This window comes from Lissotriton helveticus, chromosome 2_1 (assembly GCF_964261635.1).
Source record: "Lissotriton helveticus chromosome 2_1, aLisHel1.1, whole genome shotgun sequence".
NCBI lineage: Eukaryota > Metazoa > Chordata > Amphibia > Caudata > Salamandridae > Lissotriton > Lissotriton helveticus.
This window is the reverse complement of record NC_136059.1, coordinates 1,974,501,778-1,975,655,210: the sequence shown is the minus strand read 5'-3', so window position 1 is coordinate 1,975,655,210 and position 1,153,433 is coordinate 1,974,501,778. Positions and strand designations below refer to the sequence as shown.

General features: G+C 45.5%; 2 protein-coding genes across 5 annotated transcripts in view; one reads left to right on the top strand and one right to left on the bottom strand.

Moving 5' to 3' along the window:
* Positions 1-202,833: 202,833 nt before the first annotated feature.
* Positions 202,834-715,605, bottom strand: FHIP1A (FHF complex subunit HOOK interacting protein 1A). 3 transcript variants are annotated; one of them, XM_078676920.1, is made up of 14 exons: positions 715,210-715,546; positions 549,364-549,408; positions 461,654-461,889; positions 434,399-435,025; positions 384,835-384,993; positions 375,684-375,770; positions 330,818-330,985; positions 328,057-328,136; positions 326,768-326,949; positions 281,123-282,190; positions 253,901-254,079; positions 251,710-251,848; positions 226,741-226,758; positions 203,751-204,141 (listed from the first exon to the last, which is right to left on the bottom strand). In XM_078676920.1, exons 3-14 carry the CDS (start codon positions 461,756-461,758, stop codon positions 203,891-203,893), a joined length of 3,063 nt encoding a protein of 1,020 aa, XP_078533046.1. In that variant the 5' UTR covers positions 461,759-461,889; positions 549,364-549,408; positions 715,210-715,546; the 3' UTR covers positions 203,751-203,890. The 3 variants fall into 3 exon arrangements, with proteins under 3 accessions (XP_078533047.1, XP_078533048.1, XP_078533046.1); XM_078676921.1 differs by lacking the exon at positions 226,741-226,758 and having other exon boundaries at positions 202,834-204,141; positions 715,210-715,598; XM_078676922.1 differs by lacking the exons at positions 226,741-226,758; positions 549,364-549,408 and having other exon boundaries at positions 202,834-204,141; positions 715,210-715,605.
* Positions 715,606-1,114,499: 398,894 nt separating this feature from the next.
* The window catches only part of SH3D19 (SH3 domain containing 19), a 656,725-nt gene continuing 617,791 nt past the window's right edge, over positions 1,114,500-1,153,433 (top strand). For both annotated transcript variants that reach the window (XM_078676919.1, XM_078676918.1), the window contains exon 1: positions 1,114,500-1,115,223. In XM_078676919.1, the coding sequence (XP_078533045.1) occupies positions 1,115,121-1,115,223 (103 nt within the window). In that variant the 5' untranslated portion in view covers positions 1,114,500-1,115,120. The remainder of the gene's footprint in view (positions 1,115,224-1,153,433) is intronic.

The window sequence follows — 1,153,433 nt, the reverse complement described above, 5'->3', positions numbered from 1 at the left end:
CACCCCATAATCTATATTCCTGCAAAATTTTGTATGAATCCATTCAGCCATTTTGTCGCTACGTCTGAGTCTATGGAAAATGCACTAGTGGAATTCTTTACTGCAACATATATGAATTTGCAGCTTAGTAATGTTTTAAAAACACATTAAGTGTGTGGTGAAAGATGTGTCACGCTACGAATCAAGATCAACTTTACCATTTCAGCAAAAAATGTATTGTTTATGGCGGTGGTCGTGGATTCATTCATACTATGTACTGCAGCATGGGAATAATGGAGGGGGAAAAAGTCCTTCTAACAAAAAATCACATTGAACATTCTGGTGTCCTTAGGGGACCAACAGTCTGACTTCTATATAAACAAGTGTTTGCAGCGAGTACTTCAATTCATGTTCTTTCCTTCTTTCCTTTGATCATCCAGCTGTTTTTGCTGAAGGCCAGGCCCAGGAGTCCCTGTGGGAGATAAACGTATGGCTACACTAGAAGATGGCATCAATAGATCTCGCTATTCCACGACCTCTCCTTCAAAACCCAAGCCAGGAAGACGGTCGCCTCTTGCTATGGTCTGCTTAAAATGATTCGTAAAATTCTCCCCCTACTTCCTTTCCCAGCAAAAACATCTGATACAGGTCCTGATCCTATCCAGGATTGATTTTGGCAATGCCCTATATTAAGGGCCCCCAAAGCAATAGTCACAAGACTTCAGACTGTTCAGAACTCGGCGGCAAGACTGCTCACCGGTACCAGCTACCGCTGTTCAGCAAAGCCCACACTGCGCTCCCTGCACTGGCTTCCGGTGCCAGAGAGAATCAATTTCAAAGCCCTCTGCGTGGCCCACAAGTCTCTGGAAGGGAACGGACCATCCATCATCAAAGCTTTGATCCGTCCGTATAAAGCCCCCAGAAACCTTCGATCCGACACCCTTCATCTTGCAGAAGTGCCCAGAATCAGGACAGCCAAAAGTGGGGGCAGGCTTTTTTCATACAACACCGCCAAACTATGGAACACTCTCCCACTCCATCTCCGTAGGGAACCGAATCACCTCATTTTCCGAAAGCATCTCAAAACCTGGCTATTCCCATAAAATCTGGTCGCTCACTCTGGTTCCGCTTAGCGCTGGCATGCCCCCAGGTAGCCATGCGCTTTACAAGACCTCATTTCATTTAATTTCATTTAATTTCATTTCATAGCAGTGGAGTATTGCCATCTGGTGATCCTCAAGGAGGAAGCCACTGCCATGTACTCTTATTCAGGTTGCCAGCCAGTAGCACCTTCACAACATAATTGCCGTCGCAAGCAGTCATGGTCCCACCCACACCACTCCCCTCCCAACCAAAGTGGCCCTTTTGCAGTCAATCATGTAAGGCCAGAACAAGCTTTAGAAGAACCAGTGGAACTTTTGTAGGAGACTTAACACTCTTGATGGATGTTTTTCTTAGTGAGAGGGGTAGGCCTGTTGCAGAAGGTGAAGGTTAAAAGAACTGTTGCGCTTGGGATAGGTAGATACAAAATAAAATAGGTTAGTTTAGTGGGCTACCTTTTGAGGGTTGGGCGTGTTGCATGAGGTGAAGGTGGAAAAAACAGTTGGAGAAATGAGGAGACGGTCCTATGAACTATATAGAATAGGTACGTTTAGTGGATTTAACTTTTGGAGGATTTAGGGAGATGGGGTGCTGCTGTTTCGGGAAGTGAGGATGGGAGGTTCAATGTTTTCGTGCATAAATGGATTTCTTTTTTGTGTCTTTTTATTTGTTTCTTCATTTATTATTAGGCAGCACTGGTTAGTGTAGTCCCATCAATTAAACAAGAACAGTAACAACAAGTCTAAACCCTGCACCTTGCCAATTACAAATAAATTGTCTAACATTGTCCTTCCTGTTGTCCTCTGTTTAGACTCTCTTTACTTGAACTCCCTTGCAAAGTTAAGTAGATCACCTAATCTTACCTTCTCTAGTCCACACGCATGCAATCAATATTAAATAACTGACCATGATTATTCCCAAAACCTCTGCCCCATTTCATGGATCGATCTGTTTTTTCCCTGAGCAGCACCGACCCTCCCATCAGTAATATTTGTACATTACCCTTGACCTTCGCTCTGTAAATCATGAACCTCTAATAGTCCGTGCAAACCCAGAGCCAAAACAATTCCTCCTTCCTGTCGGTAGAACAGCACAACAGATCTCACAACTTGGGGCCAGTGGGTTGGGAATTTCATCAGTGGATGGGCAGGGGATAAGATGGGCTAGGGGAGTAATAGACAAATACCACATTCACAAAGCCCATCACATTTGTTGTGAAACGTAGATGACAGTCATGTTTTAAATTCAAACAGTCTTTCTCTTTATTAGTTCACAGACTCCCCATGTTAGTTAATAGGTGCTAGGCTGGAAAAATGCAAAACAGGAAGGTCTTGCATAGGTAAAAATGTTATAATAGAATAACAATTTTACAATATTCAAATGGACTGTGCAACTGCATTCTTGTACAATTGCCTATTTTGAGTGCAAGGCTGACTGCAGAGCTTTGCTTTGGCAGTTGTGCCCCCTCTACTTTGTAGTGTGTAATTATTACCAGGCCTGTACTACTCAGGAAGGCATTGCAGCATGAAGTAGTTGGATTTCCAACTTGTTGGCACCTCACGCATGAGGGCTTTTACACTGACTCTATTAGCACGCTGAATGATCCCCATTTGCTTCAGGCTTTGAGCAAATGACTGAAATGAGTCTAAATTCTGCAACAGGTAACCTGTATATTGTTGAATACATTTTCTTTTTTAAGGAAGTCCTACACAATTAGGTTGAGGCAGTGCACTTATACACAGGACTCTATGGTATCCTCTACCAGCCATGACTTTGACATTATTATTGACCATATTATTGTTAATTGAACAAATCTAATACTAAAACATCTGTTTTGAAGCCCTTTGTAGATTAAATTCTTCCAAGATGTTGGCAGCTGTATTCAATTTCTTAGTGGTGAACATTGTAACTCCCAGATGGCTCAAAAAAGATCATCAGCAGTGAGAGTAGCAGATAGCCTTTGCTTCACTCCCTTGATGGATATCGAGTGAGCAGCGATGCACATGTAACCGGTCCATATATCTGTAATGAGGTGGATGAACTGAGCATTGCTTTCCTCAAACGGTGTGCCACCCACTTGCAGCACTTGATGCTGGAGCACTGGCACTGCAACAGTGGAACAATGGGTCTAGCTTGGAACCATCTTCTTTGGATAGATGGTCTCCAAACGTTCCTGTAACCCCCCCCCTCCCCTCCTTTCATGAAAGAAAAATGGAGGAGGTTAAGCTCTACCTTCCTATTGTATTAATGTACATTCTCACAGGTTTAGTGGTGCTGCGACTCCTTGCTGAACATAGATAGCCTTGATACCTTCACTAGTGACCTATGGGGAGCAGGTAGGTTCCTCACCAACACCTCCTCCTATCAGTTCAATGTCTTCTTTCATACCAGCAGCTATCTTTTTGAATGATTTATTAACTGGTTAATAAGTTATGCCATACCGTCTAAATACATGCATTGGTGCTCTTGCAAAGCACATCCTGAAATCTCCAGAATCATCCAGTAACTTCCAGACAGAAAAGTCTAGCAAAGACTTGAAAGAACAACATGAATCTCCAGAATCATCCAGAAATCTCGAGAAACTTTGAGCAAAGTCGCTCTTTGCTCCTAATGCAGTCTACATAAAGCACACCCAATCAGCCTCTCCCTCATCATTCTTGAGGAAGAAGCAAGCCGTTGCTGTTCCGTGATGCATACGTGAAAGTTTTACGTCTTTCCTCGGTAATCCCCGTGACCTCCTGGCTGTCTTTAAGGTAAGGATATTCACATCAGTTTTCACCACAGTATCCTGGGAGGCAAAAGAAGAAGAGGCAAGTAATTATTTCCAACAAACCTGTGAACGTAAGACTTTTGTGGAGTGTTGTTCAGATTTTGATTCCAGAATTGATTTGCTTGACCCCAAACTTAGTAGTCGCTTATTTTTATATCAGTCACCAAGTTGAAGACCAGGCACTTGGACAACCATGAAACTTGTTTTAACTGCTTTGACAAGAAATGAAATGAGATGGAGTATATGTATGAGTTAGTCAAAAGCTAATTGTGTATAACTATTTTATGGAATCCGTGAGTAAAACGAGATGAGAGAATTCAAAAGAACTGGAAGAGGTGTGACTGAACTTTCCAAAGAGACAGTGTGCAGGAACACTGTGGTAGAAAGAGGACCTCTCTACCTTTCTTGCTCATTCCATTTCTCCCTTCTGCTCTATGTCATCTTGGAGGTATAGCAACATGCATCCCTCCCACTGGGCCAATGATTGACAGGTAAGTAAGTCAGTATGAGTACCTGTTTTCTAATCTGTGCCTGACAGTAAATTGTATTTCCTCTTTGAACTGTACTTCCTCTGTGCCACTCTCCACACTAACAATCACTGGTTTATCCTCACCATCCTCACTTCGAAGGATTTCGAGAACCTTCCTTTTCCCTTGTCTCTCATTGAAAAAAAATTGCATTAAGTTTTTTTTTATACGTTATCATTTACAACCATTTGTTAGGCCTTCAGACACCATGATATATGCCGATAGGTTGTATAGAGTGGTGATTATCATTGTGGAATGTTGCAACAGGGTTCATAAATGCTCTCCTCAGTGTGAAAGTCATATACAGTACAGTAGCCATATTATAACGTTAAAGGCACAGCTGATGATGATGTAATAAAACAATGTGAAACATGGGGGAATGGGAGAGTGATGTTCGACAGAAAGCCAGCTTATATTAGGCATGTGGGTGTTAAAGATATCTGATGAACATTAGAGTTAACCTTGTTGCACTGCAATAGTGTGTATTAGTGACTCAGCATTGTTATTGATCGTCTGTGTGCAGGGGATGGTACAGATGGAGGGCCTGTGTCATTAGGCAGCCAGTAATGAAGAACCGGGTCTTATTCAGAACCAGCGGTGCCAGGGACACACCTGATGTCTTCGGATTCACCTGTCTTGGCAAACAGAGACACGGAATACTTCTAGGTGGCGTCAGAGATCAAATTTATTAGCTGCAGCTAGTAACAGTGAACCAAGCAATACAACACGGTGTATAACTCAGGAACCTGCTCAATCTTCATAGAGCAAGACATCTTCTTTTATGCACAGTTTCAACCCATTACAAATGCACACCTATTGCGGCAAATTCTGACCAATAGAAACACATTTCTATACATTATCTCATTCCAAAAAGCTCACTTTACATTGTACCCACCCACAAGTTAATTATTAGGACTGTCCCAAATTCGATTACCAAAAGCCGGACAAACCCATAATTGAAAGCACTGCCCATGTAATGAAAAGACATAAAGAAAAGAGCAATTCAGATATAGAGTAGGATAAGATATGTGCAAGAAACTAAAGGCTAACGATATCCTGAACAATGATTGGATTTCCAGATTACTATCAGCTAACGAAACTAGCTTTGCGGAAGGGTCAGTTTCAGGTGAAGGGGTCAGCATCTTGCAGTTCACTCGCAAGTCGAAAAGGACCACGTTAGTATGTACATGAACAACAAGGCCCATGCAACTTCGTTCGCTCGTTTACTTCCACGGCCTACGTGAGGGCAACATAAAATGGTGTCTCGAACAACGCAAAACAAAATGGAGTCCAGTCCCGAAAACCACGGAACCTCAGTCCCTCCTTTTGCCATTACGTAGGCAATGACCCAAACCCATGTCAATCTGAATCCAGGTCTATATCTATTCTCATCAGATCATCAAGGTGTTGCTGCAACATCATCTTATTCTCTCTCACTTCTCTCGAGACAGGTCTTCTCACACAGATCGTAGCACAAAGGCCACAAATGGCGGGACCACACTGGATGCATAAGCAACACGAGAAAAGGATCGCTAAAACCATACCAAAAAACATCAGAATCTTCCATCCCCATTTGGACAGCAGTTTCCAAAACCATCCTATCAACGACCAGTTACCATCGTCCACATGTATAGACTCAGCAGACTTATGCAACTTCTGGATAGCCTGGTACACCGTCGGGGCATTATCTGGTATGAAAACGCAGCAACTAGATCCGATCAATTTGCATACTCCACCTCTATCTGCCAGTATAATATCTAGAACGAAGCGGTTCTGTAATGTCATAAGGCGATCCGCTTGAAGCTCAGCAGTAATATTACTAAGGGCACCTGCTGTCTCATTTATAGTGGCCTCAACCACTCTCCTAAGCTGACGAATATTCCTACTATTAGCCATAGGACCCCAAAAGGGCAGGAAACCCTTAAAGAAGTCTCCAACTTCTTGTGCGACAGTATCTTTGGCATCGATACTACCTCTACCAAATCTTGTCTTATGGTAGTCAAAAACAGCTGTGTATGTAGGGGGAAGCAAAAACGCTACATAACATGTGCCCGAAAAATCAGACGGCAACCATGTATACGCTCTGTCATAACAAACAAAATACGTGCCTTTGGCTGGCACGAACGGAGGACATTTCTGGGACGTATAAACGTATGTGTGAACACACACACTTTTACCAAGCTGAGCTCTCGGATTCTGACCATTACCTTGTAAGCAAAGATAACCACGGTGGGGTACAATCCAAATCGGAGGAGACCTTTTCTGTCTCTGTCAAACTAACACTATATGTCGTCTTATTCCAACCGTCATATGCTTGTACCTCATCTTTGGGAATAGCATTATACGCATCGATATCTCTAATCATATCGACTATTCCCCATATCAAAGCATTATAACTCACATTATCCTTAACAGAACGCACTGGAGAGGCTTCATTCGCATAAATAAACATTGATTGGAGTGCCCAAACTGACCCATTAGGTGAAAAAGGCAAAACCAAATATGGCATTCCCTTATCTGTCGTATGTGGCATAAGACCACACACCCAACAATTCGTAGTATTTATGACTAGCTGATGCTGATGCAACATCTGTATAAACGAATTGTTCACAAATTCTGATCTTCGTGTCTGTTCATGTTCAGGCAACGTATGAAACTCATGTGGAGAAACAGTAGGAAAAGAAAGAGTAGGTTGGGAGGTAGATGTAAGCGGCTGTTGTGTGGTATAGAAAATCAAACCCACACAAGCTAACATAACATTCAAAAACATTAGAAAACACATTATTAAAAAACATTTGCTACGAACCAATATACATATTCGGACTTTAGAATCCACTTTCCTAACACTCTGGTCAGACAAAAAACTCCATCCTCTAACGTGCTGCTCACGGTCGTTACCTTCTTCACTTAAGTGTGCGCCAAGATCGTACTAACAACCCTGGACCACAGACGTTGTGTCACTACGCGGTTCACCCCTTAAGAACTTCCTACCGTGACCCTACAGCGGAGTCCGGATGGTGACTCGAAAAAGGAAAAAGCAAAAAAATTTCTTGATCTGACAAGGTGTAAATTCACTATCTAAAAATAAATTTCAGCTTCACGTTTATTTGTCCATATGTACACGCTTTCTTGGTCTGAAATCGTAGCGTTCTTTATCAGGCACAGTCTGGTCTTGAAACAAAAGTTCTGGATTTGTGGTGTCAATCTTCAGATCAGGAGGCACAGCAGCTTGCAGAACATCATCATCCTCGCGTTCTGACCGAGTCCATGTCAAATGAGCATCACTAAAAGGCACGAATCTAGGAACTCGCTCACATTCGGAATCCGCTATACCATCCCTCACCCACTGATCATACGGTAAAGGCAAAGGAACTTTTTTACAGTGGGTGGCATGCACCCAGTTCTTTTTGCCTGCTACTCTAACAGCGGTTCTAGTAACCAACAACACCAAATAAGGACCAATCCATCTAGGTTCCAAATTCTTGGTGCGCTGAAAATTCTTGACCAAAATATAGTGACCAGGTTTGATGGAGTGTCCGGGATCGGTAGGAGCTGTCGGCAAACTGACATAGACCTGTTGGGGGAGAACACGTAATTTGGCAGTCAAGTCATGTAAGTAATCCACCAACATAGGGTACTCAATACTGCTGTATTCTTTCGGACGAGGCACACCTCAAACATTCGCTGGACGACCAAAAACTATTTCATACGGACTAAGTCCCACTCGAGAATGCACAGTCGTCCTTGTTGACAAAAGAGCCAACAGCAAGGCATCCGGCCATGTAAGACCAGTGCTCGCTTGTAACTTAGCTAATTTCAGCTTCAAGGTACCATTGTAGCATTCAACAAATCCAGCAGACTGGGGGTGATTCGCTGCATGGAACTTCTGATTTATGCCCAATCCAGAACACACTTTCTTCATGATTTGACCCACAAATTCACTCCCATTGTCCGACCATACAATTCTCAGCAATCCATACCTAGGGAAATACTCTCTCAGCAAAACCTTGGCTGTAGACAAGGCAGTATTATCCTTTAGGGGGTAAGCCTCTATCCATCTAGAAAAGGCACAAACAACCACAAGAACGTATTTCAGATTGTTGCATCTCTCCATGTGAATATAATCTAGCTGTATCACCTCAAACGGATACGTCGGAGGAGCAAAATGACCAGCTGGAGTTGGAGTTCCCTTACCAGGATTATACTTCAGACAAATCATACAATGCTTCACCACATTCTTTGCACATTTCGGAATTCCAGCATTCTGCCAAACTGGAGCCAACAACTTACATATTCCCTTCGAACTGATATGAGCCATTCCATGAGCCATCGTAACCACTGGAAGCACATACGCATCTGGCAACAACCATCGCTGGTGCTCCGACAACTCAATCCAACAACCTGTAGGATCCAACATACCCGTAGTCTCTCTCCAAACACTCACTTCTTTCTCTGTAGCTTCAGCCGGAATCATCTTCACACTTTCTACTGTGTCTTCACACATTCCACCAGCCATAACCCAATTAGCAGGGCCTGCAACATACATACGGCTCATCATATCTTTCGCCGTTTCCTTCGCAACTTCATCCACAAACGCATTCCCTCGACCAACATCGTCCACAACTTTCTTATGCGCACTACACTTCACAATTGCAATCTGCTTTGGGAGAGTGAGAGATTCCAAAAGTTAATTCTGTGGTATGCGTGCTGTCTCAACAACTGTATGTAAAGTTGTGATAGCATACGCTGCAGTCGTTTCACCATTCAGAAGCTTAAAACACGAACCATCAACCCACAGCGTACCATCAACATCCGTAAGGGGAGTATCTTTCAGGTTAACTCTAGCTTTCGTTTCTTCTTCTGTACGAAGAAAACAGTCATGCTGTTCTTGAGCATCCGTCTCTGTAGAGATCGGCAACAACGTAGCTGGATTCAACACATTACATCTTTTGATATGAACATGGCTAGCCAACAATGTTATCTTATTTATTTCTTTTTTTTTTTTCCCAACAAGTGTCACCCGACCCCCCGGCATCTCTTGGAATGGGCAGCAAGAAATCACAAACACAGGTGAGCATTAATAAGAAAAGGCAGTGAACAGTACAGGCAGTCGTACCCTTGTGTACTGCCCGGAGCGCCGGCCTGAGCGAGCCAATGTCGGGGGCGAGTCCAAACTGCATAGGAAACGCGTGAGCAATGAATGGTTGTCGGGACGCTACAATCGTTGTAATGGACATAGTACCACCAGACGACACACACTCAGCCGTTTGGAGCATGGGGCAAGCGCAAGTAGCCCTCACAGCAAGGTGTTGTCGAGTGCGGCCACTAAGCAGCTCTTGTTCTAGCCCACCTCTGTTGGTGTGACAGGATGAAGCGACTGGGAAAGCGTGTCCTGTGTGAGTTTCGCAATGTACTGTTGGTATGGACCCCAAATGTCAGTTGGGCGGGAAGAAGTAGGAAGTTGTTCCGAATATTCAACACTATTCACGTTGCTGTAGGCCACACTCCTGAGCCATGAAGCGAGCGTCGGAACGCGTTGCGCGCACCAGAGCAGTGCCACCTCCCTTTTGGCCAAGAAGAAGCAAATGGACGCCAATCTGCGAAGATGGCGGGGGAAATTTGTAACGTAGCCCAGCAACGCAATTTCAGGAGTAGCAATCAACGTCAGTCCCAACATGTCGCCCAACACCCGGTGTACCTCTTGCCAGTAAGTGTGTAACCTAGGGCAGGTCCAGGACAGGTGCGCGAAGTCCGCCTGCGGGGCGTCGCATTTGGGGCAGCAGTGGGGCCTACTGGTGTCAATTCTGTGAGCAAGCGCCGGGGTGTGATACATCCTTTGCAAGAATTTAAAGTGTATGAGCTTGTGTCTACTATTCATGGATACATCTCGGGTCACAGTACAACATGCCTCCCATTGGTCGTCCGAAATCTGCGTGCCCAGATCTCGCTCCCATGCAGCGCGCACCACCCCGTCTGAAGCTGGAAGAGAGGCCAAGCACAGTTTGTAGAGCTTGGACACCACATGCGCCCCTGACGTGTTTTGTATTATAAATGTAAGGGCAGGTTGTCTTCAGGGGGAAGGGGGAATGTGGGAAATTCAGCTCGTAACATCGAGCGGAGTCTCATTAAAGTGAAGGCATCCATGAATGTTCGGTCGGTGAAGCGGGAGTCCTCTGTCAGAGAGAAAGCATGACCATCAGGGAACAGGTCGCCGATCGTGAGTATTTGGAATTTGGACAGCGTACGACGAATCACCGACTCGCCGGTAATGGGGAGCCAGTGAGGGTTGGGTAAAGGAAGAGCAGAGGAATACAATTTGTCTATGTGTAGTAAGCGCCTCATCTTGTCCCAGGCAGTGGTGGACAGCGGGTGTATGTCATGTGGGTCACGAGAGAGGCCCTTGGGGAGGATTGCGTGAAGTCACACTGGGAGCGCCGCATCAGCCTCCGGTCTCAGATGAGGGATTCTAGCATACGGGTGAAACCAAGGGTGTGCATACGAACATTGCTCGACCAAGTAATAAAGATAAAAATCTGGTACCCCAAATCCTCCTCTCTCATAGGGAAGAGTTAATGTGCGCCAAGCCACACGGGGGTTTTTACCGCCCCATACTAACCGTAACAGGGCAGTGCGAAGTTGGGTGAAAAAAATCTTGGAGAGAGGGATCGGGATGTTATTGAAAAGGTACAAAAAACGGGGGAGGACTACCATCTTTACGATAGCAATCCGGCCAGCCATAGACAGAGGAAGACGGAGCCACCGGTCCGTATTATCTTCCAAAAAATCTAGGGCTTGTCCGTAGTTCAGACGAATAATGGACACTGTATCAAGGTGCACGTGGATGCCCAGGTATTTAACAGAGTCCTCGCACCATTCCAGTGGGAAGGAGCAAGGCCACCGTGTGGTGGCGTGGGTGAGCGGAAACAGCTGCGATTTGTGCCAGTTGACTCTGAGGCCGGAGTATTCGCCAAAGCGAGCGATCTCTGACAGCAAGGATTGCAGGTTGACCTCTGGGGTACGGACATACAGGACCATGTCGTCTGCATATAGCGAGACTAGGAGTGGGCCGGTGCGGAATTGGAGCCCCCTGTGGAGATGTCTCTCCTGAAAGTGTCGCACAAGGGGGTCCATAGCAAGGATGAAGAGGAGTGGGGATAAGGGGCATCCCTGCCGGGTGCCTCTAGAGACGTTAAACCTTTCAGTGATGGTGCCATTCAAGCGAATGCGAGCCGTGGGGGCAGTATACAGCAGCTCAACTGTGGCAACAAACATCGCGGGCATGCCCATCCGCCGAATCACCGACAGGAACAAAGGCCATTCCAGAGTGTCGAATGCCTTTTCGGCGTCTAGAAATACAGCCGCCGCCGGAGTGGAGGGGTCGATCTATGTAAGACGGAGAAAAGCGTACGGAGATTCAGGGAGGTAGACCTATGGGGGACACTGGGCCGGTGAGACAATAGTATCCACCAGCAGCGCCAGTCTTATCGCCAGCACTTTGGCCAAAATTTGATAGTTGAGGAGCGAAAGCGGTCGATAGGAGCTACAGACCGTGGGATCGCGTCCCGGTTTGGGCAGCAAAACAATGACTGCCTCACGGAGCGTTGGAGGGAGAACGCCGGTCTCCAAAGCCTCTGCATAAACTTCGACAAGTCTTGGTACCAGTTCTTCCTTATATTCTTTGTAAAAGTCGGCCGTGAAGCCATCAAGACCAGGCGCCGAAGAACCCCTCAGGGAGTCAATGGCTTCAATTATAGAGTTTGGTGTGATGGGATCGGCCAGGAAGTCTTGCATGTACTTCTCTAAGTACACCATGGCAATTTCATTAATATACGACCCTGGGTCTCGGCAGTCCCCAGGTAGGGCGGAAGTGTAAAGGCGGCGGTAGTAAGCCAGAAAGGTATCGGATATATCGGGGGTGGAAAAAAGGTGTGTTCCCTGTGAGCCAATTATGTCCGTGATGTATGCAGCTTGTCGTGGTGGGCGGAGCAGCTGAGCCAGTAATCTGCCCGGCCTATCCCCTTCACCATATTGGCGTGCTGTGTGGTACTTGCCCAGAAACCGCAGCTCCCTGTCCGCGGTTTCCCTGAACTCAAGGAGCAGCTCAAGTCGCTTAGCTTCGCGGGTCGGCGAGGGGTCAGCGAGAATCTCGCCCTCCACCACCAGTAGCTCGGCCTCCACTCGGTCCAGAGTAGCACGGACCTCACGCAGAGCCCGAACATGCTTGGTGATACCGACTCCCCTAATGGTGGCCTAACCCCTCCCATAACGTGGCCCAAGTGGCCACAGAGCCAGTATTGATGTCGAAATTGTCCCCAATGGCAGTACGGATCTCCTCAGTAAAGACCGGGTCCGCAAGGGCTCTTCCCGGGAAACGCCAGTGTCGTTCGTACCCACCCATCCTCGGTACCGCCAGGGTCAACATCACAGGTGAGTGGTCAGAAAGGGTGCGCGGAAGCGTGCTGAGATCAACCACCCATCCCGCCAGACCCGGAGAAAGTAGCCAATAGTCAAGTCTTGTGCTGGTATTATGGAAGCTGGAGTGGTGAGTAAAAGCGGGGGCATGAGCACGCAGTCTGGCCTCCACATCTAGCAGGGAGAAGTGTGAGCAAATAGCAGCTACCGCAGCGCGAGCAAGTGGCTTGCGATCTGGGGAGGACGACGTGCTATCCCTGCCAGGGTCCATCAATAGGTTGAAATCGCCTCCCAACACCAGCAGCTTTATGTCCGAGTGGAGTAGGGTTAGATGCAGGTCATGGAAACAGGCCGGGGAGTCAGTATTAGGGCCATAGACCCCAACCAAAGTAACTTTGTGTCCATACAACACACCAGAAAGTAGCGCATATCTGCCTTCTCTATCCACCTTACTGTCTGTAACTACAAAGGGTATTCGTTTGTGGACAAGGATCGCAACCCCCCATGCATACCTACTGTAAGTGGAAAACACTATGAGTCCCCCAACCCCTGGCCAGTGAGACAGTATCTGCCTACACCAAGTGGGTTTCTTGTAGGAAGAGGATGTCCACCCCATGACGGTCAGCATATTGCAGAACCTGTTTGCGCTTTCGAGTGGTGTTCAGGCCACGAACATTCCAGGACATCAGCTTAAGCCTGGAGGGACCAGACTGCAGACCTAACCTGGCCATAGCGCTAAACCAAGGACTGTAAATGCTGGGCATGCAGCTAACATGCCTATACCATGAATCTCGCAATCAAACACAAATATAAAATTCCTCAAAGAAAACATACACCCCATCCCCCACCCACCACCCAGCCTCCCAACACCCCAGGAGAGGCAGAACCCAAACAAGCTCTGAACAGCTGTGCAGAACACAAATAGCAAGATGTACATTGTAATAGAACATATCTGCCAACTAAAAGATAATAAACCCCAATAGAATCTGAACAAACAGGCATTCGCCATAGGGGGAAGCAACGCTACCCCATGCGGGCAGCCCAGCAGAGCGTCCAACGAGGTATTAACACGTAATTGAACCCGCCAGAGCGGAACTCTCAACTACCAAACAGAAGGAACCTAGAATAGAGAGCAATTGGGTGATCAGCCTAGGCCAGTTTCAGCGAACAAGTCAGCACTGGCCTGCGTGTCAGACTGAGGCGGAGAATGAGGCCTTGATCCGGGAGCTGAGCCCGGTTGTTTCTTGTAGCCATGGCAGAAATCTTGGGCCTCCGCCGGAGATTCGAAGATGCAAAATCGGCCGTTCACTTCCACTTTCAGACGTGCCGGATAGAGCATGCCGTATTTCAAGCCGAGATTGCGGAGGGCGGCCTTGACACTAGTGTACTTCCTGCGTGCCTCCTGCACCATGAGTGTGTAGTCCGGAAAGAAGGACAACTTGCTTCCCTGCCACTGCACCTCTCCCATCTCGCGTGCGGCGCGGAGTGCAGCGTCACGGTCCAGAAAGTTCATAATCCTGGCAATGATGGGACGAGGTGCTTGCCCCGTGTGCGGCCTGGGTCCTAAAGACCTATGTGCCCGTTCGACGACAAAGCCAGCCGTGAAGGTGTCCTTTCCGAACAGTTCGATGAGGAGGTGTTCCACAAAGGTATCAAACCGGCCCGTGGCAGTTGTCTCCGCCACTCCAATGATTCGAATATTGTTCCATCGGCTACGCGCTTCCAAGTCCTCATTCTTAATGGCTACATCCTGTTATGTTATGTTATGTTATGTTAATATATATTTGTTAAGCGCTCTTACGCCCGGGGGCTTCATGGCGCTATAGGAAGGGAACACAACACAACAATTAAAAGTGAAATACAACTCAGCAATAGGCCTGCATGAACAGCCAGGTTTTAAGAGAATGTCTGAAGCTAAGAAGGTCTCCACTCAATTTCAGTTGTAAGGGAAGCGAATTCCAGAAGGTGGCTGCAAGATGGTCAAAGCAGCTGCCACCAAGACGCTTCCTTTTGAAAGATGGAACGACCAATAAAGATTTTTGAGCAGAGCGAAGATTTAAAGATGGATTGTATCTAGAGACCAAATCTTTTATAAACTTCGGGGCGGAGTTTTGTAAGGTTTTAAAAATAATACACCCGGTTTTAAATGCAATTCGCTGCGCAACAGGTAACCAGTGTAGTTGTTTCAAACCAGGTCTAATAGATTGCCACTTTGTAAGTCCAAGAATAAGCCTAGCAGCCTGATTCTGGGCCAACTGAAGTCGTTTTAACTCTCCCGCTGGGAGCCCCAAGTAGAGACTGTTAGAAAAATCCAGTCGGGATAGGACAAGGGCAATTATGACCTGGGTGAGAGCGGCCTGCGTAAGAAAGTGAGCTATTTTCCTTATTTTTTTGAGTTGAAAGAAACTGGACGACACTACAGTACCCACTTGTCTCTTCAAAGAAAGGTCCTCACTAATTGTTACTCCCAAGCTTTTGACTGAGGACGATGTCGTAGGTGGAGCCCCCATGCTAGAAGGCCAAAAGCATGGGTTCCAACTTAGTTCGCTTTGCCCAGGCAAGACCAATTCAGTCTTGCCTGGGTTAAGTTTCAGATGATTAAGACTCATCCATCCCTGAATGTGTGTCATGGTGTTATAAAATTCTGCCACAGAGTCCTTGGTGTTCAAAGGGAAGATGAGTTGTAGATCGTCGGCGTAGTTGTAGATGGTAACTTTAGCATTTCTTAGGGAGTACAGTAGTGGGCGCAGGTACAAATTAAAAAGCAGAGGTGACAAAGATGAGCCCTGGGGTACTCCACATGTGGTGGAAATAGTGGGAGCTGTAAAAGGGCCCAATCTTACTGATTGAGTGCGGCCTGTGATAAAGGAACGAATCCAACTCAAAGCGGGCCCCCTGAGGCCAGCTTGTTCGATACGGTTGACCAGAATGGAATAGTCAACCGTGTCGAATGCTGCCGAAAGATCGAGTAGTACCAGGGCCTGGTGGATTCCTTTATCCGCATTCCGCCTCAAGGCGTTTTGTACCACCAATATTACAGCTTCCGTTGAGTGACACGAACGGAAGCCTGCCTGATTGGGTTCAAGATATTCCGTTTGTTCTATGAAATTAGACACGTTTGCACAGACGTGGGCTTCCAGTAATTTAGAAGTATAAGGCAGCAGTGATATAGGCCTATAGTTTAACGGATCAAGTGGATCTGCTCCAACTTTCTTGATCAGAGGGATAAGCGAGGCCTTCTTAAGGCTATTGGGAACTTTGCCCTGTAGAAGTGATCCATTTAGCAAAGGAAGCACGCCCTCAGGAATGGCTGTCCCCACCTCTCTCAGGATGTACGGAGGGCAGGTATCATCAGGTGAGCCAGATTTAACCCTTGCAAAAAGGTTGGACAAAGTCTTACCATCAATAGGGGGAAAGGTTTCTAAAGTGTGAGGATTATAGTAAGCGTCATGCATAGGAGGGGGGGGCAAGGTATTTAAAATATTCTGTTTTATGGTGCAAATTTTGTTAAGGAAAAAAGAATTCAATGAGTTGCAAAGATCCTGGGTAGGGGTAACCGATGGAGTGGTTCTGTCACTACTGCTAAGATTATTCACAATATTGAACAGGTCTTTTGTCTTATTACGAGAGTTCAATATTTTTTCGGAGAAGTAATCAGTTTTTTGTTTAAGGACAAGTTTTTGATAGTCTTTACGGGCCTTGCAATAATTGGCTTTATCTTGTGTCGAATAGCCGATTCTCCACTTTCTCTCTTTTTGGCGCACTTCCAGTTTTAAAGACTTCAGATGTGGAGTAAACCACTTATGTGCGTCATTAGGACGGGAGCGGGGGATGTTTATACAAGGAGCATGGGCGTCAGCTGCCTGACGTAACCAGTTAGAATAGGCTTCTTCAATGGCATCAATGTCCTTGGCCATGGGAGGAATGGACAGAGCCAAGGTGTCCATTTTCTAATTTTCCCGCCTGTTTGGAAAAGCTGCTTTTTGCCCTTCTCAATGGTAAGTGTAAAGTGTATGAGAAAATGGTCCGACCAGATACAAGGAGTTATAGAAGAAATGGAGAGGGGGATATTCTGGGACCAAATTTGATCAAGGCTGTGCCCTTTTTCATGGGTTGGCAGATAGATCTGTTGTATTAGGTTCAGATCTAAAAGTAAATCCTTAAGTTCTGCTGCCTGAGCATCCAAGTCAGTAGCATCAAACCAGAGGTTCAGATGACCCAACAGAACAATTTTAGTATGATTAATTACAAGAGAGGCTAGTTGTTCTGCCAATGCTTAAGAATTTTTTCGACACGTTCCAGCCGTTTCAGTGCTTTGGCGGCCCCGTCCTCAACATCGGAGACTCTGGACTCCGCTAAGTCGAGGCGGCGGTCATGAGCTTGCACCGTGGTGCCAATGTCTGACAGTTTTTTCTCTAGGCTGTTGAAGCGAGTGTCCAGAGCCTTGAAGCCAGCGCGCATTTCTCCCATCATGGCGGCTACCATGGACGCTGCGTCGTCACCGTCCGTTGAGCCGACAGCACCAGAGGCCGCGCCAGGCAGGGGGTCCGTGGTAAGGAGGGAAGTCTTATCGAAGCTGAGCTTCCTCTGGTTAGGATCTCTTTTCCCCATCTCCAAGGCCGCGTGGAAAAACGCTGCAGCCGCAAATATGGCGAAGGTGGCGGGCAGCCAGTCAGAAAGCAGGGTCCGATGAACAACTCGGCGGCCCTACCACGGTGCCACCAGAGTGTGGGCAGGCCAGGCTGTGGAAAAGTAAATTTTGCCATGTTGTATGTGCCTACGTGTTCCCCATCTTATGTTATATGTGCATGATCGATATGCATGTATTCCCCTCTGATCGATTAAAGACGCAATTACAGTTGTGTCCATCTCTAGTATGCCAGTTTCCAGTCATCGTGAAAGCAACGAATATTAGGCCTATGTAAACCTACGTTGCCACATTTCACAGTGTGCACGTTAATTCATTGAATTGTCCCCGTTTCTAGGCCTCAAAAGGGCCCGGACTCAGATTCAGCTCCTGTCTCCTGAACCCTCTCCGAGGAGCGATACAGCCCCCACCTGCATCCCTGACCCCTAGCTTACTTTCATGCCTCGCAGTGCCCGGCCCGGCCTGGCTCTGCCTCCCAGTCTGCCAAGAGTATGTTATGTTTCTAGTTATCAGTCCAGTCCTCCTTTTCTGCATTCCTAAGCTACTGAATCGCATCAATAGTTTCCGTCATGGTCTAGCCTTTATGTCTCCATGTAAGAGAAATACTGTATTAATATTCATAGAATATTCCTTGCACACGCAATACATATAGAATTATGTATGCACCAGTCTTAGTGTTTGTTAGCCTTTGCCCTGATAACTTTTGGATTCTATCAACATGTACTCTAAACACCAGATACCAGATATGCCTTGGGTACATGTCGCTCTGACACTCCAGACTTTAGTCTCCTCTTCTTGCGCAGAAGTCATAGCCCCCAGTTCTCCCTGGTAACACGTCATTGCCCGTTTGCGCGCACCACTAGGTTAGAGGTCCCAGCTGCTCAGGTAGCCCCCTCCATGTTTCCGCCCCTTTTATGACATATTCCGTTACGTTTACATCACATGTCTATGTATACGCCCTGTACACGCCTTCTTGTTACATCATTTTGCCCTTATCTTTCGCGACTGCTACGAGTCACGCCTACTGCTACGCCTACTGTATTGAATGTAATGTATTTGTTTAAGTATATATACTGTACACCCATATTAAAAGTTGCTAGCCAATTCCCAGATCCTGCCCCCGGCAGCTGCCTTCATTCCCTTCCCGTACAGGCTGTCCTGTTCCTGTCCTTTATGTCTGATTAAAGCCTGACGACTCAAGATACCTCGAATCCTGACTCTTATTTATTGAGCTACCTGTTTTATTGATTATATGAAAAATAGTACCGGTAATTAATTATTTATTTACCACATAATGGCGCCCGAATAGGGACTTGCCCTTTCCCCACGCGCCGGAGAAGCCACGCAGGCCCCCTGATCCTCTGCAGCCGTGACGGAACCATACCGTGCACGTGCAGATATTTCTGCTTCAAGTATCCCTCAGGCCCACGGAGGAGACGGAGGTTGCGGTCCAGCATCCAGACGAGGCGGTGAGGAATGCGGCGAGTCCCGACCAGAGCCCAAGCCGAGAGTCCAAGGTCCGAGGTATCCGGAGGCCCACCTGTAACTGAAGTCCGAAGTTCGTAGTCCGTCGTCGTAGCAGTCCAGTCCAGTCCGAGGCCTTCCGTTCTTGCTGCCCGGTGAGTACCGTTGCTGGGGTAGTATCTAGACAGGGTCAATTCATTTGTCTCTGGTCCGTGGGTTTGGGTACGCAGATCCAACACGAAGTGTTCACCTAGGTGGACGCGGGTCCTGACGTGTCTCTTTATGGGACCGGTAAGTTTCGTGCTGTTTTAGCAGTGCATCTAGTCATTCCAGTAAGTTCTGTTCTCAAGAAATTTATGTGTTCTGTCCGAACTGTTATTCTAAATGTTATTTTCATGTGTTTTCAATGTCGTGGTATGAGTGATTTGTTTTTCAGTTATTATTGTGTTTATCGCGTATGGTATTGTGTCCAGACTCCAGCCTAAACTATGCCTCTATTCTCGAGGTTACGTCAGTTAAAAACCAGAAAAGGTCTGCTCGAGGAAGCAGTTCCTGTCCCGCCTAGGGACAGTCCAGGTCATTTTATGTATCATAAGCATGCTGGCTTAAGCGCCATATTATATCTAGACTTATGGGTGGAGTACACCAAGGAATTAGAGGAGAAATATAGATGGCCCGTATCAGGTACATGGGATGCCGAGTGCATCATGCGAGTAGAAGAAGCATTATGGAAAAAGAAATCCAGACAGTCCCAGAAAGATGCCATCGAGTTATGGCGCAAAGAATCTCATAGAAGAACCGAAAAAGAAATCAGAAAAACAGAATTAAGTAGGGAATCCTCAGAAAGAGCCCAAGAAAGGGAATTAATCGAAGTAGGTGAACGAGTTAAAGCCGAACAGTCAGACAGACAGAGAAATGCCCTTACTAAGGGTATGTATCCTCTTCTTGCCGAGGGCTTGCCGAAAGCAACCCCGGAAGCACCATGTAATTTTCCGCCGCCATTAGTTCCGATTAAGTTACGTCACAAACCAACCGCAGCTGATATTTTTCTCTCGTCCTATTTGGACGACACAGTCCCAGAATATGCAAATCCTGTTCCGCCAGCTCCCGTAAATAATGTAATTCCTGTTCCTCCAGCCACCGGGGCACCGGTTACAGCACCTGTTACGGTACCCCCGGTCCAGCCTACAGTACATGTACCCGCTACATCAGTCACTCTCCCAGCACGTACAGTACCCGTCAACGCTTCTAGTCTAGGGGCCACGGGGGGAAGTCCTCCTGGAACCCCGCCGCAACACAAACGTCTGACACTTCTCGAGCTACGAGCGTTACAGCGTTCGCCCAAACATCAGTCAGTTGCCGATATCAAGCGAGCCCTTACCGAATGCCGTTATGATCCAGTCCCAGGCGATGATGATATGGTCCTGTATTCATTGCGTGTAAGACGGGTGACCGAATATTTGGACACCCTACCGAATATGAAAGGATATCTAGACAGAATATATCGTTTCATCCGTACAGGAGCAGATCCAGGAAGTATTGGCGAGGCCATGGCTCAAAGAAAAGTCGAGATTCAGCTCATGCTTTTAAAATTTCTAATTAATTGTTTAATAAGAGAACAAGATTATCCGGATAAAGATCCGGAAGAAATGAAAGTCCTGACCCGGTGGAGTGACCATATAGCCGAGGGAAGACACAAGACACAGAACTGTATAGACAGTATGTACAAGAAAATCCGTAGGGAAATAATAAAGTTACACGAGAAACGAGAAGCAGCACAAGTAAACGAGAAAGAAGACAACTCTTCTACTGAAGAGGTAGACGACGAGAATCCCTCCAGAATAGCGTATGTAGGTAGAACTAGACTTCCCGACCGACATTCACGCCTAGATCACAAGAAAGTTTTCCCTCCTCCAGCACCAGAACAAGGTTCTCTTGAGCAAGTATTTCAAGCTACCGATCACATTCTGAAATCACGAATCGGTTATAGTGAACTTAGTACCATGTATGAACAAGAACTAGTCCGATCAGCGGTCCGATGGACTACTGATTCTACCACTTTTCCAGACGAAATAGTGGCACAAATGTTTCTGAAACTGCCCCCAGCCGAGCAGCGACTGGTGGGTATGTATATGATCCAGCACCTCATTACACTGTATGAGGGACAACATTCTGATCCAGGTACGTTACATGATGTTCTGAACGAGTTACTCCAGTATAGATGGAGAGGTCTAGGTACTGATTTAATTAGTATCATTCTAGAACAGCGCTACAAATATCGAACGTTTCTGAATCCGCATTTTGTTCATGTCTCACCTCCAGAAAATAAATCATTTTACATAGATAGACAACATCCGTTACGAGAAGTACACCCAGTTAGGACAACGGGTGGTGATCTAGAACGAGTATTTGTTTACACCCCTATCACAAAGATGGAACTCTTAGAGATGAAAAAGTTAATTCCCTGTCACGACAAAGATCCAGCAGGGTTCCACCGAGAATTAAAAGACATGCTCCGTATGGGAGAATACACGTATCCTGATATCATTAAAATGTTAAAGGTCCTGTTGCCCGCAGGGGTATATGAAAAACTCAAGGAAAAAGAATGGGAGGTGGGAGAGAAAAAGATAGATTGGACAGCTCTAGAAGCTGAAGATACTTCACGAGTACCAGGTACCGGTCTAGGGGGTAAAGTTAAAGAATTGCCCGAGTTATTGATCCAGGTTTTGCCAAGGTTACTAGCCACGAAAAAGGAAGATTGGGATGCAATCTCAGCATGTAAACAGAAACAGGAGGAAGACACTAGTGATTTTTATTCTAGATTTGAAAAATGTTTTATAATTAACAGTGGTCTGAAAACGAGTAGTGAATCGTACCCTCATCTTTTTGTTACCAAACTAGTCGAGAATTCAAGTCCACAAGTTAAAAATCGAGTTTTGAAAGTCGAAAGTAGTTGGCAAGCTAATACTCCATCACAAATGCTACAAATGCTCCAGTATCACCAGAATAGAATCAGGGAAGAGCAAGAACACGAAAGGAGACGTATGAAAGACACGAAAATGAAAGTATTAGTTGCACAATCTGTTCCACAAGACAGTCAGAAGAGGGGTCCGAATCCAGCCAGTCATCCTGCAGCTCCCGTTAAAGGGACTTGCAATTATTGTAAACAGCCAGGTCATTTTATAAACGAGTGTGCAGTTCTGAAACACAACATAGCTACTGTTAAACTAAAGAAAGACCACGTCCGCCTAGACAAGAACAAGTTTCACAGACTTCTCAGTCACCACAGAATGCACAACAGACAGTTCCAGTACTGCAGCCTATCGCTGCAACACAGCATGTTACACAGCAGATGTACCAGTATGCACAGACAGAATATCCAGATTATCAGCCATATTCATGAAACAGCCTAGAGAGGGAGGTAGGCTTGCCTCTCATCGAGATACCTGTAGATCAAGAGGGTCCCTATGTACACAGTCAAGTATTAGGGAAAGACAGAAAGTTTCTGATTGATACAGGGGCAAGTAGGACTACTATCAGTCATGACGAGGTTCCAGGGGCTCCGCTCTCAGGCTCTAAAAATGTTTCCCTTGGATTTTCAGGAAAGCCGATTGTTAATGAAATTTCGAAACCAGTTTCTCTAGAAGTTGGTCCATTGTCCCGAACTACTGATTTGTTACTTACAAAGTCATGTCCAGAAAATTTGTTAGGCATTAAAACATTAAAAGAATTAGGTGCAGTAATTTGTTGCTCCCCAGAAGGAGTCCGATTGTTTTTACGCGACTTTAAAGGTCACTATGTATTACGTGATTTTGATCCAAGATTACTGAATGTTCCACAGCATTTATGGGCGCAAGGTCCAACTGATGTAGGATGTATGCACATCACACCCCATCGTGTGACTCTCAAGCAAGGTATAGTTTTGCCACGAATCAGACAGTACAGATTGCCACCTGAGGCTGTAGTAGCCTTATCCAAAATTATTGACGAGCTCATTGCTCAAGGAGTGGTTGTAGAAACTGACTCCAATGTATGTAATTCTCCTATCATTCCGGTCTTGAAACGTACTGATCCAAATGCACCTCCAGTATATCGATTAGTGATTGACCTTCGAGAGCTTAATAAATGTATCATACCTCAGTATCCAGTAGTCCCAGATATTTCTTCCCTATTGACAGCCATTGATTCCGAAGCTACATTTTTCACAGTTATCGATCTCAAGAACGCATTTTTCAGTGTCCCCATTCATCCAGACAGCCAGTACCTTTTTGGTTTTTGTTTAAATGGAAGGAGCTATAAATTCACACGAGCTCCTCAAGGTTTCACAGAAAGTCCCAGTATTTACAGTCAAGCACTTAAGAGACAACTAGACAATATTCACATGCCATCTGACACTGCCCTGCTCCAGTATGTCGATGATCTACTGATCACAGCCCGTTCTGAACGTGACTGCGAGCGAGCGTCACTTACAGTTCTGTATTTTCCGGCCGAGCAGGGGCACAAGGTGTCCCTTTCCAAATTACAATTCTGTGTCCAGCAAGTGGTATACTTAGGACACTTACTGTCCAAGTGGGGTAGGCAGTTGACACCAGACCGTATCCAGTTAATAGCGAGTCTTCCACAGCCCAAGACACAGAAGGAGGTACGAGCTTTTATTGGCCTCACTTCTTATTGCAGACAATGGATTCCTCAGTATGCATTTCTAGCCAAGCCACTGATACAGTTAACGACACAGGAGGCAGCCGTATCGACTGTCCTCCCTTGGACCCAGGAACATACACTTGTTTTCAATGAATTAAAGAAAGCCTTATGTCAAACACCTGTTCTAGCAACACCCAACTACAGTAAGCCTTTTACACTTTTTGTCACAGAACGTGATGGTACTGCATTATCTGTTCTCACACAAGATCAAGCAGGACAGTACAAGCCCTGTGCTTATTTCTCGAGCACATTAGATCCAGTAGCCCAGGCTCTGCCTGCGTGCCTCAAGTCAGTTGCAGCCACAGCTCTAGCTATCAGACAAAGTGATTCCATAGTGTTAGGACACTCCCTGACAGTACAAGTTCCACACTCCGTGGAAGTTCTTTTAAACCGAACCCAGACTCAACACTTGACCATTGCACGTTTAACAGGTTATGAACTGACACTGTTCCAGCCACACATAGAAATCAGACTCTGCAACATTCTAAATCCTGCTACACTGTTACCGTCAGTTACTCCAAATCCTGCCACACATGACTGTGTGGAAGTGGTTAACACTATGACAAAGCCAAGACAAGACCTGACAGACATTGCATTACCTGATCCCGACCTGACACTCTATGTGGATGGTTCATGTACATGTATGAGAACAAGTACAGGAGAACTAGTAGCCGCGTATGCAGTGACTACTGAAACTGAAGTTATAGAAACACATCGTATTGACACCCTGTCTGCTCAAGCAGCAGAGCTAGTCGCTCTGACCCAAGCCTGCATACGTGCCAAGGACCTGAAAGTAAACATATATACAGATTCACGTTACGCATTCGGAGTCGTACACGACTTTGGAATGCTCTGGCAGGAGAGAGGTTTCATGACTTCTCATGGAACCAAGATTCAGCATGGTCTCCTCATTCAAGCTCTGTTAGATGCAATACATTTACCGACAGCTATCGCTATCATGAAGTGCAAGGCACATACGAAAGTTACTGACATCATTTCCCAAGGTAACGATCTAGCAGATCGAACAGCCAAGCTTACAGCTCAGACCCCAGACATTCCAGTTAACACGACACAGACACTCATTCCAGATCCGACTACTTGTATGACAGTCAAGGACCCTACACAAGATGTCATAGACATACAGTTACATGCTACTCCCGAAGAAATCAAGAAATGGTCCGAACAAGGAGGGGTCCAGACAGATCAAGGATGGTTGACGAAGGGAAAAGCCACATGGTTTCTCCCCGACTCTATGGTTCAAGTCATTATTAATACCGCACACAGTCCAGCACATCTAGGAGAAAAAGCTATGTTAGACAGTATTCAGAACCTTTGGTTCAACAAGCACTTACGAGCTGCAGCCAAGCAGAAAGTCCGTACCTGTATGATATGTTGTCAGTTCAATCCAGGTAAAAGTGTCCCGGTGGAACAAGGTGGATTCCAACCTCCTGACCACCCTTTTGAAGTCCTCCAGATGGATTATATTCAGATGGAGCGATGTCGAGGTTTCAAGTATGTCCTCGTAGTTGTATGCGCTTTGTCCAGGTGGACAGAAGCATATCCAGTTCCAGATTACACAGCCGCGACCACTGCCAGGCAGTTGGTTCGTGAATTCTTTCCCCGCTATGGACTCCCTAGGGTCGTGTATTCAGATAACGGCCAGCCATTCTCATCTGAGCTCATGAAACATGTTTCCCTTCTGTTAGGGTACCAGTGGAAGTTCCATTGTGTGCGCCATCCTGAAGCAGCCGGTCTCGTAGAGAGACATAATCAGACTCTGAAAATCCGCATTGCTAAAATTTGTAGAGAAAAAGGTGTAGACTGGCTAGTTGCCCTGCCAGTTGCTTTATTTTTTATGAGGATGGTTGCACATTCCAGATCAGGTCTGTCCCCATATGAGGTCGTATTCGGCCGCCCCCCAAACATGTGGGGTACACCTAGACCCCGCAGTATTACCGATGTTTCCAGTAATATGCTGACAGATTACCTAGCTTCCTTGATGTCTGCCCTACACTCTTGTCGTTCACAGGTTGCCGCCGCATTTCCAGACAACACCGAGGTGAAACCGCATGAAGTCATTCCAGGCGACCTGGTGTTGGTGCGGAATTTTGATCGTTCAAGTCCGTTGGAGCCCCGCTGGAAGGAGCCCCGCCTCGTCTTACTAACAACAAGGACCGCCGTGAAACTCGAGGGGAGAAAAGGATGGGTCCACCTGACCCACGTAAAGAAATTCCATGGAGTACCAGAAAAGACTTTTGCTAAGGACTACCGCATTCCTAAAGACTGCCTAAAAACAGACTCTGAACTCAAAGTTCCCTTGTTAGAGAAAACTCCGCAACAGGAGTATAAACAGAAGCTCCGGTCTAGTAAAATAAGTCAGCCAGTTTAATTGTCTAAGTCCCTCTCGGGTGAAACGGTTAGACAGGTTTCTGACATGTATGAGATAGACCCCCATAGTGAGAGAGTTAGTCAAAACTCTAAACGATGTATCATTGTTCTAAGTTTTTTGCTATTTTTGAGTCTAATGGTTACCTGCACAAGTTATGCTTTATATTTATGTTTTCCAGTTTCACATGTACATATGTTTTCTAACACTACAGTAGAGCACACATTTAGTGATCTGCCTCCTCACGAGCTATCCTATCGTCTTGCTATGCGAAATAATACATTCATTAGGATGTTACACTATTCACACCAGACCAGCAATGCCACTAATTGTTGGGCGTGTGGTCGACTCCCCCCTTTCCAGACTCCGAAGGGAGTTCTGCCACTCTTTCCTTATCCGTTTTCACATAATGGTTCGTGTGGAGCATGGTCCACGTTAACATCATCCTCAAATGATATGTCCCTTCTGAATAGAACATGTTTTCCAGACAAGCAAGGTCTTTCCCATAGAACAGGGTTAGATCTAGAAAATGAAGTATATGATTTAGGTAATTATTCTTCGAATTTCATGGTCCTGAATGTTCAGTCTGATACTACTCCAGATTTGCCTGCTATTTCAGTACTACCAGTCAAAGGCGAATTATGTGTCAGAAAGAATGGTTCCGCACATGTGGGACATAGTGATTGTACTACTACTATCGAGTATAGTGACAGTGGGAAATCTATTTTCAAAGCCTCACGTCATTCTTATTTTGTTTGTGGTCAGACCGCATATGTTCGTCTGCCCCTCGATTGGGATGGAACATGTTATATTGCCTTCCTACTGCCACCAGTTTTTCTAGCCCCATCTGATTATCACAGAAACACACATCTAGTACACGTCAGACCTAGAAGGGAGATCGAGTCCCCAATTGTCGATCAAACTGAAACTACTCTAGAACAGTATCAAGACTTTAATAAAGGTTTCTTCTTCTTTATAGGACCTATCCAGAATAGTAAGCTAATACGTAGGTTAACCAGAACCCTTGAAGCAGTAGTGAATGAGACTACTTCCGCTCTAGGTAACTTAACCGAAGAGCAATCTGCTATGAGATTTGTCGTGCTCCAAAATCGTCTCGTTCTTGACGTCATACTGGCCGATAGAGGAGGAGCATGTAGAGTCATCGGATCTAGTTGCTGCATTTTCATTCCTAATAACGCGCCGTCTGTTTATTCAGCTATAACCAGACTTCATAAAATTGCCCATCAGTTACACCAGAATCCAGGCACCTGGACATGGTCCGGTTGGCTCTGGAGTATTATATCTGCCTGGGGATGGAAAGTATTGTCATTCCTAGGTGTAGCAGTAATGATCATATTCAGTTGCTGCCTCTGTATACAATGTGGCCCTGCGATTTGCGGCATGTGTGCTACCTCTTGTATTCCTAGTCCTAAATCCCGTTCCAAGACAATTCGAGACGAGCAAATGATGTTATATGAAATGATAGATGGTATCATGAATATAGATGTTTCCTGATGGAAACGTAGGGCACAAGGAGGGAATGTGGAAAAGTAAATTTTGCCATGTTGTATGTGCCTACGTGTTCCCCATCTTATGTTATATGTGCATGATCGATATGCATGTATTCCCCTTTGATCGATTAAAGACGCAATTACAGTTGTGTCCATCTCTAGTATGCCAGTTTCCAGTCATCGTGAAAGCAACGAATATTAGGCCTATGTAAACCTACGTTGCCACATTTCACAGTGTGCACGTTAATTCATTGAATTGTCCCCGTTTCTAGGCCTCAAAAGGGCCCGGACTCCGATTCAGCTCCTGTCTCCTGAACCCTCTCCGAGGAGCGATACAGCCCCCACCTGCATCCCTGACCCCTAGCTTACTTTCATGCCTCGCAGTGCCCGGCCCGGCCTGGCTCTGCCTCCCAGTCTGCCAAGAGTATGTTATGTTTCTAGTTATCAGTCCAGTCCTCCTTCTCTGCATTCCTAAGCTACTGAATCGCATCAATAGTTTCCGTCATGGTCTAGCCTTTATGTCTCCATGTAAGAGAAATACTGTATTAATATTCATAGAATATTCCTTGCACACGCAATACATATAGAATTATGTATGCACCAGTCTTAGTGTCTGTTAGCCTTTGCCCTGATAACTTTTGGATTCTATCAACATGTACTCTAAACACCAGATACCAGATATGCCTTGGGTACATGTCGCTCTGACACTCCAGACTTTAGTCTCCTCTTCTAGCGCAGAAGTCATAGCCCCCAGTTCTCCCTGGTAACACGTCATTGCCCGTTTGCGCGCACCACTAGGTTAGAGGTCCCAGCTGCTCAGGTAGCCCCCTCCATGTTTCCGCCCCTTTTATGACATATTCCGTTACGTTTACATCACATGTCTATGTATACGCCCTGTACACGCCTTCTTGTTACATCATTTTGCCCTTATCTTTCGCGACTGCTACGAGTCACGCCTACTGCTACGCCTACTGTATTGAATGTAATGTATTTGTTTAAGTATATATACTGTACACCCATATTAAAAGTTGCTAGCCAATTCCCAGATCCTGCCCCCGGCAGCTGCCTTCATTCCCTTCCCGTACAGGCTGTCCTGTTCCTGTCCTTTATGTCTGATTAAAGCCTGACGACTCAAGATACCTCGAATCCTGACTCTTATTTATTGAGCTACCTGTTTTATTGATTATATGAAAAATAGTACCGGTAATTAATTATTTATTTACCACAAGGCGATGGTATAGGAAAGAAGGCAGGACCCAGTCCCGTGGCGTGTGGTTCCAGAAACCAGCGGTCGGGAGTAGCCAACACCGCAATCTCAAAGCGGGACCCTCTCCTGAATGGACGCGTCGCCACACTACGCGCAGCGAGGCAGGGAGCAACCCTCTCTCGGTGACCCCCACCGGAGGAAAGGGGAGATACACGGTCTCCCAGCCGGCATGCGAAAGGAGGGGATGCCGTGTGCCGCCGGAGAGCGCCGCCAGTTACCACAGCCGCCCCGCTCCCAGCCCCTACCGTCACCGGCCAAGCCCCACAGCCACCGCCCGAACACCAGCGCGGGCCCAAAATCGAGGCCCCGGCTCTGGCGCTGCCCTAGGCCGTGGGCCGCAGCTACGCACCGGGAGCCAGGCGCCCCAAAAACGGGAGCCGTGGAGGAAGGGAGATGCATGCGTGAGCCCAGCGGGGGGAAGAGCGGGGGAAGGAAGCACAGCGGCCAGGGGCCGCGCCGCACTTACCCGGCGCACCAGCGCAGTAGGGAAGATGGCGCTGAGGTCCGGAGGCCTCGATTCCCCTCCGCTGTATACGCAGCCTTAGGTTGCTCCCGTGGCGTGGAAACTTCGCTCAGCTGCCCAGGGTGTCATCAGCAGTCGGTTCCGTGCATCTGGGGGAGGCAGGAGTAGCGGATCACATCCCGCTCGCTGCCGCTGGGTGCCCGCATGGAGGAACTTCACGGCAGAGTGGCCATTAAGTTCGCCGCCGTGGCCACGCCCCCCGGCTAGCCAACAATGTCAGCTCATAACCTCAAAGACGTGCACTAGTAAGGTGCTGTGTCTTAGTCCTGTTTAATAGGGTATCCACTGCATGTGGGACCATCACAATCAACGTATTATCCAATACCAAACCAGCAGACTGTCGGATAGAAACCGCAGCTGCCGCTGTAGCTCTCAGGCAACTCGGCAACGCTTTAGCAACTCGATCTAACGTAGCTGAAAAATACGCACATGGATGCTGCTTGTCTCCAAAACACTGTGTCAACACTGACAACGCACAACCTTCTCTCTCATGCACGTACAACGTGAAAGGTTTACTGAAGTCAGGAGTACCCAATACCGGAGCCAAACACAATGCATCGCGCAATTCAGAAAAACTCTTCTGACATTCATCAGACCAAGGAAGAGGATACGGAGTATCTTTAAGAGTCAATGCCAAAAGAGGTTTCGCCAACAATGAAAAATTCGGGATCCACTGTCTACAATACGACGTAATACCCAAAAAAGCACGAACTTCTCTCTGTGTGGATGGCACACTCATTTGCGCAATCGCTTGAATTCTTTATGGGGTCAATCGCCTTCCCTCCTTCGACAAGAGATGACCTAAGTAGGTTACTTCTTGGCGGCAATATTGCAACTTCGAAGGTGACACTTTATGATGAAGGTCAGACAAGTACCGCAACAACGAAAGAGTAGCCTCTTTACAAATCTTTTCGTCATCAGCAGTAACCAACAAATCATCGACGTACTGAATAAGAGTCTCACCAACAGGCAACACAAAACCATCAAGCTGAGTTTTCAACGCCTGACTATAGATGGAGGGACTTTCACCATAACCTTGGGGAGCTCTCTTAAACCGGAAGATTCGTCCTCCTAAAGAGAATCCAAAAATATCTCTACTCTCCTCAGCAATCGGAATACTGAAGAAAGCATTCTTCAGGTCAATGACAGAAAACCAGGCTGCCGAAGCAGGAATCAACGTCAACAAAGCAGTGATATCAGGGACCACAGGAAACTGTGGCACAACAATCTTGTTGACCTCTCGAAGGTCGATCACAAACCTGTACACAGGTGGCTGGGAAGCATCAGTACGTTTAAGGACAGGCAAAACCGGCCTGTTACACACATTTCCTCTCGTTTCCTCAACCACACCCTTCTCAACCAGATCGTAAACAATCGCTAAAAGAGCTCTCTCACCATCGCTCGATATCTTATATTGTGGAATACGAGGCAATCTAGCATTTGATTTGAGCGTAACAACATATGGTGGAATCTGCAAAAGGCCAACATCATTTGGACCCGTAGCCCAAAGCGTATCAGGAAGTGAACGTAATTCCAGTGGCAAAGAATCCTTAGACAAATACATTGGAGAAATCACTTTTTTACCAAGAGTAAGCTGTACTACCGAAGGAGAACAATGCAATGTTGCATACAATCTTTTCAGCAAGTCCAAACCCAACAGATTCTCACCACAACCAGTCGTTAGAATAAGTGGAGCTTCCAATTCACAAGGGCCAATAGAAAGGGACAAAGGACCAGAAACCGGATTATGAACTGGGGCGCCTGAAAATCCTACTGAAACATTGGTCAAGCCAGACAAAGGTCCGCCAGGGAGTTTAGAATGCATAATAGAACTCTTTGTCGCACTAGTATCCAAAAGAAAAGGTTCTACCACACCTGATGTAATCACTTCAACATACGGTCCACTCTGATCTACTGGAACTGACACTACTCCCTTACTTTGTCCTTGGCTGTCCTAGTTATCATTATAACCAACACACTCACCTTCAACACCGTAATCCTCAACATAATACTGAGCAGACTGACCACTCGGAACATTCTGTCTGTCAAAATAATTCGCAGAATTCTGTAGGGAAGGAGAACGCTCATTCTGGGGAATCACACCACGTCCTCTACCTCTAGGAGCTTGCTGAAAACCACCACGACCTCTCTGACCAGACACACCATTCACACGCTGTAAAAAAGTCGGGCAACTATTCTTAAAATGACCTTCCTCTCTACAATAAGCACACTGATTAGGGCCAGGAAAGAATCGCTGAACATAAGGCTCAGGTTTCTGTAGCAATCTCTGAAACTGTGAAGGTTGCTGAAACTGAGGCTGATTCTGACGAGGCGGATAAGCTTGCTGCAAAAGAACTTTCGTCTTTAAATCTTTCGTTTTCTTCTCTGCTTTATCCTTCTCATCTTTATCCCTGTTCTCATAATATTGCGCAGTAGCCAATATCTGGGCAGACGGAGAAACAGCCCATGAACTCTCAGAGTCCTTCAACTTATTCGATAGTTCGGGAAGCAAATTAAAGACAAGTTTGTCCACAAATAATCTTTGCCCACCTTCCGTACTCATATCCTGACCACTATGATCGATAAACGTCTCTTCAAACCTAGTGAAGAAATCAGACACGCTCTCACCTTTCTTCTGCTTACATGCTGCTAACTTATCCCAATTCACTCGTAACGCAGGCATCATCGTCTTCATTAAATTAATAATTCTACCTGGCAAGTCCGCAACTAAAGGATCAGGTTTAGCACCTCCCTCTTGTCTTTCATCTGCAGCAATAATATTCGCCCAAGTATCTCCTAACTCTTGCGCATGATTCTCATGACGAATCTTTGCCCACAAAGGTTGCGGAACTACATTACCCATCAACATGTCAATGTCAGCTAAATTCATAATACACGCATCTACTGTCTGGGACAACTCCTTATAGTAACCAGCAGGATTCTTACGGGGGTCAGGCAAGGTCTGCTTAAGAGGCACGACCTCTGCTCTCTTCCAAGGGACATGTACCCATACTCGCTGAAAATGGGCCGGAGCGGCAACAATATTAAGACCGGCATCAGCCTGAACTGCTTCCTTCCACACAGGAGGAACTTCTCTCATAGGATACTGTCTCGCTTTTCTTCTAACAGAGGAATCAGGTTCATACAATGTCCAAGGCAGAAGTCTAGATCTAAAAGCAAGTATCGTCTCTACGGCATCTGTAACATCAGATTCCACTATCATCCCTTTAGCAAAATCTGACTGAACTTCGAGCACATCCTGGGGAATCGGACCCAACTCATTATCTTCCCATTCCTGACGCAGAAAAGTACACATCACATCAAAAACATACCTTTGCTTAGGCGGTTCCCACTGAAAGAAAACATCCATAACCGCTGGCAAATTATACCTTGAGGCATTTATAATCCATTTACGAGCCAATAAATCCAACACAGCCTGTTCCTCGGAACTAGGAAGCTGACTAAGACTCTGCTTACGTTCCAAAACAGGGGTCATATTCAGTGACCCAAACAATGGAGACAACAAATTAGAAATAGTTTCTGTCATTCGTTTTCGAACAGAAGGAGAAGAAGCAGACATAAGAACAGGAGAATAAGTATTTTGAGGCAAAGAAGGTGTAGGAATAAGAACAGTAGGAGTCTCAGATGCAGAAGTAGAAGGCAAAGGAGTCTGAGGCAAAACTGGTAGCAAAGCTGGCGACCCTAGAGCGGGTTGCACAGGAGGAGGTAAAACCATCTGTAGAGTACCGGGTGGCTGAACAACAGCAGGAGGTTGAACAACAAAGGGTGGAACAACCGGGGGTAATAGAGGCGCAGTAGCACCCTGCACATAAGGAGGTGGTAATCTCAAAAAATGAGAGATCAAAGGATCTTTTTTAAGATCTTCAATTGCTTTCGGAGGAGGAGACGGCAAGGCCGGATAACATTCATCTATGGCCATACAACGCTGCCTATCTAAAACTTCACTCGCTCGCTCCTCTCCATCATCCCTATACTGCCTAGCAGCTTGTAGTACTGACATATTCTTATCTTTCCTATCTCTTTTAGCTTATTTAATTTCTCTCTGTTTGGCTTCCTTTCGCCAAAGGCGGAAGAGTCAAACTTTGCCGGCCGGGCTTTCTTCTTGAATAACGCAACTTCCAGATTATATAAAATATTTGATTCGAAACTACCATGTTGGGGCCATCGTAAGACACCATCCTTCCTAGTATAGTGGACTCACACTTCATTATAAGTAATAGGACCCCCTCCGTGTTTTGAATAGAGCTCATAAGTCGGAGTTCCAACCGGAGATATCGGACACGAGTCCTCTAGTCGGGAATCCTTGTTGCAACCACAACTAAACCATTTTCTAAGTTTGCTAAGACCAGGCATCTTATAGCTTACTAATCTAGCTTCCAACTTCAAGGGGTTATCAACTATCGATACTCTCGCAAATATACGAGCCCCTCGGCTTCGATTACTGCAGTGACCGAATCAAACCAATACCAAGAACCAAAAATCAAACAAAGTCGTGGGAGCGACCCACTTATACTTAACCAAGGTATCTGTCACGCCACCAGAAGACCGTCTATCGTCTCGCTCTACAAAGGATCTACCAAGGGTCCAAGACAGGGCGACAGTCAGGGCAGCAGTCCTTCGTAGCCGTCGGAAAGCGGGAAGCCTCGCAGAAAACACCTTCGGTCCACGTCGACATGCAGGGGTCGATGAAGTGGCAGCCTTCCTCCAGAATTTCCTCACGTGGCTCCTCACGAACCTCGGTCTTGGACCGGTACTGCTTGATGTCCCCCCACGTTGGGCGCCAACTGAAGAACCGGGTCCTATTCAGAACCGGCGGTGCCAGGGACACACCCGATGTCTTCGGATTCACCTGTCTTGGCAAACAGAGACACGGAATACTTCTAGGTGGCGTCAGAGATCAAATTTGTTAGCTGCAGCTAGTAACAGTGAACCAAGCAATACAACACGGTGTATAACTCAGGAACCTGCTCAATCTTCATAGAGCAAGACATCTTCTTTTATGCACAGTTTGACCTCATTACAAATGCACACCTATTGCGGCAAATTCTGACCAATAGAAACACATTTCTATACATTATCACATTCCAAAAAGCTCACTTTACATTGTACCAACCCACAAGTTAATTATTAGGACTGTCCCAAATTCGATTACCAAAAGCCAGACAAACCAATAATTGAAAGCACTACCCATGTAATGAAAAGACATAAAGAAAAGAGCAATTCAGATATAGAGTAGGATAAGATATGTGCAAGAAACTAAAGGCTAACGATATCCTGAACAATGATTGGATTTCCAGATTACTATCAGCTAACAAAACTAGCTTTGTGGAAAGGTCAGTTTCAGGTGAAGGGGTCAGCATCTTCCAGTTCACTCGCAAGTCGAAAAGGCCCACGTTAATATGTACATGAACAACGAGGCCCATGCAACTTCGTTCGCTCGTTTACTTCCACGGCCTACGTGAGGGCAACATAAAATGGCGTCTCGAACAAAGCAAAACAAAATGGAGTCCAGTCCCGAAAACCACGGAACCTCAGTAAGCTGTTCAAGGATCCCGATGAGGGAATGGGTAGGAGCATAGCAGAGCCAGTGTACAGGTATGCAGTCTAAGGAGTCTCAACTACCGTTAACCGCTTCAGCGCGGCGCAGATTCCTGCGCTGTGCTGAACGTTCCATTGAGCCAATGGAACGATGATGGAACGGTTCTGTCATGAGCACAGCTCAACCGTCGCTCATGACGGAACCGTTCTGTCATAAGCATGGAAGGGGTTAAGGTCTATGAATGGGTCCTATGGGGGTAAGGTGTCGTCCTTGGAGAGGGCCTCTAATTTGTCCGGCAATAGCAGCCCCCTTTGGAGTCTTCTAGCTTCCTAAAGTCCAAGGGCTGTATTTCCGGAATCATCCATCATGCAATCGTGGTGAGCCTTCCGACTACAAGAAAGGCAGGTGCTGGCTTTCCAGCAGTGGGTAATGCAATATGGCTAGCAGCAGGGCTAGGTCCAGGAAGCGAGTCAGGCCTTGCATCATTTAGGGCGTTTGAATAACCGTACTGCGCACACCTCCCAGCTGTGCTGTTTGTGGAGGTCAGACAGTTTTGTCAGTTGCGTCAGTATAGCTGCCCAGAAATGAGTCAGTGCCGCGCATTCCCAGTGTATATGTCTGTGGTTTCACTTCTACACCTTGAGCAGGAGCGATTTGTCCCGCGGAAGGATTCACTGTTCCTTGCTGGGTTGAATATGCTCTCTGGAAAAAAATAGGACCTGAAGAATTTAAGTCTGGCATTTCTGGATACAGTGACAGGGAGGACTAGTGAGTGGTACCATCCAATGTCACTCTTTACCTAATTCCATTTCCCATTTATCTCACAGGGCCTCCATGGGGAACAAGGTAAGTCCTTTAATTAGCCCCTTGATCAAGTGACGTCTGGTGCCCATGGAATATTTCGATTGTAGGACCTGGTGTGATGGAGGCTCATCCTAATTCCTGGGCTGGAACCGATGACGGAAGGTCGTTCGGTTCCAGTTCCAGAACGATGCCATCGTAATCGGCCACTTAGCAGAGAGGTCTCAATGGACTTCGGTATCAGCTAAGTAGCGTCATCTTAAGGATTTTGGGGGCCCAGGGCAAAACATATTTGGGGGCCCTTGTATGAAACAAATAAACTGATTAGCAGATTTTAAAATTTATTTTACTAACAAAATAAAGTGAAAGTTGTAATTTTGTTTTTAATGGGAAGGTTAGACCTTTTCGAAATGTAGTTTAATTTCTAAAAGACAAAGCACTATCCTAGACTCAATCTTATCACTCCATTTTGTTTGCGTTGCTCGAGACGCCATTTTATGTTGCCCTCACGTAGGCCTAGGTAGTAAACGAACAAACGAAGTTGCATGGGCCTCGTTGTCCATGTACATATTAACAGGCCCCTTTTCGATTTGCGAGTGAGCTGCGAAGATGCTGACCCCGTCACCTGAAACTGACCGTTTACGAAGCCAGTTTTCTCTAGCTTATCGTTGTCTGAATTCCCAATCAATGTTCAGGATATCGTTCGTTTTTAGTGTTCTTGCACATATCTTATCCTACTCAACATCTGAATTGTTTCTTTCCTTTACGACTTTTCATTACATGGGTAGTGCTTTCAATTATGGGTTTGTCCGGCTTGTGGTAATCGAATTTGGGACAGTCCTAATAATTAACTTGTGGGTTGGTACGATGTAAAGTGAGCTTTTTGTACTGTAACAATGTACGTGAAATGTATTCTATTGGTCAGAATTTGCCGCAGTGGGTGTGCATTCGCAATTAATCGAAAACACCATAAAAAGTGATGTCTTGCTCTATGAAAATTGAGCAGTTTCCTGAGTCGTGCACCGTGTTGTATTGCTTGGTTCACTGTTACTAGCTGAAGCTAATAAATTGATCTCTGACGCCAACCAGATGTATTCCGTGTCTCTGTAGTCTAAGACAGGAGGAACTCGAAGACTTCGGGTGTGTCCCTGGCACCGCTGGGTTCTAAGAAAACCCGGTTCTTCAGTTGGCGCCAAACGTGGGGTGACTTCAGCGGTACCGATCCAAGCCTGAGGATCGTGAGGAGCCACGTGAGGAAGGCCGCCACTTCATCGACCCCTATATGTCGACGTGGACCGAAAGTCTTTGCTGCGAGGCCTCCTGCACGTAGATGGATTTTGAATGCTCCCAGGTATAATTTGCCATCAGTTATGGATGTTTTCTTTCAGTGGGAGCCGCCTAAGCGGAGGTATGTTTTTAATGTAATGTGTGCCTTTTTGAGGCAGGAATGGGAAGATAATGAGTTGGGTCCGATTCCGCAGGAAGTGCTCGATGTCCAGTCAGAATTTGCTAAAGGGACGATAGTGGAATCTGATGTTACAGATGCTGTAGAGACGATACTTGCCTTCAGGTCTAGGTTACCGCTTCAGCCATTGTATGAACCTGATCCTTCTGTTAGGAGATAAGTGAAGCAGTATCCTATGAGAGAGGTTCCTCCTGTATGGAGAGACGCAGTTCAGGCTGATGTCGCTAATAACATTGATGCCGTACCGGCACATTTTCAACGAGTATGGGTACATGTTCCTTGGAAGCGAGCAGAGGTCTTAGCTCTTAAGCAGACCTTACCTGATCCTCGTAAGAATCCTGCTGGTTATTACAAGGAGTTCTCAGACAGTTGAAGCATGTATTATGAATTTAGCTGACATAGATATGGTGATGGGTAATGTAGTTCCTCAACCTTTGTGGGCCAAGATTCGTCATGAGAATCATGCGGCAGAATTAGGTGATATATGGGCTAATATTGTTGCCGCAGATGGTAGACAGGTTGGAGGTGCCAAACCTGAGCCTTTAGTTTCAGAATGACCTGTTAAAATTATTAATCTAATGAAAACTATGATGCCTGCTTTGCGAGTGAATTGGGATAAGTTAGCAGCGTGCAAGCAAAAGAAAGATGAGAGCGTGTCCGATTTCTTCACAAGGTTTGAAGAGACGTTTGTTGATCATAGTGGTCAGGACATGAGTACGGAAGGTGGGCAAAGATTGTTCGTGGACACATTTGTCTTTAATTTGCTTCCCGAGCTTTCTAATAAGTTAAAAGACTCTGAGCGTTCATTGGCGGTTTCTTTGTCGGCCCAGATATTGTCTACTGCCCAATATTATGAGAATAGGGATAAAGATGAGAAGGATAAGGTAGAGAAGAAGACTAAAGAATTAAAAACGAAAGTTCTTTTGCAGCAAGCTTATCCGCCTCGTCAGAATCAGCCTCAGTTCCAGCAACCTCCACAGTTTCAGAGGTTGCTACAGAAGCCTGAGCCTTATGCTCAGCGATTCTTTCCTGGACCTAATCAGTGTGCTTATTGCAGAGAGGAAGGTAATTTCAAGAATAATTGCCCAGCTTTGTTACAGCGTGCGAATGGTGTATCTGGTCAGAGAGGTCGTGGTAGTTTCCAGCAAGCTCCTAGAGGTAGGGGACGTGGTGTGTTACCTCAAAATGAGCGTTCCTCTTCCCTTCAGAATTCTGCGAATTACTTTGACAGACAGAACGTTCCAACTGGTCAGTCTGCACAGTACTATGTTGACGATTATTATGTTGAGAGTGAGAGTGCTAGTTATAATGATAGCTAGGACAGCCATGGGCAAAGAGAGGGAGTAGTGTCAGTTCCAGTAGATCAGAGTGGACCATATGTTGAAGTGACTACATCAGGTGTGGTACAACCTTTTCTTTTGGATACTGGTGCGACGAAGAGTTCTATCATGCACTCTAAACTTCCTGGCGCACCTTTGTCTGGCTTGACCAATGTTTCTGTAGGATTTTCAGGCGCCCCAGTTTGTAACCCGATTTCTAATCCTTTGCCTCTTTCTATTGGCCCTTGTAAGTTGGAAACTCCTCTTATTTTTATGACTGGTTGTAATGAGAATGTGTTGGGATTGGACTTGCTGAAAAGATTGTATGCGACATTATATTGTTCTCCTTCAGGAGTACACCTTACCTTAGGCAAGAGAGTGATTTCTCCGATGTATTTGTCTAAAGATTGTCTTCCACTGGAATTGCGTTCTCTTCCTGATACACTTTGGGCTACAGGTCCAAATGATTTTGGTCTTTTGCAGACTCCGCCCTATTTTGTCACTCTCAAATCGAATGCTAGCCTACCTCGTATCCCACAGTATAAAATATCTAGTGATGGCGAGAGAGCTCTTTTAGCGATTATCTATGATTTGGTTGAGAAGGGTGTAGTTGAAGAAACGAGAGGTAATGTGTGCAACAGTCCTGTTTTGCCTGTCCTTAAGCGTACTGATGCTTCTAAGCCACCTGTGTATCGGTTTGTGATCGATCTCCAGGCGGTAAACAAGATTGTGGTGCCACAGTTTCCTGTTGTCCCGGATATCACTGCTTTGTTGACTCTGATTCCTGCTTCGGCAGCTTGGTTTTCTGTGATTGACCTAAAGAATGCTTTCTTTAGTATTCCGATTGCTGAAGATAGTAGAGATATTTTTGGCTTCTATTTAGGAGGACGAAGCTACCGGTTTAAGAGAGCTCCCCAAGGTTATTGTGAAAGTCCCTCCATCTATACTCAGGCGTTGAAAACTCAGCTTGATAGTTTTGTGTTGCCTACTGGTGCTACTCTTATTCAGTACGTTGATGATTTGTTGGTTGCTGCTGATGTCGAAGAGATTTGTAAAAGGCTACTCTTTCTTTGTTACGACATTTGTCTGACCTTCACCATAAAGTGTCACCTTCGAAGTTGCAGTATTGCCGACAAGAAGTAACCTACTTAGGTCATCTCTTGTCGAAGGAGGGAAGAAGGTTGACCCCAGAACGAATTCAAGCGATTGCGCAAATGACTGTACCATCCACACAGAGAGTAGTGCGTGCTTTCCTAGGTATCACCTCGTATTGTAGACAATGGATCCCTAATTTCTCCCTGCTAGCGAAACCTCTGTTGGCGCTGACTCTTGAAGATACTCCGTATCCTCTTCCTTGGGCTGATGAGTGTCAGAAAAGTTTTTCTGAATTATGCAATGCATTTTGTTCGGCTCCGGTGTTGGGTACTCAGGACTACAGTAAGCCTTTTACGTTGTATGTGCACGAGAAAGAAGGTTGTGCATTGTCAGTTTTTTGACACAGAGATTTGGAGACAAGCAACGTCCATGTGCGTATTTTTCAGCGACGTTAGATCCAGTAGCTAAAGCGTTGCCGAGTTGTTTGAGAGCTACAGCGGCAGCGGCTGTTTCTATCCGACAGTCTGCTGGTTTGGTATTGGATAATACGTTGATTGTGATGGTCCCACATGCAGTGGATACCTTATTGAACAGAACTAAGACACAGCACCTTACTAGTGCACGTCTGTCAGGGTACAAGTTGACACTTTTAGCTAGTCATGCTCACATCAAAAGATGTAATGTGTTGAATCCAGCTACATTGTTGCCGATCTCTACAGAGTCGGATGCTCAAGAACAGCATGATTGCTTCCTTCGGACAGAGGAAGAAACGAAGGCTAGGATCGATCTTAAAGATACTCCTCTTGAGAATGTAGATGGTGCTTTATGGGTAGATGGTTCGTGTTTCAAGCTTCCGAATGGTGAGACGACTGCGGCATATGCTGTCACAACTTTACATACAGTTGTTGAAACAGTGCGCATTGCACAGAATTCAGCTCAAGCAGCAGAGCTAATTGCATTGACACGAGCGTGTGTGTTGTCAGAAGGAAAGCGAGTGAATGTTTACACTGATAGCCAGTATGCATTTGGTGTTGCCCATAGTTTTGGACGTTTGTGGAGAGAGAGAGGATTCCTGACTTCCCATGGCACAAAGATTCAGCATGGGCAGTTAGTGAATGAACTTTTGGAATCTCTTACTCTCCCAAAGCAGATTGCAATTGTGAAGTGTAGTGCGCATAAGAAAGTTGTGGACGATGTAGGTCGAGGGAATGCGTTTGCGGATGAAGTTGCGAAGGAAACGGCGAGAGACATGATGAGCCGAATGTATGTGGCAGGTCCTGCAAGATGGGTTGTGGAAAGAGGAATGTGTGAAGACACAATAGAGAGTGTGAAGTTGATTCAGACTGAAGCTACGGAAAAAGAAGTGAGTACGTGGAGAGAAACTACGGGTATGTTGGATCCGACAGGTTGTTGGGTTGAGTTGTCAGAACACCAGCGATGGTTGTTGCCTGATGCGTATGTGCTCCCAGTGGTTACTATGGCTCATGGAATGGCTCATATCAGTGCAAAAGGGATATGTAAGTTGTTGGCTCCAGTATGGCAGAATGCTGGAATTCCGAAATGTGCTGAGAACGTGGTGAAGCATTGCATGATTTGTTTGAAGTATAATCCTGGCAAGGGAACTCCAACTCCAGCTGGTCATTTTGCTCCTCCGACGTATCCGTTTGAAGTGATACAGTTAGATTACATACACATGGAGAGATGCAACAATCTGAAGTATGTCCTGGTGGTTGTTTGCGCCTTTTCCAGATGGATAGAGGCCTACCCCCTAAAGGATAATACTGCCTTGTCTACAGCCAAGGTTTTGCTCAAAGAGTATTTTTCTAGGTATGGTTTGCCGAGAATTGTATGGTCGGACAATGGGAGTGAATTTGTGGGTCAAGTCATGAAGAAAGTGTGTGCTGGAATAGGGATAAGTCAAAAGTTCCATGCTGCGAATCACCCCCAGTCAGCTGGACTTGTTGAATGTTATAACGGCACGTTAAAGCTGAAATTAGCTAAGATTCAAGCGAGCACTGGTCTTACATGGCCAGATGCCTTGCCGTTGGCTCTTTTGTCAACAAGGACGACTGTGCATTCTCGTGTGGGACTTAGCCCATACGAAATAGTGTTTGGTTGTGCAGCGAATGTTTGGAGTGTGCCTCGCCCCAAGAAATATAGTGACCTTGAGTACCCTATGTTGGTGGATTACTTACATGACCTGACTGCTAAATTACGTGTTCTCCACCAACAGGTCTATGACAGTTTGCCGACAGCTACTACAGATCCGGGGCACATTATCCAACCTGGTGATTCAGTACTCATCAAAAACTTTCAGCGATCCAAGAACTTGGAACCGAAATGGACTGGACCTTTTCTGGTGTTGTAGGTCACTAGGACTGCTGTTAGAGTAGCTGGTAAAAAGAATTGGGTGCATGCCATCCATACTAATAAAGTTCCTTTGCCCTTACCGTATGACAAGTGGGTGAGGGATGGAATAGCTGACTCGGAATGCGAAAGGGTTCCCAGATTCGTGCCTTTTAGTGGTGCACATTTGACATGGACTCAGTCAGAACGCGAGGATGATGATGTTCTGCAAGCTGCTGTGCCTCCGTCCTTGAGAATAGACACGACGAATCCGGAACTCCTCTTTAAGGATCAGACTGTGCCTAGCAAAGAACGCTACAATTTGAGATCGAAAAAGGCTCTTGAAACGGACTAATAAAGTTGAATTTTTTTATGTAGTGAAATACACCTTGTCAGATCACGAGACTTTTTTCCTTTTTTTCCTTTTTCGAGTCACCATCTGGACTCAGCTGCAGGGCCGCGGTACAGCCTTAAGGGGTGAGCCGCGTATTGACACAAGGTCTGCGGTTCAGGGTCGTTAGTGCGATCTTGGCGCACACTTAAGGGAAAAAGGTAACAGCCGTGAGCAGCACGTTAGAGGATGGAGTCTTTTGAGTCCGACAAGGGTGTTAAAAGAGTTAATTTTAGAGCAAAAATGTGTACATTGATCTGTAAAAAATGTTTTTTGATAATGTGTTTTCTAATGCTTCTGAATATTACGATAGCTTGTGTAGGTTGGGTTTTCTATGTCACACAACAGACGCTTGCATCTACCTCCCAACCTACTCTTTCTTTTCCTACTGTTTCCCCACATGAGTTTCATACGTTGCCTGAACATGAACAGACAGGAAGATCAGAATTTGTGAACAATTCGTTTATACAGATGTTACATCAGCATCAGCTAGTTGTGAATACCACGAATTGTCGGGTGTGTGGCCTTATGCCGCATACGACTGAAAAGGGAATGCCATATTTGGTTTTGCCTTTTTCGCCTAATGGGTCAGTATGGGCACTCCAGTCAATGTTTATCTATGCGAATGAAGCATCTCCTGTACGTTCCGTCAAAGATAATGCGAATAATAATGCTTTGATACGGGGAATAGTAGATATGGTCAGAGATATTGATGCATATAATGCTATCCTTAAAGAGGAAGTACGAGCATATGTTGGTTGGAACAAGACGAGATATAGCATTAGTTTGACAGAGAAAGAGAGACAGAAAAGGTCTCCTCCTATTTGGATCGTACCCCACTGAGGTCATCTTTGTCTGCAAGGCAATGGTCAGAATCCGAGAGCTCAGTTTGGTAAGAGTGTGTGCGTTCACACCTATGTCTATACGTCCCAGAAATCTCCACCGTTCGTGCCAGCCAAAGGCACATATTTTGTTTGTTATGATAGAGCATATACATGGTTGCCTTCTGATTTTTCAGGCACATGTTATGTGGCGTTTTTGCCTCCCCCTACATATACAGCTACTTTCAACTACCATAAGACAAGATATGGTAGAGGTGTAATCGATGTGAAAGACACTGCTGCACAAGAAGTTGGAGACTTCTTTAAGGGTTTCCTGCCCTTTTGGGGTCCTATGGCCAATAGTAGGACTATTCGTCAGCTTACTAGAGTGGTCGAGGACACTATCAATGAGACTGCAGGTGCTCTTAGCAATATTACAGCTGAGCTTCAAGCGGATCGCCTTATGACATTACAGAACCGCTTTGCTTTAGATATTATACTCGCAGATAGAGATGGAGTATGTAAATTGATCGGGTCTAGTTGCTGCATTTTCATACCAGATAATGCCCCGACAGTGTACCAAGCCATCTTGAGGTAACATAAGTCTGCTGAGTCTATACATGTAGACGAAGGGAACTGGTCATTGATAGGATGGTTTTGGGAACTGCTGTCCAAATGGGGATGGAAGATTCTAACATTCCTTGGTATGGCTTTAGCGATCCTTTTCTCGTGTTGCTTATGCATCCAGTGTGGTCCCGCCATTTGTGGCCTTTGTGCTACTATCTGTGTGAGAAGACCTGTCCCGAGAGAAGTGAAGGATAATAAGATGATGTTACAGCAACACCTTGATGACCTGATGAGAATAGATATAGACCTGGATTCAGATTGACATGGGTTTAGGTCATTGCCACGTAATGGCAAAAGGAGGGACTGAGGTTCCGTGGTTTTCGGGACCGGACTCCATTTTGTTTGCGTTGCTCGAGACGCCATTTTATGTTGCCCTCACGTAGGCCTAGGTAGTAAACGAACGAACGAAGTTGCATGGGCCTCGTTGTCAATGTACATATTAACAGACCCCTTTTCGATTTGCGAGTGAGCTGCGAAGATGCTGACCCCGTCACCTGAAACTGACCCTTTACGAAGCCAGTTTTCTCTAGCTTATCGTTGTCTGAATTCCCAATCAATGTTCAGGATATCGTTAGTTTTTAGTGTTCTTGCACATATCTTATCCTACTCAACATCTGAATTATTTCTTTCCTTTACGACTTTTCATTACATGGGTAGTGCTTTCAATTATGGGTTTGTCCGGCTTGTGGTAATCGAATTTGGGACAGTCCTAATAATTAACTTGTGAGTTGGTGCGATGTAAAGTGAGCTTTTTGTACTGTAACAATGTACGTGAAATGTATTGTATTGGTTAGAATTTGCCGCAGTGGGTGTGCATTCGTAATTAATCGAAAACAGCATAAAAAGTGATGTCTTGCTCTATGAAAATTGAGCAGTTTCCTGAGTCGTACACCGTGTTGTATTGCTTGGTTCACTGTTACTAGCTGCAGCTAATAAATTGATCTCTGACGCCAACCAGAAGTATTCCGTGTCTCTGTAGTCTAAGACAGGAGGAACTCGAAGACTTCGGGTGTGTCCCTGGCACCGCTGGGTTCTAAAAAAAACCCGGTTCTTCAACTTTGTGTTTTTAAGCTCCTAATGTATGCTCTCTTGTTTCTCAGCACATACCAGTGCAGCTTCAGTTGAGGCCACCAATCAAACATTCTGCACTCCTTTTGCTATGATTGTGCCGCTCCCATTATCAAGATGGGGATACCAACGTATTATTTTGCTCCCAATTTCAAATTCCTTCATATTTACAGAGCGTTTTAAAAAACATTCTAATATGCTTTCCAAGGTGTTTTATGATTCCGCTAATATATCATTTCTAAACAGTCACGGAGTGCCCGAGTAGACATCGTGGACTACAGGTTAAGAACCACTGCACTAAGGGAATTACTTTAGACAGAAATATGAGGTAAATCATAGGCCCACGTAGTGCTTTTTATGAGCGGAAGGAATCCACCAGCACTAATTTTTTAGGGGCTATCACTTATTTTTCCTCATCAGACAATTATGGAGAGGAAGAAAGTGAAAACAGACTGCAGGGAAAGAAGGCAGAAGAGAAAGACAGAAAAACCATAATAAAGGGAGGAAGCAGGAACCTGCAAATGTGAGATAAAAACGGCATGGAGGTTCAAGTGGTGGATTAAAGAGACACAGAATACGCAACCTTCGTATTTAGTGAGCGGGCATTCAATAGTACTGCTGTGGGCTTCTGAGTAGAGCTTTGGGCACCTGCACTTATTCTTTTACAAATGATGCAGTGGGCACACATAGGGAAACCTTGTAATATTCAATGCGTTGATAAACATAAGTGATGTATGTACAAGGTGTGCAGGGAACTTTCCACAAAATGCTGATGTTGTAAAGTGAAGCTAGGTGAACTCTGTATATGACACAGAGCAGTGAACAAACCAGAACATAATCTGATGAGCCCTCAATTAGTTAATCAGACATTCAGTCTTGTTGGGTAAAGTACAACATTTTGAGTATGTTCGAAAGGTGTGTGAGTCTCATCAGGACAGGCTATCAACTTCAGACAGGTAACTTCTAACCAACATGTGACTTGAGCAATAATTTCCCATTTGAAACAAGCACTGGCACAGCCAATAGACCGGGCCTTAGCAAGTTTACAGTAGACATTAAAAGTGATAAAGTAATAAACAAAAAATACAAATGCTGCTGTCTACAGTTGGTGGTCATATTTCTAAAAAAGAAAAAGAAAAAAAGGAACTGTTGTAAAAATATATAAAAGAAACATGAAATAAAAGCAGATATTGACTTGCCCTTTGGACGTCATCTAGGTCTCGCCAGATGTTTCTGGTCATGACCCTGGGCTCTCCCTTGTGGACCCCTGGCCTTTTTTGGTAATCAAGCAGCACCAGGGAAAAAAAAACTCTGGGGCATATTACCAAGGGGGTTTATCTCCGCTTTTTTGGCTTTAAAAGCCAAGAAAGCGGAGATAGAATGATCTCCCTATTACCTAGCTGTCGCTAACACCAGTTAGCGACAGCTAGTAGGAGATAGCGACCATCTTGGGCCCCGCTTTGCATGTCAGTGAAATTTATCACTAATGACATGCAAAGTGGGCGTGCCAAGATGTTAGCGACTGGAAACAGTCTCTAACATCGCTATCTCCTATTACCAACTTTTGGAGATATTCGCGCTAAGCGCAAATATCTCCAAAAGCTAACACCTGCCCCTGAGCAGTTCTTAGCCATGTTATCCAATGGTAGGTGGATAACATGGCTAAGAGCATTAGCTCCGTAATGCATGAATATCGCTGACTTTTCAGCGATATTCATGCATTTCGGCCGATTTTTATCGCTTAGGAGATAAACCTTGATAATAGCAAGGTTCCTAAGCGATGAAAATCGCCGCAGCACGGCGATAAAAGTATTGCCGCTAAGCCAACATAGCGATAATTATCGCTAGTTGTTGGTAATATGCCCCTCTATTCCCAGAGTGCACCTCATCTTTTCAAACAATAGCAGACCGTGGATTGGATCACTTGGATTATAAACAGTGTCACAGAAACTGTTACAATATGCCTGGTTACAGAGCCCAGGTCCTAAAACGTCTCCGCAGTGTAGCTATTTGGTACAACACTGTACACATTGTGTCAACCTCATTGAAATTAACCAGGATCCAAACCGCGTCATAGAACTAGCGACAGTGAAAAATGGAGTCTCAGTGCAGAACCTTTTTCGGAAAATACTGTTTTAGTATTTGTTGGCCTGTACTTTTATGTAACAGCTAAATGTATTAATCCTAATAACGAGTTGCAGGCATTCATGTTTACAATTCTGTCCTGTGAACTGACACCAATTTCTGGCCCACTTACGTTTCACTTCATAAACTGGAGCTATGAAAGAGAACAATGCCTACTGGTGCAGGGCACCTGTGGACACAGAAAACATACAATGGAGAGGTCTGCCATAAACACAGCAGTGGCAGCTAGGATTTATGGGCATCCAGGCTCAGAGTTCCTTGATTTATGACCCTTTTTTTTAACACCAAGAATGAATATTAGCCTATCTATTATTCAATATAAGTATAATTTTTTTTGTTTTAAAACCTACTCTTGCTGCAAGGTTCAAGCATCATTGTCATTCGGTGAGTGAATTTGTCTGATGGTAGCTCAGACACATAGGGTGCTTTCACCAGCCATCAAAGAGATTGTACAGAACCATCACAGTCCTAGTCTAGACCTGGCCACAGAGCCTGAGACGGGAATAACTGTACCTGCCTGAGGGCCCATGCACCAGCATCTGAGGAGCTAAAGTCAATCAGTGCAGGACAAAGCAGGTAAGTGGGCAAAACTATAAAAATGTTTTGTCCATGCCAGTGAGAGTGTGTGTGAGAAAGACAAAACGTGTGTATGTGTGACCATATATGTGAGTGAAAATGACACAATTCTGGCACTGGCCATCTGTTAGTAATTTCATATTGGATGTTCCCATTGACATACACGGGGTATCCAATGCGCTTTTTGAGGAAAAAAAATGGGGTCAGGTCCTGGGGAACATCAGGCTGCATTGGCTTGGCACACCGATGGCATTTGTGCGTAAATTGACCAAAATATTTCTCGGTGGAGAGTCCCCCAAAACCCTCCTAGCAGAAGTCGGAGTATGAATGAAGTCTGAAATGTTGCAGCTGATGCTATTCCAGATCTCTGTGCCTTTCAGTCACAGTTATGCCTTTTCATGTGGCAGTGTGTCTGGCATTGGGGGCAGTAATTGTGCTTTGTGGGCTGTAATCATGCAACATACAATGGTCATCTGCCAAATGGTAGCTGCCGCTGGGTATGTGATGGTTGCATCCCTGATATGAGTGCAGCCCTGTTGAAATGTGTTTAATAACTAAAATAGACGTATACCTCCTCTACATTTTTATGTTATTTTGCTAACCCAGGTTTACCTTTGTTCTTTTTGTACTTTTTTATTTAAACTGCGGTGATGTTACTACCTATAATATCATCAAGCTCATGTGGCACAGTTGCTTTAATGCTGCCAGGGGTGTTCTTGTGTGATGTCACTTTCTATGATGTCCCAACAGGTCAAAGGGCATGCAATGTCACTCCCACTACCCCAGGCATTTTGGGGAATCGGCATCCATGATGTGCACATGTGCAAAAGCAAAATACGGTCACTTAGAGTTAAGAGAGCTGATGGCGAAAATGGATTGACACATTGCCGCAAAATGTAAAGGGCCCTTGGACTGATCAGTGGATGAAGAGGACCGATCAACAGCATCTATGTGCATATACCAATGTATGTATTGTTGTTTGGAAATATTTGGGAAACTATGAGGTTGGAGATAAAGCTAAAGCTGTCTATAAGCCTGGTCTAAAAATCAGTCATTAGCAGTAGTCAGGGGCCCTATCAATAACTGATAGAGAATAACTGTGCTATCATCAACGCTAATAGTGGGAAGCTCCTTACCCGTCCACATCGCCTACTTTAATGCATAGATTCTGCACGTGGGTTTAATGGAATTGGGCCCTCCTTACAGGCCGGGGCATCCATTCCAACTCCTGTGCAAACTGGAGTGTAAACACCGATTTTTATTCTGAGCTTTATGATAATTATCACGCCCCACTGTTTTCTCCTAACCAATTTTGACAGGTCAAAGCTGCCGAAATGATTCGGGAAAAGGCCCAGAACAGAGACAAAACATGCAGAATTTAAAGATTTAAATATTGATTTTGTAAGTTATGACTTCAAGTTAATAGACTGAAATACGAGGTATTTTCTTCACTCAATAAATAGCTTACCCTCGTGTAAAGGGATTTGCCGGCTTTAGTAAATCCCTCACTACATTCCTACCCGCTACCTATAATATCATCAAGCTCATGTGGCACAGTTGCTTTAATGCTGCCAGGGGTGTTCTTGTGTGATGTCACTTTCTATGATGTCCCAACAGGTCAAAGGGCATGCAATGTCACTCCCACTACCCCAGGCATTTTGGGGAATCGGCATCCATGATGTGCACATGTGCAAAAGCAAAATGAATCCAATGCGCTTTTTGAGAAAAAAAAATGGGGTCAGGTCCTGGGGAACATCAGGCTGCTTGAATCACTGTTGCCAACAGTATAACATTGAGAACATTACTATCAATAATATAATAGTGAGAGTAATTATTCTTACTTCTAGCTTTTCTCAAATGTGATAATTTTTCTTATGCCTTGCTTATGGTCTTATCCCATTTAAATTTGTGTTTAATTCTTTAGTGTCTTCTCTTAAATTTTGCATTTTCCGCAATCAACTCACACCATTTGAGGTCTTTTTGCTGGTTACTTTATCATTTTGGTCTCTGTTACTGGTTTCTTTTTCAGGTATTCAAGTATGTCCGTGGCTTGTTTCCTATTTTTCATCCTTTACCCAGTTGTACACCCCAAACTGCCCTCTTTATCTGAATCGCAAATTCTTGTTCAGCCTTTTCGTCTTGTCCTCTGTCCAGCTTAAACTTTTTTCATTTGTATTAGAATCAACTTTCTTAGGCTGGTCATGTGACTCTCTCACTTCCAGGGGGAGATTAACGAAGTTTTGATGCAGCGTTTGAGCCACAAAAGTGATGCAAATTGGCGGATTTTCTTTTTTTCAGATTTATTTACCATCGCTAAAATAGTTTTTTGCTGGAAATAACATGAAAGTAACGCAAAGCAGTGCATAGCGCTGCTTTGCATTACTTGGTTTAAAAAAGTTGTATCATGAGTAGAGCATGGGTGTTCCCATGCAACCACCCAAGGTTTCTGACGCTAAACCCTATTTACTAGGCGCAACAAAAGAGAAATACTTTCATTTCTCCTTTCTTTTCCGACTTTGTATGTGTGCTGCACTATACAGCACAAATACTAAGAAGGGTAAGGGTTAAAGTCAAGTAATAGTTATAAGGGTTATTGTCAATGGTATCCTTCCTTTTTAAAACCTATGCTAGACTCACGGAGACCCTCTTGCGTTGTGGCGCAAAAGTGTCTTCGTGGTGCAAGGCAGCTGATTTCAGCTCCGGCGCTAGAAAAAGGGGAGGAGAGTGCCATATTCCTGTAAATATGGCTCTCTCCACGCCTGTCTTTTTCACGCAGCACTGCATTCACGGCTGCTGCACTGGGTGCAGAGCAGGAATATCGTCAGGGAATATCGTCTGACATAAATATCCCCGCAGAAATATTGAATTGAAGAAATATCGATAACAAAAATATAGTTTGACCAGAATATCGACAGACAGGTAAGTAATATCGATAACATTAATATAGTTTACAAAAATATCGTTTACAAAAATATAGTTTACAAAAATATATATTTTTTAATAATGTCATGTATTTTAGTGTTTTTAATGAGTATTGTTTGTCATTTTAATATATGTTGTTGAATTTTAATAGTTATTAATGTATATTATGTTGAATTTTGTGTTATTAGTTCCGTAGCGGGTTGTGGGTTTATAGGGGAATGGGGTGGGAAGTAATTTAAATATATAAAATTAATTGATTAATTAATGTGTTAATTTAATAATTATTTGTTAATTAATTTCAATTAGTCAATTATTAATTAATTATGTTAATGAATTAATTATGGTAATTAATTATGTTAATTGTTTAATTAATTTTAAGTATGTGTAGTGGAGTTTATATGTGTAAATGGTGTGAAGTAATTAAATTGTTAGTGATTGATTATTAAATACTTTATAAATTAATTACCATTAATTAGTAATTAGTAATTGTAAATGTGTAATTAAATTTAGGTTTGTGTTGTGGTATTTATAAGTGTATATGGTGTGAAATCTGTCAATTAAATAATTAATTAATTACAATTTTTTTTAATTATTGTTAATTAATTAGTAAATATTAAATGTAATTGTGTAATTATTTTTAGGTGTGTGGTGGATATTATAGTGTTAAATAATGTGTAAATATATATTTTTTTATTATCTTTGTTAATAATAAAATATTTAAATGTATATGTTAATTATGTTTATATTGGAAATTAAATGTAATAAAAAATTTGATAGTTTTTTTTTTTATTGTTTTGGGTTCCAGCGCTTTCCCTACTGTTGTACCCTGTGGAGTGGGAATAGTAATTTTCACCCCTTTGCTATCCAACGCTTTCCCTACTGTTGCACTCTCTGGAGTGGGAATAGTAATTTTTACCCCTACGCTGTCCAACGCTTTCCCTACTGTTGCACTCACTGGAGTGGGAATAGTAATTTTTACCCCTACGCTGTCCAACGCTTTCCCTACTGTTGCACTCACTGGAGTGGGAATAGTAATTTTTACCCCTACGCTATCCAATGCTTTCCCTACTGTTGCACCCTTTGGAGTGGGAATAGTAATTTTTACCCCTACGCTATCCAATGCTTTCTCTACTGTTGCACCCTCTGGAGTGGGAATAGTAATGTTTACTCCTACGCTATCCAACGCTTTCCCTACTGTTGCATCCTCTGGAGTGGGAATAGTAATTTTTACCCCTACGCTATCCAGCGCTTTCCCTACTGTTGCACCCTTTGGAGTGGGAATATTAATTTTTACCTCTACGCTATCCAGCGCTTTCCCTACTGTTGTACTCACTGGAGTTGGAATAGTAATTTTTACCCCTACGCTATCCAACGCTTTCCCTACTGTTGCACCCTCTGGAGTGGGAATAGTAATTTTTACCCCTACGCTATCCAACGCTTTCCCTACTGTTGCACCCTTTGGAGTGGAAATAGTAATTTTTACACCTGCGCTATCCAATGCTTTCCCTACTGTTGCACCCTCTGGAGTGGGAATAGTAATTTTTACTCCTATGCTATCCAACGCTTTCCCTACTGTTGCACCCTCTGGAGTGGGAATAGTAATTTTTACCCCTACGTTATCCAGCCCTTTCCCTACTGTTGCACCCTTTGGAGTGGGAATAGTAATTTTTACCTCTACGCTATCCAGCGCTTTCCCTACTGTTGCACTCACTGGAGTTGGAATAGTAATTTTTACCCCTACGCTATTCAATGCTTTCCCTACTGTTGCACCCTCTGGAGTGGGAATAGTAATTTTTACCCCTACGCTATCCAGCGCTTTCCCTACTGTTGCACCCTCTGGTGTGGGAATAGTCATTTTTACCCCTACGCTATCCAACGCTTTCCCTACTGTTGCACCCTTTGGAGTGGGAATAGTAATTCTTACCCCTTCGCTATCAAATGTTTTAACTACTAATGATTTCATTTTGTTATTAAATGTATGTATTATTATTTTTAAATACTTTTATGTGTTAATTAAATATAGAAAATGTTATTTTATTCAAAATGTTTTATATATGTTTTTATTTTATTTTTATATAATTATTAAAGTTTATTAATTAAATAAAGATAATAAAATGTATTTAAGAAAATATATGTATATGTACACATTTATTAAGTTTATAATGATTAAATTAAGTTTATTTGTTATAAATAGTTAAAATATAAATGTAATGTAATTTATTTTGTTAATAATATTAATAATATTTAATTATTTAATTTGTTATAATATATTTTAAAGTCGATATTTTTTACATCTATATTTTTTACATCTATATTTGTGAGTCGATATTATTGTACTTACCTGTTTAAGTATAGGGAGTTGATATTTTTGTAATCGATATTTTTACAACTATATTTTTGTAAACTATATTTTTGTAATCGATATTTTAACATAGAACCGCTGCACTGTGCTGGGTGAGTAAGTGGTAAATCTGACCCACAGTCTTTTATATCTCATTGAAAAACTGCCTCCTGACGGAAGCTTTTTGTTAGTTTTCGAGCTACCTAATATGAAGTTTCACATTGCTGCCTCTTCCATTATATTTAAATATTTTTGCACTGGAATATGATTTTTCTGTATGTCTCTTAAGCATAAGCTCCCTCCAATTTAAATAAACATGTCAAAAAAAGTTGCACATCTTAGACAATTGTTACTACCTTTGAGGCAATTAAGAGTTGATCCAGGACGTATGTGTATTACCTGGTCTCAAATTCCGTGGAGTAATAGGAGCTAATTTAATGCGTTCATGTTACAAAGCTCATACAGTTGGGTTGGAGTCAGAAAATAAGGAACCTTAGCAATTTCAAGTGCTATAAATGTTATTTGTTTTAGAGAAAAATCTTACAAGTGAAGGAATATATTTCCCTCTCATTGCATTTCCATCTTCTCGTCATCGTCCCGGGTAGCATTTGTTTTGACCAGAGTTGATGGAATGCCCTATGCGCCATAGGCATACACAGATGTCTGCCTTCCCCAGTTGTATAACTTCTACTAATTGAGGGGGGGCGTGGCTATGGCGCAACGCGGAATGGCTGCCTCGTAAGGGAGCTACGCGCGCCGGAACACTACAACAGACGAATACCATCCTTTTAGCCCCTTTCCGCGCCGCGGAATCACCCCTGTGGGACCGGGGAGAGTCTTGTTACCGGTTGTGGAGCAGTGGGGGAGTTGGGCGCCGCGCTCTCGCCCTGAAATCCTAAAGGGTGCTCGCCGAGTACAGCGGGACAAGATGGCGGCCTCGCGTCTGAGGCAGTGAAGGACGTCGGAGACTTTGGCGAACTTGCCTTGGTGGAAGGCGGCATCAAGGTGCGGAGGCGGAGAAACAAGACTGCCCTGCGTCAACTGCGAGCCCCTCGCTGCGGAGAGACGGCTTCCGGAGGACTGACCCGGCTGCGGGGGGCTCTCCGACGGTCTCTGCCCTCCTGAGCCGGCAAGGACGGTGGTGAACTGCCGACGAAGAAGACGATCGGGGCCCTTTGGCTGGGTCGGCACTGGTGTGGAACAGCACCGCGCGGTGATTGCTGGTGAGTGGTGGCGCTGTGCGGGGCTGGGCTCGCTGGGGCTGGCTGTACGGGTCTAGCGGGGCGCACGGTGTAACGACTGCGCTCTGTGGGGCCTGTGTGGCGTGTCCTGGGGGGCTGAGCAGGAGCAGTGCCACTCACAGTGCCTTCCTGGTGTCCGCGCTGTCTGGGGCTACTGGGGAGTGCTGCCAGCTGGCTGTCACGTGGTGCCTCCTGCGGCCACGATTGCCCGGGGGCGAGCGAGTGACTGGGGTGAGTTCTCTGTAGGGCCTCGGGTGGCGGGGTTTTCTGGGGGAGGTGCGGCGTACGCCACGAGGTGGAGTGCCCGGAGAAGGCCACACAGTACTTCGAGGCCTGCAGATTCAGGAGCCGAGACCTCGTTGGGCGCAGAGCGGGGCAGAGAAAGCTTGGGTTGCCCCGCGGCCATGACGCTGGTGACGGCGACGCCCCGGACCACGTGGCGGCTGTAGAAGGCCCACTGCAATACTACTTGGGACGCTGTGCTGCTCGGGACCCCTGGGAGGTGGACACTCCTGACCTTGATTGGCTCACGCTGACCGGGATATGGGTAAGACAATAATGTGCGCATTCTTGGCCTTTCGGAGACCACACCGATCTCTAAGATGGAGACTTTTATTGATGGCATGCTACGTGAGCTGTTTGGGTCAGTGTTACTAGACGCTGCCAAAGCATTTGACTCTGTGGAGTGGCGATACATGCACTATGTTCTTAATTGGATGGGATTCCCCCCTCTATTCCTTCAATGGATAACTGTGCTGTACACGGCGCCATCGGCTAGAGTGAGTGTTGGCGGCTTGACGTCTGAACCATTGTGTATAAGGCGGGGCACTCGGCAGGGTTGCCCGCTCTCGCCCATGCTCTTCGCGATAGTTCTGGAACCGCTTGTGTGTGCGATTCGACAGCGTCACAGAGAGACGGCGCTGAATTTTAATCATCGTCCGGTCTCAATCTCCCTATATGCAGACGATATGGTGCTGTTTGTGTGGGAGCCGTCTCGACTACTGACGCAGCTTCTGCGGGAGTTGGTGCAATTTGGACGTCTCTCAGGACTCCAGATCAATTGGGATAAGTCGCTCATGATCCCGCTCATGGCAGGGACCAGATGCCCTGATCTGGAGTACCCACTGGTGTTGTCGGAGGAACCTGTCAAGTATCTCGAGGTGTGGGTACACCGTGATTCGGCAGTTGTTGTCCGGGAGAATTGTGGCAGGGCCTGCGCGACCCTGGAGCGTATGATTGAGCGTTGGCTGTTGTTGCCGCTATCGTTAGCGGATCGCATAGCCCTCATTAAAATGGTGGTACTGCCCCGATTTTTGTATTTATTTGTAAACGTGCCTATAGTGTTAAATCTGTCCTTCTTCCAGACTCTCCGGGGACACTTGCTCCGACTGGTGTGGGGAGGCAAAAATGTGAGAGTCCAGTGGTCCACACTCACCAGGGGGTATGAGGGCGGGGGTTTTGCGGCCCCAGATTTTTACGTATATTATCTGAGCGCACAGGCCCAGTACCTGTACTACTGGTATAGGCCGCATGCTTTTACGCCCCATGTTGCGGTGGAGGAGGGTGATGCAGCCCCGGTTCCGTTGCACAGCATTGTCACACATATTTCGCGAGGTACCCCTAAATCTGAGATTAATTCAATCGATGCCACGATATCGGCATGGCAGCGCATAGGGCGGTGGGTGCTGAAGTTGCCACTGTATGTGACGGACCTGCGATCGGAATGGCATGGGCGGCTGTCGGTCACTGGCGAGGGCCCATCTATGAGGGTGCTCAAAGAGGCAGGAATCACTCACCTTAAAGACGTATACCCGGGTGGCGTCTTCCTGGATCAGGGGGACCTTGGCCACGTGACGAATCAATCACTCTTGTTTCGCTTTGCGATCCATCGGCTGAGAGGCACGGCTCAGGAGCACTATGTCACCTTCCAGGAGGAACCTCCGGTTCTGAAGTTGTTGCAGGCTGTTCTCACAACGCCTAATAATAAACGACTATTATCAAAATTGTATAAGCTAATTAAAGATGAATCAGTGGTGGGAGATGATAAAAGTTGGGCTAGGTGGAATGCGTGTTTGGACACTGATGTCTCGGAGGACAATTGGCTTACCGGGTCGTTGAGCATGAATGGTAACCTCAGAATAATCCATTTTAAGTATTTACATCAAGTGTATCATACACCGGCACGCCTGTATAAATATGGCCTGCGAGACTCGGCGAGATGTGATAGATGTGGTCAGGATGATGCAGATTTTTTGCACCTGGCGTGGCACTGCCGACCGGTGGCTGATTTTTGGAAGGCAGTAGTGAGTAGCCTGTGCGAAATGGTTGCTGTGGATATCCCCTGTACGCCACTGGTATGCCTGCTCTGTTGTGTCCCACACATCAAGGGTGTGAACGGCAGGCTGGTACGTTTAGCGCTGCTTATGGCTGCAAGGAGGGTGGCGATGGCATGGGGGAGGGGTAGGCGCCCGGGTTTGAAAGACTGGCTGGCTGACTTAGTGTACTGCAGAGACAGCCTGACTGTGTATGTAGAGGGACTGCCCCTTCGGTCCAGACCGAGAGACATTTGGGAGCCATTACGCCTATATCTGTTTGCACACTCTGAGGGGAGCGCAGATTGAGATATTGGAGGTGGGACCCTTTCAGTGACACTGGAGCAATTTCAGATTTGGATTCAGACACTTGGATAGTACTGGGATTGAACTGTCTACCGTTATTAGGCTGGGATTGAAGTTGGGGTTGCTTTCTGTTCTTCTCTTTTCTTTTCTATGTTAAATGGGGGGCTTGCTTTTTTGATTGCCTCAGGTATGGGTCCACATCTGCAATGTTCATTATGATAGTAGTGATATACCTTGTTTACGTGGTCCAGCCTTGGATCATATTTTGGTTAGACGGATTGCAATTAGGTGTCTTAACGTGCGACTTGCAACCTGTTTTATAATATGCTGCAAATGTGGATGTATAACGTCTTTGCTTCTATGTATGGCGATTTATACTGAAAACTTAATAAAAAAATAAAAAAAACTTCTACTAATTGAGACCGTAATCTTTTGGCCAGCTTCTGCCCAGTAAGCCTCTGGTGATGTCTCTTTAGTTAATATGTTTTATATCACTGGCGAATCCCTATTTCATATATCTCAATCTTGCTGTTGGGTCCCCTGATCCACACAAACATATAGGATACCTTTATAATAGGACTCCCACCTCCATCTCCGTCAGTCGAATAAGTAACTATCTAAGCATCTTTGAGAGATGTTAACTGTAACCAAAATTCACAGCAAATGTCCTTGAGTGTGAGCAGTTGCAGAACAGGGTTTCTGTAGTCCTTTTGATCACTGTCCATTGCCATCCACACAAACCGCTGCTGACATTTCAGGATACCAGACAGCAGTCTAGCGAGACACGCAGTCATTAAGAGTACCCAACACATCGCAGATTTCCCCCTTTACCTTTGTTCAGAAGTCCTGCAAGATGGGCTCCCTAGTGCCAACACAGGCACCCTTGCATCATAGTGCACCAAGGGTGCCTGCATTACAGAAAGGATTGTTTTTGTGCGGAAAGAGATAAAGGCATTTTCCTATTTCTATGTGTGCTGGAAAATGCCTTACTGGGTAAGGTAAACCATTTTGACACATTCCCAGGTTTACTAGATTTAGTAGATCTGGGACTGCTCCAAAATCCATAGGTGGATGCTTGGGAATGCCTATACGCCATCAATGAAAATCCTTCCAAGTTGAAATGTCACGTAACGCAATGCAGGCAGCTGCATTGCACTACATATCTCTACAAAGCCATGCAATGTGGCGCAAATCACACCTTGCGTGGCTTTGCAAATATTACTAAAACCTTTGCGTTGCGCGACATAAGGGCTATTCAAAGGCTTGATAAATCGGGGCCTATGTATATAAATTCCACATCACTTCCTGAACATCTGGGATACTTATTACCTTTATAAAGATCTATTCAGGAGAGTGTCTGACAGGCAAAATGCATATTTATGTCTATTAAATGTATAAAGCTAAGTCTATAATTGATTGATTTCTGTCGAAGCACAGATGCCTTTCCATTCATCCTGTGTAATCATAAACATCAAACATCACTCTGCTATTTGTATTTATTTATTTATTTATTTATTTATTTATTTAATACATTTTTATAAATCGCGGACTTTACCCGGAGGTGTCAGAGCACTGTACAATAGAACCAGTTACGTTACGAGAGAACTGTTGCACGAATAAAACAAACAAAAATAGCTGGCCATAGAATCGGAGCGACGCAGGCAAATGGCACATAATCTCAAGCACAGCATGAACAGACTGTACAAGCAAAAATAAGAATAAATATGACAAATTATACAATGACTAAAGAACTTCCTGGCGAACAATAGCAGGCCATAGAATCAAAACAACGCAGACAAAAGGAATACAATATCAAACGCAGCAAGCACAGGATGTAAAAATAAAAATATTTGTGACAAATTTACAATAACTAAAGAACTTCCTGGTGGGGTCTGAGAAGGAGGGAATTAGTTCTGAAAGTGTCTTTGGAATAATAGAGATTTGAGGTCCGCTTTGAAGATCTGGATGGAGGTGATGGCACAGAGCGAAGGAGGAAGCGAGTTCCAGATTCTCACCACATTACCTGAGAACGATTGTGCCAACAATTTTTCTCTTTTGAAGGAGGGGGGTTCAAGAAGGAACCTTTCCGCATTCCGAGAAGGTCTTGAGCCTCCAGACAGTTTGAGTTTATTCGCCAGATAGCGAGGGGAGGAAGAGTGCAAAGCTTTGTGGGGGATGCATGCTGTTTTGAAGATAGCTCTAGCCTAGATGGGAAGCCATCGGAGAGAAGACAGGATAGGAGTGATGTGGTCACTACGTTTGGACCCTGTAATGAAGCGAGCTGCTGAATGGAGGACGGATTTGAGGGGGGAGAGGTGAGATTTGGGGAGGCCAGTCAGAAGAGAATTACAATAATCCAGTCTAGAGAGAACTAGCGATTGGACCAATGTTTTTAGGTCATTCTCCGGGAAGGACCGACGAATCCCCCATAAAAGGCGCAGTTGATAACGTGCGCTCTTGGCCATGGAGTTGATGTGTGAGATTAGGTTGAGTCTTTTGTCAAGTATGACACCTAAGGATTTAGCGCAGTCCACAATGATGGGTTTACTGTTGAGTAGATTCGATTGATCCATCCAGGATTGAACAGGCGGAGGCACATAAGAGGTCTAACATACTCCACATTCCTCTAGTTTTGAATTGAGCTACTGTCCTGAAAATTTTACCTGCACAAAACACCCCTCCCCCCAGCAAAAAGTATGGGACAGACTCTGTCTCCCCCCTAATCGGTTTTCTAAGTGCAAACATTTTGTTACTAACTATATTTCATTTGGGAATCTCAATACCGAATGCACTCAGGACAATAAATGAGAAAAGGTTGTTGACCTCTCAAGGGCCAGATGGGGTAGGGCGTCATTGTGATGGAAGCTGTACCTGGCTTTTTGTGTATGGGTTACTCAGTAATACACATTTAGGATTGGAAACTGGAAGAACGCTGTTAGAACTGGCTATTTCTGGTAGGCTAGGGCTGACGCCAAATCCAGGCAGAAACCACCATTCTAGTCAGGGCAAGGGAGTCACACGCCAAGATAACCCCTGCTCACCCAATTGGTAGCTTGGCACGAGCAGTAAGGCTAAACTCGGAGGCAATGTGTAAAGCATTTGCGCCAGCACACAACAGCAACAACATCCTAGGCACACCACAAAAGGAACTCCACACAAGGTTATATGAAAATAACTTCTGTATTGTCAAAACACATCAGATAAAAATCATACATGTACATTGTGCCAACTGGCACGGGCAATATTCACAAGGGATTATGTACAAGACAGGGCCACATGGGCCACTGTCAGAATCAGCACTTAGTAGAAATAGCACTTCTGGAACTTAGAATAAGTATAGCACAAAATAACAGTTATAAATCACAACCAGTAACTACTGGTAACAGGTAAGTACCACCTACGCAACCCTAACCACCTTAGGAGAATGTCACGCAGGGGACCAGGACCTTCCTAGGACCACCTGTACTAGAAAGAGCAACCACCTAAGAATAAAATACACTTCGGGGCATCAGCAAGAACACATTACACATGATGCATCAAAACACATTCAGAGGTGTAGGGAAGGAAAAACACATGATGCCTAAAAACACATTCAGAGGTGTAAGAAAAGAAAGCACATGATGCCTAAAAACATTCAGAGGTGTAAAATCAAGGAAGACACATGATGCATAAAAACATTCAGAGGTGCCAGACCATAACTCAATAGCGCAAAAACACATGATGCATAAAAACATTCAGAGGTGTAAGATCAAGGTGCGTAATCATATTAAATGCATTACATTTCCTAGCACCATATCACAATGCGCCAAACTCACATTAGGCAATTACCATCACATAGATAATCACATTGTGCCTAAATAAAATCACATACCAGCCCCCATCTAATAAAGGGACTAAAGGGTCCTGTGTCCAGAATGTCAGGGCGCGCTGCCAATGCAGCACCAGTCAGGGGTGCGCCCCTGGCGCAAAACTTAAACGTAGCAGGTGCCCACTACTTGCTGGGCACCTGGGAACAATCACAAGACCTAAACGGTGCAGCTGCCCACTAATTGCTAGGCAGCTGTGAAGCAGAACTGTGGCAGGGCTCTCACTAGCCCTCAGGGACCCAAAACTGCACCAACTGGGAGCCTTCTAGGCTCTGAACTGCGCACGTTGGAGCCACACAGGCTCTGGACATCACACATGTCCCAAATGTTGGAGCCACACAGGCTCTTAAACAATTATGGCCCATAGAGCCCAGGAGGCTCTGAACAAATACCTTGCAGGCAGGAGGGGGCGGGCACCGGCAATGTGCCCCGACGCCCCCTCTAATTAACATGGCCCCCAGAGCCTTCTAGGGGCTCTAGACAAACATGGTCCCCAAGCCCCTCACAGGGACTTTTAAACAAATATGGGCCTGGGTTGGAGCACTCGGGCTCTGTCGGAACATTGGGGTGGCCCACTGTCATCTGGGGCCGCCCTACTTCCACCCTCGTCATTGTGCCATCTCATGGCACCAACAGCAGCCCCCACGGAGCCCCCCAGCCCTTTGTACTCACCGGGCTGCTCTCTCTGGGGACTCCGCTTCTCTGCTTCCCTTCCCGGGCGGCCGGTGGGGCTCTCTATCTCCGGGGCTCCCTCCTCTACATGGGAGCCCCCGCAACACACTGGTGCTGGTTTGCTGGCGGCCCCGGGGCTCTCCTTCACTCCTGGGAGCCCCAGGCCACAGGCATTCGCCGGCTTTTCCTCCTCGTTCCCGGTGGCAGCGGGCAGCCAATCGGGGTGCGGCACTGTAGTGCCTGGCTTCCTGTTTTTGCGGCGGTGAGAACTCGGAGCACAAATGAGGGGTGGGCACCCTCGAGGTCCAAAATAAACATAGAAGCGAGGTGGGCACTTGCTAAGACACCCATAAACGGGGTGGGCACCCGTATATAAAAATATAGCGATATCGGGCATAAAGCAGGGTGGCACCTGCAATTCCTCACGCAAAATGCGGGGCGGAGAAACGCTCCCATAAAGCAAAAAGCGCTCCCAAGCGCTAAGAAAGACAAATCAAGCGCTCCCAAGCTCTATAGCAAAGAAAAAGCATTTCCAGGTGCTTAGGGGAGCAGAAAGTCCAGCAACAAAGTCCTTTCAGGGGTCCAGGGGCTGGGCAGGGCAAAGCAAAGTCCCCCTATCAGCCCAGGCAAGGCAGAGGGGTCCCCCAGAAGTCCTCCAGGCATCCAGGGGCTGGGCAGGGCCCAGGGATTCCCCTGGGCCCAAGCAGCAGCACGCCCCTGGCAGATTCAAGTAGGAAACAAGAACATTTTGGAAGGGGACACAGACCCTTTTTATACAAAATCCTTTGTCTAAAGGGTGCAGGCAGTGTGAGAACCAGCTAGAACTGGTTATAGGGAACTCCTTTCAGTGTGAGGAGCAGAGGCGACAGCCGCCCAGCGGGAGGTGGAGCCAGCATTGTGGCAGGCAGGCACAGCCTTATTCACTCCCAGGTGCTATCTCCTCCCACTTCCCTAGTTGCAGATGCAGTCATTCAACCAAGGGCTGACTCAGACAACCTCCTGGGGGCTTCCCAGCCCCTGTCACCCTCAAACCAGACAGTCAATCCACAAGCAGGCCCAGGCACTCCTGGAGCCAGGCGCCAGCCAATCACGTGCCAGCAGACTCACTACACATGCACACACATGTCTAGAAGTGGCACTTCCGCCCTAGACACATTCATGCCGCATACATCATTACGCAGCATTCAATCTCACGAGTTCGTACATACCAAACTCGACCCTGCACTCCCCACACATCAGGAACTACCCTGGTCACACATATTCCCCATGCATTCCTATGTGAGGGCAGGTCACTCACCACACATACACAGAGAGCTCACGCACTTTACACTGTACCACAGTGAAAAAGTGCGCAGAGGCCTAAAATCACTACCACTAGGTCACAGAAACAGGCTAGGCAAAAGCGAAACGTTTCGGGGTGAACCTGCCAAAAAGGGCCAGGTCCAACAAATGCCCAAGTCACAGACAGATGTGAACATGTTCCTTTGAATTCTGACTCAAGTAGGCTCCGCAGAGGCACTTTAAACAAGATTTGATGACAACTCTGTTTATTAACAGTACCCTAGCCATTTTAGAAATGGGTAGCCTCAACTAGTTCTTAATCCTAAACTCCAGAGTACACGTATATTTTCTCTGGTACAGTTTAGAGCTACCAGTAATAATGTTGATGCCCATATACTTAGCTGGTTATGCATTTGTGCTGCAGCACAAAGAGGGGATAGTTCTGACATGTCTATTTTTAGGTTGAGCATTCGAGACCTCTTGTATATACTTTAGTATATACTTTTTTTTTATTATACACTTATATGTGTATGTTCATTGTGGGCTCTGGAGATCAGCCCTAGGACTTGTCAACTTCCGCTTATGGCCTTTTTTTTGTTTAACTGCCTCTGTTTAACTGTTTTGATAGAAAACGACCAGCAGAGGTCAGTAAAATACCAGAATCACTTTAGCATTCTCTAGATTCCAGTCCATGGACATTGTCTTCCACGAGCACCTATAGACAATATCTTTTTCAAATCTTGTATTTTCAGTGATATGACCACCGAAGGCCCTGATTTTATATTAAAAACAGAGCTTTGGACTATACCATTTACTGCTGAAAGGCAATATTTCTCTCCATGTGTTCCCATACCTGGCCTGTCACACAGTTTGTTGCTTACTTTCCCTCCATGTTAAAGAACAGTAGATGTTTCAGCACCCAGGCTAATGTGCTGCATAGCTAAATTCATATAAGGTCCCAAAGCCAAGACCGATTGCATTGCAAATGCTTGTTATTGCCAGGTTGGACTACTCCCAAAATTTGTAATGCCCACCACAGTAGATTTTCACCGTCTGAGGAGTTTTGATATAAAGTCAAATATAATCAGCATATAAAAAGATAACATAACATAAATTTGTAAAGCGCACATTTACCCGTAGGTATCTTGGCGCTGAATAACAGATGTTTATTGTTACCCAACTCAATTGCACTCATTTTATCGACCTCAGGTGGATAAAAAGGCTGGATGGACCCGCCAGGATTTGAACCTGTGACCATGAGGTCGATCACAGGCCCCTACAGTGGACGCATTTTTCCACTGAGCCACCAGACCTGGCTGGGTTTGGAGGCTCAGCTGATAATCGTATTTCTGTAACATTGACAGTGCATCAAAGAGGTGAGTGGTTCATTTGGCAACGCAACGGGATGGGTTCTGCTCTGCCTAGTCCCTCGAGATATGGATAGAGAAGTTAGAGATTGCCACCTATCTACATCGGATTTGTATTGTACCTTCAACAACTACAAGAAATAGTATTACCCCTTTCTCCTAATTCCAAGGCTGAGAACAGAAACAGCTGGTTGAATGAATTCAGTACCTCTTGGTTATCCATATTTACAGAGATATGGCATATTCCTTCCCTCTCCCTAGCGCCTGCACAGAAATGTGCTGCCGTGCCCCATGCAAACACCTTTGGACCTTAGTGCAAGGGTGTTTGAATGAGTCTAGCATTGGTTTTTCACTACTATACTTAGACTAACTTTAGATCTATTACCCCATTGTATGTATGCTCTACAGTGCAGCCCACATGCAAAGATGGAAAAGAAAGGAGAAATAATATATGAAATCGGCGCTATTTTATTGTGCACAACCATGTCTACTTTTATTTAGTAAATAGGGTTTTGTGTAAAAACCCTTGGGTGGTTGCATCAGAACGACCATGAACCACCCATGTAGCGCCCCCTTGGCACCAAGTAATACAAAGCAGCGCTTCCCTCTGCTTTGCTTTACTTTCAAGTGATTTTTCAGCTCAAAACAAGTTTTGCGCTGGAAAGTAAATTGGTAAAAAAAGATTTTGCAGCAACATGCAACACTTTTGTGATGCAAACATGGCGCAAACTCTTAGTAAATATACCACTAAGTTTTATGTTATCAATAGTCCAGAAGAGAAGCCACAGTGGCGGCCGGAGACTGGCTAGGAATCCACCAGCGGCTGTGCGTGGCTGCGGCCCGGGTTCCAGACTCGCTCCCTTCCATATACCCTGTGCATGTCACTATACGCAGGTGATCGGGCACTGCCCAAGAGGACTATGAGGACTATTATTTACACAGATAAAAGATGGAGCTGTTGGAAGACAGTGGGTATCGTGTATCTGGTCTAGCAATACTCAATACAAAGTTAAGCTATGAAAGCCTTGATTTGTGTTATCTCTGTTGATGGAGTCGGTCTTGGAAGGAGAACAGGGAGGGCCCGTGATCACATGTAATGATAAAGTAATGATGATAGAAAAAAGAATCATCAACGGGACAGCCAGATAACTTTCATGCAGCTGGTCCACTGGCCATTCGCCTGATGTGTTTACTGGGCAGCCCGCCAAGCTAGGGCATTCTTTGTCTGGTCAGCAGAAGTGCATTATCTACAAATAGAAAAACAACACAAGTAGGGCCAGCCTGTCCTTCCATGTCGCGTCTAGGGCATGCAGACATATGCTAAATTATATTATCTTGTTTTGGTCTCCTAATGTTTGCTTGTTTGTATGTATGAGCCGATGGTTTCCTAAGTAATAGTCCTATTAATAGCCGGGACGAGTTGGCATCTCCTACAAAACGCATTGTTGGCCAGGGCCCATGGAAAAGTCCGCTTATGTTTACTGTGTATCAGTTTCCTTATGAAACATAACAAATGTAAAGAGAACACATATTTTTGCAACATGTGGTAGTCTGTTGCGCATGTGTTTTTGTGTGTTAAATAGAGTTCCTCAGGTGTTTATTACCATTGTTGAGTTTGTGGTGGGGCCATAATTCAGGAGCTATCTCTCATATAGGTTTTTGAACTATGATTACAAGGATGTAGGGTAAAGCTGGAGACAGAGTACAAATTGAAGCAAAAGGGTCGATGTTATTCAGTCTGTACAATGTTATACTGGCCAGAGTGTGGTATGCCATGCCTCTGCTGGACAGACATATTAGAGTGGCCATAGCTATGGCTCAATCACACTTTCCAATTAAAAAGCATTGTTAGATTTGCCTATAACTTTGCTCCACATGGACGGATCTTTACACACTCACTTATCATAAGTAGCTAAGTTCGGTTATACCAATTTTTATTCAGTCCAAAGCAAGAACAACGTTAAGGTGAAGGAGGGTTGTTCAAAAAAGAAGGTGATTTCCCATTTTAGCTCCCAAGGGAAATTTTGCTCACTGCTACAGCAACAGGCGCTGAAAGTATGTACACCAAACTTGGAATGAATGTAGCACTTTACTCAGAAGGTGTCCTTTTTGGGCTTTAATGTAAATCTGCTCGGTATTTTTTGATATGCTATCATTTGAAAACGTTTCCGGATGGGCTTGAAAGGGTTAACACTTTTGTATATCATGACAGATGAAAAAGCAATTTGATAATTTTCCCTTTAACACCATTTCACCATCATGAGTCAAATTTGGCAGATTCTTAGCATGTTGAGCTTACTGCTGGTATTTTCGAAATGATGCTAATTCATTTAGGGGGGCCAGTTCAAAAGAGAAGGAGGCACAAAGTGTTTATTTGCTGATAACCTTGACACTATCTAATGAATCTGCACACAATTTGACAGACATCTAGAAGATTTGCTTTGCTATTCTTATGTCAGGTGTTGTGCCAACCTGCCCCTGCGGACGGTCCCTCCACCTTGGGGGTGGCGGACGCACCGTCCGCCATCATAATCGACCCCTTGGTTTGTGCATGGAAAGTTCGGGTGATCTGTCAAGTGGGGGTCAGGGAAAAAGTGGGGTCGCAAAGCATGCATTTCCATAGTCTTGTTTTTGAACAGCATTATTTAAAAAACTATTGAACAGAATTATACCAAATTTGGCAGGAAGCTAGATCTTGGTCTAGAAAGCGTGCTTTTTCGGTTTCATCTGAAATCTCTTGTATTTAATATATCTTAAAAGGGGGCTCTTATCAGTTCCCAGCTCTGGATTACTGTGTTCATTCACGTTTGTGTGGCACTTTTTTGTTTAACTTCCCCTGGCTGTATTTTAGATACTTCTACTAAAGTTGTTTACACTGTTTAAGCCCCGAGATAAGATCTCTTCGCACAGAGGCAGACAGCTTCTAACATATGCTGGGATGTGTGCTTTTTATTACCTAGTTGCAAAAAGCAGATGCTTTAGACTTAGAACATTTGTTGCATTTCCTATTCATGCCTCAGTACCTTTCATTGCACTTTGTAGGCAATATAGGGCTGATAATGTTTCAATTTTATCTATTTGGTCATTATTATCAAATTCCAAATGGTGTAATAAACCTTGCATGTTAGAAATAAAGTTAACATACAAGAGCTATGCTATATTTTACTACTAAACAGGCAGCCACAAGTGCAGTTACCTTGCAGACAACAGTGTCATGATTGTAATTGTGTAGCAGGTGCAATAGCACCGGGCACAAAAGTTGTCAGAACTCCACTAAACACATAATATTGCTATATTTGACTACTAAACAGGCATTCACAGTTATCTTGTAATTAAACTCCACTAAACGCAGAATATTACCAAATTTTACAACTAAACAGGCAGTCGCAACTGCAGTTACTTTGCTGTTAAAAGGGACTTGATTTGAATGGTGCAGCAGGTGCAGTGGCACCGGGCCAAAAACTCTGGACACCCAATAAACACAGATTATTACTTAGTTTTACTACTAACCAAGACAGTCACAGGTGATGTTGCCTTGTAGACAACTGGGGAATGATTTGAATGGTGCAGCAAGTACAGTGGCACCGGGCCCAAAAGTGGTCAGAACTCCTCCAAACACCTATTATTGCTACTTTTTACTACTATACAGGCAGACACAATTGCAGTTATCTTGTAATTAAAAGGGGCTTTATTTGAATGGTGCCACAGGTGCAGTGGCACTGGGGCCAAAAGCTCTAGGGACCCCACTAAACGCAGAATGTTACCACATTTTACTACTAAACAGGCAGTCAGAAGTGCAGTCATCTAGCAGGCACCTGGGCCATGATTTCAATGGTGCTGCAGGTGCAGTGGCACCAGGCGCAAAGTTGTCAGAACTCCTCTAAACACCAAATATTGCTATTAACTACTAAATAAGAAGTTACAAGTGCAGTTCCCATACAGGCACTAGGGTAACAATTTCAATGGTGCAGCAGGGCCAAGGCTCTAAGAACCCCTCTAAACACCAAATATTGCAATATTTTGCTACTCAACAGGCAGTCACAAGTGTAGTTACCTTACAGCCAATAGGGTCATGATTCGAATGGTGCAGCATGTGCAGTGGAACTGGGGCCAAAAGTTGTCATAACTTCTCTAAACACCAAATATTGCTATATTTTATAATATTGCTATTACATCAATATATTCTATTATTTCCCTCTTTCATTTCATTTTTCAAATAGTGCTATTACTTTCCGCACTAAACCACTTGTTACAGCACAATATATTGCATTTTTGTACATTAAGAAGTCATAACACTTTAACAGACTATCTGTATCATACTGTACAACTACTCAGCAAGCTACAACTTACCACAAAAAACAGCTTATTATTAATCACATAGGTGAAACCTAATGCATTTACCAATGCTTTTAGTAATTTGGTGTAAATCTAAAATTAAGGATCAAAAATATCCCCAGAACCCAATTTAAAAAATATAGAGAGTTCTGATTGGCCTCGGGGGGGCTTTTTTTTCCCTTGGGTCAACTCAGCAAGCGCTCTGATTGGCTGCCTGCAACATGAGGAAAAATGTTGTAGACAGCTATTACAGGATTCAGGACTTAGTCACCTGTCCTGAGTGTGTTAAAGAAAAAAGTATATAAGGGGAAAGGGTAGGGATGCTCTGCCTCCTAGCCTCTGTCGGGGGGTGGGGGGGTGGGGGGGGGGGAGTCCTAGAGAGTGCCCCAGGACAAAATAACCCTAGGACAAAATAATTAAAGTCACAATCCCATGGGACATCAGCATGATCACAACATATATTTTTTGTTTAAATATGCCCACTGGTGTTTTTAATTTAACAAATTTGTCTCTCAGCGTGGGCCAGAGCCCTGTTTTTTTTATCATAATGTATAAAGGGAGGGTGGCAGGAGGACGATGCGACTGGGGGCACCCCATCCGAGCCACCTCGGGGCCATATGCATTGTGAAGGGGAGAGGCATGCGCTCCCCCGCCCCCTCCCTAAGCCTCTATAGGACACCGGGGAACCACATTCCCCGGGGTCGAATTTTCATTGTAAGGGTGGGAGGCATGTGGTCTATTGGGCAACGGGGACCCTATCCCCAGGGCCAAATATGTATAAAAAGGGGAAGGCACGCCTCCCTGCCCTTGCTGGTATCCACCCTGGGGACTCTAACCTCCGGGTGTGATGCTACACAGTGACCCAGAGAGCCCTCTCCCAGGACACTGTGGTGTGGCCCGGAAGAGTTCTGTCTTGTTATAACCTGAGAGTATGGGCATACTTGTAGATATGTTGGTTTTATTCAGCAAAAAAAGTCTCTGAATCGTTCTTTAAACATTTTTCAGTCCACAAAAGTGATGTCATAAGCAGTGTATAGCGGGGGTGCAAGTTATAGTTAGCTCTGCTAACTAAAACTGGTGAATGTCTGTGTTTTTTTAGTTGAAACGTTAATGTTGTTACTGACCTATTCACCTAATTATAGTGTAATTTTTATCTTTATTTTTTCCAGTGAATATGAATATATATATTTGAGAGAGGCCCCGCCCACTGGGGGGAAGGTCCGTTTTTGATTTAAATAGTGCGCAGATCGCCGAGGTGCTAGCTGAACTATTGCCATTGATAAAGGGAAGCAAAGAACCTGAAACGCGTCTGGCATGCAATCACTGATGCAGCTTACCTGTTTCCTGAGCTGTAGCTGACTTCGAAATAAAACCGGACATTTAAAACGACCTGTGGGCTCTTTCATTGGGGCTAACTCTTTGGTGTAATGTTTAGCTGCTGAGCCCAGCCGCGGAGGAGCCCCACTGCTTGCGGGCCCCAGGTGGGGAGACAGTTTTCGGCGAAGTCAGCATGAGGAATACAACTCTGCTTAACAGAAAAGGTGCAGTAACCCACTGGGGTGTTTATTTGTGAACATTGCAGCATGCATGAAAGGCGAATTTACTGGAGGTAATATCAGTGCACTACATGGACCAGAAGGCTTTGAGAGAGGCCCCGCCCACTGGGGGGAAGGTCCGTTTTTGATTTAAATAGTGCGCAGATCGCCGAGGTGCAAGCGGAACTATTGCCATTGATAAAGGGAAGCAAAGAACCCGAAACGCGTCTGGCATGCAATCACTGATGCAGCTTACCTGTTTCCTGAGCTGTAGCTGACTTCGAAATAAAACCGGACATTTAAAATGACCTGTGGGGGGGGGGGGGGGAGCTTCGCGGGCATCCAAGATGGTCGCGATAGTGAGGAGCTCCCGAGACCCGCGCCTCCCTTCGCATCTATCCTCACTAAATCCTGACTTTATCGATGGGCTTTTGAAGGCGGACTCTGGCTGCTTTCAACATTCTTTGAAAAATCGAAATCGGACGCTCTGGCCCATTTTTACATTGTCTGGACCTTCCTTGGCCCGCCCCGAGGCGACACCGAAGGCTCAGTTACTTTGCTGGCCGGGGAGTAGTTGAACAACATCGGCCGGAGGGGTTTCTCCCCCGGACGGCCTCTGTCTAACTTTCGGTTTCGTTTTCTACTCCCGGAGCGGATTGACTGGACTACGGCCCAAATTGACTCCTGCTCCAGCCCGGTCTTGCTGTACTGTTTCCAGCTACTCCATTTGTCCACCGTGTCCCCCACATTGTCGACATTTGCACCCATTTGGTCCAGTTTCGTGGCTTTTGGCCTCATCGCATTCGGCCATTTTCACCAGGTCGCGTGGGCCCCCTCGGGGTCCCTATTCCAGTATGGCCGCTAGACAAGAGCCGGAGAAACGTAAGACCAAGGCACCGCCTCGTGGGGGTCCATCCCAGACGAACATTATGGACCATTATTCTCAACTAAAGGGATCCCCCGGCAGTGCTGGCCGTTCGCCTGGTGATCCTAAGGCTGTACCGGACCTGTCGTTGCATGATGTCATGGGCGCCATCACTGGCCTTCAGACCTCCATGGGTCAGCAATATGAGGCACTTGCCTCCAAGATAGACACGGTGGCTGTGGATGTTACGCTAATCAGAGCGGACTTGGCGAAGACCAATGAGAGGGTTAAGGAGCTAAACTTGAAGACCTCCAGCCTTACTTCTGATGTTACGGAGATCCAAACGGAGATCGGTAACCTGCGTTCCTCTCGTGATGCGATGGCACGTCGTCTGGAGGTTTATGAAAATAGGTCCCGTCGCAATAACGTGTGCATTATTGGTGTTCCAGAGACTCCCGAGCCCTATGCTACTGGTTTCCTGGTGGAAGATCTGGTCTCGAATTATCTAGCTCCCCCCGGGCTTACCAAATTCTTTGCGGTTGAACGAGCCCACAGAGTTCCGGGAGGGAAGGCACAGCCCGGGGCTCCCCCGAGACCCATTGTCGCCAGATTGTTCCATTTCAGGGACAGGGACGCTATCCTGCAAGCCTCTCGGGACAAAGGCCCGGTGAAGTTCGAGAATGCTACTGTGAACTTCTATCCCGACTTTACTCCATTCGTGCAGCGGCAGAGGATGGGGTTTCAGGGAGTCAAGAGACGGTTGCGGGACCTGGGACTCAAATATGCCATGCTGTTTCCGGCCAGACTTCGTGTGGAACGTGGCGAACAAACGTTTTTCTTTGATCGCCCGGACATGGTCAGTGACTGGCTTGACTCTTTGCCCAAAAGCGATGATCGAACTGAGCACCCTGGTGGCGCTGAAGGTGGCTTTTCGGAGCAGGAATGATGCCTTGGGCCCTGGCGTCTGATCTTATCTACTTTTTCGGCTGAGTCTGGACTTTGGTTCTTTGTTTTTACTTCATTGCTTTGGCCTGAGGGTGGCGGGGGTTACTAGGGACTCTTTCTCCTCCTGGGTTCTTTGTGTAGAGTAGTTTTACTATGGGGCGACAGGCACACTGCAAGTTGGGGTGGCTTTCGAGTCGTACGCAGGGGTGCAGGGTGGGGGGTGTTGTAATGGGTTTCAGTTGGGGGGTGGTGGGGGGGACTGTGTGTGATTCCTTTTTGTCACAAGGCTTCGTATTGATTTTTCTCTTCGCTCGTGTCATTTGGGTTCGTGTGTGGGGTGCCCTGCCTTGTTCTCGGGGATGGGATGTGGTGAGTTGAAACTGTTGTCCTGGAATGTTAATGGGTTGGGAGACTGACTGAAACGGGAGGTGGTCTTGCAATTCCTCAGACGCCACTCTCCCGATGTTGTTCTCCTACAGGAGACACATCTGATTGGTAACGCCTGTCAGGCCTTGAATAGGCGTGGTTATCGCTTGGTCGCTCACTCAGGTTTCACTTCTGGCTCCCGGGGGGTGGGCATTCTCATCCGGTCATCTCTCCCTTTCAAGATCGATGAGGTGATAGTAGGGGGCGCTATGCTGCACTCACAGGTAGATTGGAGGGGAAGACTCTCTCCATTCTCTCGATCTATGTCCCTCCGGGCCTACAGGCCCCCACCTATGCTGACGTGGGTAAGGTTTTGCTAGGGTTGCCCGAGGGTTTTCTTATCCTTGGTGAGGACTTTAACTCCGTTGCCTCTGGCATTGCTGACCGTTTTTCGCCCCGGGAGTTGGTCAGATCTCAGATGTGGCTCAGTGATCTGCTGGAAACTTTTGGGTTTATTGATAGCTGGAGACTGGTGCATCCCACACAGCTTCAGTACACCTTCCACTCTGGGGCACATGGTAGTCTCTCTAGGCTTGATTATTTTCTGATGCCCTCGGCTCAATCTTCACTCATTGCTGAGGTTCGTCATCTCCCCAGGGGCATATCGGACCATTCTCCTTTGTGGCTTCGATTTCGGGTTGGAGTTGGTAATGCGGGTAGGATTGCCCCCATCAACCCTTGGTATTTCCGTAATCCTAAGACCCGTTCTGAAATTGTTAAAGCTATTGACCACTATTTCGATGACAATGTGGGTTCTGTTTCTTCTTCTGTTTCGCTGTGGGAGGCTTTCAAGACTGTTATCCGGGGACATTCACTGTCTCTAATTGCTGCTGCAAAGAAGGCTCAGAATGAGGAAATTGTGCGGGTTGAAACTGATATCACTACACTTGAGAATGAACTCGGTTCTGGGGGGTCACGTTTGGCACTGCATTCCCTCAGGTTGAAACAGGCTGATTACAAGGCCCTCGTTACTGATGCGGCTAAGGTGATGTTCAGTGAACAGCGGGGCCGGCTGTATGACGTGGGGGACAAAGCTGGTAAATTGATTGCGTGGCTGGATAAGAAAGAGAGAGAGAATCGTGTTGTCCCTGTGATTGAGAGGTTGGATGGTGAGCGTGTTACGGAGACAGTGGGGATCGTTGATTGCTTTGTGGACCACTTTCAGACTGTGTATGCCTCGGTCTCTGTTAGGGACGAGGATGACTCCCGGTTCCTTCTTCGGGACATTGCGTTGCCCTGTCTTTCAGAGGACGACAGAGACCTCATGGACGCGCCCATCACGGTAGACGAGATCGCGGGCGCTATCCGTTCCCTCCGCTCTGGTAAAGCAATGGGCCCCAATGGTTTACCCATAGAATTGTATAAGTTGCGACCCGACACCTTGGCACCCTATCTAAAGGGGATGTTCCTGGAGGCTTTGGACTCTGGTTCTCTGCCCGCGGATCAGCGGCTCGCTACCATTGTGGTTCTCCACAAGGAGGGTAAGCCTCGTGACCGCTGTGCCTCGTATAGACCCATTTCATTGCTCAACACTGAGCCCAAAATTCTGGCGAAACTGTTGGCTAATCGCTTGATTACGGTGATCGGGGACTTGGTCCATCCGGATCAGTCCGGTTTTATTCCTCGTCGTAACACCGCCCTTAATCTGCGGAGACTCCATGGAGTTCTCGCGAGGGCTGCGACTCTCACTGAGTCGGCCATTTTGGTTTCCCTTGATGCTACGATGGCTTTCGATACCATTGAGTGGCCCTACCTTTGGGCGGCCCTCTCGAAGTTTGGGTTCGGCCCGGGGTTCATCGCCTTGGTCAAACTTCTTTATGAGCAGCCCCTGGCCCAGGTGGTGGTTAATGGTAAGGTATCCGGGGCCTTTGCGCTCGGGCGGGGTACCCGGCAGGGCTGCCCGCTGTCTCCGTTGCTTTTTGCCCTCGCTTTGGAGCCGCTGGCTGAGTGGCTCCGTTGGGAACCTTCCATGAAGGGCATCCGGTGGACTCCCGATTTTGAGGATCGTATCTCGCTCTACGCAGATGACATCCTTCTGTACCTTACTTCCCCTCGGAAATCACTTAATGTACTTTTCGATGTCCTGACCACCTTCGGAAAGAACTCGGGCCTCGTTATTAATTGGACTAAATCCTGTATCTACGTTTTGGCTGGAGGACTTCCCCCACTGCCTCGTAGATTTCCGATTCAAGTGACTGAGACTGGTTTTAAATACTTGGGTATCTACGTCTCCTTGGATGCCACCGTGCTTTATGAACGTAATTTACTACCTCCACTTCAAAGGCTGAAGTTGGATGTCGCTCGCTGGCGTCAGTTGCCGTTGTCGCCACTGGGTCGCGCGGCTCTTTTCAAAATGATGTCGCTGCCCAGATTCCTGTATGCTCTCCAGAACTTGTTTGACTCTGTTCCCTCTCGATACTTTCGTGAGGTGGAGGGTCTACAAAGGCGACTGATCTGGGATGGGCGAGTGCGCATTGCCCTGTCTAAACTCACATTGCCGTGGTACGACGGAGGTATCGCCCTCCCTGATATTAGGCGCTACTATTGGGCTTCCCAGCTGAGTGTGGTTAACCACGCAACGTACGCCCCTGGTCCAGCCCCGGCCTTTGCGATGGATAAACATCTGCTGCCGGGGGGGTAATTTCAACAGGGTGCTTTATTCCCGGAGGCTCTGTAGGTCGCTGACGGGACCCACTGGGATAGCGGTACGAGTGTAGCGTGATGCGAATGCGGCTCTTGGATGGAATGACAGACTCTCCCGTGCGACCCCCCTGTATGATTCTGAATGTTTGGGTAATCTATGGCGTACAAAAGGATTTGATAAATGGGACATGATTGGTATCAGCAAGGTGGGGGATCTCTGGTCCAAGGGAAATGTTAAGTCTTTTGCGGTGCTACAGGCTGAGTACGAACTCGGGGACAGAGAATATTTCCGATATGCCCAGGTCCGACATGCCCTGTTATCGGTTTTCGCCGCGGGTACCGAAATTCCTGAATCCTCTCCCCTGGAGGATCGTATCCTTGACGGATATGTACACGATAGCACAATTTCTTTGCTCTATAGGAAGCTCATAAACAACAGAGCTGACCTGCTTGTGCGCCTCAGGGCTTTGTGGACCGCTGATGGTCTAGAATTGGACGATGAGGACTGGCAGTCCGCCTTGTCCTCGCCTAAGGAGGTTGCCATACCAGCTCGCCTTCGATTCGTTCAACTTAAGATCCTCCATCGTGTGTACGTCACTGGTCCGAGTCTGGTTCGCATGGGCTATTCTATTGATGGTCAGTGTAAGCGTGGATGTGGTATGACTGGCACCTTCCTCCATATTCTTTGGGAATGCCCGGCGGTGTGTGAATTTTGGTCTCGTGTACATGCTGTAATGGAAAGGGTGACTGGTGTTGCATTATCCCCCGAGGCCAGGCATTGTCTCCTTAACGTCTGGGAACCTAATGACTACAACACGGGTCAGATCACCTGGGCGACCCTGGGCAACATGATTGCAAAAAGGGACATCGCACAGCTGTGGGGTTCCGATAGGCCGCCAACTGTATCGTCCTGGAAAGAAAACATGGACTGGTGCATGTTTAGGGAGAAAACGGTTTATCTGTCACGGGGTCGACCCAAGAAATGGAGTAGAATTTGGTCGCAGTGGAACACCTATCGTGGAAATGTTTGCACCCCCCGCATGCTTCGCTTCCCGATGTCACTTTGTCCCCATGATTGACATTCCACTTATCGACATTTCATGTATTAATGCTCGTTTCCTCGCTGCCCCCCCCTTACTATGGATGCTAACTGTCTGATACATGCAATCATGCTGGTGTGCCTTCTGCGCGGACCCATGACTAACTGCTCCATTGTCATCTTGCCTTGTGTTGTTTGGTGTGTTTTTGTTAATTTTCAATAAAAAAAATTATTTAAAAAAAAATAAATTAAAAAAAAATAAATGACCTGTGGGCTCTTCCATTGGGGCTAACTCTTTGGTGTGAGATATATATATATATATGTATATGCCTCACAAAATGCCCCATGCATTTAGAGAAGCACACACGATGTCCTGCCCTCCAGCCTATTCAATGCAGCCAGTTTTTCAAGTGCGCGTTGATTCACAACTTGCCTACGCGTTTCAGGGCCAGAGCCCCTTCTTCCTGGGCGGTAAGTTACCACACCTGAGACCTGCACATGGTTGTTTCGATCTTTATTAAACATGCATTCACTTCCTGGGTGTGTCAATTTGGCACCCATGGCATTATGGGGCATGCAGTTCTATGTGCAGGTAGTTTATCTTCATTTGAGAAAGTTCAAGTGTGTACTTGCGATTAAAGTCCATTTAAAAGCTCTGAGTGAGCTACGTACTTGAAGCGCCAGCGCACATGCATATTGGAACATCGTGCCGATTCCAGTTCTGAAGGTCCAGTCCTTGCGGCTTCATACAGCTGAGGTGACGTTCAGTCTCAGCTGGTGATGGTGCCTTCTCCCACGGCCGGGCCGCCGCGCAGCATTTTCCTCACAAAATGCCCCATGCATTTAGAGAAGCACACACGATGTCCTGCCGCCCAGCCTATTCAATGCAGCCAGTTTTTCAAGTGCGCGTTGATTCACAACTTGCCTACGCGTTTCAGGGCCAGAGCCCCTTCTTCCTGGGCGGTAAGTTACCACACCTGAGACCTGCACATGGTTGTTTCGATCTTTATTAAACATGCATTCACTTCCTGGGTGTGTCAATTTGGCACCCATGGCATTATGGGGCATGCAGTTCTATGTGCAGGTAGTTTATCTTCATTTGAGAAAGTTCAAGTGTGTACTTGCGATTAAAGTCCATTTAAAAGCTCTGAGTGAGCTACGTACTTGAAGCGCCAGCTCACATGCATATTGGAACATCGTGCCGATTCCAGTTCTGAAGGTCCAGTCCTTGCGGCTTCATACAGCTGAGGTGACGTTCAGTCTCAGCTGGTGACGGTGCCTTCTCCCACGGCCGGGCCGCCGCGCAGCATTTTCCTCACAAAATGCCCCATGCATTTAGAGAAGCACACACGATGTCCTGCCCTCCAGCCTATTCAATGCAGCCAGTTTTTCAAGTGCGCGTTGATTCACAACTTGCCTACGCGTTTCAGGGCCAGAGCCCCTTCTTCCTGGGCGGTAAGTTACCACTCCTGAGACCTGCACATGGTTGTTTCGATCTTTATTAAACATGCATTAACTTCCTGGGTGTGTCAATTTGGCACCCATGGCATTATGGGGCATGCAGTTCTATGTGCAGGTAAGTTTATCTTCATTTGAGAAAGTTCAAGTGTGTACTTGCGATTAAAGTCCATTTAAAAGCTCTGAGTGAGCTACGTACTTGAAGCGCCAGCTCACGTGCATATTGGAACATTGTGCCGATTCCAGTTCTGAAGGTTCAGTCCTTGCGGCTTCATACAGCTGAGGTGACGTTCAGTCTCAGCTGGTGACGGTGCCTTCTCCCACGGCCGGGCCGCCGCGCAGTATTTTCCTCACAAAATGCCCCATGCATTTAGAGAAGCACACACGATGTCCTGCCCTCCAGCCTATTCAATGCAGCCAGTTTTTCAAGTGCGCGTTGATTCACAACTTGCCTACGCGTTTCAGGGCCAGAGCCCCTTCTTCCTGGGCGGTAAGTTACCAAACCTGAGCCCTGCACATGGTTGTTTCGATCTTTATTAAACATGCATTCACTTCCTGGGTGTGTCAATTTGGCACCCATGGCATTATGGGGCATGCAGTTCTATGTGCAGGTAGTTTATCTTCATTTGAGAAAGTTCAAGTGTGTACTTGCGATTAAAGTCCATTTAAAAGCTCTGAGTGAGCTACGTACTTGAAGCGCCAGCTCACGTGCATATTCGAACATCGTGCCGATTCCAGTTCTGAAGGTTCAGTCCTTGCGGCTTCATACAGCTGAGGTGACGTTCAGTCTCAGCTGGTGACGGTGCCTTCTCCCACGGCCGGGCCGCCGCGCAGTATTTTCCTCACAAAATGCCCCATGCATTAAACGCGTAGGCAAGTTGTGAATCAACGCGCACTTGAAAAACTGGCTGCATTGAATAGGCTGGAGGGCAGGACATCGTGTGTGCTTCTCTAAATGCATGGGGCATTTTGTGAGGAAAATACTGCGCGGCGGCCCGGCCGTGGGAGAAGGCACCGTCACCAGCTGAGACTGAACGTCACCTCAGCTGTATGAAGCCGCAAGGACTGAACCTTCAGAACTGGAATCGGCACAATGTTCCAATATGCACGTGAGCTGGCGCTTCAAGTACGTAGCTCACTCAGAGCTTTTAAATGGACTTTAATCGCAAGTACACACTTGAACTTTCTCAAATGAAGATAAACTACCTGCACATAGAACTTCATGCCCCATAATGCCATGGGTGCCAAATTGACACACCCAGGAAGTGAATGCATGTTTAATAAAGATCGAAACAACCATGTGCAGGTCTCAGGTGTGGTAACTTACCGCCCAGGAAGAATGGGCTCTGGCCCTGAAACGCGTAGGCAAGTTGTGAATCAACGCGCACTTGAAAAACTGGCTGCATTGAATAGGCTGGAGGGCAGGACATCGTGTGTGCTTCTCTAAATGCATGGGGCATTTTGTGAGGAAAATACTGCGCGGCGGCCCGGCCGTGGGAGAAGGCACCGTCACCAGCTGAGACTGAACGTCACCTCAGCTGTATGAAGCCGCAAGGACTGAACCTTCAGAACTGGAATCGGCACGATGTTCCAATATGCACGTGAGCTGGCGCTTCAAGTACGTAGCTCACTCAGAGCTTTTAAATGGACTTTAATAGCAAGTACACACTTGAACTTTCTCAAATGAAGATAAACTACCTGCACATAGAACTGCATGCCCCGTGATGCCATGGGTGCCAAATTGACACACCCAGGAAGTGAATGCATGTTTAATAAAGATCGAAACAACCATGTGCAGGTCTCAGGTGTGGTAACTTACCGCCCAGGAAGAAGGGGCTCTGGCCCTGAAACGAGTAGGCAAGTTGTGAATCAACGCGCACTTGAAAAACTGGCTGCATTGAATAGGCTGGAGGGCAGGACATCGTGTGTGCTTATCTAAATGCATGGGGCATTTTATGAGGAAAATACTGCGCGGCGGCCCGGCCGTGGGAGAAGGCACCGTCACCAGCTGAGACTGAACGTCACCTCAGCTGTATGAAGCCGCAAGGACTGAACCTTCATAACTGGAATCGGCACGATGTTCCAATATGCACGTGAGCTGGCGCTTCAAGTACGTAGCTCACTCAGAGCTTTTAAATGGACTTTAATCGCAAGTACACACTTGAACTTTCTCAAATGAAGATAAACTACCTGCCCATAGAACTGCATGCCCCATAATGCCATGGGTGCCAAATTGACACACCCAGGAAGTGAATGCATGTTTAATAAAGATCGAAACAACCATGTGCAGGTCTCAGGTGTGGTAACTTACCGCCCAGGAAGAAGGTGCTCTGGCCCTGAAATGCGTAGGAAAGTTGTGAATCAACGCGCACTTGAAAAACTGGCTGCATTGAATAGGCTGGAGGGCAGGACATCGTGTGTGCTTCTCTAAATGCATGGGGCATTTTGTGAGGAAAATACTGCGCGGCGGCCCGGCCGTGGGAGAAGGCACCGTCACCAGCTGAGACTGAACGTCACCTCAGCTGTATGAAGCTGCAAGGACTGAACCTTCAGAACTGGAATCGGCACGATGTTCGAAAATGCACGTGAGCTGGCGCTTCAAGTACGTAGCTCACTCAGAGCTTTTAAATGGACTTTAATCGCAAGTACACACTTGAACTTTCTCAAATGAAGATAAACTACCTGCACATAGAACTGCATGCCCCATAATGCCATGGGTGCCAAATTGACACACCCAGGAAGTGAATGCATGTTTAATAAAGATCGAAACAACCATGTGCAGGTCTCAGGTGTGGTAACTTTCAGCCCAGGAAGAAGGTGCTCTGGCCCTTAAACGCGTAGGCAAGTTGTGAATCAACGCGCACTTGAAAAACTGGCTGCATTGAATAGGCTGGAGGGCAGGACATCGTATGTGCTTCTCTAAATGCATGGGGCATTTTGTGAGGAATATATATGTATATATATACATCAGAAATTATATAAATCAGAAACTCAGATAAAGGAGGCAACCTAGTCCTATGGGCCAAAAAGGATTATATCCTAGAAGCCATGTCACAACTGAACGATCGAGCATGCTATAGAATCAGCAATGTACTGGCATTACAAACTGTTTATAAAGAGTTCTATAGCAAACTAGTGCCATGGAAATGCGCAGGACTTATAACCATGGATGAATATAAATACATTAAAAAGGAATATCCAACAGTCCCATACATATACTTTATACCAAAGATTCATAAGAATGCCCAACATCCACCAGGGAGGCCCATAATATCGTCCCAAAATAGTCTTTTTGAACATACTTCACAGTACATTGACTATTTTTTACAGGACCACGTAAGGAGTTTGTCAACTTACTTAAAAGACACCAGGGATTTCATCTCCAAGATCAAAGATTTTGTGTGGAAAAATGGTCTTCTACTTATGACACTTGATGTGGTGTCAATATACACCAGCATTAACCACAAAGAGGGAATAAGAGCCTTGGAACACTATTTGTGGAAAGATGGGATGACTCTAATCCCTCAAACCACTATGTTGGTGAACAAGGTCAACTCCTGCCTTAATAACAACATTTTCCTCTTTGACGAGACATACTATCAGGAAATGCGTGGTGTTGCTATGGGGTCAGCTGCTCCCCCAGCTAAACGTGTTTACACATGGGTTGGTGGGAGGAGCTGGTCCTAAGCAGCACACACAAAAGCTATATGGAAAAGAAGGTGAAATTGTTTGTCCGTTTTATAGATGACTTGTTTATGATATGGGATGGAACAATTGATGAAGCCAATTAATTTGTTACTGTGATCAACAACAATAACATAAATTTAAACTTCACATCTATCATAAGACAGCAAAATACATTTCCTTGATGTAGAAGTATATATAGAGAACAACATACTACAAACTAAGATTTATCGAAAGAAGACAGCAGGAAACTCTGTACTTCACTCGTCAAGTTTCCACACTAGACACCTAATTGAAAGCATCCCCTACGGAGAGATACTAAGATTAAAAAGAGTGTGTAGTAACCCTAGTGATCCACAAGAAGCCACGCTAGCAAGTAAAAGGAGATTTCTAGCTCGAGGATACACGAAAAGAACAATAGACACTTCTATACAAAAAACTAAGGACCTCAATAGATCTAATCTCTTGATATTTAAAGGCAAAAACAGTCATGAAAAAGATGATCCTGTAAAATTAAGACTAATCTTAGCATATAATAAACAAGACAAAACTATTAGGAACACCATTAAACACAATTGACCGGTGGTATGGAGTGATCCAGTTAGAGGTCAAGCAGTACCACACAACTTGGGGATTACCTATAGACGTGCAACCTCGATGAATTCAATGCTGGTCAAGAGTAGCCCAGAAACAACAGATCAACACACTTGGCTAGCACAGTGTAATGGATTCACCAGGTGTAAGAACTACAAAGCATGTCATAATGGGGTAAATAAAACAATATACAAAACCCCATTCAGTGACAGGAAACACAAAATCACTAAACTTCTAAACTGTAAAACGGACCATGCAATATACGTTTTAGAATGCTCCTGCAGTCTTAAATACATAGGAAGTACCAAATTGCCAGCCAATACGAGAATTTTGCAACACATAAGGGCCATAACTAATCAGGATCCAACTTATCCAGTAGCACATCATTTCAAAGAAAAACACAAAAACAATTTGGAGGATTTAAAGTATTACTTTAGCTATAGAAGAAAATAAATAACATAACATAACTTGATTGATGCAGTACTAAGTAATCGACGATGGGGAGACAGAGAGGGAGCTCTTAGAAAGCTGGGGACCAGATACATATTACATTTTGATTGTAAGGCTCGAGGGTGTCTGACCACAATGGAAGACTTATACACTTGTCTTTAATGATTAGGACGTCCTCTGCAATACCCCCGATATATACCTCAGATACCTCTTTCACTCAATTTTTGAAAACTATGCAATATAACTGCTACTCAACCACTGTACTCACTTATGCCCACATGCATCGAGGGTTTTTGCATTCGCAAACGGTGCGAATCTCAAAAATCGGCCGTTTGCGAATGCAAATCCTTTTTTAGGATGCATTAACCTTTTTGCTTTTTTCGCAATTTAAGAAATCGCAATTTATTTGCGATTTCTTAAATTGCGATTGCATTTAAGAAATCGCAATTTTGCCATTTCTTAAATGCAATGCATGATTTTTTTTAAATTGCGAAATCGCAAATTGGAAGTGGTAAATTACCATGAAGTTAACCTTCATGGTAATTTTTTAAAACTTTCAAAAATGCACAAAAGTGCATTTTTGAAAGTTTTATTTTAAACACACACATGCCCTTTGGGCATGTGTGTGTGAAAAAAGCACTTTAAGGTACATTTCAGGGGTGCAGGGGGGCTCCTTTGGACCCCCCCCATCACCCTTGAAATTGCATTCTCATTTTGCAATTCCTTAATTGCGAATCGCAAAATGAGAATGCCTTCACATTCGTTCCTATGGGCCTCTAGGCCCATAGGAATCAATAAAAAGGGATTCCTTAATTGCGATTCGCAAATTGTGAATCGCAATTAAGGAAAAATAAGGAATCGCAAAAAAATTGTGATTTTTAATGCATAGCCGTTTGCGAATTCTTAATTGCGATTCCTTAATTTTCGCAATTAAGAATTCGCAAACGGGAATATTGATGCATGTGGCCGTTAGAGTAGAATTATAAACGTCCCCGATTTCTCTACAACTAGGAGGGAAACTAGCTACAGTTTTACGATTAGAGAAGGAAGCTGCCATTGCGACACAAACCTTGAAGATGGAGGTTTTTAACACATTTTTAGCACATTTGCACTTTACCATAAACGGGGATATGATAACCCAAGAGTGAAGTTGCACTGATGATTAAATTGCATTCTCATTTTGCAATTCCTTAATTGCGAATCGCAAAATGAGAATGCCTTCACATTCGTTCCTATGGGCCTCTAGGCCCATAGGAATCAATAAAAAGGGATTCCTTAATTGCGATTCGCAAATTGTGAATCGCAATTAAGGAAAAATAAGGAATCGCAAAAAAATTGTGATTTTTAATGCATAGCCGTTTGCGAATTCTTAATTGCGATTCCTTAATTTTCGCAATTAAGAATTTGCAAACGGGAATATTGATGCATGTGGCCGTTAGAGTAGAATTATAAACGTCCCCGATTTCTCTACAACTAGGAGGGAAACTAGCTACAGTTTTACGATTAGAGAAGGAAGCTGCCATTGCGACACAAACCTTGAAGATGGAGGTTTTTAACACATTTTTAGCACATTTGCACTTTACCATAAACGGGGATATGATAACCCAAGAGTGAAGTTGCACTGATGATTAAAGCACTTGCACTTTTTTCGGACCACTGGCGCAGGCAGGAGGAAGTTGACCTTCAACCCATTAAGGAAATACAAAAATACAATAGAGGATGAATAATATGTATTAAGCATGACATTTTTGAAGAAAGCAAACATTGGCAATAACTAACAGGAGCCCCCTAATAAGAAAGTGTGAATAACCACATATAAATTCCAAGTAAACACATATACACCAAAAAAGTAGTCACATAATTTTTACCATTTGTAGAATATTTATTATTTTATAGTATTTATTCACAGCAGGAATGCTTATTTATCATCTGATTGTTAATTGAAGTTTTAAGCTATATTTATATATTCATATATTTATTATTGATGTACTGACATGTGTATGGATTTAGTGGACCGAAAATCAAGGGACAGTAATTTAATGCTTATTGAATGCCGATCATGATTGAGAATACTCTTCAATGGCAAGCAACACCTCTATTGTATGGCTTAGTTTGTCTTCTATGCCTATGCTCAATTGCGAAACACCTCATGCACACGTCACTTTAAAAGGGGATGTAACTGTAAAGAAAGAAACCTTGCACCAACCTTGGGCCCACGTCTGCTTTTAGCCAGAACAAAGTGCGAAAAACAAGCGGAAATCGTATATATATATATATATATATATATATATATATATATATATATATATATATATATATATCCAACAATGTTCCTGTTTCGCCAATGCTCGGCAAAAAGAGACCAGGTGTAGACCTCTCAATCACCTCCGTTCTTGCAGCAAACAAATAAAGGAGTACGAATCCTCAAATGGGTAGCAGAGTAGTAAATTTATTTTACAAATAAATCAAAGGACAAATGTCCATCCAAGACGCGTTTCGCTCCACTGGGGAGCTTGGTCAAGCGCCCGGAATGAATTTGCAGTTTTTATAATAGACATAAACGTGGGACAAACCAGTGTGATACACGCTGATGACGTGAAAACAATAAAAATAAATAACAGACTTTACACAGACACTTGTTAATTAATAACAAAAACAGACTATGTCTATACCGTGAAAAACAACACAATATCATGTATGCGTGTTTGTAAAATACAAAAAAACTCTAATAATTTTAACACAACAGATGGTTCAGACTAGTGTCAGAAATTAAACAAAATCGGCAGAGTGCTCCAAGTACACGGCAATTACTGTTTGCAGTGTTACCAAAGAATCAGCACATCATAGCGTGTCAAGATACTAACATAAATATGTAGATCTCTCACATCAACGCACGTTGAAAAAAATCATAGACAAGTGTCATATGTCATAGACCTTTCTGCCAGATAATTTTATGACCAATTTCTGTTGTTAAAAAAGCGAGATTATTCAAAAGGACTCCACCTCCACAAAGCTGAAAATTTTAAGATATTGCGCATAAAGTTTTTTAAAAGTACAAAAAAAGTGCAGTGAAAATTAATTAAGAAAAGAAAGTTTTGTTTACATGATTCAACACATAATACGAAGATAAAAAGATTTTTTCATGCACATAATTACAGCAGATTAAGACTATTTGAAACCAACTTGATTTTGCTTCAATTCATTTGACACCCATATATTTTTATCCAAAATGATTAGACAAAAAGGAAAAACCAATTTCATCCCATTCAATACATAGTGAATGTATTTGTGAATATAGCAGTGTGTCAATGCTCATGAGAGTGTAAGAATATGAAAAAATGAGTGCGACCTGAAAGAAACTGTATTGCTCATAGGCCCAGCCAGTGATCGTTGGAACCATGGTTTCTCAAATGAAGACAGATAAGGTTCCCTAATTGATGGTCAAAGGAAGTTGTGTAAATCTTCTGTTAAATTAAGTCCATTTGGGGCCCTGGTATCTAAGGATAAGATAAAATGTGATTCTTTCTGACGAAGTAATTTCTCGCGATCCCCACCCCGTCCGGGCTGGGGAACTGAGCACAGGACAGTGTATTCCAGGTCTTTAAGTTGTTTATTGTGAACAGACCTGAAATGTCTCGCCACTGGATAGTTGTTATCACAGTTAACAATGGCTCTTATGTGCTGAAGGATGCGCTTATGCACTGGGAGTTTAGTGCTCCCTATATACTCTAAATTGCAAGTACATTTAAGTTTGTAGATCACAAATTCGGACCTGCAAGTTAAATATTCTTGGATGGGAATTGGGACCTCACTAAAAGCTGTTACATAGTGGGTACCATTCTTTGCAAAAGTGCAAGCGCGGCAAGAGATGCATTTGAAGAATCTCATTTTGCTAAGCCAGGACTTTTTGAGAGGAACCTCAGGCATGGGTCTATCCAAAGCATCACGCATAGACGGTGCCCGTCTAAAGGTTATGGCTGGTGCGCTAGGCATGATAGAATCCAGGACAACGTCAGTCAGTATGATTGGCCACTCTGTGCAGATGATACGGCGGAGTTTCCTTTCTTGGGCACAGAAAGTGGTAATCAGTCTGACTGAACACTCTGTGATATTACTAGTAGTGCTTTTAGGCGCAAGGAGAGATGCCCGGTAAAAAGACCTAGCCTTAGTTAGGGCCTTATCCAGGGTCTTCCTAGAATATCCTCTATCGAGGAAACGTTGTACTGATTCTGCCAGGCAGTTGTCCAATGAGGCCTTATCACTACAAATCCGACAAATTCGGATAAACTCCCCGTAGGGGATGCTATTAATTGTGTGAGTATGATGGGCACTCCGGGCATGTAGAATTGAATTGCCCGCTCTGGACTTACGGTGTAACCTAGTCTCAAGCTTTTCATTATCAATGAATACCTGCACATCTAAGAATTCAGCCATTTCAGAAGTTATATTGGCAGTGAATTTCAGATTAAGTGTATTGGTATTGATGTCAGTTACAAAAGTTGATGCATCTTCTGCAGACTCTCTCCAAATTATACAGACATCGTCTATATACCGCCAGTAGTGAACGATGTTATGTGCCCCGTGTTGGTGTGCAGAGACGAGCACGTGCTCCTCCCACCAGCCAACATGCAAGCATGAATAACTGGGGGAGAAGCACGAACCCATCGCCACCCCACGCAACTGCTGGTAGATGTTACCCTGAAACTTGAAAAAATTCGAAGTGAGACAAATTCTAATCATCTCGATTAACATCTCATTATGGCCTCGAAAGCATGCATCACGTTTACTTAAATAATACTCAATAGCACTTGATGGTTGATGGAAGTATAGAGTGATTCAATGTCCATAACTATAAACAAATAGTTAGCACACCACTTAACATTCATGATCTTAGTTAGAAAATCAGTAGTGTCTTTCAGGTAAGATGTTAAATTACTCATATGCGATTGGAGAAAAAAGTCTACATATTTAGAAATGTTCTCATTCATACTACCAATTGCGGAGAAGATTGGGCGTCCGGGAACAGGTGTAGTTTGTTTGTGGACTTTAGGGAGGAAGTACAGAATTGGCGTAATAGGATGTTCGACATTCAGGAATTTTGACTCATCTTTGGAAATTAGCCCCATCCTTTTCCAATTAGCAATCTTTTTATGTGTGGATTCATTACTTTGATGCATTGTAAATTGCGTTGATAGGGCATAGCAAGAAGAGTCAGACAGGTGTCTTTCCGCCTCAGCTGTATAGTCCTTCAGTGGCCACAATACCGTATTGCCTCCCTATTCAGAGTTTTTTATTATCACATTGTGGTTGCTCTGTAATTTTTTCACCAACAGATGGTATTGGCTATTATTGTAATTTACTTGTTTGTTCTGATTCATAACTTTTCTGTTCAAAGCTTTCAGTTCTATAATCACCCTGTCGCTGAATACATCCACAGCATCTCTTGGCATTAGCGAGAGAAAAGTAGATTTAGGACGAAATGGACTAGTTGCTGGTTTGTTCACATTAATGACCTGACTAACAGTTGGAGTTGTTTGTGAGTCATTATCATATCCAAATCGTATAGATTTTGTAAACCGGTGATATATATATCCAACAAAAGGTTTGCCCCAAATGAGGATGTCCGCTACAACATCGCCTCCCAAGTGAAGACTTGCAACTGCTAATCGTTCCGCTAAAACATATTGACTCTACGCGTTTCAGAAAGCATCCTTGTTCACGAGCCCTTTCATTAAAAACATAAAGCAACTGAAGTGTGGGTCACATGTTCTTTTATTAACAGTCCTGTCCCAGTGGGCGTGTCTCTCGCCTAGTAGGCGTGCGCCTCACGGCATTCTGGTATTTGAAGTATCCACACCCTTTACTTGTTTCAATCCCAGGGATGTGTTGTTTTATGTCCCAATATTTCAGCATTTATCCACAGTGGGCAAGCAGAAAAACAAAGCGCTGCATTTCATAGTCACTCACTTTGTGCATACTTGTCCTGACATCACATTTCCCCTTTTACCTCTACCCACCTATTAACCCCAAGATCACTCTTTCCTCCATTTTCCTCCATTTACCTCTTCCCAACCCTTAACCCTCAAATCACCTCTACCTCATTACCTTTGTCCACCCTATAACCGAAAAATCACCCCTATTTCCCCTTTACCTCTAGCCACACCTTTACCCTTTTTTCTTTAATTTTTTTTTTAAATATCATTTGAAAAATATACTTACCTGCAGAGTAAAATATTGCATGGTTAAGGATGCAAGGTAAAGGTAAAAAATGGTTTGTGGTACTTACCTGTGTGATAAGGACTACGGGATAGATGTCATGCGGGGTAACAATCGCGAGGTAAAAATGAAATGCACCCGGTAACAAGCCCAAGCACTGTCAAATGGCACAATTGTGTGTATGTGGGAGTGGTCTTTATTTAATTCTACAACTGGCCAGCAAAGCAATTACTTGGCCCAGCAGGAATAGCAAAGCATGGACTCTAATTTGAAGCCAATTCATTGAAAAATGAATTCTGGATCATGAGTTACCATAATACTGGTCTGCCAACTTTCTATAGTTTCTAGGCCTTGCTATGGGGAAGGTGTAATTTAGTGTAGATTTCACCCAAAGTGTATAAATACAGTGACGCACACAGACTTTTCAGTAATTGCTACAGATATACATTAATGCCCACTTGTATATGAAGCCTGCCCAGATTAGCACAAATCCCTTCTACGATAAGGTAACTATGTGCAGATACCGGGGCTGAGTTAGACAGTAGTGTCACACACTCAGCCAGAACACATGTGCACAGCGTGGGCATACTTGCTCACATTCAAACAGCCCAGAGCCCCTTACCCTCGCTGCACAGAAGCAGACCTTATTTTAAAAAGCTGAAATTGTCGGTTAGCAGTCCTAATCCATTATTATAAGAGGACTTATAGGGAATGATGTAATGAGACTCACTCATGGCAGAAATCCATAAACCAAGTAGAACAAAAATCCAACTGGATTAAATGAGCAGAACCCATTTCTCATACTACCTGTCCAACTCATGCTCGCAGCCATTTTGGAAAGCTCATAAATATTGCTGTTTCCTGGCTTTCTACCATGTGAATGTGCCTCATATCCTAATAACTCCACACATTTAGACATATTCATTTATGGAATGAGGCCCAAGTGTTTATTTCATTTAGAAAAATTCCCGATGGAACTACTGTATCAATGCGTGACTTCAGTTCTGCATCTCAGCTCTGCTCTACATTGCATTGCTCGACGCTAATAAAAGAAACGATTTCATCCTCACTAATCTTGTTCAAGGCATATATCACAATCTGTATGCATTGCGCCCTATGTATCCCATGTTAGAGTGTGCAGTGGTTTCGTTGTTGCTGACATCAGCTACGTTGTGTTCGTGATTTATCACCTTAAGTGCATTTTCTGAATGCAAGCCATGTCCCTCTGCACGGATAGGGCAGCCAAGCATTAAGGGCAGTAAATGCCTTTATTAATTCCATCCACTGTACAGTCTTTCTTCCAAGCAATGTCCTGAGGGACTGGTCCCCCTGTTTTCTGAATGTGTGTTTCATACAATTTTTTTCTACCACTATGTTCAAGGGAGGAAGGTTAAAGGTCCTCTCACAGCAGTATTGTATGTGCATTTTTTTTGTCAGAACAAAGAATCACAACATAAGGACTTACTCCATCAATCCTATTTTCGCTAACTCCATGTGTTTTTAAGAGATTTGTGACGTTCGTTATTTTTAGATTCAATGTAATAATAATAATAATACTGTCCTCCAGCGCCATCACCTCAAGCTTCTGCACAAGTAGTGACAGAGCATCGGCTGTTATCCGAAGGGTTTGGTCTTCGTGATGTAATCTACTTCAGAAGAATGAAAGGATGAGTTGTTCCTACTGGGATTTGAAACACAACGCCACCCAGCATATCTTTTTAGGGCTGGTTCATTAGACACTCCCACTTAGAAAATGATTACACTGGTATAAGCAGCACACAGTAAGAAAACATTTTGGTTTACAGTTGAAGTTTCAGCAGCAAGTGTGAATAGTTTAATGAATCACCAACTGCATAAGCACTAAGGGCCTCATTTATGTAAAGTCTTGCAGCGTTGCGTAAAAGCAGTGATGCAACACTTTTCACTGCGCCCTCCTTGTGACACCCATGGATGTGCTGTATTTCCGATACAGGGCTTAACGTCCCAAGGAATGACAAATACGTCAGGAATCCTGACGCATCTGATGGCACAAAACTCACGCATTGCTGGAGTTGTGTCATAAGCATGACTCAACTCCATCAATGTAAGGGGTAGGCCTTTTCACTTTACACTGCGTCACGTGGCAGGCGTAAGATTTTGATGCAGTGGGATCCTAAAAGTGGCACAGTGAAATCTATCAGATTGATACAAGGCTTTCTTGTGGGGCAACGCCCACCCTGCATACATTACACCTGACGCAGGTATAATGTAGCGCAGGGCTTTACATAGTGACGCATCTGCTTAGATGCATCACTTTGTAAGTGGCGTATTTCTTAGGCCACCGATGAGTGACAAAAAGTGATGCAACATCGGCAGGGCAGGACTGGTAACCGAAACCGGCCTGGAAAACTGATTGGCCTGCCCCCCTGGGGGAGGCTAAAAGGGTGCCTCTGAGCTGTTTTCAAGGGCTGGTTTCGGACGATTTTGTTACCGGACCGATATTGCAGGCACCCAGTAACAAAAACGGCCCCCAAGGGTCCCAAAACCGACCCCCAACCTGGTGGCCCATTGGGGAAACCCCTGGTGCCTGCTACGGCCAGTCCGGGCCTGAACAGCGGCGTAAAAGTGTTGCAAGGCTTCATAAATAAGGCCCTAAGAGCTTAGTTCAAATGCAGGGGCAGCTCCTCCACTATGGCAGAGGAGCATCGCCCCACTGCTCTGTGAGCCGGTAAGAAAATAAAAATAAAATGATAACGCCTTGTTATTATCATATTATTTTTCCTTTTCTGCTTAGCTGGTTAGGGGCGGCGGGGCTTGGCTATGTCAGAGGAGCAGAGGAAGGAGTGGTGGCATAATGTAAGTGCGCATAACGGTTGGCCAGCCGCATTGGGTCAGCCAAATAGTCATGCGCACTTAGCTTGTTCCCCACCAGGCTGATATGCACAGCCCGGTGAAGAACATGCCCAGGCCCCCAGTCTCTCTCTGAGCACCGATCCACAGCGCTCCGACCAATCACAAAGCTGCTATCAGCAGAGTTGTGATTGACTAGGGAAGTCTGGAAGCCTGGATGCTTCTGTTACTGCTTCCTGCCCCTGGAGTCCTGGAAGTGGGCAAAGTGGAATGACAGGCAGGTAAGTGATTTTTTTTCTTCATATCCACCCATGACCTGCCCCCCCACTGGCGCTAATTAGAAGCCACCACTGTTCCAATTTTTTCCCCAATCTGTGCTGCAACTGTTCAAACTGCTCTGCAGACACACAGCTACCACCTTCCCAAAATTGGCAGCTGGGGCTTTGGGGATGTTTGAGACACAGGGCCCGATTTATGGTTTGGCAGACAGGGTGCTCCATCCCAAACTTTCTCTGTCTGCCCATCCTATTTAGAGTCGGGCAGATCTTCAGCTTTGTGTCGGTCCAGCTCCTGTTGGCTCCTGTTTGCTCTATCGGCTCACTCCAACAGCTTGATAGAGTGCTTGCCTTGAAGTAGGGACCAAAACACAGCTTGCCCTATGTAGGGCTGATGATCTCCTGTCTTTTCGGTCTGTCAAACCTGGCATTGATGAACACAAACATACAACAAATATTGGCACTCTTGATTTGGGGGGCCATTAGTTATTTATTTTTCCAAATTAATCTCTTGTTTTCAGAGTTTATTTTTGAGAAACAAAACAACTACAGCCATCCACCAACAGTTTATACCCTCAGGCGAACTGCTGTGATGGAGGTTCGTCTGAAGGTAAAACAGATCACCACTGGGCCGATAGTAATCACTCTATGTGGCAGGCATAAGTCCACAAGGGTGGCAGTCATAATGTCCTCTGCCACTCTGACTGAAGGACTACCTTCCACCACAGGCCCAGTTCTAGGGTTTGTGGGGCCCGGGCAGAACATAAACATGCACATGTGTGGCCCCTCTAAAATGTGCTATCATAGGAAGTGGCATCACAGGAGGGACATCAATTGAAAATTATTGTTCTGGTATTGTTGAGGCAACTTTGCAAGAAACTACTTACTTAGTGTAGATACCACTAAAATGAGTAAACATATAAATAATAATCTTATAAAATAAGTACTGAATTTTAAAGCTCTAGTACGTGGAAATACATTATACTAATCAAACTGGCTGAAAAAGCTAGGCCCAAGTCTCTCCAAAACTGATATGATTACAAGAAAGTTTACTAATTGTTTCCAGATTAGGGTATGATTAACATTCCAAGTCAGATTGTCCAAGAACTATAAATCGGACTTCTGATAATTCCCCATCCCTCCTTTTACGCTAGTAAAAGTTCAGGATAAGGCATTTGGTTTTCAGCAGGCATGGAGAATCATCACAAGCAAATTAAGGTCTAGATACGGTGAGTGACCTGCAAGAGCTGCAGCAAATAACAAAAGGCACAGATTCCAAAGATAATAAGAGGAGTGTAAGATTCATCTTTCACCCCCAAATGATGCAAGGAGTCAGGTCTTGTTTCTTAAGTATTTATTCCCCTGGAGCGCCGGGGCTTGCGTGCACTCTCTGAGCCGGCGAGCGCCACACAAGATGGCCGCCTTCCGGTTCCGGTAGTGGACTTCCGGATCCGGCGCTCACGAACAACAACTAGAGCGTCGCCACATATCTCCCCCTTTTATGCAATTGACAAAATGAATCAGAAATAAACAATCTTACTTAATGTCCATATCAAAGTCCTCGAACCTCTTGGGAGTTCTCACGATTCTTCCTGCTCTCGTTCTCACCACTCCCTCCACTTTCTCGCCTCCTTGCGTGTCTGGCATGGCGGACATTCCTCGTGCTTCTGTTCCTTCACCATCTCCATAGTCCCTCTCTTCATCGTTTCCTTTCCAGTTCGTACTGCCACCTCTTTCTCTCTCTCTGTTGCTCCCGCCATACGTGTTCTCTCTCTCCTCCACGTGCTGTGCCCCTCCTTCTACCTGCTCTTTTCTCCTTCCTCTACATTCCTCGATCTCCATCTCTGCATCTCCTTCTAGACTTTCCTCCGCTCCTGTTGTCCACTTCAGGATTTTGCTGCATTTAGCCATTCTGTCCTGCGACCATACCTTGCCGTCACTGAGTAATGCTGATCGGTCATATGGTTCCACAACCTGCAGGGGTGGCGTGAACTTACTCTCTCCTTTCCTCCTCATGGTCGCTACCTTCATTCTCACCCAGTCGCCTTTCTCTAGTGACACTCCTTGCACATTTCGTCTCTTGTTGAACTGTTCTGTGTAGGTCTCTTGTGCTTTCTCTAGATTCCTCCTTACTATTGCCGGTGACCATTTGCTCTGCACCACCATTTGCCTCCATGCGATGTTGTCCTTGGTGAACGGCTCTCTACCCCTTAACACCTTAAAGGGGCTGTAGCCTGTGCTGCCTGGCGTGATGCGGTATGCCCATAGCATCTTGGGTAATTCCTTCTCCCAATCTTGTCCATTGTTTATGGCTGCTTGGATTGTCCCCATTATTACTCGATTGAAACGTTCCACGAGCCCGTTTCCAGCTGGGTGGTATATGGGAGTGTGCTTGACCTCTATCCCATTCCTGGACATGAAGGCCTCCCATTTGGCTGAGACGAACTGTGGCCCATTGTCGCACGTTATCACTTTAGGGATGCCTTCCTTTATGAATACAGCGTTCAAGAATGTTATCACCGCCTCGGAGTCCACTGTGTCCTTCACTTCTACCTCCGGCCACTTGGAGTACCTGTCCATTAATACTATAGCATACTTCTGTATTCCTTCAATGTTCAGGATCGGTCCAATGATGTCGATGGACACCATTTCCCATGGTCCTCCCGGCATGGGGAACTTTCCTAACTGTGGCCTCAGCATGACCTGGGATTTGTCCGCCTTGGAGCATGAGTCACATTGTCTCATGTACCTTTCCACCTGAGCGTCAATTGCTGGCCACCAGTATGCCTGTCTAGCTAGGACTTTAGTCTTCGTGATCCCTTGGTGTCCCTCATGCAACAACGCCATCAAGTGTTCAATGAGACCCCGGGGGGGGATGACTTTGTCTCCCCTGAGCAGAAACCGGGGGTCCTCCCCAAGTGACAGCTCATCTCTCACCTCCCAGTATCTCCTCGAGTCCTCTTTTAAGTGCCTCTTCTCCGGCCACCCAAACCTTTGATCGCCTCCAAATCCTCGTCCAGTCTGTAGGCCTCTGCCCACTCCTGCGCACTGATCACTTGCTCCATGTCCTGTACGGTCGCCACCATGTAGCCTTCCCATCCCGGCGTCTTCTGTTCATCCGCTCCTTCCTTGGCTGCCGCCCTACTCAAGAAGTCTGCTACTTTGTTCTGAGGCCCCGGTATGTACTCCACCTCGTACACGAAGTCTAATAGCCTTAGTGTCAACTTTGCTATTCTCGGGGTGGCGTGCGCATGTCCACTAGACGTCAGGACCTTAATCAGGGGTTTATGGTCCGTGCGGACCAAGAACTTGGCTCCCCACAGGTATTGACGGAAGCGTTCCATCGCCCACACCACGGCTAGCATCTCCTTTTCGATGACACTGAACTTCTCTTCGTTTGGTGCCAGGGATCTGGATGCGAAGCTGACTGTTGATAGTACTCCCTTGTCAGATCTTTGCATTAACACTGCCCCCAGGCCCCGGTCACTGGCATCAGTGGTAAGTATGGATTCTGCAGCCGGGTCAAATCCTTCAAGTGGTATGGCTTCGCCCATTTCCCGCTTTAAGGTCTCAAATTCCTCCTGCTCTTCTTTGGTCCACTTGAACCTGTTTCTCTCCTTCAGCAATTGGCGTAGGCAGTGCGTCTTGGTGGCAAAGTTGGGGATGAATTTACTATAGAACTCGACCATGCCCAGGAATGACCTGACATCTTCTTCTTTTTCTGGGGCCGGTGCGTTCTGTATCGCCTCCATGTTGGCTCTCTTTGGCTTAATCCCCTTCTCGCTAACTTCGTGACCCAGGTAGGTAACGGAGGGGACCCCAAATTTGCACTTTGTCCATTCCCCGGTGAGTCCGTTTTCTTGTAATGTGCGTAGCACAGTGTGTAGTTTCTCATTGTGCTCCTGCTTGGATTTTCCCATTACGAGGATATCATCTTGGAAAAATTGAACTCCTTCCACCTTTTGAAAGAGTCTGTGCATCAGTTTCTGAAACACCGCGGCAGCAGATGCCAGTCCAAACGGCATTCTCACAAATTTGTAACACCTAAAAGGTGTTATGAAGGATGTAAGATGGTTGCTGGATGGATGGAGTTTCACCAGGTGGTAGGCCGATGACAGGTCCACTGTCGAGAACCACTTAACTCCTCTTGTCATGGCCAGCATCTCATTTATGCGTGGGAGTGGAAATTTGTCTATTAAAATGTTTTTGTTGAGCTCCCTGAGGTCTACACATAGCTCAGAAGCCCAATGGGAAAGTGAGGCTACCACTAAAGGCGATAACCATTCCGCACTCTCTATGGCTTGTATCACCCCGCTTTTCTCCAATCTATCAAGTTCTTCTTGCACTGCCTCCCTGCAGCGGAACGGTATGTTTCGGACCTTGTGGATGACAGGTTTCGCTCCTTCTTTTAACCTTATCATGTGCTTAAACTTGGCCAGTTCTTCTATCTGTCCACTGAACACCTTTGGTTATTCTCTGTGCCACGCCTCATCTTCCTGTCCTCTTTCCATGTTCATCAGCAGCACTTTTTCTATGCCTCCTGGATTCAACTGGATTCCCAGGGCGCCTTGATCCTGCCAGCTGAGTACCGATGGTCCTTTTTCCGCTACGTACAGTTTGCAGTTGGCTTGTCTTCCCTTGAATTCGAACAGCAATGGGCAATAACCTAGCATGGGTATTCTCTGTCCAGTGTAAGTGACTGGTCTCACGTCCATGGGGCATAGTTCGTCCTTTACTTTAGTCATGAACTTCTCTTCCCACACCTGTCTTTGAAATAATAGCAGATTCAGGAGCTCCCATCACGATTGTTCAATCGGTACTCCTCCCATGTGCATGTTGAGTCTTGGTTTGTCCGTCTCTTTGCATCCCACATCCAGGACTTGAACATCGATGTAGAGTTCCTCAAGGTCTTCTTCCTCCTCTTGCGTTTCTTCTTCTTCCAGGCCTCCTTGGTCTATGTATTTGACTGTGGCTCCCTTGGATTTCCTACGACACACTTTCTCACGAATACGCCGCAGAACACACACTTCGCCCTGAACGCTGGGCATACCTTGTCGTTGCCCAGGTGCGATGCGCTTCCACATCTGTAGCAGCTTGGTCTTTCTCCTCTACCTGTCTTCGGGTTTGCTCCCCCAGTTTGTTGGCTTCTCCTGGAGTCTGGGCCCCTAGGTGGTTCTCATTGCCGGGATTTGTCCCCTTTGTAGTGCATCAGGACCCTGCAGACTGTTTGCGTGCTTCCACTGTCCTTCCTGGCTGCCTGTGCACATCGTTTGGACATCTCTGGCTTCTTCACCAAGGCCCATACCTCCTTCAGGGGAGCGTCCCCGTTTACCCACAGTTTTTCCTGAACGTGTGTGGTCGTCGTGTGCATTATGATTTGATCCCTTACCAACTCGTCGTGGAGGGTCCCAAATTTACATGTGAGTGCTAATTTCTGCAGCGCCGCCACGTATTCATCCACTGTCTCTCCATTTCCTTGTTTTCTCTGGAAGAAGTTGTGTCTGTCGATAGCCACGCAAACCACTGGTCTGTAGTGCGCGTCCAGGTCTTCTATGGCATGTATGAATACGTCCGTATCAGTCGTGTCCCTTGGACTTTTGACTATGGTGTCAAATACTCTCAGTCCCTCCGGGCCCAGATTGTGTAATAGTATCTTTCTTCTCCTCGGGCTCGTGTACGCGACCTCACTTTCGTCTTCTAAGGCCTCCAAATAATTAAGGAAGTATCGCTTCCAATCTTCCCAAGGCATCGTGGGTTCTCCCCTTTTTGGAAGGAAAGGCACGATGTGGGTTAGGGAAGTGGATGGTGTCGCCATCCTGCCGTTGCCCCTCGGGACTGCCTGGGTGGGAACAGCGTGGTTGGGCGGGCTGCCTGGTGCTTGTCTGGTGTCTCTGTTGCCTTCGTCATTCTCCCTGCTGCCTGCGCCACCTGCAGCTCCCTCTGATGCTGAGTTCTCTCGTGGCCTACCTCTGTCTGCTATGCTTGGCCCCGCACCTCGCTCCCGCTGATCCGCCAGCTTGCCGTGGCCGTGGGGTAGTTATGCTCTGGGTCGTGCTTTCCTTCCCTGGCTGCGTCTGGTGATGGACTTGCCGTGTCGTCCCTGTTCTGCGCATTGTGGACCCTCTGCACCTGGGCGGGCAGTGTCCTCGTTCTCGTCGACGTTTTGGGGAATATATCTCCTGAGTATAGGAGCGCCGCGGGTACTGACTTTGTGTTGGGCCGACGCGCCGTCACTCGCCCTCTGCCGCGCTCCGGGGATGGCGCCTGATGCTCTGTGCTGGGGTGGTCCGATGGGTTGGGTTTTTTTTTTCGATGTTGGACCAATATTTTTAATACTGGCTCTGGTCCCGCCTCGTCGCCATTGTAAGATTCATATTTCACCCCCAAATGATGCAAGGAGTCAGGTCTTGTTTCTTAAGTATTTATTCCCCTGGAGCGCCGGGGCTTGCGTGCACTCTCTGAGCCGGCGAGTGCCACACAAGATGGCCGCCTTCCGGTTCCGGTAGTGGACTTCCGGATCCGGCGCTCACAAACAACAACTAGAGCGTCGCCACAAGGAGCCAGCACAAATTTCATACATAGGTGGGGATGACTAATATTTTGGTATGCAGAAGCACTAAAGGCATGACAACACCTGCACACCGACGGCATAAACTGAGCAATTACTCTCAAACTCCATTTTTAAGAGACTCACAGAATTGAACTAACTTAAACATATACAGAACAGATGGCTAAAAGGGAAAACAGTTTGTGGCCAGGAAAAAAAGGACTGCAAAAGCTATACTGGGAGCGGGTCACTAAATAGATACATTAGAGCAACAAAACAAAAAGGGCTTACTATAGTAGAGTCTTTGCAATTTACCGTCATATGGAAGGGAAATGTAGCAAGTGGAAGAGGTAAGGTGGGGAGGTGTTGCTTGACTTGCATAAACGCTAAAGTAATACCAAAAACGTAGTTAAAAAAAATGAAGTCACATGTTTTCAATATCTGAGACGACTCTAAATTGTAGAGGGACCAGAATCATGCCGATCAACTCATATTTAACTTAAGAAGTAAAAACCAAGTTGCGCATGCCCACAGGAAAATTCTTTGAATATTGGTTGAATAGATAATTGAGTGCAAGTACATTTTCTTCATCCACAAGTCACTTCAGTCCCTCCCCAACCTTCAATTCAAGATCTGCTTCCCTAAACCTACTCGCTACCTACTTGCATTGGCTCAATGATTGGCAGTCCACTCCATGTGCATTGATGTACTTAACGAAATGGCCCCTCACTTCAAAGTGCCTTCCTCCTCACAGTTCCCATTTTTTGTAAACTCCACCTTTCTTCTCCTTCCCAGAGAAGGCAAATTTTAACTATGCTCCTTCTGCACATACAAATGAGCCAGCTGGTTTTGTGAGCACAGTCAGACTGACTCTATGCACACCAAACTTAAGGCTGCAGCAGCCTTTACGGTTGTGCACCATGCCAAGCCAGCCCAAGCAAGGAGCCCAGTTTATACACATTAAGAAAAGAATCATCTCACCAAGTGACCTGACCATAGACCTATCAGTTAACTGTGGATTCTCCACTTTTGCTACCTGAATTTAGCCTCTTCCTTGGGCCTCACAGCACTTAAGATTTGCAGGATGGACTACTGTCCATTATCACTTTACAGGACTGATTTTACACACAGAGATATCTTTGTTGAGTATTGTCACAGAACACATTTTTGGTTTTCCTTTCCATAATCACCTGCTCTAAATCCGTGCTTTTAAAAAGATATAGCTAGGCTGGCTAGATAAGGCGCTAATTGGTTATGATTAATAGGACATAGTATGTTTGAGTTCCAATACTTCTATCACCTCCTGGAGTAAGCTTTGACTGCTCACTATAGCCACCTTTTGAGAGACAAGTTTCTTAAAGGAATCACTCTTATCCAAATTAAATGAAACAATCAGTTCTGAAAGAGTAATCGTTAACAACAGTATCCTCCACTGTTGCTGACAATTAATCACCTGCTGCCCTGATCCAAAGAAATGGTGTCACAATATACTTCTACGTTTTTCGTTTTACAGAAGAATATTGTGGGACATTTGAGAAAAAAGGTAGCAACGAGATGTCAGATGTAGAGAAATTGAAGGTTTTTTGAGCAGAGAAACAACCACACCTTTTTTTAGTTTTTACCTTGATAGAACTTATGACGAGGCAAGCAAGATACTGCAAAAGCAGTTCAGCATGGAGCTATGATCTCTAAATATCCAGTCAGGACATGTGAAAGAAAGGGTTCCACTCGGAGTGAGATTTAACAGCATGGTCAAGAGGAGTAATAGAGTAGAAAGCAGACGCAGCGAGGTGGTTCAAGATCATAATCCTTTGTGTAGAATGACACATGCATCTCAAAACTAAGACAATTTCTTTTTACAATTTTTACATGGAAATTAAGAGAAAAATTTAAAACTTCAGAAGGCTCAAATGACCTAGCAGAACACACCTTCAACAACATTTTTACCTCTCCAGCTTTTTATGTTTTTTGCTGATTCTGCCCACGTACAACATCAACCTCTCCCTTCCATACTCTAGATTGCATGTAATCTCTTGCCAAACCTACGCTTGCTGGTTCAGCCACTTGTTATATTCACCCCTGCATTATCTCTTCACCTCTCATCTCTCCCCAAGCATTTTACCTTCTCTTTCTGATTCTTCCACTCTTACATCCATGTTGTTATGTTATATGTATTTGTAAACCGCACTGTCACTCACATGGGCGTCCTGGAACTGAGAAAGTGTGTGTGGCTAGCCATGCTAATGGAAGGTTGGTTAATTGAAAAGCTAGGTCCTCATCTTCTTGTAGAATTCGAGGTGAGAGGAGGAGGCTCTGGTGTGGAGTGGGAGGCCTCTCCATGCTTTAGGAGCAATGTAAGTGAACAACCGTCCTCCTGATCTTTTCTGTGTGTATGTGTGGGATGTATTAAAATAGGAGTCATGCAGAGGGGGTGTCTGGGTTGTTGTTGAAAGGAGATGCGACTGTTCAGGTAGGTGGGCCCTCAGCTGTGTAGTGCCTTGATTGTATGTGTGAGGAATTTGAATTGAATGCATTTGTGTGTCGTGAGTCAGTGGAGTTCCTTGAGGTGTGGTGTGAGGTGAGTTCTATTTGAAAGGTTGCCGATGAGTCTGGCTGCTGAGTTCTGGATGGTTTGTAGTCTTCAAGTAAGTTGCTTGGTGATTCCAATCATAGACTGGTTCCCATAGACCAACTTGTTGGTGGTTGGAGCGTGAGTGACAGTTTTTCTCATGTTACTTGTGAGCCATGTGAGAAGATCGTCCTCAGCATCTTCTATGTGAGGAGGCAGGATGCAGTGACGGTGTCAACTTCTGAAGTTATGTCTAGTTTGCTGTCAATTATTCTGAGGTTCCAGGCATGGGTTCTGGGTATGGGTCAGAGTTTGGCTGGCCACCAGTTGGGATCCCATTGTGAGGTGCTCTTGTAATATTTCCCCTCAATGCTCAACTCCTTATCTCTCATTTTCTGACCCAGCCTTTCACCTTCTCTTGCCTCAACTTTTTTTGCTTGTTCTGCCCCCTTTACATCAACTTCTCCCCTTTACCTCTCTGCTCTCAGGTCAGGTCAAGGTCCTCTTGGAGCCTCAAGACCAAAATGAGCCAAGCTTTTACAGGAGGCGTTATGGGCTAGTGGTTACAGCCACCCACCATGCATCATGGGGAACCAGGCTTGAATCCCAGCCACGGATCAGCACCCCGTGAATCCAGGCAAATCTCTATGCTGGAAAACAAGTTAGGTAGTCTGTGTCTGTTTTGAAGTTCTCTTATGTACATGGCCAAGGTTTGTGGGATGTAAAACTGTTAAGTAAGCAATGTGGGCAGTTCCCGTCACCCTGTCTTTAGTCCCATCCTCCAACAATTAAAGATGAATCATTAAGCTTTAAAGTCATAAAAAGATACCCATGTAGTGGCTGCCTGCACAGTGCAAAACTGGGATCAATCCTGGCTCCCCTGCTTGACCAAATTTTGTGATCCTAGGCAAAGGTTTTATTTCACTAACAAATATTTTACTTATTATCACACATCAGAGCACTTTCAAATACTTGCATTCAGGGTGTGCACTGTACAGACACCTCTTGTGTTCGATGTAATAGACTAAATTTAGCTCCATGTTGATGAAGAATCTAGCCCACATATTGGGTACACATGAACCCTGACATGTCTCTTAGTCAGGGCCAATGGAATTATGCATTTTTGTTTTCACTTCGTTTTTCCCATAATTATGGATTTGCTGCACTTGCCACATAAGCCATCTTCCTCTTAATTTTCAGCTTTGAATTTAAAAACATGTTTCTAAATCAAATGTGACTAACAACGCAGCAACACTTGTTGCTGAACAGTGGAAAGACCTTCGCAAAGGTTGACTGTTCTTCTTTCTGTTGCTTGCTGCTGTATCTGTGTGTCAGTCTGGTACCTATGAGATGAAACCTTTGCCCAGATAGTGATAGCATGTAAAAATGACTAACTAATGAGGTGATATTATCACAAAATATGCTGCATTAGGACACATAATTTGCCTTACCTTGCTGCATAAGTAAGTATGCCCTGTTGCCTGATTTGGTCCTTTCCGACCACATAATTCCAGTGGCCCTACACTTTACACTTAGGGGCAGATTTATGTCGGACTTGCGCCACGTTTACGCCACCGTTGCGTCACGCAACGGCGCGGAAATGTGGCGCATCCCTGCGACCTATTTACAACGTGACGCATCTGCGTCACATTGTAAAGCCCTGCGCCACATGAAACCTGCGTCAGGTTTCATGTGGGCGTTCTGTCACAGGGTGGGCCTCCCCTCGTAGGAAAGCCCCGTAAAACTGACGCAGTGAAATCTACAAGATTTCACTGAGTCAGTTTTACGACGCTGCTGCGTCATATCCTTAGGCCTGCTTGAAGCAGGCATAAGGAGTGACGCACCACGTTATGTATGGATGGCCTCTGTACATTGCAGGAGTTGCGTCGCACTTGCGACGCTAGTCCAGCAATGCGCCGCCCGTACACCACAAGATGCGTCACGCATCTGCCCTTCCTTGCACCATGGTGCGCCGCATTGTAAATGCAGCGCATCTGTGGTGCCGCAAGGAGGGAATTGCGTGACGCATCAGTTCTGGCGCATCCCTGCTGATTTGCAGAGATGCGCCAGAACTCATAAATATGCCCCATAGTTCTCTAATACCATTACCATGAGGGCGGGGCAGGGACGTTTCTCAGTTCATGTTTAGAAACTCTCACTTTTAATAAATACATTTCAATCGAATAATATAATCCAATGTACTAAGGTTAAACACTTCTGTGTGTTAAAGAAGTATGCTTTTTTATATATATTGTGATGACACGTCTCCCTTTGCTCCATCCTAAGTGTTTCTTCCTTTTATTATTAGCCCTCAAGGACACCCTGTTTTGCTTTTATGCTGAAGGGGATGGGTTCACTGCACACCTAAGGGCACTTCCAGCACCCATCTAATCACTGTTATCATGCTGATGCTGCGATTAGATTTCTGAAGCCCGTTCAGCCTATGGATGCAATGCCCAGGGGAGGAGGCCCCCTTCATTCCCCCCTCCTCCCATGGCCTGCATCTCTGCTGCTCCCTTTATTTATTTATTTATGCATTTTTATATAGCGCGGACTTTACCCGAAGGCGTCAGAGCGCTTCACAATAGGAACAGAAATGAAACATAATGAGAAACATTACACATTAACAGATTACAAAAGCATACGTTACGTTACATAAGATAATAGTGACAATTGTGAGCAAACAAAATACATGAGGTAGTAAAAATTGTGAGCAACCAAAAATACATGAGGTAGTAAAAAGTGCACAAGAGGAAAAAGTGACAAGTGTGCGGTTACAAGAGAAAACAAAGTATCATTTGAGGTATAATACTGCAAAAGGTGCTAGACACTCATGCACAAAAAGTGTTACGTAGGCAAAGGTGGCACTTGTGCAGGTAACAAAGGTAGAACATGTGAGAGGTAGCAAACCGTGTGTTACCAGGGCAAAGTGGTGTGTGCATGTTACAAAAGGGCACCAAACACAAGTACATGGAGAACACTACAAACAGGCAGACACACCAACCACAAGAATACACTGGGAAGGCACTTCCATGGTCATGTGAGGTAGAAATTTTCAGTAGTGGGAAGTTTTCCTCCAAATAACATGAGGACGTGAATTACTTTTGGAGGTGTCTCTGGAGGAGGAGAACTTTGAGGTCCCTTTTGAAGGCCTGGGAGGAGGCGGTGGTCCGGAGCTGAGGCGGAAAAGAGTTCCAGATTCTCACTGCGTTGCCTGAAAAGGATTGGGCCATTGTTCTCTCCTTCTTGAAAGTGGGAGGTTCAAGCAGTTGATTTTCCGCATTGCGTGAGGGTCTAGAGCCTCCAGAGAGTTTCAGTTTATTCGCCAGGTAGCGAGGAGAGGAGGAGTGCAAGGCTTTGTGGGTGATACAAGCGGTCTTGTAGATAGCTCTAGCCTCGAAGGGAAGCCAGCGGAGGGTAGATAACAACGGTGTGATGTGATCACTTCTTTTGGGCCCATAAATGAAACGAGCTGCTGAATGGAAAACAGACTTAAGTGGGGACAGGTGAGAATTGGGGAGGCCAGTAAGAAGAGAATTGCAGTAGTCTAGTCTAGAGAGGACCAGTGATTGCACCAGGGTTATAAGGTCCTGCTCCGGGAAGAAGCGTCGTATTCCCCAAAGAAGGCGCAGTTGGTAACGCGCAGATTTTGCAGTAGAATTGATGTGGGGAGTTAGAATGAGTTTTTTGTCAAGAATGACACCAAGGGATTTTGCGCTGTCGACAATGATGGGTTTATTGTTTAGTAGATTCATCTCATCCATCCATGATTGAACCGGGGGAGGAGAGAGTGAGGAGGAGAAGAGGAGGAATTCAGTTTTGGAGGGATTCAGAATCAATTGATGAGTTGACATCCAGTTTTGGATGGAGTCGAGAGTGGAGCTTAGGATGGAGAGATCATGAGTGGAGGTAACCTTGAGGTAGAGTTGGGTGTCGTCTGCATAGAGATGATAGTGAATCCCGGATTTGCTTAGGAGGTTTCCCAGTGGTTCTAAGTAGAGATTGAACAATGTGGGTGCAAGTATAGAGCCTTGGGGAACACCTTGACCCACCCCCACAGGAGAAGAGAGACTATTCGCTATTTTGATCATTTGAGATCTGTCAGAGAGGAAGGATGCAAACCATTCAAGCACAGTGCCCTCCATGCCCATTCTCTGTTGAAGGATATTGAGGAGGGCGTTGTGATTGACAGTGTCAAAGGCTGCAGAAAGGTCAAGGAGAATTAGCAGACAGGACCCCCCTGAGTCGAGTATCCTCAGCGCATCATCAACCACTTGCAGTAGGGCTGTTTCAGTGCTGCAGTTTTGGATGAAGCCGGACTGACAATTGTCAAGAAGATCATTGTCCTTGATATGACGAGAGAGTTGTTTTGCTACACATCTTTCTGTGATCTTCGCAAGAAAGGGAAGGTTAGTGATGGGGCGGAAGTTGTTGAGGTCCTTCGCATCAGCAGTGGGCTTTTTAAGTAGAGGGGTGACCTGCCCAGTTTTGAAGGCGACAGGAAGGGAGCCTTGCCATAGGGAGAGGTTGATCAGAGTGGTCCAATAGGAAAGGGAATGGGTATAGAAGTCAACGGCAATGGCACTGGGGATAGGGTCAAGAGAATGGTTGGAGGGCTTAGTTTGGTGGTTGGTGGAGTAGTGTGGCTCACTGGTTAGAGGCAGCAGGCCTGAGAGCAGAAGTCAGCCCGGGACCAGGGTTCAATTCCCGACGCGGCAGGGTCGTGGACCTTGGTTAGCGGACTTGATAATTCTCGCTTCGGTGCTTACTCTAATCAGGGGTTCCACTCGGCAACTCTGGGCATTAGCTTGCCTAATCTCCACAACGGCCCCACCAATTCCGGGGAGGCCTGGCTCCATCTTGGGGACTCCCAGCAAGGGACCATCCCACAGGGAAAGCCAGGACGGGTTCCCCAGAGTTATACAGCGCCGGGACGCCCCGTTGCTGGGGCAGCTGTGCGCTTTACAAGTATACTACATTTACATTTACATTTACTTGAGAAGGGCATCTTCAGATATGGGGTCAAAGCTCTGCCAAATGGCTAAGGATTTGCGCTCCTCTGGAGGTGTAGGATGAGCGACCTGATCCACAAGTGATTTCACTTTTTCATCGAAGAAAGTAGCGAAATCCGCTGCTCTCTTAGTAGAATCCTCCACCCCGGAGGATGTGGGAGAGCAGCTCGGAATCTTGATGAGATCGAATAGTTTTTTGGGTCTATTTTTGGCGGAGTCAAGGAGGGCTTTGAAATGCGCCGCTTTCTCAAGGAAGATATGCTTGTGGTACTTTGATCTTGCTGTGCGAAGCATGGCTAAATTGTCTGTGGAGGGCACTTGCCTCCATTGTTTCTCCAGGAATCTTAGCTGCTTCCTTTCCTCATAAAGGGATTTGTTGAACCAAGGTGCTGAGGGAGTGGGCCTGATCCTTTTGCTTTTGAGTGGAGCGACGTTATTGATTTCAGCTGCAAGAACTGTGAGGCATTGGGAGGTGAGATCGTCAACAGCTATGTTCGGGTCTAGTTTTGGGAGTGATAGCAAAGCTGATTCACAGAGGGGACCGACATCAATATTTTTGGCATCACGGAACCAGGAGATGGCCTTCTTGGGTTGGCCAAGAGTTATAGAGTGTGAAAGTTGGAGAGAGAATGGGATGAGGTGGTGGTCAGACCAATCTACATGAATTGGGGTAGTGGTAGACAGTATGCCTGCTTTAGAAATAACAAGGTCCAGGATTGAGCCCTTAGAGTGGGTTGGTTCAATGCAGTGTTGGATAAGATCGTTTGTGGAGAGGAAGGTGGCCAGAGAGCTCGCAGAGGAGTCTTGCTGTACGCCCCAGTGGAGATTGAAGTCACCCACGAAGGTCTGATTGTCACTTTGTGTGTATTGGTCGCTGATGAAGTCAGTGAGATCTTCTATGAACGAAGGGCCACTACGAGGCGGGTGGTAGATGATATGGAATCTGAGCGGTGAACGGTGTTTCAATTGAAGCTCCAGAGAAAGGCATTCAAAGGTGAGGGAGGAACTGCTTGGAGAAGCCTTAAGTTGGAGGGCGTTTCTAAAGATGACTGCAATACCTCCCCCCGTGTTTTCAGTTCTGTCATTCCTAAATATGGAATAACCTGTGGGTAATAGGAGATCAAACATAGAGTGAGAGGTATCTTTGAGCCAGGTCTCTGTGAGGAAGAGCATGTCAAGTTTGTGAAGGGTGGTGGTATCGGAGATTTCAAGTTTATGTTTTACTGCAGATCTGCAGTTGTGAAGCATACAGCGCAGCTCTGTCAAGACTGTTTTGGTGACGGGGGCACTTGGGCTCTGAAGGGGGATCGGGATGTTGTACTTATGTGGGGGTGCTCGGGAAGGTTTAGTTGGGTGCTTTGTTCTGACAGAGGTGATGATCGGAATAGTGTAGATAGGGGGGTTGCTAGGGTATGTCTGTTGAAGAAGGGTGGCGTTCAAGGGCTTGTGTGAGTTAACGACGTTTATAGACGATAGGTTGAGCTTGGCTGTAATGGAGTGAGGGGGCGAGGAGCATCTCATTGGAAGTTGGGAGGGAGTAAAGGTGCAATGGGGGTGGAGACCTGTGCTTCTCGAGAGTGCAGCCAATTGGAGTGGGGAGGGGTCGGCGGGGGAGAAAGGGAGTACTGGGTGGAGCTGGAAGGAGAGTGCAGCCAATTGGAGTGGGGAGGGGTCGGCGGGGGAGAAAGGGAGTACTGGGTGGAGCTGGAAGGAGAGACAGGGGGAAGCCCGGTTGCAGATGAGGGGAGTAAGGAGGGGAAGAGGTGGTCAAAGAGCGAGGGGCATGTGTCTTTGCCTTGGATCATGACAGTACCGTTGTTATAGAGTGAGATAGTGAGGTAGCCATTGAAGCACTCAGAGGGGGACATTTTTAGTTGTTTCCCATAAGGGATGGAGGAGGAGGAGGTGACGTTAAGGGAATTGTAAAAACTGTTGGACCAAGAGGGGGTGTCGCGAGTGAAGAAAATGAAATCGTTTTTGAGCCTCCCAAGACAACCAATGTAAAATTGATCAACAAAAAGGCAGTCCGGGAAAAGTTCAATAGTGTTATGCTTCAGTCGTTTTATTGTAGCTTTAGTCTGGTCGGGAGGATAAATGATTTTGTAGCTATTGGCTCCAGACTTAACTCGAGAGGTGGCCATGTTGAGAAGATGAGGCGAAGAAGGGTGGGGGAGGGAGGAGAGGGGTGTTATTGGGAAGGCAGTGGTGAGGAGAAATAAAAGGGCAAAAAGGGGGCGCATAATCCAAACGTTTATGGTGAGATAACCGAGTTAATGTGCCGTCAGGGAAGTGAGGTGGGAATTTGTTAGGCCCTTCATCTAGGGGTATGAGGTGCCACCTAGCACTAGGAAAAAGTTACAAGGGAAGTATTTGTAAATAGTAGGGACCCAACCCAAAGCAAGTAAAGACAAAGTAGAACAGAATAAGAATGACCATCCAGTGTCCATAGGAACACTGAACTTAGCCCCAGCCTGCTGATAGAACCATATTCGGTACCAACCGCCATGTATGCCCAAGTTCTCAACAGACTACCATATGACCTTAATCTCCTATGAGACACTAACGTTAGGGCAAAAAGCATACGGTGGATCACAAATTGAATTAGCAATGGCTAGAAAATGCACAGCAGCCTCGTCATATTCAGGCCACCTCTGATGCAGCAGGAGTCACGACTTAATTAGAACTGTCCCCACGGCGAAAGTTGCTCAATAGGTGCAGCAGGCACTACTAGATGTGCACCTGTGAGAAGGTCTAGACAATGCAGCTGGCTGTAAATCTGATTGATTGATGGCCTAAACGATGCAGCTGGCACTACTTGCTGCGCAGCTGTAAAATGCCTAAACGGTGCAGCTGGCACTACTTGCTGCGCAGCTGTAAGAAAGGCCTAAACGATGCAGCTGGCACTACTTGCTGCGCAGCTGTAGGAGGCCTAAACCAGGCCTGGACTGGCCGTTGCGGGCACCGGGCAATCCCCCGGTCGGCCGCATGGGTGGGGGCCGATTTTGTTACAGGGCCGTTTTTTGCAGCATAGCTGCAAAAACGGCCCTGTAACAAAATCGGCCGAAAACCGGCCCTCGCAAAGAGTGCGGTCGCACCCCCAGGGGAGAGGGGGGGCCGGCTGAGCACTTTGCCAGGGCCGATTTCGGTCTCCAGTCCGGCCCTGGCCTAAACGGTGCAGCTGGCACTACTTGCTGCGCAGCTGTAAGAACGGCCTAAACGATGCAGCTGGCACTACTTGCTGCGCAGCTGTAGGAGGCCTAAACGGTGCAGCTGGCACTACTTGCTGCGCAGCTGTAGAAGGCCTAAACGGAGGAATGTATTTCTCGCAGATGCCCGCAGGGCTGTCCGGTTGCTGCAGGAAGCACTGGCCGTGAGGATGACACATCTGGAAGACAGTCTGTGAGCTCACTTGATGTAGCTCAGTAATTAGGCGTGCAGGTGCGCGCAGTGCGAGGCTCTCACCTGCTCTCGGGTCTGCTCCCAGCTCTCCACCGTGTTGAAGGGTACGCTCGTTTCCATCAAAGATCAGACAGAGACAGTGATTATAATGTGCCAGGGGCCCCTGCAAATAGCAATGGGGGTGCAATTAGCTGCTCCAAAGGCACAAGCTCGGGCGAGGAGCACTGATAATGGCAATGTAGAGAGCAGTCTCTAATTCCGCCATCTTAAGGTCAGGCATTCATGAATGGACATGGGCTTCTTTCAGGCAATAGGAATCAACGAGTGGCCAGCGTAACAACTAGGGCTGAGTTTTATCCCCACTAGTAGTAGACTCGTTGCGCTGGACATTGGTATGAGAGTCACAGGCTGGGGAACAGGTTAAGAGGCATCCTGCACTGAACGCTGCACCAATTTGAAGTCAGGCCTCTCCCGAGCGGGGTACCCACCTTATCCCTAGTGAAGCAAGATCTTCCATAGAAACCCGGGTAGAGGTGGAGGGTCCCTATGCAGTCATGCGCTTACCTCAGATGGCAGATAACTCGACCCCAAGCAGCATTCAGCTTGTTGTGGTTTCTAAACATCGTCAGCGTGAGGAACAAAATCACAGTCCAGGTAGCGCGGTATAAGTACATTTCACTTGCTCCGTGTACCGGAGGTGCGCCCCCCTCTCTTGTAGCACTCCCGGTCATAAGTACTTACAGCGCATCGCAAATAGCAGTTACAGCCGTCTCCTGTACATGCGGTTTACCCTCCTTGCACTCTCCAGCGTTATAAATACCACCACTGCCTCATTCTCGCCCGGCACACTTTCACTATAGTCCTACCAGCATTGCGAAAGCTCCGTGCTCCCCGTTGCTCACCGCCGCCGTCTCCGTGAGCTTTTTGCTCTGGTGGGGCCACAGGGTTATAAACAAGAGCGGGCCCTGGGCAGCTGCCCATGCCTGGCACCAGCCCTTGTCCGCCAAACTATAAATCGCGGACCACCGTTTGAATCCCTCCTTCACAGAGGAAGAGGAGTTCTAGCCAGAGCTGTCGACCATGGAATATGGGGGCCAGGCTTTAATCCTGGCCTCGGATCACCATTGTGTGATTCTGGGCAATCATTTAATCTTTCAGTGACTAAACATGATAAACAAATGTGTAACATAGTCTGGGGGGACTTGTTCCCATAAGGAGACGGGTAAGCACTGATTTACATAAGGCGGTCCTCTGCCTATAGAGGGAGAGTGGTTTAAAAACAATTGGGTTGGAAGGCTACTCAGAGTAATTGCCTGTGGGTTGGACCATTTGCAAGCACTTCTCTCAAATCCATGCCTTTAGACAGTTTATAAGCCACTCACTTTCTTTGGCTGTCTGCTGCTTCTGGATCATCGCTGTTTGCGAGAGGACGGATCAACTCTCTTTGTGTGTTCTCAGGTGCTGCCTCCCCGAGGACTCGCTGGTGTGAGCGAGAGCTGCAGTCGGCACGCTCTGTCCAGCGCTCCCAGCTGGAGTCCACAGGGTTAGAGGCCAGGGAAAAACTACCCGCGTAACCTGGGGGACTGCGAGGACCAGCAATCCCTGCACTGACCAGCTGGTTCCTCTTCCCCCAGGCGCCACGCCCACGGACACACCCACCGGCGATTTGGACACTTAATTCGTGACACCCGCTTCGCGGGCGCCACTCACTTTCTTTGGCTGTTTGCTGCTGCTGGATCATCGCTGTTTGCGAGAGGACGGATCAACTCTCTTTGTGTGTTCTCAGGTGCTGCCTCCCCGAGGACTCGCTGGTGTGAGCGAGAGCTGCAGTCGGCACGCTCTGTCCAGCGCTCCCAGCTGGAGTCCACAGGGTTAGAGGCCAGGGAAAAACTACCCGCGTAACCTGGGGGACTGCGAGGACCAGCAATCCCTGCACTGACCAGCTGGTTCCTCTTCCCCCAGGCGCCACGCCCACGGACACACCCACCGGCGAAACGTATATCAACACCATCAACCCCACCGCGACGCGGGACGCGCGCGGGTCGGCGCACGGAGCGAAGCCCGGGCAAAGGGCGGGCCGTCTGTGGCCGTCCGGGGACGTACGAGGACGGGACGGGCCCCCCCTCTTTCAACTTGCTCAACTCTACAGAAAAAAGTTCTTCTCCCGTAAGAGATTTGGGGTAAGCCAATAAACCACAAACAATAGTAGAATATCCATCAAATTATTGGTGAATTGAGCGATACATAAAATAAATTAATAAACGCTTATTAGTTAATAAATGGGTTTCAAAAAACTGCGATCCCGCACTATATTTATGAAAAGGATGGGGACGGAGAATGCGATACGGAAATCCTCAAATAAAGCCATAAAACCTGGTCGTATAACTCAAACGTCGGCAATTAGTACATACTTCACCACGCTTGCTGCTAAAGATACCCAAGAATCTCATACATTAGGCAAAGAAATATCTCTCAACACTTCAGCAATTATTAGGGAAACCGAAAGCGCTTCAATTATACCTAACTCACAATCTAAATTGGGTCACCTGGAGCCGGAGTCAAGCAATAAATCATTTTGTACCCCAAAAGATCTACAAAACCTTGACCAGGAAACGTCTACCCTAAAAACCTCAACACCGATAAAAAATAGAGGGAGCTCAATGTTATTTGAAGATTCAAATATTAACAAATCAAACTCAGGGTCACAAAAGTTGGAACCTGGGACAAGCAATAATATTCAGGAAAAAACATCTCTTCCAATCACCTCATTTGACCTTTCGCTGGACCCCTTCAATCTTAAAATAAATAATAATATCATTAACACAACTTTACCTATATCTAAAGCCTTGTTCTCATTACAAGAGATTTTGGAATCAGTTCTTTCTTTTCTGGGAAACATTTTAGAAAATTCCGACCACACTTTGGACGTTCAAATAGGGATATTAAAACATCTAGTTGAAGAAAAAAAGAAAAAAGACTTCTTCACAGTAGAGAAAAATAATACACCAACGAAAACCAAACTTGAGCGAAATGACATACCAAAAGAATATAATAAAGATCAGAAGAAAAGAATACGCGACTTCGGCACTCAAACATCAAATACCCAAATACAACAAAATCAGAAGACGGATAATCTAAACGATTCAACAATATATTCCCTAAAAAAACTTAAGAAAAACATCAACAAAAAATCAAACACTTCCCAATATTTACAAAAACAAACGAAACAAATAATCTCGCAAATGATTCTGTACTAGATATTCAGGAAATACATGCTATTAATATATCAAATCAAGGAAATGGAGAACCGATAGCTAAAAAGAAACAGGAAAATAACATAGAAGGAAGGAAAAGAAGGAGGAAAAAACCAGTAAGAAGGATTCAAAAAAAGAAAACTCGCAAACTAAAATTTCGAAAAACAGTTATAATACATAACTTGGAAGAGGATCATGGTGACAACATAATAACATCTCAAAGCACTGAAAAGTCAGCAAACAGTAAAAACCTTGAAGAAAAGATGCCACAATTAGATCCTAGAGTTAAAGAATATGTTCCACTTAGACTTTCAGAGGAACTAGACCAAAGCAACAACAAAAATACTAGGGAAGTCATAAACAGGTACAATCAAAGGGAGAAAGAGTCTTCCTCCAAAATTCTGCAATTTGAGAAACTTTTTCCCACTGATTCAGCTCCTCTTAATAGAGGAAGGATAATACATCTATTACGTCATATAAGGTCTTTACAATCAATGACCAGTAACGATCTTGATTTAGTAATCTTTCCTAATAAAGACAATATTAAACTAGTAAGGGTAACATTCTGGTCGTCTGTTCTCCCAGGGATCATACTTAATGAAAAGGAGACACTGCATAAATACGGATATGATGTAGTTGAAAAATTGGAACTAACGGTCAGTAAAACTCCAATTTGGTATAACGCTCAAATACGTGCACTCTCTAATTCACATGTGAAAGAATATCAGAGAAATTACACGTGATAGAAGATCAAGAAAACACGGACTTTGATACACACTCTGTAGGGCAAGAAAAATTAAAAATTTTGGTGGACAAAGGACAAAGGGCAGTTTGGTACCATGCTCCTAAAAAACCCGACAATAGCAACAGCATAAAGTCCTGGGCTTGGGTCTCTGAGACTCTGAATAGAAATAAAATCATGAGCATTCAACAACAATCTGTTTAGCACAGGCTTAAAAATTACATCTTGGAATATCGCAGGTAGAATTAAGAACAAACTGCCTACGGCCTTGAGGAATCTGCCAGATATTCTGATCCTACAAGAAACGTGGGCAACTGAACCTATTACTCTCAAAAACTATTACGTATACGAAATCCCAGCAACACCTACTAAACGAGGTCACGCTAAAGGTGGTTTGGCCATTTTACTGAGTGAAGAATATCAGTGGGCGCAGGAAATAGTAGATACTAATCTAGAAAACTTACAGTGTATTAAAATCTTCGCAAAACACATAACACGGCCCCCCCAAAGGCAATTCTCCTCTTTAACGTATATGCCCCCCCAGGTAAAAAGCACGATACAGTATTCTTAGAAATCATGGAAAAGATCGTGAATACAACAGAAAACCATCTTTATTCATCCTTCTTAATTGCTGGTGATTTCAATAGTAAAATCTCCAACTCAGAAATCAATAAGTGGGCAAAATTATACTTAGAAGAAGGTATGGAAACTATAATCCCGCAATTTCCTGAGGGCATATTAATCGATAAAAGAGGTAAATTGCTATTATCAACACTGACTAATATGAATGGAGTAGTAGTGAATGGTAACATGGAAGGGGACATTCCAGCAAATTACACCAGGCGGGGTAACGGGACTTTATCCATTATAGACTACATCATCAGCAGTATGGATCTGCTAGAAACAGTCACGTATCTGCATAACCAGTTTTGCCAAGAAAGTGATCACGCACTAATGAATTTAACTACAGATTGGATACCTAAATCTTCTCCAGCCTGTCATATCATCTACTATAAAAGTAATATAGTGATAAACAGCGAACAGAGACGCATCTTCTGGAATTCTTCGACTCTCGATAAAATTACTTCACTGATTGATCACTCTCAATTTCTAACAAAAATATTTTCTGAAAATCCTATTGAAAACTTTGAATTTATTATAAAGGATTTCAAAAACGTAATCCTAAATATGACAACAAAGGACGCAGTAGGTAACAATAAGAAGAAAGACAAAAATATGCGTACCACTAAGAACTCTGAAGTAAAGAAAAAGTTAAACAAATGCATACGCTCCCAATATATGAACTCTACACCATATGTGAAGAAGGAAATAAATAAATTGAAAAATCAATTGAGACGTGAGAATCAAAGAAATAAAAAAGCCTTACAAGACCGTAATTGGGTCGACATCCAGATAGCAGCGAATAAGTACAATCAGAGCAAATATTGGTATCTAATTGCAAAACTAACTGGATCAAAAAAGAAATTACAAACAATACCGGTCCCTCCGAACGACTGGGAAACTTTTCTGACAGATCTTTACAAAGCAAACTTAATAATACCATCTGAAAGTAGTGAGGTTAACACCAAAGGAAAAGATAAATGTCCAATAAATAAAACTACAGCTATATCGGTTGAACTGAATATACGTAATGCAAGAACAACTGGTGCTTCTGGCCCGGATCAAATTCCGATCAAAGCATTACAAGTCGCCCCGAAGGAATGGAGTCAGTTGCTATGTCCCCTTTTCAATTATATTTTTGATACTGGCCAAGTACCAAAATCATGGCAGGGAAGCATTATCATCCCCATTCACAAAAAGGGAAGCAAAACCCAAGCTAGCAATTACCGCCAAATAGCACTCATGGACGCTGTGGGAAAAGTATTTGCAGCAGAAATATTACATCGTTTGAAAGAATGGGCTTTTATGACAGGCCTGATACCCATGTTTCAAGTAGGTTTCAGACCTAAACATTCGGTAACAGATAATATTGCAGTTATCCAGGTCATTCTTGACAAATATGTAACCCGAAAAACCCAGGTCGTTTACGCAGCATTTATAGATTACTCTACGGCATTTGATCGGGTAGACCGACCAACACTATGGAGAAAATTGAGGAGGCTTGGAATACACGAACAACTGCTACAATCTATAGTAAGTTTACATACCAATACCTGGTGTCAAGTTCAAATGGGGGGAGAAAAAGGTCATACGAAAAGAATTAAAACCGAAAATGGATTAAAACAAGGGTGCCTTCTAGCCCCGATCCTATTCTCCCTCTACTTAAGTGACTTGTGTTACCATCTGCAATTAGGCTCCAGCCTACCTCCTAAAATTGCCAATCAAAGCATACACGCACTACTCTATGCGGACGACATAGTGTTATTGGACCTCACTCCTTTCGGATTACAAATATCATTGGATATTCTGCACAACTACTCCAAAGAAAACTACTTAGTTCCAAACATCAAGAAAACAAAAGTGATAGCCTTCTCGGGGAGGAAACAAAGCGCCAAATATACTTGGAGGATAGGAGGAGAAAAGATAGAAGAAGTCAATGATTATCCCTACCTCGGCAGGATCCTTTCCAAAAATTTAACAAATACAACACAGTTGAAAAATTTACAAAGGAAATCTGATATACATGCCGCGGCCCTCCAGAGACTCTATAGCGCAACAGGGAACAGACATTTTTCCTCACTGATAAACATCTACAGAGTAAAAATACCACCTGTATTATCCTATGCGACGGAGTACATCCCCATAAAACAATGGGCCTTTATGGATCGCAAAGAGGGAAAAATTTTAAGAAAAATCATGAAAGTGTCAGATGCTGTACCTGTTCAAGCACTGAGATTGGAACTATCAGTCACAAGCTCCTACGCTGTAGCAATTGCAAATGTAATTAGGTGGGCCTACAACTTATTACACGCAAAAGAGAACACTTTAAGGTCATTGCTGAAAAAAGAGACTTTTGGGTCTGATGCTAAAAAGCAAATTTTGCTAGAGAACATGATTGAAGCATTTCGTATAGCAAATATCAGCACTAAATTGCTGCTTACTTGGTCACCAGCTCAAGTAAAACTGTTCCTAAAATGCTTCACCCCAAAATTGAGCTATGAAGTGGACTCTCGACATTGTAACAAACTAGCTACTTATAAACCCTTTGCCGACTCAATAGAATACAAACAAAACCGGTCCTACATTGGGTTTACTTTGACACATGGCGCAAGGAGGGCAATCGCTATGCTTCGATTAGGCATTCTCCCCGTTCTATCATATACTTCAAGATGGCTCCCGGGAGGATCTCCTTTATGTACATTGTGTGCAGGGGGCGATCAGACTTTGGAGCATGCTTTATTTGTATGTCCGAATCAGAAAGTAATCTTAGCCCGTACTAGATTCCTAGAACCTATCTATCGCTCCTGTAGAATCACAACGGTGAGAGAACTTATATCTTTGTGCAAACAACCTCCGAATGAATTTGTTTGTTATAATCTGTACAAATTTTTAAAATCCTTTTTACCTTTGTATTGATAAAATTGAATCTTTTTAAATATGTAAAATGTAAAAAAATCTTTTGTGGTCCTCTGTCGAGTACCAATACAAATAAAACTTTTGACTTTGACTTTGAAGCACTCTCCTGCCCTTAGGCCAAGTGTGGGCTTTGACAAACAGTAACAAGCATTTACAATGCAATGGTCTCGGCATTATTAAAGGTAGAGCTATTGGCATTGCTCATGACATTTTTTTTCTTTTTTTTAAAAAAACATAAATAAATGGTATTGTCATTTACAATGGCAGTAGGTGAGCATTAGAGAGTAGTAGAGAGGACACATTCATGTTGTTAGGCACGGGGAGATGAAGTGATCTGTCCAGAATCCCAGGATGTTGAGTACCCCTGCCGAGACTCAAACATGTTACTCCAGCTTCGAGGTCGACCCTCTAGCCTTTAGCACATTCATTGAAATATTTGTATCTTTTGCTTATAACACTTCAAGGGATTTCTTACTCTTTCCTTCGTGTGCTGCAGCCCTCTCAAACCACCCATAGTCATTCTCCATGTTACTTATCCCTGCCGTTGTTAGTGGTTTCCCTCAGCTCCCCCAGTCTTGCTTTTTTATTATGATATTTCAACGCCCAGCCCTACTGCAAAGCTCTCTTTGCTCCTTCAACCCTGCAGGCTCCTACTGTCTGCCAACCGACTCCCCCCCAAAACTGACTCCTCCATTGCTGGGTCCAGCAGATGCAATTTGCAGCAAGGCTGCTAGTTTCCTAAAAAAAGGCTTTTCACACACATTTTATTTCTTTTTTTTATTTACCACTCCAAGAAGGGGTCCTCCATCTTGGAATTGTAAATAAAAAAATGCACTCACATTATGCCTTCTGTATGCACTTTAGTGGTGATACATGTGCACACATATGCCATTACTCTTGGCCACGGTAGCGTCATGAATCATAGACACACATTCTGATGACACATGCATGCAAGCACATCATCAAACTTTTTTATTAAATTTTTTGCCAAACCTTTCAGTATCACCAAACAAATATTTTATTTTTTGCTGATGTCAAACTGCATGGGCAAAAAGACTTGGCAAATCCAAGAGGTCTGCAGTGGCAAATCCAAAAGGGAAGACTTATTGGCTTTGCCAATGTTTCGTCTTCCATTGCTCTGACCCACGTGTTAGTCTGTTAAACAGCGCTCACGCATGACCTTGGTGCTCTCTGCTGTTCTAGTGCTTGTACTGCTCCGTTGGAAGGGCCTGTGTTATTTCCCCCTGGGCACTGATTGTGTCACAGTGACGTCACGTGTGTGACGCAGGTGGATTGCTGCTGGTGAGAGAGCCACCTGAGCCAGGTAGGAAAGCTCATCCAATCAGGGCTGGAGCTCCTGCCCACATCATGCCCTGGGGGGGTTTCTCTGGGGTCTGACCCCTACGTCGTACTGTGTCTCAGTGACCCTACGTGTTTAACTTTCGAACGCGTCATTTTCCGACATGCACTTACTGCCCGAGCCAGCTGCTAGCACGATCACGACAAAAAACACTCCGTACAATCACTCTGAGGGATGTAGTGTAGCCCAGACCTCTTCTAGGCGCTATGGAGATGTCACCGGAGAGGGTGACACCAACCTGGCACAATCACTGATGTTCAGGGGGCCCGGGTCCGTCTCCAGCTTCCTGGAATATTATCCTATAAGAGAAGAGAGGCGGTAAACTTCGTTAACACTTACCTGGGGTTGTCGGTGGGTGCCTGAGGCCAAGGTCTGGCAGATAAGATCAGGAGCAGTGCCTCCGCACAAGACCTGTGCCCGAGGTCCAGGCGCTGCAGGTAAGGTTAAGAGGCGGAGTTGTGCCCGAGGTCCAGGCGCTGCAGGTAAGGTTAAGAGGCGGAGCTGATCTGTCCAGGTGATGTCAGCTGCTATGTCCGAGGTCAGGCTTTGGAAGAGTTGAGATGAGGTCAAGCTTCAAGGGACGAGGAGCATAAATAGACGTGTGGGGGCCACCCCTCCCTTGCACACACGCCTCTTGTGACATGTCACTAGTAATAACATGAAAGTGACTCTGAGGCAGGAGGAGTGGGGAACCCCGCATGAGTCACCGTGTGTCACACGGAGGAGACCCTGTCGCGCTGTGCCATATTTTTGAATGTATCCTAAATAATGCTTTTACCTTTCTGCCATGTTGCTATCACTTTGTTGAGTTCTAAAGCCTGAGTGGCAATTTCTGAGGCGCGTGGCGTCTTCAGCACTCGCTGCACTCCCTCGTCTCGTTCGTATTTCTTGGATAAACGCACAGATAATCCTTTAATTGTTGGAATTAAATATTGCCTACAACATCCACTGCTTTGCATTCACAAACAAGGCGAAGGAACCTTTCTGCAGTCTTGTGTCTCCATTGGCGCACGCACCGGAAGTCAGGCAATGTCGCCTGTGACGGGGGCGGGGCCGCGTCCGGACCGGAAAAGGAGGCAGGCGGAGTAAATGCGTATCGCGGCCCGGGGCTCCTGGGAGCGCTGGAGAGCCCCGGGGCTGCCAGCAGGAGGTTACGCAAGTGTTGCGGGGCTCCCTTGACCAAGAGGGAGCCCCGGGAACGGAGCTGGCAAGAGTCACAGCGGCGGAGTCCCCCGATATTGGCCCGGTAAGTTAAAAAGGGCTGGGGGGGTCTTGGTGAACTTGTGTGTGTGTCTGTGTGCGACAGGGAGGGGGAACACTCGTGTGTGTGTGTGTGTGCGCGCACGTGTGTATGTGTGGGGGGGTGTCTGTATGTGCGTGCGTGCATGGGCACTCGTGTGTCTGTGTGTCTGTGTGAATGCGCGACAGCAGCTGGCCACAACGAGCGCGTTCGCGTGCGCGTGCCAGTTTCAAATCGCCTCCAAGGAGATGCGCGCGGCCAGGATTGTCTCCTGGAAAGCAGACACGCCGACAAAAGGTCTTCGGCAAGAACGCACTTCCGCGCGCTTAGCCGAGACCTAAAAAGGGAAAAGGGATAGGTGTTTGCTCTCCCTCTCCATTGGAAGGCTCTATCTGGTGTAGGGTTCCTGCAAGTGAAGCCACAATATATTCCAGGAACAAATATTGGTCTAATCTATATTGCATGCCCCCATACACAAACATGAATGATAGCAAAGAGTGCTGGCATGATAGGACTACATTTACATTCCGAAAGTATGGGTATGAATGCAACCCTTTGCATTTCTCTGCTCTGGAGTTTTAGGAACCACATAGGAAAATAGGCTTTATGAGCCACGTGGTTAACATCAGCAGATCCCTGTTAATCAATAGTTAAACGCTCCCAAAACTAGTAAGATTCAAATTCGGGCTATTAATTTAGATTCACAAATCTCTACTTTACTGAAGACTAGCTTCATATACTCTGGGCCCAAGAGTTCTGCACATCACGTTGAACTCCAACAGCTCTCCAAACGTTCCATATTTTGAAAGAAATCTCTCACTATCCCAGAATAAACCTAGGTAAAACCATCACCTTCTATGGAAAAAAAATGTTCAGAGCATTGATGGTCTTCAGGACTTGTTTTTGCTACATTTGCAGGCAAAACATTGACAAGCTTCCAAACGTCTCATTCCCACATTGCACCTAAGCAGCAGGGCTCTTTATCATTGTTGAGTACAAATGGGTAAGAGACTCCCAATGCTGTTGGACATTAGGTCCAAAAATGATATTTTATTGAATGTTTGGTGTTAGGCGATAAGGCACAATTCTTACTGAAACCCCAGCCTAAGACCTTCTTTAAGAATGTTGATAGGACTCAGTGCTAGCGTATAAGAAGAACATCTCTGAAGCGTATGTTGTAAGTTTACAGGATACACTGCTCTCTGGCTCAGTTCTTCTTCCCCACAGTATTTCAGGGTATATTATTGATGGAAATGCGGTTCATGTATAGATGACATTAAAACACTGTTTCTAGTCCCACTTTTTCTGAATTACAGTACACATACGGTCTTTCCCAGTGGCGGCTCCTCCACAATGGCAGAGGAGCAGCGCCCCACTACCTGGCTCAGAACCAGCAAACGAAAAATAAAACGATGCATTAGCATAGTTTTATTTTTCGTTTGCCGGCTCTGAGCCAGCTTGTGCAGAGAGGGGCAGGGCATGGGAGGGAGGGTGGAGGAGGAGTGCTTGTGCACTCCCTAAGTGCTCATGTGTGTTTGGCCGGCCGTCTCGCCCAACCAAAACACACATGCGCACTAGGGTTTCTCCATCCAGCAGCAGGGCTGGAGAAACCCCACAGACTCCATGACCTGAGTAGGGTGTCTTTCCTGCCCACTCGCGCCAATCCCCCCCCACGTTCATCCACGCTGCCCACCAAACTTTGTTAATGGCAGCCGCCACTACACCACTGGATTCAAGCTAGCCTGGCTGATGGAGGGTGATGCCCTGAATCCGGTCCCAGGATGCTTGTTTCCTGTCCAGGGAGGACCTGGCTTGGCAGTTCGGGCTGGACTGTTCCCATAAGGAACAGGGTCAAGACTGATTTGCATACGGCTGGGTCCAAACTGGGGTGGGGTGGGGTGGTGAGCGAAAGAATGATGGATTAAGCCCAGATCCTTGTGGCTGGGGGTGAATGTTTGCATTGTCAATCAATCAATCAATCATGCAATTTGTATAGCGCACTACTCACCCGGGAGGGTCTCAAGGCGCTTGGGGGGAGGGGTATGCTACTGCTCGAACAGCCAGGTCTTGAGTTGTTTCCTGAAGGTGAGATGGTCCTGGGTCAGCCGAAGGTGGATGGGGAGGGAGTTCCAAGTCTTGGCAGCCAGGTAAGAGAAGGATCTTCCTCCGGCGGTGGCTCTTCGGATGCGTGGTACGGCTGCGAGGGCGAGGCTGGTGGACCGTAGCTGGCGGGTGGGCGTGTAGAAGGTCAGGCGGTCGTTGAGGTACTTGGGGCCCAGGTCGTGGAGAGACTTGTGTGCGTGGGTGAGGAGCCGGAACGTGATCCTCTTGTCGACGGGGAGCCAGTGCAGGTTCCTCAGGTGGCTGGAGATGTGGCTGCGTCGGGGGACATCCAGGATGAGTCGGGCGGAGGCGTTCTGGATGCTCTGGAGTCTTTTCTGTAGCTTGGCTGTGGTTCCGGCATAGAGGGCGTTTCCGTAGTCCAGTCGGCTGGTGACGAGTGCCTGGGTGACAGTCTTCCTGGTCTCGGTCGGGATCCAGCGGAAGATCTTGCGACGCATACGCAGGGTGTTGAAGCACGATGAGGAGACGGCGTTGACTTGTCTGGTCATCGAGAGGGAGGGGTCCAGGATGAAGCCCAGGTTGCGTGCGTGGTCGGTTGGCTTGGGTGCGGTGCCCAGGGCTGGGGGCCACCAGGAGTCGTCCCAGGCGGAGGGCGAAGATCCCAGGATGAGGACTTCCGTCTTGTCCGAGTTCAGTTTCAGGCGGCTGTCCTTCATCCAATCGGCGACGTCATTCATCCCTTCGTGTAGGCAGGTTCTGGTGGTGTCGGGGTCTCTGGTGAGGGAGAGGATCAGCTGGGTGTCGTCGGCGTAAGAGATGATGTTAAGGTTGTGCTGGCGTGCGATGGCTGCGAGAGGTTTCATGTAGATGTTGAAGAGGGTGGGGCTGAGTGAAGATCCTTGCGGGACGCTGCAGATGACTTCGGTGGCCTCGGAGCGAAACGGGGGGAGGCGGACTCTTTGTGTTCTTCCGGCGAGGAACGAGATGATCCACTCCAGTGCCTTCTCTTGGATACCGATGTTGCTGAGGCGCTGGACTAGAGTGCGGTGGCAGACCGTGTCGAACGCAGCGGAGAGGTCCAGGAGGATGAGGGCCACTGTTTCCCCCTTGTCGAGCAGGGTCCGGATGTCGTCGGTGGCTGCGATGAGGGCGGTCTCGATGCTGTGGTTGGCTCTGAAGCCGGACTGCGAGGGGTCGAGGGATCCGTTCGTCTCGAGGAAGGCGGTCAGCTGTCTGTTGACGATCTTCTCGATGACTTTAGCAGGAAAAGGGAGGAGCGAGATGGGGCAGAAGTTTTTGAGATCGGTGGGGTCCGCTGTAGGTTTCTTCAGGAGGGCGCTGATCTCTGCGTGCTTCCAGCTCTCCGGGAAGGTGGCGGTGTTGAAGGAGGCGTTGATGATGTTCCGGAGTTGGGGTGCGATGGTGGAGTCGGCCTTGTTGAAGACGTGGTGTGGGCAGGGGTCGGTCGGTGATCCGGAGTGGATGGTGTTCATTGTGCGGGCTGTGTCTTCGGTGGTCACCGTGGTCCAGGTGCGAAGGGTGGCGGTGGGGGGCGTTGGTTCGACGGTTGGGTGCGTGGGTGGGGCGCCGAAGCTGTTGTGGATGTCGGCGATCTTGCGGTGGAAGAACGAGGCAAGGGAGTCGCAAAGGTCTTGTGACGGAGTGATGTCGTTGGTGCCGGTGCTGGGGTTGGAGAACTCCTTGACGATAGTGAAGAGCTCTTTGCTGTCGTGGGCGTTGTTGTCCAGTCGTTCCTTCAGGGATTTCTTCTTGGTGGTGCGGATGAGCTGGTGGTGCTTGCGGGTAGCGTGTTTGAGGGCGGTCATGTTGTTGGTGGTCCGGTCGAGGAGCCAGGCTTTCTCGAGGGTGCGGCAGGTCTTCTTGGAGTCCTTGAGGTCGTCGGTGAACCAGGATGCCTTCTTGCTTCTGGGTCTGCTGGGAGGGTTCTTTAGTGGCGCGAGGTCGTCGGCGCAGGCGGTCAGCCACTGTGTGAAGTTGCGGGCTGCTTCGTTGGGGTCCGTTGTGTTGGCGGGTGGGCTCTGGCTGAGGGAGGTGGTGAGCTGGTCTGCGGTGATCTTGCTCCAATTCCTGTGAGGTACCTGTTGCGGGTGGTGGTGAGTCGTGGATTTTTTGAAGCTGAAGTGGACGCAGCTGTGGTCGGTCCAGTGGAGTCCGGTGGCGTGGCTGAAGGTGATGTACTTGCTGGAAGAGAAGACGGGATCAAGCGTGTGGCCGGCGTAGTGGGTGGGGGTGTTGACCAGTTGCTTGAGTCCGAGGTTGGCGAGGTTTTCCAGCAGGGCGGTGGTGTTGCGGTCCTTGTTGTTCTCCAGGTGGAAGTTGAGGTCCCCGAGGAGGATGTAGTCAGTGGAGGGGAGGGCGTGCGGGCTGATGAAGTCTGTGATGTCTTCGCTGAATTGTGTACGTGGTCCCGGGGGTCTGTAGACGAGGGTGCCTCTGAGGGTCGTCTTAGGGTCGGTGTGAATCTGGAAGTGGAGATGTTCGGCTGCGGCGAAGGAGTCGTTGGCGTCGGTCGTGATGCGGATGGTGTTCCTGTGGACGATGGCGATGCCACCTCCGGTCTGGTTGATGCGGTCCCTCCTGATGATCTTGTACCCCTCCGGGATGGCGATGGCGATGTCGGGTGCAGAGGAGGCGTTCATCCAGGTTTCCGTGAGGAAGGCGACGTCCGGTGATGTAGCGTCGAGGAGGTTCCAGAGTTCCACGGCGTGTCTGTGGACGGAGCGGGTGTTGATCAGGATGCACTTGAGGTGGTTGCAGCTGGTGTTTGTCTTGGCAGGTGCGGGGCAGGTTCGGAGGCAGGTGAACTTGCAGGTGCAGCAGGTGAAGGGTCCGTGGGTGCGTCTCGGGGTGGCTCAGCAGCAGGCGTGGGTCTGGCCGGCATTGAGTGCGTTGAGAGTGGCGGCGTCGTAGGTCAGTCGGGTCGTCTTGCCTCGGCGGAGAGGGCCAGGGGTCCTGGCGCTGGGCGCGGGCCAGGCGCGGACGGGCGCAGACGGGCTTACCTTTGGTGCACCTTCGGCGCTCAATCGGCGCTCCCGCTGCGCGCGTCCGCTGCGTCGTCGCTCTGGGGGCCTCATAAGTAAGGAGCCGGGAGGGAGGAGCAGCTGGGTGGCGGGAGCGGGGCGGCGAATGGAATCACAGGGGGGCGGGGCCGCAGGGAGGCAGCGGCGGGAAATTCCAAGAAGCAGCGGGCAGCGGGAAATTCCCAGGAGCAGCGGGAAATTCCCAGGAGCAGCGGGAAATTCCCAGGAGCAGCGGGTAGCGAGCGAAGGAATCTGCAGGCAGGAGGCGGCAAAGGCAGGCAGGAGCGGCAGCAGAGAGTGGGGCGACCAAGCCCTGTGTCCAGCATTCCGTCCATCTATTGTTTCTTTTGCAGAGGCCGCCGCTTGTCTTTCCACTTATTCAGGCATTTAAATTAGCCAGTTACACATGCAAAAAATTATATTCTGGGTCTTTTTCTTAGCAGCACTCAGTTACAACTTTCCATATTCTAATAATGTGGATATTTTATAATTTTAGGAACAAATTTATTAAGGGATTGTTTTGTCTTTGCATCACAGATGGTGTCGTAAGGGTAATACAATGCCTTAGTCAGATTTACAAAGCAACTCAAGGCCACCTTGTGGGGCCCTGCATTGCTTGGTAAATCTTGAGTAACGCAGGCAGCGCAAGTCACCTCCTTCTGTTACTCTGCGCTAGAATGGCATTCCATGGATGGAGTGTCTGTGTTCCTACGCATCTCTCTATGGATTTTTGTTCATTTCCAGATTTCCCAACACTGCTAAACAAGCGAATGTGTCAAAATCCTCCCCCTTTCCTGGCTTTTCCCTCTTTCTACCTGTGATGCACTCCAGAAAACTTAGAAAGAGGAACAAGCCTCAAGCAGGGCCGTAGAGGGCACCAGGCGTTTCCCCGGTGGGCTGCCCGAGTAGGGGCTGGTTTTAGACCCCTGGGGGGGCCAGTTTTAGACCCTTGGGGGGGGCGTTTTTGTTACCTTAGCTGCAATATCGGCCCCCAGCAACAAAAACGGCACCAAGCTTTCCGCAAGCACTCTCGGTACCTCCTAAACCCCCACCCCCCCATCCACCCCGGGGCCGGTCGATCTCTTTGCCGGGGCCAGTCCGGCACTGGCCTCAAGGGAATGTTTTTGTGCTGGAAGGAAACCCTTCCTGCACAAAAACAATGCTGCCTGTAACACAGGCACCATTGCACCATGGCGCAAGGGTGCCTGTGTTGGCACTAGGCAGCAGATTGTGTGCGAGCAGAGAGAAGGAATGCACCATAAATTGGTAAATATGCCATATTCCTGCCATCTCCTTTTCAGGTAGCGCAGCAAGAGGTTGTGCTGCTTTAAATGAAACATTAATAAATCTGGCCCTTAGTATCTAACAAGCAAGGGAGAGAAAGGAGAGGTATGAATCCATCTAATCTAAACTGAGAAAAATCCTAATTTTAAAACTTTCGGTATTCACAGAAGGCATTTAGGAGTCCTAAAGTTAGGAGTCCTAACTTTACTACTACTAAATTGAGAAAAATCCTAATTTTAAGACTTTTGGTATTCATAGAAGGCATTTAGGAGTGCTAAAGTTAGGAGGAGTGCTAAAGTTAGGAGTCCTAACTTTACTACTCCGAAACTGAGAAAAATCCTAATTTAAAGACTTTCGGTATTCACAGAAGGCATTTAGGAGTCCTAAAGTTAGGAGTCCAAACTTTACTACTCCTAAACTGAGAAAAATCCTAACTTTAGGATTTTCGGTATTCACAGAAGGCATTTAGGAGTCCTAAAGTTAGGACTCCTAACTTCTGTGAATACCAAAATGAGTAAGTGCCTTCTGTGAATACGAAAATGGTAGTAAGTTTAGGATTTTGTCTTAAGTTAGTTCTGTGAATCGGGCCCAATATCTTTATCAGCATCTTAACTCAGTCTTGCTATGCATCCCTGCTTATTGTGCTATTGCTGTTATTAGGGGTTAGGTAGGCTAGTCATTGTTATGGATGTGAGACAAAGCTCTTAGGATCTCAGCCCTGCCGTTAGTGATAGGAATCTTGCGAAGACCTAGTGTGTCTTCCCTATAAAGTGCTACACTTTCTGCTTTTGCCCAAGTGAGCATTGAGCGTCTCCACATTGTTATGTGTGGGGGATGTGGGGGATGTGGGGCTTTCCACTTTTTTGGTGATCAGTCTCTTTGCTACCACAATTCCTAGATCTAGAAATCGGGAGGTAACTTTGTTGTTACGATTTCTGTGGTATAGATGTAGTATATATGTGGACCATTCTGGGAAGAGGTCTCTACCCGTGCATTTCACCAGGTCCTCTGCTACTGCTCTCCAATATTTGGTCAGTGTGGGGCACTCCCAAAGCATGTGTAGTAGGTCCGCATCCGTGAATGAACATCTGGGACATTTTGCATCTTGGCAGCTGAAATATTGGTTAATCTTTGCAGGCGTGAGGTATGGTCTCTGTATGATGAAGAATTGAATCTGGCATAAGCGTGTGGTTCTAGGGATATTTGTGGTGCTCTGTAAAACCAGGGTCCATTCTGTATTTGAAAGCTGACAGCCTATCTCTGTCTCCCAGTTTTGCCTAAGTTGTATCAGGTCAGTGGCTGTATGTTATCGTAACAAGGCTGCGAACCATTTGGTTAAGTGCCCTCCTTGGCCCATGACGTGTACATGTTGCACTGTGAGGTGCATGGCTGGTTCTGTGGTCAAACTGCCCCATTTGGTAGTTAGTGCTGCCATGAGAGAACGGTGTAATAGGAATTGTCCAGTGGGCAATTCCTCTTCTTCCACGAGTGCAGTATAGGGCTGTAACACCACGTCACAGTATATGTCTCCTATGTCTAGGATTCCTGCATCTTGCCATTGCTGTAATTCTGCTGCAGAGGTGACTATGGTGCCGCTAGGAGTACCCTCCAATGGGAGGGTGGGGGCATATGGAGTGGATGTACGAGTTATGTATAGCGCTCTGTGTAAGCATTTGTGCTCCACACACAGCATTAATGAGTCTGGGGGTTTAGCTTTGGCGCAGGGATGAAAGATATTCCGCTGATCTGGGAGCCGCACGGGCAGGAGTGTGGTCACTGTATCCTCTCTATGTCTGTCCGCTAACCACCTGTCTATCAACTGCAGTTGGGCAGCCAGGTAATACTATTCCAGATTTACTGGTAAATACAGCTTTCTAATTGCTACTCGATGTCTTGAGTTTCCCCATATAAAGTATTTGATCAGGCTCTCTAATGGGTCGGAAGTAGGATGGGGGGGGACGTATAGTGGGAGGTTCGTAAAGTAGTATAAAAGCCAGGGGAGGATTACCATCTTTGTCAGTGCCACCCTTTCCGTTATTGATAGTGGCAGGGTTTTCCCAGAAGGCCGTTTGGGACCTAACTGTGGCTTTGCCTAGGTTTCCATCTAGCAGATCTGGTGGACTAAGGTTAATGCGTATTCTGAGATAGCAGAATAGGATTGTGCACCATTTAACTTGTTCTACATTTAGCATGTAATTCGGGTCTGCATTGCTTTCGCTAAAGGAATACAGGCTGGATTTGGAGACATTTACCTTAAGTCCTGATATATTATAGAATCTGACCAGTGTGTGTCACAGGTATTCGGCGGATGTTTCTTATGTACAGAAACAGATCACCTGCGTACAGTGATATAACGTGTGCCATCCCGAAGGTGATGCCTTCTCTTATTTCCGATCTGAGGATTTCTGCGAGTGGCTCAATTGCTATGCAAAGAGCAGTGGGGAGAGGGGGAATCCATGTCTGGTCCCTCTGCATATCTTTACCGGTTCCGACACATACAAACCTATTTTCACCCTTACCGTTGGCACATCATATAGCAGTCGAACCATGTTAAGGAAATAATCCCCTAGTTTTTATTTTTCTAATACCGCGAAGAGAAACCCACATTCTAATGAATCGAAAGCCTTCTCCAGGTCTAAGATCAGGTATCCTGAATGTGGTCAGTGACTTTGTGAGTAATTAGCTAGTTGGAAGAAGCGTCTCAAGTTTAATAAGGTGATCCTGGGGGGTACGAATCCATCTGATCTGCGTGCACTGATAAGGGTACTTTGTCTGGCTTGGGTAGGGATACCAATCTCGCTTCCCGCATGGATGGGGAGCCTCTGTGCATAAATTGCTTCTTTGTATAATAATGCGTGTAGGTGAGGAAGTAGTGTTGTGGCATAAGCTTTATAGAATTCTGTTGGGGACCATCAGACCAACAAATCTAAATGCTCGGTTCTTAATGTGTCTAGCTTTCTTGTATTTGGGTTGCTCGTTGACTGTTTGGTTTCTTACTCCAGTAGCCGTCGTTCTATTCGGCTGAGTCTGTCATTTAGTTGTTACCGAATACTCCAGGTGGCTTCTAAGCAGTGGCCTCTCAGGGTCATCTTGAAGGCGTCCCACTCTATGAGGGGTCTTCTGCTGTATGCTCATTTATCTAAAAAATTATCTAATATGGATGTCTCTAGAGATACGCAGAGATGTTTGGCCTTCTAATGCTACAGGTTGTAAGGGCCATGTAGGAATGAGGGGAGGGCCAGCTTCACGCCTGAGTTGCTGAAGCTTTGGATTGTGGTCTAAATGCGTGCATCCTAGGTATTCAGTGTGCTTAATAAATGGGAGACGAGGGAATGATACTACTATTCGATCAAGCAGGACGTGCAGGTCATGCATTGGGGAGTAGAAGTGAATACAATAGGAACAACCTCTTATCTGGCCTATCTAGTTTCATTTATGGTAATTACTCAAATTAGATATTTCCCCAAGAAACAAAGTCTCAGCACAGAAGCTACTTTCTTTCTAGTTTTTTTTATTTATTAAAAACATTTATATTTCTATATTTTTATGTACTTTTTAAAAATATATTAAACTCATATGCTCATAAAAACATTTATACATAAAGACAAATTCATATCAGCATTTCAATTGAAAGAAAAAACAAAATTAGGTTCTCTCAGTTTTGATACAGGTTTTAGTGACCCCCAAATGACACCATCATCCTTCCATTCTCACATTTCATTCTCACCACACATACCATCAATCATACCACACAAAATGACAATAAAAACACATCTGTGATGGGGTCCTGCTCACTGTTCCTATCCGTCACAGTTATCAAAATCAGGATTAGGCATTCATAAGTCCATTAAACTTATTTCTGGTTGATTCTTCTTTAGTTTGGTTCATGGGTAGGACTCCCAGATGTGTGATCACTGGTTCACGCACGTTTCGGTGAAAACAACAATTTTATATGACCTTCTTCAGGACCAAGAGAAAAATACTTTGCATCTGTATAGTGGTCTGTTATTTTTTATGCATCTTAGGAAATGGAAATGTCTCTGATTCAAAGCGGTACTATATAGTCCAGATCGCTGTCTTCAATCGAATATTCTGTCAGGGAGTAGTTCCGTAATTAGTATATTCTTGTATGTGAAGGAAATTATTTGATTTAATTGGAGTCCGGTCTGATGGTATATTACGGTTGTTATATGTCTTCCATATCTTTGAGGATGTTATGGTTCCATCTATTTGTTAGAGAGACTAGTAGTTTCCCAACACGCTTTGGCCCTTTATCTTGTGTTTAATAAGGTTATATTTACTTGAGAGGTCATTCACAGGAATTCAGTCCGTCTTTCATCACTTATACTGCTGCCTCCGTGAATTCAAATCTATTACAGTTTATGGTGGTCTGCTCTGAGCAAGGTGAATTCTGATGCAACTTTGTCTATTTTTGCTTCCAGCATTGTGTGAGTTTGGTCTAGGGTGGCACCTATTTTTCTAACTACTGCCAAAACGGAGTCGAGTTTGGATGATAGTGTTAAGTTTGGGGCTTCACCTGCTGCTTGCTCTCTCATGGACTGTCCTCCATGTGCTTCTGGTTGCACAGCAGTTGCTGTGCATTGTTTCTTAGGCATCCCATGGCTAGCTTCTGTTTTGTGGGCATGTGAGCTTTACCAGGAGGTCTCTTTTCACTACATATAGTTTGTGTAGAGCTGAACGATGGCTTTGTTCTTCCTCCCTCTGTGCCTTTCCAGCCGGGTGTCTGCGATGTGCCACTCTGTGATGCTGTGTTTTAGATTTCTGACGTCTGGTCAGGCTGCTTTTGGGCGCCTCTATTTGTCTCTGCGTGCAAGAGAGATTCTGTCCGCTGGTACTTAGTAGTTGCTGTGAGGCCGGGCCCACGGAGAGTCCAGTGCTAGTCCACAATCCAATGTCTTCAGTTTGGGCACTAATGCCTCTTGAGTTTGGGCTCTGGTACTGTGTTGGCATTCCCTGTTGTGAGCTTGGGGGCTAGCCAGTCAACTGTTGCAGCTCAGGGGCCTCTATGGGGAAGTTCCCTGTCGTGCCGAGTCCCAGTCAGCAACGTGTCTTCTAGAGAGTGCGTGCCAAGCCATGGGCATGAGTCTTCCCTTTCTTAACAATCTGCACATTATTTTGGTATTTGGCCTGCCCGATGAGGTCCTGGCTTTATTTGGCTCCGACCTATGGCACAGTTTTACGGCGACAGCTGGCCCCTGGTATCTGGCTCGTCTCCGGTAGGTGGATCTGGACTGTTGCAGCCACTGTAAAAGTTGTTGTTTGGGGACCAGCATGTCTCCAATTCTCCGGCGTGGTCGCAGCGTGTTCCACCTCTGAGGCAGCCCACCTCAAGCTCTCTCGCTGTTAACACTGTGCTCTGTGCCACCTTGGTTTCCCTGGCCTGCTCTGTCGCTCTGGGTACATTCTAATCTATGTTTGTGGCCTTCCACTGGGTACTGTCCAGAGCGCTGGGTGAATGTGATTGGAGGAGGGGCGCTGAGGATGTTCTTGACTTTGTATTCTCTGCCCCAAGATCTGGCTTGGTGAGTCCTGTCCCTCCCGTGTGTTTCTTAGTGCTCGCGCTCTGCCACTTGGGGCACGGGGGGCTCCCCTTCCTGTTAGATGGGCGCTGACTATCTGTGCTAGCAAAGTCTCCCTGCAGCTAGCTCGGTCGCAGCTCTTGTCACCGCTGTGATTACAGTGATGGTGGGGCCCAGCCGGTCTCTCTTTTCTCTTTGTCCATGCCGGTCGACGGGGGTTCCACTCTCACCCTCGCAGGCGAGTCCTCCCGAGAGTATTCTGGCCTCAGTATTCCCTGACCCCGGTCTGGCTCGTGAGTACTGCCTGTCCCGCGTGCTGTTTAGGGCTTGCGCCTTACCACTGGGTGCATGCAGTCCTGCCAAGCGTCACGCAACAGGTGTGACGCTCACGCATTTCAGTGCGGTGATCCGCATCACCGCACTGAAATGCATTGTCACGCATAATTGCCACCTGCTGCCAGGCGCGCCACCAGCGGCGCCAGGCTGTGCCCGGGCTCTCTCTGCTGCTCCAAGAGAGGTGCGCCTGCTTCGAGTTCTTAAACAGTTAAGTTCCAGACTGCTCTCAGCTCTGTGGCTGAGAGCGCTACAATGTATTTGTCCTGCACTCTGCCAGGAGTGTTGCCCTGGAAACAAGAATGCGGCAAATGGTGCCGGGCGCCAGCGCGGCGCATGGTTCTGGACTCAGCATCACTGCCCTCGATAACTGCAGCTCAGAGCTGTCAATCACCGACCAGGCACCAGGTGGCCGAGATTAAATCCGGAGGTGCGGCGGTAGAGTGCCGTCACGTCCGGAGGAACAGGAAGTAAGCAGAAGCGGGAGAATCTGAGAGAGTGCAGGCTGCTCATAGTCTCTCTCATGCCGCCCACCGCGGCCCGCATGAATCAATTGCGGCGGGCCGCGGCCTCCTGCGCCCCGCTAAACACTAAACACTGAAGGCTGCAGCACCTTGACCTCCTGGAGCCAGCTGAGCCAGCGAAAGTCCACTCTGGCCAGCCGCCACCACCAGGAGGACTGCGGCCGCGGGGGGATTCACTCAGAACACCCAGACTGACTGTGGGTGCCGGAGTGGTTCGTTTGCAGGTCGGAGCACAGGGACAGGCCTGACTGTGAATTTGCGTTGGCCAGGACCAAGCCAGGTTGATGCGGTCCGTCGGCCCGGGCTGGTCAACACAGAGAGAGGGGAGCAGGCAGCTGACGTCACCTGAACTCACTAAATGCAGCTGCTCTCGAGCTGTCTGAAGCTAAATTCATTTCAAGTAAGCGTGTGCCTAGCTCTGGAGTTAGTGAGGGGCACTGAATAAGAAGTTATTGGTAATAAAGTTGCAAATCTGTGCTCAACATGCCTTCCAGCATTCTACAAAGTTCCACGCACACAGGAGTCACATCTATACTTGCAGGCACATACAGACTTGCACATAGCACGGCCAGTCAGTGAAACGCACACACAACATTCACGCACAACACTTTTCTCAGGCCGACAGACTGATGTAACATAATTTCGCTATGCTGGCCTAAACGTTCATTTTACACTGTTCTACTAATACCACTACAAATGCTCTATCATTGACCTTAAGCACCGCGCCACCGTTGGATAGTTTTCTCTTGAATTTGGCGAATGCACGTATTCTTAAAGGAAACTCTCAAATTTCGTTTTCCATTTTAAAATACTTAACATGGTTCAGTTTAGCAGTGGGGATGGATCAGATGTTGCTTTCATGACAGTGGCACTGGGATTCAAGTTATTTTTGGTGGTGACTCTGAGATTACCATGCATTGTCATTGATTAACTGTTTCGGCTTAACAAACCATTTGTTTTAACTATAATGTGTACTAGACATAACATTCAACTTTATTAAACTATAGTCATGGTCACAAAACATATATTTTATTGGTTATTACTATTCCAAATATACCTGCCCGGTGACCCTCTTAGCAAAAAGTAGGTCAGTGATCTTGTGTAGGCACTTTAGAAGCATTGGGCGCTTTTGAGGCAGTTTTCGTACCACAACATGGGCTAATGTGTGAAAACTATCTTACTACATGGGCATAACTGTTGATTTCTATTCAGTTCTTTGTTCTCTAACATGCATCACTACGGTGGCGTAGCTAGGGGGGGCCGTCTGCCCCAGGTAGCACAATTTTGAGGGCGGCCGCACAGCACTGGTGGCCCGTTGCGGCCGCGGCGGCCCTTATTATTTATTTGGGGACACAGTGTCCCCAAATAAATTATAAGGGCCACCGAGGCCGCAACGGGCCACACCACCAATCCCGCACGCGCTGCCCTGGCAGTTTGAAAGTGCGTGCTGCGCGCTGCACGCACATGACCTGCTTTTGCTCCTTCGTCCACGGTCCCAGCCTTCAGGGCCGTCAATCAATCTTGTAGCGCATGAGCGCTACCAATGACGGCCCTGCTGGGCGACATTAAATGCTTTATTTTGGCCGGGCCAATTAAATGCTGCCAGTGGGTTTCCACTGAAACTTTGGAGTGTGTTGTTACATTCAGTTTAAGTCTTTTGTCTCCTTTCTTTCTTTTCTTTTTCACCTATTAAACTAAGACTGACTGTCGCTCTATCGAGTACAACAGACTAAGATACCTTTGCATATTTTGAGCGAGGACCACATCCAAAAGCTATTGAACACTCCATCTTTGTTTTCCTCAGTTTCCCTAAACTCAACAGCTAATTAACAGCCCTGCCCCTACGATGAGAATGACGTAGCAGTGACACGTCACGCGCTTCACCGCTACGCTCTCTCGGGCTCATTCTGGCCTGTTGCTGTTGGGGCAGTCAGTTGCAGTGCTGCTCTCTGGGGATTGGTCTGGCTGCTGAAACAACCACCCATACCTGCCACAGAGACCCTGGAGCGAGTCACGACGAGTGAGGTAAGACTATCACTGGAGAGTTTTCAGAGGGGATATTTAGAGAGTGACAGCATAACTGTCAACAGGGCTTTAAGTGGGATGAAAAAACTGTGGGGGTCTCTCAAAGGGGGTGGCCGATTTAATTAAGGGCGTGGCTTTAAAACACTTATGCTAAAAATCTGTGTTTAGCATAGTGTGCCGCCTGACTTGTATTTTGCTGTTTCTGTCATTGCATCCAGAAATGTGATACAACAGGCCCGGTTCTACCACATCTACATTTTAAAGTTCTGAGTGGGGACATGTGGGTGGGAGAGCAAAGGAGAGAGAGAGCAAGAGAGAGAGCGAGAGGAGAGAGAAAGAGAGGGAGAGAGAGAGAGAGTAAGAGAGAGAGAGCAAAAGAGATGGAGAGAGAGAGAAAGGGAGAGGGAGAAAAAAGAGAGAGAGGGGGCAAGAAAGGGAGAGGGAGTGAGAGAAAGAGAGAGCGAGAGAGAGAAAGAGGGGGAGAGAGAGAGCGAGAGAGAGATAGAGAAAGAGAGAGTGAAAGAGAGAGCAACAGAGAGAGTGAATGTGGTACTGCAAGGCTGAGAGTAAGTTTAATAATGACTGGACATTAAAAGATGAAGTGAGTGGGGAAAGAGAGAGTGTCAAACAAGGATTTAAGTGGGTCGAGTCTTAGCACCGGCCGAATTTAGAAAGAGCAACTGGAACAGGTTCTTTTTCAGGTTCTATATGCAGTGGCCTTGCTACGGGGGTCGGCACTATTTTGCGGGCCGTGGCCGCGCAGCACTGGTGGCCTGTTGCAGCGGCCTTTATAAGTTATTTGGGGACACTCACTGTCTGACACTTTACAGTAGTGTCAGTCAGTGTCCCCAGTCCCCAAATAAATTATAAAGGCCGCCGCAATGGCCCACCAGTCAATCAGAGTACAGCCCAGGCCTGACGTCACCAGATCGAGACATGAGTGACACCTGCTGGGCAGTGCCTGCCCTCAGTGGGCCTGCCACCCCACCCACTCCCCATTATGCCACTGACAAACTGGATTTGCATAGCGCTACTTATCACCTGTGAGGGTATCTAGGCGCTGGGGGGTGGGGCGGTGCTGCTGATGAGGGACGTTAATCGAATAACCATGTTTTTAGGCCCTTCCTGAGATCCTGCAGGGTGGCAGCCTGTGTGTTCTCCTTTGTACTGCTGGTCACCGGTGTATTCACAACTGTGTAGCCGTGGACTGTGTCATGTATGTGTGCATGTATGTGTGCATGTAACTTAAATGATCGAAGTAACTATTAGCGGCGGTACTACCACCCCCCTCACCCCCACAGGGGCGGCACTCTGAGGGATAGCCCCGGGCGCCACAAGCTCTAGCTACGCCCCTGCATCACTAAAAGTGCCACACATAAGACATTTATATGTCACATGTAATAAGACTGAATATATGGCTATGACACACATAAGCAGTCTCAAACTGTGACAGCTATGTATTAGGTCACTGCACTTCAGTTTACTCAAGAGGCATTTTATTCTTCCAAAATGCCAGGGATAAACTTGTTTCACAGTACAAGTTGACTCAGTGGTGAACAGTGGCTTTGGAGAAGTTTTAAGGTCTTCTTAGAGTTTCTCATTGCTCAAATGGCTGTCATTACTGATGTTTATTTGTTTCCCTAGTCTTCATTGCTTGATTTTGCTCGCAAGAAAGTGTCACTCATAGTCATTGAAATGTCACTCATAATTACTCTGAAATTATGAAAATGTCACACATAGCAATCTGAAACCTTGGCAGCTACGTGCCTGGTGGGCTCCTTTTCCCATTAGTTTGTTGCTAACTGTCTGCTCCGGAAGTGTCCCTCTGCAGCCAATACCGTCGCAGCTCCTGTCACCTCTGCAGTTACGATGGTGGTGGGGCCCAGCCGGTCCCCCTGTCTCGCAGCCCGCGTCAGTCAAGGGAGACCTCACCTGCACCCTTGCAGGTGCGTCCTCGATGCTATACGGGCCGAACGGCCTTCTCACCCGTGCTGTGTACAGTAGGCTGGGGTCAGCGATGTGGCAAGTAGCTTATTTGCTCCGGCGGGTTCAGGAGTCGTGGCGCTGCTGCTCCGATGTCGCTTCTCCTTACTGGCTCCCGGTGCGGTCTGGTGGGAGCCGGGGTTTTCTGGGCGTTTCCTCTCTGGAGGGCAGATTTGTCTCGCAGCTGTATATAGTAGGCCTAGACTTGTAAATAAGGCATTGCCCTGTGTGTGTTTATAAGTTATGTTTTAACTTACTATTTTGTCGATTCTATGTTATTCCTATAGCATGGGCTGGTTTCTCGTGATCTGATCTATTCTTTGGAGTTATTTGTGTCAACATGCTACCTTTGAGCTGAAACTTAACGACTTCAGGAGTTTGTGTGTTGAATGTCTGAAAAACAAATTTTGAATGGGCATTCATGAAGTTATTCTGAATGTCTACTATGGTAGTTTGAATGTTACGTTGTGTCCTCATAGTCCTTCTTAAGCGATTGCTCTGTCACCTTATTCCTGATGGGATCTTTTGTATGTGGATGTATGTGTTGATTTTTTGACTTGCTGCTTCATGATAAATGTATGTATTAAGTGCAGCATTCACCATTTGGATGACCTCTTGCTGCTTTTACCTGAGTTGAGCAATAGTGTTCAAGTGAACAAAACAGTGTATGGAATGAAATTCAGATATAATGTAGACAAATGATATCCCTAAAATGGCTGCCTGCATGAGGCAGAAAAATGGTTGCCTGCATGAGGCAGTACATTGATCAATGTAGCTTGTCCACGAAGCCTCATTATGATCTTGGTGTTGGGTAGCTAGATGAGTGTAAACAGTGCTTTAAATGGGCCGGTACTCACCGGTACTGAGTACCCGCACTTCCAAATTTTCTAGCCGTCATTACCGGCACTTTCTTGAGTTAGGGAGCGTACCGGTACCCTGATTGATGGCACGGCAGGCTCGGGTTCGGTATCTCGTCCAACGCAGGACAGATGCCGCTCGACTTCCGGATCTCGCAATCGCACTGAGCCCGTAGCAGACTTTTGCAGGGACGCTGCTGAAGCCCAGAGGCGCCCCTGTACGTTTGTTGCAGTTCATCAAGATAAATGATGCAGAGTGCATAAGTTTGACAAAAAAGTTTTGATTTAAGGAATATACTGTGGCTCATTGAGCAAAATACATGTATAAACAGTCTGCCCACTTGAGGGCGTCATTCAGTTGAAATTTGGAACTATTCCAAAAATGTCCCAAACTGGAAGTATTGTGGTAGGGAACTATTCAAACAAGGATACTGAGCGTAAAACGTTTGTTTACAGATATAGTGAAAAACTGGCCAACGTTTTACCATTAGAAACAATGCGATATGCACAGGTATTCAATTTATATGTTGAATGAGATCACTAAAACAAGCAATGTCACTTGTGTAACACATAATTGTTTTAAATGCACTAAATTATACACAAAAGGTGGTGGAAGTTTGGTGAAGTTTTCCACATTTCACACTACATCACCCACAATGCAAAACGTGTAACCAAAAGGAAGTGATGTCATCATGTTGAAATTGTATTTTTTCAATGCTTGAAGGCAGCGCTTTGTGTACCCGTGAGCAAGGTCTTTGTAAGACTGAAACGCGTTGGGCTGTGCTGTGTTGCCCCAGCTATGTTTTCCCAGGACAGTTAACAGAATTGGACACTGTTTATATCCGTGAGTGCTTTTGGAACTTCTCCTGTTGGGGAGAATTGTGTATTTACAAACTGCTTGGCTCTGCCGTATCCAAAACCGCACCGCCACAGAGCGCCAATTTCCAGAAAAGCGAGCCAACTTGAGGTGCATATATATATATATAGGCTTTGAACGTCCATAACAGTGATGATTGTGATTTGATTTTAAAACGACGATAAATGTTATTATAAGGTTCTGTTATCTATTGTATTGTCATAATTGTTTTGTACATAGTATGATTTGTTTGCACACATCAGCGAAATGTACATATATGAAATTTTCGGATTGTTTTTTGGTTTTTAACTAAAATGTACATATATGAAATTTTTCATAGATATTATAAATGTAATTAGGATCAACTTACAAATTCATTATTGACTGTTTATTAGTTGAACCTTATGGGCACTATGCCCTTTATTGTCGTTTTTAAACACTAAGTATTTTTTCACTGTTTATGCTTTGAAACTACTTCAGCTGAACCTATTTGGATGTTTCCCCTATAAATGCCTTTGTCTGTGTCTATGACACGTCATGTGATCAAGCCTCGTTGGTGGAGGCTAAACGCGTCATGGTGGATTGCAGGCTGGCAAATTGGCACAAATAAATCACTGAAACTGGCACTTACTTGGTGGTTCTGCTCTTTCGTTATTCGGCGTGAAGCGGTTGTGAATGGCGATCTTCTGAAGCGAATAGTATCTGGGAGCTTCCTGGGTGCGAGCGGAACCCCTCTCCGACATTTGGGCAACAACACGGCAGGAAGCTGTGACTCCGTGACTCCGTGAACCGGAACCGGAACCGGAATCGAAACCTGACTCCGGTAGGAGGAAGCCGTGGATGCCCCTGCGAGTGAGCACACGTCTGTCCGGAACTGAAGGAGCCCATATCACCGAAGAAGGATTAAGGTGTGCGGCAGCCCTATCCGGGTAAGACAGCTAACGCATAGCGCAGTGGAGAGTGTGCCTGGTGGGAACGCGGGAAGCTTCAAACACGCAGCCCGCCGGTGTTTTCAGTGAGCCATATTCAAACAAGCCATAACTAGCAATGTCCGCCGCCGTGTTAAGACACAGGGAGCAGGCTGCCGAATCGGTCTTCGAAACCCCGGCTGGGGGAGACTCTGCTTCTGTCACCCAACAACCCGACAAGGGAAACACAAACCCGACAATTAGGGATTTGTTTTGTAAATTAGAAAAACTCACCAAGAAAGAACAGGCAAAGTGGTGGGAGAACAAATCCCTCTCACGGTATCTTGAAGTGGGACGGGTCCCGAGGGGTCTCCGCAGTACGTTGGCACCAAGTTATGACAGTCCGGACCCACTAATGCTGGAAGAGTGGGCTGCGGCAAATTTGGAGTCTTCGGCAAAACTATTCAGAATTTTAGTTAAATATGCGGAAAGTGACAGAATAAAATTGCAAACTAAAATTGAGGCATTGGAAGTGGAGCTGGCAAAAGTCGATATTGATGACAATATTAAGAAAATTAGGGAGGACATGCAAATCCGACTGGCTAAGGAGGAAGATATTATTAAAACGTGAAAAGCCTTTAAATGAGAGAGATAGACTGGACTATTTGAATGGGCATATTTTCACTTTCGCACGCAGATATGATGGAATTAAGGCACGAATTGGTAAAATGGGGCAAAAGCCAAGAGAAGTGGTGTCGATATCTGCCTCCTCCACTGATCTGAGCTCAGCGGCAGAAAGTGAAACGGAGGGAGGTCCCTCAAGAGGTCAAGGATTGGGGTTTACAAAACTTACCCCCGCACAGGAGGTGAGCTGTCTGTGCGAAAACCGAAGGGACACTTTGAGATCGAGCTCGCACCCAAAAACCTCTCAAGGAAACAAAGGGCAAATCGCAAACGGCTCGAACGCCGGAAATGCCACAGGAGCAGGTGGGGAGAGAAAAAGCAATCGGGGCAAGTGGAACAAAAAGCGGGGACAGACGCAAGTGCCCCTTCAATAATTAACCTGACAGATACTTTGTTAACATCAAAGGAGATTGCCATCCTATCCCTGGGACTTTTATACTGTCCACCTAGGGACTTTAACTACGCAAATACGCGGATGGATGCCTTTAGGTATATCAGGAAACTTAAACTCAGCAAATTCCACCGTCAACAACCTTACAAAAAGCCCAAAGAGACAAAGGTACAAAGCCCCTCCTTACTAACTGCGGGGGAAGGACCTGCATTTCAGGAAATTTGGGGGCTACAATGTGAGAGTCTTGATACGAATTTGGGTGTTGACAGCAATATAACGTGTGGTGCTGGGATCAGCACTACACCTTTCATACCCAAATCTACCTTCTTGCCGGTATCAATTCATGACAACATAGATATTTATCATGAACTTATCATAGAGGATTTGAAAAAATTATACACTGCTTCCAACAAAAAGAACTTGGCCATCAACAGGCAAAATCAGAGCTATAATAACTTGGTCAGAAAACTTAAAGCTGATAACAAAATAATAGTGAAACCAGCTGACAAAGGGGGGAATATCGTCCTTTGGAAACGGGAAGAATATATTAAAGAGGCTGAGCGACAACTTGGAGACACTGAATGCTACAGAAAGAGCAATTTGTCCATAATTAAGTCAACATGGAATGACCAAAATTTAAAGTTGATGGGAAGGCGGAGCAGTGGCTTGATTTCCTTTGATGAGTTCAAATATCTGAAAAAAGATCACCCGGTCATCCCCACCTTTTACCTTCTGCCGAAGGTGCATAAGGATGCCTCGATGCCACCAGGGAGGCCAATCATTTCGGCTATAGACAGTTCCACTGAAAATATCTCTCGCTACATTGACTATTTCTTACAGGAGTGGGTGAAGGGACTGGATTCCTATGTGAAGGACACTACTGACTTTATTTGTAAATTGGCCTTAGTAGACTGGAATGATGAATTTCTCCTAATGACTTTAGATGTAACCTCGCTTTACACGTTGATTAAACACTGTGATGGTGTTAAGGCAGTGGAGCATTACCTTGATAAACGCCCCATAGAATGTGTACAACATAACAAAATGATTGTTGGTATGTTAAGGCTATGCCTGGAACAGAATTTTTTTACATTCAATAATCAAATATATCAGCAAATGAGAGGGGTAGCTATGGGGGCCTGCTTCTCCCCCAGCTTCGCATGTTTGCACATGGGGCTGTGGGAGGAGCAGGTCCTTATGGGCCAATATAGAGATATCATGACTAACAAGGTGATGTTATACCTTAGATATATAGATGATTTATTTATGATTTGGAATGATTCATCTGATGAAGCCACTGATTTTGTGAGGGAACTAAATGTCAACAATTTGAACTTACAATTCACCTCACAGATTCACAAAGAAACTGTAAATGTTTTGTACGTAGAGGTCTACATCAAAGATAACACACTACAAACAAAACTACACATAAAATCTACCGCAGGGAATACGTTGCTACATGCAACAAGCTAGTACCCACAACATCGCATCCGTAGTATCCCCTACGGGGAGATGCTTAGGCTGCGGAGAATATGTAGTTCGGACACTGAATGTGATTTAGCTCAACAAGCAAGCAAAAGCAGGTTCCTCAACAGGGGGTACAGTAATGAAATATTAGATGCGGCTATCAAACGAACCAGGGGTATTTCAAGAGAACAAGCCCTAGTACCCAGAAAAAGACCTGATGTAGCGAGGAGCAACAATGAGCAAATACAGGCAAGAGCCATTGTTACCTATAGCAATCAACATTCAGCAATTAGGAGAATATTCAATAAAAACTGGAATCTGGTCAAGGTGAATCCAATCATAGGGGTCTGGTTTCTAACAAACCGAACCTTACGTTTCGGAGATCCCCCACCATGGCCAATGCTTTGGTAAGCAGTAGTCTGGATACCTCCAAATCTTGGATGGATCACATTACAGGGTTCAAGAAGTGCCAAACCTGTAAGGCCTGTCGCCATGGGATAAATAAGACACACATTTCTAGTCCTTTCCTGGATAAACCAATTGCCATTAACAAGAGACTCGCATGCAAGACCGAATATGTGGTCTACGTGTTGCAGTGTCCCTGTGGGCTCCAATATGTGGGCAGTACACGTCTGCCCGCCCACAAGCGTATTCTGCAACACCTCAGGGCAATATCAGGAAGGGATCAGACTTACCCGGTGGCTAGGCACTTCGAATCTGTACACAATAGTGACCCCAATATGCTTCAATATTTTCTCGTCGACTCCATTCTACCCCTTAAGAGAGGTGGTAACAGGGATGCTAAGTTGCGCCTGTTAGAGACGAGATATATTTTAGAACTTAACAGTAAAAATCCTGGAGGTTTAAACGCCAGTGAGGATATGTACACCTGCCTTTAATTCTTTTCAGCTCACTCTTGTGGGATATATAGCCATATAATGTACTTGAAAATTATGAGTACCTCCAAAGGGATTTTTTCGTGATCAGATTCGGTAACCTGCTAATATTCTGTAGAATGATTTTTATGTTGCACTTGCACTTTCACTAAATACTTTTTTAAATATCTGCAGTACCCCTAGGAGGGCATTATAGTGGGAATTAAGGAAATGGGTTTTCAGTTGGTATGAGTTTTTCTTCAGCCATTAGGCTTGAACGTCAATAACAGTGATGATTGTGATTTGATTTTAAAACGACGATAAATGTTATTATAAGGTTCTGTTATCTATTGTATTGTCATAATTGTTTTGTACATAGTATGATTTGTTTGCACACATCAACGAAATGTACATATATGAAATTTTCGGATTGTTTTTTGGTTTTTAACTAAAATGTACATATATGAAATTTTTCATAGATATTATAAATGTAATTAGGATCAACTTACAAATTCATTATTGACTGTTTATTAGTTGAACCTTATGGGCACTATGCCCTTTATTGTCGTTTTTAAACACTAAGTATTTTTTCACTGTTTATGCTTTGAAACTACTTCAGCTGAACCCATTTGGATGTTTCCCCTATAAATGCCTTTGTCTGTGTCTATGACACGTCATGTGATCAAGCCTCGTTGGTGGAGGCGAAACGCGTCATGGTGGATTGCAGGCTGGCAAATTGGCACAAATAAATCACTGAAACTGGCACTTACTTGGTGGTTCTGCTCTTTCGTTATTCGGCGTGAAGCGGCTGTGAATGGCGATCTTCTGAAAAAAAAAATATATATATATATCATGAAGCACCACGCAAGAAGCGCCACGCAAGAGGCCCATTTCAATGAACGGAGAGCATTTATTCAAGCTTCGTGCACAGCAATCCTGATATCCCAACTAGTTTCGGCACATCGAGCCTTGGTCACGGGCAGGAAGTAAAAGTCATAGTGTCTGTGCCTACGATTATATAACGTTTGTGGTCACCTGACTGTTCATGGCATACAGCTCCCAGAATGCACCATGTCATGCGGGTAAGTACTGGAAAAATTCGGCATGTCAGCAGTTAGCAAAATACACTGTTCTGCGCCCTGGTACATACTGTGTGATGAGTAAATCAAGTCCAAGTGGTGAACAGGCAGGGTTCCTCTAACAAGCATAATGCTACATGTCAAACTGCTTGTTTTCGATGTCTCTGTCATATGAACGATTGGAAAGGGAAGTCACCCCCATCCAAATCCCTTCCAGCGCTGCCGTTCGTATTACACAGTGGTATTTCCTGTAGTAGGTCTGGCGGCAGCGTGTGGGTCATGCTCCCTCATTAAACATCACCAAAGAACACCTCCGACAGGGGAGCCCCCGACCCTTCAGGGCGGCCTCTTCAACCGGGCACGGAGATTCCCGGTAATTTCCAAAACCATGAAGCACCACGCAAGAAGTGCCACGCAAGAGGCCCATTTCAATGAACGGAGAGAATTTATTCAAGCTTCGTGCACAGCAATCCTGATATCCCAACTAGTTTCGGCACATCGAGCCTTGGTCACGGGCAGGAAGTAAAAGTCATAGTGTCTGTGCCTACGATTATATAACGTTTGTGGTCACCTGACTGTTCAGTGTATTTTGCTAACTGCTGACATGCCGAATTTTTCCACTACTTACCCGCATGACATGGTGTATTCTGGGAGCTGTATGCCATGAACAGTCAGGTGACCACAAACGTTATATAATCGTAGGCACAGACACTATGACTTTTACTTCCTGCCCGTGACCAAGGCTCGATGTGCCGAAACTAGTTGGGATATCAGGATTGCTGTGCACGAAGCTTGAATAAATGCTCTCCGTTCATTGAAATGGGCCTCTTGCGTGGCGCTTCTTGCGTGGTGCTTCATGGTTTTGGAAATTACCGGGAATCTCCGTGCCCGGTTGAAGAGGCCGCCCTGAAGGGTCGGGGGCTCCCCTGTCGGAGGTGTTCTTTGGTGATATATATATATATATATATATATATATATAAAACACACTCGTCTCCAAGCAGCTAGTGCACCCGTAATCCTCAGGCGTCGACAGCTGAAAAAACGAAAGTTGACCCAGGCTAGGGTGAAAGGATATTTTTATTATATTTTTGGAATCGCCACCAGCATAACGTTTCGGCCTTCTCAGAGGCCTTGATCACATGACGTTAGGGGAGGGACACAGGTTTTTTAAAGTGCAAGTGCTGAAAATACGTAAGCATGATTGGAAGGTTAAAAAATGCAGGGTGATAGACATAGTAAACAGCCTTAACATGGATTACACGATCTTATATAATTGTATATGCACGACAAGTCATTATCCAAGGGGGAACATAGATTTCATAGTATTTCATAAAACCCAGTTTTCCACATCCTGAACAAAATGTGTTTAAAATGTATGGGAAACGTACTGGAAGAATCACACATTATTGTTTCACTTACAAAATTTATGATAATTCCCCGTAACGTTCCTACCAACGTTACCAACACCGATGTCCATATACTGCTTACTTAGTCAGACCCAAGTGGGTTATGCATAATGACCGTGTGACTGTAAGTCCTACACCATATGTTTCATGATTATTACAACTCTATGTACAATGGGGTAAAAGAATCCCCCAAACAATGAACCACCAATTTAAATGCTATACAGTTTAACGAAATATGTGAAAAGCAAAAAGTATACATGTGAAAATCTGTGATATTTAAAAACCCCTTTATGTTGCAAATTGATTTAGGGTATGATGTCATACTTTCATAACTTCTGACCACCGTAGAGTAACCGTCACAATGAGCAAGTGTGGAATTTACAGTTTTGAAGCTCTCAAATATTGTGACCAGTGTCCTAGCCTTAAGCAATGGAGTTCTTTAGAATTATGGGACAAATCAACTGTCAGGGTACAGTTTTAAATTTAGTATACTGTTAGTGGGCAAAGTGTCACTTATAGAAGCATGTGCCAAGGTATACCAGAGATATTATAGGTGTGTGTAAAAGTCAACACTTGAATTCAGACCCATAGGGGCCCTGGTGTCTAGATCTAGAATACATCTCGTCTCAAGGGCTCGTAACTTTGCTTCCCTATTACCACCTCTGCGTAAGGGTGGGATTGCATCAATGGCAAAATACTTTAAAAGATGACTCTGTTTGCCGTGAGCCTCTTTGAAGTGGCGTGCCACCGGATAGGAGGCATCCTCAGTATTTATTGCCCTTATGTGCTGGAGAATCCTTTTGTGCACCTGCAACTTGGAACTACCCACATATCGCAGGGCACAAGGACACTCCAGCACATAAACGGTGTACTCTGACTTGCAAGTGAGTTGTTTGGTGATTAGCCGAGGAATTTCAGAAAAAGGAGTCAGATATTGCGTTTTGCTGACACCATGTTGGCAGGCTTTGCAGGATGCACACTTCTTAAAACCCTTAATAGCTTTGAACCATGGTGTTACAGTGGTTACTTCAGGGCTCGATTTAACCAATGATTCTCTCAGTGAGAACGCCCTTTTGCATGAAAAGCTGGGTTTTGAGGGCATCAAATGACCAATAGTGAGGTCATTGTTGACCAAATTCCAGTTTTTCGAAACAATTTTTCGTATGGCCTGGAATTGCTGATTGTAGGTCAACACCAATCTAATTGGTTGTTTTGTGCTCTCAGTTTCCTGTTTTTTGCTCTGCCGGGTTTCTAAGGCATTTTCTCTAGTCATGGTATTAGTTTTTCTGATGGCAGATTCAACAATCTTCAAAGAATAACCTCGTGCTAGAAAACGCTCCTTGCTGTCCCTCTGTGCTTGTCTACACTGCTCCTCTGTGCTGCAAATACGTCTGATTCGCAGCATCTCTCCATATGGGATGCTGCGAATCAGATGCGCAGGATGATGACTCTTAGCGTGGAGAATGGTATTTCCAGCAGTTGATTTACGAAACAGGGTAGTTTGGATTCTATCATTTTCAATCAAAATTTGAACATCCAAAAAACAAACACTTTTCTGGCTCATATGGTGAGTGAATTCCAAATTGAAAGTGTTCATGTTGAGTAGCCTAATAAAATCTACAGCCTCTGTCTCGGTACCGCGCCAAATCAGAAAAATATCATCAATGTATTGGTACCATTGAACAATCTGTTCCTCCATGATCAGGTGGTGCGTGCCCATGAGGACCTGTCTCTCCCAGAAGCCCATGTGCAGACAGGCATAACTAGGAGAGAAACAGGCCCCCATCGCCACCCCCTGATCTGTTGGAAAAGTTGGTTGTTAAACTGAAAATAGTTATTGTTCAGACAGAAAGAGGTCATTGACATTAGCATCCTGTTATGTTCCGCATATTGGACAGATCTGTTATCTAAATAAAATTGCATGGCCCTCAAACCATCACAGTGTCTGATACTAGTATATAGTGTTGAAACATCAAGTGTTATTAACCAGTACCCAGATTGCCATTGCACAGAATTTAATTGTCTTAAAAAAATCACTGGAATCTTGCACATATGATGGGAGAGCAGTAACAAAATCTTGGAGAAAAAAATCAATGTATTTCGTGACATTTTCCAATAATCCATTAATGGCAGAAATGATCGGTCTGCCGGGAGGTTTGTGAGGATCCTTGTTAATTTTAGGGATTAAATAAAATACAGGCATAACTGGAAAGTCTTGTTTCAAAAATTTAAATTCATCAAGACTCAAGAGGCCCATACTCTTCCAGCTCAATAAAAGGCCCCCCAATTCATTTTGTGCCTTTCTTAAGTCAGTGATATCACAGCGTTTGTAACAAGAAGCATCCGATAGTTGGGAATAGGCCTCTTCCATGTAAAGATCTCGCGGCCAAAGCACGACATTCCCTCCCTTGTCGGCTTGGCGAACAATGATTGAATTATCGGCCTGTATCTTCCTCACCAGGTTGTTATAATTGTTGTTGTGGATGCTGTATTTACGTGTCTCCTTCAAAGTTGACATATGTAATTTTTTAATCCCTGCAATGGTAAGATCGTGGAAAATGTCAAGATTGTCATGGACAGATATTGGTGTGAACGTTGATCTTGGTTTGAATTTAGTCAGTCCAGGTGCGCTAGTAATCACAGGTTCATCTTGTGACGCTGCCGATGCCCCTTCATTCCTCAAAGCAACAAGATTTTGGAGTAGGCTAGCATCCCCGGCTACAGCTCCCTGCGTTGTTGTGCCATGTGAAATTGAACGTGGCTTCTGCAAAGGACGACTGTTTAGGAAATGTTTTTTTAGTTTGAGTTTTCGAATGAATTTAAACAACTCAATCCTTGTCTGCGCATAATTGAAATTGTTGGCTGGACAGTAGGAGAGACCTAGAGATAGAATATCGATATCAGACTTAAGTATCACCGGTGTGAGATTTATCACTGCTGGACCGCCTGATTGATGTACTTGTATTGTGTCTGTATCAATTAACTTCATTTGTTCCATCTCTTTTTGTTTTTTGCTACAAGTTTCTTTTTCATTGTTGGTTGTCCGCCTTCGGGCTGCTTTGCGCCGCTGGTATCGTTTGCGGTTCCGTTCTTGCTTGCTTGTTGTCGTGGAATCCTGGGGCGCAATGTGTCTCAACGGTCTTGCCGGAGACAATTTACCTCTTGCCCCAGTGAGAATTTGGTAAACCCCAACTTCGGGTTTGTTCCACCACTGTCTGTTTCTGAACCGCTTTCCGGAGCAGAGCTATACTCCGAGGCTGAGGAAGGCGGGTTAGGGGCCGATGTTCCTGCTGCCCCTGCTGCTGCCATACCCGCCTCTGCATTGCAGTTAGCCGCTTTAATAGCATCGTATTTTTTAGCAAATGTAAATACGCGCCCGTTTTGATAATCGGCTTTGTCCCTTTGAAATTTGAATGTTTTTCGTTTTTTTATTATGTCTTCCTCCTTGAGAAGCCTGGCTGTCATCTCTTCTCTTAGTTTCTTAGACTCCTCCTCAGAACCTTTTTCCAGCTCAATTATTTCACTTTCAAGGGCATCAATTTGCTGTAACAAGAGTATGCGATCACTTTCGGCATACCTCACTAAGATTATCACCAGTCTACGTGATGAATCCAGATTACATTGTGCCCATTCGTCGAGCATCTTTGGATCGGGTTGTTCAAATGATGGTGCCAGCATAACGCGCAAACCGCCGGGGAATGCGCCCCACCTCCAGATATCTACTCAGGGAGCAATGCTCCCACCACTTAGATTGCTCTCTCCTCATGATTTTTTCCAGTTTTTTTATACATGTCTTTAAGGCTGTTGTTGATTAGTTGTTCCGGGACGGTTTGACTCACGGTGGTCTGCTCCCCAGCCGGGGAGTCGTTAAACATGTCAAGAGCTGCCTCTGCTCTACCTTTTTCTCTGCCCCTTAACGTGCTGGCTGACATGGCGATTGAATAAAATGCAACAAGTGCTCGCTCACCCGTGTTTGACGAACGTGAAGCCCAGTGGCGTCGCTCGTCTACAAAGCACTACTCCTTCTCCGGACTCTCCACGTATTATCCTGCATGTACCATGCAGCGAGCAACGGACCAGCAGTCAGGACGTCCGTCACTCGGCGCTCGTTTTCGGCTCAGCAGGTTTGAATCACGCGGTCCGGGGGCTGGCGCTGCTACTCCTCACCGGAGTTTCTTTTGCTTCCGGGAACCGAAAGAAGCAGCTTCCTGCAGAGTCGCCCACATGGAAGGAGGGGTCAAACTGAAGACCGTAGAAGCCAGGAACAGTCAGTAGGTACAAAACACACTCGTCTCCAAGCAGCTAGTGCACCCGTAATCCTCAGGCGTCGACAGCTGAAAAAACGAAAGTTGACCCAGGCTAGGGTGAAAGGATATTTTTATTATATTTTTGGAATCGCCACCAGCATAACGTTTCGGCCTTCTCAGAGGCCTTGATCACATGACGTTAGGGGAGGGACACAGGTTTTTTAAAGTGCAAGTGCTGAAAATACGTAAGCATGATTGGAAGGTTCAAAAATGCAGGGTGATAGACATAGTAAACAGCCTTAACATGGATTACACGATCTTATATAATTGTATATGCACGACAAGGCATTATCCAAGGGGGAACATAGATTTCATAGCATTTCATAAAACCCAGTTTTCCACATCCTGAACAAAATGTGTTTAAAATGTATGGGAAACGTACTGGAAGAATCACACATTGTTTCACTTACAAAATTTATGATAATTCCCCGTAACGTTCCTACCAACGTTACCAACACCGATGTCCATATACTGCTTACTTAGTCAGACCCAAGTGGGTTATGCATAATGACCGTGTGACTGTAAGTCCTACACCATATGTTTCATGATTATTACAACTCTGTGTACAATGGGGTAAAAGAATTCCCCAAACAATGAACCACCAATTTAAATGCTATACAGTTTAACGAAATATGTGAAAAGCAAAAAGTGTACATGTGAAAATCTGTGATATTTAAAAACCCCTTTATGTTGCAAATTGATTTAGGGTATGATGTCATACTTTCATAACTTCTGACCACCGTAGAGTAACCGTCACAATGAGCAAGTGTGGAATTTACAGTTTTGAAGCTCTCAAATATTGTGACCAGTGTCCTAGCCTTAAGCAATGGAGTTCTTTAGAATTATGGGACAAATCAACTGTATATATATATATATATATAGCCCTGCCCACTTGCCACGCCTCTAGCTCATGTTAATGAGTACCTGCACTTATTTTTTCCCATTTAAAGCACTGAGTGTAAAAGTTTAACCAATGGCTGGACATAGAAGTTACACAACACGTATGAGCCAAACTCTGAGGGTCATCGTAGTGCAGATGCGAAGATGAACAAGATGTATGGGCATGGTTTGAGTTATGTTAGTCAGAAATGAATGACATTGGCAGGAGGTATTCCAAGTGTTTTTTAATTTGTCCTCATGTATTCCCCTCAGCTCATTTTGGAAGATCAATTGCATTGTTTCTGTTCACTAGCATCTTAACCCGTTGAGTGCTTGTGATGAGCTCAGCTCGTCATGAGGCACGGTTGAGCTGCACTCATGATGAGCTGAGCTCGTCACGGCCGTTGGAACTTTCGCAGCGGGGATAATTTCCCCACTGTGCTGAACGTTCAAAAACGGGTGTGGCTGTGACGAGCTCAGCTCGTCATGAGTGCAGCTCCACTGTGCCTCATGACGAGCTGAGCTTTTCACAAGGAAAGCGGCGCCGCGCGCGGCCCCCCTCCACCCGCACAGCGGGGGGAAAACACCCCGCAGTGAAGGGTTTAATTGATCCTTCCTGGGGACATGATTAATCAGTTTATGTTTGAGACTACACACTTCCCATGTAACTGGCCACACCGAATATTGTTTAAAAAAACTTAGTGAGACAATGTTTGATTCAACAACAAGTTAAGCAACTGGAGGCTCATATATTTTTTCTTTTTTGAAAATGTTTTTTTTTGATAATCCATGAGTACACAGAAAGGCACATATATTACAGGAAAAGAAGAAAAAACAAAACAAAGCATCATAACAGGCAATATCCTAGTAATACATCAGACCATAATATCGACAAAGTTATAACATTGGGCTAATGAATATATACAGAGGGAAAACAAGCTTTGGAAGGAGCTATTCTAAAAAGGAAACGTAGCATAACATAAACTGCAAATTTATGCATCCATATAGGCCACAGCTGAACCCCAGATCTGACGATCTAGTTTCATTTTCCGTCTGCCTTTCAGAGCATACAGACTATATTCCATATTGAACATTGACAAATATCTAGGTCTCCATGCCTCGAAGGAAGGAGCATCCTTTTGCAACCACATTGAGGCAATACATAACCTAGCCACAGCTGTAGCAAGAAAGATCAGATATCGAAATTTACAGGGTAATTGATCCGCTGCCGCTCCCACCTCAACCCCCACAAATACCTGAGCGGCAGACAGTCGTACAGTCCCACCCAAAATCTCTGCTAGAAATTTCTCCATATGTCCAAACAGAGTGCTTAAGTGCCCACACATGTAGAAGACATGCACTACGTCAGCCCCACAGCGAAAGCACTATCCCTCACTGACTCCCCCCCACTTAAATATTTTAGCCGGGGTATAATATAGATTGAAAACAGTCTTATAATGCTGGGCATAAAGATTTGCTGGCATAAACAATCTCTCCGCCAGGTCGATAGAAGTTTCCACACGTTTACCCAGACACCCCAGTCGATTATCCCATTAGTGGTTTTGGACCTCGAGATCATTATCGAAAGTACCCAGCAGTAAAGTATAAAGTTTGCCAATCCGTGCACCTTTCCTCACCGCCTCAATAAGGGGATTAGCTTGAATTTTCCATTGAGCTTTCATCACATAGTTACAAATTTGCAAGTATTTGAAGAAATCGGCCTGGGACAGATGGAACTGATCTCTTAACTGATCAAAGGACATCAGTCCCTCATCAGCAAATAGATCTCCAACAAAGCACACCCCTTTAGCACGGCAATTGTCCACCACACGGTCCCAGAATACCAATGCGAGAAGGGTGGTTGCAGTTAGCGGAGTATACCAAGATACCCTTTCCACCTTATACATCTTTTTAACAGCTATCCACACTATATAGGCTGCAATAAGAACTTTATACCTAGTTCGCTTATAGTAGCTCCAGTCCACGTTAATAAACAGTCAATTTTTGGCATCGCTGCCCAGCAACATTTGATAAATAGAGGGAGATTCAGCCATACCGGTTGGTGCTGCCCCAGTTAACAATATATTCATATGATGCAGCATACAAACGTAATATAGCGTAAAATCTGGGACAGCCGAGCCCCCTTGCCGCCGCGGCAAAATCATGTACCGCATAGCTCTACGTGTTCATATATATATTTTTTTTTCTTGTGAAAATCCAAAAAGAACAGGCCCAATTCTCAAAGAAAAATCTACAATTATGGATGGATATTTAGATCTCCATCTGAACATACGTTTACGTTTGGGATTCAGAAACATTCCCAAATGTGCACCTGGAAAGATGTGCCAGGTATAGACTACCAGGCATACATTTGGGAATTATTGTATCACATAAGGGGAGAAATACAGGGCATAAGTTGGTTCATGCCAGCCCTTAGGAACTGATCAGATCAAAAAATTGACATGACACCCCAGTGTTTAACTCAGCTTGCTATTTAGCGAAACATGAGAAAGAGATGTATTAATCTCCCAGCTATTGCTACCTACTTTACTCCCAGTTTTTTAGCAATGCCAAGAACGGGGCAAGGATGGCTCACTCATGTAATGTTCCCTAGTTGGGTGACGTCCCCTAGTCACAGCATAATCCCTTAGTCGGGTTGTTAATTTTCAACAAACAATTTCCAAAGACAAAACGATATATTTTCTGTACTTTCTGTACATTTCGTGATTACACAAATTGATGAGCAGAGCGCGGTGAAATCCGTTTGACATTCGATGCGGGCACATTGAAGCTTCTTTCTTAATGTAAGTAAAGATAATTTTTGAATCATGTAAGCGTTTGGCGTACGCTCACTGGCATGTCACATTTGGGAGGCTAGGAGCACACTTGATTGTTTTGGAAAAGCGCATAGCCTGCCTTTCACAGATTTTGTTCTTTAAACGCGCACAGCCTGTCGGCGTGCATTCGTTTTTTCGCTTCACCCGATATGTTATTATTAGTACGTCACTATGAGTCACAGTTAAGTTCACAGTGAATAAGATCACTTTTCACATTACTAGTCGGATACTCAGCTGATCGTAGAGCTATTATAATACCTTAATACTGTTATATATAGTTCACCATGAGATGCACACTAACGTCAAGGATATGCACAATCCCATAGGACCACACCCCATTTATTTTCGTTCATTTTTCAAGCGGAGCTCATGCTACACTCTTTTAGGGAGGTTGCATGGTATATACACTGATATTACGGACATTGATAGAATGACAGACACCAATTGGTTAGTATGTTAATTGCCAATTCTGAAATATTTTCCACGTATCCTAATGTAAGATACACCTGTTTGATTTGCAGAACCCAGTCCCAGATGAAGGCTGTTCGGTAGCCGAAATGCATTGGATAATGCTCTGGGGATAAGAATGGATGTATTACTTTCTTTTGAAGAATTATGAACCATGAATACAGGTTTATACCTAATGGAATGAAGAATTAAAGATATCTGGAGTACAGAAAAGACATTGTTTTGTCTTTGTAAATTGTTTGTTGAAAATTAACAACCCGACTAAGGGATTATGCTGTGACTAGGGGACGTCACACAACTAGGGGGCACGCTATTTGGTCTATATATTTCTGCACTTGACAACGGAGAGTGCACCCTAGAGCACGCAACAGTTGATGATATCGAATGAACACTGAGTGCAAGTGTGATAACTAAAGTGTCTCTCCCGTAATGTGACATGCTTCATCATTTGCCACCTCGTCCTACCCTGGTAAGGTAGTACTACCAGGGCAGACTCGACCTCAGGCTAGGGCATACCCGAGGGATTTCTTAGATATTTCTTAACTTATCTGGATGATACTATGATCCAGCTGACTGGTTAAAACACCTTAGGAAAGACCACAAAAGTGTCCTTTTATTCAGGTGGTATCATAAATATATTAAAAAGTTACTAAAGGAGTAACTACAGGAGGCATATATGGGTGTAATAAACAATATGCTTCTCTGTATATGAGTAAATATTTATGCCTAAATTCACAAGCGTAGGGATGCAAACCTTTTTTTTGGGTCATTTTCACAATTTGTCAATTTTTACTACTGAATGCGTGCTATTTGGTGTGGTGCCATGCCCAAACAGCACAGACTGAATATCATTGTTCAAATTGGGGCAGAACTCTACCCCATCCAAATGCACAGCTGAAATCGCCAATAGGCAGTCATCTCATTCAAATACATTTCTCCATGTATTCCAAATGTATCCATGTTTTCGACACTGTAGCTCAACTTATTTTCAGCATTGTTTCTCTAGCCACACGCGGAGTGGTGCTTGCCAATTTTAATAATTTCTAGTGATTATGCAGGGCCATCCGAACCTCTAGCAGAAACCACGAATTATGCAAATTCGTCTGAGGCAGTGTTATTTATTTAAAAAACCCAATGCATTTCGGGCAACTGGGTGCCCTTCGTCAGGGGTCAATACAATGACAAATAAAAAAAACAATATTACCATATTGCACCTCTTATTGCATCAATATTCATACATTGATATACAGTTCAATTTAAATGCTCAGCGTAATTTAAACTGCTTGATACAAATTGATTGCAACAACAGACTATATCCGAAAACTAAAAGCTGGCGGGATTCTAGACCTTTTCTCCTGTAATACTGTTTCTCTCAACCACACGACTCCTAAACCGAACCATCTGCTCTCTTGTGTTAACGTGTCACCGTTCGACTTAGCATAGTACACTAAGTATTAATTCATTCTGCTTTACCCACCTATCCCACTGGACTGTAACTTACATTCCCCTTTATCGTCAAACTATCCCATTCACCCCCACCCAATTTATAATCACCAACTTCATACGCTCCCTCCTAAATATCCTTTCATCCACCCACTTTCAGCCACCTATCCACCCACACTTGCAATTTAACACACACAGTGTTAAAGTATACTCACTTTTCGCATCTTTCAAACCCCTTTCACACATCGTCAACGAACCCATAACTTTCTAACATCTATTGTAACTCATGCCATCTTACGCACCCGACTGTGATTTACCATTACTTTAATCTTGACTCTGCTAGCACAATGTTCCTTACCTGCCTAAACCGTTCCCACACAGGCATCCTCAGTTCTCCTTCCCCATCTGGTATTACCCTCCCTTCTTCCCACCCCTCATTTAAACACGTGCAATTCTCCTTATTGGTCAGCTATTTATTCTTTTCCTGCCAGTAAAATGACATCAAAGTGATGTAAATCAATTCTCGGAACTCCATTTCCCATAATCCATTGCTATTGTGGGAACCTCAAACTGCACATGGTAAGTACATAAATCAAAAGTGTCATTTATTAAAACAGAACTATGGGACATATTATCAAGGGGTTTATCTCCGCTTTTTTGGCTTTAAAAGCCAAGAGAGCGGAGATAAAATGATCTCCCTATTACCTAGCTGTCGCTAACACCAGTTAGCGACAGCTAGTAGGAGATAGCGACCATCTTGGGCCCCGCTTTGCATGTCAGAGAAATGCATCACAAATGACATGCAAAGTGGCCGTGCCAAGATGTTAGCGACTGGAAACAGTCGCTAACATCGCTATCTCCTATTACCAAATTTTGGAGATATTCGTGCTAAGCGCGAATATCTCCAAAAGCTAACACTTGCCCTGAGCAGTTCTTAGCCATGTTATCCAATGGGAGGTGGATAACATGGCTAAGAGCATTCGCTCGGTAATGCATGAATATCGCTGACTTTACAGCGATATTCATGCATTTCGGGCCAATTTTTATTGTTTCAGAGATAAACCTTGCTAATAGCAAGGTTTATCTGCGATAAAAATCGTCGCAGCTCGGCGATACATTTTTATCGCTAACCAAGCAATAGCGATAATTATCGCTATTGCTTGGTAATATGCCCCCATGTTTGTTGTCATCGAGTCTGCGTGAAGGTTTCACTAGTTCATATACTTTGCTGCACTGTCTTTTTTTTTTTTTTTTTTTTTTTTTTATTCCGTAATTTTTTATTGAAAATAAAGAGCATATTTACATGGTACTGGGTGAAGAACACATGGGGAAAGAGAAAGGAGAAAGAGCGCCGGGGGGGGGGGTTGTCGTCAAGCATTGTATACATTGGCTTTAATTAGTTTGGCTCTTGACAGTCCATTCTGCAATTTGTTACATCTTCTTCTCTCCTTCTTGCACATTCCAGTTTCCCCCATGTCCCTTTGCCACCGGTATGGTTATTTTTCCGCCCCCCTGGTGATGTGAGGAGATAGAAGATCCAAGAAAAGAAAAAAGAGAGACGTAGGCATATTATGTTGTTGAGTAGGGTGCATTTGTGCGTTCGGTAGTATTGTCTGGTCTGAGTGTTTAGGGTGGCTTGTGAGAGGACAAGTAGTTGTCTAGTGACAGCCATAACTCGCTCTTTTTCCCTGAGTCCCTTTGGCTGTTGGACGTTATGGTGTCGGCTCCCCTTAGGAAAATGACCCAGTTGAACCAGGCATTAAAGGTGGCCTTTGCTGTGTCCTTCCAGTTATTCAACACCGTCTTGACCGCTGCTGTAAGCAGGAGGTCAATCAGGTCTCTGTCATTTTCGGATGTTATGGAAGGGTCAGTGTACCCCAGTATTAGGTGGTGGAAGTCCATTGATAGTGTGGCTCCTGTCATGTCATTGATTAGAGCGATTATGGAGTGCCAGAACTTCTTTGTTTTGGCGCAGTGGAATAGGAGGTGTGCTAGGTCCCCTTTCTGCCTGTTGCAGTTCCAGCAGGAGTCAGTCTCTCTGATGCCTATGTTGGCAAGACGAGCTGGGGTCCAGTAGGCCCTGTGTACTAGCCAGAATTTTGTCTGATCCAGGGTCGTTGTCACTTTCCTCCTTGATGTGGAGGACCATAAATCTGCCCTTTCCTTCTCGCTTAGCTCTCTCCCTGCTGCTTCTTCCCATTGGCTTACAGTTCTGTTGTTCAATTTGGACGTTTTGGGGGTCATGGCTCTGTATATGTGTGCTACCTGGTGTCCCGTGATGCTCAGGCTGTTGGCGTATTGTGTTATTGATGGGGCGAGCGTGTTTATGTTGGCTTTGGCTATTGCTACTCTTATTTTAAGGAAGTTATAGAGCTCTATGTTGTCGAAGTTGTATTGTTGTCTGAGCTCGTAAAATGATGTCTGATTCCCTGTCTCCTGTAGCTGGCTCACCGTTGTTATGCCCTGCCTGTACCAGGTGTGCATATCCAGTGTTTTATTCCTGTACTTAATTCTGGGGTTGTGCCATAGCGACTCTAGCTGAGTTTGTCTGACGCTGATGTCTAGCAGTTTGTCTAATTTTAGTAGGGCCAGTCGTGTGTTCCTGAGTATTGCGTTCTGTTTAATTGCGGGGTGTTTTGTCGCTGTGAGTAGTGCCACGGGTTCCATTCCTCCTAGAAGTCTCCGCTCTAGGGAGAGCCAAGCCGGGGTGTAATCTACCTTTGGCGATATCCAGTGTAGGCCCTGTGCTGCCAAGCAGGCTGTTTGGAAGGTTCTGAAGTTCGTTATGTTCAGACCTCCTAGGACCTTGGGAAGTCTGAGTTTCTGAAGGCTGATTCTAGGCTTCTTCCCTCTCCATAGAAATGTGTTTAGTAGTTTGTCCAGTTTCTTGTGGAAGTCAGGTGTGCTAGTTAGTGGAAGCATGTTGAGCATGTAGTTGACCATAGGGGTGACCATCATTTTGATGGTCTCCACCCTTCCCCACCATGTGGTAAATCTTGGTGACCATCCCTCTAGCTTCTCTTTTATTTTGTGTAAGATTGCTTGTTCGTTCTGGTCTACTGTGGTCCGCAAGTCTCTCTCGAACAGGAGGCCCGGGTACTTGATGGCTTTCTTCTGCCATGCTAGACCCGAGGTCCCCAGTACCGTCTTGTTGGTGTGTACATTCAGTGGTTTGCATTCAGATTTCTCTCTGTTGAGTTTGTATCCTGACACTTGCGCAAACTGATCTATGGTTTTCATTAGTGCTTTAATGGAATTTTCAGGGTCTTCTGTTACTATGAGGACGTCGTCCGCATACGCTGCCAATTTGAAGGCTTCACCCTCTATAGGTATGCCTCTAATGTCAGGGTTTGAGCGGATCATGCACAGTAGGGGTTCAATCGCTAGTAGGAAGAGGCCTGGGGATAAAGGGCATCCCTGCCTCGTCCCTCGCTTGAGATCTAGTAACTCCGATGTGCCTCCATTCACAACCACACGGGCTTTGGGTTCATTGTACAGTGCCATTACCATCTTCCTATACTGTTGGCCCAGTCCGAATTTTTGCATACATAGCTCTAAGTAGGGCCATGACACTCTGTCGAAGGCTTTTTCCGCATCGAGGGCGATCATGACCGCCGCGTTGTTGCTTTTGGCCGCGTGGTTGATTACGTGGCACAGCAGTCTTGTATTATCTTGGGACATCCTATTCTTCAGGTATCCCACTTGTGCGCAGTGTATGAGGGATGGAAGGTAAGTGTTGAGCCTGGTGGCTAGGATCTTGGCATATATTTTGCAGTCAACATTGATAAGTGATATTGGTCTGTAGTTCCCCGGGTGTTGTGCGTCTTTGCCTTCTTTGGGGATCACTATAATGTTTGCTTCCGCCATTGACGGCGTCATGCGGCCTTTGTGTATGCAGTTCGCAAAGACTGATGTCATTGTTGGCCTTAGAGCTTTGATGTAGTGTTTGTAGAACTTGGCTGTGAATCCGTCCGGCCCCGGGGCTTTTTTATCTTTCAGGCTATTGACTGCTCTCTCTATCTCATCTCCAGTTATTTCTGAGTCTAGTCTGTCCTTCTGTGTTTCCGTCAGGGTTGGAGTTGTGATGCTCCCTAGTAGTTCCTCTCCTCCATCTGCCCTTAGCGTTCCGTCTTTTTTGTATAGCTGTGCATAGAAGTCTCTGAAAGTGTCCAGTATTCCTTTGTTCGATGTGTGTGATTTGTTCGTGCCGTCTCTGACTGCTGCTATTGTGTGCTGTCTCTGCTTGCCCTTGAGGTATGCCGCAAGTGCTCTCCCTGCCCTGTTGGCCGAGCATAGATTTATTGCTCTATACTTGTTAATCCAGGTGCCTGCTCTTTCACTAAGGATCCTGTTTAATTCGTACTTTTTCTTTGTTAGCGTTGTGAGGGTGTTCCTGTCCTCTAGATTGATTATGTGACCTGCCTCTAATCTTTTTATTTCGCTTTCTAAGTCTGTTATTTTTTTGTTTCTTTCTCTGTTCTGTCTTCCTTTGATGTTCATTATTGTCACACAACATGAACCATAATCTCGAAGCGGACATAAGAGTAGTATCAATGAATGTGAAGGGCCTCAACCACCCTGTCAAGAGAAGGAAAGTCCTAGATCACCTATTCAAACTAAAAAGTGACATCTATGTGCTGCAGGAGACCAGGCTAGCCGAAGAAGACATAGACCGCCTAAAAGCAGGATGGATAGGTCACGTAATAGGGACACCTGCTAAGAACAAAAAAAACAGAGTCATCACTATACTAAGCAAAAAGTCAAAACTATCACCGGTCAAAACCACGAGAGACGAGGAGGGGAGATTATTAATCACTAGCGTGCTCAGGGGTGAGGAGCGTATACATGTGGTAAACATATACGGACCCAATACAGAGGATAAGGCATTCTGGGAACAGACAGGCAAGGAACTAGAAACGATACCTTTGGGAGAACTGCTAATAGTAGCGGGCGACATGAACCAAGTACTGGATCCTGCCATAGACAGACACCCACAAAGACAGAGCCTAAATACACAGAGAGGCAACCCACTACAAGACCTCTGCGCAAGACTCAGGCTAGCAGACCCGTGGAGACTACAAAACCCAGACGAGAGGGAATACACCTTCTACTCTAATCCACACAACTCATACAGTAGGATCGACTATATATTGATATCAGACACTCACACACACCTGATAGAACACACAGAGATAGGCCCAAGAGCGATCTCAGACCACTCCCACATCTGCCTAACTCTAACGGGCAGACACAACGAGCACCCCACACGAAGATGGAGGTTTGACGATGATCTCCTCAAAAACAACAGCAACAGTACTGAAATAGAAGTTGCACTCAAGGAATACCTAGCTAACAATGACACAGCAGACATAGGAAGAGAGACACTTTGCTGCACTGTCTTTAATGATGACCCACGATGTCTCGCCTGCTGTGTGGAGTAGAGCGATGTCCATTATTTGTCTTCTTTTGTCCTTTACTTCTTTGGTGTGTGCTATCCCGATGTAGGGCATACGTTTAGACATAAATTCACAAGCGTAGGGATGCACACCTTTTTTAGGGTCATTTTCACAATTTGTCAATTTTTACTACTGAATGAGTCCTATTTGGTGTGGTGCTGTGCCCAAACGGCACCGAATGAATAACATAGTTCAAAATGCAAAGCTGAAATCACCAATAGGCAGTCATCTCATTCAAATACATTTCTCCATGTATTCCAACTTTATCCATGCTTTCGACACTGTAGCTCAACTTATTTTCAGCATTGGTTCTCTAGCCCAACGCGGAGTGGTGCTTGCCAATTTTTATAATTTCTAGTGATTATGCAGGGCCATCCAAACCTCTAGCAGAAACCAAGAATGATGCAAATTCGTCTGAGGCAGTGTTATTTATTTAAAAAACCCAATGTATTTCGGGCAATTGGGTGCCCTCCGTCAGGGGTCACTACAATAACAAATAAAAAATAAAATATTACCATATTGCACCTCTTATTGCACTAATATTCATACATTGATATACAGTTAAATTTAAATGCTCAGCGTAATTTATCCTGCTTGATACAAATTGATTGCAACAACAGAATATATCGAAAAACTAAAAGCTGGCGGAATTCTTACCCTTTCTCCTGTGATATTGTTTCTCTCAACCACACGACTCCTAGACCCAACCATCTGCTCTCTTGTGTTAACGTTTCACCGTTCGACTCAGCATAAGTACACTAAGTATTAATTCAATCTGCTTTACCCACCTATCCCACAGGACTGTCTATGCCTGTGGTTGTTACAGTTAAAAATGTTAGATTAAGCCTTCCTTGTAATTTCATATGTTATCACCTGTATTGTGTTTTAAACTTATGGTTTTCCCTGCCCATGATAGCCTCCATTTAGCGTATTGAATTGTGGGATTTGCAGTCCAACCTCTGTCATTTGTCCCACTCATTCCTTGGTGACAATTCTGTTTTCCCTCCAAATGTCTCCTTTCCTCTGTGCTAAGACCTGTATGTTAAAACAGTGCACCCCCAGCCATCATTTTGTGTTCACAAGCCAGTGAAACCAGCCCCCCTGCCTCCCCCTCCCCCCCAAGCAACAGGGATTTTCTACATCAGAGGGTGCTTCTGTGAGCTGTTTAACTGTGTTTTACTAGGGCCTGTTCACTTCGTTTTTTGGCCAGCAGGGGGAGTAAAGTTTTATTCAAACAGTATTGTTAGATTTTCAAGTTAGTGAGGTCCTTACCTGCTGAAGTCCAAAGTGTGGATTGAGCCTGTCTGTCTCCTAGGAGATTCTGAACAGGAGAAGCAGTTGCCCAGCCCCCACCCCCAGGCCAGCAGACCATTGGCTATTCAGCTACCAGGCACGTCTGAGCCTTCCTCTCACACCTGCCCAGACCCCTTAAGGCCTTGCTGGGTGCACCCCAAATCATTCTCCTCCATCTTGTGAGTTGCAGCCTACCTGTGCCCCAGATTGCAGTGAGCAGAGTCCAGGAAGTGGTAAGGAGACAGACTAGTGCTGTCTCTTCCCAAGACAAAAAGTTGTTTAAAAAACGATTTTCACTTTCTGTGTTTACTGTCTATGCCTGTGGTTGTCACATTTAAAAATTGTAGTTTTAGCCTGCCTGTAATTGCATATCTTATCACCTGTGTTGTGTTTTAAACGTGTGGTTTTCCCTGCCCATGATAGCCTCCATTTAGCGTATTGAATTGTGGGATTTGCAGTCCAACCTCTGTAGTTTGTCCCTCTCATTCCTTGGTGACAATTCTGTTTTCCTTCTAAATTTCTCTGTGCTCTGTGACGTTTCTTTAGCGGCCTCAGGTATAGCATTAGTGAAAGAGGAGTGATGTGGAACTGTGCCTAGGACCCTTCACACCAACTACCATAAATGCTCTTTCTCGTTGTTGCTGTGGAGACAGACTGGATAGTATGGTGGCTTGCAAACACGCCAGTTTGTCTCCCTCTGCCCCCAGCCACACTGAGGATGGGGTTCGAACTGACTTTAAAACTAGGAGCTTTTAATCTTTTTTCTGTTAATCACTACATCTAAAACTAGGAAAACAGAGAGAAGGAAAGGTGGACACAGGCGAGCAGCACACTTAAGATTTTTACGATTGGTAGATATCAGGGCAGTAGAGACTGGCACCTCTTACAGACATGACATGGAGCTCTGGCTGACGATAAAGTTCTGCTCAGGGTGTACAGGTATACACCCATCCTCACCAATGAGATCATCAAGGAAATGTCTTCTGTGCAGTACACATCAATGCAGGGGTCAAGTCATACTGGACAACCCTACATGTTATGTTCGGGGCAGCAGGTAACAGACAGCTTGAGACACGTGTCAAAAGTGCATAAGCATACAGCGTGCATGAGTTTGTAGCTTCTGGTGCCCACCAGTGAACCGGTCGCAACTTTATTTCTCTTGTTTTGTGCATAAGCGGCTGATCAGTGTTCCTAGGTTATGCCATACAAACACAAGGAAACCTGAGGCAATTTGTAGAGAACCAACAAAGTACTGAGTGCGAAGCATGGCTAGACCGGGAAGGCTTTTCTGATTAGGGCATATGTTATTTTATGAGAAATGTTATGTTACCACAGACTTATATGCAACTCTCTATACACTCAAAGAAGCTTCAGAGAAAGTCACTACCCTTGGAAGCCTTTCCAGCCCCAGAAAGAAGTCCAATGTCCTGAAGTAAAATCATAGAACATTCCAGAAAAAACATATCTTTAAAAGCCAGGGATACTCTGCCAGAGAGTGCTTTTTCAAAATCATGGTGAGATGAACCTAACAGGATTCAAAGCTAGCAAATGTCTCCTAAAATGGAATCTTCTTAAGATCTGTCTGGGACAGTAAGACCCTCTGTCCCAGACTGCCCTAGGAGGTAAGCAGAAAACCTTCAACTCAATATGATATCTCACAGGAAGCCTGTGCAGAAGTTTGCAAATAGAGGTAACATGGGTGCCTTTCTTTAGCTTGAATACAGCCATATTTTGTATTTTTGAAGCCTGCAGATATATATAGGGTGTTTGCAAATTCCAACCAGGACAAACCAGCTCAAATGAGAAAAGCTCTGGTAGGCAGGTCTATGAAAGGTGAGATAATGTTTTGCTAGTTTGCTAACTTGAGGTGGAAATTACAGTTTTTCACAACTCAGGCGATTATGACAGCTTGGTAGAATTTGATTGAAGAGGATGACCCCGTTCTTAACCTGAGGACTGATCAACAAAGTGGCCCAAGAAAGTCAGGCAAGGCATTAGGAAAGCGATGGGAAACAAGAGGCCTCCTCTTGGTGCAATATCTTCATTTTGCTGCCAGAGAGCACATCAGATCATTTTGCCTGTGTCAAATATCCGCTGAAAAGGCTTTGGGGGCTAGGGTAGCAGTGGTGTGATATTATCCCAATTTCACAGAAGATTGTTGGTAGCAGAACTACATTCATAGGGTGGAGAAAGTGAGTTTGTGTTTAATAGATTTTCTGTAAAAGGAGTAATGTTTTCAATATGCTGTTGAGTATGAAGTTGAAAGCTTTGAAGGCCATGCTTTTTCTGTCAGGCCTGTCCTGGAATAGATTTCTTTGGAACTTATATCTGAAAGAAACACGTTAGTTATAGATTCCTTACCTTAGAATTACCCCCAAGCATCAGACTGGATCCGTAAAGTTTTTTTCGTCAGCAGTACCTCTGCGAGTCGGAAGGTGGCGTCGGTCGGCTCCGCGTCCGTCATCGGCGTCGTGGTCACTGGGATGACGTCGCGGCAGCTTTGACGCCGCCCTTGCGCGCTGATGTCAGTTCTTTCTTTTTCAGCGCAAGCCAGCGCAGATCCGGGAAGAGCGGTACTTCAGTCATTTTTTTACTATCTTTTTCTCGACTTTTGTTGACTTCTTGTTTCGAGTCTCCGACTCCGAAAAGGTGCACGAGGGATGCCCGGCTTCAAGGCCTGCGGTTCCTGTACCCGGCTGATGTCAGTGACGGATCCGCACCGCATGTGCCTCTTTTGCCTGGAGTGCGACCATGACCCCAAGTCATGCTCCGACTGTCGGTTGATGGCGCCGAAGGCTTTGCGGGAGCGGTCCAGAAAGCTGCTTGAACGCCGACAGTCGGCTCCGTGCTGTTCAAGGTCCCGGTCGAGAGGGAGGTCGAGGGACCGGTCATGGAGCCAACACCATTCCGGTTCGAAATCATCGAAGTCTTCACACTCGGGGTTGGGTAAGTCAAAGCATAAGAAGAAGTCGAAGAAGCATCGTTGCTCTTTGACTTCGCCTTGCCGGTCGGCCAATTCGACGTGGCACGCAAGTAGTGTCACTCCCACGGCTCCACGCACGGAGACGTGTCGACTCCGAGATTCCCGTACTTTCCGGGACCCGGAGTGACCCCGCCCTGCTTTGTATATTCTACGAGGCGATGCATTCCATCTTTGGGCGTACCGACCCTGACGGCGTGCCTTTGGGCCCCGTGGACTTGGTTGGGGGGCCTAGGTCTCTTCTCTGCCGGCAGCTCCGCCCCCAGCGCCACAGGCCCCCCCCTTGGACACAGGCCTGGATTGGTGCCAGTTGACCTCATTATACCTCCACTGGCGCCGACCCTTACAGCACCATTACCGCATTCGGTGCCTGTCGGCTCCCCGGCCGGCGTCTACCCCAGCCTCCTTCCCGACGTGGACACGGAGCCAGACCAGCATCATCCGATGCCGGATCCGGCACCAAGAGGGATTTTTGTGCCCCTGTTCACTCCGGAGGACCCTTTTCAACAGCAGGGGCACCCAGAGGATCATGAGGAGGACTGGAAGGGGTCAGGTGACCATTTGACTGACCAATTAGATACTGAGCAAGACTGGAGAGAAGAACTGGGGAATGCCAGTGGTCTTGACACCTTTCCAGACCTTGGCATGTTGTCTCATCCTACCGTGACTACAAAGGAGGGAGCGGCGTAAGCAGTGGTGTTGCATAGGGTGGATGTGGCTCTCAACTTCGAGCTTCCTATGGTGGCGGTCTGGACTAACGTCCTGACAGAGGTGCTTCAACCGGCTGCAAGCTCTTCGGAGACCCTGCTGCCGTTTAATGAGGCCCTTACAGACGTCCTTTTGGGCACGTGGTCCAGGCCCAACATGGGGGCTCCCGTGGACAGGATGATTGCCCGATGCCACCGCCCGGCTCCGGGTGACCCCACTTTTCTCTCCCAACACCCAACCCAGAGGGCTTCGTTGTTCAAGGTTCCACCTCCAAAAGAGCCTTCCCTACTGCTCCACTGGAAAGGGCATCCAAGAAGCTGGACCACCTTGGCAAGAACATTTCTCTTCTGCCAGCTAAGGACTGCGGTCTGTAAACACTGCATGTCTCTTGGGCCATTATTTGCACTCAATGTGGGATACGGTGGCGCAATTGCTGCCTCATTGTCCGAAGGAGGCCCGCACACTACTCTCTCAGGCTGTCGCCGCAGCGAGAGATGCAGCAAAGTTTACGATCCGTTGTGGGCTGGAAACCACCAACTCTCTGGGCAGGACCATTTCAACGTCGGTAGCACTTCGTCGCTACGCCTGGATGAGGTCCACTGGCTTCTCCGGGGATGTCCAAAACACCTTGATGGACATGCCCTTTGATGGCCGTCGCCTTTTTGGCGACAAAGCAGACAACGCTCTAGAGCGCTTCAAGGACTCACGGACTACAGCCAAGTCCTTGGGCCTCCCCACCCTTCCAGAGGAGTCTACTTTTAACCCCTTACGTGGCTACGTAAGGGGTACCCCGCTACGTCCGACCCAGGGCCACAGGCCGCAGCAAGTTACCCAACATTTGCGCGGCCAGGGACGTGGAAACAACCACTGTGGATCCGGGGCCAGTGAGGGGGATAGTGCACCATCCCCCCCCCCTCCGTAGCAGCCTCCAAACCCTCCTAGTCTCATCAAACGCCAGTGGGTGGCAGGATTCGCCATCACCTCCCTCACTGGTGCACCATCACGTCAGACAGGTGGGTTTTTCAAATAGTCCGACGGGGCTACTCCCTCCCCTTAGGGGCTACTCCCTCCCCTTTGAGACTACCCCTCCAGCCATGCCACCGAGATACCACCGCATGTCGGAGGATCATCTGGCCCTTCTCCAGCAGGAAGTTACGGCCAAGGGAGCCTTTGAGCTCGTTCCTGTCCTAGAAGTAGGTCGTGGTTGTTACTCCCACTACTTTCTGGTCCTCAAGAAGGACAAGGGCATGCGTCCTATCTTGGATCTCAGGGATGTCAATTGCTTCCTACGAAGGAGAAGTTCAGGATGTTGACACTTGCTCAGGTCTTGTCTGCCCTCGACCCACAAGACTGGATGGTGGCGTTGGACTTGCAGGACGCCTATTTCACATTCCCGTCCTGCCGGCCCACCGGCGTTACCTACTGTTCACGGTAGGCCACGAGCACTTTCAGTTTACCCTGCTCCCCTTTGGCCTTACCAGTGCCCCTCGGGTGTTCACGGAAGTGATGGCGATGGTCGCAGCTCATCTGCGCAGATCAGGGGTTTCAGTCTTCCCCTATCTCGATGGCTGTTGAAGGCGGGCTCACCCCAGCCAGTCATTTCCAACCTACTGCATTTGCTGGGGTTCTCCATCAATGTGCCAAAGTCGCACCTGATTCCCTGTAGGAGAGTAGGATCTGCTTCTTATAGTTACCCCCACTTTTTGCTGATGTTTCACTGTTTTTCGACTTTAGTCTGGCTGGGACCCTGCTATCCAGGGCCCCAGCCTAGCTGCTTCCTCTGAAAATGATTGCATGTACTTTAAGTACACCACAGATTGAATTCTGGGGTATCCTTATAAGTCCCTAGTATATGGAATCCTATATACCCAGGGCATAGGTACCCCAGAGGCTTCTCAGGGGCTGCAGCATGTATTATCCACCCCTGAGATATCATTCAAAACACACAACAGGTCTGCTACAGCAGCCTGTGTATGGTGGTGTATGCTTTGATGTCTGCACTGGGGGCACATTTGGTGTTCCTGTGCATAGTCCAGCTCAAACCGGTTGCAGGGGCACTCAGCCCCTGTTCTGGTGCGAAACTGGACAAAGGACATGGGTGTAGCCACCCCTCTGTCCTGACCCTCCCATAGGTGGGTCCCCACAGTTTGTCCCACCCCTTCCTTGGGTATAAAGTAGGAACCCCTGACTACAGGACTTTAGATTTACCTGGACAAAACTCTGCTACAGAATCTCAGAACTTCAACGATCTACACTTCGTTGGATGACCGAAGAATCTCCCTTGGAGTAAAGGAGTTACGCCCCTGAAAGGCAGGCACCAAAGACGTATTTGTCCAGTTTGCAACAACGCAGCTCCTGAAGGACTCCGAAGACTTTGCAACACAGGAGGTGGGTTTTCAAGCTTCCCGAGGCCGATCCGTGCTCTCAGCAAACCTGAGATCCAAAGCCCTCGTGGGGACCGTGCAACCCGAACCCCTGGACACCTTGACCATTTGCAGCAGCATATGCTTTTTGGCGATCCCTAAGGCTGTGCTTTGGGCTATTTGTAGTTCAGACCCCGAGCAGTGATTCCACTGAAGATTACTGGCCTACACTCCATGAGTTTTATGTAGCGATTCCTCTCGCGGTCCCTTTGTGATCCCTTGTCAGTCAATTTATGGGTCCCTGAGAAGGGTGCTGTAACATTGAACAGGTTTACCTGGTTGCTCCAGATGTGCCCTGACTCTCCATCACTTGGGGAGTCACCAGGACCTTGCTGGTCCACACCGAAGCCTTTTTACTCTCACCTCATGGGTTGCTGTTGCCAAGGCTTGTTGTTCTCCGATCTAGACCCCTACCCCCCAGCACTCGACATCCTTCGTGGAACAGCTTGTCTGCAGACTCTGGTTGTCGTTGACATCTCCAGGTCCCCCTGGCAGCGGAGTCAAGCTTCACCTCATCGCACCTGAAACAACCGACATTGGTGGGCATTGGTCTACCGTGCCCCTGGTCACCCTGAAGTGACCCAGACTCTGTCCTCTCTGCTTTGAGGTTCTTCACAGCTCCGATCCAGGCTTGGATCACACCGTACACTTTTCCTTACAACGGCAGCGGCACTTTGCAGCAACTCGCCGTTGAAAACAGTGACGATTCCCAACACCATTTGACACCTATACACCTGGCTTCCCTGGGTGAGGTAACACAAGTACTCTGGTGCTCACATGGGTGCTGGCCTTAGAACCTTCTAAGTTTAAAAGGGTTTGCTCCAAGTCTTCTCCGAAGTGTCCCTAATCGTTAAAATACTAACCGTGACTTTCCTGTAGGATTGTACAAGGCTAGCGGTTGTGTTCTCCCACTGCACGCGTCCCCCGTGGGTCCCCTGTGTCACTACCTTGGGTAGTTCCTTGGGGTCCTAGCGATTCTACGTGTTCTAGGCACTGTGTCTAGTCAAGTTGTGGTTCTTATACCACTTTCTTAATATATGGTTTGGTCTCCCCCTGGAGCCCATTGTATATTGTGCTATTTGCTTACGTTCGATATTGTGTATCTTCCTCTCTAATCACATAAAGAGGTTATTAGAGGGTGTTTAGTAATAAATACATATATTTTATAAATACCTTGTGTGGTTCTCCTTTCATTTGGTAATTCAAGAGGTTATAATCTGGTAAACCAAGCTGCTTTACAGTCCTTCAAGACTTAGCCTGAAAGCTGCTCTCCATAGCTACCACTAGGATAGCTTTCAATAAAGGTGGTGCAAGGTGCCCACTATAACTAGTGGACAACATATGCTAGGCCAACTTCTCACACCCTCTCAGAAGCTCCTCTTCATCGGAGCAGTTCTGGACACGATGCGGTTTCAGGTCTATCCTCCCGAACATCATGTCTGGGATATTTGGGCTATGATTCTGATCTTTCAGGCGCTATCCCAGGTTTTGGTCAGAATGACCCTGAGACTGCTGGGCCTTATGGCCTCCTGCTGGTCGATCATGCCAGGTGGCATATGCGGGCTCTGCAGTGGGAACTGAAGTTCCAGTGGGCACAGCATCAGGGGAATCTGTCAGATCACATCCAGATCTCGGAGGGCACTGCTTAACAACTGCAGTGGTGGCTTACGAACCAGGATTGGGTCAGTGACAAATCCCTCTCCCTTCCCCAACCAGACCACACTGTGGTGAGGATGCATCCCTTCTGGGATGGGGCGGCCACATGGGAGAGGCAGAGATCAGAGGCCTCTGGTCTCCGGCGGAGTACGGGCTTCACTTCAACCTTTTGGAGCTCTGGGCGATTCGTCTTGCACTGAAGGCATTCCTTCCCTCTGTCCGGGGAAGAGTAGTGCAAGTGTTCACGGACAACACCATCGCCATGTGGTGTTGCAACAAACAGGGCGGGGTGGGGTCGTGGCACTTACGTCAGGAAGCCCTCCGCCTCTGGACATGGCTGGAACATCAGGGCATTTCCTTGGGGGTTCAACATCTGGCCGGTTCTCTGAACACCAGGGCCGATGAACTCAGCCGCAGGTGCATGATGGATCATGAATGGCGTCTGCCCTCGGAGGTGGTGCAAGGTCTCTTTCAGCAGTGGGGAGAGCCTTGGTTAGATCTATTCGCCACCGAAGAGAACGCAAAATGTCAGCAATTCTGTGCATTGGAATTTCCAAGGAGGTACTCGCTCTGTGACGCTTTTCATCGCGAGTGGAGTTGCGGTCTATTGTATCCCTTTCCACCTATACCACTTCAGCTCAGAGTGCTGAAGAAGATCAGGCGCGACCGGGCCTAAGCCATTCCTGTGGCTCCGGATCGAGCACGAAGAGTCTGTTATCCCGAGCTGCTCACCATGGCCATTGATCCCCCTATCAGACTGCCTCTTCGGGAGGATCTTGTATCGCAGCCGCAGGGGTCGGTTCTCCACCCGAACCTGTCCAGTCTTCGCCTCCTTGCATGGAGATTGAGCGGCGGCAGCAGCTGACGTCTTTCGACCTGCCTCCTGAAGTCTGTGATGTAATCTTGGTAGTCAGGTGTCCCTCCACCAAGACGGTATACGCCTGTAGGTGGAACAGATCTGTGGCATGGTGCACAGCAAAGGCTGTGGATCCCCTTTCTGCCCCTCTTTCTGAAGTACTCTTGTTTCTTCTCTCTTTAGCCCAGCAGGGCTCTGCTCTGGGCACTATCAAGGGCTACCTTTCAGCCATCCCTGCCTTCCTTTGCTTGCCAGATCAGCCTTCTCTTTTCAAGTCCCCGGTAGTTAACCGTTTCCTAAAAGGCTTAACACATCTTTTTCCTCTAATCCCCTTCGTTATGCCGCAGTAGGACTTGAACCTTGTACTAACCTATCTCATGTGTGCTCCTTTTGAGCCACTGCATAAATGTCCTTTACGTCTTCTGACTCTTACAACTGCTTTCCTGGTAGCCATCACCTCTGCCAGAAAAGTGAGTGAGCTCCAGGCTCTTTCTTCAAAACCTCCTTTCCTATCTGTTCATCCGGACAAGGTGGTTCTCCGGATCCGTCCATCCTTCCTTCCTAGGGTGGTAACTGCCTTCCACATCGGGCAGACCATTACTTTGCCCATCTTGTTTTTGCCTCTGCATCCTTCAAAAGACGAGGAGAGGCTCCACTGTCTGGACCCAAAACGTGTGCTCTCCTTCTATCTGGATCGCACAAGACAGTTCCGGGTGGATGATCAACTTTTTGTTGGGTACGGGGCTGCAAAGAAGGGTCGAGCCGTGCACAAACACACCATTTCTTGATGGGTCGCGTTGTGTATTAAGGTTTGTTACTCTCTGGCTAAAAAGGAGCCTCCAGTCGGGCTACACACTCACTCCACCAGGGCGACTGAGGAACCGGGATCAATTTCTCAAATACGTAATACTAATAATCGATATGTTGTGATTAGCATGGTGTCACTAAACACTTTTAGATGATGCGCACACTCATTAACATTGCAATATTTCCTTTAGTTAACCACACATCACGTTGCGCTATTAACACGCCATATAATGGCCTTGCTGGAAGTCTCGCATTTACAGGCCCGTTTATTCCCTGCACCCAAAATCTTCCCCCTGAGAAACGAACCAACTATTGCTAATTCTGCTGTTTCAGCTCGTTAGAGCCGCCAAGGTCGTAGGTAGCAGAAGAGGGGCCGATAAGCACATTCCGGGAGGGGTGCGGGGTGGACTGTCTCTGAGACGGCAGAAGGGAGTCACCCGTTCGACCTTGCTAAATCTAGGATGAGCGAAACCAGAAGCCCATTGTGTGCCATATATGGGCTTTCCCTTTTGACTGTGCCAGTCTGTACCAATTTGTACTTTTCCATGTTGGGTTATGCTGATGCCAATGTAACGGTATATATGTGATGTACTGACAGGGTGCCAGCAGTCTTTCTGGCAGACCTCATTGGGTGAGGCTGCGGGAAGCTCCTCTGGCAGAGTTTGTTTGTCATAATAAATGCTTGGACCTTCTACACTGCCAACCGTCTGATTATTGGTAATGGGAATGGGATTGTGTATTACTGTAACTGTAATTGGGAGGTGGTAGAATAATTTTTCGGTACTTCAGTTGGCGACTCCGCCGGGACTCCGCGTTGGGGCCGTCCCTGTGTAATCACAGACGACGTTGAAAAGGGGGTGCTTTCGATCGGGGGAGGTTGCAGACTAGACCAGCGAGAATTCGGGGTTTGCTCCGCCCTCCCGATCCAGAGGACCTCAGCTGCTAGTAGCCCCACGCCGGAGTCCTTCGTGTGTGACCCGAGAACCAGCAACGTTGATTCTATCGAGAGTTGGCAGTGGAGAACGTTCCAGCAGACCTGTGTGCACCAGGTGAGTGTTGTGTCTCGTTGTATGTTGGACTACGTATACAGATCTGGATATTGGTACTTAGCATTTGGTGGCCTGTGGTCACGGAGAAACTCTGAATTGACAGGTGGTGACTTGTGGTCACATAGAGACTCTGGATAGGGGGTCCGACGGGGGCGGTATTGAGACTGCACGTGTGGACGCTCCTGGTGTCTTTTGTGTAAGAAATACTGGAGATAAGGATTGCACGCCTCAGGGGAACTGCGGTTCTCGCTCGGCCTGACTGTTCTCGGGAAAGCCGATGGTTGAGATTGGGTAGAACCCAGACAAATCTGGAGCGGCGCTTGAAAGCGGGCTCAGCCAGAATAGTTCGGGAGGTGAACCATGAATACTGTCGGATGGCCTGTAGGCCGGTCTGTGGTTTAAAACCTGTGTGACTATCTCCAGGCAGTCTGAGGACGAGACTGTTGTTGGAAATGTTCTTTGCAGCTTTTGAATAGTAGCAGAAGAGTTCTCCATAGGTGGGAGTCGACGGGCTCCACCTTTTGATTGCATTTATTTGTGTTTCTGTTGGTACATTTTATGTTCTCATGTTTTGCCATTTTAACACAGCGCAATGCAGGACGAATGGGTTTTTGAATGAAAACATGGCCATGAGAATGAGAGCACTGTGATTGATTGCCATTTGGTTCTGTCAATTTTTTGTACTAAAAATTAATTCCTTTACAGCTGAAATAAGACGAAGGGAAGTGCCATGCCATGTCTTAGCAAGTTGTGTTTTGGTTGTGTCCGCAGCGATGATGTAAGGCTAGACGAGAGTCAGCCAGCCCCCCTAGAAGGGACACCCAGCCACGATATGTATTTCAAGCATGGTATTGGCCCCTTAATTTTTAATTCCTTATGGAACAAATACACTAAGGATAACGTAGAATTGCAGTGGCCGAAAACTGGGTCTTTTGATGAAAAGAAGCTTCAGTATTTACAGGAGCGCCTCTTTGTTAAGCGTAGTCGGCAGTCTATGTTCGACACTCTTAACAAATGGCAGAAAGAGGCAAAGAGAAGGCGCATTCAATCAGAAAAACTCCTCAAGATCGAGCAAGGACAGACTATAACTCAGAAAGCTATCGCGCATGATAAAAATAAAATAGAAAAGAATATTGAAATTGCAGATAGACAATTTAGGCTACAGGTGGACCAGTGTTATGTAACTCGAGGGGGAACGGAAGATGAGATAGAAGAGCTGCTGGATGTGAGACCTCCCCCGCCATATGCCCAACAGCGCGTATATCCTGCGATACCTGTCCAGCCGAGCCTAGGTCACGGGCATCCGCTCCAGAGGAGCAGGGCTCTGCTACCTCCGGGCGAAACGCCAGTGCTCCTTCTCCTCATGGAGGGGACCTGGCCACGCTTATCCCCGATTCTGCGCAGGCACCAGCACCCCCTCGTATACAATTAAGTTCCCCAACTCCTGAGAGAGTTTCTTCCCCAGTCTGTGCCGCACCCGACGGGTCGGAACAGACTCCGAGGGGGGCCGTTGGGGGAATGGACGGCAAGCGACTTTTCACTAGATCCTCTGTGGGATATGGTGAGAAAGAAGTGCTAGAAGATCAAGCTGTTAGATGGATAAGGAGTGATGCGTACACTGTGACTGACATATGGAGTACGGTCAAAGATTTAGAACCGGTCATGCAGCAACACGTGATATTCCAGATGTCCAATTCACTCATTTGGTCTTGGGAAGTCAGCTTCAGGGACGGGACTGCCCCTCAGATATTGTATAATATCCGAGACTGGTCCCATAAATTTAGTCTAACACCGAATGAGGTATTCAAGAATATAGATACCCTGGTTCAATACCGAATGAGATTGTTCTTGAAGAGTCCACAGTGGACCACGCAGCACCCCATGCGAGAGGTCCATCCCATTTATCATCCAGAAGTCCCTGAACAGCGAGATGGTAACCAGGCAATCGTACGGGCAGGGATAGCGGCTAGGTTCCAGAAACAATGGGTTTACACTCCATGGAAGAGAAGTGAAGTCCTAGCGCTAAAATCCCAGCTACCCGACCCCCGAAAGAATCCTACCGCCTACTACAAAGAATTGACTGAAGCAGCTGCCTCAGCCGTAATGACCTTAGCAGATGTCGAGTTGTTCTTTGGGTTACTAGTACCTGTCGACATATGGCGACAGGTGCATGACTCTAATCATGCTGAGCTGGGGGGGACATGGGAGGAGCTGAGGGGCTGGGACCAAGATCGCAAACCAGGGGACAAACCAAGGGCTGAAATAACGTCTCTTCCGGCAAAGATAATAGCTTTCATGCACACTCTGATTCCGCCCAGAAAGGTCGACTGGGATAAATTGTCCGCTTGTAGGCAGAAGAAGGATGAAAGTGTGTCCGACTTTTTCACAAGGTTCGAGGAAGTTTTTATTGATTTTAGTGGGCAAGATTTGGCAACCGAAGGTGGAACGAGGTTGTTTGTTAACAGGTTCGTTACGAACTTGGCCCCAGAGATTTCTGCGCGATTAGAGGCAGCGGAAAGTACATGGACTACCTCTTCCCCGTCTGTAATCTTAAGTATGGCCCAGTACTATGAACATAGAGAGAACGAAAATAAGGAAAAGGTGGACAAGAAAACGAAAGATCTTAAGACTCGAGTATTGTTGCAGCAAGTGGTCCGGGGACAAGGAGGGGGGAGAGGAGGAAGGGGGACCATGACACGGGGGGCGGGAACAGGCAGGGGTGCGGGAGGAGCCCCGCAAATAGGTCCGAACGTGTGTTCTTATTGTAGGGAGGAGGGACACTGAAAAGCACAGAGTCTGTTTTTGCTTGCCCAGAACGGAGCGGTCCGAGGGCAAGGGCGAGGACGAGGCGGCCCGACCGAAGTGATATGCACAGAGACGAACAAACAGGCAAGTCGGAGAAAAATCATTTTGATGGTCCCCAGAGCAGGCAGTACTATCACGAAGATTATGAGTACGAGGATCGCGATGCGTACACCACAGCATAGGACAGCCAAGGACAGAGTAGGGGCCAAGTGTCGATTCTGGTCAATCAAAGGGGACCTTATGTAAAAGGGGAAGTGTTGGGGACCTCTGAGAATTTCCTAATGAACAGTTCCGTTGCTCGATCATTGGTTCCAGGGGCGGCTCTGTCCGGGAAAAATAATGTTTCAGTGGGATTTTCGGGAGTCCCAGTTGTCAGTCCCATCTCCAAACCTCTCCCTTTCACAATCGGTCCTGCCACCATGGACACTCCTCTACTACTGACTTCGCATTGTGGGGAAAATTTGTTGGGGTTGGATATGCTGAAGAAATTGAATGCGACAATACATTGTTCTGCGGATGGGGTCTATTTAACAATCAGACCCTCTATTGATCCCGTAAAACAATGCTTCACTAAAGGTGAACGCCTTCCGCCTGAATTTGATGGCATACCCGCTTCACTTTGGGCAACAGGGGATGCGGATAAACTGGATATTCCTCCAGTTCACATTACATTAAAGCAAGGCGCAAAGCTGCCGCGCCTCCCGCAGTACAAGATAGCGCCGGCGGGAGAGCAGGCTTTGTTACGCATTATTCAGGACCTGGTTGATACAGGAGTAGTGGAGGAGACAAATGCTAATATTTGCAATAGCCCGATTCTCCTGATTTTGAAAAGAAATTCTGACGGGGGTGAGCAGGGTGCTGCTTACTGTTTTGTGATTGATTTGCGAGCTGTTAACAAGATAGTGGTGCCACAATACCCTGTGGTGATTGACATCACCACTATCCTCACCATGATCCCGCCGACTGCCAAGTACTTTTCGGTCATTGACCTGAAAAATGCTTTCTTCAGCATTCCCATCCATCCTGATAGCAGGCAGATTTTCGGATTCTCGTTATCTGGACGAAGCTTCCGCTTCTGTCGCGCACCTCAAGGCTATACTGAGAGCCCGAGCATATATAGCCAAGCCCTTAAAGCTTTGCTGGATTATCTGGAACTACCGAGTGGCAATGTACTGTTGCAATATGTGGATGATTTGCTCATTGCCTCTGACACGGAAGAAGGCTGTAAGGAGGCCACGGTTAAATTATTGCATCACTTGGCCGCTAAAGGAAACAAGGTCTCCCTATCCAAATTCCAATACTGTCGACAGGAGGTGACCTACCTCGGTCATCTACTATCGAAGGAGGGTAGACGACTGACACCTGAACGCATTACTACCATGTCTGGCATGTCTGTTTCTTGCACGCAGCGTGAAGTTCGCGCTTTTCTTGGCATCACCTCTTACTGTCGCCAATGGATACCTAATTTTTCCCTTCTTGCTAAACCTTTGTTGCACTTGACTACGAAAGATGTGCATGAACCCCTACCCTGGACGGATGAATGTCAGCATTCCTTTGACTCTCTAAAAACAGCTTTGTGTTCTGCTCCTGTCTCGGGCACTCCTGACTATCGTAAACCTTTTGTACTATATGTACACGAGGTCGACGGTTGTTCATTGTCAGTGTTAACGCAGGACTTTGGTGGTAAGCAAAGACCGTGCGCTTATTTGTCAGCCACATTGGATAATGTTGCAAGAGCACTTCCTAGCTGTCTGAGGGCCACAGCGGCTGTTGCGGTGGCAATCCGGCAGTCGGAAGGACTCGTTTTGAATTCTAATTTGACCGTGATGGTACCGCATGCTGTGGACACACTGCTAACAAAACCAAAACGCAACACCTTACAAGTGCACGTCTCACTGGATATGAATTGACATTGTTTGCACCACATATTACGATTACTCGATGTGCAACATTGAACCCTGCCACGTTGCTACCACTACCTACGAGTGAGCATAATACGGACCCCCATGATTGCATTTATCGTACCGAAGAAGAAACTAAAGGCAGAGTTGACCTTACTGACACCCCTCTAGATGACCCTCCAGGGGAGTTATTTGTGGATGGGTCTTGTTTTAAACTAGCAGATGGCACCACAACAGCTGCATATGCAATCACCACTTTGAAAACAATCGTTGAAACGTTGCGAGTACCTCACCGGTCAGCTCAGGCTGCTGAACTAATGGCCTTGTTGCGAGCCTGTGAGTTGAGTGAGGGACTCAAAGTCAACATTTACACGGACAGCCAATACGCTTTTGGCGTGGCCCATAGCTTTGGGCGGCTGTGGAGGGAGCGGGGTTTCCTTACTTCCCATGGCCAGAAAATTCAGAATGGTCCCTTGGTAGTGCGACTGTTACATGCCCTCACCTTGCCAAAAAGGGTAGCCATCATTAAGTGCAGTGCACACAAAGCAATAGTGGATGAAGTGGGGGAGGGTAATGCTTTCGCAGACCAAGTGGCCAAACAGACAGCACAAACCCCGATGTCAGCCATGTTCGTAAATACCTCTGCAAGATGTGTGGAGGACTCTGGACTGTTTGATAATACTATGGAAAGTGTGAGAGTGTTGCAGAAGGAAGCTACTCCCGCAGAATTAGAAAGGTGGGAAAAGGAGGTAGGAAGGTTGGATGAAAACAATTGCTGGACCGATTTGACAGAGAAACACCGATGGCTATTGCCTAATGCACTAGTACAGGCCGTGGTGACCATGGCCCACGGGCCGGCACATACAGGAGCGAAAGGTATCTGTGGGCTCTTGGATCCAGTTTGGAACAACCCTAATATTCAAAGGACGGCTGTCCGGTTGGTCCAATACTGTATGGTCTGTTTGAAACATAATCCTAGAAAGGGGAAAGTGTCTTGAGCGGGAATTTTGCACCTCCCACATTGCCTTTTGAAGTGCTCCAAATGGATTACATCCATATGGAGCGCGTCAACAATTTGAAATACGATCTGGTGGTGGTGTGTGCTTTTAGCAAATGGGTTGAAGCCTACCCCACCAAGGAAAATACCGCAATGGCCACAGCTAAAGCCCTCTTGAAAGAGTATTTGCCCCGCTTCGGATTGCCCCGTTTGATCTGGTCGGACAACGGGGGGCCTTTTCATGGGGCCCTTGTCAAGCATATTTGCGAGGGTCTACACATTAAGCAGAAGTTCCACGCTGCCCGACATCCGCAATCAGCAGGGCTGGTGGAAAAGTATAATGGCATCCTTAAGCTAAAGATGGCCAAAATACAGGAAAGTACTGGGTTAAAATGGCCTGACACCCTACCGTTAGCTCTTATGTCACTACGTGTTACCCCACATTCTCGCTCTGGCCTCTCCCCGTATGAGATAATATTTGGTAGGCCTGCTAATGTATGGGGGGTGCCCAGACCACGTTCCTTTGCGGATATTGAATACCCTATGTTGATTGACTACCTTTATGCTCTAACTAAAGATCTTCGTTCTGTTCATCAGCAGGTAACTTCTGTACTGCAGCCGCTGCCAGAGGGCCCCGGTCATCGACTGCAACCCGGCCAATGGGTATTGGTGAAGAAATTTGAACGCGATACCAGTCTGGCTCGAAGGTGGTCCGAGCCACGACAAATACTCTTGGCCACCAGGACGGCGGTTAAAATAGATGGGAGGAAGCATTGGATACATGTCTCCCATCTAAAGAAGCTGCCTCTTCCGCTTCCTTTTGACCAGCAACGCACAGGGGGAATTCTGACGCAGGAAACAGAGAGAGCTGCTGCACTTGGACCCTTTTCGGACGCCTGCGAGATTGAACCGAGGCTAGAGGAGGAAAAGGCGAGACCAGATGACTTGGTCCCTACTAAATTTGCAAAAGCTTTGAATCCTGCTATCAGTACCCCAGCAAGTGAAAGTTCTCATGTGCATAGAGTACCTGGCATCCTTTTTCCGGATCAGGAAGTGCCGGGTAATGTGCGATACAACCTACGGCCAAGGAAGCCAAAATACGGCACCTCAGACCCCATCTTCAGGAGATAGGGAAAGACTTAAATGCATAAGACAGGGCTTGCAAGGTTTTTTTTTTGGTCTGAGGGGCTGAGCAAGACACTGGACTGAACTCGTCGAGAGCTGGAACTTTGACCTTTGTGCTCTGTTCAGAAAGAAGATTCGAATGTGCATAAAAGGCCTAGGTTGCGCAACGGAGGTGGACTGGAGCACTACTGGTTGATTTTATTTGGGATAGGAGTCTGCCTGTGAGACTCTGACGGACGCAGGGAGAAGAACCCTCTGGCAGGACGGACTGCTAGGCCTACTTTGGACTTTTAGCTAGGAATGTACCCTTTTGGTCGTATTGTTTTGGAAGAGGAATTCCCATTGCCCCACGATACATACCCTTTTATGAGCCAATGTTTTCCACCTGGACCACGAAGGTCAAGGTAGCATTTGTAGTGGTTATAGCCGTTATTGTAGCAGCGTTTATGGGTTTGTTTGTATATTTAGAACATGTCTATCCGTTACAGAAGTTTTTGCCATCCACTGCTGCGCCCTCTGAGCATTTTCTGTTTACGTTGCTACCCCACAAAGAAAGACATCGCCAAAAATATGCTAAAAATGTATTTGTTGAAATGCTTCATCAAACACATAGTGTCACCAACACTACTGATTGCTGGGTTTGTGGGCTCCTACCATCTGTGGTGCAAAACCATGATCTGTTCCTTTCACGTCCTTTATCCTACTTGGGTAGCTGTGAGGCTTGGTACAAATTGTTTTTAGCAATATACCACACTGGGGCGAACAACGCAGGGATTTCGATGTTAATGAGCATAATATCATTCTAGACTATGTTTGTGTGCACTATGGTTTCAACAAGACTGGGAACGGGGGACGGGGAGCAATAGACCCACAAGCATGTATACAACTGTACTTGGTAGCAATGAATAAGACATGGTTGCAGGATGAACTTTCTGATTTTAGAGATTTTAATGCTTCACAATACCTTCAGCTGTTTCTTGAGCGTAATGTTACTCGAGATCGTACTGTACCCATTCCTATTTTAAATGTATCGGCTGCATTCTGTGTGCAAGGGGTGGGTCGGATACAGATGGGAGATAGTATCTGCAATTATACCTTTCGTCTGAAGAAGCGCATTAGCCCTCCCTTGATAACGCCACCAAATGTGTACTTTGTTTGTGGGGAACATGCATACACCTGGTTGCCACGCAATTGGGCAGGACGTTGTTACTTATCTTTCCTTTTCCCGCCGGTATACATAGCACCATCTGATTATCATAAGACGCATCAGCTACATCCAGCACGATCACTCCCTGTAGGCACCACCCCAACTGTATTCCTCGACAAACAGCGCAGGCAACTCGATATGACTGAAGTTGATCAAACGGACACTTCTTTGCAGCAATTCACGGATTTCAGTAAGGGTTTAACACCCTTTTGGGGTCCCATATTCAATAGCAGGGAAATTAGGAGATTGTCCAGGATAGTGGAAAATGTAATTAACATAACAACTGACATCCTCACGAACCTCACTGTGGAGCTTCAGGCGACGAGACTCGTTGCGCTCCAGAACCGAATGGTTCTAGACGTTATCTTAGCTGATCGAGGCAGAGCATGCCGTGTGATTGGCAGCTCTTGTTGTGTTTATATTCCTGACTCCGCCCCCTCAGTCCATTTGGCCATCCAAAAATTGCACCGCATTGCCTCAGAAATGGACACTGAAAATGGGTCCTGGTCACTGTCGGGTTGGTTTTGGGGACTCTTGTCGACCTGGGGATGGAATCTGATGTTGATCCTGGGCGGGGCTGCTGGCATCATATTTACCTGCTGTGTCTTGATACAGTGTGGTCCAGCTTGCTGCTCTTACTGTGCTTCCGGTATCACTGCGTTGTGTGTACCCAATCCTGTCCCTACTAAACACCAAATGTTGCAGAAAGAGATACATGAAATGATGGCCATAGATGAAGAAGTATTCGAAGACTAAATGCTTGTATTTTTATTTAGCTCCACCACGCTAAAAGGAGGGTTTGAGGAACTGGGATCGATTTCTCAAATACGTAATACTAATAATCAATATGTTGTGATTAGCATGGTGTCACTAAACACTTTTAGATGATGCGCACACACATTAACATTGCAATATTTCCTTTAGTTAACCACACATCACGTTGCGCTATTAACACGCCATATAATGGCCTTGCTGGAAGTCTCGCATTTACAGGCCCGTTTATTCCCTGCACCCAAAATCTTCCCCCTGAGAAACGAACCAACTATTGCTAATTCTGCTGTTTCAGCTCGTTAGAGCCGCCAAGGTCGTAGGTAGCAGAAGAGGGGCCGATAAGCACATTCCGGGAGGGGTGCGGGGTGGACTGTCTCTGAGACGGCAGAAGGGAGTCACCCGTTCGACCTTGCTAAATCTAGGATGAGCGAAACCAGAAGCCCATTGTGTGCCATATATGGGCTTTCCCTTTTGACTGTGCCAGTCTGTACCAATTTGTACTTTTCCATGTTGGGTTATGCAGATGCCAATGTAACGGTATATATGTGATGTACTGACAGGGTGCCAGCAGTCTTTCTGGCAGACCTCATTGGGTGAGGCTGCGGTAAGCTCCTCTGGCAGAGTTTGTTTGTCATAATAAATGCTTGGACCTTCTACACTGCCAACCGTCTGATTATTGGTAATGGGAATGGGATTGTGTATTACTGTAACTGTAATTGGGAGGTGGTAGAATAATTTTTCGGTACTTCACGACGGCAGCCACTACTGCCTTGGGAAGGGGAGTGCTTATCCACTTTGGTATCGCTCTGAATGACATCTGTCAGGCAGCCATGTGGGCATTGCTGCACGCGTTCACCAAACACTACTGCCTGGACAGCCAAGTCCAGAGAGACTGCTTCTTTGGCCGTTCTGTTCTCCAAGACTTTCTGGTGTGAGATTGGTTCGCAGACCCACCACCGGGGTTGGTATTGATGGGGTGTCTATTCTAAGGTAAGGAATCTATAACTAATGTTTTTCTTTCAGATGCACAAGTTATTTACCTTCAGTAACGATATATCTGTAAGAAACATTAGTTAGTTATAGATTCCAAACCACCCCACCCAATTTTCCCGCTCTGCGAACTGATTTCTAGGGTTAAGGACATCCTTTCAGGGCCCTAGTTTTGTGCACCAATGGTCAGTGTCTTGCATGGCTCTGCGTTTCTGGTGCAGAAAGTCGTGTACATAACTGATGACAGCGCGTAAGGGCGGCATCTATGTAGCTGCCGTGACATCATCCCGGTGACCACGACGCCGACAACGGACGTGGAGCTGACCACGCCATCTTCCGACGTGCAGAGGTACTGCTGACAAAAAAAACTTTCAGGATCCAGTCTGGCGCCTGGGGGTAATTCTAAGTAAGTAATATATAACTAACTAATGTTTCTTCCAGAGATATCATTACCGAAGGTAAGTAACTTGTGTGTTAGCTTGGCTGCTTAGTTTCTGGAGATGTCTACGTTTTCAGATCTTTCTTTGTTGTGCCAGTGAAAGACATGAAGTAGTTTATGTTAGATTGTATAGTCCCTACATTTAGATACATTTTTTGTTAGTGGTTGAAAAGGGAAGGTTACCAATACGGCATGGTTGGTGGTGTGTTGCTCTATTCACTTTGTTGACTTGTGGTGAACGGATGACAGCATGACTTCAAGGAGCACCAACATGTTTCGGCAGCCTTCAGGTGGACATGTGCAGAGCCTAGTGTACATAACAAGATTAAATGGGGCACAGTATTGTATTGTAATTGCATTTATATAGCGCTTTCTTCGCCTGACGAGGCGTCGAAGCGCTTTTTCTGCGAGTAGCACGCTACTCCGGGTTAATCAGTTATTTGCATTTGGAATGATAGCAGAAGGATAGAGGAGGACAAAGGTTTGTATTTATATAGCGCGTGTTGACACACGCTATTTAGGAAGCCTACAAAGGATTAGTGTTGAATTAATATGGTGAAATATGAAGTAATTTCAGTGGTGGATATTAGCCAGTTACTTGGAGTGAGAAGGATAGTGGAGGGATAAAAGGGGAAGAAAGATTTGCATTCATACAGCACTTGTTACCCCTGATGGGTGTTAAATCGCTTTTCTGGAGAGTAGCACACCACTCCGGAACCCATAAAGAATAACTGTTGAAAAAATATGAAGTAATTTGAGTAGTGGATATATTATTCAGTTATTTGGGTAGTATATTAGTATAGTTTAATATGGAATTTGAGAAGTGAACATGTTAGTCTGTTAATTTCAATTGGAAAGGATAGTTGAGGGATAAAAGAGTGAAAGATTTCTTTTTAGGTCTTAGCAACAGGAGGAGGCTTTTGGATGAGTTAAATGGAGTTTTGGAGGGGAGGACTCAGAGGAAAGACTTTAGAAAGGTCTGTTTTAGGGGATCAGTATAGTAAAAGAGGTGTCAGATGATGCAGGAGATAAAAGGTGGTCTGTTAGGTGTAATTACAGCAGGGGGAGTGTGTCTGAATGGGATGTAGTTATGTATGGTGTTGATTGGCGTTGTGTAAGTGATGAGTGTATTGGTTAGTGGTATAGGATAGAGTTGTGTACTGTTAGCGTATTGAATTGTGGGATTTGCAGTCCAACCTCTGTAGTTTGTCCCTCTCATACCTTGGTGACAATTCTGTTTTCCCTCCAAATTTCTTATTTGCTCTGTGCTAAGACCTGTATGTTGAAACTGTGCACCCCCAGCCACCTTTTTGTGTTCACAAGCCAATGACACTAGCCCCCCTGCCTCTCCCCCCAGCAACAGGGATTTTCTACATTAGAGGGTGCTTCTGTTGTGATGTATTTACTATGGGTACTGTATCGATCCCCCTATTTCTGACCCTTGTCTGGTTAATAATTAACTAGCAGCCATTCAACTGCACAGAAACACGTTATCTGATTAGCCATACAACGGCACAGAAGCCCGTTATCTGATTAGGTCATAGCGCATGCCATCTCATTAGGCAAGCACTATTTCTCCAGCCCCCTAATAGGCATACGGTGTTCTCAAAACAAATCAAACCTACCACGACCTGGGAAATCCCCACAGCCATTGTTTTGATTTAGCCGAGAACTTCAGTAAAGAATGTGCGAACGACCAGTTCGTATGACATCCTTATTGACGTATTTATGTCCATCCTTACGTCAATCTCGGCACCTTTCAGGTATAAATAAACCGACATTGCCTTAAGCAAACACACGAGGTGGTGACAAGATTGGAGCAGCGAGACTTGCCGAGGAGCCCAGCTGACCGCGAAGCCCACAGACGCTGCCCCTCCTTTCTGACGCGCTGAGAGAGAGACGCTGCCTTTTCTCCTGCCGAGAAATCCAGCTCCGGCGCTTCCAAGCCGCCCACGCAGGCAGCTGGAATATCAAGACCTGAGATAGAGATACCAACCCTCCAGCCTTCTAAATCCCAGGTACTGAACTGAATAACCCTTTGTAGAGAATTCTTGAAGCAGACTCTTGGCAAAACAAACTTAACTTAAACTGCAACTTATCTACTCCCGCCCACGTATTAGGCTTAGGTCAGGTACATTGGGGTAGGCGTAGTTAGAAGCACCAGTTGAGTACGATTAGTCAATGTATATATGTATGTATCTATTTTATCCATTTTAAGTATCATATGGCTAAGAAACCATATCAATGCTTTTACAGTATTATTTTATAATTCTGTTATTACTGTATGCACTTTACTTAACTATAAGTATTGCAATAATAGCGATTCATTTCTCTTGTATGAGAAAAGAGACTGATCAATAAATAACATCTTTTTATTGAACACGCCCGTCTCTTCCTTTTCTCTACAATCTGGTGAAACTAAGAATGCACTGAACTGACTGAGTAAAATAAGTTGTCTTTTGTTTTCACACGACTCTAGAGATACACTCTTGATTAGGGGAGAGCAAAGTTGTCATGTTCTATGGTTGTCAGAAACTAAATCCCTTCTTGTCTATCCAGGGAGGTTAAACTCCTCCTTGTCTATTCGAGAAAGTTTCTAGTGAACTCTGAGCTAGCTGGCAAACATTAAACTTTAAGTCTAATATCGACAATAGAAGACCTAGTTAACCTCTGTCCTACGTCTATACTATTGAAGATATTATTCCAATGCGCAGAGCCTATTGGGATAATAGGAACTACACTACATGGCGCCCAACGGTTTGGATAGGCGATAAATCTAACGTAAGACATTAGAGTAACTCAGTCGTGCTTTTTCACACAGACCCCTTTTTCCCCATAATACTCCAAAGACGTCTGGAGTGGGTGAAAGGTTATATCCGCCAAACTTAGTAGGAGGAGACTCCTATGTATGGTTCTTGGTTTATTCAACGTTGAAGGATACACTGTTCCAAAATATTGTGCATCTAATCTTTGTTTCCATAGAAACCTGATCTGCAAATAAACAAAATAACCTTCTTGACAGTAGAATGTCAGAAACTGAAGAAGAAAGGGAGACAGCTAGAATAGCAGCTCAACTGCTAGCGGCTGACAATAGTCTCCTACAGCAAGACCCGGATGCAATACTCATCCCGGTCAACATAAGGAAATCTATAACTTTAAAACTTATAGAAAATGGGCTGACACCGAGAGGTGGTACAGTCATATTCGTAATTGAGGCACACGAATATCGGCAGACAGAGGTATTCTATTCATGGATAAACTTTCCAGCAGCAAACGCTGTAACAAAGGACTTCCACTATTACAAAATCGAGGAACCTCCTAATGAGTACACTCCTTTCGAGGAGGTGGAAATACCACTCAAATACCAAGAGCACCTGCTCTGGTTTAATGGCGCCCTAAAACATAATAATCACATCACCAGGCTCGGTCCACTAGGTAGACCAGGAGCAACGTGGCCGGTCCTATCCGGATACACACCACATCCAGACATTGAAGAAATGTCTGCACCAGAACTTTTAGCACAGCTAAAACAATTAATTAAAATACTTCAACAGTCCAACCAGCTATTAAAATTCCACAGCTGATCCCTCACCAGGGGAACACAAATACAATTACACCACAGAACATACAGTCCTGTCTAGGTAAAGTACCCGCAAAACGGGAACAAATTCCATTCTGGCTAGCACAAAAAATCACTCAAATAGAGGCGGTATTTCCAGATACCACCCCGGTTGAGAAACACAGAATTCTGACTATCTGTCTTCCAATGGGAATCGCACCACATGTGGAGGACTGTGACACTTGGGGTACAGTCTTTGCTTCCATTTAAACAAAAACACATGGTGTTCCATCCATGTCAGTAATACCAGATGTGCTAAAACAAATTCAAGATGAATACGGTCCAGAACCTGCTTTAACTCTTGGTATGAAATTACTAAAAGACTTCAAGCAGGTCTCGGCAATATTATTAGCCAATATAAAGGGAGAAGCAGCAAATTTGGCGATCCGCCAGAGGTTAAAAGAGACAGATATAGCAGACCAACCATTTGAAATTGCCAGAATCATAGAAAAATCCTATGAAGAACTAGGAAGAGGTAGTTTGGGTGGAAAACCGGTGAAACCCCAACTTATTGAAAAACCTGAAAAAGTATTTATTAAAAATAATCTAAACACTCAAAAAAAGAGCTGGGATGGAAATAAACAATCCACTCCTAAAGAAAAAAGATTCCAGTCCAGAGGAAGGTCTCCTCGGCGGAGAGAAAGATCTCCGGACCAAGGACACAAGTCTCCCCAGAGGGAGCCCTCTGAGAAAAAATACAACCTTAGAAATAGGGATAATCTGAAGAAACCTGATAGATATCAAGATATTGATACACGTCCCTCTCAATCTTTTCAGACTTCCTTGCAGAAATCGGAAAGAAGAGGACGATCAGAACACAGGGAAGAGCACGTCAAGTCCAAAGACAAGGAACCTGCTCATCAAAATAAAAAATTACAGTTTCCAAAAAAGAAGGTAGCCAGTATTAAAGTAATCAACCATGCCGAGAATACTGAGGACACAGCTGAAAAACGGAGAATGGGCTCAGACAATGCTAGACAGCGCAGCAGAAGTGAGCATAGCTTGCAGGATCCTTATGAATCATCTGGAGACAGTGGACACGAATGAATACATTCAGGTGGAAACTGCAGATACCAGGGTTAGCAAACCTCATAAAATATATGAAATAACATTGCGTATAGAGGGGGATAAGACTAGGAAAATAAGGGGTCTCTTTTGGGATAATCTCTCCAAGGGCTATGACATCCTTCTAGCTGAAAGAGACTGGCCACCAGAGTTTGTCAGGGAGTGCCCTCATGGCGAAGAAATAATTATGCCTGCCTTCTCAAATCATATTCCAATTCATAAAAAATATACACTTGCAAGAAAGTGGGCAGTAGCCCAAGCTCCTGCATTATATAAAAACCATGTGGGATGGGATGAGGACTCTCATCCTCACAAAATCCAGTTAAAATCACAACCTACTGCACAGAGGCAGTACCCAATTAAGCAAGAAGCTAGGAAACGGGTAAAAGAGATCCTAGATCAACTTGAATACCAGGGGGTGATTGAAACTTGCACCTCACAAATGAATAATCCTTTGTTTCCTGTCTCCAAACCAGACAATTCATATTGTCTTGTTTTGGACTACAGACACCTTAACTCATGTTGCAAAACCTTTGCAGTACAAAACTCGCATAGTGCTGCACTAATGAATAACATAGTGCGCAAAAAATACAAAACAACATTAGACATCTCTAATGGATTCTTCTGTCAAAATATAGCACCAGAGAGCAGATATTTGACTGCGTTCTCAATAAATGGCGCGCAAAAAAAATTCTGTCGTTTGCCCCAGGGGTTCAAGAACAGCCCAGGATTATTCTCAGCAAGAGTAACAGAGTTACTACAAATATATGATGATGAGGCATTATCTTATGTCGATGACATCTATCTAACAGATGATGACTTGGATACTCACTTGAAGAGAGTGAACACCATAATACTTGGGTTCGCAGCAGAGGGTTACAAATTCAACTTTAAAAAGTCAAGAATTGCCCATCTAACTGTCCTGTTTTTAGGATATGAACTATCAAGTGAAGGCAAAAGCCTGGCTGACAATTTCCTAGAGAAATGTGCTGTAATCCAAGCACCTAGAACACTAAAAAACTTACAATCAATTCTAGGTTTCCTGAATTTCGGAAGAACTTACATTATAAATTATGCAGAGAGAGTTAAACCTCTCTACGATCTTATAAAACCAGATTTTAAAAGAATCAATTGGACTCAAAAACACACAGAAATTTTGAGATCTTTACAAACAGATATGTTAGTTAAAACAAAATTACAAACACGTGACAACACACGCAACCTTGTGATTCGAGTCATCCCAGGAAGATGCGGATTCACATACCTGACCTCTAATGAGGGAGAGAAGGTACCAATTGCATACAAATCACATTTGTACACAGAAGCTGAAAAAAGGTTCAGCCTTAAGGAAAACATTGTTCATGCGGTTCAAACAGCCGTAGCAAAAGAAAAATACCAAGCCGACGGTAGACAGGTTACAGTCAGAACAGCAGAATCAGCTTTTGAGGCATTAACAACACCATGTAATTTACCGACAACGGCACTGAATCCAGAATGGATACAATGGGTAAATTCTGTTGCTACAGACAAAGTAAAATACTATTTTGACCCGGAAATGAAAGAATTAAAATATCTAGAATATGAGAGAGAATACCCTCTGCCAATCGACATTCTGCCTTTACGACAGTACGCCTGTGTAATATATACAGACGGTCATGCTCAACCCTCAGTTTGGGGAGAGCTGGCTTACAACGCCACATCCGAAATTGTAAAAGAAGTGTGGCGCGGAGGTAAATTAAGACCTCTACTTACAAAAACACACTCAGTAGAAAATAATTCAGAACAACAAACTGAAATAATAGCGTTAAAAATGGCGCTAGATAATGCCGATCGCGAATTCCCGACACTTATAGTGTGCGATTCGTATTACTGCGTCAAATCATACAATAACGATTTACAGAAATGGATTCAAAACGGTTACAAAGATGACACAGGTGCAACAATAAAGCAAAAAGTGCTTTGGGAACAAGTAGTTCTTTTACAGAAAGAACTACCAAAAACTCACGTGATACATACACTGAGTCATCAGCGTGATGGCGTTCACGTTGCAGGGAATTCATTGGCTGAGACAGCCACAGCGGTAGCAACTAAATCGGCTTCCGTAGCTACAAAAAAGCGTACAGTAAAATACATTGACGGAGAAACTGTGCTGGCAGTGAAAACGTCATCAAAAGGCGACTGCTCAGCGCTACCGATCAATTACCCACTCAATTATACATACATAATCGATGCAAACTCAGTCCCTTTTGCTCGAATCCCTGGAGTGGGGGATAGAGTAATTCCAAACACGGACAGGAGAGGCTTGTTAATAGGAGACGCACATATGGGTGAGGGTCTCAGACACCTTAAGCTAAAAGATTCTCTGGAAGAATTACAATCAGTGTACTGGTGGCCAGGCATGAGCCTGCATCATCACATTTTTGTAAAAAACTGCCCAGACTGCAACAGAGATCGCAGTGGCGAGAGAAACGGTTTACTACCATGGCGTTTCACTCCAGAATGTATCAAATCAACAAAAAAATAATAAAAACAAAGTATGAATAATGCGTCGTATTAACATGTAGAGACTATCTTCACTTATAATGTAGACCCCAACTTTCGGCTGACGTCGGAACTGTTATACAAAGATTTGCGAGTCTAGAATGGCATATACGCTAGAAGCATGTTACGTTCTGACCAAAATCTTTCCTTTAGCTCTAAAAACAGCTTATGGGGGGTGACTGGCCAGAATGAACATTGCATTGCGGGACTCTTCTCACTTCCTTCCTGAGGGAAACGGGATGGTGTAAAGAAAAAACCAAGGCATAAAGCAATCTATAACAGCAAAGATATTAGGTTCAGGAGTTGGGTGGGTCAAACATTTAATAAGTGTCCAACGAAGTCTAAATAACCTGCCAAGAAATTCTCTGAAAGGACTCAGTCCGTACGAACTATTGTTTGGGACTAGAATGTTAATCCAGGACTTAGATAGTCAGACTTCAGTGGTTAAAGAAAAATGCTTTGATATCAAAGATCGCTTGGCTATTTTACAGGACTTAAATGAAACAAGAAAAGACCTGAGCAACATAAAGTTGAAACAGCAGCCAGCAACCACTGAAGAAAAACCACCTGTCCCAGCAAGGCCTGTCTGGATTCCAAAAGTCGGGGATCTGGTCAGAGAGAAGATCACGGTAAAGAAGGAATTTGGGCCTGTGATCTCGGGACCCGAGATCCCCATAACCGAGACTATCTAGCTCCCCTATTACCGCCTCACACCATAGCCCGTTCAGGTAGACGCGTAGAGCCCCCAACAACAGCGTCCCTGACGACAGGCATCCCGCCCCTCTCTCCTGTACAGGAACCAATCAGAGACGTCGAAGGACCGGAAGGGATACACCGTGACCCCGGAAGGCCCGCCTCTCCACCGACTGTCGGATACAGAAAAGCCGGAAGAGAAGACACGAGCGTTGTCGAAGGATTGTGGCAGGAGAATTCGGCTGGACCGGTGACGGACGGAGAAGACGGGAACGGAGAACGCGAGGAGTGGTCCGAAGAGTGGTGGAGTCCCACGGAGGAGGCTGGAGAGCGGCCGTAACTCGGAGGAGAGTTACGGCGGAGCGCGTGAGTACCAGTTACTCCCTTGAGCACGCTAGGTGCCCGTGTATATAGTTGTAAAGCCCTCCCAGTGTAAATTGTTCCCGCTATCCTAGGCACGTCACAAGTAAGCACTACCCAGGTTGTAAATAAGCACTTCACACTGTACAAAGAGCACCCCTCTCCCCACATCCCTGTGCACTTCTATTTCTTTCCTTTCCCTGATCCATACCCGTACCGCCCTCACTTCCCCTTCGTGTCCTCACACTCCCGGGTTAACGGTGAAGGTACAGGATCTCGAATCCAAGCACAGCTAACGGCTCCCTCTTGTCTCTTGTTTGTCCTCCGAGGTGTTCTCCGACCCCAACGAGGCAGCTACACCAAAGACCCAACCTTTCCTTGGACCCTCATCCCGCCAGACAAGAAAGAAGAAGACGGACACCTCTTCCCGTGATTTGGACCGGACTCTCCTACTGTCTCCGTATAAACCTTGTATAAACAAACCCTAATAAATCGCTATCGCCCACTATATCCGGCCTCCTCGCCTGCTTTACCAGTCCGCTGACCGCCCACGATCACAGGGCCTTCTTACAGAAAAGCAGTTCCTGTCTTGTCTGTCAACGGGACAAGATCAGTAGTACTACCGCCCCTTGCTGGTAAAAAGGAGAACCGAGTCATATCCATCGACCTGGTTAAACCACAATCATGTGGCCGATAACAAATAGTAGGCCAAGTGGACTCCCAAGAAGTAGCAGAACACCAAAGTTTGCTACATCCACAGAGGTTCAAACTGAAAGACTGATCACATTTGGAAAATCTACAGTGAAACAACAAGGACTATGCAACACAGCAATGGAACTTGAACCTCTTAAAACCCAAATAAAAACTTTTCATCAAGGAACAACAACCTACGATGATGTAACTACAGACTTTGCTAATGAAATAAAGCAAAATCCAAAAACAAAAAGTAATCCAGAAGCAATTGGAACAATTGACAGAACGGCATCCGGCTACTTCATCAACTTCGATGAGGTTTCAGAAGATCCAAGTGAACCAGAAGTACAGACATCAACTAAAACCTTTAAAGAAAAAGCAAAGGAACTTTTTCATCAACTAAAGGGAACCTATCTGACTTCTCCGTGGATTGAAATTTGGGTGACATTAGGTGCATTTATCCTCATACTTTGGCTCATCATGGTACTATGCTTGGGACATTTCATTGAGGGAAAATATGCTAAAATGGACACAGCAAGCCAGAAAATCAACTTGGTCCTTAAACCACACACATCTTCACACGTCAAGAAAAGAGAACTTTCTTCAGTGAACTTCACAGCCAATCCTATACCAGGGGGTGTAGCATGGGACAATACTGATTATGAAATCTATGGCCCGGTTGAAATCCTGAAGTATCCACATCAATTTAAGATCTCGTTAAGCGACTTTGTAAAACCAAGCACATTTGCTGATGATTGGGACTTTGAAAGTATAAATGATATGATGTCTGACCTAGTAATGTCTGCTAAATTTACAGAACACGATTATTTGCAGGGTTCGTCTAATTATGATCAAATGTTCTGCTACAACCACTATGGTAACCATTTTCTACATAAATCTGCACAACCTAGAAATGTTTTTAATTATAACCAATGGGAACATTGTGCTACTCCTCCAAAGGGTAGTTCTAAAACATTTTATGATAAATATGCATATTTTTCAGGGTTCAACACAAGTAATACAGAAACATTTTATTTCAAATTGTCGAATAAGACCGGTACGAAGACCATGCTTACGAACACGAAATTGATATATTCAGATTCATTTTTTGAGCAAATGAATACAGTTGGTTTTGATTTCTGGAACAATAACATTGAAACAAAAACTGTTTGGGGTACAAAAGATTGGCAAGTACAAGGTATAGAATCATTATTCAGAGCCTGCATGATCCCAGAACAAATTATATTTTTGAATGACACTATTCAACAAACTACCTGTCTTGGCTTAGCCAAAATCAAAGACTTAAACAAACCGTCTATTCCAAAGCCAACAACGAACAGTAATAGATCTATAGATGTTGAGATAGACGTGAACCATATTTTAAACCAAAACAGAACACATCCTGATTGGAAACAATGGTTGATCTGGCCCACAGACACACATAACTGTCAAGACAGATTCCTGAACAAAATACAGGGGTTCAAATTGACCAGGCCAGACCCTAGATATTCCCAAAGACAACATCCAGGGATAGTAACTACTTACAGTGTGGGCAAGCTCTGCCTTCAATGGCTACAAACATCCACACTGGCAGAAATTAAGCAACACCTAACTTTACTTCAAGAGGGTGCTGACTTGCGTGATTTCATTATGGGACCACGCAAACAGCGTCAAAAACGTTTCATAGCGGCCTCTATATATGCAGCTTACAATGAAGCCTGGAAAGTAACTCAAATTGAGACAGCAGAAAAAATACGGGAAATTGACCGTATTAATTTGGAAAAATCACTTTCTGTTGTGGACAATGGGTTAATGACTCTGTCCTCCAGAATATATTCACTGGACAGTATTGTGTCTTCAGCAATCGATATAATATCGCAAGACTTACTGATGTTACAACACGGTCAGTCCCAATTGCGTTCTATTGTACAACTTGGCTGGACGTTACAAAATCTGCGTTCAGGCTATGTGCCTTGGCGTTTAATCAACACAACGTCACTATTTAATATCTTTAACCTTACTGATAAACAAATCAGTTTGGCACAGAAGGGTGCTGACTATACAATTCTGAGCATTGAAAAACTTGAGAGATTACCATTGACAATGTCAGAACGACCTGTCATTGAATGGATAATACATGGGATAATAAATATTCCGATAACAACTTTCCAGTTTCAATACTGCCAAAAATATATACAGGCAGGCCAGTATGAAAGGTTGGGTAAAGGATACATTAAGTCAACATGGAACTTGCCCTATACACACGCATGTGTTAGTAATAAAGGACAAAGTGTGTTCCTTAGTGGCAATAATTGTGAAAGGTCACTAGGCGGTACACTTCTGTGTCAGGGTATTAGTTTGCATGGAGCATGTGAAGGGACTTCAAATAACCTTTCATGTCACCAGCTAGGCACACCTGCAACAGAAATAGAACCATTCTTTAGGAGACTCTCGAACGGGAGTTACATTCTAATTGTAGATCGCAGATGTTGCCGTCTGCTGCCCGGAAAACCTTATCTCATAACCGTGGCTACGAAGGTCATGTGCTGTGAACGAGTATTGTTCCCAAACGATGCCCGAGACAGGGAGGCAAGGTTATGGCCCAGTTTGAAAATTTCTTCTATTCGAATTGATACTTTAAGCAGAATGAAGACAGTGCTCCTACAGACGCCAACCATGTTAACGTCATCAAAAGAAACGTATGATCTCCAAGTTGCAAGGACAACTGCTGAGATTCATTCACTGTTATCAACCAATTCCCCCATACATTTCGCAGAAATACTGAGCGAAATCTTAAATATTTCTGATACAAGTGGAATCGCGAGTGTATTTAAGACAGTGTTTTCGGGAGCTTTAACCCCATTCAAAGCCATCCTTGGTATTTTTCCTGATTTTGTCCATTCCATCTTTGGCGGACTTCCTCTCCTTTTGGGACTAGTGGCAGGCATCCTATTTTTGATCCTGTTACTTCGCTATGGCAAACCACGTCACAGACAAGACACCAGCGATAATGGAAGAAACAATCCGAGCTATTGGCTACCGGGACCGCATAACTAAAGTCCTTGGACTAGCACGGCTACGAGATTTAAACATGACTTGGTTTCTTTCATTTAGACCGATGTGGCAAAGTTGTGTTATGCCTGTATTAAGGTGCTTGCTATGCGGCGAAGAATGCGTGTTGGACACCTGTCTGACACTACAATCGGATGTGCCAATGGACGCAGAGACTTTGTTGGGTCCGGTAACGGCTCATGCATTGTGCTGTCCCCAGCGGCTACCAATCCTGATGACGGCATTCGTGGAGACTTCACCACTACGATTGAAGAGTTGTGAAGTACAAGATGAAAGCAGCATCGATCAGGTACGACCTTCTGTCAGCTATGCTGATCGAAACATCAATGAAGGCAATCATGCTCATGAATGCATGTTACAAAATTTTTCCGAGTTAGTGGAACTTTCGCAAGAAGCAGTTGACAGTTTTTTTGAAAGTCTCAACAATATGATGTTTTCACCAGAGCAGAAAGAATGACTTTGAACAAACTAGCACATGACGTTCCATACACCCTGTATTTGGCCTTCAACTTTGAAAATAAAGCAATAAGAAATTTTCTCACCAGTTTTTACGGAGAGCGAGACATTTTTTCCCCCTTCCATTTCCAAAAATATTTACGATTTTTTGGGACACTTATCTTCCGCTTAAAGTAAAACTATTCCTAGAGAACGAAATTTCTATTTTTAGCTACTCTAGAGACATTAGCTACCCTCTAGCATGTTCGCAAGTATTATGATTTTTGTGATGAGATGGTCTCGACCTTTTCTTCTGTATTAAGAGCCATTTCATGTGTAATTTCCGCATTTCGTTCATGCTGATTTCAAAATATGCGTATTACATTTAGCATTATTATACTGCTTGAAGTGCATATAATAACTATACTCATCTTTTCGTGTATTTCGCATTTCCAATTTTCAGAATGCATTTGATTGTATTTTGGGGTGGTTCGGTATACACATGCACTACTAGTTTTGTTTACTATGCCTAGATTTGTAAATATGGACATAGATTACGTGGAGTGGGTGTGATGTATTTACTATGGGTACTGTATCGATCCCCCCATTTCTGACCCTTGTCTGGTTAATAATTAACTAGCAGCCATTCTACTGCACAGAAACCCGTTATCTGATTAGCCATACAACGGCACAGAAGCCCGTTATCGGATTAGGTCATAGCGCATGCCATCTCATTAGGCAAGCACTATTTCTCCAGCCCCCTAATAGGCATACGGTGTTCTCAAAACAAATCAAACCTACCACGACCTGGGAAATCCCCACAGCCATTGTTTTGATTTAGCCGAGAACTTCAGTAAAGAATGTGCAAACGACCAGTTCGTATGACATCCTTATTGACGTATTTATGTCCATCCTTACGTCAATCTCGGCACCTTTCAGGTATAAATAATACCGACATTGCCTTAAGCAAACACACGAGGTGGTGACAAGATTGGAGCAGCGAGACTTGCCGAGGAGCCCAGCTGACCGCGAAGCCCACAGACGCTGCCCCTCCTTTCTGACGCGCTCAGAGAGAGACGCTGCCTTTTCTCCTGCCGAGAAATCCAGCTCCGGCGCTTCCAAGCCGCCCTCGCAGGCAGCTGGAATATCAAGACCTGAGATAGAGATACCAACCCTTCAGCCTTCTAAATCCCAGGTACTGAACTGAATAACCCTTTGTAGAGAATTCTTGAAGCAGACTCTTGGCAAAACAAACTTAACTTAAACTGCAACTTATCTACTCCCGCCCACGTATTAGGCTTAGGTCAGGTACATTGGGGTAGGCGTAGTTAGAAGCACCAGTTGAGTACGATTAGTCAATGTATATATGTATGTATCTATTTTATCCATTTTAAGGTTCATATGGCTAAGAAACCATATCAATGCTTTTACAGTATTATTTTATAATTCTGTTATTACTGTATGCACTTTACTTAACTATAAGTATTGCAATAATAGCGATTCATTTCTCTTGTATGAGAAAAGAGACTGATCAATAAATAACATCTTTTTATTGAACACGCCCGTCTCTTCCTTTTCTCTACAATCTGGTGAAACTAAGAATGCACTGAACTGACTGAGTAAAATAAGTTGTCTTTTGTTTTCACACGACTCTAGAGATACACTCTTGATTAGGGGAGAGCAAAGTTGTCATGTTCTATGGTTGTCAGAAACTAAATCCCTTCTTGTCTATCCAGGGAGGTTAAACTCCTCCTTGTCTATTCGAGAAAGTTTCTAGTGAACTCTGAGCTAGCTGGCAAACATTAAACTTTAAGTCTAATATCGACAATAGAAGACCTAGTTAACCTCTGTCCTACGTCTATACTATTGAAGATATTATTCCAATGCGCAGAGCCTATTGGGATAATAGGAACTACACTACACTGTGAGCTGTTTAAACTGTGTTTTACTAGGGCCTGTGCACTTCGTTTTTTGGCCAGCAGGGGGAGTAAAGTTTTATTCAAACAGTATTGTTAGATTTTCAAATCAGTGAGGCCCTTACCTGCTGAAGTCCAAAGTTTGGATTGAGCCTGTCTGTCTCCTAAGAGATTCTGAACAGGAGAAGCAGCTGCCCAGCCCCCACACCCAGGCGAGCAGACCATTGGCTATTCAGCTACCAGGCTAGTCTGAGCCCTCCTCTCACACCTGCCCAGGCCCCTTAAGGCCTTGCTGGGTGCACCCCAAATCATTCTCCTCCATCTTGTGAGTTGCAGCCTACCTGTGCCCCAGATTGCAGTGAGAAGAGTCCAGGAAGTGGTAAGGAGACAGACTAGTGCTGTCTCTTCCCAAGACAAAAAGTTGTTTAAAAAACGATTTTCACTTTCTGTGTTTACTGTCTATGCCTGTGGTTGTTGCAGTTAAAAAATTGTAGTTTTAACCTGCCTGTAATTGCATATTTTAACACCTGTGTTGTGTTTTAAACTTGTGGTTTTCCCTGCCCATGATAGTCTCCATTTAGCGTATTGAATTGTGCGATTTGCAGTCCAACCTCTGTAGTTTGTCCCTCTCATTCCTTGGTGACAATTCTGTTTTCCCTCCAAATTTCTCCTTTGCTCTGTGCTAAGACCTGTATGTTAAAACAGTGCACCCCCAGCCACCATTTTGTGTTCACAAGCCAGTGAAACCACCCCCCCTGCCTCCCCCTAGCAACAGGGATTTTCTACATCAGAGGGTGCTTCTGTGAGCTGTTTAAACTGTTTTTACTAGGGCCTGTGCACTTCGTCTTTTGGCCAGCAGGGGGAGTAAAGTTTTATTCAGACAGTATTGTTAGATGTTCAAGTTAGTGAGGCCCTTACCTGCTGAAGTCCAAAGTGTGGATTGAGCCTGTCTGTCTCCTAGGAGATTCTGAACAGGAGAAGCAGCTGCCCAGCCCCCACCCCCAGGCCAGCAGACCATTGGCTATTCAGCTACCAGGCAAGTCTGAGCCTTCCTCTCACACCTGCCCAGGCCCCTTAAGGCCTTGCTGGATGCACCCCAAATAATTCTCCTCCATCTTGTCAGTTGCAGCCTACCTGTGCCCCAGATTGCAGTGAGCAGAGTCCAGGAAGTGGTAAGGAGACAGACTAGTGCTGTCTCATCCCAAGACAAAAAGTTGTTTAAAAAACGATTTTCACTTTCTGTGTTTACTGTCTATGCCTGTGGTTGTTACAGTTAAAAATTGTAGTTTTAGCCTGCCTGTAATTGCATATTTTATCACCTGTGTTGTGTTTTAAACGTGTGGTTTTCCCTGCCCATGATAGCCTCCATTTAGCGTATTGAATTGTGGGATTTGCAGTCCAACCTCAGTAGTTTGTCCCTCTCATTCCTTGGTGACAATTCTGTTTTCCCTCCAAATTTCTCCTTTGCTCTGTGCTAAGACCTGTATGTTAAAAACAGTGCACCCCAGCCACCTTTTTATGTTCACAAGAGGTGTTAGCTTGAACTTGATTTGTTCTGTTAGTGTGGAAGGACTGTATATGTGAGATTCTATTCTGGCATGGTCATCTGGGGATTCAGAAGAGTTTAACACTTGTCATAGGCCGTGCACGTTTTCCAAAATATTTGGAATGACCATGGTCTTTTGCGGTTATTAAAGGGTACTTAAAAATAGTGTTTCTATTAATAAATATACTTTACATTGCAGTAGGGTTCATAAGAACATTTCAGCTTGGGTGAATTACCTTTTTTAGGGGTTGTAGGTAGTTGATGACTAGCAAAAAAAGAATAGACCTACATATTAAACACACTAACTAAACACTGTTTGCATATTTACATTACTCATTTTCGAGGCACAAATGGGAATGGAGGAGTAATTCTGAGGCATTGATTTTCATGTGAGATGTTGAGTAAGACAGGCGGGCATTGAGAACAGTTTTAGATTCTGGGAATTATTACGTGGTTCACAGCACTGGGGACAGTATTCCAGTGCACAGTGCCAGCAAATGAAAAACTAGGAATGAGGATGGAGTACAAGATCGCTTCAGAACCATTACCAGGTGGTTTGTTGCAGAGCAGAATGTCATACTAGGGGTGTATATGGTGAGCGTTAGACCTGGCACCTCACAATGTGCTAGACTTCGTTTATGCTGGTTTTAGAACTTTGTGCACGTTTTCACTGCTGATCAGTGTCAACTTGCATGTGCTCTGTGTCTAAAATGTGATGGCATTTGGGTTCTCCATGATTGGCCTACTTGATTTACTAATAAGTCCATAGTACAGTGCACTATATGTGCCCAGGGGCAGTAAATCAAATGCTACTAGTGGGCCTGCAGCACTGATTGTGCCGCCCACAAGAGTGGTCCTTCTAACATGTCTCAGGCCTGTGCCTGCAGAGCCTGGGTGTGCAGTTTTAAACTGCCATGTCGCCTGGCAAGTTGACCTACTTGCCAGGCACAAATCGGCCTATTTATTAAATGTGGGTCACCCCTAACGTAGGCCCTATGTAGCCCCATGGGCAGGGTGCAGTGTATTTAAAAGGTAGGACATTTGCTTTTAAGTTTAACATGTCCTGGTAGGGAAAAACTGCTACAATTGTTTTTTCACTACAGCAAGACCTATCTCTCCCATAGGTTAGTATTGGAATTGCCTTGTAACACTTTACAAGTGTAGCTTCTAATTGGGAAAAGATAGAAAGAGTACATTTGGTGTCTCAGGACTCAAAATGTAAAAACACACCTTTTAGTGAATTTAGTTTTTAGATTGCAGGTCTGAAAATGCCACTTTTAGAAAGTTGGCATTTTCTTACTTTGACCATTCTGTGCCTCTGCCTGTCCCTAGAATACATGTCTGAGTTGGATGACAGCTGTGCTATGTACATTCCCTCTAGGCAGTCACACACAAAAGGAGCAGAGGTGTGCCCTGCATATCCTGATGGCCCATCACCAAGCTGATGGGTCTTCCTGAGCTAGAGTGAGAGGGAAGAGCTGACACTTGCACCTGAATAGGGCTGTATCTGTCCCCATACAACGAGATGCATACTCCCCTGTAGTGTGTCTGGTGCCAGGGCCAGGAAGGGCAGTGTATTGTGCACTATAAGGACCTTTCTTTGAAGTTTACCTACTTCAAAGGCAAAAATGGGTATAAGCACTAGACCTCTGACATCATATACGCAGAATACTTCTGGACTGAGATCATTCTGCCAGGAAGAAGAGCTGTTGTGATGCCAGGAGGGAGTGCCACTTTGTTGCTTTGATTGCTGTGTTGGCCTGCTGCCTGCTATTTCCTGCCTGGGAGTGAGAGAATTGGTTTTACTTTCTACATTCTGCATCTCTAAAGGTTCTTCAAGGGCTTGTTTGGGCTTTCTTCCTGTTCCTGAAGTTTCAGGGATATCAAATACTTCATCTGCATCTTGCTATCAGCACCTGGGCTCCTCTACTGTGAGTCCTGCCCTGCCAAGTGGTGCCAAACACAGTCCTGGGCTCTTGGAAGTGAGTGTTTGGTGCTGCAACCCAAGAAACCAATGCATCAACACCGAAGCATCATTCAGAACTGGTGCATTACCTGCAAAATCGGCACTGCCGCTGCCTGCACCGAAAACGTGGACACCGCTCGCCAAGTGCACGACTCAACAACCTCGACTTACAATGCAGCCCCAAATTTGCTGATGCAGCACCTCCAAATCACTGCTGCTGCGTGAGTCTCAGAGAACGTATTTCTGATGTCTGTGACGCCCTGTCCTCAACGCCGATGCATTCCCGGTCAGGCATGGCTTATAACCGATGCATCTCTTTCAGCCCAGTGATTCAACATTGACACCTTAGAACCAACGCACAGCACTCTTGACATCGATGCACCAACGACTTTGCTAGACTTCATGAACCGACGCATCGCCGGCAAGGGCGACGCATCACCTCGGTAATTCAACACATCATACCCAAGCTTTAACGCATCCAAGGTATTGTCAGCGGGTCTGCGTGACTCCTGTATCCAACCTGTGCTCCATTGTGGTCGGACTGAATGTTTGGATTTACACCAGTCAAGCTCAACCAGATAGCCCCAGTTGGAGGTATTGACTTCTCAGCACTGCATTTTGATTTAATCTTGCTAAATTCATATCTTGACTTGAGTTTGTTGGATTTTTTGACGTTTTGGTCTTGTTTTACTCAGAAAAATATTAGCTATTTCTTTAAACTAGTGTGAAATACTTTTGAGGTGTTTTCACTGTGTTGCTGTGTGTGTGTGCACAAATATTTTACACATTGCCTCTTTAGTTTAGCCTGACTGCTCTGTGCCAAGCTACCAGAGGGTGAGCACAAGTAAACCTTTAGTGTATACTATACTTACCCTGACTAGGATTGTGGCTCCTGCTTGGATAGGGTGCATACTACTGCCAACTAAAAACTCAGGGGCATATTATCAAGGACCGGTGTTAAAATTATCGCCGTTTTACCGGCAGGAAATTGCCGATAAAACGGCGATAATGGGCTTGATAATACGCCCTTGTTAATTCCCATAGAAGCCCATGTTAACATAAAACATGGGCTTCTATGGGAATTAACAAGGGCGTATTATCAAGCCCATTATCGCCGCTTTATCGGCAATTTCCTGCCGATAAAACGGCGATTATTTTAACACCGGTCCTTGATAATATGCCCCTCAGTTTCTAACAGTGAGCATCCAAGTGAGATGAGCATTTATTCCATATCGTGCTTTTAAAGTTTGGACCACAAGCTTATGGAGAGCTTGCTAGTGAATCAATAGAGACTGACGAGGGACCAGATGTAAAGTTTATGATCCTATCATGGGATGTGGGTGCACAAGTGTTGTGGGAGGACATACAAACGTGTCTCCCTGCCCCCATGACAAGGTGTTAATGAGTGATTGGCAGTGTGAAAGAGGAGGTGGCAGTGCTTTTTTTAACCTGCTGTTTTAGCAATACTGATTGGCTGCCCCCAACAGATCAGAAGAGGTCTCTGTGGTTATATCCTTTTGTTTGGTTTTTGGCAACCCATTCAAACTAACAATGGGCAGCACTCATCTCTTTGAACTGTTTTGTCTTCAGAGGTGAAGGTGGGCCGATCATGAGGGTTTTTTCTATATTCTTGCAAGACTATCTCCCCTTTTTTGGTCTCACCTATGAGACAGCACATGCGCGGTCTGTTGCAACATATACTGTGTGCTTACCAAGAACATAGAGAGGATTGGGGCTCTTCCTCTGCTTACCATTTTTGGGATTTCCAGTCACTCTTATTTGCCTGCTTACCATTTTGTCAATCTTGTGCTTGTCCCTCCCATGAAGCATAGCCTCTTTATAATCTTTTTTGAATGACTTGTCTTCTATGCTTCCACTGCTCACTTTTCAGGCACTACTTGTTTCCTGTTAGGTTAAGCACTTCATGGAAGTGCATGTGTCTTCCAGTTATCTCCCTTATGTACTTATCTCCCCTGCACTCTCTGTGCCTCTCTGTCATCTGTGTGCTTCTCCCTGCCCCCTCCAGGTTGCGATCGCCCTCGTGCACGTCCCGCAATTGCTTTCTCGCCTGTGTGGTTCTCCCTCTCCTGCTTCCACATTGTCTGTTTCACCCATTTGCTCCACAATTGTTACAATTTGCTCTCTCTCTCTCTATCATTTGCATCCCTCACCTGTGCCCTGTGTTGCTTCACCCACACTCCTGCATTTCTTCTGCCCCGCCACCTGTGCCTTTAAGTTCCTTCTGCCCCGTTTTGCTTCTTCATCCTGCCACCTAGTTACTTTTGCCCCTGTTGGTTTGGCCATTTTGTTTCTTCTCCCGCCCTTTTTAACTATAAAAAAGTGCTTTCACACTTTTTTTATTATTAGTTACTGATCGAACTTAAATTGGAAACTACAAAGAAAAATAAAGCAGCCTCTTTTTCTAAGCTTGAACATTCGTGGTGCGCGTGCCTACAAAATGATGCAGCATCAAAGACTTTTAAAAAAAAAATATTTAGCCATGCTGCACAGCATCAGAATTTCTGTGCAGTATGGCTAAAATGCATTGGCAAAGCCAATATGTCTCAAAGTTAAAACCTTTTTTCTCATTTTCGACCTTTTTTTGAATCACCTGGCACATTTTTCTATCCGGCAACTTCAATTGGGATACTTCCTTTTTGATCTACGCTTGGAAATCTTTTACTCATTTTTTAATTTACTGCTTCAAGATTGAGGAACAGCATCTAGGAATGGTAAATTAAAAAATGTAACAAATGACTGTGTAATGTGTTCGTACATACGTTAGCATGCTTTCAAAATACTGGGACCAGTCATACAATAAAAAAGAAAGTGTGCTGCATGTCAAGACACCTACGGACACATGTGTATGCGTGATCATGCCGAGGACGGCCATTTTTGTGGGCGGGGTGTTTTTTTGCAGAAGGTGTTCGGCACATGCAACAACTTTTTGTTTTTTTGCTAATTCAGAACTGCATTTGCAGTAAGCACTGGCAAAGCCAAAAATGTGGCTAATGCCTTCCAAAGGCGAGGCATATTAGCTTTGCAAATGCTTGTCCGATACTGTATGTGAAGCACATTGTGGTGTTTATTTTAGCAATGACACGTCCTGAAAGCTGAAAAATGTGGTTTTCACCATTTTTGTACTCTGTCAAAAATAGTCACCCATCACTAGTACTAAAGGACTTAATAGTCTTTACGGTACATATGAGACCATGTCAGGAATCTGTTTTATGTAAATCATGTACTCCGAAGTCCTTATGTAATATAACTGATCCTTTTGTAAAGCGCTCTGACACCTTCGGGTAAAGTTTGTGCTATATAAACTTGCATTAAATAAATAAATAAAAATAAATAAAATTCCATATCACAATTATAAACACGTCTCTCGTGTAACCCCGATTGACCCAAAAACAGAATATACCCAAAAACAAAGTCACCAGTCGCCAAAGCAGTTTTCAGTTTTTAATCATCCCTGCTCACCTGTTCCACTGCAAATAATTTAACTCCAGAACGTTTTCTCACAAAGGTGCAAAAATTCAGACAAAATACTTGTCCTAATTATAAATAACCAGTGTTTTCAACATTTAATTCGATTGATCCACCACCAATATGCCATTAAAACAGTATAGGAAGGCTGGTACCCCCTTTCAGAAACATCACTGCGAATAAAAATGCTATGCACCCTTTAAAAACCACTGAAAATAAAAAGTTGTTTATAGATTGGCTAGTAACAAATATACACACTAAATCCAGTTTTTTTCAAATATGTTACACCGTGAAAGTCTACCTAGTAAGGCTTGATTCTGTGATTAGGTAGTTATGCACATTGAAAGACCTGCAAAGGGCAGTGTCATGCATCCTGCATTTTTGGCCCACTTCCGGGTGTGATTTGATGCCATTGACAGCTGGTACCTGTTCTGTAAGGCAATAAATAAGGGTTTGGTGCACCGGTTGCAGAACGCACCTGTTCCCTCAGTGTGGAAGGAAGTAAGAGGCCAGGTGTCCCTCCTTGTCCCAAAAAACAGAAGGCAATATGAGGGTTGTAAATGTTCTAGAAGAGTGAACTTCATGTATTTATCATTTGTGTGCAAATGGCAATTGTGAAAACGTTGTGCATGTTTCACACTCATTCCACATTTGCCTGCGCTTTAAAACTTGTAAAAGGTACACTATCTCAGAGCAAACTGCAGAACTTTTTTTTTTTTAAACAAAGAATAATAATAGTGCCTGTCAATATTTACAACCCCAAAGTAAAATGTGTCATTGTGCTTTAAATGCAACAGTTAAAAAAGAAATAAAATCAAATGTCTGTAAGAACATTTTGTAAAAATAAACCAACTTTGCATAGCTGATAAATAGGACACCTAATAAACTGTACTATACCTAAATATATTTCTTTGTCAAGTATTACAGGACGTAACGTATGAAACTATAGCTTCCATATATAAAAGCAGCTTTGTTTAAAAAAAATCTATTTTTGTTTTTTTAATCTATAAAAAGATCTGTTAACAAGTTGTATCTTCAACGTTGCTCCACAGTTTGCAACATAAAATGGAATGTTCCTGGGCAAGAGCTGCGAGTTCTTTTAAGAATTCTGGGAAAAGTACAGCCCCGAGAATTGCAGTCCTCACATGAGATGGTACGCTGGGCAGAGGGATGGCTTTTTTTGCTCTGCTGCTCAACTGAGGCTGAAGTGCATTTTGGGGGGGTTCTTGAACATTCTGTCCACCTGCTTCACCTCTGACGTTTATTTTATCTGAAAAATAAAAGCAAAAAAGTAGATTACTTAGAGGTGAAAATCTGTTTTGCTTCCGACCATGGTGGATTTCTTCTGTAGGGGTTTTGCGCCACAGGCGATAGACACACTTGATATTTAAAAAAAAGAACTGTGTTGCAAGCCAATTTGATAAAACATTCTGCAAAAAACAGCACACTGCATCTACGCCCTTGAACACCCATATCCTTTCAATCAAAATTTGAGAAGCAAAGTCCCTACCCCCGCACCTCTCCCATAATGTAGAGTCATTGTTACTAAGCATAATAGTTCTCATTTTCTTGATTTGAGAAAAGATGCCATTTTGGAATCTACAACAATGGCTAGCCTGCTCCACAAAGATCTCTGCAGTGAGTCCTCACTTGACTGAGCAATTTTACCAGGAGTTTGAATTAGAGAGACATATGGAGAGGAGGCTTACTTACCCATACAAGAAAAGAGACTCTGGTCTTCAAGGCAACTAGCTAAGAATGTTGGATGCCCTGGCTAACAGATAGGCATGAACTGCTTTTCAAAATGTGGACTGGAGGACAGCAATGCCAACTTCCCAAAATGTGTTGCCATAAAATGGGCATCACCTCTCTACATTTTAAACCAGAGTCGAGTTTACTTTTTATTAAGCAGTTCTTTAAAGAGCTTGGTGAGTCTTAAGCTCTGTCCCTGAATTTGACTCTTATTTCAGAACAAGCTTTCCAGTGAAGTCAGAGTGAACGTATTATGATCGATATTCCTCAGATCATGGTTAAGTCAGACACATGGTTTCCTGACCATTATAAGACAAAATTCAGCTTTACACTAAGGCCAGCATTGCTACAGTCAAGCTGTACCATAACCAGAGAAAGCTAGGAAAAGTTAATAGCATCATCTATAGACTGATCAGGTACGGTTCCTCCACTAAGGCCGAACAGCGTCACCCCACTGCTCTCAGAGCAGTGGAAAAAGGAAAAATAAAATGAGGGTTATCATCATTTATCTTTCGTAGCTACAGGGCTAAGTTTGAGCGGGTGGGGATGGTGCCAAAGGGAGGAGGAGTGATTTGTGCACAGTAAGTGCGCATGACTCTTGGGCCGGCCAAACAGTCATGCACACTTAGAATGTTCTCCAGTGGGCTGTAATGCACAGCCTTTGGTGGAGAACATGCACAGGCTGCCAGTCCCTGTCTGAGTGCCGAACCACCGCGCTCAGACCAATCACAATGCTGCTGTCATGCTGGTGACAGCAGCGTCAGGAAAGTTTAGGGGAGCCTATATGCTTCATGCTTCCGGGACTCTGAGTCAGGAAGAGAAGCGGAGTAAAGACAACGAAGGAGAAATGGCATCCGTGAAGAGGTAAGTGTTTTATGTATTTTTAAACCCCCTGCCAATCCCGTTTCATACAAGCCGCCACTGAGACTGATATATATTTACGTTTGTAGCCCGATACTACATTTATCCCGTTTACAGTTTTACTAACATGCAGACTGCACCTGGTAATGAACCATTCTCATCTGCTTGCTTTACTGGCCAACCCTTAGAGGCAATGTTCATCTGCTCACATTTCGCTTCTACTTCCCTTCAAACATCACAGAACAGTTATGTAGAAGAATAGCATTAGGCACTGAGAGCCTTCCATCTCCCACAGGCTCTTTAGGTTCTTAACCCTAGCCCATTTAAACATCTATCTACAAAATACACTGTTTACTCAACCGTTTTACTCATTTCTTTGAAAAAATGTAGTTTGGGGCATGTCTTTGCACTACTCTCGCTGAAACCAAAAACTTAAACACCTTCTTATACAGCCAAAATATCAGGCTCACTTCCTCAAACTTCCCATGGCGGAACACAACCATAGCTCCTAGCGGTACAGTCATCAGCATTACCCACTGTCTCTCAGACACCCATGCTGTGCAATCAACTTATTTATTTCAGCTTCACATACACATACCCTTCAAGACTGAGGAGGACACAAAGTACAGAGCCTCCTTTCTAATTTTTCATTTCTGTTGGGCTCCTGTCTTCGCACCAACAATAAATTATTTTTCTAATCCATACAATTTCAGATTGTGTTAATTTTTGTTCCCCTTATCTTCACTTTTAATACGATCATATATGTAGCACGATATAAACGGAATCGCTCCCTGTTGTGGCGCATGGTTGTCCAAATTGGGACCTGTGCCCCGAAAAGAACAGAATCTGAGTTGCAACGGGGGTGGCACCTGTTGTCAGGGCCATGTGTTAGGTCAATATACTTTTTCCCAAACCCATCTACTACTGAATTGGGTGCTATTACTACACATTCTGTAACAAAAGTGGAACGGCTCATAGTTTAACCGTATCTGAGACTTGTGATTGGTAAGCTGTGATGGAAACATTACATTGCATTGCGTTTGAGCGCAGCCAGCCTTATTGTGTTGCAAGAGAAAACCCTGGTAGAATCCTTTCATGCAATGGGCCCTTGGTTTTCTATGTACACCTACCAACATTGTCGTGCGGATATGTTACATTTCTTTTATAGGCATTATTTTCTTAATACATCTTTTCTCCATCCGTTATTGTTAGAAATTGGGTTGTTGGTTGACTGGGGTGTGAGCCCAGGTCGAGCAACAGCCACAATTCCTTGCAGGGTGAACCATAGAAAGTCACAAAATTAACCTGTGCCTTACCCTGGGTAGTTTAGCAGAAAAAGCAGTCGGGCTTAAATTAGAGGCAATGTGTAAAGTATTTATGCAGGACACAAACAGTAATAAGGTAAAGACACAAACAGTAATAAAATAAAAACACAACACAAGTAAAATTCCACACCAATTTAGAAAATTAAATGAAATTGTATAAATTATTTGACACCAAAATAACAAAAATCCAATCAGTAGAAGCAGAGTTATGATTTTGTAAAGTTTTTAGTAAAAACTAGCACCTAAAGGATCAACGCACCAACAGATGACCTCTAGTTGCGTAAGACTTGGTCAAAGTCCAAAAATATGTCCGACCGTGATGGAACACGGTTCAGATACAAGAAGTGGATTGGGCCCGGTCAGAGCCTACGTCTGGACTTAGAAACATTTCTGAGAAAATGTTCTGAAAAGGTAACAATCAGTGAGTCCAGGCTGCAGGTGGTGTCCAAAGATGGAAAGTCGTTGTTGGAAAGCCTTGGCTGGAAGCCATGGTGAAGATTTCTATGTTCAGACTTAGTCTTCAAATGGAAGTCGAAAATCTCCAGCAGTACGAGGCAGAAGGCTGTCGCCGAAGACAGCCCCCTTTGGAGCAGGACAACTGAAAATAATTTGCTGCTGTGGAGTTAAGCGTAGCAGGAGAAGCTGCAAAGTCAATCTGCCCGGCGATGCACCGTGGGCTCATAGGAAGCAGGATGTTCCCGGTCTCCTCCTGGTTCTCAGAGTAGTTTTTAACCAAAACATGTTTAAGTCCCCACTTTTGGATTTTGGCTATCTTGAGCTCCTTTACAGTGGCGTCACTAGGGGGGTGCGGGGAGGTGCGGCCCGCACCGGGTGACACCAACCAGTGGGGTGACACGAATCTGCACTGCAGCCTCGCCTCTGCTCTCACCTTTACTGTCGCTCCCTGTGCAAGCCTGTTCCTCATGCTGTTCACACTCGCCAGCGTCTCGCTGCAATTTTCTTTGCTCACAAGGCAACTCTATAGCAGCCTAGCTCATCTGAGGGTGCATGGTTTCCTATTTTCCGTACCTTGCACAGTCTTCAGTTTTCCAGTGAACCAGTTCCAAATGTCAGCTTGCTCTTCACTACAGTGCCACCTGTTGCTCCAACTCTTGTTTATACAAATCCAGGGAAGACAGATGGAGTAAGAGAGAGAGGGAGACAGAGGCAGCTAGAGGGAGTAATACAGAGAGAGAGGGAGACAGAGGGAGTAAGACAGCGAGAGAGGGAGACAGAGGGAGCTAGAGGGAGTAATACAGAGAGAGAGGGAGACAGATGGAGTAAGACAGAGAGAGAGGGAGACAGAGGGAGTTAGAGGGAGCAAGAGAGAGGGAGCTAGAGGGAGCTAGACAGAGAGAGAGGGGGCTAGAGTGAGAAAGACAGAGAGAGAGGGAGCTAGAGGGAGTAAGACAGCGAGAGGGAGACCGAGGTAGCTAGAGGAAGTAAGACAGAGAGAGAGGGAGCTAGAGGGAGTAAGACAGAGAGAGAGAGAGCTAGAGGGAGTAAGACAGAGAGAGAGGGAGACAGAGGGAGCTAGAGGGAGTAAGACAGAGAGAGAGAGAGCTAGAGGGAGTAAGACAAAGAGAGAGGGAGCTAGAGGGAGCTAGAGGGAGCTAGACATAGAGGGAGCTAGAGGGAGTAAGACAGAGAGAGAGGGGGCTAGAGAGAGTAAGACAGAGAGAGAGGGAGACAGAGGGAGCTAGAGGGAGTAAGACAGCGAGAGCGGGAGCTAGAGGGAGTAAAATAGAGAGAGAGGGAGCTAGAGGGAGTAAGACAGAGAGAGAGGGAGCTAGAGGGAGTAAGAGAGAGAGAGAGGGAGCTAGAGGGAGCAAGACAGAGAGAGGGAGCTAGAGGGACTAAGACGGAGAGAGAGGGAGCCAGAGGGAGTAAGGCAGAGAGAGAGGGAGCTAGACGGAGCAAGACAGAGAGAGAGGGAGCTAGAGGGAGCAAGACAGAGAGGGAGCTAGAGGGAGTAAGAGAGAGGGAGCTAGAGGGAGTAAGACAGAGAGAGAGGGGGCTAGAGGGAGTAAGACAGAGAGAGAGGGAGCTAGAGTGAGAAAGACAGGGAGAGAGGGAGCTAGACACAGAGGGGAGCTAGAGGGATTAAGATAGAGAGAGAGGGAGCTAGAGAGAGCAAGACAAAAGGAGAGGGAGCTGGAGGGAGTAAGAGAGAGAGAGAGGGAGCCAGAGGGAGCTAGACAGAGAGAGGGAGCTAGAGGGAGTAAGACAGAGAGAGGGAGCTAGAGGGAGTAAGACAGAGGGAGAGGGAGCTAGAGGGAGTAAGAGAGAGAGAGGGAGCTAGAGGGAGTAAGACACAGAGAGAGAGAGCTAGAGGGAGTAAGACAGAGGGAGAGGGAGCTAGAGGGAGTAAGACAGAGAGAGGGAGCTAGAGGGAGTAAGACAGAGAGAGGGAGACAGAGGGGGCCAGAGGGAGCAAGACAGAGGGAGAGGGAGCTAGACAGAGAGAGGGAGCTAGAGGGAGTAAGAGAGAGAGAGAAAGAGAGAGGGAGCTAGACAGAGAGAGGGAGCTAGAGGGAGTAAGACAGAGAGAGAGGGAGCTAGAGGGAGTAAGACAGAGCGAGGGAGCTAGAGGGAGTAAGACAGAGAGAGGGAGACAGAGGGGGCCAGAGGGAGAAAGACAGAGGGAGACGGAGCTAGACAGAGAGAGGGAGCTAGAGGGAGTAAGAGAGAGAGAGGGAGCTAGAGGGAGCAAGACAGAGTGAGAGGGAGCCAGAGGGAGTAAGACACAGAGAGAGAGAGCTAGAGGGAGTAAGACAGAGAGAGAGGGGGCTAGAGGGAGTAAGAGAGAGAGGGGGAGCTAGAGGGAGTAAGACAGAGGGAGAGGGAGCTAGAGGGAGTAAGAGAGAGAGAGGGAGCTAGAGGGAGTAAGACACAGAGAGAGAGAGCTAGAGGGAGTAAGACAGAGGGAGAGGGAGCTAGAGGGAGTAAGACAGAGAGAGGGAGCTAGAGGGAGTAAGACAGAGAGAGGGAGACAGAGGGGGCCAGAGGAAGCAAGACAGAGGGAGAGGGAGCTAGACAGAGAGAGGGAGCTAGAGGGAGTAAGAGAGAGAGAGAAAGAGAGAGGGAGCTAGAGGGAGCTAGACAGAGAGAGGGAGCTAGAGGGAGTAAGACAGAGAGAGAGGGAGCTAGAGGGAGTAAGACAGAGAGAGGGAGCTAGAGGGAGTAAGACAGAGAGAGGGAGGCAGAGGGGGCCAGAGGGAGCAAGGCAGAGGGAGAGGGAGCTAGACAGAGAGAGGGAGCTAGAGGGAGTAAGAGAGAGAGAGGGAGCTAGAGGGAGCAAGACAGAGTGAGAGGGAGCTAGAGGGAGTAAGACACAGAGAGAGAGAGCTAGAGGGAGTAAGACAGAGAGAGAGGGGGCTAGAGGGAGTAAGAGAGAGAGAGGGAGCTAGAGGGAGTAAGAGAGAGGGGGCTAGAGGGAGTAAGACAGAGAGAGAGGAAGCTAGAGGGAGAGGGAGCTAGAGGGAGCAAGACAGAGAGAGAGAGGGAGCTAGAGGGAGTAAGACAGAGGGAGAGGGGGCTAGAGGGAGTAAGACAGAGAGAGGGAGCTAGAGGGAGTAAGACAGAGAGAGGGAGACAGAGGGGGCCAGAGGGAGAGGGAGCTAGACAGAGAGAGGGAGCTAGAGGGAGTAAGAGAGAGAGAGAAAGAGAGAGGGAGCTAGAGGGAGCTAGACAGAGAGAGGGAGCTAGAGGGAGTAAGACAGAGAGAGAGGAAGCTAGAGGGAGTAAGACAGAGAGAGGGAGCTAGAGGGAGTAAGACAGAGAGAGGGAGACAGAGGGGGCCAGAGGGAGAAAGACAGAGGGAGAGGGAGCTAGACAGAGAGAGGGAGCTAGAGGGAGTAAGAGAGAGAGAGGGAGCTAGAGGGAGTAAGAGAGAGGGGGCTAGAGGGAGTAAGACAGAGAGAGAGGAAGCTAGAGGGAGAGGGAGCTAGAGGGAGCACGACAGAGAGAGAGAGGGAGCTAGATGGAGTAAAACAGAGAGAGGGAGCTAGAGGGAGCTAGACATAGAGAGAGGGAGCTAGAGGGAGCTAGACAGAGAGAGGGAGCTAGAGGGAGTAAGACAGAGAGAGGGAGCTAGAGGGAGTAAGAGAGAGAGTGGGAGCTAGAGGGAGTAAGAGAGAGAGAGCAGGAGCTAGAGGGAGTAAGGCAGAGAGAGGGAGCTAGAGGGAGTAAGACAGAGAGAGAGGGAGCTAGAAGGAGTAAGAGAGGGAGCTAGAGGGAGCAAGACAAAGAGAGGGAGCTAGAGGAAGTAAGACAGAGGGAGAGGGAGCTAGAGGGAGTAAGACAGAGAGAGAGGGAGCTAGAGGGAGTAAGACAGAGAGAGAGGGAACCAGAGGGAGCTAGAGGGAGTAAAACAGAGAGAGGGAGCTAGAGGGAGCAAGACAGAGAGAGAGGGAGCTAGAGGGAGCTAGACAGAGAGAGGGAGCTAGAGGGAGTAAGAGTAAAACAGAGAGAGGGAGCTAGAGGGAGCAAGACAGAGAGAGAGGGAGCTAGAGGGAGCTAGACAGAGAGAGGGAGCTAGAGGGAGTAAGACAGTACCTAGCGCCGTACATTTCCGACAGAGGTGGTCCATGCGGTAAGTCGTGAGGGGGTGACACCATGAGTTACCTGCACCGGGTGACACCAACCCTAGTGACGCTACAGCTCCTTTACCACCACTTCCAAGGGTCCAGGACTGGAGGGGCACCACTTAGAGTGACAGGAGTCATTCAGGCTGGTTTCAGGTGTAGATTAAAGATGGACAAAGTCTTTTGTGTCCCTGTGGCGCTCAACAAGAGGCCAGCAAACTAGTCCTTCTGAGTCACTCTGGAGGTCCTGGGACAGATGAAGATCCAGTCTTTGTACCCATGCAGAAAGCAGCTGAGCAGCAGGACAATGTGTCAGCAATCCAGCAAGGCAGCAGTCCTTCAGAACAGCAGTCCAGCAGAGGTAATCCTTCCAGCAGCACAGCAGTCCTTCTTCCTAGCAGAGTATCCACAAGTCCAGAAGTGCACTAAAGAGTTAGTGTCTGAGGTCCCCTTTTTATACCCTAGTGCCCTACTTCTGGAAGGTGGGCAACTTCTAGACATTGGCTTTAAAGTGCATGGAATTTCCTGTCTCCCCTGCCCTCAAACCAAGCTGGCTGAGGTCACAATGGGGGGTCGATAGACCCTTTGTGTGAAGGCAGAGCACAGGCTATTCCAAGTGGGGCTGTGCTCAGCTCCGCCCCCTCCACCCACAACATTACCAGCAGATAGACCACTAAGGCACATCTAATGCCTTTATTGTGTGAGTGTCTGGGAGGAATTCAAAACGTCTGTCAGTTACACCCAGTCATGAGACCCAAGACAGGCTACAGGCACAAAAGGGATAAGGAGAGTAAAGTGGCAACTTTCTAAAAATGAAAAATGTAAAATTATGATCAAAAACCTGACTTTACCATTAATTAGGGTTTTTCACCACAATTCCAAAGACACCAAACACGATGTACCTACCTGCTCCCAATTGGAAATTACATCTTATTAAAAGTAATAAGCAATCTCCAATGTTTTCCTATGGGAGGGGTAGGCCTTACAGAAGTTAAAAAAGTATTTAGGAGTTTTTCACTACCAGGAAATGTAAAATTTAAAAGTACATGTCCAACTTTTTAATTACATGGCACCCTGCACTGTGGGCTACCTAGGGCCTACATGAGGGTTGGCTTACATGTAGTAAAAGGGCAGTTTAATGATTGGCAAGGTGATTTTAATCCCAAGTCAACATGGCAGTTTATAAATGCATTCAGGCTGCAGTGACAGACCTGGGACATGTTTGAAGGTGCTTCTTAATTGGGTGGCACAATAAGTGCTGCAGGCCTAATTCTAGCATTTAATTTACAGGCCCTGGGTATACAGTATACCCTTCCACAACGGACTGAAAAGTAAATTAAATATGCCAATAGGGTATAAGCCAATTTGACCATGTTTGGAGGAGCTAGGCCAAGCACTTTAACACTGGTTTGCAGTTGTAAAGTGCACAGACTCCTATCCCCAACAAAAGCGAATTCATCAAAAAGTGATGGGTAAAAAGGCAAAATGTTCGGAGATGACCCTGCAGGGAGGGCCAGGTCCAACAATTGTTATTTATTCAACTCTCTGCTCTGCTGTATATGGAGGTGCCGGCAAAGGCCTATAGTAAAAATGTAACAAGGAGTTGTGGAGTTAGTCCAAAGACTGAAGTCCCTTAGTGCAACTATTTTTATGACGTGGTTGTCTCATTTGTATTTATTTAATTAATAAGGTGACTAAGAATATATGGAGACTGTGAAAAATAAATTTGGGGAACTGTTGAAGGAGTCCCAGGGCAAAGAGGAGTTACTGGTCTCAAACTGTAACAATTACAGCATTTTAACACTGGAGTCCTAGGGCTTTACTTTACTACCAAGTCCAAAACTGAGCACCAAGCACAACCCTTCAGCCCCCTACTCAGGCAGGTAGTGTGAAGATGAAGTTCAGAATTCAGTGAAACATATCAAAATGGCCAGCCATTCATTGCGTAGACAGTGCTTTAACATACAATAAAAGTAATTACTTTTATCAAACAAAGCAATACTGTTATAAAGCTTACAGGGCTTCAGTATGGGATGCACTGGTAACGATCCTATTACTTATAATAAGTGTGAAATAGTTAATACCAGTTCCAGTCTGATCCTCTGGACAAGTTAAAGATTTTCTTAGAGCAAGTAGAGACACATTTCCCCTGCAGGCTGAAAAAAGGTTGATATTATTCTGGCTACCCCCTTTTCATTTCCTACCTGATACCTTGCTTGTTTATGTGGTTTGCTAGAGTGTGCAACAGTACCTAATTTGTGCTGGTGTTCGGCACTGACATTTATTTCTATACATTATTTATAATAGTCTACCAAATGGTGGCATTATCTGCCTTTTTCTTTAAAGATCAGTACAGTGTTTACAGTTCCATGTACTTTGGAAAAAATATATGAAACTAACATGTCTAGGCCATGCTTAAAATGTGTGATGGCCTTAAATAGTCCAGACTGGTCACGCATGTATGTGTGATGGTTAATAGGTAGTGCTAGAACTAGCATTTGGCAGAGCTGGCAGGATGTGGATTGGGTGAGCTGTGATGGCCTTCTGAGAAATATCTTTCACCCTGCACATACAGTTTTACAAATGAAGCACTAGCATGTTATTTCCAAAGGTTCCCTCTGCAATGTCTTTTTCCCTCACGTTGTACTTTTCTTCAGTTCAGCCTCTCCAAATCCTGCAGGCTGGGGATCTTGCTGCTGCCTCTAGAGTTGGGGGCGTGGAGGGTCATTGCTTATGCTCTGGCTCATAACCCTGTGTTATCTCCACTGTTCACGTCTTTGTTTGCAAGTAAGTGGGCAGTGGGAACACCTACAGAAGAAGGGGACAGTCGTTTGTTTGGTCTTGTCGTGATCAGGCAAATCCTCATCGGGCTCTAAGACAAATCTGCCGCCCATACAAGCGAAAAGCCCACCTCCGGTCACAGTTTTAAGCCCAACAAAAGACTGCAGTCCCTGCCAACTATGGTGGGTAATCTTAGGGCCAGATGACCAACATGATTTTGCATGGGCAAACGGGTTCGTGAACCCGTTTGCGCATGCAAAATCACTGTTGGCCATGTACAATTCCTAAATAGCGAGTCGCAATTCATTTGCAACTAACTATTTAGGAATTGTAAATCGCAATTAGGAAGGGGTGTTCCTTTCCTATTTGCGTCCGCAATGCTATGGTGAATGTTTTGTGACCGCAATTACGGTCGCAAAACACTTGCAAATTACCACCCTTTTCAAGAGGGTGGTAATGAAGTTGCAATTTGGAAGGACTACCCACGGGACCCCTTCCACTTTGTGACTGTTTCTAAAATGTATTTTTTAGGGGCAGGCAGTGATCCCAGGAACCACTGCCTGTCCTTAAAAAATCAAATAAAACGTTTCATTTTTTTTTCTAAAATGCATCCCGTTTTCCTTTACAGGCAGCATTTTTATAAAAAAGCTGCTTTATTAGAAAGCAGTCCCAGACATGGTGGTCTGCTGAGTGCGGCCGGCCCCCATCCCTGGAAGGGCTGGCATTCCAAATGGGCTCGCATATTGCGAGAGGCTCATTATTATTAATGAGCCCCGCAATTTGCGACCCCATTGGGAATCGCAAAACAGTGTAATAACACTGTTACACATTTCATTTGCCGCCTTGCAATTTGCGACTCGCACTGAGTCGCAAATTGCGAGACACTAAATGAAATGGTCGTACATCTGGCCCTCAGTTCTTAAGTGGCTCTCTGACGCGCTGTTGCCCCATCTAGAACAGCTTTTTCGAAACCGGAACGCAGGCTGATCACCTGAAGCCTTGAATTCGCCTATCTCCGACCTTGCATCAAGGAGATCTGAGCCCCGACGTCCCGGCCAGTCACCTAGCCATGTTGGCGCCTGGAGAGCTGCGAGACTCAGACTGCACCTTCAGCCTGTGGACGCTGGCCTCCGCTAGACGGGAAGGGCACCAGTAACACCAGAGCGTTGATTCCGGTATAACAGAAGGCCTTCGTAGAGACGAGCTCAGCCATTACTTGCGGGGGTCCGGGCAACCATCGACGGGCCCACGACGCTTGGCTCGGCCGCATCGGAGCTCATCAGCCAACCTGCAAGAGCGAGCCGTGCAGGAGTTGCGTCGACATGGCCTCTCCACATCCTTGCTACGGATGCCTATAAGTTCAACATTAAAATCCCCCTCGCTATGTCCGGATCACTCAATCGTAAAGCCCGTGGATAGAGGGACATATAAACTGGGAAAAAGCTACTACCTGACATTTGATGATGAGAGGACCTCCGCTCTTGTTGCGGTTCAGAGAGGCGTAACGGAGCTCAGCGAGGCCAGAGCACAACTGACGGTGAGATCTGGGGCTGGCATGGCTCTTTGGTGACTGCTTCGAGAGGACTTTGCTGACTGCCATCTTGAGACGGGGTCTCTCTCCACTTCAGTCCCACGGCGCGTACGGCAGTGCTCAAGAGACCCAGAGCGCCAGCACGGAGTAACCGCCAACACCCACTGCAAAGGAAAGCAAATGGAATCCAGCGGACACCACGCCGGCAACAGGAGAGGCGGTGAGTGCGGGGCGGGAGTGTCGAGAGGGGAAACCCGGCCGGCCAGTTCGAAATCAAACCCCCGGCGGGAGCCTGAAGATATGCCTCATCGAGGAGTTGGTGCCCCTCCCCCCCGTCCTCTCTACGTGCCCTCGACGAAAACAACAGGGCACAAATCATGTATAAATAAGGCAGTGTGGTCATAATAATAAGGGCACAATAACACAGACACAGGAGGTCCAAAGACCGTTAGAGCGGGAGATTTACACCGGGTGACTCTGTGCAGGAATGTGCCTGACCCCAAGATGGCGGCCCTTGTAATTAAAATCGAAAGCTCTTCGCACATAGAGTGGGGCCCATGTACAATCCATAATTATCCTCCTTGCCTAATCCTATCAAGCCCTTTCACCTCTCCAACCTCAGTCCTGCCTTCAGATGCCGGTCCTTAACCGCATGCGCGCTAAGCGTTTTCCCGCTGTGCGCTGCGTTTTTCTAAAAGCCGCGTTACATGACGAGCTCAGCTCGTCATCAGCGTATGAGCGCCGTAACTCATGACGAGCTGAGCTCGTCATGAGTGTTGAAGGGGTTTATATGGCGGACCAACCTGCAATTGACCACTACCAAATTGGCCTCCACCTACCCCTTACTCTCTCCACAGGACTGCATCAAAGAGAGAAGCCCCTCCAACCCACCCCCTTCTCCCTCCACAGGATTGCAGCAAAGAGAGAAGCCCTTCAACCACACCAGACTACATGGACCGGCTCTGCGAGCTTCAGACCAGCGAGGCTAGGGTTGCTCTCCCACCATCCCCCCCACTCGGATCTCCCATTATGACAATGATTTTGCGATTCATCTATTCTCTCTAAATGTTTTATTAGTAACTGATGTAATTTTTTAATTGATGCCAATTTTGTAATGTTTTTGGAACATCATGTACAGCGCTCTGATACCTTCGGGTCAAGCCGGCGCTACATAAATCTCATAACCCGTTTACACCCACCTACCTTTCAACCAACTGCCCCTCAAGACCTGTCATCATTTTTGTCGTGGCTAATTTGTCATTATTGAAAAGTAAGAGGGATATACTTTGGACTGATTTTTCCCTTCGTCTTTCTCTCGTATCTCCCTCTACCCTGTTACCCCACCCCTTACCCCTCTACATTTCCTCTGACCTCGTCCTCAAAGATCTCTATATGCCCTCCCTGCAACCGTTGTAACCTATAACTGATGTAATCTTGGAACAATAAGGATATCATGTCAAAAGCTTTGATACCTTCGGGTCTAAGCTATTTTAATCCTGAATGCTGAGGCCTGAGCAACATGTCTGATGCCCGGTGGAGCTGCTAGACAGCTAATGAGGAGATTGGCCCTGGTTTCCCCCTCGACCGTCACCTACCCAGGCGGACATTGGGCACAGTTCTTCCTCGTCTCCCTGCTATGGTCCCCTCCTCTCCTACGAATCCCCTCAACCTCGTTGTTTGTTTATTGTACCTTACTACGTTACGTTAACTGATAATACCTCCGGGTCTAGCCAGCGCTATATAAACTTATCAAATCAACTAAACTCAAAACTGGTTCCCCTGATCGCTGAGACCTGAGTAACATGCCTGATGTCCGATGGAGTTGCCAGACAGCTATTGAGTAGATGGGCCCTGGTTTCCCCCTGACCGTCACCTACCCAGACATTGGGCACAGTTCTTCCTCTTCTGCCCGCTAATGACTCCTTCCTTCCCTTCCTCCTTCGAATTCTTGCAACATTATTTTTGTGTACTATACCTTTATATGCTCTTGTAACTGATGTAACTTTTATTGTAACAATCCTAAATGTAAAACGCTCTGACACCCTCTTGGGTCAAGTTCGCGCTATATAAAACTTTATAAATAAATAAAATAAATAACTTCTGTGACCGCCACCTGTGAACACTAATTTCTAACACCAAGATGTCACAGGGCACTACATGTTTTACAGAGAAGACTGAAGATGCCATTGCAGCTTTTTTTGAGTGTCTGCCATCACAGCACTCTGGATTCTAAATATACCCAAGATGCACCAGGATCGGACTTGGCCTTGACCACACTTCTGGTAGTGCAGATCCTTCCCTGGGCTGCAGAGGGCCGATTCAGTTTTTCTGCCTCATCTCCCCACAGTTTTCCATTTCTAGGTAGCATTTTCCTCATGCCAGAGTACTTCCTGCATCTCTCCTCGGCTACTTGCCACCACGTCAGTTCTTGTCCTGGTATTTATAGAATTATTTCCAGGTTAACAAATCCAATCCTGGCACACAGAAGAGTTTCTTAGTATCCACTTCTGTGAGACCCAATAGTTTTGGTAGAGAAATCTTTGCAACCTGGTTGACCTTTTATCCCGCTATACTTCTACCACGATTGCAGGCAAAGCTTGTGTATTCCAGAGGTTCAGCTCAGGGACAGGTTTCAAGCAATTTCTGCCTTTTGCATATTTATCCCATGCTGTTACATCCATGATCTTTTTCTTGTAATATCAACAGGAAGATGGGGTAGAATTGTAGTCTTCTGGTAGGGGAGAACCAAATCAAAGGCACAAAAGAGGGAGTGTTCCTTAGTTAACTATCACTTCACACATTGGGGTAACACTTCAAGGGAGCAATGAGGCAAGGGATTTTACTACACCTCAAAAGAATAGAATGCTCTATCTCTCATCTGTCATATCCTAAAGTCTGGTCCAGTACACAGGACCTCATTGCTGGGAAAAAACACTGCAATGCACATTGACATCTGAGTTTCTCTCTAACCTCCATCTGAAGTACCACTCTGACTCAGGAAATCAAAATGGATTCCTAGGTTTCCCAATCTGATGAATGGTGATGGATTAAACCTAGATCAGTTGACTGGGGGTGAGTGTTTGATTTGCTCAAACGCTCCATCCATCATCCCCTTTTGTATCGCTTTGTTCGCCCTATGTGTGGCAGGGTATGCTCAGACGTGAGTCCCTTGCTTACTTGGCCACTGGATTCAAGATAGCCTGGCTGATGAGGATTATGAATCCGAAACCGGTCCCAGGATGCTTGTTTCCGGTCCGTGGAAGACATGGCTTGGCAGTTCGGGCTGGACTGTTCCCATGAGGCACAGGGTCAGACTGATTTGCATATGGCCATGTCTGAAATGGGGTGGCTGAGTGGGCTAAAGAATGGTGATGGATTAAACCCAGATCAGTTGACTGGGGGTGAGTGTTTGATTTGCTCAAACGCTCCATCCATCATCCCCTTTTGTATCGCTTTGTTCGCCCTAAGTGTGGCAGGGTATGCTCAGACGTGAGTCCCTTGCTCACTTGGCCACTGTATTCAAGATAGCCTGGCTGATGAGGATTATGAATCCGAAACCGGTCCCAGGATGCTTGTTTCCGGTCCATGGAAGACATGGCTTGGCAGTTCGGGCTGGACTGTTCCCATGAGGCACAGGGTCAGTCTGATTTGCATATGGCCATGTCTGAAATGGGGTGGCTGAGTGGGCTAAAGAATGGTGATGGATTAAACCCAGATCAGTTGACTGGGGGTGAGTGTTTGATTTGCTCAAACGCTCCATCCATCATCCCCTTTTGTATCGCTGCGTCCCAATCTGATGCAGCACACCCGCTCTTCACACATCTTATTGGACTTGTATAAACTGCACACATATCTGCCACCCATGTCCCACATGGATGAAGTCAATGATGGGGCTGTAAGGGAATGAGAGACCAATTAAAATACGGGAGAGTCAAATGGGCGATTCTCTTGAACAGGTAAACAGGTCTGTACGGCCACTAGAAGCTGTTGCTGTTACCACTTTCAGTCTTCTACAGTCCAGTGAGCTGACAGTAGTCATAGACGTGGTATGCCCTTCAAGACGAGAGAGTCCATGTCATAGGATGCATTCAACATTCACGCTTAATTGTCACGCGTGCCGAGGCAAAAATCAAAAACCCAGAAAAATGTACTCAGGGGAACTTGAAGGAGGAGGAGAAGCTCTCAAGCGCCACTGCTTAGGACTTGTTATATCCCCAGATTTTGAACAATTTTATGGGTGTTTCAATGAAAATGAATATTACAGAGTTCCCAAGTTCTTTGTAAGTTTTAGGTGAAAACTAAAGATGACTGCTATATATCCTACAATTTAGTGTAGTTTTACCTATTCTCTAACTGTTAATTATTTATAGGGTCCCCATGCGATAATGCATTCAGTGTCTGGTGACTGCCATTCTTCTATGGGAATGAGGTAGTTAAGGTTCTTGCTTTGGATGAGGTTGTGGTTATAATAGCATTGTTTGCATGGAGATTGTGGCACTGAGAAGGGCGCAGGGTATTTGGTTAAATTGTGAATTCAATATTTTTGTCAGGGTCAATGATTTCTGAATTTTAACTTGTCATAGTTGAGGAGCAAGTTCTTTCTAGTTTGCAAGAATCTGTGGGATAGGGTTAGGAATGAGAGGTCGGAGTTCAAGAACTGGTAACGTGTCGCTATTGCGCAAGTCAACATGATTGCTGTGGATGGTGGATTGAACATGCATACAAGACACAGCCGCCCATGAAGGTTTACAAAGTGTGTGGTTTTCTGCTTCCTTTAGTTTTAAGTTTAATGTTTGGAATCTTAATTCTTACAATCTCCCCTTATTTAGTTCAATCACATGACAATTCTTGCTTTCAGCATGAACAGCTGAGTTAAGAACAAAAAAGACAGCACTGAGGTGGTGCTGATAGCAAGTGACCTGTGCTAAATAGTCACTGTCTGTGTGTTCCCTTGAGAAGCAGACATCATTAATTATTTGCTTCAGTAGATACGCTCCCTTGTAGTTATTTCCCAATGCTCACAGTGAGATGTGTTCAGATGTTTAACTGTCAGTGGTACTGATAACTATACAGTAACTTGACATTGCAGCAAGAGTGCTTATGTGAGAGCAGTGAGGCAGCTAACAGTTGCTACCAACAGATCTACTGTTGGTAGCACGCTTCTATTAGAGATATGCACTTTTATCTTTTACAGTGTTTATTATTTCTAAACTGTTATCATTCTATATATATTTACAAGCACTTCTGTACCTATCCCTCTTTTTTTCTATCCGGATAACCTCTCATCAGTCCAGGGTTAGACACAGAAAACAGGTGGGGTATCTAGCCCATTAACAACACAAGCATTATCTCTGATAGGCGATGGCTATTCGGTGACTTGGCTACCAATAACAAAAAATAGAAGGTTTAGTGGCTCAAATATTTACTACTCAAGGGGTGTGAGCAGAGAATACAGGTGTCAGTCTTTTGGGACAAACTTGCTTTTCACCCACTCAACTTTGACCGCCCAACAAGTATTTTAACGCGGGCAAGATCTCACAGCCTGGGGAGTGAGCAGCTGTAACCTTGCCACACAACATCTGCATTGACTCTATCTCCAGCACCACAACTGCTTCTATTATGAGCCATACTATGAAACTATAGTAATTGATCATCAAAGGAACTCCGTGCCTCCATCTTACCACTGCATAATGCTGACATTTATGATATTTTTAGAAAAGAAAATCTGAATAAAATGGTTATTGCCAATTAGGCATTAACTTATGAAGAAGCATTAACTATTTCAGATTTGACACCAAAAAACTAGACAAGAGGTTTTCAAGCGAAGTTATTTCTCTTGTACACAAATAGCTCAAATTGCTATCTGTGTCATCCAGTGAAGCCTCTTGCTTTTGTTGCAGCTCCATCCACCAGGCACCCTACATCTTGCCAATCATTGCTGGATGGGGATTCCTGGGTTGACCATATAACACCACAATTTTTGGACATTTAAATAGCAACATAAAATCTTATCTCAAAAATGGAAGTTATCAGTTTTAGTTGATGGAGGATGTATTTTTTTTATCTCTGAAACTGTTAGTGTGGCATGCACAGGCCTCCATGCTATCGATGTATGTCAATATCTCAGTTCAGATGTTCCAAATAATCAATGAGATAGTAACACCTTTGTCTCTTTCTGGTTTAGACCAAGAACGCATATGCTAAAGCTGGCTTGAGGAGCCGAGCTTCTGGATTTTATAGTAGAAGAGCTGTATTTAGTTTGCATTTAAATACATGCACCGTCTTTCGATTTTATATTTTTAGCACTGGTGCTGGTGGAGGTGATGCCGTCTATGTTGCACCACTGAAGTCATAGGGACTGTGAAACATCCAAGAGTTTCACAAAGAACAAGTGCAGCAAATGAGGTACACTCATTCAGCAGGAAAGTGGTAAATGTGTGGTTTGTAGCCAGTGGTGCATTTTGGAGAACACTTTTGCAAATATATTACAAAAATATAGTGTGGTTCGCATTGAAATGGTCGCAAACTCCGCAATAACATGCAGTTTTACTGATTAAAAACCATATAATGCACAAACCATAATGTGCAGAACTAAGGTATCATAAAATATTTACCATTTGCATATCACCAAGTGAAGCGTCCACATTTGTTTTGATGCTATTAAAAGCTTTGTTTCTTTCAGAATTACAGAAAAATGCTTCCTATGTGCTTTCTTACAGCTGATATATTTTTTAATATTTGTAGAGTTCATTTAAAGATATTTTCGTTTGCTATATTAAAAAAAGAGACATTTTACAGCCTTTCCTTTCACACTCCCTGTATCCCAGCAAGATTGTCAGATAGTTTACTTTAAAAATATCCTCTAACTTGCAGTCAGAGAGAGAAAAGTAAACACCAATCTCTGTGTTAAAAGAATAGGCAGCAATTTGTTAGAAGGTATAGCCTGACAATTGACCTCCGCCATTAAACGTACAGAAAAGGTGATAAAAACGAAATGTGATGGCATCTTTATTGGCATATTTACCTTCTGAGCTCCAGCATATTTATTTTGGGGGTGCTGCAGAAACCCTGCACCCATACTTCTACTACCTCAAACCGTATGTCAAAGTGTCCAAAAACTGCCACTGAAAGTAGGTGGTGCTGTTTAAACACCTAAAATACAATCAAACAAAGCAATTCAGTTCAGTTCAGTTCAGTACTTCCTGCTTTTATGGCTATATTAGCCGAAATAAAGTTGAACTGAACTGAACAAAGCAATTCATTAGGCTCTATCAAAGGCAGCAAGACAATCACCAACGCTTGAATGTGGGGTTCACAGAGTCAATGAAGCATCTGAGTAAAGTACCAAGCATCACAAAAAAGCATGATGTGCATATTGGGTAGGCCTCAAGGTATTTAAAGGTTGGCAAGGAAACTGCTGTCAAATTAGATCATGGAACGATTGTTCATAGATTTTTGATCTCACCTACATTGCCAAAAAGTGAATATCCAACTTGAACCAACTGCTCACTGGTGCCGCGGAAATTAATTTAATGGTTTTGAGCAAGGGCGGCTGCGGAAGAGCGTTGCCCCACTGCCTTTGAGCACTGCAAAACAGGAAAAATAAAATGATAACGCAATGTTATTATCATTTTCTTTTTCCGCGCTGAGGCAGTTTTATGGGGCGGGCTAAGCAGAGCAGAGGGGAGTAGTGGTGGCACTCTCTAAGTGCGCATGACTGTTTTTCTGGCTGTCGTTGGCAGGCCAAACAGTCAGCACACTTTGCATTTTCTCCACCGGCTGTATTGTACTGGGTGGAAAACATGCCCAGGCTCCCAGTCCCTGTCTGAGCACCTAACCACAGCGCTCAGTCCAATCACAACGCTGCAATGCAGCGTTGTGTTTGGCTTAGGGGGAGCCTGGGTGCTTCCTGCTTCCACAGAAGGAAGAGGACGGAGGAGAGGCGGCGGCCAGCCAACCAACCAGCTGGCAGGTAAGTGATCTTTTTTTATTTTCTTTTAATCCTCTCTCCTCCTCCCTACCCCACTACTGCTTCCCAGGAGCAGCCGCCACTGGTTTTGAGTGAAGTAAATATATGACACTGAGCATGTGGCTAAATCACCGAAGCATTATGTGCCATATGTGACTTTGACCCTGCCCCTTTACCCTATCTGACATTTATTTTCCTGCAATTACTTCTTTACATATATTTACTCAGTTACACAAACACTTCACTAAAAGCAATTAGAGTAAGAGTAATGGCATTCATTATTATCATTATATTTAATTTATTTTAATTTAAAATAAATCAATAACAAGTGTATCGTTAGGCGTAGCATTAAGATAACTGAATCCGAATAAGATAACGTATTTCATACAACAAAATGCTTAAGACGAAGATGTAGAACAATTTATTGTAATCTACGTAAAATTATAATTAGAGTGAGCACTAATGCAATACTATAAAAGTTATTTTTAAATTATTTGAATTAAAGTAACATTATGGTTAGTATTAGAATTACAATCTGGAAGTTACAGTTTTAATTGAATGACAATGATTAATAGAGTATGTTTAGAGTTATTACTTTACTATATTAAAAATAATTTAACTCGGATTGGGTTAGTATTAATGGCATGCAACAAATTAAAAATAAGATTAAGGAAACTGTTTAGGCTTAAGTGTAGAGAAAAAAGTGAAAGTAGGACAGCCAAATCGAACAACATCATGGTCAGTTTAATGTTACAGATACCTGAATGAGGCAAAGGTAGGACGAAGTAAACTTCGGGAAGCAAATGTACAAAGAAGCAGGGCCGGCTTTAGCATTGATGGCGCCTCGTGTGACAATGTTTGTCGGCGCCCCCTCATGACCACCTTCTCCACGGATTCCCTCACTACCACCATTCAACAGAGCCCTTAAGTCTCCATAACCACTCTTTCTCACATGCATCTCATTTGTTTTATAGTGCTACTCTTACCAGTGTAGTGTCAGAGGACTTTACGTTACACACATTACACAGAGGCAAGGAATCATACATGTGTAAATCAGTGCATGAAAGTTGAAAGGATTTGTAAAGCGCTCTGTTACCAAGCAGTTTCCTGGCGCATAGGAAATGTTAGATAAGGCAGAAGACTACAATGTGTAGGATCCACAGGGCAGCCATACTGGTGGACAATATAGTTTAATAGTGCTTGGTCTGTATAAGCACAAACTCTGAATTTAAAACATAACACCGTAGTTGGGGGTTGTCTTTACTAATATTAATTGATTTCTACTCAGATAAACCCTTTTTACAATATTCAGATAGAGAAAGACTGGGGGAAAAAATCATAACTCTCTAATCTATACCTTGCAGTTTGCATGCCGCTCTTGATTAAAGTTAATAGGTTACTGTTCTATATTAGGATTTTAACCTATAAACTGCAAGTAACAAAAGGATGTATCTGACAAAAGCAGTAACCCACTGAACTAGCTACATTTTTGGCACTTTGCGATCTGCATGATACAGGTGCTTTGCAGCAGGCATATTAACCATCTGCGCTACTTTAGACGAGTCATAACTGCCACTAGACAAAACTCTGATCTCTCTCCAACTGGTCCTTTAATCACTAGACTTATCTTGGCATTGTTATTGATTGCTGAAAATTGACGGAGACCAGGAAAGCAGGAGCTTTTAAAATCATAATATACATGAAAACACGGCGCCTTCTGAAGTCACCGCCCTTTGCGGTGGCCCTAGTCGCACCATCCTAGAGCCGGGCATGTGAAGAAGTCATTGAAGTAGAAGTAAAGATCTAAAACCATATTTGGCTGACACGTGCATTGGGTCACCCTTCATACAGCTAACAGCAGTACACAATTAGGCAAGGGTAACACTTCGCCAGTTTTATGTATGCACTTCAAGGATGGAACTCTAGTTCCTGAGTAAATGTGAGCCTCTAATAATATGCTTAATATACCTATAAACTCTCACCTACATAGTCAGGAAAAATGTAAATTTAAAGCAAGTATAGAAAGAGGTAATAAAACAGTTAAGAAAACACTTAGGCCTATTATGAGTTTGGCAGTGAGGGAGCAGGACCGCCCCACTGCCACAATGCCAAACCCATTTTTGAACCACCAGCTAGATTCGTTTTCTCCTGTCTGGCGGACAGTTCTTTGGTGTTCTCACAGCTGTGCCTATGAAATAGCCACCAGTACCTGCATGGCATGGACTGTTGCAGAATACACACGAGGGCTGTAGGAACACCACAGCCTAGATAGAGCACAGCTTTTGGACAATCAATGTCTTATTTAATTTCCCATGATGAGTGCCATAATTGATAAACAAAAATGTATCACAAATTGTACCTGTGCATATTGTTTTTATATTTCAAAACAATTTCATCAACATATCGATATCTATAACAATGAAATCTACTCTGATTTCAAATTTTGCTTTCAACATCAAAATTATACATATGATAAAGTTCTATACCAATCTAAATACATGCATATAATTTTACAAACAGTAACAATCCCAATGCATTTCGGGTTCTTGGCTGAACCCTTCGTCAGGGGATAAATATAGAGTCCTTGCGATAAGGATTAGAACAGTATTGCACTCCTCCACAGCGATCTACAACACAATTATGTTTTGGTTACATATTGATGCAACTGGAATTCGCACTCTTAAATAACGAAATAGAAAAATAGAAAAATGGAGCTTAAGAAATGTGCTGCTATTTAAAAAAAGACATGTGATCCTGAAGAGGAAAAAAGGTGAACCCAACCTGCTGTGTTGAAGTACGAAAGTGAAAGATTTGACTTAAGAAAAATGCGCTGCTATTGAAACAGGCATAAGATCCCGAAGAGGAGAAAAGATCACACCCAACGTAACAGTGAACAAAACAGAAGTGCTGCATGAAACGATATGTGAATAAACCGTGTAGGCCTTAGTGTAACCTGCCAAGTAATCACCAGAGGTCCATCAATGATAAGGTGCCTTAATGGAGTCCTTATGGCCCAATAATTGTGATAAAAAATGTATTAGCCATTGTTGGAAAAAATGCTTACCCAAGCGCGATATCATTTCTGTAAATGAAAAAGTGTCTGTCAATAAACCTCATTATCATTGTAGTGACATTTATTTATTTTATTTATTTATTCAAAGTTTTATATAGCGCGAACAAGATCCTTACAGATATCAGAGCGCTTCACAAAGACAGGGTAGGGGCAGTAGGAATGAACAGAGATAATGGAAGCAATATAATAGTCACTGACATGGTAGGATAATAATAACATCCATAAAACATATCAATATACAAACAGGTAAACAAGTTATATAAGACGGCACCAGTCATTGATCCCACTACAGAGGTGTTCAGGTACACCTTGGGTGTGTGGATGGCTTATACCAATGTCTTAGTGTATAGAGAACACTGAGTGGGGGCATCGGGAGAGTGAATCAGTAAACCAAAGTGTAACATATATTGGTCGGTATTAAGAGAGTAGCGTAAGAGTGTCCCCCATCAAGTAGAAGTATAGTGCCAAAGGACAAGGTGAACAGTGATACAGAGCAATGCAGAGTCTCTGATCCAGCACCTATAAGGATCAGGAGATCTTGGCCAGAAGGATGGTTTTCACCTCTTTCTTGAAGAGTGCGGTGGAGGAGATAAGCCTGGTTTCAGGAGGGAGCGCATTCCAGATCCTGGGTGCCATTCCTGAGAAGGAGCGCTTATATGTATTCTCTTTCCGGAATCTACGAGGTTTCAGGAGTAGATTTTTTGTACTTCTATTGGATCTCGAACCTCCTGATATAGACAACTTTTGAGCGAGGTAGTTGGGTGCCTTGTGGTGCAAGGCTGCGTGTGTCATAACAGCAATTTTTAGCTGTATTCTGGCTTCAAAAGGCAGCCATTTTAGAGACTTTAAATCTGGGGATATATGCAAGTGTTTTCTTGAGCCAGTAATGAGTCTCGCGGCAGCGTTCAGTGAGGCTCTTAAGGGTGCTGTTGTGGATAGTGGGAGTCCGCTGAGGGCCACAATTCCGTAGTCTATTCGAGGGATGACTAAAGCTTGTACAGCAGTTTGGAAGTCTTCGGCAGGGAGGAAAGGTTTAATTTTCCTCAGTGTGTTGATTTGGAAATTAGCTCCTTTTGTGGCTTTGCGAACGTGCTGCTGCATGTTGAGCTTGGCGTCGAGTGTGATGCCTAGGGATTTTGCCGAATCCACGATGGTAGGTTGGACATTGAGTGCTGTTAGGTTATTGAGCCAGGTTTGGGTGGTGGGAATTTTCGCCGGGGGTGAGATGAGTAGGAACTCAGTTTTCAGCGCATTTAGTTTGAGGTGATTATCGGCCAGCCATGATTGAGTTTTAATAAGTGTGGAGTTCAGATGTTTGATATCTTCCGGGGATTGTAGCTTTAGGTAAAGTTGTGTGTCGTCGGCGTACATATGGAATTGGACATTGGAAGCTTGGAGCAAGGTGGCGAGCGGTTCCATGACGAGGTTGAACAGTGTGGGGGAGAGGGAGGATCCTTGTGGGACACCTAGATCTGCAGGCACAGGTGTAGATAGCACATTGTCAATCTTGAACTTCTGAGACTGGTTGTGAAGGAAGGACGAAAACCATTTGAGAACAGTTCCCGATAGACCCATTCTAGTGCTTAGCAGCTCCAGCAAGTTCTCATGTTTGACCGTGTCAAATGCTGAAGAGAGGTCAAGAAGGATGAGGAGGCAGGACTCATTGCGATCAAGAATTTGGAGGGCGTCATCAATTATGTGTGTCATAGCTGTTTCCGTGCTATGTTTCGCTCGGAAGCCTGATTGATGAGGGTTGAGGAGGTCAAATTGATCAATGTGTTTTGTTAGTTGGAGTTGGACACATTTCTCCAGCAGTTTGGCCAGGGTGGGGATATTGGTGATGGGTCGGTAATTATTTAGGTCAGACGGATCAGCTGTAGGTTTCTTGAGTATAGGCGTGACTTGCCCCACCTTGAGGGAGTCTGGAATGAGGCCTTGTTGTAGGGAGCTGTTGATTATTTTGGTCCAGAGAGGGAGGAGCAAGGGGATGAAGTATTTTACAGCATTAGCCGGTAGAGGGTCTGTGAGGTGATTAGAGGGCTTCACGGTGCAGAGCAGTTTGTGTATTGCTTCTTCCGAGTAGGTATCGAAGTACAGCCAGGATGCCTTGTTTTTAGGTTGATTGTTAGATATTCTGGTGTGGTTGGGGAATCGACTTACATCCATGATGAGGTCATTTCTTATGTTGTCAGACTTTAGCTTAAAGAAAGCAGAGAAGGCTTCACAGTGTGGGGTGTCGCTTGTTGTGCTGTTTGATTGTAAGGGTTGTGTCTTTGTTTGGGTCTTGATTAGTTCGAACAGTTTTCTTGGCCTGTTTTTTGCTTGGTCCAACTGGCGGCTAAAGAAGTCCGACTTTGTGCGCTTTATTTTCCTGAAGTAGGCATTTCTCTTGTTCTTAAGCCTTTTGAGGTGCAGTGCTGAAGGGTCTGATCTCCAGGTGCGCTCTGCCATTCGCATAGTACGCCTGTCGTCATTGAGTCTATCGTCATACCAGGGGTTAGAAATTTTGGTGGAGACTCTCTTCAGTTGCAGTGGGGCGACTTCATTGACTATTGTATTCATAGAGTCAAGGTAGTGGTCGGTCAGTGATTGAACATCCGAGGCACCTGAAGGTGGAAGGAGGAGATTGCCGATGTGGGGAGGCAGGGTAGAGGGGTTAAGATTCTTCATGTCCCTTTTCCATGTTTTGGATTTGATTGGTTGAGCCGGATTAGGTTTAACTTTTTCATTGATAAAGAAGGTGATAATGTGGTGATCTGACCAGTAGCAGGGTTGGATCGCCTCCAGTTGTGTAGAGTTCTCTTTGGCAATGATGAGATCGAGTATCGAGCCTTTGTCGTGTGTTGGTCTATCGCATATTTGGGTGAGGTCAAGCGCATTAAGGAAAGTTTTGAGACTATTCACCACTGTGTGTTTCTGATCGTTCCAGTGGAGATTGAAGTCACCCAGGTAGACTTGGGTGGTCTGCCGACCGGCATTGGAAGTTATCATGTCCATGAGTTGTTGGGTGAATATGAGATTGTCACCAGGCGGGTGATAGATGAGATGTAAAGCACACACTTGTTTGCCCTCGCTGGTGATATCGAGGCAGAGGAGTTCACAGGAGGAAAGGGAGGGGGAGTTGACTTTAGTAACGGAGAGGTTGCTCCTAAAAATGCATGCAATTCCCCCGCCCGTCTTGCCAGGGGACCTGTCCAGCCTAATGATGTGATAATTGGGGGGGACTAGTATGTCCATAATCGGGGTAGAGGCTTCAGTAAGCCACGTTTCCGTTAGAATGGCTAGGTCCAGATCCATAGCTGAGACGAGATCAGCGATGTCGGAGGAGTGTCTCTGGGCCGATCTGCAATTGAGTAGGATGCATTTGAGTTTGGGAGAGAGAAGGGTGGTCGAGCTTTCTAGAGTGAGTGGAACTTTTCTGAGGTTGTTAGGGACGGAACCTCTGCTGTTGAGTGTTGGGAGCCTCAGAGGGTTTGTAAGAATTGTGGGTATGGGGATGTGTGTGTTGGGTATGTGTTTTACCGGACCTGGGCCATAAGAGCGTAGGAGAGAGCATAGGTCGCGGTCCGACAGTGGGTTGGGGACGCGAAGGGGCGGTGGGAGTTATTGCGAACGGGGATAGTCGGCCAGCGCGGGTGTCGTTGGAGGCGAGGGTATGTAGGGAGGGTGCGTCGTTTGTATGGTAGAGGGATGGTGGGAGGTAGACTGGGCTGTGAGGAGAGAAGGTCTTTGATTGCGTGTACATCTTTTTTGATTTGTAGAATATCCTCTTTGACTTGTTGGAGGGTGGATAAAGTCAGGTCAGGAGGTGTATTGGGGATGGGTTGGTGGTGAGAGCGATTGGTGACTGGTTGAGTAGTGAGCTGGAGGCGGGCAGGGTATCGAGGGGGGGATATACTAGCGTTGTCGGAACATTCTGCGGTGCTAATGAGTGGGATGGCATTCAAAGAGTGGGCGTGTTTGTGGGCGGGGGGTGTGGGTGAAGTAGGCGGTGAAGGCGGTGGGTGGGAGGCATAAGTAATGCTGTCAGTGGGAGGCGGTGCTGGTGAGTAGAAGAGTGAGTGAAGGCTGAAGACAGTGGGGGAGACAGGAGGGTAGTGAGGGCTGAGAATAGGAGGTGGGAGAGAGGGGGATCCTAAGGTAGGGGAGGCGGTATGTTCTGTATGTTTTGTTGGGAGGGTGAGAGTGTCGTGGGTGGGAGTGGGGAGGGAGCTGGGGAGGGAGAGGTGTCTGCCGTGGGGGGGATGGGAGTGGGGGGTGGATAAACTCCGAATGGTGGTGTGATCAGATGGTGGCGTGTTGTGGGTGAGAGTTGTTGTGTCAGGTGGGAGAGTGTCGTGGGTGAGAGTGGGGAGGGAGCTGGGGAGGGAGAGGGGTCTGCCGTGGGGGGAATGGGAGGGGGGTGGATAAACTCCGAGCGGTGGTGTGTTCAGATGGTGGCGTATTGTGGGTGGGGGTTGTTATGTCAGGGGGGAGAGGGATGGGGGTATGAGTGGGGGTAAAAGGGGTCATGTTAGAGGGGCGGCTAGTATAAGAGGTGGCGACATTTGTGACAGTCCTTGGGGAGTGTGGGGCGTTAACAGCAGGTGGGCCATTTACTGGGGTGCTGGGGGTAGAGGTGTTGTAGGTGGGGGCTGCGACGTCAGGGGTGATAGTGCTGGAGGAGTTCTTGGTGGGGGCCCGCAGCTTGGAGAGGTGCTCTTTGAACTTGGGGAACAGGTTGTCTAGTAGTTCCAGGTTCTTGTCCGTGGATTGAATTAGGACAATCCCGTTATTGTAGATAGTAATGGTAGTCCTGCCAGGGAAGAGGTGGGAAGGTGTGATAGAGAGAGTTAGGCCATGAGTTGTTTTCCTGGTGGTGGAGACAGTGAGTAGGGTTAGGAACGCTTTTCTCCATTGGGCTCTGCGTGAGGTGTGGAAGATGATATCAGTATTCAGGGCTCCATTGCCCGGTGAGAAGTAGGTGTCGGCAAAGGGTGTTTCAGGGTGCGACCTCAAGAAGTTATGTTTAAAACGTTTAGTGGCTTTTTTGGTGAGGGTGGAAGCGTAGTTAATTCTAAAAGAGTGCTTGCCGTTGAGCTCCATTTTAGAGAGGCTGTGATGTTGGGTGTAGGAGATAGGACGACAGTAAAAACTGTCAGCCGTTGGTTACAGGGCAAAGGAGTGACACTAATGAGTGACCAAAAGTATAAGAGGTAGAAGTCAGTGCAACCAGGAACAAACAGTGCGAAGGTGCAGCTTACATAATGTATCCTATATGCGAGGTAGCAGTCAGCTTACACCATGTACAAAATATGAGAGGTAGAACAGGTTAGGTGGAATCCAATTTACACATCAGAATGTAAGAGGTAGCAGCGGTGTAGTATAGGTGTAGAAAGTGGCTGGGTGCAGCTTACATGACTAAACGAAGTGAATGAGGTAGAAATAATCAGTGCAACATCGTGAAGTAGCTGACATCGAAGAACCAAATAAATGAGGTAGCGAACAGTGAATGATAGGGAAAAAGGTGAGATAGGTGCAGGTGCAGCATGAGGTAGCGATTGGTGCAGAACCGGTGAGGGAAAAGTGAAATGGGTGCAGTTTACGCAGAGTGTATAGAATACTAGTAGAGGTATAAAACTGCAATATAGGGCGGTCACTTAATCACACGACGATACATATACAATATAAATACAAATACTAGTATAATACTAACAGAGTATAGGTGCAGACAGAGGCTGTTTGGGTCATAAGTGACACTAGTGAGCATCAAAAAGAAATATGAGGGAACGATCGGTGCATTACCTGTGGAGAAAAAGTGACATAGGTGCAGGGTACAAAAATTCTACAAAGTACAGGTAGGAGTATAATACTGCGATAAGAGGCAGATACTTAATCACACATATGTGAGGTAATAATCGATGAATTACAGGTGAAGATAAAGTGACATGGGTCCAGGGTACAAAAATTCTACAAAGTACAGGTAGGAGTGCAGTACTGCGATAAGAGGCAGATACTTAATCACACATCTATGAGGTAGTAATCGGTAAATTACAGGTGAAGATAAAGTGACGTGAATATAGGGCACAGCAGTGCACAGAATACAAATAGAAGTACAACAAATGTGTATAATAAAATAGAAATACAAAAATAGAAAAATAAAAATAAAAATACAGTACTGCAACAAAAGGCGGATACTTAATTACAGTGTTTAGATACAGAGCTATGTAGGTGTGCGGTAGTTGATAAGAAGAAAAGTCAGTGCTTAGGGTCTGGGCAAGAAGTGAGTGACTAGTCCATGATCGCCGCCGAAGAAAGAAAAATATCAGTCTAAAATGGCCGCCAAATAGGGGAGATGCAACCGATAGTCCTCTGTCAATTGTTGTTGCTTTAAGACCAAGGGAGGGCTATTTCAGTTTCTATTTGAGCAAGCCCAGCTCTGGCTTGCTGGGAGGGAGTCTTATCTCTATTTTGGTGGACTTGTGTGGGGGAGTTAAACTGAGGAGCCTCGTGAGTAACGGCGGTACAGGCGGTACAGGTTGGGGGAATTTATTGCTACAGTTTTATGGCCCCCGCCATTTTGTACAAAGGAGGCTTTTTCTAGAAAGTGTGAATAGTCGATTGGGGTAGATAAATACCTTTTTGTAGATTTTGTTGAGCAAACACGAGGATGTTGTCAGCAAAGTGAAGAATATATCAAGGTCTAGCCAAAAGGGTACAGCTGCAGTGTTTAAAGACTGCTGGTCCTTTGATGTGCGTGCGAGGCTACGTTTAAGTACTGCTGTAGAGTCTTTGTGCCTGTATGTGATTACTGTTCAGTAGTTGTGCTGATGTTAGCAGTAACGATTTGCAGGCTTCTAGAGGTCTAGCCAGAGTGATCAAAGTGCGATTTCTATTCATTTCTTGCCAGTGAAGCATCCACCTTTGCACGACTGCTCCCAGGGTATCAGTGGCAGCAGGGGGTCCGCAGTATCGCGCCGTCGGGGTCGGAGGCTTCTCTCGGCAGCAGGCAGCAGCTCCGAGTGATTTGTCAGGGGCTGCGACTTCTGATATTTCTCGCGGCAGCAGGCAGCAGAGGGCTCCTCTTCAGTGTAGCAATGCCGACATGACATGTGCTCGAAGGCAGGCTGTCTTACCCGTACTTGAGACGAAAAGCGGAAAGAATAAATCAACACACGTCGAGTCAGGAAACTCCTATGGGTAAACAATGTATTAACTGACATTATAAATAATTGCGGTGTATAAAAGGATACTGTAACTTAGACACAACACAACCGACTTACAAAGAAAGGATGTTGCCACTTCACCAGATATTATGACTGAAGCCGTAGCCGAACACTTCCATGCGACTGAATGATATAAAAACATCAAAAGAGATGCTGTTTTAATTTACCTTCCTACTACATGTATATGCATACACGCAAGTTTGAATAAAATCGTGACCGAGTTCTCACCTTAATAAACAAACCGCCACCGCCAACCTCGGTCGCCCAACTGCAGTGGTAATACGCATGTGCCAAAGTTTCCGGGTCCATTTAAAGAGACCGTTTTGTTTTTAACGCGTGTTACGTGATAACACGACGGCGAACATGGAAAAAGAAACTTCAATAAAACTTTATAGACATAACATTGTTGCCCTGTCGATTAAACAAAGGTTCCTGATAGTGTCAAAAATGTATCACCTGACAACCAATGGATCAAAAATGACGCCCTTGTGATTATCTGGTTAAAATGTGGTGATGATAACCAGGGATATAACCAGGAGTATCCAATGTACATGCTATTTGTGAGATCTGTCCTTTGTGTAGGGGTTTAGAGTTACAAAATGTAATATCCATAGCAAAATAACACGGTTTTAAGAAGAAAACGACAGATGAGAAGAGTTTTGAAGAAGAGTGCAAATTCCTTACAATAGATAAAGAACAAATGCAGAAGTGTAGTTATACAATCGATATGTATTACAAAAATATGTATTACAAAAAACACGCCATTTCATAATGGTCACTAAGCCCCCCTGGAATGACTGTTCCTAGTTTTTTAATCCAATATGTTTCTCTTCTGGATAAAGATATATTCATGTCTGTCCCTGAACCTGTTCTGATTTGTTCTAGAACAGTGAAGCGTAACTGGGGTATTATATGGTGAGTCTGTTCCCAATGTACAGCTAGTGATGAAGTGGTGCTGTGGTTACGAATCCTACTCTTGTGCTCAATTATCCTTGTTTTTATTTTTCTGCTAGTTCTCCCTTTATACACTAACCCACAGGGACATTTTACTGCCTATATATCTCCTTCAGAGTTACAATTGAATGTGTGTTGCAATTTTATCGGTTTCCCTGTGTGAGGATGCATGAATGGATCTCCCACCATAACATTACTGCATTGACCACAATTGTAACACTTGCCCCTACCTTTATAAGCTTTTGTAGTTTCTGCAAATTTAGGTTTAAGTAGTTCACGTAAATTTCTAGGTCGATTATGAGCGAATAAGGGTTGATCCCTGAAGATGTTAGTAAAATCTGGTTCCTGATCAATGATCTCCCAGTGTTTCCTTATGATTCTCTTTATTTGCGAGGCTTGAGTGGAGTATTTCAATACAAATACTTCTCTTTTTTGTTTTTTTTTAACCACTGGGTTTCAGTAACTGACCCCTGTTTTTCACAGCAATGATCTCCTCGGCTTTACGAGTTTGTAAGGGATAACGTCTGTCCTTAAACTGCATCAGCTGTGTATCAATTTCTTGGGCACAAGTATATTCGTCGGAAGTTATTCTTTTAATCTGCATTAGTTGTGAGACTGGTAAATGTTGTTTCAAGGAATTGGGGTGAGCACTAGAAAAGTGCAAAACATTGTTCACTTCTGTTGGTTTTCGATACACTGAGGTCTCAATACCTCGTGTTGTTTTCATGATCTTTATATCCAGAAAATGTATGCTTTCATTGCTGATGTCATATGTAAAATGTATTCTGGGATTGTGCTGGTTCAGTTCTAGTATGGATTCTCCCAACAACATTTTTGAGCCTTTCCAGATCACCAGTATGTCGTCTATGTAACAAAAAAATGCCACCGTGTTAGCTTGCCATACTGGATTTTTCAGAATATGGACCTGTTCAAAATGGGCCATAAAGGTATTTGCATAGGAGGGGGCTCCAGGAAACCCCATGGACGTTCCAGTTTTCTGTAGATAATATTTGTTCTGCCAGATGAAATAGCTGTGGTAAAGCGAGAAATGAAGTAATTCAAGAAGAAATACAGATTTTTCTTTAGGCAAGGATGATGCCAGCAACCTCCATTCTACGGCTTCCAACCATTCGTTGTGCACTATCGATGTATACAAAGCTGTTACATCTATGGTACATAACCATATGTCATTTTTGAATACCTCACGAATGTTCTCCAGTTTTAGCAGACAGTCTGTAGTATCTTTTATGTAGGTTTCCCAACTTTGAACCAGGGGTTGCAGATGAAAGTCCATTTAGTGTCCTATAGCCTCATGAATGGAATTGCAACCAGCTACTATTGGTCTGAATGGTGGTACTTGAGCATTCTTATGCATTTTAGGGAGCATATAAATAGGCGGTATTTTAGGATTTTCATTGATAAGAAATTTCCCTGTTGATGCATCAATAATACCATCTTCCATGGCTTTGCTCACAATTTGTCTCAGTCAGCTTAGTAGTTCGTTGGTGGGATCCTGTTCCAGAGGGATGTAAGTCTCCTGATCGGATACATGTGTGTCCACACTTAGGTTGTAAAATTCTGTGATGAGAACGACAAGAGCACCCCCCTTGTCTGCAGGCTGCAAACGTTATTGATTTGTCTTGCCGTAATGAATTTAGAATCTGTTGTTCTCTAGTTGTCATATTCGTGCGTCTTGGTTTGTTGTATTTAATTTCTTTCAGATCCTTCTTTACTAGGTGCTCAAAAGTATGCAACGATTTGTGTGTAATAAGCGACATGAATTTGCTTTGAGGTTTGAATTTTTGCGCTGCTGAATTGGGATTTTCAGTGTCAGTAATTGTTGAAAAGAACCACCGTAGGCGTAATTTGCGCATAAACTTGAATAGCGAAACCTCTGTTTCCAGTGTATTAGAAGAATATGTGGGTACGAAGGATATACCTTTGTTAAGTACTCGGAGTTAATCTTTGGTTAAAAATCTGTTAGAGATGTTCATCACTAAGGAATCTGTTTTTTCACATTCCGTAATGTTCTTCCCGTTTCTGGCGCTTTTTTTGCCTTGTCCCCTTCTTGTGCGTTTTCTTGGGCAGACAATGGTTTGTCTGGTGGTGTCTTGGTGGTCTGGCCTTCCACTAAAAAAGACTGTTGAGTTGTGGAAATAACATTTGTTACCTGTGAAGTTCCACTAGTGGATGGTTGTGTGGATGCGGGTTTTGGACGTTGCATGGTAAAATCCTGATCTGGTACCAGGCTCTCCTCAAATGAGTTAGCATTTGTTTTTTTTAAAATCGTTTCTGCGCGTACTTCTCTGCCCATTAATACACCTCGTCAAGTTTATAATCGATGGTGTCTCAGCCCGAACTGCCAAGCCATGTCTTCCCTGGACCGGAATAAAGCTTCCCAGGACCGGTTTCTGGCATTACAGCCTTCTTCAGCCGGGCTTGCTTGACTCCAGTGGCAAAGTGAGCAAGGGACTCACGTCTGAGAATACCCTGCCAACTTAGGGCGAACAAAGAAAAACCAAAGGTGGTGATGGACGGAGCGTTGACAATACAAACAGTTCGGGCTGGACTGTTCCCATGAGGCACAGGGTCAGACTGATTTCCATATGGCCATGTCTGAACTGGGGTGGCAGAGTGGGCTAAAGAACGGTGATGGATTAAATCCAGATCAGTTGACTGGGGGTGAGTGTTTGTATTGTCAACGCTCCGTCCATCATTACCTTTGGTTTTTCTTTGTTCGCCATAAGTTGGCAGGGTATGCTCAGACGTGAGTCCCTTGCTCACTTTGCCGCTGGATTCAAGCAAGCCGGGCTGAAGAAGGCTGAAATGCCAGAAACCGGTCCTCGGTAGCCTGTTTCCGGTCCAGAGAAGGCATGGCTTGGCAGTTCGGGCTGGACTGTTCCCATGAGGCACAGGGTCAGACTGATTTGCATATGGCCATGTCTGAACTGGGGTGGCAGAGTGGGCTAAAGAACGGTGATGGATTAAATCCAGATCAGTTGACTGGGGGTGAGTGTTTGTATTGTCAACGCTCCGTCCATCATTACCTTTGGTTTTTCTTTGTTCGTCATAAGTTGGCAGGGTATGCTCAGACGTGAGTCCCTTGCTCACTTTGCCACTGGATTCAAGCAAGCTGGGCTGAAGAAGGCTGAAATGCCAGAAACCGGTCCTCGGTAGCTTATTTCCGGTCCAGAGAAGGCATGGCTTGGCAGTTCGGGCTGGACTGTTCCCATGAGGCACAGGGTCAGACTGATTTGCATATGGCCATGTCTGAACTGGGGTGGCAGAGTGGGCTAAAGAACGGTGATGGATTAAATCCAGATCAGTTGACTGGGGGTGAGTGTTTGTATTGTCAACGCTCCTTCCATCATTACCTTTGGTTTTTCTTTGTTTGCCATAAGTTGGCAGGGTATGCTCAGACGTGAGTCCCTTGCTCACTTTGCCACTGGATTCAAGCAAGCCGAGCTGAAGAAGGCTGAAATGGCAGAAACCGGTCCTCGGTAGCTTGTTTCCGGTCCAGAGAAGGCATGGCTTGGCAGTTCGGGCTGGACTGTTCCCATGAGGCACAGGGTCAGACTGATTTGCTTATGGCCATGTCTGAACTGGGGTGGCAGAGTGGGCTAAAGAACGGTGATGGATTAAATCCAGATCAGTTGACTGGGGGTGAGTGTTTGTATTGTCAACGCTCCGTCCATCATTACCTTTGGTTTTTCTACATTTTACATATGACATCAGCAATGAAAGCATACATTTTCTGGATATAAAGATCATGAAAACAACACGAGGTCTTAAGACCTCAGTGTATCGAAAACCGACAGAAGTGAACAATGTTTTGCACTTTTCTAGTGCTCACCCCAATTCCTTGAAACAACATTTACCAGTCTCACAACTAATGCAGATTAAAAGAATAACTTCCAACGAATATACTTTTGCCCAAGAAATTGATACACAGCTGATGCAGTTTAAGGACAAAGGTTATCCCTTACAAACTCGTAAAAAAGCTGAGGAGATCATTGCTGTGAAAAACAGGGGTCAGTTACTGAAACTCAGTGGTAAAAAAAACAAAAAAGAGAAGTATTTGTATTGAAATACTCCACTCAAGCCTCGCAAATAAAGAGAATCATAAGGAAATGCTTAAAGATCATTGATCAAAAACCAGATTTTACTAACATCTTCAGGGATCAACCCCTATTCGCTCATAATCAACCTAGGAATTTACGTGAACTACTTAAACCTAAATTTGCAGAAACTACAAAAGCTTATAAAGGTATGGGCAAGTGTTACAATTGTGGTCAATGCAGTAATGTTATGGTGGGAGATACATTCATGCATCCACATCCAATTGTAACTCTGAATGAGTTTTATAAGCAGTAAAATGTCCCTGCGGGTTAGTGTATGTAGGGAGAACTAGCAGAAAAATAAAAACAAGGATAATTGAGCACAAGAGTAGGATTCGTAACCACAGCACCACTTCATCACTAGCTGTACATTGGGAACAGACTCACCATACAATACCCCAGTTACGCTTAACTGTTCTAGAACAAATCAGAACAGGTTCAGGGACAGACATGAATATATCTTTATCCAGAAGAGAAACATATTGGATTAAAAAACTAGGAACAGTCATTCCAGGGGGGCTTAATGACCATTATGAAATGGCGTATTTTTTGTAATACATATTTTTGTAATACATATCGATTGTATAACTACACTTCTGCATTTGTTCTTTATCTATTGTAAGGAATTTGCACTCTTCTTCAAATCTTTTCTCATCTGTCTCTTTCATCTGTCGTTTTCTTCTTAAAACCGTGTTATTTTGCTCTGGATATTACATTTTGTAACTCTAAACCCCTACACAAAGGACAGATCTCACAAATAGCATGTGCATTGGATACTCCTGGTTATATCCCTGGTTATCATCAGCACATTTTAACCAGATAATCACAAGGGCGTCATTTTTGTTCCATTGGTTGTCAAGTGATACCTTTTTGACACTATCAGGAACCTTTGTTTAATCGAGAGGGCAACAATGCTATGTCTATAAAGTTTTATTGAAGTTTCTTTTTCCGTGTTTGCCGTCGTGTTATCACGTGTTACAAGAAACACTGGTCCCAAATTTCAACATAGATAGCCAAGCAATGAATATAGACCAAAATTGGAAACTATATTGAATGTCCAGCCGGACATATTAAATAATTTATTATATTCAAAATGAAAAAGAGGTTACTAGACAATTTCCAAGTGAGACACAACCTGTGTCCGACTACCACATGAGTACAAACAAGGAAACAGTTAGATGCAAGGCAAAAGAAAAAAGGTCTGGGCAATATTCACAATTAAAACAGACAGTTAAATACACTTTGTGTGATTTCATCAAATGAAAAATGCAAATCATCAAGTGTAAATTGTCGACAACGTTTCGATCCCCTAAGAGTGTGGGATCATCATCAGGACATATACATTAATGCCTTAACTCAGCGTGACGCGGCTGCATCTCTTGAATTCCTGGCTTAAGGTATCAGAATATAATCGGTACTATACTCTCCCCCGGATAATGATTGAAAGAGTGGGGTTAGAGATGGTCGAATTCCACCAGCCACGATGTTAAATAATAATTACATCGAGTCCGTCAACACTGCTGCGCAGCTCCAAAAATCGGGAGTCTGGCGTGCTGCGAGCAATTGCTCAACAGATAACGCGGGCCTTTGAAGAATAAGATGCACGTGTTAAAAACAAAACGGCCTCTTTAAACGGACCCGGGAACTTTGGCACATGCGTATTACCACTGCAGTTGGGCGTCCGGGGTTGGCGGTGGCGGTTTGTTTATTAAGGTGCGGACTCGGTCTCGATTTTATTCAAACTTGCGTGTATGCATATACATGTAGTAGGAAGGTAAATTAAAACAGCATCTCTATTGATGTTTTTATAGCATTCAGTCGCATGGAGGTGTTCGGCTACGGCTTCAGTCATAATATCTGGTGGAGTGGCAACATCCTTTCTTTGTAAGTCGGTTGTGTCGTGTTTAAGTTACAGTATCCTTTTATACACCGCAATTATTTATAATGTCAGTTAATACATTGTTTAACCATAGGAGTTTCCTGACTCGACGTGTGTTGATTTATTCTTTCCGCTTTTCGTCTCAAGTACGGGTAAGACAGCCTGCCTTCGAGCACATGTCATGTCACTACAATGCTAATGAGGTTTATTGACAGACACTTTTTCATTTACAGAAATTATATCGCGCTTGGGTAAGCGTTTTTTACAACAATGGCTAATACATTTTTTATCACAATTATTGGGCCATAAGGACTCCATTAAGGCACCATATCATTGATGGACCTTTGGTGATTACTTGGCAGGTTGCACTAAGGCCTACACGGTTTATTTACATATCGTTTCATGCATCACTTCTGTTTTGTTCACTGATACGTTGGGTGTGATCTTTTCTCCTCTTCGGGATCTTATGCCTGTTTCAATAGCAGCGCATTTTTCTTAAGTCAAATCTTTCACTTTCGTACTTCAACACGACAGGTTGGGTTCACCTTTTTTCCTCTTCAGGATCTCATGTCTTTTTTTAAATAGCAGCACATTTCTCAAGCTCCATTTTTCTATTTCGTTATTTAAGAGTGCGAATTCCAGTTGCATCAATATGTAACCAAAACATAATTGTGTCGTAGATCGCTTTGGAGGACTGCAATACTGTTCTAATCCTTATCGCAAGGACTCTATATTTATCCCATGACGAAGGGTTCAGGCAAGAAACCGAAATGCATTGGGATTGTTACTGTTTGTAAAAATTATATGCATTGTATTTAGATTGTTATAGAACTTTATCATATGTATAATTTTGATGTTGAAAGCAAAATTTGAAATCAGAGTAGATTTCATTGTTATAGATATCGATATGTTGATGAAATTGTTTTGAAATATAAAAACAATACGCACAGGTACAATTTGTGATACATTTTTTTTTAACAATTATGGCACACATCATGGGAAATTAAATTTGTCCAAAAGCTGTGCTCTATCTAGGCTGTGGTGTTCCTACAGCCCTTGTGTGTATTTTGTTACAGAAAGAGTGGGGGGACCCATCTCTTAACAAGGTAGATGCACGCACATTCTCAAAAAGTGTACTTTTACTTACAAGTTAGGAGAAGTTGAAAAAAACAACGAGTGCAGTTACACTACTCATTGCAATGGACTGCTGCAGTCCATGCCGTGCTGGTACTGGGGTGCATACAGACAGAGGGACACAACATGTGCCCCCCTGCATGCACCCTATGGTGCAGAAGCATAAGGGGGCCCTGCACGCCCCCTTTTTTTTCTCACTGCCACACTTTTCATAGGGGCGGCTCCTTTGCATTGAGAACTGTCACCCCACTGGCTCAGACTCAGCAGTTGCAAAATAAAACAATATACTTTAATCATTTTATTTTTCATTTGCTGGCTCTGAGCCAGCGTGTACACAGAGTTGCGGCCCAGAGCCATGAGGGGGTGGAGGAAGACTAGTGTGTGAACTGTGTTTGGCCTGCCATCTCAGGCTAGCCAAAACACATGCTCACTAAGGTTTCTCCAACCGGGCTGTATTGAACTGCCGGGTTGGAGAAACAGCACAGACTCCCTATGCTGAGCAAAGCATCAAAGCAGCCCGCTTAGGCCAATCCCTGCGCAGCTCTAATAGCATGAAAGTAGAGCGGGGATTGCACAGGGAGTCCATTCGGCTGTCCCAGTGTCTGCTGCGACCAGGAAGCAGCAGAACACCGATGAGCGATGCGGCCGACAGCTTCAGGTGTTTTTTTGTTTTTAAATTATTAACCCCTCGCGCTTCCCCGCACACCCCCTCCATGAAAGGTATGGCAGTGAGGAAACTCATAATAGGCTTGGCGGAGCCGCAACGGCCCCGCCAAGCACACTGCGGCCTCAAGACCACCACACCAATGCCAAGGATCTCTAATCCCTGGAGGTTGAGGTGGTCCAAGGGTGGCCTGTCTGCCCTGGTAGTAATAGGGCAGTCAGAAAACTGCCACCGCCGTGCCCCCATGGGTCTGGCGGTTAATGGACCGCTGGACTCATAATAAGCCCCTAAGGCAAAATAAGGAAACATGATAATTAAAATCTTTGTCTGAGAACTGCATAACTAGTGGAGAAGACGACTATGGTTACATAAAAATCTAGAACTAACCTTATGAAGATTATGGCACGTAAACGGGGAAGGACCAGAGGAGAAGAAAAAAGTAGAGAAAACTGCCAAGAGTGAGAGTATTTGATGCAATCACAGAGGAAATCCATAAAAAAATATATAACTCAAGTGGAGGAAAATTCTGAAAGTGAGATTATCAAAATGAAATCTGGCAGCGATTATATGATTTTAGAACAGTGATAAAAAGAGTAGCAAGACGGGGGAGTATCAAGATGAATACTGCAGCAAGAACAATATTATAAAGATCCTACTGTACACTGACCTGGTGTCACATACAACACAGAAAAGAAGACATTTTAGTCCGGGGTGAGGAGCAGGCCTGACCTTTTCAGGGAAGTTTGTTATGACTAATCAGGGAAAAGAAAATGTGGTCTGATAATCTGGGTTTCTATATTTTTTGTTTAAGATAAGTAGGAAAGCAGGAGGAAATAGAAGAAAAAATGGCTGAATGTGAGGTGATAGCAGAGTTAACATCATATTTGATGTTTGGAATGACTCATCTGTAAAATCCCAAGCTACATTTATGCAACAGTTGTATAGTTCCAGAGGGGGCCCTGTCTATAAGGAAGAGTATAAAGATTGTGATAGTTTAAATCCGGCATCTCCGAGTAGCTTTTGAGCTACTATTAGCTCTCCACTTATCGGTCAGTAACTCTCCTGTGAACATCCCAGTCTTCTCAATTGGAACATTTTGCTTGGCTAAATTAACATATATATGACAAAACTGTCTTCCAAGACATATTTGATTCTGCTTGATAAATCGTCTGCGGAGACTTATTTCTAATATTTTAACTTTTGTGCCAGGGGAACTGAAGCGGGTATGCATTACCTACTTATAGGCATTCTAAATTGACAGAGCCTTTTTTACATTACTGCTGGTAACCCTGCTAATCTACAGAGGTGATCACTGCTGGTAAACTTGGACAAGTTTGGTACTAATGTTCACTTGCCTGATGTGTTCACTGTTACACCACTAATGATATTACTAACTCGCGATGATTTTCATTTAACATAAATAGCTCTTTTTACACAGAAGGTTGGAGACCCCTAGTTGAAATGTTCACAGTTGTATCTGGCCACCCACCATTTGTATTGTTGCAATCATCATTTGGTTAAGTGAATGTTCACCTTCTTACATCTCACAAGAACATAACAAGCATTTACAATGCAATGGTTTTGCCTTTGTTAAAGTTAGAGCTATTGGCATTGCTCTTGACATTATTTTTATTTATGTTTTTTTTAACATAAATAAATGGCATTGTCATTTACAATGCCACTAGCTTTATCTCTCGCAAATGACACACACAAACACACACAGAGCCCCCCACACACACAGCCACACAAAGCCCCCCACACACACAGCCACACAAAGCTTCCTACACACACAGCCACACAGAGCCCTCCACACACACACCCACACAGCACAAGCGGGCAACAGGGGCACACGGAGGCACAAGCAAACCACTTCATAAAGATATACTGAACTCTAGCTACAAACTTTAATAGAGCCACCCGCGACCAACTGCATCAAAGAGATTAAATACAACCCAGCGTCCAAGGCAACCAATTTCTACGTACTGCAGATTTAATCCACAGCATCAAATAAAGCAGGTTCTCTCCCATGTCCAAGTTGAAAACCTTATTACAAGCCAGCAATGAGACAGTACAATTTAAGAGAACACTGAAATTTACCTGCAACCAAATTTCAGGAAACCATAGCTAAATAGTTTAATTCGGTAGCAGCAGATACAAAATAGCATGGCCAGTCTAGCACTGTACCTCAGGATACATGTAGGTCTCACACTATAAATTTGAGGGATTCTGTCCCCCTTGGACACGGCCGGCATGGTGCTGGTGGGGAACGACGGAGACGGCAGCGGGGCTAGGGCTGTGGAACGGGGCCGGGAAGCAGCGGAGGAAGATGAGGGAGGCAGGGGGGCGGGGTTACAGCAGAACGCGCAGAGCTTCTGAGAACTGTGACAGGAACTACACAAACCAGATTGCACATATGGACGTGGATACGCGCCACCGCTATAACCATGTTAGAGTCAGGCAAATGCTTTCTAGTTTGTCATTTTCTCCGTTAGTATAAGGGCGTGACCAATTAAACTGACAACCCGGCAGTTTTACCGCCTGACCTTGAGATGGCAGCCATCGACGATAGCTTGCACAGGCACCAGAAGAATGTTTATATAGAACAAAGAAACTTGCAAATGCCTTCCATCAGCGAGGCCAACCCAAAGCAACGACCGCGTTCCCGGCCAATCAGACACATTAACAGGAGGATGCATACCTCGCACTAGGCTCGCCAAGCGCTTCGAAACGCGGCCTCGGTTGAAATGCCCCGAACGCCAGCGTCTACACCACCCGGCCCGCTCTCCCTCCCAATGTCCCAAAAAACCTCCGCTCCTCATCTCCTCCCGCCATCGCAGAACACCCGCAAGCAGACCCCCGAGCACAGCACTCACCGCAAACCGAGGGGAAAAAGGCAGCCAATCACCGCGCAGGTCGCCCGGCGAGCCTCCCGCAGCCTGAACCAATGGTAGCGCGGCTCCCGGGTGACGTCAGCGGTTGTTCCCTCGGCTTCTCCGCGGCCCCGGGGCTGCGGCGGTGATTTTCACGGGCAAAACGGCTGTGCACACGACGGCCGGAGCAGGAAGGCGGGCATCAGGAAACAAGCGGGAGGGGGCGGGAAAGGGGGAGGAGAGACGCAGCGCCATTGCGAGGCCAGCATCAGGAAACAAGCGGGAGGGGGCGGGAAAGGGGGGTAGAGAGACGCAGAAGTGCCGGCAATGCCGGACCAGATTCGGGGGCGTTCCCGGCTTTCGGCTGACGTCGCGTGACGTCGGCAAAAGCCAAAGAATCTCGGGAACGCCCCCGAATCTGGTCCGGCATTGACGGACAGGCCCCTCGTCCAATGGCTATGCTCCATTTATGGAGCCAGCCAATAAATGACGAGGGCCGACCCAAACCCACACTACAGTTCTCATTAGGTTTTCGCCTGCGCGAAAAAGCTGCGCAGAGCGCAGCTTTCGCCAGGCAAAACCTAAAAAAGACTCTGTTGAGATGGATATATACTCTTCAAACTTTCTTATCTGCGGGAATGTTAGCTTGTAGAAGACTGGAATTTTCCTAGCTCATTTTGTATGTTGTTAGGACATAAAACAAAAAACAGATTTAAACATAAAGAAGGTCACTCACTCTCTGTAACAAACAGAGTCACCCCTGAGAGCGTGAAGTGAATCTTCAGGATATTTTTATGAAAAAGAGATAAAGTAGTTTCATAGCTAATGAGTGAAAAAAAGTCAGAGGTTTAAAGCATGAAGAAAAGCAGACTGGAAGGCCTGACAGAAGGATTAACCATGTTAATTCGTACCCTGTTTAAAGTGTTCATTTTTGCTGTTTTCGGTGTTAATTTTTGTGAAATTAGATGATATTTTTCTGGTGTGGTCTTAATTTATGAAACTCAACGAAAAAAAGTTTGTGACAGACAATTTGATTTTTTGGATCATTTCGGATTTTTGCATGCATTAAAAGGTGGGGATATATTATCTGGAAGGGCCAGTCACCTAGCTCACATTGCTAAACAGGGCACTGGTGAATTGTGGCAAGTCAACTTTCTAAAATGTCCCTTTCTGCCTAACATCTTGCAAAGATATCTCTAAGGTGAAGTGGCACGATGTTGTCTGGCTAAATATCTGAACAATAGTTCCTGGACACAAGTTTCACAGGCAAAAGGTGATTTTGAAGCAATTAGTTCTAAAGAAATAAAATTGTCTGAACTGAAATTTACTATGTCAAGTTTGTACACGGATGGTGGAGCCTGTTCTGAGTTAGGGCCTCATTCTGATTTGCCCCAGATCCTGGATCAGAATCACAGTCACTTTGTGCTTGAATTGGAATTGCAACTGGTACTCTATCTGTGCACAACGCAGGGTTTGCATCCACAATTTGTGCCACGTAAAATTGGCCACAAATAGTGCAGGCAAAGTGTGCTAAATCAGTTTTTGCATCTCAGAAATGGGGAAAAACATGTGCAATTAGCACGTAATTCTCGTTTACGAGGTCCAAAGTTGACTGAATAGTAAATCGCTCATCTTAATGTAGATATTCTAAATGATGAGGCGCAAAAAATGGAACCGATATGCTACCCAGGTAACACGGTTATAAAGGAAGAAGACAAATTGGCATTTGGAGATTTGTGGGCTGACTTCATGACCAAATGGTTCTCTCAAGAAACAATGGTGCACAACAGACTACAGCTGAATTTTTTACCCAAGGAAACATAGGGCACTGATATCCTGCACAATAAGGAGGACGTTTGTTATCATATTCTGTTATAGTGAATATGCAAAATTATCAAATAATGTGTGCAGAAAAGGCAGATGCTGCAAAAAAGGAAATTATTTAAGCAACTTCACAATACCTGAGTTTACTCAATATGCCTATTTTTATTTCATAATATAAATAAAGGATTAACACGCAAAAATATGGGAACTCTGGAGGTGTCTTTTATGATGGACCAGTTTCCCCAGTTTCAGAGCCTAATAGCCCTCAGGGTAGTTTTCATCTTTGGTTTATGGTCTCATGCAAATATGGGAAATTTAGCAAACCAGGAATTATTCCCCAGTGACTAGTGCAGAACAAGTTTGAGGTTCTCTTGCAGCTGGATCTGAATCATCGACTCAATATTGGTGAATAAAGTTCCTCCAGCTGCAGGGACCATCTGATCAGGGTGAGAGTCACTGAAATGGAAAAAAAGAGAGGCTGCCTCTCAGCTGGCTCTTATGTCATGGAAGATTGCTGGTTTGGCTTCTGGGTTACAGGAACTGAAGTTGATAGAATTTGTTAGCTGGATCCATGTCATGCTACTACAAGACAGGAGGGCCACTGAGGTCTTTCATCTGGATGGGCTTCAGTCTTACATTGTCTCTGCTGCACACCCTGTGAAGGGGCACGAAGTGGGTGGCCTTACGATATGGGTATCTCTGGCTATCCCTTGTATTGTCACTCTCTTGCACTGACAATCCTCCAACTTTGTGGGCATTGCTTCTGGGGATCCCAGATGAGTCCTGGGTCTAGCCGTTACTTATCACACAATTTTTTTGGGATGGGTTCTATTTCCATATCTGGCCAAGTAATTAGATTTTTTTGGATGGATAGGACAACGAATTAAATTTAGAAGATATTGTGCCTCCCTCCCTTGCTATTATGAACAACTTTAATACAAACATAGGTAAAGTCAAAAAATCATGTTTTGTCTTTATGAGCCAGTAATTGTGGTCATTCATCCTGAAGCCATGGGGGGTGAATCACATGATTTATTTTCAAGGGACCTACCTGACAGATTTTATCTCTTATAATTGGAATTGCTGTTCTGGAATTTACCCTCCAGACATGCCCACATGCTTTACTTTTGTGGGGAGAGGACACCCTTATTCACTTATCACTCCTTAGTTTCCCGTGGTCTTTTTGAATTTATATATTCTTTTGAAATTCGAATCTGACCTGAAAGTGATCATAACTCTACGATCTTGAACATTGATTGCCTTGAATACATACTCTCTATTAAAGCAATAGGTCCTGGGTCTAAGCAGGATACCAACTCTAATGAAGGAATCGGAATCTAATGGAGATTTAGCAGCTCTGATGTGTAAAGTGGTCAACGCTACCAAACAGGGCTTTATGATTCGCATAGACATGGAGGCAAGTGATGAGGTGGCCCTACGAGGATTCAAAACTACAACCACCGGCATTTCAGATTCACTACAGTCCAACCCATCATAAAAGCCAAGCTCTTAGCAACCAAAGTGGTCTAGTAAGTAGTAAAGTTGAAATGTATCTTTGCACTGCAGCCATAACTGTTCAGCAAAATCAAACACTGGCACCAGCGAAGAGACTTCGGTATGAAGTAACTAATCAAGGCAAACAGGGATAACAGGAGATTTGCATGATCAGAGCTTCAGGAGCTGAATATTGGTCATGATTCTGAGAAGATGTTTTGGAGAAGGGCTTATTGCTGGGCACAAGATAACTGAGTAGATCAGGCTCTTGAAGTTGTGGTACCTGCTGACCGATGGCTTTCACATTTTTATTAATCTATATAAGGATGGGTAAATAACTAAGAAGGTTGCATTACACGAAGGAGCAAATTACAATGTGAGCTTACTCTCTAGCAGGCCCATAAAGCCATCAGAACCTAGCTAGCAGTGGGAATAAAAGAGCCCCGGATAAGGCGTTATAACTCTAGACAGTTAACAGGTCAATGAAGATCTATAAATAGATCTGCTATTTAGAGTAAAGGCATGCACCACCAAATAGGTATTCTGACTGATTAACAATTTGGTTTAAAAAAAAAAAAAAGACATTGGCAAGCGGAAGCAAAGTTGAATCTAGTTACGGTAAAGTGTAAATATGATGTCTGTTTAAAAGAAAAAAAATCCTTACTCTAGTATGTACCTGTCCGAGTTTAAAATGGTGGACAGAACGAAGCTGTGGGCCATTTGGCTGCTTCAGTTAGCCGTGTTGCAAAATGACCTTAGTGCATCTGTGCGATTTGGCCCAGGGAGGACAACACATCCTTTTTCGGCTCTAATAGAGGTGTTAGCAAGAGTGCATTTCAGCACCATTCCTTTTCACACTCTATGGTCATCAGTTGGAGTTCGAGCTGGTGGGGAAGGGTGTTGATATCTTCCTCTGTTTCTACATGCTGTATAGGTGTTTTTCAAGATAATAGAGACTGCATACATGTGTGCTTGCTACAGGTAATGCTTGGTGTAATATCAGGGAAATGTGTTTTGCAAGATAAGGGAGACTGCATCCTAAGGGATACTTGCTGTCAGGCCCACCACGATAAAAAAAACATACAATGACCGGTCAGACTGGCTTTTCTGGCACTGTGGATTTTCCCTGCAGGCCTGTCTGACCCTGGAACGGATTGTAAAGTGGAATAGTTTGAAGCTAAGTGTGAGAGGGAAGACATAAAACAAAAAAGTTGGACAGCCAATCGAGTGTGCATTCTAGGGTCCTCCGACCAGCTGTGTGACAAAATGGAACCCACTTTCAAATTCGTATCTAATAATTTATTTTATTTCTATCTGCAGAGCAAAAAAAAAAAAAGTTTTAATAATCGCACCAGTAACTGCCTCGAACTTTGAATACAGCAACACTATGTACCAAAGTCTCCACATTCAACTTATAAGAAAACTGTAAATAATACACGTCCATAAATTCGTTGTTCTGTTAGCAGAAGGCCGGAGAGACCAAATAAATGTTGCAGTAGACTATTGATAAACTCCATGCACGGTCTGCGTGGTCTACTTAGATTTTTGAGTCAAGCATTGGTTGAATATCCCAACTTGTCCCACCTTCTTGTCAGCTACATTGCCAGACTTCAGTCTCCATCTGCATCACTGTTTTCAGGTACCCAAGAGGAGAGGAAGGCGAGGCAAGCGCTGGTGCTCAGCTGTAGAACAGATTGCCATTAACAGTAAGCAAGCAAATTCAAGCTGTTCCAAGTGCTCAAACTGCATCTTTTTTATTTATTTTTTATTTATTGAGCGCGGTTGCTGCCCGCAGGCGTCCAAGCGCTGGGTTGAGGGGAACGTGACTGGAAGGAGCTAAGGTACATAGGATTGAGCAAACAGTAGTGTTTTTAGATTTTTCCGGAATGCAAGTAGGTCTGGATTGGACATTGGATCTTTTTCTGTCTGCTTTTCAAGCAATTTCTGTCTGCTTTTCAAGCAATTTCTGTCTGCTTTTCAAGCAATTTCCATTAGCTTCTCCTGCTTTTTAGCTAATGCTTGTTTCCCTACACACGCGCATCTGCCAGGATCTTTTTTTAAGTGATTTTGCTTCCAAGTACACCCCGACGCATCCCAAAATGCTGCACATGGGGCAGTCAAATCGCAATGGGCAGAAACTCTCATTGCCTGAGGTAAAGCGGAAGGCCTATGGTTTGTAACTGACACAGCAGACACAGAACTCGCCGCACGCGCCAAGCATGCGCAGAGCAGCCGTGCAACAAAAAAATGAAATTATTAACCAAATGTAGTCATTTCGAATTTCCCAAGTGGAATAGAAAAAAAACCCACAAAATGTAGATAGAGGAGTTCAACGGTAGAAATAATAATAATAATTAAAACTAGAGGAGGAAAGCCGTGAGTGACGCACATCTCCTTTAGATTTAGAGTTGCTATGGTTACCACTGCTATGCCAAGCTGAAAATTCGCATTATACATAAAACATACGTGAAAAACCGTTTAACTCCTGCCGAGACCCTGTGAAAATCTTAGTACAGCACTGGAAGTATTTTTACATTCTCCGTTTTCTCATGTGGAAGAAATTCAAAATAAAATGGGCAATATTTAGAAGGAGACTTATATTTTGGTCCTATCATATTCCAAGAAAAGCATATTTTGAAGGTCAGGGAGCCCTTTCTTGTAATTTATTTTCAGAGTCCTAGTACCTTTGGTAACCGACCTCTGCTGTTGCCTTGCAGCTCCTAGCAGCCTCAGGCCTTATCTTAGACGGCGTGGTTTACACGTCCTTGAATCCTTGGCTAATGGCTGGATCGATGTATACTCTGCTGGTAATCTTTACCTTTGGTCAGCAGTTCGATGGTGTCCTCGGACACATCTGCTCGTGACAGCAGGTGCTGCTGGGCCTGCAGAAGTAGTCTAGGGAAGTCCTTTTCCACCGATGCAAACTGCTCAATTTTATTCTTCACAGACGCCAGCACCTAAAAGGGATAAAGCAACAAATGGATATGGGTGGTTATTTCCTTAATTTGAAATCATTTAAATGTTCTTTAACATCCCTGGCAATAGCTACAAAGTGTTGAAAAGTTTCAATGTCCCTCCTTCCTATTTGGGGCACTGTGATAAGCAAGGCGAGTTAACCAACTGTAGTTAAACAATACACTAGTCCCTATGCTGTATGTCATAACCAATAGACAAAGGTGCAAGAATAAAAGAGACACCTACAAAAGTTGAATGTGAGATACATGGGGATTTTAAATCGAAGAACTGGAGTATATTTCTGCTTGATCTCTTAGGTGAACTAAAAAAATGGAAATACTGCAGAGGCACCTTTTTGATGCTGGCGCCCAGCACAGTTTATCTATTATTGGCAGTAGACTGAATTTAAGTTACATATATGTTAGTTAACTAAGCATGTGAATACGGTTGGTTTTAGAACAGAAGTCCCCTCTTAAGCTCGCTTTGTTGAAAAACACCGGTGACTCTACAACAGCACAGGAAGTTTACATTCTGTTTGCAGATATTGACCATTGTTTGACAATTATGCACATAGTTCTCGGATTTAGTACATCAATAAGAATTGTGCTGGTGTGTGCAAAGTGCTGTGGTTGTTCTACTTTTCCCTTCACATGCACAAAATCGTATGCCTCACTTCTCCATATTGGTTGATATCTTAGTCAAGGTAGAGACCTGTGTTAGTAACCAACAGTGCTTGCATCAAAACAGTAAAAAGGGACTGTTAAAAAACATTATACACAGGCTAGCCTTGGAGGCCACACCCTGTATGACCTAGATGCAGACCACCCCATTAATAGGAGGATTTTACTGGTTACTTGGGCTGTGGTCTCTGGTTGCTGCAATAGCATAAAGGAACACCACCGTTTTTTGCAGTGTTGAAAGTTGTCTCCTTGCGCCTTATAGCGAAATTCTGGTTCTGTGACTTCTCAAGAGATTCTGAACAGTTCACCTGTTTTGCTGATTTACCAACAAGAATAGCGTAGCTAGCTTTGGTAGGTAAAACCCAGACTTGGTGGTTGCATCTCATGTGTATTTTGTATAGAGTTTTGGTCGCCTTAAATAAAAGTTTGGGCAGGTTTTTTTCATGGGTGCCAGCATCAGACTGAATCCTGGGTTGGATGCATTGAATAGGGGTTATTGAGGTTTTGGTTTCCTTAAATGGAGGGGTGTGTCTGAGTTATTGGTTCTGGAGAAGTTAATAAGTAGAGTCTTCAGAATTTGCCCAGATGTGGCAATTGATGTGTGTGTATCATGCAGTATGAGTCATGAAAAACGGGTAATTGTGTTCAGATATCTAAATGGAACTATTGGCTGTGGGGTGTTGGGGTGGAGTAGCTGCAGGATACCACACTGGTCAACTGAGGACTCCAAGTTCAGGGAGACTGACTGAAGACGTGGAACATTTTTGAAACTCCTGCAATGGAGGAGGGTGATGACAGTAAGAAAGTGACCTGCAGTAAAGGGATTGTCAGCAGATTTGTGTGCAATTAGATCCAACATTTTCCAAGTAACCACTGACCCCTTTCAAGGATACAGGTTCTACAATATGAACTCCCCAAATGTATCAACATGTACACACTCCAATACATTTCATGTTTTCTTTTAATAAAGTACTTCGTCAAACAGTACCAAGTTATCTACTTTGGCACCCATATACTTACTCATTTGCATAATTACTGCACTTAACTGTTTTTAAAGAAATGTAAACAGGTACAGCATTTCAGTTGCGACATTGGCCATTCATTTTCATTGTCTAAAAGGAGAATGTTGCAAGTAATTAGGGCCTGGTGTACAAAAGGGTTGTTCCAATTCTGTGTCTATGAGAAAATGTGTGTGGTTAGTAAATATGGACCTTAGCCACCCTCAATAAAGAAGCCACTGATTTTCTGACCCATCCTGAAGCGCTCTACTGAAATGGATATGGAAGCAACAAAAATGTATAGATAAAACACAAAGGTACGTAAACAAGGAAGCAGAGCAGCAGGTTCTGACGTAAATGAGGCATGCATGAGTACCTGGTACAAAGACCGCACGCTAGGCTGAAAGACCATGTTGGTGTTGAGCAGGAAGGAGCGGATTAAAGGCTGCGGGTAACAGGCCAGCTGCGTAATGATTCCAATGAGCAACAGGTTCACATGCAATGAATTGTCCAGCATGTTCTCCAACTTTGAGAGCACTACGCTAATGAACGGTCCTGTGGCAAAATAAATTTGAGAGGAAAGGAGGGTTTGTTAAGCATGAGTACTTGAAACAGGCTGTAGATAAAGGATAACGAAAAACATTTCACTGAAGTTTGGTTACTCTCCTGACTACTCCCCAGTGGCTCCCAGCAGTGGTTACCCTATCCATAACATCACTAGAACCTTGGCTGACCTGCCCATTTATTCCTTCCAGCATTTCCCCAGGGGGCAGAGCCACTGGAGGCTGGTTTTTGGAGGCAAGAGGGCCGCTGCTGTTGCTTTTGTTCCACAAGATTAGTTGCCGGAGGCACAGTGGGTGCTTTAGGAGAGAGAGGAAGAAGAGGGAGGAAAGAGAGCAAGGATCAGAAGAGTAGGGTAGCTATGAGTGGTGCAGCCGGTGCAGTGGCACAGGACCCAGATATGTGCGGTGGCCCAGGTTGTCTTGCAACAACAACAGTTTAATTTAACAGGCATGTTCAGTGATTATTTCTTCAACAGCACATTACCCTGCATCTGTGTCTACTCTTCCTTGGACGATGAAGGAGGAGCTCTATGGGGTGGGAGGTGTAGAGAAGAAAGGGCGAACCAGGAAAGAAGGTAGGCAAGGTAGAGGTTACACATTTTTGCAAAAAAAAATAGGGATGGGGAAGGAGAGGAAATGAAAATAGCCAAGACTAAAAATTATATTAAAAAAAAGGGGTAGAGACAGGATGGGGTATGGTGGAGAAAGAAAAACAGCGTGGAGGGAGATGGAAAATGAACAAATGGAGAGGGCACAGAGAAAAAGAAAGAGAAAACAATGCGCTATGGTGAAGCAGAGGATAAGGGAGAAATGGAAGACAGCCTGGAAAGAGAGAAAAATGAAAATGCCAAAATATTAGGGTGAGGAAAAGGAGAGAGAAGAGGGACGGAAGCAAGGATGAGACAGAAACGAGATAAGAATAAGAGGATAGGGAGGATTAAGAAAGGGGGCAGAAGTTAGGATGTCAACTGTATGAAGTCGATGACTGAGAGAGAAGGAAAAACAAGCTATAGATGTGAAAAGGAGAAAGGGCTTAGAGAGATTACAGGAAATTAAAAGAAGGCTGGTCAGAGAAGAAAGGTAGGATGCAGTTAAAAGAGAGGAGAGAATGAGGGTTTATCGAGTGAAGGAGAAGAAAAAGTGAGAAAAGGAAAAAGTATAAAAAGAACATGTGAGAAGTGGACATGAAGAAAAAGACAGAGGAAGGTGTAAATAGAAGGCAGTGAAGGTGGAAGAGTGGCATGAGGGATGAAGATAGGAAGTAGAGGTCAAATACAGGCAGAATAAGGAACCGAGACAACTGCAAGTGTACCTAGCATTGGTGCAGCTACTGTAGCAACACCAGTGCTCATAGGTGGGACGTGCTCGCTGCAGTACGGCCGTCTTTTAACACTGACTTTGGCGTGATGAGCTCAATTCTATCGCTTGCATTAGGGAACAGAAGGAACACTCTTATTAAGTCAGTGGATCGAAAGCAAGCAGGGCTGGTGTGAATATTTTTCTCAGGGTTGCTTTTGGTCCCGTCCGGTCCTGCATGTAACCTGGGTTTAATGCAGTTTCGTTCACTGTTGGGCACATTTTCTTAATGCTGACAGCCAGTGGCAGAGAAAGCAGTTTCAAAAGATATATCTATAGAACACTGTGGTCGTAGGAAGTGGCGGGACTTGCTATTCCTCTGTCAGGCCATGGAAAAGATTATACAATGTCAGAGTTTCCAAGATTGGCTTATTGAATGTGACATGCATACTCTTTGGTGACAATTATAAAGGCCCTTATTTACGGTGATTTGGGATAGGGCAACACAGCAAGTCATCTTGTTGGCTGCCCTTTGACAAAGTGAAAGGCCAGGAATGCACTGTATTTATGCAATATGGTTCATTCCTGACCCTTTTCCCTGTACTGGCACCGTTTCGGCTGCCTAGCACCAACAGATGCACCTTTGCACCATGTTTAAACATAACAAAATAATGAACTGATAGCATCACTAGGGGCCCGATGTAGGTCGCCAATTACCGGTCGGTAACGGCCGATTTCGGCTGTTACCGACCGGTATTTGGGATTTGGCATGTAGGTAGGCCTAATTTACAGAATCGGTATATTTACCGATTCGGTAAATTTACAGAATCGGTAAAATACCGAATCGGTAAATTTACCGATTCTGTAAATCAATATGTAGGTGGCACTGTAATCAGTGCCACAGGCCCGTACCGAATCATTATTTACCATTGAATACTATTCCATAGTAAATAACGAATTCCAGTGTACATGCACGTACACCTGTGCCATGTTGCACACAAGGGCATGTATGTGTGTCACATGGCACACAAGCCAGAAACAGGGGTGCAACAGGGTGTCAAAGTGACACCCTGTCCCCCTTGTAAAATCGGTAATTTTACCGATTCGGTAATTACCGAATCGGTATTTTCTATTGAATCCTATGGGCTTCAAGGCCCATCGGAATCAATGGCAAATACCGATTCGGTAATTACCGATTCGGTAATTACCGAATCTTACCGATTCGGTATTTTTACTGAATTTTTTACCTACATAGCAATTACCGAATAGTGAATACCGAATCGGTAAAATTCGGTATTTACCATTCGGTAATTTGCTATTACCTACACCTAGGCCTAAATGTGTTGTATTCTGCTGCATAATTAGCATTTTGTTTTCGCAGAATTTAGTAAATCCTGCTGCATAATTTGATCTTTCCTTGCTGTATAATTCCTGTGGCTCTGCCTATACCATGCAGCTCTTTGATGACAGTCCATAAATCACAGTGCTATATTAGAATTGTAATTTATGAACTGCAAGTAACAAAGATCTTTGTGACAAAAGCAAAGCACCACTGAGCTATCCACTTAAAATACAGTTATGTGATCTGCACAGTACACATTCTTTGAAGCAGGCATAGTAACCCTCTGCCCTACTTTATGATGAGTCTAAAACAGCCACCAGACAAAATTACGATCTGTCTCCAGCAGGAACATTAATCACCAAAGCTACCTCGACAATTTTATTGTTGCCTGAAAACTGCTGGACACACAAGGAATTTTGCAGCGGGTGCTTTGTTCTTTTTAAACCTGTGTTATTTCTAAACACCCCCCACCCCCGTCAGTGCCAGGTGAGGCTGCACCAGGCACATCGCCCTAGAGACAGTCCTCAGTCTAAAGATAGCACAGAGAAAAAGGTAGGTATGCATTTTGTGTACGAGAGAGTAACAAAGAGAGAGATCCAAAAGAGACGGTGAGGAAAAGACAGCACGAAGAGAGATCAAGAGAAAAAGCGAGAGAGGCAACACAGGCAAAGGTGACTGGCGGTATTTAAAAAAAGAGAAGAAAGACATCAAAAGGTAAGAGATAGGCAAATGAGCGGCAGCTGGGAAGTAGAAGGCGTGTTTCACAGGAAGACTTAAGCTGCTAGCCAAAAACATGCATGAACATTTCTAATCCTCATTATTTTCCACTCTCCGGAATCACCAGGACCCCTGATAACAGGTAATTCTGGGAGTGGAAAAAATAGAGGGTTTATTTTGGAGCACTCGTAATCGAGGCCTAAGTGCTAAGGAGGCTTTGCTCAGGGCGAGAAGCATCAATGGCATGAAAGAAGCCAAGCATTATCTGTGAGTCCAGCAACTGAGGAGCGCAAGCCTTTTATTTATGTTTTGGGTTTTAAAACATAAATAAAAAGGCATTGCCATTTACAATACTAATAGCTAATAAACTCTCGCTAATGCGAGACCTATTGTATTGCAATAAAGGGCCTTCTCGACTGCTTGTTAGATTGTAAGTATCAGAGAAAAAGACCAGCCTGCAACGTCTTCAAAGTAGTGATAAATAGTGCAGTGAAGATGATGTGTACGTGTTCTAATTACACAGACCCAAAGTATGAAGTGAGAGTTACATATGATCTGAGCTATAAACACTAACAAAGCACACCAACACCTTTTGCTCCGTGATTACACTGTTGCTGCTCAGGAGGAAGAGCGGGGGGAGGCTATTTTCTGCCCTCTCTGTGATTTGAGTGTGCAGTGTGGCATTGCGTAATGTCATTGCTATCTTTGGCCTAATAAAAACACTCCAGCTGTAGTAGGGCCTTGGCTTCACCTCCTGGTGCAGGGCGGACTGTGCTTTATGGCAGGCATGGAGGGAGGGATGGTCTTGGTTGCAGCTCTGGCCTCGTATAGTGCCCCTGCTATTACTAGTGAGCGAGAGGCGCTGATGTGGTGGTATTGGAAGTGGTGGTATTGGTGGTGGTGGTATTGGGGGTGGTGGCATTGGTGGTGGTGGTGGCATGGTGGTATTGGTGGTGGTGGTGGTATTGGTGGTTGTGGTGGTATGGTGGTGGCAGTATTGGTATTGGTCGTGGTATTCGTGTTGGTATTGGTGGTGCTGGTGGTATTGGTAGTGGTGGTGGTATTTGTGGTGGTATTCGTGTTGGTACTGGTATTGGTGGTGCTGGTTGTATTGGTAGTGGTGGTGGTATTGGTAGTGGTATTTGTGGTGGTATTGTCACTGATGGTGGGGGTGGTGGTATTGGTAGTGGTATTGGTGGTGGTAGTATTGGTGGTGGTGGTATTGGTAGTGGTATTGTTCGTGGTTGTGGTATTGGTGGTATTGTTGGTTGTGGTGGTGGTATTGGTGGTGATGGCGGTGGTGGTGATGGCGGTGGTGGTATTGGTGGTGGTGGTATTGGCAGTGGTAGTGATATTGGTGGTGGTAATGGTGGTGGTGGTGGTGGTATTTGTGGTAGTGGCATTGGTCTTAATAAAACAGGCTTTTCAAAACAACCCGTCAGGTGGCTTTAGTGCAGATGACATGTAACACAGATGTGTGGTTGAAAGCTTCAGCCCATTACCAAAGGATTATGTGCTACCTGGAATTCTCATGACTTAACTTGCTAATCATTTCTCAATCCATTTTACTTGGGGGATTGAAACAGACACGAGGTAATGCCTGGTTAAAGTGATTGAAAGGAGGTGCCGGTGAAACGGTGGAGGCTGTGCTGCTTAAAAAACACACAAGCAGGTTCAGCTGAAGCAGTGCATGTCCGGCCTGCAGTAGAAAAGCCCAATAAAGTAAATAGTGCTTACAGACTAAAAAACTGGTCCCGTGTAACAACCGAAGTAAAGGGGCCAGTCGCCATGGGAGGGTAGAAATGAAGACAAGGCCATACTAAGGAGGGGCTAACAAACCTATTAACGAATCTGAAGGCAGCATTTACGAAAGGCAATGACACAAGCCAATGAAAAATACGGAAGGAAAGTGGGCGTGGCTTCTCTCCCATACTCTACTACAGCAGTCTCACAGAGCGAGCAGCGTGTGCGCGCTGCCGCAAGTCTCGATCTAAAAAACCTTTAATGCTGGGATGTGGGTTCATGCGCCCATGTGTGTCTGTTTGTGCATGCTTCAGTTATTTTCTTCTTGTTTTTTTATGGTGGAAACTCAGTATGCTAAGCCCACTAATACAACTGTTCCATCCTACATAATCTGGCACAGTACAATAGATGTAGTCTCTGTAGAATGGTATGATTGCCGTGAGTTCTGCGACATGTATAATTTGTTACACATATAATTTTATTTTTTGTGAGGCAATATGATGTATATACGTTATACTAAAATGATTGGTGCATACTCTTTTATTGAGCATTTGGCATAATCCTTAGCAGTTCGACTGGTAGTTTGTCTTTTTTTGTTATTAAGATGTACTTATACATTTTTTTTAAATTAAATGCAATGAAGCAGTTTAATTTTAATGGGGGCATAAGAAAAGGCAGAACCTGTTTCTGGGAAGAAGCAGGTCACCCTTGAATTGCCGTGGGCTCCATTCCTATGCAGAATTTCTTTTGGAGAAGTATGCTATTTTTACATCACATCCATATCGAGATTTTGGACCCAACCAGATTTCCCAGACGGCCATAAATAAAAGGATGTAAAAGTCCATTAACTTAGAGGCTTTACCAGATACAACACCCAATTGCAAGTATACTTGCCTTCTGTAAAAGGTTGGGTGACTTCAATCAGATTGGGAAAACAAGACTGTATTCAGTCGTTAGGATAATTGTACAATTTCAAAGCAGTGTTGGTGTCTACAGAGCATTCCACCTTCTCTTTTTAGATATTTACTATTGCATTTTTGTTGACATTGATATTCATGGCTGTCATGCCAATAAGACCAGGTAAGGTAGCCTGCTGAAGATGCCACCTTCAAGGAGCAGCAAAGAGCACCATATTGCATCTGAAAGCTACAAACACAGTACTTTTTGCTGGAGTGAGATGCTACAGGAAAACTCATGTTGCCCGTAAATATTGCACCCTCCTTGCTGACATTGTTCTGCTTGGAGAGACTGAGACAATATCTGGTACTGGTTGAAGTGTGAGAACAGGTCAGGAATCCATTGTGTAAATCATAGATACATGTGGTAGTACGGATGTGTCTCATAAGTGCGTACTGACACCCACCAAAGACACAGGCGTATTGTTCATACACTTTGATCCTAAGGTGCATCTTTGATCTTCCGTGAGGCTGGTTTGCAACTTATGCAAACCATTAATTCTGGACCGCCAGACAACTCCTGCCTAGTTCATATTTCCTTATGGTGGCACCAATTATTTGTGCTCGTCTATGCCAGCTAATACATTCATCCAATAGGCCCAGTAAGCTGCTGGAAGAATGGAAATATCCACTATTAAAAAGCCAGCACTGGACCCTGCAATTCCAGGCAACTATCACCCCATTTTCCTTCTTCCATTCGGTCGTAAGGTGTCTAACAAGCAACTTTCTCAGACTATCTCTAACAATTTTTTATACAGCACCAGGCAAGTTGCCTTACGTCCATTTTACAGCACGGCGAATGCCCTCATTGCTATCCAAAATAAGTTGAGAATGATCTTGTGGCAAAGAGGGGTGGCAGCTCTCATAGCCCTCGAATTCTGCACCATCTTGGACACAGCTACTGTGTTCTGATAAACAGGGTGGAGAGTGTCAGGGTTTGCAAAGTGGTTGTGCTCCTTTCTGAAAGGTAATGGCTAAGCAGTACTCATGCCCTCACTCAGTTCTATCACCAAAACAGTCTCTTGTGGAGTGCCACAGGGATCTTTTTGGAGCCCTACACTTTTCAAACTTTGTCATTTCATTGGCTTTACTATGCGGATGAGACTCAAATCGGACTGGGAGGTCAAAGTAACGCTGCTCAGGAAACATTTTTTGCAATCATTAACGGCAGTTGTGAATTAGATGAATACACATTTTTTAAAAGTTAACTCACAGAAAACTGAGTTACTGATTCTTAGCATGTCTCCCTCCTGTTGGACTGCTGACTTTTACACAGACTTGTTAGGTCAGTGTCTGACACCAGTTCAATTGGTAAGAAATCTGTGTATAAGAATCTTTCTTTTTCTTCTCACATTGATATATTATCTGCAACCTGCTTTCATTACTTGAACACTTTAAGGAAAATTCTGTTGCCTATTCTCAAATCGACAGACTTTCCTATTGTCCACACACTAACAGGAGCTCGTTTGGATTATTCCAGTTCTCGTTTTACAGGCTTTCCAGCCAATTCGCCTAACAAACTCCAACTAATTGCGAACTGTGTTGCTCACCTACTTCATGGATTACTGTGACCTGCATATATCTCCGGGCACATGAGATCACGGCACTCGCTTCCAGTGGACAAACTTAATATTTTTAAAAGTCTATGTATTTGCTTTATTCTTTTCGGGTATGGAGTGGCTTTTCTCAAGTATCTGCTCTGATGGTGTCATCACTCCAGAACCCTTTGCTGTTCATCCGTCCATTTCCTGCAGAACCCTAAAACAAGGAAAGTCTGAAAAAATCATCTCGCAAATCCTTTGGTTTTCAGATGGCAACCCTTTGCAGCTCCCTTCCATTAAATGTATGTCGACAGACGAATCTATCTAGATTCAATAAACTCCTCAAAACATGAGAATTTACAGCTTTCATGCACCCATTTTGTTGAGTATCTATCAGAACTAAGACACCCTCGGGTAATCAAGCACTCTACAACTACTTAAAACTTTAAAAAGAAATCCTGTCTATATGCAAGTTGATGTGGCCACATCTGCCATTATTCATGCGTTCAATAGGCAAATGCAGGAGCAATAAGAAAGGTGAGCTACACACACATCCATGAAAGAGGGTCAGACTGTTTAAGAAGAGGGATGGATAAGGGTGCGTGAATCTGTGCATTAAGGCTCAGTGTGAGTGTAACTTCTGTTGCACATGACAACTAGCCATGTAGTCCAAATCCAGAGACTGAGGGTCTATGTAAATTGTGTTATAGCTCGGCTCCATAAGGACTCATGCAGGCATTAAGGCAGGAACTGGGGCAATATAAGAGTGTGAGATGTGGTGGGTGCCCCTTTGAAGTAACTTGCAGGAGGCTCTGTAAGGTTTTGTAACTCAACTGTTCCTAATGTAATGTAATGTAATGTAATGTAATGGTGTCTTGTAAAGCGCATGAATCACCCCACATGGGTATCTCCGCGCTGTAGACCGCTGGGGAACCCGTCCTGGCTTTCCCTGTGAGATGGTCCCTACTGGGTATCTCCAAGGTGAAACCAGGCATCCCCGGCGTATGTGGGGGGCCGTTGTGGAGATGAGGCAAGCTAATGCCCAGAGTTGCCGAGTGTGATCCCTGGTTAGAGTAGGCACCGAGGTGAGAATTATCGAGTCCACTGACCCTGGGTCACGACCCTGCCGTATCGGGAATTGAACCCTGGTCCCGGGCCGTCCTCTGCTTCCGGGTCTGCCGCCTCTAACCAGTGAGCCACACCACTCCACCACTAATCAGAGGCAATCACTTATAATCAAATAAGGGCACTTATTTGTGGAAGCCTCAATAGATGTGTTAATAAGCAAGGAATAATTAAGCTCATCTAACACATATTCACTGTTGATCCAATAGTTGCATTCCAATTACTGTAGGATCCCCATATTCAGATGGGGACATTCTCTAATGCGGCAGGACGGGTCGGTTCATATCGGAAGGTTATGGAACTATCCTAACCATGAATTATGTGTTGATCTGCATCGTGCAGTACGTTTAAAGAGTATCAAGTACGAATCATCAGATACACTTAAAGTTGTATACCCTGCCATTAACAGTCGTGACTGTGCACTTTTTTCACTGCAGTAACTCTGAGACCGTACATTTTAAACACAACTGATGGTATAATGTACTTTATACCAGGCACCTTTGAATATTTTACTTGGCATAAAAATCTTTAAATGCCAAATCAGCAGAACCATTCATCTGGATGTAGGGTGATTGACTGTATTTTTCACCAGTAAGTTCCTCGCCCATATAAGGAAGTATTATTGTGTTTAATATCATCACTGACCCAGTATTTATTTGCCTTCGGGTGGGTGTTGGGTGTGTATCGTTAGAAGAAATACCCTGCAGTTTGATATTTATAAATAGAAGTGTATTCCTTCATGAAGAAAAGTAGTGAGTCACCCCAGGCTGCTCACAGGCAACTGTCCAACTGGCCGAACTACCGCAACATTCTAAGAACCTTGTACTCACACAGGTTCCTTCCACACAGGAACCTAAGGCCATGAGCCTTGAAGGATGAGCCAGTACATACTCAAACGGAGGTACTAAATAAACTTACATTGTAGTATAACCATGATACTAAGATATTGCAGTATGCCATTCGAGAAATGTACAGTGAGGAGGGCCCAAGTATGTTGTAAATAATAGGTCGCCACATGGTTTAGTAGCTCTAATCGATAGTACACAAAGGCCACAGGACCGCCGCAATAGTATTGCACAGACCTTAGCACCCTAGATGGAAATATCATTAAAATGTATTTTTATTTAAACAGATAGTTAGGGGAATCTCTCATTTTGTTGTTGCTGAAAGGTTGGTTTCATTCAGGCGCAGGCTGCTGTGCCTAGGGCTTTTTCCATCCCGGAGAGATGCCTTTTTTTAATGTCAAAGTAGTGGCTGTGGGCAAACCTAGAACTCTATAAAACGGGTTGCGGGAAATGCCCAATTTAAATAAAAGAACCTGGCCAGGCGAGCTTTTGAAATTCACCGTTCTTGCACATATTTTACGACTTAGCCAAAATAAGCCTTAAGTTCGACTTTTGCCACGGAGCTTGGTATTAGATTGTAAGTTAATTAGACCCTGTCTCTATTGCCTGTTATGTATTTCTGTACTCACCCTCTGTTTTCAGGGAGCCATACCTTTAAGTCACTGGCGCCCCCTCGCGGGTACCACCTGCAGCATGTGTTGCACTTGATCAACCCAGAGCGCATCAACAACTAGGCCCAGCAGGAAGTGCTAAGGAAGAGGGCGACAGGGCGTTATTTTTCCTTTCTCTGTGTCTCCAAGACACGTTAAACTGCTGCTGTTCGCATTTTTTGGGTAAACAATATCCTTTCCAGTTTGCCAAGGAGCGCTAATGTTAACTCATCAGCAGTGAGATGCTCTGATTAGAATCTGAAAGACTATTTCTGCCCTCTCACCCACTGGGCTGTTTAACTCCTGTTTGCTCACAAGAAAAAAGTCAGGAACTAAATTTTAATTTGCATTTCACAACTCTGAGCTTTGGCACTACTACACAGGACACCCTCAACTACTTTTGTGTGTTTTCTTTCCGGCCCATAGCATGGTCCGGAGTGGGTATTCTGGTTTTGATTTTAACAGTTTAATTATGGGCTCAAAAACCCAACATGCAAAGTGCTGGTGGCTAAAATGTCTGAATTGGGTGGAGCTACATGACATGGAGCCACTTTTAAGCAACGTTTTCGAATTTTGAAAAGTCACCTACTCCATTTCAAAAACTGCTTGTTTCATGCCTAAAATCAATAGTAAACTCTGTTTACATATTTTATGTTCACTCTTTCATGCACACACCGTGCATTAAAGGAAGCAATTGCAATGTGGATACATTTTTCTTACGTGCAGTGATTTTATCCCAAGCGACACAAAACACTAAAGGTAAAGCCTGGACAGCAGCGCAGCCTTCCCTAAGAATAAGTAAACTTGGAAATTACAGAAAGAACATTACATAGTTCTCTCACGTATGCAGGACAAGCACAACTCAATTAGCTAACACACTAACGAGGGAGTGAGATGAGGTAAGGACTGTTGTACTTTCTTCGTAAACCGATTTAAACATACAAGTACAAAACTCAAAACTCCTATGGAATTGCCATACATTCATTTACTCATGTAGGATGATGAACCCTCACCTGTCTTCGTCAGTGTTCCAGGAGGCATCTTAGAATACTATCCCTCACTGGTTGTACAGTCTCTTAGTTTTGGGTTTCCTAGTTTGGGTGAGATTATGTAATTTATGTCCATATTTATGTTCTCCCTTTGCTAAACTCATGCATATAAGAGTTGTGTGCAGGTGAGGTAAAAAAATGTACTAGTGTCTCCCTACTACACAATTAAAAACAAGAGAGCCCAGCAACTGACTCCCATTTTCTTTTCCATCAGCTTATTTTAGTGCTTGACTATTCGCCTATGGGATATTGCGTCTTCCCCAGAAATATAGACTGCTCACATCAAATACTGTGAAACAGTTTCTGCTTCATAGGGCTTGTTCACCAGTCTCAGACGGGGTGAGGGGTGGAGTTATGGCAAATTGTCTCAGGCCCCACTCCTTGAACAGGCCTCACAACATTCCTTTTGCAGGGCTAGCAGCATGTTTCACTTGGCAATTCACTAACCTTAGCCTGCACTATGAAACTGGACATGCTCATGCTGCCAAGCCCAGGGCCGGCTCTAGGCTCATGGTGGCCCTGTGCAGGGAGCGTAGGTGGGGGCCCCGGAAGAGGGGGTCCGGACGGGGCGGAGCTCAGGAAGGTGTTTTAATAATACGTCCAGAAAAGTCGTTAGATGATTGACCAGTACCTGCGGCTGCTCCTACCCTTCCGAATTTGTCTCAGAACGATACAATTTAGGAGGAGGAGGGCATTGTGACACACGACATGAGGGACTGGGCGCACAGACAGCTGCAGTGCCAGGGCCATGACAGGGGCACCGGACCCCCACAACCCTACATGAGCAATTAAACTAATAACAGTGTATAAAGGCTATTACTACTAATGCTTCTTTATTACTAAAGGAACACTTTTGGGAAAAATTTGAATAATGAAATACTGAGCAAAAAGCACTGTTTCTAAACTTATACCTTGCAGTTACCATCCATGCAATTCCTTAAAGATGGTTCATAATTCATTAAGCAGGTATATTACAAGCTGGTATTTAACCTGAGACCTATCTCACTAAAGAATGTCTGCAATGATGAAAGCAGTAACTCGCTGAGCTTCCTACGTAAAATACAAATCTGTGACCTGCATGGTGCATGCTTCACTTTGCAGCTGGGACATCACATTTAACAATGTCTCTTTATACTTTGTATGAGTGACTGAGGCCGGCCTGTAACTAGACTGCACACAGATCTCGCCAGTCGCCAGCCGCCAGCAAGTGTATTCACCACCAAAGTTATCTTACAGAGCGTCAGAGAGGCAGCAGGTGTGCAGTTCCGCATAGCGCGCGCCGCGGGGGCTGTCCCAGGGCCGTCACGTCATTGGTAGGGCTAAGATTGACGGCCCTGGGACCCCGTCGCTGGGCAAACTGAAACTGTAACAACAACTGAACAACGCTGCCATTGCTAGCCGGGGTCGGAGCCCGCCAAATCCTGCCAGGGGGCCGCCACTGCCACGATTATCAGATCCTTCCGATCCGATCCTCGTCGTCGTGGCGGCCCCTGGGGTTTGGCGGCCCTGTGCAGGTGCACACTTTGCACATGCCTAGGGCCGGCCCTGCCAAGCCACACTCACAGCTCACTGGTGTGGCAGGTGAGAGTGCAAATGCCTCGAGATCATGAACCATGTGGGGTAATAGGGCAGTGGTAGTAAGGTGGTGATGGCTGGATTCCATAATTCTCCACTGCCCCGCCTGCGCTGCATCCTGTCTGGAAAATCAGTGCTGTGGTGGCTGAGGTAAATAGCTATTAGCTCAGCCTGGACCTCCTGCCCTACTGCACGTGTCACTCACTGCCATTGTATTTATAGCTGAGGTATAAACATTTACATAAAAAAGTGTATTTTGGACTGTTTCACTTTAGGACCTTAGTTTATTTCACTTCTCGAAGTTGCCTTTATTAGAATAAGTGACCCACACCCTTCTGCGGTGACAATTGTATTACTGTCTCAAGTCACTTGTCTTCTTTCTCCTATGTAAACCTTTATTTTTATAGATGGAGCAACAATGTGCCCTATTAAACCACCCACAAAAGAGATTGTTGTACAGTGTGCAACCTGAAATGAATTATTTCAAGGTGCTCCCAAATACGATGATCAAGGAGAAAGAGGCAGAGGGAACAAAAGTAACTGTCCAGGGTGGCACAGTTTGGTCAAGTTGGGAAGCTGTGTTTTAAACCAGAGTCTCTGGGTCAGGTCCAACAAAAGCTTCGGATTGAGCTAGGCATGTTATGCAAGTACATTAAAAATATTCTTTGTTTTATATAGGATGGACAACTGCAATGGAAACATCTCTTCTCATGAAACAGCTACACCTTGGACAGAAATAGTGCAAGCTTCCCCCTTCAGAGAACAATTATAGCTAGAGTACCATCAGCATAAGCTTTTTCCATCATAGAGCAGGGATAAATTGGGCAGCAACAGTGCACCCTATACTTTCTCAAAAAACAGGGCTTATTTTTACTCTTTTGGGACCGGCACTTATTATTCTTCATTAGACATTGGCCGAGAGCATGAGAGAGAAACACACATAATGGGAAAGAAGAGGAAAGGAGACAAACACGTCAGAAAGGGAGAATACAATTACTGACAAGAGTGAGATAAAGGGGCATGGAAGTGGATTAAAGGTGCCTTTGGTAAATTCAAGACCAGCAGCCTTCGCATTTGGCACATTTAATAGCACTGGCCACGTGCTTCTGAGTAGAGTTTTGGACGCCGGCATTCATTCTTTTAAAAATTTAGCCTGAGCATGACAACACTAAATGAAGCTTCCTTCTCCCACAGAAGGCAAAAACTGCAATCTTCCATTTCCATCAGAACAAATCCAACAGTGTGCACTAGTAGAAACCTTTAGCACTCGCAGAAAATACACAGTTTCAGGGAACATGGTGCAGTTACTTCTCACCCGTGATGGCAATGATGATGGTGGTGGTCGGATCATTCTTGAACGTTTGCCTGCTAAGTAGTGTGTCTGTTCTGTTGGACCATAGCACTCGTTGTGGGAGGAAGTCCTACTCCCTCTCTATAGCAGCCTCGCACATGACACTGGGTTTATACTACATTCTGCAAACTGAGTGACTGTAATTCTGTACTGAACCTCTCACCTCTTTGAAAAGGTTTTGGATGTGCGCACACTGCCCGCTGTGAACTCCCAATCTCTGTGCTGCATCTGTTCCAAATGTGGAGAGCCGCCATTGCTTTCAGTAGACCCACAAAATCATTTCAATGATAGGTAAGTACCCATCAGCATGCAAGAAGACAAGTTGTCTTCAGATGGTACCGTTTTTTCACAAGTGTACCAACTACACACTGATGGTTTGGTTCTTTGGGTACAGGAACCGCTAAGAGCGAGAAGACCACATGTTATAGAGGCAATATGTTACATCTGGAAGGGTTGGCCAGATAGAGTAGAGAGAAAAACAGCCAGATTTTTTTCAGTACTTGTCTCCAAGTTTGTTGGACAAAATGTCGCTGAGAGAGCTATAAAGGAATACAGGTGGGCAATATTGTTTTGGTTTAAGGAGCTGAACGTTCTGTCACCTTACAAGTGAAAACGAAAGACTGGTACCGTGCATTCCGCTACCATCCTGTGCCTTCCTAGTATCTGTCTGTTGAGTTATTCTCCACAAGAGGAAACGCCAGTCTTGCCTGTCATGCTTACTTTAAATATTGCTAGGCCGCCATGCCTCTTTTTATTGCTTTAGTGATATCCACACTGACAGGAGCCGACTCATCGGCCATAAACCATTGTAAACAGAAACATGGTGGACTGCTTTACTTGGATTGGTGTGAAGTTCACTGTCTCTTCAGCTATAACCACAGTTATCAGGGTTTTTGCTTGTGATTGCCTTGTTGTTAGTTTGTTAAACATCTCTTTGAATCAAGTGCTCAATGCTCAGATAGGTTTGTGGCAACGGGAGAAATTAAAACACCCCCCACTGTGATCCTTACCTTGAGTGCCATTTTGTGAGCAAAGCTCGTAAGCCGTACCAACCTTAGATGGCATCCCTTCTTCCCACCTTCTATCCATCTATCTCCCCATTCTTTAAGCGTTTCATGCATCCATCCATCAGTCTTTTCTAGCACCATCCAGCCATCCTTTCACCATTCAATCCATCTCTCCTTTGCCATTCGTTCTATCCACCTTTTCATCATTACTCTTCCATCTACCATCTATCCTTTTACTCTTCCACCCACACTTCCAGCCATTCTTCCAGCCTTTTCCCATCCATACAGCCATTCATTTTCATCCATCTATCAATTCACCCTCCTTTTATCAATTCATCCATCATCAGATTTCTATTCAACCAGCCTTTCATCATTCCAGCCATTATTTCTTTCACCCACACAAACGTTATTTAACTCTTCCGTCCCTCAGTCCTTTCTCCTTTAAATCAATCCTTTTATCCTTTTGACCTTTCCTTCTTTGTCAGTTTCTTTCTTCTTTTTAAATATTATTCGTTTCACTCTTCCTTCCTCTCTCTCTCACTCTTTACTTTCTTTTTCTCATCATTTCTTCTTCTGGGCTTCCTTTTCCATTATTGCTTTGCATCGCATCCATAACCTCTATTATGGTTTTCCCTTACTTTGTTTTTAAGAGGGTTTCTTCTGCAGAGAGAACAGACTCATGAATAATTATTAGAGTCAGCAGCACCCCCGCTTAAGCTGCGAACACGGGAGGTTGACAACGCCACTGGCCGAGGTTTCTGCTGATCACAGATTAAAATGCTAGGCGGGGTAGCCAATATCTTCATCCTGCTAAGAATTAATACGAGTACCAATTCCTGAGTAACAGTGAAAGCTATATTTACAGCCTTATAAAACAACAATATCATACAAAAATTTGACAATTATTTAAACTTCCTTTAAGCCCAGCAAATAAAACCCAAACTGGAATCAAGTCATCAAACCATGAAGACATGGCACTGTAGAGCTCTGCACAGAGGAGTATGTGTAGAACTTCGCTTCAGTAATTACTATTAAAATGTTACCTCTGATGGTGATGCAGCGTACATGTTTACCCGAGGAATCAATATCACATAGGCCCTGAGCTTTCCTTCCTCAAATGATTGTTTTAAGATGTGAAATGGAAAAGTAGTGTTCTTGTAATATTCAGCTAACTGATAGCCCTAACAGTGTAGCCGCGTTTTCGAAGAATTTGATAATTCTTACTCGGCATAAAAAAACAATTCATTCATTTAATCACTTACTCACTGAAATAGCAAACAAAATATTTCATGTATGTGAAATAAATCGTTCTGCTGAATCTACCCCTTCTGGAAATAAAGACCACTTCAGTGAGTAGGGTGAGTTGAACAGTGAGTGGAATTGGATATTTAAAGAACTAAACAAACATTTCTGTGACCACAAAGTGACTTTACCTTTAAACATAAAACCATTATGACATGTTAGCAATTTAAAGTGGTATGAACTTTAACTAGATTTGTAAAGTATGGTCACTGAATGCTTCCCTCTACAATAATATTCACTCTATTTCTGGAAATGGGGAAATACAACATAATAATGAACTGAAAGGATGGCTAGCACCGATGTGTACCGAGAATTGTAAGACCTGCTAGAGGGAACTCCCATTCCTGGCCACCCCCTACTACATCATAGAAGAAAATAAACACATGATCTGCAAACCCCCTGTAATATGGTTTGTTTGCCACCTAGTTTTTAGCTATATTACTTTATCGTTATGATTATAAATGTCAGATTACCACAAAAGTTACCCAAATATTCTCATAGGAGATCCCCAGGCCATACTATTTAGTTTTAACTGCTAGTACTTAGTCAATGTTCTTTTTGAATACACCATGCCTCAACCTGTCTTAAGAGTTCATTGGGAGAGAATCCCCAATACCTCTGCAAAACAATCTTTAATTCCGGCCCAATTTTAATCTACATACCTAACTAAATATGTTAAAATCCCCATTTCATTCAAGGACTCCTAAAATGTTCTTAGGTGAGAAACCCAAACCTCTCTGTAAAATGACCTTTAATTATTATCTAGTTTTGAGTTTTGTCACTGATGTAATGTGCTTTGAAATGCATTGTTCTTCGAAAAGTTCCTGAAAATATTCTTGTGGGAGAGCCCTCCTCCCCGAAAAAACCCAATAAGTCTTTACATGTTACCTGTGTTTCTGATACGCAGTTCTTTCAAGTATTTTTTTTTGCTACAGCTTTGAACAACCAGTTGAGAATTCCTGGCTACACACCTCCGATTAGAGTCAAAGAGAAAGGGTGATGACCCCTCCCTTGCATACAAAATTCTGTGTTTAAAATGTACAAGATTTGAGGTACTGCAGTGAAAAATTTCAGTTACAATTGTTAATAGCACAGAACGCACCATTAAGTTTATCCGATTGTAGATAATTACTGCTCATTAAAAGTACTGCACATTACACTTCAATTAGTAAATCATGCCATTACAGTTTAGAACTGGACCATAAAACTCAGGATATTACAAAGAAACATGGTTCTCCTGGGCAGCGGAATTTAATATATCGAGCAAATGGTTGAGCAACGGGCACATCACTAATCAAATAGCTACTTGAAAAAGTCGCAGTGACCTACACCCAGTTCCTGCAATATGATACAACGGGGACACTGATGCTGCGCTGGCCTTCAAGCCCACCAATGAAAAATTTCTCTTTTGAATACTATCAGCCTGATTCATAAAGCTAACTTACACTTTTTAGTAATTTAAACGTTTGAGTAATTTTACTAGTTTTGGGCTATTCACTAAATCGGAGTGTAAATTTACTTCAATAGTGTAACTTCCACATCTCCACCAAATGAAAGGGCCTGGGGGCTATTCACAAACTGCAAAGGCTACTTACATAAGTAACTAACACTTTTGAATAATTTATATGTGTAACTTACTTATACACTTTTGAGTAACTTTTTTGTGAATAGCTAAAAGTAGTGAACTTGCTCAAAACTGTAAGAGTTAATTACATGTGTAAATTACTCAAAGTGCAAGTTACCTTTGTGACTAGCCCCTACAGGCCAGGATAAAATGTTTAATATTTAGTAACTCCTAATGTGAAGTGCCTGTGTACGTTTTATTCTGAGCAGTGCTGTTTTAGCCCATGTTTAGGGTGACGTTCATGTGTAGTAGTATTCAAATTACGCAATGGATTGCAGACGTACCATGAGTTATTGTTACTCGGCTGAGCAAATCTCAAACCTGCAAGCTCCCTTTCCTGGGTTACAAGACTGGTCAAGACCTGTTGTCATCAGCTTTATAATACATGGAAGATGGCAATCCCTGTATAAAAGCCTGTCTCTAATTTGTGCCGTCTCTAGTCAACTGTTATAAAGAAATTACGTAGCTGCTCACTATAGTACCTTAATACAGTTGAGTTGTGATGTTACAATGCCTTCTGTCAGAGCCAGCAGCCAAGATGAAATGCAGCATACTGAGCTGTTAAAGTGAGATGCAAGACTGGATAATGTAAGTTCAACTCTAATTTATTCTCACAACAGCCTCCAACACTGCAGGTGCTATGAAGACCAGGGGCAACTGTCAGGCTAACTGACACATGGAATGTTGGTAACACACGGGGCCAGCATGTGGCAGGAAAGTATGAAGAATCCATAAGGAGGTGGGTAAGAGGGGAAGGAGAAAAGTGGGACAACTAGTCGTAGCATGGTGTCATCTAGGAAACAGAGGACATTGTCAATCTTCCCTAAGATGCAGATGAAAAACAGCAGCCGCAGACACCAGGCCAAAGGGCATGCAGAAAAATCTGTACGCTCCAAAAGGTGTTATAAAGGATGTGAGCGGTCTAAATCCGGGTGTTATTCGATTTGGTGGCAGGCAGATGAGAGATCGATTACACTAAACAGCTCCGCCTTACCAATCATACTGATGATTCCATTGATACGAGGTAGGGGAAACCTGTCCACCCAAATGTTTGCATTCAGGTCCACACAGAGGCGCAGCCCTCTGCCACCTGATTCCTGAGCGACAACAATCGGAGCAAGCCACAGGGAACTCTCAATAGGCTCAATGATGCCTTGAGACACTAATTTGTCCAACTCTTCCCTCAACGGTGCTTGCAGGGGGCTGGTAATGGGACGAAGTTTGTGAATTACCAGAAAGGCATTGTCTTTCACTTTAATTTTATGCTGAAAACTTTTTAAGTGACCCAGTTCTTCACTGAACACCTCTGGAAATTCATCACATCTGGCTTTAAGCTTCTGGTTGCCCTCTTCCACTGCAAACACTGGCTCACCTTTGTTGGGGTCTAATCTGATACCTAACTCTTTCTGGTGAGCCCACCCCAACAAACAGGACCCCTTTTTAGTCAGATAAACCTTCCCTTGTGTCGATAAATCCTTGAATTTAATTTGCATAAATAGTATGCCTTCCAGGGGAATGGGATCCTACCCTGGAAACTTTCCATAAAGTTGTCATAATCAATTAGAGTATAGGGAGCGCATGCATCGACAAACACATTGATTTCAATTCCATAGAGTGAAATGTTGCATTTAGGATAATCATTACCCATGCTGGATGTGCCCTTGTTGATTTGAAAGACATACATATTGTTAACTTCGTTAACAACCTCAACTATTGCATGAACATTTTTCCTTTACGTACCTATGTTTTTGCAAAATCTGGCCAAATTACCTCTTTGGTTACTCTTCCTGTATACCATGGACCGAGCAGGACAACTTGGGTTGTTGGCCAGGTGATTGCAATTTCCACAACGGAAACACTTAAGTCTTTCCTTCCTCTTATCCTCTAAAAATGTTCTAGCTGGAGGTTCACCACCTTTCTTGCTTAAGCCACACTCCCTTTCAACCAAATCAGGGTCAAGCTTGCTCTTCACCACCTGCATAGTTTCACCCGCATTACTTTGTTTCAATTCTCTAATACATTGGGCTGTATGTTCAATTTCGGCAGCAACTTTTAAGTCGGGGTTCCCTGTCAGCAAATTTTCTTGACTTTGAGTCATTTGTGCAGCGAACAAGCTGATACCTAATAAGAGAGTGCCCTAATGTAGCAAAGTTACATAAGTTCCATTGGCCTCTCTAAACAGCTATATAATACGTAGCTTTTTCAGTTTTCCTTGCACTCTGCAAAAAAATGTATGTCTCTCTAATACCACATTCACTTTTTGTTCAAAGTATCTCTCTAGTTTCCACAGAGTTACAGTGTAAACATCATGAGAGTCTTCTCCCTTTGAATCACTATCAGAATCCGATAAATTCTTGTAGGCTTTCCTGCCCTGAACACCAATGTTATGTAAGAAGATATGTTGTTTCCTTAAAGGAGAGAATTTTTCTCCCCCAATTGCGATGAGATAGGAAACAAATAATTTTTCCCAGTCCTTCCAGGCTATAGTAGGTTCCCCTGCTTCATCTAGGAAAGGTGGGGGTTGATTCATATTAGATGTTGCCATGCTGATTGGAAAGGTAAGAATATACTGTTGTAAAGAGTTTGGTACCAGCTTTTTCTAAACTTATAGAAAAAAGGAGAACAACATTTAGCGCAGACTTAAACTCTACTGTACGGTACTGGTATCTTGTTAACTGCTTTGCTCATCAGCGTGATGAACACAGAGCTGATGGCTCCACAAAACCCTTCTTGAGTGAGCTCTACAAGAACATCATTGTAGCACACTTCTAGATGTGCACCTTGAAGGATTTCTTTAGCCCGTTAGCGCACCAGGCATTAAATGGAGAACCAGCACCACTGCCTAACCAGTCACATAAGTAACCCGTGGCCGCAGAAATTGCAGTGCCTGGTAACCTGTCATTTACTGTAGAAATGAACATCAATTCATTTATTCGGCTGTGCCCGTCATCATGACGGGTACCCGAGAGCCAATTGACAGGGCTCCAATTTAATCTTTATAGAAGCTGTGCCCGTCAGAGTGATTGGCTTCCAAGAGCCAATGGTGTGACCCGGGCTCTCTCCAGAAGCTCAACAGGGTAACAATCAATGCCGTCCTAGAGCGGATCGTGTGCACGTTTTTCCGGAAGGCGAGCTGGGAATGACGCAGCACTTCCCCACCACCGTTCCTCACCTTCACCAAAAAGTCAAAGCTTGCTTCCTCACAGCTTCCAGACAAAATACCAGGCACTGCGGAGTTGATGCAGACAAACCTTCACGAACTCGAAAGCAGAATATGGGCGAGCATGAGGAGACAAATGTCGGACATGGTGGAGATAGGATCCTATCCTCGTCGCCAATGTAAAAAGTGAGACGCAAGGCTGGATAATATAAGTTCAACTTTCATTTATTGTAACAGCAGCCTCCACCACCACAGCCGCTACGAAGACCAGGGGCAACTGTTACGCTACCTGACACATGGAATGTTGGTAACACACAGAGCCGGCACACGCCAGGAAAGTATGAAGAATCCATAAGGAGGTGGGTAAGACGGGAAGGAGAAAAGTGGGATAACGTGCACGTTTGAGGGTAAACATAGAAATAAGGATCTTACAACAAGATTATAATTACAACTGCAGCTTAAACTTTGAAAAAATAGAACTGACTTTTCATTCTTCTGGTCTGCTTTTTTAAAAGGAGATTTTTATGGAACATATGTTTTTGACATTACATGAAAGACTGAACCTCTCTGCATGTTTTTACACACTTTGGGATACAGCATTTTTTGAATCAGGCTTACCTAAAACGGATTCCAAAATACTTTTGCAAAAAAATACTGACTGCTTTTTGCTGTCTTTCATTGTAACCTATAGATCGCACTTTCATTCTTTGTCTACAACTATGCTATCTCTTTCACATGAAAAATCAAGTCAACTAGGATTTAAGCAGTTTATGGGAAGAGTGACAGAATGACCATGCATTATACAGCTGCGGCTCCTTCGTTGGAGTGGAGGAGCATCACTCCCACTTAAATTAGCCCCAGAGATGAAAAATAAAATGGCAACTCATTACCATTTTACTTTTCATCCCCCATCCCAAACAGAGCAACAGGATGGGCGGGGCCTGCTAAGTGGCAGCAACAGGGAGGAGGATGGGCAGTATGTGCACTGTTTAAAGTGTTTTTGCGATGGCCAGCTATACGTGCGCACTTTAAACATCCCTAACCCAGCTGTCTTATGCCAGCTAGGGTGGAGCTAGTGCAGGTCTCCAGAGTGCTGTGGCGCGCCGAGTGAGGCCGCTCCCTTCAATCAGGGAACTGCTATCATGATACATGAGAGCAGCACCAGGAGTGGCCAAGGGGGTTTCCTGGTGGTCGGGCTGCAGTTGAAGAATGAATAGGTCCGGTGCCAAGGACTCGGTAAGTGTTTAATATTATTATTGATATTTTTTTTGCACTTGCGCCCACCCCACACACAGATGACAGCCTTCACTGGCATTATAATGAATACAAATCTGGAAATCCTTGATGGCTTGCAATATCCCTATAGTGTATGGCAAGAGGTGCTTTATCCCATATATTACACTCTAATCCACCCTCTTCTCGCCTGCTCTTCCAACAATGGGAACGTTTTGCAGAGAAAGACTCGAGTTGTGAAAAGAGAGAAGTGGCCTCCCATTTTCTCTTCCAACTGCCAGCATCATGCAGTGATAGCAGGCGCTGTGGGAAGCCCTCTGCTGCCCAACTCCTGAAGTAAAGCAATCTGGCAGAGGTGATTAAGGAACAGTGGCTACAGTCGTTTTATTCTTCTTACATCCGCAATGCATGCGAGTGACTTGCTGCTGCGGCTGTGCACTTGAGCGTGCACAGACTCCTCAGCAACAGTCCTAGGTTGATAGCAGAAGCTGTGATTGGAGGAGACACAAAGCATATGAGAGAAGTGCATTTTTAAGGTTTCAATCATGTTATTGTTATCGATAACATGAATGGAAACAGAGCTAAAAGAAAGTAAAGAACAGCACAGCATAGCTGTTAATACAATCACTAAAAACACATCACTGATAGAATACACAGATTAAACTCTTGCAGAACAAAATACAACCAACCCAAATGGGGGAAAGCAAAGAGAAAACAGAAAGAATACAATATTTAAAATCTGATCTGTAACACATCCCCGTCAACAACTTCTCCTTGATCAGTGAGTTTGACCAAATACACAATGTGCTCACTACAAATGACCTGCCCCCGTACCCTCTAAGGTACTCGAAGCGGATAATAGACATTCCACTGTCTGCTGACCGCCTCTTCTCCACTTTCAAACTCTCCAAAAACAACCCACAACAGAATCCTTGATGCCCCACCATTAGCCCAGCTTGAAGACCCCTGAAGAGGCCACTTCTTTTGCTCCCATCTCTCGCGTCGGTTCTAGTACAGCCCTATTCCTGACTAGCATATCAGAATTATGGTTAGAGTCCAGGGACTATATTTTAAGTATTAAACCTACTCCCAGCATTCTGTCTCTCCACTCCACCAAGGATAGTTTGACCTTCGTAGTGACTAATATATCTGGCTTCTCTTTGTTTATCCTAGCGGGGACTCAAAGCCATCTACACCAGTTGCTGTTCTCCCTCCATCTCAACCCCAACAATTTCTCATGACCTTCGAGCGACGCCACCTGAAAATCTGATAGGACAGTCAACGCTCTGTGAGGCTGCAAGGATGGCAAATCACTCTACTCATTAGACGATTTATGTATTAAATTGACTCTTTAGAGTATACACTGTGCTGGCAGAAATGTCCTGCCAAATACTTTGACAAATATGCCCTTCACGCAATCCGTGGCACAGTCATGTTTTCTATAGTGGACACAAAAGCAGTCATCTAACTACAGAATTAATTCTCTTTTTAGGAAATCATGATTCTGAAATGCGGCAAAGATGGCTAACAAAATACACTCAATAATAAAAACTTTTCTGCTCCACACTATTTGCAGATTTAGAGCTATATCACTGATGTAAATACAAAGGTGCATAATATGTACTGAAAGCGCCCTAAAGCTCAGACTGATACCTTGGAACAATACCTGACTGCAGGCTTATTTAGTCTTCAAATCAATGGCCGCCCTGGCATTCATGCCTTGCTATGAAGTATCATCTATAATTCCTCATTATGCCTCTTCACACTCATCTGAAAAAAACACTCAGAAGGACCAGGGCCCATTTGAAAAGAAATCTACTAAAACTCTCAAAATGGTTCCCATCACGGCTTGAGATACACGTGAAAGCTTAGTTTTACAATTCTAATTGTATAATGTATAAAGAAAACAAGAGGAACAACCCAAAATCCTCAATATCACTATTCAGAGATAAATGCAAACATGTGAACAATTGCAAATGTGGTTACCAAACAGTAACAACAAAATAACAAAACAGACAATGTAGAAAACGAATACTTTCTAAAAACCTGATGATACAATCATGAAAAAGAGTATACGAAGATTCACAAACGTTCTCTCATGACTGTTTTAAGCGACTACTGCAGGTTTAAAGTTAGTGCACCTCGCTACATATATATTTTGTAAGGCAACATTTGACTCGTATTGTATTCCCTTTTGGTGGGGAAAGGCATTAGAACTAGCTCCATGTAAAAAACCTTGCATTAAGTTATTTCTGTTCCATTTGTATTAGAAGTGAAAAACACTGTCTACAACCACAAAATGTTGGTAAACCACCAGAAAAACGTGCAGTCTTTCCATGTGAGATGGGGTGACCTGTGTGAAAGGGAAGGGGAAATACCCCCAGGTGCGTCTTAATTGTATCTTCCCCCCATCGGACACTGACAGACATATATTGGCTTTGAGCACCCCATGTTAGCTCCAGGAACATTAAATAACTCCTTGGCTCGACCACTAGTTAGCAACAGGTTAGACGTTATGGTGAGTGCAGCATTTGAGAATGACTAGGATTAAGTAAAGGATCTGGTGATCTGACATGAGAGATTATTCAATGTACATGTGATGTAAATGTGTCTGGACGAAATACTGATGCTGAAATGTGATGCAAGTTGACAAAATAGGTCTTAAAAAACATCAGAACAACATGTGACACTTTAATTGAAATGCATTTTCAAAACTCCTTGTGTTGGTTTTACATTTGTGATATGGAATATTTCCTACCCTCTCCCAAGCACTTTCCAGATATTATAGATAGCGTAGATAATAGGCACTTTACAAAGAAAGGAACCATAACCACATAAATGCTGTGTATTTATAACAAACATATGTAGGCCAATTTCAAAATCAAAAAGAGCATTTGCAATCCTTTATCAAACACTTGTAACAATGAATTATGGGTTGTGTTTTAGTGTAGTGTATGAAAAGAAATAGAGGATGGATATAACTCTATTACCTACTTCGTATGCTTAGAAATATTCAGTTTACAAACCATGTAAGACACACATAGTGAATTAGATCCATCCTAGCATACATGAGCCAGTGCATCCAACGCTCGTTTTCTACACCTACCCTATTCCGAGTTGCTTTAGCTCTCCCTGCTCACCTGTGCTCTTCAGCATTTACATGGAGACACTGAACTAAAGAGGTACAAATGGGCGTCTCCATCCTTCAATATACTAGTAAAATCAGCCTCCATTTGAAAAACTACATCGCTCATGACCTTCAACTCCGGTCTCTTCACTGTGAAGGGATATATGTGGAGCCCCTCTGTAACGTAACACATAACCTTACCAAACCTATATTACAGGCTTCATAAGAAACACTATTCCCTTAATCAGAACATGTTTTTCGGCATTAACAGCAACTTTCTCACCAGTAACTGCAGTAAAAGCTATCCCTTCCCACTCACATTGAAAATACAGTCATTTTTCCAGTTCAGCCCCTCTTCCTTACGAAGGTAAATCTCCTATCCTCTAGTCTGGATTTCAGTCAATGGCACAGGAGCCTATCCTTTACAGAAATGACTCGAGTAATATATTTAGGGGGGCCGCAAAAGCTACCCTGATCTAGACTCTGCTGCCCCAGGCCTCTGCTTACATTCTGGCTCCTACCCATTGCTTCAACCAGATAATAATCCCTAGAGCTGCACTGGCTTCAAACTGAGCTCTCTTTGTTCGCAAACCATCCACACCAGCCAGCATCCATATCTTGCCTGGAATTTCCATCTCCAAAGTGATAGATGTTCCACAAATGAAACAACTTAGACATGCTGCCTCCTGCCTGGCCCCTCACCCTCCAAAATGCTTAAAGAAAACACCTTTCAGAGGCTAACGTCTAAAATGTGCTTCTGTTTTCTTTTTTCTATCTCCTCAAACCTATTTATACTAAGACTCAAACCTCTTTATACTAAGACTCCAGACTAAATGTTTAACCAAGGAGCAAATAGCCACAAAAAATCCTGTCAGGCCAATATAATTTTTGTAGTATGCACCAGCAATTTCAGTGAGGAAATTAAATACTAACTACTACACGAATAACCGTTAAATAATGGAATACAACACAACAGAACAGAAACATGTCTGTACTCTTCTGCTGTATTTGTTTTCAATCGCTTCAGTAAATTTTAAAAACTCTGGTTCGCTGACAATTCCTTGCTCTCTACACCTTCTTACGATATCTCAGAACCGATCATCTGTAACTCTTGTACACTACTTTGTTATGAACTTCTTACGTGACAGAAAGGCAATATAAGGTGGGATTACTCTAGATATATATAAGTGTTCCATTTATTGCTTCAGTCTTGTGACTGTCAGTGAGGTTTGGATATAATAGGAACTGTTGCTGCAGTGTATAATACAGGTACAATCCAACAAAATAAACCTCCCTTCTTTATGATGTGATCATCTACATAACACATCCCAAAAAACCTCCTATAAATGCAGCTGTTTGCAATCTACAGAAAACACAACTTAAAACGCTCACCTGTAAAGGGTGCCCCCTGGAGCCTAGCAGGGTGGTTCATAAAGGATAAATGATCTTTTGGTCCAAACGGAGAAGTGCTTTCCACAGAATGAGTTTCAGGTGAGAAGCTTTCAAAGTCATCCTCATCTTCCTCCATAGCTGAGACAGGGTCAGTTGATGTTGACTTCTGCTCTTCCAAGATTACTGTGTTGGAGCCCAGTCCCTCCATGATCTCATCGCACCGTGCAATAAAATCTTCACTCTCTGGGCTGAGCGTCCTCATGAGAGACCTCACATTTGAATTAACATCTGCCTCTGATGATGATTCAGGGGTTATGTCTGGTGATAGGTCCATTTTAGAAATGTCATGGCTTGTCTCTTCCTTTGCTTCCTCTTGACTCAAGCTTGCATTTTTTCTATTGTGCTTTTCCAAGTCATTATCTTGTTGCGATTGAGTAAGAGGGCCATTTCTCATTGCTGGCGCCTGAGTTTCATTTTCAGGTTTTGCTGGCGAGTTGTCAGTTTCATCTTTAGAAATAGCTGCATCCTGGGCATCCTTGAGAGCACACAACCTATAAACCATAACATCATCTTGAAAATCAGACTCCTCTATGTATGATCCTTTGATCAGCATGATTGCATTCTTTTTCATCTCCTGTATGTGTTTAGGTGGCTCTACGGGTGAAGTGGCACTTGTGCTGCCTGTGTCGTTGCAAGGCTGGGAAGAGCTTGTATCTGAACCAGGGGATATTCCAGTATCATAACTATCATCCCACTCCAACTCCATCTGCAACCTTGCTCCCAAGGTGGACAAATCAGCAGAACCCACACTTAACTGAGGTCTCCGTTGCAGTCTGAACACAGGGAAGTCTGGTTTTATGCTATTCTCTTTAGCGAGTGCCTGGTATGAGGCATCAGGGTCAGGACTGTACCCATCATACGGAGAAGACCACACTTGACAATCCCTCATACAACGAAGTATGTTTGCTTGAGCATCCCATAGGTACTGCAGATAGCTTATGTCCACAGCTTTTCCATATTCAACAATGCATGTAGATTCAGATACTTCAGTGCCAGATGATTGATCACCTGAAATTGAATGATAATTATTATTCTCCATAAATAAAATTTATGTATTTAAAAGGGCATTGATTTACAGAAGAATCACATTTTACATGAGTAACCTTTTCTACACGATGATTTAGTAACTTGCAATGGATGTTGTTCATGAGAACTTCCATCACTAGGAAATCAAAACATGTGGAAAACAAGATTACATAGTACAAGAGATAAGTACAGGGTAGATGTAGAATATCTGAAAACCTTTTGTAAACACTGCGACAAGAAACACTTGAGTACAATCAAGGAGAAATAACCATTCAATATTGGTATTCTTATTTCATAAACATAAACATAAACATTAACAAATGCAATAGGGTTCACCTTGTCCAGCTCTGTCTCCTCATCCCAAGCAATGGCAAAAACATGTGTCTTGCTTTTTGGAGAGGTTAGCTAAGCATGTATAGTAGCATACCTGGTATATATGTTCACTTGCACTGATTCTCCTCTTTTTGAAGACTGCATGAACTATAACACATTTGAAATAATTTACAGCAGTGCCTTAGCATAATCAAAGTATGGCTGCCTACAATATGCCATGGATTACTACTGAACCAGGACCAGCATGTTGCCACGAGTCAGCCCCATTGTGTCACGGCTAGGACATTGCCAAGTATTACCATCATTGTAGTAGGACCAGTGTGTTTCTAGAAGTAACCACTATTGTGCCATGACAGGCATTTTGTCAAAATGTACTGCCATTTTGTGACTGGGGTGAGCGTCTGAAAAGTTTCAGCGATCCGTTCAAGACTGATCCGCATATAGCTGGGTCTGAACTGAGGTCCATCACCTCCTTGTGTTTATTTTGTGATTGGCAGCATTTTACCAGGAATGGTCACAATTGTCAGCTAGAAATAATTATCCCTTGGTGGAAGAATATGAAGCCACTTAGCTTGAAACCTAATCACAAACGCCACAGAAATGTTTCTAAAAGTTGACAGCCCATGTGGTAGATCTCAAAAAAGTTGCACATACAACAGTTTTTTATTATATTACTAAAATATATTCTTTTATTATAAAAAAAACTTACATTCATATATTTCTCCTAATACATCAACAGAGAAAGAAAGAAAGACAATACATTTTGGTAATCAAAAGAACATATCCTATCTGAACAATTGTGTGGCTAATCCTGGAAATAATCTATGTTCCTTATCTACAGAATAAGCTACTTCCACGGATTATGTAGATGAAGCGTCAACGTGTTTCAATGGTTCTATTGATGTCCTATCTTTTTCAAGACAAACATTATATATCTCTCTTATTGGCACTGTATAGTTGCCTTTGATCGGAATCCTTAATTGGATTTAATAGTGCATATATTCACTTATTCTGCCTGGCATATTGTTGGCCCGTAGTCCAGAGGATCTGATAGATTAGATAATTTAGCCTATACGTGCTGCCTTGCCTTCGTTGACATTCCTTATTTCAACCGTAATATATCATTTTGTGGTTTTTAGGATCTGTGTTATGCTACTTCCTTTGTAAACAGGAGTTTTATTATGTACATAGAACCTCAAAAGATGGTGGTCTCTACTCGTGCCTTCGGTCTGAATACACATCAATGTCTCCGATAGCAAAGCTCCAAACGATCCTTCTGCCACGGGCACAATAGTGCCAGATCCTGTCTGTTTTCATGGATTACCACCATTGTGCCAGGTGAAAGCATGTTGCTAAGGATACCCAGCATTGTGGCAGGGCTAACATTGTTTTTCAGGGATTACCTACCATTCTGCAATTGGTTCTCTCAGTTAGCATGAAAGCTCTGGAACCATTGCCTTCTTCTTTGAGATCTCATTCAAACCGGGTACTCTACAGAAAATCTCTGAACACTAGGCTTTTCTCCTCTGGCACTAAGTAGGTTCTCTTTTTGTTCTGTTACAGGATGTTAGCGCCAAGACGCCTCGGCATTCGCGTGCTTTACAAATTCTTTACTTATTTACTTATCCACCCTCCTGCATAACATTTTGAGAATGTGTCAAAATGGTGAATTCAAGCTCTGATCAGTAACAGCTCTTTCAGAATGGTTATCTCCCCCACTAACTGACACCCAGAATGGTTCCTTTCCTTCACAACTTAAAAAGGGAGCCCCTTCTCCGAGTGGTGCCAGAGGTCTGGTTGCCTCATTTTCTGTAGGAAAGACGAGAGAGAGAGTCTTTTACCACAGCTGCAGTACAGTGGAGGACTTATTTTAAAAGACAGGCACAGGTGGTTAGCACTCAAAAGCCGTTTTATAGAAGCTTACAGTGAGTGAGACTCAGTGAAACTCACTCACATCAGAGCTTCAAAAACAAGAAGTTTCAAAGTCATAAAAACTAGTGGTGTTAAAGTGGGTCAGAACCAAAGTCCTCGCAGAAAAACACATATGTATTTTGCTAGGAGCAAATTTTCTCTTTGCCATCTCATCCACTAAAATACTACACATCTCAAACACACAAAAATGAATAGAATGTGCTTGCTTTGAAAGCAACTGCAAGAATGGCATTCCTCACTGTTGAAACACCATTTCAACTGTGGATTAATTATGACTTGAAATTAAATCTTCTTTTAATAGGGCCTTTTGATATAGGTACGTCCTTTTATCCTTTGTGTGTCCAATCTTTATCCAAGATATCGTACTAAGGAGATGAAAAAGAGAAGCGTTGCACCCTCATCCAAACTGATTCATTGAAGCACTGCTTACCAATCCATTCCTGGAACATAAGAGTAGATACAATAAGCATATCATGGTTGCTGATGTCCTTTAAAAAGTAAGTACACCTAGACAGAGGCCATATCAACAGAAGATTTCCTCACAACTTCCTTTCTGCATCAGTCTGATCAAGGCTCTTCCTCGTAACGTGTAATTGAAATGAAGTCTGCGAGATACCGCTGGATTATGCACACAGATGGGCTGACCGTGTGTGTTTGATCTGCAGCACACTTGGTTAACTATTGTGGACTGGTACTGATGTATATAGATGCAAAAATGTACTTCACATCGCACTCTGAGCAAAAAGGAAGAGTGATGTGAACCAATGCAATTGCTGTTTGTAGGCCAAACGGGCAGCACCAGCGGCCATCTGCCAAAAACCTTTTTTGATGCTTTATGTTAAAAAAATAAACGTTTAAAAGATTGTGATTCTGCAAAGCTGGCTAGTGACCATCATTTTCTGTGATTAATTATGTCAAAGCGACTCAATGTAGTGTACATTAAGGAGTAAAATTATTCCTTCTTCTCAGAGTGTCAGTCAGTCAGTCAGTCAATTATCTTTATTCGATTATTAAAAATCATAAAAGAACGAGCATAATTACATAGCAATTCATCAAGGCACAAGTTAATACATAATTCAGCAAATAATCAATATTTAGGAACATTTTAAAATCACAATATACAAATAGAACATGTAAAAATATTAAGAAATATTAAAAAAGTTTAAAGTTTAAAAAGAGACCCTCCGATAAACAAAATTTTAAAAGATAAAAGGGAAGTCAATGTTCAATATTCAGTAAGGTGCCTAACTCTAGTACGGTTCTTATTTATCCGTACTCCTGCAACTAAAAAACTAGCGACATGGAAAGCTACTTTAACACTTGGAAGGAGTTGCAAAAACATCAAAGCTGGTTTGACCTGAATAAAACCTTGGTTACGCAGGATTGGAAACAAATATCTTTTTCTGATATCGATATAATGTCCACAAAACATGATAAAATGTGTCGTGTCCTGAGTAGAAAAGTGGTCACAATCACATGGTTCAGCATCATCAGGTCTACTCCAATTTTTAAAATTGCCCAAAAAAAGATGGATCAAATCAAAACGAAATCTCGTTAGGAGGAAACGATGTACAAAATGATATTTCGGGAGGGTGGGAGCGGAGAGGTCCTCTGGGAAGAATCGGCTGTCAGACAGAGGTCACTATTGACCTCTTTGCCAGTAGGGAGGGAGGGGGGGAGGGGCGCAGTCTAGGGGAGGGGGAGGGCGGGGAGGGACAGGGCACGACAAGGCAAAAAAGGCAGAAAAGGCAGAAAAAGACGGAATTGTTAATGAAAGTAAAGATAGGAGCGAGAGGAAAAGGAGATAAAAAAAGATATAAGAAGAGAGTCAGTAGCTTGCAAAGAAGGAGAAGCATAAGTGAAAAAATAAAAAGACATAGAGTGATGAAGTTTGAGTATGATTATAAGTACAGCTGGGTACATACTAGATACATAAAGAATTATTTATGGGAACGAAATACGTAACGTGGAACGTATGTGGGCTAAATGAGGCCCAAAAAAGACTCAAGGTGTCATTGTTATTGAGACAAATAAATGTAGATTTTATTTTTATTCAGGAAACGCATGTTATGAGTTCGCAAGAGTTTTTTTTGAAGCAATTGGGTTTTCAAGTTTTGGTAGCTTCACAGCAAAATGTTAAAAAAAGGGGAGTTGCTATATTATCAAGAGATAAAAATGTTTGTGTGAGAAAAAAGGCATATGATCAATGGGGAAGATGGGCAATGGTGGAATGTAGGATTGATGGGGACTGGACAACATTAATAAGTGTATATGGATCAACTGAGGATGACCCAGAGATCTTTCAGTATTTAGATGTGGAATTGGCTACTTGGGCACCGAGAATTATAATGGCAGGAGATTTGAATATTAATGGCGCTGATGGTTTGGGTTTAGACTCATTTGGCAATTATTGTGGCAGAAAAAAACGAATGTGTCGTGCCTTACAAGAATTAGCGATAAATAATGTTTTATATGATGTATGGGGAAAAAAATGCCAGGGAATAAGGGTTATACATACTATTCTGCACCACATAAAATATGCGTGAGATTGGACTATTTTTTTGTCTCAAATGAAATTCTAATAGAATCCAGGATAGATAGGCTACCGCGAATTTTAAGCGATCATAACCCGCTAACTCTTCCGGTGAGAAAATTAAGAACTACCAAACAGATAAGGCAATGGACCTTTGAAAGAGCATTGTTATCGGAAGAAAAATACGTTGAGCATATTAAGTTATGGATTAAAGAATTCTTTGAGAACAATAGAGATAGTACTTCTGTGGGGATAGTATGGGATGCATTTAAGGCGGGGGTACGGGGAGAGACTTTAAGTTTTAGTTCGTATAGGAGAAAGCAGGAACAAATGAAAAATGTGGAAATAGCTGAGGCAGTATTAAAGGCTGAGGAGGGTTTAGAGGAATGTATTTTGAGTGGAACCCCCGTAGAAAATGCATATTTGAAATTGTTAAAAGTGAAAGGTGAAGCGGAAGGCGATATTGCTAGAAAAGCTGCAAAACTTTACACTAGTAAAAGAGAAAGATGTCACGAGTTTAGTGAAACAGTAGGAAGAACCTTAGCAGTCCGTACAAGACAGCAAGAAGCACTAGGCAGTGTAAGGGAGATTAAGGATTCCTCTGGCACAATACATACAGAGACCGAGAAAATTAGGGAAGTTTTTAGATCTTTTTATGAAGAGTTATACGAGGAGCCGATAAGGACTGATCTCGGGAAAATCAGGGACTATGTACAAGATATTCCACTGGTCAGATTTTCGGATGAGGAAGCAGATGGGTTAGAGGAGATTCTTGTGGAGGAAGAAATAAAAAATGCTATATTGAACCTCCCATCTGGAAAAGCAGCTGGCCCGGACACAATCCCAATAGAGTTCTATAAAATATTCTGGGAGGTTTTGAAAATAGATATGCTTAGGATAATGCTAAAGGCACAAAATGGGGACTCAATACCGAAGACTTGGGGAGGTGCCGAGATAGTTATAATTTTAAAAAAAGGGAAACCACCAGAAGAACCCGGCTCATACAGGCCTATCACGCTAATGAATACGGATACAAAAATCTTTTCCAAAGCATTGGCGACAAGATATGCTAGGATAATAGATAGGGTGGTGAGCAAAAATCAACATGGCTTTATACCAGGGAGGGGTACCACCCATCACACGCGCAAAGTGATCACATTGCTTGATGCCGCAGCAGTCTCAGGGGATCCGATAGCAATTATGTTATTAGATGCAGAAAAAGCATTTGATCGGGTCTCCTGGGGCTATCTGTGGTTTACTTTGGAAAGGGCAGGAGTTAAAAAGGGCTTTATTAAGGCAGTGCAAGCGCTATACGTAAATCCCATGGCTTCGGTTAGGGTGAATGCGGGGGTCACTACTCAATTTGCAATAATGAGAGGTACAAGGCAGGGCTGTCCTTGTTCTCCATTGTTATTCGCAATGTATATGGACCCATTAATTCGAAGAATAGAAGCGAGTCCTCTAATAAAATCACTACTTACCCGGATGGGCCATTGTAAAATATTGGCATATGCCGATGATGTTGCAGTTATTACACCAGACCCAACGGAGGCTATTCCCCAAGTAGAAGCTGAAGCCCTGAAATTTGGAATAATCTCGGGTTACAAACTTAATACTGCTAAGACGCAGATTATTAAGAACCGCCACACCCCCTGTATAGACGGCCGAGTAATTAAATCTGGAATATATTTGGGGGTGAGCATATCGGCTGAGTTAGATAATTTAGTGGAAACAAATATAACTCCTCTAATAAACAAAGTACGAAAGGACTTAGATAGAATAGATAATTTGCATTTAACAATTTTGGGGCGTACTAATGTGATAAAAATGCTGGTGTTGCCAAAGTTTTTATATTTTTTCAGAGCAATCCCTCTATTATTTGAGAATAATTTATTTAAGAGGATAGAAAATATGATTAATAGGTTTATATGGGCAAAGGGAAAAACCAGGAGAGCACTGAGGTTCATGGTGCTACCGAGGGAAAGGGGTGGGTGGGCACTGCCAGATATAAGGTTTTATTATTGGGCAGCAGTTCTACAGAATATGGTGGGTCTGGTGGGTGGGGGAGAAGATGAAGGAGGGAATGAGCTAGGTTCATTGGCAATATATGGTTTGTTATTAGGGCAAGAAGCAGAAAATGTTTTTCTGAAGTATACTGAACCCAGTTACTACAAAAGGACACGGTTTAAGACACTCATCGCTGCACATATCGTATGGAAAGCTTTTATAAAAAAGTTTGGGTTAGGGCGATATAATGTATATACAAGATTGAAAGGAAATCCGAACCTATCCGAGGAAATCACTTCAGGGACTATACTGGGAGAATGGGAAAAAAAGGGCTCAGAAAGGTTGGAGACATCTTGGGGCAGCAGGGAGTCTACCAGTTTTCTGAATTACAAACTAAATTTGCATTAGATAAAAGACAATTCTTTAAGTATCTACAAATTAGGAGTTTTTTATATAATAAGAAGGGTGGTCCATTGGGGTTTAACAAAAATGCAATCATGGAAGTGATACAAGCAGGGGTAGATTGCACCATTAAGAGATTCTATGCAGAACTGTTGGCCTCAAAGGAGGATGATATAGAGAAATGGGCAAGTAAGTGGAAACATAGCCTGAACATTAGTGAGGAAACTTTCGATATTTCTTTAGAAATGGGATATACATTGTTATGTTCGGCGCCTTTGCAGGCACAACATTACAAAACATTATATCACTTATACCACACGCCTGCTAAAATAGCTCAATGGGGTGGCATAACTGGAACTAATTGCTTCAGATGTGGGGATTCCGAAGCAGACTTAGTACATATTTTTGCAACATGTCCTCACTTGCAGCCAATGATAAAAAATATTGAGGTTTTTTTTCTAGGCTTAGCAATAGATGTGACTCTCACAGCGCCAGTTATTCTCTTGGGGGTAAAAGAAGAAGGAAATGAACAGCAACAGAATAACCTCAGGGTAGGTGAGAGATGGGAATATTTCTTGTTTATGGCTATGGCAGTATTGAGACTCATTATTGCATCGGCATGGTTGGACCCTAAAGCACCATCATACCACCAATGGCTGGCTAAATTACTTTCAATTTATAATTTGGAGATAGAGATTTATGCAAGAAAGGGGAAAAAGGGTAAGAAAACTGGAAGGCAGATCTGGGGACCTATAATCAGGTGGAAGGAAGAGAGTCTGGATTGAAATTTATGGTGTAAGTATTTATTGGTTTAGGAGGACTCGGATAGAAAATGTTGAAAATGTTAATACTGTTTGACATGTATCGAGATTACAAAATATTGTATTTCTTCTTGTTTCTTCTTTTTCTTTTCTGCCAACATGTTTAGATATTTATAAGGTAAATGCTACTGTCGTGCCCTGTTTGTATGTAAAAATATGGGAAAAATCTGTCAATAAAAAAAAAATAAAAAATAAAAAAAAAAAAGGAGGAAACGATGGTATGATTTAGTTACCAGGACAAGGTATGGTTCCATTCCTGGGACAGATGTCAACATACAATGTTTCCTTACCGTGGGTTTTCTAAGCTCTATAGCTTCCGTATTGTATTGGAACTGGGTTGCGGAACAGCTAGTTATAAACCCGGATCATTGCAAGTCCACTGCTGCTTTTTTAACAGTAAAAGATGTTGTAGTGTTTGAGCCCTATTTGGACCTAATTACTCTTCCATATGACCGAGCATTGTATTTTAAATTTAGAGTAGGCTCGTTACCACTAGGGGCTTTGGTATCCAAGTGGAAATCAGGTGCCCACACGTCCCCTTATTGTGCATGTTGCCCTAATAGGATAGAGTCCATTACGCATATCCTATTTGAATGCCCGGATTATGCAAAGCCCAGGAGCTTCTGGCTTAAACCCCTCTGCAGGAATATGGGCACACGTAGTTATCTAGTAGCACTGCGCATTTTAATGACGGACACTTCCCCCCCTATTGTATGTGGCATAGCCACATTTTTAAAACAGTTTTGGTTGATAAGATGCAAGAGATGGTCAGTAGCGGTTTAATGTATTTTTAGCTAATTTATTTATGGCATTGTAGGAAGGGGGAGTCTCTGGGTGGCGCAGTGCAACACTGGCGACAATCAGGGCCTCTCTCTTCCTCGTCAGGGCTGAGGGTTACCTTCAAGACAACCTCTGCTTACCCTCTAGGTAGTGTGGCTTAAGCAGTCTTAGGCTAATCTCTGGGGCATGTAGGGTTAAACATTTGCAATATTACACCATCACCACCAACCCACCACACAATGACACCAAACTGTATTTGTAAAAATATATGTTCTTTATATAAATCTCAAGCAGGCTTGTAAATACAGTTGTCAAACTTTCAATAGCGGTTCCAGTTTACTTAGGTTCAAGTTGCCACAGTTCTTTCTTAGTAATAAGCAATCTTTTGGGCCTTCTGCCCAGGTTCCAGCAAGGTTCAGTGTCTTGTAGCGCCTCAATGCGCGTTCCGCTGTCTCCGCTCGCTTCAGAGAGGAGAACGGGCCCGTCCGGCTAAAGCTCACGCTTCCCGCGTGGGCCTCGTCGATCTGGCACAGTGCGAGCCTTGGTTTCAGGGGCGGCTCGCGCTGGGAAGCAGGGAGCGCGGTGCGAGCTCAGGACGTAGGATGCTCACACCGCGAGGTCAAAGAACACAGTACCTTGGCTTGCTGGTAAGTCTTGGAGCGGACGGCTGTCCGGGGATCTGTCCCACGTCGCGTGGTCTTCCTCAAGGGTGCGGCGGCCTGCGAGTCTCAGCGCAGGTCACAGGGCACCCGGGATGACGGTGCAGATGCGGGGCAGGAGTCTCCGGAGTCCGGCTCACTCGCACTGAAGGGGGGAAGCTGCAGGCAGGCGGGGCTGAGGGGGGTGCACTCCACGGAGCGCGGGGCACAATTCAGGCACGGCTCCGCAGCGAGTCACTTCCAGCTGCGGGGGCCAGGGGGGTCTCAGCGCCCAAGTCACGAGGGGCACAATCTTGGCAGTGCCGGTCTTGGCGGAGCAGCCTGTACCTCGGGGGTCACACAGGCGGCGATGCTTGGACCGGACTGGTCCTCCCTTTCCGTTGCAAGGGCGGCTCAGCGCGGACAGTCACGGCGCTCGAACCAGCGCGGGGCTGATCCTTACTTTGCGGCTGGCACACGAACAGGCCGCAGTCACGGTGGTTGGGGAAGGGCACAGCTGCACAAATTGGTAGAGAGCGTGGCGGCAGGCACAGCGCTCTCAACTCTCCTTTCCTTGGCGCTGTAGAGACACACAGCACACGCCAGCAGCAGTTTTTCTTCAGGGGGGTAGCGCTCACTGTTCCTGGAGCGCTGGTCAGGGGGCAAGTTCAACAGCGAGCCCTTGGAGATCTTTCAGCAGAGTTTGGCACCAAGTTCAGAATAAAGCAAAAGTCTCTTGTAGTCCTTTTCTCTTCCTCTCCTTTGGCAGCAAGGCACCAGACACAGGCCAGAGTCAGCACTCCTCCTTGTAGTCCTTCCAGGTCCTTCTCTTCGGGCAGAGTTTCTCTTGTAGCACAAACAGGATCTAATTTACAAGGAGCAGGGCTCCTTCTTTTATACCCAGTTTCTTTTGTTCTAGCAAGCCAGGGGGGCCTCTGCATAACTGCTCCAGTCTCTGAGTACTTGTTGTGGGTGCTTATGACTTCTGCATTCAGTGTGAGGGCAGGCACATCAGCCGCTCCCCAGGGGGGCGGAGCCGGCATTGAGAGGGCAGGAGTGGCCTGAGCACTTTGTTTACCAGCTTCGGTCCTTCCTGGGCCAGGTGCAGGCTGAGTCATCAGTCGCTCCCCAGGAGGGCGGAGCCAGCATTGTGGTGGCAGGGGCACAGCCTGATGCATCATTCAGGGGAAACTCCCACCACCCATTAAGGGGTCCTCCTGCTAATCACTACCTGTCCACTCCCAGCCCTGTCACTCACACACACCAGACAGTCAGATCCACATCCAAGCAGAGGCGGGCTGAAATGGTTAGGCAAGCAAATGCTAACTTTCTAAAAGTAGCATTTGCAAACACAGGATATTAAAATAAACTTTACTAAAAGAAGTATTTCATTATTCTGAGTTCAGGCATACTAAACACGAATTTCTACCATGTTCCCTGAGCCTGCTGGGATTATAGAGTGTAATAATTCCAGCAGCTCATCTGGCCTAGAAGGGAACAGGTAGCCTTACAATAGTGAAAAACGAAGTTGGTAGTAATTCACTATTAGAACATGCCACACACATCAGGGCATGTTCTACCTTACACTACAATGCACCCTGCCCTCAGGCCTACTATAGGGGTGACTAATATGAAGTTAAGGGAAGGTTCAGGGGCTGGCAAGTGTGTGCACTTGCCCAGCCAGGGTGACAGTACCAGACTGCACGCAGGTTCTGCAATGGCAGACCCTAGACACATTTTAAGGCTGCTTCTGTGGGTGGCGCAACCAGCGCTGCAGGCCCACTAGCAGTATTGGCATTCACAAGCCCTGGCACTCCTAGTGCACTTTACTAGGGGCTAACAGTGAATCCAATGAACCAATCATGGACATCAATCACATGTACACTTTACAGTAGGGAGCACTTGCACTGCGGCACGGGTTGGCCGTGGCGCAGTGCCCTGAGTAGCAGACACCAGCAAAACATTTGAGGCACAACAGCAAAAAGTGGAAGGGAAACTCACGCCAAGGTGCCAGGTCTAACACGTGTCCCCTCCAGCTGAAATGTGGGGAGAACTACCCTTCCCCAGGGAGTTCCTCATCACTAAGGCGGAAAAATCTGGACAGACCATCAGCGTTGGCGTGATCTGTGCCAGGGCGGTGTTCCACCGTGAAGTCCATACCCTGTAGGGAGATGGACCACCTCAACAGTTTTGGGTTCTCACCCCTCATTTGCATCAACCATCTGAGGGGCCTGTGGTCCGTCTGAACCCGGAAGTGAGACCCAAACAAGTAGGGTCTTAGCTTCTTCAGCGCCCAGACCACAGCAAATGCTTCTCGCTCTATTGCACTCCACCTACTTTCCCGTGGAAGTAACCTCCTACTGATGAAGGCTACGGGTTGGTCAAAGCCCTCCTCAGTCATCTGTGAGAGAACAGCCCCTACACCATGCTCTGAAGCGTCTGTTTGCACTATGAATTCCTTGGAGAAATCAGGAGCCAGGAGCACGGGCGCCGTGCACATGGCAGTCTTCAGGGTGTCAAAAGCCTTCTGACAGGTGTCAGTCCAAATCACATTCCTGGGCTGCTTCTTAGAAGTCAGTTCTGTCAAGGGGGTCACAATAGTGCCATAGCCCTTGACAAACCTCCTGTAATACCCAGTGAGCCCCAGGAAGGCTCTCACTGCAGTCTGGGTCTTGGGGGGTTCCCAAGCCAGGATGGTCTCAATTTTGGGTTGCAAGGGTGCCACCTTGCCACTCCCCACTTGGTGTCCCAAGTACACCACCGAACCCTGCCCAATCTGGCACTTGCTTGCCTTGATTGTGAGGCCTGCCTTGCGCAGCGCCATCAACACTTCCCAGAGGTGCCGCAGGTGTTCTGGCCAGGTGCCACTGAACACTGCGATGTCATCCAGGTAGGCGGCACTGAACTCGTCCAGCCCGACCAACACCTGGTTGACCAACCTCTGAAAGGTGGCAGGGGCATTCTTCATCCCAAATGGCATAACCCGGAACTGGAAATGCCCATCTGGTGTGGAGAATGCTGACCTCTCCTTTGCCCCATCGGTCAAGGCGATCTGCCAGTACCCAGACGTTAAATCAAACGTGCTGAGGTACCGGGCAGCCCCTAGCCGATCAATGAGCTCATCAGCTCTGGGGATAGGGTGCGCGTCAGTCTTGGTGACTGAATTGAGTCCTCTGTAGTCCACACAGAACCGGAGTTCAGGTGTGGCTCCCGGCGCAGCAGCCTTTGGGACCAAGACCACGGGGCTGGACCAAGGACTGCTGGAAGACTCAACCACCCTAAGAGCAAGCATCTTGGAGACCTCCTCCTTGATGCAGGCCCGTACCCTGTCAGTTACCCTGTAAGCCTTGTGCTTCACAGGTAAGCTGTCCCCTGTGTCCACATCATGGACGCACCAATCTGTGACACTAGGAACCAGGGAGAACAGGTCTGGAAACTGCCCCAGCAACTGGCGGCAGTCTTCCTGTTGCTCAGGGGTCAGGGTGGGTGAGAGGTTAACTCCATCCACTGACCCATCTTTCTCACAGGCCACTAAGAGGTCAGGAAGAGGCTCAGACTCCTCTTCCATTCCATCATCAGTGGCCAACAGCATGCCCACTTCGGACCTTTTCAAGTGGGGCTTGAGGCGGTTGACATGTAAGACCCTTAAAGGATTCCTGGGCGTCTTCATGTCCACCAAGTATGTCACTGAGCTCTTGCGCTCCACAACCTCAAATGGGCCTGTCCACTTATCCTGAAGTGCACAGGGTTCCACTGGGGCCAAGACATACACCTCCTGTCCAGGCTGAAGCTCTACCAGAGTGGCATTCTGGTCGTACCACCGCTTCATCTCCTCCTGGCTTGCTTCCAGATTTGCCTCAGCAAGTTGTCTGAAGCGCCTGGTTTGGTTTCTGAAGGCCAGCATGTAGCTATATACATTCTGGGGAGGTTTCCTGGGAGATTGCTCCCAGCCTTCCTTTACCAAACTCAGTGGTCCTCTCACGGGGTGGCCATACAGCAGCTCAAAGGGGCTGAACCCTAGAGACTTCTGTGGCACCTCGCGGTATGCAAAGAGCAGGCATGGTAAGAGGACGTCCCACTTACGCCTCATTGGACCTTCCAGGCCCATGATCATGCCCTTCAGGGTTCGGTTGAATCTTTCAACCAACCCATTTCCTTGGGGATGGTAAGGTGTGGTGAACTTGTAGGTTACACCACACTCTTGCCAAAGGGACTTCATATACTTGGATATAAAGTTGGTCCCCCTGTCGCTCACCACCTCTAGAGGGAACCCCACTCTGGAGAAAATTCCCATTAGTGCACGCCCCACCACGGGGGCCGTCACTGTCCTCAGAGGGATGGCTTCAGGGTACCGGGTGGCATGATCCACCAAGACCAGGATGAACCTGTTGCCCATGGCTGTCTTGGGGTCCAGAGGCCCAACAATATCAATACCCACTCGTTGGAATGGCGTACTGACCACAGGGAAGGGTTGGAGGGGAGCCTTGTTCTTCCCTCCGCTCTTCCCACTTGCCTGGCAAGTTGGACAGGTCCTACAATGAGCATCTGAGCTCTTGTGCATTTGGGGCCAGTAGAAGTGGGTGACAAGCCTGTCATAGGTCTTGTCCATCCCCAAATGTCCTGCTAAAGGCACATCATGAGCCAGTCCCAGTAGGAAGGCTCTGAACTTCTGGGGTACCACCAGCACACGGGCTGACCCAGGTTCAGCAGCCTTAGGCTCTGAGTACAGGAGGTCATTCTCCCAGTACACATAATGTGTTTTGGCCTGAACACCATTGGCCTGGTCTGCAGCCTGCTGCCGCATACCCACGAGAGAAGGGCATTCTTTCTGCTCCCTGCAGAATTCCTCCCTGGAGGGGCCTCCTTCTTGCTGCCAATGGGTCAGCTCAGGCAGGTCCCCCAGTTCGGCAATCTGTTCCCCAGTAGGCTCCAGGGCATCCCCCTCAAGGTCTGCTTCCTCCTGGACCGTGGGAACTTCAGGGGCCGGTTTCCCGCGCACCCTGCGCCTTCTCCCTAAGACCGGTTCCCGGGCCTCTCCGTCAGGCCCCAGGATCTCTTGATCACCCCTACTGGCTGCCATTGACCGGGTGGTCACGCACGCCCAGTCAGGTAGACCCACCATCTTCAGGTGAGTCGTCTTCTCCACCTTTTCCCAAGGGGAGTCCTCCAAGTCATTCCCTAGCAAACAGTCAACAGGCATGGTTTTCCTCACACAGACCTGCAGAGTACCAGAGACCCCCCCCCACTCGAAGGGAACTTGAGCCATCGGACACTGACTCTCTGAATTGTCAGCGTTGACAACCCTACAGTAGGCATGGGGTACAACCTGCTCTTGAGACACCAGGTGATGCCTCACTGCAGTCACACTGGCTCCTGTGTCTCTAAGAGCCTCAGCTTTCTTACCATTGATGGTAACCACCTGCCCATATTTTTTAGTGTTAGAGGGCAGGTAGCTTGTAGGGACCATCTCACTGTCTCCTAGTGAGACTAGGGTCATCTGAACAGGATCTCCACCCCCCGGGACCATCACTTCTTCTCCTAAGTGAACACTGGTCACTTGTCGGGGCGGAGCACCAGTGGGTGCTGGTTTTCCAAACAGGCGACACTTGGGGTCACTGGCTATGTGCCCCGGGTCACCACATTTGTAACAATTGAAGGGCCCCTTTGGAACAGGTCGACCTGTCGGGGCCCCATTCTGCTTAGGGGGTGGGGGAGGCTGAGAACCTTTCTGCTGGTCCCCTTGGGGATTACTTTGGGGGCCTTTTTGGAACCCTTTCTGTTTTCCCTTGTCCCCCCCACTCTTCTGCTGGGGACCCTGCCCACCCTTGGCGGAGTCTCCCACTGGACCCTTGTGGACCCTGGTGCTGAGCCAGCGGTCCGCCTCCTCAGCAAGTTTCCTCGGGTTGGACAACTTGCTATCAATCAGGTGCTGGCGTAACTCAGGAAAACATTGATCAGACAAGTGCTCCCATGCAATTAAATCAAAGAGACCTTGAAAATCATTCACTTTGTTACCCTTCACCCAACCATCCAGTGCTCTGCAAAAAAAAGTCACAAACTCCACATACGTATTCCCAGGCCGCTTATGACACCCCCTAAACTTCTGCCTATACATTTCAGGGGTAAGCCCATACCTGGTCATTAAAGCTTCTTTCATATGGGGATAGGATCTCTGGTCTTCAGTGGGCAAATCTAGCAGGGTGTCCCTTCCTTCGCTAAGGAACCTTCCCCATAACCCCGCTCCCCAATCCTTCTCAGGGACCCGGTGGGAAAGCATGGCTACCTCATATGCCCTAAACCACTGTCCTATGTCATCCCCCTTAAAGAACTCTTTAACTACATCTTTGGGGATGTGCACTCTTGACTCTACCTGCACCGGCGTTGTGCTGCCACCAGAGGGAGGACGATCCAAGGCTTTCTCTTTTAGACTCATCTCCCTCATTTTCATATCAAACTCAAACTGGAGTTTTCTTTCTTCCAGAGCCATTTTCTTGCTTTCAAGCTCCATTTGGCCCTTCAAATTCAATTCTGCCATCTTGATCTCATGATCCCTGGTTGCCTGTCTGTCTGCCAGCTCCTCTGGCGACAGGCCTCTGCCAAAGCTAAGAACGCTGTCTGGTTTTTCCAGACCCACAGGATCCACAGGTGCATTCTGATCCTCAGGTGCCTTCCTAGATTCAATCCAGGCTCTCATGGCCTTGTAGAACTCAGGTTTGTTTCTGCATCCTGCGTGTGGAACCTTGAGTTTCCTGCAAAAATAACTCAACTGCTTCTTTGTGTAGTCATCCAGCTTTGATGCATCCCATTCTAGCCCCTGCGCACTAGAGGCTATGGACTCTCCTCCATCAATGCTGTTTGTGCCAGGCATGTTTGCAACACTAGGGATCTTCTTCTTTAGCAAAATCAAAAAAATCAAAAGTCTGTGGCTAAGTTACTGGACTGTAATCACTATGCAATGGTCAGTAGCTAAGGTAAAACACTGCAAATGTAAATTCGCGAATCCTCACCGCTGCGTCCAATGTAGGAAGGGGGAGTCTCTGGGTGGCGCAGTGCAACACTGGCGACAATCAGGGCCTCTCTCTTCCTCGTCAGGGCTGAGGGTTACCTTCAAGACAACCTCTGCTTACCCTCTAGGTAGTGTGGCTTAAGCAGTCTTAGGCTAATCTCTGGGGCATGTAGGGTTAAACATTTGCAATATTACACCATCACCACCAACCCACCACACAATGACACCAAACTGTATTTGTAAAAATATATGTTCTTTATATAAATCTCAAGCAGGCTTGTAAATACAGTTGTCAAACTTTCAATAGCGGTTCCAGTTTACTTAGGTTCAAGTTGCCACAGTTCTTTCTTAGTAATAAGCAATCTTTTGGGCCTTCTGCCCAGGTTCCAGCAAGGTTCAGTGTCTTGTAGCGCCTCAATGCGCGTTCCGCTGTCTCCGCTCGCTTCAGAGAGGAGAACGGGCCCGTCCGGCTAAAGCTCACGCTTCCCGCGTGGGCCTCGTCGATCTGGCACAGTGCGAGCCTTGGTTTCAGGGGCGGCTCGCGCTGGGAAGCAGGGAGCGCGGTGCGAGCTCAGGACGTAGGATGCTCACACCGCGAGGTCAAAGAACACAGTACCTTGGCTTGCTGGTAAGTCTTGGAGCGGACGGCTGTCCGGGGATCTGTCCCACGTCGCGTGGTCTTCCTCAAGGGTGCGGCGGCCTGCGAGTCTCAGCGCAGGTCACAGGGCACCCGGGATGACGGTGCAGATGCGGGGCAGGAGTCTCCGGAGTCCGGCTCACTCGCACTGAAGGGGGGAAGCTGCAGGCAGGCGGGGCTGAGGGGGGTGCACTCCACGGAGCGCGGGGCACAATTCAGGCACGGCTCCGCAGCGAGTCACTTCCAGCTGCGGGGGCCAGGGGGGTCTCAGCGCCCAAGTCACGAGGGGCACAATCTTGGCAGTGCCGGTCTTGGCGGAGCAGCCTGTACCTCGGGGGTCACACAGGCGGCGATGCTTGGACCGGACTGGTCCTCCCTTTCCGTTGCAAGGGCGGCTCAGCGCGGACAGTCACGGCGCTCGAACCAGCGCGGGGCTGATCCTTACTTTGCGGCTGGCACACGAACAGGCCGCAGTCACGGTGGTTGGGGAAGGGCACAGCTGCACAAATTGGTAGAGAGCGTGGCGGCAGGCACAGCGCTCTCAACTCTCCTTTCCTTGGCGCTGTAGAGACACACAGCACACGCCAGCAGCAGTTTTTCTTCAGGGGGGTAGCGCTCACTGTTCCTGGAGCGCTGGTCAGGGGGCAAGTTCAACAGCGAGCCCTTGGAGATCTTTCAGCAGAGTTTGGCACCAAGTTCAGAATAAAGCAAAAGTCTCTTGTAGTCCTTTTCTCTTCCTCTCCTTTGGCAGCAAGGCACCAGACACAGGCCAGAGTCAGCACTCCTCCTTGTAGTCCTTCCAGGTCCTTCTCTTCGGGCAGAGTTTCTCTTGTAGCACAAACAGGATCTAATTTACAAGGAGCAGGGCTCCTTCTTTTATACCCAGTTTCTTTTGTTCTAGCAAGCCAGGGGGGCCTCTGCATAACTGCTCCAGTCTCTGAGTACTTGTTGTGGGTGCTTATGACTTCTGCATTCAGTGTGAGGGCAGGCACATCAGCCGCTCCCCAGGGGGGCGGAGCCGGCATTGAGAGGGCAGGAGTGGCCTGAGCACTTTGTTTACCAGCTTCGGTCCTTCCTGGGCCAGGTGCAGGCTGAGTCATCAGTCGCTCCCCAGGAGGGCGGAGCCAGCATTGTGGTGGCAGGGGCACAGCCTGATGCATCATTCAGGGGAAACTCCCACCACCCATTAAGGGGTCCTCCTGCTAATCACTACCTGTCCACTCCCAGCCCTGTCACTCACACACACCAGACAGTCAGATCCACATCCAAGCAGAGGCGGGCTGAAATGGTTAGGCAAGCAAATGCTAACTTTCTAAAAGTAGCATTTGCAAACACAGGATATTAAAATAAACTTTACTAAAAGAAGTATTTCATTATTCTGAGTTCAGGCATACTAAACACGAATTTCTACCATGTTCCCTGAGCCTGCTGGGATTATAGAGTGTAATAATTCCAGCAGCTCATCTGGCCTAGAAGGGAACAGGTAGCCTTACAATAGTGAAAAACGAAGTTGGTAGTAATTCACTATTAGAACATGCCACACACATCAGGGCATGTTCTACCTTACACTACAATGCACCCTGCCCTCAGGCCTACTATAGGGGTGACTAATATGAAGTTAAGGGAAGGTTCAGGGGCTGGCAAGTGTGTGCACTTGCCCAGCCAGGGTGACAGTACCAGACTGCACGCAGGTTCTGCAATGGCAGACCCTAGACACATTTTAAGGCTGCTTCTGTGGGTGGCACAACCAGCGCTGCAGGCCCACTAGCAGTATTGGCATTCACAAGCCCTGGCACTCCTAGTGCACTTTACTAGGGGCTAACAGTGAATCCAATGAACCAATCATGGACATCAATCACATGTACACTTTACAGTAGGGAGCACTTGCACTGCGGCACGGGTTGGCCGTGGCGCAGTGCCCTGAGTAGCAGACACCAGCAAAACATTTGAGGCACAACAGCAAAAAGTGGAAGGGAAACTCACGCCAAGGTGCCAGGTCTAACAGGCATTATATGTCCTTTTACCTTTTTTATGTGCACCCAATATTTGCCTTTTTAAATGATGTCTTTTTATAGATTTGTATTGGCTGTATTCTGTGTACGCTTATAAGATATCTTGCATATCGAATAAAAGCTTATCAACAACAACTATAGCTTCCCTCTCCAGAACATATAACTTAGTCAGGGTATTTTTTACTGTTTTAAGATCATCCTGACTTATCAAGTCTGGAGAAGAAAAAAGCTCCGGACGTCCGGCAAGAGTCAGCTGCATTTGTACAAATTTTACCCACGGAATATGTAAGGCTCTATCCAGGGCTAAACAATCTTTTAAAATAATATGATTTAATGTGAGCTCCTGGTTAAGCCAAGTTTTCATCCATCCAATAACTGGGGCTAATTTTAGGGTGTCCGTTATATAGCCCAAACCTAGCTCTGCATGTAATACGTAAGTGGGAGTCGATTGGGGGACTGAAAGCAGAGATTTCAGAAATTTATTTTCTACTTTCTGGATTTTATCGTGACTAGTATACCCCCAAATGGCAGAGCCGTACTGGGCAATGGACACACATTTTGCTTTGTAGACTTTGATAATGCTTTCCATGGGGCGGGCACCTAATTTCTTAGCAAATCCAAGCAACCCCGCTGCCGCTCTAGCAACAGCGTTGCTTTTAATAGAGTGCTGGGGGCCCCAAGTACCCTTTTCATCAAAGGTCACCCCTAAATATGGGAAAGATGCGACTCTCCTAACCTCTTTCCCTGTGCAGAAAAATGTTTTAGTCTTTCTTTTCCTACCTGCGACTCCTGCGATCATCACATGGGATTTCTCTGTATTAGTTTTCATGTCTAGCAAAGTCATGAAATCTCCAAAGGATGAGAGGAGTTTATTCAGTGCCACTCCAGAGCGTGCTAGTAAGACTGCGTCGTCCGCGTACAGGAGGACAGGTAACTTTGTCTCACCTGCACGCGGAATATCAATATGAGATGCAGCCATAACTTTCTCCAGGTCGTTTATGTAAAGAGTGAAAAGTAGGGGGGCAAGGATACACCCTTGCCTAACCCCCCTCTCCGAGTTAAAGTGACAAGTGCATCTTCCTTCCCTAGTCACTCTGAGGTCTTTAGGTCCCTGTGTAATTCAGCTAGATATTCAACCAAAGGGGGGTCAATGCCCATGACCAAAAGGATCCTCCACAGCTTAGCCCTGTTAACCAGGTCAAAAGCTGATGAGAGGTCCATAAAGGCCATGTACAGAGAGTCCCCCTTGGCGATCACATATTTATTTAAGATTAGTTCCAGGTTTAGGCATTGGTCTATGGTACCTCTTTTGGCCCTAAAGCCGTATTGTGCATTTGATAAAATGTCCTTCCCTTCTATGAGCTGGGTCAGTCTACCTAAAAGGACTCTCCCCAAGATTTTAAAACTTGAATCTATAAGGGAGATTGGCCTATAACAGGCTGGGTCTGTCCTTTGTCCTTTTTTAAAAATAGGTACTATTGTAGACTTTGTCCAGCTGATAGGAAAAATATGGTCCCTAGTAACATTAAAAATATTTGTAAGAATCTTGGTACTAAATTCAGGAGCACTTTTGAAAAAATCTGAAGGGACCCCATCGGGCCCGGTGCCTTTTTGCAGAGTGTGTCGTTAATTGCTTTCTTAACCTCCTCTGGAGTAAAGGCTGGGATTATGGTTTTTGTTTGCGAAAGTAGCGTCTCGCAATCTGAGGGGATGTCAGAGCGACTGTAGATGTTGCTAAAATGTGTCACCCATTTATCGTCTGGTATAACACAATCTGCTCTCTGATTATTTTGTCCTACGAAATATGGGTGATTTATGATTGCCCAAAATTTGGCACTATCTCGTTGTGTTTCGGGCAATAATAATTCACTCCAGGCCTCATTTTTTATCTCGAGTTTCCTCACTCTGATAGCGTGGTTGTATTGCTTCCTTAATAACGCTATCTGTGCTTTGTCTCTAGGTTTATTTTTTAAAGCCTTTAAGAGAATAGTGTGAGCCTTGGAGCAGTTTGAATCGAACCATCCGGGGCCCCTGAGCCCATCTGCTTTTGCCTTTGTCTTGACGGTCAGATCTAAGTTGACCTGTCGGCAAATGGCATCAAAGGCCTCAATCATGTTGGGACCAGAATTCTTATTGTCCAGACAGATTGCAACCTCGCCCTCTACTTTTGCCAGGGTTTCCTGCAAAAAGGCAATAGGGGTCACTTGATCCCACTTCAGTCTCCGATTCTGATCTTTTAAGACTAATTTTGTAGCACATAGAATATCAACCTTTCTTTTTCCCAAGACTCCCTGAGATATAGTCTCTAAAATCACAGGATTGTGATCACTAAAAACTGTTGTTTCTACCTTATAGATGATAACTTCAGGTAGAAGGCTAGAAGATAAAAAAATATAATCTATAATTGTGCCTGTATTATTGCCCACGTATGTCGATAACCTCGGGCCTATAGGGCGACTAGATGATTCATAAAGGTTAAAAGTGGCTAGAAGCGATTCCAACATCTGCCCACGTGGTGTATGTTCAAAATGTGGTGGAGAGGAAGAGAAGGAAAATTCCTCATGTTCCACATAGCAATCCGCATGGCAAGGATGGATGTTAAAATCTCCCATGAGGATCACTTCGTACCCATAGGTACTGTTCTCACTGTGGGTAGACAGGAATTCCTCTAAAGTTGCCAAATGCTTGTTAAGAGTTTGACTGACAGGGGAATTATAAAAGTTAACTAATAATATGGGAGAGGAATTTGGTATGGATAGTTCAACCGCTAAGCAATTTATTGAGCTAGATTTAATGTATCTTGGCTTTCCTTGAAGGTCTAATGAAATATATATGGCCAAGCCCCCCTTTGCCCTTCCTGCATTACTGGGATCTGCAGGTACAGAAAAATGGGAAAAGCCGTCCAGAACCAAGCTGTCTGACGTTTCCCACGTTTCTTGAAAGGCAAGAACATCGTAGGATCTAATTATGTCAAGCCAATTCTTGTCATTAATTTTGGCTCTAAGACCAGCGATGTTCCAGCTCATAATTTTGCAGGCCCCAATGCCTGCAAGACTCCGTACTGGTGGACTAAATGCAGGCTGAAGGTCCTCGCCTCCATTTTCCTGTCTTGGAGAGAGTCAATCGTTTTAGGTTATATCTGTGGGAATGTTGACTAACAGAGAACCCTCACTGTTATCAAACAATGTTGGTGGATAAGATGATGGAATCTCCTCTGGCAATTGATTACCTACTTTTTCAGTTACAGCATCTCCAGTAGCTTTTCCCCCTGTGTTGTTATTTAAGTGTGTAACAATTGTAGTTATATTTTCTACCCCATCAGCAAACAAAGTATGAAGTCCGCCCAACTTTTTTACCTCTGCTTGCAATTTATCAATTTTTGATATTAGAGGTTTAATGATGGTATTAATCTTTGTCTCAAGGAATTCACTAATTTTTTCGAAAAAGGCATCCTCAAGAGATAATTTGGGTGAGTCCTCATCACAAATCACTAACTTAGCTTTTGGAGTAGTAACCCTCTTCCGTTTTGCCCCTGAACGTAGCCCCACCCGCTTTGGTGGGTTTTTAGTACATTGTCGTTTTGGCCTAACATTTTGTCTTGTGGGGGACTGCTCATCCGCTGAGGCACAGATCTGTTTTTCTAGTTCAAGTTCAGTGTCTGTGTTTCCCTCAGCCTCTTCGTTTAATCCTTCAAGTGCTGGAATCGCATTGACAGATATGTCAATAGAGCCTTGGGGAATAGAACCGCTACTAATATCCACACAGTGAGCTTCTTGCAGAATAGTGTCATCAATCAGGATAGATGCAGAGGGGGATAAACATCGCATATCAGGGGACTGGCTCAGTCCCAGGGACTCTCTTCTTTGCGTGTTTATCTTTTTAATGGTCTGCACCAAGTAATTGTTAAAGGTGTTAGACTGAACTTCCGCTTGTTTCTTAGGCATAATTAGCAATTTCCACACAAGACCGGTATGTTAACTAAACAAAGAAGCAACTAGAGAGCAAGTCTTACTTGGAGAGGCGTCTTTTTCAATTTTTCTGCAGCGTTTATGGCCCAGCCCAGCCTCCTCCTGCCGATGAGGGCCGTAGAGGGCCCGCCCTTTGCCCGGGCTTCGCTCCGGCCGTCCCGCTCGCGTCCCGCGTAGAGGGTTTCTGGTGCGCTTTTGTGCGCCTGCTGGCGCCCTCACGTCGTTGGAAAGCGCGCCGCCGCGTAGGCTGCCGGGAATTGAAGTCCCGGAGCGGCGGCACGTGTAGTCAGGTAGAAAATGACTCTTGGCGGTGGCGGCGGCGGCGTGCTTCCAGGTGCCTGTGTGCATTTGTAATGACTCCTGGCGGTGGCGGCGTAGCGGCGTCTAGCAGGTAAGTGTATTTTTTCTTCTCAGAGTGACACCCTGTATCATGCATGGTTACCGTCTATTTCAGCATGTAAAAAGATAAGCAACAAATGTTATTTGAGGTTATTTATTCCACCTTCCTCCAGATATATTTACTTGAAGAATAATAGGGGTATAATTCTCCACATCTGACAGGGGTTTCAGCTGGGAAGTTAGGCAGTAGTCCTTTCATCATTTTGAAGACTCGGACAAGTAAACTGTACAGGGTCCTGTGCTGGCAGACAACCATCCATCCTGGTGTCAATAGTGTAAGGTAGGGGCATCTTACCTAGAGTGAAACATAGAAGTAGCAGACGTCCAACTAGCAAACTGTTGCAGTAGTCCAGCCTGCTGATGGCTAGTTAGAGAAATGTTCATTGTCAGTGTGGAACAGGCTATCAAGGCAGATCCTGCAGATGTTCAGTGGCTAGTATCTAGCAGCAGTGGGTATTTCGAAGGACTCCAGGCACATGGTATGGAAGAAAGGTACGCAAAGGTATCTAGCCAATTGTATTGAGTTGAGGATGCTGGTGCAAAATTTTATAGGGCGAGAAACGTGCAGTCTTAACAGGGAAGTAGATAATTTCTGTCTCAGACAAAGACTCAGCACAAAAAAGCTAAAGGACATAAATTGCACTGATTGCACATGCATGTCTCTCTACCACTGAAACCTGTTTACCTCCAAGCAGGAGACCTGTGTAGTGGCAGGAACACCTTGCTCAATGCATCCTCTCGCTCTCTACTCACCCAAACCCTCAAATGGCTCAGGAGCTCACATGTTGACTTCCCTTCTGCGGACTGCAGGCTCAGCTTGGCTATCAAGCATTACAATGTTTTGGCCAGTGCTTAACTTGAGCCAATGGTTTCCGGTGCTCAGCAGCGTCTCTTAATCACCAACACCAGCGCTTTTCATGCGCATCAGTGAAGGACACATTCATTTTTGGGGCGATTAAGTGATTTGCCCAGAATCAGGATGTTGAGCCAACATGGAGACTCAATGGTTCCCCAGCTCCAAAGTTGGTAGCTCTGGCCATTACACTACATGATCTCCCCACTTTCATGGTCAGTCATTGGTTCTATTTTAGGCGGCGCTAACAGGAGAAATTGGCTGGTGCAAGCTGCCTCCTGACGAGAGCCCCGGCACTTAGTCCAGTGTGAGATGGATAACTGAGCACTCCCTTAGGCAATTGTCACACGTACCCATTGCAAAACCTGGCTCTGCCCATGTGCATTCCAAAAAGGGCTTGTGTGGGACAAGCATCAATGCTATATGTTATATTTTGTAAGGAATATATTAAAACCCAATTGCAAGTACAAGGCAATTTTAGGGCGACAATAGATTATAAAAACAAGCAAAGTGGAACATAGAGATTAACCACTTCATGTAAAGAACACCAAGAATATGAAGACGTCTTTCAAGAAGTCAAGCAGGTTTGCCTCCAAGCCGTAGAGGTGGAAGCCGAACAGTACCTCGGTATGCATCTTTTCTCTTCAAATGTCTACTGCCAGAACCAGTGTTTGACGAGGCCTTAAAATCAGAGGCTTGTTCATGCAGATATTTATTTGTGAGTTTTATATAGCGCAAACACGACTCAAAGGTATCAGAGCGCTTTACAGAGTAAGCACAACAGTAATAACATGATATATATATGGTAAAAATGCGAACGAAGTACAGTGGGAATGGAACAAATAGCAGCATGTAAACGAAGCTTCTGCTACAGATAACACGTTTTTGGATTTCAAGTGCTATTTAATGTAGTTTTAACCCATGTCTGCGGGGGTGGGGGTGGTATACAGCCGAATTAACCAAACGCATATAGCAGAACACTGTTTTAGACCCTTGCAAAGTGATCATTTAGTTTCTGAAAGACTGCAAATAATGACATTAGTAAGCAACGATAGTGTATTGTTATTTAGACGTTTGCTTATTTGAGTAATTAGCTGGAATGTTATGTGCATGATAACCGTCTACACATCAACATTGTGAATTTAGGTGGGCACAGACAAATGGAGGTATTCAAGCGTTGATAAGTGTCGAGTGAGTCGTGAACAGCAACACAGCATAAATAAACTGCGTATTTATTAATGTAAGGGATTCTATTCATTATTCTCTTTAGATACGCCCAATTTACTTAATGATTAACTAACAAAGCACAGACAAATTGAAAACATTAACAGAAAAACTGCGTGTGTTGCTGTTCTCTATTGGCACAAATAAGGACACACTAATTTCAATCAGACATAAAAGACCTCACTTCTTCCGAGTAGCTGCACTACTGAAATATCAAATTCGTCATATTATATTTGTCATTCATTTTATTTCTTGTACATTTTGTTGAAGAGATATTCTGTCATTCTCGGGTAGCCTATTTTAATGGAGGGATATACACTGAAAATGAGATGGCTTAAAATATCAGCTTTACTTGAAACCAGGGAAAGGGCATGTAACCCCATTTTCAACTAGCAACATGCTTAAGCCCACAAGAGCCAGAAGCCATTTTCTGCTTATACTGGAGGGTTCTGATTTGCGCTCTCTCTCGAACTGATACAAGATTTTTAAAATACAGTTTAGTGAAAACATATTTTGGCTGTAATGGGGAATCAATTATCTATGTGTGCTGAATATGTATCCTTCCTCATTCCAATGAAAGTCTAAAGTGCTGTAAGCGGATAGGAACGGCCTTTGCAGGTGTGAAGTATTAGTCATTGGCATTGCCCAGAAGCATGTTCTGGCTAGCTGCATCCTTGAATACTCAAGGCAGACCACTCTCTTGTGTTCACAGCTGTTAAACATGGCACATAATGTGTTTTACAAATATCAATATGAATTGCATTTGATACTATTTATAGCAGTATTCTGTACTAAATGTACCTCAACGAGGACAGACGAGCCCTAAGATTAGTTGAACGGCGATAGAGGTCATCACCATCCACGGACCACCTTTAACTGCTCAGATGCACAAGAAACTCATACTATGGAAAGATCAGGCACTCAAAAGCAAACTTTTTCAAAAATCAGCTAGATCGAGCCAAGAACCGACCCAAGAAACTATTTGAATCAGTCAAAACTCAATCTATTGGCTTAGCTCATCCTCCGCAAGCTGGACTATGTTCTCCACCCAGCTGCAAATAATTTTCTTCCTTCTTCACAAGAAAGACGGAACTCCTGAAAACGGACCAACTTAAGGCCTCATTAGCTCAGATTGACACTCAGAAGGACATGCCATTTCACACTCTAGCAACCCCAATCACCTGCACATCTAAGCTTGCCCTAAAAAATAACGCCTCCTGGACCTCCTTCATAACCTACAGCGAAGAAACAATCCTAAAAGCACTCACGCCCTTGAACCCCTCCAACCACTTCTCTGACCCCCTCCCAGCAAACTACCTCAAAGATCTCATACCGGTGCTACTGCCACATTGGACAAAGATCATCAATGCTTCCCTAGTCCAATGAGTTATTCCTGAAATTCTCAAATCGGGACACGTTTCTCCCATCCTGAAAAAAACGACGGCGGACCCCGTGGACCTAAATACCTACCAACCAATTTCCAACATCCCAACTGTGGCTAAACTCCTAGTAAAATGGTTTCTCAGTCAGTTAGACAACCACATTACCAATTTCCACCTGCTCAATAAATTCCAATCTGGCTTCCGGGCAGGGCATAGTACAGAGTCGGCTATGACCCATATAGTAGATAATGCACTACAAATCCTAGACCAGAACAAATCCTGCCTCCTTATCCTACTTGACTTATCTTCAGCATTTGACACCGTCAATCATGATAATCTACTAGACCTCTTGCAACACAGAATGGGCCTATCAGAGTCAGTTCTAAATTGGTTTATCTCTTTCCTCCTAAATAGATCCCAAAGTTTCAAAGTCAAGCAATCCCTGTCCATGGCAATCCCAGTCATGTTAGGAGTCCCGCGGTGCTGCTACGTCTCACCTATTCATGGAGCCACTCACTGAGATCCTCAACTCATCCAATATCCACTTTCACATGTACGCAGATGACACACAACTATATTGAAAGATAAACTCTCTGGATGACATCACATCTCTCAATCTAACTTTACAAAAAACTCAGACATGGTTGACTGAAAACTCCCTCAAACTAAACACCCTCAAAACAGAATTCCTACTAATAGCCCACCTAACCAATCTGCGAACATGCTGGCTTCCCTATTGCGGGCTGCAGGCTCAGCTTGGCTGTCAAGCAATACAATGACTTGGCCGGGTCCCACATAGTTATCTGATATTCAGGGCCACAGTGAAACAAGTCAAGTATATGAGATGGAAAACTGAGCACTCCCTTAGGCACTTGTCTCACGTACCTATTGAAAAACCGGGCTCTGCCAATGTGCATTTGAAAAAGGGCTTGTAAGGGACAAACATCAATACTATATGTTATATTTGGAGGTATATATTAAGAGCCAAATGCCAGTACAAGGCAATTTTAGGGCGACAATAGATTATAAAATAAGCAAATGGGAAAATAGAGATGAACCACTTCATGCAAAGAAAACCAAGAATATAAAGCCGTCTTTTAGAAGTCAAGCAGGTCCGCCTCCAAGCCCTAGAGGTGGAAGCCGAACAGAGCCTCACTATGCAGCTTTTCTCTTCAAATATCTACTGCCAGAACCAGTGTATGCGATGTTTAACGAGGCCTTAAAATCATAGGGGCGTTCATGCAGATATTTATTTGTGATTTTTGTATAGCAATGGTAAAAATGCAATCGAAGTGCAGTGGGAATGAAACAAATAGCAGCAAGTAAACAAGCTGCTGCTACAGATAACACATTTTTGGATCTCAAGTGCTATTAATTGTAGCTTTAACCCATGTCTGCGGGGGAGGAGGGTTGGGAGGGGTGGATAGTATACAGCCGAATTACCAAGCGCATCTAGCAGAACACGGTTTTAGACCCTGGCTAAGTGATCATTGTGTTTCTGAAAGACTGCAAATAAATGACATTAATAAGCAACGATAGTGTATTGATAGACGTTTACTTATTTGAGTAATTAGCTGGAATGTTGTGTGCATGATAGCAGTCTGCACATCAACATTGTGAATATAGGTGGGCACTGACAGATGCAGGTTTGTATTGGGATTTGTAAAGCGCAGGTAGGTAGTCAGCGTTGATAAGTGTCGAGTGAGCCATGAACAGCAACAAAGCATACATAAATTGCGTATTTATTAATGTAAGGGATTCTATTTATTATTCTCTTCAGATGCGCCCAATTTACTTAATGATTAGCTAACAAAGCACGGACAAATTGAAAACATTACCAGAATAACTGCACGCGCTGCCGTTCTCTATTGGCACAAATAAGGACACACTAATTTCAATCGGACATAGACGACCTCACTTCTTCCGAGCAGCTGCACTACTGAAATATCAAATTTGTCATATTATATTTGTCATTCATTTTATTTCCTGTACAGTTTGTTGAGGAGATATTCTGTCATTCTCGGGTAGCCTATTTTGATGGAGGGATATAAACGGAAAATGAGATGGCTTATAACATCAGCTCAACTTTGAAACTAGGGAAAGGGCACGTAACCCCATTTTCAACTAGCAACATGCTTAAGCCCACAAGAGCCAGAAGCCATTTTCTGCTTAAACTGGAGGGTTCTGATTTGCACTCTCTCTCTCGAACTGATACAAGATTTTAAAACTACAGTTTAGTGAAAACATATTTTGGCTGTAATGGGGATCAATGATCTATGTGTGCTGAATATGTATCCTTCCTCACTCCAATGAAAGTCTAAAGTGCTGTAAGCGGACAGGAATGACCTGGACAGGTGTGAAGCAGTAGCCATTGCCCAGAAGCATGTTCTGGCTAGCTGCCTCCTTGAATACTCAAGGCATACCACTCTCTTGTGCTCACAGCTGTCAAACATGGCACATAATGCGTTTTACAAATATCTATATGAATTGCATTTGATACTATTTATAGCAGTATGCTGTACTAAATGTTCCACGATGTGCTACCTTATGCCTCCCACCGTAAAACAGGTTATCGTGACATAATATGTGTATGTGAAGTGCACGTTCATCCAGAAGTCAAGTCAAGTCAGAAGTTTTTATAGAGCGTGGCTTATCACCGTAAGGTCTCAAGGCGCTTGAGCAGCAAAAAAGCAGGCGACTGCGTCAGGGAGTGTTCCTAGAAACAGCAGGCATTATTTAGGGAAAAGTCATGTTTTGAGACATTCACGGAAGAGTTTGTGTTCAGAAATGGATAGAAGGTGGGGGGGGCAATTTATTCCACAGCCGAGGGGCAAGATACGAAAAGGAACGGTGGCCGTTTTGGGAAGTACGGACACGAGGCTGGACCAAAAATGATTTGTTGCTGGACCTTAGAGGTCTGTTGGGTACGTACCAATTGAGTTTCTTTGAGAGATACTTAAGACCAGTGTTGTGCAGGATAGCGTGTGTCAGACTCAGGATCTTAAAGTGGCTTCTCTGACGAATGGGGAGCCAGTGGAGTTTTTTCAGACAAGGGGCAGAGGCTGTTCTGGGAAGAAGGTCAAGGGTTAGTCTGGCCGCAGCGTTTTGCAGGGTCTGCAGTTTAGAAAGCAAATCTTCGTTGAGTGCTGCAAACAGAGCATTGCCGTAATCAAGACGGCTGATGACCAAACCCTGCACCAGAGGTTTCCTGGCTTCAATAGGAAGCCACTTGAAGATCTTCCGGAGATTACGCATAATCCCGTAGCAGACACCTGTTACCTGGCTGACTTGGTTTTTCATGGACAGGGCACGATCTATTGTTATCCCTAGGTTACGGACAGCTGATTTTGGGGGGGGGACAGGTACCCAGTTCCAAAGGCCACCCCTCTTGTGACCAAAATTCCTCAGCCGTGCCAAACAGGATGATGTCAGTTTTGCTGCCATTTAATTGGAGTTTGTTATTACTCATCCATTTACTTATATCGATCGTGCAGTTTTTGAAGCGGGAACGAGTGCCGGCGTAGTCTGAACCGCATGTGGTAAGTAACTAGGTGTGGTCAGCATACGATATGGTTTCAAAGCCTTATGATTTGATGACGTTAGCCAACGGGGTTAGATACAAGTTGAACCGCACAGGACTTAGGATTGATCCTTGGGGTACCCCCACGGTGACTGGGCGACTACTGGAGACCAGGGAGTTAACTTGAACTGTGGTGGAACGGTCAGTGAGAAAGTTTTCTAACAATCAAGGGCTTTTCCTCTAATACCCATCTCCCACAATCGATGTTTCAAGATGTTGTGGGAGATGGTATCAAATGCTGCCGATAGGTCCAAAAGGACGAAAATTGCTGATTCCCCTTTGTCCAACGTGAGCCTGATATTATCTACAATCTCGAGGACTGCTGTCTCTGTACCATAGGTGGCAAGGAAGCCAGATTGGGAGGGATCCAAAATCCTGTGTAGCTCCACAAAGGCAGTAAGCCGCTTGTTCACTACATATTCCAATACTTTCCCAAAATAGGGCGGTAGGGAAATGGGCCGGTAATGAACAATTTGGGTAGGGTCGTTTGAAGTTTTTTTTAGAATTGGCCTAACTTGGGCATGTTTCCATTTTGTTGGTATCCTTGCTTGTTCTAGTGAAGAGTTAAAAATTTTCATGAGCGGGTTAGCCAATAATGGCCTGATTTTAGAACAGGGGCGGGGGGAAGAGGGTCCATAGGGGAGCAGTTATCGGGTCAAATTGAAGGGCATCTTGGTGCAAAATAACAGATGTTTATAATTACCCAGCACAGTGGAACTCATTTTATTAACCTCAGAAGGATGATAGGCTAAAGGGGCCCGCTGTGATTTGAGCCTGTGACCATGAGGTCAAAAACAGACCTCTACAGTGGATGCATCAGTCCACTAATCCACCAGACCCAGATCCAGCACATCTGGACTCTTCATTCTTTCCTGAAACCTCGCACACACCCTGATTCTTTAGGAGGTTGAAAATCAGAGAACTAACTCGCAGCACAGTGTCATTCATTCCAAGTGTTTTGACAGCAAACAGGCTTAATATTGCAAAGGCTTCAGACGGCACCATTGAAAGTGGAGCTGGGACTGAAAAATGAGGATGCGGAGTTGGGACCGCACATTGAGTGGGTAATGCTTGCGCTGAACTCCGGGAGTTGAGAGTTGTGATCTGCCTCCAGTGTGGCACATTACAGAAGAGGTAGCGATCTTAGTCAGAAGCATGCAGACTTGAAGGACAGCAGTGCCAATATCTCTTGGCTGCCGTGATGGAGTGGAGAAACAAACATAGGACAAGCTAGAGTGCATATTCAATCTCTGCCCTGAATACCTGGGACAAAGCATTCTAAAGGTGATGGGAGGAATGCTTGCAAAATGTCTACCCACTGGCCATCGCTAGAAGTACCATTCCATTCATCGTTCTTTTGCCCACTTCGCTATCCCAGTTTGGATCTAGCCATATGCAAATCAATCTTGACCCTACTACTCATTCGAACAATCCAGCCTGAACTGCTAAACCAGGTCCTCCCTTAACAGGAAAAGAAGCAAACCAAAAAACCAAAACCAGTTTCCCCCTTGAATACCTGGTATGGCAGGATATTTAAGTACTACCTCCTGAAGTGGTCCTTAGTAAAAAAGTGATGGATCTGTTTGGCAGGCAAAAACAGGTATTTTGTGAACGGGTGATACATTAGATCTACTGCCTTGTGGGGCTTGGAAATTAAAACTGTTTTCATCAGGCTGAGGAGTGTGGTTCACAGTGATTCATCCACAATCAGTGATTGTTAACCTTTAGTGATGAATGTCCTTCCTAGATCTGGGTGTGAGATGAGGGTTTGTCAGACCATATGTGTACTCTCCAGCTGATTTATCGTAGCACAGGTAACATAATTACGATAAGGAAACCCCTGCAATGCAAGAGACTGCTACTTTGAATGTGAACAAAAGATGGACCCAGAGGCACACAGCCACACAGAAACTTCAAGGAAAGCTCTGTGCCTAGTACAGCAAAACCCAATGTGAAGATGTAGGATAAAGGCGGTGAAAGAGAGTCAACAATGGCACAACCTCCTTCAAACAGAGGTAAAGATGCGCAGGTATAATTGATGCAAAATACATCCATTATGTATCACAATATGCATGAATGATTGGGCTCAGACTGGATGAAGTAATAGGCTCTGCACAGATCACTCATGTGACCTGGACACACAGTAAGTGGAGGTTAAACAAACTATAATAAAGAGTGGTCTGAATGACCCCCTTACATAACATTTACACACTGTTTAATATTTCTGAAGAGGTAGACAGGAGGTCAATACAAATCTTTTGGGAAGAATTTCTCCCAAGTGAATTCCCGAATTAAACTGTCCTGTCCATTGCACAGAAGCTCTAACTGCAGAGGTCAGTGGATGGTCTGATGCTGAACCTGACACAGCTGAATATTCGCTCATCATTCCAATGCTTTGATGAGAGTGGAAAGAGATTATTGTTCATTAATCCTGGAAGTGTAATACGCTATGTTGAAACTACGATTCTGAGAGGCGACTACGACTGAAGATCCCTTTACTGAAGTTCTTACAGAAAATACGTTGTATATTTGCTAAAATGAAGAAGATTTGACAAAACAGCTGCAACTGTTTGAGATCTGCACACATGATATAGTGTAGTGACTGCCAAGCTAATTATGGTTAGCTCTTTTGCCTATCCAGTTTCATTGATTTCCCTGCTAAGTGACCCTTTAAGTGTATTGGCCTACTTTCCTTGAATTATAGTGAGTGAACTTGGAATTGTTTTAGTCGTTCCACATGTAATTCTATGGTTTGAAATGTGTTATACGGGGGAATTGGTGCATATTGAGCTGCAGCTCAGGATGGCAGCAAAGATGTACTATTGAAATTGATTGATTTTGTTTTAATTGTTATGTTGGCTCATTTTTGTTAATATCCATTGAATGGTATCACAGGCACCAGTAGGAATGGTCATGGTCACGTGTCTAACATGTGCAGGTATTAAATGTCACAGAATATGGTCCTTCTTCACAGGCACAACAATCAGGTTCTTATGTTGTAGAAGACTCATGTGAATCAAGCGAACTCCAAAATCAGTTTGTCTTCCACCATCATCCCGCTGCCAGAAAAGTACTCATCTTAATGTGAGATAAGTGGTGGATATGAGGGAGTGAAAGGTGTGTTACATCCAGAACAGTTCATGGATGTGCTTGAGGATTCCACACTCCCTAAACTCATAAGCAAAGTAAGGAGAAAAATCAGAGTGCCCCTGTATGTTTTGAGCCCCGTGAAAAAGTGAACTACTGCTTACGCTGAGAAAGGAGATGACATGGAATTTCATGTATATTCTCAAACTCAATTTCTGGAGACATTAACCTCTGGTGGTCCTGATAGGTATCCTGACAAGTCCCATGAATTACGAGTATCCCCATTCAGAGCTTATTGCAGCCCCATATCATCCATGAATGGGTCCCAAACGTTTATGTGCTGAAGTTGCCTCATTCTTGCAGGAGGACTTAATGAGAGGACTAACTCTAATTAAAGAACCAAAGAGCTTCTGATAAAATTCTTTATAATCCTTTGAAGGAATGGTGTTATTTTTGAAGAATGGCCATCAGACCCCAAACGCACAAGGAGCATAGTAAAAAGGTTAAAATCATGCACTAGACAATGTCCTCTGTAGTCACACAGTCATCAAGAGGTAAATTGTGCAGCTATATCTATCATCCGTCCTCACCCAGCCGCAGGGTGAGGATGGTTGGATTCACTCTGGTCCGTTTAGTGCATGATGTTAACCTTTTTACTATTATTTGTTAGTCTAGGATTCTAGGGATCCATAGCCCTGATAAATGCCCCTGACCGTTAGAGGTGACTTAGAGTAGGACAGAAACATGTTGGCAATAAGTAATGGTACGCGCCAATGTGCTCTCATTGTATCGCATATTTGGTTTTAGATGCACCAGAGGTTACCACTAGTAAAGTTGAAAACCCAGTTACCTCTAGGTACTTTTGACTTTTTCTGGATCCTCCTGCTATGTCCAGGAAATTATTTAATGTAAGAATGCCCTCAATTGGTGGCATTGTCCTACCAGGATGGCGAGATTTTGCCTATGATGAAGCATGTCACGTTATGTGAGTAAGGCTTCCTCTTCCAAAAAGATAGGTCTTTCCTTCTTCTCCTGTGTCTACTCCTATCATGCCAGAATTTTGGTAATCTAAGTATCACTGAAATGTACTTAGAACACTAACAAAAATAGCATTGCATAGACACCACACCTTGTTCTGTTTTGGGTCTTTACTTTGGGTGGACGTGTGGTGGCATACACTCCCTCTCTCCTTCCTTCTGTTTTTGAGTGCAACAGGAGACACACATCTGGCAGGACACATTACCTCATCACTATAGCAACCACTCAACGAACCAAGAGACATTAATAGGCACTACTTTATTTATCAAATTAGGGAGGAAATACATGATTAAAGCAAGTATCTATGTACAGGAGTAACACACAACCAAGTCAGCCAGGTTTATTTGGGACTTTAATTTTCGCTCTTCAGACAGTGTGGTGGTGGCAATGGAAATATACTTAATTAACATGCAGGACTTGAGGTACCTCATGTGGCAGATGCGGGCAGCCATGTCATTTTCGGTGATTATGTAGCACCCTTGACTCCAGCCCTGAGACAGGAGGCAGGATAAAGGACTAAAGGAGGCAGATATTGAAGGATTGGCAGGCTGGTATTGACACCTTGAATGTACAAGACCACTGTGTCCATTCCTACAACAGGCATGGATCCAAGGACAAAGGACAGAATGAAGCCGAATCATATGAAATGGAGCAAGTCCTTGGGATTTGTCGATCCCTCCCAGAGTGGATTATTGGTCACCCAAGAGCAAGTATGCAGGGGCTTTGTTTTTTATTGTTTTTTAGAACGGCTGGGCTCAGAAACATGAAAATCAAAAAGTGTTACATTCTACGGGTTAGCACTAGCAAGAATGAAAGAAGTTCCCTTAAAGGATCTCACACCAGACCAAAAATCATATTGATGTTAAAACATCCAATGGATCCACAGCAGGAGAAAGGCCAGAGTTTTCAGGACAGAATACAGAACAGCATGTCCCAAGTCATGATCCCAGCAGAAGGGATTGCAGTGTCTGTTGTCCAACATACACTTCCCTGGGCACCTTCAGGCTTCTGGCTGACAACATAAGCTAGGCCTATAGGGGAGATGAGGAACAACCACCACTCCCTGAAAGTGTGTAGAAGCCCCTCCAGGGTATTTAAAGTTGTACTGTAGAGTCAAATCTTGCTGACAATTGAAAAAAAGATCAATAGTTACTTACCTGTAATCTGTGGTTCTCCAGTATTGGTGTCTTTCATAGATTCACATGCCTGAATCATTCCCTGTCGTCGGAGTGGGAGTCCCACGGTATATAAAAAAGCAATAATATGCTATAAATACATAGTAAATACCAATAAAAAACAAACCAGGAAGTAAAGTAGCCAAGCTACAGAAGAAAAAACTTCCACATTAGTGACTATCCCTGTCATTTTGTGTAGCCCAAACTGCAGCCAATCAGGCGACAGCACCCACCAGAAGGTTCCCCCCAGAGGCTCAGGCTGTCAGATTTTGTCGCACGGAGTGATAGTAAACCAAAGTATGCTAAGAGCCTCTGAAGGGGAGGTGGGCGGGTGCATGTGAATCTATGAAAGACACCAATACTGGAGAACCACAGATTACAGGTAAGTAACTATTGTTCTTCTCCAGTATTAGGGGTGTCTTTCATAGATTCACATGCCTGAATCAGAGTAGATAGCAGTAAATATCCTTGCTAGGCAGACGCCATAGTAACCCAGCTTGTCAAACTGTGCACATTATATGAATTATATATAAAATGCCTTAACATAGCCTGGAGCATGATAAAATGCATCTAGTGAAGAATGTGCACTCTGAAAACGGTAGCAGAAGCGTCTGACTGCAGGAAAAAAGGAGGTGGGAACAGAGGCTCCCCTTAGCTGAAAAGATTACATAGAACTGCTGGACACATGGAAATATCGGTCCTACTGGCTGCAGCAAACAGTAGTGATTGGAGAAAGCAAGGCTGCTAACCTAGGTTGCCGCTCTGCCGAGGTGCTGGAGAAGAACTCCATCAAACAGAGCAGTTGAGGAAGACATTGGCCTGGTAGAGTGCGTTCTAGGGGCTGCTAGCAAAGCTGTTCAACTTGTGCATGGCAAATATCGATCGGAGCAAAAGATCAATAATGCAACTGTTCGCCCGGACCCTGTTGGGTTTTAACTAATCGTACCTTAGTAATAAATTGATCAGATCTGCGAAAACCGAACTATCCCTTGTAAACAGAACATTTGAAACCTATTCTATTATCAAGTGTATGGAAAAAAAAAACACTTTGTTGATAGTGGTGGAGGCAAAGATGCAGTTGAATTTACCGGCTCGATCCGAAAGAAATTTCGGAGGCACGTTAAGTAGGAATTCCAGAGTAACTCGAACCACCATAGAGTTATAGAGAACTGTATGAAAAGGCTAAAGAATCGAAAGATCTGAACCTAACTGACTCTAATAGAGGACTGTTAAAGCCAAGAAAAAGAAAATGACACCTTTCTAAGTCATCGTAGATCATCACTGAGGAAAAGTTGAAAGGATATCACATGAACTGCCCTATTACCACACTGAGATGTCTCGATGGTAATGGACGAACTGGCGGAGAAAAAACAATCTGAAATTTTCTTGAAGGATTGAGTTATATTTTTTGAGGAATAAAAAGATGTGATCCCCTCTTGTCGGCATCTGGAGCCGCTGCCAGGTAAGGCACTAGTAGAATTATGAGGCAATCCTGAACATGACAGCTAAATGAGAACAAACTGGAAGATCCTTTCCATTAAGAGTAAAAGGATGAACTCTAGCCGAACAATATCAGATACCGCAAAAACATTTGCGTTGGAGACCTTGTCCCTGTTATGGCGAACACTCCCTTGCAAACCGCAGGGATGTTTAGATAGGCGAACCAAAGGTAATCAGGGGCTAGGCCACTGACCTCAAAAAATGGCTGTTCCGAGTGATAAATCTGGCCGCTCTGGAAGAAAATAGATCCGGAGGTGGACATGTCCGGATTGATTCGCACTCCGACTGGAAAAAGGAGAAACTCAGTAAACCAGTCTTGGCGAAGCCATGAGGGGTGAAGAGGGACACTCGACACCACTCCATTTTGTTCTTTCGGAGAACTCTGGGACCCAAAGGTATCGGTGGAAAATGGAATCAGATTGAGATCAGTTGGACGACAAACGCATTTCCCTGTAAATTCTTGTGGTGATGCCAACTTGAAAAGCACCAGTATGTGCTGTTCTTCTTGGTCGCGAAAAGACCAGATCTGGAAGCACCCTACTGCCGAAATTTGAATCCACATTCCGTAGAGGAAAAACTCAATCGAGAGTGGAAATTGTCGTCCTGCTGAGAGTGCCTGCCAGACTGTGTCTTGTACCAGGAACGTGGAATCGCCAGAAAGTTGTGTGCGTTCTATCGCTCATGCACATAGATCACCGGCTTCCTGAGGCAACAAAGCTGATCTAGCCCCTTGTGTTTAGTGACATAGAGTACACCAGTTGTATTGTCTATGCGCCACAATACAGTTGTCTCCTCGAAATTATTGCGTAACAAAATTGGAGGGCAAGGAAGATGGCTCTTCGCTCAGCAGGATGATGTACCAACCTCATATGAGGGCTCATTTCCCTAAGACCTTCAGCCCCTAAATAGTGCTCCCCAATTCCTGAGGGATGTGTCCATGGTGATTGTGCAATTTGATACCTTTTTGAGGGAAAAAACACACCTTGTGTATAAATTTCTGTCTTGGATTCACCCAAGAAAAAACCTCTCGCATCGAGGAGGGATTGTAATGAGATCTTCAAATGAATCAGAGACGTGAAACCAATGTTTATGCAGTTGCTGTAGCAGCGTTATCCTGTGCAGAAGGACACTCACAGGAAGCAGGTGGAGGTCATGGCCAGCTGAAATTTGGAGAATGTAATGAAATAGACTAATGTACTCAAAAGAAACAGCAAGAAAGAGCTGCAGGCTTCTCATTCGTAAGAGACAAACACCCTTGCTGAATTAGCATGGACTGTTGTTCCTAGAAAATCCTGTGTCGTAACTAGGAATAATTGGGACTGGACATGGTATATAGATAAAAACCAGGCATTGAAACAGTGACTACAAAGTCTGGGTGTACTGGATTGCTTATTAAGAAGAGTGATCCTCTGTAAATAAACCTGTCTCAGAAATGATGAATGCGTATGTATTGCAGACACAGATAGGCTGCCAGAATCTACATAAGAATCACGTGGAGTGGACCGAGAGTCCTGACAAGATAGGCCTGTGATATAACTTAGAGTATAGATCAACCACGTTCCGTGCTGTGGAAGCATTGTTACCTAAACCTTGACACTCTGGAGGTCGAGTGCACATGTTAGGTCCCTGGCAGTAACATTTGAAAAACTTTCTGGAGGTACAACCTTTGAAAAATGTTTGTGCAGAGATGACAAAAATCCGGCGCTACATATCTGACCAGCTAGTTGAAGAGGATCTGAGAGGAAAAAACCTAACTCCTTATTAGATTCAGAACCACTCCGACGGTCCCTGATGTATCCATAAGTCAATTTGTAAATGACTCGCGCAGATGAGTTGAATGCGGTCACTATGAAGGCGTAGCATACAGGAAATTGCCAAATTCTAGAGCATGCTCTTTTGACATCACAATTAGAATTTTCCATAGATAAATAGCAGTGGTGACCAAATGAAATCTTAGAGATATACCACCCTTATCCCACTTGGAATGGAGTCATGATGGGCTTTAAAGTAAGTCGTAGTGTCCTGGAAAAATGACGTCCTGTATACGATTTAGAGTCGAATCATACAGTTGCATATCAGGTACTGGGTGGAACTTCTTGGATTAAATGCGAAAACTGTCCTCGGGCACCCCGAAAGAGTTGATCCCCGTACTGTGGAGAATCGAAGGCGCGGCATTGTCTGGTCAATATGATGGCCCAGAAGTAACAACTATAAAAAGGTACGGCCATTATCTCAGTATGGACTTGTGGGCGAGGAACTAAGGGTTCCTCCAACCTTAACTCCGCAACACAATACTGCAAAACTTGGAGATGTAATGTACACTGCACGGTGTTTTGTTGATGATTATCTTTTGTCCATCCTTTTTGTTAAAAATTCTAGAAACGCCAGTGTAGGGGTATTCAAGGATACGCACATTCTGTGCCCCTATGTTAAAATTGATCCTGTCCAGAGAGCTAAAAGATTGCCCGAGAGTCACCAGCGTCGATCTTTTGGCTTAAGCAGAGCTCAAAATCACTGTCAATACAATATTGAAAGAGAAAGAAACCGTCCGCCTCTATCCTGGTGACAAGGGCTTGACGAAAGCGCGTCACCGTTCCTTACATGAGGAGGTTAAATCCGTCAACATCCGCCGGAGGATAGAAGAATAAAGAATCATGCAAGATCTCGTAACTTGCTGAAAGGAGGCTATGACTAATAAGTAGGGTAAAGTAACACTGTAATAAGCCCAACTGGACCTAGCGTCGACTAACCTGACCATGGACTGGGTCCAGCATCAGAGAGGTCAACAAGAAAACGTGACCCTCAGTGTCCGCATAGGAAAACTGTCGCAGACTTAAACTACTGTGGAGGTGACTGCTGACGCTGTCAGTCTACAAGTCCTCCGTAGACGTACTTCTTGTTGGCAACGAAAACTGATCCTTAACTTGGCCAACATTCCACAATGAAACTCACCATCACTGAGGATGATTGATGAATCAAGTAGTTTGTCAACTTTGAAAGTCGTCGACGAGCCTGCTAGTGATTAAGAGAACTGTCGTCAATGGGCCAACTGTGTACGGACCTAAAGCCTGCGTGGCCACTGCCGATGTGCCCACTGTTAATGGCCCCAACTGCACTGTTTATAGGCCCACTGTTGATAGCCTAGAGATGCCAGGTCCACTGCCAATGGCCAAGTGCCGATGGATCACATGTCAGAAGGGCCACTGTCAGTGGCCCACTGCTATTGAGCCAACCGTCGCCCAAGCTTTCAGTTGACTATGTCAGCTGAATAGGCTCACAAACGCCGACGTGACTCTTCACCGTCTATGACTGCTCTTCAGCGTCGACGAGGGACACACTGCTCCGTCGACGAGGCACCTCATCTCACCGTCGACGAGGCACCCCTCCGTCGACGAGGCTCCTCACCGTCGACGAGGCACCCCTCCGTCGACGAGGCACCCCTCCGTCGACGAGGCTCCTCACCGTCGACGGGGCTCCCCACCGTCGACGATTGCTCTTCAGCGTCGACGAGGGACACCCTGCATCGTCGACGATGTTCCCCACCGTCGACGAGGCATCTCACCGTCGACGAGGTCCTTCACCGTCGACGAGGCACCCCTCCGTCGACGAGGCTCTCCACCGTCGACGATTGCTCTTCAGCGTCGACGTGGGACACCTCTCACCGTCGACGAGGCTCGCCGTCAACGCGGCTCGCCGTCGACGGAGCTCCCTCGTCGTCGACGAGGCTCGTCGTCGACGCAGCCCCCTCGTCGTGGACGAAAGGTTCCCGTCGACGATGCCACCATCACAGTCGACGTTGCTCGTCGTCGACGCGGCAAAACTCGTCGTCGAGGCTCAGCATGGACGAGGCAAAAGTGCATTTTGTGAAAAAGCTGTTGGTCAACGAAGCTCTTTGTCGGCTGCGCAGCATCCTGCGACTTACAACCAGTGCATTTGAGGGCTCTGTCAACAGGATCCTGTAGCCCTGTGACACCGTAGAACACCAGTGACGGCAGAGATTGCCGTCGTAGAATACCAAGAGCGTCTAGTCAACAAGCTGGCACCTCCTCAGAAGAAAAATGCACAGAACGAGTCTAAACGCCTGAGAGTAAATCTCGTGGGCGTAGATGTGGGAGGCAGACTCGTAGCAGGTCAAAGACCCTTACCTTAGAAGCAACCTCAGCTGGTGAAGTAAAGCCAAAAACATCACTGCACAGAAAGGCGCCATATAAACATTGAAAATCCTCCCACATCAGAAGGGGGGTAGCCGAATCACAAGAACATCCCCTTCTATCCTACCATGTCAGCAACAGCCAGACAAAATGATCCATGGAAACGGTCTCAGCTTTCCACCAGTGACACAGGGTCAACAAATAGACTTCGTGTGAGAAAATATCACAAAATTTAATAGATATATATAATATAAATGAAGAAACTGAGCAGAGCTCAGGGAGACTCCCTGCACACGACGTGCGGTAAAAAATCTGACAGCCTGAGCCTCTGGGGGGAACCTTCTGGTGGGTGCTGTCGCCTGATTGGCTGCAGTTTGGGCTACACAAAATGACAGGGATAGTCACTAATGTGGAAGTTTTTTCTTCTGTAGCTTGGCTACTTTACTTCCTGGTTTGTTTTTTATTGGTATTTACTATGTATTTATAGCATATTATTGCTTTTTTATATACCGTGGGACTCCCACTCCGACGACGGGGAATGATTCAGGCATGTGAATCTATGAAAGACACCCCTAATACTGGAGAATAATAAATACCATAATCAGAGAGTAATAATTAAAAAAATCATTTCTAAGGCATTAAAGGAGCATACCTTTTTTTATCACGAAGCAAGAATTTCTGAAAGGGTGAGAGAAGATTTTAAGACTAGTGTTTTCATGTATGAATACTGTGACGTGACGGATCTCTAAGAGTACCTAGAGACCCAAGTGACTCACAGGTGGAAATTAACCAGGCTATGCCAGGTTTGATAGGAATAGGCATTTACTGAAATGGACAATGAGCTACCGAAAAGGAGGACACAGCACAATATTTCTTCCAGGAAGCTGCATATCTGCCAGGACCAGCTTGGGTAAACAGAGTGTTGATTGCAAATTACAATGAGGCACGTGTTTCCATTGTAAGGCAATAGTGGCATTGATTATACAGAATTTGAGATGAAAGATTATGTCTCTGGTAAAGCACATTCCAATTATAGAACACTGTATAGATAATGCACTATCTCATTTATGTGAATATCGAGGTTACTTCAGAAGCAGAATAGTGAGTGTCCACATAGGGCACCCCCATCCCATAGAGCCAATGGAAGCTAAGAGGCTAATGTTTTTACAGCTCATGAATGGATCCCCAGTCTCCTCGACAAGAAGCACATCTAAATATGGCTCAGCAAAGGTGTGAGGATGCAGATGGTTTTATGTTGGACATTATAGAGCAGAAGCTTGTCCACGGCATGATAGCAGGGAAGATGGCTAGTCAGCATTTCACATGCCCCACCTGGGACACAGGTAACCAAAAGAATTGTATAACCCTGTGCCATGAAAAGTGGGAAGGAATGGGATAATAAAGTAGCAAAATGTATTGGGGTGATTGGAGCGTTGGAATAAATATGCTTCTTCCCAAGGGGGACCCGAATATTCAGACAGGCATTTTCAGGGATGTTTCTGAATGTTCTGTTGGGTCTCATGAGGCAAAGGGATATCACACAGCACATAATCAGGACTTTATTATTTGCCTATGGGTTGGATGATGCTATGAAGGGTACCCTAGCAGTTTTGGCCTATATGGTCTTGGAACACTTTGGTAACTAGAAATATTCCTATTATAGTGACAGTTGCTTTATTGAACTCCACATTATCTATATTTGAATGTATGTAATGTTAATGTTAATGTTTTTGAGCTTGTAAAGCGCACTGCTACCCGTCCATAGGTCTCCTGGCGCTGTATAACTCTGGGGAACCCGTCCTGGCTTTCCCTGTGGGATGGTCTCTTGCTGGGAGTCCCCAAGGTGGAGCCAGGCATCCCCGGAATTGGTGGGGCCGTTGTGGAGATTAGGCAAGCTAATGCCCAGAGTTGCCGGGTGGAACCCCTGATTAGAGTAAGCACCGAAGCGAGAATTATCGAGTCCGCTGACCAAGGTCCACAACCCTGCCGCGTTGGGAATTGAACCCTGGTCCCGGGCCAACTTCTGCTCTTGTGCCTGCCGCCTCTAACCAGTGAGCCACACTACTCCACAGAGTAAATCCTGGCATTTGTTCCAAAATATGTTATACTGGAAGGGCCAAATTAAAACGGCCTTGCTTATTTAAATATCAAACTTCTGCTAGTAAAATATGGGGAGGTTAAACTTTAGACCTGGATATACTTATTGATATTGTTCCTAGGTACACAACCTCCTGAATTTTTAAGTTGTTTAGCGCACAATTATTTTTAAAAACTGTGTAGTAGACTGTGATGGACAGTCTGCTAAAAATGACTTTTACCTGGCCCTTACCTTGAAAGATCTCACCTAGTGATCCTGACATAGTTGAGCTTTGCAATTTAGAGAAAATTGTTGGTTTAAATCTGCTTTTCCAAAAGGACTTATGTTCATAACTGCTTTTCCAGTAACCTTTGGCATGTAAATTAATACTTTCTTAAGATTTGGGATGTAGTGACAAAGTTCAATCTGTAAACATTCCCTTTCAGAGATGATTAATTCACTTACAAAATACTATAGCAGTGCATTCGTCGTCAACCAATTTATTTCCTTGAAACATTTCGTTCAAATTATAAAAGCCAGAACAAAGAAATCATCCTCATGGATCAAATAACAAACTGGCTGTAAAAATTGGCAAAATTGAAAAATATAAGAAACACGGGAAAAGGTAATATTAAAAATAAAAATATTTTTAAAGGTTGCTGTAGTAGACAGATTGGGCAGTGAATAAAAGGAGATGGACAGTAATTGAGCAAGACTGGCTGAAGGGTATTTCAGCAGGCCCATCAGGGGACATATTATTACGACCACTTAATTCACAAAGGCTGTAATCTAAACCAAATAATTTCACCTATTAAATAGATTCCATTTGTTAAGTAATTGACCTGCTAAATTTTCTGAAATGACAAACTAAAGTGCAAAAAATGGCCTCTTCACACTATTTTGATATCAGATCAGATACTGAATGGGTTATGGAACTGCACACCGCTTTTTGGAAGCTAAAACCTCACCGTGGGAGCTGTAATCTGAACTGCTCCTTTGAAAAGAAAATGAGATGTCCTTGTACCTGTATTGACCTTTGACCACAAGATATAATCCCTCTCCTGGCTTCCAAGAGTTAGCGTGATCCCACTGGCGCAGCACACGGGCGTCAAAGCCAGGAGTTTAGCAGCAGACACCGAGTAACAGTCCCTTTCTCTCACTGCCCACCGCTGGCTCAGCATCATATGATTACAGGGGATGAGGTACCTGCGAAAGCAAGACGTCAAAGGTTAGGCACACCTTCTCAGACTGGAGGAATGCATTATTTAGACAGCTGTCACCAATCCACCCGACATCTGCTACAGCTCTCAACTGTTCTCTGATCTTTTATTTTATCTCCACTTCCGAGCAGCAGACTAGGGTAGTGGTTCTTAACATTTCGACTTCTGTAGACCCCATTTAATCATTACTGGAATTTGGGGAAACTACTGAGCCATGGGCTACAACAGCTGCGCATAATGCATTAAAGCCTTGTCTACTCTCCTACTACTGCTTGTAGCTTCCGTTTCCTAAAAATTATGTCTATTTCGTCTCCTTACTGCTTTTCCTAGAGGTTCCTAAAGGTACTCTCAGCTGTGGGATTTATGTTCAGACTTCGTCCCTCTGGATATCCTTCCTAGATACCACCGCTCTTCTTCTGTTAGTCTTATCTGGTTTCCATTTGATTTCTTCTGTTTATCCACTAGGCTTCTAAAATTCCCCTTTGCTGTGGGATAAGGAACAGTAGTAGATACTTTTGTGTTCAGGCTAGTTCCCCTGGAAACACCTCCTAGATGGCCATTGGTCGATTCATAACCATCTGATCGTCAGCCATTTGCCTGGCAGTTGGCTGCATAATTGCTTGCTGAACCAGGACAATTCCTGCTACGTTATAACACTGAAAATCCAACGACTACTTATGAGTCTATAAAACAAAACACATAACGTGGCACCCAAATGCAGTGTTCCATGTCTTTATTGAATGACTAACATTTCTTGGTATTTACATACATTTTCCGGCTGGGTATTTGTAAAGGTAAGAGAAAAATGTAAAGTATGAAGAAACAAAGACATGCTCTCCAAATTAAAAACAGTAAACACAAAAAGGAAACACAGAACATGTTACAAGAGAGGCCAATGACACCATAAACACATTAAACAAAAGTTATTAACTGCTCCATAATTATGGTCCTTTCATTTCTGGAGTTTACAGTTAATACAAACATAAGAATGTAAGCAGTGCATGGCACTGATTTCTACAGAATTGAATCTAGAAAGCAATGTTTTACCAAAGAGGTTTGGGCTCAAGGTGTAGGGGGACAAAAATGTGTTTACCTTAGGAGTAGTTGTAACATGACATCTTCACAGTGTAAGCCAATGAGGGTCCTGAACAAGGCCAATGAGACAACGCAGAGCTAGAATGAAAGAAGAAGTTTATTCAGAAGTCAACCATGAAACGATAACGTTACTTTTGTTTGGGGAAAGAACACTTCGGGAAGGTTTGAATCCCCTATGGCTAGTGAGGGCTTTTTAATTTGTTAGAATATTCTGGGCTATACCAGTATTAAAAGTCCCGCTCCCTTGTTAAATGTAAATAAATGTAAATGCCAGCATTTGTAAAGCGCACAGCTACCTCCGGAGGGGTGTCACGGCGCTGGGGGTTGTCAGGAAGATTAAGCAAGCTATTGCCCAGAGTCACATGGTGCTGGGCTAACCTGCCGCCAGAGCCGGGGATCGAACCGTGAACCCTGTGGTACGGAGTCGGTCAACCTGGCTGCTGCGCCACACCTCTTCCAGCCTTCCAGCCTTCTGCTCGGGCCTTTAATGCTGGAGTGGGCCTGTAATAGCCAGTATAGCCTGCTACGGCGGGCTATAAGACTATATTAGAACATTGGAATGCTGAGAGCGCCACAGAGGACAGTGGAGCCCCTCCATGCCAGTAATGCATGATATAGACATTTGGACTCAACAGTTCAACATTTGTCATTCTGGTTCGTTCTTTTTTTTTATTTATAACATGCTACCCTCAGTGGGTGGAATGTTCGAACAGCATTAAAGCCCTTCTACCTTGAGCTGTACCAGTTATTAAAGGTGCTCTCCCTCGTTATTGCCCGTTGCTTGGGGTTCACATCTAAAACTCGGCTTCATTTCCTGTAACAACTTGGGAGTGGACTACAATGCAATAATTACGATACCCAACATCACAGGACAGGCATGCACAGTAGTTCACTGGTGACTACAGTACTGTAAACTGGGACAGAACCAAGATGCCCAACACATTCAAGCAAAGTGTGCACCCTGGAGGAAACGATACACAAAGGCCAGACACATGAAGGAAATAGCTTTACTATGCAAGCATTATCTGCCTATGTAGCACACCGTGTGCCCGCCCATATTGTATTCATCCTGTTGATGTTATGTATGTTCCAATGGAGAGTTTGCTGTTAAGGCAGGTAGAAAACATTGTTTGTTGATGGCATCCTGAATGCGTAAACAAGGTACTTGAATATTGGTAAGTGCTATATACGTTGTACAAGGGTAAGGTGAGTGATATAATGAAGTTTTGTGCATTTCATGGGGTTTTTTAAGTAACTCTTCTCATGTTATTGTAAATTCTGTGTTCTGCTCTGTGACAGAGCTCCCCCTAGTGGTTCTCTGCAGCTGTGCAGCCCCCTGGTCCTAAGCATGAATTGCATGTCCCCCTACTGATGATTTCCACTCTGCTCTAGTTGACATCATGTGCTCTGCCGTATTTCTAACCTCCTAATCTCATCATCACCCTAACAGATTTTCTATAGTGATAACTAAATACCGGAATGGGATGTAAGTACAGAATAAGGCCCAGGTGATGAGGAGGAGGATTACAGCAATGACGTTTTTAGAAGTTTCCTGAAAGCAAGAAGGGAGCAATGTCCTTGCATGGGCTCTGGCAGAGTTCCAGTGCTGAAGATCCCCTGCAGAGAACAAGTGTCATGCCCCATGGACCCTACAAAAGTGAACCCCAAGCAGCAGCGTGAAGCCATCGGGATGTGAGACTGCAGTGCCTTGAGACCACCTTGGATCCAGATGAGGGGTGAGTGGCACTAATAGAGACCCTTGTGAGACATGTGGAGAACAACATTCTGCGAGAGCAAGAGCACAAATAGAAACAGTACATTATTTAAAAATGTATGACCACTTTCCTAACTGATAAACACCCACCGTGGAGTGAGTAATCCACTATCTCTCCCCTGTTGCGTTTACGGTTAAATCAAACTCAACAAAAACTGGATGTAAAGCATAGATGCCAACAATTTGGTACATCTAGGAAGGAGACTGAAGAAAAAAATCGGGGGGATTCTGCACAACCACTGACACGCACTTTGCCTTTGTGTGTAAATGTAATATGTGATAATACCAAACTCTGGAAAACTTACCAGCACAAAAGGTGTGTTTCATTCTCATTCTGCCAGTGCCAGTTCTGGGACTTTTGGGGTCCCAGGCAGAAAGGGAATGTTAAGACCCCTCTAATTTATATGCCCCCTGACACACTCAGGGCTGTTTGTATCTCAATAGATGACCTTGCTCTTGAAGCTGCTTTATACAGACCCCTCCTGAACTGCAGCTCCCCCCTCTCAGCCACCTACAAGCACCGCTTTTACAAAGTTTGCTCATAGGCTGTGAGGGTTAAAACTGCTGGGGCACTAAACTGCAGGACAGTGGGCGTCGCATGGTGCCCCTGTATGTGCAGAAGGGTAGGAGATCTGATTTTAGGAAATACCTACAGAATGGTTTCCCTCAATTGGGACCATAGGAGAGGGCCCCCTCCCCTAGGCCTCGCCTCACTACACCACAGCATCAAGGCCCAGGAGAGCCCCACCCCCTCCCCCCCCCCCACTCGACTAGGCACAAATGCAACAAGACACTGTGCTCTCAATTAGATAAGCAAGGGGACTGGTGTGCCATGGCCTGACTATGGCGTACTGGTGCGGGCCCCAGGTTGGTGTGTTCAGTGCGGGGCCCAGGACATTGCCCATGCCTCGCGCCGGCCCTGATAGTTTCTTCCCTTTGGTGACCCCTAATTAACGTCCCTGCTGTCCATGTGTGACCACCTTACCCGAAACGGCGTGTTGATCCGGCTGACCAGGGTGTCCAGGATGTGCACGTTCTCGTACTGATAGAGCAGGATGAAGCGGAGGAAGATCTTGAGGAGAGCCGGCTCCGTGACGCTGCGCAGAAACAGGTCCAGGTAGGCCGTCGTCGTCATCACCTCCTCCACCGTGACCTACATCCAAGCACACAGTAATGAGCACACTGCAGACTGGGACACCGTTAGCACACACTGTAAATAATTGAGGAGTTTCACACCGAGAGGCTTTTTATGCTAACAAGAATATAACCTGCCCTATTATCATCAATTGAAGTCTCTCTTTCCATTCCTAGTCATCTAGCTTGTATATTTTACCTCCAGGTCAAATGTAAACAAATAACGGAACCAGGCCTGCACAATACTCGAGTTTAAAAAACTATTTCCCAAGCAGCAGAATGTTCATGTTGTGTGTGTTTTTTTGCATAGTGCAACATTTTCATTGTACTTGTATTGTATTTGCATTTATACAGCGCTTATTACCCCTATCGAGACGTTGAATTGCTTTTTTGGGTGAGCAGCACGCTCCTCCGGAGCACATGAAGGATTAGTGGTGAAATAGTATAGTGAAATAAAAAAGTGATTTGAGTGGTGGACTGGTTAGTCTGATATTTGGATTGAAATGGATAGTGGACGAATAGAAGAGGGGAAAAGGTTTGCATTTATATTTGTGACCTGCGGGTGCCTTACGTGCTCAAGGGAAATCAACGTATATCCTTGAGGGCGCCAGGCAGAACGGGTGGGGTCATGTGTCCCATCTCACGTAGTGTTGTACAGGCAACTGATATTGTGCTATTTCATGCGGACCCAAGTGGTTGTGTGTCAGTCGTCATAGTGCAGTGTTTCTGAGTCTTCTGAGTCTGGTCTAGCACAGACTGTTCATGATCTAGGCTCTGAAGGACCCAGTGTTGTGCTGGTTTCCTGTTTCACCATCTACATGTAAATGGGTCTTCCTGCCGCTTCTACTATAATCAAGTGTATTGTCCCAGTGTTGTCATTTCTGACACCGTCTGGATTTTCCAGACCCTTTCATCACTCAGAGTCGACCTGTCCCTGGCACCCAAGTATTCCTATCCTTTTGATATCTTTGTCCTTACAAGCTCTTTGTCTCTGGACCGACCCTTACCCGTGGCTCTCTGTTCCATGGCTCCTTACCTCTCATGAACCCATGGCCTTGAGCCGATGTCTCCGCGAGATGCATGGATAGCAACAAGCAGACAGGACGGAGGTATGTACCTAACCATGGTTAAGAAGCTCTTCTCTCCGTACCAGGTGAGGGCTAGCTCTGCTTTCTGTAGCAAGTAAGAGGTAGCTCTGCTTTCCGTGATAGGTGTGGCATAGTTGTACTAGCTTTAGTGTATGAGGGACCAGTCAGCATGGCAAGGGACCGCCCTGCACCCATCGTTTCCTGTCTGTTTGTAATTCCCTCACCCATCAGGCATGGTCTCCGGGGTTCCCTTATCCGTTGCTCCATGTTCCTGTGACTCCCTTCCTTTGAAGCTCCCTAGCCTTCAGCCATCTGTCTCTTATGACTCCCTTCTTTCAAAGCTCTTGGTCCCTCAGCTCGCTGTCCCCTAGGACTCCATTCTTTCGAAGCTCCCTGTCCCATGGATGTCTCCTTTGACTCCCTTCTTTTGAAGCTCCCTGTCCCACATTGCTCCCTTCTTTTGAAGCTCCCTGTCCCACATTGCTCCCTTCTTTTGAAGCTCTCTATCCTGCATGACTCCCTTCTTTTGAAGCTCCCTGTCCCACATGACTCCCTTCTTTTGAAACTCCCTGTCCCACATTGCTCCCTTCTTTTGAAGCTCCCTTTCCTCCATGACTCCCTTCATTTGAAGCTCCCTGTCCCGCAGCTCAATGCCCCCATGACTCCATTCTTTTGAGGCTCTCTCTACTAGTACTTCACCAGATGGAGGGATGGAGACAGAAAGAACAGACTTACACACATATAATAGTCTTGCACCGAACCATTCAACTGCGAGTGACTGAGGGGTAGTTCTGCTGTCTACACTGCTTGATGGATGGAACAGTCGAGCAAGGGACAGCTCTGCTGTCCTTCACAAGTGAGAAATAAGTTGGCAGACTTGGGTAAATTGGGGTTGCTCTGCAGATTATGACAAGTGAGGTTAATGCAGGGAAACCCTTCTGAAAATTGTGTTTCTTAAATATATATATTTCTTCTGCTAATTAAGCTGCAAGCTTTGTCGGTGGCTTCATTAACCAATAACAAACAGACTGAGGGCTCAAGTGACCCCTTTGGTCACCATTCACATTTCATTTAATTTCATAGAGCTTTATTCGGAACATAAAAAACATGTCCATAAAAGCACAACAGTTACATGGCAAACATTTCATTATTAAAAAATACAAAACATAAAAAGAATACACAAGTACAGTAATTATCCAGTGTGAGATGGAATAAATAGTTTAAAACCAAACTTAAAAACTCATACTTTTCCTAGCACCAATAGCCTTGAGTAGGAAAGTAGCTGTAAAAAAGCAAATGTCCGGATGATGCATATTAAAAAGCAATTTCATGGATTCGGTAATTGATCTTGTTCCAAATCTTTTCAAAATAGGTTTTAAATAAATTTTCCGTAATTCACTGTACAAGGGACAAGAAAAAAGAAAGTGCATAGTGCTCTGTTCGGTCTTACAGTCACATGGACATGGTCCCACCGGGCGTGATTTTACATCGGGGCACGCAACCAGATGATGAACCGTTCCCATCCTTAATCTAGTGAGAACAAACTGGTGTGAGACTCTAGACACCTGGGTCAAATAAGGGTGAAGTCCACTATACTCATTCAGGCCATTGTACAATTTACAGGTAGAGAGTTTTACATCTTCCAGGGCACGCCTCTCTTTACAGTAATTCAAAAACATAATTTTCATATTTGATTTGGAGTTATCAGATGCACAACACCGATCATTGAGCACAGAATATCCGAAAACATTTTGAAAATTTTCGATATTATATTTAAGCCAGGGGATCTTTAGGTGCTGGTCCAAGGTGAGGCAATCCTCAATAATAGCTCTGTTTAGTGACGTGCCTTCGTTCAGCCAAACAGATCGCCACAGCAATAAGGGTCTTAACATGATTAAATCTTCCAGGAAGTGTGTCCCCGTTTCCTTGTGGACCAGGGTATTAGATGTAGATTTGGGTAGGCAAAGGAGCCTTTTCAAGAAGTTGTTCTCCTCTATCTGAAGGCCCCCAGCAGATGTCACACCCCAGACTCCTGCCCCGTAAAGGGCCGCAGATAGGCATTTCGACTGATATATTTTTAGCATATCTGCTATACGTCTGTTACCCAATTTCTTTGCAAAAACAAAGACCCCATTGGCACTTCTGATCATCTTAGTTTTAACCACTCTGTGTTCAATGTCCCAGCTACCATTTTTTGAGAAATTGATCCCCAAATAGCAAAAATTGTCTACTTTTAAAACCTGTTCTCCTTCAATAAAATAATGGGAGTTAACTTTCGTTTTAGTCATAGCTCGTCCTGAACATTCCATCACATAGGTCTTGGACCTATTGATCACCAATTTCCTATCTTTGATGAACAGGACAAACCTGTCCATCAACCGTTGAAGGCCCAGGGGGCTCCTGGACAGCAACACTGCGTCGTCCGCATAGAGCAACACAGGGATGTCAAGGCCATTTACTCTTGGGACATCCGCCGATACTGTTTGTAAAACAGCATCCACCTCATTAATGAAGAGGGTGAACAGTAGGGGTGCTAAAACACACCCCTGCCTGATTCCCCTCCCTATCCTAAACTTATTTGTGCATTCCCCATTTGGCCCATATCGGACACTGGAGCTAAGTTTTTCATACAGACGGGCTAGAAAATATACTATACTGTCTGGAGCTCCCATATCAATCAGTTTGGCCCAGAGTAGGTCACCATTCACATTATTGGAAGAGAAGGTGCACACTATGAATCTGATGGCAGGCAAGTGAACATTTACCACATTTTAAGGAAAACAAAAGCCACCATCTTGCTCACAAAGAGGGACTAGCAACAAACACAAACAAGCAGCTACTTGAACAAGCAAAAGCTTCAGACATACTTTTAAAAGATCAGCAATTGAATTGGTTAAATCTAAATGGAGTCAGGTTCCAGTGCACTAATATAAGCAAACACAATGGCCCAGTGACCCCAAGCTACGTATGAAAATACAGCTGTGTTTGAGGTGGAGTGGGCCCATTTGGGGGCCCATGCGGTGGCATAACTACACCTGATTCACCACTAATATCTAAGTTCCCTGTTTTTTTTGCCTCTCCCATTGTCAGCGCGGGGACACGCCGGTGTGCGTAACTCAGCGCTTTACAAATGCCCCTATTATTATTATTATTATTATTATTATTATCTGTGCCTCATCAGGATAGCAACCTGCTTTCGCTAAAAGACTTCTCTTATTTTCAGGTCTCGCCTATAGGTAGCTTTAGCTGTCTCTTGTCAAAAACCTATAGTCTCTAATATATTAAAATATATGCACAGAATGGAATATGAGTCAGCCCCTTACTCTTGATTGGATGGTTTTCTTGACTAATTCATGTCCCTGCTTCTTATTCAATGGATTTCCTTTATATTCTGTTTCTCCCGCCTCCTGAGCATTTGTTCTTTACAGCGTTCTGACTGGATGACTTGTGTCCTTCCACTGCTTGCAGCCAGGGTACTAATTTTTTCTTGCAGCCATCCATGGAGTGTATGTGCTTTCTTGTTCTCCCTTGTTCTGCTTCTCCTCATCCTTTACTGTCTTCACTGCTCCCCTTCTCACTTGGCTAATTTCTTTTTAATCGATCCCTGGTATCAAACCATTTCTCCCCATCACCGCACCTCCATCCCTTGTGTCCCGTTGATTTTAAGAAAATATGTTTTTTATATTGACAGTCCGGTAGCAGCAATTAACAGCTTGGGTCCTCCTTTCCTCAAACTTGCATGTGTTCACCTTTTTTTATTTACTATCCCAAGATGGGAAACTACCATCTTGGAGCGGTAAATAATGCACGCATGTGTGATGATTCAAGCATATATATACAACATTGCGATGAATTTATTTTTCTGATGCATATCAGCAAAGACCCTTTCATTTTCTTATTGGTCATTGCTGAACAGCATTAGCAAAAACACAATCAAAGCCAAAGTGCAAAACCTGCTGAAGTCTTTCCTTTATATTAGGTCATAAAACAGAGAAGCCTCTGACAAATGTTGTGGGCAGGAAAGAATGGGTTGAGTGAGAAAAAGTATAGGCAGAAGCAATGTCAAAACTCTTCAGATCTGCAAATCTAAAAAGCATATCACAACTAAAGGAGAAAGTTCAGTCATTAGAAGTAGTTAAAAAACACGTGAAGGAACCCACTCAAACATCTTTGTGATTTAATGGAACACATTCGTCAATATAATCTCTTCTACTGCTGGATCATTGACTGAGACATTTAACACTAGGGTAACAGTCTCAGAGTGCGCGCCATAGACTAAAATCGTTTTGTATATAATGTTACAAAAATAATGGCTCTGCTTTAAATCAATCTAGTGTATCACTCTATAAACGAAAGTTGCAAATATTATGTTTATAATTTAAAAAAATATTCCTTGCATTCACTGGGAAATGCCTTAATAATTATTGTCTGTGTGCTTCCAAAAAAATAAAGTACACAACCATAATTTCACAATAACATTGATAAATGTAAACAGTATGTTTTCCAAACATTTAATGCAGAAGACATACACTTATGGCGAGTCCTGTTTAAATCCCGTTTCAGGTTTATAAACAAGTTTGTCCCCAAAGTGTAATTTCGCATTTTGTGGAAATTACCACACCTGACGTTTTCCTCTGACAAAAAATTGGCAACATTTGCTATTATAAAAACAGTCAGAAAGAAGTAAACAAGCTGTAATCAAGAGCCCAAATTCAAACAGTCATGTTATGGAGGGAGGGACTGGCTTCAACTGCGGACACCTCTCTCTTGGACGGGGGTGAACATAGAAGGGTTTGGGGAGGAACTGGCCACTCTGCTAAGACCTCTCTGTTCGACGACGTGTGTGCTTAGTACGGTGTGGGGAGGGACTGGCCACTCCTGTGAGATGTCTCTCTCTCGCATTGACAGGTGTGCATAGTAGGATGTGTGTAGGGACTCGCCTTTCCACTGAGACCTTTTTTTGGAATGACAAGTGTGCATCATATGGTGTGTGGAGGGACTGACCTCTCCTTTGAGACCTCGAACTTGCATTGACAGGTGTGCATAGTAGGATGTGTGGAGGGACAAACCAATCTGCTGAGACCCCTTTCTTGGATGACGAGTGTACATAGTAGGGTGTTGGGAGGGACTGGCTTCTCCTTCAAGACCACTCTCTTGGGTGGTGGGTGTGCATAGTAGAGGGTGTGGAGGGACTGGCCTCTCCGCTGGGACCCCTCTCTTGGATCACAAGTGTGCACAATAAGGTGTGCGAAGGGACTGGCCTCTCCGCTGGGACCCCTCTCTTGGATCACAAGTTTGCACAATAAGGTGTGTGAAGGGACTGGCCTCTTCGCTGCGACCTCTCTATCAGATGAACCCATGTGTGCATAGTAGGGTGAGGGGAGAGACTAGCCGCTCCGCTGAGACCTCTATCTGTGCTGTCAGGTGTACTTAGTAGGAAGTGTGGAGGACTGGTCTCTCTGCTGAAACCACTCTCATGAATGACAAGTATGCATTTGAGGGAGGCGAGAGGTACTGGCCTCTCTGCTAAGACCTTTCCATAGGATAACACATGCGTGTAGTAGTGTGCACGTGAAAATTGCAGCTCTGCTTATAGCTTTTCTTAGGGTGTTGGGTCTACCTAGTAGAGTATAGGAAGGGACCAACCTCTCCACAAACACCCTTCCACAGTGTAGGGAGCATGTGTAGTAGTTTGTGTGAAGGTACTAGCCTATCCGCTGAGACCCCTGTGTCTTGGACAACAGATGTGCACAGTGGGGAGTGAAGGACAACTTGCCTATCTTTTCACACCTCTCTCTCAGATAACAGGTTTGCATAGTAAACTATGTGGATGTACTGGCTTCTCAGCTGAGACCGCTCTCTCAGATTACGGGTGAACATAGAAGGATGTGGGGAGGAACTTGCCACTCAACCACTCCTTTCTCCTGGATAACAAGTGTGAGTACTATGGTATATGAAGGGACTGGCCTCTCCGATGAGGCCTCTCTCTAATATGACGCGTCTGCATTAGGGTGTGTGGAAGGACTTGCCTCTCCGCTGAAACACCTCTATTGTATGAAAGCTGTATGTAGCAGGATGTGGGAAGAGCCTTAACTCTCTAATCACAACTCTTCCCAAGCCAATGGGCATAAATAGTATACTCTGATAAACCCCATCTCTGGTAAAACTCCTTCCTACAGTAAAAAGTGTGCATACCAGAGTGTACTCAAAGATAATCTACTCCTTCCTATTTTACACAATCCCTCAAGAATATCACAAGATCGTAACATCAAAAAAAAAAAGTTACATTCTATTTATCACAGTCCTTATGTCTTACACATCTCTTCTCAATTATAAGGGGCACAATATGCATTTTTCCTAGTAGAGGGTATTGACAGCTCACCTATTCCTTTTAACTATTTATGATCTTGGAAGAGTCTCACAAGATCAGAAATAAAAAAATAAAAAAACAATATATATTTACGTTCATCACAGCACTTATGCCTGAGAAGCCCCATGCCAAAATCTAGGGGGACAGGATGTCTTTCTACTGCCCCCTTCTCAAGCTTTTTTACTTTATTTCCACAACACCTGAAATCTTTTGCAGTAAAAAGTAAAGTGGCCATTTCATTTCCAAACCTCCAACAACCAGTCAATCAGAGCGCTAGCAGGCCTTGTGGGAGTCTCTCACCCCTGTGAGAGAGTGAAGTCTCATGGCAAAAATGGGCCTTTCAACGAATCAAAGGGCTCCATTTTTTAATTTGCGTAGTCAAGGGACTCTCACAAGACTCTCGTGGCCCCAAGCATCCAGATATACAATTACTTTTTAACCTTCATTCCTCAGAAATTACTGAAAGGATTTACACCAAACCATAAAAAACAAAACCTGCGGACCAAGATCTAGCATCATGCCAAATTTGGTTTAATTCCGTTCAGCAGATTTTGCTGTAGCTCATCTTAAAGAAGTCTATTGAAAATATGCATGGGGGTTTTGTGTTTTGAGACCCCCTTTTATTATTGGAACTCAATTGACAGATCACCCTGAAACTGCCCATGTAGCAGAAACAAGTCAAAAAGTAGCATTTGTATTTTAAGTTTCGTTGAGGTTCATCTAACGGTCCCAAAGTTATTAGCAACACAAAAAACGATTTTCCTATGGAACAGCTGACCTAACTGAAACTACCTAGTATCAACCACCACTGAGAAGAAAAAAAAAAAAATATATATATATATATATATATTTATATATTTATATTTATATATATATATTTTCACTGAAAAAACCATAGGTTTCAGGCCTTATATAGTTAGGAATTAGCAGTTAAAAAACCTTTGTAATTCACTCAATAAACTATAAGTTTTAAGGGTGCTATAGTTAGCTGGACATTTCACTCATACAAAACCATTGAAATTGCTCTCTGCTGATGATGTCACATATTACATCATTCATGACATGGTCAGTGACATCACTGATGACATCTCAAATGACATCACTGATGACATCATCCAGTGAATGTGGTTTGCTTTGTTATTTAAATATGCATTATATATATAGCAATTTGCATTGAAGAATGAGTGGATATATAAAAATAAATATTTGGATGGAGGATTTAGTAACAGTGTAATTGACTGTTTACTTGACCAATTTATAGTGTCTCACTAAATATAGTGGATAGTGACTAAACTGTAAGAATATCTGTATCACTTTGTCAGTTGTTGTGTAAACTGGTTCTCCAGTTGGTTACTAGCTATGTGAAAGTCTATATTAGTTATTGATTAGTTAACTGAGTATTTTTATGGGAGAGTGAGTGTGTGTGTGGTTCGGTGGGGGGGGTGTGACTGCCCAAAGATGTGTGAATAGTTGATTCAGTAGATATATGAAGTTAAAACTACATGTTATAATAGTTGTTTGGGTGAGTGAATATCTTTATGGGTGTGGTGATGAGCAAATACAAAGTAGAAAAATAAAAGGCAGTGTATGTGTCAGTTGTTGTATATAAATAAGTATTCATAAGACTCAAGGATTGTGTAAGTGACTATATGGATGACTGTATACTTGTAATAATGATTTTATAATACACTAAGTATGACTTACTATGTAAATGAATAGATGAAGGGGTGTTTGTATAAGTGTGTAGCTAAGTAAGTATGTAAGTATGATCCATTGTTTGAATAAGTGAGTAGGATAACTTCATATGTGAATAGGTTGTGTGCTGGTGTGTAATGTCGATATAGGTGTATAAGTATTTTTGATAGTGTTCTATTGTTCATTGACAGCATGTATGATTGAATCTACAGGTAAGTGATTAGATGTGTGTATACATCTAGGAATCACTGAGTGGGTTTTTAGATACTTGTATTGCTGTGTTAATGGATTCAAATATGATACTCTGTAGTTTACAAAGAGTGAATGAAAGATTTTACTAGTGTATGAAAAGGTGTATGTGATTGTCACGTGGATGTCATCAGTGATGTCATTTGAGATGTCATCAGTGATGTCACTGACCATGCATGAATGATGTAATATGTGACATCATCAGCAGTGGATTGCGGGTGCGCGAAATATAGTTAGTACAACTAACTATATAGGAGCAATTTCAATGGTTTTGTATGAGTGAAATGTCCAGCTAACTATAACACCCCTAAAACTTATAGTTTATTGAGTGAATTTCAAAGGTTTTTTAAATGCTAATTCCTAACTATATAAGGCCTGAAACCTATGGTTTTTGCAGTGAATTTCAAAGGTTTTTTATATGCTAATTCCTAACTATATAAGGCTTGAAACCTATGGTTTTTTCAGTGAATTTGCAAGGTTTTTTTAATGCTAATTCCTAACTATATAAGGCCTGAAACCTATGGTTTTTTCAGTGAATTTGCAAGGTTTTTTAAATGCTAATTCTATTAGCGGATAACGTTTAAATATGTTAATATCCTTGTGGGACCACCTGAGCAGCCCTAGGGGGTCAGGTTGTTTCTACCCTGCCCCCTTTTTGCATTCTACACGTTTGTTTTTCTGCTTCTTTTATGCCTCGGTCTACCTATCACAAGATGAATGTCAACACATCCTGGTTAGAAGTGTTGACAGCCAATGAGCATGCTGCTTTCCTGTGAAAGGCATGCTGATTGTCTGCCACTGTCTGTCAACACTCCAAACCAGGAAGTGTTGGCAGCCATCTTGTGCCTCGGTAGAACCAAGGCACAAGAAAGCAGTGAAACAAAGGTGCAAAACACGCAAAGGGGGCAGGGTAGAAGCACCCTGACCCCTAGGCCTGCTCAGGGGGTCGCACAAGGACCCCCCATGCCCAAAAATATATATATTTTTTTGGTTTTCCCCGTGGTACGCTCAGGGTACGCGTACCTGTAAGCGTACATGGCATCGCACCCAGCGCGTACTCCGCGAAATTTTCAAAAAAAAATATTATTTTTTTTGCCCTTTGGGGTCCTCCTAGGCCCCCTGAGAAAACCTAGGGAGTCAGGGGGTCTCTACCCTGCCCCCTTTTATAGTTTTCCCCTTTTGTTTTGCACCTCTTGTGTCTCGGTTCTACCGAGACACAAGATGGCGACTCTCCGGACCGTTTGGAACGTTCACAGACACCCGAGAGCCAATCAGCTTTCCGCTCGCGCATTTCCGTGGCGCGCCCGGTGCGCTTACCGGTAAGCGCTGGAAGCGCGCATATATATATATATATATGTGTTTTTGAAGTTAATTTTCGTAAAAACCACTGGAGCAATTTTCACCAAATATAGAAAAGGCACTTCTGCGTACCAGTCCCTACAATTTTGCAAAGTTTGGTGTAACTCCATTCAGCGGTTCGGGCTGTAGCCTTGTCTATTCGTCCTATGGAAATTAACATGGGGAAAATACGTTTTGGGACCCCCCTTTTTTTCTCGGCCCCCGCATGACGAATTCCCCCGAAACTTCCAGGGAAGAAGCGGAGCGGAGCTGGCCTAAATTTTGGAAAATTACACGCAAATTCCTCAACCGGCGTCAAAGTTATTCACAATGGAATGTTGCGGATTTCCTATGGTAGCTAGGTCCTAACTATATATACCTACTGGCTATCACCAGTAGGTAATATATATTTATATATATAATTCATTAAACAGTCCAAAAGGAAGGTGCTCTTCTCAAAGAGGGTGCCGGTGTCGAGGGCGGACTCACCCTCGCTATTCAATGTTGCCACCAAAGTATTTCCACCACAGAAATCACCGCACTCCGAGAGAACAGTTAATTTAAATCTTTTTATCGCAAACGTGCAATTATTCACCCTTAAAGCCTTTACGGAATTACTTTGGTGGCAACAACAGATATATATATATATATATATATATATATATATATATATATATATATATATATATATATATATATATATATATATATATATATATATATATATATATATATATATATATATATATATATATATATATATATATATATATATATATATATATTACAGCTCCAGTCCTTTTCACACATGCCCAGCCGGGCCGGGAATATAGATACGGCACTCACGGCCTCAAGTTCATACAGCGGAGGTATTTATTTAAGCAAACGCGTTTCGGGACAGCGTCCCTTCGTCAGTGGTTCAACAACGAGTAACAAATACAAACATTTGAATAAGTGTTTTTGTGACAGTAAAATTAGTCACATTTGCCGATACACGGCGTAAAGTTTTAACACGATTATAAATTGTAATATGTTTGGTTAAAAGGTACATTGACTCCACTCAAAGATGGCGATATGTCAGTGTGGACGGATCAGTCGGCTTTCCATGTTAATGCTTATTTGTGGCACCGGTTTAAAAACACGAAACTGCATTACTCGTTGTTGAACCACTGATGAAGGGACGCTGTCCCGAAACGCGTTTGCTTAAATAAATACCTCCGCTGTATGAACTTGAGCCCGTGAGTGCCGTATCTTTATTCCTGGCCCGGCCCGGCTGGCCATGTTTGAAAAGGACTGGAGCTGTAATATTTGAACGCGACCCACCGGCCGTTTTTTCGGCACCCGACACTAAGAGTGACCCCCGAGACCGGCGTAAGCTGGAGCTTTAATATATATATATTATATATATATATATATATATATATATATTATATATATATATATATATATATATATATATTCCGACACATTTCTCCAAGAAGAAACCAGAGGCCAGAGGGGGTATCAGGGATCACAGCATGCTTTATTCAATTGTCCACAGCGACGGCGAATGCATTTCGGCCATTTAGGCCTTCCTCAGCGCCCAGTGCTGTTACGAGTCCTGCACCAATGTGCTCCTTCCTGCTCCAGTGATGGCTCGCACAAAATGCCCCTCCCCTTTATGCTGTCGGCACACCTGAAGATGTTCATGAAGGTAAGCGAACTTCAAATCCCAACATGCACTGTGGCGGCAGGCTGGGTAGGTGGCGTAGGGTAGTGGGTTTTGACAATAGGTCGGTGCGGGCATGCAGAAGGGTGGTGTGGGGAACCTCTGAACAGGCGAAGTCCACAGCCGCTGCCCCGAGTCCCCTCGTACCACAGCAACCAGTTGCCACAAGACCGCGAATAAACAGGGGCTACCAAATAGAGGCATCCCGCCCCGTTGAGCTGAAATAGCTCGGTCCGCTCATCCGGGCTCGTGGTTCCTGGTGGTCAACGGATTATTCGATACCTCGATAAACACAAAGCTGCGAGCAGCCGATTGCCAGTTTAATCCGTGACGCTTAATGCTGCAGGGCCATCCGTATACGCCTCTGGCCGGCGTAGTAAATAATCCGACACATTTCTCCAAGAAGAAACCAGAGGCCAGAGGGGGTATCAGGGATCACAGCATGCTTTATTCAATTGTCCACAGCGACGGCGAATGCATTTCGGCCATTTAGGCCTTCCTCAGCGCCCAGTGCTGTTACGAGTCCTGCACCAATGTGCTCCTTCCTGCTCCAGTGATGGCTCGCACAAAATGCCCCTCCCCTTTATGCTGTCGGCACACCTGAAGATGTTCATGAAGGTAAGCGAACTTCAAATCCCAACATGCACTGTGGCGGCAGGCTGGGTAGGTGGCGTAGGGTAGTGGGTTTTGACAATAGGTCGGTGCGGGCATGCAGAAGGGTGGTGTGGGGAACCTCTGAACAGGCGAAGTCCACAGCCGCTGCCCCGAGTCCCCTCGTACCACAGCAACCAGTTGCCACAAGACCGCGAATAAACAGGGGCTACCAAATAGAGGCATCCCGCCCCGTTGAGCTGAAATAGCTCGGTCCGCTCATCCCGGCTCGTGGTTCCTGGTGGTCAACGGATTATTCGATACCTCGATAAACACAAAGCTGCGAGCAGCCGATTGCCAGTTTAATCCGTGACGCTTAATGCTGCAGGGCCATCCGTATACGCCTCTGGCCGGCGTAGTAAATAATCCGACACATTTCTCCAAGAAGAAACCAGAGGCCAGAGGGGGTATCAGGGATCACAGCATGCTTTATTCAATTGTCCACAGCGACGGCGAATGCATTTCGGCCATTTAGGCCTTCCTCAGCGCCCAGTGCTGTTACGAGTCCTGCACCAATGTGCTCCTTCCTGCTCCAGTGATGGCTCGCACAAAATGCCCCTCCCCTTTATGCTGTCGGCACACCTGAAGATGTTCATGAAGGTAAGCGAACTTCAAATCCCAACATGCACTGTGGCGGCAGGCTGGGTAGGTGGCGTAGGGTAGTGGGTTTTGACAATAGGTCGGTGCGGGCATGCAGAAGGGTGGTGTGGGGAACCTCTGAACAGGCGAAGTCCACAGCCGCTGCCCCGAGTCCCCTCGTACCACAGCAACCAGTTGCCACAAGACCGCGAATAAACAGGGGCTACCAAATAGAGGCATCCCGCCCCGTTGAGCTGAAATAGCTCGGTCCGCTCATCCCGGCTCGTGGTTCCTGGTGGTCAACGGATTATTCGATACCTCGATAAACACAAAGCTGCGAGCAGCCGATTGCCAGTTTAATCCGTGACGCTTAATGCTGCAGGGCCATCCGTATACGCCTCTGGCCGGCGTAGTAAATAATCCGACACATTTCTCCAAGAAGAAACCAGAGGCCAGAGGGGGTATCAGGGATCACAGCATGCTTTATTCAATTGTCCACAGCGACGGCGAATGCATTTCGGCCAAAGAAGGCGCCACCGCTCATGTGTATATATATATATATATATATACACATGAGCGGTGGCGCCTTCTTTGTGCCCAATAAAGAAAACTTGTAAGCATACCCGGCTGGTGTGGCTTGTCATTCCTTCGCTTTGTGGGAAGTTCGAGTGAATATATATATATATATATATATATATATATATAAAATATATATATATATATACATACATATATACACACATATATACACACATATATACATATACAGTTCACACATTATACTTCAGACACAGGGAATGCAGTGATTTGCAGATAAACAATGTTAATTGTAGTACAGAGGATTCCAATCTAGATCCTCAGGTTCTAAAGTTGGGAGCTCCAGCCACTAGGTACAGGATGCAGAACTACCTGTAAAAACGGAATCCTGCAGTTTTAGTCACTTTGGGTGATGCTACCACATGAGGTTACTGCACGAGAGGGAAAAGGAGCCTTATCTTTACCTACATATTGCACAATAATAACAATAAGTAACTTCTTTTTATGTAGTGCTTCTTACAGACGTCCTACCATTTTAAGCGCAGTAAATAATAGGTGACAGTGAAGGGTGAATGTTAGCCTGGCCACGCTAGGATAAAAAAATACACCCTGCAGATCTTACCAGATATCAACAGCAGATGCTTTACCATGCTGAGCCACCTTGCAATTTCACTAAAGTTTAAAATAGACTCCTTAATAATTGCAATCATTAAAAATGTTCCCAAGATAGCTTTGCTTTTACATTTCAGAACAGTTAAATCTTTTCATATCTTTATTGCGTATGTAAATTACTCATTTGTTAATAAGCTGGTGCCTGATGCAACAGAACCAGTGTATGGGTTTGATTCACTAAGGTAAATTCAGTTGTCAACGCAAGTATTGACCAAATGCACCTTTGTTATGCCTCCACGAATAGATAAAAGGATTTCTTGTGAGAGTAAACCGGGTTTATTAATGGGAATATTGGTGAGTACCATAAAGTAGTAAATCTGCTTTCGTATGGAAACTTAAATATAAGGGTGCAGATTTACTACTTTTTTCGAGAATGGGGTCCTAAGGATTCAACCCATGATTTTGTAACTCCCACTGTCACAAGACTATGGCACCCACAAAAGGCATTCCATTGTAATTGTCTTTGTATAGTTCTTTTACTGCACATAATTATAATAAGGCATTCCTATAGGAAGCAGAGTAAGGACAGCAGAGGCAAATAGTCTTAGTTTAGAGTAGACTAAATCAGAGTTTATTTTACATATCCAATTACCACACCCTCCACAATGGGAGGATACTATGTTAAGACAGACCAAGGAATGCGTTATGCTAGACGTTCTGACCCTAGAAAATGAAGGTCAAAACACCTTTGTGGCAACCTTGTCGCACTTGATTAAAGATGAAGGTTAATGTAGATAAGTAAGGGACAACACTCTCTCATACATCAGGGCAGAGAAAAGAAAAGGGAGATCCAAAAGAAGAGTCAAATGGAATTCTGGGTGTATGGAGCAAAAATCAGGGACAAAAATAGTAGCAACCGAGCAAAGAACACGATGCATTGTGAGACATTCATAACTCGGCAATGCCTCCTTTTTATAGCGTTCTAACAGGAAGGGACATTATTATGAAAAGCTACAACAGTATTTCAGATTGGAAAGTCCACACAGTAATCACTAGAAAGAACACCATCTCGGAAAGGGTACTTTATAAGGTTTGAGTGACCATGCCCCTTTCTTCGTAACCTTGCGTCTATGAGAAACATGAACAAGTAGACGACGGCTGACATCTTTTGTCCAAATATGAACTCTGCAGTCCCACTGGTACTCCGCCACCTGATGCTCCTTGCAAGTCAAGGAACACCCATTCTGGTGACCGAGACCACAGAAGCACTGGTGTGGTCCAAGTCGCAAGGCTGCCTGATCATGCACAGAGTGTAGTCCTCTGATGCACTGCCTGCTTATGCAATATGTACACTGTCTTTACTTGCATGCTCACGACCTCAGGTAAGCTCCTGCTATAGAGGTAGCAGTATGCATAATTGTTTGCTGACTAGTAAATTTCAATGTTTTTAGGTTTCTATTCATTACTCTAACTATATTTTAATGTTGTTTTTTAAGTGACGTTCAGAGATTTTTCCATGAGCAACACCGATTATGGTCAAACTGTAGAATTGGGCTTTGGCCTAGATGGAGTTGAATGCTGCAGGTTTTCACCTTGTGAATATTTCGTTTTGAACTATGATTTTTCTACTGAAAATCACTCTAAGAATGTAAACCTCCCCAACCAGATCATTGGCAGATTAAGGAGCCCTGGGAAGACAACTATTTGAATATGTCTTCATACAGAGGAGGACCCTATGATCCAGTGAACCAATGTTTTGCTGGATGAGCTCTAAAACATTTGGTTTAGCAAAGGTTCTGAGCACACACGTTCATTGCAAAGAGGATATGGATGAACCGCAGATCTGTGACCATTCTCGATCATCTTCTGAAACGTGGGCACAAAGAAGACTGAATAAGAAAGTCTACATTTTCCTGAGAGTATGTATCTCTGGATATAGAGGTACCAGGTCACAGACCTATTACCAGGTAAAGTATCTAAAGTGAATGCAGGACTCTGATATTGTGATATACAACATGATGGATTCTGACTGATCGGAAACTTGGCAGGAAGTTGAACAATATAGTTTATGATAGGTCTTGGTAAACAGTGTAAGTTAATAGTGCTTGGACAGCAGGGTATTCCGAGATACAGTAATACCTGCTGGATTTTATGACTCAATATCCTACCATTTGCCATCCTATTTGAAACAATAACTGACAGGGAGCAGACAACAGTGGGGCTCCTCACGCCGGTCTCAGACAAGTGGGATAATATTCGTTTCAATACTATTTAACATCAAGCATTTTGCATCATCTAATTCTTAACATAAAAAAGAAACTCTGTCAACACAATGGTGGAACTCCTGGCTTTAAGGTAATGGTGACAGGACATGGATGACAAATAAGTGTTTTAAAAAGCTCATGGTCAATGGCTACCTCGAGGTAATGGCAATTAAGTTAAAACAAAAAAAAAACCCTAGTGAATCCAAGTTTTGAATGGGAAATTATTTGAGTCATTTAACAAATGGGTGGCAGATACTAACCTATGAACAATGGTTTCTGGTCCATATTATCAAACACCACCAGTAGGTTCAAACTAAATAAAATCAGCAGCGCCTCTTTGTGCAGAGCCCAAAAAATGGTCCTTTCTCGACAGGGTGAAGTGGTGGATCTAGTTTTAAGAGACTACACTTTTCAGTGAGTACTGCATGTCAACATCTCCTAGGCGAGGAAAGTATCTACATTGTTGAATCAACTTTTCAGAAAAGTGGCTAAATATGGCAATGAGAAGTATTCAGTTTACCACTGTTCTGTTCTGGGATTATTTCCACTCAGCCTACTCAAACAGCACAGATACCAATGCTGATCCCATGAGTGGCACCGTCAACAGTAAAGGAAGTTATGCAAGGGCAGGCCCAGACTGGAAACCAAAACCAGCCTTGGCAAAAAAAATTCAAACCAGCCCCACACTGCAGCAGGCCTGGATTAGAATGGGGGCATTAGGACTGTTTGAAAATGGCCCTCTGTGAAGGGTCACCCCAAATTTTTTGCCTTCCTCCTATTCTTTTTCTGACCTTCTTTTTGTTGGCGGAGTACTTTACCATTGCCAACCAGTGATAAATTGCATGTGCTCTCTTCTCCAAACATGCTATAATTGGTTTACACCGGTTTGGCTTATTTATTTTAATAGTAAGTCCCCTGTAAAGTGGTATACCATATACCCAGGTCTTGTAAATGAATTGCTACTAGTGGGCTTGCAGCACTGACCGTGCCACCCACACAAGTAGCCTTTAAAACCGATCTCAGGCCTGCCACTGAAGTTTACTACCACTTCAACTTGCCCTTTAAAATCCTTTGCCAAGCATGAAACTCCCCTTTTATTACAAATGTCGCCACTAAGTTAGGCCCCAGGTAACCCATAGGGCAGGGTGCTGTGTAAGTAAAACGTAGGACATGTACTTTTAAGTTTTGTATGTCCTGGTAGTGACAAACACCTAAATTCATTCTTCACTACTGTGAGTCCTACTCCTCTCATAGGTTAACATTGGGAATTCCTGAATATACTATCAAGCTATAATTCCTGATTAGTCAAGTCAAGTCAAGTCAAGTTAAAATTTGTATAGCGCACTACTCACCCAAAGGGTCTCAAGGCGCTTGAGGGAGGGGGGTACATTACTTATCAAATATCCAAGTTTTTAGTTGTTTTCTGAAGGAGAGGTGGTTCTGTGTGAGGCGGAGGTGGGTGGGGAGGGAGTTCCAGGTTTTGGCCGCTAAGTAGGAGAAGGATCTTCCTCCCATGGTGGATCTTTGGATGCGTGGAATCGCGGCAAGGGCTTGATTGGACGATCGTAGTTGGCGGGTGGGATTGTAAAAGGTCAGGCGTGTGTTGAGGTATTTGGGTCCAAGGTCGTAGAGGGCTTTGTGTGTGTGGGTGAGGAGACGGAACGTTATTCTCTTGTTGATGGGGAGCCAGTGGAGGTCTCTCAGGTGACCGGATATGTGGGCTTGGCGGGGGATGTCTAGGATGGGTCTGTCTGAGGCGTTTTGAATGCGTTGGAGTTTTTTCTGTAGTTTGGCTGTGGTTCCGGCGTAAAGGGTGTTTCCGTAGTCCAGTCGGCTTGTGACCAGTGCTTGGGTGACCGTTTTTCTTGTTTCGGTGGGGATCCAGCGGAAGATTTTTTTGAGCATACGTAGGAGGTTGAAGCATGATGATGAGATGGCGTTGACTTGTCTAGTCATCGAGAGGGAGGAGTCTAGGATGAAGCCCAGGTTATGTGCGTGTTCCGTTGGTTTGGGTGCTTTGCCCAGGGCCGGTGGCCACCATGAGTCGTCCCAGGCGGAGGGGGATGATCCTAAGATGAGGACTTCCGTTTTGTCGGAGTTCAGTTTTAGACGGCTGTTCTTCATCCACTCGGCTACTTCTTTCATCCCTTCGTGTAGGTTGGTTTTGGCGGTGTTTGGGTCTTTGGTGAGGGAGAGGATCAGCTGGGTGTCGTCTGCGTAGGAGATGATGTTGAGGTTGTGTTGGCGCGCAATGGATGCGAGGGGACTCATGTATACGTTGAAGAGAGTGGGGCTGAGTGAAGATCCTTGTGGTACGCCGCAGATGACTTTAGTGGCCTCCGATCTGAAAGGGGGAGGCGGACTCTCTGGGTTCTTCCAGCGAGGAACGAGATGATCCAGTCTAATGCTTTTCCTTGTATTCCGATGTTGCTGAGGCGTTGTATAAGGGTGTTATGACAGACTGTGTCGAAGTCAGCGGAGAGGTCCAGTAGGATGAGGGCAGCTGTTTCTCCGTTGTCAAGTAGTGTTCTAATGTCATCTGTTGCTGCGATGAGGGCGGTCTCGGTGCTGTGTTTGGCTCGGAAGCCGGACTGTGATGGGTCGAGGGAGCCGTTAGATTCGAGGAAGGCGGCGAGCTGACTGTTTACGGTTTTCTCAATGACTTTGGCAGGGAATGGGAGGAGCGAAATGAGGCGGTAGTACTTGAGATCGGTGGGGTCAGCTGTGGGTTTCTTCAGGAGGGCGCTGAGTTCGGCATGTTTCCAGTTTTCCGGGAAGGTGGCGGTGTTGAGGGAGCAGTTGATGACATCTCGGAGATGGGGGGCGATGATGGAGTCTGCTTTGTTGAAGATGTGGTGGGGACATGGGTCGGTTGGCGATCCGGAGTGGACGGAGTTCATCAAGTGGATGGTGTCTTCAGTGGTGATTGGGTTCCAGGCGCAAAGGTTGTTGGAGGGGGGTTTTGGTTCGGAGGTAAGTGGGGTGGACTGGTCGCCAAAGTTGTTATGTATGTCAGCGATTTTGTTGTGGAAGAACGAGGCTAGGGAGTCGCAGAGGTCTTGAGAGGGAGTGATGTCGTTGGTGCCGGCGGTGGGGTTGGTAAACTCTTTGACGATGTTGAATAGTTCCTTGCTGTTGTGGGCGTTGTTTTCGAGTCGATCCTTAAATGCTGATTTCTTGGTGGATCGGATCAGCTGGTGGTGTTTGCGGGTGGCGTTCTTGAAGGTGGTCATGTTGTCAGTGGTTGGGTTTTTTCGCCAGGCTTTCTCGAGGGTGCGGCAGATCTTCTTGGATTTCTTAAGGTCTTCATTGAACCAGGGGGCTTTTTTGCTACCTGGTTTGTTTTGATGGTTTTTCAAGGGTGCTAATTCGTCAGCGCTGTGGGTGATCCATTGTGTGAGGTTGATGGCTGCTTGATTTGGGTCTAATGATTTGGCAGGAAGGTTTTGGTAAAGTGATGTGAGGAGCTGGTCGGTGGTAATTTTGTTCCAGTTTCTGCGGGGGATTGGTTGTGGGTGGTGGTGGGTTGTGGTCTTTTTGTAGTTGAAGTTAATGCAGCTGTGGTCCGTCCAATGGAGACCCGTGGCGTGATTGAAGGAGATGTGCTTGCTGGAGGAGAAGATTGGGTCGAGCGTGTGTCCGGCGTAATGGGTGGGGGTATTGACAAGTTGTTTGAGTCCGAGATTGGCGAGGTTGTCCAGAAGTGTGGTGGTGTTGTTGTCGTTCTTTTCCAGGTGGAAGTTGAAGTCTCCTAGTAGAATGTATTCCTCGGAGGGGAGGGCGTGTGGGCTGATGAAGTCTGTGATGTCTTCGCTGAATTGTGTGCGGGGTCCAGGGGGTCTGTAAATGAGGGTGCCTCTGAGTGTGGTGTTAGGGTCGGTGTGGATCTGGAAGTGAAGGTGTTTGGCGACTGCGAGGTTATAGTCGGAACTGGTCACGATGCGGATGGTGTTCTTATGAACGATGGCGATGCCTCCTCCTGTTTGGTTGATGCGGTCCTTTCGGATGATCTTGTAGCCGTCCGGGATGGCTATGGCGATGTCAGGCGCTGATGAGGCGTTCATCCAGGTTTCTGTAAGAAAGGCGACGTCCGGCGCTGTGGTGTCTAGTAGGTTCCATAGTTCAGTGGCGTGTTTGTGGACCGAGCGGGTATTGAGCAGGATGCACTTCAGGTGGTTAGTGTCGGGGTTCTGTTTGGCGTTAGTGGATTTGGTGTGGGTTCTGATGCAGTCGAACTTGCAGGAGTGGCAGGTGAAGGGTCCATAGGTGTGTCCTGGGGCGGCTTGGTAGCAGTCTGGGAGCCGGCCGGAGTTGAGTGTCGAGAGGGTTGTGGCTTCGTATGTTATGCGGGTGGGTTGGATTTTGCGGGGAGCAGGGGGTCTGGCGCTGGGCGCGGTCTAGGCACGGACGGGCGTAGACGGGCTTACCTTTGGCGCGCCTTCGGCGCGCTTAGGGCGCGTCCGCTGCGCGTGAAAGCTGCGCGCAAATGCCTTCGTCATAAGTGGATAGTGGAGGGGGGCGGAGCGAGGGAGGAGCAGCTGGGAGGCGGGAGCGGGGTGGAGAGACGGGCTAGGAGGCACAACAACAAAATGGCAGCAAAAACAAAAGCGAAACAGGACGAGATTGGGGCACAATGAGGAATATAGCTATGGGCAGTGGCACCGGCACAATCAGGCACTAATTAATTTACCAAGCAATGCAATGATAGTGATGAGCAATAGAGCGCTACGATACTAATCAGGCACAAATACTTTTAAAGGCAATGTGAGCAATGCAATGATGGTGATGAGCAATAGAGCGCCCAGATAATAATCAGGCACAAATAGTTTTAAAAGCAATGCGGCAGTGACCAGTATAGCGCTACGATACCCAAGTGGCTAGGGAGCGCGAGGAGCGACCGCTTCTGAACGAGTCAGGACGGAATAGAAAGGAGTAGCTGTGTCATGTTTTATATCCTTTGAATGGTAATGATGAATCCTCTTTTCTAGTGGAGTTGGATTTAACATTACTATTTTAGAAATGCCACATTTAGAAAGCTGTTTTGCTTTGGTCTGACGTTGATCTTAGACGGTGTTACAGACATTCGACAACGCAAGTGTTGACTCGCCAAACACAAAACGCCAAAAACTCCACCCGACGCCAAATGTAATTCAAATAAACCCTTAGAAACAGGCAAGTTTCAACTCACCATACGTTAAAGGTGAAATCATACCAAGAGGAAGCATTGAAACCTTAGCCCATCGTTGGCATACATTTTCTGATGCATCTATTATCTATCCAGACTCATTGTTCAAAGGTCCTTAGCTGATTTTATCTTGAGGGTCTTTAGTCTACAAATTAACTTTTTTGTCCTGAAGATGTTCTACTAGATGTTTCACAAGACAAGACTGAAACTTTGACATACCTAACCCAATTTCCCAAAAATTGTTATATAGGACTTAATCATTGTATGTTTATTGATAATTTCTATTTGTAAATAGGTGAAAGAAATAGGTTATTCACAAAAGTGATTATGAGAGAAGTCTATTTAAAAGGTAATCAATCTCAGTCATTTTTGTTTATGTGAATGTTGTTTTGTACCCTTTTTCTAAATTATTTAACTACATAAATTTGTACGAAAAGAAGTATACACCCGTTGTTCTTTTCGTTGTTCTTCTTTTTGATAGATTCTTTTGTGATTTCGTCAATTGATTTCAATAATTCATATTTCCGAGGCCACTAATCTGGGCTTCCATAATTTGTTTTTGTTTAATTAAGCTGGATTACTTTTAAATGAAATCCCTGAAAGGCACTGTTACCTGTTAATTTTAGAAAGGGTCGTGTGTGGGACGGATATGCCCAGACCTGGGTCCCATGCTCTCCATGCCACTGGAGTCAAGCTACCGTGGCTGATGAGGGGGTGATACCCCGGAAACTGGTCCCAGGATGCTCGTTTCTGGTACAGTGAGGACCTACATTGCAGTTTCCATGGGGAGCAGAGTCGAGACTGATTTGCATTTGGCTGGGTATAAACTGGAATGGCATGGGGAGCTAAAACAACGGATTTCGACCCAGATCTCTGTACTGGGGTGAATGTTTTGACATTATTCAGCATTCTGTCAATCAATTGTTCTTTTTACTTTAAGAAAGTGGGCATTTCTCTGTTCATATTGTTCTGTGTGCCTGCAGCCTGTCTCCAATACATGTCTGGGGGGATGACAGCTTCACTTTGTGCATTCTGTTAAGACAGCTACACATACTGGTAGGTTAGGTGTGTCTAAGTACTCATCTTCATTATGATGGCCCTTCCAGGCAGGAAGGGAGGGCGGAGCTGACACTTGCACCTGAATAGGTAGTGTCCTGTCCACACACATAGGGCTGATTATCCCCTACTGATACTCTGGGGCCAGGACTGAGAAGTACCTCTGTGCACTTCAAAGACCCTTCTTTTAAATCACCCCCACTTCCAGGCACAACTAACCCCTCCAAACCGGACACTACTGGACCTGTAAAGACCTCTGCCAGGAGGAAGGACTTCTGTGTGCTACAAGGACTGACAGTGCTGGACTACTGCGGTAGAAGAACTGCTTTTCTGCTCTCTTGTGCTGCCCTGCTGCCTGCTACCCTCTGCCCTGCTGAGGAAAAGGACTGGACCCTACTCACTTGAACCCAGTGTGACTCCAACAGCATGCTGGCTTGCCCCCTGTTTCATAGTCTCAGGGACATCAAACACTTCCTGTAACCCTGCAACAGTACCTAGAGTCTGCCATCTCTGAGTCCTGAGACCTGCCAAGTGGTGCCTACCCAGTCCCCCTTGGAACTGAGGTATGCTGACACAGTAAAGTTGATGCATTGTCTCCTTTGTGGCTATCGGAACGGACACATCCTTTTTGACACCAATGCATTTGCTTTTCGAGGACATTGCTATGACAACTGCGCACCTAGAAGACACCAGCTGCAGGGCTCAACAGCAACGTATCACCTGCGTCACAATAGGGTTCGCCAATAAAGCTTTACCACTTGCGTGGACTGGAACTGGAGTATTGCCTACATCCAAGGGATCAACGACACATTCCCTCCTCTGCTTCTCGCATCGTGTCTTCAAAGTCAACGCATCCTCCATCTAAGGTACTTTCTCAATGGGCCATGGCTGGTCCCTCTATCCGACCCCCGCTCCATCGTGGTCGGCTTGAGCTTTGGATTTACTCCGCAACCAGATATCCCAGGTTGGCCTTTTAAGATGCTAAACACTATATTATTAAATATTCTTTAAAAATTCATAACTCTGAATCTATTTACTGGATTATTATTGTTTTGGTCTTGATTTACTCATAAAAGTATTGTTTACATGTCAAACTAATTATGGAGTCTTTTTGTGGTGTTTTCAATCTGTTACTCTGTGTGTGTGTGTGCGTGTGTGTGTGTGTGTGTGTTGCACAAATGCTTTACACATTGTCTCTTTATATAAGCTTGACTGCTCTGTGCCAAGCTACCAGAGGGTGAGTGCAGGTTATCTGTAGATGTGTATCTAGCTTACCCTGACTTGAGTGGTGGTCCCTACTTGGTCAGGGTGCATATCTCTGCCAACTCGAGACCCCGTTTCTAACAATGGCCTACTTGCATCATAGCAGCCCATCCTGTTCTGAAAGCAGCCCACTAGCCTGTAGTCCACTGGGAAAATGCCAGAGTGGAAGAATGACCTTTCCTGCCATCTGCAAGAGTAGTATGAACCTTGTCCATCACATTTCCTAACCTGCGTTTATTTTGCCTTATAACTTTCATATTACCTTTAAAAGGTCATTTCAAAAGTCGAAACACATACATACATCAAAAAAGACTCACAAAAGTTCAACTTGTCCTTTCAGTAAATGAAAGGTAAGCTTCACCAAATTACCCAGCAAAGCCCAAAACAGTATGTAAAACGTAAAACGTAAACAGCGAGTGAATAATCAAAATGTTGATGAAAATTACATGTCAGCAATAACACTATTTAATTCTGACCTTTTTAAGGCTGCACAAGCGCGGCTAGAACCAAGCATTCGGAAATTCACATCGGAAGGGAACATTCTTATGAAACAGCACCTGATTAGGTTTAATTTCGAATAAAAACCAATGACGATACAACTTTAGAACATTATAATACTACAGCCACATTAAGTTTTTATGGTTGCGTAGCAATTATAAAAATGGTGGTTCTTACCTGGCTTTTATACCTTTTATAACAATACCCACCCATCCTGATTACTAATTCTTTCTTTGCGTCCCTGCAAAGTTTACTATTGCAGTTTATCTGGGCTGGTCGGCGCACGCGGCCATTAAAAGCCTGGATTGAGTTCCCAGTATTAGGTCTATAGTTTAAAAATTTACTGCGAAAAGCATTTAATTTGGAGCTCGAAATTTGTCAAATATCTTAGGCCTGATGTACTAAAGTATTTTGTAGTTGCCAACCCTGCAATACACAAAATCACAGGGTTTGCGACCGCCAAATGACATTTCCAAATGTACCAAGCCTTAGCCTATTTTGCAATTTGGAAAGGCCTTTTCGAATTGCAAAATGGGGTTATCAACTCATTCTGAATCACAATTAGGAAGAGAGTCGAAAAGGGGTGTCCCTTCCTAATTGTTAGTAAATTCTCCATGCTCTACAGGATATACACTTCCGGGTCCGTGGTCAGAGTTCAGCAGGAGATAACTTTGTTCCAGACATTTTAACTGTGCAATTTGAGGGGGTAGTATTCTGAGGATAAACTCTCTAGTTGGACTGTCACATAATCCCAGCAACTAGCCCGATGTGCCAAGTAAAAAGGACTGATGCGTGGAAGCTCTGCTGGCGCAGCGAAGGCACGCCAAAGGCAAGCCTGTCTGCACCTGTGCGTCGCCAGGAGACAAGGACTATGCCCATTTGGATATACCAGGCCTTCGCTACACCACATCCCGGCTGAGCGCTTTGTGCCCCGCCCCCGTTCTCCCAATCAACTGCTTTAAGTCAATGGACCTAGAGAAAAGAGAATCTATTTGTAAGTACTGTGGCTATTCCATCATCCCACTGAACAGATATGACCAAAAGGAGAGATCGAGTGAGCTCTATAACTTTCACATGATTAGTTTAAATTGACATTGCCTGGGAAGCCATCTTATTAAGCAGTACTTAATTTGCAAAAATAATAAATGCCAGGGACCTTGTCAGAGGGCCACTGCAGCTTACACCACCCATTGCCCCCACTAGCACTGCCAATGACTGTACCGCCACAACTAACCATCACACTCATACAAGTGTGACAGTTCAGATTTTAAATATACACTAAACATGACGAACACATGCTGCCTGTACTATTCTTGTAGCTTTGGGTGGCAGGTATTAGTGATTTTAATGTATATTTCATTATTAAACAACTGTTGTTGTGCTCCTCGCAAAATCAGATAGGCAGCGCCACCATGTGGCAGGCTGCTATACGAGCCAGTGCTGACAAAAAAGTGCTAGTGCTGAGCACCAGATACCCCCGGCGGAAATTAAGCACTGATGTTAAGATGTTTGATTTCATTACGGCCGGGCATCTAACTCATTATTTCTTATAGAGTCTTGGCTCAACCAATATGCTAACCCAGAGGTGATCTTTGCCTTACCAGCAGGCTATAGTATTAAAATATGTGATAGACTAGCAGACAGAGGGAGGAATTGCTATAATCTACACGGAGTAGTATCTTTGTTCACTCAAACTGGTCACTATCCCAGATTGCAAATGTGCTTTGTTTAAGATAAGAGTGACTAATAATTTAACTTTTTCCGGTGTACTTGAACATTGTCCACCCGGCCCTCAGAAGCATTTTCAGGATGCGTTGATTAACAGCATTTCTCCTTTGGTGGTGAAGTTAGTAAATTTCAATGTCATCAGTGATCTAAATCTACACAGTAAAACGGACTCCTCCACTTAGATTTTTTATTTTATTTGTGATTTGGAAGCTATTCAGCTTATTCAATTAGTGAAGGACCACACATGAGGCTGGCCACCCATTAGACCCGGTGTTCTCTCATTTACAAGTCCATACGCAGATCCTGGTTCCATGATGTGTTCATTTCGATGCCCCCTTTATTGTGGAAAGTTTCAGGGCTCCATCCATTATCTCCTTGTGTTTGCTTTGTTCACTCTAAATTGGTGGGTATGCCCAGACGTGGGTCCCTTGCCCACTTTGCCACTGGATTCAAGCTAGCCGGGCTGTTAGCCCGAAACCGGTCCCAAGATGCTTGTTTCCAGTCCAGCGAAGACATGGCTTGGCAGTTCGGGCTGGACTGTTTCCATGAGGCACAGGGTCAAGACTGATTTGCATATAGCTGTTTCTGAACTGGGGTGGCGAAGTGAGCTAAAGAATGATGACGGATTCAACCCAGATCTAGGACTGGGGGTGAGTGCCTAAAAAAGGAAAAGTTTCAGCGCTCCGTCCATCATCTCCTTGTGTTTGCTTTGTTCGCCCTTTATTGTGGCAGCGCCTTGTGCTTTGCAGTGAGCAGGGCAAATCTACTATTGGTAGACAGTGGTATAACCTGGAAGATAGTGTTTTTTGTAAGTTATTACAAAATAGTATCACTAATATCGAGGAAGCAGTGCAGAATGTGAGCTGTGGATGGTTTCGACTTTGGATGTATTAATCCCTGAAGAGGTGATTAGGCAGAAAAAGAAGCCATCAACAACATGGTTTGACTAACACTTAACTGAGCTAAAAAAAAACACGCTGCAAATTGATGGATTGGACTAGGAGACAATCTTATGATAGTGCTGCCAAAAAACTTTATGGCAGCTATTAAAATCTATCATAAAATGGTAATAAAGGCTTGTGCTAACATTTTCGCAGCAAAAATAGAGAGCAGCCACAGCCCCATGAACGAGATCTATGCTATTGTGCAGGGGTTGTTCACGCATGGTGATAATCTACCTTTAACGGAGATGTCTAGTGAAAAATACAATTTGCTGGCAGACTACTTCATTAAGAAAGTAAAATATTTGTTTCTAGTTTATAGGAGGAAAACACTTGCTGCGGTCCCTTACAGAGCGCTCATTTAGAATTGGGTTCACTTTCGAACAGCTGCCTAATTTGAGTTGACTCACTATAATCTCTTAAATCAAAGGACAAATCTGGCTCTCCAGAAGATCGTGATAGGACAGATATTTTGCAAAGAGCAGGCACAGTCCTTTTTCAGATATTTCTCAATGTAGTAAACCTCTCAATATCTGCTGCTGAGGTATCGGCTGCTTGAAAAAAGGCGAAAGTAATTCTCCTCCTAAAGAAATTCAACTTAGACTAGGGGTCTCCAACCACTTTCTCATGAGCTATCGGTAGCTAGCCAAGACCCCCTAAGTGTCTTGCGCCAGTAGCGTCTCGTTTTAGTAGGCTATTGACATCCTTAAAATATTTTGTCTTTTTTTTTTTTTTACGATATTGCCCACCTTCACCCAAACCAGCAACTCAGATTGACCTAACTGAGCTTAGCTATGGCGGGCTGGAGTGGATGACGACGTTCCTCCCTGGCATCTTCATCTCGGTGCCACCTGCCTTTCACACCATAGCACCACACTTTTTACTGTGTGCGAAAATACTGGTGCGGAGCAGCAAGTGTGGCAGAGCAGAGCGGCCGGTGCAGTAATGCGTGCAGGTGGCGCAAGCAGTATTGAATTGCTACCAGGACCCGCACCACCTGCCTTGTTCAGCCTACCACCCGAAAAGCAGGAAAGGCTTTCGGAGCCCTCCGCTGGCCAGATCAGCGCCACACACGTAGTGAACCTCAGTCCTGGCCTGATGGTTGTATTGGCGAGGAGGCCCATTTATCTAATCTGATGTAAGCATAAGCGGCATTGGTGCCAGTATTTTATATAAATATTATCACGCATGCCATGGCCATAAAAAGTGTTTTTTATAATTAATCCATAGAACGCAGATCATTTATCTGCTGTAAGCATCAGCAGCATTGGGCCAGTATTTTATATGATTTTAAATGTTATTTTTACGTGTGCCATAGCCACAAAGTTTCAAACAAGGGATATGAGAGGCAACAAGTATATCCAGTAGAAAAAGAAGTGCAAGTGAATAACGAAAGAGTCCACTTTGTTGTTTGTAGCCTTTGGTGTATCGTTATTCTAAGAATGCTGGATGGTTCATAGAAGCACAGCCAACGCGTTTCGCCCAAACATGGGCTTCTTCAGGGCGGTCAAAGGGTGTTATTCCCTCGCCAGGAAAATAGAGGTTCTGCTAAGCTGTTGGTCCGTGTCAAGACGTAGAATAAAGGAAATACCCTCAAGAAAATGGTCCTAGGGTCAGTGACGCCGGTTCTCATGCTCTGTCGCGATGGTCCGTGTCAGAGCCAAGGACTAATTGTGGGAGCGTAGGAAGAAAGAACGATCCGTGTTCGGTGGTGTCAGCTATTGCGTGGCAAGGAGTTGTTGTTTTTTTACATCTGTGGAACACTTCTGATTTATCTGCTGTAAGCATCAGCAGCGTTGGGGCCAGTATTTTATATGACTTATTGTCACGCATGCCACGGGCAGGGCTTTAAGTGGGCTGAGTCTCACCGGGTCTGAGCCCCTGCAGTTTTTTTAAGGGGGCCTCGAAACAGGTCTCTATCGGGCTCTGCTTTGTGCCCTGGCACAGGCGGTCTGTTTTTTTTCCCGGACTGCAGTGACAGCAGGCACATCGATGTGCGCGTGGTGAGTGTTGCAGAGGAAGGGAAATCCTTTAAAGAGAGTCATTTTCGCTCTGGATTTCCCTTCTCTTTTTGAAACTCAGGAGCAGCAACATTGTCATAGTGTCACCAGGGCTTTAAGTGGGAGTTTATTTCAACATTATATACAAGCCATAGTTGCTGCTTATTTATCTTATGCAACTAGCAACCATTGACAAAGCCAATAGTCCTGACTTGTAGGTATGATGTGATTTGTTGTATCATATATCTGGACGCAATCACAGGAACAGCAAAATACAAGTCGGGTGGCACACTGTGCTAAACACAGATTTTTAGTTCACGTCTTTTTAAGCCACACCCTTAATTACATAGACCACGCCCATTTGAGAGACCTCAAAGTTTTTTCATCCCACTTAATGCCCTGGCCACGGGTAAAAAGAGGTTTCGTTTTTTTACATCCATGAAACACTCCCAATTTGGGGTGAGGGGAAGACTAGTCTGGAATTTTAACATAAAGATAATTGTATTTCCTGAACGCACCCAATGTCCTTCCCCCTCCCACTCCTTCCCTCCTAAACCCTCCTCATGGCCTGGCCCCTATTGCCCCTTCCTGAAGTACCAACACCATCTGCCACTCCTGGCCCCCACTCCCTCTTCTTGCACTGTTTGGATAACTCCGGGCCCCTCCAATCCTCTCCCATCCTCCCGCCCGCACCTTTTCCTCGTAGAGAAGTCATCGCTCTGCCCAATCTGTGTGAGAGGCTACGAAGTGGTGATAGGCACATGCCCCGTGCTGCTGCTGGCTCCTCACAGAGCCTGGGTGTAATTCAGAGCCATCCTGTGCCCTGCTGAAAGCAAGGAGCTGGTGATAGCACTTGGAGCAGAGGCCAGCGCTTCCTGCAGGTGGCTGTGGGGTTAGCTGAGGTCTGGAGAAGACGAGGGGTGGATGTAAAGGACCGCTCATGGGCAGAGAGATACAGAGGGACACCGGACCCTTAAATGAAGACCTGGCCCCTGAAGCCTAGTAGCCCATTAGCCAGGAAAGGCTCCTTAAACACAGGCCTCGGGCCTGGCATCCCATTAGCCAGGAACGGCTCCTTAAACATTGTGGAAAAAAATTGTAAATCATTGAGTACTGAAGTTCATTATTTTGCCATGAAGATAAAGGAGATTAGGGGTATGTCCCCTTGTTTATCACTAACGTATCACTAATCCATAATGAAGCTAAGTGAAAAGTGGTATGTGCTGACAGTATGGTTAGTCAAAGCTTATTGATATGGATAGGATCTGAAGAAATTAGGCTTAAAGTGAATGAAGCTAGGCATGGGCGGGGGTCTGGGAAAAATGTGTGACTTGATTGGTGTTTAGTAGCTTACAATGATTTTCACTGACCAGTAGTAGCTGTCACTTCAGAAAAGGTTGGAAACCCCTGACTTAGACCAAGTTCTGCTTGAAAATTGCCAACTTATTTCTCTTTTGCCATTTTTGGAGAAAGTAGTAGGGGAAAAAACGGAATAATCTTTTTATAACATTTCTAGAAGATCACCAATTGCTTGCTGTATCTCAGTACAGCTTTAGGCCGGTCCACTTATAGAAACTGCCTTTCTTTTTCTTTTTTTTTTCCAAAGACCTTTATTGCACAATCATGAATTGACACAGCATAGAGCCTACAACCCCAAGGGCCGGCTGCGTAACGTACAGTTACCAAGTATCATTGCCAGAGTAACACAGCCCTTAGCCGACAACCCGGAGATCCGGCGGCGTGGTAAAGCAAGGTGTGCACAGAGTAGTCAAAGTCGTGTTCCGGATAGTCTATAGGTCTACGGTATTTCTTTTTCCTAAAACAAACGTTATTGTTCAAAGCAGAGGAAATATTTATCTAAACAATTGCAGTCAATAATCTCGCCACAGAGCACGTACAGCACAGCAGCAACCACAATCACAATCATTGAGGGATGGTAGGCCTGGTCATTGCATATCTGCTGATGGGGAAGTACACAGTTCGCCCCTATAGGCATTCCATCTACCCCATTTCTTATCCCAGACTCCGGGGCATCCCCTAGTTTTGTAAACCGATTTTTCAGACAGCATGCACACGTCCATTGCAGCCACCCATCTAATCAGGAGCGGTTTGTGTGGTGAACCCCATTGCATGGCTATTTCACGCTTCAATAGGAGGAAGCTTAAGGCCGCCCATCGCTGTTCTATTGCAGTTAAATCTGTAGGGTCCCATATATTAAGAAGCGCACATTTGGGGGTCAGAGGGACCGGTTTCCCTAGGGTGTCAATCATTTTCTGGACGGCCCGATTCCAAAGGTCTTGGACCACTGGGCATTCCTACAGTATATGGTAGAAGGTACCTGTTAAGCCACAGTGTCGGAGGCAGAGGTCAGATGGGCGTCGGCCTATACTGGCTAGAAGGGGACCCGACATGTATGTCCTGTGCAATATTTTCAATTGTATTAATCTGAACCTGTGATTGATGGCTGATTCGCGCGGGGACATCAATGCTGACTGCCAGTCCACATCATCCAGGGTGCCGACGTCAGTCTGCCATTTATCTCGTAGGAGGTGAAAAGTGTTTGGCATATTGTTGCACAATTTACGGTAAGTGTAGGATATCGCCTTGGCCTGAAGGGGTTCTGATAAGAGTCTGTCCTCGAGGGGCGAGGATTGTGGAAGAGAGGCGAGATCAGGGACGTTGGTGAGTATGGCGTGTTTAATTTGGAGGTATCAGAAAGTCTCGGATTGTGCCAGGTCGTACGTGTTTTGCAATTCTTCGAATGTCAGTAGTTTGCCCTTGTGGAGCAAGTCGCCAATAGTGGATATGCCTAATGTGTCCCATTTATCAAAGCCTCTGTAGTGACAGAGGGTGCCTAGCCTATACGAGGTCCAGAGTGGGGTGGACAGTGTGAGGGTGCTGGCCCACCCGAGTCGTTTGTTTGCGCGGTGCCATATTGATATTGTGTGGGACATTGGGCCAATATATCGGGTACGGGAGTGTTTGCCATAAAGAGCTTCGAGGTAGCCGCCACGGCCTGTCTGGTATTTCTCCAAGTGAAAGGCAGTGTTTGTGGGTGTGCCGTAGATCCACGAGTTGGTGGCGACCAATTGGGTTGCCCAATAGTAGAGACGGACGTTGGGGAGGGCGATACCTCCATCATACCACCCTTGCGTGAGGGAGATGAGAGCAATGCGAGGAGAGCCGACATCCCATAGAAGGAGGTGAAGGTCTCCCTCGATTAGGTTGAAATAAGAGTCAGCTATGGGGAATGGGCAATTTTGTAGGGCATAAAGGAATCGAGGGAGCGCAAGCATCTTAAATAGGGCAGCTCTACCTGGGAGAGAGAGGGGGAGCGTTCTCCAATGTGAGACATCGGCATGGAGTCTCTGGAGTGGGTCTTTAAGGTTGCAGTCATGGAACAGGTGGGGGTCCGGAGTGACAAAGATTCCCAAATATTTAAAACCGTCTTGGGCGATTTCGATGGAGTAGCCTCGTGGGAGAGGTGGGGGTGGACCATGGAGAACATAGAGCACCGATTTAGACCAATTAATGGAGAAGCCCGAGTATTTGCCAAAGTTGGTGACCACATGTAGCAGGCTGTTAAGGGAGGACCTGGGGGAGGAGATATATACTAGGATGTCATCTGCGTATAGTGAAATCTTGTCGATCGTGTCAGCATTCCATCGGAGGCCTCGGATGGAATTGTCGGTTTGTAATCCAGTGGGCTAGAGGTTCGAGAGTGAGGGTGAATAACAGGGGGGACAGCGCGCATCCTTGTCTTGTACCTCTGTGTAAGGGAAAGCGCCTGGACGTATGTCCGTTGACATAGACCTGTCCCCAGAGATCAGTGTAAAGTAGTCGAACCCATTGTATACATTTGGGGCCAAAGCCAAAGCGAAGGAGTACTTCGAAGAGATAAGACCATTCAATAGAATCGAAGGCAAGTGTCGCATCGAGGGAAAGGATAGCTGCGTCTTCTTGGAGGTGTGGTAACCTACTCATGACATTGTGGACACGGCGGAGATTGAGCGCAGTGTTGCGGCCCGGTAGGAAGCCCGATTGATCTTCGTGTATCAGGGCGGGGAGAACTGTCATGAGTCTGGTGGCTAGGAGCTTGGCAAGGACTTTTACTTCAGTGTTAATGAGAGAGATAGGTCGGTAGGAGCTGCAGTCAGCAGCTGGTTTATTGGGCTTACGGATAACCACGATCGAAGCCAACCGTTGGTCCTGTGGCAAACAGCCGACTTTGCAGCTTTCTTCGAACATCACTTTAAGATGCGGAAGGATCTCACCCGCCATACCCTTCAGGAACTCAATTGGGACGCCGTTGGAGCCCACTGCCTTGCCTGATTGAATAGCGAACAAGGCGTTTCCAACTTCCTCCGTTGTGAGGTCAGCCTCGAGCTCCTGCATCTCGGGTTCGGAGAGAGCAGGGAGCCTCATTTCAGCTAGGAGCAGTTTGGATTCTTCCACGATGTAGTGGGCTCTGGCGGTATAGACCCCTTCCAGGTGGGTGGCAAAGGCCTCCGCTATATCGCCCGGATCCGTGACAGTAGATTGATCTGGAAGGGTCAATTCCGAGATCCAACGGGAACCCTGCTCACGTTTTTCGAGCCATGCGAGCATCTTACCTGCTCTGTCGCCCAGCTCGTAAACACGGTGACGGGTTTTCAAGAGCTTGGCTTGCGCCTTTTCAAGAGCCAGTGCCCTATATTCTATTTGTTTCGCTCGAAGGCGGGCCGTTATGTCGTCCGTGGGGTTCGTGTTGTGGAGGGATATCAGGTTGATAAGGTCTGTTTCTACTTGTAACAAGTGTTCACTTTGTTTGTGGATGTAAACGTTCTTGAGAGCTAGCACTTTACCCTTGATTACTGCTTTGTATGCCTCCCATATTGTTATGGCCGAAGTCACGGATCCCACATTTTCGGCAAAGTAGTTTTCGGTGTGTTCAAGCAAGCTATCGTGTATGTCAGGGATTTTTAAGAGCCAGGGCGTGATTATTATAGGGCCGCGGGTCTTTTGGCGGTGGTGTGTGAATTGTACAGTGAGAGGGGAGTGGTCGGGGATCCCTCTAGGGAGCCCCTCTGGATGGCGAAAGAACTCTAAATCGGTTGCGGGTGAGAATAAGTAGTCTATAGGAGAGCTACTATTGTGAGCGTTGGAATAGTGTGTATAGTAAGACGTACGAGGGTGGGACAGGCTCCATAGGTCTTCGAGCCCCATTGTTTGTGTAAAGTCAGATAGGTCTGAACTCGACTTGTGTGAAGGACGTTGGGGGTGCCGATCTATGGCATCATTCATTGTCATATTAAATTCGCCACCAATAAGCCCTGTGGAAGATCAAGCATTAGGCGTTGTAGGGTCTGCAGTGCGGCCGTGCCTAGGGCTGGAGGGATGTAAACTGAAATAATATGTAGTGGCTTGCCTTCCCAGGTGGCCTCTACCACTGCAAAGCGACCAAGGGGATCGGCCCACGTTTTTGTGCATGTCAGGGCCACATTTCTACGCACCAGAATACCGGTGCCCCTGGATCCAGAGGTGAAACCGGCGTGTACGAGTAATTTATATCCACCACGGTGCAGCGCTTGGCACGCATTACCCATTAGGTGCGTTTCTTGGAGGAGAACCAGGTCTGGAGAATGGCGTTTAAGATATTGCATAACCACCCCTCTTTTAATCCTATTGCCAAGACCGTTAACGTTGCACGTCATGATGGTCAGGGACGTTGTCGAGGGGGGTGTCATGGTGGCCTACATAAGTGAGATTGTGCACGGATCAGTGGTTTGTGGTCATTGAGTGCTGTCTATAGTAAATGGCTCCAAGGGAGAGGGTTACTGTGGAGCATTCGAGAGGCCCACCATGGTCAAAGTCCAAGCAATAGAGATATCGGGATGGCACATGGTGACGTGTAGGTGGGCTTATAAGCGAGAAGTCGCTAGAGGTAACGCGTGGGGTCACGGCGTGCTGCATGTCGCGCTCTACGATCAAGAATTCCCTGCAATGAATAAGCAAGAACAAGAACACAGAGACCAAAGGAGTCTCTCCATCAACTTCCCAACATTTCCCGTCCCTCCCAAACCCACCCCCCTTACTGTTTCCCCCCTAACAACCGCCCTCCCTGCGTCCCTGCCCACGGACTCAGAACTATCCACTCCCCAACTAGGCAGAGTGCCTGTCGCCCCCCCGAACATTAAAGAGGAGTGTGGAGAGCCGAAGGTGCCCTCGTCAGCCAACAACAGGATGATGTCATCTAGTGCAAATAAACCAATCAAGATCAACAATAGCATTCACATAGTAGGAGTCATTGATAATACGTAAACGTAGGCTAGTCCTGCGCCCGGGGTCACATGGAGACTAATACGAGCGGGGGGCAACATCAGAAAGCACCGCTCAGCCAATCCATGTAACACTCAACAACCAACATGAGAGGGAGATTCAGGATTTACAACCATTTATGGTGACTTCGGGCTTGTCGCCTATCGCCCCATATTGTCTGAGAAACGTCACCCGGGCCGAGTAACCCCCCCCCCCTTTTATGGGTATTGGGAGAGTGATTGCCCCTCTCGAGGATAGTCAATTCAAACAGTGACATGTGTAGGTCAACCAACAACGACGGGTAGAGTTACCCATATTGGAAGAAAAACAGCAAAGGATACATAAGAGTCAAAGCGTGATTGAGGTAAGAGGTGGACTGTGTTTCAGACAAGTAAGTCTTTGAGGAAGAGGGCCCGATATGCACCTACCATCCAAGAGCAGAGTCTGAAGGTCAAAGCGGTGAGCATATCGGCCTATGGAGAAGTGGTTTAACTGTTCAATCCAACTTGGGTTTCTTGTCGTTACTCTTCCTGCACATTGTCCATGAACAGGTCTTGACTTTCCGGCGGCACCACTTCGTCAGAACGATCTGCGGATTTCCTGCGCCGGTTTTGGGTGGAATTCGACTGTCGCCACCCCTCGAGCCAGTCCCAAACATCAGCAGGAGATTCGAAAAACCAGGCCTTACCCTCAGCTTCAATGCGGAGTTTCGCAGGGAATAACAGAGTATTTGACGGACTGTGCACGGAGTGCCTTCTTCACTTCCAGGAAGCTACGTCGACGGGCTTGTACTTTCACGGTGAAGTCCGGGAAGATCGTAATTTGCGCATTGTCTATTCGCAAAGGTGGTCCCGCTCGCTCCGTTTGGAGGATGACATCACGGTCGCGGAAATTGAACACACAGGCCACAATGGGGCGGGGGGGGAGCGCCCGGCTTCAGTCGGCCTCCGGGAACTCTGTGGGCCCGTTCTATGGAAAAATAATTGGAGAGGTGTTTCGGTTGGAGGTGTTGCAGGATCAATTTCTCCACGAAGAGGTCGGTGGCCGGCTCCTCAAGGCGCTCGGGAACACCCAGGATGCGGAGGTTATTGCGTCGGTCACATCCTTAGTAATCGTCAAGGAGCACCTCCATCTGGTGTTGCTGTTTCTGCAGTTGGGTCACCTGTTGCTGCAGCGTGGAGGTGTCATCGACGAGCGCCTGGGTTTTAATTTCAATGTCCTTCACCTTGGAATCCATTTTCCGGAGGTCGGCACACAGCAGTGTCACCTCCACGTTCACCGAGTCAATGCGGGTTTCGAGTGAAGAGCGGACCCCCGCAATTGCTTCCATGACGTCGTCCAGTGTGGGAGAAGGTTTCCCCTGTGGAGGGGGGGTTGCCGCTTTAAGGGTGGCGTCTGGAGCCACATCCTTAGGTTCCCCCCTAGAACCCCATGATAGTTTATTGAGTTGCCTTTGGTTGGAAGTCCGATTTCCTTTACTGGAGGCCATCGCAAAATTGGTCCTAGCAGAGGGTTGTGGAGGCGGAAGACTGAGGCGCACTCGCTGGAGAAGGATAGGAGGGGGGAGAAGGAGCCCCTCACTAGCGATCTTGGGGGAGATGGGGAAGCGCACCCCGCGTTCGCACAATCCCAGTTCGAAAAGGGGGGTCGCGACACCCAAGGCCCGGGTGGAGGTGGCCCCGTAAGCTAGTTGTTGTTGAGGAGCAGGGGGTCAGGAGGAATCTCCCTCTGCAGAGTCGGTAGGCCGGATGTAGGCCAGCAGCGAGCGTCTTGTTGGGTACCTTGGAGGGTCTTCGAGGGGATCAAGCACCACAGAGTCTAGTCCCAGCCCCCGTCAGTCGTCTCCGGCAGTGCGCTCAGGCCTTAATGTTGATGAGTCGGGGGGGGAGCAACGTCTGCTGCAGCGCGTCCCGATAGGCCCCGGGAGTTGAATTGCGGCGTCTTTGCGGGCCCCTCCGATGCACTGACCCCCCTCCGTCGCAGCCCTCCAGACCCGGGCAAGAGGCAGGCCGTCAGCCGCGGGCTCAGTCCCAGTCGTCGCGATGTAGGGCAGAAAACGGTGGCCGGAACCGGTGGATAGTGATGGTCTCCGGTGATAGGCCCGAGCCGGGGACTCGCCTGGATGCCGGCGCCGGGCGGGAGGGAGGGGGAGGCCCGTACGTGACGACCCGCTCCCCACCCGTGGGGGCCACCGGCACGTTGGCGGGCTGCAGCGATAGGGAATCGCCTCCTCCGAACTCGACTGGACAGTGTATAGGCGATAGGGGTCTGAAACGGTCTGTGGTGGCCCCGGAGTATCACTCGGATGCTCGGCGAGTGACGGCCGCCATCCTGGGCCGATGCTCTCCGGACGCCGGGACCCGAGCGCGGCGACCAAGCGGGCACCAGAGATCAGCCGGGGGTTCCCGGAGGGGCTATGATAGATGTCCAGCCGACCCCGGGCCAGGCAGCAGCAGCACTTGCGGAGATATGAAGGTCGGTTGGCTTTACGGGCTGAGGAGCCGCCTCAAAGTGCGACCATTCTCCTCGGCATCTAGCCACACCCCCGAAACTACCTTTCTTAAGGTAACTGAAGAACTCAGGCAACTAGTGGATGAGGGAGTTTCCTTAATTCTTAAAGAATCCCTTCCTTAAGGTTGTTTTTCCACCTTTCACCTCCTCCCAAATGGCAGTCAGAGTTTGTGGTTCCAAGAGGCTCTGCTTTAAGTCCTACACGAAATAATGTTTATGTCAAGCCACTGGCAGAAATTGTGAGATCTTTTGGGTTATAACTAGTCTCTTATGCTGATGACACCCATCTTATAATATCTGCTGAGGAAGAGAAAGGCCCCCCTAATTTCAGGAACTGCATGTCTGCTGCATGCAAATTGTTTGAAGCTTTATGCCAATAAAACAGAAATTCTGTTGCTGCAAAAACACTCTCCAGAATGGGGCATACACGAATGGCCTAAAATGCTGGGCCACCTAAAACCCTGAATTCTGATGCTTTGGCTTACGAAGATTGAGAAAGATCATGGACCTGTTTAGCCCATCAGTGCGAAAGGTGATCATTCAGTCTTTGATCATCTCGCACCTTGATTATTGCAATAATTTGTATCAGGGCACTACTGGCTATGTGAAAAAGAGACTTTAGATCATCCAGAATGCGACAGCCAGGCTGCAATGCCAGATACAGAGAACTTGCTCTGTGTCTCAGCAACTCCACACTTTGCAGTGGCTACCAGTGGAGAGGTCCATTCGATTTGAGACGTTATGAGTGGCCCACCGAAAACTTTAATGGACCAGCTGCACCTAGCCTCTTTCAGTTGCTTCATCTCTACCATGCAACTAGAGTGTTACATTACGCAGATCTCAACCTAGCTGCGATTCCAAGCTTCAAGCTGGTTAGACAAGGAGGTAGGTCCTTCCGTGTCTTCGCACCTAGGCTGTAGAAAGAGCTCCCCATTCACCTTAGGAATATATCTAATCATTTCAGTTTTAGAACACAGCTAAAGACCTGGTTGGTTTAGGCAGGAGAACCTGTTTATTGACTGATACATCAGGCGCGCTGGGAAGCCCTTGTCTGGGTAGTCATGCGCAGTATAAATGCCAATAACATAACATTATTTTTAAATGATTCATATTGAATTGAAAAGGATGTACTGTGATTTTGCAATAAACCAATGGTTTATTTTGCTCTCTACATAGCCTGTATAGAATTTCTAACTACAGGACTTTCACACTCTGGAGACTATTTTGAACAACAAGCATTTTAAACACTAAATTTCAAATGATCATAAGTAATGGTTTTGATAAGTATTCGGTCTGGTACTACCTATTCATAACAAAGATGGGAATTCATAAAAATCTACCCTTGCTTAAAATTTCACCATTTAGTACAATAAGTGGGAATATATTTTTGCCGCCAAATTAAAAGAGGAAATAATTAAAATATATAACTCTTCTCTTCAAAACCAGCACTTAACTATACAAATGCACTGGCCTTTTTTAAAACAAAGTTACAGACCGAAGGTATGCGTATCTGCCTGTGATCATCGAAATTAGGGAATAGTCTCTTTAGAATGCTAGTATTGCAGACCATGTAAAATGGGTTATGAATTTGCGCTTTATATTAGTGTACATTTTAATTATGTTACTCAATATTCTATAGGTTTTTAACCTTTTTTGTGCATCACATTTATCATGTACAAATGGATTAGAAAACTCGTTTTACTTATTGGCTATTTATAATACGATATTGTAGAGTTTGCAAATGTGTCTGCTTTATGTAATGTGCTATGTATTTTACGCTCCAAGAAAAAAAATGTGATTTGAATGTTCATAGGTTTGTTTCCCACAACATGCTTAAGGGCATTATCAGCTATTTATTCCCCTTTTCCTTCATTAGGAGGCTTTGCTTTCATCTTCGTTCCATAAATGCAGACTAGACATTGTACAGAGACTAACACCCTCACTGCATGGTGTTAACCACTGTTAGGATCTTTAAGCAGGAGTCAATATCACTTAATTATAGGCCTTTGTGTGCCTGAAGGACGTGGACCACTGGCCAATGATTTGAATAAACTGTGTATTCTGCAAACATCTCAATCTAGATTTGCATCACTAATAATAGACCGCATGGGGATGAATCTTCAGGTTCTCAACATTATAGTGATGTTGTATCATCATCATCAGACTTTCAGTCCGGAATCTAATTACAAGAAATATTTTTATTTTTTCAAGATTAGTTAAGTTTTTAGTTTTTTCACAAAAAGGAGTACTTGTTATTACTCAGTCAAAACAAGTCTCTTACAAAAGGATAGGAAAGCGAGGAAGACTCTTAGTACTAAAATTTATAAGTGGATATATACAAGTGCGTGGTGTAAAAAATGAACAAGAAGGAAAAAAGTGATCAGCTCAGAGTCAACTTCATACAAAAACGCTCAGTCATACATGAGTGAAGGCACTAAGAAAAAGAAAAGAAGGAAAAAAGTGTACTGTGTGGGAATGGGGAACCCTGCACTGATCCTAGTTAATTCTAGCAGGAAGTACCCACAACAATGAGATAAATACGTATCTTTTGATACAATCAACTATTAAGACATCAGAAACATTCATACAACAACAAGCATATTAAAACCCTAGCCATTAAGGAATATAAACAAATTAGAAGAACTGGCTTTCAAGGTATTAAAATCATGCAAGCTAAAAGCACATAGAAAATACAAAAAGTGCTGGTGCATAATTATTAGAAGTGCAGAGTAGCTCAGTTCTCTGTAGATTTTACATGAGTCATAAAATACCATGATCATATGACATCAAGTACAAACTAAACACTTTATGAAAAGTAATACTTAATCAGATGATATGCTCAATTCATTTTAACTTCTGCCTCCTAATGAACCAAAACCTACCCAAGAATTTGGCCATTGCACATACTATTAATGGCCTTGTATCTGTCCTGAAGATACGTAGTGCCTCTAGGTGACTATGAGTTCCTAATTGTCGGCAGACAGGGGCTAGCCATATAGATCGTGGGTTTTTATATAGAGAGCATGCAAAGAGAATATGCTTAGTTGTCTCCACTTCTTCAAGGCAACATGGGAAACTAATTGTTTTCACTTGGGAGCCCCTATTCCATGATGCAGTAAAGGAATTTAAGGGGAGACATCCAAATCTAAATTGAATAAATAGCTTCCTCTCTTGCGCGACAGTGATAAAGTCCATATAGGGCTCATACACACCAAACATCTTAAACTCCATGAACTCTATCGTAAGTTGACCTCCTTTCACTTGTGTGACTGTTCTCTCTGCCCCCCATTTCCAATTATAAGTCTTAACCCACTCTCTACTAGGTAGTAAACTAGGATCTTTTTCTTCCCAAAGGTTCACCAAGTCTATTTCAAACAGCAGTGTTTTGACATTACGGGAGCAAGCAATTTTTTTAAAGGGATCTAGCTTAAGAATCTCCTCAGTGGCAGTCGCATGATGGACCAGCTCAGGTGTTTTTTTTATGCGAAGCCAAAATAGAAGAGGTCGAAGCCTCGCCTTATCAATATTTGTAGTACTACCCAGATCTAGTCGTAGGGGAGTAAGCGGGGTACTCTGGGGAAGTGAACAAAGTGATCTTAAGAATTTATTCTCTGCAAGAAGCAGGCCCTCCATATTGTCAAATCCCCAGATTTCGGCCCCGTAAAGAGCCGAACCAACCACCTTCTGATCATATATCTGTAGTGGTGCTGCAATCGGTCTAGATTGTGATGACCTATGTTCTAAAGTTATAGCCCCAGACGTCTTCCTCTGCTGTAGAATTTGCTTCCAGATATGATGTTTCCATTCTATTTTTTCGGTGAGGGTTATACCAAGATATACCCTTTCCAACGGAATCCCCCCCAATAAAAGTTCCCCTTTAAATGATTTGTGGGGGTTCATTAACAAGAGTTTGGTCTTTGAGGTGTTTACTTCTAGACCTCTCCTCACACAGAAAGACATGAAGCGATCTAGTAGGAGTTGAAGGCCACTTGGGGTTTTAGAGACTAAGAGCGTATCGTCAGCAAAAAGCAATGTGCTTATTTTTACACTCCCCAATGAAGGGGCATCAGCATGGGTTTCTGCTAAATAATTCACCACTCCATTTACAAAATAAGGTGGGGGCAAGAACACAGCCCTGTCTCACCCCTCTTACAACCTTTATTGGGTCTGTCAATTGCGTTTGATCTCCCCAGCGTACCTTCGCATAATTGCCTTCATGAAGGCGAATTAAAAGTGCCAAGATGTCGTGGGGGAGCCCCTGATCATAAAGTACTCACCCAAGTGTAGCCCTTGGAATAAGATCAAAAGCTGACCTCAGGTCAATAAAAGCAGTATAAAGACTACCCTGTTCCAATGTCACAGGCTTCCAGGCCAAGAGGGTAAATCGAAAAACCTGATCGATTGTACTGACCTTTTTCCTAAACCCCGCTTGGAAGGGAGATAATATATCATTCCCTTCCATCCAATCGGTAATGATGTTGTATCAAACTTTCAACGAGCAACATGACTGACATCAGTGCCTCAAAAACCAAGTCTTACCCCTGAAGATGAAAATGCAAGTATCTACAGTACAATGAAGGTCTTCCAGGATTTGTTCTCTTTGCCAAATGAAGTCAGGTACATATTGGGGCTCACATTCAGTACACCGTATATAGGGTGGGCGAAGCAATCTATCCGCAGTGACATAATGTGTGCAGAATACACTACTTTGTGTGAATATACACTCCTAGTTCTGTGCATATGAATGAAGTTGGAGATGAAACAGTAAACTCAAGTCAAAATTGTCAGACTCTACCAGTTAGCTAACATATTCCTCCTCATTTACCAGCAAAGTAAAAGATCCTGGTGAATCTTGGGATTTTTATCTGTGAAAGCATTTTCTGAAAAGTGCAATAATGTAGGGGAATTTCTTTAATTTATGCCAAATGTAGAATGTTTTACAGGCCACTGTCTCAGAACTCGACTTCGTCATCATAAGAGCAATAGTTTCTAGTTAGAGTTTGGAAACGCCTTTAAAGCCAGCCTTCTTACACATCCGTCAGCAAAGAGGGTTTAGAATGGGACAGGTAGACTTACTTGTTTTTGGCTTTGGCAGCCTGTTTCTGCTCTTCTGGGTTTGCTTCATTGGAGAAAGGTTAAAGAGGGAGTTCACTTTAAAATATACTTTTATATCAGACTGGCGATGCAACCCTAGACTATAGTAAATAATCTTTCTGTAGTACGAGATTCATCACAGCACCCGTAGGAACTCCTAGGAACGTCATCCTTTCCAAGTACCACCTTCAAGATGTCCAGGAGAGGATCCCGGGGCGGTTTTGGTATCTGAAAAAAACCACATGCACTCCCACACCGTTCCAACCTTAATTGTCTACAGTAAAAGTAAACATTCCTGTTTGGCTGGGATGCTTATTCCTAGAGAGATGTATAAAGGTCACACATACACCTAGAGTGGAGGGATCAGGTTCTCCACGTTTGCCATTCATCGATTAAGACTACCTTACTATCAGACTACCCAAGTTCCTGTTTCAGTGTAGGTGGTAGTTATGAACAGAACCATTCTCTTTAGCTGCAATGATGGTTATGACATTCCTCAGCGGCATTCCCCTCTAGGGAAGGTGCTTGGACCACAGAGAAGATATGATGTTAAGTAACTGGTTGAGAGGCTGTCTGTGAAGTCAAATTATATCACATTTCTAAAGACTCCTCGCTATTGCACAGGGAAAAAGAGAGCTATCTCCATCTTAAATTCACACAATCTTTCCTTTGTGAGATGTAGAAGAAACAGCCACGGTGCATATGGAGTATGCAAATGTCTGTGTAAACAGATACTCGTCGGATTGTGGAATTCTCAATTGCAAACACCACTGTAAACTTCAAACTGGTAAATAAACTACTAGCCCTTTGATTAGTGTATACATTCGAGTATGCAGACTCTGGGATATGTTCAAAGTAAGACACTGGTGAACAATATGCAAGCAGAGGAATAGATTTGTATATGTGATATCCAAACTCCTCACCTTGGTGACTAAGGTAAAGCACCTACATACTTTTAATCTGACAATGTGTGTTCTAGCTATTATTCTATCATACTACATGAGAGGTGAGCTCAGGCCTTTCAACAAGTCTAGGATTGGATGAACCACTCACCTTATGAAGTGCCGGGGCCAGTACTGGTACCAGGAACCCATTGTAAATATAGTTCACGAGCTGATCACGAATCAGAGGATGAGCTACCTAGGACAGAAAGGTCTTCAGTCATGAACAATGTAAAACGAAACTTCAAATTTCAGAGTGTTACACTATTAACCAAGATGCACATTGAAACTGCATGCTAAGCAAATCTATGTTTACTGGTGTGAATCGATTAACTTCTATGAAGTTAGGCGTGTGACTGGAATGGTTGTAAAAGGTGCAAGGTTTCAAGCAACGAACCCTATACTGTCTTCAGATCCAGACCCTCCTCACAGCATTAAAACATGTGCATACGCCTGCTCTCTTTGATCCTTTGCATCCCTGATGAGCATGGTTACAGCAACAACAGTGACAGTGGCGTTCTGCTAGGTGAACAAATGCCCTGCAAAAAACCACCAGTGCAAGGGTTACTGCTGTCCTTGTGTTGGAGAGGGGCAAATATTTTCTTCACCAAGCGGGATGAGGGAGAGGGTATCTATACTTTGTTGAGACAATCTGGTCGCTTCGTAGTAGCCTCAAGAAGGCACTTCATCATATATTGCCCTAGAATAAATCAGTTACAGGAAATCAGTTGTTTCATTTGCCAGTGTGAATTGCCCAACTTTTTGTTATTGAAGAAACTGTCTAAACAAAAGTTTACTGCTGCAAACAGTTCATTCTTCCCCTTGCAAAAGTAAGGAAAATGAACGACAGATCAATCAAGAGACAGCATGACAAGAGTTATGTGAAAGACAGATAGAAAACCTAGAAGAGATATTTGAGGAGGGATGGGAAGAAAAACTAAACTCTCACAGAGGAAATCTCAAACATATTCCCACACACACTAAGAAAACTTCTTAAGGAGAGGTGTTACATTAAACACAGCAAAAACAAAAGTGTGGCTTGTGAGAATTCGGAAAACTTGAGGAGCAATTCTGTACGCACCCGAAGAACAGAAATAGGAAAAAGCATGTCAACCAGCCTTTTGGCTTTGACATTGCCAATTGTTTAGGTTTTTGTAAAACAGTTTTGTTGGGGGGAGGGGGGGGGGCTTTTATATATATATATATATATATATATATATATATATATATATATATATATATATATATATACACAAAAAAGAAGGAGAGAACTCTGGGTAGGTCTCAGTTTAGGTGGAAAGCAGCTCCTGTTAGAGCACGCTCAACACCAGCGACACTCTAGATCTGCTCACCTCAAATGTCTGTTTTTCTATCAAAGTTTTTAAGCATAGGATTAGCACAGTGCTATCCACGCCGAGATAGAAAATGACAAAATCTTTTGCCATTTAAACAGCAAAGTCTTTAAGCATAGGACTAGTACAGTGCAGTCCTTGCCGAGCTGTAAAATAACAAAAGCCATTTATCACTCCAGGCACAATATTACAGCTTTGAATTGGTCTTTTTTGCATAATTTATGCGTCACTCTATGCCTGAAAGGGTTTTGTTTTGACTTAATACTGGGTGCTCCCTTGTGTCTGGACAAAGCTATACCTCTCTGAAGAGCTCTAATTAGAGCGAAACACTGTGTCAGGGGTTGCTTTTACTCATTTCAGGTTGGCTTGAGTTGGTATTTTACCAATTCAAAGCTGTAATATTGTGCCTGGAGTGATAAATGTCTTTTGTTATTTTACAGCTCGGCAAGGACTGCACTGTACTAGTCCTATGCTTAAAGACGTTGCTGTTTAAATGGCAAAAGATTTTGTCATTTTCTATCTCGGCGTGGATAGCACTGTGCTAATCCTATGCTTAAAAACTTTGATAGAAAAACAGACATTTGAGGTGAGCAGATCTAGAGTGTCGCTGGTGTTGAGAGTGCTCTAACAGGAGCAGCTTTCCACCTAAACTGAGACCTACCCAGGGTTCTCTCCTTCTTTTTTGCATAATTTATGTGTCACTCTATGCCTGAAAGGGTTTTGTTTTGATATATATATATATATATATATATATATATATAGATATATATTCCGATGCGCTGGCTGTCCTTCACTTGAGAGCACACGAGAAAGCGGCGGAGGTTGCCAGCCCCAATAACAGGTACAGATGCAGTTTGTGTGTCTGGTTCGTTGAAAGCAGTCTTACGTGTTTGCCTGACGCATTTCATATAATTACATTCTCAAATGAATGAAGATTCTGTCGAGTGGCTGGGGCTCAGATTGAGCTTGAATATAGGGAAATGTGCATTGCAACTATGCTAGGTGTAATCCGATGCACTACATCCCCCATAATGCCTCATACACAGTCTCATTGGAGCGACCCCATTCAGGGGTGTGTCATTGTGGACAATATAAAGGAGGAAGTATGCACACCGAAGCACGCTATTTCTGTGTACAGCCTTTGAGAATGTAATTATACGAAATGCGTCAGGCAAACACGTAAGACTGCTTTCAACGAACCAGACACACGAACTGCATCTGTACCTGTTATTGGGGCTGGCAACCTCCGCCGCTTTCTCGTGTGCTCTCAAGTGAAGGACAGCCAGCGCTTCGGAATCTATTGATGGCGGTCAGGCCGTAGAGTAAAGCACCACCCCGGAATCAGGGGGGCCGTGAGGTTCTAAACACGAACCTCGTATCGGAGAAGGGGCGCAGGAATGAAGATTCTGTCGAGTGGCTGGGGCTCAGAGTGAGCTTGAATATGCAGGAAATGTGAATTGCTACAATGCTAGGTGTAATCCGATGCACTACATCCCCCATAATGCCTCAATCAGAGTCTCAGTGGAGCGACCCCATACAGGGGTGGGTCATTGTGGACAATAGAAAGTAGAAAGTATGCACACCGAAGCACGCTATTTCCGTGTACAGCCTTTGAGACAGTAATTATATGAAACGCGTCAGGCAAACACGTAAGACTGCTTTCAACGAACCAGACACACAAACTGCATCTCTACCTGTTATTGGGGCTGGCAACCTCCGACGCTTTCTCGTGTGCTCTCAAGTGGAGGACAGCCAGCGAAGTTACGAAAAGCATACATTGCCATTGTCGTACCTGGCAATGAAGGGAACTGCTTTGTGTACAGATGTGTGCCTTGTGAACTAGTATAATGGCTTTACTCACACTGACCCATGCTTTGCGCTGTAATGACCAGAAGAAAAATGTGAATGAAATAACAACAGACCAGTGGATGAAGAGGGCTGGTTGAAAGTCCTTATAAGTAAGTATATTATGCATATCATTTTAGTAAAATCACATGGTCATGACTGACACCAGACCTAAAAAGAAGCTTTGCAATGCAATAGGTCTCGCATTTTCAAGTGTTTGAGCTAATGGCATTGTAAATGACAAGAGCTTAAATACTCGCAAATGCGAGACCTATTGCTTTGCAAATATTTGTTTTATTAATGTGCCCCATGCCGCGCTTACACGTTAATGGAGGCGGCACTCTTTCTTTAGACGAGCCGCGTCTAATTAAAGGGGTGGGGCTGCTATTAAAGTAAAACCACGGCATGGAGGCTTTTACAAAAAAAAATCTTGCTTCTCTATTATTCAGAGTGTAAACAAATAGAGGGCTGAGGATGCCTCCAGCCCGGCTGCTTGGCTTGAAATTAGGATGAAATCAGTTATGCGACATGAGTTTAACACAACGGACAGTCGAAAATAATGTCACCAACTTTGTGGTTTACGGCAAAATACAAATGACAGCTCTGAATGAAATGTATTGAAAGGAAATATATGAAGTAATTTTAGGATTTTTAAGAAAGAATTTAAAATGTGTAGTCAGCTATAATGAAGTAACAACATAGTCATACTCAATGCTTTACTTAAAGTAAAGTTTTCATTAATTTATGAATGTATCTTTTTTTGTGAAGATTAATATACTTTTGCTACCTTAAGACTAATAAAAAAAACAAATATATTGCTGGATTGATACATAGCAATAATCTCCCGAATTAGGTCTAATGTACACTTTAATGTGTTTACTCTAGAAGAACTGATATGCAGATATTCGTGTTCTGTATGTCAAATATTGGGCGGTTCATCTTCACTATGGTCTATTGCGCAGATGTCTTTAGCAATGGTTTGTCACTGACTCTTATACATTGAGAAAAATATAAAAGTGAATAAAGAAATCTAGAAGTGGGTATAAAATGCACGAGCAGGTAAGGAGAGCGTGATAGGTATGGATTTGCTTTAAAACGTGAAAATATTGGTTATTGATGGTTGAGGGTTGATGGAGCACGGTTTTGCGAAAATAAAACCTGTTCGGATTGATCTGTTTTCTGACTGTCTGAATAAAGATGAATGACTGTCGAACTCCAAGTCTCCCTATGGTAAAGTGTAGGGTACATTAAAAAAATGTATTCAAGTCGAAAAAAATATTGCAAATATTTCTATATTAAATATTAATGCAAGTTCATTTTATATAATTATTTTACAAGTAGAACAAAAGAAAAAAGACTGCAGCACTATTAAATACATTTTAAAATAAACTGTTAATGTATAGAAATACAATAAATTAAAATTCTTATTTTGAAGTTTAAATAACAAAATTAATTCCCACCTTAGGAAACCAATACTTTTTTATTATGCATTAATGATAAAAGTGATGTGCAGAATTAATTAGAATTAGCTTAGTTATATTTCATTAACAATTATTATTACATTAATTGTTAATTTCAAAATAGGTATTGAAATATTCTCTAATTAAATAAAACTTTGCCTGGCAGCTCGTGAGGAGAGCTGCACAGCCCCATACTTCCAGCCTTACCGCCATCCTTCAGCCCACCGAGCGCCGTGAGGGGAACGGCCGGGCAGGCAACCACAGCTCCCAGCTCACAGGACTCCATTTCCCAGGTGCCCCGGTGGCAGAGGCGCACTTGGGACGTTGCAGGCTGCGCCCGGAGGCGCCTACAAACACCGGAGCGCCGATAGCTCCGTGGGGGACAAAACTTTGCCTGGCAGCTCGTGAGGAGAGCTGCACAGCCCCATACTTCCAGCCTTACCGCCATCCTTCAGCCCACCGAGTGCCGTGAGGGGAACGGCCGGGCAGGCAACCACAGCTCCCAGCTCACAGGACTCCATTTCCCAGGTGCCCCGGTGGCAGAGGCGCACCTGGGACGTTGCAGGCTGCGCCCGGAGGCGCCTACAAACACCGGAGCGCCGATAGCTCCGTGGGGGACAAAACTTTGCCTGGCAGCTCGTGAGGAGAGCTGCACAGCCCCATACTTCCAGCCTTACCGCCATCCTTCAGCCCACCGAGCGCCGTGAGGGGAACGGCCGGGCAGGCAACCACAGCTCCCAGGACTCCATTTCCCAGGTGCCCCGGTGGCAGAGGCGCACCTGGGACGTTGCAGGCTGCGCCCGGAGGCGCCTACAAACACCGAAACGCCTCCTGTCCCGCGGGACAGCGCGCGGGACGTGCCGGGAGAAGCCCGGGACAAGGGCGGGCCCTCTACGGCCCTCAAAGGCCGGATAAGGACGGGACGGGCCACCCCCCTTGGCTGCTACATTGTAGGTCATTAAGAAGGTAAAGACCTTTACTCACCCATCAGTCTCTATATTTATGGTCTTGCTGACATATCGCTGCCTTACATCCCTTTATCAACATGACTTCTAAAGTGGATTACTTAGCCAGCGTAGCAGGTACAGACCAAAAGTTCTCTTGGTTAGACGAGTTAAACACCTTATGTCAAACCACCTACGCTATATCAGAAACTCCCCTTCCGCCTAAAAGCGATAATATACAATCGGATAAGCTCACACTCATAGAGTACCCCACTTCATCCAACAAAACTTGCAGTCTGAACAATCCAGGTAATCATACCCCGTGCCCAAGCTCACTCACTGTTAACTCCCCAATGATTTCACCGACTGTTGAGCTCCCAGATGCCTTAACCCCCCCTCCACACCTGCATATACTTCCGCTCATTGAACAACTGCTTAGTTCTCTGATAGCCCCGTTGTTGGAAAAAATTAACTTGTTAGGGGAGAGGCTCATTGGAATAGAGTCAGCCATCAAGTCAAACCTGTTGGCTGACAAATGCAGTGACACACACAACCGCCTAAAGTCACCTCCCACTCATCAAGGCTCTAAACCATCTCTGCGGGATAGAAGCTGCCAAATACAATTAACTGGCCCTAGTACAGTAGGGCAAAAAGTAATTAAACACCCTCCCAAAGTCTCCTCTCCCCAGTTGACCGCACCTAGAGTAGTTCATAACAAGGCTAACTCTATCCATTTACCACCGGAGGCGGCCCCATATGTGTGCATTCTTGCGGGGGTCCCTATTCTTCCACCTGGAAAAACTGAGAGTCAACATGACTTAGTTAATAAAACCAAATTTTGGCTGTCAAAAAATAGGCCACTGCCACGTCACTTATATGGAACAATAAGGAGCGTTAGGAGGGTGGACTGGCTGGGTTCCCTTCCTAAGGATATTCCTGGGGACCTGGTACTCGTGAGATTTAGAGCCACAAACATTGTCCCTTACCTGAAAACCTGGCCGCCTCAAGAGAGAGACGGCCCAATATCTATATGGGACTTATATGACTTTTATCCCTCAATTCCTTGTTTTCCCCTTTTTCAGAAATCACACCTTACATGGTCGAACTTATAAAATACATCAGGATCTTCCTGGGAAACACTTGGACTTGTAATAACTAACTTTAATCCCTATGATACCATCTGTATTTGGTTGTTTGTAATGCTGTATATACTGATGACATTCTTAAATGCTCCTTATTTTGCTTATTGTATTTTTTAGCTGACAAATTGAGGGTTTTAGATTGTACTGGTATGTTCCCTTAAAATTATTGATATTTTTTAATTTATTCCTATGTATGCTTATATGATATTTCTTTTTGAATGTCGAATAAAGCTTATTTTGAATCTTTGAATCTTTTATATATTCTTCTACATGGAGGATGTTTTGGTGATATATTTCGGCGTGGTTCTGCCGCAGCGACGCACCTCCAGATAGAGCGCCGTTGCCTTCCCGCATTGAACCCAGGTGTGGATTTCGTGGTAGCGGAGAGGGAAGGCTGGTGAGCGCCAAAGACTGTCTTTGGTATGGACCCCTAGTCAGCCTCGAAAATGGGCTGCGCGGGGCGCAACGGACTTTACATTTGAAGTAACCGGATTTAAATAAACTTCAAAGATGTTACCCAATGGAGGGTTGAAAAATCATGAAAAATGCGAACCACTAAGACCATAATACATAGCGCGCCAAGAGAGAGGCGGGGACAAAACTTTTAATACAAGCACAAGCAATGTGGTTCCACAGAAATCTGAAGTGACGGCATACCTTTGAGAAAGTTCGAGTGTGAACGAAACATGTCAGGTGGACCGCCGGTTTAAATAAATAAATGCAGACTCCGTTGCTGGTGTGCGGCTGGTTTCTTCTACATGGAGGATGTTTTGGTGATATATTTCGGCGTGGTTCTGCCGCAGCGACGCACCTCCAGATAGAGCGCCGTTGCCTTCCCGCATTGAACCCAGGTGTGGATTTCGTGGTAGCGGAGAGGGAAGGCTGGTGAGCGCCAAAGACTGTCTTTGGTATGGACCCCTAGTCAGCCTCGAAAATGGGCTGCGCGGGGCGCAACGGACTTTACATTTGAAGTAACCGGATTTAAATAAACTTCAAAGATGTTACCCAATGGAGGGTTGAAAAATCATGAAAAATGCGAACCACTAAGACCATAATACATAGCGCGCCAAGAGAGAGGCGGGGACAAAACTTTTAATACAAGCACAAGCAATGTGGTTCCACAGAAATCTGAAGTGACGGCATACCTTTGAGAAAGTTCGAGTGTGAACGAAACATGTCAGGTGGACCGCCGGTTTAAATAAATAAATGCAGACTCCATTGCTGGTGTGCGGCTGGTTTCTTCTACATGGAGGATGTTTTGGTGATATATATATATATATATATATATATATCAATGCTCCAACAGCTTCTCTCCCAGCCGAGAGAGAAGTAGAAAAGCAGCACTCGCGGGGTGAGTTTCAGAAATTCTTTATTTCATTCCTGGTGCAGACGCGTTTCGGGCCAAGCCATTTGTAAATGTCATTACAAAAACGCTATCAGGAAGATATTGAGATTGAGATTTGTTACAATACTTCGGGGTGGATCAAGTACAGGAACATGAAAGGGGTGGTAACAGATTGTTGAAGTTGAGACGTTTGGAGTCTCGTTATATCATTGATTTACAGACAAAAATTCCAACAGGTCTGAATAGTGGGGAAGAATTAGCCATCCACCTGGGTAAATGAATTGAATTAGTAAACAGCCTGCCTTCTCATCTAAATCTGGTGGAATCTGTCTTGACTTGGGGGGTGCCCCCGGGTACAGATATGCGGTTTCTAGTGATAGGAGCCGCCTAAGCCGATCCACGGCAAGATAGTAATGGAATGTCTGATTGATTGGGCGCTTTTATTTATATTTGTGAGATAAAATGCGTAAACACGTACACTCAATAAGAGAACCAAAAGGATGGTTTGAATAATTATGAAATGAACAGTGTATATTTGAAATGTACTTGTTTTTGCTTAATTTTATGTCACAACAGCTATTGATTGAATTTAACTGGTAAGCTGATCCACAGCTCCATAACTAAATGAATTATGTTGTTAAAAAATGTAATTTCGCCCTGTGATCAATGTAACAACGTTACTTTTGCACATTCCAATATGGCGCCCGTAGTTTTGAGCCGGGTAGTCCATCTACAGTTTCCATCAGAAACACCGCGCTGCATAAAATGTCTTCCTGATAGCGTTTTTGTAATGACATTGACAAAGGGCTTGGCCCGAAACGCGTCTGCACCAGGAATAAAATAAAGAATTTCTGAAACTCACCCCGCGAGTGCTGCTTTTCTACTTCTCTCTCGGCTGGGAGAGAAGCTGTTGGAGCATTGATATTACACGGCGCGCTAACCGTGTAGCGGCACCCACCGCTGGAGCCCCGTCCTTTTTGGCGCAATTGGAGCAATGATATATATATATATATATATATATATATATATATATATATATAGATAGATAGATAGATAGATAGATAGATAGATAGATAGATAGGATAGATAACAAATGAACCTGTACATAAACGTTTCCCTCTGGTGGTCAAGCATAACATCCCCTGCACAGAGCTCAGACAGGCCTCATCTATTACCTGTATGACTGCATTGCAGAACTCCAGCGAGTTCATAAACTGCACGAGCTCCGGGACCTGGAGCCAGTCCTCCTTGCACAGACAGTGCCACTCGTCGCCTTTATCGTCCAGCTTTGTAGGCAAGGATGAATACAGGCCGCTCAGCCCTGTGGCTAACACCTGCATTAAGAGAGAAGACAGAGACAATCACTAGGACGTCAACCACTCTGGTGTGCAAGGGCAAGACACTTCACACGACATTCTGTTTTGATATAATCTGGAAAGTCATGACGTAAATGACAAAATACAAATAGTATTGTGCACACGTGCTATAAATGGGGAAAAGTAAGAGCAAGTACTCATCAAATTAAGCTGTGGATTTTGGGAGAGACTAGGGTTCCAGCATCCAATGACATCTATGGTCTCCGTTTACATCAATCCATGTTGATAGATTTGGTATGTCCCATGTCCCGCCGAGACTGGTACCGAAATACCACGTGGGTAGACACTGCAGGCCGTGGTTGCGGAATCAGGGACGGTCACAGTAATTTGTCTTTTTTGACGGAGAATATGCATTTTGAACCCTGACCACAACACTCGCCCCTTGAAGTTAAGGTGCTCTTGCACACATACTCCTCTCAAACAATTAACTTTCTCAGAACTGAAAAGCATATCTTTGCCACCTCTGCAGTCAGCGCATTTATTATGAAATTCTACTAATGCAAATTAACACTTTTTCAGACAGACACAGGGGTGCAGTTGAAAAGCAGCACCCTTATTTATAAATGTAAATTTACTTCAAAAGGAAACAAATCTTGCAGGCGTTGTGTTCAACGACGTCATCAATGGAGTCAGACCATCAGTGGAAGAGGGAAACGGTACAGTTTTATAATTAAATAAGTCTTATAATTAAGTATACTCCAGAGCTAATAAACACTACGGCATGGTTATTGGCATACACATGGAGCATTCTTAAAGAATCACCTATCCACCAAAGCCACCCCTCCTGGTCCGACTTACATAACTGCATTAATACATGCATTCTAACTTAGCATGGGGCGGCTCCTCTGCAATGGCGGAGGAGCATCGCCCCACTGGCTCACAGCCAGCACCTGAAAAATAAAAACAATAACATTTCTGTGTTTTATTTTTTAGTTGCTGGCTGAGTCAGCATGCAGCATGGAGGGGTGGGAGAGGTGCCTTGAGAGGGGGAGGCGGAGTGCTACGTACACTTCTAAGGTCACATGTGTGTTTGACAGGCCGTCTCAGGACGACCAAACACACATGCGCACTTAGTTTTCTCCAAACTGGCTGAACAGCCGGGCTGGAGAAACCCCAATGACTCCCTGACCTGAGCATCTTTTCAGCCTGCTCAGACCAGTCCTTGCGCTGCTCTCATAGTATGTGAGCAGTGTAGGGATTACACAGGGAGTCAGTAACATAGTCCCAGTGTCTGCTGGGACCAGGCAGGAAAGACCTAGGTGTGACGCGGGAGTCGGCTGGAGGTTGCAGATAAGTTATCCTTTAAAAATATATATATATTATTTAACTCCCCCTTCCACGCTACCCCTCCCGCATCCTCTCTCCCACCCACCACTTTCTCTTTCTGGTGGCCGCCACTGAATTTAGCACTTGGAGCCTTGGTTAACAAAAATAGCGCTCTTGTTTTCTTAGAGGGATATTTTGGTCAGGTGGTGTGAGAATCAATATATAGGCTATATACTGTATGGTCAATATAATAAAACGTTACAATTTCATGGTAAGTACCACCTATTCATTTATTTAGGAAGGAGTTTCATGTAGCGCTGTGCCTTACCTCACGGTTACTTCACAGTGCTAATATGTGACGCACTACAGATAGTTTCATTGTGCATACTCGCCAATGTTGTACAGAACTCTGTTGCACTTAAAAGAAAAGTTATCATGATCTGCTGAACATGGACATTATTTAGTGGTTGCATGGGGGGTCCCTGCTGTGACCTCTGGCTTGCCCCTTGCAACCCGTGGCACTTCCTTTGCGACCCCTGGCCTCACAGGTAGCACAATCAGTGCCAAAAAGACAGGGGCAGCTCGCCCTTATGGGCATCATGCTCCACCTCGTTTTCTGTCCATCTTTTTATTCTAATTTTAGTGTAATAAAAAAGTAGTGCACCAGGAATGTATGTTGTGAGAGTGTGTTTATGTGCAAGAGAGTGTGTACTTATGCACAAGAGTCTCTGTGTATAAGCGTGTGTGTGTGCGTGCACATGTGAAAGTAAGTGAGAGTCTGTGACAGGTAGTTAGTGCGCATGAGTTAGACTGGGGTCAGGCAATTTGAGTGAGTCAGAGTGAATGAGAGAGAGAGTAAGAATGACTGCATGTGGTTTAAAGTGGGTGAGTAAGAACGAATACGAATGAGTGTGTGGGAGTGAGTCACAGTGAGTAAGCATGAGTGAATAAGAGTGGGTGAGAATGAGTGATAAGAGTGAGTGCACATGAGTGAGAACGTACGGGTAAGTGTAGAGTTAACAGTGAATGTAAGTTAGTGTGAATGAAGGAGTGAGAATGAATGAGTGAGTATGTGTGAGAATAATCGAGGGTGAAAGAGAATGAGGGAGTGAGACTAAATGCAAGTACACATGAATAAATACGTTTCAGTCAGAGAAAGAATGACTGAAATTGTGAGGAACTGAGAGCAAGGGAGCAAGTATGAATGAGTACATGTAAGTAAGAATTAATAAGGGAGAGTTGGTGAGTGAGCATGAGTGCAAGTATGAGTGAGAAAATGCAAGTGAGCAAGAGTTAGAAGGTAGTATATGACTGAGATTCTTCCATTGATCCTGGCAGAACTGGCGGTATTTATTGACTTATAGGGGCTCCCAAGCCAATATACTGCAGTTGACATACAAAAGGTAATTGTTAGCAAGACAGGCACCTGTGAAAAAACACAATTCTTGGCATACTAGGCACCCTTAGAAAAAATCTGGCACTGGCATACACAAGGAAATTCTTGGCACGGGACACCTGTGGCAAAATGCTGGCACTAAATCAAGGCAGACACAGTACATCGTGCAATAACGCAGTGCAATATACACAATAGAAATCAGGCCAGGCGCTCCAAGATACATTGGTGTCAATGGTCAACACAGTAAATAAACATGAAGTGAAAGTCACAGCTCCATTACAACAAGGTCCCTCCCTCATGGGAAAACACAGATTGAGCGTTGTCGGCAATAAAGGGCTAGGGAGAAAAGGGCGGTAGCGCACACTGCAGGGGGGGAGAGGCAGTCACTGACCAGCACCAGCGGCCGCCGCGGACCAAGGGCACGCGGGGAGCCCGGGAGAGGCAGCGCCACTAGGGTGAGAGTGGGAAAGGAGGTAGGCAATCAGAGGGCCCCAAATGTCAACAGGTCAGAACCTAACAAACCAGAGGAGGCACAGAGGTGGATCGGGTTGCACTGTCGCGCCGGTAATGTCAGAAATGGCAGAACACACTGCCCTCCAAAACTCCGAGACCCTCGGGCAAAGCCAAGCCAGATGAGTGAAATCCGCCGCAGCCTATCAAGTTGCACTGGGGTACGATAAAGCCTATGCAAGTACTTGAAATGGATCAAATGAAGCCGGTAGTTCGGTGACAACTTCTTTGTCTGATTACAACAATAGAGTCAGTCAGCGGGCGAGATTTCGGTGCCAAGATCAGCACCCCACGCTTCCCGAGAACGATCGGAGGAGATGGGGGCGGATACTAGAGTGAGGGCATATAGTTTGGTGACTAATTTGTGTGGGGACGAGGAGGTATAAATGAGGTCCAGAGCAGGCATGTTGGCTGGGGCTTGAGGGAAAGTGGAGTGCAGCTTCCGGCACGTGGTACGCAGCTGGTGAAATAGGAGCGTGTCTTGTGGCCCCGATGCGTCAGGGAGTGTAAAGAAGGTGGTCTCCGAATAGCGGTCCACCACCATTGTCAGGCCCAAGCGCGCCGCACTCCTGGACATGCTGGAGGCCTGAAGGGAAGGAAAATCCAGGTGGTTAACTATGGGCACGGAGTTAGCAGAGAGCAAGGGGATGCCGGACAGCTGCGTAGGCCAGACTAGGCCCATCGAAGCGTCCCGACCGTGTCGACCTCAGCCCAGGAGTGCCCCACGGGCACAAACAGAGCTGTGGACAGAGGCCAGGGAGGGGCTATATCCGTCTCAATGGTGACATGAGGTTGATAATGGGAGGGGTAGATCCAAAAATGCAGGAAACTGGCCTGAGCGCACAGAGCATACAGCTTGAAGTTAGGCGCGCCCATTCCGCCGGCAGACATGGGTAGAGTAAGGATATCGTAAGCTACTCTTGGTTGTTTACCCGCCAGACCAATGAAATAATTAGGGAGCGTAACTTGCGGAAAAACTGAGCGGTGAGGGGAGTGGGGATATTTAAGAACAAGTAGAGGAATTTTGGAAGGACCACCATTTTGACGATTGCGATGCGACCTGCCAGAGACAGCGGGAGCCGGCTCCACGATGGGATAAGAGGGCCAAGGTTCTCTTGGGGAAGACGGACGTAGAACATAATGTTGTCCGCATACATTGAGATGAGCAAGGAACAGGACGAGAAACTGTGATGTATTCCTATAGGTTCTGTATCGATCCCCCTATTCCTGACCGTATTCTGGTTAACAAGTTAACTAGCAGCCATCCCATGAGGCAGAAAACCCCCATGATGCAGGAACCGTTATCTGATTAAGCCACACTACGGCACAGGAACGTGTTATCTGATTAGGTCATAACGCTTGCCATCTAATTAGACAAGCGATATTCCTCCAGCCCCTGATAAGGCATACGGAGTTCTCAAAACAAATCAAACCTATGATAGACCTGGGAAAAACCCTGCGGCCATTGTTTTGATTTCACCGAGAACTTCAGCAAAAGAATGTGCTAACGACCAGGTCGTATGACATCCTTATTGACGTATCTATGTCCATCCTTACGTCAATCTCGGCACCTTAAAGGTATAAATATTACCGATATTGCCCTATGCAAACACACGCGGTGGTGACGAGATCGGAGCAGCCAGACTTGCCGAAGCCCAGAGCAGAGCAGACCCCGCTGGCGCAGCCCCGCCTTCCTGACGCGCTGAGAACGAGACGCTGCTTTCTCCTGCCGAGAAATCCAGCTCCGGCGCTTCCGGGTAGCCCTCGCAGGCAGCCTGGAATATCGAGACCAGAGACGAGAGATACCATCCCTCATTCATCCTAGACTCCAGGTTCAGAACTGAATAACCCCTCACAGAGAATTCTTGAGTCAGTCACTTGGCAAAACAAACTTAACTTAAACTGCTACTTTCTACTCCCGCCCACGTATTAGGCTTAGGTCAGGTACATCTGGGGTAGGCGTAGTTAGAAACACCAGTTGAGTACGATTAGTCAAATGTATATGTGTATGTATCTATTTTATCCATTTTAAACCATCATATGGCTTAGAAACCATATCAATGTTTTTACAGTATTATTTTATACTTCTGCTTTTAATGTATGCACTTTACTTAACCATAAGTATTGCAATAATATCGATCCATTTCTCTTGTATGAGAAAAGAGACTGATCAATAAATAACATCTTTTATTGAACACGCCCGTCTCTTCCTTTTCTCTACAATCTGGTGAGACTAAGAATGCACGTACTGACTGAGTAAAATAAGTCGTCTTTTGTTTTCACACGACTCTAGAGATACACTCTTGATTAGGGGAGAGCAAAGTTGTCATGTTCTATGGTTGTCAGAAACTAAATCCCTTCTTGTCTATCCAGGGAGGTTCAACTCCTCCTTGCCTAGTCGAGAAAGTTTCTAGTGAACTCTGAGCTAGCTGGCAAACCCAAAACTTTAAGTCTAATATCGACAGTAGTAGACCTAGTTAACGTCTGGTCTAGGCCTATACTATTGAAGGTATTATTCCAATGCGCAGAGCCTATTGGGATAATAGGAACCTCACTACATGGCGCCCAACGCGTTTGGATGGGCGATAAAACTAACGTAAGACATTTAGAGTAACTCAGTCGTGCTTTTTCACTCAGACCCCTTTTTCCCATAATACTCCAAAGACGTCTGGAGTGGGTGAAAGGTAATATCCGCCAAACCTCGCAGGAGGAAACTCCTATGTATGGTCCTTGGTTTAGTCAACGTTGAAGGATACACTGTTCCAAAATATTGTGCATCTAATCTTTGTTTCCATAAGAACAAGATCTGCAAACAAACAAAATAACCTTCCTGTCGGTAAAATGGTAGACAGTGATGAAGAAAGAGAGACAGCTAGATTAGCAGCTGAACTAGTAGCGGCTGATAATACTATGCAAGACGCAGACCCGGATATAATACTCATCCCGGTCAACGTAAGAAAATCTATAACTTTAAAACTTATAGAAAATGGACTGACACCTAGAGGTGGCACGGTCATATTCGTAATTGAGGCACACGAATATCGGCAGACAGAGGTATTCTATTCATGGATACATTTTCCAGCAGCAAATGCTGTAACAAAGGTCTTCCACTATTACAAAACAGAGGACCCTCCTAATGAGTACACTCCTTTCGAGGAGGTGGAAGTACCACTTACATTTCAAGAGCATCTGCTCTTATTTAATGGCGCCCTAAAACATAATAATCACATCACCAGGCTCGGTCCATTAGGTAGACCAGGAGCAACGTGGCCGGTTCTAGCCGGATACACACCACATCCAGACATCGATGGGATGTCTGCAGCAAACCTTTTAATACAACTAAAACAATTAATAAAAATACATAGACAATTAGTCCAATATGTAATGCGGACTTCAACAATCCAACCAGCAATTAAAATTCCACAGCTGACCCCTCATCAGGGGAACACAAATAAAATTACACCACAGAACATACAGTCCTGCCTAGGTAAAGTACCAGCTAAACGGGAACAAATACCATTCTGGTTAGCACAAAAAATCACCCAAATAGAGGCGGTGTTTCCAGACACCACCCCGTTAGAAAAACACAGGATTCTGACTATCTGTCTTCCAATGGGAATCGCACCACACGTGGAGGACTGTGACACTTGGGGTACAGTCTTTGCTTCCATCTACACAAAAACGCACGGTGTTCCATCCATTTCGGTAATACCAGATGTGCTAAAACAAATTCAAGACGAATACGGTCCAGAACCCGCTTTAACTCTTGGTATGAAATTACTGAAAGACTTCAAGCAGGTCTCGGCTATATTATTAGCCAACATAAAGGGAGAAGCAGCAAACGTGGCGATCCGCCAGAGGTTAAAGGAGACAGATATAGCAGACCAACCAGCTGAAATTGCCAGAATTATAGAAAAATCCTATGAGGAACTAGGTAGAGATAGTTTAGGTGGAATACCAGTAAAACCACAACTGATTGAAAGTCCTGAAAAAATATTTTTTAATAATAATTCAACATCACAAAAAAGAGCTGGGATGGAAACAAACAATCCAATCCTAAAGAAAAGAAATTCCAGTCCAGAGGAAGGTCTCCTCGGCGGAAAGAAAAATCTCCGAACCAAAGACACAGGTCACCCCAAAGTGACCCCTCTGGGAAAAGATATAACCTTAGGAATAGGGATAATATAAAGAAGCCTGATAGATATCAAGACATTGATACACGTCCCTCTCAATCTTTTCAGACTTCCTCGCAGAAATCGGAAAGAAGAGGACGATCAGAACAAAGAGAAGAGCACGCCAAGTCCAAAGACAAGGAATCTGCTCATCTAAAAAAGAAACTACAATTTCCAAAAAAGAAGGTAGCCAGTATCAAGGTAGTAAACAATGCCGAGAATACTGAGGACACAACTGAAAAACGGAGAATGGGCTCAGACAATGCTAGACAGCGCAGCAGAAGTGAGCATAGCTCGCAAAGTCCTTATGAATCTTCTGGAGACAGTGGACACGAATGAATATCTTCAAGTGGAAACTGCAGACACCAGAGTTAGCAAACCTCACAAAATATATGAAATAACTTTACGTATAGAAGGGGATAAGACTAGAAAAATAAGGGGACTATTTTGGGATAATCTCTCCAAGGGCTATGACATCCTTCTAGCTGAAAAAGACTGGCCACCAGAGTTTGTCAGGGAGTGCCCTCATGGCGAAGAAATAATTATGCCTGCCTTCTCAAATCATATCCCAATTCATAAAAAATACACACTTGCCAGAAAGTGGGCAGTAGCTCAAGCTCCTGCTTTATATAAAAATCATGTAGGATGGGATGAGGACTCTCCTCCTCACAAAATCCAGTTAAAAACACAACCTACTGCACAAAGACAGTACCCAATTAAGCAAGAAGCTAAAAAACAGGTAAAAGAAATCCTAGATCAATTAGAATACCAGGGGGTGATTGAAACTTGCACCTCACAAATGAACAACCCTTTGTTTCCGGTCTCCAAACCAGACAATTCATATCGTCTAGTTTTGGATTACCGACACCTTAACTCATGTTGCAAAACTTTTGCAGTGCAAAACTCGCATAGTGCTGCACTAATGAATAACATAGTGCGCAAAAAATACAAAACAACATTAGACATCTCTAATGGATTCTTTTGTCAAAACATAGCACCAGAGAGCAGATATTTGTCTGCGTTCTCAATAAATGGCACTCAAAAACAATTCTGTCGGTTAGCCCAGGGGTACAAGAATAGCCCAGGGGTATTCTCAGCGAGAGTAACAGAGTTACTACAAACATATGATGACGAAGCATTATCTTATGTCGATGACATATACCTAACAGATGATGACTTGGATACTCACTTGAAGAGAGTGAACACCATAATACTTGGGTTCGCAGCAGAGGGTTACAAATTCAACTTTAAAAAATCTAGAATTGCCCATCTAACAGTCCTGTTCTTAGGATACGAATTATCAAGTGAAGGCAAAAGCCTGGCTGACAATTTCCTAGAGAAATGTGCCGTACTCCAAGCACCTAGAACACTAAAAAACCTACGGTCAATTCTAGGCTTCCTAAATTTCGGAAGAACATACATTGCAAATTACGCAGAAAGGGTCAAACCCCTTTATGATCTAATAAAACCAGATTTTAAAAGAACCAATTGGACTCAAATACACACAGAAATTTTGAGATCCTTACAAACAGACATGTTAATTAAAACAAAATTAGAAACACGTGATAACACACGCAATCTTGTGATTCGAGTCATCCCAGGAAGATGCGGATTCACATACCTGACCTCTAATGAGGGAGAAAAGGTACCAATTGCATTCAAATCACACTTGTACACAGAAGCTGAAAAGAAATTCAGCATTAAAGAAAACATTGTTCATGCAGTTCAAACCGTAATAGCTAGAGAAAAAGATCAAGCGGACGGTAGACACATCACAGTCAGAACAGCGGAATCAGCCTTTGAGGCATTAACAACACCATGTAATTTACCAACAACAACATTGAATCCGGAATGGATACAATGGGTGAATTCAATTACAACGGACAAAGTATACTACTACTTTGATCCAGAACTAAAGGAATTGAAAAATCTAGAATATGAAAGAACATTCTCTCTGCCTATCGACATTCTGCCCTTACGACAATACGCTTGTGTAATCTATACAGACGGACATGCTCAACCCTCCGTTTGGGGAGAACAAGCATACAACCCAACATGTGAGATTACAAAAGAAGTGTGGCGCGGAGGTAAACTAAGACCTCTATTAACAAAAACACACTCAGTAGAAACTAATTCAGAACAACAGACTGAAATAATGGCATTGAAAATGGCGCTAGATAATGCGGATCGCGAATTCCCGACACTCATAGTGTCCGATTCATATTACTGCGTCAAATCATATAACAACGATTTGCAGACATGGATTCAAAATGGTTACAAAGATGACACAGATGCAACAATAAAGCAGAAACTGCTTTGGGGACAAATAGCTCTTTTACAAAAAGAACTACCAAAGACTCACGTGATACACTCACTGAGTCATCAGCGTGATGGCATTCACGTTGCAGGGAATTCATTGGCTGAGACAGCCACAGCGGTAGCAACTAAATCGGCTTCCGTAGCTCGAAAAAAGCGTACAGTGAAGTATATTGACGGTGAAACAGTGCTGGCGGTGAAAACGTCATCAAAAGGCGACTGCTCAGCGCTACCGATCAACTATCCACTCAATTATACATCCATAATCGATGCAAACTCCGTCCCTTTTGCTCGAATCCCTGGAGTGGGGGATAGAGTGATTCCAAACATGGACAGGAGAACCTTGTTAATAGGAGACGCACATATGGGCGAGGGTCTCAGACACCTCAAACTAAAAGATTCTCTGGAAGAATTACAATCAAGGTACTGGTGGCCAGGCATGAGCCTGCATCATACCATGTTTGTAAAGAACTGCCCAAACTGTAACAGAAATCGCAGTGGTGAGAGAAACGGTGTAATACCGTGTCGTTTCACTCCAGAAAAAATCAACAGTAAAAAGCAAAGCGTCCGATTAACATATACAGGCTAGTTTCCACTTATAATGTAGATCACCAGCACTCGGCTGACGTCTGGACTGTTATACAAAGATTTGCGAGTCTAAATGGCATATACGCTAGAAGCATGCTACGTTTGACCATTGTTTTCACTCTAGCCCTCCAGCCTGAGGGGAAACATGGCCAAATGAGCATAGCACAGCGGGACTCTTCTCACTTCCTTCCTGAGGGATACGGGATGGTGTAAAGAAAAAACCAAGGCATAAAGCTATCTATAACAGAAAGGATATTAGGTTCGGGGGCTGGGTGGGTCAAACATCTAATAAGTGTCCAACGTAGTCTAAATAACCTGCCAAGAAATTCTCTGAAGGGATTCAGTCCGTACGAATTATTATTTGGAACTAGGATGTTAGTCTTAGACCTCGACAGTCAGACTTCAGTGGTAAAGGAAAAATGCTTTGATATCAAAGATCGTTTGGCTATTTTGCAGGACTTAAACGAAACAAGAAAAGACCTGAGCAACATAAAGTTGAAACAGCAGCCAACAACCACTGAAGAACCACCACCTGTCCCAGCAAGACCTGTCTGGATTCCAAAAGTCGGGGATCTAGTCAGAGAAAAGATCGCGGTAAAGAAGGAATTTGGGCCTTCTTACAGAAAAGCAGTTCCTGTCTTGTCTATCAACGGGACACGATCAGTTGTACTACCGCCGCTTGCTGGTAAAAAGGAGAACCGAGTTGTATCCATCGACCTGGTAAAACCACAATCATGTGGCCGATAACAAATAGTAGGCCAAGTGGACTCCCGAAAAGTAGTAGAACACCAAGATTTGCTACAAACACAGAGGTTCAATCTAAGAGGCTAATCACATTCGAAACGCCTACAGAACTACAACAAGGACTATGCAACAATGCAATGGAACTTAGACCTCTGAAAACCCAAATAAAAACATTTAGCAGAGACACACCAATCTATAATGAAGTAACAAACGACTATGCAAGAAACAGTAATCCTGAAGCAATTGGAACAATTGACAGAACTGCATCCGGCTACTTCATAAACTTCGATGATTCCTCTGAAGGCTTCACTGAATCAAAAACACAGCCATCAACAAAAACCTTTAAAGATAAAGTTAAAGTACTTTTGAAACAACTGAAAGAAACCTATCTGATTTCTCCATGGATTGAATTTTGGGTGGGCTTTGGTGCATTTATCCTCATACTTTGGCTCATCATGGTATTAACTTTGGGACGCTTCATTGAGGGAAAATATGCTAAAATGGACACAGCAAGTCAGAAAATCAACTTGATCCTCAAACCACACACATCTTCACACGTCGAGAAAAGAGAACTTTCTTCAGTCAACTTCACAGCCAATCCTATACCGGGTGGGGTAGCATGGGACATCACTGACTACGAAATTTATGGTCCGGTTGAAATCCTGAAATATCCACACCAAATTAAGATCTTGTTGAGTGACTTTGTAAAACCAAGCTCATTTGCTGATGATTGGGACTTTGAAAGTATAAATAATATGATGTCTGACTTAGTGATGTCTGCTAAATTTACCAAACATGATTATTTGCAGGGTTCGACAAATTATGATAGTATGTACTGTTATAACCACTATGGTAACCATTTTCTACATAGATCTGCACAACCTAGAAATGTTTTAAATTATAATCAATGGGAACATTGTGCAACCCCTCCAAAAGGAAGCTCAAGAACCGTTTATGACAAATATTCATACTTTTCAGGTTTTAACACAAGTAATGCTGAAACATTTTATTTCAAATTGTCAAATAAGACAGGGACAAAGACCATGATAACAAACACGAAATTGATATATTCAGACTCATTCTTTGAACAAATGAATACTTTTGGTTTTGATTATTGGGACAAAAATGTTGAAGTAAAGAGTGTTTGGGGTACAAAAGAATGGCAAGTACAGGGTATAGAATCTTTGTTTAGAGCCTGCATGATCCCAGAACAAATTATATTTTTAAATGACACTGTTCAACAAACTACCTGTCTTGGCCTAGCCAAAATCAAAGACTTAAATAAACCGTCTATTCCAAAACCAACAATGAACAGCAATAGCTCTACAGATGAAGAGATAGACGTAAATTATGTATTGAACCAAAACAGAACACATCCTGATTGGAAAAAGTGGTTGATCTGGCCCACAGATACTAATAACTGTCAAGACAGATTCCTGAACAAAACACAGGGGTTCAAAATGACCAGGCCAGACCCTAGATATTCCCAAAGACAACACCCAGGAATAATAACCACCTACAGTGTGGGCAAATTATGCCTTCAATGGCTACAAACTTCCACACTGGCAGAAATTAAGCAACACCTAACTTTACTTACTGATGGTGCTGACTTGCGCGATTTCATTATGGGACCGCGCAAACAGCGTCAGAAACGTTTCATAGCAGCCTCTGTATATGCAGCATACAACGAGGCCTGGAAGGTGACTCAAATTGAGACAGCAGAAAGAATACGAGAAATTGACCGTATTCATTTGGAAAAATCACTTTCTGTAGTGGACAATGGGTTAATGACTCTGTCCTCCAGAATTTTTTCTCTGGACAGCATTGTGTCTTCAGCAATCGACATAATATCGCAAGACTTACTGTTGTTACAACACAGTCAGTTTCAATTGCGTTCTATTGTACAGCTAGGCTGGACGTTACAAAATCTTCGTTCAGGCTATGTGCCTTGGCGTTTAATCAACACAACGTCACTATTCAATATCTTTAACCTTACTGATAAACAAATCAGTATGGCACAAAAGGGTGCTGATTATACAATCCTGAGCATTGAGAAACTCGAGAGATTACCAGTGACAATGTCAGAACGACCTGTCAGTGAATGGATAATACATGGGATAATTAATATTCCAATATCTACCTTCAGGTATCAATACTGCCAAAAATATATACAGGCTGGCATGTACGAAAAAATGGGAAAAGGGTACATTAAAACAACATGGAACTTGCCCTATTCACATGCATGTGTCAGTAATAAAGGACAGAAAGTGTTTCTTAGTGGCAATAATTGTGCGATGTCACTGAGCGGCACACTTCTGTGTAATGGAATTAGTTTGCATGGAGCCTGTGAAGGGAACTCAAATAACCTTTCATGTCACCAACTAGGCGCACCTGCAACAGAGATAGAACCATTCTTTCAAAGACTCTATAATGGGAGTTACATTCTAATTGTGGACCGCAGATGCTGTAGTCTTATGCCCGGGACTCCTTATCTCGTAACTACGACTGCGAAGGTCAAGTGCTGTGGACGCTTATTGTTCCCCAGCTCCTTTCCAGACAGGGAGGCAAGGGCATGGCCCAACTTGAAAATTACTTCTATTCGAATAGATACTTTAAGCAGAATGAAAACAGTGCTTCTTCAGACGCCGACAAGGCTCACGTCATCAAAAGAAACGTATGATCTCCTAGTCGCAAGGACGACTGCAGAGATTCATTCATTGTTATCAACTAATTCCCCCATACATTTCGCAGAAATCCTGAATGAAATCTTAAATATTTCTGATACCAGAGGAGTCTCAAAAGTATTTAAGACAGTATTTTCGATGGCATTAACACCATTCAAAGCCATACTGGGTATTTTTCCAGATTTCGTCCATTCGATTTTTGGCAGACTTCCCCTCATTTTGGGACTATTTGCAGGAATCCTATTCCTAGTCCTCATATTTCGTTATGGCAAACCATGTCACAGACAAAACACCTGCGACAAGGGAAGAAACAATCCTAGCCATTGGATACCGGGACCGGATATCAAAAATCCTGGGACTATCCCGGCTTAGAGACCTGAACATGACTTGGTTTCTTTCATTTCGACCAATGTGGCAACGATGTGTTTTACCTGTATTAAGGTGCTTGCTATGCGGAGAAGAATGCGTGTTAGACACCTGTCTGACGCTACAATCAGATGCGCCAATGGATGCAGAAACATTGTTGAGTCCAATAAAGGCTCATGCTTTGTGCTGCCCTCAACGGCTACCAATCCTGATGACGGCATTCGTGGAAGCTTCACCACTACGATTAAGGGGTAGTGAAGTTCAAGATGAAAGCAGCATTGATCAGGTACGACCTTCTGTCAACAATTCTAATGAAAACGTCAATGGAGACAATCATGCGCACGAATGCATGGTTACATCCTTTTCCGAGTTAGTGGAACTCTCCCAGGAAGCTGTTGACAGCTTTTTCGACAGTCTAAATGATATGATGTTCTCACCAGAGCAGACATAGAGACTTTTGAGCAAGCTCGCACACGGCGTTCCCTGAATTTGGCCTTCAGCTAGAATAGCAAAATACCATGAACAATTTCCCTCCAGTTCACGGACAGCAATTTTTTTCAGCAGCCCCAAAATATTTTTACATGTTTTTCGGGACACTTATCTTCTGCTTAAAGTAAGAACTATTCTTAGAGAACTAAAATTTCTTATTTTAGATAGTTTATAGACATTAGCTGCCCGCTGGTATGTTCATTATTATTTTATTCTGTGATGGAATGGTCTCGAACCTTTTTTCTGTATTAAGAGCCATTTCATGTGTAAATTCTCGTATACAAATTAGTGATAATGTATAGATATGCGTGATTACTTTAGCATTATTCTACAGCTTGAGTGCATATATTACATATGACTGTTTTTTCCGTATATTTGATAATTTCAAAATGCATTTATGTATTTTGGGGTGGTAAGATATACACGATACTCTACAGTATGTTTTACTATGCATAGATTCGTAAATATGTCCATAGTTAGCGTGGAGTGGGTGTGATGTATTCCTATAGGTTCTGTATCGATCCCCCTATTCCTGACCCTATTCTGGTTAACAAGTTAACTAGCAGCCATCCCATGAGGCAGAAAACCCCCATGATGCAGGAACCGTTATCTGATTAAGCCACACTACGGCACAGGAACGTGTTATCTGATTAGGTCATAACGCTTGCCATCTAATTAGACAAGCGATATTCCTCCAGCCCCTGATAAGGCATACGGAGTTCTCAAAACAAATCAAACCTATGACAGACCTGGGAAAAACCCTGCGGCCATTGTTTTGATTTCACCGAGAACTTCAGCAAAAGAATGTGCTAACGACCAGGTCGTATGACATCCTTATTGACGTATCTATGTCCATCCTTACGTCAATCTCGGCACCTTAAAGGTATAAATATTACCGATATTGCCCTATGCAAACACACGCGGTGGTGACGAGATCGGAGCAGCCAGACTTGCCGAAGCCCAGAGCAGAGCAGACCCCGCTGGCGCAGCCCCGCCTTCCTGACGCGCTGAGAACGAGACGCTGCTTTCTCCTGCCGAGAAATCCAGCTCCGGCGCTTCCGGGTAGCCCTCGCAGGCAGCCTGGAATATCGAGACCAGAGACGAGAGATACCATCCCTCATTCATCCTAGACTCCAGGTACAGAACTGAATAACCCCTCACAGAGAATTCTTGAGTCAGTCACTTGGCAAAACAAACTTAACTTAAACTGCTACTTTCTACTCCCGCCCACGTATTAGGCTTAGGTCAGGTACATCTGGGGTAGGCGTAGTTAGAAACACCAGTTGAGTACGATTAGTCAAATGTATATGTGTATGTATCTATTTTATCCATTTTAAACCATCATATGGCTTAGAAACCATATCAATGTTTTTACAGTATTATTTTATACTTCTGCTTTTAATGTATGCACTTTACTTAACCATAAGTATTGCAATAATATCGATCCATTTCTTTTGTATGAGAAAAGAGACTGATCAATAAATAACATCTTTTATTGAACACGCCCGTCTCTTCCTTTTCTCTACAATCTGGTGAGACTAAGAATGCACGTACTGACTGAGTAAAATAAGTCGTCTTTTGTTTTCACACGACTCTAGAGATACACTCTTGATTAGGGGAGAGCAAAGTTGTCATGTTCTATGGTTGTCAGAAACTAAATCCCTTCTTGTCTATCCAGGGAGGTTCAACTCCTCCTTGCCTAGTCGAGAAAGTTTCTAGTGAACTCTGAGCTAGCTGGCAAACCCAAAACTTTAAGTCTAATATCGACAGTAGTAGACCTAGTTAACGTCTAGTCTAGGCCTATACTATTGAAGGTATTATTCCAATGCGCAGAGCCTATTGGGATAATAGGAACTACACTACAAAACCAATACCCCTGTGAGTATGGTGCTGCCGCAGCCTGGCGGCCAGGGGCTCCATCGCTATAGCAAAAAGCATGGGCGATAGCGGACACCCTTGGCGCGTGCCACGAGCAATGGTAATAGGGTCTGAGACTTGGCCGTTGATGCGGAGGCGTGCCGAGGGGTTGGTATAAAGGAGTCTGACGTTACGCAGGAAGTGGTCACTGAAGCCCATACGTGGCAAGATGTAAAATAAGAAGGGCCACTCCAGCGTGTCAAACGCCTTTGTAGTGTCCAGCAAGGCAGCCACGGCCGGTAGGTCAGGGTTAATTTTATGCAATACAGAGAAAATCGTGCGAAGGTTGTGGGAAGTTGCCCTTCCGGGGATGAAACCCGATTGATCGGGAAGAGCAATGGTGGGCATAAGTAAAAGAAGGCAGGAAGCGATGTAAATGTAAATGTAAATGTGGGTGTACTTGTAAAGCGCACTGCGACTCCAAGGAGTATCCTGGCGCTGAAGACCGCTGGGGAACCCGTCCTGGTTTTCCCTGTGAGATGGTCCCTTTCTGGGTATCTCCAAGGTGAAACCAGGCATCCCCAACGTCTGTGGGGGGCCGTTGTAGAGATGAGGCAAGCTTAATGCCCAGAGTTGCCGAGTGTGTTCCCCGGTTAGAGTAGGCACCGAGGTGAGAATGATCAAGTCCGTTTTGACCCTGGTCCATGACCCTGCCGCGTCGGGAATTGAACCCTGGTCCCGGGCCCTTCTCTGCTTACGGGTCTGCCGCCTCTAACCAGTGAACCACACCACTCCAGCGATCAACTTAGCAAAGATTTTGTTGTCTGTATTTATTAGAGACAGGGGGCGGTAGGAGTCGCGACGGTTGGAAGGCTTATCGGGTTTAAGAAGAAGGGTTAACAGCGCCTCGCGCAGGGAAGGCGGGAAGGAGCCGGTGTCAAACGAGTCATTATACATTGCAGCTAGATGTGGTTTCAGGAGATCAGCAAATGTTTTATAGAAAGAGGTGGCACTAGATCATTGGAGGTACATCTTGGCATAACAGAGGAAAAGCATAGAATTTGAAAGGAGCCAAACTTGCCACAATACTGGCTCTGACATAACAGAGGTAATTTTGATAGAAGGTGTAAGCCAAGTTATATGGAAGGCATTAATTGCAAAATACTGACACTGACATATGTCTGTAATTTGGGGCATATGGGAGCTGTAATGGCATTCGATGTGGTTTTTGACATATGAGGCACCAGTAGCACATTTTGAAAACAATGGGGTCAGCTCTTCAGGAGTGTAAGATTTCACAGGCACACCATGAAAGGACCTGAATATGAATAAGTAACCTTTGATAGTCTATGGCTTTTTGGCATATTTATGTAAAAAATATGCTTCTAAATACCCCATTCTTTAAAAAAAAAGTCTCGGGCGGAGAACCTTCCCAAGGCCTCGTAGAAGAGGTTGTCTCATTACAATTCACAGCAAGTATTATGTCCCATCACTTTCATAGATCATGTCAGCAACCTATTATAGGTGGTTTCTAAACTGTATATTTGTATGTGTTGTGTTATATTAATCTTGAAGTTGTTATCGAACTTTCAGCAGTGGCAATTATTATGATGTCTTCAGGGTTAAGATCAGGTGACACCACTTCCTGGGGACATTCAAGGTCAAAGGCTAAATGATTTCACTACATGTGAAGTCATTAAGCTCAATGAGTGTGTGATGTCACTTCCCCTACCCCTGCTTTTTGTTGAATGGATATCCATGCTGCAAGAACAGAATAACGTTTTTCTCTGGCAGTTCATAGTGCATGTCTGCCACTCACACATAGGCACTCGTGCAAACACTCACACATGCACACCACCCAACAGCACTCGCGCAGACACTCATACATGCACGCCAACCAACAGAACTGATTTGTTTTTACCAATGTAGAATTCCAGTTGTACTTTAAACACACATGCTTACTCTTCCTCGTGGTCAGTTGCATCACCTTCACACTCACCCTATCTACAGACACTCATCACGTCAATGTCAGCAATTACCGTGAGTGTCGTAAAACATGGCAGGATAGGCAAGAAATGTGTCACATTTCCACAAAGAGAAGGGGCCTGATTGGAACCCCCACTGTCAACAGTGTGGTGTGTGCAGGTCCCTGGCAGTACAGTGGCAATTCAAATAAGTCGCTACATCCTAAGGAATCTGAGAAGGTTCTTCAATGAAGAATAAAAAGTGCTAGTTGTAGTTTCTGAGCTGTGGATAGCTATAAACTGATAAGTGCTGGTCAAACTTTGTGTGATGCATTTTCAGCTCTTTCAAAAACTAAACAGTAAGTGAAGGACTCCTCTCGCTGCGCCCCAATCTCAGTACTAGTAAAACTGCATGGGGCACGAACTTCCTGTAAATTCCACTAAATTAGGATTTTGAAAAAAGTGGGTGGCGTTACCTGCTGACTGCACAACATTAACAAAAAGGAGTGCTGACTCGGAGACTTACTGGAGATATTGTTCTGTTTAACTATCAAAGGCTCTGAATCCGCTCCTGGCTAGTATTTGGCGTGCTTACCCGTGATAAGATAGGGCGACAGGACCGCCTCAGGCCTATCATTCGCTACTGCTGAACATTTCACCTCGAGGAAGAGCGATAGAAGCTGCAGGTCGTGTTTCGATTCGGATCTAATCAGTACTGGATGCCATCTTGGAACGTCTGTCAGTGCATACATACATGGCTCAGTCAGTCAGTCTCCTCAGAAACAGAACAGCTCCTGTCCTGTTTTGCTTCACACATGCAGCATGAGCCTGGCTATTTCCACCCAGACTACCAATACTCCCACTAGCCAAGGAGAAGTCCCGGGACTCACGGAATCAAAATTCAGAAGTCCACTCAACCTCAAGCAACACTCCAAGAAAGCCAGCTGGTTCACTCTTGTCCTACACGAGTCCAGAAGCACCTGCCAATGCCTCGAGAAGAGGTGAAGGAAAAACAAAATCCCGGAAACCCACGCTACCTTAAAATCCGCTGTCAACGCACACCACCTTCTCCTCAAAACCACAAAGAAGATGGCTACCAGAAAAGAATAAATGCCAGCGCACACAACAGCAAAGAACTCTTCACCATCGTTAAGGAGTTTAGCAGGTCCAACAGCGAGACCACAGACATCCCACCCTCCCAAGACCTCTGAAACCAACTCGGCACCTTGTTCCACCACAAGATCAGGCAGCTCTACAACAGCTTCGACACCCAAGACCCCGCCACTACGCCCACCACCGCATGCAACAACACCTTACCTCTACTGATCGTGCTCAACTGGACTCCGCTCACCACAGATGACCACTAAGAGCATCCACTCAGGAGCCCCATCGGATCCTTGTGCGTACCACATGTTCCAAAAGCAGCTGCCTCCATCGCCCCCCAGGTTTGCCACACCATCAACTGCTCCATCGAAACCGCCACCTTCCCTGACGAATGTAAACATGCCAAGATCAAGCCCCTACTGAAGAAACCGTCTACTGACCCAACAGACCTCAAGAACTTCAGACCCATCTCCCTCCTCCCCTTCCCAGCAAAGGTTATGGAGAAGGCCATCAGCTACTCTATTGGAAGGTGGATTTTAAAAATTGCTTTTCTGCTTTTTGCACTTTGCTTTTAAAAATTACAACGAGAAGGTCGTGCTGAACTTGCCCTCCGCTGATTTTTAAAATTGATATCCTATATTTTGCATTTTGCTTTTAAAAATTGTATCTGATGTAAAAATTTCCTCTTGTTCTGTGCACACTCCTTCAGGCTAGGTGTGCGCCCCTGTTCTGCTGCGGCAAGTGCCGATTTAGCGGAGGGGCGGAGCACCAGCCTATTCTCGAGACTCACTCACTTCCTCCCCTGTGAGGGTTAGCGCTCTACACTTTGCTCCTCTCTGCCACGGTCCCGCCCACTTGCTGCTTATCAGCAAGTGCGCCGAGCGGACGCGCGCAGCATTCTACACCAATACTACGACGAGATGGTCGTGCTGATCTCGCCCTGCGCTGATATTTTTAAAATTGCTTTTCTGCTTTTTGCACTTTGCTTTTAAAAATTACGACGAGAAGGTCGTGCTGATCTTGCCCTCTGCTGATTTTTAAAATTAATATCCTATATTTTGCATTTTGCTTTTAAAAATTGTATCTGATGTAAAAATTACCTCTTGTTCTGAGCACACTCCTTCAGGCTAGGTGTGCCGCTGTTCTGCCGCGGCAAGTGCCGATTGAGCGGAGGGGCGGAGCACCAGCCTATTCTCGAGACTCACTCTCTTCCTCCCCTGTGAGGGTTAGCGCTCTACACTTTGCTCCTCACTGCCACGGTCCCGCCCACTTGCTGCTTATCAGCAAGTGCGCCAATAGGACGCAAGCCCGTCTACGCCCGTCCGCTCCTGTTCGACGCCGACGCGAGGGACCCTGGTCTTTTGATCCAGAAAATCACTTAGTTCTTCTTACTCCATTGAGTTTGGGTTAACCATGGACAGAATTGTGTACATTAGTCAGGAGCTCCTCTCCCTAAATAAACACCTCTGCCATTCTGGGGTATGACCCGTAGCCCCACTACTCTCTTCTCACATGCAGGAGCAACCCCAGGCCAACGACATGAGCCAGCAGAATACAGAGCGTGGCTCTAACATGGCAACGCTCAGCTGTCTATACTGTAACGCGCGATCTCTTTCCAAACGCGCCCTAGAAATATGGGAAATACTTGACTCGGAAAAACCAGACTAACTCTTTGCCACTGAGACAGGCTTCACGATTCCTCCCTTCCGGATATCTCTATCGCCGTGCCGTCAGAGTACAAAATACACAGGCTCGATCGACCAGGCAAAAGAGGGGGGGGCACTGCAATTGTTTTCAAATCTGACATGAAACTCTACACTAACGACTTCTACGTTGAAAATTGGGGAGAAGTGTGCATTGCCACCATAACGCAAGATCCGCAAGATCTCCCGTTTCTTTTCTTCTGATGCCCTTAAAATAATTGTTTTAGCTATGATTCTTTCACGGTTGGACTACGAGATTTGCACATACGTGGGCATTCCTGACTACGAGCTATGGCGCCTTCAGGCCATCCAGAATCAGGCCGCCCACCTTATCCATCGGCTTCCTAAGTCCCATATATCACCCCCCTTCTCAAGTCCCTCCATTGGCTTCCCATCCTACAGAGAACCCTCTTCAAGACGGGATGCCTAGTCTTTATGGCCCGTGCCCGCACCGCTCCTATTTTCAATAATTCCATGATCACCCACTACCATCCCTGTCGCAATCTTCGCTCCTCTAGCCAGGCACTCCTCAGTGTCCCCCGCTTCCGTAAGTCCAGAACTGGTGGTACCAGATTCTCTATTCTTGCCCCCCGCTTCTGGAAAAGTCTTCCACTTACCATCAGGTCCATCACTGTTTACCTGCACCTCCGTAAGGCGCTCAAAACCCATCTGTTTGCCTAAGCCTTCACAACCCAGTAATTCCCTGGTTGCCCCTTCCATCTGTCACTGTCAATCTTCCAGCGCCAGGAAGCCGCTTGTCCCACAGTGCGCTTTACAAATATTTTCAACTTCAACTTCAACGGTCGGCCCTAAGGCAAGATGGAAGGTGGCTCTTGTATACAGACCCCCGGGGGTAAAGACCGATTTTGTAAACAAATTAATGGAAGTATTAGCCCCGCACGTGTTGGCCTCGGGTAATTTTCTCCTTTTAGGGGATTTTAATTACCATGCGGAACAAATGACAGACCCGCAGACGAATGATCTTCTGTCAGGCATAAATTCCTTAGGACTAAATGTGCTAAGCTTGGATCCCACCCACATCGCGGGTCACACGTTGGACTTGCTATGCTCCAACTCCCCACTGGTAGAAATTGTTGAAAATCTCCCCGTTTTATGGTCGGATCATCATGTGATTAGATTCACTATTTCCGACCTCGTCATCAGACCTCGGCTCAGCAACTCAATAAAATTCTGTAGATCATGGTGCAAGATAAATCTAGAGTCATTTACCACCCATTTTTCCCACACCCGGTTTACAGACGCTACTGATCCTAACACTGCAGCCATCGATCTGGACCTCGCCATTGTGAAAACACTGGACAGAATTGCACCAGTAAAGGCCTCAAAATCCCTATCTAAAACTACTCTATGGTTTACTCCTCACCTACAACGAGCTAAGCAAGATATTAGGGCAGCAGAAAGGAAATGGAGACATACTAAAGCACCTTCGGACAGGCAACAGTATATAAAGGTGCACAGAGAATACATGAACAACATTGCTACGGCCAAAAAAAGCCATCTCGAGGCCAGAATAACCCAGGCAACAAATTTGCACAAAGAACTATACAGAATAGTGAAAGAATTCACAAATCCTGTCGCCTGTCAGCCCTCCCCTACTCAGTCTCAAGAGTGAGTCACTGCTGTATCAGAGTATTTTCATGATAAAATAGATGCAATACATAAAAAATTTCCTCAATCTATTCCTTTGAATCAGCCGGTCCCAGTTGCAAACAGGGTAACCACTAACATGAATCCTCCCAGCCCAGCCTTAAGTGAATTTACCTTCTTTTCTGAAACAGAAGTTGAATCCACTCTTAGACTTATCAAATCCGGTTCACCGGACGACCCGGCCTCGGCGCAGGTGCTGGCTAAAATAGCACCAGCCTTAATAACGGACCTCACAAAGATTCTCAATCTGTCTTTATCATGCGCCTCTGTCCCGACGCACTGGAAGCAGGCCATCATCAGACCAATTCTAAAAAAACCTTCGGCTGATCCTACTCTCCTTGCAAATTATCGGCCCATTTCGCTCCTCCCCCTGCTTGGGAAAATTATGGAATCTTTGATCAATAAGCAACTAGTCTCTTTTTTAGAGGACAATAAACTTTTGGACCCTTCCCAATCCGGCTTTAGGGCTCGCCACAGCACCGAGACCGCCCTCCTCGAGATTACAGACAACATCAGAACCACCTTAGATAAAGGACAGTCTGCCATACTGGTCCTGCTCGACTTGTCTGCAGCGTTCGACACCATCTCGCACCAAATTCTTCTTAAGAGGCTGTTGGAGATTGGTGTCAAAGGCCCAGCTCTACTCTGGATAAGAAGTTATATGTCCAACAGGCGGTCTAAAGTGCAGGCCGGAGTGTATTCCTCCAGTTACCAGGTTAACGATAAAGGTGTCCCCCAGGGCTCAATATTAAGCCCAACGCTTTTAACCTATATGTATCCCCCCTGGCGAAAGTAATCAAATCACACGGCTTCGACACGGTATCATATGCTGACGATACCCAGCTGTTGATTACCATTGGCCCAGACCCCGCTGAAACCAAATTAAGATTTCAAAAGTGTATGGTTGACATAGACAATTGGATGACCAACAACTTTTTAAAACTGAACGCCAGTAAAACAGAGATTGTGCCTTTTGGAGCAGCCGACAAACGCTGGACTAAGGAATGGTGGCCTACCACTCTCGGACCTTGTCCGCCCCCCAGGTCCTCGGTTAGGAACCTGGGGGTTATAATTGACAACTGACTGTCTATGTTAGAACATGTCAATAAAATCTCTCAGACATGTTTTGGCCTTATGCGCAGTCTAAAGAAAATCTTTAAGTGGCTTCCCCTCCCCTCCCGCATGCCCCTAGTCCAAGGACTTATTATAAGCCGCATTGACTACGGGAATGCCCTCCTTGCCTCAATTAATGAAAACTTTCTGTCTAAGCTGCAGGTGCTGTAGAATACCGCAGCCAGAATGGTATTGGATCTTCCTCTCCGTACTCCATCTACTCCCTCACTCAAGACCTTGCACTGGCTCCTTATTAAGAAACGGATCCAATTCAAACTGTGCTGCCTAGTCCACAAAACGATTCATGGACAAGGTCCAGCCTACCTGGAAAGCAAGCTCAAACCCCACCTACCTACTAGAACCCTCAGGTCCGCTGGTAAGCAGCTCCTAAAGGTCCCTAAAGTGCGCACTGTGAGATACAGTGACAGGTTCTTTAGTAAATCAGCGCCTGACTTCTGGAACGCTCGGCCCTTATCTATTAGGGTGCAATCCGACTACTTCAGCTTTTGAAAAAATCTAAAGACATGGCTGTTCTAGTGACTTCCTCTTCCTTAATTTATATCTCCGCTTTCACGTCTGTATGTTGTTGTGTTCAATGCAAGCGCTCTGAGACCTTCGGGTGATTTATGCGCTATACAAAAGACAATTTACATTACATTACTAGCGCGTGTTGAACCCTTGAGGCGTGAGCCGGGGGTACTCAGTTTTTAAATGTGTGCATTTTGTTACTTTGCCTGAAAAAAACTTCGATTTGCATTTATTTTAATTGTACCTGACTAGGGATTCCTTTCACTCGTCCCCGCTCCCAGCGCAGCAGAGTCAGCGCTGACGCTTGGTGAGGCAGGGCTTCAGGAGGCCATATTGGGGGAAATCTGGGTTGGCACTCGAGTTGTTGGTCGCCTCCCGCCCGCCCCCAGGCATAAAAAGCTGAAGGAAGGCGCGAGCGCGCTGACCACTAGCGCGTGTTGAACCCTTGAGGCGTGAGCCGGGGGTACTCAGTTTTTAAATGTGTGCATTTTGTTACTTTGCCTGAAAAAAACTTTGTTTTGCATTTATTTTAATTGTACCTGACTAGGGATTCCTTTCACTCGTCCCCGCTCCCAGCGCAGCAGAGTCAGCGCTGACGCTTGGTGAGGCAGGGCTTCAGGAGGCCATATTGGGGGAAATCTGGGTTGGCGCTCGAGTTGTTGGTCGCCTCCCGCCCGCCCCAGGCATAAAAAGCTGAAGGAAGGCGCGAGCGCGCTGACTACTAGCGCGTGTTGAACCCTTGAGGCGTGAGCCGGGGGTACTCAGTTTTTAAATGTGTGCATTTTGTTACTTTGCCTGAAAAAAACTTCGTTTTGCATTTATTTTAATTGTACCTGACTAGGGATTCCTTTCACTCGTCCCCACTCCCAGCGCAGCAGAGTCAGCACTGACGCTTGGTGAGGCAGGGCTTCAGGAGGCCATATTGGGGGAAATCTGGGTTGGCGCTCGAGTTGTTGGTCGCCTCCCACCCGCCTCTTACCTGTATAAAGGGATGTTGTGAACCCGTCCGCGCAGCGGGCGGGCGCAGCGGGCGCGCCGGCGGCGCGCCGATGGCGCGCCAAAGGCAAGCCCGTCTGCGCCCGTCCGCGACCGGACGGCGCCAGGGGCCACAACCCCTGCATATTTTTTCAGCCCTCATACAGGATATACCCCTAATGAACTACTTAGCTTGAGACCCGCGCCAAAAGGAGATTGTCACCATCTGTATCATCCTTTGAATGTGCCCTCTTAGTGTCAACATTGCAATACCCTCCCAAGAAGCACTATAACCACTGAACATCGGCACTCTTTTAAGATGTATCTTTTAAATTGTAGGTCCTTGCCCAAGCATCAATCAGAAATAGCCCTATTGCTTGAAGATTATAATCCGGATGCAGTCTTTTTTACGGAGACATGGCTCACCTCGTCTTCTGCGCCTGACCTCATCCAAGCATTACCACAGGGCTATCAAGTAGTCAGGACAGACCGCACGTCGGGGAAGGGAGGAGGCTTAGCTATAGTATTTAAAGACAGGTTCACATGCCGATGCATTTCCACCTCTATTGTGGGTTGTGAAAGTACCTCATTTAGTCTGGAACTGTCACCAAATTTAAATTTCTCCGGAGTACTGGTCTACCGTCCGCCTGGTTCGATCAGACAATTCCTGGACTCTGTGCCCTCAGCAGTTGCAGATCTTGCCACCATCTCAGCCAACTTTACGTTGCTGGGCGACGTAAATATGCACTTTGAAGATATAACTGACCATGCTGCCCAAGAACTAATCGCTGGTCTATCTGCATTGCAGCTGACCCAACTGGTCCCTTCACCCACACATGTGAAAGGACATTTGCTGGACCCGGTGTTTAGCAACTGTCCGGACCTGGTGATAGAGCCCCCTATTGTACTTCCATGGACAGACCATCGACTTGTCCCGCTAACCTGGTACACCTCTAAATTGCCTGCGCTTTCTACAGGACTACGCGAAGCCCGAAACTGGCCCAGATTGTCTATAGAGAAGTGGGCCCACGAACTTCAAGACACTATACCTTCCATCACTACAGACCAGACGGCTGCCAATGACATTTTTAACAACTGGATAACCCAGTCATTGGACTCTATTCTTCCAGTGAAAACAACTCGGGCCAAAAGAGCTAGGATCTCTGCCCCTTGGTACTCCACAGAGCTTAGGGAGATAAAAAGGAAGTGTAAAAGGCTGGAGAGGAAATGGCGTCTGGACTATACAGATCTAGACAAAGCTAAATATAGAAGTTCCATTAGGGAATATAAGCAGAAGATTAAGAACGCTCAATCTCTATATTATACAAAAAAGATAACGGACGCCAGATCCGACTCCAAGGAAATCTATAGAATAGTAAAAAGCCTCACAGTTCTTCCCCAGCCCCCCATAAACAGTGACAATTTACAAGTCCGGTGTAATGAGCTGGCAGACTATTTTTTAAATAAAATAGATCTTATATACTCTGCTTTTCCAAATATTCAACCACATACTCCAGCAGTCATCTCCGGACATGCCACAAATAGTGCGTCAGATAATATGCCACCAGTGCTGGACACATTTCCATTGCTGCGCTTGGACTTATTAGCCACATTGATGACCCAGGTAAAATCTGGCTCTCCAAGCGACCCTGCCCCTCCGAGCTTCCTAAGGACCGTCAGTCAAACCATCCTTCCGGTTGTACTAAAGGTGCTCAATGCCTCTATTTCCACCAATATAGTTCCATCCAGGTGGAAAGAGGCTAGGGTTAAGGCACTTCCCAAAAAGTCCAATCTGAATAGTAACAACTTCAGCAATTATCGTCCAATCTCCCTGCTTCCATGGGCTAGCAAATTACTGGAAAAGTATATTAACAGCCTCCTAACCAATTTCCTGGAGAATAACAGCCTCCTTGACCCCTCGCAGACCGGCTTCCGTCCCAAGCATGGGACGAGTCGGCCTTGCTGGCAGTCTTGGAGGAAACAAGGGGCATCTTGGATCGGGGAGGATCGGTGGCAATCATCCTCCTCGATCTAAGTGCCGCTTTTGACACTGTAAATCATACCATCTTACTGCAGCGTCTCCGAGACATTGGGATCCAAGGAGGAGCTTTGGAATGGATCTGTTCATTCCTAACCAACAGAAACTTCCAAGTTTTTGAGGGTAATATCACCTCCACCAGCAGGCCCTTGGAGTGTGGCGTCCCGCAGGGTTCTTCACTCAGCCCGACGCTGTTTAATGTCTACATGAGGCCGCTGGCTGGGATAGTCCGCCCTTATGGTATTAAGATCGTGACCTATGCGGACGATACACAGCTGGTGGTCTCATTGGCACGGGCTGGAAACCCTGCGGGCACAGTGGATCTGGTGGGCTGCTTGAGTGAAGTTACGAGCTGGATGACCCTGTCTTGTCTCAAATTGAATGGGGACAAGACAGAGATCATGCTGCTGGGTCACTCGGCGCCCACTGCCATCGACCAGATCTGGCCAGCCTGCTTGGGTACTGCCCCAGTCCCCAAGGAGTCCATTAAGAGCTTGGGTGTCTGGCTGGATAAGTCCTTGACGTTTGACCACCAGGCGGTTGTACTATCTGCCACTTGTTTCGGCCTCATTAGAATGCTGAGGAGGATTTTACCTTTGCTACCTTTTGAGGCAAGACAAATAGTGGTTCAAGGATTGATCCTTTCAAGGCTGGACTTTGGAAACGCACTGTACCTTGGGGCCCCAGAACTCACATTAAGAAAGTTGCAGGTGATTCAAAACTGTGCTGCCAGAACCCTGCTGCAGATTCCCCGCAGGACCTCTGTGAAACCCGGATTGGCAAGATTGCACTGGCTCCCGGTGAAAGACAGGATTAGTTTTAAATCTCTCTGTGTGGCACACCAATCGTTTTGGGACACTGGTCCAGTGATCAGTCGCCCTCTAATCACCCCTTACCTTCCCGGCAGACAGCTACGACCAACTAAGGCCTTACTTGCTGTTGTGCCAAGGGTAAACAGGTCTAGATCAGGAGGTCGCTCTTTTTCCCTGAATGCGGCCAAGTTATGGAATAGTCTACCTTTTCAGCTCCGATCCAATTCGAACCTTACTTCTTTCAGGAAACAGTTGAAAACTTTTTTGTTTAATAAATAGTTGTTTTCGTTCTGCTCACTATTTCAGCTGACAACACACGGTCAGTACTCAGCGCTTGGACGCCTCTGGGCAGCTATGTGCGCTTTACAAGACTCATTTTCATTTCATTTCATTTCATTACATTACATTACGTGGGAGGCCGAGACTGCGGGCTTCTAAGATTTACCACAACTGATGGAAGTATTGCCAGTTTGGTAGCTAATTTCCGGATGTTCTTGGAGGACTAGTCAGTCCCCAGTTCCACGTTCCGGATTAAGGGTTTCATATTTTAATAAATATCCCACATATTCTATCGAGTTACATCCGCTAGGAGATTGATGTACCTACAGTAATACGATTTTGAGTACAGAAACATAGAGGTGTACGCCCATAAATATTCCTGAATCAACCATGTAATTCTTACCATTATCGATGGCTAGAAGGACAGGCCTTTAGTACTCCTAGGAGTAACCCACTAGATAAAAGTTCCATATATCTCAACATCATCGCCTATGCCAACGACATCCAGCTGATCATCTCCCTCACCAATGAACCCACAGTCACAAGAATCAATGATCACAACAGAATGAAGGCAGTTGCTACCTGGATGCAAGACAGCTGCCTCAAGCTAAACACGGAAAAGAACGAAGTACTCATCCTGGCATCATACTAGACTCCTTGCTCTTAATGAACCGCCAAATCAACGCAGTATCCTTATCCTGTTTCCACATGCTCTGCCTGTTCGAAAGACATTGAGATGGCTCCCCACAGAATCCAGAAAGACAGTCACCCATGCACTCATCACCAGTAGACTTTGACTATGGCAATGAACTTTACACCAGCGTCACCCAGAAACACCTGAAGAAACTACAGAACATCCAGAAAGCCACAACCAGACTAGTCCTCGACATCCCTCGCCACAGCCACATGACACAACACCTCCGACAACTCCACTGGCTCCCTTTTCAACAAGAGAATCACATTCAAGCACCTCATACATGCCTACAAAACCCTCCCCGACACAGGACCAGAATATATGAACCACTGCCTTGCTTTCCACACACCCCAGACAACTTTTCTCTGCCCAACTCACCCTGTCCTCCGTCCCACAAGACCAGAACGGGAAGAAGATCCTTCGCCCACCTCGCCGCAATCCGCATTGATGACCCAGTTCAGGAAGGACCTGAAGACCTGGCTCTTCGACTGAACCTCTGGCCCAGATGGATCAGAAGCCCCCCTCCCACTCAGTGCCTTGCAACCCTCACAGGTGAGTAGGCGCCCTTTACAAACCCCTGATTGATTGAGGTACTGGTACTCAGTACTGGTGAGTTTAAGCTCTTTTAAAGCACTAATGTGCAGGTACAATAGAACCCAGCAATCTTGGTTTAACAACAGGGGACACTGTCACGGGCTACGCTTTGAACATATCACAGGAGTATAGTGACATTAAAGAGGGCTATATCACTTCTACAGTACTTTGGGTCTGTGCATCTGTTGTATGTTGGCTAGCTCCATAATCAGACATCGGCGCACGCATGTTGTGTGCTGGGCAACTGCTTAGCTACTAAAATAAACCCGCGATTTATGTGCCACGCTGTCAGTTATGCTTAGGTAGCCCAAATTTATTTATACTGCACCAATATTGTTAAACTTTTATGACTTCCTCAAACTTTGAACAAGGATTATTAAATTAAATCAAATTTCAAATGTAATGTTGATTAATAAAAAAAAATCGTATAAAATCAAAGAGACTCAAGAAGTTGCTTTAGCTACAGCTTTTCCTCTTGCCATTTTAAAATTAGAGTTAGTGAAGTTACATGAAGAGAGGCGTGCTGGGTGTAGCAACTCAAACAAACCTTTGCATGTGATTTACAAAGAAATTCAAAATTTCCTTTTGAAGAAAAGGTAAAGTGCTGTGAATATTGAATTTTCACATCCTTGCTTCAAGACATATGTTTACTGAAAGGCTACTGTTGGTTTACGTATAAATGTAAGCTCTTATACATGCCTCAGTCCGTACACCTAGCATCAGGGTGATTACCTACTTCATCCACTTGAGTCCTTAGGTACAGTCCTCAGGAAGGATATGACTTTATTACAGGCGTGCGTGTTCCCAAAAACATAAACACAGAGAATCTAGAAATCCTACCTGTCAGAAATTGTATCTAAAGAGTGACTTCATTTCCGAAATGTTTCTGATGTAGCGATTCTTGTAAGGACTACCACAGAAACTTGTATGAAGGCTGTGCGAACAGCCCAAGAAATGTCTGCAGTACAATAGGGGTGAAAATGGGGTTCCTGGTGTCCATCTGGTGAGGCGGATGTTCTATATGGTTGTAGGCCAGATTATTAAGCAGAGCTCCAAAAGCAGCCCTGGTGACCAGCTAGCACTGTTCAGTAGCGCAAGGCACAAGGCGCTATTGAAGATTTGAACAAAGAACATTTAATTTCCCTTAACTTTTTTTTTTAATTGGGTGTCTTAAGTCAAGGCTTAAGGTCAATACCAGCAATAAACTAATTTCCTTTTTTGTCCACAGTGGAACATACATGTGGCCGCCTGCTCTATTTCACCACTTGATGAGGGCAGTCTAGGGTAGTGCACAGACGCTGCATGGCAGCAGCACCTGTTTGCACATGTAGGCCCTACTTAAGGTACACAGACACAATAATTTCAAGTTCTAAAATAGTCAACCTCTCTCGCCACACCCACATCACCCCACACCTGAGGGAACTACACTGGCTCCCAATCAACAAACCCAATTTAAAACTGCTCACACAGATACACAAAGCACTACACAAAACCAGCCCGCATACCTGAAAATCAGCGTACACTTCTACACACCTCTCAGAAACCTCTGCTTAGCCGGACTCTCACTAGCAAGCTGGATGCCTTGCCTCCTCCTACGTCTTCTCCAAAGTATGGAACAACCTTCCTTTCCACGTCAGAATCTCCTCTTCACTTCTCGAGTTCCACAAGAAGCTGAAAACCTGGTTAACTTCTCCAGGCGTCCACCTCCTGGCCTCCTGCTAAACCACTTGGACACCCTTACAGGTAATTAGAGTCCCATACAAATAACTATTACATCACATAACAATACTGCATCCGTATCTTCCAGTGTGACTTTGTCTTTTGGAGAGGTGTGTTAAAAAAAGAGCCAGTGCCAGACCCGAAACGGTTTCTTAGGAGATCACAAACAGCACCACCCACTATTGCCACCACCTACCAGAGGTGCTGAATGAATGAATGAAGATGCCTTTATATATTGTCTTTATCTTGACACATTTGAGGTTCATTTAAAGACATAGGTGAAAAGTAAGACTAAGGCCTTTGGCGGTCCTCCTATAGCAACGCAATCTCGTCATCCGCAGGAAGACCACCAAAGCTGTGGTGTGCCCGCCTGCTGGATTACAACTGTAATCCGAGGTGGGTGGGTGGTGCTACAGCGATCTCGCGGCAGTGGGCTGTTACACTCTTAGGAGGGCCTAACATGCAGCCCAGCACTGTGACAGCGCCTGTAGCACATTCCTGCATGATGTGGTGCAATTACAGGGAGGCACAACATGTGCAATCCCTACATGCATCCCCAGGCACAAATCCGGCACGGGGTACTGTTAGGGCCCCTTTACTTGTCTCTCCACCACCCTTTTCATTGCAGGCTCACCCCCATGAAAAGGAAACATAAAATGCTTGGCAGTGGCACCACCAGCATATTCATGCCGGTTGCAGACCGCCGGCCCAGCAGGATCCTTGATCCCGGTGGTCTCATGATGGTCCGACCGCCACCTCTGAATACTATGGGCAGACCCGCAGTGTGGCTGGTCAGATCGCCACAACGAGAACGTCAGTCCAGGGTAAGGCCGTACTTGTAATTAGGCCCTAAGACTTCTGACAAATTGCTGTTTTTTCTTTTAACATGGAGATTGGTGTTTGCTTTTCTTTCTATAACTGCAATATTAGAGCATTTTCTTGGGTGACCTATCTGACAATCTTGCTGGGTTACAGGGAGTATGAAAGGAAAGGTTGAAGGATGTCAATTTTTTCTAACCTGCATCAAATTTTAAACACCTGTTAATGAACTGCACATATTTCAAATAATATCAGTAGTTTGGAAAGAATAAATGAAGCCAATTTTTTGTAAATCTGAAGTGTGATCAAAACAAATCAGGATACTTTACTTGGTGATGTGCAAACGATAACTAATTACTGAAACACGATTTTCACATATGATTGTGTGCTGTAGATTTTTCAGTAAAAAGGCATGTCAGTGTTAAGCTTCTGGTCAATTCAATGGAATACATGCTATTTGTAACAGTAATGGATTTGCAACAGTATGCCCCAAAATACACCAGCTACATACTACACTTGTACCACTCTCCTGTCGAATGGCAATGTCTTATTTCTAGAGTTGTTTGTTATGTAACACTTAAATATTTCACAATCCCTTTGACTTAATTGATGACAGCACCCCAACTCTGACATTTGTTCCCACTCCTACCATTCTAGACACCCTTGTTCTATCTCTCTAACTGACAAGAGTTCCTATATTAGCCCAATCACCATGATTAATGATTTGGATGTGCAGGAATGCGTAGAAATACTATATATACATCGCAAGTGTCCATTACTTTCAAGCAAGCAGCATTCCACATGTATGTACAGACAGATTGCACCAAAGTTGTTTAAGGTCTGTGCTGTTTTTCTCTTTACATTCTGGTATCTGTAGTTCAGCATTCATAATGGAAAATAAACTGCAAGTATCAGATTTAAATGAAAAAAGCATAAATGGATTGTTTACATGCATGTCCTGGTTCATCTTGAGAAGTCTCTTTGGCTTTCGCTGTGGTTCTAAACAGCAGCGGCCGACACAAACAAAAAGTGGTGGGGTGGATGGAGGGGGCAGGGGCACGGGAGAGGGAGAGCAGGGGGTCATAATAAAAAAATAAGACTTACCTGAAGCTGCCAGCCACCTCACACTTCGGTGTTCCTCTGCCTCCTATTCAGACACTCAGACAACATTAGAGACTCCCTGTGGAATCCTTGCGCAGCTCTAATGCTATTACAGCAGCGTGGGGATTGGCCTCAGCGTGCTGGTTTAACGCTCGCTCGGGCACAGGGAGTCTGTGATGTTTCTCAAACCCGACTGTGCAATACAGCTGGGTTGGAGAAACCTAACTGCGCATGTCTGTTTGCCAGCCGACCAAACAGACATGCACACTTGGAAGTGCTCATACCACTTCATCCCTCAACCCTCCCATGGCCCGGCCCCGCTCCTCCCTACATATGCTGGCTCAGCCAGCAGCTGAAAAATAAAATGTTAATAAAATATAATTTTATTTTTCAGCTGCTGGCTCTGAACCAGTGGGGCGACGTTGCTCAGCTATTGCAGAAGAGCCGCCGCTCGTTCTGAATCTAAATTTGGCCACATCAACAGAGTTGGACTGGGACAGAAAACTGGCCCGATCATCAAAAATAAAAGTGTCTGCCATTAGCAAAGCACATATCTAAATAAACACTGGTCCATATTTACAAAACGGGACAGTATTGATCTTCTGAAGACACATCAGAAGAGCAACATGCCCACCAGACCACAAAACATGCCCACAAGCAAGCATTGGCATAGTCAATAGGTCTCGCTTTTGGTGCATTGTAAGTGTTTAGCAAGAGCTTTAAGCTATGTTGCAGAGCAGCGTAGGTGCTGTGCAGCATGTTGAAAAGTTATAATAAAAAGTATTATAACAAATATTGCTAACTTAAATATAACCAATGACATTATTTATTTAAACTTTGAACAACATTTTTGAATCATTGTTTTTGCAAGTGTTTAAATATTTATTCAAAATAATGTGTTTCAATATTTCATATTTAAGACACTGATTTTTATGCTTGGTAGCGTGTTTAAGAGCTCAAGGGGTCCATTTAGTGCGTTAAAGTAGTCCACATTTACAAATTGGGGCGGTTTACAACATGCAAACATACATACAACTGTGGAGCCATCAAGAGTTGTAAGGTGATCAGATCAGGTTACTCAATAGTTGATTTAGAAGCAGACAAACTACATACCGCACTTCATTTAAAAAACCCAAACAAAGTAGATAAATTAAAGCCACTACCTTTCATATCATTAGAGCATTGCGATGTTGTGGTGTGCTTGTGAATTTTGTGGCATGATGTGGAATGCTGTGGAGCTGATTGGATGTATGTGATGTGTTATGTAATTGTGCTGTTGAGTTTAACTATGTGGTTTGTTGTCGAATTATATGGTGTGGAATTGAAATGTATGGCGTTGAGTGAAGTTATGCTGATTGGAATTATGTGGCATGGTGGGAAGTGTATTTATGTGGACTGTTGCTAAGTGGCATCAAGTGTTTTTATGTGGGACGTATTTATGTGCTATTGATTAGAGTGTACTTATGTGGAGTTGAATTATGTTGTGTTGAGTGGTATTATATGGAGTGTAATATGTTGTGTGGTGTAGAATTGTGTGGTGTTGTATGTCACACTAAACATTCAGGTATGCCACTAGGTACCCAGGTGAGTGGAGCGATTCTCTTTATTCTGCATCTTCTTCAGACTATTCAGATAGGATTCGTATTAATGAAGATTACTGGATTTGCCCAAAATGACAGAATGTTTGAACTAGTGAAAAAATGTTGTTGAAAAATTTCAAATTCTGGAGCAGATGGATTATCTGTCAAACCTGCAAATCCATGATTACGTGGAAAACGCAGAGGCCACAGGACCACATCATTCCAGTGGTCCTGAGTATGAGAAAGAGCTGCACAAGTACTAGCAGGGCAAGTTCAACTTACACCTTCACAGAAAATGTAGAATATGATAAGGGAACAGTGTAAGCGATCCTTGCACATACCGAAAAGGTACTAAGTAGACAGGGCAGTGCCAGCGTTCATCAAACACAGAACAAGAAAATGCATACAGCAAAAGGGGAAGGTTCCTGTCTCAAAAGCAGGCACAGCACAGTCGGCAGTGAAAGCTACTAAATATAGAAAGAGTACAGCGCCCGAAGAGATTACTACATCACAGCACTCTTGGGTTTACTGCATCAGTAAAGCCAACCACTCACTCATCTACAAACCTTACATTTTAGCACATTTAGTTACACTGGGTGTGATCTCTCTGATTATTTCATATGTGACATGACGAGTAGGATCGTGCATGAGCAATGCAAAGGTGTTTCGAGTTACAATTGTTTAGGGAAACATAACTGTTCAATTCCAGTTTTTTGGCGGGGGTTACGGTTTGTAACAATTATGTCACTTGAATTCTGTTTTTTTGGTAGAATCTATACAGTAAACTATCTTTTTTGGGTTAGGCCATTAAACCTCCAAATGTAGCCATATGAGCAGGGTTCAAACACCACGCCGCAATGCTGGGCCCTGCGCCATAGACTGCAAGCTTTACTGATGGCGAATGGCCTTCGATGGGGAGCGCCCCCTGTTCTCCTGTACAACTTCCCATGACACCACATGCATGCCCCGCCACATGACACCAGATACATGCCCCGCCACATGACACCAGATACATTCCCTGCCACATGACACCAGATACATCCCCGCCACATGACACCAGATACATGCCCCGCCACATGACACCAGATACATGCCCCGCCACATGACACCAGATACATGCCCCGCCACATGACACCAGATACATGCCCCGCCACATGACACCAGATACATGCCCCGCCACATGACACCAGATACATGCCCCGCCACATGACACCAGATACATGCCCCGCCACATGACACCAGATACATGTCCTGCAGAAGATACGCCTTGGTACAACTGCGACATGGCACCAGGCGTGTACTCTGCAGGGGATGTACCATGTTGTAGAATTGCCTAGTGAGGGTCGTACCTCCCTGTGAGACCTGGACCCCGCAGGAAATGTGTTCCTATAGAACTGTCACATAACCCCAGAGCTGTACCCTGCAGATCTGCCCCCTTGCAACTGCCAAATGATACCAGACCCGTGAAATACGAGAGATGAACCCCGTTATAGAACTGCTGCGAGGTGTGCGCGATGCCCCTTGAAACCGTTGCCCTGCTTATGTGCCAGACTTAGAACTTTACAACAGAATGGGCAGTAACTCTGCATCTGCCATGCACAAGGCAATTTCAACCGGAGAGGGGGACCTAGAAATGACGTACTAATCTCCCAGGGGGCACCATATAGTGAATCAACCGCTCTTTGTGATCACAGCAGAATATGGCAGTTGGACACCAGTCTGTTCACGCCTGTCACAGCTCAGGGGGAAGAGTGGGGAGGAGGTATTTCCTGCTCTCTTCATGCTCTGAGTGTGCAGCCTGGCATTGCATAATGTCAACGATATGTTTGGCGCTATATAAACAGTAAATTAACATACATGAACAGATGTTACAAACCAATAGAGACAGGGAGTTGGTTTCTGAAGGCGGCAGGAGGGGACCAGAGGTTTACAGTGAACACTTAACTGGCCCCCTCCCACCACTCCAGATAGGCAGGAAGGCAGGACCCATGTCCAAGCTCTGTCTGTCTGCAACACTTTAGCAGGGTCCACCTCCATATGCAGGGGCCATCAGTGCAGGACGAGTTGTGCTTCATGGCAGGCATGGAGGAGAGACAGGCACGGACTCAGCTGCAGCCCAAAGCTCCGGCCTCGTCCTGCAGGCTGCACCCCTCGAATAACAAGCGAGTGGCGCTTATGAGAGAGCAGCAAGGTAAGTGAGTGAGAATGAAGGAGGGGTGGGGCGATCCACAAACACTTCCGAGAATAGTGCAGAGCGGGATGTGCTTCATGGCAGGTGTGGCGGAGAGGGAGGAAAGGACGGTCTCTGCTATAGCTGCAGCCACAGCGCCCCTGCTTGTAATGTTTAGACCGCACGGTTGCGGTCTAGTTGTTAAGCGCACGTAGGTGTGCGCATACGCGGCGGCGTACTACGCCGCGTACGATATAAAAATAAAGGTGGGCGTGTCCCCGAGTTAGTCGGGACCACGCGTAGACTGCAACGTGTGTCCGCGTGAGTCTCTGTGCAATGCGCTGCATACCAGCGCGACCCCAGGTCAAACAACAACCTGACAATGGCGACGAAGGGTGTCTGACCCCACGCTGTGCTCCTCGCAGCTCCGCCCTGCTCTCCGGTACCTCTGACGGCCCGGCCCTTGCACGCGGCCCCGACGGCCCCAGATGAGGCCCTGCCCTTGGCTGGTGAAGGGTGGCGTCGCGCTCGCTCCTGGTGCGCCCCGCAGCCTGTGTTCCTGACACCTCCTGCCCCGGTGAGCGTGGTGATTGTTGCAAGAGGGTGTCCCCGCTGCGCCCATAGGCCGCGCCACGTGCTATTTGGCGCCAAACCTGCCGGTGGTGGCACACCCTGCGCTGGGGTGGTGCAGCTTCCAGGAGAGGGAATTTCCACCCAGGCCGTCCAGTGGGCGCCTCCAGCCCGGCCCAGACCGTCCGCCCTGAGTACACACGAGAGAGAGCTGCCCTGCCCACGCCACGATGACGGCCATTCCCCCTATCGAGCCCTTTGTGGTCGACGGCGCGCCCGCATCTCTAGCGCCCAGATGGAAGGATTGGACAGAAAGGCTGAATTTCTACTTCGAAGGTGCAGGGACGGCGAGGGACCGGCGCAGAGCGCTCCTCCTCCATCTCGGAGGTAAGGATATTCACCGCATCTACAAGACCCTAACGGAGGCCACGCCGCACACCTATGTCACCCTGCTGCAGGCGCTCAACGCCTACTTCGAGCCCATGGCCAGCAAGGACTACGAGAGGTTCCTTTTTCGCCAGGCCAGGCAGGAGGCCGATGAATCTCTTGATGCATTCCATGGGAGGCTTAGAGAACTCGCCAGCACTTGTGGTTTCAGGGATGAACAAGAAGAGATACGCGGCCAAATAATTCAAAACTGCTACTCGTCCGATCTCAGGGTCAAAATCCTCCAAGAAGATGGCAAACCCCTTGCCGAGATCCTGAAACTAGGCCGATCCAAGGAACTGTCGCGAGCAAGAGCGTCGCACATGGAGGCAGCTTTGCACAGGCCGGTAAAGAGTGAACAAGTCAATGTAGCAGAACAAGTGAATGTTGTCCGACCCAAACAGCGGCCGTTCGGAGGAAAGAAGCCACAAGACCGGCGAAAAGACTGTGGATATTGTGGAGGTACACCTCACAGAGCGAAAGACTGCCCAGCAAACGGCAGGAAGTGTGGCGCATGCGGGCGGATGAATCACTTCGCCTCGGTGTGCCGATCATCCAAACCAAAGCCGGAAGCAGCACATGCCATCAGGGACAGCCCGGAGAGCGAGGACATGGATGATGACGTCCATGATTACCCCATACACTATGTCCTTGCCATCGACCACCCATCCAGGAAGAAGAAGCGTCTCCCAAAGTGTCGAATAAGAGTGAACCAACAAGAAGTGAGGGCCACCATAGACACGGGAGCCTCTATAGAGTTGATGGCAGCAGATGTGTACAATCAACTGCGTGACAAGCCGACGCTGTGTAAGGCGAAGATACGAGTGTTTGCCTACGGACAGAAAACCCCAATACCACTGGTCGGGTGTTTCCAAACTGAGATCTGCCATCAGGACAAGAAAGTCCCCTCCACCATCTACGTGACGAAAGAAGGAAGCGGCATGCTGCTAAGTGGGAGGACAGCCGAGGAACTGCGACTCATCTTCCATGCCATGGCGGTCCTAGAGGATGAACTAGATGCCATTCTAGAAGAGTATGAAGACACGTTCAGAGGCATAGGATGCCTCAAAGGCAAAGAGGTATCGCTGCATATCGACCCCTCCATCCAGCCAGTGGCCCTCCGACACCGGCGGATAGCGTTCCACCTCCGGAAGAAGGTGGAAGAAGAACTCGAAAGTCTGGAGAGGCAGGGAATAATCGAGAAAGTCGACGGGCCCATGCCCTGGGTGTCACCGATTGTGGTAGCAAGAAAGCCCAAACAACCAGGACAGGTCCGCATATGCGTGGACATGCGTCTGCCCAATGCAGCGGTGAAGAGGGAGCGTCACCTAACACCCACCATCGACGACATCCTGAGTGAACTCAATGGCGCCAAGTGGTTTTCCAAAATGGATCTTCGCTCAGGTTACCACCAGCTGCCCCTACACCCTGATTCCAGGTACATCACCACATTCTCCACACATGTGGGCCTACGGCGATATCGCCGCCTCAATTTCGGCATATCAAGTGCGGCAGAAGTATTCCAGAATACGATCCGTGAGGTACTCAGCGGACTCCCAGGTGTACTGAACGTCAGTGACGATCTGCTAATATACGCCCAAACGGTAGAAGAACACCACCAGAGGCTAAAAGGGGTCCTGCGAAGACTCAAAGAATCAGGCCTCACCCTGCACCGAGAAAAATGCCAATTCCTCCGCAACACCATCAGTTTCTTCGGATACACATTCTCGGACAAAGGCATTGCTCCCGATCCGGAGAAGGTCAAAGACGTACAGGCAGCTCCCGCTCCTACCAACATCTCTGAAGTGCGGAGCTTTCTTGGGATTGTCAACTTTTGTGGCCGCTTCATCCCAGACCTCTCCAATATCACTCGACCCCTCCGAGAACTCACGAAATCGTCCACACCATGGCAGTGGGGTGAAGAGCAGGACGAAGCATTCCGCAGCACCAAAGCGGCTCTATCCGCGGAGAAGACACTCTCCTATTTCGACCCATCCAAGCAGACCAATATCGCTGTCGACGCCAGTCCGTTCGGCCTAGGGGCCGTCCTCACGCAACGCCAAAATGGAGACGACTGGGCACCGATCGCATATGCAAGCCGGTCTCTCACCGAGACAGAACAGAGGTATTCTCAGATAGAACGGGAAGCCATAGCGATTCACTGGGCGTGCCGGCATTTTCACATGTATGTTTATGGACACCCATTCACTGTCTCGACGGATCACAAGCCCCTTATTCCGCTATTCCGGGGCTCGGTCTCCAAACCACCCCCCAGGATTGAAAAATGGATACTGCAGCTGCAGGAATATGACTATCTGCTGGAATTCAGACCGGGAGCCTCCAACCCAGCGGATTTCCTCTCACGACACCCCAGGGCGGCCACCCCAGGAGAAAAAGAGGATGCAGAGGATACAGAGTCTTACGTGAATGCAGTGGTCGAGAGGTCCAGACCGCTCCCCATGAGCCTGGACATGATCATCGAAGCCACCAGGAATGATGAAGTTTCCCAGCTTGTAGCGGATGCCATACGCACGAATGAGTGGAAAGCTCTCCAGGCGTCGCTGGGCAGGAGAACACCGCAAGCGAAAACAGCGTTGGAAGCATTCTTGAGGGTCCGTGAGGAACTATCTGTGGACAGTCTAGGGTGCATACTGAGGGGACCCAGAATCGTAATGCCTTCATCCCTCACCCAACAAGCCGTCGCGCTTGCGCATCGAGGGCACCAGGGAGTGGTGAAAACAAAAAGCCGACTTCGGGCAAAACTGTGGTTTCCTGACATGGATTCACAGGTGGAACGAGCCGTCAAGGAGTGCCAGTGGTGCCAAGCCGCGGGACCCTCAGAGAGCCCGCCCCCGATCGTCACCGAGGCTGGCCCGGAGAAGCCGTGGGAACAGGTGAGCGCTGACTTCGGTCACTTGCCAGATGGAAGGCACATGCTGGTCATCATGGATGACTACACCAAATATCCAGAGGTGGAAATAATATCATCCCTCACCGCAAAGGAAGTGATCGCCAAGTTTGAGAAGACAATTGCAACACATGGCATCTTCGAGAGAGTCAAAACTGACAATGGACCCCCCTTCCAAAGTCAAGAGTTCTCGGAGTACCTCACCGAGTGGGGTATACACCACAGGAAAATAACACCCAGGTGGCCACAGGCGAACGGAGAAGTAGAGAGGTTTATGCGCACATTAAACAAAATAATCCGAATTGCCCATGCGGAAGGAACATCTGTGGAAAAAGGAATTTACTCATTCCTCAGAGAATATAGACTAACACCACACCGCACCACAGAGGCAGCACCGGGTCCATCAACGATGGGACGCATAATCCGAGACACCATCCCGAGTCACCACACATGGAACCCCACTGAGGCAGAGTCATGGAGGACCACGTCCAACAGGAAGAGATCTAACGATTATGCCAGTTTCAGGCGAAGATCCAAAGAATCATCCATTGCAGAAAACGACAGGGTCTATGTCAGAGACAGGTATCCCGGGAGCAAATTCCGACTCCCGTTCGAACCGCAACCATGGACTGTCACGAGCCGCAATGGAACAATGATCACTGCCCAACGAGGAGGTGAGTCCGTCACCAGGAATGTCTCGTTCTTCAAGAAAGCCGTCAGCCCGAGGAATGACCTGCCTGACGCCGAGAGGAATGGAGAGTCACCCGTTCAGCCAGAAATCACCCAAAGTCCGCCGGACGGCGCAGACCAGGAGTGGAATACCAGCCCGGCGGAGGAGACACGTGCCTCTGCGACACTCAGTGCTGCTACGCCGGGGCGTTCCCAGAGTTCCCGGAGCCCCGGAGCCCCCAGCAGTGAACCACCCCGGAGAGTTCTGTTCCGCGGGGAAGCAGCTGGCTACGGGCTGAGGAGAAACCCGGTGCCCAACTCCCAGATGGCTGACTATGCAGTGGGCTGAGGACACTCGCAGAGACTAGAGACTGGTAACAGGCCGGATGGCCATTGTTCTTGCTTATTTGGTTTTGATCCCCAAGAGACTACCATGTTTTGATATTGCTGATTTTGTCGTTTATTAAAGGTGGAAAGGAATGTAATGTTTAGACCGCACGGTTGCGGTCTAGTTGTTAAGCGCACGTAGGCGTGCGCATACGCGGCGGCGTAATACGCCGCGTACGATATAAAAATAAAGGTGGGCGTGTCCCCGAGTTAGTCGGGACCACGCGTAGACTGCAACGTGTGTTCGTGTGAGTCTCTGTGCAATGCGCTGCATACCAGCGCGACCCCAGGTCAAACAACAACCTGACACTGCTGTCACCAGCAAGCGGCACTAAGGACAGAGCTGCAAGGGAAGTGGGTGAGAATAGAGGAGAGGTGGGGCTATGCACACGTGCTTCTGAGGATGGCTCTTACAGAAGACGGCTGATACAGGCGGAACTGAACAAAGGAAACTCATAGTTGGAAAATGCAAATACCGTCCAAAATATGAAGCGTGGCGTCCGTGAAGAGGGCGCTATGCGGATACACGAGCTACAGCAAAGAAAAAAATTGTGCGGAGAAACAAAACCTAAAAAAACAAAGAGTAAGACCACATGTAAAATGGGCAGCCTCCTGGGATGGTTAGAAACAGCAAAATGTGGGACTAATCAAGCATAATGACCAAACAAAAGCAGGCATTTATGAAGGGCATGAACAGGAATGAATGGAAAGCATGGGAGGTGCTTTAAGCTCACAGTCTAAACACAGCATGCCTTGCACAGCAGTGCATTGGCTGCCTAGGCTCCACTTAAAAACATTGACCTGTCAGGCCAGCCCTTCTGCACTGCCAGATTGCCCTATAGGTCAGTTTGACCCTGCACACCAATGACGATCAGTCAGAATGGTTCAGCAAAACGTGTGCAGATAGGAGAGCAACTAGCCTACCCTGATTGACATCAGCCAATAGAGAGTTAGACAGTCTCTCCTCCTGCTTGGAAGTGTAGGGCGCCTGGGAGATGGCATTATTGCTGCACCTTTACTGTGAAACAGTGACATTCTTGAAATACACTTATGTTGCACTCACAATTATCAATACTGCTGCTGCAGCAGTCCTTTCATGCAACATGCATGACTGTATGCCCTTTCACAATCAGGGCAATCATGAAGGTACATATTTCTTTTAAGAACAGGTGATTTATTTGAGTTCTACTGCCGAACTGTAGGGAATGCTCAACTTAGGCATTGCCAAGAGGTCAGTGAACTCTGAAAGTAGAAAATGCCAAAGACGATAGGAAATTGATTAACAACGCTCATTTAATAGCTGCGTTTATTGCCCTTTTAAGTTTTGTTTGACAAGCTCTATTTCTTTAACAATGTTTGGTTTTGGAATTTTTACGCGTATACAGCAGCATGCCAAGAAAAACTCCTTTCTGCTGGGCTGTTTTAACCCTGTCATTGAAACATCCAGGAGGTTTGTGAAACGCCTGTTTGAAATTATTTTCACTGTACAAACCCTTCCTCAAACTTACTGCTTTGGATAAGATCTGATGCGAGTACCAAGGTGCATTAAGGGCATACTAGTGTACAAAACACAAGCAAGCGATGTGATGCTCCTAACACATCTCTTATAGCCGACACATGCTGGTTTGCTCATTTCAAAATGCTTCTACAGCTTGCGCTGTTTCATATATGGTGATAAAGTATCTCCTCTTTTTTTTATTACTTAATTTGTCTGTCACTGTTCCACTTTAGCTATTTTAAAATGTTTATTTACCCATTATCACCAATATTTATATATTATGGCTTTTTCCTATTCAACTTGATTTTCTAATTGGCTCAGCATTTTGTATTACAAACAAAATCATCATGTTTTGGTATTTTTTCTGTGCCCAATGAATTTCACATAGTGATTCTTCTAACAATTAAGGATGTCTTCAAACCGCAGTACCCAAAACACCGGCACAATGAAATGTGAAGATGTTGCACCTGGCAGTCATCAGCCTCTCTGAATTAGTAATCAGGGACGCACAAAAGAGCAGACCCGAGCTAGACAATTCATCACCTCACATGCAGCCCATCACTCATCCCTCCCATCAATCAAATTGCAGCGCTCATGAAGAACTAACTAATATTGCCTTGCTAACAGTTTTGCTAAAACATCTCAAGTTAGACCTATCTCCATCCTCCTCACAGTTGGAGGAGTGCAAGCAATACACATTTACCTGGGGCCTAATTAGTGGTGGTGCAACCACCACTGCACTGGCGGTCCAACCGCCAGATTACAAGTGCCATGGTGGGACCGCCACAGGAGCATTGCTGCTACCAGGGATCCTTGATCTCGGGTGGTGGCACACCGGTCTGAGGAAGTGATAAGCTGGCGGTGGCACTGCAGCACCACCAAGCATATTACAAGTTTTCTCACCACCCTCCCTTTCATGGAGGTGAGCCCCCCTGTAATTCTGCACCCTCTGTTCCTGCACAGGAAGAATTGCATGACATGGTGCATTTCTTCCTGTGCATTAACATGCTGTGGTGCTCCCACAGTGGTGCCTTTCTAAGGCTCTCCTTTGAGCCATAGAAAGGCACCGTCGTGGGACCGCCACACCACAGACTGCCCCCTAGGATTAAACTCACAATGCGTCAGGACTACGAGTTAGGGTGTCTACCTGAGGGGCGCTGGCATGGCATCCCTCAGGAAGTCCACCTAACTCGTAATCAGGCCCTCTGTCTGGGATGCTGTCCTCATCCTCTTGTTCCATGGTAAATCAGTGGCTTCCAAAATGGATTTGACTGCTTTTAGTGCTCTAACTCCAAGAAACAGAGTCCTACTACTATACATGTGCTGCAACACATACAAACACACTCTACAAACAACACAACATGTCAACACAAAACACATAATAGCAGATCTTTATATGAGAGAGGCCACTAGACCACACAGTCACTTACACCGATAAAACAGTCAGGTTAACTATAGAAGATCATAAAACACGACATGCTGCCGCCATCACCACCAATATGATGCTAAACTCAAGAAAGGGATAGTAATTTTTTCTCCACTATGAGGGTGGGCTGGGAGCAACATTCCATGTCACAAAACAAGTCCTGGACTTTGCATTGTCAGGGACAGTCAGTCCTATGCCTCTGCTCTCTCTCTACATTGGTCTGACACCAGTGCCAAAACTAAAAGCCTGGATATCTAAAATACGCATACAGTCAGGCACTCAAGGCATCGGTACACACCCAAATACCAAGTACGGGTTATTCTTATCCCAGCTGAAATAAATCCTAACAGCAAATAGAGTGTGTGCCTAATTCTAGTGGCAATCAAAATGCTTAGCTTCTTTCCGCAATTTCACATCCTTATATTGCATGCTATCCCGCAAGCCTACTCGTAGTATTTTTTTTGTTTTTTGAAATTTGTTTTATTGTTGCATCAAAGTATACGGGTACAGTGTAAATAATCTGCTGACGTGGCCTCAACATTCAGCCATGCGTTCAACGTGTTTTTTGTTTATACAACTGGTGCAAATATACATTTCCTCCAGTAATCAGTACAGATCTTGCAACCACGTCTGCAGGCCGGGAGACAGTGAGCCGGCATAGCCAAGAGGACAGTGAATGATAACAGGGATGTAAAGTCCCGTCTCAAGGGCGTTGGATCGGGGTCTGTACTGTCCATATAATGGTGCTACCAGAGAACGGGGGGGGGACAAAACTGTGGGAGGGAAGCATGTGGGCGCTAGCATGGTCGAAGCAGGGGGATACCCGTGATGGGTGTCGGGGGGGGGGGGGCCCAAGGAGGAGCCTACTCGTAGTATATGCCAAAATCCTGCGTGATAATTTGGCCTTGACTTAAGACTAAATTGTTCCCTCTTTTGAATAATCCCCACATCTCCATCCTCTGCATGCCTCCTCTCTCTGAATACAGCCTACTCTAAATTGCATGTCTGTCTCCATTCATCTACTTTATTATATTTTACAAATTATGTATACCTCATTTTTTAGGTCACAACCTTCCCTTTTCTGAAACCAAAGTAATGTAGCCTTACAATACCTAATCTTCTCTAGCCTATCTATTCACTCAGCCAAACATTTGCAAGAACTTGCATAGCCCACATTATTGAGCACGCCTTATCTCCTATTAACCCAACTAACACAAAGAAACAAGCAAATCAACAGAATGGTTTCCTTGTCAGCACAATGTTAATCCCAGTTAGCAACAATAATCACTAACCATTGAAAAAGCCTCAATCTTGAACTCCGGAGTGGCGTGTTACTCCCTGTAAAGCATCAATGCCTTGCCTGGGGTAGTACGCACTATATAATTCCAATTACAATACAAGACAATACAACTCCTGGACAAGCACCCAATTCAAGACTACTGGTAAAATACAATTTACTCTGCACTTATGCCACGATTCCATCCCCTAGCACTGGATGATCTAAGACAGTATTTCCCAAGCTGTAGGTTGCAATCCACTGGTGGTTCACAAGTTGATTTTTGATGGGTCACAAAATTCAGAGCAATAATTAAAGATGACTTTAAATGTTGTGTTTAACATGTCACATTGGTGATTCAAAGACAGAGGTCAAAAGTCAGGCTGCTTTATTCTTGTAACATGATGATTGGTGTTTACTTTTCTTTCTCTGATTGCAATGTGGGGGACGTTTTTAAGATGAATTATGAGACAATGTAGGATGTTGATTTTTGCAATACCCAACAAAATGTAAAAACCTGTAAATGAACTGTGTGCATCCCGGCAGTTAGGAAAGCAAAAGTGAAGCACCTTTTTGTAATTCTGAAGTGTTCTGTAAACAGAGATTTTAATAGTATCAAAACAAATCAAGACACTCACTTGGTGACGCACAAATGAAAAATATGCACAGAAACTCGATTTCCACACATTATCATTTGTGTGCTCTATAGTTTTTCCAGTAAAACTGCACGTCTGTGCAAATTTAGTTGCTATTTCAATGGAAAATGTACTGTCTGATAATTGACAATACGCAAACACACATTGTCTTAGTTACATTAAAAAAATCTCCTCGCTTCATGTACATTAAACTTCGGTGGGTCGCCAAAGTTTGTTGTTCTAAAAGTGGTTCTAAAAAGTTTGGGAACCACTTACCTAAGACTATACTAATGATGACATCTGATTTCTAGCCACTTGAAGGACTGCGATATGGTTCTTACATAAACAAGCAAAGATTTCCAGGGCAAACAAACACCATTAAGTGAATAGATCAGTTATTCTGGATTTTAAACTCGGACCTACATTCATTACAAGACAAAGGCAATGCTGTACAAAGTAGTGGCGGCTGGCATCTACTGGGAGGAAAGGTGAGCACGCACGTGCAAATATTAATATTAAAAAAAACTTACCTCAACAGGCATCCTCCGCTCCGGACCTCTTCTGAGGAATTGGATGCTGCAGTGCGGGTACCAATCCTGGTGCTGCTCTCATACTGTGAGAGTAGCACCCTAATTGGAGGGAGTGGCCTCACTCAGTGCTCCCCAGCAACCTAGAGGCCTGCACTTATTCTATCAGAGCTGTCTTAAGACGCAAGGGTTAGAAGTTTCAAATTGCACATGTCTGGCTGTCCGGCGAAAGATGGCAGGCCAAAGGGACATGCGCACTTTGAAAATTGCACAGAGACCACCTTCCTTCCTGCTGCTGTCATTCAACAGTGGCCTTGCCTCCATCTTGAAGCTCAGTTCAGGACCAGAGGATGAAAAATAAAATGGTAATAAATTACCATTTTATGTTTAATCTTTGGGGGTAATGTAAGTGGGGTAATGCTCTTCCGCTCCAATGGAAGAGCACCCCTGGTGCAAAGAGCCCATCACTGTTGTGTCACAAACGTTAACAAACTTCTACTGGATGTTATTGGAAGTTTGGTGCCCAGAAATCAGCCAGAATCTCCAGCAGCCAAAATAATATATAGCGCTTCAAACTGAAGTGCTTTCATTTCAAAACACAGTACGTAACAGGTGTTCAATCATCCAGAGTAATACCACTGAATTTATTGACATCAGAAGGATAGAAGGCAGTATTTCTACCTCGGGGTTCAAACCTTTGACATGGAGGGAACACCAGGTGTCAGCAGTGAGTGGTTAAAGAGCTATGGTATTTTACAATGAAGGCCAACATTCCTGAAACTCAGCATGACAGAGCCTGGTACAAACATACAAAACTCGGCCTCCTATTTGTTGTCAACTCGGAATGGCTTACACGTTCTTCCACCCTGTAAGGGGTAGGTTCCGGCCATTCTTCCCGATTTTCACCCAGGTGAACCTAAGAAGCAACAGCCCTCCTTTCAATCATTAATGTGGGGGGCTCACATTCCACCTCCATGAGGACAACTGGATTACAGAACACTAGCTTTAATGAACTGAAAGCAGTTTCAGCGTCCTGGTCAAAAAACAAAATCATTGGCATTTGCCAGCATTGCTTAATTTGTGATGGTAGCTGCAGGTGATGGGTACCAGTTCTAACTTTTGGGGACCTGGACTTATTTTTTACCGTCAGATTTTGACCCAGAGCCAAAGAGAGAAAGGAAGAGGAAGAGAAAGATAAGAAAATGGCATGGTAAAGAGATAGACGTTTAGGGTGGCAGTGGAACAGATAGGTTTGAGGAGGACTCAAGATTGGCCAGTCCTGGTACTCAAAATTCAGTAGCAACAGAAGCCTGTTCCTTTGAACCACCTTCACCTTTCCCCTCAAATTATGCATTTTATTTACTTGGACATTAAACATGAATAAATGCATTGATCCGTTAAATAGATGGAGAGTTGTCATTAGGTCTCTTCTCTCCTTCTGACAGGGTTCTCTACAGACATCTGTCGCCACCACTATGTCACTGACCTGTATTATGAGTACAAGCTGAGCAAATCCTAGAAAGGATGTATATCTAATACACATCCAGGGCAATTTTAATATAAACCTCTCTCACAATGCAGTGCCCCACTGCAGAACGATCACAGTGCTCCATTAGGTCCATGAATATTTAGAGTGCAACTGGAGATACAAGGCAAAGCCATGCTGTAAGACAACTTGCTCTAAATATGTTTTTGCTAAATACTAAAAATTACTGTTTTTATATTATTTTGGGACAAACAAGAGAACGAGCACCACATGAAAATGGAGGAAAGATAATTCAACCACACTTACCGGACAAAAATAGGTGCTCTCCACAATATGATTTGCAACAACATTATTCTCTGCAGACAGAGACATGATGAAGAGCAGGGCATCCCGTGCCTGCGGACCCACAGTTCCCTCCCTATGGATGAAAGGAATCAAGAGGGAGAAGATAAGGAAGTTAGCAGCTCCCTGATCCTCGCTGGTGTGGAAGAACAACTCCAAAATGGATGGATCTTTGACGAGGATGGAACAGAGTTGGTTCAGCAAAACCACCAAGGCTGTCTCTACTGCAGGTGTGGTCGTCCCTGAGCAAGAACTCAGCAGCATCATCAGAGGTTTCAAAATGGGTTTGTGGTGCAGCAACGGCTGGTGTGACTGGGTGACCAACATCTCATACATCTTCAACTGCTCCAACTTGGTCTCATCTGTGAACTCTCGCCTTAGGCTCCACAGGAACAACTTCTCCATGATGTTATCGGAAACAACAAATTCCAAGATAGGGCCCATGGCAGCGTCCTTTGCCTGCTCGTCTATCAGGAGAAAGAGCATGTGCTCTACATAATTCTGCACAGCGCTGGCCTCATCTGCAGGAATCATCCCATGCTTTGCTTGAGAGTTTTTCAAAGGATCATGCTTCTCCAAAATCTTTATGACCTAGGGAGATATCAGACAAAAGCATGAACAGTAGAAATTTTCCCCAGGAAATGTTCAAAGACTTTCAATACACAAAAGCATTAAGTAAATTATAAGACTGCAGGACACAAACCAGTGCTTTTGTAATGCAAGCAGATTTATGTACACATATTCCAAACCACCGCAACTAATAAATGCATATACAGCTGGGAAGAGAATTAGTTACACGCCTGATAATGTTGGATTCCTCTGTGGGTGGCATTTTCAAAAAATTATTTTTGTGACTCTAAATCTTGATAAGCTTGGAGTAGCATGTGAAAATACAAACTCCAAAAATGTCTTTTTGAAAAAGATAAAATCCAAAAGAAAGAATACCATAATCGTGACCTACTACTAAGCAGTGTCTCCAAAATATGGTATGACTGGAGTTTGATTTGAATGACACAATCCTAATATACGTAGGAAGTGAGTTTGGCTAGATTTATGGTTTAAATACTGGCTGAATTTCTTTTTAGGAAGTTCTATATGTAAGGTAGAGATGTAGGAATCTTTATTTTGGAATCTGTTTTGAAATGTTTGTTTTCATATTGAACCCAGTTGGCTCTGGCAAAATCCCATTATTGGGGGGCTACCAGTGCTCATTGACACCTTCAGAGTAGCTCACAGCTTTCAGCTCCTTTTTAGGTCTCGGCTAGCATAAGACTGCGCACATGCGCAGTCTCGCTGGCGAGACTTAATGAGATAGAGGTATTTTCACTAGCAAGGTTAAGCCCCACCCCTCTTTTCCATTGGCTGGCGTCACCGTTCATGCTAAACGGTGGCCAGCCATTGGAGAAGAGGTCCTAGTGACGTTCTTCTTTCTCTTTAAGCCCCATCCTTTTCAGACTGGCTTACTTGACTTACGTTTGTGGTAAAAGCTTTCTTATCTTCTTTATGGGACCATCTGTTTTGCCCCATAAAGAAGATAGGAAAGCTTTTACCACAAACATAAGGCCTCTTTGCCCTTTGTCATGGACCCTGACACCGTTTACGATCAATGCTGGACCAAAACCACGAAATGAGTTTGGAGCACTGTGCTGCCTGATACAGCCCCCCCCATCCTACTGTTTAATGACCGCGCGGCTTAGCCAAATATGAGGCATTTAATTGGATCATGTGCAACCTGGCCCCCAGGTTAGGCCGGTTGTCATCAGGCCGTCGATTTGTATGGAGTGGGGTGGAGGTGGGCCTTGGGCACGGAGAGCGCAGTGGGGCCCCTACCCCTTTTATCTCCAGACCCCATGCTCCCCGCCGCTAGCAAGTGTCCCCGATAGTGGTGGGGCCTACCTCCAGGGCAGGCCTGTTTTCAAAGTAGCTCCCGAGTTCGGGCTCGGCGAGTGGCCAGCCTCCCAGCCCCCCCGCCCCTACCGCGAGCGCTCTGAGCATTGTACTTTGATGTTGTGTGGTCTGGCATCCCGATTGTATTATGCCCCAAATTTTTGGTATGGATTGGGGTGGGAGGGGTCCTCGGGCTCAGCGAGCAAGGCCCCTGCTGCATCCCCCCAAAGAACCCAGCCCCCCGAGCGCTGGTCCCGTAAGTGGTGGGGTCTGACTCTGGGTCAGGCCAGTTTTCAAAGAAGCTCCCAAAAAAATGTGAGTGGATCGGGGGTGGGGAGGGCATCGAGCACGGCGAGTGGCTAGCCACCCAGCCCCCACACCCCTTCCGCGAACACTCTGCGCATTGTGCGTTGTTGTGTGGCCTGGCCTCCTGGCCAGGCCCGATTGTATTCGGCCCCCGAAGTTTTGTTATGGATTGGGGTGGGAGGGGGCCTCGTGTTCGGCGAGCGAGGTGAGGCCCCTGCTGCATCCCATCCCAAAACCCCGGCGAACCCTCGCCCGCCGCCGCGAGCGCGTGTCCCTCAAGTGGTGGGGCCTACCTCCAGGGCAGGGCTGAGTAACAACACATGGAATTAACCTCTTCACCCTACATGACCCGCAATTTATTCTCGCAGCTAGCCCATACCAGTAGTCCTCCATCACAAAGGGTTTGCCCACCCAGGACTTCCCATTCCCTTGGGGGTCTCATCCACTCTGTAAGAAACAAGGTGCTAGGCCACCACTGCATTCCTGCAACCATGCAAAAGCAGCAAGGAGCTATGAGGCTAGAAAATCCCTGAAGGTCCTAAAACTGAAATTAATGGTCTGCATAATACATGGCTACCTACGACCCGCCATCCTTCTGAGGGGTGCCACTGAGACACAATGGAACCCTATACACATATTGCTTGAAAATAAGCCAATACTTCCCTATACTCGAGGGGTCCCTGCTCTGCCTATACAGGCCTTGAAATATGTGTTTGGGGTTTGAGGTCGCACCGGATTTAGGTATCACGTGCAAATCTGCACCCGTCTGCGGGTCATCCACCCGTGGAGCCACCTAGCAGAAGTCACGTAACAGTCCGACCCTTCCGCCCAGCAGCCGTGCCCACCGCTGGGCTAACTCCACCGCCCACGGTATGAAACGCAGACAGACCACAGTGTCCTCACGTGCTCCTGCTGTGGTGAACTTGCGCTGATACCGTCCTCGCAGTATTTATTACCGTCTGGCAATGGAATATCCCATTGAGAAATACATTCTTTTCTAAAAATCAATGTCAACCATTTGCATTTTTATTACTGAACCATACAGGTCAAACAGTCAGCTGCAACCAATCAAACCGATTCATCGGTCTGTTCGGAGAGCTTCATATTCGGCCATCTGTAGGAAATCAGTTTAGATGCTTAAGGCTCAGTGGCCTACCTTTAAAACATTATAACTCCTGTTCTCGCGAGAGAAAAAAAAAGAAGACAGCGAGACACGTAGTTGTATGCGTGGAAAGCAGGGAAAGGCATAGCACACGGATATAAGAGGCTGGCACAGAGAAATAACAGCATTGGGTATAAGTGCCTATGTAACTAAGGAGAGGGAGCCAGAGAGAAGCTGTAGGGAAAGAGACAGAGAGAGAGACCTAAGAGGTTGCAAGTTAAAGGAATGTGTGGGCAGTAGGGACGTAAGAAAAGGAAACAGAGGGAGAGAGAGGAGAAAGAGAGCGAAAGAAGAGAAATAAAGAATAGGAAGGAAGACAGAGCGGAAATACAGACGGATACATATGTAAGGTGGCTAACCACTAGAGAGGGGGAGAAATTAAGTAGGGAGAGAAACAAGGTATGGATGTAAAGTATGGAAGAAGGCAGACACAGAGGTGAACAGAGAGAGAGAGAGCACAGAGAGAGTGAAAGAATAAATTAGACTGAAATGAGATACACAGAAGAAAGGACAGAGATGTGTGTGTGTGTGTGGCTCTGTGTGTGTGTGTGGCTCTGTGTGTGTGTGTGGCTGTGTGTGTGTGTGTGTGTGTCTGTGTGTGTGTCGCTCTGTGTGTGTGTGCGGCTCTGTGTGTGTGTGCGGCTCTGTGTGTGTGTGGCTCTGTGTGTGTGTGGCTCTGTGTGTGTGTGGCTCTGTGTGTGTGTGTGTGTGGCTCTGTATGTGTGGCTCTGTGTGTGTGTGTGTGTGTGTGTGGCTCTGTATGTGTGGCTGTGTGTGTGTGTGTGTGTGTCTCTGTGTGTGTGGCTCTTTGTATGTGTGTGTAGCTCTGTCTGTGTGTGTGGCTCTGTGTGTGTTTGGCTCTGTGTGTGTGTATGTGACTGTGTATTGTTCTGTGTGTGTGGCTCTGTGTGTGTGGCTCTGTGTATGTGTGTGTGGCTCTGTGTGTGTGTGGCTCTGTGTGTGTGTGGCTCTGTGTGTGTGTGGCTGTGTGTGTGGCTCTGTGTGTGTGTGTGTGTGGCTCTATGTGTGTGTGGCTGTGTGTGTGTGGCTCTGTGTGTGTGTGTGGCTCTGTGTGTGTGTGGCTCTATGTATGTGTGTGTGTGGGGCTCTGTGTATGTGTGTGTGTGGGGCTGTGTGTGTGTGTGTGGCTCTGTGTGTGGCTGTGTGTGTGTGTGGCTCTGTGTGTGTGTGTGTGGCTCTGTGTGTGTGTGTGTGTGTGTGTGTGGCTGTGTGTGTGTGTGTGTGGCTCTGTGTGTGTGTGTGTGGTGCTCTGTGTGTGTGTGTGTGTGTGGGTGCAAATGGAATAGGTCTCGCATTTGCGAGAGATTAAGCTATTGGCATTGTAAATGACAATGCCATTTATTTATCTGTTTTCAAAACCAACACAAATAAAAAAATTGTCATTTACAATGCCAATATCTCTAACTTTTGCAAAGGCGAGACCGTTGCATTGTAAATGCTTAGTTAAAAAGCACAGGGTCACATTTTCCTTTTAAACTTAAGGGAAGGCTGTGTTTATTTTACATTATTTCCTTCATGCTGCAGGTAGCAGGACCTGATAATCAGCAGGGCCTGATAATGAGCAGTGCTGGAGTCATATTTATGAGCCAGGGCACAGAGGTCAAGAACTGGAGCACCGAGGTATTTTACTCAAATAAAAGTCCTTGTCAACTCAATATTGGAGTGCAAGAACAAAATGATGTTTCTGAATGCTTTTTAATGGTAGAACATTTAAATGAAAAGTTACTTTCATGATTAAGTTAACTTTTCATTTTAATTTTCTCCCATTTCAAAAAGTCACATTTACAAACAGCAGGCTTCTTGCCCCCAGTAGCTAGTAGACACTGCTATATTTATAACTGGGACACATTTAAAGTGAAGAAAAATATGTCTATGAAACATTAAGTCTTAGGGTCTGATTACGATCTTGGGATGACACAGCAGATTTAAAAAGTGGTAAGGAGAGGTAAGAACAGCAACATTTGTTAAGTACCCTTTGTCGTTTACACAGTAAGTTGGTACCAAACTGGAAGGCTTCTAGGCAAGCACCACTTCCAGATCTGGGAGGAATGAGTGTATCATACTCGTCCTTGCTGGGTAGTTTTTGACTAGGTTGTGCTTTAAGGGTGTGCGAAAAACAGCCCAGGTAATGGATAGTCATTCAAAAATCTCCCTGTATTGCTTGGTCTCTGGGATTGAGATCCTCAGCATCATGATTGGAACCGAGTTGCAACCAATGTATCCTCTGGAGCAGGGGTGTGCAATAAAAGTTAAGGAAGGCCACAACTATGCCACATTTTCAGAAGATGCAAAATGTAAATGCAGTTTAGTTAAAATTACTGTACGTATATTATTGTGTGCAGATACCCTGAAAATATGACATGAATCTAATCTTCTTGAACGCATGGTACAGAACCCTGCTCAACGGAGCACCAATGGTCAACCATCCACAACTTTCAGTTAGTGCACTGGCTTTAAGAAATGGCAACACAACCATCGAGAGCCCTAAAAGCAATCGCCAATTGCCATTGCTTGAAATTATATACAAAGTTAGCTCGAAATAGATATCATTCTTTTAAGGTAGATTACTGTAGGGTGTCATAATGAGTACTAGACTACTTATGGATCACAATGATGGCTGAACAGTTTTTTTGATTATTTTGGGCCCCATTCACTGAGCTTTCTTACAAAAGATATTACTCCCAGAAAGACAGAAGTGAGTCAAAACCAGGTCACTCTTCTTCATAGAAAAAACATTTGTGAATTGGGCCCTTCATTTTAGACAATATGTACTGCAAAGAAGAAACAGTTGTTGTCACTTTGTCTGAATAACTCTACTAGTGATACTTTTAGTTTTTTTAAATATTCTTTTTATTGGCATTTTCCATAGTATAATGAGATCAGTAATACAGCATGGAATACTCATATACAGTCATGAACAATAGGAGCTGCAATGGGAGTTAACAAGCTTTACAGGCATGACAGGGTGCAGGTGGAGTCCAAGTAGAGTGTAGAATCATATCATCAAATGCAATAACAAGGAATACGTCAAATAACAGGGTAAGGGGGGATCGGAGGCACTCTTAGTAAGTATTTTAAGTGCTTGCACATTATAGGGGTAGGGGGTTAGTGCAAAATGTTGGAGTGGCACAGTTAGTGGCTCATTGCGTAGTCTATACGTGACATGTGTACGTTTTATGGTAGGGCGGGAGTGTGGAGCACAACCTCTGTGAAGTTCCGGTTAGCATATGACAGTGGGGAGGGGGAGTGTGTATCCAAGTGGCTCATGTAAGCTGAGACAGCGAGGCCGGGACCAGGGAGGGGTCCTCTGGGGTATCAAGGTGTACGTACCAGGAAAGAAGCGTGTCCCATTCAGGAATAATGGGTTGACTGTGAATGTGGCGAGCCTCTTCATAATGGAGACCTGTCCCCTCTGCCGTTCCCTACTTCGGCACCACACCGCGGCAGGCCTCTAAGGACAGGTGAGCGGGTGCTTCCTAGTGTTCTGTAAGTGTTCGCTTAGCTAACAGTAAAGCGAGACTTGCAAAGCGGGTGCGGACAGAGTAATGTTTTCTACATTTAAAAATGCCAAGGGTGCATGATTCCCAGGAATTAAAGTCAGTGAGTTTGGTGACGTCACATAGTGTATTATGTATATCTCGCCAAAAGGTGTGGCGGGCATGGCAAGCCCATAGCATGATTTGAATGCCAGTCTCATCTGACCATCAGCGGAGCAGGTTAGATTTACTGTAGGAAAATGCTTGTTTAGTTGTGTCGGGGTTAAATTACTAGTGGAGGTTGTATCTGTGACTAAAAGGAAACAGAACATTGCTTGGTACCAATTTGACAACATCACTATTAAATTTCCACAGTTATCGCCATTACAGGGAAGCCGCCCCAGACCATATCAAAATCAGTGTTAGAATTTTTCGCCTATAGAAATATCTGGGAACACTGTGTTAAACAATTGATTGTTAGATACAATTACACATGCATTGTTTGGGTGAGATGTTTATATGAGGACATGCATGGTAGAAGATATGTGTGGCATGATGGGGATTGTTTAAATTTAAAGATACAATATTGTTATGTGTAGCTGAATATAATACACAATTTCATGTTTTTCAAGATTTTTAAACGTGGCTACGGCCCTGAATGGAAAATTAGAAGTCAGTAAATACTGACAAACGCTGAAGTCGCCCTGTTGTACCAAAGAAGGAGAAGACCTCCCTTCTTGGAGGCACAAACGTCAAAAGACCTTCTGTTCTTCTGTACAGATCCAAACATTTAACAGCAAGGACCAACCCTTTAACGTTCTCCTTCAGATCCTGACTTTGCTACTATAGTTGGATATCTGAGCAGCATCATGCATAGAGAGACTCCAGTAGGTTATCCAGAGCTGGCCAACATATAAGGAAGTTGGCTTTGTAAACAGAACCAAAGAGGCCATGTAGAACTCCGCCTTAGGAACATTTTCCAAGCAAGGGAACCATCTTGATGATTTACACGATAACCTAGAAACATGTGAATGAATAAAGTGCCCTGAAGAGGAAGGACGGTTGTGATGTCCTTCAAATCCTAAAATTAAGCGGAGTTGTGGTGTCTACCTAAGAGAGTTGCTGTGTGGGGAGGCCCCAGGGCAGCCCAACCCTGAAAGAGGCCAGGAGTTCCCTCTGTAGCATGAGTGCCACAGTAATAAAGGCATGGCAGGTCTACCCAATCAACAGGAGTTTTGTCTAGCTGTAACCTGCTGTCCGAGAAGTGCCAGGCGTTTTCCCAGACAGAAAGGAACACAGTTGCAAAATGTAGAATATGTGGTTGCCAGCTGGGTTGAAAGGCGTCTAAGTGTCTGTATGTAAAAGCACGGGCCCTGGAAGTATTGTGTGGGGGCGCTGCAGCATCCCAATAATAACCATGCTTGAGCTCAGACAGTGAGGGAGCCATAAAGATTAATTTAAATAGTATTTTTAGCTTGTCACGTTTGCTATCGGATCAAAGTTAAGGGTCAAAAGTCAGGCTATTTCGTCTGACAACTTGCTGCTTATTCTTTTATTCTTTTGGTGTTTACTTTTCTTTCTCTGACTGCAACCTTAGAGAATTCAAAGTTAGAAGATTTCGGAAAGGGAACTATCAGACAATCGTGCTGGGGTAGAGTGAGTATGAAAGGTTAAGGCGGTAGGATGTCAGTTTTTTGTTTTTAACACACAACATTCAAACACATGTAAATGAGCTGCACAAATATTTTAAGGTATATCAGCAATTTGAAAAGCACATATGAAGCACATTTTGTTTGCAACTCATCTGTGATGGAAACAATGATTTTAATAGAATCCAAACAAATCAATACACTTTACTTTGTGATATGAAAATTACAGATGTTTGCTGGAGCCCAATTTTCACATATTATTAGTGCGCTATATAGTTTTATGAGTAAAAGAGCATGTCAGTGCAAATGTTTTAACCATTTCAATGGAAGATGAGCTGTGTGTAAATGAGTCGCGATTAAGGAATACCTCCCCATTCATTCCTATGGGCCTAGAGGCCCTCAGGAATGAATGGGAAGACATTCTTAATTTGCGAATCTCAATTAGGGAATCGCAAATTGAGAATGCAATTTCAAGGGAGCCAGGGTGTCAAAAGGACACCTTGTTGCACCCCTGAAATTGATCTGTGCCCATATGTTGCGCGCGTGTCTGCGCAACATAAAACTTTGAAAAATACACAAAAGTCCATTTTTCAAAGTTTTTGCAAATTATCATGAAGTTCTACTTCATGGTAATTTGCTCCCGCTATTAGTGAAATTGCTGATTTTTTTCACTTTAATGCATTGCATTTAAGGAATCGCAAAATGCGATTCCTTAAATGCAATCGCAATTTGAGAACTCGCAATTGCCAATTCTCAAATTGCGAGGGCCTTGACCCTTGATGCATCGCAAAAGCTAATTTTGCGATAGCAAACGGCCGATTTTTGCGAATCCCACCGTTTGCGATCGCAAAAGGCTTTGATGCATGTGCCTGATAGTGCATAAATCATGACTATAATATATTGGCTGTGCTAGTGGATGTAGCAGCATCCACCATAATCAGAGCCACTGGAATTATGCGGCAGGGGAGGGCCAAATTATGTAGCAGAGTTGCATAAATTATGCGGCAAGAAAAGGGAAATTAGGTGGAATAATCCGGCCCATATTGTGATAGTATTATAACATCATTTTGTCATTTTTACACTTGTCAAAACTGCCTGGGCTCTGCTTGCACAGCAGCAGGGCCAGTTTAACACCAAAATATAGCAATAAACAACAGAAAGGTGACCAGTTACCCTTTGTAAAGGGTCTGCCACTGTGCTGCAACACGTATTGCTGCATTGTTAGTAACTTTTAAACCATTTGAACAAGGAACAATATTTTTTGTTAAAATCTGCGTATTTTGCAGCAGATGAGGGATTATGTGACAAATGTTGCAAATCTATAATTACTGCAGCTACACCATCGCATAACTCCAGTGTCCCTTACCATAATTCATGCTTTCCCTATGCCAGTACATGAGCAGTAATAAATGTGCATTACCTGTAGAGCACTCGAGGAGGGTCAAACTGTTTTAGAAGAGGAGTGACCGAAAAAAAATATCTATAGTCACTGAGCTAGATTGTGAATTCAGGCTGCATACGAGATGTGAGCTTGTAACTTCTGCTGCATATGAAGATTAAAGATACAGAAAGAATGCTGTTCCTAATTACGAGACAAGGGAAAACTAGGGGAACCGGTTTTGCGTGGTCATGAGATGTAGGAGGACGGGGATTCCTCCTCTTGAAATTTGGGGCCCTCACACTCCCGGGTGGGCGTCATGCTTCATCATAGGGCTGCTCTTCGTGAGGTCGGTGCTGCAATACCGGACGGGCTCCCTATTGAGGGGCTCATGACGGAGATCTTTTATTCCAAATTGCCGTTTGCTGCTGTGTGGGTGAGGGGCCTAACCAGTGTAGATGATTGAGTGGAGATGTGTAACCTGAAGGAAGTTTAAAACAGGTTTGGAAGTACCAACAAAAACAATTTTAATCAATAAGTATTGTATTGTAATTGTATTGTAATTGCATTTATATAGCGCTTACTACCCCTGACCAGGCGTCAAAGCACTTTTTCGGCAAGTAGCACGCTTCACAGGGACCCATAGAGGATTAGTGTTGAATTAGTATAGTGAAACATGCAAGTACATTTTGAGTGGTGGATAGGTTAGTCAGTTATTTGGATTTGGAATGATAGCAGAAGGATAGAGGAGGACAAAGGTTTGTATTTATATAGCGCTTGTTTACGCACGCTATTCAGGAAGCCTACAAAGGATTAGTGGTGGATTAGTATGGTGAAATATGAAGTAATTTCAGTGGTGGATATTAGTCAGTTACTTGGAGTGAGAAGGATAGCGGAGGGATAAAAGGGGAAGAAAGATTTGCATTCATATAGCACTTGTTACCCCTGATGGGTGTTGGATCGCTTTTCTGGCGAGTAGCACGCCACTCCGGAACCCATAAAGGATTACTGTTGAAAATTAGTATAGTAAAAAAAATATGAAGTCATTTGAGTAGTGGATATGTTATTCAGGTATTTGGGTAGTATATTAGTATAGTTTAATATGGAATTTGAGAAGTGAACATGTTAGTCTGTTAATTTCAATTGTAAAGGATAGTGGAGGGATAAAAGAGTGAAAGATTTTTATTTTTTCTTGTTTTTTATTTTTTTAGGTCTTAGCAATGGGAGGAGGCTTTTAGATGAGTACAAATGAGTTTTGGAGGGGAGGACTCAAAGGAAAGAGTTTAGAAAGGTTTGTTTTAGGGGATCGGTATAGTAAAAGAGGTGTCAGATGATGCAAGGAGGGGTAGAGTAGGAGAGAGTCTAGAAAGGGTTATTTTGGCAATCATAGTAGTGGTATGGGGTTTGGGATAAATGAGAGAGTGGATGTAGAGGATATATTGATAGATGTATAGGATGAGAGATAGGGTAGTGCATTGGAAGGAGTAGTAGAAGAAGTTTGAGATGAGTCAGAAGGTTGGGCTAGAAGACATATTGAGCGAAGTATAGGCTGAGAAATAGGGTAGTGCATTGGAAATACTAAATTAGAAGAAAGTGATAAATATATAGATCCATAATTACATTGAAAGTATATAGATAAATAAAGCAGGTAAGTATATGTAGATTAAAGATATTGATAGAGGCACAGGATGAGAAATAGGGTAGTGCATTGGATATGCTTTTTCAGGAGAAAAGTAACAGACACACAGATCCAAGTAAATGGAAGGTACATAGATGCACAATGGAAGTATGTACATGTAGACCAAAGATGATTTCTATTTATTTATTATTATTATTTTTTCTCTCAACAACATAAATATTTTACATGTTTATACAAAGTAATATACAAAGATAGGTACATAGCTATAGTGAAAAAAAATGCTTGTATACAGAGGGATATGCTGTAAATGTCTGTTTGCGTTTGGTGCTTATGTGGGGAAGAGCCAAATATTGAGTCGTTTTCTGAACATAAGGTGGTTGTCAGTGGACCTTATGTTGGGGGGAAAGAGTTCCATAGTTTGGCTGCTTGAACAGAGAAGGACGTGCCACCCATGGTTTTTTCTTGTATGGTGGGATTTTGAGGCGAGATGATCCTTTAGAGCGGAGGTTCCTTTGTTGAATGTGTTTGGTGATTTTATTCCTGATGAAGAGCGGTCCCATTCCATGTATTGATTTGAGGGTGATACAAAGCAGCTTGAACGTGGATCTTCTGGCAACCGCTAACCATTGCAGGGCTTTCAAGGCAGGGGAGATGTGGTCTCGCGGTTTGATATGCAAGAGTAGTCTGGCAGCCGAGTTCTGAATCTGTTGTAGTCTTTTCATGGCCGTTAAAGGCGATCCATGGTAGAGGCTATTGGCGTAATCGAGTTTGATCAGAACAAGGGAGATGGTAGCTTGGACCTTGTGTGGAAATCCCAAATGAGGGAAAATTAGTCGCAGCGTTTTTATAGTAGCAAAGCTTGACCTTGCTAGTTTATCAACTTAGGCATTCATCGACAGCTTGGAGTCCATGGTCATTCCGAGGTTTCTTACTTCCTTTGATACTTTAGGCAGTGATCCCAGTTCATCAGGCCATGCGGCAAGCGGGTTGTAATGTTTCCAATCGCCACACGTGAGTATTTCAGTTTTTGAAGCATTCAATTTGAGATGGCTCCAGGTCATCCACTGATCCACGGCTCGAGACAGCTGAAAATTGGTGATGTTCCAATGTCTTTGGGGCATTCCAGTTGAAGGAGTATTTGCGTGTCATCTGCATAGTTATATCACGTGAGGTGAAATTTATTGATCAGTACTGGTAATGACTTCATGTAGATGTTGAAAAGCATGGGCGAGATGATAGAACCTTGAGGGACCCCTGCTTTTGAGGAGTATGGTTTGGACGAGAAAGGTGGGGTATGGATGACATTAGTTCTGTTTCGAAGGTAGTACGCTATCCAGTCTAAAGCAGTTCCCTCTATGCAGGCTTCATAGAGTCTTTGTTTCAGAGTGTCATGGTCAATCGTATCAAAGGCAGCTGAGAGGTCCAAGAGGAGTAGCGCAGCAACCCCGTTGCGGTCAACTGTATTCTTTAGGTCATCCCAGAGGGCAAGGAGGGCCGATTCAGTGCCTCTTCCCGGACGGAATCCTGTTTGGAAGTCTGAAAGTATGTCATTCTCTTCAATGAATTGTGACATCTGGGCGAACGCTGCTCTTTCTATCAGTTTGCCCAGGAACGGTCCATTTGTAATGGGTCTGTAGTTGTCAGGGTTCAGCGGGTCCAAGTTTATTTTCTTCAGTAAAGGGCGTATGTATGACTTTTTGAGTTCTTCTGAAAATATTCCAGTAGATAAGGAATTGTTGATGATTCTTCTCACTGGAGTGGCAGCAGAGGTTTTAAAAGAATTGCCTTGAAAGTTTGTGGCAGACAGGGGTCAGAAGGGCTGCCGGCAGGCCTGCTTGCTTTGGCCAGGTCCATAAATTCATCGTGTGAGATGTGTTGGAAGGAACGGAGAGGCTTGATTAGAGCATTCTTGGATTGTTGTTTTGTACAAGGGTTATGTGTCTGCTTTGTCCGTGTAATGATTTGCCAGTTTGTCTGTTAAATCTTGAGTAACAGGATGAGTTCCTTCTAGACAATTTGGTTTGCGAAATTCATTGAGTATTTTATAGAATTCTTTATTTGCACATTTAGCGTTTTTAATTCTGTCTGAATAGTACCTTTTCTTAGCTTTTTTGATAGCAGACTTGTATAATATGTTAATTTTCTGTAGGTGAAGTTTGTCTTGTTTGGCATTTGTTTTGAGCCAGGTACGTTGCAGCTTTCTAATTTGGTGTTTTATGTCTTTTATTTCTATGTTTCTCCAAGGCGCTTTTTTTCTTTAGTTCTTTTGTGTGGTTTTGAGTGGTATCAGGATGTCAAAAGCTTCCTGTAGCTACTCATATAGATTTTGAACAGAATTTATGCTTTCCAGATTTGTACTGGATGTTAGTTGTGTTTCCAAGTGTTCCAAATTGAGTTTGTTCCACGGCCGATAGGTGGATGGATGTAAGTTAGTTTTAGGTGAGTCGTTTAGCGTTGCTTTATGTTGGAAGGCAAGCAAGTGGTGGTCTGACCATGTGACTGGAGTTATAGTTTGAAAGGTAACTAGTTCAGTATTAGCAAAAATGACATCTGGGATATGTCCAGAGGTGTGTCTCGGATTGTGGACAATCTGATGCAGGTTCAGTGCGTCTAGGCCAGTGATTATAGTTTTTGGATGGGTCATATTGGGTTTATCAAACCAAATGTTAAGGTCACCCAGAACGCAAAGGTTGGAGTGTATTGTTATCAGGTTTGAAACTGTGTCTAGAAGTGTGTCTGGAAATGTTGCCTTGCTAGGTGGAGGTCTGTAAAGGAGCAGGAAGTTACAGGAAGAAGACGGTGTAGGATTGCATCTTGTTAGAAAACCCTCACAATTCTTTATGGAGATGTTGTCAATTTTAGTAATATGTATTGTTTGCCTGAATACAACAGCTAGACCACCTCCTTTTTTGGCTATACGATTTTGGGTGATTATTTGATAGCCTAGAGGAATGGCTTCATGCAGGACTGGAGCCATATCTTCTCCCAACCATGATTCGGTTATGAATGGTATGTCTGGTTTTGCATTGGTGAGAAGGTCGTAGATGTGATGGTTGTTTTTAGAGAGGGATCGAGCATTTATTAGCAGACAGTTTAGTGAGTGGCCTTTGGTGATAGTGGGACTTTGTTTGGTAGAAGAGTGATCAGTATTATGTGGGTTTGTAGCAGGTGTGTTTTTAGTGCTGGTATTAGCTGTATTAGGATAGCAATCGTGTAGCTGTTCTGTATCATGTTCCTCATACAGCATGCTAAGAAGGCATTTTGATGGGTCTGCATGTGTATGTGTTGGAGATGGTGTTTTGAGAGTGAGTTGGAGTGCTGTGTTGCTTTTGTGGTGTAACATTGTTGTGAAGTAGACATGGGGAAGCAAAGTTGTGACGTGTGGCATATTGCTTATATTTTTTGTGTGTGTTTAAGGCGGAAGGTGTATGAGTCAGGGGAGGTTGTGCAGCATGTGGGTCACGTAGTAATGTTCTAAATTGTCCAATGGATGAGAGGCGGTTAGAAGAGAGGTGTTGTATTTCTGTATCTGTGTTAGGTGTGGTGGAAGAGTGAAAGCTTGACATTGGAGTTTGTTCCTTTGTGTGGTTTGAAAGGTGGGTATATGTTTGTATTTTGTGATTGTAAGTATTATGAGGTGTTGCGCTTTGAAGATCTTGTGGTGCTGGTGTGTGTGATATGTTTTGCTTTTGAGGAGTAGTGAAAAGGGTGCTGATGTATATGTTTCATGCAATGGATTTGGTTACGTAGTATTGTTTGTGAGAGGAGGATGTGATGTAGAGGGGGTGGTGATGTGTTTATGAGTAGAGTGTATGTTGTGTGTAGGAGGGAATGAAGTAGAGGTGAGAGTGTTTATCTTAGACTGGTTTGTTGCAAGAGTTACAAAGTGTGGTGGTGTGCAGTGTGTATGTTGTGCATTAGTGTTATTATGGTAGAAGGGAGAGGAGGGTGTTTGTTGGACAACTGATGGAAGGATGATTATACGTTTGTTAGTCATAAAAGGTGGTCTGTTAGGTGTAATTACAGCAGGGAGAGTGTGTCTGAATGGCATGGAGTTATGTATGGTGTTGATTGGTGTTGTGTTGGTGATGAGTGTATTGGTTAATGGTATAGGATAGAGTTGTGTACTGTTTGTAGGTGATGGTGGATATGTGTGGTAGTTGGGATAGTAGGGTGTATAGATGTGGTTTTGTTGGATTTGTAGTGCTGGCTGGTACATTAATCTGCATAGTGTTGTGTCTGATGTACAGTTGGTGTGAGTGTGTTGCTCTGTTTGTGGATGTGGATGGTGTATTGCTAAATGAGAAAAAGGGGAGCATTTTTGGCCCTGGACCCGACCAGTCTCAAACAGGCTCAAACAGGAAACTGCCCTTGTCCTCTCTGCCCTTAGCCTCGACGCCCGGGCTGAGACGCCCTAAGCCTGGCCTTTTTTTATGCCCTAGAAATCAGGTGACTCCTTCAGCCAATGGGAACCCTAGCCCCATCACTATCCAATCAGAACACTAGCCCTAAAATCTAGAACCAATAGGAGACCAGTACCTTACAGCCAATCTTAGCCCCAGTCCAAGCACCCAATCAGTTCAAAAACACTGATATTTACGTCCAATAAAGGCCCTAGCCCTACCAGTAGTCCCAAAACAAGTCCATGCAACCAATGGCACAGGTAGCCCTAGTCCCTACTTCCAACAGAAAGCCTAGCCCTACTCTAAGTCCCACATCTAATCCAGCAACCAATCACACCAGAAGCCCTAATTGCTACTTCCAATTAAAGGTCTACCCCTAGCCCTAGTCCCACCCTACTCCCAACAACCAATAACATAGGAATCCCTAGTCCCTATTTCCAATAGAAATCCTAACCCTAGCCCCAACCCTACAATGATTGAATCACAGACCTAGAAACCAATCAGAACCCTCAAATACCCAACCAACGAGGACATTAACCCTAATCCAATAGAAACACCAGATACAACCACCAATCAGTGTAGACATGTACCAACCACTAGCAGACCATATAAGATCCCAGCGACCTCAGACAAGGTTTGTTGGCCAGGGAGTTGGAATCTCCTAGGAGACAGACGGGCTCAATCCACACTTTGGACTTCAGCAGGTCAGAGGAGTGACAGAGGAGGCCTTCAACAGAACCACCTGGGACTCTTCTACCCCAAGCAGTTTTGTCCTTGAATGTTCAACACTCACGGAAAACTTTTTCGAGTTCAAGGGTCAACTTTACCACCAAACCCCGGGTACTTCCATGGATAGTACCTTTGACCCGAATGTAGCCTGTTTATGCAAGGCAGCTTTTGAAGAGAGTTTCATCTTCAATGACTCGAACCCCTACCGCACGACTTTCTTCTCCTGTGGAAGAGGTTTATTGATGATATTGTCATTTTTTGGTCCGGAGACTTGAGGACCTGCAAAGAATTCTGCAACTGGATTAATACCTTGAACCCCCACCTGAGGTTCACCAGTACGATATCTCACTCGGAGATCCCTTTCCTTGACCACACCATCAAACTAGAAGATGGAAACCTAAGCACAACTATCTATAGAAAACCTACAGACCGAAATAGTCTGTTGTTGTTTAGTAGCCATCATCCACAAGCATTAAAGGAGAACCTGCCTTTTGGTCAATTTTTGACGCTGTAAAGAAATTGTAGCAGGTTAGAGGACTATAAAACTGAGGCAAATCTGCTGGCTAACAATTTGAGCAGACGTGAATACCCACAACGCAACATTGCGCTCTCCAAAAAAAGAGCTAGGAATGATAACCGCGAGGCTCTACTAGAACCTAGAGAGAAAGAAAAAACAAACACTCTCACACGTGTAACCACCTATACAACTGATTCCAACAGAATCAGGAACGTGATCAAAAAACATTGAGGTATGTTGAAAACAGGGTCCCTGGAGCTTGGCATTCCCAGATTTGCATTTAAGCACATGAAAAATCTCAAAGATATGCTAATACATAGGAGACCTAAGCCACAGAAAGGGTCTTCACAATAGCAATTGTGGGACTTGCCGCCAGTTCAGGGCCATTTCCCTTGCGGGACCTGCACAGTATGTGCATTTACCGAAGTGACTAAAACAATAATTTTCTCAGACTCCTTCACATGGGAAGTATGGGCTCACACGTACTGCGATACATCCAATTGTATCTATATGATTACCTGCCCATGTGACCTCGGGTATATAGGTATGACCACCAGATCTGTGAAAACGTGCATCACGGAACACCGCAGTAATTTCCGGTGTCATAAACTTAACACGAAAATGTGTACACATTTTACTCTACTGCAGCCTTCACCTGACACCCTATGATTGGTAATACTAGAGGCACATCCCAAGATTAGTAAGGGGGCCCTGTTTATGAAAGAACAGAGATGGGTCTACCGTCTGTCAACCAATACACAAGGGTTGATAGAGGAAATTCCTTGACACGCCCATAGGCCAATAATGCAGAATCCCCATTCACCTTACAACATGCACACTAACATCTTAGCATGTATGAACGAGGGTTAGATAACCCCTCAACCATGGAGATCACCATGACTCCTTTTGACACCTTGGAGGTTTATCACATACTGAGTGCGCTCTGCTATGATCATACAGTAACCCATAGGAATCATCTTGGAGTCCCGGTACATTTTACCTAACCTCACCATGACTATCTATGACAACTTGGTGGTTAATCACATACCGAGTGCACTCTGTCATCATCTTTTTGCCTAACTTCTTTATATATGGCTTGGCTAATGGATTGCAACTTCTTTTTAATTTAATATAGGGCAACACATGAGTTATCGCCACTAGACTTAATTGGAGCATAATAGCAACTCCACACCACTCCAACATGGCGTTTCCCATGATCAGGATTTTACATCATCCAAAATGCCCCCCACTGAATTCCGGTTTCCCTCCATTGACTTTAGCAGTCTAGTGTGGACTGTGAGTTAACCTGGAGTTTCGCTCCAATTCAGGCTAAGTCACTTCCAGTATTTAAACAGGTCCACAATCCTTCCCAGTACCTCCCGATCCCGGCAGAAGTGGGTAGGTCAGAGAGCCTGTTGCTGATTCAGCAATGTGAGTACCTTGTGTCCTATAAGGCTGTGCTTCTCGGGGTACACTTTGCCCAGAGCCTTTGCAATTCTCCCTAATTTTGGGGTTTTCTTAGTTACTCTGCAAAATGCACGCTCATCTAAAGTTAGTTTGGTTTTCATTATGCACAGTTTACAGAAACAACAAGAGCTTTTGTACACCTAGCGGGGACCCATTATCTATGCAGTTGTTGTACCACACCAAACAACCTTTCGTACCCCCACCACAGACCAAATGTTTCTAGACTATTGTAACCTGACATGTGGCATTTACACAAATATCTGTCCGGACAGGACACACGCAACTTTTAGCAAACAAGCTTTACACCCAGCTCATGCCTATTTGACCACCATATGATCTGGGCGAGTCCGTTTACTTAACATATATTAACGGCTGCCTCTCGTTTACTGTTTATAGTGTTAAACAACTCCCTCACTGCTCCATATACCTTATCACGTACCTACAACATCTTACGTGCTGTGCTCTAATCTCCTTTTCTTTTAACCTACAACCCACACAGTACATATGGAAATTCCTTGTGTGATACCTGCTGAGTATTGATGAAGTAAAATGAGAAACTGGACTGGGGTGAGTTCATCATCTCTTTCTGCAACCATGGTGGTGTTCCACAATACGTGCCTGTGTAATTTTCACAATAGCAGTTCTGTGAGAGTCACCCAAAGGCACTCACGTTGTGCATGTTTTTAGCTTTCACCACTATGTGCTGTGAGCTTGTCACACAGGGAGCACAAGAGTTTTATTTATACTGAAGTCTCAGATTTTAATATTTGTTTTTATTTCTTCACAAGGTTGGTCATGTTCTATCAGGTACTACACAGAGTATGTGTTAGGCTGGTTTAAAGAGGTAGTTACCACCATATAACTACCCGTGTGTAGATAGATTTGATTTTATAAGGTGCTGACGAATCGTCACCAGATTGATTGACTACTAGGAGAGAAACATGTTGACCACACAATACAGCTCCCTAACCTCAGACATGCGCTGTTGTCTCTTTTAATCAGGTTGGGAGACCTATTGATTAAAATAGTTTTTGTTGGTACTTCCAAACCGGTTTTAAACTTCCTTCATGTTACACACCTCCACTCACTCATCTACACTGGTTAGGCCCCTCACCCAAACGGCACCAAACAGCAATTTGGAATAAAATATCTCCGCCAAAGAGCCCCTAATAGGGAGCCCGTCAGGTATTTCAGCGCCGACCTTACGAGGAGCAGCCCTATGATGAAGCATGATACCCGGGTGTGTGAGAGCCCCAATTTCAAAGAGGAGGAATCCCCGTCCTCCTACATCTCATGACTACGCAAAACCGGTTCCCTTAGTTTTTCCTTGTCTCGTAATTGGGAACAGCATACTTTCTGTATCTTTACTAAGTTTGGGCACGTATGCTGGATCTGTCCAAAAAAGCCCAGAGTCCCTCCTTTGTGATTGCATAGGAAGATTAACCATGAATACCAAATCCAGAGCTTGCAAGTCTGTGTAACCTGTAGTACTGGCCGGCACCATGAGTACTCACGAAGGCAAGACCTGGGGCACCACATGATAGGAGGAAGTAGTGGGAGGGGGTCCACAATATCTTGCACGGGCCCCTTAAGGTATTCTTATGCCAATCAATCAATAAATCTGTGTTTATAAAGCACGCTACTCACCCGTTAGATTCTCAAGGCACTGGGGGGGTGGGGGGGTGCAGCTCCGTTGGGGTCATTCGAAGAGCCAGGTCTTGAGGTCTTTCCTGAATCCGTCCAGTGAGCTTGTTCGATGTCTTGGCTGCAAGGTGGGAGAAGGACTTTCCACCCGCTCTGTTCCTGTGGAAGCATGGGACAGTGGCTAGGGAGAATTCGGCTGATCGTAGGTTTCTCTTGGGTGAGTGGAAGGAGAGGTGGTTGTTGAGTTATTGAGGTCCATTGTTGTGGATGGCCTTGTATGCATGCATGCATGAGCAGCTTGAAAGTTATCCTTCTTTCGGCAGGGAACCAGTGGAGGTCGCAGAGGTGTTGGGTGATGTGGTTGTGCCTTGGAATATCGAGGATTAGTGTGGCTGCTGCGTTGTGTACGGTCTAGAGTTTGCAGAGGAGTTTCTTGTTGATTCTGGCATAGAGGGCATTGCTGAAGTGCAATCTGATAGTGATGAGGGCGTGAGAGACCGATTTACTGGAGTCAGCGGGTATCCATTTGAATGTTTTGCATAGTATGCAGAAGGTGTTGAAGCATTTAGAGGAGACGGCGTTGATCTGGCGATTCATTGTGAACAATGAGTACAATATGATGCAGAGGTTGCATGCATGGTCTGTCGGGGTGGGTGGGTTTTTGAGTGCGGGGCCACCAGATGTCATCTCATGCTAAGGGGTTGGAGCCGAGGATGAGGACTTCTGTTTTCTCTGAGTTGAGGGTCAAGCAGCTGTTCTTCATCCAGGTTGCGACAGCTTTTATCCCTTCTTGGCAGTTGTGCCTGATGATGTCGGGTTCCTTAGCGAGGGAGAGGATGAGTTGGGCATCATCCGTGTAGGAGACAATGTTGAGCCCATGGTGTCTTGCGATGGTTGTGAGGGGGCCATGTAGATGTGGAAGAGGGTGGGGCTAAGGGAAGATCCTTGGGGCACTCTGCATCTGGTCTCTGTTGATTCAGAGAGGAAGGGTGGAAGTCTTATTCTCTGCCACAGGCCTGGCTCACTTTCATGCTTCACATAGCTAATGAAATTGACTACAGACTAGCTCAACTACTGCGAGGTTTCAATCAGACAACAACAAAATACAATATTTCCCTCACGACCTATTGCAATTTCAACCAGACACTTTTATATCCACTTATTTACCATACACAAGGTGACTCCAAATGTAACTATTTTTAAATTTTTTTATTTTATTTATTCATTTTTTGTCATTTCTGTAGATTATTTGTTCATTTCACTGAGACATAGATTTACAAAACAACATTTAAAATCTTTAGAACAATTCATCAATAGACATCGTACAAAACAAAAAGAAGAAGAAACCTAAATATTCATTTATAGTACATGCATACACTCATTATCATTCATACAGCATTCATACTGCAATCTATGTTAGAGGGATCACGTATGGTTGTGTGATCTAATACGCAAGGTCGACGCGTTTCGGTGGGTTTGTGACCACCTTCCTCAGGACCTCTTGAAAGCACAATCGTTCACTCCGCAAAACATAAAACTTTCTGTATCGACATCTATAGAAATACAGGAAAGTGGTTCCACTAGTCTGTTCTGGTTTTGACTTGAGCACCAAATGCAAGCCATCCACTGCAAGTCAACAACTTGCTATTTGGATTTTATAAATTTCCATGGAAATGAGGAGCGTCCAGAGATGGGTGGATTCCCTGAAAACGATATAAATATATATCTTGCTTAACGCAATCTGTCTTTGCATGTATTTCGAGTAACCGCCAGGTATATCCAAGTCGGCTAAGTCGGCTTGTGGTTCCAGGCGTGTCTTTTTTTGTCCACAATAGGCTGGGGGTCGCGTAACTTCGTGAAAATAACGAGCCGCCTACAAACGCCTCCTCACATGTGGATCCAGCAGACCAATCAGACAACATGCACCAACTGTATAGTACTCTGTTGTTGCAGGAGCCATGAAGACAACGTGCGTCACTATTTTGAAGTCAATATTTTGCAGTCTTGGAATCGTGTTGACGCATAATGTCAGCATCCACACAGAAAACAAGCATCAACTCTATGTTATTTGTTGATCTCGGGATCTACACAGAAACATGCCTCCAGAGGGTGATGTTTTGCAGTCTCAAGATCAACGCTTAAAGCATGCACCCACAGCAAGGAATTTTGAAATCTCAGTCCAAGGTGTTTCCTGAGGAGTGACACCGAAAGATGCTTGGAAAGGCGGCTAAGTCTGCCTGAAAATTCATCAGAACTCCTGCTGGAAGTTACAAATTCTGATACTGATTCGAGTAAAGAAAATGATGGGGGGGGGGGGGAGCTCAGAAACTTGGAGCTCTCCTCTTCATGGAGCATCGCCAGCAAACAGAATAACTCAAATCTCATAAAACAGAATGTTATCTCAACACCAGCAATCCCTCTCCTTTCCTGCACAGACCAGCTTACCTCCATCCTTAAAATCGAACTGTGATTTAAGCAGGGCTTTAAGTGGGATGAAAAATCTGGGGGCCTCTCAAAGGGGTGTGGCTGATGTAATTATGGGTGTGGCGTAAAAAAACACCTAAGCTAAAAATCTGTGCTTAGCATAGTGCACCGCCTGTCTGGTATTTTGCTGCTTCTATCATTGCATCAAAATATATAATACAACAAGTAACATTACACCTACAAAAAGCCAGTACCGGTGGCTTTGTCAATGGTTATTAGCTGCATAAGATAAAGAGGCAACAACTATGGCTTTGTAGTAGGTAATATTGAAAATGCTTCCATTCTGAAGTGATCAGACAGAAATAACTATAAACAGTCGTTTAGAAGTTACCTCAAAGGCAGGGAAGGGTGATACTGCTGCAAAGTTAAGAGTGTTTGTTCACCCTGATGGTGAGGGCAAAAAGGGAGAGCCTGATAGGGACTTGTTTCAGCACCTGCTTTTTAGAACGGCTGGTGCTGAGTACCGGCAGGACCCGGCCCACTTAAAGCCCTGGATTTAAGGTAGCAATCACTGTCCATGAACATGCATACCATCAATACAAAAGACTCTTGTACCAACCTACCCAGCACTCACACAGAGCTGAGCTCCCTAAAGATACGAGAGGCACATGCCTAGTGATACAAGCTCTTGTGCTGGCACAATGCCGTTGCCCCTCACTTGAAAACACACTGGTGGGGGGCGGAGCCGGGCCAGCGGCCAAGATGGTCGCACGAGTGCCCGGCTCCGCCGGCTCTTCTCTCCCGCCGCCTGAATTTCCCGTCTGCCCCGCACAACATCGGAGCTTTCGTGTGTCGGAAGGGGTGCCGAGTGGATGTGTTCGCCTCCGAGCGCTTTCCGCGCCTCGGGAGCGGAGTTACGGCTGTTTGTGTTCCTGGCCGGTGAGCGACTTCCAGCCGGGCCCTGGCGTGATTGCGCCGCCGCCAGCGAGATCCATAACGTCGGATGCAGAGCTTCAGAAGGAACCGCCCCACAATTGAACAGGTCAGCCCGCCCCTGTGGACTTGGCTCCAGCGCAACCCATGCACCGGGAGGACAGAACATACGCTGCTTTTCGCGCCGGTTTGGTGTCCCCCCCCCCTTCCTCTCCTAATGGACTTCTTCGACCCCTACTTGTTGCTGGCTGCTTGGATGGCGTGCTGCCTGACCTGCAAGGGGCTGCCTATTCCACATCTCCGCTGCGTGGGGCTGGCTCCGGCGCGGTACCACCAATGCGCCCTTTCGGATTGTGGGGGTCCGATCATGCTTATTCACTTGCAGTGGAGCACAGACACTAATGGGTAGTGCGTGGGACTGCCGACTCCCTCTCCCCCTTTTATCGGGCTTGGGGCGGACGGCCATGACACTTGCTTTGGCGGCGCTGGGATTTGGGGTCCCCCCGACGAATGGTGATTTGAACGGTTGAGCCCACAGTATGTGTTGGAAGTGCACGCGGTGAAGGCTGGGGAGTGGAGTGGACGTCCCCCGTGCGCTGAAAGGGAGGAGCTTGAATTGGATTACTGCGGGGGGCGCCGGACACCGCCAGAACGGAGAGACACATCGTCGCGGGCATTTTGAGTGCGAGGCTTTGCCCGTGCAGCCTTTGCTCGGACCTTTATTGCACATGTTTGGTGGTGGGACCCTGCTCCGTTTTTCTTGGTGACGTGGGAGAATGTTTGCGCTAGTATCACTTCTTGTATGCTCTTCATTGACTGCCTACTTGACACCTTTTCATAAGCCTACGTCGGATGCTCGGAGAGTCCGCTGATCTCATTTGATACATTATCCTTTTATTTGCTTTTCCTGATGTCGAGCTTTGCAACTACGAAATGGCAGTCCTGGTTTTCCTATCTAATGTGCTTGGAAAGCAGACGCAAAATGGCGGCGGCGCCCCTGACGCTGCGGCTTCTTGGAACATTGCAGGACATCCTGTTCCTTTTGCGTTGGCGTGCCCGCTCACTGTGCTGTTTCACTTGTGCTTTCTCGCTTGTAACTTTGTGCCATGTTACTATTCGGGCAAGCAAATTGTATGTACAACAACGACACTTGGCTCCTTTTTCCCTAGCATGGAGAGTTTTCAATATTGCCTGGTTAGCTTGCGGGGGTGGGCTGTATAATTGATTTTGACCCTGCTTATGGTTTTTTGTATTTCATTATTCTTCACAGTATTATAGCAGGGGTGCGGGGCCGGGGGGGGGTCGGGTGCCTGTGTTAGGGACCCCCCTAGATTCTTCCCCTTCTGTGGGGTTTTCGATCATTTTCTTCTCTTTTCTTTTTACTTCGTGTTGGATATTGTATCTCTCTTTCTTCTTGGCCTCTTTCTTTCTGTATTTCGGGTTTACACTCTGGGCGACAGGCACGCTGCTAGGGGGGTGGGCCGTGGCCGTATGCAGTGGTGCAGGGTGGGGGGATGGGGGTGGGGTATTGTTTTTGATTCGTTTTTTAGTTCCATGGCCTTCCTTTTCATGTTGTTATTTCGGCTTTTCTTTTCCTTTTTCTTCCTTCTTCTCCTTTTTTGAGGGTCTGATTCTGGGCAATTCACTGTGCGTTTCTCTAGTTCAGTACAGGGGTCTCTGTTCTACTGCTTAATTACGTGGCGGGCGGGTACTGTTTGGGCAGGGGTCTGACTTGTTTGTCGAATATCCTGATTGTACGTTTTGCTATGCATACCCTGCCTATGATGGTCCTGCCGTAAATATCCTGTCTCAAGTGTAACCCTAGTGTTGGCGATGTTTAACTGTGTGATATCCGATCCTGCTTTTCTTCATTTAAAAAAAAAAAAAAAAACACAAACCTTTCTGATCCTGTGACCTTGTTCCATTCTCCTGAGTTGCGCATCGATACTGTGAGGTGTACTATTGCTTTGATCCTGATTTACATTGTTTGACTGTAGTACCTCTGTACCCTTGCTTAACCGTGCCGTCTGACGGACTTTGACTGTAACTGTGAAATGTCAATAAAGGTTTTTAAAAAAAAAAAAAAAAAAAAAAGAAAACACACTGGTGGTGGAGTAAATTAGTGTCCCAATGACAATATTCTTGCCAAAGATTAAAAGAGTGGCGGTATACTTGCTCAGAGATGTTTTAGGCCTAAGGCATGCACAAAGTGGGATCTGGCTCAGGGTCCCAGCCTTTCAGGGGGTCCCTGATGGACACAGCTCTGTTCTGCAGAGAGTATTGCCCTGATGACCTTGAATAATTCTTAAACAGATTATTTAATATACCATTTTTCTTTTAATTTATTTTTATTGTGGGTGATGTGAGAGCCTTTTACAGACATTTTGCAGAGAAATGTTCTGTTTATGTTTCATGCAACATCCATACAAAAAAACGTTCTTTTAGATCAAAACAGGACCTCACATATAAGATATGGGAGGGGGCCACATAGATTATTTGCAGCAATATTAGTGAGCTACCGGTGTGTTAGTTACAATATTGAAAACACACATCACTATCCCTGAATATTTGATGTAAACACATTTAGAATTTGGACGAGTGTGGCTGTTAGTGATCTGGCCAAAGACTGCATGAAAGAGCTGAAATTGAATCATGAATTCAAAACTGTTCCCAACAGGGGCACCCAAAATACATCTGGCCCAGGGCCCCCAGAATCCTTAAGATGTCCCTGTACTTGTTTAGAGCACCAGGGGAATCACAGAAGGAGTGCCTCGCAGACTCCCAAAAAGAGGAATTAGAAAGGAGGGTGGGCTGGGATGCCTCGAGGGGTCCTTCACACAGCCCTGTGCCCTGTGAGATGAGTTGGTCAAAGATGCCTTATGACTGGTAACGGGGCTCTACGCTCCATTCTTCTCATCTCCTATGCTCTTTATATGTTTTCCGTGGAGACCTAGCTATTTGGCCGATGCCCGGTGGAGCAATCTGATCGCTACAGAGGAGATGGGCTGCGGTCTTCCCCCTCGGCCCTCACCTACCCAGCCGGACCTTGGACAGACTTTCCTTTTGTCTCTCCTTTGTATCTCCCTCCTACCCCTTTTTCCTACCCCTTTACTCCTCCACCCTGCTATGACCTCACTTTATATGATGTTTAAATGTGTTGCTTGTAATTTGCTGTAACTTCCAATTGATGTAATTTTGTCAACATTGTGGAACCTCATGTAAAGCGCTCTGATACCTCCGGGTCTAGCAAGCGCTATATAAAACTCTTAAATAAATAAATAAATCTGCAGCACATAGAAAGTCTCCAGCTAAATGTATGTTTGCAAACATGATTTCCTTTAGCAACGATACTTTGGAGAAGTGTGAACACATATTGTGAAATTAATAGCCAGTCCTCCCTTGGGAGCTAGTGAAGCTTGACAGTAAATCCTGGCCCTGCACTGCAGAAGGAACTGTGGCGGTGTAGTCCACTGCGGCCCTAAGCACTGTATTTGTCTCACTGTAAACCCAATACTGTTTTTGCAGCATTGCATTTGGCTTCACACAGCGTGTAGGCACGCCTATGCATTCTTTCACTCGTTTACCTGAGCCCAGTGGTTCTTGAAGACTATGGTGCGGGTCTCCGAGTCCACTCCCCGCAGGCTCATGGCGTGCGGCTTCTTGGCCACGCTGGCGGCTGATGACATCATTGCGCCCCTCGGGCGGCGCTAAGGCATGTCCAATGGTCATGAACACTGCATTTTCAGTCAGGCATACATAAGGATCATGGTGGAAGTCTCTAGGCAGCTTTGCGGTGATCTAAATGCCTGCGGTACAAATTCTGAAACAAAGAAAAAACAGTGTAAGTGCATAATAAATCAAGAAATAAATAATTTAAATGAAGTTGAGAACACGAGCATTTAGTTTCCTTAGCACTGAGGTGATGTTCAGTTGTTACTGCAGTAGTATCAAATTAAAAACACTGTCAAAAATGTAGCTTTGTGGGCAAGTCATGTGATTTCTGCTTACTAGAGCAAGCCTCCTTGCTTTCTAACACACACAGGTCCCAGTCGCCAGGCAACACACTACACACACTAAACAGTGACACTCTCAGGAGTACACAAGGTGTATCTGAACCCGCACATTGCAGACGTGTGTATGGTGAACCTACTACGAACCTTTTTCATACATCGACACTTTGAGAAGGGTTGGTTTTTAGGTCTCGCCTGTCGATGCGCATGCGCATCGAGCTTGCGAGACTATGGGGGCTTATCCACTCTTTATCCAACTTGCAAGGAATCGTGGCGATTCCTTGCAGTGCACGAGAAATTGAAGCTCAATGCGCATGCGCAATGAGCTTCAAAGCGCGTGCACAAGCCCCCAGCCGCCTGCATTGCCTGCTCTCTCTGTCACAGCCTCCCCCAGCTCCGCCTCCTCACTTTTGATTGCACGGCCGTTAGGCCGTGCCTCCCCTACTCTACTCCCCCCTCCTTCTCCACTCCCCCTCACGAGTGTCGCATTTCTCCTCCCCCCTCCCCCCAGCCGCCTGCCTTGCCTACTCTCCCACCCCCTCACTTCTTGATTGCACGGCCGCTAGGCCGTGCCTCCCCTACTCTCCTCCTCCTACTCTCCTCCCCCCTCCCCTTATCTGGCCTTCCCTCCATCTGTTCCCTCTCCCCGCTCCGCCCCCTCCCCTGCCCGCAGTCTGTTCGAGACATCTTCGGAAGCACGAAATGCCCTATTGCAATGTAGCGTTTGCCTTTTGAAGAACATGTTATTTAGAAGAAACGGCTATATAGTTCCCAGAAGCTCAACAACGAGAAAGTAAAGTGGTTTCTGGGTAAACTGCTTTTCGCTGTGATTTGGGGACAATGAGGGGAGCCGAGCACTGTGTAAAGATGGCACCATAATTTGCTTAAATCCTGCTGATCGTGTTGAATCGATACCCAGTGTGGCTTCATGGTATTAAAATATTCGGTCACTCGCTTTTGGGGGGACCTAAGGCTTCTGAAGGTCCAAGGCCCCAGAGATGTTTGTTAGACATGCGGAAAGCCAAGATCTGTACTTCAGGGCGTATTTCCAAGCCTCCTGCCCTCCGATGCCTCACTTTTAATATGGAAAAAGTGGCGCCAGAGGCTTGTAAATCAGCCCCTTCTTTTGCACTCGGGGCTCTGGGCGCAAGAAACGATTTGTCATTAACACAAACACAGTTAGAACCCCAGCCCTCTTCTTACAGCCCCCTTAACTTGATACCCCCTTGCTGACTTATGTTTATATTTCTCACCGGGTCTAGGCTGCTGGAATAAAAGCAGCGCACCTATTATTCTGTTGGGCAGTGAGAAAGCTCCCTTCACCTCGGAGTTACCTCACAGGTTGTACCTGTAGCACGTGGTGGTAAAGACTGACTACGAGGGCCGACCGGAGCAGGGGTCAGAGCTCACCTTTTACTGAGAACTTGAACTACATGTATTTCATAATCAGTCTCCAGCACCAGATGCGCTCCGCTGCCCGGGGGTGTCTTCAGGTGTGGGTGCGCGGGCACTGTTGTGCTCAGGACAACACGTGCTGCAGACAGTGCAAAGCCAGCCATGGACCCTATGTGGGGAATCAACAAACATGCACCCGCCACGGAAGCCCCTTCTCTGCTGCACGACCTGGCATTCGGACCCGGTGCTCCCCGCGGGTGCACGTGCCGGCTGCGCGTGCCCGCGGGCACTAGCATTTACATTTCTGAGTGCGCAGCCTGGCGACTAACAGCAACTCGTCCCCCGAACCGGCGCACATAAGGCCAAGGACAGTGGGCAGTTAGGGACAGACATACTTCCAAAGCACAGGAGCAGTGACTGTCACAGACAGAATGGCGCCTCGAAGCCCGAGGTCAGGTGACTAGTAGCAGAACTCTGCAATGATGCGTTGTGAGGCGTGAACACAGGTTTAATCTGTGCATTTTTTTACTCAAAGCCCCACTTTTATATGGAAAAGCAAAACCCTATGTCCCTCATTGCAAGCAGAGTCTCAGCACCGGAGACGCTACTCACACATGAAATGGGGCCAACGGGATAGTCCGGTCATGCTCCGTCCGAGGAGCGCATTTCTACGAGATTTCTTTTATACTGAATCCGGTCTGCTTCAATGAGATGGACAAAGTAGCGCCTGGTCAAAAAAATCCGAGCTACGCTATAGCGTATCACAAATGAGTTCATAATGTAGTGCCACACAACATCTTGTCACTGTCAGCGTTTCACGGAAAGCCCTCCAAAGTCTCAAAAAAGCCCTGACACTGTAGCCCAGACAAAAATAACTTTTGCCGGTATACAATTATATAAGAGGTGTGGTCACTTTGCCATCTGGTAGAAGCGCGTGGCTTACAACAAGTGTTGACAGCACAGAGACTCTTATATGAAAGCGTGATTCCTATAGCATCTCACAGAGGTGTGCGAAAATTATAGCGCCTCACCCACATCTTTTATGACAGTTTAGAGTCTCATAAAAAGACGTCTCTACAATACCTCACATGAGCGCGAGGTCAATACAGCCCCTCACTAGAAAGTGTTGATAGCGCCTCACTAGAAAGTGTTGATAGCAGAGTCGCATAAACGCCGTGACCACTATAGCATCTAACATAAGTACGTGGGAACTATAGTTTAAAAAAAAATTGCATCGACTCTAGCGTCTAAACAACGTGTTCACTGTAATGTCTCACAAAATAACCTTTTACACAATTACATCTCACAAAAAAGAGTGATCGCGGCAGCGTAAGAACAAACACATGTAATACAAGGATGGACTGTATAGCGTCTTACAAAAAACCGTTAACATGTCAGTTTATCCAGCTTTTTGAAATTTTTTAGCTTTTAGAAATGTTTATGGCTTTTTTTTTTTTGTAATTCTTTAGCATTGGCTACAGGAAACAAAAATGCTAAAGATTTACAAAAAAAACCCATAAACAATTCTAAAAGCACTAACTCTAATGCTGCGAGACCTATTGCATTTCCAATGCTTGTTAATCTCTGCTTCACAACATCTCATTTCAGAAGCAGCCGTCTACACATTTCATAAAGCATACGCTAATCTGTAAATGCTAATTAAAATGTTCTACTCGGCCACGGAGCTGTCGGTGAGCGGATGGATGGGGGTTTAATGACCAAGAACACAGTGGCGCTGCAGTGACATCTAATGTCCATTCAGCACGAGGAGACCAAATCTCACACAGCGCTGCGAACTAAGCGCTGCCGCTTGTGTTTTTAAGACCAGGAAAACTACTGAAAGCGGACGAGGCATTTATTCAGTTCGTGCATATTGTTGGCCACAAATACGTTCTTAATTATTAAAGGGACTGCAACTGAATTACAGCAACTTCAATAAAAAATAAAGTTGGACACAAGCTGCTTAGAATAACTTTATTCTTAAGACAACACGCCATAAGCAAGTCCGCATGGCAGTGAACAGATATTGTATGAACTGTCAACTGTCAAACTCACACAGCTGTCAACATTCCAGCTGGGAGCTGACCAATAGGGAGCAGGGGAAAAGCACGCGCAAGGGAGGGAAGGAAAAGAAGAAAGGACTAAACACAACACATCTCCTTCCCAATGGAACAAGGGAATATTATACACTTGCAATGTGCTTAAGTAATGATATATTCAAGATTGTAATTCACACACAAAGTCCTTATATTTACTAGGTTTACTAAGAATGCGGCCGAAACTGCTGGTGCTTGTGCTGGCTCCTCCAACACCTTCCGTGTGCCCACTTCCAGTGTCCTCAGTGGATGTGTTCGCCCCACTGGCAGTGTCATCAGTTCCTTTAGGGCTGGCATCACACTTCCCCTCTCCATTAACCGAAGTCTCAAACTCAGAATCTGTACAACTTGTCTCCACACTTTCCTGTGGCTCCACCGACTCGTCTGAGCTCAGAGCCCTGTCCATTCCAATAGATTCTATTCCATCTTGATTTGGTCGCGTCCTGACATTCATGTTTTCCATTGGTGCACAGACTTGTTTATGTTCTACACCATCCTCCTCATCAGAACATTCTAAGTGTCGATCGTTTTGCTCATAGCCGCCATCTTTTTCTGTTTGTTCCTTTATTTCTGAGCTGCGACACATTGCCATCCTAGAAGCATGCCATACTTTTCCATCACTAAGTAAAGCTGAGTTACAAAAAACTTCTACCACATCTAAGGGTGCGGTATATCTATCGTTCCCTTTGGCAATGTGTCCACTTTTCTTTATCCTCACCTTGTCCCCTACTTTGATGTACACTTCTTTGCAGTTCTTGCTCCTGTCATGTTTTTCCTTGTGAATATCTTGTGCGACCTCTATCCGTTCTTTTATCTTTTCCATTGTCCATCCAGTAGTTCTCGCTGATTTGAGCCACCCGATGTTGTCCTTAGAAATGGGCGTTCTCCCTCTCATTATTTCGAATGGGCTTACTAATGTCTTTTCTCCAGGAGTAATTCTGTACCCCCATATCATCGCTTTTACTTCCTTCCTCCAACACTTCCCACTTTTGTTTGCCAATTGGATGGTTCCTTTAATCACCCGATTAAATCTTTCCACGGCACCATTACCTGCCGGATGATAGACTGAAGTTGTTTTATGTGTGATGCCATTCCTATTGATGTATCTTTTGAAAGCTTCTGAAGTGAATTGACTGCCGTTGTCACTGACAACAGTTTTCGGAATACCTTCCCTGGTGAACACATCGTCCATAAATGTTAATATGTCGCTTGTGTCAACCTTTTCTTTGCACACCTTTATCTCTGGCCATTTAGACAGATGATCCACCATCACTATTATATACACCTGTTCGTCTTGCCATCTTATTGGTCCTGTTATGTCCACTCCAATCCTATCCCATGGCATGTTAGGGCACGCCAAGGGTTTTAGTGTTGGCCTGAGCGTTGTTTGAGATTTGTCTGAATTCTCACAATCAACACAGTCCCTTACCGCTCTTTCTATCTCAATGTCGCAGCCCGGCCACCAGTACCAACTTTTTATCCTTTGTTTAGTTTTATTTATGCCCAAATGCCCTTCATGACATATTTTTATAACCCTATTCCTGAGAGTTTTGGGTGGTATGATTTTTCCTTGTCTAAAGACGAGATTGTCTTCCACCGAAAGTTCGTTCCTCAATTCCCAAAATGCTCGTATTTCCTCCTCCAGACATTTTTTCTTTGGCCACCCTTTGACTAAGAGTTCACGTACCCTTTGTAATGTTGCATCTGTGAGACTACTCTGAGTCCACTCCTCTTTTTGGATGGTAGGGAATTCCTCGCAGACACTTGCCACGCATAACTTTTCTTCTTGCTCCATACTCTCCACATTCTTCAATGGCAACCTGCTCAGAAAATCCGCCACCACATTTTTCGCACCGGGCAAGTATTGAACATCATAATTATAGTCCAAAAGTCTTAATGATAGACGTGCTAGTCTGGGTGACGCTGTGTACAACCCTTTCACAGTTAACACTTTTGTAAGTGGTTTATGGTCGCTTCGTAGTACGATTTTCTTGCCCCAGATGTACTGGCGAAAATGCTCCATTCCCCACACACAGGCCAGTGCCTCCCGTTCTATCACTGAGTACCTCTCTTCTGTTTCTGTCAATGAACGAGAGGCAAACGCGATGGTCACTTCTTTTCCTGTTTTTTCTATTTGTGTAAGTACCGCACCAATTCCTCTCCCACTTGCATCTGTGGTGATGACGCACTCCAATTCTCCGTCGAACCCTTGCAGGGGAGGTGCAGCGCAAATTTCTTTCTTTAACTTTTTGAAACTTACTTCACAGTCCTTTGTCCACTCAAATTTGTTTTTGTTCTTCAATAGTGTTCTAATATCGTAAGTTGTGGTTGAAAAATCCTTTACGAACTTTGAATAGTATTCAATTAAACCTAAAAATGCTCTTACTTCATCCTTGTTCGCGGGTACAGGTGCATCACTGATAGCCTTTATTAGTTCCTTCTTAGGCTTTATCCCTTCATGTGTTATTTCGTGTCCCAAATAATTTACACTACTTTTGCTGAATTTGCACTTCTTGTATTCTGCGGTCATCCCGCACTTCTCCAATTTTTTTAGCACTTGTTGAAGTCTGTTATCATGGTCTTCTTGATTTCTACCCATGACTAAGATGTCGTCTTGGAAGATGAGGATGTTCCTTACACCTTTAAATATTTCCTGCATGAGCCTTTGAAATAACGCAGCAGCAGATGCTATACCAAAAGGGACTCTTTTAAACCTGAAGCACCCGAATGGTGAAATGAAAGTTGTAAGGTGTCTACTCTCAGGGTGCAATTGAACCTGGTGGTACGCTGCCGCAAGGTCAATGGTAGAAAACACACTCATTCCTTTGGTGAGTGACAACATTTCCCCAATTCTTGGTAGCGGGTATTGGTCGATTACTATATTTTTATTCAAATCACGAAGGTCCATGCATAACCTAAGCCTACCATTAGGTCTCTTAGCGACAACTAAGGGTGCGACCCACTCCGCAGATTCTGTTGGTTCGATTATATCTGCTTCTAATAGCTTGTTAATTTCTTCCCTTACCTCTTCCTTTATCGTAATGGGTATTTGTCGTACTTTGTGTAGGCAGGGTACTGCGTCCTCCTTTAATTTAATCTTGTGTTGAAAGCCTCTTAACTTTCCGATTTTTCCATTAAAAACCCCCAGGAACCTTTCCAAAATGCTCTTGTCTAATAGAGTGTCATGTTGAACCACTAAGACGGGCTCCGCACTGTTGGGGTCGAGAGTAATGCCCAGCTTTCCCTGGTCTCTCCATCCTAATACAGACGGCCCTGTTGCTGCCACATAAAGTTTACTGGACATTTCTCTTTCCTTGAAGAAGAAGGGTAATTCTCTGAATCCCAAGAGTTTTATAGGTTCCCCTGTAAAGGTTTTAAGTGTAATGTCAGGTTTTTCCAACTTCCTTCCTACGACCTGTTTAAACTTCCCTTCCCACACACTGTGGTTGACAATGGTGCAAGGCGAACCCGAGTCCGCAATTATTTCTAGTTTTACACCCCCAATTTCAACTTTGCACATTGGTTTTCTTTTATTGCCATTGTCTTTGCTTTTGTTATCCTTTGCCTCTTTCACATTTAACACACAGAAATTATATTCCGAATCATCTGACGAGTTTTCCTCATTCTCTTCTTCATCACAGACATATTTTATTCTCATTTTTCCACTCCTCTTGCATGCTTTCTGGAAATGCCCTACCAATCCGCACTTACTACATTTGATGTTCCTTGCCGGGCAGTTCCAATCATTAGCCAAATGTCTGTCACTATCACAGCGATAACACCTAAGGTCATTATATGTTCTCTCCTTATTGTATGTTTTTGTACTGTTTCTTTCCTTGTTGCTATAATTAGTTTTTTTTTTTCTTGTAGCACTCACTTTGGCTACCACACTTGTCTCTTCACTCTTCCCTTTGCTCTCATTAATCACTTCCTTTGCACATCTTCCTGTGAGTTCCGCTTTTTTCACAATGTCGATTACCTGTTGTAGGGGCTTTTCACCTTTGGCCCATAAAGCATCTTGTATATTTTGATTTGAGGTACACATAACTATTTGGTCCCTAATGAGATCGTCGTGTAATACCCCAAATTTACATGTGAGTGCTATGTTTTTTAGAGCTGCAACATACTCATCAACGCTTTCCTCTTTACTCTGTTTCCTCCTGTAGAATTTATATCTATGCACAGCTACACACACGACAGGCTTATAATACGAATCCAAATCCTCCAAAGTATCCTCAAACACATTCCTGTCCGCCCCCTCGTGGCTCCTTTTAGCAATGTTATTGTATACCTTTAAACCACCTGCCCCTAAACTGTGCAACAAAATTTTTTTCTTTTCCTCAGGTTTTAATGCCTCATCCTCCTTGTCGAATGTTGATATATAATTACAGAAGTATTCCTTCCACTCTTCCCATTTAACATTAGGAGTACCTTCTCCTTTCAAAAAAAGCTCAGGTGGCTGCAAGTTGTATACGTTGCTGTTTGCCATATTAGAATGTTCGTGGTATCACTATATATATGTATTTACTCCTTTATTTAACGTGTACTTCAGCTCACACAATACATAGAATTACGTGTTTACTTAAAAGGATACGATAATTTCTTTTCCTTGTAGCTTTCACTGATGTACTCAGTGACTCGCGTTGCATCAAATAGATTGTGCGAGTGTTTCTTTAAATTTTCATGTAATTTCTCAAAATGGCGCCTAGCGCGATGACGTCACAACCGCCGTCGCGTAGCGCTGATTCTCCTCACATGAAGAGCCTCCTCACACGATACTGACGAAGTGAGTTTTTTCTTGCTGTTTACTCTTTTGTCCTTCGTTCACCACAATGTTTATCCAGCAGACTTTAGTCATTCAAGAGACGCCACTTACTTCAAAGCTTCGAAGTTCCGTTCATAAGCCTTTAGCGCACCTCTGATGGTCTCGTAAATTATCTCCTGCTCAGTTCATATAGATGTGCTTTAGGGAAGAGTACATTAAACTCACAATTCCGCACCTCCGCTCCTGCTAGTACTTCAAATGATTGACTAAGAAGTCAATGTTCCGCTTCGTGACTAGTCGTCAAACCATCTTTTAGTCCGGTTCCCTTGTCAACGCATCTCCCTCACTCAAAATTGCTTCGCGTAGGTTCACTGGCGTGTTGTGTCCTCGTCGCCAATTTGTAAAGATGCTCCTGGACACAAGCTGCTTAGAATAACTTTATTCTTAAGACAACACGCCATAAGCAAGTCCGCATGGCAGTGAACAGATATTGTATGAACTGTCAACTGTCAAACTCACACAGCTGTCAACATTCCAGCTGGGAGCTGACCAATAGGGAGCAGGGGAAAAGCACGCGCAAGGGAGGGAAGGAAAAGAAGAAAGGACTAAACACAACATGACAACTTTAGTTTTATTGAAGTTGCTGTCAGTATTTCAGTTGCAGTCTTGATTATAATTAAGAAAGTATGTGTGGCCTACAATATGCACGAACCATCTGCATTCCTCATCTTTTATGCAAAGCGTTGAAGGAGCTTCCTCAGTGCCTAAACGGAGATTACCGTCTCGCGCCCTTTGTTTTCCCTGTCGCGTGCGTTCTCTGAACACGCGCAACAATGGAAAGTGTCAGCACAGCCCATCTGGGCTCGCGCCTCCCAGGCGACGCTACGCAAGACCACCAGGGTGTCAGTGAAATTTGTCGAAATTGATTTACAAAACTTACAGGATATTAAAATATGGTAAAATAAAAACAGCAACACGAAATATACCTAAAAAGATAAGTGAAATCAATAAATACAAGAAAGTTACAAACGTGGTCAGCAAACACACCTCTCACGAATTGTTTAGATATTTTGAGATGTATTTTTTTTTTTTTTTTGCAGAGTTTTATATAGCGCGTACTAGACCCGAACCGAATCAGGTATCAGAGCGCTTTACATATTTTCCAGTTACGTTACATGAGGACACTTTCATTTTTTAGGCACGGGGAGATGAAGTGATTTGCCCAGAATCACAGGAGGTTTTGGCGTCGTTACCGAGACTCGAACCCAGATCCGAGGTCGAGCGCCCTAGCCGTTAGGCCAAATTCTCTCGTTATGAAAGGATCAGGGCCTCGTTCTCTTAGTGGCGGCCATGCTACTAGTAACGGGCGTTACCCCGCGCTGCCATTACGACGCATCCATTACAACGCAAGTCGTTACAACGACTTGCGCTGTAGGCGCTGGATTGTGGAATAGTTTAATTTTTTATTCCAACTCCAGCCCACGTAACAGTAGGGAAGGTGTTGGAATAGAAAATAAAACTATTCCTTTACCAAGAGCGCCCTCCAGCGCATGTCGTTGTAACGACTTGCGTTGTGATGGCAGCCTCGTAATGGCAGCGCGGTGTAACGCCCGCGTTGTCATGGCTGTCTCCCCAGACGGGCATGTTTGTCCCCCCCCCCATTTATGTTTGGTGTAATCCACGGTAGGTGAGATATTAAATAAAAAGTGGTTATGTTGTTATGTTGTGCCTCGGAATGAAATGGGCCCATGAACCAATGCACCAGTGTATGTGCCATTCTTCCTAGTGCTGCCCCTCACAGTGCTGTACGGTGTTCACGGTGCAAATGCGCGCTCAGGTCAAAGCTTCACGGATCACCCCACTATGGTATTTGATTTGACACTGTGAAGCCTCACCAGTGTGCAAACCCACACTCACCAGTCGGTGAGTCGGAGGCACGCACCCCGAAAAATGCCTGCCAGCCCCAGTGTCATTTTCTGGACTTTGGGTGCCCTGGGCAAGACAACATTTGGGGAATTCTGTAACCTTAAATTTTATTACACATCTTCTGCTAATTCAAGTCCCTAACAATATTAAATTTCCTGTGAAAGGTTTAGGCACAGAAATAAACAGAAGTGAGATAGAGAGACTGTCTGCTTTCCCCGGGGGCTATGTGGAAGATTGGGGGCCCACTTTGCCCACGTCTTAAGACGTCTCTGCCCAGCACTCCCAATGGGCCAACTCTGCTCTCAAGCATCTGAGAAATGTTCCTTACCAGCGTTCCTTGAACCCGCTGCCCTTTCCAGTTCATCTGCTAAACTGATAGAGGGCACCCACGAGATGTTTCTAGCACCAAGTATATGTACTGAATGCATGCAGAGTTATGAGAGAGATTGTTCTCAGCGCTCCTGTCCAGTTCGAATACAAAACAAGAATTTCCAATAGGTTTCACATTTGTGAGAGTTTAAGCTATTGGCATTGTAAATGGCAATGCCTTTTATTTATGTGTTTTTAAAAGCAACACACATATAAAAGGCACTGTTATTTATAATGCCAATAGCTCAAACTCTCGCAAATGCAAGATCACTTTAATGGTGTCTGCGCCCCTTTCTTTAGACGCTGCTCGCCGTATTCAGGTTACAGTGAGCAGAGTCTAAAGAAAGGAGTACGGGCAACATTCAAGTTCAAAGAAATGTTTATTAATAAGATATAACAGCATGATAAACAATTGTATAAAAGCAAAAAAGTAATAAGGGTTAAATTAATACATCAATAAAAGTAATGAGGGTTGAAACAATACATCAATTGGATTGGAGAATAAACATGAGATTCAAAAATATTCGAAAAAATTGTTGGGATAACAACAGTAAAGGCATCAACAATGGGGCGCTTGTATTCAAAAAGGTTGAAAGAAAGATTCTAGAGCGTGGCCGCTAAAGTGAAAGCGGGTGGGACTATGAATTAAATAAATAAATAAGTGTGGCTGTCAAAGTTAAAGTTGACCGCGCTGTGCATTAATTAAATAAATAAGCGCAGCCGCCATAGTTAAAGCGGACCGCTCTGTAAATTAAATGAGTACATTACAATTAAAAATATAAAATCGGGCAGCATGCTGCCTTGTAGGAAAGCACGTCGTGGGTGGAATAGTATTAGATCATTAAAGAAAATAGTGCTAACAGCTTCCATAAAGCACACTGTGTAACAACACAAGTAAAAGGTTTAGTCCTCATGGGAGGTTATAAATGCAGACAAGACGGTACCAAGGAGGGACTACTACTAAGCCTATTTATCAATCAAAAGCAACCAATTCGAAAGGACAGTAACAGGAGCCAATTGAAAAGATGGGCAGGAAATGGGCAGAGCTTGTATTCCGTACCTGAATACAGCATGCCTCGCAGAGCAGCGCATGCACTGCCCAGGCTCGACCTAAAAGGGTAGATGAAGGATCAGTGCCATGAATTCAACCATCAATGTCATTAAACAAGTGGCTACATCAATACCGACCAAATATTAAGCATCTAGTGACTCTAATTTCTGATTTTCTGTAAAATATTACAGAGGTGTTTACATTTATTTATATACCACCTAGTGTTCATGTGTTGCGTAACTATGTCATCCATTATGGCAATTACACCTCTTGAGATATTTGGCCGGCCCTGACATAAGTGCCCAAATGGAAACTCTAAGCTGAGCACAATGAGATATACTTTGCAGATAACACGATACCCATGAACTTACACTCTGTGGGGGAGGGTATCTTCAAGTTGTCTCCTATGCTTGCAAAGCCAGGACTATCTCATCCTATGCCACTGCTATAGCTGCCCCGAATTAGTACTCTGCACCACTGGCCAACCCCGGCTAGGAGCGTTTCTTAATGTGCCAGTCCTAGATTAATCTGTATATGTATTCAATGCCCAACTTAATGAACTTGCTATCACATGCTCCTTGCAAGATGAAGCTGAGGAGATTCATGCATATTTCATACAAGGGGGTGCCTCTGTAAAACTCAAAAGTCAGACCCTGAGAAAAACAGACAAGTCTTTACCTGACTCTAGGTCAGTCCATGGAACTCTCCAGTTCCTGAGTAGCGCCCATGAAAGTGGCGACAGGCATATGAGACCGTGTTTAAAGCCACAAAAGTTAATTTTTCCCCATCTAAGAACCCTGAACTATCACTGGATGCTAGCCCGAAAGAGCTAGGAACTGTTGTGTTACAAAAACAACCCTGTGGGGAGAGAACACTCACTGCCTATACAAAACAAGCTCTGACCCCACCAAACAACGAAACTCGCACAAAAAAAGGAGCCATCTACATTCTTTTATGGTGATATCCCTTCCAACTCTCCTAATAGGGGCATCCATTCATGGTCAGTAATCACCACAAACCTTTAATCTCTTTATTCATTCCAAGGGTTGCTGTCAAACTCTCTGTCCCAAATTGAAAAAATGATTCTTCAATTACAAAAATACTCGTCTCAATTGAACAAGAGGTCAGTGGGGAGGAGGGAGACCTACTAAACATGTTAAATGGTCATTAGATCCGATCAGGTACTTGGCTGTACACAGTTTAACCAAGTGCATGTGGTGAAACATAATAGAATTCTCAAATGTTGCTACTGGGGTAGTGTTGTGTCCTAATGCTGTGCAATCTGTAAACACTTATTAAACAGATGTGAATAAACATGTTGAATTAAAAAAGAAGGCGATACTCGTTTTCAGTGGTTTATAGACCAAGATCGCAGAATCTAGGTGATTGCTTATCAATAAACACAAGGCTCATTAAATGCGGACATTGAAACAGAAGAATACGTCACAGTAATTTAGGAATAATGTAGTCCGTGGCTTATGTAACTAGATACATTTATGTTGCCACTGAGAAGGATAACTCCAGCTTGCAATCCAAGCGGCCCGTGATGGAAACTGGAGATCAATGACCTTGAACACGACAACACACAATCAAAAACCACACAAATTCTTATGTCACTCTATAATGTGTGGAATGAACTAGCAGTGACATCAGAAGTCTGTCTGCTCAGTAACGGCGGTCTGTGCAGGTAAGTACGGTGGGGTGTGGGGGATGTCGACAGATGACAAAATAGGAAAAATTAAATAAATAAATCCTAATCTGGTGTCTCCCGACATCCCCCCGCCCCACTGCACTTACCTGCGACGACTGCCGCTAAGGATTAGTTAGCTGTGTAGTCATTCCACAAGGCCTTGCACTAAGAAGGATTCAGTTAGCCCACGTCGGACACCAGCAGATTGCAAAAACCAAAAGCAAATTTAGGTGTAAAGTCTGGTGTCCTGGCTTGGATGAAATGGTGGAAAGCACTGTAGGAAAATGTCCTCACTGTCAAGTGTACAGTCTTCCTGATCCCCTAAACTAATAATGGGCTTCATCTCAAGGTCAGGTGTTATTAGAGTATTTAGTCTCTCTAAAGCTCAAGCATCTCAAGGCAATGCATGTCAACCTGTATGTTTCATGAGAACCCTTGGTAAGCCAATAAGGATGGCTCCTGCTGAAGTACATAGCGTAGGAGGGGCCTTTTGGACTTTTCTAAAAGAAAGCAGATTGACTCGGCATGCTGCTCAAGATTGTGCCCCTAACAAGTTGTGTGTTAGCTGTCTGGTTATTTGATGTGCCTCTCCTCCATCCCATATAGGCTCCCAAATCCCCTTTGTTTCAGCGTGCACTTTACATACAATACATATATGATGTATGCATCTTGTGCGTGTGATCTATGTTCTATTACTGTACATTAAATATACGTAAAATGTACTCCACTTCCAAAGGTCTCTGTAGTCATTAAAATTGTTCTGCGTATGAATGTATGTGTGTTCGAAGCCTTTCCTTAAACATGTAAATCTGGTCACCACTTACCTACATAATGCTCACAGACACATTCCCTATCCAAGGTTTCTATACAAATGTCATCATACATTCTTCAGAACATTCTACAGGATTACTTTCGGTGCTTAAAACCATTATAAAGTAGCTTTGAAAACCAATTAACATATGGATTTTAAGTAGTGTCTTCCATTGGGTATGGTACAGTTAATCATAAAAAGTTGCCATCAAGAATGGCATAGGGTGTAAACGAATTAATAACAAGCTTTCCGAACCATTGCATGCTATGTTTCACCCGGTCTGTGTATTGTATTAAAGGTGTTTGAAGCCAGTGTTAAAAAAAAAGAACGTTAAAAAAAAGAATGGCATATGGATATAACACGTTGGCGTCATTAAAGTACAATAGTTGAAGTAATTTACTAGCAGGAAAACTTCGTCCCCTCCAGCATGTCCGTACTGCCAGCATGTACAAAAAGACGAATGAGTAGTTTGTCAGAAATCGGAAACGCGTTTGGCGTGCCGATTTCTGACAAACTACTCGGAATAGCTGTTGAGCTGCTTAGCTGGACGTTGACGTCTTTTTGTACTATTTCTTCCATAGATTGTTAGCTTGCCACCAACAGACGGCATGTAAGTTTCGTTTCTGATGCGGTTTTTTGATTATTTTACCTATCACTATGTGGGTATTAAGGTTATAAGGTGACACTATAGAGTCACGGATTCATTACACACGACATACCACCTTTTTAACGCGTGTTGAGCATCTTGAAACACCAGGATAATATGGGTATACATACTACATTGTTGATGCTAACAGCATCAGAATATATTATGTTTTTCTGTTTTATTTCTCAGTATTGCTCCCTGATGAAGGGCCTCAATATGCCCGAAATGCATTGGATTTGGAGTTTGCTTCAGTAATGCCGTTTTGAACTTGTTTACAATTTTTTAATGATAAAAAGAAAATTCAAAGAAACTACGTGAAACAATAAATTAAGTATTTTTCACCATGAACTAGTGTTGAATCCTCATTTCATAAAGAGGAGTATGAGTGTGCCTACAGGGATGCAACTAATGCACTATTAGGAGCACGTACTCAATTCAGACTATGCAGAGTGCACATGACTGGCTGGCTGGGCCGAAACGGCCGGCCACACAGTCATACGCACTTAGTGTGCACAGTCCACTCCTCCTCCCTGAGCCACCAGCCCCAACGCAACCCAGCCCCAACGCAACCAAAAATAAAATTATAATAACATTGTTATTATCATTTTATTTTGCCCTCCTTCACTGCTCTAAGAGCAGTGGGGCGACACTCCTCCGACTTAGCAGAGGAGCCGCCACTACACTACACCCTAGTCATAACATCTGGTATGGCACAGTTCAGTTCATTACACTAGGCAAAGTCATACAAAAGAATTAAGAAGGCAGAAAACAACAGACACCCATGCACTTACACCCTGTGGGGGAGGATATCTTTAAGTGGTCTCATATGTCTGCAGAGCCAGGTCTTCCTCAACCTATGCCACCAATGTGGCCACCCCGAATGAGCACTTTGCCCCACTGGCCAACCCCAGCTATGAGTGTTTCTTATTGTGCAAGTTCTAGATTAATCTGTGGATGTATTCCATGCCTGACTTAAAAAACTTGCTAGCACATACACCTTGCAAGACGAAACCGAGAATATTCATGTATGATTCATACTGCCTATATAAAACAAGTTTTGACACCACGAACTACAATCCTCACACATCGAAACTGAAGCAACCTCAAAACTATGACGGTGCCATCATTTCCACATCTACGTATATGGGCATCCATTCATGGTCAGTAACCACCACCAATCTTTGATTACTTTATGTAAAAAAAAAGGGTGCTTTCAAAACCCTGACCCAAATTGAAAAATGAATTCTTCAATTATAAAAATACGAATTCTCAATTGAACAATAGATCAGTGGGGAGGAGGGTGACCTACTAAACATATTAAATGGTCATTAGATCCTACTAGTATGTCCCTGTACACAGTTTAACCTGGTGCATGTAGTGAAACATAACATAATTCTAAAATGTTCTGGATTCCACCTGAGAGCATGACAAATGGTTCTCACGTATAAGAAGGATCCAAAAAACATTCTGTTTGTGGAATCCTTGCTCGACCATGCAGTCATCGGCAGGATCAGAAATATTGATCAACCCATGGGCAGGATGAGATCTCTTCCCCATCAATCGACCCATCCCTCCTACTCTCGTACAATATCACACAAGACCCAACTCCATGGAGGACTAATCAAGACACCACTTGGAGAGACATCCCAACAGTTTAATGACCAGTCTGCCTTGTGCAATGTATACACAACACTGAGTGAAGGTCGCAAAGTAACATGTAAATGCACAAAAAAATCTTCAAAATAAGGAAAATAAACATTGGCACACGCCACGCATCACAAGTCTTCAGAAGCATAACCTACAAAAGACTCCTCTCATACAGTTGCCTATGGACCACAAACAAGCACAGAAATAGGAAGGTCTTTGTTTTGAGGCTGCAATATTTGTAAAGATATTTGTACAGTAGATCGATAAGGCTCAATTCAAGTAGATTAATGTTTAGCTCGAACATTGGTTAAATGAAAAAGATTGTTATCAAAGGCATCCCAGTTATGTTTACTTACTTAATGTTTTGAAAGTAATGGGTGCGGCAGCACTTATTCTGAATGTTCTGGTAGATTCTAAGGAAAACATTATTAATCTAGCCCAGGCCGTGAAAAAGTCTGGTGGACTGAGATTCCATTAGAATATAGTTTACATTTAAAATGTTGATAATAGCAAAAATGTGTTTATTGGAACTGTTAGAATTGTTTAGGTACACACTGCTTTCATACAGACACACATTCCCATCTGCTAAGGGCATCATGTTAAGTGTGACACTGAGTTAGTCTGGGTTGTGGGTTAACAGCATTTAGCATCCTGGGACTTTTAGGTACACAACTGTAATGGTAAAAAACACAACTATAAGTCCCTGATGCAATTTTTTGTGGTTAAAAAAACTTGGAACTAGCCGAAGGTGTCACACATGGCATGGCTCACATGGCAGTTAGGCATATGAACCGGTGGATGTAAACTAACGAAATTGAATGTCCTCTTTTGATGTGGGAATACGTTATTTACACTTTGCTACTGTAAAGTGATCTTTACGTTTTTTGTTGTCCTCCCTGTTTTCCTGGTCAGGGTTCACGACTGGACAAAAACATTTTATTCAGTAAAACTTTGTAATGGAATGTGCAAAAATATTACTCTTGGAGCCTTAAACTTAAAATGCATTGTATGGCTTGAATGAATTCTGGGAAAACATAAATGATGGTATGCCAGCAGCGAACCTATGAAAAGAACCGCTCTTTTAAAAAAAAATGTTGTGAACAAGTAACACTTCAAACCTAAAGCATGATCCTGGCAGTACAACCAATCACTACGTCAGCAAACGTATTTTGTCATATAACAGGCCCGATTACCTCATGTAGGCCTTGTTAAGGATTGCTGCTTCCATGACGCCAGACGCAAAAGTAGAAACACTTTGCATTTATCGAGAGCACGAAGTCGTTTTATTTTTTTGCTTTCCGTAACCAGGAATCACCAAATAAAAAACACAGGAAAAACGCGTCGGCTTTGTCTGGTCGAAAAGACAACGACCATAATGTAGTAATACTCAGGCAACAGTTGGGTTATTAAATAGTTTCATGTACCCAATAAATGGCCTACTGTGCCACTGATATGCCACATCCGTTTATTTCTCCTAAAAAATAATTGTCCATGCCTCAAAAATCTCACCTGAACAGTTTTGAAAAACGCATGTTCTTCCTAGAACTCTGCTGAAAAAAACCTCTTTATAATGCATCTTAGAGTCCCTTAAGCCACAAGAATGAAATTTTCCCGAGAACGATTTTGCATCTCTAAAAGTAATACTCTAAAGGCTAGATGCTGGGGGGTCCAACGTAGGACCAAGTGGGCCAGATCAATGCTAGAATTACAGGATAACCACCGATTATGCAAATGAGTTTCATTTATAATAATTTTGTGCAACTTTTTCTCTTGTGGGTGTACTGAAAATCTGGCATGGGGCCAGCACTTCGGAACCTACTTTGAGAATCCATACAAAGCAATCCAAATCAATTAAATTCTATGTCTAATAACGGATTGTTTCCATTAGCCCAGTCCTTGAGAAATATAGGTTCAACCTTAGCATAATTTGATGTATGTTGCTAAAGGAAAATAATTAATGTTACACACAATTATCCTTGTTTATTCTTTCAGATTGACGTCGTTTTAAAGGTAGTTTTTTTAAAGGTAGTTTTTGGAGCATGGTATTTGCCATGTTAACTATTTAATATTGTTTACAAGGTAATCTGATTTAACAAAGTATATCTGTATTACATGGCCATTTCTAAGGCCTTTTCAGGATGCATAACTAAATTATGGCTCAGACTTTCTTCAATCTTTCAGCTATGTTTTTTCTGGATGCTTGCAACAAGAACATCTTTCTGATATAGAACCTTCCTATTTTTCGGATTGCTCAAGTAAAGAATAAAATTAATATTTTGCCAATAGAGTCGGGGCACATACAGCAACTGGCCATAATCTGAATAATTCTCAAAGTCTGACAGTAGCTTTCTATGCAAATCTAGGCAAACAGCTTTCGAGATTAAGTGTGGGACGTTACACCCCCCTAAAAATGTATTCTGTACTAAATAGTTGGGTACAAGTGCTTTCAGTCGGGCAATGTGAAGTGTCTGTCAGATTTCACCTGGGATGTTTACATGCCCACACTGACAAAAATGGGAAACGGCCACGACAACGCGTCCGTTTCCACGTAAATCTTTAACACTTATGCATTACAACTCATGCGTTGTTACCACGACAGCCTTTACCACACACACCTTTACTACGAGATACGTAGTAAAGTTATGTGTGGTAAAGGTTTACAAATGAAAAAGGGGGTTTGGGTGGTCTCCAGCCCACAAATAAATTTTAAAAAGCGTGGGAATTGGGTTGGGGGGGTCTCCCCCCCCCAAAAAAAATGCACCTGAAGTGACGAAGAGGAGGAAATCGGCATAGTTAGAAAGGAAATGGAAAGAAACTTCCGCTTCCTCTTTATGACGCACAACGTCACCAAGGAAGATGGAGAGGAGACGACGTGAAAAGGTAGGGGGCATTTTAGTTGGAAAAAAAAAAGATTAAGGGTTAAGGGCAGGGATAATTATAAGGAGTGGGGGCTGGGGGGGTCATGTAAGGGTACGGGGGAGGGATATAACCTTTACTAAGAGTATGCCCTTACCATGCATGAATTTACAACGAAAATCGTTGTAACTCTATGCGTGGTAAAGAAATATTCATGGTAAAGGTTATGCGTGGAAAAAGCATTCCGTTGTAACGCATGCGTGGTAAAGGCATGCATTGCAATGGAATGCGTTGTAACGACCTACAGCCGACAAAAACACACACTCTCTCTCATCAATGTATTGAAGGCCTTAGTCTGAAACATATTGTGTTTTAAGAACCCCTAACATATATGCTCCTCTCTCTTTTCACTGCTCCTTACGTCCGCTTTAGGTCCTGCTTCTCATATGACGTGTTTTAAGAAGACATCCCAACATAACTGTTGGGAAATCTGAAACTCACCTCCTCCCAATCATACTGACCAAGCCGTGCCCTTGCATCCACGGGTTCTCTGCGCCTGGGTACGTAAAAACCGCAGTAACTTGAGTGGTCCTGAGGTTCCAAGGACTCATAAAACGATAGAAGAAGCCAGCATCTGTGGGCTGGGAGGTTTATTCACATGGGGCTGCCTTTTCTCGAGCTCCTGGGTTCTGGGCTGCTGCTCCCTGCTCATCCAACACCAAAATGGCCATTATCTTGCTGAGGGTAAGCAGCTTCCTGTTAATGCTGCTCTGCATTTAGTCCAATTTGGGTTTTTGGTCTCTTTTCTTTTTCATCATGGTTGTTTCTTCCGTGGTTCCTACCTGTTTTTACCATTCTATGATGGTTCATATCAGGTAGTGAATGATGTAATTACCTGCTACTGTTCTGTTTCTATATAAGGGCTTCTGTCAAGTTGGAGAGTATGTCACAACAAAGCAGTGTTACTTTGCTTGTTTCCTCACTCCTTCCACTTGTTGATCTGGACTCTTCGCTCCGTAGAATTCTCCTGTTGGATTCACGATTTTGTAGCCTCGAGCAATCCTTTGAAGCTTTCATCCAGCAAGGATCCTGAGAAGTTGGCAGCCTCTCGAGGGTGCTTGCCCACCACATATTCCAGTGTTTTGTGACAGCTTGCCATCTGGAAACAGTCACCCTTACCTTGGACAGTGGAAGGCTCGAGTCTGAATTACGGACAAATGTCAGCCCTGAACAAGTTGAGACACCCAAAGACATTGCACCAGTTTTTCAGCAACAAACTCTGGAACTGGACCAGTTAAAGACCGAAAATACCACCCTGCGTCAAGCAATCTACTACAGGTCTTGCGACCTTCCTGCCAGCAGTGCTTCAACTATATTCCAGAGATCCCTCAAAGGCGAAGGTGTTTTTGGAAAGCCTGGTGGTTTATTTTGCCTTAAGACCTGGTCAGTTTTACTCTGATAGATCCATTGTAGGTTATTTGATTAGTTCCTTGAGCAGTGCAGCTCTGGCTGGGGCACCTCCGAAGACCCTTGTATTGTTGAGATGAATCTGTTTACAACCCCATTCTCAACACATGTACCCGCCTAATTTCTTGTTTATTTGTCACTGCCTTGCAGAAGGGTTGCCTACCATATGGTGTGTCTTTTGTAAGTGCAGATTGCGGCTGCTTCCAGTGCATGGGACATACAACTTTTTCTGACTAGAGGGCACAAGAGATGGATTGCAAGATGGTACAGAAATTGAAAAAAGTGACACAGCAAAAAAGAAAAAGTGGTAGAGAATGCAACTATAAGAGTATTTCCTCTTTTTAGAGCTACAAAACATATTAAATCCCTATACAAAGGGGTTGACCAGAATCATTCTAAGGGTCTGTGACATATCCAGCAATGTGATATCACAGACCCATTGTACCTTTTTTAATAATCAAAATATTTATGGTGAGCCAGTTTTAGTCTTCACCATTAAGGTAGGTCCGACTTCTTAATGAAATTAAACTCACAACTGGAGAGAGATAAGCACAAGTAAAGTGAAGATATCCAACATATTTTACTGAAGTATGTTACCATGCTGGACGCTATGAAAAAAAGGTGTTCCTGTCTTCTATTAGAAAAAAAAAGTATTACAATTCATAACATGAAACGCTACTCCATCCTATTCTGGGATAATACAGGGCAACAAAGGATGTCAGTTCAGTTTACAAGCAGGCCTCCATTACCGTCAAGGCAGACCACTGGCAAAGGGTGTAGCAATGACCTATTTGGCAAAGTTGATACAATTAAAACATCCTCAAATACCCACTCTGACACACATAACACAACGCCTTGTGGGAATGCATACGTATAGTTGGTGCCATATTTTTCTGGAACACGGACATAAACCAAGAAGGATGTTAGTGAGCTTGACGTAACAGTGTAAGAAATTGATACTGCGGAGGTGCACGAAAACAACGGGCAGGAAAATGGAAACAAAAATTGAGGATGTAAGACCTTTGGGCAAAATAAAATGTTTGGGTTTATTTTTGCAGACATTCAGGAAGACAGCAAATAGAGGATGGGGCTATCAAATGAAAAACATTTTCCATTTCTAACACCAGATGAAAAAATGCTTTACGTGACAGGAAAGACTTCTAAACGGAATCACCCCTAACTTGGCATTAAACAAGAACTTTATTCAGGGGAGTGTCTTTGCTTGGTTTGTTGTAAACCTTTCAGTTGTTTTTGAGAAATTAGTGTGTAGTAATGAAGAAACGATGTGGATGATAAAAGTTCTTTATTCATAAAGTCAAAGCCATATAATGCCGTCAGCTTGTCAAATGAAACTCGGCTGCTATGTCAACATTCCATAGCGGGCGCCGAGCTGTCAGAGTGGACTAAACCAAGGTGAGGGGAGAGGTGGGGGAAAACGGGGAAGAGGGTAGAAGGAACGTTCCAAGTTACAACACATCATCCTCCCTAAGGGAAATGAACGAGGGAGGGAAAGGAAAACAGAAGAGAATGAAGTACCCGGGGGCCAGGGCGGGGAATGAAAGAAAGGCCTATCCCGCCATAGTCCTGACCCACGGTCTTTCGCAGAAGACCCTACGTGGCTCTAGGTGCTCATCTGCAAATCACTATCTCATTATGTATTGTTTGTGCCAATGAGGAGAGTTCCTAGGTCTGTCACTCTTCCTGTCTTGCCTGATCCCTCCATTGATGTCGCCACCCTCCATTCTTCTTGTGCCTGACCTAAGTTCCTCCCTCCCTGCGGGCACCACCCGATCATGGCTCCATAATCTACCATCCTCCATGACCACTGTGTTCTTTTTTTGCATTCTGATGGTATTGGGGGCATAAAACTTGTCACCCCCTTTTCTTAATCTCACCGGTTTCCTGACGTAGACATTTTGTCCTCGCTGGAATTCTCTCTCCTTGACTCCCCACTTCTTGTCGTACCATTCCTTGTATTTCCTTTGATTGTTTTCAATCCTCTGCTTGATCTCTTTGGGATCGGTCTCTTCTATTTGTTTTCTTCCCATCCAATTGGGGGTCAGCTTAGTTCCTGCTTTCCTCCCTCTCAGTAGCTCGAATGGCGTGCATCCTGTAGTAGACTTTGGCGTGGTGTGATATGCCCATAACATGTCTCTTATTGCTTCCTCAATGTTCTCCCCAGCCTGATTTGCCAGCTGCATGCACTCTTTCAACATGCGGTTTACTCTTTCCACCTTGCCATTAGCTTTGGGGCAATACAGTGGCGTGCGAATATGGGCTATGGAGCAGTCTTTAAGAAATTCCTTCATCTCTTCTGAGATCAGCTGCACCCCATTGTCCGTTACTAGTGTTAAGGGGATTCCTTCTCTCGAAAATACCTCTTTCAGGAATTCAATTATCGCTTTGGTGTTCACGTTGTGGACAATCTTGCAGGTTATCCAGCTGGAATAGTAATCCACCAGAACTAGTAAGTACCAATCCTGGGGTCCCTTGCCATGGATAGGTCCGGCTATGTCGAAGCCTAACTTGTCCCATGGAACCTCAGGAACTTCTACCGGTGACAAAGGTGCCCTTCTAGTGACTTTTGACTTGTCACTCAAGCTGCATGCGTAGCAGTCCCGCACCTTGTCCTCCATCTCACTGCCCATCGCTGGGAACCAGTAGTCTGTACGTAGTCTGGCTTTGCACAGACTACGGCCCAGGTGTCCTTCGTGGGCCAGTTCCACTATCTGGCTTCTTAAAGCTTCCGGCGGGACCAGTCTTCCGGACTTGAGTATGAAATTTCCTTCAACTGATAGATCTTCCCGCACGTTCCAGTACGGTTGGATCTCAGTCTCCATGTCCTTGCACTTCTTCGGCCATCCCATGAGTACAAGTCTCTTCACCTTTTTCAGTACTTCATCTTGCTCCATCTGGGTTTCCCATGCATCTTTTTCCACCGCAGCTAAACGCAACTCCAATATTGAGTCACCCTTCAACTCTTCTTCCTCCTCTCCTCCGGTTGGTGCTCTCGAAAGGAAATCTGCAACCTTATTTTGTTGCCCTGGAATGTAAGACACTCTGAAATTATAGGCTTGCAGACCCACAGTCCATTTAGCTATGCGGGGCGTCATGCTTTCCATGTCCTTCTTAGTGAAAAGTGAGACCAAAGGTTTATGGTCAGTCTGTACTTCAAATGGAATACCCCAGATGAAAAACTTGTAGTGACGAACGGCCCAATAGACCGCTAGTGCCTCTTTCTCTATGGTCGAGTAGTTTCTCTCTGATGAAGTGAGGGTTCTAGAAGCAAAAGCCACGACCTTGACTTTACTCCCCTCTCTTTGCGCCAATGTCGCCCCGATTCCTCTGTTGCTGGCATCAGTCGAAATGATGGTGGCTGCATTCGGGTCAAACTTCCCAATAAACGGAGCTTCAATGATTGCTTTCTTTATGCTCTCCATGGACATCTCTTGTTCTTTCCCCCAAGCAAAGACACTGTCTTTCTTGATCAATTCTCTAAGAGGCTGGGACACCATGGCAAAGTCCTGATGAACTTGGCCATGTATTCAGCAAGGCCCAAGAACGATAATATGTCCTCTTTGCTGTTGGGAGTGGGAGCGTCTCTCACTGCTCTGACCAAATCGTGCTTAGGCTTGATGCCATCTTCTGATAGGGTGTGTCCAAGGTAATCCACCGAGCTTACTCCTAGCTTGCATTTGGATGGTTTGGTGGTGAATCCCACTTCTTTCAACTTCACCAACACCTTCCTTGCCATCTCATTGTGTTCTCCCTCGCTGCCACCATAAATCAGAATGTCATCTTGGAAACAGATCGTGTTCCTGCAGTCTTTCAGCACGTGTTGTATGACTCTCTGGAAGGCCGCTGACGCCAAACCAAAGGGCATTCGCTGAAACTTGAAGTTGCCAAAAGGTGTGGTAAATGCCGTTAGTATTTTTGAATCGGGGTGAAGTTTGATTTGGTAATATGCAGAGGACAGGTCTAAAACGCTGAAATACCTGGCCCCCCGGATCGTGCTTAACATTTCACCTATTCTGGGAAGGGGAAACCTGTCCACTAGAATATTTGCATTAAGATCTCTCAGGTCCACACAGTCTTATGTTGTTCCCTCCATCTTTTGCCGTGATCACAATTGGGGCCAACCAGGCTGAACTCTCTATTTCAGTGATGACTCCTTGGCTAACTAACCTTTGAAGTTCTTGCTGGAGAGGTTCTCTCATGCGCAATGGTATGGATCTGGTCTTGTGTACGACAGGTACTGCCCCCTCCTTTAGAATGATCCGATGCATATAGTTCTTAAATACTCCCAAACTTTCACTGAATACCTCCTTAAACTCCTCGGTGAGGTCCCCCGCTATGCCTACAGGGTCAATCAGTAACACCTGCTCTTTGTTGCTCGGGTCTAGCTTCATTCCCAACTCCTTCTGGTGTTTCCAACCCAATAGAGTCGAGCCACTAGTGGATACATACACTTTTCCCACTGTGTGTCTGTCCTTAAATGTGATTTTCATTATCACCATGCCCTCTAACGGGATCCTTCCTTTGTTGTACCCCTTGGGACTGATATCAGCTTGCATCATTTTGACAGGATGGTTTGCAAATTTATCCTCAAACACACTTTTGTCTACTAATGTGTAGGGTGAACATGAATCAGCGTACATACTGAACTTTACACCGTCAAGTAAAACATCACATTTAGGATAAATGTCATCATTATTTTCATCCTCATCCCCCACTTGGAAGATATAAGATTTCTCCCCCTCCTCCTCCAGGGGAGACTCCTCTATAGCATGCACCGCTTTACTGGGAGCCTTACACACCTTAGAGTAGTGCCCCCACCTGTTGCATTTCCTACATTGTACATTTCTCGCCGGGCACTTCCAATTGTTGGCCAAGTGATTGGGGCTGCCACATTTGAAACACACCATAGTACTGGTCTTACTGCGAATCACCTCTTTACTCTTGTCCCCTACTTTACATACAGTTTCACCCTCAGTGTGGGACTTGTTTTCTGCCCTCTCCTTGTTTGTCCCCTCCTGTGATTTCATTTCTCTCATACATCGCGCGGAGTGCTCTAGGCCCTTAGCTATATTTATGGCTTCCTCTAGGTTAGGGTTCTTGGTGAGTAGTTCCTCTTGAGTTTTGGTTTTATTGGTGCATCTCACGAGTTGGTCTCTAATCAATGAGTCTGTGAGTTGCCCAAATTCACATGTGGCTGATAACCCTCTCAACACTGCTATGTAAGCGCTCACCTTCTCCTCTCTCTTCTGCACCCTCTTAAAAACGTATGTCTTTCCATCACCACATTTATTTTTTCTTTGAAATGAGCTTCCAACTCCCTTAATGTGCTCTCATAGACATTAATACCCTCCACAACTTCCTCTTGATCATCCTCCACCAACCTCTCTGTAATATCTTCATAGATCTTCCTCCCATGTGTGCCTAAATTGTGGAGTAATATATGTTGTTTCCTTATATTGGAATAATTGCTACCACCTATGGCTATCAGATATGATTTAAATATGCCTTCCCACCTCCTCCATGGAATAACGGGTTCTCCTAACACATTCAGGAAAGGTGGAGGCTGACTCATTCCTGCACCGGCCATTGCCATATATTGCCTTAAAGTTCCTAATTAACCTTTCAGTGAAAAGGAATAAAGACGTATGGTGGAGAAACTGAAAGATGTAATGAGGATAATACTTCCACAGGGAATAAGCTAGAAGTGCCACTTTTGCCCTCAAAATACAGTAACCTACTTTACAAAGTGAAAACAGCAATAATCAAAATTGTTTCTTCAGTCCCCTTTCTTCTTCCACAGACAGAGTAACCAATGGTATCGCAAACCCCCTCCCCTTAGCGGCGGGAACTTCCTGTTGAGAAGTATTTTCTTGAGGAAGATCCTGTCAGGACGGGGCCGCTTGAAGACAGAATGAGCTGCTGAGGTAAAAACGTACTGCTGACACTTAATGTTTTTCTCTAATGTGTAGTTACTCTCAGCTGGGATGGCGTTGCCACTGAAATTCTGGGAAGATACGTTTAAAAGAAATGCGATTTCTCCGTGTGAGACCCTGCTCTCAATCGTGCTGCTCTGCGCTCCACTTCATAACCAGTTGACGTATCTCCTAAACGAGCGCGGTGAACTGCTCTGAGGTAACAGACGCGCCGTGCGAGTGCCAAATCCTTCAATAAGTCCGCTAATTGCCCCTTCTTCTCGCCCCTATATTATCTCTTTTTTTTTTCAAAATGCGCCACTACAGTTCGCTTACAGCGTTCCCTCGACGTCACTCTCCAGTTGGTAACAGAATGCCCCCTGTGCCCGACCTGACACACGAGCCAACCTCCTTGCGTACGAATCCTAAAGTGCGAACGCTGCTCCCCACACGGACTCGCTACCACACCAGTTAAACCATATCCCCTGTGCCCGACCTGGCACACGAATGAAAAGCTCTCCAAACCTGACCTGAACTGATAGCAGCTTTACACGTTGACTTGCTAAAGTCCTGTTCAGGTTCAATCAACAATCATTTTCCAACATCCCTTTCACGGAATTCCTATTCTCACCGATGTTACACGCGTCACTCCACCGCAGTAAAACACTTATCTCTTTCTGCTGATCACCACGGAGCTCGTGAAACTTCCGTTGACAAGCAATTATTTCACTCCAGGGGAACGGCATCCACTGTCCCTGGCACAGTCTCCTCACCTCGTCGCCATGAAATGTAGTAATGAAGAAACGATGTGGATGATAAAAGTTCTTTATTCATAAAGTCAAAGCCATATAATGCCGTCAGCTTGTCAAATGAAACTCGGCTGCTAAGTCAACATTCCATAGCGGGCGCCGAGCTGTCAGAGTGGACTAAACCAAGGTGAGGGGAGAGGTGGGGGAAAACGGGGAAGAGGGTAGAAGGAACGTTCAAAGTTACAACATAGTGTTATAAAAATATGTCCGGTGGGCCCTTAGGGGTTCAATTATTTAGGTATCATGACAGAAGAAAATGTAATTTTCGAATTCCCTATAACTTCCGGTCAGTTTGACAAGTTTGTGCCAAATTGGCAGACTTAGCATATTTTACTTACTCTTAGTATTTTTAAATTAAATGTGTGCAATTAGTTAACAAGCACAGAGTTTTAAAAGTGGCGGGGTTCATAAATAGTTCTTTTGCTAATAATTGTGGCATCTTGTGAAGAAACAACATAAAATGTGGCAGACATTTTGCATGTTTAGTCTTCTGTGGGTATGGAAAGTTTTGTGCAGATCCATTAACGGAAGGGCATATGAAGGGGCAAAAACGTTATTAGTTGTTAATAACCTTGGTGCTCTTGAAATTAATCTGCACAACATTTAGCAGTTAAATCCACTTCAAGAACCTCAAGTTTCATGCAGATCCGACAAAAGCAGGGACAAAGTTGAAAAGGAATTGTAAAAAATCCTTGATTTGATAACTGTGATGCACTTTTTCAGATATCCACAACACTTTGCAGATGGTATGTTACCTTACTCTGCAATGCAAGGATTTCAAGTTTCAATGAGAACTGATAAGGTGGGTATCAAAGATAAGCAAAGAGGAATAAAAAAATCAATAGGAGCTTGGCAAACAGGGAGCAAAAATTGTTCATTTGCTAATGAATTTACAAGCACTTTATATGTTTTGTTTTCTGCCGGTATGTCAAATTAAGCCACGTTTAGGAATCACTGGCTTCCTGCAGATATGACAAAAGAGGTTAAAGTTAAAAGGGAGGGGCGGGGTATAAAAAAGCTATCATTTTCTAATAACTTTGGCTCAACTTTATGGATTTATGCAAAAGTGGAGAAATCAAAATTGATTCAACTTGGTAACCGCATATATAGCTGGCAGTTGACGGTATGGGAGGTTGGCTGCCTGTAGAAAAATACCACTAGACATGGCTGAGGACCACGTGCAGCTGTGGCCAGATACAAGGTTGGTTTGAGTAGGGCATGGAACCAGAATCTGAAGTCAATGCTTCTGAACAAAACTGAGGGCCATGTAGAATATGGGTTGTATGCAACATGATACAGAGGAATTATCTTTCGCCATTACACCTACCACCCACCCACCATATACATCCATAAAGCTTTGGTCATAACACATTAATGCATGGTCAAAAAAATCTCAAATGCACCTAAAAACACAGTTAAAATGCATTAATGGTTACGAATTGCTGCAGAAAACTCCCTGAAACCCCCAGTTATGGTACAAGCCATAGTTTGCTCAACTGCTATGCAACATTAACTCATACACCAAATACAATACATGTGACCTCACACTAGTTATATCAATATATAAGAAGACCTCACACAGTATCTTTAAACTACAGTCCATGCACAAAGCGTTCATACTGTCAACATGGTGGTTTAATGTAATAAGCTTAAGAGTAAGGTATTATATCATGTCACTAGGAAAATTATTTGTATTATTTGTGCAGTTATCGGTTATATTGATCGATGCCACTAAAGCCTTTGACATCCTAGAGCGGCCCTTCCTATTTTATCTTCTCCCTCGCTTTGGTTTCAGTCGGATATTTATACGTAAAGTGCTGCTCCTCTATGCTCTTCCCACCGCCCCGCCTTCGACTCAACAGCCAAATCTCCGATCCCATCCCCATCGAGCGTAGCACACAGCAGGGTTGTTCGTTGTCGCCAATGGTATTTTCCATCGCAATGGAGCCTCTCACAGCTCGACTGCGCCAACATCACACCCAGAGGGGCATCAGCTTTGTGTCCCATGCTTTGCTTGTTTTTATGTATGTGGATGATGTTACTTTATACGTCCGTCACCCTCAGGAGAACCTCAGTCCTCTAGTTCATGAGGTGATAAGCTTTGGCGGATACTCCGGCATCCAGGTGAACTGGAAATTAGTCTGTGCTATTTCCTCTCACTGACGCTACGATGCCCTTTAATCCGGATTATCCTTTTGTGTGGGCAACTGAGCCCCCTAAGTACCTCGGTATCTGGTTGAGTAGGACGTTGACAAACTCTGGAGAGCCAACTTCAGCCATGCGGTGGACTGTTAAGAATCCAAAATCCCCTTCTGGAGTTGTTGGCCACTCTCTTTAGCCGGTCGCATAGCCATTGCCAAGATGGTGGTGCTCTCAAAGTTTTTATATTTATTCCTCAATATCCCCATCCCCCTCACCACTCATTTTTTTCGTAAACTCCACTCCCTAGTGATCACTCTAATTTGGGCTGGTCGTCAACCCAGGATTGCATATAATATCTTAACCCTTCCTATGTCGCGCGGTGGGCTCTGTGCCCCTAACCTCAAACTCTATGCCCTCAGCGCCCAGGCCAGCTTTCGCCACTTCTGGCTTCACCCCACTCCATTCCAGCCCCACGTCGCGGTTGAGACTGACCTGGCTGCCCGTGGCCACTCACCACCGCCCTGTTTGCTCCGGCGAGTTTTCCGCACGCTGAGGTCGATACGGTCGAGACCCAGCGCTGGGCTCGGGTTGGGCTCTGGAAATTTTCAGGTTCAGACATGCTGTCTGCAGCTGCGATGCCCATTGCTCACCACCCGGCCTTCCCTCCTTTTCAATCTTCAGGGATGGCAAAACACGCCACTCATCTCGGGCTCTCCACCGTGACTGATCTCTATTCTGAGAACACATTCTATACACTTGCTACTGGTTCTGGCCCTTTGTACACTTTGCTTTATTATCAGCTCCGGGCGGTCTGTAAGAAGCTTCATCCCTCTTTTCCCTAGCCTCCCCCCTCGATGGCCACTCTAAATTTTCTTTACACATCCCCTTCCCCTAAGAAACTGGTCACAAAAATGTACGTTTCCACACTGGCAGCTTCCTCCATCTCTACTGACAGGGCGAATGTGGCGTGGGAGGTGGACCTAGACATTGAAATGTACTGCTGCACTCAGATCAAACGCCTCTCCCCCAACTATCGTCTGCGCCTTATTCCCCGGCTCCGGCGGCAGGTCAGCCCAGCACCATGTGACTCTGGGCAATAGCTCGCTTAATCTTCCCGACGGCCCCCCAGCGCCTAGAGACCCTTACGGGTGATTGTGCGCTTTACAAATGTGGACTTTACTTTTACTTTTACTTTAAGTATTTGCACAGGCTCTACCGGACCCCTGTACAATTACACATTGCTAGCGACAGGTGCCTGCGCTGCTCAGCGCCCGCGGCTGACTTTTCTCACCTCGCCTGGCTGTGCCCCAAGGTCTCTGCTTACTGGCGCAAGGTATGCACTGTTATTTCTGAGATCAACTCCACTCTGTTCCAACCTGACCCTCTGCTTTGCCTTTTAGGCTTCGTCAAATTTTGTCCAAATGTCTTTCGCAAACTGATTGCTATATTATTAGTTCTTGCACGGTGCAGGGTTTCCATGTGCTGGGGTAGCCGGCCCGCACCGACGGTGGCCCTTTGGCTTGAAGATGCTTCCCGTTGTCAGACCCTCCTGTCCAAATTCTGGACCTTATTCCTGCCAGATCCCGCCCATTGGATATTTGGGGTCCACTTATCTCCTACCTCCTAAGTCACGCTTCCCAGCACCTGAAGACATCTTCCACGCTCCCCGCTGGCACCCTGCCTGCGGCGGCCGCCAGGTGAAGGTCAATGAGTCTTCTCCTCTCTGCTCCCTTTCCTTCCCCAAATCTCAGTGTTCCCCCCTCCTTTTTTCACACATGGTGCAGTGCAAGTCTTTTTCTCTTCATTGGTTTTGATGTCTCCCCAATTTATTTCATTGACATTGCTTTTTTTGTTGTTGTATATGTATGTGGTAACCTTTGATCTTTTCTGTTGTATCGCAGTGCATATTATTTTGTTATGGTGCAACACTGTAATTTTGTTGTGTCTCATCCTCAATAAAGGTTTTTGAAAATCAAAAAAAAAAAGTAATCGGTTATATGAAGAGTGAGGTCATGAGAATTGCATTTGGTGTGAGTTCTGGTTTTCATGACAGGCGTGCGAGCTATGGTTTCTAGAGCGAACCATAACTGGGAAACTGGCGAATGAATACTTATGTGCGCTTAAAGTTAAACCTCATCCCACTGGGGCTGCTGCAGCATCATGACGCACATGCACACATGCACAATGACAAATTCACACTCATGCATCACACTTTCTATGCTAATGCTTAACAACGTCAACAATACCAATAACTATTTTTACTTTTTGTCACACCCTTGGAAAAAAGCATTGGACTCCATCAAAAGAAACAAGCACTGCCAAAGACAATAGCCCACCACTCGGATTCAGAGGCCCAGAGGTGGGAGGGAGCCCAGAGGCAGGAGGGCGCCCAGAGGCAGGAGGGCGCCCAGAGGCGGGAGGGGGGTCAGAGGCAGGAGGGCGCCCAGAGGTTGGAGCGAGCCAAGTCGGCCCAGCACGAATTGATGGTATTTCAAAGGCTGTATGTTATTGTTTGTTTTTTAAAGACAAAATGCATGCTAGGGGTTTGGCTGCGTTTACTTTTCAGGGGGAGGATATCAAGGGGTAGATGATAACAGAATAATAAAGAAGAGAGAGGAAAGGGATGAAAGAAAAGGAGAGGTTGAAAGACTGGGAAGAAGGGCAGCAAAAGATGATACGGTGGGAGAAGGAAATACGGTTGGAGCGATAAGGATGAGCAAAGTGGGAAAGGGAAAAGGAAGAGAAAGTAACCAGAAATAAGGAGATATAGGGGGGGGGAGAAGATGAGCATAAGTGAGAGACAGAAGAGGGGAAAAGTGAGACTGAGGAAGAGGATAAAGAGGAGAACATTAATGGATGAAGAGATTGAGAGAAGAGCGCTGCGGAGACAGGTAGGCGAGAAGGAAAGACTAATAGAATGAGGAACTTTGATACCCGTAACTTACATTAGTGTAGCGGGGCCAGTGACAGCAGGGTGCAGGGCTGTGACGGGCATTTTGCACCTCATTTAACGCAGCATTTTAGCCCCTGCTATGGTTAGTATCTTTGCTTGCACTAGAGCCCAGGACCCCCCATGCTACCTACACCACTGGACTGATTGGCTTTATCAATGCTTATCAGTGTAAAACGCACCAGAAAGAAAAATTAAAGAAGCTGGATTTTCTCCCGAGTGACGGTCTGTAACTTCTGAACATTAGTTGTGATTTATCAAGTAGGTGCCATCTCTAATCTGTTTCCCAGTTTCTACAAAGTGGCTGGCACAGCCAGGCAACAAGGATGGCTTTGTGCTCCAGAGACTTCCTGGCTGTTAAATATAAAAAATCAATGCCTTTTGTGCATAGTCCAAAGTGTGTGGGTAATGTGAAGGCAGAGGTCTGAGCAGGCAGAGGCAGTGACACCCTTTCTTAACCAACTTTAATGATAGCTCATAAAACATCTACCAAAATTGTTATATTAATCACACGAGGAATGTACAGCACCCCGCAATATACAGCACGATCTCACAAAATAAAGACATCATGTTCTAAAGTCTTAAAACTGAGGTAAAGAGGTTTCATCACTATATGGAATGCCTGGGCATGTTTAAAGATAAAATATCCGAGTTTGAAATTCTATTAATACTTAGATTGTTATAATGAATAGAAGACTGTAAAAAGTGAGTGAACATCGGCCTTTAATTTTTCTTATTACGGTTCAGCAAAAAAGCAGACACTGAGCAGAAATGCGACTGCTGCTTAAATAATGAAAGGGATAACTAAAGGTGTCGGCTCTTTAGTCGGAGCTATTTTTCCTGTCAAGGTCAGTAAAAGAGAAAGAGACATTTATGGCAGGGTATTTATTTACTGCTCAATTGGAATTTCATACTTGAAAACAGGAATTGATTTGCATACAACTATACATTCTGAAATAGGGCAATTTTTGATAGTGACAGACTGAAATGCTTCACATACATTTTCCAACATTAACATGCTTATTTTTTCAGTGCAGATTCCAAATTTATCGAACATATCTTCAACTACAATATTTCATTCATACGAGAAGGTTTCATGGTGTGTCAATGTATTAGAAGGCAAAACGTGAGAACAACTTCATATCGAGCGTAAAAACATTCAGTCCCACTCAGACAAGACAGCTCAATTTCACATATAATGAAACACAACAGACCACAGAATAAGGCATTTGGCCTACAGGTGCTTGTTGGACCACAATTCAGTAAACGTAGCCAACAAACGCACCTGCATTACATTCTGAGCACACTTTCAGTAAGTCCCTATTAACCCTGGGCAAAGCACTACGATAAGCTTGCGAAGTTTGCGCAACTTCGCACTACGCGAACTGCACGTAGCACAGTGCGAACACGTGTAGAGTAGCGTAGTGCAGCGGTCATTTTTTGCTTGCTCGCAGTCCTCAACGTCAAGTTGGTGACCGCGAGCAAGCAAAATGACATCCTGACGAGACTTTTCCCTCGTTCGAGATCAGCAACATCAAGTTGCCGATCGCGACCGTGGAAAATAAACATCCCGGCGAGATTCTCAACGCGGGGAGGTCTGGTTTCTCAATGCAAGTGGTCGTGTATGCTTGTGACCGCTCGCGATGAGAAACTACCAGTCCGCGTTGAGAAAGCTGCCGCTCGAGTAAAAATCCCCTGGAGCGGCAGAAAACTACAGCTCGCACTGTGCAAGATTCCGTTTTCAATTATTGCACAGTGCCGGATGCTGGTTCGCACTGTGCAATCATTGAAAACAGCATCTTGCACAGTGCGAACAGGGCACTACGCAGTTCGCGTAGTGCTACGCGTAGTTCGCGTAGCTACGCGTAACACTACTTCGCCAACTAAGCCCAGCCCTAGTTCCTATGATAGAGAAACAGTCATGTTACGTATTTGAGATCCATCAATATTCCAAAGATGACACCAGAGCAGGCATGGGCTACATTTGTAGTAAGGCCTTACGACCCAAAGACCAAATGTGATATGCAACACAGAAACAACCCACTGCCTCAGTTTCTCCCACATACATAAACAAGACAGGGATGGTCATCAAATGCCCCTCTTGGACTGACTTTTGTGGATTGATTCACAAGCAAAGAGCTATCAGTCAATCAGACTTCTAACTGTTTCGTAACTACTGTTACGAAAATAATGAAATCAGCAATAGTCAACCCAAAGTGGTTAAAGTTTTGAACCTTAAATATAATTGTTCTTTGTTATCGCTCAAAGTCCCCAAATATTAAAGAGTTTTATTTATTCGTTTATTTATTGTCTTAGAAAGCAGGTTCGACTCATACTTGTTTCACAGAGCTGTAAAACGCATACTGAAAACAAAGTTAATCACTTGTTGATAGTCGCAATATATATAAATATTTGTCATAAAGTTTCCAAGGGTAAAAAAAAAAGTAGAGTGGCAGTTTAATTGATCTAGTTTTTAATTGATCTAGTTTCTATCATGTAGCATGGTTACCTGATTGCCCTACAAGGGCTTTTGGCTAACATATTTGAGGTATTGTACAAGTAAAAGTACAAATTCGATCCCTGAAGTACACAGCGGCAAAAGGGACAGCCACTCAACGATTAACCAACGTGTGGTTGTAGATCATGTGGCTACAACTTTATATAGTAAAGCAGTCAAACGGAGGAACTTGTGGGTGATTTATTTTTAAAGCACTCATTGGCATTGAAAAGTGAATAGATTTATATTGAGGCTTAAAGTTGTACTTGTGCAAAGTCAAAGTCATTCTTAAGATTATCACTGATCTATTGACTGCAGAGGTCGTCAAACTGGGGAGCGAGTCCTCTGGGGATGGAGGGCCCTAATTGATCCCAAGGGGGGCACCAGGCACTGTCCAAGAGAATAATCATGCTGATAACAGGGCTATGTTTTTAGGGAAAGAAAAACAGGGGGCAGAAAGCTACTTTGTAATGGGCCATTACTAACATATGTTGTCATTCATATGATGGCTGGGAGTAGGTGTCAAAGGGGATGGGCCACTGAATGATACTTTTACATTTTAGTAAGACCTGGCTGACCAGAATAGTATGTTGGCTATCATGTATTGGATTGCATTTTTTAAAACGGATAATTGCAATGTTTAAATATTTTTATACATATTTAACGATTGCTGATGTTATAGAATAATTTAGAAAAATATGTTTTCATTGGTGGGGGCAATGATTTCTTTTAACACCGGAGGGGGCGCGGGATTAACAAGTTTGAAGACCACTGATTTACTGGAACATGCACTGGCGACCACTGATGGAAAGGTGATTGGGCTTATAGTAAACAAGCATTGGAAATGCAATAGGGCTCGCATTAGGAAAGTTTGAGCTATTGGTCTTATAAATAACAATTTTTTTATGTATGTGTTATTTTTTAAAATAGCTAAATTAATAGCTTTGTCATTTACAATGCCAATAGTTACAACTTTCGCAAACACCTATAGCATTTGTAATGCAACATGTTTTGTATTTACGTGACTTAGATGTATTGATATTACAAATAACAATGGCTTTTAATTTTTTTAAACAATTAATACTTAAATAATTTATTTAATTTGTAATGGCAATAGCTTAAACTTTTGTAAATAACTTTTGTGAAGATTATGTTCAGTGTTTTTTTATTGTGACGAAAATCCAAGAACAGAAGTGAAATATTAACATCTTTTTGTTTATAGTAATAAAGCAAGAAAGCTTGAAAACAGCTTGAAACATTGAAAGAACATATTTGAACCAGTGATGCTGTGGTTGCGCTGAGTGATGCTGTGGTTGCGCTGAGTGATGCTGTTGTTGTGCTGAGTGATGCTGTGGTGGTGCTGTGGTGGTGCCGAGTGATGCTGTGGTTGCGCTGAGTGATGCTGTAGTTGCGCTGAGTGGTGTGTGCATCGGTGGAGCTTAGTGGGTGCATTGGTGGAGCTGTATGGTGGGTGCATTGGTGGAGCTTAGTTAGAGCATCGGTGGAGCTGTGTGGTGGGTGCATCGGTGGAGCTGTGTATTGGGTGCCTCGGCGGAGCTGTGTGGTGGGTGCATCGGTGGAGCTGGGTGGTGGGTGCATCTGTGGAGCTGCGTGGTGGGTGCATCGGTGGAGCTGCGTGGTGGGTGCATCGGTGGAGCTGTGTGGTGGGTGCATCTGTGGAGCTGTGTGGTGGGTGCATCTGTGGAGCTGTGTGGTGGGTGCCTCGGTGGAGCTGTGTGGTGGGTGCCTTGGTGGAGCTGTATGGTGGGTACCTCAGTGGAGCTGTGTGGTGGGTGCATCGGTGGAGCTGTGTGGTGGGTGCATCGGTGGAGCTGGGTGGTGAGTGCATCGGTGGAGCTGGGTGGTGGGTGCCTCGGTGGAGCTGTGTGGTGGGTGCATCGGTGGAGCTGTGTGATGGGTGCCTTGGTGGAGCTGTATGGTGGGTGCATCAGTGGAGCTGTGTGGTGGGTGCATCGGTGGAGCTGTGTCGGTGGAGCTGGGTGGTGGGTGCATCGGTGGAGCTGGGTGGTGGGTGCATCGGTGGAGCTGTGTGGTGGCTGCATCGGTGAAGCTGTGTGGTGGGTCGTTCGGTGGAGCTGTGTGGTGGGTGCCTCGGTGGAGCTGTGTGGTGGGTGCATCGGTGGAGCTGTGTGGTGGGTGCATCGGTGGAGCTGTGTGGTGGGTGCATTGGTGGAGCTGTGTAGGTGGAGCTGTGTGGTGGGTGCATCGGTGGAGCTGTGTGGTGGGTGCACTGGTGGAGCTGTGTGGTGGGTGAATCGGTGGAGCACTGTGGTGGGTGCCTCGGTGGAGCTTTGTGGTGGGTGCCTCGGTGGAGCTCTGTGGTGGGTGCCTCGGTGGAGCTCTGTGGTGGGTGCATCGGTGGAGCTCTGTGGTGGGTGCATCGGTGAAGCTGTGTGGTGGGTGCATTGGTGGAGCTTAGTGGGTGCAATGGTGGAGCTGTGTGGTGGGTGCATTGGTGGAGCTTAGTTGGAGCATCGGTGGAGCTGTGTGGTGGGTGCATCAGTGGAGCTGTGTGGTGGGTGCCTCGACGGAGCTGTGTGGTGGGTGCATCGATGGAGCTGGGTGGTGGGTACATCTGTGGAGCTGTGTGGTGGGTGCATCGGTGGAGCTGTGTGGTGGGTGCATCTGTGGAGCTGTGTGGTGGGTGCATCTGTGGAGCTGTGTGGTGGGTGCCTCGGTGGAGCTGTGTGGTGGGTGCCTCGGTGGAGCTGTGTGGTGGGTGCCTCGGTGGAGCTGTGTGGTGGGTGCCTCGGTGGAGCTGTGTGGTGGGTGCCTCGGTGGAGCTGTATGGTGGGTGCCTCGGTGGAGCTGTGTGGTGGGTGCATCGGTGGAGCTGTGTGGTGGGTGCATCGGTGAAGCTGTGTCGGTGGAGGTGGGTGGTGGGTGCATCGGTGGAGCTGGGTGGTGGCTGCATCGGTGGAGCTGTGCCGGTGGAGCTGTGTGGTGGCTGCATCGGTGGAGCTGTGTGGTGGCTGCATCGGTGGAGCTGTGTAGGTGGAGCTGTGTGGTGGGTGCATCGGTGGAGCTGTGTGGTGGGTGCATTGGTGGAGCTGTGTGGTGGGTGCATCGGTGGAGCTGTGTGGTGGGTGCCTCGGTGGAGCTGTGTGGTGGGTGCCTCGGTGGAGCTCTGTGATGGGTGCCTCGGTGAAGCTGTGTGGTGGGTGCATCGGTGGAGCTTAGTGGGTGCATTGGTGGAGCTGTGTGGTGGGTGCATTGGTGGAGCTTAGTTGGAGCATCAGTGGAGCTGTGTGGTGGGTGCATCGGTGGAGCTGTGTGGTGGGTGCATCAGTGGAGCTGTGTGGTGGGTGCATCGGTGGAGCTGTGTCGTTGGAGCTGTGTGCTGGGTGCATCGGTGGAGCTGGGTGGTGGGTGCATCGGTGGAGCTGTGTGGTGGGTGCATCGGTGGAGCTGTGTGGTGGGTGCTTCGGTGGAGCTGTGTGGTGGGTGCTTCGGTGGAGCTGTGTGGTGGGTGCCTCGGTGGAGCTGTGTGGTGGGTGCATCGGTGGAGCTGTGTGGTGGGTGCCTTGGTGGAGCTGTATGGTGGGTGCCTCGGTGGAGCTGGCTGGTGGGTGCCTTGGTGGAGCTGTATGGTGGGTGCCTCGGTGGAGCTGTGTGGTGGGTGCATCGGTGGAGCTGTGTGGTGGGTGCATCGGTGGAGCTGTGTCGGTGGAGGTGGGTGGTGGGTGCATCGGTGGAGCTGGGTGGTGGGTGCATCTGTGGAGCTGTGTCAGTGGAGCTGTGTGGTGGCTGCATCGGTGGAGCTGTGTTGGGGGTGCATCGGTGGAGCTGTGTGGTGGAGCTGTGTGGTGGGTCGTTCGGTGGAGCTGTGTGGTGGGTGCATCGTGGAGCTGTGTGGTGGGTGCATCGGTGGAGCTGTGTAGGTGGAGCTGTGTGGTGGGTGCATCGGTGGAGCTGTGTGGTGGGTGCATTGGTGGAGCTGTGTGGTGGGTGCATCGGTGGAGCTGCGTGGTGGGTGCATCGGTGGAGCTGTGTGGTGGGTGCCTCGGTGGAGCTCTGTGATGGGTGCATCGGTGGAGCTTAGTGGGTGCATTGGTGGAGCTGTGTGGTGGGTGCATTGGTGGAGCTTAGTTGGAGCATCGGTGGAGCTGTGTGGTGGGTGCATCGGTGGAGCTGTGTGGTGGGTGCATCAGTGGAGCTGTGTGGTGGGTGCATCGGTGGAGCTGTGTGGTGGGTGCCTCGGTGGAGCTCTGTGATGGGTGCATCGGTGGAGCTTAGTGGGTGCATTGGTGGAGCTGTGTGGTGGGTGCATTGGTGGAGCTTAGTTGGAGCATCGGTGGAGCTGTGTGGTGGGTCGTTCGGTGGAGCTGTGTGGTGGGTGCATCGTGGAGCTGTGTGGTGGGTGCATCGGTGGAGCTGTGTAGGTGGAGCTGTGTGGTGGGTGCATCGGTGGAGCTGTGTGGTGGGTGCATTGGTGGAGCTGTGTGGTGGGTGCATCGGTGGAGCTGCGTGGTGGGTGCATCGGTGGAGCTGTGTGGTGGGTGCCTCGGTGGAGCTCTGTGATGGGTGCATCGGTGGAGCTTAGTGGGTGCATTGGTGGAGCTGTGTGGTGGGTGCATTGGTGGAGCTTAGTTGGAGCATCGGTGGAGCTGTGTGGTGGGTGCATCGGTGGAGCTGTGTGGTGGGTGCATCAGTGGAGCTGTGTGGTGGGTGCATCGGTGTAGCTGTGTGGTGGGTGCATCGGTGTAGCTGTGTCGTTGGAGCTGTGTGCATCGGTGGAGCTGGGTGGTGGGTGCATCTGTGGAGCTGTGTGGTGGGTGCATCGGTGGAGCTGTGTAGGTGGAGCTGTGTGGTGGGTGCATCTGTGGAGCTGTGTGGTGGGTGCCTCGGTGGAGCTGTGTGGTGGGTGCCTCGGTGGAGCTGTGTGGTGGGTGCATCGGTGGAGCTGTGTGGTGGGTACATCGGTGGAGCTGTGTGATGGGTGCATCGGTGGAGCTGTGTGATGGGTGCATCGGTGGAGCTGTATGGTGGTGTCCCTGAGTGATGTGGTGGTGTCCCTGTAATCTTACCTAGTCACTCTTGCGGTCACATTTTAGAGCTTCAATTCTTGAGTTTCATATTCTGTTGTATGCAGCTGTTTGCACCAAGGGTGAGCTTTGTTTCTACCATTTCCATTTTTGTCTGCCAGATGTTTGGAGACTTTTCTCAGAACGTAGGAGGAGGGAAAAATATTATATTGGAACGTAGCTTTTGCTGGCGGTGAAGTGCGGAAAGCAATTTCTGTAAACGACTTGGGCAGCCTCAGCCTTTTATAAGCGCCACAGATATTAAATACGTGCAGTCAGTGTCCACTTAATAGGAAAATATTCAGAGGTACTGGTCTCACAAATTCTCAATTTTACAACAGGCCAGATTTAAGTCACTAAGGCATATATTTAACTAGATGCAGCTTTTGGAATTCAGAAGACAAAACATTATCTGATGGAACAGCGATAAAGGTATCATTGCTAACTAACCATTGAAATGGGGGTTCATTCATTTCTATTTGGCGCATGAAAAAAGGATTCTCAAGGTTTTTGGTTTCAAGGACAGCTTTTACATCACTGCTGAATGCAGAACTTGAAAACGCCTCCCTAATGAAATGCACTCTACGTTCAGCAGTAGAAAGTTCTCTTTCCTGGCCCTTATGTTACAGACTAAGAGGTTAAGAGATGTACTTGGGGAGGGGAAGTTGGATCTGGCACGAAGGACAGAGACGGAGCGTTCCTCCAACACTTCACAAGTATCCCTGAAAACCAAAAGCGTTTTTACCACTGTACGTAGCAAAACATTTTTAAAACAGGAATACACACATAATTGCAATGTTCCTGCTCTAGCCCTCGGGTGAAACCTGCAGTCCGAAAGGGAACGTTTAAAGTGGAATTGAGGGGGTTAATGGTGAGAGAGTTTGAGCCCGTTCACTGTAACCCTGGGAGCTGGCCGAAGAGCTAGGATGGGTGCAGGATGGGGGGGGAGGGGGGCTGGAGGCGGATAACAGGAAGGAATGTCTTAGACCATTAATAAACAGTGCCCATCCTAATGAGTTTAGAAAGCTGGAGAAACGAAACTCAAGGAGAGCGAGGCAGAGAGAGGAAACGAAACTTAGTGGAGGGGTTGAGGTTACAAGATTAGAGCGAGGGATGCATTAGGGAAGAGAACAGAAATTGAGCAGCAGCTGGGGGTAAACAATGTAAACAAGCCTGAAGCATACCTCAAAGAAACGGCCGGCCGTGAATAATTAGGGGGTGAGAAATGCGCTGGGAGGGCTGCCTTTGATGTGGTAATGCGAGGCAGCCAGGCAGGCGGCTGATGGCATTGTGCACGCGCTTTTTAGGGCTTGCGCTTGCGCAATGACCTAAAAAGCACATGCACTGCAAGGAATCGCCAGTGGAATCGCCAGTGGTGGTTAAGCTCTGTTTAAGCCACAATAGAGCTTCGCCAGCTATGCGCAGAAGCGCATCAGCAGGCGAGCCCTAATAAAAACACCTTTAGGGGGCATGGCCGCGGGCCAAAATGGGTCTGGAGCGTGGGGGGCCCCTCCATATAACTTGTGGGGGCTCAAGTTTCGTTACATCACTGCACGATTTGTTGCTGACTTGCCAGAATGTATGTGCAGTGTAGAGTCTAAACTGAGGGGGGTCTGTCTTTCAGTCGTAGTCCAGATGGTCTACAACACTTGCTTGATAGTCTCACTGGCTAGGCCACGGAGGACACAATCTGCGCTAATACTCCTAAAACTAAAACTGTAAGCCCTGGAAGAAATAACGGATGTGGTAAACACAATTTAATAATTATCATACCTCCCCTCAGTACAATAGTAAATACGAATTTTTGCATATATACAGCCTAAGTGTGCAATTTAAAGAGGTACAAATATAAATAACAAACGGTTGTAACTTTTAAACAACATGGTCCTCACTTTCTCACCTAGCAGGAATGAAGGACGTTATCGGCCCAGTTGAGATGTAAGCCTAAGACCTGAAAGTCGCATGGAAGTTGCAGCCAGAGTATATCTCCAAGAATTCTCTCGCGGTTCTTGGCGCAGTACAGACTTGTTTCTTAATTAGCGCTAACTTGTCTGCTCCTCCCTTTGCTACATCACATAAGGCTGTCAAAGGCATATCAGGAAAAACTGCTGAGCTTTCAAATGGACTATGTTCGTGTGACGACATACACCAAAGATTGTTGTCTTACAGCAACAGCACTGAAGGTGTGAATTGAATTTCATTTTATCATCTATTATAAGCAATGGCAACATTACATTATCAGGCGGACATAAAATGATTCTGGCAACAGCTGGGGTACGTTGTTGATTGACAAAATGTGAAGTTTATTAAATGCTGCTGTTCATTAAAGATCGCAAAGGGCCAGGTTCTTAAAGGTATTTGTGCACCAAAGTGAAACTGAGGTGTACACATACAGATATTAGGAGGGCAAAATCCTTTTCCTGAGATAAGTTGGAATTTTTACCTCATAAACGGCACTTATTCGCACAGCAGGTCTGTCATGTGGGTGGGATTTCCGTGTGAGCATATCTTCTTCACTGGGGATTGTTTGTAGTACTTCCAAGGTGACTCCACCTGCATGCTTGCAATATTGAACATGTATGCCTGTCAAGGGCAGGAACAAGTCATTTTTCAGGATGGAACGGAAGGAGACAACCCCTCAGACGTCACTGCAGCAAAATGTCAGGCGCAGGGGAAGTGCGATACAACCTCTGGTCTTGATCCCATTACATGGATGACCCCTTTTGCAACCTTTAGCCCCAAGACTGCCTCATATTTGCAGCTGAGGTGCCACAGAAATGGAAGAAGTGTACACTACAAAAAGTAGCCTGGACTACCAGAGCTCTGCTTAATATCTGCTCCTGTCGCAGCTTCATGACCCTCAAGAGCAGGGTTAGAAAAGGCAGTGTCAGGGGCACCACGGGCCATGTCCAGGGTGGTACGTGTAATGTTCTTATTTACCCCACAGGACACACTGAGGCAGGTAGGTGTATAACACAGGTTTATTTAAATCACAGATTGTATATATCGAGCTAAGGGCGCCGAGCGTCTAACTGTGCCGAGCTCCGGTCGCCAACTCTCGTTACTACTATTCGCGCCTTTCACTTTTTACCTCGTTGCGCATGCGCCGCCTCTCTGCTCTAGTCTAGTGCGTGCCGCGTCATCGCGTATACGCGCATAGACTAGAGCGCATACCACATATCTCCCCCCTTTAATGAAAACAAGGTTAAGGCGTTTCCCCCCCAAAAGGTTGAGTGTCCTCCAACTGTGAAAGTGTCTTGGTGGGGCACCCAGGGGGGGCAGCAACCAGCTAGTGTCCTTCCATCTCAAAGTCTCTATAACGAGAGGGCACGATAACTGCCCTTCCGCTGCGGGTGTGTCTTACCGGCATGTTCTCTCCCACTTCTGTCTCTCCTCGGGACACCCCAGCTTCTCTCGCATCTGCTCTCTGTTCTGCATTCGCCTGTACATCACCACCGTCAGAGATCCTGGCTCCCCGGACTTCCGCTTCACTGTCCTCCCTTGCACCTTCTACGGGGTTGTCTGTGCCGTGCTCCGAGAGGGCTCTGGCCTCCTGGTGATTCATGCAACTCTCTTCCTCCTCGACCTTGGGCCAGACTAATATTTTGTTGACTCTGGCCATGCGGTCTTGCGACCAGACCTTCCCGTCACTGAGGAGAGCCGCCCTACCACGCACCTCCTTGACTTGTAGCGGCTGGCTAAATTTATTTTCGCCTTTCTTTTGCAGAGTGGGGAGTTTGATCCTAACCCACTCCCCTTTTTCCAACGCCGTGTCCTTCGTGCTGCGTCGCTTGTCATAGTGGGCTGCATAGACCTTCTGGGCCTTCTCCAGATTGTGTTGCACCACCGCTGGGGACCACTTGCTGGTGATGGTCTTCTCCCTCCATGCTACATTGTCCCGGGTGAAGGGATAACGTCCCCTAAGCACTTGGAACGGACTATACCCCACCACCGAGGGCGTTATCCGGTAGGCCCACAGCATGTTCATCACTTCCACCTCCCAGTCTTTTCCTTGCGATATGGCTGCCTGAATGGAGCCCATGAGCACCCTGTTAAACCTTTCAACCTGGCCGTTGCAAGCTGGATGGTACACAGCCGTGTGTTTCACCTCGATCCCATTCCTCTTCATGTATCTCCTCCACTTGTCCGACACAAATTGCGGTCCATTGTCACTGAGAATGGATTTGGGTATTCCCTCTCTGAGGAACACCGAGGTTAGGAACTTAAGGATCGTCTCCGTGTCCATCGACTCTTGTATGTCCACCTCCGGCCATTTGGAATACTTGTCAATTATCACACCGATGTACTTATTCACACCTCTGCTGTCCAGCACAGGCCCCAGAATGTCAATGGCCACCTCTTCCCAGGGGCCTTGCGGGGTGTCGAACTTCCCCAGCGCTGGTCTGAGTGGGCGAAGCACCTTATCTGCTCCTTGGCACTGTTCGCACTCCCTCACTTGCCTCTCAATGTGGGTATCCATTCCTGGCCACCAATACATCTGCTTGACCAGCGCCTTTGTTTTTACTATGCCCAAATGCCCCTCATGGAGCAATTTCAGCAGCCTGGGTATCAGTGTCACTGGGGGCACCACTTTCTCTCCTCTGTACAAGAATATCCCCGAGTCACTCAGGGACAATTCTTCTCTTATTTCATAGAATCGTCGCACACCCTCCTTGAGCTTCTTCTTGTCCGGCCACCCCACGGTAAGGTGTTTCCGTACTTCCATCTTTTCCTCATCGAGCTCGTAAGCCGCCTGCCATTCCTGTGCACTGATTGACATTTCGTGATCCTCCATGCTGGCAACCATCTCCTCTGTGTCCGGGGTCTCACCCGGCGCCTCCTCCATTGCGGCTGCCCGGCTGAGGTAATCAGCTACCTTGTTCTGCGTTCCTGGAAGATATTCTACATCATATGTATAGTCAAGCAACTTCAAGGTCATTTTCGCTATTCTCGGGGTGGCGGTGTCATGGCCCGATGATGTCAACACTTTGATGAGTGGCTTGTGATCCGTTTGAAGTCTGAATCTCGTGCCCCATATGAACTGACGAAACTTGCTCAACGCCCACGTGACCGCCAGCATCTCCTTTTCAATCACGCTGTACCTTTGTTCCGTCGGGGACAGCGCCCGGGATGCAAAACTGATCGTTTCCTTGGCACCATCTTCCCTTTCTTGCGCCAAGACGGCCCCCAAGCCCTTGTCGCTTGCGTCTGTTGTCACCACAGTTTTGCCGGTGGGGACATACCCTTGCAAAGGGATGGCATGGCTGATACAGTCTTTAATGGACTCGAATTCGGATTGGGCTTCTGCGTCCCATTCGAATTTTGCATTGTTTCTGATTAGTTGTCTCATCCTGTACGTTCTAGTGGCAAAATGTCTGACAAACCGGCTGTAATACTCGGCCATCCCGAGGAATGACCTCACTTCCTCTTTGGTGGTTGGGGCCTTGGCTTCCTTTATTGCTTTCACATTTTGCTCCTTCGGTGATATGCCATGCGTCCCTATCTCGTGCCCCAGGTAGGTCACAGAGCGGGACCCTATTCTACACTTGCTCCATTCCGCCGTCAATCCTTTGCCTTGCAGCACTCCCAGCACTCGATGTAGTTTCTTATCGTGCTCACTTTTGTCGGAGCCCATCACTAGGATGTCATCTTGGAAGTATTGCACTCCCGAGATGTCCTTAAACAACCTGTGCATAAGCTTTTGGAACACAGCCGCAGCGGATGCTAGGCCGAACGGCATTCTCCTGAATTGGTAGCATCCAAAGGGCGTTATGAAGGCTGTGTACTTCCTACTCGACGGATGCAGTTCTATCTGGTAATACGCAGACGTCAGGTCTATGGTGGAGAAGTGGGTGATGCCTTTTGTCCTAGCCAGCATCTCATCTATTCTAGGGAGCGGGAACCTCTCCACTATGAGGTTTTTGTTGAGCTCCCTTAGGTCCACGCAGAGTCTGACCTTGCCATTGGGCTTCTTGACCACTACCAAGGGCGATAGCCATTCCGCACTGTCCACTGGTTCGATGATGTCTTGCTCTTCTAGCTTCAGTAGTTCTTGGCGCACCGCCTCACTCGTGGACATCGGTATGTTCCGGACCTTATGCACCACTGGTACTGCTCCCTCCTTGAGGACCATCTTGTGCACGAATTTGTCCAGTTTGCCAACCGTGCCCTCAAAGACCTTGGGGTATGCTGCCTTCCAGTCTTCCTCCTTCGAGAGGGGCCATTCGTCTGTTAGCAAAATCTGTTCTTTCCCCCCAGGATTGAGTATGATACCGAGGTCACCTGCATCTCTCCATCCCAGTACCGACGGGCCTTTTTCTGCTACATACAGGGTGCACGTGGCTGACCGTCCTCTGAATTCGAACTCCAGGTCCCTGCACCCAACCAGGGGGATGGCATTCTCGGTATACGAGATGGGTCTGATGTCCGGCGGCATTAGGTCAGGTCCTATGACTGGCGCGAAGTCCTCTTCCCATATCGACCTTTGTACAATGGTCCATGGGGACCCTGAATCCACGGCCACATGTACTTTGACGCCCCCGATGAGCATGTCGGTGCGGGGCTTATCTCTTCGCTTCCCGGACACGTCCAGCACTTGATCCTCTATGCACAGGACCAGATCATCCTCATCCAAATCGTCTTCCTCACTTACGTTGGCCGTGGCTGCATCGATGCACTTAACAGTGGACTTCGTCCCTTTCTTCCGGCAGACCTTTTCGAAGTGACCAGTCAACCCACAGAACGAGCACCTGGCGCGGAACGCGGGACAACGCCTGTCCTGGGCCGCGTGTGCTGCACTGCCGCATCTGTAGCATGCGAATTTTGTTCCTGGGCCGGAGCGAGCCATCTGTTTCCCAGACCCTCTTATATCCTTCCTCGGGTCTCCGTAACTGCTTTTGGGTTTGCTGGATTGTGGTGCCTCATCAATCTTGTTGATCATCTGTCTCGGCCCACTTTCCCTTTTTGCCGCGTCTGCGCCTCTCTTCGACATTTCCGCCTTTTTGACCATCGCCACAACTTCTTTCAGGGTTGTCTCGTTCATTGCCCATAGCTTGTCCTGAACCGCTCTGCTGGTGGTGTGCATTACAATTTGGTCCTTGATGTATTCATCCTGCAGGTTCCCATACCTACACGTGATCGCTAGCCGACGAAGGGCTGCCACATAATCATCAATGGACTCTCCCGCCTCCTGTTTCCGCTGTTGGAAGTTATAGCGGTCTATCGAGACGCAAACCGCTGGGCGGTAATGACTGTCCAGGTCGTCCAGGGCATTCACAAAAACATCCGTCTCCGTTGCACCCCTCTCCTTGGGCACCAGGTTCTTAAACACCCTCACCCCTTCCGGGCCTAAGTTGTGGAGCAACAGTCTCTTTTTCCTTTCCGGCGTGTATTCACCTTCACTCTCATCTCCCAGAGCCTCAATGTAATTTAGGAAATAATCTTTCCAGTCTTCCCATTTTAGTTGGGGTTCACCTGGTCTAGGTAGGAACGGGACTGGTGCCATCAGGGCTGACGCTTGATTCGCCATTTTTTCTTCGCCTCTAGGTTCGCCTTCCTGGGCCCTCCGTTGGGTGGGTTCACCAGACGCTCCTGCGCTCTCAGCCGTGTCACCTTGGCCCCTTGGGCTCCCTGGGGTATTGTCCCTCGCGCTGTGCGCAGTCTGTGCGCTCTCCCCCCCTTCCTCTGGCTTGGGGGAGTCTCCCTTGGTTGCCAGGTTGCTGCCTGGGGGCTCCTGGAGTCTTGGGCCACACTAACCTGGCTTGTAAGGTTGGTGTTCGGTTTCGTGCCGTGCTGCTGCGCTGCTGCCACGCCCTTTGCTCTTCCTTGCCGGTGATTTGCCTTGCTGCCTCGTGAGGGTGGCTGTGGGGGTGTTTGCTGTCGTCCACTGCACCTGGTGGTGTCCGGGTCCCAGCCTCGTCGCCACTGTAATGTTCTTATTTACCCCACAGGACACACTGAGGCAGGTAGGTGTATAACACAGGTTTATTTAAATCACAGATTGTATATATCGAGCTAAGGGCGCCGAGCGTCTAACTGTGCCGAGCTCCGGTCGCCAACTCTCGTTACTACTATTCGCGCCTTTCACTTTTTACCTCGTTGCGCATGCGCCGCCTCTCCGCTCTAGTCTAGTGCGTGCCGCGTCATCGCGTATACGCGCATAGACTAGAGCGCATACCACAGTACGTCTGCCCCTAACTGATGTCTATGAACTGTGAACACCTACAAATGGGATTGGTGCACAGACCCAGTTCAACCACAGGAAGATGTATACAAGCTCTTTCCCGTTTCTGAGAGAGGGAATGCACATTTGCACAGTCTGTGTACCTAATCCGATATCCACGGCAAACCCTTTTGGTAATCTGAGACAGTTGTAGCATCCCAGAAGTATTACTGGAATTATTTGAAAATGGCAGATTTTTTGTTGTTGTAAGAAATATTACTGCGGTCTATCTTTAACTATAACAAGTAATACAAAGTTACAGACTTTAGAAATTACTTTAAATCTATGTGTTAAGCGTACGTGAAGACATTTCTGTTTTTTTTTTACAGGAGCGGGCTATTTGTTTTGAGTGTTTTACCATGGACCTTAATGTATTAGTTATAATTTTAGGTACAGCCTTACAACGCTTTGGACGTATAAATTCAGCGTACACATGCACAGTGCACATCGATGTTTAGTATTCACGAAGTATGAATTTACATTGGTACCTCCATTAGCTCAAAAGTGATGTTACCCCAATATTTTACAATGTTACGCAGCAGTAAGTCTGCTCTCGTGGGAGGGGAGTGCGTGCTCCTAGGTGATGAAGTTGTTGAAATACTGTGCACATCCACAAAGTTGTGAGGTTGTGGATGTACACTGTTATTTTCTGTGCTTATTTCCACACTGAAAACTTTCAGAAATTGACTCTCGTCTAGGGCAGGGATGAGTTCGTTTCAAAGTGGAAGTAAAATAAAATTGTTAGCAGTACGGACAGGGATTTTTCATCATAGGAAAAAAAATGTCAATGCGATTAAACACATTTGCAAGTGTGAATGCCATTGGTAAACATATGCACACACATAATTGTAAACTATACACAATTATGTGTGCAAAACGGCTTACGCTTGCAAGCACTATGGGAAAGCTTCACCTTTCGCAGCGTCCCACCAGTACTTAAAGAATTCTATGAGAATTACCAAAAATGTATACGTCTACATCCACTCGTAGGTGTAAACCTACTGGTGCAGGTTTACAGATTTGTTTTGCAAATCATGTCCATTTTTATTATGAAATATTAACAGGATGTGACCGAGGACACTAGAAAAAAAAACTGCAGCTGCAGCGTCTTCTACATAAATATGAATTTCCCTCACTCGCTACATATTACACTGCCTGTTGCCTAAATGGAGGATTTTAACAAAATAATTTTGTCTCTTATTCAAACAGATTAAAGGTTACTACATGTGCGGCACACGAGGTGCAGTGCAATACTAGATCGCTTACAAATATCTACTCGTCATAGTCAGCTTTTGATTGTTGTAATCGGCCAAATCGCTGTCCTAATAATGTTAACATTCCAATTTGATGGACTGAGAAAAAGGCTTTTTTGACCACATGTAAGAAAATCCTTAAATATAAGGATACTTTCTTTTTGAAGATTATCACTTTATTTAACTACTAGAGCAGATTCATGATCACATCAGACACTGTTCTCAAAGCTGAATTACTTCATCAAAACTTAGACTTTAAATAATCATCAATATTACAGCTATTCTATAAGTTCCATATCTTGAATTTTAATTTTGAAGTACCACCTAGTGAGGCACAGACATAATAAACATGAAAAATGTTGTACTGTTCTGTAGAACTGACTATAATGGAAAGGGGTGCTGTATAGTTGCCACATAATTTACCTTTCTTGCTTTCAGTCAGTCCTGCTACATAATTTTGTCCTCCACTTCTGCAAAATTACAGCATACCTGTGTTTGTGTAGTGTGTAAGAATTGCATTATTAATTGAGGTGGGTAACTACCCACCTCAAGGATCAATCACAACCCTTGTCATGTTGAACCCTTAAAGTCACTAAATTAATCTGAGCTCAACCACCTGTTATGTTATGAGTAGTGGCAAAGCACTCTGTCACTCATGAGGGTATCCTGGCGCTAAGCAGGTGTGTTTGCCTAGACCCCACAGGGCAGGTAGTTCATTAAAGTGCTCAGTCTTCCATTTCTTGCAGAATTCAAGATCAAAGGAGGCGCCTCTGATGTGAAGTGAAGTTTTACGTGCTTTAGGAGCGATGTACGAGAATGTCCACCCTCCTGATCTGGTTCTGGTATGCGAGGAGGCGTCCTGCAGAGCCAAGGTGTCTGGGTAGTTCGTGGAAGAAAATGCAACTGTTCAGGTAGGCGGGCCTAGGTTGTGTGTGAGGAGTGTTAACTAGGCGTGATATATATTGGAAAACAGTGGATCTCCCTTAGGTGTGGTGTGATGTGAGTTCTGCATAGGAGGTTGAGTACAGGCTGGCTGCCGAGTTCTGGATGGTTTGTACACTTCTAGTGAGTTGCTTTATGATACTGACATAGAAAGTGTTCTGATAGTCTAGTTTGCTATTGACAACGGCATAGGAGCCATTTAAGAATCTTTTAGGTGAGGCAACTGGATGTGGTGATGGTGTTGACTTGTGCAGTCATGTCCAGTTAGTTGTCAATGACGATTCCAAGGTTCTTGGGATGGGTGCTGGTTGTGGGTCACAGTTTGTCCAGCCACCAGCTGGAGTCTCATGGTAGGGTGTTCTTGCCAAATATCACTACCCCTGCTCGTCTGTGTTGAGCTCAAGACAGTTGGATTTCATCCAGTTAGCAACATGAGACACTCAGGGGGAAACCTGTTTCTTTTGTTGAGGTTCATGTACAAGAGGGAGAATATGAGTTGCGTGTCACTGGTGTAGGAAAGGATGTCAATAATGTGTGCATGGATAATGTTGGGCAGAGATGTCATGCCTACATTGAAAATAGTGGGGCTGAGGGACAAGACTTGGAGTACTCCAGAAATGAGTTAACGGGCTTCCGAGAAGTAGGGTGTCAGGCTGGAAGCTTGTGTCCTATCGACCAGGAAGGAGCAGATCCAGTGTAAGGAGGATCCTTGGATGCGAATCTCGTACAGGCACCTGTTGAGGATTGGGTGTGAGGCCAAGTTAAATGCTGCAGAGAGGACCAGCAGAATAAGGGCTACTGTGTCTCCTCAATCCAGGATCATGTCATCTGTGGAGGTTATGTATGCTGTTCTGTACTGTGGTTGTGCCTGAATCTGGACTGTGTCGCATAAGGATGCTCATGGTTGCTGAGGTGGTCGGTGAGGTGTTGGTTGATCAGTTTCTCCAAGGCCTTCACCGGGTAAGGTAGGGCGGTGATAGTTCTGCATATGGCTACTTGAGCAGAGGTATTGCAGTGGAATGTTTCTAGGTGTTTAGGAATGTAGCCGGGTCAATGGAGGCATTGAGGAAGGGTTGTTAGTGCTTCACTGAATGGTAGGAGTCCTTTGGGGATGGTGTGGCTGGGGCAGATGGGGACGCCAAGTGGATGGTCTTCATGATAGTTTTGGATTTTTCAGATGTGATGACAGGCTACATGCTCAGGGTTTGTTATTTTGCAATGATGGGAGCAGGGTTGCAAGGGTGATAGGGTCCGGCAGAGGCCCGTAGTGGCAATATACGGAGGTGATTTTGTTGCAGAAATATTCTGAGAGCTTGGTGCAGAGGTCTTGCTAGGGAGCTTTGTAGTTGAAGGTAGCAGGAGTCATGGTGAAATCTCTGACTATGGTGAAGATCTCTCTGCTGCTGTTTGCGCAGGCATAGGTACAACCTGCAACAGCTGTGCTCTTTGTGTTCCAGATCTGCTGGTGGTAGTATATTAGGGTGGATTTGTAAATATATCGGTTTGTTGTGTCTTCACCCTTTCACCACTCAGTATTCAATTGGTTGCCGTGGGGTTTCATCAGCCTGAGTTTCTCTGTGTACCAGCTGGCCTGAGGTCAGGATCCTGCCAATGGGTTAAGCTTAAAGGGAGCAAGAGTGTTGGCACATGCCGTGATCTAGTTGCTGAAGTTCTTGACAGCTTCGGGATGTTGGTGTGCTCAAGCCATTGCAAGGAGAGGACAGAAGCCCAGTCCTCCTCTGTAATGCTTTTCTAGGTGTGTCAGATGGCGGGAGGTAGAACAGGACAGGTATGCCAAAACTAACGTATGCTGAAACTAACATGGGTGCAGTCTATTCAGGGCATAGATGATAGCTTGTCTACTGCGATGTTGATGGAGGAGAAGATTGGGTCCAGTAGGTGTCTGACGGCGATGGTGGGTCCGGTCACGAGCTGGATGAAATCAAGGTTTTCAAGGAGTACTGAGGAATTAGGGGAGGTGCTGTCTTCTAGGTGAAGATTTAGGTTGTTGAGAAGGATTACAGTCCAAGAATCGATGAAGAGGGGTGCAACTAAGTCTATGATGTTGCTTGCAAAGTTGGTGTGGCATCAGGATGGTCTGTAAAGGAAGGTTCGCCCATGGAGAAATTGGCTGTGATGCACAGATTGAAATTGAGGTGTTTGATGTAGCTGGTGGTCTATGTAGGAGGTATAGAGGAAGGTGTCGCTAATGATAATGACAATTCTGGCACTGGGATTGTGTGGAAAGTCTTGCTTGGCGATCTTGTAGCTGGCAGGGATGGCTGTAGCTATGTCCTGCTGATGTTGAGTTCAGCCATTTTTCCCCAAGGAACAGCAGGTCCAGAGCATGGTTGTGTAGCAGGTACCATATCTTGGTGGCATGTTTGATGAGTAATCAGGTGTTAGGGAGCATGCATTTGAGTGTGGGATGTTGCGTGGGTGGTGTCTTGTCTATGTAAGTGTAAGCAGTTGACTAGTTTATGCGAGTGTGATCAAGTGAGTTGCAGGAAGTTGTTGGTGCAGAAGTGCTGCACGTGGGGTGTGGTAGAGTGCATGAGAATTTTCTGAATACACATGTGAAGGCTCCTGCTATTTTGTCTGTTACAGCAGGAGTGATGGCCAGGGCTGAGGGCATAAGAAGCACGGCATAGTAGTGGTGAGCGGGTAGAGGATCAGCATGGATATGATCCAGGTGCAGACGAGCTTGCCTTTGGTGGGCTTGCATTTGGTGTACCAGTAGCACAGCTGCACTGCAGCTGCTATTACGCTGGTCCTGGGAAGAGGGATGAGGAGGCAGTAGGCTGAGCGGAGGGGGATGTATGACGTTACAACGCATGCTTTTACCACGCATGCTGTTACAACGCAGTTTTTACAACGCATACCATTACAACGCATGGCGCTGTGGGGTGCTGGATAGTGAATAGTTTAATTTACTATTCCAACTCCAGTCCCCGTGGACACTAGGGAAGGTGTCGGATAGTAAATTAAATCTATTCCCTATCCTAGAGCGCCCCCCAGCGCAATGCGTTGTAATGGTTTTCGTTGTAAAACCTGCGTTGTAATAGCACTGCGTGGTAAAAGTTGCGTTGTAAAGGATGTTTCCCGTGGAGGGGAGTGCAGGAGAGCTGGAACAGGTGAGAAACATTAGAGGGGAGGAAAAGGGCAGAAAGAGCAGGGCGCAGCAAGGAGAAAAATGCACAAAGCAAGCAAAAAGTCTCATAAAGTCACAAAACTGAGCGAACACCTGCACAAACTGCTCTTAAACCAACAACAGGTCACAGAACAGAGTGAGAAATAGGCAAAGGAGGTACAAAAAGGACTAGAGAACAGGTCACAAAGGTAAGAATTGCCACAAAGACAAAGCGGGAAAATTGGCATGGGCAAGGAGGCACAAGGAAAGAGAGACAACAGGAAAACAAATCAAAAGGAAATGGGTGGGGCGGGCAAAGAGGCACAAGGTAGAGGTCATATGACAGAGGACTAGCCTAAAGACAGAGCGGGAAGAAGAGACACAAGAACAGAGAGAGACATAATGGGACAGACAGCGAGTGACAAGGAGAGGAGTGATTTGCGAGCCTCAAGGTGCTGTGGCTAGGTCTGAAAGAGCTTACCCTGACTGGGGAACCAAGCACAGGTTAAGTCCTAGGGAGACTAGGGCTGTGCACCTCATTAAGCTGGTAGCTATGGTGGCACAGAACAGACAGGCAATACTTAGGGGAATGTGTTCGTATTTATGCAGTATCAAAACTGTAATAAAGTCAAAATGACAAACATCCCATAAGTAAAACCAGAGATATGAATTTTGAAAGTTTGAATAGGCATAGCGCCAAGAAGCACAAAAAAAATTATAGTTTAAGGTTACGGTATACCAAATCCTAGCTGCCCATGAAGGTGCCCGGGGACCACCGGGTTTGTTCTTGTCAAATATGTTACCTTCTTACTTAGGGCCTGATTTAGATCTTGGCAGACAGGTTACTGTGTCACAATGGTGACGGATATCTTGTCCGACGAAATATAAATCCCATAGGATATAACTGAATTTACATTTAGGCGGACGGGATATTGGTCACCGTTGTGATGGAGTAACTCATCTGCCAGGTTCTAAATCAGGTCAATAGTCTTTAAAGTCCCAATCCGCCACAGGGGTACCCTTCTAAAGCCCACTCAGAACATCAGGGTAGGCACTTAGAGACTCACAGTGTGTAAAGCAGAGGTCAAACAGCAGGGTCTAGATCAGGCCCAGTAACCACTGTTGCACGAAAGGCTTCTCGTACCTTGTTGTATCCCTGTAGCCAGAGAAAGGGGCCAGTCTGACACTTGGAGTTTCATCTTTGTACTGGGTACAAAAAAGGTCAGTTCCAGTCCTTAAGGGCTCGTCTCAGGTCACAGACAACAAGTCCAGTCTACTTCTATTTTTATCATTAAGAGAAAGTGTTCTCAAGTGGATGCCGGCAGATGACACATTTATGCCTGGCACAAGGTCATAGGTGGGACTGACTCCTGTGTATGCCCTAATCAATGAGGTAAATTTTCCCTGAGTCAACTCGACCCACTTTGGGCATTTTCAAGATGGCAAAAGTCTTCAGCCACACAAAATGTGGGCTCTGAGGGCTGAGGGTATGTGGGGAGTGCACTATGATAATGCTAGTGTCCTCCATACACCTAACACCAGTTTGAAGCAGCCACATCACCCCCAATAAACACAGAGACAGAAGTCTGGGAGAACAAAAAAAGGGTTTCTACTTTTCAAGAGCACCTAATTGTTATATGTAAAACCCAAAGACAGAAGTCTGGTGGTATAAAATCAGGCTTTTTCCAGTAACCAGACAGTAAATTGAAAAGAAAGGCCTTTGCATCCTGTTGCCTTTCAAATGCACCCAAAGTGTTAGATGTAAACCCAGCAGACCTGTCAATCAGGATTTGACACTGTAATATCAAAAAGGATGCTCACAGCCTCCACCCTTCTGCTGAGCTTAAGGGAGTCATACCCATCCATTAGGGTCAACCTGTCAATCACTGCTAATTCCTGGCTGGGAGAAGTTACAGAGCAAATGCAAATTGGTTTCTAGGCGCTTCAGGCAGAGAAAAGGTAACTTTTTAAAAGTTACTTTTCTTTAATATTTATTCAGAATCAGACTTCACCATTGAGTTGCATTTTTAGTACATATTAAAAAAAGCTGGTTAATTATTTTTCTAGCTAGGCCCATTCCTAATATACAGTATTAAGCTTTTAACTTGTACTGTGGTTTTCTACATAGGACAACTAGACCAGCCACAGTGCCACAGCCTTTGGGTGCTAGTCACTTTAGGCCATGTTAACATTAAATTGTTATTAAATTGCTACTTTTAAATAGCATGAACCATTTCTTTTGAGCTACAAGGCCTACATAGGGGGTGACATAATAGAAAAAAGTTAGTTGTTTTACCAATCAAAAAAGTTCATTTTGACAGGTTGAATTGCATTTTTCCCTGCTAAAGTCCGGTTACTTAGAGGAGGCTTGAAGCCATGTTTCCACTGACATTTAACTTCAAGGCCCTGGGTACAACTTGTACCATATGCTAGTGACTTATAGGTAAATTAAATATAATAACTATGAGTATCCCAATTCAACAATTTTAAAGGAGGAGCACAGGCACTTTGCTACTCCTTAGCAGGGATAAAGTGCACAGAGTTCTAAAGCCAGCCAAAAATATAGGTTCCAGCAAAAAGCAAGGATTCGGGGAGACCACACAGAAAATGCAGATTTCCTACATGATGTTTTGATTCTTCCTGCGTTTTGGAACTGGCCAAATAAATCAAAATTATTTCTTAATTTGTAAATAGAACCTTTCCATTTTTTTTTTTTTTTTTTTGGGATATTTTTTTTATTGAAAGTTCATGACAACATAGTATACACTAGAGACGACAAAATATATAAATATTAGAATAAATATACATAATATAGATACAAGAACAATTGATATAGTAAAACAGGTATTATATACAACAAGAAATAGGTTTAGGGATAAGCCTTATGAGGCCCCACACCTGGACGACCTCCATGTAGCCACTGGTGCCCAGATCCGTAGCCCCATTTCCCTAGATTTGGATCCCTTTAAAGCATACAGTTCTGACTCGATATTATGAATCCCTAGCATCCTGCAAATCCACATTTGAAAGGTTGGGGCCTCGACATCCTTCCACACAGCAGCAATTAGTATTCTAAAAACTGCTACTGAAATAAAAACCAGTGCCTCAGTCTCTGTAGTTAGATCCAGTTTACTATCACAGCCAATTATTAAAAGTGTCGGGGATAGGTCTATTTTGACAGCTAGCAGCCCCTCTAAAAACCTTTCAATTTCCTTTTTGATGGGGCCTAGTTTTTCACAGCTACAGAACATATGTAAAACGTCAGCTGGCCCGTTCCCACACCTAGGGCAGTTATGATCTGACCTCTTACCCCAATCATATAATTTCGCCGGTGTGTAATATAAATTAAAAAGGGTCTTAAAGTGCTGTGCTCTTAGGTTTGAGGATCGCAAGAACCTTTTATCCATTAGGATGGCTCTATCCAAGTCAATGTCTGGATCCCCCAGTTTTGAAACCCAAGCTGTTTCTGTCTTAACCATATCATCAGGGAGCTCTTCCATAAATATCCTATATATTTCCCTAATTCTACAGCCCCCCCCCCCTTCATGTAATCAAGTAATGCACATCTTTTGGATATATTTATACAGGGTCTTTTTGATTTTATAGAGTTGACCACCTGCATATACTTGAGCTCTTGACTCCCTTGAAGCGAGTAGCGTGACCTCAAGAGTTCGAGAGGCCTACATGCATCCTTTATCATTACTTGACCTAGTGTGGTGATTCCCTGTCTTTCCCAGTGTCTCCAGGGGCCATCACTGCTCAAGTGCGGGAATAATCCTGAATTCCAAAGTAAGGTATGTTGATTATATCTTGGAATAGCCTGATTTTTATGTACAGAAGACCATAACCCCCAAATGTCTTCCAATATTTTATACCCTGATGCCTTAAAATATCGTTTGTCATATTTCCTCAACAGTGCCCCGTATGCTTCCCTCCCGAGGGCCAGCTGAAAAATAGAAGGAATGTCTCCCTGGCTATGCTTAAAGTCATCTGGAAAAAAGAGTACAGCCATTTCTGTGAGAAGACAAGACCAGTTATAAAACTTAAGGTTTGGTATTCCCAGCCCACCCCTTTCCTGGGGGAGTGACATAAATTTGCTTGATCTCCTCACCTTGCCATATTGCCAGACAAAATTCATAAAAATAGCCTCCATTTCCTTAATCAATGTATCATCTATTTTAAAGGGAATAGATCTAAATTTATATAAGATTTTCGGGAACATTGTCATTTTGATAACGTTGGCTCTGCCTATTACTGACAAGTGGAGTGTATCTATCCTTTTTAGATCTTGTTTCATCTTTTCCAATAGCGGTACGAAATTATCTTTAATGATATCCCTTGGCTGGGCATTAATTATTATACCTAAGTACACTACTGAGTCCATATATCTGTCATCTCGTTTAATTATATTTCTAGAGCATAATACCTGCGTCTTCGCCACGTTTAAACGATATCCAGATAGCTTCCCAAAGTCAGAGGTAATACTAACTATTTCCCTCATGGCACTGTCGGGGTCCGTGGTAATTATGGCTAGATCGTCCGCATATGCAAGGACTTTGGTGTGAAATCCGTTCACAACAACTGGCTTAATCCTGATGTTATTCATTATGAGAGTTATTAGGGGATCTATGTATAACGCGAAGAGAATGGGTGAGCACGGACACCCTTGTCTAGTGCCCCTCGTTATATGAATCTGCCCTGAATTCTCACCCATAAGCTGGATACTCGCAGTAGGACTAAAATACATAGCCTGGATTGCCTGCAGGAATCTGGGGCCAAATCCTCTATCTTCCATCACTCTCCACAGAAAGCTCCACCTGACACGGTCGAAAGCCTTTTCCGCGTCGAGGAGGATCATTGCGACCCCCCCCTCCCCGGCAGCATGGATATCAAACAATGTGATGGCTCTTCTTATAAGGTCGGTCGTACCCCTGCCCGGGACAAAACCATGCTGCCAGGGGGAAACCAGAGTCCCAATGATCCTCCCCAGCCGTGTCGCCATGATTTTAGCATATAATATATTATCGCTGTTTATGAACGATATTGGCCTATAAGAGCCTGGGCTTTCTTTAGGTTTACCCTTTTTGTGGAATACCACGATATTGGTTTTGGTCCAAGACTCCGGTATAACTCCGGTATTCATAACCCCGTTGAATAGAACCAAAAGAAGAGGTGATATTTCTTCCTTCAAACATTTGTATACCTCCAAGGGTATTGCATCAGGCTCTGCCGCCTTACCAGCTGCTAGGTCTTGTAGTGCCTCTAACAATTCGTCCATAGTGATACCGTGTTCCAGTGTTTCCCTTTCACTGGATGTAAGTTTAATACCCGTATCCGGCCAATTTACACCCGGGTCGTCAATACCCGACCCTTCCATATATAAATCCTGATAAAACCTCCTAAAAACATCAAGGATTTCAGCTGGTTTATTAAAGGTTCGATCCCCCTCTTTGATTTCGGTAATGATGTTCTTAGATGTAGCCTGCCTTATCCGTAAGGCCAGTGCCTTACCTGCCTTTTCTCCTGTTTCATACATCCTGGCTCTCTGGGTTTGGTATTCTGCTGCAGCTTTTTTAGATAGTTGCCTCTGAATTTCAGCTTTTACACTATTCAGCCGATCCAAACTCAGAGTGCCCTGTTTCCCCTGACATACATCCCTCCTATGCTGTTCCTCTGCCTCTGCCAAATTTCCTAACAGGCGTTCTCTCTCTTTCTTCGCTCCTTTCCACTTTCGGCCCGTATAACTAATTGTCTCTCCCCTCAAGCCTGCTTTAAAACTGTCCCAGACACTGGCACGGGAGGCACTATATCTGTTTGCATCGAAAAATGACTGAGACCAGTCCTTTAAGTGCGCTATATAGTTGCCATCTACTAGTAACTTTCTATCAAACGTCCAGGGTTTGACTTTTTTCGTTTGTTTATTAATGGTGATTGTTAAAACTAGGGGGTTATGGTCTGATATTAATCTAGGGAGCTTTGCTATTTCCACATTCGGAAGATATGTAGCCGATATCATAAAGTAGTCTAATTTTGTATGCTTATTGAATGGATGTGAGAAATATGTGAACCCGGGATCATCTTTCTTTAAACTCCCCCACACATCCTTCAACCCATGAGATTGAATTATAGAGGACACTGCTCTAAATACCCGGGGCTTGCGTCCTGTGTATAAAGTACCGCTGACAAAGTTTGCTGAAATATTAAAGTCGCCACAAATTACTATAGGGGCTGACCAGTTAGTTAATTCCCTCTCTATGTGATTCATCACCCCCGGGTCATCCAGGTTAGAACCATATATTGAGCATAAAGTGATACCTAGATTCAATTCGCATATTGCCCATCTTCCCATACATCGGCCTTACAGCTTTTTGCCCCCCCCCCCAAACCTACCCTGCCGATAATTGCTACCCCCTTTATCATTGATGTCTGCGAGGAGCAGGACAAAATTTCAAACCCCTTTATATTTAACCAGTGTTTCTTTTTCCAAGGTAGGTGGGTCTCTTGTAGGCAAACGATGTCGGCCCCTATTATTTTGATATATTCCTCAAACCTACCCCTCTTTTTCCAATTGTTCAGACCCCCTATATTCAAGCTTACTATCCTAAGCCTAGACATAACCCTGCAGGGAGCGTAGCCACCATTCTAACCAGTCAAAAACCCTCCTGAACATATCCTGAATATACCGTTTTTCTTCCGACATATCGATTGTATTACTGTACACATTTATTGCATGAACTTTCTTTTCTTTTGCTTTTCCCCCCCACACCCCTCCCTCCCACACCAAGCCTCCTCCCCCCCTGACCCCAACCCAACCCCCCACCCTAGTGGAGCGCGCAGACTGAGTCTGTGCGTGTGATGGATGCAGCAAAGCAGTGGACTCACTACATACAATTAATATTAATAAACCCCACCTCGAAATCAAGCCATAAACCAGCAAATCATAACACCAGAAAGTCAGGAAAACCTAAGATCAGAAATCATACGTGGCCCCTAGTAGCCAATATTCTACCCCCCCTTGGACTTCATCACTCTTTTTGGGCAAATCATTGAAGAGCTGGCAAAAGGGGACGCTAAAGGTTACCATATTGAACAGAGTCTGATGCTATAGAGAATCCAGATACTCCCGAGCTTTAATTTCTGAGGAGAAATAAATTGTCTTACCAAGATGAACTACCTTTAGCTGGGCTGGATTAATAAGATACACCTGTATTCTTTTGTCCTGGAAAGGCTTAATTAATTTGTCTTAATCTCCAGCGCCGTTCAACAGTAGTGTGACAGAAATCGGGCCTTACGAAGAAGGAACCCCCCTCAAAGGTTCTTTTGGCATCCGGTCTTGCCTTCTCTGCAATGGATTGTCTCAACAGAAAGTTCCCTATATAGATCAAAATTGCTCTGGGCTTATCTTCTGCTCTAGCATTCTGCCTCAACTTGAACGGTGTCCGATGCGCCCTCTGGATTTCGGTGGTCCAGTTCCACCCGGCAACATCTGGAAAAGCTTTCTCGAAGATCTTAACAATGAAAGCTTTAACATCCTGCCCTTCACATCCTTCGGGGATCCCAAGGACCCTAAGGTTGTTCCTCCTTAGCCTATTTTCTAAGTCTTCCAGCTTCCACTGGACACCCTGTGCTTGTGCTCCGAAAGATTCGACTCTAGACGTGGCGGCTGCCGCCTCCACTTCGGTAGCGACAATCCTCTCTTCCAGGTTTGAGACCCTGTCTCCTACATTCACACAGGCCTTTGAAAGCTTTCTGACCACTCCTTTCATTTTCCTCATTGCTGCTTGGGCCTTGAGACTGTCTGATCTTGTCTCTTCTCGGTGTGCTGTGATCCCCTGATGAATTGATTCCATCATTGTCATCATTGACATCATTGAGAATTGTGTGGTTTCCTGATTCTGTACCTGGCTCAACCCCTGGTTTGGGTCTCCTTGTAGCATTGTTGTTGGAGAGTAATCCCATGTTAATTCTGCTTGATTTTTTTGAGGGAGTGTAGCTTTGACGGCTGTTGATGGTAGCCCCACCTCTGGGTCACTCTCTGTTTCTGGATTGCTGGCGTCAATGTCAGAACTTTGCAAGTCCTCGTCCTCTGACCAATCAGCTTCCTCTGTAACGGAGAAGAAACACTCACTGGGGGTCTTCTCCTTCTGACCAAGAATCGGGCCCCTCTGATTAGCAAATGTTGTTAGTCGTCCTGGTTCGCCCGGAGCCGCTATGACCACTACAGATTCTTTCACTAGCTCGCATGTAGCCGAGAGAGTAGGGCCGTCTTTAGCTCCACCTGAGGTCTCCCCCCCCTTGACCAACCTGATCGATTTCGCAGTTAATATTTGTGGTGGAGGGACCAGCTGGCTGCACTGCCTCACCTTCTGGAGACGTGGATACCGGATCATTAACCAGTGTAGGAGCTTTATTCTCCTTACCGGCAGTCTTGTCAGCCCCCATTGCCACTATATTTAACAGAACCGTCTTGCCCTGAGCACCATTTGAGACAGCGACCTCGCCCCCAAAATCCGGGTTTGACTGTGGTTGTGGCTGTGGCTGTGGCTGTGGCTGTGGCTGTGACTGTGACTGTGGCTGTGGCTGCGGACCTGGCTCTAGCTCAGACTCTAACTCCGGTGCAGGCTCCTCATCCTCTTCAGTAGCCGATAATGAAACAGTATCTGTTACTGGGGCCATTTCTGTTGTTTTAAGCTTTTTTTCCTTGCGATTCAGCAGTTCTACTATGCTTACAGTGGCAGTAGCAGTGGCTGAGGCGGCGGCTTGTCTGGTCCTAGCGGATGGAGGCCTCATCTCCTTAGGGGTGCCCTGTACTTGTGTCGGTAGCCTTGCCCGACCCCCAGGCTCAACTTCAGACAGCGCTGCCTCGGTGCTGCTGACACTGTCCGTGGCAATACTTAGAGCATTCACTGATGTGCTGACTGCACCGGCATTTTCAATCACATTTCTTTTCTTTGCCGGCGGCTTACCTCCGGTGTTGAGTTTCAGAGCCATCAGTGAAAAAAGCTGCCGCTTCTCTCTGCTCTGCCTCCTGTCTCCACAGCCCTTGAACGCCGACACACTGCACCCGCCTCTGCCTCCGCTTGATTCCGACTGATCCCCTGCCGTGCTCCGCCTCCTGGCTCCGCGAGCTTCACTGGAGAGTCTGCCGGCCAATCCGATCCTTAGGCAGCCCTCAGTACTCCGGGGGGGAATACCCTACGGTAAGAGGCGACCAAAGGCATCCAGTCCGCCGTGTCAAACAGTTGATTGCTTTTTTTCCCCCACGTTTCTTTTAGCCAGAAAGTTGCTCGGTAAAAAGAAATCACTGCATTAAAACGGCAAAAGGTTTGGGGTAAGTAGCAGCCATGTCCACACTGCTAGCGCTGCTGCTCAGCCGTAACGCACGGCCGCCATCTTGCTCCTCTTTCCATTTTTTTTTTCAAAGCGGTTTCTCTCAACTCAAGCTTGGACATTTTGGAACAGCTCCCAGAATTCAAAGAAGCCCTTAGTTCTGCTTACATTGTCTTTATTCGTCAACAAAATGTAAGCCACACTAACACTGAAGGTTCTTTTAAATTGTATCCTCCCTTTGCGGGGCCAGGAGAAGTTCACCGTGGATAACTGTCTTACAACGAACCATTGCCATTCCTTCACAATATTACAGTGCCTAAAAGCACTCAAAGGGAAGAAGCCAATGGAGAAAAATAAGAGCTTTTCAATCAGATTGAATAAATCCTCTAAAATCAGCGTTTTTTATCGGAGTAATAGAAATGTATTTGCCAGCTTTCTACAAACTCTCTAAAATACCCAAAATGTGAAAACCTCAGTTTTCTAATAAGTTTCAAATACCTGTGGAAAGAAATATCCTGCAGCCTAGGTTTATACAATTTATCACCTTTATGGACCAAATTAAACTACTGCATCTTCTTCTCACACATCTGACAGTGGAGAAGTGTGGCTCACTGGTTAGAGGAGGCAGACCCTGAAGCAGAGATCAGACCCGGGACCAGGGTTCAATTCCCGACGCGGCAGGGTCTTGAGCCTAAATATCCACGGACTCGATAATTCTCGTTTCGGTGCCTACTCGAATCATGGGTTCACACTCTGCAGCTCTGGGCATTAGCCTGCTTAATCTCCACTACGGCCCCCCCGCGGCGGGATGCCTGGCTTTCACCTTGGGGGAAGCCAGGACGGGTTCCCAAGGCAAGCGCCGAGATGCCTACGGGTAATCGAGCGCTATATAAGAACACATAATAATAATAATAATAATTAACCCCTATAATGCCTCTCGCTCACTAGCATTTTCATAAGCTCCTCTTCCTTATGTTTTCAATCCTACATAAAACGCCATGGATTAAAACAATCCCAAATTTATTATAACCAACACAATCACCGTATTTGCTTCCCATGCAAATGACAAGGCTTGTATATTTCCTCATTTACAATCATTCTTGCTAGGCTGTAGGAAGCATAGCTCACTTGACATTTTGTTTTTATGTGAACTAAGATTATGTGGTACAAGTAGTACAATTTAACTGGAGACTCTCAACCATAGTTTTAGTAGGCCCAGGGTGAAAATGTGGTTATGCCAACAAAATCTTGTGCAATTGCAGGCCTTTTGCGTTACGATTGTTACGTGACATTTCTGATATTATGTCATTATGTCTGGTCACTTAATCAAAAGACTTTTTGGTTAAAAAAAACTGATAGCTGGAGCATTTGAACACCACAAACACCTAGAACAAGGGAGGCTGTTGCTCGCTTCTGAGAGTGATATGTGTCCTCGTGTCCAAAATCATCCCATAATCTACTAACCTAAACTGAAAATAATGTGGATTTATTATAGTAAGAAAACACACCAGCTTCAGTACATATATACAGGATTTGTAATGTATAGAAATTGATGGCAGAGAACTTGTGGCACTGGACAGGCGGCATGCACGCAAAGTCCTTCTCCATCACTGTGGTTGCTTTAAGTTAGCCCTGGAAAGACGCACATAATTGGGGTGGGGTGAACTTTTTTCCAGATCACCTTTTTTCCACTTTTATATTATTTCACCATAGAGAAAGAATTATCACAGTAATAGAGCCCATCCAAGATGGGAACTGTATGTTGAAGATCTTTTCTGTGCTTAACAGCTAGTTTTGTCGACTTTGTCTCCAAGTATGCAGTAGGAGAATGTCGAGGGCTTCAAATATTAGTTGAGTAGTGATCTAGATTCGGGGAAAAATTTCGGTTTGCCACGAATCTGACAGGGAAAAAATGTACATTCAAGTCTGCATTCCTTTGGAATAGTGGATAACATGCACAATTAGAGGTAGTCAGAGGTGCGTAAACCAGAATGGGGTGCACCTGGTAACTCTGGTCTAAGTCGTCTAAGTATTTACCAGATAAGAAATTTGTGCCGGTGAAAACAAGCTAATTACAGCATGTTTGTGAATGTATTGCAAAGTAGATCTTGTGCAGAAATTTGCCAGAGTTAGATTATGATATTTGTGACATACATAGATGCTAAAGTCGAGATTCTGAGGCGATAGAAGCAGAACTAAAAGCTTTGGAATATTTTCGGTGTTGCTAAGTTTTAATGGATCTTTGCCAAGGATGTACAGCAACAGTTTTGCAGACACATAACACACACTCTTTGAAGCTATTCTGTTTGGGATCCAACAATATGAGGACTCCCAATTTAGTTTTCCTTTCATGCTACATTTGTCCCTATCTTTTGAAAGAAGCTGACTGCATTTTTGACCCCCATCTTAGCTTGATTCTTCGATCTCGCCTACCAATAGCATCTATGCTGTCTGCGAGACATGTTGTTTTCTACACAGTGGACTTATAACCCTCCCACAGCATACCAATGGTTGTTTTAGTTTTTACTCTCATTTGCTAGCATTCTATTTGCTTTCTCCTGTTAGCTTCGCTTCCTTTCTTGAGTTAGCTCCTATTTGGAGCATGGATCAAGTACATGTGTTGTTCCACATTTTCAAGATCCCGACTCTTATTAACTGCCCCAGTCTCTGTTTGAGTGCATTGCATTACTTGTCATAAAAACATGTAAAGTCGTTGACTTTTACATTAATTAACTTGTGATGTTTTGCACGTAATTTTGTGGTGTTATCCGCATTCCAGAAAAAAACATTCATTATTAGCATGCAATGTTTTTGCCTGTCTTCTTGTTCTTATCCGCATTTCTACTATTTATATACGTCTTTTTTATATATATATTGCTTATTACCATACACCTATGCATTTCCAGTTATTTTGCTTCTTTCTCCATTCATTCTGTTTTCAAACACATATTGTAATATCCTGAACTGTTTCTCAACTATGACAAGATTGGTTTTATATATCTCTGCTTTTCAAACATTTGTAGAGCGCTCTCATACCTGCAAGGGTCGTGTTTACGTTATATAGAACTCTTCAAATAAATAAATACATATTTGGACTTTGCTTGTCTATGCCTACATCTTTTGGCTTACTCATACAGCCATAAAAAAATACTTTTTTGAGGGTTAGAGTAAGCCATTATAATGTATAAATGCCACACTAACAACACACTTATTCCTTCATGACGCTTGATACCACATTCCTATTTTTGTTGCCTTTCAGCCATTCATCCTACGTATGCCTCATACCTTTGCATTCATTTTCTGGTTCCTTGATTAAATTACTTACATCCACAAATGTACTAATTTTAGTCACTCTACTCTACTACACTCTGCTACTCTACCCTACACCACTCCACTCAACTCTATCATACGCGCCTTCACACAATGCCACCCTACGGCACTCTATGCCACTCTATGCGATGTCACTCTAAGCCACTCCACTCTATGCCACTCCATACCACCTTAGACCACTCTGCACCATTTTAGGCCACTCCATGCCGCTCTACGTCACTCCACTCTACTCCACACCACTCAACTCCACTACAAGCAACTCCCCTCCACGCCACTCCAACCCACTCGCTGCCATTCCAATCCACTCTACGCCACTCCATGCTTCTCCACTCTATCCCACTCTGCATCACTCCACTCTACACCACTCCACACTATGGCACTTTATTCTATGCCACTCTACTTCGCCCCATTGTACGCCATGCTACGTGACTCTATGTCACTCTACTCCACTTTGTCACTCCAATGCATGCTACTGTATGCCACGCCACTCCACTTTATGTCACTATACTATACACCTCTCCACTGTACGCCATTCTACTCCACACCACTCCATGCTAGTCTACTGTATGCCATTCTACTCAAAGTCATTCTACTTTGCATCGCTCGACTCTCCACTACTCAGTGCTACTCTACACCGCACCACTCCACTCCACTCCACTCCACTCCACTCCACTCCACTCCACTCCACTCCACTCTCCTCTCCTCTATCCCACTCTTCTCTATGCCACACCACTAACTTTTAGTCAGGATGAACAGCAGCCACACTGCTGCACAATATGGCTAAAAGAAATTGGTACAGCCAATAGCTCTCGCATCGGCTTTATCAATACTTGATTTTCCTGGTGGTGCCCTCACATCACATGTCTTGGCTTCACCTGTACTTTCATTAGTTCGGATTGTTTGTCATGAGAACTGCCTGGCAAGAGCTAAACAGATCATGTGATTGAATGTTTTACCATTTTTTATTTACTCATTCAGGAAGTAGTTCAAATCCTGTTCACAGAGATGGCTTAGTTTTGAAATGCAGTCATCTCAAAACAAGCAATTATTGTGATTGTTTCAGACTGCTCACATGATAACTAAGACAACAAGGTATGATCAATTAAGCACTAAAAAAATGTTTCTCTATCTAAGAGCGTGCGAAATTAGCATAATTAGCTTTTGCGTAATTATGTGAATTTTCAGGAAAATGACATGAAATTATTCTTCAGTATACAAAATGCAAATATAACTCTAGATTTTAGCACGAAATATGTCCTCAGGATGCAAAAACGCATTTTGCACTTAAAAAGTAGCACCAAAAACACAATTACTGTAAATGACAGCCGCTCGCATTCCAGTCATTCTCGTTGCTCCTGTGTTCATGCACTATAATTCTGCTGCAGACATAGATTAATCACTCGATGAGGTGTAATGGTATAATTTCAGAAATTTTACTTAACAAGCATACTGCAAAATTACTGAAATTATGCCAGAAATATGTTTTTCTTGATTGTTAGTGGGCTTGGGTGTCACTGACTAAACAGTCTTTAAACCCGTGAGCAGCATCTCGTTCAGGTAAATGAGCAGTCCTAGGCTAAGTGTAAATTGCATTTCTTCTCTTCTGGTTCTTTCCTACTTCCCTTCGCCATTTTGCGTTAGCACATTAGATGTTACACTAGTCATATGATGACCGGATGGCGGGTATATAATATATATATCCCAGATTAGAGCAAGACAACTATTCTGCTAGAAGAATGCGGTGTATTACTCAATAGATTTGACCTTGCTACGGTTTTTGTTTAAAGTGATTGCTAGTTGGTTTCATGGGCTTTCTATTCAGTTGTGGGCAATTTTTATCAATTTTTAGGAAGCGCGTCTTTTTTTACTGGTTTTATGGAATTGTTTTCGCTCAAACATAGGTTTCTTTTACATTTTTCAGAACGTCACTGATTAAAACCTTCTTTATATCCCCAACGGGCACATAGTTTGGGGACGTGTTCACCCAATTCAGTGTAGCGCCATTGTTTTCCCTTCTGGCTATTTCCTTCTTCCAGACGAACTAGCTTAACGCGCAATCATAAAGCAGACACATGTAACACATGTAGCGCATGCACCAGCAGCACATCAAAGGCAAGCAGTCCATACCTTGTGGAGAAGTGTGGCTCAATGGTTAGAGCGGCAGACCCTGATGCAGAGGTCTAGCCCGGGACCAGGGTTCAATTCCCCACCTCGGCGGGTCTTGGGCTCAAAATTCCACGGACCTGATAATTCTCGCCTCGGTTCCTATTCCAATCATGGAGTCCCACTCTGCAACTCTGGGCAATAGCTTGCTTAATCTCCACAACGGCCCCCACAACGCTAAGGATGCCTGGCCTCCACCTTGGGGGTGCCCAGGAGTGGACACCTCACAGGGAAAGCCATGATGGGTTCCACAGCGGTATTCGTACAAGCGCCTTAAGACCCTTGCGGGTGAGTAGTGCGCTATACAAGTATCAATTTACATTTACCTGTCCGCATCCAGCCACCCTGCCAGGATATTACACCATCTAGGGTTAATTAGGGTGCTCTTATGCCATAATCATGAAATCTTTTTGCGAATGTTTTCTGCAAATTTCATATTTGACCCTTTACTGGAGGCATCCTTTAAAACCGAACAATAGAATGTCAACATTGTCTGCTTATTGAAATGTGGTTTAAGGATGACTGTGTGCTGTGCTTATGAATGATCTTAGTTCTTCTGATTATCACTCTCAAATTCGGATATAGCACATACTTTGGTTGAAACCGGTGGCTGCACTACATGATCTGCAATGCTGTGTCAATGTTGTGTCAATATTGACACCTGAGCTACTTTACCTAGACTTGTCTGCATCTATTGACCATCAGATCATGCTATCCAGGCTTGCTGATCTTGCCCTGATCCCCACATGGTTTGGAATTTTTTTAACTAACAGATTATAGCAGATTGTTCTTTCGTCATTTAACTCTTTGAAATTGCACTGACGGACAACTTTACATTCTCAGGGCTGCTAATTTACTGCCTGCCTGGCCCGTCCAAAGCATTCAGAGAAGCTTCGGCTAATGCGGTTACCACCTTGGTACTAAAATCAGCCAATTTTATTATTGTAGGTGACCTTAATCTCCCTCTGAAATCTCATTGTGATCTTAATATCAACAAATTCTTAGGTGACATGGCAGCTTGTCAACTCAATAAAGTGGTGCAAGCAAAGGATTTGCATTTACATCCCCTCATGGAGGCACTCCGGGAAGTTCATAGAAATGACTCTGTATGTTGATTCCAAAGAGATGAGTTTATTCCAAACGTATTTCGAATATTATGGAGTTTTGTAGCTCCATTTCATTGGTTTGTAGATATTAACAGCATATCAATACAATGACAACCATAGATCTCCGATGCATTTCGGGCTATCCGCCCTTTGTCAAGGAGAGGTCGGTGGTATGCGCCGTGGCGGTCAGCAAAGATAACGCGACGGTCGCGTTATCTTTGCTGACCGCCACGGCGCATACCACCGACCTCTCCTTGACAAAGGGCAGATAGCCCGAAATGCATCGGAGATCTATGGTTGTCATTGTATTGATATGCTGTTAATATCTACAAACCAATGAAATGGAGCTACAAAACTCCATAATATTCGAAATACGTTTGGAATAAACTCATCTCTTTGGAATCAACATACAGAGTCATTTCTATGAACTTCCCGGAGTGCCTCCATGAGGGGATGTAAATGCAAATCCTTTGCTTGCACCACTTTATTGATACTTTATGGTGTGTGACGGTCACACCACCCTCGAGTGCACCCTCCCTGAACAAACCTCTAATTAATATTGATAAAAAGTGCTGTGCACCTACCACTCATTTAGCTTGTCAACTCACCCAACTGAGCCCATGGCCCATGTACCTGGCAGGTCTTCTTATTGACCCTGTCTTTCCCAACTTCCCTTCTTTAAAGGCTCACACCCCACACCCCTATGATGTGAACTGACCACTCCCTTATTTCTCTACCTATAAGCCTCATAGACTCTAAATCACTGCTCCACTACACTTCAGTGCCCTTAGCTCAAACTTGACCCAGATACCTTCCGGGCTGCCCTCAGCAGTCAGAGACACGACCTGCCCACCAACATAGAGGCAGCTAACAGCTCCTTTCTGGGCTGGATCACTCAATCACTGGGCAGGTGCATTCCAGCTAAACTTGCCTATCCTAAAACATTGTGAGCCAGCGTTAAAGGACATGATAAAATCTCCACCGATTCCGGACAACACCATTTCCACCAATTCTCAGTGTAAGGTACTGGCCAATTTTTTTAATGGCAATGTCGAGTGCATCTCCTACAGTTTTTGTAATGAGAGCAAAGACACAGACCCCTCTATGGAACCTTCTTTCATTTGTGCTCCCTCTTTTCTTCTTTCCTTCCCCCTATCTCTTCTGAATATCTTCTAGCTCTGTTTACCAAGGTAAAGTCGGGGTCTCCGGATGACCCTCTCAAACCCGACCTTTTCGTCAGGTTCCAGGACCGTCTTTTACCAGGTTGTTTGGAACGAATCAATTTGTCTTTATCCTCTGCGTAGGTACCGGAGTCATGGCAACACGCTGTTCCATGATAAAAAAACAACATTGGACGCTTCTAGGCCTGAAAACTTTCTTCCGATTTACCTGCTCCCGTTCTTTCCTAAAACTTCTTAATCGTACGTAAACACCATTTTAACTCCGTTCCTGGAATCTAACTCTATACTGGAACCCTCCTAAAATGGTTTTAGACCTCAGCACAGTACGGAGTCTGCTCTGCTTGGGGTCACTGAGCAGCTGCGGGCCTCTTTGGTTGAGGGCAGAACCTCGGCACTGATCCTGCTCGATCTGAGCGCAACATTTGATACGGTCTCCCATAAGATCTTGCTGCACCTGTTACGGGAGGTCGGCATCGGTGGCAAGGCCCTCTTCTCCTGGTTTACACCTTTTTTGGCTGATAGGTCTTTTCAAGTCATCTCTCTGCCCTTCCACTCTCACACCAAACCGTTACACTGGGCTCTGCATTGAGCCTTACTTTGTTCAACGTTTTACATCCAGCCGCTGGCACTGGTAGCGAAAGCTCGCAACATCTCTCTGGTCATATGCCGATGATACTCAGTTGGTGTTCTCTTTCTCCAGTGATCCTAGTCAGGACTCCGTGAAACCCGATTGCCATCGTCGATTGGATGGATGCCAACTGCCTTCAACTGAACTCCTCTCAATCAGACATTCTTATTCTATGTAGGGATAGCCATCCGTGGGACGACCATAGGTGGCCTCCTGCACTTGGTCCTCCCCTGCTGCCAAAACCAGCTTTCAAGAACATGGGTGTGTGGATGGATTGCACCCTTTCCTTTGATGCCCAGGCTAAATCAGTAGTAGGCACCTGTTTCGGACTTCTACGGGGCATAAAGCCTATCTTGGGACTCTTTGACTCCTACATCTATCATTATGGGTAGGTTGGACTACTGTAACGCACTTCTTCTCGATTCAAATTAGACAGTGAATAAAAGGCTTCAGCAAGCTCAAAATGTAGTAGTTCGCACTCTCTTCGCGCTTCCTAAGCACTGCTCTGCCACTGGCCTTTTTCACCAGATGCACTGGCTGCCAATAGAGAAAAGAATCCACTTTAATGCTTTTGCATCACTCACAAAATTCTTACTGTACTGGCCTCTGGCCTATGATTCGAAGTTATCTGTGTTTGCCGTATGTGCCTGCTCGCGCCTTGCGTTCGGCTGATCTCCATCTTGCCTGTGTGCCCTGGGTGCCCAGGGCCAGAGCAGGCCGGCACCCTTTCAGGGCGATTGCCCCCGCCCTCTGAAATTCCCTGCCTCTCACCACCCGGCGCATTCCGGACCACTGGGCCTTTAGAGGGATGAGAAGACTTGGCTATTCTCTGATCATTAGCAGCCTGCGTTCTGCCCTCTTCACTCTGCTGACTTTCGCACTGGGACAAGCCCGTTGCTGGGGCTGCCATGCGCTCTAAAAGTACATTAACATAACATAACATAACCTCTTCCATTAGATCACTCAATTGTAGAGTCCTAGATGCTCCATTTTATCTTTGCTTCTTTTTTAAAACGTATATGATACGTTAGCTCATTAGAGAGCTATTGAATATTTCTTTAGCTGAAGCCTTGGTCCCGGGAACTTGGAAACATGCCATGATTGTGCCTTTGCTAAAGAAAGCTAACCTAAATCCTGAGGAGCCATCTAATTTCCGCCCAATTTCTCTTCTCCCTGTATTTTCAAAAATCTTGGAGAAGCATATAAACACCCAGCTGACTAGTTTCGTGGAGTCTCACGATGTCCTTCACCTCTCACAATCGGGTTTTAGGGCTGGGTTCTCTACGGAATCCACTCTGCTGGGTGTTACGGAGAACATTCGCTTAATGGTAGATAGAGGTGAAACTGTGGCATTTATTCTCCTCGATTTAAGTGCCGCTTTTGACACTGTTTCTCACCCTATTCTTCTTAACACCCTCCAATCTTATGGCATAACTGGATTGGCTCTTGAGTGGCTAGCTAGCTTTTTACGGCAAAGAACCTTTCAGGTTTTTTCGGCTACTTCCAGCTCCAAAACCCATGTTTCTCGGTACGGAGTCCCTCAGGGCTCCATACTCAGCCCTGTTCTTTTTCATATTTATGTGAGTCCATTGGCCAGAATAGCGGAACAAGCTGGGCTCACGGTGTATTCCTACGCCGATGACACCCAGATTGTTTTTTCTCTCTCGCCGAAAACCAAACATGATATTTCAGGACTCCGTGATGGTCTGACAAGCATTGCCGATTGGATGTATGCTAATAAGCTTAAGCTTAATGGGGGTAAAACTGAACTACTTCTTTTTGGTAATGACAAATCCCTCTGGGGCCCTCAACATTGGCCCTCTAAGATGGGACTACCTCCTACTCCCGTACATTCGGCCCGCAATCTGGGCGTCATTGTTGACGACCAGCTGAATATGAAGCAACAAGCTGTTAAAGTAGCTTCTACTTGTTTCGTGATTCTTAAGTGGCTACGAAAAATCCTATGGATGCTTCCTCTGCCCACCCAGAAAACTGTAGTTCATGCCCTTATATCATCCAGGCTGGACTACGGCAATATATTATTTCTGGGGGCAAGTAAGGAAGTAGTTCATAGGTTACAGGTTGTACAAAATTCTGCTGCCCGTCTACTCTATAAACTTCCATATAGAACTCCGATTTCGGCCTCGTTACGTGATCTTCATTGGCTTCGGATTGAAAACCGTACGAAGTTTAAAGCTTTGTGCTATATGCACAAGATTAAGTCAGACAATGCACCTCAGTACTTAAAGGCTTTGGTCCATCAATATTGTCCATCTCGCAAACTCCGGTCATCGAATCAGCATCTTTTTGTAGTTCCCAGGGTTAGACGCGTAAGAATGGGCGGGCATTCTTTTTCCTGTCTGGCTCCTCTGATCTGGAACTCGCTTCCATTTCTTTTGCGCACTGAGCAATCCTTCCTCAAATTCCGAAAGGAAGTTAAAACATGGTTGTTTGATAAATAATTCTGTTGATTCTTTTTGTTTTCTGTCCCCCATTATTTAATTTGATCGGTCCCTAGCGCCGGGAAACCTACGGGTAGCTGTTGCGCTGTATAAATTAATTAAATAAATAAATAAAATATGATATCTCTGGTCCATCTCAATTAATCTTTCAGCTTTGGCCCATTTACATGTACTGACGACACACAAATACTTTTTAAAATCTCCGACTACATTAGCCGTTGTGCCCCAAATCAGCATGATTGTTTGGGCAAAGTCGAAATACTGATGTACTGTAATAGGCTGAAATTGAACAGAGTGAACACTGAAAGACTTCAGCCTGTTAAGCCTTGCCCCTTTTTGCGACCTGTGCTTTTGGCCCTCCTGACCAAAACCCAGTCCCAATTTCCTTTGCGAAAAATCAAACTGTTTCATTTTACTCTTCCCTCACTGTGCAAAGTCAAATTAATACAGTGGTCAGTTTGTCCTTTATCCAGTTGCAGAATTGAAGACGTATTCTTCAACTTTTTTCAATTCTCTCATAAAGTACAAATCTTGATGCTATTATTTCGACGTGACTGTATCACCGTAACACTGTTAGAGTAGACCTGCTTTTTCCTCACACTACCAAATAGGAAACTTGGCCCAGATGTAAGGCGCATTTTACTATATACAAACCCTATTTTGCAAATCTGTAACCTATTACCAACTTACAAAATAGCGCTTGCGAGTCGATATTAGGAGGGGCGTGCCAAGGGCGTCCCTTCCTAATAGTGAGTCGCAGGGGGGTGTACGAACCCAAACAAGGATGTGCCTCTGGGAAAACACTAGTGTTGCAGAGACCTTATATGAAATCCAAAAGCAAGACATCAATGGCACAACCTACACCTTAAGATGAGCATTTGCAGTTAACAAAAAAAGATTAGTAATAAAGAACATGAATCCACCAGTCCATGACTCAAAAATGTGGAGCATTTCTGCAATGAACTGCATGCAAAAATCTATTCTGCTAAGAGGCAACAAATCTGTGAGAATACAGAAAGGAGATGGATTATGCTTCCAGGATTTCATCGTGTTAGGAGGTGCATTATCTCCATTATGGTTCTGATTTGGAGCATACGAGGTGAAGGCTTTATTTTCCTTGTACCCTTTGGAGGTCCTTTCTGTACTGGATAACCTGGCTACCATCTCGGAGCAGTTACTTTTTGATTTTATTTTGTTTATACTTTGCTATTCTCACTAATATTTTAATTTATTTTAATTTCCCAGCAAACCACATTCCAAAGGAAGCCACCCGAGTGAGGTGTGACTGGCTAGGCTCCAATTAGAGTTTATTTTATTCACACATCGTTTTATTCAAGATTCAAGCCTGTGGAGGAGGAGCCTAGCTCGCGACCGAGATGGCCGCGCTTTAGCTCGGCTCCGTTCGCCCGCCTGTGTTTTTCACATTTATCCTGCATTTATCCTGCCCCGGGAAGCCCTCCTTGCTGTGTGGTACTACTACGACGCACTGCAGGCACTTACCACTTGTTCCGGTTGTCCTGGCTGCTGTGGGTCCGGTGCAGTGCCCCCGACCATTCCCGGGACTCGAGGGCGGACTGGCCTGGTTCTTCGTCCCGGCTCCTGGGCCGGATGCAGCCTGCGGGCTTGCCCTTCGGGGCGCGCTGGAGGTGATTGGAGGGCCGCTGTTCGTGTGAGCCGGAGGTTCCTGGCTGAGAGACTCCTGTGTGGCGGCAGCCTTGGATGGTGACGCTGCCCTTCATTATTGGGGTTCCTCGTGTGTTCAGCTTCCTCCCCCTTTGTTCTCCGGTCCGGCCATTTTGTTCTTTGCCGCCCGGACTCGGAGAACGGGACTGGCGACATTGGGGGGCCGGCGAATCCCCTTCTTCTGGTGGCCCCCCTTCCTGTCCGGGGTGTTCTTCTGCCTGTCGGCGGGACTTCATCTGCTTGACTGCCGCCCCGGCGGAGGTTGTTGGCCGCGCGGCCTGTTCGGGCTCTCAAGATGGCGACCATCCCCATTTGTTTGGGCCGGGCCCGGACGAGCACTGGGGGCCCGCCGCAAGGCCCGGGTGTCGGATACTGTGAAGGTTTTCCTGCACTTAAGGGGATCTTGAACATCCTGCTATCCTGGCGGCTCTCGGTGGCCGCGCCACTCCTGGCTCTGGAGACGGTTCCTCACTGCGGGCCTCCCGGGCCCCCACGACCGGATGAGGCATTGATATCGCGGGGTGTGGCTGGTACTCTCCTGGCGGACTCGGCCCCGGCTGCCGCCCCGGAGGTGCGCAACCTGATGGCGCCTTCTCCTCCTGTGCTGCCTCCTCTGCCCTTGGCCCGGGAGCTGGATTTTGTTTTGCCGGACTTTCATGATTCTCCTGGTCCGTCTCAATCACCACTGCCCGATGACGTCTCCTGTGCCGGCCCGGATGGGTCGGTTTTTATGGACATATCCTTGGAACAGTGCCTGCATCGTCTGCTACATTCTGTGATTTTCCTGGATCTTCCGTGCTTTTCTTCCTGTGACTTTTTTGGACTGCCGTTGGACTCTCCTGCTGCCTGCCTTCTGTTCTTTCTGGCAGGGTCCTCGTTGGATCGGACCCTTACTGCTTTGGATAAAAAGGGTCAGGGCTGATGAAAACTGACTCTTATATGCGGTAGCTCATGAACGGTTTGGATGGTCTCTGTGTCCTGATATGCTTCTGTGTAACTGGTTAGTGCTCCTGGACTTTGGCCTGATACTCTTTGGCTTCCCGAGGACTTGGACCTTTAACCCGGGCGGGTGGATGGGTGCGTTTACTCCTGTCTTTGGCCCTCCCCCGTGTGTATGTTTGTATGTCTTTACTCCCTTCTTTCTTTCCCTTCCTTCCCCCCCCCTTTTTTTTTGTCTTTTAATTCCAACTTTTCTTGCTCCACTAAATTTCGGGTTCCATTTAGGGCGACAGGCACGCTGCGGGGGGGGTTGGCCGTAGCCTTCTGCAGGGGTGCAGGGTGGGCTTAGGGGTGGGTGGGGGGGGTCTGTTTGTGTCGGGGGGTCTTTTTCCCCCCTTATTTTCCCCTTTTTTGTTCTATGGCTCTTGTGTATTCACTTTTTCGGGACTCTGTCACCTCGAATCTCCCCCGGGGGTTTTCTGTCCTTCTTCCGGTGTGTGGCTGATTGTGGTTCGCTGCCTATTCTGGTATCGTGTTTCTGTTACATCGAATGCCGGTTTTATTGTCCTGTTTTTCCCCCTGGGGGTGCATGGTCTGGCGGGTGTTCCTTTTTGTTGTCTTTTTCTCCCTCTTTCCCTTCCTCCTTTATGGAGGTCCCCTTTTTCCGTTGGGGTGCGTATTGCATAGTCTTTGTGTTGGGGCTTTTTGATTACGTCTTCTTTGTTCGGGTAGGGGCGGAGGTGAGTGAGCACGATTGACTGTTGCCACTGTCGCTATTTGATGGTCTGATTCTGTTTCTGTCCTTTGCTAGATTTGATTATATGGCTTCATTTTCTTACGTTGTGTTTATAAAATGGCGGCTTGCCGCGGTCCCTCCCTTGTATTCTCATATACGGCCCGTTATTCCTTTGGTCCCCTCCCCGTGCTAGAAAATTTACCTTTTTCATCCTGCTCTTGCTGAACGCTCGATGGTTTTTATTGCTTCACCAGTGCTCCTGATGTTATATCCTGTGCAGATCTTCTTTTTGTATGCTGGTTATTTGACCATTCTGTTCTGGCCAGCCCGTGGGGTTGTAGGCCAGTATTTGTGAGCTTTCATTGTTCAATAAAGGTTAAAAAAAAAAAAAAAAAAAAAAAAAAAAAAGATTCAAGCCTGTTACCAGTAAAGGCACACCCCTTCGAATGCCGGGCAATAAATACATGAAGGCAACATGCCTGCATTGTCGTCATAATAGGAGGTGTATTTTCTGCCTTAGAGACCTGGTTTGGTGCATACAAATCAATCATTTTATTTTCCTTGTGCCCTTTGCAGATGCCTGGCATTCCAGGTAACTTGCCCACCTTTTCAAAGGATTCACTATTAGGTTTTATTTTTTTTTTATGCTTTGATAGTGTCACTTTTATTTTCATTTATTTTAATTTCCCAGTAAACTAAACTTGAAGGGAAGACTCCCCAGGGAGGTTGGAGTGGCTATGCTCCAGTTCGGTTTTATTTTATCCCCAATTTGTTTTATTCAGGACGCAAATTTGTTACCAGTATAGTCACTCCTCTTTCCCATGATGAGCTGCAACTTCATGAAGATGGCACAGCGGACATGTACAGCAGGCATGACAAAGCCAAGCCAATCTGTGCCCGTCCACGCTTGTTCCACACGGCTGGCTAGTTGAATATGCATTCAAGCCTCCCTGTTTACCCTGCAGACCAACTCCACGCATTACAGAGCATAGGCAGCCCTTGCATTGATCACATCTCTTTAAACCTTCAAAACTCACAGTCTCTGAAATATATTTCATGCAGTTTCTACTTTTACTTTAACATCTATTATCCTTCATTTTCCTTGGAATCTCAAAGTTGAAAAATAGTACTGTGCCACTGTAATTCGAAGTATTCTCATGCTTCCTTATCAACACGTTACCCAATAACAAGCTAGAAATATATGATCTAATAGTCTTTTAAACTAGATATTCTTATATTAACGTAAACTTTGGTAAGAAAAAGCTTTGGCCCAGATATAGAGATAGCCACTCCCCCACCTATCGAATCCCTAGGCCCAACCACACCAACAAACCAGGAAGGAAGTAACCATTGTGTGTCACTCGATCTTCATATGTGCAGTCTATGATGATAGCCCCCCACCACCCTCAGCTCTGAAGGAATGATATTCCTTTTAAAAGTTAACTCCACCTTCTCGCTTACAGGGGCTTTTATATACTGCCCTCCAGTCCCTTGGTTGGATTTTAGCTATACTATTGGCTCCTTCTTTTACCCATGTGTGCTTAAGTAGGCTAATTTGATAATTGTATGTAACCTAAGTTTTTGCCTAGATGACCTTTCTGACCCACATTTTTCTAATCTCATTGACTCTTTTTCTCTGGGCTTCCAAAAGGCAGTAAAAGCCCCCACCTAGACAGCAGGGGACACACTAAACACTATTATGTTTCTAATCATGACCCTGTAAAGGTGGATTAACCTCTGGAACTAACTTGGTCTAGTCTGTGGCAACCCTTTTCTCCACTACTACCACCTCGCTGGTATCAACTGAAGCAAAAAAACGTTAAAAGAGTCCTTATCCCTGGTAAGACAAAACAGACATTATCATCTTTGCCAAAAAAATCTCTGCATGAACACCCCAACTGTGGCTCAAGGATTTTGGCACCTCGCCAACACCTACCAGTTCTGCAAAAAATCTAGGCATCTATTTTCATGATCAGCTATCATTTTCAACACATATTTCACACATGGTAGCTACTGGTTTCCAAATTCTTCCAGTATTGTGTAAAGTATTGCCTCTGCTATTCATATGATCTTGAAAAATCGTGATCAAAGCTCTTTTTTTATCCAGACTGAACTACGGCAATTCCTTATACTTAGGCATTTATACCCCACTAATGGACATACAGGTAGTCTAGAATGCTGCACATAAGACCTTATTGAACATCCCTAGGATATGTTCAGTTAGGGCAAATCTAAAAGCCCTGCCTCACACAAAGGAAATGTACAATTTTTAAAGCCATTTGCTTCACTCAAAGAACAGTGCACAATACTGCCGTGCTCTCTATCAAGAGGAAATGCTTGTGCCATCCTTTCTTGCCCCCAATGTGGTTGGCCCTACTACAATTGATCCCTAGAAAAAAGCTTTGCAGACAACAAAGGTAGATCATTTTCTTTGCTATCTTCCCAACTTTGGAAAGCCCTCCCTCTGCTCCTCCAATCATCACGCTTTCAGGAAAAAGATCAAAACCTGAAGGTTTCAAATACCTCTGTAGCGGACCTGGGTCATTTAATTTCTATATGACTGTGTTTCTGCTAGCTGCAGCTAAATATAATTTCATTCATTATTTCACTACTAACAGGGCAATAAAGGATTGATTTTCATTTTGCAAACTTAACTGGAAATAACTCACCTATGCAGTTGTATAAGCAGCTTGCAAAATTAAACACGGCTGCTCATGTAACTTCCAGGTTCTTTGTAGGCAGATGACTGTGCCTACAGGCCATCTCTTCAGGGCGTGGATTTTAAGCTCATTAACTAAGGTACAAAGCATCTTCTGTATTAGGTACGAAATTCTAGTAGTGGCAAGAGTTACACCTTCCTCGAATTTGACCAAATGTCCTCACCACCACATGCTAAGCATGCAAGACTGAGGCAAAATGAATGGTCCAGTGTGTGTCTGTACAAGGCTCTGCTGCTCTCCTACTGTCTGGCTCAGTTGTAGGAATGTAGCAGCTGGTCTGTGTACTTATCATCTTGCTCTCTGGCTGGTTAGACCCTGTCCCTAACACCCTCACAGGGGATCCATCCCAGCCTAGATAAACATTTTCACTAAATATATGGGAGTTGTTGTAGGCCAAGAAGGCTGGAACCAGCAATAATGTATGCCACAAGCATGCAAGTGGGAATGCAATTCAGCACCAGTGAGACACCACAGAAATTGTAAACCATTTCTACATTGGTTTAATACAAGTAAAATATTCTGTAACTCAGCAACATATACTTGTATTGTACGTAGTAAAAGACTGGACCCGGCTTTTTAAAACAAGGTCAATGTTGTCAATTTTCATACAGTCTAGTTCGTAAAACAGATATCTGTCAGACACTTTGCCACTGCCGGCAAACATTTTTGAAAAGGTAGGAGTGAAACACTCACAAATGCCTCCTGAGCCCAATCATCTTTTTATTTACAACTGACCAGGGTGCCTATGTTTACCTGGTTGAAACCGAATTTCTTGGATGCTCTTTCCTGATCTTAGGATGCCTTTTGATGCAGTAAGCCATACCCATCTATCGGAGAGCCAGGAATTGTAGCGGATAACTCAGTGATATCAACTGATCTACATGACTGCTAACCCCCTGCTCCTTTTTACTAAAGGAATATGGTCTGATCTTTGCACCTTATGTAGCGAACAAGCAAATTTTTCTTCAAATAGTTGATCCTGGTAGGCAAAATCTAGCTGCTTTGGTTTAGCGCTGGAGAGCTGCAACTGTAGGCCGACATACCAAAAGCGATGATCTCTGGTCCTACCAGGCTAGCACATATTGAAAACTGGATCTTCCCGGTGCACTTTTTTTTAAAGCCACAATACCAAGCCTGCTCATCACTGAGGCACGTCATAACAGTGATGGCCAATTATGTGTCCACAAAGCCAGAGATCAATACAGCCATAAAATGGTTTCACCACATTTACAAATTCATAAATGTTACTTTTCTCATTCTAATGAACAGAAGGAAAAAGGTGTCAGTGAAAGTAGTAAATCACAGTTTGGATCATATTAATGCTACTCCCTTCCCAAAAAGAGAGAGTGGAACAAAAAGCCTGAATGTGCTTATGTTCCACTCTTGGTCAGACTGACACACCGAGGAGGGGCAAAAGAGATAGAAAAGAGGAACCAAGAGTGAGGAAAGGAAGGAAGAAGATGTGGACTCAGGAAGCTGACTTACGTACCAAGCGCGTGACTAAAGTGCCCACTGCCTCTGTAGGGCATCTGTTCCAGCACTGTCTGTCAGGATTCCTTCAGACGCTCCACCTCTGAGGTAGATTAACTGCCTGAAGCCGGTGTGAGCCTGGGCAGGTCTTTGTTTACCATGCCTCAATATTTAGCAAGTAGCAGTAACTCTCTCTAGAACACGCCCATTGGAAAATACCCTTGGTATGATAATCTTTAACACATGATATTGTTAATCCTGTGAAAGCATGTGACAACGTGTTTCCAGTTACCGCAATTTGAACTTTTTAAACTGGCGACAGTGCTTTTATATTTCTGCGGAATAATGTTTACACATTTTAACTTATTAAATGTCAGAATTTTCAGAAAGAATCCACGGTTCACAGACATATATTTCATAAAATAACAATTACAAAGCATTTCGACGTCAGCACATACTATTTCAAGACAACATACTGTAAACAGGATTAACCGGTTTTACAAAGAGCAGAGTCATTTAAACACAACAAAGCAAATCGGCACAATCCTTTCTTTACTTTGGTTCAGCCCCACAGTGCTAAATTTAGTGTTTATTTAGGACATCGCAAATAAAAAGCGCTAATATTAGCGTTCCAAGGGCCAAATATTATACTTTGGTGTTATTTATCAAAAACGCCACTAATGGGAAAAGAAACGAGTGAACGAGGGTTTTTTAAACAGATGTTGAGAAGTGCCCATTGTATATATCGTCCCTAACCAAAGTAACTGCAGAAAACATATACCACGCAACACACAAAAAGGTGATGCGAGGCTGCTTGCAATACGACTAACCACTGGCAATCGCTCGGGTAGCAACCCAACCCATCGTTCTTTTGCTCCCCATGCCACCTCAGTTGGTCCGAGCCATATACAAATCAGTCTTAACATTGTTCCTTAATGCCAGCATAGGTTCTCTGAACAAGCTCCAGGTGGTGCAAAAACGCTGTGGCAAACCTATTCTTAACATCCCGAAACACCAGTCCGCCAGGGAAGGAATCCGTGCCTTTTACTGGCTTCCTAATAGGAAGCGCACTTTCTTCAAGGCTCTGAACTTGGTGTACAAAGCTATGCATAGCAAAGGCCCACCACACCTTAAAACCTTGTTCCAATGGTACACTACAGGTAGAGCCTTGAGATCGTCCACTCATAAAAAACTTGTCTCTCCCAAATTCCGTAGGTCCAAATGGGGTGGCCGCTCATTCTCAGTGGCGGCCGCTAAACTTTGGAACTCTCTGTCCCCTTCTATCACCATGGCTGACTCACTCCAGACCTTCAGGAAGCTTGTGAAGACCTGGCTCTTTGCCTCTTAGCGGCTGTTGCTGGTCTCTCTCCGGTCGCCCAGCGCCTTGACAACTTTTGGTTTTAGTGCGCTTTATAAATACCATCCTAACAGTCACGCCCCAACTGTCAAGTCAGGTCCTCCCTGAAACAGAACACAAGCAACGCAGGAACGGTTTTGACCTAGTTATGGGCTCATCAGCAGGGTACAGCTTGGTTCCAATGACACAGTGAGCATGGGACCAATGTCTGGGCACACCCATGCCACTTAGGGCAGTACAGGAAACACACAAAAGGTGGTGGGAGGCGGCTTGCAATTAGTGGGAGAGGATGTGGTTTAACGGCTAGAGCGGCCAACTTTGAAGCTGGGGAACCAGGTTTGAGTCTGACGGAAGCCTCAAGCATCCTTTGATTCTGGGCAAATCACTTCATCTCCCCATGTCTAAAAAAAAATGTGTCTGTCTGTAATGAAACTGGTGCTCTTGCAAAGCATTCCGATACCTTCATGTCAAGTTTGCGCTATATTAAAACTGAAGAAAAAAACAAGTCTAAGCACTGGCAATAGCTCGAGGTAGCACACCAACCCACTGTGTGGAAATAGATGCCATGACATGAAACCAACAGTCTACTGGATCATCTTATATTAATATACAGCGTGTGAACTGGAAATGTGTGTATTAGTTAAGCTGGTTATTCCCAAAGTAAATATATTCCTTAAGAAAGGATGGTGACGCTCACCCACCATCATGCGTCAGCATTGGGCCCCTCCTCACTGTGGTTCCAAATTAATTCCATCCTCTACCATACATTTTGAAGCGGGTGAGAGATTTCTTTTGACAAGCAGTAAGCAGTGCACCTCTCTACTGGTGAGTTGGTTGGAACCTGTTCAGTTTAAAAGTGCACGAGAGATGATGAGAATTTAAATGATTTATTTATTAGCCTCCCTACCGTGTAGGTAACAATCACTGTCCTAAGGTGCTGGTAAATCAGCATGTTTATGCCTTCTCACTTCCTCACTTATAGCCCTACCCAGGACTGGTGCATTCCTCAAGGCTGATCCAAACCTCATTCTCTAGCCCTAGCCTTCACTAGCACGGTCAGGCTATTTCATTTCTCTGTGGAGAAGGAAGGAAAAACGAGATTATTGAAGAGGCTGCATCTGTGCTGGAATGGCGCAGCATCAGGGTCTGTGACATATCGGCATAACATACACTCGTTTAATAACATCCTCCCCACGTAGGAGAGGAAGTGTGGGGCACACAACAATTCTACAAACCCAATTCTAAAAACATCATTTCTTTCTATAGTTAATGCATTAAAAACTATTTTGCCATAGGCGTGTTTATTGATTCGCACTTATTATGAGCAAGTTACTTGATATACCAAGACAGGGAACTATGGGACATCCGTTATAGATGACTTCTATTAATTTTGGATATACTTAGGCTAAAATGTATGTCTTGATTCTGTCACGTAGAAAGGTTGAGGCTAGACTCCGGGGTAGAGGGATAAAGACATCAATGGCAAAACATACTAACCTAAGAGTAGGTGGAGTACCTAGGTATCGAGAAACGGGTTGTTATATTTGTCCCCGTTCCATGTTATCATTTAATCCTACTTTATTTGTTGGAGCCTACAGGCTCATCTCTTTTTTTACCAATAGAGTGTACTAGTGTCCCTACCATACACTTTTTCAGTTACTGTCTTTACAGTGTGTGTGACTCATTTGGTTGTTAATTTTCCTATTCTGGTAGTACTACGGTGTTCAATAATCCTTATTCTGACTTTTCCTGATGTCGTCCCAGTGTATTCTAAGTTACAAGGACAAGTAATCATATGGATCACATATTTGCTATTGCAATTTGTGTACACCAGCTGTCTCCACGGGTACTTAAGCCCAGGCCCAGTTTGGTACACGATTCTGTGACACAAGGGTGGCAGCGTTGAATACTTGGTAAAGCACATTGAGTGGTTTGTAACAGTGATTCTTTAGTCTGCTTTAGTCTAGTATGACTCAGGTGATCTATTATGCTCTTACACCTCTTATATGAGAGGAATGGCTTAAAGAGGCCTGTCCTCCTGTACGGAGGATGGCCCAGCGTCTGTCAATAATATTTTTTAATTGGTTGGAAATAGGTGAAAGGTTTTCTTGCAAAGGTGACTCGATCTACTACTTATGGGAAACTTAGTTTGACTGGACATCTACAAGGCCCGCTCGCAACCATCGTCAGATCTCACAGGATCAACATGGTATCATATGCAGATGACACCCAACTCATCCTCTCTCTATCCAACGAACCCCACATCTCCAAACGCAACTTCCAAGAAGGAATGGAAGCCGTCACCAGGTGGATAAAGAACAGCTGCCTACAACTCAACACGGACAAAACTGAAGTACTTATCATGGGCCCACACCAAGACACCTGAAATGACACCTGGTGGCCCTCCACCCTCGGGAACCTTCCTGTCCCCCACTGACCACGCAAGCAACCTTGGAATCATCCTGGACTCCAAAGTCAAAATGAACCACCTAACCAACGCCGTAACCTCCGCCTGTTTCCACACCCTCCGTCTCCTATGCAAAGACCTTCAACTGGATTCCTCTGGAGCACAGAAAAACCGTCACCCACGCCCTCATCAGCAGCAGACTGGACTATGGCAACGCACTCTACTCCGGGATCAACAAGAAAACTCCACAATGCCTCCATCAGATTAGTCCTCAACCAACCTGCCACTGCCACATCACCGAACTAGTAGACAGTGTGACTACATCGCAGACTCCCTGTCCAATCCCTGTGCTGGAGAACAGCGAGGGGGTGGCCTGAGCGGGGTAGAAAGACTCTCCACTCAGGTCAGTCTGTAGGTTTTCTCTAACTGTTCAATACAGCTGGGTCAGAGAAACCTTAGTGCGCATGTGTGTTTTGGTCCACCTTAGACAGCCGGCCAAACACAAAAGAGCACTTAGGGAGCGCACATAGCACTCCTCCGCCCCCTCCCATGCATTGGCTTGCGCCTCTCGGCACACACTGGCTGAGCCAACAGCTTAAAAGTAAAGCAATAATGAAATATCATTTTATTTTGTTGTGCTGGCTCTGAGCCAGTGGGATGATGCTCCTCTGCCAATGCGGAAGAGCCGCCCCTGGTTATGGGAAAGATGAATGTGCAAGAAGGTACATAACTGGTGGTCTGGAGTGGTCAAGGAGTTGGGTTTGAGACAGTTTCCTGTGAGAAGGTCATTGCAGCTCTAACTATCAGGTATAGAACAGATATAGCGGATTAGAACTAATGACAGAAAGGTCTGAAATGCTGGCTGATTCTACGTGACTTGTATGAGGAAGGGGAACTGGAGCTAGCTGGGTCTTCAAAGGGCAAATAAGCCTTTGTCCACCAAGAGGGAGTTCACTGAAATAACTGAATTGTGTCAGTGTTTACAATTGGAGGGAGGTCCAACAAGCAGACATTGTGGTGGGACATCAGTCACTGCTTAGACCATGGGTACTCTCAAACCTTTTGCTAGGGGTCAGAAAGTTTGGTTTAGGGTGTGTCCGAGGGAAGCATTGTTAGCAGATCGGTGGCAGGGGGTGCTGTTTAAGGTGAATGTAGAAGAAGCGGAGCATGCACATCTGGTGGCTGAATTGCACAATATGAAACCAGAAAACCTGGCATCAGTCCCAGCTTTCCCACTTGACCAAATTGTTTGATCTTAGGCAATTGCTTTAATTCACTTTTCCTCCTTTTCTTCATTATCACATAAAGGAGGACCTCAAAATACATGACTTGTGTTTGATTTAAAAACTATAGTACTGTTAATTTATAATAGCAACCCAGAGTACCCAGAGGGTGCACATAACAGCTGACGTGCATCTTAGTTCGTTAATGGCATAGTTGTCAAGGTGAGGAGAATAAAAGCTATCACTTAAAAAAAAATACTTCTCAGTGCACTGATGTAATATACTGCAGTGAAACGGTTCTGCATGTCAATGAAATACACTTTTTTTTTAATTTTGAAGAGAGTTTATAGTATTTGTATATCTTTGATGTCTTTGTTTTGCTAAAAAATAGTACAGTATTTACAGGATGTATTTCAAAATGATGATATAAGAGGCAGTTTGATTAAGCGATGAATAAAGGAATGGTCTTTTTGCAACTGGGCATTGAATTCTTGGACTGTTATGTTGTGATGCAAGTAAAATGAAAATGAATAAAATGTTAAAGCTTAATTGCAGGCTGTACTGCATAACGGCCAGAGCTGCCGACTTCAGACCTGGGGATCCAGGTTCGAGTCTCCTCGTCATCTCAACATCCTGTGATTCAAGGCAAATCACTTACACCCCCGTTGCCTGTAGAGAGCGCCTAGAGACCCACACGGGTGATTAGCCGCGCTACATGAATCCTTGTATTATTATTATTACTGTCTCTTATATTCCCATAAAATAACATATTGTATACTTAACGTGCTTCTTGCTTTCCTAACATCCAATTTGTCTACACTAGAATTCAATAGTATGACACTAAAAATTATCATGACACGTCACGCCTTAATGAAAGAAACTATACAATAAAAGGTATCTCCAGTACTTACATTATAGTTTTGCATTCAGAAGTCACAGGAGATTTTCTGAGGTTTCTGTAATAAAACATAAGCAACATTTAAAAATCTATTTTTGGAGCATAAATTAGTACTTATTTTGTACATTGTCTGATCTGTCCAGATAATAAATACTTGTAAGTTACTGGTCATACAAAAAGGGATATTTAACCGTATGGACTATATTTCTGTAAGGGTTCATATGATCAGCAGGGCCAGTGGAATGATGTGGCAGTTGAGGACCAAATTATGCGGCAGGGTTGACTAAATTATTCAGCAAGAAAGGCAAATTATGCAGTGTAATGTGGCACATTTCGCGATAGTATTACTTTATTATTTTGTTGTTTTTTTATACAGGATACACACTGTGGGCAGATAAGATTTCAACTAATTTGTAGGGGTTTAACAACCAAATACAGCAATAAGAAACTGAAACCAGGCAACATCTCCTTGTGTTCGCTTTGTTCGCCCTAAGTTGGCAGGGTATGCCAGACGTGGGTCCCTTGCACATGTTGCCACTGGATTCAAGCTAGCCTGGCTGATGAATGGTGTTACCCAGTAACCGGTACCAGGATTCTTGTTTCTGGGGTTCCATTTTAAAATATTGATATTAAAAATATTGATGAAAAAAATACAGATGTGAAAATATCGATAACAAAAATATCAACTTCCTATACATAAACAGGTAAGTACAATAATATCAACACAAAAATATTGATGTAGAAAATATAGAAGTAAAAAATATTGACTTTAAAAAACTACATTACATAAATAAAATTAATTAAATAATATTAATATTATTAACAAAATTGTTTCAGCTATGTTGGGTTAAACTAGACCGTTTTTTCTCTTTTTTTCCCTCTTAAGTTCTCCAAGTTACTTCCACCCGTGGATCTACACCGTGAGGATACAGGCTTCTTTGTTTGTTATTACAAGCCTTCGTTTTGGACACCTTTTCCTTTATATTACGTTTGGTATGTCAACTTGTTTTGTGCCAATCGCGGGTATCATCGGGGCGGTTCACGGTGAAGGGTTGTTATTTGTCTTACTGATTGGTCACCCTCTTCTCACTCTTTAGAATTGTGGGAACGGGCTCAGGGTGATGGACAACGCAATAAATAAGATGCCGACTCCATAGTATACAGGTACATTTTTATCCGTTTACTGTTTTCATCTGCACCCTATGACCTGGGTTTTCTCAAACTAAAAATCTGTTAATTTTGGAGATAGTGGTTCCTTTGAGCTCTAATGCACCCTTGTTTTAATTTTGTTGGGCTTAACCAGAACCCCCTTTTTTTTCTTCCTCTCTTTTCTTTCGACCATCTACCCCCACCTGTTGACCAACACTGTTCCGATATTGATTTTTGTGCTTGCTATTACAAGCCCTCTCTTTGGACACCTTTTCAGTTTTATTCTGTCAGGTTTGTTATTTCTCTTTGTACCCTTCACGGGGCTCAATGGGGCGTTTTCCTGATGAAGGGGTTTACTTGTTCTTTTGATTGGCAACCTGTTCTTTTCTCACTTTTTAAGATTGTGGGAATATTGTGACTACAATCGGGATTGCTCAATGGACACCGCAACTTGTATGACTTGATCTTGTCTCCACTTTTTCAATCTAAGTCCCGCTTTTACCATGATTGTTTTATTTCCGAGTATGTTACTGCTCACCATTGTCTGATGACATTATTGATATCCCCTTTTTTTCTCTCTATTTATTACATCTCTATAGGACCCTCTGGATAAACCACTGGCGTTGATTCCATTATCTACACAATACAGCTAGCCATTTCGATCCACCTTTGTTCTTTGAAATAGTGTCAGACTGTGGACATTTTTTTGTGTGGTAAGCAGCCTGTCAGAATAGCACTTTGTTTGGTCAACTGATCCAGTGGCATGTCTGTTGCGTTATAGGCAGATTCCTCTGTAGATTTGTTATTTGTGCCTCCGCTTTTGATTGTTTGGTGACCTATTTGTCATTCTCTTTTTTCACTGGTTGAACCTCATAGGATCCTTTGGACTATGACTGGTTCCTGTACTACCGACTACACATCTTAGGATTGTGATTACAATTCTGATTCACAGATTGTTGTTTTGCGAAACTGACTGAATGCGGATATATTTTAGTGGTAAGCAGCCGGTTATGATATGGTCTGTTTCCGGTCAACTGAGATAGTGTTAACATTTATGTTCTTTGGGGGGTTCTAGAGTAAGCTGCCATCTCTCATAGAACCTTTCCTATTTTTTGACTGTCTTTGTTTTTCATTTTCTTCCTGCTTGAATGTTTAGTTTGCATCTCTATTTTTTCCTGTTCTATTCTCCTGCTAGGGGTCTTTTCCTTTTTCCCCCTTTTCTCTAAAGTCCTGGCAGGCGTCTCGATTTCTTAGAGATGTAAAGATTTCATTTTATATAAAAATATATATTTTTGAAACTCACTGTTATTCCTGATGTTGTGCACTTTATATCATCACACAGTTCAGAGTGACGGTCAAATGATGTTTGTATTTTGGTGTGTCTTAAGTTTCTTTAATGAATATCCAATCCAGGATTATGTTACTATTTTTGAAGTACTATGAAGAGTTCTTTGTTGTTCTTGTGCCATTCATATGTTTATTTGTAGTATCGTCTTTTTATTATACAGCTGTTTTTATCTGTCATTTATATATTTGTATATTTATCTTTGGTTTCAGCCCTGAGGAAGCTCTCAGTGTGAGAGCGAGACGCGCTGGCTGAGATTTTGATTCAACTGGTTTTAAAATTTGAAACAATTTTGATACAATAAAGATGTGACTTTTTCCATACATCCATGGTCTACTGGACTTCTTAAGTTGTGCACCTTCATCATTGTTCAATTATTAACAAGATTAATTAAATGTAATATAGGTTTTAACTAATTACAACTAATAAACTTAATGTAATAAATATAAACACAAAAAAGTGTACATATACATATATTTACTTAAATAAATTTTATTAACTATTGTCTTTATTTAATTTATAAACTTTTAAAATTATATACAACTAAAATATACACATATACATAATTTAAAATTAAATAAAATATTCTATATTTAATTAACACAAACTATTAAAAAAAGAATAACACATGCATTTAATAACAAAATAAACACAACTGTAGTGGAAACGTTGGATAGTGAGGGGGTAAAAATTACTATTCCCACTCCAGTGAGTGCAACAGTATGGAAAGCGCTCGATAGTGTAGGGGTAAAAATTACTATTCCCCCTCCAGTGAGTGCAACAGTAGGGAAAGCGCTGGATAGCGGAGGGGTAAAAATTACTATTCCCACTCCAGTGAGTGCAACAGTAGGGAAAGCGCTGGATAGTAGAGGGATAAAAATTACTATTCCCACTCCAGTGAGTGCAACAGTAGAGAAAGTGATGTATCCCACAACAATAAAAAACAAAAACAACAACATTTTTATTAAATTTAATTTCTAATATTAACATAATTAATATATACATTTAAATATACTATTATTAACAAAGACAATAAAAAAATTCACATCTATATATATATATATAAAAACAAATGTATGTCTGTTTGTCCTTTATGCATTACCACACCATTCATCAGATCGCCATGAAACTTTGGGAAGTTGTTGAGTACACTCCCGCGAAGGTTTCTGGCATATGCATTACTACACCATTCATCCGATCGCCATGAAACTTTGGGAAGTTGTTGAGCACATTCCCGCGAAGGTTTCTGGCATAACATTTTTTAAATATCGGCCCCCCAGGGCCCTCATAATCTTTCGAATACTGAATTTTTCCATTTACGTATCCACAAGCACTCGAATAAATAGAATTAAAACAACACTTTGAAATGTTTTCCATATTAAAATGAATAAGTTTCAATAAAAATGACACAACGTAAATTGAATGTTATCATAACAAGTTTCCTTGAATGTCCTTTCTTCTGAGATCGCAGCAACGCGCGACGGGTAAGCCATGAAACTTTGGGAAGTTGTTGAGTACACTCCCGCCAAGGTTTCTGGCATATGCATTACTACACCATTCATCCAATCGCCATGAAACTTTGGGAAGTTGTTGAGTACTCTTCCGTGAAGGTTTCTGGCATATGCATTACTACACCATTCATCCAATCGCCATGAACCTTTTGGAAGTTGTTGAGTACACTCCCGTGAAGGTTTCTTGCATAACATTTTTTTAAATATCGGCCCCCCCAGTGCCCTCATAATCTTTCAAATACTTAATTTTTCCATTTATGTATCCACAAGCCCTCGAATAAATAAAAAGAATTAAAACGACACTTTGAAATGTTTTCCATATTAAAATGAATACGTTTCAATAAAAATGACACAATGTAAATTGAATGTTATCATAACTAGTTTCCTTGAATTTACTTTCTTCTGAGATCGCAGCAACGTGTGACGGGTAAGCTAGTTAACACTATAATATCCGCAACACACCCCTAAAATTAATTACACAATTACAATGAATTACTAATCAATGGAAATTAACTTAAAAATATGTAATAATTAATAAATAAAAAATTAATTACTTACCACCCTCCACACCATTTACACATATAAAAAACACAACACACACCTAAAATTAAACAATTAAAATAATTAATTAATAATTGATTAATTGAAATGAATTAGTAAACTATTAATTAATCAATTAACACATTAATTATTCAATACATTTTATACAATTAAATTACTTCCCACCCTATTCCCCTATAAAGCCACAACCCACTACAGCAGTGTTTCCCAAACTGTGGTCCGCGGACCCCCAGGGGTCCGTGACACATTCCCAGGGGGTCCGTAGGCATCAGTTTTAAAAGCACAGAAAACTTTCTTGTGTAATTAGCAGCTTTCCAGCAGAAATAAAAGTGTCAAGATAATGCCAGTGATTAATGTACCTGCTGGAGAGTGAGGGAGTTTTGTTCAGTGTCAGCTATGACTTAACTAATGTAGCACAGAGGGTTAATGTGCCTACTGCAAAGAACGTGTAACATGCATTTTAGAAAAGCAGTATTTTATGTGCATAGGTTCGTGGTTACTGCTTTTGTCACAGAGATTATTTTGTTACTGTGCACTTCATAAGTGGCAATCGTAATCTAGCAGAGGTGCCTATAAACTGTCATCAAAGAGCTGCTTGCAAACTGCATGGTACCAGTTAGTAACTTATGTTTTTTCCCAGTTATTCATTATCCTGATGCTGCTAAAAAGATTTATTTGGACGGAAATACATTTTTAATGTTACTAGCCACTGTGTTATGTTCTGAATCCTGAGTTTGTGCTTTTCCAGACCAAGCACTCCTTAAAAATGCCTACCAGTATAAATGACATGTAATCCTTGTAGTCCCCTTTACCTTATGTAACATTTTATATACACACTGATTTACATGTATGATTCAATGTTTCTATATGTGTGTGATGTAAAGTGCTCTGACATCCTACAACGGTATGAGAGATGCTATAAAACAAATGAAATACATGTGACAGAGGGGCTGTTCCTTCAATATAAAATACTAAGGGCCAGATGTACGATCCGTTTTTATACGCGCGAATGGGTTCGTGAACCCATTTGCGCATGCAAAAACCTATTGGGCCATGTACATAGCCTATTTCGCGAGTCGCAATTTGTTTGTGACTCGCTAAATAGGTTTTGCAACTTGCTATTTGGAAGGGGCATTCCCTTTCAAACAGTGAGTCTCAAAACCATGTACAAATGTTTTTCGGTCGCAAAACACTTGCAATTACCACCTACTTCAAGTAGATGGTAATGCATTTGCAAATGGGAAGGGGACCCAAGGGGACCTCTTCCCCTTTGCAAATGCATGCAAAATAATTTTTTAAGGGCAGGCAGAGGTCCCAGGGACCTCTGCCTGCCCTTAAAAAATGAAACTAAAATGTTTCATTTTCTTTTTTTTTTTTTTTTTAAATGCATGGTAAACGAGCTGCATTTTTTAAAAAACTGCTTTATTTAAAAGCAGTCCCAGACATGGTGGCCTGCTGAGCCCAGCAGGCCACCATCCCTAGGAGGGCGGGCATTTCCAATGGGCTCGCAAATTGCGAGAGGCTCATTAATATTAATGAGCCCTGCAATTTGCGACCCCATTGGGAATCCCAAACAGTGTTAAACACACTGTTGTACATTTCATTTAGCGACTCGCAATTTGCCACTTGCATTGTGTCGCCAATTGCGAGGCGCTAAATGAAATGGTCGTACATCTGGCCCCAAAATCCTTAGTACTTTGAGTATTTGTTGTGTGAACACGTGTGTTTTTTTTTTAATATTTGAAATTCAACTCATACAAATTGCTTGGGGGTCCCCGGCTTCCAGTGGTGACTCAATGGGGGTCCTCAGGAGTCAAAAGTTTGGGAACCACTGCACTACAGAACTAAAAACGCAAAATTCAAATTAAAAACTAAAATATTAACTACTATAAATTATTATTTCAATTTATATAATTAAATTACTTCCCACCCTATTCCCCTATAAACCCACAACCCACTACAGAACTAAAAACACAAAATTAAACTTAAAATAAATTAATAACTAGTAAAATTGTAAGACATAATAAAATGACAAACAATTCTGATTAAAAACACTAAAATATATAATATTATTAATTCAATATTTTTGTCAACTGTATTTTTGTAAACGATATTCAATACATCGATGTTTTTTAAATCGATATTACTTACTTATCAGTCGATATATTTTTATTGTCGATATTTCTTCCCCACAATATTTTTACGGCGATATTTATGTCCGTCGATACTTATATGTCAATATTCCTGCTCTGCACCGTTTCCGGTTCAGGGAAGACCTGGCTTGGCAGTTCGGCCTGGGCTGTTCCCATGAGACACAGGGTCAAGACTGATTTGCATATAACTGGGTCTGAACTGAGGTGGCGAAGTGAGCTAAAGAATGATGATGGATTCAACCCAGATCTGTGACTGGGGGTGAGTGTCTGAAAAGTTTCAGCGCTCTGTCCATCATCTCCTTGTGTTCGCTTTGTTCGCCCTAAGTTGGCAGGATATGCCCGGACGTGGGTCCCTTGCTCACTTTGCCACTGGATTCAAGCTAGCCTGGCTGATGAAGGGTGTTACCCAGAAACCCGTCCCAGGATGCTTGTTTCCAGTTAAGGGAAGACCTGGCTTGGTAGTTCGGGCTAGACTGTTCCTATGATGCACAAGGTCAAGACTGATTTGCATACAGCTGGGTCTGAACTGAGGTGCGAAGTGAGCTAAAAAATGATGATGGACTCAACCCAGATCTGTGACTGGGGGTGAGTGTCTGAAAAGTTTCAGCGCTCCGTCCATCATCTTGTGTTCACAACATTCCTGAAGGGCCTTCCACTGCAAGGCTAGACTGGGAACGGAAACCAGCCCTGGCAAACTGCTCGGCCGGCACCCCTGGGGGGATGGGGATGCGGCCGAGCTGTTTGCTAGGGCTGGTTTTTGCCAATTTTGTTCTGCCAGGGCCCCAAAGCCGGCCCTCAACCTGGTGGCCCACCGGGGAAACGCCTGGTGGCCGCTACAGCCAATCCGGCCCTGTTCCACTGTGCAGAAACACATTTAGCCACATTCTTTCTAACTTTTAATCTGTTCAAGATAGATGCAAAAAACAAATTTGTTAAAGTCTATCTACAGATTATGCAGCAAATTATTGATTATTTGGCAAATGCAACAAATGATGATAATGATGATGAGGTGAAATTTATAAAGCGCACACCTACTCCTGGGGTGCCCTGGCGCTATCCGTAATTATGAGAACAATGCCGCAGCCACAGAATTATATTATTCCAGCGATAATGGCAATAAGAAGGGATCAAATCATTATATGTATTTTACAAAAAGACATAATCAAAGTTAGAATTTCAACCAATGGTATGTTCCATAACGTTTTAAAGTCTCTAAACTAGTATTATAGGTGACAACAGCATAAATAATTAGAACAATAATGATATGAACAGCTTTGTTTATATACCACTTGAACTGCCCTTTGGAATGCCAAGGTACTATACAAACGGGAGTGAAACATACCTCTAAGGTCACTTTCCTGGATCTCCTCAATTAGTTGGGAGGAAACATATTTCTTGATAACCTTAGCAAGAAAGTAGAGGCCAGAAATTGAGCAATGTTCCTCATTATTAGAAGCATTATGTTTAAGGTTTTTTTTTAAGAAAGTGATTTACATATGTAGTTTTGAGGCAATTTGGTATAAAACATTTTGAAAGAGGAATTGGTGACGAGCAACAATGAGGAAGAAAGACTTAAACAATCCCTTTGGCAATAGAAGGAAGGATATAGCCATGGGGAAGTGACGAAGGTCTATATCAAAGACCGCAGAGTATTTTTTCACAGATAGAACAGAAAGTACTCCAATGGGATCTGCTTGGAGCAAGACCGGCTTAAAGAAACACAAGAAGGGATCTTAGAGGGTTCTACCCTGAAAAAAAAAGTTAATAGAAATAACAAATTCCTGTCTAATTTTGGTAATTTTATCAGAGACAAATCGAGCAAATGTATTGCTGTAGAGCAACTAGGACCAGAAAGAAAGGATTTATTGGTTTGAGTTTTGGTTTTGACAATTACACATGATTTCATAGTTCTGTTTCTAGAGAAGTTTATTTCAGAATTCAGGCGTACTGCTTTCACTGAGAGAATAGAGGACTTGGAGCTTTTTCATTTTAGTTTGAGCTGGATACATGAAATATGAGTTTTAGTAATTCCCCAAAATCTGTCTGCTCTTCTAACAGACCATCTTTTGAGACTGAAAGTGAAGAGAACCTCTTAAAGGCTTTGGTGTTCTTCCTGGTTTTCCTATGGTGTGGGGTGAGATCACCAATAGCTTCAACAGAGTAGGAGCTGTATTTTTGGAAGAGGAGAATAGGGTTGTTAGGGGCAGGTGACTTAATGAAGGAACAAGAGATCAAAGAGCTTAGTTGTTGTTTTAATCATCCTAGCCATCCTTGGCGATCCCTCACTGTAGCAAGTAGTTTTCCCTGAATGTTTCAAGATTGGCCAGGTCTCCCCATTCTAAAAAAGCCTACAGTGAACAGCAATAACATGAACAACGTCCACTTTTTATCAACACTTCCCTTCTTAGGAAAGATGTTAGAGAGTTGTGTTGTCTCACAGCTATCCCTTCATATCCAGGCAAGCAACCTTCTCAATGTCTTCTAACCTGGTTTCAGACAAGCTCACAGCACTGAAACGGTTCGTCTACAAATTGTGGTGGATTTCCTCCACTTCCTCGATTCAGGTAACTTCTGCTTACCTGTGCTTTTGGACCTTTCTGCTCTGATTAACATCCTGAAGGAACAAATGGGCATTGATGGTGCAGTCCTCTTGGTTTAACAGTTTGTTAAAAACAGGAGGCTCTGTTTCTAGCAAAACTGACATAAAGCAAGGGGATATATTCCAACAACAATAGAGGTAGGGATAAAGGACACTCCTCTTCCCCAAATACTAGCTCTAGAACAACAAAGGAGTGACTAAAAGTGCAAAAATGACAACCCAAGGTGGTGTTGCTAGGATTTGCAGCATCCAATAAATTAAAAAAGGGAGGTACACAATACAAGGGTGTGTGAAGGAGTGGAAAGTAACCTTTGTTAAAAAGTAGAACCCTCACTCATCAACATGGTTGATGATGACATGCTTCATCATAGGGTTCCACCAAGGAGACCGAATGTCTCCCTGGTGTGCTGCCACGCCTGGATTACAGCGGAGCTGGTATGTAGAAGACACGTGAGATGGTGCTCAAAAGGATAAGTGAATTAAAAGATGGCAGACTGCTCAAAAGGATAAGTGAATTAAAAGATGGTAGACTGAACTCCAAAGAAACTTTAAAGAAGGGTCAGACCACGATCGTTAAAACCAAGTCATTCGGACACTAATGGCTATAAATTTGAGCCAAATGCATCCTATGGAGTGAATAGGTTGACATGTTTCTGCTTTTAAATGCTAGCTCAGCAAAGCTTTCATCAGGACCAGAATAGAAAGGAAAATAAAAACTCCCCAGGCGGTATACGCACCCTAAGGCATACCCTAACCTTGGGGATGTGTGTGCATGTAGAGGTAAACTCACGCACTCGGAAGTGCCATAATTAGGTTACCTGTGGGTAGCCGTCGAGAAACAAATTACCCTCAACGTGAAGATATCCCCTGCCACTGTGCCCATGTAGCACCGTAATCCAACGTTAAAAAGCTGTAGGCCTAGGAAATTCTGAGAGTACCTACACCGGGTAGAACCGTGAGTTTACCACTACATGCACACACATTCACAAGGTTAGGGTAAGCCTAAGGAAAGAGGAAAGAGAGGAAAGGTATAAAGATCCCCGAAAAGTCCAACAGAAATACAGGCGCAAATCTGTTTATTTATGTGTGCAGGGGGGAGGTGAGCAGAGCACAGCATACAAGGGGTTATTTGTGTGTGATGGCTGGGCTCACCACGGTTTGTATAAAATAGAACCTGTGAGTCTGGGGGCTTTAATTGGAGAGTACTGCACTTCTCAGAAACAAGCAGAAACTCTGTTACAGAGCACCTGCACTTTTATTTTTCCATTTCAAGCACTGTTGGATCGGATACCAATTACCGAGCCCCCAGACTCACCGGTTCAATTTTATACAAACCGTGGTGAGCCCAGACCTCACACACAAATAACCCCTTGTAGGCTGGGCTCTGCCCCCCCATCCCCGCACACATAAATAAACAGTTTTTATCTGTATTTCTGGCTGCTAGAAATGTCAAAATGGTACAAAAACTGAAATTGTTAAGGTTGTGGCGAAGACACACATTTCAAAATGCCAACAATGAAGAAACCAAGAGCAGGTGTAGCAAGCAGCGAACAATTTGGGAAAGGGTCATCTATGCTGCAAGGATCGCATGTCACCAATTTGTTAGGGGTCCACCTATAATTACCAAGAGTGAGTTATTAACATGTAAAGGCCCATAATGCCAACAGTACAAACAGATCAAATAAAAACAGTAAAACACCCATGCACCAAGACTGCCTCAATCACCTCCAGGAAGTTGTGCGTTGGCTGATTAGCATGATTTATTTTAAGCAAACGTTATCATGGCAGTTAATAAGTACAGCAGAATTAATCACTTTAATTTGAACAGAATGTATGTTGCTCTGTCTAAATGGCAACTTTCAGTAGAGTGTTAAATGTTTTATTTGGGGATAGCTAGCGGTAGAAGGGGCTCGCAGTGGCTTTCTCAATGGATGCTCTAACACTGTCCCTGTTACGTTGAGTAAGTTAAGTTATTTTGGTTTGTAAAGCGTGCAGACACTCAGCACAGTGTCCCGGTTCTTAGGCAGTGGTCATTTGACTGGGCACCAAATTGACTATTTAAAGAGCCAGTTCTTAAGCTTCCTCTTGAAGATGTCCAGGTTGTCTACTAAGTGAAGGTTGACTGGAAGTTTGTTTCAGTTGAGTGGAGCCAATTTAGAAAAAGATCTCTCGCCTATTCTAAGGCGGTTGATGCAGGGCACTCTTGCAAAGCATGCAGAGGAAGAGCGCAGGGTGCGTGCTGGAATATATTTGCTGATCCTCTCTCTGTGATAGACCACGTCCATGTTGTGCATGGCCTTATACATTGGGACAATATCCTTGAAGGCAACCCTCTTTTTTTATGGGGAGCCAGTGGAGTCTGAGTAGCAGTCTTGCCGCTGCGTTCTGCATCACCTGCAGACTGTTAGGGAGATAATCAGGGAGACCAAGATAAGGAGCATTCCCATAGTAATCAGGGGCTACACTACCTTTCTCTCAGCAGTCTCTGATAGAAGAGGTAGAATTTTTTTTTAGCATGCACAGCTTGCTGATGTAAGAGCCAACGAGGGCTTGAACCTGCGGTTGGAAGGAGAGGGAGCTGTCAATTTTAATCTCTAAGTTCTTTACACAATTTTGGGGGGGAGCCAGGGTGTGGTTTATCACTCGGCCAGCAGGTTTCCACTAAATTATGAGGAACATCTCCGAAAATCACAATTTTGCTTTTATCTGGGTTGCACTTCAGATAGTGCATGTCCACCCAATGGATCACCCTGGCGAGACACCAAGATAAGCTTCCCATCCAAGTCCTTTCCCTTTTTACAGACGAACAGATGCTGCATGTCATCTGCGTAGGAGATGACTTTTGCACCCAGGGACTCAGCAAGAGTAGCCAAGGGCGTCAGATATATATTAAACAAGGTGCATGGGGAGACTAATTGATTTGCCCAGAATCACAGGATGTAAAGCTGACCCAATACTCAAAACCTATCTCCTAAGTCTGCACCTCGAGCATTAAGACACAACCTCTACCACAAGAGCGGAAGCATTTTCAATATTATATACAACTTCATGCAACAAACAACCATTAACAAAGACAATAGTCCTGGCTTCTTGTAGGTTTAATGTTAATTGTATTACTTATTTGGATGCAATGGCAGAAGAAGCAAAATATCAGTCGGGTGGCACAGATTTTTAGCTTAATTGCTTTAAAGCCACGCCCTTAATTGCATTGGTCACGCAATTTTAAGAGACCCCCTCGTATTTTCATCCCACTTAAAGCCATGGTCTACACGTGCGATCGGTTTCTTGGCACACATAGCCTTGGCTGCAGCGCACAGAGACCTTACTCTGCCGCACACAGAGGAATAAAATTAGAGGGAACATTGGTCAGGACACAGAAAATGGGATCACATTTCTCCAATTCTTCGCACAATACAAAGGTCCATTTAAGCAAGAGCCCAATTTAAAGACTGCCTGCATCACCCACAAATCCCACTGCAGTGCCACTCCCTTCTTCCTGAAGAACCGGGTTTTAGAACCCAGCGGCGCCAGGGACACACCCAAAGTCTTCGGGTTCTCCTGTCTTGGCAAACAGAGACACGGAATACTTCTAGGTGGCGTCAGAGATCAAATTTATTAGCTGCAGCTAGTAACAGTAATCTCAGCTATACAACATAGTGTACAACTCAAGAAACTGTTCAATTTCATAGAGCAAGACATCACCTTTTACACACAATATTCTCATTATAAATGTACACCCACTGCGCAAAATTCTGACCAATAGGACACATTTTCTAACTGAGTATCACATTAACAAAAACCCAATTTACAGTAACCCAACCCAAAAGTTAATTATTAGGAATGTCCCAAATTCAATTTCCACAAGCCCGACAAACCCATAATTGAAAGCACTACCCATGTAATGAAAAGTCGTTAGGAAAGAAACAATTCAGATGTTGATTAGGATAAGATATGTGCAAGGAAACTAAAAGTGAACGATATCCTAAACATTGATTGGCAATCTCAGACAACAATCAGCCAGAGAAATTGGCTTTGTTGAAGGGTCAGTTTCAGGTGAAGAGGTCAGCGTCCTGCAGTTCACTCGCAAGTCAGAAAAGGGCCTGTTTAATGCATACATGAACAATGAGGCCCATGCAACTTTGTTCGTTCGGTTACCTCCACGGCCTACGTGAGGGCAACACAAAATGGCGTTATGAACAACGCAAACAAAATGGAGTCCGGCCCCGAAAACCACAGAACGTCATTCCTACTGGGTTGGAAAACTGAAAATATCTGGCACTCAAAGGGGTATTGAGAAATGCTGAAGCACTCCTGCTGGAATCTCCAACATTGCGGCACAAACATGTACCAAATGCCATTACCTTAATGGTGTATTGTTATTTACTTTTCGTGACCTTTTGACTGTTTGTGACCAGTGCAAATCCTCACATGTACCTCTTGTAAACTTATGCACATAACTTGTAAAGCGCTCTGATAACTTTGGGTCTAGCTAGAGCAACATAAAACATTTTTTAATATAGCTAGAGCTATATAAAACTCAAAAATAAATTAAACATGCATTCCCTGGCAGTGAAACAAGGATGTAGAAACCCCTCCCACCAGCCCTTGCTACATTGAAAAAAACTGTATATCTGAGAGACACTTTGGATGAAGCTATGATGACTTCTCCGCATCCCCATGTGACTTATGCAATGCATCCAGATATAATCTGCCTGACCTTTCTCCCAAGATTAGAACTGCTATGAGTTTTCTTTGGTGCTTATCTGTTACTTTTATGTTGATTGTTCCATATTCTTCTCTTGCACAGTGCTCTGCTGACCTTGGGCCAAGTTTGCGCTACTTGTGTTAAACCAGGCAATCCCCAAACGACTTCATGGTTGCTTAGCACTTTTGCTTGGAGCCATTTTGTTAAAAATATGCATCAAAAGAAGCAGCGAGCCAGTGGCGTAGCTGGGGAGGGGTGGTGGTCCGCCCCGAGCGCCACGCTTTTTGGGGGAGGTGTAGTTGACCAAGTCATGTCTGTCGTCTACCACCATCCCCCCACGAACAAGTTTTCCGTCAGCTGCCACCCCATCTTGTTGTTGTCCCCCGAACAAGTCATTCGTCAGCTGCCCCCCTCCACCCCACCCCCCAGAACAAGTCAGCTGCCACCCCTCTGCTCTTACCTGCACCAGGCAGCAAACTTAGTGGCTGCCCTGGGTGACAGTAGGCCTAGCTATGCCACTGTGGAGAGCAGACACACGGCTCCACCGTTGTGGCCTTTCGACACCTCGGCTTAGCTGCTTCCAGTGCTCAGTTTGGAAAAGAATGACTGCCGGCTCCTGAAGCTCTGCTCAGAAGCCAGCAGTCAGCACCGGTGCACCGAATACCCAGGCTTCATAGTCTGGAACCACCTAATGCTACTTTAAATCGGCCACCAGGCACACCCTACCCCTTTGGTCCCTTCTTTCTCAGTTTGTGATGTTATTTCCGTTGTTCTATCCCTCCTTTCCAATGAGGAAAAATAAGTGCTGGTCCACAAAAATTAGTGCTGGTGAGCCCCACCCGCTAAAATTTAGCACAGGCTGCTTCCACCAATTCAAAGTATTTCCAGTGGTTCCCGTTTCAGTTTGCTATTCTGTAAAATTTGTAGCCACAGCATGTGATATAATCAGAAACCCACAATATGAAATCCCAATTTATTGTGATGATAACTTTTATTTTCCTTTAAAGCAGATGAGTTAAAAAAAATCTATATGGCCATTTTATAGAATATGCCCATCAACCCAGAGTCGGATTGAGAGGGCGGGAGGTCGGGCATTGGCCGAATGGCGGGTGCCCAAGGATGACACGTGGGCCGTTTTTTAAACTGCCTCTGTTTCATGGCTGCCTTGCCAGGCCATTGAACTTCAAGCGATGGTGGGCAGGGAGGGTGGTAAGTGTGACTTTCGGCCATACTAGGGGCCAGGTTTTGCTCCATTTGTTGGGCCATTCTTACCTAGGTGGGAGAGGTCGGCTTGGCCCAGAGGCAGTGTCTTGCACCTGTCCCTCTCCTGCCAGGTCCTCACATTCAGGCAATGAAGGGTGGGAGTCAGGGCCGGACTGGGAACCACAACCGGCCCTGGCAAAGTGCTGCAAAAACGGCCCTGTAACAAAAACGGCCCCAGGGGTCCAAAACCGGCTCCCACCCATACGGCGCACCAGGGAATTGCCCGGTGCCCGCTATGGCCAGTCCGGGCCTGGTGGGAGTAGGCAGGAGCCTCGCTGGTTGGGGGCAGGATTTTCTGGCTATGGGACATTCACATCTCACCCCCCACTGGAGCAGCAATACCTGTGTCCTTTTTCTTAATCTCTCCCCACCCTGAGGCAACAGAGGACTGGGGAAGGGGTGAAGTAAGAGAAGCATTCCTGGATCCCTGGTGTGTATTAGCATCAGGGACATCTGAAGGAATTTGGGGGCCCGTGACAAACGTTTTTTAGGGGCCTCTGTTTAGAATAGATTTGAATTTATGATCTAATTGCAGCTCTTTCATTCCCTCTTTCTCTGCAAAAGGTCTGTAACAGACTCCCACACATTATGGTATTAACAATAAATTTAAGAAAAATACCACCTAAAATCATCTATGTTTAAGAATCATTCAAGTCATTAGGGCAGGACTACTTGCAGAACTGAGCTGGCTCTACCAGAAGCTCCCTGGAAGGCTGGGGCCCTGGGCCAGAGCCCACTTTGCCCATACCTTAAAATGTCTCTGATTAGCATAGGCCTCCCTCTAAGGCAACCTTTATTATGCTTTTATTAAAATAGAGAGGAGGTGGTGTTGCGAACAATCCTGCTGACCTAGCAAGTGGTAAACCAGGTTCCAGTCCCGGTGTCTGCTCAACATCTTGTGATTCTGGGAAAATCACTTATTGTCCCAAAGCCTAAAGTAACAAGCACTGATAAATGCAATAGGTTTCATCTATGTGTTTAACAATACCTTTTTTTGTAATTATTAGCTTGGGTGAGCAAAAATCCAATGCACCCGACAACTTTTATTAACCTTATCGTAACCCTTTAATAACTTTAAGTATGTCTCTACATAAACAAATGTTAAACTGATGCCAGATGGAAAATACAGTCTAATACTTGAAGGCGGCAAGAGCTTTTATAAAAGAAGGGTTGAAAGCAGCAATATCTGTTGTGGGGGTTAATATTGTAAATGTCCTGGGGGCAGCAGTTACAGGTGGGATCATTGTCCAAGAACATCAGCAAGTGCAGGCAGCCTTATTTGAAGTAAAGTATATAAACATACTATTGATGCCATATCCTTGCAAGCATCGTTGATAGTGTTACTTTGTGCATGGCTGTTACCTAGGAAAAGATCGTAGCATCTGTTATAAATGTTACAAAATTCTTCACACTGAATGGCCTGTAAATAGCTCTACATGAACAAATTTTAAACCGATGCCAGTGCAAAAATACTGTCTAGCACATTGAATTGAAGTTCCTGTGTGCTTTAAAAAAATAGAAGAGTTGAAAGCCACAATCCAAGTTGTGGGGGTTAATATTGTAAATGTCCTGGCGGCAGCAGTTACGAATGGGACCGTCATCAGAGAACATCAGCAAATGTGGGTCACCGTTTTGAGATTAACACTTTGCGTTAATAAATGTTTTGTTTTGCAAAGTATGTAAAGATCTAGTAAAAGGTTTATAAACACAATTAAGTAGATTTTGCACTATGTAAAAGCAAGGCCACTAAATGATGTATTTGATATTATTTAAGCACTGGAAAATAGTGGTGTGCGTGAAGCAATGAAACATGCAGTAAATATGGGCAGCCACGAATAAACAGGCCGCAAAGTGAACTTGTACACCTAGGGGTAGATTAAAGTAGAAACAGAACCTGAATGGGAAAGCACAAAAGCAGTCATGGGGCTAGAGAAGGTTCAATCTCTAGCTACGCATGCAGCAACAAGGTAAAGCCTGTAAAATGATCCAAAATAAAGATTATGCGCTTGAATAACTTCGGGGTAAGATTGCGATACAATACAAGCATTGACAATGCATCGGTTTCGCCTATGTGATGAATAAGGAGCTGGGTCCAGGTGTGGAACGGAGGGAAGAGCTCCCTGCAACCGTCAGGGGAGTAGAGAGGCTGTGGGCAGCAACCAGAGCTACAAACTTGAGAGAGCTGGGATCCCGGTTCGAGTCTGGGGGTGCAACATCCTGTGATCACTTAATCTCTCTGGATAAGTTATTCTATATAAATCTGCTGCAAGGCGCAGGAGGCAAAACTTTATGAAAAAATTGTTCCACCAAAGCGGATGTTAGCAGTATTTCTGCTACTGGAAACTGTTGGACCCGGTCCTTTGGGCAGGTTTACCCCGTGACTTTTTGCTTTTTCCTAGCCTGTTTTTGGAACCTGGATTGGTGATTGTAGGCCTCTGCGCACTTTTTCACTGTGGTACAGTATAAAGTGCGTGTGCTTTCTGTGTATGGATGGTGAGTGACCTGCCCTCCCATAGGAATGACTGGGAAATATGTATGCCCATGGTAGATTCCTGATGCGTGGGGAGTGCAGGGGCGAGTTTGATATGTATGAACTCGTGAGAATGAATGCTGCAGAATGGTATATGCGGCATGGCTGTATCTAGTCCAGAAGCGCCACTTTAGAAGTTGGCATAATTGTGTAGTGAGTCTGCTAGCACGTGATTGGCTGATGGGCCTGGCCCAGGCATGCCTGGGCCTGTTGGTAGATGGACTGTCTGGTTTGAGTAGAACAGGGTCTGCAGGGTCTGCAAGGCCCCTGAGGAGGGGGTAGATGAAAGGCCCCTCTGCTGTCAGGGATGGGAGGAAAGAGCGTCTGGTGGTGCCGGGCTGTGCCTGCCGCCCACCCTGCTGGCTCTCCATCCTGGCGGCCTACTGTCACCTCTGGCCCTGAAGCTGTCAGGGAGACGTAAACCAGAAACATTCCAGTACTCAGGGCCCCTTGCACGAAAGCTTCAAAGTACTTCAAAGGCATTTCTGTGTATAAGAAGGGACGGTGTCTCCTTCCAAAATGTTCTTGTCTTGTTCTTACTTCGGACTGGAATCTACCAGGGGCGGGCGCTGCCCAGCCCCTGGATGCCTGGACCTCTGGGGGACCCCTCTGCCTGTCCTGGAAGGATGGGGGACTTTGCTTTACCCTGGAGGGACTTTGCTGCATCCCCCTGAAGGACTTGGCTGGACTTGTCCCGGTAGCACTGAGGGAGCGCTTCATCTGCATCTAGCGCTGAGAGAGCGCTTTATTGCCTTCCAGCGCTGGGAGCGCTGGACTTGTCCTTCATAGCGCTGAGAGCGCTTTATTTCCTGCCCATGGCGCTTTGGTTGCACTTCTAGTGCTGGAGCGCTTTGTGTGCCTCTATAGCGCTTGGAAGCGCGTTGCTGCTGGAGGCCGGCGGCGGATCGGCGCGGGAGCCCACTCCGCTTATTTTTCCGACTTGGATTTGCCCAGTTGTTTATGTGATTTACGAGTGCCCACCTCGCGATTGCTGCCCGCCTGCCTGCCTAGCGAGGGCCGCCGCGCTGCCCGCGGCGACCCGGAAGTACTTGGCCGGCCGGCCAATCCCTGCGCGGCCGGCCGGAAGTCCCGCCCCGCAGCCTGTGAGGCGGGAGGAAGAGGAGGAAGGCGCGAGGGAGATGGCGGCCGATGCCGAGAGGGGAGAGCCTGGGGGCCCGAGGCGCATTGTCGGCGCCTGCCCCAGGAAGACGGAGGAGCCGCCCCGTGAGCCCCGGTGAGTCTGGGCTGAGGGCGGGCCGAGTGGGGCTGTGCCTGGGAGGTCCCCCTTCGTCAGAGCGGCCCCGTATGGCAGCGGGCCGCTCCAACGGTGTGTAGAGCCTGGGAAGGCTCGAGGGGCCAGTCTTTGTGTTGAGCTCTGCAAGGCTCCAACGCGGGGGCAGAAGAGAGGAGGGGCGCCGGGACACGTTGTCGGTGTCCGCCCCCCCCGCAGTGGCGCGAGCTCGCGCCTAGTGCCAGTAGGAAGCCGTGAAGGCTTCCTGGGTGGCCCCGGTTGGCAGTGGGTCGCCCCAACGTGCACAGAGCCCGGAGGGGCTCTGGGGGCATTTTGAGAAGTTAGAGTTCCCCGTGGGGGACTCCACCGCGACGAGGGCTTCAAGGGCGGCCCCAGTTGACAGTGGGTCGCCCCAACGCTTGGAGAGTCCAGGGAGGCTCCAGGGGGCATATTGCTTTAGAGCCAGTGTGGCTGTGGCTCCCACGTTCGACCAGTGTTGGCCAGGGCCTGTGTGGCCCCAACGTGCGCAGTGTTTGTCTTAGAGCCTGTGTGGCTCCGGTGGCGCAGATTTGTTCTAGGGGCTACTGATAGCCCTGCCACAGCTTCTGGTGCACAGTTGCCCAGCACTTCGTGGGCAGCTGCCACGTTTAGGCTTTTTATACTTTGAGACTGGCGCTGCATGGCAGCGCACCCTGACACTGAGACTCAGGGCGTCTGAGCCCCAACAAGGCCGTTGGCCTAGGGACTGCCACAGGTAGTGGCTCATGTGATAGTATTTGCCTAATGTGAGTTTTGCGCATTGTGATGTGGTGCTAGGAAATGTAATGCATTTAGTATGATTACGCACCTTGATCTTACACCTCTGAATGTTTTTAGACATCATGTGATTCTTGCGCTATTGCTTTACTCTTGACCCCTCTGAATGTGTAGGTTTATGCATCATGTGTCTTACTTTTCCTGCGCTGCACCTCTGAATGTTTAGTCATCATGTGTCTTCTTGCGCTGCACCCCTGAATGTATTTTATTGCATCATGTGCTTTATTCTTAACACCTCTGAATGCTTTAGGCCTCATGTGTTTCTCTTTATTACTCCTCTGAATGTGTTCATGCATCATGGGTAAGGTGTTCTGGTTTATACCCCTAAATGTGTTTATTCTTAGGTGGTTGTCTTTTCTACTCCTCTGAATGTAGGTTTATTGCATCATGAGTAATGTATTCTTTCTTAGACCCCTAAATGCTGTGTGATACTTAGGTGGTTCTTCTTTCTTAGTACAGGTGGTCCTAGTGAGGTCCTGGTCCCCTGCGTGACAGTCTCCCAAGGAGTTTAGGGTTGCGTAGGTGGTACTTACCTGTTCCCAGTAGTTACTGGATGTGATCTATAACTGTTACTTTGTGTTACAGTGAAGTTTATATACTTTTATTCTGATTTCTGACAAGTATTTCTATATCTGCAAAGTGTTGATTCAGACAGTGGCCCATGTGGCCCTGTCTTGTAAATAATCCCTTGTGAATACTGCCGTGCCAGTTGGCACAATGTACATGTGTGATTTCTATCTGATATGTTTTGACAATACAAAAGTTATTTTAATATAACCTTGTGTGGAGTCTCTTTTGTGGTGTGCCTAGTATGTTGTTGCTGTCGTGCGCTGACGCAAATGCTTTACACATCGCCTCCGAGTTTAGCCTAGACTGCTCGCGCCATGCTACCTAGAGGGTGAGCAGGGGTTATCTTGGCGTGTGACTTCCTTGCCCTGACTGGAATGGTGGTTTCTGCCTGGCTTTGGCATAAGCCTTAGCCTACCAGAAATAGCCGGTTTCCAACATTGGTGGGTCAGCGGTGCGGATTTGGACTTGCGTTTGCCCAGTGCCATAGCGACAACTGGCTACATTACAAAAACTCTGCGTTTTTCAGATAGTCACATATTTGGGATTATTGTTTCTGATTTTGTTTTTCCTCAAGTGTCATTTTCAGATGGTGTTCCTGCGCTTTATGTTAAGTGGCAGATGAGAGAAAATGACAGGGCGGGACGCCAGTAGATAGGGGAGGTTCCCATAGGTTAGGAATCCCTTGCTGGGTCCAGTGTCCATTTCCTGTTCCTGTCCCTTTGTGGGTAGATGGAAGAGAGGGAGGGTGGAGGAGAAATTGCTTGCTCAGGAGGGTGGTTATTCCCTGAGTGTAGTGTGTGTGTCTGGATTCCCCAGTATGGTAGGATCCAGTGGTGGCAGCTTAAATGTGTCCAGTGCGTGAAGTCCCATTCCCAGTTCCCAGAGTATGGTGCCTGGTGCTCAGTAAGAGAGTGACAGGTTGAGAGTCAGAGGCAGTGAGGAACTGTCTCACCAGTCTGGAGGGGGAGTGTGTGGTTGAGTGGTGTCTTGAACTGGAGGAGTTCGTGTGAGTTTTTTTGTAAGGAGCTTGCACGTGAGGTGTACCTCTGGTGGTGTGCAGGACGTCCTGCAGAGGCATTGGACAAGAAGGTGGATGTCTGGCGGTGCGCTGGATGTCTTACAGAGACATTAGGGAGTGATTCTAACAGTAGTGGCTTGTGTATCTGATGATCCTGTGTAGGTGAAGAGGTTCATGTGTAGCCCGGCTAAGTCCCATTAGGATGGTAGGGGTGTAGGGGCTCACGTCCTGTCTCAGTGGAGGCGGAGTGGGTGTGGGACGGTGTGTCCCACGTTGGCCCGAAACCCTGTCTCGGGGCCTGGAGGGTTCCCTAAGGGAGCGCCAGGTCAGGGGCCTAGGCTGTACTTCTAAGTCATTTGAGGAGGATCTTCCTGTGTCAAGAGGACGGGGAGTGTCTGTAATCAGAACTCCGGCGGTCCTAGTGTTGGGCTGTACCGCTCCTAAGTGGAGGGTGCAGAAGTCCTGGTTCGCTGGGCATTTGACCGTCTAGAGTGCTTGACCATTTTTTGGGGCCTCTGGAGGTTGTTCCCCGAGGAGGGGGGAGGCCAGGTTCAGGTTCAGCCTGACCTGGAAGGAAGGGCATCTGTAGTCAGTGTCCTGACCGGTTGTTGGCTTCCAGGGGTACCGCTCCAAGGTGGGAGGGTGCAGAACTCTGGAGGGGGCGCAGAGGGACGGTGTCCTTACTTCTGACCCCGGTGGGAGGAAAGTGTGTTGCTGATACGCCGCTGGCGTGTGCTCTGTCTAGCCTGGAACATACTGAGAATCACCCTGTGATAGGGAGTACTGGAGGAGAGTGTGTCGCTGCTACGCCGCTGGCGTGTGCTCTGTCTAGCCTGAGACATACTGTGCCTGTGATAGTGGAACTGGAAGGGGGTGCAGAAGGACGGTGTACTTCTGACCCCGGTGCAACTTAAGGGTGTAAATCCTAGGTTGGGAGATTAGGAAACTTCTAGGTCAAGAGGAGTCTCTACTAAGGTGGATCAACTGAAGAGACTGAGGAGGCGGCCCTTGCTGTGTGTTCTGGGGCCCACCTGCAGTTTGTTGTTTCCACTAAGGTAGAGGAAAGGGGGCTTTGCTGTGTGCTGTGTCCCCCCACCTGCTTGAAGAGGGACTGTGCTGTGTGCTTTGTACCTCAGAAGTGGAATCGCTTCCAGGTGATAGACCAGTGACGGAGTGAGGTCCTGATCTGGTAGGAGAGTTGTGTTCTGGTGAGTGCTTCGCTGTGAGGGTTATTCCTTCACCCTGACTGGAAGCCAGGGTCCCTACTTGGTCTAAGGTACTTACCTCTGCCAACTAGAGACCCCCAGTTCTAACATTGGTGGAGTAGAGGTAGGATCGGGCATTCTTGCTGTGACCTCTAGTCAGCCTGAGGGTGTGGTCCCTAGGGTATAGGATCAGTGGTAGTGTAGCTACCCTGAGAGAGAGAGTGGAGATTGGCTATTGTGTGCCAGGGGCTTCTGCCCCCACTCTGTGGATTGGTTAGGACCTGTGATCTGTGGATGGCCTAGGGCCTGGTCCTGGCTGTGGATGACTAGTGTGTACCAGTGGGGTATCCTAGTTGTGTCAGAGAGCTTTTGTTGAGGGAAATCCCTGTGGGTTCCGAGTGGCGAAAAACTGTAAGGTGGCCCTGCCCTGCAGGCCCGTCTCCGTGGTTTTGTCGCCCAAAGCATTGAAGACCATCAGTGTAGTGATTGGTCTACCCTGCGTTTTGGCTGGAAGGGGGATGTGTTGGACCCGGTCCTTTGGGCAGGTTTACCCCGTGACTTTTTGCTTTTTCCTAGCCTGTTTTTGGAACCTGGATTGGTGATTGTAGGCCTCTGCGCACTTTTTCACTGTGGTACAGTATAAAGTGCGTGTGCTTTCTGTGTATGGATGGTGAGTGACCTGCCCTCCCATAGGAATGACTGGGAAATATGTATGCCCATGGTAGATTCCTGATGCGTGGTGAGTGCAGGGGCGAGTTTGATATGTATGAACTCGTGAGAATGAATGCTGCAGAATGGTATATGCGGCATGGCTGTATCTAGTCCAGAAGCGCCACTTTAGAAGTTGGCATAATTGTGTAGTGAGTCTGCTAGCACGTGATTGGCTGATGGGCCTGGCCCAGGCATGCCTGGGCCTGTTGGTAGATGGACTGTCTGGTTTGAGTAGAACAGGGTCTGCAGGGTCTGCAAGGCCCCGGAGGAGGGGGTAGATGAAAGGCCCCTCTGCTGTCAGGGATGGGAGGAAAGAGCGTCTGGTGGTGCCGGGCATTGCCTGCCGCCCACCCTGCTGGCTCTCCATCCTGGCGGCCTACTGTCACCTCTGGCCCTGAAGCTGTCAGGGAGACGTAAACCAGAAACATTCCAGTACTCAGGGCCCCTTGCACGAAAGCTTCAAAGTACTTCAAAGGCATTTCTGTGTATAAGAAGGGACGGTGTCTCCTTCCAAAATGTTCTTGTCTTGTTCTTACTTCGGACTGGAATCTACCAGGGGCGGGCGCTGCCCAGCCCCTGGATGCCTGGACCTCTGGGGGACCCCTCTGCCTGTCCTGGAAGGATGGGGGACTTTGCTTTACCCTGGAGGGACTTTGCTGCATCCCCCTGAAGGACTTGGCTGGACTTGTCCCGGTAGCGCTGAGGGAGCGCTTCATCTGCATCTAGCGCTGAGAGAGCGCTTTATTGCCTTCCAGCGCTGGGAGCGCTGGACTTGTCCTTCATAGCGCTGAGAGCGCTTTATTTCCTGCCCATGGCGCTTTGGTTGCACTTCTAGTGCTGGAGCGCTTTGTGTGCCTCTATAGCGCTTGGAAGCGCGTTGCTGCTGGAGGCCGGCGGCGGATCGGCGCGGGAGCCCACTCCGCTTATTTTTCCGACTTGGATTTGCCCAGTTGTTTATGTGATTTACGAGTGCCCACCTCGCGATTGCTGCCCGCCTGCCTGCCTAGCGAGGGCCGCCGCGCTGCCCGCGGCGACCCGGAAGTACTTGGCCGGCCGGCCAATCCCTGCGCGGCCGGCCGGAAGTCCCGCCCCGCAGCCTGTGAGGCGGGAGGAAGAGGAGGAAGGCGCGAGGGAGATGGCGGCCGATGCCGAGAGGGGAGAGCCTGGGGGCCCGAGGCGCATTGTCGGCGCCTGCCCCAGGAAGACGGAGGAGCCGCCCCGTGAGCCCCGGTGAGTCTGGGCTGAGGGCGGGCCGAGTGGGGCTGTGCCTGGGAGGTCCCCCTTCGTCAGAGCGGCCCCGTATGGCAGCGGGCCGCTCCAACGGTGTGTAGAGCCTGGGAAGGCTCGAGGGGCCAGTCTTTGTGTTGAGCTCTGCAAGGCTCCAACGCGGGGGCAGAAGAGAGGAGGGGCGCCGGGACACGTTGTCGGTGTCCGCCCCCCCCGCAGTGGCGCGAGCTCGCGCCTAGTGCCAGTAGGAAGCCGTGAAGGCTTCCTGGGCGGCCCCGGTTGGCAGTGGGTCGCCCCAACGTGCACAGAGCCCGGAGGGGCTCTGGGGGCATTTTGAGAAGTTAGAGTTCCCCGTGGGGGACTCCACCGCGACGAGGGCTTCAAGGGCGGCCCCAGTTGACAGTGGGTCGCCCCAACGCTTGGAGAGTCCAGGGAGGCTCCAGGGGGCATATTGCTTTAGAGCCAGTGTGGCTGTGGCTCCCACGTTCGACCAGTGTTGGCCAGGGCCTGTGTGGCCCCAACGTGCGCAGTGTTTGTCTTAGAGCCTGTGTGGCTCCGGTGGCGCAGATTTGTTCTAGGGGCTACTGATAGCCCTGCCACAGCTTCTGGTGCACAGTTGCCCAGCACTTCGTGGGCAGCTGCCACGTTTAGGCTTTTTATACTTTGAGACTGGCGCTGCATGGCAGCGCACCCTGACACTGAGACTCAGGGCGTCTGAGCCCCAACAAGGCCGTTGGCCTAGGGACTGCCACAGGTAGTGGCTCATGTGATAGTATTTGCCTAATGTGAGTTTTGCGCATTGTGATGTGGTGCTAGGAAATGTAATGCATTTAGTATGATTACGCACCTTGATCTTACACCTCTGAATGTTTTTAGACATCATGTGATTCTTGCGCTATTGCTTTACTCTTGACCCCTCTGAATGTGTAGGTTTATGCATCATGTGTCTTACTTTTCCTGCGCTGCACCTCTGAATGTTTAGTCATCATGTGTCTTCTTGCGCTGCACCCCTGAATGTATTTTATTGCATCATGTGCTTTATTCTTAACACCTCTGAATGCTTTAGGCCTCATGTGTTTCTCTTTATTACTCCTCTGAATGTGTTCATGCATCATGGGTAAGGTGTTCTGGTTTATACCCCTAAATGTGTTTATTCTTAGGTGGTTGTCTTTTCTACTCCTCTGAATGTAGGTTTATTGCATCATGAGTAATGTATTCTTTCTTAGACCCCTAAATGCTGTGTGATACTTAGGTGGTTCTTCTTTCTTAGTACAGGTGGTCCTAGTGAGGTCCTGGTCCCCTGCGTGACAGTCTCCCAAGGAGTTTAGGGTTGCGTAGGTGGTACTTACCTGTTCCCAGTAGTTACTGGATGTGATCTATAACTGTTACTTTGTGTTACAGTGAAGTTTATATACTTTTATTCTGATTTCTGACAAGTATTTCTATATCTGCAAAGTGTTGATTCAGACAGTGGCCCATGTGGCCCTGTCTTGTAAATAATCCCTTGTGAATACTGCCGTGCCAGTTGGCACAATGTACATGTGTGATTTCTATCTGATATGTTTTGACAATACAAAAGTTATTTTAATATAACCTTGTGTGGAGTCTCTTTTGTGGTGTGCCTAGTATGTTGTTGCTGTCGTGCGCTGACGCAAATGCTTTACACATCGCCTCCGAGTTTAGCCTAGACTGCTCGCGCCATGCTACCTAGAGGGTGAGCAGGGGTTATCTTGGCGTGTGACTTCCTTGCCCTGACTGGAATGGTGGTTTCTGCCTGGCTTTGGCATAAGCCTTAGCCTACCAGAAATAGCCGGTTTCCAACAGAAACTAATAGGAGAAGCAGATGAGGAACAAGCTTGGGTAAATGTAGGAAAATATGCTACAGCCACTAGAAATGGAGTAAAAGTAAGTGGCAAGAACATGAACCAAAGAAAAGCCCGGAAAGAGCAGGGCAGGGTATAAGCCCCTTTTAAGTTTGTATTAAAAACAATACATTTCACAAGCACAGCACAAGCGCTTTGAAGGTGAATCCTAAAAAGGAATTTGATCTTGTGTAGTGCAACTGGTGGTCATGTAAATTGTTCCAATGCCCTAGCGCTGAGGTCACTGCATGTAAAATAATTTTTAAAAAGCAATTAGAAACAAAACTACAATGTATACATGTTATAAGAATCTGCAAAGACCAGAGCATGAAAATTAGAGAGCAATCTTTATATAAACATATCCATATTCTTTTATGGCTTTTCTGTCTTTGTTTAGTTTAGCTATTAGTCCCAGATGAGTAAAGCACATTTAGAACATATTTAAAATTGCTTTGACCCTACATTTACTGTTTCAAATATATACTGATCAGAAGAAAAAAATACATACTTTCAGTGATTTTTATTTATTTTCACACAGGCCAGGATATTAAAATACAGGTTATGTCAGTAAAAAACACAGCCAGGTGGTAACCCTAGCCAGATCAGGTATTGTGGTAATTGGGTCATTTTATTTCAAATCACACACTTGGCCAAAATGCAGTGCTTAATGATTCTATAAGCTTAAAATGCTTAGGTTATCAAACATTTCCCTAAAAATTTGTCTAAGATTAACCAAATTATTTTTCATGAAAGTGTTCGATCCGCACATGTGGGCCACTCTTTTGGTACTGTCCGGGCCTAATTCCAATCCCAATTTCACCCTGCTATCACCGGTCCAAATGTGCACACTGAAAGCAAGACAAAGCAGCAAGACAAGAGCAGGCGTACAAAAAGTCAACATGTGCCCTTGGCGGTGCTGTAACGGGCAACAGATTTCAACAGAAAACAAAAATCAGAATTTCGACTACATGTTCATAAATCAATAAAACGCATTCAGAGGCCAGTGACCCTTTAAAATAATAACACTGCTGGGGCCCACTGATCCTTTAAAATAACAGCCCTGCTGGGCCTGACCTCCTGTGTTTCTTAACGCGCCCCGACCACCTGTGCTCCAGAGGCACGCGGCGACCATGCGCAATCACACGCAGCTGAATGCAGGTCAGAGGGCAGGCGCGCGCTCGGCGCTCTTGGAGGCGGCGCCATCTGTCCAGGGAATAAATGCCCGGACTTGGCCTGAAGCCACAATAAGGGTTTTTCAGAAATGAGGGGATTGTCATGCAGTTATATCTCTCGAGGCTGCCCTAGATAAATAAAAGCCCATCATACTTTGCCAACCGCATCTGTTTTCTGGGAAAGAGTGAGACGGGTGGGGGCAAGGCTAACAGCAAAACACAAGCTCGTTCTGTAACCTTCATCGAGCAGCAGGAATGCAGCACTTTAATCTGTGGTGTTCTGCCTGCCAGGCACACCTCTCTCCTCCCCAACTGGACGTTACGATTTTATTTGAGTACCATTATGAGTAAAATTTGCGCATGAAAAAATAAGAAATAAGCATCGAATATGGCTCACCACAATAATGACCTATGTATGTAGTAAGAATCTGTACACGATCCTAATCTGCACGGGTTATTTGAGCAACTAACTAATTAAACATATTTTGAAAAGGTGCAGAGTTGAGAGGTAAGAGCATTGAAGAGGGTAGTGAGAACTAGCTTGCACTGCAGGTCATGAGCACAGCCCAACGCGGCTGATGACGGAGCGGTTCCGTCACCAGCATGCGGCCGCCACGCGGCCGCCCCGCCCCCTTAGCGCTGCGGCGCAATAGCCGCCGCAGCAATGCGGTTAACACACAACCTCTTTATCTGTGCACACAGCACCTCGAAATCTCCCCCCCCCTCTCCCCCGGCTGGCAGTGCGCACAGCCTCATATTGTTTATCATTCTGAAAGCTCACCCAATTACAAAATCTTCCCTCCTGCATACAGCATCACAAAACCTTACATCCTGCAGGACAGCGCAAACACAATCACATATATTGTGCCATCTGAGGGTAGTGCACAGGGAGCCAAGTAGGTAAATACATTCAATCTGATAACCTGTCTAAGCCATCAAAACAACTCTTACTACCTTATTTATCATGATCTGAAATCGATGATTTCGATCCTCGGCCGGAGTGTACACTACGTATTGGTTAAATACGGCTCACTTGAAATGCATGACATCTTTTAATATCCTGTGGCACTACAATGTTCAAGTATAAACCCATTCAATACATAAAAGTAGGGCCTGAGGAGGTTTAAAGACCATGTTTTAGTATACCTCTTTTTCTTACAAATAAAACATCCCTGAGATCCTCCCTCTCAGTGAGGGGGTTGTAGCCTGCACTATGATCAAGTTCATAGTGCGAGGAGGTTACCCGATGATGAAGCATGTGATCCACGGGTGGGTGAGGGCAACCGTGCTGTAAAAGGGACATTCCAAGGCTCTCTTTGATATCTAGACCCAGGGGCCACATTTTGTGTTTCCAAGTATAAACCCAAGCATAGGCACAACAGATAAACATGGACATGCACCTTTCAATGGGACATCAGAGGTGTGGATATTTTACCTCCACCCTCCTTCTCTGAACAGGGAGGCTGGCCAGTATCACCCTGAAACTGTTCTACATTGGAATTGTAAAGGTGGGCGAGCCAACAAATTAAAGGGGAAAGCCGAGCCAAGGGTGTGGCTCGAATCTTTGAGCCCGTGCACGAGCCGAGGCCTGAAAATGTTTGCTATGTAAATCGGACATCAAACATCATGTAAAATGTGATGATGTCTCTTCAAAAACAGCCGCGGCCCGTGGAGGGTGTTTCGCTGGGGCAGAGAGGTGGGGTGGGGGAGGTGCAGGGTGGGGGGTGCTAAACACCGGAGTATGGATAATTGAAGGTAAGTAAACAATTTAATTAATAAAACTAATTTTGTAGCGCGCCCTGCATCGCAAAATGTGATGCAGGGTGCGCTACGAAATTCGTTTTATTTATTGAATTGTTTACTTACCTTCAATTATCCATACTCCGGTTTTTAGCAACCCCCACCCTGCCCCTCCCCCGCCCCGCCTCTCCGCCACACCGAAACTCCCTCCACTGGCCGTGGCTGTTCAAAAATGTAAATTCAAAGCAGTTTATTCAGCATGTGAAGCTTTGACATTAATACATCACATTATAGCACTGCACTGAGTACCTTTTTAAAAGTGGTAATTTTTAAGCACGAACCTTTAGTGAACTAAGAAAAGACAATTGTCATGTAACCCTTGTACTGCGCCCAGATTATTATAAAGTAACATTCCTTATGTTAAGGCCGAGTTTTGACCTCTGTGCACCTTTCGACAGTTTTTATATAGGGCGAACATGACCCAAACGTATCGGAGCACTTTACATAAGCACTGGTCACTTTACACAAGGTCATCATTCTTTATTTATAGGATAGGGAAACGAAGTGATTTGCCCAGAGTCACAGGATGTTGAGTGGCATGGCAACTTGAACTGGGTTCCCTGGGTCCAAAGTCAACAGCTCTGGCCTTAAAGCCACATCCAGGTTATGCGGTGGGAGGCAGGGAGAAGCCACATACAAGCTCGCCCACCTCTGTTCAATTACCTGTTCAAGTGAGACCGGCAAGAGATGTATACTTTTGATTCCCCGCCTCACCCACCCCCCTAGCCGCAAGCCTGCCCAGCGAGGGGATTATAAGTAAAGGCCTCAGAAGGACAATCTTGCTTTACCTAAAGGAACTGGCAGGCACTCATCAAAGCAGGAAACACAATGAAGATGAAGCAAGCAAACCCATCACTTGTTTCACCAACCATCACACATCACATGCTTTCAGGATAGACACTGTTTTTGTCCGTCTCGGTGCGTGAATTGGCTCTTAGAGCACAGCCAGGCCCCTGGCTCGGCCTTGGCTCGACTGGTTAGGTTTAACTTCCTAACAAGGGGTGAGCACACATTCCACGCGAAAGAACACACCTTCCTGCAAGTACCATCTTTAGCTGTATCAACAAGGTCACTGCATGATGATGGAGCCCTGTAACAGAATTGGAGCACTGCCATATAATCAGAGCAGGACTCTGCTCCCCACACAAGACACCCAACTCTTCAACAAAGGACAGATGTAACCATATGCGTCACCAGCAGACAATCTCTATACGGTACACTTAACACACACACCTCTTCATCACTAGTCTGCCACACCTTACAAGCCCAGGACATGGTACCAGCGCTAGAGAACCACAAAAATGGCGGCTGGGCCCTATAAAATCACAACGACAAAAGTTCCCCTCAGTTTTATCAAGCAGCAGACAGTTCTTGTGCAATAGGTACACACCCTCTATAGCCACCTGGAGTAAGCATCGTCTATTTAGCTGTATTGTTGCTTATTGGCCAGCGCCCGTTCCTTATCAATAGCCCAGCGTCAGTTCATAAAATACAGGTCCAGGAAGAGAGATCAGCAGAAGATTACAATGAAAATACCTCGGGAGTCTGATGGAAAATCCTGAAAAACCCACTTTCACATCGGGGATTTTGTAATGGGTTTGTGCAAAAGTTACACAAAATGTGCAATTTTTACGTTATTTGAAAATCATGAAACAGCTCATTTTGTATCTATTTCTCTGGCGGAAAACTGGTACGAGAACGAAACGCCTCAGTGAGAATTTCTCTGTTCAACCCAATCTCCTGCATTATGTTTTCAGCGAGGTAGACCATCAAACCCCCATGGAAGTCCAAGGCGAGGCACCAGCAAACCACATTTCAAACCTATTTGGCTAGTTTTCGTGAACGATGACAGAATAAATATGCAATTTTACACACCCCTAAATCATAGTACTAGCGTGGGCCGCCGTTCCATACTCAAACTCATCTTTCTTTCCCTCGGCACGAGGCACGGCATGGACATGTGGCGACGTGGCCTCCTTCCGCACTATCCTAAAACGATGCTGAGAGTGGGCACAATAAAGAGAAGAGATCGTGAACAAAAGCACTCTCTGCGGATTTATTTTATTCTGTGATCCATATACACATTGTGTTCAGCCTGCTCTCTTCTGCTTCTAATTAGAACAACAATGAACATTACGAAACCTCCTCACTGAGAAAGCTGAAGACACAAATCCTAAGAACTAGGGATGCCCATAAAAAATATCAAATCCAATTGGGATCCTTTAATCATCCAGGACGGGACAGGTGGCCTCAAAACGGAAAGCTGCTCATTCATTTATTTTCTCAAACTAAGCCTTCCACGATTATCCATCCAACTGTCCTCCTAAAGGAAAAAATGCAATCACAGCTCTTAATGATGCCAGAGTTTTTAACACAGGGTATCGAAAAAGTTGATATTTTTCTGTAATTAACCCCAATATCATGTTAATGGATCCAAAAATATTTCTAATATATATTTGCTAGAGACTATATAAAATAGGCGTTTGTTTGCCCTCTAAAGTAGTGGCTTGAGACAAGCAATCCAGTGACCACTTAAATTTCGACCGCTTGATAAAATGCTGGCCATCCTATAAGCAGCTAATCACCAGCAGCAAGATGTCACAGGCCAGGGCGGCTCCTCCATTAGAGTGGAGGAGCGTCGCCCCACTGCTTTCTCGCAGTGTGAGAAGCAGAAACATAAAATGGTATTTAAATGTTTCTGCTTCTCACACTGTGAGAAAGCAGAAGGGTATGCCTGGTTGGAGGTGGGCGGGTCAGGGAGGAGTGGCTTGCCCAATGGTGTGGTTCCTGACTGTTTTGTCGGCCCTCTGGGGCCGATCAATTCATGAGCACTCTGCATTTTCTCTATGTAGGCTGCATACAGCCTACATAGAGAAAATGGCCTCCCCATAGGCGCCCGGCTGGGCGCCGTCCGTACCAATCACAATGCTGCCATTGCAACGTTGTGATTGGTTTAGGGGAGGGAGGCAGCCTGTGGCCGCTTCCTGTTCATCAGGAAAACGCGGGACCCAGGAGCTGAGGTGGCGCCAGACCTGATAAGGTAAATTTTTTTTTAAAATGAAACAAACACCCCCACGAGCCCGTGCGCCCCCACCTGTCCCCTCGCCTCCACACCCGCAAGTCATGCCGGCCGCGACTGGTCACAGGATGCCAGGAAGGAAGGAAACAACCAAATTCATCGTGGTATACCGGCCTCGGTAGCTTGAAGGACAATAAAATTCTCTATTGGCCATCTCAGCCTTTTTTTCTAAGAACGTTGTAATTGTAATTGCACTTGCATTTATATAGGGCTTACTACCCCTGATGAGGCGTCTAAGCGCTTTTTCGGCGAGTAGCATGCTACTCCAGAACCCAAGAAGGATTAATGTTGAATTAGTATATTAAAATATGAAAGTAATTTGAGTGGTTGATAGGTTAGTCAATTATTTGGATTCAGAAGGATAGCGGAGGGATAAAAGAGAAAAAGGTTTGCATTTATATAGTGCTTGTTACCCCTGGTGGGGTGTTGATGCGCTTTTTTTGGCGAATAGCATGCTACTCTGGAATCCTTAAAGGATTAGTGGTGAATTAGTATAGTGAAATATGAAAGTAATTTGAGTGGTGGATATTAAGTCTGGGCGGTGAATTCTGCTCCGCTTGCGGAGTTTGCAGAGTTTCCCGCACTCCGCGTTACGCGGAGCTCGTGGAATTATGAAAAACTCTGCTTCGCACAGCGGAGCAGAGTTTTTTTCCTCGCTCGCATTCACTATCGTCAAGTTGGCGAGCGAAGAAAATCAACCTCCTGGCGGATTTTTTCTCGTTCACGATCGTTAACATCAAGTTGGCGAGCGCGGAAAATAAACATCCCGGCGAGATTTCTCAACGCAGGGTGGTCAGGTTTCTCATTGTGAGGGGTCGCGTATGCTCGTGACCGCTAGCAATGAGAAACTGCCTGTTCACGTTGAGAAAGCTGGCGCTCGTGTAAAAATCTACTAGAGCGGCAGAAAAGAGAAAGAAGGGACCGCTTGCACTGTGCAAGGTGCTGGTCGCAATGATTGCACAGTGCGGACAAGCATCTACACTGTGCAACCACTGCGAACTGCATTTTTCTATGGAACTCCGCCACTTGCGGAGCTCCGCGTAGTGTGACTGAGTTTTTTTTGCACTTCGCTTAGCTCCTCGTAGTGCAACTTCGCAAACTCCGCTCAGTGTTAGTCGATATTAGTCAGTTATTTGGATTGAGAAGGATAGCGGAGGGATGGAAGAGGGGAAAAAGGTTTGCATTTATTTGGCGCTCGTTACCCCTAATGGGGTGTTAAAGCACTTTCTTGGTGAGTAGCATGCTACTCCGGAACCCATAATGATTAGTGGTGAATTCGTTAGTGAAATATGAAAGTAATTTCAGTGGTGGATATTAATCAGTTATTTGGATTGAGAGGGATAGTGGAGGGAAAAAGGTTTACATTTATATAGCACTTGTTACCCCTTCTGGTGTGTTGAAGTGCTTTTATGGCGGAGTGGAGTGGAGTGGAGTGGTGTGGCTCACTGCTTAAAGGCGGCAGAGACCCGGGAGCAGAGGACGGCCCGGGACCAGGGTTCAATTCCCGACGCGGCAGGGTCTTGGACCAGGGTCAACGGACTCGATAATTCTCGCCTCGGTGCCTACTCTAACTAGGGATCACACTTGGCAACTCTGGGCATTAGCTTGCCTCATCTCCACAACGGCCCCCCCACATACGCCGGGGATGCCTGGTTTCACCTTGGAGATACCCAGTAGGGACCATCTCACAGGGAAAGCCAGGACGGGTTCCCCAGCGGTCTACAGCGCAGAGATACTCCTTCGGGAGTCGATTCTAGCGCTTTAGAAACCCACAATCAATCAATCATGGCGAGTAGCGCACTACTCCGGAACCCATTATAGAACTTGTGTTGAATTAGTATAGAGAAATATGAAAGTAATTTCAGTGGTGGATGATATGTTAGTTGGTTATTTGGATTGTGAAGAGTAGCAGAGGGATAAAAGAGGGACAGAGGTATGTATGTGTATATATATATATATATATATATATATATATATATATATATATATATATATATATATATATATATATATATATATATATATATATATATCAAACAACACAAGTTTGCCTGCTGTAAGAGGACAAGCCACCAGGTAAGTTTCAATATGTCATCCTTTATTCATGCGAGGACAAGCACTGCAGCAAACAACAGGGCACCAAAATTGTCCTTTCTAGTCCTTTCCTGACGCGTTTCGTGCGAGGAACGCACTTCTTCAGAGGATGGCGGACATCACGGAAATGAAACCGGCATTTTCGGCTTTACTATTTCACCGCTTTCTTCCCCGCCCCAATGGGCGTGGCCATGACTCTGGCCTGCTGGGCGATGTAGTCCATCAATTACTCTCGTGAGTTGCCTGGTTTCAAACCAAGTTCAAAGTTCGTTAGAAACCCAAGTGGGGTGTGCACTGACATGTCCGCTACTTGCTTGCCTCTTCATCTCGCACAAATGACACTCCCTGTCTCCTGGCCAGGATGCCGGTTGGCACTCCAGCGAGACTGCGGAACGCAGCAGGGTCCTCTCGCGGCTCAGGCGAGGCCGCTTTCAATCAAACAACACAAGTTTGCCTGCTGTAAGAGGACAAGCCACCAGGTAAGTTTCAATATGTCATCCTTTATTCATGCGAGGACAAGCACTGCAGCAAACAACAGGGCACCAAAATTGTCCTTTCTAGTCCTTTCCTGACGCGTTTCGTGCGAGGAACGCACTTCTTCAGAGGATGGCGGACATCACGGAAATGAAACCGGCATTTTCGGCTTTACTATTTCACCGCTTTCTTCCCCGCCCCAATGGGCGTGGCCATGACTCTGGCCTGCTGGGCGATGTAGTCCATCAATTACTCTCGTGAGTTGCCTGGTTTCAAACCAAGTTCAAAGTTCGTTAGAAACCCAAGTGGGGTGTGCACGAGAGGACCCTGCTGCGTTCCGCAGTCTCGCTGGAGTGCCAACCGGCATCCTGGCCAGGAGACAGGGAGTGTCATTTGTGCGAGATGAAGAGGCAAGCAAGTAGCGGACATGTCAGTGCACACCCCACTTGGGTTTCTAACGAACTTTGAACTTGGTTTGAAACCAGGCAACTCACGAGAGTAATTGATGGACTACATCGCCCAGCAGGCCAGAGTCATGGCCACGCCCATTGGGGCGGGGAAGAAAGCAGTGAAATAGTAAAGCCGAAAATGCCGGTTTCATTTCCGTGATGTCCGCCATCCTCTGAAGAAGTGCGTTCCTCGCACGAAACGCGTCAGGAAAGGACTAGAAAGGACAATTTTGGTGCCCTGTTGTTTGCTGCAGTGCTTGTCCTCGCATGAATAAAGGATGACATATTGAAACTTACCTGGTGGCTTGTCCTCTTACAGCAGGCAAACTTGTGTTGTTTGATTGAAAGCGGCCTCGCCTGAGCCGCGAGAGGACCCTGCTGCGTTCCGCAGTCTCGCTGGAGTGCCAACCGGCATCCTGGCCAGGAGACAGGGAGTGTCATTTGTGCGAGATGAAGAGGCAAGCAAGTAGCGGACATGTCAGTGCACACCCCACTTGGGTTTCTAACGAACTTTGAACTTGGTTTGAAACCAGGCAACTCACGAGAGTAATTGATGGACTACATCGCCCAGCAGGCCAGAGTCATGGCCACGCCCATTGGGGCGGGGAAGAAAGCGGTGAAATAGTAAAGCCGAAAATGCCGGTTTCATTTCCGTGATGTCCGCCATCCTCTGAAGAAGTGCGTTCCTCGCACGAAACGCGTCAGGAAAGGACTAGAAAGGACAATTTTGGTGCCCTGTTGTTTGCTGCAGTGCTTGTCCTCGCATGAATAAAGGATGACATATTGAAACTTACCTGGTGGCTTGTCCTCTTACAGCAGGCAAACTTGTGTTGTTTGATTGAAAGCGGCCTCGCCTGAGCTGCGAGAGGACCCTGCTGCGTTCCGCAGTCTCGCTGGAGTGCCAACCGGCATCCTGGCCAGGAGACAGGGAGTGTCATTTGTGCGAGATGAAGAGGCAAGCAAGTAGCGGACATGTCAGTGCACACCCCACTTGGGTTTCTAACGAACTTTGAACTTGGTTTGAAACCAGGCAACTCACGAGAGTAATTGATGGACTACATCGCCCAGCAGGCCAGAGTCATGGCCACGCCCATTGGGGCGGGGAAGAAAGCGGTGAAATAGTAAAGCCGAAAATGCCGGTTTCATTTCCGTGATGTCCGCCATCCTCTGAAGAAGTGCGTTCCTCGCACGAAACGCGTCAGGAAAGGACTAGAAAGGACAATTTTGGTGCCCTGTTGTTTGCTGCAGTGCTTGTCCTCGCATGAATAAAGGATGACATATTGAAACTTACCTGGTGGCTTGTCCTCTTACAGCAGGCAAACTTGTGTTGTTTGATATATATATATATATATATATATATATATATATATATATATATATATATATATATATATATATATATATATATATATACGGAAAAAAGCCCCTCCGTGCAAGAAGGACTCAGAGGCCAAAGGGGTTTTCAGGGGAGGCAACACGCTTTATTTCGTCCGTTACAGTGGCGGCGAATGCATTTCGGCACTCCAGCCTTCATCAGCGCCCAACACTGTCAAATGTCCTTCACCTATAGGATCCCACCTGTGTAAAATACTTTCCAACACTCGATGCTCCTCCCCCTAATGAAGTCGTCACACCTGTAATAGTTCAGTGTCCATGGGTGAACTACAACTCCCAGAAGGCTCTGTGTCGGCCAGTCCGGGGGGGTGGTGTGGAGGAGTGAAGCCAAACAATGGATTAGTGCTGGTCTGCAGGCGGGTTGTGAAGTGTTCAACCCAGAGGAAACATCACCGCCGTCTCCCCTGGTCCCCTCGTACCGCAACAGCCAGCCTCACAGAGCAACGAACAGGGCAGGGGCAGTCAATGTGGACTCAGCTCCAAATGGAGGTAAATTACCTCAATTATCCCATATTGTCCCGTGATTGCTGGCGGTCACCGGAAATGTCGATACCTCGACCCCTTGAAACTGTAAACAGCTAGTTGCCAGTATTTCTTCCCGGGACCATTGGCGTTGCAGGGCCATCTGTTCTGCGTCCCTGGCAGGCGCAGTAATTGATGCGGAAAAAAGCCCCTCCGTGCAAGAAGGACTCAGAGGCCAAAGGGGTTTTCAGGGGAGGCAACACGCTTTATTTCGTCCGTTACAGTGGCGGCGAATGCATTTCGGCACTCCAGCCTTCATCAGCGCCCAACACGGTCTAGGCTTTTGTTTTTTAAACCATGTTTTATTAGCATTTAATCTTAAGGACAGTTACGCAAGTACATGTACAGTAGGTATCCTGGGCACTTGATATTAAAATTTGTAGTACATGTTATCACTTCCTAGGCAATCACATAGGTTTTTCAATTACAATGCGTCAGGTTGATATATCAGTTACAATACATATTACAAATCACATATTGACATGGATAGTCTCATCCGTAAACAACCAAGCACATGCTCTTGGTCACTATCACAGTAAACATTACTGTATCTCAGAAAAACTACATTGTCTCATGGCTCAAACAATTATATTAACATACACAGAACAATAAAGAAACTCTGGCAGCCATTGGCGGTGGTGGAACAATACAGTATCTCTTCGGCATTTAGACAGACCCTAACATATGGTAGTACCTGTCTCCCCTATCTCCCCCCCCCCCCCCCGATGGTGGTGTGACTCGACTAGTTCCTGAGTAGGGGGGCGTTGTCACAGGGGCCTCTGGTGAATATCAATTACATGGTTACGCAGATCTGATATGTCACATTTAGTTAGGCATGGAATCAAAAGGCACACCAACTTTCACTCACAGAGAATCCATAAGTGGTTGAATGTAGTCAGAGTATTGGGCTATACACCTGGCGTCCCGCCCCTTACTTCAACTCGTTCATCTACTGTCGGCAGCCATCACTCGGGGTGCGGGGGGGGGGGCGGTGGAGGTTTAGTCGTAAATAATAGACAATCTGCATCTCCAAAGTTTTCTTCACATAATATGAATCTCTGAGCAGTATTCTACTCGGCAATAAAGCACTGAATAATAGCGAAAGGTGGTAATAGTATATGTTTTTAAAATCTGTTCATCATAAGTAGTTTACTATTGGGTGGCTCTGACAATTTCAGCGGCGCGCTTCAAAATGGAACATTAATTCCGTGCTGTGAAGTTGCTGTTTGATTAAGAGGAACAATTGGTGATGTCAGAAAACTTGCAACCTGTTTGAATACTTAACACTTCGCCAAAAAATAATAACACCAAGAAACCTCTGAGATAGCTCTTACATGACGACTGGAGTGACACGTTGTGTTGTCAGAGGTTAGACCCTTTTCGCTGCTTACAGAATTATCCATCCGTGAAAGTTCCATGATCCCAACTAATGATAACACAATCATATGGTAGAATAAGTATGTTGGTGAAATAAAAATAATTTCTAACTTAATCAAAAACAATAGTTGGATAACATATGACCACCTTCTTCAACAAAAAGTCAGTCTGACAGAAGTACCCTTAGAGAATGTGAACAACTAACAGAGCATGCTAATTAATAATGGTGACAACGTGCATGTTAGACCTGTCCGCCTTAGGGTGGTCTTCCCCGAAACGTTTTGACTGCTTACCTTCTATTTGTGCTGATTCTTTTTATTGGCCTAAGGTCTCGGAGCACTTTACCACTGCTGACTAGTGCTTAAGTGTTAGTGCTTCTCCCCTGACATTGTGCCTGGTACATGCTACAGAAATGTATTTTTTTATATCATCCTGTGATTAGACTTAGCTATAGCTCTAGAGCTTTTCAAAGGAGACTCATCTCTCGAAAATGTAACAGTAGGGCCTACCTTTTAAGCAGAACAAAGTCAGAGTACATCAATGAGAAAGACATAAAAAATATGGCTCTACAACAAAGAAATCTTAAACCAAGACAAAGACAACATCAAACAAGTATAATCAAAACGAACAGGTTATGCCATCAAGCTGGTAAGGCGGTTATTTTTTTCATTATATATATTTTTATTGCAAGTTCACTCCCACAAAAAATTCCACGGCCTCAACATGAGGCCTTATCCTTCCCTTAAAATGTAATTTAAAATAACTTAAACACTGCACATAATTGGACTAGAACTGCACAAGTACTTGACAGGTGGCTGATTTTCTCACAACTGGGGTGGCAAGGTGAGCAAAAGAACAATGGATTTAACCCAGATCTATTTACCGGAGGTGAATGTTTAATTTGCTCTGCATTCGATCCATTATTTGTGTGTCTTCTGCTTTCTTGCCCTAAGTGCACTGGGTATGCCCAGACGTGGGTCCCGGGCTCACTATGCCAATGGATTCAAGCTAGCTAGCCTGGCTGATGAGGGGTGATGCCCTGAAATCGGTCCGAGGATGCTTGTTTCCGGTCCAGGGAGGACCTGGCTTGGAAGTTCGGGTTGGGCTGTTCCCATGAGGCACAAGGTCAAGACTGATTTGCATATGGCTGGGTGTAAACTGGGGTGGCATGGTGAGCAAAAGCACAATGGATTTAACCTAGATGTATTGACTGGGGGTGAATGTTTAATTTGCTCTGCATTCCATCCATCATCTGTGTGTCTTTTGCTTTCTCGCCCTAAGTGAGTCAGGTATGCCCAGACAGGGTGACAGTTTCATTGTGCCACTGGATTCAAGCTAGCCTCGTTGATGAGGGTTGATGCACAAAACCGGTCCAGGATGCTTGATTCTGGTCCAGGGAGGACCTGGCTCAGCAGTTCGGGCTGGACTGTTTCAAAGAGGCACAGGGTCAAGACTGATTTGCATATGGCTGGGTCTAAACTGGAATGCCATGCTGAGCAAAAGCACACTAGATTTAACCCAGATATATTGACTGGGGGTGAATGTTTAATTTGCTCTGGATTTCGTCCATCATCTGTGTGTCTTTTGCTTTCTCACAAGCATGGACACCATCTGTGCATCACATGAAAATTGGGTTCGTATTAGTGCAAAGAAACTGTACTCACAGCTTTGTATTTCTAACATCTGAAGAAGTCGTTTAAACAAGGAAGAATGCCAAAAAATAAACATTATTGGCAAAGTAAATTATTGGCCACCAGTCCTTTCACTGGAGTGCACTTCTTTTTAGGTGAATGTGCACATATGATCAGGTAAAATGTGTCACTTACAATACAAGTAAGCCAATGGTGGCCTAACCCAATGCCCCATGTCATATGCTGTGGTGGACATAGGCAGAATTTGAAAGGCAGTTAAAGAGACCACTGCATAAAGAAGGTTGACCCAAATTCGCTCTATGTGTATCTTTTTTGTCTATGAATTTGATTGTACAAAGCTGTCGAGGCAGATAAGCAATGTCTAGGTAAAAAAACCTCTACCCTTATGTTACAGTAAACAGTTCCCTAGCATAAGAAGTTATATGGCACCTGACTTTTAAAATAAGAAAAGCTTTCTTGTGGCTGACATCACAATGGACATCTCATTAAGGTATGTTGCACACGCGTCCTAATTAGTGAGGGGCAACCTCTACATTGAAGAAAAATGGTTCATGTTCACCTACTGTGTCCTTAAATGGCCTCCGAAAGTTGGAAAACCTTTCATTCGGACTTAAACAAGTGATTATGCCCACTGTGAAAATCTAAACATGATTTATCAGAACGGAGTCTGTAGCTCGTCCATTATCTTTGTTGATAATATTTCTAAAAGGAAATGTTACACGGTTCGACAGGCCTCATGATCTCTAGGCCCACCGGTCCATGTGGCTTATTCTGCATTTACAGGGAACACAGAGGTGTAATTTATGCTTACCATCACACTGCATCCTGGGAGAAACAGATGACCCAGTCTGAAGATACAGCCATCATGATACAATATCTAAAGTCTGTGAACGTTAAATAGGATTGATCACTGACCCTCCCATACCCAAATGTTGTCTCATAATGTGAATGGTGCTTGCACCACTTCAGTGTGTGTCTTTCCTAGGTGTCTCACTGAGGTGCCATTACCAGACAAACAAACAATATGCAGAGTATTACTAGTCAACACTTTATCAGTAATGATGAGAAGAGAATTGCAATTGGTTTTCCATTCAACCAAATCATCATCCGATGCCCATTTCAAATGTATGTATCCATTCTTCAAACCATTCTCCTGCCATTCATCTCTCTATCACATAAGACAGAGTTAATGCCAACTTCTGAGTAGATCTTCATGGTATGAAAAGAGCAGATATGTTTGTGCGGTGGGGTGTTAGTGTAAAGGGTAATCACAAGCCACGGCTGTATAGCAAAGTATGAAACCAGGACGTAAGAGGAGTTTGGGAGGTCTTGAGACAGTTTGCGGTACAACCCTTGTCATTTGCAAAATCATAGAGTTTGATACCACCTGGATGCGAAAGGGGTTCCATTCTAATTGCAGCTCAGAAAGGTATGTATCAATGATTTGCAAACAAATGAAAAATTACCAGCTCCTCAAGGGAGGTGGTAACAGTGTAAAAAAGTAGAAGTTGTCCCAGGAACCTTCCCTTTGGGAATTGTGTAAGGCAACTTCGGGGAGAGCACTTTGTAATACAAGAGACTACTGCCTGCTGCCCTCCATGTGTTCCCAATAGTGATTGTTTTAAGGCAGCACCAGTTGCTTTAAGGAATATGGGCTAATCTAAACTGAACATAACAAAAACAATCCTGTTTGGGAATGTACGTACAGAGCCTTGAGACCCATGGGTGATAAGTGCGCTTTACAAATACACATGTTATGTTATGTTATGTTATGTTATCTTATGTTATGTTATGTTATGTTATGGTATGGTGGTCTTTTGTTCCTTGCCAGCAACCATCCCTGTGTTTGTAGCCAATCACAGGGAATGCAACTGGAGAATTGCAGGGTGGCCTCTCAAACAAAATGCAAATGTTATATTGCTGATGCTCCTAGTTGTCCAGTTATCAGACAACACCTGTGGGAGCATTGAAGAAGCCATTGAGAGTCAGGATATCCTTCACACAGTGTTCGGAACCAAGATTTGTATGCATCCCCACAAAGAAGGGTCAGGCATATATAGCTCTGAAAAGATGTGTGCCCTAGTTGAGTATACCACTGTCATTCTGGTGGGATACTAGACCGACACAGCAGCGTCTACTGCTCTTAAGTCTCTCCTGCTCGGCTAGTCCAAGCCACTTCAGCTGGGTAGAAGGGCAGAGGTCCAACTAGAGCTGCATTCTATCCCTTGGATTTAAACTAGTTTCTTCAGTGCTACACCACACTCAACACCATACATCTCACCACAGCTTTCTTTAGTTCTAACAAGAGCATACACTCATTTCTCCCTGCTGACCATTTCATAGAGAAACTTAAAACCCTAAACACACCAACTCTCACTTTCAACTCTCCTCCTTTGCAAAGTTATGGGAAACATCACATATAGAGTTTTGAGGCTCTTGTCACATATTCCTGTTCTACAATTTAATTCATACTTGCAGAAATAATGACATACATTTCTTTTTTTCAAAACCGTATTTATTAAAAGTTCAAGCAAATCAAGTGTACAGCCCTCCAAGAGCAGGAGAACACGTCAGTATGCAAATGACAGTATAATATACGCAGAGCTCAAACTTTTGACTAGCCCCAACCCACCCCATTATCCCCCCACAACAGCAACACTCCCAACTACCCACCCCTTATCCCGCCCTAACCCGAAGCACGTGATCACAATCAGCTGCAGTATACAAAAGGAAAACACCAAGTGTCTTGGAGCCATCCAGGCCCCGAGGTCTCAATCATCGGACAGATCAACGTCCGTTTCAGCAGGAGGTTCCAATGTCAGGTCTCTATAGTCCGCCCACCGCTTCCAGATCTTGTAATGTTTCCAAGGGCAGCCCCTGGCTTCAAACACTGGCAATTCCAGCCCCATGAGGAAGTCTAAGCCCGCCTTCCAGGCGCTAAGCGGGGGGGCGCGGTCACTCTTCCAGGCCCTCGCCAGATCCCTCTTGGCCACAACAAGGCCTAGCAGAAGGAGATGGCGCTTATAAATGTTACCACCCACCTGATCCAGGACATGGAGAAGACCCAACCTAGGTGTACGGGGTAGCTCCCATCCCAGCACCTCCGACAGGCAGTCCCACACCCCACCCCAGAACCGGGCCAGGCCCACACAAGACCACACAGTATGCACCAAGGTGCCTCTCTCAGCCCCACAGCGCAGGCAATCTGGGGAAGCAATAAGGCCCGCCCTCCACAGTCTCTCTCTGGTGTAATAGGCCAGATGCAAGTATTTATATTGTATGAATCGCAACCGCACTGCTATAGCCGTGCCCCGGGGGGACTCCAGCGCCTCCCTCCAGTCATCCTCATCCAACGGACCAACATCCACCTCCCAAGAGGCCTTCAACGACACCAGGGAAGAGGAGCAGTGAGTGACCAGTGTTTGGTAGATTTTTGAGACTTTTTTATCCCCCAGGTCTCCCATGAAAAGCTTAGCCTCCACGGGGCTAAAGTCCGGAAGCTGGTCCAGCTCCACCAGACTCGGCGCCAGAGCGTGACGAAGCTGTAGATACTTAAAAAACTGGGTCTTGGGCATCGCAAACTCAGCGCTAAGCGCTTCAAAGGATTTAAGGGTAGTCCCGGTAAGAATATGACCAAGCGACGAGATCCCTATGGAATCCCAGCCACCAAACCCTTGCAAGGAGGCCAGTGCAGGGAGCCGCCCGTTGTTCCACAGCGGAGTTTCGGCCGTCAGTCGTCCCCACCAGCCCATTCGTCGCAGTGCCTGCCTCCAGATCAGGAAGACCACTTGGGTCACATGCGGCAGCGACTTCCGCCGCCCTGCCGAATACAAGAGTGTATGGAGCGAGGCATCTCCCATCAGAAAGTGTTCTAGGGCATACGCCGGATCGTCACGACCACCGTACCACCACTCGTTTAAGACCAGCAAATGAGAGGCTTGATAGTACGACAATATGTCGGACGTCGCAAGACCTCCACAGTACGTGGACAAAAAGCAGGTCCGCAGTGCCACCCTAGAAGCACCCCCAGCCCACAGAAACCGGCCCAACAAGGAGTCCACCCGCCGGAACCACTGCGGGTCTACCCTGTACGGATGATTTTGCAGCTGGTATAGTAGCCTAGGGAGGGCCACCATCTTAAAAATAGCAGATCTGCCATAGATATTAAGAGGCATGCGCGACCACGCTTTGACGTCGGACTGAACCCTGTCCCACACCGGTTGTACGTTGCGCTCCCACGCAATAGCGGCAGACTCCGACAGGAAGACGCCCAAATATTTCAGGCCACCAACCGCTACCTGCAGGTCCGCTGCCCAAGGAGACACCTCGCGCCGGCCCCCCAGCATCCAGAGAGTCGATTTGCGTGGGTTAAGGTAGAGTCCCGAGACGTCCCCGAAAATGCGCATTATCTCCAAAATACGCGGGCCCGAACGATCGAGGTCCGTCAAAAAGAAAAGAACGTCATCCGCATACAGTGCGATTCTGTCCGTGAGGCTCGCACTCCATACAAAGCCGCGAAGCTGCGCGTCAATGCGCACCCAGGCCGCCAGCGGCTCCATGACGAGCGCAAAGAGATACGGGGACAGGGGGCACCCTTGCCGGGTTCCCCTAGCAATCGGGAATTTCTCCGAAATGGCTCCCGAGACACGTACCGAGGCTGTGATGTTGGTGTACAACAGTTTGACATACGAGACAAAAACTGGACCCAAGTTGAGGCGCGGTAACAGAGCAAAGAGGTATGTCCAGCTGACAGAGTCAAACGCTCTGTCGATGTCTGCCAGTAGGAGCGCCGCCCGCTCCCCAGTCGCCCCCATCGCACCCACCGCCACCTGTGCCCGTCTGATGTTGTGCCTTGTTGCTCTGCCGGGCATAAACCCCGCCTGATCCGGGTGGACCAGATCTGCGACATACGGGAGAAGACGATTCGCCAACGCCTTAGCCAACAATTTAGCCTCAAAATTAATGAGAGATATCGGGCGATACGACTCGTGTCTGTCAGGGGGCCTGCCCGGTTTCAGGAACACCACAATTTCAGCCTGACGCCAGTCTACCGGCAAGCAACCACCCTCCCGAGCCGCTTCCAAAGCCCGTCGATAGTGTGGTCCCAACTGCAAATGAAATTGTTTGTAGAATTCACTGGGGAAGCCACTCGGTCCAGGCGCCTTACCCGTGTTAAGTTGTCCTAGCGCGTCGCCCAGTTCCTCCGCCGACAGGGGAAGGTCCAGAGCTGTCCTGGCCTCATCCGATATCAACCGGGGGGGGAGGTCAGCTATAAATTTGTCAATTGCCTCCGGTGGGAGACAATCCCGCGAAGCGTATTGTACCTCATAATAGTCGGCAAAACTCGCCGCAAGCGCAGCCGGGTCCGTCATGGCAATCCCCTCCCCATCTGTAAGGCCTGGCAGAGAGATCGGCTGTAGAGTTTGCTGACACAATCGGTGGAGCATAGAGCATGATTTGTCGCCCCACTGGTATACCCTACTCCGCGTGGCCAGCCAGGCCTGTCGAGCCTCGTCCAGTAGGATCGAAGCATAGGAACGCTGAGCCTGGAGAAGCAGCCTGAGCGCCACATCGCCCGCATCTCCACCACACTGCCCCTCCAGAGCCCGCACCGTAGCCGCAGCCGCCACAATGGCCTCTTGACGCTTCCGACGGGCGGCAGCACACCAGGCGATGTCCACGCCCCGCAGCGTAGGTTTCATGGCCTCCCAGACCGTCACGCTGTCCATGCCTTCGGTCAAATTCTCCCGCCAATACTGGGCTATCGCTACGCGCATGTGAGTCGTATATTCTGCCCGCTGGAGATGCCACGAAGACATCCGCCAACGGAACGGCTGATGGGGTTTACAGAGCGCAATCCGCACTGCGACCGGGGAATGGTCCGACAGACCTCGAGGCTGAATCACGGCCTGCTTCACCCTATCGAGGAAGGCCCCGGGTACAAACACACAGTCTAACCGGGAGAAGGAGCCATGCACTGCTGACACATATGTGTATTCACGCGTCCTGGCATGCAGATGTCGCCATGCATCCACCCAACCTAGCCCATCGCTTAACGCTTTCAGACGTGTAGGGGTAGGCGCCCCGGCGGCCACCTGCATTCTCTGCCTGTCCAGACTCACATCCACCACATCATTCCAGTCACCCCCTATCACAGCCAGGCAGTCTGGGATATCGGCCCACAAATCAAACAGGCGCTCCGCCAGAGACCACTGCAGGGGAGGGGGAGCATACACACTGCCGAACACCACAGGTTCCACCCCAATCATGCCCTTGACAAACACAAACCGACCCTGGGGATCAAGCCAATGGCGCTCATGAGTATAAGAAAGTCGTCGATGAATGAGGACAGCCACCCCTCTCGACCCCCTGGCAAAGCCTGCATGGAACACCTGGGTAAAACCAAAGCGTTGTAAGCTCAGTACACCCACACCGGTTGTACGTTGCGCTCCCACGCAATAGCGGCAGACTCCGACAGGAAGACGCCCAAATATTTCAGGCCACCAACCGCTACCTGCAGGTCCGCTGCCCAAGGAGACACCTCGCGCCGGCCCCCCAGCATCCAGAGAGTCGATTTGCGTGGGTTAAGGTAGAGTCCCGAGACGTCCCCGAAAATGCGCATTATCTCCAAAATACGCGGGCCCGAACGATCGAGGTCCGTCAAAAAGAAAAGAACGTCATCCGCATACAGTGCGATTCTGTCCGTGAGGCTCGCACTCCATACAAAGCCGCGAAGCTGCGCGTCAATGCGCACCCAGGCCGCCAGCGGCTCCATGACGAGCGCAAAGAGATACGGGGGCAGGGGGCACCCTTGCCGGGTTCCCCTAGCAATCGGGAATTTCTCCGAAATGGCTCCCGAGACACGTACCGAGGCTGTGATGTTGGTGTACAACAGTTTGACATACGAGACAAACACTGGACCCAAGTTGAGGCGCGGTAACAGAGCAAAGAGGTATGTCCAGCTGACAGAGTCAAACACTCTGTCGATGTCTGCCAGTAGGAGCGCCGCCCGCTCCCCAGTCGCCCCCATCGCACCCACCGCCACCTGTGCCCGTCTGATGTTGTGCCTTGTTGCTCTGCCGGGCATAAACCCCGCCTGATCCGGGTGGACCAGATCTGCGACATACGGGAGAAGACGATTCGCCAACGCCTTAGCCAACAATTTAGCCTCAAAATTAATGAGAGATATCGGGCGATACGACTCGTGTCTGTCAGGGGACCTGCCCGGTTTCAGGAACACCACAATTTCAGCCTGACGCCAGTCTACCGGCAAGCAACCACCCTCCCGAGCCGCTTCCAAAGCCCGTCGATAGTGTGGTCCCAACTGCAAATGAAATTGTTTGTAGAATTCACTGGGGAAGCCACTCGGTCCAGGCGCCTTACCCGTGTCAAGTTGTCCTAGCGCGTCGCCCAGTTCCTCCGCCGACAGGGGAAGGTCCAGAGCTGTCCTGGCCTCATCCGATATCACCCGGGGGGGGGGAGGTCAGCTATAAATTTGTCAATTGCCTCCGGTGGGAGACAATCCCGCGAAGCGTATTGTACCTCATAATAGTCGGCAAAACTCGCCGCAAGCGCAGCCGGGTCCGTCATGGCAATCCCCTCCCCATCTGTAAGGCCTGGCAGAGAGATCGGCTGTAGAGTTTGCTGACACAATCGGTGGAGCATAGAGCATGATTTGTCGCCCCACTGGTATACCCTACTCCGCGTGGCCAGCCAGGCCTGTCGAGCCTCGTCCAGTAGGATCGAAGCATAGGAACGCTGAGCCTGGAGAAGCAGCCTGAGCGCCACATCGCCCGCATCTCCACCACACTGCCCCTCCAGAGCCCGCACCGTAGCCGCAGCCGCCACAATGGCCTCTTGACGCTTCCGACGGGCGGCAGCACACCAGGCGATGTCCACGCCCCGCAGCGTAGGTTTCATGGCCTCCCAGACCGTCACGCTGTCCATGCCTTCGGTCAAATTCTCCCGCCAATACTGGGCTATCGCTACGCGCATGTGAGTCGTATATTCTGCCCGCTGGAGAAGCCACGAAGACATCCGCCAACGGAACGGCTGATGGGGTTTACAGAGCGCAATCCGCACTGCGACCGGGGAATGGTCCGACAGACCTCGAGGCTGAATCACGGCCTGCTTCACCCTATCGAGGAAGGCCCCGGGTACAAACACACAGTCTAACCGGGAGAAGGAGCCATGCACTGCTGACACATATGTGTATTCACGCGTCCTGGCATGCAGATGTCGCCATGCATCCACCCAACCTAGCCCATCGCTTAACGCTTTCAGACGTGTAGGGGAAGGCGCCCCGGCGGCCACCTGCATTCTCTGCCTGTCCAGACTCACATCCACCACATCATTCCAGTCACCCCCTATCACAGCCAGGCAGTCTGGGATATCGGCCCACAAATCAAACAGGCGCTCCGCCAGAGACCACTGCAGGGGAGGGGGAGCATACACACTGCCGAACACCACAGGTTCCACCCCAATCATGCCCTTGACAAACACAAACCGACCCTGGGGATCAAGCCAATGGCGCTCATGAGTATAAGAAAGTCGTCGATGAATGAGGACAGCCACCCCTCTCGACCCCCTGGCAAAGCCTGCATGGAACACCTGGGTAAAACCAAAGCGTTGTAAGCTCAGTACTTTCGTCCCCAACATATGCGTTTCCTGCAACAACATGACATCCGCCGAGTCTCTCTTACCCCAGCGCAGTACTGCTCCCCTTTTAATTTTGTCCAGCATTCCCCTAACATTCCAACTAAGTATCCTCATGGCGCCACTAACAGGCGCTGTCTCCGGGGAATCACCCATAGTCTCGGTGGGAGAGCATCAGGAAACCCTCGGACCTAGCCCAAGCATCACTCAGCAGAAAAATCACAGCAGCAAAAATCACGTGCATCCCTACCCAACTACCCTGTACCCCCCCACCCCATTCACCAACACAACATCCCCAACTACTGAACCCCCGCCTATCCCCCCACCCCCACCCCTATACCTCAAGAAACAGTGAAGTACCTGTCGCGGCATAAAGAGCCTCGGGCCCAAAACAGAGCGCCCAATGCCCCCCAAGCCAATGGATCCCCTTACCCCCCCCAACTAGCAGCACCTCCCCTTAGGGCCCCCCTCGAACAGGAGAGGAAAAGGCCGCCCATGGGTCAGCACCCCGAACCCCATTAACCACAAGTGGCCCACCGCCTAAGCGCGGCGGGACAGATCTACAACAGACATTACGCCCCCCCTTGTGTCCAGCCATGGCCTAGACCACACCATACCATGCGCCAGCCCAACAATTAGTAGTGTACCCCCAGGGCCACCAGCCAAGGCCAAAGACGAATGTCGCTCAGGAGACAAGAGGGGGACTCTACGACCCTCAGGTCCCAGTCCCAGACTGAGCAGTGTCTGACTGTGCACCATCCAGCAGGCCACCCCCGGATAGGGAGCGTCGCCGTGACCTGGACTTCCTGTGTCTCCTGCTCCTGTTGGAGGATTCGCCCCTCTCCGGCGACGACCCCCGCGACGCTCCAGAGTTCAGGCCCGGCTGGGCATTTGGTCGGATCCTGACAGTCTCATCCGTCCAACTAAACACCGCCTCCGGGGTGTCAAAGAAGTGGGTCTTGGAATGAAACACTACGCGCAGACGGGCAGGGTACAACAGTGAATACTGAATTTTCAGTCCACGTAACTTGGCTTTCGCATCTTGGAAGGACCGGCGCTGCTGCTGCACCAGCCTGGTATAGTCCGGGAAAATCATAATCCTGTGACCCTCGAACGACAAGTCCTCCTTCGCTCTCGCTTCTCTAAGAATAACATCCCGGTCATGAAAGTTGAGGATTTTGGCGATGACTGGACGTGGTCGCTCTACCGCCGGCGGTTTCTGCGCCAGGGCCCTATGGGCGCGCTCCACTACAAAGCAGCGCGACAAGGCGTCCGGGGGAATCCAACTCTCCAACCAGCGCGCCAAGAATACATCCATGGATCCCTTCTCACAATCCTCCGGAAAGCCCACAAAGCGCAGATTATTTCTTCGCGCCCTTCCCTCCGCATCCTCGACACGGAGCGCTAGCCCTTTTTGGATCCTGGCCATGTCCTCCACTTTCTTTTTCAGGGTCACCACATCCTCCTCCACCCCTGTAATCCGAGTTTCAGTTTCTGTGATGCGGGCCACAGCATTGCGGAGATCTTGACGCAGCAGCATGACATCGGCGCCGACCGCCCCAATTTTGGCATCAAGCATGTCCCTGGACTGCGTAATGGCGGCCATCAGGGCCGCATTGTCAGGGCCTGAGGTCTGGCCACCTCCGGAGGCCCCAGACCCTCCGCCGGGCCCGGTGAACTTATCAATCGGCCCCTGCTTGGTGGACCCGGTGCCGCCCCCACCTCTCGTCATGATCAGTGGCAGGGAAGAGGGCCTCCCTTCCCTCGCTGTGGGCCCCTTGTCTACGGCAATTCAACAGCAGCGTCCAACCGGGGGAGCCAAGGAGACTCCGTCGGGGCTTGCACGCCGTTCCCAGTGGGCACCCCCAGAGCACAGACACCACAGCCCAGCTTCGGGCAGCCCGCCCCAGCGGGAACGTTCAGCAGGACAGTCGCTGCACCAGGTCAGGGCCTCCAGGAACCCCGGTTCGGGCTTCGCCCAGGAATGTCTCAAGAGCCCAGGATGTCCAGCCCCGTCATCCACCAGGCCACCCCACAGCTCACTCGCACCTCACAGCAGCTGATGAAGCAGGGCAGGCACCCGGGTCTTCACACCGACCCGCCCAGATCACTTCCCAGGGCACAAGTCTCGTCACAGCGCCCCAGCGTAGGTCCACCAGAGGGAAGGAGGAGGGGGGGGGGCACTCACTGTGTGTCTCGGGCTATCCGCAGGAGGCCTCCAGGCACTATCCGGGAAGCAGGCTCGTCCCTCAAGGCAACTCCAGGTCCAGCCCTCGCAGTCCGAAGTGGCATGCAATTCTCCAGCTCCCCGGCTGCACCGAGCCCACCTCTCCGACCAAGAGCCAGGGAACCCCGGCAGGCAGGCTGCAATGTCACTCCAAAGCCCCAGGGTGCGAGGCAGGATCCAGCGGGGACCTCCTCCGTCGTGACACCGGCCCCAAGCAGGCCCGGGAACTGGCCAAGGGAGGCGCGCCCCAGAGCGCACGGTATGGGGAACACACGGGGCCACCGGGCAGTCGGCTCGAGCCGCGACACACCCCTTCAGGGCCCCCCCAGACGTGGGCAGCGGACGCCGCGCACAGCAAGTGCCACACCAGCACTAGGAGCAAGCCCCAGCGACCCTCGGTCCCCCTGGCTCGGACCGGTCCGGGGTCGCGAAAATCGAGGCCCCGGTCTCCCGGGGTCCGCACAGGCCGCGGCGCCCCAACTCCGCCTCAGGAACACCCCGGTGCAGCCTCCAACGTCCTAGGCACCCCCAGCTGGTCCCGTGGGCTCCGGTGCCGATGCGTCTGGGCGGGGGAATCTCCTCCGGCCGGCCCGACCACTGGCCGTCGGCCCCGGGTTGTGAAAATTGAGGCCCCGGCTCCACTCGTGGACTGCAGGCCGCACCGCGCTGCCAACAATCGCGGATCACCGGAGCCGCCGATGACGCAGGGCGGCACACCGGACAGGTCTCGGTGCCACCCGGAACACTCCTAGCACAGGTAGGGCGGTTTGCGGGGCTCGGGGGCCAGGATAACAGACGGACAGTGTTTGGGCCGGCGGGAGCTCCTCTAAGCTGTGACCGCCATCTTCGCCCTTCAAGCCACGCCCCAATGACATACATTTCTGATGGTGTACTTGCACCTTGCTCTGGTCCCTCATTTAAGGAGGTGCCTCCTCCACTTGCCATGGATCCTCCCAATCTTGGGAGACTTCTTCCTCACTGTATATGCCTACCACAAAGCAGCGGAAAGGCAGGGTCGGGTAAGGGGGCTGATTGCACCAATTCTTTTGACTTGAAGTTACGTTCCTGACTGAACAGTAACTCCCGTGTAATACTGGTGTCAGGAGCGTTGCTCCGTTCTCCTCTGTTGGCGAGTCCGCATTGCGCCGACTCTTGCAGAAGGGAAATTTACATTTCCAGTGGAAGCATTGACTTCAGTGTCTCGCTCTCTAGTGAGATGTTGATCAGTTCTCCTCCGTTGGCGAGTCCGCTTTTCTGTGACTCTTGCGGAGGAGACATTATTGAGGTCAGTGTCTTGCTGCCACGTTCCTTCTCCGTTGGCGAGTCTTTTCCTTTGAGACACATGCGGAGGAGGTATTTGTATATACCAGAGCATAACGAAGGAGAAAACTCAGTTAATTAACTCCTGGGGTTTGATTGCCCAGAAGGGTTTTGTTCTTGGGTTTGTGGTGTATTCTCTCCTATGAGGAACGACAAAGCAAATCTTCAATGCAAACTTTGTGCACCAGTTTACATATATATGATATACAAATTTCGTTGAACGCGATGCACCGCATTTGGCGATGCAGCGCGTGCAACGAAATTCCATTTATATATATATTTGTATACATACCTCCGTTCGGCAATAATCCGGAGTTTACTACCCCCCACCCTGCCCCTCCTGCTCTGCGTCACCTCCTGGCAGCACTCCCTCCAGGAGCCGCAACTGATTATTTGCTGATGACCTACTCATCTCCCTTTGTGGTCTGGTGAACTTGCTTCGGCCATTGTTGGAGGAGCCAGGCTGTTTCTACTCGGTGTCCAGTTTCAAATTGAACATGCACAATGGAGAGGCCCTTGGCCCAGTGCTTAATTTGTAAAAATAAATAAGTGCCAGGGCTCAGTGGAGAAGCGTGGCTCAGTGGTTAGAGGCGGCAGACCTGGAAGCTGAGATCGGCTGTGGACCAGGGTTCGATTCCCCGCCTCGGCGGGTCTCGGGCTCAAAAATTCCACGGACTTGACAATTCTCGCTCCGGTGCCTACTTGACTCACGGGGTCACACTCTGCGACTCTGGGCAATAGCTTGCTTAATCTCCACTACGGCCCCTCGCGGCGGGATGCCTGGCTTTCACCTTGTGGATACCCTGCCGGGGTATCTCACAGGGGAATACCAGGACGGGTTCCCTAAGCAAGCGCCTTGATACCTTCGGGTGATACGTGCGCTATATAAGTCGCAATACATTTACATTTACATTTGTCAGGAGGCCACTGCAGCCAGCACCACACATTGCCCCTGCCATGCTGCTAATCATAGTAATAACTACTAACCATCACACTCCTACAAGTGTCACAATTCGGACTATCAGGCCCCCAAAGCTAGAAGAATGGCTTAGCAGCAGGTAATAGTATTGCTTAATGAATATTGAATAAATTAACTGTTGTGATCACTTCTGAATCATCCAGACAGCGCCATTGTTAGACTTGGCATCTTTTGGCGTGTTTCCCCTGACTTTTTGTTTTCGGACCTCCCGGTTTTGACTCTGTTTTTGCTGGTGTAATGATTCTGCGCACTTTCCTCACTGCTGTCCAGTGGTAAAGTGCAAGTGCTCCTGTATAAAATGTGTTATGGATTTGTATTTCCATGATTGGTCTATTTGATTTATGTGTCAGTCCCTAGTAAAGTGCACTGCGATTGCCAGGGTCTATAAATAAAATGCTGTTGGTGGGCTGCTGCAGCACTGGATGGTGCCATCCACGCAAACAGTCCATAACGGGAAACTCTGACCTTCCATTGCAGAGCCTGGGAGCAGCCTGGGGATGCCATGTCGACTTGGCAAGTGCACACACTTGCAAGTCCCTAAACCTTCCCTTTTCTACATGTGAGGCGCCCTTAAGGTAGGCCCAAGGTACCACCATGGGCAGGGTGCATTGTATGTGAAAGGTAGGACATGCCCTGGTGTGTGTGGCATGTCCTGATAGGGAATTACAGCCTACTTCGTTTTTCACTATTGTAAGGCTACCTGTTCTCCATAGGCCGGAATGGGCAGTTTGATCATTATATCCTATGATCCTAACTGACTCAGGGAACATGGAAGAAATTCGAGTTTAGTATGCCTGAACTCCGAATGATAAAATACATCTTTTAGTGAAGTTGGTTTTAATATTCTGTGTTTGAAAATACCACTTTTAGAAAGTAGGTATTTTCTGACATAACCATCCAGCCTGCCTCTGCTAGCTTGTGTATTAGCTGTCTGGCTTGTGAGTGACAGGGGCTGGGGAGGCAGGGTGAGTCAGCAGGGCTGAATAGGCACATCTACACATAGATGGGTGGGAGGAGTAGCACCTGGGTCTGAATAGCGCTGGGTTCACCTTCCACAATGCTGGCTCCACCTCCTGTGGTGTGTCTGAGGACCCTGGCCCATACTGACAAAGAGAGAAGGTGCACCCTGGCAGAATGCACCCCACGCTGGTTTGAACTAGGTCCAGGCCCCTCTACCTTCAGAGGATAAAGGAATTTCTGGTATAAATATTAGGGCCCAGACCCCAAGACTTTGGATCTCGCTGGAATCAAGGAACCTGCCAAGAAGAAGAGCTGGAAGAGCTGCCAGGCGGAGTACTGCCCCTTTAATGTGTTGTTGCTTTGTTAGGTTGGCCTGCGGCTGCTGCTTCTGCCTTGGGCAGTGAAAAGACTGGACTGAACTTTCTCTACTTGTGCTGAGTATCTCCAAGGGCCTGGAACTGGGCTGGCCTCCTGTTAAGAAGTCTCAGGGACTGCAAAGACTTCACTAACCTCTGGGTACCACTCCTGGAACCGTTGTTTCAGTTGCCACAGAGAAGAGGGAACCGCGACCGACTCCGTCCCCGGCCTTGTGTCCTGAAGGCACCGCATCGAGCACCGTCTCACCCTGCACCGCACGTCTTGGTCTCACCGACGCCATCTGCCCAATCGTCACATAGTCGCTGCCTGCACCGCATCGAGAGGCACCACAACCTGCATCGCCTCGCTTCACTTCGCTGGCCTGGGCTCACCGACATGGTCGCTGCTGGCTCGACACCTGTGACCACCTCGTCACGCACAGCTGTCTGGCTCGGCCAGCACTAATTCCTGCCAACTGGCTCTGTCGCTTGCATCGCAACTTGCCAGCACCGCATCGAGCACCATCTCGCCCTGCACCGCACGCCTTGGTCTCAACGACGCCGTCTGGACGATCATCACCGAGCCGCCAAGCCGCTGCCTACACCGCATCGAGGGACACCGCACCGTGCAAGGGCTTCCACTTTGCACAGTGACCTAGACGAACGCCACGACCGGCTCTGTCACCTGCACCACGACCTGCCAGCACAGCTTTGAGCACCACCTTGCCTTGCACCATAAGCCTTGGTCTCACCGATGCCATCTGGACAATCGTCACCAAGCCGCTGCTCGCACCGCATTGAGAGGCACTTCGCTGTACACCACTTCCACTTCGCATCGCAACCGCGACGGACGCCAAGACCGACTCGCACCTCCGTGTGAGTCGCACTAAGCAAGGTACTGAGAACTAACCTGTCCCGCTGTTGCTGGCCCGTACCGACGTGGTCAGTTGGAATTGTGAGACTCTGTTTTCAGCATCACGGTACGCTCGGACCAAGCTACCGACTCGTACGAGCTGTGTTTTCAACGTAACTTGGTAATTTAAAGACATTTTGCAACACAACTATTTTTAAAGTACTGTACTGTGGATTTTTATCGTATTTGGTCTTGTTTCAGTATATAAAAATATTGGATATTTTTCTAAGCTGGTGTGGTGTCCTTTTGTAGTGCTTACACTGTATTACTGTTGGTTATGTGCAAATGCTTTACACACCGCCTCTAAGATAAGCCTGACTGCTCATGCCAAGCTACCAAGGGGGTGAGCAGGGGTTATTTTAGGAGTGTAACTCCCTTTTACTGACTAGAGTGGTGGTTTCTGCCTGGCTTTGGTGCAAACCTTAGCCAACCAGAAATACCATTTCTAACAGCCACCTTGTGGCAAACTGACTCAAGAGTCGGTGTTGACAATTAGGTGACGGTTCTGAGCACCGGAAACCACTGCCTTTAATTAAGCACTGCCTTAACATTCCCAAAGCCTTTATATCACAGGGAAGGACCTGGCCTGGCTACACAACATTCCCCATTTATGTGGTACACTTCTTCCATTAGCTACTAGTGATACAGCTCTCATCAACTATACTGTTCTAAGTTGGAGACCAAAAAGTATTGGTGCTTCTTGGACAAATTCGCAAACGGAGAACTGCTTGGGAAGTAACCTGGTTACCCACGACGGTGAGACCCATTAACATGAGCAAGCCTATGGCAACCAGAGCCACACTTTAGAGTGTGGGATATAACAAAGGCTTGTCGAGTCTAACAAGATTGCCACTCCATATACACTCTTCCTGAGAAATGCTGAGCACGGCCTTGATGGGTAGGAATGCCCTTTGGTGCTGGCAGAACGCCTGATGCAACAAACTGGTCAGCATGTACGACAAGGGGTTGATCTAAACCATTTGAGAAACTAAAGAGAGGATTTGAAATTGAAGAAAGCAAGCGGTTAAATTATGACCCAGTTGCATCGCTGGGTCATGATTCACCAAAACAGAAGCAGCAATTCACTGCTTGATGCAGTTGAAGACGCTTCTTAGACAGGTAGCCAGTGAGGCACACTTCGTATCTAGGATATGTAAAATACTCCAAGAAACACCTCAAGGAAGCCCCTCTATCAACACAAATTCATAAGAGGGGATACAATATGCACAGGGCAGGCAAAATAGCAGCTTACATTTTACTCACATTCCACATAATTGACTCGTCCAGATCTGAAAACTGCAATGTAGAGTGATAAAGTCAGAAAGCTGAAAGGGGGCGTGTTGAGTGATTCTATCTGTGCTGATATCAAGTAAAAGGTCTCTTGACTAGGAATCCTCGCTGAGTTTTTGAGGTTCAGGCAAAGTGCTGCCATGGTGGTTTAAAATATAAATGACTCTCTGGAGCACATCACCACAGCACAGAAATTGAAAGAAAATTGCTCTCCTGTGGCTTCCACAAATTCTGATTTCTCATGATCCATTGTCTCTGTGCTGCATGAACAATATGTGGCAGGGAGAACACTATTACCTATATAATCATCACAGTAGGACCCCCCCCACTGCCCCTCCACCCATCAGTACGTGTTCCATTTTTTAAGAATGCTTATTTAATGATTCATATACTAAGAATACATTTTAAAAAAATCCTAGTTCTTACTGAACCAGGAAGTGTTTTGCTCTGCTTGATGCATGCTCATGGGGACAGATATATTCTCCTCCATCTTGTGAGTTGCAGCCTACCTGTTTAAAATTGTATTTTTAACCCGCCTGTGATTGTATATTTTATCACCTATTTTGTGTTTTAAACTTGTGGTTTTCCCTGCCTATGATTGCTTCCATTTAACATGTTGAGTGGTGGGATTTAAAGTCCAAACTCTGTAGTTTATCCCCCTCATTCTTGGTGACAATTCAGTTTTCCCTCCAAATTTCTCCTCTGCTCTGTGCTAAGACCTGTATGTTAAAACAGTGCACCCCCAGCCACCATTTTGTGTTCACAGGCCAGTGAAACCAGCCCCCTTGCCTCCCCCCACCCAGCAACAGGGATATTCTACATCAGAGGGTGCCTCTGTGAGCTCTTTAAACTGTGTTTACTAGGGACTGTGCACTTCGTTTTTTGGCCAGGAGAGGGAGTAAAGTTTTATTCAAACAGCATTGTTAGAGTTCAAGTTAATGAGGCCATTACCTGCAGAAGTCCCAAGTGTGGATTGAGCCTGTCTGTCTCCAAGGAGATTCGGAACAGGAGAAGCAGCTCCCCAGCCCCCCCCCCGACAGGCCAGCAGACCATTGGCTATCAGGCACGGCCCGTGCAGGGCGTTATACCGGGGCGGCAACGTCAGGTGGGGGAGGGTCAGGGTGGGGGATTGTAAAATGCGGGATATGGACCAATACAGGTAAGTACTGAAAAAAATAAATAAAACTAATTTCGTTACCTGCGCTGCATCGCCAAATGTGATGCAGCGCGGGCAACAAAATTTGTTTTATTTATTTTTTTCAGAACTTACCTGTAATGGTCCATATCCCGCATTTTACAACCCCTCCACCCTGACCCTCCCCCGCCTGATGTCACCGCCCCGGTATAACGCCCTGCACGGGCCGTGCCTGTTGGCTATTCAGCTACCAGGCAACTCTGAGCGCTCCCCTCACACTTTCCCAGGCCCCTTAAGGCTTTGCTGGTTACACCCCAAATCATTCTCCTCCATCTTGTGAGTTGCAGCCTACCTGTGCCCCAGATTGCAGTGAGCAGAGTCCAGGAAGTGGTAAGGAGACAGACTAGTGCTGTCTCTTCCCCAGAACAAAAGTTGTTAAAAAAAACGATGTTCCCTTTCTGTGATTACTGTCTTTGCCTGTGGTTGTTACAGTTTAAAATTGTAGTTTAACCTGCCTGTGATTGCATATTTTATCACCTGTTTTGTGTTTTAAACTTATGTTTTTTCCTGCCCATTATTGCTTCCATTCAACGTGTTGAATTGTGGGATTTGCAGTCCAAACTCTGTAGTTTATCCCTCTCATTCCTGGTGACAATTCAGTTTTCCCTCCAAATTTCTCCTTTGCTCTGTGCTAAGACCTATATGTTAAAACTGTGCACTCCAGCCACCATTTTGTGTTCACAAGCCAGTGAAACTAGCCCTCCTGCCCCCCCCCCCCCCCACCTCCAGCAACAGTGAAATTCTACATCAGAGGGTGGTTCTGTGAGCTCTTTAAACTGTGTTTACTAGGGACTGTGCACTTCGTTTTTTGGCCAGGAGAGGGAGTAAAATTGTATTCAAACAGTATTGTTAGATTTCAAGTTAGTGAGGCCTTTACCTGCAGAAGTCCAAAGTTTGGATTGAGCCTGTCTGTCACCTAGGAGATTCTGAACAGGAGAAGCAGCTTCCAACTCCCTGGCCAGCAAGCCTTGTCTGAGGTCGCTAGGACCTTATATGGTCTGCTAGTGGTTGGGACATGTGTACACTGATTGGTGGTTGTATCTGGTTTTTCTATTGGATTAGGGTTAGTGTCCTCATTGGTCAGGTATTTGAGCGTTCTGATTAGTTTATGGGTCTGTGATTCAATCAATGTAGGGTTGGGACTGGGGCTAGAGTTAGGATTTCGAGTGGAAGTAGAGACTAGGGCTACCTAAGTTATTGATTGTTGGGAATAGGGTGGGACTAGGATAAACCTTTAATTGGAAGTAGCGATTAGGGTTTCTGGTGTGATTGGTTGCTGGACTAGTTGTGGGACTAAGAGTAGGGTTAGGCTTTCTATTGGAAGTAGGGACTAGGGCTTCCTGTGCAAATGGTTGCTTGGACTTGGGTTGGGACTACTGGTAGGGCTAGGGCATCTATTGGATGTAGAGATCATGATTTCTTAACTGATTGGGTGCTTGGACTAGGGCTAAGAATGGATGTAATGTCCTGGTCTCCTATTGGTTCTAGATTTTAGGGCTAGTGCTGTGATTGGATAGTGTTAGGTCTAGAGTTTCCATTGGCTGAAAGGGTCACCTGATTACTAGGGCTATAAAAGGCCAATATATCTTCTAGCCCAACCTCCTGACTCATCTCAAACATCTTTCTACTACACATTCCAATGCCCTACCCTATCTCTCATCCTATACATCTATCAATATATCCTCTACATCGACTCTCATTTATCCCAAACCCCATACCATTACTATGATCCCCAAAATAACCCTTTATAGACTCTCTCCTAATCTACCCCTCCTTGCATCATCTGACACCTCTTTTACTTTACCGATCCCCAAAAATAAACCTTTCTAAACTCTTATCTCTGACGCCTCCCCTCCAAAACTCCTTTTTACTCATCCAAAAGCCTCCTCCTACTGCAAAAAAACAAAAAACATCTTTCATTCTTTTATCCCTCTACTATACTTTTCAATCAAAATTAACAGACTAACATGTTCACTTCTCAAATTCCATATTCAACTATACTAATTCACCACTAATCCTTTATGGGTTCCGGAGTGGCGTGCTTCTCGCCAGAAAAGCGCTTCAACACCCATCAGGGGTAATAAGTGCTACATGAATGCAAACCTTTCTTCCCCTTTTATCCCTCCGCTATCCTTCTCACTCCAAATAACTGACTAATATCCACCACTGAAATTACTTCATATTTCACCATATTAATTCACCAGTAGTCCATTATGGGCTTCCTGAATAGTGTGCGTCAACACCCTATCAGGGGTAACCAGCGCTATATAAATACAAACCTTTTTTCCTCTTCTATCCTTCTGCTATCATTCCAAATCCAAATAATGGACTAACCTATCCACCACTTAAAATGTACTTGCATGTTTCACTATACTAATTCAACACTAATCCTCTATGGGTACCGGAGTAGCGTGCTACTCGCAGAAAAAGCGATTTGACGCCTCGCCAGGGGTAGTAAGCGCTATATAAATGCAATTACAATACATTACATATAGGTATCTCATTTACATATCTTCTCGCATCCAAGTATAGTCATGTCCTGATGAATACACATTGACTGATCCTAAAGGGTCAAAATATTGACTCTATGCAAATGCCACATGTGCATTTTTCTCACTGCCCATAATGTAATCACTGGAGATTTTGGTCTTTCCCCATGTAGTTTATCCAGCCAATTGCTCATTGCGTTGGAGAGAGGGGCACCCTTCCACAATTATTGTTTTACACCTTCTGCACTGAGCAATTCGCCGTTCACATTGCACTTTTATTTATTGTAGTACAATTACCTGTGGGTTGAATACAACTTTTTTGTAACTTGTGCTGTGTTGCTTGACTTTTAAGAAAATATAAGAACAATAGTTACTTACCTGTAATCTGTGGTTCTCCAGTATTGGTGTCTTTCATAGATTCACATGCCTGAATCATTCCCCGTCGTCGGAGTGGGAGTCCCACGGTACATAAAAAAGCAATAAAATGCTATAAATATATAGTAATACCAATAGAAATGAACCAGGAAGTAAAACAGCCAATGGTACAGTAGGCAAAAACTTCCCATCTATGACTATCACAGTCATTTTGTATAGTCCAAACTACAGCCAATCAGGCGCCAGCACCCACCAGAATGTTCTCCCCAGAGGCTCAGGCTCTCAGATTTTCTCGCAAGGAGTGAAGGTAAACCATAATAGCCTAGAAAGCCTCTGAGGGGAGGTGGGCGGGTTGCATGTGAATCTATGAAAGACACCAATACTGGAGAACCACAGATTACAGGTAAGTAACTATTGTTCTTCTCCAGTATTAGGGGTGTCTTTCATAGATTCACATGCCTGAATCAGAGTAGCTAGCAGTACATATCTTTGCTGAACAGACGCTCATAACACCCAGCTTGTCAGCTAGTAATGCAAATAACAATGCAAAGTGAATAAACACATATCATAAAAAGCATAACATAATGCAATCAAGAAAATATGTGAAAACATAACATAAGAAGCGTCTGACAGCAGAAAACAAGGAGGTGAGAAACAGAGGCTCACCTTAATGAAACAGATTCCGTAGAACAGCTCGACCCACAGAAGTATCAGCCTCGCTGATGGACTCTAGACAGTAATGTCTGGTAAAGGTATGGCGACTCGCCCAAGTCGCCGCCTTGCAGATCTGCTGAAGTGGGACTCCAGCGAATAAGGCCGTAGATGAGGAGACTGCTCTTGTAGAGTGCGCTCTGGGCGCAGATGGTAAAGGTCTCCCAGCCTGTGCATGGCAAAAGGCAATGGCAGCAGATATCCATCTTGCAATAGTCTGTTTTGATACTGCCTGCCCTTTACGAATCACACCGTAGGTAATGAACAACTGGTCAGAGGTGCGTACAGCAGAAGTTCTTTGTAGATAGAATTTAAGACATCTTCTAATGTCAAGCGAGTGTAAAGCTTTTTCCGCAGGAGTGTGCGGGTCTGGAAAAAATGATTTAAGAACAACAGGTTCGTTCAGATGAAAATCCGAAGGTACTTTAGGAATGTATTTGGGATTTGTGCGAAGTATGACAGAATCGCTAGTGAATTGGAGGAAAGGATGATGAACAGTGAAAGCTTGGATATCACTAACTCTCTTGGCGGATGTTAAGGCTAAAAGCAGTGATACCTTCCACGAAAGATACTTCAAGTCAGCTCGATGGATGGGCTCAAATGGGTGACGCATGAGTTGACCCAGGACCACATTCAGATGCCACAAAGGAGGTGGACGACGTACTGGAGGGAACATTCTAAAGAGGCCTTTAAAGAACTGTTGGATAATTCTAGATGAATACAGAGAATTGGACCCATCCTGTCGATATCTGGATATTGCAGCCAGAAATACCTTCAAAGTAGCATGGGACAGACCTGTTCGTGCCAACTGCAAGAAAAAAGGAAGAATTTCCTCAGGCTTTGCCAAAAAGGGGTGAACACCTGCTGAACGGCACCAGATACAGAAGCGTTTCCATTTGAGACTGTAAGTCTTGATGGTTGCGGGTGCTCTAGCTTTGGCCAACACCTCTTTACAGTCTGCAGGGATGTTCAAGTGTGCAAACTCATGGTGTTCAGGAGCCAAGCCGCTAATCTCAGCGATGCTGGGTCCGGATGGAAGACTTGACCTTCCTGAACACTGAGCAAGTTCGGGATTGGATGTAACTGAATTGGTTTGCTCTCTGATAGTAGGAGGAGCTCCGTAAACCAATACTGGCGCGGCCATCTGGGCGCGATCAGGATCAGTCGGCAAGGTTCCTTCCTCATCTTCCGCAGAACCTTGGGGACTAACGGAATCGGTGGGAAAGCGTACGCAAACCTCAGGGACCAATCGAGGGAGAATGCATTCCCCAGAGAATTCTTGTGGGGGTGCCAGCTGGCGAAGCTCAGGCATTTGCTGTTGGTACTTGTCGCAAATAGGTCCAGGTCTGGCCAACCCCACTGATGAAAGATGTGGTCCACTGTGTTCTGGTGAAGCTCCCATTCGTGGTTGGTGATTGTTGTCCTGCTGAGTGCATCCGCAAGGACGTTTTCCGTTCCCGGAACATGCACCGCATGCAACTGTACATTGTGGTGAAGAGCCCATGTCCATAATTCCTGCGCCTCTTGAGACAGGAGAAGAGATCGAGTTCCTCCCTGTTTGTTGATGTAGTGCATACTTGTTGTGTTGTCTGTTCTTATCAACACATTGGTGTTCTGAATGATGGCACAAAACGCCTTGAGGGCAAGAAAAATGGCTCTCAGTTCCAAACGATTGATGTGCCACAGTTTCTGTTGCACAGTCCATTTGCCACTGATCGTGAGGCCTTGCAGATGAGCCCCCCAGCCCTCGAGGGATGCATCTGTAGTGATGGTGAGACTTGGTGGTTCTTGAAGGAACGCATGACCCTGACTGAGATGACACCTCTGTGTCCACCACAGAAGAGACTCCTTCATGAGTGGTGTGATTTGAATGAGGTCCTCGAAAGTGCCTGAAACCTGTTGCCACTGCAGGGCTAGTTCCTCCTGCAGCGGCCTCATTTGAAGCCGGCAATTTGGAAGTAATGGAATACAAGCCGATGCCATCCCCAGAAAGGATTTGTATAGTCGGACAGAAACTGACTTTCTTTGCATGAGATCCTGTGCTAGCCGACTTATTTTCATTTGTCTCTCCTTGGAGACGAAAGCTTTGCATTTGTGAGTGTCCAACATTGCTCCTAAGAATGCTATTCTTTGAGACGATTGCATTTGGGATTTGGAGAAATTTATTGTCAGGCCTAGAGACTGAAACAGGTGGAGACACTGGTGAAGGTGACGTTGAACGGTGCCATGAGAATTGGCCTTTATAAGGCAATCGTCCAGATATGGGAAAATTTGTATTCCCTCCAGCCGGAGGTGCGCAGCTACTGGAGCTAAAACCTTCGTAAAAACTCTTGGAGCTGACCGTAGTCCAAAAGGAAGGACTTTGAATTGGTAGTCCCTGCCAGCCACCCTGAAGCGAAGGAATTTCCTGTGGCGAGGTAGGATGGGGATGTGGAAATATGCATCTTGGAGGTCTAGGGTGACCATGCAATCTCCTGCTGTTAGAAGATGCAAAATTTCTTGAAGAGAGAGCATCCGGAACGTCAATTTCCTTAGATATTTGTTTAATGCACGAAGATCGAGGATCGGGCGCCACTCCCCGTTCTTCTTTCTGATCAGGAAGAACCTGGAGTAAAATCCTAGTCCTCTCATACTCTGAGGAACGGTCTCGATAGCTCCTTTTTGTATCATCATTTTGATTTGGGTAAGCAGCTCCTTCAGGTGAGCTGGAGGCGGGCCCTTTGGCGGTACATTTGGGGGACATTTTTCGAATTCTAGGGCATGGCCCCTGGCGACAATATCCAGGACCCATTTGTCCGTTGTTATCGACTGCCAATTGGAGTAAAATTTGGAGATTCTTCCGCCAAGTCTTTTGAGAGGGTGGAAAGACGGTGGTGGCAGGTGAAAAATATCATTGTCGCTTGTCCTTGCCGCGGTAGGTAGCCTTACCCCTGTTTGGGGTGTATTGGGATCTTTTCTGCCCATAAGACTGGTAGCGCTGATTTTGGTAGCGCTGATTACCCTGACGGTATGAGGATTGTTGATGTTGTTGCTGGTATCCACCTCTATTGAAGGACGTTCCTCGTCCTCTCGCTCCTCGAAAGGGCGGCTTGTGAAATTGTAGAGTGCCCAAGGATTTGGCCGTTTCGGTATCCTTCTTGATAGTCTGTAAGGCCTCCTCTACCTTGGGGCCGAATAAATATTCGCCATCAAATGGCATGTCTAGAACTCGTTTTTGTACTTCCTGTCTGAAGGCAGTGGAACGTAACCACCCCTGTCTACGGAGAACCGCAGCCCCTGCTAATTGGCGAAAACCTGTAGATGCCACATCAACAGCTGAATCAATTATCTCTTCAGAGGTCCTTTGACCTTCATTGAGAATCTGGAGTGCCTCCGCCTTGGATGGCTCAGGGAGCAGATCGATAAATGGTGAAATGTCAGACCACATTTGACGGTCGTAACGACCTAAGATGGCTAATGCGTTGGCAGCACGGACAGTCGTTGCAGCCATGGTGGAAACTCGTTTTCCTATTGAGTCTAGGCGTCTGCCATCTCTATCCGGCGGCGCCGTAACTGCAGAGGACGGATTTCTGGCCCTTTTCTGAGCCGCCTGGACAATTACCGAGTCAAGTTTTGCTTGTCCAATGAGACAGGCAGGCGTCTTGTCTGGAGCTTTATATTTTTTATCAATTCTTGGCAAGACTGGAGGAATGGAAGCCGGCGTTGCCATCACCTTAACACCTTCCTTCCAGATGAATTCCACAATGGGTATTGTCCTAATTTGTCGTCTGGGTTGATCTTTAAAATCGTAAAGGAAACATTCTTGTTGAGTATGCTCCATTTTCATATGAAAACGTGCGGTTGCACGCTCCATCAGCAAGTGAAAATTTGCTACATCAACAGGAGGGGAGGCCGACGCAGTCTGAGGAGATGTTGAAGGAGATTGGACCTGATAGTCCTCCCACTCCGATAAATCATCCACTTCTCCTTCTTCCAGTTGGTCGTCATCTTCCGAGGATTGCGGGTCCTCTTCGTGAGCAGGTTGTGGGTGTGAAGGTGGGCACACCGATGGGAGCACGGGTGGAGGCGTTTCCGAAATTGGAGTTGCTTGTCCAGAACCTGCCGATTCCGAAGGTGGAAACCTCCGATAGTAATCGTCCAGCATAAATTGTAAGTTGGATATTAAATCCAAAGGCACTTGAGCAACAGGGGTAGTGACAGGCATCGATACTTCAGCAGGAGAGTGAGGATCCTCATATTCATCATCTTGAAGTTTAATATGTAACTCCGATGGACTAGTGGCTTGTCCAAAAGTATTCTGGACCATCTCATTGTCACTGTCAGAATCCAGTAGTTGGTCAGGGACTTCAGAGGACACCTTGTGAGGTGAAACACGCAGGGGTGAAAGCCTCATTACAGTGTTGCGCAGTTGTTCTGCTGCTTGGCGTGGTGTTAAAAACACCGTCGACGGAGACCACACCTGTAGTGCCGTGCATGAGGATAACTGCGGCGTCGTCGGAGGGTTAACTTCCGATGGATTTGTCGTCGACGGATCACCTCTCGTCGACGGGACACTTTTCGGCAACGAAATAGACGTCGTCGACGGGACACTCGTCGTCGACGGAAGACCTTTCGTCGACGGAACACTCGTCGTCGACGGGACAGTTTTCGTCGACGGGACACCCATCGTCGACGGGACACTCTTCGTCGACGGGACACTCTTCGTCGACGGGACACTCTTCGTCGACGGGACACTCTTCGTCGACGGGACACTCTTCGTCGACGGGACACTCTTCGTCGACGGGACACTCTTCGTCGATGGGACACTCTTCGTCGACGGGACCGTCTTCGTGGACGAGTCACTCCTCGTCGACGGTGTTATTTTCGTCGACGGCGTAGAGCCTGACGACGAGCTCGTCGACGGAGTCTTTTTCGTCGGCGGTAAAGCCTTTAAAGGCGTCGACGACGAGGCGTCGACGACGGACGTCGACGAAATAGGCCTCACAGAAACAAAAACCATCGTTGGAGATGCCGTAGACGAGGACATAACCATACTAGGTTTAGGAGATGAAAATGTTACCGTAGATGTCACTGAAGTCGTCGTTCTCGTCGACGAGGAAGCTGAAGAAGACTTCACAGGAGGCGGAGATGAATTCTGTGGTAACATCCTGTCAGAAGATAGGGGAAGCTTGAGTTTTTTCCCCTTTGAGGAAGCAGAAGCGCCTTCCATGCCCCTGGAGGTGGGGACAGCCTGAGAAGTGGAAGGTCGATCCAGTCCTTTAGCAGGTGGTTGTTTTTTAGGCAGTTTAGCCTTGGGAGATGACATTCCCTCAGGCGCAGATCTCTTCCTGGAGGCTGAAGTGGAAGCAGAGGTGACACTGCCTACTTCAGAAACAGGATTAGAAGAATCCTTTAGCCTCTTCAACCACAGCAGTAAACGACCCTCTCTATCTCTGAGAGTCTTCTGAGGCATGGTTCTGCAGATCTTACAATCAGAGGCCTGGTGGTCTGGGTAGAGACAATAGATACACTTTTTGTGTGGATCCTTCTCAAAAAGCCGAGGCTTACCACAGCAGTCACAGGCTCTGAAGAGAGATTTCTTTGAAGACATCCTGAAGAAAAGACACAGATGAAGTTAGAAGTTTGAAAAACTGAGCAGAGCTCAGGGAGACTCCCTTCACACGACGTGCGGTAGAAAATCTGAGAGCCTGAGCCTCTGGGGAGAACATTCTGGTGGGTGCTGGCGCCTGATTGGCTGTAGTTTGGACTATACAAAATGACTGTGATAGTCATAGATGGGAAGTTTTTGCCTACTGTACCATTGGCTGTTTTACTTCCTGGTTCATTTCTATTGGTATTACTATATATTTATAGCATTTTATTGCTTTTTTATGTACCGTGGGACTCCCACTCCGACGACGGGGAATGATTCAGGCATGTGAATCTATGAAAGACACCCCTAATACTGGAGAAGGAGTGTTCTGGGACATAGGAAGAACATCATTACAAATGGATAATTGTGGAACAGCCATTGTTTTGATATACTTTTGATCTACCCGGGTCCCTCTACAAACTGAGTCACCCTCTTGTCATTATCTTCATAGAAACATAAGTCAGGATAGCACCTAGAATTCCCAAATCCCGATAAAAGGAAGTAGGATCAGTAAACTTGTTTTTCAGCAAATATCATGTGCATCTCCAGAAATGCACACAGGGCATTACTATGTACAATGGCACACTGCTCTGATCTGCACTAGGTGCACCCTCATTGACTGCACCTGGCACAGCCTGGGGGGACAGTGTGCGATTTTACACATAAAAGTGCAGGCATGAACCTGTACTATATTGAGGAAACCTTAGCATTGAAACTCCTGGTGGACCTGGTATATTGATTGCCCTCTGGGTCAAGGTTTTAAACTTATTATTCTGTGGTGTGCTTTCTGCTTGTCTATTCAATAATTCGGCTCTGTTTTCGGACTACATATGTCTTAAGTAGTTTTGACTGACAACATTTTTCTTTCGTTTTGCAGGTGCACTTTCTGGGAGACACTTTCATCTATCCTCGTGTCCGGAAGAAACCCCTTCATGAAAAATTGTCGAGCTGTCCTAAATAACTAGCTACAACATATGCTTGTACATTTTAGTATGTGCAGAGAGTAAGCCTATTGAATATTCTACGCTCATTGTTTTATGACATTGTGAGCTAAACAGACTCCCGACTTTGTGGATGTCCAGCACTTTTAGTGACTAGATACCCAACCCCTCCTGCCCCCCCCCCCCCCCCATTTGTAGAAAATTGTAAGGGTTTGTAGGTGCCCAAAAACTACTTCTGTTCTGTTTTTTCCACCCCTTTGTCCAATCCTGCACACAAAAGGGAGCTGACACCAATGATGAGAAGCCTGGGACACAGTAGATGTCGTACCCGTACTTCCACCTGCTAGCTCCGCTGAGGCATCTCCTCTAAAGTCGGAAATCTCACCATGCTTGGTATAATGTTAGGGACTGTGTCTATTACAGCGGCATCAAATATTTCCATATCTAAAACGTATTGTAAAGTATCCACATAAACGTTGTGCTTGAGCACTCCTATTTAGGATACAAATACATATTTAACAAGCATTGCAAATGCAATAGTTCTCACATTTGCTTGAGTTAGAGCTATTGGCGTTGTAAAGGACCATGTCTATTACCCATGGACAAAAGAAAACACACTTGATACACACAATATGGCCCTTGGGTTATTTCTTTTTAAAAGGCCTGGGGATGCAGCCACATGCTGCAGCCAGCCATGAAGGGTAGATACGCAGAAGGTGAAGCTGCCAATCTGCTGGCACGTGCATGTGGTTTCAGGGCAGCTGCTGTTGTACGCATAAGTGGCTCTAGCCAGTCATGAGGTGCACTTACCGAGGGAAGCATATGGGTGGGAAAACACAATCCGTGCAGTCACCGGTGGGCACAGGATAGACAAGAATGTCGACAGAAAGCCTGGTACAGCTACAGTGGTTCAGAAAGTGCAGACACAGCCTCAGTCATGCAGCAAGAGGAGGGATACACCTAGAATCAAACTCCAGACTTGTGCACAACTCCCCCCCCCCCCCCCCCCCCCCCAGCCTGAACAGATGTAAACAGACCGGCCGTGTACACCAGCGGAGCTCCGTGTGCTATCATGAACCTGGAGGCTTTGAAAGAGAGGCGGAGTTACCGTTGCCCTGCATAGTACTGCAGGACTGCAAAAAGCATTGGTTAATCCCACGATGCCTTGAGGCACTGCAAACCCTGCAGACTACAGATGCAGCAGACACCTGTGTAAACATCCCAGAGGCGAAAAGATAAGTAAAGGAATAGGAACGTATGAAAGGAGGAAGGGAGAGACCTGCAGTGCAATTTCGTACCAAAAAGCAAGGTTCGTCGGCATTAAACAAAATTGCAAGTTGTCCTACCGTCCAGGCACCTGCACTTGCACCAGTAAATACTTGAAGGTGCCCTCCGGATCGATTTCCACCTCGGCCATACCACTGACTGAGCTCAGGATGAGCCTTTCATGAGAGTGAACAGCAGCCACGACAGAGAGGGAAAGGCACTGGTTCCAAAACTGCAATTGCATAGAGAAGTGGGGCTAACGAAGCGCATCTACCAGCAACAAGGCGGTGATCTTCCAAAGGGGCTTTTTGTAAAATATATCTCATAACGCACGGGATGTGTTAGCGAAGAGCACCCTACTGTAGTGTCGCGCACTAGTTGTTGCACGTCACGCCGTGACGTGACGTGCGGGCGGCCATCTTGGCGGCTGGGCGCGCACCTCGGATCAGAGAGGCGCGAAAGCCGGCACCGAGAGACAGATCGGCTCGGCGCTCTTTAGGGCAACAGTTTAAATAAATAGCGTTACAACCTCACATAGCTGCATAGTCTTTATTTAGTAACGAGGAACGTTACAATGGCGACGAGGATGGGATGCTGAACCCCTGCACCCTGGAAAATACACATAACAGGAAAATACACCGAGGAAGACAGCAGCATACCGGTGAACTCACGCACAAAGCAGGCAACGTGACAGTGAAGCCAGGCAGCCAAGAGAAGCACGCAGTGGATGAGGAGCAAACAAGCTACCACATGAGGTACCATACCCTAAAGAGCGCGGCAGAGCCCAAACCCACCCCGCAGGGAAGACAACCACGCAGGGGGGAAGAGAAAGTACCTAGGCATAGTCAGGAGTGAGCGCGCCGAATCCACACGGCTAAACTAAGAAGGGAAACCGCGCTGGCTACCTTAAAAGAGGGCGAGGGGGTGGACACAGATAGTCCCCAGTTACAGGCTGGAAAACAGGAGCCAGACAACGCTCCAGGTAGTCCCCGAAGCCAAGGGAACACACCACCCACCGTCAAAAGTGAAAGGATGAGCGCGCAAGCGGGATACGCAATGGCGCCAGTTCAATTCCTGCCCAAACCAGGAGAACCACTTATGAAGTGGGAAGATTGGAGGGAGTATATAGACAACTTCATAGAAGTCCTAGAAGATGAAAATGAGGAAAAATTCAACCCCAAGAGAAAAAAACGCATCCTACTACTCAATTTAGGCCCGGAAGGACTCAGAATTTACAAGAGCCTGGTACCCAAACCAAGAGGAAGCACGGACGACGATGTGTATGCCCATGCCATTGATGACTTGAACGAACACTACCGGCCGGCAGTGTGTGCATCAGTAGACAGATTTAATTTCCAACAAAGGAAACAACGTCCAGGAGAGTCGGTAGAGGAATACGTGGCGGCCCTGAAGAAACTGGCGGCCACATGTAAATATGGCGCATGGGAAGATGAGTTCATCAAAGATCAAATAGTGATGCACACTACGAGCACGAATGTACAGGACAAGCTGGGGGCCAGCGGGGAAACCCCGCTGAAAGAGGTGATGGTCATTGTGAAAAGGGCAGAATTGGCACGCAGGTGTGCCGACGCTACAAAGAAGGATACGACACCCAGTTCCATGGTGAACAAAGTGGACGATGAGGAACCCCGCAGAGACTATAAATACAAAAGTCTCTCCTCAAAAGGACCAAATACATGGCAAGGCAACCCCGGACCACCAGGAAAACAAACGGGGAACAACAAGAGAGTGTGCTACAGATGCGGAAGCTGGTCCCACAAAGCAAATGACAGGAAATGCCCAGCGGTCTGAGCCAAATGCATGTACTGTGGGATAATAGGCCATTATGAGAAGGTGTGCCGGAAGAAATCCTCCAAGAGCATGGTGAAATACGTTGGCCAGGATCACGAAGACCAAGAGGGAAGCACAGAGGAAGAAGTCGTCACCGTACTGTGCATATACGACCAGGTGTTGAGTGTGGACGGCAAAAGGACAACCAAACCAGTATTAGAAATGACGATCGGTGGAGTACCGATAAGCGTAGTGGCAGACACCAGCTTTCCCTCGACCATCGTCCAGAGAGCGGTGTGGAACGAAATTTTCAGGCCACACTTAGGCCCAGAATTGGAGAAACTGGACATCCGACCTGTCAATGGGGACCGCATATCGATGGCTGGATTCCGACCTTTAAAGTTCGAGTTCAGAGGCCGATCCGCATTTTGCAAGCTGTACATATCAGAGAAAGGACTGTCAGTGTTGGGATGGCTGGATCAAGGTGACCTGGGTATCAAACTAGATCCAGGTGGGAAAGAGCAGATACTTCTCACAGAACCAGAAGCATGGCCAGACCTGGACAGGTGGAAAGAAGATTACCCTAAAGTATTTCGGAGGCACAGTGGGAAGGCTGGAGAAATTCCTACACAAAATAGAACTGAACGATGGAGCCGTACCAGTTGCCCACAAAGTGAGAAATGTGCCCCTAGCGGTGAGAGAAGCCGTTCAAGAGGAACTACAGGACTTGGAGAAAAAAGGAATTATCGAACCAATCACGTGCGCAGAATGGCTCGCGCCATTAGTGGTAGTCATGAAGCCCAGTGGAAAGGTCAGGTTATGTGTTGACCTGAGGGAGTTGAACAAGAATATCGTGGTGGAGAAGTTCCCTCTACCAAGATTCGAAGAAATGTTGGCAAAAACCCGAGGAGTCAAGTGGTACTCTAACATCGATCTGACCTCAGCTTACCATCAAATCGTCTTGCACCCTGCAGGAAATTAACATCATTCATCACCCCGTTCAGATGCTATCAGTTCTGTCGCATGCCGTTCGGACTGGCCTCAGCGGCTGCAGTGTTTCAGAAACTGATGCACCAGTTGTTTAGGAATATGGAAGGTATCCAGTACTTGCAGGATGACATCCTGGTAATGGGGCGAGACAAAATGGATCACGACACAAAGCTCAACAAGGTGCTGAAGACCCTGGATGTCAAAGGCCTCACAGCAGAATGGACCAAGTGCCGGCTGGGCATGGAGTCGGTGACCTACCTAGGCCACGAGATAGGGGTGCAAGGGATCACGCCTAAAACAGAAAACGTAAAAGCCATTTCTGAGGCACCGCCGCCCACCAACAAAGAGGAGGTCAGGTCATTTTTGGGCATGGCGGAATACTACAGTAAATTTGTGCAGCACTTCGCCTCAAAGACACACCACATGAGGATGCTAACAAGGGAGAGCACTGCGTTCCAGTGGACGGAAGAGGCTCAGAGTGAATTTGAAACCATCAAGAGGGACGTTGCAGGAGCTGTGCCACTCCAGGGATATGACCCCCAGGGCATAACGGTGCTCACAACCGACTCCAGCGACAAGGGGCTGGGTGCAGTACTCATGCAGGAGCGGGGACAAGGAAAAATGGAGACAATCAGCTTTGCGTCCCGCACAATGAGCGACACTGAAAAGAAATACAGTGTTATTGAAAAGGAGATGTTGGCCGTCGTGTGGGCAATGACAAGGTTCAGGCAATTCCTATGGGGCACACGATTCCAGCTGAAGACAGATCACAAGCCCTTACTGAAAGTGTTAACATCCAGCGGACATGCCAGTGCCACGCCCAAGATCTCGAAGATGACCTTGAAATTGCTTGAATTCAGATACGACGTGGAGTACATTCCAGGAAATCGGAACAGAGTAGCAGACTACCTAAGCAGAGCGGCGGCCATGGAGCTAGGAGAAGAAGACCAAGCAGAGAAGGAGGAGATGGTAGCACTCACGGAGGACCAAGAGAGAGTCATCTGCTATCAGGAGTGGAGAGAAGCATACGAAGGAGACCGCACCATACAGGAAGTGAAGTCATATATTGCCAAGGGTTGGCCAGACAAGAGACAAATGAACGAGAACCTAAAACCATACCATGAGGTCAGGGAAGAGTTGTCGATGGATGACAGAGGAGTGTTTGTGTACAGAGGAGATAAAGTCATCTCCCCGGAAAGCATCATTCCCAAGCTACTGAACATACTACATGAGGGCCATTTGGGGATCGGGAAAATGAAACTAAGGACCAAGCAAAATTACTGGTGGCCGGGTATGGACCTACGGGCGGAGAGATATGTCAGAGATTGTATACAGTGCCAGGAAGCAGATAAGACGCTCAAACCCTTGCGTCCAGCATTAGGAAAATTCGACCCTCCACAAAATCCGTGGGAAGAATTGTCGATAGACATTTTGGGCCCGATTCTCGAGGGGCAAGGTGTCCAAAAATACCTATGCGTCCTTATAAACAGATACTCAAAATGGCCAGAAGTAAAAGTAGATGAGGCAATGGATACCGAGAACATTTTAAAGTTTCTGTCAGACACTTTTGTGAGAGAGAGCATCCCCAAATCCGTCCTGAGTGATAATGGCCCCAATTTACTTCTGATAAGTGGAACAACTTCATGCAGAGGAATGGCATCCTTACCAAACGCACGTCGATCTACCATCCGGCCGGTAACGGGCTGGTGGAACGATTCAATAGAGTAGTGATGGGAGCAGTGCAGGCAGCGATCTCCAGCAACAAGGACTGGGAGAAAGAGATAGAGCACATGGTGTGGGCGTACAGGATTACCCCCACCGGGACTGGGTACAGCCCCTTCCAGATACTGAGAGGTCGTGAACCATTCACTCGCGATAACCGCGTATGGAAGGAAAAAACCATAACGAGTGAGTGGTCCCCTGCAGTGATACAAGTCAACTTGGAAAGGGCACAGACCATATATGCTAAACACTACAATAAACGCAGGAATGTGAAGAATACTGAACTGGAAGAAGGCGAGTGGGTGCGAGTAAAGTTGGCAACGTTGCAAAGGAAAGGGGACAGCAAGTACAGTAAACCTATGCAGGTTAAGGAGGTGTACGACAGAGCGGCCTTGCTGAGTGATGGGAATGTGTGGTCCCAAGACCGCATGGCCAGATGCAACAAAGTCTTACGATGGCATCAAGGTGGAGCAGAATTGGAGGACATGGAGGAATCTAACGAGGAGCAGGAACGACCCTGTGTAGAGTTGCAGGAGAGGAGAGGTGAGCAGCACGGGGAGAGAAACCCTGACGGCAGCCAAGAAGCTGCGATGGAGATGGAAGTGAGGAGAACTGATGGAAGCGCGGCGGCGCTGAGAGAGGGGAGGATTAGCACAGAGACCCAGGAGAGGGGGACGTTATCCACCCCAGCAAAGGTAACCCGGAGAGGAAGAACCGTGGTGAGACCTGTATGGTTTCGAGACTTTGACATGGACAGCGGACTGTAAGTTAAATGTTCTTTGGTTGGAAAAAAGGGAGATATGTAGTGTCGCGCACTAGTTGTTGCACGTCATGCCGTGACGTGCGGGCGGCCATCTTGTCGGCTGCGCGCGCACCTCAGATCAGAGAGGCGCGAAAGCCGGCACCGAGAGACAGATCGGCTCGGCGCTCTTTAGGGCAACAGTTTAAATAAATAGCGTTACAACCTCACATAGCTGCAGAGTCTTTATTTAGTAACGAGGAACGTTACAGGTCCACCATGGATAAACAAAGAGTGCTGTGCCATGGGACGTGGTGGTGGGAGGCGGGCATTGCACAGCCCTCCATAATTAAAGATAAGGAGTTGGGCGAGCTGCACACAATAAGACGTGCAGGTGCCATGATTTAATGTAAATAAAAAAAAAAGGACGAGCTGGGCCAGCTGAATGGCCCGTCCCGCGAGTGGTGCATAGGGCCCCATTGTGAAAGTGAAAGCGCGCATAGCGTGCTACAAATAAACAAAAAAAACAGCCGTCATTGCTAAAGCTGGCACCCCACCGGTGTTCTTTAGATTAATTAAGCAAAGAGTTCTCCCGAAGGGCTAATGTAAGCTTTACCGTAAGGACACATGTAAAAGAGCCAATCCGGATGGGAGGTTACAATAGAAGACAGGGAGGTGCTAATGAGGGATTAATAATCCTATTAACAAATCAAAATCCAACATTTACAAAGGACAGTCACAGCAGCCAATTGAAAAGGTGGTCGGAGGGTGGGCGGAGCTTCAAGTCCCTACCTGAATACAGCATGCCTCGCACAGTAGCGCTGCCCAGGCTTGACCTAAAAACGGCTGTAACTCTCTGAATGGGTTTGTTTGATGAAGTAGCTGATTTCCCTGCCTGCTTTAAGAGCTGAGGCTTGTGGATGCCTGTACTCTTATTCTTCAGTGACATTGTACATACCTGTATGTGAACACGCACCCACATGCAATGACTTGTAGTGTAGTTCCTATCTTCCCAATAGGCTCTGCGCATTGGAATAATACCTACAGCAGTAAAGGCCTAGGCCAGACGTTAACTAGGTCTACTACTGTCGATACTAGACTTAAGTTTTGGGTTTGCCAGCATAGCTCAGAGTTCGCTAGAAACTTTCTCGAATGTTCAAGGAGGAATTAACTTCCCTGATTAGACAAGAAGGGATTTAGTTTCTGACAACCATAAAACATGACAACTTTGCTCTCCCCTAATCAAGAGTCAATCTCGAGAGTCGTGTGAACAAAAGGCAAATTATTTTACTCAGTCAGTACGTGCATTCTTAGTCTCATCAGAATGTAGAGAAAAGGAAGAGACGGGCGTGTTCAATAAAAAGATGTTATTTATTGATCAGTCTCTTTTCTCATACAAGAGAAATGGATCGATATTATTGCAATACTTATAGCTAAGTAAAGTGCATACATTAAAAGCAATAGTATAAAGTAATACTGTAAAAACATTGATATGGTTTCTAAGCCATAAGATGTTTAAAATGAATAAAATATATTTACATACACATATACACTTGACTAAACGTACTCAACTGGTGTTTCTAAATACGCCTACCCCGTGTACCTGACCTAAGCCTAATACGTGGGCGGGAATAGAAAGTTACAGTTTAAGTTAAGTTTGTTTTTGCCAAGTGAATAACTAAAGAATTCTGTGAGGGGTTATTCAGTTCTGTACCTGGAAGTTAAGAGGAATGAGGAATGGTATCTCTTTCTCTGGTCTCGATATTCCAGGCTGCCTGTGAGGGCTACCCGGAAGCTCCGGTGCTGGGTCTCTCGGCAGGAGAAAGCAGCTTCTCTCAGCGCGTAAGAAAGGCGGGTCTGCTGCCAGCGGGGTCTGCTCTGCTCTGGGCTTCGGCAAGTATGGCTGCTCCGTCTCGTCACCACGCGTGTCTTTGCATAGGGCAAGATCGGTAATATTTATACCTTTAAGGTGCCGAGATTGACGTAAGGATGGACATAGATACGTCAATAAAGATGTCATACGACTTGCTCGTTAGCACATTCTTTTGCTGAAGTTCTCTGTGAAATCAAAACAATGGCCGCAGGGTTTTGCCCAGGTTGTCATAGGTTTGATTTGTTATGAGAACTCCGTATGCCTTATCAGGGGCTGGAGGAATATCGCTTGTCTAATTAGATCGCAAGCGTTATGACCTAATCAGATAACACGTTCCTGTGCCGTAGTGTGACTGCGTCAGATAACGGTATCTGCATCATGGGGGTTTTCTGCCTCATGGGCTGACTGCTAGTTAACTTGTTGGTTTGTTTAACTAGAATAGGGTCAGGAATAGGGGGATCGATTCAGAACCGATAGGAATACATGACACCCACTCCACGCTAACTATGGACATATTTACTAATCTAGGCATAGTATAACATAGTACAACATACTATAGAGTAGTGTGTATACCTTACCACCCCAAAATACATAAATGCATTTTTAAATTTTCAAATATACTGAAAAAAATTGCAGACATATATATATGGTATGCACTTAAGCTGTAGAAAAATGCCAAAGTAATTGCATTTGTATACATTATTGCTTATTTGGTATATGAGAATTACACATGAAATGGTTTCTGACAGAAAAAAGTTTCGAGACCATTCCATCACAGAATAAAATATCTTTATGAACATGCCAGCGGGCAGCTAATGTCTATAAGCTATCTAATTTTTAGAAACCTTAGTTCTCTAAGAATAGTTCTTACTTTAAGCAGAAGATAGTGTCCCGAAAAATATGCAAAAATATTTGGGGCTGCTGAAAAAACTGCTGTCCGTGAACTGGAGCGAAAATGTTCATGTGACTTTATTTTTAAAGTTGAAGGCCGAATTCAGGGAACGCCGTGTGCGAGCTTGCTCAAAAGTCTCTATTTCTGTTCGGGTGAGAACATCATATCATTTAGGCTTTCGAAAAAACTGTCAACAGCTTCCTGGGAAAGTTCCACTAACTCGGAAATAGGTGTAATCATGCATTCTTGCGCATGATTGTCTCCATTGACATTCTGATTCGCATTGCTGACAGAAGGTCGTACCTGTTCGATGCTGCTTTCATCTTGAACTTCACTACCCATCAATCGTAGTGGTGAAGCTTCCACGAATGCCGTCATCAGGATTGGTAGCCTTTGAGGGCAGCACAATGCATGAACCTTGATCGGGCTCAACAATGTCTCTGCATCCATTGGCGCATCCGATTGTAGCGTCAGACAGGTGTCTAACACGCATTCTTCTCCGCATAGCAGACACCTTAGTACAGGTAAAACACATCTTTGCCACATTGGTCGAAATGATAGAAACCAGGTCATGTTCAGGTCTCTAAGCCGGGAGAGTCCCAGGATTTTTGATATCCGGTCCCGGTATCCAATGGCTAGGATTGTTTCTTCCCTTGTCGCAAGAGTTTTGTCTGTGACATGGGTTGCCATAACGAAAAATAAGGACTAAGAATAGGATTCCTGCAATTAGTCCCAGGATCAGGGGAAGTCCGCCAAAAATCGAATGGACGAAATCTGGAAAAATACCCAGTATGGCTTTGAATGGTGTTAATGCCATCGAAAATACTGTCTTAAATACCTTTGAGACCCCATTGGTATCAGAAATATTTAAGATTTTGTTTAGGATTTCCGCGAAATGTACGGGGGAATTAGTTGATAATAATGTATGTATCTCTGCAGTCGTCCTTGTGACTTGTAGATCATACGTTTCTTTTGATGACGAGAGCCTGGTAGGCGTCTGAAGAAGGACTGTTTTCATTCTGCTTAAAGTATCTATTCGAATAGAAGTAATTTTCAAATCGGGCCATGCCCTTGCCTCCCTGTCTGGAAAGGAGCTGGGGAACAATGAGCGTCCACAGCACTTGACCTTCGCAGTCGTAGTTACTAGATAAGGAGTCCCGGGCATAAGACTACAACATCTGCGGTCTACAATAAGAATGTAACTCCCATTATAGAGTCTTTGAAAGAATGGTTCTATCTCAGTTGCAGGTGCGCCTTGCTGGTGACATGAAAGGTTGTATGAATTCCCTTCACAGGCTCCATGCAAACTAACTCCGTTACACAGAAGCGTGCCGCTTAGTGACATCGCAAAATTGTTGCCACTAAGAAACACTTTCTGTCCTTTATTACTGACACATGCATGTGAATAGGGCAGGTTCCATGTTGTTTTAAGGTACCCCTTTCCCAATTTCTCGTACATGCCAGCCTGTATATATTTTTGGCAGTATTGAAACCTGAAGGTTGAGATTGGAATATTTATGATTCCATGTATTATCCATTCACTGACAGGTCGTTCTGACATTGTCATTGGTAATCTTTCAAGTTTTTCAATGCTCAAGATTGTATAATCAGCACCCTTTTGCGCCATACTGATTTGTCTATCAGTAAGGTTAAAGATTTGGAATAGTGACATTGTGTTGATTAAACGCCAAGGCACATAGCCTGAACGCAGATTTTGTAACGTCCAGCCAAGCTGTACAATAGAGCGCAATTGTGACTGACCGTGTTGTAATAACAGTAAGTCTTGCGATAATATATCGATTGCTGAAGACACAATGCTGTCCAAAGAAAAAATTCTGGAGGACAGAGTCATTAACCCATTGTCCACTACAGAAAGTGATTTTTCCAAATTAATACGGTCAATTTCCCGTATTCTCTCTGCTGTTTCAATTTGAGTAACCTTCCAGGCCTCATTGTATGCTGCATATACAGAGGCTGCTATGAAACGCTTTTGACACTGTTTGCGTGGTCCCATTATGAAATCACGCAAGTCAGCACCATCAGTAAGTAAAGTTAGGTGTTGCTTAATTTCTGCCAGTGTGGAAGTTTCTAGCCATTGAAGGCATAATTTGCCCACACTGTAGGTGGTTATTATCCCTGGGTGATGTCTTTGAGGATATCTAGGGTCTGGCCTGGTCATTTTGAACCCCTGTGTTTTGTTCAGGAATCTGTCTTGACAGTTATTAGTATCTGTGGGCCAGATCAACCACTGTTTCCAATCAGGATGTGTTCTGTTTTGGTTTAATATATGGTTTACGTCTATCTCTTCATCTATAGAAGTGTTGCTAAACATTGCTGGCTTTGGAATAGACGGTTTATTTAGGTCTTTGATTTTGGCTAAGCCAAGACAGGTGGTTTGTTGGACAGTGTCATTTAAAAATATAATTTGTTCCGGGATCATGCAGGCTCTAAACAGTGATTCTATACCCTGTACTTGCCATTCTTTTGTACCCCAAACACTTTTCAATTCAACATTTTTGTCCCAATAATCAAAACCAAAAGTATTCATTTGTTCAAAAAATGAGTCTGAATATATCAATTTTGTGTTGGTTATCATGGTTTTCATCCCTGTCTTGTTCGACAATTTAAAATAAAATGTTTCAGCATTACTTGTGTTTAAACCTGAAAAGTATGAATATTTGTCGTATACGGTTCTTGAGCTCCCTTTTGGAGGAGTTGCACAATGTTCCCATTGATTATAATTTAAAACATTTCTAGGCTGTGCAGATCTATGTAGAAAATGGTTACCATAGTGGTTATAGCCATACATACTATCATAATTTGTAGAACCCTGCAAATAATCATGTTTGGTAAATTTAGCAGACATTACTAAATCAGACATCATGTTATTAATGCTTTCGAAGTCCCAATCATCAGCAAATGAGTTTGGTTTTACAAAGTCACTCAAGGAGATCTTAATTTGGTGTGGATATTTCAGGATCTCGACCGGACCATAAATTTCATAGTCAGTGTTGTCCCAGGCTACCCCACCCGGTATCGGATTGGCTGTGAAGTTGGCTGAAGAAAGTTCTCTTTTCTCGACGTGTGAAGATGTGTGTGGTTTGAGGATCAAGTTGATTTTCTGACTTGCTGTGTCCATTTTAGCATATTTTCCCTCAACGAAGCGTCCCAAAGTTAGTATCATGATGAGCCAAAGTATGAGGATAAATGCACCAAAACCCACCCAAAATTCAATCCATGGAGAAATCAGGTATGTTTCTTTCAGTTGTTTCAAAAGTTCTTTAGCTTTATCTTTAAAGGTTTTTGATGATGGCTGTGTCTTTGATTCACTGAAGTTTTCAGAGGAATCATCGAAGTTTATGAAGTAGCCGGATGCAGTTCTGTCAATTGTCCCAATTGGTTCAGGATTTCTGTTTCTTGCATTTTCACTTGGTACTTCAGTATAGATTGGTGTGTCTCTGCTAAATGTTTTTATTTGGGTTTTCAGAGGTCTGAGTTCTATTGCATTGTTGCATAGTACTTGTTCTTCTGTAGGCGTTTCAAATGTGATGAGCCTCTTCGTTAGGACCTCTGTACTGGTAGCAAACCTTGGTGTTCTGCTACTTATTGGGAGTCCACTTGGCCTACTGTTTGTTATCGGCCACATGTTGTGGTTTTACCAGGTCGATGGATACAACTCGGTTCTCCTTTTTACCAGCAAGTGGCGGTAGTACAACTGATCTTGTCCCGTTGACAGACAAGACAGGAACTGCTTTTCTGTAAGAAGGCCCAAATTCCTTCTTTACCGCGATCTTTTCCCTGACTAGATCCCCGACTTTTGGAATCCAGACAGGTCTTGCTGGGACAGGTGGTGGTTCTTCAGTGGTTGTTGGCTGTTGTTTCAACTTTATGTTGCTCAGGTCTTTTCTTGTTGTGTTTAAGTCCTGCAAAATAGCCAAACGGTCTTTGATATCAAAGCTTTTTTCTTTCACCACTGAAGTCTGACTATCAAGGTCAGAGATCAACATCCTAGTTCCAAATAATAATTCGTACGGACTGAATCCCTTCAGAGAATTTCTTGGCAAGTTATTTAGACTACGTTGGACACTTATTAAATGTTTGACCCACCCAGCTCCCGAACCTAATATCCTTTCTGCTATAGATTGCTTTATGCCATGGTTTTTTCTTTACACCATCCCGTACCCTCAGGAAGGAAGTGAGAAGATTCCCGCTGGACTGTGCTCATTCGGCCATGTTTCCCCCCAGGCTGGTGGGCCTGAGTGAAAACAATGGTCGAACGTAGCATGCTCTTAGCGTATATGCCATTTAGACTCGCAAATCTTTGTATAACAGTCCGGACGTCAGCCGAGTGCTGGTGATTTACATTATAAGTGGAAACTAGCCTGTATATGTTAATCGCAAGCCATTCTTTTTACTGGTAATATTATCTGCCGTAATATGACGAGGTATCAAACTGTTTCTCTCCCCGCTGCGATCTCTATTGCAGTTTGGGCAGCGTTTTACAAACATGGTGTGACGCAGGCTCATGCCTGGCCACCAGTACCGTGATTGTAATTCTTCCAGAGAATCTTTTAATTTGAGGTGTCTGAGACCCTCGCCCATGTGTGCGTCTGCGATTAACAAGTTTCTCCTGTCCATGTTTGGAATCACTCTATCCCCCACTCCAGGGATTCGAGCAAAAGGGACGGAGTTTGCATCGATTATGTATTTATAATTGAGTGGATAGTTGATCGGTAACGCTGAGCAGTCGCCTTTTGATGACGTTTTCACCGCCAGCACTGTTTCACCGTCAATGTATTTTAATGTACGCTTTTTTCGAACTACGGGAGCCGATTTAGTGGCTGCCGCTGCGGCTGTTTCAGCCAATGAATTCCCTACAACGTGAACGCCATCACGCTGATGACTCAGTGAGTGAGTCACGTGAGTCTTTGGTAGTTCTTTTTGTAAAAGAGCTATTTGTTCCCAGAGCAGTTTCTGCTTTATTGGTGCATCTGTGTCATCTTTGTAACCGTTTTGAATCCATGCCTGCAAATCGCTGTTATATGATTTGACGCAGTAATATGAATCTGACACTATAAGTGTCGGGAATTCGCGATCCGCATTATCTAGCGCCATCTTCAATGCTATTATTTCAGTTTGTTTTTCTGAATTAGTTTCTACTGAGTGTGATTTTGTTAATAGAGGTTTTAGTTTACCTCCGCGCCACACTTCTTTTGTAATCTCACATGTGGGGTTGTATGCTTGTTCTCCCCAAACGGACGGTTGAGCATGTCCGTCTGTATAGATTACACAGGCGTAATGTCGTAAAGGCAGAATGTCGATTGGCAGAGGATATGTTTCTTCATATTCTAGATTTTTCAATTCTTCTAGTTCTGGATCAAAGTAGTAGTATACTTTGTCCGTTGTGATAGAATTCACCCATTGTATCCATTCCGGATTCAATGTTGTTGTTGGTAAATTACACGGTGTTGTTAGTGTCTCAAAGGCTGATTCTGCTGTTCTGACTGTAATGTGTCTACCGTCCGCTTGATCTTTTTCTCTAGCTATTGCGGTTTGAACTGCATGAACAATTTTTTCTTTGTTGCTGAATCTCTGTTCAGCTTTTGTGTACAAGTGTGATTTGAATGCAATTGGTACCTTTTCTCCCTCATTAGAGGTCAGGTATGTGAATCCGCATCTCCCTGGGATGACTCGAATCACAAGATTGCGTGTGTTATCACGTGTTTCTAATTTTGTTTTAATTAGCATGTCTGTTTGTAAGGATCTCAAAATTTCTGTGTGTATTTGAGTCCAATTGGATCTTTTAAAATCTGGTTTAATTAGATCATAAAGGGGTTTGACCATTTCTGCGTAATTTGCAATGTATGTTCTTCCGAAATTTAGGAAGCCTAGAATCGACTGAAGATTTTTTAGTGTTCTAGGTGCTTGGATTACGGCGCATTTCTCTAGGAAATTGTCAGCCAGGCTTTTGCCTTCACTTGATAATTCATATCCTAAGAACAGGACTGTCAGATGGGCAATTCTGGACTTTTTAAAGTTGAATTTGTAACCCTCTGCAGCGAACCCAAGTATTATGGTGTTCACTCTCTTCAAGTGAGTCTCCAAGTCATCATCTGTTAAGTAAATGTCGTCGACATAAGATAATGCTTCATCATCATATATTTGTAGTAATTCTGTTACTCTCGCTGAGAATACCCCCGGGCTGTTCTTGTACCCCTGGGCTAACCGACAGAATTGTTTTTGAGTGCCATTTACTGAGAATGCAGTTAAATATCTGCTCTCTGGTGCTATGTTTTGACAAAAGAATCCATTGGAGATGTCCAAGGTTGTTTTGTATTTTTTGCGCACTATGTTATTCATTAGTGCAGCACTGTGTGAGTTTTGCACTGCAAAAGTTTTGCAACATGTGTTAAGGTGTCGGTAATCCAAAACTAGACGATACGAATTGTCTGGTTTGGAGACCGGAAACAAAGGATTGTTCATTTGTGAGGTGCAAGTTTCAATCACCCCCTGGTATTCTAGCTGATCTAGTATTTCATTTACCTGTTTTAGCTTCTTGCTTAATTGGGTACTGCCTTTGTGCAGTAGGTTGTGATTTTAACTGGATTTTGTGAGGAGGAGAATCCTTATCCCATCCTACATGATTTTTATATAAAGCAGGAGCTAGAGCTACTGCCCACTTCCTAGCAAGTGTATATTTTTTATGAATCGGGATATGATTCGAGAAGGCAGGCATAATTATTTCTTCGCCATGAGGGCACTCCCTGACAAACTCTGGTGGCCAGTCTTTTTCAGCTAGAAGGATGTCATAAACCTTGGAGAGGTTATCCCAAAACAGTCCCCTTATTTTCCTAGTCTTATCTCCCTCTATACGTAATGTTATCTCGTATATCTTGTGAGGTTTGCTAACCCTGGTGTCTGCAGTTTCCACTTGAAGATATTCATTCGTGTCCACTGTCTCCAGATGATTCATAAGGACTTTGCGAGCTATGCTCACTTCTGCTGCGCTGTCTAGCATTGTCTGAGCCCACTCTCCGTTTTTCAGTTGTGTCCTCAGTATTCTAGGCATTGTTAACTACCTTGATACTGGCTACCTTCTTTTTTGGAAATTGTAATTTCTTTTTTAGCTGAGCAGGTTCCTTGTCTTTGGACTTGGCGTGCTCTTCTCTTTGTTCTGATCGTCCTCTTCTTTCCGATTTCTGCGAGGAAGTCTGAAAAGATTGAGAGGGACGTGTATCAATGTCTTGATATCTATCAGGTTTTTTTATATTATCCCTATTTCTAAGGTTATATCTTTTCCCAGAGGGGTCACTCTGGGGTGACCTTTGTCTTTGGTTTGGAGATTTTTCTCTTCGCCTAGGAGACCTTCCTCTGGACTGGAATTTCTTTTCTTTAGGATTGGATTGTTTGTTTCCATCCCAGTTCTTTTTTGGTGTATTATTATTAAAAAATATTTTTTCTGGACTTTCAGTCAGTTGCGGTGTTAGACCTGGCATCTTTGGCGTGGTTTCCCCTATCTTTTTGCCTCTACCTCCTGTATTTTTGATGCTGTGCTGGATTTCGTTTTTGCTGGTTTAGATGCTTTGGACACTCTGCCGCTGCTGACCAGTGCCAGAGTGTAAGTGCTCCCTGTGTAAATTGTTATTCTGATTGAATATACATGTTTGGCATATTTGTATCACCATGAAGTCCCTAGTAAAGTGCACTGGGTGTGCCAGGGCTGGCGATGACAAATGCTACTAGTGGGCCTGCAGCACTGGTTGTGCCACCTACATGAGTAGCTCTAAAATGGTGTCTCAGGCCTGCCACTGCAGTGCCTATGGGCAGTTTAGAACTGCCATGTCCTCCTGGTCAGTGTCCCCACTGACCAGGCCTAACCCTTCCCTTTTTGTGCACATCAGTCACCCCTATGGAAGGCCCAAGGTACCCCCCTGGGCAGGGTGCAGTGTATGTAAAAGGTAGAGCATGTACTGGTGCAGGTAACATGTTCTGGTAGTGAATTACAGCCATTTTCGTTTTTCACTATTGTAAGGCTATCTTGCTCCATAGATTAACATGGGGGATGCTGGCTACAGTGGTTAACAGCATTTCTTCCCATAGGAACAAGATAGGACATAAGTATCTAGTATCCCTGAACTCAGAATTTAATAACACATCTTTTAGGAAAGGTTGTTTTTAAATCCTGTGTTTGAGAACAGCACTTTTAGAAAGTTGCTGTTCTCTTGTCTGAACCTTCTGTGTGCCTGGGCCTGTTTGTGTATTGACTGTCTGGTTTGTGAGTGACAGGGGCTGGGGAACTCCCCGGCAGGATGGATGAGTCAGCACTAGGCTGAATGACTTGAGTGGTGGGAGGAGTTAGCACCTGGGCTGAATAGGGCTGTGCCTGCCTTCCACAATGCTGGCTCCACCCCCCTGCTGGGCGGCTGAGGACCCTGCCCCTCACTCTGAAAGGAAAGATGCAGCCACCAAAACAAAGTGCTCAGGATCCACCCAGAACTGGTTCAGACCGGGCACAGGGCCCACATGCACCAAGAGAACAAAGACTTTAGGGGTATAAGTACAGGACCCCTGACAACAGAAAATTAGATCATCCTGGAAATCAAGAAGGAACCTCTGCCAAGGAGAAAGCTGAAACTGAAGAAGGAAGATTGTCCTGCTGTTGCTCTGCTGGACTGACCTGTTGCTTTGCTGCCAAGGAGAGGGGAAGGACTTTGCTGTGAGCTGTGTCCCCTGTCTTGAAAGGAATCTCCAAGGGCCTGAGAAGAGCTGGCTCCCTGTTTTGAAGTCCCAGGAACAAAAGGACTTCACCCCCAGCTTCCCTGAACTCTGCTGAGTGAGTTCTGTCCCTCCTAGAGTGCTTGATCCAGTTGTGGGGCCTCTGGAGGTTGGACCTGTGCTGGGAAGCTTGAGACTAAAGCTTGAGAGACTTTTGAAATTGAAAAGTGTCGCATCGCTCGCTTGCGGAGCGCATCCCCGACAGTGCGAGAAGTTTCCCGCCGCTACGGAGGTCGAGATCGTCGCAGCGCCTGACGCCGCTGCCAGAGACGTCGCATCCTCCGTTTGCGGGACGCACCAGACCGGTGCGGGAGAATCGAACATCGCTGCGAGTATCGTCGCAGAGCCTGTCGTCGCTGGGTGAGAACGCCGCACCGCTTGCTTGCGGACCGCATCACGTCGCTGCGAGTGGCGTCGCAGAATCATCGCATCGAGGAGCTGCGAGAGAAAGGATCACCGCTGGACCGCGCATCGTCGCCCCGGAGATCGTCGCAGCCCCTACGAGATCGTCGCATCGTGCCTTTGCGAGAACAGACTTCCTCCGGAACCTACGCACCGGAATCCATACAAGTGGCCTTCCTCCCCATACAGACCGGATTCGTCGCAACACGCCCGCTGCTGCAGCGGGGCTGTCGCATCGCCTCCCCAGGGTCTCAGGAGCAACGCGTCGCTTGTTTTCCACCGCACCAGCTTCTGCTTGTGGAACTTTGTTGCAACTAAAGGTACTGTGAGTAAACGTGACGCAACTGTGAACTTTTCACGCAACTGTGGTTTATTTTTACCGCAACTTGAAGAACTTTAACGCAACCTTAAGAACTCTTTGAAACCATATTCTTGAACCGTGTATGTTGGATTTTTATCGTTTTGGTCTTGTGTAGTTTTAGAATAAATACCTTTATTTTTCTAAACTGTTGTGGAATCAGTTTGTGGTGTTTTCACTGTGTTACTGTGAGTGTTGGTACAAATACTTTACGCATTGCCTCTGATTAGCCTAGACTGCTCAGGCCAAGCTACCTAGAGGGCGAGCAGGGGTTATCTCAGAGAGTTATCTCCTTGTCCTGACTAGAAGCAAGGGTCCCTATTTGGACAGTGGTACCTACCCCTGCCAACTAGAGACCCCCAGATCTAACATTGGTGGTCAGGCGGTGGGATTTGAACTTGTATTTGTACTTGACCCACAGTAATTGGTGTACATCACTAGTGAGTGCAGACCACTACGCCACCGCATACTACTGGTTTTTGGTTTTGATTTTTCTATTTTTGAGTAACTCTTCAACACATCATGTCTGTGCATGGGAAGGCACCCAGTAAAGAGGCAGAAGTAGAGATGGAGTTTGCCATTGGAGATTTGTATTCATACAAAGTTGAGCAACTTAGGAAATTCTGCCTTGAGTTTGAGTGCCCCATAAAAAGCGCCTACAGAAAGGAGGAGCTGCAGAAAATCTTGATGGCCCATTGGGAGGCACAAGAGGGAGAAGATGATGTGGATGTAGAAAATGGTTTTCAAATCAAAGATCTGCCAGTGGGCAGAGTAGGCTCAGGAGCTGGCAGCAACCACTCCGGTAGGGGCCTCACCCCAGAAGAGTTACAAGAAAATCAGAGAGTAAGAGAATATGAATTGGAAGTCATGAAAATGAGAATGCAAATGAAGCAATTTGAAATGGATAAAGAGAGAGAAAAGGCGGCGGAGGAGAGCAAAGGTGCCCGCGCCTTAGAAGAGAAGAAATTGCTTTTGGCTCATGAGTTGAGCATGAGAGAACTGGATCTTAAAGCCAAGGAGGTGGATGCCAGTTCTAATGGTGGCAGCGCGCAGCCAGTGCATGGGGGTAAAGTATATATTCCCAAGGACCTGGTACAGAATTACCATAGGGGTGAGGATATTTATGCCTGGTTCACTTCGTATGAAATTGCATTGAAGATGAATGGTGTGCCTGATCAGCATTGGGGGGCGGGCCTGTGGAAACATTTTGAGGCATCTGGGAGGAGTGCTCTAGAGCCCTTAGAATTAGCAGGTGCCATGACCTACCCCAATATGAAGGAGGCCTTATGTCTCAGGTATGGCCTTACCCCAGAGCAGTACAGACTGCAGTTTAGGAACTCCAAGAAGAAAGAGTCTGAGACTTGGATGGAGTGTGTGAATTTGTACTCGCGTGCACTGGAAGGTTGGATGAAGGGCAGTAAAGTAACTGATTTTAAGGGGTTGTTGCATTTAATCAGTTGGGAGCACTTGAGTAGTCTTTGTGTTCCAGAGCTGCGCCAGCATCTTTTAGACAGCAAGCTGACAGACCCCATTGAGCTTGCTAAGGAGGCGGACCGCTGGACCAGTACCAGGGTCCACAGAGGAATTGTGGGTACCACAGCCAAAGGTGGGCAGGGTCCCCAGCAGAAGAGTGGGGGGGACAAGGGTAACCAAAAGGAGTTCTCAGAAGGGCCCCAAAATAGTTCCCAGGGAAAGGAATCCCAAACCCCCAAACCTAAGCAGCCATGGCCCTCTAAGGGCAGGCGGGACAATAAAGACAACAGGGGCCCACCTACCTGCTATCACTGCAATGAGGTGGGCCACATAGCTCCAAAATGTCCCAAGAAGAAGCAAGCACCCACTGGTGCCCCCACCCCAGCGTTAGCTAGTGTAGCTTTGGGAGGGGATTTGGTTTCTAGTGATTGGGGGGAGTTAGCGGTTATGACCCTTGTCTCTCTAGGAGACCAAGAGATGGTCCAGGAAACCTTACTGCCCTCTAACACTAAGAAATATGGGCAGAAGGTGACCATCAATGGGAGGGAGGTTGAGGCTTTGAGAGACACAGGAGCCAGCGTGACATCCGTGAGGTGTCAGTGGGTGTCTGAAGAGCAAATCATCCCTGGTGTACTCCGCCCTGTAGTGGCAGCTGACAGTTCAGTGCGCCTCTGCAAGCTGGCGAAAGTTCCCTTTGCATGGGGAGGAGTCTCTGGTCTTTTGGAGGTAGTTGTCAGTGATGCCTTGCCTGTAGACTGTCTGTTAGGTAACGACCTGGAGAGTTCTCCATGGAAGGATGTAGAACACAGAACTCACTTGGAGATGTTGGGTCTGCCTGCGTGGATCTGTGTGACCACGCGTGCTATGGCAGCCAGTAAGGGTGATTCAGCAGAACTGGAGCCTGAAACAGTGGCCCAGAGACCTGCCAGGAGAGGAAGAGGCCGAGGGCGCGGGAAACCAGCCCCAGCCGTTCCCACGGTCCAGGAAGGAGCAGAACCTGAGGGGGATGCCCTGGAACCTACAGGGGAACAGGTAGCCGAACTGGGAGAATTGCCTGAGCTGACCCATTGGCAGCAAGAAGGTGGTCCCTCCAGGGAGGAATTCTGCCAGGCGCAGAAAGAATGCCCTTCCCTCGAGGGTCTGCGGCAACAGGCTGTAGACCAGGCAGCAGGTGGAGCAGCCAGAGATCACTTTATCTACTGGGAAGATGACTTGTTGTATAGTGAGCCTAAGTTTGCTGAGCCCGGTGCAGCCCGTGTGCTGGTGGTACCCGAGCGCTTCAGAAACTTCCTAATGGGTCTGGCTCATGACGTGCCTCTTGCAGGACATCTGGGGCAAGACAAGACCCTAAACCGGCTTGTCACCCACTTTCACTGGCCCCAGATGAGAAAGCACGTTGGTTCCTTTTGCAGATCTTGCCAAACCTGTCAAGCCAGTGGCAAGACTGGAATGAAGCTGAAGGCCCCCCTTCAGCCCTTCCCAGTGGTGAGCACCCCTTTCGAGCGGGTGGGCATAGACATCGTAGGGCCCCTGGATCCCAAGACAGCCTTAGGCAACAGGTTCATCCTGGTCTTGGTGGACCATGCCACTCGGTACCCGGAAGCAGTCCCTCTCCGGACAATCACAGCACCCGTGGTGGGCCGTGCATTGATGGGGATCTTTTCCCGTGTGGGGTTCCCCAGAGAGGTGGTCTCCGACCGGGGTACCAACTTCATCTCTAGGTATATGAAGTCTCTATGGGAGGAGTGTGGGGTAACATAAGTTCACCACTCCTTACCACCCGCAAGGAAATGGGTTGGTTGAAAGGTTCAACCGGACCCTGAAAGGTATGATTATGGGCCTAGCGGAGCCCATGAGACGTAAGTGGGACGTCTTGTTACCATGCCTGTTGTTTGCCTACAGGGAGGTGCCTCAGAAGTCCTTAGGGTTCAGTCCCTTCGAACTCCTGTATGGCCACCCTGTTAGAGGACCTCTCTCACTGGTGAAGGAGGGTTGGGAAAAGTCCCGTGGGAAAACCCCCCAGGATGTGTTCAGCTATGTGCTGGCCATCCGCAACCAGACACAACGCTTCAGGAAGCTCGCTCAGGCGAACCTGGAAGCAAGCCAGGAAGAAATGAAGAGATGGTATGACCAGAATACCACTCTGGTCGAATTTCAACCTGGGCAGGAAGTGTGGGTGATGGCACCAGTGGAGCCTTGTGCGCTCCAAGACAAGTGGACTGGGCCATATGAGGTGGTGGAAAGGAAGAGCGAGGTAACCTACCTGGTTGACATGAAGACTCCCAGGCAGCCCCTGAGAGTCTTGCACGTGAACCGCCTCAAACCCCACTTTAAGAGGTCTGAAGTAACCATGCTCCTGGCTACAGATGCAGGAATGGAAGAGGACAGTGATCCTCTCCCTGACCTCCTGGCAGTTAAGGAGCAAGATGGGTCAGTGGATGGTGTGGTCCTCTCGCCCACCCTGACCCCAGAACAGCAGAGTGACTGTCGCCAAGTGTTGGGTCAGTTCTCCTCCCTGTTCTCCCTGACCCCAGGAGTCACCAACTGGTGCGTCCATGATGTGGACACTGGAGATAGTCTGCCTGTGAAACAGAAATTTTACAGGGTAGCTGACAAGGTCAGGGCCAGCATCAAGGAAGAGGTTTCCAAGATGTTGGCGCTAGGGGTGATTGAGCCCTCCAGCAGCCCCTGGGCTAGCCCAGTGGTCTTGGTCCCCAAGAAAGCTGCTACCCCCGGTGGCCCCACAGAACTCCGGTTTTGCGTGGACTACCGTGGGCTCAATGCGGTCACGAAGACTGACGCACACCCCATCCCCAGAGCTGATGAGCTCGTGGATCGGTTAGGAGCTGCCCGCTACCTCAGTACATTTGATTTGACTTCGGGGTACTGGCAGATTGCCTTAACTGATGGGGCCAAAGAGAGGTCTGCATTTTCAACACCAGAGGGGCACTTCCAGTTCCGTGTCATGCCCTTTGGGTTGAAGAATGCCCCTGCCACATTCCAGAGGCTGGTTAACCAGGTACTGACCGGGCTGGAGGAGTTCAGCGCCGCATACCTGGATGACATTGCTGTGTTCAGCTCCACGTGGGAGGAACATCTGCAACACCTCTGCGAAGTGTTGAAGGCTCTGCAAAGGGCAGGCCTCACTATCAAGGCCAGCAAGTGCCAGATAGGGCAGGGATCTGTGGTGTATTTGGGACACCAGGTGGGGAGCGGCCAGGTGGCGCCCCTACAGGCCAAGATTGATACCATTCTGGCTTGGGAGCCCCCCAAGACCCAGACGGAGGTGAGAGCCTTTTTAGGACTCACCGGGTATTACAGGCGTTTTGTCAAGGGCTACGGCACCATTGTCGCCCCTTTGACAGAACTCACTTCCAAGAAGTTGCCCAAAAGAGTTGACTGGACGGACGCCTGCCAAACTGCTTTTGAAACCCTGAAAACTGCTATGTGCACAGCGCCGGTGCTCAAGGCACCTGACTTTTCTCGTGAGTTCATAGTTCAGACAGACGCTTCAGAGCATGGTGTGGGAGCAGTACTCTCACAGATCACTGAGGAGGGAGGAGACCAGCCGGTAGCCTTCATTAGCAGGAGACTACTCCCCAGGGAACAGAGGTGGAGTGCGATTGAGAGAGAAGCATTTGCTGTGGTCTGGGCTCTGAAAAAGTTGAGGCCCTACCTGTTTGGGACTCACTTCCGTGTTCAGACCGACCACAGGCCCCTCAGATGGTTAATGCATATGAGGGGTGAGAACCCAAAGCTGTTGAGGTGGTCCATCTCCCTACAGGGAATGGACTTTACGGTGGAACACCGCCCTGGGACGGAACACGCCAACGCTGATGGTCTGTCCAGGTTTTTCCGCCTTAGTGAAGAGAACTCCCAAGAGGGTGGGTAGTTCTCCCCATTTTCAGCTGGAGGGGACACGTGTTAGACCTGGCATCTTTGGCGTGGTTTCCCCTATCTTTTTGCCTCTACCTCCTGTATTTTTGATGCTGTGCTGGATTTCGTTTTTGCTGGTTTAGATGCTTTGGACACTCTGCCGCTGCTGACCAGTGCCAGAGTGTAAGTGCTCCCTGTGTAAATTGTTATTCTGATTGAATATACATGTTTGGCATATTTGTATCACCATGAAGTCCCTAGTAAAGTGCACTGGGTGTGCCAGGGCTGGCGATGACAAATGCTACTAGTGGGCCTGCAGCACTGGTTGTGCCACCTACATGAGTAGCTCTAAAATGGTGTCTCAGGCCTGCCACTGCAGTGCCTATGGGCAGTTTAGAACTGCCATGTCCTCCTGGTCAGTGTCCCCACTGACCAGGCCTAACCCTTCCCTTTTTGTGCACATCAGTCACCCCTATGGAAGGCCCAAGGTACCCCCCTGGGCAGGGTGCAGTGTATGTAAAAGGTAGAGCATGTACTGGTGCAGGTAACATGTTCTGGTAGTGAATTACAGCCATTTTCGTTTTTCACTATTGTAAGGCTATCTTGCTCCATAGATTAACATGGGGGATGCTGGCTACAGTGGTTAACAGCATTTCTTCCCATAGGAACAAGATAGGACATAAGTATCTAGTATCCCTGAACTCAGAATTTAATAACACATCTTTTAGGAAAGGTTGTTTTTAAATCCTGTGTTTGAGAACAGCACTTTTAGAAAGTTGCTGTTCTCTTGTCTGAACCTTCTGTGTGCCTGGGCCTGTTTGTGTATTGACTGTCTGGTTTGTGAGTGGCTGGGGAACTCCCCGGCAGGATGGATGAGTCAGCACTAGGCTGAATGACTTGAGTGGTGGGAGGAGTTAGCACCTGGGCTGAATAGGGCTGTGCCTGCCTTCCACAATGCTGGCTCCACCCCCCTGCTGGGCGGCTGAGGACCCTGCCCCTCACTCTGAAAGGAAAGATGCAGCCACCAAAACAAAGTGCTCAGGATCCACCCAGAACTGGTTCAGACCGGGCACAGGGCCCACATGCACCAAGAGAACAAAGACTTTAGGGGTATAAGTACAGGACCCCTGACAACAGAAAATTAGATCATCCTGGAAATCAAGAAGGAACCTCTGCCAAGGAGAAAGCTGAAACTGAAGAAGGAAGATTGTCCTGCTGTTGCTCTGCTGGACTGACCTGTTGCTTTGCTGCCAAGGAGAGGGGAAGGACTTTGCTGTGAGCTGGTTCCCCTGTCTTGAAAGGAATCTCCAAGGGCCTGAGAAGAGCTGGCTCCCTGTTTTGAAGTCCCAGGAACAAAAGGACTTCACCCCCAGCTTCCCTGAACTCTGCTGAGTGAGTTCTGTCCCTCCTAGAGTGCTTGATCCAGTTGTGGGGCCTCTGGAGGTTGGACCTGTGCTGGGAAGCTTGAGACTAAAGCTTGAGAGACTTTTGAAATTGAAAAGTGTCGCATCGCTCGCTTGCGGAGCGCATCCCCGACAGTGCGAGAAGTTTCCCGCCGCTACGGAGGTCGAGATCGTCGCAGCGCCTGACGCCGCTGCCAGAGACGTCGCATCCTCCGTTTGCGGGACGCACCAGACCGGTGCGGGAGAATCGAACATCGCTGCGAGTATCGTCGCAGAGCCTGTCGTCGCTGGGTGAGAACGCCGCACCGCTTGCTTGCGGACCGCATCACGTCGCTGCGAGTGGCGTCGCAGAATCATCGCATCGAGGAGCTGCGAGAGAAAGGATCACCGCTGGACCGCGCATCGTCGCCCCGGAGATCGTCGCAGCCCCTACGAGATCGTCGCATCGTGCCTTTGCGAGAACAGACTTCCTACGGAACCTACGCACCGGAATCCATACAAGTGGCCTTCCTCCCCATACAGACCGGATTCGTCGCAACACGCCCGCTGCTGCAGCGGGGCTGTCGCATCGCCTCCCCAGGGTCTCAGGAGCAACGCGTCGCTTGTTTTCCACCGCACCAACTTCTGCTTGTGGAACTTTGTTGCAACTAAAGGTACTGTGAGTAAACGTGACGCAACTGTGAACTTTTCACGCAACTGTGGTTTATTTTTACCGCAACTTGAAGAACTTTAACGCAACCTTAAGAACTCTTTGAAACCATATTCTTGAACCGTGTATGTTGGATTTTTATCGTTTTGGTCTTGTGTAGTTTTAGAATAAATACCTTTATTTTTCTAAACTGTTGTGGAATCAGTTTGTGGTGTTTTCACTGTGTTACTGTGAGTGTTGGTACAAATACTTTACGCATTGCCTCTGATTAGCCTAGACTGCTCAGGCCAAGCTACCTAGAGGGCGAGCAGGGGTTATCTCAGGGAGTTATCTCCTTGTCCTGACTAGAAGCAAGGGTCCCTATTTGGACAGTGGTACCTACCCCTGCCAACTAGAGACCCCCAGATCTAACATGCGGTTTTACTGGTATTCCACCTAAACTGTCTCTACCTAGTTCCTCATAGGATTTTTCTATGATTCTGGCAATTTCAGCTGGTTGGTCTGCTATATCTGTCTCTTTTAACCTCTGGCGGATCGCCACGTTTGCTGCTTCACCTTTTATGTGGGCTAATAGTATAGCCGAGACCTGCTTGAAGTCTTTTAGTAATTTCATACCAAGAGTTAAAGCGGGTTCTGGACCGTATTCATCTTGAATTTGTTTTAACACATCTGGTATTACCGAAATGGATGGAACACCGTGCGTTTTTGTGTAGATGGAAGCAAAGACTGTACCCCAAGTGTCACAGTCCTCAATGTGTGGTGCGATTCCCATTGGAAGACAGATAGTCAGAATCCTGTGTTTTTCTAACGGGGTGGTGTCAGGAAACACCGCCTCTATTTGGGTGATTTTTTGTGCCAACCAGAATGGTATCTGTTCCCGTTTAGCCGGTACTTTACCTAGGCAGGACTGGATGTTCTGTGGTGTAATTTTATTTGTGTTCCCCTGGTGAGGGGTCAGCTGTGGAAGTTTAATAGCTGGCTGAATTGTTGAAGTCCGCATCACATACTGAACTAATTGTCTATGAATTTTTATTAATTGTTTTAGCTGTGTTAACAGCTGTGGTGCAGGCATCTCGTTGATGTCTGGATGTGGTGTGTATCCGGCTAGGACCGGCCACGTTGCTCCTGGTCTACCTAAAGGACCGAGCCTGGTGATGTGATTATTGTGTTTTAGGGCGCCATCAAATAAGAGCAAATGCTCTTGGAATTTGAGTGGTACTTCCACCTCCTCGAAAGGAGTGTACTCATTAGGAGGTTCCTCTATTTTGTAATAGTGGAAGTACTTTGTTACAGCATTAGCTGCTGGAAAATGTATCCATGAATAATATACCTCTGTCTGCCGATATTCGTGTGCCTCAATTACGAATATGACTGTGCCACCTCTAGGTGTCAGTCCATTTTCTATAAGTTTTAAGGTTATAGATTTCCTTTTGATGACCGGGATGAGTATTATCTCCGGGTCTGCGTCTTGAAAAGTAGCATCAGCTGCTGCGAGTTCAGTTGCTATTCTAACTGTCTCTCTTTCTTCATCACTGTCCATTTTACCGACAGGATGGTTATTCTGTTTGTTTGCAGATCAGGTTTCTTATGGAAACAGAGATTAGATGCACAATATTTTGGAACAGTGTATCCTTCAACGTTGACTATACCAAGAACCATACATAGGAGTTACCTCCTGCGAGGTTTTGGAGGATATTACCTTTCACCCACTCCAGACGTCTTTGGAGTATAATCGGAAAAGGGGTCTGAGTGAGAAAGCACGACTGAGTTACTCTAAATGTCTTACGTTAGTTTTATCGCCCTTTCCAAACGCGTTGGGCGCCATGTAGTGTAGTTCCTATCTTCCCAATAGGCTCTGCGCATTGGAATAATACCTACAGCAGTAAAGGCCTAGGCCAGACGTTAACTAGGTCTACTACTGTCGATACTAGACTTAAGTTTTGGGTTTGCCAGCATAGCTCAGAGTTCGCTAGAAACTTTCTCGAATGTTCAAGGAGGAATTAACTTCCCTGATTAGACAAGAAGGGATTTAGTTTCTGACAACCATAGAACATGACAACTTTGCTCTCCCCTAATCAAGAGTCAATCTCGAGAGTCGTGTGAACAAAAGGCAAATTATTTTACTCAGTCAGTACGTGCATTCTTAGTCTCATCAGAATGTAGAGAAAAGGAAGAGACGGGCGTGTTCAATAAAAAGATGTTATTTATTGATCAGTCTCTTTTCTCATACAAGAGAAATGGATCGATATTATTGCAATACTTATAGCTAAGTAAAGTGCATACATTAAAAGCAATAGTATAAAGTAATACTGTAAAAACATTGATATGGTTTCTAAGCCATAAGATGTTTAAAATGAATAAAATATATTTACATACACATATACACTTGACTAAACGTACTCAACTGGTGTTTCTAAATACGCCTACCCCGTGTACCTGACCTAAGCCTAATACGTGGGCGGGAATAGAAAGTTACAGTTTAAGTTAAGTTTGTTTTTGCCAAGTGAATAACTAAAGAATTCTCTGTGAGGGGTTATTCAGTTCTGTACCTGGAAGTTAGGATGAATGAGGAATGGTATCTCTTTCTCTGGTCTCGATATTCCAGGCTGCCTGCGAGGGCTACCCGGAAGCGCCGGTGCTGGGTCTCTCGGCAGGAGAAAGCAGCTTCTCTCAGCGCGTCAGAAAGGCGGGGCTGCTGCCAGCGGGGTCTGCTCTGCTCTGGGCTTCGGCAAGTATGGCTGCTCCGTCTCGTCACCACGCGTGTCTTTGCATAGGGCAAGATCGGTAATATTTATACCTTTAAGGTGCCGAGATTGACGTAAGGATGGACATAGATACGTCAATAAAGATGTCATACGACTTGCTCGTTAGCACATTCTTTTGCTGAAGTTCTCTGTGAAATCAAAACAATGGCCGCAGGGTTTTGCCCAGGTTGTCATAGGTTTGATTTGTTATGAGAACTCCGTATGCCTTATCAGGGGCTGGAGGAATATCGCTTGTCTAATTAGATCGCAAGCGTTATGACCTAATCAGATAACACGTTCCTGTGCCGTAGTGTGACTGCGTCAGATAACGGTATCTGCATCATGGGGGTTTTCTGCCTCATGGGCTGACTGCTAGTTAACTTGTTGGTTTGTTTAACTAGAATAGGGTCAGGAATAGGGGGATCAATTCAGAACCGATAGGAATACATGACAGACTAACATGTCCATCTAGTTTCCCATCTCCTTGCCTTCTGCTCTTGTATAAAGTACTCATTCTCCATCTAAGTTTTTGCATGAGCAGTTCTGTGCTTCTTTTGTAAAAGAATAAGTGATGGGGTGCAAATTGTTGCTACAAAGTCCGCAGCTGGTGCTTTGAGTATAAGGGGTTCTGAATACAAAGGCTGCATAGTCTTGATTCCACCTCATACCTCTGTTATACATCACTGGACACTCTCTGCACCTTTATTTCACTCTTGCAGGTTATCAACCCTGCATTCTCACTTTGTCACAGTTTTTTCACCTTTCTCTTCCCCTTTCTTTACCCCTTTTGTGTTTGTCTCTTTTTCGCTTACGGTGAAAGTTTTATGAGGAAAAATAAGTGCTGGTTCCAAAAAATGAGTCAGGCAGGATGCCACAGCCATAAGGCTTAGTTCATGGGACGTGAGACAGGACCCCAGACACTATCCCCTTGCATGTATAACACATGCCTTGTTTAATGCACAAGAGTATAAACCTATAGTTATAACATCTTGCATTGGATGACGAAAAACACTTTTAATTCCGTCCCTGTCACAGAAGGTATGAACTGTGCTCATACAGTAGGTCTGATGAATCCTGAGACTGATGAATCCTGCTTTCTGACACGAAGCAGTCCCTCGTCAGTGTAGCAGCTCAGCAGCTCGATATTTATAATGTTATGTTAAAGTGTCGCTATGAAGCACTTTAAAATAAATCAAGAAAGAAAAAAAACTGTAGGTATCTGGAGGTCTTTAAAATCCGAACTGCAAGTTTTAGAAAAACGCTTCTTTGAGAGAACTGCGATGCAGAAATTATTGAAGTCTAAAGGGAAAGCAATGGCGTGAAATCATATATTTTACATTTCCGCTCCATGTCAGATTCTTTTCCCACATCTGCTCCATATCAGGTCTTCTATATCTCCACTGTGCTAAAAAAACGTATCATCCTCTTAGTTTTCCTCACATCTGTAGACAATCTTTTTAAGAGATCTACAGTAAGGATTCACGCGTTGCTTAGGGAAAGAAACAACACCGCTAAAGATCATAGAGTAACTCCAAGATCCTAATGGCCAAAACCTACCCTGAACTCTGAAACGTTCAGCCATCTAGTAAACCACTGACTACAATCTATTGCTCCAAATACCCGTTAGGAACCAAGGAATCCCGTTTCACACCCTTCATGAGAAGTCGTACCCAAGAGGTCAAGTCAGGCTTCTATCACTCTTGGCGCTCATCGGGATGGCAGAAGTTACCTGAGCTTTCTTTACAAGCGCTAAGAGACCTGTAGGTGATTACGCGCTATATAAGCTACAATTAACATAACATAACCCTCCGACACCAATACTATTGATAGGGACGTCGCACAGTGTGGCCTCATCACAGGTCTTTCACAACATCTGCATAATCCCACTAATTTGCATCTTGATAGTCACCAGGTTGGCAATTTACAAGACGACATCTCGATCTACTTCGACATTGAACAACAAAGATCTGCTCATAGAGGCACCTACTCTGTTTTTTTCTAATACAGATCTGTCTCATTTGCACTCTCTCTTTCAATACCGCACTCTCGCATCCCTCTTCCTAAGCTTTTCTCCTCTTTGCCTCGCTTGTTCAATGATGTTGACGGTTTTTCTCTCGATTTATCACTTTGCCAACTGTTTTATTCCTTGGTTTTGATAATTGTAAAGCATATTGTAAAGTATATGGCAATGGGTGCCAATGCACTATTAAAAAATCTAAATAAATTAAAAGGTTAAAATCAGATGAAGGACCTGAAGACTCTCAAAGTGAGGTAAACTACTTGTTCACCACTTGGCTGGACCTCAGCAACGATATCTACTCAGGGCTACATAAAAATGTTAAAAATGAGGCACCCTAGTTCAACTTCGGGAGAGATGGTCTGACAGTATCGCACCAATCCTCAAAACAGTGTAATTGGACCCCATCAAAGAAAAATCTAATTTCATTGAACTGTACTTGGTCGATAAGGCACTGTGTGGCTAAACACCAACATTTCTCCGTAGTATTTTTCAGCCATACCAACCCCCAGGAGCCAGACGTCAGCCTACCATAGGGTTCCTGGTGCCTGCCCATTTAGGTACTAAAGACTTACTCACAGATCAAGTCACTTGGATGCTACCTGACCACACACCTAAGACCTTTGAGGATTCCCCAAAATATGTGGCAGCCAGAATGTCTCGTGCGTTTCGCTCAGACGATTCCTAAGATCTCACTAGTGTGGCAGACTGTTTCAGCCTGGAGTAACGCAAGCACCTCAGTGTGGTCGGATGCCGAAGACCGGACTCACCACTCAGCAGATCCAGAAATTATTTTTGAGTCCATAGCCTTCTTTATGTTGCATTTTAGGCGCCCTGCAGCTGCTTTCAGCCACATTACATGCCTCCCAAATGTAATAATTAATACTCACTTACAGTATATCCAGAGTTGAATAGAAACAGCTGTGTCAGGAAAAACGGATTCCTTTGTAAACTCTATCCAGAAAATGCTAAAAATAGCACGGCAGCCTACATTAGGAAGATAATCTGTAATTCAGGAATGGCATCCATCGAGCACATTTTTGCACAGCATAGAAGAATAGTTAGCTAGTGCAGGCTGCAGCAAGACACGGCGGCGAGCCAAAACCAGACACAGAGGGGTTCGCCCTGACAGACCCTGCATTCAACATTTGCCATGCTTTTCTGTGACATAGTCCATAGGGGAAAAACTAAGACAAGTACAGGATGAGGTGGAATGCTAACCTGTCAAATCTACCTTATTTTTATATCCAACATCATTAGTTGATTTACATCACAGAATGGTCAATATTTCTCTTGAATGGGAAATAAAAAGCGACAAAAACCGCCTCGGCAGTTAATAGAACTGATATTAGGCCGATAGTTATTTCAAGCGTCAGCAAGTAAAAAAAAAGTTCGATTTGTTTTTCGACTGCATAATGGCGCGTGCACAAAACTCGTTTATACGCTCGTCGGTTTCCACATTAGTGGTTAGGGCGTCCACTTTCCACTTGCTGAGATTTCCCTCTGGCCTCTTTTGCCTTGCCCATTCCATTGCTACAGTCTGACTCCACAATCATATATATTCCGCCCTCTGAAGTCCAGCAACAGACAACTTTCCGTTGCACTGCCACAAGCACACATCAACAAACAGCTCCTATTCTGCATCTGCTGCATGCCACCACTGCCCGAAATAGAAGCTGAAACCCCCAGGGTACAAGTGCGAGCCCTCCCTGATGCCACTGGCATGCCACGAGCCCGCCACCGGCCTGACTCTAAAAGGAAGCTTGTTGCACAGAGGGAAAAGAAAAACACAAACCGGGTCAGAAGACAACCCCAGAAAAGAAAACACTAAGAAAAAGAGGCCCTTTAATAACAATACTAACACAGTTAACTAAATGTATGTGTTATCAGGGCACGTACCAAGAGTATCTGATCATCCCCAGAACTACTACAGGGCCGCGTGCCCACACCAAACACGACGGGCTATATTATATAAGCGATACCGAGCCTCAGCTCCTGTCTGGCGTATGGAGGGGAAAAATACCCCTAGGAAAAAACATAAAAATCAAGTGTAGTGTAGCTAACTTCTGTTTTAAATAATATAGAAAGTTCTAAGGGGGATATCAATCAAATGAAGCAAAAAATCGCCTGCTGAGGGAATGGATGCCTGGGCAGTGGTCAACTGGCAGCAGTGACGTAAAATTCAGTGTTGCCGCAAGGGTCTGTAAGTTGCTGCTCCTCAGGTTTATTTGAGTGGCATTCCTTTGCTTCGGAATGTAGAGTGGGTTCAGTCTACTAATGCATTATTCATGCGTCACTCCACGCTCAACAGTTCTGCAAGAGCAACATAAGGGCCCTTTCACAGTCTAAGAGCATGATTCACAAAGGGCCGCCGCAGTCTTGGGGGAGGCCCCGCAGTCATGGGGGAGGCTACGTACTCGGGGAGGAATCTTCGCAATGAGAATAATTTCGCCCGGACTGCGGAGGCTAACCCATGACTGCGGAGGCTACCCCACAACTGAGGAGGCTACCCCACAACTGAGGAGGCTACCCCACAATTGAGGAGGCTACCCCACGACTGCGGAGGCAACCCCACGAGTGCAGAGGCCCTTTGTGAATCAAGTCCTAAATTTATTGACTGCGCTCCAGTGTCTGCAGAGTACATGAACGACAACCATTGGGTTCCATTTGAGAACTATGTGCGAAAGCATAGATTAGCCACATGCAAATTAACCCTGGGCCATGATGCTTTACAAAACTTTATTGTTGGTAAAGCTGCTGAGTCCTTGTCAATCTAAAACTAGCATTGGTGAAGCCAAAAGGTCCGGCGTCGTCCGTTGGCCTTTTGGCAATTCTTGTTTTATTTTGTCATGGCTCATGCAAAATGTTATTGTTTGGTAAGCTGATGGGCATTTGTCAATCTAAAAAAAAATTGACTAAACTCAAACATGTTTTTGAGTCTCAAACAAGCACACATTACCATAGTACCCCCTAGCACTGAAGGGAACTAGTTTGTGTGTGTGTACGTGTCCTTGTGAAAGGGCAGCATGCTGTAACTCAATGGCTAAGATGAGATAACATGTGTTACCCCTTGATGCATGGTCGAGTGGTTTGCAGAAACATGTGAACGGCACAACAACAGACAAATGGATGATGTGTGGCTAAAAACCCCTATAAGCAACTATGTCACCCAAATTATTTTAGTAAAATCAAAAGGTCTAGGCTAACACAGACCTAAAAAAGCCAATCATTGTGCCACTGGCTGCCAGCTTCTTACCTTTCAGAAATGACGAAAGAAGGCAAGAAAGCAGGAAGGAAAGAAGGAAGGAGGGCATGAAAGAAAGAAAGTAAGAAGTAGGTGAGATGGATAGAAAGAAAGCAAGAAAAAAGAAAGAGGACAACAAGGAAGACAAAAGATAAGAAGGAAGGAAGTAAAGAAAGAAAGAGGAAGAGAAAGCATGAAAGAAAAAAGAAACAAGGAAAGAAGACAAGGAAGAAGGAATAGAAAGACAGAATGAAAGCAAGGAAAAAGAAAAGAAGGATAGAAAGCATGAAAGAAAAGACAGAAAGAAAGAGAAAAAGAATGAAAACGAAATAAAGAAAGAACTGTAGGGAGAAAGAATGAAAGAGAAAAAGGAACGAAAGCAAGAAAGAAGGAAAGAGGAAAAGAAAGAAGGCAAGAGAGAAAGAATGCGAGAAGAAAGGAATGAAAGCAAAAGAAAGCAAGAAAGAAGAAAAGGAGGAATGAAAATTGAAAGAAAATGGAAAGCAAGAAAGAAGAAATGAAAGAAAAGGGGAATGTAGGAATGAAAGAAAAAGAAAGAAAGACGTAATGAAAGAAAATAGGAAAAAAGATGGAAGGGATGAAAGAGAAAGGAAAGAAGGGATGAAAGAAAAACAATGAAAGCAAAAAGGAAAGAAAGAAGAAGGACAGAGGGATGAAGGAAAGCAAGAACAAAAGAAGCAAAGAAAGAATTAAATAAAAGAAGAAGAAAGGAAAGAAGGAAGGGAAAACAAAGTCTAACAAGTGCTGTAAACTAAACATGACAGAGGCTGATTTTCTTCCTGGTCAAAGTTTATTACAGAAACATTGGCGAAATGGAGTAAAGAATAAACATTTTCGGAATAATTGTTTGCTTATGAATTCCCATGTATATTCTTGAAGGTTTCAATAACGTAATACCGCACAGTTTCAAATAGATCCAGTCTAATATTCTGTGAAATACCAGCAGTCAGATAATGGACATTCCAAAAGGAATTTACAACAGCATTGGCCAGTAACTGATAAGTGGAATGTGGTCTGTGTTCACATCCGGCATAAATTGTCCAGCTATCACATCAGACTGTAAAACATAAATGCAACATCAAAGTAACAAATTAAAGACAAAAACATTGGCACCGATGTGACTTGATGGTGTGTTGTTTTGGTCCCTGTAAAAGAGCTAAATTCAGTCACTCATTGTGAAGTTATGTAGTAGCTGAAGTGGGCTGACTCCGTGCCCCATGCTGTATGCTCCAGTGGGCGGAAGCAAATTATAAATGACACAACAAAAGCCCAATGGATGAAGAAAGCTGGCTGAAAGCCGCATTGAATAAGTATGTTGTACGTATATTTAAAAAAATCAAAAGGTCTTGGCTAATGCCAGACCTTAAAATACAAACAATGGCTAAAAGCGCAACAGAGGGAATCACTTTTGTGTGGATGTACTCGTTGTGAAAGTGCAGAATGCCATCACACACTGTGAACTGATACAATGGATTAAGTGGGCTAACTCACTATCCCAATGCTATGTGCTGTAGTGGGTGGTAAAAAAATGTGAACAGCACAATACCAGACCAGTGGATGAAGAGGGCTAGCTTAAACCCCCAACAAGATTAGTATACATATCATTTTTGTAAAATCAAAACAACTTGGCTAGCGCCATAGATGTATTCTGTATTGCATGCTGTACTTAACTCGTGTAAAGCAAACACCAGGAGATGATGGACGGAGCGCTGAAACTTTTCAGACACTCGCCCCAGTCACAGATCTGGGTTTAATTTATCATCGTTCTTTAGCTCAGTTCGCCACCCCAGTTCAGAGCCAGCTATATGCAACTCAATCTTGACCCTTTGGTCATCCGGGCAGAAATATGTTGACCTGATCAGATAGGGCACTTCCTTATCCCTGTCGTTTACACTGTATTTTAATACTGTCCATGGGGATACTTATTAAACAATTTTTTCCATTTTGAGATAGATTTAATTCACTTTTTGATATATTTTTTGCACTCTGCCCCTCACTCACTTGAAACATTGGAGTGTAAAACACCTCACGCTCCTCTCCTGAGGGAGAGTTGTAGCCCACACAGTGCACCTTGCGGGCACTGTGTGCAAGAGGGAACTCAATGATAAAGCATGTCACCCAAGGGTGAGTGAGGGTTCTCGACTTAGCCCACACAGTACACCTTGCGGGCACTGTGTGCAAGAGGGAACCCAATGATAAAGCATGTCACCCAAGGGTGAGTGAGGGTTCTCGACTTTAAAAAGCAAATGCCTTTTTAGTTTATTTGTTAACACATTCATATTCACGTTCTGGTTAGGAAACCATCTGGTTACCTTTTGTGTGCATTATCTTGAAGTTGTGCTCAGACTCTTTTTTGATGATCTTGCTGATGGAGAATAGGTTAGGGACGGGACAGTAGTTGGCAAAATTATCAGGTTCTACTGTGGGTTTCTTCAGGAGTGGGAGGATGTGGCCAGTCTTAAGCGCTTCAGGGAAGATGTGTTTGGAAAAGAAGGGCTTGAATCTGGTCAGCAAGGGCGAAGAGCTTCTCCAGAGAAGGATGCTGGTGGCTCTGAGGGATTTGAGGGTGTATGCAGGAATTCTTTTTATAAGAATGTATTCCTAAGAGACGCACTGAGTACAACACAAATGGACTCCTTACGAGTAGTGAGATAAATTATGTTTTGTGTGCAAACACAGGAGTTTGCAACAAATCAGGATTCTGAGTTGTGGGGTAATTACAGTGCCCCTTCAATTTCCCCCTTTTGACAAATCTGCCTTCAAGAGAGTGATATATGGTGTGCTGCAGGGAGCAGCTACCAAACCCACTCTACGCAGCCTTTTGGATACTCTAATTCACATACTTTACATAGTGTTATACGCATGCGCTGATGATATACAGTTGACCATCCAGATGAATGGAGATCATACTTGGCTCAAAAATCAGTCTAAAGATTACATGTATTCTATCACAGCTTATATGGATGCCAAATCCTTATGTATTCCTTTTTTTCATTATTTGTTTATTGCATTTTTAACAATAACAGTGATAATAATAACAGAGCTGTGCCTTGAAGATAACCAAGCACTCATTATGAGGTGTACAAAAACTGTACCATGGAACAGCTGAAAGCCCCAGCGGGCGACTTTACAGAAGTGATCATCAACATTTTATACCTGTACAAAATATGACAACCCAAGCCCCCACAGGTGAAGGAAAAATCGAGTCTACTCCGCTTTGGGTATCTGCATCTCCATAGCTGTACCCTCTTAGTGGGTGAAAGGGGCATGGAGACCGCTATCAGGGGAGGGTGAGGGTATGGGGGCAAGGGATAGGCTCCTTATGTATTCCTTATGTATGAACTCTGATAGAACAGAGAATTGTTATAGTGAATTTGCGTTCCCATGGTACAGTGCCTGCTGCCCAGCAAACATGGGAATTCTTCCAATTCCTGTCCTTTCCAATTTAGAGGTACAAAAGGGGGTGGTGATGGACGGAGCATCTGAACCAATCAAACACTCACACCCAGTCAAAAGATCTGGGTTTGATCCATCACCGTTTTTTAGCCCACTCTGCTGTCGCGTCGCGTCGCAGCGCTCTGGATCAGGAATGCACAAGAGACGGTAGGGTGGTCAGCGTCTGTCTTTATTATCATACATGTATTGTCATCTGCATGGAGCGCTCCTGGGCCTGACCTCTCACCCTGAGGTCCTGCAGGCGAGTGATCCCTGATCCCCGCCCCTTGGCCGGATGTGGTGTCCGGTGTCCCTTTCCCTCTGACCCGGAGCCCCAGGGTCCTAGTGTCATCATGTGGGCACGACATCTCCCCCCTTGACGCGAAACAAAGTTTCTTGCCACTTGTCCTTGTGACTCATGCTGATTGTCGTAAAGAGAGAGAGAGAGAGAGAGAGAGAGAGAGAGAGAGAGAGAGTCCCCTCACATCTCTTCGATCAGTCTCTTAGTCTTTTTACATTCTCGCCTTGGTCGCTGTTCTCCACCAACGGGTGGTGGATCTTCCTGCCAGGTCTCTCTGGTCGGTTCCTCCTTTGGCATGTCTCCTTCTTCTTCCGTTTTCACCTCCTTGAAGTGGGAGCTGTTTCTTGTGATCTGGTGTTGGCCAGCAGCAGCGGTGATCATGGGCCCCTTCACTTTCACCACTTTCAGCGGATCCTTTGCGAACGCGCTGTCTGACTTTCTCACCTGCCGCTGTTTCACGAGCACCATGTCCCCTTCCTCTAACTTGTGAGGCTTGGCATGCCTTTTTTGATCGGCATACTCTTTCATTTTTGCTTTCTGTCCCTTGTCTCTGAAGGCGACGTCCTTCAGTTCCGCTTTTTCTCCTTCATTCATCTGCGGCAGTCTTGTTCTGCTCACTCGCCCTAGTACCAGTTCAGCGGGGCACTTCCCTGTGGAACTGTGTGGTGTGTTCCGATAATCCCTGAGTACCTGGCACAGGGCTTGTCCGATCGAAATTTGAGTCAGTTTTGCTCTTTGCACCGCCTTTTTGATGGTCCCCATGAACCGCTCAGCCATCCCATTTGCTTGTGGCCACAGTGGCGTTATTCGTCTGTGACGTATGCCTAGGTACGCCATGAATCTTTTGAATTCTTCTCCTGAGAAGGGTGGGCCATTGTCTGTTTTTAGCGTCTGCGGCGAGCCCCATGCTGCAAAGATGTCATCCAACACTGGTAGCGTGGCGTTCGCCGATGTTGATGACACTGGCTTTACTAGGGGAAATCTTGAGTACTCGTCTATCACAACCAGAAAATAGCTTCCTGTTTCTAGTGGCCCGTAGAAGTCTGCTGCCAGCTCGGTCCACACCGCCTGTGGCAGCGGGTACATTTGCAGGGGTTCTGGTTTTGACAGTGGTCCTGTTATTTGACATACGTGGCACTTTGTCACCATCTCTTCCACCATGCTGTCAAGTCCCGGGAACCACACTTTTTCCCGCAGCATCTTTTTAGTGGCTACCATGCCACGGTGTGACTCGTGTACCAAATCCACCGTTCTTCTTCTTAGCGTTTGGGGCATCACTATCCTCATGCCTCTCATTATTGTTCCATTTTCGCATTCTGACAGCTCCTCATTTATTCTTTTGAATGCCAGCAGTTCTTCTTTGTCTATTCCTTTTCCTACGGCCATGTTGTTGTTTACGTGTCTCCATCGCTGCGCCCTGGTGATCCTCATAGCCTCCTGCATGGTGGCGTCCTGTTTCGTTTCTTGATGTAGTTCACTCTCTGTTATTGTCGCCGGTGTACTGAGTTTCAGTGCGAAGTTCAGGTACTCTTCTGCCATCGTGGTCGCTTGTGAGTTCTGCGGCAGGGGGTGCCTTGACACATAGTCTGCTGGGTTTTGCTCTTTTCCTGGCTTGTGAATAATTTTAAAATTGTAGTCCATGAGCCTGATTCCCCACCTTTCTATTCTTGGCGGTATCTTTGCATTCGGGTTGCCATAGATTGTTATCAACGCTTGATGGTCAGTCACGATCGTGAACGGTTTTCCGTATACGAACATGTGGTAATGTTCACAGGCCCACACCACTGCCAGACTCTCTTTTTCGGGTTGTGAATATCCTTTCTCAACGTCTGTCAGGCTCTTGCTCCCGTATGCAACGATGTGTCTTGGGGAGTCTCTCCCGGGCTGATGTTGTGCTAAAATTGCTCCCGCCCCACGGGGCTGGCATCCACTGTCAGCTCTGTGCATAACTTCGGGTCGAAGTAGGCCAAATGATCCACTGCTGTCACTGCCCTTATCTCTTCGAACCCTTTGTCACATTCGCTGGTCCACTGAAATTTGTGGCCTTGTTTCGTCAGTTCTCTCAGTGGCGCGCTGACGGTGGCGAAATCTTTAATGTAGCGTGCACAGTAACTTGCTAGCCCCAGAAACGATCTCACTTCCGCCACGTCTGTGGGCTTCTTTGCTTTTTCCAATGTCTCTACCTTGCTGCAGTCTGGCCGCATTCCTTTTTTGGACAATATGTGACCGAAGAACACTAGCTCGTTTCACTCGGGATGGCTTCAGAGCCGGCTTCACTTTCATCTTCTCATATTCAGAGACGCACATGATATTGCAAAAGGGGGTGGTGATGGACTGAGCATCTGAACCAATCAAACACTCACACCCAGTCAAAAAATCTGGGTTTGATCCATCACCGTTCTTTAGCCCACTCTGCCACCCCAGTTCAGACATGGCTATATGCAAATCAGTCTGACCCTGTGCCTCATGGGAACAGTCCAGCCCGAACTGCCATGCCATGCCTTCCCTGGACCGGAAACAAGCTTCCGAGGACCGGTTTCTGGCATTCCAGCCGTCTTCAGCCCAGCTTGCTTGAATCCAGTGGCAAAGTGAGCAAGGGACTCACGTCTGAGCATACCCTGCCACACTTATGGCGGCCAAAGTGGTACAAAAGGGGGTGGTGATGGACGGAGCATCTGAACCAATCAAACACTCACACCCAGTCAAAAGATCTGGGTTTGATCCATCACCGTTCTTTAACCCACTCTGCCACCCCAGTTCAGACATGGCTACATGCAAATCAGTCTGACCCTGTGCCTCATGGGAACAGTCCAGCCCGAACTGCCATGCCATGCCTTCCCTGGACCGGAAACAAGCTTCCGAGGACCGGTTTCTGGCATTCCAGCAGTCTTCAGCCCGGCTTGCTTGAATCCAGTGGCAAAGTGAGCAAGGGACTCACGTCTGAGCATACCCTGCCACACTTATGGCGGCCAAAGTGGTACAAAAGGGGGTGGTGATGGACGGAGCATCTGAACCAATCAAACACTCACACCCAGTCAAAAGATCGGGGTTTGATCCATCACTGGGAAGCTTGATTCCGGTCCAGGGAAGACATGGCTTGGCAGTTCGGGCTGGACTGTTCCCATGAGGCACAGGGTCAGACTGATTTGCATATGGCCATGTCTGAACTGGGGTGGCAGAGTGAGCTAAAGAACAGTGATGGATTAAATCCAGATCAGTTGACTGGGGGTGAGTGTTTGTATTGTCAACGCTCCGTCCTTCATCACCTTTGGTTTTTCTTTGTTCGCCCTAAGTTGGCAGGGTATGCTCAGACGTGAGTCCCTTGCTCACTTTGCCACTGGAGTCAAGCAAGCCCGGCTGAAGACGGCTGTAATGCCAGAAACCGGTCCTGGGAAGCTTGATTCTGGTCCAGGGAAGACATGGCTTGGCAGTTCGGGCTGGACTGTTCACATGAGGCACAGGGTCAGACTGATTTGCATATGGCCATGTCTGAACTGGGGTGGCAGAGTGAGCTAAAGAACGGTGATGGATTAAACCCAGATCAGTTGACTGGGGGTGAATGTTTGTATTGTCAACGCTCCGTCCATCATCACCTTTGGTTTTTCTTTGTTCGCCCTAAATTGGCAGGGTATGCTCAGACGTGAGTCCCTTGCTCACTTTGCCACTGGAGTCAAGCAAGCCCGGCTGAAGACGGCTGTAATGCCAGAAACCGGTCCTGGGAAGCTTGATTCCGGTCCAGGGAAGAAATGGCTTGGCAGTTCGGGCTGGACTGTTCACATGAGGCACAGGGTCAGACTGATTTGCATATGGCCATGTCTGAACTGGGGTGGCAGAGTGAGCTAAAGAACGGTGATGGATTAAACCCAGATCAGTTGACTGGGGGTGAGTGTTTGTATTGTCAACGCTCCGTCCATCATCACCTTTGGTTTTTCTTTGTTCGCCCTAAGTTGGCAGGGTATGCTCAGACGTGAGTCCCTTGCTCACTTTGCCACTGGAGTCAAGCAAGCCCGGCTGAAGACGGCTGTAATGCCAGAAACCGGTCCTGGGAAGCTTGATTCCGGTCCAGGGAAGACATGGCTTGGCAGTTTGGGCTGGACTGTTCCCATGAGGCACAGGGTCAGACTGATTTGCATATGGCCATGTCTGAACTGGAGTGGCAGAGTGAACTAAAGAACGGTGATGGATTAAACCCAGATCAGTTGACTGGGGGTGAGTGTTTGTATTGTCAACGCTCCGTCCATCATCACCTTTGGTTTTTCTTTCCAATTTAGATACAATCTTTGGTTTTCAACTCTTTTTAATTATCACATGAACGAGGTGACATCTACTTGTTTCCTTTTCCTAGTTAAACAAAATTCTACATCTACTCCATGCTTTACCGCATAAAAGCATAGTCCAGGCTATAATTAGCTTACATCCTGACTATTGTAATTCTTTGCTGTCTGGCTTTTTCCAATACTTGACCTGTCCTGTGCGGGGAATAAAAACCCTCCAGTCTCTTTAATTTAGGGACTCAGAAGTACAGCACACATCCATCCATTTAAGCACACGTCGATGGCGCTCCATCTAGAAGCGCTGCTTATTTAAGGCGCTTTGCCTTTGTCACAGTAAAATCCACAGTTTTGCCCCTCAGTAGTTACAAGAGCTTTTTAATGCTTATCACCCACCAAGACTGCTGTGTTCTTCTGAAGGTCATCTACTTTCCATCTCCAGGTTTCACCATTTGGATCTTGGAGACAGGGAAATTTCCGTTATCACTGTTAACTCTTGGGATAGTCTTCCTCACTCTCTATGGTGCATGAGTGAGCTGTGAACCAGTTGCTCACATTCCGTAAACAATCTGTATGCATATGAATCACTATTTGTTCACTGCTTTAAAGAAGGCTTCTTTCTTGTGTCATCAAAACATGGCACCAGGCCGTCAACATTAGCACCAGGTTGCCCTGTTCCATGGTAGCAGGGAACTCAAACAAATCAAAACAAATCAAGTAAAAAACATCAATCAAGAAAAATATGACACAATATATTTGGGAAACTAGAAGGAACAAGCAATTGCAATGCAACAGGTCTCACATTTACGATCGCTTGAGCTATTGGTATTGTAAATGACAATAGCTTAAATTCTCGCAAATGCGAGACCTATTGCATTGCAAATATTTTTTGTTTACAAGCGCCCCAAGCTGTGATTGCATGTTAATAGAGGCCGCGCCCCTTTCTTTGGACGAGCCGCGTCTAAAGAAAGGGGTGAGGCTGTGGCGGCTGCGCCCCTTTCTTTAGACACAGCTCGTCTAATTAAAGGGGAGCAGCCTCTATTAACTTGCAAGAGAGGCATGAAGCGCTTGTAAACAGCAACAACAAAAAGTGAATAAATGGTCAAAACAAATAACATGCATCCGCGTTCAACGCCGCAAATAAACCAAAGGCTCAGCTGCCACTGTAGCGTGCAGTGCCATAAAAAAAAGCGTAAGGAGACAGCATGTCCTGCCTGGCAGGCAGGTGAAAACAATTTAAATGAAATGGTGCTTGTAGGCTGTAATTAAGACCTACCGAGTAACAACACATGTAAGAGGACCAGTCCTTATGGGAGGTTACAAGATGAGACAAGGCGGTACTAAAAAGGGACTACTAAGACTATTGAGCAATGAAAAGCTAGAGTTTAAAAAGACAATGACACAAGCCAATGAAAAATATAGGTGGAGAGTGGGCAGAGCGTCAAGTCCACACCTGAATACAGCATGCTTTGCAGAGCAGCGCATGCGCTGCCCAGGCGTGACATAAAAAGGCAAACACTGTGGTAATCAGAGAGGAAAACACGAATTTCCCTTGCTATGCCTCTTTCTGCAACATCAAGCTCAGAATAGGTGGTATATACGACACTCGATAAATACCCAACCTGGTGTAACAGATTTAGCGATTATAGTTAATAACACCCTTACTCAGCAGTAATTGTAATTGAGACTTCAGTGTCCCAGTTCTGAAAAAAAAGTGGGACACTTAACCTGTAGATTTATTACTACACTGGAGTTAGATTACAACTATTTTGCAATTCACTAGAATTCTAGGAGCAGATCTGGGAAACTAGAACAGTCACATTTTTCAAGCAGTAGCTCCGGCATCTTTTGGGACTTCCACGTTCTTAACATGCAAAAGGCATATTTATATGCAAGAATGTAACAGGCTTTCCTTTACATAGACGCAAATAATTTGGAATAATGCAAATTAACTTATATTTTTCCCATGTGAATAATATTTTCCCTGTGAATAAACCTTTACCCCACCAGCGTTGGCGGTGTTCTCTCCTTATTTCCACCCTAGATATTGATTGTTTCTGGCTCTGACAAGAGTAATTCTCTGATAATTTCCAAGGTGAGGTTGTGCCTTACGAAAGTTTGTGAATGTAAACAAACTTGCAAATCTGTGGTTATTCAACTACTTTCCAAGGCAACCAAGCTCTGGACAACCAACTCCCTCCCCATGTGAGTGCACTTTTCCGCACGTAATATGACATCATGTTAGTGTAACAGACGCGTGAATAAATCATTTTGAAAGTGCAAACATACACTTTGAGAATACAAAAGATTTCACTTTCAAATAGCATGCCACTTGCCTGCATAAGTAGAGCTCAGGTGAGCAAATTGCGTAGCGAATTGGGTTTTAAATGAGGCTTTTATGTGTGTAGAAATAGCCCGGATTCTATATGGGCCACGGAGCCTTCAAATACTTAACCCGAGGGAAGGAAATGCCGCTGGCACCACGACACGAAGGGGAGTATGGGGGGACAGCGCCCTAGTCCCACACGTCGGGCGAGCGTAGCCTGCAGCGCGCCCCCCTGAGACGCCCCCCCGGCCAACAGCCAATGGGGAGGGCTCACCTGGGGACGGGGGAGGCGTGTCCAAGGGTATATGACCGGGCCAGCATCTAGGCTCGGCCTTTAGTTCCCGCGCCTAGTCCGAGGCTGCTCTGCGCTGTAACCCACCCTGAACCCTGACCCAGCTGCAGAGCGGCGGGCACAGTTTTTGAATACCTTAATGATCATGTTTTATGTTGCAGGCGGAGTCACAGGGCGATCTGGAAGCAGATGGACAGTAGGGGTACCTCTGCGGCAGAAGGATACAGTCTAAATACCTCTGCCTGGCACAGTAGGGTGCCCGAGCCAAGAACCTGGAGCCGAGGGGGTTCCAGGAAACAGCGTCGGCGCCCCGTTAGTCCTTCGGACGGTCGGGGGGCCTGAACCGACCGGGGGTGTGCCTCATCTCCCGCCCTGACAGGGGGGGCGGGAGTCTAACGAAATAAAGTGATAATGTACTGCACCGTCAGAGCATCGCCTCGCCGTGCAAGATGGCTCCTTGGGCATGCGGGTCAGCGAGAGGCTGCTGCATTGGATCGCCTGTAAGATGACCCACCTATCAGTACCTGTGTTGTACGCAAATAAACCTGCATCACTGGTTTCCCACAAATATGTCTCATGAGTTTCCTTGGATGTAAGTTGAATGAGCGCAGGGCGAAGCAAGCACTGATGGTGTGGGCACTATGGAGTGACTCAGTTTAATCAGCGCTCTCATTTCTGGGGTGGATGGAGTGAAGAATAAGGCTACTGTGCTTTAGCCTTACAAAGTATCCTCCTCTGGATGCCTCACCCCAGTAGTCAGACACGGCAATGCATGTAGTCTGCAATATTGAAAACACTGACAAATGGATTACTCTAGTTGTTCAGGTGCAGGCATGTATACCCTGCACTCAGTTATCCTTGATAGCAGTTGCCATATGTCATTTTGTAAATAATATTCTTGAATAGATGAAACTATATAAATCCGTTTTCGGCTTCTTTTTCTCTGACTGCACTGAGAGGAAGCCACATAATTGGATTGTTCAAGCGAGACTTGATTTCAAAGATATGACCTATGCGGTGATTCCCTAGATTCAAGAATAATATCTTTATCTATGTTAGAGACATGAAGAGAGGGTTTTATATTCCAATTTAACAAGCATGTAATGCTGCCAAATGTCATGCATCTATCAGGTATCAGGGACTCGAGCTCTAAAGGCCATTGGAATGTCATCCTCGTTTGCAGGGATACATTTAAACACGGCAAAAATATTGGGAGGCGTTTTCTTCAGAATCTTTAAATATGCTTAAAATCCTGTTGCATATTTTGAGATCTCTGTATGCTCTAGCGATCGCCTTGCAGATAATATCTAACACAGAGCTTAAACCAATGGAGCAGTACACTGGCAGGTTTTTCCACACCATTGCACATGAATGGTGTCCCTATACCTGACCAGAGTGTCTCCCCTGAAGCCATTAGAAGCAACCATCCCTTTCTGAGCTTCAGCCAGGCAAGGACTTAGGAATAACACTACTGGGTGAGAACCTGATTTTCCTGTACGACCAGGAGATGCTTCAAGGAAAGCAAGCTTGCATCACCCCTTTCCTTTCATTGAAATCAAGCAGGGCATACATGGGAGCAGCAGCCTATACAGAAGCACAGTAAGACACTTTAATTTTATTAATAAGTTAGCACACAAATATAATTCAGTGCTTTCACATGAAATATCACTGATGTTGTTTTTTTTTTTAATTAAAAGCGTTGCATAAACATTTACATTAATCTGCAACACATGAAAATATATAGTGTGAGATATTCACTTAAAGTTGGCCATACTTAATGTATGCCTCAAATTTTAAATGGCTTGCGTTAAGTTGTCTTGTCTTTTGCCTGTCCTGCAATTTTCCTCCTTCTTGTTTCAGGAGTCAAGAGGTAACAGCCAACGTTAATTAAAATGTATTTTCTGGGTTAGTTTGCGTGTGAATGTTTATCTGTATATGTTCTTTGGAGAGCTGAATATTGAGCACCGTGCCTGCAAGAGGGATCCTTCTGACCGAATTGTATCGTCCTGAGGCAGACATCTAGCTGAAGATCATGCTGCAGACACTCCATTGTGTCATAGCTTTAAAGACCAAAACTTTTATTATCACCACATGTTGAATCCTCATTGATTCTCTTCATGGGAATCACAGGGAGCCGAAACCCTTGTAGAAGACATGATTTAATTATGCATTGCTATGATGGGACTCATGAGGGGCACTGAATGTGTTATCCGGGAGGGTTTAGAGACGTGTTCAGGTGGGTTGGTGCGGCATTGCCTACAATGTAATTGTATACTGCGTTTTATAATGCCTGGTATTTGCCATGTCTTTTACATGCCTCATATATATATATATATATTACCTACTGGCGGTCGCCAGTAGGTATATATAGTTAGGATTTTTTCTCTATGGGATTTTTGAAAATTCTATGTCTAATAACTTTGGCGTTTGTGGACGGAATTGGCTGAAATTTTCAGGAAAATGGAACATTTTGTTTCTGAGCAGCCCCTAAAAATTTGGGGGGGTTTCGTCAAGGGGGGGCCGAGAAAAAAGGGGGGTCCCAAAACGTGTTTTTAACATTGAGTTTTCCATAGGGCGGTTGGCCTCACTTTTAGCCCGAACGGCTGAATGGATTTGCACGAAACTTGGCAAAATTGTAGGGACTGGTAGCCCGATGTGCCTTTGCTAGGTCTCAATATATGTGCTCCAGTGGATTTTGAGAAATTAACGTTCAAAAAAAGATATATATCTGTAACAGCGGACCGGGCAGCGCTCCAGTTCGCGTACTTTTCGCGTTACGGAGCTTTGTGAAGCAAAGCTGATTGGTTCTCCGGCGTCTGTAAACATTCCAAACAGTCCGTAGCGGCCGCCATCTTGTCTCTCGGTAGGATCGAGAGACAAGAGGAGGCCAAAGCGAAGGGGCAAATGACCATAAGGGGGCATAGTAGATCCTCGCTGACCCCCTAGGTTTGATGTGGAGGTTTTAAAAGGGCCCCGCGGGGCAAAAAAAATAAATAATAATAATAATAATCGAACGGCTGAATGGATTTGTACGAAACTTGGCAAAATATTAGGGACTGGTAGCCCGATGTGCCTTTGCTAGGTTTCAATATATGTGCTCCAGTGGATTTTGAGAAATTAACGTTCAAAAAAAGATATATATCTGTAACAGCGCTCCGCTTCGCGTACTTTTCGCGTTACGGAGCTTTGCGAAGGTGATTGGTTCTCCGGCGTCTGTAAACATTCCAAACAGTCCGTAGCGGCCGCCATCTTGTCTCTCGGTAGGATCGAGAGACAAGAGGAGGCCAAAGCGAAGGGGCAAATGACCATAAGGGGGCATAGTAGATCCTCCCTGACCTCTTAGGTTTGATGTACCATTTTGCCAAGTTTGGTGTAATTCCGTTCAGCCATTCAGGCTGTAGACGTATCTAAATGTCCTATGGAAAATTGCATGGGGAAAACACATTTGAAAGTGTTGAAATTTAGAACCAATTAAAATGTTACTTTGGTTTTGTATTTGTGTGTGATGAAAGTTAATTGGTTATGTATATATCTAAAATGAGAGGAAACCACAGCCATTTTGTGATACTACTGTCTGAGGTACATTTGTGAGGAATTTTTGGTGCTCAATTTCTGGTGTTTGGTTTACACAGTACTAACACTTCTCCTACTTTTAAAAAGGTGAGTTGTTAATTTGTAAGGGGAACTATGTTGTACACTTTAAGATAATTTGAAAAATGTTTTCTGTTATTTATTTACAGTCCTTCTGTTATACTAAATACTAAAAACGATAAATGAAAGTGATTATTTTTTTCTGCAATTTACAGCAAGCAATTTCAAAATAAAATGGCTCACAATGAAGAGACCGTGGCAATTTCTTTTGAATTATCCACTACATTTATTGAAATTGACAGCCCCAATAATGAAGTATTCTCACAAGGAGGAGATGACTTGAATGATTTTTTGGATCAATCTCTTGATGGCGAATTTATCGAATGTTTGGAGACCATAGAGTTACAAGAATCATCATTGCAGACTTTTCATGAGGAGATTCCAGATGAGATGATTGAAGAGGAAATTCCTGATGAGGACATGTTACTAGTTCTTTCAAATTTTGAAAATTCAGAAGAATAAATTTATATTTAGAAATACAAAAATTGTTTGAGACATTATTCATTTTTATTTTTAATTTATGAGGTTGTAGCGAAGTGATTGTAGTATAAAATGAGACTTATAGTATAGAGTGGAACATTTTTATGTTACATGGTAAGTTTACTCATATTTACTTCCCTTCTCCCACTATATTATCTCCAATGTGTATTTGACATCTCTTCTTCATCTCCGGCCTCCTTTCTCTCACTGTCTGTCTCTGATGCATCTTATCGCTGCCATTTTGTGTAATTACAGAAGAGAGTAAAATAAAATAGTTCGGAACGTGAAAAGGGGGCAAAGTAGAGAACCCCTCACCCCCTAGGCCTTCTCAGGCGGTCCCAAAAGGATCAGTTTCTGCTTTCCTGAGAGATTATGGTATGAGTTCCATATACCACAATAACTTGCATTACAACATGCAAGATATCTATCTCCTATTACCAACTTTTGGAGATATTCGCGCTAAGCGCGAATATCTCCAAAAACTAACACCTGCCCTGAGCAGTTCTTAGCCATGTTATCCAATGGGAGGTGGATAACATGGCTAAGAGCATTAGCTCGGTAATGCATGAATATCGCTGACTTTTTAGCGATATTCATGCATTGCGGCCGTTTTTTATCGCATTTGCGATAAACCTTGATAATAGCAAGGTTTATCTTCGATAATTTCTGACGATGCTTAGCGGTAAAAAATGTGTTGCTAAGTATCGTTAGCGATAAATATCGCTTAACTTTGGCAATATGCACCAACGTCTGTTAACGTTCGATTCGAAGGAAATGAGGAAGTGTTGAAAAACATTGTCTGCGCCATCTTGCCTTTTTTGAAATGCCACACTTTTGTTGTGCACGGCAGCCATTTTAGATGCCTTGACCAGACCCACTCTCTGCACGCTGTCGATTCGTAGCATGGCTCCCCACCCTCGCAAGCATCTTCCCCAGGCACTGCTCACCCCCGCTCTCTGTCTTATGCATGGGCAATAAACCTCCCCACATCTGCGCTGCTCTTCCCTGAGAATCACACTCTGTGCCCGCCCGACACCTCCCTTTCGCCCTATTCACTACCGCACCCTCTGACACTCCTCTTCCTCTGTGTCCGATTGTCCAGGCCGGTCCTAGGCTATCAGCTAGCCCTGCAGATGTAGTTTATGGCCCCAGCTGTAAAGAATCACCCCTCTTCAAAGGAGTTATAGTAGATCAAGGCCCACACCCGATGAGATCCGTCACACCACACGTGTTCATACTATCTGAAAACCATCCTGTATTGTGATTGGGGAGGGGACCGAGCCTGAAGCGGAAGATTCCAGGGATGACTCTTTGTACATCAAAGTTTTTACAATTATGTGTCACATTAAAAATATATAGCACTCCAACAAAGTAGTAGGAATATAAAACTTTAATAACTTATAAATATATACAACAAAACAAAAACAGTAAAAACATTTAAACAACGAAAAGACCGTGGCAATTTCTTTTGAATTATCCACTACATTTATTGAAATTGACAGCACCAATAATGAAATATTCTCACAAGGAGGAGATGACTTGAATGATTTTTTTGATCAATGTCTTGATGGCGAATTTATCGAATGTTTGGAGACCATAGAGTTACAAGAATCATCATTGCAGACTTTTCATGAGGAAATTCCTGATGAGATGATTGAAGAGGAAATTCCTGATGAGGACATGTTACTAGTTCTTTCAAATTATGAAAATTCAGAAGATGTTGCCTGGGTGCCGCACTGATTTGGGTATCCGGCGTGGGGCATCCCGGGGGGTGGGTTGTCAGTAGCGGTCTGTTGTGCGAATAGTTCCAAGGCAGCAGAACGCGCTGAAATCTGGATGTCACGAAGGTGATGTCTAGTAAGTTGCCGCCCAGCAAATAACGGCGTGGGGCGCCGCGGGGGGGGGGGGAGGCAGTCCAAAGTTCCGTTAAAAGGGCAAAGGAAAGGATCGGTGGTTTGAACCATCAGTCAAAAAGGGGAGGGGGTGCAACAATTTTTCCTACCGGGTCACACTGTGCTTTCACCGGAACTGAGGTCTGCAGGATTCTAGTCATTCAAACTGAGGCTGGCGCCAGCATGGGAGCGCCGACGTCCCGCGGCTACAGTTTCGTCACTCCACGGGCGATCATGGCAGTCATTCCCCATCGGGGTGTCTGCGGGGGTCGGGGACTCCCGCGGCTCCTCTAGAATCTTCAAGGTCGTGGAGGACTACGGTGGTGGAGTCAACCAGTGACCGGGCCATTTCTTTATGCTGGGCCCGCTCTTGCCAGGTCGACCGCCATTTTGAGAGTTCGGTAGCTACTGGCGATCGCGGGGTCAAATGAGCGGACGGGCTCCACCCTGCCGGGCGAGACGTTGCAGCATCGCCACAGTGGAAGAACCCTTTTCCGGGCGCCTGGAGCGCTGAGGGTGCAGCTGGGAAGCCTCCACCTGGGGAGGCGGGAGAGGCCTGTTCGCACCGTCTCTCCCTCCCAGTGCACCCCACGGCGTCTCGCTTGAGATTTGTTATGGCCGGACCAGGCGATGAGGACGAGAGGGGGGGGGGGGTCGGAGGCATGTGCAAGACATCCCCCCCCCAGGGTTGTTGCAGCAATTATTCAAGAAAGAAGAAATGTCCCGTCCGTCTTTGGGCCGGACCTCCGGTGGATGGCGGCCGGACGCCCTTTGCTCTGGCCCCATGAACGGGTTCCTTGGCTCATCGGCTGCAGCCGGATCCCGTCGGCCCCAGCCCCCGGCCGTTGGTGGCCGGACCGGGAGAGAGTGTGGAGGGACAACCTGCAACTCTCAAGGGCCACCGCGGCCGGACTGGGAGAGAGAGGGGAGGGTCGAGGACACGGACATTCCCCCCCCTGAAACTCTCCAGTGTTGTCAATCCCCCTGGCCGGGTCCCGCTGGCCTCGGCCTCTCCTCCGGCAACACCCTACGTGATGATCTCCTGGCCGAGGCGTGGCAGCAGGACCCGCCTTATATGGGTTGCTTCCGGCTGGGCGTAGCCGAAAACCTGTTGCCCTTTGGAAGTTTCTAGAATGGGGCGGATGTCTGCTGACTTCTATCTTTCCCAGTTTGCCGTTATTTGGCCGTGGCAGGCGGTGGGACAGACACGTTTTGGGGCAGTGAGGGGCGATGTTTTCAGGTTTCTTATTACGGGCTTACTTCTAACGTTTCCTGTTTCTAGGACAATAATAGGTTTTATCATTACGTATTGTTATCGTTTCTTTGTTTGTTATTTAATAAAAAGTTCATCAGTGGCCTACTGATTTTCGTTTTCCTATTCTTTTCTTTCCAGGTTGTTTCATGCTAAAGTTTCTGTTAACAGGATACAGTGATCACTTCGTTATTATTGCATATGTCCTTTTCACTAGGGGTGCTCTCTGGTCGGGCCAGATGACCTATCTCTAGTAAATGGTCCGGGTGAAACAGGTGCATCAATCAGTGGGGAGTAGATAGGCATGACAGATTACAACGGGGGAGAAAGGTCCGCATTACGTACCCTTTCACTACTTGCAAAGATTTTCCTACGTTTATTTGCAAACAGGGAATACCTCAAAAAAGAACTAATTCCCAAACAGTCAATGTTCGGACAATCAATCAATCAATGAGGAATGAAATAGGTATGACGTGTTAAAGGCTTGCGTTACCTACCCTTCACTATCTGCAAAGGGAGAGAGAATATTCCTATTCTTCCTCGTTTGCAGGCAGAGAAGATCCTTAAGAGAACCAACTTCGAACAATTCAATGCTCGATTCAAACAATCAACAAGGGGTACTGTGAACACAAATGAACGCCGCTTATGTACATACACATTGCTATTTTCAACAGGTTGTTCCTAATGTTTCTATTTTGGCGAGGTCAAAAAGAGATCCCATTAGTGGCCTACTGATTTTGCTCGATTCCTTTTGTTTTTTTTACACGATTTTTCGCTATCTGCAAAGACTAAACAGAGTATTGCGACTCTGTGCTTGTTTGTAAATAGAGAATGAACCAAAGAGAACAATCAATCAAATGGAGAGAGAAGCAGGCACGACGGATTACAACGGGGGCAAAGGCCTGCGTTAACTACCCTTCACTATGTGCAAAGAGAGAGTACTCCTAATAGAAATGAGGGGTGGGGGGCAGCATTCAAAGCAGATCAGTGTGCATAAACACGAAAATGTTTTACTTACCACGTACTTGACATTCGACAGCTTATGATATTTGCTATTAAAAAACCATTGAAATTCACTGAAAAAACCATAGGTTATAGACCATATATAGTTAGGAATTAGCATTTACAAAACCTTGAAAATTCACTGAAAAAAACCATAGGTTATAGACCATATATAGTTAGGAATTAGCATTTACAAAACCTTGAAAATTCACTGAAAAAACCATAGGTTATAGACCATATATCGTTAGGAATTAGCATTTAAAAAACCTTATTTTACTCACACAAAACCATTGAAATTCCATATATAGTTAGTTGCACTAACTATATATCGCGCACCCGCAATCCACTGCTGATGATGTCACATATTACATCATTCATGACATGGTCAGTGACATCACTGATGACATCACTGATGACATCTCAAATGACATCACTGATGACATCACTGATGACAACATCCAGTGACTGTATGTTTCTGTAAAGTTAAAATGTGTCTTACATATTGAAGAATGAGTGGAAGTATAAGTGTCTAGACAAAGGATTTAGTAGGTGCATGACTGAATGTATGAGTGAGTGATTAAATGTGTCTCACTGAGTGCATGGGTTAGTGACTAAACTGTCTTAATTTGTGCATCATTATGTCTGTTGTTCTGTAAACTGCTGCATGTGTTGATCAGTAGCTATATGATTAACTATATGGGTTACTGATTGATTGTCCAAGTATTTGTATGGGAGACTGAGTGTGTGTGTGGCTGGCTGGGAGGTGTGTGACTCTGTGCGGATCAATGTGTACTTGTATCAATGATTGTATAACAAGGTAAGTATGTGTAGGTATATGTTTGAAAATGTAAGGTGCTCTATGTTTAACTGTATAGACAAGAAAATGGAAGTGTCATTGATTCTTTACAGGACTGACTAGGTGTGTGAGTAACTCCATGGATGAGTGGCAGACTGTGAGTGTCTGTATAGGTGTATGAGTGCATATGATAGTGTTGTAAAGATGAGTGATTGTATGTATGAATGATTGTATGGGTGAATGAGTGAAGGTGTGTGTAGACGTAGGAATCAGTGAGTGCGTATGTAGTAACTAGTATTGGTGTTTCAAAAATTATATTCTGTATTTAACACTGGGTGAAACAGGTTATATTAAAATGTGAGGAGATGCATTGTATTGTCACATGAATGATATCATCAGTGATGTGGTCATTGATGTCAAATGAGATGTCATCAGTGATGTCATTTGAGATGTCATCAGTGATGTCATCAGTGATGTCATTTGAGATGTCATCAGTGATGTCATCAGTGATGTCACTGACCATGTCATGAATGATGTAATATGTGACATCATCAGCAGTGGATTGCGGGTGCGCGATATATAGTTAGTGCAACTAACTATATATGGAATTTCAATGGTTTTGTGTGAGTAAAATAAGGTTTTTTAAATGCTAATTCCTAACGATATATGGTCTATAACCTATGGTTTTTTCAGTGAATTTTCAAGGTTTTGTAAATGCTAATTCCTAACTATATATGGTCTATAACCTATGGTTTTTTCAGTGAATATATATATATATATATATATATATATATATATATATATATATATATATATATATATATATATATATATTCACTGAAAAAACCATAGGTTTTACACCAGTTATAGTTAGGTGGAAATTTTACTCGCATAAAACCATTGAAATTCCCACGTTATAGTTAGTTGGACTCACTATAACTTGCGCGTGCAATGCACTGCTGATGACGTCACATATTACATCACTCATGACATGGTCAGTGACATCACTCATGACATCACTGATGACAACATCCTTGTGACAAAGTGGCAGACCTCCTATCAGCATAAAACAACATTTGACACACACATGCAAAAATAGAAACTAACGTTTTCTTAAAAAAGGAGAAACCAATACTAATTCCAACAACTTATTAGGTAATTCCAACATCTACATACACATCCACTCATTCACCAACAGTTCTATATAGTCTCACTCATGCATGTACTTACTCATCATATGTACTCATACACCTATACATCCTGTTACACACTAATACTCATCCATATAGTTACTCACACACAAATTCACACATGCAAATAAACTATCAAAAAAACATTTACTTGATTATACTGCTATATACACACCACTACACATACTTCTACAGAAACGGAAACATATTTACTCTCTTAAACAATCCATTAGAAAAACACATACTCACTAACCCACCCATACACACAATCATCCACCCATACAGTCTTGCACACATGCTGTCTTCAAAATACATACAAATAGTGAGTCACTCATTCATGCATCTGTGCTCTAAGTAATATCCCCCACCGAACCATACAGACACTGATACTCAAAAAAACAACTAATAACCCATATAAACACTCATGTAGCTACTCACCAACCCATACAGCCACTTATACACAAAGTGAGACACAGATACAGATATTTAAATATTTAAACATTACTCGCTAATATATGTATTCACTAATATACATTTAATAAGTCAGTTAACCAATCAATTTTACACAAAAAACATCCATTTAGACATTTATTTACCCATTTATTCTTCCATCAACCTTTAGATATACATATATAAAAAAATATTTATTTTTCAGAAAGATACACATTCACTGGATGATGTCATCAGTGATGTCATTTGAGATGTCATCAGTGATGTCATTAGTGATGTCACTGACCATGTCATGAGTGATGCAATATGTGACGTCATCAGCAGTGCATTGCACGCGCAAGTTATAGTGAGTCCAACTAACTAGAACGTGGGAATTTCAATGGTCTTATGCGAGTAAAATTTCCACCTAACTATAACTGGTGTGAAACCTATGGTTTTTTCAGTGAATTTAATAGGTTTTTTAAATGCTAATTCCTAACTATAACTGGTGTGAAACCTATGGTTTTTTTCAGTGAATATATATATATATATATATATATATATATATATATATATATATATATATATATATATATATATATATATATATATATATATATATATATAATTTCTATGGCAAAATGAAACCCCTCATTTTGTTCCTTTTCAAATTAAATGTATTAAGTGTTACCACTTTATTCCAATCAAGATGACTTCAGGTTTGCCATACGTTTGTCATAAGTAAGACTGTTAGCGTTCTAGTTGTTCTTTAGAACACTCTGGGACATTCTGTCATTGGGCTATAGTTGGGCTACATCTGGCTGATATTTGGGCTACATTTGGGCTCTTTTGTCTCTAGTGGCCATCTTGGGAGACTGCATATCAGAATTTTTTAATGAAATATAAGAGGATTTGAGAAGTCACTCAAAATGTGCCCTAATTTTTCTTTCTTCAGCACTAATCATAATTTCTATGGCAAAATGAACCCCCTCATTTTGTTCCTTTGCAAATTAAATGTTTTAAGTGTTAACACTTTATTCCACTCAAGATGACTTCAGGTGTGCCATACTTTTGTCATAAGTAAGACTGTTAGCGCTCTAGTTGTTCTTTAGAACACTCTGGGACATTCTGTCATTGGGCTATAGTTGGGCTACATCTGGCTGATATTTGGGCTACATTTGGTTTTTTTTGTCTCTGGTGGCCATCTTTGGGCTACAGTGGGCTACAGTGGGCTACATTGGGGCTCTAACATATATATAGCCCAATGTAGCCCAATATATATTTTTTCAAAGTTAATTTTCGTAAAAACCACTGGAGCATATATCTTGAGACATAGCAAAGCCACATCGGGGTACCAGTCCCTACAATTTTGCCAAGTTTGGTGGAAATCCATTCAGCCGTTCGGGCTAAAAGTGAATCCAACCGCCCTATGGAAATTAACATGGGGAAAACACGTTTTGGGACCCCCCTTTTATCTCGGCCCCCGCTTGACGGATCCCCCCGAAACTTTCACGGAAGGAGCGGAGCGCAGCGAGGCAAAGTTAAGGAAAATACAGGCAGATCCCTCATTCGGCGCCAAAGTTATTCTCAATAGAATGTTGCGGATTTCCTATGGAAAACAATCCTAACTATAACTACCTACTGGCGCCCGCCAGTAGGTAATATATATATTGAGATATGCTTGTATCTGAGGCTTGTTTTTTTGTCTTAATAAAAAGAATTAAAAAAATATATGCATTGCTAAGTTAGTAAGGTTCAGATGTCCTTTTTTCTTTCACTAGACGAAACATATAATTTGCCCTTGCCCAAAAGAGTTAGATGCCTGAGCAGATTTCCCTCTCACTCACTTAACTGAATCTTTTTTTGATTCTGCCTTTAGAGGCTTTACTAGAGGACATCTTCTGCCTGATTTATCAATGTATCCTACTTCCTAGATGAGCAAATTAGGGAATTCCCCATCATAGGAAACTAAGCCTGCTTTGATTTACTTTATGGCAGCATTGAACAGTGTGTCTATGCGTTTTTTAATTGATTTGAATTATATTAATTATTGATTACTGATAACCGACTAATTTGAATGAATTGAGTTTGAAACTGTGCTAATCTGTTAACCTTCAAGGTTTGCAATTCTACCATCTGTCATTCTTGTGGGGCCAAATGTGCTTCATGATCTTTAATGAATTTGATTTGTTGTGTCATGCCTCAGGCATCTGCCCGAGTGCAACTTGTACCCGAGTTTGCACCAGAAATCTGCTCGGTGGAAATCCGCTGTAACAGAGATTATGTCCTCCACCAAGGATGGGACATTTTAATAAATCCCCACCCTACTAAATCACCTTCCTTCTGGTTAGTAGCCAGGCATGTGGTCATTAAAGATCTGTTTAGGCTGCAGCAGAGGAAACTGTATTTTTCAGGTATTGGGCATGCAGTTTGTTTTGATAAGTTATTGTACCCCCCAAATTTGACAAGCAAAATACCAGGAGAGTTTTGAAACAATATTTGTTACAAACTTTATACAGCCTCTCAACACCTGAAATGCGCACTTTCATCACAAATGGAATACTGTCCGCAATTCTATATAGAGGGTTATATGCCCACAAGCAGCAAGGCTTTGCACGTCTTGCACGCCTCCATTCTCTGCAGAACAAACTCACCTCACACAGTCATAGCAAATAACATCATAGTTTTGACAGCTTTTTCACAAAACTTTGAAGTTGTTTACACAAAGCCAAGAATTTTCCCAGATGCCACATGTTAGTTTGTTGTTGTTGTACATACATTTTGAATTGCTTCTCATTGAACGCCAAATGTACACTTCCATATGTAGAACACTGATTGTTAGGTCTCGCGCCTAGCGATGCATTGAGCAGCACTACACGTGCAGCGAGAGTCCTTTTGTCCGGGGTTCCAAAATGGACCCTGGAATTGTACACGCTTGTGTGTGTGTTTTTAGTTTTGTCTTCTGTTATTGGGCTTTGAGTGCGTGTTTTTTTTTTTTTAAACAGAGCACGCAATAGGCCAAAGGCGGGAGCATTGCTCCGCCCATGGCCTATTGGTGTCTGTTACGCGCACCAAAGCCCATGTGGTTTCAATTATCGTGCCCAGAGATGGGCGTGATAATTGAAACCATATGGCTGGCTGTGGCGGGTGTGCACCATTCGCGGCTTTCTCTGCTTCCAAAAGCAATTGCTTTCGGTTTCGCAATCGCTTTACTTGTGGCTTTGCGGCTCCAATACACTTTGTTGCTCAATTAAAAAAAATGCGTGGCTAATAATGATGTACTAGTACTAGTCCTACCATAAACATATTGAAACTGTTAGCCGCAGTAAGTTTGCCGGGGTTTGAGCACATGGCAGGCAGTTGTGTGCGTGGGGCAGGCAGTTGTGTGCATGGGGGAGACTTTATTGCGGAACACATTTCAAATTGGCTCAAAATGATCTCCGGGCTGCTGTGTGAATGGAGCGCGACTGGGGGAATTCTTGCGGTCTCTTTGTCGTTCCGTGAAGCAGACTGTTCTACTGCTCTCCTCTTGCTGCCGACAAAGGGCAGCCTTGCAGTGTGCTTTCTCTCCAGTGTGCACCTCGGCTGCGCGGCACTTCCTGTTTATTCAGCCCTACGTTTACCAGCCGTCAGCCACCGTTTCGCAGAAGCATCAGCAGCCCCAGCCTGTGTCTGTGGAGGAAGAAGCTAAGGCACCACGGCAAGAACCGCCCCCTAGGCGCCCAGAGAGAAGCAAGCCGTGTGCAGCCGGACACGTCTATCCTCGTGCCCTCCTCTCTTTCTGAGGCACGCGCTGTCCTGGCTGAAGAGCTCCCCGTCGCGGGGTCACAAGAAGAGCAACACCTGGTCTGTTTACTCTTTCTTTTTTAGTCCTATCGCTGTATTTCATTTCAATGCATGACTGTGGGCTTTCGGGTGTTTTTCAAGTTTCAGTGAGTCAGTTTCATGAAGTTTATCTGTTACAAGTCGTTTTTTACTGACTTTGGGGAGACCAGCTCTCCCATCAGTGCATTGTTTCCCATAGATGAGGCCTAAGTGAAAAGGACTGCTCATCCCTGGTTTACCCTCGCTTGATCGCTTCTTTAACTGAAATCACGCCTTGCTTGAAACAAGCATTTCTTGTTGCTTGTAGAAGCAAACCAATATGTAGAGCAAGGGACTCGTCATTGGTTGAGTCCTTGCACGCCTGGTTCTCATTCGCACTCCTTCCGTCCAAGAACTGGCAAACGATAACCCTTCTAGTCAACTGTGGGCCTTTCGGGGTAAGTACCCAAGCCCTACATGATAGCAGAACTGAATGAACTAAACTTAACCAAAAAACAATGAACTGGTGCGACGGCGGCTTTACCCCCGAACCAGGTTTTATTTATATAGAACTGCTGATTCCTGCATGCAGACATTGATGCAGAGAAGTCTGGCTTCTCGCAGCGGATAGTTCGGTGGGCTTACTGTGCCAATTAACATGCAAGATAAAACGAATAAACACAACGAGTGCCCAATTTAGAAACGCCTTCCACATAAACGACAACTGCAGGTCAATACACAGACAGGCCAGTTGTCGTTGCTTTTGAACTGGCTGCAAAGCAGTAGGTGAACGAGAAGAAGCTGGTAGCGAGCGCTAGTTAAATGCTGCAATACAATAGCACTCCCAATGTATGAGCTGCACCTCGGGGACAACAAACAGAAAGCAACACGCAACGTCAGGCAGTCACCAGCTGTGCATCCAACCCGAACTGTCACGTGCACAATGTTCCAACCCCTCGTGGTCTGGGGGCCTTACTGTTACCAAAGAGAATTGGTCTAGGTATGCCATCACCAGCCATGGTGGAGGTAAGCAACCTTCCGAACAGCGCTTTCTCCCCAGCATCAGTTGCGACTGCGTCCCCAGGCAGCTTCCTCATCAACAGCCTCCTTGGCGGCACTGACATGACTGGGGGCTGCCCAGAGGAGGGATTAGCATATTTTTAAACAGAAAGCAGTCATAGTACGGGTTAGCAAATATGAAGTATTTAACAGGAAGCAATCGCACTAGCTGCCACAGGTATGTATAATTCCTATCTCCCATGCCCAGGACATATTGTTTGGGTTCAAGGACAACCAGTGTTTGTGTTTATTTTACCACTGAACACGTAGGTACTGCAGACCCATTGGCTTTCGGTTTACAGTAAACCAGTACAGATCCGTGAAAGAGGGCTGACTGCCCAACCAAGGCATGATTTCCATCTATAAGTGCAAGTTGTTGAAGCTTGTGTCTATGCTTCATTCATGTAAACCCCTTTATTATTAGGTTGAGCTAAGGAAATGCATGGATATGGGAGCTTAGCTTGTTTTTTTAGTGAATGTGTAGAGCCCGATATTTTCTTTACTTTTTTAACCACCGGTTACATTTTGATGTTTTCCTATTTCTACCTAGTAGCTGCCTGAAGACTGTACGTGCACTTTAGGCACAGCTTGTTGACCAAGATGTTAATACCCACATTTAATGCCTAAGAGTGCAATGCTATCACAGGCCTAACGACTAAATGCAGGGTGTGTTAATCGAATCACAAGGCAGCTTTTCCTCTAAACTCCTTTCTTATAACACAAGTTGCGTTTCACTAGAGCATTCCACCATCAATGCACGTGCTGGCACATTAAACATTTCGAGCATTCCTGCATGAGACACGCATATTTCCGATTCATTTTGGGCGGTGAAATTCTATTTTCACTCAATAACAAGCATTTGCAATGCAACAGGTCTCGCAAATAATAATGCAACGCCAATAGCTCAAACTCTCAGTAATGCGAGACCTATTGCATTGTAAATGCTTGTTATTGTAGCATGTGTGATATGTAAAGATTTGCAATCGGTGAGTCCAGAGTTGCCTTATTTTGGGAAAGGACTCTAAGTTCGAAGGGACTGGTGCCAATAACTGTAGAGTCGCCGCTCTAGTGTTCACGCTACGTCACTACGTAGCGTGAACGGTGGCCATTTTGGGTCGCGCGCGCTGAGCACGATCAGTCGGGCGCCGGAGCAGCGCTAGTGGCAGCACGCTCGGCGCGCTCATTAAATGTGCTTAAAACCTGAATAAACCCCTAAATTAGACAGCGAAGTGTACTGTCTTCATTGGCTACAGTAGCATCGTTACAGTGGCAATGAGGTGGGACACAAAAATAAAACGGACTCTAAAAAAAAAAAAAAGAAGAAAATACCCACAGCACAGGAAAAAAGCAGAGAGTCTGCACCACAAGCTGGGCCACAGGAAGGGGCCAGGAAGGCACAGAGAGCGTGGCAGAAGCGGCTGTGCTCCGAATTCAACCAGAACAGCTCGAGGAGCCCAGGTACAAGGGGCACCACACACCACCCAGGGCTGCAAGGAGGTAGGAGCGCCCCTTAGAAGGTGAAGCAGTAGGGAGACTGACATCGTAGGCCAACCACGTGCCGGAAGAGAGCAAAGGGGGCTACGCTGCGTGGGAAGACCCCAACTGGGCAGGAGCACTGGCGGAATCAGGGGGCAGAGATAGTGGAGACGCAGGAGGTCCCCAGCTCCAGCCAGAACAAGGAGAGGAGAGCAGTGCACCAGGCATCCCCAAGAGCCAAAGTATAGCGTCAGGGAAGCGTGAAACCATGTGCGCACAGACATCCTCGGTAACGGCGCCAGTACCTTTCTTGCCAAAACCAGGAGAGCCCCTAATGAAGTGGGAGGACCGGAGACAGTACATCTCGAATTACATTGAGGTCCTGGAGGATGAAAATGAAGAGGTATTCACGAGTAAAAGGAAAAGAAGGATTTTACTACATAATCTAGGCCCGGAAGGGATCAGAGTATTCAAGAACCTAGTCCCCAAAATGCGGCAAGCTGGAGATGATGATGTTTACGCCCATGCAATAGAGGAGCTCAACAAACACTACCGACCGGCAGTGTGTGTGTCGATAGACCGCTACAACTTTCAACAGCGGAAGCAAGAAACCGGCGAATCGATCGATGAGTATGCGGCAGCGTTAAAAAGGTTAGCGTCCACGTGTCAATATGGCGCCCTCCATGATGATTTCATCAAGGACCAAATAGTGATGCACACTACAATGAAATCAGTGTAGGACAAACTATGGGCGTGCGGTGATACCACGTTGAAAGAGGTGATTGCGATAGTGAAGAAGGCGGAATTGGTGATGACATGTGCGGACGCAGCGAAAAGAGAAACAGCGGCGAAGCCTATGGTTAACAGAATAGAAGAAGAAGAACCCAAAGGAGGAAACAAAATCACGGGTGCGTACTACAAAGGACCCAACAAGTGGCAAGGGAAGCCGGGACCGCCAGGAAAGCAGATGAAAGGAAGTAAGAATTCATGCTACCGTTGCGGCAGTTGGGCCCATGAAGCACATGACAAAAAGTGCCGGGCGTTCCGGGCCAAATGCATGTTTTGCGGTGTGATGGGACATTACGAAAAGGTATGCCGGAGAAAAGCGGGCCGCAACACAGTGAAGTAAGTAGACCTAGACCAAGAAGACGGGGAAGGAAGATGCCAAGAGGAAGAGGACGAAGTGCTATGCATAGAGGAGCAAGTTCTGAGCGTGGGCACCAGGAAATTGAACAAACCGGTGCTGGACATGTTAATAGGAGGCGTGATGATAAGCATTGTGGCGGACTCAGGATCGCCATACACGATAGTACAGAGAGCAGTATGGACTGAGAAATTCATGCCCCAATTAGGTCCGCAGTTGGAACCACCAGACATCAGACCGGTCACGTACCTGGGGGACCGCATCCCCATAGTGGGATTTAGACCGTTGAAATTTGAATTCAGAGGACGCAGTGCCGATTACACATTATATGTAGCAGAACAAGGCCCGTCGGTACTAGGCTGGATGGACCAAGGAGACCTGGGCATCAAGCTGGACCCTGGCGGAGCAGTACAGGTACTGATGACGGAGCCAGGAAAATGGCCAGACATAGAAAAGTGGAAGAGAGACTTCCCTAAGGCGTTCAGCGGAAATGTCGGGAAATTGGAAAAATTTTCACACAAGATCGTCCTCAAGAGGAACGTGCCGATTGCTGTGAGGGAAGCGGTGCAACAGGAACTGCGTGAGTTGGAAAGGAATGGAATAATTGAACCAATCACATGTGCGGAGTGGCTGGCGCCCCTGGTGGTGGTCATGAAACCTAACGGCAAGGTCCGGCTGTGTGTGGACCTGCGCGAACTAACCAAAAGTATTGTGGTGGAGAAGTTCCCGTTACCCCAGATTGAGGAAATGCTGGCGAAAACCAAAGGAAAAAAATGGTACTCCACCATTGATTTGACGTCGGCGTACCATCAGATAGCGTTACACCCAGAGAGCAGGAAGCTGACGTCGTTCATAACTCCCTTTGGGTGTTACCAATTCTGCAGGATGCCTTTTGGCCTCGCGTCAGCAGCGGCGGTCTTTCAGAAACTCATGCATCGCCTCTTTAAGGACATGGAAGGGATCCAATACTTCCAAGACGACATCCTGGTTATGGGTGGAGATCAACGAGACCACAACACCAAGTTGTCCAAGGTGCTTAAAGTGCTGGAAGATAAAAGTCTGACTGCAGAATGGGAGAAGTGCCGCCTAGGAATGGCTTCTGTCACCTATCTGGGACATGAAATTAGTGAACAGGGGATCACACCAAAGAGGGAGAACGTAAAAGCAATATGTGATGCTCCACCCCCCGCCAGCAAGAAAGATGTAAGGTCCTTTCAAGGGATGGCCGAGTATTATAGCAAGTTCGTACAACACTTTGCCACCAAAACCCACCACATGCGGCAGCTGACGAGGGAGAAAACGGCATTTGCATGGACGGAAGAGACACAGAAGGAGTTTGAAGGTGTTAAGAGGGTTGTTGTCTAAGCCATACCCCTCCAAGGATACGATCCGCATGGTCGAACGGTGGTAACAACGGATGCCAGTGACAAAGGGCTGGGAGCAGTCCTAATGCAAGACAGAGGAGGTGGAATGATGGAGACATTAAGCTTTGCATTCAGAGCCCTGACAGACACTGAGAAGAAGTTTAGTGTCATCGAAAAAGAGATGCTAGCAGTAGTATGGGCCATGGGTAGATTTCGTCAGTTCTTGTGGGGCACGAGGTTTCAGCTCAGAACAGACCACAAACCCTTGGTGAGAGTTCTCACGTCCAGCGGGCATGCGAGTGCCACTCCCAGAATAGCAAAAATGACCCTAAAACTATTGGAATATCGCTACGATGTGGAATACATCCCGGGCAGCAAGAACAAGGTGGCTGATTACTTGAGCAGGGCTGCAGCGATGGAAAACGCAGATGAAGAGAATGAAGAGGGGGGCGAAATGGTGGCATTGATGGAAGACCCGGAGAAGGTGATAAGCAACCAAGAATGGAAGGACGCGTACCAAGCGGACAGGAACATCCAAGAGGTGATACAACACATTATTGGAGGGTGGCCTGAAAAAAGGCACTTGAGTGAAGTAAGAGAGGAACTATCACTGGGTGACAAAGGAGTGTTTGTGTACAGGGGGGACAAGGTGGTACCCCCAGAAGGGCTAATCCCAAGGCTACTAGCAATATTGCACGAGGGCCATCTCGGCATTAGAAAAACTAAACTGAGGGCCAAACAGGGATACTGGTGGCCAGGCATGGACATACAAACGGAACGGCATGTAAGGGAGTGCGACCAATGTCAACGAGCAGACAAGACAATGACACCATTGAGGCCGACCTTAGGAAAATTCGAACCCCGAAGAATCTTTGGGAGGAACTCTCCATTGATATATTGGGACCAATTCTGGATGAACAAGGGACTCCAAAATATCTGTGTGTCCTGGTAGACAGATACTCAAAATGGCCAGAAGTGCACATCAAGGAGGAGATGGACACGGAGACTATACTTAGGTTCCTTACGGCTACCTTTCTCAGGGAAGGCATTCCCAAGTCCATATTGAGCGACAATGGTCCCCAATTTACTTCAGACAAATGGCTCAAATACATGGAAAGTAACGGAATCATCTCTAAACACACGTCCATACATCACCCCGCGGGGAATGGACAAGTAGAACGATTCAATAGAGTCCTAATGGGGTCCATTCAGGCAGCCATCATGATTGGAAAGGACTGAGAAAAGGAAATCTTACACATGATTTGGGCGTATCGCATCACCCCCACAGGTACGGGGTACAGTCCTTTCCAGATTCTTACAGGCAGAGATCCGTTCACCAAAGATAATTTGGCATGGAAGGAGAAGACGGTGACCAGCAAATGGTCTCCTGCGATTGTACGAGCCAATTTGGAAAAAGCGTAAACAATATACTCAGAACACTACAACAAGAGAAGGAATGTAAAGGACACGTTGTTGGAAGAAGGAGAATGGGTGAGAGTCAAGCTGGCCGTTCTACAGAAAAAGGGGGACAGTAAATACAGCAGACCACTGCAAGTCAAAGAGGTTTTTGGTCAATCAATCAATCAATCATAGCATTTGTATAGCGCACTACTTACCCGGAGGGGTCTCAAGGCGCTTGGGGGGGGGGGAAGAGTCTGCTACTGCTCGAAGAGCCAGGTCTTGAGTTGCTTCCTGAAGGAAAGGTGGTCCTCGGTCAGTCGGAGGTGGGTGGGGAGGGAGTTCCAAGTCTTGGCTGCCAGGTAGGAGAAGGATCTTCCTCCGGTGGTGGCTCTGTGGATGCATGGGACAGCGGCGAGGGCGAGGCTGGTGGAGCGTAGCTGGCGGGTGGGAGTGTAGAAGGCGGTTGTTGAGGTACCTGGGGCCCAGGTCATGGAGAGCCTTGTGCGCGTGGGTGAGGAGTCTGAACGTGATCCTCTTGCTGACAGGAAGCCAGTGCAGGTCTCTCAGATGTCCGGAGATGTGGCTGTGTCGGGGGATGTCCAGGATGAGTCGTGCGGAGGCATTCTGGATTCGTTGGAGCCTTTTCTGAAGTTTGGCTGTGGTTCCGGCGTAGAGGGTGTTCCCGTAGTCCAGACGGCTGGTGACGAGTGCCTGGGTGACCGTCTTCCTGGTTTCGGTGGGGATCCAACGGAAGATCTTTCGAAGCATGCGCAGGGTGTTGAAACATGACGACGAGACGGCGTTGACTTGTCTGGTTATCGAGAGGGAGGAGTCCAAGATGAAGCCCAGGTTGCGTGTGTGGTCCGTTGGCTTGGGAGCAGTGCCCAGGGCAGGGGGCCACCAGGAGTCGTCCCAGGCGGAGGGTGATGATCCCAGGATGAGGACTTCCGTCTTGTCTGATTTCAGTTTTAGGCGGCTGATCTTCATCCATTCGGCGATGTCTTTCATCCCTTCGTGTAGGTTGGTTCTGGCGGTGGCTGGGTCGTTTGTGAGGGAGAGGATCAGCTGGGTGGCGTAGGTGATGATGTTGAGGTTGTATTGGCGTGCGATGGCTGCGAGGGGGCTCATGTAGACATTGAAGAGGGTGGGGCTGAGTGATGACCCTTGTGGTACGCCGCAGAGGACTTTGGTGGCCTTGGATCTGAACGGGAGCAGACGGACCCTCTGAGATGATCCATTCCAGTGCCTTCTCTTGGATTCCGATGTTGTCGAGACGCTGCACCAGGGTGCGGTGGCAGACCGTGTCGAAGGCTGCGGAGAGGTCCAGGAGGATGAGGGCCGCTGTTTCCCCGTTGTCGAGCAGGGATCTGATGTCATCTGTGGCTGCGATGAGGGCGGTCTCGGTGCTGTGGTTGGCACGGAAGCCGGACTGCGAGTGGTCGAGGGATCCGTTCGTCTCGAGGAAGGCGGCCAGTTGGCTGTTGACGGTCTTCTCGATGACTTTGGCCGGGAAAGGGAGGAGCGAGATGGGACGGTAGTTCTTCAGGTCGGTGGGGTCCGCCGTTGGTTTCTTCAGGAGGGCGCTGAGTTCCGAGTGTTTCCAGCTCTCCGGGAAGGTGGCGGTGTTGAAGTAGGTGTTGATGATGTCCCGGAGTTGGGGTGCGATGATGGAGTCAGCTTTGTTGAAGACGTGGTGGGGGCAGGGGTCGGTTGGCGATCCGGAGTGGATGGTGTTCATCACGCGGGTGGTGTCCTCGGTGCTGACGGGAGTCCAGGCGCGGAGGGTGGTAGTGGGGGGCATTGGTTCGGTGGTTGGGAGCGTAGTCTGTGCGTTGAAGCTGTTGTGTAGGTCGGTGATCTTGCTTTGGAAGAACGAGGCGAGGGAGTCGCAGAGGTCTTGCGAGGGAGTGATGTCGTTGTTTCCGGGGTTGGGGTTGGGGTTGGAGAGCTCTTTGACGATGTTGAAGAGTTCCTTGCTGTTGTGGGCGTTGTTGTCCAGTCGGTCCTTGAATGCTGTCTTCTTGGTGGTGCGGATCAGCTGGTTGTGTTTGCGGGTGGCGTGCTTGAGGGCAGTCATGTTGTCTGTGGTCTGGCTGTTGCTCCAGGCTTTCTCGAGGGTGCGGCAGTTCTTCTTGGAGTTCTTGAGTTATTCGGTAAACCAGAAGGCTTTCTTGCTGCCGGGTCTGCTGGGAGGGGTCTTCAGTGGAGCGAGGTAGTCTGCGCAGATGGTGATCCACTGTGTGAGGTTGCGGACTGCTTCGTTAGGGTCCGTTGTGCTGGCGGGGGGTTCTGGCTGAGGCAGGTGGTGAGCTGGTCGTTGGTGATCTTGTTCCAGTTCCTGCGCGGGCCTGTTGCGGGTGGTGGTGGGTAGTGGTTCTTCTGAAGCTGAAGTGGATGCAGCTGTGGACAGTCCAGTGGAGTCCGGTGGAGGGGCTGAAGGAGATGTGCTTGCTGGAGGAGAAGACCGGATAAAGCGCGTGGCCAGCGTAGTGGGTGGGGGTGTTCACCAGTTGCTTGAGTCCGAGGTTGTTGAGGTTGTCCAGCAGGGTGGTGGTGTTGGTGTCGTTGTTGTTTTCCAAGAGGAAGTTGAAGTCCCCTAGGAGGATGTAGTCAGCGGAGGTGAGGGCGTGCGGGCTGATGAAGTCTGCAATGTCTTCGCTGAATTGTGTGCGTGGTCCCGGGGGTCTGTAGATGAGGGTTCCTCTGAGGGTCGTCTTGGGGTCGGTGTGTATCTGGAACTGGAGGTGTTCAGCGGCGGTGATGGTGTCGTCGTAGTTGGTCGTGATGCGGATGGTGTTCTTGTGTACGATGGCGATGCCTCCTCCGATCTGGTTGACGCGGTCCCTCCTGATGATCTTGTATCCGTCCGGGATGGCGATGGCGATGTCGGGGGCTGAAGAGGCGTTCATCCAGGTTTCCGTGAGGAAGGCGACGTCTGGTGATGTAGTGTCGAGGAGGTTCCAGAGTTCCACGGCGTGTCTGTGGACTGAGCAGGTGTTGAGCAAGATGCACTTGAGGTGGGTCTTGCTGGTGCTCGGCTTGGCGGGTGCGGTGCAGGTTCGGAGGCAGGTGAAGCGGCAGGCTTTGCAGGTGAAGGGTCCGTGGGTGCGTTTCGGGGTGGCTCGGTAGCAGGCAGGGTTACGGCCGATATCGAGTGCGTTGAGAGTGGCGGCATCGTAGGTCCTTCGGGTAGTCTTGCATCTGCGAGGGCCAGGGGTCCTGGCGCTGGGTGCGGTCCGGGTGCGGTCCAGGCGCGGACGGGCACAGAGGGGCTTGCCTTTGGCAGGAAAGAGGTCAGAGGCCGGCTCAGCGGCGGCTGGGTCGTCCGGTGGAAAAAACGGCGGCAAAAACGTGGCAGAAGCAGCGGCAAAATTAGGCAGGAGCAGTGGTGTGTGGGGGCGACCTCGCCTGGTTCGAGCAGCACGATTGAGTGATGGAACGTGTGGTCCCAGGATCGCATGGCTCGATGCAATAAGATATTACAATGGGCTCCTGAAGATCGAGAACTAGGAGTAACAGACCAGAGCACATCAGAGGATGAGCTAGACAACCAGGAAGGAGGCATGGAAGGTGTGGATCTGGTGTCGGAGCAAGGAGGCAGAGAAACCCCCCGGGCAGAGACAATAAGGCGAGAAAGGAGAGAGTCAGTGGACAGTGAGAGGTTGAATGTCCAAGAAGGTAAAGCGGGGGAGTCCATGATGCTAGGAGGAAAAGAGGCGGTGTCCACCCCGGTAAGATGCACGAGAGGGGGGCGATTGGTGGTGAGACCCTCCAGGTTTTGGGACTATGATATGGGGGATGGACATTGACACCCCAAAGACTGCGTTACTCAATTTAGACAAAAAGGGGGAGATATGTAGAGTCGCCATTCTAGTGTTCACGCTACGCCACTACGTAGCGTGAACGGCGGCCATTTTGGGTCACGCGCGCTGAGCGCGATCAGTCGGGCGCCGGAGCAGCGCTAGTCGCTGCACGCTCGGCGCTCTCATTAAATGCGCTTAAAACCTGAATAAACCACTAAATTAGACAGCAAAGTGTACTGTCTTCATTGGCTACAGTAGCATCGTTACAATAACTAGCCACCCATAACAATTTCTCTTATAGGTTTCAACCAGACAAGATGACAAATAATCAAGCTGATGGGTGGAGGGAGGAAGTCTATTACTTGATTATATAATTGACAATTGACAAATAAAAAGGAAATGAAACACAAAGAACTAAACAAATAACTTGAGGAACAAATGAGGATACAGGTGATACAGCTAGACTGATGACTCACTTGCAGGATTACTGATGCTGGAAGCAACTGGTAAAGGGTCCTGGAAACCCACAGAACTAAGCTGCCGGATTATTAATCAGAGTGACGCCCTGAACGACGAGGACACGCACCTTTCCCTGCAGCGGCCGGGCTTGGCTCCGCCACCTAATTGCTTCACCGACCGGCCGGGCTTGGCTCCGCCGGTTGGACTACACCTTCCAGCAGCCTCCAGGGGGAGGCGGCGACGACATCCACCAGCGCGCCAGGCGGCGCATAAAGCCCCGGCAGGGGCCGAGTCCCCTGAAACCCACAGAACTAAGCTGCCGGATTATTAATCAGAGTGACGCCCTGAACGACGAGGACACGCACCTTTCCCTGCAGCGGCCGGGCTTGGCTCCGCCACCTAATTGCTTCACCGACCGGCCGGGCTTGGCTCCGCCGGTCGGACTACACCTTCCAGCAGCCTCCAGGGGGAGGCGGCGACAACATCCACCAGCGCGCCAGGCGGCGCATAAAGCCCCGGCAGGGGCCGAGTCCCCTGAAACCCACAGAACTAAGCTGCCGGATTATTAATCAGAGTGACGCCCTGAACGACGAGGACACGCACCTTTCCCTGCAGCGGCCGGGCTTGGCTCCGCCACCTAATTGCTTCACCGACCGGCCGGGCTTGGCTCCGCCGGTCGGACTACACCTTCCAGCAGCCTCCAGGGGGAGGCGGCGACGACATCCACCAGCGCGCCAGGCGGCGCATAAAGCCCCGGCAGGGGCCGAGTCCCCTGAAACCCACAGAACTAAGCTGCCGGATTATTAATCAGAGTGACGCCCTGAACGACGAGGACACGCACCTTTCCCTGCAGCGGCCGGGCTTGGCTCCGCCACCTAATTGCTTCACCGACCGGCCGGGCTTGGCTCCGCCGGTCGGACTACACCTTCCAGCAGCCTCCAGGGGGAGGCGGCGACGACATCCACCAGCGCGCCAGGCGGCGCATAAAGCCCCGGCAGGGGCCGAGTCCCCTGAAACCCACAGAACTAAGCTGCCGGATTATTAATCAGAGTGACGCCCTGAACGACGAGGACACGCACCTTTCCCTGCAGCGGCCGGGCTTGGCTCCGCCACCTAATTGCTTCACCGACCGGCCGGGCTTGGCTCCGCCGGTCGGACTACACCTTCCAGCAGCCTCCAGGGGGAGGCGGCGACGACATCCACCAGCGCGCCAGGCGGCGCATAAAGCCCCGGCAGGTCCCTCCTCCCGCGAGGACGCGCCGGGGCTAAGCCCGGGCAAAGGGCGGGCCCTCTGTGGCCCTCCGAGGCCTGTAGTGGCCGGGACGGGCCAGCCCCTTAAGTTCTTTGGTTGGGTTCCCGACGTCAAGTAACATTAAGATTTCACGGAGGGCAGATAATCATATATTGAACAAGGATGACCAAGGCACAGAAAACCCCGATGGCAACAAGATCTACCACCAGACTAAACACTGTGAGTACACCACTACCCACTATAACTGCCATCGACATCATGTTGCAAAAAACCATTAACGTAGTGGCCAACTCCATTCAGGATACTGAGAGACGACTATCTCTGACACCAGACCTGTGTTTTCCGAACTTGTCTTTGCACACCATAAACAACACGCACAATATGGATGATACCCTTAACTCACAGGAATCTCTATTGATGCAATCTTTTTCGGACCTACCGAGGTCGCATGTCAAGGATAGTATGCCAAAATCCTCTTTCACTGGTCCTACAGCGAATACACTGGAGAGTAGTCCCACGCTTTTAACTAATTGTGGAAACAATATAATTTGTGTACAAACATCGTCTCCAGATCCTAAAGCCCAATTAATCGAGAGCCACACTTCGGTAATCCATCTGCCAGAAACTCAAACTCTCAATCAGGCCAGGAACTCTAAGAACATCAAGAAAAAACGTAAAATTAAACACCGCATGAAAAAAAATCCATCTTCTATCAGACAAACCGAAACGCTCAATAAGAGATATGTGGCAAAAACTAACTCAGAGGATACCCACTGAACTCACTCCCACGGGGTCTCCTCTATCTATCTCTCAGGTCTCAGATGTATCCAGAAATAATAAAAACAATTTGGAGAGGATCCAGGTCAATGAGCAGACAGGGCATATAGTTAAGACAGCTACTATTAAAACTCCCTCAATGAGTGAGATCGAAAGTTTGGTTAAATCTCTCTTACAACCTATCAGTCAACAGATTGCCAATATCGAGAAGGCTTTAGGCAAATTCGAGAGAGCGCAAAATGAAATATCGTCTAGCATCCTCAAATTGCTAAAAATGCCGAATACAAGTCCTACCTTTGTCCCGGCGAGTACAACTCTTAACGCAAAAAACCTAATAGCTGCAAAAAATTCATGCAACCCATCAAATAATAATGGTAAACAGACAAAGACACAGCAACAGGGTCCTGTTCCCAATGACCCATTATTAAATTCACAAACAACACACACTCCAGCGACGACTGTAGTTCCGTCCAAAACTAACACGCAAGTAATACAGATACGTGAGGATGAAGACATTAGTGAATGGGCTACGGAGGTTCTTCCTTCAGAGGCAATTCTGACCTCTGTTGATACACCAAGCCACCCCACTATACCAATAGTGAATGCCTCTACTAAAGCAACTAGGGTGCCGCAGCCCAGATCGACCTCGACACGAATACCTACCCACATAAATCTACCACCTGAGTCCAACCCCTACACAATAGTTATGATTGGGGTACCTAAAATGGCGGAAGATAGGGGGGAATCCTATGTAGAATTAAAAAACAAGGTGATGCAATGGCTAACCACCCACAGGCCACTTCCCCCCAACATAATAGGAACTATTTCCCAAGTGAAGCGAGTAGACTGGGTGGGGACACGCTTCAAATCCACAGAGGGTGACTGTATTGTGGTCACTTTTAAAAGTAAAGGAGCGGCGAAATTTATTGTAAATTGGAGGAACTCTGCAACAAATAGCCTGATTCGAACAATGGGCCTAAGCTACTTCTACCCCCACTATTCAGACGGCCATAGAAATAATAATAAACACTATTATGGCCAAGAAGGGCTTCCTGTCCCGCAACTTTACCCTCAATTTCGGCCCACCCCCTCTGAGTTAAATCAAAGGATGCCTACAGACCCTGATATATATACTAATGCCCACCCATGGGACGGCAGAACACACAGCCACCTACCCCAAATAATACCTGAGAGACCAGGAACTATCCAATACTCACAGTCACGAGATTACAGATATTTTAACTCGCCCTATAATCACCATCTTGGGTTCCCAACCTCAAATAGATACGACACTCTATACCCTTATGATAATCTGGATGAGGTGGATTGACTGTCATTTATCCCATTCTCTGATCCCTCATTTGTCCAGTCAGATACCCAAGTTTACTCTAACATAATATGCAAGGACAATCCCGTAATAACATCTGACCTCTCAGGTGTTAGTGAACCCAATACAGTAACAACGGCGATAACACTCTCCCCAGAGAGTCTTCCCATAGATTACGCTTCTATTCCTTCCACACCTGAAGCAAGTAGTTCTCTTACCTCTACAGTCCTTCATCCCTTATTCACAACTAGAAGCCAATTGATTGACACAGTAAGTTATGCTATCTCAAAACTGCAGCCTATAACTAATACGATCACAGAGCCTGTGATAGATCTCAACGAGATCCACTCCATCAAAATCCTGTCATGGAACATCGCATGTCTAGCAGCTAAAGTAACCGACCCGTTGTGGGTAACTTTGGTCAGAAATTATACCATACTGTGCTTCCAGGAGACCTGGCTCGTAGATAACAGCATCTTTATCGAGGGATACCAAAGCTTCTTTGTCCATGCATCTCCCTCATCTAGTGGAAGGGCAAAGGGAGGCCTAGCAATATTCATCAGTCTGTCCCTTCTATCTCAGACAAAAAACATACAGCAGGACAGCAGGAACATTCAGATATTGGAGCTCAGGAAGGGCAATAAAACTTTAGCTCTGGTTAACTTTTACAACTCTGTTACATCACCAGGAGAATGTAATATCGTTAAACTCCAAAACTATCTCTACGACAATTCAGCAAAGTTGCCCCGGGATAAAATAATCGTCGGCGATTTTAACACACATATCTGTGGCGACCCATCAACGACATCTTTGGGTTCTTTGGGTTGTGGAAATAGGCCAGGTCCTCACTTTGAACACTGCCCCCGAGGAACAAACATGAACACTTTAACAGATGTCTTAAACCTGTGCATCGCCCTGTCTCTGAAAGATGATTCATATATCTTTAAAACACCAACTTACAAAGGCTCAGAGTCAGGTTCTTATATAGATCACATGCTCCTCTCAGCAGAGGTGACAAACCTGGTCTTAAACTTTAACATACTTGAAAGCACTTACAGTGACCACAACCCACTTTCACTTGACCTCCAATGCGGCCCTTTTGTACTCCGGAAAAACCATAAAGACCCTGGAGTTTTAAAACTAGTTAACAAAAATCGCCGCCTGAAATGGTCCACGATAAACAGCGATACTTTGCAAGAGTCTGTTATAAAGAGTTGTGAACATGAACTCAATCTTTGTGTCTCCAATATCACACCTCCCGAATCCATCTTATCTGCCTTTGCCGTGATCACAAAAAGAATTGATCAACTGCTCTCTGTGTCAACAAAAGGATCAATTGCACTACAACCACGATGGTTTGATCACACTTGCTCACTATCCAGTCGAAAACTGAAAACTGCCCTTAAAAACAAACCAAGAAATCTTGCACTTATTAAAGCATTACGTTCTGAATACAAAATAGCCCTGGCATCCCGGAAAAAATTCATAAAGAGGAATATTTGGGAGTCTTTACTTGATCCCTCAATCTTAGGAAACAGCGCGAAGTTCTGGAGCATAATTAACAAGCCACTGTTTGACGATCCTAATGCTACCAACCTCGGAACTGTTATACCTGAGAACGAATGGATCTCCCATTTCAGCTCAATCTTTAAGAGCGACGTCCCACAAACAACACAAGTTCTTAAATCGTCTGAAGTGCACCATTGCACTTTACAGTCAAGGAAGTTGAAAAAGGGATCCGTGGTCTAACCAGTAACAAGGCCCCGGGCCCGGATGGCCTTCCCCCGGACTTATTCAAATCAAATATACCCTTTTGGGCTCCAATTCTTACAGCGGTTCTTAACGCTGGGGCCGCAACAGGGGTTCCAAAGGCCTGGGGAGCCTCCACCATTGTTCCTGTATACAAAAAAGGCGACCGAACTAACGCAGCGTGTTACAGACCAATCTCCCTGATAAATTCAGTCGCCAAAGTAGTGGGAGGGATCCTCTTAAACAGGTTGTCCACATGGGCCAAAAACAACAACATAATGGCACCCGCTCAATATGGCTTCCGACACGGGCACTCAACAACAACTCAATGCCTGAATTTATATCTAATCAGTGGCAAGTACACCCTGGCCCGCAATGGAACACTATACATGGCCTTCATGGACCTTTCATCGGCCTTTGATTGCGTTGACAGAAGTAAACTTTGGGACGTTTTAATGAATATGGGAGTTGAAACTAACTTGATTAATTTTCTGGCTGATCTCCACAATGATACACGTGCAAATGTTCGCTACACCAAAGACCTGAAGGTAACTAGTGATTTTAAAATCAATCGGGGGGTTAGGCAGGGCTGTATTTTAGCACCTTTTCTTTTTAATTTATATATAAACGGTCTTGAGGAGCATCTTTTAACAACTGACACGGACTACCCCTATATAGGAAGAAAGGGCGTTCCTGTCCTGCTTTACGCAGATGACGCCGTTCTTATCTCCAGAACTGCACTTGGCCTTCAAAAACTACTAGATTCCTTTCTTCAATTTATGAATTTGCGGGGCCTGAGTACAACAACTCAAAATCATTTGTTATGAAGATAGGTTCTGGAACTAAAAAGTCCTACCCATTTTCCATCAATGGGGAAAAAATACCAACAACCAAAACCTTCTCATACCTTGGAGTACTGTTTGACTCTAATCTTGCATGGGGACCCGCAATAAAGAAAAAGAAAAACGAACTAATAAGGACCAATGCAGGAATAACGGACTTTGCGCGAAAAATGGGCAACACACCAGTGGTTGCCCTGATGAAACTATACCAAGCAAAAAGTATCGCAGTAGCCTGTTACGGAAGCGAACTCTGGGGCTTTGCCCCTGTGGGCGTCCTTACAATTACCGAAAATAACTTTTTTAAACAGGTCCTGTGCCTACCAAAGTGTACTGCTAACTTTTCCATTCATGAAGAACTGGGAATGCCATACATAGGGGATAAGATTGCTGTAAACCCCTTGCTTTGTTGGCTTAAATGTTGGCTGAACGAAGAAATACCATTAACTCATAATATCCTCCTCGAAGCACTAACCTGGGAAGGGAAACTCAAGATACCCTGGCTAAAATACATAAGAAACTGCCTTCAAGATCTGGGCAGGCTGGATCTCTTTTTAACACCCCAGAAAGTATCCAAGAATGATGTAATATACGTAAAGGACACTTTCCTGTTGAATCGCCAGTTTGCCAGGGAAGAAATTGAATTGAAAAAGGATAGTGTTAAGAGTCACATTCTAATTAAGACAAGCTTACAAATTGAACCATACCTATCCTGGCCAACCTCCAGGTATGAACGCTTCTTGATGAGTAGACTTCGTTTCGGTTTATTCCACCTGATGTTAGCCGTACCGAGTGGAGCCCACAGAGGGATAGTGTTGCCACCTTGCGGCTGCGACAACAAGTCTCCGCAAGACATGGCACACTTTTTATTTATATGCTCTTATTACGAGACTCCGCGGAAAATGTTTTTAAAACCCTTGCTTAAAAAATTGAACTTTGTGCAAATAATGCCAGCACTTTTACATCTTCAAATGCTACACATTGACTGCACTCCGTTTATATATAACTTTTTAAAAACAGCCCTGAAATTCAGAAAAAGTATGGAAGGCTGACCCCTAACTGAATTATATCACCCCCCAATCAAGTATCTTCTAAAACCTATATATACATTTGACCGTGATATCATATATTCTCTTTATGATTATCTGACGTATTGATTTTTTTTAACCATGTTATGTACATATATGTATTTTAATGAACTTTTATGACTGTATTTCACGCAGTCGAATAAAGAATTTTGTTGTTGTTGTTGTTGGGTCCTGGCTTTAGAACGCAGCACAAGAAATGAAATTCCGCTAGTGACACCGTTAGAACGTTGTTACATGACATTCAAGAATCAGGAGAACAGCACGGAAGACATGCTGGGCATTTTTGTGCATCATTAACAACGTGCAGAATGTAGTTATACTCATGATTATTTGTGTAAACTCTGATATTGTACTGTTGTTTTCTAAACTAATGCAGAAGTGTCTTTTCTCGTGTCAAGGTCCTTTCATTACGTCTCTGTGCCATATTCGTTCATAATAGTTTGCTGTTTTCTTATTTGCTCTAACCTCTACAGATGACATTATCATAGAATGGGTAGAATATTCATGTACTAGGATAGTGGTTAGGTGCTAAGGCAATATGACGTTTAATAAAGCTCTGTTCTAATTTTCAGAAAAGTTAACACTTTATATCATACCACAGTGATTCTACAGTTTTGGTGATTTAATCAGCAAGAATAGTGGAAACAAAAAAATCTGATTTTGGGGTTCAACCAGAAGACTGTCCAATTTTCCTAGGGGTGCTGTCTGTGCCTTTATTGACTTTGCTGCCAATTTGGAACTTGAATATTTTGGATGTTGCACTTCTCTGATATGTTGCATGACACACAAGTCGTCAAATTAAACCTGGGCCCCCACCATGCGAAATATGTTGATGAGGCTGGATGGAATGGCTGTACACATTCGGCCTCTAGAACATGATAGGCATTATGTATGTTTTTTTTCTACTGGAAAAACATCCGTACGGGAACAACTGTTACACATGTACGCCAATATCCAGAGAGCATAAAAGTGAATGCTTCAACACCCTGAAACCACTCACCATAGCAAAAAAAAACTGTCCGGGTCGGGAGATATTCTACTTTGTAACATTGCAAATCTCACAGAAGCAGAAGACAATTTAAAAAAGACCCAGGTGAGGCCACACAGATGGGTATCATTAAAAAGCGTCAGGCTGTATTGAGAAAAACCTCTGAAGCGATAGGACTTCACAGAAACATAATGGTTTGGGTTACACCTAGAATTTCGGAGTTTGTCCCCAGTATTTGTTTTATTTTAGTGTAAGGGCATGAACATGCTATAGAAACACAGAGCACTTTCCAGACTTTAATGAAAATGTTTTTGAGAAGCTAAGGTATTTTACTGCGTCATGCACAGAAAGGTGCACAGGAGGAATAGTTCAGTTGAATCCGAACAAGGTTCACATGGAAAAACAATCTATTATTTCACATTTAAGCAGCTTTACATAATCTCTTGGCCAGCATGCAAGCCCTTCTATGGGAAAATGCGTAGATTGCAAACAAAATGAAATGTTATTCTGCATACCAGAGATTTGGTATGTTAATCAATCTCGACGACGGGAAACCTTCAATGCTATTAGTTATTTAAGCGCTTCTTTCAGAACCATGAACACCCAAGGGTGGGTACCATAACACTGTATAAAGTTACCAGTTGCCTGCCGAGGATTAACCTACAATTACCTATTAAATGTGGGCTAATGTATAAAATCGTTGGATGTATTCTCCAAATGTTCTGTTAGGGCCAGTGGCGTAGCTAGACCTACTGCCACCTGTGGCTGCCCCTAAGTTTGCCTCCCGGTGCAGGTAAGAGCCGAGTGTCGGACGATGGACAACTTGTTACGGGGGTGGTGTCCGACGGACAACTTGTCCGGGTGGGGGCGTTCTCGGGGCGGGAGGGGGTGGTGGTAGTCCAGTGAAGGGATAACAAGTGATGATCCATTTGTTTATAATACAAATGATCTGTTGATGCCTGCCAGCTTGTAAATATCCGTTAATGCATCTGTGACCAGCACGTCTCGACAAGTGAACTCGGGCCTCTGTATCCTATACTAAGCAAACATGACTATAGGATAAATGATGAACAAGATCCATTTCTGTCTGTGATGCCTACAGCAACATTCTGGTCATCAACAAGGGAATGGTTGAGTATTTTTGCTTAGAGTGCGTATGCAGCCATTATCTGTGGGGCAGAAGGGATGGTGCATTTCACAGTACTGATCAACAGATAAATAATTCATTGAGTTTAATATTGTCAATTTGTACGGTAGCCTGCCAACACATGCTGTACAATGCTCTTGGACGAACAGCTTTGGTCTGTGTAGGGTGATGCTACACCCCACTGGTGAAAATAACAGGATGGTCTTTTGCCCACATCTGAACTTCATAAAGTCATGATTTATGCAGGATTATACAGGGTTGCATTGTAAATGCACGGTTCATAGGACAAATGAGGGAAGACCATCACCGAATGTTGAATCACTTATTGATAGTATGGTAGAACACAACAACATACTGCCATAATTAAACAAAACCAATAAAAGCTGCCCCTGAAAGCGATGACTAGAATCAACTATCAAACAAAATTATTTTGATTTACAACGCCTAGGGATCGGTATGGCAAGTCTAGAGGTGCAGGCACCCTCCCAAACTTGACATAGCATGTTGATTCTGCCAACAAATCTATGAAAATCAAACTTATGAAAATCAAAGAAAGAATAAATCTAAGCATCAGACTGAGAAGAAGAGATAACCCCTATTAGGTCAAACCCCGTCATACTTTATTTTTGGCTCTTTCATATTGTGGTTTATTAAAATCTATTTTCCAAAGAATGTTGAAATTCTGTACCCAGAGTATGCTGTCGAATCCCTGAAGCTGAGTAAAACTCCAGATTCGTGAGAACAATGTAGCATTTTGAAGGACTATGATAAGAAACCTTTTTAAGTAGGGCACCAGGTTGCAATATTTATCTAAGTCACCAAGCCAATAAGTCACACTGAATGACATCAGAAGAAGGTAGTCCTTGTGATCTTTGACACCAATGGTCTTAGAGGAATTGATGTCACAAGAATTAAGAGATGAGAAACAGGATAAATAGAAACAATTCGTAAATTAATAAGGAATTATGTATATTACCAAAACGCTAAGCCTTGACAACAGTTAACTAAATTACTGCTCTCTGAAACAAAGTTGCCCATCCTGCCAATGAAGAGTGCTCCACAAAATAAAAGCGGTGCATCACAAAAGTTTAAAGTGAGCTCATTAATCAAAACAACGAGCACCTCATGCTACTTTACACTGCCCATAAAACAGCAAATAAGATGCCTCCCAAAATATCAGATTGTCACTTGTGTCAAGTTTGCTAGCTGTCCAAAAATATCCCTTTATCATTTGCAGAAAGTGGAGTCATTGATCTCAAACTAGCGGATTACCATTTACTTCCAGTGCACTCAAGGTTGATAATATATTTACATGTTATTAGAGCAAATGCAATAATCTGCATCAAGGGGCCCGAATCTGCTCCACTATATCAGCTAGTCAAAACACCTGCATTCATTTGTTCGAAAATTTTTGTCTGTTGTTTAGGAAATCCAAAGTAGGCAGCTTTGGTGTTGTCTAGCATGGGCATTATGATGTGCCCAATGAAAGATGTTTTCTGCTCTACTGCAAGATAAAAGTCAGTATTTTGCGCATATTGTTGAACCCAGAAGATGAACGGATCCATCTTACCTTTCGTAAACATTGGTGCTAATTTGCCCTAATCTTTTGATAAGTATTAAGAGTTACAACAAAGATATAAAGAAGTAAAATTATTACTACCAGGTCACTTAAACAGATCGCCATTTTTTTTATTTTTTATTTATGGGAGATAGCTTCTACATTTTTGCCTGGCTGCTCTATTGAGTCCATAAACCGTAACCGGTGTAACAATCAGGCATAACTGGTCCAAATTAGGAATTCACGTAGTGGGTGGGCAGCCCTCTTGAACATATGTGTTAGCATATTGTCTGAGGTACTACTATGGCCCCATCCAAGATTTTTGTACCCATTTAAGATGCCCTTCTTGTACCCATTTTCTATCTGCCTTAATGTGCTGCCTATTTGTTTACTCAAATATGCAACAGAGTCCAGCAGGCATCTGTCAGCACATGATGGTGTGCGGGGTAGACAGCCTTCGGAAAATGCAACATGGCAGCAGATTTAAGGATCATATTAAGTTGCATTACACTGTATATTTATAATCCGGAAGATGCCCCTGCGCAAGGTGCCTCTGCACAGGTGAATAGCTGAAAGATATTCTTAAACAAAAGCTGGTGTTCAAAGCCTGAATGAAACCTTCACAAAATGGGAGGTACATTCCCAGAACATTGTACTAAGTTCTTCAAAGTTCTTGAGGATATATAAATAAAAAGGGTATGCCCTAAAAGGATGCACCTTGACATGATACCTTAAATGACAATCAAAGGTTTAGCACGAAATCAAGGAAAACGTAGATAGTGCTAGTAAATATGATGAGCAGTAGTACTCACTGATTAAATATGAAACTAAAACAGCTATGTTTGGTACTTATAATGCAACATTAAAATTACGCCTCATTTAAAAAATATCAGAGCAAATGTAAGACCATGGGGAGTTCAGCTCAAAGCTTGAATAACTAAGTATCTACATGAAACTGTCTTGCATCAAATAGTCACTGAATCACGTCGAAGGTCATTATAGCCTTTTTCACTTGGGCTGTCAGAATGTAGAGTTGTTCATGATCCCAAAGAAATACATGTATGCAAACATCTTCACAGTGAATCATTTGAGAGCTGGATTAGCATGTTCCCTCGAGTCCAAGATTAAAGACTAAAGGCCTGATTTAGATCTTGGCGGATGGGATACTCCGTCACTTGTAATACGGCAGACTGAATATCGGTCATGTCTCTGACGAAGTATCCCATCCGCCAAGACCGAAATCAGGCCCTAAATTGGCTGCTTTGTTCTTTTGGGTTTAAAGAGACTCCCACTGTAGGCTGTGCAAGAGTATTCTAACTCGATAACCCTCTTACAATGATCAATTTTTTATGTTCTATCAATTACTATTGTATGCAAATGTAAGATACTAGTTGTATTGACTTGCAATCATGCTACCTTGAAGCTTGTAATGCAGGATTTGATCAAAGATTAATCATATTGTGAAAACCTACACAAAAGCTCCAGGGCCAGAAATTCAGTTAAGGTTAATCTCACAATGATATCCAGATTTCCTGGACTATAAAGAGGAAATTAATTAGCGAAGGATGATCGAACATTGGTTGGTAAGTTGCTAAAGACATGCAGTGTATCTGCTGATATCAAGACTATCCAATATAGCAGAATACCCTCTACTTGGGGAAAATGTAGACGTTGAGGATAAACGTCATCTGCTGTATGTTTCTGCTTCCTAAACACCACATCCAGGATTTACACATGCAAAAGAGTGAACCTCATACTAAGGTGATTTAAACCAGATGGAGAGAGTGAATCCCAAACAAGCATGGTGTGCATACAAGTCCCAATATACGTGTCGGCATTGACGACTTTAATATCCTAAAGTTGATTCTCATGAAGTACAATGACAAAGCCTGCACCTGTTGGTGGGTCTCTGGTATGAGAACCGAGATCAGGGACACAGCCTTCTTCATTAACCTTGAATCAGTCTTCAAGTCTCTCTAGGGGAAGACATTGGCAAACATAGCTTCTGAAAGCAATGAGGAGGGATGCCATAAACCCCAGAAAAAGGAAAGGGGTGGGGGACTTCATTTTGAATTTGCTCTATCTCAGAAAGGATGGCCACCTGGATTACCAAGAATTAAATACAGTGCTTAGACACCTTTACCTTCCAGATAAAGGTCAACCATAAAGCTGGAGAAAGGCCAAGGATGAGACACTTCTTCCTCCTTTCACTATATAAAGATAATTCATAGAGAAGGTAGCTGAATGGAGTTGAAGAGTTAATGAGTATCCAGGCTGTTGCCTTTTCTTCAAGGGCAAGAATTGACGTAAAGGGGAAGGTGGTTGAGAGTATTAGGACTAGCATAGAAAGAGGTAAAAGGATTTTAACAAAGAGTGGGTTTGGGGAGTCACAGTGGATTCTGAGTGCCACCGTGTTCTCTACCCAGGAGAAGAGGATCCAGGGGACCTCACTTAAGAGACAGACTTATCCACATGGGAAATCAACAAAAGACTATTAAAGAAACAGAGATCTCTTTTTGAAAGACAGGGAATGTGGGCTTGAAATTATATATTAATTAGTAGATACGATATAGAGTATAACAGAAAATAAATTAAAGAGAACTACTTCACTTAAAAAGCCATGGCTGTTCAGTAAATTAAATATAGAAGGTTTTGGCATTTCTTGGTAAATCAGCTCAAGAAGGTTTATGCTGAAAGGGATGTATGCAGCTAAACTGAGTCGATCCTGCACAAGAATCATGTAAATTTGGAAAACATTTAACCGTAATGAACAACTAGGTCATAGAGTTATTTGTACACTTTGTAAACAATGCCAATTTAATTATACTTGCTTCTAACAAAGAGTTATTTTGTTTAAAAAACGGTTACTTATTTGTTTTCAAGGGATGTTATTGTAAACACGTGCAATAGAAGAAAATTGCCAGTTACAGATAATATCTTTCTGCCTACCACAAACTAGATGACAGAAACACAGCCAATGCTCTATTATAAGTTTCAATAACAGTTTTGTTCTCGACATATGTCAGAAAGTATAAGAGATAAAGTAGTCACATTTTCAACAGAAAACCATTTCACTGTTTGATCTTGGGAAGATCAAAGAGACATAACCATTCAAGATGCCTTCAGCCCTGCCAGTCCATAGGAAGACATGGTAGTGAGGTACTGATCAGTTTATCATGGCTGAAGGCACTTCTGAGTCACAGTATTGTTGGTATTTTGCCAGTAGGCCCCTACATAATCAATGCAATTGAAAGAAGGCCAGGTAAGACCTACTCATGTAACCAAAACTCCTGTACCCGTAAAATGTTCAAAATCAATGTCTTGTCCTACAAATATTGTATTCACGCATTATTTTCTATCACATAATCACTCGACTATTGCAATATCAAGCTTTTATGGAATATCATGCCTAATTCTCTGTATAGAATGTGGATAATCTCTAGCATGCTTCCCAACTCTTTGTGATTAATGGCGTTGTCACAGATTTGAGTTAAATTGGATGATTCCACCAAACTCTGAAGCACTCACAGAAATACAAACAAAAGAAATGTATGACTACCTTGCAAAGGGAACTCGAAATATTAACGGATTGAGCCAGGTAGTATAGAGAGTTAAGGCTGTCAGAAAGGCAAGCTGAGGTTGGTTTGGCAGCATTAGCAATATGTACGAGTTGAAAGGGCTGCATTGGTTGCCACAGGGAAAAAAAGACAAACAACAGCAATAATGAAGATAATACAAAACATACTTGGATATGACAAGCCTGCAATAAGAAATTAGACAACTGGGTGGAGGACTGACAGCTAAAGAGGTAGACAAATAGTCCAAAGATGCAGGGGCACTAAATGAGGGAAGGGAGATAACTTAATGGGCTATAGGTCAGGCAGCGGGTGAGAGGCAGCCTCAGAAAAGAACAGAGATGGATGGAAAAAGGTAGTAGAGTGAAAAGGTCATAAGACGATGATACCAAGATATAGTAAACAAAGTACCAAGCTGAGACAATCTGGTTCAACTATCTATTTTTGCTACTCTTGACAATGTAATATCTTGGATAGAATAAATGTCCTACCATGTTGGTGCAAACCCTTCAATCACATGCAATGGGCTAACTGAAATATATCAATGTCCAATTTACAGTTGTATCTCTAACCTACTATTGCACAGATCAAAATTTATGCTGAAGAAAAGAAAAATACAAAAATTCAAAGTGCCTCTCTATTCACTGCCTTTAACTTCTTCCTTGTTTAATTAAATACTAAGAGATTCCAACATCTGCAGAAGATCATTCTGATTTCTTGAAGAAGAAAACCTTTTACTTCAACCATGGACCTTCCTGCATCTCCTCAGCCAAACACAAAACCACAGCACCTTCTGCCCCTAAAAGTATTACTGTATCCCTGATTAAGACAAATTAAAATGTTATAATTATTCAAAAGTCTTTGAATCATTGAGGATCGAAATCATAAAGTTTTTCTGTTTATATGCATCTCTTACTCCAAGAATTTTACGAGCACATTGCACCTAGGCCATGAGTAAGACACAACTACTCATGGAAAAAGCTGCTGGTATCAGTCCCTTAGAGAAAGGTTCATAGATTAAAAATAAACAAAACGATTTTCACAGCAGTTAAACACACCAATAGTTTCCACCATAAGGCATTACATTACCACCAGGAGGCTATCACCTCTCATTCACATACGACGGTTTCCAGCTTAACTCTCTGCTTTTACAGATAGCATTTCCAGACTCGAGAGCGCTAATGATAAAAGAAAGATAAGCAACCCACTCATTCCCAGCCCATCCACTACCTCTCCTGTGTGCTTTTGGTTTCATAAATTGATTTTGACACAATTCAACAAATATACAAGAATTTACTGCTCCTCTATTGTAGATAATGTGACGTCAGATGATAACATAACATCATGTGCCACATATCCAATGCAATTCATACTCCTGATAACAAATGCATCTACCTCACAAGGGGTGTACTCTCTTCCCTCAAAACTGTTCTAAACACCCCAAAAGCTTAACTTGGCCCAAATCCCATTTATTAACAAACCGATTAAGAAAAACACCAGCCATCTAACAGCAACCCACCCGTCGAACAATAGCCTCCTGGCTTTTTACCTTTCAAGTTTTACACTAAAATGTTGCAAAAGTTCTCACTCCAGATACTGGAGTTTGCCTTTCATATTTTGATATATGCAGGGAAAATCAGGTAGTCTTACTTAACCTTTCAATCAACTTCTTTTATTGAAGATTCACACCTCTACTCTCTAGTCGATCTTCTATGATGAGGTGCAGTAGGATGGAAATATCTGAATTCATTATCACAGCGATTATAACTTGTGAGACCCTGAAGAAACAACACACTAATGTTTTAAGGCATGAAACACGTGTTGACCTACGTGTGTTGTTTTTTTGTCCTTAATAAGAATTCTACATTCAATGAATGTATTATGCTTATTCAGACAAGAGTCTCTAAATTGCACCTATAAATACATATGACAATATATAAGTGAAGACCTCAAAACCTTTGTCTAATTTGAATCACGGCAGGGGGAGGGAGCACACTGCCTCTCATCCCAGCACAGTTTACCCTTTCTAGGGATACACAGCACTGGCTGCACCAACACGGGTGAAAAACTAAAGCATGACACAGAATAAAGTGTTATCATGCACAGCATGTATTATGATGCATCGGGGCAAACTGAGTGCTGGAGTGTGAGGCAGTGTGCGCCCACCCCCTCCTATCTAATTGAATCACCCCAGAATACGAACATTTCAAGTCTCATCTCAACAACTGTTAAATCAATATTGTGTTTTGTGTCATTACTGAGCGTATTACTTTGCTATCTTAAATGTCTTCATGTATTATGTATCATACTCTGGTTCACCTGGGACCAGGTTTTTATAATAAAAGTTTTAAAAAATTATTCAATAACAAAAAACAGACACCAATGATGAATCTACAAATCTGCTATGTCCTTCAAAAAAGCCTAGAAATCATCTTGATATCAAATTAATAAGCTATACTCACCCCAGAATGGGGTGGAAAGTTTCAATTATGTTGCACTTATAAAATCTTCATTATTAGGTAGGTGGAGCAATAACTAGTAGTTGTAATGTGATATCAACCTCCATGGCACTAATAAAACCTTGATTTAATAGAATGTATCAAAAGTTTAACATTCTCCAATACTTAGAGCCAAATTACCCTTTGCCATAATTCAAGAGGAATGTTACACATATTACAGAGCTCAATAGGCAAATCCTTCCACGCTCAAAAGATTAAAAGCTACGGGGTCACTTTCAATTTATGTGTGTCATTTCAAGCACAAACCTCTCTATTATTTTATCCAGAAATGTATCAGCAACATGACACATTTTGGACTGTAGAGACTTTCAGAATCATTACACAAATGAGGGCTACTTCTAAGAGAGCTAAAGCAATGCCATTCAGAAAGAGAAAGATCACCCTTCTCAAAAAACATCAGGTGCTGCAAAAGACTGCATCAGATTAATCTCCAAAGCGGACCATCAACAGCACACAAAGTCAGTTTTTAAGGCTTTCAATTGTCTGTCTACTACAGATAGATGTCAATTTGAAGTGCTTGTCTTGGTCATAAAAAGGAACTAAGCTACTGCAGCCATCTCTTCTAGATACATAACTCTTTAACACTAATAAGCCCTTACAATATATAAACTAGTTGATTACCAGCATTATCAGTTCTTTGATCAATGTTTTGGTAATAACCATGCACTCCCTCAAAAACATACTTTCAGACAAGTATTTGCCTAACATAGCTGTGCTGCCAGCACTCGTAGGATCCTTGATGATTTTGGGACATATATACCTTTAAAATATTCAAATTAAGAAAAATACAAACTATTGGTGCAAACACTTTTCCAGAGATCCACGTTCCATGGGAATGTGTCACCTTTGTGTGAATGATACAACGAGATGCTGAAGCAATAAGTCACCACATATCTTCTGAAGATCCTCAAACGTCAGCATTTTTCTTACTTAAAATGCTAAAGAACGTTGCTTCCTTCCACCTTCATATGCATCTTGAGAAATACCAGATTAACTTAACATGGTTTTTCAGGCACTGCCTGATAAGGGAAAAAGGACTACACGCACCGAGTGTGGCACAGAATGCATGCCCTGCCTTTTACAGGAGTGGCCACATTGAACCTAATGTCACCCCCTTGAGAGTCATTGGCAATTTGAAGAACACCAGAGTACAAGCACCCATATCAACAGCATGTCAAACTTGGATAACTCCATATATTAGCTTACATTATCAATAGAGGACTGTCACTCTTGGGGTACCACAGTTCTTTCAAGCACAAAGCGGGGTTACTTCCATCAATACCACAAGAAGCTAAAACGGAGAGAAGGTGGCTATTTTCAAGGAACTGAAGGAGAAAATGGCCAGAACCAAGGCACTCGCAGACAAGTACCCAAATCCGTCAAAATACGCTAATAATTACAGTTTATCAGAACATTATTTACAACTTTATTCCCTGTCAATATTATACAAACAACAGAAACTCACATACAGATTTTGCTTTTTATGTGGCAGAAATTGGGGTTACGTAGACTCAACCACCCTCCAGAAGAGGAAAATACATTTCATGTGGTGCTGATAGGCCTCCCACAGTCTACTCCCGCAATTCCCATGCTTCAAGACATAGGTTAGAACATTTTTGTTGATAAAGCAAAAATGGTCCCATGCAAATGTAGTTATCTATTTGGTGCAACCCTGTCTCCATCATGTTTTTTTAGCCAATTTTTGTTTGCAGTTATGATTACCACATTTAGATAAATCTCTTCAATGGGCAGACATATACCTATAATCTGCGTTAGCAGATTACTGATATTAACATGGCATCACAGTAATATCAACAGGAGTTCCTAGTTCACTCTACAAACTTGAAAGAAGAGTGGAACAATAAAGAGGTCATGGGGAAGCGTCAGCTCAATCAGTAGTATTACAATCATCACAGTGGATCCATTCCATGTCTCATCCCTCTAATCTCCACAAGAGGTCATTAAAATATCCGGAGTGTCTACACATGGCAGTGTAGTATCATATAGGACTTTCGGGGCATGCATCTAGGGAGTATTGGTATATGTGTAAAAGAGCACAGATAGTAATGTCAGCACCACAGTACATCAGGAGTGGAGCCTATACAAGCCGAGAGCAACAATAAGCACAGTAGGGAGGTCACAGAGTCACAAATCCAGCAATATTCGCACAATAGCGGAAACAGAAGCGGCATCACTAATTAAACAGACTCTCATATACGTATTCAAATCAGCCAACAGTGTTTCCCAAACCACTGCTATAGGGTAATTGAGTATTCCACGAGCCTCCTCTCGTCGAAGCGCCACTGCTTCAGCCCACCCCTACTTAAGCGTCCCCATGCAGCAATGTGGGAAAAAAATGTGCATTAACTGTCAGTGTCTGGGCCTTCTAGTGCATGGCTATAAGTCTACGGGTAATTCACAGTGCTAAATCAATTAATCTATTGGTGGCTTTTGCATTCTGGGGCACTTAAACAGTCCCAGTAGAGCGTCTTCCCGCATGCATACATCTGTGCGACCAGTCACCTCAATCAAAGTGCTAGACACCTCTTCCTTCCATAGTGACGTGACTCCTGAACAAATCCAAAACATGTATACCATGTCTGCTCCCATGTGCTGGCACCTATGACAACCAGGGGAGAATCCAAACATTTGATGTTGTCTAGCTGTGGTAAGATAGGCTCTATGGAAGAAATTATGCTGGATGTATTTGAACTTTGCGTTCCTAGATACTTTCCAAGGGTATAGACCACCTCTTCCCATTCTTTCTGTGTTAGTACTCTTCCCGCATCCCCTTCCCAGCATCTACGAGTTGCAGCCAGTGGGTCTTGTGTGGTATATGCTAGTGTTCGGACAAGCCATGTAATGAGCCTTCGGCCACTACCCATTATATTAAGCGTTTGACTCAGAGTGTGTTGGGCAGGCTCAGTGTCTGTAATACCCCAGGGCTTCTCTAATATAGCCATCAGACTACCATAAGCTAGTAAATGTCCGGCATGGAGCTCATACTCTTCTTGTAATTGATCGTAAAGTAATAGCATTCAGTAACCGTACAGGGACCCTAGTTTGTATACTCCTGATGTCCCTCAGGCCTTCACTCCTGCCCTACCCAGCATATCACAAAAGGGAGCAAGGGAGTGCTATGGGATCTCAGTCAAGTATTGAGGGATACTGCGATGTAAGCAGTTATGTGCTACCTGTAACTGGCCATTCACATTTGGCGGAGTCGGGCACCAGGTAAAAAGGTATGCTGGACTACTTGTTGCACACAGATGAGGTTGAGGAGACCCAGTTCTGTAAGGTGCCCTGCTAGCCAAAGCATACGCCACCGCAGCTGCGCTGATAACAATGCTCAAAATGTAGGGCTCCCAATCACCCTTTGTCCATAGGCAGTTGTAGTTTATGAAGCGCTAAGTGCCATCTCCCATTGTACAATAAGAAACGCCCCAGCGCCAAGTGTAACATGCGAAAGTAGATTTGGGAATTTTGACTGGTAGATTATGAAAAAAGTACAATAAGAAGGTACCATCACCATCTTAGCCAGTGATACCTGGCCCTGAACAGTGAGTGGCAATGTACTCCAAAACACCATCCAGGGGTGCAATGATGCTATGGCTTTTGCAAGATTGCCATATATTAGTCCTGCATCTCATTTTTATATATTTATCCCCAAGTAGCGAAATGGGTGGGGCTCTCTTTGTAGCGAATGAGAATCCACAGTGTAATGCTGTTGGGGCAACCAGAGAGCAATGGAAATAAGCAGGATATAGCCCAGCTCACAGCCAGGCGTGCAGCAGCTCGGAATACCTGCAATATGGTTCGTATTCCGTTATAACCTCCCGATTGTCCCGTCGGTATATTAACATGTAATCCACATACAAGACAACATGAGCTTCTCCGTTCAGCAGTATTCCCCATGCTTGCCCCTGTGGCCAAGTCTTTAGGCCAGGGGCTCCATTGCTAAAGCAAAAAGCAAGGGGGGCAGCAGACCGTGCTGCGTTCCCCTGCTCACTGGGAAAGGGGTAGAAATGCATTGATTAATCCTTACCCATGCTGTGACTTCAGCATACAAGAGAGGTATTAGACCATGCATTCGTCCTGTGATGCCAAAGGTGGTCATAGTTGAAAACAGACACCCCCAATCCACTGGGGCGAAAGCCTTCTCCAGGTCCAGTACCATGCACTCCACATATGGCAACTCGACTGAAGAAAGCTCCAACACTCTGTCTAGGTGGCGGGATTAAGAGTGGTTGACCTTCCAGGCACAAAGCCATTTTGGTCCGGGTGTACCAGATGTGACATGTGCTCGTATAGTCGGCCCGCTATGCCCTTACTCAGTACCTTATAGTGTATCCCAGCAAGAACAATGGGTAGTAGGAGGCAAGCTCTAAGGGAACCTTCTCTGGCTTCAGGAGAGATACCAAGAGGGACTCACACAATGTGGGTGGGTACTGACCCTCTGATTAGGCTGCTTTGCAAAGTTCCAGTAACTTTGGGGTGAGGCTGGCTTGTAAATCTTATAAAATTCTATTGAAAATCCATTGAGTCCGGGGTCTTGCTTGTCGCAACGGTGTCTTCATCTTTAACTGAAATATTCTGATGAACTGGCTTCATCTTAAGAATTATATCATGCTTCCAAGAAGATTCTCAGGGTGACACATATTTCTTGAATACCGACTGATTTGCTCCCTATTATGAAGCAACATGAAGATATACTGGTATAAGCCTTGAAAATATGCATGGGCAACAGACAGGGCGGTCCTTTATCCCTTGTGCTGTTTGTGATCACTATAGAGCCCTTTGCTAGCATCGTCAGGGTAAAGGTCAAGGGAGGAAAATCCCACTGCATGACAGGGATGATAGTATCTCCCTCTATATTGACGATAAGCTTTTATACGTGCGTAACTTTGCGTCGGGGGATCGCCTGGAGGGGATTCCCTGTAGCACCTATTGGGCGCCTTTCTGGTCTGTGGAGACAGTAGCAGGGTTCCGCTGGTAATGCAGGCACCTGTTGCCCATGGGAGCCCCTATATCTTGGGGTGGGTGAAACCTTGGGGTGATGCTCCGGCCGCTGCAGAACAGTGTCACATGCTGCGGATCACTGAAACTTCCCATAATGGCAAGGATAGCACTCACTAAGATGATTCTCTTGCCTAGGGTGCTACACTTTTTTTTATAACTTCTCGCTGTGGATTCCTAGATCCTGGTGCTGTACTCTAGACACCTTGATGTGGGAACTGACATGGGATTGGGCAGATACACAGCCTCTCTGCACATTCTCTACCCCTCTAGCAGGGAGGGAGGCCTCTGAGTCCCCAACCTAGAGCTGTATCACACCATGGCTCAGATTCTGTGGTAAGCCAAATGGCTGGTGGGCCTCCATCGGGAGGAACTGGGGTGTTATGGTGCCCCACATAGTGAGGGGGCATTGATAACCCTTTTACTGGGGTCGTCCGGTACTTGTCCAGCTCCCTAAGCTGATGGAGATAACCCTGTGTAGCTGGAAGAAGTGTGCGGTCTGTGGGGTGCTCCCTGCCCAATGCCCTGGTGGGCCCTTTGATTGGTATTTCCGCCTCCAGAGGTGGGTACTTCATGGGAAGTAGGCTTGCCACGTCGATAGCGGTGGAACTAACTTCAATTGGGGATAGCTTTCAGGAGGGTAGCTTGTGGCCACTGGTCGAGCTGGTGGTAGACGCCGGCCTGCCTGCCTGCCTCTGAATTTTTGACACATGCTGCCATGACTCAGTAGATGCATGCACTGTGGCAGACGAGGCAGACTGAGCCACCAATGCACGAGGGGCTGCAGATTGTCCTTACTTTTGGAGGGGAATGCAAATTGGTCTCTTAGCTTTACAAGTAGGCTTAGCTCCAAGCTCAGGTCAATCTGAGGTGGCTTCAGCGACAATGCGGGACTGTGCACGCTAGGGACATTAGCAACAAATGACTGAGGCAGGGAATTGGAGAGGGTACAGACGGTTTCTCGTAACACCCAGATATACCCAGTTCAATTACCTTCATATGATGAATCTCACTCCTCACAGGCTTAACACAATATGGGGTAGGTCTGATTACAAGTGTCCCCGTTGCCAGGAGGTAGATGCTGATTTCTTACACCTGACCTGGTCTTGCCCTGGTGTAGCCAGCTACTGAGGACAGTGAAGGTCGACCTGGAGCGTACATTGGCCATACAGCCCTGCTATGTTTGGAGGTATGCCTTTCTGGTCTGCTCCCTAGGTTGAGAGTTGGGGATTGGTGCTCGGTTTGTGGGTCTGGCCTTGGTTCTAGCTTGGCAGACTCTAGCCATGCACTGGAGATCGCCAGGACCCCCCCTTGTAAGTGGAAACGTGAGGTTGAGTGGTGGCCACTGGCTGAGGAGTCTGCTCTGCTGGATGAGGAATGGCATGGCCTGCGGCGCCAGTTTCTTGCAGATGATTGGGCAATGACATTGGCAGTCTTTGTATGGTTGAGGGATGGCTGACTGTGAACCTGGTTGTCCTACACAGAGTTCGAAGTGATTTTTTAAAAAGTAGGGGCACTGTGATGCTGTGCACAATGGGGGCAGGTTGAGTGAATGTGGGGCCGGTGTGGTGTCAAAAGGGTGGCTAAAAATACTAAATATTCAGTAACAATTTTCGGTCTTTCAACTTCAGGTGTGGACGCATAAAATAACACACAGCTTAAATGTAAATGCAAGTTAAGTTAATCAATGGGAAATGCACTATCATAGTTTATGAAACCGCAACTAGAGGTCTGCACCTGTTACCAGAGTGCCACAGAATGTAATCCTGTTTGGAACAGTGGAGAATAATTAGAGGCGAAACACAGGCCCCTGCAGCTCCTGAGGCACAGGGCCTGTGTTGTGGGCCTTTAAAAAGCACACATTTCATAGCTCAGTTGGTAACACATTTCCAAAACCACTCAAAAATATTCTGTGTCATCAGGTAGTGTCAAGTGATTCCATTAATTAAAGCCAATACCCGCATCCGAGCTCCCTTAACATTTGCAAATTGACCTATGGCGCAAATGTACATTTCTTTCAGGTAATCAGGCACCCTGGCAAGAAGGCTTCTTTAGCGGCTTGCCCAAAATCGGTTTCAAAGCACAGAAGACTCCCTGCCTTACACTGCAGCTGAAGCATTTCAGCTCTCGGAATTAATTGTTCCGTGAAGGTTATCTTTTCACAGAAAGTAGGGGAACTGTTTTCCATAAATTAAAAAAGTATGGGAACAACGCGCCTCCCCGATCCCGCCCACTTCAACCACTGATCCTATTCTGGGTGCTGGACACGACTGACATTGCTACGAGATTTGAATGCATGCACATGTTGACCTCTTGCCCAAGTTTGACTTATTGTTTTGGATGTGTTGTTCAGTGGCTGCCGCCACATACAAAAGGTGGTGAGGCGGGGGAGGAGTGGGGTGCGTGGCAGGGGGAGCATGGGGGGGGGGTAATAATAAAAAGGAAAAAAACGTACCTTAAGTTGTTGCGCCTGATGTTTCCTCTTCCTTGTCCCAGCAAGCACTGGGGCTGCATCAGACTCCCTGTCCCTCTGCAGCACGGGGACTGGCCTGAGCGGGCTGGAAAGACGCTCTGATCATGTCAGGGAGTCTGTGGGGTTTCTCCAGCCTGGCTGTTCAATGTAGACAGCTTAGAGAAACCGAAGTGTGTATGTGTGTTTTGGTCTGAGACGGCCAACCCAGCACATATGCGCACCTAGAGAGTGCACATAGCACTCCTCCACTCCCCTCCCATGCCTCGGCACTGCCCTGCCTACAGTGCTGACTGAGCCAGCTGCTTAAAAATAAAACGATAATCAAATATCATTTTATTTTTTAGCTGCTGGCCCCGAGCTGTGCAGAACTTCATCTTGTCTATTGGAGGCCTCTACTTGCACATCTGATAAAGTTGACTATGCAGACATGCTGTTTGTTAATTGCTGAGGGAAAGATGTGAATGCCAATAAACAAAGTTTAAAACAAATATATAAGCCTTGAAACAAAATAACACTGTGAATAAGATGAAGAACTTAGGTTTTGTGTTCTCTCAGTTGTCTGTGCTCTCTACTCTTTGAAACAGTTCATCAGCAGAAAAAAGAAAAACAAAGTAATACAGTCTATGCATTTTACTGGCAAATGGGTGCTGTAAGATGGCCCAACGGTGCCCTTTCTTCAGGAAAATGTAGTGTTCACTCTTTCTGTATACTAAAGTATACAAAAACGTGATGGATGGAATATTTGACTTACTCTCAGCCACTGGTAATCACTCGGCTGCATCCCACTCTGTAGTTATTTTGCACACCATGCCACCTCAGCTTGAATGCAGGCTTATGCAAATCAGTCTTGACCTTGCTACAATGGGAACAGTCCAGACCGACCTGCCGGGCCAGGTTCTCTCTGAACTGGAGCGTGGTCAACCTTGGATCAGTTTCGCCTTAGTTAGGTATGGTTCATCAGCCATTTATCGCTTGCTTCCAGTGACACAGTGTGCACGGGACCCACGCCTGGACATTACCGTCCCACTTGGGGCGACACACTAATTAATTTAAAAAAATTGACTTCCAGTCTCTGAGATTAATCCAAGCATTCCAGCCATCACTTTTTGTATGCTTTAGTGCGTCACTCTTTCCCTATAGACTCTGTAGCTGGCCAATGGAATCCTAGGCATGTTTCCCAGTCCGCCTCCAAAAAAAAAAGCAAACACTCTGAGTGTCGAAAGGATTAAAACAAACAAGGTCTTACTTACTGGGAAAGTGTGGCCCTGCCCTTCTTACACCCCCTAACTAAACTCGAACCAGCGCAGCACCCCAGGCTAAAATAAGGTTGTTTGCGGCCTGCTGTTGATGCACAAAGCATGACAAGATGCCGCAGTCGTCCAACAAGCAGATTAAACTAAACTCGTGGCCTTGAATAGGAAAAATATTGAACACTCTACTGGTGGCAGCGTCGCTATTGCCCTAGACACGGCCATACATACGGTGCTCTCTCTTGCACCATCCTTGGCCTAGCGCCACGCGGCCGCTCAGGTAACCGGAAACCAGGCCGCAGCAGCAGTCAGCTGGCAGCGAGGCCTGGGGAGCCCCAGCAGGTGATGCGGGATTGTTTCCAGCAGGCTACACAGGACTGACTGCTTCTAGTTGTGTCTGGGAAGGTCAGTCGCTGCCAGGCCCGACAAGGAAGGGGAAGATCCCTCAGCCCACACCAGGCCAGGCAATGCTACCGGCGCAGGTCTCTAGGTGCATACAAATATCTCTTTTACTCTCACAGACTCTGACGTGTAAGGTCTCTGGTCTCAACTAACATTACAAAAGACTATTGTCTTTAGAAAAAAATTCCAGGACAAAAGATGACTTTTTTTTTTTTACAAACAGTGAAGCGCAAATAGAATAGTTTCAGTCATTTTCTACCTACATATTAACCCATTCTTGCGCATATCTGTCTATTCTCAAATACACCAGTTAGTAACTTAAAATGAAACCAGTTATTTTGATTATATAGTGTGTATCCTTTAAACCGTGTTTACTCTTCTTTAGTGTGTCATACGGTGTGAAATCTGTTTATTTACGGGTAGGTTCTGTAAGTAATAGCTCTGCTCAGTTCCTGTTCATTATGAAACGTTTTCTTTCCACTCCACCCTCACTAACTACTCTCTGTTGACCCTTGGAGAGTGATTCAGCTACAGACAGGCTCACAGGCTATGCAGTGCTGCTATTACAGCTTGTGTAACCCACGGGGGCACTGGCACAGGCAGAACCTTCTACACGAGAGGGAACTTTATTCCTTTATGGCTTAACCTCACTGCCATTTATAAACAAATTAAGATTAGCCACAGCCAAATTAATACACAAAATGTGTCACAGGAAGTAGGCCTTGTATACTCTTATTTTATAAAAACAGCTACATGTTTATAGGTGAAAATAGCTACAAAGAAAAACAGTACTAAGTGAGCACATGAGTTTAAACACAATTGGTGAACACTGACATTCGTAGGTACTTAACTCAAACGTCCTCTTTAATTAACTCTCTGCCTTTAAAAATATTGTATACTGATGTTATTGCAAATAGATGCAATGTGAAATTAGTTGCAGAAAACAAAGCCAATATCAACGTTAAGACTGTAGACTAAATTAAAACAAGTTAATAAAAAAATACGCTTTTCAAGATGTTGGCAAGTAATCATGGGGCGGGCCACTTCACCGCCAGGAATTTAGCCTAGATGACTCCTTCCCATCTTTTTTTTATGGCGATATGTTATCGTACAAAAAACAAACACAGCTGTGGTGTGCAGAGAACAGTGCCTGGCTGCGCGTACGTCACCTTGCCGCTGAAGCGCGCGCTCACACTGACAGCCAGCTGCCTTCATTTCACCCCATGTTCACTGGCCTGTGCACAGAACTCCGCACAAAGAGAAAGAAACTACACCCACCCACATTTCACTGCTCCTGCGCCGCGCTGGCGAGAGGCAGACATACCTAGAAGTCGGAAGGGCAGCGCACGCCAGCAGCGCCCTTCTCTCCAGCTGACACACTCCTGTTGCTCTGAATCTGGGGGCAGGCGTTGTTGTAGGGCAGCCTCCCTGCCCCGGTGCCCGGCTGGCGACAGCAACTCCGGTGCACGAGGAACAGGGCAGGTAATCCCCCGAGCTGCCTGTGCTGCTGGGTTATGACATGTCAATCCCCCGGGAGCCGGTGTCAGACTGGCTCCGCCCATCCAGGGGAGAGCAACAACGAAGGAAGACGGCGCAGGCTGCCGCCACCTCTCCACGCGCGCCCAGGAGGATAGCGCACGGGAACAAACAACGCCAGGTACACTGCCTGGCAGGAGCGGGGCGCAGGCGATGCCACCTGCAGCTGGCGATGACAAGCCTCGGCTTGCCCTGGTTGGTGGAGGCCTGAAGGAGGGTAGGTGAGGTGTGCCCTGCTCAACGAGGAGCCGGCTCCGCCCTCCGTCTCAATGTACACAGGGACGCCTGCGGGGACTGGGCGTGCCCGCTGCTGCTCCAGCCAGCCTTCCCCCTGGCTCCTGGCAACACCACGCGGCTCTGTGAGGGGCTTGTGCAATGTGGCAGGCGGCGAGCCCGGGACCCCGTCACACGCAACCCATGCACGAACGAACCCTCCTGTCACTTTCCCAACTGCGCCTGTCCGCACACCTGTCAAGACTTCCGAGCCAAGCGTGTCCTCGTGATGATGTCGGTGTCATGATTCTCTCTGGATTGACAGCTGTTGCTAACCACTTGGAAATGACACGTCTGCTGATTGCAACGACCGGGACCGCAGATTTTTTACCAACTAAGTGCACCTGTTCCCCTTTCACGAAAGACCCTAGCATTAGAGCGCGTGGTGCAGGCGAAATTTGAAAGTGCTGCGTCATAAATACCTGCTTTCAATTGAACAGGGCAGGCGAGCGACTTTCAAAGGGTTCCCCAAATACGTTTTTATATCAAAACAAGCATTGACAAAGCCAACAGGTCTCGCCTATGTGAGAGCTAGTGGCTTTGCCAATGTCTTTTGGCCATGTTGTACCTCAGCGGGGCTGCTGTTCAGTATGGCTAAAAGTTTGTGCCATTCTGTATAGTATGGCATAGAAGAGAGTGATGTGAAGTGAAGTGGCGTAGAGAAGAACGGAATGGCTTAGGGTAGAGTAGAGTGGAGTTGCATAGAGTGGCATTGTGTAAAATGGAATGGCATAGAGTAGGCGGTATAGAGTGACAATGTGTGGAATAGTAGAGTAGAGCGAAGTGGCGTAGAGTGGCATTGTATGGAATGATGTGGTGTAGAGTGGAGTGGCATAGAGTCGCATTGTGTGGAATGGAATGGCATAGAGGGGAATTGTGTGGAACGAAGTGGTGTAAAGTAGTGTGGAGTGGCGCAGACTGGCGTGGAGTGGAGTAGAATGGAGTGGTGTGGGAGTAGAGTGGCGTAGAGCAGAGTAGAGTGGCGTACAGTGGAGTAGGGTGGCACTATGTGGAGAGGAGTGGCATAGAGAAGTGGGACATAGAGTACAGTTGACTGGCAGGGTTCGGAGTGGAGTGAAGTGAAGTGGCATAAAGTGGTTTGGCATAGAGTAGAACAGAGTGGCATTGAGTAGAGTGGAGTGGCGAAGAGTGGAGTACCATAGAGTAGAATAGTACAGTTGTGGGTGTAAGTAACTGAAGCATCAATGGTGACAGTAGATAGGGTGAACGCAACATAAGTAAGAAGCTGCGTGCCTGTTTCAAAAGTAAGAAGGCACATTGTAAATCCTAGAATAATACTGAAACACTTATAAAAAAAATAGTGTGTGGCAAAAAGACAAGGAATAACACGTACTTGGGCCATGCTCCAGGAAACAGCTAACACAAGAAAAGAAGGGAAGCCTATAGGCGCTATTTAGTTGAAAGATTGCTAATGAGAGTGACAACGAAAACAACTAATGGCATGCTGGGGTGTGGTTGTAAGCCCACTCAATTATAAACAGTACTTGTCACAGCACAGCGCATGCTCAATGTAGCTGAGACCTAAAAGGGAGGTGTGGGGCAAATGGTGCTTTTTACAGTGCAGTTCTTATACAAAACGTCTAAAAAGTCAACAGGCTGTGAAGGGGCCTATAAATAGTAGAGGTGGCAGAGGACCCAGTGGTAAAAAGTGTTGCAGCAAGGACTCAAGCACTCTCTATGTGTGTAATAGACTGCCCGAGTGAAGAAGTCACATTTTGTAAATCCTGCTGAGTCCGGCCTGGTGCTATTAGCAATGGGAGTGGAGGTTCCACCCTTAAAGGAGCCTCACCTCTTCCTTGTAGCATAGACTCCTTCCCTGACATACGCCCCCTGCACAGAAGAATGAAGACCAAAGTGAAACGTAATCAGGAAAATATGACAGTAGACAGTTTTTAATTCTTTTAGTCTAAAACGCTAAATGGATTCAGGTCTCAAGTGCTATTACGACAACAGCTCCTGGGTGCTGGAGTCTTTTGGGTTCCTACTACTGGTGGTTCATTGAGGGAATCACTGGCTTGGGGTTTAGGATTCCTCCTTACCATCTGTCTTTGTACATTTTATTTTCTTACTCTGAATTCAAAAGCTTCATCATGGGAGATTCCAAATCAACGTCACAAAATGTTCTGACTGGATTTTCTTTAGAGCAGATGTGCAGCATATGACAGTAACTTCTCCAGGAGTTGCCTTGAAAATGGGCATTCAATTCAATATCTTTATTTGGAAAGTTTACCCTTCCATAAAAGTACATGCAAATAAAACAGTCACCATTACATCAACATAAGTACATTGTCGTATTATTACAAATCAGATAAAACATGTCTATACATAGCACTATAAACTAAAAACAAGGATTAAAAGCACAAAATAGCAGCAGGTTGTAATAATAGTAAAGTGCCACGTGCCCTCACCGCATGTCTTAAAAATGAGGCTACATGTGAACATGTTTCAGTATCGGACAATTGGAAAATTGATGAGAACATTGCTTCACTCTGTCAGATATCACAATATCTCTTTTTAAAAAGTGGAAGCAGGAATAACCTTGTAAACATTCATAAAATGTACAAAACAAAAAAAAGTGTATCATGGTTTGGCCTGATTATTATTATAAGGGCAAGGAATAGCAGCAAGATTTGGTTGGTGTGCAGAAGGGAAACACAATACATATTTAACCGTATCAGCACGAAACCTAAATAGCAGGTAGCGCTCCCATCTCCCACAAGGGTGTTCTAAATAAACGGGTGGTGGCACGGAGATACTCTGGGACAAATTTGCAGTTATCAGATAAGATGATTTTCACGTGCTAAGTTATAAAAAGCTGAGGCTACTTCCTTTGTGTTAAAGATAGGGCATAAATCTCTTGCTGTACAAGCTTGCTCCTTACCAATTTCCCCAAATTCATATTTAATATATGCTAACCATGGAATTCGAAGGCCATTATCACAGGAGATGCAGTCATTTATTATATCTCTTGTGAGCAATGCCTTGTCGTTACTTCAAATGGATAACCAAGTAACACTGGCCTCAAGCTAATAAAATCAGATGTGTATAACAAATGTAATTCTTTGTGGCAGATGATGTGGGGGGAAGAGAGAGGTACACCCAACAGGCGCCTACAGAGCCTGTTTTCCTCTGATTGTATGGTTACGCAATTTGCATCCCCCAAATGGCGGAATCATAGGTGGCGATTGGAACACATTGGGACTTGTATATTTGTATCATTGCTTTCAGCTGGCCCCAGCCATGGTTTGAGGAAGGGAGAGCAATGATCCAATTGCCTTTGAGAATAACATTCTTCGGTGTGCGATGTTAGGTGACCAAGCTCCAGAAGACGAAAACATAACCCCTAGATATGGGAAGCTCTTGACACTTGTTAAGGCGTTATTTCCTACTTGCATGGAAGACAATTGAATACAATGAGGCCCATATGCCATAACATGAGCTTTTTTGATATTTGTTTGGAGATCAAGATTGAAAGTAAAATCAATAAATGCTGACACTAAAAGAGGTAGTGCCCGAGGGGTCCGGGCCATTAAAACGGCATCATCAGCTTATAAAAGTGTAGGAAGGGGTTTGTTTCCCTTTGACTGATGGAACATCGCTGGTTATGGAAGACAGGAATGAGTAGAAATCGTTAATGTATAATATGAACAGGAGCTGTGCTAACACACACCCCTGTCGAACTCCCCTGCCAATCTCAATACCATTGGATACATTCCCGTTATTATTAATTCTAACTTTTGCTTCCATACCCTTATGAAGAGAGGCGAGAAAGTGAACAAGGAGGGCTCCCAGGCTCTTAAGTGTCAACATGGTCCATAGTTTCGACCAATTTACACAGTCGAAAGCGGCGCTTAGATCCATAAATGCCATGTATAGAGGCAGACACTTAACAACTGTGTACTTGCTTATTATTAGGTTCAGATTGGCTCATTGCTCAATTGTCCCTACCTTGCTTCTAAATCCATATTGGGCAGGATATAAAATCGACTTTGTTTGGACCCACTCCTGGATCCTGTTGTAAATAACCCGCCCCACAACTTTTACAGTTGTGTCAATTAACGATATTGTTCTGTAACAACTGGGGTCTTCTCTGTTGCTTTTTTTAAATAAAGGGACAATAATGGAAGTGCGCCAAGAATCCTATATGTCTGTATAAGGTAGTTTACTAAACACATTCGTTAAGATAGGAGCCCAAAGTTTGGTTTCCAGTTTTAATAGATCCATTGGCACTCCATCAGGCTCCGGCTCTTTACCACCCATACTTTGCGATAGGGCCTCTTCTACCTCATCTATCGTAATTCTACAATCTATTAGTTTACTATTATCTATAGTAAAACTATCTGCGTTAGAGGGGGAAACATAGACATTGCTAAAATGATCTTCCCAAGGTTCGCTAATAATATGGCATGAGATTGGGGAGATTGTCAGATTTTTACTTCTCATACCAGAAACTGTGGCCCAGAAGTTCTTGCTGTCCTTCGTGTTAGCTGCTAGTGCTAATGTCTCCCATTGGTCTATGAGAACATGCTGCCAGCGCCTAGCCGTAACAATTTTATAATGTTTCCTCAGGGCAGTGATTAGTATCTTATTTTTCTTCCCTAGGGCCACCCTTAGTTCTTGATTGGCTGCTGTGCAGTCATGGTCAAACCAGCAATGTAACTTATTGGATGGGCATATTGGTCTTAGTAGGGTATTTTGTATGCCAAGACAAAGTTCTTTAAAGGCACCCACTATATTAATAGCACTGTCCTCTTCAGATAGACAGGCCTCCACTGATCTCCTATTATCTTTCAAAACTTTCTCAAAGGTTTGTATTGGGTCGCACATTCTCCAGACCAATTTTAAGTTGTCCGCTGTGAGTTGAAGATTGCAAGCCCCTATCTGCTGCTTGTATGCTTTCCTTTGGCCATTAGGAAGACAGTCTCAAGTGGGTTGTGATCACTAAAGGTGGATTCAACAACTGACCCGTAGAGCAGGGTTTGTTCTAAGCTCCGGGTGATAAATATAAAATCAATCGTAGGTGGAGACCCTCTGCCTTTATAGGTTGGAGGAATAATTACATCTTTCCCTACAGTTGCCATGATATCTAGGTCGTGGGATTTCACTATTGACCCCAACTCCTTGCTACTTTGATCTAAACCCTCCCTGTATATTCCCCATCATGTTTCTATCATTTGGGAGATGTGCATTAAAATTGCCAGAAAGGCAGAGGTGTAATCCCAGCCTGTTAGACCTGGCATCATTGGCGTGAGTCTCCCTTCCATCTTGATGGATTGCCTCCTCTGTTTTGATATGTTTTGCTGGATTTATGCTTTGGGCACTGTGCCACTGCTAATCAGTGCCACAGTGCAAGTGCTCCCTATGTTAAATTGATGTACTGATTGGATTCCATGATTGGGTTATTTGATTTATCTGTCAGCACCTAGAACAGTGCACCATGTGTGCCCAGGGCTTGTAAATTAAATGCTGCTGGTGGGCTTGCAGCACTGGTTGTGCCACCCACAGAAGCAGCTTGTAAAGTGTGTCTCAGGCCTGCCATTTCAAGGCCTATGTGCAGTCTAGCACTGCTGTGTCGACATGGCTGAGTGCACCCGCTTGCCAGTCCCTAAACCTTCCCTTTGCTCCATGTTAGACACCCCTATGGTAGGCCGAAGTGCAGTGTGCATTGTAAGTATAAGGTAGGACATGCTCTGCTGTGTGTAGCATGTTCTAATAGTGAATTACAGACATTTTCGTTTTTCACTATTGAAGGCTACCTGTTCTCATAGGCCAGAATGGCCAGTTAAGATTATTACATTTTTATAATCCTAACTGACTCACGGAACATAGTAGAAATTCGAATTTAATATGCCTGAACTCAGAATAATAAAGTACATCTTTTGGTAAAGGTCATTTTAATATTCTGTGTTTGCAAATACCACTTTTAGAAAGCAGGTATTTACTTGCCTAACCATTTGAGCCTGCCTGTGCTGAGTTGTGTATTCCTTGTCTGGGTTTATGCGTGACAGGGCTGGGGAATTCCAGGAGACAGGCTGGGGCAGCCCAGTGGTGAATAGAGAGATCTGCACCTAGATGGGAGGGAGGAGTCTAACCTGGGACCTAAATAGGGCTGGGCCTTCCCTCTACAATGCTGGCTCCACCCCCTGTGGCTTGTTTGTTGTCTCTGCCCTGCACTGTGAAAGGAGAGGAGGAATCATGTCAACAGAGTGCTCCAGAGCTGTATCTTCCCTCCCCTGTGCTTGCTCCACCTCCTGTGGGGCGGCTGATGTCTCTGCCCTGCACTGTGAAAGGAAGAAGAGAGTCATGTAAACAAAGTGCTCAGGAACTGGTTTGAACTAGGCAGAGGCCTCTCTGCCTTCAGAGAACAAAGGATTTTGGGGAATACATATTGGGACCCTGATCCTAAGAAATGAGATCACTTCTGGAACAAGAAACCTTTCTGCCAAGGAGGAGAACCAAGGAAGCTGCAGGACTTTGGACTGCCCCTCTGCCAGTGTGCTGTTTGCTGGGTTGGCCTGCAGTGGTTGCTTCATTGCCAAGGGAAAGGAGAAGGAACTTTGTAAGGACTTTCAAATACAGAATATTCTCAAAGGGCTTGAACTGTGCTTGCCTCCTGCTGAAGTCTCAGGGACAAAAGACTTCACCTCCAGCTCCCTCCTGAATTTCCTGGCTGGGAATTCTGACTCCAGTCACTTGCGTGCCGCTGGGAGCTGGAAGTGCGACGCATCGAGAGGAAGTGTGTCGCCGCCGCAGCTGAAATTATCGCAACTCCGGAGAAGCGAGCCTTCGCCGCATCTCCCTGGAAGCGTGTGTTCTTCGAAGCTGCCTGCCGTCGCATCACCGGAGAAGCGTGATGCCATCGAGAGAGTCGCCATCGCATCACCGGAGAAGCATCTCGCAGGGCCTGTCGTGGCTCCAGAGTACAGAGTCGTCGCAAGATTGCCAGGGCGTCATCGCATCATCATCGCATCGCCGCATCCAAGGCGCCATCTTCTCGCATTGCACCCGGATCATCGCATCGCATCAAGGCGCCATCTTGCGCCACGCAACGAGCCCGCAGGCCGAGAATGTACGCATCACCTCCGACCGGTAAGGTTCACGACGAGTCCCCTACTCTGCGCAAGCATTGAGGAAGGACGCTACCGTTCCCCCGGGTCACGGAACCGACGCATCTCCCCTTTTGTGAGCCTTTTGTTCCCTTTGCGTTACGCATCCAGGTACTTTGCTGAGAACTTTGTCGCATTTACGAACAACTTGAATTTAGAGACTTTAATCATCTTTTAAGTAATCTTAAGTGTAGTATTGTGGATTTTTGTCATTTATGGTCTTGTGTTAAGTCTATATAAAGAATACTTATTTTTATAAAACCTGTGTGGTGTCCATCTGTAGTGTTATCACTGTATTACTGTGTATAGTCACAAATGCTTAACACACTGCCTCTGAGATAAGCCTGTCTGCTCGTGCCAAGCTACCAAGGGGGTGAGCAGGGTTTATTAAGAAGTGTAATCCCCTTATCCTGACTTAGAAGTAAGGTGAAGTAAAGGTGAACACCATTGCCAACTAGAGACCCCCAGATCTAACATTGGTGGTCAGCGGTGAGGATTTGGACTTTGCATTTGTGTTTCATATACAGTGGTTGGTGTACACTACTAGTGAGTGCAAAACAAACGTGACCACATACTTTTTTTAGAATCCTTTTTCCTTGGACTGTTGGTTTTTTTCTGAAGACTCCAAATTTTTACTACCATGAGTAAACCAGTATCTGTTGCATCTATGGATCTTGATTTTGAGGAAGAGAGGTTGGAAACCTACACTGTGAAACAGCTCAAGAATCTCTGCAGGAAATTGAAAGTTGCTACAGCAGGCGTTTCTAAAAAGGAAGACTACCAAAAGGCGCTGAAGGCCTGAGTAGAAGAAAGCAATGTCCCTGATCTTGTGGTGGAGCCAGTTGTGGATGCAGATGGGCAAATTGATGGGCCAGTGTTTCCAGCCAGGGAAGGGGTGCCGTCCCCACCTGGCAGCAGCATCTCTTCCAAATACCTGTCCCCAGACAACTGGAAGATAGGGAGAGAAATGGGGCACTGAAGCTGGAGTTGGCTAAGCTTAAGATGGAGGGTCAGAGGGAAACAGAGAATAACAGGTTGTCTTTGGAAAGAGAAAGAATGAAAATGGAGCATGAGAGGATATTGAAGGAGTTAGAGATCAAGGCCAAGGGCTTAGAAATCAATCCCTCTGGTGGCAGGGCACCATCTGTGCCTTCAGAAGGGTACATATTCCCAAGGATGTCATCAAAGATTTTCACAAAGGTGAAGATATTGGTCAGTGGTTTACAGCCTATGAGATTGCAATGTTGGCCCACTGGGTCCCTGAGAAGGATTGGGGAACGGGGTGTTGGGGCTGCTTTCTGACTGAGGGGAGGAATACTTTGTTAGACCTACCCAGTGAACATAGGATGTTTTATCACCACATGAAAGAAGCACAGATGACCTGGTATGGGTTAACTCAGTCCAGAACTCTATAGACAGAGATTCAGGAATTGTAAGAAACTGGAGGGAACCACTTGGATAGAATATGTGTCTTTCTTTTGCAGAGCTAGGGATGGTTGGGTGAGGGGTAGCAATGTTGATAATTTTCAAGCGCTCTATGATATGACTGCTAGGGAGCACTTGTCTGCTAATTGTTTTCCAGAGCTACGTCAGCACCTTATTGATAGCAAGTTGACTAACCCTAGAAAGCTTGCTGAAGAGGCGGACTGCTGGGTCAGTACCAGGGTCCACAAGGGTCTTGTGGGAGACTCCGCCAAGGGTGGGCAGGGTCCCCAGCAGAAGAGTGGGGGGGCAAGGGTAAACAGAGGGAGTTCCAAAAAGGTCCCCAAAGTAATCCCCAAGGGAACCAGGGTGAAGGTTCCCAGCCTCCCCCTGAAAAGAAGTCAGGACCCCGACAGGTAAACCTGTTCAGAGGGGGCCCCTTACCTGCTTTCAGTGTAAGCAGGTGGGACACCATTGATATGATCCCCAGTGTCCTCAGAAAGGACAGTATGTGCCACCCCGTGCACCACCCTGTCAGATGGCCAGTGTAGCCCTGGGTGGGGAGGAGATGGGTGCCCAAGGTAGGTGGGATCCCGCAGAAATGTCCCTTGTCTCATTAGGAGACTTTGAGATGGTCCCTAAAACTCAACTGCTAACACTAAGAAATACAGGCAGTGGGTGACCATCAATGGCCATAGGGTGGAGGCTCTCGGAGACACGGGAGCAAGCGTGACAGCTGTCAAGTGTCACTTGGTCTCTGGAGAGCAGGTAGTCCTCAATGCATTCTTCCCAGTTGTTGCCGCTGACAACACAGAGAGCCATTGCAAGGTGGCTCAAGTTCCCTTTGAGTGGGGGGGTCTCTGGTACTCTTCAAGTAGCTGTGAGGCCAGCCATGCCTGTTGATTGTCTGTTAGGCAATGATTTAGAAAGCTCCCCTTGGGATAAGGTAGAGAGGAAGGCGCATTTGGAGATGTTGGGTCTGCCTGAGTGGGCCTGTGTGACCACTCGGTCCATGGCAGCTAAGGGTGTTCAAGAGACCCTGGAGCCTGAAAGTATGGCCCAGGGACCTGCCTTAGAGAGAAGAGGTAGGGGGCGTGGGAAACCAGCCCCCATTGTTCCCACAGTCCAGGAGGAAGCAGACCTTGAGAGGGATGCCCTGGAACCCACTGGTGAGCAAGTTTCTGAACTGGGGAACCTACCCGAGCTGACCCATTGGCAGCAAGAAGGGGGTCCCTCCAGGGAGGAATTTTGTGAAGAGCAGCAGAAGTGCCCTTCTCTTGTGGGTTTGAGGCAACAGGCCACAAACCAGGCAGCAGGTGATCAGTCTGGATCACATTGGATCTACTGGGAGAATGGTCTCCTGTATAGCGAGCCTAAGGTTGCTGAGCCTGAGTCAGCCCGTGTGCTGGTGGTACTCCAGCGCTTCAGAGCCTTCCTACTGGGTTTGGCTCATGATGTTCCTTTAGCTTGTCATCTGGGGCAGAACAAGACCTTTGAAAGGCTTGTCTCCCACTTTTATTGGCCCCAGATGCGGAAGAGTTCAGATACTCATTGTAGGATCTGTCAAACTGCCAGGCAAGTGGTAAAAGTGGAAGGAGGCACAAGGCCCCTCTCCAACCTTTCCCTGTAGTCAGCACCCCTTTGAACAGGTGGGAATTGACATTGTGGGGCCACTGGACCCCAAGACAGCCATGGGCAACAGGTTTATCCTGGTCTTGGTGGACCATGCTACCCGGTACCCGGAAGCCATTTCACTCAGGACAGTGACGGCCCCCGTGGTGGGACGTGCACTGATGGGGATCTTCTCTCGTGTGGGGTCCCTAGAGAGGTTGTGTCTGACCGAGGTACAAACTTCATTTCCAATTATATGAAGTCTCTGTGGAAGAAGTGTGGTGTTACCTACAAGTTCACCACTCCTTACCACCCACAAGAAAATGGGCTGGTTGAGAGATTCAACCGGACCCTTAAAGGCATGATCATGGGTCCTGAGGAACCGATGAGGCGTAAGTGGGACGTCCTCTTGCCATGCCTTCTGTTTGCCTACCGTGAAGTGCCACAAAAGTCTCTAGGGTTCAGCCCCTTTGAGCTTTTGTATGGTCACCCGGTAAGAAGACCTTTAAGTTTGGTCAAGGAAGGCTGCGAGCAATCTCCCAGGAAACCTCCCCAGGATGTATATAGCTACATGCTGGCCTTCAGGAACCAGACTCGGCGTTTCCGGGATCTCGCTCAGGCGAATCTGGAAGCCAGCCAGGAAGAGATGAAGTGGTGGTACGATCAGAATGCCACTCTGATTGAGCTTCAGCCTGGACAGAAAGTTTGGGTCATGGCCCCTGTGGAGCCTTGTGCGCTCCAGGACAGGTGGACCGGTCCATATGAGGTGGTAGAGTGCAAGAATGATGTCAACTATCTGGTGAACTTGCAGACTCCCAGGAACCCCTTGCTGGTCCTACATGTGTCCCGCCTGAAGCCCCACTTAGAAAGGTCCGAAGTGGGCATGCTCCTAGCGACAGATGATGGAATGGAAGAGGAGACAGAGTCTCTTCCTGACCTCCTGTCTGCCACAGAGCAAGATGGGTCAGTGGATGGTGTCAGCCTCTCTGCCACACGGACCCCTGATCAGCAGCAAGATTGTCGCCAGCTACTGGGACAATTCTCTGATCTATTTTCCTTGGTTCCTGGTGTCACAGAGAGGTGCGTCCATGATGTGGACACTAGTGACAGTCCTCCTGTCAAGCACAAGGCTTACAGAGTGACTGACAAGGTTAAGGCTCACATTAAGGAGGAAATCTCCAAGATGTTTGCTTTATTGGTCATTGAGTCCTCCAGCAGTCCTTGGGCCAGCCCAGTGGTCTTGGTCCCAAAGGCTGCCTCGCCGGGTACCACACCTGAACTCCGGTTCTGTGTGGACTACAGAGGACTCAATCCAGTCACCAGGACTGATGCACACCCCATCCCCAGAGCTGATGAGCTCATTGATCGGTTAGGGGCTGCACAGTACCTCAGCACGTTTGATTTGACGTCTGGGTACTGGCAGACCGCCTTGACTGATGGGGCTAAGGAGAGGTCAGCATTCTCCACACCAGATGGGCACTACCAATTCTGGGTTATGCCCTTTGGGATGAAGAATGCACCTGCCACCTTTCAGAGGTTGGTCAACAAGGTGTTGGCTGGGCTGGAGGATTTCAGTGCCGCCTACCTGGATGACATCGCAGTGTTCAGCGCCAGTTGGGAAGAACACTTGCCGCACCTCTGGGAAGTATTGATGGCCCTGCGCAAGGCAGGCCTCAAGATCAAAGCCAGTAAGTGCCAGATCGGGCAGGGTTCCGTTGTGTACTTGGGTCACCAGGTAGGAAGCGGCCAGGTGGCGCCCCTACAACCCAAGATTGATACCATCCTGGCATGGGATCTCCCAAAGACTCAGACAAAGGTGAGAGCCTTTTTAGGACTCACGGGGTACTACAGGAGATTTGGCAACATTGGTGCACCCTTGACTGAGCTGACTTACAGGAAGCAGCCCAAGAAAGTGAATTGGACTGACACCTGTCAGAAGGCTTTTGATGCCCTGAAGACTGCCATGTGCACAGTACCTGTGCTTCAGGCGCCCAACTTCTCAAAAGAATTAATTGTACAGGCAGACGCTTCAGAGCATGGTGTGGGGGTTGTTCTATCACAGATTAATGAAGAGGGCCTAAACCAACCTGTAGCCTTCATCAGTAGGAGGTTACTTCCACGGGAACAGAGGTGGAGTGCAATTGAGCGTGAGGCATTTGCTGTGGTCTGGGCACTGAAGAAGTTGAGACCATACTTGTTTGGGACTCACTTCAGGGTTCAGACAGACCACACGCCCCTCAGGTGGCTGATGCAGATGAGGGCTTAGAACCCAAAGTTGTTGAGGTGGTCCATTTCCCTACAGGGTATGGACTTTATGGTGGAACACCGCCCTGGTACAGAACACGCCAACGCTGATGGTCTGTCCGGATTTTTCTACCTTAGTGAAGAGAACTCCCAAGGGGAAGGGTAGTTCTCCCCACATTTCAGCTGGAGGGGACACGTGTTAGACCTGGCATCATTGGTGTGAGTCTCCCTTCCATTTTGATGGATTGCCTCCTCTTTTTTTATTTGTTTTGCTGGATTTATGCTTTGTGCACTGTGCCACAGCTAATCAGTGCCACAGTGTAAGTGCTCCCTATGTTAAATTGATGTACTGATTGGATTCCATGATTGGGTTATTTAATGTATCTGTCAGCCCCTAGTACAGTGCACCATGTGTGCCCAGGGCTTGTAAATCAAATGCTGCTGGTGGGCTTACAGCACTGGTTGTGCCACCCACAGAAGTAGCTTGTAAAGTGTGTCTCAGGCCTGCCATTGCAAGGCCTATGTGCAGTCTAGCACTGCCATGTCGACTTGGCCAAGTGCACCCACTTGCCAGTCCCTAAACCTTCCCTTTGCTTCATGTTAGACACCCCTATGGTAGGTCAAAGGGCAGGGTGCATTGTAAGTATACGGTAGGACATGCTCTGCTGTGTGTAGCATGTTCTAATAGTGAATTACAGCAATTTTCGTTTTTCACTATTGAAGGCTACCTGTTCCCATAGGCCAGAATGGCCAGTTAAGATTATTACATTCTTATAATCCTAACTGACTCAGGGAACATGCTAGACATTCGAATTTAATATGCTTGAACTCAGAATAATAAAGTACATCTTTTAGTAAAGGTTATTTTAATATTCTGTGTTTGCAAATACCACTTTTAGAAAGCAGGTATTTGCTTGCCTAACCATTTGAGCCTGCCTCTGCTGAGTTGTGTATTCCTTGTCTGGGTTTATGTGTGACAGGGCTGGGGAATGCCAGGAGACAGGCTGGGGCAGCCCAGTGGTGAATAGAGAGATCTGCACCTAGATGGGAGGAAGGAGTCGCACCTGGAACCTGAATAGGGCTGGGTCTTCCCTCTACAATGCTGGCTCCACCCCATGTGGCTTGTCTGATGTCTCTGTCCTGCACTGTGAAAGGAGAGGAGGAATCATGTCAACAGAGTGCCCCAGAGCTGTATCTTCCCTCCCCTGTGCTGGCTCCACCTCCTGTGGGGTGGCTGATGTCTCTGCCCTGCACTGTGAAAGGAAGAAGAGTCATGTAAACAAAGTGCTCAGGAACTGGTTTGAACTAGGCAGAGGCCTCTCTGCCTTCAGAGAACAAAGGATTTTGGGGTATAAATATTGGGACCCTGATCCTAAGAAATGAGATCACTTCTGGAACAAGAAACCTTTTTGCCAAGGAGAAGTACCAGGGAAGCTGCAGGAGTTTTGACTGCCCCTCTGCCAGTGTGCTGTTTGCTGGGTCAGCCTGCAGTGGTTGCTTCATTGCCAAGGGAAAGGAGAAGGAACTTTGTAAGGACTTTCAACTACAGATTATTCTCCAAGGGCTTGAACTGTGCTTGTCTCCTGCTGAAGTCTCAGGGACAAAAGACTTCACCTCCAGCTCCCTCCTGAATTTCCTGGCTGGGAATTCTAACTCCAGTCACTTGCGTGCCGCTGGGAGCTGGAAGCACGTCGCATCGAGAGGAAGCGTGTCGCCGCCGCAGCTGAAATCATCGCAGCGCCGGAGAAGCGAGCATTCGCCACAGCTCCCTGGAAGCGTTTGTTCATCGAAGCTGCCTGCCGTCGCATCACCGGAGAAGCGTGACGCCATCGAGAGAGTCGCCATCGCATCACCGGAGAAGTGTGTCGCAGGGCCTGTCGCGGCTCCAAAGTACCGAGTCATCGCAAGGCTGCCAGGGCGTCATTGTCATCGCATCGCCGCATTCAGGGCACCATCTTCTCGCATCGCACCCGGATCATCGCATCGCATCAAGGCGCCATCTTGTGCACCGCAACTGGCCCACAGGACGAGAATCTACGCATCACCTCCGCACCGGTAAGGCTCACGATGAGTCCCCTACTCTGCGCAAGCATCGAGGAAGGACGCAACCGTTCTCCCGGGTCACGGAATCGACGCATCTCCCCTTTTGCGAGCCTTTTGTTCCCTTTGCGTTACGCATCCAGGCACTTTTTTGAGAACTTTGTCTCATTTACCAACAACTTGAATTTAGAGACTTTAATCATCTTTCAAGTAATCTTAAGTGTAGTATTGTGGATTTTTGTCATTTATGGTCTTGTGTTAAGTCTATATAAAGAATACTTATTTTTATAAAACCTGTGTGGTGTCCATCTGTAGTGTTATCTTATCACTGTATTACTGTGTATATTCACAAATGCTTAACACACTGCCTCTGAGATAAGCCTGTGTGCTCGTGCCAAGCTACCAAGGGGGTGAGCAGGGGTTATTAAGGAGTGTAATCCCCTTATCCTGACTTACAAGTAAGGGTCCCTATTTGGACAAAGGTGAACACCATTGCCAACTAGAGACCCCCAGATCTAACACAGTCCCTTAATAACAGTTTTCTCAAATAACTTGGTGAGAAAACTACTTAATTCTAGAAATATTGGGTTGGGTACATTGTTAAAATCATTGTTATAATAATTAACCAAATAAAAATTAAAATTGGGTTTTCCAGCTAGTACTAGCAGTCTCCAAGACCTCCACGTGACCGGCTGATGAGGGGTGTTACCCCGAAACCGGTCCCAGAATGCTTGTTTCTGGTCGAGGGAAGACCTGGCTTGGCAGTTCGGGCTGGACTGTTCCCATTAAGGAACAGAGTAAAGACTAATTTATAGACCCAGAAATGCCACAGGGAGATACTATCTGATCGCACACCTGTTCTGTGGAATGCCAGCACGCGTGGCTACCTAACCTAGATACACCGGTAGCCACGCCTATTGATTGCATCATCCACTCGCAAAGACATAAAGCTGATATATCCAACTTACAGACTATGTACACGGAAATAGCCAGAAGACGGGACGGGGGAGGGAAGAGTTGGGTGGATAGTTTATAAATGGGCGATATTGTACTCTAAAGGCAAATAATAAATGTTATAATGGAATGTTCTTCGGAAGAATTATGAGATGTGATGAACAAATGGATACGAGGAATGATATGCCAAAGTTGAGTTAAAGAAAACGGAAAAGACTGATCATATGTAAAATGATTAAATGTACCCTGTAATACTTTTCACAGTCACGAATAAAGAGTTTAAAAAAAAAAAAAGAGTAAAGACTGATTTGCATATGGCTGGCTCTGAACTGGAGCGGCGAAGTAAGCAAAAGAACGATGAGGGATACAACCCAGATCTGTGACTGGGGGTGAGTGTTTGAAAGGTTTCAGTGCTCAGTCCATCATCTCCTTGCGTTTGCACTGTTTAAGACCTTGACATCAAGGTGGTGAGAACACACATAGACTACAGCGCCTAACACCAACCAGAGGTGCTGAGAAGCCTGAAGTGTGCATTGCTATTGTTGTCACCTGTGTAAAGATCATGTGATAGCAACAGGAGTGGGTTCACAGCCTGTTCCGAGGCCTAACAAATAAGGCAGCAAGCAACATTCTGCCCTATGAGAATCAGAGACACTTTCTCAGGAAGGCCTTTGTCTTACCTAAATCTTGGTGTCATTCATAAATAATTGGATGGCCCCCAGGATGACAGCGTAGATTAGCACTACACAAAGTATACTGGATCAGGAAATCTTCAAATATGGCTACCTCTTCTAAAATTCATGATCATAAGTCGGACTGGGTCTCCAGGGTGCTAATATTCCAGACGAGATTTTTCCACCTGCGAACCCAATAATATGTACTTGGATTGTGATTTTAGACATTGATCATTCGTGGTTACTTCTATAGCATCTTCCAGCACGGCTGCTGCAGGGATGGCACTGTCTATGAGTGCTGTCACAATCATTTTAATACAGTCAAGATTATCCTGATTCATGGTCATAGGATGTTGGAAAGGACAAACTGCAAGATTTGCAGGTCCATAACAACAGAGAACATTGACCAGATACTCTCAAACCTACTGAATTTTCTTCTTGATGCGCAGTAAAGGAGGGCCAGCAGGCCATTTCAATAGCTGCATAAGCAGCTTGTGGTCTATAGTGACCATGAAAGAGTGTCTACATAGATATATGTGGAAACGAGAGCAGTCTGAGTGTAATGTTCTGGCTTCTTGCTCTACTTAGGAGTATTGTCTACCAGTAACAGATGTCCTAGCTCATTATCTTGGACTGAACCCATTCCTGTTCCTCTATGTAGAGAGAAAGGGGTCAGCGGGCTAAATCCATTAGTCTGTTACGTTGTCATGAACATTTTTCTTTCACCCTCCAAGGCGTTCTGCCTGGGGCTATGGGTCAGCTCACTTTACCCACTGTCGCACTTCACTTTGAGTGACTACATCAAGCCTGTGCACATTGTAAAGTAGCCCCTTTCTCTTCATTTGAAACTCTGGTTCAAAGTTTTTATGGGTTATTCTATATTAAATTAAAATACCAGCTATTTATTTTAACTCTCTGTGTGCCTAGTTAGATGGTGATTTATTTTATGTCTCCTTTTTTAAAGTTTATGATATTACGTTTTTAAGTGACATTCTAACATTGTAGCTGCCTCTAATTTGAGTACTGGGTTAGGTGATGATTTCTTCTTGTCTTCTTCATTAATAATAATAATAAAATGCTTGGCACAACTGAAAACCTTGTTATGTATGTATGTATGTATGTATGTATGTATGTATGCATGTATGTACAGATGTATGTGGTATTTCTATAGTGCAAACTTAGCCAAAAGGCAGCAGAGCTCTATACAAGGTCAAAGAACAGCACAACGTCAACGATTGATAGGTGAAGTAGCTGGTTTGTGGACTGGTCGTGCATTGTGATGTAGTGATCTTCAAAGAGGTACATCATGAACTCTTTCATAAAGTGGAGGAGTGTGGGCCTGTCCCTGATGGATACAGGGATATAGTTCTAGATCCTGGAACATCACCAATAAAATGGCGCGTCCAACCCTTTATTTCCAGTGCAAGTGTTTGAGGATCGCCACACAGGTGATGCAAAGACGAAGAAGGAATGGGAGCTGGTCTCCGGTATATACTAAAGCCAGTCTCCAAAGTCAGATGATATTTTTTGGTTTTCAATGTCAAACCCATTCCTGCTTTGATCATTTTCATGAATGCGTCATCAGGATATTGTTAGGAACAAGAGGGATCTCAATCTAATTTCACCAGATTACTCCACATAATTACCTGCCATTTTCTTTAGGAATGCATGCAAATAATGTCAACCAGTGAGATGGCCTTATTGGTATACCCAGTAGTTCCCACAGAACTGTCTTGGGATAAACAATATAAAGGACATTGCCCTGAACAGCCCAATCCCTAATAAGGGATTAAGTGCTTCTGAAAAATACATCACTCAAATCTGGACTTCACTGTGATGTTAACACCAAAACCTGGGAAACATCACAAGTGATTCACTGGCTCCATCTATACACATGAGTACTCTCCTTGCAGGTACTCTCTGCATATCCTATTGACTGACTTTAGGTCCACTTGTTTCCTATTTTTTTTGCACAACTTTGTCTCTTGATGCACTCATACAATATGAACTGATTATAGGGGGGCTATGTATGTGTAACTCACTAAACCCTCCTGGTTTAAATGAATATAGAATCCAAAAAGAAGGGGAAAGAGAAATACCTCTAATCTTTGTGTAGGAAGCTGGAAAAATTCTCCATCTCCATATAGAACTCCACACATTTTATTATCCTGCTCCCCCAGTTTGAACACATTACTTATTCAGGAATAGATTCAGTTAAGATCCAGAATCAACTGGTTAGTTGTTTATTAGAACCTCACAGACTCTATTAGTGCCATTTTCCTCATCGGATGTCATCCTGGTCCCTAAAAACCATGATGGGCTCAAGCATATTCCAGGGAGCACTTTTAGATTTTGTGGATTAGGGAATGAGACGGATAAAATGCATTGAGATACCAAGGTGTAGTGTGTTATCTAGGAAACCTGAATCGATATTCCTATTTTATGCCCTTGTCCGGCTATAATCAATAATGTCCATACAACGGCATAATAATCATATCCATAATTCAGTCGTAGCACATGCTGTCACATTAAGCAAGGCTACTTCTCCGGCCCCCTAGTAAGCACACCGAGTTCTCTAAACAAAACCAAGCCTCCAGCAACCTGGGAAATCCCCCTTGCTTTTGTTTTGATTTCGTCCTAGAACTCCTGTAAAGCACTGTAAGAACGGCCAGTTCTTAGTGACATCTTTATTGACATCTTATGTCCAACCTTACGTCAAACCCAGGCACCTTTCAGGTATAAATGTACCAACGTTGTCTTAAGCAAACACATGGTGGTAATTCTGGAGCAGAGCAGCTATCTACTTCCGAAAGCCCAGCTGATGCGAGAGCCCACGGACACTGCCCCTCCTCCTTGACGCGCTGAGAAAGACGCTGTCTTTTCTCCTGCCGAGAAATCCAGCTCCGGCGTTTCCAGCCTTCCCTTGCGGGTTGCTGGGATATCGAGTCCTGAGAGAGAGATACCAGACCTCCTGCTTTCTATTACCCAGGTACGGAACTGACTAAACCCTTACAGAGAATTCTTGAGTCAGATTCTTGGCAAAACAAACTTAACTTAAACTGCTACTTACTTACTCCTTCCCATATATTAGGCTTAGGTCAGGTGCACCGGGGTAGGCGTCTTTAGAAGCACCAGTTGAGTACGATTAGTCAATGTATATATGTATGTATATAATTTACCTATTTTAAAGTATCATATGGCTAAGAAACCATATCAATGCTTTTACAGTATTATTTTATAATCCTCCTTTTACTGTACGCACTTTACTTTACCATGAGCATTACAATCGTGGCAATTCATTTCTCTTGTATGAGGAAGAAGACTGCTCAATAAATAACACCTTTTATTGAAAACGCCCGTCTCTCTTTTCTCTGCATTCTGGTGAAACTAAGTACGCACATTTGACTGAGTGAAATAGCTGTCTTTTGTTTTCACACGACTCTAGAGATACACTCTTATTCAGGGAGAGCAAAGTTGTCATGTTTTATGGTTGTCAGAAGCTAATCCCTTCTTGTCTATCCTGGGAGGTTAAACTCCTCCTCGTTTATTCGAGAAAGTTTCTAGTGACCTCTGAGCTAGCTGGCAAACCTTAAGTCTAATATAGTCAGTAGAGACCTAGATAACCTCAGTCCTACGTCTACACTGCTGAATATATTATTCCAATGCGCAGAGCCTATTTGGAATATAGGAACTACACTACAAAGGTATCTCTTTATTATTGGAAATCACAGACAAGGTTAAAATATGAATTATAAGTGATTCAAGGGGGATTAGTATCCTTAAACCTGTCTGGCCGACATGTAACTGCCTTTCACAATTGCACCGTAGGGTCCTAGAGTTTTATCAGGCCATTTCAAAAACACCCCATTTGAATGTTTAATTTATATTCCTGTCCCTTATGTCTGACAGAATACAATAACAAACAGATACATATTATCATGCGGTCTTACTTCGCCTTATGAGTCAAGCACCTATTAATGCCTAGAAAGAATAACATATGTAGCAATCAAAGATTTCTCGTAATGCCAAAGACCACATGTTGTTGCACTATATATAGACAAATCTGCAGGGTATTGTAACCCTATGGAAACCATGACAAGCCGACAAAGACCCACTTGAAGGGTATTATAAACCTGACATAAAACATGACAAACAAATATGTTTAATGTATGCTGGATGGCCCATGCAGGGAGGTGGACTCATCCTGTAGACAGAACAACACGTTGAAGGCTTGCATTAGTCACACTTGATGTACTGCACTGCAAACTTGTGAAAGTGAGCACACTAGCAGCACAAGTGAAAGTATGGTCTTACCCTAAGCCTTACTGGCTAGTTGCCTCTTTGTTAGGAAGGCGGGATCAACATGCCCCCGTAGTCACACTCTGTACTGGAAAAATGCACCATAAAATATGGGAGTAATTAGTAAACAGTTCTTGTTTGTCAATCCATGTCTGCTTAGAAAATATATACAGTACTCACTGCTTCAAGCGTGCCATGTCACATTTTAACCTATTTATGTCCTGCTGTCTTCCCGCTTATGTGTTGTAGTCCCAAGCAGCACTCATTATATTAGTGGTGCCAACAAGTCTCTGTCCTTTGTGTTCCTGCACCTGTATCACCCTGGATGAGAATTCACTGTGCATGTGCGTTGTAAGTGAGACTGCTGGGAAGCGTAGTTGTGATCAACAGTGTTAGCGGTCCTGTTTTTTTTCTTTAAGACAGTTTATCCAATGCTATTGTTTTAGTGTGTGCCTCAGTGCTCACAAAATGGTCTTATTATTTTTGGGACAAAGATGCCTTCAGCTTTCCAAAAGGATAGAGCCTCATTTCTGTTTGTTAAGTGTCTTTTTCTTACCAGTTTCTTCATTTTTTCTCCTTAAGATTGCCTTATCTAACAATGTGGTCATAGTCATGTCTGTTTACGCTTTTGCTTAACCAATGCTCATGCTTAGTTTCCCATGGAATGTAACTGATTCCACAGAATTTTGACATTGCCCCTCTATGTGGGCTTTCAGTTTATAAACCCACCTTTGTTCTTGAGTCAATAACTTCTTTGTTCATGTTGGTGTTTTGAGTTATTTCTTCACCAATAGTCCATTGTAGATCTTTTTCTGAAGGTGACTAAGCTAAGACATTTGCTGTCATCTTAGTGGTAGACCGTTTGTACTGAATATTGCTGCTGTGCTCACAGATCCTTATTTTATTTCCGAAAGTCTCACCAATGTACATGAGACCACCTGGCCACCTAATCATGTAAATTAAGTTGTGTGGTGGTGTTGTGCTATAAACTGGGCAAGCCTAGATCTATGGTTTTGGATGCTGACATAAGGTTAAAAACAGAGCATTAACCACATAGGTTATGTCCTGTTATCAATGGAAGAATATGGAAGGGGGAAGGGGGCACCGGGAGGCAGGGGAGGGGGGGGCTGAGGCTGTCCATAGGGGCTAGGCCAATAATACATTTGTTGTGGCGGTATCTGTTGATAATAGTTGTTTCCGAACTTTCTCTCTCTTCGCCTTGCTTTTTGCACTGTTCCTAAAGTCATTGGTGGACCAACTCTTGGAATCCAAACCGGAACCCAAAGAGTTCTGGCTTTCACTAGGACCTGTGTACGTGACCAGTAAGCAAAGCAGAGCCTTAGACCTAACAGCTTGCCTGCAAACAGGAGAAACAATAGGGCAGACGAATTAGGTGTGACTCCTATTTATAAGAAGCCTCAAAGATGGCTGCCAAGATTTATGGTGATCTTGCAAGAAGTACAAAATCTCTTCCTGTGAGACCCACTGACAAAACAAAGACCTTTTCTTAGCATGTGGTTCCTTCTGCGCCATAAAGCTCCCCCATGTGATGCAAGGGGCCCCTACCACCATCTTCCAATGCAGTAAGCACAATGGCATATATTCCTTCTATTATGCTTCACACTCTGCTCACCATGATGGAATGCATGCGGCGCTGTGAGTGCAAGAAGGAGACAAGAATTCCCCCTGTCATAATGCAGATGATTTGTTTTTTGAAATCCCAAACTCTCTAAGAAACAGGTTTAATCAATCCTTCTTACATGCTTCAATAAACAGAGGAAAGTGGGTTATCAAGTGATAATCTAAAAGGCAAGTCCCCTGAGAGTCTACACGTAGAATTGTTATGCTTCTTCCATGACATGCTAAATGCCAAAGCCCTTTGGATTCATCCAAACCCGGATTCCACGTGTAGACGGTTTTATGGAAGGCACAATCGTTTGTATTTCTAAAGCTTGATAGAGATCCAACGCAAGTATACATTTATAAAATTCTCTTGCATCAACAGGGATTTGTATGAAACTTGATAAAAATGTGATGAAAGTGGATCAGTAAATTGGAAATAAAAGGCAATAAATTTGAATTTGCCTTGTAATCCTCCCAGTGGAAGAAAGACGATTGAAGACGGTTGGGGCCCATTCAGAGAAAAAGTTGAAAAATATGCACTTACAGGTATTTATGTTTTTTAGAATTCACAAAGGTCCCAAAGGTTGCTTGGAAACTTACAATGTTCCCTATCCGCAGCCCACCACAGAAATTAGATTTACTCACAAAAAAATCTTTATGTAAGCAAACTCTTTTGCTATTTTAAAACTCACTTTTGTGAATTTTTAAAGTACTTTTACACCTGTTACAGGCTACCTGCATGTGTGTGCTAACAGTGCATGGCATATTTCTTTGTGAATCAGGTCTTAGATATTTACTCACTCTTGATTCAGAGAAAACATTTCATTGTCTCAAATGGCCTTTTATACTTAAGAACAGGCTCGGATGTCCAGGTATACTCCTACTCCTAGGAAACATTTGTGAAGTACCATTTAATCGCATGCGGAAAAATGTCTGTATGCAAGTTGTATATGCGTTACAATTGTGTAAGGGGAAATCCTTCCATTTTGTTTTTTTTTTATTTTTTTTTTTTTATTTTTTTGGTCCTCATCTCACCTGACAAGCCTCTGCGGGTCTTATGAAGCCGCCTTCGTTACTGGTCGCCCCTACGGCTTACCGCACTCGCTTGGGTCATCCGACCAGTCCCATTGTTTTGTATGGGACCCTGGTGTAATCATAAGACCAATGATGTTACAATAATCTTAAGTCCTTGCCCCAGCTCACCAAGGGGTGCCAGATATTCAAGATTTTATCTTCCGCTCCATCGTACTCTAGTCGCGCCATAGCAAATGCAGCTTTGAGCCATTCCTCCCTTTGCGGGGGTAGGGCATCCTTCCACCTCTTACACACTTCCCTTCTTGCCAGCAGTATCAAATTCAGTAATAGGCCCCTATCTTTCTGCGAAAGGTTCTGGCTGAGTTGACCATCGTCTCCAAAAAATACCAGTTGTATATTGATCTCAATGTTGGTATTAAATATGCCCAGTAAGTTGTCCCCTACCTCAGCCCAGTATCTTGTGAGTGCTGAGCACTCATAGAAAATATGTAAGTCATTTGCTAAGGGTTCTGCGCATCTAGGGCATTTAGGAACGGGAAAAGGAGCAAACGTTGCAATTTTTGCCGGGGTGTAGTAGAGTCTATTAATAACAAAAAAGTGATTTTTCTTTAGGCAGGCAGGTTTAACTGATCTGTACAGGGTCTTCAGTGAGGGTTCATACAAAAGGTCTGCTGATGGTCCAAGTGGGGATCCTGTCCACACTGCTACAGAAGCGGGGGTCTTATGGTCTTCGGCATCTAGCAGACTGTTATACCAAATAGATATTTCCTTATTCAGTGGGCTTGTCTCTTGCAACAAGTCTTCAATCTCCCAGTTTCCGCTTATCTCCCGCTTTTCCGCCTCATACCATGATGTTAACTGTATGTATTTAAATCTTGAGAGCCCGGTGCCAATCTTAGCTCTCAGATAATCCCAGGGGAGTATCCCCCCACTGTCCAACAACTCAGACCAGATTTTGACACTGGCCCTCTTTATCGGCAGTGCCAAGCCATCCTGCAAGCAGCCCGGGGTCCCTGGGCCGTCCCATATAGGGGCATAATCAGAATAGTATCCAATGCCCCATCCATGCCTGAGCCTACACCAAGTCTCCAAAGCTGTCCTTAGAACCTTCAGACGTACCCTCTTGAAGAACCTAGGGGATCCAAATTTATACAGAAATGCTTCTCCGTTACCTCCCCCTTCTACCCGCACCATTTCACCTAATAGCCTCCCCCAAGCTGATTCCCCTGGCTTAACTAACAGCATTCGTATGCTTTTAAACTGGAACGCATCTGCATATAGTCTTACGTCTGGAAGCGCCAGCCCTCCTTTTTTTAATCTACGTCTAAGTTTTTTCCACGCTAGTCGAACCCCTTTATTGCCCCAAATGAAACTGTTGATCTTACTCTGTACTTTACTCAGGCTTTTACTTGAAAATGTCAAAGGAATTGAAGAAAAGAGGTATGACAGTTTAGGAAGGATGACCATCTTTACTAAGTTGGTTTTTCCATATATAGTCAGAGGTAGATTTTTCCATCTGCTGAATAAGCTGTCAATTTCCTTTACCACCCTTTTTAAATTTAACTCAGGGATCTTTTCAATTTCCTTCACTACATAGATCCCCAAGTATCTCATCTCTTCACTTTCTGTCCCTGTCCACTCCAAATTCCAACACATCACCTCCGTCTTGGTTTTATTTACAAGAAACCCAGAAATTGCTCCAAACTCGCGCATACGCTCTTCCACCCTTATAATAGCTGTATCCGGGTCGCTTGTATACAGAACCAGATCATCGGCGTACAGAGCTATTTTTGAGCTATAATGTTCTGATCTGAATGGATAGATTGACTCATCCAATCTAATCGTCTGTGCCAACGGCTCCATATATAAATTAAACAAAAGGGGTGAAATCGGACACCCTTGCCTCGTTCCTCTCTGAATTTTAAAACTCGCGGTGAGGAACCCGTTCAAGAGTATTCGGGCAGAAGCACCCTGATAACAATTCTGCAGGGTCTGAATAAAAATAGGACCAAAACCCATAGCCCTCAGGACCTCCCATAGGTATGCCCAGCAGACCCTATCGAACGCCTTGGCCGCATCTACTGCGATAACGGCCAAGGGTTCTGTCTTCTTGATAGCCAAATCAATGTTGCCTATAAGAAGCTGTGTTTGTTCCTGTATATGTCTACCTGCGACAAACCCTTTCTGATCTGGATGTATTAACCCAGGTATCAGTTTGGCCAATCTCCCTGCTAAGATGCCCATAAAGATCTTATAATCAGCGTTCAGCAGGGAGATTGGGCGGTAAGAGTCTGCCTTTTTTGGGTCCTTACCTGGTTTCAATATCAGAACTATTATTGCTTCTTTCCAAGTATTAGGGACCTTTCCATCCAGACCATAAATTGAGTTAAAGGTGTTTTCCAAGGGTTTGACGAGCTCCTCTTTAAGATGTTTATATATTTCACTCGGGAGCGCGTCTGATCCTGCAGCCTTTTTATTCTTAGATTTATTTATCTGAGCTATGATCTCATCTGATGTAAAGGGAGCATCTAAGTTGTTTTTACCTTCTTCTGTGAGAACTGGAAGTTGTTTGTTTCTGATAAATGACTGAATCACACCTGATCGGGGAGTCAGATCTTCCCTATACAGATCTGAGAACATGGAGAGAAGACATGTCTGTATGTCATCTATCTTATTTGAGATTTCCCCGCCGGCGTTTATTTTAAGCTCTTTTATGTCATTCCTTGTCCGGTCGGCTCTAGCTTTCCATGCTAATAAAGCACCGGCCCTCTCTCCATACTCATAATTCTGCATCTTACCAATTTCCCACTGTGCTCTACATTTAGCTTCTAGTTTCCCTCTATATTCTGATCTGGAGAGAGACAGGGATGGGGCTAGTAATGGGGATCAGGAACAACTTACTCAAATCTTGGGAAAGTTAGAAGAAATCCTTCCATTTTGTGCGAATACATTTTTTGGTATACGGTGTCTCCCTAAGTAAAACTCCGCTACATCGCTACTACTTTCTAGGGTGATCCAATACAGTTTGTACCAGAAAAGGGTTACTTCTACCAATAACAGGAGTCAATCTTTAGGCTTTAGAGAGAGAAAGAGACATTCAACCTGGCCTTACAGGTGTTGGTGTAGCTGGGACGATGCAACTGACTTGAGTGCCCTCAAGTCCAGACAGGTGGAATGGTGCCTATTGGACTGCTTCCTTGTGGGATCCGGGTTAGTCACATGAGGACTGTTTGAGTGCAGTACTGGCAGCTGGCCTATGCTGTCATCCTCTCACATTTGTAGAGTTGTGGTGCTATTATGGACTGCTCTGCCTGGCCCTGTGAAGCTACCACCCGATGGCTGTCTCTTTCCCTACGCTGTTCTGAAGGTGTGGGAGAATGTGATATACATACTGTCAGTCATTCAGTCGAGATTGCTTTATTCGATCTAACATACACATAGATCATAAAAGCACAAATCACATAATTTTCTTATAAAAAACTTCTGTTTACAAAAATTCATCACCTTATTAAAAAGGCACTACATAGATCAAGTAAAATATATCCATAGAATGACTATATGTCATAGTTACTTAAAAAGCAAAGCCTTCTTGCCTTTAGTGGTAGACATAAAAAGGATGCTACCGAATAACAGACATAGTGATCATGGAGCATTTGCAGGAAATATAAACCTGGCTAACATCTTCTAAAATTATATGCATACTAACTTTTGGAACTCGCTGACATATGATATGGCAGCAATATGGGGATTTTTTCTTCCAAGGGGGAGCTGCTTGCAACTGACTCATGTTGCAGCCATATATTGATCAGGCTGTGCTCTTGTAAGTACCATATTAAAACACCTGGGGAGTGCATTCCTAGGATTCCAACCAATGCGGGGGCTGCCCCTCTGTATATGGTGCGGAAACCTATTGACTGATGCCCCCTTTTAACACTGACCTTTTCCTTGCAGGTACATGTCATGGGCCTTAGGGTGTTCTGTGATTATAGTTATTTCAGCCTCTCTCTCTTCTGTAGAAGAAGACCACCCACAAACACAGCCATCCTTTCTTTTTTGGGGAAGCCTTTTGTGTTGAAATAAAATTTCCTTTTGGTAAGTCTACTTCAAATAAGCCAGGGAGTACTCTATGTTTTATTGGATATGATAGCTCAAGTGAATGCTCCTGTAGTCTTTTAGTTTTACTTTGTGTTCTTTCCTTGTCACACCAAATGTCACCCTCCTAGGAAAGGTCACAAAGGACTTCCACAGAAGTAGGACAGCTTTCAAGCACATCCAAGGAGCAATCAAGAAGGTGGCACCTTTGGATTCCAGACATGCAGGATTGAACATGACAGCCATCACATGCATCTGGGTATAGATAGAAAACAAATATATTTCAACACTGCCTCAACTTCTTAGGTTATGACAATGTAATGAGTAATGTAACTATCACGGATGCCAATACTTATGTTGTTGAGAGTGTCATATTTGTTATGTCTGCAACTGACCACCACTTCATCACACATACCACCCCCAAAAAGTCTAATTCCTATCTGAAGACCATCGAATGTAGGAAAGCCCTAATTTTGTAGTTTTGGGACAACATGGTACTGTATGCAAAATGGGTCTCTACTAACTCCAAACAAATGTGTGGTCCAGTTCGTTAGTAAGGCTCAGAAAATGCAGCTCAATATAGAAAACTTATTGTTGGGGGACTTACTGCCTTCAGACACCGCCTCTCTCCCCGGTCCACCGCAGCTTGTGCTGTTTGTTTTGGAGGGAGCCTGGTAGCGCGGTAGAGGGAGTGAAGCACACTCACTTCCGGTGGCCATTTTGGAGGGGGTGACGGTCTAGTGGTTACACTAGGACCCTTATCAGCCTCCTACATAGGGCGAGCAATCCGGCAGCGCAGCAGTAATACTGACACGGAGTTCCCGCCACGCTGCAGAAGCTACGGCTGGTACAACTGCCTCAATCCGTTTTTAAAATCGCCGTTTTGTTTGTTGTGTGAATGAATACTATTCCACACAGCTTACTGTTTTAAAATTGAAATTAATGTTGTAGGCACAATATAGGAAAACTTATTGTTGGGGGACTTACTGCCTTCAGACACCGCCTCTTTCCCCGGTCCACCGCAGCTTGTGCTGTTAGTTGTGGAGGGAGCCTGGTAGCGCGGTAGAGGGAGTGAAGCACACTCACTTCCGGGGCCCATTTTGGAGGAGGTGACGGTCTAGTGGTGACACTAGGACCCTTATCAGCCTCCTATTTAAAGCTCACATGAGGCCTCCGCGCAGCGGACGCGAGCAGCGGGCGCACCGATGGCGCGCCGAAGGTGCGCCAAAGGTAAGCCCGTCTGTGCCCGTCCGTGCCGCGGCCGGGCCATGGGCCGTATATGCTGCTCATTCACCCCCGAAACACGTCCTGTCCAGGGATTATATACTATCTTTGAATAAAGGTTCAACTTTGTGCCATGAGGCCCTGAAGCCTGATACATGGGAAGGCTCGGTTTGCTGTAGGCACTGTAAGGCATCTTTCGCCCCCGAGCTTGCCCTTAATGGGAAGACGTGGCCTAATGTCCTTCGAGGGGGACTCATGAATGTAAGGTCTATGTGTAAGAATGCATTACACATTTTTGACCTTATTACAGAGGCCGAACTGGACTGGCTTTTGATTACAGAGACCTGACTAAAAGTCTGGTGCAACCCAGATATAGCAGTAGCTCTCCCGAGAGGCTATTTAATTCAAAGATTGGACAGGCAGGAGCAACGTGGGAGAGGGCTTGCAATTATTTACCATGACACCATGAAGTGTATCACCCATGAAATACCAGACATCAAAGGGGCAGAAAGTATGGCCTTTTGTCTGCAGATTCACGATTCCTTTACTTTTTCAGGTGCCCTGATTTATCGCCCACCTGGTCAAACTAAAAAGTTCTTGGAGAGCGTCGGGGAAGTAATTAGCGATCTTACCCTTAGATTTGCCAACTTTACCCTGTTAGGGGATCTTAACCTCCATTTAGACTCTCCGAGTGACCCAGGGGTGGCCTGCTTTATTGACATAATTAATGTCCTTGGATTAACCTTGTTGACTCAGGACCCCACACACATAGCGGGCCATATGCTTGACTGCATCTGCTCCAACTCAGACACTCTGAAGGTCAAACCCCCTTGTATTCAAACATGGTCAGACCATACATTTATCCCATTCGACCTTGTAGTTGAAGGTAATGCTCTAGGGAAAGGTACTGGCAAAGTAGTTGGGCGTGCCAAACCAGGATGGAAAAAGTTACTTGCCAATCCAGACTTTCTAGGGAGTGTAAAACATAGTAAACCCATACTGACTGGCCACACCCCAACAGATAATAATCGTTTCTGTGATTGGATCACTACACTTAGTGGACCAATGGACCCCATAGGCCCAGTAAACTCACACGGAGCCAAAAAACATCTGCTCCATGGTTCGCACTTGCCTTAAAAGAGGAATTTGGCGAAGTTAGAACGCTGGAATGGAGGTGGCGCCGAAACTATGAGAACGATGACCGTAACATCTATAAAACAGCTCGGAGGTGGTATCATGCCTCGATTAAACTTGCTAAAAAAACTATTATTCGGAGGCTATATCCTCCGCTAACAATAGACAGAAAGAGATCTTTAGGATTGTAAATAGCTTTAGTAATCCCAGAGCGCTTTTGCAGGAAATTCCGCCTTCCTTGACCCTCTGCAATTCCATTGCTAATTACTTTGAGCAAAAAATCCTAGACATCATTAAAGATTTTCCCCAACTGGTGCCTCTCCCCATGGATGGGTTGATTAGGGAGGATTCCGAGACTGCCTGTTTTAAAACGTTCTGTCCCATTAGCCTAGAAGAGTCTCGCCTGGCCATTTTATCAAGCACCTCTGGATCCCCTTGTGATCCCACCCCCGATGTTTCTACGAGCCTTAGTGGATGAGGTGAATCCCATCATTAATGGGATTATTAATTCATCATTGTCCTCCGCTGAAATCCCTAGGGAATGGAAACTTGCAGCGGTGAAGCCTTTACAGAAAAAACCTTTAGCTAACCCGACAATTCTCTCGAACCTCCGTCCCATTTCATTACTCCCAGTATTATTCAAACTGACTGAAGCTTTTGCAAATAAACAGCTCACTAAGTTCTTAGAGGACAATGATATTCTGCATACCAACCAGATAGGGTTCAGGGCCAAGCACTCGACAGAATCTGCTCTCCTGTTTACGGCTGAGACCCTGCGGGCTGCCATTGACCAGGGGAAGAAAGCCGTCCTGATTTTTCTAGATTTATTGGCGGCTTTTGATACGGTCTTGCACCCTATACTAATTGACCGCCTAGTAAAATCAGGGTTAGGGGGAGCAGTGCTGGCGTGGCTGAAGAATTTTCTTAGTCAAAGGCGCCAAGTCACCGTACTGGGAGAGTTCTGTTCTGAGGAGAAGGCTATCACGACAGGAGTGCCGCAGGGCTCTAGTTTGAGCCCTGTACTTTTCAACTTATATATAGTCTCCCTGATCGATTTAATTTCATCTTTTCAGATCAGTCTATTATTAAATTCTATTAAAATTATTTATAACGCGCACTATCACCATCGGTTTCTTGGCGCTAATTGACATAAGGCGTTGATCAAGGGTGAGGGTTAGTCAAAAGCGGCTTGAAAGAGCAGGGTTTTTAAAAGTCTGCGGAAACAATCGTACTTTGGGCAAAGACGAAGAGAGGGAGGTAGGGAGTTCCAGAAGGAGGGAGCCAGGACAGAGAAACTCAGGCCACCGTGCTTTTTTCTTTTAAATCTAGGGACCTCGAGGAGGTTTAGTGATGCTGAGCGAAGAGCTCTAGAAGGGATGTGCCGGGACAAGGCCGAGGAAATGAACATGGGAGCTGCATCCGAAAGGGCCTTAAAAGTAGTGCATGCCATTTTGAAAGTGCAGCGTTTAGAAACAGGAAGTCAATGTAGACTGCGGAGGAGGGGAGTGACATGCTGATGTTTGGGCTGGCGAAAGATCAGGCGAGCAGCCTGATTCTGCACCAACTGAAGTCGGTGAAGATGGCATGCAGGGATTCCTGCGTATAGAATGTTGGCATAGTCGAGCCTTGAGGTGATGAGCGCAATGACAACTTGGGTCAGGGCTTCTTTGGTAAGAAACCTGCTGATCTTACGAATCCGCCTGAGGTGGAAGAAGCAGGCGGAAGTGACCGCGTTGATATGCGGTCTCATTGATAGATCTTCAGAGATGATCACCCCCAGGCTTTTGACTGAGCTCACAGGAGTGGGTGCAGACCCCAGAGATGTAGGCCAGAAGGCGGCATTCCATGGGTGATTGGGTCCTCCTACCAGGACGAGCTCAGTTTTGGTAGGGTTCAGCTTTAAGTGGCTGTGATACACCCACTCCGCAATAGTCAGCATAGTGGACTGGAAGTTGATGCGGGAGGAAGGGAAGGAGTCTATGGGGAAAATTAACTGGAGATCGTCCGCATAGTTGAATATTGTGACCGGGGAGTTGCGGAGGGAAGCTAAAAGTGGTTGGAGATACAAATTAAATAAGAGAGGGGATAGTGCAGAGCCTTGAGGGACACCGCAGGGAAGGGAAGTGTAGGGTGCGGAGAAGGTGGAAAGGTGAACGGACTGTGAACGCTGGTGAAGGAAAGATCTGAGCCAGTCAAGGGCCACCCCCTGGATACCGGCGTTGTGGACACGGTCGATCAGGATGATGTGATCGACCGTGTCAAATGCCGCCGAGAGATCTAATAGTACAAGGGCTTGAAAGGTGTTTTTGTCAGCACCCTTCCTGAGGGTGTCCATGACTGCTACTATGACCGCCTCGGTGGAGTGGAGGGGTCTGAAACCCGCTTGTTGGGGATCTAAGAAAGAGGATTTCTCTATAAAAGAACTCAGACAGCGGGTAACGTAGGTCTCCAAGATCTTTCCTAGGTAGGGGAGGAGGGAAATGGGTCTATAGTTACTAAGTATTGTGGGATCTGCATTGGGTTTCTTTAAGATGGGTAAGACTGCAGCTTGCTTAAAAGAGGCTGGTACCTCCCCATTAGCGAGGGAGTTGTTAAGTAAAGCTAGAGGGGGGCCTGGGCATGCAAGAAAGGCTTCTTTCAGGACCTGCGGGGGACAGCAATCATTGGGAGATCCCGAGCTGATTTTATGAAGGAGGGAAGCGAACTCTTGCAGAGATATAGGTGGAAACTCAGTCAAGGTACTGGTGTTTGTAGGGGGAAGAGGAGAAGGAGTAGGAGATGCCGGGATCGGGATGTTATTTTTTATTGTTGTTATTTTTTCTATGAAGTAAGAATTAAGCGAATCACAGAGGGTTTGGGTCGGCTGAGGTTGGGGGGTGACTCTGTCTGGTAGGGAGAGCTCATTTGCAATCGAGAAGATATCTTTCGTTTTGTTATTAGAGTTCAAGATTTTTTGTGAAAAATATGCTGTCTTGGCTGCCAAGATTGATTGTTTGTAAGATTTTAAGGTCTCAATGTAAACAAGTTTGAGCTGGGGATCATAATGACGACGCCAGCGGCGTTCAGATTGCCGTAGTGCAAGTTTGTCTGCTTTAAGTAGGTCCGTGAACCAACGTTGAGCGTCGTGGGGCCGCTTAGCTTTAATCCTTTTGAGCGGGGCAGCTATGTCGCTAGCCTGACGCAGCCATTCATCTAATTTGTCAGCCTGAATCTCTAGTGAGGCCAGCGACGTAGGTGCAGTGAAAGCCAAAGAGTCGTGGAAGTCAGGCAGATTGGCCCTTTTCCAATTGCGAGCCATAATATTCTTAGTACGCGGGGGAGGACACAAAGTGTGCAGATGTAAGTGAAAGGAAATGAAATAGTGATCAGACCAGGAGCAGGGGAAGACTGAAGGAGGTGATATGTCCAGGTTTGATGTCCAGACTTGGTCGAGGATATGACCTTTCAGATGGGTGGGAGTGTGAATATGTTGGGAGAGATTCATGCCTTTTAGAAGGTCAGTGAATTCCACAGACGATTGGCTTTCGTGGACATCAGATGGCCAATAATTGAAGTCGCCAATAACCACGATATTAGCGTGGTTAATTGCTAATTGAGCGATAGCATCGCTGAAGATTTGGGGGAAAAGAGGCATGGAATCAGGGGGTCTATATACGAGGACACAAATAAAAGACGATTTAGGGGAGGTAAATTGTAATGCCAGGTATTCAGTTTTAGGGATAGGGGTCATCGTGAGCTCGGAGAAGGTATGTTCAGAGCGGATGATAGCCGCCACTCCGCCACCAGACTTCCCAGCGGGCCGGTTGGCGTGCATAATGTAGTATCCCGAAGGGATTGCTGCGAGAATGTCGGGGGCTGAATCTTCAGTGATCCAGGTTTCTGCTAGGAGAAGGATATCGATAGAGCTCTGATGCAGTAATTGAAAGATCTCAAGCTGATGGCGAATAAGGGAACGAGTGTTAAGGTAGTGGATTGATAGAGAGGCGGAAGTCTGAGGAACTGAAGGGGAAGGGTCGTGGAGACAGGCCAGTGCCGAGAAGGCAGATGGAACAAGAATGCCACATGTCTGAGCCGCTTTAACAGCACGGGCAGGAATAGGTCCTGAAGAATTAAGTATCTGGAGAGCCGCAGAGGAATAAGAGTAGAATTGGGCAGTATGACAGGGCCATGGGCCTGGTCGGCCGCGGACGGGCGCAGACGGGCTTGACTTGTGCGCGACTTCGGCGCGAAGTCGGCGCTCCCGCTGCGCTCGTCCGCTGCGCTTCCGCCATGCCGCCATTAAATACTAAAGGGGAGGGAGCACTAGACCGCTAACCTGCGAGGACTCTGTGCAGGGCGGAAGTGGTGTCACTGACAGGAAGTGACGCGCCTCGAACTGACCCTCCGCACAAACGGCACAAGCCGGGGCGGAACGGGGCCACGAGGAGATGAAAAGTGCAGGTAAGAGTAACTTGAGGGTTTCAGATACAAAGTGCAAAATACAATTTTTAAAAATGCTTTCAAGCTTGCTTTAAAATCAGCAGCGAAGTAAAGTACAAGTTACAGTTTAAAAGCTATCAAGCGTGTTTGTAAATCAGCAGCTTGCTTAACAATTCAGGAACAGCATCCACAACCGCTGACTAGCGCAGCCTAGATCGCCGCGTTTGTCACTGGGGCTGGGAGCTGAGAGCGGGAGTTAAGTACTCGATAGGCTCGGCAGCACTAGACCGCTAACCTGCGAGGACTCTGTGCAGGGCGGAAGTGTTGTCACTGACAGGAAGTGACGCGCCTCAAACTGACCCTCCGCACAAACGGCACAAGCCGGGGCGGAACGGGGCCACGAGGAGATGAAAAGTGCAGGTAAGAGTAACTTGAGGGTTTCAGATACAAAGTGCAAAATACAATTTTTAAAAATGCTTTCAAGCTTGCTTTAAAATCAGCAACGAAGTAAAGTACAAGTTACAGTTTAAAAGCTATCAAGCGTGTTTGTAAATCAGCAGCTTGCTTAACAATTCAGGAACAGCATCCACAACCGCTGACTAGCGCAGCCTAGATCGCCGCGTTTGTCACTGGGGCTGGGAGCTGAGAGCGGGAGTTAAGTACTCGATAGGCTCGGCAGCACTAGACCGCTAACCTGCGAGGACTCTGTGCAGGGCGGAAGTGGTGTCACTGACAGGAAGTGACGCGCCTCGAACTGACCCTCCGCACAAACGGCACAAGCCGGGGCGGAACGGGGCCACGAGGAGATGAAAAGTGCAGGTAAGAGTAACTTGAGGGTTTCAGATACAAAGTGCAAAATACAATTTTTAAAAATGCTTTCAAGCTTGCTTTAAAATCAGCAGCGAAGTAAAGTACAAGTTACAGTTTAAAAGCTATCAAGCGTTTTTGTAAATCAGCAGCTTGCTTAACAATTCAGGAACAGCATCCACAACCGCTGACTAGCGCAGCCTAGATCGCCGCGTTTGTCACTCAATCAGTACAATATCATATGCTGATGATACTCAGCTCATCCTAGTACTGGATAGAGAGTCGCCTGGAGCTGAAGAAAATCTTAAAAATTGCCTGGCTGCCACATTTGATTGGATGAGGAGTAATCATCTTAAATGTAACTTGGGCAAAACCGAAATTTTGCCATTCGGGCATCAAAACCTGTTCTCACCCAAACAGTGGTGGCCGGAAGATGCTGAAGCTCCCCCCAATACCATTTCCACCGCCCGTAATTTGGGCATTAAGTTTGATGACTCCCTGTCATTTAAACAACAGGCGGTGACTGTGGCTGGTACCTGCTTTAACATTATTAGAGGCCTTAGAAAGTTTTTTGACTTTCTTCCTTTGACAGCAAGGCAAATGGTGGCGGTTGCACTTATAACATCAAGACTTGATTACTGCAATAGCCTGTATGCGGGAGCAAATAAATCTGTGCTCCACAGGCTGCAGATGGTCCAGCCTGCAGCCGCCCGCCTGGCCCTTGGTTGGCCGAGGAAGTCATCTGCCTCGGCCGCACTCAATGCCCTCCATTGGCTGCCAATACATAAGCGCAATTTATTCAAAATACTGGTCATCACTTTTAGGGCCTTCCATTTACAAGGAACTAAGTACCTGTCAAACGGCTTTAGACGCTACCTACCAGTACGGAGCCTCAGGTCCTCAAATCAGAACCTACTGCGGATCCCAAGTTTCAGGCTTCTCACCAAGGGGGGAAAATCCCTCGTTGTATTGGGATCCAGGGCATGGAATAAGCTTCCACTTCAGCTACGTCAAATCCCTTCAGAGAGCCAGTTTAGGAAAGCCTTAAAAACCTGGATTTTTAATCTCACTGATACCACCTGTAAAGCCTTGGTGTAAAATGTGCAGGACCTTCCGAAACCAAACAGTCAGCTGGCCTCACTCCACCTGGCTACGGTACTAGCGCCAAGATGCTCCCTGGAGTGATAGCCGCGCTATAAAAATGTGCCTTTACATTACATTACATTACAAAGTCTCTAGTGTCAAGCAAAAATGTGATTGTCTCGCTCCTAAGGTGCCAGGTCTCCATTCAACCACCTCCATCATTCTATTCCCTCATCTGCCACCTGGGACACACAATCGACTGCCACATGAAACTCTTGTAGACAGTGACCCTGTCCAGATCCTGCCACGGGTGCAATATTGCCACCTCATCACCTGGATGCAACACCACAATGCATTCTGTCGAGGCATCAATATGGGATTCTTTGTGAATGTCAAAACTATGCACAAATCAGGCTGCTCTCTGATTTGTCTCCCCACCAAAATGAATGGTTTTCAGCCACCTTGCTTTCCCTGCTGGGTCAAAATGGCCATCTAGCAGTACTCAAAGGGCTGGTCTGACCGGGCAGTGTGTGCTGTTTATTGGCATGTTTTATGGTGTGCAGGGTCAGATTTTACTATTGATTTCTCTGATATTATCCCAAACATTGCCTACAGCAAACACAAATGCATGTAATCTCCCATACCTTAGAAAACACCAATACAGCTTGTCCTTACAAATTTAAACCTACCCAGATTTGCAAATGTGGGCCAGTTTTTTACTTGTCTGATTCGCTAATGAGGGCCACTTTAAATTTGGTGTCCAGGCCTATTTTCTCTTCTAGTCTGATCCTATTCTTCGAGGAGCTACACCTAACAATTGCACAAATCACTGGTAGCACAGGAACATTTCGTGTGAAGCTATACAGAGGAGTCTTTTTAAAGGCTGATCGACATGCAAAATCGGGAACCTCATCGCTTCTCCTGCTTCCTGTGGAACGTATGCCTACCCTAAGCGTGGTTAAGGATGGCCCATGCCAGGCCCTTCTGAGGTGCACAGGGATGCACATTTGTTCATACAGTCCGTAAATCTCCTCATGGCTTTCCTTTCTTATGAAATCCTTCCCATGTTTTAAACACACTGCACAGGGGTTGAGGAAACCATGTAATGCACTGCCACAAGTGTATACATGTAAATCCTAGTAGGAGCCTGAAGCAAAGAAGCACCTGCTTTGGACATGTAAGCTTACTACATTGTGCCAGTCCTCTCGGCTTGTAATTAAAAGCAAGCATAGGGTTCCCAGATCAGCACACGTACTGGCCATAGTAAACGATGTTGATGTTCAAAAAAATAAAATGTATGCGTTCAAGTCTCCTGCAATGAAGAATCGAGTAATAGGGAAGTTGTATAAGGGGCTCACCCTCATAACAAGCACGGGTTAAGAAGAGTAATTTTCCCAAAAAGTGTGAAGGAAGCCTTTTTTAGGTCTCCAAGGATTCCAAGCTAGATGTGCACACGTACGGACAGAAGATGTGCACACGTAGGACTGGATGCTTCACTGGCGGCGTGACACTCTGGGGACTTTTTCTTTTGGCCCAACAAACTGTACTTTTCAGTATTTGATCCTTTTAATAAGCAGCGGGCATGCTGCGCTGCTTACTAAAAGCAGCAAATATTTTTTAAAAAGAGTCGGCAATCTTTGTGCTCATTGGAGCGAGTGTTTGCATGCTTGTTTTTCAAGATTGTTTATCCCGTTTTTTTTCACTGTGATGTCTGTGTGTGGAAAGTTTTCTGGTGGAGATTTTCCAGAGTGTTATATTTTACACCTCCACAGGCTGGCCGTTTATTCGAATCATTTCAGGACGCCTGATATCAAGCTCCAGCGGGTGTCCCTCACACTTTCTCATGCACACTGTCTGCCGAACTTCTGCAATTCTTAGAGAGAGAGATAGATAGGTGTGGTATTCGGGAGGTGAGGAGGGGGCAGGACCCGTGGAGCTTACATGGAATCCCCGCAGCTCGGGCTCTCCAAGTTTTGTCCACAAACTCATCTAGTTCCACTCCATACCATAGTACGACAATCCTCTGAGTGTGCAAATAAATAAATAAATAAATACAAATTAAACCTAAGACCGCAAAGCTTTATCTCAAAATTTCATTGCAGGCAACCTGATGATTCTTTTTGCTACCTTTCTCTGAATGACTCTCTTATACACACTGTAACCATAAAATACACATATAAATGTGTAACATGCATCAGCACCACTGTTTCAGTAGTGCATAATATGAGCCGGTGGTTGCAGGGAGCGGAACCTGCGTTCGTTTCTGGCTACCAGGGGTTGTTTTTCATTTCCAGATTTAGACCCAGAGCAAGTGAGAGACAGACATAAAAGACAGAATAAGACAGAAAACCATGACAAGTGAAAGGAGGGATGAAAACAGAAAGAGTGGGATTAGGAGACAGGGACGGAAGAAAAGACGCATGAGACAGAATCAAGACTAGGCAACCCTTGATGTTCGTCTGCACTGAGGCAGGAATCTGGGAAAAACACTTTATCCAATACGCTTTTTATGTCTTTTTTTTTTTACAAGTGAAGCATAAGCAGCTCTTTACACCATAACACATTTAGAGCAGGCGACCACTAACTGCTTTGTGAAAGTAGTTCGAGTACAATTTCCAAAATGTCCCTAATTAGTTTTATCTCCTGACCAGCACCAAAGAGTTTCGGCATTGGCAATGTCAGTCGTTTTGATATAGGTACAGTGAGAAGCTGCTTGCAGGCTTGTGTAATACACAGAAGAGAAAGCATTGTTAGGCACAGAGCTGTTCAAGGTTGTTCATGTGTGCCCACATTGAGTAAACTATGTCATGGCACACTATTCACTTAAGTAGACACTTTCAAGCCAGTCTCACAACAAAGCACCAGTTCATACGTGTCATGCCAGTCTCGCCACATTTACCCCAATAGTAACACTTTGCCAAGTCAGTATCACAATGCCCACTCAGGTACATGTACCCATCCTCCAATTACAAAGCATTAGATAGGTACCGTGCCATGTTCTCACTGCACCCAGTTGGGTGCACTTTGCCATGCCAGTATCATAATGCCCACTTAGATTCATTTGTCTCTTCTTGTAATTAAATGCATTAGTCATGTACAGTGCTATGCCTTGTTCTCAGTTGCCTTAGTTGGGTACAATTTGCTATGCCAATGTCATAAAACCCTAGTTAAATACATATTTCCATCCCTGCAATCAAGGATTTAAGTGGGATGAAAAAACTAGGGGGCTACTCAAAGGGGCGTGGCCAATGTAATTAAGGGTGTGGCTTACAAACACGTAAGATAAACATCTGTGCTTAGCATAGTGTGCCGCCCAACTTGTATTTTGCTGTTTCTGTCATTGCATCCAGATATAGGATACAACAAGTAACATCACACCTATAAGAAGTCAGGCCTATTGGCTTTGTCAATGGGTGTTAGTTGCATAACATAAATGAGCAGCAACTATGGCTTGTATATAATATTGAGAAAGCTTCCACTTAAAGCCCTGGTGACACCACGAAAATGTTGCTGCTCCTGAGTTTCAAAAAGAGAAGGGAAATCCAGGGAGAAAGTGCTCTTTAAAGGATTTCCCTTCCCCTACAACACTCACCTGCCAAGACATCATGCCGTAACTTCTGCACTAGTGAGAAGTGAGCAGTGTGAGCACGCGCACATCGATGTGCCTGCTGTCAATGCAGTCTGGAACAAGCATTGGCATAGCCAATAGGTCTCGCCTTTGGGACCTTATAATTGTTTAGTTATCCAGCACAATATCCTTGGTGCAACAACATCAACTGTTGCATCCCTAAACACTTATAAGGTCCCAAAGGCGAGACCTATTGGCTTTGCCAATGCTTGGGTTTTTTTTGTCCAGGCGCTATCTGAACAAAGGCCAGCCCTGTCATCTGGGCACCAACAGGTCCGGACTGGGAACCACAACCGGCCCCGGCAAAGTGCTCGCCCCCACCTCCCCACTTTGGGGTTGGGGGTGCAGCCGAGCTCTTTGCCGGTGCCGGTTTTCGGCTGATATTGGTACAGGGCCGATTTTGCAGCTATGCTGCAAAAACGGCCCTGTAACAAAAACGGCCCCCAGGGGCCAAAAACCGGCACCCAACCGTGCGGCGCACCGGGGGATTGCCCGGTGCCTACAATGGCCAGTACGGCCCTGGGCACCAACACTTCGGTCACTAGTCTCCAGATCCTGGCGTTCTCTTAGGCTATTCACAGTGTCTCTTTGATGCATCTTCTCCCAGATAACCTCATGTCATACATAAGTTTGCAAACCAGTCAGTGTGTTTCATTTGGTGGCCATGTAGTCTGGGACGGGAGGCCCACCATATACATCCCCGTGTTCTGAAAAGGTTTTTTTTGTCTTAACTGTCTGCCTCAATTAATTAAGCGCATACAACATTTTATTTTTGCTGGTATAATCAAACGTAATTTCTGCCATTTACTGTTATAATTATGATGCAGAATGCTCAATATTACTCCATGTCGTCATGTCTTGTAATTGAGATTGCATTTAGTTAAAGATCATATTGCCGGAGAACAGGAGAAATGTGAACGAACCAACCGCCAACGCCTGCTGGTCACGCAATGCACAATTTTGTGCTATATTTTTAGCACACAAAGAGTCCTTGCAAAAGATGGAATTTTGCATAGTAACATGTAATATCACATCATGTTTGGTTATCTGACATATTTTTCTGCGAAGGAAATTATGCAAGTTTTGCCCAGGTTTATTCTGCATTAGCTACTAATGCATCACTGTTAGCAATCTGTTCTCCAAAAATGGATCCCATATATCTGCCTATGTACCTTCAAAACCCTTTCGTCTTACTTTTGTTGACCCTTCAATTAACTAACTAAGAGGGTCTATGCACAAGATCAGGACTGCCTGATTCTTTGCTAGTCCTCGTGAGTCTTCGTAAGACTTAGCCCAAGGCTAATTAACAAACATGGACAAGACAGGAATCCAGGATAAAATTTCATGGAGTCATTAAAACATATGATCATTACAGAAAGTAAAACGTAATTAGTTAATTAAGAATCAGCCCAATCAAAAAAGTCAAAGTATTATTCTATAAGAAGACTAACATAGGGTCATCCTCTTAAGAAAGGCCAAGCAAAGAACGAAGCAGTAAAAGGGCTAGTGCAGAATCAGCCTCCTAAAGAAACCCAGAAAAAACTGTCTCGTCTCCAAAAGTAAGCCGTTTAAAAAAGGTTTTTATAAGGTTTCAGGGTACAAAAGCCACACGCATTTCATGATATATGACATGACAGGGTTGGACTAGCAATGTTACAAACAAATAAATATAAAAGTAAACGATACTTTTAAAGACATCTACTTCCTAATGCATTTCATTGTTTAGGCTATGCATAGCTAATTAAGGAAGCAAATTTACATTTTTATGTAACACTGCAATACAACTTCATGTTGAGCTAATGAATGACTTGCAGAACATCGACAAGAAACCTTGGAAAGCTACAGAAGAAAGAAACCTCCTGAACATCAGTAAACACAATTATTATGCTACAGACATAATACTAGAGGCTTCTTTTTCAATGATTTTCCTCGAGTGGAAAACCTCACAAGCATAGGATAGAGAGAAAGGTTTGCTCACATAAAAAACCTGCACTATTATTCTGCAACTATGAATAGTTGCCAATGCAAGCTAACTGAGGCCTAGTCATGCTAACTGATCCAAGTCTGAATTAGGCATTAATTCTAATTAGTAAAGACTCGCCTATAGTGTGTACTCAGGCACTGCTTTGTCTCAAATAGAAGGCAGCCCATCAACAGTCCCAGCCAGTTATTGGTGACTATGGATATACAAGCATTGTATACAAATATTCCCCAAAATGAGGCACTCTGAGTGATTACTAAGATCTTGGGCTCTAGGAAAACACTCCACTGTGTTCCTACCTCATTTTTAGTTGGATTAATTGAGAATACATTGACAAAACATTTTTCCAATTTATGAATATATGCTACTATCAAAGAAAAGGAGTTGCTAAGGGAGCTGGATTCACTCCTGATCTGGCAAATCTCTATATGGATGACAATGAAAAGACACACCTTTTCAGCAACCGGAACCATTTTAAGCTGAATATCTCCCTTTGGCGTCGCTATATTGATGATGTCTTTTTGATATAGGATGGCTTTGACACAACATTACAATTGTTTGTGGGTTGGATCAATTTCTGTTCCGTTGATCTCCCGTTCACTATGGATCACAACACAAATAGTTCAGCATTCATTGATTTGACAATTAAGGTAGAAGGCACACTCTAGACCACAGTGTTTAAAAAACACACAGAGAGAAATTCCTTACTCAAGTACTTCAGCCACCATCCGAGAGTCCTCTGAGACAACCTTCCCTGTGGCCAATTTTTGAGGGTCTGTAGGAATTATGCTAGAAAGCATGATTATTTCAATGAATTAGATCTATTGATCACCTAATTAACTGACAGGGGGTACCCATTAAGACTGCTGAAACAAGGAAGGAAGAGACCATAGTATACACACAGGAAACACTTGTTAATGCCTAGAACACACTCCAATTCCCAAGATCATATCATTTTTGTGAACACATTCCAGACCAATAGCACTGCTATCAGAAACATTGTATACAAACACTGGCATCTTGTTAAAGACATGCTAGAATCTAAGAACTTACCTATGTGCTTTTTAAAGAGGGGACCGAAAGTTAGGGACAAATCAGTCAGGGGTGCTCTACTAGCCCCTGCTGTACCCACAATACAATTTCAATGGAATCTGCAACCCATTTAAGGGCATTTTAAGTGTGAAACTGTAGGTATTGCCTTGAAACGAAGTTTTTTGGAACATGGAGATGTCAAGTACGAACTGAACTCCTTTACTAATTGTAATTCCTAAAATGTAATTTATGCCAGTTGGTGCCCATGCCCAAATATGACTAATGGGAATATCATACAGAAGGTGAAGGCAAGGACCCTACAACAACGATCCTGCAAAACAACTGGAGCACCTATGGTGGAACACTTTGAACAGCATGGCCATACAATGGGCAAGATAAAGTGGCCGGTGGAGGAGGTACCACATTTTGCCCTGAGAGGCGGCAACTTCACCAACAGACTGCTGGCGCTAGGATGCAGATGGATTGAATGGGTTCAATCCGTACTTGAAGGACTGAACGCACAAGATGAATGGAGTTAGTTTATTATTCAGTTTTAAGTGGGTGTGCGCCAGGTAATAAAGTCTAGGATACGAGTGTTGTACGTCGAAAGCCTTTATTTCAAATCAATAATATTCCACAATATAAAAGAACATTCAGCTCAGCCAACGCGTTTCGTTCTCACTCGGAGAACTTCATCAGGGCTATAGATAAAGTGAGGCAAGCACTCCAGTATGTCTAGTGGAGTGTGTGTACAGTTTAAGCTCCAGTTTATTGCGCTGGACGCGAGACAGGAATTCCCAAGGCCAAATCCGGCACAGAAGTGGAGATCCTTCCCCGGTCGTACGACGAGTGGTCCAAGGAGTCAGTTTATTACTCATAGCACAAATTGAAGTATTTTTCTTTTTTTATTCAAACCATTTACATCATGGTTCATTTACTGTTTTCTCAAAATTTCTAATGTATGAACAGAAATGTGTATTCTATGCTCCCATTAATATGTCAGCTTGATCTTTGGTGCATGTGGTTGAAAAACACTTCCTTCCTTTTTGCACCTGAAAACGCCCTCAACCTGCACTTGGGGCAGTTACTGGGGGATTGTTTTCTGCATGCTTCATTCTTTTATTCTATTCCATTCTGGATTAGTCCCTGACGTAGCCATGGTTTTGGTGATCACGATCTAGTCCCTGTCCCTTTTCTCTTTTTTTGGCTTTATTGTATGCTTTGCTCTTTTGCGGTCTAGTTCTGAGATGCAAGCTTCTGCCCATGTGGTTTCCCTTTCCATTTTTTACCCGGTCTTCGCATTCCATTATGGGCCCTGTGCTGTTTAGGGTCTCGAGGCGACACGCTTTCAAGTAATAAACAATTGTTTAATATTAAGTTTAACCGACTGCACTTTCCAATATTTGGCGAGGTATTGATTCACTCTTTCTTTAGTGAGCCTGTTAAGCCTCATATTTAATCTTCTACAGGTTTGCTTTATCATTGTTTGTTTTTGACTATCCACGCATGGTTATGCACTCTCTGCTGCCCTTTATTGTTCTTCAATGATGCTTATAAAAGCATGATTTTTTTCTTCCCTGTGTACAGATTTCACAAGTTGACATTGATGTTTTACCCTATGATTTGGAGATCACATCTAAGCTAACTCAATGCCCCCGACAGAGCAGTTTCTGGCTATCATTCCGGATTGGGTGTTTTTTTGCCACATGGAATTCCATGACATTTGCATGCAACGCTTTTGTGCCTCTTGATGCATGCATGTTAAGACATAACTCAATTCTTCCCTCATTTTGTGATTTTTGTTTTGTAGGACTAATTAGTCAGTTAATTTATTCTTAGATTTATGAGTCCAGGTTAAGTGAAAAAATAATAGGAAAATACCAGATTATCACTGGTGAGGTTGCTACCATCCTTTGTTGTCCCGATGAAGACCCCTTATGATTCACTTTAAGGGGTGTAACATCGAGTTGTTAAGGTCCACCCTTATCATTGATTGTTGAACTGCATAAACCCAATTGTTTATATGGTTAGGTTCTTAGAAATCTTTTTGTCGCTTGTGCAGGAACTGTTCTGTGTATATAATGTAAAGATTTTCAAAATATTATGTGCTTTGCTGACATCTTTGCACTTTCACTGCATCGTCACTTGGAGCACATACATTGTTTTGATTTCGTATAATTATAACTATCATGAATATAGAATATATATATTTTTTAATTCTTTTTATTAATTTTGCATCATACAGAGCTTGTATTTGTAATGCATAATTTTTTCAGTTTCTTACATAGCGAAATGACAATTAGGAAACATCATCAAACAGACATCAAATTTTTCTCGCAATATTTCCAATTCTTCCCAAGCACGCAATCTGAATTAGAGGAACCTACAAGGCCCCGTGACCTCACTGTCCCTTTGCTTATTATCAAAACTTCATACCCCTCTAAACTCACTCCAAGTCCCCCATACTTTTCCCCACTTTTTTGGGCATCCCTGCCCCAAATCCACCACTTAGTCTGCATTTTGACACCAGTCCATCCATCCCCCACTGTTGGAGGTTCTGGCTTACCCAACGCTCGGGCAATGTTTCTCTTAGCAATTCCTACCGCTATAGCCACCCAAATGTGCTGATACCTCTAGGTCTAGGATTTTCACCTGATAAATTCAACAGTAGTTATTTTGCATTCATTCGTTCATTGAGACTGTACTGGATCTGACTCGAGCAAACTCCTCAGTGATTTGTGCCCTAAATGACTGGATATTGGGCATGACCATAGAAAATGAAAGAATGTTGCTTCCTGGCTGTACCCTTGCAGACACAACGGGGAAATTGCTTTCCGTACTGTAAAAAGAAAGGCATGGAAATAATAGATTCGCGATTGAATCAGGGGAAATCTGGTACTGATTAAACATGGGCAGAGTTCACGGAGTTTCGCTTGCGGAACTCTGCAGAGTGCAAAAAAAACTCCGCCGTGCTACGTGGAGCTCCGCAAGTGGCAGAGTGCGTTAGATAAATGCAGTTCGCAGTGATTTTCAGTGCCGAGTGTTTGTCCGCACTGTGCAATCACTGTGAACGGCACTATGCACAGCGCAAGCGGGTGCTGCTTCCTTTCTGCCACTCAAGTAGAGTTTTTACTTGAGTGGCAGCTTTCTCAATGCGAACACACAATTTATCAATGCGAGCGGTGCGAGCACAGGCGACCACTCGCAATGAGAAATCCAACCGCCCGAGTTCGGTAATCTCACCAAGGGGTTGATTTGCCATATTCGTGCTCGCCAACTTGACGTTGACGATCGTGAACGAGGCAAAATCTTGCCGGGAGGTGGATTTCCTCGCTGGCACTCTCCAACTTGTCGTTGACGAGCGGGGAAAAAAACTCTGCGTGGTCCGCGTAACGTGAAGTGCGGAAAACTCTGCAGACTCCGCGGGCAGAGCAGAGTTCCCCGCCCAGGCTTAGTCAGGATAGCTATTTCCCTAGGACTGTGTAATGCTTCAGCTTCAGGAGAAGCGTGGCTCAGTGGTTAGAGGCGGCAGACCCGGAAGCCGAGATCGACTGTGGACCAGGGTTCGATTCCCCGCCTCGGCGGGTCTCGGGCTCAAAAATTCCACGGACTCGACAATTCTCGCTCCGGTGCCTACTCGAATCACGGGGTCACACTCTGCAACTCTGGGCAATAGCTTGCTTAATCTCCACTACGGCCCCTCGCGGCGGGATGCCTGGCTTTCACCTTGTGGACACCCTGCCGGGGTTTCTCACAGGGGAATACCAGGACGGGTTCCCTAAGCAAGCGCCAGGATGCCCTTTGGGTGACAGGTTTGCGCTATATAAGTACACCTACATTTACATTTACATTCCACATTGTCAATGTCACCTAGGTCATCTGCCCACTTCTGACGTAGATTTAGCATTACATCTGGGGAGTTATCTAGAAATTTCATGTAGACCAACAAAATACATGTATTAGGCAATGGGTCTGCCAAGAGTCAGTCAAGCAATGGAGACAAATCTGGCCCTGATTCTCCCATGAACATAGAATATTGATCACTGATATAATGGTGTTGAATATTTGTCGCCAATTAGATCATGTATGAAGTCACAAGCTGAATAATTCCAAGGAGAACACTATATAGTTCATGATGCACCGAACATCAGCAGGAAACCTTGGAAAGTTACAGAATAAAGAAACATCCTGAACATCGGTAAACACAATTATTACATTACAGACACCATACTTGAAGCTTATTTTTCAATGATTTTTCTGAAAGGGAAAACCTTACAAGCATAGGATAGAGAGGAAAGGTTTGCTCACATAAAATAAACCTGCACTATTATTCCCTATTTCAGCCTAAGTGCTTTTAAAGCATTCACTCTTCTGAAATCTCGTAAATCTGTGAGCTCATATGTTTTATTGAGTGCACAAACGTGTTAACCCGCTAAGGTCACTCAAAGTCATTCATCACACATTAGTTTTAAAGACAACCCAAAGGGCGCGATTACATAAGCTTTTCACTGGTGCACAAATGGAGAAAGAGCTCTACAAAGAGCCGTTTTGTGCTAATGTAGTGAGGTCAGTACTTAATTTGAGCCAGTGGTTGCAGGTGGGGGCCACCAACACTCATTTGTGGAGACCGTCACTTATTTTTTCTCACCTGACATTTTCTGAGCTCAAAAGAGGGAAAACTCACAAACAGGAAAGAAAGAAGAAGAAATTAAACGGAAAAACCGTCCCGAATAGCTAAAGCAGGAACGGCACGAGTGAGAATAAAGGTCAGACAGTGTTTGCCAGTGGATTCAAGAGGCCTAAGGTGGATTCAGCATTAACAGCCTGTATATTCGGCGGTGCCCCGAGGCTGCTGATCAGAGCTTTTGGTCACCAGCACACATTATTTTACAAATTAAGCACTGAATGGGGTACAGCGCAATCGGTTTGTTCCAAGCTATATTGCAGTGAGGCCAAAAATAGAACATGCTGAACTATCTCTATTTTGATCTGTGTGTGTAACAGAGCATAGAGCATAGAGCAAATATAGCAACTGCCACTTTTAAAAGACTAAACTTAGTTTAGAGAAAATCAGTTTGCTCTGCTTCTTATCACTAGTACCACATAGAGTATTTTTTTTATTTTTGTAGTTTATTCATTTAGTAGGTGTTTTCACAACTAAACTATGCATTGCACAAACACAATAGTTTATAGGCAAAAGAGATCTTATTTTTTTTAGTATGCAGTCTTTACCCTGCAGGATGTTACTACTCAGTTAAGTATTACACAGGCTGTTTTTGGTACTTCACCACGCAGGTAAGTAGTCTTTTTCAAGTGTCATAAGTTTTTGTCATTTGAAAAAGGGAGCATTTAAGAGTTAAAGGATGGGTTACGGTGGGCAGGGTAGAGGGATAGAAATAAAGGGGGCAAGGGGTATTTAGGTTCTGGGTTGGGTAGTGGTAAAGGTAGGTAAGGGTTTTTCGGGCTCAAGGGTAGGTTAAGGTAAGACATTTTTAGGGTTTAGGGCAGGGTAGAGTTAGAGAGAGGTGAGGGTTTTTTAGGATTCAGAAGTGGGTAGCGGCAAAGGGCGGTAAGGATTTTCTAGGGTTCAGGGGCAGATAGAGGTAAAGGGAGGTAGGGGGTTTCAGGGGTGGGTAAAGCTAGTTATGGGATTTTAGGATTTAAGGGCAAGTAGGGGTAAAGGAAGGTGATGGGTTTTTAAGTTTGGAGTGTGAAGAGATAAGGTAAGGGATTTGAAAATATATACACACACTTACATATAACTGCTACACAGTTTCTTTTCTCAGGGTTGCTCCGTTGCAAAATTATTTATGTAATGTGAACAAGAGAAAAAAACTGTTTGCTCAGTCACTAAGGCAGCACAAAAACTGTGCAAGACATCATTTGATCTAATTTTTGCACCAGTCCAAAATCCATGTAATCTGGGCCCAGGTGCTTTAAGAATACCACGCATCAATTGGTATAGCACGTTGAACTGTGACCTCAATAGCAAAGTACTTTGTGAGTTCCACTAGACATGCATAGATTTGTCTAACACAACCTCGCCTGCAGAAGGGTGGTGCCCTCATTGCTAAAGCACTTCGTTCCTTGCTAGGAGGCCCGCGGCAGGAGAGTTTTCTTTCTAAAGTGAGCGATGTCCTAGTTCTTTTAAAATACTGCAGAAGGCTTTCCTTTGTTGACGCCAAATATGAACTGCTGTTACGATACTCCCACAATGCAGCCATTTTCATCGGAATTACGTTCCTCATGTAAAGCAATTGAAACACAGTAAGGGCGGAGCGGTAATTTCTGACTCAACATCTCCTGTGAACACGCCCTGGTCTTGAGGGTGTTTCCTCAAAGATGTTGCTATATTTACACCAGCTAACGACCAGCTCACTGCTTTTTGTTCCATTCTCTTTGTTCATGGAAAGAAAGCAGACAACCTTCCTTAGAAAAGTAAATGAAGGTGTCATGTAAGTATGCTGACTCTGCTCCTCAGTCAAAACAGTGACTTAGAAACGCCAATGATGTGCTCGTTTCAGCCGAAACAACCTCATAAAACAAGCATTGGAAAAGCTAACGTATCTGGGTCTTCATCAATATGAATTCTTGGTCTTAAAAATGTGTGTGTGGATGTGCTCCTCGTGAAAGGACAGAATGCAATTACTTTAGTTAGCCATTGACTGAAGTGGGCATTCCTATTGCCCCATCCATTGTGCTGTACTGGGCATAAGAAAAATGTGAATGACACAATAACAAACCAATGGATGAAGAGGGTTGTCTGAACGTCACTGTAAAAATATTATACATAACATTTTACTAAAATGTCATGGCTAAAGGCAGACCTAAAAATCATAAATGAATGAAAATGGATCAGTGCTAGAATAAGGAACCTTGGAGAGGATGTGGCGTGACAGCCAGAGCTGATGATTTTGGAACTGGAGAACCAGGCGTAGGCTCAACAGCCTGTGATCCTGGGCAAATCACTTTGTAGTGCCTAAGAAAACACAAGCATTGGGAAAGCCAATAGGTCTTGCCAATGTGTTTTAGCTATATTGTACATCAGCATGGTTGCTATACAGCGTAGCTAAACGTTTGAGGTGTAGAGGAGAGTGGCATGGAGTGGAGTAGCATAAAGTGGCATGGCAAAGAGTGTTGTGAAGTGGAGTGGTGTATCGTTGAGTGGCGGAGAGTGGGTAGAGTGGCATGGAGTGTCATAGAGTGGAGTGTTGTGGGGTGTCGTGGAGTGGAGTACAGAGGAGTGGTGTAGAATGGATTGATGTAGAGTTGCGTAGCTTAGAGGAACTTACAGTGGAAAAGCATAGCGTTGAAAGGCGTAGAGTGTTGTGGCATAGAGTGGTGTGGTATAGAGCGATGGGGCATAGAGTGGAGCGGCATAGAGTGGAGCAGAGTGTTGCAGAGTGGAGTGGCATTGAGGGGAGAAGAGTTGTGTGGAGTGGCATAGAGTGGAACGGTGTAGAGTGTCATAGAGTGGAGTAGAGTGGAGGGTCATTGAATGGAGTGTGGTGGAGTGGTGTGGAGTAAAGAAGCGCAGAGTAGAGTGGAATAGAATAAAGTGGTGTGGCATAGAGTGGAGTGTTGTAGAGTAAAGTGTAATAGAGTGGATTGTAGTATCATAGAGGGTCGTACAGTGGAGTGACATAGAGTAGCGTTAAGTGGAGTAGAGTGGTGTAGAGTGAAGTAGCATAGTGTGAAGCAGAGTGGAGTGGCGAAGAGTGCTGTAGAGCTGGAGTGGAGGGGCGTAGATTGGAGGGGGATACAGGAGAAGTAGAGTGGAGTGGCATCGAGTGGCTTAGAGTGTCTTAGAGTGAAGGGGTAGAATGGCGTAGAGTGGAGGAGAGTGGAGTAGAGAGAGGAGTGGGGTATTGAGTGGACTGGCATAGAGTGGCATAGCGTAGAGTGGAATAAAGTGTCATAGACTGGAGTAAAGCGTCATACAGTGGAGTGTCATAAAATTAATTGGAGTGGAGTAGAGTAGATTGATGTAGCATACAGTGGAGTGAAGTTCACAGAGTGGCATGACACGGAGTGGAGTGTTATAGAGTGAAGTGGCAAAGAGTGGAGAGGTGTAGAATGTTGTTAAGTAGTGTAGAGTGGAACAGAGTGGTCTACAGTGAAGTGGCAAAGACTGGAGTGTCTTAGATTGGCATAGAGTGGAGTAGAGTGAAGTGGATAGAGTGGTCTAGAGTGAAGTGGCAAAGAGTGGAGTGTCTTAGAGTGGCGTAGAATGAAGTAGAGTGCAGTGGAGAAGAGGAGAGTGGCATAGAGTGGAGTAGCCTGGAGTGAAGTGGCACAGTGTATCATAGAGTGGCGTAGAGTGGAGCGGAGTAGAGTGTTTTAGAGAGGAGTGGCATAGATTGAATTAGAGTGTTGTAAAGTGGAATGGCATAGAGTGGAGTAGTGCAGCATGTATGGAGTAAGTCATGGAGTAGTTTAGAGTGTTGTGGAGTGGTGCAGAGTGGCGTGGTGTTGTGTAGTGTGGAGTGAAGTGAAGTAACGTAGAGGGGAATAGAGTGTCATGGAGTAGAGGGTGCGGTAGTGCACTACCATTACAGACAACATATTTTCAATTGAAATGACTATTATATTTTCACAGGCTTACAGTTTTGCTGATAAAAATATACTACACACAAACAATAATGTGTGGAAATGGCATCGCCTAGTGTAATGATTTGCTTTGATCACATTAACATATTTGTTTCCACTACAGGAAGTACTTTCCTAATTTTCTTAAATACTGAAATATTTGCATAGTCCTTTTCGATACATTTACATTTTGTTGAGTGATGGAAGAATATAAGATTGTCAGCCTTCCTCCAGCACACCCCCAGTACCCAGCATGAATGTCACATTAAATCCTCTCACTTTGAAGTCAGAGAAGAAAACGTAAACACCAAGCTCCCTCGGAAGACACAGCCCAACATTTGACCTCTGTCCTGGAATGCACAGCAAATGTGACAATATAAGAACAACATTTAAAGTTCCATTTCGAGACAGTGAGCACTCATGGAAGAATACAGTAAACAGGCTATACTCCAAGGGAGAAACAAAGACATACTAGGCTGCCTAAAACAAATAAAATCAGCAAATAGAAAATAAACAATTGTTAGTTACAAAATACAAAGCCAGTGGTAAGCAGTGGACAGGATGCATTCCCAGGGAAGCTTTCTGAATGTCCCCAAGAAGTTTTTGCAAACCAGACAGCTGCACTGTATGGTAGACTTTGGCCTAAAAAATGTATGTGTCCTTGCGTAATGCAACTAGCGCTTATGTAAAGTGCTCTAAGGTCAAGTTATGATTACACAAAACTGAAAAAAGGAAACAATGTCAAGTCAAGGGCTAGAGAAAGAGCAAAAAGAACGAGAAAACCACATGCATGTTTCTTGGTCTTGTTAGTCTGCCAGGAGAAGAACTATAAGTTCAGTGCTGAGAGGCCTAAGAAAAGTCCCATACCATTGCATTTTTAGTCTTTGAAATAAGATCCCTGGCATGCATTGTATTTTTATTACTCTCATTAATAGTTTTTTTAGAGTCATTATTTCCACCTTCTTTTGACTCTTTCAGGTCATATAATTTACGTGTATAACTAAATATTGGTACTAGTTTAAAATAAGGTGACAAAGTTGGTTTCAATATTAATTAAAAGAAAAAGGAAATGATGTCAAGAACATACAAACCCTATGAAATCCAAAGTCATACATACAGAGAGAGCCTGGAAGAAAGATTCATCAGAAGAGAAGGGTTGGGACATTACAACATTAAAGAAAAATTATAAAGTTGCTATTTTGGAGGCAAACTAGGATTTTTTTCTCGTAAAGATTAGAAAATGATGAAAACATTCAAGAGAACTGTTTAGGCCACTGGAGGATATTCCTTTTCTAGATAATGAAAAACAATTAAACAGGGGAACAACAGAATAGTGTGGAAACATCTAGAACATTTTCAATATGAATATAAGTACTTTTCTTTTTCAAATGTTATTTAATCAGATTTTTCATAACATGACATTCACAGTTTTTACAGTACAGTCAAAACATGTATACATCTTCCTAGTACATTGTTTCGTAACAAGAAGCATTGTCATTTAAATGTGTTCTGATTATCTGATGAATATTATTAATTACAGTTCAAACAAGTGACAGCATCCCATTACAGTGTAGCTTTCTTGCAACCCCCTAGTCTAGGTTCTCATCAACTGGTAAATCTTTAAATACATGGCTCATTTAAACAGTGTGCTCGCATAGGGGCACTTAATTTAACATTTATCTCCGCAGTGTCCCTTCTCACCCCACCCCAGACTGTAGGAGTCTGTGTATTTTCTGATGTAGCAAGGAGGCAAATATTCAGAGGTTCCTATATATCCCTTGGTCTAGAAGTGGGTGGGAGTAGTTCTGATCTTGTAACCATTCTTTAAATTTGGGAGCCCTTCCTCTCCCCCATTTACAGGCAACATTTCTCTTTGCTATCAATATCCCCAACGCCAAATATTTCTTGTGTTCTATTTTGACTTCTTTGGTGTAGCCTAGAATGTCAGTGATCGGAGATATCTGAAATGGTGATTCCACCATTTGTGTCAATGCTGCGAATACCTGGTGCCAGTACTCATTAATTTCTGGGCATTCCCACGCAAGGTGAAGAAACTCAGTGCCTTCTTTTTTGGACCGCTCGCACCTATCATTGTCCCTTAAATGGAATTTGTGCAATTTAACCGGAGTGTGTCCCACTCCAACTTTCCCAACTTGTCGGGAATACATAACCCACCCTTTGATAACATTAAAAACAAATATACCTAACAATACTGCTCATCTGCAAGCAGTAACAGTAACGAAAAACAAAAGAAAAAGATAGAGAGGGGGTTCTCCCTTGGAGGTGCGACTAGGGGACCAGGGTAACCCTCCCCCCCATTTTGACCTGTTGATTAAGAGTCTGTCAAAGAGTAAGGGTGTGGAGGTGCCCGGACCTGTAGATATAGTTCAGTGCCGGGGTAGGAAATAGAAAAGAGAGGTCACCTTATCAGCTGTAGTCCAATCCTGGGCTTGATAGTATCCTCCGGGATGTGCTGAGGGAACTACCCAGATATTTTTATGACTCTGCAATGTTCCACCAGGTGGTTTTGTGAAGGGGCGCCGTTTCCAATCCCTGGGCATTATCTAGCCTAGCTGTGCCGCATTTGTTACCTCTTTTTGTCCGTATTCTAACTTGGATGATGGCGAAGTTGATCGGGATCTGGACTGGTTGGAGTTCACTCTGGATACCGCTAAATGATGTCATTTCAGAAAGTCCTCAACCTGTTGGGAATTATTGAAAAAGTGTTGTTTTCCTTGGTGTGTGACCCTGAGTCGAGACGGATACATCATAGAATAATCGATCTGGGCTTGTTGGAGCTTACACTCTTCACCTGTATGAGCGTTTTCCTGGCTTCCTGGATTGTCACTGTGAAGTCTGGATAGAATGTGAGGGTGGTATTGTCATATTCAATTATCTTTTTTCCCCTGCTAGATCTAATACTGTGTCCCTCTCATGGTAATTGAGAAATCTTGCTATGATAGGCCGGGGTGGTGCTCCCCGAGGGGGTCGCACCCCCAATGGTCTGTGTGCCCGCTCACTTACCAGTTGTGGTGAAAAGGCCTCTGCACTGAATACCTCACGTAACAGCCGTTCGATTAAGCCTTCCATGCAGCCTGTATTTGTACTATCTGGTAATACTAGTACGCGCACATGGTTCCGGTGCGAATGCGCCTCTAAATCTTCATTCTTTGCCGCAATCACCTTCAAGTGGTGAGCCATTTGAGAGTTTTGTTCTTTGCTACTGACTGTGGTGTCTTACAGTTCGGAAATTCTACTTTCGGCCTCCATGATCCTATGATCATGTTTTTCGATCTTGTGTACAATGGTGTCCATTCGAGCAGTCATAGTGTCCATCTTAGACTCTATGGACGTGAGGCTGTTTTTCATGGTAGTGAGCAAGGCTTTCCAGTCGTCTTCCTGGCTCTCCAGCGGGGCCTAAGCCCCAGACTGCTCTTCCGGCTGCATACAGATAGTTTTCCAGGCTTCAAATGGTAGTTTTGACTGTTTGCCCTCAGTTCTGCCCATTTTCCCTACTCAATGGTCAAGTCCAATAGCTAGCACTGTCCCCTGCGTGGGCTTGTCTTTAGGAGATGTACCAGGTGGCCGGCTTATACTGCGTCAAGAATTTAACTGGGTGGTCTTGTCAATGGTGCTTAGTACTCTGCACCATGCTCACAGGTATCTTGCGAATTATGTGAATGGGCTAAAGACAGGGACCAGGGTGGTAGGTCAGGAGCCAGGTACAGGCCTAGATTCGTAAGTTTTGTTCTCCTCAGTTCGCCCGAATGGCTGCTGATGCTAACAGCTTTCAAAAGCATCTCAAACAGGTCAATACGTCTCCAAGGTTACTTCTGTTAAGCACAAGGACTCAAGCTTACTGCAATGTATTCCCTTAGTCAGGGAGCCTACATGTTATTCTTCGTTTCCACTGTTGTGATCTAGTGCTGTGGTGTTGCGTTGTAATGGGCTTAAGTTTGTTACCCATGGTCAGCAGTCAGCTCCCTTCAACTATTGGGGGGGGGGTCCGAATAGCCTGGTGTCGCAACGTGGATGGTGTACACGATGACCCGGCCACCCCCCCCCTCACGAGGTACCGCACTCCGCAGTGTTTAAGTCCGAGGGGAGCACTCACCGCTGTGTAATAATGTGGCTCTTGTCGGTGAGTGGGCGGCAGTCAGGAAATCCAGTGGCAGTTATTGCCTTTATTTCTTACTCGCTGTGGTCTCGGAGATGGGGGGGAATCCAATGTGCAAGCCTCACATTGTCATCTCACATCCGTCAAAATGGGCACCCTGCGCTTTGAGTTGCGTTGGACGAGATCACTTCAGCCCATCAGGTCTCTGCTGGTCCCTCAGGGTTCGGCGCTTTCTGCCAGAATTGCTGATTATATCGGTTCTACTCTCTACGCCCGCCTCAGTGATGTGGAGGCGGGTGCAGCCTACGCCATGTGTGAAGCACTGGTCTAGCATAGTTTCAGGGCCCGGAGCGCCACCATCCATCACACGCCCTTCAATCAGCGGTGACTTACGTCTGGGTGTTCCGCCGCATGAGAGGCCAGCGGAACCCAGAACTGCTTCCTCTCGTTCTCTAGCAGAGTTGGTCCTTGAATCCACACATTTGGCTGCACTGTTCCCAGCGGTTATGTATGATTTTTGTTCGGTTTTGGGTCCGGGCCGCCGGAGCCTCACCTATGTGTGGCCATCTTGCGCGTGCGCCCCCTAGCCCTGCTCATGAATATAAGTACTTTGAAAGGTACAATTAGCAGTCCGCATCTGTATGTATGTCTTTCACTGTAATTGATCACAGTAGACGAGGAATCCATAATACTGAAAAAGCTGAGTGCAACATCTTGTCCAGCTGACCTCTGACCTTCAGAGGGACCTTTGTTCATGGACAAGGTGAAATAAAAAGAAGCTACCATGTACATCAATCCAATTACATTTTAAATCATTGGATTTTAGTACAGTCAAAAAAGACAAATTGTGTGAGTTGAAGGGTTCAGCTACTCAATACAGAGTTCTGATAAGAGAATTAATGCATAAGCATAAAGTCTTTTCATGTCAAGCTGGAATGTAGTCTCAGCTATAAATCAATGGATGTCAAGAGAGAGATAAGGCTTCCTGCTCTCTCTTTCAAAAACCAAAGCAGTTTGCTATGGAAGGGCGGGAGCCGTGAGTCTCCCGCCCTACCATAGCAAACAGCAGTGTCCCGGGGGTAGGCACCCCGGGACACTGCAGGAGCCAGCCCTGAGGGGTGGCGGTCCCCAGGGCCACAACAAGGCTCCAGGAGGGGGGCTGCGCGCCCCCCCAACAATTAAAAGCCCCGGGGGTGGTGGTCTCCAGGGCTGGGGGGTCCGTCACGGACCCCCCTATTTTAAATATTAGAGCCCCGGGGAGGGGGCGGTCCCCAGGGCTTGTGGGGGGGGGCTTGAGCCCCCACACAGGTTTTAAAAAAAATGTATTTTGAAAAGAAGCCCTGGGGGTGACGGTCCCCGGGGCTGCGGGAGCCGTGAGCCCCCCGCATACTTAATACTAAAGCCCTGGGGGGGTGGCGGTCCCCCGGGCTTGGGGGGCCTTAGAGGCCCCCATCAATATACACTTAAGCTCCAGGGGGTGGCGGTCCCCGGGGCAGTGTGGGGGATATTTGGCCCCCCCACTTTTTTATATAAAGCCCCCAAAATTTGCCCCCCGGGGGCTAATTTACATAAAAGTGTGGGAGCCACGCTTTGGTTTTTTTTATCAGCAGGGTATGCGTACCATACGCGTATCCCCCAAATTGAAAAAAAACAAACATTTTTTGGGCCTTGGGGGTCCTTGTGGGACCCCTAAGCAGGCCTAGGGGGTCAGGGTGTTTCTACCCTGCCCCCTTTTCGCGTTTTTCACGTTACTTTTTCTGTTTTCTTGTGCCTTGGTTCTACCGATTAGTGCTCAGATTATGGAGATACCTGAGGTTCCGTGGTTTTCGGGACCGGACTCCATTTTGTTTGCGGTGCTCAAGACGCCAATTTGTGTTGCCCTCACATAGGCCGTGGAAGTAAACGAACGAAAAAAGTTGCATGGGCTTCGTTGTTCATGTACTTGTTAACGTGGGCCTTTTCGACTTACGAGTGAACTGCAAGATGCTGACCCCTTCACCTGAAACTGACCCTTTCACGAAGCCAGTTTCTTTAACTGATCGTTGTCTGAAAATCCAATCAATGTCCAGGATATCGTTAACTTTTAGTTTCTTGCACATATCTTATCCTACTCAACATCTGAATCGCTCTTTTTCCTTACGTCTTTTCATTACATGGGTAGTGCTTTCAATTATGGGTTTGCCCGGCTTTTGGTAATCGAATTTGGGACAGTCCTAATAATTAACTTGTGGGTTGGTACGATGTAAAGTGAGCTTCTTGGAATGTAATAATGTGTGTAAAATGTACTTGATTCGTCAGAATTTGCCGCATTTGTAATGGGCTGAAATTGTGAATATAAGGTGATGTCTTGCTCTACGAAAATTGAGCAGTTTCCTGGGTTTTACACCGTGTTGTATTGCTTGGTTTACTGTTACTAGCTGCAGCTAATAAATTTGATCTCTGACGCCACCTAGACGTATTCCGTGTCTCTGTATTCCAAGACAGGTGAATCCGAAGACTTCGGGTGTGTCCCTGGCACCGCTGGGTTCTAAGAGAACCCGGTTCTTCATACCCCATTCTTAGGTAACAGCTGGAAGCATGGGCATACTGATCAATTTCAGAATGAAATTGGTATATTTGTGAAAATACTAGGAAGGACTCCATATTTATGAAGGCCTGTCATTTTTACTTTTTTACTTGGGGTCTTGGAACCCTATGTGTTTGATTATCTCTATACAGAGCTGAAAATGAATAAAAATAAAATTTTCCAAAATAGTTTGAGTTTCACTCCTTCAAAAAATGGAGATCTTGGTGATCGAGGAAACAACCTCCCAATTTCAAATGTTAGTTCTTCTTACAGGCATTGAAGAGGCTATACAGCAGCATCTAGGGAGCAGTCATATTCTCAGGGATCGACAATCAGGTTTGTGTCCCAATAGAGGCATGGAACCTCCCTTATGGGTATGGAAGCAATTCTATTCAGTGCTTCAATTTCAGGAGCCTTGATGCTCCTAGTCCTATTTGATGCTTTCCACACCGTAGACTACAAGGTCCTTCTGAGCAGGATGGACACAGTGGCAGGAGTTTCAGAAGAAAGCAGCAAGTAAGCCAGGAACTGTTAGGGAAAACAGGTGTTTTTAAAAATTACAGTTTTGTGGAGTTCCAAAGGGATCATGCTTGTATCTGCTACTATTCAGTGTGATCTGTGTACCCCCTGATTGACCTCCTGAAACCAATGTGTGTATTATTAATTTCAACATCAAAGTTTGTGACAGACAGGTGATATTTTAGCTATTCAATGGTTAAAAACACAAGAATTACACAGCAAGAGTATTCAGTCTGATTCCGGTCCAGCTGGGAGCCAACTGGCGTAGCCCTAAAGACACAAAAACAGAGATCATTATTGTACTGGGACCTACACATTCTCTAAAAATGCAAACATTAATCACTCTGTGTTTGCAGTTGGATCTGTGATAATGAAGCCCAAAGAAAAAGGTAAATGTCAAAAGATGGACATCCTATCATCCTTTATTTGCCATCTGGCGTTATTGAGAAGATTAAGTAGCTACTGAATAAATCTCAATCAGCAACAATAACTCTTTTGATAACTAGAGAAAGAATCAATTGCAGTATCTTCCTCCTCCCCTTTGGATCACTGACAGTAACATCAGCAAGTTGAACACTCTGCGTAAACCTGCAGCAAGGACAGAGATAGATGTCTTTGTTAGCAGCTATATTAATGCCTAACATTTGGGAGATGCAGTAGTTCCAAGTCAAGTCCAGAATTAAATTTTAAATGCATTCTCAGGTATACAAAGCATTATTTGGAAATGCACCTGGACACTGGAAAAACTGACTTCAACTTTGTAAAACAGCCTAGAACCTATGATCATCTACTCAATACCTGACTGGCCGCCTATTCTATGCCAGGTTAGAACCATCTGAGGGGCATTTCTGGATCAGGTATGTAAACTCTGGAATAAACGCCCAACAAAATTGAGATTAGAAAGTGGGCTTTGTTGCTTTAGGAAAACTCTGAAGATTCACTTGTTTCAATCTAAGAAGTCAATTGTATATCTGAATATCTACAAAAATTAAGTAGCGAGAATATCGACAACAAAAATATGAATAGAAGTACAGATTTAATATTCGCCTTTTTGTTGTTGATATTCTTGCTACGATATGTTATAGAAGAATATTTAGCAGCTGTTATTCCGGTATTGAACCAAGCTGTCTTTGCTTCTCATTTGTAATTTGGTGCTTGGACGCCCGGGGCTCAACGCTTTCTTCAGAAGTACAAATTACATAATGTGAATGAGAAAAATAGATTCCTTCATCCATGGATATTGCAGTCTTAATGGAGGGATCTTAATATATCCTTTCATATTGTAATCAGATAAAGAAATAACATGGTATAATATCCATAACCTCTAACATAGATGATTGTGTTGTGGCGAAGATGGTGATGTGTACAATTCCTTGATTTGCTTTCTCAAAAAACCAACTCCATGTCTAGAAAGGTTCAGATACCCACTGTAGCTCTGGCAAGTGAATTCTTATGATGAAGTGGGTCATTTTGCCAACTATGTAAGGTATACCACAAGTACCTACTTGTCACTTTTAAAAGACCTCAAGCAGTCACAGTGAGGAGGATGGTCCATGTAAGAGCACTTACTCCTTATTATGGGACACAGTAGTCTTCATTCTCAGGGTGCCAGTCAGTGCTGGAATATAGGGGAAACAATCTGGATCTCGGAACCAGCAGTTATTAATGAGATCTGGGCCAGGCCCCAGCCAATCTTATCAAGTATTGAATCTTGGGAATTATAGGTATTCATCAATTGATCCTCCATAATTCTGTTAGTCCCTTCTCCCAATTGTAGTATAACTTGCCCAATTCATTTCTTCATGAATACCTCCTAATATCAACTGCTTTGCAGTCCTATTTAACAGCTAATGATTTTCCATTAGCTTCTCCCTCAATTACTCCTCCCACACCAATATACTGTGTTTCTCAGGATCATGGGCCTAAGGAAGCTTCCATTTATAAGATGTTGTTATTACCTGTTACTGAACGTTCTAAATCTCATACCGAATTACTTTGGGAAGCGGACTTATCTTTATCGCTTTCTGTTCCTTCATGGGATAAATTCTGGCTCAAGTTATTCAAAACTTATATTGCCGCCCGCATCACTCAAGCCTCATACTTTATTTATAATAGAGCTGTTATTACTCCTACATGTATATCCAAGTTTTCCCCTACCTCCTCTTCCCTTTGCTGGTCCTGTTCTGCGTCGACTGGGACTTTAATTCATCAATTATATGAATGTTCTAGTGTATTGAAGTGTTGGCATTCTATTTGGTCTAAATGTATTAATATATTTCAATGTAATATTCCATTATCATTGTAAAATGATTTTCTAGGTTCCGCCTCACCTACTTTTGAGGTTTCTTCTCCTATTTCTTTGTTGTTTGATCTTTTTATTGCTCTTGCATTCAAAGTGATTCTGTCCAGTTGGAAAGATAACTCTAAATTATCATTGTTCATTTGGTGGTACTATATTTGTGTTTAACGCAGAATTGCTAATGTCTCTTCTCTTTCCTTATCTCAGAAAATTAAATCTGACCTATTGTGGTTAACCTTTACTTCTTATCTTTCTACATATGCACCTGCATCTTAGTTTTTGTCTTATTTTGTATTCTTTTCCTTTTTTTATTCCTTTTATATTCTATAATTTTCTTCTCTCTTTCTTTCTCGTTTTCGTCCTTTTCTTTTCTTTCCTCTTTTCTCTTAAATTATTTACCCATGTTTTCTTCTTATACATTAATTGTTGTATTTTATTTACAATGTGTTTATTTGCTTGATAATGTTTTTCTTTTCTCTTTATCTGAAAATGTTAACAAAATTATTAAACAAAAAAAAAGTATTGAATCTTACTGTGTTCAGGGCCGGACTGGGCGGACCGCAAATCGGGCATATCCCCGAGAGACTGGAAAGGTGAGTGCCAGGTTTGAGGTGGTGGGGGTCGGTTTTGTTACTGGGGGCAGCTTTTGCAGTGGTGCTGCAATATCGGCCCCCAGTAACAAAAGCAGCAAGCAAGCATTTCAAGCCTTCCGGGGCCAGGCAGTGTTTCCCCAGGCGCTGGTCTGCAAATATTGCCAGGGCTGCTTTGGGTTCTCAGTCTGGTCCTAACTGTTTCCAGTGCTCTATGCGAGCACCAGGGACACAAATTGCAACACTTGCATGGATCGGGTGCACTTACAGGACTATTGGAAGCTCCCTTTGTTCCACAAGGCTGGGCGAAGTTCTGTGTCAAAGGATTTCAGCAGGAAACTAACACCTTGGTGCAAAACTACAACAGGGAATACATTAACCACCAGAGGTAACCTGCCATTGCTGTACTCTGAAACTTGCTGAATGAGAATAGAGCTCTGCAGCAGGTGAATAACCCCAAAGTTTTCAGTGGCCTGTACTGCTGTGCGTCAGCATCCACAATGGGAAAAATCAGGTTTCTCTTGGGCATTCGTTTTCTGTCTAGCAGGGCAACCCACCCTGGCTGCAAAATCTGGAAGAGAAAAATAAAAACTTTAGTGACACTCTAGGATGCAGGTCCCGGTTGACCTGAGGGAAAAGAAGGAGGGGGACCACAAGGGCAAGGATCAGGACAGCCAACAGGACTAGAAATACAAGGGGCACCAAGATTACTATGAATAAGAGGAACAGGAAAACAAACAGGATCAGGACCAAAAAGACCAAGACCAGGAGGACCAGTGCTAAAAAGACCAGGACGATTGGGCCAGGGCCACAAAGAGCAACACAAGAAACACCAGGGGACCAGGCAGTAGCCTAGGGTCCAGATTGACAGTACCAGCAGAAAAAGGATGAGGGAGAACAGGACCAGAGAGGCCATGATGGGGATTAGTAACTAGTATTAAGGAGAGGAGCTACAACAGGACCAGGGTGCCAGGATTACTAAGAATGGGACCAGGACCTGAAGGCCCACAAGGATCTAGATCAGGAGGCCCAATAGCACCAAAAGAACACGAAACAGGTGGAACTAGGTCTTTGAGACCCAGGGGAATAGGAGAAGCATGACTTGGAAAGATGGGGATAATTTAGATTTGTTTATATATTCTATTAGGTTCTCATAATACGTCAATCATACTCTTGGAAAGTAGTGTTGGAGTCCAGACCTGCCCAGTGTTTTCTTTTTCTTGCACATTAAAAAAAAGTGAGGCTAGATTTGTTTTGAAAAGTTAGGCTACATGGTGATTGCCTATTTTTAATGAAATGATCATGTATTTATTACGCAGCTTTACCTGGATGTAAATCTGTTTGCAGTATTTGTTGTGAATTTGTAGGAATGTTCGGCTGGAGATTACGCATGTGCTCTGTAGATCTGGGGAGCGGGTTAGCAAGTTGCAAACATGTGGTGATAATTACCATGTCTGGTAGGGATTGACTGGGAACCAAAAGCATTGTTGGCGAAATTGTTCAAACCAGTCCTCAGCCTTTGTCTTTCTTTTCCTTTTTGTTTTTCCCTCTTTCGCTCTTTCTTTCCATTGCTGTGCTTGCTGCAATAAAGCCCTGGGAGCTGGTAAGTCTTTGAATGCCAGCTCTAGACATTGGCCCTAAAGAAAAGCCAAAAATGGCTCCAGCCACCCGGGGAAATGCCTATTGGATTAAATGGCCGGTCCTGCCCTGTTGCCTAGGCCTGCATGGGCAACAGGCAACGAGCAGCCTCCCTGAAGTCAACACATTCATGGAAAGACAGTTAGACTAGGGCCATATTGGGGGGGCGGGGGGCTGCCCCCGATGCTAGCATACCCATAATTATGGGTAGAAGGGAAGGCCAGAAAGAAACGACTCATCATTTGAAAACAAAGAACGTTACTTAATGTCCGGGCTGTCTTCTAAGTTGCCAGTTCCCACTGTCTGAGCAAAACTGAAGCTGGAGAATCCTGATCGAAGCATATCAAGGGTGTACTTGTTTCTTGACTCAGTCACTCATAAAACTTTGTTCAATTTATATAATCATAAAAGCACACAGCAAAGTACAAAGTTTCATGCATCGTACATAAGAAAATACATCAGTGAATCAGCAATTTCATAATCATCCCATAAACAAAGGTTAAGCACATCTTATCCTAATGGAGAGTACCCCTCTTCTTATTGATCACTATAGCATAACAAATTTGAAGTATAAAACCCTGATACTGTTTTCATGTTAACAGCAAGTTATTCAAGCATCTCAGAAGAGGCAATAATAAAATGAGATTACAGTTTCACAAAAAGAAGGGAAACAGTTTAATAACAGTTCCATGTCCATTCTTGCAAGATGTTATCACAGTAATGTCATACATAATACAAAAATTACATTGGTAAGACTTTGATTTCCTCAATGTTCAAGGAACAGCACTTAACCATTGTGCTTCCTAATAGAAAGAGCCCCTCTTATAAAGTTAACAAAAGCATAACAGATTTCAATTTCATAAGATTCAAGACAATGTAAAAACCTAAAGCCTTCTTGATATGAGCAAGGGCTATGCAGTCTCAAGAGGGGGAGCAAGAAAGTTGTTCTTAGGCAGGCCTCCAAAAATCCACTCACAATTGTGAGTGAAATTGTATCAAGTCCAGCTATTTTTAGCACTTACTGTCTTTGCTGGCCAGTAAACTTAAGCTGGAATAAACAGGTGTTCTGTTCATTCAAAAAGTGCATGCGCAATTAAGATGCCTTTAAATCATGTTTTTATCATGACACATTTGCTGACTGCTCAAGGACAGAGGTCAAATGTCAGTTTGACATTTTACTAATTGTTGCCTTTCTATTCCTGGAAAATGGTTTTATCTTTTCTTTCACTTATTTATCACAGTTAATGGTTTTTGTCAAGTGAGCTGACAAGAATTGTGAAACAAAAGGATGTAAAATGTCAGTTGTTTTCTCCAACATCATTTAAACTGCTTGTAAATGAATAGTACAATTATTTCAAAATATAACTGGAATTACGAAATAACTTTTTTTTATAATTCAAAGTGTGATGCAAACAAATATTTAAAAAGGAGCAAAGTAAATCAGAATACTTTACTTGGTGATGTGCAAATGACAAATATTTACAGACACTTTATTTCCATTGTACACTATATAGTTTTAAAACCACATGGCAGTGACAAAGTATGTGCTGTTTCATTGTAAAATCTGCTGAATGCAAATTACAGTGTGCTGCTACTTTATGCTTTAGTTATGTATTTATTAAAAGTGATAGTTTTTACACGTGATTTGAAAAACATTCCCACTCCGCCTAACTAAGAGGCAAGTCAGCGGTCATGTGTATTCTTTATGTGGCTAGATTTGTATTCTATATGGAGTTAATGTTTAGTTAATTAAATCAAACAAACGTTTTCTGTACAGCAGATGCGCTGAACTTGTGTATTTAAAGGTGTTCTCATATGTGTTATAAAGAAGAAAAGGGTGTCTCAAGGAATTTAAATACTTGCCCAGGATCACATAATTTGAAACCAGTTTATGGGTCACGAGCATTATAATTAGGTCGAGTAACTCCTCCTTCCACACCGCCACCTTCCCGGAGAGCTGGAAGCATGCCGAGCTGACCGCCCTCCTGAAGAAACCAACGGCGGACCCCACCGACCTCAAGAACTACCGTCCCATCTCGCTCCTTCCGTTTCCGGCCAAAGTCATCGAGAAGACTGTCAACAAACAGCTTGCCGCCTTCCTCGAGACGAACGGATCCCTCGACCCCGCGCAGTCCGGTTTTCGGGCCAACCACAGCACCGAAACCGCCCTGATCGCAGCCACCGACTACATCAGAACCCTGATCGACAACGGGGAAACAGCGGCCCTCATCCTCCTGGACCTCTCCGCAGCGTTCGACACGGTCTGCCACAGAACCCTAGTGAAGCGCCTCAGCAACATCGGAATCCGAGAGAAAGCGCTGGAATGGATCATCTCGTTCCTCACCGGAAGAACCCAGAGAGTCCGCCTCCCTCCGTACAGATCCGAGGCCACCGAAGTCATCTGCGGCCTTCCACAAGGATCCTCTCTCAGCCCGACCCTCTTCAACGTCTACATGAGCCCCCTCGCAGCCATCGCACGCCAACACAACCTCAACATCATCTCCTACGCTGACGACACCCAACTGATCCTCTCCCTCACCAACGACCCCACCACCGCCAAAGCCAACCTACACGAAGGGATGAAAGACGTCGCCGACTGGATGAGGAACAGCCGCCTTAAACTGAACTCAGACAAGACAGAAGTCCTCATCCTGGGATCATCACCCTCCGCCTGGGACGACTCCTGGTGGCCCCCGGCCCTGGGCACCGCTCCCAAACCAACGGACCACGCACGCAACCTGGGCGTCATCCTGGACTCCTCCCTGTCAATGACCAGACAAGTCAACGCCGTTTCTTCCTCGTGCTTCAACACCCTGCGCATGCTCCGCAAGATCTTCAGATGGATCCCCACTGAAACCAGGAAGACCGTCACCCAGGCACTCGTCACCAGCCGACTGGACTACGGGAACGCCCTCTACGCCGGAACCACAGCCAAACTCCAGAGAAGGCTCCAACGCATCCAGAACGCCTCCGCACGACTCATCCTGGACATCCCCCGACACAGCCACATCACCGGACACCTGAGAGACCTGCACTGGCTCCCCGTCAGCAAGAGGATCACGTTCCGACTCCTCACCCACGCACACAAAGCCCTCCACGACCTACATGATGCATGACAGCGTACAATAGACACAGTGCCACTATCTGACACATGAGAGTGAACTGCAGCTGACTCACTAGGACCACTGAAATGATGAGCCACAGGGCTGTATGGGCCAGGAGGCAGTGTGGCCCTGGGAGCTGGGGAAAGCTGTACTGGAGCGACATCTGGGTGGTCATGTGTCACTGGTGTGTGCTTCCGTTTTTTTGTGAAATGTTGGGGCACCCCGGACATGACTGGACTGGTAAGTGGAGTGGCATCATCAGACATCAAAGGTGTATCATGTGCTTGTGGTGGTCTGCTCTCTGGGGACGTGCTGGACCCTGTCTGCCGTTTGCGGTGGGCCTGCCTTCTGCCCTCTGCATCATGTGTAATGGGGGATGCAACAACAGTGTACGCCTTCCTCTGCTTCTGCAAGGGTGTGGATGGAAGTAGAGGTATGGGGGGACTCCACCGCTGACACATGTGTTGTACGTTCCTTAAACATCATCCTCAGTGCAGCCAGGGGTGATATATGCCTGTCCTTGATGGTGCTCGTGTCCATGGGAGAACCCTTGGCCATGGGATGTGCCGTGGATGTAGGAGGTGTCCTGTCCCTGGGATGTCCCTGATTCCTTGCCGGTGCCCTGTCCCTGAGTGCAGACTTGTCCATTGTAGTTTCCCTCTCCTTTGAAGCTACCTTGCTCTTGGGAGTGTCCCTGCTCTTGGAAGGTGCCCTATCCTTGGTAGTGTCCTTGTCCTTGGGAGTGTCCCTGCTCTTGGAAGGTGCCCTTTCCTTGGAAGTGTCCTTGTCCTTGGGAGTGTCCCTGCTCTTGGGAGGTGCCCTTTCCTTGGAAGTGTCCTTGTCCTTGGGAGTGTCCCTGCTCTTGGGAGGTGCCCTTTCCTTGGAAGTGTCCTTGTCCTTGGGAGTGTCCCTGCTCTTGGGAGGTGCCCTTTCCTTGGAAGTGTCCTTGTCCTTGGGAGTGTCCCTGCTCTTGGTAGGTGCCCTTTCTTTGGAAGTGTCCTTGTCCTTGGGAGTGTCCCTGCTCTTGGGAGGTGCCCTTTCCTTGGAAGTGTCCTTGTCCTTGGGAGTGTCCCTGCTCTTGGGAGGTGCCCTTGGCTTGGGAGTCCCTTTTGTGGGGGATGCCTGTATAGCATGTGAATCCATTTCCCACAACACCCCTTGATGATCCTGTGTGTCAACTCCTGTGTTGCTCATGTCGTCTTCGGAGAAAGATATCCCAGTCCTAGGGGATGATGTCTGTGCCCTCCGTGCCCTGCCTTGCTGCCTGTGGCTGCTCCTAGTGTAATAACCTGAATGAGAGGCCTGGTCTGATGACTCACTCTCCCCTGTAACATCAAGTGGTGTGGATGGTGGTACAGAAGTAGCCCCCTGTCTATGCGACTGTACAATGGCTGAGGACACAGTGTTTGCCAATGACTGAACTGTTCTGTGGAGACCAGCAACATCGCCATGCATCCCCTCCATGAATGCAACCACCTGCCCCAACTTCCTATCGTGGTCTTGGAATGCATTTATCATGTTGGTCTGCCTCACACACAGCTGTCGCAGCAGATCAACAGCCTCTGCACTAAGTGCACTTTGTGTCACAGGGGCAGGGGCAGCGGTTCCTGTACCGAAGGCAACTCTGCTCCCCCTCCTCTGGCGAGCACGAGCAGTACATGCTGCAGTGGGTGGCAGTGTGGGCCCTGTGTGCTGTGTCCCTACTGAAGGTGTCGATTGCCCACTCCCTGTCTGTGACAACGGTGCTGACTCACCAACACTGTCTGAGGATGAGGACGATGGTGTCTCCACATGTGAGTCCTCAGGGACGGTTCTGTCCCCCTCTCCGTGGCTGCTCTCTCCAGTGTCAGTCTGCGTGTGTATCATCTCGGATCCGGATGCATTGCCACCACTCATCTCCGTCGTCTGTGTCTCAGTGCCCTGGCCAAAGCTGGAAGAGAGAGGGAAGAGATGTTAACCTAAGTGACACACTCACGTACTGAATGTTTCAAAGTCACACCTTTTCTTACAGTCGATTGACATGTAGCACCCATCGTGCACACAAACCACCCCTACAACACATCCTCACATCATAGATCCGTGGGTGTCTGTGAAACATGTACATCATACAAACAGGGCAAGTGCATGCAGACCACCACACATGTCATACCATGGGACACCAGACCTCAACGGCATGTCCTGGAACCCTCAAATCCTAATCAACCGGTATGTACACCTGGGGGACATGGGTGCTACCGCTCACTCCGCTAATGACACCAACATGCAATGTATGCAAAAGATACGCACCACGGATGTCACTACTGTGTCTGAGCACGGATACATGCATTCACTCACAAGTTACAGACACATACAGTCTGCTTACCGCTAGTTTGCTGTTGATCCCCTCTCAGCCGGACGGACAGGTCAGGATGCGTCACAGCAATTATGCGGTGCATTAGAGGTGTCATGGTGCGTCGTTCAAGGCGGCCTGTTCTCAGAATGATCCCCAGTGTCATCTCCGTAACATTCTTGCTGAGCCTGGATATGTCGTCCCAGCGCTTGTGGCAGTGTGTGTGTCGTCTATTGCACACCCCCACTGCCCGTACATCACGTGCTATGGTCCTCCACACGGCCTTGTGAAGGTGCAGCTTCACCTACAAGGATGGGAGACAAGAGGGGAACGTCAGTGGACTGTTTCACAATAATATACATTGCAGAAACACGTATCTTCATGCAGCCATGCGCAGTACAACACATGTGAAGGTCCCGCAGCACACCGCCAAGCTTGCAGAAGCAAGGAGACAGTGACCACCTCATGTCCACCAACATGTTACCCACTTCACTTACCACCTGTCCGGGGGCACCGTAGAGCCGTTCATAGTGGCTGAGCACACCGTCCACAAGGACATCCAGCTCCGCTGCGGTGAAGGGACGAGACCGGATCTCACGCACTCTCGACATGGCAATGTCCAGGACTGTGGCACTACAGAAGCAGTTGTTGGATAGCTCAGGAGAAGCAGGTGGAGGTGACGGTCGCAGGCAGCTGTTGTTGGATAGCACAGGAGCAGCAGGTGGAGGTGACGGTCGCAGGCAGCAGTGGCTGGAAGCAGTGAATGTGTGCAGGAAATCTTCACACATATATAGGGCCCAGAGCTCATATCAGTGGCACACATCTGCAGCAATTGGTTTTCCCTGGATGCATCATTCAAAAAGAGCCAATGACTCACATTGTTGTGGCGGTGCACGTCTTCCGCATTTTTGAATGCGCTTACGCGTAAGCTGTTCCCATTGGCTACATGTGCACGGACACAACCCGGCAACCGCATGTGCGCGCTACCGCGACGGTGCATCATTTGAAAATATTCACTCACTGGCGCCGCTATGGCGGTGCACGCTTTCCACGGTGGAGGTGCAGGCAAACACATACATTTGATGATGCAATCTGGAATGGCAGTTGAGAAACACCCTTACAGTGTTATTGCGGCACCCACCGCCAGACCAGGCTGGTCACCCACCGCCAGTCCAGGCCGGTCACCCACCGCCAGGACTGGTGGTGGGTGACCGGCCTGGACTGGCGGTGGGTGACCGGCCTGGTCTGGCGGTGGGTGTCGCAATAACACTGTAAGGGTGTTTCTCAACTGCCATTCCAGATTGCATCATCAAATGTATGTGTTTGCCTGCACCGCCACCGCGGAAAGCGTGCACCGCCATAGCGGCACCAGTGAGTGAACCTGCGACAGCTGTGTGTAGGGCAGACCAACATGATCAATGCATTCCAAGACCACGATAGGAAGTTGGGGCAGGTGGTGGCATTCATGGAGGGGATGCATGGCGATGTTGCTGGCCGGTCACCCACCGCCAGTCCTGCCAAGTCCTGGCGGTGGGTGGCCGGCCTGGACTGGCGGTGGGTGACCGGCCTGGACTGGCGGTGGGTGACCGGCCTGGACTGATGGTGGATGACCGGCCTGGACTGGCAGTGGGTGACCGGCCTGGACTGACGCTGGGTGACCGGCCTGGACTGGCGGTGGGTGACCGGCCTGGACTGATGGCGGGTGACCGGCCTGGACTGGCGGTGGGTGCCACAATAACACTGTAAGGGTGTTTCTCAACTGCCATTCCAGATTGCATCATCAAATGTATGTGTTTGCCTGCACCGCCACCGCGGAAAGCGTGCAACGCCATAGCGGCGCCAGTGAGTGAATATTTTCAAATGATGCACCGTCGCGGTAGTGCGCACATGCATTTAGCGGGGTGCAACCGGGATGGTCATTGACCATACAGCATATGTCATGCTTAATTGCTGTGTAATCGGTCATCTCCTGTGTTGGTGGAAGGCGTCCCCAGATGGCGTATGTACACACACTGCATGTCTCCGCACACATGTAATCTTCTTAGTTGTACGTGTGTGTCAGGACATGTCCGGAATACTGTAAGATATTTGATGTGTAGTCTATGGACCATGTCCACGTGCGACATTCATGTCCATTTGTTGCATGTGTGCTCAGACTGTAGACCTTGCCAGTGGTTAACAAAGGCTAGTGTTGTGGGCCAAAGTTGCGTCAGATGTGCATTGCGACGTGTTGACGTTTTGGTCTTGTGCACACACGTGTTAATTTCTAAACAGCTACGATGTACCGCAAGGGTGTGTGCACACATTCATTAGCTGTTGTGAGTGTGTGGTTTGTATGTGCAAGTAACAATGATGTGTGTGTACATGCATTCTGTGTATGCGTGTCTGTTGTTGTGTGCCCATGCATGTCAGCTGAGGGGGCATTGTATGTGTGTACATGGGTGCATGAACACAAGTAGGGTGTGTTCCAATTTAATGTTGTTTGTGCACGTACAAGTGTGTCTGTGTGGACTCTTGTCCACATATGGGCCCTCAGTCATGTGTTGTTGCAAGATGTTTTAACATGTGTGCACAATACATTGTGCATGTTAGCTAGCCCACAGGATGTTCTTTGTGGCTGTACATTGTGTGTGTAGTCAGCTCTATTGCCTTTTATATTGTTCCGGTCACACATATCATCACTGTCTGCAACATGTATTATTAGCATTGTGGTGCTCAAGATGTGATAGTGTTGCACAGCTATGCGTTGTTGGTCATTTGACATCTGCTGTCATCTACTCCCACACAGGAGGGCTCCAAATGTGCATCGACCATACACTGTGCTGGAGGACATGGTTGACGAGGAGGTGATCCGCAAATACTGGCTTGACCGACTGAGATTGCAGGAGCTTGTCACACAATTGTCACCTCACCTGCAGCCATACAGGACATATCCTGGAGCTTTCACACCCACAGCAAAGGTGATGGTGGCACTTCATTTCTTTGCGACTGGCACTTTCCAGTACACAGTTGGTCATGCGGGAGGGATGTCACAATCCATGTTCAGCATGGTTCTGCGGGATGTCCTGAATGCCATGATGCTTTACAAGGATGATTATATCCATTTTCCACGTCAGGCACAGTTTGTAGCAGTCAAAGGGAATTTCTATGCCCTGGCCCAGTTACCACACGTAGTGGGTTCAATTGATGGGACACATATTGGTCTCATACCACCCCAGGCACGTGAAGCTGTATATAGGATTCGGAAGCACTACCATTCGATCAACGTGCAAGTGGTGTGCCTTGCTGACAACATCATCTCGCATCTCATCAGCTCATCTACCGCCCACCTGGCAATGATTCTGTCTTCAAGTCCGCACTGGCCGATAGGGTTAGCCCTATAGCGATGGGTTGTGCTAACTTTAACATCATAGGGGACCTAAACATCCATTTTGATAATAGGTCATCCACAACCGTGAACACTCTGCTGGCGGATCTTGAAGCTCTCCAACTCATCCAGCTTGTTACTCTTCCTACCCACTCAGGGGGCCATATTCTGGACCCCTTTTTTTCCACGCTTGACGGGGTGAAGATGTCAGACCCGATGCAGATGGGATGGACGGATCATTTGCTAGTGGAAGCCATTTGTCCCATCCACGATAAGCTTTTTAAATCAGTGGACAGGCCTATCCTGAAAAGGCTTTGGCATAAGCTCAAACTTGAAGATTTTTACAGTTTACTGGAACAGAAACCTTTGAGCGCCTTTGTCAACGTGGACCAAGGCTACCAACAGTTCTGCACTTGGATCTCTGAGGCTCTTGACTCCCTTATACCTTTGCGGTGGTCGAAAGGTAGGGCAAAAACATCTAGCCCTTGGTATAATGAGTCCCTTGCCGAGCGGAAAAAATCTTGCCGGAAAACAGAGAGGGAATGGAGAAGATCTTATGACCCAGCTCTGAAAATCCGGTATTTTGCCGATCTGAAGCTCTATCACAGGGCCATCTGCAGAACACGGGCCGCATTTTACGCTCAGGAATTTGCAACCAGTACTAATCCATCTAAACTGATCTTTAAGGTCTTGAAGGACCTTATGAAAAAAAGAGCTATCTCGGAGGTGATCTGCACAGACTTCCATTGTGAGAGCCTAGCCACTTTTTTCCTGGAGAAAGTGCAAAAAATTTACCGAGGATTCGATCCATGTCGGCCGAATCCAGAGGTAATTGACCCCGAGTCTTTGGGGTATGAGACCCTGGCTACTATACCAGATCTGTCCATTGAGATCTTTGACAAACTTAGCCTTAGGGTTAAATCAGGTTCTCCTCTGGACCCGCTGAAGCCAGCTCTCATCAACACACTTTCCCCGCTGTGTCGAGCTCCCATATTGAATCTCATCAATATGTCGCTGTCCAATGGAACGGTACCCACCGCCTGGAAACAGGCAGTGGTTACTCCTATACTAAAAAAGGCCAACTCTGACCCGCGGCTGTCAGAAAACTACCGACCTATCTCCCTATTGCCTTGGATATCTAAAGTAACGGAAGCCCACGTCAACTCAGTTCTGTCTGAGCATCTGGCTCGCAATCAGATACTGGATCCCAGTCAGAATGGCTTCCGGCCTGGACACAGTAGCGAGACGGCACTACTTTACATCATTGAACATCTTCGCCAGGTACTTGACTCTGGACGTACAGCAGCGCTTTTACTATTAGATCTCAGCGCTGCTTTCGATACTGTGTCCCACCATATATTGATCCAACGCTTAGAGGAAGCTGGAGTCACTGACATTGCTCTCAAGTGGTTTCGATCATTTTTGTCCGATCGAACCTTTAAAGTGGCAATACCACCAGGCCAATCTACCATCTATCCCTTGGAGCTGGGAGTCCCACAGGGCTCCTCGTTGAGCCCCACAATGTTCAACCTCTATGTGAAACCGTTAGCTGCGGTCGTCAAACAGTGGGGTTTGACGATGACCTCATATGCTGATGACACGCAGCTGGCGGTGACACTTAGTGGAGACCTTGAGGTGGAGGCCCCCAGATTCCGTGCGGGACTTGTGGCAGTAGCAAGCTGGCTTCGCACCAACTGCCTCCAGTTGAATGCCACCAAAACTGAGGTGTTGGTGTTGGGGAAGCACGCGGAGCTATGGGGAAACCAGTGGTGGCCACCAGAGCTGGGAGTTACTCCGATTCCAGCTTCGGGAGTGAAAAATCTAGGCATTTGGCTGGACCCCGCGCTCACTTTTACGGACCACACTAAGAAGACGGCCGCCACGTGTTATGGTATCCTGCGGGGCATAAGGCCGGTCTTAAAGTACTTTGATCCCCCCACCAGACAGCTTGTGGTCCAGGCGTCGATATTATCTCGGCTGGACTACGGCAGTTCGCTGATGTTGGGGATGAATCAGGCGGAGGCCTCCAGGCTCCAACGGGTGCAAAATGCTGCGGCGCGAGCCATTGTGGGCCTCCCCAGACACTGTTCTGTGTCAGGTACCATCTTGGCCCTACACTGGCTTCCGGTCAGACAGCGGATCAAATTTAAGGCGCTGTGTCTGGCCTTTAAAATTCTGAAATCTTCTTCGCCGCCGGCACTTGCCAACTTACTTACTCCTTACATCCCTCTGAGATCTTTGAGATCGGAGGCTCTCCACTTGGCAGTCTGCCCCCGCTTTAAACTGAACAGAATGGGTGGCCGCTCATTCCGGGTGCTCGCAGCAGGGCTATGGAACTCGCTTCCGGTGTGCATCCGAGCTCTTAATGACTTGTTCGCCTTTAGGCAGGCGATCAAAACCTTCTTGTTTCCCGCCTCTGAATAGTCTTCGCTTCTTTTATTGTGTGTTATGTTACAGTGCCTGTCAAAAGCGCCAGGACGCCCCTTTGCTGGGGCAGCTGTGCGCTCTAGAAATATAAATAACATAACATAACATAACATGTGTGTGCCAGATTTCCCGGTTCCGCCCATGACTCCCACATCATGCGGAGCAGCATTGTCCCCCAACTGATGGCTAATATGCGTCCAGAACGTGCGTGGCTTGTAGGTGAGTGTGCTGAAAAGACAATTGTGTTGTCAGTGTGTTGTGAGGACAAATGTGTTGTATGTGTGTCATGGTGTTTTGACAAATCCTGGTAATGAAATTTGTGTCTGTCATCACACCACCTAGGTGACTCTACGTACCCAAACAGGCCGTGGCTGCTGAGCCCCATCAGGAATCCTACTACCCCTGGTGAATTGCGTTATAATGATGCCCATGGGATGACACGTCGAGTGATAGAACGTACTTTTGGACTGCTGAAATCTAGGTTTCGCTGCCTTGACAAAACCGGAGGGGCACTGCCATACTCACCAGGAAAAGTATGCGAAATCGTGATTGCCTGCTGCATGCTCCACAACCTGGCCTTGCGCAATGACATTGAACTGATCATGGACCCTGAAGACCAACAGGTTGCTCGGCCTCCCATCCCACCCATGTCGACTTATGAGGATTGTGGGGAGGAAGAAGGTGTGGACCAGAGGCGTCAGCTCATTGATCGCTATTTCCCTTGAATGTGAGTAACTACCGCTTGTACAGCCAGACAATGCGTGATGTATGTTTGGTGGTGGAGTGTGGATGTGGTGTGTCTATGCTGCCAGTTCTGGTATGTCCTGTTTGCAAATGTGTGTGTTAGATGGGGTACATGCTATGCTCCCTGATGTGTGTCCTGTGATCCACTTACTTGGTGATGAGTGTTGTTTGTGGGATGTTGCAGTACAGTGTGTTGTGATGGGTGTGAATCTCTTTCCTGACCTGTGTTTGTTGTTCTCTCATTATCCCTAGATCACTCCCACAGAGGCATGATTCTCAACAACATTGATCCCTGCACCTGGTAACGTTACATTCTAAGACAATCATGTGATTAAAACATGGAGGCCACACATCATTGAGTGTTTAGGTGATGTTTATTTACAGGTTGAGGATTGATGTTGGTGGGGGAGTGAGAGTTGTAGGTCATGGCAGATGAAAACACCGTGGGGACACCACAATGTGTGATGTCCAGCTAGTCCAACAGACGTGTGGCAATGGTTGGCATTGTGGGACAGGATAGTATTCAGGGTGAATGGCAGTCTCAGACAAGGGTGAAGTCATTGGCGCCCCCTCTTAGAGCGGGTAGATGGAGCAACACCACTGCTCTCACCTGCATCCAGCCTTGGACGGCCCCTCCATCTTGTAGCCGGAGCGGAGACAGCTGTGGGGGCAGGTTGGTCAGGGGCCACCTCCCTGTCCGTGGGCTCAGGTGTGGGTGGCGGTGGTGTTGGGGAGCGGTCCCGCTGGGCGCTAGGGTGAGGGGGGGTGGTGTGGCGTGGGATAGCCAGTCACTCCACAGAGCAGTTTGCTGGCCCATGAGGTCCACAATTTGCCCTATGCGGGTATCAATGGACCGCAACAGATTGCTGTTCTCTTGTGAGTCTTGGTGGGCCCGATCAGACTATTCCTGCGCTCGCTGATAGGAGGCATTGACTCTTACGATGGCTTCCAGGGTTTCTGCGCCAGGATGGGGTGGGTGTCCTTCCCCACCTCACCGGACAACTGCACTCCTGGTTGTGTGCTGTGCCCTCACCTGTGTCCTCTCACGTCCACTCTCCCTGCTTGCCTGGGATGTTGATGGTCCATCATCGGCTGATGGATCAGGCAGGGTGGCACAGGCAGGAGTGGTGGTGGTGGTGGTGGAGGTGGTAGTGGTGGTGGTGGCTGCACAGCTCACTATGGCAGGTGATGGTGTGGTGACACAGGCCGAGGTGGTGGAGGCAGTGATGTCCTGGGAGCCTGATGGCCCTGGAAGTCTGCTTGGTCCCGCATCATCCTCTGCGTCTGAGCTGGCAATGGGCTCGTCCCCAGAGAGTCCGTGCTGTGAGGGGGGCGACTGGTGCTGGCGGTTGCTGCTTTGGCCAGTCAAGTTGCGATCACCTGAGGGACAAGATTATCATGATCAATGCTGTGGACATGACATGTTTTTGGTAACAACATTACTAATCAATGACCTCTCTCACACACCCCACACACTCTCCCCCACCCACGCCACCCTCCCTGTGCACATGGGGGCCTGTTGGGAGTTGTAGTACTGGTCTCTCTAACCCCCCCACCCACCGCCATCCCTCCCTGTGGACATGGGGGCCTGTTGGGAGTTGTAGTGCTGGTCTCTCACACACCCCACACACCTCTCGCACTCTCCCCCACCCACCGCCACCCTCTCTGTGGACATGGGGGCCTGTTGGGAGTTGTAGTGCTGGTCTCTCACAAACTCCACCCACCGCCACCCTCCCTGTGGACATGGGGGCCTGTTGGGAGTTGTAGTGCAGGTCTCTCTCACCCCCCACCCACCGCCATCCCTCCCTGTGGACATGGGGGCCCGTTGGGAGTTGTAGTGCTGGTCTCTCACACACCCCACACACCTCTCGCACTCCCCCCCACCCACCGCCACCCTCCCTGTGGACATGGGGGCCTGTTGGGAGTTGTAGTGCTGGTCTCTCTCACCCCCACCCACCGCCATCCCTCCCTGTGGACATGGGGGCCTGTTGGGAGTTGTAGTGCTGGTCTCTCACACACCCCACACACCTCTTGCACTCCCCCCACCCACCGCCACCCTCCCTTTGGACATGGGGGCCTGTTGGGAGTTGTAGTGCTGGTCTCTCTCACCCCCCACCCACCGCCATCCCTCCCTGTGGACAGGGGGGCCTGTTGGGAGTTGTAGTGCTGGTCTCTCACAAACCCCACCCACCGCCACCCTCCCTGTGGACATGGGGGCCTGTTGGGAGTTGTAGTGCTGGTCTCTCTCACCCCCCACCCACCGCCATCCCTCCCTGTGGACATGGGGGCCTGTTGGGAGTTGTAGTGCTGGTCTCTCTCACCCCCACCCACCGCCATCCCTCCCTGTGGACATGGGGGCCTGTTGGGAGTTGTAGTGCTGGTCTCTCTCACCCCCCACCCACCGCCATCCCTCCCTGTGGACATGGGGGCCTGTTGGGAGTTGTAGTGCTGGTCTCTCTCACCCCCCACCCACCGCCATCCCTCCCTGTGGACATGGGGGCCTGTTGGGAGTTGTAGTGCTGGTCTCTCACACACCCCACATACCTCTCGAACTCCCCCCCCACCCACCGCCACCCTCCCTGTGGACATGGACATGGACATGGGGCCTGTTGGGAGTTGTAGTGCTGTCTCTCTCACCCCCCACCCACCGCCATCCCTCCCTGTGGACATGGGGGCCTGTTGGGAGTTGTGGTACTGGCTGCTTTCACAACATGCAAGCCTGGGAACGTAGGAGGCAACATTTGTGTTTGGTCATGGTGGGTGCATTTGTGGCCAGGACTTCACATTTAGTGACTGTGTGGTCCACATGCATGGATTGGGGCCAGGGAGATGTGTGTTGGCAGTTGTGCATGGTAGACCATGGCAGTGTGATTGTGGGCATTTCTTTGTACTTACCAGCCTCTTCTCCCTCCTCGATTCCTTCCAGGGTGCAGTATGCCCAGCACCTTCTCCTCCCATTCAGCAAATGGTAAGGGCTCCGGGGGAGTGCCGCCGCCAGTGTGGTGTGCCCGCAGGTGGTTCTTCACCCTGATGCCTTTCACCCTTGCCTTGAGGTCGTGCCATTGCCTCTGGATGTCGTGTTTGGTGCGTGGCACGGTCCCTGATGTCAGGATCGGAGCAATCTGGTGCCGCTGTCTGCGAGATGCGTGGCACATAACAGCTCTCAAACCCAAAGACTACGTTACCCAAGATCCCTAGCGGTAACGCAGCGTAGTGACGTACGCTACGCTAATTCAGGAACTAAGTACCGGCGGCATTGGAAGGACGGTGCCGATAATTCTTGCTGTGTTCGTAGGTATGGTCGGTAAGACAAGGCTTAGCAGGAGAAATCGTGAGTACAAACACTGTTTCTTGTTGACACTCGCTCTCGGATTGGACCGAGTGTGTGTCAAACCTCCTGCTTTTGGAGTACACGCGGCTGCGTGTAGAGTTCTGTCTGTTTGGATTTCCTGCTCTGCAGTGTTAACGTTAGTTTTCCCCTGTTGGAAGAGAAAGACTCGCTTTCTCATTGCAGGGGGAAAACGCTATTTCCAGGCCACAAAACATCGGGATAAGGACTGTTGAGTAGTCCTCTTAATTAAGTTCTTACTTCTTTTGCGTTTGGATTCTACTGGCGGTTTGGGCTCAAATCGTTGGGCGAGTTTCTCGCAGGTTGCATTAAGAAGTACAAAGACTAAAACACGTTTCATGTGTGAACTATCTTCTTTTGTTTATGGAAGGAGATGTGGTATGGTGAATTAACCTCACATATTCTCATATGATTTACTTGCACAACGTTATTTCATTGTTTTCTTCAGTTCAGGAGAGAATCAACAGGGGGTACATGATCAGAGGGAGCATGTGACCAAGAGTAGCACACAGAAACGTTGTGGTATGTGATCTATGTTTATTGGTGCATACAACTCTCCCAAAAAACCAAGTATAGGTTCACAGTGTGTTGTTCCTTGTTTTCTTCTAGCTGGTGGCAGCCCCTGGTATTACCCTGTGCCTGTGCTCCTGTATTTAAAGACATTATTATTTTCCTTTTCAGGTAGGGGTATAGAAATACACTCATGCGAGTATAGAGGAATAAAGCTAGATCTATCTTTATAAGAGACAAAAAGGGGGGGGGTGTTATTCTAAACAACTGTCTTTGTCGTTTCAGATCTCCTTCCCCGCTGTTCCCTTCCTTTCCCGCGCTCACGGGACTTTTCTGTGGTCTGTGTTTCATTCTCAGACTTCAGGGTCGTCGTGTGGGTGAGGGTATAGGACTTTCTTCACAGCCCCGAGGAGTATAGGAGACGGAGCCTGACAGAATTATCGGCCCACGAATACTGTTCTCCTCTTGGCTGTGTTGAAATAGGAATGGCGTCCTTAGATGATGTATTGGCAGCCCTGGCCTTAGTACAAACGGAGTTAGCAGCCTCCAATAGAGAGATGGCGGCTTCTAGAACCGAAACTGCACAATTGAGGGCGAGGATGGATGGAATCCAAGGGAATCCTTTTAGCGCAGGAACTAGTCAGACACCTCCCGCCTCTCTGGTAGTGGAAATGCCAACACAAATACCACTCGCTCCTCCAGAAAGGTTTTATGGGGACAATAAGAAGGTCCAGGTGTTCATAACCCAAGTATTGTTGCACTTTATGTGCAAACCAAAGATGTTTGCAACCAACCAGGCTCGGGTGGCTTTCCTAATATCTTATTTAGGGGGAGAAGCAGCACAATGGGCGGTTCCTGTCGTTAGAAGGGATGATCCTCTACTCTATGATTGGGACGAATTCAGAGTGGAATTCGAGAAAACCTTCGATCGCAGGGCAGAAACCTTTTCAGCAAATAGAGAACTATTAGTCTTGAAACAGGGCAACACTGAACTTGTAACCTATTTGAATAGTTTTCGCCGCCTGGTGGCAGAAACAGATTGGCCAGAAGCCAAACAATCCGCGTTGTTCTATCAAGGCTTAAATGACGAGATGAAAGATGTCTTGGCGCACATCGATCCGCAGCCCCGTACCTGCTCTGCTCTGATTGAACTCGCCTTGCGCCTGGATCATGGAATAAAGGAACGGAGGGGTGAACATAAGAAAAAAGAGACACCAGTGATGGCTTACGATAGAGGGGGAGAAAAACCAGCCACTGCCCAAGACGCCATGGAGATTGGAGCTATGAGGGCTTCCTTGACGTTTAGTGAAAAAGAATATTGTAGAAAACATGGATTGTGTCTGTACTGTGGCAAAAAAGGCCACTTTTTTAGAGAGTGTCCAGTAAAGCCTAAAACTGGAAGATATAAAACTGGACAAGCTGCAGCTGGAGCATCTGACAAGACGTCGGAAAACTCCCATGCTTGAGGATGAAAGAAGGGGACCCCTCAAGTAGGATAATAATCCCTTCAATTGCACCGGGCGGTGATCAGGAAAGGAGCCATGTGTTTTTGATAATGTCTCTGTTCGTGGAAACAGAAGAGAAAGAAGTTAACGTGATGGTGGACTCCGGGGCGACTGGATGCTTCATGGACTATGCAGAAGCTGAAAGGCTGGGAATCCCACTCATCACCAAGACAAAACCAGAAATGGTATATGCAGTAGATGGAAGCGAATTGTTAGCAGGACCTATAAAATACCACACGCCAGAATACCTGCTCGTATACAAGGGGATACACCATGAGATGTTATCCTTCAACATTATCCAGGCCCCACAATACGGAATCATATTGGGGCTTCCGTGGCTTCAACGACATGAACCACATATACATTGGACGTCTAAAATGATCAGTTTTGGGTCTGACTTTTACAAAGAAAAGTGTCTGTGGGTGTCTGAAGACCCGTCCCGGGTATTGGCCTCTTTTCATAGCATCGCCACCGCTGAAGAGAAGGAAGTGGTTCTGCCTTCCTGTTACAAGGCATTCGAAAGGGTGTTCAGTGATACACAAGCCGAGGCTCTTCCACCGCATCGATCCTACGATTGCCGGATCGACCTCACTCCAGGATCGGTTGTTCCAAATGGAAGACTCTACGCTCTCACGGTGCCTGAGAACGAGTACTTACGTGCTTATCTGGACAAATATCTGGCAATCGGGTATATACGACCTTCAATATCTCCTGCGTCGTCGCCTTTGTTCTTTATTCCCAAAGCAAATGGTGACAAGAGATGTTGCATCGACTATCGTGCCTTGAATTCTATTACAATCAAGAACCAGTACCCGTTACCATTGATCCCTGTTTTGTTAGAACAGGTGAGATCCGCCAAGGTGTATACTAAGCTTGACCTGAGAGGAGCATACCATCTTGTCCGAATACGATCTGGGGACGAATGGAAGACGGCATTCAAGACGCGGTATGGGCTGTTTCAATATCTGGTGATGCCCTTCGGGCTTTGTAACGCCCCCGCCGCCTTTCAATTCTTTTTGAATGAGGTGCTGAGAGACTTTTTGGATCGCTTTGTAGTCGTGTATATTGACGACATCTTGGTGTACTCGGACTCAACGGAGGAACATCCATCACACGTGAGTCAGGTGTTACAGGCCTTACTCCATATTCAACTTTATTGCAAAATCACGAAATGTGAGTTCCACGTGACCACCGTTGAATTTCTGGGGGTGATGCTTACACCGTCTGGTCAGGTGATGGCGGAAAGGAAAGTGAAAGCTATAAAGGATTGGCCCCGTCCCTGTAATGTCAAGGACATACAGTGCCTACTAGGCTTCGCCAACTTTTATAGACGTTTTATACGTGGGTTTTCTGCCTTGGTAACTCCTCTAACTCGTCTTACAAAAAAGAACGTTCCATTTCTCTGGGGAGCGGAAGCACAAGGTGCGTTTGATGGATTGAAGGATGCGTTTACTAGTGCTCCTGTCCTGACTCATGCCAATCCAGACTTACCCTTCTTGGTGGAAGCAGACGCCTCCGAAGTTGCATTAGGAGCTGTTTTATCACAAAGGAATGAAACCACCGGAAACATGCATCCTATTGCATTTATGTCAAGGAAACTCAGTCCAGCCGAGACAAACTACACAATAGCACAGAAAGAGCTGCTGGCCATACGGGATGCTTTTGTAAAATGGAGACATTGGTTATTGGGAGCTACACATCTAGTCACTGTCTACACAGACCATCGCAATTTGCAGTTTATGCGATCAGCCCGCCATCTTACTCCCAGACAGTTACGCTGGATGTTGTTTTTTGAGGAATTCAGGTTTGTGGTTACGTACAGACCCGGTATCCACAATAAAAAAGCGGATGCATTGACCAGGCAAGAAAATCCCGCTCTACATACCACGACACAGAATAGCTCCATCATTGATCCCTCAAAAGTGGTGTGTGTTGCTCAATCTAGAGACTTTCTGCAAGCTGTACGGACTGGAATTCAATCTTGTGTTTGGAGAACCTGGCTTCGTCTCCATCCAGAGTGGAAAATGAAACACGGGGTGGCCATGAAAGGAACGCAAGTGCTGGTGCCCACAAAATCCCTGCAAAGAACTGTGTTTTCTTGGTGCCACGAGACGCCTAGTGCAGGTCACATGGGATACGTGAAAACACTTGAGAAGGCTTTGAGACAATTCTGGTGGCCCTCAATACGACTCGATCTGTGTCAATGGGGAAAAGTCTGTACGCAATGTGCCCGAATGAAGTTAAAACCTTTGCCCACACCTGGAGAGCCTTGGGAAAGCTTTTCAGTGGATTTCATCGTTGGACTTCCTAAAGACCAAGGCATGACGACCATCTTGGTGATAGTGGACTATCTCACAAAAATGGGACACTTTATCGCTTGTGATCAGGTCCCTACGGCAGGTCGTTTAGCCCAGCTGCTGTTGGTGCATGTGGTGAGGTTACACGGACTCCCGAGGGTGATAGTTTCAGATAGAGGGGCTCAATTTACTGCTCATTTTTGGAAAGTCTGGTGTTCTGCTCTACATATAACCTCTTCTTTGTCCACTAGCTTTCACCCCCAAACGGACGGCCAAACTGAGAGATTAAATCAATCCCTAAAACAATATCTCCGTTGCTATGTGCAGGCCGATACGGACTCCTGGGTGGATTGGCTGTGGGTGGCGGAAATGGCTTACAACAGCACTCAACACTCTTCCACACAGCACTCACCTTTCTTCAGTTCGTATGGTCATCATCCTAGGGTGAATCCCTTGGTGCTCCCGAACGATACGGTCAGGCTGCCAGACGTCAGGGCAAGATTATCACTCATACGCCCAATACTTCTGGCGACGCAGCGTAATCTAGCCCAAGCTAAAGTGAGGTACAAAACGCAGGCTGACAAACATCGTAGGCCGTGCCCTGAGTATAAGAAGGGCGACCTTGTATGGTTGTCTACGAAACACATTAGGTTTAGAAAACATAGTGTGTTAAACCCATGGTTTATTGGTCCCTACCGGGTGGTGGGTAGAGTGAATCCTGTGTCTGTGAGGTTGCGTTTGCCTGCTCATCTCAAGATACATCCTGTTTTATGTATCTTTGTTAAAGCCCTCTTTGGCGCCTGTACGCAGGGCTCCACTACCTATTTGGGTGCAGCAGGATCAGGAGTATGAGGTGCGCAGGGTTCTTGACTCCAGGTGGGTGAGGGGGCGTCTGCAGTATCTGATTGCTTGGAAAGGTTTTGGCTCAGAGGAGAACTCATGGGAGCCGGTGGGTTCGGTTCACGCGCCTCGGCTCGTGGCTCGATTCCATGCTAGGTTTCCGTCCAAACCGGCTGCTGGACAGCGCCCCTTGTGAGGGGGGATGTACTGTCAGGATCGGAGCAATCTGGTGCTGCTGTCCGCGAGATGCGTGGCACATAACAGCTCTCAAACCCAAAGACTACGTTACCCAAGATCCCTAGCGGTAACCCAGCGTAGTGACGTACGCTATGCTAATTCAGGAACTAAGTACCGGCGGCATTGGAAGGACGGTGCCGATAATTCTTGCTGTGTTCGTAGGTATGGTCGGTAAGACGAGGCTTAGCAGGAGAAATCGTGAGTACAAACACTGTTTCTTGTTGACACTCGCTCTCGGATTGGACCGAGTGTGTGTCAAACCTCCTGCTTTTGGAGTACACGCGGCTGCGTGTAGAGTTCTGTCTGTTTGGATTTCCTGCTCTGCAGTGTTAACGTTCGTTTTCCCCTGTTGGAAGAGAAAGACTCGCTTTCTTATTGCAGGGGGAAAACACTATTTCCAGGCCACAAAACATCGGGATAAGGACTGTTAAGTAGTCCTCTTAATTAAGGTCTTACTTCTTTTGCTTTTGGATTCTACTGGCGGTTTGGGCTCAAATCGTTGGGCGAGTTTCTCGCAGGTTGCATTAAGAAGTACAAAGACTAAAACACGTTTCATGTGTGAACTATCTTCTTTTGTTTATGGAAGGAGCGGTGGTATGGTGAATTAACCTCACATATTCTCATATGATTTACTTGCACAACGTTATTTCATTGTTTTCTTCAGTTCAGGAGAGAACCAACAGGGGGTACATGATCAGAGGGAGCATGTGACCAAGAGTAGCACACAGAAACGTTGTGGTATGTGAGCTATGTTTATTGGTGCATACAACTCTCCCAAAAAACGAAGTATAGGTTCACAGTGTGTTGTTCCTTGTTTTCTTCTAGCTGGTGGCAGCCCCTGGTATTACCCTGTGCCTGTGCTCCTGTATTTAAAGACCTTATTATTTTCCTTTTCAGGTAGGGGTATAGAAATACACTCATGCGAGTATAGAGGAATAGAGCTAGATCTATCTTTATAAGAGACAAAAGGGGGGGTGTTATTCTAAACAACTGTCTTTGACGTTTCAGATCTCCTTCCCCACTGTTCCCTTCCTTTCCCGCGCTCACGGGACTTTTCTGTGGTCTGTGTTTCATTCTCAGACTTCAGGGTCGTCGTGTGGGTGAGGGTATAGGACTTTCTTCACAGCCCCGAGGAGTATAGAAGACGGAGACTGACACCTGACGCGTTCACTCTGGTCACTATCCTGTCCCACATGTGGTTTTTGGTTGCCAAGGTTGTCTGCTGGGCTAGGTTGCCAAAGAGCTGTGGTTCGACACGGATGATTTCATCCACCATGACCTTTAACTCAGTGTCAGTGAATTTTGGATTTTTCTTAGGTGCCATGGTGTGTGATGTGCAAGGTGTTGGTGTGGTGGGGTGGGATGTGCAGGTGTGTGGTGTGTAGGGATGGTGTTGTGTTGATTTGTGTGGTGTGTGTGTTTGTGAGCAGGTTGTATGTGTGTTTGTGTGTGTCTGCTGTTCGTTGTAATGTGGCTCTTGCTTGCAGCTATGCTGTGATGCAAAGGACTGTGGTAGTGGGAGGGATTCATTTTATACTCTGTGTGGTGGTGGTGTCCCAATGGTTGTGGGCAATCAGGTGTTCTGTGGGTGTGGTGATTTAGGTGCATTTTTTGGAGCTTAGGGGGGGTGTCATTGGGGCGTGTGGTTGCTGGGGGTGGGTGTTTCAGGTGGTTGGGTGTTCTGTTTAATGTATTTTCTATTTACTTCCGTCTGCCATTTTGTAATCGGTTTGACGGCAGGGATGGTGTTTGTGTGGTCCTTCCACAGTCATGGGCCGTTTTCGGAGGTATTGTTTCCGCGGCGGTGGAGGACGGCGGTGAGTTCTGTTGGAATGGCGGCATTATCCTAATCGCGCGGACGGACCCTCCCCAGGTATAGCGGCGGTTGGGCCTGTTCCCGCGGTCATGTCCGTCCGCGGCAGTGGGTGTTCTTTTGGTTCCGTCCGCCGCGGACGGTGTTAGATATGTTCCATCCGCCGCGGTCAGAGATTTTTTGACATGAATATCCTAATCGTAACCGTGGATTCTCCGCGGTGCGGGCGGGAGTGATTTTGCCGCGACCATGGCGGACGGTACCCGTTTCCGTCCGCCATCCTAATGAGCCCAAAGTACGGTGCCCAAGCTAAACCCAATCAAATTAAATCTATGCTGTGAATTAAAGATAAAAAACAAATAAAATTGCATCTCTTGACTAAAGGAAACCTCATTAAAAATGCTATGGAAATATTGCTGGGTGGGTAAGTGCCGACGTTTACAAATCACCCTTTCAGAATATGGTGCCTTAATTTGGGCTTTAGCCAAAGGTGGGGTATGAACTGGGTCATCAAAAAACTCGATAAGGCCCAATCCAAAACGTGTGTTTAACATATCCCAGTCAGGATTTTATTTCGGCATTATACAAAGTCAGGCAGTCCAAAAGGATATGTTTCGAAAATTCTAGTTCAGGTGTTGTCCATATTTTGACCCACAATAACAGGGAAGCCTGACGAGGCATATACAGGCTTCTATGTATTTCAAACCCAGCTCAGAATGGCAAAAAGAGGTCGAATAAACTTGGGGAACCATCAGGAGCCTCCTAAGGAAGCTATTCTCCACAACCTGAAGTTTAGAGCAGTTACTTTAGCCCCACACTCCAGCCCATAGGTAACGATTGAGAGGCATTTTGCTGTATACAGGGTTATCATTTCCCTAACAGAATTCTGGCCTAGTTTGGCTGTAAAGTGGAAGAGTGCTTCGACTGCTCTAATTGTTTGCTGCACCCTTAAAGTTAGAAGAGAGTTCCACTAAATTTGAGTGTTAAAGAGAATCACCAGATAGCAAAAAACGTGACACTTTATCAACACGATTTCCTTGCATATAAAAGGATTTCGATCTGGTTGTGTTTGGACTACAGGAGATAGGATCACTTGTAATTTACCTTCAGGTCCAAAGAGATATTATGTACTCCTCAAAAGCATCAAGGACTTTTCTGCAGACTATTTGCTGTCCTTACTAGAAGGACAACACTGTCTACATATAGAAAGTTTGGGAATAAAATGGCTACCCATTCTCGGATAATCTAGTTTCTTTTGCAGCAAATATGCCTCCAGTCCATTTATGTAGACTCCCCTTTTGGAGGGTTCCAAATTGTTTTGCAAGTAAAGTTCATTCTTTCTGATGCAAGCGAATGTTGAGTAAGATACCTTTTCTGACTCACATTTTTCAGAGTATGTAATTGGAATGGTAGTAATTGATTATTGACCTCTCCAGCATGCAGTAGCATGTTAATGCATTGAGCAGTGTCCCCTCTTGCTACCGAAAACACATCGACTCCATGAAGAGAGCAGCACTGCCTGACACTGCTTTGTTCAGACAGGGATACAAGTAATCTGCAATGGGACACAATTCTGTCTGTAGAGTACACATGCATTAGGGACGAGCTTGTGATGATAAAATGTATCTTTTTCTTTGAGAATATATTGGCCATTGGATGTACATGGTTGGCAGATGGGGCTAAAGATTGATGCGGCTGCTTCATACTTGAGTCCCTGTGGACTCCTTAGTTGACCCAGAGGTTTGCCATGTGGCCAGTGCTTTGATGGATGGGTGCTTCTTCTGGTTTCATCAGCTTTTGTCCCTGACCTCTTGAGGTAGGTGAATGGAATTCTATGTATGACACCCAAACAGATTTGCTGTTCCCATGTTTCTTATGGTGGTTTGGACTCTTTGGGGCAAATTGACTATTCTTTTTTATGTAACGCAGAGCAGCATCCAATGTTGATGCAGTGGAATGTGTGAACGGAAGAGAGCAAAACGGAGACATTTTTACTATGATAGGGTACTGTATCTCTCTCATGCACTGGCGCAATTTAGACAGCTTTATGCGACACACTCACCTTTAAACCATAGTACAGGAGTGTGTGTGATATCCAGCGTAGGCTTTGTACTATGAGGGAGCCCTTCTAAATCAAAATATTATTGTTCAATATGGTTTGAAACTTTTCCAAGCTTGTTTGTGTGTTGTTCAGTACAGCACACATGTAGAGCTGGAACATTTTAGAGAAAAGAAACTTTTTTCCTACGTTACGCTCACCACAAGGAGGAATACATTTTAGTGCAAAGTCCTGTTGTTTTTTTTTAAACACATATGTCTTTGTGTCAAACACCATGAGTGGGTGCATAGGATTGCCTATGTGCAACCAACCCATGGGATGCCCCTTGGTGCAAAGTACTGCAAAGCAGCTACTGGCTTTACTTTGCCTTTCTTTAGAGCTACTCTACAGTTCCAAACAAGTTGTGCTCTGGAAAGTAAATTTCAGTTCAACACTTGGCGCCGGTTTGCCTCACTTTTGTAACACAAACGTGTTGCAAGTTGTTAGTAAATCTTGCTATGTGTGTGTACCTCTGCCGATATGTAGAAACCTGTATGGGAAGTACAATGCCTAAGTTAATATCGATCATTGAAATTAATGAAGGTCTCTTGCATTAATGTGGCCTCTGGATGAAGTGGAATCTTGTCATTGAATTCTGTTAGTGTTCACTCTGAGCGGTAGCATGTTGGCTTTGCTGGTAAAATCAGTCGGGATTAATTTTCCTTTGGGCTTGTTATCTAATAATGGCTTTGATTCTCATACACAGAATGAGGCTTGAGTGGGATGCCCTAGGTGACTCAGATTTTGGGACTTCTTACATTTTGACTCACTTTATCATGGTTCTTTGTCTGAATGTTGGTTCGCAGGTGAGGGCAGAACCGTAGGGCTGAGGACGGAAGGTTGCCCCAGCGAATACCTTTTCCTCTTTTTGCCCCTAGAATTGAGATACTACATTTTGGGTCACATAATTTACTCCTTATTCAGTCGGGGAGGTCAGTCAGTCAGTCAGTCATAAGCTTTTATTCGATATGCAAGATATCTTATAAGCACATTTACAATACAATCATTACAGTAAACAAAAAACATTGCTATAAGAAGTCAGTATAGGGACTCATTTAAAAAGGATAAAAGGACATAAAGTGCCCGTTAATAATTTAGCTAAAAAAGGAATTAAACCGCTATTGACAATCTCTTACAACGAATAAGCCAAAACTGTTTTAAAAATTTAGCTGTTCCACACACAATAGGGGGGGAAGTGTCCGTAGTTAGGATACGCAAGGCTACTTGGTGGCTACGTGTACCCATATTTCGGCAGAGAGGTTTCAACCAAAAACTCCTAGGCCTTGCATAGTCCGGGCATTCAAATAGGACATGCGCAATGGACTCAACCCTGCTCGGGCAACATGCACAATTGGGGGAAGTACGGGCCGCTGATGTCCAATTCGATACCACAGCACCTAGCGGGAGGGATCCAACTCTAAATTTAAAATAAAGGGCTCGGTCAAAGGGGAGGGTGATCAGGTCCAGGTAGGGTTCAAAGGCCACAATGTCTTTGATTTGTAGGAAGGCGACCGTGGACTTGCAGTGGTTCGAGTTTGTAATTAGGCGCTCCGCAGTCCATTTCCAGAAAAGCGCCTTGACAACTTCTTTTGGAGGGGCTGAACGCGATGACCAACAGTCCCCTAGTCCAATCTTCTCCAGAAGCTTTTTAGTTTCTCTTAACCATCTTATCTAAGCCCAGCCCCCCAAACTCATTATTTCGCCCAGACCATCAGCATAGGATTTTAATTCTTCACCCCTCCAAATTCGTGTCCATAGCAGGAGCGGGCGAAGCTGGGCCTGATCTTTAATATTTTTACAGCCCGTGTCCAACAACACTGGTACAGATGGTGTGCTCAGTGGAATAGAGATAAAGGATTTTAGTAGCTTGCTCTCCGCTGTCGCTAGGGCATCCAAACGGCAGTGGCCCCACAGTTCTGCCCCATACAAGGCTGATGTCACTACTTTGGCCTTGTAGATATCGATTACTGGGGTAAGTGATCTCCTAGGTGAGGCCCTGAACTCCCTCATGAGAGCTCCTCCTACTCTCCTATGGTTGAGGACCATTTTGTCGATGTGATTTGCCCAAGACATCCTATCCGTAATCCGAATACCGAGGTAATCGAATTCGGCTACTTTCTCTAAGGCAACCGAGTTAAGTGTAGGTGGGCGGCCCAGTTTCCTAGGTGGATTTAGGACTAAGTATTTTGTTTTGTCCACATTTATTATTAAACCTTTTGCAGTACAAAACTCCTGGAAACGTGATAGCAATTTCTGCAGGCCTTGGGGGGTCTTTGAAATCAGAAGCGTATCGTCCGCAAAAAGCAGAGTGGGGATACGGACTCCTCCAAGACAGGGGGCGTCGGCTGGTTCTTGTTGAAGATGTTTTACCACCCCGTTCACATATAGTGAAAATAGGGTGGGCGCCAAGACGCAGCCCTGTCTTACGCCCCTGGACACTGGTATCTTCTCAGTGAGCTCTCCGTTTTTACCCCAACGGACCTGTGCAAAGGTATGGGCATGGAGGCTAATGAGGAGGGACAAGATGTAAGGGGGTAATCCCAACTCATAAAGCACCCTCCAAAGCTCTTCCCGGGGGACTAGGTCAAAGGCAGTCTTCAGGTCTATAAAGGCCAAATAAAGACTACCCTTGCCCAGTTCCACCACCTTCCACCCAAGTAGTGCCAACCTAAACACCTGCTCTATTGTCCCCATACCTGCCCGAAAACCTGCCTGAAAGTCTGATAGGATTTTATTCTCCTCCACCCAATGGAGGATCCTTCCAAGGATAGCTTTACCAGCTATCTTTTGGGAGGAGTCTATCAGACTTATGGGGCGGTAATTCCCCGGGGTTTCCCTGCACCCTTTTTTGTAAATCGGGACCACCACCGCCCCTTTCCAGGATTCTGGCACTGCCCCTCCCATCATGATGTCATTTAGGAGAGCGGCAATGACCCTTCCCCAATCCGCCGGGTATGCTCTCATAAGGTCCCCCGGAAGGCCGTCTGGGCCCGCTGCCTTGCGTGGCGCTACCCACCCTATAACCCCCTCAATCTCTGAGGGAGTGAAGAGATCATAGGCGTGAGGTTCAATTGCTAGTGTAAGGTCCATCCCAACATTCAGTTCCCCATCTGGAGGGAGATATAGGGTCCCGAAGTGCTTTGCCCAGTTTTGTGGCGGGATGTTGCAGGGTCTCATAGATGCATCGGGTTTATTCCGTGTGCCTATGAGATTCCAGAAGGCCCTTGAATCCCTAACTTTACTAGCCTGGAGCAGGTCTTCCCAGAATTTGTCATCCCACTCCCTCCTAGCAAATTTAAGGGACTCATTATAGGCCTTCCTTGCTTCCTGTATCACCCTTCGGGATTTGTGCTTAACTGCCTCAACTAACTTTGCCTTGTGAACCCTACATGTTTGGGTATACCAACCATCAGCTGGTTTTTTAAATTCTTTGTTGCCCGACTTGTTGGGGTGTGAGGTAAACACGTTAGTTAAGGCTTCTACCAAGGAGACAAAAAGCCCACTCACTCTACCCACCCCTTCTAGGGAGGTTCCGAGGGTTGTTACTGCTTGATTTAAGAGGGTCTGAATTTCCCCTACCTTTTCCTCGGAGAGAACCAATTTCGCCCATTTTATTCGTCTACCACAAGGGGAGACCTCAGACTCATCCGGGGGTGCGGCTACCAGGTTGGTGTTGTCCTTCCTTAAGGGGCGCCACCACTGGTCCATGCTTAAAGAAAGTGAGTTGTGGTCACTTTCAGTCGTGGGGACCACCTGCATGTCCCTTACATAAGACCATAGGTCTACATCTATTAGGAAATAATCTATCCTAGAGGTGTGTCCTGGTCTATTGTACGTGTGGGCACCCCCCCTATCCGAGGGTGTCCTCCCATTTACTGCCCTTAAATTAAATTCAAGGCTCAGAGAGTATATCTGGAGCGCCACTTCTGTCCACCTTCTGATCGGTGGGATTTCCAATACCGGAATCCCCAACCTGGTATCTTCCTCGTCTTGGTCGAGGGAAACGTCCGAGCCCAAGGGCTCGAACGTACAGTTTATGCGCCCGCAACCAATGTACGCGTCTTATATGGGGTGTTTTTTAGCAAAGTCTCGAGGAGAGATATTACAGGAGACTTTCTCCCGCCCTTGGTTCCCCGGGCATAAACGTTGTAAACATTTAGGACAATTCTTCCCCTTTGATCTATTAGGGTGATGTTTTGTATGTCCGGGCAACCGGTGGGAAACTCCACTACTCTGCAGTCTAAAGAGGCTGCGACCCAAATGAGAAGGCCACCCGAAGGTCGCCCTCTCCCTGTTTCCGAGACTTGCGCAGGGGTGGAATAGGAAGAAAATCCCACCCTATGAACCGGTACCAAGCTCCATGTCTCTTGGAAAAGGCACAGTGAGTGCTCATCAGCCCAAGCAGTGAAATCCGGTAAAGCCAATTTCCTTGCAATCCCTGCGACATTCCAGCTGAAAACCTTAAAGACTAGGTCCGTCACAGCTGAAGTGTCGCTGGGCGCTAGAATGCCCCTGTCTATGGTCCTCCTCGGAGGTGTCTGAGGGGAGCGGGGAACTTGGGGGGTGGCTATAGAGACTACTCTCCCACTTGCAAGGTTTGTTTGGGTGGGTGATGCTCCTGCAGGCTCTACTCTACTCCCGATTTCCAGTCAGTAAGGCCCTGGTGCCCACAATTGGATCTCCCTTGTACCCCCCGTGACCCCAGCCCAATTTTGGCCAAAAACAGGGGAACTTAAACTTCCTCCAGTTGGGCTAACAATTTGCCTGGGATAAAAATAAGAAAGATCTACCACTTTAACCCCCAGAGCCCCCATACTTTTAATAGGAGTACAGATCGAGGGCACTACTCTTGGGTCTTGAAAATTTATAATTATACAATCCCGCTCCTGAGTTTTTTTCCCCTGCCCTACCCACCCCACTCTACGGACACCTAGAATGATACCATCCACACCCAGCGGGATTGGCTTGTTCGCCTTCAGCCAATGGATACACTTGTTCTTGAGTGATTGGTGGTTTTCCAACTGGCCTTCCTTTAAAGGGGGCACGTTAACCATAACAGCAACAAAAGGTTGACAGTCTGGTGGGAGGTTTACTGGAGGGATCCGTCGTGCTGGATTACTGGGGACCGGTAAGGTGGTAGATGGGGCAGTAGGTTGGGATGCAGATCTTGGGACTTTCCCTGTCGTTAACCCATTTGATTTGTTGCGTGCACCTAATTTTTTCGAGTCTTCCGTTTTGCCACTAGCTGTCTGTGGCTGCTTTTGTGGAAGAGGCTTAAGCTTATTTTTTTCAGGCTCTTGGGGTATTGATAGCCCCTTGTGTTTTAGCCCTGCTATGGGACGGGGAGGAGTTTTAGGAGCTGAGATTAATGGGCTATTGGAAGCAACTTTGTTTAGACATATTGGGGGCTTAGGGTCTCTCTGGGATGTTGGTTCGTTCCCCTTTGCACCCATGTCCTTGTTTTCACTCACTCTAGTCATTTGTTTAAATGTGGTTTTGAGTGAGTGAAACCCATCAAGGGTTGATTGCTCTAGTTTATCTATCCTCTCCCCTAAACCCTTTACCTGTGTTAATAGCGGTTTCAGGAGGCTATATACCTTCTCGAAGATATTTTCAGCTGTTTCTGGGTCAATGAGCTTAGAAACCTTGGCAGTGTTAGCGTCTGAGTGTAGCCCCTTGGGAGAAATCAGAACATCCCCTTCTATGTCAACTTCATTCACTATAGACCTACCCCTTATGTTTCTCATACCAGATCCCGAAGGCTTTCTTACTCTTTGATAGAGAGCGGCCTGTCTCACTAGTCTACCCTTTTTGTGTTTTCGTGGCTTTTTACTTAAAGGCCTATTCTCCTGCCTGGTTTCGGGAATTTGGATGTTGGGGGAAACCCTAACTGACTCCCCTTCTAAGATGACTGTGGAGGGGGTGAGCGGTTTTGGGGGCAGAGGATCACTGGTGACATTTTTATGGGGATTAGGTGATAGTGGTGAAGACAGATTACTAAGTCCACCGTCTTCCACAGTAACTATAGGGAGAAGTGCGGCCAGATTTTCCAGCCTGTCTATGTTTTGCTCTACACCAGCCAACTGGGGGGGGTCTGTGGAAACACCAGGCACACTAGGTGGGGAAACAGATTGAACCCGGACACTGGCCGGTGTAAGCGACTGGGCAACAGCCCCCATGGATGAACGTCTTGAGGGTAGGTAGACCTCGGATAAACGCCGCTCAGACATAGCAATCTCTTTTTCAATCACCGCTGCCACCCTGGTGATGAAACGGTCCATAGTTCCTATAACAGGGCTCACGGCATTTGGCCCCCTTTCGCCTTCACTCCTCAAAAGCTTCCCAGAGCGGGTAGACATGATTGCGGGGAACAGGACGAGGACTCACACCGGGCAAATATACTCACTGCTGATGGAAAGGAAAGGGACGTGGCCCAGCCCAGCCTTGACAGCCCCTGACTGCCACAGACTGCCCGCCCTTTGCTCGGGCTTCGCTCGCGTCCCGCGGAGCGCCCGACAGAGCGTGAAATAAGAGAGCGTTACAGGCGGGGGGCGTGGCTGGTGGTGGGCGCGTCCGCTAGCGCACCTGTGAGAGCAGGGACTCCTGGATCTTCGAGTCCCTGCTAGAGCGCCAACGCCAACTCGATGTTTCCCCCAGCTCCTCCTGGAGCCCAGCGCTTAGAAGCAGCTTTCACCTTCCTGGAGCCGCGAAGCGGCACCCGCGGAGCGGGTGCGGCGAGGGGCAGCGGCAGGAACACAGGAGTCAGTCCCAGGGTCAACGGGACGTGCAAAGGCTCCACAACACACCCCAACACCACTGCAGCTCTCAGGTGGGTCCCGGGAAGCACAGGAGACGCGCGCCATTCCTAACTGACCAGGCGGGGGGCGTGGTTGGTGGTGAGCGCGTCCGCTAGCGCACCTGTGAGAGCAGGGACTCCTGGATCTTCGAGTCCCTGCTAGAGCGCCAACGCCAACTCGATGTTTCCCCCAGCTCCTCCTGGAGCCCAGCGCTTAGAAGCAGCTTTCACCTTCCTGGAGCCGCGAAGCGGCACCCGCGGAGCGGGTGCGGCGAGGGGCAGCGGCAGGAACACAGGAGTCAGTCCCAGGGTCAACGGGACGTGCAAAGGCTCCACAACACACCCCAACACCACTGCAGCTCTCAGGTGGGTCGGGGGGGTGATATTCATCCTCCCAAGCTCCTGACTTTAGGATTCTTTATATCGTATTTTGTTATTTAATAAATGAACCACTTCTCTTTCAGTGATACATGCTTTGGCTGGTTCTCACTGTCCCATTCCCGCAAAATAACATTTTAAATGATAATAGTGGCATTTTTATGTTTGCTGGTGGATTCTTCCATAGATATACCTTGTAGCTTCAACGCATATTTAAATGAACCTTCAGTTGCTCTCGCTCGAAATTTGTCCTAAGGCCCATTAACCCATCTATTCCAACTTAGGGTTATATTACAATGTTTTACTCTGGAAAGACTGACCACTGTCATGATAATCTCCCTGAATATGTTTCTCTGTTGCCTCTCTCCCTCTTTTATGTAGGAGACAGTGCATTCTCAAATCTCTTTTTTCTATAATAGGTAGCCCTGCCGAGTACCACGCATCAGAAGTTAGAGTAACGCATTCTGGATACATACCCGCATCACTGCAGGGTTCCAAACTAGTCACACATATCAGCTGAGTTCAGCTGATAAGGTGTTCAGGTAATCAAAGAAATGCCACGTGGTGGGATGACTCAGCCCCACCTCCTGGATTTCAGACATTTGAGCTGACTCATTCAAGTAGCTGAATGTACGTCTCTAGTCCTTAACATACACCATGCTATCTGGGGTGCTGCTGGGCTACTGAAGGGGACGGGCACACTAGCAGTGAGCAGCAGTGACGTCTGCCAGCAGAGAACACCCCATATCCAGGGGCCAAAGTGTGATCTACCACATTGTATCCCGGCTTTACCATGCAGTGTGCTTTTGTTTTTTATTGCTAAATACATGACAATTTGTGCTTTACCCAAGCAAAGTCCTGAAGCTGCACTTTCCTGCAGACCATAGACTATACATTTTTTGCATTATTTTCTGGTTAAATTTGCACAGTGACTTTTTTGTTTTCGTTACAGGTTTGCAGAGTAACTTAAATATACCAAATGATCCCATGCCACTAAGCAGTCAATGCTTCTGCCCTGGGTTTAATTTAGCAACCAGATGCATTCTGGTAGCTGTAGTCCTGGTGCCCACCAACAACATCCATCGTACCATGCTGTTACATTGCAGCAGTTTGTAAAATAAAAACCTCAGTGTTAGAGCTGGGGGTCTCTAGTTGGCAGAAGTAGGTACGAATGTCCAAATAGGGACCCTTGCTTTTTGTCAGTGTAAGGGGATACAATCTGTAGATAACCCCTGCGCACCGCACCCCCTTGGTACTTGGCACGAGCAGACAGGCTTATCAAAGGCAATGTGTAAAGTATTTGTACAAACACTCACAGTAACACAGTGAAAACACGACAAATGGATTCCACACCAATTTAGAAACATAAAGTATCTTTATCTAAACTACACAAGACTCTTGGAACGAGACAACGCTGTCCTAGTTCACCCCTATTATTTGCTTTATATATCGATTTTTTAAAATCCAAATTGAACCAATCCATTGACATTAAACCAGTCAAAGTATGCAATGTCGAATATAGAGCTCTTGCCTACGCAGACGATATTGTTGTTGTGACTACTGATCTTCTCTTGGCCCTCTCGACAACTGAAGGTCTTGCATTACAGTTTGGTGTTTTTTCAGGCTATAAGTTAAATCTAACTAAGACACAGATTCTTTATGTTGGGGGTAATCCTCCGGGGGACGTTACTACTGTTCCGGAGGCAACTTACCTAGGAATCAAGCTCACTTCACCAATTAGTAAGATTCCCGAAATCAATATTAACCCAGTCTTAAATAAAGTAAATTATACTCTAGAGCGACTTAACCACCTCCATCTTTCGCTCTATGGAAGATCGAATGTCTTAAAGATGATGGTGCTCCCTAAGCTTCTATACTTATTCAGAACCGTCCCACTGGAATTTCCATCAACTTGTTTTAAAAGGCTTGAAAATATCACTTCCAGATTTTTATGGGGCTATAGAAGGGCCTATAAAAAGATGGTACTTCCCAGAGCCAGTGGGGGTTGGGGTGTACCATACTTCTTATTTTACTACTGGGCCGCAGTGTTGCAATTCATTTCCCCCCTATTGGTCGGAGAGAAAGCCAGGTTATTACCATGTCTTAACCCTTCAATATATGAATTTGGGATTGGTGGAGAAGCCAGTAGTTGTTTTTTCAAAATTGTGGAACCAAGCTATTATAAAAAAAACTAAGTTTAAAATTCTTAAAGCTGATTATTCGATCTGGAGACGGGTTAAGCGGCATCTAGGATTACTCAATATAAATTGCTATACTCCTTTTGAAGCTGCCAGCATATTACCTATTATTTTCTGAGATCAAATAACTGTGAAGTGGCAGCAGAAAGGGATCTGTTGTCTGAGGGATTTATGGATAGATTCTTAATTTCCGTCCTTTACAAAGCTACAACTTAAATATGGTTTACCCAAGCAGGATTTGTTTTAAATACTTGCAAATTCGCAGTTTTTACAACACGCTAGGTCCAAATCTCACTCAGTTTAGAAAACTTCCTTTAATAGAGGGGATTGGGAAAGGGATGCCCATAGTTTTTTTTACTCCAATCTAATACAGCTATTACCAGATGACATAGAGCAATGTCAAGACAAGTGGATAAGAAATTTAAATACAGAGGGAATGGATTTAAATGCTTCTATCACTCTGGCAAATGAAGTTTTATTTACAGGTAGGATGCGGGCACAACACTATATGTTTATTTATGATTTATATTATACTCCCCGTAACATTTCTAAATGGAGTACAGGCGCTGGAGCCAAATGTAATAGATGCGGTTTGTTCGCAGCAGATGCTGTGCATATGTTTTACTCCTGCCCCAAATTGATAGATTTGCTATCGTCAATCCAACATTTTTTGGTAGAATTATTGGGTTTACCAATTAGTATTAAGGGGGAGTTGGTATTGATATGAGTTGAACCTCATGTGCAAACTAGATCTAAATCAATGATCTCTTTTCTTTTTATTTGTATGGCTATTTTGCGTGCCAGCATCACTAAGGACTGCATTTCTCCAGATCCTCCGTTATTTTCTTCCTGGAGGGCTCAGCTCTTGGCTATGTACAATCTTGAGTCTGCAATTTATAAGACCAAGAAGAGCCGAAAGAGAGCAAGAAGGCTAAAAATATGGGCCCCCATTGCAGAATGGATTTAAGTATCAGTGAATTATAGATTGTTCTTCTTTCTTTTTTTTCTTCTTTTTGTGCTGGACCTTATTGCTATTGTTGTTTATCAACCTACTGCTATATCCTCCTGATTGGGCTCATTTAACGTACTTCTCTTTTCTGAATTCATTTTTGTTGATTTTTCCGAACATTCATTTTATATTCTTTTTTGTCTCTGCTTCTTCCATGTAGAACTCTGTAGAATGTATTTCCATCCCACATTGTTTGTTATATTTGTATTATTTTTGTACTACTCTTGTTCCTTGCATAAAAAATAAAACTTAAAAAAAAAAACTAAACTACACATGACCAAAACGACAAAAATCCAACATACACAGTTCAAGAATATGATTTTCAAAGAGTTCTAGGGTTTGCGTCAAAATAATACACAGTTGCGTCACGTTTAGCCCCAAGTACCTGTAGATGCGACAAAAGTTCCAAGTGGAAGCTGCAGCGTTGAAAAACAAGCAATGCATAACTCCTGAGACCCTGGGGAGGCGATGCGACAGCCCCGCTGCACACAGCGGGCGTGTTGCGACAAATTCGGTCTGTATAGGGAGGGATGCGATACCTTGTATGGATTCCGGTGCGCAGGTTCGGTAGGAAGCGTCTCGCATAGGCACGATGCGATGATCTTCGGGATGGCAACGATCTCAGGTGTCGACGGCGATGCACGGTGCAGCGGCGATCTTCTTCTCTCGCGTCCCCTCGATGCGACGGCTCTGCGAAGATGTTCGCAGCGACGTTTCGTCGGTCCGCAAGCAAGCGGTCGGACGATCTCACCCAGCGACGACAGGCTCTGCGACGATACTCGCAGTGACAGGAATTTTCCCACACCGGGGCGATGCGCTCCGCAAGCAAACGATGCGTCGGTTCTTGCAGCGGCAACAGGCGCTGCAACAATCTTCACAGCAACGGGAATTTTCTCGCACTGTCGCCGATGCGCTCCGCAAGCGAGCGATGCATGAAACTTGCAGACCTTCTTCTTTTCTTCATGTCCCGCTCCCCAAACAGCAGGCACAACTTCCAGAGGCCCCACAATGGGATCAAGCACTCTAGGGATGGGCAGAACCCATACAGCAGAGTTCAGGGGGAAGCTGGGGATGAAGTCCTTTTGTTCCTGTTCTTAACAAGAGGCCAGCTCTCCTCAGTTCCTTGGAGATCTCTTCAAGCAAGGGGACACAGCAACAGCAAACTCCTGCCCCTCTCCTTGGCAGCAAAGCAACTTCAGGTCAACCCACAAACACACAGCAGGACAGTCCTTCCTCTTCAGTCTTCCACCTTTCTCCTTGGCAGAGGTTCCTTCTTGATTCCAGGATGATCTAATTTTCTGTAGTCTGGGTAGCCCTTTTTATACCACTTTTCTCTTTGTTCCATGAGGGCAGAGAGGCCTTGGCTTAGTCAGAACCAGTTCTGGCCAGTCCTGGAGCACTTTGTTTACTTGACTTACTCCTTCCTTTGAGAGAGAGGGGCAGGGTCATCAGCCGCAAAGCAGGAGGTGGAGCCAGCATTGTGTAAGCCAGGCACAGCCCTATTCAGGCCCAGGTGCTATCCCCTCCCACCACTCAAGATGCAGATGGAGCTATTCAGCCCAGGGATGACTCACTCAGCCTCTGGGAGCCACCCCAGCCCCTGTCATTCACAAACCAGACAGTCAATTCACAAACAAGCCAAGGCACACAGAAAGGTCAGACAAGAAAACAGCCACTTTCTAAAAGTGTTGTTTTCAAACACAGGATTTAAAAAACATCCTTCATAAAAGATGTGTTATTAAATTCTGAGTTCAGGGATACCAGACTTTTATTTTCTATCTTGCTGCTATGGGAAGATATGCAGATAAACATTATACACAGCATTCCCCATTATAGCCTATGGGCAAGATAGCCTTTCAATAGTGAAAAACGATATTGGCAGTATTTCACTTTCAGAGCATGTCACCCACTAGTACATGCTCTACCTTTCACATACACTGAACCCTGCCCGGGGGGGTACCTTGGGCCTTCCAGAGGGGTGTCCAATGTGTACAGAAAGGGAAGGGTTAGGCCTGGCCAGTGGGGAAAGTGGCCAGGTCAGTATGGCAGTTAGCAACTGCACACAGGCACTGCATTAGCAGGCCTGAGACACCATTTTAAGGCTACTCATGTGGGTAGCACAATCAGTGCTGCAGGCCCACTAGTAGCATTTGAATCACCAGCCCTGGCACACTCAGTGCACTTTACTAGGGACCTACTGGTAAAACAAATATGCCAATCATGGATAACCAATCGCAATAACAATTTATACAGAGAGCACATGCACTTTAGCATTGATCAGCAGTGGTAAAGTGCCCAGAGTCCTGTTGCCAACAACCACAGGTCAGGAAAAACAAGGGAGGGAGAAGCAAAAAGTTTGGGGATAACCCTGCAAAAAGGGCCATTTCCAACATTCCGTAACGAGACAGTGACTGGGAGTAGGGACGCTTGCAGGAAGTTGAGGCAAATCAGTGCTTGATTTGAGCCAGTGGTTTCTGGTCCTGGGCACCAGCACTTAATTGTCAACACTAGGGCTTGCAACAGTCTGCCACATGCTGGCAATGTCTTTCTAATTTGAAGATTAGCACAGCGACAGTTGTTTATTAATTCACTATACATTGAAAAATGACTATTGACTGGGATGTATGACGTTACAACGCATACTTTTACAACGCCTACCATTACCACGCAATTTTTACAACGCAGGATCCATTACAACGAAGTACCATTACAACGCATGTATTTACAACGCATATACCTTTACAACGCATACCATTACAACGTAAGTATTGGTAAGTTTATAATATTTTTTTTAATGTAAATTAATTAAAATTAATATAATTTAATTTAATTTAATTTAATTTAATTCAATTTAATTTAAAATTTAATTTAATTTAATCAATTTAATTTAAATTTAATTATACTTAATTTTTACCCTGTACCCCTTTACCCAAAAACCCAAAACTGACCCTGAACCCTAAAAATACCCCTTTACCCAAAAACCCAAAACTGACCCTGAACCCTAAAAATACCCCTTTACCCAAAAACCCAAAACTGACCCTGAACCCTAAAAATACCCCTTTACCCAAAAAACCCAAAACTGACCCTGAACCCTAAAAATACCCCTTTACCCAAAAACACAAAACTGACCCTGAACCCTAAAAATACCCCTTTACTCAAAAACCCAAAACTGACCCTGAACCCTAAAAATACCCCTTTACCCAAAAACCCAAAACTGACCCTAAACCCTAAAAATACCCCTTTACCTAAAAACCCAAAACTGACCCTGAACCCTGAAAATACCCCTTTACCCAAAAACCCAAAACTGACCCTGAACCCTAAAAATACTCCTTTACCCAAAAACCCAAAACTGACCCTGAACCCTAAAAATACCCCTTTACCCAAAAACCCAAAACTGACCCTGAACCCTAAAAATACCCCTTTACCCAAAAACCCAAAACTGACCCTGAACCCTAAAAATACCCCTTTACCCAAAAACCCAAAACTGACCCTAAACCCTAAAAATATGCCTTTACCTAAAAACCCAAAACTGACCCTGAACCCTAAAAATACCCCTTTACCCAAAAACCCAAAACTGACCCTGAACCCTAAAAATACTCCTTTACCCAAAAACCCAAAACTGACCCTGAACCCTAAAAATACCCCTTTACCCAAAAACCCAAAACTGACCCTGAACCCTAAAAATACCCCTTTACCCAAAAACCCAAAACTGACCCTAAACTCTAAAAATATGCCTTTACCTAAAAACCCAAAACTGACCCTGAACCCTAAAAATACCCCTTTACCCAAAAACCCAAACTTATAATATTTTTGATAAAATTATATACTTACCAATACTTACGTTGTAATGGTATGCGTTGTAAAGGTACCTGCGTTGTAAATACATGCGTTGTAATGGTACTTCGTTGTAATGGATCCTGCGTTGTAAAAATTGCGTGGTAATGGTAGGTCGTTGTAAAAGTTGCGTGGTAAAGGTTGTATACCATTGACTGCCACCCAAGCCATTCTTATAGCTTTGAGAGCCTGTAATAGGCTACATTTCACACTCCTGATGAGGAGCCTGGCACTTATGTTTTTTTACAAATTGAGCACAGGGCAAAAACTCACTTAGGCTGCGTGCTTCACCAGTGCAGCTGACATCAGCAGTACACCCCATTCTACTCCATCTTTGTTTGTGCCATCTGCTCCGCTCTTCTCTGTCTGCCATTAATTCTACCAGTCTCAGCCTCTGCTTCTCCATGGGCAGTCAAGCTGCTTTCTTCTAGCATTTCACTTGGGTTTCCATTCTGATTCCAGGCAACTTTTATCAGAACTATCACAAGCACTGTGCTAGCCATTACTTCTCAGGTACAGCCCAGAAGAGCACACATGCATTGCGCTGAAGACACTCTCTCATTGTCAGGATAGGGGTCTGTCAGTGATGTCAGGAGCCAGAGTGTTAAACCTTGAGCGACCTCTGTGCTTTTCCCTGGGTAAAACTTCAAAGGCCTCAAAAAACAAAAACTCCCAACCACTCGTGCACACACCAAGCTTTGCAAGAGAAAGCAGAGTGTTTTGGGGGCCCCACTAATGGCAGCGATCACTTTATGGGTGAAACGCCATCTTAAGAGCACCCCAACAGCAGAGGTACTTACAATCTGCTCCCAGTGTTTGTTGAGGCATTCCATGACTGTGGGCGGCGTAGTTGGCACAAGAACAATGGATTTAATCCAGATCTCTCGACCGGGGGAGAATGTTTGAATAATTCAGCATTGCATCCATCATTTGTTGTAGTTACACTTTTCGCCCTTACTGGGATGGGTATGCCCAGCCATGGGTCCCTAGCTATCTGTGCCACTGGATTCAAGCTATCCTGGCTGATATGGGGTGAAATCCAGAAACCGGTCCCCGTATGCTTGTTTCCAGTCCAGGGAGGACCTGGCTTGGCAGTTCGGTCTAGACTGTTCCCATGAGGCACAAGGTCAAGACTGATTTGCATATGGCTAGGTCCAAACTGGGGTGGCATGGGGAGCAAAAGAACAATGGATTTAACCCAGATCTCTTGACTGGGGGAGAATGTGTGAAACGTTCAGCATTCCGTCTATCATTTGTTGCAGTTACACTGTGCTTTATTGGAACCAGGTCATCGAGCCCTCTACTTCTGACATTCCCATAGACTCACTACATGGAGGCTAAGTGTGCCGAGCAGAGAGAGATGCTTTGTTGCTACCCTTCGCATGACCAGGGCAGGAGTGTTGCACCTGTTTTAATGTACTTTTTAGTCCATTACAATACACATAATGACATAAAATTTTGCGTTAAACTCATTACATGGCCATAAATGCTTTGTTCCGTTCATGATAAAATGTCACACAAAGTGCCACTCATGAGGAATTAAAAAGTCACACATAAACACATTGCAATCCTAGAAATGTCACACATACACAACCTGAAAACGAGGCAGCTATGAATAGGTGAAAAAAGGTTTGCAATGCAGTCACTGTCTGTTTGGGTTTCCTCTTTGTTACTGCTAACGCGGGATTTCTGGTTACTAGTTATCTTACCAGATCCCAAACCAAGTCGACTGAATCGTTGGTACCTGTCATTGAGTAAAAGATAATCTACTACTAGGTTAGTCAATTAAGAACTTACACCACTCTAAATGACCACTGACCAAAATTTAAGTTTCAAAGATTTAATATAAAGTCAAAGATAACTGAAGATACAAACTTCTCAAAATGAGATTCAAAAGGTAAATAGGTATCACTATAAACATGAACTTCTTGAATAATCTAAGTCTGAAGAACAAAATAATAAGTACAAGCTCAAAAACCATTAGGGTTGTCAAAATAGATATAAGTTGCAATCTCAAAGTCATTACAGAAAAGAAAATTAAGGTTAGTCTGTCCCTACGCTATACTAAGTGACATCCCTACTTAGCAAGATCTTAACCCTCTAGGTGTCAGCCGTGGTGACTTCCTAAGAAGATCACGCACTTCTCTTTGTCTCTTCTCTGATAATGGGTCTCTCCTGATCAGCCTATCTGCCTACCCATCCGCTTCCTTAGGCTCCCAAAATCATCTGCTCTGCTCTCCTCCCGGGTCTCTTTCCCTAATACCAAATCACATTTCCAATAGAAACGCCCCTTGGGACGCCCCTCACGTGGTATCTCTGTGCGCGGCAAACTCCATGATGGTACTCTTGAAGACCCTCGTTAAAGTTGACCTTGGTTCCCAGGCTCCTTCTCCAGTGCGCTGATACCCCCTGAAATTCCTGGAAACTCCTACAGGCCTGCGCAAGGCGCCACTGAACAAAGTCCCTTTCATTCGAGCTGATTAGGACCCTCGCACCTGCATACAGCTCGTCCTGCAGTGGGCCTCAAATTCCAGACTCCACCATATCTTTTAGTCGTAAAACACTCTCAAAGCTCTGTGCTGGACACCTCACGACCTCTTCTCTAACGAGCACATGACGATTTAAACGACATGACATTATCTGCTCTGGCCTACTTGATTTACATGCAGCAGGTCCCTGCACTCTTAAAACGTTAACTTGATTTAAACAGCAAACATTCTTAACTAGCATACGTTTCTAAAATAACACATCTATAAAGCATATACTTTTAACCCTAAGTTCAATAGTACATTTGGAAGAACCATGTCAACCTTATCTCACATTAATTTAGCAGCACGTTCAGGTTTGCTGTGAATTGCCCTAAGGCCTACACATGATACTGGATTTCAAAGTTACATTTAATTCGGACATGATTCTTTTAACATGAGAACATGAGGTTTTCACATATATTCCAACATTTCTACATTAATCTCACACCGTTATAATTATAGTTACTCTACTTAACATTCTTATACCTTTCGCTACTGAATATAAAACACTCTGTATATTTCACTCCTGGATATAAAATACTCGTGTGCAAAACATGTTTAAACTAACTACGTGCTTGTAAATATGGCGTACTTATACATTTTTTCAAACTTGTGCTCTCTCAGTCCCCCCTTTGATGACCTTCAGGGGTCATCATCACCAAGACACCAAAAAAAAATGTAGAACCCTTCAAAGTGAAGACAGGGCAGTTCCACCTCTTTTCATACTCTCTAATGCTTTCAGACTCTTATATTGAGTGTCCTGCATCGCTGTCAACTCTTCTTCCTGTTTCTTCATAGCTCTCTGTAACCTATTTGCTCTATAACATTGATACAAACGCACCAATCCCCACAAAGTGATTACACAAATCACTATTATGATGATGGGTTTCAGTATGTACCAAACGATACCCTTTCCTAAGTTGGCAAACCAACTTCCAACTTTACCCATTCCATGACCTACTTTTTCCCACACATTTACCTTTGCTAGGTCCTCAATTTCGTAGTGTATGGCAGTGATATTTTGTATATACTTCTCTAGAGGTTTTGAATTGTCTGGAATGTAAGTACAGCATTCCTGGACCTTCAAAGCCTTACAGACTCCTCCCTCTTTTGCTAACAGAACGTCTAGAGCAAGTCGGTTCTGAAGAACCATTGCCCTAATCGATTGCATCTCACCTTCTATCAGCATCAATGATCTTGCAGTACTAGCAGATAGCCTATCTACGACTGTAGCTAACCTCCTAATTTTGATGTCATTCATTATCAATCCTAAGAAAGGGAATGCAGCACCGAGTACATCTCCAACTACTTCTGCTGCACCCAGCCCTCGCTTCCATCTAGTTGATATTTCTTTCTTAGGCGTGTCTAAATTCTCAACATGATATATTTTAGGGAAGACAACAGCCAGATAGCATGATCCGTACCAATTATCTGGTAACTTCACATAGGCATTTCTTCCACATACAAAATATACATTTGGAATTGCTTGCATCCCTTTCAAAAAGTTCTTAGAGTAATACTCCAATTGAAAGGCATGTTCACAATGGACTTGACCTACATAAAAGTTTTCATAATAAGAGTAACTCCTGTGTATGCACAGTTTTCCCCGTTTATCCTTATCCAAAGCAATTGGACCAATACTACCTTTTCTTTGATGTGCCCTTTCCTCCTTGGTCCAGTCTGTTTCCCATTGTCCTGATGCTTTCAAAATCTTCTGCCTCCTGTATCTAGTATCTACCTGTGCTATAAACTTTTTCTCAACCTCTGATATTTGACAAGTCAGATTGTTTCTTCGAGCATGTGAAGTATCTAACGTTTTCCATGGAATAAACCATTTGTGTAATCTGTCTTCGCTTTTGTAGTAGTCCCATTTGTTCAAATGCTTGAAATTCGGAACCTCTGGCAATGTCGAGTCGAAATTCGAGAAATAATACTCGAATCCTTCTCGTCCATAAAACATGCTCAACAATAAACTGCACGTTATTCCATATGTCAACGGAAGATGATGGTATCTGATACCCTCCTCCACTGAAGCTGGTAATTGCATACAAACGTAACAATCCTTCACTTCCATGGCATCAACATATTCATAAAGCAATTTAGCATAAGCATTTGACTTGTAATTCCCCTGTGACTCATCGGTGTGAAGCCTTTTTATTTCTGCATCTAACAACGCTTTGTCTTTCTCATTGATGTTTCCCTTCTCTTTAATAATGGTAGTTTTCGGTGTTGATACTCCCTTATCCTCCTTGACTGCGGTTTCATCCCCTTCGTGTCCCACTAGGAATGAAACAGTTACCACTAAAATTATAAGTGAAACCACTACTCCTAAAAGTGTAACAGCTATACATTTTGCCCTGCGGTTCGGGTTGCCAGCCTCCATGTTCTCAAACAGTGTAGTTCTCGACTTTCTTCCAGCATTCACTTCTTCTTCTTTTCAAACAAAGTCTTTCTCTCTTGCAATGTCTTTCTTTGAACACTTGGAAGCTTGACAATTTATTTCCGCAAAACAGTTCAAAGTCCAGTAGAAAATAGACAACCCTAGCCCTTCTCCATCCACTAAAAGGAAACCCCTATCACTTTTCTTCTTCCACTCGGCGCTAGGTTATCTTGCAACAAGTTTACAATTTCTTTTCAAAAGTCTTATTTTCGTCTGAAGTTATGTATGACTCAAGGAGTGACACTACGTCTTCATAAATGTCCATCCGAAGTATCATTCCCTCAGGTTCTGGGCAGTTCGTACCACAACATGGAAAGTCAACTTTTTCTAGGATTATTCTCCTTATTTCGCTCAAGACAAGTGGACGGACGAAATTGAGAGTTAGCGTTTTTTCAATTTCTACTCCTGGTACTATCAGTTCTACATCCACAATTACAAAGGGGTCCGTTCTAATCAGAATCACTTTCTTCACCTTTCCAGTTCTGCGCCCCTTTGAAGACATTCGAAATATGGTATTAATCCACAACAATAAGCGCTCCTAGCATTTCCACTACTCGCTCAAGCATTTCCAAACGAAGAAGAGTTCCCTCCAATATTGGATATCGTGAACAGCAAACTGGAAACTCAACTGTCTCTAAAATCAATTTTCTTATTCCGCTCAGGAGAGCAGGATGAACGATGTTGAGTGTCAGCAACCTTTCGGTCTCCGCTCCTGGCAGTAGAAACCTTATTTGCACTGTGATGATCGGGTCAGTCCTGATCAGTTCCACTTCCCTGATCCTCCCTGTTCTGTGTCTCCCAGACATCTGCAACAAGGTAGGTCCAGTCGGGAGTAGAGTATCTTCTGCTAGGCACTCGCACCCTTCTTGATCTTCTAAGACCCTCCTCGGCTTGATCCTGGATATCTTCTTCTGGATCGGAGTCTTCGGATATAGGAGCAAGCGTTTCTTCTTGGGCCGACCTCAAACTTAGCCTTCTTCTCCTTGCTGGCCAAGTGGCAGCTCCAAGCCTTATTCTCCTATTCCTTGTCCTCTCACTTGGTTCTTGGTCGCTCTGATACGGATCTGAGTCTGAGTCGTATTCACTTCTGCTCTCTCCTTCAGTTGCGTCTTCCGTCTCACTGCCGTCCTGCCTTCGCTCTTCTTCTGAATCCGTTGCGTTCCCAACTTCTTCCGACACCCCCTCAGCTGCCTCAATCCCTTCTTGCAACTCTTCTTCCACTTCCGGGCTTTCGTCTGGGATGGGAGCTGTTCCTTCTAGAGGTGCTGGAACTCTTCGAGTATGGGAAGCATGGATCCAATTTGGCAGCCCCCCGCACTTCACCGCGGTGTTCGTTATCAGGATTACCTGAAAGGGCCCACGCCAGCGAACATCTAGGCAGTTCTTTCGGACGTGTTTCTTTACCAAGACCCAGTCCCCTGGGTTCAGATCATGACACAGGTTCCTTGATGCTGGAACTTCAGCCGCATGCACCTGAAGGGACACAGAATGGATGGCGTCAGACAGTCCTTTACAATAATCCAAGATCAGATCATCTGTAATATTCAATAGGGCAGTAGTTGGAACTGTAGGAAGTCTCATGGCCCTCCCCATCAGGATCTCGTGGAGAGAGAGACCTGTCCTCCTGTCAGGTGTGCTGCGCATGCTCATGAGCACTAAAGGAAGAGCATCTGGCCAACTCAAAGATGTGGATGCCACTACTTTAGCCAATCTATTCTTCAATGTGCCGTTCACTTGTTCCACAATTCCTGAAGCTTCTGGTCGATAACTACAATGCAGCTTTTGATCGATATTCAGTGTGGAGCACAACATCTTCACTATTTCGCTGTTAAAATGTTTTCCTCTGTCAGATTCCAAAGAGGCAGGCACCCCGAAGCGCGGTATCAACTCCCTGAGCAACAATTTAGCCACTGTGAGTGTATCACACCTACGTGTAGGGTACGCTTCAACCCATCTGGAAAATACGCATACAATCACCAACACATACCTAAGGCGATTGACTCTTGGCATTTCGATGAAATCTAATTGCATTCTATTGAAAGGCCCCCCCGACCTCCCAATGTGACTCAGTGTGACTGGTGTTCGTTTGCCTACGTTCAGTTGTTGGCAGGTAACACATCGCTTACATACTGATTCTGCTGCTATTCTAAATTTAGGGCAATACCAAGTTTGCCTAAACACTCTCATCATAGCATCCCTTCCTAGATGTACTGGACCATGTATTTCTCTCGCCATGGGATTAGCTAATTCTTCAGGTAACACAGCTCTCCCATCTGCTGAAACCCAAAAATCCATTTCACTTCGCACGCAACCTGCTATTTCCCATGCCTTTTTCTCTGTTTCAGGTGCGTTCTCCTGCATTATTCTTAAATCCTCCCAAGTGTCTACAGTTTCTAGCATCATGCTTAATTCAGTCTTTTCTTCTGCACCTTCTATTTCCACCTTTGAGAAAGAATAATTTTGTTCCGCACAATAGCGTGCGACTTCATCAGCGTATCTGTTGCCTTGTGACACAAAATCTGTATTCTTAGTATGAGCTACACATTTAACTATTGCGATGTCAACTGGACCTTGCAATGCTTCTAACAACAGCCGCACAAATTCTCCATTTCGAATGGGCGAACCAGAGGAGGTCATGTAACCCCTCTGAGACCACAACTGCCCGAAATCGTGAACCACACCGAAACCATATTGGCTGTCAGTGTATATGGTGACTCTCTTTCCGTTTCCTGCTATGCAGGCACGAGTTAGGGCAATAATTTCTGCTACCTGTGCGGAATGTACTCCTTCCAGGCAAGCGGCTTCCACAACTCCAGTAATGGTACAAACAGCATAAGCTGCTCTCAACCGACCAGTATCGTCTCTTAAACATGAGCCATCAACAAAATAAATTTCATCGGGGTCTGACAATGGCTCATCCACAATATCTGGTCTGGGTTTCGTGCATAGTTCAGTCACATCAAGGCAATCGTGGTCTTCACATCCTTCGCCTTCTATTACAGTAGGTAATGGCATCAAAGTAGCAGGATTCAAGACAGAGCATCTCCTGAGAGTCACGTTCTCTGCGGCAAGTATAACTTGCTCGTAGCGCGTGAGCCTACTATTGGTCAGATGCTGCGTCTTCGTCCTGGTCATTAGCAATTCAACTGAATGTGGTACATACACCACTACTGGATGTCCCATCACAATACTCTCGCTCCTTTCAATGCTGACACCCGTTGCAGCAACGGATTTGAGACATCCGGGCAACGCTGCGGCTACTGGATCTAATGTAGCCGAAAAATATGCAACTGGTCTACGGGCATTTCCGTGGGTCTGTGCCAAGACTGACAAAGCACATCCCTCTCTCTCACAGCAATAGAGTGAAAATGACTTTTCGTAATCTGGCATTCCCAGAGCCGGAGCACGACATAAATCGTCTCTCAGCTGTAAAAACGCCACCAGACATTCTTCATCCCATGGTACCGGATCACTCACCTCCTTGTGCGTCAGTTTCTGTAAGGGCTTTGCTTTCAGTGAGAAATTAACTATCCACTGTCGGCAGTAACCCACCATTCCTAGGAACATTCTAACTTCTCTCTGTGTTGTAGGCGCATTCATTTTCATTATCGCCTCAATCCTCTCTGGGGACACCTTACGTTTCCCTTTTTCTAACCTGTGCCCTAGATACTGTACTTCTGTCAGACAATACTGCAACTTGCTCGGAGATACCTTATGTCCATTTTCAGCTAAATGGTTCAGTAAGGCAATTGAGTCTGCTTTGCAAGCTTCCTCTGTTTCTGACGCAACAAGTAGGTCATCTATGTACTGTACCAGAACCGAGTTCTGTGGCAGTACTAGATTTTCGAGATTCTTCTTCAACAACTGGTTGAAGATGGATGGGCTGTCTGTGAATCCTTGTGGGATTCGACACCATGTTAAAACGCGATCTTCCATTTTAAAAGCAAAAAGATACCTGCTCTCTTCATCCAATAGGATTGAAAAGAAAGCCTGACAAAGATCTATCACTGTGAACCATTCTGCTTGACATGGTATTTGAAACAGTATCACTGATGGATTCGGTACCACGGGACAACATGAAACAACTATGTTGTTAATCTTTCGTAAATCCTGAACTATCCTAAACTTCCCGCTAGTTTTCTGCAAACCCATAATCGGGGAGTTACAAGGACTGCCCACGATTTCTTTCAGTATTCCTTGTTGTATCATTGACTCAATCACAGGTTTTATTCCTGCAATCGTTTCCTGTGACAATTTGTATTGAGGCGTTCTTGGAAACTCAACATTTGGTTTTACCAATATTTTTACCGGTTCTACCCCTTTAATCAATCCTATATCTTCTCCTGTGAAATCCCACACCTCTGACGCCACTGCATCTCTTAAATCTTGGGGAAGATCTTCTACAGTCAGAGTAGGATATAGTTCTACACAGAATTTTGAATTGGCCACCTTAAAGGTAGCATCATCGTCGGTAGTCTGTACCTCCACTCCTTGTGGGGTGCAGTATATGGTGCAATTCAATTTGCACAACAAATCCCTTCCTAACAGACATACCGGACTCGAGTCACAAACCACAAACTGATGTTCGTTCATGTGGTTTCCAATTTTCACAGACACTGGTTCTGTCAAGGGACTAGTCATTCTTTTGTTTGCGACTCCTACCACCTGAATTGTTTCCCCTGACATTGGCAAGTCTGGAACCACCGCTGATCTCAGAGTCGAACGAGTAGCCCCAGTGTCCACTAAGAACGTAGTGGGACACCCTGCCACTTCTGCCTCAACAAATGGCCCTCTCTGATCCACTTCTAGGACTGCCCCAAGGGTACAGTCCTCTTCACTGCTCACCCGTTGTCCTGTCAATGGATCAATGTAATAACACTTTTCTTCCTCGATAAACAGAGGCATTTGTTTAAAGACCTTTCCCCCAGCTGCTATCTTCGGTGGCTGTGGGAATTGGGCCCGTGGAGCCGAAGTCCCCCCTTTGGCCACCTTACTAATTGGGACTGTCACCTTTTGCACTGGGACTTCTTGGACCTGCTCTTCTACTTCTAGCTCTCCATTCAGGGTTAAAGGGACACTCGCGTCGCCAATGCCCCACCTGGTGACACTGATGGCACTTTGTCGTTTTCTTTAAAGTGGCAAAGTCTATCCTAGGTCTCTGCCCTTCCTCATTGTCCTTATTCTGACCGTTTGGTTTTCGTCCCATCCCCTGCTTCTGCTGGCCACCCTTCCCAGCGGACTGCATTTGCACCACCATCAATTTCTCCTTTAGATTCTTGGCTTTTGAATCTATCTCGTCACTGCAGTACCTCGCATAACGTAAAATCTCATCTAGCGGTTTGTTCTGCCAACAGATTAAATGTTGCTGTATCATCAAACAAATATCAGGTCTCAACCCCAAGACAAACTTTGACACAAACTGCCCCATATCTTTGGGATCCATTACATCTAGTCCACTGTATTGCTTGAATGTTTTCAATAATCTTTCATAAAACTCGTGAACTGTCTCCTTGGGTTCCTGCCTTGTTCGGTCTATTTTTACCCAATCTATGTCCTGTGGTGGTACCTTATCTTTCAGCCATGCTATTACCCTTTCATACTTTTGCATGACAATCTCGGACGGTCCATTAGTCCGAGCATCCCTCACTGGTTCAGTATTTGGCCATTCAACACTAGTCTTACAAGGGGTCCACAGATCAGATGGGACCACGATGTCAAACAACGTGTTCAAATCTATCCACAGTACCTTCGAAATTTTAACAAACCTCTCTACCTGCTTATACCACTCTACTGGATTGTCCCGCAACTTCGGAAATGAGTTGGTGAATGCAGCTAAGTCTCCTCTACTCCAGGGCACATGTACATAATTTCCATTTGATATTTCTCGCAAAGGGAATGCCTCCATGTGCATTACCCTTCCCTCGGGGGTCATCACATTTGCACTTCGTCTAACTGTGCCCTTTTTCGACCACCTTTCTTCCCATTTATCCAGTTCTCTCCACACTCTTATCCCTGATACCAGCTCTCTTATGTGTGTTTTTAATCCAGTAGTTCGCTTCTCATCTAGATCCTGGTCTGCGTACTGTAATCTGTGGTTACTCTGTAATGCCCTTGTCCTAGATAAATCCACGGCATATCTATCTGCCAAATCAGTCAGTTTTTCATGAAACGCTCTAGCTTTCCTAGTAATATCCTTTGCCATGAACAATAACTCATCCTGTTCATACAATTCTATCCTTTCCAAAGGCAATGTTCCATCTATTATCTCATCAACATCTGATTTTAAACTAGTAACATCAAGCCTTTTTGCCTTAATTTCAGCTTTCAAGACACTCAATTTAGTTCCTCCATCTGCATCTCTCCCATCCCAGCTCCGAGATCTACGTTTAGGTATTGGTGAGTTATAGGGAGTCCTCCCCTGTTCCCATCTCTCTAGATCCCATGCCTTTCCATCTTCTCGGGGTGAGTGGTGAAACACTCCTTCATGCCTCCTAGCCTCTCTCTCCCCATCCTGGCTAGTTTCACGGGATGCAGGGTAAGATGTTCCATTACTCCCTCTTTCTTCCCTACTTCCCTGTGATTCCTGATTATTCGAGGCATGGCGGGACCTATCGCTGTTCTCCTTTCTCCAATGTTGAACGTCTTCCCCGAGTGTATGATGAAGGCACCTAAACCTATTCTGAAAAGCCCGTACCGCCTCATCTCCTCCTTTCCCCCAGAGACGGGACATTTCCTCACATTCTACAATCCTAGTATTTTGTTCCGGCTGTTCTCTCTGATTTGTAGGACATGCATCCCCTCTATTCTCTTGACTTTGGCCTTCCCGGCCCTGACTGCTTTCGCTGGCCCCGCAATGAGATACAGTCCCGTAACCCCTGCTTTCCCACTCTGGTTCCGTTCTTGTCCTGTTACTCGGAGATACTATGGACCCGTCCCATTCCCTCAAATCCGCTCTTAACTCTGAAAAGGATCTTGGCCGTGGTCCCCTTAGATCCATTGGTCCTCTCGGACCTCCCTGTTCTGAATTGGGACCGACAGTTGTGTCTAATGGGGTGTTCCATGTTACCGAACCTGGCAATTGCTTCCATGCATTTGTCACGTTATTCCTCCTTTCCATCTCGATCCTTTCTCTATCCAATTGCCTTTGTTGTTCCCCCCTATCTCTCTCAGGGTTATAGATCGAAACTATGGGTCCTATGGTAACAGGCACTTGAAGAGCGTCTGGTAATCCCACAGACTCAGCCCTTTCGGTGGTTGGCGTTTTCTGCACTACAAACCTTCCCACTACACTCTGTACAGTGTTGTTTGGAGGTGTTTCTCCGCCTTTGATAGGTGTCCATTCCGATATAGGGAGTGGTGTATATCCCTCTATGTCATTCCCATCTTCCCTTGCGAGCCCTCTATCTTCTATTAACTCCACTCTCGGAGGTGGTCTATCCATTAACAATCTGTTTATCAGATTGTCCTCCGACTCGCTTTCCTCGTCTTCTTCCATGAGGTTTCCTCCTCCTCCTGCCATCTCCCTCATCGGATACATTTTCTCCACCTCAATAGCCTGTACCCTCCAACGCTTTTCCTCCTCATCCCATTTGGAATCTCGCACTGCCCTTACCGATCGCGTCAGCCTTTGTTGACGCCTGTTCAAATTTCGGTCGTGTGCAGCCTTAATCCATGCATTAAGGGCCTCAAACTGTGTTGGTCTGGGCGAGGGTTTCAATGAGGACATGGTTGCTTTTAGCCGATGTAACACCTCTAACTTAAACGTCCCGTACCTCGGGAACTGCATTTCCTCATTCCCTTCCGTAAGCTTATTCCAAGCCCCAATCCACAATATGGTATGCAGCCCCACATTCGTTGCCATATAATGAGCTGGCGTACCCTCCGGCGGAGCCTCTTCCCCATAATAATGTTCACTTCGTTTACGTTTAAAAATCCCTTTCAAACACTTAAAACACTTCATGATTTCTCTTTACTCTACGTTTGTTTACTTCCTGATGATATTCCACCAATCTCAGCCCCGTTTTACTAACTGGCCTATCCGTACGCGACTTTCCTCCGACGTCACTCTAGCCGCCCAACCAGAGCGCGGCTCTAGCTAACGTCACACCAACCGCTCAATCACAGCGCGGCTCTAGCCGACGTCACCCGTCCCCCTTCGCAGCAGTTCCCCTCCTTTCTCAGCTCGTCTCCTCGGTCATGCATGCGTCCCATTCATACTCCGAAAAATGATTACTTCCGTCCAAGCGATCACCTTTCTTTGACTGTACGCCCACAGTCTTTCTGTAGTTGTCACCTTTAACTTGGCGAAATGTCTTTCCGTTTACTTCCAGACAATCGCCTTCTCCGATAGGTTACTCACACACAGTAACTTTCGATCAGCGTCCGTTACTCATACACTCACTCTTACACTCCCCCTATCTTGGATCCACGGCGGTCAATGGTACCTCGTGACCTCCGTACTATGGTCGACAACTACCCTGGATGTTCGATACACCCAAAACCACTTAAGCTCTGGCCTGAACTTAAGATTTCACCAGTTCACCCGTTTACCAGGTTACCAGCTTACCAGGTTGCGCGCGCTCACAACCTTCTCTCATTCACACTACAGGCATTCAACTCCGCAAGACATTACAATACAAATACAACACAAAACACCGCAATCTGTTCACGCATGACCCTTTTTATACTCACTCTCCGATACTGCTGCTTTTCTCGCACCGTCTGCACCTTTCGGCACACGATTCTTCCGTTGCTCGTCTCTCGACGTCTAGGGGCCTTGGGGTAAACTAACCTCTCTAGATTACCTTCCTCAAGAAGATAACCATCCTCACTCTGCTACCAACTGCTAACGCGGGATTTCTGGTTACTAGTTATCTTACCAGATCCCAAACCAAGTCGACTGAATCGTTGGTACCTGTCATTGAGTAAAAGATAATCTACTACTAGGTTAGTCAATTAAGAACTTACACCACTCTAAATGACCACTGACCAAAATTTAAGTTTCAAAGATTTAATATAAAGTCAAAGATAACTGAAGATACAAACTTCTCAAAATGAGATTCAAAAGGTAAATAGGTATCACTATAAACATGAACTTCTTGAATAATCTAAGTCTGAAGAACAAAATAATAAGTACAAGCTCAAAAACCATTAGGGTTGTCAAAATAGATATAAGTTGCAATCTCAAAGTCATTACAGAAAAGAAAATTAAGGTTAGTCTGTCCCTACGCTATACTAAGTGACATCCCTACTTAGCAAGATCTTAACCCTCTAGGTGTCAGCCGTGGTGACTTCCTAAGAAGATCACGCACTTCTCTTTGTCTCTTCTCTGATAATGGGTCTCTCCTGATCAGCCTATCTGCCTACCCATCCGCTTCCTTAGGCTCCCAAAATCATCTGCTCTGCTCTCCTCCCGGGTCTCTTTCCCTAATACCAAATCACATTTCCAATAGAAACGCCCCTTGGGACGCCCCTCACGTGGTATCTCTGTGCGCGGCAAACTCCATGATGGTACTCTTGAAGACCCTCGTTAAAGTTGACCTTGGTTCCCAGGCTCCTTCTCCAGTGCGCTGATACCCCCTGAAATTCCTGGAAACTCCTACAGGCCTGCGCAAGGCGCCACTGAACAAAGTCCCTTTCATTCGAGCTGATTAGGACCCTCGCACCTGCATACAGCTCGTCCTGCAGTGGGCCTCAAATTCCAGACTCCACCATATCTTTTAGTCGTAAAACACTCTCAAAGCTCTGTGCTGGACACCTCACGACCTCTTCTCTAACGAGCACATGACGATTTAAACGACATGACATTATCTGCTCTGGCCTACTTGATTTACATGCAGCAGGTCCCTGCACTCTTAAAACGTTAACTTGATTTAAACAGCAAACATTCTTAACTAGCATACGTTTCTAAAATAACACATCTATAAAGCATATACTTTTAACCCTAAGTTCAATAGTACATTTGGAAGAACCATGTCAACCTTATCTCACATTAATTTAGCAGCACGTTCAGGTTTGCTGTGAATTGCCCTAAGGCCTACACATGATACTGGATTTCAAAGTTACATTTAATTCGGACATGATTCTTTTAACATGAGAACATGAGGTTTTCACATATATTCCAACATTTCTACATTAATCTCACACCGTTATAATTATAGTTACTCTACTTAACATTCTTATACCTTTCGCTACTGAATATAAAACACTCTGTATATTTCACTCCTGGATATAAAATACTCGTGTGCAAAACATGTTTAAACTAACTACGTGCTTGTAAATATGGCGTACTTATACATTTTTTCAAACTTGTGCTCTCTCATTTCCAACACTGAAAGCTCAGTTTGCATTCAAGCATTTCATGTTTATGCTGTGGTGGCTGGCTTCCTGGTTGATTACTGTTGTCATGATGGCATTTTGTATGAAGTTAAGTTTTTTTAACAATGCCTGTATGGTTTTGCTTCTATAATTTCCAACCTGATATCTTGGAGGTGCGAGGATTCTAGATGCATTTTCTCAGCTTGCGGCTTCAGGAGCTCAGACTGCCGTCGTGGCACTCAATTCCTACCCTTAGAACCTTAGGTCTACAACCTCAGTTTAGAAAACAAAATGAAAACTCATAGGGTACCTGCCTCTGAGGCTGGACCAGGTCTGCACACTGCATATGAGCAGTGTGTCCCATCGGACCTGAGGTCACAATCTTCTACAGGGGCAGGGCTCGAGTGGGGGTACACGCAGGTACATGGTGTCCCCCAACTCTTTTCACAGGGTGGACGCCGTCCCCCCTGCCAAGAAATTGGGCCCCACAGAAATATGCTGAACTTGTCCCAGTGTTATTTTCAGACACCGGGACACCTTCAGCAGCGACTCTGCATGTTGCCTGCTTTCCATTCCCAGCCGCAACGTGCAGGCAGCGAGGGAGCCTTTTTTCACCTCCAGTAGGGCCAAAGTTAAGGGACCATCCAACCTCCTTTTGTATGTATATGCTGGCTGGGGGCCGCCTGGAACCTTACATTTAAATGTAAATGCCACATAGTGAAACAAAGGCACACAGCTTGCCTTCTCTTCACAGGTACTTAAGAGAGGCATGCTTTTGCCTTTGTTCTGTTCCTGTATATAAATTCAGACACTGCAAGACTGTCAGATAGGTTAGTCTGTCCCAGTATTTGAACAAATAATTTAAATAGCACTATTTTATTTCATTCATAGCACTACGTCATGACGTCATGAGGTCATTCGCATATTGTCTTACTTGGTCAGTCCCCCCACTTCTTTTTATAGGACTTCTGCCCTGTACAGGGGGGGGTAGGTGGGCGGTAGGGGGGGAGTCCATGCTGCAGTCGCCGGCTCTGGTACAGCTTACAGGGCTGACCATTTCCTGATGTGCACCAGGACAGCACTAACACCCGTTACCCGTGCTCGGGTCCCATGAGGTCAGATCACGCATTAGGTATTGCTTCCCAGCACTGAAGGTCCTTTCACATCTCCTTCAGTTTTTGCACTGGTGCATGAGATTAGCTGAGCGGCCACGGCAGGACACTAATTCCCTTGCAGCTATCACGGCGCTGTCATCAGACAGGTACAGGGACACGTGACCTTTCGCTCTTTCCACCCCACAACTCCATAGGCACTGCTGAGAGGTTTCAATGCTGCAGGAGAGAGGATGGTGAACAGACAAGGAAGTCAGATACAACCGGAAACGTTGAGACAGTGCCAATAAGCCCACTTCAACAAGGTGTCAGTATGCAGAAAGGTTGCGTGATAAATGGCAAACTAATTATTCACAGCGTAATTAACTAATGAGGAAAGCACGTTTCTTCAAAGTGGGAATGTGAATAGGTGAAAAGACAACATCAGAAGGAAAGTGGGAGAGGTGCTAACAGTCAAAAATTAAATAAAACAAAGCAGAGAATCCACGAAGAAAATTAATTAGCAGCCCAATTATTGAGCCATCAAAAGACGAAAAGGAGGAGCTTTAATTTTAGCCAAACAAGGTAAATACAACTGGCAGCAAAAGTAGGAACTAATGACAAATGCAATTGCTTTGATGCAGCGCTACTTCGGAAATAAATTCTAAAACCATGTCACCTATTCCTGAAGTACAAAAATCATATATCTACTCTTCAGTGGGGCCCATAACACTGCGAGTCACTCACAAAACACTTTCATCCTACTTCATGGATCGGTGAAATTCAATGGAGAGCTGCTGTATCATAGTGGGGTGTCTAAACTAAAACTGGATATTTATACTATTTACACCTGCAGTTTAAATGAGTTTACCATGGTTTTCATTAACAAATATTTAGTTACACACGCCACCATTATGGTCGACGAATCTGCTAGTAAATATTAGGCGTAGGAAAATACAAGACAAGCTTAATTCTCCATTTATCTAATTTTTATTAAAAGCAAAGTTTAGCATGTCTAAAAATGTATTCACTTTATTTATTTATTCAAAACAACATTTCATGAATAAGAATTTTATTTCAAACAGTTAATTTAATTTATTTCAGAAATTCAGAAATAGACATTTTATTTTAATTACAGAAATGCAAGTATTAGCAAAAGACAGATACTTCCCAAAATTCATTTTTTCTCCTAACTTCCCTGACTAATAACCTCACCTAAAGTTCAGACCTCATTCAGAAGAAATAGAAAATTATTCAAAGTCTTACATCTCAGGAAAATAAGCATTCCGACAGCATCTCTGGAGGAAATTGAAGAGGAGTTTTTTCTTAAGTAAAATCAGCACTTTTTATACCTTTTTCACTAACTTTATCTATCTACAAAAGTAACTATCAGCATAAATTCGAGTTCTGATTGGACAATTTAGGGGTGGATGAGCATTTTTTTTTTTAAATCTTTTTTTATTAGCAAAGTAAGAACAAATACATTAGTCTCGACATAAGTATAGTTTACACAGCCTGCATTTCTTACATGTTAACCGTATCTGGTCAGTAAACAAACATTTCCATTTTTATATATTACCAAACATTCTCCAATAAACATCCCCCACCCTCTCCCTCCCTCCCCTGGCACTTACATTTAGTCACATTAATCATTTGCAGTACTTGGCCCAGCCCGGCATAGCCAGTTCACAGTTGTTATCCTGTCGTAGCCTTACAGAGGACTATATACATTTCTAGCATATATTGATTCCGCTCTTTGCACCTAGAACTACTCACGTCCTCCATAGTATGGGTTAGCCACAATCAGAGAGGGAGCTCCATATACTTCAAGCACAATATCCCACACCCTAACTCTCGGTGGTTGAAGCGTTAGATGCAGTGTCGTCACCTGCCTCGAAGGACCCCAGGAGAGTGTTCCAATCTAAAGATATTAGGGTCTTTCTGAGTCCCCTACGTTCTTCGCGCTGCAATTTCGTGCCCTCTGCCTTCCCCCAGCACACCACCTCTGCCCTCCACACCTCTGGATCTGGTGGTCTAGCCGACTTCCATTTCATTGTTATGGTGCGTTTAGCAAGTAGCAGGGCTAAATCAGTGAAACGTGTAGCTACGCTTTTTTTCCGTTCTACAGGTCCCAGCCCCAGTATGGTATACTCCAAGGCAGCGTACGGTTTGGAATGGACCAGCCGAGTTAAAGCATCATGAACTGCCTTCCAATAGTACCCCAGTTTTGGGCAGTCCCATAACATATGCAGTAGTCGCGCATCGCCCGCGCCGCATCGGGGGCATGTGTCAGCTGTGTTAGGGAACATTGCGTGCAGGCGGTGGGGTGTTAGGTATGCCCTATGCAGTATCATAAGCTGTATGAATTTAAATTTCGGGTTTCTCGACATCTTCTCCGTGAATTTGAGAATTTGCTCCCACTCCTTGTCCCTGACTGGTCTCCCTAAATCGCCTTCCCATTTGCCTCGCAATGGCTGCAGCGAGACTGCCCTTCCCTCTCTTATACCATTCCTTAGCCATTTCGTCAGGTGGCTGCCTGATCCCATTAGGTACTGCATGGTTAGCAGCGGGTTCGTGAGTGGCTCTTACCCGTTCGGCGCCCATGTCTGTGCTATATAGGGACGCACCCCTGCATGTATTAAAAACATTCCTCCCGGGATGTGGTGCGTGCTCCGAAAGTCCTCGAATGACATAACCCGGCCATCTATAAACAGATCCCCCACCTGTGTCACTCCCGCATCGTGCCATATAGTGAGCGTCTGATTCGATAGTGGTCCCGTTCCCACAGGGATTCCTAATAGTGGTATTGTGGGGGCATAAGAGGACGCAGGGGACGTGTATTTCACCGCCCTCCTCCAACAGTTAATCGCGAGTATAAGAAGGGGGGGCGTCGACCCTGGAACCTCCGCCCTTGGCAGTAACAGGGTGTGGATCTTCCCCCTAGTCCAGTCTGCCTCTGACATGTCAATTTCGTGCAAATTGCGCCCCGCCAGCCAGTAGGCCAGCCATTGCAGTTGACAGGCATAGCTGTACGCCTGTAAGTCCGGGACCCCCATACCGCCCGCAGCGGTGGGAATCTGCAGTTTAGTCAGGCTAATACGTCGTCTCCCCGACCCTAATACCAGCTCCATTAATAGGGTATTCAGCGTCTTAAACATGGAAGCAGGGACCATGAAAGGTAGGCTCGTGAAGTAGTAAATAAGGCGGGGCAGTACTACCATCTTAGAGATGGTCACCCTGCCTGCTACCGATAACGGCAACGCGGTCCAGAATTGTACCTGCGATTTCAGTGCTGCGGATGCCCTACCCAGATTGCCATCAAGCATATCCCTCGCCCCTCTGCATACCTGTATCTCCAGGTAGCGGAAGGTTGTCTCCGCCACCTGGAAAGTGTGCGGCGCGAAGGGCAGTTGGGTGGTCGTCCCAGATGCGGTGAAGCAGAACCCATATGACTTAGGCTCACTAATTGTAAGTCCCGATAGTGCTCGGAAGTTTTCGAAGATTACAGGAACAGGGTCCAGCTCCCCCCTCAGGTCATGTAAGTATAGGATGATATCGTCTGCATATGCCGATACCACATGAAGTGCCCCACCTCTTCGTATGCCTCTGTGGTGTGCCGATCTACAGAGTTTGCAGAGCAATGGCTCTAGCGCCAGTATAAACAATAGCGGGGATAACGGGCATCCCTGTCTCGTTCCCTTCACTATGTCCAGTTGTGCCGAAATGTATCTATTCGTGCGGACCCGGGCCGTTGGGCGGGTATATAATAACCCAGGCAATATACTCGGTCGGAATCCCAAACCTCACGAATGACGCAAACATGTAATCCCATCTGAGGGAATCAAATGCCTGCTTCAGGTCTAGAGAAATACAGCCCTCCGTTTCCACCGATGCTTGTCCACAGAGCATGAGTTGGCTGACCCTCCGCAGGTTCATAGCCGTACTCCTGCCAGGTACGAAGCCGCACTGGTCAAGATGTATCAGCTGCGGAATATACTGAGCCAGTCTCGACGCAAGGATCTTACTCAATATTTTATAATCTGTATTTAATAGGGACAGAGGCCTGTAGTTAGCTAGGTGCAAGCCGTTCCTGCCCAGTTTCAAAAGCGACACTATTAGGGCCTGCAGTGACGATTGCGGCAGTCCCCGTGTCCACAGCGCTTCCTGGTACACCACATGTAAACGCGGGGCTAGTAGATCAATAAAGGCCCCATAGAACTCAGCCGGGAGGCCGTCCGTTCCAGGGGTTTTATTCCGTGGGAGCCCGCGTATAGCCTGGCGTATCTCCGCAACCGTGATAGGGCGTGATAGCTCCTTACTCTGATGGTCCTCAAGCCGTGGCAAATCTAGTCCCTCCTTAAACTCCTCAAACGCCGTTTCAGATAGTTGTCGGTGCGGGCCATACAGTGTTTCGTAGTAGTCCCTAAAGGCAGTGTTAATGTCTATTTGTGTCGTGACTGGTGACCCCCCTTGGTCGGTGATCTCCATTATACGCAGCTGTACTGGGTCGTCTCGTACCATACGGGCTAGCAAGGGTCCCGACCTCTCCGCTTGCGCGTGTTGTCTGCATGTGTACTCTCTATAGTCCAGCACTCGCAGCTCCTCTAGTAACTCGGTGTGCTGTATATGTGCCTCTTGCAGTGGTGTGAAGGGTAGGTTCGTACCCGCAGCTTCGCTTTCCAGCATAGCCAGGCGCCCCTCTACCTCCCGAAGCCTTTCCATGACATTATGTCTCATGCCCACCCGTGTGCTCATCGCCTCCCCTCTGATGGACACCTTAAAGGCGTCCCATTCGATCTGTCGGGAGCAAGTCGAACCAGTGTTTATGTCGAAATAACTTGTTATTGCGTCAGCAAGTGTTGCTCGAAAGACCGTATCTTCCAGCAGTCCCGGCGTAAGACGCCACGTTGGTATAGGCGTCGAGACCCTACCCCACTGTAACGTAACCTCCACCGGGTTGTGGTCAGAGAAAGTCTTGCCCATATGTTCCGCCACGGTTACCGCCCCCAACAATGGTTTAGCGCAGAAGACGCGGTCTTTCCTGGTGTGTAGCCTATGGGGCGGGGAGTAGAAGGTATACTCTCTATTCAGCAAGTGTTTACAACGCCATGCGTCAGCCAGATCCCATCCCTCTGCCCACTGCGCAAGCGCATCAGCCTGCCTCCTACTCTCTGTGGCCTGTAGAGGCGGGTGCGACCTGTCTAGTGAGATATCTAATACTGCATTAAAGTCCCCGCCTATAAGCCAATGATATTCTGCCCAGTCCGCCAAAACCCTATTTATGGTAGTTAGGAAGTCCGACTGGCCTGAGTTTGGCGCATAAACACTGCCAATCACAATAGGGGAGCCATCCAATATCCCACGGATGAATACGTATCTACCCTCTGTGTCCAGCCTCTTTTCCACTAGCTTAAATGGAACTGAGTTCCTGAGCCACACAGCTGCCCCTCTCGAGAACACAGAATAAGAGGTAGCAAACAATTGTCCCTTCCATTTTTTAAGTAGTTTCACGCTCTCTGCACTGTTCAGATGAGTCTCTTGGAGGCAAGCCACCATAACATTCCTCCGGTTGAGTTGTGCCAAAAGTCTATGCCTCTTGTGGACGGACCCCATACCTCGTACATTCCAGGTGCACATTTTGTAGGTGTTAAGAGTCCCCATTTCGGTCTGTGGCAGGTATAGTCAGTGGGCTTTGGACCAGAAAGATTGTGTGTTTGATATGCAGTGACCCAAGTACCAAAACAACGTGTAACCCTTTAACTTCAAGGTCCCCAAGCGAAAAACCCCGGGGTCCAAACAGTATTGCCCAACGTGGACAAAAGTTAAACCGAAACATGTCTATGCGTTGGGGGAGTGGAATCCACTTACACCTGTCCGGAGCCTGTTGGTGTTACTTCAGCGTGCCCTAGGCTAGTGTGTCCCCATCTCCCGGTCACCCACCCGGCCCCTTGTGCAATCTCATACTTTACCAACCGGAGTCTTCCAATGGCACAATCAGAGGTCATTCGCCACCTGGGCCGTGATTTTGGGAAAGAGCTGCAGGCTATCAGCCGAGCCGATACCTCCGTGCGTGTGCCGGAGCGGCTGCCCATATCTGATTTGCCTCTCGCGTCATGTGCTGCCAGCGCAGCCTCTAGGGGTGGATGAGCATAACCTCATCTTTTTAATATTCGCCTTCCGTCGTGTCAGCTAAAATGTAATGGGTCCTTTGTTTAAGAAAATGTCCGGCCTAGTCACGTTCTCAAATTGCTATATCCAAACATGTTCCCACGTTATACAATAGTGACATCCACAGTTGTTGGCAATCATCTGTATTCTCGGGACATGGTGGCCTTGAACCTCGCTGTTCAGGCACAGTCAGCTCGCATTCATTCTCGGTTTTATTCGCGCATGCGTATTTCACTTATGGCCACAGTAATCGAGTGACTCCATTTTCTGATAGGCCTCATGAGTCAAAATGGGAACTATCATAGAAACAAACACAAATAAATGTTAAATATGATGCTATAGCCCTTCTGTTTACCTCCTCCCATACTAAGGTTTCCCCGTTAATTATTACCTAGCAAATAAGTGACATTTATGCAATTTATACTCACTTATCCTTTGGTTTCTGCCACAAATACATATACAAAAAGCACATTTATGCTACTTTCGAGTATATAATAGCTGCTCATTAGCTCAGGACACGACAGAATCACATAATTAGTTAATTATGATCGCAACATAAGCAAAATTAGTTTCCCACGTGTACTTGTGTAGGTGCATTTCTTATTCTAAGTTGGTTGATTTCACACATCACTCAATTAGTTCAAGTTATGGTTATGGAAGTATGATTTCACAAGGGGTATACACATTTTTGTTTTCCCACCTTGCTCCATCAGCTTCAATAAATATAAATACAAATTCGAGAAATGCAACAATGAAGGGTAAACTCTACATAATTTATTTTCAACTAACAATTAAGCTAAGTGTGAAAAACCCATAAAACCCCTTCCAATCTACTATCCCAGCCAGAGCAATAAGAGCAGATTGAGCACCGCGATTAGATTTTGGATGCACCTTAAATCCTCCATTTTCCGGGGGATACTAATGGGGACATGTCTCTCCACAGCACTCCTTGCCCTATATTAAATAGTTTGCAATGTCTTTTTCTGAAATATTATTCCCTACCATAAACGAAATTAAAAATGTGTGGGTAGTCCTGCTAGAACATGACGAGGGCTTGCCCAGCTGGCTGTCAATAAGGATGTGCAAAGGTTTTCTTTGCTTACATGGTTTGGGACACTATGCCAGTGGAGTTGAGTGAAAGTAAACCTCATCTAGCACCCTATGCAGGCCAGATATCCTAATGCGGGATGTCCCTTGGATTGGATAGGTTGCATCAAGAAATCTGTGGCAACAAATCACACCCCGTGCAGGTTAGGGGTGTACTTTGTTTTCATTATGCAACAGCTGTTAATGTAGTTTCTACATATTGGGCTTCATGTGTCTGAGTCAAGCATATGAAGGGAAGGCTGCTGGCAGCTGTATGTGGTAGAATCGAGGCAGTAGCTGTGAGTCTGTTGGCGGGATACAATAATGTAGACCAATGAGAACTACATATTCCTTAACAAGATTCTCCAGCTTTACTTGGATAACATGGGGGCACTTGTAGGGACAGGTAATCTCATGCTTCCCCAAGTACGCAGGTTCTGTCCTGAATGAAGCAGGGGCTCCAGCATTTAATGGAGTGTTTCAACCAAATCACATGCCAAAATGCCAATCTGACCCGGTATTTGAGACACTATATTAGCTCCCCACGACAATGCACTACTGTCTTTAGAATCAGGCTCGACTATCCCATTTCTTGAGGTAGTTCAGTACTTACCAGACGCAGCCCACCTACCAGAATCCGCACTTGACTCTAAGTGCGACTGGCCAACTCACTCCTGAATACCCTCCGGATCTACAACAAGTATTGACAACTTTTATGTTCTCCTGTGATCCACTCATTTATATGTTCCCAGTTTTTTTCACCCTATCCATTTGATGTGATCTACAACGAGTACCGTCATCATCAATGTTTTAAGATTATACCTGTTCCTAGTTTTTCACTCTATCTATTTAATGTAACATTTGTAAAGTGGTCTGAAACCCTTCCTGGGTCTAGCTCGCGCTATATAAAACTTTAAAAATAAATAAAATACTATACCATTAACTAAAGGAGAAGAACACTCACTCGGTTTAAATCAGCCCGAGATCCTTCCAAATGATGTGATAGCGGGACGTGGTGTATGAAAACCCTTCATGAATACCAGTCTTATCCTTAGTAACTCTATTGTTTATAATACCTCGGGTTCTGCTGTTATCTAATAGCCATTCCTCAGATCCTTTAAGTGCCCTAGCAGATGATATGCAGAGTTAGCACCTGAACTTTGTACAGCCCTTGCTAATCACATAGTTGAAAAGAAATACTTTCCACACCAGTCATGTATTTATGTGTAAACAAAACTATGTACAGGTAAAATAAATATGAGACAAGATCACCTGTATATAATATTGACAAATACTACCATTAAACCTGTACTTTATATGTGGTTGTATTGTCCTCTAATATATACATTTTTATCAAAGTCTATATATTTCTTTCATCCAGATTATAGCCTGAGAAGCCTGTCAAGAACATTTATTGTCAATACTTTCTATTGGTCTAGTTGTTTTTACTGTCATTATCCCTTAATGAAAGTGACTGAAAAGTTCTGCATTTAATTAGGTTGACATCTCTGAGTCACACCTAGCAGGAAATGGTTGATACATAGCTTCACGATTCAGCACCACATTCATTCAGTCCTACCTGCAGCCTGTTCAGCCCAAATCCAGGGTATTATGTCACCCACTAAGGGCGATGAAAACGGGATCCTGTAGTTACCCAATAATGCATTGGTTACTTCAACATCGCTGAATTGGTCAAGGTCAATGTCCAGGGACTTTGGACTCCTCTCCTAATCTTTGAGATGGGCCTAGGTAGGTTTCGCTCATGAGAACCGTATCTGGGGACCACATCCAAGAAGGCTTCACAGGGGACCTGGTGTGCATTCCTTTCAGGATTTTGTTCCAAACTAAGCCCTAACATTCTGTGATGACCCCACAGTTGACGTAGGCCCCAGCTCCCACTTAACATGGACTGGTAAAAGCCCTTTCGGACCTGGTCTTATGCCTTGAGACCCGCCCCGCTGCGTTCCTCCTCTCTCCCTCTTCGTCTGCTTTCACTCTGCTCTCGGCTCTCACTCACTCCTTCCCACTCTCGCTTTGACCTGTGTTTTGTACTCTGTGTTTTGTGCTTGTTTCTGCTTGGCTTCTGTGCCTGTTGTCTTTTGTGCCCTGTTTGTCTTTTGTGATTCGGCTTTTGTGCTTGACTCTAGTGCCTGTTTGGCTTTTGAGCCCGTTTTCTTTTTGTGCTTTTTTGTGTTTGACTTTAGGGCAACTTTGTCTTTTGTGCTCTTTTTGTGCTTGGCCCTAGCGCTTGAATGTCTTTTGTTCTTTTGCTTTTGTGCTCTTTTGCACTTGGCTTTAGTGCCTGTTTGTCTTTTGTTCCCATCTGTCTTTGGTGCCCAATATAATGCTCAGCCCAGTATTCTGTGCACATTTCGCTAGTCTTTACTAGTCTTTATGTGCCCATATTTGTGCCCATTTTGTTGCCTTGACTACTTTCTACTAACTGCTTTTCCTGATTTCTCTTCTTTCTCTCCCGCTTCTCCCCTTGCTTCAGGGACTCCCCTATCTCCTATGCTTTTCCCGTCTTCCTCCACCTCTTCTTCTTACCTGTTCACCCGCGTGCCTTATCCACTGCAGTTTCTTGCACATCCATAACCCCGCCTCCTCCCCTTCTTAGGACCTACTTAATGGCAACTGCTGCACGTCCACGCAGTTGGCATGGACTGCGCCCTGTGCCGTTTACTTAGGTCCGTCTGACTGCCACCCCTATACTACATCCAACTTGCTAGCACTACGACACAATTGCTGACCATGCTCTACACGGCACCGCACAGTAGGTCCCTTCTCTTGAGCTTACTGCCGTATCTCTTGCAGTGTCACTCTACGCTATTCACCGCACACCCCACACCATGCATCGCCTGCATGCTCCTCAACACCAGAACTCTCAGCAAATATGCCACTGAGGTCTGGGACCTCATCGATACACACTCCCTGGACATCCTCTTTCTCCCCAAAACCTAGCTCAGCTGTCAACCAACCATCGCTGAGGCCATCCCCCCGGCTACAAGTTTAGACACCGTGACAGATACCACAAACCTGGAGGAAGTTTCATGATCATCCAAAAGACACCATCACCTGCACATCGGCGATGGATCAACCCACCATGCTCATGGAACTCATGCACTTCCAATTGCATATCAGCCACTCCAAGACCATCTCAGGCGCCCTCGTCTATTGACCTCCAAGACCCTGCACCACCTTCATTAACTTTCTCACCGACTTTATCACTCCCATTGCCATTAGATACAATGAATTCCTTCTACTCAGCAACCTCAACATTCATCTCGATGACCCAACGGATCACAACGCTCATACAAGGCCCATTCCACTTCGCCAGACACATGCTCAACGCAGTCTTCGCAGCCAGCAACAAGGTTACCTTCAGCCACATCACCCAGCTCACATGGACACACCACGCCATTGCACACAACAACACACCCCACTCCAGCAAACCAAAGCCAGACATCAACATCAGCCGCAACTGAAACAACATAACAGAAGCAGACTAGACCCACATGCTCAGATTCAACCAGCCTATCTTCACAGGTGACCTACAGAACAACCTATCAACTGTCAACAACTGGATCTCAGACTGTACCAACACCTTCACTTCATGAAGAAGATCAGGCATACAAGAATTCACGCTCAAGCATGCTGGTACACGAAAGACCTAAAAGACTCCAAGCGCTATTGCAAACAACTAGAAAAAAGAATGAGAACCGGCCGAAACAACACCTTGAGAAAGGCATACAAATCCACTCTCAGAAGGTAACAGGCCCAGATCAGTCAGAAAAGCCGCCCTTGTGCTCAGTCTAGACTCCTGCTCTACCTCCTGGAAAGGAACTCTTCAACACCATCAGAGAATTCACCAATCCAACTACAGCCACCAACACCATCACTCCCTCAAATGACCTCTGCGATGAACTTTCTGACTTTTTCCATAACAAAATACTCATGATCTACAGCAACTTTTGACCCCAACCCACCGTAGAAGAGATCATCACACAACTTCTTGCCACCACCAGGAGGACCCACCTTCTAACCAACTGGAGCCCTCTCACCCCAGAAGATACCAGCAGAATTATGAAGGTCATCCTTTCAAGGCACACCAAAGACTCCTGCCCTCATCACATGTACAACTTGGGGAGAACACTGGTCAGTGCCAATCTCACCACGATCATCAACTCCTGCATACTTAGCAGAACCTTCCCGGATATCAGGGCACATGCAGAAGTAACAGCCCTCCTGATAAAATGCTCAGTTAACCTGAAAGACCTCAGCAATTACAGACCCATCTCGCTCCTTCCTTTCCCAGCCAAAGTCCTGGAGAAAGAGATTAACAAGCAAATCTCTGCCCATTTAGAACAGCACTAGCCCCTGGAACCCACCGAGTCAGGGTTCTGCAACAACCACAGCATGGAAACTGCCCTCCTGGCGGCAACGGACAACATCCGGTCCATCATGAACAGATGGGAATCTGCCACTTTTATCATGCTCGACCACTAAGCGGATTTCAACACCGTCTCCCATGGCACCCTCATTGCCAGGACTCAGGAGTTCAAGGGTACATCCTGAGTTGGATTAACTCCTTCCTCTCCGGGGGCGCTAGAGGGCGCGCCATGAAAATGGCCACACACTAGCAAGGCTCTGACCGGTTCGGACGGACATCTACACATAAGCACCATCCTTCATTGCCACACGCATAAATTGAGCACCGCCGAGGAAAGCTGAGGCAGTCCCGCACGAGACGCACTTTGTTCCCGTTGCTCTAGGACATTGTGCGGTGGAGCAACGCACCGCTGAAAACAGCAGCGGACGATAGAGGCTGGGCGCCGGAACTCCGAGACGGCTGAGGTCACCAGGTGAGCCCGGGGATGATCGGGCTTAGCCGCGAAGTGAGGTGGACGGCGGCACCAGCGTAGGAACGGCCGCGGAGGCAAACGACACTTGCGGGTTGGTACAGTAGTGAGCAGGAACGGGCTCACATAGAACTGGGCCCGTTTTTTCCAGAATATGAGCGCGAAGCTGCAGAGAGAGTGAAGAAACCCCGGTGTCTGGTGTGAAATCGACAGAGTGCGGCCAGCGGGAGAGGTACCCACTTGGAAGTTGCAGGGCCCACTATGTAATTGAGGGTCGCCTCGCCCTGTCCCACCACACACTATGATCTACTGGCACGGAGTCCTGGCATAAAACGCCGACATCAGCGACGGCCGCCATTTTGAGCGCTTATAACCCTGGCGGGCCTGAGACAACACTTGCGACTCCCCGCTACGGACCAGAGGGGTCACCTGAGTGGGAGATTGGACACTTGCAGCAAGATCTGATGTTGGGGGGCACTCTTCCCACTCACCCCCTGGAGACAGCGAACACTGCGTGGAGAGGATGGCGGGGCAGCAAGGAGTGGCGCGAGGGAACCCACACGAGACAAACGAGGAGCCCCTTTGCGGCCTGCTGAGTGAAAGGAACGCCGCACAGGGACGTCCCGGAGCCTGGGACACATATATGCTGCGCGCATTTGGGAGAGGTGTGGGTAGACTAACATTGTGCCGCCATACCCCATACGCGGTCTACTATACCAGTGGCCTGAGGCTAAAGGCATTGCAGAATGGGGCGCACAGAACCTAAACAGGCCTAGCTCTCGTTTGATTCCCGGAGGGGGCACCGGTCCAGCTCAGCCGAGGACAGTGATAAGAGCCCTGTGGACCAGCGCGACGACAACTGGAAAGCGATCCTGATGGGTATGAAGCAAAGCCTCAAGTCCATAGATGCCAAAATTGACACCATGAACTCCAGAATGGATTCAGTGGTTAACAAACTCGAGCAACATGATCACAGGCTCAAGGAGGCAGAGATCAGGGTGTCGGAGTTGGAAGATAGCGCTGCGACGACGAGCGAGCACGTACTTCAAATAGACAAATTGCTCAAAGTTATTGCGGACAAAAATGAAGATTTAGAAGCGCGCTCTCGCCCCAATAACGTCCGAGTCTTGGGCCTAGCAGAACCCACCAACACAGGCCGGATGGAGGACTTTATGGAAAAACTAGTCGTGGAACTGTTTGGTAGGGAAGCCTTTTCAGCCCATCTTACTGTAGAAAGGGCGCACCGCTCGCTCGCCGTACTACCACCTCCGGGAGCGCCTCCACAGCCAGTAATTGTCCACTTCTTAAATTATCGAGACCGGGACGCAGTACTACGACGGGCCCGGGAAATGAAGCAGGTGCGTTATGAAAATACAACCTTGGCATTCTACCCGGATTTCACGCAAGCAGTTCAGGAGGCGAGGCGCAAGTATGCCACGGTAAAGAAGAAACTCCTGGCACAGAACATCCAGTATGCAATGTTATACCCGGCGAAGCTCAAGATCACCCACTTAGGGAAGCAGCACTTTTTCACCAACCCTCAGCAAGCTGAAGACTACCTCAGAAGGAACCGCAGGGCTGCTTCCCGAGAAGCAGAGGAACGCAGGCAATCCAGATCACAATCGCCCACGTCAGACCCGGACTGATAGAAGGACCGAAGCTGAAGCACGACGAGACGCCTGGACATTTTCGATGCCTTGGGACTGCCTCCTATTTGGTGATGTACTATTGTGGTATTACTGTTATTGTGTTCCGCCCGAACACTTCCCTCCATCCCACTCATGCAGGTCGCCCGACGGGGTAGGGCTGCGGGTGGGTGAAATATCGGAGGTGGAGGGATGGTGTATCGCGGGCCCCTAGTGTTTCCCCCTTTGACGGGCATACCCCCAGTTACCCCTCTAGTGAAGAGAGGGCATTTAATAGACTCTTGGACTTGAGTTGGGGGGAGGGTAGCGTACCCGGCAAGTTGGGGATGCCGGTGTGGGAGGCGTGGGGGGAGGGGGTATGGGATGGTTTCTAGTTATAGCAATGGACAATGGACAGATTATGCAGGTACTGAAAATGAGCACAACTTGGGACAATGGCTGCAGGTGCAAACGTTGTTAAGGGACTCAATGTTTTTTATCATGGAATGTCCGAGGGCTGAATGACCCGAGGAAAAAGAGGCAAGTGCTAGGTTATCTGGATAGATACTGTGTACAGGTGGCTATGATTCAAGATACACATTTAAGCCCGGGTAGGCAGTCCCAGTTTGCATCCCGGTGGGCTTCCCATAGATGTTTTGCCTCGTACTTGACTTATTCTAGAGGAGTTGCCATCCTGGTGAAACGCGGAGTACACTTTGTGCAAGGGGGGATGGAAGTGGACAAGAACGGACGGTATTGCTTGCTTTGGGGGGGACTGCACATCCATGATGTGGTGTTAGCCAATTATTATGGGCCCAACGTAGACGACCTGCAAGACCTCTTGAAGGCGCGGGGTAAGATCCAGATGTTGGGCGCTGCCTATGTGATATGGGGGGAAGATTTTAATACTGTCATCGACCCTAGGACTGACAGGTCACGACCCGGCCCCATGCACTACACCAACACTCAGGGGACACTCCGTGACATAGTGACCACTAACTATCTCCTGGACGAGTGGCGGTACAAGCACCCTACAGTGCGAGAAGGCACCCACCACTCCGCTGTGCACGGCACCTGGGCGAGGCTGGATTACGTATTGGTGTCGGTGGGTATGGCGCACTGGATAGGGAAGGTATCCCATCTGGCACGCACTTACTCAGACCACTCCCCTGTCCTGATAGAACTGCTCCCCCCAGTCTCCCAGTCTCCATACATTCACTGGCGCCTCAATCCCCAGCACCTGCAGGACCTAGTATTCCGCACGGAAGTTGAACAAGAAATAAGAGAATTCTTTGAGCGTAATGTGAATTCCGTATCTAGCTTGACAGTGGTGTGGGAAGCCTTCAAGGTAACGGTAAGGGGATGGTGTATCTCCAAAGGGGGGGGGGGGGGTATCCTGAGAGATTTGCATAGAACCTTGCGCACCCTTGAAAAGGAACTTAAGTCCCTTGAGATAGAACTTGCGGAGGGTGGCGGGGGTGCGCTACTAGAGCTGCGATGCGTACTAAACTAACAGAATATGAGGAGGCGTCTGACAGGGAATGCAAGTTTAGAGGGTAAGCCCATAGAGCGCGCATATTTGGGGAGGGCGACCGACCAGGGAAAGCACTTGTGAACACCATACGGCCCCCCAGATTTGCGAATTACATAGTGGAAATCCAAGACGAGGCTGGTCAGTCGCACAGGGCTTTGCCGGACCAGCTAGGCACGTTTGTATAATATTACAAAACACTCTACTCCACCCAGAGGGGATTGCCCTTGGACCTGCAGAAGTATTTCCAAGATACTGCATTGGCGTGGCTTGGTGATACCCAACAAAAGTTCCTTGGCTTGGAACTTGAAGTCGACGCGATCACTGAGGCGATCATGCACATGAAATAGGGGTGGGCGCCTGCGTTCCGACGGACTGCCAGTAGAATTTTACAAGACTTACGTGACGATACTGGCCCCCATACTTAAGGCAGTCTACTATGAGGCTCTGGAGGAAGGAATGCTACCTATGACAATGAGGGAAGCCCAAATTGTTGCGCTGCTGAAGCCGGGGAAGTCCCCGATCTCTTGTGATTCTTATCGACCGCTGTCGGTCTTAAATTGCGACACTAAAATACTGGAGAAGGTACTCGCAACACGCCTCAATCTACTGATGGAACAACTGGTGCTACCTTATCAGGCGGGCTTTGTTCCGAACAGGGCGACAGCGCATAATTTGAGGACCCTCCTAGCAGTAATGCAAGATATTGATCCCTCTAGTGCTGCGGTGGCGGTCTTTTTAGACGCCACCAAAGCCTTTGATTCCGTAGAGTGGGATTACGTCATCGGCACATTGGAATATATGGGAATGCCGGACGCCTTCCTTAACTGGGTGCGACTGTTGAATAGCAACCCACGGGCCATGGTGTTATTGAATGGTGCCAGATCAGACAGCTTCCCCATATCGCAGAGCACGAGGCAGGGTTGCCCCTGTCCCCGGTCCTCTTCGCGCTAGCAATCAAACCATTAGCGGCGACGCTAAGACAACACCACAAACATAGGGCCCTGATATATCCTGCTAGGCAATTGTTAATCTCCCTCTATGCGGATGATATAACGTTATATGTCCACAAACCCCAAGACAACTTAAACCCAGTACTTAGAGAAATTACGAAATTCGGTGCGATATCGGGGGTTCAAATTAATTGGGCCAAATCAGCTGTATTTCCATTGACTGACAGGATAGAACAGCACCAGTTGGATTACCCACTACAGTGGAAGACGGAAAAGTTTAAATACCTGGGTGTCCGCATCACCAGAAATAGAGAAGAGCTAATGCGCACAAATTATGGTACGGCTATGGATAAGATAACGGATAGTGTTTCTAGATGGCTGAAGTTACCTCTCTCAATGGTGAGTCGCATATCTCTCATCAAAATGACGATACTGCCAAAATTCCTATATTTATTTATTAACATACCATATCACCCGGGCAGCTTCTTCTTCCGTACATTGAAAACACAACTTCTGCGGCTCATATGGGGGGGGGGAGACAGGCTCGACTGAACTTGGCGATGCTGATGCTGCCCTACCAGCAGGGTGGCTACGATGTCCCCAATTTTGAACAAAACTATTATTGCGCGCAGGCACATTTCGCAGTATACTGGCTGCATCCGCCTCCTTTCATGTCAGTAGAGGATGGATATATGGCTCCTACCCCCCCATCCGGGTACTTGTTCACGCAGGTGAAAGAACGTAGCCGCGACCCATCCACTGTGGACTGTACTGTGACGGCATGGAAATGAATGGCGAGCAGATTAGATGTAACCCTGATGTACTCCCCCTGCTGTTGCAAATGGCGTGTGAGGGTCTGGGCTGTAGGATGTTGAGGACTCTGAAGTATGATACGTGGGGCGACCTATACACGGAAGGGAGATTCCACTCCTTGGAGCAGTTATTTGGAGGCCATGCGCCCACTAGCATGGAGCTGTTTTTATATACCAGGCTACGACAAAATATCAAAGCAGTTACCCCAGCGTTTCCGACAGAACCTGAAATTTTTGCACCATTACATGCGCTGTTGCAAGCCAAGACACCTACTCATGTTATTTGCCTACTATACAGGCAGGTTAGGAGCGCGCCCCTCCAGGGTCCCTTGCATGCCAGAGCAGAGTGGGACAGAGATTTAGAGGTACCTCTGACTGATGAACAGTGGGAGCAATGCTGCGTACAGACCGAAGCGATTACTGGCAGCAGTAGGCTGAGGCTTATTCATTTAAAATTTTTGCACCGCCTGTACCACAGCCCCGCTTTTTCATCTCCACCAAAAAGTGGAATGAACTTCCTCAACACATCAGGAATGCTACTTCACTTCTCAATTTCTGCAAGAAACCGAATATCTGACTGTTCAACTAGGAGCACCACCCTGCCTATGCTCCTGTTCCAATGCCTAGTTACCCTCGTGGGTGATAGCTGTGCCATACAAATAGACCTAATATAACAGTTACTCTGCAGTTTCTGCTGATCCGAGAATGTTCCAACAAACAACAAAGCATTCACACAGACAAGACCCCAGTCGCACACCCATAGTCTGTAATCTGAACTATGTCCAGCCTCAGCCTAAAGTGATAATAAGCGGTACAAAAGGGGGTGGTGATGGACGGAGCATCTGAACCAATCAAACACTCACACCCAGTCAAAAGATCTGGGTTTAATCCATCACCGTTCTTTAGCCCACTCTGCCACCCCAGTTCAGACATGGCCATATGCAAATCAGTCTGACCCTGTGCCTCATGGGAACAGTCCAGCCCGAACTGCCAAGCCATGCCTTCCCTGGACCGGAAACAAGCTTCCGAGGACCGGTTTCTGGCATTCCAACCGTCTTCAGCCCGGCTTGCTTGAATCCAGTGGCAAAGTGAGCAAGGGACTCACGTCTGAGCATACCCTGCCACACTTATGGCGGCCAAAGCGGTACAAAAGGGGGTGGTGATGGACGGAGCATCTGAACCAATCAAACACTCACACCCAGTCAGAAGATCTGGGTTTAATCCATCACCGTTCTTTAGCCCACTCTGCCACCCCAGTTCAGACATGGCCATATGCAAATCAGTCTGACCCTGTGCCTCATGGGAACAGTCCAGCCTGAACTGCCAAACCATGCCTTCCTGGACCGGAAACAAGCTTCCGAGGCCCTGTTTCTGGCATTACAGCCGACTTCAGCCCGGCTTGCTTGAATCCAGTGGCAAAGTGAGCAAGGGACTCACGTCTGAGCATACCCTGCCACACTTATGGCGGCCAAAGAGGTACAAAAGGGGGTGGTGATGGACGGAGCATCTGAACCAATTAAACACTCACACCCAGTCAAAAGATCTGGGTTTAATCCATCAGTGTTCTTTAGCCCACTCTGCCACCCCAGTTCAGACATGGCCATATGCAAATCAGTCTGACCCTGTGCCTCATGGGAACAGTCCAGCCCGAACTGCCAAGCCATGCCTTCCCTGGACCGGAAACAAGCTTCCGAGGACCGGTTTCTGGCATTACAGCCGTCTTCAAAGTGATAATAAAGCATAGTCCAGCCCCAGCACAATCTCACTCCTGCAAAATAATTTCGTATATGGGATAAAGTACCCCCTGATGTACATTATATGGATAGTTCAAGTCACTGAGGAGTTCCATAAACATCTAGAAGAATGAGGTTGAAGGCCATGGAACTCCAAGGTGACTTGCAATTGCCTTTTGACGTACAGCATGGTGTATTTTAGTCCTTATAAGACATGGTCACATCTTCACCCATCCCACATCCTGCATAAATCATTAAGGCATTGTTCCTTCATGTGAAGGAGATAGCATCTTTGCAAACATGAACATAAAAATATAATCTGTAGTGCAAAACTAAGCACACCTATAAACAATTAGTAATTTGTAGTAAAAACAGGTTAACGCAAATCAAATTATAAAAAACAGCATGTTGCTTAGCATGAACAGTACTCAGCACATAGATTCTTTCCCATAATGAACTGTAAAAAGCAAAAATAAAGCTGTCTCAAGTGTCATAATTGCATATGCAGCTGAAGTCGTGCCATCTGGTAACTTCAAACAAGACCCATCAACCCACAATTCTCCATCTACATCTGAAAGGGGCGTATCTTGCAAATTGACGCGACCCTTTGTCTGTTCCTCAGTAAGGAATATACAATCATGAGACTCCTGTGACTGAGTCTGAGTCGCTGGATATGGCAACAAAATAGCTGGGTTTAGAGTCGCACATCTCTTCAAGGTAATGAGAGGGGCCAACAATGTCAATTTGTATCCTGTCAAGCGAACACTAATCAAATGCTGCGTCTTAGTTTGGTTCAAAAGGGCATCAACTGCATGGGGTACTAGCACCAACAGTTTATGTGACCATACTATCCCTTCACTCTGATGTATGGACACAGCTGTTGCTGCAACTGAACGGAAGCACCCAGGCAATGCACGAGCAACAGGATCAAGAACCGCTGAAAAAAATGCACAGGGACGCTGCTTGTCACTGTGTGTCTGTACTAAAACTGACAATGCACACCCATCTTTCTTGTGTACATAAAGTGTAAAAGCCTTCGTGTAATCTCGAGTGCCTAACACTGGTGCAGAACAAAGAGCTTGTGGTAGCTGACGAAAAGCATCCTGGCATTCATCTGTCCATAGAAGGGGCATTGGAGTGTCTTTAGTCAAAGTGCTAGCAGGGGTTTAACAATGTGTGAAAAACGTAATATCCATTGCCTGCAAAACAAAGTCAGACCAATGAATGCACGGACATCTTTCTGAGTAGAAGGCACTGGTGTGTTTAATATTGCTTGAATCCGATCTGGTGTAAGCGCACGCCCCTCCTTAGACAGAAGGTGACCTAAGTAGGTAACCTTCAGTCTACAATATTGCAATTTCTTCCGTGATACTTCATGGTGGTGTGTAGCAAGAAAGTAAAGTAAAGACAAAGTACAGTTCTCACACTATTCAGGCGTATCGGCTGTCAAGAAGATATCGTCAACATATTGTAGGAGAGCCACTCCTTCAGGCAAAGTGAAAGAATCAAGCTGTTGTTTCAGTGCTTGGCTGTAAATGCTAGGACTCTCAGTGTACCCTTGAGGAATTCTACAAAATCTGTACGATTGATTATTCAAAGTGAAACTGAACAAATATCGGCTATAAGGATGAATAGGAATCAAAGAAAGCATTCTTCAGGTCTATCACAGTAAATGTAGTTGCTGTTGGAGGACCTATGGGAAGCAGTGTTGTTATATCAGAAACCACAGGGTATTGCGGTACTACACTCATGTTGACTTCTCGTAAATCAATAATGAATCTGTAAATCCTAGTGTCAGTGTCTTTTTTCAAAATAGGAAGAATAGGACTGTTGCAAACATTATAAGGAACTTCTTCCACAACCCCCACTTTAATCAAATCATGGACAATGCGTATAAATGCTTCTTCGCCGTCTTGAGATATCTTATAATGAGGCAATCGTGGCAATGAAGCGCCCTCCTTGACACTAATATGTACTGGTGGAATAACCATTTGCCCTACATTGGTATCTGAAGTAGCCCACAAAGTACTAGGGAGTGAAGGTAATGTGATGTCCTCTTTAACAAGACAGGATCTCTCAATCACGGGGTAGTTGTCATTCAAAATGACACGTACTCCTTCCGGAGAACATCGTATCGTAGCCCTGAAATATTTGAGCATTTCAAAACCCACAATATTGTCTGGTGTGTTTGGAGAAAGCAAAAACGGACATGGAGCAGTGGGCTAAGGGAAGGTGTTCCATGTAATGGTTAAACCAGACAGGGGAGCCCTTGGAACCAAGTGTTTAGATAAGGTGCTACGAGTAGCTCCTGTATCAACCAGAATGATCAGTAGAACCCAAAACATGTGCTGTAACATAGGGACCCTTCTGATCTACTGGAACTTCAACTGATTCCTTACCCCATCCTAGGCAATCCTATGCATAAGCAGAATCTTTCAAATCAGACAGCATATAATCGGACATTTGATATTGATTTCGTCTGTCAAAAGTGTTAAACCCATCCTGTCCACGCATATTAGAATCAAATCTAGCACGACATATCAGGGGGTAATATCAATCCGAAAACAGGTCAATATCAGGCAGAGCCATGGTACAAGAGCTAATAACACCCTCAACTTTCTCATAAAAAGCTGCTGGATTCTTCCGCGGATCAGGTAATGCCGTTTTAAGAGCCATGACATCCGCTCTATTCCAAGGAGTGTAAACCCAATTATAAACAAAATAACCCTTTGCATCAGGAGAATCTAATCATCACTAGTTTCCGTGCCTCTAGGAGGAACATACAAAGGTGCGGCTTCCCGCATAGGTTTCGCATGAACTATCATAGTCTTATCTGTTCCGAAGATAGAAGCCAGTGCCACGACGGTCTGAGATGTTTGTGCAGCTGCTTCTGCTGCCTTTTTCTCCTCTCGCAAACTGACTGCATCAGCACACAGTTTGACCAAACGTCTGATTGTATCAGACACCTGAGAGAAGACAAAAAGACCATCACGCATTTGCTTACAATCACTTGCTACATCATCGGGCTCCAATTCCTCAGAATGTCTCCTAAAACGCTCAATGACCTCTGCAGCAAATGTCTCGGTAAAATATATCTGTTCCCTTTCCTGCCAATTTTTCATTTCATCTAAAAGTTCAGAAGCAGGGGCAGTACTACGAACTGCTTTGCGAGCAGCAGATCTAAGCTCAGCCGAACGCGCGTTGGACAACATAGAACGAGTTTCCCGTGCTTTCTCTTCCTCTGACTGAGAATCCTCATCTAACTCATAAGGAGCAGACGGACAAGTATACGGAGGTGGAAAACGGTCTAACAAGAGAGAATCATCTTGGGGTTTATTAAGAATCGGATAGAGAGGTCGTCGAACAGCATATTGGCCATTTACCTGTAAATGACGCTCCCTATCTTCTCTCTCTTTAATTTCTTCATTTTTCATTTCTAATGCTTTCGCATGAATGCTCTTACACTGTTCCTTTTCAGCCAAGGCTTGCTCACGCTTCATTCGTTCACGCACTTCTTTCTCCCACATTCGTACACAGTCAAACATGTCTTGCCTAGTCTTTCGCTCAAACATACGCTGTTCCACAGAATCTTTCGTAAATCAAATGACCCATACATAGGCCAACACAACTCAGGATCCTTACGAGTATATTTATTCCATAACATGCTGTTCATTATAGAAGAAATACCATACTTAATATACATATCCCTATTAGGTGTCCCCTCCGGAAGGGCCGGTTGTGCTTCATCAAGTCTCAAACTGATACCACTACAAAAACAACACATCCTACGAAGTGTGCTAGAAACAGGCATGCCAAAAATAGTGCAGAATATGCAGTATTATACGCAAAGTAGCGCTTAAAGTACGCTTGTACACTGTGCCGTTCAAATAAATTCAAAACAGAGAAAATTCTCCTCATTAACTGCCTATATAAATTGCAATTCATATATCAACTACTCACAAATTCCAAATTGGCCAATACAAATTCCAAAAGCCACAGCAAGCATCGCAAAACGAACTTACCAGTCCCAGGTGTCCAGATTCCAAATGCCAAGTTCTTGAATCGACCAAATGGTCACTGCACGGCGAACCAACAGAAGAGATCGAGGACCGGCACCACCTAGATGGTCAGATGAGAAAGAGAGGAAAGACGCCGTGGTTTGCCAAGACGCGGGTCTCCTCGGGCAATAATTATCTGTAGCGAGATTCTAATCATTCATTTCGACCACTCCTTCGGGCATCCGAGTCGCCGAGGAGCCCCACGTTGGGCGCCAATTTGTTGTGTTGAGCCTCAGCTAGGCCTACCAGTGCTAGGGGTTTGCCCTTCTCTGCACAAAGTCCTTAGACCAATAGGAAGAAGTTGGCACGGAAACTGCAATACAAAGCACAGCGCTTTATTAACCTCAAGAGGTGGAACTACATTCATACAACACCCTTCAGTAGTGTATGAAGTAGCACACTGAACAGAAGGAATATGCTCCTTTTATACCCACACAGGGGCTCAGAAGAAGGCAGTACAAGTACAAAACTGAAGGTTTACATACATATAGGTCATGTAGAAACGCACAATCAACAACAGGGTGGAGCTTAGCAGAATACTAATTACGGTAAAAATTCCCTGACAGATACATCTAAGAACAGGTGTGAATGGTTACAGTCTCCTGTAGGCATGTGCAGAGTAGCATATCCTAAATATAACCTGTCTCCAGGCAGAGTACAAAGAGCAGACAACAGAAAGGTAGGACAAAGCACATGGTGAGCACATGGCAGGCAAGATGGCTGCCAAATCCAAGATGGCTTCAGCTAGTGAAACCACTACAAATGGACACCACACCAGTTAAAAAAAAAATAAGTAATCTTTATCTAAACCAAACGTCAAAAATCAACAATACAGTATCAAAAATAAGGCTCTTAAATGGTAGAAATAGTTCAGCTCAATGCAAGTTGTAAATACGACACTTTTCCCACAAAGTACCTTAGATGTGTTACGCAAGACAAACAAAAGGGTTCGCAGGGAAGGTGATGCGTCAATTCCTTGCTTCGGGGGAGGTGATGCGTCTGTTCCTTACTGCAGCACAGTGGAGGCGATGCGTCTGTTCCTTACCAGAGAGGAGGGGATGCGTCTGTTTCTTACTGTGTTCCTTTTACGATGTGACAAGATGGCGCCTTAATGCATGCGATGATCCAGTGCGATGCAACAAAATGGCAGCTCAATGCGATGTGACGAATCAGTAGAATGCCTTAACTTTTGCAGCCGCACGGCAGGTACTGCGACGGTTTTCTCGGCGATGCATTGGGACCCGGTGTGGATGCGGCGCACTTCTTCCTGGTTGCTCGGCAAGGCATCGGAACCAGGTGCCGATGTGGCATGCCTCTTCCCCATGGCTCGGCGATGCGTTGGAAACAGGTGCGTATGCGACACGCTTCTTCCTCGTTGCGTCGATTTTCCAGCTCCCAGCGACAAACAGTCTCTAGAGGTCCTAAACAGCCACAGGCACCTCTTTGCAGGTTGGAATTCCCAGCAAGGAAATTCAGGGGAGCTGGTGGAGAAGTCTTTGTGTCCCTGAGACTTCAGAACAGGAGGCAAGCTCAGTTTCAAGCCCTTGGAGATCTTTTCTTCAAGCAGGTTACAAAGCAAACAGCAAAGTCCTTTTTCTCCTTTTCTTGGCAGTAAGCAGCCACCTCAGGCCAACCCCAGACAGCAAACAGCACAGGGGCAGTATTCCTCCTCAGCTTCTCTGGCTCTTCTCCTTGGCAAAGGTTCCTCTTGATTCTCAGAAGTAATCTAAAAGTTTGGGGTCAGGGAGCGTTCTACTTTTTATACACAAAAATCCTTTGTTCTCTGAAGGCAAAGAGTGTCTGTACCCAGCTAAAACCAGTTCTGTCCTCCCTGGTGCAGTTTCTTGGCAGGAGGTGGAGACAACATAGTTGAAAGCAGACCTGGCCCAAGGCAGGTGGAAGGAAATCTTCTCTCCCTACTCTAAATTCACCCCAGGTCCATTCAGCACAGCCCTGACTAATCAGACTGCTGGGGCCGCTGCCCTCCTCCAGCCCCTGTCATTCAAAAGCCAGACATGCAATACACAAACCTAGCAGAGGCACACTGGGTGGTTAGGCAAGAAAATACCTACTTTATAAAAGGGTTATTATCAAACACAAAATGTAAAAATCACCCACACTAAAAGATTAACTTTAACATTTTGAGTTCAGGCATACGAAACTTTACTTTCCTATCTTGTTCCCAGGGTCAATTATGTTCATAAGATGTCATAAGCAATCTGCCCATTCTGGCATATGGCAAGAGATAGCCTTGCAATAGTGAAAAACGAAATTGGCAGTATTTCGCTATCAGGACATGCCACACACATCAGGGCATGTCCTACCTCTCACCAACAATGCACCCTGCCCACAGGGGTACCTTGGGCCTACCTTAGGGGTGACTAACATGCAGAAAAGGGAAGTTTTGGGGACTGGCAAGTGTGTGCACTTGCCAAGTCGACATGGCAGTTAGAGACTGCACACAGGCTCTGCAATGGCTGGCCTGAGTCACATTTTACAGGCTGCTTCTGTGGGTGGCACAATCAGTGCTGCAAGCCGACCAGCAGCATTTAATTTACAGGTCTTTGGCACACATGGTGCACTGGTCTAACAAGTAAATCAAATAACCAATCATGGAATCATTAATCCATAACAACAATTTACAAAAGGGAGCAGCAGAGGCAAAGTCCATAAAGCATCTAGACCAGCAAAAACACAGGAGGCAACAGCAAAAAATGGAAGAGAGACTCACGCCAATGGTGCCAAGTCTAACATGTAGTCATTCCCCTACTGGCATAATCAAATCACTTGTGTAAGTAGGAGAACATGATTATCGTTTGACTAATAATACCTTTTCATCTAAATAGTCCTATAAATTATATTGTTGTACCTACTGTGTCACTTAGCCAAAGGAGGCTAACAATCAGGGCCGGCGCTAGGCATGGGAAGTGTGGGCAGCTGCCCAGGGCCCCACGCCTGCTCACAGCCATGGGGCCTTACACCTTTAACGACTCCAGAGTTTTGAGGACCAGAGGACCCCTAAGAGTTTAGATTTATTTTTTTTTTTTTTAAATAAATCTCTCCTGCTGGTCAGTCTCTGTGGGCCTAATGACTGCATCTGCATGGTGATGACAGCAGTTAGAAACTTTAATTAAGTGCCCTTGCGGGTGAAGTGCGCCCTGCCCCTGTATCAATGAAGAGCAGAATATACGGCTGGGCGCAGAGCAAAAGATAAAATGGCGATGGCGGCACATCACAATGGAAACTGCTCACCTAGGAGGAGGCGAACGGAAGCAGAGAGGCGAAGAAAAGGGGTATGGCAATGAAATAAAGTGGGGTGAAGCAAATAGGGGTGAGCACGGCAGTGAGACAAGAGGTGCACACAGAGGAGCAGAATCAGCATGTAAAAGTGGATGGAGCAAGGCTTAACGTGCGCTGGGCCACTCAAGTCTTAGACCTGCTAGTAAATGAAAATGGACATTGAAAAGGGGCCCGATATTCATGTCCTTAACCTTGCCTGCAAAAACATTGATCCGGTATCTTCACAATGAATGAAAGTACTGAAAAGCAGGTGATGAGACGGGACCGCTCTCCATTTTTACCCTCACCAAAAAAATCTTAAATCTGCAGCAGTGCTACACTTTGTTGTCTTTAATGTAACTTCAACGAAACTCGTTATACTTCTTTCACAGCCTCATCATGTCAGAACTGGAGCATTTTCAATATTATATACAAGGAAGCAGTAAATGTTGCTTATACATCTTATGCAACTAGTAACCACTGCCAAAGTGGCAAAATACCAGTTGAGCGGCACGCTACGCTATGCACAGATTTATATAGCTTACATGTTTTTAAGCCACAGCTTTAATTACGTCAGCCATAGCTTTTAGGGACATTATAGTTAGCTGGACATTTCACTCTTACAAAACCATAGAAATTCCACCGTTATAGTTAGTTCAGCTAACTATAACTCGTGCACCCGCAATGCACTGCTCATGACGTCACATATTACATCAGTCATGACATGGTCAGTGACATCACTGATGACATCTCAAATGACAACACTGATGACATCATCCAATGACTGTGTGTTTCTATAATTTTTAAATATGTTTTATATATATTTCACGGTGTATTGAAAAATGAGTGGCTGTATAAGTGTCTGGATGGAGGATTTAGTAGGTGGGTGACTGACTGTATAAGTGAGTGATTAAATGTGTCTTACTGCATGCATGGGTTAGTGACTAAACTGTGTGAATGTCTGCATCAGTCTGTCTGTTGTTGTGCAAGCTGCCGCATGGGTTGGTCATTAGCTACATGAGTGCCTATATAGGTTATTGATTGCTTGTTTGAGTATTTTTGGGGGGAGATTGAGTGTGTGTGTGTGGGTAGGTGGTAGGTGTGTGACTGTGCATAGATGTGTGAGTGGTTGATTCACTGGGTGTATGGGTTCAAGAGTGCATGTGGAAACAGTTGAATGGGTGCGTGAGTGTGTGTATCTGTGTGTTGGTGAGTGAATGGATGTCTCAGTGGTACATGTCCAAGTAAATACATATGTAAAAGGCAGTGTATGTGAGAGTTGAAGAATATAAAGGACTCTAAATGATAGTGAGTGATTGTGAGACTGGCTGTATAGATAAGTGTGTGCTTGCATCACTGATTATACAACAGAGAAACTATGCGTTAGTATCTGTATGAATAGGCGAGGTGGTGTGTGTATAATTGTATAGGTGAGTAAATGTGATAGATTCTTAGCATGACTGAGTAGGTGTGTGAATAACTGCATGGATGAGTGGTGTTATGTGATTGTCTGTATAGGTGTATGAGTGCATATGATAGTGTTGTATTGATAAGTGACTGCATGTATGAGTGATTGTATGGATGAATGAGTGGATGTGTGTGTAGCCCTAGCAATCAGTGAGTGCGTATGTAGTAACTGGTATTGGTGTGTCAACGATTTAGAAAATGGTAGTCTGTATTTTACAGTGGGTGTATCAAAGGTTATATTAGAGTGTGAGGAGGTGCATCAGATTTTCACATGGATAATTTCATCAGTGATGTCATTTGAGATGTCATCAGTGATGTCATCAGTGATGTCACTGACCATGTCATTAATGATGTAATATGTGACATCATGAGCAGTGCATTGCGGGTGCGCAAGTTATAGTTAGCTGAACTAACTATAACAGTAGAATTTCTATGGTTTTGTAAGAGTGAAATGTCCAGCTAACTATAACGTCCTTGAAACCTATGGTTTTTTCAGTGAATTTCTAAGGTTTTTTAAATGCTAATTTCTAACTATAACGTACCTGAAACCTATGGGTTTTTCAGTGAATTTTAATTGTTTTTTAAATGCTACTTTCTAACTATAACTTCTGTAAAACCTATGGTTTTTTCAGTGAATTTCAAATGATTTATAAATGCTAATTCCTAACTACAATGTCCCTGAAACCTATATTGTTTTTATATAAATTTTAAAAAGACCTGCATACTTTTTGTAGTGAAAAACTAACTGTAACAGTAGTCTGTTATAAGTTTTAATTTAACAATGTTTAAAACTTAATTAACACTAATTAACATCTAAGTGTGGTAAAGTGTGACGCAGCAGTGCACAAGTTAAACAGTGAAAACATGAACATGTGTTAACTGTAAAACATGACATCTAAATGGGCGGAGCCTCATCTTCCTTCCATAGACTATTCATTAGCCAAAAAGTATATAAACCACACTCGTTGATCGATTAGTTTCGTTTTTGCAAGTTATTTACACGTGTCCATTCTGTGATGCAGGTTCCCTTTTGTAGCATCGGATTCTTCTTTTGTGACAACAAAACATATTACGGAGCTGTAAGTTTGTTGATTATGGCATTGTACATATTTATAATACGTAGCTATTTGTCAATATTTAAAGATTTGTATTTAGACAAAAGTGTTATTGGTTGTTTTTGCCATTTATATGTAACTTCAGCAGCTTGTATTGAGAAACAGACAGACTAGAGCAAACACTGTTCTTTTTCTGGCTCCTTTGAGCTCATATACTGTGACTTTGTATATTTATAATATTGACACTATACTTGACCTCAGAGGAGTTGGTGACCCATGAGCGCGAAGACTAAAGATCTATATGTAACGTCAACAGCTTCTGGTTCTCACTCTGTTTCCCCCCTGGGATCATATAGTGTGAATATGTATATTATAATATTCTCACTCATGATCTTAGAGGAGTTTATGACCCGTTGGCGTGAAGAGGAAAGATTTCGAAGTCCCGGAGAAAAGAAGCTTTGAACATATTCACCACTGGAAAATATTTCGTTATTGATCTTGTTTTGTGTTCATGACTTTCTTTTTCTTTTTTTTCCTTTTCCTTTTGTGTGGCATCAGTGACACTGTGTATATTCTAGTACAGTTTCATGTTTTCAGACAACATGAGTTGGGGATTTGTCGGCGGCAGGAGTAAACAATCTGAAATACAGCTTACTGACCTTTATAACTTACATATATTTTTACCATGAGGTTATTTTTCGAAATTGCAGTTTAAAAAAAGATTGTTTGCATAGATACTTTATTACTAAATACCTTTGATAAACCCTACCTTTCTGAATGATATTTTCGTATTTCTCTTTTTCTCTGTTGCTGTTCCTATTCACCTTCTCTCTATAGAATATATAAGACCAGTAGTGTATATTATTATACTACTATCCTATATGTTCTTAAATGAGTACATGATTTGCTAGCACTTCTTTTCTACTTTATCTAAAAGTAACTCATGCCCTCTTATATTAACCAGACTATGGGGCAACACTGTTAAAAACTATAGGCAACAAAAAAAAGGGATGGTGTGGCCACGCTAAAGGGATATTTGTTGTATTGCGTTTTTATTTGTCACCCCGCTGATATATACAGCTACACTTTTCAAAGAAAGTATATTTGTAATTGCTTAATAAAAACTGTTGCAAACCTAGACTGAAATTTTTGCAGTGCAACCAGACCTCCCCGTCAGAAAAGTAAACACCCCATTATAAGAAAATAGTGCTCCTGGAAAGTTCCCCACCCGCGGACATAATAAAAAGAAGACCGCAACACACTCTGTTATTTTCCCGCCATTATATGATTGGCCTTAAAATATATAAAAAACAATTTTTACGTTCACAGTCCCTGTCCACCACTTTGCTACCACTGTACAGAGTTAATAGTGTTCCTACCCTCCCCTCTACTACTTTGTTTTCCCGTATTCCTTTGAAGTGCATCACAAAATGGCTCACAACAGTGAACTGTTCCCAGCCAATAAGCAACAAACTTTTACTCAGAACACTTTAGCCAATAAAATGTCCACGGTGTTCCGCAGAGAGGGAGGGAATGGCTGCCAACACTTCTACTTTTAATGCTTCACAGCCAATGAACATTAAGCTTGGGAAGGTACTGCTTGGACAACGTTACCCAATCAGATGTCCCTGATACTCCACTGAGGGGGGAGGGAATCGCTGACAACACTTCTACTTTCAATGGTTCACAGCCAATGAACATTAGGGTTGGGAAGGTCCTGCTTGGAACACGTCAGCCAATCAGATGTCCCTTCTACTGCGGGGAGGGGAACGGAATGGCTGGCAACACTTCTACTTTCAATGGTTCACAGCCAATGAACATTAAGCTCTGGAAGGTCCTGCTTGGAACATGTGAGCCAATCAGATGTCCTTGCTACTCCGCCGATGGGGAGGGAATGGCTGGCAACACTTCTACTTTTAATGCTTCGCAGCCAATGAACATTGAGCTCGTTGTTAGAACACCTCAGTCAAATAAACATTAATTTTGCTCCAAGCACAGGCACAGAACATGCACTCCCACATAATATTAAATTTCCTCTAACAAAGTGACACTATCCGTGATAAAAGTGAACACAGCATTATAAGTAAACATTACTGCGCATTATAGTAAAGGACAGCCTGAATACGGCTCATTGTTGTTTTCCGATATGATTTCCACAGCCTACTGAACATTGCCGCAATACCGCGCATCGTTGTTTTGCGGACGTGATTTCCATGGCCTACTCAACATTCACACCACCTGTGTGTGCACCCTACACATTGCTTGCCGCAATAGGGCGCATTGTTTTCCCAACGGGATTTCCAGAGCCTACGCAACCTTGCCGCAATACTGCGCACGATGTTCTGCGGACGTGATTTCCACAACCTACGCAACATTCAAACTCCCTGCCTCTGCACCATACAGACTGTTTAAACTATGTCCACAGTGTTCCTGCTATACCCTCTTATACAATAATTTTCTTTTTTTCCCCCACGCCTTTCAACTGAGTCACAAAATGGCTGCAAATACTTCATAACGCCTCAGCCAATCAGATGTCAGAATTCTCAAATATCAATATCTGTAAAATTTGATATTTCTCAAAAACTACTGAACCGATTTACCCAATTTAAACAAAAGCGTGCCTTCTGGACCAAGACCTTTCTCCCTGCCAAATTTGCCAAAATTTTGTTCAGCAGTTTGACCTATAGCCTTGTCTAAAGTTTCCTATGGAAATTACATGGAGAAAACACATTTTGGGAACCCCTTTTTTGTCAGGCCCCCGTTCACAAATCACCCCCAAACTTCCAAGATAGGATCTGATCTCAAAAAAGATTTTCTGGGGAACATTTCGTAAAGATTTGTCAAACAACGCCAAAGCTATAAACAAATCAAAAAATGCTTTTCCTATGGAAACTTGGTCCTAACTTTAACTACCCACTGGCGACCGCCAGTAGGTAACATTCAATATATACATATTATATATATAATATATATTTAAAAAAAATAATATATATATATATATATATATATATATATATATATATATATATATATATGTATATATACATATATACATATATATATATATATATATATATATATATATCTGAAAAAAACCACAGGTTTCAGGGGTGTTATAGTTAGTTGGACATTTCATTCGTACAAAACCATTGAAATTCCCCCGTTATAGTTAGTTGTACTAACTATAACTCACGCACCCGCAATCCACTGCTGATAATGTCGCATATTACATCATTCAGGACATGGTCAGTGACATCACTGATGACATCACTGATGACATCTCAAATGACATCACTGATGACATCATCCAGTGAATGTGGTTTGGTTTGATATTTAAATAAGTATTTTATATATATATATATATCAATCTGCCTTGAAGACTGAGTGCATGTATAAGTGAATGGAGGATTAAGTAGCAATGTGATTGACAGTCTAAGTGACGAATTTAAAATGTCTCACTAAATATATGGGATAGTGATTAAACTTTGTGAATACCTGTATCACTCTATCTCTTGTTGTGTAAACTACTACATAAGTTGGTTACTAGCTATGTGAAAGTCTATATTAGTTATTAATTAGTTAAGTGAGTATTTGTATGGGATAGTGAATGAATGTGTGTGTGGTTGGGTGGGTGGGAGGTGTGTGACTGTCCAAAGATGTGTAAATAGTTGATTTAGTAGGTATATAAGGTTAAGACTGTATGTGGAAACAGTTGTTTGGGTGAATGAATCCCTTTATGGGTGTGGTGACAAGTAAATATATTTCTCAATGATACATGTCCAAGAAACTAGATATAAATAGCAGTGTATGTGACAGTTGTTGTATATAAATAACTATACATAAGACTCAGTGATTGTAGGAGTGACGTATAGATAACTGTATACTTGTAATAGTGATTTTATAACATACTAAGTATGAGTTACTATCTATATCAATAAATAAAATGGTGTTTGTATAAGTGTGTAGCTTAGTAAATATAAGTATGATCAACTGTTTGCACAAGTGAGTAGAATGACTGCATAAGTGAATAGGATGTAAATGTAAATGTAAATGTACATGTATTTATATAGCGCAAAATCACCGACCCGGTATCTAAGCGCTTGCTTAGGGAACCCGTCCTGGTATTCCCCTGTGAGATACCCCGGCAGGGTATCCACAAGGTGAAAGCCAGGCATCCCGCCGCGAGGGGCCGTAATGGAGATTAAGCAAGCTATTGCCCAGAGTCGCAGAGTGTGACCCCGTGAGTTGAGTAGGCACCGGAGCGAGAATTGTCGAGTCCGTGGAATTTTTGAGCCCGAGACCCGCCGAGGCGGGGAATCGAACCCTGGTCCACGGCCGGTCTCAGCTTCCGGGTCTGCCGCCTCTAACCACTGAGCCACGCTTCTCCACAGATGTGTGCTGGTGTGTAATGTTGATGTAGGTGTATAAGTATATTTAATAGTGTTGTATTGATCTTTGTTACCATGTATGAGTGAATCTATAGGTAAGTGTTTAGATGTGTGTGTAGATCTAGGAATCACTAACTGGCTTTTTAGAAACTTGTATTAGTGTGTCAATGCTTTAAAGTATGGTACTTCACATTTTTTAATGAGTGTTAAAAAGTTATTCTAGTGAATGATAAAATGTATCATTTGCATCTCACTTGCATCGTTCTTGAAGCACCATCATTCATTTCAGGTTCACAACTAGAAAATGAATTCCTTTTAAATAGGTGTAGAAGAGGAGTCTGTTCATGTGTTAATTAGTGTATTTAATTGTATTTTTAGGTTACACCGTGCTCCAACGCCCTGATGACAATCCCGTGATTCACAGCAGGGATTCGAAACGCGTCGGCCTTTTTCAGTTTAGTTCCCACATAGGGCAATCATTCATTCCCATGCTCCACAATAAGGGTGTATTATGTACTGTACACCGCGTAGGAGTTAAGAGATAATTTCCCATTTGGCCCGAGATTCTCCATAAAAATTGACTTAGTGAATGGCCAATATGGAGGTCTTGTAATGAAGTTGTCTTGCTGGTGTAATTTTGTGCATTTCTGTATTGTTTTGGATTTAGTCTGTTTTGTTATAATTTTGTAATGTATTAATTGTAACTACATGTTCACATGATATTTGTACCCTCCAAAAAGTTTCGGGGATGAACTGTGTTGTCTTTCAGACAAGAAATGAATGTCCAATGTTAAAAAAATGCATTATGAAAAAAATTTAAATGATATATCAGAAATTAATTAACCTAATAGTCGTTGTTTCTCTCCCGCATAAATAAATAGCGGAGAAATATATAAACCAGGTACTGTCCTTTGTCTTACTCAGGGCTACAAGATGCAGCACTGGTTTCTCTCCTGATAACAGGTGAATACATTGGAATTTGTTGTTCGGATGATTTTAGGTGAATATTTTAAAGTTCCAAAACTCCACATTTAGAAGAATTTGCAAGTGAAATCAGTGAATGTTAGCCTCTGAAAGGAAATTCACTTAGCAGGTAAATAGTGTTATCGTTACCTTTTCTTACTCAGTGGTGGATCCTGGATCCAGCACTGCTGTATCTCCTCTAAACAGTTGAAAGAATGCAAATTACCAAAGACGCGCGGTAGCCCATGTCTTTTTTTTTAATATCGCTAGAATGTGCGGATCATACGCGCACCCCACGATTTTATCCCCCCAAAAAACCTTGTGGGAGACCTAGAGGATCAGGGTGTGTTTACCCTCCCCTTTTCACGTTTTAAACACACATTTCACATGCTTCTTCAGCCTCCCTTGTACTGAGACATAAAATGGCTGCCAATAGTTTCTAGCTTCGAATGTTGACAACCACTTGACAGCCAATTAGCCTTCAGCGCGTGATCGGAAGGATGCGCTTGTGGTACGATGACAATAATCGGAGTATCCGTATTCAATTTTTTGGGGGAGTGGGCCGCGTGGCCCCCCTCCCGTGGCCAATTCCGGGCACCGGGGTCCCCAGCCCCCGGGGCATGGCTAATTATATATTATTATTTTATGGAGGAGGGCTGCTAAGTCCCTCCTGAAGCCACTTAAAGGCCCCGGGGACCCCATTCCCCGGGGACTACCTTTTTCTTTTATTTATTTTGGCTATCACCGTTGGGGACCGTAGGAGGGTCTCCAATTCCCCCACTATCCCGCCGGCTCCCCGCCTCCTGCGGGAGCCGGTGTTCTATCGACATCTGAACTCCATCTATGTATGTACCCCCTAGGTGTTGCCTTCACTTTGCGCCTGCATGTTTGTGGTAGCGCATGTTACGCATGCGCACAATACGTCCCACCGTCTGGCTATGTACCCCTAACATATTTCATTTTATTTGTGCATGCTCAATTACAAAATGTCCAATCACAGCTCTCACACCCAGTGACATCATGCTGAACCAATCATCCTTCTGCAAAGCTTTTATAAGCTGCCAAACTTCTTGAACTTTTCCTCTTCCGCAGTCACAGCCATTGAGAGTGTTCGTATCCACTTCTTCGTAGGTGAGCCCTTTTTTAAGAGTAATTAAATTAATTAATCTGAACAATCTTAAATACCGCGTAAATGCACATTTTTGTTCGATTTGACAATGTTGTTTTTAAGCACGCTTTCCTGCTTTTTTATATCGCTAAAGTTGACTGTGTAACTTTTGTTTCTGGGCAAATCACTTAATCCTGTTGCGTTTGTTTAATTTGCCAAGTGCCAAGTGGCCGCTCCTGCAGCATTGTTCTACTTGCTGTTCAAGTGAATGCGATGTATTTTTTCTCGTGTAAGTAGTGCGTCACGTGCCCCATGCATTGCAAAAGTAATGTTTCCGGCAATAGTGTATTTTAGCACGGTTTCCAGCTCTTATACCTCAAATATCTGTCCCTAATAGGCGATGTTTCTGGGCAAATCACTTAATCCTGCCGCATATCATTTTTTAAGTAGTGCGCCACGTGCTGCTTCCTCCCCATGCACTGCACATGTAATCGATTGGTCAATGTTGTATTTTAGCACGATCTCCATGTTTTTTAATAATGTTAAACTTGATTTGCTATTCTTTGTTTTGTGCAAATCACTTAATCCTGCTGAGTTACTTTAATTTGCCAAGCGCTACATGGCCGTTCCCGCAGCAGTGTGCTACGTGATGTTCAAGTTAATGTGATGTAGTTTTTCTCGTGTAAGTAGTGCGTCACGTGCCCCATGCATTGCAAAAGTAATGTTTTCGGCAATAGTGTAGTTTACCACGGTTTCCAGCTCTTGTATGTCAATGAACTTACCTTGGTGGCTGCTGTTTCTGGGCAAATCGCTTAATCTCGCCGCCTTTAATTTTTTTAATAGTGCGCCACGTGTTGCTTCCTCCCCACGTAATGCATATGTAATCGTTAGGCCAATATTGTATTTTAGTACGCTCTCCATGTTTTTTAATAACCTTAAACTTGATTTTCCCCCTGTTCTATCTCATTATACAGATATCTCAACCATGAGACGTACTGGTCGCCACAAGCTGTTTATTCCTGCCCATACACTATACCACATGGTGGTGAACAACTGGACACACCAAATCCACTGACTGCTCTCCATATGTTATCAGCCGAAAATTGCAATGGATCTAATGGAGTTATCAGGTTTGACTTCAACATTTCATGATAGAAAATCATTCTGAGATAAGCATTTGTGTATTTCATGTGTTTGCTGACAGATAACTGTGTTATTGTCATGTTTTACTAGAATTAGTAGGCATTCTGAAATCAACCAAATGTAAAAAAGCATGTCCTCACGATTTTATTGGCCAAATATGTCATTTAAAATTGAACAATATATGAGATATAACTTTTCTTGCTTCTATAAATATTTTTATAAAATATAAATCTCCATTGTGATAGTCTTATAGACGTTTGTTTCTGAAACCCATTTCTCATTTAAATGCTCGTTACACCTTTTCAGCCTGTACTTCAGATACAAAGTGAAAATGTTGTTTTGAATTTTTTTATTTGAAAACGTATCTTTTAATTTTCCTTGATGTTTATTTCTCAATTTCTAGATCATGGAAGTCCAAAAAGGGTTCTATCAGATCAAGCCCTGGAGTTTGTGAATGAAGTGAGTGACCAATCTCGGCCTAACATTTGTATAATGCAATGCTACTTCCTATTTTGCTGGCCAAATATAACCTCTGATGTTTGCTTTTCATCCCCAATCCTATTGAGAACAATTGTTTTTTATGAACATTAAAATTAACCTTGGACATATGTACAACATATACATTTTTAACTCTTTTTTCAGTTAGCAGAATGTTACATAAGTCAGCAGCAAAGTGCCGACATTGAAGAAAGTATATCCTCCTGTTCCAGTTCATAACACTGATGTCTCAAATATGGCATGAACTAGTTGTATAAAAACCAGAAAGATTCACAAATTTTTAACGGATAATTATAAGGTAAATACTCTCAATATGACTAGTCGACGAAGTTAAAAAGTAACGGATATAAGTACTTTAGGGGTTTTTGCTGGCAGATAATCTACAATTCACACTTGAACGGATGGGACTGATACAGGGTTGATCTCTATATAACTAATGGATAATTAGGTATTAGAATGGCATACAGAGCTCCCAAACTTCTTACTTTTTCTCTTAAAGGGTTCCAAATTGGGGACGAATATTAGGCTGTGCAGTAGAGGTTGACGGTGTTGCTCCACTGGTACTTGGGCCTTCTCATGAAGCAGGAGGAGCCTCTCTCAATCTTCTTAACTCTTCCCTAGCAAAGTTGACCGGATTCTTAGGGGTCTATTAGGATGGCGGGCGGATTGCCCCCGCCAGGCTGGCGTTAGCCACCGCCAGCCTGGCGGAGGCAATCCGCCCACCATCCTTCCCTGTATTCCCCCCCACCATATTAGAATGGCGGGGGACCACGGCGGACCAAAACACCGCCTGCCACTTTTCCGCCCCGGTCGCATTGCACCCGGGGCGGAAAATGATTAATATGGTGGCGGTGTCAAGCAGACACCGCCAGCCATATTATGATGGGCTGAGAGTGATGCCTTAAGGCATGCGGTCTTCACTCTGGGGGCCCCCTGCGGGCCCCCAGAGTGAAGGAGGGGGGGTATTGCACATGGGGGGGTACCTGTGGTACCCCCCTTCATTTGCATTAACAAAGCGGCAGGCACCGCGCGGTGCCTGCCGCTTTGTTAATGCAAATGCAGAAATGCATTTCTAGCATTGTGGCGGGCGGTGCTGAGAGCACCGCCCGCCACAATGCTAGAAATGCAGATGTGCCCGCCACTGTGGCGGGCACATCCTAATGCTGGCGTCAGGACCCCCGCCCTTAAGGCGGGCGGTCCTGTTTACCGATAGGATCCCCTAGTCTGCAAGTGCTTCCGCATACTTGCAGTTTCACACCAGTTCTCTTTATTGAGGTCTCCTCTTGAAAGCAGTCTTGCATATGCAGCAAGTAACTTTTCTTGCATTCACCTTTTTTAAGACTTGTGGAAATTAATTTCAAAACATTCAATAAATACGGTGTCACTATGCATTGTGTCAAATGCTTTATTAAAAATATGCAGAAAAATTGTACCTTTAATTGTCGTAACGCACACAGCCAGATAAGAATGAACACTGCAACTGAAGTGCATTACACAAAGGTAGTAAGAATGAAATGACATGATTGGGTATTAGGATGGCATACAGAACTCACATATAAAATGGTTTCCCAGCCTTCTTACTTTTTCTCTTGAAGGCTTGATAAGATCTTTCCAAGAGAATTTGAAAGGAGAAAGTAGGAGATCAAGAACAGAGGTAGGACATTATATCTAAGAGTGCAAAAATGGATAAAAAGGGTGGACCAAAGTCTGCATGTACAATGGCCAGTGGAAGCATTTTGAGAGCGAGTACATCCAAGGTCAAGTGAAGAGATTTGATTGATAAGGCATAGCAAAGGAGGTGGCAACAACAGGGAGGAAGGTCCATGGGTGGTGGAGGATGGGTTTGTAAATCTGCTCCATCTATAACTTTCTCTCTCTCACAGTTTTAATGTCATTTTCTATCTCTTTCTCTCTCTCACATCGTTTCTCTTTCTTTTTTAAAGTTATGGACACTGCTGTCCACTCTGAAATGTAGAAACAAAGCTGAGTTGAAGTTGTGAACTCTCCTGTTCACAGTGTTTCCACAAAGTAAGCAGAGCTTTGTAAATAAGCCCTACAATATATCAGTGATGTCATCAGTGATGTCACTGACCATGTCATGAAAGATGTAATATGTGACATAATCAGCAGTGGATTGTGGGCGCACGAGTTATAGTTAGTACAACTAACTATAATGCTGGAATTTCAATGGTTTTGTGTGAGTGAAATATCCAACTAACTATAACACCCCTAAAACCTATGTTTTTTCAGTGAATTTCTAATGTTTTATAAATGTTAATTCCTAACTATAACATGTTTGAAACCTGTGTTTTTTTCAGTGAATTTCAAAGGTTTTGTAAACGACAATTTTTATATGTATTAATTCTTATATTTATTTTTTTTATACTAATTTACTAATTTTTTATAAACTATTTATTTTTAGATATTTTATTTTTAAATTACATTATAACTAGATTATACATTACATTACAAATATACTTTCTCAGAATGAAATACTTTAGTTTAAATACTTTGCAAATAGGCAATAGAGTTTTAAGTACAGTAGTTACATTTGTTGCAATGGACAACACAATTTCAAACACAATGCAACATTGAGCCGAATGGGAATTTCTAGTTAAATGCAATTAGTTACTTTATGGATTACTTTTCTAGCCACAGGACTGGATCCTAGATTCAGTCCTTGGACATCTCCTGTAAACAGTTGAGTAAAAGCGTTTTGGTTACAGTAGTGATTTTTAAAGAATATTATTGTATTTTAAAAGTTGACATTTAAAAACTTTTTCACATAGAATCACCAATGTTATCCTATGAGAGGAAATTCACTTAGCAAGTAAGTAGTGTTATCGTTACTTTTTCTTACTCAGAGGTAGATCCTTGATCCAGCACAGTTGAAAGAATATATTTAAGTCATACAGGTGATTTTTAAGGAATATTTGTAGTTTGTGAAAATTGACTCTTAGAAACTTTTCTGGTGAAAACCAGACAATGGTTTCCTATGAAAGGAAATATACACGTTACTTGTAACTATGGTTAAAATTACTTTTCAGGGTCAGTGCTGGGCTAAAAGATGCAGCACTGAGTTCTCTCCTGATAACAGGTGAGTAAATCGGAATTCGTTATTCAGATGATTTTAGGTGAATATTTAAAAGTTCCAAAACTCCACACTTAGAAGAATTTCCAAGTGAAGCCAGTCAATGTAAGTCTATGGAAGGAAATTCAAGTTACTGGTATGTATGGTTAGAATTACTTTTCAGGATCAGTACTGGGCTTAAAGATGCAGAACTGAGGTCTCTCCTGATAACAGGTGAGTACATCGAAAATTCGTTATTCAGATGATTTTAGGTGAATATTTAAAAGTTCCAAAACTCCACACTTAGAAGAATTTCCAAGTGAAACCAGTCAATGTTAGTCTATGAAAGGAAATTCAAGTTACTGGTAAATAGTGTTATCGTTACTTTTTCTTACTCAGTGGCGGATCCTGGATCCAGCACTGGTGCTTCTCCTGTAAACAATTGAAAGAATGTGTTTAAGTCATACAGGCGATTTTTTGGGAATATTTGTAGTTTGTGAAAATAGACAGAAACTTTTCTGGTGAAAACCAGACAATGGATTCCTATGGAAGGAAATACAAGTTACTTGTAATTATGGTTAAAAGTACTTTTCAGTTCAGTGCTGGGCTACAAGATGCAGCACTGGGTTCTCTCCTGATAACAGGTGAGCAAATCGGAATTCGTTATTCAGATGATTTTAGGTGAATATTTAAAAGTTCCAAAACTCCACACTTAGAAGAATTTTCAAGTAAAACCAGTCAATGTTAGTCTATGGAATTAAATTCAAGTTACTGGTAAGTATGGTTAGAATTACTTTTCAGGATCAGTACTGGGCTCAAAGATGCTGCACTGAGGTCTCTCCTGATAACAGGTGAGTAAAACGGAATTCGTAGTACATCCAGTAAGCGCCACAGAGCTGCGTAGCAGAAAGATGTAAAAAGGGGCACGGCCTGCACCACCTCTTTGCAACGCAGCGTCGTGTGCTTCCTAGAAGTACCTGGTGGGCTACTTGGCCCCCATGGCCCCCCAGGTTTGAAGTAGATTTTTCCCCCACTTAAAACACGCCACAGGGCGTGTTTGCACACATCACGTCAGGCCCCTCCCTTCACCACTGTGTAAATACGCCCTGTCACCATTCTAAGTTGAGAGATTAAGTCCCCTTCAATCCTAAGGGTCCCTAGGGTCAAACTAGCCCACTAGGTACCTCCAGTAAGCGCCACAGAGCTGCGTTGCAACGAGGTGTAAAAAGGGGAGTGGCCTCTGAACACCTCTCTGTAATGCAGCTCCCTGGCGCATACTGAAGATACCTGTTGGCCTATTTGGCCCTCAGGAACCCTCAGTATTTAAAGAGAATTAATTCTCCAACTTAAAACGCTCCACAGGCCGGTTTGAAGGAAGGGGGCTAGGCCTGATGTGATATGTCTGCAAACACACCCTGTGGCGCGTTTTAAGTTAGATAATTAATTCCTCCTCAATCCTGTGGGTCCCTGGGGGCCAACTAGCCCACCAGGTACCTCGAGTATGCCCCACAATATATATATATAATATCCCATAACACCATCATTAAAAAACTCCATGAGATTTGCATTCAAGGATCTGCTATTAATTTTATTTTTATTTTATTTATAAAGTTTTCCATAGCGCGAACTTGACCCAAGAGGGTATCAGAGCGCTTTACATTTAGGATCGTTGCGTTACAAGTTACATCAGATACAAGAGCATAGCAAGGTACAGTGCACATAAACAATGTTTCAATAAGTCGTAGGAGGGAGGGGAGGAAGGAGTAATAGCGGGGAGACGAGAGGAACTATGCCCAATGTCCGGCTGGGTAGGTGACGGTCAAGGGGGAAACCAGGGCCAATCTCCTCATTAGCTGTCAAGCAGCTCCACCGGTCATCAGCCATGTTGCTCAGGTCTCAGCGATCAGGAAAAACCAGTTTCCTTATAGGAAGAACCCAAAGGGTCAGGCTATCGCCCTTCACATCAAAGATCAAGAAACTGCAAAGACCCACAGGGATCGTCCATCAGCCCCACCCTTTTTCAGCATATACATGATACCGCTCACCTAAATCATCTAATCACAAGACATCACCATCATCGCTTACGCTGATGACACCCAACTCATCCTCTCCATAAAGGACAAAACCACCACTACGAGAACCAACTTCATCAACTGCATGCCCATGGTAGAAGACTGGATGCGAATGAACTACCCCCAGCTCAACTACAACTAGACAGAAGTACTGGTCTTTGGCAACAAAACCTCCCCATGGGACTTCATCTGGTCAGAGCTAGGACTAACACCCACATATACCACACAAGAAATCTAGGAATCATCCTAGACAACAAGCTCAACAGGACGGCTTAAGCCAACGCAGTGTGCACCTCCTCCTTGTGAGAAAAATCTTGAAATAGTTGTCTCAGAACACCAGACAGACTGTCACACAAGCACTGACCACCAACCACCAAGCGGCTGGAATATAGTAACACTCTCTATGCCAGAATCTCCAAGCAACTCCTACACAAACTCCAGATCATCCAGAACATCACTGCATGACTCATACTTGACCTCCCACTCTGCACTCACATCACACCGCACCTCAGGAAGCTTCACTGGCTCTCTATTCACAAGCGCAGTCAATACAGACTTCTCACACACACATACAAAGCCTTGAAAAACACAGGACCAGAATACCTGAACAGCTTCATACACTTTCACCAACTCAACAGACAGCTATGCTCTACCTCTGTCTCACAAACACTCACACACATTCCCCACATCCGCAAAAGCAAAACTGGAGGTCGCTCATTCACCTACGTCACACCCAAGACATGCAAAGAGCTCCCTCAACACATCAGAGCCTCCACCTCACTTCTTGAGTTCCGCAACAAGCTGAAGACCTGGCTCTTGGTATAAGCACCTTGGGGACCACAAACCTACACACTTGCCCAAGCACCTGGATAGGCTCTCTCTGTGATTTGCACGCTATGCAAATAAATATAACACAACACAGTTCATCATTTTGTCAAAGCTTTGTAAAGAGTAAGTATCAAACTGTAATATATGATTGACTTTTCTGAAATCAATACAGGAAACAGATGCTTCCATCTGGTTTTTTAACAAGGATAATTGGGGAGTTCCATTTACTTCAGAAAGGTTTGATGACTCCTAATCTGAGCACTTTGGTAAATTCTTCTTGAAAGGCTGCTCATCTGTCTTCAGGAGTACGATAAGGTCACTGTCTCATTACCTTCCCTGGTTTGATAATAATATGAAGTACACTGAATGAGTTTTTCCTGGGTCTCTAGAGAGCAGGTCAGGAAATTAATAAATTAATTATATTGGTTATTTTTCTGTTTCTCATTTAAGTTTTGGTCCATTGATATTCCTTTGTTTCACAGAAGAGAATTATTGACTAGATGTACAGACACATTAGGAAAGGGACCACCCATTTTTGTTTTTGCTGTTAACTTCGGGCTTTTCCTATACTTTCCTTTATAGCTTCTATTTTTTTCCCATATGGTCTTTAAGCTGATTACCATACTCCAAGAGGGGTTTCCCTGTTATGAGCTACTCTTCCCAGCTGTCTTTAGATATGCCATGCAGGGTTTGAGGAATAAGTCCACATAGAAGCCCAAATGCTGAAAACCCAATTGCAGCTTGAGTCTGAGAATGAATAGCAAATAAGGCAAAGGGTAGCATGTAAAGCCAACTTTTCTCTTTACAGTCTAGCACCTTTTTTATTCTGTTGTGTAGCGCCCTACTGTAGCATTCACCAAGATCATCCCTCTTCAGCCCCAGCAACGCCACCCACAAGATGGCCAGTGCCCCTCACCGCAGCTGGAGCAAAATTTCAGAGACCAGCTGGACAGATGCCCTCAACACCTCCAATCCAGCTGCTACCACAAAACTGGACCAGGGAATTAAGAACTTCAATGTTTGGATCACCAACGGCACAGACAGCATTGCTCCCGTCAAAAATAACAATCAAAGAAGATCCTCCAAAAGGGCCAGCTTGTACACCCAAGAACCCAGAACAGCGAAACATGACACCAAACACTTGGGGATGGGATGGTGTGCCAGCAAGGACACCTCCGACAGGTCAGCCTTCAAGCCCTCCCTCAGACTCTACCACCGCCTGCTGAGAGAAACAAAGAAGACAGACCTAGCTGCATGCATCACAATCTAGGGCCAACAGCAGCAAGGAACTTTTCAACATTGTTAAAAAATTCTCCAACCCGACTAACAGCAAAAACAACATCACACCCTCACAAGAGCTGTGCGATAACCTCGTCAACTTCTTCCATGACCATATCGCAACCATATATAGAAAGTTTGATCCCCAACCTACACATACGGACTTCCTCAACAGGTATGCTTCCACCGCAACTTACACGAACCACAAACTGAGTACCTGGAACCTCCTCTCCACCCAGGACACCACCTCCATCATGAAATGCATCCACTCAGGAGCTTCCACAGACTCATGCCAGCACCACATCTTCAACCACCGAAACCAAAGGATCGACCAGGAACTCACCACACTGCTCAACACCTCCATCACCACTGCAGCATTTCCCGATGCCTGGAAACACACCAAAGTCAGACCACTATTTAAAAAGCTCTCTGCCAACCCCAGTGAACTCAAAAACTACCAGCCAATCTCCTTGCTCCTATTCCCAGCAAAGATACTGGAAAAGATTACCAAAAAGCAACTCACGACATACCTGGAGCAGAGCCAGCAACTCTACACCTGCCAATCCTGCTTCTGCAGCAATCACAGCATTGAGACCGCCCTGATTGCAGCACCCAATGACACCCAAACCCACCTTGACCAAGGAGAAATAGCAGCTCTGATCCTCCCCATCCTCTTGCCAGCTTTCGACACTGTATCCCATCACATGTGGATCGAAGGACTCCACCACATCAGCATCCAAAGGAATGTACTCAGATGGATCACCTCCTTCCTTACCAGAAGAACACAGAGGGTCCGCCTACCACCTTTCACCTCCGAATCCAAAGATATTGTCTGCGGTGTCCCCAAGGGCTCATCCCCCAGCCTCACGCTCTTCCATGCACATATGAGTACGCTGGCCAACGTCGTCATATCATACGTTCTCATCATAATATCCAACGCAGAAAACACCCAACTTATCCTCTCACTCACCAATGACCCTACCACCACCAGAACCAACTTCCACGAGTGCAGGACAAGTGTCTCCAACTGGATAAAGAACAACTGCCTGAAGCTGAACACAGACAAGACTGGCGTACTGATCTATGGCAACAACAGCACCTATGAAACCACTCCTGCTAGCAATCAGACCTAGGAGCTGCACCCACACTCTCTGATCCTACGAGAAACCTCAGAATCATCACTGACAACCGGCACACCATGATAACAGAGATCAACACCTTTTTCTCTACCTGCATTCTACATAAGATCTTCAAATGGCTATCCCTGCATGCTAGACGCACCATGACACAGGCCCTCATCACCAGCCGACTGGACTATGGCAATGCTCTCTACGTAGGAATCTCTGCACACCTCCTACAGAGACTTAAAACCATATAGAACCTGGCAGCCTGTCTTATCCTCGACCTCTCCTGATGAACCAACATCACACCTCACCTCAAGCAACTCCACTGGCTCCCAGTACGGAAGAGATGCCAATTCAAGCTGCTGACCCATGCACACATGGCTCTACACAACCAAGAAACCCCTACGTCAATCACTTCTGCTTGAACTTTCATCAACCCTCTAGAAGATTATGCTCTGCCTCCGTATCGCTTGCCCACACACCGTGCATCTACTGAAGAAGAATTGGAGGACGTTCCTTCTCCTACATCGCAGCAAAGACCTAGAACAGCCTTTCCACGCAGCTCTGGACCATCACTCCTCTTCCGTATTTCCGAAGGGCCCTCAAGACCTGGTTGTTCGAAAAAGCCTCCAGAACCTGCAAGTACATGGATACCCTGTTGGGTGATTAGTTGTGCTTTATAAATCCTCATTGATTGATTGATTGATCTATGGATGCTAAGCTGAGGACTTTCACTTCTTTGTTCCTAATTGTTCACAAATCTAATGCATTAATTTAGACACATAATAAGTACCATGGTCCCTTGAAATTTCCTTAGGAAACCCTGTAAATCAAAAGAATTCAGTAATTGCACTGCCACTGCTTGTAATATCTATCTGTCTTAAGATAATGGTCTCTGGATATCAGGTGGTGTATTTCATGATTACAAATTTGTATATACGTCCTCGGGAAAACGTAATCAGGGCCATACAAGATCCATATCCATTCTTAGGAAGGGAATATCTATGGTAAACATAGATGTTTTACCTGAGTGTTGAGTATTTAATTTTTTACACATATCACATTGCTGAAAGTGGTGTCTTATTTGTCCAAGAATTCCAGGCCAATAGAACTTATTTAAAATATTTTCCTCAGTTGTTTCCCTCCCCAGAGGACCCCCACTTAGCTGAGTATGGGTTAGGAACATCACTTGCCCCTGGAAGGAATGGAAACTAACAATTGTATTGTACTGTCATTACTTCCTTTTACTACAGCAACCCATTATTTTTAAAATAAAGAAAATAGGGTTTTACATGAGTGGGATGCTCCTATTCTTTCACCCACTTCCACACTTTCTGTAGAGTGGGGTCTTCCCTTTTTGTGGCTCCAAAGTCTCTAGTGCCTTCCCACTCTTCTTCCATACTAATTATCAGCGGACACTTTGCTTTGACAATTCCTCTTTTTTCATACATATTTTTCTCTTCTAGACTTTCTGGACTTAACCTTCAAATTGGGAACATCTATATTTGAAAATGGGGCCAGGGGTCTTCCTGCCTTAGAGTGTCCTTCAAGAAACCAGTTGTGTTACAGACGGACACATTAATTTTGGTAGGCACGGGGAGATTAAGTGATTTGCCCAGAATCACAGGATGTTGAGGGTGCCAAGACTGGAACCCGGTTCCCCACCTTCGAGGTTGACCACTCTAGCCATGAGGCCACATCCTTTCCCCTGTATATTAGGTCCTGCTCTTGGAGGAACCACTTTTCCAAGGGATGACCTTTTTAAACCCTTCACCACTGCAGCAACCTTATTATTACTGTTTTTTCTTCCAATCATATGCCCTCTAGTACGGAGAGGCAGTCAATAGCAATGGTCAGCGTAGTATCTTAGAGCTGGTGGGCCCATGTTAGTGAACAAAAATTGGTGTCCTCCCCTCCTGTTTATTTCTAATAGGCAACTGACAGTACCATTGGAACACCCCCTGCTTGGGTTGCTTCCTCTACTAACTGTTATAGCACTGTCTTGGGATGCAGTCATTTGCTCTAATTGATCAGAATGCTACTGCAGAGTCTGTTGTAAATGTGTCCTTTCCTGCTGTGACATGCACACAAAATGTTCCAGAGTCCATGGTAGATTTTTCTGTCTGTCTGCCAATTGTTGAATTAGAGCATCCACAGTGGATGGCTTATTAGATATCCAACTTCTGAAACCAATTTTATGAAGGTGTAATCTTGAGGTTCAGTGACTAGCAAAATTATCAAAAAACTGGAAGAAACACCAGTGTTAGTTAATTAATTATTCTATCTTACTGTCATATACGTTAGTGTATTTCCAGAGAGAATGTTCCATAACTATATTTCTCAAAAAGTCTCTGTTCCTTTTCTTAGGCCCGTATAGGAAGCCTTGCTTCACCTGTGTGCTCTTCCACATGGGACATTACCTTCTAAAAACAAAAGTTAGTGATTATGAAAAAAATACAAAAAGAAAAATGTAAGGCCAATCAGTTAAATAGAAATTTTCCTTTCCGTCCTTTCTGTTCTTGCCAGTATTACTTTATTGAATTCTTTCTCTCCATCTTCTCTCTTCTCTCACTCTTTCTCTTTCATTTTTCCTAGGTGTTTTCCATATTTCCTTCTTCTTGTTAGGTTTAAAGAGAAACACGATACTTCCTCAGAGAGCTTGCCTGGCTACTTTCCTGAGGAATTCTTAAAATAATTAAAAAAAACAATTAGCAAAGCAAAATAGAGTTGTGGCTGTTCAACTTCGTCTTCTCTTAAGAGACCTTTGATTGTATTAAATATATCTCTCGCTCTTCAAAGCTCGGTGTGTATCTCGAAAGATCCTCATTTCAACACCTCCCTTTACTTTTGCGTCTTTTTTGTATTCCCCACACATTCCTGAAGCATGGTCGGTCCTCGGAGTATGGAAGGTACTGCTCATTTTCACTCGTGGGTCCTTGGGGGAAACTACAGCCTTCTGTGATATCTTCTTCCAATGTCTCATCTCCAAGGAATTCCTCTGCTGCCTCTACAGGATTACACCCTAGTCCACTGATTACTCTAGGCTCCTATGTCTACTTCTCTTCTGTTTGATTCCTATTACTCTGCTATCCGAGCTGACATCTTGCTGCAGCTGCCAAACGGTGTTTGGCTCTGCATCCTCTCCTCGTGACAAGACAACCTTAATCCATACACACCTTAAAGTCTTTATTTACTCCTATTTCTACACCCCTCTAGCTCCTCTCTTTCCTATCTATGATTGTTTTTTTTCCTTTCTTTTCCTTTCACTTCCTGTTGCCTTTTCTACCTTTCTGCTCTCCTATCAGTCGCGGCTCGCATGACTTGCAGGTGGGTGGCGGGAATGAGGGGGTCGCGCGGTGGTTCACGCGTGGGGGCGGGTTTGGTTTAAAAAAAAGTATCTTACCGTGTCCCGCGCCGCCTCCGCTCCTGGCCGGGTCCCGCACCCTTGTTTTAATGCTGCTTCCCTGCTCTCCTGCCTCTGGCAGGAACAGGAAGCAGGCATCATCTCTCCCCTCCCCTATGCCAATCACAACCCTGCAATGGCAGCATTGTGATTGGCACGGACGGCGCCCAGCCGGGCGCCTGTAGGGAGGCCATGTTCTCTATGTAGGCTGCATGCAGCCTACATAGGGAAAATGCAGAGTGTGCATGACTGGTTTGGTCGGCCCCAGAGGGTTAACCAAACAGTCAGCGCCCACAGCATTGGGCAAGCCACTCCTCTGCGACCCCAACCAGGCAAATCATTCTGCTTTCTCACAGCGCGAGAAGCAGAAACATAAAATGGTATTTAAAATACCATTTTATGTTTCTGCTTCTCGAACTTCGAAAAAGCAGTGGGGCGAAGCGCCTCCTTCCTAATGGAGGAGCCGTCCCTGCCTCCTATCCATGAGTACCTCTTATTGACAATCTAGAATCAGCATGTAGAATCTTTACACTGCAATATCATTAAAGCTCATGCCTTTCCAGCTTTACTGAGCACAACCTGGCTCTGCCCTCACAATTCACAGATAACCTAACGATAGCAAAATATACCTTTCTCTTCAACTTACTGTTAAACTATCCTGACATTGCTGAGATCTTCAGCAAGAAAAGGAGCAAACAGTTTACCACCTCAGAGTGAATATAGTTGTGTGAATGAACTAGCTCCTAGAGCGGATACAGCATAGGAGAATCTATCCTCTTGCTATTAAAGAAGATGAAGTCTTATGTCAATATTGGTCAGAAATGTTTGAGAGAGAATTTATTCAGCCCTCCACCTCACCAGCAGAAGCCACTTTTTTTTTATAGCAAACCCTCATAGAGAATACAGTTGCTGCATCACCTATAGGAAAAACACACAAGATGATGGATGGAATGTTGCACAATGGCAAAACATTCACTCCCAGTCACAGATCTGGGTTTAATCCATCATTATTTTGCTCACCAAGCCACCCCGGCTCAGACATGGCCAGATGCAAATCAGTCTTGGCCCTGTGCCTCATGGGAACAGTCCAGCCCGAACTGCCAAGCCATGTCTTCCCTGGACCAGAATCAAGCATCCTAGGACCGGTTTCTGGCTATCAGCCGTCTTCAGCCAGGATAGCTTGACTTCAGTGACTTAGTGAGCACGGGACCCACGTCTGGGCATACCATTCCCACATAGGGTGAACAGCAAAACACACAAGATGATGGACGGAATGTTGCACAATGGCAAACCATTCACCCCCAGTCACAGATCTGGGTTTAATCCATCGTTATTTTGCTCACCAAGCCACCCCGGTTCAGACATGGCCAGATGCAAATCAGTCTTGGCCCTGTGCCTCATGGGAACAGTCCAGCCCGAACTGCCAAGCCATGTCTTCCCTGGACCAGAATCAAGCATCCTAGGACCGGTTTCTGGCTATCAGCCATCTTCAGCCAGGATAGCTTGACTTCAGTGGCTTAGTGAGCACGGGACCCACATCTGGGCATACCCTTCCCACATAGGGTGAACAGCAAAACACATAAGATGATGGACGGAATGTTGCACAATGGCAAAACATTCACCCCCAGTCACAGATCTGGGTTTAATCCATCGTTATTTTGCTCACGAAGCCACCCCGGTTCAGACATGGCCATATGCAAATCAGTCTTGGCCCTGTCCCTCATGGGAACAGTCCAGCCCGAACTGCCAAGCCATGTCTTCCCTGGACCGGAATCAAGCATCCTAGGACCGGTTTATGGCTATCAGCCATCTTCAGCCAGGATAGCTTGACTCCAGTGGCATAGTGAGCACGGGACCCACGTCTGGGCATACCCTTCCCACAAAAGGTGAACAGCAAAACACACAAGATGATGGACGGAATGTTGCACAATGGCAAAACATTCACCCCCAGTCACAGATCTCATTTTAATCCATCGTTATTTTGCTCACCAAGCCACCCCTTGGCTTGGCAGTTCGGGCTGGACTGTTGCCATGAGGCACAGGGTCAAGACTGATTTGCATATGGCCATGTCTGAACTGGGGTGGTGTAGTGAGCAAAATAACGATGGATTAAACCCAGATCTGTGACTGGGGTGAATGTTTTGCCCTTGTGCAACATTCAGTCCATCAATTGTTGTTTTTGCATGCATCACCTATAGGGACAGCAATGCTATTACCTGCAGCAACTGGTATTCTCTTTCTCCGATTTCCATTCTTCTCTACCGAATGCTTAGATCTTTTCCACACTATATGTAAGAAGGGCATGCAATCATGAGAATCAGAGCAGGAGACAAGGGGTATTCAACATTTGAAACTGTTACTTCTAATATCTGGGCATGCTATTCCAGTTGCATAATTCTCCAATAGCATTCCAGCACATTGTTAATGGCATATCCAAAGGCCTCCTGGTTTTCTAAATTATCATAGACTTGTACTGCATTTGTTGTTATGGCGTGTTCATACTTCACCCTGGTTTGCACCTGGAACTATCTCTTCCTGCACCTTTTGTATGTTTTCCATGCATTGGTACCCTCCAGTCTTGAACTAATATAGGTATGCTGTACCTAATCATTTCCTTCTTCAGCTCAACATGCTGCTTGTCACTTCAGTCTTTGCAGTCAGTGTCCAAGTCTTCCATGTTTTCATCAGAAACTTCTCTTTCACTAAGAGTAGTAAGCAATCACATTCACTAGATGACATTAAAGTTAAAAGCACATATTTGCATAATAATTAATGTCATAAAGCTGGAGGTTACTTTAATGAATCCTGTCCTCTAAGCAAAAGCAGCTGAAGCCTACGTTTCCCATTTTCCTCCCATTTTGATATTGTTATACCAGTGGCCATCAGCAGAGGGTATAGGAAGGATTGGGGTTTTATATATGTTGGGATACTTAACTTTGAACTTACTGACTGTCATATTTAGGTAAAGACTAATTTGTGTGTACACATTGATACACTGTCCATATTGTGGCTGATTACATTATATGAATAACTAGTCGATGTAGTTGTAGAGCTCATGTTTAGTGGTATTCTGTTCCGGGAAATAAACCTTGACTATATTATGATGACAATTTCATAAAATTGTTTGTCTACTCCTCAGATAAAAAATAGGATGACTATAGACAAGTTGTCGCTGATAATTGGAATGAAAGTATGATAAGAGGAGTTCATCATTACTAATACTTGGTCAGTCCATTTCATTTACATATGGGATATGCCGAAAGCACTTGCAGGGGGCTGTTGCAGGAATTCTGTTTGGGAACAGAGCTACGCCTGGGATCACAGAACGTCGGTATGTAGGGACTGAATCACCATACCACATCAGTACCTCTGGGCTGGTATCCTGAATAGCTTATAGTGCTTTATCTGCCCTCCTAACCACTCCAGAGTAACAGGTAAATTATCACCCCAGAACACAACATTCTAGTCCCCTCAGGAAACCGCAGTAGCAGGTCATCACCTTTCATTCTCTCATTCATACATGTCCATAATGAGTTTACAGTATTTATTGAAACTATCATGCTCTATTATGAAGCAACTGTGCTGCAACTAGAAACCATACAAACTTAATAATGTAATTAGCATCACTAGAAATCCGTACACATTGAAAATCCCTATCATGGTTATCGGTGTATCTGCCTAAGCTTAGCCTCACAATAATATAACAAAGAAGATCTCTGGGATGGTACCGGGCTCCATACCTGGCATTTGCAGTTAGGTGGTCTGCATCTCAGATGATGAAAAGCTGGAGCTCTCATCCCAGGATCTTTCCTCTGCTAGAAATCTCTCCTCTCTTTTTTCAGAACAGCAAGTCTCAGTTTATATGATGAGAAATGCCTACTTGAAAACAGCAGCTGAGTTTCTTCTATTGTGTTTAGGTATTAGTGTCCGACCACAGAGAAAAACAAGGCACAATGTTGTTTGACCTTGTACTAAATGTTCAGACTGAATACCAGCAAAAGAGATCAATAATAAAACATATGCAGCCTATTTCTACAATAATAGCGCATCCCAAAACAAGCATGTTACTTTGTAAAGTGTGCAAAGTGAAAGCAGCCTACAACGTGTACGGGTAGGCTAACATAGGGGAAAACTAAAGAGGGCCATATAGGGGACTCACGACAGGGCTGTCTGGTGCACGTTTTATTCTGGCTAAACTGAACTAAAAAATCTAACTCTCAAGGTCTGTGAAGGTTCCTCCTCTATTCTTTGCACATTCATTCTCAACTCCAAGGCAGAACTTCTCAACTCAAGAGGGAAATGTATCTATATGGAGAGAAAAAATCACCTTCACACTTAGCATCCAGATCAAACGACGAGATGCAAAATCCTCAGTTTTTTACATTAATTAACTAATGCCCCTAATGAGCATTAGACAATGCAGTTTATATTGGATGGTCATGCACCAAGGCTAAATAACATCCCATTGGTGAGTGAGTGGATCAGGATGGTGTTAACCTCGAATCACAAAGGTCCCAGAGACAAGGTTCAAAACTGCATTTCAAAATACAGTGAATAAAGAAAGGGCTCGCTCAAAAAAGAGTTCTAGAATGGAATTTAGAAAAACCATGACAGTTTATTACAAAATTCAAAACAGTACAATTCAAAATAGTAAAGTGCAGAAGCAGCAAATCTCATTTAAATGCATAGAAACATTGCCATGAAGACTTCCAGTAAAAGAAACAATGCAGAATAATAGGTAGAAATATATTAATAAGCTAAGTCTCAAATGTGTAGCAGAATCTGTAAGAAATCAGTCAGCATCCCTAGTAGCACGGAAAAAGTTCTCTGGCTCACCCACAATTTTAAGGGCTGATATAGCCATTTCCTCCATAAGAGTACATTAGAGACTGCAAACTCATCCCGGTGAGAGCAAAGAACTACGTTTTCAACAAATCAAATTACAGATTTTTAAGTTATTATACAACCCTACCACCTTAGCACTAACCCACTGCATGAATAATGATTCACTCCCTCTGACCTACTGTTTGGAGTTGTCAGAACAAACTAAAGAAACTAATTACAGAAACAACAATGAACCATTGTGAATGATTGAAATACTGCATGCAAGCAGAAGGTCCTTGAAAACGCGTTATAGTAAGCCCTCTGGCAGGCTTTCTTCAAGGACAATGTAATTAATAAATGGAAAAATCCACATTCTGCATAACTATGTGCAGCAGAAATAGAAACAGAGAATAAACATAATACTGTGACATCTATTTTGGACAAGATGGGGTTGAGGACTACCTGAGGCCTAGTTAGCTTAAGCCAGGAAAAATACTTTAATATACAGTGGGAAATGTGTTTCAACTGCAGCTGTTCCACATGAATATACAATTGTGAATTCAAGGATAGATCAATTGTTCTGTCCACTATTAATAATGTACATTTCGAATAAAAAGCACAAAAGCATTGACAATAACATCAAACGAGGCTTGTTCCTTTAGTTCTCCGTGTCATAAAGAAGTTAAAAATGCTTCAATGGGTGGGGCGTGGCCTGCAGCCAAAGAAGATGGCCGCACATTAGTTGTGCTGCTGTAGCAGAGTCACGCATAAGACCCACCATCCGTCATTATCCGTTACCTGAAGGGCATCCACTGTCTGTGGACACTGTGGAGCGGTGGTAGAAGGCTTCTCTGACCTGTAGTTGCTCCGCTTCAGCTGTTCTCTCGGGCAGCTGATCAGAGGCCCGGGCTGCACAACTGTTTGCTGGAAAATGGCAGCCGCCGCTGCCAAGTCCTGTCACTGATGCCTGGCGCTGGTGGTGGACCTGGTGAGACTGCTGCGGGGCCGGGACGGTGTGGAACTGCGGGGCCCCGTAGGACCGGAACCGGGGATGTTGATATCCTGTGAGGCGGAGGTCCCCCGATGTGACTGCTGTGGGCTTGCGGCCGTGGGCGGACGCTGTGAGGCCCGCCGTGCTTCAAGGGGCCTGTGACTGTGTGGGGCCATTCCTGGGAGTGCCGCGGCCAGGCCCGCGTGAGGAGCGGTGCGGCGGCTCCCGGGGGTGCCTAGAGGCACGGGTTGAAATACTGCACGGCGGCTGCAAACGATCGGGGCAGACGGCTGGTTCAGCTCTGGTGGACGGAGCGCAGACCAGAGGGCCTGGTTGCTCGTGAGCAGGGTGCGGCCGAGGCACGGCAGCAAGAACCAGGCTGTGAGAAGGAGTGCGGGGGCCCCCGCCGCGAGGGGGACCATTGCCAATACACGGGAGCTGACTGTCCTGAGGAGGTGAGGAGGCTGTACAGGAGTGACCCGGCCTGACAGTGGGTGAGGCGGCTGCTGTAAGAAGGTGGATTAGGTGCCCATGGGCATTGGAGCCTGGTGCCAGGAGCGACTGGATCTGGGGGGTTGCCCCCACTGGAGTGGTATCTTGGACACTGGTCCTCGAGCAATAAGCAGTGTGAGGGCGTGCGTGGCCCAGTTGCCTGGAAGTGTGGTCCCTGGGGCCGGAAACAGTATTCCCCCCCCCGACAGCTCAGAACTGCTCCGCTCCTGGATCTGTGAGGGCGACGCCAGGCTTGGGTGAGCAGCTCGTCGCCTGCTATAGGCCCCACGTAGTACTTTGACGGACGGTGTGTGGACCGGAGTAACCATGAGGGGCGTGGATGCATCACACTCAGTGGGACTTGCATCAAATTGCAGGATCTGAGCTACATAGCGGCCGGGATCTTGGGACTGGCCGGGGGGGTGTAAGAAGTGGTACGCCTGCTGTCGGGGCGCCCTGGAGTTATGGCCCGCAACAGAACACAGGCACAGGGCCAGACCAACTATAATGACAAATACACCGTCAACATGGGACGGAAGGACGAACCGCCAGGAGGGAGCCAGCGGAGTGAGGTGATGACCAGTGGGCCCGACCCATCACTTAAGGACATCATGCTCGCCATCATGGAGATGCGTGGCACCATAAAGGATATGCAAGGCACCATGGAGCTCAAGCTAGATTCAGTGACCGAGGAAGTCAACCTGCTCCGAGCTGACATGGGAAAGATGTCTGACAAGGTTGCGGAGGCTGAAAGTGGCCTCGGTGGCTTGCAATCCAAAACGAAGAGGTCGGAGGAGCAAGTGGCCGAGCTTACCAAAAACCAGGCAGATATGGCCGCACGCCTGGAGGATCAGGAAGGCCGGGCGTGCCGAAACAATGTCCGCATCGTGGGAGTTCCGAAGGGCATGGAGAGGCCGTCCACAGACTGGTTTGTGGAGGATCTCATTCTCAACCACCTAAAGCCGAAGCGTCTATAAAAAGAATTCTCAGTGGAGAGAGCCCACCGGGCGCTGAGGGGGAGGCCCAAGCGAGGGACCCCACCACGCACCATCATAGCCTGCATCCTGAATTACAGGTGTCCGGGTATCTGCACCTGGACAACGCCACGATTCGCTTTTTTCCGGATTTTACACTCAACTACAGCGCCAGCGTAGGTCGTTTGAAGGTGTCAAAAGAGCCCTCAGGGATCAAGGCATAAAGTACATGATGTTATACCCGGCACGCCTCAAGATCCTGGATGGCAAGAAGACGTACTTCTATGATTCGCGAGGCGAGCGACTGGATGGAGGGATGGCGGACCGTGGGCCTTCAGAATCGTACGCGACGCTCGACCATGGGCCAGGCCAGTCGGGGATCCCAGAATAGCGGCGGTCAACCACGAGAGCCCCAGCAGATCGAGCGGACATCCCTCAAGTGATTGTGGTGGTAAAGAGGACTTGGGGCACTGTGGGTGAGGGAGGTGGGGGGGGTATGGCTCCTGGCTCCTTGTTCTTTGGAGGTGGTCGGATGGGAGGCTCTGGGGTGGCGGACTCTTTTGCTAATGCTAGTTTGGGACTCCTACGGGGTTTGTGACTGATCACTGAGGGTCCCTGCCACAATTTGGTTGCGGTGAGGGAGGGATGGGAGTGGGTGGGGCGGGGTCTAGGCAGCGAGATCCATTCTTGGGGTGTGTACTCCGTCATTTGCGTATGCATTCTTCTGCGACTGCAGGCTTATGTTTCCCTCTTATTGTTGGTATGGGGTTGATGGTGCAACAGGCACTCTGCCTGTTTAAGAGGTGGGTGGTTGGGGGCCCACTTAACAGGGAGGCAGGGAGGGGGGCACGAGTTGGGGGGTATGGTCATTTGGGACAGTTCAAGTTTACTCATGGCGACTCTTATGTAAACGTTTGTTTGGCATCTTGTTATGGCAGGCAGGGGATCAATGACAGTGGTGGTACCTTAGTGGGCTTCCAGACACCTATCAGAATTTGGTCCTGGAACATTAGCGGGTTGGGAAATAAAATAAAGCAGACTCTAGGGTTGACAGGTACGCTTTGCCAGAGGGCATCTGCGAACCTCTGCTGTATTCGCGGAAGCAACGCAGGGATCTACCCTCGCACACGGGGGTGGTGCTCCAATGCTGGAGGGAGGCCAACAACTGCTTGGGGTGGGCCGACACTCTCACGGTAAGGACCCCGCTGTGGTCTGGGGATCAGCTGGTGGAGGTAAAACGACTTACTGGCTTTAGAGGCTGGAAACTGATCGGGATTGAATATCTGGGTGATGTATGGAAGGGGGACGCCCCTAGATCCTTTGACTATCTCCAGAACGAATATCAAATGTGTGATTCCGAGCATTATCATTATCTGCGCCTCATGCATGCCCTGCGCGCGCACATGGACGTGCAGACACTTTGATCCCGGAATACTCGCCCATGGAGGACAGGCTCCTACTAGATCCTGTCTTGGAGAAACCCACGGCGACTATTTACCGCAAACTCATTAATAATGTCACACATTGTGAGTCCCTTGCTTCCTACTTCTTAGGTAAAGTCCAGTCTATTTATCGGACTTTCCCGAGTACGGGTATAGCACTGGGTAGCCCAAAGGGGACACCCTACCAGCCCGCTCTTCTCACTCTTCCCCCTCTCACCATGGAAGGGTTTGATAAACTTGCTACGCAAGTTAAATCTGGTTCCCCAACTGATCCAGTGAGGCCTGCCCTCTTTCGAGATCAGACCTTTGTGGGACGTGTGGCTATTCGCTCTCTTGTTAATCTCTCCTTAGAGACTGGGGTCGTTCCTACCAGCTGGAAACAGGCGGTGGTGTCCCCGATTATTAAAAAGCCATCTCTTGACCCGTCTAAGCCGGAAAGCTACCGTCCCATCTCGCTGCTGCCCTGGCCAGCTAAGTTGACAGAGGCCCATGTCAATCTGGCCCTGTCTGAACACTTAGCCCGGTCCAATGCCCTCGATCCCACACAGAGGGGTTCCGTGCTGGCCACAGCACGGAGACTGCCCTTCTGGTGATGGTGGAACATCTCCGTGCAAGGTTGGATGCTGGACAGACGTCGGCGCTGATTTTGTTAGATCTCAGCGCCGCATTCGATACTGTATCGCACAGCATCCTCCTTGGGCGGCTCGAGGAGATTGGTATCGGCGGCTCGGCGCTGCAATGGTTCCGCTCCTTCCTAGACAACCGCTCCTTCTGTGTTGCCATCCCTCCGTTCAAGTCCGGGTTCCAGCCTCTGGCCATGGGGGTTCCACAGGGATCATCGCTGAGCCCCACGTTGTTCAACCTCTACGTGAGACCGCTGGCTGATGTCGCTAGGCAGTGGGGCCTAACCATGGTCTCATATGCCGACGACACACAGCTGGCGGTTACTCTCAGCGGGGATGCGGAACAGGATGCCCCCAGGTTTCAGTCCGGTCTGAAGGCGGTGGCCAGCTGGCTGACAGGTAACTGTCTCCAGCTTAATGCCACAAAAACAGAGGTGATGGTTGTCGGGAAGGGAGTGGAGCTCTGGGGCGATCAGTGGTGGCCTTCGGAGCTTGGCCCCACTCCGACCCCAGTGCCGGAGGTGAAGAACCTTGGGGTCTGGCTAGACGCGGGTCTGACATTTATAGGGCACACCAAAAAAATCGCAGCCTGTTGCTTCGGTCTCCTTAGAGGGTTAAGGCCGGTGCTTAAGTTCTTTGATGCCCCGACTAGACAGCTTGTGGTCCAGGCAACCGTCATCTCTCGTCTGGACTACGCCAGCTCTCTGCTGGCGGGGGCGAACCAGGCTGAGTTAACACGCCTGCAGCGGGTGCAGAACGCCGCGGCGAGAGCCATTGTTGGACTTCCTAAGTTCTCCCCGGTGTCTCATGTCATCCGCTCCCTGCACTGGCTCCCGGTTAGGAAGCGTATCCTCTTCAAGGTCCTGTGTCTGACCTTTAAAATCCTTAGAGGCATAGGTCCCGAGATCTTGGCCAACTCGATTTCCTTCTATGTCCCTACCCGCAACCTTCGATCACAAGGTCAGGCCCTTGCTGTTGTCCCCAGATTTAGGCTTAGCCGGATGGGAGGCCGTTCCTTCAGGGTGAGAGCTGCGTCACTTTGGAACACCCTCCCGGTTGAAATTCGGCTGATAGAGGACTTGCTGTCGTTTCGTAGAGCCATAAAAACTTTCCTATTTTAGCCCTTCTGTTTTAGCACTTTTTTGTAGCATTCTGCCTTGTTGTGTTATGACTGCTCCGTGTCTCTGCGCCGGGATGCTCCTTCGCTGGAGTCGCTGTGCGCATAACAAATTGTTATAACATAACATAACATAACAATATGCTGGACCCCCTGGTGTCTTTGAGAGCAAGATGGGAGGAGGATATTGGTGTTCTGGAAGATAGCAACTGGCAGGACGCCCTGCAGAGCCCCCGCGAAGTGGCCATATGGATCAGGTTCCTCCTACCTGGTTCAATTGAAAATCCTTCATCAGGTCTACTTCCCGCGCACTCACCTGCTTGCTTGGGGCAGGAGTCTGTACCCCTTGTGCGCGAGGAGATGTCGAGAGGAGGGTTCCTTTTTCCAAATTCTTTGGGACTGCCCCTATATTGTGCCGTTCTGGTCCAGGGTGGCGCAGACTATGGCAACAGTAGTAGGCTCCCCCGTCCCCGTGGAGCCACGTGGCTCCTGTTGATGGTGAAGGGACCGACGGACTGGTCACGGTACAATGAAATCTGGTTGGCCTTGGCGCTGGAGTGGCCAAACAGAATAGTGCTAGTGCTTGGGGGGCGCAGGCGCCCCCACAATGGGACCAGTGGCAGCGGGACTTGGATTGGTGTCAGAGGGCGGAGGAGACAGTGTACAAGGCGAGGGGTAGCGATAAGAAATGGAAGAAGGTCTGGGGTCCCTGGCGTAAATACAAAGCCATGAGGGGGGGTGGGATAGGATTGATGATGATTGTTGTCCTATGGTACTGTACTGTTTGTTATTGTATGCAAATGTATTGTTATCCTTGCGCACGCCATTTAGGCACTGCCGTGCATCTTTTGAGTCACTGAGCAAAGTTAATAAAAATATATATTTTTTTAAATGCATCAATGAACCTCGAGCTCCCCAAGTATTGGGGGATTTGTACCCAGGTCCCCTACTATGTTACAAACAGTTGTGGAGCCTTTAATAAGCGTATTTAAGGGACTAATGTAGCAACACCTCTGGTAAAGATTCATTGACATTTTCTGTGTGGCACATAGCCGTGGTTCCTAGCCATTTAATAATGCCCTTCCTCCTATAGAAATGCTGCGTAACTTTCCAGTACATTGACAACACATATATTTCCCAGAGCAAAAACTGTCAACATCCCTTTTGCATGAAAATATGGAAATTAGTTCTAAAAGCAGCTCCTCACGGTAAACGTTTGTTCAGGGGGTGAAAGTCAAGATTATTTCACAAAATGGAGATGTGAAAGCAAGCATCCACTCATTTGCCCTACATTGAGACTCTGTACTTTGAACCAGTTGTAGTCATACACATAATTGCAATAATTTTTTAATAGAAAGCCGATGTCTGAAAAAGTCATATGGAACGATGTGGTCACATTTATGGTAATGAATCACTACAGTTCTAAAGAATGTTTGCCATGCGCACAAAATTGAATTTAAAAGGCTAAATCAAAGAGCTGAGCATTAAAATAATTGGAAAAAAAAACCAGCAATTCTTTCTTTTCCAATGTGTTTTTAAAATGTCCCGATGTCTGTTTGAGGCCTGGATCTGAATTACTTATATATTGGCAACCAAGTTTAACATATTACCAAGATTGAGCCAATGTTTGCACTCAAGACAAATGCAAAAACACATTTTTACCAACAGAAAAGTACACACATGGCATTTTTAACTGTCTAGTAGGTGCAAGTGCCAATACAAAATCGAGTAAATAAACCTCACGTAAACTGCATCCAATTGTGCATATTTTCATATCTACTTGTGCCCATAAAGTGGCAAGAGGAAACAGTATATTCGCTGGGGCTGTCACTTTATCCATGTTGTGACAACTTAGAATTTCACTTTTGATGATGAACAATGGCATAGAAACACTTAATCAGGGGTCTGTTAGACGTTCTATATAAAACTTTATAAAATAAATAAACTAACTGGCCTGCAGAACAGTAGCAAAAATCGCTGCAGGTGAATATTTTCGACGAATGCATAGAATGTACTGATAAGGGTTAGGCGAGGGTTCAGCAATTAGCTTATTGCTTCAGGTCCATTTCATGGGATTTACAGTCTAATTTATTTTCTTGAACCTAATTTAAGTGTGATGTTACATTAAAGAGTATCAACTTGAAAACAAGAATCTAGGGCCTAGTGTGTCAAAGGGTAGTACTCATTCTGTGCCTATTGGGAAATTTGTTGGTACATAAGTGCCCTGATATCTCTTTTCAGAGTGGACCTGGATGGCATAGTTACATGCATAGCCTTGACTGAGATAGCTCAGAAATGGTTTATCTGACAATGTGGGTGCTTAGTCACAAGTATGTAAGGTAGTATTCTTTTATGTACTCATTCGTGCCTTTGTGAATAGCCCTTAAACATCTAATACGCAAATTAAATTGGAAATACACAGGAGATATTCATATCAAATCAGCAAAAATAGGAGGAGCTTCGCGCACATCGAGATGGCCGCGTGAGCACAGGGCTCCCGAGACCCTCGCCACCTCCCGCATCTATCCTGAACATTATCCTGATTATGATGACGGGTTATTGAAGACGCAACCCAGCTGATATAATAGCTGCTTTCAGAAATCGATTTGGACTCCGGGAACCGTAACTACGGCACCTCGAACTTTTGTGGCCTGCTCCATGGCACTGCCCGGGGCTCGAGTCAATGTGATGCCCAGGTAGTAATTGAACAACAACGACCTACGGGGCCCTGCTCACAACCCCGGAGTTAACTTTCGGTTTCGTTTTTGGCTCCTCGGCCCTCTCCTGCCTCGAGACCGCTCTGGCAACCCGGGAGGCAATTTGACCCCGCAACTCCACTGTTTGATTGCCATTGAGTGACTCTGGTCGTGTGACATCGTGCAGTAACTGGCTTTCTGGGTGATCCCGGTGGGTGAATCGAGAAAATAAATTTTTACCAGGTCTCGAAGGCCCCTTTGGGGTGCAACACCCAAGATGGCGGGCAAACCCGAAAGCAAGAAACGGAAGACCAAGACCGTTCACCGGGGAGGCGCTATTCAATCGAATATTATGGATCGTTACACTCATCCTAAGGGGTCCCCCGGTTGTACGAGTAGGTCCCTGGGAGATGCGGGTGACGATTCAACGGCGGTGGACGACTTGACCCTGCATGATGTCATGGGCGCCATTGCTAGTATGAAGACCTCTCTCGGCCAACAATATGAGGCTCTGGCCCAAAAGCTTGACACTGTGGCAATCGATGTCAACTTGATCAGGGCGGACTTATCAAAGACTAACGAAAAAGTCAAATCTTTAGATTTAAAGACCTCCAGCCTTACGACTGATGTGTCCGATTTACAGACGGAGGTTCGCAATCTACGATCCTCCAATGCTCTCTTTTCTTGCCGGCTGGAGGATTCTGAAAGTCAGGCCAGACGCAACAACGTTCGTATTATTGGGGTCCCTGAAAAACCGGAAGACCCAGTCGTGGATCTCCTTGTCGAGGACCTCATCCTAAATCATCTCGCCCCCAGAGGCCTGAACAACTTCTTTGCGGTGGAACGCGCACACAGAGTGCCTGGCGGGAAACCAAAGCTGGGCGCCCCTCCGCGTCCCATTATCGCCAGAATTTTTAACTTTAGAGATAGAGACGCTATCCTGCAAGCATCGCGAGTGGGCGGCCCTACGAAGTTCGAAAACACTACGGTGAGCTTCTACCCAGATTTCACCCAGTTCGTTCAGAAACAGAGGATGGGGTTTCAGGGGGTGAAGCGACGATTGAGAGACATGGGTATGAAATATGCAATGCTCTTTCCATCTCGGCTGCGTGTAGAACATGAAGATCAGACGTTTTTCTTTGACCGCCCTGAGAATGTGAGTGACTGGCTTGATACGTTGCCCAGGCAGCTGGATCGCCTTGAACATTCCGAGGGAGCTGAGGGTGGCCCGTTGGAACAGGAGTGAGCAATGGTTTCGGATTTCTGGACGTTGTTCACAACTGGCAGCTGTGGTTCGATGACTTTTACACTTGCACTACTTGTGGTGGGATACCCAGAAGTGGCGGGAGGGGGGGGTGAGGCGCTTTCCTCCTCCGGGTTTCTTTTTGTAGACTAGTTTAATGTTAGGGCGACAGGCACACTGCAAGATGGGGTGGCTTTTGAGTCTAACGCAGGGGTGCAGGGTGGGGGTGTGTGTTTTGGGTATTTGTCGGGTGGTGGGGGGGTTTGTGTGTGTTTCATTAGTTTCAAGGCAACGCAATGTTTAACTTTTGGACCTGGGTATTGTGCTCGCTGTGGGGTGGATTCTGCATTTATTTCATGGAATGGGGGTAGGGGGCTGAGGTTAATGTGCTGGAATGTTAACGGGTTGGGGGATAGGATAAAACGTGGTGTAGTGCTGCAGCTATTGAGATGCCTCTCCCCTGATGTAGTGTTACTGCAAGAGACACATCTGATTGGAAATACATGCCACGCCATGAATAGGCGAGGTTATCGTCTCCTGGCACATTCTGGATTTACTACTGGTTCTAGCGGGGTGGGTATCCTAGTCAGGGGTTCCCTCCCCCTGGAGGTTGACGATATAATCCTTGATGACAGGGGGCGCTACGTTGCTTTAATTGGTAGATGGGAGGGGAAGACTGTCTCTCTGCTTTCCGTTTATGTTCCTCCTGGTCTACAGACTACGACCTTCGCTGATTTGGGAAGAGTTATTCTGAGGCTTCCGGAAGGCATCCTGGTGATGGGGGGAGATTTTAACTCTGTTGTTTCCGGTAGGGAGGACCGTTACCCCCCCAGGGATCTCACGAGATCACAGTCTTGGTTCGGCGGCTTTCTAGACACGCTGGGTCTGGTAGATTGTTGGAGGCTGCTGCATCCGGGCCAGGCGCAATACACCTTCCACTCTGGTGCTCACGGCAGTCTCTCTAGACTTGATTATGTCCTGATGCCGGCGGTGCAGGCGTCTTCGGTCAGGGAGGTCAGACATCTGGCTAGGGGTATTTCAGATCACTCCCCACTGTGGATTATGGTGGATACGAAGATGGGGGCCGAGGGTCGAGTGGCCCCGATCAATCCTTGGTATCTCCGTGACCCCAAAACCCGGGCGGATTTGATCAGGTCTCTGGATCATTATTTTGCCGAGAATGTGGGGTCTGTGTCCTCTTCTGTTTCGCTGTGGGAGGCTTTCAAGACGGTTATCCGTGGCCAGGCGCTATCCTTGATAGCTGGCGCCAAGAAAAGCAAAAACGAGGTGGTAGTCCACCTTGAGACCGAAATAGCTGAGTTGGAAGGGGATTTGGGATCGGGTATCACTCACGACAAGATTCATCTCCTCAGTCTCAAACAACTTGACTAGAGGGCGTTGGTAACGGATGCCTCTAAAGTTATGAGTAGAGAGCAGCAGGGACGTTTATACGATGTGGGAGACAAGGCGGGGAAATTGATTGCTTGGTTGGATAGAAAGGAGAGGACGAGTCGTGTGGTCCCTGTGGTTGAGAGAGTAGATGGAGTGAGAGTGACTGATCCTGCCGAGATTGTAGAGTGTTTTGCGGAATATTTTCAAAAAGTGTATTCCCCAGTATCCGACAGACCAGAGGAAGACTCGCATCTGCTGTTGCGAGACATTACATTGCCTCGCCTGTCGGACTTAGACAGGAAACTGAAGGACGCAGCACTTTCTGTTGACGAGGTGGCGACTGCTATTCGCTCTGTACGCTCGGGAAAAGCTATGGGCCCTAATGGTCTCCCCATCGAGCTTTACAAGTTGCGTCCTGACAAAATTTCGTCGTATCTTCGTTCTATGTTCCTAGAGTCGCGAGACATCGGCTCCCTCCCTTGTGATCAGCAACTTGCGACCATTGTGGTGATACATAAGGAGGGGAAGCCGGGGGATCGCTGCGCTTCTTATAGGCCTATTACGCTTCTGAATGCGGAGCCCAAGATTCTCGCAAAATTGCTGGCAAACCGTTTGATAAAGGTGATTAGCAACCTGAGCCATCGGATCAGTCAGGTTTCATTCCACATCGCACCACAGCATTGAACTTGCGGCGCGGGTGCATGGCGTACTCGCACGAGCGGCGTCATTGCGTGAACCGGCCATCTTGGCTTCCTTAGATGCTGCAATGGCCTTTGATAAGTTGGAATGGCCGTATCTCTGGGCCGCTCTTGCAAAGTTCGGTTTTGGTCCTGGTTTCATCGGTTGGGTGAAACTTTTGTACGAGGAACCATTGGCTCAGATTGTGGTGAATGTTCGGGTTTCTAAACCTTTTCTTCTTGGAAGGGGCACACGGCAGGGGTGTCCGCTGTCCCAGCTTCTTTTTGCCCTCGCCTTAGAACCCCTGGCTGCTTGGCTGCGGTGGGAGCCATCAATGAGGGGTATTCGGTGGACCCCGGATTTTGAAGACCGGATATCACTATATGCAGATGATATCCTGTTGTATCTTACGTCGCCTCGAAAGTCGCTGATTGTACTGTTTGATGTGCTGAACTCGTTCGGGAGAAATTCTGGTCTTGTGATTAACTGGTCCAAGTCCTGTATTTATGTACTCTCAGGCGACTCTCCTTCTTTGCCGCGCGGTTGTCCCATACAAGTGGTGCAGACGGGATTTAAATATCTGGGGGTCTTTATCGCCTTGGACCCCGTGGTCCGTTATGATCGTAATCTGCTTCCCCCGCTCCAACGATTAAAATCCGACGTTGTGGCCTGGCGCAGACTGCCATTGTCCCCTCTTGGGCGTGCAGCTCTTTTCAAAATGATGTCTCTGCCGCGGTTTTTATACGCGCTGCAGAACACACTTGATGTCATTCCGGCGAGCTATTTTCGGGAAGTGGAGAGTTTGCAGAGGCAATTGATATGGGGCGGGCGTTAGCGTATCGCCCTCGCCAAGTTGACCCTTCCCTGGTATGATGGTGGTATTGCGCTTCCGGATATAAGGCGATACTATTGGGCTTCACAGCTGGGAGCGATTAATCACGGAATGTACGGTCCTGCGTCAAATCCTGCATTTGAAATGGATAAGTGGCTGCTGCCGGGTGGCGATTATAAAAGGGCGCTTTACACCAAATCTGCTGGGAAGAAACTTTCGGGACCCACTAAGATAGCTGTACGGGTGTGGCAATGGGATGGAGAGATCGACTGACTCGAGCGACTCCGCTCTATGCGTCTGATAGACTGGGCAGCCTGTGGAAGACGAAAGGTTTCGACAAGTGGGATATGATTGGTATCTGCAGGGTGAGTGATGTCTGGGTTAAAGATAGGGTTAAGACCTTTGAGGAGTTGAAAGTAGAATACGAGTTGAGTGATAAGGAATTCTTCCGTTATGCGCAGATTCGCCACGCGCTGAGTTCGGTTTTTACTGCAGGTATTGCTATCCCGGAATCATCCCCGCTTGAAGATCGGGTGCTTGATGGATACGTTCCCGACAGCACTATTTCCTTGATATACAAGAAATTGATTAATGATCGAGTTGATTTGTTGGCCCCACTTAGAGAGGTTTGGACTAGTGATGGTCTGGAGTTGGATGACGAAGACTGGCAGTCGGCGATATCCTCGCCGAAGGAGGTCGCGATTCCGGCTCGTCTCCGACTTGTACAGCTTAAGATCCTGCACCGGATTTATGTGACCGGCCCTCGCCTGATACGTATGGGATATTCTGTGGATGGGTTGTGTAAGCGTGGATGCAATTTAACTGGTACTTTCCTCCACATAATTTGGGAATGTCCAAAAGTGGTGCGGTTCTAGAGTCAAGTGCATGCTGTGATGGAGGAGGTCACCGGTATCGCCCTGTTGCCTGAAGCCAGGCGTTGCTTGCTGAATGTTTGGGAACCGACTGATTATGATGTGGAGCAGACTCAGTGGGGGACCCTCGGGAATATGGTTGCCAAGATGATATCGCACAGTTGTGGGGCGCCCAGAGACCGCCCACGGTCCTGGCATGGAAGGAGAATATGGACTGGTGTATGTTTAGAGAGAAGACGGTGTATGTGGCCCGCGGCAAACCTAAAAAGTGGGGTAAAATCTGGGGCCAATGGAATTCCTACCGGTTTGATATATGTACACCTCCCCTTGAGGATGCTCCGGATGTTCCGTCTTCCCCCTGACCCGACATTCCTAATTATGTTTCAGCTTAACTGTTTTATGACTCTGAATTTCCCCCTGCTCCCCCCTCTTGCACTGATGATTTGTATCAAATTGTAATGCACTTCCTTCCTCGATGAGCACTTATCCATCTGTACTGACTTTTATTGCCTTGTTTGTTAATGTTTATTTAAAAATAAAAAAATATTTAAAAAAAGAAATCAGCAAAAATAGAAAGGAGTGTGCCATCTTTTCACTTTTACTAATAGGAAGTTGGACATTTTGGGGCCAATTCCAAAAAAGCAGACACAAATGTGTAAAAGAGTACTCCGTACGTCTGTACTACTACTTCTCATACTCACAAATGCTTCTGTGAATTGGCTTTAAATGGCAGAGGAATGATGAAAGTAATACTCTTGTGGTACTTGTTTGCATACTCCTACGTGGATTTGGAAACTAACACCTCCAATCTATAAAATGGGAACAAAATATTAAGAGGACATTCATATGCAAGTAGCACAAGTAGAAAGAACTGTGTTCGATTTCCACCTTTATTAATAGGAAGTTGGAAGCCTCGACCTGAATCACAAAGGCATTTAGGAGCATGTAAAAAACATACTCCTGTAGTACTTTTTACATACTCCTAAATGGATTTGGAAACTAACATCTCAAATATATAAAATGGTAACAAAATATTAAGAAAATATTCATATGCAAGTAGCACAAGTAGAAGAACTGTGTCCGATTTCCACCTTTATTAATAGTGAGTTGGAAGCCTCGGCCTGAATCACAAAGGCATTTAGGAGCATGTAAAAAACATACTCCTGTAGTACTGCTTCCTGTACTTATAAATGCTTATTTGAATTAGCTCCAATATGTTTATATAGCATATACTCTTGTGAGTTCGGCAGCTTGTAAGCGGCCTCTGGTTTTTTTTTTACTGGAAATTAAAACGAGGCACATGAAGATAAAGCGATTTTTTGGGTGAAAAGATTTGGTTCATTTGTGAGACCAAGATCCGCGGTATGGGCCTACGGTTCACCAGCAGGAACTTAAACACTGGTGCAAGCTACGTAGTGCAAAAGCGACAGCAAAGTTTTGCACCTTTATTTGTAGCTACCAATGTTGTAAAAAGCAATATGTGCTCCAACTGGTGTTAAACCTCATTTGCACTGACCGACTGGTGCTTAAGTTGTGTCTGTGCACCAGGCAGTCAGAAGAAGTGTTGTTCTTACACTGGTGAGTGTAAAATTGCACTGTGTCAATTCTGTACTCTGTAATTAGGCAACAGAAATATCCAAGGGTCATATATAACATAATAACGTAAAGGATTATCCTGGGCAAAATGGAGCAAGCCTAATGAGATTCAGCTGTTCACCAAAACAAAAATGGAAAAAACTTTGCATTACACTACAATTTTAACACTGCTGTTTCCATTTTTCAAATTTGCAGGATAGGACTGGTCTGGGGCACAGTCAGAGACATGCCTCAGATGAGCCCATAACTAGGGCCAAACGGGTCCTGGGTTGCTTATGTTTCAGTTCCGGCTTGGCAGTTCGTGCTGGACTGTTCCAATTGGAGCAGGGTCAAGACTGATTTGCATATAGCTGGGTCCAAACTGAGGTAACATGGTGTGCAAAATAAAGATGAATTGGGAGGCAGCCCTGAGTAATTACCAGTGGATGAGTTTAATGCAAGCATTCCATTCTTCACTTTTTGTGTACTTCATGTGTCGCCCTAAGTGGGACATGGGTCCCGGGGACACTTTGTCACTAGAAACAAGCTGTACCCAGCTGATGAACCCATAACTAGGGAGAAAAACGTATTGGGTTGCTTGTGTGCTGGTTGATGGAGGACTTGGCTTGTCTTGAAAGGCTTGGCAGTTTGTGCTGGACTGTTCTGTTTGGAGCAGGGTCAAGACTGATTTGGATATAGCTGGGTTCAAACTGAGGTGACATGGAGTGCAAAAGAACAATTGAGTAATTACCAAAGGCTGAGATTGATTCAAGCATTCTATCCATCACCTTTTTGTGCACTTCATTTTTTCATGTATGGTAGTTATAAACAATGCATGTAACTAGAACCAGGACACAATGGGTTAAATCCCAGCAGTGACACCAACCATTCACACCGAATGGGTGAGTTTTTTTTATCAGAGTTGTTTTCCTCTGTAAAGTAGTAGTGAGCAGTTTTTTTCAACTTGTGTTAGGCTGTTCTGTGATAATATTTTGCAATTTGAACTTTGAGAAAATGGGAGAACTGATACAACTGTTCCAAATTACATTTTTTGATTAGGCCACATATGCCATTAACATACTCACACAGTGTCAGATGCGCGCGCACACACAGAAATAGACTATGAGTGTTAATAATGCAAAAGATACTTTTGCTATTTAACATTATTATATGCACTACATCTCCAGTATATAGATCGCATACATGAAATAAATACAAATGCTTTCGCTGGAGGCATAAATGAGCGGACGGGTTTATCCTCTGCTGTGGCTCACACTGCCTAACGTGTCAACCCGATAGTCATTCTATATAAATACAGTTTTCATTACATCTCTCGCGCCTTCCGGCAACCGGAATGTACCGCTTTGTAGATTTCGTGTTCTCATTCCTCCCCTCTGTGGCCGCTAAAGGAATTGCAGTGCGTCATCGCATAGTCACATTCTGTTTATTTTTCATAACAATGTCCCATGTAATTAGTGTTCGCTGACTTTTAGAATGTTTCTGAAAAGAATTATTTAGGCTCCAGAAACTTAACAGTTTTTTGTGTGTGAGGTTTGTGTGCGCACAAGAGAGGACTACAAACAACAAGACAGACACTCACAACCAAAGCGAATGCACATGTTTACCCTAAACAGTCTCCAGCCAATAACTGAACCTGGAGGCGAAAAGGTTACGATGCCACTGTTGATCAACATTTCAGATACATTTTGTTCCATGATCGATGTGGTATGAACCTATGTGTTATCATGTGTAATGTGCTATGTGTTAGGGGTGCTATCATCATTTTTAAATCACTGAACTCACTGGTACTGTGAAAAGTCCACGTTTTGCACAGAGAAGTGTAGGAAATGAGCCCCGCCCATCTGCCAAGACAGTGTTAAGGGTGCAGTATGTAACTGGTGGTGAATTTTGGACTATCAATTACCGATAGCTCATTTTCCATTGGAGTAGCAACTCATTTTGCACCGACACAGTGTTACTGATAAATCTATATAGCCACAAAGAATAATGTGTGGAAATCGGATTTGTTTTATCTGGGCATCAACAAGTAAAGTGTCTTGAATTGCTTTGATGCTGTTCAAATATTTGTTAGAATTACCGAAAAAGCGCTCAGTTTGTGCTCTCCTAAGTGCTAAGAAAAACCAAAGGTGGTGATGGACGGAGCGTTGACAATACAAATACTCACCCCCAGTCAACTGATCTGGGTTTAATCCATCACGGTTCTTTAGCTCACTCCGCCACCCCAGTTCAGACATGGCCATATGCAAATCAGTCTGACCCTGTGCCTCATGGGAACAGTCCAGCCCGAACTGCCAAGCCATGTCTTCCCTGGACCGGAATCAAGCTTCCCAGGACCGGTTTCTGGCATTACAGCCGTCTTCAGCCGGGTTTGCTTGACTCCAGTGGCAAAGTGAGCAAGGGAACAAAGAAAAACCAAAGGTGGTGATGGACGGAGCGTTGACAATACAAACACTCACCCCCAGTCAACTGATCTGGGTTTAATCCATCTTGGCAGTTCGGGCTGGACTGTTCCCATGAGGCACAGGGTCAGACTGATTTGCATATGCCATGTCTGAACTGGGGTGGCGGAGTGAGCTAAAGAACGGTGATGGATTAAACCCAGATCAGTTGACTGGGGGTGAGTGTTTGTATTGTCAACGGTCCGTCCATCATCACCTTTGGTTTTTCTCTCTCCTAAGTGCTGACATATTATGAAGTATTTGTCGAGTTCATTTATAGGCATTTACATTTTGTGTATTAGAAACACGATATCCGTCATCCTTTCCTTTCACACCAGCCTGGCTGCCACATTATTCACTTTACCAAAATCCCTCTCACTTTGCAATCAGAGAAAGAAAAGTAAACACCAGTCTCCGCGTTAGAAGAACAAGCAGCAATTTGTCAGAACACATAGCCTGACATTTGACCTCTGTCTTGGAAAGGACAGCAAGTGTGACCAGATAAAAGTAAAATGTAAATCTTTATTGTTCATCACCTTCCCAACGTCAGCATGGTTATTTGGGGGTTCGGCAGCACCCCCAGTACCTCAACTTCCAGCGCCCATAAGGATGGATAACCCGCAAGGTGCAATTCAGTCATGTACTATGTTCACATTTTTCATGAGGTTAAGTACAAAATAGCTCTATATGATGCAGAAATGGGGTGTCAATTAAACTTATAGCCGTTGCTTGAGCCAAATGGTTGTATTAAGATAGGCATAATGAGCCAGATTCACAAACAAGCATTTGCAAAGCCTGGCCTGGCTGGCTTTAATGTGCAGATGCCAGTAAACAAATGTATTAACAAATGCCTTCTACTTGAATTGCATGCAAAAATGCTGTTTGCCATATTAATGCATTTGCCAGTGATAAGAAAAAAGTAGCAAAAATAACTGTTTTCTCTATATAATGCATATAGGGGAGAAAAAATTGAATGTCACAAACTGTGTCATGATTTAGTGTTGTTTTCATGCATGTCAATGGAAGCACTTCCTTTAATTTGAATACATCAACTAGCTAATAGAATGTGAGAGGCTAATCTGAGTAGCGTCAAATTCCAATCAATGTATATTGGTAACAGTCTGTCTTGCAGACAGCTGCACTGTCAATCTATACGTCAAGAGGTTGCAATTTGTTCCCATAGGTTTCTTACTATTTTTAGGGTATTTTTCTGACTATTTTAGAATTTAAAATGGGGTTAGTCGTATGGGAATCTGTGACATTCGCAAGTTCCATGGAGTAATCAAGAATTCTTGGTACATTGCTTTATATGCCAAAATGGTAAGGCTATAGTGTAATTGCAGTTCAAAATCGTGTACATTATTTTCTCCTGATTATTTTTGCAATCATACTCCAAAAGCAAAGGAAGAGAAGAAACCTCAATTAAAAAAAAACTGTAGCATATGCATCATACAGGGGCAGAATTTAAAAGCCCTTAGCCGCTAATAGATCTGAAGCAGCCATGGATGCTTTCACGTCTTCTATAGGAGACCAATTATCTAAAGAAGCATAACAATGATTATGACCCATTTGATAATAAGATTTTTCTGCTAGCCCAATTCGCATAAGGATTATGCCTTCAGCCAAGGAACTCAAAAATTCAGAGCATAGTTTGGAGACGCTATTACATCAGAAGAGAGTATTTCTCTGTGACCCCTAAAAGAGACCCGTAGTGACAGCAAAGTCTGGAAGACAACAGTGTGCCTTCAACAGCCTGGACTACTTTTGTAACATTCTCAGCCCTCTAAGCAGTGTTATTCTTGATCACCCAATCAAGGCCTAATAAACATCCCACATGTTTTGCAATCCAACAGTGCAGGAACATCAGAAGTCTTTCCATGTTGATTTTGCCACAAACTTTGCAAAATAAAAAAATGACTATCCGAGCTGCCTTTAGAACATCCAGTATTGGGAATAAAATGTGCTTCTACCATTTCTCTTTTGCTGAGGCTAGGGTCTTGTCTATATTCATTTAAGGACACAAGCAGCAAACACTGATCGTGTCCATAATTGCTGTTGTTGAATTTCTTGGGATTAGACGGAATGCATCTGGTTTGTCTGTGGGGCCAAAGAAGGTGCCAGATGCCCTTGAAAAACATATTCCTACCAATGTGAAGGAAACCCAAAGCTTTGCACGACTTTTATTGAAAATGTTTTATCAATTTCACAAATCTCAATGGTGATATTACATGTGTTTTAAAGGAGAAAAATAAATATGAAAGGAGGCTTTCATTGGGACTCTCAAATTTAAGAGCATTTAATCCACTTAAGAGAATGTTGACTCAACCCTCCACTCTACACCTCCCTGGCATTGCAAATTACTTTAAAGTGGCATGTGATGATTATGAAAGAGCAGTGGCAGCTGCTCTGTTACAACAAGAAGAAAATTATGAATATGAGCATCCAGTTTTCTCTCTGTCTCATGTTTTGTCAGAAGGTGGATGAAACTATTGAGTGTTGGAAAGAAAGTTACTAGCTTTGAAAAAGACTTGTGCTCCTTAGAAATATTAGCTGATGGGTACCAAGGAACCTTTTTAAATCCAACTGACCATATGAATTTACAATGTCTGTGGAGCAGTGGTGTAAGAATAGTGGCAAAGCTTGATGGGCATGTTTGTTTTTCAATTTAACATTACTATAATCAGGGCCACTGGAAAAACCTGTTCATGTGGCCACGGTCTTTTCTGTATAATCATGTGATTGGGTACATCAAGTGGACTGGCTCAGGTGAAAATCTAGAAGTCAAAAAGTTAGTTCTACAAAATCCTTCAATAAAATCTTTTGAAATGAAAAAAAAAGTCTCATGTGCAAAAGAGGATTAGGGCCTAATAGAGTATAGTGTATAGGGTATAATTATGGATTTTCTGCATTTGACACATAATCCATAATCTGCAATAATAGAAAAATTGTTTCTAGCTCAAACAGATCAAAAGTTACTAACATCGTAGCAACCTGTGTTGCCTTGCAGTGGAAGGCCCTTTGTAAAGGTTGACTGGTCATCTTTCAGTTGGTTACTACTGTATTTGGATGTTAAACTGATATTAATAAGGTGAAACCTTCATTCAGAAAGTGATAGCATGTGAAAAATGACAAAATTATGAAGTAAAGCTGGTGTAAAATGTGGCTCACTAGATCGCATAATTTGCCTTTTCTTGCTGCATTATTTAGTTAACTCTACCACATAATTTGGTCCTCCCTTGCCACGTAATTCCAGTGGCCCTGACTATAACCTATATTTCTAGTTCAAAGAATTTGTTCATACATGCTCTGTCTCTTCACTATATTGAATTAATACTTACTATTGAGCAACCAATTACACCATCACCCTTTATGGTTTGTATTATTCAGTTTTACTTGGAAACATTAAAGAGGCTTAATAACGATTTGATTCCAAGAATCTTGAAGATCATCATCCCAAGACTTCCCAAATAGTTCTTAACACTATACATTTCAGCCAACAGCTTGTAGTCATTCCTAAAAAACACACAAAAAGTGATGAAATACTTGCAAATAGTCTAACCAATGGCAATTGCTCGGGGTAGCATTCCAACCCATTGTTTTCTTTGCCCACGATGCCACCTCAGATTAGACACAGCCATATACAAATCCTCATTAGGGATTTGTGTGCACTGGACACAAGTCTGAGCATACCAGTTCCACTTTGGGCATCGCACCAAAGTATACACAAAATGATGGATGGAATGCTTAAATTAATCTCTTGAAGGTGCATAAGTAAGCATGATCCGTATAATTTTGCTTATGGTCACCCTGCTTGAAAATGGGATGGATGAAATACCCTTTCCAAGACTTGGGCATTTTATTTTGGCTGTAAATCTGATTAAAAAGCTGTGTTAGGTACCCTGCCCAAATATCAGGTGAACGTTTGAAAAGAGCATTAGGAAGCCCGTTTGGGCCTGCCGCACCTTCTGTTTTTAGGTGTTTTATTATTCCCTTCAGCTGTTTAATGTTTATCAGGATGTCTGAAACTGGTACTGTATGTTTTGTTATTTCTTTCGAATAATTAGGTTCTGTCAAGGTAACTGGATCGTTACAAATGTCCCCTTCAGACAAGATCTCTTTACCCTGCAGTGGCATACTAATATCTTCATGCAGATTTTCTTCTTTTTTTCGTAATGTTTCTGCAAACTCCATATTCTTGGCGCATATTTCGCATTCTTTTTTTATGTGCCTTTTTTGGTCATGCTCCTTGCAATTAAACATATTTTGCACATGCTGAATCCAGTTGTCTTCTCCAATTCCTGCCTCTTGTCTTAGTTGGTTGCCCTTTGTCAAGTTATTAATAATGCCCCAAAATGTCCGACCATTTGGGTTTTTGCTGGCCAGTAATAGTTTTGACCAAATACCTTCTTGGTAAAGTTTTTTCGCTTTTCCCAGCATCTACTTATAATTTTTTCGTAGGACCCTTAGTTTCGCCTTATCTAATTTCATTCCCTTTTTCACCGCCATGGCTTGCCTTCGGACTTCACGTAAGATCTTTCTTTTTTCCTCTCGAGGGGTAAGATTAAACCATGGCTTCTTCCCAGTATCCATTCTTCCTTTGCTAGAGTTAGTGACAGGAAAATTGCGGGTTAAAACGTGGCATAGATGTTCCCAAGTCTTTATGAGATCTTCTTTGTATTGGGTTTTTATTGAGAGCAAGTGTTCTTTAAATGTACAAATGTACAAAAGGACCAATAGTGATGGATAATAGTAAAGTATCAGTGTTCCCGGACTCCACGGCTAAGGTGCACATGCAGCAGGCGTCATTTCTGGAAGTGAAGAAATCACTGAGGGCAGAAGGCATACAATACTCACTACAGGTCCCGGTCCACCCCGAATACAATTGGATGGGAAGGTGTATAGTGATGGATAATAGTAAAGTATCAGTGTTCCCGGACTTCACGGCTAAGGTGCACATGCAGCGGGCATCATTTCTGGAAGTGAAGAAATCACTGAGAGCAGAAGGCATACAATACTCACTACAGGTCCCGGCCCACCCCGAATACAATTGGATGGGAAGGTGTATTTATATAACTCCCCTGCTGAAGTGTGGACCTGGCAGGAAAACCTACAAGACAGGCCCACAATCAAGGGACGTGAGAAATGGTGCCAATGGTGCCAAACAAATGTCCACACTGCAGTGGAGGAGAATACGGAAATCCATCAGGCGGATCATGATGCAGAGACCCTAGTCATCCCAGACAGCACAAGAATGACAAGCAGCCCTGAAGGCCTTGGCAGACGTCCTGTCAACCCCACTAGAAGATGGCAGGACTGCAGAATCTTTTTTCATTAACAACAGAAGAGTGTCTGCACAGGGAAAAGCAAGTATCCAGCACAGGATATCAAGAGAAGAGAAGAGAATCGACCTAAGTAGGGATCACTTAGGGATTTTTGGGAAGCCCTCACTCACCACCCTGGGTGGTGACATGCTTCATCATCGGGCCCACCAGGAGAAGCCGAATGCCTCCCTGGTGTGCTGCAACGCCAGATTACTGCGGAGCTGGTTGTGTGACAGTAATGTGAAAAAGAATGTGAATTTAAAAATGCCAGCAGGCTATACCATGCAAAAAACTTTATTCCGTGGTTAGCTGGGCATAGGTTAAAATCAATGTGTTGGGAAATTTACCAACTATTGTGTTGGGTGTTTTCCCCTTTAGAGTGGGGTCAACATGTTTCTGCCCTTATGTGTATTGATATTACGGGGCATTCGTCAGGACCATGTGATCATGTACCTCGGTGGTATGGACACGCTAAGGCCCACCCTAGCCAGAGGACGTGAAAGTTAAAAATAAAGTCTAAGTGTAAAAAGTTGTGCAAAAAACAAACCAAAAAAGTGGTGGTTCGCAAAATTGTGCGAAACCTGTGGTCTGTAAAGAAATGACAAACACACATAGAAAACAACAAGGATGATTTTAGTAATTGGACTGGAAAGTATTTTGCAAATACTGATCTCTGAGTTCTGTGCTGGGGCCGTTCAGACGCATGCCTGTGGAGAATAGCCATATTTTATGCCTAACGGGGTGTTGATGTGAATCAGGCCGTGGCTGGGCATGCAGTTGACAGAGGGGTGCTATGTCGAATAATATAAGCCTATATATCACTCGTGATGATGGGATCAATGTGCCCAAATGGAGTGCTGGTGGAAGGGAGTAGCCCAAGACAATACCAAAAATAACAAATAAATAACACAAAGTATAAGAAACATAAAGAACACGGCGAATTTCTCACTTGTTAGTTAAAAGATCCACACTTCATGGGTCTCGGGAGGGGGGTGGTGGCGACAATGGCACACTCTAGATGGGATTACAATAGACAGAGACCTGTTAAGTACGAGGAGTAGCCAGAGGCAAGTTACTTAGCTGTGCGCAGATCGTGCTCGCCAAATACAATCAGGCCTTACGCCCGCAACGCCAAACACCCGCTCGGCACCTAGCGGACTCCTCTGCCGGACCCCGTGGATGGGTGTCTCGGTGAGAGTGAGCCACCAAATACGGTAGCGTGGGAGGGCGCGGGGCCGGGGGCGTTGCCCGGCGTTTGCGGGGGGCGTGTGCGTGACGCGCATGCTTCAAAAATCGTTTCGATTGGCAGGTCCAAAATGAGGCTTGGGAAGCAAGCCTTCACGATGTAACCCGGAAAAGGGAATTGTTCTTGAAAGCCAGCGCGAGGCTGGAGGGCGTGCCCGGAATCGTCACGAGCGTGTGTCACCACAGCCTGTGCAAAGAAAGGGGGGGGGGTTTTGTCTTATCCAAGACGAGGCTTGGGAAGCAAACATTCCCAAAGCAGCCCGGAAAAGGTATGTGGCTTCAAGGATGAGCCATCGGGTGATCGAATATGGCCACTGTACTTACAGCGACTATTGGGACCCAGTCAGGGTACTTGGCCACATGAAAAAATATTGTCAAAATGTTGTGTTATAAAAAAAATTAATTAAATTAATTTATTGAAAATATGAATTGAGACGAGGCCATAACTATTGGTAAGAGTTGGTAATTCATGGCATTTTGGTGAGATTAGGAACAATAGTTCCCAACAGGGTGTCACAAGAGATCATGTTCTTATCTCAAAAGATTAGGGATAGATAAGGAAGCGATGGCTCCTGATAGGACACAGTGGAACTCTTTTCTTGTACATGTGAAAGTTGATGTAGTGTAACTGAGAGGTCAAAAAGGGTCAACGTTTTAGGACAGAGGACCAAGGTATTTGGTCATTGAGCCCATTGATATGGGTACCAAGCCTGTATACCCAACGTTGCTCTTTTTCGAACAGGACGTTGGCAGTATTTCTCTCTGTGGTGATCTGCTCTATTATTGTCCAGTGGAGGTCATTGGTAGTGTGATTCTTCTGAAGGAAGTGTTCACTCATTTTGGTAGTCGTCTTGCGGCACCTGATGTTACTCCGGTGCTCGCAGATTCGTTGCTTAACTTTTCTTGTAGTCATCCCAATGTACCTCTTTAGATACGGACACGTGATCATATATACGACATTGGTCGAATTACAATTAGTGTGGTTCTTCTGTGTCCAGACTTTGCCTGTCTCAAGAGAGAGTTGCTTGGTGTGCGCAGTCAGATGGCAAACGCTGCAGTTGGCGCAGGGGAAATGGCCGGTCACGGGGGGCATCCCCCAAGCACTCGTGATGGACCTAACACTTCCTGAGTTTGAAGTGTCCATTTTAGGGCGGGTATGCACAAGAGAATCTTTTAGGCTTATGCCTTTTTTAAAAGAGAAAAGCGGTTTTTCCCATGTTCTCTTGTTGCTCGTTATGATTTTCCAATGCTTGTTCACCGACTTTTTCATTGCGTCTGAAATAGAGCTATATGTGGTCACACATGTTAGGGGCAACTCAGAAGTTTCTCTGACCGTGTCCTCGAGAAGGGATTCCCATGGTTGATTTCTCGCACGTTTATTTCCTTTGTCCAAGATCTTTTTCGGATAGCCCCGTGCTTGTAATTTTCCAGTGAGGTCTGACGCTTGGATCTTATAGTCTTTTATATCCGAGCAATTTTGCCGTATTCTGAGGTACTGCCCGTAAGGGAGATTCTCCCTTAGCGGTCTGGGGTGAAAGCTGGAGAAGGCCAGTAAGTTGTTCCGTGCTGTGGGTTTATAGTGGGTTTTTGTTGTCAGACTCGTCCCGCTGACTGAGATAATGACATCAAGACACACCACTGATTCTTTACTGAAATGGTTAGTAAATTTTAAATAGGGGTCTCGGGTGTTGATCCAGGTTAGAAACTGTTCAAGGTGGTCTAACTCTCCCTTCCAAATAAGAAGGATATCGTCAATATACCTAGTCCACAGACTTATGGAAGAGTGGAAGGGATTGTCAATAGGCAGGATATGTCTCATCTCGAAATCATGGACATAGAGTCCGGCTATGCTTGGAGCAAAAGTACTGCCCATGGATGTCCCCGTGCTTTGTAAGTAGAGTTCACCTTGGTACTCGAAATAGTTTTCTTTTAAGGCCAAGGTGGCACATTGGACAATGAATTCTTTTGGGGTCACGTAATTCCATTCAATGGACTCCAGAGCCCCTTCCATCACTCTGAGGGTGTCATCCTGTGGGATACTCGTATATAGGCTTTCTATGTCGAGTGTCACTAGGATAATCGAGTCCGCTGTGAAGGTGACTTGTCCGAGCAATTGTAGAAGATTTTTGGTGTCTTTAAGGTACGTCGAGGTGTTTTGTACCAATGGTTTCAGATAGTGGTCGCAGAAGGTAGAAAGAGGTTCGAGCACAGAACCAATGCCGGAGACTATCGGCCTACCTGGTGGTGGATCAATGTTCTTATGTGTCTTGGGAAGAGTGTAGAAATAAGGGATCGAGTTTCCCCCTCCCGTAAGAAAAGCTGCTTCATGTTTGGAGATTTCCTCCTTTTCTTCTGCGTCCTTGACCAGATCATGGATCCGTGCCTTCAGTTCTGATGTCGGGTCCACTGTAAGTGGTTTATAATTGACTCTATTGTCCAATAGGGCACGGCATGCTTTATCATAGTCAGCAGTATTTTGGACGACGATTCCGCCGCCCTTATCTGCTGGTTTGATTATTATGTCTTGATCATTCTTCAGTTTCTCTAATGCTTGGAATTCTGCAGAAGAGAAATTTTTGAATGGTGTTATTACTGGTAGGGCTTCCATGTCGTTAAAAACTGCTTGTTCAAAGGCAGTAATTTCAGCAGGGACAGTATGAGGCGGTGGAACAAACGTAGACTTGATTCTGAAATTTGTGTCAAATGCTGGTGATTCATTATTAGTTTCTGTTCTTGCCTCAAAGAAAGCTTTCAATTTCAGCTTTCTGAAGAATTCAGACAGTTCGCAGTGTAGTTTAAATTTATCCGGTCTGGCTGTGGGGACAAAGCCTAATCCTTTCTCTAGGACTTTTTCTTCCATTATAGGACTGCAGAATCTTCAGAACATAGATCCAGCCAATCCGACTCTGAGAAGTCAGAACAGAGTGAAGTACTGCTGCCAGTGGTGACCCCAGGCTCTGTGGATGAACTGATATAACTTGCCTACATGGGACACACGATAACAGGTGGAAGGGGGAGAAAGAAAACCTTAAGGGTGGATATGAGTCGTAGTCAAATGCATAGGGGAGGAGATGGGCATTGGATCGTTATGGTACAGGGAGGGGTCAGGTACTATAAACAGGTAATAGAGGAAGCAGACTTGGGTCGGCGGAGGGTGCAGTCAGGGGACCAGCTGAGCAGAGGACCGCCACTGATCAAATCTGAATCCTGGGCAGATACAGGGATGGTTTTGTTCTAACTTGAGTCACACCCCCAACTAGATAGATGCCCCCACGATGCGGATCCTATCCTTTTTGTTTCTCCTTTATTTCACAGGTTTGGGCGGTTAACCGTTGCGACCCTTCCCTAGGGATGCGGAGTTGTTGGTTTATGGGTTTTGTTTCATGTCCAGTGGTACTCATACAGGGTATGCCTGGAGGGGTAGGTAGGGGGTGGAGGCTGGTAGAGGGGGACACACACCTACACCATGTCAGAATTGTAAAATGCTCTCATCAAGCCATTAAGCTCATGTCCTGGAACCTGAGGGGAATGTGCTCCTGTGTCAAATGCCATAAGATATATAGCTACCTTATAAGGCAGGGGTACAGATAGCTATGTTGCGGGAGACTTGTCTAACGGCAGTGGAGGGAGTAAGCTACGCAAGTGGTGGGGGCAGCTATATACTACATCGTATTCTGCTTTTTCTTGAAGCACACTGATTTGAGTCAGGGCTGGGGTGGCATTTGAGATGATGCACACACTCATAGACAAGGAAGTCTGGTATGTGCTGGTGCAGGGTAGACTATTGAATTGGGAGATAGTCCTGGGAAGTATATATGCCTCAACCTGCGACCAACTCAGTTTTCTGAAGAGGTTGTCTACACCCTTATCCTTTCTGAATACCACTGATTTGTTCCTGGGGGGAATCTTTAACTGTGTGGTAGATGTCACACTCGACAGATTGACTCCCCCACTGCCAGGCACACTGGTTGGTAAGCTGGCCCGGGGTTTCAGTGAATGGCTGCACAAATAGAAACTAACTGATGTTTGGAGGGTGTAACATGGAACGCAAAGGGATTACTCTTATTACTCCTACTTGTATGACTTACACACTAGACGTTACCTATTTGTCTGCTCTAGTCACCTAGCCACGGCTGTGACACACACCGAATATTTGGGGCACACCTTCTATGATCATAATCCATTGATGCTTAGTCGCCACCCTATCGCAGACCCAACTGTCACTCCTACCTGGCGACTAAATTCTGCCCTCCTGGCAGATGAACAATTCAGTAGCTCACTAGCCATGATGACCTCTGACTATTTTCAACACAACAATGTGTCCACAGATAGGAGGGCATTGGAATCGGAGACATTTAAAGTGGTGGTGCTGGGCATTGCCTGGGCCAAACAGTGGATCTGCGAAAAGACTTATTGGAGGACATTACCAAGATAGAAGCTGCCCTACACGATCTTGGTTTGTGACAGGTGGGAGATGAGCAGACATGGAGGCAGATGAACACCACAAGAAAGGAATACAATAGGGCATTGGAGAGGCTGAGGGCCTTAGATTTACGTGAATACCGCACCCGAATATACAAAGAGGGGGGGTAAAGCGGGTAGATTCTTAGCATGGTTAGTACAACCACATTCTAGAGGGACACCCATCACTCATATCAAAACAACAGTAGAAACGAGCTTATACTCACCAAAGGCGATCAATGAAGCATTTCGTACCTACTACGAGAAGCTATACGAGGCCCTGGTAGCGCAGGCGGAGGAGTTGATGCAATACTTTTTGACCCTGTTACCATTGAGAATGTTAGACCCTCAGGAGCGGTCAACACTGGGAGGCCCAGTAATGGCCCCGGAAATTAAAGAGGCAATTAGGGATACGGCTACTGGGAAAACACCAGGCCCATAGGGCCGGCCGGGAGATTTCTAAGTAGCACAAGTACATACTCTGACCCCTAAATTGGAAGCAGGGTATGCGGAAGTGCTAGAAGCAGGCACACTGCCAGCATCGGCTAGAGATGTGCTGGTGATCCCTGTACCAAAGTTAGGGCAAGTGGGGACACAGGTGTCAGGGCTACATCCCCTGTCCATGCTGAACTTGGAATGTAAAATATTGAGCAAGGTCTTGGCCTCATGCCTTTTACCACATATGGTACATCTGGTCCGTAGCAACCAGAATGGGTTTATCATACAGAGGTCCACGTCTGCCAATATCCGTAGACTTTTCTACATTATGCACCACCCAGAAAGGAGTTGATATCCAGATGCGCTTATCATGTCGGTGAATTCGGAGAAAGCTTTTGATTCGATAAGATTGGACTTTTTGTATGCCACAATGGCTAGAATGGGGTTGGGAGCTGGGTGGATACAATAGATTTCGTTGCTCTACTCATACCCCATGGCACATGTGAAGGCAGGAGAGGTGATATCTTGCTCACATAATATTTTTAGAGGCACTAGACAGGGATGTCTTCTCTCCCCTCTCCTGTTCGCTCTGGCCATTGAGCAGTTGGCAGAGGTGTTCTGGTTGGAGGGCCATCGACACGGGCTGATATTAAGCGATAGGGGCCATATTATCTCACTCTTCGCAGATGATCTTCTACTATACTTGGGGGACGGAAATAGAGGGGTAGGAAGGGCGTTGGCAATCCTAGACACATATTCTGGCCTGGCAGAATTGCCCAGCGTCCCAGGGATCTTCCTACTGATTGAAATTGGGCTCCCCATTTATTTAGGTATCTGGAAATACAGATATTCCATGAGGTGGACGACCTGAGGGAAGGGAACTTGAACCCTGTTATGCAGTCTCTCAAGATGTGTGTCCCATTTTTGTGCTCCTTGCGCTAGTAGTACTGGTAAAAATGATTATGCTTACAAGGTGCATATATTTTTTCGGAAACCTCCCAGTATTGATTCCAACTGGGTGGTTTGTGGGCCTTAATGCCCTGCTACAGCACTTGATCTGGAATGGGGGAAGAAACAGAGTTTTGTTGGCAATGCTACAAAGGATTCCGGAAGAAGGAGGGCTGGGGGCTCCAGAGTTTGAGTTCTATTATCTGGCCGCCCAGTTACAATGGCTGGCCCAATGGCTGGAGGGCCGAAACCTGGAACTCTTAAGCACTGCAAATTCGTCCATTGAACGGAAACAATTACTGGTGGGAATGTTACACTCTGCAGTGACTATTCGTAACCCAGGGATTTTGTTAGGAGTGGCAATAGAATGCTGGAAGAGATGCCACCAATACATAAAACGCATACCGTTGTTTGCCCCAAGCTTGCCCATCGCGGGACTTCCAGGACACAAGCTGCCTGCATTGCTTTCAAATACACAAATGAGTAGTTGGCTAGAGGTGGGGGACTGTTATCGGAACAGGGCACTGATTCCGATGGAGGACTTCCTAGCCCAGTTTGACTTGCCTGGAGGTCAGTTTCTCACCTATTATGCAGTAGTCAAGAGAATTAAGGAGCTTTGATGGTGCACACTCTTGGAACCATGGACACATGAGGTGTTACAAGTGTTGGTCACATTGGGGACAGCTAGACATCTAGTTAAATGGCACTACAGGGCTCTGATTGGCATGGCCAACACACCCTTGATGCGCCTGCGAAACAAGTGGAGTACAGCAGTGGGGAGGGACTTACTGGATGCAGAGTGGGTACAGTTGTTGATAGGGCAGAGGCGAATATCTAAAAAACTTTGTTCAAGCTAATTCAATTCAATTATATACACATGGTCTATCTCACACCCCACAGACTAAACTTAATGCATGGGAGAGAGCCCTGGGGCTGCCCTAGATGTGGGCAACAGGACGTGGAGTTCATACATATGACGTGGGGCTGTGGGATACTGCAAGAATACTGGGACTCAGTGCTAACACAGGTTAACTTAACATTAGCCCGATCATTGGCATGCACGTTGGAGGTGTGCCTCCTTGGACTGTTCCCTAGACCAAATACCAAGAAGGTGGGGTACACGGTTTATAGATCTAGCATTGAATTGAGCTTGTAGGCACATAGCCATGAATTAGAAAGCGAAGAAAGGCTCCCCAATAGTGGTGTGGGAGTACACAGTGGATGATTGGGCAATGACGGAGGAAAGGGCAATACAACGAGAGGAAGCCAGAGGCATCCGAAGACAACATATAGTGGAGTTATGGACTGAGGTACTGTGGGTGTGGATGAGTAGAAGGGAGGAACATAGTGAGGGGCAAGATGAAGCAGATGAGAGCACAGAAGAAGATAGTGATATATCCATGGGCCTATAAAAAGTAAATTGCAAACGACTCATCCCCACCCCCCCAGAGCCAAATAAGATACAAGCAGGGCATTACAAGTAGCCATACTGATTACATTTAGACGCAACGAGATGCCACTGGATATGATTACGTTATTTTATTTTCTTGAGTTCACAGGTTATTTGTTCACCAATACAAAATAAGGTATAGCTTTGACCAGTATGACAGCCTGTAACCTCCCCGGAGTAACTTATAATATAGATGAAGAACAGGAATGTATAAGTTGTTTTAAGATTTTTGAAGACTGACATAATTAGATTCCAAGATAAGGGGACTGAATGCATGCGGATTACATTTGAAAGATGACGGCACTCATAAATGTTATTATTGTATTTGGAACTTCAATCTATGCCTAATGATACCTGTACGTAAGCAATGGCGAAATGGTAAAAAATCTGAATAAAGAGATATCTAAAAAAAAAAAACATGAGATGTTGATCAGTTGAAAACTAACCATCAATTTGAAGATGGCTTGGTGGGTTAAGTGAACTACTACTTTTGTCCCAATATTTATTCAGGACTAATCTAGTTGTATTTCAAGAAAGTCACATAGTGGGCTAATTTACCACTCACAATTAGCATCCTAATTGTAAGTGACATTTGGAAGGTCAAATAAATGTTCATGGATTTAATTTGAACTATATTCATCATATTATCCTGATTATAGGCCCCGATTTCGGTGCTATATTATGCTTTTGTCACCAATTTTGCAAAGTATTCTTAAAGCTGTCACTGTACATTAAACCACGTCCCAATTATCCAATCTTTTAGTCAACATTGTTAGACCCAATTATATTTCATGCTACTTTCATATTTTGATTCACTCGAACTAAGATATTGTGAATAGCTAAGATCAGTTAATCATATGTGACCATTTCTAAAAATGTTACTGCTTAATTGGTTGAAACTTTGGGATATATTTACAACGCCCTATTGCCACAGGAACGTCACTTTTTCTGACGTTCCTGTGGCGATAGGGGCTTCGCCTTATTCACTTAATGTGGCTTAACAAGGCCTAGTGAATAATGCCCCCTTTAAGAAGTGGCAACATGAGGAGAAATGCTTTATTTCTCCTCCTTTTTGCTGTTTATATGTGTGCTGCACAATGCAAAAAACTATTGATTGTTTATGTGCAGGAAGGGAGACCTTCCTGTACATAAACACAACGCAGGCACCCTTGCACAATGGTGCCAGAGTGCCTGCATTGGCGCTAGGTGTCTACATTTACCACCGGCACTAAGGGAAAGGCAGGGGTGCACCATATTCTTGTGAATATGGTGCATCCCTGCATTTGGAAACTGTTGTAGCGCGGAGTTAGCCTTCTTGGCCTATCGCCATGCTTCGACAGCTTCCTAGTTGATATGACCCTTTGTTTTTATTCTCCCCAATGTCATAACCTTTGATTTCTCAACAGGCACTTCCATGCATCTATTTAATCAGACTTATTGGAATGTTTTGCAATATAAATGCAGCATCTTCAAATTAAAAAAAGTCTCTTATATAGAACTTAAACACCTTTTATTTGATGTGCTGATCACCTAGTGATTTGGCACTTTAAAAAAAAAATAGTTTAAGGAGTCTCAGTGCACCAGAAGGCTGCTTCAGTCAATGCAGCTGGGTGCAATCACTAAGTGGTTTCCCCCAGAACAATTAACCCCTTCACAGGGTTGCTGTTCAAAATCATTTTAGCCAAGTACTCTGCATATAGGGCTCAGGGATCTTGAGTGAAGGTCATAAACAGAAATTAACGTAAAGTCTCTAAGGTCCGACTCTAGCTCATGTCGGCCCGACTCCATCTTAGTTCATGGAGGCCGCCATCTTCCTTAACTTAGGCAACAGAAGCCACCATATTCCCTGATTCATGCAGAATCATTGTCATGTCTGCCTTTAAATGCATATGTAGCCAGAACATATCCTTCTAGGAACAGTGATCACCTCAAGTTCTTCAATTAATAACATAGATACAACAGCTAATGCGTCATTTGTCTGAGTCAAATGTCTACTCCTCATCATGTCAAGGTTAAATAGGAACACACATAGACATATAACCAAAATAATGTAAAGTGAATTGGCGTCCTTTTGCCTTGTATGTGTATAAGAAAACATCTGGGATGCATACCTTCATGCACATAATCTATGTCAGACATTCATAAACTTATGTTAGAAATTCTAATTTCTGATAAGATTTGGAATATAAGGACTGCCAATTGACCACTTGTCTGGAGAGGTCCTTCACCCAGATTATCGCTAGTGATTCTGCCAGACACAGTCACACCTGCAGCCAGGAGTGGCCGGCATGCCGTGGGGGCTGGGGCGGGCAGGTGAAGGAGGTAAGGGACACAAAGGATCGCGGGGGTATAAAAAAAACAAAAGTAAAAAAAACATACCTGCATCCGTCCTCTTGCACTCTTATGCTCCTCTTCAGGAAGGCACAGGCTTCCAGAATGGCGCACGGCCAATCCTGAAGCTGTTCTCTTGCATGAGAGTAGCTTTAGGATTGGCCTGAGCGCCCTCGATTTGCGCTACAGGACAGATTGTGAGTCTGTGCCTGCTCTGTCCAACCCTGGTACATAAGAAGGGGTTAACCCAATATAGTCACTGGGACCTGGGTGCTAGGACGATACATATGAAAAGGGGTCCCATGGCGGGGCAGGTAACTCTAGGAAAAATGAAGGGTAATGAGTAAACTCAGCATACAAGAGGGAACAGTCTTAATCTGAAAATATTGAAAAAAGGGGGGTCCAAAGGCATTTACCATGGGGAAGACATCTGGGGGTATTGGGCCAGGAGGCTCCAATCCAGAAGGAGCTTTGTCCAACCCAGCTGCATTGCTGGGTTAGAAAGAGCGCTCACTGCGCATGATGGTTCGGCCGGCCTGAGACGGCGAGACCAAACCATCATGTGCAGTAATGGGAGTGCTCTACCACTCTCTTCAGCGGCTGTCACCACCAGGCCCCACCCTCAAGACTTGGCAGGAAAGGAAAAATAAAAAGAGTGTTGTTTTATTTTTTCTTTCCTGACGATTTTGGGGAGACGACGCTCCTCCGCCATAGTGTAGGAGCCGCTGCCGCCTGCTGCCAGCACATTTTACACCTCACAGATGATACATCTCACCTGAAGGATACAGCTAATATAGTCATGTCCCGGAGGAAGACCGGCTGACTGCTACCACAGTGGGTTTTTGTCCCTTCCAGGGAACACTGTCTTCCCACTTCCACTGATATAAACAGCCTTTGCTGACAAAAAGGTATGCAATGCATGTCTTCTCCCTAAGAAACTCAAGATTGCAAGTTGCTCTGTCTTTCATGCTCTCATAATATAGCGCAAAGAAGTAGGAATCAGGGTGTTAGGTTCCAGATTATATTTTAAATGACATTTTAATATTGCTTTAAATGTTCATTTTATTTTCGTTATTTATAATGGGTCAGCTTTATTCGGCTGGCATACAGCCATAAAAGTACAAAATGAAACAATTAAGCAATGTAAAACGAGAGACAAATCATATTCTGTGTAATTGTTTTAGATGTACTGAGAAACAGACTGTCCCTGTAGTAATAAATACTTTTAACATAAAACATTTTCATTCTTCTTAGTACCATCTGTGTGATACTGTGAATAACGAAATAAGGTTTGGGGCTGTTTCCACAGTCCCCCTAATTCCTTTATGGGATTGCTAGTAACCTAAAAGCAACAATACGCCAGTTACCCATCGAATACTGTTTTGCAGGACTACAATAACTTCGTTGCTGGTGCATTAAACCAAGTTCACTTGCGTCACCCGTGAGTGGGAAGGCACCCTTTATAGAGTTACGCCAAAGTCGTAACTTATGCAACAAAATATTTTTCATCTGAGAAAGTACCATGCCCTCCACAAAAAATAAAATGGTAGCCATTATTGCCATTTTATGTTTCATTGACTCTGCAAACCCATGTCCCGAACAAAGTCTCAGGATGGAGGCGGGGCTGCTGCTAACAGGCAGCAGGAGAGAGGAGCGATGGGCTGGGCACTTTAAAATGTGCATGTCTCTTTGGCCGGTCGTCTTGAGACAGCCAGCCAGACATGCGCACTTTAAACCACTCAACCCAGCTGTCTTGAAAAGCAAGGTTGAGACTGATCAAAAGCCTCCAGTGCTGTTTGGAGTGCTGAGAGAGCTCGCTCAATCCAATCCTGGTGCTGCTCTCATGCTGTTTAGCAGCATAAGAGCAGCGCCAGGATTGGTTTGGGGATCTGCTGGGCCTGAGGAGAGAAGAACACAGGAAAGTAGCGAGGAGGTGCAGCAAGGTAAGTGTGTTTTATTTCATTTTTTTCATGTATTTATGTTTATTATGCCCTAAATCGCCGACATGCATTACATTACAGTTTTAAAGTTATACATTTTAGCTTTAAAACTATAAAGTAATACATGTTGGCATAAATGTAGTTGACATATTTTTACCCCCATTTTCTGAACCCCGCACCCACATAGCTGGCAGCCGCTGCTGCTTAGCAGCTCTACGGGATGACAAGCAATCAAGGAATTTAGCCTGTAACACATTAGGTACTTATATAAATATTGTAACCAAGGGAAGTCATGAAGTAGCCTTTCGTCTAATAATTAACCTCCCATCAGCCTTTATATGTTAATTTTGTGCCAAGACGCACATTAATGTTCCTCTTGTATAGGCTATTCTACTACAATTCAATCTTTTAATGTTGTCCTGCAAAAATATTGACTACCGCTACATCAGCAAGGCATGTACTAATGTAAGTATAGTCATACTGTTCTTAACTCCATACATATATACCTTCAAATTACATAGATGTGGAGATAATAATACTAAATCTATAATTACATATGTATACTTACTTGACGATATAATGATAGTCAATATTTAAAGGTCAATATACTGGAGACAATATTTTGCAGGATTATATTTCTATCCACAATATTGTGATATACAACCTTGCATTAGCTGAGTACGATGTGTTTTATAGCTGCCCTCTCCATCTATTCTGTAACCTCTCACTCTCTAACTTGCATAGATGTGTCTCGGTAATGGGGGAAAAATTAACTCTGTGCCTTGTTAGAACAGATGTATTAATTAAAATTAATGTTCATTATGAAAGAAATTATGTTTTATTCTTTACATTCAATAGACCTGTTAGCGTTATTTTCCATTAGCAGAACATAGCAAAAATAGGATCTATGCTGTGGTGCTGTGTAAATGTAATTTCTTTGCAGCTTTGAAGGAAGCTATGTTCTAACTGAATTAACACCTTAAACAAATCAAGGACTTTTCCTCTTCCTGCGGATAACTCGAAGGGTCTATTGTATTGAACACAAAGCATTCGTGTCTTTCTCTAGTTTTCAGGTTGAGGGTTAGTATTAATCATGCATTCTGAACTCGTTTCGAGTACGGTTGCTGTTAATGTATCATGTGTTTATGAAAATCTATTGGTTGTTGTCATAATTACTTCATTTCACATCATGTCTTGACTGTGATTTTCACTGTTTGAAAACTGTGAGAAAGTGGATTATTAGTTGGAGGGGATGTGAGTCCTCACCAAGTAACCATGTCACATTTCTGTACCAGGTCCAGTTACATCTCAATAATTTTAACCTGAGTTCATCTTTTTGTAGCTGTAGTACAGAACAGGCAGGCTTAACTTTGTGGGAATGTGAAATGCATTTATCAGTATCCAAAACAGCAAAAAAAAAGTAGAACATACAACAAATGTTTTCAGTATCGGTACTTGGGGGAAAAGACTATGCACCACGTCTGATAGGAATCTATGCGGTTTTCTATGTGCATGGATGCGTGTGCCATAGGGTTGTTTATTCTGTTGGGTGGGTTGAAGAGGCATCCATTGCCTGGGCAAGAGGTCTCTGTACTGTTGAATGGCATTATTTAGCAAATAATTGCATTGACTTTATGGTGTGCATATGATAGTGTGGTATGGTCACCCTAACAAGTTCTGATTCGTTCTGTTATATAAGATCATGTGAAGAATGGTATGTTCTATTGAAGATAGTAAGACTTTGCCACCTCAACGGCAAAGGAGCCGTATTATGAGCATGAAAGTGTCAGGCGGCCTGGCTAATGCGTTCTGTTGAGGAGCAAATCAAAAAAATAAAACGCACATTTTTAGATGCTAAGTTTTATCGAGAGTCCCATGATAGCTGCCTATCTGAGCTGAGCTGTGTTATCTGAATGTGATGGATCTATATAATATGTTATGTGTGTGTGACATTTCTTAATGTTTAGTGCTATTCAGAGCATTGTTATGGGATCCTGTGTTCTATACCTCCCTCTCTCAGGAAAATCGCCTGTCAACAGAAAAAGCCAGTCCCCGTAAAAGTAGGCTTTTTTACAAGCAAATTGAGTCTCGGCAGCCCACACAACTCTGTCCTCCTTTTCAGAATATTGCAGTGAAGTCACTAGCCTCTAAGATGGAGGGATCTTCCTCTTTTCTACAAGATCTACATGCTCTCGGGAATGGGAGTTCAGAGCTAGTTTCTTAACCTGCACCAAGAACTAGGATGCCACACCTCTTCCATCTTTGATCAGGGAGCTCACCACTGCCTCCCCCACACTCATTGAAGTTTGTCATTCTCAGATGCACCATACGCCACAAGCTGGCACAAAAAGAAACTTGTGCCAGAGCTCTGAGAGACGGTAGCTGCTCATTCAACCCATAAGTGGAGTAAGTATAACTGTATTCTGCAGCTTTGGTAGAAAATGTAACTATGCATTGATTAGTGATCACATGAAAAATCAGTTGACCAGATGTTGCCCTGCTGACGCAACAAATCAGAGCTCCCACGAGCACAGGGTTATCACTTAGGAGGTGCTCTTTACGACTATTGTGGTCCTATGTATCGCTGTGGCAATGGTGGTCGTGCAGCCGCGTAGACTGTACAGCAGATATAACCTATAAAAAGAATATTTTCAGCTAGCCTGCCATGGGTTTTATCGGTTTCTTTTGCATGTGAATGAGTCTAGGTTTCCTACAGACTACTGATGCCTTCACACCTTTTTCTCTCAGCACCACCTTGCCCCAGCAGTGAGTGAACTCAGCACCTCACTACTTTTCTTGTCAGAATCAGGTGTTCTTCAGTTAGGGGTTTATCCACAAGATGAAATCTGTTTTTCACAGGAAGAAAGACTCCCTTCCTTTTTCATGGCCCCTAAACCCTTTTCACAAAATGATCCAGCCTTAATTTTTGGATGTGCACAGAGTTGTGATGATGTATTTCAATAAAGTAAATTCTGTTTGTCAACGCAATAGTTTATACATAAAATCCAGGCTTTCTCGGAAGCCCGTGAAACTTTCAATGTCTATCATGAGTACGTGGTCCTGCCTAGTGATATCCATGGCATTCCTTTATCTCATTCCTGTCTCAAGCAGGATCAGGGTGGGTACACAAGGGATATAGCCACCCATTGAGTGGGACATACAGGTTTTGATTGTGACGTCTGAGTTAGCTTGGAGTGAATCACTATTTTGAAGCTAATGTATTTCCTTTTGAATCTATATTTACGTGTTATTTTGTTCCTTTTAGGAATTTGTCTTTACACTGCATAAAAATAGTTTAGGTAATCACCTCTCTTCAACCAACAGTTTGCCTGGAGTTCCTTCCAGTCTTACCATTCCTGTCAGTGTTTAGCCTCCTTTGTATTCTTCCCTCTCAGCAGACTACTGGGGCCATGGCATCAACTCCTCACTTCCATTACAAGCTACAGAAGGGCAATCCAAGGGGTAAGAAAGTTTTAATATAGGTTTCCATCTTATGTATTACTCTTGCTAACAAATGTTTTATTAAATCCCGATGTGTTCTGCGCGTCTGTGCTCTGTGGTCTGTTTTGCAGTTATGGCTTTATGAAATGGTGTTCTGGAAACCTCCACAGTAGTTGTGAGGAGGAATAGGTGATGTTGTAGTCCTCCCAATTCCTACTAGCAGCAAAGCTTTTCTAAATGGATCAAATGGTAGTAAATTTCCATTCTGATGATCAAGCTCATTCAGGACATAGATGAGGAAGGCATTATCGGACCAAAAAGACCACCAGGAAGTAATTGCTGTATTTTCTCCATCCCACACTCGTCTCTTTATTTCATAGAATGCTAGAAAATTGGTAATTTTGAAGTAAAACAGAACATACCAATATAATGCGTCTGCAAACACATTGCGCCAAACTCGATTCAGACAATTCAGGCTGTATTTTGGACATTTTTTGGTTGACAGTGTTTGCTTATATCATAAATCCTTAAAGGATTCAATGAACAGAACTTGTGAATCGAATAACCGAGATTTTCCGAACTCTGCCCCAAAACTTTGCCTTAAATTGTGTTGCGACGTAATTTCAAAAAGGTTTTCAGTGGAATCACTACCCTGCATGATTATAAGTATACTGGTTCAATAAAAATTTCAACCTGTTAAAACCGGTGACAAATGTCTGAAGAAAAGAGCTCCAAATCCAGGAAAATCATGCGGTTAACAAAGAGCACAATAATTCCAGTATCTGCATGCTATTCCCAATTCCAGACCTCAACATTGTAATGTGCAGTAAATCTAGTGGTAAATTAATGGCCGGTGAATGTGAATGTCTGTTAAGTTAGCAATTGGCACAGTATTTCTACTCCATTTTACCGTCCAACTTACAATGGGTTCCCTAATGTTTTGACTTAACTATACAAGGAAATAGATCTAAATGCTGAAAATATGCATATACACTGCAAACTCTCACAGAGGTCAAAGTAAAAAACAGATAATGTTTTAGTAAAAATATGTCGAAGTGGTTGAGAAGGCAGTGGCTATGATGGGGTACTGTATATTTCACAATATTTTACGAAACAAAGTAGGGATAAAAGCAGTGAACCTGAAGGTAAATCTAGGCGCTGTGATGAGACAGCTCTTAGTGAGCATTCAAAGCCTGTGTAATCTCACAGAGGTCTCTGCAGGGGAGGAAGAGTGCTGGCTCTGCAGTGCTGGCTATGCAACGTGAATTCCAAAGGGTTTATTACTAACCACACTTCTTAAATGAAGTCTTGTCAGGACAGACAGGTTGTGTTTGAGCATCTTTTTTTTTTTCAAAAGCACAGACAATGTGACCATCATCGAATGACGTTTTGCACCACACCTTGCTTGCAACGACTAAGATTTGTGTCCTGTCTGCACACATCTAGGCGTGGTGGTGCCTTGCAGCAATACTGCACCCACCTGCGGCCTATGGCATAATTATAGTTTCGAATTTTTGGCCTTACTGCAAGAGGAGCCCGTGAGTGAGGAAACACTAGCGAGGGGAATCTGAGAAAAGGAATGCTGTCTGCAATGCAAAGCTTTCTGAACGCATGTCTGCATTTTAAACTGAAATAGCAATACATCATCTTGCAAAATGAGGTGAAGCCCCCAAGATGCACTTCCGCAATCACTAAGGTTCAGCAACTTATACATTTGGCCGAAGTGGCAAAAGGGAAAGAGATAAAACATAATGACCCCAATTTCAAAGTGAGCGGAAGTGCTGCTTGTGTCCATATGTCCTGGCCAGCCCCGCCCTGTTCACTGCTTACTCCCGGGTTCCTCCCCTGTTAAACCAGATGGTTCTAGGTACCGACAGACAAGTAAAAAAGGGAGAGACTAAAGAAAGTAAGTTGTGGTTTGTAATTAGCCTACACCTACATTTACAGAAGGAGGATAAGATTTATACAGCAAGGCAGACTATGATCCTTCCGAAACAGGAGGGCCTAAATATGATGTTATATTGCAGGTGTCATGAATTCATTTGAAGCCCCCCAGATTTTAGCGCCCAATCTTCGCTTCTGTAGCCCTTTAATAAAATATAGGTTAGTTTCCAGTTTGCATATAGCAAATAACCTTCCTCTCCACATCTCCAAAGTAGGGGGTTCCTTTTGGCGCCACAGTGAGGCTATACATAATCTTGCCATGGCGACAGCAATATATATTAAATATCGGAATGCATACATTCCTTATAAGGACATATCATCTTAACACCTGCAGCAGCATAACTATTGGGGTTATAACAATCTGCACCCCTGTGACTTCCGTTCAAAAGGTCTGCATCCTATTGATCAATGATTTTAGATCTGGGCATGTGATGGGCATGTGATGAACATGTGAACTATATCTGCCTGATCCTTCCCGCACCGGGTACATTTATCCTCATTTATCCCACCCCAACGCGCTATTTTCGCTGGTGTATAATACAAATTAAACATAGTTTTATACTGCTGTGTTTTTAAGTTGGAAGATATTAGAAGTTTGCCGGCTAATATAATAGATTCGTGTAAAATATGACCCTATACTAACAGCCTGGCATTCCATGTAGCATTTTGTGCCTCCACATCATCCTTTTGTATTTCCGTAAATGCTTAATATATATTGAATCAATCAATCAATCAAGAGTATTTGTAAAGCGCGCTACTCACCTGCTAGGGTCTCAAGGCGCTGGGGGTGGGGGGGGGGCTGCTACTGCTCGAAAAGCCAGGTCTTGAGTTGCTTCCTGAAGGAGAGATGGTCCTGGGTGAGTCGTAGGTGGGTGGGGAGGGTGTTCCAGGTCTTGGCCGCCAGGTAGGTGAAGGATCTTCCTCCGGTGGTGGTTCTGCGGATCCGTGGGACGGTGGTGAGGGCGAGGCTGGCGGAGTGGAGCTGGCGGGTTGGCATGTAGAACGTGAGGCGGTTGATGAGGTATTCGGGGCCCAAGTCGTGGAGAGCCTTGTGTGCGTGGGTGAGGAGTCTGAACGTGATCCTCTTGCTGACGGGGAGCCAGTGCAGGTCCCTCAGGTGGGCGGAGATGTGGCTGTGTCGGGGGATGTCCAAGACGAGTCGTGCTGAGGCGTTCTGGATGCGCTGGAGTCTTTTCTGTAGTTTGGCGGTGGTCCCAGCGTAGAGGGCGTTCCCGTAGTACAGACGGCTGGTGAAGAGGGCCTGGGTGATCGTTTTCCTGGTTCCAGTGGGGATCCAGCGGAAGATCTTACGGAGCATGCAGAGTGTGTTGAAGCAGGAGGAGGTAACGGCGTTAACTTTTTGACAATTTTCCCCCAGCCCTTCACAACTTCTAATAGATTATTTTTCTGTGCTAGGCATGAGGCATCCCCTCTTTTGCTCAGATAGTCCCGAATCTGTAGATATTTGAAAAAATCTGCTTTGGGAAGATCGTAATTAGCCATTAATGAAGTATATGTCCTAATACCACTACTGTCTACCAGGTTTCCTAAAGTCAAAAATCCTTTGCTTCTCCATCTGTTCATGATGCCATCCAAGAAAATAGCTGGCAATAGAGCTGTGGCATCCGTAGGGGTATAATAATTAATCCTGCCGATCTTCAGATGTTGCCTAATCTGAAGCCAGACCTTATGGGCGGCCTGAAGCACCTTAAAACAGGCTTTTTTTATAGTAACTGGGCTCGAGGATTTTAAAGAAAGTTCTCTCTGCCGTAGAAACTAATAACAATTGAAAAATATGAGGAGTGTCCTCTATATTTTCCTCGTTTGCCCCAACCAATAAAATTCCAATATACTGCAGTAAGCAAGCCCAATAGTCAGTCAGTCAGTCAAAAATCTTTATTTGGATAAATGAATATCACAAAAAGGCACGGTACAGAAAGAAATATGCAATAACAATAAAAACAGACTTTGTACAATATTTAAAAAAAATTAAATCATCTCTAATTTCATAAAAATTTCATAAAATGTTTAAAAATTATCATTCCTCCAACAGCCAAATTCCTGATATAAAGTGCAGTTTTAACCAGTAAAGTGCAAGGTGTAAAACAACAGAACCATGTGACCAATTACCCGTTCCCCATAAGTCTTTTCTTTGTGCGCACCGCACACACTAAATAATTGGCCACATGAGAGACAATGCTAGGGTTATTTAATAACTACAGATAGAGAAGTGCTGGTCTAACTTGCAGAAACCCTGCCTTATTAAGAATTGGCACAAGGTATTTCCTCCTTTCAACTATAAAGTGCCCACAAAACATAATAAAAATGCATTGTATCTTGAGTAGAAAAACTATCACAAGAACAAGGTAAAAAATCATCTGGTTTACACCACGTAGTATACTGACCTAATATCAGGTGGATCATGTTTAGGCGAAAACGAGTTAATAAAAACCTATGAAAAGGGTGATTAACCAAAGTAAGATAAAATTCTGGGCCAGGCGGGTTTGCAACCAAAAGGAGCGCTCTAACAGATGGTTTTATGAGCTCCTTTTCCTCTCTTAATAAGGACAGCCTCATATGCATGTCAATTTTAACTTTAGCAATATCGTTCGGGTTATTGAGTCCGGTGAAGAAAAGAGGTCTGGTCTACCCAGGGCGCTAAAGCCATTTTTAATGTAATTTATCCACTTTATTTTATGGACATTGTCAAGTGAAAGACAATCTTTCAGGACGGCCTGATTTAAAAATAGTTCATTATTCAGCCAAATTTTAAGCCACATGATTAAAGGTGCCACTCGAATTTTATCAGTTATAAAAGCTGCCCCAAGCTCAGAATGAACAGAGTAAGAAGGAGTAGACTGGGGCACAGACAGGACTGATCTGAGAAATTTATTTTCTGAAACTTGAAGACAGTCTATCAGTCCGTAACCCCATAGGGAGCAGCCATAGGTGGCAACAGACAGGCACTTGGCATTGTAAATTGCCATAAGGGCTGGAATTGGCCTTGCCCCCAACCTTCTGCTAAAACTTAAGATGGCAGAGGATGATCTTACTAGGGCGCTATTTCGATTTCTTATTTGAGGGCCCCAACTACCCTTGTCTTCAAAAATGACCCCCAAATATGGGAATATCGATGCTCTTTGCACTTCAATTTTACTACAGTAGAAGGTTTTAACTTTCTTAGAGCGTGCGCCTTTACCTACTACCATCACTTGTGACTTTTTGGCATTTATTTTAAGATCTAATGAGGTCATAAAGAGGCCAAATGCGTCTAATAACCGCTGAAGCCCTAGCCCTGTGCGGGACAGAAGCACCGCGTCATCCGCGTATAGGAGGACGGGGACACAAGTCTCCCCTACACGCGGTATGTCTGGTGTCGCTGTCTTTATTTCAGATACGAGGGCGTTGATGTAAACTGTAAAGAGCAGGGGTGCCAAGATGCACCCCTGTCTCACCCCTCTCTTGGACTTAAAACGGCTAGTTCGTCGCCCCCCTGAATCAACCCTAACGGATGCCTGGAGGTCCGAGTGGAGATCAGCAAGGAGATTTACCAGTGTCAGGTCAAGACCCAAATCGACCAAGATGTGCCATAATTTAGTGCGATTAACAAGGTCAAAGGCCGAAGATAGGTCCATGAACCCTAAATATAACGATCCATCTTTTGCCCTAGTGTATTTATCTACTAACAACTGCAGATTAAGGCACTGGTCCATAGTACCTCGTTTAGATCTGAAGCCGTATTGTAGATTAGATAGGACCCCCCTATCGTCAAGCCATGTCTGGAGTCTATGTAAGATGACCCTGCCCATGATGTTTACTGAAGAATCAATAAGAGATATAGGGCGATAACAAGCTGGGTCAACCCTACTACCCTTCTTAAAGACGGGAATAATTACAGACTCCTTCCAGGATGCAGGAATACTGTTCCTGGTTAGTGCATTAAAAACCCCACACAGCACCCTCGACCAGAGTTGTGGATCAGTTTTGAAAAAGTCCGCAGGGACTCCGTCCGGTCCCGGGGCCTTATTTTTTAAGGTCTGATCGATGGCCTTTTCAACTTCCCAGGCCTCAAAGACAATACCCTGCTGTTCCTGGGAAAAGGCAAACTGAGTGACAGATCATCATCTAAACCACTTGAGTATATTGCCTCAAAGTGATTAATCCAATCACCATCCGGGATGTTTAATTCAAGGGAGGCTTGATCCTTATCTGAAAGGAAAGGCTGGTTAACTACCCTCCAGAAGTCAGCACTGTTTTTAACGACCTCAGGATCGGACAGTTGTAACCAGCCAATTTCCCTGATCTCCTTTTTCCTATTTTGTGTGGCTTTTTTATATAGGGATCTTAGTGATGTTATTAGTGCGCAGTCTTTAGGGATCGCTTTAAGGACCATGAGCAAATCTGTATGAGCTCTTGAACAAGCATGATCAAACCATTTTTTCTCCTTGGGCCTTGACAATTTTTTGTTGTTTGTTAAGGTAATGTCGATGGATTTACAAATATTATCAAAAGCAGACATTACTTCAGGGTTTGATGCCCTTGTGTCCAAGCAAATTAACACATCATTTTCAGTGCTTTCAAGAACGTCATGAAGAACGTTCTCAGGGACAATGCTAGACCATTTCAGTCTGCGACCTTGGTCCTTTAAGACCACGTCTAGACTTCTATTCCCTCCTAGACCACCCTGGTTTAAAAACACAGTAGACAAAATCTCTACTACTACGGGGTTATGGTCGCTAAATACTGAGACCATAGTACTATAGTGAATCACCCTCTCTAAAATCTGATAAGACATAAATATATAATCAATTACAGTACCGTCTCCATTGCCCTTAAAGGTAGGAGTTCTACCATCAACTTCTCCACAACTAGATTCATACAAATTCCATGCATCCAAGTAAGATTCAAGTGCCTCACCCCTGTTCGAATGCTCAAAGTGTGTAATTAATGAGTGGGGCGGCCCCTCTTCTGAAAGACTTGTGCATGGCTGGTTGCAGGGATGTATATTAAAATCACCTAGAAGGATGATTTCATACTCTTTTACCTTTTTACTGTAGACTGACAGAAAAGAATCAATAATAACCAAATTCTGCCTAGTATCATCATTAGGACTAGAATTGTAAAAATTAATGAACAAAACATTTGAAACAGAAGGGAGACTAAATTCAATTATCATACAATTTAGAGAGCCCAGGTTGTGTTGAATTAACACCCCTTTCAAGGATGTTTTAAACAAAGTTAACAGACCCCCCTTTGGTCTACCAGCCCCACCACTGGTAGCAGGGACGAAGAAGTGGGTATAACCATCCAAGGAAAAACTGTCAGTTAAGTCCCAGGTTTCCTGGAACGCAAGAACATCAAAGGACTTCAGGAGTTTAATCCAATCATCATTCCCCGCTTTGGCCCTAATACCTGCAATGTTCCAGGTCATTATTCGACAATGTTGGTTTGATACGCCCTCAGTAGTAGATAGTCAATCATTCTCACTTAACGATGATAGCGGTGAGAACCGGTTAAACAAGGGCAGAATTGGAGCAGATTGTGGATTAGGCCTACACAGGTTATAACTATGTGAATCCATGTTCACAGGCAATTGATGTTCTTGTGGCATCCTAAGAAAGGGGGTCTGCCTTTGTGTAGGATAGGTAGGAGTCAGATGGCCAGGATGAGGGCTTGGGCTAGGGATCATACTGAGATGATTATAAAAATACCCCAGTGGGCGAACACATATGTTATCCTCAGTAGCCGGTAGGGAGGTTGCCCTTAATAATGTGGTTGCGACGTGCTGTGGGTGTCTTAGGTTTACGATAACACAGTCGCCTCCACATGATTTTCTTGAGGAGCCAATCCAATCAACCCTACGGACTGACACTATATCATTCCAGAAAGCAATGGGAAACCCACAGTATTTATTTAGCCATGCAATAACTTTGTTACCTAGAGAGCTACTTAGCTCATCACGGCCCTCAAATGAGTTTGGGTCAACCTTCGGGACATTAGTCAGCACTACCATGTATGGAGCACAATCAGGGGGTAAGTTGACTACAGGTTTTTTCCTCCCCTCCACCCTTTTTTCACCTGGCTTATTGGCTACAATCTTCTCCTGTAAAATGGGAGCTATAGAATCAGGCTTTGACAGAGGTCGGGCAGTACTTACAGATGGCCCCATAGATGGCCCCATAGGTGGCCTCATAGTTTTTCCGTTAGCTGCCCTGCTACTGTTTGAGCCCGAAGCTGCTACCAAAGCAGCTGTCCCTGGTTTAATTGTCTCAGGGGGTTTAGTCCTAGACAGATGTGTAGATAAAAGGCACCCAAGTTTGGAGATTTCCTTAGAGACTTGATTTAGTTTGTCCTCAACCCCCCTGCCATTTACTACAGCACCCTCAGATGTATCCCTTAAATTTGTATTCATACTATTATCTGCAACAGCCTGTGCAGGAGGGGACATAAATGTACTTAATCTAGCTACCTCTTTCGTCACTTCGTCAACTTTTACCATTAAAGGTTTAATTATTGATTCCAATTTGATGGTCAATGTATCTACAAGTAGCTGAAAGTGATCCCTATTAACAGTTTCGGGGTCCCCCTCGTTGCAGTTCTCGTTTGTCGTCTCCGCCCGCGTAGGCTGAGAGGTCACAGTTTTCTTTATTTTACATTGCCCCCCACGCTCATTCTTCGTTCTTCTGCACGCCCTAACTGGGCGGTGAACCAAGGATGGAACTGTCGTGGGAGAAGGTGGCAGTAAATCTGAGCTAGGAATGTCCACTGGAGTAGAAGCAGTATCTAGGTTTAAATCCTCCAAGGGAACAACAGATGGAACGATCTCACTCACATTGTCAATATCATCTAGGTCAAGAAGGTTAGTTGAAGGTGAAGCAGGGGGGCTGGCCATGCTGAGTGACAGACGACGTGCAGAATTAATTTTCGTGACCATTTTGACCATGTAGTTATCCAAGGGCCCAGGTAGGGCTGATGTTTTAACTGAACGTAATTTGGCCATTATCATGGGGAGGGATTCAATTGGAAACAATGAGTACACAAACTAAACAAGATGGTGGGTACTCACTATGAGATGAATGAGTCCAAAGTCAACACTGCAGATTATAAGGACCAGGGATCATGGCCCTGCCCTGCCTCTTCCTGCCACGGACGGCCACAGACGGCCCGCCCTCTGCCCGGGCTCAGCCCGGCGTCGCCCGCGCGCGTCCCTCGACGCGGGAGGTGTTCCGCGCTGTTAAGCGCTAGCGGGCGCTGCAGGAACGTCACAGGAGCGCCGAGGTGGCGGGGCTGCTGGGGAGTGTAGTACAACGTTGGCCGTTCCCCTCACGGCAATGGAAAGCTGATGCTGGCCGTTCCCCTCACGGCTGAAAGACCTGGGCGTCGGCCGTTCCCCTCACGGCAAGCAGGTAAGGCTGTGTGGCGTCCCCCGCTCCCCGCTCGGTGCACCGCGCTGTTAAGCGCTAGCGGGCGCTGCAGGAGCGTCACAGGAGCGCCGAGGTGCCGGGGCTGCTGGGGAGTGTAGTACAACATTGGCCGTTCCCCTCACGGCAATGGAAAGCTGATGCTGGCCGTTCCCCTCACGGCTGAAAGACCTGGGCGTCGGCTGTTCCCCTCACGGCAAGCAGGTAAGGCTGTGTGGCGTCCCTCGCTCCCCGCTCGGTGCACCGCGCTGTTAAGCGCTAGCGGGCGCTGCAGGAGCGTCACAGGAGCGCCGATGTGCCGGGGCTGCTGGGAAGTGTAGTACAACGTTGGCCGTTCCCCTCACGGCAATGGAAAGCTGATGCTGGCCGTTCCCCTCACGGCTGAAAGACCTGGGCGTCGGCCGTTCCCCTCACGGCAAGCAGGTAAGGCTGTGTGGCGTGCCCCGCTCGGTGCACCGCTCTGTTAAGCGCTTGCGAGCGCTGCAGGAGCGTCACAGGAGCGCCGAGGTGCCGGGGCTGCTGGGGAGTGTAGTACAACGTTGGCCGTTCCCCTCACGGCAATGGAAAGCTGATGCTGGCCGTTCCCCTCACGGCTGAAAGACCTGGGCGTCGGCCGTTCCCCTCACGGCAAGCAGGTAAGGCTGTGTGGCGTCCCCCGCTCCCCGCTCAGTGCACCGCGCTGTTAAGCGCTAGCGGGCGCTGCAGGAGCGTCACAGGAGCGCCGAGGTGCCGGGGCTGCTGGGGAGTGTAGTTCAACGTTGGCCGTTCCCCCTCTCGGCAATGGAAAGCTGATGCTGGCCGTTCCCCTCACGGCTGAAAGACCTGGGCGTCGGCCGTTCCCCTCACGGCAAGCAGGTAAGGCTGTGTGGCGTCCCCCGCTCCCCGCTCGGTGCACCGCGCTGTTAAGCGCTAGCGGGCGCTGCAGGAGCGTCACAGGAGCGCCGAGGTGCCGGGGCGGCTGGGGAGTGTAGTACAACGTTGGCCGTTCCCCTCACGGCAATGGAAAGCTGATGCTGGCCGTTCCCCCCATGGCTGAAAGACCTGGGCGTCGGCCGTTCCCCTCACGGCAAGCAGGTAAGGCTGTGTGGCGTCCCCCCCAATAGTAAAACTGGAAGTTAGGAACTGCCCAACCCCCTCATTCACGTGGAAGGGGCATGAATTTCCATGCTCGACAAGGTTTTCCCTGTACCCACAGAAAACTACTGCAGCTAGATTGCAGTCTCTGTCTGTATCTCTTATCTTGTAATTTCAAGTGGGACTGCCATAAAAAAGAAAGAACCTTTGGTAAAATGTTCATTTTTGCCTAGACAGAAAATTAGACAAGCATATCAATATGGCTATGGGCCTCATATTATTTTGGTTCTGTTTCTGTTTCACTTGAAAGGGAAATCTGTGGGCTCATTGTATCTCACTATCCCATGTCCACTGGACCAGTTCTGGGAAAGCTCCTGTAAAAAGTTTCACGACAAATGTCCGGGGGTCTGAACCTTTGATCCCTTCTGGTATGCCAAGAATTCTTAAATTATTCCGCCATAGGCGATTTTCCATGTCCTCAGTCTTCCAGGTTAAGTCATCCCTATGTGTTGTCAGCGGATCACTGACATAATATCGAGGGACATAATATCGACTATCAAAAATATCGGCGACAAAATATCGACAGACAGAATATCGACTTTGTATCTACAAACAGGTAAGTACAAAAATATCGAGTAAAAAATATCGTTTACAAAAATATAGTTTATAAAAATATCGACTTTATTAAAAACAATGTTAAATTAAATTAATATTAAAAATTATTTACTAAACTATACTTAAAAATACTTAAATTACCTTATAATAATTAAATAATTAATGAAAGTTATAAAAAAATGTTTACAATCATATTTGTTAAAATATAAGAATATATAGTAATATAATATAATTAAATAATATCCAATATTACTACCGCAGGATAGCGGAAGTGTAAAAATTACTATTTCTACTCCAAAGAGTGCAACAGTAGGGAAAGCGTTGGATAGCGTAGGGGTAAAAATTACTATTCCCACTCTAAAGAGTGCAACAGTAGGGAAAGCGTTGGATAGCGTAGGGGTAAAAATTACTATTCCCACTCCAAAGAGTGCAACAGTAGGGAAAGCGTTGGATAGCGTAGGGGTTAAAATTACTATTCCCACTCCAAAGAGTGCAACAGTAGGGAAAGCGTTGGATAGCGTAGGGGTAAAAATTACTATTCCCACTCCAGTGGGTGCAACAGTAGGGAAAGCGTTGGATAGCGTAGGGGTAAAATTTACTATTCCCACTCCAAAGAGTGCAACAGTAGGGAAAGAGTTGGATAGTGTAGGGGTAAAAATTACTATTCCCACTCCAAAGAGTGCAACAGTAGGGAAAGCGTTGGATAGCGTAGGGGTTAAAATTACTATTCCCACTCCAGTGAGTGCAACAGTAGGGAAAGCGTTGGATAGCGTAGGGGTAAAAATTACTATTCCCACTCCAGTGGGTGCAACAGTAGTGAAAGCGTTGGATAGCGTAGGGGTAAAAATTACTATTCCCACTCCAGTGAGTGCAACAGTAGGGAAAGCGTTGGATAGCGTTGGGGTGAAAATTACTATTCCCACTCCAGTGAGTGCAACAGTAGGGAAAGCGTTGGATAGCGTAGGGGTAAAAATTACTATTCCCACTCCAAAGAGTGCAACAGTAGGGAAAGCGTTGGATAGCGTAGAGGTAAAAATTACTATTCCCACTCCAGTGGGTGCAACAGTAGGGAAAGCGTTGGATAGCGTAGGGGTAAAAATTACTATTCCCACTCCAGAGAGTGCAACAGTAGGGAAAGTAAATACTTCTTCTATTATTTAAAAACAGTATAAATTAATATCCATAAACATTTAATTAAAAGTAATTACCAATTTAATATAATATAATAATTAATCAATTAAAATTACAAATTACAATTCATTTTTACTATTAGTTACCTATTTAAATTAATTACAAAAAAACTATTATTTAATTAACAATTAAAAATTAATTAACAATTAATTCAAATTAAAAACAATTAAATACATTTAATTATTTAATTAATTATTAATAAATTACTTCCCACCCTATTCCCCTATAAACTCACAACCGGCTACAGAAAATAAATTTGTAAAATTAACATAATTAGCAATTAATCGATTTAAAGAAATTAATTGGCAATTAAAATGTAATTAATTACCCATAAAAAATTAATTTACAATTAATTCTAAAAAAATACCAATAAATATTTTTACATATTTAATTTATTATAAATAATTTACTTCCCACCTAAATTTCCCTATAAACTAACCCGCTACAGAAAATAAATTAGTAAAATTAACATAATTAGCAATTAATCAATTAATTAAAATAAATTGCCAATTAAAATTTAATTAATTACCAAATATAAATTAATTAACAATTAATTAAAAATAAATACCAATATATAAATGTACATATTTAATTAATTATAATTAAATTACTTCCCACCCTATTCCCCAATAAACCCACAACCCGCTACAGAATTAAATTACGCAAAAATTAAAAAAACAAAATTCATTAATTAAAATTAATTATAACATAAAAACACACTTTTCACACATATAATACCATAACAAACACTATAAAAAAATCGATATTATTAAAAATTCGATAATTTTAATAACCTATATTATATACTTCGATATTTTAACTTTCTATATTTTTAACATTCGATATTACATTACTTACCTTCAAAACGATATTTTTGATGCCTATATTCTGTCCATTCGATATTTTGTCCGGCCTATTTTTTGTACTCGATATTATGTCCATTCGATATTTTGTAGTCGATATTATGTCTGTTTACCGTTGTCAGCGCATCAGTGGCTGTTTTCTGTGCTACCATCTCATCCTCAAGAGTAGAAATTCGATTCTCGGCTTCGGATATCCTTTCTGCAATTTTTGCCCGGCTTTCTTCTCTGTGTGCCATCATTGTCTCAAATATAACTGTCAGTGAGATGTCCCCTGAGCGTTCTGGTGAGTTGTGTTGATCATGTTCCCCCAATAAAGGCCCATTGTCGGGTCCATTACCCAGTTTCTCCTTTGGAGTTTGACCTGGAGCTGCCTGTATATCAACCCGCTGTGATGCATGTGGTATAGATTTCTTGCGTACAGTCCCAGAGCTAGACACCCTGTTATCTTTCCCAGGGGTCTCCTCCTCCTGGCATATACTGCTGGTTTCACTCCACCGCCCACTTGTTAAGCTGAGAGGGTCCTCAGATATCTGTAGAGATTCATAGCCTGATGAGCTAGAATCATCCGAGAGTGAAAAAAGGGCCCTCTGCATCTGTCTCCAACGTATTTACCCCCTCAGCATCTAAAACATCATTAGAGCCATCTAGTTTGTTTGCGAACAGCCTGCTGCCCTGTGGCAACAAAACTTCTGTTTCCAGGCTTATGGGTGCTTCAGAAGTCACCGTGGCTGGTGAAGCCTCCCTCCTAGCATCAGGCTGCAAGATCTGTCTTTGCATTACAGGGCTGGAACATGGTTCAGAGTCCCCCTCTCTCCCTAACATTGTATTTGTCACAGTGGGTCCTGTAGCCCCTACATCTCCCTCGCTCACCTTGGCCGAGTTTCCCAGTGCAGCGGCTTCCTTAGAAGTGTCCTGTCCCAGAGTCAGCTTTTTGCCTTTCCTGGCTGTCATGAAAATTGCAGGAGTCACTCTCTTCCCGCTATCGTTATTACTGACCGGGCTGTTGCTGCAGCTATCTTCAGCAGCTCCACGTTGATGTTTGTTTTGGACACTTTCCGGGGGCTTGCTCAGCGTGGCATTTCCTCCTGCGCCGCGGGTCTTTCCGCTTCTTGCACTCTTCGGCGGCATCCCGGCCCGGCTGATAGTCTGGTCTCGTCCCGCAGGTACCCGCCAGAAAGCTCCTCGACAGCCACGGAAACGAAGCAATCGCGGACAACCCGCTACGAAATGTTTTAACAAAAGTAAGTCCCACAGCATTCCCAGGGGTAGTTAGTAGCTCACTAGTCGTCCTTTCCGCTATGCATGCCGATCCACCGTCTTACATCGGGGGGATCAAGGAGGTCAGGTTATGAGCGCTCACTCGGCTGAGTGACCAGCCGCCATCTTGCCTCCATCGCCACCCAGCAATTCAAATGCCTAGGTAGATCCAACCCAACTGGGAAAAGGGGATGGCAAAATAGACACACAGCTCCAGTTAACTGTACCATCCATGGTCCTGTCTAGCAGCCCATCCAAGGATTAACCCCCGTACCAGTTATCTGTAAACAAGAAGACACACTAATGAATCTAATGTGGTGTATTTAACAAGTAATACCCTAGTCCTACCACCGCCCACTAAACCAAGAAAAGTTGTAATACGTGATGATTCCCTCTTTCCTTTCTGTACTACAGGTAAGCTGTGGGGAAAGGCATCATGTAATCCCTGGAGCGGGCAATACCCTAGGGCCACATAAAGATGGGGTGAGTACCTCATATCTTTCTATCATATGATATATATATATTTCATATCTGTATCTGCATATAAATCAGGGTACAGTTTACCTACCACAGATGTATGGTCTGCTGCCTAAACCAGAGGCAATGGGTTAATGACACAAAAAACAAATCACATTAAACAGTCTAAAGATTGCTCAAAATGAGTAAACAGCTCATTAGTGTTAAACAAAAGAATTATCCTTCTCAAATAACATAGCTGTATATAACAATGGTCAATCAGCACACATAGTATAAGCATTAGTCCATGGCTAGTACAGAAGGTCTGAATCGCTATTGAGGAGCTGAGTCAAAGTCCCACAAAAAAAGTGCACCAACTGCTCTCCTAAAAAGCTAAGTATGAAATATGTAAGCATGACGCGTTACCGCCTTTGTAATCTAATCCACTTCTTTATCCTTCTTTCTTTTCAGGTAAAGAGACAATGGTGTGGTCTCGAAACGAAGCGGAACACTCCGTGGCAAAACCCAGGACCGAATCCAGGAAGCAGGTAGGCAGAATCAGCAAGAGTCCCAAAATAGGTCATCGAACAAGAAGAACAAGCATTCTTTGCAGATTCAGTGCAGCTTAAGTAGCTGCCGCAATCAGCCTCACCCAACATGGGCGCAGGTCTCTGAAGTCTTCAACGCTGGCAGGAACAAGCACTCCATCTCTGGCACAGCTGCAGCAACACAGATGCGACGATCCTGCAGCCACAGTAAGTTAAAAATGCTTGCGCTACTGTAATGATGTTGATGCAAAGTGCCCAGTGACCCAACTGGTCAGGCACTAGGACCGGCCCGAGTGAGGGACGAGGGCAGGCGGAAAGGGAGGAGCTGGGGACCAAGTGGGCAGGAAAGGGCAGTATGCTGTTGGGACTTGAAGAAGAAGGATGACTAATAAAGAAGGTCCATGACCCTACCCCACTGTGTCCGCCTGAGTTATTGGGGCTGGACACGACAACTGGCGACGAAGGTGGGATGAAACCCCAAGCGTGTGGACAGCCACAGCAGCAACCGGCGACCGACTGGCCTGGAGCTCGCCCCACGTCTGGAGGCTCGAGCACGCTGCGAAAAACGCCCACCGAGTGCCCACCTCGGCGGCGGAATAGCGGTCAATAAAGCGCCTACCGAGTGCCCACCTCGGCGGCGGAATAGCGTTAAATACAGCGCCTACCGAGTGCCCACCTCGGCGGCGGAAAAGCGGTAAATAAAGCGCCTACCGAGTGCCCACCTCGGCGGCGGAAGCGCGCTGACAAAAGCGCCCACCGAGTGCCCACCTCGGCGGCGGAGGCGTGTGGCCAAAGAAAACGCCTACCGAGTGCCCACCTCGGCGGCAGAAGTGAAGGAAATAGAAGCGTGTGGCCAAAGGAAACGCCTACCGAGTGCCCACCTCGGCGGCAGAAGTGAAGGAAATTGCCCTACCTTGATTGGTGACTCAAGCGGTGGACCACGGCTCCGGTGAGTGAAATCGCCGCCTAACTGGCCCCCCCCCCCGCCAAAGAAACGAGCAGAAACGACCGAAATCTCGCTGAAAACGAGATTCCCGGCGGCCATCGTGAAGTCAGGCAATATTGACCAATCCCCTGCGAGGGATCATCGGCGGCCATTTTGAAGTCAGGCAAAGTGCCTGAAACAGCAAATAAGCACTGACAAGCAACAAACAAGCATTGCAAGTAGCAAACAAGCATTGGCAAATACAACAGCTGTAACAAACAAGCATTGGTAAATGCAACAGAAGAAACAAAACAAGCAGTGGCAAATGCAACAGAAATAACAAACAAACCTTGGCAAATGCAACAGAAGTAACAAATAAGCACTGACAAGCAACAAACAAGCATTGGCAAGTAACAAACAAGCATTGGCAAATACAACAGCTGTAACAAACAAGCATTGGTAAATGCAACAGGAGTAACAAACAAGCATTGGTAAATGCAACAGAAGAAAAGAAAAAGCATTGGCAAATGCAACAGAAATACCAAACAAACCTTGGCAAATGCAACAGAAGTAACAAATAAGGACTGACAAGCAACAAACAAGCATTGGCAAGTAACAAACAAGCATTGGCAAATACAACAGCTGTAACAAACAAGCATTGGTAAATGCAACAGGAGTAACAAACAAGCACTGGTAAATGCAACAGAAGAAACAAACAAGCATTGGCAAATGCAACAGAAATAACAAACACACATTGGCAAACGCAACAGAGGCAACACACAAGCACTGGCAAGTGCAAAACAAATGGTGTAAACAAACATAACAAGCACCAGATAGTGCAAATCTCGAATGCGACAAACACAAGCAAATGTAACGCTACGCAAAGAGAAGAATTAAAATAAAGGAGGTGAGAAACTAAATGGTCCAGAATCATACCGAGATAGCCTAAAAGGAAACAGTCCTGTGACCGTAGCAGATCAAGATCTTCCTCCATCATGACGGTGGGGAAAGCAACCCAACGATCCAATCCCTACATTGAAGTACCACCCCCAGTGACACAGACTGACATTCAGAGTTTGGGTCCCAAATGGAACCGGTGGCTGGAATCACTGGACGACTTTCTTGACGCCACCGGTGAGCGAAGAGATGGAAAATGTCTGACGTTACTGCTCCAGTTGGTGGGCCATGAGGGCCGACGTTTGATCAGAACATTTTCTGAAAAGGACACAGAGACCTATGAAAGACTACAAGAGACATTACGTGCCCATTTCGACGCAAAGGATGACGTGGATCATGAACGCATCGTTTTCAACACAGCACGGCAGGAACCAGGAGAATCATTGCCAAACTTCATCACCCGTTTGCAGAGTCTGGTACAACGCTGCCACTTCAACACATTTACAAATGAGGACGCAGTTCGACTTCGGGTAATCGAAGGCTGTTCAAGGTCTAGTACAAAGCACAAGATTCTTCGAGGGCATTTATCACTAAAGGAAATAATCAAGAAGGCCGAAGTTGGAGAGCGGGTAAAAGCAAGAGAACTATCAAAAGAACCGCACCTATGTGCAAGACACCAAGATACCAGAAAAGAGACATCTCCAAGGTCGGTGAATAAAACACAAGAAATAAACAAAACCAGAAACGGGGAGGATGAAGACGAATCAGAGACAAGACAACGAGAGAAACAAAGTAACATGAAGTACTCTGAGTCAACAACACAAAAGACCGAGATGATCCAGGAGAACGACAGCGTCACTTATTCAAACTCAACATGTAGTGCAAGTGATTATGAAGCAGATGAAGCTTCAAGTGAGACAGATCGCACCAATGGACCAGATGACAGCCTGCCCAACAAATGTGCAAGAAAGGCAAATTATAGAAGTCTGGACCAGTTACGCCAGCACTGGAATTCGGTACATGATCACACCCGTAACACAGAGGTCAGTGCACAAAACAAGCGGGAAGGAGAAGAAAACCGGATAAGACAGACTGACTCACTCGGACACCGGGAAGAGGAAGACAAACACATCCACGACATCCGAGACAATGAAGAAACAGAGAGGAGACCATCATCATCACACGAGAGAGGTAGAAATGACATGCCAAGAGATCAACCACAAGAGATAGATATGTGGTCATCAAACAACCCATCCAGCAAGACGACATCGAAGTCATTTCGAGAAAGGTACCCGGAGAAATATGCCAAAGAGAACTCCGACTCTAGGAGCAGCTCGTCACGGCCTACCTATTTAAAAAATCATCTATTCAAGACACACTCAAGAGAACGGTATCAAAGGACATCGTCAGAAGACTCCTCTGATTCAGAAAGCACGTCTGTTCGATCCCTCGAGTCGACCGAGTCATGGTCCCAACGACGGCCATGGCGTCAACCACCTGAACACACCTCAGAACCAAAGGACATCAGTCATGTCAAGAGTAAAGTATCTCACATCAATGTCCCTGAGTACTCAGTCACTTCACAAGACAACCTGTCATGTCAACCGCATATACATCAAGATACAAACCATATACCCTCACCACGGATAGGGTCAGCGAGGCTGACCCACAGGGCCTACGGAAAGAAAATAAAGATAGTGGACACTACCAACCGGATAAGAAAGGAATATCCAGTCACCCCGCAAGGAAGACAAGACGTGTTAACAGAGACAGACCATCATCCGATGAGAGAGAAACATGCACAGGCCCAGACGGCCAAAGAGCTCACCAGTCATAAACATGAGTGGGAGTGGTTGAGGCAAACAGAGGCAGCGAATGAGTCCCCGAACCAAACCAAGATGGTCTTTTCAGATAGCGCCTCACCGTCTGGTATACATGACTCTGAACAGGAAGGCAGTGTTGTCCAGGACCAGACAAGACAAAAGGAAGTACAGCTGATTGGAAACCACCACGAACCTGAGCACAAGAAGACCACGCGAGAGAAGCTGATTGGAAACCACCACGAACTTGAGCACAAGAAGACCACGCGAGACGTCTCGCAATTACAAAGATACACTACTGTAACAAAAGATGTTCTCGTCAAAGCAACAGAAAGCCATACAAAAGAAATGGAGATGCATCTTCGTAGCCCAAATAGGCGGCCTGCAGACCCGTGTGGCTGACTGAGGAACCATTAAACATGTTAGACGCTAAAATTATTTTGTCAACAAAGGGGAGATGCAATCGTGTGATTCAGTCCAGTGTTTCAACAAAACGGAACTATAAGAACTACAGTGGCTGACGGAAGACGACTCACCCGCATCGTGAAACCGTAACGAAACTGGAACAGAGAGATCCTGAGACACTGCCAACTGACAGTCAGGCACGATGGAGACTGCCGCTGAGAATGAGCCCGACAGGCCATACCGTATCACTTCATCGAAGAATTCAAAAGAAAGACAATTTCCTGTTTGCCGTGGTGTATATTATTTTGTTTTCTTTATCCACAGAGGGGGGAGATGTAATGATGTTGCTGCAAAGTGCCCAGTGACCCAACTGGTCAGGCACTAGGACCGGCCCGAGTGAGGGACGAGGGCAGGCGGAAAGGGAGGAGCTGGGGACCAAGTGGGCAGGAAAGGGCAGTATGCTGTTGGGACTTGAAGAAGAAGGATGACTAATAAAGAAGGTCCATGACCCTACCCCACTGTGTCCGCCTGAGTTATTGGGGCTGGACACGACAGCTACCTCTCGCACGTTGGCAGCAAGATGTCCTCCTTAACAAAAGGAACCTGAACCATGCACAATATCCAACCCAGTGTCACAATCCAGCAGGCTCGACAGACACTGTACTCACATTATGTTAGGTTGTCAGCACTGACACATTCCACTATGCATTTTGCGCCTTCTGCGCTTACCTCCTCTCGGCTCCGTGTCAAGTGCCCCCTGAGTCCACACACAGTGTCAGGGCCCCCCTCCATCTACCCTTAGAGTTGACGGCAGCAATTCTCCTAATGAAAACCGTGACTTCATGACGGGGTTCTCACTCTCTTTCCACTCCTTTCTTTTATTTGCTCCCCTGTGAAATGGATCCAAAAAAGATAAACACTTGCTGGAAATGTCATATTTTTCTGACATTTTAATTCCAAAGTGCAGCATCGGGAATACAAGGTTAAAAATATGAAAAATAACTAACTAAAGTAAGACCGATTGGTAGCAAACTGGCCAGATTGATTTTATTCACACCCAAACACATTAGTGCCACTTTTAGAGAGGTTGTTAGTGAAACACTATTTTTGTTTTCTTGTCTTTGTATTGCAACGAGTGACCCTATCCTGGAGGTACTGCAATTTGTGGATTGTAAAACAAAATGTGTGCTGCGGCTCTGCGTCCAGAGATGTGGTCTTTTTATCATACTGCTTACGTTTTGTAAGGATATAAGCAATGGACATTGAAATAGGTCCATTCAGGGCTCTGTACTTAACTTTTCAGGCAAAAGCACTCGCTGATTTCTGAATAGTGAATTTAAAAGCATTAAGGTAACCATGTTGTTCCTGCTTACATTTCACATGGTTTGCTAAATTTTGCATTCCCTATGAGTGTTTGCTTTTTTCCAGTATGTTGTTACTTTTTTTTTTTGCAGGCCACTTATTGTTCTTCTCTAGTGCGTCATTTAAATTGAGCCGCATCCAGGTGTTTATAGCCGGCAACAATTGGGTTTTAGTTAAAGGCAGTGTGAGGTTTTCTCAGTGGGGCAGTATGGTGTTCTGTGGGGGAGAGGATGTGGCACTATGGCCAGAGCTGCTGAATTTGGAACTGGGGAACCAGGTTCAGCCTTAATAACCAGTCCACCAGACCACTCTCCTGAGAGAGCACAATCCCATGCTAGACCTTAGAAGGCTTCGCAAGACCTTAGTAGCCCTGGTGTCTTAGCAACAGCAGGAGGACCATAGCTGGGCAAGTGTGGGTTAACCTTCAAGGCTTGTTCACCACAATCCATACTGAAGTTCACCTCCAGTCTTGCGGGCAGGGCTAAGAAGCAGCACACCCTAGAGCAAGAGTGACTCTGTCACTGAGGTCACAGGACCCTTGAGAAGGGCCAGCTCTAGGTGTCTGCCTCACCAATAGGTACCTCCATTGGCCTTGTTTCAGAAGTAGAAGCTGCAACTCACCAGGGATTGGCAATGCAGAATTTGCATGCATACCAAACTAAGTTCGCAAACTTCAGTCTCAGTCTCTCTGCTTCATTCACAAACCCTTTTAACATGTGCTGCCTGCTGTGGGGCCACTAGAATTAATTATGCAGCAAAGGAGGACAAATTTATGCAGCAGTGTTGACTAAATTATGCATTAAAAAAAGGCTGCAGCGTAATGCAGTATATTTTCTGATATTTCATTATTTTGACCTGTGTATACATGCTAACAGTCTCTGGAAAGATTATGCATTATTAGCAGGGCCGGACTGGGAACCAAAACCGGCCCTGGCAAAGTGCTCGGCCAGCCCCCCCTCCCCACTCGGGGGGATTAGAGGTGCCGCCGAGCGCTTTGCTAGGGCCGGTTTTCAGCCGATTTTGTTGCAGGGCCGATTATGCTGCAAAAACGGCCCTGTAACAAAATCGCCCACCAGGGGTTCAAAACCGGCCCCCACCCTTGCGGCGGTGCCCGCTATGGCCAGTCCGGCCTGATTATTAGTACTAGTGTAACATACAAATTCAGCAGTGAGAAAGGTGATCAGTCAACCTTTGCAATAAGCCATCCACTCCACAGCAACACAAGTCACATTTTTAATTACCTTTTGATACGTTTGAGCTGTAAACAATTTATTAATTTAGATGGGCAGATCATGCAGCAGATCTTGCATTATGAGGCAAATATGGAAGAGTCATAATTGCATAGAAAACATTTGCAAACTAGGATATTTTTCCATTCATGTTTGAACTGCTGTTGTGGAAAAAGGGAGAAGTGCTGATGACAGAAACTCCATGGCTCGGCGACAAATGGCTTGTGCTTCCACATTTTATCGTATTTGGGACATTCTGTGATTAGAATCATATCCCACTTTGTGAATGTATTTTAATGTCAATAACTCATTATAACCTTAAATAATCATGTGTATCCATTGGTTGATGAAACTGGGCAATGAAATGCCAAACAAATACTAATAATTGGGATATTTTCACATTCTGGCCACACCTCTGGCTCTGCCCACTGATCCAATCGTTGAGTTATTCCCGTCCTCTGATTCTCCGCCCCCAGTTCCCCTAACTTTTTCCCCCCACTTCGACCACTGGCCTACATCCAGTCCCTCTATGTCTTTTATATTACATGCAGCCTGCCCTTGACGCACGAGCCCTGCAAAGTCTCCCATTTCCCCCTTCTGTTGCCCATCTTTGTTAATCCTTCCCAGGCACGCAATGTTTACCGGTGTGGACGATGCATTGAATTAGCCCTGGCGACAGTGCTGGGTGCTGCATCGCTCGTTTGACACTGGTGCAGGAGTGGCTTCTAGTAAATCCTGGTCCTCCTCCGGTACCGAGGGCCCCGCCGACCGCACTCTCCCACACTGCTGATCATGAAAAGGATTTGAAATGGGAAATGCCCGTCGGATAAGGCAGGTTCCCGCTGTCACTCCAAAAGCAACTCTACCCAGAGAGTACCCTGACCCGCCTCACCTGTTCCCCTCCATAAACGGAGACAGAGGGCAAGTTTTTCTGGAGGTAGGAGGCAAGACTTGCGCAATGTCCTGCCGGTTAACCCTACCATTTATCTCCAGAACAGTGGACCTGCGCTCTGACCTAGCCTGTCATGTTATCTCCTTCCAGAACACCTACATCCTTGCCCTTTCACCAGTTGACCCTTGAATGCCTAGGATCTGCTCAGTAAGCCCAGGGATGAAGCCAGGAACTGGATGGATATGGGGTTTAAAACCAACTCTCTCCCCTGAACATATTGGATGTGCTGCTGGTCGGCATTAAGGCTGCATCACCATTAACGTGCTCATAATCCACACTGGTGCATCCAGGTTATTCAGTGCACAACTTGAGCTATAAAAAAGCCCCTCATATCTCGTTAATGTATAGTCTGCAGAGGTGTCCGGAACAGGGTCTCTTTTAATAATGTTTTACTTTTCTTTAACTTGTATCTTGGGATTGTGTATGAACAAACATCCTAAGTGAAGGTCACCCCTTAAAAATCATTTAGTATTTAAAGCTGATATTAATATGTTCTAAATTACTCCTCCTATTTTGCATTTGTAGTAAAGGGGCATAGAGTGTTGTGCCATCAAGTGGAATCAAGGGCGTAGAGTGAAAGGCATAGAGTGGCATTGAGTGGAGTAGAGTGCCGTAGAGAGGAGTGTTGTGGAGTGGAGTTGGGTAGAGTGATTTGGCATGGAGGGGAGTGGAGTGGAGTGTCCTAGAGTTGAGGGTCTTAGAGTAGGGGATCATAGTGTTGTGGAGTGGCATAGTGTGTAGGGATGTACTGTGGCGCAGCAAAGAGTGGTGTGGTGTGGTGTGGTGTGGAGTAAAGTGGAATAGACTGGAGTGGCATAGAGTGTTATAAAGCAGACTGTCAGAGTGGAGTATACTGTTGTGTCATAGAGTGAGCTGTCATAGAGTGGAGTGCCGTAGAGTGGAGTAATGTGTCAGAGTGGCATGGCATGGCGTGGAGTGGCATAGCATTGAGTGGTGTGCAGTGAAGTGGGGTAGAGTGGCGAAGAGTGTCATAGAGAGGAGTAGAGTAGCATAAAGTAGATTGGAATGGAGTGTTGTAGAGTAGAGGAGCCTAGAGTGAAGTGGCATAGAGTGGTGTAGTGTGTCATAGTGTGTCATAGATTGGAGTATTGTAGAGCGGGGAGCCGTAGAGTACAGTGGTGCAGAGTGGTGCAGAGTGGTGCAGAGTGGAGGAGCATGGAATGTAGTGATGTAGAGTGGAGTATCATAGAGTGTTGTGATGTGTCATGGAGTAGATTGGGGTGTTGGTTGTAGAGTGGAGTGAATAAAGGGGAGTATGCATGATATACTATCACAATACCATTACAGACAACACATTTTCAATTGTAATAACCTTTAAATTTGCACAGACATAGTTTTACTGATAAAACTATACAGAGCACAAACAATAATGTGTGGAAATGGCATTACCTAGTGTACTTGTTTGTTTTGATTAGTATTAAAATATTTGTTTCCACTAAACTTCGGAATTCTACTCCCCTGAATCCCACTAACCTCTGACAATCTACTCAACTCTACGAAACTCCCTCTATCCCACTCCACACTGCTTTACTCCACTCTATGCCACACCAAGCTACTGTATTCCACACTAAGCCCTTCCACTCTACTCACTCCACAACACTCCACCACTCTATGCCACTTCATTCTATAAACTCCACTCTACATTACTGTGCTGAGAGGCCCCCTGGAGCTTGCCTCCCGCTCTGCGGGGGCCTGTGTTACGCCCCTGGAGTAGATTGTTGTAGAGTACTTCGGCCGGAGAGCTTTTGATAGAGTCGGGGGGGGGGCCGCGCCACATACCTTGCAGGGGGGCCCCCTCAATTTTTGTTACGCCACTGTAACATATTACCAGCAGTAGAGGAGTGTCATGTAGCTCCTGTATATCCTTATATCGTGTTAAGTTAGCATAGGTACATTTGAGCTTTAAACGCCATTTTTCTGTCTTGCAACTTCTGCACACGACACTTAATTGTTGACATAGCTTTCAACCTAGTAGTTTGCCGTGGTGTATGTGAGAATAATATGTAATTGCTCTGATATCAGCTTTGCTTAATAAACTAGGTCTGCACGAAGAGTGCTGAAGTTTCAGGAACAACACGATATGGAATTGTTATGAGGTCTGATCTCCACGCCTTCATAGTCATAACACAAGTGCAGCCTTTGCCAACTCTGGCTTCAGGCGGGATTGATATTGCTTTGCACGAGGCACATAGAACACACTTGATGCGGTGCACATGCAGAGAGAGCTGGTGTATGCTGATGTGATTCCTTCATGCTAGGACACTAAGGTATGGGCCCGCCCTAAAACAACCCAAAGAGACCTTCTTAGCTAATAATATAATATATGTGTTAGGGAGGGTGAGATATAAGTGTTGTTAACTCTTATTCATTACAGTATGTTGACATGCTGTCACCATTCGCTTTTTATGTCTTAGTAACTATGCTGGTAATTTTGCTACTGATAATAAGTATACTTGTATTATCTAAGATACTGCGCCTGAGAAGACGGCATTAGTAAATAAACATTTCAAATGCACATGTGTCTTGTCATGGCGGCGGTGGCCATTGCGCAGCATAGTCGCGTGGTGGTGCGCACACATCTTCAGACGTACCAAGTCCCGGTGGATGGGATGGCTGTGATTTTAGTGGTGGGTGCAGATCCGGCGTTCCCTTTCGAGTTGTTTTACTCTTGGGTTACGTTTCCGGCTGTGGACGCAACTTCTGGTTTGTTCCACTCCTACACCGCCTCAGCTGTCCCGGCTGAGTATACACCGTACAGGGCACTGGAAATACCTATTGATCATTGGCAGCATCGAGTTTGGTTTGATGGCGCCCTCCCCCACTCTTTGTCCGCTGCGAGGTTAGGTCCACTCTCAATTCCAGGTACAAACTGGCCTGCATTGGGTGGTTTTACCCCGCACCCGAATCACGGCGCTTGTACCCTTGCAGAAATTCATAGGCTACATGTTGTTTCCATTTCCGTGATTCGAGCATTAGTGCAATACATCGGTCGCCATCTACCTGGTGGTCCCCAGGGGGGTGCGGCCGTTCCCATGGATCGAGGCGGTATGCGTCTCAATCCAGTGATGGTAAATTCGGTTTTTGGTGCACGTCCAGTTGACAACGATGGCTTCCCGTTCTGGCTAGCAGAGAAGTTTGATCAACTGGAGGCGGTTTTTCCGAATTCTACTCCTGCTGATAAGCATAGAATGTTGACGATTACTTTACCGAAGGATTTAACTCCTGAACTTGTTGACTGTGAAAGCTGGGGGAAAACGTTTGCGGCCGTTTATACGAGGTGCTTCGGCACCCCGTCTATGAATGCCCTGCCTGACATCATTAAACGTGTTCAGAATGATCACGGTCCAGAGGCAGCGGTTGAATTGGGTATGCGCCTGTGTGGTTCTTTTGAGATTGTAAGTGATCTCATACTCTCCAATGTTAAAGGAGATGCTGTGAACTTTCAGGTGTCGAACGCTTTGGCTGCTCTGCCCGATGCCGATAAACCCCGTCAGTTAGCAAAGATTGTTGTGGCCGCTTATAAGACAATTGGCCGCACAAGTAGAGGTCTGAAATATTTTTCAGTAAAGGAGAAAAAACAACCTCAGGGACAATCTGCAGTTGCAGATGTCCAACCCAAGTCCAAAAAACAGAATTGGCCTAAGAAACAGACACAGGGGAAGCAAAATAAGCGGACTCAGGATTCTTTTCCTGCACTACAGGCTCCTGCGCTGACAGAGAAAGTTTATGATTTGCGCGATCGCGCGATGATTAAATCACCTGATCGAGCTCTGATCAACGCTCTCCTCGTTCCTTTCAGGAAACATCGGCCCCGAAGACCGGTGGAGGAGGGGGTGGATGTGGACGTGGTGGCCAACAAGGACGTGGTCAGTCCCGCCAGACGGACGGCGCAGTGAAGCAGGAGGATTCTACGCCTAAGCGACCGCAGTTTGCGAAAAAGAAAGTCGCAGCCTTGACAGCGCATAGATATGCCACAGATAGTGAGAACGCGGCTTCGGAATCTGACGTGGGCTCTGACCTTGCTGGACAGCGCGGCGGAGATAACCATAGTCAGAGAGGCGCTCCGTCCACTACTGAGGGTGACAGCGACTGAAGTGTTCGTTGTAATAGAAACAGCCGATACAAGACTAGCTCCCCCTGAAAGACTTTTTGAAATTGTCCTGTTAATTGAAGGTGACATACAGCGTACTGTCAGAGGGGTATTTTGGGAGAACCTTTCGTCTACGTACGACATTTTGCTTTCTGAAGCTGACTGGCCCCCACCTTTTGTGCTCGCGGCGCCGCGAGGGGAGGAGGTAATCCTTCCCAGTTTCGCGCACACTGTCTCAACTGAGCATGCGCAGCATTTTGCAGAAGAGTGGGCTCGGGCTCTTGCGCCGGCTCTGTACCGCAACCAATGTGGTTGGGATAAATTGTCTCCTTGCCACGAAATTCCTTTGCGGTCTGAGCCGCAGCCTCAGCCTCAATATCCCATACGGCGTGAAGCTAAAGCTGCTGTGGCAGAAATCCTTGAACAATTGGAATATCAGGGAGTTATTGAAACGTGTGTGTCACCGATGAATAATCCTCTTTTTACTGTGACCAAGCCTGACGGATCATATCATTGGATTACCGGCATTTTAACTCGCATTGCCGTAACTGTGCAGTACAGAATACTCACGGCTCTGCGCTAGTGGATAGTCTAGTGCGTAAGCGTTTCAAGACAACGCTTGACATATCCAACGGTTTTTATGCCCACAGACTGGATAGCTTTAGCTCCCAATGGACACGTTTTACGTCCGCTGGTGTGCAAAAACACTTCCGGCGACTCCCGATGGGCTACAAAAATAGTCCTGGAGTCTTCACCTCAAGAATAGTCACTCTATTGGAGAGTATCGACCCGGATGCATGTTCTTATGTGGATGACATTTATCTCACAGACGACGAAATTTGGATGCATCTGTGTCGAGTGAATTCAATAATTTGTAATTTTGCAGATATGGGTTACAAGTTTAATTTTGCAAAATCGCACATTGCAGAACACACTGTGTTGTTCCTCGGCTATGAGCTGAACAATGAAGGTCGAGGATTGGCTCCTCACTTCCTGGAGAAATGCGCACAGTTGCGCGCTCCTACAACACTGAGAAATTACATTCTTTGCTGGGCTTCTTGAATTTCGGCAGGACTTATGTTCCGGAATATGCCCAGCGTATCAAGCCTTTGTATGCTGTGATACAACCAACTTTTTCAAAATCATGCTGGCTGCCTGAGCATTCGGCCATTTTGCAATCTTTGCAGGCTGATCTGCTCGCTTCTAAATACTTACTGACTCGTGATAATCACACCAACCTGGTGATAAGAATAATTCCAGGGGCGGTGGGTTTCACGTACCTGACTTTTAATGAAGGTGACACAGTACCAATTGCTTACAAGTCACACTTGTACACTTCGGCTGAATTGCGGTTTCCCACTGTGGAGAAAGTTTTAACTGCTGTACAGATGGCGATTCTTAAAGAACGAGCTCTGTCACAGGGGAAGCGCATGTTAGTGGTAACACCCTGTCCTCATTTGGAGGCAGTCACAAAAGCCAGTGTACCAAATTCAAAAGCTTTGCACCCTCGGTGGATTCAGTGGGCTGCGTCATTGACATCCACGGATGTCACGTTTATTTTTTACGCTTCCTTACGGTCGCAGGAGTACTTGCAGTATGAATTTGTTCATCCTGCTCCTCTGGCTATGCGACCTTTGGAGGACTTCCATTGCATCATTTACACTGATGGGTCAGCGCAGGTTGCGCATGGCTCTAAACATGCCTACGTTTCCGCATGCGCCATTGTGGTCGGTGCTATGTTGAATGATGAGTTCATTTCCAGGGAAGTGCACACGTTGCCCCTGGGCGATTGCACCGCACAATTGGCGGAGCTTCGTGCTCTGTTACTAGCGTTGGAGTACGCGGATCCAAGTGTTACTACTTTGATTGTAAGTGATTCTTACTACTGTGTCCAGTCTTACAATGAAAACTTGTTCTTTTGGATTCAAAATGATTTTCATGATTCCAAGGGTAGCACAATAAAACACAAAATGATCTGGGTTCGAGTGGCAGAGCTTAAGGCTATGTTGCCTCTCGTTTATGTGATTCATACTCTTGGTCATCAGCGTGTAGGAGTTCACGCTGTTGGCAATTCGCTTGCTGATGAGGCAGCGAAATCTGCAGTATCTACATACTTAGTTGCAGCGGTTACTAGATCCAAAACCAAGATTGATAGCGACATCTTGGCGGCAGTTGCTGCCTCTGAGAAGGGAAGTAAACATCCTGCGGGATTCCCTTCGAAGTACAAATACCACTTAAGTCCCGAAAAGGTTCCTTTTGTGACAATTCCTGACGTTGGGGAACGGCTGATTCCCAACTCGGATCGCAGAGCAGACTTGATTACAGCGGCACATGAAGGTGTGGCGTCTGCGCATGCGGGCGTCTCGGCCACTGTAACTTAATTACAACAACGTTTCTGGTGGCGGGGACTGTACAAACAGACGCGTGATTATTTGTGACATATGCCAGCAGATTAAACCTTCAACTGCTACGCGTCCACCACAGACTCAGTTGTACATTTCTAATAAACCGCTAGGTTGTGTTTATTTAGATCACTGCGGTCCTTTTTCATCTGATACTGCGTATAAGTACATCTTAGTAGCAGTTGACTCATGCACACGCTTTGTGTGGGTATGGCCACATCGCAGCGCTGATTCACGGACTGTCATTAGAGATTTGCGTATCTTTATAGGGATTTTTGCCTGTGGTACCTTCCATTCGGATCAGGGTCCGGCTTTCGCCTCTAAGGCGTATAAGGATGCCATGACTTCGTTGGGGGTCCAAGTCAAGTTTTCGTCTCCCTACAGACCTGAGGGTAACAGTGTAGTTGAGCGAATGAACCGTGATTTAAAGCAATCTTTGACAGCCCGAGTTATAGGCACTGGCAGAAACTGGCTGGCTCACCTCTATGGTGTGCAGCGTGCTCTTAATAATCTCCCTAGAAGGTCTCTGGGTGGGCGGACCCCATACGAAATGCTCTTTGGCATCAAGATGTCCGTCCCTGACCTTGACGGTCTAGACTGTGTGGTTCGCGCCACTTGCTTTGACGCAGATGAACATTGCAATGTTTTACAGAATCTACAAAAGACCAGAGACAGTCTTGCAAAGGAACATTTGCCCTCCACGTCGGATGATGCGTTGCAGATCCCGGTAGTTGGCTGGCTACCCCAAGTTGGCGAACTGGTTCGAGAGAAGATCGATAACAAGAAAGAATTTGGTCCTTCCTATCGAGCTCCGGTTCCTGTCCTTGGAGTGAAGGGCACAAGAACAGTCATTTTACCACCACTTCCTGGTCGTAAGGAAAACAGGTTTATTTCAATTGACAATGTCAAGATACACAGAGTGGCCGATTCTTCTTAGCATGACACCGGCTGTTTCCTGTCCTTCCATTGTGAGAAATTCAGTTATGCCCACTGCTTCTAATATTGAACCTGAAGTGGCCATCGAATTACCTGCTCTTTCCAGTCCTTTATTAAATAATTTACGCGGAACTAACGTTGATGAGATAGACTATGCCTACCCCACTGATTTGTCCATACCTGACCTGCAAGCACGTTTAGCCACGGAATCAAGATTTTCTTTTGACTCTGTTTCTCTTGCCTCAAAGAAACCCTCTCGTTTTGCAGTTTATGCTAGCCTGTTTAAAAAACATTTTTTGATACCCCCTTGGACATACATTTGGCTGGCTCTTTTTTCAATTTACCTGTTTATGTCAATTGGTTTTGTGTTTTATTTTTTTCGAATCATGAATGGACACTATGTGGAGGAAAGAACTTGCATTACTCATCTGAATGGAACTTTGGCCCCGCTTTCCTCGTCCCATTCTACACATAGATTTAAAAGAGACTTGACTTTGGTTAACATCACAGCTTGGCCTGTCCTTGATGGTATCGTGTGGGATGCGGTTCGGTTTCAGATTCATGGCCCAACGGAAGTCGTTAATGTCCCTAATGTACTTAGAGTGAATATGGGGGATGTGGTGAAATAAAACATTCGTTCTGATGACTGGGATGTCAATGCTGTAGAAAGTTTATTTTCTGATTTGCAGTACTATGCTGCATTTGATGCTGAGGATTTATATTTAGAATCTGCTAATTATGGTGAATTATTCTGTTACCAACATTATGGCAGTCACTTCTTACACAAAACATCATCCAGAAGGGATACTGTTAACTTTACTCAGTGGGAACATTGCCCAGCACCTCAACAAGGGAGTTCTAAAACGTTTCTAAAGAAGTATACTTACTTTACTGACTTTAACCAGTCCAATCCCGAGTCCTTTTATTTTAAATTTCAAAAAATGCCAATGTCCAAGGTTAGACTTACCGATACTAAATTGTTGTATTCGAAGGCCTTCCTTGATCGTTTAGTTACTGGAGGCTATGAGTTATGGAAGGATACAATAGACCTTAAATCGGTTTGGGGTTCAAGGGCCTGGCAGGTACGAGGCACTGAGGCTTTGCACCGTGCATGTCTCATCCCGAATCATATGTTGTTTCTAAATGAAATGATTTCCCAGACCACATGCTTTGGATTGGCTACTTCTAAAAAGTTAAACACTCCTTCTTTCCCGGAGTTGGAGGAATATGATGGTTGGAGTAATTTTACTCAGTTGTCCATTAGAGAATTACAGACTCTACTTCTTAATTCCTCCTTTAACATTTCCAGTATGAATCCTAAGGGTTGGCTGCTTTGGCACCGTAGTGCTGATTCTTGCCAACATAGATTTTTGAATTTAACTGACGGTTTTAAAACTGTTAGATCTGATCCCCGATTTAACTTAGGTCATACTGTCACCTCGTATTCTGTAGGCAAATTGTGTCAAAATTGGCTGAAACATTCAACTTTACCTGCGGTTAAGGATCACCTTTCTAAACTAAATGCAGACGTGGACTTGAATGATTTCATTAAAGGCCCGGCTAGTGGCAGGTCGAAAAGGTGGTTATATGGGGTTTACAATGAAATTTGGAAGCTATCACAGATTGAGGCTGCTACACGCCTTAGGGCTATTGATCAAGCGAATCTTGAGAAAGTGCTTGCAGTTGTTGACAATAGCATTAATGTGCTTTCCTCTAGAATTTACACATTGGATAATATTGTGTCCTCAGTCGTCGATATTGTACATGATGAAGTGTCAGTATTATACCATGGTCAAAATCAATTACGATCAATCATGCAGTTTGCATGGACCCTTCAAACTCTAAAAATGGGTAAAGTTCCCTGGGGGTACATGAACGTTTCTTCTTTATTTGCACCGTTTAATTTGACTGACAAACAACGCTTACTTTCAATGCGTGATGCTTCCTTTTCTATGTTACATATTGAAAGGTTAGAATCTTTACCTTTTTCCGTGGCTGAAGCCACTGCTGCAACGTGGCTTATCCACGGTTTAATAACGCTGCCTTTTGCTTTATATAAGTTTTCAAATTGTATGAAATATGTACCCATAGGTCGTTATGAACCTTTAGGTAGCGGTTTCCATCATGAAGTCTGGTCACTCCCATACACATACAGATGTTTTAAGGATGACCAGGAAGTTTATCTGATAGGGGAGGAGTGCACTGAGACGCCAGATCATTCTTTAATGTGTAGACACATACAGTTACACGGTTCATGCAACAAGGACCGACCGAATATGGCTTGCGTTTTACATGGCACGCCAGTTCCTGCTATCATCCCCACGTTTAAATTATTAGAGAATGGTAGTTATTTAATGCTCAATAATGAAAACTGTTGTGGGTTAATTAAAGGTATAGCTTTCCTAGTAACAGTAAGTGAGCGGGTTATTTGCTGCAGAAATGTGCTTTATCCTCCCACACGTGAACATAGGGAGTCTTCCATCTGGCCACAGATACCAACCTTGGGAGCAGAATTCAGCGGCATGGCAAGAATAAGGGCTCTTTTGTCCCAGAAAGAGGTGGCCTTGAGCTCGGCCCGTGAAACTTTCGTGCTTCACATTGCAAACACCCGTACAGAGGTTCAGGCTCTTTTGAATACTGATTTGCCTTTGCATTTCGGAGCGATGGTTCGAACTATCTTTAACGCATCCTCCACAAAAGGCCTTGCACATTTTTTTAAAGTTGTTAGCAGTGGTCTCGTGACTTCCTTTGAAAAGATTTTTGGAGTCATCCCTACTTTCTTCCATTCTATTTTTTCATCCTTGTTTGGAGGGTTCCCGTTTTTACTTGCATTAGCAGCTGGCGCACTAGTGGTTTTTTGTCTCTTTAAATATGGATGTCCTTCCTGTGCAAGACCCCGCGCAACAGCTACTGACGCGGTTTCGCAACCGCATGCTTGAATATTATGGCACACTGCCGTTGGCGACATTGAGCACGGCATATGGATTATCTTTTCGATTCTCCTACTTCACCTGTGTCCAGCCTGTATTTCACTGCCTGACCTGTGATTTCCATTGGGCCATTGATTTGTGTCTCTGCGGACCGGTTTCTCCTGACGTCGATTTTAATCAGCTGATGAGTCCTATCATTGCTCACGAGTTGGTTTGTTCTGACGAGAGGATTATGGCCTTAGCAGTGGCGCATGGACTAATGGGTCCCTGGGATATATTGTCGGCAGCACAGAATTTCTTGGACTTAAGTGTTCTTGAAAACCCACCGAGCTGTCCTCTGATGGTTATAGAGGATCCGGTGCTGGGAGAACACGTATGTTCTTTTCATCTTTTGAATTGGATGGCTGAACTGTTTTCGGATGAGGACAGTGATTTCCTATTGGAGGCTGTTGCTGCTTACTTTTCATATACAGTTTTATCATAGACACTGCCTCGGATTGACGTGCTGATTAATAGCATTTCATTGTTTTTATTGACTTATTTGTCAATTTTTTTTTTATTATTTCCGTGCCTATTGGCTTGAGCCACGTTATATTTTTGGGCTATTTTTTAGCATTACTTTTTAATGTTTAGTTTCGATTCATGCTCGTTTACTGTTGAGTTCTGCTCTCATGTGATGGCACTTCTGTTATCATATTTAGTCCGTTCTCGGATCATGGGGGGGTGTCATGTAGCTCCTGTATATCCTTATATCGTGTTAAGTTAGCATAGGTACATTTGAGGTTTAAACGCCATTTTTCTGTCTTGCAAATTCTGCACACGACACTTAATTGTTGAATTAGCTTTCAACCTAGTAGTTTGCCGTGGTGTATGTGAGAATAATATGTTATTGCTCTGATATCAGCTTTGCTTAATAAACTATGTCTGCACGAAGAGTGCTGAAGTTTCAGGAACAACACGATATGGAATTGTTATGAGGTCTGATCTCCACGCCTTCATAGTCATAACACAAGTGCAGCCTTTGCCAACTCTGGCTTCAGGCGGGATTGATATTGCTTTGCACGAGGCACATAGAACACACTTGATGCGGTGCACATGCAGAGAGAGCTGGTGTATGCTGATGTGATTCCTTCATGCTAGGACACTAAGGTATGGGCCCGCCCTAAAACAACCCAAAGAGACCTTCTTAGCTAATAATATAATATATGTGTTAGGGAGGGTGAGATATAAGTGTTGTTAACTCTTATTCATTACAGTATGTTGACATGCTGTCACCATTCGCTTTTTATGTCTTAGTAACTATGCTGGTAATTTTGCTACTGATAATAAGTATACTTGTATTATCTAAGATACTGCGCCTGAGAAGACGGCATTAGTAAATAAACATTTCAAATGCACATGTGTCTTCTTTACTCCATGTTCTGGTTTGTAATGATAATATAACGAAAGAGTGTTCATGAGTTCCACGTACCCTGAGGTACAGTAAGTTCATGTTCTGGTTTGTCTAAACATTGGGAGTTTGATATGTCCAATGAGACACTGTAGCTAGCTCGGTAAGGGGTGAGTTGGGTACTGAAGTGAGTTTTGGGTCACCCTAATTCGCCGAGGTTCCACTCCTCTGTGCACAGTTCTGTGTGAGAACAGAAACCCTGCGACAGGAGGTGGCGTGTTCCTGCTACTTATGGAAAGCAGGTGGCACTTTGAAAAGGTAGAAGAGGCGCGCAGCTCAGTGGGTCGTAGTGCAGAGGACTTGAAAGGCCGGAGCCTCCCTGGGTCGGAGAGGAAGCCTGTTGGAGGTGTTGTGCTGTCCCGAGGCGTGCAAAGCAAGGGGCGTTTTAAGAGCGGTGTCCCGGAGGGTGGGGGCGTAACATAATGGAAATAAGTAAACATGATCATTTATATTGCCTATGATTCCACAAAAGTGCTTCTGATTTCAAGTCCGGGACAAAATCGCAAAACCAGACAAAATGTCTGAAATGTTACAGCTAAAGAAATGCATATTGTAACATGATTGATTGGAAATAGAAACCCTGTAGTATCACATACAACTCTGCTCATTCCAGTTTTGCTCACCCCCCTGCTGGCTGCTGCTTGCATGGGGAATGTGGACAAGTGCCTGGGCCTCAGGCTCGGCCTACACTTTCAGATCTCTGCTGCCTCCGTCTTCATGGCACACTGGACTTCCTTCCAATCGTATGCTGATGATGGTATTATAGTGAGCAGCGCACTGACTGATTTATGCGTGCCTGACACGGACAGGAATCAGTGACTGCCCGCCGGCGCGCTGCACGGCTTTGAGTCCCCGCTTCTTCAATCCGACCTCACATCCTTCCAGGACGTGAGGTGAGGGGAGGTCACGCACCACTAAAGGGAAGGGCAGGCCCTGCCCGGGTGTCTCGAACGGTATTGAGCACAGCACTACCTCGACCCGCAATCAACAGGAGCTCTCCGGCTGAGGGGCCCCCTTGAGCGTAGGGGCCCCCCCGCACTGCGGGGGCTGCGTGGGCCTGTGTTACGCCCCTGTCACAAAAACCCAGAGACAGATGTCTGGCAGGACAGAAGCAGGGTTCATCAGCATCTAGGTGGGATACACCGAATTGTCCTGCCATTCTGTTCTCTCCTTTTAAGTGGGCCAAACTGTAACATGTGGCGTAACAGACCTATCAGGCCTGATTTAACACTGTGGTGGTAAGAGAATGCCAACAGCTCACACCCTGTATATTTTATTGAGCTCAGAGGAGTCATCTCCACCCAGTCAGGTCAGTCTGTTCTGTGCACCTGTGAGGAATTTGACACCTCTTCCCAGGGTGAGCACAAGCTATGAGTTACTGGACAGTTATTGCAAATTAGCTTCCAGGAACTGGAGGCTGAGAAAAAGTAACTATTTCAAAGTTACTTTTCTTTAATATTTATAAAAAATTCAACTTACTATTGAATTTGATTGTTAAGACCTATTAAGAATAGTGGTTTAATTATTTTTCTAGCTGGTCCCATTCCCAGTATACAGTATTAGTGTTTTAATCTGCATTATGATTTTCCACAGAAGATAGCGAGGCCTGTCACAGTGAAAATAGCTTTTAGGGCCTTGTCACTGTAGGGACATGTAACATTCATTTTCCACATACCATACTTTTAAGTACTAAGCACACTGCCTTGTGGGCTACAAGGCCAACATAGAGGTGACTTACTAATATTTTAAATGGAAGTCTTTACCTGTCAAAAACCATAATTTGTGCTAGCTTTTACTATAGACTTTATACTGCAGCAAGTAGACTATACAGAGTAGGTTTGAAGCCATATTTGCACTGCCATTATAGTTGATGGCACAATAGGTGCTGCAGTCCACATGTGGGATTTAACTTCCAAGCCTATTAGGGACGTACAAGCAAGTTAAATGTGCCAATCAGGAATAAGCCTATGTAACCATGATAAAGAGGGGGGCACAGGCAGTTTACTCCTGGTTAGCAGGGATAAAGAGCATAGCTGTCTAAAGCCAGCAAAAAAAGCATTCAGAAAAAGGTGAAAAATCCAGGGTGACCACATAGAAAAGACAGATTTCCTTCACACAGATTTGCTAACATTCGCACTATGCAATACTGCATAAAAGTCTCCAACACTGTGCATACATCAAAAAAACTAAGGGCTGGATTTAATGAGGGTTGTGCACTGATGAAGTCACTGAATAAGCGTAAATAAGGTTACCAGATGACTTCTGTCACCAGAAACATCATGCACCAGTCTGGGTTTTCAAACAAATGCACTCCGGGAGTTGTCTTCCTGTTTTATCCCAAATGAACCAACTGGGCTAAAGATTTTAACTGTTTACAGAAGGAATATTGAACTGTTACAGGGAGTCATCCAGTAACGGTACACCTACAGTTCAAGGCCCCGTTAAATTAGCAATCTACGAGTGACAACCAAGATATGCTGCGATAAAAGCATACAAAATGCATGTATGGAAGTAGCAATTTATTAAAAGCAAAAGCAATGCACCAAGACAATAGTAGAGAAAAGGAAGGATGACTAACAGCAAATCTGCAACAGATGAGCATTTTGCACGCATACCATTAAGAATTTCTGCAACAATGCATGCACAATTTGCTTCATGTAATGTCACTCCAGTACGTTATTGCTCTTGTTGTTGTGTGAACATGCGCATTTTTCACTGTTGAGAATACGTACCAAGCTAGGGAAGTGGAACGAAAGACACAGGTGCCACACAGCTTCATTAGGGAGTGCACTTATGGCTCAGGCATACACCAGAAAGAATTAAATTCTAGATGACACCCGCCCTTGATAACTGCACTGACTCATATTACCTGCAGAGATTCATCCTTAGGAACTACATAATCAGGGTCTTCATCTACAAGATTAAAACTGACATCAAAAGAGCAAACTTTAAAAGCTATATCTTCATAACTGAAACTCATTGATGCACTACAATATTATGCACCCATTCCAAGGAGAAATGTACCAGAGACACTCAAGGCATTCTCCAGACATTCATCTGTGACTCAGTTGGGCAAATCAGTCTCCCTCATCACGAGGCCCTGAAGGACTAACAGGCCATCACGAGATTAAGGTTCCTCAAGTGCATATGGGTTATAGACCACATGTACCTAAACATTAGGAAATATAATGCCCAGGAGGCGTGGCCAGCAGCAGAGATAAGCAGATCAACACACCATGTTGAACTCTGTCTAATTCTCTATGGAGTAAAGAAACCATCTACAAGTTTACTCCAGTGACAGTGGAAATCCTTCAGAAATATTATCTAGCTGCAGACTCCCCAGAGTGCAGTGCCTTCTTTCTGGCACAGAGGGAACAAAGAAAGCAACAAATATGGCGGACACAGGGCAGTGGCTCAGCATCCTAGCAAGAGAGATAGAATGAGGGTGTCAACAGGAACTGGGCAAAGAAAGCCCTTTGATGTGAGAGGAGGTGAGTGATTTGATAGGGGAATTTTAGCAAAACGCAAGTACAGACTTAAATAAGAATAACTTGTCTACACAACCCCTCTCAAGCTTCATAAAATGGACCCCAATAAAGTAGTGAAATGTGTACACTGTGGAAAGGAGAATGCCACCTCTCTGCACCTGACTTGGCAATGTGCAGAGGCCCATACTTTATGAGGCAAGGTGCTCCTCAGAGTGGGGGGAGCCACGTGTATCGCTGTCCCCTGTGCACCTGGGTAATGTCTGCTGGGCATGGTAAAGAGGCCCAGGAGATGCAAGACATCCTACAAGTTCTCACACCTAGCACTGCTCGTGACTAAACGTAGAAATGCCATAAGTTGGATGGGATCCCGGGTGCTGAGTGTAGACCTGTGGGTTCGAGATGTGCTAGAAGGGGGGATCGCAGAGGAACAGCACAGCCTTTCCCGGCCAGACGAGGGGGCATTCGAGTCAGTAGTGGCATGGAGGCTCCTTCTAGATGAGTTTAATGAATATGGTGCTTCGAGCACTGACTTTGCCCACAGTAAACAGGATGCATGAACTTCTGCAGGCATACACTGTTGTCAGGTGTTGAGGTAACTAAAAATAGATTTAATAAATTCTCAAATTAGGTTAGCTTACAGACTTGGTGTACTTACTACCGTATATTATGCACTGATTTTCATTTCCAGGAACGTTAAATGTAATGCATGATGACTGCATGTGACAATATACGCTATATGTTATGGTTATTGTTTTGAAAAACGCAAAAATAAAGGTTTTTTAAAACAAAATAAGCAAAAAGTGTTTACAAATATGCGAAATGGTAGTACATTGCCATACTTACTCAAACTAGGCCTCGCAAACTGTTTAAAGCAGCATTGCTTAGTAAGTAGTCTGACAAAATGTGCTGAAGCACCCATACAATGTTTCTTTCTTAACATTTCAATGATCATGATTTTTATAATAAATAATTCACATAACTCTGCAAAATGTTTCTACTTATACTATGAAGCTTTGAAATGTCTGTTTAAAATGTATCATTTTTTAGAATTATGAAGAATGATCACACATAGAATTCAGCACATGAATTGAACTTGACCTCTTTTAACATACTTGTTTTATTCCCAAAAGATGAAATTGTGCAAATAATTTTCTCTTGTTGCTGCAGAGGATTTAATTTCTGAATAGCCCATTGTTAGCTAAAATACAATTTGCCTTATTAGAAGGTTAGAAATGCAATCGATTTGTGGGAAAGGCTGTTCAGAATGTAAAAGGCCTCTTGTGTAGTTTAGACTAGTACAACAAAGTTGCACACTCGAAAATTACCGTCTGTACACCATTGTATTTGTGGGGGAAGAAGCAAAGTGATCTTATTCTGAGAAAGAGTCCTGAAAGATGATTGGGCGAGAGGAGGAGAAGGTACAACATTAACTGCAGCATATTTTTTTGACTGTTTATGTATGTGTTACTTGAGTAGGTTAACGCTATTTACCCCTGCCACTCCATAAACTCAGCCAATATTTTTTTCTATACCATTTTATTGATTGCGGTTGCTACTGCTACTGCACATTTCCCTTGCCTTATCCATTAATGCTTTGAGACTCTTCTGAGTTTCATGACCCTCTCTTTATGGAAAGTTCTGCTTTGATCAATTATTAACTTTTGGATAGCCCATCCTTACCTTTTTGCTAAACAGTTCCTTAAGCTCAGCTACGGTGCCAGGAGGTTGTATGATGGAACAATGAGTTTCTCTACACTGCATACGTAAACAACACAGACTCTATAACGACTGCATCTTAACCACAAATTGCTTTACCATGCATGCCTTTACAATTAATTTTCGTAGTAAAGGCATGGTAAGTAAGGGGTATATATGGCTATGGTTAACTCCCCCTCCCACTCCCCCTTGGCCCTAAAAACAACCCCTTTAAAAAATACCTGGGCCCCCTCTGAAAATGGCCACAAACCCTCCTCCACCCTTCCCTTGAAAATTACCCCGAACTCCCCACCCTCTAAAAACAACCCCAAATCCCCGCCCCCTAAAATCTACCCCAATCCCTCTGGAAACGAAGCGGAACACTCCGTGGCAAGACCCAGGACCGAATCCAGGAAGCAGGTTGGCAGAATCAGCAAGAGTCCCAAAATAGGTCATCGAACAAGAAGAACAAGCATTCTTTGCAGATTCAGTGCCACTTAAGTAGCTGCCGCAGTCAGCCTCACCCAACATGGGTGCGGGTCTCTGAAGTCTTCAACGCTGGCAGGAACAAGCACTCCATCTCCGGCACAGCTGCAGCAACACAGATGCGATCCTGCAGCCACAGTAAATTAAAAATGGTTGCGCAACCTCTCGCACATTGGCAGCAAGATGTCCTCCTTAACAAAAGGAACCTGAACCATGCACAATATTCAACCCAGCGTCACAACCCAGCAGGCTCGACAGGCACTGTACTCACAAAAACCCGAGACAGATGTCTGGCAGGACAAAACCAGGGTTCATCAGCATCTAGATGGGATACACCAAATTGTCCTGCCATTCTGTTCTCTCCTTTTAAGTGTGCCAAACTGTAACATGTGGCTTATCAGACCTATCAGGCATGATTTAACACTGTGGTGGTAAGAGAATGCCAACAGCCCACACCCTGTATATTTTATTGAGCTCAGAGGAGTCATCTCCACCCAGTCAGGTCAGTATGGTCTGTGCACCTGTGAGGAATTTCACACCTCTTCTCAGGGTGAGCACAAGCTATGATTAACTGGACAGTTATTGCAGATTAGCATCCAGGAACTGGAGGCTAAGAAAAGGTAACTTTTTCAAAGTTACTTTTCATTAATATTTATCAAAAATCCAACTTACTATTGAATCTGATTGTTAAGACCTATTAAGAATAGTGGTTTAATTATTTTTCTAGCTGGTCCCATTCCCAGAATACCGTATTAGTGTTTTAATCTGCATTATGATTTTCCACAGAAGATAGCGAGGCCTGTCACAGTGAAAATAGCTTTTAGCCTTGTCACTGTAGGGACATGTAACATTACTTTTCCACATACCATACTTTTAAGTACTAAGCACACTGCCTTGTGGGCTACAAGGCCAACATAAAGGTGACTTACTAATATTTAAAATGGAAGTCTTTACCTGTCAAAAACCATAATTCGTGCTAGCTTTTACTATAGACTTTATACTGCAGCAAGCAGACTATACAGAGTAGGTTTGAAGCCATATTTGCACTGCCATTATAGTTGATGACACAATAGGTGCTAAAGTCCACATGTGGGATTTAACTTCTAAGCCTATTAGGGACGTACAAGCAAGTTAAATGTGCCAATCAGGAATAAGCCTATGTAACCATGATAAAGGGGGGGGGGCACAGACACTTTACTCCTGGTTAGCAGGGATAACGAGCATAGAGTTCTAAAGCCAGCAAAAAAAGACATTCAGAAAAAGGTGAAAAATCCAGGGTGACCACATAGAAAAGACAGATTTCCTTCACACAGATTTGCTAACATTCGCACAATGCAATACAGCATAAAAGTCTGCAACACTGTGCATACATCAAAAAAACTAAGGGCTGGATTTAATGAGGGTTGGGCACTGATGAAGTCACTGAATAAGGGTAAATAAGGTTACCAGATGACTCCTGTCACCAGAAACATCATGCACCAGTCTGGGTTTTCAAACAAATGCACTCCGGGAGTTGTCTTCCTGTTTTACCCCAAATGAACCAACTGGGCTAAAGATTTTAACTGTTTGCAGAAGGAATATTGAACTGTTACAGGGAGTCATGCAGTAACGGTATACCTACACTTCAAGGCCCAATTAAAGTAAGCAATCTACAAGTGACAACCAAGTTATGCTGCGATAAAAGCAGACAAATCTGCAACAGATGAGCATTTTGCACACATACCATTAAGAATTTCTGCAACAATGCATGCACAATTTGGTTCATGTAATGTCACTCCAGTACGTTATTGCTCTTGTTGTTGTGTGAACATGCACATTTTTCACTATTGAGAATACGTAATTGTTAGACCTGTCAGCTTTTTGGATGGTCTCCCCTTATTTTTGTCCCTTTCTGCCTCTCCTTATTGTTTTTTCCACCAACCCTTTTTGTGTGGCTTTAGGTCTCCGGGTGCCCCACTACTGCTAACCAGTGCTGAGGTACAGGTGCGCCTTCCTAAAATGGTGGATGGGGTGGGGTTCCTAAGATGGACGCCTGCTAGAGTTACCTCAGTGCTCTGGCCCATAGGATAGCATTAGAGGGTTCCAGAACCTTCCAGTCCACTCTAGAGACCTGGGGTCTAGGCTATATAAGGGAGGACACTGCTCGGCCATTTTGTCACTACTGGGCTGGCTGGAGTGCAGACTGCAGTGTGAGGGGGATTGTGACTCAGGCTACTCTGACTGCTCCTAGGGGCTGCAAGTTGGTTATGGGAGCTGTCCTCGTGTTGTGGGCGAGTAGGCCGCTGGGTGATCTCCCTGAGGTGCCGTGTGCTGAGATTCTGGGTCAGGCGGGAGGAGAAGGTGAGCGCCGCCAGCTGGGAAAGAGATGCTGGGCGGGGTCACTTGGCAACCGGACTCCCGCCCCGCGCGTCTCCACACACTCTGTCCTTCCGGAGTCCCCTGACGAGATGGAGCCTGCCGCAGCCTTTGAGAGGCCGGGCTGCTTCTCGGGTGAAACCGGAGCCAAGAGCGAGGAGGGCCTTGAGCTTCAGGATCTTCGGGGAGTGTCTCTGCGGACCGGCAGGGTTCCCTGCCGCCTCTGGCGAAAGGAAAGAACGGAGCGGGAGAAAAAAGAAACAAAAGGGGGAGAGTTCGGCCGCAGACTCTGCCCTAGGACAGCAAGGAAAGCGCTAGTCGAGCGCAGAGGTATCTGGGCTGGGGGGGGGGACAGTTCAAGATTGGGGTTGGTAAGAACTGGGGACAGATCTCTTGTGAACAACTCAACTTGCCCAAATTAAGAAGTGAAACCTCTCCGATACTCGGTGTGGGCACAAGAAAGAGACCATGTCCCTTGACACCGCAACCAGTATGATGATTCTCTAAATGCTTCCATTAGCTTAATTCGAGTAGATACTGAGCCCTGTTCAAATAGAATTGGAGTCAATATTGAAGGTGCAAGTGAATGGTTGTTCAATTTTCCGTTACAGGCAATGTATTTATCTGACTAACTTATCCGATTCTGGCACAGGTGATCTAAGAGTCTTATTTTTGCTTGCTGCCAATTTCTTTGTACTTCAAATTAATGTGAGAAACTGTGAGGAATTGTAATGTACAGTTAAAAGTAGTGCAATTGTACTGAAGTGAAATTGACCAAAGTACCACTTTAAGAAGCAAAGTATCTTTCAATTTCCTGTTTCAAAGCAGAAAGATAAAACCTCACGAATCTTCTAACAAACTAAAATGGTGTGGTGTCATTTGTGGTGGGTCTGCGCTGGGGTGTTGTAGTGAGTGTGACGCAAGCACGACACATTTGCCATCCAGGTTTAGAATTACCACCCAGAGCCATGCTACCGTAGGTGAGCCAGAAGTCGTGGTTCCAACAGTAATAAGCTAGGGAAGTGGAACGAAAGACACAGGTGCCACACAGCTTCATTAGGGAGTGCACTTATGGCTCAGGCATACACCAGAATTAAATTCTAGATTACACCCGCCCTTGATAACTGCACCTGACTCATCGTACCTGCAGAGATTCTTCCTTAGGAACTACAGCACCTAGCACTGCTCCTGACTAAACGTAGAATTGCCATAAGTGTGATGGGATCCCGGGGGCCGAGTGTAGACCTATGGGTTCGAGATGTGCTAGAAGGGGGGATCGCAGAGGAACAGCACATACACCTTTCCCGGCCAGACGAGGGGGTATTTGAGGCAGTGGCGGCATAGAGGCTCCTTCTAGATGAGTTGAATGAATATGGAGCTTCGAGCACTGACTTTGCCCAGAGTAAACAGGATGCATGAACATCTGCAGGCATACACTGTTGTCAGGTATTGAGGTAACTAAGAGTAGATTTAATAAATTCTCAAATTAGGTTAGCTTACAGACTTGGGGCAGATTTACAATAACTGGCGCATCCCTAGGGATGCGCCAGTTATTGTGCGCCGCAGCTCCGTCACCCATGGTACGCCGCATTTACAATGCGGCGCACCATGGGGCAAAACACCACAGATGCGTGACGCATCTGTGCCGTAAAGGCGGCACATTGCTGGAGTTGCGTCGCAAGCGCGACACAGGTCCAGCAATGCTCTTGGGGGCCCTATCTGTCCAATGCTGCGTCAAGCCTTACGCCTGCTTCAAGCAGGCGCAGGGTTTTGACGCAGCATTGGCCTAAAAGTCCCTGCGTGAAATCTTGTAGATTTCACGCAGGCACTTTTGCGAGGCGCACCTGCCCCGGAACGCCCACCCTGCGCCGGAACGCCCACATGTGGCGCAGGGTTTTACAACTTGATGCATCTGCCTAGATGCGTCACGTTGTAAATGGGTCGCAGGGATGCGCCACATTTACGCCGCCGTTGCGTGACGCAACAGCGGCGTAAACGTGGCGCAAGTCTGACATAAATCTGCCCCCTGGTGTACTTACTACCGTATATTATGCACTGATTTTCATTTCCAGGAACGTTAAATGTGATGCATGACGACTGCATGTGACAATATGCACAGTATGTTATGATTATTGTTTTAAAAAACGCAAAAAAAGATAGGCAAAACGTGTTTACAAATATCCAAAATGGTACTACATTGCTATACTTACTCGTACTAGGCCTCATAAACTGTTTAAAGCAGCATTGCTTAGTAAGTAGTCTGACAAAATGTGCTGATGCACGCATACAATGTTTCTTTCTTAACCTTTTAATGATCATACATGTCAATAATCATGCTTTTTACAATAGATGTTTCACATAACTCTGCAAAATGTTTCTACTTATACTGTGAAGTTTTCAAATTTCTGCTTAAAATGTATCTTTTTTAGAATTATGAAGAATGATCACATATAAAATTCAGCGCATAAATTGAACTTGACCTTTTTTAACACACTTGTTTAATTCACAAAGGATGACGTTGTGCAAATAATTTTCTCTCATTGCTGCAGATGTTTTGATTTCTACATAGCCCATTGTTATCTAAAATACAATTTGCTTTATTAGAAGGTTAGAAATGCAGTCCCATTTGTGGGAAAGGCTGTTCAGAATGTAAAAGGCCTCTTGTGTAGTTTAGCTAGTGTGCAACAAAGTTGCACACTAGAAGGTTACTGTCTGTACACCATTGTATTTGTGTAGGAATAAGCAAAAAAATCCTGTTCCGAGAAACAGTCTTGAAAGATGATTGGACGAGACGAGGAGAAGGTATAACATTAACTGCAGCATCATTTCATTTTTTGACTGTTTATGTGTGTGTTACTAGAGTAGGTTAATGCTGACTCTTCCATTTACCCCTACCACTCCATAAACTCATCCAATGTTTTCCCCAGACCATTTTATTGATTGCGGTTGCTACTATTACTGCACATTTCCCCTGCCTTATCCATTATTGCTTTGAGACTCTACTGAGTTTCATGAACCTCTCTTTATGGAAAGTTCTGCTTTGATCAATTATTGACTTTTGGATATCCCATCCTAAACTTTTTGCTAAGCAGTTCCTTAAGCTCAGCTATGGTGCTAAGAGATTGTATGTCAGAACAACGAGTTCCTCTACCCCGCATACCAAAACAACACAGTCTCTATAGCAACAGAGTCTTAACAATGAATTGCTTTACCACGCATGCCTTTTACCACGCATTTTTGTGGTAAAGGCATGCATGGTAAAGGGGTATGCGTGGCTAAGGTTACCACCCTCTCCCCCTCCACCGAAACCCTAAATACAACCCTGCCCTCCCATAATCCCTACAAATTACCCCATCTCCTTTCCTGAGCCCTAAAAACAACCCTTTAAAAAATACCCTGAACCCCCATGAACATTTCCACAAACCCCCCTCCACACTTCCCTTGAAAACTACCCGAACACCCACCACCTAAAAACGACCCCAACCCCCCCTAAAATCAACCCCAAACCCCCACCACTGAAAACTACCCGAACCCTCACCTCCCCTAAAAACTATCCCTGAACTACCCTGAATCCCTACCACCACTGAAAACTACCCCGAAACCCCCACCCCTGAAAATTACCCGAACCTCTCCACCCCTAAAAACTACCCCGTAACCCCAGCCCCTAAAGACTACCCCAAACCCCTCCACCCCTGAAAACGACCTCAAACCCCCACCTCCCTTAAAAACGACCCCGGAATTACCCTGAAACACTACCACCCCTTAAAACCCCTTAAAACCACCGACCCCCCACCATCCCTTAAAACTAGCCCAAACCCTCACCACCCCTGATAACTACTCCAAACCTCCTCACCCCTACCTAAAAACGACCCCAATCCCCCACCCCTAAAACCTAACCAGAACCCACCCATCCCTAAATACCACCCCAAAACCCCACCTCCCCTAAAAACGACCCCAAAACACCTCCACCCCTAAAAACGAACCCAAACCCTCACCCCTAAACACTACCCCAAATCCTCCGCCACTAAAAACTACCCAGAACCCCACCCCTGTATACTACCCCAAAACCCCATCTTTCCAAACAAATACCCTAACCCCACCCCTAAAAACTACCTCAAACTGCCCACCCCTAAAAAATTACCCCCAACCCCCTACTCCTGAAAACTACCCCGAAACCCCACCCCCCTGAAAACTACCCTGAAATCCCACTTACCTGTCCGTGTCCACTTTCTGACGCTCCCCGTCCATCCAGAACACTAGAGCGACTTTGCCTTAACCACGTACATGCATGGTTAAGGCAAAGCCATTGTTCACGCAAGCGTGGTTACGCTTACGGGTTTCTGGAACTCGAGGCTCTGGCCTCGTTGTTCCAGATGTTTCCAGTGCTAAGATGTTGGAATCAGGCCAAATTAGTTCCAGTGCTAAAAAGCTATTTGCTGACCGGTCTGTCTTGGCCACCTTCAGACTCATCTCGCTATTACCAGCTTTTTCGAAAGTTCTGGAGAAGTGAGTCAATCTGCTTTTGTCTCAATACTTGGAACAACATCAGTTATTACACCCTTCCCCATCGGGTTTCAGACCTGGTTTCACTACGGACTCAGCACTCGTGGAGGTCAAAGACTCTATTAAGCAGGCAGTGGAACATGGCAGGCAGGTTGCTTTGCTGCTTCTCTATCTATCTTCAGCTTTTGTCCCACCCCATCTTATTTCAACAACTGGGAAATATTGATGTTGGTGGTTCCGCTCTGGCCTTGATTTAATCATTCTTATCAGTCTACAGTCAAGCTGTTTGGATGGCACCCCATGCTGAAACCAACACCCCTTGAATTTGGAGTCCCCAAGGCCTCGACGCTGAGCCTCACATTGTTTAGTGTCTAAATGACCCCTCTTGGGGTGCTAATCTATTCTCACGGAGTGCAAATGGTGCCTTATGCTGATAAAACACAAATTATCCTCACACTGGATAAAACCACGCAAATGCCCTGTATAATTTTAAGACTTGTCTTTCAGCGGTGTTCCGCTGGATGCGGCTGAGTAATCTTCAGTGCAGTTCCAGTAAAACTGAGATTCAGTTATTTGGTTCTCTGCCCTTGCTGTGGGATGGTCAATGCTTGTCCAGTCAGGTCCCTCCCCCTCCAGCCAATGCCTCTGTAGTGAGGAATTTGAGGGTATTATTTGATAACTTGACTGCGTTTGGGGCTCAGGTTGATAGTGTGGTGGGTGTTTGCTATGGTCTTTTAAAGTCTTTAAAGAAATGTATGTATCTGTTACCCAAGCAGCCTTAGAAAATGGTAAGTCATGCACTGATCACGTCCCATCTTGACTGTGCAAATGTTCTTCTTTGGGGCCTGCCGGCTTGCCAACTGAGAAGACTATGTTAGTGCAGAACGCCTCAGCTCAGCTTCTATTGAAACTATAAAAAAATAGTCACATCCAGTAACACCTGAAAGAGCTTCGCTGGCTCCCATTAAGGACAGGGCCGGCCTGGCATTTTCCTAGTGCGCCAGAAAGATGGGTTCTGGTTTTTGACCTGAGGGGGCCGCTTATGTTACAGGGGGCCAGTTTTGCAGCGAAAACAAATGCGGCCGCGGAGCTTGAGACTAGCACCCATCACAGCCCCCCCCCCCGGGCAGAAGCTTCTCAGTTTAATCAATCAATCAAGGACGTTTAAGCACGCTACTCACCGTGGGGGTCTCAAGGTGCTGGGAGGGGGGTCAGCAGCTCCGTTCAGTCGAAGAGCCAGGTATTGAATGTCTTCCGAAGATGTTCAGGTAGGGGGCACGTCTAATGTCGACCGGGAGCTCGTTCCAGGTCTTGGCCACAATGAAGGAGAAGGCCCTTCCGCCCGTTCTGGCTCTGCGGATGCCCAGGGTTTCGGCAAGAGCAAGGTCGGTGGATCGGAGGTTTCTCTTGGGTATGTGAAAGGAGATTTAATTACCCCCCACCCCACCCCCCCCTCAAGCTGGTCAAGCGGAATAGGCATGGCTGGTTTCTGGTTCCAGTCTGTCCGTTATTAAGGAGCGACTCTGGTTGGGGGGGCGTGACCGAGCCGTCAACCAAGATGTCGCACGGCTTTGAAGCTCTGGTGCCTGACATCCCTATCCTAACAAAACCTCCATGATCCTGCATTTTCCACCATTGGAGATGCCGCACTAAAGCAGCCTGACACTGCGGCAACACTGTTGAAGGCGGTGAGACCCTGCACTGCTTCCCCCCGAGCGGCTGCCGAATCCTGCTGAGGTGAGTGATGGCGTGCGGAGGCCCAGCCAGCCTCGGAGGCCCTGCGGTGATAGGGGACGCATGCGAGCCTGAGGTCAGACCTGGGTGCTCCGCTGGGCCTCTGCCTACCTTGATTACTACTACTAGAGGCGTGAGCGGATGCCTCGCTGTTGCCGCTTCAGTGAACGGCGGTGCATCTGTGACCCGGGTGAGTCGACCAGGCTGGGCTGCGACTTGAGCGGCCTGGCGTGAAGGCCTGTGCGGTCCGGATCCCACCCCACTTCCCTCCCTGGGCACAGCATCAACCCTGCGGGTCCCCGTGCCGGTCCTGGGATAAGACACGCGCACCCCTCTCACCTGGTGCGGAGCCCATCGGGTGCTTGAGGGAGAGGCCTCTGAGCTGACTGCAGGTGCCGGCGGCTGGCCCTAGTCGGGACCCCCATCTGCCTGCTGATTTGGGACTGAGCACAGCCATTCTGAATTGGTGAACCAGATAAAAAGAACAAAGATCTCCTGAGACGGGGATGTAAGCACTGCAGATCATCGCCCCTTCTGCCTTCGCACGGCCCCTGCGCCTACCGACTTTCCCCCTCATCGGGCGCGTGCAGGCCCGCGAACCACCCAGGACTGTAAGTGGAGTGATTGCAGACTATCACCTCCCCTCCTTTGCCTACATCAAGAACCAACTGCAGCACCACTCACTGCGGGTGGCGAGAGACCTGGGGCCCGGTTGGGAGCTCTCCCTTTCTGCCGCCTACATATCTGCCTGTGCTGGTTAGGCCCACGCTTGCGGAAGGGCACCAGCTAAACCCCGTGGGTGACTCCCCCCCTCTGCTTGCTGAACACTTGAACCTGGCCCCTTGCCACCCGGAGCGGAGGCAGCTTGATACCCTCCTATCCCCTGAGGGCCCCCCTCTCTTTCAGGGGTGTCACTGAGCGGCTACTCCCGGCAGTGGTTGTCCCCCTCATACCTGCCTTCGTTCACTGCAGCCAACCCACCACATCACCTATACGCTTTCTGATCTGGTACCCTCGCTCACGTTACAGAAATGGGTTCTGGGTGACCCAAAGCAAAGCAGGCTGACCTTTGACAGACCAGGCACATCAAAGCGCCCAGACAGAACCTTGATGCAGACGGTGAGTTGGACCAGATCGTTCAGCCCCCCGCCATGGAGGGCGCGGCAGCTGTAATGGCTGAGCCACGTGCTGGGTTTCGTGCAATAGACTCTAGATTTGACTCCCTCATCACCAGGCTGGACAGAATGGGGGAGCGCCTGGATGGGCACAACACCCGGCTTGATGAAGCAGAGCAGCGTATTTCTGCTCACGAAGACCAGGCCAAAGACACTACATGCCGGCTGGAGAAAATGGAGTGACTGCTTAAAGCCACAGCCATTAAAAATGAGGACCTAGAGGCCTGGTCACAGAGAAACAACATTTGTATCCTGGGTCTTGCGGAACCTACAAACACTGGACGCCCTGAGCTATTTATCAAATCACTACTTACCGATCTATTTGGAGTGGATAAATTATCCATGACCCTCAGTGTGAAAAGGGCACACAGATACCTGGGCCCTTGCACCCCCCCCCCCCCCGAGCCCTCCCCTGGTCTACAATCGCCCGCATGCTCAATTACAGAGACTGCAACACGATCGATCCTTTGCCTGGCCCAAGAAAAGTGCCGGTGCAATACCAGGGCTCCGTCCTCTACTTCTATCCAGACCACACAGCTGCAATCCAAGAAGCCTGTCGCAAATTTACGGATGCTAAGCTACAGCTCCGCACAATCGGTCTAAAATACACAATGCTGTACCCTGCACAATTACGGGTGCTAGTGGGCGACAAACCTTGTTTTTTTACACCCCAGCCGATGTACTGGCCTTCTGCAAACAACAACAAAACAACAACCGTAGAAGCCCTACCTGCTCCTCTGGATGTTCCTCCCCTGATCAGCAGCTGGCTGCGAGTTCTGAGCTATCCCCTCTTTGTTTATATGTTTGTGGTATCAAGCAATAAAATCAATAAAAACAATTTGTTTTTTAAAAGGAGCGACTCTGGTTTAAATGACTCATGCTAACACACAGGGCCTTTCACCAAAAAGGCCCATGCTATCTGATGAACAGGATCACACAATATATCCCAGTTTGACCTCTACACTCCTCCAATGCACTGTTAGCTATGGTTTCAAGATTCAGGAGGATGAAATTGGGTGGTTCCTCTTTTATGGTTCTCGCTGCCTCTGCCTGGAATTCCCTCCCTGTACACCTCTGGGAGTTGATGAAAGAACGGGCCTTTACATGTCTCCTTAAGACCTGGCATTTTGAAAGAGCTTTTGAGTAGTTATGTGCTAATACTGATAGTCAGAGAGCTACATAGCACCGGGACACTCTTAGAGTAGCCATGCACTCTATAAACTCTATAATTTAAAAAAGAACTCTATTTTGAGCTTTATTCTTGATCTCACTCTCTTTTGAATTTGAACTCTTTATGGGTTCCTACTGACATCTTTCATCCAAGTCTTAGAATAGGGAGTTCTTCATTTACGGAACATGCTAAATGCCCTACATTTTATTTAATTAACCATTTTTCTTTTATCAATTATGTAAAGGATTGATTATTTGAAACGATTATGAATAAAGATGATCCACTAAACTTGAAAAATAAAATCCTTAAAAACTTTAAATAATTCTCATCTTTGATTGAACTTTTGATAGATATTGTGATTACTATTTGTGTGATGATTTGCTCCTGATCTTCTCAACTTCAATGTCCAAGGTCCGTTGACCTGTTGGGCTGCAGGGGGAATCAGCCCTTTGTGTATGATGGTAAACAAAGTTTTATTTAAACTGATGCCTGCTCCAGCAAATTCCTCCCAGCTGTGTAAGAGGTTTTCCCAGGAACATCCTCAAGGTGTTCACGACCATCTCATATGTAGTGAGGAGAAGCAGACTGGCTGGATGGAGTCAGGCAGAGGTTTTACCCTGCAGGCACCATGGGAAAGGTATGCAGCAGAGCCCAGAGACCAGTCATAAAGGATTAGGAGCACTGAAGGAGGCAATAGAGAACAAGAGTTCCTATAATTTACCTAATACTTACACTGAATACTCAGAAAGCACAGGCAATAAGATGCAGCTGGGACAGAGCTGATAGGCCCAAAGGGACACTACAATGCCTGGAGGAGCTGATGAGAGAAAGCAGGAAAACTGAACTGAAAACCTGTTGCAGTGTTCTTATCATTTAGACACTTGTGAAACCTTGGTTGGGGGGATACCATTGTTGAGGCAATGATGAGTACTATTTGAAGCAGAGGAGGAGCTGGTGACCCATTCATTTAGAGGGTCTTGGTAGCATAAACACGAAACAAACCAGACCTGCCAACTTCATCATATTTTCAACTTATGAAAGGAGGGATATTTCTGCATGCCAGGAAGCACTTCTGCAACCTCCCTCCACCAACTTCCTCTATCCCAAAAACCCAAAAGCTTGCACAGGGTGCCGCATATGTCCTAGAGTATTTCAAAACCTGTAATGGACATCGGCTGTCCAGAAACTTCAAAGAATAGCTGAAACAACAGTCAATTCCTGTGTTTCTAGCTCAACTTCCCTTCCAAATATGCGATATGCTTTTGTTACCAGGTGACACCAGCAGTAGGATTGTGTGAGTTGGCAGGCTTGCATCCCTTCAAGAATGACCGACTCAGGGAATAGAGCACCTTAACACCCATATGTCAAGAATATGTGACTTGAGTGATGGTAACAGTGTTAGTCATTAGTACCACAGAACAAGGGTGGTCCTGGTACGACCGAAAGGAACATTCACAAGCCTTGAAGAGCTGCCAGAAGATTAAAAAGTGTCGCACTGGAGTATACAAAAGACAGGGCATGGGATGTTTGGGTCTCGCTTACGGATGACCTGGATGGCATTTTGGGCTGGCCTCTTCCGATTGGAGCAAGGCCAAGACCGTTTTACATATGGCTGGGTCCCAACTGAGGTGGCAAGGTGTGCAAAATAATGATGGACTTGCATGTAGCCCTGCGCAATTACCAGTGGCTGAGATTAATTGAAGCATTCCATCCATCACTTTTTGCATACTTCGGTGCAACCCCCTACGTGGGACAGTATGCCCAGAAGTGGGTCCTGTGTACACTGTGCCACGGAACCACGCTATACCCAACTGATGTCTCATAATAAGGGCGAACCCTGTGTTAGTTTCCTTGTGTTCTGGTTCAGGGAGGACCTGGCCTGGCAGCTTGGGCTGGACTATTCCTATTCGAGCAGGATCAAGACTGATTTGCATATGGCTGGGTCCAAAATGAGGTGATATGGTGTGCAAATCAATGATAGACTGGGATGAAGCCCTGAGCAATTACAGGTGATTGAGATTAATTCAACCATTCCAGCCATTACTTTTTTGTATACTTAGAAGAATAAAGGGGGCACAAGAGAGAGAAAGTCAATCTGTGTAACTGAACCAGCATTATCTACCACGTAAGAGACAGAAATAAATTGCAGGAATGCAAAAAATGCTGCCCCAGTGAAAGAGAAGCTAAACATATTCAAAATGCAAAGAGAAAGAAAGCCTGCTTACCATCAAGAGGAAATTAATGCAGCCTCACACAACGAGAAAAAGAAGGAAGTGAAAGAGAGTGATGTGAGAACAAAAGTTTAATGCAGAACATTTCAACAGCAAACCCGATGAAAGCTGTAAAAATGCAAGGAGTGCCAGGGAAACTAAGGTCAGATTGGTGGGAGATGTAATTGCTCTGCTGTCACAAGACATAAGAAAGGTAATGGAGAAAGTTACAGAAGATTGTGTAAATGTTTACTGAGAAAATGAAATGGTGACGTTTCAGTCACAAGTGGAATCTCTTCCCAAGCTCTTCTTGTGGGCCTGTGAGCTACACTCCCAAAAGTTCCGGAAAAAAACATTGTTTTTCAACTTGCTGGCCTGTCACTCAGTTTTTATTATACTTTTTTTAATTATACCAGTGTGTGTTTATTTTTGTGACATACACTTCATCGTCATCACAGGCCAGGCTCCTCCACATGTGAGCAGAAGGAGGGTCGGAGCACACTGACTCACATCCCAGCACTTTATTTGCCCCAGTGCATCATGGTAAATGCAGTGCATGATAACACTTACTACAGTAGTAGTCTTTAGTTTTTCACCCTTGTTGGTGCAGCCTGTGCTGTATAACTCTAGACACGTGTTTCTGGGTTCATTCCTTCACCAGCAGAGAGCAACAAGTTTTTGGGGGAGTGCTGGAAATGCAGCCCAAAGTCTTCTCAGGTCTCTGTATCACTCACTTGGTGCAGGTGCATCAACACAGGCTCGTCAGCTCAGTAGCTCAAGGGAGCCTTTTCAAACAGACAGTGGCAGCTCCTCCGTTAAGGTGGAGGATCGTCGCCCCACTGCTTTTGGCAGGGTAAAAATAGGAAAAATAAAATGATAATACTGCCGGATCTGCTCTGCTGACAGCAGGGAATGAGTGGTTTGCACTCCCAAGTGTGCATGAATGTTTGGCCGGCTGGCTCGTGCTGGCCAAGCATTCACGCGCACTTAGCATGTTCTCCACCCAGGCTGCATTACAGCCTGGGTGGGCAACATGCCCAGGCCCCCAATCCCTGACTGAGCACCAAACCATGGCACTCAGAACAATCAGAACGTTGCATTGCAGCGTTGTGATTGGCTATGGGGAGTCTGGGAGCCTGTGTGCTTCCTGCTTCCGGTTTGCACAGGAGAAACCAGAAAGAGGATGGAGGAAAGGCGGCGGGTAGGTAAGTGTTTTTTTTTTTAACTCCCTGCCCCTCCCCCCTCCCCACCCCACTGCTGCGTCACAGGAGCAGCCACCACTGCAAACAGAAGAAGGGTGGGATCTCTTACTGTAAGTTACAACTAAAACAAAAACAGTAGTGAGTCCAGCACTAGACATGGCCAACCACAACACCCTTCCATAGAAAATAAAAAAAATAGGGCATTAAAATGATTCAAAAAGCGCAAGATACCTTTGTGAATCAGGCCAATGTTTTCTAAGAGCAGGATCTTTTTCACTGATATAGCATAGGATGTTATTTATCAGTTTGAAAGCCGTCAGTTCCTGTGTTCTGTTTTTTCAAAAGGATGTATGATGTCACTTTAAGTGATATTATTAGGATAAAAGGAAATTTGGTGCAATTTTCTGTGGTGTCATCAGAATCAAATGATGTCTCTTCCTCTTTTCAGATAAATAAAATATAAAAGATTTTTGGAAAAATCAACCCAGACTTTAAATTGGCCCTCTGTGGAATACATTAGGTGGAGACATACAATTTTCCGAATATCTTTTTTTACACAGGGGTACCAAAGCTTTCAAGAATACCACATCCAATTATTATTGGAAACTTTCCAAATTGAATGATTTTTTTATTAACACAAATGTTAATGTATTTTCTTTCATATCAAAAATGTCAAAGGACACCTGATATCATTTCTGCTACAAATGGCATTTTGATAAATCAATGTCCATGAGTAGAGAATGTTTATCTGGAGAACCAGGGCAAAGACACATTGAGGCCCTGGTTGAGGATTATGGTATAATACAATAATCTATTTACCGATGGAACACAGACCCTTACATCGCGCTGCAGTGGACGCTATGGCAACTTGTGACAAAGAGGAGAAGTTATTAGCCTGGCATATTTACAGATTAAGAGAGGCAGTCAGAATATGCTGAAAGGGTGAAGGGCCTGAATGGGATCATAATAATGAGAGATTGAAAAATGGCCCACGCATTTACACAGTATTATGCGGACATCTACATATCTAGGCAGACATACAGAGAGAGGTCAAAAAGCTGTTTTCTTGAGTGATATGCATATATTAAAACTCAATAATTCAGTAAGAGAATCAACAGAGGTCAAAAGGGCAATAGATCAGATGCAGGCTCGCCATACCCCTTAGTCCTCTGAACTGTTGATTGAACTATTTAGAAAGGTAGGAAAGAATAACCAGTGAACGTTATTATAAGTAATTCCAAAAGCTAAAGGCCCCGAATAGCACACTAATTCTGAAACAGAGAGAGGCAATAAATGCGAATGCCTCGTGCAGGCCCATTCACTAATAAATATATGGATGCAAATGTTAGCTAACTTTTTAATGGTATGGCTGGGTCACAAAGCCTATATGTGCAGACCTGTCTGGGTTTATTCAGTGGCACTCCTCTAGGCTGAATATTAGAATACTGACAGCCTGACGTGTGCTCGTCTTATACCCAGCCTTCTCTCTTGTCTGTTGTTTATGCTGGGAAAGCTTTTAAATCTGTGGAATGACGATTCTTTTTCATAAGTGTTGCAAAAATATACAGGACCATATTTTCTGGGATGGGTAAACGGCAGCGGGACTCCGGGGCTCCTCCGCAACCGCCCCTCGCAACCACACATCCTGACCCCCGACACCGGACCCCTGGCCCCCACCTGACATCGGAAGGTCTGGGGAGCATAGGGGGCGAAGCCTGGAGGAGCTGGGTGCCCTCGAGACTGCCCCCGAGACCGCCGAAAACAACCGTTTCCTCCCCCGGAGTGGTTGGCGCGCTGATAGCGCAAAATGGCGGCGGCAGTCGCAGTCCGGGCTACCTGACGCAGGCGGGCAGCTGATAGACGGAGGCTCGCTGGGGTGGCGGACCCGGCGGCACCTGGAGCGGAGCGCCCTGCACACAATCAGAGGTGGGGAGAGCGGGCTGACGAGGCGGCTTGGAAGCGCCCTGGACCGATGAATTCGCGGGCCGCCTGACCCCAAGATGGCGGCGCCCGCGTGAGTGCCCCGGGCCCCGGACTTCAGGCTGGACAGGTCGGGAGGCCTGCAGTTCCCCCCCTCGTGGAGGAGTCTCCCGGTTACTGAAGCGGGAGCTACAGCGGACCCTGTACCAGGAGGGGCACGATGACCGAGAGCACTGTCAGGGGGGCTGCTTGAGACAGAGGGCCTGTCGAGAGGTGGCGTCGGAAGGTCCGGGGGACGCCTTCACGGGAGGCCTACAAGTAGCTACCACGGCCCGGTGGGCCACCCCCCTGAGATCTCTAGTGTCCCAAGGCCGACGGTGCTGGCACTGACTGCTCCGCTGGGTGCCCCCAGGCGGGAGAAAACCCGGGGGGGCCTCATCTTCCTCCCCACTCTTGGCGGGGCCCACGCTGGACTTGCGGTGAGTGGCCTAGAACTTCAGGAGTCTGCCCCTTGCGACGGAGTACACCCCCTGCTATCCACGAGCCGGCTCCCCCACTTTCCTGACGATTGCTTCAGCGGATGGCCGCCTCGGGCAGGCCCTGTAGCCCTCCCTGAGGACCCTGGTTGGGACGCCCTTCCTGCGCTGACTTTACCCCTGCATCCACTATCGGGGGAGTGGGAGTGCTCTTGGCCACGGAAGTCGAGGGGACGCGGACCTGGTGCCGGGGGCACCCTGCAGAAGCGACTGAGGGCTGTCGGGCCCGGTGCACTGCACCTGAGTGGGTGGCTTGGAGCGGTTTTCGGAAACTCGCCGCAAGATGGTCCGGGGGCCCGAAAAAAGGGATTTGAGGTGCTGAGGCTCGATGACCCGGGTCACACGATGCCGGGGGGTGAGGAGGCGTCTGGATCTGGGGGCTCAGCCCCGCCGCAGGACCCCTCCCTGAGTGACATTATGCAGGCCATTGTGGCATCGCGGGAGGCCCTGGAGAAGCGAAAGGACACCATTGGCACTGACCTGTCCCTTCTGAGGGATGACCACAGGAAGCTGAAGGAGCGAGTTACGACCACGGAGGCGAACATGAAAGACATTCCCGGTGACGTGGCAACCCTGAAGGCCTCATTGGCGGAGGTGGCGCAGAAAGTTCGGGTGCTGGAACTCAGGGCCGAGGACAGTGAAAGACGCTTCAGACGTAACAACCAGTGGCGGCTGGTGACATTTGAAAGTGGTGGTGCATAAACTCGTCAGCATACTGCACCGTAGCGAGCGAGCGTAGCGAGCGAGCCCGAACCCCCTAAGGAGGGTTCGGGGGGAATTCCCCCCGAGAAAATTTTGAAAAATTAGTGGAAAAATGGTGCATTTTCAAGAAAATTTGAGGAAGCAGGAAGGTTAATAAAGCAATTGTGAAAGTGCAGGTATTACATTATTAAAGAGCTGTCATATAACATAGGTAGCTGCTTATTCAGTATAACCACAGAGCTTTATAACAGACTTCAAGATACAATGCTGAGAACCTCACAGATTGTTTTTATTTAAACTGCAAACAAAAGAACCAACTAAACAGGTCACAAACTATCACCATTCAACATATTTACTTTTTGTATCTAAATTCTGCACGTCTGTCTTTAAGCGCAGCAAATTTTTCAATTACTTGAATGTTAAAGTCAGCAATATTTTGAACAAGCTCGCTCTCTATAGAGAGCATTGCTAATGCATTGAGTCTTTCCTGAAGCATGGTGTTCCTCAGGAATGTCTTAATCCTATTTAAGGTGGAAAAAGATCGTTCTGCCTCTGAGGTGGTCATAGGAGTGGTAATTACTATTTTTAGTAAAGCTACTGTCTCTGTAAATGTCTTTTCCATATGAAGTTCATGAATTAAAGACAGCAAAGACCTGGCATTTGTGGCCTTCTGGTACACAGGCATTGAGTACATTACTGTCAACTCACTTTTCAGGTCCTCTTGGTTGAGCATCGGATAAGCCTCCACAGCCGCATGCAGAGCATGCTCAGGGAAGGATTCATTATATTTGGCAAAGTATGTACTTTCCAATAATGCGGCACTCTCCAAATGTTTTGTGAAAGCAAAACGGTCTTGTGCATGTACAATTACAATGTCACATATCTCTTTTGCCTTTTGTACCAGAGTGGTGATGTTTGTCCTGTGGTTTGAAAAAATTGAACCGGCTGGCAGTTGGCTGTCTAAATTGTCAACCTCATCTCTCACTTTGTTTATGCTTGCGACAAAGTCCGTGGTACATCTTTTCACAAAGACAGTATCTATGTCTCGTCCTTGTAACTGATTGTATAAACTCTCGACTTTTAACATTATCTTATCAAATAAAAATAGAAAGAACTGAAACTCTCTATCGTTTAATGTTCTAGCAAAGCCACGGGCTTCACTGTGACTTGTGTAATCAAAGGTTTCATTGGTTTCTATGGCTTGAAAACATTTCAGAAGGTCCTCCCTATATTGAAATATTAGTTGGACTGTACGTACGTTATAGTTCCAACGAGTTGAGGCTCCCCTCGGAACCCTTTTGTCCACAATCTCCTGAAGTGCTTCCATTCTTTTTGGGGAACGTGAGAAGAATGCTGCCATGCCTCCTATATCCTTAAAGAAAATTCGTGTCTCTCGGATCTTCGATACTGCCTGTTGCATGATAAGATTAAGTTGGTGGGCATGACAGTGCACATAATGAGCATACGGGTAGACATCTCTAATTCTTTTCTGTACGCCACCATGGCTTCCACTCATTACGGACGCACCATCATAGCTTTGTGCAATAAGTTTTTTTCTTTGATGTACCTCTGGGAAAATAAAGTTGAGTTGATGCAGTAGAGCAGCAGTAATGGTTTCTGCAGTGGAGTTTTTTAAATGAGTGAAACTATAGAACCGCTCCACAACATTATAGCCTTTGTCCAGGTACCGAAAGACTAATACGGACTGCGTTTGTGTGGCCACATCAGTGGTGTCATCAGCCTGAATAGCCACAAAGTCTGTGTTTTGCAACTCTTGGACAATATGGCTTCTCATAATTTCTAGCATACACTCCAGGAGTTCATTTTGTATCGTTTTAGAGGTGCCCTTAAAGACTTTAGCACTTGCTAAATGAGATTCCATTTCCTTGTCTATGCTTGCTACTAAATCTACAAGACCCATGAATATTCCAGGATTTGTGGACCCTTCCGATTCATCATGGCCTCGCAATGCCAGTTCGAAAGCACCACAGAAACGAATGCAATCAATTATTTTCGATAGTATGTGTCTATTTCTATCAACTGTTTGATTGTGTTTCTGTATTGTTTGTCGATATGCATCGCTGATGTGCTGCTCAATCGGTGCGTCTCCTAACATTCCCAGTCTCGTCACGTTTTCCATATGCTTTTTTGAGTGTGCATGCTTCTTTATTTTTTCAGACAGATGCTTCAAGTCCAACACGCCTTCTTTTGTCCAAGTAAAGTCACCATTAAACAGCAAGCAGGGGAAGCAGAACAGTCTGTTTTTTGAAGGGCACCCTGTAAGCCAATCAGCTTTTGTGTACCAGGTTTTGGAGAATGTACGATTGTAACATTTTCCTCTGTCCTTGGTAACTTGTTGGAGTTGAAGGTCAGGCTGATGAGGTCCTAACCTCTTTATCTGTAGTTTATCTTCTAGTGGGCGTGCATGGAATGACCGTGTAATTAACTGTTGTACCGTATTCATCTTGCTGATGCTGTCCGTACCAATATGAAAGAAGCCTGTCAATAGTCAAAGTACAACGTATAAGATTTGGTGCAATAATATCAAATGTCAGTACAAATACATATATCTTGTGCATGACAGCAAGTGATATAGCTCCAACAGCTCATGTTAATGGCCAGCCAGGGGTGGCATAATACATGCTCCAGCCCCTGGTAGGCCTTGGGTGCACCTATGCCCTAGGTACCTGTGGTACACTATACAGGGACTCACAAGAGTGACCCAATACCCAATTGGCAAATGCACCTAAAGTACATTGTGTGAATTTAGAGAGAGAACAGCTGTGCTGTGGGTCTGATTAGCAGGCCCACAGCCTTTCTAAGTCATAAACCAGAAAAGCAAAAAGCAAAGAAATGGGGTAACCATAGGAAAGCAGACCCTACTCTCCTACATAACTCTCCCCTTTGGACAACAGGATAGGGAAAAAAATACAGCCTGACTGCCTGCTTCCTCTGTGTGCCATAGTGGCACTGAAACAGACACAGTTTGAATTGAGGGCCTTTAACAAGGCAAGGATAGATAGTGCATTTAACAACCGTTATTGCCCAAAGCACAGGGCTAAGGGCAGGCTCAGTATTACTAAATTCCATCCAGTCAGGGTACAATGTTCAGAATGTGCACCCACCCCAACCACCATGTAGAGTGAGTGACCACAAACATAGCCCTATCTCAAAGCTACAAAAAAGTATCATCAGTTTCCTTACCTTGATGAAAGAGCAGCAAGGAGGTTGGGCCTCTTCTTCTTTCTTCTCCAAAAATTGCCCAAAAAGTTGGGTAAAGGTTCAGGTTGTCAGGCTCTACCAGGTGCTGGAAATAAAAATATAACAACTTATTTCCATGTCTCTCATATGGGGGCAAAGCTACATTGGCAGCTGAGTAAGAAAATTATTTTGTACAAATTACTCTGTTTGATGCATAAGGTGGTAGACAGCTCTACTACAGTGATGAGTAGGACAACAATCAAACAGTAGTCAATAATAAACACATGGCAGGCAAGCCAGTCGTTAATCCCATGTAAACTTGACCCTCTGGTCCCCAGTTATGACATTCCAAAGAAGGTCGTAAACTTGGTATGCAGTTTTTGGGAACACTATCCCGGCAAGTGCTTTCATACGAATATCGCCCCTTGCGCTAGAGTACGCTCCTCAAATACAATTATAGGTCGAAGACTGCCTCAGGAATCTATTTTCAGACCACACGACTTTCAGATCATGCGCTCCCCCTCGCTAAACATGCCTTCTGTACTGTTAAAGCAAAGCAGGACAGCCTCTTTACAGGATCGTATACCAGTATTTAAAAAAAAAGCATTTTACTTTGTGGCTAAAATATAGGAGAGCAGCACATGACGTGTGGTAAACTTTCCCTTTAGTATGTGACCTACAAACTGGCTTCTTTCTTTTACTCCCACAGTTGTTTCACTTGTCTAAGTCAGGTCTTTAGTTCAACTGGTCAGTAACCCCGGTGTGCCGGAGCCCTTGGAGACTGGTTTTGAAAGCCCAGGGCCACCCAAGCTGCCTCTAGCATTTTCCCCATTTTCCAGAGAAAAATTTGAAGGAGCGGGAAGGTAGAGAGAAAGAAATCAGAAAGGTAGAGGTGAGAGAGCAGAGGAAAGAGAGAGTATGGATGGAGAGATGGAAAGAGATATTGCATGGGAAGATTTGAAGGAAGCGTCGTCGCCAAGTAGCAGGTGAAGCAGGCAATAATTTCCCACATGGGGCAACGCCTAAAATGATTACCAGATTAATCTATATCACCCAGAGAGCACTTTACCATTCTTTATACTATTTTATAAGCATGTTAAAGTAAGTGACATACTTCAATAACATTACACTGATTTGTTAGCTGACTGCCCCTGGCAGGGAAATCAGTGCATGGTGTCAGGAAGTCCTTCTGCAGCCCCAGAAAGGTCCCTCGAGCATCACTTGTAGTGAACCATAAGATTACATATGCTTTGAAGCTATTTCTTCGCCAGAAAATGACAGTTGCAGCGCAAAGTTCACATTACATATTTTGGGAGCTTATTTTTGAAAAACAAAAAACTTTGCTGTGCAGAGTCAAAACAACTAAGCCCTCATTTAGTAAGCTATTATATTCGCATTTGTTAAACGCTTCATATCCTGGGGAAGTGCGTTATTGGGCGAACGGGTAGGAGCGCGCGGCACACCCTGAGGCAGGGGGTCAGACCTGAGGTGCACAGAGCAGGGGTCTGAATAAAACACCCAAACAGATACACCCGCAGAAGCAGGGTTGGGCGAAGCACGCACGGTGTGCGGCCTCTGACAACTCGAGGATGAAATACTGTCCCGGCCCTCTAAGGGGTGATGCTGTTTCTGGGAATACCAAATAATTCGAAGTGTGCGAGGAGACCTTGATTATCGTGGGGAAACACCACCTGTCGCTGGATACTTCCACCGTGATAAGTGGAGGGTGTAATGGCAGCTTTCAGTGGCGGTGCGTCAAATGTGTACGATAATACACCAAACCAATGCATGAAGAGGGCTTAACTGTAAAAACTGCATTAACAACAAGTAGTAGCAGTAGTGCGTTTCTGCCACTACTTACTATGGGCTTACAACTGCGCTGTGGGCTTTACGGAAAGTGCATTCACACTTGGAAGTGGAGGTTTGCTGCAGACTTGAGTCTTACTGGCGTGAAGCAGCAAACATGCCTGCTCCCACCTTTATTTGCATCTCTGTGTCTCCCTTTTTCTCCCAGTGCCCCATATATTCCCATTTCTCCCCATGTCCATGTTTTCCTATGTCTTAATGTGGAATGATTCAAAATGCGGAGATTTGCGCTGCTGTTGGACCCTGGGGGGGACGAGGAGGGTGGGATGTCTCGGCTCTCACTGCCCCTTACATCCTTGGATCAGATGAGTTTTTCGAAGTCGCAGTGAGTTAACATTGTTTTACAGCAAGAAACAAGTGTGTTTCTTTTATAATTTGTCACTAAATAAATTTTCACGTGGGCATGAATGAAAACGCACTTGCAAAGGATGTCAAAGGGTAATGTATACATTATTTGTTCGAAAATAAAATTATTTTCTACATAAATGATGAAAGATACATATGTTCATTGGAGGTGTTAATTGCCGATGACATTTTATAAGTTTTATTTAATGTAATCTCTTCATTTGCTTCAACCCCATAATGGTAATTCCTGGTATTCTTATACACTTGAAAGGACAAGAGAGTTCACTAATTCAATGCCTTTTTGCTGAATCTGGATGTCAGACTGGCGCTAGCGAGGTGGAATCTGTGCCCAGGCCATGTAAAAGTGTAAACATGACAAAATGATGAAGTAATACTATCACAAACTGTGGCGCATTACATCACAGAAGTTGCCTTTTGCTGCCACATAATTCCAGTGGCCCTGCATATGACATAAACCCAGCAATATATTAGATCTTAGACCTCCAGTTCTGCCTAACTGCAAGACGTGTTACTCCACACCACACACTCTTGCCCCACTGCAGGCAGCAGACACAAAGGCTACTCAGCACCTTTGCCTCAAGCCCCTACTTGTTGCCTCTGAACGCCCACAGCACCCCGTGAATGCCAACCGCCTGCACCACCACTCTCAAAATGTTTGACAAAACTCGAGTTCTACGGATAGCTCCCTGCCACGCTGCTCCGCGCATTACCCGGACACCCCCTTACTCTGTCCTCCAGCCCCTTAAACATCTACTGCTCTTTATCAACCCCGCTCGGCTCCAACGCACACCCCTCGGAATCGCCCACTCCGCGTGTAGTGGCATATTTTATTACAAGATTCCTTCGAGGCGAGAATCTGAAAAGTGACAGAAGGCCCAGCATCGATTCCAGGGCCGTTTCAAGGTGCCGCGTGGATGGCTTGTGTCGGTCTGACGCTATAGCCCGCCGAGGTGATCCTACCCAAGGTAGTACCAGCAACGAGTGTAAAGGCCAGGCCTGCTATCATTATCAAGGAAGCATCTGCCCCAAAGCCGGGTACCAAAGTCCAGGGCCACACTCGAGAGCGTGCATGAAGGCCGGGTGTCTACAGAAGGTCGCAAGGCCCAGGCTTCACTTCAGGGCCACACACGGTGCCAGGCCAGGGGGTAAAGTACATTGCATCACAGATAATATTTAATTTTACTTTATTGAAAAAAAGGTTTAGTCACGAGTAACCAACCATAAAACCCCTCTCACAGAAAGATATGTTCGGAGTTCACCTCGAGGGGTCCGTCACTCACAGCCTGTCAAAGCACACAAGAGGCAAGTTTATCTCTTGGACTGCTGCGCAGGACGTGGGTGGTCACCGGGGAGACCAAAGACCCTGCTGCACACCAGCTTATATTCCCTCACACTCAACGCTCCTTGCAAGTCAAGAACACTTTACGCGGCCGCACCACTTTCAAATTTCACCAGCCGCCAGACAGTAATAAAATAAAAACGTTACGTTACTCACATTAGGGGGAGTCAGTCTGACAGTCACACGCTCATCGACTGGTCTGGAAGACTGGAAATGAGGAAATCAGTTCACTTCTAGAACCTTCTGCGCGAAGTGAGTCACGTCACTGTCTGCAATGGCCAATCACCTCAACATGGCTTGATATAGCCATAGGTGATTGGCCAACTGCACAGAGCAGCAAACACCCACGCGCGGCACCATGATCCTGCTGTCTTAGCCAATCCTGGCGCAGGCTTAACAGCGCCACTGCGCCAAGCAGCGCCAGGATTGGGCTACGAGCAGGAGAAAATCTGCCCTGGTTGAGACCGGGGCCCCGGGTCCCTGCCATTGTCTCCAAGTGCTACAGGGGGGGGGGGGGGGGCGAGGTCTACTGGGTACTACGCATGCGCAGGCCAGTCTCAATTATGAGTACTCCTGCCTGTTGCATGCGTAGTCACCCCGACCCCGCTGCAGCTGCTTACGCTCTCTGGCCTGCCTGTGCGCTGTCACTCACAGTGACTCACTCTCTCTGCCGCAGCCCCGCCCGCCCACTTCCCATAGGCAATGCCCGATTCTGTCGGGTTCGTCCCGGCCCTGTAGCGCTAAGTCAGTGCGCTCGGATTTCTTTTGACAAAGTTTACTTTACTTTGTGTTGGCACCAGTGGCGGTCGTCCATGGCTAGTGGGGCGGTGCCCCAACGCCCCCAATGGACGCACCGCCACTGGTAACAACCTCCGCCGTCGCGCCCACCTAGGGCCGGAGGACCGCCTCGCCCGATGGTGGCGCGCCTTTTACACTACCGGGATCGGGATCACATTCTCCAAGCGGCTAGGGCCCTGTCGAACCTACGCATTGGTACCAGCAAGGTCATGATTTTCCCGGACTTCACCGGAGAAGTTCAGCGTCAACGTTCGTCCTTCCTGGCGGTCAAGCGGAAGCTGAGGGCTTTGCAGCTGCCCTACGCTATATTGTTTCCGGCCCGCCTAAAGGTCATTGCTGGCGGGAGTACTCATTTCTTCCTCACACCGCAGGAGGCTTGGGACTGGATAGAAACCAGGGGGACGGCTGATGGAGACACCCCTGCTGCGACCACGCCAAGACGCGGATCTCCTGAATTGACACCGACGCGACGGCCTGGCTCCCCCACTGGATGGCAACAGGAGAGAAACAAGGCGGTGCTGGCGGTGGCAGCCATCAGCCAAGGAGAGGTCAGCCCCTCCAGTAACGGCTCGGAACACTCAAAGAATGCTGAACTGAGTCCGGGCTCCAGCAGCGCTCACGGCCTCTCCGAGACGGATCTCCCGGTGGTTACCCCGCAGACGGCAAACGGCATCTTTGGCTGAAGCGGCTGTGAGGACATGGGACACTCTATTACACGGTATTGGGACGCGGGGGGGGTCCTGCTTGCTGTTGCGAGGGTGGCAGGGGTCAGCTGGCTTCTGTTGCTCATAACTGTACTGTTGAGGGGGGGGAAGAATGGGTGAACTTTTGGATGCTTGAGGGGGCGGGGGGGGAAGCTCCGGATCTAACTGACATTGACGTTCCGCATAGCCTAGCCTATTCTTGTTGATTGACGCTTGTTTTGCAGGGTTTGGATGGGGATACCACGTTGGTTATCTGTCCTGGGGAGAGGGAGTTGGGTAGAACCGTTTGATACTGGGTATGGGGGATGGGGGGTGGGTTCTGGACGTGTCAGAGGCTCCCATAGGGGACTGAGTGAACTACAATGTGTACTGCCATGGGACCCGACTTAGGATACAAATGTCTCACGTGGAATGTGAGGGGGATGCACACCATGCAAAGACGCCACAGGATTCACTCATTCTTAATTCGACGGGGCATACATATGGCCTTCCTCCAGGAAACGCATCTCTTAGCGCAGGAAGGGAAAGCACTGCAGCGAAGATGGAGGGGACAGGTGTATCACACTGATTACTCGGCCTATGCCAGAGGGGTGGTCATCTGGATAAGGGCGGGGGTACCCTTTCAATGCACACAACAGCTTATTGACCCGGAGGGTAGGTATGTAGTGGTGAGGGGTAGACTAGATGGGAGGGACCTCACGCTGGGATGTATATATGCACCGAATGTGGACCAACCTGCCTTCTTCTCCTTACTGTCCCGCACATTGGCACCATTCTTAATGGGCTCTCTGCTCCTTGGGGGGATTTTAATTGTGTATCTGATACTGCCCTGGACCGGTCACATCCTCCTTTACTAAATGCACCGGCGAGCAGACTTGCGCTTGCGAGTTCCGACTGGCAGCGGCGCTGGGGGCTAATTGATACTTGGAGGGCCCACCACCCGTCAGACAGGGACTACTCCTTCTTCTCCTCACTTCACGTCCGCATAGACGCCTTCCTGTGCTCCCCGGAAGTGCACGGTGAGGTGTCCCATAACGAATACCTAACGCGCACGATTTCCGACCATAACCCGTTGCTGGTGCACCTGCGATGGTCGCAGTACCGCCCACGCATTCCCACCTGGAAACTTCGCCCGGAGGGGCTGGACAATCAGGTCTTCCGGGCCACGATAGCCTCGGATATAGAGTCGTATTTTCGGGATAACGCGGGGACTGCGGGGTCGGCGACAATCGAGTGGGACGCCTTTAAACAGTGGTGCGGGGACGTTGCATTGCGGCGGGATCGGGGGTGCGGAAGACCCTGCTCGGGGCAGTTGACCAGGAGGACGCGAAGCTACACTCGCTGGAGAAGGACCGACCTGAGCGGCCAGACATTCAGGAGGCACTCCTTGAGGCGAGGGAGTCGGTGGCGGCGTCGGTGGAGCGCCTCAGGTGCTTCGATCACAAAGCCTACCTTAGACGTGCGCATTTGGAACGGGACAAATCCGGGGCGCTCTTGGCCTGGCTAGCCAATCCGGCTTGCCGAAGTTTGGTTATCCTCGAACTCAGAGATCATGCGGGAATGGCGCGGTTCGACCAACAGGGGATAAATGAGTTATTCCAAGACTATTACACAGAGCTCTATCGTAGTCGGGTGCTTCCGCGGTAGGCTGAGTTCCAGAGCTTCCTGGAGGGATTGGATCTACCGGAATTGGATGAGGAGACTGCAAAACCTCTAGGGAGTAAAATTGATGAAAGGGAGGTGAGAGTCGCCATCAAGAGTATGGCGCGGAATAAAACACCGGGCTCTGATGGCCTACCGACGGAATTCTACCACACCTACGCCGACCTCCTGGCGCCCCATCTGGCGTGGCTCTATAATGAGGCTAAACGTCTGGGCAGCCTCCCACAGACCGCTGGCGAGACACTCATTGTCCCTCTACTGAAACCTGGCAAGCCACCTTGGGACAGGTCGGCGTACCGCCCGCTGTCCATGCTTAACCTGGACTACAAAATCTTGAGCAAGATCTTGGCGACGCGCCTACTTCCCCACATGGCCACTCTGATCCACGTGGACCAATGGGGCTTTATCCCGACCCGCAACACCGCGCTTAATATACGACGGCTTCTCCACGTTCTGGAGGCTGACACCTACGAGGTGGATGAGGCAGCGGTGTTTGCTGTTGATATGGAAAAGGTCTTTGACAGCCTGGAATGGCCGTATCTTTTTCATGTTATGCGCGCCATGGGATTGGGTACGGATTTTGTGGACTGGACGGCACTCTTATACAAGAACGCTACGGCAAGAGTCAGGCCGGGAGGTGTAATATCGGAGGCTTGCGTAGTAGGGAGAGGCACGCGACAGGGTTGCCCACTCTCGCCCCTGCTGTTCGCCATAGAGGTCGAACCGTTGGCGGCGCGTGCCCGTTTGGGACGAGCATATCAGGGGTTGGACGTGTATGGACAGGTACATCATATCGCATTATATGCTGATGACCTCCTGCTGTTTCTGGCAGACACTGCGGCCTCCCTGCGGGGAGCTAAGGCTCTACTTCAGGCGTTGAGCAGGGTGTCCGGCCTCAGAGTGAACTGGGCGAAGTCGTACCTGTTCCCGACTCGGGCGCGCGGACCATGCCCGCACTCTTCGGAAGGAGTGACCTGGGAGGAGAGGAGCCTTCGATACTTGGGCACTTCGATCTACCACACTAACATAGACATTCTGGAGGGCAACATCGGATCGGCAATCCGACTCACTAAAATGAACTTTGACTTCTGGGTTACGCTCCCCCTTTCCCTGGCGGGAAGGGTAGCACTCCTTAAGATGGTGACGCTGCCTCGGCTGCTCTATTTTTTTGGACCCTTCTGGTCTGGATCCCGGCGGGCTACTTTTGTCAGCTGTGGACCGTGGTGACCGGTTTCCTGTGGGGCTCGGGTAGGCGCAGGGTGGCACTGACCACACTTCTGCGGCCTCGAGCTGAAGGGGGGCTAGCGGTGCCGGACTACGAGCTGTACTACCTGGCGGCCCAGCTGCAGTGGTTGACACAATGGGCAGCGAGGGCCACGAGAGAGGAGAACGGATCTGGTGAGCCGGCGGGGCCGGTGCAGGTGATCTCCCGGATCATACTGGGCCTACCGATGGGTGACCTCCATCTTACTCAGGAATTTGCGACGGTTCGGAAGTGTTGGAATCGATATCTGCGGAGAGGCCACATTGCGGTGCCGTACGCACCGGAGATCCCGCTCAAGCTATGCAGGGCGCTCCCGCACGGGGGCTCATGGCACCGGCTAGAGAACTGGGAGGAACAGGTACTGGCGACCATTGGGGACCTATATGACGACGGGGCTCTAGTGCCCTTCGACCTCCTGCGGGATCGCTTCGGACTGCCAGGGGGGGACTTCCTCCTTCGTGCGGCGCTGACTGCGGCGATCCGTAAACACTGGAAGGCGGGTTTGGTGGAGCCTCCGCTATCCACGGGTTGTCAATACGTGGTGATGGCCGCGGGGGCGGTTAAGGCTATAACGTGCCTCTATAAACGCATGACTGCGGAGGCTCAGACCCCACTAGCAGTTCTGAAGGCGAAATGGGAGGCGGATTTAATGACGGAGATCCCTGTCACGGCGTGGGCTGGTATAGTTGAACGGGCCTGGAAAGGGATGCGCAATGCGAGGTTTCAGCTGGTGCATTTTTACATCCTACACAGAGCGTACCTGACCCCTGACAGGCTCCATTGGTACTTCCCGACACACTCAGCGGCCTGCCCACGCTGTCCGGCAGAAGTGGCTGATTTTCAGCACATGTTCTGGTCCTGCCCGGCTCTGGGCCCCTTTTGGCAAGCGGTGGTCACTGAGAGGTATTTGCAACCCACAATGGCACACTGCGTCCTACACTGGTTCCCACACACATCGAAAAACAAAATCACTAGTCAATTCCTAGACCTAGGTCTGCTGCTAGCGAAGCGAGCCATAACGTCCCAATGGAAGGCATATAGGGGGCGCACGGTGGAGAGGTGGCGAGCGGAGCTCAATAAATGGGCCAGCTGTGAGGGAGAGATACCTCTGCAACTGGCACTTAGGGCAGGCACTGATACTGCTCTGGAGCGGGCCCGGGCCTGGGGCCGGCTGGTACTAGAACTCACGCTGCAGACCTCCGACAGCGAGGACTCCCCCGCAGATAGCCCTGGTCCTTAGACACCATGGCTTAGGTGGGTGCTCTGCCCAGATCCTTCCTGGGATCGCCCTGCGCCCCACGTGTTGACTGCCCTTTCCTACGGCTTAATCCTGATTGTCGGTCTCGGACCTGCTGTGCCCGCGGAGGAATCGGGCTTGCTCTTGTGGACCTCTGACACACCAGGGGAGAGGGATGGGAGAGGGGGGTAGGATGGGGAATAGGGGGGTAAGGGATGGTGGGGTTTAGGGGGGGACTGGGAGGAGGGTAGAAAGTTGTTTGTTTGTTATTGTTCAATGCTCTCTGGGCCAGGTGCGGGGGGAGCCGGATGGTTAGAAATGCAACCATATGCACTACCTGAGAAACAGCTCTATGTGAGTATCTTTACAGGTTTTAACGAATAATGCTCTACTGTATACTGCCGCTCGACCTCCGGGGTGTGAGCTGTATGGCCGTGTTAGACTACGTTTTCCATATCAGAACTTTTGTACCACAAATGTAAGATGCTGCCTTCATTGATGACTAGTTTGTACACATATTCCTGCTGCAATAAAAATTCTTTTAAAAAAAATGGGTAAAGTTACTGTACAATAGACCTTTGGCCAGGCAAGGATTGACTTAAGACTGTCTTGGTTGTTTTCAGTGGGGTGTGGAGCTTGGCTGGGATATTGCTATAGAGTCAAAGCCACTGGGAAATTGAATATGAAGAGGCCGAATGTGTAGGGACAAGTGGGGTGTAGAATAAAACTCTTTGTACATGGACAACCTGCTAGTGCATGTCAGGAACCCCAGTGGTTAGTTCCCAATCTAATATATTTCGGGACTACCACAGACATGTAGGGACTCAATCTGTTGTTCCTAGGACAGGAGGAATTTTGCAACTCAGCTGCATTGCACATTAACCTCTTCCATGCTCATGACGGCTCCCGGCCGTCATGAGTCACGATGGGCATGTGCTGTTGACGGCCGGGAGACGTCATGACCACGCCCGTGATCGGAATGTTCGCGCCGCAGTGATGAGGTTAAACATATGAGGAATGTAAATACTTAGGGACAAAGGGGAGCATGAATGAGGTGTTATTCCAGGCTCATTTTGGACCTTTTGGAGAAGACTCGTGCTGTCTTTGCTTATCAGGATGGCTCAGATCAAAATGCTTTAATTACTGAGCCTACTATACAGGGCACACTCTTTGAAATATGAGGAGGCATCTTTAAGAGATGTCTTCTGAAGAATGGCAGGACTGCTAAAATAACTAGAAAACCTATGTAGGAGAATATATAAGAGAACAATTAGGCTATATAACATTAAAAGCAACGATTTTACATCACAGCTGAAGGTGATTTATAATTTACTCCCCCCATCTCAAGAGGAACAATCTATGGGGGAGATTTATTTAAAAAGTCACGCAAAGCAGCGCAGCCCCCCACGAGGCTGCACTGTGATGCGTGAAAGGGAGTGAGCAGGAGAGTGACATATTTTTGAAGATATGGCTCTCTCCTTCCCTTTCTCTTTCCCTTGCGCCGGCACTGATTGCAGCTGCTGTGCGTCATGCACACACCTTAGCGCATTAGCGCTAGGGTGTGTGCATGAGTGTAGCATCGGTTTTGTACAGGAAGGGTACTCTTCCTGTACAAAATACTATGCTAGGAACAATGCAAAGCTTTTCCCACTTTGCATATGGGCTGCACAGTGCAGCACGCATGCAAAGTCAGAAAAGAAAGGAGAAATTAAAGCATTTCTCCTTCCTACACCTAGTTAAACAAGCATTGGCATAGCCAATAGGTCTCGCCTTTGGGACCTTATAAGTGTTTAGCCATGCAACAGTTAATGTTGTTGCAGTAAGGATATTGTGCTGCATAACTAAATACTTATAAGGACCCAATGGCGAGACCTATTGGCTATGCCAATGCTTGTTTCCCCTTTGATATGAGCGGTGACCTCAGCAAAATGTTCTCGAGACAGTAGATAACCGTGGTAATGCTTGCTGGTTGGTGCCATCATTCTTTGCCAAATTTGTTCCTACGGATGCCTCATTCGATCTGCCCACAAGGATCATTACACATCAGACAAGGACTTCATTACCAGAAAGAAACGAAAGCAAACATGCTTGTTATCTGGGGCTTCAATTACCAGCCCCAAATCGTTCTATTGGGAATGCTGCCACAGTAGAGAACAGCAGGGCCTGCATAAAGTAACCCCCCTCACTACTCGGTCACTCTGCCCTCCCTGCTTCAACAAGAAAATTGCCTAATATTCATTAGACTAGACTCAGAAAGTTAAACTTGTTAATGGGGACAGTTCCAGCCGCCTGCTGTCCCATGGGAAAAATGCGGCCGGTGGGAGATGACTTCAAGGGCTGGGACGTGTTCTGTGGAATGAGCCCGTCCTGCTGGGAAAGGCTGCTGTATGAAAGTCATGTCCTGCTGGGAAAGTAAATAAGCCAGCCCAGAGAGAGCCAGGAAGGCTCCAAATCACAAGGCAGAGTTAGGCTGATAAGAGGACTTTGTTGCCGTAATGACAGTGCTCGGGTTTAACTCTTGCACCTTTTATAGCAAGACTGCCTGAGAATAGTGTCTCGTTTTCAGAACTTCACTCGCTCATCTGTTCTCAGAAGTTCAATTTATTTTGAAGCCTTCGTTTATTGGATGAAGATGCACATTATAATCTTTGTCTATCAATTTGACAGTAACATGTTTAAAGCACATCAAAACAGTATTGTTACCAAATTCGCAATGGGAAGTCCTTACTACAGAAGCTAACAAGCGCAAATAGAAAGTGAAAGGAAAGTGAGAAAAAGATAAGAGACGAGAGAGAGGAACAGGTAGAAGAAAGAGACATATGCGCTAGAGGAGTGGAAGAGGAAGAAAGAGAGAAAGGCGAGTGAGATATCGAAGAGGAAAAAACAAAACACAAAGAGATGGAAGCAAAAGGGACAAGAAAAATAAACAAGAGAGTGCCGTGCACGGCACTGCAATCATGTGTTTGCTGGCCCGGGAGTGGTGCGTGCGTGTGTGCATGCGCATGCAGTCTGCTCTTTTTCGAAGCACATGCTTGTGGCGTGCTCCTGCTCACTCCCACAAGGTGGATGCAGCCACAAGCACGAGTATGTCCTTCGAAAAAGAGCAGGACGACGACTAAAGGTCTCCTATGAAGCACATGCACGCTGCATAGGTGAGACCTAAAAAAGCACATTTTTCTCACGCTAAACCCAATCTTCTGTTTTTAGAAAATTGGGTTTAGTGTGAGAAACCTTGGGTGGTTGCATGGGAACGCCAATGCCCCCCTTGGTACACCCTCATAGCGCAAAGAAATACGAAGCAGCGCGATGTGCTGTTTTGCATTACTTTTAGCTCATTTCCAGTGCTAAACAAGTTTAACGCTGGAAAGTTAATTAGGAAAAAAAGATTTTGCGCCAAACACAGCTCAAAATCTTAGTAAATCTCCCCCTATGTGTCTCAAGTAGTAACTTACGGTGTATAAGCACGTGTTCACTTCCTCTATGGGGGATAAATACTAAGGACTAGGTGAGTGTAAAAAGAAATGGTACTTAAGAAGAGGGTTCTTTCATCGTATGGAAGGGCAAAAAGACCACTGTGAATTAGGACAGTGTTTAACCAAACTTGTGGGGATTAATTGATTGGATCTTATTTGTATTTATAGTAAAGGGGATGTTCTACAAGCAAAGGTAATTATGTCATTTGAGGAACTCAAAAGAGAGTATGAAATACACAATAGGGCATCGTATACATTGCTGCAGCTAAGGCATGCCCTTGACAAAGTATGTAAACTTGCAAGAATTAGTCAACTAATCTCCACTCCCGCTAAGAGGCCAGAATGGTAAAGGGAAAATTCAACAACAAACAAAGTTGTGGTATATTCAGAAAACAGCCTTGAACTGCAACTTAAATGCTGGTGGGAAAGGAATCTCCAGCTCAATATTGTGGTTGAGTCTGAAAGAGAATTGTAAGACAATGAGTTATTATGTTATTATTTGGGGAGGTTAATCACTAATCTTGCCAGGGTGAACCCTCAAAGTGACAAAATTACCCTGAGCTAAACCCCCTAGTACCTATGTCATAGAGCAGACAGGCTTACCTTCGGACAATATGTGGAGAATGTATGCTGTACCAAAACAGTAATAAAGTCAAAACATTATAAAATTAACATCCCAAATTGAATTAGATAAATATAGTAAAATGTAATAAACAAAATGACAACAAACTGACAGAAATCTAATTCATGGAACTGGAGATATGATTTATTAAAGTTTTAAGTAGCACAGAGAAGTATAAAGTGTCAACAGTAGTCAATGGTTGAGATAGACTCGAACCTATGCACAATTTGACACTAACTGTGATGGAGTGCAGGTCAGATATACCAAGCAGGTCCATCCTGGTCATACATTTTAACTTCTGACTTTAGTCCTTTAAGTCCCAATACACTACAGCAGTACACTTCTAAAGCCCTCCAGGACCTTCGGAAAGGAACTTATAGATTAACAGGGTGTCGTGCAGGGTCCAGTCCACTTCCAGTTGCAACTGAACAGCTGGGCACTTAAAGGAAAAGGCCTCTTGAAGCATGTTTTGCCCCTGTAGCTTTGACAGGAGGTCAGTTTATGACCCTTGGAGTCCACTTCTTTGTCCTTGGGACAAGAGAGACGATAGGTCTAGTGCTCCAGGGCTCTTCTCCGGTCACAGACAGCAGGTCCACTCCTCTTCTGGTTTTCCTCTGGTACAGGAGTGTTCTGAAGTGTGCATGTAGCCCTGAGCAATTACCAGTGGCTGAGATTAATTGAAGCATTCCATCTCCATCACTTTGTTGTATACTTCGGTGCAATCCCCTACGTGGGATGGTATGCCCAGAAGTGGGTCCTGTGTACTCTGTGCCACGGACCACGTATACCCAACTGATGACTCCTAATAAGAGTGAAACCTGTGTTAGGTTGCTTGTGTTCTGGTTCAGGGAGGACCTGGTCTGGCAGTTTGGGCTGAACTGTTCCTTTTCGAGCAGGATCAAGACCGATTTGCATATGACTGGGTCCAAACCGAGGTGATATGGTGTGCAAATCAACGATGGACTGGGATGAAGCCCTGAGCAATTACCAGTGATTGAGATTAATTCAACCATTCGAGCCATCACTTTTTTCTACACTTAGAAGAATAAAGGGTGCACGAGAGAGAGAAAGTTAATCCGTGTAAATGAACCAGCATTATCTGCCACATACGAGACACAAAAATTATTTGCAGAAATGCAAAAAATGGCTGCCCCAGTGAAAGAGAAGCCACACATATTCAAAATGTAAAGAGAAAGAAAGCCTGCTTACCATCAAGAGGAAATTAATGCAGGCTCACACAACGAGAAAAAGAAGGAAGTGAAAGAGAGTGATGTGAAAACAAAGGTTTATGCAGAACATAGCAACTGCAAAACCGGTGAAAGCTATAAGGATGCTAGGAGTGCCAGGCATAATCTAGTGGGAGTGAATGACTCCTGGGCACATCCTAACCAATGGGGTAAAGGTTCCTGGAGCCAACTATACCCACGTTGGGCATTTAGAAGATGGTAGAAGTCTTCGGTCACCCTAAATTTGGGCTGGGAGGGCTGTGTGTGTGTATGGGGAATTTACTATTGGTAATCTTACTGTCTTCCCACATCTAACACTAAAATCCAGTTTGGGGAAGTCACCGTAGCCCTGCAGCCCCAATAATCCCAGAGACAGAAATCTGGTAGAACAGAGCAAGGTTTTTCAGCAACCAGACAGAGAATACGATCCTGTCTTTGTCCTTTGAAGCGTGTCCCAAGTGTTATATGTAAAGCCCCAGTAGACCTGTTAAGCAGGATTTTTTCATTCAAATTGGATTTGACACTGTAATGTCAAAATGAGGCCAACTCAGATTGAAGCCTACCTGACCTGAGGGGGGACAAAGCACGGGCCCAGTCCAGATATCAGCTAACACTTACCTGCGACAGAGGATGCCTCTTTGAAGTGTGCCCCAAGTGCTTTACAAAATACCCCAACAGACCTGATGCTCACAGCCCCACCATGCATAATCTGTCAGGTTCAGATGAGGCATCTTTGCCCATTCAGGTCAGCCTATTCTTTGCCTGTCACACCCGGCCACACCTATTTAAATGAAAATTACTGGCTGACATAAGTAGGAGAGCAAATGAAAATGGGCCTCAAGAGCCTTTATGCCTGGAAAAGGAAAATTTCTGAAAGTACCTTTTCCTTATCATTTATCATCAATCCGATTTAACAGTTGGATTAGATTTTTAACAACTGTTAAAAGTGGTACTATGCTTTTTCATAACCAAAATTTGCATTAATAAATGTAATAATGCAACTCAGTGTTTTCCTATGGAACAGCCAGCCTTGCTACACTGAAAATAGCTTTTGTGGCTTTTCCACTGTAAGGACATGTTTAATATTAAATTTCTACATACCTTACCTTTAAATTTGCATTAATAAATGTAATAATGCAACCCAGTGTTTTCCTATGGAACAGCCAGCCTTGCTACAGTGAAAATAGCTTTTGTGGCTTTTCCGCTGTAAGGACATGTTTAATATTACATTTCTACATACCTTACCTTTAAATTACATGCACTCTGCCTTATGGGCAATAAGGCCTACATTGTTGTGAGATAAATATTTTAAAGGAAGGGTTTGACCTGTCAAAAGGTCACATTTGCAGTTTAAAACTGCAACAGCCAGGCTACAGATGGTAGGCCTGCAGTCATGTTTGCACTGACAATGTAGTGGGTGTCACAACAGGTACAGCAATCTACTTGTGATATTTAACTTATAGATCCTGGATACACTTTGTGCCATTAACTAAGGACTTACAGGTAAGTTAAATATGTCAATCATTTTTATGTCAATTTCATCATGTTGAAAGAGGAAGCGTAGGCACTTTATCCCCAGTTAGCAGTTGTATAGTGCATAGACTTTTACAGACCGCAAAATTTGTCAGCAAAAATGCAAAGAAATCTGGGCTGACATTGCAAAAATGGCACATTTCCTACAGGTATTCATTTAAGAAAGGAAGGGTCTGTGAATCACAGAGTCAGTGAGCAAGGAGGTCCCTACAAGCATTGGTGGTGGTATTAACTTCCCCAAGGCAAAGCAAAATGAATATCCTAATACCAGGGCTTCTCGGTTTACTCACATGTCCAGGAAAATTTACTAAGACACAGGCAAGTGCATGTCTTAGGTCATAGAAGTAGGTGTAGACAATCTTCAGATAGTAGCAACACTAGATCATAGTGGGAACGTAAATGTACACATATGTTCCTTAATAATTGCTTATACAATGTGTGAATGGAAATGCACATGTGTCTTACCTAATGCTAATCTATAGTTTATTAATCAATTGTAAACCTTTTATTACCGTGTTGTACACTGCACATATTTCTTTAACCCCTTCGCCGCTGGGGTAATTCTCCCGCTGAGCTGGGGGGAGGAGTGTGTGCACAGCGCCCCGGTGCTCGTGACGAGCTCAGCTCATCACGCAGCACGGTGGCACTGTGCTCATGACGAACTGAGCTCGTCACGGCCACGCCCGTTTCCTCAGAACGCTCAGCACAGCGGGGGAATTATCCCCGCGTGTGAGCACCGCGGCCGTTATGACAAGCTCAGCTTGTCATGAGTGTAGGAGAGTGGGGTCTGCAATCCTATGGTCACCCCAGATTTTTGCTTTTTGCTTCACTGGTTTACGACTTTCCCTGGCTGTGGGCCTGCTAATCAGACCCACAGCCTAGCTGTTCTCTCTCTAAATTGACATCCATGTACTTTAGGTGCATTTACCAATTGGTAGTGGGCCACCTTATCAGTCCCTGTACACAGGGCATAAGTGTACCCAGGGCCTATCAGGGGCTGAAGCATGTATTATGCCACCCCTGGCTGGCCATCTAAACCTGACACAACTGGCTGCACGACAGCTGGGGCAAGGTGGTGTAAACACCCTTTGCTGTAGATATAGTATACCTATATCTAACCCTAAAATGGACACATAGATTCCTATCAGTCACTCCTATGGAAGGCCTTATCAAACCTGAAGGCAGAGTGCTTGGAATTATGTGAGATGGTGCTCTGGCATGAGCTGAGCCCGTTTGCAGCTTGCAGAACCAAGTCCTAATAGCTGTTCCATGATAACGCTATACCATATACTCTTAAGTGCATTATCAACCTCGCGGTTAAATGCCAACTCTGGTATAACATTATCAAAACATGTCGAGTAAGGTGTCATACGATTTGGAATACTACCCCCTCGCCAATTCTGGCGACAGGGGTAGCATTCCACCCTTCTAGAGGGACACGACATGTATGTAACTGTGAACCCCGGTTAAAGTTAACTCGAGCCTCAGCATCACAAAATGGATGCTGCCACCACAGACACAAGTCTGACCTCCTGCTGCTGGGAGTCCTTCCAGCGAGGATGGCTTGGACAAAGGGTTTCCTGCCTTGGGAGGTGCTAGCACCACCCCAGACAGGATTTTGTGTATTGAGGTAGGGAGGCCTGAAAGGAATGAGACATGCCTGGGGCACACAAGGTGCCCTGTGCATACACCGGTTCAAACCAGTTGCTGGGGGATCCCTGCCCCAGCTCTGGCGAGAAACCGGACAAAGGATAGGGGTTGTAGCCACCCCCCTTCCTGGTCCCACCCAGGGAAGAGACCTAGTCAGTAGTGCAGCCCCCTTTAGGAGAATAAAGGTAGGAGCTGGTCCCATTCCAAATTAGATTATCCTGAACTATTCAACACGAAGAAACTCTGGCCTTCGACGTTCTGCTCCACAGAAGACTGAAGAATCTCCCTTGTGGACAAGGAGTGTCCAGCCTGCAACTGCAGGCACCATCAAGCATTCAGCTGCTTCACTTTGTCGTCTTCCCTCGAGGATCCAGACTTCAGAGCCCGACGAGCCCCAATTCCCAGACCTCTCCGACCTCTACCTACATCTGCAGCAAAGCTGAGATCCGTGGGTGCGACGAGACACGTGGGACCGGCCATCTTGAACGAACCTGCACTTCGCTTCCAGCACGACTCCCGAGGTAAACTCGACCAAGTGCTTTGGGGACTGAGAAGCCCCAACCCCGAGCAGCTCCTACACCGAAGATCAGCCCTCCAGTATCCACGAGATCTGCGTGGGGCCCTTCTGCTTTGTTGCTGCTCGACGCGTTGTCTGGTCACTTGCCGGCTGGCTAGTGGCCTCCTAGACGACGAACTCTTGAATCTTCACTGCTGGTCTGGTTGCTCCAGAGTGGCCCTTGCTCCCTTCCAAAAGAGGGGCACCCCGGACTCTCCTAGTCCGCACTAGACGCTTTCTTCACTCACTGCGTGGGTTGCCTTTCCCAAGGCCTGTTGTGTCCAATCCCGGATCCGACACCGCTGACAGCGAGAGCCTGCGTGGGACAGCTCGTGCCTCCATCCTGGTTGTCGAAGACACCTCCTGGTCCACGTGGCTGCAGAGTCAAGCGTCCACTCTTCACCTGATCGTGACGTCGACATCTGGTTCCTTCCTGGTTCCACTCCAGTCACTAGCTAGTGACTGTGAACACCGTCCCCTCTGCTTTCAGGTCCCCTTCTTCAACAATCCACCCTTGGATTGCACCGGACATCTTCCTCCTGGTCGCCTGCAGCATCTTTTCTTTCAGGCTCCATTGACTTCAACGCGAGAACCCGACGCACTTTGACACCTATGCACCCGCGGCCCGTGGGTGAGGTAACACGAGCATTTCGGTGCTCAAGGGTAGTTTAACTGTCCTAGTGTCGAGTTCCACAGTCATTTTAGTCCTACCTAGTCAGGATTGTCCGTACTCACCTTTAACTTGAACTGTACTGTCCATAGACGTTGTTACGCATCTCGCGTGTGAGTTCACACTCTGCACACGCGTTCCGTGGGCCTCCTATTACTTACCTGAAGTTAGTATAGCGTGGTCCCATCGATCCTACAGCCTCTGGACAGCTCCATTCCTTTTACTGACTTTCACATTCCACTTACTTAGTATATGGTTTGTCATGCCCCTAGGGCACCATTGTAATTTCGTGCAACTTGTAGTATTTTTCGTAAGAGATTGTCATGTGCTTAGCCCTCTGACCTCATAAAGAGTTCAGAGGTGTTGTTATTAATAAATATACTGTTTATTTTCGTAACAACCTGTGTGGTGTCCTTTCATCTGGTATTCAAGGGGTTATATTGTGGTAAAACAGCTGGCTTCACATGCCAAAAGAGTTTAGCCTAAGACTGCTTTGTCCATGCTACCATTAGGATAGCTGGTCTATAAGGTTGACCTACAACCAATCACCATAAGGGTTGTTTGGACTGATACAAGGTGATCACTAGAACTAGTGAGCATCATATATCAGGCCAACGTCTCACATTGGTGTGCAGCGGTTGGGATTTGAGCTTGTTGTTGTTTTTACCACGTATAATCTTGAAATATCATTTGAAAGATCACATAAGGTACCTAGGTACATATAACAAGCTTAGAAATACTCTGAGTTCTACTGAACCAGCTGTTGTAGTAGAAAGGGCCTAGCACACCCTGACTACAACTCTTAGCAAGGGATCAGTAGGAAAACCCATAGTGTAGGTAGGTGCATCACTTACACCTCACTAGAAGCATGTCTACCCATGGAGAGTCTTCAGAGACTCCCCAAGTGGTTAGTGACCCTCCACAGGTCCTTTCCAGATATGCAGCTCTCAGTTTCCAGGAGATGAGACAATTGTGTACCTCCAGGAAATTGAAACAGGGTTCTAACCCTACCACTCCGTTTCTGTTAGGTCTCTTAGAGACATATGATGCTAGAAAGGCTTCTAACACAGATGGGAGCATGCCAGCCTTAGAGGGTACCCTTGGAGATCCAGACCTCCCTGAAACAGAGAATGTAGAAGAGGAGGAGGAAGAAGAGGACACCTCTCGGGATGAGGCAGACAAAGGTCCTGAGTTAGTCAGCAGACTTACTAGGGCCAACTTAGACCTACATAGGGAAGGATCTGGGGGACCCCCAGTACTGACCCTGAGCAGGCCTAACTTTGGAGTTAGAAGAGATAGGTCTCATTCTAGGGACTCCAATAGATCTGTGCACTCTCATGCATCTGCTCAGAGGAGAATGACTTCTCCCCAGAGGAGAATGACTTCCCCTCAGAGGAGAGAGCATGAAGCAAGGATGAGACAGGCTAATCTGAGGATCCAGAGGGAAGAACTTGCCCTTGCCAAAGAAAAGCTTGCCTTTGCTAGAGAGCAACAGTTAAGTGGGGTACTCCCCACTGGTGGCAGCACTATCCCTAGGGATAGAGACAGGAGTTTTGATAATAGACACCTGAGTAAAATAGTGCCCCCCTATAAGACAGGGGATGACATCCACAAGTGGATGACTGCTTTGGAGAGAGCCTGCAAAGTGCAGCAGGTACCCCAAAGTCAGTGGGCAGCTATATTGTGGCTCTCCTTTGAAGGTAAAGGTAGAGACAAGCTCCTCACTGTTAGAGATGAGGATGCTAATGATTACCAAGTCTTGAAACTTGCTCTGATTGATGGGTTTGGCTTAACCACTGAACAGTACAGGTTGATGTTCAGGTATACCCAGAAAACTCAGGCTCAAGATTGGACTGACTTTGTGGATTGTGTCACTAAGGCTCTGGAGGGCTGGTTACTGGGAAGTAAAGTTACTGATTACACAGGATTGTATAATCTAATTATGAGAGAGCAAATCTTAAATAATTGTCAGAACCAGTTGTTGCATCAGCACTTGATTGACTCAGATCTGACCTCTCCCCAAGAATTGGGAAAGAAGGCAGACAGATGGGTCAGGACAAGGGTCAAGCAGCAGAACCAGAACCAGGGTGGTGGCCAGAAGAAAGCAGACCAGAAGGGTAACAATGAGAATAAGCAAAATGACCAGAAGTCTTCAACAGGGACCCAACAACCTAAGGAGGGTGGGTCGCAAACTTCCCAAAAGAAGAAGAATGATGGTCCTAAGAAACCATGGTGCCAATACTGTAAAAGTAAGACTCACTGGTTTAGTGAGTGCACCAAGAAAGGCCAAACTCCTACCACTACTGTCCCTAAGACACCTGCACCCCCTAGTACAGTTAGTAGAGGTAGTGTACCTCCCAAGGCTATAGTTGGGTTAACCCTGGGAACTGAGATGGGTTCTGACTTAGTTAGAATTCCTACTCAGACAGTTCTTGTTTGTACTGGGGACATGGATATGACCCCTACTGTAAGTCCTAGTACTCTGGGCAAATACAGGCAAACGCCTTTAATCAATGGAAAAATGGCTCAGGCCTACAGGGACACATGTGCCAGTGTCACTATGGTGACACCAACGTTTGTTGCCCCTGACCAGATCATGCTAGGTTCAGATGACCTAGTGACCAATGCTAGCAATGTCACTACCAATCACAGTATGGCAGTTGTTAATTTCTCCTGGGGAGGGGTAACTGGCCTCAAAAGGGTTGTAGTTAGTTCAGACCTCCAAGTAGATTGTCTTTTGGGCAATGATTTGGAATCCTCACTGTGGTCAGATGTGGAGTACAGGACTCATGTAGAAATGCTAGGTCTCTCCTCACATGTCCTTGCTGTGACTAGGTCACAGGCCAAGAAATGCCCAGCTGAACAAGTGCTGGATCCTGGAAGAATGGACCAGACACTACCCAAGAGAAGGAATGGTAGGGTTAAGGCAGAGCCTTCCCCCCTGCCTCAGGTTGAGGATCAGCCCTCTCAGGAGGCTGACCCAGAGACCCCAGAAGGAACTGTCCTAGAAGAACTTGAACCTGATCAGGTTGAGTTTCTTGGGACAGGGGGACCTTCCAGGGCAGACTTGAGGCAGGCCCAATTAGATTGTTCCTCTCTTGAACCCCTCAGACAGCAGGCTGCTGCTGAGGCTGCAGGGAATGCTACAGGTGCCCACAAAGTTTATTGGGAAGATGGACTCCTATACTCTGAGGCAAGAGACCCCAAGCCTGGTACTACCTGGAGGCTGGTCATCCCCTTGTCTCTTAGAGGTTTCCTTCTCACCTTAGCCCATGAGATTCCCCTTGCAGGTCACTTAGGCCAGAACAAGACTTGGGACAGGCTTGCCCCACACTTTCAATGGCCTCATATGTCTGAAGACACAAAAGAGTTTTGTCGCTCATGTGTCACCTGCCAAGTCAGTGGCAAATCAGGTGGCACAACAAAGGCCCCCCTTATACCACTACCTGTGGTGGGGGTTCCCTTTGAAAGAGTGGGGATTGACATTGTTGGATCAATGGACCCCCCAACAGCATCTGGGCACAGATTTATACTGGTGGTAGTGGATCATGCCACCAGGTATCCAGAAGCTATTCCCCTTAGGACCACTACAGCTCCTGTTGTGGCCAGGGCCCTACTTGGAGTTTTCTCCAGAGTGGGGTTTCCTAAGGAGGTTGTCTCTGACAGAGGTGCAAACTTCATGTCAGGATACTTGACTGCTATTTGGAAGGAATGTGGTGTTAATTATAAATTCACCACACCCTATCACCCACAGTGCAATAGGCTTATTGAGAGATTCAACAAGACCCTCAAAGGGATGATAAAAGGATTACCTGAGAAGCTCAGGCGAAGATGGGATATCCTTTTACCCTGCATCCTGTTTGCTTACAGAGAGGTCCCACAGAAGGGGGTTGGTTACAGCCCTTTTGAGCTTCTGTTTGGGCATCCTGTAAGAGGACCCCTATGTCTGGTGAAGGAAGGATGGGAGTTACCTCTCAAAAAGCCTAAGCTTGACATAGTGGACTATGTACTTGGTCTCCGCTCCAGGATGGCAGAGTACATGGAGAAGGCATCTAAAAACCTTGAGGCCAGCCAAGAACTTCAAAAAGCTTGGCATGACCAAAAGGCTGTCCTAACTGTTTACCATGCAGGACAGAAGGTGTGGGTGTTGGAGCCAGTGGCCCCAGCAGCTCTCCAGGACAAATGGTCTGGACCCCATACCATCATTGAGCAACAGGGAGAAGTCACCTACTTGGTGGACATGTGAACTCCCAGGAGCCCCCACAGGGTGCTTCATGTAAACAGGCTCAAAGCATTTGTCAACAGGGAGGACATGGGCTTGCTCATGGCCACAGATGAGGGGCAGGAGGAAGAGAGTGACCCTCTCCCAGACCTGCTCACTCAGAACCCTGATGATGGGTCAGTAGATGGTGTAGTCTTTTCTGACAGCCTCTCTGCCCATCAACAAGAGGATTGTAAACAGGTGATTCAATCCTTCAGGCAAATGTTTTCACTGACCCCCAGTCAGACAAACTGGTGCACCCATGAGGTGGACACTGGTGACAGTCTGCCTGTCAAGAGTAAAATCTACAGGCAACCTGACCACGTCAGGGACTGCATAAAGAAAGAAGTCCAAAAGATGTTGGAATTGGAGTCATTGAACCCTCAGAGAGCCCTTTGGCTAGTCCTGTAGTTCTAGTGCCTAAACCTCACACCCACGATGGTAAGAGAGAGATGAGGTTTTGTGTAGACTACAGGGGTCTCAATGCTGTCACTAAGACAGATGCCCATCCAATACCTAGGGCAGATGAACTGATAGACAAGTTGGCTTCTGCAACTTTCTTAAGTACATTTGACCTAACTGCTGGTTATTGGCAGATCAGGTTAGCTGAGGATGCCAAGGCCAAAACAGCATTTTCTACCCCAGGAGGTCATTTCCAATTTGTGGTGATGCCCTTTGGTTTGAAAGATGCACCTGCCACTTTTCAAAGGTTGGTGAACCAAGTTCTCACTGGGTTGGATGACTTCTGTGCAGCATATCTAGATGATATTGCTGTCTTTAGCTCCACCTGGGAGGATCACCTGATCCACCTGATGAAAGTTTTGGAGGCCCTGCAAAAGGCAGGTCTCACTATCAAGGCTACTAAGCGCCAGATAGGGCAGAGTCAGGTTGTGTACCTGGGCCACCTTGTGGGTGGAGGCCAGGTTCAACCATTGGAGAACAAGATACAGGCCATAAAGGACTGGGCTCCTCCAACCACCCAGACACAGGTCAGAGCTTTCTTGGGCCTGTCTGGTTACTATAGAAAGTTTGTCAAAAATGATGGGTCCATTGTGACACCACTTAATGACTTGACAAGCAAGAAAATGCCAAAGAAAGTTCAGTGGACAGTTAGCTGTCAGAAGGCATTTGATGACCTAAAGCAGGCCATGTGTACTGCACCTATTCTCAAGAGTCCTGACTACTCCAAAACCTTCATTGTCCAAACAGATGCATCGGAGTTGGGTGTGGGAGCTGTTCTTTCTCAACTGAATATTGATGGTTATGACCAGCCCATTGCTTTTATAAGCAGAAGGCTGACCCCTAGAGAGAAACGTTGGTCAGCTATTGAGAGGGAGGCCTTTGCTGTGGTTTGGGCCCTGAAGAAGTTGAGGCCATACTTGTTTGGAACTCACTTCAAGATTCAGACCGACCATAAGCCCCTCTTATGGCTAAATCAGATGAAGGGTGAAAACCCCAAACTTCTTAGGTGGTCCATTTCCCTACAGGGGATGGACTTTACAGTGGAGCACAGACCAGGGACTGACCATGGCAATGCAGATGGTCTCTCCAGGTATTTCCACTTAGAACAGGAAGACTCACCTGGTCAAGGTTAGTTTAATGTCCCTAAGTTTGGGGGGGGGGGTTATGTAGGAGAGTGGGGTCTGCAATCCTATGGTCACCCCAGATTTTTGCTTTTTGCTTCACTGGTTTATGACTTTCCCTGGCTGTGGGCCTGCTAATCAGACCCACAGCCTAGCTGTTCTCTCTCTAAATTGACATCCATGTACTTTAGGTGCATTTACCAATTGGTACTGGGCCACCTTATCAGTCCCTGTACACAGGGCATAGGTGTACCCAGGGCCTACCAGGGGCTGAAGCATGTATTATGCCACCCCTGGCTGGCCATCTAAATCTGACACAACTGGCTGCACGACAGCTGGGGCAAGGTGGTGTAAACACCCTTTGCTGTAGATATAGTATACCTATATCTAACCCTAAAATGGACACATAGATTCCTATCAGTCACTCCTATGGAAGGCCTTATCAAACCTGAAGGCAGAGTGCTTGGAATTATGTGAGATGGTGCTCTGGCATGAGCTGAGCCCGTTTGCAGCTTGCGGAACCAAGTCCTAATAGCTGTTCCATGATAACGCTATACCATATACTCTTAAGTGCATTATCAACCTCGCGGTTAAATGCCAACTCTGGTATAACATTATCAAAACATGTCGAGTAAGGTGTCATACGATTTGGAATACTACCCCCTTGCCAATTCTGGCGACGGGGGTAGCATTCCACCCTTCTAGAGGGACACGACATGTATGTAACTGTGAACCCCGGTTAAAGTTAACTCGAGCCTCAGCATCACAAAATGGATGCTGCCACCACAGACACAAGTCTGACCTCCTGCTGCTGGGAGTCCTTCCAGCGAGGATGGCTTGGACAAAGGGTTTCCTGCCTTGGGAGGTGCAAGCACCACCCCAGACAGGATTTTGTGTATTGAGGTAGGGAGGCCTGAAAGGAATGAGACATGCCTGGGGCACACAAGGTGCCCTGTGCATACACCGGTTCAAACCAGTTGCTGGGGCATCCCTGCCCCAGCTCTGGCGGGAAACCGGACAAAGGATAGGGGGTGTAGCCACCCCCCTTCCTGGTCCCACCCAGGGGAGGGACCTAGTCAGTAGTGCAGCCCCCTTTAGGAGAATAAAGGTAGGAGCTGATCCCATTCCAAATTAGATTATCCTGAACTATTCAACACGAAGAAACTCTGGCCTTCGACGTTCTGCTCCACAGAAGACTGAAGAATCTCCCTTGTGGACAAGGAGTGTCCACCCTGCAACTGCAGGCACCATCAAGCGTCCAGCGGCTTCACTTTGTCGTCTTCCCTCGAGGATCCAGAATTCAGAGCCCGACGAGACCCGGATTCCCAGACCTCTCCGACCTCTACCTACATCTGCAGCAAAGCTGAGACCCGTGGGTGCGACGAGACAGTGGGACCGGCCATCTTGAACGAACCTGCACTTCGCTTCCAGCACGACTCCCGAGGTAAACTCGACCAAGTGCTTTGGGGACTGAGAAGCCCCAACCCCGAGCAGCCCCTGCACCGAAGATCAGCCCTCCAGCATCCACGAGATCTGCGTGGGGCCCTTCTGCTTTGTTGCTGCTCGACGCGTTGTCTGGTCACTTGCCGGCTGGCTAGTGGCCTCCTACACGACGAACTCTTGAATCTTCACTGCTGGTCTGGTTGCTCCCTTCCAAAAGAGGGGCACCCCAGACTCTCCTAGTCCGCACCAGACGCTTTCTTCACTCACCGCGTGGGTTGCCTTTGCCAAGGCCTGTTGAGTCCAATCCCGGATCCGACACCGCCGACAGCGAGAGCCTGCGTGGGACAGCTCGTGCCTCCATCCTGGTTGTCGAAGACACCTCCTGGTCCACGTGGCTGCAGAGTCAAGCGTCCACTCTTCACCTGATCGCGACGTCGACATCTGGTTCCTTCCTGGTTCCACTCCAGTCACTGGCTAGTGACTGTGAACACTGTCCCCTCTGCTTTCAGGTCTCCTTCTTCAACAATCCACCCTTGGATTGCACCGGACATCTTCCTCCTGGTCGCCGGCAGCATCTTTTCTTTCAGGCTCCATTGACTTCAACGCGAGAACCCGACGCACTTTGACACCTTTGCACCCGCGGCCCGTGGGTGAGGTAACACGAGCATTTCGGTGCTCAAGGGTAGTTTAACTGTCCTAGTGTCGAGTTCCACAGTCGTTTTAGTCCTACCTAGTCAGGATTGTCCGTACTCACCTTTAACTTGAACTGTACTGTCCATAGACGTTGTTACGCATCTCGCGTGTGAGTTCACACTCTGCACACGCGTTCCGTGGGCCTCCTATTACTTACCTGAAGTTAGTATAGCGTGGTCCCATTGATCCTACAGCCTCTGGACAGCTCCATTCCTTTTACTGACTTTCACATTCCACTTACTTAGTATATGGTTTGTCGTGCCCCTAGGGCACCATTGTAATTTCGTGCAACTTGTAGTATTTTTCGTGAGATTGTCATGTGCTTAGCCCTCTGACCTCATAAAGAGTTCAGAGGTGTTGTTATTACTAAATATACTGTTTATTTTCGTAACCTGTGTGGTGTCCTTTCATCTGGTATTCAAGGGGTTATATTGTGGTAAAACAGCTGGCTTCACATGCCAAAAGAGTTTAGCCTAAGACTGCTTTGTCCATGCTACCATTAGGATAGCTGATCTATAAGGTTGACTTACAACCAATCACCATAAGGGTTGTTTGGACTGATACAAGGTGATCACTAGAACTAGTGAGCATCATATATCAGGCCAACTTCTCACAATGAGCACAGGGCAACCGTGCCTCGTGACGAGCTGAGCTTGTCATGAGCATGCATGAGGTTAACTGTTTTAGTAAGTGTAGCCTCGTTCTGAAGTTGGCACAATGAGGCAAGGATTGCAGAAGGTAGAGTAGTCAGGTTTTGCTGGAAAAAACTTGTATCAGTATCCCAAGGTCTTCTCAAATTCTTCCCTCAAGAAGAGCCGGCATGTGTTCATTAACACCTATCCACGTGTTTCACTCTGCCACACGTTCCTGTTTCCAATCACTTGCATTAAGAAAAAGTATATAAATGTAGCCCCAAAACGTATGGATTTTTGCATTACATGCTCCAACGGATAAGGTGTGAAGCTTTTGCCCATTGATTTGAAAAATGCCTATCATAGTTTGAATGCTTTCTGTTAATGTTTTTAATTTAACATGTTAGCCACCTATGTCTATTCCAAGTGGCTGTTTATTTATTTTATTTATGACTTGTAAAGCACCCGAATCACCCCCACAGGTGTTTTCTCCACGATACGGAGGTGCTGCAGTTAGGGAGAGGAGAGGCTTTTCAAAAAAGCTCACCTTTAAGGATCGTTCAGAATAGTAAATAGTGTTTTAATTTACAACAGTCCCAGCGGAACAAGCAAAACCTAAAATCCTCACCTCGTGTGCCAGCAGCACTTCATATGTGTACTCAGAAAGGGGTACTTCAGGTTAACACAGTTATCATGAGTAAAAACATGGCAGTTATGGGTTATCATAGTTAAGCTAATACACAGAGAGTGGATTTAATTTCACAATCTGTAAATTTAGGGAGAATTCAGGGGTCAGCCTTCGCAGCTAGTGGATGGTCAGTGGTGGAGGAGATGGCATGCCACAGGGGCATAGAAACAAATGTCCCAGCTAATGCAGCTCTAGCTGTCTCATAAGATATAGTACACATACATTAGACCCTTCAGGTTTGAGTGGTGTAACTCCCCTCAAAGCTTGAGATCGAGGAGGGAACCATTCCACATAGTTTTACATATATGGAAATACAACACCTTTGGGTACATAAATGCTGAATGTGGTCACAAGGCAGGAGATCAAACTAGACCCCAAATTCGTTTTTCTGAGTGTGTTCAAGGAAAACAGAGCTAACAAGAACTTTATATTACTGATATCAGTCCACCTACCTCAAATGAGCTAAAAGAGAGATTATCACTCACAAAAGGGTCATGGATAATTGCATCATGGATAAAAAGGTCATTTCTTAAAGCAGAGTGTGTGCATGGAAGTTAGAAAATATGGTACCCTGAAGTCTGCACCCTGGAGTGCATCAAATCAACAAATTGGAAGAAGGAGAGTTAAGTCAGTGGAGGGAGGAGACACACATGAAATAGGGGCTGAACATGCCACAGGAACTTAACAACTGGATTAAATGCTGTCAGGAATGACACGGAAAATAACTCATATTCGCCTTGCAGATATTTATTACCGTTCTTAAAAAAAAAAAATGTTTAAAAGAAAATAAATACCATTCGTTGGCTTCGAGTCAGGCCCCGACCTAGTGTGAAGGTTAGATTTTCATGTGAGAAGTAAGAAGACTTCTGGCACTGGAACCATTAGGTCCTGCAAGTGCCAGCACTTGAGCCCTGGGCCTCACAGTTCTGTTCTGGAGGCCCAGGGCACACATGTTAGTAACCCAGATCTTTACTACCCTTGTCATTAACGTGTCATTCTTCGCTATTGCAGCCCAGTTTCAATGTGCAGCTCATATACTCTCAACCTTTCAGAGACTTTCCTGCCTCAGTGGATTGTTTGTCGTTTTAGGAGCTCTTTCTGCCAAAGCCCCCGGTTTCCTTCCTTTCTCTACCTTGTGTTTTACCTTAAGCTTGGGCCTGGCCCGGTGCAACGTTTCCAGACTCTCGAGATTTTTTTTAAATGACAGCCTTTGCCACAATTGTTACCTAATCTTTGCAAGGTTCAGAAACTGCGTGCTCAGCGCTTTCCAGGTTACAATGTTACTACATGTCTTAGAAATGATCCAAAAGTATGTCCTTCCTGTTTTACCAGCAGCACAGGGTTTGGCCCCACTCGCTCGTGAATAACATTTTGATTTGTGATGAAATCTTGCAACTATGAATCAAACAGTGAGGTTTAGCAGCTGTTTCTAATGTGGTGCCACTTTGTAACTAACAAAAAAAATGTTATCTACGATTGGACAAAAGCATATTCCTAGGATCATGTCTGATGAGTTGAGATGTGTTACCTTTTTCCAGTTAAAGAGAAAGTCCCTAATCTAGAATTGAGCAGTAATGGGGCTTCTTCTTCCACAACAGTTCTGTTACTGAAGCCCATCTTTGCACTCCTCTGTATTCCTCCACCCTCTTCTGTTTGTCTGCTCCTGTCAACTCTCAGAAGCCAATGCACAGGAACCCCATGGCCAATCCAGACACTGCTCTCATGCTGGTAATATTATTACCAGCATGAGAGCGGCACCAGGATTGTGTGAGCGACTTGGTTTGGCGCTCAGACAGGGACTGGGAACCTGTGCATGTTCTCTACCCCGCTGTACAACACAGCTCGAGTTTCAGAAAGGCTAAGTGCGCATGTTGGTTTAGCCGGGCTGAGACTGCCGGCCAAACCCACATGCGCACTTAATGCCCATCATTCCTACTCCCTGTTGCTGACTCTCAGTCAGGATGGCCTTAACCCACAAGACTCGGCTCAATTACAGCAAAGAAAAATAAAATGATAATAAACTTGTTTTATTTTCATTTTATTTTTTCCGTGTGCACTGATGATAGAGCAGTGGGGCGATGCTCCTCTGCCTTAGCAGAGGAGCCATCGCTGCCTTAATGGCAACTCAATCAAGGGGGTTGTTATAATGGCAAAGTAGGTGTCAGACCAGCATCCGAATTTAGGCATACCAGTTTACCACCATTTTCAGAACTGGTACCTGTGATCAAGCTTGCCATGTAAAATATGAAACTTTTGCAGAGAACCGCAGAAAAAGTGTCTATGAGGTGCAAGTCAACGACAATCCTAGTGTGGGCATGCAACACTTGTCCTTACATTGGGGGCCTATTCCATGAACCACAATATATGAATGTGATGATGCTAAATGTTTCTAAAAAACATTACACAACACATTCACCGATTTTAGACAGAGAAACCTGAATGTGTTAAATGAAGTGATACAACAGCTGAGACTAGTGAAGTAACAGCACCGTAAAAGCATGCTTGAAAGTATTAGAAAAAGAAAAAATCATTGCTAACGGATTATAATGCTATTAATAGGTTTCCAGAACAAGATTACTTATGAAAATGATGATTTAGTATTCATTGACTGATTAAACTGATGATTGCAAAAGGTGTGTTTGCTATTGCTTTTCATTAAAATGCATCATGAATAGATTGTGGTGCAATTATGCGATACAATTAGTTAGGAAGCTGAAATTTACAAATGTGATAGTAGAGAGCATAATGGTTCTAGAAAACAAGAAACATTTTTAGTAAAATGATTTTTAAGAATAATTTACATGTATGGATGTTGTAAATTGTGGCAGTAGGCCATAGTTAACCTTAATCAATTCCATGTGATAATACATTGGTGAAGCATTACTATTCTTCTCTTATTATGAAAAGATGATATAATGCATTGTACTGATTCTAATTGAGCTTAATTCATTTGAAGTTGGCATATGCATTTTAAGGCCTGTTAAACATGTTCTTTCCTAAAGCTGCATTTTTCCCGTAGTCCAGTAAAACGGTCCTTTGATATTTCTGCAAATGTTGCCTTATTTGTTCTGTACATTTAAATGACATTATTTTAGAGTTCATTGTGAAATTGTCTGCTGGGAAAGTGAACCATAGCCTGATGTCATGGAATGATACAATGTCAACTTCTTTTTTTTTTTTTTAATTTTTATTGAAATTAACAAAAAAACAACAAAACACAGTTCACAAGGCATCGAACAGTAAGGTGATCATGAGTCCATGCGGGCGCAGCTCCGAACAGTGCAGTACGTGCGAAATAAGTAAAATCGATAGTGAGGAGGGGGGGCAGCGAGGAGACAATGCAATATATACAATTGGTGCAAATTATTTGGAATGTCATTTAGGGGGACAAGGGAACATCAAGGGTAACATCCTGTGGGGGAATACATACATTTCCACGATAAGCATTCCACTGTGACCAAATTCTGTTCCATTTTTTGGGTCTGCCCCATGACAGATACACGGTCTTTTCCCTAAACATGCACCAGTCCATGTTCTCCTTCCATGCCAATACAGTGGGTGATCTATGGGAGCCCCGTAGCTGTGCAATATCCCTCTTTGCAATCATGTTGCCAAGGGTAGCCCAGCTGGTCTGTGCAGTATTATAATCATTTGGTTCCCACACATTCAAGAGACAGCGCCGGGCCTCGGGTAGAAGCGAAACCCCCGTGACCCTCTCCATAATTGCATGCACTCGGGACCAAAACTCAGCCACCTCGGGACATTCCCATAGGATGTGAAGAAAGGTGCCAGTCATGCCGCAGCCGCGCTTACATAGCCCATCCAAAGAATAACCCATTCGAACCAGACTCGGACCAGTGACATACACACGATGAAGGATCTTAAGTTGGACGAACCGAAGGCGGGCAGGTATGGCAACCTCTTTAGGCGAGGACAGTGCAGATTGCCAGTCCTCGTCATCCAATTCCAATCCATCGTCAGTCCATAAAGCTCTGAGGCGCACAAGCAGATCAGCTCTATTATTGATCAGCTTTTTGTAGATCAATGAAATTGTACTATCAGGTACGTAGCCATCCAGAATACGGTCCTCGAGAGGCGAGGATTCAGGAATATCAGTCCCCACAGCAAAGACTGACAGCAGGGCATGACGTACCTGAGCATATCTAAAAAATTCCCTTTCTCCAAGCTCGTATTCCGTCTTAAGCACCTCAAAGGTCTTAACATTTCCTTTAGACCAGAGGTCGTCCACCTTGCTTAGGCCAATCATATCCCATTTGTCAAAGCCTTCGTTCTCCACAAGTTGCCCAAACCCTCAGAATCATACAAGGGTGTTGCGCGGGTCAGTCTATCACACCATCCCAAGGCCGCAATCGCATCATGCCACACTCGTACAGCGATTTTAGTGGGCCCGGCCAATGTTCTATAAAGCCCCTTAGAATATAGCGCCCTATTGAAATTCCCACCTGGCAAAAGATGTTTGTCCATTTCAAAGGCCGGGGTAGGACCGGGAGCGTAAGTTGCGTGGTTGATCACACTCAATTGAGAAGCCCAATAGTAGCGCCTGATATCTGGGAGGGCAATGCCTCCATCATACCACGGAAGCGTAAGTTTAGACAGAGCAATGCGCGCACGTCCATCCCAAATCAGCCGCCTCTGCAGGCTCTCCACTTTACGAAAGTAACCCGAAGGAATGGGGTCAAAAGAGTTCTGGAGTGCATATAAAAATCTGGGCAGCGACATCATTTTAAAAGGAGCCGCACGGCCCAGTGGCGACAGAGGCAACTGACGCCATCGTGCAACGTCAAGCTTAAACCGTTGGAGAGGGGGCAGCACATTGCGTTCATAGCGAACTGTAGGATCCAAAGTGACATAAATCCCCAGGTATTTGAAGCCAGTCTCAGTTACTTGAATTGGGAATCTACGAGGCAGAGGAGGAAGACTCCCAGCCAAAACGTAAACACATGATTTAGCCCAATTAATAATGAGACCCGAGTTCCAACCAAAAGAGGTCAAAAAGTCAAAGAGCACATTGAGGGATTTCTGAGGGGATGTAAGGTATAGGAGGATGTCGTCCGCGTATAGCGAAATTCGGTCCTCAAAGTCGGGAGTCCACCGAATGGCTTTCATCGAAGGCTCCCAACGGAGCCACTCCGCCAATGGTTCTAAGGCAAAGGCAAAGAGCAACGGGGACAGGGGGCAACCCTGCCGAGTGCCTCGCCCAAGTGTAAAAACACTGGAGACCCTCCTGTTAACAACCACCTGGGCCAGGGGTCGCTCGTAGAGAAGCCTCACCCAGGCAATGAATGTCGGACCAAACCCAAATTTGGAGAGAGCCGCCCAAAGATAAGGCCATTCTATCGTGTCAAAAGCCATAGTGGCGTCCAAGGAGGCCAAAATGGCCGGCTCAGTAAGAGTCCCAGCTCTCGCGAGAACTCCGTGAAGTCTCCGAAGATTAAGGGCGGTATTCCGGTGTGGGATGAAACCAGATTGATCCGGATGGATCAAGTCGCTAATCACCTTAATCAGTCGATTAGCTAGCAATTTGGCCAGTATTTTGGGTTCGGCATTAAGTAATGAAATGGGCCTATATGAGGCACAACGATTGCGCGGCTTACCCTCCTTGTGGATAACAACGATGGTAGCTAAGCGCTGATCAACGGGAAGGGAACCAGAGTCGAAAGCCTCAAGAAACATACCCCTTAAGTAAGGCGCCATTTTGACGGGACGCAGCTTGTACAATTCGATGGGCAAACCATTAGGGCCCATTGCCTTACCAGAACGAAGGGAACGTATGGCGATAGCAACTTCATCTACCGTAAGAGGCGCATCCATTAGATCTCTATCCTCATCAGAAAGGCGAGGCAGTGCAATGTCCCGCAACAACAATTGGGAATCCGCCTCATCCCTATCGCTGACCGAGGCATACACAGTTCGGAAATGGTCAACAAATCATTCAACTATACCAGCCGGGTCAGTGACACACTCACCATCCAACCTTTCAATCACAGGGACGACACGATGCACTCTTTCTTTCTTGTCCAGCCACACAATCAGTTTACCAGCCTTGTCGCCCACATCATATATCCTGCCTTGTTGCTCTCTGTTCATCACTTTCACCGCATTGGTCACAAGGGCTCTATAATCAGCTTGTTTCAGACTGAGGGAATGCAATTTAGAACGAGTAACACCATCTGCAAGATCACTCTCAAGCACAGTTATGTCGGTTTCGAGGCGTACAAGTTCCTCATATTTAGCCTTCTTGGCGGCAGCAATCAACAACAGAGAATGTCCACGGATGACCGTCTTGAAAGCCTCCCACAAGGAAACAGAGGAAGAAACAGACCCCACATTTTCATTGAAATAATGGTCAATAGATTTTATCAGTTCAGAGCGGGTTTTAGGATTGCGAAGATACCAGGGGTTTATAGGAGCCACTCTACCCTCACTACCCACTCCAGCCTCAGCACAAAGCCACATGGGGGAGTGATCAGAAATGCCCCAGGGAAGATGACGAATCTCTCTGATGGAGGATGATTGGGCTGACCGCATTAAAAAATAATCTAACCTGGAGGGACTACCATGGGCCCCCGAGTGAAAAGTGTATTGCAGCTGCGTGGGGTGCATCAATCTCCAACTATCTACGAGTCCAAAGGTTTCCAGCAAATCACTCAACCACATTTGAGACCTAGGTAAATCCCTAGAAGGGTAGCGATCAGAAATGCCAGAGACCACGGAGTTAAAGTCTCCGCCCAGAATAAAAAGACCCTCAGGAAGCCCCAGTATGAGACACCCAAGGTCAGCAAAGGTGGACACCTGCAGGCCCGGAGGGACATACGTTGCGAGTATAGAAAGTGTCTTACCCTCCCATCTACCAGTGAGAGCCGCGTAGCGCCCCCTGTCATCGAGTGTTATCTCATCAATTTCAAGGGGGAGAGAGGACCGGACTAGAATGCCCACCCCTCTGGAGCCGGAGGTGAATCCAGAGTGAGCGACCAGGCGGTATCCACGTCTATTCATAGCCTGGCATGCGTTACCAATTAAATGCGTCTCCTGTAAAAGGACAATATCGGGGGAGTGACGTCTAAGGAACTGCAGCACCATCCCACGTTTTATCCTGTCTCCCAATCCATTAACATTCCAAGACAGCAGCCTCAACTCACTACCCCCCATCCCCGAGAAGGAAACAGAGCACAACCCCCACGAGACCCAATGATGGATGCAAATGAGAAAACAATACAATGCCTTGTGAAAAGAAACAAACATACAAACACCCCCCCACCGCCCCCAACTTGAACGCGTTACAACACCCCCCACCCTGCACCCCTGCCAAAAGCCTCCCCAACTTGCAGTGTGCCTGTCGCCCCATCATAAAACTAATCTACACAAAGAACCCAGGAGGAGGAAGAGACCCTTTTACACCCCCGCACCCTCGGGCCAACCTAAAATAGAACGAAAGAACAATTATCCAAACTCAGCTGACAAACAGGTGGAAAGTTCAGACGTCGGGAACCACAATGTCACTCTTGCTCCGGCGAGCCACCGTCGGCGCCACCAGGGTGCTCAATTCGATTATCCCTTTTCGGCAAGGAATCAAGCCAGTCACTGACATTGTCCGGACGATCGAAGAAAAACGTTCAATCCTCATATTCGATCCGAAGTCTGGCTGGAAACGACATAGCATACTTAAGGTCCAAATCGCGCAGCCGTCGCTTCATTCCCTGAAACCCCATTCTCTGCCGCTGAACCAGTGGAGTAAAGACGGGATAGAAGTTCACAGTGGTGTTTTCAAATTTCACAGGGCCGCCCTCCCGAGAAGCTTGAAGGATAGCGTCCCTGTCCCGAAAGCGGAAGAGTCTGGCAATGATGGGTCTCGGGGGGCACCCGGCTTCAGCTTCCCGCCAGGAGATCGATGGGCCCGTTCAACCGCAAAGAATTTACTGAGTCCGGCGGGGGCGAGGTGATTCAGGACCAGGTCTTCCACCATGAGGTCGGTGGGAGCGTCCTCGGGATTTTCCGGAACACATACGATGCATATATTATTGCGCCGGGCCCTATTTTCAGAATCCTCGAGCCGACGGGCCATCAAGTCACGTGAAGAACGCAAGTTGCCGATCTCAGTCTGTATGTCCATGACATCAGTAGTCAGGCTGGAGGTCTTCAAATCCAACGCCTTGACCCTCTCATTGGTCTTCGCCAGGTCCGCTCTAATCAGCGTGACATCGACCGCCACCGTATCAATCTTGGAGGCGAGGGCCTCATACTGTTGTCCCATGGAGGCCTTCATACTGGTGATGGCACTCATGGCGTCCTGAAGCGAAACCTCCGTAAGCGCCGCAGAATCCATCATGGGGTCTTCAGGAGTACGGCCAGTGCCGCAGGGGGATCCTTTAGGATGGGTATAGCGATCCATCACATTGGTTTGAGTTTGTCCGCCTCGGAGAGGCGTTTTCGTCTTGCGCTTCTCGGTGTCCGGTTTGGTGGCCATATTGGAAATAGCACCCCGAAGGGGCCCTCGGGACCTGGTAAAAAGGGCCGATCTCAATGAAGCCAAAAGTATACGAAAGTGGGCCAAAGTAACGAAAAATGCCAACAGGGCAGGAGACCAGATGTTCACGGAAGAGGGCACTAAACAGTAGAGCGATATCAAGCCGGATCCGGGGTAGATCTAGAGAGAATGCCAGTCAAGCAGAACCCGGAGTAGGAAAGTGAAACTGAAAGTTGAAATGAGGCCGCCCTGGGGAGAACCCCTCAGGCCGTTGCTGTTCAACTATTCCTCGGCCTAAAGATCAGCAAAGCCCCCAGCCCTGTCCCGGGGCAGGCCGTAAAAGTTCGAGTCGATGTTAAAGCGGCTCCCGACGTCCGATTTCAATTTGGAGAAGAATATTGAGGTCAGCCAAAGGTCGCCTTCAAAAGCCCATCTTCAGAATTAGGATATAGTCAGGATATTTGCGGAGGGCGGCGCGGGTCTCGGGAGCTCTGTGCTCACGCGACCATCTTGGATGCCCGCAAAGCTCCTCCTTCTATGTCAATTTCTTACCGTTGACAAACCCGTGAGACCCGGAAAACAAGTTTTCTCATGATCAGCAGGGGAAAGTATGCAGGAATAACCAAATTGTATTTAGTGTTTTCATCCGTAAACCAATCATGCAATAGACTGACTAGTGGAGTGATACTACATCACTAAAGCATTATAAAGACTATAAAGAAACCCCAAAGGAGGGGGCAACACCATACCTTTTCCTTCTATGAAGCAATGGCATAAATATTTTTTCTTCCTTTGGAAGACACTCTATGATATATTTTTTCCATTTCTCTGGGCGAGAGACTAACACCATTATTTATTTTTCTCCTTTTCCTTTTCTTTCATTGAGATTCAGATGAACGATTTTCCTATCATTTTATAAAAGCTTCCTAGATCTCTTGTTTTGGACTGCCCTTTGCCAATACTGCTGCCTTAAGCAGTCAAGCTGGAATCCTTCTTTGCGTAACTACTTGATTTTGCCTTATTTCCCCTTTTTGCCGATGTTTATAGCCCTTAGTGGACTTTACTTTGATTCCTTTTTGCTTTAGAACCTTTGGATATTGTTAGAGAAATATACCATCCCTCTGGCTTTAATGGTGGTAGGAACCTGTAAACTTGTATCTGACAACTGTTTTTAACCATCCTCTTTGAATTTGTATCTATGACTTAATGCATAGTCTTGTACTATATGCTGTAATATTCCTGACTGAAATGCTTAAGGGATTGCTTATCTGTATTGATTTCAGATCATTATTACAATAACCCAACAATATAAATTGTCTGAACTGTGCTATTTCCCATTCAGTTTTAAATGCATGATAGGGAGAATCGGTAATTTTTTTCAGACTATCAAGTTCTGCTTGTTTTATTCTGTGTTGCTGTAGCAGAACTCCTAGTATGCATACTTTCAGTTAGACTTAACTACTTTAACGAGGATGGTATTTCCCATTGCGATACTTTATTTCTATAGTCTGGACTTGAGAGTGATGTTTGAACCTGATCTTGAACTTGTGAGTTAGTCACAAATTAATGGTCCTCATTGGGTGGCTACCGTTGTGTTTTGGACCCCTTAATTCACACCCCTCCTATTGGCGAGGAAAGATCCATCAGAAGAAAATGTGCCTCTGTGGTAAGGCTAATGCTGCGATCCGTCTAACTGTAAAGGGCCCAGTAAAGTTTGAGGGATAAAGAAGAAAGTAGCAGAAGTAAGAGATAAAACGTTAACTGTTATAACACTTCCACTCGATCAAATGCACAACCATGAGGAAATTGTCATTAGTGAGTTTTTCATCTAAGGTGGCTCCTGCTATAGCAAAGTTAGCGGCTGTAAGCAAAAAAGCATCTCTCCGTGCAGGACACTTTAGGTCTGGCCAATCTATCTTCATTAGTGGCTGAATGGTCTCTGGCTGCCAAAGGTAAATGAGACTTTAGGACGTATGCGCAACACCTACCTTAAAAGGATAGCAAACAACTTGCTGGTTGTCTCTGGAGATTGAAAAGGATTCTAAGTGTTGTATTCCAAGAGCAGATAATTAGCTAGTACTTAACAGAAGATGGATACAACCGCCATGAAGGAAGCCCTTTTACTTACCCGTAGTAGTGCAGTCAGCTGCACCTCCTCACGGCTGCTCCTGCTTAATAATTGCTTCTTTGCACATTTTGCTTTATTCCTGTGTGCTGCTATTTTTAACTCCTATTACACTTTTAGAGTGAATTTTAAAAACGTGTTGTATTGTATTTTAATCTGATGGGAATTTGATGTGTGGTGGGTGGTGGGATTCGAACCCTGAGAGGGAAGAATCGGGGCTGAAATTGAAGAACCTGCCTTTTTAGGTCTCGCCTGTCAATGCGCATGCGCATTGAGCTTGCAAGACTATGGGGGCTTAAACAGACTTTAACCAACTTGCAAGTCGATGGCAATTCCTTTCAGTGCCCGTGAAATTCAAGCTCAATGCGCAAGCGCATTGACATTAAAAGCGCGTGCACATGCCACCAGCCGCCTGCCTTGCATTACACATCAAAGGCAGCCCAGCCTCCCTCCCGCAGCCCCTGCTGCTTCACACCCTCATCGCAGCCTGAAATCGCCGCCTGTTCCCTCAGCCGCAGTCCTCCCACACCCCCGCTCCGCCCCTCCCCTGCCTGCCGTGTCGCATTTCTCCTCCCCCCTCCCCACAGCAATGCCCTCCGTCTTGGCTCGCTAAACTACTCGCTGCCTCCTCCCGCTCTCCTTAATCCGCTCTCCCTCCTCCCACACCCCCGCTCCGCCCCCTCCCCTGCCCGCCGTGTCGCATTTCTCCTCCCCCCTCCCCTTCTCTGTCTTCCCTCCGTCTTTTTACATAGTTATTCAATCATGCATCAAAGCTGATTTTTACAAAAAAATAACTGAACACGCATGTGCTCTTGGAGTGTCTGTTCTCTTTCAAATCCCATCTTTTAAGTAAAATTATGCTCCCTGTGACATTTCTCCTCCACCCTCCCCACAGCAATGCCCTCCGTCTTGGCTCGCTAAACTACTCGCTGCCTCCTCCCGCTCTCCTTAATCCGCTCTCCCTCCTCCCACACCACCGCTCCGCCCCCTCCCCTGCCCGCCGTGTCGCATTTCTCCTCCCACTCCCCTTCTCTGTCTTCCCTCCGTCTTTTTACATAGTTATTCAATCATGCATCAAAGCTGATTTTTACAAAAAAATAACTGAACACGCATGTGCTCTTGGAGTGTCTGTTCTCTTTCAAATCCCATCTTTTAAGTAAAATTATGCTTCCTGTGACATTTCTCCTCCCCCCTCCCCACAGCAATGCCCTCCGTCTTGGCTCCCTAAACTACTCGCTGCCTCCTCCCGCTCTCCTTAATCCGCTCTCCCTCCTCCCACACCACCGCTCCGCCCCCTCCCCTGCCCGCCGTGTCGCATTTCTCCTCCCCCTTCCCCTTCTCTGTCTTCCCTCCGTCTTTTTACATAGTTATTCAATCATGCATCAAAGCTGATTTTTACAAAAAAATAACTGAACACGCATGTGCTCTTGGAGTGTCTGTTCTCTTTCAAATCCCATCTTTTAAGTAAAATTATGCTCCCTGTGATGTTTTAATTTAATGAAGGTGAATATTTTGATGTCATTAATTTGCTGAACTCATTCAGAATTGGCGTGACCACGATGTCCTCGATCCGATACAATTACTTACGTGTCTCCTTCCATTGTGACCGGGGTGGCTCTAATAAAATCACCCGTCTGTCTGACCACAGTAACTAGATCAGTGCTGGCCTGCCTTCCCTCCGTCATGTTTTTTGTTTTTTTTACCCGATCCGCCCCCTCCCCTGCCCTAGGTATGGAAAACCAGTGACAGTCACCCGGTCATAAGTAGGGAAGTGAGGGGCGCAGCAGGGAGAGCAGCTCGTCCATCCCTCTCGGTCTCAAGGGGTCTGTTAAAAACTTTGTAATGAGCCCTTAATGGTACGAATTTTAACAATAATTAAAAGCTGCGGGGGGACACCAAGATTCGAGCCAGAGTCTTGCAGGTTGCACACAGACCTTAGAAGCAATGCCCATATATGAAGGCACGTGTGAAGTAGCCTAAATCTAGCTGTAAAGCAAAACAACTCCCTACACAAGCCGCATCAAGTGGATCTGCAATGTCCTCAAATGTCCTGCATTAATGCCGTAATTGCTCCCATTTACAATGATATTAAAAATTCTGACCCGCTCTGAAGTCGCGGTTGATCTATCCCATCTGCTTTTTATTCTCTTTAACTGATGAATATATGAAATTATTTGATATTAATTTGACTGATTATATTGTTTTACAGACCTTTTGCTCTAACATCGATGATTTGTAAGAGGAGCGCTCGCTGCTCTTATTTGTGCATGACCTGCGCGCCACGACTTTAAATCTTAACAGGACCGACCCAGCCTCTCATCTTTCCGAGGTCTACTAATCGGTAATAAGTAACAGGTGCGATTTTCAGCTCTTGGGAACAGCAAAACTGTGGGCCGCCCCCCCCACCCTTCCACCCCCCCCTTCCCCCACCCCCTCTCCCCTCCGCGCACACACAAGCAGACACACTCTCTCTATACACGCCCAGGCACACAACACACACAATTCCTTGCTCCTTAGTATACCTCAGCTATGTGCCTTTCTTGCACCCCACAGACCCATTCACTACTGTTTTGCATGCCTGTGTTCTATTTGGATGCAATCTAAGGCGCTTCAACTTCCCCTGAGGGAAGTAAGCGCTATACAGATGCAATTACAATCACAATAGAATCAGCAAGAACCCTTTGTCCCGCCCTCTCTACAGCCAAGGTGGCAACACAGCCACAGTTGTTTTAGGCCACAGAAGGCTGCACGTGTAGTAAAAACATTTTAACACTGAAAACGCCAATCTTTCAAGGAGCTGCTAACTAAAAATACAGGGACTAGTTAATGGCAGTTTTCAGTCAAAACGGATTACACGTTTTGCAGGAACACAAGAAGACATTTTCACTAGGTAAATCCTGAAAAAAATGTGTGCGTGGAAAAGCAGCCACGTATTTATGGAACACACTGTGGAAAGTTGTGTGCAGAATCACCGATTGTCGTTCGATATCTCAATTGCGAGCATTACAAGAAAAAGCGCCTCACCGGTAAATCTTGGCAGATCAAATCTGCCAATAATTTTCGGGTAGAAACTTCCGTTTAAATACAGGGGCATGCGGATTTTGGAGTGGTCAGTGCCAAAAGCTGCATGTTATTTCCAATTTTCAGTGAAACATTTTAATTGGGTGCTATTTATTGCTCCTGATAAATTCCCACTCTGCAGAGTCAGATTGTGTCTGCTGCTATAAAGATCACGCCTTTGCCTCCACGTTCTTCTTCCTGGCTCTAGTCCTTATTACAAGATGTTAGATTTTTACTTTGCTGTACTCTCCTGCTCTCTAGAGATGTGGCCTAACGACCAGAGCTGCCATCTAAGTCACGTAAATACAAAACATGTTGCATTCCAAATGCTATAGGTGTCACATTCACGAAAGTTATAACTATTGCCATTGTAAATGACAAAGCTATCAATTTAGCTATTTTAAAAACCAGCAAATAAATAAAATATTTGTCATTTACAAGACCAATAGCTCCAACTTTTCTAATGCGAGACCTATTGCAGTTCCAATGCTTGTTTGTTCAAGACGCTGTCTAGTTGCTAACCCTGGGGCCTTTAATACGGGATGCTGCACGAGCGCGCTCGAAGCCGTGGTAGTGCAGTCAGCTGCACCTCCTCGCTGCTGCTCCTGCTGAATAATTGCTTCTTTGCACATTTTGCTTTAATCCTGTGTGCTGCTGTTTTTAACTCCTATCACGCCATTACAGTGAATTTTAAAAACGTGTTGTATTGTATTTTAAGCTAATGGGAATTTGATGTGTGGTGGGAATCGAACCCTGAAAGGGAGGAATCGGGGCTGAAATTGAAGAACCTGCTATTTTGTTCAGGGCTCAGTATAGTTGCTAACCCTAGGGCCTTTAAAACAGGCCGCTGCGCGAATGTGCCCCTGGCGCGCTGCTGGCGCACCTAGGGCAAGCCTTTCTGTGCCCGTCAGCGTCCCAGAGGCGTCCGGCGCCGGAAATGCTTCTGCTTTTATTCCAGGGAACCTGCACCCAAGTGATTATCGACTATGTTATAGCAGAGAAAGTCTGATTGCAATAGGCAAGTGTGTGAGCTGCCACTCCCACTTCTATCTTGCTGCTCACATTGAGGGCTTTAGATGTAGTGAATGCAAATGGGCAGCTCTCCCCAGACGTAGGATGTTTGGCGAGATCAGGGACTTCGGTCAAACTTGCCCCCCCGTTTCAGAATTTAGGGACCAAGAACGATCTAAGGGCAATGCTCCTGAACACACGCTCTGTGAAAAAGCATGAGTTCCAAATTTTTGACATCCTTAATGATCTTAAACCTGATGTTATGTTTTTGACTGAGACATGGCTAAATGAAAGCTCCAACCTCACTATTGAGAACGCGATTCCCCCCGGCTCTCTGTTAATTAGGAAAGATAGGCCTGGAGGTCGGGGTGGGGGAGTAGCTATTATCTATAAAAACACTTTCTCTTGCACATTACTACCCACTATAGAGTTGGAAGGTGCCGAGAGTCTAGGCTTTTTGCTGCTGGTATCTGTCCATCAGTCAATTGCAGGCATTGTAATTTATCGCCCACCAGGGCCGGCTGGCCGGCTCCTGGAGTCATTAGGCAATGTCATTTTGCCTTTTGTTGCAAAATACAAACAATGTTTGCTACTTGGAGATTTTAATATCCATATGGATCAATTTACTGACCCTGAGCCCTTGAATTTGTATGGATCCCTTAGCATTCTAAATTTGACCCCCTATATTCGTTCCCCCACAACACATGAAAGGGGTCATATCCCAGATCAGATCTTTTTGACGGATAGGATTGAAAAGGGTCCATCCTCCCCTATTATCTGGTCAGACCACTTCCTACTTACTTTTAGATTATGTAAGAAATCACCTCAGCCTCAAACTCAATGTAAGCCACGTGCCATGAGTTGTAGGCCTTTTAATCAGATGAATTCGGAGGCATTAGCTAGAGCACTCAAAATACACCCTATCTCCTTTAATGGCCACCTAATGAGCGACGTATGCGCTTTAGAAAGTTGACTCGAGACTCGCGGGAATGAGCTCGCCCCCTCTAAGACCCGAGCAGCCAGCGGATGTAGAGCCTCGACCCCATGGTTCACTGAGGTCCTTAGGAAAAGCAGAAGTACCTGCAAACCTCTTGAGAGAGTTTGGAGGAAGAATTTTAACTTGGATAAATTGTTGTATAAAGTGGTATTACAAACCTACTACGCTAAAGTCTGAAAGGAAAAAAAGAGCTTTTTGTCCTCAAAAATTGAGAAAACTGGGGAACAGAAGCAAGGAACTGTTCAAAATTGTTAAAGATTTTTCCTCCCCCTGCGCCACAAACAGTCTTTTTACCCCTACAAATGAATGGATGACTCTTATTGCACAATATTTTTATACAAAAATAACTACCATTCAAGCCTCACTTGGGGAATCTCACCCTGCTGTGGTAGGCACTACTGGTAGGCTCCCCCGTCTTACCCAACACTGGTGGAACCCTTCTGCATTTCCCTCCCATCTCACTGGCCAATTCGCTGAAGATAATGAAAACGCTGAAATCAGGCTCCCCCTCAGACCCTTGCCCTTTGAAAATAATGGCATCTGTTGCAGAGGTGTTCAACGCAGCTGTTAACTGGGTTCTGAACCTCTCTCTGTCAGAGGGTGTGATGCCGGACAGCTGAAAGCACGAGAAAATCCTTCCGCTTCTAAATAAAACCTTCAGCCGACCCTTCTGTGGCCAGCAATTATAAGCCAATTTTGTTGTTGCCTTTTTTCTGCAAGGCTCTGGAGAAATATGTAAATAGGGTTGTCGCTGACTTTGTTGAGGCAAACCACGTCTACATTCTAGCCAGTCAGGGTTCAGAGTCAATTTCAGTACAGAAACAGCTCTACTGGAAATCTCTGAATCTATCAAAACCACACTTGACAGAGGAAGCAAGGTTGTTTTGCTACTGTTGGACCTCTCCTTGGCTTTCGATACCGTGCCCCGTGCTCTTCTTTTGGACAGACTCCAGGGTTGTGGTATAGGGGGCACGACCTTGCGGTAGTTCACATCTTACCTGGAAAGCCGCCAGCAAACAGTCTGGGCTCCCCCTTTCTCGACTCCTATCTCGCCGCTGTATGTAGGTGTTCCACAAGGATCTATCTTAAGTCCCACTCTGTTTAATGTGTTTATGGCCCCCCTGGCACTTCTGGAAGAACAATACGGTGTTAACGTTATATCTTACGTCGATGATACACAATTAATGTCTATATGCGGGAAGGATGAGGCCCTGGATGGGAACGAGATAAACATCTGCCTGTCAGCAGTATTCGAGTGGTTTAAACAGAACCAATTGTTGTGCAATTCCTAAAAATCAGAAATCATTTTTTTTTGGTCACAACCCAGGGAGGAATGGCGCAAGTGGTGGCCACAGAATATGTCCCCCCCTGCAAATTTAGCCACAACCATTAAGAACCTCGCGGTGAAAATGGACACAGACATGTCCATGAAGTCCCAGGTCCAAGCAGTGACCGGCACATGTTTTGGCCTACTGAAAATGTTGAGGAACTTCCTCCCACTACTCCCGGTTTCCTATAGGAAAACAGTAGTCCAAGCATTGATTATATCCTGCCTTGATTATATTAATGTTCTGTATGTTGGCCTTCCTGATTATCTTCTTGACTGTCTACAGGTGGTGCAAAACACTGCGGCAAGAGACATACTCATGGTGGGCCTCATGATACACACTTGAAGTCCTTGCACTGGCTTCCGGTGCGTAAGAGGACACATTTCAAAGCCCTACTGCTGGCTTACAAGGCCTTCCAAGATATAAGGGCCTTTTATTTGAGAAACAGACACCAGCGCTATGTTCCATCTAGAATCTTGAGGTCTTCGAACCAGCAGCTTTCTCTGATTCCTAGGTTCTCCCGCTCTTGCCTGGGTGGTCGTTCCTTTCAGGTTGTTGCCTCTCAGCTTTGAAATAACCTGCCGCCAGCCTTACGTCAGGCTCAGGATCTCCTCAGTTTTAGGCGAGGTTTAAAAACCTGGCTTTTCTCACAGTAAATCAGCTGTCAGGTGGGTGCCTGTACTGCTTTGTCACTGGTTCTCTTTCTCAGCGCTGGGACACTCCATGAAGTAGCCGTGCACTTTACAAGTGTCTAGTAACATAACATAACATAACATAACATAACTTAAACACATTAAAGTTTAGAGAAGGCTTTATTCCAAAGGGTTGCAATGCTATCCCAAGTGATTGTCGGTAGTTAAACTTAATTCAAGCATTCCTCTAATCACCAGTTGTGTGTTTGATGTAACGCCCAAAGTAGACATGGGTATGTCCAGGCGTGGGTCCTGTGTTCATTGTGCCACTAGAATCAAGCTACCCATGACTGAAGAGCTCTAATCAGGGGGTAACTGGTGTTAGGTTGCTTGTGTTTTGGTTCAGGAAGGACTTGGCCTGGCAGTTTGGGCCGGACTGTTCTTATTGGAGCAGAATTAAGACTGATTTGCTTATGGCTAGGTCTAAAATGAGGTGGCATGGTGGGCAAAAGAATGATGGATTGGAATGCTACCCCGAGTGATAGCCAGTTGTTGGACTTGCTGAAAGCATTCCTCCCATCACCTTTTATGTGTTTGTTCAGAAAGGTCCATAAGTGTCAAAAGGCCAACTTCGGTACAACATGCTTTCTAGCTTCTTCAGGTAGCCGTGTTCCCTATCAGAAAATTGGTCTGAGGGTTTGGAGTGAAGTAAATTCTGTGAAATCTCTCTATTGTCTGAAGGCCTGCCACACTCCCACCTGCCGAATTACTGGTACCCCTCATACCTGTAACCCAGGAGGCAGACTTCACCAGGCCAGCACTGGTACCTTGTAATCAGGCCCTACATTATGAATATTGGCACGTTATCCAGCATCAGAGAATTTCTCTTGAAAAGTCTGTAGGGCTTGAAACCGAGTCATCGAATCAATGGAGATTTTTTTTTTAAACTTTAAACAGATCTTGCTTTTGCTAATATCCTCTCAAATTTGGGCATTTTAAGGTGAATGCTCATCGCCACACAAAATGCAGATAAGGAACACCACATGCATTTTCCTGTTGGTACTGATGGAGTCATCGAATCACTGTCATATAGATGGAAGAGAAACTGAAGTCATAGGGCCAACATTAGAGTTTGCCTGTGCTCTGGTAAGAATTTTAGCTAAAATAATTTTCTTTAACAAGCACGTTTGGCAACAAAATTCAATGATGGCCATATTAGCATTTTATTTGACAGCAACAAATACCCAAAGCAGGAGTTTGTTTTTGTAAAACAAAAATGTAAATGTTCCTGATACACAATAATCTTTTTCTAGCATGTGAGGGGGAACGGTTTTTTATTCTTCTATTTAGGAAAAACCGGCATAAGAAGGTTCTTTAGCTGCACCCTATTGCTAGACGAATTGCCGGTGAGGGAGTTCTAACAGCAAAGCCAGCTAAGACTCTGCTGTTCGTAACTGAGCATTTCCACAAAGTGAAAATAAGACAGAGGAACTAGAAGTGGGGCAGTTGAAAAACCTACAGTTTTTGGTCAGTTTTCCCATGTTTTGGTCAGTTTTTCCATTAAAGCGCCACTCTAAATAAAAATCCTTAGTTTCTTTCTAGCTCGACTTTCTCAACAACTAAATCGAAAATGCATGCATAGTTGGTTCATATTTGGCCTTCTGCCTCTATGATGCCACTGACTCCCCCAAATGTGCATTGTGGAGGAGGGTGGTGAAGGTTGTGGGCCTCTGTGACATATGGGCGGAATCCTACCTTTACGTTCAAGCACGTGCATGATGGCTAGATACATATTGCATATTCAGACAATGTATTTCTAGATGCTGCTCACATCCTGGTACAGTGTAATTTTGTAGACCAGTTGTGGGTCAATAAACAGAGCTACATATACACAGACTGACTACTTATAAGGCAATGTGGGACGGCCATCCCCACACAACTTAAATAAAGCACACATGTATTTGAATCTAAAGCACATTTCCCTCAGGTGTGCCTGAGAAATTTGGCATGGGCAACAAAATAAACGTATTATCAAATCAGCCAACTAAAAAAGTGGCCAACATTTGCATATTGGCGCAGTTTTCAACTTGTAAGAACACGCTTATTGGTGTTCTGCACAGTACATTGGCGTAACACAGGCCCCTGCAGCCCACGAGCTGCAGAGGCCCCCCTCAGCACAGTACTCAGGCCTGGAAGCTCCGGATTAAATCCATGTACCTTACAGGGGGGGGGGGGGGTTACCTTCAACTGTTGTTACGCCACTGGCACGGTATGGTATGCATTTTGTGGGGCGTGGCCAGCAGGGGCAGTATGGCGGAGGCGTTCTGAAAACACTTCGTCACTTGTCCCCGTAATCTGGGTGAGTCCCCGCGAGGCCGGCGGAGACGGACGAGAGCCACGGCGGGCGAATGGCACGAACTGCGGAGGAGCACCAATGAGCCCTGTCGAGGTGTGGCGGGAGCCGGAGTGGGACAGAGCTATCCTTGGGGCATGAGAAGAGCCTTGCAACTTGTGCCAAGGAGGTTGGAGGCCCAATGGCAGCCAGAGGAGCACCGGTAAGCGGGGCTGGGGCTGATGGGGCTCAATCAAGCAGAAGAGTAGGGGGCCCCCAATTAGACAGTGAGGAGTTGTCGGTGGCTGCTCAGAGGAGGCCATAACAGAGGAAGAGCTAAGCTGCCCCAGAGTGTGATGTAGATGCAGAGAGGGGCCTCTGATGATAGATCATTTGGATCACCCTATGTAACAATGCAGTTAGGACCACACCTGGAAGCGGTGACCCCACCGGGGAGGGCGGTGACCAAGGTAACACATGTGTGATGTAGCAAACTGTGGCCTGCCGCCGTGGTTGGTACGGCCTAGTGCTGATCTAAGGGATGCTGTGTGGTGTGGTGTTCGGAGTATACACAACAATGTGGCTCACCAGAGGGGCCAGGTCGAGGAACTCCTCGCAAGCACCGAGAGCCAGTGATGCTGGCCCGCCGCAGCCGGTGAGTGAGTGAATGGCTTCAGATGGTTGGCTAGATGCCATTTTGCAGGCCATTGAAAGATCTAGCACATCCATAGAAGCCAAGTTAGATAAGATGGCGCTGGACCTTAACTTGCTGCATGCTGATCGTCCGAACTTGAAGGACCGGGTCGTTACCATGGAATAGGAGATTGCTGAATTGAAACCAGCCACAAAGTTTCAGGAGAAACAACAGAACGCCCATGAAGCCCGGATTAGGTATCTTGAGGACCACGTTGAGGATGCAGAGGGCAGCTCGCGGTGGAACAATGTACGGCTGATTGGGCTGCCGGAAGTTGTGGAGGGCCAAGACACGGCCACCTTTCTGGAAACTTGACTCAAGACTATCCTGCTACACTCTGTATTTTCCCCTTTCTTCACCATAGAGCGGGCCCACCGGGTTCCGGGCAGGAAGCCGGTCCTCGGCGACAGGGCACGCCCGCTCATCTTCAGACTTCTGCATTTTAGGGATCGGAACATGATTCTCCAGGAGAACAGGAAACTGGATGACATCTAATATGAGAATGTGAAGGCGGTGTTCTTCCCGGACTATGCTATGAAGATCCAGCGCCAGTGGGGGTTCTTCTTGCCGGTGAAGAGACATCTCCGGCAGCTCGAACTATCCTATGTTATGATGTTCCCAGCCCGGTTCCATTTTGTTTCGGATGGGAAATCCAGATTCTTCGATACACCTCATGATGTCTGGGACTGACTAGAAACGTCGGGTCTGTACTCTGGTCCTACACCTGCGGGCACTGCTGGGTAGCTGGTGGCAAAGGACCTCGACGGCGGCGGCCTCGCAGGTGGCTTCTGGGGTCAGTGGCGATGCCATGGCCGGACCAGATCTGTAAGGAGCTACAGGAGGTGGTCCGCATCGCGGAACAGATGGCGAAGGCAGCGGCGCCAGAGGATAAAGCGGACACTTCCTTTCAATCATCGGGGGAGGGGGGCTCCTCGAAAGCTGACTCGTCTGATAAAGGGTCTATGAGAATACTGGACGTTACACTGCAGACGGCGGATTGTGACGTATGAATATGCCGGATATGGAAATGTATTTCTGGGTGCTGTGTTCCTGATGCTGTGTGGGTTTCTAGCTATTCCTAATTCATGTGTCCTATTAAGACTTAGGATGGACGGGGCTGATGTGCTGGGGGTAACTTTGCTTCCTGAGGGGGGTCACCAGTGCGGGCTTTTAGATTTCAGCTTTGGCAATGCCATGTTAGCGGTTTAGGGGAGGCTGGGAGGGTATACACTGTATGGTTACACAACCCCCTGTTTTCCCCATCTCTTCGGAGCTGGTAGGACATGCGGCCGGGTTGCTTTATGATGTGTTGGGTGGTTGCCCTTAAGTGGTTCTTTCTTTCCCTAATTAGCTTTACCCATTTGCTGCTGGAGCATGTGAGGGGCGCTTTGAATTGTTGTGATGCATATCCGACTGCCGATTACTGAGGTCTGGGTGGGGGGGCCACTGGCCACTGCCGTATGCCTTCTTTTGCTTTACAATGGGTCACGTGATACTTTCCTGGAATGTTCGGGGTCTCTGAACGCCTTCCTGAAGGTACGCAGAGTACTCTTATTTAAAACTTCATAAAGTGCATGTAGCGCTACTGCAGGAGACACACCTTAATGCCCTAGAGGTTTCATGACTACAGTGCAGATGGAGAGGTAAAATATGAGCCAAAGATTATTACCTGTATGCTAGGGGGGCTCTTCCCTGGGTACGACCTGGGACGCCCTTTGCTCTTGATAATGTTCTTACGGATCAGGATGGCAGGTATGTTTGGCAAAGGGTAAATTGGATGGACGCTATGTATTATTGGGTAATGTGTGTGCACCGAATGTGGTAAATTTTTCGGTCAGCTGTCTCGTGCGTTGAGGAAGTGGTGTGTGATCCTGTGTCTGCTAGGTGGAGATTTTAACAGTGTTTTTGATGTGGAGACCGATAGATCCTTTCCTCCGCTTAGGGGCACGGCTGCCTTGGCTATTTCTGTGGTGCTGAATGGGTGGGCAGAGGGCTGGGGACTGGTGGACGTCTGGAGACATCATCACCCGGGGGGAGAGTGTACTCATTTTTCACTGCACCTCATAACCTACACGTTTGGCTCGATAGGTTCTTTGGGTCCACTTGCCTTCTTCCATACATCTCAAACTCGGAATGCTGGGGACGCACACAATCCGACCATAATCCTCACTGTGTTGTGTTGGCCTGGGAGGGCAGGATCCCGGGAATCCCTACATGGTGACTGCAGCCGGCTTCGCTTGAGGACGAGGTGTTTCGGGGGTCAATCATGGAGGCTATCAAGGAATATTTTACACATAATGCGGGCACTGCCTCCTCCGTAATGGTGGAATAGGTGGCTATGAAAGTCACCCTGAGAGGGAAGTGTTTGGGGCTAGGCTGCGGGTTGCAACAACAGGTGGCATCGGACTTGCTCGAAGTTGAGCGACGTCTGCTGCCGTTGGAAACTAGGGTGGTGGTGGATGCTGGGGGATTGGCTGACCTGGAGAAGGCACAAGACACATGCAGAACTCCTGGACCGACAGCGCTACCTTAACTGTGTTGTGCACTCCGCGTCTTTGCACGCCAAGGCGGATTGCTCAGGTCCCCTTCTCGCGTGATTGATTAAACAGGAACAATCGGAGGTTAATCACAATTCTTCGCTCCCCAGGCTAGGACCTTCGGTACACACAGTGGAAATCCATGGTGAACTGTCTGCGCATTTCACACAACTGTATAACTCGGGTCAACAGGCATCAGAGGGGGCGATAAATCATTTCCTGGATGGCCTTTGGTTCCCAGTTCTGTCGGGCGAGCAGTGGACGGAATTAGATGTAGTGGCGTAACAAAAGCTTAGGGGGCCCCCCTGCAAGGTGTGATGAAGGGACCCTGCACGACTACATGCAATCTATGTCCCTCACCTATCACCTTTTCAAGGACTTTCAGAACCGCACAACATATAGACACTTTCGGCAGAACTATTCCCAGATTATACAAATCTGCAGGCTGTGGATTGAGACTGTGATGTACCTCAACTGAAAAAAGGCCCTAGAGGCTGCACACACTAAATGGCATTGACAAGATGGGTGGTAAACTGAGGAGTAGGTATGTTACTGATACGAGAAAGAGAGGCATCTTCGATAAATTACTATTGTTCTTGGTGTACTGGTAGAGAGGAAATCAGAATATCTAAAATGATCTTTTACTTAAGTGAGGAAATGGCAGAGCTAGAAAACAAACAACTTTATACAAGAATGAAAATCATTCAATCAGGAAGCCCATGTAGTGCACACACAAAAAGCACTAAGCAATGAGAACTGACAAGCTCCATACTTTGTTTCAGGATTTGGGGACATGGTAACCAGAAACCTTAAGGCTTTTTATTAAATCATAATCACATGTTTGAAGATGATGGTGCCTCTGTCTGAGGCAGGCAGTCTATCTAATAGGCAAAAGTCTAAACCCTGGTTTAGTTTGTACATTTATCACCTAAGACAGCTGTGTAGAACAGCAGAGAGAAGATGGGGGGAGAGAGAATTTGAGGAAAAAAGGCTTGCTGTAGGAAGCATCTGCAGCTCCATTCGCAACAGGTAAAGGAAAAAGCTGTATTATACTACTACTATAATGGAAGCCATTACACCGTGCTGCTAGGGGGTTCAGTTAGCTTACTCATCCATCTGGCCTCTTCCTGAGGGCGTTGCCTTCACAGAGTTTGATAACCAACAGGGATTCTTGCCTTTCAAAACAAGATCATTATAATCCAGCACAAAAAATAATAATCTCTAGTCAGGAACTCAAATGTTTTCTCCTTATTTCACTGGCTGAGGCACTGTTGAGTTCTTGCCCAGCAGCATGTTGTGTTATCTGTTCCTGATATGGCAAGGTGTGGCCTCACAATAGATTAAAACAGCTATTGTGACTCCCCACATTAAAAAAAGAAGGTCTTCCCATGGATGACAGACAATTTTTTACGATGTTCTTATTTGCCGGTCTCAGCCGTGCAAATAAGTGAAAAGTGGTACATTTCATGTACCACTCCCTCCAAGTGTCGGAGGGAGTGGTACATGAAATGATCCAGAAGCATGTTTGTAAGTTTTACTTATTCATTGAATGTTAATTAGGATTTCAACAGGGGCATGGTACAGAGAAAGTCATTTTTTTGCTTGAACCTGTCCGTGTCCTATGATACAATAGATCACTCTGTTCTTCTGAAAAGGTAGAACTTTTCCCTATGGATTTGAGGTACAAAGCTTGGCTGTAATCAGCTTTAGACTGGGTTTAGTGATTAAGATAATTATCCCATGGTGAGGGAGCTTTGCTTTTGCACTGCCACAAGATTCTGCAGTTTATCAATTGCTTTTTAACGGGTATATGGCTGACTTTCAACTGGACTAGACTTTCAGCACTAAATAGATGACACCCAAATAAGGGTTCATCTGGAGGAAGGTAGTTGCCAGACTCTGTTCCCACATTCTTACGGGCTCACAGAGATTGTGGCCTCTCGGTGGCAACATTTAATCCTGGAATCATTACCTTCATCCAAGAGCCTTCATCAGCAACCACACCAAGCACAGAATTAGCTGTTGTTTTGTACATGCCTTCTTGTCAGTAAACGGAATACAGCAACTGCCTTTAACTCTGATCACTTGAGCATGCTTAAAAACTTAAAAAGGAGTTTAGCTCCAACTGTTAGTGTTCCACCGTGTTTAGTTGCAGTACAGAACCTCTCCAGCTTTTCTAAGCATCCTCAAGTGTCCTTCTGCTCACCACTGCTCCACATTTTTCTCCTTGCCTACCCCTTAGTGTGTACTCTTCCACTCTTCTAGATTTCCTAGTCTTTCAGTTCCAAATGGTCCTGTTTGCATTTTCAGTGCCAGTATTTGTTTACTCGCCTACTATATTCAGCCCGCATCAGACAGATACCTTTATTAACAGGCATTTTCAGAACAGAATTTCAACAAGCAGTGCACTCCAGAACCATTTGTAGTGGCAAGTTCGAAGACCAATCTTGAAAGGCAGAAATTAGACTGCCATCATCCTGATGCTTTGTGCTCCGTCTTGTAAGTTAGGAGGCATGCACCATATTAGAGTAAATAACAGCTTCTTGTGGGGCTGAGAGTAAGTAAACCAGCTTTCAGTGGCGGAAAAATGGAAATATCACAAAATGGAGTGGCTATTTCATCTTAATCTCTGTTTTCTTGGCAGGAGTTCCTTATGGCAGCATCATGAACCATCTCTACTGTTAAGGTCCTAAATGGCTATACTGACCATCAACTCTCTTTAGGTCCCAAAATTAGAACAGAAGTGAAAAGTTTAGTTCAGACTAGCCCAAAATCTTGTTCCATTCTTGGGCTCAATGAATAGGGCTGCATTTATGAGGGTTAACATTTTATTTTGTATGGCCTATAATAATGACCTTCATGGGGGGAGGAGCCAAGATGGCGATCGGGATGGCTGCATAACCGCTTGGCTCCGTGAGCCCTCCCGCCCCGCACGTATATCCTGGCGATAAACCTGAGCAGTATTTGCTAATTTAAGTAGGTGAAGGGAAGCATTCACTTACCATCTGCGTTTGAGGCTCCACCGCGCAGTAGACCCGAAGAACTGTCTCCGTCTCTTTGGCGGCCTTCGAGGTGCTGAGGCCGGGATCTCGAGTGAGGGGAGTGTCCGGCCGTGATTGCAACACCAGCAGCCTCTGGTTGCGATGGGAAGCCGGTCGGAGAGAACCTGAGATCTGCGAGCCGGAAGAGATGATACCAACCCACCCCCAATAGTGGGTTGCCCTGCGGGAGGTGCGAAATAGCTGGGACGGAGAGAGTCCATGATGCCCAGTTCCCCTTCGGTGTGATACCCGGTTATGTTAACAGCCCTCCCTGGGAGCCGGTGGGTGACTCCCGGGCAGCAGGGAGCGTGTTTAGCCTTTCGGTGACTCTCCTTTCTGCTGCCTGCCCTGACTATTGAGATCCCGCTGTGAATCCTGCTGATCCCGGGGGTCGGACCTGCTCCTGAGGTGCGGTGGAGGGGAAAGAGAACGTGACGGCTGAAATGGCGGATGATACTTTCCCGTGCACCCCTCACCCGGGCAGAGAAACCGGTGCACAAGAGAATCCCGGGGTCTGGCTATGTGAGAAACCGCCCACGCCCAAACATATACTGGCTGCACTAACAACCCTGCAGACAGCCCTGATCCGGGAGGCCCGAGATTTGGGACAAAGGATGGCCGCCATTGTTGTCCCGCCATCTTGTAACGGCACGGATCGCTCTCAAGGAGGCGCCGATGTGTCTGCCTCTGCTTCATCGACGTATTCCCCGGATGAGTCTACATTCTTAGAGACGTGGATAGATTTGGTTCATGAGCTTACTGTGGATGCATCTGTGGCGCATGTGATTGTCTCACCGGGGCCTTTCTCTGATCGGCAAGTGGAGGAACAGCATCGATACACGACTTGGGCGTCGGGGTTTTGGCGCTTCCCGCGTCGTGTGTTTCCCTTTCCGTGTCTGGCGGGACTGTATTCGGACTCGAGAATGTTGGCGGTGTTGACATTGTTCCAATCAGACTTCCGCCATGCATCATCGGCGAAATTTCGGTGGCTGGGGTCCTATGGAGCGGCGACACTGCCTGATCCTCCCGGTGTAATCGGACCCTTTGTGCTACTTTGTATCCCGTTTGAGGGATGGTTCAACGTTGGTACTATTGACAAACGAGGCCAGGGGTGAATTCGATTGGAACATGGAGGGACTCATGGCTGGTTGATGGTGATTTGAGGGGCGCTTAGCGGGGTTGTCATTGATTGCGTTATACGTGATTGCTGCTACTTGTATTTCTTTTACCATTACTGTTTATACGATTTTTGCACGCGGAGGTTGGAGGGGCCGAATGACCAGATCGAGGGCCCTTCTCCTGTATTTTTTCTCTTCTTTTTCTCTTTTTCTTCTCTGTATTTCGGGTCTCTTATTTAGGGCGACAGGCACGCTGCTGGGGGGTTAGGCCGTAGCCTTTTGCAGGGGTGCAGGGTTGAGGGTTGGGGGATGGGTTTGTTATTTTGTTCTATCATTGTTTCTATGGCCCTTTGCCCTTTTCCTTTTTCGATGTCGTCGTCTTCCATGTCTCCCATATTGTGTTTCGCCTTGAGGGGTGGGGCTAGTTCGCCATGATTGCTTGGTGTTTATTGCATCTATCCTGACTCATATACCCCCTCCCCCATCTTTTTCATCTATGTACATCACTGGCGTAAAATCTTTTGCTTTAGTTAGCTGTATTAGGGGTGTGTGTGATTATGCGACATTGATTTTCATTTTCTTTTTCGTTATTACAAAATGAACCGTCTCAGAACCTTATTATCGCATGGTACTTTAATTATATGATATATCCTGGATGCTACTCAGCTCTTGTACTCCGGACCGCTGTATGTTTTTATACTACATTACTTTTTAATCGATTTGAATAGCGGCCGGCCGGATTGGTTGTAGGCCCATGTTTGTATCTCCGTACTATAACAATAAAGGTTCTTTAAAAAAAAAAAAAAAAAAAATAATGACCTTCATAACACGATAAATGCTGGAGAGATTTAACCTGTTCCAGATGGCTCAAGACCAAGCATTGTGATTGATTTACAGAGTGAAGAAAGCAGATTATGCTGTGCTTTGTGGAATTATATTATATCAGGCCCATAGAGCTACTTATTACAAAGGTGATTTGTGCCTTAAAAAGTCATTAGAAGATGCTGCCCCAGACGACAGTTGCAATATTCAGCTCCAAAGAGACCTATCTTGCTGAGATACTGTAAAAGGCATTCCAGTGGAGCCTTCTTAGCCATCTTTGTGGTTTCCCTATGTTACATATTGCCTTCGGAAAACTGGGCAACTGAGAAACTGTTTAAAACCAGCCATTTCTAGAAATTGTATAGCTACGGATGAATTACTGCTCTACCGGGTAATGCTGTTCTTTGTACAGTGGCCACCACTCTACATACATGCACATTCTCCATAATAGAAAACCAGAATGTTAATCTATATTTGTAATAGGACATGTCCAGTTGTCTCCTTTGTGTTGTACTCCTCTGCAAGTATACCATTCATGTTGCTACTCTACCCACTTATATCTTCTCCTACTAATATTCTTCCTCATGTGGCCTTCTCTTTTTACTGTCTCCTTCACATCTTCCCTGTCCTATGGTTTTCCACTCCCTTTCTCTGTCTTTTGTCTCACCCTCTCTTCCATGCCTTTTTTGTCATCTCTCCTCCACTGGGTTGTTTGTCTTTTCTCTCTTCCATATTACTCGTCTCTGTGTCACCTGTTTTCCTCTCTCACCTCTCCCTCTCTTTCTCATGTCTCTTTATCATCACTGATACCTTTTCCTATCAGTTAATTATTGATTTTATATATATATTTTATTACCTCTTTCACTCTTGCTCAGCTAAATCTCACTCACATAACTATCATTTAATTACTTAATTTCTACCTCTTCTCTATACCTGTCTCTTCATATCATGCCTGTCCCTTTATCAACTTGCTAGTTCTTTCCCCCTGCTCTCTTTCTAACGTGTCTCTGTATCGCCATGCTCTCTCCTATCTCCCCACCCTCTCTGTTCTTTCTCATCTGTACCTGTCTCTTAATTTACCCTAATCTCACTCCCCACTGTCTCTTTGTCACCTGTCTCTTGATCATGTCCACCATCACTTCGCCCCTACTTATCACTCTCTGCTGCCCTTAATTTCCTCTTTTAGCTTGTCCCTTTCTCACCTCTCTTTCTCCAACCTGTACGTCTCTTTCTCATCCATTTGTGACTACTAATGCTCTCTCGAGGCTATTGCTTTCTTGGCTGTCTCTTTATAGCCTCTCTCATCTGCCACCCTTTTTACCTCTCTTGGCTGACTTTCACCTCTCTTCATCTCGATCGAATGCCTGTCTCCTCCCTATCTCTGTCTCTTCTACTCTTCAATCCTATTTTCACTTCTCTCTCTTAATCACTCTCTAACTCACTCACCTGTCTTCCTCATTCCCAGCCCATGTCCCTTTCCCATGCCCCCGTCTGTGTGTCCTTTAAGCTGTCTCTTTCCCATATGCCTCTATATCTTTATCACTTCTCACACACATCTCTCCTTCCATAAATCTTATCTGTGTTTAACTTATCTCCCTCCCAACAACTGGCTGTCTCTTTCTCAGCTGTTTTTCTTTCATACTGTTCTGGCTCTATCACTTCTCTCCCCTTATGTCAATAACATTTTCTCGCTTGTCTTCTATCTCTCTGACATCTGCCTCCTCCACACATTTATCCTCAGTTGTCATTTATAACATGGCTGTCTCTTTATCAACCCCATCCCACTCACTCTGTCTCTCTTTGTCTCTCTCAGCTATGACTTTTCTTCCAGCAGTCTCTTTTGTACCTTTTTTAACTGGCCTCCTTTGTATCTCTCCCCGTGGTATTTCACCTGTATATCGCTCACACACCTGTCTTTTCTCTGTCTCTCTAACCTGTTCCTTTCTCACATGCCTGCTTCTTTATCACCCCTCCACTCTAATTCTCTGGCTGCTGTCTCGAGTCTATTTCTGTCTCACACCTGTCTCTTCTCTCATCAGCTTTGTCCTAACCTCTCCCACCTTTCCACCTTTCTGTAACCTGTTCTTTATTACCTCTCATTAATTTTTGCACTTCTCTCTCTCTCCCTCTCACCTGTGCTTTTGAAGTGCTTGCTTTTACTCTTTTGCCAGTCTCCTTCCCTGTGTTGCCTTTCCCCTCTCTCACCCTGGGCTCTCCTTCCTCACTGGCACGAAGAGACATGGAGGCCCGTTTACCCAAGGGGGCCCCCTTTGCCAACATTGTTTCATTTTGCTAGTTTTTTATGTGTTTCACTGCGCTGGGATATCTTCCGTACAACAGGCTTCAGCGAGGCAGCAGCTGCTGTGTTTTTTCTGAAGCTCTTGTGAGAAGGCTTTGGAAGAGGATCGGGGCCCCCTTCTGAGTAAAGGTTCCTGGGGACCCCTCGCACTGCGTGGGTTGCGGGTGCCTGTGTTACGCCCCTGATTAGATGCTCCACTCATGCTAGAGGAGGTTTGAAAAAAAGGGGGTGGTGATGGACGGAGCATCTGAACCAATCAAATACTCACACCCAGTCAAAAGATCTGGGTTTAATCCATCACCGTTCTTTAGCCCACTCTGCCACCCCAGTTCAGACATGGCTATATGCAAATCAGTCTGACGCTGTGCCTCATGGGAACAGTCCAGCCCGAACTGCCAAGCCATGCCTTCCCTGGACCGGAAACAAGCTTCCGAGGACCGGTTTCTGGCATTACAGCCGTCTTCAGCCCGGCTTGCTTGAATCCAGTGGCAAAGTGAGCAAGGGACTCACGTTTGAGCATACCCTGCCACACTTATGGCGGCCAAAGCAGTACAAAAGGGGGTGGTGATGGACGGAGCATCTGAACCAATCAAACACTCACACCCAGTCAAAAGATCTGGGTTTAAATCCATCACCGTTCTTTAGCCCACTCTGCCACCCCAGTTCGGACATGGCTATATGCAAATCAGTCTGACCCTGTGCCTCTGAGGTTCCGTGAATTCTGACCCTGGATCGTAATGGTCGTGGTTTTGTTACGATATTGGTAACATCGAACCGTAAACAGTGAGCTCAGCAAGCATGAGTGTTTCCGTCATGTTACATTGATGGATTCACTGTGTATTTGACGATTTCGTTCTGAAACCCTTGGGTTCCATTTCGTGCATGGCAGCCATTTTGTGGTTGCCCTCAGATAGGCCTATGACTGTGGCTGAACAAGTCTCTGGGACACGTACACCTTAGCTTGAGTTTTTACTGACTCCTGTTTGACCTGAAGTGAACTGACCCTGCTGCCTGAAGCTGACCTTGCCAAACCAATTCTTGCCCTTCAGCTGGTCAAGATAGAGATCAAAGAGCAGGACATTGCTGAGTTTATGGTACATGCACACACCCTTCTATCTTCCTTCTCATCTGTTTCTGTTCCTTCTTTTATGGCCTATTTATGATTTGGGTTGAGGTCTTTTATTATGGGTTCTTGTCCGGCTTGTTAGAAAGAAGAATGTTTATTATGATTAATTTTGGGCTGGACAAACTGAAAAATGGGCTTGTCATCATGCTCCTGCCTTTTGTCGTGGAAACATGTGAGTGGTCAAACTGTAAATAAGGAATGTTTGCCTGAAGCACAATTTTTTGTATAAAAAGGGATGGCTTGCTTTGTAAAGTTGAGCAGTCTCCTGAGAACATACACCGTGTTGTACTTCTAGGATCTCTGTTACTGGCTGCAGCTAATAAATTTGATCTTTGACGTCGCCAAGAAGTACCCCGTGTCTCTGTATTCTAAGACAGGTGGACCCGGAGACTTTGGGCGTTTCCCCTGGCGCCGCTGGGTTCTAAAAACCCGGTTCTTCAATTGGCGCCCAACGCGGGGCGACTTCAGCGGTACCTGTCCAAGCCTGAAGATCGTGAGGAGCTTCGTGTGAAAATTCTGGAGGAAGGCCTGCCACTTCATCGACCCCTGTATGTCGTCGTGGTCCGAAAGTCTTTGCTGCGAGGTTCCCTGCTTTCCGACGGCTACAAAGGACTGCTGCCCTGACTGTCGCCCTGTCTTGGAGCCCTTAGACGATTTGTAAAGCGAGACGATAGACGGGGATCACTGAAAAAATATCGAGGGACATAATATCGAGATGAAAAAATATCGTTGACAAAATATCGACAGACAGAATATCGAGTTTGTTCTACAAACAGGTAAGTACAAAAATATCGACTACAAAATATCGTTTATAAAAATATAGTTAAATAAAATATCGACTTTATTAAAAATAGTGTTAAATTAAATTAATATAAAAAATGAATTACTAAAATATACTTAAAAATACTTAAATTACCTTATAATATTTAAATAATTAATAAAAGTTATAAAAAGATTTTTTACAATTATATTTGTTAAAACATATATATATAGTAACATAATATATTTAAATAATATTCAATATTATTACCGTAGGATAGCGTAAGTGTAAAAATTACTATTCCCACTCCAGAGAATGCAACATTAGGGAAAGCGTTGGATAGCGTAGGGGTAAAAATTACTATTCCCACTCCAGTGAGTGCAACACTAGGGAAAGCGTTGGATAGCGTAGGGGTTAAAATTACTATTCCCACTCCAAAGAGTGTAAAAGTAGGGAAAGCATTGGATAGCGTAGGGGTTAAAATTACTATTCCTACTCCAGTGAGTGCAACAGTAGGGAAAGCGTTGGATAGCGTAGGGGTTAAAATTACTATTCCCACTCCAAAGAGTGCAACAGTGGGGAAAGCATTGGATAGCGTAGGGGTAAAAATGACTATTCCCACTCCAAAGAGTGCAACAGTAGGGAAAGCGTTGGATAGCGTAGGGGTAAAAATTACTATTCCCACTCCAAAGAGTGCAACAGTAGGGAAAGCGTTGGATAGCGTAGGGGTTAAAATTACTATTCCCACTCCAAAGAGTGCAAAAGTAGGGAAAGCATTGGATAGCATAGGGGTAAAAATTACTATTCCCACTCCAAAGAGTGCAACAGTAGGGAAAGCGTTGGATACCGTAGGGGTAAAAATTACTATTCCCACTCCAGAGTGTGCAGTGCAACAGTAGGGAAATTAAATACTTCATATATTATTTAAAAAAATATAAATTATTATCTATAACAAATTATTTTAAAGTAATTACCAATTTAATATAACAATTAATCAATTAAAATTATAAATTAAAATTAATTATTATTATTTCTAACCTACTAATCCAAATTAATTACAAATTAAAATGTATTTAATTAACAATTAAAACTTATTTATCTATTTTTTCTAATTAAATACAATTAAATAAATTGAATTATTTAATTAATTATAAATAAATTACTTCCCACCCTATTCCCCTATAAACCGTGAACCCGCTACTGAAAATAAATAAGTAAAATTAACATAATTAGCAATTATTCAGTTAAATAAAAATAATTGCCAATTAAAATTGAATTAACTACCCATACATTTTTAATTAACAATTTTTTTAAAAAAAATACCAATACATTTTTTAACATATTTAATTAATTTTATTTAAATTACTTCCCACCCAATTCCCCTATAAACCCACAACCCGCTACGGAAAATAAATTAGTAATATTAACATAATTAGCAATTATTCAATTAATTAAAATTAATTGCCAATTAAAATTTAATTATTTAACAAATATAAATTAATTAATAATTAATTAAAAAATAATACCAATAAATACATTTACATATTTAATTAATTATGATTAAATTACTTCCCACCCTATTCCCCTATAAACCCACAACCCGCTACAGAATTTAATGACGCAATAAATAAAAAAACAAATTTCATTTTTTTAAATTAATTATAACATAAATACACAATTTTCACACATATATTAACATTAAAAACATTATAAAAAATTATATACTATTACAAATTAGATATTTTTAATTACCTATATTATATACTTCGATATTTTAACTATCTATATTTTTAACATTCGATATTACATTACTTACCTTAAAAACGATATTTTTGATGTCTACATTCTGTCCAGTCGATATTTTGTCCAGTCTATATTTTGGACTCGATATTATGTCCAGTCGATATTTTGGAGTCGATATTATGTCTGTTTACCGATAGACGGGTCTTCTGGTGACGTGATCGATACCTCAGTTAAGTATGAGTGGAGCGTCTCCCAGCCCTTAGTTTTTGGGTAACCCTTGGGATCTTTGATTTGGGACTTGCAAGCTCCAAAGCCGAGAGACTCGTGTATTCACGAGACTATCGTATTCGATATTCCCTTGAAGTTTGAAGCTAGACTAGCGTGCGAAGATGCCTGGTCTTAGCAGACTTGGAAAGTTATTTTGTTGTTGTTGTAATAGGGATTCCCGATTGGAGGATTCGTGTCCAGTTCCTCCGATTGGAACTCCAACCTATGAGCTCTATTTGAAACATGGCGTGGGCCCCATCACGTATAATGAAGTGTGGGTTCTCTACACTAGAAAGGACCGTGTCTTAAAGTGGCCCCAATATGGTAGTTATGACAAGGAGATTTTAGATAATTTAGAAGTTAAACTCTTCAGGAAGAAAGCCCGGCCGGCGATGTTTGACTCTTTACGCCTCTGGCGAAAGGAAGCCAAACAGAAAGAAATTAAATTAGCGAAGAGAAATAAAAGAGAGAAGGGTATTTCGATAATGCAAGCTGCTATACAGTTTAAAGATAATGAAGAAGAACAAGCGAGTGAGCAGTTGTACAGGCAACGTAAGATGGCAATTGATAAGTGTTATCCAGCTTTGCCACCTCATCAGCAAGATGCGACGAAGGAACTTGAGAAGGATCCTTTGATGTCTCATTTGTTGAGGTTGCCACCCCCTTATGTGCCAAGTGCTACGGCACCTCCGCAACCTCCGGTTGCTTTGCCTTCGGTTATTGCACAGCCGCCAGCTCCTCTTCAGTTGGCTCCTATTCCTCTGGCCCAGCCTTCTCAAGGGCCGCCGACTTTGCTACCTGCTCCGCCTCCAATTCTTACGACTTTGTCTCCTGTTCTTGCTACTTCTTCTGCTACCGCTCCTATATTGGTTTCCTCTCAGTCTGCCTTGTCTCCTGTCCTTCTGTCAACTTCTCCTTCTGTTCGACAGAGGATGACTGATACCGTTACTGGTCTCCTTTCCCCTATCTTTGGGTCACTAGGTATGACCCCTGTTTCAGAGCGTAAACAATTACGTAGCCAATTGCCTGGTCCCGACGAGCGGACAGTACTGGATCATTTGGCACGTAAATGGGTTACTAATACTTTGAGATATGATTTAGAATCTGTTATGGATGTCTTCCGTCAATGGGATAATTTCAAAAAGGGGGTGGTGATGGACAGAGTATCTGAGTTAATCAGAACACTTCTACCCAGTCAAAAGATCAGGGCTTGATCCATCACCGTTTTTTAGCTCACTGCACCATCCCAGCTCAGAACCTGGCTACATGCAAATTAGTCTGACCCTGGCCCAGTGCATCATGGGAACAGGGCTTAATTCAGATACTCTGTCCATCACCACCCCCTTTATGAATCGTTTTGGCCACCACAAGTGTGGAAGGGTATACTCAGATGTGAGTCCCTTGCTCACTGCACCATCAGGATTCAAGCAAGCCAGGCCGAAGACGGCTGTAAAGCCAGAAACCGGTCCCCGGAAGCTTGTTTCCTTTCCAGTAAAGAATTGGCTTGGTAGTTTGGTCTGCCCTGTTCCCATGATGCACTGGGCCAGGGTCAGACTAATTTGCATGTAGCCAGGTTCTGAGCTGGGATGGTGCAGTGAGCTAAAAAACGGTGATGGATCAAGCCCTGATCTTTTGACTGGGTAGGAGTGTTCTGCTTAATTCAGATACTCTGTCCATCACCACCCCCTTTATGAATCGTTTTGGCCACCACAAGTGTGGAAGGGTATACTCAGATGTGAGTCCCTTGCTCACTGCACCATCAGGATTCAAGCAAGCCAGGCCGAAGACGGCTGTAATGCCAGAAACCGGTCCCCGGAAGCTTGTTTCCTTTCCAGTAAAGAATTGGCTTGGTAGTTTGGTCTGCCCTGTTCCCATGATGCACTGGGCCAGGGTCAGACTAATTTGCATGTAGCCAGGTTCTGAGCTGGGATGGTGCAGTGAGCTAAAAAACGGTGATGGATCAAGCCCTGATCTTTTGACTGGGTAGGAGTGTTCTGCTTAATTCAGATACTCTGTCCATCACCACCCCCTTTATGAATCGTTTTGGCCACCACAAGTGTGGAAGGGTATACTCAGATGTGAGTCCCTTGCTCACTGCACCATCAGGATTCAAGCAAGCCAGGCCGAAGACGGCTGTAATGCCAGAAACCGGTCCCCGGAAGCTTGTTTCCTTTCCAGTAAAGAATTGGCTTGGTAGTTTGGTCTGCCCTGTTCCCATGATGCACTGGGCCAGGGTCAGACTAATTTGCATGTAGCCAGGTTCTGAGCTGGGATGGTGCAGTGAGCTAAAAAACGGTGATGGATCAAGCCCTGATCTTTTGACTGGGTAGGAGTGTTCTGCTTAATTCAGATACTCTGTCCATCACCACCCCCTTTATGAATCGTTTTGGCCACCACAAGTGTGGAAGGGTATACTCAGATGTGAGTCCCTTGCTCACTGCACCATCAGGATTCAAGCAAGCCAGGCCGAAGACGGCTGTAATGCCAGAAACCGGTCCCCGGAAGCTTGTTTCCTTTCCAGTAAAGAATTGGCTTGGTAGTTTGGTCTGCCCTGTTCCCATGATGCACTGGGCCAGGGTCAGACTAATTTGCATGTAGCCAGGTTCTGAGCTGGGATGGTGCAGTGAGCTAAAAAACGGTGATGGATCAAGCCCTGATCTTTTGACTGGGTAGGAGTGTTCTGCTTAATTCAGATACTCTGTCCATCACCACCCCCTTTATGAATCGTTTTGGCCACCACAAGTGTGGAAGGGTATACTCAGATGTGAGTCCCTTGCTCACTGCACCATCAGGATTCAAGCAAGCCAGGCCGAAGACGGCTGTAATGCCAGAAACCGGTCCCCGGAAGCTTGTTTCCTTTCCAGTAAAGAATTGGCTTGGTAGTTTGGTCTGCCCTGTTCCCATGATGCACTGGGCCAGGGTCAGACTAATTTGCATGTAGCCAGGTTCTGAGCTGGGATGGTGCAGTGAGCTAAAAAACGGTGATGGATCAAGCCCTGATCTTTTGACTGGGTAGGAGTGTTCTGCTTAATTCAGATACTCTGTCCATCACCACCCCCTTTATGAATCGTTTTGGCCACCACAAGTGTGGAAGGGTATACTCAGATGTGAGTCCCTTGCTCACTGCACCATCAGGATTCAAGCAAGCCAGGCCGAAGACGGCTGTAATGCCAGAAACCGGTCCCCGGAAGCTTGTTTCCTTTCCAGTAAAGAATTGGCTTGGTAGTTTGGTCTGCCCTGTTCCCATGATGCACTGGGCCAGGGTCAGACTAATTTGCATGTAGCCAGGTTCTGAGCTGGGATGGTGCAGTGAGCTAAAAAACGGTGATGGATCAAGCCCTGATCTTTTGACTGGGTAGGAGTGTTCTGCTTAATTCAGATACTCTGTCCATCACCACCCCCTTTATGAATCGTTTTGGCCACCACAAGTGTGGAAGGGTATACTCAGATGTGAGTCCCTTGCTCACTGCACCATCAGGATTCAAGCAAGCCAGGCCGAAGACGGCTGTAATGCCAGAAACCGGTCCCCGGAAGCTTGTTTCCTTTCCAGTAAAGAATTGGCTTGGTAGTTTGGTCTGCCCTGTTCCCATGATGCACTGGGCCAGGGTCAGACTAATTTGCATGTAGCCAGGTTCTGAGCTGGGATGGTGCAGTGAGCTAAAAAACGGTGATGGATCAAGCCCTGATCTTTTGACTGGGTAGGAGTGTTCTGCTTAATTCAGATACTCTGTCCATCACCACCCCCTTTATGAATCGTTCCGTCAATGGGAAGCACCGAAGCAGAGGTATGTTTTTGATGAAATGTGTACTTTCCTTCGTGAAGAATGGGAAGATGGTGATTTGGGACAGACTCCGTCTGAGTTGTTCCGTGTACAGTCCGAGTTTGCGAAGGGAACTATAGTGGGTCTCGATGTTGAGAGAGCAGTTGCGACATTGTTGTTGTTTAGGAGTAAGTCTCCTTCTCAGCCGTTGTTTGAGCCTGATCCTTCTGTTAGGAGGAGAGTGCGACAATATCCAATGAGGGACGTTCCTCCGGTGTGGAAAGAGGCCGTTCAGGCCGATGTTAATGCTGGTATTGTAGCTGCGCCAGCCCATTTTCAACGTGTTTGGGTACATGTTCCGTGGAAGCGAAATGAAGTTCTGGCTCTTAAGCAGACTTTGCCTGACCCCCGTAAAAATCCTGCAGGGTATTATAAGGAATTATCACAGACTGCAGACTCATGTATTATGAATCTAGCTGATAAAGACATGTTGTTTGGAAATGTGGTTCCACAGCCTTTATGGGGATTGATTCGTCACACGGATCATGCGCAAGAGTTAGGTGATACCTGGGTTAATATTGGTGCTGCGGATGGTCGACAAGTTCGTGGTGCTAAACCTGAGCCTCTAGTTGCAGAACTTCCTGGTAGGATCGTTACTTATATGAAGACTTTAATGCCTGCTATGCGAGTAAACTGGGACAAATTGTCTGCGTGTAAGCAAAAGAAAGATGAAAGTGTGTCTGATTTCTTCACTAGGTTTGAAGAGACGTTTATTGACCATAGTGGTCAAGACATGAGTACGGAAGGTGGTCAACGGTTGTTTGTTGATAAGTTTGTGCATAACTTGCTTCCCGAGTTGTGTACTAAATTGAAGGATTCAGAGAGTTCTTGGGCTGTTTCCTCATCAGCACAGATATTGGCTACTGCACAGTACTACGAAAATAGGGATAAGGATGAGAAGGATAGAGCAGACAAGAAGACTAAAGAGTTGAAAACAAAGGTTCTTTTGCAGCAAGCGTATCCGCCTCGTAGTAGCCAACGTGATTATCAGCAGCCTCAGCAGTTTCAGAGAAACTCGCAAAGGTTTGAGCCTCCTCAACCGCGTTTTCCTGTTGGCCCTAATCAGTGTGCATATTGTAAAGAAGAGGGCCATTTCAAAAATAGTTGCCCGGTTCTGTTACAGCGCGCGAATGGTGTTTCTGGTGTGAGAGGTCGAGGTGTTCAGCAAGCTTCTAGAGGTAGGGGACGTGGTGTGTTCCCCCAGAATGCACGTTCCTTTCCTCCACAAAATTCAATGAATTGTTTTGATCAGCAAAATGGTGCGTCTGGTAGGACGACTCAGTACTATGCTGACGACTACTATGTCGAAGGTGAGAATATGGACGGCAATGATTGCTAGGACAGCCATAGACAAAGAGAGGGAGTTGTTTCAGTTCCAGTAGATCAGAGTGGACCTTATGTTGAAGTGATTACATCAGGTGTGTCAGAGCCTTTTCTGTTGGATACTGGTGCTGCGAAGAGTTCTATTATGCACTCTAAACTCCCTGGCGCACCTTTGTCTGGCTTGACGAATGTTTCAGTAGGATTTTCTGGCGCCCCAGTTAGAAACCCGATTTCTAGTCCTTTGTCTCTTTCTGTTGGACCTTGTGAATTCGAAGCACCCCTTATTTTGACGACAGGTTGTGGTGAGAATTTGTTGGGATTGGATCTATTGAAAAGATTGTATGCGACACTACAATGTTCTCCTTCGGGAGTACAACTTACATTAGGTAAGAGAGTGATCTCTCCGATGTATTTGTCGAAAGACCGACTCCCAGCCGAAGTGTCTTCTCTTCCTGATATTCTTTGGGCTACTGGTCCTAATGATGTGGGTCTTTTGGAGATACCGCCATATGTTGTGACGCTGAAAGCAAATGTTCGAATGCCACGTATTCCCCAATATAGGATCTCTAGTGATGGTGAAAGAGCGTTACTAGCGATCATTCATGACATGATTGAGAAAGATGTGATTGAAGAAACGAGAGGTAATGTGTGCAATAGTCCGGTTTTGCCTGTTCTGATACGTACTGATTCTTCACAACCGCCTGTATATAGGTTCGTGATCGATCTTCGCGAGGTGAATAAGATTGTAGTTCTGCAATTTCCTATTGTTCCAGATATTACTGCCTTACTGACCATGATTCCAGCTTCAGCCACTTGGTTTTAGGTGATTGATTTGAAAAATGCTTTCTTCAGCATCCCGATTGCCGAGGAGAGTAGAGATATTTTCGGCTTCTCTTTAGCAGGTCGAAGCTTCCGGTTCAAGCGCGCTCCTCAAGGCTATTGTGAGAGTCCATCAATCTATAGTCAGGCTTTGAAAACTCAGCTTGATACGATTGTCTTACCTTATGGTGCTGCTCTTGTTCAGTATGTCGACGATTTGTTAGTTGCTGCTGACAATGAAGAGATTTGTAAAGAAGCTACTTTGTCGTTGTTGCGTCATTTGTCTAACTTCCATCATAAAGTGTCTCTTTCGAAGCTACAGTATTGTCGACAAGAAGTGACCTACTTAGGTCATCTCTTATCAAAGGAGGGAAGAAGATTAACTCCAGAACGAATCCAAGCGATTGCGAAAATGAGTGTGCCAACTACTCAGAGAGAAGTGCGTGCTTTCCTGGGTATTATGTCGTATTGTAGACAGTGGATTCCAAATTGTCCGCTTCTTGCGAAACCTTTGATAGCTCTTACTGTTAAGGATACTCCGAATCCTATTCCTTGGACTGACGAATGCCAGAAGAGTTTTTCAGAATTGCGTGATGCATTGTGTTCGGCTCCTGTGTTGGGTACTCCCAACTACAGTAAGCCTTTCACACTCTATGTCCACGAGAGAGAGGGATGTGCATTGTCAGTTTTGACACAACAGTTCGGCGATAAGCAACGTCCATGTGTGTATTTCTGGTCGACTTTGGATCCGGTAGCTAGAGCGTTGCCGAGTTGTTTGAGAGCCACAGCGTCTCTATTCGGCAGTCTGCTGGCTTGGTGATGGATAATACGTTGATTGTAATGGTTCCACATGCAGTGGATACATTGTTAAACAGGACGAAGACACAGCACTTAACTAGTGCTCGATTGTCAGGATATGAGTTGACACTCTTAGCGAGTGTAACGACCGGATTTTTATAACAGGCAGCCACCAACCGTGGCTAACCTAGCTGTCACGCAAACACACTCTTCTCAGGCTACTATTTACAAGATATTTAGAAGACTTGCCTGAGAAGGTGATTATTAGCTATTTACAAGCCTATACAATTAAAACTACTCTCATGTTTTATCCTATATTTACCTCATCTTAGTGGATTCGAGTCTCCCGACTATTCCTCGCTTACCGTCCGGCGACTTAGTGGATTCGAGTTTCCCGACTATTCCTCGCTTACCGTCCGGCGACTTAGTGGATTCGAGTCTCCCGACTATTCCTCGCTTACCGTCCGGCGACTTAGTGGATTCGAGTCTCCCGACTATTCCTCGCTTACCGTCCGGCGACTTAATCCCTAACCCTTAGGATCAATATTATCTACACTTCCTATTGGTAAACCTGTTGTCCTCTCAGTGGGGTGTTCTATAGGGGTCGGCGGTAAACCTAAGGTGCACCGACGATATGTACTATTTCTAATTTAGAAGAGTTAGCTGATTATCTCATTTGGGAGTTCCCTCCTGTCATAAACTACCCAGTCCTCAATTTCTCAGTTACCTGCTAGAAGGGTCTCCTCACCTTCTAACCTACCAGCACCTGGTTAAAAAGAAAGGTTAGTCCTGTCATGGAAACAACACTCAAATATATGTATTGGACATTATATCTTTATTCTACAATTAAACATAATAGCATTAGCAATTTAGACATAATTGAAATTAGTCACCATCTACAACCTAAAAAGGGAGGAAAATGGATGATTAGATATATGTATTCTACACTAACTCAGAACGCCTTACCTTATACGTGCGTCTTTCCATCTCAGCAGCGGAGCTGATCCCTCTCTCTCTCTCTCGGGTCTTCACTCGCTCGGGACTCTTCTCTCCCACTATGGCTCACGAATACACGTCTGCACCGCTACGCCTCGTCTACACTGCCTTGGTTCCGAAACTCGAACCCTCTTCTGGACTCAGTCTCTGTCTCTACCACTCCTGCATGTTGACCTTACAGGATTCTTAATCTCTTCCTCCTCTTTAGTAGAAGCTAGCAATTGATCACCAGCTCTTGGACCAACTTCATCTGTCTGTTCCACACGTTGTTCTCTCTCTGTCTGCTACTCGCTCTCTGATAATATATCTCTCCCTTTCTCTACGGAAATTTCCAGTCATAGGCCGACTCCCACCGAATTCCTGTACCAGTCTCCGGCTTCTCACGCCTTCCGCAGTGGTCACCTGCATGTTGCGTCTTCCACCAAAGAGCAAAATACATTCCTTGGATAAGGGCCGGTCTTGACCGGTTCCTCACTAGCGAATAATAAGTTAAACTCTAAACATTACCTTTGCTCTGCAAGCGCCTCAGACAGACGAGGCAGCTATCTAAAATGGATGAGACAGCCATCCAAAATGGCTGTCCTATGGTTTTCGGGCCTACAGGCCTAACTAACGGGAAAAAGGCACTAGACCCTGTCAAAGCGCATAGTTAAGCCCTATTAATAAACGAAAAGGTTACTAAGACTGAAATGGTAGTAGATTATAGTCACTATTAGTCTAAGACTAGGCTAGAAATTACCCTGGCGTTACACTCCACTCCTGACTATATGTACTAGCATTGAAGGATTAGGAGAATAATCTAGGGGGAGGAATCTCACACTGAATGTATACCATTTGTGGAATAATACGAAACAATACTAAATGATCTATTCATAATATTTGGACGAAACATATGGAAAAAGGATGGTATACATTGGATACAGCAACAAATGGCAACTAAAATGCAAATTACTAAAATAATTCCACCTAAAATTTGGCGTAAGGAATGTAAATCTGGTAGCCAACTGAAGAGCCAGTCAAACCACCCTCCATTTAAATGTTCCCTCACTTCTTGGGTCAGCTCATGTAATTTGTTAAGATGGGATCTAATAGATTGGGAATGGTCTGATAAGTTAAAATAACACAGACCCTCAAAATCTGAGCAGCCATGATCATGTTTCAATAATAAGTAATCAACAGCGGTCCTATTCTGCAAGATGGCACGGCGTTCTCCTTGGTTATCCAATAACAGGTCAGTTAAAATAGTAGAGGTACTATTGAGGGATTTTACCATCCAGCAGGCAAGTTTACTTATAGTTTTGGCATTATGTGCAGATAAAGCAGGAACACCTACAATGGACACAGCTAAACTAAGATATTCAGTGTCGGAGAAAAGGTGAAGTGACGAGTCACAATCACTTGAAAGTGTAACATCGCGTGCAACACGGTATGACGTTGTTCCATCAGGGGAAAACATTAAAAGACTTAGTCGTGTTAGAGCACATGGGCCTCCAGAAATATTTGCCGGGATGTAGGACCAGGATACATTGCCACAGGAAAAGAGCCATCCAGTTGGTAATAACACATGATAATAATGACTCGCAGTTACTACTATACGTTTACAGCTCATGCCATTGTCGAGGGAAATGCATAAATTAGCAGTTCTGGTCTGACACAAAATTCTTTTGTGTATAGATAACGAAGTGGAATGTTCCAATCGTAATTGGGCACATTTACCTATGTACTTGGGATCACACGTGAACTTAAAGCAAATATCACTTTCAGTGATATTATAGGTTAAAATTTTGAAAGTTTTTGGGGGTTCTGGTTCACTTAGAACAGTACATGAGGCACAATAACTGTAGGGTGTAAAGTCTGAATAAATAAATCCGGGATGAACTCCAGATACATTAAAGTAATGTAGAAGAGAAGCTGTGGATATTGGGACAGCCACAAGGCATGTGGTAAGGAGGTCATTGACGGACCTCATAGAAGTCAAACAAAAATGGGATGAATTCATAATAGTTCGGGCCAAGCTGGCCCAGAAATTTGTAGTAATGTCCCACAAAGCAATAGAACGATGTCCTCTGTCTACATGGTTAATCCGGTCCTGGACATTTTCTTGACTCTCGTCGCAGCAGACCCACGGGAGTCCAACGACGACACATCCGGCAGCACCAATCCATACAATGATCTGCAATTCGAATAACAGGCATTACTTATTCTCGCAGATAACATTTATCAGCCGGGACTACATCCCAGCCTTCCTGCCCTGGCCTCATCACTAGTACTGTGTTATCAGATCCGGTTGCAATAATTTCGGTCTGTTCAGGGGGATTATTCGGCGACTGCACCCACACTCTAGCTCCGGGATTGTCGGTGGAACCAAAGCCACCCGTTCCACACATTGTTAACAGAGTTGGAGCAGTGCCCTTTTGGATCGCACTACTGAAAACAGGCATAATGACCAATTGGGCGATTCTATCATTTTCATTAATCATTATTTCAGAATCACCACTGTTCAACAGGATTACTTTGATTTCTCCTTGATAATCACTGTCAATTACTCCACCAAGCACCTGGATACCTTTTAAAGCTAAACCAGATCTTGGGGCAATCAAACCAAAATATTCCGTAGGTATTTGGACACATATTCCTGTTTCAATTATGGTGATTATATTAATTTTCAAAACTGTGGTTTTTAAAGAATGCAGGTCTACGCCTGCAGATCCAGGGGTAGCTCTACATGGAGCCAAGGCTCCGGGGGTGATTTCCCAATAGGACACAGTACTTTTAATCGTATTAGGTTTGACATCAGCTGCTGGAAGAAATAAACGCATTAAAGGAGAATTCGCATACAAATATGGTATGTTATTCAAAATCAATAAAGCATCTGATAAATGATCTCTCCAATTCTTTAAGGTACCATCTGACAACTTGCGTAATTGATCTTTCAGTAGTCCGTTCATTCGCTCAATCAAACCAGATGCTTGTGGGTAATAGGGTATATGAAACACCCAATTAATATTATTTTCTGCACAGTAACTTTGTACTAATCTTCCTTTGAAATGTGATGCATTGTCAGATTGCACCGGAAGTGGAGTACCATAATACAATGTAATCAAATCTAATGTTTTTACGGTGTTTACTTGTGTAGCATTCTTACAGGGGAAAGCGATTAAGAAACCGCTAAAAGTATCAACAACTGTACAAACATATTGGCAGTTTCTGCTCATGGGTAAAGGACCAATATAATCAATCTGCCAAATCTGTGCAGGGATTTGCCTCGATGCAACTGGCCTTTCACTATTCGAGGCACCTCTCTGTGTCGGGAATGTTGGAATATAGGACAATGGAGTATGGCTGTTTTAATCAAATCAAGGGGAATATAAACGCCTCTCTCAGCAGCCCACCTGCTAGTCATTTTCTCGCCATAATGTCCTGCCTTTTGGTGAGCCCATTTCGCCAAGCCTGCCAAATCAGAATTTCGTTGGTCCACCACTGCCTCAGAAATTTTAGATTTCTCATCTGCAATATTATTGAACAATTTATCAAGAGAATCAATAGGCATATGAGCATCAACATGAAAAACTGTCACATTGCTTTGAGGAAGTAACTCCCAAATTTCCTGCCATAATTCTTTACCCCAAATCTCCTTGTTATGGACTCGCCAACTATGGGACTTCCATGTAGGTAACCACAACACTAATCCATTTGCAGTTGACCATGAATCAGTAAAAATATAGCATTTTCCAGGTAACTCTTGTTTTAGAACTTGATAAACAGCATATAATTCTGCAAACTGACTACTTCTCCCTTCACCAGTAGTGCTCAATAACTTTTGGGTTATGGGGTTGTAGGAAACGGCTTTCCAATGTCTCTTCTCTCCTATATACCTGGCTGAACCATCCGTAAACCAAACGTGTTTTCTATCCTCCACGGACAGATCATCGAACGGCTTACCCCATTTAACAGGTGATTCCTGTACTACAGGTACGGAGAACTCATTCTCTCTCTCTCTCTCATCGGCGCCTGCGCCACTTTCTCATGCAACATTGCCACTCCTTTTGGGCCCACACGAGCCCGGTCTTGTATATACCACTTCCATTTAATTATGCTCACTTCTTGAGCATGTCCAATTCTATGAGTTTTCGGCGAACTCAAAACCCATTGCATAATGTCCCAGTGTCAATTGCTCAGTGTCTACTAAAGCCCAGTAACATGCAAGCGACTGTTTCTCAAAAGGTGTATAACGCTCACCAGCGTCTGGTAACTTTTTAGTCCAAAAACCTAGGGGTACTCTAGTATTACCTTGCTTCTGCCATAAACTCCAATTTGCATACATATCTCGTACAGATATATTCAGATCCACATCACCATCACGCACTGGCCACAAATCCAAAGCATGCTGAATCGCTTCTTTCGACAAGTCAAACGCATCTTGCTGTGCTTTATTCCATTCAAACGCATTCTTTTTACGTGTAACTTTGTACAAGGGGGCCAAAATCTGACTCAAATGTGGAATATGTTGGCGCCAAAAGCCAAATAAACCAATGAATTTTTGGGCTTCTTTTCTATTCTTAGGGACTGCAAATTCTGCAATTTTCCGTTTCACTTGAGGAATTACTTCTCTATTTCCTTCATGCCAATGAATACCTAAAAATTTCACATGTTGCGCTGGACCCTGCAATTTATCAGGATTAATCTCCCAGCCTTTGCTTTGTAAGTGTGCAATGATTTGTTCAAATTGTGTTCGCACCTGATCTTGTGTCTCACCTTGGATTAGTATATCATCAATATAATGACACACCTGAACTTTGGGGTCAACAGTCACCTCATCTAAATGCTCTGCCACTATCCGATGACAGATTGTCGGACTATGCACGTAGCCCTGGGGAAGACTTCTGAACGTCATTTGACGGCCATTCCATGTAAAACTGAATTGTTCCTGACATTCTGGAGCAATTGGGATGGAAAAGAAAGCATTAGCAATATCAATGGTTGCATACCATGTTCCTGAATGTTTCTGAATTCTCTCAATCAAAGTAATAACATCAGGGACTGCAACAGTCAAAGAAGGTGTATGTTTATTCAATTCTCGATAATCAACTGTCATGCGCCAAGAATTATCACTCTTACGGACCGGCCAAACGGGATTGTTCCAAGCCGAAGTGACAGGAATTATTACTCCTGCGTCCATTAAATCTTGAATGGTAGCACTGATCTCGTCGTGCCCACCGGGAATGCGGTATTGTTTCATTGAAACCACTTTCGTGGCTTGAGGAATCTTAATCACAGGCATTATTAAACGCCCAACTCTCACAGCTTTTGTTGATATGTAATAGTCATGTCCAAATTTGTAACATCCATCATCTAAGTACAATGTCATACCTTTTAAAATATCAATGCCGATTATATATTCGTCAAGAGGTACCACCAGTACATGATACTCTTTTCGGGGATTCCTTCCTATTTTTAACTCAAGTTTAGTTTGTACTGCGGGGGTCTCTTTACCACCTAATCCAGTAATTGTGTAGCCCTGTCCTTTAAACTTTTTAGGATTTCCAGAAATTAGAGTGGCCTCCGCTCCAGTATCCACCAATGCTCGGGCCCTCTGTATATTTCGATGTTTCCAATAAATTTCAATATCTACATAAGGCCTATGGCCTTTACGAGACCAATTTCGCACTGGAGCTTGACCTACTTCCTAGTCTCGTTTACCGTGTTCTTGCGCCCAAGACAAATCAGGATAAATACTCTCATATCGTTTGGGTAGTGTCGCGTCTCGTTCATATCCTTTATCCTCATGAAAAGGATTTTTATCATTCGGAAAATATTGTGATCTTCTCTCAAGAGATCGTGATCTTTTATCTCTCATCCTCACCTCTGGGGATTGATCTCTCTCTCTCCCTCTCTCTCGTACAGAATGGTCTCTTCTTTCCTCCCTATCTCGCTCTTTCTCTCTCTCTCTCTCTCTCTCCTGGAATAAGATGATTCATCTCGTGTCCTATCCCACTCTCTTTCTCTCCCACTCTCTCTCTCTTTCTCTTGATACGATCTAGTATCATTGTCACTGTCATCAGAATGGTTGTGACCAAGGTCCTGTATACGAACCTGCCTAGCACCTTCCTTCTTATCCAAGCCGCGCTTACGGAACACAGCCCATAGCACATTATTAGGCTGATCACGAATGTCCCCATCACGGACACCATCCTTAAGCAGAGCCTGGTACATATCACGTCTAGTGAATCGGTAATCATTAGTGCGACCTTCCGGTCGAGACTGTCTTTCAGGTTTAATCCATTCACCCAACTCACCAAGTCCACGCACAGCTTCAATCACGTCAGACAAAGGATTACCAGTCTGATTAATTAACAAAGTCATCATCACTTGTTTGTAAGCAGGAGGAGAAGTACGAATTATTCTGTTCCTCACAGAAGCATTAAGGACACCATCCATCAATCTATGTGCCGTACCCAAAAAGATAGCGGTCTTCATGCATTCCTCTTTCAACTGCTGAGACGCATCTCTCAGAGTATACCACGGCTTGTCATTCAGAGGCCAATCAGATTCAGTCGGGTACTTATGATTACAGCCATCAACTGTCAACTGTAAGAGATTAGTCTGATTATTGCCATTATAATGGAGGAAAGTCTCCTGAATAGTAGAATCAGAACTCAAAGTACAAAACTTCATTGCATCACCTTGATCTAACGAGATACCAGAAGCACCTGTGTCAAAAAGACGGACCATCCAAGCCAATAAGGATTCACCCGACTTCTGCCGGAAGCGATCCAAAATGTCATTTAATTCTTGTTGTGTGTAATCTTCCAAGCTATCAAGCGCAATACCCTGGGGATTATGAGGGTTGCCCTGTAACTTACGTCGATAAATCGGATGAGCAGAAATACCAGTACGATCTTTAGAAGGGTCTCGACATGTATCGCGAGAAGGTGCACGCGCAACATTCTCTTCATTTGAAGAAAATGAATCAGATGAATTCCAAATATCACCATCCCATTCGTCGGGATTCCAATCGAGCCCTGCCTTCGCAACAGCCATACGCACTTTTCTGGTATTAACCCTTCCACGTCTGTCCTATATTTGTACTTCGCGATGCGGACAGCAGCCCTTTCGGCTACAGCCTGATATGTCTCAAGTTTGTCAGCGAGCAATTTATTTTGACATCGCAAAAGAGTAACATCATTTCGAACTTGAACAAACTGTTCTTCCAAAGTCTTATTCACACTTTGTAATCGAGCACAATTCCCATGTACAATCCTGTACGCATTCAACAAAATCCAACCTCTCCGTCCTAAAAGGGGAAGCTCAGAGTCTTTCGTAACCGGGACTTTTTGCAAGCACGCAACCACCTGAGCAGGCTCGGCATGTTCTAAGCACGAAGTCCAGTTCTCACTCAGACCAGTAGAATTATCCCATTCATGCGCAAGCGCTTCATAAGCAGTAGCCTCCCAACCAGGAATTTCCACAGGCAATTGAAAAGTCGGTTTCACTTTCTTCAAAAACATTTTTACAGTCAAAACAAAAATAATATCGATCAAAAACTGTACAACAAATCAAATATATACAAAATCAAACACGGCGAGAACCCACGGATCCTCTCAAGAAATCACGAAGGCATACCCGCACCCATCAATCGAAAACGGTTCGTGACGCCAAATGTAACGACCGGATTTTTATAACAGGCAGCCACCAACCGTGGCTAACCCAGCCATCACGCAAACACACTCTTCTCAGGCTACTATTTACAAGATATTTAGAAGACTTGCCTGAGAAGGTGATTTTTAGCTATTTACAAGCCTATACAATTAAAACTACTCTCATGTTTTATCCTATATTTACCTCATCTTAGTGGATTCGAGTCTCCCGACTATTCCTCGCTTACCGTCCGGCGACTTAGTGGATTCGAGTCTCCCGACTATTCCTCGCTTACCGTCCGGCGACTTAGTGGATTCGAGTCTCCCGACTATTCCTCGCTTACCGTCTGGCGACTTAATCCCTAACCCTTAGGATCAATATTATCTACACTTCCTATTGGTAAACCTGTTGTCCTCTCAGTGGGGTGTTCTATAGGGGTCGGCGGTAAACCTAAGGTGCACCGACGATATGTACTATTTCTAATTTAGAAGAGTTAGCTGATTATCTCATTTGGGAGTTCCCTCCTGTCATAAACTACCCAGTCCTCCATTTCTCAGTTACCTGCTAGAAGGGTCTCCTCACCTTCTAACCTACCAGCACCTGGTTAAAAGAAAGGTTAGTCCTGTCATGGAAACAACATTCAAATATATGTATTGGACATTATATCTTTATTCTACAATTAAACATAATAGCATTAGCAATTTAGACATAATTGAAATTAGTCACCATCTACAACCTAAAAAGGGAGGAAAATGGATGATTAGATATATGTATTCTACACTAACTCAGAACGCCTCACCTTATATGTGCGTCTTTCCATCTCAGCAGCGGAGCTGATCCCTCTCTCTCTCTCTCGGGTCTTCACTCGCTCGGGACTCTGCTCTCCCACTATGGCTAACGAATACACATCTGCACCGCTACGCCTCGTCTACACTGCCTTGGTTCTGAAATTAGAACCCTCTTCTGGACTCAGTCTCTGTCTCTACCACTCCTGCATGTTGACCTTACAGGATTCTTGATCTCTTCCTCCTCTTTAGTAGAAGCTAGCAATTGATCACCAGCTCTTGGACAAACTTCATCTGTCTGTTCCACACGTTGTTCTCTCTCTGTCTGCTACTCGCTCTCTGATAATATATCTCTCCCTTTCTCTACGGAAATTTCCAGTCATAGGCCGACTCCCACCGAATTCCTGTACCAGTCTCCGGCTTCTCACGCCTTCCGCAGTGGCCACCTGCATGTTGCGTCTTCCACCAAAGAGCAAAATACATTCCTTCGATAAGGGCCGGTCTCGACCGGTTCCTCACTAGCGAATAATAAGTTAAACTCTAAACATTACCTTTGCTCTGCAAACGCCTTGGACAGATGAGGCAGCTATCTAAAATGGATGAGACAGCCATCCAAAATGGCTGTCCTATGGTTTTCGGGCCTACAGGCCTAACTAACGGGAAAAAGGCACTAGACCCTGTCAAAGCGCATAGTTAAGCCCTATTAATAAACGAAAAGGTTACTAAGACTGAAATGGTAGTAGATTATAGTCACTATTAGTCTAAGAATAGGCTAGAAATGACCCTGGCGTTACAGCGAGTCATGTGCATATAAAGAGATGCAACACGTTGAATCCAGCTACGTTGTTGCCGATTTCAGTGGAGATAGATGTTTCTGAACAGCATGATTGTTTTCTTAGGACAAAGGAGGAAACGAAAGGGAGAATAGACCTTAGGGACATCCTCTTTCAAAGTGTGATGGTACCTTATGGGTAGATGGTTCGTGCTTCAAGCTTCCGAATGGTGATACGACTGCGGCATATGCTGTTATGACTTTGCACACGATTGTTGAAGCTACACGTATCCCACATAACTCAGCTCAAGCAGCAGAGTTGATTGCATTGACAAGAGCGTGTGTGTTGTCGAAAGGGAAACGAGTGACTGTGTACACTGATAGCCAGTATGCGTTTGGTGTGGCTCATAATTTTGGACGATTGTGGAAAGAGCATGGGTTTCTGACTTCGCATGGAGCTAAGATTCAGCATGGTCAGTTGGTAAATGAGCTTCTTGAGTCACTTACTTTGCCGTTGCAAGTTGCGATCGTGAAATGCAGTGCACATAAGAAGGTTACCGATGACGTTGGTCGTGGTAATGCGTTTGCAGATGAAGTTGCGAAAGAAACGGCAAGGGATGTGATGAGTCGAATGTATGTTGCGGGTCTGACGAGATGGGTTCCGGATAGAGGAATGTGTGAAGATACGATAGAAAGTGTGAAGTCAATTCAAGCTGAAGCTACAGAGAAAGAGTTGAGCGTATGGAGAGAGAGTACGGGTAAACTGGATTCGAATGGTTGTTGGGTTGAGTTGTCAGAGCATCAGCGATGGTTGTTACCCGATGCGTACGTGCTTGCAGTAGTTACAATGGCGCATGGAATGGCTCATATCAGTACTAAAGGGATTTGTAAGTTGTTGGCTCCAGTATGGCAAAATGCTGGAATTCCTAAGTGTACAGAGAATGTGGTCAAGAATTGTATGGTTTGTCTGATGTACAATCCTGGCAAGGGAAACCCAACTCCAGCTGGTCATTTTGCGCCTCCAAAGTATCCGTTCAAGGTTTTGCAGCTAGATTTCATCCACATGGAGAGGTGCAACAATTTGAAGTATGTACTCGTGGTTGTTTGTGCCTTTTCAAGATGGGTAGAAGCATATCCCCTGAAAGATAATACTGCCTTGTCCACAGCTAAAGCCCTTGTTAAGGAGTTTTTCCCTAGGTACGGTTTACCGAGAATGGTCTGGAGTGACAATGGGAGTGAATTTGTGGGTCAAGTGATGAAGAGAGTATGTGATGGTTTAGGAATTCGTCAGAAATTCCATGCTGCAAATCACCCCCAATCAGCTGGTCTAGTGGAGTGCTATAATGGCACCCTTAAGTTGAAATTGGCCAAGATACAGGCGAGCTCTGGTCTTCAATGGCCTGATGCTTTGCCATTAGCACTTTTGTCAACTAGGATGACTGTACATTCTCGAGGGGGACTTAGTCCATATGAGATCGTTTTTGGACGCCCGGCAAACATATGGGGAGTGCCGAGGCCGACAAAATTCAGCGAGATCGAACACCCTGTACTGCTTGATTACCTGTACGAATTGACGGCTAAATTGCGTGTCTTACACCAACAGGTTCATGATACATTGCCTCAGGCTTCTGAAGATCCAGGACATGCCATTGATCCTGGCTCCTGGGTCCTAGTGAAGAACTTTCAGTGGACAAAGAACGATCAGCCCCGCTGGACCGGTCCCTACTTGGTGCTATTGTCTACGCGATCTGCAGTACGAGTGCAAGGGAAGAAAAACTGGATCCACGGCGTACATTGTAAGAGGGTTCCTTTGCCTCTGCCGTACGACCGGTGGGTCCAGGAGGGCATTCCTGATTCAGAAACTGACTCCGTGCCTCGTTTTCTGCCTTTTAGCGATGCACTTTTAAATGTGACGAGTTCTGAGCGTGAAAGTGATGATCTTCTGCAAGAAGCTGTGCCACCGTCAGTTCGACTGGACACTACCAAGCCTGAACTCTTGTTCCGTGATCAGACATTGCCTGGAAAAGACCGTTATAATTTACGACCAAGAGTTGTGGGACTAATAAAGTGAAAATCCTTTTTGCTATTTCTGAAAGTTCAGCTCTCCCATCTGAGAAACTGTTTTGACTGATTTTTGTTTTTCGAACCGCCATCCGGGTTCTGCTGTAGGGTCGCGGTGTAAAGACTTGGGAGTGCAAGCCGAAGACATGAGGTCGACGGTTCTGGTTGGTCCTAGGGCGTTCCCTGGATTGACAGACGCATTCCTTAGCACGGAAGGCCCAGCCGCCGCGAGCAGCACGGTTAGAGGATGGAGTTTTTCGAGATGGAGAGACCTGTTGAAGAAATGAGTTTTAAGAGCAAAATGTGCCGAATTATGAGTAGAAAGTGTTTTTTGATATTATGTCTTTTCATGTTACTTAGCTTGATGATGTTCTTGATGGTATTTATTATATTCTCTTTTCAAGTGACGTTTGCACCCACTACACAACCCATACCTTCTTCTACTGTTTCTTCGCATTCTTTTCATCCTCTGCCTGAACATGAGTCCATTAGGAGATTGGAATTCGTTAATAACTCCTTTGTTCAGCTTCTGCACCAACACCAGCTAGTAGTGAACACGACAAATTGTTGTGTGTGTGGCCTTATGCCCCATACTACCGATAAAGGTATTCCTTACCTGGTCCTGCCATTCAGCTATAATGGTTCCGTGTGGGCATACAGAACGATGTTCATCTATGCTTGTGAAGTCTACCCCCTACGTTCTGTGAAAGACAATCCAAAGAATAGTGCTCTAGTTAAGGGAATAGTCGATATGATTAAAGGAGCTAGTTCCTATGAGACTATCCCGAGAGATGAGACACTAGCGTATATTGGATGGGACGTGACCGGATATGGAGCTAGTCTGAGTAAGAACCAGCAAGCGAAAAGATCCTCTCCGATTTGGATTGTACCCCATCAGGGTCATTTTTGTCTGCAAGGTAATGGCAAGAATCCGAGAGCTCAGTTAGGGAAGAGTATCTGCACTGAGACGTACGTTTTTGCGTCCCAGACTTCCCCATCGTTCCTAGCAGCTAAGGGTACCTATTTCGTCTGTTACGATAGAGCATACACATGGTTTCCCCCTGATTTCTTGGACACATGTTTTGTCTCGTTCCTGTTGCCTCCTACGTTTACAGCTGCGGCAGATTACCACAAGACGAGAGTTGTTAGAGGTGTCTTCAGTAAGGAAGATACTGCAGAACAAGAATTGGGAGATTTTCTGAAGGGTTTTCTGCCGTTTTGGGGACCTATGGTTAACAGCAGGAACATACGGCAATTGACGAGAGTGGTTGAGGCCACCATAGTTGAAACTGCCGGTGCCCTTAGCAACTTGACTGCTGAGCTCCAGTCGGATCGCCTTATGACTCTTCAGAACAGGGTTGCGTTAGATGTCATACTTGCAGATAGAGGAGGGGTATGTAAATTGATTCAATCGAGCTGCTGCGTTTTTATTCCAGACAACGCTCCGACAGTGTACCAAGCCATTTCCAAGCTACATAAGATCTCCGAGTCTGTGCATGTGGACGAAGAAGATTGGTCGTTGATGGGATGGTTTTGGGGATTGTTATCCACTTGGGGATGGAAGATTCTGATGGTCAGTGGGGTGGTATTAGCTATCCTTTTCCTGTTCTGTCTTTGTGTACAGTGTGCTCCTGCTATATGTGGCCTTTGTGCTACCTTGTGTTCGAGGAGACCTGTCCAGAGAGAGTTACTAAGTACTAGGATGATGCTACAGCAACATCTTGATGATCTGATGGGTATAGACCTGGATTCAGATTGACGTGAGTTTAGGTCATTGCCTATGTAAGGGCAAAAGGAGGGTCTGAGGTTCCGTGAATTCTGACCCTGGATCGTAATGGTCGTGGTTTTGTTACGATTTTGGTAACAGCGAACCATAAACAGTGAGCTCAGCAAGCATGAGTGTTTCCGTCATGTTACATTGATGGATTCACTGTGTATTTGACGATTTCGTTCTGAAACCCTTGGGTTCCATTTCGTGCATGGCAGCTATTTTGTGGTTGCCCTCACATAGGCCTATGACTGTGGCTGAACAAGTCTCTGGGACACGTACACCTTAGCTTGAGTTTTTACTGACTCCTGTTTGACCGGAAGTGAACTGACCCTGCTGCCTGAAGCTGACCTTGCCAAACCAGTTCTTGCCCTTTAGCTGGTCAAGATAGAGATCAAAGAGCAGGACATTGCTGAGTTTATGGTACATGCACACACCCTTCTATCTTGCTTCTCATCTGTTTCTGTTCCTTCTTTTATGGCCTATTTATGATTTGGGTTGAGGTCTTTTATTATGGGTTCTTGTCCGGCTTGTTAGAAAGAAGAATGTTTATTATGATTAATTTTGGGCTGGACAAACTGAAAAATGGGCTTGTCATCATGCTCCTGCATTTTGTCGTGGAAACATGTGAGTGGTCAAACTGTAAATAAGGAATGTTTGCCTGAAGCACAATTTTTTGTATAAAAAGGGATGGCTTGCTTTGTAAAGTTGAGCAGTCTCCTGAGAACATACACAGTGTTGTACTTCTAGGATCTCTGTTACTGGCTGCAGCTAATAAATTTGATCTTTGACGTCGCCAAAAAGTACCCCGTGTCTCTGTATTCTAAGACAGGTGGACCCGGAGACTTTGGGCGTTTCCCCTGGCGCCGCTGGGTTCTAAAAACCCGGTTCTTCACCTCATGGGAACAGTCCAGCCCGAACTGCCAAGCCATGCCTTCCCTGGACCGGAAACAAGCTTTCGAGGACCGGTTTCTGTCATTACAGCCGTCTTCAGCCCGGCTTGCTTGAATCCAGTGGCAAAGTGAGCAAGGGACTCACGTCTGCGCATACCCTGCCACACTTATGGTGGCCAAAGCGGTACAAAAGGGGGTGGTGATGGACAGAGCATCTGAACCAATCAAACACTCACACCCAGTCAAAAGATCTGGGTTTAATCCATCACCGTTCTTTAGCCCACTCTGCCACCCCAGTTCAGACATGGCTATATGCAAATCAGTCTGACCCTGTGCCTCATGGAAACAGTCCAGCCCGAACTGCCAAGCCATGCCTTCCCTGGATCAGAAACAAGCTTCCGAGGACCGGTTTCTGGCATTACAGCGTCTTCAGCCCGGCTTGCTTGAATCCAGTGGCAAAGTGAGCAAGGGACTCACGTCTGAGCATACCCTGCCACACTTATGGCGGCCAAAGGGGTACAAAAGGGGGTGGTGATGGACGGAGCATCTGAACCAATCAAACACTCACACCCAGTCAAAAGATCTGGGTTTAATCCATCACCGTTCTTTAGCCCACTCTGCCACCCCAGTTCAGACATGGCTATATGCAAATCAGTCTGACCCTGTGCCTCATGGGAACAGTCCAGCCCGAACTGCCAAGCCATGCCTTCCCTGGACCGGAAACAAGCTTCCGAGAACCGGTTTCTGGCATTACAGCCGTCTTCAGCCCGGCTTGCTTGAATCCAGTGGCAAAGTGAGCAAGGGACTCACGTCTGAGCATACCCTGCCACACTTATGGCGGCCAAAGCAGAGGAGGTTTGAGGCATGATCAAGACGTTGCAGTCTAGGAAAGGGCCTGGCCCCGATGGCCTTCCACATGAATTCTTTAAGTCGTACGTAGAACGCAGACTCTCTCAGTCCACTGCTGCTTAAAGTCTACATGGAAGCAATCGAGGCCCTTGCCCTGCTTGCCTTGATGACGGAGGCTACGTTGATCATGCTCCTTAAGACAGGCAGGGACCCCACTTCCATGGGGTCTTACCAGCCCTTGGCGCTCCTGAACGGGGATTACAAGATCCTAGCAGGCGTACTGGCTAATAGATTAGCACCACTGATCCCTCCATTGGTTCATTAAGACCGAAATGGGTTTGCACCGGACCGCAACATGTCGATTAATATACGGCGGCTGTTCAGGGCGATGCGTTGTGCCACAAAAGACTGGCCAATGGCCGGCTGTGTTGTGTTGGACCTGGAAAAGGCCTTCGACATTGTTGAATAGCCTTTCATGTTTAATGTGCTCCATCGTTTCGGGTTTTACTTTTTTAGTCTTATTAAGATACTATACAGGGCTCCCACGGTTCGGTTGTGGTCAGGTACTCTCTTCTCTGATCCTATATTGATAGAACGGGGGACCCACCAGGGGTGTCCCGTCGCCGCTTTCATTTTTGCTCTGGTGATCAAACCGCTAGCAATGGTGTTACGTGCCTCAGCGCTGGAATGGGGGATACGTCTTGGGGACGGTATCCATGCAATTTTGCTCTATGCGGGCATTTTGTTATAGGTCAAGGACATTCGTGCAATCCCACACATCATTCCTACAGAAATTGTGGTCTTTTGCGTCCCTGTCTGGGCTGAGGGTACATTGGGGTAAGTCCTGTCTGTATCCTTTCCCCCCTGCTACGGATGATCCAGGTTTGTGAAGGTAGGTGGGACGATAGTGCAATGGCAACCAGTGGCATTTAGATATCTGGGGATCCACATCTACCATAGCGATCAAGATCTTCTAGACGGTAACATTACGAGGGTGGTCACAACGCTAAAATTCCAGATTGACTTCTAGAAAACGCTTAATCTTTCATGCATCAATAGAGTGGAGTTATAAAAATGGTCATACTGCCACGTCTCCTTTATTATTATGCCAATCTGCCACTCCACCTACCTGCGTCCTTCTTCCGCTCTCTGGAGAAGATCGTCCGTGATTTTGTTTGGAATAATTTGCGGTGCAGGGTGTCATTTGCGAAGCTGTACCTACCTCGCTCAAGGGGGGGGCTGGCTCTACTCAACCTGGAGCATTACTTTCTGGCATCGCAAATCCTGTGGGTGGCAAAATGGGTGGCAGAGTTACATCTATCGGACTCGGGGGAGCGTTACCCCTTTTCTCTTTGGACAGGATCCTTTCCATATTCCACCCCTGTAATAGATCAAATGAACCTCTCCCATTGCTTGTCTCGAAGGTGCAAAAGTGTTTTCACAGGGCGCTGCGTTTTACTAGACTCATCATATCGTACACACCAGCAGTACCTTTACTGGGTATGCTGACCACGCAGGGACGTGTGCGGAGAAAGGACTTGACTGACTAGGCGAGAGCAGGTATCACCACCCTGGGGAACCTCTACGGAGAGGGCGTATTGCTGTTCTTCCTAGCCATTACGGACAAGGATGAGGTTTCTACAGCCCAATTTCTAAATCATGCCTCTTGGACGGCCGTGAAGAGACGCTGGTAGGGTGATGTTGCGCAGGAACCTCTGATGCATCTTATAGTACAATACGTGCACGTTCTGGGTACAGGGCGCCACCTGATGAAATGGTTTACAGAGTCGATCAGGGAACATACTCTAGCGGACTTAACGCCATTGTGAGCTAAGTAGGAGAACGATTGAGGGAGGCCTTGCGCGGAAAAAGAATGGCCTGTGGTCCTGGAAAGCCCCAAACAGGTCCCCAGAAATTCTCACTTTCGATTGATCCAGTTTTATATTGTCCATAGGGCTTATCTTTCTGTGGAGGTTAATCGATATTTCCATAGACCGGAAGCATGCTGCCAACACTGCAAGATGGCAGATGCGGATCTTCTGCACATGCTCTTGGCTTGTCCCGATCTGCGTACTTATTGGCAGGGGGTGTTTGGAGCAGTGTCCACATGCACTGTTGTCTTTCCCAGAAACAAAAAGCACAAAGCGTCCACCCGGTTTCTGGATCTGGGTTTTACTGTGGCCAAGCGATTGATCACCTGCCATTGAAAGGCGACAGAACCTCCGCCAACAAAAGACTGGGTCCTTTTCATGCTGAATTGGGTGAAAGCTGAAGCGGTTTCCTTGGTCCGGGAAGACACAATGGGATTGGGTAAATTCCCTATTTCCGCTGCATGAAATACCATGATGTGTGTGTTACAGGGGCTGTTGCTGCCGGGTAACCAAACAGATGTCCCCACATTGGATGCATAGAGCGTTATCCCTGGGTGGGTCTCTGACCTGAGTTTCGAATTGTTGCGTAGACGGAGTCCCTCCCACCACACACTGGATGGTCACTTATACTAATAATCTGGATGTGCATCTAGAGGATAGTTGATGGGACTCCTCTTCGAGTTCATAGGGATCTATATTTCCTCCCACATCTCTCTGCAGCCCCTATTTCCCTTCCCACCCCTTTCCCGGCAGTTCCTCCCACGTTAGGGGTTTGTTTTCTAAAATTGTTTGGTTTCCTAAACAGATTAATGTGCAATGGCGGAGTGAAGCCATAGGTGCCGAACATTTGTGATTGACCAGTATTGTCAAGATACAGTTTTATTGTACCATAATGTAATTGTGCAGCATTCTGAATGGCAGGTGAAGGTTATATGATTGATGGGAAATGCCATATGTCAATCTCAGTCATTCAAAACTGACGAACGTAATTATGCCTGTGTACAGCTAGTTTGTGATTTAGGCGTGTTACTTATCTACTAGCTTTGTATGGTGGTTTATATGATGATATGCCTTTTTAGGGCTGGGCCTACGCCCCCCCAGCGTCAGCAGGGGGGCGGAGCTCCAAGCTCCTTTTGTTAAGGGCTTTTGAATCTTGCAGGAAAAATTCCTCAGTGCGCGAGCTTTTTCAGTCCTTTTTTTTGCCATCTGCATAGTGATTTGTCTTCGCTGTGCTGTCTTTCTAGTAGCCTTCAGGCAATAGGCCATGTGTAAATCATTTAGGGCACTTCCACCATAATCTGTGTGGTTATGCGCGCAGGGGAGTGTTATAAATTTCAATTAGGAGCTGTCAGGGTGCCGCCGTAATAGAATCCAGATGGTCGGGGCGCGTTCACCAGTCTGCAGTGAGTGGCGCGCGTTCGTGCTTGTTCTGTGTCTCGCGTTTCCTCTTTTCATGCAGATCTGGTTTTCTTTACTGACTACAGCTGTGTTTATATAGACGGTGGCTTCAGTTGTGCAGCAGGTGCAGTGGCACCAGTGTGGTGTAGCTATCATTAGTGGAGCAGGGGCAGTGGCACCAGTGTGGTGTAGCTATTATGAGTGCAGCAGGTGCAGTGGTACCAGTGTGTGGTAGCTACCATTGTGCAGCAGGTTCAGTGGCACCAGTGTGGTGTAGCTATCATTAGTGCAGCAGGTGCAGTGGTACCAGTGTGTGGTAGCTACCAAAGGTGGAGCTGTTGCAGTGGTAGTGTTGCTTAGCTCAGGTGCAGTTGCACCAGTGTGTGGTAGATGGCGTTGTGTAGCAGGTGCAGTGTTACTTAGCTATGATTGTGCAGCAGGTGCAGTGGCACCAGTGTGTGGCGTAGTTACCATTCGTGGAGCAGGCGAGGTGTTATCAGTGTTACTTAGCTATTATTGCGCAGCAGGTGTAGTACCACCAGTGTTGCGTAGCTACCATTGTGCAGTAGGTGCAGTGGCACCAGTGTGGCATAGCACCATAGGTGGAGCAGTTGCAGTGGTAGTGTTGCTTAGCTATGATTGTGCAGCAGGTGCAGCGGCACCAGTGTGTGGTAGATGGCGTTGTGTAGCAGGTGTAGTGTTATCAGTGTTACTTAGTTATGATTGTGCAGCAGGTGCAGTGGCACCAGTATGGTGTAGCTATCATTGGTGCAGCATGTGCAGTGATACCGGTGAGTGGTAGCTACCATTGGTGGAGCAGGTGCAGTGGTAGTGTTGCTTAGCTATGATTGTGCAGCAGGTGCAGTGGCACCAGTGTGTGGCGTAGTTATCATTCGTGGAGCAGGTGAGGTGTTATCAGTGTTACTTAGCTATTATTGCGCAGCAGGTGTAGTACCACCAGTGTTGCGTAGCTACCATTGTGCAGTAGGTGCAGTGGCACCAGTGTGGCATAGCACCATAGGTGGAGCAGTTGCAGTGGTAGTGTTGCTTAGCTATGATTGTGCAGAAGGTGCAGTGGCACCAGTGTGTGGTAGATGGCGTTGTGTAGCAGGTGTAGTGTTATCAGTGTTACTTAGCTATGGTTGTGCAGCAGGTGCAGTGGCACCAGTGTGGCGTAGCTATCATTGGTTGAGCATGTGCAGTGGTACCGGTGAGTGGTAGCTATCATTGGTGGAGCAGGTGCAGTGGTAGTGTTGCTTAGCTATGATTGTGCAGCAGGTGCAGTGGCACCAGTGTGTGGCGTAGTTATCATTCGTGTGGCAGGTGAGGTGTTATCAGTGTTACTTAGTTATTATTGCGCAGCAGGTGTAGTACCACCAGTGTTGCGTAGCTACCATTGTGCAGTAGGTGCAGTGGCACCAGTGTGGCATAGCACCATAGGTGGAGCAGTTGCAGTGGTAGTGTTGCTTAGCTATGATTGTGCAGCAGGTGCAGTGGCACCAGTGTGTGGTAGATGGCGTTGTGTAGCAGGTGTAGTGTTATCAGTGTTACTTAGCTATGATTGTGCAGCAGGTGCAGTGGCACCAGTGTGGCGTAGCTATCATTGGTGCAGCATGTGCAGTGGTACCGGTGAGTGGTAGCTACCATTGGTGGAGCAGGTGCAGTGGTAGTGTTGCTTCGCTATGATTGTGCAGCAGGTGCAGTGGCACCAGTGTGTGGCGTAGTTATCATTCGTGGAGCAGGTGAGGTGTTATCAGTGTTACTTAGCTATTATTGCGCAGCAGGTGTAGTACCACCAGTGTTGCGTAGCTACCATTGTGCAGTAGGTGCAGTGGCACCAGTGTGGCATAGCACCATAGGTGGAGCAGTTGCAGTGGTAGTGTTGCTTAGCTATGATTGTGCAGCAGGTGCAGTGGCACCAGTGTGTGGTAGATGGCGTTGTGTAGCAGGTCTAGTGTTATCAGTGTTACTTAGCTATGATTGTGCAGCAGGTGCAGTGGCACCAGTGTGGCGTAGCTATCATTGGTGCAGCATGTGCAGTGGTACCGGTGAGTGGTAGCTACCATTGGTGGAGCAGGTGCAGTGGTAGTGTTGCTTAGCTATGATTGTGCAGCAGGTGCAGTGGCACCAGTGTGTGGCGTAGTTATCATTCGTGGAGCAGGTGAGGTGTTATCAGTGTTACTTAGCTATTATTGCGCAGCAGGTGTAGTACCACCAGTGTTGCGTAGCTACCATTGTGCAGTAGGTGAAGTGGCACCAGTGTGGCATAGCACCATAGGTGGAGCAGTTGCAGTGGTAGTGTTGCTTAGCTATGATTGTGCAGCAGGTGCAGTGGCACCAGTGTGTGGTAGATGGCGTTGTGTAGCAGGTGTAGTGTTATCAGTGTTACTTAGCTATGATTGTGCAGCAGGTATAGTGGCACCAGTGTGTGGCGTAGTTATCATCTGTGGAGCAGGTGAGGTGTTATCAGTGTTACTTAGCTATTATTGCGCAGCAGGTGTAGTACCACCAGTGTTGCGTAGCTACCATTGTGCAGTAGGTGCAGTGGCACCAGTGTGGCATAGCACCATAGGTGGAGCAGTTGCAGTGGTAGTGTTGCTTAGCTATGATTGTGCAGCAGGTGCAGTGGCACCAGCGTGTGGTAGATGGTGTTGTGTAGCAGGTGTAGTGTTATCAGTGTTACTTAGCTATGATTGTGCAGCAGGTGTAGTGGCACCAGTGTGGCGTAGCTATCATTGGTGCAGCATGTGCAGTGGTACCGGTGAGTGGTAGCTACCATTGGTGGAGCAGGTGCAGTGGTAGTGTTGCTTAGCTATGATTGTGCAGCAGGTGCAGTGGCACCAGTGTGTCGCGTAGTTATCATTCGTGGAGCAGGTGAGGTGTTATCAGTGTTACTTAGCTATGATTGCGCAGCAGGTGTAGTACCACCAGTGTGGCGTAGCTACCATTGTGCAGTAGGTGCAGTGGCACCAGTGTGGCATAGCACCATAGGTGGAGCAGTTGCAGTGGTGGTGTTGCTTAGCTATGATTGTGCAGCAGGTGCAGTGGCACCAGTGTGTGGTAGATGGCGTTGTGTAGCAGGTGTAGTGTTATCAGTGTTACTTAGCTATGATTGTGCAGCAGGTGCAGTGGCACCAGTGTGGCATAGCTATCATTGGTGCAGCATGTGCAGTGGTACCGGTGAGTGGTAGCTACCATTGGTGGAGCAGGTGCAGTGGTAGTGTTGCTTCGCTATGATTGTGCAGCAGGTGCAGTGGCACCAGTGTGTGGCGTAGTTATCATTTGTGGAGCAGGTAAGGTGTTATCAGTGTTACTTAGCTATGATTGCGCAGCAGGTGTATTACCACCAGTGTGGCGTAGCTACCATTGTGCAGTAGGTGCAGTGGCACCAGTGTGGCATAGCACCATAGGTGGAGCAGTTGCAGTGGTAGTGTTGCTTAGCTATGATTGTGCAGCAGGTGCAGTGGCACCAGTGTGTGGTAGATGGCGTTGTGTAGCAGGTGTAGTGTTATCAGTGTTACTTAGCTATGATTGTGCAGCTGGTGCAGTGGCACCAGTGTGGCGTAGCTATCATTGGTGCTGCATGTGCAGTGGTACCGGTGAGTGGTAGCTACCATTGGTGGAGCAGGTCCAGTGGTAGTGTTGCTTAGCTATGATTGTGCAGCAGGTGCAGTGGCACCAGTGTGTGGTAGCTACCATAGGTGGAGCAGGTGCAGTGGTATTGTTGCTTAGCTATGAATGTGCAGCAGGTGCAGTGGTACCAGTGTGTGGCGTAGTTACCATTCGTGGAGCAGGTGAGGTGTTATCACTGTTACTTAGCTATTATTGCGCAGCAGGTGTAGTACCACCAGTGTGGCCTAGCTACCATTGTGCAGTAGGTGCAGTGGCACCAGTGTGGCATAGCACCATAGGTGGAGCAGTTGCAGTGGTAGTGTTGCTTAGCTATGATTGTGCAGCAGGTGCAGTGGCACCAGTGTGTGGTAGATGGCGTTGTGTAGCAGGTGTAGTGTTATCAGTGTTACTTAGCTATGATTGTGCAGCTGGTGCAGTGGCACCAGTGTGGCGTAGCTATCATTGGTGCTGCATGTGCAGTGGTACCGGTGAGTGGTAGCTACCATTGGTGGAGCAGGTGCAGTGGTAGTGTTGCTTAGCTATGATTGTGCAGCAGGTGCAGTGGCACCAGTGTGTGGTAGCTGCCATAGGTGGACCAGGTGCAGTGGTATTGTTGCTTAGCTATGATTGTGCAGCAGGTGCAGTGGCACCAGTGTGTGGCGTAGTTACCATTCGTGGAGCAGGTGAGGTGTTATCAGTGTTACTTAGCTATTATTGCGCAGCAGGTGTAGTACCACCAGTGTGGCCTAGCTACCATTGTGCAGTAGGTGCAGTGGCACCAGTGTGGCATAGCACCATAGGTGGAGCAGTTGCAGTGGTAGTGTTGCTTAGCTATGATTGTGCAGCAGGTGCAGTGGCACCAGTGTGTGGTAGATGGCGTTGTGTAGCAGGTGTAGTGTTATCAGTGTTACTTAGCTATGATTGTGCAGCAGGTGCAGTGGCACCAGTGTGGCGTAGCTATCATTGGTGCTGCATGTGCAGTGGTACCGGTGAGTGGTAGCTACCATTGGTGGAGCAGGTGCAGTGGTAGTGTTGCTTAGCTATGATTGTGCAGCAGGTGCAGTGGCACCAGTGTAGCGTAGCTATCATTGGTGCAGCATGTGCAGTGGTTCCGGTGAGTGGTAGCTACCATTGGTGGAGCAGGTGCAGTGGTAGTGTTGCTTAGCTAGGATTGTGCAGCAGTGGCACCAGTGTGTGGTAGATGGCGTTGTGTAGCAGGTGCAGTGTTATCAGTGTTACTTAGCTATGATTGTGCAGCAGGTGCAGTGGCACCAGTGTGGCATAGCTATCATTGGTGCACCATGTGCAGTGGTACCGGTGTGGTGTAAGTATATTTGGTGGAGCAGGTGCAGTGTTACCAGTGTGGCGTAGGCGTAGCTACCATTGGTGGAGCAGGTGCTGTGGTACCAGTTTAGTGCAGCAGGTGCAGTGGTACCAGTGTGTGGTAGCTACCATAGGTGGAGCAGTTGCAGTGGTAGTGTTGCTTAGCTATTATTGTGCAGCAGGTGCAGTGGCACCAGTGTGTGGTAGATGGCGTTGTGTAGCAGGTGTAGTGTTATCAGTGTTACTTAGCTATGATTGTGCAGCAGGTGCAGTGGCACCAGTGTGGCGTAGCTATCATTGGTGCAGCATGTGCAGTGGTACCGGTGAGTGGTAGCTACCATTGGTGGAGCAGGTGCAGTGGTAGTGTTGCTTAGCTATGATTGTGCAGCAGGTGCAGTGGCACCAGTGTGTGGCGTAGTTACCATTCGTGGAGCAGGTGAGGTGTTATCAGTGTTACTTAGCTATTATTGTGCGGCAGGTCTAGTACCACCAGTGTGGCGTAGCTACCATTGTGCAGTAGGTGCAGTGGCACCAGTGTGGCATAGCACCATAGGTGGAGCAGTTGCAGTTGCAGTGGTAGTGTTGCTTAGCTATGATTGTGCAGCAGGTGCAGTGGCACCAGTGTGTGGTAGATGGCGTTGTGTAGCAGGTGTAGTGTTATCAGTGTTACTTAGCTATGATTGTGCAGCAGGTGCAGTGGCACCAGTGTGGCGTAGCTATCATTGGTGCAGCATGTGCAGTGGTACCGGTGAGTGGTAGCTACCATTGGTGGAGCAGGTGCAGTGGTAGTGTTGCTTAGCTATGATTGTGCAGCAGGTGCAGTGGCACCAGTGTGTGGCGTAGTTATCATTCGTGGAGCAGGTGAGGTGTTATCAGTGTTACTTAGCTATTATTGCGCAGCAGGTGTAGTACCACCAGTGTTGCGTAGCTACCATTGTGCAGTAGGTGCAGTGGCACCAGTGTGGCATAGCACCATAGGTGGAGCAGTTGCAGTGGTAGTGTTGCTTAGCTATGATTGTGCAGCAGGTGCAGTGGCACCAGTGTGTGGTAGATGGCGTTGTGTAGCAGGTGCAGTGTTATCAGTGTTACTTAGCTATGATTGTGCAGCAGGTGCAGTGGCACCAGTGTGGCGTAGCTATCATTGGTGCAGCATGTGCAGTGGTACCGGTGTGGTGTAAGTATATTTGGTGGAGCAGGTGCAGTGGTACCAGTGTGGCGTAGGCGTAGCTACCATTGGTGGAGCAGGTGCAGTGGCACCAGTGCGCCACATTGGTGTAACACACTCACTACCACACACTCACCCCCACAGACTCACCACCACACACACACCACTACACACACAACCACACACACAACAACACACCACCAGCCGTCAGTGCACGCTTTCACCAGGGCCAAACACCACCAGCCATCAATGCACGCTTTCACAAACCCCAAACACCACCAGGCGTACAACACCAGCCGTCAGTGCATTCTTTTACAAGGCGCACTCACCAGCAACCATCATGCACGCTTTCACCAAACACACACACCATCAGCCATCTGTGCACACTTTTACCAACCACACACCCACCAGCCGTCAGTGCACCCTTCCACCAGGCACACACACCTCCAGGCGGCAGTGCAGTCTTTTACCAAGCACACACACCACCAGCCATCAGTGCACAATTTCTACAGGCAGTCACAAACACACCACCAGCCATCAGTGCATGCATCAATTGTTAACGCATCCACAATTAACTATTGTAGCAATGTCAGTATGGTACACTTTACTTTTAAACATATTCATGTAAAGCACAGCATGCCACCATTGCTACAATTCCAATCTAACTCACATAATTCCACTACACACCACATGCACACACTCCATAACACATGGCGAAAACACATTGCCATTTACAATGCCATTAGCTCAAACAAATCCGAGCCCGATTGCATTTCCAATGCTTGTTTTCTATATATGTTCACGACAACAAAATCTTTAATAAAAAGATCGAATTAAAAAAAATGGTATGCATTTTGTGCTTGCTGCAGGAAATGTTAGTTGTAATATCAGGGAAATCAACAATATAAACCGGCACACCAGGCTATATAACAGGTGAACAAACAGACAGAACAAGCATTTACAATGCAACGGTTTCCCCTTTGGAAAAGTTAGAGCTATTGGCAATGTAAATGACAATGCCATTTATTTATCTGTTTTCAAAACCAACACATAAATACAAATTTTGTCATTTACAATGCCAATAGCTCAAACTATTCCAAACGCGAAACCGTTGCATTGTAAATGCTTGTTATTATTATAATGTATGCCACATCCTACAGTATATTACTGTGTGCATCATACACAGACTAAAATACGTAAACACCTTCAGAATCCACACACAGAAACAGAAGGGTCTGATGGACTGATGCATCCACTATAGAGGCCTGTGTTCGACCTCATGGTCACAGGTTCAAGTCCTGGCAGGCCCACTCAGCCTTTCATCCTTCTGAAGTCAATAAAATGAGTACCATTGAGTTGGGTAACAATAAACCTCAGTTATTCAGTGCCAAGATACCCATGGGGGACGTGAATTTTACAAATACACATTTTATGTTGGATAATTGAGTTGCAAATGGACGCTCATAGGTCTGGGCTCCGGTGCCACTGCACCTGCTGCATCATTGGCAGGTAACACCCTGTCCCCACACCCTCATACACACCACCTAACTGCAGCTTGCCTCCGACATGAAGTACGGTTGCCACATTGCCATTCTCTTCCGACATGAATATTTTAATGTCTCAGCCAGTGTAAAAATAGAGAAAATCACCCAAAGTCAGCATTTTTCCCCTTTCTAGTGCATACTTAAAATAGTATTTATAAAAACAATGCACTTTAAAATGTGTTCTAGAGGTTCCTTAATTACACCCGACTAGGGTTGCCACCTGGCCGATTCTTTACTGACACCACCGGTATTTTAATGTCCCAGCTGGTACAAAGATTAGCAAAACCATCTAAAGCAAGACTTTTTACCCCTTATCTGTACCTAATTCAAACTGAAAATATAAATGGAAAACACTTTTAAATGGATTCTAGAGCTGCTAAGATTCCACACGATTAAATATAGTGAAAACAGTCGGAAAAGTCATGGTACAAATGTATACATACAATTTTTTTCATAGTTCTATTTAGTATCATGCCCATGCCTGTGCACACTCTTAAAACTTTTGGAAAGGTGACAATGTTACCCTAGATTTATAATTAATGTAAGCAAAGTGAAAAAGAATCACAATGTTTGGCAGTCTGCCGACTGAGAGGACTAAAGGTCATGTTTGGGTGGGCCTGGCCCACCTAGTCCACCCACTAGAACAAGGCCTTTATACCACATCAGCCCGTCTATGCCATAAGTAAAAGTGGCCACACCTACGTTTTGAAGCATGAAGGAAATCGTACTCACCTCACGGTAGATGTAGTTTGAAACAGGCCAGGAACATAGGCCATGGCGGGCCGCTGTGAATTCTGAAGCAGAGTGAGGCATGGAAAGCGTTTGTTAACGTATAGAAGGCAGTGATAATTAGAAAAGAAGGTAGTGATCAGCGCCTCATGAGGGCTACGTTCAGAGAGACTCTCAGAAACTGTGCTTCTAAGGGTACCAAAAAGCCACGGCTGCTGGGCACTTCAGTAAATAGTAAGCCATGCCAAGTAGCACGACTATCTATTTAGATAAGATTTTACATTACGAAAACATTAAGATCAATGTTTCGCGCTTAGACCCTGGTCGGGTATTCACAATCACGTGATGTGACCGTACTTTCCACAAAGTCATAGAATGCTAGAAGCCTGGTCACGTGGTCTCTGTGAAAGGCTGCATAGCAACCAAAGTGGAGAACAGCTTTAAAAGGCAAGAACTTCCCTCGCCGGGCGTGAAAGAAAGATGATGGACTGCGGCGCTAGTCAAGCGGGCAAGGCAAGCAACACGTAAATAATTAAATGAAAATGCTGCACTTTACCGTAACACAGTGAGCCCCAGGAATGACGCCACACACTGCACGCGGCCACAGCCTATGGAGTTGTGTATTTTCTAAAGTGATTCCAGCGAGCTTTGCATACAGACAGGGACGCGGAACGGGGGCGCTTTAGCAAAACAAAAAAAATGCTGTTAGAATAAATACAGCGAGCCGCTATAAAGAAAAGCGACCACCTCCATTAAAATTAGAGTACGGCATGGGGGTACTTTAACCACAAATAAAAAAAATCCCATCTCGGTAAGTGATACATAGTGTGCCGCCTCTCTGTGTGTGCCCTGAATACCTACTCAGACTTTTACTGCCTCGCGCATGCAGGTCGCAGCGTTTATCCTCGGGGTCTTTTCTCATTAACATAGACAGCAAACCAACACTGCTCGTAAACAGGGTCATTCCTTCCTCCGGGAAGCGCCTGACGCCACGCGCAGAATGCTCAAGCTGTGCGCGCGGCGGGCTCCCTCCCTGCTGAGAGAATCCGGCTCTGTGTGACGCACGACGCATGGGATTTACTTCTGGTAAAGTTTGCGCAGGTGTTTTCATCAGATAAATCTCGACCCACGTGAGCGGGAGCAGCGCACTAAGAACTAGCGCTAGGGAGGGAGGGACTGACACCAACTAAGCATTGGCTAAACTGGAATGTAAATACCAATGTCCTAGCGCACAATACCGCTCATAGGCTGTGCCCCTGATTCCAGTGCTTTTCAAAGTGCCCAATGCAACGCTATTTCACATGCAAGAAAAGTTTTTTCTTTCTATGTGTTTTACATCCTCAATTGTATGCAATCTCAAACAAGTCAGGTCCCGGGCCGCGCTGTGATTGGCTGACGTCACGGGGGTGTCCCGGGCCGGCAGCCAATCACATCGCGGCCCGGGAATGACGTCACGGGGGTGTCCCGGGCCGGCAGCCAATCGCAGCGCGGCCCGGGACAAAAGGGCGGGGCTTAAAAAAAGCACCAGAAACGCCCCCGAATCGCGTTTTCAAGAGAAAGCGCGATTGACAGCCTCTGTCTCCCAATGGCTAGTCTCCATTTATGGAGCTAGCCAATTGGAAACAGAGGCGGTCCGAACATCCCTACTGTAGACAATAGTTTTCGATCTGGGAGGGGCTTTGCCCCTCGCCAGGTCGAAACCTAAAAACGGCGTACACATAGACCTGTCAGACCAGCCCCTCGGGCACTACCAAATTGCCCTATAGGCCATTCTAACCCTCGTTTCTCAAGGTGATAAACTTTATACGCATTTGCACATATAAGCATAGATGTACCGGCATCAGACACTAACCTTGCTCAGGTGAACACCGCTCACAGCCTCGTGCAAGAAACTGTGTCTCTTGCATTTTGGCTCTTGGAGCATGAAAATAACTAAGTTAATGTTGTTGCTTACTCAGCTCAAATCTGAAGCATGAAAATAATGAAGTAACTTTCTCATCTGAAATCTTTTTACTCTTGGGTTACTAATGAACATTGTCTTCCTGATCTCATAATCTTAAGCGCATGCTCATAAGCTTTGTGTCAAACCTCACCAAGGGACCAATAGTGGAACATTGTGTGTAGTAGTAAAGTATAAAGGTGGGTTTGTCTGTACTGTCTGTAAAGCGCGCCTCAACCAATGATTTCAGGGAACTCCTGGTCAGATGACTGAATCACAGTATATTCATGTTCCTTTTGTTAATAATTGCCATCAGATTCTGAGTGGGGTTTATGGGGATTTCTTTAGATCTTAACAGAACACAACACACTGCTATTTTGAGACAGTATCCTTCATCCACAAAGTGTTTCACGCACCTGAATTATGCAATCTGCCGAAGCCAAATACACACTTGTGAGGCACGCAACATGGTGCAAGTAAGGCTCAAGCTCATTACCATAAACCTAAAACAACCAGTACTGAAATTATAGGGCAACCAGAAGCAGAGGTACTTCCGGGTTATTTATGATGCTCTGCGCAACAAGCCATCCAGAAGACCTACCTTTTAGAACACTATGTGCTCATAAATGGAGAATAAAATGCAGGGAAATGTGCACGTGAAGCTCCCATTATAACCTGCCACTCCACACCCAAGTAATGGTGAATGTCATTAGTGCCATGGCAACTGGTTTCAACTGTAGAACATCAGCGTCCACCACCCACAGTCACCAGCATGGCTATTATAGGTCTCACGGGCAACACCTGCTAATGCAGAGGAGATGTTGTGATAAAAAGAGAAGTAACAAGGCGTGATGCTCATGCACAAAGGCTGTGCCCAATATTTAGAGTTGCTTAAATACCACAGGAAATTACACCATCTGACTTTGACTCTGATGGCATCACAGGGCGTGGCATTACTGAAGTGAAACTCCTACAGTAAGTGTAATATTATGAAAAATAAACAAACGATAATTAAAATAGTTACATGGCTATTAAAGTTACAAATAATATAACAAATGAGTGTTGCTATGATATGGACTAGATGTAGCTTTCAGATACCCAGCTGCAGCCATCTATTTCTAGATACAATGACTATCAGGAACATGCAGCAACCATTTTTGCGTCCGCAAAAAGGGTTTCTGTGATGCATCAACCTGTCAGCCTCTCGCAATTTAAGAAATCGCAAAATATTGAGATTTCTTAAATTGTGATTGCATTTAAGGAATTGCACATAGCGATTCCTTAAATGCAATGCATGATGGAATCACAAATTGCGATTTTGATAATAGGGGGCACAAATTACAATCAATTTGTACTTGATGGTAATTTGCAAAAACTTTGAAAAATGCACTAAAGTGCATTTTTCAAAGTTGTAGGTTACACACACACACATACCCTTGGGGCATATGTGTGCGCAACATATGTGCACAGATCAATTTCAGGGGTGCAACAGGGTGTCCTTCTGACACTTTTGCCCCTGGAAATTGCATGCGCAATTTGCGAGTACCTATTGGTACCCGCAAATTGCGCATGCATTCTCCCATTCATTCCTATGGGCCGGTAGACCGGTAGGCAGGTAGGCCCATAGGAATGAATGGGAAGGCAGTCCTTAATTGCGACTCTCAATTCGTACAGTCTCAATTAAGGAATGTTGGGGAATCGATAATTTTATAGCGATTCCTACATGCAAAGGCTTTTGAAATTCCTTAACTGAGATTCCTTAATAATCGCAATTAAGCAATCGCAAAAGCCTACATTGATGCATGTGCTGTATATGCTGAAATACAAACTCATATTCACAATTATAGTCTAAAAAGAGTAATTAGTCTCAGATGCTCTGGCACAGGCTCAAATCCCTTGACACAGCTAAGAGAACATCGAGGCACAACCTTGGCTGTCAGCCTACAGCTCCAAATGTGTAGGTACAACCACTGAATGGCTTCAGTGCCAAGACACAGCAATATATATTTCAGCACAGCCTCAGGTGCCCACCGACAGGCATAAATAGCAGGCACAGCAATCAAAAAACCCAAGCATATTCAAAATGTCCTGGCATAGCGGCACAATGCAAAGGAAAATCTCTGAGTGGGCAATACAGCCTCACATGTCCATGCACAGACTCAAATGCCCAGTTACAGAAGAGGATGGTGACTAGGTAACATTAATTTTGACATGCTTGTCAGAGAACCAGTAGGCGCCTTTGAAAACATTGATCATCCGTCTTGCTTTGTTTCCTCACCATAATTGGGGTACCTGTGTTAAAATCCCAACTGATTGAATGTTCGCCAACCACATGGTTGTAATTGTCTTAAAAAGATATGAACTTACTGTACTAATTTAGTTTTCTTCCGTGTTTATTCTTGATCTATATTTCCCCAACTGACAAAAAGTACTGTAAAACCCCAGTAGAGCGTGTCCGATAAACCTACGTGTCGGTAAAACTAACAATGTTGGAAAGTGGTGTTGATTCCAGTTCCTCATCCGGTTGAGAATTATGGAGGTAATAGGGATTTCGTTGCTGAGTTGGGGTTGAGAGCTGAGGACTGAATGAGGTGCGCCCTGGACCCTTTATTTATTTTGGAAGGGGGCTTTAATAGCCTACTCAATAAACCATTATACAGATCTTCAAATATGAAAAGAAAAGACTGTATTAAAGGTTTGAAATCTCAGATGTTTAAATGTTTGCCCATAGCCAATTGCAGGGTTACTCATATTCCTCATACATTCATTAATAGGGTATGAGAATAGAAGGTCTGCTCACAGGAAATGTGTACCTGCATCTCTTTCAAGGGGTAGAGGCCATCACACTATGACTTCCCATTTTGCTTCTGGACTGTTAATGTTCCTGGAAGTCATGGTGAGACCAGGTGAATGGAGCCTACAGCCAAACGTCCTCGGGAGATCCTGTGTGTAGATGCACATTGAGTGATTGATGCCAACCTGGTACTAACTGAGTTGTTTTTCTCAACCTGAAAAGCCCTAAAGTGGAATGTTCGAGGATTCGACCTAACCATTGAAATAACAATTAGGTACTCTTTGACACCAAGATGTAAAAGGATTTGCAACCAGAAACTTCTGTGCTAGAACTCTGGATTAGCAAAAGATGAGAAATCATAACTGTCGACCTTGAGGGTGGAATACACTTGTACTGTCAACTCTATGGGGTAGTGTAGGAAAGTGGGATCTGCTTTTATGGTAACCCCCACTTTTTGCCTGATGCTATGATGTTTCTGACTAGTCTGACTGGGATCCTGCTAACCAGGTCCCCAGCCTCTGTGCTTTCTCTCCTAAATTAGTAAGGTAAGTACTTAGGTACATCCCAGATTGGATACTGGCGTGCCCTTATCAGTCTCTAGTATATGGTACAGAAGTACCCAGGGCATAGGTACACCATGGGTCCCCCATGGGCTTAAGCATGCATTATGCCACCCATGAGGGACCACTCAAACTAAAACTACAGGCCTGCCATTGCTGCCTGTGTAAGTTGGTGCCAGCACCACTTACGAAAGATATAGGTTTCCCTATATATAAGGTCAGTGCACTTAAAACCTATAAGTCACCCCATAAGCAGGCCTTTCAATCCTGAAGGCAGTGTACTTGGTTCTAAGTGTGAGGGTGCCCCAGCATGAGCAGGACACACCTATAATCTTTGGAGTCCATTCTTCTGGGTTGTAAGTGCCTCAGCAATTTCGATACATAGAGTGGCGATGCGTCATTATGCAATTGCCATCTCTAAACTGCCTGTAATGGTCCCTGTCATATTTGGAATCAAACATGTTGGAAACATACCACCACACTGTAAACAGTGTATGCACTGTAAAGCTCCTCCGGGAGGGCCTCAGTGCTCCCGGTACCAGTCTTCTAGACCCTGACAGCACAACATGGCAGTACCGACCAGAGACACAACTCTGCCCTCCTGCTGCTGAGCCAAGCTCGAGCAGGGGAAGGCAGAACATTAGGTATCCTGTCGCATTGAGGTGTGACCACCTCCCAGACAGGGTTTAGTGTATTGGGGCCAAGTGGGAGTGCTTGCTAGCGCCACTAAGTAATAATAATAATAATAATAATAATAATCCACTTTTGTAAAGCGCACAATCACCCGTAAGGGTCTCTAGGCGCTGGGGGCCGTCGGGAAGATTAAGCAAGCTATTGCCCAGAGTCACATGGTGCTGAGCTAATCTGCCGCCGGTGCCGGGGATCGAACCGTGATCCCCAGAAGCCGGAGTCAGTCGCCCTAGACGCGGCGCCACACCTCTTCCATCTGCTTGAAGGGCACATTTGGTGCCCTCCTTGCATAGTCCAGTTCAAACCAGCTCAGGAAACCGTTGGCTCCTGCTCGGGCGTGAAACTGGACAAACGACATGGGAGTATCCTCCCCGCTGTCCGACTCCTCCCCTGGGAGGGAACCCTGAATCATTCCAACCCTTTCCTTAGGGTACTTAAGGACTTACCTGAGGGTAGGTCCCTAGATTTGTCATGGGACAAGATTAATTTCAAGACACCACTTCTTCTTCGACTGTCTGGGCACTCTTGACTTTACTCTGGGCATCAAGACTGCAACTGAGAAGACTCCTGCTGCTCCTGATCTTGTCGCCCCGCAATGCCCATGGCTGTGCTCCATACAGGAACCTTCAAGGCCTGTGGGCATCAAAGACACCTGAAGGAATCTCCCTTAAAGTGAAGGAGTCACTTCCCTGCATCTGCAAGCTCCGCAACTAAGATGACCGATCTCCTGATCCTGGGCTCCCACGGACTTCGAAAGGCTCAGCAAAACAGGTGGTGGTTCTTCACATCCCTAGAGGCTTGCCCTGTCCTCTCACCAACTTTGAAGTCAGTATCCCTCGCCGGAGCTGCAGGAACTGAATCTCGGGGCACTGTGTCGACTTGCTGTTGCAAAGGCTTGTTGGCTTCCTTCCACCAAGATCTTCGGGTTCCAAGTAGCCCAGAGCTTTCCAAACTGTGTGTCCCGACACAGTACTGTGTCGCCTGCAAATGGTGGGTGTGTCGCAGGCACTTAGCACATAACTGCTGCTAATTAAGAGGCATTCCTAGACACTCTGCTCTATGGTCTTTTAAAGACCTGTGAAGTGCTCAGGTGAGGCTGTGTGTGTGCCCGGGAAGCTGGGGTGAAGTGACAGAGGGAGGAAGACAGAGGGAGGAAGACAGAGAAAGGGAGGGTGACAGAGGGAGGGAGACAGAGGGAGGGAGACAGACAGAGGAGGGAGACAGAGGGAGGGAGAGAGAGGGAAACCGTGGGAGACAGAGAGAGAGGGAGACAGATGGAGGGAGAAAGAGGGAGGGAGTCCGGGATAGACCGAGGGAGGGAGAGGGAGACAGATAGAGGGAGACAGAGGGAGGGAGACAGAGGAAGGGAGTCCGAGATAAACCGAGGGACGGAGAGGGAGACAGATAGAGGGAGACAGAGGGAGGGAGACAGAGAGAGAGGGAGACAGAGAGAGAGGGAGACAGAGAGAGAGGGAGACAGAGGGAGGGCGAGAGCCAGAGGGAGGGAGACAGTTGGAGGGAGACAGGTGGAGGGATACAGATGGAGGGATACAGATGGAGGGAAACCGATGGAGAGAGACAGAGAGAGGGAGACAGACAAGAGGGAGACAGACAAGAGGGAGACAGAGAGAGGGGGCAGAGAGAGAGTGAGACAGAGAGAGAGAGGGAGACAGAGAGAGGGAGACAAGGAGAGAGAGGGTGAGAGAGGGAGAGAGAGAGAGGGAGAGAGAGAGAGAGGGAGAGAGAGAGAGAGGGAGAAAGAGAGAGGGAGAGAGAGGGAGGGAGACAGAGAGAGAGGGAGGGAGACAGAGAGAGAGAGACAGAGAGAGGGAGGGAGGGAGACAGAGAGAGGGAGGGAGACAGAGACAGACAGAGATAGAGACAGACAGAGACAGATAGAGGCAGAGACAGGGACAGGGGCAGACAGATAGAGGCAGAGACAGACAGACAGAGAGACGGAGAGGGAGACAGAGGGAGGGAGACAGGGACAGACAGAGACAGGGACAGACAGACAGATAGAGGCAGAGACAGGGACAGACAGATAGAGGCAGAGACTAAAACAGACAGAGAACGAGAGGCAGACAGGGAGGGAGACAGGGACAGACAGACAGATAGGGCAGAGACAGGGACAGACAGATAGAGGCAGAGACTGAGACACGCAGAGACAGAGAGGCAGAGAGACGGAGGGAGAGGGAGGGAGGTAGAGTGAGACAGAGGGAGGGAGGTAGAGTGAGACAGAGGGAGGGAGTCAGGGGGAGACAGAGGGAAGGAGAGAGAGACAGACAGAGGGAGGGAGACAGAGGGAGGGAGACAGAGAGAGGGAGACAGAGAGAGAAGGAGACAGAGAGAGAGAGGGAGACAGAGAGAGGGAGACAGAGAGAGAGGGAGACAGAGAGGGAGGGAGACAGAGACGGAGGGAGACAGAGGGAGGGAAACAGAGGGAGGGAGACATAGAGAGGGAGGGCGACAGAGGGAGGGAGGGCGACAGAGAGAGGGAGGGCGACAGAGGGAGACAGACAGAGGGAGGGAGACAGAGGGAGGGAGACAGAGAGAGAGGGAGACAGAGAGAGAGGGAGACAGAGAGAGAGGGAGACAGAGAGAGGGAGACAGAGAGAGAGGGAGACAGAGAGGGAGGGAGACAGAGAGAGGGAGGATGACAGAGGGAGGGAGACAGAGAGAGGGAGACCATTTGCCCACTTGTATTTCTAAATGTACTTCCTGTGGTAGAACCCCTCCCCCCCCACACGAACCTTGCTTAGGTGGTTCTGGCTCGCTCACTACACTGCCTTACTGTGTCACAAAATGATGCATCTCCAAAAAGTGTGTCACCAACATGAAAAGTTTGGAAAGCTCTGAAGTAGCCCCAACCTCAAGCATCTCCTGTTACCAAGAGCTTTGTCCTCACCATATCACTTGCATCGTAGGCTTCCATCTTTAGTGAGCAGCTCGAGGTCCTCTTGTTACTCCAGTGCCTCCGGCCTGTGGGTCTTCTTGAGGGTCATCTTTGAATTCAGTGGGCTCCTCTGATTATTCAGGCCTGCTCTGACTCCCTTGCTTGTAGTGAGTCACCTGGACCTTGCTGGTTCCGACACTGTAACTTCTTCACTTTCCATGTTGGTTGCAGTTGCAAAGGCTTGTTGGTGCTTCCGACGGACACCAACCCCTCAACTCACGACATCCAACGTGTGACAGCTCATGCTCACCTCCTAGTCTTCCACTGCATCGCTTGGTCCGCACAGCTACAATTTCAAGGTCACTGTCAGCTCTCCTGCAACACTCGACATCGGTGGGCATTCGTCTTCTGTGCCTCCTGGCCACTCCTGAGTGGCATAGACTCTGTCCCCTCTGCTTGCAGGTACCTCTCATCCTGAATTCACCTTTTGGTTCCACCGGACACTTTCACCTTCTCCAGCATCTGCATCTTCCTGAAGTCTCCCATTGAGTTCAACAGCTGTTTCCGACTCCACTTCACACCTATTCACCCGGCTTCCCTGGTGTAGGAATCCTGGCTGCTAGGGTGTCCACAAGTGGGGTGGCTCTCCAACCTTCTGTCTTCCACAACGTTTCTTTAGAGTCCACTGGGAAGGGTCCTTCTTCTTTAAAATTGAAACCGCGATTTACCCATTGACTTGTATTGAGCCCGCATTGTGTTCCCACTCTTCACACAGCCTCCGTGGGGTTCCTGGTTACTTACCTCGGGTGGAACCTTTGGTGCCCGGCACTTCTACGTCTTCTGGGTATAGTCCTGACTTTAGTTGTGGTTCACATACCACTATTTTAGTATATTGTCTGGTCTCCCCTTGGCGACCACTGTGTATTATTGCTACTTACCTGTTTCTATTGAAAAGTATTGTGTGCATTGTGTATATCTCCGGCTAGGAGACATCTGTATGTGTTAGTGAGTGTCTTATAATAAATACATATTTTTGAAATTGTATTTGTTTTGAATATCGCTTTGTGGTGAGGGCATATTTCCGGGCTTCTCCATTCCCCAGATCGATACGCTTGTTGTTGGTTGTGTGTGCATCCATCCATTTCCTTTTCATGTGTGGCGGGCTGCAGTCTGGCAGCATCGTTCGTCGTCTCCCAACGCATCCCTAAGTGCGCTGCAGGGGTTGTATGCAGCGGAGAGTCCTTGCTGGAGCTGCGGGCAGCGGGTGCCCTGTTCTGGCCTATCGTTGGGTGTTTGTGAGTGAGTTCCATTTATTGAGGAAAAATATATATATATACTAGCACTCTCTATGCTCCATCACATAGCCCATTCCAACTTGTGCACACAGGTTATATTGAGCTGTTACGTTTGTTCTGGTTGATTCAATGCCCATTAGATTCCCAATGTTAGACTAATGTTCTGATTTGTTACCTTTGCCTCAAATTGTATAGCGCTCTGCTTTCCTTCGGGATCAAGTTCGCGCTATATAAAACTTTATGAATAAATAAAATAAATAAATACATACTCTGTTGGTTCTTTGTCACTCAATCTACACCTTTAGGATTATGTTCTGGTAAAACAAGCTGCTTTACACTCCTTCTGGACTAAGCCTGAACGCTGCTCTCCACAGCTACCACTTAGAGAGCTGTTTAAAATCACTAAAATCACCATACGGATTGTCTGGATTGGTGCAGGGTGCCCAATTACATTAAGCGTTATCTAGACAGACATAAGCTGGAGTGAACCCTAAAACGGCTCCTTAAAAAATGTGTTCTGTTCCTCAGTAGACTTTAAAGTGGCAGAGGAATTGGATGAATGTATTAATGAACTCAAAGTAAGAGCACCTTGGACTTGAAGGCATAGTGATAGTGTTTTACAAGACATACCTGACTCATCTCATCCCTCACCTAGTTACTCATTTAACAAAAGTGCAATATTGAGGCACTTACCAGACTCCATGTGGAGAACACGAACAATGATGCGGTTTTTATCAGTAAAAGATCCTTCCAAATGTACATGTTACTGTGCCTTATCTTTGCTGAATTGGGATAGTATGATACTAGAAAAACATTTAGAAAACAGATAGATCGGGGATATTACCTGCACTGGTGCCCTAGTATTAGGTAGGATTTGTTTCATCGAGGAAAACAGCAAATAACCTGAGACAACTGTACTTGTCATGGACCAAGGGAAAAACATAGTTGACACTGGACACAGAAAGAGTTTGACCCAAGTACTGATCCCGGCTTTATAGGTTTAGAGGTGCAATGGGTGGAGAAGTGAACTAATAGCAACGATCCGGGTTTTATACAGCCTGCCTTTATTTGCCTTGTTTGTTAGCCCATATTGCCTGCCTTATCCTGTCTTTACTGCTTTGCCTTGTTGTTTATTGGTTCACCTTGTTGGTGTCATCATTTCTGTATTTTGCCCTGCTGTACTAGTCGTTGTATCTGCCTTGTTTAAATAATGGCTTTTCCCATGTTTCTAACTCACTGCTCCTTTGACACCCGTTTCGGCCACCCGTTTCCCGCCTTCTTCTTGCCCCGCCCGCCCCCACCCAGTGCCCCTTCCTCCTCCCAGGTACCTACCTAATGCAGGCCACGGTGCGGCCCCGTTGAGCAGGTCCTTGAGCCACCTCCCCCTTGCTGCCTCATACAGCAGGTCTCTAGCTTCCCGGGTTGCTCTGCTGCTTTTGTGCCTTTCTTCTTGTTTTTCTGCTTGTTTGCTTGCTTGTTTGCCCTGGTTAGCTTTGCCTACCGTGCCTTTATTTGCCCTGTTGGTTAGCCCGTATTGCCTGCTTTATTGTGTCTTTACTGTTTTGCCTTGTTTTTTAATGTTTCACCTTGTTGGTGTCTGCATTCCTGTATTTTGCCCTGCAGTAATAGTCATTGTATATGACTTGTTTAAATAAATTGCTTTCTCCCTGTTTCTCCTCTTGTTTTTTCCTCACTCGCCGTTCCTTTCATGCTCGCTTCCCACCACCCACTTGTCCGACCTACCGCCACCCACCACTCCTCCCTCCTCCCATTACCTACTTTACGGACGCTGCAGCGTGGATGCGTGCAGCCGGCGCGCCAAAGGCAAACCCGTCTCTGCCTGTCTGTGCCTGGACCACACACAGCTTCAGGAACCATAGCAGTCCCAATAAACGCAACTACACCCCCACCGAGTTCCGAGCCCTGGACCCCAGACTATGCAACAACAACCGCTGCTGCACCTCTCCACAATCAATGGTATGACCTTTTTCCTGCCAGCACGGTCTCTTCTCCTGCAACTCCACAGCACCTGCATGCGTAACAACCACCACCACTTTGACCATGACTGCGTTAGAACAATTCGACTGCCTCCTGCTCAATGCCCGAACCATCTACAAGCCCGTCATCGAGATCTGGGACACCATCACCTCCCTCACACCGACATCATCTTCCTCACCAAGACATGTCTCAACCCCACATCCACGCCCGACATTGCCTCAGCAAATCCTAGCGGCTACAAGATAGCACACTGTGACCACATCAACAAACACGAAGGTGGAATCACCATCATCCACAAAGAAACCATCTATTGCACCACCGCCGGAGACGACACCCCCGATCATGAAACACCTCAATTTCCTTGATATATATATATATATATATATATATATATATATATATATATATATATATATATATATATTACCTACTGGCGGTCGCCAGTAGGTATATATAGTTAGGATTTTTTCTCTATGGGATTTTTGAAAATTCTATGTCGAATAACTTTGGCGTTTGAGGACGGAATTGGCTGAAATTGTCAGGAAAATGGAACATTTTGTTTCTGAGCAGCCCCTGAAAATTTGGGGGGGTTTCGTCAAGGGGGGGCCAAGAAAAAAGGGGGGTCCCAAAACGCGTTTTTCCCATGCAATTTTCCATAGGGCGGTTGGCCTCACTTTTAGCTCGAACGGCTGAATGGATTTCCACGAAACTTGGCAAAATTGTAGGGACTGGTAGCCCGATGTGCCTTTGCTAGGTCTCAATATATGTGTTCCAGTGGATTTTGAGAAATTAACGTTAAAAAAAAAATATATATCTGTAAGTGCGCTCCGGGCAGCGCCCCGGTTCGCGTACCTGACGCGTAACGGAACTTTGCGAAGCGAAGCTGATTGGCTCTCCGGTGTCTGTCAACATTCTAAACAGTCCGGAGCGGCCGCCATCTTGTCTCTCGATAGGATCGAGAGACAAGATGCGGTGAAAAACGAAGGGGGAAATGAAGGAAAGGGGGCAAGGTAGACCCTCCTGACCCCCTAGGATTGATGAGGGGGATATTAAAGTGCCCCGCGGGGCAAAAAACATTTTTTGCGATTTTTCGCCATAGAGGCGCGTCCCGGTACGCGAACCGGGCAGCTAACTGGCAGCGTAACGGGAGTCCGCCATCTTGTGTTTTTGGAGCGTCCGGTTCGCGTACCGGGTAGCGTCCCGGTAAGCGTAACAAGAGAAACAGTAAAAAAAAAAATTAATGGAATAGATTATCAAGAAAACTTGTAGGGACTGTTTGTTTGATGTGCCTTTGCAAGGCCTCAAGATATGTGCACGTGTGGATTTTGTCTAATTAAGGTTAAAAAATATATATATATCTGTAAGCGTGCTCCGGCGCGCTTACGTTACGGGTTTTGTTTGCGCTGCAGAGCCGATACGTCACGGTTATGCGACGCGTCATGAGGCGTCTCACGTGGCTACGTGATACGTCACGTAATAAAGAATATATTTTACAGATATAGATATTAGCTTTTAAAAAACCAATGAAATTCACTGAAAAAACCATAGGTTATAGACCATATATAGTTAGGAATTTGCATTTACAAAACCTTGAAAATTCACTGTAAAAAACCATAGGTTAGAGACCATATATAGTTAGCTGGACATTTTATTGACATAAAACCAATGAAATTCCATATATAGTTAGTTGCACTAACTATATATCGCGCACCCGCAATCCACTGCTGATGATGTCACATATTACATCATTCATGACATGGTCAGTGACATCACTGATGACATCACTGATGACATCTCAAATGACATCACTGATGACATCACTGATGACATCATCTAGTGTCTGTGTGTTTTTGTAAAGTTTAAATATGTTTTACATATTGAAGAATGAGTGGATGTATGAAAGACTGAGTGTGTGTGTGGCTGGCTGGGAGGTGTGTGACTCTGTGCATATCAATGTGTACTTGTATCAGTGATTGTATAAGAGAGTAAGTATGTGTTAGTATATGTGTGAAAAAGTATGGTGTTCTGTGTTTAACTGTATAGATGACGAAATCGAAGTGTGATTGATTCTTTACAGGACTGACTAGGTGTGTGAGTAACTCCATGGATGAGTGGCAGTGTGTGAGTGTCTGCATAGGTGTATGAGTGCATATGATAGTGTTGTAATAATGAGTGACTGTATGTATGAGTGATTGTATGGGTGAATGAGTGAATGTGTGTGTAGACGTAGGAATCAGTGATTGCGTATGTAGTAACTGGTATTGGTGTGTCATGATGTCATTTGAGATGTCATCAGTGATGTCATTTGAGATGTCATCAGTGATGTCATCAGTGATGTCACTGACCATGTCATGAATGATGTAATATGTGACATCATCAGCAGTGGATTGCGGGTGCGCGATATATAGTTAGTGCAACTAACTATATATGGAATTTCATTGGTTTTATGTCAATAAAATGTCCAGCTAACTATATATGGTCTCTAACCTATGGTTTTTTCAGTGAATTTTCAAGGTTTTGTAAATGCAAATTCCTAACTATATATGGTCTATAACCTATGGTTTTTTCAGTGAATATATATATATATATATTGGAGACACCCACACAACGTATGTTTTCACCTCTTTATTCTGGTCTGCAGCAACAACCAAAGTACAGCTCACACAGCGATGTATTCTGCCAATCCGCCATACGCGTTACGGGGAATCATTTTCTTGATCACTGGCCTGACTTGGGGAAGAGGAACAGCTATGGATAGTTCGCAGGTGTTTTCAAGTTCTTTCTAGACCGTCCACCTAGGCGTGTCAGCTCCTTGGCATTGTGGTTGTTGTAGTCCGATTAAAGCCATGGTGGAACGTTGTGCCTTTTCCTCCTCACATAATTTCCATCGGGCCGCCTGAGTCACTGGACCAGCTTGTTGCTCTTCTTGCACTTGCCAAAACAGGTACGTTGTTCCGCAGACAGCCATACATTTTGTTGCACTCTCGCACATACCCAGATCTGAAATAGACAATACTAAAATAGATATACTAAGGTGGAAGTTCTGCTGGGAATAGTCATAAGGCTCCTTCTTTCCTTAAGGCAAAAGATGTCCAAGTAAACAAAACCCTTGGAAGCTAAGTTCTTTTTCCAAAAAGTAAATAATAATGGGATGGAGAACTCCAACATGAATAGACTCAGTCAGATAATAGACACTGGAATGTCTTCAACAGAAACATTTATATCCTCCACAAATTAGGACTCGTTGAAGCGTGTCTCCCTGTTGACACAATACACAGGAAAGAACTGTAAATCACAGAATGTACACATACACGGTAACGCGTGGCGCCTTGATACCACAACGCTCCGCTATGTAAAGGAAATCAGAATACGTAAAAACACATGATAACGTGTGGCACCTTGTTACCACCACGCTCCACTAAGGAATACCGGTAAAATGTCAGAACATACACCGTAACGTGTGGCACCTTGTTACCACCACGCTCTGCTAAGGAATACCGGTAATATGTCAGAACATACACGGTAACGTGTGGCACCTTGTTACCACAACGCTCCGCTGTAAAAGATGGGTGCTATAATATATCATACACGGTAACGTGTGGCACCTTGTTACCACCACGCTCCGCTAATTAGTGAACCAGGTAAGAAACATTTGGTGTAAATCCGTTCAGTAGTTGTTAAGAAATGTAAGTTTAAAATTATAGTGATATCTCTGGCCGCGGATATTTCGTGGTGGTTTCACAATGAATAGCAAAAGCACACGCCAACAGGAATGTTCTGAATGGCTGGACGCAAACCCGAACAGAAAGTTGCAGCCGCCGTTTTATTGCTAGGGAACGGTGCCCAGGGATGAAAATTTCTGAAAAAGCCAGCAGAAGGGGTCAGAGTAGAGGTACTCTGATCCCATGTTTGAGAAATGGAGGTGTTAGTGACACATGTTATGTGCCCAAAATTGATTTTTTGGATCATGCGCGATATTTGCTGCAACGCCACGTTGGTTAGTGCGGCCCCCACGTACCATTGCAGGGACATCGTGACTATCAACGTTATTGCGAATATTGGTGAAAATATAAAAATATATCAGTGAATCATTAATACACAGTTATAAAAATATTGAGATTTTGATAAATGTCTTTATAGAGTTATTTATATAGTGAGTTATCTACTGTGATGGTTAGATTAAAATATATAGTTATAGTTTTGGGATGTGTTGGTGACCATTGAATATCTGCTTTTGTTTTCCATTTAAGCGACGTGTCCATGGGGATCATGATTACCAACGTCATCGTAGTCTCCGGAGTCACCACATAAATGGAAAATAGGTTTTAGAGATGGTTGTTCTAGAAATACACTAGAAAATCATGGGTTTGATGTGTACAGTAATAAACCCCTAGTGTGTAGATACTGTAATATGTGTGCATATGTGGGTTTTCACTTATGGAAACGGCACGATCGTCGCGGTTAACAATATCATTACGACATCCTGAATAACAGCGAAAACTAAAAATAGGTCTGTAAGATGGTTTTTAAAGAAACTTAATAGAAAAATAGGAGTTTAAACATGCTTTGAAAGAAGTATGTATATAGTAATATGTGTAGGTCAATGTTCAGAATGGATTTTTGTACATATTATTTTTGGATGTGTTGGTGGTCATTGAATGTCTGCTTTTGTTTTCCGTTTTCATGATGTGTCAACAGGGATCGCGACATCGTCGTGAATATAAAAAATGTAAAGAAAAAAAAAACAACGCTTATTAATCCACTGAAGAAAATACAATCTTATAAAAATACCCCTTATAGAGCCATTTTAGATAGAAAATACAATTTAAAAACCTTACAAATTCAATAAAAAAAATAATAGGTTACATGGACGTTATAGTTGGGATATAGAATTTGAAAAACCTTAGAAATTCACTGAAAAAAACAAAAGTTACAGGAACTTTATAGTGAGGATTTAGCATTTTAAAAATATTAGAAATTCACTTAAAAACCTCAAAGGTTACAGAGTGTTATAGTTAGGAAATAGATTTTTAAAAACTTAGAAATTCAGTGAAAAATATTAAAGGTTACAGGGACGTTATAGCTAGGCTGATATTTCACTCGTACAAAACCAGAGAAATTCAGCAGTTAACTATAACTCACACCCCGCAATGCTCTGCTTCTTACATCTTTCATGACAAGGTCAGTGACATCACCTCATGACATCTCAAATTACATCATCCATGGCATTACGATGGCATCATCCACAGAATCTCTGATGCACCAACTCACACCCCATATAACCTTTTATACGCCCACTCCAACTTCCACACTGCTATTCTCAAAACCATTGAAACACCTGTACCAGTACTTACACACCCACTCTAATTCATAAGTCTACATACACATCCACTCAGTTACCCATACATCCACGCATACACCAACTCGTTCACTAATACAGCCACTGATATATCCACTCATACCCCCACACAGCCACTCACATACTGTCAGTCACTCATAGAGCTACTCACTCACACACCTACTCACTCACCTAGAGAGTCACTCACACAGCCATTTACTCACCTTTACAGTTATACACACTCACTTATTCATACAGAGACTAAGGCATACTCACTCACCCATTCAGTCACTGACACAAGCAGACACTCACCCATACAGCCACTCTCACAATCCCTCACTCACACATACAGTCACTCATATCAATCAATCAATCAATTGGTCATTTATACAGCGGGCGGCTACCTCCAACGGAGGTGTCCTGGCATTAACAGTGGATTCAGCAGACCAAGAAAGAAGGAGTGGACTAAGGGTGGCCAAAAAGCCAGGTGTTCAATGCTTTCCTAAAAGCTTGTTCAGTCTCCGACTTACGAAGGTGGTCAGGCGTAGAGTTCCACAGAGACGCAGTTCTCACTGAGAAAGCTCAACCACGGGGGTGCTAGCGAGCCAGAAGCAAGATGGCCGCACATTAGTGCAGCTCTGCTGGTCGGGGCCATAATCCGTCAAAAATCCTGTATCTCTCCTGGCCATACAACGATCTAATACAACAAATTTGGATCCCCTGAGCATCTGCATTAGACTGATGTCGGAGCAGCCTTTTATGCCAGCATTGGATAATAAACGCTGTTCATCGTTTACTGTCATCAAGATGGTAGCGCCCGCGATGCTAGAACAGATCTAGGGTTGGTGATACGCAGACGGGATATCAGCGCCAGTCGACGGCAGAAAGATAAGTGGACCGGAATTCACTGTGGCAGCTGTGCTATGCGGCGTCCTTGATCGGACAGTGTAAAGAAGCTGGAAGCGGAAGGTAACGATTGCTGAGACTGTCGACCCAAGCGGACCATAGATTGGTGTCAGGTCGACACAGGCAGTGTCTCGCTGCTGTGTGAAGTGCTCCACAGGCGGCGCTGTGCTCTGCTGGTGGCAGCGGTGGGACGGCACTGCGGGCCCGGTAAAACAGCGTATGAAGGCGGCGAGATTGTGGCACGCTGATTGTAGACTTTACCGGCTACAGCACCTGGGGCATATATGTGGCGGCGCTGAGCACTGACTAGATTACGTTGCTGTCAGTGTTGGGGACTGAGTCGCTCATGACGCTTGCCAGAAGGGCTGAAGACTGGTGATTTATTTTGGCTCGTCATTTTGTGCACTGCAGAGACAGAGAAGCCACGGCACGAGTACCTGAGGCAGCTGCTGGCGGATGAAAGAGAAACATTCCAATAGTGCCGGTATTTACTGTATGGTGCTACATTACGAAAAGCTTTTTATGCACACTGGGGCATTGAAAGACTATACCACTATCCGCAGGGGATGCGCAGGTCCCGGTGGAGGATAGGCGGCCATTTTGCATATGGAATGTTGTAGCTGAAATTCCCAGTGCTGAGAGGTGAGGACGGAGATACCAGCTCTCACTGCGCAGTAACATCAGCGACGTATTTGACCTAGGGCACTACATACACTGGTGCATGAGGTTATGTTCAAGTTGTGGGCAGATTGAGTGATTTAACATTTCACACACGAAGGTTGCATAAAAAAACACTGCTACCACGCGGACACCTGTGGAGGTGAGACGTGGGTGTTGTGAATCTTCCCGCGCATGTTGTTGTACCAGGCTGTGCCGTGACCCCCACAAGTTGAGATGGGCAAACCGGACAAACAGTTGCAGCCCAAACTGTCCTTTGAATCCAAGCGTCTTAAAAAAACAGCCATGCAGGCAGCATCAGACACTGAAACTGACATGGAAGCAGGTGGTAGCACCAAATTGGAGCGTATGATGATGGCCATGCAGCAAAGCTTGCACACCATCGATAGCAAAATTGACACTCTTAATCTTCGTATGGATAACATGGCCCCCAAACTAGACAAACTCGGTGTACGCATAGCTGAGGCTGGGCAACGCATCTCCAACACGGAGGACAAAGTAGAGTCCTTTGCTGAGTTCTCCACACATATGGAAAAGTTACTGACAGTGATACAAGCAAAGAATGAGGATTTAGAACCCAGGTCGCTGTGTAATAACTTAAGTATCACAGGAATACCTGAGTCCACCAACATAGGGAAGATGGAGCTCTATGTTGAAGATATGCTTAAAACAATGTTGGGAGCTGAACACTTTTCTAACCTTTTTGTGGTGGAAAGGGCGCATCGATCTCTTGCGCCGCGCCTGGTCCCGGAGGTCCACCTCGGCCGATAATTGCCAAACTCCTTAATTATTGTGACAGTGGCAAGGCTCTCTGGCTGGTGAGAGAAATGGCCACTACTAAATATCAAGGATTGGAAATTGCAATTTTTCCGGATTTCACTACTGCGGTACAGCAGGCCCGATGGGAATTTCAGCCGATCAAAAAGAAATTGCAAACATTGAAAATACAGTACGCTATGCTCTACCCGGCTAGGTTACGAATTCATCATGGCAGTAAACCAAAGCTTTTCACTAATCCGAAAGACGCTATGCAGTTCTTAAAACAGCTGGAATGGAGAGAAACAGCGAGGGAGATCAGAGCTGAAGCGGACAATGAGCACTGACGAGCCTAGCACTGGCCTTGTCCAATCGGGTACTACTGTTGATAAGGTTCTTGAATAGTGTGTCCTCACAGGCTGTGCCCTTTCAGGTTTGCCACCTATGTAATGCGCGGTAAGCTATGTTAAATAATGTCACCAGGGTTAACTTGGTTATAGCTGGCATGGGAGGTGAGGTTTATAGGATGTACATAGGGGTGATGATAGAACAGCTGGCTATTCATCTATACTTGACTACAGATTGAGATGCACCATTGTTTCAGAATAATACAATTGACAATTAGATGAAGCAATTGTACAATGTTGAACTTGACTGTATTAATGGTCTCATTATGGGGGTTGCATGGTGGAATTGCTATGCTAGGTCAAAGAGATTCCTTTTTTAGATGAGCCACTTGCGCTTCTATTGTGCTCGGATGTGCTAGGTAGCGATCCTGGAGATTGCCCTGACCCCCTTACTACATCAGGGGGTTGGTGGGCAGCTGGCATCCTCCATGAGGGTACACCCCACACTGCTTGGGTTAATGTAATGGGGGCGGACTGGCCACTCACAGCGGGATGGGAGTTCTTTTTGATTCATCTGTTGAACACATTGGGGTTCATCAGCGTGATTGGGATGCTAGGGTGGGTGGGGAGTTCTTTACGGGGTGTTTAACTACAACATTGAGGCATACAGAGTACATGGTTGGTATACAGACAGTATTTGTACACAGCAGGGTTCAACTTACGCTACATGCATTATACTCAGTAGGGCTAATGTCGGTTGCAGACAAACTAATGCGCACATTAATTACACATGCAGATAGAAAATTAGCAAAGGCTGTTACAAGGATTAAGGAGCTTGAGGATGTCCTGGTAACCATGCAGGATAGAGAGGATGTGAAAAACGCATTGTTGAAAATGGACAAGAAACTAGAAAAACATGAGGAGGAAGTAGAGCAAAAGAAGACGAAAAAGTTCAACGGAGACAAAAGAGATTATGCTGCAGGTTGGATATACACGTTTGCCAGGATGTTTGACTACTTATATGCCACACAAACCGTAGCCATTAACACCACTGGCACCAGATCAGCAGCCTCAAGTGTAGAGAGCTCTGAAGTAAGTTCGGGGGATGAAGAGCCTACAACATCCCTCCCCCAGCTGGACTTCTCAGGGGAAATTAAGCTCTTCCAGATGACGATGATACAAAAAGGAAGGGGAAAAGCGAATGCAGCCCAGGAGAACCTCAGAAAACAAGAAGATCAAAGGGGAGGTACAAAAAGAGGAAGAGGAGTGGAAAACAAAAAGTGTCAATAAAAGAAAAGGTCCAAGATAGCAATCTAATCACAATCTCTCCCAAAAAACTATCAATGAAAATCACAGGACCCTTTTAAACAAATGGCTTAGCTTTTGTCAAAATGTCGGATTTGACTTTGTTGGCACAAGAATAGATTTTTTAAAAATTTACAAGGAAAGTCAAACTAAGGAAATATTATTCACAGAAGGAAAAAGAATGGGGTATCCAGAAGAAAAATGTAAAACCCACTGCAGAACCCTCCATCATCACAGTGAATGACCTGAGTACAATACAATCTCTAACAAGTCTGGAAATAGAGGCATCTGGATTGGAAAGTCCGCCAATTGAACTCATATCAGAAAGGGAGATCTCTGTGAATACCTTGAGATTCCAATGGATATGACATCATGGTTGGTTGCAAGCCCGGGTCTAAATTCTGCTCCCAATTACCCGTTGAAAACAAAATCGACCTGTTCTATGAAATTGTGACAGATGAATTGAAGTAGATGGTATTCAAGAAGACCAGACGACCAGCCAAGACAAATAAAGGGGCCAAACAAAATCGGACCAAAAAGGAGTGGGATGCCCTTAAGGATCTGCAAAATGACAAAAACATTATCATTAAACCCAGCGACAAAGGAGGGAATATTGATATTAGGAGCATGAACAAATATTTGGCTGAAGCAAATAGACAACTGGGCAATAGAAAACATTACAGAAGACTCCCTGACAATCCGATTACAGAACACATGGAACAATTCTCCCAGAAACTTACAGGATGGCAAGAGAAAGGCCTCCCAGACAAGGAAGAAAAGAACTATCTCAATACGTCACATCCGATAATACCAACTATTTATTATTTTCCAAAAGTGCACAAAGATTTGAACAATCCGCCGGGCAGACCACTAGTCAGCTCAATTAGTGCCCTGCTAGAAAACACATTAATATTCATGGACATTTTCCTTTTTCCTTACATCAAGGATCTTATATCATACCTACGAGACTCACAGGATTTCCTTAGTAGAATTAACGAGCTCCCATGGAAATCTAATTACCTCATGGCTACTTTGGATGTGGTTTTTCTGTATACTTCAATACAAAATCATGATGGAATTGAAGCCTGCAAATACTTTCTGCGAACCCGTTCAGTTTCCCTATTAGAACACTCAGACATGCTTATTAAAATGATAGATTTCTGTCTTCACCACAATGTTTTTTTATTCAACAATAAGCATTATCTACAAGTCCAGGGAACCGCCATGGGGTCATCATTCGCCCAGACATATGCTAATCTATTCCTGGGGCGCTGGGATGCAGAAGTAACCTGGAGCGAACAGAACAAGGTAAGGATGGAGCAAATGGTGTTACGGGATAAGTTTTATTGACGATCTTTTCCTAATATGGGATGGGTAAAAGTCAGACTTGGAATGTTTTCTGAGATTGCTGAATCAAAACACATTGCATCTACAATTCACTTTTGATATCCAGGACAAAGAAATCAATTTCCTGGATAAGAGACTATCCAGAAATGTTCCTAAAAGATGCTTTAAATAGAGCCTGTGCTAAAAAACGAGAAGCATTACTCAAACCAAGAGAAGTACCAAATCTGGTAAAAGGTCAAAACAACCAGGATGTGAGGTTCATAAAAGAACACAATACATCTAGTAGAAAAATTAGAAATATAAGTGGAGAATTCTACTCATGGTAAAGACCTCAAAAAGATACTGCCAGACACATCGAACATTACTTACAATAAAGCACCATCATTGGGGGATCTTCTGACTACCGCCTATATGAAGCCAACCAATCCTCAAATTAACATAGCTACATGGCTCCCACCTCATACAAATGACTTCTTCCAACGTGTCATGGGTAAGGCCTGCAAACATGGTATGGTAGGTGGAGAAGTGTGGCTCACTGGTTAGAGGCGGCAGACCCGTAAGCAGAGAACGGCCCGGGACCAGGGTTCGATTCCCGACGCGGCAGGGTCGTGGACCAGGGTCAGCGGACTCGATAATTCTCGCCTCGGTGCCTACTCTAGTCAGAAACCACACTCGGCAACTCTGGGCATCAGCTTGCCTCATCTTCACAACGGCCCCCCCAGACCGCCGGGGATGCTTGGTCGCACCTTAGAGATACCCATCAGGGACCATCTCTCAGGGTGAGCCAGGATGGGTTCCCCAGCGGTCGAAGCGTGGAGATACTCCTCCGGGAGTCGATTCCTAGCGCTATATAAACCCACAATTAAAATTAAATTAAATTATGGTATGAATAAAACAGAATATAAAACCATCTATAACAAAATGAACAAAATACAGGAGAAAATCACATGTGAAACGGAGTCAGTTGTTTATGTCCTGGAATGCCAATGTGGCACAAAATATGTGGGCAGTACTATCAATAAACTCAAGCTCCGCATACTTCAACATCTGAGAGACAAAATAAATAAGGACTACCAATATGCCATGGCAAGACACATGTGGGAGATGCATGATGGGAAAACAGATAATATGAAATATTATGGCATCAAACATGTCCAGAAAAAAACTCAAGGCGGTAATACGGAGTTAGAGTTATGCCATGATGAATCAAAGAAGATTCTTTTGTTGAGGACAGAGACCCACAATGGTCTGAATATGGATGCTGAACTGTATATTCACGTTTAATTATTTGAGGAACTGGGCTTTAGGAGTCTCCTAATCTCTTTGTACAGTCTGAATCATATACCCCTTAGGCCATAAGTACTCGGCGATATCAACATGACCACCACACGTTGATGGATCACTAATAACTTTGCACATGTCCCCATACATGGTGTTGAAACCGTTTTAAAGTGCGCCTTATTCATTTTCTGTAATTACTTACAAATGTGGGAAATAATACAGATATGTCAATTTGTTTTAGTAACACATAATTGAATCGTATTGCTGGACATATTCATTGACATAGTGGTGCACAACTGGGATACTTGTTCTAACCAATCTTATCCTGACAACGTATTCTCATGTTCTCAGATAGCTAGCACTCGCACTTTTGAAATCGAGTCATTGGATTTACTTTAACAACTTTTTGATAACTCCTCAACAACTTTTTTACACAATTGATCGGTATTCTAATATTTACTTGGATCCACAAATGTTATTGTTATTTTTTACCTGCAGTATCATTTACATTGTGAGAATGCCATCCTTAAACTAATTGGATCTACTTATCAACTGCATAAATGTTTACATTGTATGACATGAGTATTGTATAAGAGTTGTGCCTTATATGTAAGATCATTCTAATATATGAATTGAGCAACTTTACATTGTTAACAACACTAAGCACTTTAGGATGGAGTACAGTATATATGGATCAGTACTTTATGCTAAACGGATCTAACACTCTAAGATAGGAGTATTGTATCGGAGATCTGCATTGTTTGTAAGATCTAATATACTATTTAAGCAACTTGAAATTATTACATCGTATAGCACCTTATGATCAGAGTACTGTATATATGGATCAATTATATATGCCAAACTCAACAATTGTATGCATTTAATGGACGATGGAGAGTTGCTAATATAGAGCATTTATAGTCAGGAGTAGTGTGTAGAATTAATTCTTCCATCGATGTCTGTCCTGTACCACTTGGATTTCTTAGCTCAATGTTCTTTAATTAAGCTAGAGTTTTTATATATTAAACAGAATCCACTTCATGTACTAGGTAGCACTTTATTTTACTGGATGGTCTTATGCCATGATTGGCATGAAAACAAGCTTACTACCCCCATGGGATGAATATGGAAATAGCATATGTCACTGATTTAGTTCCTTCTTATGTATATCATTACCATACCCATGACATAGTCAACAGTGAGGGGTGCAGCCTGTGTCTATATTTCCCCATTCGTCTGGATATGGTCCTTGTCTTCCTTCTTCTCTTTGAACATTTCATATTGCAAATACCCCACTAGCCCTTTATGATCATTCCCCACCTATATTCAGAGGATGTGTGAAATTGAATACTCTATCACCACTAAAGTTATTGAGAATGTCATAACATGATTGTGCAATAGTTTGAGTCATCACATTGGTTATATATGTGTATACTTTACAGTAGAGTTATTTGAGATATAAACTGAATAGACGAATTGCATTACTGTCATCCTGTCAGTTATGGGTACTTTACCGTGGTGTGAAAGTTACAAAGAAATACAGCCTATTATATACCAGCTGTTATTTTAGGGCTTTATAATTTGTTATAAAATTCATATATTGTGTGATATCACATGGAGAATATTGACAATGCATTGAGCTTTTATAACTAAACTTGCCTGTATAGTGTATAATATGTAACAACATGTGTGTGTTTCCCTTTGATTGTGTGATTTTGGAGGGAATTTTCCCTTTAAATGGCTTGTCTTCACATTCAAACTCTATGACCCTGTTGAAGGCTCCTGACGAAACGCGTAGGTTTCTTTATTGCACATTCGTTATATATGTGTATACTTTACAGTAGAGTTATTTGAGATATAAACTGAATAGACAAATCGCATTACTGTCATCCTGTCAGTTATGGGTACTTTAACGTGGTGTGAAAGTTACAAAGAAATACAGCCAATTATATACCAGCTGTTATTTTGGGGCTTTATAATTTGTTATAAAATTCATATATTGTGTGATATCACATGGAGAATCTTGACAATGCATTGAGCTTTTATAACTAAACTTGCCTGTATAGTGTATAATATATAACAACATGTGTGTGTTTCCCTTTGATTGTGTGATTTTGGAGGGAATTGTCCCTTTAAATGGCTTGTCTACACACCCAAACTCTATGACCCTGTTGAAGGCTCTGGCCGAAACGCGTAGGTTTCTTTATTGCACTGGTGGATATGAAATTTAAATTCAAAAGGACTACTTACAATTCGCTGGTGCCTGGCTGCGCTGCTTTCTTCTAAACCATCGGATTGTGGGGGTTTGCCTTGAAGAGTGTTGGAATATATATACATGGTCCAGTAGAAGGCTGGTGAAGCCGAAACGCGTAGACCGTCCCTTTTTACTTTTATTGTGCACTTGGTGACTGAATAGATAATTTTTGAAACTACCTTTGCTGTGGTGCCGTGGATTTTCGCTGAGGAGGACACAAACGGATTTTGATGTTGAGATATATATATATATATATATATATACTACGTAAGAAAAACAGACATTTGAGGTTAACAGATTCAGAGTGTTCCTTATTTCTTTATTGTAGGTATGTATATATATATATATATATATATATATATACATACAATAAAGAAATAAGGAACACTCTGAATATGCTAACCTCAAATGTCTGTTTTTCTCACGTAGGATATTGTGTTTTAGAGATGTATATATTTGTGTATTCAGGCAGAGCAGGAGCAGATGGCATTGATGTTTACAAGTGATTAGCATGCTGATATATAATGTACATCAGGATTAAAGTTGGAATACTGAATAGTAGTTAGGATGGTATGATGTGGAATGGAAATGTACAAATATGCGGTGAATTTTTATATGTTTTGGATTGCTGGATTGTTTCAAAATCAATAAATAAAAACAAAAAATATATAAGAAGTCAGGGGACACAGCTGAGGGCTACACAAAGCACCAATAGATCCCTGAAGCCACCTACAGCAACAGCAGCTCATGGCACTATTGAGAAGGTGACAGGTGATGCATAAGTCTGGCTTTGTATTTCTTAAAGGGTTTCTTCATTTAAGGGTGAGTTTATGTGCATAATTGTGTGGATAAGTGAATGAGTGAATCGGTGGATTCATTCATTGATACCCTCAGTCACTCGTGTCTGTTCATCAATGCCATTTTGTGTTGGGTATCCGAACATAGAGCAAGTTTGCCAAGTACCTGAACCTGTGTTCTTCTTATCCTGACTAACAAGAGCCCAGTGCTGTGGACTGCACCCAGGAGAGCACAGTACATTTAATCCCGATGTGCATAATATATCAGCATGTTAAGCACTTGTAAATGTCAATGCCATCTGCTTTAAATATACATACAAAAAAAGAAGCAAGGGACTCTGGGTAGTTCCCAAGTGTAGGTTCCGATTAGCTCCAACACTCTAGAACACCTGCGACACTCTGAATCTGCTCACCTCAAATGTCTGCTTTTCTAGCAATTCTTTTGATTTAGGATTAGCACATATGATTATGTGTTTTAGACATATATATATTTGTGTATTCAGGCACAGCAGATGGCATTGATGTTTACAAGTGCTTAACATGCTGATATATAATTTACAGTGGGATTACATTTGGAAATGCTGAACAGTAGTTAGGATGGTATCCAATTTGCTAGAGCACAGTAAATTTTAGGGGAACTAGAATGAATTCCTGATCAGCATACATATTAATAGGGCCTCTTAGTTCGAGTTGTACCCAGTCTGGTTATTCTGAAAGGACCAAACATGGATCTAACAAGAAGAGGGTGGACAAAAGTCCTGTCCATGTATGAACTCACACAGTCCTCCATCCATGAATGTTCCCATCTACTCATGAACTCCCTTGTTTATGCATTCATTTGTCCAGGCAATCAAGACTTGCTGGAGAGTCTTCATGCGGTTAGGGGTATTGGACATTTAATGTTACCTTGACTCCTGTAGGCTTATGATGTGTTTTGTAGCATGGGGTTTTTCTCCACAGTGATGTTTCGTAGGGTAGATGAATCTTGCAATCCTCATAAGACCAACACAGATGGATCTTTAAATTGGTAAAGTGAACCATTTTGAAACCCAACTGATCATTTCCACCCTATCTCCGTTGAGTGGTCCACTGGACACTAGGTGGAAACTCCATCTCTAAGCGGGCAAGGATAATGTGGTGTGTCCCCGTTTCCATGGATCGCTATGCACCAGGGAATAATGACGAGACTCGCCTTCATACCCCAGTAACACCACTCAGAATAAGACCAGTAAAGAATTGGTCCTATTCTGGGCGGTGTTTCTACATCCATGGCTGCCACTGGTAGAAAGACTGTAAAGTATAACTGGTGGTAGGATAAGGATCAACTTTGCATGTGGTGCCTGACTTGCACCTGAGGCCTAGCCAGGCAGTGGGTAACCAGGTGCAGTGATGTATGATGGGATTTCCACCACAGGCAAAGCACTCCACTGGGTACTTCCATCCAATAATGGGCGCTAGCGATTTCCACAACACAGTAACACAGATTACCGCCAGGCAGTAACGCAGATTATCGCCAGACAGAACACTACCTCCATTACATATAATAAGACTCTTCCCACGTATACCATCTATACATACTATCTTTCCGAATCCGAATCCAAATAACTGACTAACCTATCCACCACTTAAAATGTACTTGCATGTTTCACTATACTAATTCAACACTAATCCTCTATGTGTCCCGGAGTAGCGTGCTACTCGCCGAAAAAGCGCTTTAACCCCTCGTCAGGGTTAGTAAGCGCTATATAAATGCAATTACAATACAATACAATTCCACGTAGGTGTAAAATGTGAGAAAAGATGAAAGCTAAAGGTTTGCTTAGTAATAACTTAAATGTCACCTTAATTAATCACTTTGGATATATTTACCGAGTGTTTTCCAACGGAGGGCAGAACATGACTGATTTCCATTAAATACCAATAATAGTAATTTGAAATCAGAACTGTAAATGTATGAGAAGGAGTTGTGCAGAGTTGTGACAGACTTTCTGAACAAAAATATTTGCTATTATTATACTAAAACACAGAGGCATTTAAATGTCAGCAGACACTAACGTTTTTGTGGTATTTGTTTCATGGTCGTGTTTAGTGCGAGTGTTCCTGATAAGGAATTAACCCCCAGAATCATCATTGTCCTGTTTTGCGAGTCCTTAATAGCGATTATTAAGGAATCGCTATTAAAGACTCGCAAAACGGGATTCATGTAGAAATCGCAATATTATTTGCGATTTCTAGACTCCCCATTCATTCCTTATTTGCGATTAGCAATTTGCTAATCGCAAATAAGGATGCGATTTCAAGGGTGCCAGGGGTGTCCAAAGGACATCCTGTAGCACCCCTGAAATGAACATGTAGACTGATGTTGCGCACACACATGTCCAAAGGACATGTGTGTGTGTAACATACAACTTAGAAAAATGCACTAAAGTGCATTTTTCTAAGTTTTCGCTATTTATCACGAAGTCAGACTTCGCGGTAAATAGCGGCCAAAAATTGCGATTTCGCAATTCTAAAATGGTTCATGAATTGCATTTAAGGAATCTCAAATAGAGATTCCTTAAATGCAATTCCTTGCAATTTAGCGATTTCGCAATTTGCGATTTTTGCATTTGGGATGATGAACCCCAAATGCAAAAATTGCGCTCGCAAAGGGCCAGATTCTCAGAATCTTGCCCTTTTCGAGCCGATTTTCCGTTGATGAATCTGGCTGTAAGTGACAGTTGTAATGTCTTTGATTATTCGTTTTCGGCTTGAATGTGCTGCCACATATAGTAAACATACTGTATTTTATTTATTATTGAGCGAATTGTATACGTTATTGGGTACGAGTAACTGAATAGCTGTACTGAGCTAAACTAAGCAAGCAGGACTTCTTTGCCCTGCACAGTATATTTAGCCTCAATACAATTATCCACTCATGACCATTTTCTGCATTTTATTCATTTGAACATCCATCAGTAATGCAGCTGTACGCTTCTGATGGAAATGTCTTTTTCATTCAGAAATGAATGAATTGTGCATGTAAAGTGAAATATTCAGACCGCTCTCTGTTCGGTGCCCCCTAAATAAACATGGGAAGAAGTGCACCACACGACTAGGGAGCCAATGGCAACTGTTTATCAACAAAAAGGCCTTTGTTTTCAATCCTGAATGGCCCAGGCTAGATATGTCAATGTATGCAAGCGAGATTCCTGTGTGCTAATAAACCCGAGAAGTCGCATCCATTCACAACGCCCCTTTCTTCAGATAAATAATCCACCCACCTCCCTCTATCAATCAGGGGGCTTTTTCTTCCCAACCCCTCGGCCCCCCCTGCCTTCCCTGCTGCAGGTACCTCCTCCGCCTCCCGCCAAAGCACCAGGCAGCCCAATTTCCTGTTGACACCGGAATGTTTTAGCCGGGAGAGTGCAGGAGCGGCAGCGCCAGTCGTTCCCTTCACCTTTCAGGCAGTGCTCTCGGCTCCAGCCCCTCCCAGCAGCATCCCCGGCCTTTGCCGTAGCCCAGGAGGAAGCCGGGGAGACAGACAGACAGACTGACTGACGGAGCAGGAATCTCCGAGCCTGGGAAAACTTTTTCAGACAAGGAAGTGCTGAAGACGAGATAAGGAGAGGTGGCAGCAGCGCGCGCAGAGGAGGGACGGGGCAACAAAGACCTGCGCGTGCAACGAGGAGCTGGAGCTGGTGCAGCCCAGGCTGAGGGAACCCGTATGTGGGGGTGTTTGGAGGGGAGTCCCAGCAGCGCCAGGCCTTCGCTGCCCCCCAGAAGCACCTCTTCCTTCTGAGCTGACGCTGCCTGCTCTGAGAGGTGCTGCTGGGACTGCACGGCCGACTGACTGCCCCCTGGGAGTCTGCTGACCCGAGCTCTCTGCCCCGGACTTTCCTCCCCGCCTCCTCCCGGTGCGATGGACCTTCGCCCGGGCCCGGCCCTGTCCGGCTGCAGGGCCCCGGCGCCGCTCTAGCCCGGCTGGTCGAGTGGTCTCGGACCTGGTTTCCAGCCCATTCTCCATGTCGTTCCCCCCCTCGCGCTGCTGATGGCTGAAGCCTGGCTGGAGGAAGAAGAGGAGGAGCTGCGGGAGCTCAGAGATAGCGCCGGGAACCGGAGGAACAGGAGAGCCAGCGCTAACCCTGCTACAGGTAAGTCAGGTCTCTCCCTCGGTGACTGCTGGGCTGGGGCTACTACCCCTGCTACGAGCTATCAGACCTATACATACACAGTAAAGTTTTAACTTCAAGGAAAGGCCTCTAAACAAAAAGAAACTAGTATGATGAAAGTGAGTAAGAACATCTTTATAGCGCTTCTTGCCCCACTCTTTCCTTTTCTGGCAGCATTTGCTGGGTTACACTGTCCCAGGACTCCATTGCCTCTAATAGGCCAGCCTTCCAAACCCAAACTTCTGATAATGTTGAAATCTCTTCGAAACCATATGATGGGGTGGGAGTGAAAAAAAGTTGTGACAGCTATGGTTTCCCAAAAGGATGTATCCATCTTTTTAGTTAGTTGTTCGAGATAAAAAAAAATAGGTCAGGGGGACCAGATATACATGTAAACCTTTGTTTCTACAGTTGCATTATAGAAACTTTAGTTATATGTTGTTGTTTTTTTACAATGTTACTTGTTGGGCCGCGTCGGAGTGCGGTTGGGTTTTGGACAGGAGTGGCCACCTGCCTACCCCATGAAACCTAGGCTAGCATGAACTCCTTTGAAGAGAAGTTATCTCTTTTTTACCTAAACAACTTAAGGTATTTTATACAAAAAAGCACAGGTGCACAACACAATATCGACAAATAAAATAGATTCAAGCTATAATAATCACAACCGCCCTGAAGAAGTCCCAAGTCGGGACGAAACGCGTCGGCTGTACTATCTTTACCACATTTTGGAATAAAAGAAATCAAAATTGAGGAACTCTACTCTTGTGATTATTATAGCTTGAATCTATTTTATTTGTAGATATTGTGTTGTGCACCTGTGCTTTTTAGTATATTGTCAAAGTTCTTTTTTGAACTAGCATTGTGATGGTGGGTGCCAATCAGTGTGCCCACATTTCCCTATGTCAATAGAAAGGGAATGATATGATGAAGAGTTACTCAGGTTAGGTGCTGTGATCAAGAAGGTTCCACTGTCTTTTTTGTTTCAAGTAACTTAAGGTATTTGATGGAGTGAAAAATAAGCGGTCAACCTTTTACAGAAACAAGGTCCATCAGTAGCTATTTCAGATACAGTGTCCTCCAGGAAATCATTGAGATACAAAACACTCGGGTGCTATTCCATAGGCAAGGTCCACCCGGATGTATTCCATACAAAAGCCCATCTGGATCAATTTCATATGCAGAATCCATTCTAGTCTATTTCAAATGCAAGATCCTTCCAGATCTACTCCAATTGGAAGACCCATCCGGATCTGTTTCATATGCAAGGCCCATCCGGTCTTCCATATGCAAGAACCATAAAAAGCTATTCCATGTACAGGGCCCGTCATGAGCAATTCTAGATTCAAGGACAGTCAGGAGCCCGCCCATAGATAAGACCTGCCAGTAACTGAAGGCACATCATTCATAAACTTTTGCAGAGACACTGGCCATTGGTACATTTTCCAGAGAAGAGGCCTCTCACAAGCTAAAAGTTCTGCCCTGGCACCCGACTGTCATAAACGATCTCATTTCACCAGTAAGTCATTTGTGGAAAGGAGACTGAAGTGTAGGTAGGCGGTAATGCAAAAACATTTCTGTGGATGTTTTGATGAATTCGTTAAGTTTGAGTGACAGATTTGACAAAGAATGTCAAGTTGTATCTGTTCGTGTATTGGGAACCAATGAGTCACTCTCAAGTTGCTTAAATAGTCAGAGAATTGCATGGATCCAGCCCCTGGAGCGGGAATGGGCAATTTTGATTACTTTTGCATAGATACAAATTGTTGTTTTGCAGTGTTCTTTGGGGGAATGTTAATGGGAGTCAAATCTGAGCTGTAGGCAGAAACTCTCTGGCTAGGGCAAGGTTTCGGCGTGCACGCTCTGTTCCCAAGAAGGGAGGCGACATGTCCTGACAGGCACTTGATTATTATTTCTGCCAGTGTGAGGTCATCCAAGCCTGCGTGTGGATGACACAATCAGTGGTACTGGAGTCCTGTGTACCGCCTGACGGCGTATACCCTTCCTGGGAGTGTTCAGCCAATCCGTGTTAACCTTTGTAAAACCTGCTGAATCCTGCCGACGCTGGACTGTTGTGCTGACTTCTGTGGGATGAGTCTGATAATGTGTTGTCTTTTCAATTGTCGTGGTGCTTTGTATGTATTTGCGTATTGTTCGCAGACCGAGCCCAGCCCGTGCATATCTGTGTGTTTACAGCAAACGAGCGGCATTCCTGAAGAGATGGTGCGTGAACGCGTCGGTGGAAGCTCCAGCGAAAGGACTCGAGTTCAGGCCTCGGTGATAAGGACGTGCATTCAGGCGTGACTGGTGGCGCGTGCAGGCAGGAGAGTTGTTGGGGGGGGGGGAGGGAGGGGGGTTGTGGAACATTAGTTAAGTACTGAGCTGAAGATTCAATGGGTATATGGCAGAAACGACCACACACACTACTACACTAGTCTAACCACTAACCTTTGGTCCCGGAGTTGCGTGCTGCCCGGCGTAAAGCGCTTCGACACCTCGTCAGGGTTCGTAAGCGCTATCAATCAATCCATCAATATGAACTTTATTCGGATAAAAAACAACATATCCATAAAAGTACAGGTTAAAAAACATTCATTAGAGTTAATGTAGGCCTTCAGTAATACAGTACCTATTTCATAATTATACAATCAATAAAAAGCATTCGGCTCAGAAGCATGAAATAAAGAAACGTGATTTAGCAGGGATGCATAGAGTTACGGGTACACACCGCCGCCTTCAAAAAGGATCCAACCCGAAAGATTAGTTCATCATCATCTGGAGCTAGCACCATCCCATAAGGTGCCTTATAGTCAGTTACATGTAAGGCTTTGAAATAAGGGATCAGGAATCTTTTGGTGAGGAGTGAATAATAGAGCAGAAAAATAGAAAATGCAGCATTGATTGTGTATATTATTACAAGGACAAGGTAGGAGGTCAAGGTTGGCAATAAAACCCACAGGAATTGACAACAAATATTTCATTAAATCAGTCCTTAGCCGAAAGAATAAGCCCCTTTCTCAGCGGCCAATTGGTTAGTAAGCGCTATATAAAAGCAATTACATACACTTATTGTTATGTATTTAACATTTCATTACAGTCTTAAGTTTTTAACATCATCAGCGTATTTTGCATGCATCATAAAAGGCTGTAAAATCCCCAATTCTCTGAGTGAGCCAACCTTTTCCATCTGTGATCTTGGGAGGGGTTCCAATATTATTTTGTAAACATAGGGCTAAAACAAAACAGTGACATTAGGTCTATTTCCAAATATGTTAGTTAAATCACAGGGCCAGGAATGTTAATTGTAATGGTTTTAGTAGGATGGAAAATCATGAATGACAATATACCCACATGTCAAGAATAGTGGAAGTGACCTCACACACCCTTTGACTTCAATGACATCACATTTAGTGACATTGCATGACTTTTGACCCTGAATCCCAGGAAGTGATAACACATTATGTTGATTCTGGTACCCCAGTACTTGGCATCACTAAACCCTAGTGTATATGTCAAAGAGAAAACGTAATGATAAATCACACGCAGATACACAAAAAAGAGATAAAAACAATATTTATTATGTCCAACTGTAGCAATTCGTATAGGTCATTTATTGAATATGAACTATTTCATTCGCTTGAAATACTCCTTATTGTTAGCCTTGGTTTCTGATCACTTGTAAGGCACTTCCACTTGTATGGGTTAGAGTGGCAATGTTTTTTTTAAACAGCCAATTTTTCTGTCACAATAACGAAACATGGAAGTTGAAAATGTTTAGGCTTTTTTAAATGTACTTTTATTTTTTTATGTATTCTAAAGAGCGTACATTGCACTGCAGAATGTATTTATTTTATACAAGTAAAAGTGTAATGTACCAGTGGGAGCCACAGAAAGTAAACGATGCTCAGGTAGACACTGTTTACCTTCTGTTGTTGGCATTGCATTTGCTGCTTGTTAGACCTGGGGTTACAAGGGGCAAGCCAGGTGTTGCAGCTGTTACGTTTGGCAACCACCTAAGTCGATGGTGGTTCCTCCGCTAAGGTGGTGGAGCATAGCCCCACTGTTAATTTTCAGCAGGATGAGAAAAAATAAAATGATGATAACTCTGTTATCATTTTTTTTTCTTTTTTGTTTACAGCAGCTTTGTGAGGCAGGCGGGGCTGACAGAGCAGCCTAGGAGTGGTTTGCCCCATTCCTAAGTGCCCATGACTGTTTGGGTGGCCGTCTCGGGCTGACCATAATAGGAATACAAACTTTCCCTCTTCTCCACCCATGCTGCATTTTAGCCTGGCTGGAGAACATGCCCAGGCCCCCATTCCCTGTCTGAGCGCCGAGCCATTGCGCTCAGACCAATCACAACTCTGCAGTGTAGTGTTGTGATTGGCTCAAGGGAGCCTGGTTGCTTCCAGGCTACTTCTTGTTCCTGCCGGCAGGAGGAGGAGAGACACAACAAGGAGGACGCGGCAAGCAGGTAAATTGAAATACATTTTTTATTCAACCTCACCCCCACCACCTCTCCATCCCCGATTGGTGCCGGCCGCCGCTGCCCTAAGTGACATACATTACAAACTGTGTGTGTGTGAGGATTTAACCAAGACCTTTTAGAAGAGACGTAGCCAGTGAAAGTGACAGGTTGGCCTAATATATATATATGGCCACATAAGTGCTTGGAAAATTCATATACGGCTTTAATTTAGAAAAGAGAATAACTGAAGTCAACAACGCAACAACCGATTAACGGTTTTATCGCACCTTATTGTGTGCCATTACCTATAATGTCTTTGATGTGGTGTGGGGAACATCTAAGCAGTACTAAGTATTCAGATTTTTAAACATTTATCGTTCAGTAACCCCTGTTCACACCCAGACTTTCAGTACCACTCATGTGAAAAAGTGGTGAGCTTGTTTCTGGCTCCCATTTTCATACATAGTGCTTACATAAATAGTTATACAAGTGCACACAATACACTTGTGTTTTTTTTTTTATACCCACCCATTACCGTTAAACATCACTGTAAATAATGGGTGTGATTGAGATCCCGTTCAGGGCCTTTTATCAACCTAGAAAAGGATGAAAACCTGGATCAGATGTGAAAGATATCCTTCCCGTTGCCTAATTTTATTCACTTAAGGAATATTAACCCACTGAGCCATCTTAATGGTTATATCCCCTGCTCAGAGTATCTGTTAATGATTGCTCTGTGAATTAGGGAAAGCATCTTCGAGATGTGTGTATTCAGTTAGTCTCAACTTCTGATACTAGTATAGGAATATGACTTCTGCAATGCAATCTAAGATCTGCAGCTCAAAGTTTCAGTACTAGAATACTCAGTGAGTTCATGCATTGTTGCAGAGATTCAGAGGTAACCTGAAGGTCACAAGTTCCATTGTTGGTAAGAGAACTCGATGATTTATAGTTATTTACTGGATGCAGAACCCTGAAGTTAATGTGCAGGGCATTTGTTTGTCATTTTGCAATGCTGGATAAAATAAGCACCATCGAGCTGAGAAGTAATTTACACCTATTATTAAGTGTCGAAAACAATTACTTTTGTGCTGTGTACTACATACAGTCATAAGTATAACTATTAAATTAAGTTTACTGTGCCTAAACAAACACTGCGTTTCCAGGTAACGTGTTATTTTTCTTGCTTGTTATTTTCCATGCAGCACATATGCTGCAATTTCTGCTGTTTCGTCATACCAAACGTTTTGTTCTCTTTTCGTGTAAATAATTTGCCGTTTCACAAAGAACATGCACATATATTACTTTTATAACTCAGTTTAGCTATTAGCTGGCTGGTAACACGAGTCTTCCGGTCCGCCTGTCCTTTCACGTTTCCTTTCAGGCGGGGCACGTGACTACCAAAAATAAAACGTGATTGTTGTCAGGGTAGTGATTACAATCGGGTCTCAAGGCCGCCTTCCAGTTTACACACATGAAGGTGAACGTCCCTCCAAAACAATTCAGTCCCTCGGCATTTTTAGATTACTTCTCTGAGAAAATTGAGTCCAATAGGGTCTTGTCCTGAGGTTAGCCATTCTTCTGCAAAAGCATAGACTCACTGGGAATTGTTTGCCCAGACCTTAGACGCATATCATTCGAATGTATGTGCCACCTGAGAAACTGGGCCTAGCTCATGATACATTCCGACCAGTGAAAATGGCAGACATTATGATTCCATGCCAGGAGAAACAAGCATTGGCATAGCCAATAGGCCTCGCTTTTGGGACCGTATAAGTATTTAGTTATGCAGCACAATATCCTTGGTGCAACAACATCAACTGTTGCATGGCTAAACACTTATAAGGTCCCAAAGGCGAGACCTATTGGCTATGCCAATGCTTGTTGTATTTGGTTGTTAAACCGGTACCAATGAGCTGAAATGTTTGTCAAGACAGTATTATCATGTGTAAAAGTAACATAACAATTAAGTAATTATATCAAAAAAGTGCGGTATTATGTATTTTCTTGACGCAAAATGTTGTCTACCCTGCCGCATATTTTGGTGATCTCCTGCCCCATAATTCCAGTGGCCCTGATTATAGGGGGTTTGGAACTCCGTGATGCAAAGGCACTTGGTGCTGTTATCTCTTCAACTTTGGCACAAAAATACCTTTGCTCCCCAAAAGATATTTCCTATGTCGTTTGCTTCACATTGAAAACTTTAGGTAATTGTGGATCACGGTTACAGTTTACAGCTCCTACAAGGCACTGAATTCTCAAATTAATTCCCAAGAGAGGAGATGAAGTGTTCTGGAATCTACAATTAACTAAGTAAATAGTTACTGCTTTGGTTTGACTTCAGGGCATTTTGCTAACAATCAACACCCGGGCAGTTGGGATCCAAGCACTACACTACAGGGCATTTCATGCTGCAGTGAGGAACTGAGGATAACTCCAAGACGTGGAAAAGGCAACATTTACAGAAAAAAAACCAATTTAAAAAGCTGTGCCAAGCTCACAGAAATGCTGCCAGGGCTCCGCTGACAGCACCCTCCAGCAGTGCTCGGGTCAAGCCCCTGCAGCAGAGTGAGTTGGCTGTGGCGTAAATAAAGCGCCACTGGGCTCCTCTCCTGATCTCCCGCCTCTTCAGGTGCAGTCTGTGTGACCCCGCGGGGAGGGCATGGGGAGGCGGGCAGATGTCAGGCCCTCGAGTCTTGTGCCATACTGTGGGAATTGGAGCCTGTGCTGCTGTGCTCGTCTACAGCCAGCCCTCTGCGGCATGCACAAGCCCGGTCTATGGAGGAGCGTTGTGCTATGTATGCTGAGAGACGGCACAGAGGAACTGAGGGAGTGCTGTGCTGTGTATACTTGGAGACCACACAAGTGTGAAGGGCCAGGTTCTGAGGGAGTGCTGCGGCCAGAGACAGCTTTGTGCGAGCTGAATCAGAGCTGTTAAGAAGTACTCACTCAGTCTGAGGTCATCTTGTATCTGGGAAACAGCTGCACGTCACTCTCAAGCTGCGGGCTGGACAGTAGCTCACCTGACTGCATGAGGGTGGGACTGCACTCACAGACTCCAGCTTGCACAGGACTAGGCTCTAGGGGTGAGCACAGCTTTGTACCTGCAGTTCACTCAGTGGCGGCAGTGTGCGCAGAACTGTCTCTGTGGGAGAGCTGCGTTGTATCCCAGGCTGAAGCGTGCACCGGACCTCTCCTTCTCCAGATGTGTGCAGCAGACAGCAGTGCGCACGGGACCTGTCCGAGGGGAGAGCTGTGCAGCAGATAGCAGTACTCACGGGCCAGCTAAGCAGCAGGGTACACGGGAGCTGTACGGCAGGCAGTAGAGTGCACGGGACCTGTTTTGGGGGAGAGTGTGCAGCAAGCGGCAGGCGGACTGTAGCAAACTTGCATGTTGGCTATTAGTAGGCGCTATGTTCTGCAACGTGTGCACAGTTTCTGTGAGGGGAAACGGTTGCGCTGTTGGAAACTGCGACGGGTATTGTTTAATGTTATCCAACTCAAGTCAATCCTTTTATCGACCTCGGTGGGATTGGGGGAAGGTTTTCCCGCTGGGTTTCAAACATGTGCCTATACGATTAATCATCAGTTCCTGAAGTGAATGCATTAATCGAGAGAGGCACCTGATCCTCGTTTTGTGTGTTTGTGGTGACGTGACAGTCACCTTACACAGCCAGCCAGTCACCCTACACAGCCAGCCAAACAAGCATTGGCAGCACGCGAGGAACAGAGCCCGGGAGGTAGGTAGGTAGGTAGGTAGGTAGGTGTGTGTGTGTAGGTATGTGTAGGTGTGTGTGTGTGTGCACGTGCGTGCTTAAAGAAACGAGAGTGGAGCGCGCGAAAGGAGAGGCATATCTGTGCACGTCGTGCGCACTTGTGCGCATGACAGCAAGCTGGTGGCCGGCAAAAGCCTGTGGGTAGCACTTTTTAACCTGGTTACTAAATGTCTCGCCAGAGTAGCACATGTGCTGGCTCAGGCAAGACCTAAAAAGTGTTGCTTTACATAAAGTGCCACTGCAATATATAACCCCATGCATGTTTTGCAGAATACCACATCAGTTTCTGTAAAAAAAAAAAAAATATATATATATATATATATATATATATATCAGAATTTCTACCCACATAAGGCTGGGTCATGCCATCATCTGCTGGGGCAATGCTAGCTGGTGGGGTACTTCTCAAATATTGAAGGGTACCACAAAGAATATCAGTGATGCTCGAAAATGCAAGACTTGCCCCTGAAATACCTGCCCAAAAATTCTAGGTTGATGCCAATTAAATCGGGGTTGTTTCAGAATGCTAGCCACATCTATACTCAAGCGGCTTGCTCAGTGTGCGGGGCAGTACCCAGGATGGTAGATGTGAAGCTCAGAATTCTGTAGTGCTGCTCCACATGGCAGTAGCCTGGTCAGAATGGTGGGTGCTGTACAGCATACAAGGGATGCTCCTCTGCATGACAGATGTGCAGTCAGTGTATGGTTGCCTGCAGTGATGCCACGCCCCTTCTGTTATCCCATTTCTTTGTACCTCCATCCTCTATATCCTCAGATGCTGGAGGTGGCTGCTTACTTCTACTTCCTGTTGTGGCATGGAAGCTATTTGGGAAGCATTTCTAGGACTCTCCCCTGTGCCCAGGTTGCTTGGCATCCAATGAGAGACGGTTAAAAGTTCTAAAATAAGGGCAATGGCAGGAAGCATCTGAAAAGAGCAAAAACGTAACTGCTCTTGCAAGCCTATGTGGCAGAACACCTGCCTGTGGGATGAATGGCACACAAGTAGGCCTAGGGTTTGAATAGTGTATATGACCCCTAATGAGGCACTGACTATTGTTTTATTGGGTCACAGAATGCCATGAATCACTAACTTCCCTGTTTTGTAAGGAGGGCAGTGGGTTACAAAATAACCTGTTTCGCACTCACATTAGTTTATCAAGTCCAAAGGTAACTTGAGTCTTTAGGCAATAATTGGGTCAATCATGAGAGGCGAGAAACACGAATTGCATTTGCAACACCTGGCTACCTTTAAATGATACCCTTGCACATCATGTCAACACGATCTGCGTGGGTAATAGTGGGTAGCAGTTGTTACAATGGTGGTATTCTGCCATTTTTATAGAACCCATAGTGAGAAGATGTTTCTATCCTTTTATGATCCAATGCAGCAGTGTTCAGTACACTGCTTAATTTGATCTTGCATAAATACTACTAGGTTGCAAGTGGTGGGTACTGAGACTGATGTTTGGGCTCTGGGAGCTATTTTTTGCATTACATTTGTGACCTAGATTAAGGAAGAGAATTGCAAAACAGGGAAAACCACTAAATAAGTGATAGATATGCAAAAAGGGAGAAAGCCGGCATGAAAAAGAACCAACAAGAATACAAAATAACATAAAGTGGACTGCAGAAAATTCCGAGGTGGAATCTGGAGCAGGCAGCTTGGTGCTGAGCAACCGACCCAGCCTTTAACAGCAATACAGCAGGCTCCTAAGAACATTTTTGGGCCCTTACATTTATTTATTAATCGATTTATTTTTCAAATTAACCACTGGGTCCCTAGAGCATAAGTTCAGTTTGTCTGGTGGGCCCGCATTATTAAGCTAATAAAAATAGGGGTAAGCAGTGTTTTTAATCCAGTGTATAGTTAGTTGCTATGGAGTCGTGAATGAGAGTCAATAGAATAATCTTGATTCTGTGTAGAATGGCATGAGTTTCATAGCTTTGCTGACTGGATAAAAGTGTCATGGAGAGGAATATTGCGTTGTGTTATAACCTGAAAATGCCCAACTGCAGGATCATGGGAAAGAAATTGGGAGCATATATTTCTACGGCCAACGGATTACAACTTGTAAATGATGGAGTCATGCAGTAGATTGTTCCTGTGAAGTTAAGTAGTTATGCAGAAATTCACTAATTCTGTATACTTGAAATGTTGAGGACACAATCGGGTTCACAGACTGCACCAGACCCTAAAGAGAATGACCTGGGGCGGATGAATAAAAGAATGGAGGAGGTTTGCAGATTCCCATTGTCATACATCTGAACCCAGGTCCTCCCCAAGTTGTGCAGTTGCTTTTGGTTATCGGGGCAATCTGCCTCCCCAGGTTGTTCCGTTGTTTTAAGGAATCGGGGCAATCTGCCTCTCCAAGTTGTACCATTGGCCTTGGTTATCAGGGCAATCTTAACAAAAGTAAATTAGCTGGACCAGGTAGCAAGACCTTTGTGCTACGAAATGTTATTTTGATATACCTGTATATTAATAATTACAGATTTTATTCCCGTGTAGGGACCTTTTAGAGAGGAAATCTGGACTTGGCATAGGGATGTATCAGCAACTCTTGAAGGTAAACCCGCTAAAGGGAGCAAATAAACACTTTTCATATGTCTGCTTCTAGTTGTAGGGATTTGACACCACTCCACTTGTCCAAAGCTTGGAAAGTCCGAAAAGATGCAGTCTATCTTCACACTAGGGCATCACTGTCGTGGTTTGAACAGGAGCAACACAGCAACTGGGATTATAGAGTGCTAGGTATGTGCAAACCTTTCAAAGTTATTGGTACCAGTGTCCATCTCTTAAGCGCGGTTATTTGCAAGGTGGCCGGGCTGCTCCCAGTAACACTGACCTAATACATGGACGACACAGAATCAACACAAAGTCCAGCAGTTGTATAAAAGCCCAAACCTTTTATTTATTTTTCTTTCATATATTCACGTTTCATCTTGAATTCATGGGACCTTGACTTAAGCCATCTAATCTACAGTGGAATTTTGAAAAGACACTAGCAGCTGAGAATGTAAATCGATATTGCCCCATCTTGGGGCACAACTTTGTTTCCACCAGTGGAAGTCTGAAAAATGATGATTGTACATTTGCACTGGTGATAGGCATCATATGAAGTACTACTGTCCTTGGCGTGTAAGAAATAATTCTCAGAGCATTCAGGAAATCAATAGTTGAGGTCGTGGTTTCAACATGTGTTCTTTATTGTACTGCCATTTATTCCATTCTGCCTTTGTCAACACGTGTTTCGTCATTGGCTGATTCAGTAACAGCAGACTTCATCAGGGCTAATCGTACGTTGAGTGGTATTGTTGCCATGCAAATTAGAAAAAATGATCAAATTCTTGTATGCCCCTACTGCCTTGTGTGGAGCGTGGGGCGTAAGTAGTCTGAATGCGCAAGTTCTGCAGGAGAGTGCTCCCTTGTGTCCTACAAGTGGTGGATGGAGATCTTTGCGTTTGCTGCGACAGAGGTAGGTAAGAGCGGGGGGTGGGTGTTCATTACAGTATATTTAATTGTAAGACTGCACTATAATTTTGCTCTTCTCCCTCATGGTCTGACTCCAGTCAATACATCCTTGAACACAAAAGCCTGCAAGATCTGTTTTTATTAGAAGTAAATTTACATTTGTAGATGTGCTGCTTTTCAACTGCACCCCTATGTGTGTCTGAAAAGGTGGTTATGTAATGTGAGTGCATAGAAGAATTTCATAAGTGCCCTGCCTGCAGTGCTGGCAAACATATATTTCAGGTGTGTGAATGCCAGTTGTTTGACAGGAGTCTGTGTGCAAGAGCACCTTCATTAATGGAGTCAGTGAAGTGGCCGGGGTTCAAACCACATACTCTCAGCCAAAAAAGACAAATACGTGTGATGTTTGGCTTGTTCTCCTAAGGTACCTAGAAGTGAGATATGTAATCTAAAATGATGTACTGTGTCCTTGGAAAAGCTGAGATGCTACCCCCATCGCCAATTCTGCAAGCACGGGCCTGCCATCTCCCCCCATATGTTTTTTCAGTGTCCGTGTCAGGGAAGAAATACAAGCAATATCCATCTCTGCATCAACATGCGCAAATGTGCACTGAAAATATCTTGCTCTCATTGGATGCTGGTACCCTAGCCCCGCCCCGCCCCGCCCCTAGTCCAACCCAAAGCCCCGGCCAAAGTGTCCAGCTCAATTTGATGAGAACCTGCACTTCTTTTTTTCCATTTAAAGCACTGGCCATGGGGCACTAAGCAAAGGATGAGCATGTATGGTGACACTCGGGTGCAGAGTCGGCCTTTGCCAGGGTAGCACCCTGAGCAGAAAGAAATTTGATGCCCTTGTTGCTGGCGAATAAAGTGAGGCCCTTAGCTGATTGCACAGTGGCGGTTGGCATCTACTGGGCGGGAGGGGGGGGGGGGCGGTCACACGCAAAAATATTTTGTAACTTTTTTTTTTTGTGTGTATTTGAAGACAAACCTGATGTCTTTTTACTCTGACAGCAGCTCGGGCAACAGAAAACTCCTTTGACCAATCCTGACGCTACCTTCATGCAGCATGAGAGCAGCACCTTGATTGGAGGGAGCGGCCTCACTTGGTGCATCAACAGCGCTCTGGAGGCCTGCACTTGCTCTAACCCAGCTGTCTTCATCTCTGGGTTCTCCGCCCCTGTAATTGCATAAAGAGTAGTGACTGGCCTCTGAAGACTTCTCTGCACTACCCCCACTCTCCTGAATCATGCACAGATTAGCATTTCACGCTGGTGCCAGATTGTTTGTTGGAGGGGGTTAATAGCGTGTGGCAGCAGGGGGTGAGATGAGAAGGGAGTGCAAGAAAGCAGGCTGATGGGGTGTTAAAACAGCGTCTGCAGCACTGGAGCCAGGTGACGTGGCTCTGCTGTCTTCATGGCCTTAATGCGGATAGCTCCTTACGGCCCTCTGTAAATTGTCGCCCTTGTCAGCTTGCCTATGTGAAAAGCCGGCCCTGCTCAGGTTAGCGCTCACCATCACACTATAAGGCCCAAGTTGATGTGCCCCAGTGTCCTGTCCTTACTGTGCTTGCTCAGCTGTGAACCTACAGGGCGCCGCACATTGTTTTCTTCTTGTGTCTCTTCACAAACGGTGGTCAGCCTACTGCAAATGAAAGGAGTGGCGGGGGTTTGAGGAGGCGCTGCTTCGGAGAGCCCATGCTGGCTCCCTTTGTCCTGGTTAATATAAGGTCTATTCAGCATGCTTCTTTGTTTTAAAGAGGTATTAAAGTTACCTCATTAGCAGTGGGATAAGAGCATCCACACGGGAAAGGACATCCCAGCCTTCTCCCCTAGTGGACTGATAACTTTTTATTTTCTCCAAGTGAAAAAGACAACGGCAAACGGATATTTACTATGGTTTTTTACAAGGCTCCCCGGAGACAGTTAAAAGCATGAGGAATTCTGGAGTTTGTAGTTCTGCTTTAAGAGCTATCGCTTAGGGATGAAAACCCCAACATGCAAAATGTTGGCTAAAAAGCCAGATTGTTTGAAGGTGACACTCGCAACATAAGACCACTTGCCAACTATATTTTAAAATGCTACAAAGTGGTCTTGACCATTTTGAAAACTGTGTTTCCAAAATTGAAAGTAAACTCAGTCCACTTACTTTGCACTATTTCATTGGCATCTTGCATTAAATCAAGCATTCACAATGCATGTCATTTGGATTTTGTACACAAGATTTTCAGCACGCTTCACTTATACACAAAACAAATGTAGTATGGGACAGAGCAGCGCAAGATTTCTCTAACATAAGCAATATGTTCAAGACAGATGGCAACAGCCAGAGAAGCATTGCAAAGTTCAATCTCTCACACGCAACAGGTACAATACAGGTAGCAACAGTGCAAGCTTCTCTTCTTTGCAGAATAGGTGCAACTGATACATCAACAGTGCTAGCTTCCCTTCTTTGCTTAACCGGTAGAACTGATACATCAACAGTGCTAGCTTCCTTTCTTTGCTTAACCCTTTAAGTGCTGCGCACCTTCAGCGGACGTCGCGTGCACTACCTCGGTAGTGCTGCGCACCTCCGCTGAACGTCGCGCCCCCGCCCGCGCAATAGAATGTTCCGCCCCAGCGCAGAACGTTCAGCGGAGGGGATAACCGGTACACCTGATACATCAACAGTGCTAGCTTCCTTTCCTCGCGGAACAGATACAACAACAGTGCAAGCTCCCCTTCTTCGCTTAACAGGTACAATTGATACATCATACATCAGCAGTGCAAGCTTCCCTTCCTCGCAGAACAGATACAACTGATACATCAACAGTGCAAGCTCCCCTTCTTTGCTTAACAGGTACAATTGATACATCATACATCAAGAGTGCAAGCTTCCCTTCTTCGCAGAACAGACACAACTGATACATCAACAGTGCTAGCTTCCCTTTCTCGCAGAACAGATACAACTGATACATCAACAGTGCTAGCTTCCCTTTCTCGCAGAACAGATACCACTGATACATCAAACCGTGCTAGCTTCCCTTTCTCGCAGAACAGATACAACTGATACATCAACCGTGCTAGCTTCCCTTTCTCGCAGAACAGATACCACTGATACATCAACAGTGCGAGCTTTCCTTTCTCGCAGAACAGATACAACTGATACATCAACAGTGCTAGCTTCCCTTTCTCGCTGAACAGATACAACTGATACATCAACAGTGCTAGCTTCCCTTTCTCACTGAACAGATACAACTGATACATCAAAAGTGTAAGCTTCCTTCTTCGCTTAACAGGTACAATTAATACATCAACAGTGCAAGCTTCCCTTCCTCGCGGAACAGATACAACAACAGTGCAAGCTCCCCTATTTCGCTTAACAGGTACAATTGATACAACATACATCAACAGTGCTAGCTTCCCTTTCTCGCAGAACAGATACAACTGATACATCAACAGTGCTAGCTTCCCTTTCTCACAGAACAGATACCACTGATACATCAACAGTGCTAGCTTCCCTTTCTCGCAGAACAGATACAACTGATACATCAACAGTGCTAGCTTCCCTTTCTCGCTGAACAGATACAACTGATACATCAACAGTGCTAGCTTCCCTTTCTCGCTTAACAGGTACAATTAATACATCAACCGTGCAAGCTTCCCTTCCTCGCGGAACAGATACATCAACAGTGCTAGCTCCTCTGCCCCATAGTACGGGTACAGCTAGTACAGCAGTGATGCAAGCTTCCCTCCCTCACAGAACAGATACAAATCTGATAGCAGAAGTGCAAGCCTTACTTCATCACAGAACAGGTGCAGTATGAAAGAAGCCAAACAAGTCTGTGTTTCCCTCAAAGGCAGCCAAATGGAAAGCTTCTCTTCTTTGTTAAACAAGTAAGTCGTGGAGCTCCTCTTACTGCCATTTTGTGCCAGAATTACTGTGTTTACTCTGAGGTCTGCCGCACCTATCATATCCTGTAGTCTAGCTGCTGATACTTATAATGGATTGTACTGCTGGATTCACTGCCGGTCCTTACTGCTATTGCTGCAGTCACTGCGGTAACTCCTGCTGCTATCATATCCTGTAGTTTAGCTGCTTACACTTAATGTAGGTAGATTAGACTGCTGAGTTCCCTGGCGGTCCGTACTGCTGTTGTCAGTGCACGTGGCACCTGCTGCTATCATATCCTGTGGTTTAGCTGCTGACACAAATGCAGATCGTACTGCTGCACTCACTGCTACAGTCCACTGTGGTAACTCCTGCTGCTATCATATCCTGTAGTTTAGCTGCTTACACTTACTGTAGATCCTACTGCTACTGCTGCTGTCAGTGCATGTAGCACCTGTTGCAATTATATCCTGCCAGTCCTGCTGTTCTCACAGAGTCCTGCAGTCATTGCGGTAACTCTGGCTGATAAAATTTCCCACAGCGGAGCTACTCGCAGAGGCCTGTAATCAATGCTGCAGCTTTTACTGCTCTAATCTAGAAACAACAATGGTCCCCAAGAGTATATAAATTCAGAGTCAGATAAACAATAGTCCACAATGGGAACTATATTGGCCACTGTCCAGCAGGACAACCGATTGGGTTCCCTTGTTGTTGCATGCAGCTTTTACTGCTGGCATTCTCTGCCACCTCTTTCCCTGGCAAACCCCCTTACCTGCCCTTCTCAGACATAGTAACCGATCTTGCATTCTGCTTTCTCTCTCTCTTTAATGACCCTCTCTTTCTCAAATGTACTTTCACGTTTTTTGTTCTCTCACACACAAGGACTAGGAAATATACGTGTGATGGCTGGGCGATGCTGTGCATACGTTTTAGTCGAACTTTGTGTAATCCATTTTCGGGACTTTAAAAAAGGAAGTTATTGACGCACCCCTCTTGCTGTTTTCCCATCACAGTACTTTTAAGACTGCATGGCGCACGGACATCTCTCCAATTCATACTCATTTGGCATTTTGTGTGTAGCGCTGCCTTGGTATTTTGTGGGTGGCGCTGACTGCCCAAAACTAACGAAAATGATCGTTCATCAGAGAATCCCTTGGGAAATTGTTATGTTTCACTAGCAAAGGTTCTGAAGCTGCTCCTGACTAGTATTTGGTATGTTTACCCATGACCAGATACACTGCAGGACGGCCGTTTCACCTCAATTATCTGTGCTGTAATAATCACTCTGATCCTGACCGAGAGAAGTTAGCTTCACAGTAAATATCAGCAGGTTTTGTTTCGATTAGGACTTGATCAGTACTGGACACCATCTGGGATCATCTGTCAGTGCATAGATTCACAGCTCTTCTGGCAGTCTTGTCAGATGCAGAGCACCACTTGTCTTACGTTCTTACACATGTGTAACATGAGCCTGGCTACTGTCCCCTGAGTACTTGTACTCTCTCCGGCCAAGGAGAAGTTCCGGTACTCAAGAGAGAAAAATTCAGAAGTGCCTGTACTTTGTACTGGTGAGTACCGGCCCATTTAAAGCACTGCTGTGGCACACCTAGGGGCCCATTATGATGTCTGGCGGATTTCCAGCCTGGTGGGGGCATACCGCCCGACATCCGCATTTGTTTCTCCCCCCGCCATATTAGTATGGCGGGGGGACCTCGGCTGACGGAAGGACCGTCTGCCGCTTTTCTGCCCCAGTCGCCTTGCGGCCGGGGCGGAAAAGGAATAATATGGTGGCAGTGTGATAAAGATCAATTCAAAATGGTCAGGCGATTTCAGTAGATGTTTCCTAAGTTAAATTTGCCCGGCGTAAAACGCCTCTAATACCATACGAAGTTATTCAATAAAGAGGCAGGCGCTGGAGACAGGAAGACAGGAAACAAGTTTATTCCGACGGAGTAGAACACATCAGATCAGACAACAAGGTATCGTCTCGAGGTGCTCTCTCAACCTCTCTGAGACCTGGTCTTTTATACCCTAGTTTAAGACATGTGAACGCTCTTTATTACAACAAGGGCATTGTGAAGCATGAGAACGATATCCCCGGCACCCCCCAGTTCCGGCCCATTCCAACACATGACAACAGTAGAGGCCCTTTCCCTTCATATGATTGGGAGGGGGCTATCACGCAGCTGAGTGTTCTGCCGATTCTTTTGGAATGTGTGCGCCTGATCGAATCTCTGGGGGTGGGGACGTCATGATCAATAGTGGCCTCTTTCAGGAGAGGCGAGTGCATACAGTAGTGGGCAATAAACTGTATCCTCGGGCTAAGGGATGACCAGCGGTTCGTACAGGCAGTCGGGCTCAGAGGAAGGGGTCATCAAAGGAGGGGTATTCATGGACGGAAAGGAGGTGTTGGTCAGGCGCGGGGTGTGATTCCCTGAGACAGAGTCATGGGGGGGGGTTCATGACTTGTGCATGTGAGTGCGGGGGCAGCCAGGATGCGCGGGGAAGGCTTGCAAGGTTCAGGGAAGTGTGCTGACGGGCGATCGTGAACAGGGAGACCATGGTACCTAAAATGGCTGTCGTGTATGCTCATACGTGAGTCTGCAAGATGGCGTAGATGATGTTCAATACACGAACTAAAATTCCACAGTCCTCCCTTTAACATGTCTCGCCAGCTTGTCAGTTCGGATCGATCCCCATGAGACCATGCACCTCTATCTCGTATAGGGGACTCATGTGCTCAGTTTTAAAGTTCAAAGTCTTTGGGCACATACAGTTGGAAATGAGTGCACATAAAGGTGGTAAACATTGTATACCTAAGCAACACCCACACAGTATCATGATTGGTATCAATAAAAACGTGAACAATCTCCATCCCCAGTTCTTCAAAGTGTCCCAGAACCAGCCTCCAAGCGACCATCCTTCCTGCTCCTGGTGAACCTCTGAGGACAGTCTGTGGAGGTGTTCGATTGCTTTGTAGATTGAAGGTGAGTTATCTGGTACGTAGGTGCAACAGCTAGAGCCGATGATGCGGCATGCACCTCCACGGTCGGCCAGAACCACATCTAGAACAAGGCGGTTTTGAAGAGCCACCAGGCGGACTGCCTGAAGCTCAGCTGTGTTGTTAGCAAGGATGCCAGCGGTGATGTTAATGGTTGTTTCTACTGCCTGAGTCAGGTGTCGGATAGCGCGGCTATTTGCCATTGGTCCCCACAGAGGAACAAGTCCCTTTGCTGCATCCAGGAACTGTGCTCCGGTGGAGTCGGCTTGTTCAACATCTCCGGCGCGCTTTTGCCGGTGGTGGTAGGCTGGAGCCACATACGTGGGAGGAAGAATGAAGGCGATGTAGCACGTACCCCTCCAGCCTCTTGGGAGCCAAGTGTAAGCTTTGGTGCCACACACAAAGTACATATTCGGGGAAGCAACAAAGGAGGGGGGGTCAGCTGAGACCAATGTTTTGGTGATGCGACAAGAACTGTGACCCACCAGCTGCGTTCCTTGTCCTTTGAGGCATACGAGTCCTGTGACATTGATGACAGACAGGGCCACGGTCAGGGTGGCAGCCGTTTGTTTCCGCAGGTGGGAGAAGGAGGGTCTGGCTGGATTGTGGAGCACTTGCATTTCGACCCTTTCTTTGGCAGGGATGTTCGTAAGGAAGGTTGAACCTGAAATTGCAGGACAAAAGGGAGCAGGCGTCTTTCCTGTTTTGTTCAGCCAGAACCCATAGTAGAAGTGTGACACTGTTTGACCAGAAGCGGCGTTGTCCTTGTGGCTTTCCTGCATGAGGATCAACCAGGCGAGGCAGGAGCCGTGAACTGAGAAAGGAGAAGGGATGAAGGGGATGGAGTGTCCGGTAGCATGTGGGAGCAACCCACAGATCCAGCAGTTAGTGGCATTTGCAGCAAGGTTGTGCTGGTGCAACAGTTGTACGAAGGAATTGTTCCAGAACTCCTTACGCCTTTCTCGGAGCTGAGGTGAAAGGGTGATCAGGTGGTGCTCTTTCATGGTGGTTGGCTGGACAGTGGTTGGCAACATCTGGTGAGCGGGTGTGCTTTCCTCCAAGATCCAGAAGGAAGTCATGAGGAGGAGGCAAAACAGGAAGACAATGAAGAAAGCGATTGTCTTTGATTTGTGCAAATTATCAGTCTTTGGGTTCCTGTAGTGGGTATTTCCTGTTGCTTCCGACGTCTTCTTATCTGGCGCTTCCATCATCTTCTTATCTGGCGCTTCCATCATCTTCATCTTCAAGGTGCTCGGTAGTGGGCAGAACCACAGACTTTGTTTAGCTTCTCTCCGGGTAACCCTTGGTTGCTTTGGGTCACCGTTCTGAGATTTTTAACTTAGTCAGTGGCCTACTTAGCCGAAGCTCCCTCCTTTCGACGCAGGAAATACCCTTCTCGAGATGGCACAGTGGGATCAGAGTGTTTTGCAAGTTCAAGTGCCTCGGTATCAGGATAGCAGTTCAGTGATGGTCGGTCTTTGTTCAGGAGCTCTTCTTGGGTGCTGACGTTGTCTGTCGTGGCCAGGGTCGAGGAAACCTTCTTGCAGTGGTGTGCGTGCAGCCAGTTCTTATTCCCCTCCACTCGAAGAGCCGTCCGAGTGGTGATCAGTACTTGCCAGGGGCCCGTCCACCGGGGTTCCAGACTCTTCGCTCGTTGAAAGTTCCGGACTAGGACGTAGTCACCCGGTTGGATATCGTGACCGGGACCCCTGGAAGCATCGGGGATGGCCTTCTGCACCTGTTGATGAATGACAGACAACCTTTTAGTTAACTTGTATAAATAATCTGACAGCAGGACGTCGGGGACGTCGAGAATGGAGGTCGGTTTGGGGGCAGTCCAGAGGTTCATAGGCCGCCCAAACACAACTTCGTAGGGGGTCAAGTGGTGCTTAGTGGGAGTGGAGCGCATCGATAGTAATGCCAGTGGGAGGGCATCTGGCCACTTAAGTCCTGTGGTGGCCACTATTTTTGACAGTTTCAGTTTCAGTGTAGCGTTGTGTCGTTCAACCAGGCCAGCGGATTGGGGGTGGAAGACTGCGTGGAACCTTTGTTTTACCCCCAACCCCTTCAGGATTAGTTGGATAACTTCAGCTATGAAGTGGGGGCCATTGTCGCTCCATAAAATTCGACAAAGGCCGTAGCGAGGGAAAAACTCTTTCAGTAGTACTTTGGCAGTAGTCATGGCAGTGTTATCACGAGTCAGATAGGCTTCCACCCATTTGCTGAAGGCACATACAATGACTAATACGTACTTCAAGCCTTGGCACCTCTCTAGCTGGATGTAATCCATCTGAAGGACCTCAAAGGGGTGGTCGGGGATCCCAAACCCTCCCCGGGGTACCACAGTTCCTTTCCCGGGGTTGTGTTGTAAGCAGATGAGGCACTGCTGGACTAGGCGTTTGGCCGAGTCGGGGATCTTGTTGTTGTGCCAGACTCTGGAAATGAGTTCAATCATGGGGGCAGAGCCTATATGTGCAGGGGAGTGTGCCATTGTCAGTATGGGGATCAAATATGCATCAGGCAGCAACCATTTGTTCGTGTCTTTTGTCCGCCAGCAGCCTTCATCGTCCCTTAGACCCACCCGCGCCCACTCAGTCAATTCGTGTGGTGTGCTGGCTGATTGGATGTCCCTGATCCTTTCCCTAGCGTCGGTCCATTTTTCTGCTTGTGACCTGGTCACATACATGCGTGTCGTTGCCCTATTCTCAGCTGTGGTTCGGGCAGTGATGTCGGCTAGTGCGTTTCCCTGTCCAACTAAATCTGTCACCTTCTTGTGTGCCTGGCATTTGATCACCGCTAATCGTTTGGGGAGAAGAACTGCTTCAATCAGGGCGGAGACTAGATCTCCGTGAAGGATGGGCGTACCGTGGGACGTCAGGAATCCCCTTTCCCTCCACAGGAGCCCAAAATGATGAACCACCCCGAAGGCATACTGGCTGTCCGTGTAAATGTTTGCCGTGGTTCCTGCTGCTATGATACATGCTCGTGTGAGGGCAATTAGTTCTGCTGCCTGTGCGGATCGTTGTGTGATGCGAGCTGTTTCAACTACTGTTCGAGCTGTCGTCACCGCATAGGCAGCAGAAGTGGTGCCGTCTGGGAGTTTGATACAAGAGCCATCTACCCATAGTTCTCCATCAGGATCTGTGAAAGCAATGTCTCGGAGGTCAATTCTACTCCTGGTCTGTTCGTCCGTGAGGGTCACACAGTCGTGTATAGGGGGCACATCGGGGTCATTTTCGGGCAAGGGTAACAGTGTAGCAGGGTTCAATGTCGTGCATCTCTTCAGGGTGATGTGGGGTGCAAGTAGAGTCAATTCGTACCCTGTCAGTCGTGCACTAGTCAGGTGTTGAGTCTTGGTCTGGTTCAAAAGGGTGTCAACTGCATGGGGCACTAATACCGTGAGAGAGTTCGAAAGCACAATTCCCTCACTCTGGCGGATAGAGACAGCAGCAGCGGCTACTGCTCGAAGGCAGGCAGGTAGAGCTCTGGCGTCTGGATCAAGTGTGGCAGAGAAGTAGGCACAAGGGCGTTGTTTGGCGCCGATGGGCTGGGTTAGAACAGACAATGCGCACCCCTCCCTTTCGTGAGTGAAGAGGGAGAAGGGCTTGGAGTAATCTGGTGTTCCTAGAACGGGTGCCGAGCAAAGGGCATCCCGCAACTCCTTAAAGGATGCTTGGCATTCGGGAGTCCACGGGAGTGGGAACGGAACATCTTTGGCCAACAGGGAAAGTAGGGGTTTTATAATGAGACTGAAATTTGGTAACCATTGTCGGCAGAAAGAAGTAAGGCCCACTAATGAACGGACTTGCTTCTGTGTTTTTGGAATGGGGGTGTCTAGGATGGTTTGGATTCGGTCGGGCGTAAGCTTCCTCCCTTCTTTGGACAGGAGATGGCCTAGGTATGTTACTTGGGGCTGGCAGAACTGCAGTTTCTTTTTGGAGACTTTGTGGCCATTCTCCGCAAGAAAGTGCAAGAGTTGGATAGTGGCTGTGATTGCAAGGGGAGTGGTGTCGGCCGCCAAAAGGATATCATCAACATATTGGATCAACACCACTCCATCTGGTAGCTGGACGGCATCCAGCTGTCTTTTGAGGGCCTGGCTGTAAATGCTGGGACTTTCACTGTAGCCCTGGGGAGCTCTACAAAATCGGTATGAACGGTTTTTTAAAGTGAAGCCGAAGAGATAACGGCTGTCTGGATGGATGGGGATAGAGAAAAATGCATTTTTAAGATCAATAACGGTGAAGGTGGTGGCAGTGGACGGGATGAGAGTCAGAATGGTGGCGATGTCTGAGACTACGGGGTACTGTGGCACCACCACTTTGTTGACTTCTCGCAGGTCGATGATGAAGCGGTACGCTTTCTCATCTCCCTCACCTTGCTTCTTAACAATGGGTAGGATAGGGCTATTGCAGACATTACTAACCACTTCCTCTACCACTCCTGCATCTACCAAGGACTGAATAATCGCTACCAATGCCTTCTCGCCTTCGGGCGATATCCGGTACTGTGGGAGTTTCGGGAGTATTGCATCTGGTCGAACAGTTATGTGTACAGGATCGATCATCATTCGTCCTACATCCGAGTCGTTTCTGGCCCATAGGTACAGGGGTAGGGTATCGAGCAAGGATAGGTCAGCATCTGTTATGGTGTACATATGTCGTGCAGGGTAGGGTCTGGACATGCTCGGGTTGTCGTACAGGATGACTCGGACTCCATCCGGGGAACACCTAATAGTAGCTCGGAAATGTTTCAGTAAATCAATACCCATAATGGCGTCAGGGGAGTTGGAGGAGAGCAGAAATGTTGTGTCAGTGGGATTGTTTCCTAGGTCAAAGGAGATAGGTACAGACAGGGGATTAGTGGAGGGCGTTCCATCGAAACCTATCGAGGTAATGTGTGAGCCAGACAAGGGTGCCCTTGGAATCAGTCGTTTTGATAATACACTACGTGTCGCTCCAGTGTCTACCAAAAATGGAGACTTTGTACCCAGGACCTTAGCAGTGACGTAAGGACCTTGCTGGTCAACACAGAGCTCGACTGGATCCCTCCCTTGCCCCTGGCAGTCCTATGCAAAGTCGTGAGCATTGTTGCAATCGGACTGTTGGCACTGATTCTGTCGGGGGCGGTCAAATGTGTTTGGTCTGCCAGGTCGGTCATTGGTGGTGTCGCGGGTCTGCCCTCGTCCCTGCCCTCCAGTTTTGGAGCCATTTGTCATGTCCCTTGTCTCTTTATTTTTAATCATTTCCCGAAGGGCCAGGCATTGAGACTTCCAATGTCCAAATTCTTTGCAAAATGCACACTGGTTCTCATCGAGGTCGGTTCGTGGAGCGCCAGGTGTGGGGTTGCGGTCTCTAGGGGCCGAATTCCTAGGGGCATTCGACTGGTAGTTTCCCCTATACCGTTCCCTTCCTGTAGTTACTTCATGTAATTGTGCAATCATCACTCGTTCCTTTAAGTCCTTTTTCTTTTTCTCATTCGCCCTCTAGTTCTCGTTCTTTTGGTGTTCATAATACTGAGCCATCTGAAGGATAGCTGCAGGTTTGGAGGCTCCCCAACTACTCTCACTCGTCTGTAACTTTTGGGAGACCTCTTGCGATAACCCTTTTACGTAGTTTTGCACGAATAGGTGTTGTCCGGTTGCGGTGGTCATGTCTTGGCCACTGTAGTCGGAGAACACCGTTTCAAATCGGGAGAAGTATTCTGATACGTCCTCCTGAGGTTTCTGGCGGCAAGCCGTGACTACCGACCAGTCTACCTTCTTTTCTGGGATCAACGTCTTTAGCTTCTGTACTATTTTGTCGGGGAGTTCCAGTATGTCTTTTACAGGTTTCTTTCCGGGCTCTCGCTGCCCATCCAGTTCATTGAGTTTTGTCCAGGTGTGTCCGAACAGATCTGTGTGGTCGGCTTTCCGGATTTGCTTCCACACATCAGCCGGCAGACACAACCCGAAAAACAAATCAATGTCCGATAGAGTCATTATGGTTGAGCCCAAGGCTGTGCCTAGTTCTGTATAAAATGCTGTAGGGTTCTTTCTTAAATCGGGCAGGGTTTGCCTAAAAGTTAAAATATCTTGCCGATCCCATGGTTGGTAAACCCAGTTGTACACAACCCTCCCTTTTGCATCTGCGTGGTTGATATCATCGTTTATTCCTTGACCTCTTGGGGGAACCCAATAGGGGGCGGCTTCTCTGATAGGCATCATAGTGTTGGCTGCTTCTAATGAGGGCTCAATCGTCTCAGGGACTGTGATCTTGACCTCTGGTTTCTGTTCCGTGAGGTGGCGGAAGACCTCAAGCGTTTGCATGAAGAGGTCCGTCACATCGCTCTCAGTCCCATCTCCAACATCGACCCTTCTATATAGAGCCGTCAATTTAGCAGGACCTTTATTCTGGTACCTATCCTCATACGCGTTCAGGGTGTGGTAGCTGAACCGTAAAATGAAATGCCGTCTGTGACTCCCGGCATGTGAATTGTGCATATTCATCGTATATTCTTCGCTCTCCTTCCGTTCTACCAGTGTTTTTGCTATCTTGTCGATTCCATCCCGCTCATCTTTGCTCAACCTATTTGGCCTGGCTGTTAGGTGCCTGCTAGTCTCATGTTCATCTGCTGTTGTTACCAATGCGGCTGGTGCGAAGGCCGTAAGAGCCGGGGCACTAGCGCTAGGGTCACCCTCGCCTACATTCTGAACTGGTGAGTGTTGTGCTAGAGGCTGGCAGGGAGCATAAGGGGGAGGCATGTAGATAATTGGAGGACCGAGCAGTAACTCGTCATTTGCCCGCTGTTTGGAGGGCATCTCCGGGTAGAGCGTAGAGGTGGTCCTGACAGGGCATTGGCCTGCCAGTCCTGATTCTTGCGTTTGTTTAACTTCCTCTCTTCTTCTTATTTCTTCATCTAGTTCTTTTGCGGCCAGATGGGCGGCTTTTCGTAACTCTTTTACTATTTTTGCTTCTTCTCTTTTCCTTCGATGTTCTGCTTCTTTGCGCCACATGCCAATACTATCGAGCATAGTGGGCGTTACCTTATTTATTTTTACAGCTGCTTCTAGTGTTTTTATTTTATTTTCATCAAAAGAACCTATCAGTGGCCACTGACTTTCAGGATCCTTTTTTGTATATTTATGCCATAACTTACTATAAGCTATAGCGACTAGTCCTTGCTTAGTAAACATGTCCTTATTAGGGGTGCCTTCCAGTGGAGCTGGATGGTTCATCTCTAATAAGCGGTCCGGGTTGACCCAACTATTAACCAATGGGGAGAAGATAGGCATGACGGATTACAATGGGGGGCAAAAGCCTGCACTACCTATCTTTTCACTATTTGCAAAGACTGGACAGAATATTCTATTCTACGTTATTTGCAAACAGAGAATACCTCCAGAAAGAACCAATTCCAAACAGTCAATGTTTGGACAAACAATCAATCAATGAGGAATGAAATAGGCACGACGTGTTAAAGGTTTGCGTTACCTACCCTTCACTATCTGCAAAGGGAGAGAGAATATTCCTATTCTTCCCCGTTTGCAGGCAGAGAAGATCCTTAAGAGAACCAACTTCGAACAATTCAATGCTCGATTCAATCAATCAATCAATGGGGAGAAAAATAGGCACGACGTGTTAAAGGCTTGCGTTGCCTACCCTTCACTATCTGCAAAGACTAAACAGAGTATGGCGATTCTGTGCTTGTTTGCAAATAGAGAATTTCTCAGAAACAGTCAATAAGTAATACTAGTATTTTCAAACAATCAATCAATCAATTTCGCAATTTGTCGTGTGTCACGACCTTACCCGGACCGCATGGACAGTTTCTCGTCTTCCGCTTCCAGCGCCCGATCGTCCTCTACTCTCTGTTGCTATCGCGGCACTCCTGGTGGTTCCCAGTCAGGACCGTAGATCACTCGGGAGAGGTCTGCTCGGAATCAGTGAAGTTCAGATGATCGGCTGTCAGACGAGGGTCTATCGGACAGGAGCTCTCCCGATCGTTGCAGTCGTTCACTCTGTCGTCGGGACCTCTCCCACTGGATCCACGTGTCGCTGATGGGCCCCGCGTTTGGGACGCCAATTGATAAAGATCAATTCAAAATGGTCAGGCGATTTCAGTAGATGTTTCCTAAGTTAAATTTGCCCGGCGTAAAACGCCTCTAATACCATACGAAGTTATTCAATAAAGAGGCAGGCGCTGGAGACAGGAAGACAGGAAACAAGTTTATTCCGACGGAGTAGAACACATCAGATCAGACGACAAGGTATCGTCTCGAGGTGCTCTCTCAACCTCTCTGAGACCTGGTCTTTTATACCCTAGTTTAAGACATGTGAACGCTCTTTATTACAACAAGGGCATTGTGAAGCATGAGAACGATATCCCCGGCACCCCCCAGTTCCGGCCCATTCCAACACATGACAACAGTAGAGGCCCTTTTCCCCTCATATGATTGGGAGGGGGCTATCACGCAGCTGAGTGTTCTGCCGATTCCTTTGGAATGTGTGCGCCTGATCGAATCTCTGGGGGTGGGAACGTCATGATCAATAGTGGCCTCTTTCAGGAGAGGCGAGTGCATACAGTAGTGGGCAATAAACTGTATCCTCGGGCTAAGGGATGACCAGCGGTTCGTACAGGCAGTCGGGCTCAGAGGAAGGGGTCATCAAAGGAGGGGTATTCATGGACGGAAAGGAGGTGTTGGTCAGGCGCGGGGTGTGATTCCCTGAGACAGAGTCATGGGGGGGGGTTCATGACTTGTGCATGTGAGTGCGGGGGCAGCCAGGATGCGCGGGGAAGGCTTGCAAGGTTCAGGGAAGTGTGCTGACGGGCGATCGTGAACAGGGAGACCATGGTACCTAAAATGGCTGTCGTGTATGCTCATACGTGAGTCTGCAAGATGGCGTAGATGATGTTCAATACACGAACTAAAATTCCACAAGTGTCTATCAGACACCGGCAGCCATATTATGATGGGCAATTGTGGATGCCTTCCGTGGCGGCAATGCCGCCACGGAAAGGCATGCGGAGAATCCCTGCGGGGGCCCATTGCGGGCCCCCAGGGACTCCGGGGGTGGGTGTGTGTGCACATTGGGAGTACCTATGGTACCCCCCAGCAGTTTCCTTGCACAGCATTGCAGGCACCGTGCGGTGCCCGCCATACTGTGCATGGAAGTGCCCAGCATGCTTTCCTGCCATTGTGGCGGGCAGTGCTAAGTGCACCGCCCGCCACAATGGTAAGAATGCGGGATGCGCCCGCCACTGTGGCGGGCGCATCCTAATGCTGCCGACGGGACCCCGCCCTTATGGCGGGCGATCCCTACTACCGCAAGGATGGCGGGCGGGCAAAGTCCGCCCGTCATCCTAATGGGCACCTTAGTCTCTTTCTAACTTTCACAACAAATTTAACTTTGTGAGTAAACGGGTCATCAATAATACTGGGGTGAGACCATCACTTGTCATAATGACCCATTGGAAAGCATGTGTTTGTGAGGTTTTGCCTAGATTGCTAAGTCCTGTGGTGGAAGCTTCTGGCATTATTTTAAAGCACCGTAGGTAGGTCCCAACCAGATGCTTTTGGCTATGCTTTTAAGGTACGTGGTATCAAGTTTCTGGACCAGGTTGAAAGATATTTTTTCCATGATAGCATCTTTCCTTGGATCGAGCTATGTATTTGTCACCATCCTAAAGAAGGCCCCATGAAAATCGCCCATCATGGGGTCGAAACGTCCACAATATGTGACGATTAGAATGCAATTAATTCAGAGACTATTAGTTGACATTTTGCATAACAAATGCACTCTTATTCACCGCAAAATTCAGAAGCAGCATCTGTGTTTCTGAGCTAAATTAGTTTGTTTTATTGTTTACTTTTCCACCATCTCACTAGAACTGCGTCTCCACTGTGCCGTGATTTCTATGATTATTTTGTTGAATGTGATCTATTTTGCCTATGTGCATACAAACCATAAACATCAGATTGCATTGCAATCAATTTACATCCTAAGCATTTTTTTCTTCTTTTTTTCCTGATAGTTTTGTATAGCTCGAACTTGACCCGATGGTATCAGGTATCAGAGCGCATTACATGAGCACCAGTTGCGTAACAGACGGACACATTCATTTTGTTATGCATGGGGAGATTAAGTGGATTGGCCAGAAACACAGGATGTTGAGCGTCATTTCCGAGACTCCAACCCGGTTCCCCAGATTTAAGATGAACCGCCCTAGCCGTTGGTCTTTTTGTTGTTTATTTGAAGAAGTCTTACGCTCTTACACTTGAAAAGATTATAATTTCACGTTTTGTCTATAGAAACCATTATTTTATATAATGTATATGTTACACTAATTCTAAGGAATACAGGGTAGCCTGTATCTTATCATGGGTATAGACGCCTGAGTCTCTATCCCAAATAGAATGAACCCAGTGTCCTATTATTTCTCTGCCCCTGTCAGCCGGGGCCCTTCAACGGCAACAAGGAGGTACACGAAAATCTGAACAAAAGGGTAAAGGAGCAGAAAAGTCAACATTCGCTGTCACCCGACCCTCTCCTGTGACGCACACCCTTAACCATCAGCCGCACCACCAGTGCTCACCAGTACTGAGACTCCGCCTACTTGCACTAGGTTGGATCACCTCTGTGAGTGCACCCTGCTTAGCAAGAGATTTGGGAGTGGTTTCACCAAACACACACTTTAAAATCCCCTTGCTAAACCTTTGGTTCTGTTTTGTCCTTCATGGATGTGGGCCTTACAAAGAAAATAGCAGAGCACAACCAGTACAAGTATATATTTGACTTAAAGTAGTCAAGAAAATAATTTAATAAACAAAATTAGACAACATATAACACTTTGTTCTACGTGTAAGTCTTTGCTCCTAATGCCCAGTGGTCGTAGCAATGATACAGCCGACACGTGTTTCGTAGTAATTAACGACTTTTTCAAGGCCTCAAAATCTGTGTGAAGGAATGTCTTATAAGATTGTAGAACTCCTATGTTCAAAAGTCAAAACGCAACGTTTTGTAGATGACATTCGTCCAGATCCCTGTCCCAATGTCAGTCGTGGCTAGTAAACTCAAATGTAGCGAATTTTGGGTAGTGTTCTTTTCCCCAAATAGCATACTTCAAGGACGATCGTGGGCGTTTAATCTTTCATAGTGCATCAGAAAGGCCACATGCTTAATGAAGTTACGTTCACAAGAATGCCATGGTAATCTCCCGACGTTCAATGTCCCACATCGTTGAAACTGATATCACTTTGCACACGGTTGGGTTTGATAGATTTCCCGTCGTATCTCCAACCCACATCAGCCGTCACGTATAATTCAATCCTACTCGGTCTCTCGTCAGTCCACCGGCGTCCCGTGCCGATAAAGTACATTTCACGTTGATTTACTTTATCGACGCGGGACGCAGGTGGACTGACGAGAGACTGAGTCGGATTGAATTATACGTGACGGGTGACGTGGGTTGGAGATACGACGGGAAATCTATCAAACCCAACCTTGTGCAAAGTGATATCAGTTTCATCGACGTGGGACATTGAACGTCGGGAGATTACCATGGCATTCTTGTGAACATAACTTCGTTAAGCATTTGACCTTTGCGTTGCGCTGTTCCCCAACTGGAGCTACGGCTGGAGCCTTCACACTCTCCATTCTCCTGGCACTAGGGCCTAGTAAAGGGTTCTCCTATGGGCAGATATACCCTACCCACAGGGCTGGTCCTAGTGCTATTCGAGCAACTCTCTCTGGTGCCTGATAAGGTAGTGATGAGGAATACCACTGGAATCACTAGTCTGTCTGTCAGTGCTTGACAGTGCCAAATCTGTTGTTGGGCTTCTTTCGATGAGGACGTCTGATAAGACGCCATGCTCGGAAGCTATTGGGTGGTCGTTCCCAGATGGCCACCACTGAGATACAATTCAGAGCAGGAGTTCTATAAAGGGGCTTACAAAAGAAGAACTGTAACAGGAGTGTGTTACCTTTACAATGTGGTATTCTTGGTTCTGACAGCAAATCCATTGCTTCTAGAACTTAAGGAGCAAGCAGGCCAAGCTCTTGTGTGTCATGAATTGGTTACTACTTCTGTCTTGATGTTTCCTTCCTGGAACTGCACACTAACCTGAAATGTTAAGTTCCTCAAGGGAGGTGTGTGGTGAACATCACTGACACTAGATCATGAACCATACATTTTCCTTACTTGTAATTTTCTGCTGATTCCTTCTACAATCTACAAAGGAATGGCACATCAACCCTAGTCATTATCTCCTCTTTGGCTTCACGGATAGCCTTATGATTGGCTCCGACAGTGCCACTTAATCGGTTCATGTTACATCTGTTAGGTCCCTTATCAAGCATGGCTGATCTAAAAATGGGAAGATGCGATGCTAATCCCACTTCTCTTTTGCAAGGAAATAGGTGTGCAGGGAAAATCGGTCTGTTATTTCGTGGTTGTGTATGTTGATAGCCACCACTGATACCCAGCCTAGCAGGCTCTGTCATGCCAGTCCTTCTGTGTCTAATGACTCAGTTGATTGGTCTTGGGATAGTAAGTCAGTTGCTCAGAGCTTGTGTGTAGTAGTGTGCTACTTCTATTTGCATTTCTATAGTTTAGGATTGAAAGGTAATTAATCTCTTCAACAATGGCGTGACGTTGGTTTGCACATCAGTCCTATTTTTTGGCACACAATGTGCTGTTGATTGCACAATAGCCCTTTGTGTATTTCTGTGAGTCAGAAGTGTGGGCTGCTAATGTGCTTGACCTTCATGTTTGTTTCAGGGTCTAGTGAATACATTTTGGTGCTCTTCCATCGGTTCCCTTGACACAAAGCAGCTGGCATTATTGGTTTCTAGTTCGTCGGATATTAGTCTGTGATTACGCCTTTCTGCATCCATTATTGGACTAGTGCATAAAACCACTCTCAGTTCTTCTGCAACTACTGCAGAAGGGGGTATATGCTCTGAACTTGGTAAATAATGCTTTAAAAAGAAGGCGATACAAAAGGGGATGATGGATGGAGCGTTTGAACAAATCAAACACTCACCCCCAGTCAACTGATCTGGGTTTAATCCATCACCATTCTTTAGTTCACTCAGCCACCCCAGTTCAGACATGGCTATATGCAAATCAGTCTGACCCTGTGCCCCATGGGAACAGTCCAGCCCGAACTGCCAAGCCATGTCTTCCCTGGACCGGAAACAAGCATCCTGGAACCGGTTTCGGATTCATAATCCTCATCAGCCAGGCTATCTTGAATCCAGTGGCCAAATGAACAAGGGACTCATGTCTGAGCATACCCTGCCACACTTATGGTGGCCAAAAGCGGTGAAAAAGGGGGTAGTGTATCGCTTTGTTCGCCGGATTCAAGATAGCCTGGCTGATGAGGATTATGAATCCGAAACCAGTCCCAGGATGCTTGTTTGCTCACTTTGCCACTGGATTCAAGCAAGCTGGGCTGAAGACGGCTGGAATGCCAGAAACCGGTCCTCGGAAGCTTGTTTCCAGTCCAGGGAAGACATGGCTTGGCAGTTCGGGCTGGACTGTTCCCATGAGGCACAGGGTCAGATTGATTTGCATATAGCCATGTCTGAACTGGGGTGGCAGAGTGGGCTAAAGAACAGTGATGGATTAAACCCAGATCTTTTGACTGGGTGTGAGTGTTTGATTGATTCATATGCTCCGTCCATCACTACCCCCTTTTTTACCGCTTAAAAAGAAGGCAACAACAAAGCTGGAAGCCGTGTGTTGTTTCAGCCTCTGCAGGTTTTTAAGATTAGGGCTTTTGGGATAGTAGAGTTCATGCAGCGTTTCGGCAACTCCGAGAAAATCATTTATAGCTTGGACCCACATTTTTAGTTCCCTCCACACTGTATGAGTTTAGTCCAAACTTACCAACTTATGTTTCATGTTTCAATGATGAATCTTTTTAATAAGGCAGTGATTTGGTAAATAATAATCAGAATGTACACTGTGAATCAATATGATAATAACAACTTTCCGTTAATAACGATAATCTTTATCTAAATAATGTAATGCTCAACAAGTACAAACCCAGCACAAATGAGGCTAGTTCACAGAAAGAACATTCAGTTACAATCAAACAATGTACATCTCATGAACAGTGCAATGAGAGAGTGGATAGGTAGAGAGACAAACGAAGAGAAAACATTTACAAATAATTATGCAATCAGAGATTGAGCATAGTTACCTATCATTCAAGTTTTATGATTAGAAATGCTACCCTCTGGCCATGAGAGTAAACTGGGCAATTCAAGGAAGATTTTGAAATGCACAGTTCAAGATTCAGGATCAGCAGATCATCAGCCAGCCCACAAGAATAGATAGGATAAAGCAATGCAGCTCTCTGCTCTTGCAAAGTTAGGAAAACGCCACCTAACCCCACCTACTTACTAGGCATAATTATATCACAAATTCACACTAATCATGCCCCTACTCTATCCATCATACCTAACTAAAGTTTCTAATTGGCTAAAACACGGGGTGTCTTGTTCACACCACTCCAAGCAAGATCCATTTTTCAAACACACCATTGTCCAAATTCAATACATCATTTCAGGCTTCTGTATCTTTTTCTTCTGCAGCATGTTCCCATTTTGTTCACATTTATTGTAACTTTTTCTGTCCGCATGTCTCCTTTCAGAGGCTCATTGTTTCTGCCATAACCTTGGTCATCACCGAAGACACATGGAAAACTGATTAAACATTCTCCTTCCTCACACCATGGTTTAGTATTTCAAACTAGATTTCCCGAGGCCTTTGTCTCCAGCACAGAAAAATGCAATTTTCTACGCAAAGACAAATACAATGTGAATATCATGTCTTTTGCAAAAGTTTATTCTCTAAAAATGTTTTGCTTAGCAATATTAATGGTTTGCACAAGATTCAAAAAAGCATTAGTATATTCATGAATCTTGCAGCCCTTTAGTAATTAATTTCTGCATTAGTCATGTGCAGGCTTGCGGCCTACCATAGATTTTCTCTAAACGCATTCACATTTACCCATGTGCATTATTAAACTCGATTAATAGCACACAGTTAACTTTTTAATGATTATTTTGCAATATGAGAGGTTCAATCCGAGCAGGTTTTGTTTTGCAAAAACCCTGCTCCATCACAGTTGTCCTACACAACTCTAATTGGCATCGGTTCATCCTACCCCCAGCCACTGCGTGGTCCCTTGCGCTTGCACTGCTCAAGCTTACTGGACTGTGCTGTGCATCTCTGTGTCCTGCACTTCTCCCCCAATCCAGCTTCATTATAGATTAAAAGGAAATCTGATGTATGAGACATAACTTTATTCTAGTGGTAACAAATTTTCATTTAGTGGAAAAATCTAGCGAGTCCAAAATTAGAGCCAACATTGGTTTTGCTCATCAGATTTTGCCTTCATCTTCTTCAGGGTAATTAGTACATTGCTGTTGGGCTCCGCGGGAAAGAGAGCAGTCGCTTCGATGCATGTTACTCATCGCTTCTGGCCTCACTGGTTTGCCAGGCCAGACAGAAGTGCATTTATCAGCTGTCCCTTTGGGTCTGTGCTGCAGACTTAGATCCTACTCCGTTCCAGCTCCCATGTCCTTGGGCATTGTGCCTTTCTCCTCCTGGTCTCTCACACTCCTCCTTTTGGATGGAGAAAATGCTGTCCTTCGTCTGATGTTCCAGTAGAGGGCTAGGCTTGTGCTACCCTTTCTGTGGAGTGTTAAAGCTTTGTCTGAGTTCTTCCAAATTAAGCCCCCCACCACCCAAAAAACAAGCATTTGCAATGCAATAGGTCTCACATTACTGAAAGTTTGAGCTATTTCTGTTGCAAACAATAATGCAACACCAATAGCTCAAACTTTCAGTAATGCGAGACCTATTGCATTGCAAATGCTTGTTTTAATGACCATGATATATGAAATTTGTTACATGCTCCATGTTGATATGATGTAAATGTTGGTATGTATACACAACATTAAAGCTTTGTGTGACTTTTTACCTTGGTGGTAAACGTTGAGGGCACGAGGGCCCACAGTGCACCCGGGAAAGTTTTGTTTGAGTGTGGTGATTGATTGAAATATCATTGGTGTGTGATACAGTTTCTCCAAGGGGAATTGCTGATTTTACAGTGCTCTCTCCCCTTGGTTTGAGGGCCCTCTCTCATTTTCTATTGCACTTGCAGCATTGCCACTTCATTTCTTTTAGCAGCACTCCTGAAGGTAGACAATCCTTGTGACTTCAGGATGATTATGGCAGATAATAGGCGACCCAGGGTGTGTAAGATGTAGACCTTGTTAGCATTCTATTTCCAAGACAAGGGCGTACGGCCTGCCTCTTCACTCACATTTGGATTGTCATTATCCCATCCCAGCAGGGGTCAGAGGGAGCCTAAAAAAGACTAGCCAGGGATTGCACGGCTTGTCTCTGCAAATGTTCAGGAGTATGGGACAGGTGAGTTGGGGTGGCATGAATATGAATTAGTGAGAGATCACAGTTTGGAATTCGTCAAGGAGTCGAATTCAAAATCCAAAATTTGAGGAAGAAAATGCAGACTATGTGTAAATGATGGTAGCAAAGGAAGAGAATTTCAAAAAGAGCCTGGGATTCTCTAAAGAGCCATCATAACTAGAAGGTGGCCATGCTCCAGGGAAGAATATATGAGTCTTTCTTTTTTTCCATCTGTAAGTCTCTTTGGATCGTTGAATCATGCACTAATCCCTTATACCTATTCAAATGTATGTATGTATACATCATCACTCAGACATTCGTTATCATATCTTGTTCACATTTGTTAAAAATAATTCTTCACCCCCAAAATATTACTCTTTGCACCATGTTATTATTGTTTTTGCTATTCTTATTCATGCTGGCCTTATTATTATATTTCAAATTACACTCTTTTCAAAAAGGAACATTGGGCAAATTCCTTCCAAGATCTTGCATGTAGTGGACATAGCTCTGGCACTTTTTGTTTCAGTTTCACAGCAAATTTCCTGTTGCATAAAAAATTGCCACCATACTTTTCAAAGTACTGCAGTCAGCATCTTCCAAAATTGGTTTAGGCGGGTTTTTAATTATTCCTAAGGCGAGCAAGGCGCCACACATGATTGTTCTCCAGAGCTGCTTTTGCAATATAATTGCATTTTGCTAAACACCTTGCTAAGGTAATTGCTACTTTCATTTTGTGAGGTGGCAGCAGAGAGATTTGTATAATTTACACAATAAAATACATCTACAAATTCATAATTCAGTTACTGGTGTACGAGGGCCAGCGTCTGTGAGCATTTCAGTACGATCTACTGTGATATTGAAAAGACAAAAGAAAAACAAGCACTGGCAAGACCAGAAGGTGTCACCTGTAAACCATATTGGCATTGTCAAATAGTTGTTTTTTCCCATTAGATGGTTGCTGCACATGTGTATGGTGGACGACATCTTTAAATGATTTTTGTTATGCCTTGATCAAATTTGTTCAAAGATGACTAACGTAGAGTTCTATGAATCTGTGGCTGCTGTTTTTAATGGATTTTCTTAATAGTATAGGAACATTTATTAAAATATTCCCATTGTTCATGTGTACACATATACACGCAGCTATCTTGGAATGGTTAAAAATGCATTCTAAAATGGTCACTGCAGATTCAGAGCCAGAAGGGAAAGCTGAAGAGGCTTTATAAAGAGAGGGGAAGAAGAGAGAGATTGAGAGAAAACCGCACCTCCTATACACTACAACACACTACAATACAATAAAAGGTCTGATGTCGGCTGTAGAATTCATGCCATCCAATCAAAATACTGTGAAACCAAAATAATCCTTGAGTGGGACAAACAAAAGAAACCATAGAAAGCCATCAAATCATAAATATGGAACTGACCCAAAGCCCACGCTATGTAGTGTATTGTTCACAACAGACCTTTGATAACAGACAACCAAAGCTGTCTGTAGGTGAGCCCTAATGAACTGCACAAGTTGCCACTAAGCATTTTTCATTATTTTAGCCAAACATTTCCCCAAGATAACCCCAAAAATGTGCAGCTCTCTGTGACTGCTTAAGAAGTTTCAGATACCTAGACTGAAGTGTATGAAAACCTTGATGGATCTGCCTCTAAATTATATTCACATGTTGTGGTGGATAATTAAAATAAAAGTTTATTGGATAAAATAAGCCTTCCGGCCCTTGGATGTCAGTAAGGATTTTGAGTGACCTCATAGAGCACAAAACTGCTGGGTATGCACATACAGTCTTAAAACATTGTGGTATTAGGCAGCTTTAATCACAGGTTTTAAGAATGTTTATGCCAACTGCTGCTGTGCCACCGTCATTAGGATTGGTCATCGCCTCTACCTGGTATTTGTAGGTTTGGCTTAAAAGCACAGCTGTTGCCAGACCTCATGTAATCAACAACTATAGAGGAGCGTTGGCTCCTTCTAAATGTTGATACCCATAACCACAGCATTGGATGGGGCTGAAGCTGTCTGCGTTCGCTGACCAAGGGTGCTTGTATTACCCTTTATGCCTTGTTGGAAAGCTTATGCTAAATACATTCGGCCTGAATCCGCTATAGTGACAAGCCAATGATGCAATTGTCAGATACAACATTTCTAATCTAGTTATCATGAACATTTACAACAAAAGCGATAGTACCCGTGACAAGCCAATAATAAAGGCTACAGACCTGTCTTGTTTTTTTTACAAAAAAGGTACAACAAAGGTAGCAGGACTAAGACCAGTATAGTGTAACACATATAATAAAGATAATGTCATTATGGATGCCTTGTTATTAAACTGTGTTAACCTGTAGACAGTAATGGTGTTACATTAAATCTGACCGCTTAGTGTAGAAAGCAAGGGTTTAAGTGTTTTGTTACCCCCCACCCCCTCCACTGCCCTGACCGAAGATTTGCATTTGAGAATCTTTCTTACACCTCTTATGAGTGGTTGTACATAGTTTTGCCTACTGTCATTTTCTAAATGTTTGTACTTTTAGTCGACCGCTCTAGCCGTAAGACTACATCCTCTCCTAAAACACCTTTTAGATATGTCCTAATCGCTTTATCTGTTGTTGGCCAGGCTCCTGTAATAACAAAAAAAGATAAACAAAATGTGCATGTATATACATATGTAGAGGGACTAATTGATCTGTTGGAGTGTCTTTCACATTCCGGTTCCATCCATGACCGCATATAACATGGGGTAATGGGCCACCCCTTTCAGCCATAGCTTTGTTGCCCTCTAGGTGATGGCATTCTGCCTTATCACTTGCACATCCACTTAAATTAAGCCTGCTACATTGCCAGAGCTTGTGCACCAATCACTTTAGTTTTCCGGGCCCTCCTTCTATAAATCACTTTTCACTGTCCTTGTTTTGTTGTGTTTCTTTTTTAGAATGTGACCGGTTCCTAAAGCATGTTACCAAGTTGCTAATTTACTGGTAGTTTCATCTGCAGTGCTCCGTATTGGCATCGCCACTGCTTCTGAGCCGGGTGGCCATCTTCAAGGATACTGTTGATCGTGAATAATTGTTTTACCATTCAAGATGACCAGCACATTTAGAAGCAACATGGCCACCACCATGGATTGGTTCAGCAGTGAATTATTTTACACAATATCAATATAAAATGGATGCTCAGTG

Excerpts from the sequence above, each read along its gene's own strand:
- FHIP1A (XM_078676920.1), bottom strand. The coding sequence starts at position 461,758 with ATGATGTCATCAGCCGCCAGCGTGGCCAAGAAGCCGCACGCCATGAGC. Across the intron at positions 328,137-330,817 it reads GGATCAACACGCCGTTTCGG|CTCTGCGTTGTCTCATTGGC; the intron begins GTAAGGTGGTCA and ends CTTTCATTCTAG. Across the intron at positions 282,191-326,767 it reads GTGGTCAAAGGTCAATACAG|GTGATCAATCATCTGGCACT; the intron begins GTACAAGGACAT and ends ATTCAATTTCAG.